The 1,153,433-nt window shown below is 42.5% G+C and overlaps 3 protein-coding genes, 2 non-coding genes and 1 pseudogene across 5 annotated transcripts; 5 read left to right on the top strand and 1 right to left on the bottom strand.

Annotated features, from left to right (window-relative positions):
* The first annotated feature begins 110,020 nt into the window (after positions 1 to 110,020).
* LOC124777044 lies at positions 110,021 to 328,107 on the top strand. Its single transcript, XM_047252312.1, has 3 exons — positions 110,021 to 110,262; positions 209,027 to 209,101; positions 328,029 to 328,107. The coding sequence occupies exons 1-3, from the start codon at positions 110,021 to 110,023 to the stop codon at positions 328,105 to 328,107; spliced, it is 396 nt and encodes a 131-aa protein (XP_047108268.1).
* Trnat-ugu lies at positions 213,455 to 213,528 on the top strand. The gene has a single exon. It is a non-coding gene; the product is annotated as a tRNA-Thr (tRNA).
* A 1,085-nt stretch (positions 328,108 to 329,192) lies between the features above and the next one.
* Positions 329,193 to 329,267, top strand: Trnat-ugu. Its single transcript has one exon. It is a non-coding gene; the product is annotated as a tRNA-Thr (tRNA).
* Positions 329,268 to 423,242: 93,975 nt separating this feature from the next.
* On the top strand, positions 423,243 to 899,964 carry LOC124777052 (thyrotropin receptor-like). Its single transcript, XM_047252324.1, has 14 exons — positions 423,243 to 423,274; positions 427,740 to 427,817; positions 516,502 to 516,576; positions 544,901 to 544,966; positions 564,621 to 564,689; positions 591,465 to 591,539; positions 624,591 to 624,708; positions 664,036 to 664,119; positions 669,556 to 669,738; positions 669,805 to 670,028; positions 697,437 to 697,729; positions 772,198 to 772,426; positions 816,573 to 816,962; positions 899,793 to 899,964. Exons 1-14 carry the CDS (start codon positions 423,243 to 423,245, stop codon positions 899,962 to 899,964), a joined length of 2,088 nt encoding a protein of 695 aa, XP_047108280.1.
* Positions 876,934 to 877,051, bottom strand: LOC124725073 (annotated as a pseudogene).
* A 113,401-nt stretch (positions 899,965 to 1,013,365) lies between the features above and the next one.
* On the top strand, positions 1,013,366 to 1,051,940 carry LOC124782958 (microsomal glutathione S-transferase 1-like). Its single transcript, XM_047253989.1, has 3 exons — positions 1,013,366 to 1,013,610; positions 1,037,748 to 1,037,827; positions 1,051,068 to 1,051,940. Exons 1-3 carry the CDS (start codon positions 1,013,380 to 1,013,382, stop codon positions 1,051,309 to 1,051,311), a joined length of 555 nt encoding a protein of 184 aa, XP_047109945.1. The 5' UTR covers positions 1,013,366 to 1,013,379; the 3' UTR covers positions 1,051,312 to 1,051,940.
* Positions 1,051,941 to 1,153,433: the final 101,493 nt, after the last annotated feature.

Below are 1,153,433 nucleotides of genomic sequence, written 5' to 3' on the forward strand. Positions count from 1 at the left end.
ATTTGTATTGAGTGCGTATTACAATTAGCAGCAACAATTGGGACCGGTGGAAATGTACGTGAGAAAATTGTGAGAGGGGGAGTAACTAATTGTAAGTCGCTTGTGTGGGAAAATGTTATCAAATCGGCTCTTCATTTTACTGTTCGCCTTCAAGCTTGCATTCAGCACAGCTCGGCTCTGTTTTCGGTTTGTTTTTCCTGCAGTGTTAATTGCACATTAACAGTGACACACAGTTGTATGGGTAGGTTTACTGAGCAGGTCGATTTGCCCCTCATGTACGGGTTCATTGAATGCAATGGAAGGGCAGCATCACGAAGCAACAGCATCGTTGTACAGTGTTTCGTTTTAGGGTTGTTGCTTTACTATGTCGTGTGTTGTGCATTTTGGTTATTGGTTCTTCACTGTTGCGAAAGTATTTCAGGGTGATTGCCGTAACAAACCGAATAAATCGTAATTACATTATTATGCTGCAACGAACTGCCGGAGATCGCAGGTCCCTTGTACCGTAATATTTAAAAGATATCCTTGAACAGCCTCTGAAAGTTTGTTGGTAGAGTTATGGTTCATTATGCAAAATAAAAAAAATAAAAAAATGGAGGTTATCGACAAGTATATTTAGTAAGATACGTACAAGTAGACTGCCCACTATTAAGTCGTTACGAAATGAAAATAATGTTGTGACAGTATCAGGAATAACAATTATTGTTATCTACGCCAAGGAGCGAAGAGGATATTCCACCAACCGGTATCGATATAGAGGTGAGATCGATCAGTCACCTAGATAGTGGAGGGAGAGAGAGAGAGAGAGAGATAGAGAGAGAGAGAGAGAGAGAGAGAGACAAAGACATCACAGTCACTGTGAGCCACGCTGCAGGAGAGGTCGTCAGAAGGCGCCGCTCAGATGGGCAAACCCTTTGGTTCCCGGTCGCTTTAAATAAGTGCTCGCCACGAGAAGGCCATTGGCATACTTAAATGAAGCACTTATAGCAATGTGTTGACTGTTTAGCTTTGGACATGCATTTCAATTTGGGCACAGCTGGAAATGTGGAAATGTTAGAAGACCTCCCTCAAAGAAGGTTGTATATCACGATTCCACAATTCTTTAAGAAAGAACAATAATTGTTGTTTTCCTTTGGTACTACTTATTTCGACGGTTTATTATGTTTGATAAAATGATACACTATGTATTATGGATTAGGAACATGGATTCAGCATATTTCATAATATTTAGAAAGTTATCTTTATTTTTATATTGCTTTCCGTTTAAGAACTTTGCATACCCGGCAAAAGTACTTTAGGGAATAGCACTCCACATATAAAAAAATATTAGTTTTCTCTTCTAGTGGCAAAAATAATGGAAAGTACTGACAGAACATATTAAGTGATATACTGAAATAATACAACACCCTTATTTCATTAACCTCCAAACTAAAAAAATAAGCTTGTTCTGTATAGGACATGAATAAATAACAAAGCTAATATTAAAGAGAAGCGAAATTAATCGAACTGTTCGTTCAGAAGGCAAGTTCGCGTAATTTTCCCTGTGTTGTACACTAAGGTATTTTACGTATGTAGACTGAAGTGGCGAGTGAAAACTTGTACGAATGCCGGGAATCGAACCCAGGTCTCTTGCTTACTAGGCAGGTGTGCTAGCCACTAAGTTACCTCTTCACAGCGGGTCACATGACGGCAGGGATTACCCTGGTTCACCTCCCTCCACATTCCACATTCTCACTGCTGCCTAAGCTCACTTTAAATTTCACCTTACAAACGAACATTTGTGTAAGTACCCACATCTGAGTTTCAGGCTAGATCCACCACTTACGTTCGATGCTGAGGTGCTATTCCAGAACGTGGAGGACCTCGGCATTTCTGTTAGTGTTGAAGCTAAAGCGGACAGGGGCGGCAGTGAGAATTTGGATCGAGGAGACAGGAGTGTGAGGGTAATCCATGCAGTTGTGCGAACTGCTGTGCGAAGGTGGCTTAGTGGCTAACGCACCTCCCTAGTGAGCAGGAGACCTGGGTTCGATTACCGGCGTTGCCACGAATTTTCACTCGCAGCTTCAGTCTGTATGCATAAAATACGTATCTGTATGGGACTAGTAAAGTCTCTGGAATTGTGTCCTTTCATTTTTGCAGGTATTTACAAATATCCAACAAGTCCCTCATTTTCTCTGGTGTTAGAGGAAAGGTCTATATACAACACAGAAAACCACTAACATGTATTGGGATGTTAACTAGAGGTCGATTTTCTCTCCTGTTTTTTTTTTTTTTTTTTTTTTTTTCAGAGAATGACGTACCGACTGGTGAAGAACATTCTAACTAAGACCCAGAAACACTGAATTTGGATCATGTTCATTGACATTCACCGATACAACCTTGTAGTAAATTTCTAGCTTGGGTCACACTTCATAATTCCTTGAACCCCGCCAGCAATAAAGGCTCATTTATTATATAATGAAAGGTGTACTAACAAATTTCAAATATTACATACTTCCATTCCTAGATAATCATCACATCCATTTCTCTTCTTTCCGATTAATGCAAAAGGACGCTTCCAGGCAGAAACCTATATTCCGAAACAAATTTTTGCTCCATGGTAGCAATCGTCCTGTCAAAACAATATACTTGTACAAATGTATCATTGTTTCGTTGTTTTGCCCAAAGCAACACCCACACCAAAACCGTTCTAGTGTGCAATTTTTACCTTATAATAATACTCAACGTTGTTGTACATACCATATTTGATGCAGTTTTTTGAGACACAGTTTTCTAGCTGTAGAAATATAATATCTTCTAATATTGCTCCTACTTTACTGGACATTCTCCTTTCAGTCTGAGGGATCTAGTTTCCTTTCTAAGCGTTTACTAACAATATAATATCCTTTGTAGTGAAATTAACGTTTTCATTGATAGTCAACGTTTTTAGAAGATGGTCAACTTTACCACTACAAATAGCTCGAATTGTAAACATAAGAAATGGCATCAATTGCAATGGTAGCATGTCTCATGTGGCGCACCACTTCATTTCAGCGAAAACCAGATATTGCCAAAAATGTGATACGCAGCCGTCTTTGAAGATTTGTCATCCGTTCTGGAAATTTTCAGCTTGTAACTTTTTGGGTCAAGTCGCACACCACCGTATCCCGGGTTGTACCACGTGTGAACGTTCTCCGCACCAGGATGAACTTTACTCCGATCTCCACGTAGCGGAACACGGCTATCGTATGCGTAAAGAGCAAATTGTAAGATACAAAAACACTATACTTTTGCGTCCATTACATTATGACAGGTAATGCTTTATTTCCATTTTTTCTCGAATTCGGGTATTTCTGTGAGGAAAAATTACCTCGAAAAGTGTAAATTTGTCAGATATGTGGGTTTTGTAGCTTTTTGTATTTCTAGATAATTATTGTTTCTTACTCTATAGTACTGGGTTACGGTTTCTCGCAGGTGTATGTGGACTTATTTCTAGCACAGATGCAGTGAACACCGAATAAACTACTAAGGGAGTAACCTGGAAAGATTGTCTTTAGTTGCCTATTCTGTTTTTCTGGATTTTCAACTGTACATCTCCTCACGAAGCTTTAGTGGAAACTGTCTTTACTTTCAGGACTTAAGGGCATGCCCTTCCCGCCTAGCCTCAAGTAATAGTCTACGGTTAGCTAAAAAACGAGAAAGTTTGTTGACTTCCTTCATCTAACTATAGATTGACTGTGGAACGGTAACAAAATCTTTCACATAGCTGCTAAAAGCTGCAGAGCCAACATTTTCACAGAAATACACTACTGTAAACAGTAGGACGTTGATAATACATTTACAAACGCATCTAAACTTCACTATAACACTGTTGTTAGAAATTATTTACTTGAAAATATACACGCGCATCACAAGGAGAAGGAAGAAATGTTATTTTACAACAATTAGAGCAAATACAAATATTACGTTGTTAAGTATTCTCGAAACTTCATTTCCTACACTATCAGAATGAAGCTTTGAGTGGTTTGGCGCCGTTGTAACTTTGAATCTCCAAATCATTTTTTTATCGTATTAGCTTTGTTTTGCACAAACGCTTTTGTAATTAATTTTTGTTGCAAGTAATGAAGTTCAAAGAAATGACTGTGCGTTCCTTAATGGATCTGTGGAAAATTTAAAGGTCCTTGAAAACTTTTGATCACAGGCTACATCTGATTGCAAAGTGAGGCGAAAACTCTTTCAGCAACTTCTCGGCAGAATAACAGTCTTCCATTTAGCGAGATTAATTAAACTCCCCGCAAGCCACGCGGAAATTGGTCACCACAAACTCACATTCACCGGTAACGTGTCCTTGTCAGAGGTTCAAACTTGGTACGAACACATCTCAGAGGGTTGCAGGCGTATATGTTAAGTTCCTTGAGCATTATTTCGAGGCTTACGTTCCGTCTTCAGGGCAGACTGGGTATGGTTGAAACGATTTGGCTTTTATCTCTCATATTATTGTTGTTTGTAAACCAATCGACGAAGATGATATGTCAAATTAAAGAGCGCGTTTCTAGCTGCGAAACGGCTGTATCACTTTTGTTTCAGGGTTTCCATTTTTACAAAGATTCAAAATAAAAAAACCGTTTTTTTCAATTGTACGATTTTTACGATTTACGTAAACGATCTGGTTGATGGTATTGACAGCGGCCTTAGACTGTTTGCCGATGATGCTGTAGTCTACAGGAAAGTAGTATCACACGAAAGTTGTGAACAAATCAATGAGGATTTGCAGAAAATAAATGCGTGGTGTAATGACTGGCAGTTATCTCTCAATATTAGTAAGTGTAACCTACTTCGTATAACAAGGCGAAAATCCTCATTGATGTATGAGTACAAAATAAATTATCAGTCTTTGGAAGCGGCAACATCAGTCAAGTATCTGGGTGTGACTATTCGAAATGATCTCAAATTGAATGATCAGATTACACAAGTAACGGGTAAGGCGATCTCTAGATTGCGGTTTATTGGTAGAATCCTGAAGCGATACAGTCCTTCAACGAAGGAAATAGCTTACAATACCTTAGTTCGTCCAGTCATAGAATATTGTTCTTCTGTATGGGACCCTTACCAGTTGGATATGATTCAAGAGATTGAGAATGTCCAAAGAAGAGCGGCAAGATTCGTGTCTGGTGCATTTAGCCATCGCGAGAGCGTTACAAATCTCATAGAAAGTTTGAAGTGGGACACACTTGCAGATAGACGACGCGCTAAACAGAAGGGGCTGCTCACTAAATTCCGAAATCCAGTCTTCACCGAGGATGTAGAGCATATATAATTACCACCAACTTTCAACTCGCGTAATGATCATCATTCAAAGATAAGGGAAATAAGAGCTCGTACTGAGGCGTTCAGACAGTCGTTTTTCCCTCGCGCCATCCGCGAGTGGAACAGAGGGGGTAAATATGACTTTGGCGCGAATTGTGCCCTCCGCCACACACCGCTTGGTGGCTAGCAGAGTATATATGTAGATGTAGATGTCACCATACCAGGGGTGGTTGAAGCAGTGATTGGGGTCAGTTGAAACACATCCAAATAATACAAAATATAGTATTGCAACTTGATTTATTAACCATTAATTCTAGTTAAATAAGTAATTATGGCACCATATGACAACATTAATCAGCCTTAATTGTTTTAATATTTATAAAGACATTACTAAACAATCAACTGAAATATTTCTACAATCAAATAAATGTAGCCTACAGCACAAACTGAAAGGGAACATTTTTCAATCAATTAAACATTTAGCTTATGGATCAATTTGAGTATTCTGAGTCACAGTTGTGGCAAACATACCTAAGACCATCTTCTGTGCATTCTTTGTGAGCCCACAGTTTACAAGTGGCGCACAGGCCTCAATTTTCTCCGGATCTGCTCTCTGAATACGCTGATAAACAATACAGTAGCATTCTTCCTCCTCTGATGACATTTCCTGTTAGTATTATTTTTTCGTTTTGAAATATTTTTTTTACCTTTTCCTTCATCCAATCTTTTCTTAACGTGCCTAACCTTGGTCCGTTTCAATCTTGCTTCATGTTTTTTTCTTATCTCTTCTTTCTCTGGTGTATCAGTGTAAATTGTGGACTTTATAGTTTTTCACCCTTTTGGACCATTATATTTCCTCGGGGGAGCTTTCGGTAATGGCCGTACTGCTTCCGGTGTAAATACAATAACATCATTAGAAATTGCTTGTGCACTTTTAGACGGTCTCAGTGAAGTTTCCTGAATGATAAAGCTGCTGCGAAGTCTAGGTTGTATAGGCCTATTCAAAGTTTCTTTCCGTTCGTCAATATTTTCTTGCTGCGTCTTTGGAACAGGCCTATTGACAGCCAGTTGTTGAACCGTTCTCTCTGCTGCTGCAGACTCAGCTGTATTTCCGGGATTAGGTCTATTCATTTCAAATGCAGGAGCAAAATCTAGCTCAGTAAACAGCTGCCGGTTATATGGGTAGATTCCCGTTTTGCGAAAGCCGGCTTAAATGTTGGAAGATGTCGGAGCGAGGGGCATAGCAGACGCTACAATCCCGGAATGTCGTAAATCGACATTGTTTTTCCTGGCTGGCTTCGAATCCACGCATCACAGGTCGAGTTTACAGCCTTCTTCAAAGTGCCATATACAGATCGATCAAGTGGCAGAAGTTTGTGAGAACAGTGGGGAAGGAAGGACAGTAAGACAATGCCATCGTTGTTGCAAAAGTCCAATGCGTTAATATGAACATGCGAGGAGTGGTTATCAAGTCTGAGTAACACTTTATGAGACAGAGATAAATTTGTGTGCTTCTTGAAGCGTTCCAGGAAATTCATATGTAATTCATCCTGCATCCAACCAGAAGAATTTGCAGTTCCAGCAGACCCACCTGGCCCAAATGGTCTTGGAAATGTACTCGTGGATAAATAAGGAATGGTTGAATAACATTGTCAATGAAGTTTGCTGGAAAAGTTACTATCCCTAAAGTATCCCTTTGAGCTGAAGTTTCTGAACCTTCTTGATGAGCACCAAGTCTATCTACAACTTTATCTGGTTTGTGGACGGTTGTTATGCCTGTTTTATCGGTGTTATATGTATCTTGGGGTTTGAAGTTATGACGGCCCCTAACAATGGCCAAATTGTCATAGAAAGCATTGACTGCAGGTACGGACAGACTGAGGTTTCGTATCATAAACATCCGAAACCATTCCTCAGCAGCCATTTCGTCGTCTCAAGTTCGAGATCGTGATAAATTATACTTAATGATAGGTTCATACGCCAATTTTCTCACCTCTTTCTTAGATAGTCCAAAATATATATATATCTGCACATCGAATAAAATATTTTGGTAATTCTTGCTCCCGTTCTTCATCAAACACTCTGTTGAGTGCTCTGTATCCCATACCTTGGTGTCCTCACCAGTCGCCGACCGTAGTGGCCGAGCGGTTCTAGGCGCTACAGTCTGGATCTGCGGTCGCAGGTTCGAATCCTGCCTCGGGCATGGATGTGTGTGTTGTCCTTAGGTTAATTAGGTTTAAGTAGTTCTAAGTTCTAGGGGACTGATGACCACAGCGGTTAAGTCCCATAGTGCTCAGAGCCATTTGAACCTCACCAGTCGCATCTCGCTTTCCTATGTATGTTAGTAGAGGACAGTGGTTTATTCCATGCATGTCCGCTGCTTTTCATATTGAGTTTCCAGCTTTTACTTCTTCATATGCAACTTTATACCTCGACAAATCAATCTGCACATTGGATGGCTTTCTCGCCCAAACTCTAAGTATCTACAAAAGAAAACAAAAGTAATGTATAGACAATTTCAACTGTACCCATAAAAATTGTTTCAACTGCCCCAGCTGCAGCTTTGGTAAAAAAAAACAGCTTACAGTAGTAGTGGTGGTAATAACAACACATTGAAACTAGTCATTGAGTTAAATAAAATATACGATATTAGCATAAATGTCAGAAGAAAATTACTTACTTTTCGCTATTAAAACACAATAGGCCGTCCTGTACGTGACAACAATGCGCAGGGAGCGGCACAAGACTGAGTTTCGTGTTCAGATCTGCCACCCGCTTCTTTGTCCCATTCACCCCCAACTCCCTGCGTAACCGTTCCAGAGATATTTACTTTGTTTTAACCGCCCTTTGTTTCAACCATGCCGAGTCTACCCTACGTATTGAAAAGTGTTAGCTTCATATACACAATAAAAATTTGGGACCTGTTCTTCACACTCAGCCTTCCTTCGCTGAGAGCGGTGCAAATATGTTTTCTCTGGGGGGGATTCAGTTTTTGGCACTAAACTGTGGCGCTGCTGGACCATGAAGTTGATCAAGCGGTTCCACTGGAGAGAAAAAAGACGTAGGGGAAGGCTAGGGAAAATGACCATCCTAAGTAAAATGCTGTTTTTTGTGATATCATGTTGTACATATATTAAAAGTATCTGTGCAAACTGTATACACTCTATAACGTGGTTACTTTGCTCAATAGGTAGCACAAGTTGGTCAAAAACAGAGAAAAGAAAAAGAAGGCTCAGACAAAGTGTAATATTGTGTTCTAAGGCTTACATTTGGACGTCTCTTCCTAAACTGTTCCTCCCAATCTTTGTCGGCCCTATTTTTTTTCTCTGTTTGACGAGTGAGTGTGGTACATAATTCTGCTCAACAAGCTGAAATGCCAAGTGGCTTAAATCGGTTGCTGATGTGCAACAATATCTTCGTCCCATGTCAAAAATACTATCAAGGAGTTTTTCCTCTTGCTGTTTGTGAGGACGCATCCGATGTTCCAAGGAAACTTTTTTTTCAGTAGTATCACGTTTTTATTAAGAACATTTCTCTTAATTGTATTTCTTGAGACAGTGAACCGTTTGGCTGCTGTACCATAGCGCATCATTTCTTTCCTTTTGCATCCAAACCATGTTGCATAACTTGAGAATAGGAAAGGTCGGGGAAAAAGGCCAGTGTTCACTCTGTCTGCTTGCCGGGAGGTCTCATCCGAGATGTGGAGGAGGCCCTGCCGGCGGCGATAGAGAGCATTGGGTGCACCCGACTGCAAATTGTGGCTCATGTCGGCACCAATGATTCCTGCCGTCTGGGTTCAGAGGACATCCTCAGTTCGTACAGGCGGCTGGCGGAATTGGTGAGGCGGAAAGCCTCGCTCGCGGGGTGGAATCTGAGCTAACTATTTGTGGTATCGTTCCCAGAACCGATCGCGGTCCTCTGGTTTGCAGCCGAGTACAAGGCTTAAACCAGAGGCTCAGACGATTCTGCGGAGATCTGGGGTGCAAATTTCTCGACCTCCGCTATCGGGTGGAGAAATGTAGGGTCCCCCTGAATAGGTCAGGCGTGCACTACACGCAGGAAGCGGCTACAAGGGTAGCGGAGTACGTCTGGAGTGCACATGTGGGTTTTTTAGGTTAGAGAATTCCCTCCCTAGGCCCGACAACACGCCTCCTGAGACGCGGCAAGGTAGGAGTAGGCAAAATGCAACAGGGAATAACAATATTAATGTGCTAATAGTAAACTGCAGGAGCGTCTATAGAAAGGTCCCAGAACTGCTCTCATTAATAAACGGTCACAATGCCCATATAGTACTAGGGACAGCAAGTTGGCTGAAACCAGACTTAAACAGTAATGAAATCCTAAACTCAGATTGGAATGTATACCGCAGAGACAGACTGGACAGTGAAGGGGGAGGCGTGTTTATAGCGATAAGAAGTGCAATAGTATCGAAGGAAATTGACGGAGATCCGAAATGTGAAATAATTTGGGTGAAGGTCACGCTTAAAGCAGGCTCAGACACGGTAATTGGATGTCTCTATAGGCCCCCTGGCTCAGCAGCTGTTGTGGCTGAGTACCTGAAGGATAATTTGGAAAATATTTCGAGTAGATTTCCCCACCATGTTATAGATCTGGATGGAGATTTTAATTTGCCGAATATAGACTGGGAGACTCAAAGGTTCATAACGGGTGGCAGGGACAAAGAACCCAGTGAAATTTTTTTAAGTGCTTTATCTGAAAACTACCTTAAGCAGTTAAACAGGGAACCGACTCGTGGCGATAATATATTAGACCTTCTGGTGACAAACAGACCCGAACTATTTGAAACAGTTAACGCAGAACAGGGAATCAGCGATCATAAAGCGGTTACTGCATCGTTGATTGGAGCCGTAAATAGAAATATTTAAAAAGGTAGGAAGATTTTTCTGTTTAGCAAAAGTGACGAAAAGCAGAGTTCAGAGTACGTGATGGCTCAACACAAAAGTTTTGACACAAGTACAGATAGTGTTGAGGATAAGTGGACAAAGTTCGAAACCATCGTACAATATGTGTTAGATGAGTATGTGCCAAGCAAGATCGTAAGAGATGGAAAAGAGCCAACGTGGTACAACAACCGAGTTGGAAAACTGCTGCGGAAGCAAAGGGAACTTCACAGCAAACATAAACATAGCAAAAGCCTTGCAGACAAACAAAAATTACGCGATGCGAAATGTAGTGTGAGGAGGGCAACGCGAGAGGCGTTCAATGAATTCGAAGGTAAAGTTCTATGTACTGACTTGGCAGAAAATCCTAAGAAATTTTGATCTTATGTCAAAGCGGTAGGTCGATCAAAACAAAATGTCCAGACACTCTGTGACCAAACTGGTACTGTAACAGAGGATGACAGACTAAAGGACGAAATACTAAATGTGTTTCTCCAAAGCTGTTTCACAGAGGAAGACTGCACTGTAGTTCCAGCTCTAGATTGTCGCACAGATGACAAAATGGTAGACATCGAAATAGACGACAGAGGGATAGAGTAACAATTAAAATCGCTCAAAAGAGGGAAGGCCAATGACCTGATGGGATACCAGTTCGATTTTACACAGAGTACGTGAAGGAACTTGCCCCCCTTCTTGCAGCGGTGTACCGTAGGTTTCTAGAAGAGCGTAGCGTAACTTCGATCAGTTGTAGAATTTTGGAACACGTATTATGTTCGAGTATAATGACTTTTCTGGAGACTAGAAATCTACTTTGTAGGAATCAGCATGGGTTTCGAAAAAGACGGTCGTGTGAAACCCAGTTCGCGCTATTCGTCCACGAGACTCAGAGAGCCATAGACACGGGTTCCCAGGTAGATGCCGTGTTTCTTGACTTCCGCAAGGCGTTCGATACAGTTCCCCACAGTCGTTTAATGAACAAAGTAAGAGCATATGGACTATCAGACCAACTGTGTGATTGGATTGAAGAGTTCCTAGATAACAGAACGCAGCATGTCATTCTCAATGTAGAGAAGTCTTCCGAAGTAAGAGTGATTTCAGGTGTGCCGCAGGGGAGTGTCATACGACAGTTGCTATTCACAATATACATAAATGACCTTGTGGATGACATCGGAAGTTCACTGAGGCTTTTTGCAGATGATGCTGTGGTGTATCGAGAGGTTGTAACAATGGAAAATTGTACCGAAATGCAGGGGGATCTGCAGCGAATTGACGCATGGTGCAGGGAATGGCAATTGAATCTCAATGTAGACAAGTGTGATGTGCTGCGAATACATAGAAAGATAGATCCCTTATCATTTAGCTACAAAATAGCAGGTCAGCAACTGGAAGCAGTTAATTCCATAAATTATCTGGGAGTACGCATTAGGAGTGATTTAAAATGGAGTGATCATATAAAGTTGATCGTCGGTAAAGCAGATGCCAGACTGAGATTCATTGGAAGAATCCTAAGGAAATGAAATCCGAAAACAAAGGAAGTAGGTTACAGTACGCTTGTTCGCCCACTGCTTGAATACTGCTCAGCAGCGTGGGATCCGTACCAGATAGGGTTGATAGAAAAAATAGAGAAGATCCAACGGAGAGCAGCGCGCTTCGTTACAGGATCATTTAGTAATCGTGAAAGCGTTAAGGAGATGATGGATAAACTCCAGTGGAAGACTCTGTAGGAGAGACGCTCAGTAGCTCGGTACGGGCTTTTGTTCGAGTTTCGAGAACATACCTTCACCGAAGAGTCAAGCAGTATATTGCTCCCTCCTGCGTATATCTCGCGAAGAGACCATGAGGATAAAATCAGAGACATTAGAGCCCACACAGAAGCATACCGACAGTCCTTCTTTCCACGAACAATACGAGACTGGAATAGAAGTGAGAACCGATAGAGGTACTCAAGGTACCCTCCGCCAGACACCGTCAGGTGTCTTGCGGGGTATGGATGTAGATGTAGATGTAGATGTAGAATGCCATAAGTGTTGTAGTGATTTTCTTAAATAATTTGACGGCATCTTAGCTTGCACTAGTACATCCACATCTACATGACTACTCTGCAATACACATTTAAGTGCTTGGCAGAGGGTTCATCGAACCACAATCATACTATCTCTCTACCATTCCACACCCGAACAGCGCGCGGGAAAAACGAACACCTAAACCTTTCTGTTCGAACTCTGATTTCTCTCATTTTATTTTGATGATCATTCCTACCTATGTAGGTTGGGCTCAACAAAATATTTTCGCATTCGGAAGAGAAAATTGGTGACTGAAATTTCGTAAATAGATCTCGCCGTGACGAAAAACGTCTTTGCTGTAATGACTTCCATCCCAATTCGCGTATCATTTCTGCCACAGTCTCTCCCCTATTACGTGATAATACAAAACGAGCTGCCCTTTTTTGCACCCTTTCGATGTCCTCCGTCAATCCCACCTGGTAAGGGTCCCACACCGCGCAGCAATATTCTTACAGAGGACAAACGAGTATAGTGTAAGCTGTCTCTTTAGTGGACTTGTTGCATCTTCTAAGTGTCCTACCAATGAAACGCAACCTTTGGCTCGCCTTCCCCACAATATTATCTATGTGGTCTTTCCTTCTGAAGTTGTTCGTAATTTTAACACCCAGGTACTTGGTTGAATTGACAGCCTTGAGAATTGTACTATTTATCGAGTAATCGAATTCCAATGGATTTCTTTTGGAACTCCTGTGGATCGCCTCACACTTTTCGTTATTTAGCATCAACTGCCACCTGCCACACCATACAGCAATCTTCTCTAAATCGCTTTGCAACTGATACTGGTCTTCGGATGACCTTACTAGACGGTAAAATACAGCATCATCTGCGAGCAACCTAAGAGAACTGCTCAGATTGTCACCCAGGTCATTTGTATAGATCAGGAACAGTAGAGGTCCCAGGACACTTCCCTGGGGAACACCCGATATCACTTCAGTTTTACTCGATGATTTGCCGTCTATTACTACGAACTGCGACCTTCCTGACAGGAAATCACGAATCCAGTCGCACAACTGAGACGATACCCCATAGGCCCGCAGCTTGATTAGAAGTCGCTTGTGAGGAACGGTGTCAAAAGCTTTCCGGAAATCTAGAAATACGGAATCAACTTGAGATCCCCTGTCGATAGCGGCCATTACTTCGTGCGAATAAAGAGCTAGCTGCGTTGCACAAGAACGATGTTTTCTGAAACCATGCTGATTACGTATCAATAGATCGTTCCCTTCGAGGTGATTCATAATGTTTGAATACAGTATATGCTCCAAAACCCTACTGCAAACCGACGTCAATGATATAGGTCTGTAGTTCGATGGATTACTCCTATTACCCTTCTTAAACACTGGTGCGACCTGCGCAATTTTCCAATCTGTATGTACAGATCTACTGGTGAGCGAGCGGTTGTATATGATTGCTAAGTAGGGAGCTATTGTATCAGCGTAATCTGAAAGGAACCTAATCGGTATACAATCTGGACCTGAAGACTTTCCCGTATCAAGCGATTTGAGTTGCTTCGCAATCCCTAAGGTATCTACCTCTAAGAAACTCATGCTAGCAGCTGTTCGTGTTTCAAATTCTGGAATATTCCATTCGCCTTCCCTGGTGAAGGAATTTCGGAAAACTGCGTTCAATAACTCCGCTTTAGCGGCAAGGTCGTCGGTAACAGTACCATCGGCACTGCGCAGCGAAGTTATTGACTGCATCTTGCCGCTTGTGTACTTTACATACGACCAGAATTTCTTCGGATTTTCTACCAAATTTCGAGACAATGTTTCGTTGTGGAATCTATTAAAGGCATCTCGCATTGAAGTCCGTGCCAAATTTCGCGCGTCTGTAAATTTTAGCCAATCTTCGGGATTTCGCGTTCTTCTAAACTTCGCATGCTTTTTCCGTTGCCTCTGCAACCCAGCGTTCGGACCTGTTTTGTGTACCACGGAGAATCAGTTTCATCTCTTACCAATTTATGAGGTATGAATCTTTCAATTGCTGTGCTACTATATCTTTGAATTTGAGCCACATCTCATCTACATTTGCATAGTCAGTTCGGAAAGAATGGAGATTGTCTCTTAGGAAGGCTTCTAGTGACACTTCATCCGCTTTTTTTAAATAAAATTATTTTGCTTTTGTTTCTGGTGGATTTGGAAGAAATGGTATTGAGCCTTGTTACAACGACCTTGTGATCACTAATCACTGTGTCAGTCATGATGCTCTCTATCAGCCCTGGATTGTTTGTGGCTAAGAGGTCAAGTGTGTTTTCGCAACCATTTACAATTCGCGTGGGTTCGTGGACTAACCGCTCGAAATAATTTTCGGAGAAAGCATTTAGGACAATCTCGGAAGATTTTTTCTGCCTACCACCGGTTTTGAACAAGTACTTTTGCCAACATATCGAGGGAAGGTTGAAGTCCCCACCAACTATAACCGTATGAGTGGGGTATTTATTTGTTACGAGACTCAGATTTTCTCTGAACTGTTCAGCAACTTTATAATCGGAGTCTGGGGGTCGGTAGAAGGAGCCAATTATTAACTTAGTTCGGCTGTTAAGTATAACCTCCACCCATACCAATTCGCACGGAGTATCTACTTCGACTTCACTACAAGATAAACCACTACTGACAGAGACGAACACTCCACCACCAATTCTGCCTAATCTATCTTTCCTGAACACCGTCTGAGACTTCGTAAAAATTTCTGCAGAAATTATTTCAGGCTTTAGCCAGCTTTCTGTACCTATAACGATTTCAGCTTCTGTGCTTTCTATTAGCGCTTGAAGCTCAGGGACTTTCCCAGCACAACTACAACAATTTACAACTGCAATTCCGACTTTTCCTTGATCCAAGCACGTCCTGTATTTGCCATGCACCCTTTGAGATTGCAGCCCACCCCGTACTTTCCCGAGGCCTTCTAACCTTAAAAACCGCCCAGTCCACGCCACACAGCCTCCGCTACCCGTGTAGCCGCCAGCTGAGTGTAGTGAACTCCTGACCTATTCAGCGGAACCCGAAACCCCACCACCCTATGGTGCAAGTCAAGGAATCTGGAGCCAACACGGTCGCAAAACCGTCTGAGCCTCTGATTCAGACCCTCCACCCAGCTCTGCACCAAAGGTCCGCAGACGGTTCTGTCAACGATGCTGCAGATGGTGAGCTCTGCCTTCATCTCGTAAGCAAGACCGGCAGCCTTCACCAAATCAGATAGCCGCTGGAATCCAGAGAGAATTTCCTCAGATCCAAAGCGACACACGTCATTAGTGCCGACATGTGCCACCACCTGCAGCTGGCTGCACCCTGTGCTCTTCATGGCATCCGGAAGGACCCTTTCCACATCAGGAATGACTCCACCCGGAATGCACACGGAGTGCACACTGGATTTCGTCCCCTCTTTAGTCGCCATATCCCTAAGGGGCCCCATTACGCGCCTAACATTGGAGCTCCCAATTACCAATAAGCCCACCCTCTGTGATTGCCCGGACCTTGAAGGCTGAGAATCATCCTCTGAAACAGGGCAGGCAGCTGGATCTGGCTCAGCCAGAGACAGTGCCTGAAACTTGTTTGTCAGACGCACTGGGGGGGGGGGGCTTTCTGATCAGCCTCTGGGGACGTCTTTCGCTGCCTGCCACGCCTTGGAACGACTTCCCAATCAACCACAGGCGAGGGCTCAGCCCCACTGCGGGCAGCAACCGGGGCAACCACAGCGGCAGACCGATCTGGGGACAGACGGGACGAGGTTGACATCCCCGTGATACCCAAGTCCGGCTCCCCACAGTGGTGCCCATTGGCAACAGCCTCAAGCTGCGCGACCGAAGTCAGCACCGCTTGCAGCTGTGAGCGAAGGGATGCCAACTCAGCCCTCATCCGAACACAGCAATCACAGTCCCAAGAAACAAAAGAACAAATCTTTTCACAAAGTCGTTGTGCACTAATGTGTTAGTATACTTATTTTATGAAATAATCTTGTCTTATCATCAATTCTTTCATTTTGAAACAAGATACGAAGTGGCCACTTTGCCCCGTCAGGCGACTGGCCATTATGCCCGACTGGACGCCATTGCGCTAAATGTTGTCTGAATACGACATTATGTAAGCTAGGCAATTCATAATCGCGTGGTTTCGAAGCTTAGAACCATGGAGGTATAATAAGGGCAGGTGGCGCTACAGACGTAGGCTGGACATTGCTTTGAAGCCAGCGCCGCAATGTCAGTAGGCCCCAGACATGAGCAGACTTATATTTACAATTGTTTCTTGTAACTAATTTCTATCGCGTCCGCGCAACAGTTGTTTTAAATAGTAAATATTGCAGAGCTTTCCTGACTAACAGTATCAGAAAGGAATTTTCAGACGTTTTTTCTGGTCTTAAAACCATATTTGATCCAATAATACGACTAATTTGGCTTGTTAATGTAACTTTCTTTTTGTTCCACGTTGAATAAAGAAGAACGACTTATGTGATGTGAAAAAGGCAGCTTTTGTTATCCAGAGATGCCGAAACTAATACTCCATCCATGTCTTGTTACGAACAAAATGTGATTCCTTTACACTATAATCTGAACGACTAGTACAGCTGAAAATGGTGCAAGCTGGCTTTTTTATCGAAACATTTCCACCAGATTAGAATATTTGGGGCTACTAACATGGCGGACGTCGTTTTCGAGTTTGTGACGTCGTGACAACTGCCCTTATTATATCTCCATGGCTAAAGATAAAGTTATACCAATATTATAGCAATTAACTGTCACAACATATATTTTAACGTATGCAAATTAATTTGTCATTTGCCTAACATCAGACCTAGAGAAAACACAAAATATTTCACTGCAGGAGTGCGCGTCACTATCCCCACGAAAATTGTTGACAAAACCAGAGAGGTCTTTTCGAAATGTTTTAAATGGTTCGCCACTACATTGCAAAAACTCCAAGAGAATTCAACGAAGTGACCACTTTACTCGCCCTGGCTGTTATAGCCGTCTTTACACTACTACAAAATTTGGAGCAATTTCCATCAATTTTAATTTATCAAAAACAGTTTTAGGAGCAGTGTAAGCTTTTATAATTAAAACAATTCCTCTACGATTATAAAAAAGCTTTTAAGCAAGGAAATATTTACATTTTTAAAAGTACAAAATTAAAAATAAAAATATTGTTTTTGTTTTAAAATGTAACAATAATGAAGTTTACAGTTAGTTGTTATCCAGCACCTACCACTAGCTGGCTCAGCAAGTCTTTCTTTTCCCATAGCACTCTCAAAAACAAATAGGTTAACAAGTTATTTTCTGTCGACTGACAAGTGGCACTTCCTGGCTCAGCTAAGGCAACACAATACGACTCCTAATTCAAGTGAGTAATTCATCGATCCATTGCAAATAACGTTAACCTAGAACAATGATGAGAATACTAAGCAACTTAACAGACCGATCCACAACTTCCCTTTCTCTGTTGCCAAGTCTGGTACCCGGGCAGCCTTTGCACAGTTGCTACTTAAATGTCAGTTCGCCTCTTCTCTGGACCGTGCACTCTTTCGACGATTCTAAGAAGATGGCTGGATTCCACACACAATGGTACGGAATATGATACGCTTGCAGAAAACTTCACAATTTCCGAACAGAAGCCATACGGTTCGAGCGTTCAGATCTTCACGTAATTAGCTACGTTACAGATAACACGTCCCAGCCCACGGTCATCGTCAGCTGGTGCCAGTCCGACTCGCGGTCCAGAAGCAACTGCCTTTACCTCTGGCCATGCGCACATCGCCCGGAAGAGATATAGCGGCTAGGAAAAAAATGTTGTGCCTACATCTTAGTGCTAACCGTCAGCTATAGTGCCACAATCGGCACAAAACAGACAGGAAGGTCTTTTTTACGAAATTCATGAACACCTTTGAGTAAAACTGAGTACAGTCACAGAAATTCATCTAATGGACGAAACTGTTTGAGTATATGTGATCTGATACTCAACGTCACCCTGTATGGCCACGCTGTATAGCCGCTGTTGCGTGTAACATGAATGATATTCTCCAGTGTGTACTGCAGTATTTCAGCATAGTGCTTGCAAGGTATTGGTAAACAAATAGGAAGACAATAAACATGTGTCACTAGTAGAATCTATAAGCTAAAAGTGTCTTAAAGTTCTTACCAAAATGCAACTGAATGTTTTATTCTTCGAAATATATCCACGGATATCACACGCTATTAAGATGTCTCGATCTGCAAGGAGAGTTTTCACTCATTAGTTTCTCTTTTGTCGTAGTTTTTCCAAACGTCACTATAAATTAATTGTAACAAGCACACAGTCATACACTGTTATTGCGCTGTGAATCTCGTCACTTTATGGTATTCTTGAGCTGAGAATATCAAAAGAAAGTCGTCTGCGTGTTCGAACTCGAATATGCATAGTAAAAATTCGTATTAGTTATCTGAAGTTGTCATGGAATGAACAAATGCCTAGACTGCCATCATTTCCGGTACTTTACTACTGCCACAACACTCAAAAAATCACCATTACTGTGTCTCAATCATTAAACACAGTGCGTCCCAAAAGTTCCGTCATAAAAGCGACGTTAGGCAGTAACTACGGTGACAGTCTGGACTAACAACTGTGAACAACAGATCTGCAATCGACCGGTCGGTTATAGTCAGGTAATGGTAAGTAGTGAACGTGTGACGGGGTTGGAAATCCCGACGGAGATATGTCTTTAAATCAAGTTCTCCGGAATGTTTTGAAGAATAGAAAAGTCTGTGTAAATTGTGTTCTGCACATTTTGACTCCGCAGCAAAGCAAAGACGGGTGGGCGCCTGGAATGGCTTCATTTAATTGCAAAACGCGGACGATTCTTTTCTGAAAAAAGTCATCAGGGGTGGCTAGACCCGTTGTTATCAATACGAAACTATCACAAAACGAGAAATTTGCAGAAATTCACATGAAGGGTGAACGTTTTGGCGGCATAACCGACATTTCATATAGTGTGAGGCGCAAGTTGAATAATTTCCCAGGGAAGTACTTTTCTGAGAGTTTCATATGGTTGCACAAACGTTCACTGCGTCCTACAGAAATGGCGGCGAGAGTATGCAGAACACGTCAAGCATTAAAACCACCATCTTAAACCTGCTTTAAAATGGTTCAAATGGCTCTGAGCAGTATGGGACTTAACATCTGTATCAGTCCCCTACAACTTAGAACTACTTAAATTTAACTAATCTAAGGACAACATACACATCCATGCCCGAGGCAGGATTCGAACATGCGACCGTAGCGGTCGCCCGGTTCCAGACTGAAGCGCCTAGAACCGCTCGGCCACAGCGGCCGGAAAAAGCTGTCTTATTTCTTATTAATTCATTCTCTAAACTTTTTGGACTGACGGGGCGACGTTAGGCTAATTCATGGTGAACTCAATCGTGTGCCAACTGAGATACTTACAAATTAACAGAGTCATACTTCGTAAAACGTTTACCACTTCGCTCACAATCTAAGGAGTACCTCTATTCATGTTTATTTAAGTTCAGTTTCCGGTCCTCTTCATTGCGTTTCGCTATAAAATATATGAACGTAACGTAAACTAAAACCACGCCATACGATATTAGGAAACGGGTAAAACAATGTCCATAAATTCATTCGAGATGAAAATAACTGCAGTATACGGAATGGTAGATGAGAATGTTATAGCAATCCTAGAATCTAGTGAAACTGACGATAAATGACTCAACGAGAGATCCTAATGCACGACTTAATTCAGTCTGAATTCTGTGTTCGAGAGTACAATTTGTCGACTGTCGTCAAGTAATATTTGCCTCCATGACATGTTGACCCCTTTGTTCCAACATTCTTCTTCTGGACTTGCTCTGTGAACACAGCTGTTCATAACAACCTTTTGAGTTCTCTCTGTACATTAATACTCGCCGTTGGTGAGTTGTTCGATAATCTGCAGTTGCCACATCAAGAATTATCTGCAAAGTTTTTGGAATAGCAGTAGCTTTGATTTACCTTGTGTGTTTCCTTTTTTGTTTACACAAAGGACATTCTGTTGTAATAACTGCAAGAGAGACTGAATAGAGTCACAGCATTCAGTTTACTGGTCAGATTATTCAATTACACTGGTGACCAGTTATCTCTCAGAGTGTTAGAGGCAGACGGAGGTCTCACCGTCAATTGTTTGTCTATAGAATTTGCTGATAGCTTGGAAACGACAGCAGTTGATGACTATGGAACGTAATCGGGAATGCTGTGAGCACTCGGTTAATGGGTTAAACATTTGCTGCTGGCGGCAGAGGGGACCAGGTGGTGCTGTGCGCGTGTCTCGGAGCTGTTGGCTGAAGCCATTATCGTCCCACGAGGCTGCTTGCGTTTGTGTGTGCGCGCTATAAATATCGATAACCGCTGCTGCTTGTTCTCTACAGCACGTGGTCAGGGGAGTCATCCGTGGAGATGCGTCAGCTTTTGTTTCGGCTACCTAGAAATCTCCTCGACTATCGTCCCTCTATTATCATCATATTTAATTTCGAACACATTTAATTCCTGTGCGGATGGTTACTAATTTTCAGAAACAATATAGTGTTCTTATACACTATTCGACCAAAAGTATACGGAAAGCCTGTGTAAAAGGAGGTTGGTCAGTAAATGAGCAGGAACAGAAGAATGGATGTGTCAGGGGAGTACAGTGACTTCGAATGTGGACTGGTGATGGGATGTCACCTGAGTAACGAATTCATCAGGTACATTTCAAATTTTCTATAGCTACCCAGGTTGCATGTCGGTTATGTGTTTGTGAAGTGGAAATTCAAATGAAATGGCTCTGAGCACTATGGGACTTAACTTCTGAGGTCATCAGTCCCCTAGAACTTAGAACTACTTAAACCTAACTGCCCGAGGCAGGTTCGAACCTGCGACCGTAGCGGTCACGCGGTTCCAGACTGTAGCGCCTAGAACCGCACGGCCACCCCGGGCGGCGGGAAATGCAAATGAAAAGCAAATAAATCGAAACCAGCCAGATCTCATGAACTGACAGACAGGGACCGTTGAGGATTGTGGGAGGTGGTTGTACTAAAATCTCAGGAAATCAGTGGAAACAATCATACTTGATTCCTAAACTACCAGCAGTCCAACTAACTTAATGGCTGTGCGTGGGACGGCCGCTGTGGACGAACGGTTCTAGGAGCTTCAGTCCGGAACCGAGTGCCCACTACGGTCGCAGGTTCGAATCCTGCCTCGGACATGGATTTGTATGATGTCCATAGGTTAGTTAGGTTTACTTAGTTTCTAAGTCTAGGGGACTGACGACCTCAAATGTTAAGTCCCATAGTGCTTAGAGATATTTGAACCCTTTGACTGTACGTGGAGAATTAGAAAGAATAGAGCTCTATGGCCAAGTAGCTCCTCATAAACCAAACATTTCTGTGGTCAATATTAAACGACGAGTAAAGAGCGACTCCATTGCACAGTGGATGGCAATAAACGAGGGATATGGTGTGATGACTCACGCTACAACTAGCGCCAATCCGACAGATGGGTCTGGGTTTGGTGAGTGCCAGGTGAATTTTACGTGCCATCATGGGTGGTGCCAATAGTGAAATACGAATGGGGAGGGGGGTGGGGGTGTTTTTCTGGTTAGGGTGTGGTGTTCTTATTGAGTTTAAGAAAACTCTAATTCCGGAAGGATTTTAACACGTTTTACGGTAATGTGTGCTGCCTACAGTAGAGCAACAGTTCGGAAACCATGACTGTTTTTATCAACATGAGAATGGTCCCCGTCACAGAGCAGCAGGAGGACTTTAGAGAATGAGGAGGTTCTGCACAGAATCAGCGAGGACAGGAAGATTTATTACGCAAAAAAAAAAATCCTTCAACGGATTTATCTACTTGGAGTCCGACCTGAATACCGGTACAATGGAACGCATTTGGGATTTGTCTGAGGGTCGTCTTCGCTCCAGACCCACCCTCCAACATCACCAAACTTCTCTCGTTTCGGCTGTTGAGGAACAATGGGCTGCGATTCCTCCACAGGTTTTCAGACATCTCATCGAAAGTGTCCTCAGCCAAGTTAAAAGCCGTCATACAGAGAAGGAAAGAGGCACTCCATATTACTGTCCACTAAAAGATGTCCGGTAACTAACAACTCTAATTACCTATTGCGTTACGATAATACAGGCTCGAACCTCTGGAGTCATCCTGTTTACGACTAGCAAAAATTCAAAAATCACGTACATGCATACTTTCACGGCTTGTCCTAACATTCCATGTGGCATTAAGTATATCCGTGATTAGGCAACGACGTGAGACATATTTATCTGCATAACGTTACGTCTCGTCTCTCCTAGGGTGAGGAGATTTGAGAGCAGGATGTACGCATAGGCCGACTAGGACAGGGCTAGGCCACCGAAACGAAAGGGGGCACCGAGAGACCTCGAACTTTGATTTTTGACAGAATTAGTTAAGGAAATTATATGTAATTCGAAAGCATGGGAGGCAAGCCCAGCTTCGCTGTCGCTAGCGTAGCTTTTGTTTCTTTGATTACTTCAATTACGCACTATTTGAACATTTAAGAAGCGCGCCAGCTTTTGTAATTTTACACTCTCAGAAAAAAAAGATCCACCGGGAAGTTGCTGATGGCGCTTCACAATTATTCCTTTCCGCGATAACACATGTATTGTACTCGTAAAGCTAAACAATGATTTCAAAGGAAGTGTCAAGTCTATTTCACAATTTTGAAAAAAAAAAGAAACTTGTGTTTTTAGCTCTGTACATAAATGGTTACCATACCAGGCATACATGCAGTATATTCCACAGAGCTAATAGAGTAGACTCTTTTTTGTGTGTGTACGTTTGTATGAGGAATTAAATTAGAAGTTACCAGCTATACGCATCGCCTATTCCGATTCGTAATATTGATCGTCAGGTACAATCAAATGAACGATAAGTATACCTAGTCCATTTAAGTGGGCAGAAAATGGACCTGGGCGAAAGCATCGTAGATTTTTCAGAGATGTTGTTGTTTGACTCAAAGAGCGAAAAAAGGACTGAGACGATGATGTACTGAAAGGTGCATAATTGACATTAGGAAACACTTGGAAGCAACATGGTCGGGTAGGTAACAGAAGTCTTGTGGAGAACTTTATTCAGCTGTGGATATCAGATGTCTAATGAAGATGATGACGATGGCAACGACAATAATGATCGTGCATACAAACCAATTAATGTATCACGTGAACGATAGTGGCCCTGACCTATTGCTTGTTGGTTTCTGTCTCGGAAATTTCAGCCGACGGTCGTACTCGTATAACGATTTTCGTGACATTCCCGAGGATGTGTGGCTGGCGTTCTCAAAGGATCACCCTTCACTGCTGCTGGCGGTCTGGAGTCAAGACCATGTTTAGAAATGGAGGGTGTATCTTTGACAATGGTAGTTACTTATGCTTGCGAAACGTCAGGAAAATCGAGAAACGAACATCAGCCGAAGGTACGGGAGGGAAGTCAGCAGGCAATAGGTCAACACGTGGCCACGAAATCCTCAACAATTTAGTACTCGTAATAGTGGCCCTCTTCGCAATGAATATAATGTTAGTAGGTGGACTGTTGGATATTTAAGGAGCTCGTGTCCAAAAACAACGACGTGCTCCAAGAAACATTTTTAGTATTACGACATGATTAAGCAATTTCCGACGAAATAGTTCATCTTTACTGGCGTAATAGGTAAAATTTTCTCTGTATTTTTCTTACTCCATAGTCGCTCTTCATATCAGTGTTGCGACTGGTTGGTGCAGCCCGACACGTTTGCTCTCCTGTACCAACATCTTCGTTCAGAGCAGCACTTGCGTCTAATGTACTAAATTATTTGTTCGATATATTCCAATGTCTGTCGTCCCTTACACTCTGCACTCAACAGAGGTTATTCGCTGATGTCTTAATACATCTCCTGTTATCATGTGCTCTCTTCTTGTCAATGTGTTCTATATGCTCTTGTCCTCGCTGATTGTCCGCAGCTCGTGGTCGTGCGGTAGCGCTCTCGCTTCCCGCGCCCGGGTTCCTGAGTTCGATTCCCGGCGGGATCAGAGATTTTCTCTGCCTCGTGATGACTGGGTGTTGTGTGATGTCCTTAGGTTAGTTAGGTTTAAGTAGTTCTAAGTTATAGGCGACTGATGACCATAGATGTTAAGTCCCATAGTGCTCAGAGCCATATTCCTCGCTGATTCTGAGGAGGACCACCTCATTCTCTGAAGTCCTCCTTTTCCTCAACATTCTTCTACAGCACCACATCATGAAAGCTTCTCTTCTTTTCTTTTCTGGTTTTCTTATGGTCCATGATTTACTGCTAAGCAATGTGGATCTCTAAACGTAAATTCTCAGAAATTTCTTCCTCAAATTTAGGGTGACATTTGATACTAGTAGACTTCTGATGGCTGGGAATGCTCTCTTTGCCTTTACCAATCCGCTTTTTATGTCCCCCTTTCGTTCATCCACCGTGTGTTATTTTACTCTCTTGGCGGTCCACAATTCTGAAGTTAACTTTATCGTTAATCTCATTTCTGGTACTCATTACTTTCGTCTTCCCTTTATTAGCTCTCAGTCTACTAAGTGGTCAGAAACAGTCTCAAAAGCTTGTAAGGATGTTGCAGGATAGGTTGTGCTAAGAAATAATTGTTGAGAAAAAAAATCTGTATGTTGCGCCATTTCCGAGTAAATTCGCATTGAAATTATCCGATCAAGCTATTTGAGCGAAGATTCAAGCGATTGGTTGATTTCAATATTAATTAACTCGGAAATGGGGCACCGTATTTAATTTTTTTCCTTAACAGTTCTTTCTCAGTTCAACTTACTCTGCAACATTCTTACAAGTTTTTCAGACTGTTTCTGACCACCTTGTATAGCGTGTGCTCATTAGAATGTTTATGCAGTTCATCTTCACCTTTCTCAGTGAAACTGAAAATGGAAGAAGATTGTTTAATAAATACAGTTACTGATGTGAGTGCTCCCATCGTCCTAAGCTTTTCATTATATATCCACACAGCAATAGCGTGCAGTTTCCTAGCCGCACTTGTGTCTTCCAATTAGTGTCTTCTCACTTTACTCAAAATTATATCTGCTCGGCATTCTGGCCTGAATCTTCATCATACATATTTAACTTTAATACTTGCGTTCGTTCTACACCCGAGTGACAGTATATACGCTCCACATCATCGGTATGCACCACTAGAATCTTCTAATGCTCAACCATCTCTCAAGGTGAAGCACTGTCCACAAACGCCTGGAATGGAACCGAAATTACGAGAAAAATATCCAGAAAAATTACGCACTAAGGAGCAATAGCCCGATCGGCAGAGAGTATCGGAGAGTAATATACAAAGAGCCTTACACCGATGACGTTGTAAAATAGTTCACCTAGAAATGTTTCATGTATATTAATGAATCTCCGTCAAAAGTCAAAACTCACTGTGTTCCACTTGTAGTCAAGCCATCAGTCCAAGAATAAAGCTGGCTAGATATCCGATACAAATGTTGTACTTTCCCATGGTGCGACCCCATGCCTGTTATGCATAGACTGGAAGAGATTCCAACTGGCACGTTGGCAGCATAATTTTGTTCGTACTTAATGACTGCTGCGTTGCCCTTGTCACTATTAACAACGAAAATGACAGTATCTGATTTTCTGGTGGATGCTTTTAATTGTTTCAGAATTCATTTTTCATCAGATGGTTGGACTTTTTGAATAAAGTGATAGGTCGCTGCAGTTTGCTATCACTTCATTATGTTATATATTCCTCTCCAGAAGAAGTCTGCTAGTATCATAGGCCTTCATTTGAGGATTAATTACTGAGGAAATCGTCTAGAGCACAGTAGCTTACGGAAGTGAATCACGGTCCGTGGGAAAACCAAAAGTAGAAGAGAATGGAAGCGTCTGACTTTTGACGTTACTGAAGGATTCTGAAAATTAAATGGATTTGTAAGATAAACAATTTGGAGGTTATCTGCAGAGAAAACTAATATGTGGGAAACATAGAGGATAAGAAGGGTAGGATGACTGGACAAATATTAAAACATCTCAGAATCGTTCCATGGTACTAGAGGGAGCCGCAGTGGACTAACAATGGAGTGTAAGATAGAGATTTTGATAGTCTATATCCAGCAGAGAACTGATCGAGGACGTTGGGTTTAATAAAAAGATCTTCATAAATCAATGCTCACTGCATCCACCTGAACACTTTGTTCTTAGTTTTTTGTGTGCGAAATTAGATTTTGTCTGTTCGGTGTTTTCGGAATCAAAACGTCACTTCCGCACCGTTTTTCTAGATGGGAATGCCCTGTCCTTTCTCCAGTAGCCGGCCGGTGTGGCCGTGCGGTTCTAGGCACTTCAGCCTGGAACCGCGTGGCCGCTACGGTCACAGGTTCGAATCCTGCCTCGGGCATGGATGTGTGTGATGTCCTTAGGTTAATTAGGTTTAAATAGTTCTACGTTCTAGGGGACTGATGACCACAGATGTTTTTGTGGCGGTGTTCGTAGCGACAAACACTTGGCAGTAGAAATGGCTTACGAAGTCACCGCCACACTTTTAATAGCGGGCCGACCGGTCCGCTGGAACAGTAAACAGAAAGATGAAAACCCAAACACTCTGATTAAATAAAAGTCGGTACTTATCTTTATTGGTGAAGATACAGAAACACAATAGTGAACTCCGTGTCTACAGAAATCTGTCTAGTTCGAGTCGGAGCGGCTAAGTCAGCGTCGGCTGACGACAAACAACAACTCTGCTGCGATGAACACACAACTGACTAGCAAGTACACAATTCGGTGGCGAGTATACAACTGAGCGGCGAATACAGAACTGTCCTAGCGCTCGCGACTCCAGCGCTTAAGAAGCCAGAAACCAGCGGTGGCGCGCGCAGACTTGCGGCGATTTCCTGTATCGCTGGCGCTGCTTATACGGACGGCGTCCGAACTTTGATGCTGCCAACCTTTTGGCAGCGGGCTCGGTTGGCATTACTGGCTAGGATACAACAGATGTCAAGTCCCGTAATGCTCAGAGCCATTTCTCCAGCTGCTGCTGATTACCATGTGGAGAAGATGATATTTTTACTTCTAATTGTGGTTGTTTGTATTTGATGCGACTTATTTATTTATACATTTATTTCTTGCTTAAAAATTCTCATTCCCAAACACAGTGCACCTCAGCTAAATATTTCCGATCTTTGATATTCTGCTTCAATGCACTGTTTCGTCACACTCATTTTTCGTTTTGACTCACGAGGTTAGAAACACTGTGCAACACGCGCTTGCATTAAAAAGCAGTACACCGCTGGCGGTGAACCGGCGATGCACGCAGAACTTGTGGATGGAGTAATCAGGCCCTGCCCTTGTCCCATATCCCCCGCTGCAGGCTGCCCTTACTGGCAGCAGCCGTCCTAATGAAGCCTTGTTATGCGCCGCAACGCCAACGCCGCTATCCGGCACACACGCATTCTCTTCTTTGCGCTATCAGTGATCGAAGTCACCACAGTCTTCGTTCTTTCTGTTTCGGATATATCTAATCCATTCTCCTTAAATATGTGTGAAATGTAAAATATCTATCGAAAATCGGGCTGCTAAAATGTTTGTCGACAGCAAAAACTCAGTCAAGAGTTTATCTACAGTAATGGTCGCCAAATCATAGATCGCGAGCTAGTCGTATTTGGTGGGAACATTGTCGGTAGATCGCGGTAAGGCTCAAGTTGACTATCGTACTAGTGGACTGCTCTACTGCGCACGTAAGGGGACCGAACGAACTTCCACTCACCGATTAGTAGCGGTTCTAGGCGCTTCAAACTGGAACCGCGCGACCGCTTTGGTCGCAGGTCCGAATCCTGCCTCGGGCATGGATGTGTGTGCAGTCCTTGGGTTAGTTAGGTTTAAATAGTTCCAAGTTCTAGGCCGAGCCATTTTTTTCGCCGATTAGTGCTGACACGGAGTGTAGGGCACGACTACGGCTTCATGGTGTGTAAACAGGAAGACATAACTTCCAACTGTTTTCGAGAAAACAGAGTTTGAAAATTTTAGGCGTGCTTACACAAATTTTTATGCTCGCAAATTCGCAACCGAGAGAGTGAGCATTTAGTTTCATAAGCGCAAGGTCTGTGGATCGAATCTCGCTGCTGGTACTACTTCTTTTTGTGAATTATCTGCACCAGTATTCGGTACCATGCTTCGATGATGATGATGATGATGATGATGATTTTTGATTGTGGTGCGCTCGTCTGTGCGGTCATCTGCGCCCGTACAAAGTTCAAACTTTTACACAGTCCTATGTTGCCACTGTCACGAATGATGATGATGATGACGATGAAGTGATGACAACACAAACATTCAGTCTCTGGGCAGAGAAAATGCCCAACCTGGCCAGGAATCGAACCCGGGACCCCGTGGACCACTATGCTTCAATATGCTTGGTACGCCGCGAAACTGTGTGACAACCAAGAACCGCTATGAATGTAAACCAAGTTTGTTTTGCAGTAGATATAATGAAAAAATATATAATGAGAGAAAAACATTCAATAAATATACTGCATATTGCGATAATTATTGTTTTCTGTGTTTCTACGATCAATATCATCCTGATTCTTGCAGTGCTCCTTAGATTACACACTATATTTGTCACGAATGTAGATACAGTAAAATGACTACACTGGTTCTTCTTGCCGCGTTTTTTTTTTTTTTTTTTTTTTTTTTTTTTTTTTTTTTTTTTTTCAGCCGGCACGGTAGCTCACGGTAGCTCAGCGTGTTCGGTTAGAGAGCTGGCTGGCCAATGTAACAAAAAAACTGAGTGAAAAGATCAACAAAGAACTTCAACAGATTCATGTTCTAAACATGCTGCGTGGTGTCTGTTTGTGTCTCCCTACCACTTTCGCGCAACGACGCTCTGAGCGTGTTTTTTTAGGAAATTGACTAGTTTGAACCTGGGACCTGTTGCTGGTAAGGAGACGTCAGACCACACATGACATGTAGAATTCAGAAGAGTTCAGTGAGACTAGCGATGATATAACCAAATACTTAATGATTTCAGCGTCGGCTCCACTGCACTCCCTGTAAAAGGAATCTTAATATTAACTAAATTTAGTGGAAGGGGTTCAAGGCTTTCCTATTTTTAGTTAGCTGGTAAAATAACGTCGAAAAAGCAGTTAAGTTTACCATTGGAAGTTTTATTCTACTCACAAAACATCGTTTATAAATTGCACTATTGATAAAAGAAAATGTTTTAATACAGGATGGTAAAAACCAACTGCGTTCAACAAAAATGTGAACGAATATTCCCTGAATGGGTTTCCAACTTCTACAATGGATCGAAGGATGACCTATGCCATATCACATCTATAATCTAGGTTTAAATTAAATTTCACAAGAGAGAAAACTATCAAAATGGTCTACAGTGACCCTCAATTATCTTTAATTACTTATCTAACTTGTCATAAATTACAGTGGCTGATGTGGCTTCTCAATAACTATATAACAGAAAAATCATCGAGTTTCAGATTTTTACTTCAAGTGGCAAATGTGAACACCATGAGCTTTAATTGACGATCGACACTAGTATTACGTAAAGGGGATGTAACAGATGAGACTTCTGCAGTTCTGAGTGAAGCCTTATGCGCTCAAAAATGCGGCATCGTGTGCGTTCATTACCTTTTCGGTGTTCATCAGGGGGCGGCGGCCGGCGCAGCTCCGTCCAGCATGCCCTCTCGGTAGCAACTCTCTCCTAACTTCTCCTTACTACAATTTACCAAAGTTGGTTTAAAAAAAAACTATCTGGCTGTGTTTTCGTCTGACCAGTCAGGGTCTCAATGTTAACCTTAAGCTCCGTCTACAAAAATTCTGTCTATCCAATGAGAAACGTTATACTTTTCATGGTGGGGCAATGTTTTTTAAAGTTTGCAACGTAACAGAGACGCGAAAAAGTCTCACGCTAAAACTTGCAGCTGGTGTGGGCCTTTTAGCGTTATGGTAAGATCTATACTGTTCTTCTGGAGGGCTCTATCTTTTAACATGGGCTGAGGGGGTGGTCCTAACGTAACAGAGACGCGAAAAAGTCTCACGCTAAAACTTGCGGGTGGTGTAGCCCTTTTTCTGTTATCATAAGATCTGTACTGTTGTTCTGGAGGGCTCTAGCTTTTAACATGGGCTGGGGGGTGGTCCTAACGTAACAGAGACACGGAAAAGTCTCACGCCAAAAACTTGAGGGTGGTGTGGTCGTAGAGGTTAGCTGGTGGCGACGTGGGTGTCCGTCCCTTATCGTAGGGCCTTCTCGCTTAACACGGTTCTGCTCTCGGCTTCTGTTCTCGTTTATCTCCTCGGAACTGCGTCTGTCTCATGGTGGGAAGGTATGACATGCATTTAGGCATTCTTGTGTTAGTCTGTGGTATTCCATTTGCTCACTTGTTACTCGTATTACTTTGGTTAATTTAATGTCACGATTTATTCGGAGCTATGTGACATACTACTGGATTTGCTTATCATGTCAGGGTTTTCATGGAAGGTGTTGGATTTGCCTGACACCTTACATATCACCACCCTTTGAGCTTAATTTTTACACTGAAGTTAGGCAATGATTGAATCGTTGTCTATGTCAGTCAAAAATTATTTCTTTATCTAAATTTTGTTGCCTACTGTTCAGCCATGTTATTCTGGTTCTATGCTAGTTTATATTACTAATTTATATTTTTATATTCTTCCACATTATTCTTAAAAATGACAAGAGAAGAATATTTTTATGCTATTATTAATTTTTAATTATTTTCTTTCTTTATTTAAATGTGAAGTTTGTCTTTTAAGAAGTTTGTTAACAAAAGTGAGGAGTCTTTCACATCGATTTTCTTAGAAATATATTTTTTTTTATAAATGTAGTACTTAAGTGAAGTCTATTCCTAACATGTAATCTAATTATCATGTACAAGTTAAATGTTTTTGTTTCTAGACACTCATTTCAACATTGTTACACTAACAAATAAGAATTATTTCCAAGAATTGCTTTGACAAAGAAATATACATACACAAGTATTGAGATATTATCCTAATTAATGGTACAAATGTTAAAAAAGGGAAAACATCCAACAAGATAATTCTTTATTCTTTGTTTTCTTTAAGGAGAAAATAAGCAAAATATAGTTATTCTTTTATTTTTATGAGGAGAAATTAAGTGGCATATAGTTTTAGTGTTTATTATACCTTACTTTTGTTCTTTATATACTGTCCATTTCAGAACTAATGACTTATTTTTATCGATAGTCTATTTTTTATTTAAGTCCATAGTAAATGACTGTTATTTTGTAGTTTACTAGCTGTCTGGTGTGATTAACATATTAAGTTTTTCACACGTTTCTTTTGCACAATTCCTACATCACATAATTTGATTTCACACATTCAGACAATCCTATGAATGTTTAAGCATGAGGTTGGCGAATGCTTTTGCACAAAGGTGATGGACTTGAGCGAGACGGATGTGGGCAAGTATTTGATGTACAGCTGTTGTGGAGGTCCCATAATGGAATGGAGCTGTGAGTGCAGAATCTCGTGGTTTACTGTGCTTTGTATGCGTAAAAGTCATCGTTATGTGTTGCTGAAAGCCATCGTTTTTCGTTGTAATACTTCGCAGACGACTAGTTTACAATAGGCTAGGGATTTGGGAAGGTATGTCGTCTATTCTTCACCCATCTTCTTTCTTGGTCTCACTCTTGCGAATCTTCAGCTTTTGTTCTTCCTGCTTTTTCTCTGCTTCTTACTTGCTTCTTGGTTCTTCTCTGGGCAGGATATGGAAATATTTATTGATAACCGGTCGCTTTGAAGTTCTCCTTCTAGTAACAGTTTGATAAATGGTTTGGACATGTCATTTCACTTTGTGGACGTTTTCTTCAGTTTCGTGCATCAGCGTGCTGTTTAACAGCGGTAGTGTGACTTTTACACATATTTCTTGCCAGTGGTGGCTTGCCCAAGTGGTCTTCTTGTCGGGCCATTTTTAGCTCGCTCCACTGAGGGGGGTGCTCTGAAACCCTTCCGGCGTTCGGCGTTGCGTCGCGTCACTGCATGGTGTTCCGTCCCAGCAGGGTTCCACCTAGCGGTTAAATTTATTCCCCACTTCAGTTACAAGGGCCTTCTGTTGGCCTCACTGTCCTTTCCCTCCTCTCGATGCTTCTGCCTTTTAGGAATCATGTCTTGCTAATTACGTCCTTTTCTTTCTTGATACTTCTCGCGTTGCAACTTGTGGGTCATTGCATCTTGTCCTTGCTGGAGTTTTTACAATGTTTCTTACAAAAAGTTTTACTTATAATCATTTAACATGTGTCTAGTACCTACATTGTTTTTCGCCTTTTTAAAAAGCTTTACAAATTTCGCCGTCCTTTTCATGTTACAATTCTAAGGTATTTTGAGTCTTAATTTCTACAAAAATCCTCAAATTCGTTTTTTATTTTTGTGTAGTGTCGTAGTGTATAGCATTTTAGTATTTCATGCTGTTAGACTATCTGCGCTTTATCCCTTCACCTTAATCTATGGTACTTTTGGTGTTATTTCTGTTTTTGTTTTTATTGAAACTACTTTCTTTTTCCCACCTTCCTCTCTCTTCATTCTTCTTTCTCCTGACGGTCTTATCTGCAACATAATCTTGCAATTTTGTGCTGATTATTCACCAGTAATAAAATTAATCTTCAAACTTGTACTGAAAGTGTTTAATACTGCCAGTCTTAGGTAAAAATACCTCTGCTTTATCTCGTAAAATACCCTCTAATTCTCTTTTACTGTGTTCCGAAATACCTTGAACTTCTTGCAATTTTTCGTCGATTTCTTTGTGGACTTCTAACATGAGTTGAGGCGATTCCCCCTTTTGTGCATACCATTCTAATTCTTCATCCTCTTTATCTCGTGTCATTCTTAATTGTTTGTTTATAACTGGTATTTCTTCTAATTTTAGCTCTTGCTCAAAGAGAAGTGTGACATTCCCGAATGTTACGCTACCTTTCCCCATATCTATTATCGCTCATCTCTCATTTAAAAAATCTGCACCTATAATCAAATCTACAGTTAGTTTAGGTATAATCACGAAGTTGGCTTCGATCTTTTGACCTTGCCACGAAAGAGTTAACCTTGTTTGTCTCGTAAATTCCGCAGCATTGTTTCTAATAGGACCTCTTACTTTAATCTTACGTGTTTTCAGAACTGGCAATTCCTCATTGGCATTACACTGCATGAATAAATTTTCTGAGATCACAGTCAGTTCACTTCCGCTATCAATTACAATATTGACTGGGATATGCTTTACCATGGCCTTCACAATTGGTTGAATTTGAAAGGGTTGGTTCTGTTCTTCTTCTTCTTGCATCAACGAATCCTCCACTGAATCATACATGAGTCTTTTTAGGAATTTCCCTTGTGAATTCGAACTTTCTGTAGGATAAGCTTCGACTGCTACTTCTCTCTCTTTTATTTCCTCTTCTCTATTTCTTTCTTCATTTACACTTTCTTCAACATCCTCTACTTTTTCCTCATCCTCGTCTATCTTCTCCTTCTTCGTCGCTACTTCCACATAATCGCATCTAAATGCTCTAATTATCACTCCATAACTTCCCTCATTATATACGTTGGGTTGTGTGCCCACTCGTAACTTATTTTCAACTTCTGTCGACTGCGCATTATCCTCATTGAATTCGCTTTCCCTGGTTTTCATCTCAAATAGCTCTGCAATACTCATTACTTCGTTCTTTCCTCCTACATTCGTTGTGCATGCCTCTGGTAATTCATCTTCCTCGTCAGTATTCTCCCAATTAATTTCGTCCCAACAAGATATTGTTATTTTCTTGTCTTCGTTTTCATCTGGTCCCTGCGGATTTGTTTCTTCCTTCTTCTCTTCTCGTGATAAGATTTTTACTTCTCTGTTCAAGGTGCTGCAATTGTCCTGGGTCGGTGCGTCATTGTCTTTGGCATGGGCGCTTAGCTGTCAAATCGAACGTTTATCGGGGTTTGGTGGTCTTACCTCCACCTCTTCTATCTTTATTCTCTTTTCTTGTTCAGCTTGTTGATAGTGGTTTCCTTGTTGATAATTTGTCGGTCTATTAGTTCTCCAGTACCCATTCCGGTTATTCCCTCTGTAATAGTTGTTGTCGTTCCTGGGTGAATTATAGTTATTGCCATATTCTCTTCTAAATCCATAACCAGCGTAAAGGAATCTTAATACTAACTAAATTTAGTGGAAGGGTTTCAAGGCTTTCCTATTTTTAGTTTGCTGGTAAAATAACGTCGAAAAAGCAGTTAAGTTTACCATTGTAAATTTTATTCTACTCACAAAACATCGTTTATAAATTGCACTATTGATAAAAGAAAATGTTTTAATACAGGATGGTAAAAACCAACTGCGTTCAACAAAAATGTGAACGAATATTCCCTGAATGGGTTTCCAACTTCTACAATGGATCGAAGGATGACCTATGCCATATCACATCTATAATCTAGGTTTAAATTAAGTTTCACAAGAGAGAAAACTATCAAAATGGTCTACAGTGACCCTCAATTATCTTTAATTACTTATCTAACTTGTCGTAAATTACAGTGGCTGATGTGGCTTCTCAATAACTATATAACAGAAAAATCATCGAGTTTCAGATTTTTACTTCAAGTGGCAAATGTGAACACCATGAGCTTTAATTGACGATCGACACTAGTATTACGTAAAGGGGATGTAACAGATGAGACTTCTGCAGTTCTGAGTGAAGCCTTATGCGCTCAAAAATGCGGCATCGCGTGCGTTCATTACCTTGTCGGTGTTCGTCAGGGGGCGGCGGCCGGCGCAGCTCCGTCCAGCTCGCCCTCTCGGAAGCAACTCTCTCCTAACTTCTCCTTACTACAATTTTCCGAGGGTGGTTTACAAAAACACTATCTGGCTGTGTTTTCATCTGACCAATCAGGGTCTCAATGTTAACCTTAAGCTCCGTCTACAAAAATTCTGTCTATCCAATGAGAAACGTTATACTTTTCATGGTGGGGCAATGTTTTTTAAAGTTTGCAACGTAACAGAGACGCGAAAAGTCTCACGCTAAAACTTGCAGCTGGTGTGGGCCTTTTAGCGTTATGGTAAGATCTATACTGTTCTTCTGGAGGGCTCTATCTTTTAACATGGGCTGAGGGGGAGGTCCTAACGTAACAGAGACGCGAAAAAGTCTCACGCTAAAACTTGCGGGTGGTGTAGCCCTTTTTCTGTTATCGTAAGATCTGTACTGTTGTTCTGGAGGGCTCTAGCTTTTAACATGGGCTGGGGGGTGGTCCTAACGTAACAGAGACACGGAAAAGTCTCACGCCAAAAACTTGAGGGTGGTGTGGTCGTAGAGGTTAGCTGGTGGCGACGTGGGTGTCCGTCTCTTATCGCAGGGCCTTCTCGCTTAACACGGTTCTGCTCTCGGCTTCTGTTCTCGTTTATCCCCTCGGAACTGCGTCTGTCTCACGGTGGGAAGGTATGAAATGCATTTAGGCATTCTTGTGTTAGTCTGTGGTATTCCATTTGCTCACTCGTTACTCGTATTACTTTGGTTAATTTAATGTCACGATTTATTCGGAGCTATGTGACATACTACTGGATTTGCTTATCATGTCAGGGTTTTCATGGAAGGTGTTGGATTTGCCTGACACCTTACAATGTGACGTCCGCTACGACGTAATGCAAAGAAACCATAACGGAAAATAGAGGCGCCATGTCACGGATCGCGCGGCCCCTCCCGCCGGAGGTTCGAGTCCTCCCTCGGGCTTGAGTATGTGTGTTGTTCTTAGCATAAGTTAGTTTAAGTAGTGTGTAAGACTTGGGATGGATGGCCTCAGCAGTTTGGTCCCTTAGGAATTCGCACACATTTGAACTTTTTTTTATTTCCAATGTTCTTAAGAAAAGAAATTTACTCATTTTCTCGCGCTAAAGATTAGAAAAGTAGCAGATTAATGAGTAAATATTGAGAGTTTGCACAGTCATACTAAATATGTTGTTAGAATTACGTGTGGCTAACTAAAAACGGCTTTCGGCAGCAAGATTTGATCCAAAGCCCTGGCGCATGTGTAACTAAGTGCTTTTTTCCTTTCCTTTTCTCTTTGTAATACTTCTTTAAAATTAAGAAGAAAGTCCCAGAATCACTTAGAAAACACAAGTGAAGGAAAAAGTATTTGGTAGGAGATGCAAGCGAACTTGCTAACTTTCACTTTAGAACTCATGACATCTTTTTAAATTTTTCTTTCTGTTTGCTTTTTTTGTTTGTTCTTCGGCGTCCCTCTAAGTCGAGAGCCACCGCCCAAGCGTGAGTTACTGACGGTTTCCTTTTAAAGTTTATTACATACTTTCCACAAGGCACCATAGAAAAAGGAATACAAAATGCAATAAAAGGCGAAAAACAGTAAGAGAAATGCGATTTTTTACAAACATGAAACAGAACATGTTTGAAGTTTAACAACACTTTCTACAAGGAACCAAATAAAAAATTACAGAACGTCATAAAAGGCAGAAAATTGAACCAAAATAATCAGGTACGCATTACTGCAAAAAATGGAAATAATTCACTTGTAACATTGTGCCAAATAAAAGAATATCCGAATCTGCAACTTTCTAACAAAGGAGGGCCAGCCCGTTTCTCAGAAACATCGGCCCATACGGTTTGTTCATGCATCCAATCATAAATAAGTACACGGTAAAACTGGGACACCCCAGCTGTTTCAAACTTTCAAACAGAGGAGAGCAAGTCAGTTTGACAGAATCCACAGTCCGTACGGTTTCCTCGTGTATCTAATCATAACTAAATACGTAGTAAAAAGTCTCAGAACTGAGACACCCCAAATGTTGGTAACTATGTTCTTAAGAAATTGGCGTGATGTACTCCATATTTCGTTCGGCGCTGTATCTTCTCGTGTTGTTCGTGTAACTACATCCAAAAGTGCAGCACGTCGTTTCCATTGCCGTCGTACACTGATCAGCCAGAACGTTATGACTACCTACCCTGGAGTCGCATTCGGGAGGACGACAGTTCAAACCTGTCTCCGGCCATCCTGATTTAGATTTTCCGTGATTTCCCTAAATAGTTTCAGGCAAATGCAGGGATGGTTCCTTTGGAAGGGCACGGCCGGTTTCCTTCCCCATCCTTGCCTAATCCAAACTTGTGCTCCGCCCCTAATGACCTCGTTGTCGACGGGACATTAAACACTAATCTCCTCCTCTTCCTCCACCTCCACTTACCAACAGGCGGTATGTCCACTTTTGGCACGGATAACAACGACGAAGCGTCGTGACATGGAAGCAGTGAGGTCTTGGTACGTCACCGGAGCTAGTCTGCGCCAAATCTGCATACACACATACACAAGTCACCTAATTCCCATAAATTCCTGGGAGGGGATGAACTCTGGCGCCACTTTCAATCACTTCCCAGATGTGTTCGATTGGGTTCACATCCGGCGAGTTGCGGGGGAGGGGGGAGCAGGGGGCTGCACGTCAATTAGAACTTACCACGTGCTCCTCGAACCACTCTGCCAAACCCCTGGTCTTGTGACATGGCGCATTATCTTGTTGAAAAATGCCACTACTTGGTTCAAATGTTTCTGGGCACTATGGGACATAACATCTGAGGTCATCAGTCCCTTAGAACTTAGAACTACATAAACCTAACTAACCTAAGGACATCACACACATCCATGCCCGAGGCAGGATTCGAACCTGCGACCGTAGCGGTCGCGCGGTTCAGGACTGAAGCGCCTAGAACCGCTCGGCCACCGCGACCGACCCAATGCCACTACTGTTGGGAAACATGATAGTCATGAACGGGTGTACATCGTCTGCAACCAGTGTACGATACTACTTGGCCGTCATGGTGCCTTGTTCGGACTCCACTGGACTGATGGGTGCCCACGTGAATTTCCCCATAGCGTAATGGAGTAGGGCTATCCTGTCTCCATCCCGAGGTGCAGGTGTCAAGGAGAAGCTCCCCTGGAAGCCAACGGATTTGCATCCTCCCGTTGGCATGATGAAGAAAGTATTGGGATTCATAAGACCTTGCAAAGCTCTGCCACTGCGCCAACGTCCAGTGGCGATGGTCACGTGTCCATTTCAATCGTAGTTGCTGATGTCGTGGTGTTAACATTAGCATATGTAAGGGTCGTCGGCTGCCACCGTTATGAGTATTCAGTGTACTATGTATTCAGATACACTTGTACTCTGCCTAGCATTAAATTCTGATGTTAGTACCGCTGTTCCCCACCTGTCCTGTTTTACTAATCTGCCCAGCCTACGACGTTCGCCATCTGTAATGAGGGTGACTCACAACCACACAAAGCCTGGACGTGGTTTCACCTTGGTTTCGCCACATGTTGAAGACATTCACCGCAGCACTCCTCGAACATCCGAGAAATTGTCTAATTTCCGAAATGCTCCTGCTGAACCCCTGGGCCATCACAATCTGCCCTCTGTCAAACTCAGAAAGATCGCGCGCCTTCCCCATTCAACACATGAATAGCAGGCTCACCGATAATACGTGCACCGTAGGTTGTGTCTGACTAACAGTCATTCCTGGCAAGGTGAAGATGCCATCGCCTGATCGGTTTCATATTGATAGTACCAGTGATCAAAATGTTCTGGCTGATCATTGTATATGCAACTCACAGCCATCCTTGCGGTCCAGTTGGTTTTTTTGCCTGGAGAAGTGTGTCACATCTGGGCAAGGAATTACCGTCGGTTTGATCTCTGTGTAAGCGGTACGGCTAAGAGAGGCTATAATGTTTTATGATTTATTTAAATTTATTTTAAATTTCCTTCTTTTAGTTATTTATCTTTTAATTAGCGTAGCATTTTTAACTTTTTTGGAATATAAGGTATTAATTCAGAGTCCACACTTCCGTTGCCTTTCCACAGACTAAACGGTGTTTATCCAAGTCCATCAGCCTTCAACACGACCAAAGGGACAAATCAATCACGTTTATTACGTGTAGTCTGGCCCGTGTCATGTACTTGTGGTTTACCAGAACATATATGAAGATATAGCTGCCGAGTTCATGTACGGGAGATGCACAGAACGCCAGAGGGTGGCCAGGCTCTCATCGGGTATTGCCGTTCCATCACGTTCCTCTCACAATGCTGCATTAAGAGACAATAAATGTCTCGCACCATTGGTTCTCTGAACGACGGCAGTTCGTGGCGGACCTAGCAATGTGAGCAAGTATCTGTGAGATGTTGATAACTGAAAGACGCAGCACATAAGAAATGGCATAAATACGTCAGTCAGTGCCAAATTTACTGCATGCGTCCGACGATGCCTGATCTGAGCATCACCTGCATGAATAGCACCGAAGACTTAAGGCGGTCGTTCATAAGGCCAAACCCACAGCCTCACGTGCCGAGGGTTAGAATGAAATATCCTGCTTATCATCCAGTACATGATAAAATATCCGAAGGCCGACAGCAGGCGATCCGCAGTTCCCGTCGGCAGTGGAAATTGCAGTATCGACAATGACCGCAACGTAGTGCACAGCGTTTCGCGGACAGTAATCAGACGGCGTTTAGCTCACGGCCAATAGGCAGCGGCACCACCGCCGCTTAACAGCGTAGGTGCAACCATCCCCAAGTAGCTTCCACGGTAACCCCAGCAACGCAATCCCATGATGTGCATACGGAGAGCAGCAAACTATCGACCACGGGCCAATCCCTGCACGCTCGGACTAGTTAAAAGCTCACGCTCCGCCACGGACGGCTCCTTCACACCTACAAATCCTTGATCCGTCCCATCCTCTGTTATGCTAGCGTTGTTTGGATTTCCGCCCCTCCCAGGTTCCATAAATCCCTCCAAATCCTCGAACGCCATGCACTCTGCCTCGCCTTCCGCATCCGCCTTCCGTCCCCCATCCACATTCTCTACGACTTCATACCCTTCCTCGATCATCTCCTTTTCCTTGAACACATCTACACACTATAAATTGTCCGCCGCCTTGATCCCCGTCACCCCTTGGTGCCCCCTTCGTCCCCGTTGCCGCGCCTGTACCGTTGTGTCCCACCCTCTGTCCATCTTCACACCCTCCTTCTCCTTTCCCAACGCAACTTCCACCATCTACCCCTCCCGGATGATGAGCTTCACCCTGACATCTACTCTTCCTACCAGCTCTAACCCCATTTTCGTCCTGCCTCCTCCTCAGGGCTCCCTCTCCTCCCCCTCCCTTCTCCTGAGCGGCTTTCGCCCTCCTACGCCCTTTCCCTCTCCTGTGCTCCCCTTCAGTGTCTTTGCACTTCCTCCTGCCATGTCTTCCCTCTTCATCTCCTGCCCCACCTCTCTCCTGCCTCTTGGTGCACCCGCTGACGCCCCTACTCTTTTCATACCGCCCCCTCCCCTGCTGCATCTTGCTTTCCCCTCCTTTTCCATCCTCTATGACCTCTCCCTCGGCAGGTCCCACCTAGCACTTTTATTCTTCATTGTGTGTGCTCCAAGTGGGTTTAAAGTGTTGTTCTGGAGTGTTTTTAATACTGTGGCCAACTTTTAACCTGTGCATGTTACTTCAGTGTATTTTTTGTGTTCTACTACTCGCCAACTGTATTTTTTTAACTTTATGTCGACTTTTTTAATTGTCCCCGCATGAACGTCTCCATGTGAGTGTATTTTTACCTCCATTATCTCCCCTTACTCTGTTTTATGTACCCCTTTTTATCGCCTTATATGTAACATTTTATTCTTGTATTAGTTGTCATGTCACTCAGCTGAAGAGCGGCAGATTGTGCCGCTGGCAGCCCACCCTGGCCCATATGGGGCAGGGGAATGAAACCACAATAAAGAAAAAAAAGAAAAAGAACATGGACGCCAGTGTGAAACCAGGCTGCAGTATCGACAAGTGTTTGGACTCATCGCTTGTAACTATGGATATATACAGACTTGAAGTGACAGTGTTGTCTGATTATAATGGGGACCCAGTATAAAATTCTGGCTGACAGTGTTTGAATCCAGATCCTGTGTGAATTTCAATTGAGAGATCACGCTTGTTATTCAACTCACACCTCCAGTCTTTGTTTTCTACACTTCCTGGATACACCAGAAATATCTGTGGAATATGTGGCAATGCGATGCCAGATATACTTTGACATTCTGCACGCATTGTATCATGTTCAGGGCTCGTAAGGAATTGTCTCGCACCCGAACCCGAATTATCTGGAGCAGATGGTTATAACTCACTGTTCCTGTCCCTGTAGATCACAGGTGAATGGAATTCCCCGGTATCTCAACGTTTAGACCACTCGTAATGGGCCGCATCCACTCTTCGTCCAGTGTGTAATATCCCTGATTTTGCCATATTCAGAATGCACCCCGCCGCAACTCCATACTGTGCGATACGATTGTAAGAGGATCAGCAGGTCACCTGCATAAGCTCGACAGATGATGTTACCCCTCAGCTCCATGCCAGTGCGCGTCTGCTGCAGTCCATTCGTGAGCAGTTAAAGAACTACTACGAAGAGTATCATTGATAACTGGCAGTCTTGTCTTACTGATCTCATAATTGGAGCGGGACCTGCATCTTGGCCGTTCAGTATCACTTTGAAGATGGCACCCCTTAGCAACCACTGATGATATTACCAAAAATAATTGGAAATGACATGCGATACATGACCGATGCTAGGAAATCACAATCCTGTCAAAAGCTTGATCAAGATCGATAGAGACTAGAGTTGCTCTACGTCACAGATGGTGGCCAGTTCGAACACGTCTCTATAGACACTGAGCATCGATTTTATGTTGCTATGTATTCGAGGAACGTTTGATCTGGGGAAATATTGTGTCACAGTACTGTCTTTAGCCATCAGTCAGGCAAAGGTTTGATAATCACCATTAAGCACGGCGAATGATCAGTATCGGGAGAAGATATCCTGTAACGAAGACCGGCGGCACGTACGTGTCACGTTGTATGAGCTCATTATACCGGGTAATTATAATTAAACTTTCCCTATTTGCCGCGTTATGGCATGGAAACTAATTACCGTACGAGTATCAAACGTGGTAGCATTAATGTCCAAAGTATGGGGTACACGATTTCCATGTGTCACAGAATCACCGTCCAGATTCAACTATGGCCACCAGGTGCCGTGATCAGTCATCGTGATTCATAGTCTCACACACCTGACCAGCCACAGCGCACTTGTTGATGAGTGGACAAAAGGAGTAGGGCGTTATTGGTGAAGCTCTATTATCAAAACAACAGTAACGCTGCAGCTGCACTTCGAGAATATCGCCAGCTGAAAGCATTACAGAAAGGCATTTTTCTCCACCTGCTGCACGGAACATGATGAAGTAGTCTGAATCAACTGGAGAACTGGGCATCGCTCCCGGGAAGAGGCCGACGACCGGTTGCACCACAGGTGGTTGATGAAGTCGCTGTTGCTACGGCAGACAACACTGCGCGCAATTACCGATCGTCAGGCAGTGTGCGTGCTGTGTCCCGACAGCTGAACATCCCGTGGTCCACTGTACGGAAGGTGCTACGAACCATTCTCAAATGGTATCCGTTCAAGATCCATATCGTACAGCAACTTGCACCACAGGATGCACAACGACGTGTTGACTTTACTCCCCACTTTCTCGCAAGGATTGAAGTTGACGAGGGGTGGCCCTGAACCATCCTATGGACAGACGGAGCTCATTTTCCTCTAACGGGCGAGGTGAACACACAGAATTTCCGTGTGCGGGGATCTTCACCTCCAGTCAATGTGCAGGAAGTTTCTCTATATGGTGAATGTATCACAGTATGGCTGGTATCTCTACCCGTATCAAGATTGGCTGAGTATGTCGATTTGTGCCCATCGAACGCGTCGAGCCGTGTTTCTTACACCAACAGAACATCAAATTTAGATGCTTATAACATCACGAAGGAGTTGTAACTTCACTGTCGAACCAATGTTGTTAATTTTGGTGGTTCCAGTTTTGTAGGCTTGTGGTTTGGAGCCTGTCATACGGGCTCAAAATGGAGTAATGGTTGCATCTGCAGCGTGGACTCTTTCCGCGGCGGAGCCACCTTCCTATCTCTGTATGTCCATCTTTGATGGTTGCAGGACTCAGCTGTTTGATACAAGATACTGAAACACCTTTCAGCCGTCTAGTTTCAAAACTTGAAGTGATCGCTATAGCAAACATAAATCTACTAATACCGTTGTTGCTGGCCCCTATTTCGACCTGAACCGAGACAGAGTCTTCCTACATGTCGGTCAGGGGCCTGAAGATGGCGTAGTAAATCGTCGAAACTTGTAGCCAAATAAAATAAGTTTGGAACTAGACGACTGAAAGGTGTTTCATTTGACTTTCTCTATCTTCCTATAGCCGTCATCTGAGTGGGTGGATGTCACGATCCCGTCCCCGACACTGTGTTTTAGCCCTTTCGGTATCGTCTTCGGGGTCGTCTCAGTCGAGGGTGTCAGGAGCCACAACTCCTCCCTGATCCATATATCCGTGTGGAGTCCGCAATGTCTCTGTCGCATCCTGTAGGGATCTGAAGGAATGTACAAAATCCGTAGGGGAAGAGTCATCAGAAAATCATGACGTCCTCCATCACCTGAAACCTCACGTCGCCGTCATCACGGCATTGCAGCTCTCGTGACCAAGCGTTAAGATCAACGCTGATATTAGATGGCAGACAATGGGCGTCGTCTTGATTTAGTCGGCGTGTTTCACATCGTTTCGGTGAACGCTGCTTACGCTTGCGTACGTCAACGTCCTTAGTGTTTGGTTCACCCTTTTGTGCATCCTCTACTTCGCTCCGTGTCATCTCTACGTTCACATCCTACTCCAGTCTTCCATCGCTTGCCGCTGACACTAGCGGTAGTGTGTCGGGCGTAATTGCGATCGGTGTCTTTTCAACCGCATGCAATGGGATTGCCTCCACCTCCTCAGTAAGTGGATTGACAGAAGGCTTCAGCGTCGGTGTCCGCGCATCCCGAAGTGATACCACGTGTGTCAGTGGAAGAAAAGAGGTCGTATCTTGTTGGTCGCCTCGAGGCAATTGAGTTACTCTCCTCTGGAGGCATTCCGAGTGAACGCGGCCATAACTGCCGCATCCGGATTAGGTCCTTGGCTGTTTGTCGTATATCACTATGGCTCTGCAGCCACCGACGTACTAATGTGAGGGCACATGTTTTATCAGCTTAGTTTGTACCTCTCGGACACTATTAAGTACTGAATAAGTTGTGAAACGTGCCCATTTTTCGGCGGGGTGGCCGATCATCGTATCACATTGCCGTTCAAATGGTTCAAATGGCCCTGAGCTCTATGGGACTTAACATCTGAGGTCATCACTCCCCTAGAACTTAGAACTACTTAAACCTAACTAACCTAAGGACATCACACACATCCATGCCCGAGGCAGGATTCGAACCTGCGACCGTAGCGGTCGCGCGGTTCCAGACGAAGCGCCTAGAACCGCTCGGTCACAACGGCCGGCAATATTGCCGTAATGTGCTTGTTACCATCATTCCCAGTACACTGAAGGGCAGTTCAAAGATCCGTATGTAGCGGATAGCTAAAACTGCATTACCCACTGATACATCTCCTATATGGCTGTCTGAGTGTCGAAAATTTAACCTTTGTTTGACATCGCTCCGTACCTTGTCACATGTCGCATCTGCTTACGATTGATAAATGGATGCCAATAACGTAGTTATAATTAATGCGCGCTTGTCTCACAAAAAGTGTTCAATTTCATGAGCCTTACGTCAGGCATACTCATTACATAACGTGAGCCTGAGTGCGGTCTTTCTGAAAGTGTGTGCTCGTCTATAAGAATTTGCACACGCGGAGCTGGCTGCAGTTAACAAAACCTGGACCGCGAACGCGCACAGCCAGAATGTAAACAGTAGGTCTGAGCTGCTCCACTACAAAAGTGCAGACTTTCACTCGGCTGTTGGCTCCATGAACACTAGAGACCCTACAAAGCATACATAATAAGCACGCCGTTAATTTTCAAACTCTATTTTCTCAAAAACGATTGAGAGTTCCTTCTTCCTGTTTACACATATTAACCCTCTAAATACAGAATGCGTCACAGTCTCATGAGATACCGCGCTCAGATCTTGGTGCCGCGTTTTCAAAATGCTACCAATCAGTACATTTTTGTAAGTATTATTAATTGTATAATGTCAGTAGAATCTAAGGAGACTAAACGTCACAGGAAAATAATATTTATTTTAACTTTGGCGCCAATTTAGAGGATAAATGAATACGTAACTATGCTTTGTATTATAACATCAATACCTTTACTTTCTATAATGTATAATATTGAGTAATTACAGTGTACATCATTTGCATGTATTTCTCATATTAACTGAAACTAATGACATTACGAATTAAGACATATAGAACTATGGAAACACTAAATATCAATCGCTCTCCACTTCCATTTCACAACCCTCTCTTTGACGTCAGCAATCGCTAACTTCTTGGCGTATTGAGTGATACTTAGATACAAAATGTCTGCGTGTTGAAGAACGTACAGTAGTGTTGTTATTCTTGTGTGGGATCAAATCATATTTGTAAGAATGAATCTCATAAAGGCGTCCAATTCCGAGGAATATTTCTGCCTGTGCGGGTCGGACCTGGAAATACTTTTATAATATTTTCGATTTAGTTTAATTCGACAGATACAAGGAATTACTTTAAAATAGTGTTTCACCACCTTTTCTGACGTAAAAACGGTAGTCATAGCCTTGCATAGCATCTAAGGCATTAGAATGTTCGTCAGTCGTCACGGTGGCAATCAGCGTTCATACTTCCTTCCTCCACTCTCATCGACGAAATCACATGGAGGCTATCTTAAACAACCCACGAAATATTTGAGATATAGCTTCATCATGTATATTGCCCCTATTCCTAGAAAAGCAAAAGGGAGCAAAGACGTAGTTATACGTTGCACTTATCGCAGTATGCAGCGACGGTTAGCACAAACAACGGTAAAAGCAAAGGGAGTTACGACACAGTAAATACGTTTTCGACTGTCCGCGCGGTATGGACTGCCGCCTGTGCGATGTTTTCAATTCAGCAGGTAGAGAGAAGGAATTCATTCTTCGTGTCATAAATACAACTACTTTCCGAAATTTATGACTTACCATTGCGTGATAAACCAGCAGTCACTGTGCGGAAAGTTCTTAAGTATGATAATATAACAAAGACAATGATAAAAGTAGCGAACAGTGTTAGAGCACACGTAGTTCAGAAACATTTGTGCAGTCTGATTGATGAAGAAGATTGGCAGCATGGTGATCTACTGCTTCATACGCAAGTTCGTTGGCTTGGCAGAGGCCGAATTTTACAACGTTTTATAGAGCTGCTTCCTGTCCTACAAGAACTGTTGAAAGAACGGAGAGATCATTTTGTGAACTGGAAGTTCCAATTTGGCTGCGGGGTTTTGCCTTTCTCGCAGAAGTCAACGAAAAGTTAAATATCCTTTAATTGCAGCTTCAGGGTAAGGATAAAGATAATGGCGCAACAGTCTCAGATTTTTCGTCATTCTCAGGAAAGATGGAATGATAAAAGTAGCGAACAGTGTTAGAGCACACATAGTTCAGAAACATTTGTGCAGTCTGATTGATGAAGAAGATTGGCAGCATGGTGATCTACTGCTTCATACGCAAGTTCGTTGGCTTAGTAGAGGCCGAATTTTACAACGTTTTATAGAGCTGCTTCCTGTCCTACAAGAACTGTTGAAAGAACGGAGAGATCATTTCGTGAACTGGAAGTTCCAATTTGGCTGCGAGGTTTTGCCTTTCTCGCAGAAGTCAACGAAAAATTAAATATCCTTTAATTGCAGCTTCAGGGTAAGGATAAAGATAATGGCGCAACAGTCTCAGATTTTTCGTCATTCTCAGGAAGGATGGAAATGTGGGACAAAAATCTCATCCAAGGCAAATATAAACAATTTGCCTGTTTGGAACAAATCCTTGACGAACAAGGCTGTCCAGCGCCTCCTTACAACAGTAAACAATAATGTCGCAGTAGAAGATGAGTAGCACTGTCACCGTTGTGTAGTGGTGCATGGAGGGTGGTGCGTTCGAAACTTACCTTAATCGTAAAATTTTAATTTCTATATTCGTTTCGAGTACATTCTACAAGTATCCACAAATGTGAAGAATCATTGTACTGGAATGTTCTGTAGCTCTATATATACCGTATGTGTTCTGGCTGGAGGCAGTTCGCTCCACGCTTTTGTATGTGCAAGTGCTGAACAAACCTTCGTTAAGTGAAGTTAGTGTTCGTCATTCATCTAATTACACCTCCTTCTACGTGACAATATGTTGAATTTTTTCTGAGATTTGAGAAGTCAATTCAACAAACACCTCTAAGATTTTAAAAGCATTACAGTTGTTTATAGCGACTGTTGCTGAACATTTGAAACTGACTGATTTTGAAAATGATTTATCTTTAAAATCGCTTTCTCTGAAGATCTTTTCCCTTTTGTTCCTAAATAAAAATATTCAATTTGAATCAAGATTGTTCTCAAAGTGAACGCAATGGTCGGCTCGACATGTCTGTTTGAGGTTTCTTTTTCCACAATGAAATTTATAAAAAAAAAGTACAAAATTAAATTGACTAATGAATACTTGGACAACTGTATTAGAGTGGCAGCCGCTACTTACTCCCCCAGCATTAAAAAGACTTATTGATGACAAAAAGAGTACCATCCTTCTCACAAAGTTAAGAAGTATGATAAAAATCCTGTTCTTACATTTGTAATTTATTGTAAACTACACTTCAATTTTTTTTTTTCTTCTTGGCAAATTCAATTTATTTTCATTATAAACAGGGTGTCCCAGCAGGACTGATCAATATTCAGGGCTATGACAGGAATGATCATTCGAAGTAAAAAGGCTGATAAACTGGGTTTGAGAATGCATACCTATTAGGTATGAGCGCTTGCTCGATAAAAGAGACGTGCTTCACTGTAATGTAGGCGAACAAGTGCTCATAGGTCTTATGGTATGCACCTTACAGCCAATGTTTACTATAATTGTTTGTTGTTTTGGTCCATACTATCACCTCTCAAAACATTGAAAGTAAAGAGCTTGCAGCAGAAGAGATTTGTTTCACAGTATCGAAGATGAGGAAGTGCTCATAATTCTTAAGGTAGCGTTTCAGAGCTTCACTTTTCTTTCTTCTAATGGTCGTCCCTGTCACATCCCTGGATAATGACCATTCTTCCTCAGACACTGCTCATAGTTCAGTTCATAATTAACAGAAACGTACGTTTAAAGGCAATAAACAACAGTAGGATTTTTTTAAAAAGTTACTATTTCTGTCCTAGTTTCTTTTGATAGATCACAGCACGATTAAAAACTGTACAGTAGCTCAGAATCTTCAAACGTTTGACGACCACTCGTCCAGAGCTTAGTTTCATGTAGCAGCGAATCGTGGACAGTCAATAAGAAACATAAAAAAATAAGCAAAGAAATAGGTCACTCCCAGGGGAGATCTTTCGAATACGGTATAGCACCGACTCAGTTCAGCGAGAGGAACAGTCTACAGGTTTCTTCGGATATTCTACATCCAGCTGGGGCCATTCATTGATGACTAGACCCCGCAGAGCTTCTGGGGATGTTGATTGCTACCATTCACCAGTTATTCCAAACAGTTCCAGGAAATTTTCACTAGCTTGTGATCGGGTGATTTAGCGAGCCAGCCAAGGTGCTACTTGAAGCATAACTGTTCATCAAACCAGGCACATAAAAGTGCAGCCCAGTGATACAACTGTTGTCTGTCTGGAAGACAGGAGTGTACACAACAGTCTAATCATGTAGATGTAGAAAAGAGGGCAACACTTAGTCACCGAAAAGTAAGCATCCCGGTTCACGTTCATGGTAACCTAAATGAAAGGGCCGAAATCATTGTCCTGAAATCACCCCATAAACATCTCAGGACCACCCCTGGTCTGAACTGCATCCTCCAGTTAATCATCTCATTGGGCCGTTCGCTCACCCAAGTCTTTACATCTTTTTCAAAAAGGGGCAAAGTCGCTAAGTATTTACAGTTTCTGTGTTGTTTGGGCTACTGAACTTGCAGCTTTATGTGCCACTGTGAGAATTGGACCTCTGCGAAGTACCTATTACAAATGTCAGTTCCATGCAAATCTGATCGAATTGTTTGTTTGGAAACTGCCTGCGACGGCAGCACGCTCACTGACAGCAGCAATTCCTGTCAGGTTTGAAACCAATTGTCGCTGACAAGGCGTGCCACTCGTATCTATTTATTGTTGGATAGGATTTTTCTACAAGCACTGTTGCTATATTGTCCAGTCACATTAATGTGATCACATTTCAAAGCCTGAATAACGACTTTTTGCAATGCAAACCACTGTGAGAAGTGCGAAAAGAGAATCAGCGATGATCTGGAAGGTACCGACAGGAATGCGGAGCCATGTAAACTCCATCTAGGTTTCTCGGTTGAGGATCCATGGCCCGAACAGCCGAATTGAGGTGGCCTTAAAGATCCTGGACTGGATTTTAACACGGGGAGCTTGGTGGCCAGGGGATTGTGGTAAATACATCAGTGTACACCTCGACACACGTAGATACTTATTGAGCCTTGCGACACTTTGCACAGTCCTGCTGGCAGATGCCATCATGCCGAGAAAAAGCAAACTGCATGTAGGAACAAACATGTTCCCCAAGGGTAGATGTATATCTGTGTTGATCCACTGCCCCTTCCAGAATGACGAGATCACTCAAGGAATGCCTCCGGCCTGCATCATCCCAGTGAATGTTGCAGGGTGTTTGGTATCAGACGTTTCATGCCGTACACACCAATGGCCATCTGTGCGATGCAGTGTAAAACCTGACTCGTCCGAAAATGCCACCTGTCACCATTCAGTGGGCGCCCAGTTGCGGTATTAGCGTACAAATTCTAGCCTTCGTCGCCGAGGAACAGCGGGTAGCATGGGTGAATGTACCTAGCGCCTGCTGCGGAGACCCTTACACAGCAACATTCATTGAACGGTCGTTGAGGAGACGCTGTGGGTCTATCTGGGTGGTCAGCTGCTCAACAGTAGCGCGTCTTTAGCTTCGTACACATCTCTGCAGCCGATGTTCACCCCTGCCGTCTACGGCCCGTGTTGCATCACAGGTGCTTTGGCGTCGGTTATGGATAGCACCATTATTCCATGCATGGTATACCTTAACAACGGCGGCACTGGAACAGTTTACAAACACCGTTTCGGAAATACTCCTACTATTGACCCGTAGGTGCCAGATTGGTGTACCTGGGTGGACAGCTGCTCAACAGTAGCGCGTATTTTGCTTTGTACACATCTCTGCAGCCGTTGTTCACCCCTGCCATCTACAGCCCATTGTTGCACCACAGCTGCTTTGGCGTTGGTTATGGATAGCTCCATTTTTCCATGCATGGTATACCTTAACAACGGCGGCACTGGAACAGTTTACAAACACCGTTTCGGTAATACTCCTACTATTGCCCCGCAGGTACCAGATTGGTCTATCTATGTGGTCAGCTGCTCAGCAGTAGCGCATCTTTTGCTTTGTACCCATCTCTGCAGCCGTTGTTCACCCCTGCCATCTACGGCCCGTGTTGCACCACAGCTGATTTGGCGTCAGTTATGGATAGCGCCATTTTCCCATGCATGGTATACTTTAACGACGGCGGCACAGAAAGTTTACAAACACTGTTTCAGAAATACTCCTACTATTGCCCCGAAAGCCAAAGTTCATGCCCTTTTGGACGTCAGATAAGTCGCTCCGTTTCCGCATTCCCCGATGCACTTTATATGCGCTCCCCTGCTAGTGCTGCTACCTGTCGATTGTGAGTTGTTATTGCTCGTTGACGTCGAACATGGGTGGTGATCACATTAATGTGACCGGAACGTGTATTACACTCCTGCATTGCTGCCAACTATACACTATTAATAGTAGGTACGCTGGATAGTTGCGTTGATACACCAATAAATCCGGCAACTTCATTCACGATGTGGTCATGGCTACTCTGCCATTCTGTCACTCCTCCTCGTTGACCCATCGTACTGCCGTGATTCTGTACAACTGATACACAAATACCACTTCCCTGCGATCATATATGATAGCGATGGGGTGTCACATGTCTGCCTAGAACTACTTTATAATCTATAAACTTCCAAAGCGAACTGTTCAAGAAGGTTGTAACACTTCGTTTCCAAAACGAGTGTAAGTGACTGCAGCTGCCATATACTCTTTAAAAATACATCGCATAAACATAAAGAAAGTAAGAGGATGTTGCCAATTGGAGGTATAAGTACATGATATACAACGAATCCATTCATTGCAAATAATTAATTAAGAAAGACTTTTTCTTTGTAGTACAATCTAAAAATTGACACCCGCCGGAGTGGCCGAGAGGTTCTAGGCGCTACAGTCCGGAACCGCGCGACCGCTACGGGCGCAGGTTCGAATCCTGCCTTGGGCATGGATGTGTGTAGTGTCCTTAGGTTAGTTAGGTTTAAGTAGTTCTAAGTCTAGGGGACTGATGACCTCAGAAGTTAAGTCCCATAGTGCTCAGAGCCATTTGAACCATTTTAAATTGACAGAACAGCTTGTCACTTCAATAAACTGTCTCCCAGTTCTATTTCGATCCCATGAAGTGCGATTTCGATGGCACATTTAATGAAATTGAAAGTGATGGCCTTATAATAGCGGGAAAGTTGCCTCGAAAATCTTAGTGCGGTAAAAAGGGCACCAATTTTGGCCGTTGGGCGGAGATATATCAATTGTTCCGCCAGCCTAGTGCCAAGGGTACAAATCACAATGCAGTCCGCTGCTTTTGCTGCTATCCGGCCACGTGTTGCAAACTGTAGGAGATGGTCGCCCTTGGCTGGTGGCAAGGGAAGAGCCGGGGGTAGTTTCTTTCAGGTGACACGCGTTTGAACTGGTATCCAGCGTCGTGTGGCGGGGAGCTGCTCAAAGAAAAAATTTCGACGGCGAAGCTATAAAGCCGCCAGCATCTCGGTGTTAAGCTCTCAGTCCAGTTATGCAGTCGTTCTTGGTCAGACTCCATCGACGCCACCAGGCCAATATATGAGCATTGCACATCGTCCGTCCATCTCGTCATTACTTCTCCTTGCCGCATACTCCATTATTTCCGCTACAGTTATGCCCTTGATAGTGTTCCTTCTGGTGCCTAGGTGCCGTAGAGCAACGTGCTGCATCAAGCTTTTCTGTAAAATGTCTGCGTGTATGTGCTCCAATGTAAGTTACAATTAATTTCAATGTACCCTTTGTCCACTGCTAGCTTCTAACTTAAGTATAAGGAACACGGTTGTGGTAAGCCAATATCAGCCATGTTCTTGCTGCTCAACGCCTCAATAAACTGATGTTGTTTGTGTTTCTTCAACGAGTTGTGACAGGTTTTGTTCTATTTGTGGTGTGTTATTGTAAAACGTATGAAAATGTAGCAGCAAGAATAACAGTATTATTTAAAAGAGATAAATAATCTCCGATATTCTTATTTATTTGCTGCTGAGCCCGACTATAATGCATTATTTTGTCATACCTTATCACTATAAATAAATATTGAAATGCTGTTTGATTGATTCAGTAAGTGACATTAAAACGTATGAACCAAAGTATTAGTATATAACACCAAAACCTCTTCCCATAACAACACTGGGGCCGTAAATATTTTTCTAAAGTCACTGATCAACTACTCTGACAAATATTAATCTTACACACCAGCCACAAAAATTATTTCATTTATGTAAAGTCTAAGATTGTTCTACTGAATGTTATTTTCACTGTTAGAATAGAAAAATAACAAATGCCTAGGGTTTCTTGTTCCCGGAGTTCAAATATTGTAATATTGATCGAAAGAATTAATGTCTGATTATTTCCACAGTTTCAAATTTCCTCTCCATACGCTCACGTAATGGCGGCAGACAAAACACAGTTTGGAACTGGTGTTCTTACCAACGCAATTTTTCGTAGAAACTCAATAACGTCAACCTCTCCCTTTATGCTGGATTTAATGTCAGAATCCTACACCGTTCAGACTGTTCACGATATCAATATTATTCACCAGTTACCAATAATTCAGTATCGCCGGTTTCCTGCTTGCTGCGGACACGTAGTAGGTTATCTGGTTACAAATAAAAGTCCGTACACTAGAATTCCATTCAGAAAATTGTACATTACATTTTAGACAACTTTCACCTCACACAACACGATTAATTTTTACAGTATTTAAAAGAACAGACCTCAGCCGCTTCATGCATCAAAGAAAACGAAAGAAAAAAAAATTCACAGATAATACAATGCCAATACATTCTTTTAGTGATATTATCTTTTGTTATATGGTTATTCTTTGTAGAAAACTGTTTATAAAAATAATAAAGATATTGTTATTGGAAATTATTTACATTTCACAATATAATAATAAGTCTTTTCTTTATCGGTATTCACATATAGGCTTAAAAATCATTTCTGGAAAAATATTCATCACCATAAATCTCTAGCGCTGTCGCATACACTGGTGACACAAAATATTGGCGTTGACATTCAACGTATATCTTTTCGTTGTGTTTAGCAACAGCGGTTTGAAGGTGATGTTTTATCCCTTGCAAGACACGGCTAACAGGAAGTACACTGCCAGCCAAATTCCTGCAAGTAAGCAAAGAAGCTCGAATTACTTCTGCGAGAGATAAATCGTATAATCACCTCCTTGCGTGTGAATTGCAAGATTCGTCTGAAGTCAAAAGTGTATTGTAGCTAATGGTGATTAATTTGAAGGCCAATGAAAGTTGTTGCTAACTATTGTCTATGTTATTTTCTGAGACCATTCACCGAACTTTTCAGATGCAGCGTGTATTTTTCACACCCACGGCAAGATCCCCTCCCCCCCCCCCTCCCCCCCCCCACCCAGCCAGCAAACAACATCCAATCAACTCACTCGGTTAGCTTATAAGGAAGTTTTGAAATATGATTATAGAGAAATATGATCGAAGCTAAATGATGTGACAGAAGAGAAATGAAGAAGTACTTCTAAGGGTAAGAGAGCAAAGCAGACTACTGGAAACGATAAGAACGATAAAAACGTCTTGGTTGGGACATAAATCGCCAAAAAATTGTCCGCAACGAAGAGTCATCAAAGCATAGGTTATAGAGAAGAGAGTAGGGAAAGAAGCAGTGGAATGCAGTATGACATTAAAAGTGAACGAAGTTGCATCAGATTAAGGAACGGGCAAAGGGCTGTGGAAAGTGGGGACCGTCGAGTCGGTGCCTGCTGTAAGACAAACAGGGGTTGGACAAAAATATGAAAACAACAAGAGAAATACATTCTGGAACATAAATGCAGACACTAGCCAGGTCTGCAGGTTGCGCTATTGTATTTCAACGCGAACGGAACCTGTGCATTGTCCTTAGTACGTTGCCAGTGTCAGTCGTGCTCAAAACAGTGTTCTGTGTAGCTATGAGAGGACTATGTGTGAGTTCAGTGCGTTCGAACGTAAACAGATTGTTGCCGCTTGTATGATGGATGCTACTGTACCCAAGATAGCAGAAGCGTTCGGTATTTCAAGAAGCACCGTATTCAAGATTTACAACGCATACAGGGAAAGCGGAAAATCATCATCCACTAAGTCACAACGCAGACGAAGGTGTGTGCTGAGTCGTCCTGACAGACGGTTGCTGAAGATTGTAACGAATTTGGACGACCGTTTTAGAAGACAATGCAGAACTGAATGGTCGCATTCGTGAACCCAGTCAGTACCAAAATTACAAGAAGTGAGCTCCGTAAGCAGCTAATTGGTGGGCGAGTTGGAATTCCAAAGCCACCCATCAGTAATGCTAATGTCCGCAGCTTGAAAACGTAGTGTCGAAACAATAAAACGTGGACTGTGGAACAATGGAAGATAGTCTTCTGATCGGATGAGTATTGTTTCACACTGTTCCCAACTTTTGACCAAGTTTGTGTCCCAAGAGTGAAATATGGCGGAGGTTCGTTGATGATTTGGGCAGTCATATCGTGCTGGACCCATTGGTTATTCTGCAATGTCACGTTACTGCCAAGGATTATGTTACCATTTTGGCTGATCAAAACCATCCCGCAGTACAGTGTTTTCTCCACTGGTGATGTTGTGTTCCAAGAAGACAGGGCTCCTGTTCACACAGCTCGCATCGTGCAAGACTTACTTTTGTGAGCACGAGGATGAAGTGTCGCATCTCCCATGGCCACCACAGGCACCAGATCTCAGTAATATTCAGCCTTTGTGGACTGCTTTGGAGAGAAGGATGCATGACCGCTATCTACCTCCAACATCGTTAACTGAACTTGCCATTATTTTACGGGAAAAATGGTTTTACATTCCCTTGAACTTTGTCCATCCCCTGTACATGCAGTATAACAATTTCAGGATCGTACTTAACGTAGGAAGTTAGACTCCACCACCCAGCACAAAAACACACTGTACTAAAGAGTGTAATATACAGAGAAACTCCATTTCAGACGTTGAAAGTCTGTCTTCGTTGGAATAAACCACTAACGGAACGGTTTTGTACATAAAGGTTATACACTACTGGCCATTAAAATTGCTACACCACGAAGATGACGTGCTACAGACGCGAAAATTTAAACGACAGGAAGATGATCCTGTGATATGCAAATGAGTAACTTTTCACAGCATTTACACAAGGTTGGCGCCGGTTGCGACACCTACTACGTGCTGACATGAGGAACGTTTCCAACCGTTTTCTCATACACAAACAGCAGTTGACCGCCGTTGCCTGGTGAAACGTTGTTGTGATGCCCCGTGTAAGGAGGAGAAACGCGTACCATCACGTTTCCGACTTTGATAAAGGTCGCATTGTAGCCTACCGCGATTGCGGTTTATCGTATCGCGACAGTGCTGCTCGCGTTGCTCGAGATCCAATGACTGTTAGCAGTATATGGAATCGGTGGGTTCAGGAGGGTAATACGGAACGCCGTGCTGGATCCCAACGGCCTCGTCTCACTAGCAGTCGAGATGACAGGCATCTTATCCGCAAAGCTGTAACGGATCGTGCAGCCACGTATCGATCCCTGAGTCAACAGATGGGGACATTTGCAAGACAACAACCATCTGCACGAACAGTTCGACGACGTTTGCAGCAGCATGGACAATCAGCTGGGGGACCATGGCTACATCACAGACAGGAGCTCCTGCGATGGTGTACTCAACGACGAACCTGGGTGCAGGTCCTGCACGGGCCTTTCTGGATATAGAAAATGTTCGACTGCTGCCCTGGCCAGCATATTCTCCATATCTCTCACCAATTGAAAACGTCTGGTCAATGGTGGCAAGCAACTGGCTCGTCACAATACGCCAGTCACTACCTTTGATGAACTGCGGTATCGTGTTGAAGCTGCATGGGTAGGTGTACCTGTACACGCCATCCAAGCTTTTTTTGACTCAATGCCCAGGCGTATCAAGGCCGTTACTACGGCCAAAGGTGGTTGTTCTGGGTACTGATTTCTCAGGATCTATTCACCCAAATAGCGTGAAAATGTAATCACATGTCAGTTCTAGTATAATATATTTGTCCAATGAATACCCGTTTATCATCTGCATTTCTTCTTGGTGTAGCAATTTTAATGGCCAGTACTGTAGCAACTCCCTAGTTTCGCGAGTCTTTCTGTTGGTAAATGAAAAGCGGTAGGAGGGTATCGAACAAAATAGCAGATGTGGCCCCCCTTTGATTTTTGTGCATTCATCAGAAATATAAGCCGGCTTCTGAAGAAGTCTTACATAAAGGCAGCCTTTCAGCCGCCCAGAAGTTTTGCAGAGATATAAAAACACTTTCACCTCTGTACTGGAACGCTCCAGCGCATACTAATGCTATATAAGACCTATGTTCAGAGAAAATTTTGGTCGTTCAAGTCATCCCGTGATATTTGTTACAAATTTTAGAAACGTTTTGTGGCTATCCATTCTGTGAAAACTATACTGGACAAACATTTGACTTTTAGAACAACTTCTTTGTAAAATGGATTGATGTCTTTTGTTAGCCAGAAAAATCAGCCTCGGAGAAACTATGTCTGGCAAACAGCTGCAGAAATATGAGTAAAAAGCAATTTTACATAAGACATACTTCCCGTGTGCTAGCAAAATTAGAATTAAAATGTATGATACCGATCTGAAAATGGATGGTGGAATACAGTTAACCAATACCTGGGAAATGGTAATGAAAAAACGCAAAGGTACACGAGGCGAACACATCTACATTGTGTTCCACCAACAATGGACGTTTTCACCTGAACAGTTATATCAATATATTGCAAAGCTTTTGGAGGATAATCCGACGTAACGCCTGATACCTTAACAATTGTTAACGATTTTGTTATTCAAACAAGTTCTCGGAATTACGATCACTGGTAAGCATGACACACTGTTTCTCTTGTAGCTTGTAGATCGCTTGTCGTCGACGTTTGCTTTCATATACGTAATTGTAGAAATGAGACTATGTCTTGACCAAGCACACAATTTTCTTCTGTAACACCTACACATGTGTCTGTGAAGTTTCACAATCGTCAGTGGCTTTATTTTACATTCTGTAGAAATACAGGTAACACTTTTCCAAGTTAATATACGTATATTCGGTTTTGCGGTTATGATGTTTTGACTCATAACATTATTAACAAAATATGTACTTTAATATTACATGCTGATGCTCGTATATCTATCATCTACGGTACAGTTGATTTTTGTTACAGTTTGTCATCAGTAGCTAAGCAGGATTTCTCAATAGTATATTACAAAAACTTTCCGGAATGTAAGGCCTAAGATGAAATTATCGCTTCGTAATGTTTGATAATATTAGTGAAATTATGTATGCTATATTCTGCTATCAACACTGATTAATTAGCTACTTTTTAACTATTGTTTGCTGCGTTAATGTAATAGCTTTCGATATTTTTTTGAGCACATGTTACCTGTGATGGACTTTGTAAATTGGTGAGCGTGCATGTGAAGGTACATGTAATTTTCCAGTACTTCCTTTCTGCCTTTTACATGTTGTCATGCCTCTGCGCAAACTGTAGTTGTCAACACGCGGTCTATCACTCTCCTTTGTGGTGTGTGTGTGTGTGTGTGTGTGTGTGTGTGTGTTTGTGTGTGTGTGTGTGTGTGTGTGTGTGTGTGTGTGCCCGCGTGTTTACGCCTGTTGACATGTGTTTCATATCCTTAAAGTCCTCTGCAAATGGTAGAATGGCAACTGTTATTCTGCGTGTTTATGCTTCTAATGTTGATTTTCCTATCTGTCCGTCCGATAATAATTGAGTAGCAGTCTTGGTATGTCAGCCGATAGACGACAGATGTATTGTGTTTGTCTGTGCCAGTGCTGACTCTCCTCAATATGTATTAAGTAATTACTTTGTGTGTTTTAGGATAGCAGTCTTTCACACCATCTATTTATTTATTTATTTGTTTGTTTATTTATTTTTTACCTTGGTGACAGGAGCTACCGTAGGGTAAGGCTGAGGGTCCGCTGTAAAAGGCTTGCAACCAGCGATGCGTGGGTATTTTCTTCTCCTGTAATCATGGTCTTGTTTCAAACTGCCGTTCATCTTAAGGTTCCAGCGAACCACACTACGATCCTTAGGTGACAGTTGCCACATCAGCTGGTATGAACATGAATGCTCAGTGCCAGAAACAAACATGTTTCATCAAGTATTACTTGTGACGGATACACAGCATGTGACGAAATTACAGTGCTATGTAATTGTTAGGATTTGTTACTGCTTTATCTTAAGGACAGATTACAGACATCCTTACGCGACATACGCGTGCCGTCATCCAACAAGGAAGGGTATCGCACTTCGTACAGAGCAGAATATGATATCACACTCTACTCCAGCAGGCCGGGGTGCCCGAGCGGTTCTAGGCGCTACAGTATGGAACCGCGCGACCGCTACGGTCGCAGGTGCGAATCCTGCCTCGGGCATGGATGTGTGTGATGTCCTTAGGTTAGTTAGGTTTAAGTAGTTCTAAGTCTAGGGGACTGATGACCTCAGATGTTATGTCCCACAGTGCTTAGAGCCATTAGAACCATTTTTGTTAGATCAGTTACTGCTGCTACAATGGTAGGTTATCAAGATTTAAGTGAGTTTGAGCGTGATGTTATAGTCGATGCTCGAGCGATGGGACACAGCATCTTCGAGGTAGCGATAAAGCAGGGATTTTCCCGAACGACCATTTCGCGAATGTACCGTGAATAACAGATATCCGGTAAAACATCAAATCACCGACACCGCTGCGGCCGGAAAAAAATCCTGCAAGAACGGGATCGACGACAAGTGAAGAGAATCGTTCAGCGTGACAGAAGTGCAACCTTTCGAAGATTGCAGCACATTTCAGTGTTGGGCCATCACCAAGTGTCGGAGTGAGAACAATTCAACGAAACATCATCGATACGGGCTTTTGGAGGCGAAGGCCCATTCGTGTGCCCTTGATGGCTGCACGACACAGTGCTTTACGCCTCGCCTGGAACCGTCATCACCGACATTGGACTGTTAATGACTGGAAACTTGTTGCCTGGTCGGACGAGTCTAGTTTCAAACTGTAACGAGCAGATGGACGTGTACGGCTACGGAGACAATCTCATGAGCCCATGGACCCTGCATGTCAGCCAGGGGCTGTTCAAGCTGGTGGAGGCTCTTTAATGGTGTGGGGCGTGTGCAGTTGGAGTGATGTGGAACGCCTGATACGTCTACATAGAACTCTGACAGGTGACACGTACGTAAGCATCCTGTCTGATCACCTGCATGCATTCATGTCCATTGTGCATTCAGACGGACTTGGGCAATTCCAGCAGGACAATGAGACGCCAGACACTTCCAGAATTGCTATAGAGTGGCTCTATGAACAACCTTCTGAGTTTAAACACTTGCGCTGGCCACCAAACTCCTCAGACAGGAACATTATTGAGCATACATGTGATGCTTTGAAACGTACTGTTCAGATGGCATCTCCACTCCGTCTTACTCTTACGGATTTATGGAAAGCCCTGCAGGAGTCATGGTGTCAGTTCCCACCAGCACTAGCACTTAGCCGAGTCCATGCCACGTCTTGTTGCGGCACCTCTGCGCGCTCGCGATTCGGTGTAGAAGCAATATACACAACATACAGAATGAACAATAAATTCAGTGACAGAGTTTCATAGATTGTTCAGTGATACCTGATGAGATTTTAGTACCACGGACTCCGGTGGCTCGTTTCAGAGTTGTTGCGTTTCGTATGGTTTCTTACACCAGTTAACTTTGTATCCCTACTGCACAGAAAACAATCAACGACATACTTTGTGCATCTTGTTTTAAGGCAAACGTGTTCCAGTAATTCACTGTATTGGCTTCAATCTTGGTCCTTAAGCTTGCGTTGAGTATTGAATTATTCTGTGTTGGGTTTGTGTACCGGCAGTGTTAGACGCACGTTTCCTTAGGAGCTCACTTAGTAAGCACGAAAGCTTCACGGGGATGGTCACACAACTTCAGTGCCGCCTGGTATAAGAGAAAAGTTGGTTTCCTGTTAAAATTCCGAAAGCTTAGGTTCATATAAGAGTCAACCAACGAATAATTTCAGAAAAGACCGCGAAGCCAAGGATAGTGAGGTTCGAGATAGCATGGAAGTTTACGAACAATCTTCCTTTCCACACCATCACTTGCGACAGGAAATAAATGAAGTGACAGTGGTATATAAGGAATCCTGTGGCACAAAGCATAAGATAGTATGTGGAGTGCAGGTGTACAGGTACGAGTGTTATGGTAGCACATCTTCGAGTAGTAATGCGTGACTCATTCCGTAAGAACGTTGTCTGCTTGTTGAACAAAAATGTGAATAATAGCTAATCCACAACTATTGACCGTTTTCGTGTAGGATGGTCAGTAATTGGTGAGCCTGTACGTCAGTTTCCTAACGCAGTACAACGCAGTTCTTACAAAAACTCCTAAAAATCGGCTTGTAAAATTTGATTTGCGACGCTGTTACCAAGAAAACTTTTGGAGTCCATTAATATACACTAGCGCATCAGAAGTATCTGGACAACTACTGGTGCATTAATATGGAGTGTATCTACCCTTCAGCTTATAAAGGCTTTGAATCTGCTGGGAGCACGTTTGGTTAGGTGTCTGAATGTTATTTTTCCTGAAGAGAAATCAAAGAAGGAGCTGACGGATGTTGTACGCTGAGATCTGGAGCGACGTCATTGTTCTACGTCATCCTAGAGGTGTTCCATTCAGTCCAGTTCGGGACTCTGAGCAGGTCAGTCCATTTCAGGAATATTATTGTCCACACAACGTTGCCTACAGATGCTGCTTCACGTCAGGCTGCATTTTCATGCTACTACAATCATCGTCTCCGCACTGTTGTTGTACTGTACGCAATACATGATTCAGTGAAATGTATTCATTTCCTTCCCATTTAGCGTTCTGTTAATTGCAATAAAGGCGGCATCCTAACCACGAAAGACACTCTCATTCTATAACACTATTTTCTCCGTCCTTCATTGTTGGCAATTCACATGATGAGAGGCAATGTTCTCCAGGCATTCACCAAATCCAAACACTTCAATCGGATTGCTGTGGAGTAAAGCGCGATTCGACACTCTAAGTCATTTATCTCCAGTTATTCATAAAACATCATCGACAGTCGACGTGGGAAACTTTAGAAGGGTTAGCAGGGTTACGCAGGTGGCTAATAGCCCACGCCCCCCCCCCCCCCCCCCCCAGTTCACCTGACAGTCCCATTCTGTTGCTGCTGCTTCACTTCTGACAACCCAATACTGCCGTCTTCTTTTAGTATTGGCGGGTCCGCCTCTGGTGACATCCAGAGGTCAATCCCGCATTACATATGGGCGTGGGATACTCTCGATCAGATACTGAACACTATATTTTTGATACGCGCATGAATATGATACAATATGTGATCAGAAGTATCCGGACACCCGGCTGAAAATGACTTACAAGTTCGCGGCGCCCTCTATCTGTAATGCCTGTAGTGCTGGAATTCAGTATGGTGTTGGCCCAACCTTACCTTTGATGACAGCTTCCACTCTCGCAGGCACACGCTCTATCAGGTTGGGGAGTGGCAACCCATTCTTCACGGAGTGCTGCACTGTGGAGAGGTGTCGATATCAGTCGGTGAAGCCTGCCTCGAAGTCGGAGTTCCAAAACATCCCAAAGGTGTTCTATAGGATTCAGGTCAGGACTCTGTGCAGGCAGGGATGTTATAGTCTTGTAACCACTCCGTCACAGGCCGTGCATTACGAACAGGTGCTCGATCGTCTTGAAAGATGCAATCGCTATCCCCGAATTGCTCAACAGTGGGAAGCCTGAAGGTGCTTAAAACATCAATGTAGGCCTGTGCTGTGACAGTACCACGCAAAACAACAAGGGGTGCAAGCCCCTTCCATGAGAAACACGACCACATCATAGCACCACCGCCTCCGAATTTTACTTTTGGCACTACACACGCTGGTAGATGTTCACCGCGCATTAGCCATACCCACACCATGAAATCGAATCGTCACATTGTGTATCGTGATTCGTCACTCCACTGTTCAATCGTCCAATGTTTACGCTACTTACACCAAGCATTTACCAGCGTAATGTGTGGCTTATGAGCAGCCGCTAGACCATGAAATCCACGTTTTCTCACCTCCCGCCTAACTGTCATAGTACTTGTAGTGGATCCTGATGCAGTTTGGAATTCCTGTGTGATGGTCTGGATAGATGTCAGTCAAAAGACGAGGTCGGCCTGTACGCTTTTGTGCCGTACGTGTCCCTTCACGTTTCCACTTCACTATCACACCGGGCACTGTGGACCCAGGGATGTTTAGGAGTGTGGAAATCTCGCGTACAGGCGCATGACACAAGCGACATCCAATCACCTGACCATGTTCGAAGTTCGTGAGTTCCACGGAGCGGCCCATTCTGCTCTGTCACGATGTCTAATGACTACTGATGTCTTTGATATGGAGTATCTGGAAGTAGGTGGCAGTACGATGCACCTAATATAAAAAACGTATGTCTTTGAGGGTGTCCGGATACTTTTGATCACAAAGTGCAGTAAATAGACATTCATTAGTATACTTTATTATTGTAATGTACACTGTATATGCTCGCGCTGCAGTCAAGCCATATCGCTGCAATTTCTACTTAAATTAATGTACACTGTATTTGTGATTCGTGCGTGAATGGTCATTTCATCATGATTCCTTATTTTACTTTGCCACGAATGTACCACAATAATAATAATAACAATAATAATACACTGAGGCGACGAATGTCGCGAGATGATAATACGTGCTTATACTGATGGCGGTAGTATCGCGTACGCAGGGTAAAATGGTGCGCTTCATTGGCGGAGCTGTCGTTTTTACTCAGGTGATTCTGACATTACTGTGGCCGCACGACGGGAATTAACAAGATTTCGAAGGAGGAATTATAGTTGGAGATAGATGCATGGAACAAAAAAATGGTTCAAATGGCTCTGAGCACTATGGGACTCAACTGCTGTGGTCATCAGTCCCCTAGAACTTAGAACTAATTAAACCCAGCTAACCTAAGGACATCACGCACATCCATGCCAGAGGCAAGATTCGAACCTGCGACCGTAGCAGCAGCGCGGCTCCGGATTGGAGCGCCTAGAACCGCACGACCACCGCGGCCGGCATGCATGGAACATTCCATTTCGGAAATCATTAGGGAGTTCAATATTCCGAGATCCACAGTGTGCCGAAAATACCGCTTTTCAGGCATTACCTCTCATCAGGGACAACGCAGTGGCCAACGGCCTTCACTTAACGACCGAGAGCAGTGCAGTTTGCCTAGAGTTGTCAGTGCTAACATAGAAGCAACACTGCGTGAAATAACCGCAAAAATCGGTGTCGGACGTACGAGGATCATATGGGTTGGGACAATGCGGGGAATTTTGCCGTTGATAGACTATGGCAACAGACGACCCATGCCAGTGCTTTTTGCTAACAGCACGACATAGCCTGCAGCGCATCTTCTTTGTTCGTGACCATATCGTTTGGACCCTAGACGACGGGAAAACTGTGGCCTGGTCAGATGAGACCAACTTCAGCTGATAAGAGATGAGGGTAGGTTTCGAGTGTGTCGCAGACCCCACGAAGCCATGGATCCAAGTTGTTGAGAGGTTACTGTGCAAGCTGGTAGTCGCTTCGTAATTATGTGGGCTGTGTTTACCTGAAATGGAAATGGACTGAGTGCTCTGGTCAAATTGAAGCGATCATTCACCGTAAATGGTTATGCTCGGCTACATGAAGACCATTTGCAGCCAACAAAGATGGAACTTTTGTAGATGACAATGCGCAATGTCACCGGGTCGCAATTGTTCGCGTTTGGTTTCAAGAGCGTTGTAGACAATTAGAGCGAATCATTTGGCCACCTATATCGTCCGAAATTTATGGGACTTAAACGAGAGGTCAGTTCGTGCACAAAATCCTTCAGCGTCAATAAAGTCACGATTGAGAACAACAATTAAACCATCATGACTCAATATACGTCGGGCAAAAGGAGATCCGACACGATATTAGGAAGTATATCATGACTTTTTTCACCGCAGTGTAACTAATATTTGTATTATTCCTTTTCGTGACTCGTTGATGTGGCGTGACTCATTGTGGCGATGCAATTGTTTATGGAAAACAAGAGAAAATGCCAATACTAAAACGCAGTGTGGGCAAACTATGAGTCTGCCACCTTAGCGGGTTTCGCTAGCGTCGCCGCTCGATGGCTCGAAAAAACTTTGAATCACCGTTCCTCGAAAACGATTGAGTAGCGCATCGCACTAGAGCAATATTCGTTAAATCTAAGCACGTACTACAACCGTTCGAAAAACGAACAAAACAAATGACCTGTGGGATGGATGGATGATGGCCTATTGAATCTGCCATTCGTCGTGACGTTTGCCCTTCATGTCGCTCAGCAGTGCTTCGCAGACCGGCTGATCTCACTTCCCATTTATTATGACAACGGCTGTTCCCGTGCTGCTACAGCGTTCACTCCTCTACACGAATTATCTGAAGATTGCAAATCCACAGGGAAGAATCATCGTGTTACTGTGTATTTGCCGACAGAGGCAAAAATTGGACTGGCCAGAAAAGCAGCACAATCGTATTTGCGTGAGAGTAATAGAAAGAAAAACACACAAACCAGGTGCACACCGTTCCTGCAAGTGAGGGGTGTCACGAGCTGATCGCACACACACTCATTGAACCTGTAGCAAAATATCCACAAGACTACAAACAAGACATACAATTCTCCTCTCTCTGTTTCTTTTACTGAATCGTTTGCCGTAGCAGAGAAAATATCTGGTCATAAACGTCTTCGTCATCGGTGATCACATAACTGCCTTCTCCAGTCCAGTCTTGAATTATGGCGCTGATCATTTACGAACATGCCGTCTGGCATCATTGTACCACCGTGAAGTTGAAACATACGGATGTTGCATTTGGTCTTTAAAGAGAACGCATTTTGGTCACAAATTGAACTGTTTCTAAGATTCACAGGAACTTTCAGATTCAGTTCTGTATCCTACACAATCAACGACAGTCTTGGAACGTTTATCGGGAAGACGGATTTGACGCCTTAGGAGGGGATTGTTCATTCCACTCGACAAAAATATTGTCTCTATTGAAGTTGAAACTGAGTGTGATACTGAAGTTATCTGGCGTGCTTAACAGGTTGGATGGTTTTACCGATGACCCAGATCATGCAATATTAGCTGGTGGTGACTTTAATCTATCGAATAGAGACTGGGACATGTATGGATTCACTACAGGGGGTTCAACAGAGTCTTGTTAAGCACTTTTGAAAATGTTTTTCAAAAACTGACTTGAGCAGCCCACACGCAATGTAGATACCTTATAGGCCTTGTAGCCACAAACAGGCCACACCTTATCGATGGCGTCGGTATAATGATGGGGGTTAGTGATCATGATGTCATCATAACGAGTATGGTTACGAAAGTTAGTAAATCAGTCAAGATGGCTACGAGTGTGTTTCTGCTAGATACAGCAGATAAGCAGTTGTTACTATCTCACTTGGACAATGAACTGCAATCATTTAGTTCCGGAATAATGGCAATAGAGGATTTATGGGCAGATTGTACATCATGCTCTGGACAAGTATGTCGCAAGTAAGTGGACTAAGGACGGAAAATATCCACCGCGGCTTCCACATCTACATCTACATGGATACTCTGAAAATCACATTTAAGTGCCTGGCAAGGGGCTCATGGAGCCACCTTCGTAATTCTCTAGTATTCAAATCTAGTATAGCGCGCGGAAAGAACGAAAACGTATGACTTTCCGTAAGTGCTGTGATTTCCCTTATTTTATCATGGTGATCGTTTCTCCCTATGTAGGTCGGTGTCAACAAAATATTTTCGCATTCGGAGGGGAAAGTTGGTGATTTAAATTTCGTGAGAAGATTCCGCCGCAACGAAAAACGCCTTTGTTTTAATGATGTCCATCCTAAATCCTATGTTACTTCAGTGACACTCCCTCCCCTATTTCGCCATAATGCAAAACGTGCTGACCTTCTTTGAACTTAATAACGAAATTCAGAAAATTCTGAGGAAGCAAAAACTGTTGCACTCTCGGTTCACAAGAGGACGCGCAAATGACGACAGGAAAAGATTAGTAGAGATTTGTGAGCTTTCAACAGCTGTCACCGCCATACCTTGGCTAAAGATCTGGCGAAGAACCTGGAAAAATTCTGGTCCTACGTAAAATCGCTAAGCGAGTCTAAGGCTTCCATTCAGTCACTCGTTGATCAGTCTAGTTTGGCAGAAGAAGACAGCAAATGGAAGGCCGAAGTTTTAAATTCTGCGTTTAAGAAATTGTTCACGCAGGAGAATCGTACAAACGTATCATCGTTTGACCATCACACAGAGTCCCGTATGGATAACACAGTAATAAGCATCCCTGACGTAAAGAAACAACTGAAAGAGTTGGAAACAAATAAGTCTCCATGTCCAGATGGAATCCCCCAGTCTTACAAAGAGTTCTCTACGTCATTTATCGCGAATCTCTCGACCAACGTGAAGTGCCAAGCGACTGGAAATAAGCGTAAGTGACTCCTGTATATAAGAAGAGTAAAGAACGGGCCCACAAAATTACATTCCAGTATCCTTAAAAGCGGACTGCTGCAGAATTCCAGAACATATTCTGAGTTCGAATATAACAAATTTCCTAGAGACTGAAACGCAGATGACCACGCCCGTGCGAAAGCCAGCTTGATCTTTCCTCATACGATATACAGCCAACTATGGATGACGGGCAACTGGCAGATCATGTATTTCTATATTTCCGAAAATCATTTATCACGGTACAACCAGCAGACTGTTAACGAAGGTATGTGTATACATAATAGGCTTCCAGATATGTGACTGGCTCGAAGACTTCTTAAGTAATAGAACCCAGTATGTTGTGCGAAGCGATATGAAATGGAACGAGCATGTGCGGATTGTCGTAGAGAAAACGAATGGTCGACTTCGGTTAACTGGGAGAATTTTTGGAAAGTGTGGTTCAGATGTAAAGGAGACCGCATCTACGACGCTAGTGCGATCTATTCTTGAGTACTGCTCAAGTGTTTGAGTTTCGCACATCGAAGCAATTTCGGGGCGAGCTGCTAGATTTATTATCGATAAGTTCGGCCAGTATGCAAGAGTTACGGATATGGTTCGGGAGCTCAAGTAGGAATCCCTGGAGGGAAGAAGACATTCATTTCGAAGAACACTAATGAGAAAGTTTAGAGAAACGTCATTTGAAGCTGACAGCAGAAGGAACCTACTGGCGCCAGCATACATTTAGCGTAGGAACCACGAAGACGAAATACAAAAAATCAGTGCTCAGATGGAGGCATATAAACAGTCGTTTTTCCCTCGCTCTACCTGCTAGTGGAACAGGAAAGGAAACAACTAGTTGTGGTACAGAGTACCCTCCGCTACGCACCGTACTGTTGCTTGCGGAGTATGTAAGTAGATGTAGATGTAGACGAACTGCGTTATGAGGCCTATAGCAAAATGGTTCAAATGGCTCTGTGCACTATGGGACTCAACATCTGAGGTCATCAGTCCCCTAGAACTTAGAACTACTTAAACCTAACTAACCTAAAGACATCACACACATCCATGCCCGAGGCAGGATTCGAACCTGCGACCGTAGCTGTCGCGCGGTTCCAGACTGAAGCGCCTAGAACCGCTCGGGCCTATAGCACAACAATACCTAAAGCCATTGGATCCCACTTTTCTGCCACTGTGTCTGGTCATATAGCCCTTCAGCTCGGCAGAGCTGCACCACCTATAGTCTTTACACTTGCTCTTAGGGGCCACGGAACAGAGAACCAAAACCGAGAACCCAACGCGAGTTCCGAGCGACAACAACCACCTCGGCGTGTTGTACAGGGCAACTCAGGACACCGCCGCTGCGATCCAGGACGCTCTCCTTGCTGACAGGCGGCAGCAACAGCTACCCTAGGAGTTGCGACTAGCGCACAACTATTTGCTTGCACTCCACCCTATCATGAGGAGGCAAATATTTTGCGATAGTCGTCTTGGGTATTAATAAACCGCTTCGGATCTATTCAGTTCTTTATTACTAGATCACTACCGGCTTCGTAGCACTAAAATCCATATCTGCAAGTGAACATATAACGAAAACCTACAAGGTGTCTGCAGTTTAAGATACATTCTTCCACTGGCACTGTTCTTAAGACTCCACACGCCCAGTGTCCGACAGTCTGAGCCTGCTCACCAGTCGGGAGAATGCAGCCTACGGAACCTACTTCGAGCCTCCAGCAATCCACGCTATGACTTGACCTTACAAAGCTCTGGCAACCGGATTTTGGTAATCAACGGCTTGTTCTGTGTCATGTTCTAGGACATCCTTCCTTAACTGTGGTCTTCCTGGACATAAGGTTTTGCTTGTTTGGAGTCAGTGATGGTTCAAATGACTGAGCACTATGGAACTTAATATCTGCGGTCATCAGTCCCATAGAACTTAGTACTACTTAAACCTAACTAACCTAAGGACATCACACACATCCATGCCCGAGGCAGGATTCGAACCGGCGACCATAGCGGTAGCGCGGTTCCGGACTGAAGCGCCTAGAACCGCTCGGCCACCGCGGTCGGCTGGAGTCAGTGAACAAGTCAGTTATGACAAACAGTTACAACTCTATTTAAATGTTCGAACCGAGACGGTTACCTTCACAAACAGAATTTGTTGAGTCTTTCTTGTTTTAACTGAAAGAGTAATTTTCTACAGAACTATGAAGTGTGATTTTGTGTTGTGTTTGTGTATTAATAAATTGTGTTTTGTGGCGGTGTTCGTAGCGACAAACACTTGGCTGTAGAAATGGTTTACGAAGTCACCGCCACACTTTTAATAGCAGGCCGACCGGTCCGCTGGAACAGTGAACAGAAAGATGAAAACCCAAACACTCTGATTAAATAAAAGTCGGTACTTATCTTTATTACGAAGATACAGAAATACAGTAGTGAACTCGGTGTCTACAGAAATCTGTCTAGTTCGAGTCGGAGCGGCTAGGTCAGCGTCGGCTGACGACAAACAACAACTCTGCTGCGATGAACACACAACTGACTAGCAAGTACACAATTCGGTGGCGAGTATACAACTGAGCGGCGAATACAGAACTGTCCTAGCGCTCGCGACTCCAGCGCTTAAGAACCCAGAAGCCAGCGGTGGCGCGCGCAGACTTGCGGCGATTTGCTGTCTCGCTGGCGCTGCTTATGCGGACGGCGTCCGGACTTTGATGCTGCCAACCTTTTGGCAGCGGGCTCGGTTGGTATTACTGGCTAGGACATAACACTCCTCCCCCCCAAATCGCCGCACCGTCGTTGAATAATGACGTGGCGAGCGTCGACGGCGGGGGAGGGGTCTGGCCGCAGGCGTAGCAGAAAAGACCGGGGCGGAGACTGTTGTCGGTGGCAGTCCCCGGTCCGCACCCCAGCATTGGCTGCGAGGGGCCTCGGGAAACACCGACTGAAAACCGAGGTCAGGGCGCACGCCTGTGACCACGGGCGCAGCTTCTGGTACTGGACGCGACGGGGCGTCGGGACCCACGAAGAGAGGCAGCGTCTCCTGACGCTGCGTCGACGGCTGCTGAGTGGGCGCCGGACAAGGCGCTGCGGTGTCAGACTCCTTGGGGGTGCCCAAGGAAAGCGGCTGCAGGACAGGCTGCACAGCCACCGCTTGGGACGGCGGCCCGGCTGAGGGGTCGACGTCCATCAGCTCCGAAGGCGGTGGCGACTGAAGAGGGACCGCAGGCGCCGGAGCGACCACCTGGGGCGCTCCCGAATGAAGCTGCGCGGGAGGCATCAACGGGACGGGCTGTCGGCGTGGTAGCGGCGACGGCTGCTGCTGCTGCCCTGGGGGCGGCAGCGAAGTCTGAAGGCGCGGCTGGAACCCGCCGCGGACCAAATCTGTGGACAAAGAACGAGCGGCAGAATCCGGGCGGCCAGCGCGGCGCAATTGGTTCTGATGCCTCCTGTGCACCCCAGTAGCACCTTGAACAGTATAAAAACCGCGACCCTGGACACTTATCACGGTACCACGTTCCCAACGACGGCGACCGTGATAAACTCTGAAAAAACTGCGTCGTCTCGCTGAAAACGCGTGCGATGCTCAGAAGCGGCGGGTCGATCCGGGGGATGCAACAACCGTAGTAGGGTGCGATGACGACGGCCGTGGAGGCGAAGGGCCGTCGCGTGGCGTGGTCCGGTACGACGACAGGAACGTGATGAGGGCCTGCTGACGGGAGTGTGTAGCACGAAGGCGGTCCATATGATCCTTGAATGTGCGTACAAAACGTTCCGCTGCACCATTCGATTGAGGGTGGAACGGCGGAGTAAGAACATGGCGAATGCCATTGGCAGAACAAAAACTTTCAAATTCAGCAGAGGTAAATTGTGGACCATTGTCAGACACTAAAACTTCTGGAAGACCCTCAATACAAAAAATTGAAGTCAACGCTTGTATAGTTTGTGCAGACGTTGTAGACTGCATGGGCACAACAAACGGAAAATTACTAAATGCATCTATCACGATGAGCCAACGAGAATTCCAATATGGACCAGCGAAATCAATATGCACTCGCTGCCAGGGACCGGCAGGGCGTGCCCACTCAAAATAGCGTTGAGGCGGAGCAGCTTGGTGTTCGGCACACGTCGAACAATCTGTAGACATCTGCGTAATCTGCTTATCAATGCCGATCCATGTACAATGACGGCGGGCAAGCTACTTGGTGCGGACCACTCCCCAATGACCTTGATGCAACAAGTCGAGGACCTTTGATTGGAGCACTTGGGGAACCACTACACGAAGCTGGTCATTCTCGGTGCGTAACAGCAAAACTCCGTGCGAAACAGACAACAGATGACGTTGCGGATAATAGCGACGAACCACAGGATCCGATATGTCCTTTGCCTTGGACAGCCAACCACGTTGAACAAAACGTAATAGTAAACTCAGATGAGGATCCGTAGCTGTCTCACGTGCCACCTGACGATAATCAATCGGAAAATCCCGGAGGGATTAATGCTCATCTGCGTCAATCTGATGGCAAGATTCGTCAGAGGAATCGAAGACATCATCCGCAGCAATCAGCAATCGAGAAAGCGCGTCAGCGTTTGCATGCTGAGCCGTAGGGCGATACAGTATCTCATACTGGTATTGTGATAACAAAAGAGCCCAACGTTGTAGTCTCTGAGCTGTCCGCTGAGGAACTGGTTTAGACGGATGAAACAGTCAGGGGCTTGTGATCTGTTACTAAATAGAATGGTCTACCATAGAGGTAGTGATGGAATTTTGTGACACCGAACACAATAGCCAACGCTTCCTTGTCCAATTCGCTATAATTACACTGAGCTTTGTTTAGCAATTTGGATGCGAACGCAATAGGACGTTCGGTGTTACCGACTCGGTGAGACAACACAGCACCGAGGCCGAAAGAAGAGGCATCACAAGCTAACACCAGAGGCTTGTTAGGGTCGTAATGGACCAGACAACGATCATTCAATAAAGCCTCTTTAAGCTGCTGAAAGGCTGATTGGCAATCAGCTGACCACACAAACGGAACATTCTTATGGCGGAGACGATGCAACGGTGCAGCAATCTGTGATGCATTAGGTATAAACCTAATATAATATGTCAATTTGCCAAGAACTGCTTGCAATTCATGCAGATTGCGAGGGGCGGGCAAATCACGAATAGCTGCTAAATGTGACTGGGAGGGATGAATGCCTTGAGCATTAATAACATGTCCCAGATACTCCATCTCCGTAAAGAAAAATGAACATTTATCGATGTTGCAACGTAGGCCTGCCTGAGACAACACTTTAAACAAACACTCCAAATTACGGAAATGTTCAGCAGGCGTCCGACCGGACACAACAATATCGTCTAAATAGTTGCAACACGATGGCACATTAGCCAGAAGTTGTGACAAAAAACGCTGAAAAACAGCTGGAGCTGACGCACAACCAAAAGGCAAACGCAGAAAACGGAACAACCCCAACGACGTGTTTATGACAAAATACTGTTGTGATTGCTCGTCGAGGGGCAATTGCAAATATGCTTCACGGAGATCAATTTTGGAAAAGAAACGAGCTTCCCCTAACTTATCTATCAGCTCGTCCGGTCTAGGCAAAGGAAAAGAATCAACGACAGTCTGAGGATTAACTGTCGACTTAAAATCAGCACACAAACGTAACTTGCCAGACGGTTTCTTTATAATAACTAAGGGAGAAGCCCACTGGCTCGCTGAAACGGGTTGAATAACACCGTTGTTTTGCCAACGACGAAGTTCATCTTCTACAGGTGCCCGGAGGGCGTGAGGCACTGGACGAGCACGACAAAATCGAGGCTGAGCATTATCTTTTAACGTAATATGAGCGGCAAAGTTCGCAGCACAACCTAGTTCGTCTTTAAATATGTCACTGTATCGTTTACACAAATCGGTTATGCTGTCTTGAGGAACAACAACAGAATTAATTTGCAACACATTGTCTTGGATAGACAGGCCAAACAAGTCAAAACAGTCTAATCCGAAAATGTTTACACTGTCTGTAGCGCGGAGCACTGTGAATGAAACTGTTTTTGTATTGCCACGGAATGTGGCTGGCACGCTACATACACCTAACACAGGAATTTGTTCGCCACTATAAGTAGCCAAAGAATGTTTTGCCGCTGAAAGTTTAGGGCGGCCGATAGCCGCATACGTAGCACTATTTATGAGAGTCACAGACGCACCAGTGTCTAATTGAAAATTGAAGGTCTTATCCTGGATGCGTAGTTTCACAAATAGTTTATTACACTGTCTCTGGATCGGTGCAGTGGAGGCGGAAGACACAAAATCAGCGCGTTTAGCGCGTGTCCGCTGCTTACGACATCTCCTGGGTTGGGCGGGTGGAACAACAACTCCCGCTTCACTTGCAGTCTGTACATTACTTTTTACAGCGTTTGAATTACGCTGGGGTCGCATAGCAGAGGGCTGGGTGGGTGGCTTATTGCAAACAAGTTTATTACCCACACGAACCGTGGAAGAGTCTTTAAACGCGACCTTCTGGGCGGGCTGGCTTTGAAGAACATGAATATCCATGGGCTGGGCAGCACTAGAATTGTTCTTGCGTTTACGCAAACAAACAGTCTGGATTTGTCCTTTCCTTTGACAAAAGTGACAAACCGCGTTTCTTAACGGGCAACGTTCACGAGGATGAGCAAGAACACACTTAGGGCAAGACTTAACTCCATCATTTTGCACACGCGGCTGACGAATGTGTTTAACATGACGCGGCCGGCTAGTGTTTACAGTCTGACTCTGCCGGTGGGGCCGCGGGCGTGACATAACTTGCTTAGCACAGGCAATTTGAGAAATACATGGCTGATCTAACTCACACTCAGCATAGTCAAAAGCATCTTGGGCTTCAATGATGTTCATCACAGTCTCTAATGACGGGTCAGGCAACTTTAAGATAGCAGCACGAATACGAGAATCTGCAATGTTTTGAGTAATAGCGTCTCGTAACATGACATCACTGTAGGAAGCTCCACACACACAATTAAATCGGCACTGACGGGTGAGGCCCCGTAAATCTGTTAACCACTGTTTATTAGATTGATGTGGCAGTTTCTTTAATCTGAAGAACTTGAATCTGGCTGCTGCCACATGAACTCGCGACTCGAAATACTCAGCAAGCTTGTTAACAACAACGTCATAGTCTAAAGCGTCTGGCTGGGATTCCGGGAACAACTTACAAAGTAGTCGATAGATTTCCACGCCTGCAGTGGAAATTAAATAAAGCTGCCGCTCAGTACCTGTGATTTTGTAGACTGTCATGTGCGCCTGCAACTGCGCGAAATATTCTCGCCATTCTTCTCTGGATTCATCAAAAGCCCGGAACGGTGGTGCTGCCTGTGCTTGTTCCTTTTGTGTTGGAGGATTAGCCGCTTGTTTGGCGATTGCTTCCACCAGACTTTGTATTTGCTGACTCTGTAACAAGATCAACTGTTGTAATTCGGCAGACATAGTGAACACAAACTAAACCAGCCCCCAAAAGTTTATCGCTATAATTAGTATAACAAAAACAAGTTGAACCAGCCCTGCACACGAGTTCGGAAGACCTCGTCGCCAGTTTTGTGGCGGTGTTCGTAGCGACAAACACTTGGCTGTAGAAATGGCTTACGAAGTCACCGCCACACTTTTAATAGCAGGCCGACCGGTCCGCTGGAACAGTGAACAGAAAGATGAAAACCCAAACACTCTGATTAAATAAAAGTCGGTACTTATCTTTATTACGAAGATACAGAAATACAGTAGTGAACTCGGTGTCTACAGAAATCTGTCTAGTTCGAGTCGGAGCGGCTAGGTCAGCGTCTCTGACGACAAACAACAACTCTGCTGCGATGAACACACAACTGACTAGCAAGTACACAATTCGGTGGCGAGTATACAACTGAGCGGCGAATACAGAACTGTCCTAGCGCTCGCGACTCCAGCGCTTAAGAACCCAGAAGCCAGCGGTGGCGCGCGCAGACTTGCTGCGATTTGCTGTCTCGCTGGCGCTGCTTATGCGGACGGCGTCCGGACTTTGATGCTGCCAACCTTTTGGCAGCGGGCTCGGTTGGTATTACTGGCTAGGACATAACATTGTGTGTTTCTTCCCTAGGTGGGAGTGAATTCTTAGTTACCGAGCTTAACTACTATAAAAGTTTTATGAATATAGTCATAAAAATCGTATGCTTTTTTTCGAAACTCCGTAATGTCTCCCACTGCGACGCAGTTTTGCTCAAAGGTGCCTACAACGTCTCTGCAACGGTGCAAAAACGTGTCGCAATACGACGTCGTCATCAGGCTCGGCGACACAGGAAAAAAAAAAATCTACAATTCAGAAGTTCACGTTAGGTGTAAGGTGGGTTAATGATACCACATTGGCAATGAATTTCATCACAATTCTGCCCATCGACATTGTGGACGTGTCACACAATGAGAAGGTCATCACACCTACTCTTACCTACATTTCACCCGTTCTTTTGACGCTTCTCTAATGAAAGTCATAACCACGACATCCAGTGCTGAAATCACGTGGTTTTCTTCGGCACATCGCCACTCGGAATCCAAGCCAAAAGGCTCTAGTACCATCCCTTCCACCGGGAAGCTGATTCCCATACATTTCGCGGTCGAAAACATCACACTGCAGTGAGGTAAGCAACAGGACGACATTCTTGACAACGTTCGACACTGTTGACAAATCCGGGACGATACAACCCTACTGTAGGGGCGCAGTGAGGCTGCAACCCCACTGAAGTTACAATCACATTGAACGCGGTCTGACCCCTTCGGAGTGTAGTGTGGTCTCCATTTCCCCTCTGGTATACGCGGTAGAGCCAGTAGAAACCACTCGACAAAATTTTAACATGATCCGAATAAGCAAAGGGCGTTTATGCTTTTTCAACACTCCTGTTTCACATCTTACTATGGCGATATCACAGAGGGACGCAAAATTGTCATGTCCGCACTAAAACGGCAAAGGGTTCCGCTAAGACCCCTCTCTGTCTAGTTTGGCAACATCCTCGGTACCACACACACACACACACACCTTTGTTGAGCACTTTAAAAGTGTACTTGTCAGAGACTTCGACATCATTTCAACTGAAAGGTGCCTCATGGCCGTTCTAGAACCAGAGAGGAAGCAACTGTTTCGTCAGGCTCTAGGTGGGGTTGCCTGCTCTAAGGCGCTAGAGAATCAGCAAGACACCACTCAGATGAACAGGTGTCGAAGCCTCCGACAGGTAACCACTGTCAACACAGGACACCTATTCTGATACAGCAGCGTATGTTGCCTGGATTCTTTGATCCAGGGAATGTGGTGTGGCCAGGATTCAAGTTTTAGCTGCATTGTGTGTGTAGATTGCGCCAGTTATTATCCGTTCTTTGTAGCAGAGAAGATTCTGTGTGATTTGACCTATTAATTTGTGCAAGAGCTCACATTTCAATTACAGCAAGTTCATGTTAGGGCTTACTGTATTTCACAATTCGTGGTGTTCAGTGTAATTTTGGTCTGTTCTTCCTGCTGGCTTCCACTGTTTTGCTGTTCTCATTTATTGGAGCAAGTGGAGCTTAGCCTGGGTTCTTTTATTTATTTTCTTTTCTCTTATTAACTACTTGTTCTGTTTTACTGTCATGTTATTATTTGTGATATATTATTTCATGACATTTTTATTGAAAAATTTAAGAATTCTATAGGCCCAGATTGTTTTATCATATGATTAATTGTGTTAGGTGTTAGGATTTGCGTTTTGGTGAACTGAGCGCTGAATGCCTTGGTTGTGTCATGTTGTGCATATGCTCGGAGTCGTTGAAATTAATATATATATTTAAATGTTTTTAAGGATTTACGATCCCCAAACCACTTTCCACTATTATCGTTTCCAGCACCACATTATCTGTTGCTCACGGTAGCAGTTCGGCAGACACATTTTATGTCTGAGGGGATCGTAACCTTGCAAATAATAAATAAAAACTTCCAATAATGTTTATTATTTTTGTTCACTATAAATATACTATCACAAGTGAGGCGCACTGAAATATCTCGCTGCAACAATGTTATTACCTTCACACTAGGTAAAAGCAACACAGTGCCACCTTGAGAAATATGCACATCCGTATCTATCAAAGGGTCTTCTTTCCACACCTGGCGACATCGTGCCAAGATATACCGGAACTGCCCTTCTTCAACTGAGGTTGCTTCCTTCATATTTGGTGGCTTGTGACGTCATTCGTATGGTGTCAAACAAGCTTTAAGTCAGAATTATGACGCGTCCTATATAGCAAATTAAGTTTCACGTAATTTTAAGTGATGCTGATGGACATTCAGTACATCTAAATGACAGTGGATGCGCCGACAAATTTCCGGTTCTGTTCCCATGCAAATCGTGTTAATAACATGTTAACTGAATTAGGTTGAAACACATAAAACAAAGAAACTAGAAAAATTCCAAAATAAAACTTAATGACGATGCTATTGCGATGTGTATCAAATGTATTAGAATGATAGGACATCTGTTAAGACACGAGGGAATGACTTCCATGGTACAAGAGGGAGTTGTAGAGGGCAAAAACTTGTAGAAGAAGATAGAGATTGGAATACCTCCAGCAAATAATTGAGGACGTAAGTTGCAAGTGCTACTCTGATGTGAAGAGGTTAGCACAGAAGAGGAATTCGTGGTGCGGCGCATCAACCAGTCAGAAGACTGAGGATTAAAAAAAAGCCGATCATCTCGAGAATTTTTAGGCTTGTATCGAAATACTTTGAAAATTGACATTTTAGATCTGAACTTCACGTACAGTGGATATAAAAAAATTACAAAATCCCGATTTTCTTAGGGTTTTCAAATGCTTCAAATGGCTCTGAGCACTATGGGACTTTACATCTGTGGTCTTCAGTCCCCTAGAACTTAGAACTACATAAACCTAACTAACCTAAGGACGTCACACACATCCATGCCCGAGGCAGGATTCGAACCTGCGACCGTAGCGGGCACGCGGTTCCAGACTGAAGCACCTAGAACCGCACAGCCACACCGGCCGGCTCTTAGGGTTTTCTTGTTAGACAGGACACACGCTACGAAATGTAATGAGATGTAGGTCGTTGCTGTTGCATCTAGTTGCTGACTTCATATTCTGAAAGAATATACTGAAATTAGGCTGTCAGATAATCTTCTCCTCTGAGGAAGACGTATAACCTTGCGATGACCCGCTTTAAAGCACATTCTCTGTAAGCAGAAGAATTATATGATTGGTTACGGCAGCGGTTCCTCCTTTTTGTTTGCCTTCACCAACGGCAGCGCTGCTAGTATCGTTAGCGGTAGGGGTCAGCACTCATGATACTTTGCTTATATGCTGATTTCTTCCTGCTGACCTATACAGGATGTTCGAAAATTCATTTTACAAACTTCTAATACTTGTATAGGGGACTGAGTAGACAATATTTGGAATTGTGACACATTTCCGGAAAACTACTGATCCTGTGCTATAGCCGCTAAAAACACTTTTGCTATGGAGGTATGGAACGAGGTAGTCATGGTGGGGGATGCTTACATCCGATCGGCTGATTTCATTTGACATCTGCCTTACCGCTCTGACCTGGTTCAAAGTTCACTCACGTGTCTGGGAGTATTTGAGTAGTTTGACTGAAAACATGTTTGCAGAATACAGCGACCTCAATATTCTGTATGGCAAAGCTCAAGGAAATGGAAGAGCTGCTGGTCGCCTTTATCAAGATCCTTATCCACACCGTCCATCGCATACCCTTTTCTCCACAGTTACGCAAAGGCTTCGGCGAACGGATAACTTTACCGTCAACAGGCGTGACTGTGGTGCTCTGAGGAGATACGAAGAGGCTGTACTGTAAGCAACAGCGTTTGTGAAAACATTAAGTTTTCTTTTTGTTTCTTTGGCTATTTATGAGTGGAAGTGTAGCGAAAGTAGAACAAGTGATGTACTGGTTGACGCCTGATAAATTACTTGTAAAAGTGTTCGCGTTACCAATGTGTTTTCAAAGATATGTAGAACGGAAACGGCACGTTTCCGTATATGGGTTCAAATTCAAATCATTAAGTACTCAGTCCCCTTCACGAGCCCTATAAATCTGTAACGGGAATTTCCGACTACCTTGTATAGGGCGCCGGCTCCAGTGTAGCATCAGTTCCACGAGACTCAGCAAGATCAGCGTCTCACCTGAAGATGACGGTCAGGTGGACTGTCGAAATATTGTGTCAAATTGACTTGAACATCAGGTTGGAAACGTTTATTTTACTTATTGTTTTGTTGTTATTTCACGAAGTTTTAGTTTGATAAAGCTTATAGCTTCAGTCGTTGCTACCTTTGAATATAGAATACGATTACAAAGCATTAATAGAGGCCATTATAAGGAACACCGTCCATTCAGAGACATTACAAGCTCTGCAGAAATTTATTGTGAAGTGTAACTGGCTGGCTCAAAGGAACTGCATAAAGCGGTATTGTCCTACATCGAAGTGTTGCCTCTGATGTGTTACGCTCTGAAATTCCGATGAGGGAAATAAATTACCTTATTGCCTCGTAGTAGAAATTCACTGTAACTAGAATTAGGTTCCAGTTACGAAAATCAATGGTAATTTGGCAGCCCAACCAGAAACTGGCTGATAGCAGTACGCCCGCAGAAGCTTACATTATAATTTCAAATCGCTAATCGACACCAAAAGTTAAATATATGTATATCTGACAAATTCATCGCAGTGTTCGGGCACACCCGCCTGCGAACATAAACGTTGCCAAAGAGTACAGCGCAGGTTTCGTTGGTAGTACAGGCAGTGGTGGTGGTAGTGTGTGTGTGTGTGTGTGTGTGTGTATGTATGTGTGTGTGTCTGCCCGGGCGAGGCGGCGTAGATACCATGGCGTAATTCATTGCGTGTGATGCACAGCCCTTTAATCGTGCAATTTTGAGGGGCAAATATCGGCGAATGGCGGCATTAACAATTTTTATGTCCGGCAGTTTGTGGTCCACGCTGGCGTGAGGGGAATGTCATGGGACCGACCGAACGAACGCCGGTAAGTAGTGAATATCTGCGACACAGTGTGTCTGTGAAGCTCACGTGGCTGTATGAAAAATCACGTGCCTTCGCGATTAATAGTTTATTCTCTGTTATTTGTGGAGCTTCCTTTATAGTCATCATCATCATCATCATCATCATCATCATCCTACATTAAGCCTGCTGATGCATTCCGATATTCAACTACCTCTCAACTACTCGGTTGATCAACAATGGGTAATATATTCGGGGGTCTTCCGAAACATCTTTTGCCTATCGGTCGGTTGTCAACGACATGTTTTGGTGGTGGCTCATTATCTATTCGAAGGATATGGTCAGCCTATCGTAGAATCTATTCTTCGATTTTTTTCTGTTATTGCCATCATCAGTTCAGGTGTAATGTCTTCACTGCGGATGTGAACAGCAAAGCACGTTTTACTGCTTCACAGATATTTGTCTGATACCCAGATTCACTTGTCATTTAATAGAACTTCATCAGCTAGTTATGTTCGTCCTTAACAACAACAGTGCGAAACATTTCGGTGTTGTCCCAGGCGACGCACCTGCTTACATAGCTAGTATCACCATTGCAGAGTTTAATGAAGGTCCGAGGTACGGAATAGGTTGCCAAATATGTAAGTGGTTAGAAGACTTTTTAAGTAGTAGAACCCACTAACTTGTCCTGGACGGCGATTGTTCATCAGAAAAAATGGTATCATCAGGAGAGGCCCGTTGGCAGACATAAACGATCCGACGGATGTCTTAAGCACCGATCTGCTACTGTTTGCTAATGACACTGTACTGTACTAGAAAGTGTCGTCGTTTACAGACTGTAGGAGGTTGTAGAATGACTCAGATATAATTTATACTTGGTGTGATGAATTGCAGCTTGCTCTAAATGTAGAAAAATGTAAGTTGATGCGGATGTGGAGGGAAAACAGTGTTTCAATAGAGTATTAGTGAAGTGTTGCTCGACACGCTGAAGTCGATTAAATATCTAGGCGAGACATTACAAAGGGATATGATATGCAACAAGCACGTGAAGCCGATAGTAGAGAAGACGATTGATTGACCTCGATTCATTGGGAGAATTATCGGAAATTATAGCTTACCTATAAAGAAAATCGCGTATAGAACAAAAATGCAAACCATTCTTGAGTACTTATCGAGTGTTTCAGACTGAATAATTCGGTCTGAAGGACGACATCGAAACAATCCACAGGCATGTTGCTACATTTGTTGCCAGTATCTTCGATCAACACGAGAGTATTAGGGAGATGGTTAGAAATTTCAAATGGTAATCCCTGGAGGAAAGAGGACGTTCTTTTCGCGAATCAGCATTGCAAAAACGTAAATTTTGGGTAAGGACCACGAAGACTACACTAGAGAAATTAGGGCGGACAGAGGGTCGCTTTTCCGTCGCTCCATTTGCGACTGGAACAAGACTAGTAGTGTTACGAGAAATGCTCTGTCAGGCATCATATGGTGGCTTGCGGAGTATTCATGTGGCTGTAGATACAGAAGTTAAATACAAAATCTATCTTCTAAATTAAACTCATCTCTGTTTACAATGGGTAAATATCGTTAGAAGTGAAAGTAGAATTCGAATGACCTCAAGGTTGTGTGGTAGAACCACTGCTGTTCATGATATTTATAAATATTTGCCCGAAGTAAATATAATAAAAAATAAAGACTAGCAACAACAAGAAAAGCTTTTCTGAAAAACAGATATATTTTATATTTGTTACAAATTTGAGTCTCATATATCCTTTCTGAAAGCGGTTGTCTGGACTGCAACCGTGTACGGAAGTGAAACGTGCACAATACGCTCAACAGGAAAGAAAAGAATAGAAGCTTTTGAAATATTGTGGGACAGAGGAATGCGAGTGATTAAGCGGGTGTATCAAACTGGCGATAAAAGAAATTTATGGCTCAATTTGACTAAGAAAGGATAGGGTGATAGGATATACCCTGAAGCACCAATGAATCGTCACGTTGATAATGTTAGTAAGTGTGGACGGTGAAAACTGTAGATGAAGACCAGGGCTTGACTACAGTAAGAAACTTTAAAAAGGATATAGGATGCAGTAGTTATGCATAAATGAATATGCTTGCACGGGATAGTTATGCAGAGGTTAAGAGGCTTGCACGGGATACACGAATGTGGAGATCTGCTTCAAACCTGTCTTGGGACAGAAGACCACAACAACACATAACTCTCTTACTAACTGGAACGAAATGCTCAGCCCTTATTGAAATTTTCTCTGTTTTCTCTAGCACTCCCACCTTGAGTCGATTTCAGGCTATGGACAGAAAGGTGACTGAAACCAGATTTTAAAAAAAATGGAATACTAAATTCCGATTGGATTGTGTACAGGATAGATAGCTGAACGCCAGTGGGGAAGAAGTTTTTGTATCTGTAAATAATTAGACAGTATGTATTTACATTAGAAAACATTGTTGTTGTTTTGTTGTGGTCTTCAGTCCTGAGACTGGTTTGATGCATCCCTCTATGCTACTCTATCCTGTGCAAGCTTCTTCATCTCCCAGTACCTACTGCAACCCACATCCTTCTCAATCTGTTCAGTGTATTCACCTCTTGGTCTCCCTCTACCATTTTTACCCTCCACGCTGCCCTCAAATACTAAACCGGTGATCCGTTGATGCCTCATAATATGTCCTACCAACCTATCCCTTCTTCTAGTCAAGTTGTGCCACAGATTAGAAAACATTAAGATTGCGAAATAATTTTGGTGAAGTCTTAAAGGCGGATCAAATGTGATGATCGGATGCTGCTGTAGATCCCCTGTCTCAGGAGCAGTACTCGTGGAACATTTGAGGGAAAAGTTGGAGATTTCGCGGAAATTTGCTACTGATGTTGTAATAGTAGGGGAGATTTCAACTTGCTAGCTATAGACTGGAAGACTTACATGATTTCGACGGCGGTGGGGATAGAGAATTGTGGGCAATTGTTCTAAATGCCGTATTCGAAAAAATTCCCGGGACTAGTTAATAACTGACATAAGACCGGGAGAGCGATGTGTTGTCAACATGCCCCTCCACACACACGTCCAGTGACGCCCGTAGTTTGAGGATGACACGGCGGCCGGCCGGTACCGTGGTGCCTTTATGGCCTGTTAGGACGGAGTTTTTTTTTAAATGTATATATAAGAGAACCGGCTCGTAAGTAACTTCTTAGATCATCTGGTCATGAACGAGCCCGAACTTTACGAATCAATAAATGCAGAACAGGGAATCAGTGTGATAAGGCGGTTACAGCATCACTAAATATAGCTGGAAATAAAAATGTAATGGGAGGTTGGAAGATATTTTGCTTAGCAAATGCGACGGGAACAAATTACTTTGGAGGTCAACCTGAAACATTAACCTCAATGGCTGCAAACGTTGAGTATAAATGGGCAAGGTTGAAAAGCGTTGCACGGCATGGTTCATAGAAAATTTAAACATAGCCAAAGCGTCACACAAAAACAATAACTGAACTAAGCGAAATTTTTCATAAGGAAAGACATGGTGTGTTCCAGTATAGCACTCTAACGCCTGGAGAAACTTCGATCATGCTTAGTTCTAGACAATCACCATCGGATTAAGATGCCTTAGGACCTACAGGGTGTTTCAAAAATGACCGGTATATTTGAAACGGCAATAAAAACTAAACGAGCAGCGATAGAAATACACCGTTTGTTGCAATATGCTTGGGACAACAGTACATTTTCAGGCAGACAAACTTTCGAAATTACAGTAGTTACAATTTTCAACAACAGATGGCGCTGCAAGTGATGTGAAAGATATAGAAGACAACGCAGTCTGTGGGTGCGCCATTCTGTACGTCGTCTTTCTGCTGTAAGCGTGTGCTGTTCACAATGTGCAAGTGTGCTGTAGACAACATGGTTTATTCCTTAGAACAGAGGATTTTTCTGGTGTTGGAATTCCACCGCCTAGAACACAGTGTTGTTGCAACAAGACGGAGTTTTCAACGGAGGTTTAATGTAACCAAAGGACCGAAAAGCGATACAATAAAGGATCTGTTTGAAAAATTTCAACGGACTGGGAACGTGACGGATGAACGTGCTGGAAAGGTAGGGCGACCACGTACGGCAACCACAGAGGGCAACGCGCAGCTAGTGCAGCAGGTGATCCAACAGCGGCCTCGGGTTTCCGTTCGCCGTGTTGCAGCTGCGGTCCAAATGACGCCAACGTCCACGTATCGTCTCATGCGCCAGAGTTTACACCTCTATCCATACAAAATTCAAATGCGGCAACCCCTCAGCGCCGCTACCATTGCTGCACGAGAGACATTCGCTAACGTAATAGTGCACGGGATTGATGACGGCGATATGCATGTGGGCAGCGTTTGGTTTACTGACGAAGCTTATTTTTACCTGGACGGCTTCGTCAATAAACAGAACTGGCGCATATGGGGAACTGAAAAGCCCCATGTTGCAGTCCCATCGTCCCAGCATCCTCAAAAAGTACTGGTCTGGGCCGCCATTTCTTCCAAAGGAATCATTGGCCCATTTTTCAGATCCGAAACGATTACTGCATCACGCTATCTGGACATTCTTCGTGAATTTGTGTCGGTACAAACTGCCTTAGACGACACTGCGAATCCCTCGTGGTTTATGCAAGATGGTGCCCGGCCACATCGCACGGCCGACGTCTTTAATTTCCTGAATGAATATTTCGATGATCGTGTGATTGCTTTGGGCTATCCAAAACATACAGGAGGCGGCGTGGATTGGCCTCCCTATTCGCCAGACATGAACCCCTGTGACTTCTTTCTGTGGGGACACTTGAAAGACCAGGTGTACCGCCAGAATCCAGAAACAATTGAACAGCTGAAACAGTAGATCTCTTCTGCATGTGAAGCCATTCCGCCAGACACGTTGTCAAAGGTTTCGGGTAATTTCATTCAGAGACTACGCCATATTATTGCTACGCATGGTGGATATGTGGAAAATATCGTACTATAGAGTTTACCAGACCGCAGCGCCATCTGTTGTTGAAAATTGTAACTACTGTAATTTCGAAAGTTTGTCTGCCTGAAAATGTACTGTTGTCCCAAGCATATTGCAACAAACGGTGTATTTCTATCGCTGCTCGTTTAGTTTTTATTGCCGTTTCAAATATACCGGTCATTTTTGAGACACCCTGTATGTTGTTTGTCAAGGTTGCGAGTGGAAAGTAGTGTTTATGTGAAGTATAACTTTGAATAGGTTGGAGCAATTGCAAGCAAACTTCGTACACATACGACTTACTATCTACAAAAAATAATATGGGCTAGGACACCTATAGCATAACTAGACTATTCGACTACTAGCATTACTACAAATGGGCGTGGGGATAGAGGCGGGAGCGGCGTGACATCTAGGCATAATATTGAATCGCCTGGAGTAATTTCAGCCAAATTTAGCACGTTTGTGCCCATCATGTTGCTAGAATTAGACACCCCATGCGCCCTGAGAGGCGTAGTGAAAGTGTGAAGGGCGTGCCACATAAAGATAACCGAAAGCGGACGCTATTAGTGTCGAATGTGTAGTTTTTTGGTTTGTTAGACTGACTGGTGACAGTCCTGCTGACGTATGACAACTAGATATGGGAATGGATCAGCACACAGTGACATGTCTAACACTGCTCTGGTTCACTTGCAGAAACTTCAGTTTATGTTACGGGATGAAAAATAAACTTAGTTTTCACACTGTAGACAAACACACACACACACACACACACACAAAATATATGTATATAAAGTGTGTGTGTTCCAATGTCTCCTTCTAAACCTCTGTCCGCCCCATTAGCTCAAAGGTCAGCGCGTTGGAATGCCACGCGTTCGATTCCCGGCTTGGCTGGGAGATTTTCTCCCGTCAGGGACTGGGTGTTGTGCTGTCCTGATCATCATTTCATCCCCATTGTCGACGCGCAAGTCTCCCAATGTGGCGTCGCACTCAGTAAGACTTGCACTTGGCGGCCGAACTTCGCGCCTGGGAACTCCCGGCCACTGACGCCATACGATCGTTTTTTTTTCCTTTTTTTCTAAACCACTACATCGACTTAATTCAAACTTCATATAAATAACCATGTATGGAAAGAAGCACTTTGGGGGTAAGTTCCAACTAGCTTCCACAGGGATGGGGGTGAAAAGTTGTTAATTCCTGACATCTCGGCTGGTTGCAGGGCAGCATGTTGTACGGACAGTAGGCAAGGGGACAGACATGGCGCAGGACAGGTAGAGGGAAGAGAAAGAAATGTATAGTGTAGGGGAGGGGTGAGATGGAGAGAGGAGGAAGACATGGACAGAGGGTAAATGGTGATGGACAGAGAGGGGGAGAAGAGGAGATAGAGGGGAGGGGTGAGTGGGAGAGAGAAAGAGGGTGAGAAGGCAGAGAGAGGGAGAGCGGAGATGGACAGAGAGAGGGGGAAGGAGCAGATGGACAGAGAAAGGCGTTAAGAGCTGGACAGAGACGGGATGTGGGAGGAGATAAACAGGGAATGGTGGAGGAGAAGGCTATGCGGTATATATGCCACATGAGTATACAGGTGATACCGTGGGAAAAAGGCTAGTCTATCATACACATATGTGAAAACGGGCGCCCGCGCGCGCGGGCGCTTGCATGTTTGTGTGTGTGTGTGTGTGTGTGTGTGTGTGTGTGTAGGAAGCAGTACTTTTAAATGCAGGGGAGAGAACAGATACGCGTAAAGAATACAATGGAGGCCTCTATAAGGGGGAGGACTTGTCTGATGGCATGATAGAAGAAGAACAACCAGGAGTCGACAGGGAAGAGATAGCGGATATTAACAGCAGAAATTAAGAGCTCTGGACAACTTGAGATCAAATAAGGCGGAAGGAATAGATAACATACCATCGTAATTTCTAAAATCATTGAGGGAAGTGGCAACAAAACGACTGTTCACGTTGGTGTATCGAAAGTTTGAGACTTGCGGCATACCATCACACTCTCGGAAGAACATCATCCACACAACTGAGAAGCTATCAAGAGCCGAAAAGTGCGAGAATTATCCTACAATTAACTTAACAGCTCATGCATTCAAGTTGCTGACAATAATAATAAACAGAAGAATGGAAAAGACAATTGAGGTTCTGTGAGATGACAGTTTGTTTTCGGAAAGGCGAAGGCACAAGAGAGGCAGTTCTGATGTTGCGCTTGGTTATGGAAGCAAGGCTCTGTGGAAACAGCAAAAGTGTTTGACAATGTAAAATGGTGCAAGATGTTCGAAATTCTGAGAAAAATAGGGATAGCTATTGGTAAAGTCGGGTAATATACTACATGTACACGAACGAACAGGGAACAATAAAACTGGACGACTAAGAACGAGGTACTCGCATCAAAAAGGGTGTAAGATAGGGATGCAGCCTTTCGCCCTTACTGTTCAATTTATATATCGAAGAAGCAATAATGGAAATAAAGGGATGGTTAAGAATGGGATTAAAATTCAAGGAGAAACGATATCAGTTATAAGATTCGCTGATGACATTGCTATCCTCAGCAAAAGTGAAAAAGAATTACAGGACCTGTTGAATGGAACGAACATTCCGATGAGTACAGAATATGGACTGAGGGTAAACCAAAGAATGACGAAAGTAATGAGAGAAGTAGTAGGAATGAGAACAGCTAGAAACTAAAGGTCAGATTTGGACGAATTAGACGAAATTAAGGAATTTTGCTACGTTGGAAGCAAAATAACCCATGAAGGACAGACCAAGGAAGCAATAAAAAGCAAGCTACCAGTGTAAAAAATGGCCTTCCTGGCCAAGAGAAGTCTACTTGTAACAAACATGGGCTTTTATTTGAATAAGAAATTTCTGAGAATGTACTTTCGGAGCACGTTATTGTATGGTTGTGAAACATACAATGTGGAAAAACCGGAACAGAGGACGATCGAAGCATTTGAGATGTAGTGCTACAGATGAATGATGAAATTTAGGTGGAGTGATAAGGTAACAAATGAGGAGGTGCTCTGCAGAATCGTCAAGGGAAGGAATGTATGGAAATGAAGGAATATATGGAAAACTTTGACAGGAAAGGACAGGATGATAAGACATAACTTAAGACACAGCCAGCAACTTCATGGTACTAGAGGGGACTATAGAGGGCAAAAATTGCAGAGGAAGTTAGAAACTGGAATAAATCCACCAAATAGGTCGAGATATAGATTGCAAGTGCATCTCTCAGATGAAAAGGGTGATACAGGAGAGGAATTTGTGGCAGGCCACGTCAAACTAGCCAGACGACTGATGACAAAAAAATTTGTGGAGGTAAGACCCATCTAGCGGGAGGGGGGGGGGGGGCGGGAGGAGGTGTGGTTGAAAAGAGTTGCTAACTTCTGACACCTTAGGCTGCCCTGAACAACAGGTGTACAGATTGTATCATAAAACATTCCAGGGAATATACGTGCAGATGGGCACAGCTGAGCAGAGAGAGTGGGAAGAGATGATGGATAGTAAGAGAGGGGAGGATCAAGTGGACAGAGGAAGTGGGCTAGGGAGATGAACTGAAAAAGTAGGAGGGGGGGGGGGAGGAAATGGACAGAGGGAAGGGAAAGGAGATTCAGATGGTTCAAATTGCTCTGAGCACTATGCGATTTAACTTCTGAGGTCATCAGTCGCCTAGAATTTAGAGCTAATTAAACCTAACCTAACCTAAGGACATCAAACACATCCATGCCCAAGGCAGGATTCGAACCTGCGACCGTAGCGGTCGCTCGGTTCCAGACTGTAGCGCCTAGAACTCCAGCTGGCGGAAAGGAGGAGACAGAGAGAGTAGGAGAGGAGGATATGTGTGTAATACATGGCTCATAACACATGGATGAAGCCTTGGGTAAAAAGCTAGTCTATTACAAATAAATAAGGAATATATCTGTGTGTGTTTACTGCATCTCTTCCTAAACAAATGGACTGATTTCAGACAAACTTGGTACACAACACTTATTTTCTTGATAGAATCACTGTGTGGATAAGATTCACCTAGCTCTCATAGGAGTGAGGATCAAAAGGTTTGATGACACCTTGCTATCCTGGCTGCCCTGCAGGACAGGTATGTTCTGTGGATAATACTGAAATGTGTTCCAGGCGTTATCGAGTGGATAGGAACAGAAAAAACGGAGGGGGGAGAGGAGATCTTGGGCAGTCAGAGGGGAGAGAAGGAAGTGGATAGCAAGAAAGGGGAGGAAGACGTGTCCAGAGAGATGGGGGAAAGAAGGTGGACAGAGAGTTGGGCAGGAGGAGATGGACAGAAAGATGAAGAATGGGAAATGGACAGAGATTGTGGAGAGGAGGAAATGGCTGGAGAGAGTGGAGATGAGGAGATGGAAAGATAGAGGAGGGAGGAGGAGTTGGATAGAGTGAGGGGGGGGGGGCAGAGATCTGTGTAATATGTGTGACATTTACATACATGGTGCAGCTGAGGGTAAAAAGCTTGGATATTTGCAAAAGTCGTTGTATCTATGTATGAATAGTTCATTTCAATCAGTCTTGGTACACATATCACACAATATCTGCAAAGAAGTACTGTAACGATGAAAACCACATCTTACATATAAGTGGTGTGTGGGTGAAAATATGGTGACATACCAAATAGCTCAGGAATATCTGGAGCAATTTTAACTAAAGTTTATATATACATAACATTTATTGAGGATATTCTAATTCCCCATACTAATGAAGGTTACATGTCATTATTTGTATTATTATTTTTATAAAAATACTGTGGAGTAATACACCCCTACCACCAGTAGTGCTGAAAATGAGAAGTCGTGACAGCAGATAGTAGATTCTAATTCCTAGTTTGGCTAGGCTCATTGGTGACAGTCCCTATGACGTTTCACTGCTAGGCATGGATGTCGTATACAGACAATGATGTATTAGCGTATCATTGTAAAGTGTGAAGCAGTTTCTATCAAAACTGTCTTACCTCCTCCTATCTGGAAAAAAGTTGCTGTGACAGCAGGTCGCCATTGCAGCTCTATGGCAGAGGGTGGGGATGATAAGGGATGATCAAAAATAATCATAAAAATACTATTGATCCTAACGTAATTGGGAACGAGAAGCAGTGATGAATACGAGTTGGAATTTCTTTCTCGTTTTTAGTTGACTTGGTACACATTGGAGGTATGAAGGCAATCTGTTTCTTATTTTTTGTTGTTCAGCATGTCAACCATACCACAAGAATGAGCACCACAGCAAGCCAATAATTTCGTCGTATGTTTTCGGGCCAAAGATCATGTCACACCGCTAAATACTAACAGATACGTTAACTTCTGCATACTTCTTACCCTAGCGTAATTAATGGGTTGCTCAGTATTCAGACGATACAGCTAAAACAAGTATTCAAAATATATATGTTCACAGGGTGAGTCACTAACTATTACCAGCTAGAACAACTGCGAAAGTATGATAGTAACTGAAAAGTTTATAGGAAAAATGTTCCATGGGCCAACCGGGGGCCATATATGGCGGTTTTTTGTTGCTGGGTGGGTTCGCTTTGGAGATATGAAGGTCAACTTTTTTTTTTACTGGGATGCTATAGTTTGGTACTTATTTTGGCATCCGGCCACCCCTTAACATTAACCATGCCAAATCCGCACTTAACCCTGCCGACCTGCGCACAATACGGGTTTAAAGGCAGTAGAAAAAGAAGAAAGAAAGTAAGTTTGATACTTTTTTTCTGATAGCGGATATCGAGACGAATCCAATAATGTGCGACACTAAGGTCTTTGAAGGTCAACGAAGCTCAAAAAGGTGGCATGAACGTCCATTTACAGAAGGTGTTCGAAGTAATGACCATTGGTATCAATGCAGTGCTGCAATCTTCTTATCATGGATTGAGTGGTATTCCTTATCACATCGGCACTTATCGAAGCACAAGCTCTGACAACTCCCTCTCGCATACCTTCAGGTGTAGTTGGAACGTCTTTATAATCAATGTCTTTTACAAATCCTCACAAGAAAAAATCCAGAGGCGTCAAGTCTGGCGAACGAGCTGGCCACGACACATCTCCTCCGCGTCGAATCGAACGATTTGGGAATTGTCTCTGCAACTCATTTCTAGCCATCAGCGAAAAATGTGCCTGACACCCATCGCGTTGATACCATATTCTGTTCCTTGTTCCTAAAGGTATTTCTTCCAATAACAGACCTAATGTTTCTTGCAGGAATGTGGTGTACTTCCCACCATTAAGATTTCTTTCGATGAAACAGGGGCCTATAATTCTGTCCACCAGAATCCCATACCACCCATTCACCGACCACGGTTTTTGGTGTGCAACTTGGAGCAGCCAACATGGATTTTCAGTTGCCCAATTACGCAAATTATCATTTCCACGGTTCGTGAATGTATCCTCGCAGGTAAATAAAATCAAATTAATAAATTTGTCATTCCTCTGAATCTGAAGTTGAGCCAATCAGCAGAATCAATGCGACGCATACAATCCGTACCAATTACTTCTTGGAGGAGACTGATATGGTAAGAATGATATTTATGGCGATGCAGAACACACAACACTAATCTGGCTCACGCCAAATCCCTTGCGATTTGACGCGGTCTCAAGGATCTCGAACCACAGCGGCAAGAGTACCAATTTCCGTTTCCATGTTAGTAAATTTCCTTTGCCGGATGTGTTTCCGATGCGTTAAAGATCCAGTTGATCTCGATTTAACATACACATATGTAAATGCACGACGTGTAGGGCGAGTACGTTGAGGATATCTAGCTCTCAGTGAATTTCGTTGGCATTCTCCGTAAATGAGAAGCATATCGACTTGTTCTTCGAAGGAATACATCATTCACATTCACTTGATTCGACGATACTAGTCTTAATGTTCTTATTAGTGATGTACTGCGAAACCGTCCAATGGTGTTTACATGTCAATGGCACGTTAGATGGATACGCCGTATTCGGCGAATATTTACTATTTGAACGATATACGAAAGAGAATTGTCAGAGCATGTGCTTCGATAAGTGCCGAAGTGATAAGGAATACCACTCAGTCCATGACAAGACGATTGCAGCACTGCATTGATACCAATGGTCATTACATCGAACACCTGTAAATGGACGTTTATGCCACCTTTGTGACCTTCGTTGACCTTCAAAGACCCTAGTGTTACATATCATTGGATTCGCCTCGATAGCCACTATCAGAAAATAAGTACCAAACAGTAGCATCCCATAAAAAAGGAGTTTATCATATCCTTGACGCGACCCCACCTAGCAATAAAAAACCGTCATATTTGGCCCGCGTTGCCCCATGGAACATTTGTCCTACAAACTTTTCAGCTACTAGAGAGAGAGAGAGAGAGAGGGGGGGGAGGGGGGGAGAAATGGGGGTGGGGAGGGGGGGGAAACGAGAGACATGCATACAGGTACAAGACCGAAGTCGTGAGTAATATGAAACTAATAAAATTAACAGGTGAATTCCCGGTAATCAGCTTACCTACACCAGGCATAAATCGTGAAATTCTCTCAATCCACTAGATAAAATCAACCATAGACACGTCACTCGGTTACACCCTTAATACAATCGATTGTTCTGATACTCGACCAGCCATTCCTACAAACCACTTGACATCGAATGTTTGCTGAAAACATACCAAATACATACACGAAATAAACTCTTCACCTGCCTTTCATCTTCTCCACGAAGTCGCCTTCGTGAGTTTCTCACAAATATAAAGTATAACAAAAGGTTTTTTTCCGAAACTAAACCCAGCCACCATTCGACGAAATTCGTGTCATTGTCGTGTTCAGCACGGCTGTGAAAGGTACTCCGCACTTAGCACTGGCTGTTTTATTGAAACGCCCTCCGGAGCTCGACGTAACGTCCCTGTTTTCGGTTCGCAGTTCGCTCATCCGCAATTAACAGGGTGACGTCGATGGGCTCGTGGCTGGTTTTAATAACACTGTTACAACTACACCTGATGGCAGGCCTTGTTCGCATAATTAGCGCTTGCTTGTTTGCCATGCAACGTGACAGTCGTCACCACATTTGGGAAAGGTCCTCTGCTATTTTAATGCATCAGTGATGTTAAAGTAAATCGCATTGGAAATGAGGACCAGAGAACAGCTTTTATAAACAGTTACCACCAACAACGTTTTTTTCATTACCTTAATATTCTCAGTTACTAGAAAAAAAAACCACTTCAGTTTACATAAAACCATAACTGACTCTCAGAACTGTTGACCCCTATCACTCGCTTGCAGTTGCAACAGAATTATATCCTGAGCTTAAACACAATGACTACATGAACTATAAATAACTTTCGTGTAGGAATTAACTTGGATATAGAAAGCATCAGTCATAAGTAATGTGCTCTACTTCCATAATGTATTGATTTACATTTAAATAAGAAAGTAAAATGTTGTATAGGGAAGGGTACGTCTCATGCATAAAGTAATGCATATACTTATAAAATTTGGAAGTGCTTCACTGAACGTTAGGCAATTTTCTTTCTGCGTCAACTGATTTTGTAACAAATAGTTGTTGAAAAGCATCGAGTCTGGTGACATAAGACCATGTTGTTTTTAACTGTCAATGCAAGGAAATAGTTTGCATAACAATAGTAATTACAATCGGATTTCGTTAATAATCATAGACTGGAGGTTCGACTGACTTGCGTTTAAACACGGAAAACGAAAGCGTACTCACCGCGCGCAGGATCGCCAAACCAATAACTTCCAACTGAATCAAGATGCTGAAAAATACTAACAAAAGATTTCATTAAAAAGCATGAAGGATTATGCAGACTATTGTCAAATGAAGCTGTAAATGAGTCAAAACGCGGATATTACTGTACAACGTAATTCACATTGCACAACTATACAACCTTCTAGCAGCGAGGCTCGAAGAAGAAGAAGAAGAAGACCAATAGGTCTCTTATTTAATTAACAAATGAAAATCATTGTTTTCAAAGATAATTAAGACATGACTCAGAGTCTGAGATATGACTTTATCGGCTAAGAGAAGGTGAACATCTTAGCCAAGATCATTTGTAAACAACTTTTATTCTCAATTACCGATTTCAGTAAGCATGATTACAGTCTTCTGATCTTGACGAAAGCTTATTACATGTTTCCTATACCAGCTGTATCTGGTGATGCTAACCATGCATACCGAAACCGATAATTGACATCAAGGCTTGTTATCTTGACTAAGATGTTCACCATCTCTCAAATAATTATTACAGATCGCAGCTTACCACTCAGGATAAGCAACCTGATGAATAATCTCATGTCGTTGAAATACAACGTTTTGCTTCAATATGAAAGTCAACTGGCAGTCTTCACATATGATCGTAAGGCGTAGTCATGTACATAAACAGCTGTAATCAGCGTCTCTAGAGCTTTTACAAGTTTTGATGTAGTACCACGCCATGAATTATATATTCCATTTCAAGCTTATGATGAGTTTCAGTTTACATTGTTTCCAGATAAGCAGTACACAACAAAATTTAAATGACCGTAGCTATAATATGGTCTGTCTTGCACGAAATATGCCAGAATACCCCATATACATCATGTATATTAATAAAGGAAATCGGCCGAGCTGTTCTAGGCGCTACAGTCTGGAACCGCGCGACCGCTACGGTTGAAGGTTCGAATCCTGCCTCGGGCATGGATGTGTGTGATGTCCTTAGGTTAGTTAGGTTTAAGTAGTTCTAAGTTCTAGGGGACTGATGACCTCAGAAGTTAAGTCCCATAGTGCTCAGAGCCATTTGAACCATTTTGAATAAAGGAAATCTATTTCTTAAATGGTTCTGCGATCATTGTTGATGTTTGTATATATCGTCGTAGCGGCTTCTGTCATCACCGGATCAAAACTTAGCAGAGTGAGTACCAGTGCAACCCACACCCTGTTACACATAGGTTTCATCGATACTAACAATGAACGTTGTTATGCAAGTTCTAAGATATGATCTGACGATGACGGTAGCTGAAACGACATATGACATACATTAACGTTGATACATACAAATACAAAGTACATTGAAGAGCCTAAGAAAGTGGTACACATGTCTAAAACCACATAGGACTCCCGCGAACACGCAGAAGTGTCGCAACACGACGTGGAATGGACTAGACTAATGTTTGAAGTAGTGCTGGAAGGAACTGACACTTTGAATCCTGCATATCTGTCCACAAATCCCTAAGAGTATGAGGGAGCGAAGACCTTTTGTGAATAGCACGTTGCTAGGCATCACAGGTATGTTCAATAATGCTCCTGTCTGGGGAGTTTGGTGGCCATCGAAAGTGTTTAAACTCAGAAGAATGTTCATAGAGACACTCTGTAGCATTTCTGGAAGTGTGAGGTGTGGCATTGTCTTGCTGGAATTGCCCAAGTTCGTGGGAATGCTCAATGGACACGAATGGATGCAGGTGATCAGACAGGATGCTTACGTACGTGTCACCTGTCAGACTCGTATCTAGACGTATCAGGGGTCCCATATCACTCACCATGACAGAGCTTCCATCAGCCTGAACAGTCCATTGCTAACATACAGGGTGCATGGATTCATGAGGTTGTCTGTATACCCGTACACTTCCATCCGCTCGATACAATTTGAAACGAGACTCGCTCGACTAGGCAACATGTTTCCAGTCATCAACAGTCCAATGTCGGTGTTGACGGGTCCAGGCGAGGCGTAAAGCTTTGTGTCGTGCTGTCACCAAGGGTATACGAATGGGTCTTCGGCTCCGAAAGCCCACATCGACGATGTTTCGGTGAATGGTCCGCAAGCTGAAACTTGTTGATGGCCCAGCATTGAAATCTGCAGCAATTTGCGGAAGGGTTTCACTTCTGTCATGCTGAACGATTCTCTTCAGTCGTCGTTGGTCCCATTCTTGCAGGATCTTTTTCAGGCCGCAGCGATGTCGGAGATTTGATGTTTCGCCGGCTTCCTGATATTCACGGTACACTCGTGAAATATACGTACGAGAAAATCCCGACTTCATCGCTACCTCGGAGATGCCGCGTCGCATCGCTCGGGCCCCGACTATAACATCTCGTTCAGACTCACTTAAATCTTGATAACCTACCATTTTAGCAGCAGACACTTGTTGTCTTATATAGGCGTTGCCGATTGCAGCACCGTATTCTGCCTGTTTATATAACTCTGTATTTGAATACGCATGCCTGTACCAGTTTCTTTGGCGCTTCAGTGTATGTCGTCTGTGTGTACTTGGTACTAGGAATAAGTGATGTACTAATGTGAACTTGAGTAAAAAGAATGTAGAAAGTATATTTGGTGACAATTGGTTGTGACTTATCACACTGCAGTCAAATTAAGGAAAGGAAATAATCGTTCTTAAACTAAAGATAGACGTGGTTACTTCTACCTTTTTTTAAAATTCTATCAGTGTTTGAAAACAACATAGGGGATATAAGGTAAACAGTTATCATATTTATGTACAAATAAAAAAGACAACAGCCAATTTACAGGCACAATGCGAAGAATTCTGTGCCCGTACAAACGGAGGAGGTAGAAACTTCATATGCTATACGCTATTGTTCTCTAATAGCCTGTGACGGCCAGCCGGTCTGACGTCACTATCCATAGAGACTGTTCCGTCCTCAAAAAGTGTCAAACTTCTTCACTTAACCAAACGCTACCGAGAGTTAGTAATTTATCCCAAGACATTTGTGCAAGGCCTGCTGATCAGAAGCCCTTATCTTTATCAGACAAATGTGTGTAATAAGTTCTGCGAAATCAAATTTTGGACTGCCTTGACTCGTACAGAACTCCACCCGAATACTCTAAGGAAGCGAGCTATGGCCTCAGCAACTATAGGCCCTCTAGTTACACAATGACCTGTCTGAGCTCGCCTGCAAAGAGTTTATTTCTTACCTAACTGAGGCTAATAAGGGTTACTGGAAAGAAACGGTGAAAGTGCAGCATAAGTATTTCAAAACACAACTATTAATAGGATGTTGATATACTGTTCAGAATATAAACTCTGCTTAATTTAGACTTATGATTCACCACTCATCCCACTATCGTGCGAAACAACGCCATGAGATGCAGTAGAAATTGAAACTGGATAAGGGAAAGTAGGGGAACAGTTTTCTTTTGACACGTTCATAATAAGGCACCCAAAACTACCTTTATGTAAGATTGCTACAGTTTCTCTACTTTCAGTATACTAAATCGATATAGATGTAAAAAGCTACAGTGAAGTTAACTGCCAATATATCACAAAAATGCGATTTGGCTCGTTTCCTCGCCCCATGGCGTAATTAATCAAGTGTTTGGGGTACTGTCAGCTTGAGAAACAAAGCTTAAACGCCTTCCAGTCACTTTAATGTGACCATCTGTCAAAAACCAGAATAATGACTTTTTGCATCGCTGCAAGCAGCGAGACTTCCGGAAAGAGGCTCAATGAGGTTCCTCCACAAGGTACCGACAGGGATGTGGGGGCACGCCCCCTCGAGTGCCGCGGCCAGCAGCGCGAGGTTTCTCGGTTGAGAATTCATGACGCGAAAAGCCCAATCGATTTGGTCCCACAGATTCTCGATCAGGTTTATATCCGGCGAGTTTGATGGCCAGGAGAGAACGGTAAACTCGTCCTGGTGCTCTTCGAACCACGCACCTGCACTGTGAGCCGTGTGACACTTTGCATTCTCCTACTGCCGAGAAAAAAAATTGTATGTATGGTCGAGATGGTCCCCAAGGATTGCGTGGATACAGTGTGGCCTCCAGAATGACGAGATCACCGAGGTAGTGCCTGGGCCCTTCCGACGATTGCACAGCGTGTTTACCCTGAATTTCCACACACTTATGCGAAAGCCAGAAATTTTCTGTCGGGCTGATGTTCTGTGCACAGAGTACATATATTGTAGCGATCATTGTTTCATCGTTCATGTTGTTATTGGATACTATTGTTATTCCATGCTCTTGTGAAAAATCTTGTGTCACTTCTTCACTACGTAGTGTAGCGATCCTTGTTTAATCACCCATGTTAACAAATGGTACTGTTGTCACCTCCGTGTTCATAAGAAAAATCTCATGTCGCTTCTTCACGACGCAGTGTAGCCACCATTCTTTCTTTGCCTATGTTAACAATGACAACTACAATCATTTCCGTGGTCTTGTGAAAAGTACTTCTTCACGATGTGGTGTAGAGACCACTCTTTCATTGCTTACATTAACAGTGGGTACTACACTCACTTTTGTGGTTACATAAAAATATCTCGTCTCTCTTCTTCGCGACATAGTGTAGAGATCATTGTTTCATTATCAATGTTAACAATGGATACTACAGTCACTTCCGTGGTCTTATGAAAAATCTCGTGTCACTTCTTCACGACATCGAGTAACGATCATTGTTCCACCGCTTATTTTAACAACTGGTAGTAAATCACATTAGAGTTCTTATGAAACATCTCGTGACCTTCGTTTTGAAGAGGTGATTTCTTTCCTCTCTTCTTATTTTTTCATTAGTTTTCCAGAGCTGTTTTCTCCGTGCTTGGCGCAAATTGTCAGTCGTAAAGTTCCATCCCTGCGGCAGTAAAAGAGGAGCAGATACAGCTTAAAATCCCTTTAAAGATTCATTAACGGAACACAGTGGCGGCTTGGAGCGAAGTACTGATCGCAAAAGTTGGGTGCAGAACAGACATGAATTATACTCTTAATCTTAAACCACTAAATTTTTGTTTCAGATTAAAGTAATTTCGTTACTTTCTTTAAATATAGATCTATTCGCAAATTATTCTGGAACTGTACCTTTCCTCATCAGTGTGTTACGTTTAATTAAATACCACGTGAATGCTCACTGAAGCGCACTACAATTTTGCTGGGAGCAGGACGTACAGAGTTGCGGAAAGATAATAATATATTTACTGCCGTCTTGTCGCAAGATAACACTTTGTTTCAAGGAAATATTGGTGTTATAGTAATGAAATTTGGTCCCGGCGGAGGTTCGAGTCCTCTCTCGGGCTTGGGAGTGTGTGTGTGTTTGTCCTTAGGATAATTTAGGTTAAGTAGTGTGTAAGCTTAGGGACTGATGACCTTAGCAGTTAAGTCCCATAAGTTTTCACACACATTTGAACATTTGAAGTAATGAAATTAAAACAGTAACAAATTGTTATCTTTTTTCTATGTTCATTTCAACAACATAGATTTTTCATCTGTGCCTCCGTGGTGAAGCGCCAGGCTATTGAACCAAAGATCTCGGGTCCGAACCTCGAACAGTCCTCGGAATTTTTCTATCTCGCCACTTTTTTTTCTCTGGCAACATTTGTTGGTACGAAAAATGCCAAGTTGTACCGTGGTTCGAAGTCCACCTTAAACTATAGGTCCTTGTATAACTAGATGGGTAATTAATTTCAGAAGTCGAAGGAAGGACGTGGCAATAACCTTCAAAGAGACCATTTTTAGTAAAGCACTGTGATGATCATTCCAGTCTTCGGATATATCACTGCTTTGCCTCCAGAAGTCTAGATCTTCCACCTCCATTGAACCTAACAAGTTCACCACAGGTCGACAGCATACGTTTCACAAGACGTTGCCTGCTTTTTTTGTCAACATGGTGTCAATTCATATTAGTCATTTCGTACCCACTAAGATATAGATTTTGGGAAGTGTTACAGCGCCAGTGAAGCGCTGCACGATGGAATAGCGTGTTGTCCTAGTGAAAAGCATTATAAATGTGATGGATGTTGTGCGGAGACTCATTTCAAACACCATAGGCTGTTGGTCAAGTTAACGCACCGAGTAAGTCGACTGTGATGACTTATCTCTGCGAAAAAGGTTCCGTAGTGAACACTGAACTATAGGGGTGTCTTCCTGTTACTTGCTTTGCGGTAAACTTCGGAGTAGATGACGTTGCTATAAGTCTGGTGAAATATACTCGCCGACGTTCACTTCAATTTGATATACCCAGAAGCAGCTTGTAACTAATCTGAAAGAAGATCTGCACTTTTGGGAGTATAAATTCCCAACAGACACTCGAAACGAAGCCAAACGATCAAAAAGAGAGCCGAAGCATTTGCCCACTGGGTTCTCGCGAAACAAAGAGCGAACAACAGTTACATTAACGATGTAATGTTCTCTGATGAGGTGCACTTTCAGTTGAATAGCATCGTGAACAAAAAAAAATTGCAGGACTTGTGGCACATTAAACCGTAGAGTAAATTAGGGCCAAGTCATTTAGTCCATAACGAGTGACTGTGTGATGTGGAATTTGTGCTAAGGACCGTACGCCTTCGGAGACGGCACCAGGAACGCTTGACAGTGGATAGCGAATGCTACCGCAGTGTGCTACGATAGTTTTTTTGGTCAGGACAGGATCGTGTGAATGATGCAGAGGTTTGGTTTAAACAAGATGGCGCACCCTGTCATAAACTGTTTGCAAAAATAGGCCTGTTGCGAGAGAGTTTCTTTTGGTGGGTGATTTCTCTCAAGAGTGACCTGAATCACCCACCCAGATCTTCTGATCTAACACCATCAGATAACTCTGTGTGCGGGTTTTTTAAATCGCGTAGGTACTCCAGCAAACAACGATCACTTTCAGAGCTCGAGGCCGAGGTTCAGTGTGTAACTTCAGAACTAGGGGTGCAAGTCTACTAAGAAGTTTCGAAAAATTTCATCGAAAGAATAAGCGCGTGCTTGCAGAGTCGTGGAAGGCATCTGGGTAATACCATATTTCCTTCATAATAACATGTAGCATACTCTACACAGAAACGTAAATTTCTTCATTTCCTCACTAAATTTGTATGTTGCTATGCTCTCAAAAGTAGCGTTCTTTCTGGAATACCATTTATAATCGGACTCTTCCCTTTTTTATAGAATTTCTCTTAAAATTATCAACATTTCTTTGCACTAAGTGAATATTTTGTCAAAGTCTTAATGTAATCGCTTAAGCTCTTCTAACAATGATACTTTTATGTTGACAACAGCGACGTTAGTGAACAATCTTATAGTAATGCCGATCCTGTCTGATTAATCGTTTTAAGCACGAATGTACTGAAAACGTTTGGGATCATAATACTCTTCCTTGGGAACACTCGATTTGTCAGCCATTCCTCGAGCTAGTGACGTATTTGCGACGATGTTCTCTATGATACCTTATTTTTATTTTTATTTTATTTCTTTATTTTTTGTTACTAGCCGACGATGAGCAAAATGTCAAACGCGTTACCTGCTCAGCTGCATGTATTGTTTGTAAGACGCCAATTATGAATAAAGCAAGCTCTGTTTCACATGAGTGGTTATCCATCGCATCCGTTGTGATTCACTGAGTGAAGAGTTTTCTCCAGAATGGTCGTAATTTTTGGGCTTAGAATATGCTCTAGGACGTGCGATACTGGTCTGTAAGTCTGAGCATCCGATTTTTACTCATTTTGTAAATAGGTTTGACCTTCGCTATTACACTACATTACAATACATTTATCGTTTTCCATACATCCCTTGGAGAGGAGTCTCTGGGATGTGGAAAGAGTCTAAGGTTTTTTTTCTCTTTTTTTTTCTCAGGTACTTGGATATTGTACAAATTTAATGCAGACAGAGTTATGACCTATAATCTTTCTGAAGATATGAATCGATGGAGTACAAGGAGTTGGCCAACAAGAAGTTCTTTAATTCACTCTGAAACCGATTTTTATCACTTACAAGACCTTTGATATGCTCTGGTAGGGTATTGAATACATGAGTACCCATGTATTTGACTCCTTTTTGTACTAATGTTAAGCTTTTATAGTCCTTATACAGATTGTTTTTGGTTCTGGTATTATATTTTGCACTGTTTTGTGTAGAAAGAGACATGTTGGAAATGACAAAGGACATCAATGAGTATATGTACTGAAAAGTAGTAGTTAGAATACCAAATTTCTTAAAGAGGTCTCTGCATGATGATCTAGGACTGACACCAGACATAGTTATAATGACTCGTTTCTGAATTTTGAAAATGTTCTCTTTGTGAGAGGATTTTCTCCGAAAGATGATTCCATAACTCATTAGTGAATGGAAGTAGGCCGAATAAACTAACTTCTTCATTTTTAAATCATCTATTTCTGCTATCATGCGTATTGCAAATGTTGCTGAACTAAGGCGTTTCATTAAGTTTAGAGTGTGAGTTTTCCAATTTAGGTTGTGGTCAATTTCTAGCCCTAAGAATATGACACTATCTACAGCTTTAATTTCATTGTTTGAATACATTATACTTATAGGGTCAGGTATATTTTGTGAGGAACTAAACTGTATGTCACAAAAAATTTGTGAGGAACTAAACTGTATGTCCTACCCACATGAACCATGGACCTTACCGTTGGTGGGGAGGGTTGCGTGCCTCAGCGATACAGATGGCCGTACCGTAGGTGCAACCACAACTGAGGGTTATCTGTTGAGAGGCCAGACAAACGTGTGGTTCCTGAAGAGGGGCAGCAGCCTTTTCAGTAGTTGCAGGGGCAACAGTCTAGATGATTGACTGATCTGGCAGTGCAACACTAACCAAAACGACCTTGCTGTGCTGGTACTGCGAACGGCTGAAAGCAAGGGGAAACTACAGCCGTAATTTTTCCCGAGGGCATGCAGCTTTACTGTATGGTTAAATGATGATGGCGTCCTCTTGGATAAAATATTCCGGATGTAAAGTAGTCCCACATTCGGATCTCCGGGCGGGGACTACTCAAGAGGACGTCGTTATCAGGAGAAAGAAAACAGTCGTTCTACGGATCGGAGCGTGGAATGTCAGATCCCTTAATCGGGCAGGTAGGTTAGAAAATTTAAAAAGGGAAATGGATAGGTTGAAGTTAAGTATAGTGGGAATTAGTGAAGTTCGGTGGCAGGAGGAACAAGACTTCTGGTCAGGCGAATACAGGGTTATAAATACAAAATCAAATAGGGGTAATGCAGGAGTAGGTTTAATAATGAATTAAAAAAATAGGAATGCGGGTAAGCTACTACAAACTGCATAGTGAACGCAGTACTGTGGCCTAGATAGATACGAAGCCAATGCCTACTACAGTAGTACAAGTTTATATGCCAACTATCTCTGCAGATGGTGAAGAAACTGATGAAACGTATGATGAGATAAAAGAAATTATTCAGGTAGTGAAGGGAGACGCAAATTTAATAGTCATGGGTGACTGGAATTCGAGAGTAGGAAAAGGGAGAGAAGGAAACATAGTGGGTGAATATGGATTGGGGGAGAGAAACGAAAGAGGAAGCCGTCTGGTAGAATTTTGCACAGAGCATAGCTTAATCATAGCTAACACTTGGTTCAAGAATCATAAAAGAAGGTTGTATACATGGAAGAATCCTGGAGATACTAGAAGGTATCAAATAGATTACATAATGGTAAGACATTGATTTAGGAACCAGGATTTAAACTGTAAGACATTTCCAGGGGCAGATGTGGACACTGACCTCAATCAGTTGGCTATGAACTGTAGATTAAAACTGAAGAAACTGCAAAAAGGTGGGAATTTAAGGAGATGGGACCTGGATAAACTGACTAAACCAGAGGTTGTACAGAGTTTCAGGGAGAGCATAAGGTTCAAATGGCTCTGAGCACTATGGGACTTAACAGCTGTGGTCATCAGTCCCCTAGAACTTAGAACTACTTAAACCTAACTAACCTAAGGACATCACACACATCCATGCCCGAGGCAGGATTCGAACCTGCGACCGTAGCAGTCGCGCGGTTCCGGACTCCGCGCCTAGAACCGCGAGACCACCGCGGCCGGCCGAGAGCATAAGGGAACCATTGACAGGAATGGGAGAAAGAAATACAGTAGAAGAAGAATGGGTAGTTCTGAGGGATGAAGTAGTGAAGGCAGCAGAGGATCAAGTAGGTAAAAAGACGAGGGCTAGTAGAAATCCTTGGATAACAGAAGAAATATTGAATTTAATTGTTGAAAGGAGAAAATATAAAAACGCAGTAAATGAGGCAGGCAAAAAGCAATATATACGTCTCAAAAATAAGATCGACAGGAAGTGCAAAATGGCTAAGCAGGGATTGCTGGAGGACAAATGTAAGGATGTAGAGGCTTATCTCACTAGGGGTAAGATAGATACTGCCTACAGGAAAATTAGAGAGACCTTTGGAGAAAAGAGAACCACTTGCATGAATATCAAGAGCTCAGATGGAAACCCAATTCTAAGCAAAGAAGGGAAAGCAGCAAGGTGGAAGGAGTATATAGAGGGTCTATACAAGGGCGATGTACTTGAGGACAATATTATGGAAATGGAAGAGGATGTAGATGATGATGAAATGGGAGATACGATACTGCGTGAAGAGTTTGACAGAGCACTGAAAAACCTAAGTCGAAACAAGGCCCCTGGAACGTTCCATTAGAAATACTAATAGCCCTGGGTGAGCCACTCATGACAAAACTCTTCCATTTGGTGAACAAGATGTAAGAAACAGGCGAAATACTCACAGACTTCAAGAAGAATATGATAATTCCAAACCCAAAGAAAACAGGTGTTGACAGGTGTGAAAATTACCGAACTATGAATTTAATAAGTCACGGTTGCAAAATACTAATCCTTTACAGACGAATGGAAAAACTGGTAGAAGCCGACCTCGGCAAAGACCAGTTTGGATTCCGCAGAAATGATGGAACACGTGAGGCAATACTGACCCTACGACTTATCTTAGAAAATAGCTTAAGGAAAGGCAAACCTACATTTCTAGCATTTGTAGACTTAGAAAAAGCTTTTGACAATGTTGACTGGAATACTCTCTTTCAAATTCTGAAGGTGGCATGGGTAAAATACAGGGAGCGAAAGGCTATTTACAATTTGTACAGACACCAGATGGCAGTTATAAGAGTCGAGGGGCATGAAAGGGAAGCTGTGGTTGGGAAGGGAGTGAAACAGGGTTGTAGCCTGTCCCCAATGTTATTCAATCTGTATATTGAGCAAGCAGTAAAGGAAACAAAAGAAAAATTCGGAGTAGGTATTAAAGTGCATGGAAAAGAAATAAAAACGTTGAGGTTCGCCGATGACATTGTAATTCTGTCAGAGAAGAGCAGTTGAACGGAATGGACAGTGTCTTGAAAGGAGGATATAAGATGAACATCAACAAAAGCAAAACGATGATAATGGAATGTAGTCGAATTAAATCGGGTGATGGTGAGGGAATTAGATTAGAAAATGAGACACTTAAAGTAGTAAAGGAGTTTTGCTATTTGGGGAGCAAAATAACTGTTGATGGTCGAAGTAGAGAGGATATAAAATGTAGACTGGCAATGGCAAGGAAAGCGTTTCTGAAGAAGTGAAATTTGTTAACATCGAGTATGGATTTAAGTGTCAGGAAGTCGTTTCTGAAAGTATTTGTATGGAGTGTAGCCATGTATGGAAGTGACACATGGACGATAAATAGTGTAGACAAGAAGAGAATAGAAGCTTTCGAAATGTGGTGCTACAGAAGAACGCTGAAGATTAGATAGGTAGATCACATAACTAATGAGGAGGTATTGAACAGAATTTGGGAGAAGAGTAGTTTGTGGCACAACTTGACAAGAAGAAGGGACCGGTTGGTAGGACATGTTCTGAGGCATCAAGGGACCACAAATTTAGCGTTGGAGGGCAGCGTGGAGGGTAAAAATCGTAGAGGGAGACCAAGAGATGAATACACTAAGCAGATTCAGAAGGATGTAGGTTGCAGTAAGTACTGGGAGATGAAGAAACTTGCACAGGATAGAGTAGCATGGAGAGCTGCATCAAACCAGTCTCAGGACTGAAGACAACAACAACAACAACAACAAACTGTATGTACTGGGTCTTGTCAAAATTCATTGACAATCAATTTCATGTTAACCACCCATTGATACTTACAAATATTTCATTAGCTTATTGCTCAGTGAGATCACGGGTACTGTTTTTTATACCAATACTTGTATCATCTGCAAATAAGACAAAATTTGCATTTTGTGACACTGCATATGGATAATCATTAAAATATAATAGGAACAACAAGGGACCTAAAATAGAGCCTTGGGGCACCCCTTGTCTGATGGTTTCATATTTTTGAATGACTATTGTTATGTGGTAAGCCTGATACAACATACACCATTTTCTATTAAAAAGGCAAGATGAGAACCATGAGCCTGCTACTCCTGTTATCCCATAATATTTTAACTTTTGTTTAAGGGCATCATGCTTAACACAATCAAGAGCTTTAGCCAGATCACAGAATATTCCAAGTGATAATAACTTTTGAATTATTGATTCTAATATAACATCTGTGAAAGTGAGTATAGCTTGATCAGTTGACAATCCTTTTCGAAATCCAAGCTGATAGCAAATGAGAATATTTTTCTGTACTAAGTGTTGATAAAGTCTATTGTACATAACCCTTTCAAACACTTTTGGAAATATTGCCAATAATGAAATGGGACGGAAGTTTTCCACTGAAGATTTGTCTCCGTTTTTGTGTGATGGTTTGACAATATCCTATTTAAGCCTATCTGGAAAAGTACCACTGTGTAGGGATTCATAACTAAGTATGTCACAAAGTTCTGAGGAACTTCACATGGGTCTACGCGCTACGCAAGAGATCCATAATAGTTAAGCGCTAGAAAAGTCGGAAAGGAACTAGTTCTGCGGTGTATTTACCTTAAAATATGGCTAGAATATCGTCATCGCCTGGTACCTTGTTCGCCTTACGTGTCCTTAGCTGTTTTTCAGTACTGGTGATGCCAATGTCGACATCTCCCATTTGAGAGTCTGTGCGACAGGAATAAGGTATTATTCCAGTGGCGTGAATATATGTTGGTCAGAAGCATAAAGGGAACATGATCTTGGGCGTCTGACACACTCCATTGAGCAATGGAGTATGTACCCAAATTACATTGTTGTCTTTCACAAATTAAGTGCACAACAAAACGTCATTACATCAACGATCGTTTACACAAAAAGAATTGAAATGTCCAACAGGTGTGGAAAAGAAAGTGGAAAAAGTCATTCATCGCGTTGTCCTGGTTGCTTCATTGGACTTTGAGAGCTTCCTTAACGCGCATGTTCTCCGTGAGCGTTTGTCACTGCCGACACATACGTGTCGTGGTGCTCCACATCTTACTACGGACGTCACCCTGTGATTACGTTCTCATTCTTTAATGAGAGCCCAGCAGAGTTTTTGGCGAGTGTGTGGTAAAAAGAAATGGGCGTTTGGCGGCATTGGCTTGGCCCCTCACGGAGCAGGACCGGCCGCCTTGGTGCAGGTCTTATTACATTCGACGCCACGCTGGGCGACCTGCACGCCGGATGGGGATGAAATGATGATGAAGACAACACAACACCCAGTCCCTGAGCGGAGAAAATCCGAGAAATCCGAGACCGAGCGGGAATCGAACCCGGGCCCGTAGGACGGCAATCCGTCACGCCTACCACTCAGCTTTCGGGGCGGCCAGAGTGTGTGGTGAAACAGCAAGATCAGGAACACGGTAGTCAAGCATGTCCGCCATATGCACGATGGGGCTTACATCGCAATTCACCGCCGGCCATTCCATTGCTCCAGTGTCCAGATTTCGCATGACATCCGTGCCGTCGCCCCACAGTATCGAAACTTAACAGCAGTGGGGGCCAAATGTCGAGCGGACTGTGTGCACTGAGACGACGAAAGTAATGGGTTTACCTCCTAATATCGCATCGGATCTCCTTTTGCCCGGAGTAGTGCGCCAACTCGACGTGGCATGGACTCAACAAGTCGTTGGAAGTCCCCTGCAGGAATACTGAATCATACTACCTCTACAGCCGTCCATAATTTCGAAAGTGATGCCGGTGCACGATTTTGCGAACGAAATCACATTTCGATTACGTCCCATAAATGTTCTGTGGGATTTATGTCCGGTGGCCTGTGTGGCCAAATCATTCGCTCGAACTGTTCAGGAAGTTCTTCAAACCAATCGCGAATAACTGTGACCTGGTGAAATGACATCGTCATTTGTGAACATCGAGTCCATGAATGGTCTGCAAGTATATAATTATTTCCCATCAATGATCGGTTCAGTAGGACCAGAGGATCCAGTCTATTCCATGTAAACACAGCCCATGACCATTGTGGAGCCACCACCATTTTGCATAGTGCCATGTTGGCGACTTAGGTTTGTGGCTTCGTGCAGTCTATGCCGCACTCTAACCCTACCATCATCTCTTACGAACTGAAAGCGGGACTCATCTAAGCAGGTCATGATTTTCCAGTCCTCTACAGTCCATCGCATGTATCGTGGTGTTGCAAAGGCTCTGACATCGGTCGTCTGCTACCATAGCCCATCAGGGCCAAAATTCGCCGCACTGTCCCAACGGATGCATTCGTCGTACGTGGTTATTTCACGCAGCTTTGCTTGTCTGTTAACAATGAATACGCAAACACTGCTGCTCTCGGTCGTTAAGTGCTGGCCATCGGTCAACGCGTTGCCCATGGTGAGAGGTAATACCTGAAATTTGGTATTCTGGCACACTCCTGATACTGTGAGTCTCGAACTATTGAATTCTCTAACAATTTCAGAAATGGGATGTCCCATGCGTGTAGCTCCAACTAACATTTCGCATTCAAAGTCTGTTAATTCTCGTCATGCGGCCATAATCACGTCGGAAACCTTTTCACATGAATCACCTGAGTGAAAATGACAGCTCTGTCAATTCACTTCCCTTTTAGACCTTGTGTACTCGCTACTACTGTCATTTGCATATTGCCCTCCACAACTTTTGACATCTCGCGTATTATGGCTGGTGTTTGGTTTCATTTGATTGCTCCTTATATGAAGCTGCGGACTGCAACCTTATACAAAAAAATCAAGATTAGTTTATCGATGGGAGATATGAGTTTGAGGACGGGGGCTCAGCTTTTACGGCAAAACAACAAAAAGTAAGGAGATCTCCAGAATGAGATTTTCACTCTACAGCGGAGTGTGCGCTCGCTGATACGAAACTTCCTGGCAGATTAGAACTGTGTGCCGGACCGAGACTCGATCTCGGGACCTTTACTTTTCGCGGGCAAGTGCTCTACCAACTTTTTTTTTTTAATCTCATTTTGTTCGTTTTCGTTCGTTGTATCTGCTATAGGCGGACGTCGAAAGACACCCGTTTCAGTTCATTGTTGATCCATTAACTCAGTTTTTTTTTTATTACAGAGGGCAGCTGGCCCTCTGACCGAACACGCTGAGCTACCGTGCCGGCTGATCCATCTGAGCTACACAAACACAACTCACGCTCCGTCCTCACAGCTTTACTTCTGCCAGTACCTCGTCTCCTACCTTCCAAACTTTACAGAAGCTCTCCTGCGAACCTTGTAGAACTAGCACTCCTGAAAGAAAGGAGTAAAGCTGTGAGGACGGGGCGTGAGTCGTGCTTGGGTAGCTCAGTTGGTAGAGCACTTGCCCGCGAAAGGCAATGGTCCCGAGTTCGAGTCTCGGTCCGACACACACTTTTAATCTGTCAGGAAGTTTCAGCAAGGAGATGTCCATCTTATTTCAGAGTGGCACGGTTACGTTGTGAGTACGTGTGTGTCACGCGTAAGCAGTAGTACAGAAGATAGTGCCGAACGGGAGATAGCAGCCGCAGGACGCACTGCACGCTTTTTGACGTGGCCAGTGACGCTGACAGGGCCGGCACTACCCCCACTCCAGCCTGCCAACTGGAGCGTCCTCGACGGCCGCGGCGGGCCGTCAGATCGTCAGACGTGTGTCCGTGCTGAGTCGCGCCGCGTCTTTGCCACAGGTCCGGACGATGAGGAGGCTGAAGCCCGACTTGCTGCGCGCGGTGGCGGCCCTCGCCTTGCTGGCGTGCAGCGGCGTCGCCACCGAGCTGCCGGCGACCACGACCGCGACCACGACGGCCACGACCACGACCGCAGAGCCGCTCGAGGACTGCGAGTGCTGGTGGGAGGCGCACGAGCCCGGCCTGCCGCAGAAGCACTGCCGCTGCTCCGCGCACATCCAGCACGGCATTCACCCCGAGCCGCACACCCTGTGAGTACCACCACCAGCACCACCACCTGTGGGCTAAACCTCGAGTGAATGCTTCATCTTTGAACGAGAATTTCAGGTCGCTTTCTATTGCCGAAATTGGATTCTATGTAAACTAGTGTGACCCAGACACTAAGGACTACATTTATATAGGCGGTAGAGGCTCATAAACTAATTTGAGATGAGGAACTAATCGTAAGTAATGAATATTTCGGGCGTTACGAGGACTCAAGCGAGCCATGTATCTTATGTTAATTTATTAACTATTTTCTTCTAGTCTATATATGTTCTAAACCAGAGCCGCGCGGGATTATCCGAGCGCTCTTAGGCGCTGCAGTCATGGACTGTGCGGCTGGTCCCGGCGGAGGTTCGAGTCCTCCCTCGGGCATGGGTGTGTGTGTTTGTCCTTAGGATGATTTAGGTTAAGTAGTGTGTAAGCTTAGGGACTGATGACCTTAGCAGTTAAGTCCCATAAGATTTCACACACATTTGAACTTTTTCTAAACCAGAAACAAATGTTATATATGTACGAATATAAAATATATTAACACAAATTTTCAATTGCGGTGCAGATGTACTGGGTGTAACTGATGTAAGTGGCGATGTTTCTATTTCTGACTGAGGATGTTACACTCAAGAACCTTACATCAATCAGTATTTACGTTATTTGCAGACTAATAATTATAGCTATTAAAAGTCTTACGTGTTTTAGTTGGTTAGTAACTCCTAGTACATGCGACAAGAGCAGGCAAATAATTCTTACTTTCTCCTGGGTAAAAGCTCAGGTGTTGAAGTGTGGACGCATAGGAACAAATGGTTAGCCTATAATGTCAGGTGTAGTCCATTTAGGTGTGCAGTTATGACTGTGCAGAAAACATCAGGTAGTAAATTAATTATGTGATGGTTTGTGGGAAGACTGTTAGGTGTAGAGAAGAAACGTGCAACACCATGATGTGTATATATATTAAAGTATCGTATATAAAAGTATCTACACTTACATTATGAGCACTTGTAAATTATAGATTTCAGCTATCAGTCGTCCTTTTGAAATTTTTTATTGGCAGATCTAGATTTCAGCTAGAAACTAGCCATTCTCAATGCACTATCATTTTTGACCTGTTGGTTGAGCTTCATCCACAGTTCATTGAATACTCAACAGTCGCTGCGTGCAACAGCCTCTGAATGGAGGGTAACCTGATTATGAGCACTTGTTCATTAGAAGACTTGTGTTCCAAAGTAACGAAGATGAACAGGTGCTCATAACTGTTAAGGTATTCGTTTTAGACCACATGTTTACCGGATATTTTTTTATTGTTTTGGTCCATACTACCACTTCCCAAAATATGGAAAGCAAAGAGTTTGCATTGGAAGAGATTTGTTTCACAATATTGAAAATTAAGAATATATCATAGCTCATAAGGTATGCGTTTTAGAGCCCATGTTTACTTGACATTTGTGCTTCTACTATCGTGTACTTTCAGCCGTGTACGTTTGCGCCATCCTTTGTGATACACCCTGTACATCTGGTTATTTGGCTACCTCTACCTACAGATCTTATACAACTAGCAACGCCTTTGATATCATAAGTAAGTTTTCATATTCTCTCCCTCACTATGTGAAAACTATTAGCTCTACAGAAAAAAGGAACAGGATTTTTTTGTATAAAAATTAATACAGTTAAATTCTGTACTAGTATACGTTCTCGTTAGAGGCCGTAGTTATCGACTTATTCAATAAAAACGTACAAAAGTGACCTTGAAAGGCGGTTTTCCTGAATAACTTGAAAACTGAGGCCACCGGTGGATACGGATCCCAGAACAAAATTTAACTGCATTAAATTTCCTACAAAGAGGGCCTGTTCATTTTTTTCTGTAGGACTAAAAGTTTGCACGTAGCGAGCGGGAGAACAGAAATATTTCACACGTGGGTTTTGGAAGGCGTTGCGAGTTGCATAAAGCCCATAGACAGGGGTAGCTGAATCGCCCTATATAAAGAGGGTGTTTCACAATACATGTTACACACTTCTAGTCGTTGTAGAGAGACTTAATAGACCAAGTTTTAGATAGAAATCCATGGCCGGAACTACTCTACAGAGCATCGAAGCTACAGGCGCTGGCGCCTGTTAATATATGAAATTTTGGGAATACATTTGCCTACGGAATTTATCTATGAGATTCGCTCTGTAAGATCACAGGTTAATTAAGCACGACATAAGCCATTTGCAAATGTGAAATGCTGGTGCATTACTAAACAGATTAAGCGCCAGAATGTTGAATTCAAGCGTGGAAACGTGCATGTGTTGCGCTGTAAACTTGCCGGATGTCAGTTTTTGGGGCTTGGTCGGTCAGTACAGGGACGGTTGATGCTGGTTGCGGATGACTTTGAAGTGGTCTGATGATCTCCCATATGTGCTCGATTGGAGACATCTGGTAATCGAGCAGGCCTAGGCAACATGTCGAAGCTCTGTAGAGCTTGTTGGGTTACAACAGCGGTATGTGGAACATCGTTATCCTGTTGGAAAATACCCCGTGGAATAGTGTTTATGAATGGCAGCAAAACAGGTCGAATCACCAGATTGATGTGCAGGTTTGCAGTCACGGCGCGTGGGATAACCACGAGAGTACTCCTGCTGTTATAACCTATTGCACCCCAGACCATAACTGCAGGTGTACGGCCAGTATGTGTAGAGCGAAGACAGGATGGTTGCAGGCCCTCAAATAACCACCTTATAATCAACACACATCCATCGCTGGCACCGAAGCAGAACCATATTTCATCAGAAAACACAACAGTCCTCCGCTCAGCTCTCCAACGAGCTCTCGCTGCCAAATGGCGATGGTTTTGATCAATGAAATGCCCGCTATACGGCGTCTGGCTCGGAGCTGTAGTTAAATTAACCGATTTGTAACAGTTCGTTACGTTGCTGTGCTGCAACCGCTGCTCAGATTGCTGCCGCAGATGCAGTACGACCCACCAGAGCCATACGCCAAACTGGATGGTCTTCCTTCTTTTCGGTAGTGCCACGTGGTCGTCCATAGCCCGGTCTTCTTGCGACCGTACATTGTCGTGATATCAGGAATCAGGTACAGTGGCTCCATTCCTGCCAAATTTTCCTGTAGTATTCTAGAAGGAACTTCCAGCATCTCGTAGTCCTATTACAAGAACTCGTTCACACTGAGTAAAGTGTTGATAATAGCGTCTTTGTCGCCTTAAAGGTATTCTTGACTAACTTCAACTCACCGCTTCCAGTCTCAAACGTAGCTAGGTAACGCGTATTTAAGCAAACCTGATTTGCATCCTCATAGTGGGCGAAGTCTGAACAGACATCATTTTTCAGATGTAAAAGCACGCCTACCAATTTTCGTTCATGTCACATAACTACTTCTTGGTGTTGCGATTCTTTTTCTTTTTTCGTTATTTTATGAATATTTACCGGGTATTTCTCCTAATTGTTGACAAGCACTTTCATTTGGTGTTTCGACAGACATTTGCAGTTTCGTTTTTTTCAATGTGTAACTGCTGTCGACACAAGCAAATACCGCTCACCATCTGTTTCATGTGACGCCAGTGTCAATGGAAAGCGTCAGTTTGTTTCTCATTGCTAACAAAATGACTTTTAAAATGGAATTTTACATGCCCATTCGACAGAACAACCCCAAATTAGTCCAGTGCGATATTGTTTTCATCGATGCATTTTGATGTACAATACTAATGAGGCCGCGTAGGGTAAGCAGTAGGGGCCGGCCGGAGTGGCCGAGCGGTTCTAGACGCTACAGTCTGGAACCGCGCGACCGTTACGGTCGCAGGTTCGAATCCTGCCGCGGGAATGGATGTGTGTGATGTTCTTAGGTTAGTTAGGTTTAAGTAGTTCTAAGTTCTAGGGGACTGATGACCTCAGAAGTTAAGTCCCATAGTGCTCAGAGCCATTTGAATCATTTTTGGTAAGCAGTACTCCAACAGCGCCCCGTGTTCCACCCTGGCAAGCGTGAATACAGCCGCCATGCAGCAACGCTATTCAGTCATTGCTGAAGTATTGGTTATTCTTCGTGTTTTGCTATTCCTTTTAGACCACATCGATAAAAGAAGTATCGCACTAGATTAATCTGGGACCGGTCTACCGAATGGACACTTAAAATTACGTTTTAAAAATCATTTGCTTATAACGGGGAACAAACCGACGCTCCCGGTTGACAGTGAATGCCGCATGACACATGTGATGATCACTCGAAAAAACTATATTGCATATATCTGCGGAAAGGCCGGATCAAATGTGCCTGACGATTATTAGGAGAGACACCCTATAAACAGGGGACGTTGGTAGTCTTTTAATTTTAGCACATTGTTTGCAAATATTTACGAAACGTTTCATCGCCGGTGTTAACAAATGTTTTATTACTGTATTGGTTAAAAACAGTCTTGGTTGCAATTTTAGTTTTTTTTTTATTTTTCAACGACGCGTTTCGCCTTATTTAGGCATCTTCAGGTTATCTTTTCTATATGGGCGCGAGAGGCACCAATATCTGCATAATGCGTTCACAGTTCATTGTCGAACTTGGGTCTCTGTGCTAGACGACCCTTGCATATTCTGACGTGACCCAGCGACACCGGCTGTTACGATTTCAATGGGCAAGGGATCACAAAGACTGTACCGTTGATAAACTGAAACGTATCATCTAGCCGGATAAATCACGTTTCTTGTTACACCAGGTTGATGATCATCTCTGGAATCCGGAAAGCCCTCATCCAGTAAACACTTGCTCGAAAAATGCAACACGCCACAGACGTTTGACGGTAGGGACAATATTTTGCTATTTTGCACGGGCTTCCAGAGAACCTGTAGTAGTAATGGAAGGCACCATGATAGCTATCGACAACGTGGACGTTATTGTAGACACGTGAATGCTTGATGCCTTCTCCGAGAGCGAGAGCATCTTCCAGCAGGATAAATGTCCTTGTCTAGCCAGAACCGTTCTACTATGTTTTGAGGAACTTGATAGTGAACACACACTATTGTCTTGTCACAAAATTCGCCTGATCTGAACACGATGGAACACATTTCGAACGCTACAGGGCGCTATCTCCAAGTTTACGGGAACTGCGTGACGCGTAGGTAGGCATCTGGTGGTAACGTATGTCCGGAAAACCATGCACACAGAATCGCTGCTGTATTGAGTTTCAAAGGTGGACCAACAAAACGTTGAGCACGTAATCATTATGTCTTCGTTAATCACTCTATAAATGCTCCAACGAAAAAATACAGTTATTGACTGCCTAAAAAAAATTTATTCGTCGCACAGTTAAGCTAAGAAACACAAATATGTTGAAAATAAGAGAAATCGGAAGAGAGAAAAGCGGAAAGCCATAAGAAAAGTTATTATTACTACTTAAGGGAAATAAAGAAAGAATACATAGTCCTCCTTGACCCTATAGCACAAAGATACACGCTGATCCGGATCTCTGAAAGCACATGCTGTTGTGCAACTGTACTGTACTCCATTCCTACACTTCAGAATCCTAAACCCCAGATGATTTAATTATACAATCTAAGACAAAACACTCGATGCAGCACTAACGAGTTATGCAAGTTGGTCACAATCTGATATTCAAACAGGTATCGTCGGAAAATGTAAAATTATAAACTTTGGCGGCCGTTGGATGAATAAATGGCGTTTCACTGCAGTTTCACCGCGCAGCTTGCAGAGACGGTAAACAAGGGTCAGACATGTCGATGCAGGCCATAAGATCTTTGTAAGTTTCATTCTGTTTACTCACTGAACAGTAACTACGCCCCGTAGAAAGGCGTGTGAACAATATACGCAGATGTTAGCATTTGGGAGAGGACGCGTAGTGGGCTCAATGAGGCAGGTTGGAGTAATCGGCGAATAGGTCGACATCTGAGCAGCAGTGATGCCACTGTTCGGCGATGTTGGCAGGACTGGGTATACCACGGCTGAACACAGTGTCAAGACGGAAGTGGTCGACCTAGAGAAGCGACAGGACATATGGACCGACCAGATTTTTAGTTTTTCTTCGTAAGTCTGTTCTACCGTAGCGTCTAGCGTCACTGTGTCTTATTTGTTCATGAACGTAACAAAATCTGTAACACACAGTCTCGATTCGGGGTATCAGTCTAGACGAGGGTTTTATACTTTTTTGTGTTGTGTTTTGTAATTTTTTCCGATTTACTGTCCGCAGTTTGCTATGGACGAACAATAAATGTTGAAATGCCCGGCTGTGGTCCTTACACTTAAACTCTTAGGACGGAAACTACCTTCATCGAATAATGAACTTTCAATAACGAATATTTTATAATTTTTTTTTTATTTTTTGTCATTTTTTAACTTTTTGTGCGAATCAAGGTTCGCATTTTATGTTTTTGGAAACAAATGGAACTCGGTACGATTCAATATTTTACCCCCATATTTCAGTGCTGAAGAAACCACTGATACATAGGAGTCACAAAAATCGTGATGATCATTACCATAAAAAAATCAGTGATTCAGTTATGTATTAATTTACTCATTAAGTCAAGCAAATTGTGTGTCTCACACTGTATAACAGACGACTAATACAACTTGTATTGACAATGAGACTGTCTACCGGATACCGCATGGAACGACAACTGTCATTCTAGACATTGCTGGTACCTGCGCTGTCGACATCCAAAGGTTCGATTTGTCACTACCTCCATCCCACTCTAATGCGTCATTCACTCTGCAGTGGATTCAGCGCTGTGGTCGGCCTTTCTCACAGCCCGAAACAGTGTGCCGGATCGTGGCGTGAGGCCTGATCGTACAGATCACTTGGTATCAACGTTGTAAGTGTAAACAAAGGATCAAATTAAAGACCCGCGATGACACATAGCTTTCATCTTTCAAGACATTTCATTACAGTGTAAACTGATGAGTCAAAACTAGCTTGGTAGCGTGTTGGTCCACCTTTGGACCACAGTACAGCAGCGCTTCTGTCTGGCATGGGAACAACAAGTTCTTGGTGTCCAGATGTATGTGTTACCAGATCTCTATGCACAATAATTCCCGTAACTGCGGATCGATGGTTCGTGGGCGCATATCTGCTTCACAGAGTTGGGATCAGGCGAATTTGGTGACCAAGACATCAAGAGATCTGCCATGCTCCTCAGGCCAATGTAGCACGTTTCTGATCTTGTGAGACGAACAACCATCTTGCTGCAATATACCCTCGTCGTCATGAAGCAATGTACTAGGGTTATTCAGTAAGTAATGCCTCACATTTATATTTATTGTTAAGAGTCAGAATTTCGTGACGGTGTACATCGACATGTCTTGTCATGGCCAATTTTTTTACGTAGTCTCCATCACACTCTTTGGCCGTATGCCAATGTTGTGGAAGAGCATGTATTCCCTGCTAGTAAAAGCTCTTGTCCTGCAGGTTATAACAATACCTCCACTAACAGGTAATTAGTCAAAAATCATCGCGTCGCGCACACAAAGTATGATCTTTTAATTGCGCAACTAAAAGATCTTTAATGTGGCAGGTATTGCTACATCAATTGATTACAGTCACGGAAAAAAATTAACAATAATATCACTTATCTTGTATTTGCAATCCAACGACGATCTCGCTCTGGCTTTGGCTCGTAATTAAAAACGTTATCTAGGTGGGATGACTATTGCTGTTCGTGCGAATGGCTCTCGGATGTTAAATACGTCGACTTGAAGGACTTACGAAGACAATCTTTCAGGATTTATTTGATGATTTATGTTTTTCATTGCAATGTGCTTCATACTTCTTCAAACAATGGTCAGTTGAAAATAATTCTTGACACTCACTTTTCACAAAAATTCACGTTTGTTAAACTTTTTATACTTTCGCATGTTCAAAACGTTACTTCATCATACAGTTTCGCAGCCGTTACTGCTGTTAATAAAACTCACAACATTTTTCATTGTTCACAACTCAGACTCATCTTTTCATTTCCAACACAAAGTCAAGACTGTTCATATTCAACACAAAAACTTGACTACTCTGTACGCTTCCGCGCCAAAAGTCACAGGCCAGCATCAAAGATAACAATAAGTACAAAGATATTCACACTAGATATTATATTGATTTCAACACCTCAAAATATCGACGTACATACATACAAAAATGAAACCAATTTTGAATAGAGTGAAAAATATGAGACATTACGTAGAAAAATATTCATTAATCTACGGTATCGAAAAATAGGGTTGGCGGGTGGTAATGGTTTCGCAAATAAAGAACCATTACAAGGTGTAGCTATGTTTTCACGGCATGGCTGACACTCTCGTCATCTTCAAAGTTCGTTCCCTGTAGAGAATCTTTAAGCGGCCCAAAGAGATGAAAGTCCGAGGGTGCCAGGTCTGGACGGTAGGGCGGATGAGCTAGTGATATCCAACCCAATTTGGCGATGTGTTCCCGGGTTTTCAGACTTGTGTGTGGGCGTGCATGAGTTTATTCAGAGTCTTCAAGTATGCCTCTGAAATGATGATTGACCGTCTTGCATCACATCCACGAGAATGACGCCATCATAATCCCAGAAGACTGTAACCATGACTTTTCCAGCAAAGGGGGTTGTCTTGAATTTTTTATTTTGTGATAATGAGGCTGACGACACTCCATGGACTGGCTTTTTGTTTCCGGCGCAAAGCAGTGCACCCAGCTTTCGTCCTCCGTAACGGTCCGTGACAGAGAAAAGCCTCTCCGTCGCTCTCAAAACGCTCCTTCAATTCAAATGAAATGGCCTTTCTTTGAATCTTGTGGTCCGCTATGTGCATTGTGGAACCTATCGTGAGCGCCTCTTTGAATATCCGAGAGTCTCGATTAGTCCAGACTCACTTCCAATGCTGACCGACAATTGTTGAGCCAATTGTCGAGTTTTGATGCGCCGGTCGGCACGAATAATGGTATCCGCACAATTCAGCATGTCTGGAGCAGTGGCTGTGACAGGACGTCCCGAGCGTGGCTGATCAAAGAGTTCTATTTTTGCATTTCCTGAGGCTGTAGCTTTCTTTGCTCATTGCCTATCTGTACTCTTATCAACTGCAGCATATCCATACAATGCACACAAACTTTTATCGATGTCCACTACGGTTTCTTTTTCTGCACGCAAGAATTCAATAACAGCACGCTGTTTGTGAGTCCTATGTAGACGCCATTTTGATTCTGTACAACGGCTCTGCCCTGTGCCAGAACAGTTCAAAACGTCACCGGCGCACAGAAAAAAATCAAATGTGAAGCACCAACAAGGACGTTTGTCTACGTTTACAGCAGAGTCCTGCAGATCCGAACCCTGGTAATCCGTACGTTCGTTTAATCCGAACATGAAAAATGTTAGTCTATGTATGGAAAACTGTGCGGTAAACTGCTGTACATATAAACTATTTGAATTTACACAGCACAGTAAACATGTATTAGAAAAATTGGCAAGAAAACATTAGGTTTAAACAATGCAAAAGAAAAGCTATCAAACTTACTAGAATACAGCAGACATTTTATCCCTACTTTTTACATGACAAAAACTCAGTTATTGCTTTTAGGCGTAATGAAGATAGTTGTTATATGACGCATAGTTGCGCCATCGTCTCATAAACATCAAATCAGCAGGAGTAGCAGTGGGCTGTTGCTCCAAATGACGTAGCGCGAAGTGAAGGGCTTCTTCTGCGTCACTGTGTGGCACCAGCTCTCCTTTGTCGCTTTCAGGCTCACTGTCACTTCCGTCACAGCAGTCCACTTCTACCTGATCTTGATTCACAGCACCAATTAAATCAGCGTCTGTGAGATTCTCCACACATGCCCTATCCCGCTGCCTTCCACTCATCTAAGTCTCCTTCACTAGCTTCTTCACATCCAGGGACTGTATCATTTACAGTGGATTTTCCTCTTCATTTTCAATTAGGTTGTCCTGAAATTCAAGAGGTTTCCACAATTTTCTCCACGATTTTCTCAGAGCATTTTCTAAAAGATTCTGCCATGCCTCAACTGCCCAATAAACAACATCCTTCACATTGGTCTTTTTTATTTTGTCCACTAAAGGAATGCTATCATCTTGGATCAGCATTCTTAAATTTCTTTCTGTAAATCTGTTTTAATGTTTGCAGTTCGCCCTGGTCCATCGGCTGTGGAAGTGGTGTAACATTCGGCGGCAGAAACTTCGCCACAATTTCTCCATCACATAATTCCTCAGTACTGGAGTGAGATGGCGCTTTATCAATCAAAAGGATTGCACGAGGAGACAAATGATTTTCCTAAGAAAACCGTCTAACAAACTGGATGCGAAACAATTCTTTAAACAGCTTACCATCCATCCATGCTTTTTTCTGGTTGCGATAATATACGGGCACGGACTTCATGTTGCACTTTTTAAAAGCTCTGGGCCTAGCAGATTTGCCAATCAGCATCAAAGGCAGCTTGTGATTACCAGCAGCGTTGCTGCACATTAATAACGTCACACGATCATTGCATATTTTAAAACCTGGAGCATGGTCTTCTGCTATTGATGCCAGGCTTTTTGCTGGCAGTGCCCTAAAACTAAAGCCAGTTTCGTCAGCGCTATAAATTTCTTAGGGAGAATACTTTTGCTCTCTTATTTTTCCGAAGTTAGCCAAGTATTCCTTCGCTGCATCACGGTCAGAAGAAAGATTCTCTCCCGTAATTGTTAGATGACGGATTCCATGACGTTTTTTGAATCTGTCCAACCCACCAGTACCCGCACTAAAAGACTCATCACCCTTCATTAACTAGTTCAGGTACACAGCCTTCTCCCGAACCAGTGCTCCACTTACAGGAGCTCCCCTTTTTCTTTCCTGCAGAAACCAAAGGAAAAGAGCTTCATCGACTTTATCACACTGAGACTGTTTCAAAGTCTACCGAATTTCGAGTGTTTTTCCCGAAAATGTTGCACAAGACTGCCCAAGTTTCACTCGGTTCTTCTTCGAATCACAAATGGTTGATTTACCAACACCCAGTTCCGTTGCCAGTTTCGATACATTCTCACCATTGTCTATCCGCTTCAAAGCATTCAGTTTTTCTTTGAGAGTTAACGTTGTCTGTTTCCGTTCAATCATGACGAAAATACGTACACTTCTACACCTGAACAAATACAATACAACTGTTACGCGTGCCAGCGATTGATAACTAACATAAACAAGCACTTTGCGAGCCAACTGGCAGTGGACTGACCTCAGACACTACAAAGGTCTCAACAGCGCACAACAACAAGGGCAGGGAGTGAGAGTGAGCCATTGTTCCCACACTTGTTCCATTTATTACCATGGTGTACCTACTTAAATTCTTGGAACACTTTATTCTAGAAACTCATCACCGTAATTCCGGCTAATCCAAGCAAATCGGTAATCCGAGCAAGATCCGGTCCCAATAAATTCGGATTAACGGGAGTCTACTGCAATAACGGCTTCTTTGTTAAAAAATGCGGCGCATTACGTATTGAACGACCCTAGTAAGTGGTATGCAATGTTGTTGATGTTGTCCAAAGGAAGTCTAGGTCAGTGACCCCCACAGCATAATACTGCCCCCATCGGCCTGTGTACGCGGCGTGGAGCTTCGAACTGCCCCTTCGCGTGGATGACACAGCCATCGACTTCACGTAAGAAGATCCGTGACTCAGTCTACTGGGCCGGCCGGTGTGGCCGAGCGGTTCTAGGCGCATCAGTCTGGAACCACGCTACCGCTACGGTCGCAGGTTCGAATCCTGCCTCGGGCATGGATGTGTGTGATGTCCTTAGGTTAGTCAGGCTTAAGTAGTTCTAAGTTCTAGGGGACTCAGATGTTAAGTCCCATAGTGCTCAGAGCCAGTCTGCAGGGCGACACTTCTTTATTTATTCACTGTGCAATACGAGTCCGCGCGCACTGCAATCGTAATTGTCGATGTCGTTGAGTCACTTTTGGTAACACGCAAAAGTCGTCCGCCGCGGAGCCCCGCGTTCAACAATGTACACTGCATGTTATACTACCAAAAAACATATGCCTGCGCCAGAATTGTATCCTGTCGTCAGATCTGCCACAGATCGCCGCCTATACTTTTTTACGGGGCGGGGAAGTCCACGACCTCAACGCTCCGTGATGTGGCGCCTACTAGTGGTTTTATCGACCTTCCAAAGATGCACACGACAGTGCTACGTGAGCAGCCCACCATCTTCGCCGATTACAGGATGTTCGTTCCCGGGAGCCGAGCCGCAACAATCTGCCTTTTTGTCAAAGTCGCTTATGTCAGTGGATTTCCACATTCGCGTTTCGATCGTCACTAGAATGAATGCCCATTCATCTCTGCTCCGCTTACATAATTTTCTTATCGGGGAACGAGCCTGCAACGTCAACAGGCGGAATACAGTCTTGCAATAGGCAGTCGTCTTAATGTTTTGGCTTATCAGTGTATAGTCTACGCAGGTTTTTTGGATACATAAATATGTAGACGATTCATGTAAATATTGTAGAGAATATACCACTGTATTCTGTTACTTGTGATGTACAGATTGTTGTAGTTGTGAGGAGTAGTAAAAAAGTATTAATAAAGAAAGCTACATCAGAGAAGAATCACCTGGAAAACTAAAATACAAAAAAAGTCACAGGTGGCTGTCTACGGTAGTTAAATGTTTTGAAGAAAAGCATATTTGTGCCATCAGCTGCACAACTGCATGCTTATTCTCTACCGGTTTGTTATTACAACCATATTCAGAAAACTGTAAGGTCCAAAAAATGTCGAATATGACCCATCCAAATGTAGAACATAAAGCTAAAAAACTAAACGCCTGAACAGCCCATGAAGGCCCAGCTGTACCGACCGGTCGCCGATTCATCCTCAGCCATCAGGCGTCACTGGATGCCGACATGGAGGGGCATGTGAACAGCACACCGTTCTCCCAACCGTTCTGTCAGTTGACGAGACCGGAGTCGCTACTTCTCAAGTAGCTCCTCAATTTGTCTCACAAGGGCTGAATGCACCCCGCTTGCCAACACCACTCGGCAGACCGCATTTCCAAGTCTTATCCCAACCCGACAGCGCTTAACTTCGGTGATCTGACGGGAACCACTGTTACCACCGCGGCGTGGCCGTAAATGTAGAACACACATGTCATAATAGTATGTTTGAACACAATTTCACTCTTAATAATTAACACACATAATAACTGTCAAAGAAACAAATAGTATATGATCGTCAGAGAGATCAAGTTGAAACAATACAGCATAGACTGTGGTGCGAATATCTAAAAGATCACAGGTATTCTTTGATCTAGTCAAAGATTACAGTAACATAAACACAGAAATGACATGGCGTCCATTCTCTAAACAACGACACAAATGCATAACCTGTTGTAATGTCGAATGTCGACCTTAGTGTTACAGAGATTAAAAACAAGATATTCATCTCAACTAAACCTTGTGAAAGAAGTCAATTTAAAGGATTGTAGTGGTGCAGAACTTTCAGAATGGATATAGTAAAGACAGATGAGACGTGTGTTGCGTTGTTGGCCAACCATGCACAGGATGAGTGATGATAATGCCGAGCTGGCACCAATGTCTAAGGCCTTCCCGCCTTATGCGGGGAGCATTCCAATATGACTGGTTGTTTTTCGGAAATATGATGTGAAATGTGTTTTCTGATATCCATCTAAGATTAGGGTCCTTAGATTCCATTAAGGATGATCTTGGCTTGCGCAAGTCGAGTATTCTTTGTCGTTGCATCATGTCATTTTGGTCACACTATCAGAACCGTGGAAGACCGATGCACTGAGCATAAGCGTCACACACGCTTGCAGAACGTTGTCTTGGCACCAATCATCCTGTCGAATATAACAACACGGAGACTCCGGCATGCTGAATTTATGCGTGGAATACTGCCCTCCCCCTTGTCAAAGAAACAGAGGGACAGAGTGAATGCTACATCACCCGTTGTTCAGGAATTTGTTCAGACTCTCTGTCTCCCTTTCTATCTCTATCTCTCTCTCTCTCTCTCTCTCTCTCTCTCTCTCTCTCTGTGTGTGTGTGTGTGTGTGTGTGTGTGTGTGTGTGTGTGTGTGTGTGTGTGTGCGCGCGCGTGTGTGTGTGTGTGTGTGTGTGTGTTTTTGTTATCTTTCCGGAATAGTTCCGCAAACCGAGGTTTTAAATTTTCTTGCACAGCGCTTCCCTGCAGCAGTATTGCCTTCAAAATGATAAGGTTGGTTCCTGTCCGAATGTCCATGGTTGTCGACGACGTAAACCTGCTGCATTCCCGTAAGTTGTTTTAACATCTGCATTTATGTTCAAACACGCCTTTCCCTCGGTGTTACCATATTTTATACTATCTCTATATCACGAAGAACAGCACACGCCAAGATATCATTCCCCGAGAGGTTTTGCAAACATCAAATGGAGGTTTAAACTTCAGAAATAAATAATTTTCTGAGAACCTACGCCTGGAGCTCATCGCTGTACTGAAATGAAGCATAGATTGTCGGAAAACAGGTAAAGAAGAGAATCTTGCCTCTGGATGTAATGTTACAGCAGGAAGGAATCTGGCCCCTTTTCGAAGGAACTCAGGTCTGAATGGCTGGTGACGGATTTGTACCGCCGTCCTCTCGAATTCTAGTCAATCATTGCGCCACCTCACTGGGTGTAAAATAAATAGATTTTTGAGATGGAGTTCCTGATTACTGTTTAAAGTTTGATTAATTGGTTTATCTGTATGGTTGCTACAATGTGTTGACCTACATTGCGTTTCAAGATTTGTAGGAAACGTCCATAACTTACCCGATTTTTGATTTAGCAGTATGTGTACGTTTTTGAAGGATCAGTTTGCTCGCTTTCTCACCGTTACTCGGTATTGTCCTCCTCGTGATTCCCTCCGTCTGATGAAACGAATTCTACAGCTTCTCGAAACAGAAAGCGCCACCACTTCCATACAAGTTGCTAGGAGAACACCGCGGAAAAAGGCCACAATCTACGAGGGCCGTTCAATAAGTAACGCAAAACATTTGTTTTATCTGCCAGGTCCGATTTAAAAAATGCGGAATTCGTTGTGGGACATCGTGGAATATCCCGCTTAACCCCTATTGTTTCATGAAGTTCCGACAAGGGATTGTGCAATATGTAGCCTTATAAAACAGCGTCTATAGCGGAGGTGTTCCAAGCAGAGAGCTGTCATCGAGTTTCTTTTGGCGGAAAATCGGATTGTCACAGATGTTCATAGGTGCTTGCACAATCGCTACGGAGACCTGTCAGTGAACAAAATCACGGTGAATCGTTGGGAGCCGTGTCTGTTACCATCGCAGCAAGGTCGCGTAAAGCTGGCCGACCTTCCGTGTGCCGGCATGTCGCACTCGGCTGTGACTCCTGCAGTGTTGGAACGTGCGGACACTCTTATTCGATGTGACTGACAGACACTTCGATGCACAACTGGATGTCTCTGTTTATAGTGCTGACCCACTCGTCCACCACTTGGGGTACTCAGAGGCTTGTGTCCGTTGGATCCTCGTCTTCTGAGAGAAGACCATAAAGAGCAACGAAGGACCATATTTGCGGAGTTTCTTGCGCGTTACGAGGCTGATCGAGATACTTTCATGGCGAATATTGCCACTGAAGATAAAACATGAATTCATCACTTCGGAAACAAAACAGCAATCCATGGAGAGGAGTCACACCATCTCTCATCCGAAGAAAACGTTCAAAGCACCACGCTCAGCCGGTAAAGTCACAGCGACGGTATTCTGAGCACCCGAGGGAAGTTCACAAAACTTCACTGGACTGTTCTTCCTCATACATCATGCAGCTCGGAGCTGGTGTCTCACCTTCCATGCCCAACAGCATGAACTAATGGAAACGTCGATATTGTTAAACCAGACTCACACTTTTCTCACATGACATACCGAGAGCCTTGGATCCAGGCGGCCAGGTACGTGCAGTATTTCCATATTAGTGCACTTATTATGGAAAGTACTATCGCGTAGAGTATCAAGTGATATTTTTTATTGGCTTGAGGAGTTTTTGGTGTGGAGGACGCAACGAGTGAACTTGGTTGGAAAGTCATCGGAAGATGTAGAAGTAACTTCGGTTGTCCCCCATGGATTTGAATTGGGACCCTTGCTGTTTATATTCTGCATTAATGACCTTGCGGGAAATATTAATACTAACGTCAGACTTTTCACAGACGATACAGCTATCTTTAATAAATTACTCTCTGGAAGAAGCTGGATAAATATCCAGTCAGATCTTGATAAGATTTCAAAGTCCTGCAATGATTGGTAACTCGCTTTTAATGTTTAGAAATGTAAAACAGAGCAAGTCATAAAACTAAAAAACGTTGCATCCTATGGCTATAATATCAGTGACTCACAGCTAGAATTGGACCCGTATGTGGGTGGAGAGATATGAAATGGAATGTTCGCATAGGCTCAATTGTGGTTAACGCAGGTGCTTTATTGGTCGAACACAAGGCAAAAACAAACAATCTACAAAGGAGACTGCCTACAAATTGTATTGAATGTATTTAGAGAAGGATACACGAGTGGTCACTTGTTTGTTGACTCGTGGGAGAGTGTTAGAGAGTTGCTGAAGAAACTGACCTGGCAGACTCTTGAAGAGAGATGTAGAATATTCTCAGAAAGCCTACTTACGAAGTTTCAAGAACAGGCTAGGAATTTACTACAGCCTCGTAAGTATCGCTCAGCCACCCATGGTCGAAGGATACCGGCACGGTAGCTCAGCGTGTTCGGTCAGAGTGTTAGATGCTTTCTGTAATAAACAAACTGAGTTAATGGATCAACAATGAACTTGAACAAGCGTCATGGGAAGTCCGCCCTGCACAAACAGAACGAACAATAACGAAAAAAGTGAGATCAACAACAACAAAAGGGGGTAGCGTCTTTGATTAGTAATCATAACGTCCCCGGTCCTGGGTTCGAAACCCGCCACTGCTTAAATTTTGGTAAATTAATCAGCATTGGCGGCCGAAGACTTCCGGCATAAGAAGTCACCCTTATTCTGCCGACAGCCTTGTCACAGACGGCGGAGGAGCGGACAGAGGTTCAGAGTACTAGAATCAGCAATGATCATTGTCATGAGGATGCAGAAGGCAATGGAAACCACTTCATTACAGACACGTAACATGTATCCACAGGACATGTGGCCTGTAACTGAAAAAGTGTCGTGATAATCACTCCATCCGCAAATGATTCCGGAGTAGTCCCCCTTTCGGATCTCCGGGAAGGGACTGGCAAGGGGGAGGTGACCATGAGAAGACTGAATAATCAACTAAAGGACAACGTTGTACGAGTCAGGGTGTGGAATGTCAGAAGCTTGAACGTGGTAGCGAGACTAGATAATATCAGCAGCAGTAGAAAATGCTATAACGGGAGTAGGATTCGTTACGAATAGAAAGGTGGGGCAGAGAGTGTGTTACTGTGAGCAGTTCAGTAATAAGGCTGTTCTTATCAGAATCGACAGCAAACCATCACCGACAACGATAGTCAGGTACCCATGCCGACGTCGCAGGCTGAAGATGAAGAGATAGAGAAAGTATATGAAGATATTGAAACGGTAATACAGTATGTAAAGAGAGATGAAAATCTAATAGTCATGGGAGACTGAAATGCAGTTATAGGGGAAGGAGTAGCAGAAAAGGTTACAGGGGATACGGTAAGATTTCATTTAGATTACATCATGGTCACATATAGATTCCGGCCGGCCGTTGTGACCGAGCGGTTCTAGACGCTTCAATCAGGAAGCGCGCTGCTGCTATGGTCGCAGGTTCGAATCCTACCTCGGGTATGGATATGTGTGATGTCCTTAGATTAGTTAGGTTTAAGTAGTTCTAAGTCTAGGGGACTGATGACCTCAGATGTTAAGTCCCATAGTACTTAGAGCCACTTGAACCATGTAGAGATTCCGAAACCAGACTCTGGAATGTAAGGTGTACTCAGGAGCAGATTTAGACTCAGATGACAATATGGTAGTGATGAAGAATAGGCTGAAATTTAAGAGGTTAGTCAGGAAGAATCAATAAGCAAAGCAGTGGGATACGGAAGTAGTAAGGAATGACGAAATACGCCTAAAGTTCTCTAAGGCTGTAGATACAGCAATAAGGAATAGCTCAGTAGGCAGTACAGTTGAAGAAGAATAGATATCTCTAAAAAGGGCCATCATAGAAGTGGGAAAGAAAAGATATGTACAAAAAATGTAACTGCGAAGAAACCATGGGTAACAGAAGAAATACTCCAGTCGATCGATGAAAGGAGGAAGTACAAAAATATTCCGCGAAACCCAGGAATACAGAAATACAAATCGTTGAGGAATAAAATAAATAGGAAGTGCAGGAAAGCCAAGACGAAATGGATGCATGAAGAATGTGAAGAAGCCCGAAAAAGAAATGATTGGCGGAAGGACAGAATCAGCCTACAAATAAGTCAAAACAACCTTCGGTGACATTAAAAGCAAGGTTGCTAACAATAAGAGGGCAGCGGGAATTTAACTGTTAAATGCAGGCGAGAGAGCGAATAGGTGGAAAGAATACACTGAATGCTTCTGTGAGGGGGGAGATTGGTCTGATGTTGTAGAAGAAGAAACAGGAGGCGATTTAGAAGAGATAGGGGATCCAGTACTACAATTAGAGGACTTAAGATCAAATAAGTCAGAAGGGGTTGACAACATTCCATCAGAATTTCGAAAAGGATTGGGGGAAGTGACAAGAAAACGATTCTTCACATTGATGTGTAGAATGTATGAGTCTGGTGACTTACCATCTGACTTTGGGAAAAATATCATCCACTCAGTTCCGAAGACTGCAAGAGCTGACAAGTGTGAGAATTATCGCACAAACAGCTTAGCAACTCATGTATCCAAGTTGCTGACTAGAATAATATACAGAAGAATGGAAAAGGTAATTGAGGGTATGTTACATGACGATCAGTTTAGCTTTAGAAAAGGTAAAGGCATGAGAAAGGCAATTCTGATGTTGCGGTTGGTAATGGAAGCAAGACTAAAGAAAAATAAAGACTCGTTCATAGGATTTGTCGACCTGGAAATAGCGTTCGACAATGTAAAATGGTGCAAGATATTCGAAATTCTGAGAAAAATAGGGGTAAGCTATAGGGAGAGACGGGTAATACGAAATATGTACAAGAACTAAGAGGGAATAATAAGAGTGGACGACCAAGAACGAAGTTATCGGACAGGGATGTACGCTTTCGCCCTTACTTTTCAATCTGTACGTTGAAGACGCAGTGATGTGTATAAAAGAAATATTCAGGAGTGGAATTAAAATTCGACATGAGATTGATTGATACGATTCGCTTATGACATTGCTATCCTGAGGGAACTACATGATCTGCTGAAAGGAATGAACAGTGCAATGAGTATAGAGTATGGATTGAGAGTAAATCGAAGAAAGACTGAGGAAATGAGAAGTAGCAGAAACGAGAACAGCGAGAGACTTAACGTCGGGATTGATGGTCACGATGTAGATGAAGTTGAATTCTGCTACTTAACCAGTAAAATAACCAATGACGGATGGAGCTCCCTCTTGTACCGTAGAAGTCATTCCCTCGTGTCTTAACAGATGTCCTATCATCCTGCCCCTTCTCCGTTTCACTGGTTCAAATTCAGCTAAAGCAGGCTAAAAATGGCAAAAAGGGCATTCCTGGCCAAGAGAAGTCTACTGGTATCAACATAGGTCTTAATATGAGGAAGAAATTTCTGAGAATGTACGTCTGGAGTACAGCATTGTATGGTAGTGAACCACGGACTGTGGAAAAAGCGGAGCAGAAGGCAATCGAAGCATTTGAGATGTGGTGCTATAGGCGAATGTTGAAAATTATGTGGACTGATAAGGTCAGGAATGGTGAGGTTTTGCGCAGAATCGGAGAGGAAGGAAATATTAGGAAACCACTGATACAGCCGGCCGGTGTGGCCGAGCGGTTCTAGGCGCTTCAGTCTGGAACCGCGCGACCGCTGCTGTCGCAGGTGCGACTCCTGCCTCGGGCATGGATGTGTGTGATGTCCTTGCGTTAGTTAGGTTTAAGTAGTTCTAAGTTTTAGGGGACTGCTGACTTCAGATGTTAAGTCCCATAGTGCTCAGAGTCATTTGAATTTGAACCAGTGAAACGGAGAAGGGGCAGGATGATAGGACATCTGTTAAGACACGAGGGAATGACTTCTGCGGTACAAGAGGGAGCTCTAGAGAGCAAAAACTGTAGCGGAAGTCAGAGATTGGAATACATCCAGCAAATAACTGAAGAAGTAGATTGCAAATGCTATTCTGAGATGAAGAGGTTGGCACAGGAGAGGAAATCGTGGCGGGCCGTAGTAAACCAGTCAGAAGACTGATGACGCAAGGAAAAAAATAACAATGTATCGCACCTACAGGGATCGTGAAGGGAAAACTACATTAATCACCTCACACAGGGAGACATTTAAATAATCTTTTTCCCACGCCTCATATGTGAATGGAATGGTAAAAACCCTAATAAATGGTAGAGTGGGATGTACCCAGTGTCATGCACTTCACTGGCGTTGATGTATATGTATAACAGAACTTCCGCTATATTCGCACCGAAGTGGTCAGTTAGTTAACGCTCTTGAATGAGAGAATAAAAAGACTGTGGGCTGACATTTCAAAGTGCTACCTTAGCATTCTCTGCTAGTGACATGTTAATAGACTCTAATGGTTCAAATGGCTCTGAGCACTATGGGACTTAATATCTATGGTCATCAGTCCCCTAGAACGTAGAACTACTTAAACCTAACTAACCTAAGGACATCACACAATACCCAGCATGTTAATAGAAATTCACGTAATACGTTACTCAAACATTCTCGTGATACACGTGTTCGTGAATCTGTGTTTCATCTAGGACTCACTTTTCACGGCAGGAATGTGGGGAGTAAACCACTAACTCAGATACAGGCACAATCTGGCTGACCCACTGGTCAGTGACCTACAGCCCACTAATAGTCCGGTGTGATAGACGACTGTAGCTCATCGTACTGGTAAGCCGGCTATCTCGAGAAGTAACTAGGTCGTTTGCATTCCACACTTGCGCCGTTTGCCGCGTGCTCCCTGATAGACACAGTCACGTTTATCTGTGGGCAAAGTCCCTTTCGTTCTGTTTCCGATGTCGTAATTAAACAAAATTAGGTGTTTAGCGTCCACTTATCATTGTTACGTACAGTATAAATCACACATAAAATAAAAAAGTAAATTCTACGATAATACTATAATACTCTTTAGATTACTAATGCAGTACAGACTATGACGCGTCTCTTCTAAAGAAAACTGCTATTTTAACGGACTGAAGAAAGTGCGAAGATTCATATAAGTAGTACTATAATAATAGCTACACTCCAAAATCTGACAGTTGACCGATACGATTCATGTTTGTGATCTCGAGAGATGCAGGGTGTAGGAAAATTTGGTTATGACGCCATGGGTAAGGAACAACGAATTAACCAAAATTTGTTAGTTAACCAAGGGTTAGAAATACACCGTTATAAGTTACGGTTTTTTGTGGGTGGGCGGGGGGTGGAGGGGGGGAGGGAACGGGGGATGGAGAGGCAGGCAGAAAGTGGGGTCATCAGGTCATGTGACTGGTTTGATGCACGCCGTCTGGAATATCTCTCTTTTGCAAACCACTTCACCTCGTAGTAGCAATTACGTACTCAATTATTTGTTCGATACATTGCAATCTGTGCATTTCTCTCGGGTTTTTACTCTCTACATCTCCCTCTAGTAAGATCGACGTTATTCTCCAAGTGTTAACACACGTCCTTACATCCGGTCCCTCCTTCTTGTCATCGTGTTCCACGTGTTTCTCTCCTTGACGAATCTGCGGGGATACCTCCTTATTTAGTGTCTTATCAGTACACCTAATTGTCGACACCCTTCCATAGCACCACATGTCAAATGTATCGTTTCTCTTCTTTTCCCGTTTTGCCACAGTCCATAATTCACTTTCAGTCAATATGCTCCATACTTACATCTTCAGCCGGCCGGTGTGGCCGATCGGTTCTAGGCGCTACAGTCTGGAACCGCGCTACCGCTACGGTCGCAGGTTCGATTCCTGCCTCGGGCATGGATGTGTGTGATGTCCTTAGGTTAGTTAGGTTTAAGTAGTTCTACGTTCTAGGGGACTGATGACCTCATAAGTTAAGTCCCATAGTGCTCAGAGCCATTTTAAACTCACATCTTCAGAATTTCTTCCTCGATATTTGATACCAGTAGGTTCTTTTGGCCGGACGGAAATGCCCTATTTGTCTAGTCTGCACTTCCTGTTCTCCTTCCTTCGTTTCTCTTGTCTTCGGAACCCATGCTGGTGTGTATGCAGCTAATTCTTTTCGAGATACAAAGTTTATGAGCGAATTAAAGTTTTCCTGCCGAGGTGGATGCATCACGTTGTGTTGGATAGAGAGTTATCGATAGATGTAGAAGTAACGCCAGGAGTGTCCCAGAAAAATGTGCTGTGACCTTTGCTGCCCATGTTGTATATTAATGATTTAGCAGGCAATATTAATAGTAACCTCAAACTTTTTGTTGGTGATGCAACTATCTATAATGATGCACCATCTGAAAACGCGATGCACAAACGTTCAGCCAGATATTGCTAAGATTTCAAAGAGATGCAAAGACTGGCAACTTTTTTTTAATTAACAGAACTGTAAAATTATGCAATTAACGAATTAAAAGTAGTAGTCTTCTATGACTACAGTGTCAATGAGTTACAACTGAAATTAGCTAACTTAGAGCCGGCCGCTGTGGCCGAGCGGTTCTAGGCGCTTCAGTCTGGAACTGCGCGACCGCTGCGGTCGCAGGTTCGACTCCTGCCTCGGGCATGGATGTCCTCAGGTTAGTTAGGTTTAAGTAGTTGTAAGTTCTAGGGGACTGAAGACCTCAGATGTTAAATGCCATAGTGCTCAGAGCCATTTGAACCATTTGAGCTAACTTAGATACCTAGTTGTGATGATTTGTAGAGCCATGGATACAAACGATTACATAGGCTCAGTCGCAAGTATAGCAGGTGTCAGACTTCATGTCATTGGTAGGATACTAAAGAAAAGGCGATTAGGGTTTAAAGGAGATTGCTTGCAAAACGCTAGTACGACCCATCCTAGAATACTGTTCAACAGTGTGCGAGCCATATGGTACACCAAATTTATCCCACATTAGTTACAGTTTACGAAATAATGATAGTCAAGCTTCTTAATCGTAATGTACATACAGGGTGTTTCAAAAATGACCGGTATATTTGAAACGGCAATATAAACTAAACGAGCAGCGATAGAAATACACCGTTTGTTGCAATATGCTTGGGACAACAGTACATTTTCAGGCGGACAAACTTTCGAAATTACAGTAATTACAATTTTCAACAACAGATGGCGCTGCAAGTGATGTGAAAGATATAGAAGACAACGCAGTCTGTGGGTGCGCCATTCTGTACGTCGTCTTTCTGCTGTAAGCGTGTGCTGTTCACAACGTGCAAGTGTGCTGTGGACAACATGGTTTATTCCTTAGAACAGAGGATTTTTCTGGTGTTGGAATTCCACCGCCTAGAACACAGTGTTGTTGCAACAAGACGAAGTTTTCAATGGAGGTTTAATGTAACCAAAGGACCGAAAAGCGATACAATGAAGGATCTGTTTGAAAAATTTCAACGGACTGGGAACGTGACGGATGAACGTGCTGGAAAGGTAGGGCGACCGCGTACGGCAACCACTGAGGGCAACGCGCAGCTAGTGCAGCAGGTGATCCAACAGCGGCCTCGGGTTTCCATTCGCCGTGTTGCAGCTGCGGTCCAAATGACGCCAACGTCCACGTATCGTCTCATGTGCCAGAGTTTACACCTCTATCCATACAAAATTCAAACACGGCAACCCCTCAGCGCTGCTACCATTGCTGCACGAGAGGCATTCGCTAACGATATAGTGCACAGGATTGATGATGGCGATATGCATGTGGGCAGCATTTGGTTTACTAACGAAGCTTATTTTTACCTGGACGGCTTCGTCAAGAAACAGAACTGGCGCATATGGGGAACCGAAAAGCCCCATGTTGCAGTCCCATAGTCCCTACATCCTCAAAAAGTACTGGTCTGGGCCGCCATTTCTTCCAAAGGAATCATTGGCCCATTTTTCAGATCCGAAACGATTACTGCATCACGCTATCTGGACATTCTTCGTGAATTTGTGGCGGTACAAACTGCCTTAGACGGCACTGCGAACACCTCGTGGTTTATGCAAGATGGTGCCCGGCCACATCGCACGGCCGACGTCTTTAATTTCCTGAATGAATATTTCGATGACCGTGTGATTGCTTTGGGCTATCCGAAACATACAGGAGGCGGCGTGGATTGGCCTCCCTATTCGCCAGACATGAACCCGTGTGACTTCTTTCTGTGGGGACACTTGAAAGACCAGGTGTACCGCCAGAATCCAGAAACAATTGAACAGCTGAAGCAGTACATCTCACCTGCATGTGAAGCCATTCCGCCAGACACGTTGTCAAAGGTTTCGGGTAATTTCATTCAGAGACTACGCCATATTATTGCTACGCATGGTGGATATGTGGAAAATATCGTACTATAGAGTTTCCCAGACCGCAGCGCCATCTGTTGTTGAAAATTGTAACTACTGTAATTTCTAAAGTTTGTCTGCCTGAAAATGTACTGTTGTCCCAAGCATATTGCAACAAACGGTGTATTTCTATCGCTGCTCGTTTAGTTTTTATTGCCGTTTCAAATATACCGGTCATTTTTGAAACACCCTGTATAATTATGTTGTTATTACATCACTAGCTGTTTTACGTCACTTCATATCACATACAGATGTTAGCATCCCACCGCACTCGTTTCTACACTCTGTTGTACAGCCGGAGGAAACTTTTAATTTCAAACCGCCTTAATAATTCTTACTAGGAGAAAGACAGGTACCCTGTATTTTCGACTGAAAGAAGTTTCCTCTTTTCATATTGTTCGTTTTACGGTAAATAACCATAGGAGATAACCCATAGTTCTGAAAATACGACTTTTTGCAATCTATAAAATATAGATTAGATTAGATTAGATTAGATTAATACTTGTTCCATAGATCATGAATATGACACTTCGTAATGATGTGGAACGTGTCAGGTTAATAAAAGATGTCTGTACAAGATATTACATTACACAAAATATTGCATGACACTAATGTTTAAGTTGTTGTTTTTTCCCCCTTAATTTATATCTAAAAATTCAGCCAATGAGTAGAAGGAGTTGTCATCTAGAAATTCTTTTAATTTATTTTTAAATGTTAGTTGGCTATCTGTCAGGTTTTTGATGCTGTTTGGTAGGTGACCAAAGACTTTTGTGGCAGCATAATTTACCCCTTTCTGTGCCAAAGTCAGATTTAACCCTGCATAATGAAGATCATCTTTTCTCCTGGTGTTATAGCTATGCACACTGCTATTACTTTTGAACTGGGTTGGATTATTAGCAACAAATTTCATAAGTGAATATATATACTGTGAGGTTACTGTGAGGATCCCTAGACCCTTAAGTAGATGTCTGCAGGATGACCATGGGTGGGCTCCAGCAATTATTCTGATTACACGTTTTTGAGCACAGAATACTTTTCTACTCAACGATGAATTACCCCAGAATATGATGCCATACGAAAGCAGTGAATGAAAGTACGCATAGTAAGCTAATTTACTGAGATTCTTATCACCAAAATTTGCAATAACCCTAATAGCATACTTAGCTGAACTCAGACACTTCAGCAGACCATCAACGTGTTGCTTCCAGTTTAACCTCTCCTCAATGGACACCTAAAAATTTTAAAAACTCTGCCTCAGCTACAGACTTCTGTTAAAAGTCTACATTTATTACTGGAGTTGTGCCATTTACTGTACGGAACTGTATATACTGTGTTTTAACAAAATTTAAAGAGAGTCAGTTTGCTGAGAACAACTTAATAATTTTGTGAAAAACATCATTTACAATTACATCACTTAGTTCTTGGTTTTTGGATGTTATTACTATACTTGTATCATTAGCAAAAAGAACTAACTTTGCATCTTCATCGGTGTGGAATGATAAGTCATTAATGTATATCAAGGACAGTAAAGGACCTAAGACCGACCCCTGTGGAACGCCATACTTCCCCCCCCCAGTTTGAGGAATCAGCTGTTGCTTTAACATTACATGAACCACTTATTTCAACTTTTGCATACTTCCAGTTAAGTATGAATTAAACCATTCGTGCACTGCCCCACTCAAACCATAATGATTTTGCTTATCTAAAAGAATTCCATGATTTACACAATCAAAGGCCTTTGAGAGATCACAAAAAATACCAATGGGTGATGTCCGGTTATTCAGAGCATTTAATATTTGATCAGTGAAAGCGTATATAGCATTTTCTGTTGAAAAGCCTTTCTGAAAACCAAACTGACATTTTGTTAGTACTTTATTTTTACAAATATGGGACGCTACTCTTGAATACATTACTTTCTCAAAAATTTTTGATAGAGCTGTCAGAAGAGAGATTGGGCGGTAGTTGTTGACATCTGACGTATCCCCCTTTTTATGCAATGGTTTTACAATTGCATATTTCAGTCTATCGGGGAAAACACCCTGCTCCAAAGAATTATTACATATGTGGCTGAGAATCCTACTTATCTGTGGGGAACAAGCTTTAAGTACCTTGCTGGAAATGCCATCAATTCCGTAAGAGGTTTTACTTTTCAGTGAGTTTATTATTTTGATGATTTCAGAGGGAGAGGTTGGTGGAATTACAGTTGTTTCAGACTGCACAGGTATGGCCTCTTCTATTAATAGCCTTGCCTCTTCTAGTGAAGATCTAGATCCTATTTTCTCCACAACATTTAAAAAATGATTATTGAAAATATTTTCAATTTCTGATTGTTTGTTAGTACACTTGTCATTCAGTTTTATGGCACTAAAGTCTTCCTGTGCTCTTAGTTGCCCTGTTTCCCTTTCAATAATATTGCAAATTGCTTTAATTTTATTATCAGAGTTACTGATCTCAGACATGATACACATGCTTCTGGACTTTTTAATAACTTTTCTTAGTACCGCACAATAGCTTTTATAATATTGAACAATTTCGGGGTCAGTACTCCCTCTTGCTGTTAGATACAGTTCTCTTTTACGGTTGCAAGATATTCTTATTCCTTTAGTTAGCCAAAGTTTTTATATGTTTTCTTGGAATTATGTTTAACTATTTGCTTGGGAAAACAATTTTCAAATACCCTTAAAAATGTATCGTGAAATATGTTATATTTCAAGTTTGCATCGGGTTCCTTACACACTTCATCCCAGTCTAGCTGCTGTAGGCTTTCCCTGAAGTTTGCAATATTTATATTGTTAATTGAACGCACTGCTTTGAAAGTGTGATTTGATATACTGCATGGAGTTATGTCATGTACCGTAACTAGCTGTGCACCATGATCTGAAAGACCACTCTCAATAGGATAAGCATTTATGTCCTTAAACTTATCTTGGTCTATAAAAAAGTTATCTATCAATGTACTGCTGTTCTTTGTTATCCGAGTAGGAAAATCAATGACGGAGCTAAAATTGAAAGAACTGAGTAATACTACAAGGTCATACTTCGTACCCACCAGAAAGCAAATTTACTGGGACTCCAGTTTGCTGAGCTTCCTACGCAGACGGTCTATGGAACATCCCACATAATTTCGTGAGGAAGTCGAAGTGCATCGATCGCCTTTGCCTCACTGTTGTGTGTGCAAAGCTTTTGCACACTGTTGTGTGTTCAAAACTTATGGTCGAAAGTAACTTTCGCTTGATGCGCCACTGCCAAGAACGTAGCTCGATGTAACTTCTATATGTACATCTACATCCATACTCCGCAAGCCACCTGACGGTGTGTGGTGGAGGGTACGTTGAGTATCTCTATCGGTTCTCCCTTCTGCTCCAGTCTCGTATCCTTCGTGGAAAGAAATATTGTCGGTATGCCTCTGTGTGGGCTGTAATCTCTCTGATTTTATCCTCATGGTCTCTTTGCGAGATATACGTAGGAGGGAGCAATATACTGCTTGACTCCTCGGTGAAGGTATGTTCTCGAAACTTTAACAAATGCCCGTATGGAGCTACTGAGCGTCTCTCTTGCAGAGTCTTCCACTGGAGTTTATCTATCATCTCAGTAACGCTTTCGCGATTACTAAATGATCCTGTAACGAAGCGCGCTACTCTCTGTTGGATCTTCTCTATCTCTTCTATCAACCCTATCTGGTACGGATCCCACACTGCTGAGCAGTATTCAAGCAGCGGGCGAAGAAGTGTACTGTAACCTACTTCCTTTGTTCTCGGACTGCATTTCCTTAGGATTCTTCCAATGAATCTCAGTCTGGCATCTGCTTTACCGATGATTAATTTTATATGGTCATTCCAGTTTAAATCACTCCTAAATGGAATTAACTGCTTCCTGTTTCTGACCTGCTATATTGTAGCTAAACGATAAAGGCTCTTTCTTTCTATGTATTCGCAGCACATTACACTTGTCTACATTGAGATTCAATTGCCATTCCCTGCACCATGGGTCAATTTGTTGCAGATCCTCCTGCATTTCAGTACAATTTTTCATTGTTACAACCTCTCGATATACTACAGCATCATCCACAAAAAGCCTCAGTGAACTTCCGATGTTATTCACAAGGTCATTTATATATATTGTGAATAGCAACGGCCCTACGACACTCCCCTGCGGCACACCTGAAATCACTCTTACTTCGGAAGACTTCCTTCCACTGAGAATGACTTGCTGCGTTCTGTTATCTAGGAACTCTTCAATCCAATCACACAATCGGTCTGATAGTCCATATGCGCTTACTTTGTTCATTAAACAACTGTGGGTAACTGTATCAAACGCCTTGCGGAAGTCAAGAAATACGGTATCTACCTGGGTACCCGTGTCTGTGGCCCTCTGAGTCTCTTGGACAAATAGCGTGAGCCGGGTTTCACACGGTCGTCTTTTTCGAAACCAATGATGTTTCCTACAAAGTAGATTTCTAGTCTCCAGAAAAGTATACTCGAATATACTTGGACCATAAATAGAAAGAACTGATAGTACACGAGATAACTGAAAGAAATACGCATTGAGATGAACGAAAATGAGACTTTTATTCAAAGACAGTAATTATACTGAAACTATGTAATGGTCCCGAGGACGTTACAAAAGGCGGAACATAGTTTCTAATGGGGCATGTGATCACCACGGACAGTAATGAATGGTTTGCAATGTGCTCACATGTTGGGCACGAGATCGAAAAGGAGTTCTTTTGGAGGGGGGGGGGGGGGGGGGGGTTATCCCGTTCCTTCACCAACGGAGTTGACAAATGCCAGATGATTGTCGGTGCTTGTCGACTTGCTGCAATAAATTTCCCAGAGCATTCCACATGTGTTTGATGAGATTTAAGTCGGGGGAACGTGCAGACCAGTCCATTCGCCTAATGCAGCCTCTCCACCTGCGTTTTTGAATGCGTTGTCTGCTGTCATCCATAAAAATGAAGCCAGACACCCATAAAATGACGCAGAGGGAGAAGGAGTAGAATGTCACTATAACGGTGACTATAACGGTGACCGGTGAACGTAACGTGTTTAAAGATTTGAGGTCAGTACGGTGATACAACGTTATACCTCAACACACCATAACACCTGGTCCGCAGAAACGATGATGTTCGATAGAGTTCCTGCGTGCATTACGTGTTCCCACCTCTCGTCGTACGAGGGTACATCCAGCATTGACTAACATGATCTTTGTGGTGGTCTAGGTGTTATGGTGTGGGGAAATATAATGTTGCATGGACATACTGACCTCCTAATCTTTGAACGATGTGCAATCGCCAGTCAACGTTATTAAGACTCAGTATTCTTTCCCTACGTCCATCTTTTCAAGGATGCTGTAGGGAAGCAGCCTACTCACGCCGTAGTAATTTCACATCAGTCTTTCCATTGTGTACCAACCTAGTCCGCTGTAACTAGCTCTGACGTCATAAATGTTGCGTAATACTTTAAAAATCAAGCAAATAACCTAAAACGGTTCTAGCATGTCAGGAGTAATACTAAATCAATATGTGTTGAATATCAGTTCGATAACTTTAACCATTTTCGAAATTTGGACGTTTTTCTGTAAAAATCATTGGCGCAACAGAAAAGAGCTAGAGATTTAAAAACTTATATTTAGATTCCTTTTTCATAATTATTTAATAGAAACAGTCTTCTGGATCTCACAAATTAAGATTTTAGTTGAAATTCATGATTTTCTGGTTTTGTCTTACAAATTAAGGAAGCAAGATAGATTAAGTAGGCTAATAAATAAGGCTAGGATGTTTATATTTAAGCAGAATGGAGATCCGCTATAATCACAAAGATGTGAGAAGTTTCATTTGAATAACTATAAAACTATAGCGATAGCGTATCTCCAAAGGGCAGGTTCAGAGCTCGTCTACTGCGTGTAATGTAATTAAATTAATTCTCTCGCCCAAAATAATTGACTTAGCCACATCAGCCTTTTATTATGATTACTTACGTGTGTGCTGATTGCGCATTTAAATTGAGAGCTTCATCGGCCATCAGCAAAAGAAGCTATGATTTATTCAATAACTTAATGTGATGCATTACTAGCCCAGCGGCTAGTCGGGAGAGCCGATTTGATCAGGCGTTCCCTTAGCCGTCCGCACCGCGGCTTTATATATAAGAACGCTGCGCGAGGAAGCAAGGCCCCACTTCTCTCCAGACGCTGAATAGCACGCCATCTGTGTCGGGAGTCGCGCCGCGTCGGTATAATTGCTATAAACAGCCTCGGATGCCGTATTAAGTTACTCGGGATACGCGTAACCATGAAATCATTTTCGAGAGAAGTGTTAATTCTGGGATGATTTTAATTATCTAGCTTCAGTTTGTGTATGTCGTATTTTCACGTGCCGCCGCGGGACAGACATTCTACCATTATTTAGCGTGGCGTTTGATGAACATTATCATCAAATTATGGCGAGCATTCACTTAAACATTTAATTTGGACAGTTATAGTTGCATCAGCGCGTTAGACTCTGAACTGCTCTGTTAGATTGTGTGGATTCTTTTTTTTTTTTTCATCTGTGACTTTCAGAATACAGAGAACTTTTTTTACACGATCGTTTTTGATTATGAATCCCAGACAATCTCCTAATTCCTCAGAGCTATAAGCTGTAGCTATAAGTGTATTTCTCAGATGAAGTGGGCACTAGGAATTCTAATTACAGGCTTCACGTTTTGCTAATCACTTTCTGGTTGCCAATATTGTAGTTAGAGAGCCAGTGTTGAGAACGGCAAACAACAGCATAAATAATAGGAACTGGTTTTACATTCTACAAACCAAACATTTAGATAATAACATTGAATTCCACCCGCCACCCCACATGTGGTTAAATGGCTGGGAAGTGTTTCAACATTCTACAAAATTTTATACCACCGCAATAATTCCAACCGCCGCCCCACATATGGTGCATCGGCCGGGAAGTGTTTCAACATTCAAACATATATAACAACAACAAAATTTTCCACCCGCCGCCCCACATACGGTGCATCGGCAGGGAAATGCATCTGAAGTGTTTCCACATTCAAACATTGATACAACAACAAATTTTCTAACCGCCGCCCCACATATGGTGCATCGGCCGGGAAAGGAAAGAAAACTGAGTAAAAGTGAAAGTGATTTTTAAATATTCCGATTCGCGAGGTAAATTCGACACGCAACTGAGCAATAAAACAGTGATAGTGACGTGTGCATGTGGACGACGCAATTGGATTAACAACGCATCTGAATTGACGGAGCTGGCACTGAGTATAACGGCGCTGCCGGCATCGCGAGAAACCAGTTTCGCATCACCGCAGTCGTCCGCCAGAGTAGCCGGAGCCGCGCCTGCAGATGCGGGCCACGCAAACACACAACAGCCGTCGGAGTGCCGTCTGCAATTCAGCGCGCTGCGTCGCACCAGTAATCCTGGTACGCCACGCCGGCAACGCCATACGTCGTGCAGAAGGAACTAAGTTAAGTGGAAAGCTGTTAAAAATTTTACTAACCTGCACTAAAAGACTGTCGGCGATGGAACTGCCAGAAGAAACCGAGGTTAAACTTAAATTAGAACCTATGTCTAAATTAGAACCTATGTCTGTTGAAGGAACTGTAAATCCAGACAATGGTTCAAGTGGAAATATGCATGAAAGTAGTAATGTTAAAGTGAAATATGAAGTATTGTCTTCCGACAGTAGTGTGGGAAGGAGCAATGATTCAATAATAGAGACCCCTGTAGTAAATCAGAAAGCAGAAATTGTTAATTTATTGGATGATAGTTTATCTGATGAGTTAAAAACGAAAGAGTCATCATAGATGGTAGAGTTTAAACAGGAGAAGTTAGGTATGACTGATCAATCAGAAGTTTCATTTAGTTTTGATGATTCTGGTGTTGGAGCTAGTTTTTCGTCACCTGAGTGTTATAGAAAGCCAGCTAGTGAGCAACCCAAAGATACTGGGGCTATTGATTTAAATGTTATATTACAGGCAATAGCTACCAGCAATGCTGAATTAAAATCTAATATAATTGAGGTAAATAACAGGATTGTGGCCAGTCAAACCAATTTTAATAAACGATTGGAGGTAATGAACGATACCTTCAAGGCTGGTTGCAATAAGTTGAAAGAGGATCTGGACAGTTTGAATTATAAAATTGATTACAACCATGAGGATATTAAGAAAAAGGTTGCTCAAGTTTTCCGAGATGTATAAAACAGTAAAATCCGAAGTTGATGAGGTTCACAAAGACTTCCAAATGGAAGATGCGAAGCTGGAGCACAAGTTAACAGAAAAGATCGAGGCGGAATCTGAACTGTGCTCAGATAGGTTTAAAGATGTTAATATAAAAGTAAACATATGTCAAGCAGAAGTAGACGCAATCAAAACTGATACTACTCATATTGTGCAAAGAGTAGATAATGTTGAAATGAGAGTAGAAAATATTAGTACTAACATTACTAACATTGAGAATAAAGTAGCTTCAGTAACTTCTGGTAATGGTAGTATACAACAAGTTGTAGCTGCAAACGCCGCTTTTATCGGGTGTCGGCAGTTCTTGCGGTTCGATCCAGATAAAAATATCCACCCGCTAGATTTCTGGAACGAATTCGAAGATGTGATTCCACCAACTTGTTCTGAACGAGAGAAAATCTCATTTATTAGAAGCCATTCAGCAGGTGACGCCATGCGTTGGTCAGCTGATGTTATGTTGAAGTGTAAAACATTAGCAGAATTTAAAACAGCTTTCATTAACGAGTATTGGTCTTGTAATAAGCAAAATGAAGTGTTGAGAGAATTTTGGAGTGGAAAACGCTTCAATGCAGGCAAGGAATCTATTAAAGAGTTTGCTAGGTCATGGATTTCACGTTTGTCACATTTGGCCGAAAAGCTAAAACCTGAAATAATAATAATAGTAGGTCTTCAAGCCAAACTCCCATGGTATTGGCAAACTAGAATTATATCTGCCCCTAGAGACAATCTGGATCGTTTCATTGAATATTTGGAACGTGTAGAACGTGTTGCTGCCAATGAGGAGCAAGTACGTAATAACAGAAATGCTAATAACACTAGTAGTAATCTGAAGAACGAGCAGAATGGCAATGTAAACATCAGGACAGTAGGTGTTCACCATCCTAAGAGAGGTAGGAATTGGAGAAATAATTATCAGAACCAACAATGGCATCCAAATGATAGTAATTTTGTTCCAAACAAAATTATTCAAATAAACAACAGTACGGAAAGCAATGCTGTGCCAGTTAACTATAATGGAAATAAAGGAAACAGTAGTAGGCCAAGGCAGGAAAACTAGTTCCCGGCTATGAGGACACTGGCGCTCACCAGGCGGTTACTTTTCCTAAGCCAGTAGTTACGGTAATTGGTAAGACAGATCAGAATACTCAGAGTGAACATGTGGATGAAGGGTCGGTAGCATCTAACTATACAGAAGAAATATTAGATCACTCACAGCATTTGATAAATACCGTGTTGGAGACGCTTTCTAAGTGGGAAGAGAAAGAGAAGGAGCAGCAGTGTAATGGTAGGGAAGAGCTACAAAATACTGAATCGTCAGGTGAAGAAGCAGAAGAAATTCATGCTTATATTTACGATGAGGATGATGTGCTCTTATCTAAAGTGCCTGTGCAGGATGTTGATATTGTACTAATAGATTTAGGACAGGAGGTAAGTGAGAATGTAGAGGGTAGCCTGTTGGGGGTCGATGAACCCAGTAGCTGTGACCAGTTGTCACTTGAGAAAGAACCCGACGATAATAGTGAAAGTGGTTTAGCTGTAACTAGTGTTATGCCCGGTTTGGAGGCGCAGAATCGCTCAGACTACAGTAATTTGGGTCATGTTCAGCAAACTAAATGTAACGAAGTCGTGCGGTGTTTCGATTTGAAATTAATAGACCGACTGGAAAAGGCAGCTGAAAATGTAATTCAGGAAACCCCTACACACTTTGACCTAAATGTAATGAAGACAGATGTCGATCACTTTAGTTGGAGACAAATCCAAAAGGAGCTATTGGATGAGTTTGAGGAAACACCTGTACAAACTAGAATAAGCCACCCTATAATAATAGTGAATATGTTGGGTATCAATGTACGTTGTCTCTTAGACAGTGGAAGTGAGGTGAGTGCGATATCTCAGTCCTTCTTTGATGCATTACGTGGTAAGGACAAGCTTACAGTAATGAGGGTATCAGGACTAAGAATAATTGGTGCTACTGGCAAGGTGTCAAAAACGGTACAGCAAGAAGCTTTGCTGCCCTTTAACATTAATGGTAATTTAATTGATCATCCATGTTTAATTGTAAACAATCTCAGTATTGAGGTTTTAATTGGCATAGATTTCTTGTCGAAATATCAGAGTGTTGTTGACTTTGAAAGAAGCCAGTTAAAAATCGTCTTGCCGATAACCGGAGTAATTACAGTACCTTTTAGTGATAAACATGTAGTAACTAATGATGAAACTTGGGAGCTGCCGATACGAGTTCTGAAAAATAGGAGATATTGGGACGAAGGTGTTAATTTTAGTAAAAGTAAGCTAAACACAGAAAAAGAAGAAGAAGCAATTATTTTGGACAAAATAGAAGCTAAATTGCAGGAAATTGATAAAATTTCAGCTAATCAGAAGGAAGAACTGAGACAGGTTTTAAAAAGGCATCATAAGGTATTTTCAGATCGACCTGGCGTGGTCAAAGGTTATGAATGTCAATTAAAGGTGAAACCTGGCCAAGTGTTTTTCAGTAAGCCATACCAAATACATGTAGCTAGGAAGGAAGCAGTTCGAAAGGAGATACAGAGAATGCTAGAGTGGGGTGTGATTGAAAAAGCGGTCAGTGAGTACAATAATCCTCTTGTTGTTGTACCAAAAAGAGACGGGAGTGTCAGATTGGTCTTGGACGCTCGTTGGTTGAATGAAATAGTGGTTAGGGAGAGTGATAGACCGCAGAACATGGACGAGTTATTGCAAAAGTTCCGGGGAGTAAAATTCTTAACTTCTACGGACATCACGTGTGGATATTGGAATTTGCCACTGGCGGAAAGTTGAAGGAAGTACACAGCTTTCTTGTACGAAGGAGTTTGTTACCAATACCGTGTGGTACCTTTCGGACTTAATATTTCTGTTTGTGTCTTCGTACGTGTGATGTGCCATGTTTTAGGACCAGCCTTAAGCAATAAAATAATGGTCTACGTAGATGATCTGTTAATAGCAACTCCTACCTGGGAAGAACACATAGCTTTATTAGAGGAAGTGTTAGAGGCTATTGAGAGAGGTGGCATGAAACTAAAGATTGAAAAGACAGAGTGCCTTAAAGAGGAACTAGGTTTCTTGGGATATATGATAAGTGGAAAAGGTATTCGGCCTGACCCAGGCAAGCTAGCAGTCATTGAAAAATTTGAGGCTCCCAGGAACAAGAAGCAGTTGAGATCGATGTTCGGTCTTTTCGGCTTCTATAGGCGTTTTGTTAGTGATCAGGCTTTTAATGCGCCCTGTCTTCACCTCCTGCTGAAAAAGAATACCCCTTGCGTTTGGACAGCAGAATGTCAACAGGCGTTTGAGGTGCTTAAACAATCTTTAATTAATAGTCCTATTTTACATCATCCTGATTTTGAAAAACCATTCTGTATGTCTGTTGATGCTAGTGGCTATGGTATAGCTGTGGAGATATTCCAAGTAGAAATAGAGAACGAACAAGAAGTGCACAAGACTATAGCTTTCGCAAGTCGATCTTTACAGGCAGCAGAGAGAAATTATGGCATCTCAGAACTGGAAGCATTGGCAATTGTATTTGGGGTACAGAAGTTTGAGCAGTATCTATTAGGTCACAAGATAATTGTTTACAGTGAACATAAGGCGTTGACCTTTTTAAAGACCTGTAAGTTGAGGAATGCTCGTTTGGTAATATGGTCATTGTATCTCCAGCAGTTTGACCTTGAGGTTAGATACATTCAAGAGAAAGACAATCTGGTAGCTGATGGGTTATCTAGAAGTGCGGAGCTCTGTGATGACGCGGGAATTACAGCAACAGACCTAAGTGAAGTACGAATGTTTGCGTTGCAAGAAGTAAAGGAAGAAAGTGCATTAAAGAGGGTGATTAAGAAATTGAGACGTGAGCAGAATGCAGATGACCAGCTGAAATTGGTGAAGAGCTATTTAGGAGATGCGAACTATCCAAAGGTTTCGCAATACTATTGTCTGCATAAAGGTATTCTGTTTAGGAGGAAAAAGGTAGGTGTTTCTGAGTGGAAGCTGTGCTTTCCCTCACAACATGTAGACTTACTAATCGACTATGTACACATGAGGTATGGGCACTACGGTGCAAAGAAGTGCATTGCAAAATTAAAAGAGAAGTTTGTGTTTGACAACATGTACCGCCGTGTGGCCAAGCGTCTAGCATCTTGTGTAGTGTGCCAGAAAGTCCGTGCTACTAACACCAGAATACAAGGGGAGATGCATTCAGTAGAGCCAACTGAAACCCTAGAATTACTGGCTTGTGATTTGTTTGGCCCTCTTCCTGTTTCGAGAGGTGGTTGCACCCATGTTTTTGTTGTTGTGGATGGATTCAGTAAATATGTTAAGCTATACCCAATTAAAAGAGCAAATGCAAAAACGTTGGTAGAAAAGTTGGAAAAAGATTTCTTCGTGAACGTTGGCGTTCCGAAAAATTTGCTGTCAGACAATGGGCCTCAATTTACTTCTGACAGATTTAAGGAATGTCTAGATAAGGCCGGCGTGAAACATCTGAAAATATCTGCGTATTTCCCCCAAGGAAATATGAGTGAACGTATTATGAGAGAATTGAATAGGCTTTGCAGAACTTATTGTGCTCGGAAACACTCAAGTTGGGCAGAGAACATTAAGTATTTTGAGAATGTAGTTAACAACTTAAGGCATGATGCAACTGGTTTTGCGCCTTGCGAATTGATGTTTGGCCAAGAACCCCACAATGTGATTGCAGATGTGGTAGAATTCCCTATTCTAACGCAAATATCTACAGACGAGAGGAAATTAAAGGCTAGGGCAAATATAAGAAAAAGAGCATTGGAAAGGAAGAAGCGTCATGACGCAAAAGCTGTACCCACTAGTTTTGAAATAGGTCAGTTAGTCCTTGTCAAAACCAAGGAAAAATCAAAGAAAATAAATGCAGAAACAAAGAAATTCATGTTCGTATACCAAGGACTTTTCAGGATCATAGGAAAACCACATGCCAATGCATATAGGCTAGAGTATCCTAAAAGTAAAAAGCTATTAGGTCTCAGGAACGTGATCGACCTAAAGAAGTTTATAGGTAGTGAATGAATTCTGTAGGGAGGAGGTTGTTCTGTAACCTCTACACAGTGTGGCAACTGTGCAGTCCCAGCTGTGTGAGATCTTCTTTCCTTTTCAGGTCTCACTCATTCTTAATCTATCCTATCCACAAAAATTTCGACCCCTTCTTTCCAGTATGAAAATTTTCTGAAACCAATGAATGCTGTAGGGAGGAGGTTGTTCTGTAACCTCTACACAGTGTGGCAGCTGTGCAGTCCCAGCTGTGTGAGATCTTCTTTCCTTTTCAGGTCTCACTCATTCTTCATCTTTCCTATCCACCATAATTTCGGCTCTTACTCTCAAATACTAAAATCTTCCGGTATGACTATCAAGCCAGCATTAAGCTAATGAATGCTGTAGGTAGGAGGTTGTTCCGTAACCTCTACACAGTGTGGCAGCTGTGCAGTCCCAGCTGTGTGAGATCTTCTTTCCTTTTCAGGTCTCACTCATTCTTCATCTTTCCTATCCACCAAAGTTTCGACTCCTTCTTTGCAATACAAAAATTTTCCGTCATGGCTATCAAGCCATGAGTTCTGTAACCATTCTATCCACCGATTAGTGAAAAAAAAACCTAATGTGACAAACCTAACACTGACATAAACAACAGAGAAGTATGATGTAATTAAGATACAAATGTATTTGAGTAACAATTATGTATAGAACCCTGGTAATATAGTAAGTACAAAGTGTTGTTTTATTGGAAATGGTCCCACAATAATATTTTAAAAAGATGTACAAATTCGTGTTCAAGCAGAATCTGAAGTGGCAGTGAAACCTAGTGTACGCATTAGAGCTAACTACTAAATAGTAAGAGAGAGTGCTTAGTGTTATGAAAAATATGCAGATAATTTGTAAGAATAAACTCACCTTGTGTAGCAAGGAATGGCAGTGTAATAGAACTGAACAGTGTTTGTGGTTGAGACGTGAAGGACACGTCCCTGAAGTATTTATAAGGTTGGAGCTGGCCATTATTTTGGTGTAGTGTGTGACAGGACACACCTACATGTATTGAGGTTATGAGTTGGAGGCGTGAATGCGACCATAGGTACCCTTATGTTAGATGAGACAGAGCAGCTCATGGTGTCCTATAGGTTTAAGGAATTTAGCATTAGGCTCGTCCATAATTACTTGATGCATTTTAGTGGTAGGTCGAGAGAGACTACCTGTGGTTTCAGCGTCCGATCGAGTGGAAATGGATTGCCACGTGAGCAAACTGATCAGCTGCAATACACTATAGATATGAAATAAATGTGCTATCCTGTGTTTTAAATGTTAATGGAGTGAGTATTACTTAAATTCATACACTAGCAAAGTTAATGAATATCATAATGGCAGACGTGAAACATTATTTATAGCTCAGCATAAATACACTTCGATGAAGTAGTACATAACTGCAGATGTGGAACTGACACAGCAGCAGAGGACCAATAAGTGGATTTAGTAGTCAAATAAACGTAGTGTGTTTTGAACACTCAGAACTGTACTATTACCACAAGTTACTCACATGTACAAAGACGCTGAGAAAACAACTAATAATCAAATATACTCATACTAAGAATAAGGTAATCGAAGATGAGTCAGCTAAGTAAATAAAATACAGATTTGTCAGGAATGTACCGAGCATTGGTTCAGTGTTCCGGCCCAGAAATAATAAATTGAAATTAAATAGGATTCATAATTGTATGCCTTGAGCATAAATTTTCTCTAGTACGTGACTAATGGCGTTTTGAGCCATTTGTTTACCGATTTTATGACAATTAAGTAACCACGAGAGTAAAATTGAAAAAGTTCTGTTAACTTCGTTCCAGCAAAGTATTGAAGGATAAAATGTATATATCCCCATTTCATTGTGACCCACCCTTAGATAATAAGTGAACAGAGTTTGAGGCACTCTTTTTGTTTGTTCTACAGGACAAACCAGATAATGGCAGCCTGGTAGCTGCGTGAAAGCGTGGAGTGACTTGGACACAACTCACAGTGACCCCTCCCCTTTCCCCATGTAATTTAGAGTGAACGTGAAGGACGCACACCATAGCAACTTCCCCTCCTCTACCCTTGTGAATGGAAGTGTAGAACGCCAGCCAAAGCGGCTACAACCACGTGTGTAAAAATGATTTGTGAATTTTTTTTTTCAGGGTTAGAAAAGACTGCTAAGATATAATCATCTGTTTGTGTATCATGAATAACTGTTATTTTCTTTGAATTTGTGTACGTAAAAATGTATTTAATGAATTTAAGATTTTCATAATTTTACGTATTTTTATGTGTTTGTTTGTCTAAGGCAATATGTGTGCCAATGTGTTTCATTGATTTTGCTTAAATTTTGAGTGATAATGTTGCTTAAGAGGCAGTGAACATGCCAGCCAGTTAAATAATTAAAGTAGGTAATCAGTTTTCTTTTAATATGTCTATATGTTTACATTTCAATTTTAATGTTTCATAGGGAGTTAAGCCGTACTCTTGTTTCCCTTTTTATAATTAAATTTTTTTTGTTCATTAACATTCAAAAACAAAAAAATTTAAGTAGAGGGTGATGTAGGGAAGCAGCCTACTCACGCCGTAGTAATTTCACATCAGTCTTTCCATTGTGTACCAGCCTAGTCCGCTGTAACTAGCTCTGATGTCATAAATGTTGCGCAATACTTTAAAAATCAAGCAAATAACCTAAAACGGTTCTAGCATGTCAGGAGTAATACTAAATCAATATGTGTTGAATATCAGTTCGATAACTTTAACCATTTTCGAAATTTGAACGTTTTTCTTTAAAAATCATTGGCGCAACAGAAAAGAGCTAGAGATTTAAAAATTTATATTTAGATTCCTTTTTCATAATTATTTAATAGAAACAGTCTTCTGGATCTCACAAATTAAGATTTTAGTTGAAATTCATGATTTTCTGGTTTTTGTTTTAAAAATTAAGGTAGCAAGATAGATTAAGAAGGCTAATAAATAAGGCTAGGATGTTTATATTTAAGTAGAATGGAGATCCGCTATAATCACAAAGATGTGAGAAGTTTCATTTGAATAACTATAAAACTATAGCGATAGCGTATCTCCAAAGGGCAGGTTCAGAGCTCGCCTACTGCGTGTAATGTAATTAAATTAATTCTCTCGCCCAAAATAATTGACTTAACCACATCAGCCTTTTATTATGATTACTTACGTGTGTGCTGATTGCGCATTTAAATTGAGAGCTTCATCGGCCATCAGCAAAAGAAGCTATGATTTATTCAATAACTTAATGTGGTGCATTACTAGCCCAGCGGCTAGTCGGGAGAGCCGATTTGATCAGGCGTTCCCTTAGCCGTCCGCACCGCGGCTTTATATATACGAATGCTGCGCGAGGAAGCAAGGCCTCAGTTCTCTCCAGACGCTGAATAGCACGCCATCTGTGTCGGGAGTCGCGTCGCGTCGGTATCATTGCTATAAACAGCCTCGGATGCCGTATTAAGTTGTTACTCGGGATACGCGTAACCATGAAATCATTTTCGAGAGAAGTGTTAATTCTGGGATGATTTTAATTATCTAGCTTCAGTTTGTGTATGTCGTATTTTCACGTGCCGCCGCGGGACAGACATTCTACCATTATTTAGCGTGGCGTTTGATGAACATTATCATCAAATTATGGCGAGCATTCACTTAAACATTTAATTTGGACAGTTATAGTTGCATCAGCGCGTTAGACTCTGAACTGCTCTGTTAGATTGTGTGGATTCTTTTTTTTTTTTTCATCTGTGACTTTCAGAATACAGAGAACTTTTTTTACACGATCGTTTTTGATTATGAATCCCAGACAATCTCCTAATTCCTCAGAGCTATAAGCTGTAGCTATAAGTGTATTTCTCAGATGAAGTGGGCACTAGGAATTCTAATTACAGGCTTCACGTTTTGCTAATCACTTTCTGGTTGCCAATATTGTAGTTAGAGAGCCAGTGTTGAGAACGGCAAACAACAGCATAAATAATAGGAACTGGTTTTACATTCTACAAACCAAACATTTAAATAATAACATTGAATTCCACCCGCCGCCCCACATATGGTTAAACGGCCGGGAAGTGTTTCAACATTCTACAAAATTTTATACCACCGCAATAATTCCAACCGCCGCCCCACATATTGTGCATCGGCCGGGAAGTGTTTCAACATTCAAACATATATAACAACAAAAAAATTTTCCACCCGCCGCCCCACATATGGTGCATCGGCAGGGAAATGCATCTGAAGTGTTTCCACATTCAAACATTGATACAACAACAAATTTTCTAACCGCCGCCACACAATGCGTTCAACCCTAACTTTATTTTTATGAATCGACATATCTACATCTACATATGTTACATATATACTCCACTAGCCGCCAACTGGTGTGTGGTGGAGGGCGCAATTCACGCCAAAGTCATATTCCCCCCTCTGTTCCACACCCGGTTCGCGCGAGGGAAAAACGACTGTCTCAACGCCTCAGAACGAGCTCTAATTTCTCTTATCTTTGAATGGTGATCATTGCGCGATATGAAAGTTGGTGGTAATAATATATGTTCTACATCCTCAATGAAGATCGGATTTCGGAATTTAGTGAGCAGCCCCTTCCGTTTAGAGCGCTGTCTATCTGCAAGTGTGTCCCACTTCAAACTTTCTATGATATTTGTAACGCTCTCGCTCTGGCTAAATGTACCAGTCACGAATCTTGCTGCTCTTCTTTGGACCTTCTCAATATCTTGAATCAGACAACTGGTAAGGGTCCCATACAGACGAATAACATTCTAAGACTGGACGAACTAACGTATTGTAAGCTATTTACTTTGTCGAAAGACCGCATCGCTTCAGGATTCTACAAATAAACCGAAATCTAGAGTATGCCTTACCCGTGACTTGTGTAATCTGATCATTCCATTTGAGATCGTTTTGAATAGTCACACCCAGATACTTGACGGATGTTACCGATTCCAGACTGGGCATTTATTTTGTACTCGTACATTAATGGGGATTTTCGCCTTGTTATACGCAGTATGTTACACTTACTAACATTGAGAGATAACTGCCAGTCATTACACCACGCATTAATTTTCTGCAAATCCTCATTGATTTGTTCACAACTTTCGTGTAATACTACTTTCCAGTAGACCACAGCATCATCGGCAAACAATCTAATGCCGCTGTCAATACCATCAACCAGATCGTTTATGTAAATCTTAAAAAACAGCGGACTTATTACGCTGCCCTGGGGCACATCTGAAGTTACCCTTGTTTCTGTTGAAGCCACCCCTTTCAGGACGACATATTGCTCCCTGTCTGTTAGAAAACTTTCTATCGGACCGCATATGTCATCGAATAGACCGTAAGCGCGCGCTTTTTGGAGAAATCGACGGTGCGGAACTGAGTCGAATGCCTTTCGAAAGTCGAGAAATATTGCATCAGCCTGGGAGGCGGTATCTAGAGCCTGTTGTATATCATGCACAAAGAGGGCGAGGTGTGTCTCGCATGACCGCTGTTTCCAAAAACCCTGCTGGTTTCTGCAGATGAGCTTCTCAGAGTCTAGAATGGTCATAATGTCTGAACACAAAATATGTTCCATGATTCGACAACAAATCGATGTCAGTGAAATTCGCCGGTAATCATGTGTATCAGATTTTCTACCCTTTTTATAGATTGCTGTGACCTGGGTCTTCTTCCAGTCCCGTTGAACATTCCGTTGTTCAAATGATCCTTGATATATAATGGATAAGAATGGTGCTATATTTGTAGCATAGTCAACATACAATCTTACGGGGATACCGTCTGGCCCAGATGGCTTCCTGGCGTCTAAGGATCTTAACTGTTTTACGATCCCAGATACACTAAACACTATGTCAGCCATCCTTGCGTTTGTGCGAAACTGAAAGGGGGAATGAGGCTGCAGTCCTCTGTCGTAAACGACTTTTTGAAAGGTAGGTTTAGAATTTCGTCCTTCTGTTTATCATCATCAGTTACGCTACCTGTACTGTCAGCAAGAGAAGGTATTCATAGATTTTACGTACGACCAAAATTTTTTGGGGTTATTTTTAGAATCCGCAGATAAAATATTGATTTCAAATTTGTTAAAAGAATCTCTCATTGTCCTTCTGACAGCTGCTTTCATTCCGCATAATTTCAGTTTGTCAGCGGGGCAGTGACTACGTTTAAAACGACTGTGCAAAATTCTCTGCTTTCTCAGCAACTTTCTATGACGCAAATGGGGTGGCCATCCCGTTCCCTCCACTTGAATCCCATCGAACACGTGTGGGACGCGTTGGGAAGATTTACTGCATCACGTCCACACGCGCCAAAGACCACCAGCCGCTGACAACCCCGCTAGTGGAGGAATGGAACACAGGATCCTTGCCAAACTGGTGGCCAGTATGAGAGCACCTTGCAGAGCTTACACTGGGGTCCGTGGCCATCATACTCCCTACTAAAAATCATGTCCTGCCTTTTTTAATGTCCAGGGGAACGTCATGAATTGCGCTGACTTCAGTGTAATTACTGTCTTTGAATAACAATGTCGTTTCGTTCTTCTCATTGCGTATTTCTTTCAGTTACCTTCTGTACTGTATTGCAGAAGTTCTTTCTATGTAACATCTAACATCGAGACACGCTCCTTGTTAGTGACACATCACGCGAAAGCTACCTTCGTCCTTAAGTTTTTTCCATATTGCATTTCATTTGCTATGTGAGAATGCCTAGGATTTTTCGCTTGCAGACACCAGCGTTACAGTATTTTCCCACTCTTCAGTTGGCGTGTGGCGTGTCGTTGTTTGACAAATTGTCAACAGAGTGCAGGTGGGACACAACCACCAGATTTACAGTCCGATAACTGCAGCGATAAAAGAAAGCGGCGTCGGCATCGGCGTCGTTATTTTCACAGTAACAATGAGCGATGCAGTGCAACCTCCTCTGTGACGCCAGGCGAGCGTGTGAAACTTTGAACTCCTTGTTACCGCTATCCAGTGATGTGCAAAATGCATTTTTGTATACACGACTTTGTTAGAAGCACAAAATGAAAACATTTACTTTCTTTGTGCCCTTTTGAATGATGTCGTCTGTCCCTAAACCCAAAGACTTCTAGATTGTTGTTAAAAGATGTACCAATTTCTTCCTAGGTCCTTGAAGTTTAGTATTCCTATGTTTATCAAAGACGATATAGCCCATTCAGACCTGCGCTTGTCATCTGATGACTAGTAACCACTCCATGCCGTATTCTGTGTCACCCGGCGCCATTGGTCGGAGATTAGCAACAGCCGAACTAAAGGAATACCGCCCCATGCGTAGGCTGCTGTTTACACCACAGCATAAACAGCTACATTTGGAATGAGAAGCATCGACTGGTGCTGAACAGCGTTGCATTTGCTGTGCATAGCGGTTATTCGCCACCCCGGGTGACCATCATCGGCAAGTACGGTGGTGACCTGGGGAAGAAAGAAAATTGTTCCAATGTTTTCGAGAGGCACAGCAGTGTTACTTCTGGCATCATGGTGTGAGGAGCCATCGGGAATGATTTCAGGTCAAGACTGGTGGTGTTTGGGGGAACGTTGATGGCACAATGGTACGTCACCGACATCCTATGTTCTCACATGTTACCTCACATGCTACAGTATCGTGGTGTCATATATCAACAGGACAATGCTCGTCCGCGCTCGGATTGTCTCTCTATAAATTGGCTGTGTGAATTTAGGGAACTCTCCTGAACAATAAGGTCCCCTGAGATGTCCCTGATAGAATAGATGCGGCACCAACTTCGACCTCGTCTCCATGTCATTGCCAGTACCTATACTGTGTGGCTGAAAATGACTTACAAGTTCGTGGCGCCCTCCATCGGTAATGCTGGAATTCAGTATAGTGTTGGCCCATCCTTAGCCTTGATGATAGCTTCCGCTCTCGTAGGCATCGTTCAATCATGTGCTGGAAGGTTTCTTGGGGAATGGCAGATTATTCTCACGGAGTGCTGCACTGAGGTGACGTATCGATGTCAGTCGGTGAGGCCTGGCACGAAGTCTGCGTTCCAAGACCTCCCAAAGGTGTTCTATAGGATTCAGGTCAGAACTCTGTGCAGACCAGTCCATTACAGTGATGTTATTGTCGTGTAACCACTCCACCATAGGCCGTGCATTATGAACAGGTGCTCGATCGTGTTAAAAGACGCAGTCGCCATCCCCGAATTGCTCTTCAACAGTAGGGATCAAGAATGTGCTTAAAACATCAGTGTAGGCCTCTGCTGTGATAGTGTCACGCAAAACAACAAGGGGTGCAAGCCCCCTCCATAAAAAACACGCCCACACCATAACACCAACGCCTCCGAATTTTGCTATTGGCACTACATACACTGGCAGATGACGTTCACCGGGCATTCGCCATATCCACACCAGCCATCGGATCGCCGCATTGTGTACCGTGATTCGTCACTCCACACAACGTTTTTCCACAGTTCAGTCGTCCAATGTTTAGGCCTCTTGCAACAAGCGAAGCCTCGTTTGGCATTTACCGGCGTGATGTTGGCTTATGAGCAGCCTCTGACCATGAAATCCAAGTTTTCTCACCTCCCGCCTAATTGTCGTAGTACTTGCGGCGGATCCTGATGCAGTTTGGAATTCCTGTGTGATAGTCTGGATAGATGTCCGCCTATTACACCGTACGACCCTCTTCAACTGTTGTTGGTCTCTGTCAGTCAACAGACAAGATCGGCCTGTACGGTTTTGTGCTGTACGTGTCTCTTCACGTTTCCACTTCACTATCACATCGGAAACAGTGGACCTAGGGACGTTTAGTGGTGTGGACATCTCGCGTACAGGCTTATGACAGAAGTGACACCCAATCACCTGACCACGTTCAAAGTCCGTGAATTCCACGTAGCGCTCCATTCTGCTCCCTCACGACGTCTGATGACTACTGAGGTCGCTGATATGGAGTACCTGGCAGCAGATGGCAGCAAAATGCACCTAACATAAAAAAGTATGTTTTTGGGGGTGTCCGGATGCTTCTTATCACGTTGTGTATATACCACTAGTTCTTCCGACATTCTTAGAGAGAAGCTTGGAATTTGTAGGTACTGTTCAGTTTAGTACACCATGAAAAAAAGTTTTGCGTCACCTTGGTTCTCAACTCCAGAAGACAGACGTTGACTGTGGATATTGTATCACAAACACAGTCCCTTTGACTGTTGAGAGATGTCACTAAACCCACCCAAAGATGTAAACAACCATGCACGAGCAGCGCCTATTACACGGAGGGAGTCCGATAGCCGATCAGTTCCAGTCATTCCACCAGGAAGTAGATACATGGTTTGTGTTGTCTGTAGTTCAACCATGCCTAGACGATCAATAACGCGGTTAGATCGCGGATCGCGTCCGCATTGTTACTTTGTGCCAGGAAGGGCTCTCAACCAGAGAAGTGTCCAGGCGTCTCGGAGTGAACCAAAGCGATGTTGATCGGACTTGAGGAGATACACAGAGACAGGAACTGTCGATGGGATGCCTCGCCTAGGCTGCCCATGGGCTACTAGTGCAGTGGATGACCGCTATCCACGGATTATGGCTCGCAAGAACCCTGACAGCAACGCCACCAAGTTGAATAATGCTTTTAGTGCAGCCACAGGACGGCGTGTTACGACTCACTGTGCGAAATAGCCTGTGAACCGTGATTTATTTTCAAAAAATATTCGTAAGAACTTATTCTGCTAATTATCGATTCATTAAGAACATTAACACATTTAATCACACTATGTGAACGTGGAAGTAGTTGCCAGGGAGTAACTGATGAAATCATAAGCAAATTCCTTTTTAAGAAATGGTAATTTATTCACCTTAATGGTGCCTAAAGTCCTTTTTTAAAAGAAACAGATTAAAATTATAATCAGCAAGCACACTCTAAATATTAAGTTACAATTTATTCAGAGGCAGAAAGAAACAAATTATTGACTGTATGGGCTTCTGGGCTGAGAACCTTCCCGCTTCCTTTTGACACGGCCATAGTTACTACCGCTTACAAGAACCTCTGAAAGCCTCCAATGGTGCAAATTTGCAACACACCAGATTAGTTTAAACTAAAATTTTTAACAATTCACACAAGCACACAAACTATGCACCCCGTAGGAGGGATGGAAATGGTACAAAACTCTAAAATTAAACTATTAACTCTGCCACCGAAGGTGGAACTTGGTTTTAACTTCTAAGAAAGGTCTTACGGTGAAAGGGTGGCAACTTTATATACTAAAATGGCCATTTAAGTAAAAGCCCATGAAATGCAATCTTATATAAAATTATACAAGGTTGCCCAAACAAGTTAACAAGCTCTACAGTAAACAGATACCGCCTCTCAAGATGATAGGCAAGATCAAAACATATTTCAGGAATTAGGCCGTTACACTCCAAGCAATAAATTCATTAACACACCAAATCCGACAAACATGACAGAGGCAGCTCCGAACGACAGACAGACACTAACTGCCTAACAAATGCGGACGAGAGACAGACGAGCAAGCTGGGGACGAGAGACTGACCAAGAGAACAAGTAGAACTTAACAAGAGTTAATCACCAATCATTTAACTTCTAATAAACTGCGATTTCTCGAGAAGACCTAGCGCAGCACCCCCAAATCGCTCTCACGAACCCTCCGCTGCCAGCCGCTTCAACGGACGCAGGAAGGCGCGCCGATCTCCCGTCTCACGGCGTCGTAGCTCTCACTGGCCAGACTGAGGTAGTGGGTTGACTCCTGTTGCTCTCGTGTCGACCGCGAAGCCACTATCCCTCGCTATACGGTGCGGCCCATTGGACTCACGTGGCGACCTCACATGCGCCGACGCTCAAGACGGACAAGTCATCTTGTGTCTCAGTGCGCGACCGACCAACCGATCGATCCAACTGCCAATGACCATTGCCCGCGCAAACTCGATCAGACTGGCGGTCTAACGCACAGACTCAGATGCAGGAACTAAGCCCCGACCGGGGGGACACTCTAACTGGCGGAGTGGAAAGACTCTCATTTTGCCGGCTTTAAAGGTTGATCCGAACGAAAGACATACTAGCACTCCGGACGACAGACAGACACTAACTGCCTAACAAATGCGGACGAGAGACAGACTACTAAGCTGGGGACGAGAGACTGACCCAGACTGACTCCAGACTGACCCAAACTGACTCCAACTGACCAACCGACCGACTGGCGAGCTCATAGCGCCCCTTAAATGCACGTGAACAGGCAACCTTTCCCCTTTCCCACCAGAGGGAGACACCAAAGCTGCGATTGCCACAGCGGCGCTACCGCCAGAAACGCTACGCGCTGCGGCGCGCTCTTCAAAAAAGCAATGTTTACCACGGCTCAGCCTGCATGATGCGTAACTTCACTACCGACGTCCATGGCGCGGTACAGATGGGCCCAACAACATGCCGAATGGGCCGCTCAGGACTGGCACCAGGTTCTCTTCACCGATGAGTGTCGCATATGCCTTCAACTAGACTATCGTCAGAGACGTGTTTGGAGGCAACCCGGTCAGGTTGAACGTCTTAGACACGCTGTCCAGCGAGTGCAGGAAGGTGGAGTTTCCCTGCTGTTTTGGGGTGGCATTACTTGGGGCCAACTTAAGCCGCTGGTGGTCATGGAAGGTGCCGTAAGGGTTGTATGATACGTGAATGCTATCCTCCGACCGATAGTGAAACCACATCGGCAGCGTATTGGCAAGGCATTTGTCTTCATGGACGACAATACGCGGCCCCATCGTGCACATTTTGTGAATGACTTCCTTCAGGATAACGATATCGCTCGACTACAGTGGCCAGCATCTTCTGACATGAACCATACAGAACACGCCAGGGATAGAATGAAAAGGGCTGTTTATGGTGACGTGACCCACCAACCACCCTGAGGGATCTATGCCGGATCGCCGTTGCGGGGTGGGACAATCTGGATCAACAGCGCCTTGATGGACTTGTGGATAGTATGCCACGACGAATACAAGCATGCATCAGTGCAACAGATCGTGCTACTGGGTATTGGAGGAACCGTTGTGTACAACAATGTGGACCACCACCTCTGAAGGTCTCCCTGCATAATGGTAGAACCTGCAATTCGTGGTTTTCATGAGCAGAAAAAAGGGCGGAAATGATTTTTATGTTGATCTCTATTCCAGTTTTCTGTACATGTTCTGGAACTCTCGGAACCGAGGTGATGCAAAATTTCTTTTCATGTGTGTACTTTGTAGCACGGTCATCAATGTTTCGTGCCTTTACCTTAGCCTTTAAGTTTATCCACACAGATTTTCAGTGGCGGTATGACGTCCCAATTTTTTAGCTGCCCTTCTTTTAAGATCAACAAGTATTTTACTAACTTTATTTGCTTGTAAATTCTAACTAGTTTAGGTTAGCACACATGGTTAGCGGTACGTTGTGAGGCAGGGAATGGTCTGACATGCATTCGCTTTCTAGAACATTCATCACGACGTTGGAGCAGTTTAAACATATCGGAAAGGATCAAGTTTGAATCCAAACATGGTACCAATAAAAGATACAGGTCAGTAATGATAACGCACGGCCGTTTATTTGCTTGTAAAACAAGTGGTTCCTTCAATATTCACAAAGGAAAAACAGAAGGTTAGTCAACATCTTCAACAGATAAACATACTGTTAACAAAGATAAAATTAAGGATAATAGATACATCGTTAACGTAGTTTTTAAAACAAGGTTATGGTCATTGGTGTGGTGTTATAAATATGGTCAGCCTCATGGATCCAGCAGACGTGAAGGAGTACTTTGATGTTTCTAAAATACAATTCAATTATGCCTGACATTTTGATTACACAGAATTGGCATACGATTAGTGAGTCTAAATAATCAAAAATCCTGATTGTTCAGGTAGATGGTAAGCTGTCAAATAAGCCCATGTCCTACAACAGAAATTTAGCGTTTCTAAATGTGCTATTTGAACAGTACCCTACCTGCAGTATGTGACAGTCCAGCTCGAAAATTAGTCTGCTTTGCTTATTTTCGTTCGCTTATGACATGCAGCACGATATTCTGCCTTAGCCCATCGCTTTCACATAGGGTATTTTGGCTCAGAAGCGGGCAGTTCGAGCAATGTGTGATGTACGTTCGTGACCCTCTTCAGGAAATCTGGGATTTCAGTCGTTGGCCATTCAATTCATATTATATTTAATGTAATTTGTTAATAACAATATAAGTATACTCCAAACAATTAGTCAGAGTCAGTTAAGAGTAGATAGACATCCAATCTGCAATTGGATCGCACCTCCTTGACGCTTGTGCAGAAAGGCGTGTAGCATTCTGCTGAATCCACTTTCAATAAGCTACCAAAAGAACTAAAAAATCTTAGTAGTAATCCACGTACTTTCCAGTTCAAACGCAAGAATTTACTCAAGGCTCACTCCTTCAGTTCTACTGAGGAGGCCGTGCGGCGCGTCTTGTCACGACGGTTCTCGCGGCTCCTCCCGTCGGACGGTCGAGTCCTCCTTAGGGCATGTGTGTGTGTGTGTGTGTGTGTGTGTGTGTGTGTGTGTGTGTTGTCCTTAGTGTAAGTTAGTTTGACTTAGGTTAAGTAGTGTGTAAGCTTAGGGACCGATGACCTCAGCAGTTTGGTCCCATAAGATCTTACCACAAATTTCCAAATTTCTACTGGAGAATCCCAGGGAAAATAAAAGCAAATTTCTGTGTTGTATTGTTGATTATTGGCATATCAAAAAGCTTTCCATCTACATAGGATTCGTGTGAGTTTTATTTGATCTATTATTAACTTTTCTATTATCAACTTCATCTTAATGACGCGTTCCACGACCTTGGAGGCTTGCTCCTTGATTTGGTCCTATGTAAACAGAAGTGTAAAATAAAAAACAAGGACAGTAGAAGTAATTCGCGCAAACCCTCAAAAACAGTCAGGTTACTATACGATGTGGGCTAGCTATTAAAATCACAGCCACTGGGGTATGAACAGGGAGAACAGGGAGAACTCTAGTATGTTATCCGCGAAGTACCATTGTGGCCAAGAAAATACGTTAAAGTCTGTAAAAGTTAACTTAGAAAGAACTTCTTACGAATTTTGTTGCTCGCTCAAGTCGTAATTTCACGCACCACAGTATGGAACACAGCGTTACTTCCTGGATACAAGATGACAGACACTTGGCATGGTCTGCTCACCACTAGTATTTTCAAAATTGATACACATTACCTCACAAATGTATTCAGAACAAGAGGGGAGCGAGTTACTGAAATTACCTCGTTGAAGCCGTTAGTCCTTTCATTTTATCATTTTAGAATGAACTTAAACTGCCTGTGATGCCACGTGGTGGCACCATAAAGTTCACGCTAATTCCGAAAGAAAGATCTTTGAAAGCCTTCCGAATAAATACACGTTCAGACTAGAAATGAAAGAACTCATCAGAGTAAATTCACTGATTTTAAGACTCACATGCTTGCAACTCATTACGGTCAACGACTTACACACTAAAACGCGCTCTACACGTAGAATTTGAGTGAACGCTATCAAGATAGATAATAGCAAGGTAATCTATGAAGTTTATTGAATTACATTTCTGGCCGAAACATAATGAAAAGAATATGTTGAAATGAATGAAACTGTTGTCTTACTCCAAACGATACCAGTAAACTCTGAAGAGTTACCATCATATACTTATGCATTCCAGAGGCAAAGTAACTGTTCGCAAATTCCGGCCGTTGGTTTCTTCCTCTGAGGTGGGTGGCTGCACAGAACCGGTTGCCAATACCAACCACTGCTCTTAGGCGTTTAAAGGAAAGCAACGTATCTCTGGCTCGCCCTGCGTGACTGGTAGCCTTAACTACTAGAATACTTTTAGAGTGGTAAAGCTTAGGCATACAGTGGTTAATTCCCTATGTCCTACAGAACTTTTGAAATAGATTCATCCAGTCACTCAGATCGTTACACATGAAGGGATGGGGATCAAGCAGTCACAATTACGTAATAAATAAACACATTTTCATGCTCATCCATTCTCCAGAGACTCTTTACCACAGTAAAAAAGTAATAAAACTCACGTGTTAACAAGCTCGGGAATTCAAATTTTATGAAACGGGAGTATTGTTTCAGTATAGCTCTGGTCTTATACAGAACACACGAAATTAGGCACTTGCGTTCAAACTACCGTGCGGGCTTATGGCTGTTTCACGTCCTCTCCTCGTGAAACAGATTAACTTATCCCTGGTCTCGCAATACTTAATATTATCTCGGATCATACTCCTTATTTGTGAGACTTCAGACACAAACGAAATCGAGCACTGTCCAATTGTCCAATAAATCATAAGGTGGTTCATTTTTTTTATTTGTTGTTTTACAGATACAACTTGTCTTCTTTCCACTTTGTTTTCTTAACGTAAGTTCGTATGAACAAAGAGCTACTTCGTAGCTGAAATTCGATAACCCCTGCGTATAAGCAGCATTAGAGCTAGTTTCTTTGTGTTTATGAGATCAAATTTTATTTTTTGCTCACGGAAAGATACATAATTGTAAAAGAATACAGTGTGTAGACAGAACTGCTGGCCCATCCATTGGTGTAAACATGCGTCAGTGACTGACACCTTTTTCCCTGTGGCCGCTCTGCTAGTAGGCCGCTCTCTCAAGTCTTATCTCTTCTCAGTGACTCAGAAAGGTCAGTGTCCATCCTTCCGCCGACGTTTCTGTAAACAGCTACTGTCTGGCAACAAACATGTTTTGGAATGTGGTGTTCATCACTGTAATTCCCGCATGTGAATGTCACGGCCTATGCAGAAACACGTTTTGACATAATTCTCACATCTAAACCGCAACTATGATCAGTATGACAAGAATCGCATATGTTTCAGCTGAAATGTTACACGTGCCCACTCTCTGCTAGGTTGATACTGCGAGTACTTGGGTGCTATCCTCAACGTCGTTCGCATAATTTGAAAAAAAAAATTGTTAATGCGTGCGCTATAGTGATCGCATCTTGGTGACAGATTAAAACTGTGCGCCTTGCCAGGATCTTAAATGGTGATCTTGATTTGGTTACGAATTCAGGATCGAGTCCCGTTCAGACAAACAGTTTTGATCTTCCAGGAAGTTTCATAACAATACAGTCCGCCACTAATTGAAAGAGCGGGATCTAAACAATCATTTGATAAATATGTAAATAGCTACGAACTGTAGTAACGTACATTGAACGTATTGCACCATGAACCAAGCGTCGAAGGTTTTCCAAAATTTGTGAAAGCAATGGCTATTAAATCATGAAACTTACGTCCCATTCGGAACTTAGGTTCTTCATCAACATGCGTTGTGGTGTGATCTCCACGGGCACTAACGTTCTCTTGTATTCATTGTTGTATGGAAGCAAATAGCCTGTAACACATGCCATCTCAGTTCACGAACACTGCTGCGTGTTGGCTGGTAAGAAAGTATACGTCATACTATCGCATCCCATCCATTTGCCATGGATGAATAATCGCAGGACCGGGGCAGGTATGTCAAGAATCAATACATTCCTCAAGGTGTCCGTGGTGCCAACTATAGTATGATGCCTTGCATTATACTGTTTAAATATACCGCTTGGTACCAGGATCATGATGGGTACGACAACAGAATTTATCATTCTTGCTACAAAATGGTAAGCTTTTAGCCTCCCTTCAGCAACTACCAAATCAGGTTTACATGATTGCCATGCAACTCGCACTTAAGAGCTTGGCAGAGGGTTCTTCAAACCACCTTCAGACCATTTCTTTACTGTTACAGTTTACTAGTGTGTGGGAAAACTGAACACATACATCTTTCTGTAAAAAATCTGATTCCTCTTATTTTATTAAGAATATTCCCTATATAGGCTGGCAACACTAAGACATTTTCGTTTCCAGTTAAGAAAATTGGTGACTGAAATATCGTGAAAAGATTTTGCCGCGGCGAAAAAAGTCCGTTTTACTGTCATACCAACTCGCTTAGCATATTCGTGACACTTTTTTCCCCTTTTCGCTATAATATAAAACAATCTGTCTTTCTTTGGACCTTTTCGTTGCCCTCCGTCGATCCTATGTGGCAAGAACCCCACACCGTATGGCAATACCCTTGCAGTGGACGGATAAATGTAGTGTACGCAGTCCTTTTAGTAGACCCGTTGCATCTTTAAGTGTTCTGCCAATAAAACTCAGTCTTTGGTTTGCCTTCACCACAACATTATCTACTGATCTAAGTTGAGATGACCAGAATTGTAATTCCCAGGTATTCAGTTGAAGGAGTAGCCTTTAGATTTATACGATTCATAGAGTAACCGAAATTTAACGTATTTCTTTTCGTACTCATGTGGATGATCTCATTCATTTCCTTATTCAGAGACATTTAACACTTCTCATAGCAGAAAGATATCGTGTCTTTTTGCAGTTGGTTTTGATCTTCTGGCGACATTGCAAGACGGTAAACAACAAAAAAGTCTGCAAACAATCTAACAAGATAGTTGTTTCAACTATAAGAGTAGAATTTGGATGAAACATACGACAGACTCATTTCGAGTCGGTGAACGAAGTGGTGACGATCCCCTGTTAAGGAAATGCCTAGTTCTCTAGTAATAAGGCCGTGTATTCATGAGGCATACGTTAGTTTTCCAGCAAAACTACAGTGTTATTCCCCTTAAGAAAAAACTCCTATTTGTACTGTACGGTAAGTAATGGAAAACACTATTTTCGCCTTTAACATACATAGTTACATATGTATATACATAGGTACATAAATACATGCAATATTGTTGATACAAAAGTGATATTCATTCACAATCAATATATGATGTTTCTACAAAGAAGGACTTGCACTTTTCAGTCGTAAAATGGTGTTTCTATACTGGTGTATAGGTATACGATAGTGTTCATATGTGATAATGAGGTTCCAGATAGAACTTTTGAGAACAATTACAAACAAGTAATAACAGGAGCTTCTTGTAAATTTGGATATTTGTGGTAAGTTCTGTGGGACCAAACTACTGAGGTCATCGGTCCCTAAGCTTACACACTACTTAATCTAACTTTAACTAACTTGCGCTAAGATCAACACACACATATGTGATAATGAGGTTCCAGATAGAACTTTTGAGAACAATTACAAACAAGTAATAACAGGAGCTTCTTGTAAATTTGGATATTTGTGGTAAGTTCTGTGGGACCAAACTACTGAGGTCATCGGTCCCTAAGCTTACACACTACTTAATCTAACTTTAACTAACTTGCGCTAAGATCAACACACAAACCCATACCCGAAGGAGGACTCGAACCTCGAACATCCGACGGGGAAGGGGGAGTCGCGCGAACCGTTACAAGGTGCCTTTGACCGCGCGGCTACCCTGAGCGGCAGTAGCGTCATACAATGTTTGATACCACAATTACTGTTCTCTACTCATAACATTGATTCTACACTATTGAAATTCTTTACAGTTCGCTCTGTCACATAGCCACAGGTCTGGCAGGCATAAATGACAATCTTCTTGAAAACTGACGAAGACAACGGGTAATAAACAACTGAATGACGTTTCATTATTAATCTTCTGACATGTAACGTATCTTGCAATGCGTCCGAAATAAATTTATTTCTAATGCAATCTTCAAGCCTGCCAATAACAGTTTGTTATGTGATAAAGTAGATGTCTAACGGCTGCATGTATTTTGTGGTTAGTGGGTACATTGTTTCAGTGGAAATGTTTTCCATTTACGGAGTTCTGAAGTTCAGGTTGTTGAACTAATAGCTGCATAGATTTGCCCAGTTCAAGAGTCAAGCAACAGTAAGGCGCTGTCTTTTACATTTGGAATGAAAACATTTTCTAATCAACGGTAACTTGGTTTCATGTTGGCTTAACAAAGGTGCCATCATAAATAGCTAAGCTAAAACGAGTTTCCCGTGTTTTAGTTGTCTCATCCTTGCTCCGAATCGTACATTTTGTTCTTGAAAACAAATGTACGTCTGCGTACCTATAAATCCCGCTGATGACATATGAAGCGAGATAGTATAAGAATATGTTACAGATGATATATATATTACCACAGCGCTCTTCTGCTTTTCTCCTACTTGTGATAATGTTCATCTACTTGCCATTTCATATTCAAATCGTAATTGGTCTGTACTGCAAGCACTGTTTGCACTCTACTCTTTGTATGCGATTAAAGCGTTGACCTAGTGTACAAATTCTTCAGCAGACTCCACTACGTCTTTTTCATAGTCCACTTCATTCGTATAAACAGATCTTTTTATTTTTATGGAACGAATGCGGTTCTCTCTTTTAAACCTGTTTTCGATGCAACGCATTAACAATCTCGCTTTTTGGCATGAATAACAGCTCTCTTCTTAAATTGTAATCATGGACAATCAGATCACGATCCTGCACTCTTTAAACTTCTGAAACGTTTCCTTTTTTAAAAAAGAATATTGGTGTAATTTTGGAGCGGTTTTGGCAGATATCTTCTTATTAACAACCTTCATTGTATAATTTAAAATCTTTCCTATCGCCGATACGTATTTTCTGTTATGCTAACTTTTTTCTTCTTCTGCCTGTGATACATTTTGTTACACCTCTCTACAGTGATTTCTGGCAATTTGTATCGCGTGGCTCTGTCAGGAAATGATGGTTCATACTCACTTGAAGTTTAACCTTCTTCATTCCCACTTTCAATAACTGCGGTCCCATAAATACATTCACCCTCAAAAGCATTCTAGTTGACATCTGCTGTATCACTTATAGACAGAAACATTTCTGCAATGAACTTATCGTTAATGAGCTCGAGCAGTGTATTCGCAAAAGAAAGGTATTAAATTTCATCTTCGATCACATTGCGATACTTGTTGACTGTGTTACTTAGCTTCGTAAAATGTCCACGTCACAGACTAGATTCTTGTGACGTATGTTGGCTGAAAAGTTTGTAATATTAATGTGAAAACATTTAATTTGTCGAATAAATGTACTAACTGTGAGATCGTAAATACACTCCTGGAAATTGAAATAAGAACACCGTGAATTCATTGTCCCAGGAAGGGGAAACTTTATTGACACATTCCTGGGGTCAGATACATCACATGATCACACTGACAGAACCACAGGCACATAGACACAGGCAACAGAGCATGCACAATGTCGGCACTAGTACAGTGTATATCCACCTTTCGCAGCAATGCAGGCTGCTATTCTCCCATGGAGACGATCGTAGAGATGCTGGAATGTAGTCCTGTGGAACGGCTTACCATGCCATTTCCACCTGGCGCCTCAGTTGGACCAGCGTTCGTGCTGGACGTGCAGACCGCGTGAGACGATGCTTCATCCAGTCCCAAACATGCTCAATGTGGGACAGATCCGGAGATCTTGCTGGCCAGGGTAGTTGACTTACACCTTCTAGAGCACGTTGGGTGGCACGGGATACATGCGGACGTGCATTGTCCTGTTGGAACAGCAAGTTCCCTTGCCGGTCTAGGAATGGTAGAACGATGGGTTCGATGACGGTTTGGATGTACCGTGCACTATTCAGTGTCCCCTCGACGATCACCAGTGGTGTACGGCCAGTGTAGGAGATCGCTCCCCACACCATGATGCCAGGTGTTGGCCCTGTGTGCCTCGGTCGTATGCAGTCCTGATTGTGGCGCTCACCTGCACGGCGCCAAACACGCATACGACCATCATTGGCACCAAGGCAGAAGCGACTCTCATCGCTGAAGACGACACGTCTCCATTCGTCCCTCCATTCACGCCTGTCGCGACACCACTGGAGGCGGGCTGCACGATGTTGGGGCGTGAGCGGAAGACGGCCTAACGGTGTGCGGGACCGTAGCCCAGCTTCATGGAGACGGTTGCGAATGGTCCTCGCCGAAACCCCAGGAGCAACAGTGTCCCTAATTTGCTGGGAAGTGGCGGTGCGGTCCCCTACGGCACTGTGTAGGATCCTACGGTCTTGACGTGCATCCGTGCGTCGCTGCGGTCCGGTCCCAGGTCGACGGGCACGTGCACCTTCCGCCGACCACTGGCGACAACATCGATGTACTGTGGAGACCTCACGCCCCACGTGTTGAGCAATTCGGCGGTACGTCCACCCGGCCTCCCGCATGCCCACTATACGCCCTCGCTCAAAGTCCGTCAACTGCACATACGGTTCACGTCCACGCTGTCGCGGCATGCTACCAGTGTTAAAGACTGCGATGGAGCTCCGTATGCCACGGCAAACTGGCTGACACTGACGGCGGCGGTGCACAAATGCTGCGCAGCTAGCGCCATTCGACGGCCAACACCGCGGCTCCTGGTGTGTCCGCTGTGCCGTGCGTGTGATAATTGCTTGTACAGCCCTCTCGCAGTGTCCGGAGCAAGTATGGTGGGTCTGACACACCGGTGTCAATGTGTTCTTTTTTACATTTCCAGGAGTGTACATCACTATTATACGTTGAAAGTTCCTGAATCTTTAACAGCAGGAAGCCAGAATGGTCTAGGATGTGTGAATACACATTAGCGCAGTATGGTTAGTTCCTTCTGCACAACAGCATTGGGACTGCCCGAATGAACGTGCAGTAAAGGCCCCATCCCACAATTCTACGTAGCAGGCAGTGCAGAGTTGTGGTTGTGCGCAACAATGACATACAGTTCGCGAAACATATATCTTTATAATTCGAGAACTAGACATTTCCTCAACTAGGGACTACCACCACTACAATCAATGACACACTAGGAGCCCAGTACATACGTTTCACCCAAATATGACTCATAGAGCTAAAACACCTGCCTTGTAAGAGGGCTACTCAGATTCTCTTCCAAATGGCTTATATGGATTAGGAACAGTTGAGGGCCTATACCACGTCCTTGGTGAATGCCAGATACTACTTCTTCTTTACTCGATTATTTTCCATTGATTTCTATATACTGTAAACTTTCCGGCAGGAAATCACGAATCCAGTCTCACAATTGAAGCGAAAATCTGTAGACACGCAATTTAATTAGAAGTCTCTTGCAAGGAAAGGTGTCAAAAGCCGTCTAGATATCTCTCCATACCATCATACAAGGAACTGGAGAGTTATGAGTCTCGAAAAGCGTTTCTTCCCGTGAACTTCCACGACGTCGTCTGTGGATACGTTGGTATCTAAGTGACCCCCACAGACAAAAACGAGACACTACGCCGAAAACCACGAACATCACTCAGTCTTCAAGTTGACTTTGTTATGGTGTTCGCGGTGAACGACGCTTCACAACTCGAGATCTGTTTCCGACGGTTCGTGGTGACATTCTGCCTGCAATCTTTGCCTGACTTTAGCCGGCCTGAATAGCCGTGCGGTTCTAGGCGCTACAGTCTGGAACCGGGCGACCGCTACGGTCGCAGGTTCGAATCCTGCCTCGGGCATGGATGTGTTTGATGTCCTTAAGTTAGTTAGGTTTAATTAGTTCTAAGTTCTAGGCGACTGATGACCTCAGAAGTTAATTCGCATAGTGCTCAGAGCCATTTGAACCATATGCCTGACTTTCCAGTGTTGTCAGAGCCAGAGGAACAATCCCACGATATTCTCGTGTATAGGCCCTCTGGTAGGCTACGGTTATCGCCACACGGTTATCCTGAGCGTGGCTCATAACCACTCGTTCTACGGGCGTTGCACTACAACAACAGTGCGTGCGATCAGTCGTACCATACTGTCATTTTTCTCATGCCAGTGATTCAAAGCCCGCAAGGTGACGGCAATGGCGTCGCGATCGCGACCTCAAATGTCTCAGCAATGTCAGACACATCTAGTTCTTATCATATAATCACACACCATTCTTCATCTGTAGGAATGGCTTTTTCTATACTGAAAATAAGTTTGCGTATGGATGAAATATTAATGAACATGTCCCACGGGCACGGAAATACCGGAGCGCCCTGTCAAGGTGGGATTACGGACAGGTGGCACGATAAGGAAAAGATATAATCGGAGCAGAAACGATTGGTGAGTCACACCACCGAAGATACGGGCCATAAATAGGAAAATTCGCTTACATAAACGACTCTGACAAAAAGCACATTGTTAGGGCCCGGCGCCAGAGAACGAAAACAGCGATCAGTCAGAACATCATGACAACAGACCTACCATCGACGTAAACCCGTCCACGCGATATCAGCGTCACCTGGCGAGGAACGACTCCTAGTCAACACACACACACACACACACACACACACACACACACACACACACACACACACACGGTGCATGTAGTATGAGTGAGCGTGCTGTCCGTATGTAGAACGGTGAAGGCGTGCGATCTATATGAGTTTGACCGAGGTCAGATTGTGATGGTCCAGAGACTTGGCATGAGCATTTGGGAAACTGCACGATCTGTCGGATATTCAGGAGTGCTGTGATGAGTGTATTCAACACGTGGTGAAACCAAGGGGAAACCACGTCCAGACGTCGTGGAATTGGGCGGCCACCCCTCATTCCAGATGTCGGACGTCGTAGGCTGAGCAATCTGCTGAATGGAACAGGCGGCGAACTGTGGCGGAACTAACATCAGACATTAATGCAGAGTACAAGTATGTCTGAACACACAGTGCACCGAACACTCCTAACGATGGGCCTCCAAAGCCAGTGACCCATGCATGAGCCAATGTTAACACCACGACATCGGTAATTAACTGGAATGGGCACGTGACCATCGGCACTGGACGTTGACACAGTGGCAGAGCGTTGTTTGTCTAATGAATTCTCATACCTTCTTCATCATGCCAATGAGAGGGCGTAACTTTGCCTGTGCAAAAGCAATATTATACTTACAACTGCTGCTAAGTACGTAGCAGAACTCAAGAAAATAAACGTTTTCATTTAAATGGAACCCATTTAATAACCAGCTGGTTACCTAACGTGGCACAGCATCTTACAATTGTACGCCAGATGACCATCATTACTCAAGTGCTAATAAAATTACTTTCAATAATATGCCATCAAATATATAATCACAATGTAATAAAATAGATAAAACTTGGTTTTGTGACGGCAATGTAAGACAGGCGAACAATTTGGTAATTAAAGTTGGAAAAACTTTAACACAAGGAAGTACAAGTGAAACAAAATTCTTGCAAACACTCACGTAATTGATGTTTTAACTTTCCGCACGGCACTTGCAGTAACACTCACACACACTCACTGACAGGTGGACACGGCAACTGATTTTGACTTTCCTGCTGCTGCCGAGGATGCCAAACGGGGCTGCACGCGTCTGTTATTGCTGAACAGCTGGTGGCGTGTTAGGCAGTGCGCACACAGGTCCAGCATTTCACCTGGAGCAAAATGTTGCGCAACGTTTTGCTGCAAGCGTTTTGCTTCTTTGCTGCTCCAGTGTGCGGGAGGTAATGTTTTGTTTCAAGCAACAGTAAATAATATTGTTTGTATTGTTCTCCTCCATTAGTGGCGCAATTAACATGTGAAGGCAGGTGGGGGTGTAGAGTGCGAGAGCGAGAGCGCCCCTGGACCTGCGCAACCCCCGCCTTCCAGGCAGCGGACGAGGTCAGCTGAAGCGGTAGCCATGGCTGCGTCACCGGAACCCCCACTCCACTACGTTAGACAATAAGCGAGTATGTAAACAAATAGCATGGCTCAACGTCTGTTTGCCCAACAACACATAAAAGCACGAGTAGCGCGAAATACTGCTACACTCTCAGTTCCGACATTTGTGTTGCAGTCGAGAAACGCTAAAGAAAGGAGTTTTCACTATCCACTATAATGACAGTAAACACTGATGCAGCGTAACACCGTGTTTAACACAAACAGCATGAAATTATTAAACAAATCACCATAAATATTTGACAGTCCTTTCATTTATGTGAGCCAGTCAGGCTTCTTGCGGCCGTACAACACAGTGAATCCTGTCGGCCTCTTCTCCCTCTTCTTTCTTCTCCTTTTCTACTGCACAATATTTGTTCTTGCAAGCCATCAGCCGACGACACGTTGCTTCAGATCTGTCTGTCCTGCTTCGCGAGATTCCACTTGCATACGTTTGATCTTGGCCATTCCTTCCTTTCTCAGTCCACTTTGTCTTGTGCTTCTGTCCATAAATCGGTAAGCCGTAATTATTTCCTCTTGACTACTACTGCGTATTCTATGTTCCATTTTGTGCAGATCTTTATCGCGCCTGCTGTACGATTCCAATTACTGCGTTAGTTAGATGACCCAAATTTCACGCTATTGCGTCACCCTGCGTACAATGTTACTCTCTTTATACCGTATGGTACTACTGATCGTTGCAAATCAAATTTAAAATCTCGTCTCTCGTCCTTTGAGGCTAGTATTTAATGCGAGAACGCCTTCTCAGCTATTCGTAAAACAAACTTTCTTCCTGTTGCTTCCCAAACAACATATCTTACAGTTTCTTCTCCAGATCTAACGAACTCTGGCATTTCTCCTGAAGTTTGTGTTTATTCCTTGGCAGTCTCCTCCAGGCAATAAGCTTCGTATCCTCCACTTGGGCATTCTGTTCTAGAGTATGTTCTTCACCCACTGACAATGCATCTGAATCTATACCTAGAATGTGTGCATCTGAAAAGGTACTATCACTATATCAGCATTTTTTATTGATTTCATCATCTGAGATCGCATTAGCTGGCATCATGCTTGACATGTTGAGAACTAGGTTCAAATTCAAACGGCTCTGAGCACTATTGGACTTAACATCTGAGGTCATCAATCCCATAGAACTTAGAAGTACTTAAACCTAACTACCCTAAGGACATCACACACATCCATGCCCGAGGCAGGATTCGAACCTGCGACCGTAGCAGTAGCGCGGTTCCAGACTGAAGCGCCTAGAACCGCTCGGCCACCGCGGCCGGCAAGTTTCTTCTAATTGTGACTCTCCGGGTAACGGAAATTCTGTAGGGTTATGGGTATCTTCGCATAACTCTCTGTGTTTCTTTTCAGGTCTCTCTTCTAATATTTTCACAATTGCCTCTCGATACTTCTTAAGCACAAATTTCTTTCATTAATTCTTTCACCATTTCCTCTGCTGTTTCATTTTAGCGTTTGTGAAGTCATTCCTGAAGTTTTTTGGATTCCTTCCTAGATTCTCTTGCCCCTTTATTTTATCTACAGCTTTAAATTTCATTTATCTTGTGATTTTCGCCTCCTTTCCGACGTATTTGTCAATTAGTGCAATTGCAACTGACCAGTCAAAACTGGGAGCTGGTGCAAAGGGGACCACATGACAACCGAATTTCTGTAATTTTTTTCTATTTGTGGTACGTGAAGTTCAGAACTCAAATGTACCTCTCCCAGAGCAGTTCGATGCAGCTCTCAAAAATACTCGGGAAAATCGATTTTGAAGTTTTTCAATAATATTTAATATGCTAAAATAAGGTACACATTTTGCAATGAGTAGTGTAGGTCTGTAATAGAGTGCTTGTTCACTGTGTCGGGTCGTATTCCGGGTGGGATAAAATTTTTAAACCTAAGTGCATGGTGTATTATCTTTTCTGTGAAGTGCAGAAAACATAAAGCAAATGAAAGTGGTAATTGCTGGACCGAGCATTGTTTTGACCATTATTTTTTCGTTTTTTTTTCGTCCAGTTAGAATACCTACGTCATTTAAATGTAAAATTCATCAAATATGTGCTAATTAACATACCTAAATTCGATTTTTATGAAAAATGCACGTCTTCTTATTTGCATTGTAGATAAAAATCCAGTTTTCAGTACAAACAAAATTTTTTAATTTTTGGTCTTTTATAGAAGAGTGTTAATCAAGTGTATGTAATTTAAAGAAATTCCAAGTTTTTCCATCTTTTTGTATTTTATGATTTACATAAATGCTCAAAGAACATGTATCATTGTTTAAAAACTTAATTCAAACCCAGGCTCCCTACACGTCAGAAAAGCACTGTACCACACAGCCGCGCTGGTTGTCGAAAGGCTACCGACTTAGATTAGCGTATTAGAAATTGTCGGAAAACTTCAATGTTGATTTAATCGAGTATTTTTGAGAGCTGCGTCGAACGGCTTTGGGAGAGGTTTATTTGAATTCTGAACTTGACGTACCACAAACATAAAAAATGACAAATATCAGATTGTCGTGCGGTCCCTTTGTAAGTGGTGCCCACTATTTCTTGAAATTTTGCTTCCAATTAAATCTGTCATTAGTTCTGTGTCTACAGATTTTCAGTTATTCACATTCTCTGAACCTGAATCGTTTAATCCTATATTCAGCAAGTCCGTGTCTGCTGTTACTACCTACTGTGTCTCCATAGGTGTTCAACATTCTGAGAAAATAATTGTGTTTCGCATCACTTCACCTACGCTCATTTGTGTCTCTTCTTGTCTCGCTTAAAATATCTTTAACCTTACTTCTCTACTCTTCTTAATCACTGAATTTATATCATCCGAAATATTCTCTTGGCTTTCTTTCACATTAGGTACCTCAACCAGGAATTCGCTGTCTGATATCGCTTTCATCTATGACTCCGTTTGTATCGAACATTCTGGAGGACGAATAGGTGTCTTTAGCGTTCTTTACATGCTGTTTCATAGCTAGGCTTACCGCAGGTAACTTCTCTATTATTATTAGATTTATCTTCTTAAATTCCTCCATTTCCTCGTTAGTTCTCTTCCTTCCTTCTTCACCCTTCACCTTCTAACTTTAATTCCAGTGCTTCCCTAATCTACACTCCTGGAAATTGAAATAAGAACACCGTGAATTCATTGTCCCAGGAAGGGGAAACTTTATTGACACATTCCTGGGGTCAGATACATCACATGATCACACTGACAGAACCACAGGCACATAGACACAGGCAACAGAGCATGCACAATGTCGGCACTAGTACAGTGTATATCCACCTTTCGCAGCAATGCAGGCTGCTATTCTCCCATGGAAACGATCGTAGAGATGCTGGAATGTAGTCCTGTGGAACGGCTTGCCATGCCATTTCCACCTGGCGCCTCAGTTGGACCAGCGTTCGTGCTGGACGTGCAGACCGCGTGAGACGACGCTTCATCCAGTCCCAAACATGCTCAATGGGGGACAGATCCGGAGATCTTGCTGGCCAGGGTAGTTGACTTACACCTTCTAGAGCACATTGGGTGGCACGGGATACATGCGGACGTGCATTGTCCTGTTGGAACAGCAAGTTCCCTTGCCGGTCTAGGAATGGTAGAACGATGGGTTCGATGACGGTTTGGATGTACCGTGCACTATTCAGTGTCCCCTCGACGATCACCAGTGGTGTACGGCCAGTGTAGGAGATCGCTCCCCACACCATGATGCCGGGTGTTGGCCCTGTGTGCCTCGGTCGTATGCAGTCCTGATTGTGGCGCTCACCTGCACGGCGCCAAACACGCATACGACCATCATTGGCACCAAGGCAGAAGCGACTCTCATCGCTGAAGACGACACGTCTCCATTCGTCCCTCCATTCACGCCTGTCGCGACACCACTGGAGGCGGGCTGCACGATGTTGGGGCGTGAGCGGAAGACGGCCTAACGGTGTGCGGGACCGTAGCCCAGCTTCATGGAGACGGTTGCGAATGGTCCTCGCCGATACCCCAGGAGCAACAGTGTCCCTAATTTGCTGGGAAGTGGCGGTGCGGTCCCCTACGGCACTGCGTAGGATCCTACGGTCTTGGCGTGCATCCGTGCGTCGCTGTGGTCCAGTCCCAGGTCGACGGGCACGTGCACCTTCCGCCGACCACTGGCGACAACATCGATGTACTGTGGAGACCTCACGCCCCACATGTTGAGCAATTCGGCGGTACGTCCACCCGGCCTCCCGCATGCCCACTATACGCCCTCGCTCAAAGTCCGTAAACTGCACATACGGTTCACGTCCACGCTGTCGCGGCATGCTACCAGTGTTAAAGACTGCGATGGAGCTCCGTATGCCACGGCAAACTGGCTGACACTGACGGCGGCGGTGCACAAATGCTGCGCAGCTAGCGCCATTCGACGGCCAACACCGCGGTTCCTGGTGTGTCCGCTGTGCCGTGCGTGTGATAATTGCTTGTACAGCCCTCTCGCAGTGTCCGGAGCAAGTATGGTGGGTCTGACACACCGGTGTCAATGTGTTCTTTTTTCCATTTCCAGGAGTGTATTTACGCTTCACCTCATCGCATCCAGTAACTATTGACGACAATTTATTTTGAGTACTAATCATCCTCATAAAATCCGTCCTTCCTTCCTCATTATCGAACTGAACTCCCACTACACTAACTACAGGTACTTGTTCATTTGAAGACGACATTTTTACACTAGGAAGTCAGAAGTACGAACTTAAGCCAAACTAATTTCCTCTACATAAAATTCGTCCAATAGTTTAAAGATCCGCCTACAGCAGCAGTTTCAAACTACACGCAGTTGGCCTTATTGAAGCATTTAGTTGATTACTGTGACTGTTGATTGCCGTGTTACGGTGTGATGCTGCAAACTGTGCCGCTTCCTTGGGTCGTTGAGATCGTCGTCTCGAACCACTGCAATCCAAGATGATGTACAATTCCACTTCTTGCCTCTAACAACTGCAGCCCAAGATGCCGAAAATTTCCGCTTCAATACAATTTGCCGGAGATGACACTCTTATTACTCTTCTCACATGTGGATCGTCGCTTTGTTGCTTACACTTATTTCTCATTATTGCTTTTCCGACCGATAATCTCCAATAAAAAGTGATTGCCTAGAAAATAATGTAAAGCAGCATGCCGAATTATTGTTTTTCACCAAAGAGCAGTTGTCCTTTCAAGCCGGCCGCTGTGGCCGAGCGGTTCTAGGCACTTCAGTCCGGAACTGCGCTACTGCTACGGTCGCAGGTTCGAATCCTGCCTCGGGCATGGATGTGTGTGATGTCCTTAGGTTAGTTGGGTTTAGGTAATTCTAAGTTTAGGGGACTGATGACCTCAGATGCTAAGTCCCATAGTGCTTAGAGCCATTTTTTGTCCTTTCAAGTGGTGTTAGATGTAAGACTCTCATTAGTCTTGCCGGTCTGTTTACTTATTTTTAGATTACTTTTTGCGGCAGTTATTCAGTTGGAAATGGAAAATGTCACTTTGCTCACTTTGAAATAACAACATTAAAAGTAAAATTACTTTGTTCTATAGTTCGTTTAGCACGTCCCTAACAACGTCCAAGCGCCCCAGTATCGTTTAAAAGTTATCTACATCGACATCTATGCTCTGCAAAGCACCTTCAGGTGCATGGCAGAGAGTACATCCCATAGTACCAGTTGTTAAGATTTCTTCTTGTTCCACTCACGTATGGACCGTGCGAAGAATGATTGTTTGAATGCCTCTGCGCTTGCAGTAATCATTATACTCTTATCCTCACGATCCCAATGTGAGCGGTACATGGGGGGTTTAGTAAACTCCTGCAGTAATCATTTAATGCCAGTTCTTGAATCTTTGTTAATGACTTTCTCGGGATCGTTTACGACTATCTTCAAGAGCCTTCCAGTTCAGTTCCTTCAGTATCTCTGTGACACTCTCCCACAGTTTAAACAACCCCCTGACCATTCGTGCTGCCCTTCTCTGTGTACTTCAATATCCCCTGTAGTCCTCTTTGGTTCGGGTCCCACCACATACTTGGGCAATATTCTAGAACCGGTCGCACACGTGATTTATAAGCAATCTCCGTTCTAGACTGATTGCACTTCCCCAGTGTTCTACAAATGAACCGACGTCTACCATATGCTTTACCCATCACTGAACATAATTCCATTTCATATCCCTACAAAATGTTACACACATGTATTTGTACGTGTTGCCCGATTCCAACAGTGGCTCATTGATATTATAGTCAAAGGACACTAGGTTTTTTTCGTTTTGTGAAGTGCAAAATTTTACATTTCTGAACATTTAGAGCAAATTACCAGTCTCTGCACCACGTTGAAATGTTATCAGGAACTGACTGAAAATTTACGCAGCTTCTTTCAGATAGTACTGCAATATAGATAAGTGCATCACTCGCAGAAAGTTTGATTTTACTATTAATATTGTTTTCAAGGTCATTAATCTACAGTAGGAACAGCAAGGGTCACAACACACTTCCCTGGGGCACACCCGAATTAAATATTACATCTGACGATGACTCTCCATTAGAGATAACATCCTGTGTCCTCTGTACCAAAAAGTCCTCAATCCAGTCACAAATGTCGCTCAATATCTCATATGGACGTGCCTTTGGCAATAAGCGTAGGTGCGGTATTGAGTCAAATGCTTTTCGTAAATCGAGAAATAATGCATATAATGTATCTACTTGGTTGCCTTGATCCAAAGCTTTTATATGTCATGTGAGAAAAGTGCAAATTTGGTGGCACATGATCGATGTTTTCGAAGTCCATGCCGGTTGGGACTATGAAGGTCGTTCTGTTCAGGATACCTCATTATGTTTGAGATCAGAATGTGTTCTAAGAAGGGAAACTCCCCATCTCATCACCTTCAGATTTAGTGGTAAGAGGGTTCAGTGGACAGCCCGTAAAGAACTGAACACTGGACAGAAATGACTCAAATGGCTCTGAGCACTATGGGACTTAACATCTGAGGTCATCAGTCCCCTGGAACTTAGAACTACTTAAACCTAACTAACCTAAGGACATCACACACATCCATGCCTGAGGCAGGATTCGAACCTGCGACCGTAGCGGTCGCTCCGTTCCAGACTGAAGCGCCTAGAGCCGCTCGGCCACATCGGCCGGCGAACATTGGACAGTCCGTCTAAAACTGAACACAGAACAAGCATGAACACAGGAAGAGAGTGTATTGGAATGTGAGAAAAAAAGCGGAATAGAAACAGTGAACAGTCCAAGAACAATAACTGCAACATAGAGCAGCCAGGGACAGTCATAACGTCGTGGTTAAGTGGTTCCGGTGTTGGACTGTCAAGCGGGCGAGCCGTCGTTAAACCTCCCTCATGCCAATTTTCTTTTTTTCGCTGTTCACTTTATTCAAATTTGTGTCTGTGTCGTGGTGTAACGTCCGTTTGCAACAGCGAAGTGTGAGGTATGGGACCTTTAATTCTGCACAACTATATTAACAGCCGAAAGGAAGTGGCTTTCGAATGGCAACCGCAAGCGCTTGATGACAAGGCGACAAGTCAATGTAATCCTCCACCGGAAAACATCGTCTGGTGTGTCATACATGGCATTATTGACAGTACGTTGTCATACGATAGGAATCTCTTATCGACGCACCTAATTTGTACGACTGATAAGTGAGTGAGATATGCCGTCTTACCAGATATAGGTGTTCGTATGAATGTGAGTTTGATCACTCCCAAGGATGTGATGAAAACATAGTAGTTTGTCACATAATCTGCAATAAATTAACCCAACAGTTTCACAATCACACAGCTTCTCTCTGCCTTGCAGAAACATATGTGAATTCCTTTGTTGGAACATAGTTCAAACCCGTTTATTTATGTGAGACGTCTACGTGGTATGTCATCTGCTGTCACTACCCATCACATTTATTTGGGACTGTAACGTATTCTTACCACATGACTCATACTCTATAACCAATGTCTAGTATGACAACTCCAAGTCTACAGAAAGAGAACAAACATTTCAATAACCGAACGGACAGTTCATAATGTTGTGGAAAAAAAAGGAAATCTCACGACGCTCCGCAATCCAACACCATGGCCACATACCCCCGACGCTACTGCTGTTCTCGAGTGCTCTTTATTGCACTTCTTGTTCGTGGGTCGTTCACTGTTTCTATTTTGCTTCTCTTTTACAGTTCACCACACCTTCTTCCCGTTTTCATGCTTGATCTGTGTACAGTTTTTGACGGGCTATCGGCTGACCCATCTCACCACTAAATCTGAGGGGGTGCGACCGGGAGTTTCCCTTGATGTCAGGGATATTGCACCGTAGTTTTCTGTATCTTTTCTACTACCGGGACCCGTCTTGTAGACGGGTGTGACCTGGACCTTTCTCCAAAAACTGGACACGGTTTTTTGTTTGAGGGATCTACGATAGATTACAGGTAGAAGAGGGGCTAACTCAGCCGCAAATTTAGTTTAGAATTTGACAGGGATTCCTTGTTTCACATACACACTGAAGAAAACATTCCTACATTGCGTTTCCACAGTAAATAAACAACTAATCACTGATCACAGAAACATTTTTATGTACATTCTACTATCAGTAAGTTTCTCAACGAAAATTACTGATTCACGGAAACAATACTATTACAATCATAAATGTCATAAGTACCCACTGCGACTTTCCACAAAATAGCTAAATCACTCGAACACTTTCCTTCAACGAACCGACGCAACACCTTTAACTCTTAATTATACGAGGGCTATTCGGAAAGTAAGGTCTGATGGGATGCGAAATGGAAACCACAGTGAAAATCCGATGAAGCTTTGCACAGATGTGTGAGTAAGTGTCTCTAGTATGCCCGTCGATAACGTCACGTCGCTCTTTTCAGTTCTGAGCTGACAGTGAGCACATAAATAATCGTCCTGCCAAGTACGAGGGCCTGGTGTGAGATTTCGCCTGATGTCATGCAGCCCACATAACGGAAGTGTCATACGTTTACTTCTGCTGACACTTTTCGGCTGCTCTCTGAAGGGGCAATGCAAATGCTCCTGCAGCATTTTCGATCGGAAGTCTTTGATCGCCAACAATAGTGCCCGTAATTGACTCTCCCTGAGCTTCGTTTCTGCTCACATGAAACGCTAGCTGTGAGGTCAACGTTCTGCCAATAGACGAGGAGGTGTAGACCAGCGCAGAGAATTGGTAGGAAGCGCAGGCGGCTTGCTCCTATGACGAGGATATTGTAAAGTTGGTGTAACGCAACGACAAATTTCTAAATCGGAGCGGCGACTATGTAGAGAAGTAGCTGGAAGATGTAGCTAACTTTGCAAATAAAACATTTTTTATTTTCCATTTTGCGACCGTTCGGACCTTACTTTCCGAATAGGCCTCGTACTGTACTTTCTAGCAAATTCTTCAAACTTACACCACTGGCCATTAAAATTGCTACACTAAGAAAAAATGCAGATGATAAACGGGTATTCATAGGACAAATATATTGTACTAGAACTGACATGTGATTACATTTTCACGCTATTTGGGTGCATAGATCCTGAGAAATCAGTACCCACAACAACCACCTCTGGCCGTAATAACGGCCTTGATACGCCTGGGCATGGAGTCAAACAGAGCTTGGATGGCGTGTGCGGGTACAGCTGCCCATGCAGCTTCAACACGATACAGTTCAGCAAGAGTAGTGACTGTTTGTACTGTGACGAGCCAGTTGCTCGGCCACCATAGACCAGATGTTTTCAGTTGGTGAGAGATATGGAGAATGTGCTGGCCAGGGCAGCTGTCGAACATTTTCTGTATCCAGAAAGGCCCGTACAGGACCTGCAACATTATGTCGTGCATTATCCTGTGGAAAAATAGGGATCCGCAGGGATCGATGAAGGGTAGAGCCACGGGTCTTAACACATCTGAAATTACCCTCTTGAGCCCACAGATTCCATATTCTGTTAACAGTCATTGGATCTCGACCAACGCAAGCAGCAATGTCGTGATACGATAAACCGCAATCGCGATAGCTACAACCCAACCTTCATCAAAGTCGGAAACGTGATGGTACGCATTTCTCCTCCTTACACGGGGCATCATAACACCGTTTCACCAGGCAACGCCGGTCGATGCTGTTTGTGTATGAGAAATAGGTTGGAAACTTTCCTCATGTCAGCACGTTGTAGATGTCGCCACCGGCGCCAACCTTGTGTGAATACTCTGAAAAGCTAATCATTTGCATATCACAGTGTCTTCTTCCAGTCGGTTAAATTTCGCGTCTGTAGCACGTCATCTTCGTGGTGTAGCAATTTTAATGGCCAGTAGTGTATTAATAGTCGGCATACAGTCAACAAACGATGTACTCGGTCAGTCCACGCCACGGCATCAAAGCAGGTGAGACAAAATCTTTAATTATTAATTTCCTCTCTCTTAGTGGTAAATTTATCTGTGCCATGTGATAATTTAAACTTACCATTTTCTTTTACTTGGCTGCTTCTTTTAATTAACGACACTCCAGTTAATTTCCTCTTACCAAAATTTATTTTTCAATTAGCACTCAAGAGCGTCACACAAAATAGAGAAACTTTCTTTTTTAAAATAATAATTCGTAGGATACTTCCATATAAGTGCAAATAACATGTTGAAGCGAAAATCATTTACTTAACTAGTTATTTTTTCAAGAAAAAAATTCATTATTACTACAGAGAGCAAGTTAAGTGATTCAGAGAAGTTTAGGCACAGTTTTCGCTCAGACATTTTGGTCCTCACCAACAGCCGCTCACTGTTCGTGGGACCACTTTGCATAAGACTGGGCACTTAACCACTACCTCAATGTTAGAAACCTCTCCCGGAAACCATTTTGGTCTTCTTATCAAGCTTGTTTCTCTCGGGCAGTTCAAACGCTGTGCATCGCTATTAACCGTCATACCGAAAAATCTTATCGCCAACAATATGAGATAGTCATAAATTTCCTTTCCTTGTTTTGAATTAAGAGTATCTAATACTCAACTCAAATATTGTCATTCAGGACGGATGTATTGGCCACTGGCTGGGTACTGGGCTCGCCGAGACAAAATTCCATAAAAGCTGTTTTTTGGTTAGCAACGGCTTCCGATGAAACAACAGTTGATATGAGAATCTATCGGTAAGCAACCACTCTTTTAATCCAATTATGTTAGAAAAATCTAACTTGTTACGTAAATTTGTAATATTTACGTGAAGTGAAAACTTACCTTGGATCTGAGGGCCTCAAAACCATACAAAACGTGACCGCGAGACAACGCGGTATCCTGGCCCGTTAAAATGACTATGTACACGTGAGAGTCTTTAGAGTGACACCTTTGCGTATCTACCATACAATTGCAGCACTGTTTAAACTCACAAATTCAAATCTCCGTTATGCCCTCACTGGCCATTATGCCTCCTCTTTCCCTGAGTGCAGCACTCATAGAACAGTCAGTTATGAGTAAAACAATTTATGTTGTTGCAGTTGTATCCCCATCCCTGTACGAGTTTTGTGGTCAATGCAGAACCGTTTATTTGCAAAAATTCCCTCTAGGCTGTCACTAAGAGGTTTCTTCGCAACAGCCTCTTATCCAGGAATGCTAGTTGACTGCAAAGTATGCAGAGGACATTCCGTGAAACGTGGACAGTAGGAGAGTAGAACTGCCAAACTGAAGCTATGAGGGGGATCATGGGTCGTTCCTGGATGGTGTGATCGGTAAGAGCATTGCTTGCAAAAGGTGAGGATCCAGATGCGAATCCGGAGGTAGAAAACAGGTTTAATTCAGCAAGAAGTTGAAACTTCCCCTTTTAATGTAAAGAAAGACTGTGCTGGTAAACTTCTACGTTATTCAATACAGAAACAGCTGAATAAAAGTGAACGTACTCAGTTTTCTAATTACTTATTCTGATCATTTCTAAGCTGACACACAATATTTTAGCGCAACGCAGTCTGACTTTTAATAATCCCTACAGAAGAATAGCCCTGACTAACAATAACCTATAGCCGGCCGGAGTGGCCGAGCGGTTCTAGGTGCTACAGTCTGGAACCGCGCGACCACTACAGTCGCAGGTTCGAATCCTGTCTCGGGCATGGATGTTTGTGATGTCCTTAGGTTAGTTAGGTTTAAGTAGTTCTAAGTTCTAGGGGACTGATGACCTCTGAAGTCCCATAGCGCTCAGAGCCATTTGAACCATTTGAACCAATAACCTATACCCTCCATGAATTACTTACCTCACAAAAATCTTCGTTACTCGAACTACTGCAATACAGCGAGCGCCAATACTGCCAGCTAAATAAAAGATTCTAACTACTGAAGGCACTAACTACTGATAGGCATATAGTAAGCAGATGAAACATTTTGATAGAGAACAAACAATGTATTTACCTTAATAGTGTTCAAAAGTCATAATAAATATATAAATTCTTGACATCTATTTTGACAAATTTCCTTTTTCTGACGGACACACGTCCAGATCGTCCGCTCATATTAACATCTCAAATCTCCGCCATCTCTCTCCCCATATCCACCACTGCTACCGGCTCACCTCCAACTGCCCAACGCTACGGGCTGTTCACGTCCGACTGCCCAACGCTACACTGGCGAATAATCCAACAATGAGTCCAACCAACCACAGATTGCACACAGCGCAGTCAGCGATTATAATACAGAGCGCTACGTGGCGTCACCAACATAAAAACCTAAACAGCCTACTTCCTTATATTGCAGTTTTTCACATAATCTTTTAGAGGCTGAAACGCCTCTAAGTTGCCCTCGGCTACAACAAAGCCCGTTCCGACACCATTTTTCTAACATTCTCCATACACGTACCGTTAATTGAGGTTTAAGTTGAAGGTGCCCAGAGGCTACTAAGAGAGAGATTGTGTCTTCCTCCCTTGTATGAATGTATCACTGACAATTGGTCGTGTACCCAGTGAATAATTTTGCAAGCTGTTTCATAGTGTTAAAGTATCAGGTATCCAGAGCCTGCTGCCCTGGAAGAGAGATACTGCGTAGGTAGGCCACCCATCGAGCCATCCATCACTTAGATGGGAGTGCGGAAAGTGGGTTGACGCCATCAGTGGCTTAACTTGCGTCTCCGAGGACTGTCACCGTCTCCGATGTGAAACGGAACTTAGAAGAGATGCTTTCTGCACGGAGTGATCCTATCGACCTACCCACAGATACTTTATCACTTGATTGTGATGAATTAACGTGCGATCCATTCGTGAACACTGTAAAAGTATTCTGGCTTGTGTCAGATAGAGGAAGCCGAATTAATAGGAACATATGTGAAGCGTCAGTTTAACCCATATAAGACCAGCGTAAAGGCACCTGGTGACCTGAAAGAGGAATAACTAGAATAGAGACAATATTTCAACTAAGACAAGACGCTGAGAAAATTCCGAGCATGTACTGTTGTAGTACATAGAATTTGAAACGATTATTCTGTACATAGAATTTTATTCACACAAGAATTTTACGACCGTGGTTACGAACGTCATCGTTTCCAATACCGGATGGCCTAAAGATTTTTTTCTGGCAGTTAATGTGGCACTCATCTCTATCAATGCACCGCATGTATGACAAAAAATCATGAGCCACCATGGTTTGGATTCCATATTGCTCTTACATTTCACTACAAGGTGAACTTGATCTCAGATCGAAAGACGGCAAGGGTATATAAATCACAGCTCAAAAAAAGACCAGGGCTCTTAAAATACTGTAGCCTGCTAATGGACTTTCGAGTAGAGGATAGCTTCGCACTTTTAAGGACAAACGTAATTGGGGCCACAGAGAGACACTAGAATCATCTCTGTTCAGCGCATCTGGTACTGTTGTTTTCTCTTCTTTCTATTTGATTTTTTAATGCTCAACATTAAACCAACACGCCACTGGAGCCAAGCTACGTGGAACCGCTCTGTATCTGGATGTTAGAATCTACATGTCACAACCGTTATAAATAGTTTTTGCTGTCTTACAGAAATAAGTCACGGTTTCCGATGCTAGTTGTTATTAAATATTGCTGGGTTTTTCCTCCTTAATTGGTATTGATGTGTCACGTAATTTTATTCGTATCAAACACGCCAACGATAATGTCATCGAGCGGCAACAATAATCGAATTATGATTCCAGTTCGTTGCGCTCTTTTTATTAAAAACAACACCAATGATCCCCATCTGACTTTATTTTTATGCAGCCTATGTAACGCGGCCCCTTGGCGGTCAACAATATTGCACAATAATATCTTGCAATATTATTGAAATTCTACCTACAATATACAATAATATTCTCATTATATTGTCAATAATATTGTGTAAAATACTATGATCCGAATGTTGGACAACAAACACGCTCTAGTTTGCTATCAGAAGAAAAAAAAGACAGATTAAAAATTGATTCACGGAGTTTCAAACATCTGTAAGTGAAGTTTCACTTTGAGACAAACGTAGATTATGGAAACGTGTCATGTTATAATACATGCACTACAGGATTATATTCGGATAAGTAATATGTACACAAAGACAAATGTCTCTAAATACTTTTAGTAATAGCTTTACATTGGTTAAATTTTTTAAAGCTTCTTTCGTGATCGTTACCAATATTTGCTGAGCAACAAATAAGATTCATCATTCTTAACACTTCTGCTTTTGTGACGGTTTCGCCCAATATACCACAATGCTGGCAATGATTTATACATTTCGAAGCACTCTAATAATAATTGTGTTTCGTTTTATTTTGAACTAATTTTCCACACACCAACAGCAAACCTAACCTAACGTCCAAGGATACTGTCATTATTCCCCATTCCCAAAGTTTTTGATGTTCTCAGTTTTATTGCGCAACCTCTCAATTTCACTTCTAGATGGTCAGTAATATTGCACATCCGGAAATACTGTCAATATTATTGTCCGTTTACGCACCGCTTAAGGGTGCCATAGAATAGAAAAATCTATGGAGTGAACAATCAGACGCGCAGAACAGATTTTTTGTTGTCAACATACATTGCTACCCTGCTCAAATGCTCTCACGGTAGGAGTTTACCTGTAAAGAACCTTATATATTTAGAATGTTATTACAACGTAATTGCCGCGGATATTGTATAAGCGTTTCGCAGACATAACAATTTGTATTCGTTTCTTTGCGACATTTTTCCTTCAATGTCATTCCAAAACGACTTGATGGTAACTCACTGCCTTTGTAATTGTCCCGAAAAGCCGTGAATTTGCCGAACATTAGCGTCTATACCCCCCGCTTCCTTATTATTTTTGTGTACCTATTTTTCTCTTTGTTTTACGTGCTACCTCTCAATTATACTTACTGGTAACACTTAGGCGTATTTTTAGCGTATTTTAAGCACCCTCAACATTACAGAATGAATAACTAATGAAAAATCTAACAACCAGGTAAGTGTACACGAAACATTATAGGTATACGTCCGCTCTCTCTCTCTCTCTCTCTCTCTCTCTCTCTCTCTCTCTCACACACACGCACACACACACACACACACACACACACACACACACACACACACACAGAAAGAGAGAGAGAGTGTGTTTGTGTGTCTTTACATGACATTTAATATAGTTGTCGGTAAAAGTGAAGCCAAGGGGTGACCTTGCACTTCTCATGATTTATTTTCGATATTAAAACACAACATGTACCACAATACTCATCGCAGACTTTTCCATCGTATAAAATAAGTATTCTGAATTTACCTCGCAGTTTTAGGATTAATAAGGAAAAAATGCGTTAGATGCGAATACAGCGAAAATGTAGAAATCAGGCTATACTAAATATAAATGTGCTGCCACAACATTCATTTCACAGTCACATCCCTTGCCCTCGCCGACTCACAATCGTCTTCCAGTATAACGTAGTGTAGTCCTCGGACGATGCTACAGTTTTATCTGTCACGCCAATCACGATTTCAGTGGATTCGCCATTACAGTCAATCCCAGTTGTACCTCGTAAAATTTCTTTTAACCCTCCAGTATCATCTGTTGCGTCATCGGCAAATGTAACATCGTCAAGTGAAGTGGACAATATGACACATGTAGCTGACATCCTAGGTACTAATATTTTACGCCAGTTAATCAAATGATGAAGACAATATACTTAGGTGACAAAAGTCATGGGGTAGTGATATGCACAAATACGGATGGCGATAGCATCGCGTCCACAAGAGATAAAAGAGCAGTGCATTGGCGGAGCTGTCGTTTGTACCCTGGTGGTTTGTGTGAAAAAGTTTCCGACATGATTACGGCCTCACGACGGGTATTAACAGACTTTGCATTTTTGAAATCGTTAGGGAATTCCGTATCCCGAGACCCACAGTGAAAGGGTCTGCCGAGAATACCAAACTTCAGGCATTACCTCTCAACGCGAACAAAGCAGTGGCAAATGGCTTACACTTAACGACCGAGAGCAGCGGCGTTTGCTTAGAGTTGTCAGAGCCAAAAGACAAGCAACACTGCGTGAAATAACCATAAAATCAATGTGGATCGTTCGACGAAAGTATCCGTTAAGACAATGCGGCGAAATTCGACGTTAATGGGCTGTGGCAGCAGACGACCAACGTGAGTCCCTTGGCTAACATCACGTCATCGCCTCCAGCACCTATCCTGCGCTCGTGACCATATCGGTTGAGCCCTGAATGACTGGAAAACTTTGGCCTGGTAAGATGAGTCCAGATTTCAGTTGCTAAGAGCTGATGGCAAGTATCGAGTATGGCGCAGACCCCACGAAACCATGCACCCAAGTTCTGAACAACGTACTGTGCAAACTGGTGGGATCATCATAATGGTGCGCTTCGTGTTTACATGGAATAGACTGGGTCCTCTGGGCCAACTAAACCGATCATTGACTGGAAATGGTTAGCTTCGGCTACTCGGGGGCCTTTTTCAGTCATTTCTGGATATCATGTTGCCAAACAACGATGGAATTTTTATGGATGACATGCGCCACAATTGTTCGCGAGTGGTTTGAAGAACGTTCTGAAAAATTCGAGCAAATGATTTGGCCACACAGATCGGCGGCATGAATCTCATCGAACATTTATGGAACATAACCGGGAGGTCAGTTCGTGCACAAAATCCTCCACCGGCAACACCTCCTCAATTATGGACGGTTATAGAGGCTGCATGGCTTAATATTTCTGCAGGGGACTTCCAACGAATTGGTAAGTCCATGTCACGTCGAGTTGCTGCACTACGTCACGCAAAAGGAGGTCCGACACGATTTTACGAGTCATCCCATGACTTTTGTAACTGTGCTTGTGTTGCTCTTGTTTCATTGATTTCTGTTCCCCCACTATTACGACGGACATTCAATCTTCTGATATCTTATTGACTTATTTGTAAAGCAGAATATACAGCTCATGTCTACGGATGGCAGTGTTATAAAAATAAACAATGTGTCATGAACCATAAATGTACAGAAAATGTATTTAAATTACATGCTGTAATATCACCCAATACCACATTTCATAATTTTCGGCTTTTACGCCTCAGATCATTTCACATTGCTATTGACTCATACTTCAGTTACTACTTACTTTTAGTTTTCTGTTCTGTAAAGAGTTGTTGCTGATTGCGGCCCCCTCCCCCCCCCCCCCCCCCGGCGACCCTATTTTGGAAAACATCCTTTCAGACAAGGATGACATTGAAGCATAACTACAGGTATTTATGCTGTGACTCTGATAGCTCTATGTGTCTATACAAACTTTTAGTAATAACAGTTTTGATGATTTCCGTAAGTATTTTAAATTATACGAGGGGCGTTCAATAACTAATTCAACACTTTTTTTCTGCCAGTTTCGGTTGAAAAAATGTGGAATTTGATGTGGGACATTCTAAATAGTCCCGCCTGAGCCTCAGTAGTATCATGACGTTCCGATATGTGGCGGCGCTACACGTAGTGGTCAAATGGCGTCTGTAACGGGGGTGCGTTCCAAGCAGAGATCTGTCATTGAAAACCATTGCATCATAATTATTCATAGGCGCTTGCAGAATCTCTACGTAGACCTGGCAGTGAACAAAATCACGGTGAGTCGTTGGGCGAGGCGTCTGTCATCATCACAACAAGGTCAAGCTAACCTGTCCGATCTCCTGGTCGTACACAGCTATGATTCCTGCACTGTTGGAACGTGCGGACACTCTTAATCGACCCATCACAATCAGACACCTCCCTGCACAACTGGACGCCTCTGTTGGTAGTGCTAACCCACTCGTCCACCAGTTGGGGTAGTCGAAGGTGTGTGTCCGCTATTTCCTCGTCCCCTAACAGTATACCGCAAAGAGCAACGAAGGACCATCTTTGTGGAGTTGCTTGCGTGTACGAGGGTGATTGTGACAAATATTTGTCGAACATAGTAACAAGTGATGAAACATAGGTTCATCATTTAGACCGGCAACGAACTACATCCATGGTGCGGCCACACACCATGTCTCCTCCGAAAAAGTTCAAGCTGCACCTTCATCCGATAATGTCATGGCGACGGCGTTCCTGGAACTTTTTCATGATCTCCTTCATGGTACTACGATCAACTCGGAAATGGACTGTGCTGCCCTCAGGATACTGAAGAAGCAGCTGGAGCATGTTCGTCACCACAAAAGTACAAACGAATTTCTCTTTCTCCATGACAACCTAGGCTTCACACAAGTCTGAGCATCCGAGAGGAGCTGCGAGTACTTCATTGGACTGTTCTTCCTCACCCACCCTAAGGCTCGGATTTCGCACCATCGACTTACATCTACATCTACATGATTACTCTGCAATTCACACTTAAGTGCCTGGCAGAGGGTTCATCTAACCATTTTCATACTACTTCTCTACCATTCCACTCTCGAATGACGTGCGGGGAAAATAAACACCTAAATCATTCTGTTCGAGCTCTGATTTCTCTTACTTTATTATGATTATCATTTCTCCCTACGTAGGTGGGTGTCAACAAAATATTTTCGCATTTGGAAGAGAAAGTTGGTAATTGGAATTTCGTAAATAGATCTCGCCGCAAAGAAAACCGTCTTTGTTTCAGTGACTGCCACCCCAACTCGCGTATCATATCAGTGACACTCTCACCCCTATAGCGCGATAACACGAAACGGGCCTTCTTTGCACTTTTCCGATGTCCTCCGTGAATCCTACCTGGTAAGGATCCCACACCGCGCAGCAGTATTGCAGCAGAGGACGGACAAGTGTAATGTAGGCTGTCTCTTTAGTGGGTTTGTCGCGTCTTCTAAGTGTTCTGCCAACAAAGCGCAGTCTTTGTTTCGCCTTCCCCACAATATTATCTATGTGGTCTTTCCAATTTAAGATGCTCGTAATTGTAATTCCTAGGTATTTAGTCGAATTGACGGCCCTTAGATTTGTGCGATTTATTGTATACCCAAAATTTATCGGTTTTCTTTTAGTACCCATGTGGATGACCTCGCACTTTGCTTTGTTTAGTGCCAATTGCCACTTTTCGCACCAAACAGAAATTCTCTCTAGATCATTTTGTAATTGGAATCGATCGTCTGATGATTTTAATACACGGTAAATTACAGCGTCATCTGGAAACAATGTAACGGGCTGCTCAGATTATCACTTATATAAGTTATGTAAATCAGGAACAGCAGAGGGCCTATGACACTACCTTGAGGAACGCCAGATGTCACTTCTGTTCTACTCAGTGATTTACCATCTGTCACTATCAACTGTGACCTCTCTGAGAGGAAATCAAGAATCCAGTCACACAATTGAGACGATACTCCATATGCACGCAATTTGATTAATAGTCGCTTGTGAGGAACGGTATCAAAAGCCTTCTGGAAACCTAGGAATATGGAATCGATCTGAGATCCCTTATCGACAGCACTCATTACTTCATTGGAATAGAGAGCTAGCTGTGTTGCACAAGAACGATATTTTCTGAATCCGTGTTGGTTATGTATCAATAAGTCATTTTCTTCAAGGTGATTCATAATGTTCAAGTACAGTGTATGCTCAAAAATCCTACTGTAAATTGAGGTCAGTGATATGGCTCTGTAATTCAATGGGTTACTCCTACTTCCTTCCTTGAATATTGGTGTGACCTGTGCTACTTTCCAGGCTTTAGGAACAGATCTTTAGTCAAGTGAACGGTTGTATATGATTGCTAAGAAAGGCGTCATTGTGTCTGCATACTCTGGACATCTGTTTAGGTCAATGAAGTATGTACTCTACAAGAAGTAGGAAGTGGGTAATGGGGAGGTTATTGATGCAGCAAAATGTTGGCTCGGACGTCAACCAGTAAAATGGTAGCATGAGAGTGTACAGAGCCGCCCTGTAAGGCAATGAACGGAAATTGTGTTGAAAAATAGGGCTTTATAGCAGAAAGAGTGTGGAATAATATGGTTTATTGGATTCTCGAATAAAACCAACCTGCTTTTAGATAAAACAAAATGTGTTACATTACACATTGAACGTCCCTCGTATGTGGGAAAGATACATTAGTTGATCATAGGCTAAACTATAGTGGTAAAATAGGTATGCCTTAAGCATATTAATTAAAATGTCCAGTTTATGAGAATTCTCCCTGGTTGTATGGCCATGGTCCATGGAACTCTTCAATCCCTGACGTTTCGTCCAAAGCTACGTTGGACATCTTCGGAGGTGCTCCAGGTTGTGCCGAGTCTTGGCGACTTCGATGGACCACGGCCATACAACCCGAAAGAATTCTCGACAGCTGAAACATCCGGTCGCGAAAGCCTTCATTGTATGCCCAGTTAATATTACCTCAGTCTGTTGAGAGGATAAAAACTTTAATTATCAGTTTCTCAAACACCGTAACTCAAATCGTCTGTTGGAGGCCACTATACTGTGACTGTTACTACGAATTTTCCTCGTACAGAAGAAGCTCCAAAATTCTACTCACTATTAAACATAAGAGCATCAGTTTTGTTGCATTTGTATTTCTCGTAATTGTCAACTTCGCTTTCGTCTTCATATATGTTCGCGCTTTCTGATTAAATACAAATTTTAAACTAAGTTCGAAGAGGGCACAGTGAAATGAGAGAAAACTGCAGATACAATAATCAAACAAACGAGCCGCAGCCAGGCAGCGATATTACGAGGGTTATTCCAAAAGTAAGGTCCGATCGGTCGCGAAATGGAAACGACTATGAAAATCCGATAAAGCTTTGCACAGATGTGTTGGGTAGTGTCTCTAGTATAACCCCAGTTAGCATCACGTCGCTCTTCTCATTTCTGAGCTCGCAGTGAGTGCGTAAAGATGTCTAGAAAATAGTGTCTGCCGCCAAGTACGAGGGCCTGGTGAGAAATTTCGCCTGAAACTATGCAGCTAACATTACATAACTGTCGTGCTGTTTCTTCTTCAAGACAATTCTCAGCCGCATTCTGCAGGGGCAATGAAGATGCTCCTGCATCGTTTTCAAATGGAAATGTGAGATTACCCACAATACAGTCCGCAATTGTCTCCCCCTGAGTTTCATCTCTGGTCACATGAACCGCTGTCTTTGAAGGCAACATTTTGACACAGACAACGAGGTGTAGGCCAGCGTGGAGAATTGGCGGAAAGCACTGGCGACTGCCTTCTATGATGAGGCTATTGAAAAGTTGGTACAACGCTATGACAAAAGTCTAAGTCAGAACGGCGACTACGTAGAGAAGTAGCTGAAAGGTGTAGCTAATTGTTACAAGTAAAACATTTCTGATGTTCACTGTGGTTTCAATTTGGCAATCAATCGGACCTTACTTTTGGAATAACCCTCGTACCACACATATTGATTGAGAATTAGGAGCTATCAGCAATCGATAGCTGTGATCTGCGATTTGGCCACACACGCACGATCTGCAGACAGGTCGCACGACCTAGTGACGGAGTCCCACGATCCGCCGCTCGTGTGTGGAGCCCTCAAGAATAAAAAAGCACCTTCGTTGATATTCAGTACGTCTGTTTTTATATTAATAAACCGATGTAGTGGGCAAAACTAATTCAGTTCGTTAATATTTAATCTTGCATAAGTTGGTAACGAAATTGACATTGAATTTTCTTATTTCATATCGAAATATAGCCGCCCAGATAGCCGTGCGTGTTAAAGCGCCGGTTCCGGAACGGAGAAGTGTGCCGGCCCCGGTTCCAACACGCACTGCCGTTTAATGAAGACAAGCAACCTGGATGTGCTTTAAGGCGGTTTCCCACATCCCACTAGGTGAATACCCGCCTGGTACCCAAATCCCGCCTCAGTTACCTTTAGAAAACTTTGGCTAACTTTCAGATGAATAACGCTACTCTCAGACAGTTGTGGTAAACATATTCAGTCCCGAGGGGGTAATGGGGTGCCGACAGGAAGGGCATCCGTTCACCATTTAAACTAACCATGCCAAATCCGTTAATAACAATGCCGACCCTGCATCGATGCTGGACAAAGGCACAAGGAACAGATTTCACACCAGAAAATTAGACTGAAGCAAAAAGAAGACTACCAACGTTTATTTATTAAGAAATCTGTGCTAAAAGCATTCATTGTTGCTAACTACTTATTTGAAGGAAAAGAGAAAAAAGAAAACGGTGTCACTTGTTTGACCCAAGTTTGTAGTGTAGCACTCTGAGCGATACATTAACTCCATTTCTACTTCTACATCTGTACTTCAAAAGCCAGTTTACAGTTCATGGCTAAGGTTACCTTTGGTATCACAAAATTTTTCTCCTTGTCTGTTCGAGTCTCGAATGGTGCGCGGGAAAATCGATTGTCTGTAAATCTCCGTATGAACTCCAACTTCTCTGATTTTCTGGTCGTGGTAATTTCATGAGACATACGTGGGAGGACGTAATATGTTGTCAGACTCATCTTCGGACGTACGCTCTCGGAATTTTAAGTAAACCACTCCGGGATACACACCAGCTCTCTTGTACCGTCTGCCTTGGAGTTTGTTCAACATCGCGTACCGCTGACGCACCGACTAAGCGTTCCCGTGACGAAAACTGCCGCCCTTCGTTTGATCTTCTCCAACTACGTTAATTCTAGTTGTGACCAACATTGAAATCCGGGCTTTGTTTTGAGTCATCAATCTTCTGACTGGTTAGATTCGACCCGCTACGAATTCTTACCCTGTGCCAACCTCTTAATCTCAGAGGAGCACTTACAACCTACGTCCTCAATTATGTGCTGGATGAATTCCAATCTCTGTCTTCCTCTACAGTTTTTGTCTTCTAAAGCTCCCTGTAGTACCATGGAAGTCAATCCTGATGTTTTAATAGTAGTCCTATTATCCTGTCCCTTCTACTTTCAGTGGTTTCCATATATCCCTACAGTCTCCGATTCTACGCTGAATATCCTCATTCCTGATCTTATCTATCTAATTTTCAACATTCGTCTGTAGCACCGCATCCCAAATACTTCGATTCTCTTCTGTTCTGGTTTTCCCACAGTCCCTGTTTCACTACCATACAATGCTGTGCTCCAAATGTATATTCTCAGTAATTTCTTCCTCATATTAAGGCCTATGTTTGATACTAGTAGAATTCTCTTGGTCAGGAATACCCTTTTTCCAGTGCTAGTCTACTTTCGATGTCGTCCTTACTCCATCCGTCATTAGTTATTTTGCTACCTAGGTCTTCCTGTATCACCCAGTCTTTTCCAAGTATACCGCCTCCTCTTGTGATTCTTGAGCAAAATATTTGGTATTACTAGATGAAATTTGTTACAGAACTCAGTCTTTCTCCTCTCTCATTCCTGGTCCCAGCCCATATTCTCTTGTAACCTTTTCTTCTACTCTTTCCTCTACAACTGTGTTTCAGTCCCCCATGATTATTAGATTTTCGTCTCCCCATACGTATTACCCTTTCAATATCCTCAGATCCTTTCTCTCTCTTCATCTTCAGCTTGCGACGTCGGTATGTATATCTGGACTATCGTTATCGGTGATGGTTTGCTGTGGAGTCTGTTGAGAACAACCCTATCACTGAACTGCTCCCAGTAACACACTCTTTGCCCTACCTTCCTATTCGTAACGAATCCTACTGCCATTATACCATTTTCTGCTGCTCTTCATATTACCCTATATTCATCTGACCATAAATACTTGTCTTCTTTCATTTCACTTCACTGACCGCTACTATATCTAGATTGTACCTTTGCATTTCCCTTTTCAGGTTTTCTAGTTTCCCTTCCAAGTTCAAACTTCTTACATTCCACGCCCCGACTCGTGGAACGTTATCCTTTCGCTGGTTATTCAGTCTTTTTCTCATGGTTTCCTCCTCCTTAGCAGTTCCCTCCCAGAGATCGGACTGAGGGACTAATCCGGAATCTTTTGCCAATGGAGAGACCATCATGACGCTTTTTCAATTACAGGCCACATGGCCTGTGGATACATATTATGTGTGTTTAATGCAGTGGTTTCCATTGCTCTGTTTCTTCATGTCGTTGATCATTGCTGATTCTTCCGCCTTTAGGGGCAGTTTGCCACACCAAGAACAACCGCGCAAATAAGTATTTTTTTACGCCATTTCTTTCGTGGATGTTTTGTATTTCCTTTAGATATTTTATTCTTCCGATGAGTCTCAGCCAAGCACCGCTACTTTTCTGGCATTACGACCTTTCTGTAAACGACACCGTGGTCTGCAAAAAACCTTACACATCCAACTTTATCCCTTAGATCACTTATACATATATTATAAACTTCTACCATCTCCTTTTGCCTCTTAGCTGCCTTACAAAATAATGCATAAAAATTATATTTAATTGTAGGTGCCATTTCCCACCACCCAACAAAATTTTAGGCAACCACTTGAAGTGTGATCTGTGTACTCTAATCTCATCTCAAAAATACATCAAACAAAGTAATCAAGCACGACGCTACGCCCACCAAACTTTGGATACGCGAAGCGTTGTAGTTTACCATATATTACCGCAAAAAAGGTATGGATGTGATGTTCATCTCATAATACAGATGCATTCTAGACGTCAAACAATAGGCGAATTCTCCTATTTTAAGTTAGGTCGAATGAAACAACGCTTCGACCACTTTGCCACAATAAATTTCATTATTACGTCAATCGAATTATATGAAATATTTTTGTCAGTTTATTTTGTGACTTAAAAATTATTCTAATGTAGCTTCGCTGGTCTCGGGAATTGCAGAGGGTTTTTTTTATTTTTTTTTATTTGGCTGTATTTCCCGCTTCACACCGCTTGCTCTTATTTGACATCTCGTACGGGAGAGTGAAAACCCAAAGCATCTCTTAATGACCACTGCCTTAGTACACGTACAAAATGAGGGACACCAGTTTGTTATGTTAGACATTACAAAGTTATTAAACTCATACTGTCGACTTATGTTACAGCCAGTAGTCACCACCAAGACCAAGTGCCAGAAATGTGGCGATGTCGAAGATGGCCAGTTTTCTACTCAATGGAAAAGTTGGAAGGAAAGTTCTCGCCTTCTTTCAGTTTAACACACTTTATCCAGCGTCTTTCCCTTGAGTACATTCCATTTATTACCGGCATTACTGTATCATTTGCAAAATACACACCTGCTACTGCCATAATACTGTCATTGCACTGAAACTGCTTTAGAAGTGGGAATAGGTATGGCAGTTTGACGACCATTGTTTAAATTGCTGACAATCTTATCCAGACATCAACATGAAGCAAAGAACACTTGTAAAAACAGCTGATGTGAGGCAAATGAGAGTAGAGAGTCAGTGGGCATACTGGACAAGGTCAGATCACATTAAACATCCGGTGTCATGTTACACCTGAGGCAGTTGGGCGGGTTATATTCGAGATCATCCTCTCCTCCTCCCCTCCCCTCCCCTCCCTCCTATCCCCCACAGCCAGTGCACTGCTATTTCTGGTCCCGAACCAGTTATGATGAGTTTCCTTAAATAAGATAAGATTTCCAGTGATAAGGCTTCTGGGAATCCTAACCATGCACATCAAGCAATTGTGTGTAGTACACTGTCGGTCACCCCATCCCCTCTCCCACTGGGGATCCCCCTCTCCTCTCATACCCCTCCCCCATCCTTTCCTTCTGAACCGACAAGATTCAAGCTCCCTCTCCCTTTCTGCCTCCTTCTATTACTAAAACTAATTATGGGCTGCAACATGCATTATCGGGTTTGTTTGGGGTCATGGTTGTGGGTATTTGTTAAAAATAATAATAATAATAATAATAATTTTAATATTGTTCCAATTACATGAGTTTCATGATTTGAGGTTTGTGATCCTTACTCGGAGGTTCAAGGTTTGTTTTGTGATTAGGACGTGGGTTTCTGTTATGAGAAATAATAACAGTAATAATAACAATAACTAACATCATCAGAAGTGTACAGTACCTTGTGGGAATTAAATTATAGGAGAAGAGTCGTTTATGTTTGAAGCTTCTGTTGTCTTTGTTACACGACAGCCTAAATCAAAATTTTTCCCTGCGCCTTGCATTAAATCTGGAGGTATTCAAAATATAGATGGCTATGTCAACAAGTAAAAATGTAGATGAAAGTCTCGAAAAGTTGACAGAGGGCTGTATCTTCCACAATCTTGATTCAACTGGTGGTGTACAATAGTTATACTGCGTGCAGCATATATATATTTGCTCTCTGTGTTGCTGAAATCAATTTATCTGCAAAGATCATGGCGTCCTTGGATGGAAGGTTGGTAACGCTTTGTTCTGTGGGACACATTATGTGATGTGAGATAACTTCCACCTAAATACAGGGTCGAGCAGAGCATGTTGGCTCAGCTACTCTGCAGTGAAATTCCAGTCACAAGAGAACGGAATGCAGTCTGCACACATGCGTGCAGTGTCGGTAATCGACGTTAATTTACATAAATTATGCAGTACATTTTAAAAGAATTCAATTCTTTTTGCACTTGAGTGACATTATGTTAATGTGTTTAGTTTGATGATGATTTGCATATTTCAAATTCACACCATTTAGTTTGATACTTTTACTATGATGGTTTGTCTAACGTGATAAATGATGCCATATCTTACTCCAAGGGAGTATTGTTTTATCTGAAGTCGTTCGCCATACTCATACGTAAGCTTTGTAACTGCTCTAATTCATGCGATCTGTTTTGATTATGCTGTTATGGACATTGCAAACACGTTGAGCTTAGAGTTGCCACCTGTTGCGATTTAGTAGAGATAGTCCCTACTTTTCTATAACTGTCTCTGGTTCCACATGAGTATGACGGGACACTCTCAAGTCCATACATTTTTGATTCACTTTTAGTTTTATTTCTTTCATACCATACAACAAAATTTTTAATTCCATATTCACTAAGTTTATCATCTTGTTCTTGTTAGCCAAAGTCAGCAGTTGGAAAATGCACTGGAGAGCAACAAAATAGTGGGTTTTAAAGTCAATTGTTTCGCCGCCTCTTCTTCATAACATTTAGTATTGAGGGGGCAATTCTCTCTATGGATTTGTCGAGTGAAGGAGTATAGACAAGTTCTATACTTTTGCAGCGAAACAAACTTACTATGAACTCAAAGGAAAGTGAAATTCCCTTTAAAATAAAATATAATAAGAGCTGCTCATAGTTCTACAAGCACATTCTACGTGAGAAGAAACTTATAATGGCCGCTACATCGGGCAACAAGCATGACTGTAAGGTCTAGCGCTAACCCCGTAGGTGAAAACCAATATATAAGATAAACACTCTTTTATATCTGAATTTCAAGTGTGGTATTTGTAGTTTAGTTTCAGTGTGAGGATAAAAAAGATGAAAAACGTTGTGAAGTATTGTACATTTAATATGTTAAGTGCTACGTTTCGTCCTGGCTTTGGACTTGCCAAAGATGGCAGTGTCTTCACTTCTGACATGCCAAAAGTGACTACCCTTGTCGAGATTCTGACAGTGTTTGCCCAGTAATGATCTACCATACCAACCCATGCTATTCAAAGAGTGCCGGCTGGAGTGGCCGAGCGGTTCTAAGCGCTACAGTCTGGAACCGCGCGATCACGACGATCGCAGGTTCGAATCATGGATGTGTGTGATGTCCTTAGGTTAGTTAGGTTTAAGTAGTTCTAAGTTCTTGGGGACTGATGACCTCAGAAGTTAAGTCCCAGAGTACTCAGAGCCATTTGAACCATTTTGTTCAAAGAGTTTTCCCCAATCTGGTAACCATTACATTTATATTCTTCCATGTACAGTTACTTGTTTTATGAAATTGTAGGACTATCTCACATAGCTCTCAAGACGGATTGGTGGATATATATGTGCTTGATTATTATCCTCCATCAGTTCTTTACCATATGCCTTTTTATTTTTACGATTTTTATGTTACTTAGGGTTTCTTATACATCGATGCATTTAATAGAAAATACGTTACAATAGAGAAGCGCTAGTTTTTCACATGATCTTTCCATATTTCCATCGCTGCTATGTCCATTATCTCGTCCTTTTCCTGCCACTTCATATATGATTCTTGCATGCATACGTTTCAGCTCAGAGATGCAGAATGGTGATGCATATGAATCAATCGGGCAACTTTTGGGTCACAGTAAGCCAGTCAGTCTGTTTTATTCTAATGTCTAGTTGCAAGTCAGCATGTGCCTAACCCTTAAGTCATTGCTATGTATTTGCCTTAAGTGAAGTAGTTTATTCGAAATATGTTGGTTTTAGAGAACTGTTATTCAGAATTAAGTGACATACATCACGTGCACGCAAAAAAAGATTTCACAGTCCTAACATAGTATCCATATTTCGGTCCAACTCAAAGTCGATGAAAGAAAGGAAAGTTACACAATCATACTCTATAACGATCAGATGTTCTATAGAATGTAGAGTCATGAAAAAATAAAAGAAAGGTTAGAAAGAGAGGGGGGGGGGGGAGGAGAAGATGAATTGTAACTGCAAGATTACATAAATTCCCTATTGTGCATTAACACTAATGGATGCACTCGTCAGCACTGATAAAGTAATTCCAATGGGACAGTGCGGACTGTGGAAACCGCCCCCCAAGCGCTGTGCCACTTACCGCAGCAGAAACTCAATAATACGAGACCGGGGCTGGTCTTCCAGAGATGTCATGCGTAACCGGATGCGGCATGGTGTGGGAGCTCGTGATGAGAGGAAAGAGGCGAGGGGTGAGTGGGAGAGGGAAGGGGAGAGGTCAGCGCGTCCAGCGCTAACGAGGTCTGTTTGTGACGAGTAATTGTTGGGCGGGCAGGGTGCAGGCGACCGCCACAAGGAAAAAAAAGAACCCACTGCCAGTGGGCCTCGCGATGGACGGTATATCTGTGGTGGGGGAAACACCTGCAACTGGGCCACAGAGTGAGGTAACCACCTGCTGAAACAGAAAGTGCGGAGACCGCATATAGAAAATGCCTCACCACACAATTCTGAAGACAGTAAGGGCATATAAATTCAAGAACTATCGTAGAATCAGTTTAACAGCTCAATGATTCGAGTTACTGTCAAGAACAATACCCAGAAGAAATGGAAAGATAATTGAGGATATGTTAGGTGACGATCAACAAGAGAGGCATTTTTGACATTACACCTGATAATGGAAGCAAGGAAAAATGAAGACTTCGTCGTAGGATTTGTTGACACGCAAAAAGCTTTCGACAACCTAAATTGGCAAAGAAGATTGGTATACTCAGCAAAATAGGTATACGGTGTATGGAAGGACGGACCATGGCAGGTTAGAGAAAGTTTTCCCCAAAAAATCAACTTATGATTTGGCGCACCACCCCCCCCCCCCTCTCCCCATCTCCTCCCACCCCACATTCTCTCAAACCTTTTCGGCCATATCAGTTTCTCTGCTTTCTTGTGATACACACTGCATAAAAATCCAATACTAGGGCGCCCCTCTCATTAAACCGGTCCAGAGCAACACCATGTGGGCTACAGTCCTGCGCACACCCTTGTGACGTCACACAGAGATGACCGAATCTGTATCGAAACTGCGCTCTGACGCACGCTGCGGCCACAGGTTAAAGTACTTAAAGAGTTTCAGACCTGAAACTGCATGAAATTTTCCGTGGTTTCTCCTCATACATAACCTTGTAACGGAACAAAATTGCTTCACGATTTGTATGTAAAATCGTTAATCACTGCAAATACAAATCTGTAGGCCTGAAGACAAACTGTAGTTTTGATTTCGTTCTTTCTCTCTTGCCTTCCTCTTCTTGCAGTAAAATATCTTCCATATGCAACAATAAACAAACGTCTCCCTTTTGAACTCAAGCAACTGGTTTCCTACAGAATACAATAATTTATTTTCTCCGTCATTTTAGCGGATTTTTGTCTCCACTTATCCTTAAAAATGTGCTGACATCACACGAAACCCATATCATTCGACGGAATGGAGCATGAGACATTATTCATTAAATCAAAAAATATGGCACACCTTTTACTGTTTTGGCTTTCCAGGCCTGTACGAACCCTAAACACGAAAAATTTATGTGATTTTTATAGCCTTTACTGAAAATTCTGTCAGAGTGCGCTTTTAATTTAATCGTAACATAACGTAAGATGAGCTTCTCATGCAAGTAAAGGTACTCCAAAATCGAAAGAGAAGTCTACAGCTGTATTATGTGCAACAAAACATCATTTGGAAGTCCTAGAAATTGAACAGATACACCTAAAATAAGAATAGTAGCCGGCCGAAGTGGCCGTGCGGTTAAAGGCGCTGCAGTCTCGAACTGCAAGACCGCTGCGGTCGCAGGTTCGAATCCTGCCTCGGGCATGGACGTTTGTTATGTCCTTAGGTTAGTTAGGTTTAACTAGTTCTAAGTTCTAGGGGACTAATGACCTCAGAAGTTGAGTCCCATAGTGCTCAGAGCCATTTTTTCGAAATAGTCAGTGTCAAATTACTGTAGGAATAATACTCGTATAAGGAAAGAAGAAGTGGCTGTGTACATAAAAAGTGCAATAAAATAATAGGCCCTAGTCATAAATCAGTACTGCAGTTAAGAAGTATTAGTTTTGACTCGGTGTAGTTTTAGACGTGAAAATATTTTCTTACCGCTTAGCGCTTAAAATGGAGAATATCTCTTTTTAAATCGATGAAAAGTAACACGATGGCCAGGTTAGGAACTTCAAAACAAAGGTCAGACGCACCAACATCAATTTTCATACAGTGTAGGATGCATACATGTGATTATGATATACGATGATGTCTTCATTTGCGTAGAGTGCTTCAGTACTTTGAATACAGAGAAAAAAATCGATTTACAATGACCTTGCAATACCTTCCATGCAAAGGATCAAAGGATTACGAGCAATTAGGAGGCGAATAGCAGGAAGAGGACGGGCAGAAATTAAAGAAAGCGCTGTTTAGCGATCTGATTGAAGAAAGTCTTCATCACATGGACCCAGAGAAATAAAAATGTGAATAACTTTCCTCCACATTTTGACTACCTTTTTGTTTTGGGCGGGAGGGGGAGGAATTAATCTGCATCTCGAGCAAACCATGACATTCCTTTTCAGTTCTTACAGCGTGGCGCAGTGTCACTGACTTTCAGTTGATGTTGACAATACGGAAACTGAGCTACAGTCAGAATTTAGACAGTCTGACAGTCGCATGACAAGTTCCATAATAAAATCAATCTCGCGGACTTACTTTCTCTAGATAAATTTTCAAAACTTTACAAGTTTGCAAGTGTGGATGTTTAGATCTACATAACTTGTGATCAACCATTTTGCGGAACAAAGAACAAAATCTGCTCTCAGAATTTCACTGACAGGCTCAAAGAATTTCACTGACAGACTCAAAGAATTTCACTGACAGGCTTCATCTTAAAATCTTTCCTTCATATGTGATTGCAGGCTCTCTAGGTGTATCCCAATGATGAAATCTTCTCGAGTGATCAGCCGAATAGTGACGTCACGTTGTCGCAATGTTTCAATCAGTTTCATATCCGTTATCTTCAGGCATCCCCGACATGTATTCAGCGTACAACACAGCTATCTTGGGCTTACATTTCAGCAATGGAAATGGAAATGAGCGTTTGCCGTCATTGGCCGGGAGGCTCCTTGCGGGACAGGTCTGGCCGCCTTGGTGCAGGTCTTATTACATTCGACGCCACATTGGGCGACCTGCGCGCCGGATGGGGATGAAGTGACGATGAAGACAAAACAACATCCAGTCCCTGAGCGGAGAAAATCACCGACCCAGCCGGCAATCCTTCACGCTGACCACTCAACTATCGGGGCGGACATGGCGAGAGTTTTTACTGCTTGTCATCGTGCTTGCCCACCGTACCTTGGCCAGCGAGGTCGTTGGATCTCTCCCCAATTCAGAAAGTTTGGAGCGTTATGAGCAGGGCCCTCCAGCTAGCTGGGGATTTTGACGATCTACCGCACCAGTTGGACAGAAATTGGCACGATATCCCTCAGGAGGAGAGCCAACAACTCTGTCAACCAATGAAAATCCGAATAATAGGCGCCAGAAGTGAACCAACGTCTTATTGACTTGTTCTGTTTGTAAATCTCTTTCTCTTGAATAAATTATCCCAAATTTTTGAAATTGTAATAATTTGTTTGCCTGAATATGTACATTACATTAACCGAGTTCCGTCATATTCGATTAATTCTATCGTGGTGCTTGATTTTTCTTTCTTTAGAGTTTATTATTAATTATTATTAGTATTTCGCTTGAGCCTTCAAAAGGCACGTAGAACCGCGTGTTAGGTTTATTAATCCATTCCGTCATCGTCCTAGTATCCACACTTTATTCAGACTTCTTTTTTGTCAACTGTTTGTACGTGAATTTGTGGTCGTATATCTTCTGTACGTCAGTTGTCCGTCTAGTGGCCAGTAAGTCAACAGCGACTTCCGTAAGATTATTTTGGGTGTCGGCTTTTGATTTTTCGGGTCTCATGAATTATATTCAAGGTTTTCTTGGTTGATCATGAGTCGCCCATTCTTTCTATACGTACATCACAACTGAGAGGTCTTTTATACGCACTCAAACAAAATCGTTCCGTCAGAGAATATAATCATTTGAAAAAATGGCTCTGAGCACTATGGAACTTAACAACTAAGGTCATCAGTCCCCTAGAACTTAGAACTACTTAAACCTAACTAACCTAAGGACACCACACACATCCATGCCCAAGGCAGGATTCGAACCTGCGACCGTAGCGGTTCCGCAGTTCCAGACTGAAGCGCCTAGAACCGCTCGGCCACTTCGGCCGGCCAATCTTTTGAATTTTACGCATCCAGATACTGTTTTAGATCTTGGTCCCAATCTTTCCGTGATGTCTATCGATCCATTTTTTATGACATGGATAACAACATCACGAAGATTTTAAACTAAATGTTCAAAGATAATTCGGAATAAGTTTTACCCCGATTTATATCTCAAATTTTCAGACGTAGTTCCCTGGTATCACAATGTGACTCAGACGAATCTTTACAGACAACGGTAGAACCTTCACAAGCGCAGCAGGGCTTTCTGAAGGACGCCGATTAACATATTAAGCACACGCATTGCTCAAACACTGACTTTACGTGTAATGATATTTGGAAATATGTGGTAAGCTCCTGTGGGACCAAACTGCTGAGGTCATCGGTCCCTAAGCCTACAGATTACTTAATCTAACTTAACCTAACTTAAGCTATGGACAACACACACACCCATGCCCGAGGGAGGACTCGAACCTCCGACTTGGGGAGCCGCATGGGCCGTGACAAGTCGCCTCAGACCGCTTGGCTACAACGCGCGGCTGCACGTAATGAATTTTGCCCTAGTGCATATACACGTGCGGGACAAATGTGACTGCCTCTATTGTATATTTGTCACTTGAAAACTTACAGACAACGGGCAGTTGTAATGCAACTGAATCAAGATTCATCTCCAGAATTGCGTCTTAGCGCCTTATCCATAGCTGGAATATACCGAAAAAAAAAAATAGCTGGCGTGTGCGTTGCAAAACTTAATAGTTGTCTTTTCTTTAAACAGACGATACAGGAAAATGAGATCAGATACCATGAGGCAGCCTAGTATAAATTTGAAGGGACAGGGCCATGGGGTTATATGTATGGATAAAGTTAATTCGTTAATGTAAAGAGTATGTGTACACAAGATGTGTTAAATGAATATCGTAATGTTCAAAACACTTACCGGATGGATAATCACACATGAGCAAATACAGTTCATTAGTACACGTTCACAAATCATACGATAATTTGACGAGATACAAAATGGAGGCTATAAAATATTTTCCCTACGTTGAAGAGGTAGAGGAATAGAGAGAGGTATGTTGCAAGCCATTGACGTTCACAGATTGATTAGATGTAAATGGACACTGCCAGCCACAAGCGCATGTGGTTTCGAAAGGATCACAAAAAAACATTGAGTTACAAAATGTGACACGGCATGATATTGTGACTGAGTATGACTACAAAATAAGTGGAATGCAAGTGAAATGCACCGATAAAACCTACAGCATGAAGCAAACTCACCCACTTACATTCAGCCGCACGTTGAGATTGCAGAATGGCCACCTTTTTTCAAGAAACAGTACCAGAGTGTTCCATTCTTCTCAACTTAAAAGTTCCCGGCTGACAGGCCGTGGTCAATATATAAAACTCTCCCCTGAAGTTTCGTCTCCGATTGCGGGAGACACCTTCGGAGGTAAAGCGGTGAACCTCTGAGGATGTCTCCCGTAGTCGGAGACGAAACGTCAGGGGAGAGTTTTATACATCGACCACGGCCTATCAGCCCGGATTGCACTACATGTACCACACGTATTTAATTTCAATAAAGACTACCAAATAAAGGTTTCCAATAGCGGAAATGTGTGGGAATGTTGGTTTGTAATCGTGGGTATACTGATTTGTAATCGTGGTTCCCCCAGAGGGGGAGGGCGGAGGTATACAAGTGGAGACACTCTACACCTCTGGGGTAAGGACTTTTTATTCATTACAGGATGTCAACCATTTTTAACAATAATTGCCAGCGATTCCATTTAACCGCAGATTTGACAGTGCCAAGCGTGATGAGAAATACTAGTCGGCGTTACAGTAAAATGTGTAAACATCGAGACGAGGACCACCTTAGATCAATCCTACCCCATTAAGAATTGGTTCTTCCGGCCTATTTGACACATGAATAAAAATGTTTGTAAATACGTCATTGGATACCTTAGATGTAATCAGAAAAAAGATGTATTTTCAGGTCGTCGAATCAAATGAGTAGTATCAGTATTCGGCTTTATAGCACAAGAAAAGAACTAACCGTTTACTAATGGGATGTACTTTCTATTGAGGTATCAGTGTAATCCACCTCAAAAATCGTCGAGTGGATGCCAAAAAATCGTTTGAGATGCAATATGGGTAAGTACTTCCTCTGAAATACATTCTCTTACTCACCGATTCAGTGATACAAGCAAAGGGCATTTTATAATTTTGTCACATCTACGGTATGTTTCAGGGGATGCCCATGTTCCTGAACATGTGGGGATCTTAATAATGTTCCAATGAAATAGTCCGTATTACATGTAAAATGAAGGGGAATCACTGCTGTCAGTCTTGTAAGCAGCAGATCCCGGGTTCGAAACCCGGTCCGGTACACATTTTCTCTCGTCGCCGCTGATTCTGCTTAATGTCCCGCTGCATCTGGCAGCAGTGATCCCCCTTCAATTTACAAATTATGTTTCACAGCTGCGGATCCTGCGTGGTGTCTGTCCTTTCGGACATGTCCGAAAGAACAGACACCAAGACACCACGTATTCTTATAGTCCGTATTACGTCTACAAAATACCAACAGTGTAAGTGCTGAACAGCTGTTTCTAATTCTATTTAATTATATGTGAATCTTCTTACATTCCACGTAATGAGCTTTAATATTGTGTCCGACAGTTTCAGCACAGTTTCGTTGTTGCAGCCATCAATTCTGAATGCTTTTACAGATGTGGTTAGAACTTTACACGACCCCCGATGGATTGTGATTCCAAAAGGGGGCTAACTTTGCAGTGCAATATAACCGTCAGAATTTGTTTTCTATATTTAGTCCCTCAGACTGTTTCTTACGTCACTGTGCGTCTATAGCGCTCTCTGCCACATGTATTTAAACTTTTCAACATTTTTTTTTTTCGTTTGCGCTCCAATACCTTGGATCTTGTCCTTTCTTCCTGTATGATTTTTCATAAATGTTTATGTGGAGCACAGTTTCCTAGATCAATGAACAGAGATGAAAGTAACATCAGTCGGAAGACAGCAATCTGCTGTCACGAAGTACGCACGCCGAAACAGGAGGTAGACGGTCTACTTTGTGTGTTATTCCGCGGCCGTAACGAATTTTCCGGGAGAGTTTGTGGTGCTCCGGCGGGTCTAACCGCTCAATATGAAGCGGACGAACAGGCGGATATGAGGCGCTGTGAAAGAGTGTGTGCCTGCAGCGTGTCAGCGTGTGTGTGCTGTGTGGTCGCAATAACGGCAGCCGCTGTCCCTGTGTGTTGCAGGACGCTGTCGATCCCGGACATGCACACCCTGCGCAAGGACGCGTTGGCGCCGTACCGCTCGCAGCTCACCGACGTGTAAGTACCAGCCACACCACTCACTACTTCCTACCGGCGGCAATGCCGACAGTAACCGCGATTCACGTCAGAGTCCTCTTGCAACCCCGTCAAGAATGTCCTGCGTAGCAGAGTCGTAATGAGGTAGCGTCAGAGACACTGGGCCGTGATTTACACGAAGACTACACTCTTTGACACTGTTGACACTCTAAACGTAGCTTAAGAGGAATACAGAGTGTTTCAAACATATCCATTCAATTTCGTAAGATTATACACTCCGGTTTCTTGAGAACCGCAGCAGTCGACATAGGGGAATAACTATTGAAGAACAATTCGAAATGACACAGTGATATAAACTGAGGTGACAAAAGTCATGGGACATCCTAATAAGGTATCGGACCTCCTTTCACCCAGCATAGTGCAGCAGATCGACGTTCCATGGACTCAACATCTCTTTGAAAGTCCCCTGCAAAAATATTGAGCCATACTGCCTCTATAGTCGCCCATAATTGTTAAAGTGTTGCCGGTGCAGGATTTTGTGCACGAAATGATCTGTCGATTATGTCCCACAAATGCTCGATGCGATTTTGTCGGGCAATCTGGTTGGCCACATCATTAACTCGAACGGTCGAGAAAGTCCTTCAAACCAATCGCGGACGATTGTGGCTCGGTGACATGGCGCACTGTCATCCACAAAAATTCTCTCGTTGTTTGGGAACATTAAGCCCATGAATGGCTGCAGATGGTCTCGAAGTAGCCGAACATAACTGTTTGCAATCAATGATCTGTTCAGTTGGACTAGAGGACCCAATCCATTCCATGTAAACACAGCCCATACCGTTATCGAGCTACCACCAGCTTGCACACTGCCTAGTTGACAACCTGAATCCATGGCTTCGTGGGGTTTGCACCACACCCAAACCCTACCAAGAGCTCTTACCAGCCGCCATCGGGACTCATCTGACCAGGCCGAGGTTTTTCTGTAATCTAGGGTTCAACTGATATAGACACAATCCCAGGAAAGGCGCTGCAGGCGATGTCGTGCTGTTGGCAATGTCACTCGCGTGGGTCGTCAGCTGCCATAGCCCATTAGTGCCAAATTTCGCCGTACTGTCCTAATAGATACGTTCGTCGTATGTCCCAAATTGATTTCTGTGGTTATTTCATGCATCGTTCCTTGTCTGTTAGCACTGAAAACTCTACGCAAACGCCTCTGTTCTCGGACGTTAAGTGAAGGCCGTTGGCCACTGCCTTGTCGTGATCAGAGGTAATGCCTGAAATTTGGTATTTTCTGGGCGCTCTTGACAACTTGCATCGCGATTTTTGAAATAGAATGTCCCGTGCGTCTGGCTCCAACGACCATACCGCAATCTGTCTCTTAATTCCCTTCGTGCGGCCAATACCACGTCGGAAACTTTCCACACGAATCATCTGATTACAACTGACAACTCTCCTCTGCCCTTTTACAGATTGTGTACACGATACTACCGCCATCTGTATATGTGCATATCGCTACCCCACGACTTTTTTTCAAATGGTTCAAATGGCTCTGAGCACTATGGGACTTAACATCTATGGTCATCAGTCCCCTAGAACTTAGAACTACTTAAACCTAACTAACCTAAGGACAGCACACAACACCCAGTCATCACGAGGCAGAGAAAATCCCTGACCCCGCCGGGAATCGAACCCGGGAACCCGGGCGCGGGAAGCGAGAACGCTACCGCACGACCACGAGCTGCAGACCACGACTTTTTTCACCTCAGTGTAAATTATATACGAGGTTCTTCAAAAATCTGGTTTTACAAGATTATTTCTTCTACATGGATGAAGCTAGAAACTTGTGTATTTTAAGTTATGGACTTGACCAAAAAGTAAGTTTCAAATTATACATCCAATTTTTACATCTTTTAATTCATGCACGTACGACCTTGGGGTACCCTTATACAATTGCGTTTTAGACTAATTTCCATTAATTTCTCATAAATATTCAATGTGTCCTCAACCGGACACGCGAGAAACGTTAGATGACACAGGTCTGCGGCATAAAAATAGTTTCAAATTTATTGAATGATTTTTGTATAGTTTTCAAAGCTGATTTCCGGAAAAATAGTTGAAAATTCCAACACGTACAATTATTTCACGAACTGCTTGTCCAGGTTTAGCTTTTTTCGGTATTTGAGCACTCTAGTGAGTTTGAATTTTGGTTTTTAGAATCTCCATAAACTGTTATTTAGCCGTTTTTATACTAGATATACATGAAATAAAGAGCAATTAGGAGAAACCAGCAGTATTTTCATGTCAGTGCCTGTCTGTCGCGCTGCCCCTTCCCCCGCCATAACCAAGCAGTGAGCTTCTGCTGTTGTCCTTCAGTTCACAGTACCTCTTCACCCAGTGCTGTTCGCGTGTTGTTGTTACTAGTGATTTAAAGTAGTGACTGTTTCCTCGTGTTGTGAAGTTGTTTTATGGACAATTGACAATGGCTACCAAAGGATGTATAAACTCGCCAGATTGCTTCTGCTACATTTGTGGTAACCATACCGTTCAAAAGCAACAAAGAAACATTTCCGACTTGGTTGAAAAAGTATATTTCGCCTGTTTTGGTATAAATTTAGGTGATAAGCCTTGGGCCGCACACAAAGTTTGTTCAGTGTGTCTTGAAGAACTGAGGCAATGGCTTCAACGTGAAAAGCAGTCCTTACGTTTTGGAATACCATTGGTATTCGTAGTGATGCCATAGTGATGACTGCTATTTTTGTTCTTGCAACGTACGAGGTTTCAATATGAAAAACAGAAAGGATGTTTCTTACTCTAACATTCAATCAGCCATTCGCCATGTTCCTCATGGACCTGAAGTACCATACCCTCTCCTCCAGATCCTTTGGATGATATAGATGATCACGAGGTATTGGCTCAGCAGGGTGATAGTGAAGAAGACAGAGATTGCTACGATCCTGGCACAACTGATCCCTTTGCATTCTCACAATCTGGACTGAACGATTTAGTTAAGCATCTAGGCCTTTCTAAGGAACTGGCAGAGGTTTTAGGATCTAGATTGAAAGATAAACATATGTTGGCACCGGGTACGTGCTTTTCTTGGTATCGATCGAGGGAAAAGGAGTTTGTATCTTTTTTCTCTCAAGAAGGTGACCTGGTGTTTTGCAGTGATGTTCCTGGACTTATAGCACGTTTCAAAATATAATATGCTCTTGATGAGTGGAGAATTTTTATTGATTCTTCAAAAAGAAGCCTTAAAGGTGTGTATCTACACAATGGCAATAAATATGCTTCTATACCGGTTGGACACTCGGTTCACTTAAAGGAATGTTACGAAAACCTTGAACCGGTTAAAGCAAACTCTGCTATTCAGATCACAAATGGACACTATGTGCTGATTAAAAAGTGATTTCAATGCTGCTTGGTCAAAAAAGTGGAAATACAAACTTCTTTCTCTGTGAATGGGACAGTAGGGACAGAAAGCAACACAACATAATAAAAGCTTGCCCCTTGAAAAATCCTCCAGGTAGGGGTTAAAAATGTTGAGAGGAAAAGCCATGTGGATCCCAAAACTGTGTTACTTCCACCACGTCACATTAAGTTGGGGTTTCTGAAACAATTTGTTAAGGCACTGCCAAAAGAATAGAGTCTTTCAGATATATTTTTGAACAGTTTCCTAGTTTATCCGATAAAGGAACGAATCTTTGTCGGACCAGACATTAGAAAACTAATGACAGATCCCAACTTTGTGGACAAATGGAAACAAAAGAAAAGGCAGCATGGACATCTTTTAAATTAGTTGTTACCGGTTACCTAGGAAACAAAAGAGATCCAAAATACAAGACACTCGTCGCAGACATACACGACAACTTTAGGAAGCTGGGCTGTAACGTGAACCGTAAAGTTCATTTTCTCCACTCACATCTTGACTACTTCCCTGCGAACCTCGGTGATAGAAGTGAAGAGCAGGGCGAAAGATTCCACCAAGACATCAAAGAAATGGAAAGAAGATGTCAAGGAAGATGGAACGTCAACATGGCAGCGGGCTACTGCTGGATGATAAAAATAGATGACCCTCAACGAGCCCACAGCCGGAAAATCAATAAAAGAATAAATGATGACTAACTGAAACCCTCAGCTGCCGACAGGTGTTGTTGATATACCTCGATGTGGACAGCTGAAACTGTGTGCCCTGACCGGGACTCGAACCCAGGATCTCCTGTTTACATGGCAGACGCTCTATCCATCTGAGCCACCGAGGACACAGAAGAATAGCGCGACTGCAGGGACTTATCCCTTGCACGCTTCCCTTGGGAATGTGAGTCTCACGGGAAGCGTTCAAGGGATAAGTCCCTGCAGTCGCGCTATTCGTCTGTGTCCTCGGTGGCTCAGATGGATAGAGCGTCTGCCATGTAAGCAGGAGATCCCGGGTTCGAGTCCCGGTCGGGGCACACATTCTCAGCTGTCCACATCGAGGTATATCAACAACACCTGTCGGCAGCTGAGGGTTTCAGTTAGTCATCATTTATTCCAGAGAAAAGCTGCACAGTCATCAACAGTATTCTGTTCTTTCGAGAACAGTTACTGTCTTCATATCAATAAAAGAAGCTTTCTACAGAAAGCGAAACCGTTATTATAAGGACTTATGAGCTTAAAGAGAAATGGAAGTGTACTGGAAATATAGTTTAGAACATGATTTATAAATAAAATAAAATTTTATAGCGTTGGAAAAATGTGATAAATTGCTTAAATTTTATTATACCCAAAAATAATCCCTTTTTTGTGAGAAAACCTGACGTGATAGAAAAAAATGGATTACCTTTTTGAAATCAGCGCTGAATAATACATAAGTCAGTTGTCAAATTTCAAACAACTTTCAAAAAATATTTTTTTGCAGACCTGTGTAATCAAACGAGCTATCTTCATAGATCCCACGAGATGTAAGTGATACGAGTAAAATATCTGTTTGTGCATAATCGAGCACACGATGTGACAAAATAGGTAGGTTCTTTCCATCTGTTATGTTTTTCTTCTCCGAGAAGTAGCCAGATTTTTTCGCTAATTGTTATCTTATTCCAAATACCTTTACTTGCTGATATGTGACACTTACTTGTAAATATCAAGTTCTTGTTTAGACAAAATTTCCCCCGAATTTATTATTTAGTTTTTCATTTTAAGCGTTTCCATTCAATTCGTATTATTTATTTTCATCAGAGCGCTGTTAATTAAATGTTACAGTTAACTGAAGATAGCACAATAGTTCGCTATATACAAAAACTCCAGGAGTTAATACTTATGTTTGAGGAAAAGTGACCTATATCATTTGAAAGTTTAGCATAACCACGTTCCTGTGAATTATTTTAAATTAGGTAATTCTGGCGCTGCAGTCCGGAACCGCGGGACTGCTACGGTCGCAGGTTCGAATCCTGCCTCGGGCATGGGTGTGTGTGATGTCCTTAGGTTAGTTAGGTTTAAGTAGTTCTAAGTTCTAGGGGACTTATGACCTAAGATGTTGAGTCCCATAGTGCTCAGAGCCATTTGAACCATTTTGAAATTAGGTAAATCTAATTATCTTCTGCAATAACTACAATTCTAGATTAATACCATTTTCCATCGCAGATTTCGTCATAACCATTGTTAGATTCCGGACCTTGACTACAGAGTTTTTCAGCTTAAATTGTTCTGTGCATTTTGACATACTGCACTGATTAGTTAACTAATTAATAATTTCATGTAATTAACTTTAGGGTACAATATGGTGCTCACTCATGTAAACGAGGGGAATCACAACGCAGAAAAAAATAGTGTCCATCTATTTTTATAATTCCATAACCAGCAACATTTTCTGTAATCTAGAATTCTATTCTTGTAGTTTGTCAAAGAGATAAATTCCAGTCTACCCTTTCCTCAAAGCACTACGTACTTTCCAAATTAACGGTTTGTTCTTTTGGTCGTCCATAAGTAGCTGGACGTCACTCAGCATAGTCAGTCCGTGGTATGAAAGTAAACAATTAACAAATACATCGGTGAAGAATTTTTTTTTCTTTTTGTTTGATCCACTCCACAACTGAGTACGAGGGGCAGTCAAAATGTTCTCTGGATTTCGTTCTAACTGCTTATTACCACAAAATAGGTACACTTATGCTTACCGCCTTCAAAATCGTCTTCTTCAGCACACACATACACAGTTGTTCCACTGCTCCCGCCATTGCTGGAAACAACGATTAAAGTCCTGTTCTGGTAGCTTCCAAAGTCCAGCTGTCACGTTGTTTCTGATGTCTTCGACGGTGGCAAAACTGTTACCTTTGACCCTTTTCGATGTTGTAAAGAGCCAGAATTCCGCTGCTGCTAAATCCGGTGACTAGGGCGGCTAGTAGAGAAGTGGAATGTTCGTTTCTGCGAGCTGCATCACCATAGTTAGCGATGCGTGGGAGGGACTATTGTCGTGGTGCCGTGACCACCCTCCGTGCCATTTATCGACACGTTTCTTTCGGATTGCCTCCCATAGTAGTTTCAAAAACTGCACTTAGAAAGGGTCGTTAACAGTTTGTTCAGCCTGTACAAGTTCATGGTACATAACACCTCCATTGACAAAGAACGCAGTGAGCATCGCAACACCTTTGTTTTGGATTTGACATGTCGTGCTTTCTTTGTTCGAGGAGATGACGTATGTGTCAGTTTGATTACTGCCTTTTTTGCTACGGGTTTTACGCGTACATCAGGGTCTCATCACCAGTAAGAATTGTTTCAGGAGACAGTCAACAAATGAGTTTCCATTTGATCCGGAGCCAGGATCCGCAGGACAATTTTGACACTAACACGTTTCATCTTCAAATCATCTGATAGGGTTAGGGTTGCGTGAATGGGAGAGATCTGCAATCCTTTTACCAACTCGTCGATGGTCAATGGTCGGCCTGATCTGATTAACTGTTTCACTTGCTCCACCCGTTTTTGGTCTTCCATTGCGGTGCTCGTGTTCCAGTTATTTCTATCTACCCAGAAATCTTGAAAACCATCCGTAAACAACTGTTTACTTTAAAGCTGCGTCTTCGTAAACTGAAGAGTGCAGGTGTGCTAGATCTGCACGGTTCGCAGAAGAGCTTCTGTGAAGTTTGGAAGGTAGGAGACGAGGTACTGGCAGAAGTGAAGCTGTGAGGACGGGCCGTGAGTCGTGCTTGGGTAGCTCAGATGGTAGAGCACTTACCCGAGAAAGGAAAAGGCCCAGCACACAATTTTAATCTGCCAGGAAGTTTCATACTTTCGTAAACTGTTTGTAAGCTTAACAAAGGCGCAAGAGCATAATTTTCACATGAATTTGATGTTCGCCCTTTGCTCGTAGTGAGACATAGTTCCAGCAGTCAGCAAATACTCTTGCCTGTAAATAAGCGAGATAAACCAAAAACATTATGCAAATTATTGCAGAGTAATCAAGAATAGTTAATCTAATCAGAGTCATTAATCCAGGTTAACTCGAGGAGCAACAAAACAGTTGCAACGAAATTCCGGATACATTTTGACTGCCGCTCTTATATTCTGTACGCGAGAATACGCACTATGATCAACGCGGAACCCAAGAACTTAAATGTTAAATTACTTACGAGTGATATCTGTGATTTATATTAATCAACGTTTGAACTGCACTGTGTTGTAATTACTAAGATTGTGAAATGTAATTGTCAGAGGAGTGAACTGTTGTCAAATTCAGTAATTCCTGTGATGGACTCACTTAAACGAACTGCCGAAGTAAAATCGTCTTTAAGAAATTGCTGAAGAGTTTTATTTAAGTTGAACTGTGTATTTTTGGAAAAATGTAAACCATTACTTTTGTACGACAGAAGAACAAGTTGCTTCCCTCTGAAATAGTGCTTGATGATCTGAGTAACTGCACTAATATTTACTTGTAGCATATAAACTGGGCGCCGCAACTAAAAATCGTCTTTTACAAGGGATAAAATTTGTGTAATTGTCAGCTAAACTGTTGGTGTCGTGTATATTTTTGACCGCTACCATCCCACGCGTACTGTAAACTTTCATCTTCAAGGTGATCAAGAAGAGATGCTACCGCAGAGAGGCTACAAATCACAGATCAGTTCTGTGTTAACATAAGCGTAGCTTATTCCTACATGTTTTATTTCTTCGCAAACTTGTTTCAGGATATAATAAACTTCTCTCAAGATTTCAGCCGAGTCAAATCATTAAAAAAATCCACTACCTTTCGGCTGAGTACTTCTTGGCCGTTGTTAAGTGGTAACTGTCTTTTGGTTGCTACTATCGGCCTTATATATCCGCGCTGCCTCCTGTGACGTCACTGGTAGTCGATTCAGCGCCATATAAGGTAATGTTTTATCCGCACACCCGCCGCACCCGCTTCATCCTTCCGACGGGCGGGTCAAAAGCCTTAGTTAGCTGTAGGCCACCGTCTTTCTTGAGGGTGTTTTCAAAAATTTTTATCTCGACTGTATTTTCATGATCGTCTACTCGTTCAACACCCTGCATGTCGTTGCAGGTTAGATTTCTGGTATGTATACACAATTACATAAGGAGGGTTCAAATTAAAAGGCACGAAACGTCGTAACAACCAAACCGTGCTCCTCCAGCGCGGAAAAACCATTAAGAGTGACGGGTACTGTGGGACACTTCGTAGCCTATGCAAGTCCGTAGTCCGTAGTTGAGGCAAGAAATCTCGAAGGAGGCACGCTACCATGGTTATACTGCAATAGAGTACTGCGTTTGAGCTGAACAGGTGGTTCGAAAAAGTCATACAGCCGGTGAAAAATGACCTCTTTATTCAGATTGCCCCTTCGAATTTATTTCCTTGATCAGATATTCAAGTGCACAGATGGTTGCAGCATAAGAGCGGTTATGTAACACAGGCTGACAGACAGGTCTGTCAGTTTAGGTTACATGTCCTATGAACTTCTGTGCACTTGGATAGCTGATGGTGGGAATAAATCCGAAACGCTTCAGGTGAGCAATTTGTGTAACAAATCCATTTTTCACCAGCTGCATGACTTTTTTTGAGCGACGTTTTCAGATCCACTACAATACTACATTATTAGAGGAAAGGAAATGACTACTAGTGGGAGAGATACCCTCTGCTATGCACTGTATAGTAGCTTCCGGAGTATGCATGTAGATGTAGATGTAAGTTGAATAATTCTGATAGTTTCACATGGTAGTATGAACGCGCTCTATGTGATACTCAGCTGAGGGGAGAGAATGTAGAACACCTGAAGCGTAAAAACCACCATCTTAACATTTCTCTGTTTTTTACCAACCCAGTCTCAAAACTTTTTGGTCAGATGGGGTTAAACTTGTTACACTAGCTGACATAATTCGATTGTCACATATCAAAGTACCAGTCATCTACCGAACAAGACATCGGATTCGATACTTCAGGAGTGTCAGCCGCGCGGGATTAGCCGAGCGGTCTAGGGCGCTGCAGTCTTGGACTGTGCGGCTGGTCCCGACAGAGATTCGAGTCCTCCTTCGGGCATGGGTGTGTGTGTTTGTCCTTAGGATAATTTAGGTTAAGTAGTGTGTAAGCTTATAGACTGATGACCTTAGGAGTTAAATCCCATAAGATTTCACACACATTTGAACTGACGTGTCACTATCAGTTTTCTTTTTCATGCTTATCCTACTGAACAAATGCTCCATGCACAATAACGGACCGAGCCGGGTGGCGCAGTGGTTAGCACAGTGGACTCTCATTAGGGAGGCCGACGGTTCAATCCTGCTTCCGGCCATCCTGATTTAGGTTTTCCGTGATTTTCCTAAATCGGTTCAGGCAAATGCCGGGATGGTTCCTTTGAAAGGGCACAGCCGACCTCTTTCCCTAATCCGATGGGGCCGATGACCTCGCTGTTTGGTCTCTTCCACCAAATCAACCAACCGACCTACAATGATGGAAAAAAAAATTCAGAACGGAAAAATAATTACTGTAGAGTACCGAAATTTCTGGAATATATTAGTGTAGGTAACATATGTAAGTGATTAACAATGAAAGATCACCGGTTGATGTAAGCAAGACATAAGAAACTGCACATGTTAAATGCTGGTACACCAATAACCAGCACACAAACGTAATCTACAGCTGCCGGATGTCCGTTTGGGAATGGAGTTCCATAGCTGTTGAATTTGGTCGGTTATACAGGGACGCTTAATGATGTTTCTGGATGACACTGGAGAGGTTGTCCGATGATGTCCCATATGTACTCGATTGAAGACAGATCTGTTGATCGAGCAGGCCGAGGCAACATGTCGACACTCTGCAGAGCATGTTGGGTTACAACAACGGTATGTGGGTGAGAGTTATCCTGTTGGAAAACACCCCTTGGAATGCTGTTCATGAATGACAGCTCAGGAGGTCGAATCACCAGACTGACGTAGAAATTTGTAGTCAGGATGCGCGGGATTATCACGAGTGTGCTTCTGCTGCCATACGAAATTGTATCCCAGACCATAACTCATATTGTAGGTCGGTGTTCTAAGCCGCAGACAGGCTGATTGCAGTTCCTCAACTGGCCTCCTCCTAACCAACACACGGCGGTCACTGGCACCAAGGCAGAACCAGCTTTCATCAGAAAACACAACATACCTCCACTCTTCTCTTCAGCGAGTTCTCGCTGTACACCACTGATGTTGCAAACGGCGGTGGTTTGAGGTCAGTGAAACCTGTTTGCATGGGAAAACACGAGACGTCAACGAATCTTTCAATAATCTTCTCTGGACTCGCATACCAAAATGTGTATTTGTTGGGTTGAAGACCCTACAGTTAGGAACGTATGACACTGTAATCACATTTATTAATGGATGTAGTGGCAGACTGAGAGTACTTGAGAAGCTGGGAGTGATTTGGGGGAAGCATACAGTGGAAGGTCTTCACAAAGTGGACATCGGAAGAGTGAAAAAAGCTGAGGTTTCAGCAAAACATGTGACCAAAGAGGCAAGGAAAAGGAGAAGGGAGCTGTTACTTGATAGAACTGTTGGTGAAGATGACCTAGAATATGGAGCAGGGTGTTTTTAATAACATCATGTAACAATAAAGGTAAGAAATTTCACACGAAAACTTTAAACGTCCTTGCCTCAGATTATACATTTTTCGCTACAAATGCCCCGTTTTCTCAGAAACTATTCGTCCTACTGCACTGAAACTTTTACAGGCTCCAGTAAGCCATGGATCTACAACCAAGAATATAAGTTCAGCTCAGCTATTTTTATGTATATTTACGTTAACAAAATTTTTGCAAAAATACAGGCATTGTGAAAAAAATTTGTAAAACCTCTTGTTTTGATGCAAAACCATCCATCATAGATCAGTAGAATAAAGATGCAGTAGTTAATATATGGCAGAAATTTCAAATCCGTATCTACAACAGTCTCTGACATAATGGGTCATTAACATTGGTGAATTAACATGGGCGAGATAGGGGCCCGAGTCTCTCCTTAACGTACTGAGCCGAGCCGTGTTGGTGTTGTTTCACGGGATTTCTGGACAAGGTCTGGCGAACCGGTAGTGTTACCGTATGCTGCTGACGTATTTCGTTCTGTAGACCATCCCAGCGTTGATCCGATGCATAAACCAGAGGCCGAAAGGAGATGCAGGTCATCTTAGAGGCTGTGCGTAGGTGAAGTACTGGAGACAACAGTAACCCATGTGTAACAATAGGGCGTCTGGTTCGAAAGTGTCTATGAAGTAACCCATTTGTAACAGTTCTTAGTGTCAGTGTGTTGCCAACTGCAGTTCAAATTGCCGCTGCAGATGCAGTACGATGCGCCAGAGCCATCGCTGAACGTGATGGTCTCCCCTCTCGGTAGCGCCACCTGGCCGTCCAGAGCCCGGTCTTCTGGCGACTGTACATTCTCGTGACCAGCGCTGCAGCAATCACGCACAATTGATACATTCATAACAAGTTTTTCTGCAGTATCGCAGAAGGAACACCCAGATTCTCGTAGCCCTCTTAACGACGTCTTTCAAACTCAGAAAGGTGTTAATAATGGCGTCTTTGTCGCCTTAAATGCATTCTTGACTGACACCAACTCACAACGCCTAATCTCAAACTAACAGTGGCGACAGCTACAGCGTGTATTTAAAGCAAACCTCATTTGTATCCCCCATAGTGGAGCTACTGGTACCATTCTTATTCGACTGGCGCGAAATCCCAATAGACGTCTTTCAGATGTAGAAACACGCCTACCAATTTTCCGTTTATTTCGCACTGCTCCTTCTTGGTATCGCCATTTTTTACTGTCAGTGTATAAAGGTACGGTAAACTTTAAGCAGCCTTGTTTTATTGAACACAGTTGCAATATGTCCATACACGGGGCACACTATAAATTTCGCTGGTAGCCGCGGGGTGGAACACTGGATTGAGACGTGGAATTTCCTGAGCAAGCAGCCAGGAGCAAGGGGTATTCCTATTTGGCGGCTTAAGGCGAGCGCTGGCTTCTTAATTCGCCCGGAAGCAAGTAAGCCCTTCGTTACGCCGACGCCTTAGCAGTTAAGCTCTTGTGTACATTAATGAGAACGCCTTTCGTTCCCTAATAATAATCGCTTTAGCAAGTAATAGCTGACTGTATGTGTTTGCGCTTTTATGGGGAGCGAGTCTTACTTAACCCATTTTCAGTTTTACAATCATGTCTATGAGTACATATTAGCTGTCTTTTCTTATTTTCTATCACACTAAAATTTTAATTCCACCAAACAAACCCGACGCTTTTAGCGTCCTCGCGTACTTTCCACAAGTCATTCTGTGGCTTTTTTTGCAACATATTGGATACTTATTCAGTTGCTCGTGAGAATCTGACGTGAGAAAGCACGAAGTTTACATTATTACCTGCATTTGGAGGAATTGTAGACGGGCTAACCCAACCACATTTCTGGGTAAAGCAGTTAAGGGTTAAACGTAAACACAGCTCGCGAATTAGAATGTAGGCACGTTCTGACTGGTCGACTGCTGTCTACAACGCAGTACGAGATACGAATATAGTATAATCGTGGAACATGCATCACCATGTCACCAAAACCCCCAACTGTTACCCGGGTCCTTCCGCACAGTAGGCAGCGACGTTAACCATTTTGTCCATTTTTTATATAGGACTACTGGCACCTTCCATGCTACTCTATTCTGTGCAAGCCTCTTCATCTCCGAGTAACTACTGCGACCTACAGCCTTCTGAATCTGCTTAGTGTGTTCATCTCTTGGTCTCCCTATACGATTTTTACCTTCCACGCTTCCCTCCAATACTAAATTGGTGATCCCTTGATGCCTCAGAAAGTGTCCTACCAACCGATCCCTTCTTCTAGTCAAGGTGTGCCACAAATGCATCTTCTCCCCAGTTCTATGCAGTACCTCCATTAATGTTCAGCATTCTTCTGTAGCACCACGTTTCGAAAGCTTCTATTCTCATTTTGCTTAAACTATTTAGCGTTCGTGTTTCACTTCCATACAGAGCTACATTCCACACAAACAGTTCCAGAAAGGACTTCCTGACACTTAAATCTATACTCGACGTTAAAAAATTTCTCTTCTTCAGAATCGCTTTCTTTGGCATAGCCAATCTACATTTTATATCCTCTCCACTTCGACCATCAAAAATTACCAACTACTTTAAGTGTCATTTCCTAATCTAATTCTATCAGCATCACCTGGTTTAATTCGACTACATTCCATTACTCTCCTGTTGCTTTTGTTGATGTTAATCTTATGTCCTCCTTTCAAGACACACTGTCCATTCCGTTCAAAAATGGCTCTGAGCACTATGGGACTTAACATCCGAGGTCATCAGTCCCCTAGAACTTAGAACTACTTCAACCTAACTAACCTAAGGACATCACACACATCCATGCCCGAGGCAGGATTCGAACCTGCGACCGTAGCAGTCGCGCGGTTCCGGACTGAAGCCCCTAGAACCTCTCGGCCACCAGCAGCCGGCTCCATTCCGTTCAAATGGTCTTCCAGGTCCTTTACTGTCTCTGACAGAATTACAATGTCGTCGGCAAACCTCAAAGTTTTTAATTTTTTCCATGGATTTTAATTCCTATTCCAAATTTGGTTCTTGTTTCCTTTACTGCTTGCTGAATATACGGATTGAATTTTATTTATTTAGCGTATGGCATTTAAGTACATTTCAGTATTGGATCACATTATTCTACATTAAATAACATTACACACATTCACAGACCAACATCTAGTCCTTGTACATATTCAGCGGATTTTTGGGATGCCATGAGGAATTCTTCAAAGTCCCCACTGAACGCTCTAGCACTGAATTCTTCTCAGATGTATTGGATGATCTGCTTAGGCGCGCCGTAGTCACATGCTGGCGAAGGCAGCAGTCCCCATTTGAAGAGTGAGTCAGTAAATCCTCCATGTCCATTTCTTAGTCGGTTCAGAGTTGACCAGATCTTGCAGGGCTGATCAAACCCAGGAACTGTCTCATTAATACAAGGCATTAGGTGGCAAGTTGTTGGGGAATTTTAGAGCCATTCTCTTCTCCAAGAGTTGATGTCAGCCCCAGTGAGACTGTCGAGAGCAAGAGGAGGATGTCTTGAACGAACCTCTTGACACTCAGATCAGGTATATCGATCTGTACCGGTAGTTCAGGGTTTGCTTCGATCTTGTTGTATCCCCTGACCAAGGCTGCTTCTCGTCGTAGTTTTGGGGGTGGTATATGACTCAGGACAGGTGGCCAAATGTTAGGCGTAGACCTAACGGTTCCTGAAATAATGCGCATGATGTTAAATAATGCGCATGGTATTGTTAAGTTTGACATCGATTGTGTTCACATGACTACTGTTTAACCATACTGGCGCACAGTACTCCGCTGCAGAGTATACCAGGCTCAGCGCAGACGTCCTCATAGTTGTTGCCGTTGATCCCCAGCTGGTTCCGCAGAGTTTTTGAATGAGGTTGTTTCTTGTTCTCACCTTGGCAGCTGCTTTTGTAAGGTGTGATTTAAATGAGAAGGTTCTGTCTAACGTGACCCCTAGGTACCTTGGCTCCTTTTTGTGGTTGAGGTGTGTGTCGTCAAAGTATACTTCCAAAGCTCTGTCGGCTTCTCTGTTATTGAGGTGGAAGCAAGTTACTTCTGTCTTCGTGGCGTTTGGCCTAAGCCTCCATTTACGGAAGTATGCTGCCAGGGCAGACAGATCGGATATCATGGTTTCTTCCATTGTATCAAAATCGGTGTACCTCGTTGCAATGGCCCAGTCATCAGCGTAGCCAAATTTCGTACAAGCTGTTTCTGGCATGTCGGCAATGTATAGGCTGAAAAGCAGAGCCTTGAGTTAAGCCATTTTGAAGGAATTTCTGGCTACTTACTTTTTCCCATGACGACCTGGAATCCTCTGTTACCAATCATGTTATCAATAAGCTTTGTCACTTTTTGACAGGGAATTATTTTCATTACTTTAGACCTTGTCTCCAGACGGTATCATAGGCTGCTGACAAGTCAATGAACGCCACAGATGTTTTTAATTTCTTTTGGAATCCTGCCTCAATTTGTATTGTAAGGCACTGCTTCGATTGGGACGAAAGCCGGCTTGTTCTACTGGGATGGCCGTAAGTATTGTCTGACCGATCCTCTTAAGTAGTACTCGTTCCAGAAGTTTGTACACCATACTAAGCAGTGCTATGGGCCGGTAGTTTTGCGGAAGATGTCCCGGTTTACCTGGCTTTAGGAGGGCAATTATCTTTGCACGTGTAAGTTCTCGGGGTACGTTTCCTGTCTGCAGTAGTGATTGGAAGAACTTTGCTAACCATGTTTTCGTATATTTGCCAGACTTGATAGATAACATCCTCCCAGAGTTTCTTGAGCCGGCGGCTTTACCTGGTTTTGTATCCTTTATTGCTGTCGAGATCTCTTCGGGGGTGATGTCGCATGAATATTTAGTGTCAACACTGGCTGTGGCTTTAGCTTTCTAAGTTAACGTTTAATGCGTATTGTGGCCTCTCGGTGGTATAGCCCTTTAGATGTTATAACAATGTGCAAAGCAATTTTTTTAGGTGTTGTGGGGTTTTCTTCTCGAGTGATATGGCTGGCTCCTCCTAGTTTTGGAAGCAGGGACCATACTTTCCTGCTGGATAATTTAAAATTCATAGCCTGAGTACTTTCCATCCACTTCTGTCGTCGTGCAGTATCAAGGCTGTGTATGAGTTCGTCTGCTATTTCTCTGTCACCGCAGCTTTGGTAGTCGTTACACAGTTCCTCACATTCCTCGTCCCAGCCTGGAATGTATTCTTTGTGGAATCCTCTAGGTATGTGCTTTTTTGCTGTGCTGATGACTTCACCCACAAATCTTTTATAGCTATCAACAGATGGACAGATCCATCCCAGGCATTTATCGAGGTCTTCAGAGTAAGCTTTCCAATCTGCTTTTTGTAGGTTCCATCTGGGTCGAGGAGTTGAGGTTATCAATGGAATACTTGTGCCGATTTCCACTAGGACAGGACGGTTTTGACTGTGAGGGAAATCTGGCAAAACATTTCGGTTTGTGTTGACCAGCTGGTGATTTTCATCTGCTGTGACAAAGCGTAGGTCTGGGTCACACTCTCTTTTTCAAGCCGCTGATCCGAAGGAACCACGACATTTAGCATCTAAAATGAGGTGGATGTTGTTTCCTTCTGTCCAATTTACTAAGGCTTCACCATTTGTATCAGTTGTTCTGTAGCGCCATTGCGTGTGGTGGCTGTTAAAGTCCCCTACAAAGACCGCGGGGTGGCGGCGTGATTGGAGAACATCTGCTGGCCATGCGGATCCTGGTGGTTTGTAAATGTTACACCTATTTTGATTATCACAGAGTGGATATTGTCATTTGTGGAAGTGGGCAGCAGGTGAGCGTTCTGTATTTTATGTTTGACGTATATGGCTACTCCATAGGCATGGTGGTATGTTGCACCAATGATATCGTATCCTGGTATTTTTCCTCTGGAGCATAGTTCTTCTTCGTTATCTGTGTGGGTTTCCTGTATGACAATCACGTCAATGTTGTGCTTAGGCAATAACTTTCGAAGATTTTGGCATTGGGTTTTACTAATACCCTCAATGTTCAATTAGCATATTTTAATACTTTTTCCGAGTTTCCTCGATGCTTGGCCCTGATAAGGGCTTTTGATGTGATTGTCAGTCATTTCCACTCGGTTATATACTTCTAGAATAGCCAGGAAATATAGAAAGCTTGTCTGGCCGCCAGTTTTGTTGCCTTCTTAGCGCCACCCAGGGGTCACGTGTGGGGCAAATTTCAGGTTTACACCCACGAACGTGAAGCAACATCGAACCCCTACAGATTGAATAACATCGGGGATAGACTACAACACTGTCTCACTCCCTTCTCAACCACCGCTTCCCTTCCGTGCCTCTCGACCCCTATAACTGCCATTTGGTTTCTGTGCAAGTTGTAAATAGGCTGTCGCTCCCTGTATTTTACCCCTGCCACCTTCAGAATTTGAAAGAAAGTATTTCAGTTACCACTGTCAAGAGCTTTATCTATGTCTACAGATACTAGAAATGTAGGTTTGCCTTTCCTTAACCTATTTTCTAAAATAGGTGGTAGGGTCCGTGCTGCCTCGCGTGTTCCAACATTTCTACGGAATCCAAAGTGATCTTCCCCAAGGTCGTCTTCTGCCAGTTTTTCCATTCGTCTGTAATGTATTAGTGTTAGTATTTTGCAACCGTGACTTATTAAACTCATAGTTCGGTAATTTTCACACCTGTCAACACCTGTTTTCTTTGGGTTTGCAATTATCATATTCTTCTTGAAGTCTGTATTTCGCCTGTTTCTTACATCTTGTTCACCAAATGGAAGAGTTTTGTCATGGGTGGCTCACCCGGGGCTATTAGTAGTTCTAATGGAATGTTCCAGGGACCTTGTTTCGACTTAGGTCTTTCAGTGCTCTGTCAGATTCTTCACGCATTATCATGTCTCCCATTTCATCTTCATTTACGTCCTCTTCCATTTCCATAATATTGCCCTCAAGTACATCGCCCTCGTATAGACCCTCTACACTTGTTGCACCCTTCTGCTTTCCCTTGTTTGCTTAGAATTTAATAAGATGGGACCCGGATAAACTGAAAGAACCAGAGGTCGTAGAGAGTTTCGGAGAGAGCATTAGGGAACGATTGACAAGAACAGGGGGAGGATAGAAGAAGAATGGGTAGCTCTGAGTGATGAAATAAGGCAGCAGAGGATCAAGTAGGTAAAAAGACGAGGGCTAGTAGAAACCCTTGGGTGACAGAAGAGATATTGAATTTAAGTGATGAAAGGAGAAAATATAAAAACGCAATAAATGAAGCAAGCGAAAAGGAATACAAAGTCTCAAAAATGAGACTGACAGGAAGTGGAAAATGGCTAAGCAGGGATGGCTAGAGGAGAAATGTAAGAACGTAGAAGCGTATATGTTTCGTAAACATGGCGTTTGAGGGATAGAGTGATGAAGGGATGTATATAGATATATATATACCAACAAAAGACCATGCAGACACATGTATCCCTTCATCACATTATCCTTCAAACGCCATATATTCGAAACAATAGAACAAATATGCATTGTTTCGCATATACGGCGTTCGAGGGTAGTGTGATACATATGCAGTGTGGTGCACATTAGACAGCGACGTTAACCATTTCGTCTTTTTTTTATATAAGACTCATTGGCATATACTTGGGTATTCCAGCCCGCTTTCTTTTCCTTTTCTTCTTTTTTTTTAATTACAACCTTTCGATTCCTTGCTAGCCAGACACATTACCATATATATATATCTTAAAAATGGTTTCTCACTATAAAAAAAAGAAAGGGGGATGGAATACCCAAAGTATATGCCAATGAGTCTTATTAAAAAAAAAGACAAAATGAGTAACGTCGCTGCCTAATGTGCACCACACTGCATATATATCGCACTATCCCTCAAACGCCATATATGCCGAATAATATAAGAAAATTCACGGCTGAATCCAGCGATCCATCGCCTCAACGCTAACAAAATAGTTTTATGTTTTTTCCTTATATGCAACAGAACACAATGAGCAAAATACTTTGTAGCTTTCCAAAGACGGAAACGGGAAAAGTTACTATCGTATATTCCGATCCACCTTAATCAACACCCCATCTGGTAGACGTGATATTTAGCATGTCAGCAAAATTATCCCGATAAGGAATACAAACGTCTCAAAAATGAGATCGACAGGAAGTGCAAAATGGCTAAGCAGGGATGGCTAGAGGACAAATGTAAGGATGTAGAGGCCTATCTCACTAGGGGTAAGATAGATACCGCCTACAGGAAAATTAAAGAGACCTTTGGAGATAAGAGAACGACTTGTATGAATATCAAGAGCTCAGATGGCAACCCAGTTCTAAGCAAAGAAGGGAAAGCAGAAAGGTGGAAGGAGTATATAGAGGGTCTATACAAGGGCGATGTACTTGAGGACAATATTATGGAAATGGAAGAGGATGTAGATGAAGATGAAATGGGAGATATGATACTGCGTGAAGAGTTTGACAGAGCACTGAAAGACCTGAGCCGAAACAAGGCCCCCGGAGTAGACAATATTCCATTGGAACTACTGACGGCCGTGGGAGAGCCAGTCCTGACAAAACTCTACCATCTGGTGAGCAAGATGTATGAAACAGGCGAAATACCCTCAGACTTCAAGAAGAATATAATAATTCCAATCCCAAAGAAAGCAGGTGTTGACAGATGTGAAAATTACCGAACTATCAGCTTAATAAGTCACAGCTGCAAAATACTAACACGAATTCTTTACAGACGAATGGAAAAACTAGTAGAAGCCAACCTCGGGGAAGATCAGTTTGGATTCCGTAGAAACACTGGAACACGTGAGGCAATACTGACCTTACGACTTATCTTAGAAGAAAGATTAAGGAAAGGCAAACCTACGTTTCTAGCATTTGTAGACTTAGAGAAAGCTTTTGACAATGTTGACTGGAATACTCTCTTTCAAATTCTAAAGGTGGCAGGGGTAAAATACAGGGAGCGAAAGGCTATTTACAATTTGTACAGAAACCAGATGGCAGTTATAAGAGTCGAGGGACATGAAAGGGAAGCAGTGGTTGGGAAGGGAGTAAGACAGGGTTGTAGCCTCTCCCCGATGTTGTTCAATCTGTATATTGAGCAAGCAGTAAAGGAAACAAAAGAAAAATTCGGAGTAGGTATTAAAATTCATGGAGAAGAAATAAAAACTTTGAGGTTCGCCGATGACATTGTAATTCTGTCAGAGACAGCAAAGGACTTGGAAGAGCAGTTGAATGGAATGGACAGTGTCTTGAAAGGAGGATATAAGATGAACATCAACAAAAGCAAAACAAGGATAATGGAATGTAGTCTAATTAAGTCGGGTGGTGCTGAGGGAATTAGATTAGGAAATGAGGCACTTAAAGTAGTAAAGGAGTTTTGCTATTTGGGGAGCAAAATAACTGATGATGGTCGAAGTAGAGAGGATATAAAATGTAGGCTGGCAATGGCAAGGAAAGCGTTTCTGAAGAAGAGAAATTTGTTAACATCCAGTATTGATTTAAGTGTCAGGAAGTCATTTCTGAAAGTATTCGTATGGAGTGTAGCCATGTATGGAAGTGAAACATGGACGATAAATAGTTTGGACAAGAAGAGAATAGAAGCTTTCGAAATGTGGTGCTACAGAAGAATGCTGAAGATTAGATGGGTAGATCACATAACTAATGAGGAAGTACTGAACAGGATTGGGGAGAAGAGAAGTTTGTGGCACAACTTGACCAGAAGAAGGGATCGGTTGGTAGGACATGTTCTGAGGCATCAAGGGATCACCAATTTAGTATTGGAGGGCAGCGTGGAGGGTAAAAATCGTAGAGGGAGACCAAGAGATGAATACACTAAGCAGATTCAGAAGGATGTAGGTTGCAGTAGGTACTGGGAGATGAAAAAGCTTGCACAGGATAGAGTAGCATGGAGAGCTGCATCAAACCAGTCTCAGGACTGAAGACCACAACAACAACAACAACAACAACATCGGATCAATTGCGAGGCGTCCCAGTATGCGGCAAATATGTGCTGCTGAAACATCAAAGAGTCATCCTCCCCCCCTCCTCCACACACACACACACACACACACACACACACACACACCAGCAACCACAAAATGTAGAAAATGAGCGATTAACCAACATCACGGAATTAGACTTCGTAAAGATGGAGCAATCCGGGCACAGGATAATGCCTGTAGTGGAGGTAGTGGCAGAAGTCCTGGTGAGGAAAGCAAGTTGATACCACAGGCAGAGCCAGTGCGCCAGGCGACCACTCCCCGTAAATCTATGGGGCAGCGTGTCCAAGGAACCACTTCGACAACATGTAGCCGTGTCACTGAGTCCAACTCGGTGTAGACGTTCATTTTGTTAATGATTCTGTGCCAAGAGGAAGTCACTTCCATAGCGTGAATCGGGAAACTGATGTTGGTCCATACAACCATCAAACGAACACGAGATGATAACAGTTGAACGGGGTTGGACTAGACCACCGCGTACCCGCGGGGAAGCAGGAATTGTGTCGTAACCACTCGCTGCCTCAAGATGGTATCCTTCAGATGCCTCACAGCAATATAAAATTCTCGAACGTGACGCAATTTGCAATGAATGCGACGTAAACAGGCGAAGCGGGACTCACTGGCTGTACGAGATGTGATAGTATGCAGTTCACGCGTAGCAATCAGTGTCATATGTACTTGCGCGTGGTATCTGAGAGAGAGTCAAGCCTCTTCCGTGCACGACTTCGTTGGAATCTCGTGATGTAGTTTAAATACGGGTACATGCGTTGATAACCTCGTCGTCGTGCGCCCGTAAACTCCAACGGGTAAATGACCCTTCCATATAAATCGGCAAAACCGTTGCTGCAGTTTCTTCGCTACCATTTCAGGAAGAGGAAATACCTGTGCTATGTAATACACCTTGTACAAAAAATTCCCCCTCCCCCGAGAGTCAATCAGCAACTTGCCGCAAAAGCTGTTCAAGAGAAAGGACAAACAAAGACTTGGAGAGCGGACTGCCCTGAGGCCGTCCCCGACGGTGAACAACCGGCGGCGTCAGCTGACGCTGCAGTGTTTTTGTACAACTTAGAAAGAACTACACCGGCAGGAGCGGTGAAGCCGTCGCTCTCGAACATGCGATCGAGATACGCGTGGCTAACGCGTCAAATGCTTTGGAAAAATTCAAGAAGGTAAAGCTCAGTGAATAGATGTAAGGGCCGCCATCGAAACCACATCCCTATATTCTAGCGCCGGCCAGGGAGGCAACACTGATGTTTACGAATCACAAAACTAAGCTGTAAGAACAATCTACTGTTCATAACTCGTGCAACAGTTTTGTACTCAGAACTGAGTAGCGTGACGGGATGAAAGTCAGCCGCTGTTAAACGGCCATGATGCTTCGGAACGAGAACAGTTTTCCCCCATCTTGAAGCTCACGGGTACAGCTCTCGCCGCAAAATGTCGTTTGAAATGGAAGTAAAAGTAGAATCGAAGAGATGCAAAAAATGTGAATAAAATTCCTTCGGAAGGCCGGAACAGAGGATTTATGGTAGGGGGAATTAGAACTGAAATCAAACACTACATCCTCCTGAAAATCCACTAAAACTCAACATAATGTGCCATAAGCATCTCTCTGAGGTTCGCAAAAATTGTATTGGAAAGGGGATCCCCAGTGTCACCCCTTGTTTACAATTGTGCATAGTACTGATGTATAGCGTGAGTCACCTCATCATGAGTAATCAACTGACGGCTATCGTAATCGAGATAATAAAAGATACTCGCCGACGAGTATGATGGCGAAGCAGGTGAGCCAAGGATATCAGTTCCTTTTAACGAGAGAATGTATCTTAGACTTCACCCTCAACCCTTCCATCTGTTGCTTCTTAATCAGAAGTAATACGCCGAAGATCTGCAATCCTCAGAGAGGGATCACCTGCTCGTGCATATACACTCATGTTCATTAATTAAGGATAATGCTGATACATGGTGAAACAACGCTCTGGTGGGCGGTCTGCGGGTTTAAATGACCTCGGGGTATGACAACGCACGGTGGCGCTGGCAGCAGTCCACATACGCACATTTGTGTTGGTTCATGTCAGAGTACGGTGCAGTGAGTAAGTGTGCAGACGTATTCAGATGTGCTAATGGTGACTGTGTGTTGAAAATGGCTCAAAGAACACACGTTGATGACGTTATGAGGGGTAGAATACTACGGCGATTGGAGGCTGGTCAAACACAGCAGGTCGTAGCACGAACACACCGCGTGCCACAAAGTGTGATCTCAAGATTATGGCAACGATTCCAGCAGACAGGAAACGTATCCAGGCGCTACGGGACGTCCACAGTGTACAACATCACAAGAAGACCGGTATCTCACCATCAGCGCCCGCAGACGGCCACGGAATACTGCAGGTAGCCTTGCTCGGGGCCTTACCGCAGCCACTGGAACAGTTTTCTCCAGACACACAGTCTACATACGACTGAATAGATATGGTTTATTCACCTAGAGACCTGCAAGGTGCATTCCACTGACCCATGGTCACAGGAGAGCCGGTAAAGCCTGGTGTCAAAAACACAGCACATGGTCATTGGAACAGTGGTCCCAGGTTAGGTTCATGGACGAGTCCAGGCATAATCTGATCAGTGATTCTCGCCGGGTTTTCTTCTGGCGTGAACCAGGAACCACATACCAAGTCCTAAATGTCCTTGAAAGGGACCTGTATGGGGGTCGTGGTTTGATGGTGTCATTTTGCACCAGTACGTCAGCCCTTTCGGGGGTGCAATGGGTCCCACCTTCCTCTTGATGGATGATAACGTACGGCCCCACCGAGCTGCCATCGTGGAGGAGTACCTTGGAATAGAAGATATCAGCCGAACGAAGTGGCCTGCCTGTTCTCCAGACCTAAACCCCATCGAGAACGTCTGGGATGCTCTCGGTCAACGTATCGCTGCACGTCTTCAAACTCCTAGGACACTTCAGGAGCTCCGATAGGCACTGCTGCAAGAAGGTGAGGCTATACCCCAGCACCTGCTCCACAACCTGATCCAGAGTATGCCAACCCGTTGTGCGGCCTGTGTACGTGTGCATGGTGATCATATCCCATATTGTTGTCGGGGTATATGCGCAGGAAACAGTGGCGTTTTGTAGCACATGTGTTTCAGGACGATTTTCTCAACTTATCACCAATACCGTGGACGTACAGATTTGAGTCGTGTGTGTTTCCCATGTGCCCATGCTATTAGCGCCAGTTTTGTGTAGTGCCACGTTGTGTGGCACCACGTTCTACAATTATCCTTAATTTATGAGCATGAGTGTAGTTCACGAAGCACTGAATAATAAAACACATACGTAATTTCCGAAAACATTTCTCGTCAAGAAACAGCAGTCTGGCTAAAAGTACTTTAAAAATCGATTAAAAACAGTCTAGACCTCAATCAAATATTTATTTTCAGCGGTTACCGATTTCGGTGACCTTCTTCAGACCATTTATACCATAGTGTTAGGCAGTTTTTAACCCATTTCAGAAAAAACTCATATGCGTTCCGGAAGACTCTCGCTCTTGCAGCATAATAACATATCATCGTTTTCCGGATGCGCGGATTTGCATACTCAGACGACCATCCTAATACGGATCGGTGACGCTCTAGCGAGCGGAGGCAAAACTCCCACTCAGCATCAGTCGCGGCGTCAACGGACTCTTCCGCAGGATGGGAAACGTTGAGTATCCACTGGGCAAGACAATATTTTCTGGGTTGTCGGTCGAGGTTGACAGTCGCTGCAACAGCACAGTAATCAGTGACTGTCGCAGGAATTACGTCGACTGCAAGAATCTGACGGCACAAAATATCGGATGCATAAAATCTGTCAAGTCTACCATTAGGCGTCACTGTAAAAAACGCGAATTTCACCAACGTTTGAAATTTATGTTCCCACACATCCCTCAAACACATCGTACGAACGAATTCATGGAGATCACGATAAAAATAAAATTGAGGGGACTGGTCAACGGGACGCAACATGCAGTTGAAGTCAACAGCTACTGAAGGTTTCCAGGATGCTTACGCGTTAGACAAGGGAGCTACTTCCTGGAAAATTTGAGCGCGCCAGACGGCGCATAATGCACAAGGGTAAAGCCAAATATACAACTAGTCTTGCGGCCAGAATGGAGAACCTGAGTGTCAGTGACGGGAACAGCTTCTTCACGATAAAACAGAGCAGTACATGCGCTACATTAAAGATTGTCTGTAACCCTGGGAGCGAAACAGTCGTAAACAATATTTACTGCAATAATACGAGGCGTATTTTTTTAAGTAAGGACCGTTCTGAAACTAAAAAAAGACGCGCTAAGATATCCCAATAATTTTATTTTCACATGAAAGCCTGTACATTAATCTACGCACTGACGCTATTACAGTCTGATTCTTCCTTGTTTACGTTGTGTACTGAGTGTTTAAGATGCCTCCGATAATCGTGAGTCCCGCCGACTGTGGAGTACGGGCTGTTATAATATTTCTTAGTGCTAAAGCCTAAAAGCGATCGATATTCATCGTGAGATCTGTGTAGTTTACGGAGAAAACATTATGAGTGATGGAATGGTAAGAAAGTGGGTTAGAGCATTCAAAGATGGCAGCTCAAATGTGCATGATGAACAACGGAGTGGACGTCCTTCGGCCGTTAATGAATGTTTGGTGCAGGAAGTGGACAATAAGGTGAGAGAAAACAGACGCTTTACGATTTCCTCCTTGCGGGATGACTTTTCTAATGTTTCTCGTAGTGTTTTGTATGGCATTGTGACCGAGCACTTGAATTACCGAAAATTGTGCGCACGTTGGGTACCGAAAATGTTGACGGATGTGCACAAAACCAAACTTCAGACAGTGCATTAACTTTCCTTGAGCGGTACCACAATGACGGTGATGATTTCTTTAGCCAAATTGTTACGGGCGATGAAACAATGGTGGCCTACGTCACAACAGAATCAAAGCAACAGTCCATGGAAATTGAACAAGGGCATCGCTTTGCTGAAAGACAATGCCCGTCCGCATGTGGCGAATCAGACCAAAGATCTCATCACATCTTTTCGATGGGAAACTCCAGATCATCCTCCGTACAGCCCCGATCTTGCGCCCAGTGACTACCATCTGTTCCTGCACTTGACGAAGCACCTGGGCGGTCAGGAGGGTATTCAAAAAGTGGTACAACGTTATGACAAGTGCCTCAATATTCACGGAAATTATGTAGAAAAGTAGATTAAGGTACAGGCTTTCATGTAAAAATAAAATTATTGAGATATATTAGCACGTATCTTTTTAATTTCAAAACGGTACTTATTTAAAAAACACGCCTCGTATAGTGTCTACACTAAAATCGTAAATTGACGGAGTGCAGCGAGACGTAACTCATACTCAATGCGATTGTCGTTCAAAGCAACAAGGGCGAACGCCTCAGTCATCTAAAAAAGTGGGACAAAAGTTAAGTCCATCTACGCCACGTTCCTACCATCAACCCACTGCTGAGTCCATAGACGAGTCCGAGGGACGCCTTACACAGCCCTTTCTTGCAGGAGACAGTGTGATCCGGCTGGACACGCTATATACGGGAGTCGTGAGGTAAAATCGTCTGACCAGCCAGAAGAGTAGGAAGATCAAGCATAAGATCTGCGTTCGTCAGCGCTGGACCAGGAAAAGTAACCTGCTCGGTAGGGGACTCGTCCCGCATGACAGGCGACAAGACTGATACAACCTGGGGCGACTCCTGCAGTACAAGATTCAACGGTGGAAGCTCGGAAGGTTGCGTAATAGAAGTGCCGTTGATGGCGGTCTATAGGAGACAGGGAGGCGTCGCTGTTTGTCAGACTACGATATCTGGAGAGGCGACGACGGAAACGGATAGACATTCGCGACCGTGACGCGACACCATAAGAGGCCGAAAGAAAGCTCAAAGTTGGCTCCCCCGCAGCCTCCACAGGAGGACGGGGGGAAAACTGTCCTTAACATCACAAAATTTAAGCGGCACGTCCTTATGACACTGATCAACTTCCGCAGAAAGTTGAAAATCCGGAAATTTGTATATTCAACATCAGCATTGACAAGGAGTAGAACATAACCCATCTCTATGACAGAAAGAAACCTGGCTACCATGTTTAAGGAACAACCTGTCTACTTGGAGGGGATTCGCAAAACAGGCACTGACAGGTGTGAATACTGCCGAACCATCATTGCATTAGAACATGGGTGCAAACTATTAACATGAATTATTTTCAGAAGGATGGAAAAACGCAGAAGCGGATCTAGGAAAAAGTCAGTTTGGGCTTCGGAGAAATGTTGGACCACATTTAACCATACGTCTTATCGTGCAAGAAGGGTTGAAAAAAGGCAAACCTACATTCATAGCATGTGTACATTTAGAAAAAGCTTTAAGCAATGTTAATTATGATACACTCTTTGGAATTTTGAACGTGACAGAGATAAAATACAGGGAGTGACAGCTCATTTACAGCTTGTAAGGAAACCGGACTACAATTGTAAGACTGGAACGACACGAAGTGGGACCAGTAGGCCTAATTAAGAAGGGAATGAGACAGAGTTGTAGCCTATACACAATTTAATTATTACACTGAGCTAGCATTAAAGGAAACCAAGGACAAATTTGAAAGGGAATTAAAATTCGAAGAGATGAAATAAAAACTTTGAGGTTTGTCGATGACACTGTAATTCTGTCAGAGATGGCAAGGTACTTGGAAGAGCAGCAGAACGGAATGGACAGTGTCTTCAACAGAGATTGAAAGATGAACACCAGCTAAAGTAAAACAAGGATAATTTAATTAATCGAATTAATTCAGACGTTTCTGAGCGAATTAGATTGTAGACTGAATGGTTAAAAGTAGTAGAAGAATTTAGCTATTTGGGCAGCAGAATAAAGTTTGGTAATCGAAGTAGGGTAGATATAAAGATGCAGACTGGAAATAGCAAAAAAATTGTTACCGTTACAGAAAACAAGAATTTCTTGGCATCTAATATAAATTTAAAAAGAACTTGTTTGTGAAGGTATCTGTCTAGAGTGTAGAATCATACTGAAGTGTAACACGGTAATACGTTCAGATATGAAGAGAACAGAAACTTTTGAAATATGATACTGAAAATGAGATGGATAGCTCTATTAACTACTGAGGAGGCACTGAATCGAAATCGAGAGAAGAGATTTATGGCACAACTTGACTAAAAGAAGCGATAGGTTGAGAGGACATCCTGAGGCATCAAGAAATGACCGGGGGAAATGTGGGGCTAAAAATTGCAGAGGGAGACCTAGGCGCGGATGCAGTAAGTAGGTTCAGATGGATGTAAGGTGCAGGCTGCACGTACCCTCAAATGGTCCAGGTGTTGTGGTGTGGGGAGGTCTAATATTGCACTATCGCACTGACCTCCGAATCTTTGAGCACGATGCACTCACTGCTCAACGTTGTTGTGACACTGTAATCCTCCCCATGTGTGCCCTTTTCACGCATGTCAATGCGAAACTTCATCGAACAACGCAGGTGGAAGAGCTTTTGGAAAGAAAGGATATTCGGTGAGTGGACTGACCTGCCTGTTGCTCCCGATTTAAATCTCATCGAGCACGTATGGGAGTAATGGAACACCATAAGACAGGAACACCTTGCCTCTCTTGTCGCCAGCATGGGAGCATGTTGCTGATGATGCATTGCCGTCCATGGTGATCACACACCCTACTAAGAAAGATCATCTTCTTCTTCTTCTCCTTCTTCTTCTTCTTCTGCTTCTTCTTCTGACTAGGTTTCCCCTGCTTATCTGTCACATTTCGTGGATATGCTGGACGAACTGCTGTCCCATGTCTTGGGTGGTCGTCCAGGTAGTCGCTTCTGTAGCGGTCGCCCACGATTAAAAATTTTAGCTAGTCTTGATGAAGGGTCCATCCTTTCCAAATGACCCTTCCAATTTCTTTTTCTTATCTTCATCCATCTATTTACAATTTGTATTCCACACTGTTTCCTTATCGACACATTTGTTTTTTTGTTAGCCTACTCATGGTTACTCCTCGAATCTGTCTTAATACCTTCATTCCCAGAGCAGATAACTTTTGTTCCATCATTTTCGTCCGCTCTAGTTTCTGCTGCATATGTCAAAACAGGTCGCACCATTGTGTTATATATTTTTATTTTCCAATCACTTGTCACAAATTTGTTCCTCTAGACAGTATTTTGCATTGGCTTTGTCACTTGATTTTTCACTTCCATGGTTAAGTCTTTATAACTGGAGATAGCAGTCATTAGATAATTAAAGCTCATCATTACATTTGATATTACCATACTCTTAGCTTTTTTAGATGAAATTTCCATGTTATATTGATTAGCTGCGTTATTAAATTGGTGAAGTAACTTACCCAAATTATCCTCATTATTTGTTATCAATATGGCATAATCAGCGTAATATACAATATTTACCATTTTATTTTCCATTTTATAGCCCGGTTACTTTCTTATGTCATCGATGATCTGGTCCATTATTAAGCTGCACAGGAGAGGGGTTAATGAGGCTCCTTGTCTAATTGCTTTATCTAGGATAATTTCACCCGTGAAGCCTTAGTGTGTTGCAGGAGCACAGTAGATGCAGGAGCACAGTAGCTATTTTCGTTTTAAGACAGATTGTGGAGAAATCCATAGAGTTTAATGACCCAGCGTACCTGTGCGTCGTTGACTTGACAACAGTTTTTGATAGGATTTGAGAAAAGAATATAATTCAAACTATAATCGACAAGGCAGTGCCAATGGGTTTAATGAAAATCGTAAAAGATATATATACGGCTAATAGAACAAGAATTAAAACTAAGAAACGTGTCTCGCCTTTTGTAACGTTGTGGCTTCGGTGTAAAAGTGTCATTTCTATTCGTCTGATTGTCTATTTCTTTCATTTATCTCCGGTACTATGCTGTAGGGGTTCTTTCTACGTATGGTCGAAGTTTCGTCAAGATATGTTACTTGGCAGTGAGACATCATGCGAAAGCTACATTCGTCCTTAAATTTTGCACATCAGAATAGTAAGCGCACCATCCATACAGCAGAGGCTGCGCCTCTTTTTGCCGCTGGTTCCTCGTTGTTGGGCTTCCAAGCGTTTACGTTGGTTATTCCATTGTGGTGACAACTTAAGGGCGCTGAGAAAGGAACGTATTCTTCCACGACAGCGTGCCCATGAAAAATTTGAAACGACGTTTATTTTAACAAAAAAAAAAAAAGTTCAAATGGCTCTAAGAACTATGGGACGTAACATCTGAGGTCATAAGTACCCTACCTAAGGACATCACACACATCCATGCCCGAGGCAGGATTCGAACCTGCGATCGTAGCAGCCGCATGGTTCCGGATTGAAGCGCCTAGAACCGCTCGGCGTTTATTTAAACAGCCTATGATATCATGAGATTTCTTATAGGTGTCACAGATTTATACTGACTTTAACATCCAGTGGTCCTAAACCTTTGTAACATATCGTTGAGTCTAGGATCTCTATCAAATGGATTTAACAGAGGAGCCCGCATCTCGTGGTCGTGCGGTAGCGTTCTCGCTTCCCACGCCCGGGTTCCCGGGTTCGATTCCCGGGATTTTCTTTGCCTCGTGATGGCTGGGTGTTGTGTGCTGTCCTTAGGTTAGTTAGGTTTAAGTAGTTCTAAGTTCTAGGGGACTGATGACCATAGATGTTAAGTCCCATAGTGCTCAGAGCCATTTGAACCATTTAACAGAGGAAATCTGCATACGACGTTTTTCTACTCACTCAGTATGCATGCAGTCCATCCGTGATTCCGGTCATTGGACTGGGTAATTTCCTCTTCTGTCAGAACCTGTTATCGGATTTTAAATTAATTGATTAAATCACTACTGCCAGATTGTATGAGCTGTACCGGACGGTTACTACTGCATCTCGAAGTTCGTGGGAGATGTACAGTGCTAAATCGTATCTTAATTGTACCAAACCCTCACTGTTTGTCTTTGCAGTCTTTATCTTAGAAAATTTAAAAAGAACTAAAGGTGTCATGAATAGATTACACTAAAGAAGAGCAGCAGTTGAGGGAATTGTAACATCTTAGCAACGGTCTAAACAGTTCACGTGTTGGTAAGAAGCTGGTTGAGTTAGTGAGTGGGATCAGCAATATGAGAGTTTTGTGTAAGCATATCACCATCAGAGTCATTTCTTCTTTTCTGCATTTCGCTCCCTCAACAGTTTCAAGGCAGTAACTTTCAAAACGCTGCTTAAAGACAACTGCAAAGTAAGACCGCCGTTTTGTACAGCCCTCTGTTCATGTAAAAAATATGATATACAAATCACAGCAACTCAGTCTACTCAAGATGTGCTAACGGTGAGCTGAAAATACGCGCTGCCTCAAAGTAGTAAATAAACAACGATATTAGTCTACCAAGGTGTGCTGCGAGCTTCTGAAGAATCGTGCCATTAATGCCTGTTTTATTCATGGAATAGTAAACAACCACAAATTTGTGTGTACAGTTCCTAACACATACGGTGACGAAGTTATCGGAAGCAGCCCCATTGGACATAAGACAAAACACGATGCACCAATACGATGGATGTTTCACTCATTCCACATACACAATTGCAAACCTTCTTAGCAGAACATCTGGAGATAGTTGGATCGGTCTCTCGGGCTACACAAAGCAGCCTACACGCACAACAGACTTAACACCTGTGGACTTTCACCTGTCTGCAAAGAAACACTGACGATTCCCGAAGGCACGCAAACACTGGCCTGTGCTGTTACAAGTCTAGACGAAATTCAACGGATAGCACTGTCTGTCCATAGTCGCCTTAAGGCATATCAACGCTCAAGGTCAACATCTTGAGCACTCGTTATGATAGTCACGATAATATGTACAGAACAGAAAAGTTATGAATCGATTAATTTTCACACTACATTATTTCTCTTCGAAGATTCTTTCTAATGCGACAGAGAAAGTAAGAAGATCTATAAAAAAAAAGAAAAGGTAATTCGGCTACCATAAATTTTAGCCGGCCGGAGTGGCCGAGCGGTTCTAGGCGCTACAGCCTGGAACTGCGCGACCGCTGCGGTCGCAGGTTCGAATCCTGCCTCGGGCAAGGATGTGTGTGATGTCCTTAGGTTAGTTAGGTTTAAGTAGTTCCAGGTTCTAGGGGACTGATGACCTCAGCAGTTAAGTCCCATAGTGCTCAGAGTCATTTATAAATTTTAAAAGTCACTTCGGAACAGCATGAATAAAGGACAGCCTACCACTTTAAAAAAAAATGGTGGTTTCAAACGGTGTCGGCTTGTAGCTATTAGCATGATGATATTGATGATGTTTGGTTTGTGGGACGTTCAACTGCGCGGTCATCAGCGCCCGTACAAAGTCCCAATTTTTACGCAGTCCAATTTTTTAAACAGTCCAGTCTAGCCAATGTCATGAATGATGATGGTGAAATGATGAGGACAACACAAGCACCCAGTCCCTGGGCGGAGAAAATCCCCAACCCGGTTGGTAATCGAACCCGGAACCACGTGATCCAGAGGCAGCAACGTTAGCAACTGGACCACGAGCTGCGGACAGCTACTACGTTTTCAGGCCACGAGTGACCTACCGGGACCATCTGACCGCCGTGTCATCCTCTGAGGAGGATGTGGATAGGAGGGGCGTTGGGTCAGCACACCGCTCTCACAGTCGTTATGATGGTTTTCTTGGCCGAAGCCGCTACTATTCGGTCGAGTAGGGACAGCTACTAGTATGAACTGTTATTCTAATTGACTGTGTTTACTGATGTGACAAGACCTTGATTGTAATGGCCTTAATTTTGCATATGGACACACAGACATTTGCCGATAAATGTCATATGGAGACAGCTTTTACTGAGTGAATCGCAAATGTGAAGCTTGTCTGTCCTGAAGAAGACCAGATCCGTCGAAACCGTGGTAAAGGTTATTTGAAAACCACTCTTTTTTGCAGCTGGGTGGCTGTCCTTTATCCCTGCTGTTCTGTAACCGCTGCTGCAGTGAAGCCATATTCAGAAGATTGAAAAATATTACTTGGGTACGTCAGAAAATTCTCTACATTGCTCGAAAACCGCAGTTTGATAGACAAGTTAATATAGTCACGCCAACGTGTACCACTGGTGGCTCACTCTACATCTGGGCTTAACGTCTCCCAGATTTTGTCTGTGAGCGCTTGCTCCTGCTCACGCTCTCACTCGCGAGCAGAGCAGCTACGGCGTGGTGGGGAGTGAAGGAAATAACGCGCGCACCGTTCCGTCGCGACAACAGGGGAGAAGCGCCAACTGTCGAATATGGGAGAGTCAGCTTTCACCGAGGTGACATTTAATAGCAGCAACGGCGAGGCGGTCTGCGTAACACCGAGGATATCTTCGCATCTCAATTCCATGTGCGAGGAATATTACCTTTCACAGAAATCGACAGATACGCAAAATGGCAGCTGGAAAATGCAAATCAAGCTTATTTTCCTAAAGTATCGTATATGCAAGATGCTGTTCTTAACTACTTTCAACGTTATTTACTGATCAGCCAGAACATTAAGACCACCTACCTAATAGCCGGTGTGTCCACCTCTGGTACGGATAACACCGGAGACGCGTTGTGACATGGAAGCAATGAGGCCTTGGTAGGTCGCTGGAGGGAGTTGGAACCACGTCTGCAAAAAAAAAAAAAATCACTTAATACCCGTAAATTCGGGGGAGGTGGGCGATGAGCTCTGGCGCCACGTTCAATCACATCCCAGATGTATTCCATCGAGTTCAGATCTGCCGAGTTGGAGGCCAGCACATAAATTGAAACTCGCCATGTGTTCCTCGAACCACTCCATCACACTCCTGGCTTTTTGACATGACACTTTATCTTGTTGAGAAATGCCACTGCCGTCGGGAAACTCGGGAAACATGATCGTCACGAAGGGTTTTACGTGGTCTGCAACCAGTGTACGATACTCCATGGCCGTCATGGTGCCTTGCATGAGCTCCATTGGACCCATGGATGCCCATTTGAGTATTCCTCAGAGCATAATGGAGCAGCCGCTAGCTTGTCTCCGTCCCGTAGCACAGGTGACAAGGAGCTACTCCACTGGAAGACGACGTATTCGCACCCTGCCATCGGCATGATGAAGAAGGTATCGTGATTCATGAGACCATGCAACGCTCCAGAGCCGATGCTCACGTGCCAATTTCAGTCGTAATTTCCGATGTCGCGGTGTTAACGTTCGAATATGCATGGGTCTCGGCTGCGAAGCCCACCGTTAGGAGTGTTCGATTCATTATGTGTTCGGACACACTTGCACTCTGCCCTGCATTAAAGTCGGAAGTTAGTTCCGCCACCGTTCGCCGCGTGTCCTGTTTTACCAGTCTGTCCAGCCTATGACGTCCGACATGGGCCGGTTTATATCGACTGTACGTCGGTGGTCATAATGTTCCGGCTGATCAATGTATTTTAATATCCCTTAATGAAGAAATTGAGCAACTTTGTCAAGATCAGACAGCATTAGAAAGTGATTATGATCCGTTCTCCTCTCCGTATTGAGCGAATAGAGAAGAGGTAAATTTTGAACTACAGCTAGAAATTATTGACCTTCAGTGTAATAGAGAATACAAAGACGGATTGATATAGAATACAAAGACAAATGTCAGTACAAGAAAAACAGTTTTGAATTATGTGGACACGTCCCTCAAGATACATTTCCTCGTTTTCAAAAACAGGTGGCTACAATAATATCAACGTTCGGTTCCACGTATTTTTCTGAATAATTGATCTCTGCAATGAAAAATAATAAGACGCGCCTGAGAAAGTCGCTGCCTGATCTTAATGAGCCGTGGCGAGCTGGCGCCAGTCGTATTTTGTTCATGTATCGTTGAGATCGATTGTGGTTGTGGTAAGCTATCTTTGCTTTTTGCGTGTTTTATGTTGTCGGTTCGCAGGCGAAGCGAATTGGTTGTTAGACTTCGACGGGAACCCTCGAGATCTCGTGTCATTCACGGGGAGAGACAAGTGTCAACGGCTGCCGAACGAGTGTGATCACCGTTACACGTTGTGGTGTGAAATTGGTTGGGCGTTTTACCGACATGGGTAGCCTGCAGATACAAGTTCTGTGACTTCGCGAGGATCAAAATTTGAAGGGAAGCGGTGAAGCTGTGGAACCCGCTCCCTCGTATTGTGTACCTGATATGGAGTAAGTCGTCGTAATTGTTGACCGACGCACTCAGAGATTTTAAACTTTATTATTATTATGGGAAACTTTCTTGGCCTAGTTAAATGGTGACCGTTATTTGAAAATTCTCTCAGAAGTTTTTTTGTGTCTCTTGCAATCAAATGATTTTATGTTGCTATTTTTAAGGCCTGCACTCTATCAACACAGTTCGTAATGTGTAAGGGAGTCAAAGGTTTTGCCCAGTGTTTCTATGTTTCAGAGTTATTGGAATGTCTTTGTAATTCGGGCAGGCACTTTTAATTGTGCCAACGCCTTGGCGGATAGTGAAATGTCATCCGAGGACCAGCCGGCCGAAGTGGCCGTGCGGTTAAAGGCGCTGCAGTCTGGAACCGCAAGACCGCTACGGTCGCAGGTTCGAATCCTGGCTCGGGCATGGATGTTTGTGATGTCCTTAGGTTAGTTAGGTTTAACTAGTTCTAAGTTCTAGGGGACTAATGACCTCAGCAGTTGAGTCCCATAGTGCTCAGAGCCATTTGAACCATCATCCGAGGACTGGGCCTGGCAGTGTTTCAGAACCCGGCCACTATCTAGAGTTGTTTACATACCGCCTTCCAAAGTTTAGTATTTCTCTTCCTTCCAACAAGGCAGGTTAAGCTGGTAGACATATATTTTGGATGTAACCTGTTTGTACATGAACTTGTTTTCTTAAATATTACGGACTGGCAACTGGCTAGACCTTAAACTGCATAGCATCTGCTGAGTTCCTTGTGCAGCCTTTCCTAGTAATTTTTTATTAACACGTCTCAGTACATAAACATTTACTTTTTTTAGACCAGTGTCTGTTGTAGTTTTTTAATTAAGTGATTCTATCACGTTATGTAATCGCATCTTAGTTTGGCACTAGTGCTCAAGCGTTATTAACTCACCCTTTACCTATAATTGTTTCATTATATCTATTTTGAGGGAAGTCCTATATTGAAGTTCTCAAGTTTGTCAGTAACCCCTGTTTCTTAATTTGGAATTGTTAGAGTACTGAGTACGTTGGGTTTCTAATTGTATTTGTGTGGTGTGCATACTGTAAGACCTTCGGTACACACACCATCAGATTATTTGACTTGTTGCTCTAGCGAAGTAGGGTAGTGTCAGCAATGTGTCTCATGGTCTTATCGTGGTGTGTTTATCTTCTGCCATTAGGTCAGTCGATAGAAATGCCACTTGCACGCTTAGAGTAGCAGATTGACGGTGACAAAAATTGACAATCTGAAGTTCCTTTGGTCTTGGTACATTAATCTTATTCTCACATATCTCTGATACTTGACAAAGTGTCTATACGTTTCTCTTCGTGGCTATATACAGGAATATGATAATCTTATTAGGTGCAGACTGAAACTTGACTATAGACTGGTACAGACAAATGCAGACTAAGGCAGGCTAATGCAGACTGACGCAGACTAATACAGAATGATGCAGACTGACTAATCGGAGGCCTGTACACTCGTTATAATATCTCGCGCATTCAGGTATCACTGCGCGAGTGTGATCCGCAAGGAGAAAAGGTTCTACGTTAGCAGCAATCTCATTGGCTGCGTTACATATTAATATGCGGATCGGCGGAAGCAGAATTTGGTCCGTCTCTAAGGCAGCGCCATCTCGTAGTGTGGAGACGGACGAGCGCTGCGCCTGCGCTGTTGTGCTTAGCGGGGCGCGCTCTATTGGGAAAGTTGTGTACATGCTGACTACGCGGAACTATGTACACAACAATTTGCAAAGTTTACCTAGTGTCTCGTCCACAATTTGTAATTCTCAAATTATTTTTTTAAAGGCATAATGCCAATAAAGTGTCTTAATTACAAAGTGTGACTACCAACCACGATTCCATCCCGCTTCCTCTTTTATGGCATTTAAGATATACTGTGCAAGTGTGGTATGACTAAGGAATCACGTATCAATTAATCTACACTGCACGCTGCGTCTACGACACTCAAGAACAATTACTCCGAACAGAGAAGCGATTTTAAGGGGGAAAATCCCACGAACTAATGACTTCATTTTTGTATAATAGCTCACAAAGTAAATTAAGAAAAAGATAGAATAATACATTAATACAATAACGTGAGACCTGAACATTTTTGATTATTTGTAGCAGTAATATTTCATATAGTGGTTGGCTGACTAACACGAACGGCAGCCGCCTTACATCCCACACGACTTTCCATTCGGCTCCCCCCCCTCTCCGCCCCGTGTGGGTAGTGGGGATACGGTGTTCGCCGTGCTCCGTGCTCGCGCCCTGCTGCTCACGGCTTGCTCGGCGAGCTCTTTTGTTATGAAGCACTGCTCTGCATCAGGCGGCGTGTACCACCAGTGCTTTCTGCTCGACTCTATCTATTATGCTGCCAGAAACACACAAACGTACGACGTATTACCTGTTAGGCAGGCGCGACGAATGGTTGTGGCTCTTCAGGGAGAGAGCGTGTTGAACATACGAAATAGGGAATAATCTGGTCTAAGATTATTTTATGTGACTTCTCTTTTTTTAAAAAAAAAAAAGAAAAGAAGGGACTAACGCCACTTTCAAAGTAAAAACAGTATATTAAAATAGTAACGTTTTGAATACTATCGCTGCCCCTCGATGACAAACAAGATAAGCAGCGTCGCCAGATGAAGGAAAGTACGAATATGCGCACCAACCCACAGCAAGCAGCACAGTCCTCCGAGCTGCAAACGTGAAACATAACGATGGTATTAATCTCTCTCTACCCTTCAATCTTTCAGTTGGTTATACCTCACAACAAGGGTGGTATAGTGTTAAGAACAAACACATGGAAGCTGGGCCCAAATATTTCGTCATTTGTCATTTCATGGAATAAACTTTATTGCTTCACGACAATTATTGTGATTACAAACTGGAACCTTGTCAAAAAAATGAACTACAATGCTCACAATAACGTAAAGAACTTGAACAGGAACAATCGGTTAATAATAAACTTTAACAATTTAAACCATTAAGAACAGGACTTAAAAACAGGAATATACGCAAGTTGGGAAATGAAAGTGAGAACCAATTAGACGTGACTGCTGCAAGCCGATTAAAACTAAATGAATTTACCAGTAACATAAATTACAAATGAGTGCCACTAAAGGCATTAACAATTCCCAAGCATGGGTAAAATATTAAACATAGACAACGCCCACCTAAAATACAGTAAGACTAACAAAAAAAGTCACCCCTCTGATTGAGTCTGCTGGAAAGCCCCTAACAATTTTTCAAATTCCCACCGAGCGAGTAGTAAGACACGTCTCGCATTCGGGAGGACGGGGTTCACATCCCATTCGTCCTTCTTGATTTGGGTTTTTCACGGTTTCCCTAGACTACTTAAGGCAAATGCTGGGATACATCCATTGAAAAACACACAGTCGGCTGCCTATCCCGTCTTTCCCCTAAGTTTCACTTCTGTCTGTAATCACTAGTCGTTAACAGGACGAAGAAGTATAACATTTCCTCCTTCCTTTTCCAGATTCCAATAAAAATATGTTCCTTAAAAAAGTCTGTGTTTTATCGTCAGATGCAAACGACATTGGTGGCTCGACATTCTTTGTATCGTACCGTATTGTATATTCTCAGGCTCATAATGTTTATTTTATCCTGCTAATATAGGGTGCAAAAAAAAGAAGTCACTGATTTCAAAACTAAATACACTACTGGCCCTTAAAGTTGCTACAACAAGAAGAAATGCAGATGATAAACGAGTATTCATTGGACAAATATATTGTACTAGAACTGACATGTGATTACATTTTCACGTAATGTGGGCGCATAGATCCTGAGAAATCAGTACCCAGAACAACCACCTCTGGCCTTAATAACGGCCTTGATACGCCTGGGCATTGAGTCAAAGAGCTTGGATGTCGTGTACAGGTACAGCTGCCCATGCAGCTTCAACACGATACCACAGTTCATCAAGAGTAGTGACTGGCGTACTGTGACGAGCCAGTTGCTCGGCCACCATTGGCCAGACGCATTCAATTGGTGAGAGATCTGGAGAATGTGCTGGCCAGGGCAGCAGTCGAACATTTTCTGTACCCAGAAAGGCCCGTAGAGGGCCTGCAACATGCGGTCGTGCATTATCCTACTGAAATGTAGGGTTTCGCAGGGATCGAATGAAGTGTAGAGCCACGGGTCGTAACATATCTGAAATGTAACGTCCACTGTTCAAAGTAGGATCAATGCGAACAAGAGGTGACCGAGACCTGTAACCAATGCCACCCCATACAATCTCGCCGGGTGATACGCCAGTATGGCGATGACGAATACACGCTTCCAATGTGCGTTCACAGCGATGTCGCCAAACACGGATGCGACCTTCGTGGTGCTGTAAACAGAACCTGGATTCATCCGAAAAAATGACGTTTTGCTAATCGTGCATCCAAGTTCGTCGTTGAGTTCACCATCGCATATGCTCCTGTCTGTGATGCAGCGTCAAGGGTAACCACAGCCATGGTCTCCGAGCTGATAGTCCATGCTGCTGCAAACGTCGTCGAACTGTTCGTGTAGATGGTTGTTGTCTTGCAAACGTCCCCATCTGTTGACTCAGGGATCGGGACGTGGCTGCACGATCCGTTACAGCCATGCGGATAAAATGCCTGTCATCTCGACTGCTAGTGAGACGAGGCCGTTGGGATCCAGCACGGCGATCCGTATTACCCTACTGAAACCACCGATTCCATATTCTGCCAACAGTCTTTGGATCTCGACCAACGCGAGCAGCAATGTCGCGATACGATAAACCGCAGTCGCGGTAGGCAACAATCCGATCTTTATAAAAGTCGGAAACGTGATGGTACGTATTTCTCCTAATTACATGAGGCATCACAACAACTTTTCACCAGGCAGCGCCGGTCAACTGCTGTTTGTGTATGAGAAATCGGTTGGAAACTTTCCTCATGTAAGCACGTTGTAGGTGTCGCCACCGGCGCCAGCCTTGTGTGAATGCTCTGAAAAGCTGATCATTTCCATATCACAGCATCTTCTTCCTGTCGGTTAAATTTCGCATCTGTAGCACGTCTTCTTCGTGGTGTAGCAATTTTAATGGCCAGTAGTGTATCTCCGTAACTAATATCGATAGACGAGTACAACAACAGGTATGTTTATTGTGAAAATTGTAAAAATTTTACATAGAAGTTACACAGAAGTTTCGAAACAGTTCGAAAAAGTGCTAACAGGTGGATGCTGTACGCTGTTCATCCTCTGCATTCAGTCTTTGCAATCACGTCACAGTATTTTTGAAATGTCCACCACTTGCAGTATGGAGGTGGCGCAAACGACCAATGCTGTGTTGTGGCTCAACGGAAATGGCTTCAGATGCGACACGGATCGCCGATTCCAGCTTCACCAGCGTGGTGGGATGGTTCCGGTAGACTGAGTCTTTCAGTGTACCCTCAAAAAGTAGTCACAAACAGTCAGATCTGGCGAATTTGAAGGCCAGTCCATCCCCACGTCAGTAAATTTGCAGTAATCCGACTCTTATGCGAAGCATCCTTCATGTCAGTGAAACATCTGTTCGGTGCGATGTGGTCAGGCTCGATATTCCATGAACCACTCGGTGCCTGGTCGATCCTGTGGGGCGACGAATTGTCCCAAAATTACAATGTAACGTGCGCCAGTAATCATTTCTCGCATGAAAAATGGGCTAATAATGCAACTGGCGCATACCACCGCCCAAACAGTAACTCTGGGAAACTACAGTGGTTTCGCATCACACAAATTGGGATTTTCGGAACCACAAAATCTGGTTTTGTTTATTCATGACTCCATTCAGGTGGAAATGGACTTCTTCTGTGAACCATATGCAGCCAACATCAAATACGTTATCAGTCACTGCCAGAATCCGGTTCGCAAAAGTCAGCCCTCGGTCGCACAGTTCGTAGAAACTTGGCTGATACCTTTTGGATTGTGAATGGAAACATGAGCAGGCTCTGTCTCAGTATTTTCTGCGTGCTGAAGTGCATGAAACCAGTCTTTGCTGAAATTCTTAGGACGAATTACGTTGGATTCAACTGAACAATTCCAGAAACCGTGGAGACATTTTAGGACTAACTGGAGTGTGCGTAGGTCATCAGCCATACTGCCTGTCCGTTGGAATTCGATAAAGAAAACTACTTGTGTTGGCACTATGATGGACTTTATGCCCAACGTGACGCCAAGGTAGCGCGAAAATCTGCTCCATCTAATGGAATCGATCGCCAATACCGATCTTGAAAAGTCTCATACATACGTACCGCATCATAGACAAGCATGTGTGTTAACAGAATAATCTTACTCCTATTTGTTTCATTTTTGTCATTGATATTTGCCGGTAATTTTGGTACTTTTTTCTCTCTTTATGTTGCCAAACTTCCGACACTCCGTTCAGGAAATGTTTCCTCATTTCTTGATTAAATTTAACGTTTGGTCGCTTGAGTAAAAAATGAAACTGAAACTCCGTATTTACTTCTTTGCAAACTTAAACGTGATTTAAGATGGCGGCGAGATCAGATATTACCGTTTCGTATTGTGGAGTAACAGGTATACGATTTACGGCCACACTGTAGACTATGTGCACCTAGATATCATAGGACTGTGTGAGGCTACGCAGGACTATGAATAACCAGATACCATGTCGATATATTTCATCAGCCGAGTGCTAAGTGTTTCGCGATTTAAACGTGGATTCCTTGTTCCCCTACCTTCCTCACTGTATGTGGGTCTTATCTGAGACTCGTTCCACCAGACTCAGAAAAGTGCAGAATCGTGCAACGACGTCCTGTCTTTCTCCTCGCTCTTCGTTACACCGCAGCCATTAATTACCGGAGGAATGTCGTCATTTCTGAGGAGCCGTTATTGAGCAGTGAGCGGCATCCAGGGAATGTGACGGCGGGCGTCTTCGGGCAGGGCAAAGGCCCCCAACACGCCTGGAATCATATTTCAGCGTAGTCCATGGCATTGTGTGGTGACCCTCACATGAAGCCTACGAAGTTCGAACGAAGTGTTTTAAACTGAATGTCAGACATCAAATTTGATGCCATATAAACTATACACTGTACCCTATAATTCAGTCAACGTTGTCTGTATTTGCGGCCTCTCTTTGAGAAGGGAAGTTTCAAATTGTTTGGGAGTTCGGTTGTAGCATTAAAGACATTCAGTTTGCGTACCACCGAAATTAGGGCTTATTATCCACAATTAGGCTTCCCTGGCAGTGACACATATGGGAGAAAGGGGGAGGGGGAAGAGAGGGGCGCTGGAGGGATGTAAAGCCGGCGTTTTAGCTGATTAAATGTGCGTCGGATGTCTAACAGCTGATTGGAGGGACATTCACTGCTACTCTTCCGCTTTCCGTCGCACGAAGATCGACCTTTGCGCTACACTGGTTTCGCACTGTTGTCTTAATTTTGAGTTGCTCGAACCAGATCATTAATCCGGGTCGAAACTTCGACCATGGAGAGCAGTGTACGTTGAACTTTCTGAGCTAGACTCTGACTTGCGACGATTCTCGTGTAGTGTAATAGTCCTTCTCCTAATACCCCTCGTTAAATTAATGAATTTTTCATAACGAACTCAAATGTGAAACTTCCAAAATAATAACACCGGTATTCAGGATGATGAGCATTCTTTTATCAATTCGTTCGTCATCTAGTGGCCCAAAAAGGTTCTCAAAATGCACCAAGCAATATGTTTCACGAGCTACAACTAAAACCTTTCACATCGAAATTCGAGACTGCTTGTTTCTGCCCGACAACAGAGCGCTAATTTATTTTATAATCCGGATCCGTCATTTTCAGTTCAGAAAGTAATCGAATATTTAGATCTGTAGGCGGGTAAGCTGGTTTCCCACGACTAAACGACTGCAATGTTTGCAACGAAATAATTAGAACGCAGACAGCTTTAACACTGTTTCTCTGCGGCCCATTTTTTGTGGGGGGTTGATATACATTTCTTATTCTTTCAACAGTTAGATTCTATTTGCCTTGCAATTGTGTACCTACCATCGATAGACAGACTCAATGTAGAAGAATATAAAAAGAACTAAAACGATAAATTGTACCACATATAGATGCTACATAGCAGGATCTTTGCTTCTGACGGGTAACTTTGTTATCACGTGAAACAATCGAGAACGTTTCATTGCCCAGCTGAATGTTTTTGTCTGCATGCCAGAACTTTTCTCTCCCGCTCTACACAGGCGGGTAGTACAGTTGGACTGCTGTGAAAATGCGTTTCCATCGAAGCAATGGTCTGGATAGCCGTTTCCAGTATATTCTTTCTACCAGGACTGTTAGTCCAGCAGTGTTTACACCAAATGTTTGTGGAGTTCTGAATAGAAGGTGAAAAACCGTTGGCTGTCTGCGCTAAGATGAAGGTCCACTTTCAATGCACAATCTAGCACATTCACATAGGTGCTTTTATGCTCCAATTAATATTTCTAATATATTTTACATATTTAGAACCTCACACATGTACTTCCTAGTCTATTTTTTTAGCACTGAGTGATCTTGTACTTGCCGGTACCCTTACTTTCTTTGTACTTATTGTTCGCCTTATCTTAGCGACTTCTTACTTACCCTTGCATATAGTTTGACTACACCGTTCCTCTATTTGTGTTTATTCCATACCCTAACATTACTCTTATTGTCCCAGTGTTTCCCCTTTCCAATTTACAATATTTGTTGAACAGCTAATTTGTTTCATTTGGATTTGATACATTCACGTATTTCATATACATTTAGTTTTCCCACTTTTGTGATTTTGGCTTTACACTAGTTTGACTATGTTCTTTTTTTCTATGTTCAGTCTTAATCTTTTGCTGTGCTTACCACTCCACGCTGTGAAACGCCTTCTACTTCCTTCTGTGCTAATTTCGTAGCCCACGCAGCTATATCCATCAGAGAGGAAGGAGCGGATACACCAACTTGCATTGGGGCAGCGCATATTTTTAAATATGCATGGTCTTACTCTCTACTGCTATGACTGCCTTTGCCTTCGTACTTAAGGTAATTCCCCCTTCCTTACATTTCATAAATAAGTGTTTCGCTGTAATTTTTCGTCGCCCAAAATTACTTTTATTTATTCGTATCTAATATCTCCTGTTCTGTGGTTTTTACGATGTGATACACGCTGTTGGCATTAATGTTAACGTGCCATACATCCCTTGCATTAATTTAAATACGAGTCTCCAAGGTTTTATTCTTCCTCTCTTTTCCGTATGCTATTAAGTCATCTCTGCAGTGGGTACTTTCAGATTATCTGATGAAGCCCAGCCCGGACGAAAAATTTGCATTCTACGACAGTTTTTACAAACATATTCTACCAGAATGAAAAATACTTCTATCATAGCACAAAAAAGGTGAATTTGTTCTGGGTAGCTGTCCTATGTATGCAGCTTGGCAGTCCGGCATTTAAGTTTACAAACGCCGGAAGATGCGTATTTATCTTTACTAGCGCGTTCATTATGACTGTTATGGATGTTATTGTCAGTCGTAAATACAATTTTTATATTCTGTTCCCGGAAAAGCCTTGCTGTACTGTAGGATAAGCTGCTTAAAAACAGTATTTTTATAAATTTACAATTTGAAAATGGAAAGGCAGGAACAGAAGCTTCCTCATGCAGTGATGTTTTTTCCCTGTACAGACGCTCAACAATGATGGGACTATACCCGTTTTTGAAACCAACGAACTACAAGGTTTCAAGTTTGTGACAGATTGGTGGAACATGGGAACCTCGGTGATTCGATTTATCATCGATCTGAAATAACTGATTTTATACAGAGTGATTCACTCACCCCTACCAATGTCATGTAATGCAACCCGCAATGTTATATCCTGTCTTCGAAAATCATACGCAAGATTTTCACACTCTCTCGCTAGCTCGCGCCAACTATTAGCCCTACCGAGAGAATGAACAGCACCGTTTTGTAGAAAATTTAATGCAGTTAAATTTTGTACTGGAATACGTTGTCGCTAGAGATGACGGTTTTCGAGTTAGTCAAGTAAAACGTACAAAAGTGACGTTCGAATGCACTTCCACCTCCACACTCTTCCCTCACCAGTCAGGATTTGTAGCGTCTTGTTCGTGGCACTCCCTCCTACCACTACACAAAAACTCGAATTATCCCCCGTATTCGATCATTTTGGTCTCTATTGAATGGACTATTACACTACCAGCTTAGTCAGGTATTACGTTAACATTACTAATTTAAACATGAGGGTGAGGGTACATAATGGAAAACGACTTCTGTGAAGTTATGCTAAAGCTAATTATGTTGGCAATTCGATTCAGACTCAGCCCTTACAAGCACAGTAGCTTCGTCGTCAGAAAGCCTGACGAATACAGCGACGTAATTGTTTATTGTATGCTGTTGAAATTCACAAAATTGTTAGATAAAATTTATACAAACGTCAATTTTGCAATTTTTAATTGCTCTACTAAGCCGGCGGCGTAATAAGGCCAGTTAATGAAAATCAAAGAAGGACGTATATAGGAAATGGGACTGAGTGTGGGAAGGGGTGGGTTTGATGGTCACTTTTGTACTTTTTTCTTGAATACCTCGAAAATTACGGCCTCTAGCGAAGACATATGCCAGTACAAAATTTAATTACATTGGAATTCCTAGTAAACGGTCCTGTTCATTTTTTCTGTAAGATTAATAGTTTGCGTTCAGCGAGAAAGAGAATATGAATACTTCACGCTTGGTTTTTGAAGACCAGATATGACATTACAGGTTGCATAAAACGAGATCGGTAAGGGCAGCTGAATCACCCTGAATTAATGATGGTGGCATGAAATGACACGTATTACAATTCACTGTCTCAAAGTAAAGAGCTTTCCATACTCTACCGCGTGTACTGTTTTATTCCTAAGGGTCCGAGACCTCTGGCATAGCGAAAAGAAACAAGATTTAATTCCTCCTAGATTTGAATGTTAAGTTAACATGCAAGCAAAGTTTGTAGCACCACCTGAAATACACGACTCAATAGACATCAATGTGCTAAGTTCCCTTCTGGCCCTTAAAACTGTATCACCAAGAGAACAGCATATAATGAAGTTTTTCTTATTGTCCGTATACATTATAATACGAAAGATACATGATTAAATTTGCAGGTGATGTGGGGGTATAAAGGTACAAAATTTAGCACATAGAGCTAACACCTATGGCAGCAACAAATGGCTCTAACACTGCTGGGTACTATGGCGAACTGTGCTCGAATGACATGTGGACACCTCATTCCACGCTACAAAACTCTGTGCCAGAGTTCATCATTGCTGGTGGCTGCCGAGTGCTGATGTGCCAGTCTCCTTGAAATCCGCTGCCAGATATGTTCAATGGATGTCATTTCTGGTGAACGTGCTGCTGGCTACTTAAACAGTTGAATACCTGCTGTATTAACATTGTGATATTCTGGCTCTGGAAACCATTAGATTTAATCCCACGCTTCACATCACAGTTGAGCGACGATGTGGTAGCTGGCGCTATACGTCTTGAAGGTGAGTGAACAGATGCTACTACGAGTACACCTGTCGTGGTCGTCGTCGTCGTCGTCGTCGTCGTTGTTGTTGTTGTTGTGGTCTTCAGTCCGAAGACGGGTTTGATGCAGCTCTACTTCCTACTCTACCCCGTGCAAGGCTCTTCGTCTCAGATCTGCTTATTGTGTAAGTCTTTTGGTCTCCCTCTACAGTTTTCCCCCTACATTTCCCTCCAATACTAAACTGATTGTGTCTTGATGTTTCAGATTGTGTTCTGTCAGCTGACCCCTTCCTTTAGTTAAGTTGTGCCACAAATTTCTTGTCTCCCCTATTCAGTACTTCCTCATTAGTTACTTGATTTACCCAAACAATCTTTAGCATTCTTCTGTAGCAACACATTTCAAAAGCATCAACTCTCTTCTCGTCTAAACTATTTATCGCCCTTGTTTCTCTTCCATACATCCCGTACAGATGCATTCAGATAAGACTTCCTAACACTTAAATCTATACTCGATGTTAACAAATTTCTCCTCTTCAGAAACGCTTTCCTTGCCAGTGTCAGTCTACATTTTATATCCTCTCTACTTCGGCCATCATCAGTTAGTTTGCTGTCCAAATAGCTAAACTTACCTATTATTTTCAGTCTCTCGTTTCCTCATCTAATTTCCTCAGCATCACCTGATTTAATTCGACTACATTCCATTATAACCGTTCTAATTTTGTTGATGTTCATCTTATATCCCCTTTTCAAGACACTTTCCATTCCGTTGAACTGCTATTCCTTTGCTGTCTCAGACAGAATTACAATGTTATCGGTAAACCTGAAAGTTTTTATTTCTTCTCCTTGAACCTTAATTCCTACCCCAAATTTTCTTTGATTTCCTTTACTCCTTGCTCAGTGTAAAAATTGAATAACATCGAGGATAGACTAGAACCCTATGACACTTCCTTCTCAACCACTGATTCCCTTTTACGCCCCTCAACTCTTATAACTGCCGTCTTGTTTCTGTACAAACTGTAAATAGCATTTCGCTCCCTGCATTTCACCTGCTACCTTCAGAATTTCAAAAAAAGTGTTTCAGTCAACATTGTCAAAAGCTTTCTCTAAGTCTACAAATGCTACAAAGAGGACACGTATCGTGAGTAGTTACATCAACTGAACAGTCTTGTAATCCGAGCGGCTGTTAAAGAGAAGATACACCAAACCTTGTATTTTAATTAATTGATTGTTACTAAAGTACAGGATGTCCCAGAAATGTTACCCCAATTGTAAATATGCATAGGACAGAAAATTTGACAGTGTCAGTTATAAGTGTAAAAAGCCTCCACATTCTTCGTTCACTTCCATGAAATAGTGCCGCTATGACAGTGGAATAAGGTGTGCCATTTAAGAAAATTTACTATTCGTACCACCAATTTCTTCACATGCTCCATTCCTGCAAATTTAACACAACTGCTTCTCGATGTAGAGAACACTGAATCCCGAATGTGAGTCGTTGTAATTATTTGGTTTCTCATGTAAGATAAATCTTTAAATTGTTTCTGCGCAGCATTTTAATGTCGTTTCAAAGCAAATTTTCAGTACCCGGCGACGAAGGGACTGCGTAATAGATACTGACAATTCTCTTCTCTCTCTTCTGTCATTCCCACTAATTTTTAAAGGCATGTGACGCAAGGTCGCTAGATTGCCTCTTTTTATGCAAACGACCCTTGGGCCCGTGATCGTCCATCGTACCACGAATTAAAAGCGAAGGGTAAACAACGCTGATGGCATTATTCTGCTGAGCTGAAGAGGGTTGTGCCGACCGAAAAATATCATATCACACTACTGAATGGAAAATGTTGCACTGTACCGGGTACCTCCGAGAAGGACTGAGGAGAGCCGAAAAAAGGCCGAGCCTCGGTCCGCACGCGGTTGCTGTTGAGTATCAGACGGCATCTTTTAATATCCACGTTAGACGCTTCGCCTGCATGACTATGACGAAAGCCGTCTGGCAACGTTCCTTATGCTGGGAATTCTTCCGGGTTGTATGGCTGTGGTCCATGGAACTCTTCTATCCCTGACGTTTCGTCCAAGGCTACATTGGACATCAGCACAACCAAGAGCACCTCCGAAGATGTCCAACGTAGCCTTGGACGAAACGTCAGGGATAGAAGAGTTCCATGGACCACGGTCATACAACCTGGAAGAATTCTCAGCAGCTGAAACATACGCTCGTGAAAGCCTTCATTGTATGAACGTTCCTTATCATCAGAGCATTCAGACACTGGTACGTCCATAGCGCTGCAGTACACAAACTGGTACTCGTCTTAAAAATCTACTTTCTGCCACTACTGAGCCCATTGTTGTAGTTGGTCACTTTATGCTGATGCGTCAAGGGACACCGCAACAATAGAAGCCGTGCCGATAGTATGTGGTGCTTCAGACGTCGTTGTAGTATACGTGAGGAAACTTGTTGTACTAACTAAATTCGCTTGCCATCAGAAATGTATGTGGCAGGAACAGCATCCCCTTGCACTGACCTATCTTTTGTCTCTGGTACAGTCCTAGATCCAGTGAATTAACATCACTTGTATGACGTCCAGCTTGATGCAGTGGGGTAGGGAGGTAGGGAGGTGGATGGGGGAAAGTGGAAGGACGGTGGATTAATCCTGAGATGTCGCTGAGGTGTGGTCTTACATTGAGGTTTTATACTGTGGTACTATCTAACTGAATGGAGCTACGTGTCAGCTTACAACCGAATTTGGTAGATTGTTATCCATTTGGGCACTACTATTTGTGTGAAGTAAAGCAGAAGCGCAGTCCTTGTGAACTACGTCCTCGCTGTAGTGTGGTTACCTTGCCGGCCGATGTGGCCGAGCGGTTCTAGGGCTTCAGTCCGGAACCGCGCGCCTGCTACGGTCGCAGGTTCGAATCCTGCCTCGGGCATGGATGTGAGTGATGTCCTTAGGTTAGTTACATTTAAGTAGTTCTAAGTCTAAAGGACTGATGACCTCAGATGTTAAGTCCCATAGTGCTTAGAGCCATTTGAACCATTTTGTGGCTACCTTTGTTACGCCTGTGTGTGTAGCAGACACATCGCCGCTCTTCTATGTAGGCTGTTTCTTCTGGAGAACGCAACACGTCTCTTGCTGCAAACAAGACCATTTCCTGACTGTAGCTACGTGACGTGTGTGTACACTCATAGCAGGCCGATCAAACAATATCTCTGCCCCTCGGCCTAGGAGCGAAGATGGCGTTAGGTATGTCTCACTTGATCCTATTGACTCAATATTAGCACGACAGTCAAAAAAAAATGGTTCAAATGGCTCTGAGCACTATGGGACTTAACTTCTGAGGTCATCAGTCCCCTAGACTTAGAACTACTTAAACCTAACTAACCTAAGGACATCACACACATCCATGCCCAAGGCAGGATTCGAACCTGCGACCGTAGCGCTCGAAAGGCGACGATCTACTGTTGTCGGATTCCTGCAGCTGTTGGCAGATGTTCACCTTTCTACGTGAAGCATAACACGATCTTCTCACTACTAAACATTACCCAAATACGATTTCTGAGGAGAAAATCCGCATCGTAATCTTTTCTTACCTAGGCAATGTATTGGGTTGGTTTATAACTTCGTAGCATTTCCCATAAGTTTGTTAAACACAACAGATAAATATAACACAGACTTTAGTCATCAACATTATATTTTCCTCCGTAGTTTGCAGCAGTCTGCCAACGCTAGAGTAACTTTTCGATTCCGCAACTGTTGAAATCTGTGGTGATGAAGTGAGGAATTCATCGAGTCATGTTCGTAGCACATTTTCATCCAGAAAGGAAGTTCCTTGATAATTTGCTCGACAGAAAAGATGAAAATCTGGGGTCCCAAGATCAGGGGAATGAAATAGGTGCGGAGAAACTTCCCGACCCAAAAACTGTATAGTGTTTTTTTGTCAGTCTAGCAGGAAGCGAGCGAGCGCTATCGTGGATTAGCATCGCTTCACGCATTCTTTCAGTGTTTCTGGTCGTTGTTCTTAGACTGCGTCTGCACGACGTCTCCGTTGTTGACAGTAAATGTCAGCAGTGATGGATACACATCGGGGAAGCAATTCGTAGTACACCACACTGTCTCCTAACTACCATATGCATAACGTTATCTTTTGTGGGCGTGCTTTTTTTGGCCTCAACCATTCATTTCTTTTCCTAATGTTAGCATAAAGACACAATTTCTTGTTACCAGTGACGTTACAGGATTGAAATGGTTAATGTTGTTCACGAACCAATTAATGACGAGCAAGCAAAGATTCACATATGGCCACCCGCTGATTCTTGTGGTTTTAGCAAGATGACAGTTTTTGAACTTTCCCCCCTGCATGCAATTGTTGTACGACGGTGAAATGATCACAGTTCATCACATTTATCAGATCTCGAGTGCTCTCTGTGGACCATAATGAATTAATGCGTTTAAACTATTTTCATCAAACCCCGAAGGTCTTCCTGAAAGTGGAGAGTCACTGACGTCAAAACAATCCCCTTTAAAGCGCCAAACCGTTTTCCTTCCCCGCTCTTTCTAATGGCATGATCCCCACTTTGTCCGCCCCGATAGTGGTCAGCGTGAGGGATTGCCGTCCTACGGGCCCCAGTACGATTCCCGGCTTGGTCGGGGATTTTCTCGGGTCAGGGACTGGGTGTTGTGTTGTCTTCATCATCATTTCATCCCCATCCGCAGGTCTCCCAATGTGGCGTCGAATGTAATACGACCTGCACCAAGGCGGCCGGACCTGTCCCGTAAGGGGCCCCCCGGCCAATGACGCCATACGCTCATTTCCATTTCCATCCCCACATTCGGCGCAAATGTTTCTGATGCCTCAGCTGCCGTCACCACGTATCGTATGAACTGGAACAGAAGAATATGTCGGAAATATACAGATTTCCTCACTTGGCACTCCGATTTCTAGCGTCCACATCTCCACTCACTATCCGCAAATGACAAAATGACAATGTTAAAAAAAAATGGTTCAAATGGCTCTGAGCACTATGGGACTTAACATCCGAGGTCATCAGTCCCCTAGAACTTAGAACTACTTAAACCTAACTAACCTAAGGACATCAGACACATCCATGCCCGAGGCAGGATTCGAACCTGCGATCGTAGCAGTCGCGCGTTTCCAGACTGAAGCGCCTAGAGCCGCTCGGCCACAGCGACTGCCCGACAATATTCAAACTCAGATAGTAACAGTGAAGTATTAAAAAAAAGTGAGATTCGACAAACAAACCCTTAGCAACAGGAATTTCAACATGCTGAACAAAACCGTTACTCCTACGGAGTTTGCGCAGGTTGCGTTGGAATTCATATTATTTGTACATCCAAGGAAGTAGTACAATTCTTGCCAGTTCGACGTTGCCTCATGCCACGCTCAAGGCGCTGCAATTTTATTGCCCAGCAGTGTAGTGCCAGCAAACTTTCGCAACGTTACACTCTCACGCTTTACTTGCACGGTCGGCTTACTACTTGCTACGGGTCGCACAGTGTCCATTCTGTCAGATGCTCGTCCTTGTCGCAAGAGAAGTGGCCCCATTGACGTCACAGAGACTATAATCAGGCGTAACTGCGCCACAGTGGTGTTAGGCACGTAAGAGCGACACGGCGCGCGCATAAAGGCGTTATTCGTTTAAGTGACTGTGAAGAGCAGTGGTTTAGAGCGGCGCTGTATTATTCAGCCGGCGCTCGCCGCCGCCACAGCAGCCGCCATCAATATTCATGCCCGCCAGGAGTCCACCGAGGCGCGCCTGCAGGACCGCGTCGCGCCACCGGAGGCCCTCCTTCTGCTCTTTAAAAACTGGACGCCCACCCTTTGTGCAAATAGGAGTTCTCAAACTCGATTGTCCTGGAACAAGGTTAAGGGGGCTCGCCTTTCCAAGGGCCTCGTCTTCAAACTTCATACACATCGTGGAGTGTGGACCTCCCCGGTTAAAAGTTTGCTAGGTGCACACACAGGATCGTACTTAAGTGAAGTATTGCGCAACAATTCCCCAATATTCGCTTGATTGATAATTCACTGTTTCGTTCCCTAACACTCAGGATCAGGAAAAATCGCTGCCAGCCACCATTTTCTTATTTTTTATTTCGTTTAACCCAATGGGGCATGTAACACATGGTTACTGTGTGTGTGGTTGCCTAATATTGTCTCTGAAATGGAATTTTCACGCCGACAAATTACAAAAATGACACTGCCATTGATAACGAAAACCTTGGGATTTCCATAAAATGAAGTGTCGTATTTTTTTACATCATTTTAACGGATCAAACCAATCATTCATATCGGGATACTACTAGAATAAATCACAGCTTGATACTTTAAATTATTTATTCTCAAAAGAAACGTATAGACTGCAAAAAATTGTATAAATATGAAGTACACAATGTCAGATTCTTCCTTACATGTGTAATTTCAAGATAGGCAGGACATACGTCATACGTTTGAATATTTAGATTCCCCCTCCCCCCACCCCCCGTCACTGATTAGTGGCGAGAAGCAGAAGATCTGACTGGTACTCCCCCCCCCCCCCAAAAAAAAAAAAGATGACAAGCAAATAGATATCAATATTTTCACTCTATTTCCCTGTCAGCCAAACTGGAGCGTGCATATCACCTATTGAATAACAGACAGCCGTTTTACTACACCGATGATCTGCTTGCTGGGTCACTGGCAGCTGTGCAGGTGATGTACTTGGAATACTTGCAAATACTTGCCTACACAGTAGCATAGTGGACACACTATGCCAACTGCGCACTCTTAGCTGCAATTACCTCAATAGAAGAGAGAACGCAAGATTTTTGTTAGCTTATTAGCCAGGAACGGAGATTTGAATCAAGTATTCTCCCATGAAGAAGCACTTCAGTGGGTGTCAGACTCCACACAGAGCTACACTGAGGAGCTAAAGAAACTGGTACACCTGCCTAATATCGTGTAGGGCCCCGCGCGCAAGCGGAATTGCACCAACACGACGCGGGATGGACTCGACTAACGTCTGAAGTAGTGATGGAGGGAATTGACGTCATGAATCCTGCAGGGCTGTCCATAAATCCGTAAGAGTACGAGGGTGAGGAGATCTATTCTACACAGCACGTTGCAAGGCTTGACAAATATGCTCAATAATGTTCACGTCTAGGGAGTTTGGTGGTCAACAGAAATGTTTAAACTCAGAAGAGTGTTCTCGGAGCCACTCTGTAGCAATTCTGGGTCTGTGGGGTGCGCATTGTCCTGCTGGAATGGCCCAAATCCGTTGGAGTCTACAATGAACATGAATGGATGCTGATGATCAAACAGGCTGCTTACGTACATGGATCCCATATCACTCCACCTGCACACGCCCCACACCATTAAAGAGCCTCCACCAGCTTTAACAGTCCCTGGCTGATATCCTCGGTCCATGGGTTCTTGAGGCTGTCTCCATAACCGTACACGTCCATCCGCTCCATAGAAATTAAACGATACTCGTCCGACCGGAAACATGTTTCCTATCATCAACAGTCCAATGTCGGTGTTGAAGGGCCCAGCTTTGTGAGGTGCAGTTATCACGGGTACACCAGTGGGCCTTTGGCTTCAAAATCCCATATATTTCGTTGAGTGGTTCGTACGCTGATACGTGTTGATAGGCCAGCATCGAAATGTGCAACAGTTTTCGGAAAGGTTGCACTTCTGTCACGCTGAACGATTCTTTTCAGTCGTCGTTGGTCCGTTCTTGCAGGATTTTTTTCTGGCCGCAGCCATGTCGGAGATTTGTTGTTTTACCGGATTCCTGATATTCACGGTACACTCGCGAAATGGTCGTTCGGGGAAATCCCCACTTCATCGCTACCTCGGAAATGCTGTGTCCCATCGCTCGTGCGACGACTATAATACCACGTTCAATCTCACTTAAATCTTGATAACCAGTCATTGTAGCAGGAGTTACCGATTTACAGTAACAACTGAGCCATACATTTGTTGCCTTATATAGGCGTTTCCGACCGCAGCGCTGTATTCTGCCTGATTTACATATCGCTGTATTTGAATAAGCATGCCTAAACCACTTTCTTTGACTCTTCGGTGTAAACAATCGTCATTCGATTAAACAGAACAACTTCCCTGTTCACAGAGAAAAAGACTTCAAATATTCCTTGGGTGGAAAGGAACACTTTTCAAAATCCCACGGCTTGACCATCCGCTGCGTATCTCGCCATGAAGTCTCTAGGTCTACTCCGGAAGAAAATGTATTCAATCGTTCCCCACAGCGAAGTAGCTCTCCTGGACATGTGGCGTCTATGTTTGCACTCAAGCGACGAATCCAAGGGGTCATTAAAAAAAAAAAAAGTTGCCTGCCACTACAAGGGTCATGAATCTACCAGCCAATCATGTGAAACTCATGTTCCGCTCAGAAGATTCTCTGGAAGTTTCGATTTCAATATACAGCTCTGCTTTTCAGCGGAAAGCGTGCCCCAGGCTTATCTGTGAGAAGATTATTTGAAGATCAGCTCATAGCCATCATTTGTGATTCCGTGCATTCATTTGCACTTGCGAGGTGCCGGGGCTAGCAGTGTATTTAACACTAAATTCTAGAATCTACATATGTAAATGATGCTCTAAACCCCCCCCCCCCCCTATTCTAACTCCGACTTTTGCTGTTGCACAAGGAATAAAAAATATACGCGAACTTACTGTAATCAACCCTGCAAGTGGAGTAGAAAAGAGTTTGGCACCTGCAATAATTTAATTTGATAAATAAGTTAAATAAACGAAGGTTTCATTAACATAGTGAGGAATGATAGGTTTGCTCTACCGATTAACAGAATGAAAGTTCTGTCCAAAATAACAATATGATTTATTAAGACTAAACACAAAATACTAAACCAAAACACATGAAACATTTACAATACATCAAATTGGCTCAAATTGGATACTCATACAAACACTGTAAAGGTGAAGTTGTCCCTAAACTTGATTGTGAGGTTTAAGACGAAGTGGTATGTGGAGCCAATTCCTTGCTACTCAAATCTAAGAGAGACACACAACTAACCCAACATTAATTGCTGGTACTCAAGACAGAACAAAGTTAGAAAAAGACGAACAGGCGCGCTCTGCTGAGCTCTGATTATCACCTAGGAAAATCCCTATCTGCCGGTGCTGCGGACATACATTACCAAACTGTCTTCTTAACTGCCAGAACACGATCTGGCGTACCGTAGGCGATGGCTGGTTGCTTCGACGTCCTCAACCGAAAGGCGAGAGCCCACTACCCACAAGAGCACCCGTACAGGCCGAACACAGAACATTCCCGCCCCCACGACAGTGGCCGTGGTTAGACGTTCCAATCAGCAACTAGAAAACCGGCGGAAAATTCCACCCCATTGCCGGAACACTACCATTCCACCAATGCAGATTCTTGGCGCCAATTTCTGCGCTGATTTTGCTACGTCATGGAGCTATGCCCTGAGCAAGCCAATCACAGTTACTATTTTGCAGAAAGCGCGGGAATTTTCCCGCCACAACTGCCTGGGTACACAAGTCATTCCCATGCCTCACTGGTAGCCCGCCAGAAAGTGTTTTCGCTAAGTTTCTGCGAAGTAACGGTACCTCTAGCCCAGCCGCTACTTCAGGCCCCGGCGGGCGTGTCCCTTGACAATGTCGGCGTCTGGAAAGCATTCACTCGACTGCCTCACACACGTCGGCTTAACCCTCTCGAGATCAGTGGTGCCCGCCTGTCACCGGACCACCTGGGTGACGAGAGATGCTACGTGGGAAGTCCGCATGTGAAGGAATAGCAACTCTCCACCGCATGCAATTAGAGAGGAGAACCGTAAGATAGAAATATGAGAGGGGGCTCATGCCACCTCTCATTGCCCCTACGCCATTTTAGATTGTAATTGGTGAGCGGTTGGCTCACTTAGGAGCAAGGTAGTGAGTCAATCGCCCAAGAACAATCTTACAAACTGACTCCACATGCCGTACTCTATAAAAGAATCACTGCAACCGAAAAATGCAGCTCATAGAGGGAGGATTATTTATTATGTAGTCAACTTCACCTTCTTAATATGGAACACTAACACTCACATCACACATCCATACCCAGGGAGCCCCTTCCAAACACTGATTCACACAGACATTCACGCTCTAAATATGGCCCGGGCATGTGAGCCAAATATGGAGCAGTTTATTTTTTACAATCAGAGTTGGAGTGCTCCGCAATTAAATGCCCAAGATTTTACAACAATTTGAATCATGAAACTAACCTGAACTCACTCACACATGATACTATTTAAGTTAACAATCTCTTTGTGAGCTTTCAGAATCTAGTTACAACCTCCGATTCATTCTGTCTCCCTGCAGCAAGAATAACCTTTACAAAATGTTCCCTGAACTGATGGTCCATTCACAATGACAGTGGTGGTATCTGCTTCAGTTTAAGGGGACTTCAGGCACACTGTTTGCATACACACAAAAATAAATACAAAATACAAAAAAAAAACATGGTGTGGAGAACAATACAGTAATTTGTAATAAGAATTACAGTGTAAAACACAAACACATACAAGGTATAACATACATTACAAAAACAACACTAGAGAAAGAAATTTAAGAAAAAGAACAAGGTTCATGGGGCATCAAGTTGTGCGTGCACATTGCACAAAGTTCACGACTGTGCTGAGAATGAGGCACTAAATCACATTGTTAGAAATATTCGAAGCACTTCACAAATTCGACAGTACTGACATCTCATAGGGCTAAACGTCGGGTGTTGTTACTACGTTGTTGCAACGGCAATAGGGTGTTCTGGAGCATCTGCAGTACTCTGTTGAGATTGCACCAAGACCTACGCATATGATCACGGCAGTACGGTAGGAAGACACAGTGATAGGCTCTCCTCACGTCGATTAATTGTCTCTGAGGTCTATTTGTTGGGATACATCACTAGTCTAGGTCTCTTCTCTCGCTGGACAGTACTTTACGTTTCCCAATATTGCAGTTCGACGAGGGATGATGGCACGTGGAGTGACTCCACAAGTGTGTGAGGTCATCCATACAGGATCGAACTAGGAGCGACGATTGCTAAAACCGCTCTCTAATAGAGAGGAGAAGTTAGAAATGAGACCATACATTTGTTAGTGTGGCACGATACTGCTTTGTGTATGCAGATCGGCCAATGCTAGTGAGTTGTAAAAACCCAAACAGGCGAGTATAGAGCGTCCCTTTCTGTCCTGAGGCACATGAGGCGCAGGTTCTGACACGATATGTGATCTTCTTCGTGTACTCACGACAACGTGGTCTGCCGCAGGGAATCCCTCCAAACGGCTGCCGCGTCCGGAGAGCTAGCAGGCTGTCGCGTGTGGGTCACGTGTCAGGGTCAACGGCCAGCCTCACTTTCGCTTGTGGCCCGGCGAGGATCCCGCCTAATCCCTCAGGTATACGGCCCGGTGACTGTCAGCTTGTAGGACCGGACGCTCGCCCTCCTGCAGGTAGCCGAAGACCTCTTGTTTTCGAGCTGGCTGGCTTCTGCATTGCCACGATACCCGTCATCTGCACAGTTCTGACAAAAATCTTATGCCTAACTTTTTCCCATGACCTTCTATGTTATAATAAATTTACATAATGACACATTGATGGTCTGTCATTTCAGACACTCTTATTTTACTTTTATAGTTATTTATCTGTAGCTATCATTATAACATCTAATCTAGACATGGAAATAATTTATTTTGATATATGTGTAGAGACCGATCTCAGTATTGTACATGGTGTGTGATAACTGATGCTATGTAATGGATGAACAACTAAATGTGCGGGCCCGCACTAATATTACTATTACTTATATAGATCGACAGTAGACATGCTCAAGAATTAACTACCATATGCCAACGATCTACATTCTATGTCTTCGGAATAAATTACGTTATTATGCAGGCTGAAGTTTTACTGAGCTATAAAGAACATGCAACTATTCTACGTTCGCTCGCCGGTCGTCCCTCCATCTCGGATCTGTGATTTGATGACCTGAAAAATAACATCCCAACAGGCGCGCGCCAAACACTTGTGGTAGAAAACCCCCACAATATTAATCTAGTTATTGTTAAATCATACAGTTTAACTTATCCTAGTATATCGTACCCTTTTTTATTTATTTATTTATTATTTTTTTTTGTTTACCTTATACAATACTCTTACATAATTCCTGTTACGTTGAGATGTCTCGCTGCTCGCCGCTATTGACGACAGTGATGTGCGCGCCGTACGACATGGCCTCCGAGTTCTCACTACGCCTCACTGAAACTCCAGAGACTGGGTTAGCCATGGCTATACAAGACAATAAATTTATAGTTGCAACTTCTTTTTCTATGTTATGCAGTATTCGCGATCAAAGCACACCTTTCCAGAGGCAATGTAATATGACCAAGCCAGGACTGGTTCCTGTTGAGGATTCAGTCGCCCAACACACGCCAGCTACACAGTATGTCACGAATATCCAAGTATAAGTCCCTGGTTATTCATCTGTGACAGTCACGAGCAGCACGCTAAATCCCCAACCAGCACATTGGCATGGTAGTCTTTATGCCCGCATTTCTCTCGTCTAGGGCACCATTGGAGTCAAACGCTCACAGGTTCACCCCGACTTGCAAGACAACGATGCTGGCGCAGCTCTCCAAAAAATTATACTGCCCATATTCATCCTCGAAATCACGCAATATACCACAATCTTGCAGTGCACTGACGCGTGCCTGCAAGCATTGGTATGAACGTCTCACGAACTGGTTGTGGCCGCTATGGAGCGTATCACGACTTCTCAGAACGCTTCTAAGAGCACGTTCTTGTATGCGCCCGTTTGTGCGACATCTCGTCACTCATCTTTATGCCTTAACATGGACACCATATAGGAAAGGACAAAAACATTGCTCATGGAAAGGTAGTGCCTCTTATCGCAACGACAGAGGAGATCCCGAACATAGACAAAAAAGTTAACAGCAGAAAATTCTTATGCGAGAAAACGCAGCGTGTTAATACTTTAACAATCTTAATCTATTAATGCAATGATTATTGTTCCCCGAAGAAAGGTTCATGTATTTGCCCATTCTACTATGTACACCACTTACACTACTACTATTCCACGAACTCCTTTATGTGAGAGATGTGGTGGAGTCCTATGGACTTCTCTCCTTTCAGCGTCTCCAATTCATAAGCATTGTGGTGAGCTGCTCTCCTTATACGGTACGGGCCGTTGTAAACAGAATAGAATTTTTGGCATTTCATTTTTTGTTTGTTCGAAAGTCGGAAAGACTTCACGAGCACCTTTTGTCCAATTTGGAAGTATCGTAGACGAGCTCCCCTGTCGGCACGTCTCTTCCTGACCTCTGCTGCAGCCCGTATCCTCTTGAGAGGCAAATCCACTATGGCTTGGTGCTGCGTTCGCGCCCTTGGTGGGAAGTTTACGACCTCGGTTATCAAGTCCTTAGGAATCCGGTTTTTCAGTACTGTAATGGGTGCCAATTTTGTTATCCCATGGGGTGCCTCATTGATCACCTCCTGGAAGTCTTTAAGGAAAACGTCCCATGTCGTGTGCTGTTTGTTACAGTACAACCGGCACAAGTTTCCGAGTTCCTTAATAACCCGTTCTGTAGCATTCGAGCTCGGATGGTGTGAAGATATAAAAATGGGATCAATTTTACATCGACGCAACGTCTCCTTCCATGTTTTTGACTTAAACTGTGGCCCGTTATCAGAAATAATTCTACTCACATGACCGACCTGTGGTAGGAAATCCCGGATTAGGGCTCGTGATACAGTTCGTCCTGTCGCCCTCTTCAGTGGCGTAAAGGTAACGTATTTGGACGTTAGTTCAACAAACATTAATACGTAAGTATATCCTCTTCTTGTTATTCGCAAAGGTCCCATCAAATCTGTTGCTGCTAATTGTCTTAATTTGGTCGGTACGATTGGGTATAATGGTGCCTGCATGCTCACAGTGGTGTGCTTAGCCTTTTGGCAGTCTTTACACACCGACAGTACCCTCCGTATTCGGCGCTCCATGTTTCGAAAGTAACACATGGTCCTTAGCTTGAGATTGCACTTGCGTGGTCCGAAGTGTCCATAGCTGAGGTGAGTATGCCATATAACCTTGTTTATTAGGTGTTCAGGGATGCATACCCCCCATTCAGTGTCATTGGCATAATTTCGGTGGAAAATTATGCCTTTCCGCAAGAGGTAGAACTGCCTGATGGTGGCGTGTCTTCTGTTTATCCATTTCTGTTTCAATAACACTAGGGCAGAGTCCTTGTCTTACTCCTTCTTGATGTCCTGCATACTACAGGTAATAAAATTTTCAAAGGCTACTTTCTGCATATAGAAAAGGCAGTAGTGATTTTCCTCCAGATCTTCTTCCATGTTGTGCTCAAATCCGATCGGTGACCGTGATAAGGCGTCTGCAATAATGTTCTGACTGCCGGGGATATATTCTATCGAAAAGTTGTACTGCTGCAGATATGATGCCCACCTAATGAGCCGCCTGTGATTAAGCTTTGCAGTCATCAAGAACTCGAGTGCCTTGTGGTCTGTGTAGATCCTCGTCTTGCGACCAAACAGAAGGTATCTGAATTTTTCAAACGCCCATACAATAGCCAGCGCCTCCAAGTCGGTTACTGAGTAATTCCTCTCACTCGTGGCTAGTACTCTGCTACCAAACGTAATTGTCTTCCACACCCTGTTTCCTTCATGTACATAGTCTTGGAACACCATGACACCCAGACCTGAGTATGAACTGTCCGTTACTATGCAAAGCTCTTCTGCTACATTAGGGTGTGATAGGATGGGTTCTTGTAATAATGCGAATTTTAATGCTTTCCATTCGGATTCGGCCGCCTCATCCCATTCCCAAGGAATCTTCTTTCCTGTAAGTTGATGCAACCTAGGACTGCTCTGAGTTTTGACATGTATATAGCGGTTGTAAAAATTTATGATCCCCAAGAACCCCCTTAACTGCTTCTTTGTCGTAGGAATGGGAAACTTTTCAATCGCTTCGATCTTTTCGGGATTTGGCGCAATGCCCTCACCCGTGATGATATGTCCTAGAAATTTGACAGAGAACGCCCCAAAATTCGATTTTTCGATATTGATAGTCACTCCGTATTCCTTGAATGTCGCAAGGAGTTCACCGAGGACCGCATTGTGCTCTCCCCAAGATTTCTCCGCGATCAGCAAATCGTCCACATAGCTGGTGACATGACGTTTCAAGTTATCGCTTAGTATGCCGTCCAGCCCCCGAATGAATGCGGCAGATGAAACGTTCAAACCAAATTGTAGACGACGAAACCGGTAACATCTTCCAAATGCTAAAAAGGCTGTGTACTGTCTGCAATTTGGATGGAGCTCGATCTGCCAGAAACTCGATTTTAGATCAACTGATGAGAAGATTGATATTCCATGGAAGTTTTGTAAGAGTTCCTCTAATCGTTCCGGTCTGTCTGTTTCGGGTTCTATTATGGTATTAATTTGTCGCGAGTCCAAGACTAAACGAATACTACCATCTGCCTTCTCGACTACTCTTAACGGGTTATTATAGGCTGAAGCCGTAGATTCTATTATTCCTTCACTCAGCATTCGCGTAATTTCAGCTGCTACTTTCTGTCGATATGCCAAGGGGATTGGATAGGGTGGCACACGAAACTGGTTGTGCGGACGTACACGAAATTCATATTGGAAGTTCTTTATTGATCCTGTCTTGGGAAGGAAGACATCCGCATGTTCTACTAGTAATTTATGAAGTTCTTTGCGGTGGTCGCACCTTATATTCTTTATTGCTTCCACTTTTTCTCCTATTTTCTCCTTTATTTCTCCCATTATTCCGACTTCATTCTCATCCGTGTCCTCTCCCCTACCCGCAACGTCGACCTGTTCTTCCTTTCTGTCTTTCAGACACGCATAGTTTATCCGTACACAGTTAGACGGTAGTTGAGCTGGGATCAGCTGGTCGTCGAACTTAATGTGGAAGGGATTCCCTTTCCTCAAAACCACTTCACCTCGTCCTAGATCAACTATCGCTTCATGTTCATTTAGGAAGTCCGTTCCTATTATCATGTCGATCGCCAGATTTGGCACGATCCAGAAGTTAGACTCTATTTTGTGTCCTTGGCAGGAGAATTCCAGTCTTGTTTGTTGGGTGACCTCCGTATATTTACCCGCTAATGCCCCTTTTATTTTGGTTTTCTTAACCGATAGGACAGGCCAGTCAATCTCCTGAGAGCACCTCTTGTATGCTGCCTCCGATATTGCTGTTATGTAGCTTCCACTATCTATTATCGCATTCATACTCTTTTCAGCTATTACTACGGTGATAAGAGGCTGCCGATCTTGTCGAGGAGTTGCTTTATGTTCCTCGAGCAGGATTTCTGATAAATCTTCGTAATGTATCATCCGTAGTTGGCCAGGTCCGAGATTACGTGCGAAATTCCGGCGGCCTGTGTTCGCACTAGTCTGGCGTCAATCCCTTGTTAAGCTCCCCCTCCTCTGACGTGCATTAGGATTTGCGGGTCTAGTTTCAATCTCCTGGTTCCACTGTTGTCCTTGGTTTCGCTCTCTCCAATTACGGTCGCTTTGCCGTTCGTTATTCCTCCTATCCCAGATTCCTTGTCTAGATTGACCCTGCTCCCTGACGTTCTGGTTTCCGTGTCTTTGGTTTCCATAACCTTGAATAGCGTAACCTTGACTTCCGTAACCCTGGTTTCCTAACTGACCAGTGCGATTATGCGATCTGTTGTCGTCTTCCCTTCCTGGCCCGTGGTATTTGTTACTTTGCCCCTTCTTCCTGTCCTTTGCGTCTTGTTTATCAAAGACTACTTCGAGTTCGCGCAATAGACTCTTGAATGCTTCTATGTCAGATCCACACTTCCCGACAAGTGTCTGTTGGTAGCTAACTGTCAATTTGGAAAAGCAAAATTTAATGATTTCTCCGTTGCTATATGGACTATCTAAAAATTGATTCTTCTTGAGTAACTCATCAAGAAATTTGGTTGCGCTCCTATGCCCGGACACTTCCAGTTCAGGACAAAATATTATTTCCTCTTTAATCCTGTCTTGCGTTTCCTTTGACCAGTAGGTCCGCAGGAATGCACCAACAAATTTCTGATAAGTCCGACACGTCACTGCCACACCCCGCATCTTTTCCGCGGCTTGGCCTTTGATGTGTCCACACATGAATTCTAATTTTGCCTGGGTTGGCCATGATGCCGGTAATGAATTTGTGAACTGCATCACCCAGCTCTTCGGATGCATCGACCCTCCATTTTCTTTGAACTTCTGGAATTTTAGTGTCGACAAGAAGTGATTGTGATCAAAATCCTGTCTGATCCTCGCACTGGTGTTGTCACTCGTTTCCGATACTTGCACGTCTGCTGAGTGTCCTGCTCTATCTTGCTGATAACTGTGATGTGCTACCTCTGTATCACAGTGGAAGTGGCACTCAGAATTCACTCTCCTAAGTGGGCTATAATTATTGGAGCTATTACTCGCTGTTTCTGCGTGTGCATTGTTAGTTCCGCACTCGGTCATTGGGCTAGAGCACGGCGGGCTTTTCCTCGGAGACACAATTCTGTGTATTCCATCATTGGTATCCGAACGCGCAGTGCTCGTGTTCCCGTTTTGCTCTAGTTTTGCTATCCGACTCTCTACTTCTTCCATTCGTTTCGTGGTGTTCGCAACCGCGATATTACCTTGGGTTTTTGAGAATGATAGGGATTTTGAGTGGGATTGTGTTGTACGTCGCAAGCGCCCTGCGAGTTTAGAAGTTGCTTCCGCGACTTTCATTGCCCCTATTGCTGCCGTTTTGGCCAGGCCTGCTACTTTTTGTGCAGCCATTGACATTTGTTTTACTTCTCCACATTCTTTCTTTATTGTTAGTAACTCCCCACGAATTTCCCCTATATGCGAAATTATTGCCTCAGTGTCCTTCTTACGCTGTTCGTCAGCTTCTTCCTTCTCCTTCTTACGTTGTTTCTCATCTTCTTCCTTCTCCTTCTCACGTTGTTTCTCATCTTCTTCCTTTTCCTTCTTACGTTGTTCGTCAGCTTCTTCCTTCTCCTTCTTACGTTGTTTCTCCTCTTCTTCCTTCTCCTTCTTACGTTGTTTCTCATCTTCTTCCTTTTCCTTCTTATGTTGTTCGTCAGCTTCTTTCTTCTCCTTCTTACGTTGTTTCTCCTCTTCTTCCTTCTCCTTCTTACGTTGTTTCTCCTCTTCTTCCTTCTCCCTCTTACGCTGTTCGTCAGCTTCTTCTTTCATTGATCGTAGGAAGCTCAGTACTGGGTTTACGTCTTCTTTTTGATCCTCTTCAAACTTGGGAGATGTAACTCTGGACACCTGGGCGCTAGAGCTCTGACGTGGCCGAGCTAGCCCCTGTCTGCTCTCGTTCGTTTGATTATAAACTTCTGCTACCGTCTCGACCTGTGTGCCTGTCTCTGTTTCATCCTCTAAATCACTATCATAATCACGGCTGCAACGCTGCTCTGAGATCGCGTCCAAATCACCTCCCTCATTAATGACCCTGGCGTCCTGTCCTGCTAAAAATGTCTTATCTCTGAACCTATTCCCGTCAGTAAACTGCCCCTTATCCATTATGCTATCCTCTTTTGTTTTAGCTTCGCTCGATAATAGTCGTGCCTTACTTCTCGTTATCATTCATGAAAAACAAATTTATCTAAAATGCACAATAAAATTAACCTACTCCATATATTTTTTACACATAGACATAAAATTTCAACAACGCCTCTCCAACGCTGTAATTATACGCACGATTTGTTGTGGTACAGAAACCGCACACAAACCCAACAAAGCGTGATGTGATACGGACACACCATCAAAGGAACACAAACACAATGAACACAAGAATATATACACTGAAAACAAAAACTGTAATCATGCGCCGCTACTTAAAACTAAACACGGAACTACCAGAAAAAAACTTGGGTGTTAGTAAAAAAATTAAGCAAAAAAATTCTGAATGTCCCTACTACTAATAATACTAGCTTATCAGCGATTCACAGGAAAGATCCAAGGCTAAGGGTCGCCATTTTATGCGAGATGCCGGGGCTAGCAGTGTATTTAACACTAAATTCTAGAATCTACATATGTAAATGATGCTCTAAACCCCCCCCCCCCTATTCTAACTCCGACTTTTGCTGTTGCACAAGGATTAAAAAATATACGCGAACTTACTGTAATCAACCCTGCAAGTGGAGTAGAAAAGAGTTTGGCACCTGCAATAATTTAATTTGATAAATAAGTTAAATAAACGAAGGTTTCATTAACATAGTGAGGAATGATAGGTTTGCTCTACCGATTAACAGAATGAAAGTTCTGTCCAAAATAACAATATGATTTATTAAGACTAAACACAAAATACTAAACCAAAACACATGAAACATTTACAATACATCAAATTGGCTCAAATTGGATACTCATACAAACACTGTAAAGGTGAAGTTGTCCCTAAACTAGATTGTGAGGTTTAAGACGAAGTGGTATGTGGAGCCAATTCCTTGCTACTCAAATCATAAGAGAGACACACAACTAACCCAACATTAATTGCTGGTACTCAAGACAGAACAAAGTTAGAAAAAGACGAACAGGCGCGCTCTGCTGAGCTCTGATTATCACCTAGGAAAATCCCTATCTGCCGGTGCTGCGGACATACATTACCAAACTGTCTTCTTAACTGCCAGAACACGATCTGGCGTACCGTAGGCGATGGCTGGTTGCTTCAACGTCCTCGACCGAAAGGCGAGAGCCCACTACCCACAAGAGCACCCGTACAGGCCGAACACAGAACATTCCCGCCCCCACGACAGTGGCCGTGGTTAGACGTTCCAATCAGCAACTAGAAAACCGGCGGAAAATTCCACCCCATTGCCGGAACACTACCATTCCACCAATGCAGATTCTTGGCGCCAATTTCTGCACTGATTTTGCTACGTCACGGAGCTATGCCCTGAGCAAGCCAATCACAGTTACTATTTTGCAGAAAGCGCGGGAATTTTCCCGCCACAACTGCCTGGGTACACAAGTCATTCCCATGCCTCGCTGGTAGCCCGCCAGAAAGTGTTTTCGCTAAGTTTCTGCTAAGTAACGGAACCTCTAGCCCAGCCGCTACTTCAGGCCCCGGCAGGCGTGTCTCTTGACAATGTCGGCGTCTGGAAAGCATTCACTCGACTGCCTCACACACGTCGGCTTAACCCTCTCAAGATCAGTGTTGCCCGCCTGTCACCGGACCACCTGGGTGACGAGAGACACTGCGTGGGAATTCCGCGTGTGAAGGAATAGCAACTCTCCACCGCATGCGATTAGAGAGGAGAATCATAAGATAGAAATATGAGAGGGGGCTCATGCCACCTCTCAAACTAATAGGATGTCTTTTCACCCTGTTTCGCCTCTGACGCTCTTTCTCCAGGTATGCTGTTCTCAAATTTTTTCGCTCCACCAAAGTTCAACATCCAATCTACAGTATCCATGCTACAGTGGTTCTGCGGCCTCCCCAATAGTAAACCGCCTTACGCCGCATCCTCGTTGTGCTCTCTCTCAGAGCAGTAAATGTCATCCCCCCCCCCCCCCCCTGCAGAACTCAACAAGTCTCTTCCCAGACTCTCTCTATGTGATAGCGGCTTATGATGAACATGTGGACCACATCGTTCTTTCTGTCAATGCTCAGCTACCAGACATGCAGTATTATAAAAACAGTTAGTACATGATGTGAGCCAGTATCAGCCATTGAAATGATTAATTATCTGATTGTGCACGGTGCATGATCTAATGTACATATAAATCGAAAAGGATGTACAGAGTATTAAATTTATGTTGGCAAAATCTTGACACCTTATGATATCTAAAGTGTTCGTACCTGTTAGCTGAACTTAATATCAGGTGTGTCCACTCTTCGCCTTTATGATGGCTTGAACGACGCTGGGGACACTTTCAGTGAGGCGTCTAAATAGCTGTGGAATAGTGGCAACCCATTCTCCCTCAAGAGCTGAAACCAGAGAAGGCACTGATGTTGAACGCTGAAGTCTAGATTGAAGTCAACGTCCTGACTTGTCCCAAATGCGTTCCATTGGGTTCAGGTCAGATCTCCAGTCAGTAATTTTATTGTCTTGTGTTCTGCTTTCGAATATACAGGTGGCAAAAGAAAATACTCACTTACCTGATCATTCCGGTGGCAGAACACCTTATTCGAAGCAAGAATACACTTATCTGAATGAGCACACGTTGACGTACGTACACAGTTCAATGTCTTGAGGCACTATTACAAGAAGCAGCTGGAAACACTGTCCTCTGTGAAACCACTAGTGTGCACAAAACGAACTTAGTCTGGTGATGGCAATCATCGCTAAAACAACTATTTTGCGCTAGTATCTTTTTTTTAACGCCAGTTTAACCGGACTGTTAAAACTACTCAGGATAACCGGTTTCTGAAATAACCGATTTTCGGTTTTTTATTTCTGTTGTTTCCTGTAATAAACACAGAAGTCAAGAAAAACTAAAAAAATTTGACTCAATTTCAATTTACATAGAATCAAAATATTAAATTAAATAGGCAAATAAAAGAAAACTTAGTCCATCCGCAATTTGCTGCTTTTCTCGAAATCACCAGTATTCACCTATTATTTCTGACTGTTTCAAAGTCTCCTCAAAAATCATGTTTTAATCGCGGATCCTAGCACTGTGTGGACATTACAAGTAGTCAGTGATAAAGGGCGAAAACTGAGGTTGAATAACTCTGTTTTACGTGTTAATTTGTCCGTTTTCAAGGACTGCATGCAGATAAACGCATGTTATGCAGACACAGGCAGCGGGTCAGTTGCTTTCTATTTTTATTGTAACTATGAATGAACCGTTTAGTTCTAATTATTACGTTATAAATTTATTCTGACTTCTCACGGTTTTCATCTTTTAAGCAAATGAAGCTTGTACTTTATTGATCCCGTACTTCGTGAAATACTTCCAGACTAGGGATGGTGTCATACTGTAATACAACTGATGTCCCACGACGACAGTGAGAAACTACCAGATGGTGCAAGTCTTGCACACTGCTTGTGTACGCGTACCAATTAATAGACCGCGCCACACAGCAGCAGGTACATTATTGTCTCCGCAGTGCTGCCATGTGTATGCTGCTAGTTTCTGTCAGCATTGTTATGAAAATAGTACTAATTTAAAAGATATGTAAATTTTATTAATAAAAGCTACTCGTTCCTTAAAAAGATTTATTTAAAAAAGAAAAATTTTAGCACTACTGCTATGGCTAATTGATATTTCGAGATTTTTACACGGTTATTGCTAAAATAAATACCGAAAAATGCCGACTATTCAGAACTAAAATACCGGCTATTCAGAACTAAATTACCGGTCGGTTTTTTCCATCCCTACTTTTGTTACTGTAAATATCCGTTGACGCCACTTAACGCACTGTACATTAGAGAATGATAGTCGCATGTCGGTGCTACAAGACGACGGCTATCCACTGAAGGCAGAAGTATGTCTTCCCTCGTGACGGTAGGTCAAAACAGAATCTCCGCTGTCCTCACATGCCGCCGTATGTCAAGACTGCGGTGAGGCGGTGGCGCATCGCAACTGTCGGGAGGCATGGCTGTTCCTGATTGGCGCCCTGCGATGCTGCGTCGACATGCCCTACCTTTGTGGTGGTCGACGGTTGGCACGTCGTTATCGATGGTCGGCGACACAGCTGTTGCCCACAAACTAATGCTTTATACACCGAAGAGCCAAAGAAACTGTTACACCTGCCTAATATCGCGTAGCCCCCGCGAGCACGCAGAAGTGCCGCAACACGACGTGGCATGGACTAGTCTAATGTCTGAAGTAGTGCTGGAGGGAATTGAGACCATGAGTCCTGCAGGGCTGGCCATAAATCCGCAAGTGTACGACTGTGTTGAGATCTCTTCTGAACAGCACGTTGCAAGGCACCCCACTTATACCTCAATAATCTTCATGTCTACGGAGTTTGGTGGCCAGCGGAAGTGTTTAAATTCAGAAGAGTGTTCCTGGAGCCACTCTGTAGTAATTGTGGACGTGTGGGGTGTTGCAATGTCCTGCTGTAATCGCCCAAGTCCGTCGGTTGCACAATGGACATGACTATATGCAGGGGATCAGACAGGATTCTTACGGACGTGTCTCATGTCAGAGTCGTATCTAGACGTATCAGGGATCCCATATCACTCCAACTCCACACGCCCGACACCATTCCAGAGCCTCCACCAGCTTTAACAGTCCCCTGCTGACATGCAGGGTCCATGGATTCCTGTGGCTGTCTTTATACCTGTACATGTACATCCGCTTGATACAATTTGAAACAAGACTCTTCCGACCAGGCACGTGTTTCTACTCATCAACAGTCCAATATCGTAGTTGACGGGTCCAGGCAAGGCGTAAAGCTTTGTGTCGTGCAGTCGTCATGGTTACACGAGTGGGCCTTCGGCTCCGAAAGCCCATATCGATGATGTTTCCTTGAATGGTTCGCACGCTGACACTTGTTGATGGCCCAGCATTCAAATATACAGCAGTTTGCGGATGGGTTGCACTTCTGTCACATTGAACGACTCTCTTCAGTCGTCGTAGGTCCCGTTCTTACAGGATCTTTCCCGGCCGCAGCGATGTCGGAGATTTTATGTTTTACCGGATTCCTCGTATTCACGGTACATTCGTGAAATAGTCGTACGGGAAAATCCTCAATTCATCGCTACCTGGGAGATGCTGTGTCCATGGCTCGCGGGCTGACTGTAACACCACGTTCAAACTAATCTACATGATTGCTCTGCAATTCACATTTAAGTGCCTGGCAGAGGGTTCATCGAACCACAGTCATATTATCTCCCTACCATTCCACTCCCGAACAGCGCGCGGGAAAAACGAACACCCTTTCTGTTCGAGCTCTGATTTCTTTTATTTTATTTTGATGATCATTCCTACCTATGTATGTTGGGCTCCACAAAATATTTTCGTATTCGGAAGAGAAAGTTGGTGACTGAAATTTCGTAAATAGATCTCGCCGCGACGAAAAACGTCTTTGCTTTAGTGACTTCCATCCCAACTCGCGTATCATATCTGCCACACTCTCTCCCCTATTAAGTGATAATACAAAACGAGCTGCCCTATTTTGCACCCTTTCGATGTCCTCCGTCAATCCCACTTGATAAGGATCCCACACCGCGCAGCAATATTCTAACAGAGGACGAACGAGTGTAGTGTAAGCTGTCTCTTTAGTGGACTTGTTGCATCTTCTAAGTGTCCTGCCAATGAAACGCAACCTTTGGCTCGCCTTCCCCACAGAATTTTTTCGTAATTTTAACACCCAGGTGCTTAGTTGAATTGACAGCCTTGAGAATTGTACTATTTATTGAGTAATTGAATTCCAACGGATTTCTTTTGGAACTCATGTGGATCACCTCACACTTTTCGTTATTTAGCGTCAACTGCCACCTGCCACACCATACAGCAATCTTTTCTAAATCGCTTTGCAACTGATACTGGTCTTCGGATGACCTTATTAGACGGTAAATTACAGCATCATCTGTGAACAACCTAAGAGAGCTGCTCTGATTGTCGCCCTGGTCATTTATATAGATCAGGAGCAGCAGAGGTCCCAGGACGCTTCCCTGGAGAACACCTGATATCACTTCAGTTTCACTCGATGATTTGCCGTCTATTACTACGAACTGCGACCTTCTTGACAGGAAATCACGAATCCAGTCGCACAACTGAGACGATACCCCATAGGCCCGCAGCTTGATTAGAAGTCGTTTGTGAGGAACGACTTAAATCTAGATAAACTGCCATTGCAGTAGCAGTAACCGACCTAACAACTGCGCCAGACACTTTGAAACATCCCCTCAAAAAAATTAATGAATTACTATGCTGATAAACCTCTTACGTTATTTGATTTTCAAACAGCTAAGCAGAACTGAACGTACTCAGACATTTCTCTCTTTACTTATTCTGATCAACACTAAACTCGCACACAATATTTTTAGCGCAACGCAGTCTGACTTTCAACAATCCCTAGAAAATAATGGCCCTGACTAACAATAACCTATACCTTTCATGAATCACTTACCTCACAAAAAACTTCGTTACTCGAACTACTGCCTTACAGCGAGCGCCAATACTGCCAGCTAAATAAAAGATTCTAATTACTGAAGGCACCAACTACTGTTTGGCATAGTTAGCAAATGAAGGATTTTGATAGAGAACAAACAATGTATTTACCTTAATAATGTTCAAAAGCCATCATATATATATATATCAGTTCATGATATCCAGTATTACAAATTTACTCTTTCTGATGAACACACGTCCAGATCGTCCGCTCTCAAAATTCTGCCATCACTATCCCCACATCCACCACTGCTAGCGGCTCACCTCCAACTGCGCAACGCTACGCGCTGTTCACATCAAACTGCCCAACAGTACAATAGCAAATATTCCAACAACGCAAACCAGCCACAGACTGCACATAGCACAGTCAGTGATTTTCATACAGAGCGATACGTGGCATTACCAATATAAAAACCTAAACAGCCTACTTACAACTTGTTGTCTTATATAGGCGTTGCCGACCGCAGCGCCGTGTTCTACCTGTTTACATATCTCTGTATTTGAATACGCTTGCCTATGCCAGTTTCTTCGGCGCTTCAGTGTAGCTAGGAGAGGGTTCATTGTCACACTGGTGCAGTCACCTTCTACAAGCTGCTTCTCTACTGTACACATTACATAATGCTGTAAATTGTATTCACATCCTACAGCATTTAGCTTCTTCTTAAATCCAGTGAGGGTGCCACACCCAGACCACGAGAAACTCGACCTTCTCCGTACTTTACTGTTGGCACTACACATGATGGCTGCTAATCTTCGTTAGACATTTGAAAAACTCAAACCCTTCCATCGGACTGCCACAAGGTGTTGTGTGATTTATCACTCCACGTCAATCGCTTCCAGCCGTTCAGTGGCGTAGCTTTCTAGACCATCCCGAGCGTCGCTCGGCATTGGCTGCTAAAAAGTTGGTTTATAAGAAGTTGCTCCACTATTGTACCCCATTCTTTTTAACTCCGTACGCATAATCATTGTGCTGACTGGATTGATGGTAGCACTTTGGAACTCACGCCCACGCTTACAACAGTCCTCCGCAATCCTCGAAAGCCCCTGTTCGTCAGTGCATCTGGCACACCTTCTCTTGGTTTATCTGTGGCTATTCTTCGCGTTTCCACATCATTCTCACATCAAAGGGGAGCTTTGGGAGAGTTAAAATATTCCTGATTGGTTTGTAACTCGAGCTACGTCCACTAATCGACGGGGCAGACCACTGTGGTCCCGTGACACACTCGTTTTGCTGTTACTGCTTCTCTGCTGAAATTGCAACATTTCCCATCCCGTTTTATACTGCAGAGTCCGCCTCTCGTGACTTATAATGGTTAATTCTGTATTGCGTAGGGGTTGGTGGATACGTGTGATCAAATACTGCATTTATACTCAATGGTTCAAATGGCTCTGAGCTCTAAGGGACTTATCTTCTGAGGTCATCAGTCCCCTAGAACTTAGAACTACTCAAACCTAACTAACCTACGGACACCACACACATCCATGTCCGAGGAAGGATTCGAACCTGCGACCGATTTACACTCAAGCTTCAAAGAAACTGGTATATACATGCGTATACAAATATAGAGATATGTAAACAGGCAGAATACGGCGCTGCTGTATCCAACGCCTATATAAGACACAAAGTGTCTGGCGCAGTTGTTAGATCTGTTACTGCTGCCACTATGGCACGTTATCAAGATTTAAGTGAGTTTAAATGTGATGTTACAGTCGGCGCACGAGCAATGGGACACAGCATCTCCGAGGTAGCGATGAATTCCCGTACGACCATTTCACTAGTGTACCGTGAATATCAGGAATCCCGTAAAACATCATATCTCTGACAGCGCTGCGGTCCGAAAAGATTCTGCAACAACGGGATCAACAACGACTGAAGAGAATCGTTCAACGTGACAGAAGTGCAACCCTCCCTCACATTGCCGCGGATTTCAATGATGGGCCATCACCAAGTGTCGGCGTGCGTATCATTCAACGAAACATCATCGATACGACTCTGACAGGTGACACGTACGTAAGCATCCTGTCTGATCACTTGCATCCATTCATGTCCATTGTCCATTCCGACGGACTTGGACAATTCCAGCAGGACAATGTGACACCCCATATCTCCGGAATTGCTATAGAGTGGCTCCAGGAAGACTCTTCTGAGTTTAAACACTTCCACTGGCCACCAAACTCCCCAGACATGAACATTATTGAGCATACCTGGGATGTCTTGCAACGTGCTGTTCAGAAGAGATCTTCACTCCCTCGTTCGCTTACGGATTTTTGGATAGCCCTGCAAGATTCATGGTGTCGGTTACCTCCAGCACTACTTCAGACGTTTGTCGAATCCATGCCACGTCGTGTTGCGGCAGTTCTGGGTGCTGGCGGGGGCCTTACGCAATATTAGGCAGGTGTAGCAGTTTCTTTGGCTCTTCAGTGTATAAATTCATGAGAGACACATCAAAACATAAGAAATTATTGTAAATTCTATCCTGAAGATATATGAGCCGAGTAACTAGATTAAGGCCGGAAAAGACCCACTGTGATTTAATAACAAAATTCAGAAATTTTTGAGCAGGCTGTGGTTGTTGTACTGTCGGTTCAAAATAGAAAGTGCAAATGAGGACAGGCAAAAGTTTGAATAACACTGATGCGCAAAGCATGCACCTACCACCGTCATATGTTAGAATATCTTGCCGGGAACCCGAGAAAATTCTGGTCCTACGTAAAATTGCTAATCTGGGCGAAGCTTTTCTCCAGTCACTCATTGACCCGTCTGTGGTGGCAATAGAAGACATCAAATGGAAAACCAAAGTTTTAAATCTCGCGTTTAAGAAATCATTCACGTAGGAGGATCGTACAGGCATAGCAGTGTTTGACCGTCGAACACTCCCGTGCGGAGAACGTAGTAACAGGCATTCGTCGCGCAGAGAAGCAACTGAAAGAGTTGAAAATAAATAAGTCAACAGGTTCTGATTGAGTTCCAGTTCGGTTTTACGAAGAGTGATCTACGGCACTGGCAGTTACTTAGCTTGTAATTATCACGAATCTCTCTCCCAGCGAAAAAGTCCCAACCGATTGGAAAAAAGTGCATGTAACTCCTGCATGTAAGAAGGATAAAAGAAGGGACCCGCTAAATTACACGCTAATATCCTAAACATCGCTTTGTTGCAGATTCGTTAAACATATTCTCAGTTCGAATGTAATACATTTCCTTGAGATGGAAGAGCTTTTGTCCACAAATCAGCAAGGATTTAGAAAGCATCGCTCATGCGAAACTCAGCTTGTCGATTTCTCACGTGATATTATGAGAGCCAAGGATGAAGGGCAACTAGCATATTCCATACCCCAGACTTCCGGGAAGCGTTTGACGCAATGCCCCAATGTAGAATTTAACGAAAGTACAGAGAGACGGAATGATTTACCAGATACGTGAGTGTCTGGAAAATTTCTTAAGAATTTTTTGAAAGAATGCACAGCCATTTGACTGTTCATTTCTGTATATATCCTGTGTACAATCAAGATTTCGGCTATCACACCATTTTCAAATATATTTTCTTAGGCTATGAACATCATTTTGCTGTGTACTGTGCAGAATGACATATACAGAGCACGCAGCAAAATGATGTCAATGGTATAAAAGCATTGTACTCGATAATGGCATGAAAGCCGAAATCTATATTGTACACAGGAAATGTACAGAAACGTACAGTCCAATTTCGGTGTATTCCTTCAAAAAATATTGTATGACTGCGGCTCAGCACCAGAGAAAACTTTTTACTTCTTAAATAATACAACGCAGTACGTTGTCCTAGACGGCAACAGATAATCAAAGGCAAAGGTATCGCCAGCAGTGCACCAGGAAGGAGTCATAGGACCGCTGTTGTACTCTATATATAACGCAAGAATTACGGAGAAGCTTTGGGAACTCAAATGGGAATCACTGGAGGCAAGACGACGTTCTTTACGAGGAACACTGTTGAGAAAATTTAAAGAACCTGCATTTGAGACTGACTGCAGAACGATTCTAGTCGTGTAGGAACTGCGAAGATAAGCTTAATGAGATTAGGGGTCCTGCGTAAGCATGCAGACAGTCGTTTTTACCTTGCTGTATTTGCGATTGCAACAGGAAAAAAAAGACAAGAAGACAAGTAGTGGCACAAGGTACCCGCCGCCATGAACCACACGGTGGTAACCGAATATGTATGTAGATGTAGATATGGATATACATACACAGACATGAATCTGACAAGGATATGGCGTATCGCCTCTCTTGTTCAACATCGTAATGAAAAACTCAATAAGATAACGGGAAAAGCACGAGAAAGGAAAAAGATTCGTTGTGAAATCTTGGCCTTTGCAGGTGACCTAGCTATATTAGAGAACAACAAAGATGAATAGAAACTAGCACTACATCAACTGCATGAAATCTCGTGTAAAACTGGACTCCAGATTTCCTAAGGAAAACTCTATACATGGACATCCAATGAAAAAAAATTCCCATAGAAACGACAGTATGAAAAATCTGACAGTTCTTTCAAACTAATGAGGGAAAACCATCACAATCACAGGGCTGGACACAATCTCCTACAAAGGAAGGATATTGACACTGAAAAAGGGGAATAAACTGACATGGAATCGCTACAACAGGACAGCAGTATAACGTAATGGAAAACTACCATCAGAAGCCTTGCACGCGGCAAAAACCACTGTTATTAGACGGATGACGAAAATTCACATCGATAATTCATAGAACAATTCACGGCGCTGTTCGCCGAGGCGAATCTTGGGTTGGATGATTTACAAGGAACTCAATGAAAACGCAGACAAAACCGCAGATAAATTTAGAATCGATCCCTACAGTTCTACGGACGCCTATGTAGAAATGACGGAAATGGACTCATTAAGAAAATTTTTAATATGGATAATGCAAGTAAACTCACCAGTTGGATGCAAGAAACAAAAAGCCTTGATTAAAAATCGCAGAAGAAGAAATTTAGGAAAGAAAACATTTCAGAAACAAAATCAGGGACAAGAAAACTGAACAAGTCTCAAGAAAAGAATCAACAGGGAAAAAACTTCTAAAGGAAGAAAAAACTCAGTGAGTTAATCAAGGGATTTTGGGAAGAAAAGAAAAGAGGAAAAGGGATTGAAAATGTAATTGACTCAAGTTCCTTTTTTTTTTTTTTTGTCTTGTACGGAAATGAATACTGCATCTGGAAGACATCCCTAGGATCACAATAAATCGGCGTGGGGATGGAGAAATCAGAAAGCCAGGAGAATATTCAACTATACTTTGTACATATACTATTTGCTATATGTACAAATAAGACGGTTTTTTGGGGTCAAATGTAAGAAAATGGTCCGTAGAGAGGAAATCTTTGGGGAGGCGAAGTGATTTGTGACAGTCCCGATATCAATTAAATCGAAATTCTGTCGAATGGGACAAAATGAACTCTGCACAACGTTCTGGAGATTTTTAATGAACGGGTAAAACTGTTTTGTAGCTTTTAAAAAGGACTTGGCGTGAGTTTCAACGTAAAATGAACCAAAAGATTTTTTAAGACCTGAAGATACAGCAAAATCTGTCGAAATCGGTTGTCTTAAATAAAGAAAAATTTTATCCGATCCAGGTTGTTGAATGTTCTTTAGAAAATAAAACAGATAGCCCTTTCAGTACTCCCAAAATGAAAAAAATCAGTCAGTACAAGCATTTATTTTCCAGGCCCTAATGTTCTGATAAATCATTTCTCTTTCTGCACACATAAAAATGAGCACCATCATTTCCAGACGATAGCTAAATAAATCAGGAAAGAATGAGAAGAAAATGGGGACTAATAAGTGATAATCAGACACTTTCTTATAAAATACTATTCTGGATGACGTTATGCTACTGCGTTGTTGGTAACTCTGCCGCTTCTCATGAATAAGCAGCGTATATTGTTTGCACAAGAGGGTCAGCTCTCGGAAGAAGGTTAATCTGGTGGGAGGCACGAATAGAGGAATTGAGGGCAATGTGTATAGACCAATAAATTTGGTGAGGAGTCAGGATGGTGGAGGGGGGGGGGGGGGTTCCTGAGTATCGTGAGTTGTGTGAGGGAGAGATGTGACAAGGAAGTGGTAACCTTGCTCTATGAAGAGGATAGGGAGAGCTAGGACTGTAGTTTGTAAGATGAATGGAAGTTGTCACGCAATTTTTGGGAGACAGAAGCATTTACTATCTCAATGGTATGCTTCCTGGTGATCAGACGAGTTAAATGGAAACAGCAGCGTGACTGAACACGCGGAACCACATCATTAACCAATCACGTGAAGAAAACCTAGGAGATCACTATTAGTGTCTTGTAGCTAGAAAATTTCATAATGCTTTTTTAATTTTATTTTGCACATGTAGTTCCGCAGGGCGTAATTTAGGGGTAGATCTCTAAGGTCCTGGAACATGTCAATACATGCAAATAAAAGTAATAATAGATAACACAAAATGTTTATGAACCCAAAAACAGACAAACCATAAGTTTATACACTCCTGAAAATGGAAAAAAGAACACATTGACACCGGTGTGTCAGACCCACCATACTTGCTCCGGACACTGCGAGAGGGCTGTACAAGCAATGATCACACGCAAGGCACAGCGGACACACCAGGAACCGCGGTGTTGGCCGTCGAATGGCGCTAGCTGCGCAGCATTTGTGCACCGCCGCCGTCAGTGTCAGCCAGTTTGCCGTGGCATACGGAGCTCCATCGCAGTCTTTAACACTGGTAGCATGCCGCGACAGCGTGGACGTGAACCGTATGTGCAGTTGACGGACTTTGAGCGAGGGCATGTAGTGGGCATGCGGGAGGCCGGGTGGACGTACTGCCGAATTGCTCAACACGTGGGGCGTGAGGTCTCCACAGTACATCGATGTTGTCGCCAGTGGTCGGCGGAAGGTGCACGTGCCCGTCGACCTGGGACCGGACCGCAGCGACGCACGGATGCACGCCAAGACCGTAGGATCCTACGCAGTGCCGTAGGGGACCGCACCGCCACTTCCCAGCAAATTAGGGACACTGTTGCTCCTGGGGCATCGGCGAGGACCATTCGAAACCGTCTCCATGAAGCTGGGCTACGGTCCCGCACACCGTTAGGCCGTCTTCCGCTCACGCCCCAACATCGTGCAGCCCGCCTCCAGTGGTGTCGCGACAGGCGTGAATGGAGGGACGAATGGAGACGTGTCGTCTTCAGCGATGAGAGTCGCTTCTGCCTTGGTGCCAATGATGGTCGTATGCGTGTTTGGCGCCGTGCAGGTGAGCGCCACAATCAGGACTGCATACGACCGAGGCACACAGGGCCAACACCCGGCATCATGGTGTGGGGAGCGATCTCCTACACTGGCCGTACACCACTGGTGATCGTCGAGGGGACACTGAATAGTGCACGGTACAGCCAAACCGTCATCGAACCCATCGTTCTACCATTCCTAGACCGGCAAGGGAACTTGCTGTTCCAACAGGACAATGCACGTCCGCATGTATCCCGTGCCACCCAACGTGCTCTAGAAGGTGTAAGTCAACTACCCTGGCCAGCAAGATCTCCGGATCTGTCCCCCATTGAGCATGTTTGCGACTGGATGAAGCGTCGTCTCACGCGGTCTGCACGTCCAGCACGAACGCTGGTCCAACTGAGGCGCCAGGTGGAAATGGCATGGCAAGCCGTTCCACAGGACTACATCCAGCATCTCTACGATCGTCTCCATGGGAGAATAGCAGCCTGCATTGCTGCGAAAGGTGGATATACACTGTACTAGTGCCGACATTGTGCATGCTCTGTTGCCTGTGTCTATGTGCCTGTGGTTCTGTCAGTGTGATCATGTGATGTATCTGACCCCAGGAATGTGTCAATAAAGTTTCCCCTTCCTGGGACAATGAATTCACGGTGTTCTTATTTCAATTTCCAGGAGTGTATAAACGCAATCAAAAATATAAAACAGGAATCATCTTAATTTTTCAAGGAACTCCTCGACAGAATAGAAGGAATAACCAATGAGGACACTTTCCAGTTTATATTTTGAAGCCCTGGATTACTGGTGAGATTTTTGAATTCTTGTGGTAGCCTATTGAAAATGGATGGGGCAATATACTGCACCCCTTTCTGCACAAGAGTCAAGGAAGTGCGATCCAACTGCAGATTGGATTTCTGCCTAACAAGAAACAACACTATATATATGAGAGTCCAGTGTCAGAATACCCAGACTAATGAACTGGGGATGACAAGAGGTTCGCGAATTTATAACACTTGTTGCCCGAAACGCCCGTTTCTGAGCCAAGAATATCCTTTGAGAATGGGAAGAGTTATCCAAAAATATAATACCATACGTCATAAGCGAATGAAAACAAGCAAAGTAGAACACTTTTCGTGTCGAACTATCACTCATTTCACATACCATTCGAATAACAAAAATGGCAACATTAAGTCTTTAGGCAAGCAACATATTGTGATCAACACTATCAAACGCCTTAGTTAAATAAAAAAAGATCCCTAGAGTTCAAAACCTTTTTTAAATCCATCCAGTACCTCACAGAGAAAAGATAATATAGCATTTTCTAAAACCTATTTGTACATTTTGATAGCAAATTATGTGATATAAAATGAACAATCACAGCCTTTTCAATAACTTTAGCAATTACTGATGGCATAGAAATAGGTCTAAAATTATCTACATTATCCCTTTCTCCCTTTTCATGAAGCTGCTTTATTACCGAGTACTTTAATCGTGCAGGAAACTGACCATTCTTGAGAAAAAATTATAAATATGGCTGAATGCAGGGCTAACATGTGCAGCATGGGACGTTAATATTCTGCTAGGTATCTGTATTATCCCTGAGACTTCTTACTCTTCAGTGATTTAATTATTGACTCAGTCTCCCTCTTATCAGTATCACAGAGGAGTATTTCAGACATCAGTCTCGGAAAAACATTTTCCGAGAATTTCATGATTCCCTGTAGAAACTAAGTTTTCAACGCTGTATTTTAATTAATATTGTAATAATAGATAATTGGATCGTCACAGTGAGGAATGTGCGATGTTTCACTGTTGACATCTGTGTGCATATACTGTACAGCAAAGAACGCAAACTTAGTTTTTGGCGTTTGACAATATAGTGCGGTCACTGAGTATCATAGGTAGCATTCTATCACGTGCAAGGAGATAGTGTTGTTCTGGTTCAACCAACATTCAGAGAGAAATTGCAAAACAGCTCGAAAGTGGTCAGCAAAATTTCACTTAAAATGGTATATGAGGAACTAAGAAAGAGGGTGAGTCAATAAATACATCGCAAAGTACACAGTACCATATATCGTTTTAAATTTAGCTCCTGTACATATCTAGAAAGTTGCAGCACATGTCGCGTGGAAGGTAGCCCACTCACAGTATTCCTCGGACAATGCTGAATGAACTGAAGTCAGCCCAAAATGGCAGGTGTGCTATAAGCGAGTACCCGACAAAAACAAAGCGATTTTGGTGAGCCAAGGACTGCTAGCGAAATGGTTAAAACTTCATTTCATGGAATGTTGTATTCAAGGGGATACAGTAATTCAGCAAAGGACAAGAAAAAGTCGCAAACAGGAAGCGGCCTGGTTGTGCTGGTTATCCGGTGGCGGCAAATTTCGCTATCCCCAGGAGAAATCGGTCTCGTGGGATGCACCAATGCGAGGAGCCAAATAAACTTGTTATATCCCGAGAGGTCACTCGTCAGATGCGAACAATATCACAAGAATTCTGTGCAGCAGGCTTCTAACATTTTGTCGAATGACGGGATAAGTGTTTTAAGTTTACAAGGGGAATATGTTGAAAAAGAAAATAAATTGCAGGCTGGTTTCTATCCCAGTTTGCGACTTACTTATTGACTCATCCTCATACAAGGGAAGATATGGTCAATAAAGAGTGTGCAAGCTCTCAAAGGAAGCCACAAATAATGACCCGCAAAGTTGTCTGATTTTGCAGGAATTCCTTTGGTCAGTGCCGAATAGGATTATTGTTTGGCGAAACAAATCTTTATCATCTACGAAGCAACATTTCATTTCATTAGAGTCAATAGTTATGACATCGCATACGAATTTTCTAGGTACCACATGTTAACACTGATAAAATGCATGGTTTCACAGTATCTCTTGGAATCGCGACCGCCGTATCGTGTTTGGTCAAAAACCTTCCTGTCTTCAATCACGTACATTGTACGAGGGTTGTCTAGAAAGTAAGTACCGATCGGTCGGGAAGTGGAAACTACAGTGCAAATCAGAACGGTGTTACTGACACCTGCCAGCTACTTCTCTACATAGTCACCGTTCCAAATTAGACATTTGTAGTAGCGTTGTACCAACTTTCCAACACCTTCGTCGTAGAAGGCAGCCGCGTGTGCTTTCCGCCTATTCTCTTTGTTGGTGTGCACGGCATTGTCCGTGACAAAATGTTGCTATCATAGCCAAGCCAGCAGAGATGAACATCAGAGGGAGTCACGTCCGGACTGTATGGTGGACGATCAAACACTTCCAGTCGAAAACGCTGCAGGAGCGTCCTCAGTGCCCCTCCAGCGTGCGCCGTGATTACTGTTACGAAGAAGGAAGTGCATGACAATTACGTTATGTGGGGTTGCGTGAAACCTGGAGAGATCTCTCAGAAGGTACTCATACTTGGTGGGATACCATATTTTCTAGTCTTCTCTGTGTGCTCTCTGTGCGCCCATATCTGCAAAGTACAACTTAACGCGATCGAAGAGCATGCCAGAGAGACTGCGCAACAGATCAGTGCAAAGCTTCATCGGATTTTCACCGTGGTTTCCATTTCGCGATCGATAAGAACTCGCTTTCTGGACATTCTTCGTATGATCACCGACAGGCAAGCCAGCAACGAGCCACTCAGTCACTCAGACCAGCACCTAAACTTGCGCACCACAGCTGTATTGTCTAAGAATGTGCTGTGCCCTTCGTCTGTGAACGACCATTGCTACTGACGTACTACAATATATCTCTGATCAGTTATTTTTAATGTCTTTCTTGTTTTTCAGTATCCTACGTCTTTAGAAATCAGTGTTCGATATCATTGTGATTCAACAGGTATCTGTATCCAGATTCCGCAGAAGATGATGCATATGTTGCTTCAATTTTCGCTGCATATTTGCGATCACTGCCGTAGGCACTACAAGTCAAACTTCACTGATAACACCAGATTTATTCAGGATCTGCGGATATTATTTCCTGGAATAAACCTGCTCCTGTACAGAAGCCAGCAAGCACCTCCGTTTGATTAAATTTCATATTCAGTTTATGACATAGGATTCTCTGAGAAACGAGGTAATTACCCTCACGTAATGGAGTAACCAGTGAAGAAGTTGAATGATGGTACACCCAATCAGAAAAGGTTCGTAATCTGCAAATACAGCACATATTGCGCCTGGCATCTGAATTTTCCCGAATGACACAGTAATTACGGATTTTGAGTTAGAGTAGACCATACATGAATACACTGAGTTGCTATAACCAGCAGCGCATGGAATATCTGCCGAGACGTCAGCTTTCAGACGGTAGCAGCATCTATAGAAATTCTAGATTCTTTAATTGTGCAAGCCGAAATGACAGACTCTGTTGAATTACATCCGCCGTACTCATGTGGACCATGTAGGAGTGCAAAAACTCTTTCCCTCGTCTCGCTTGATAAGCTATTTTGTGCATCAAGCTATTTTCGTTTTTCCTTTTTTTCCAAAAATATAAGAAACTCGCCTGCCTCTAAATACACGTATGATATCCAGAGCAACGAAGTAATTGAAAGCATTTTTGCAATGTTCTATAACAATGTCGAAACAACAATTACGTATAAAGACCTCCCCTTTCTGTGAACATCACTGACCGAACATCTGTTTCGGCCCGTCGAACGTCATGGGAACTCTGTGAAACTGGACTAATAATGCTGTAACTGGGATTTCACATTCAGCCACATTCTTGTGAGGTAAACATTTCATCAGTTTGAAGAGAGAGATCAGGCAGGTGGTTGTTAACACGGGAAGGATAATGGTACTCAGGAATAGCCACGTCTCAGTAGGTGAAATGATCTGAGGAAGAGACCAAGGAAGCAGTTACAGTCGAGAATTATTTCACACAGCTGTAAGAAAGATGTTGAATATTACACATGAGTTTCCATTTTCCTTATATTGCCCAAAAGAGACATCGACGTCCTGGAACTGATGTAAATTTTTTAAGTTCAGCAGGCGTTGATAGTTTTTCTTGGGAAAATCTGACAGCAACCGACGGGAGTGCTGTTTGGTAACGAAGATGCGCTGCCCCTCTCCCTCGGCAGGACGAGTTCAGTGAGACAACGAAGCGCCCTCGAATTAGCCGTGACTAGAGGCTAAGTCAGAGCTCACGTGAAGGGCTTCACGGAAATCTCAAGGAACCTAAATGTGGACGATTGGGCGGGGATATTAACATTCCCAACTCGAAAAAGAGAAGGCAATGCTCTCTGGTGAGCAGTTACAGCTATTAGGTACAGAACACAAATACAGTGAGCTCCTGGATGGTGCATTGTTCAAGCAACGCGATGTAAAGGTGACACGATGTTGTCACAGGTGCATAGAACTTGTTTACAAATTCCTTAGCTCATGTTGAGTCTCCATAAGTTTCTAGTTCTCTAGCCAGCAGTCGAGACCTGCTTCTTCTCCTTTGTTTGGCTAAACAAAATTTTGTAACTAATAAATTGGGTAAAGCGTATAATACTGAAAATAGACAGGTCACCACAGGGAACACGCTTGTGGCAACCTAATTGCTAATCAGAATACGGTATTTTACACCGAACTGCCCCCGTCATTCATTTGATTACTAGGTCAGAGCCGATTTTCCACTAGAGCTTCATTGGGCTTCAGTTGCATTGTGGCACCTACCAGAGCACCGGCATATATTATAACAGAAGTCCACATTGTAATAACTGAACTGGGTTTTATACGGCATTTCATATTCATATTCATTGGTAATCATGAACACATATGTAAATCACAGGAAATTTCAATAACGAAATTTTATTAGTAATTGAAATTTATTATTAGAAGACTTTTTCGGTTTGTTTTACGCGACGTTCAATTTATAGCCACCACAATATACCACCAAAAGCTGCTTATCGTCATTATTCAAAAATGCCGAGTTACGTACAAAAAAGCTGCTCCCTGCTCTCTGTCCGCGTTGCAACCACATGCGTCATTATTGATCTGTTGGAGAATGAGAGAGAGGCGAAGCGGAGAGTAAGACAGGGGCTGAGGGGGGGGGGGAGTGGAAGAGGAAGGGAGGCAGGGAGAAGAGACAAAAATCTTCCGGATACGTTAGGAGTGCAGTAGAGCGGAAATGACAATTGTACAGCCGCGTAAAACGATTACATCTAAATTAAAAGTGAATAGCATCGTAATAGGATGTTGTTAGAAAAACTGTGATATTGTAAATCCTATAGTGTTGCAAGAATATTTGTAATTCTAAAGTAGACGTATTAGGAACTGGAGCAAGCAAAGTACGTGCTTGTTGTTTCACAAGCGTCATTCTTAGCCAGCGGGGGAGTGTCACACAAATGCCTAATGTTGTTACACAAGATGACACCGACTTCGCTAAAGGATATTCGCATGTTTCTCTCATATAAGAAGTATGTGCCAAATATGAGAGATAGTGCGCTGATCGTAGCAACACATGTACTCAATTTATCTTTTCTATTTGCGAATAGAACAGACTCAGATTAAGTTATGATATGACATCTCCATTCTTTGTCGCAATAATTTCTTACGTGTGAAGCATATTGTGTCTTATAGCTTAAATGTATTATCCACCATGAACAGTTCATCATAGCCATAAGCAGCTATCAAAAAGTTCAATTAAAGTGTTTATTATCACATCACCTGGCACACTGGGTATTTTGGATCCATCTTTTAGAAATGCGGTTACCCCAAGTCAGTTCGAGAGAAAGCAAAAAACGATTCCACCAGCCAAGCCACGACAGATTTCCTCACTGCGTCCACCTGACCTAAGGAACTCATGGTTTGAAGATTCTGAATGGGGCAAAACACAAATTCTTACTATTCACTATTTTCCACGCATATTTCATTGCAAATATAATGAGTAGATCTGTCTTTGTTTTACGGCATAATATAAGTAGTACCGATTGAAATTACATACGGGTTGGCACTATGGAGATCCGATTCATAAAAAAAAATTCCATGAAAAAATAAATCTTAAGAGCATATTTGGTCATCAATGTTTCTGATTGTCTCGTGCAATACAGGAGGTATTTACTCACTTTATCGTCTGCATATGAGGGAACGCTTAAAAACATTTATTCCTCAACCAAATAATAAACTTCCCGCAGAAAAATCACTTCAAGGTACTGGAATAATCTAGTACTGATATTAATGAAAATGTTGTGTGATGTATTCAGATAACTCATATTACAGGCACACCATTGGCACTAAACATCTAAAACCCTAGCAGTTATTTATCTGTTACATTACACGACATTCACATATTAACGTTACACGATAAAAATTTAGGGTCAGAAGAATGCTGTTTGTAGAAAATGATTACATAAATGAATTTCAAAGTCAGCGCGTTAACTGTCAAAATAGTAATTAATTTTAATCAACCATATAAAATATTTTACGCACATGGTTCTTTCGCACTAATGCGGATGCATATAAATTAGGATAGAAACTGACCTATCTCACGCCGCTCTCAGCTCAGAACAAGTAAGAATTTAAATGTTGGGCTTTTTTTTTTTTTTTTGTTTTTAATCCGGCATAGAGGTCGCAACCTGCTTTGTCATTACGAGCTTTCAAAAACAATTACGATAACTGTGGGATTTAAAGGGAGCCGATTGTCACGCTTACCGTAACTTTTAAGGGTAAAGTTAGCCATTTAAAATGAATACTACCCCGAACGACGGAAAATATAATCAGACGTTTTTCAGGTGACTTTCTAAACACCTCACGTGGGCTGAAAACAAGATGCCAGAGCACCTAACTGGATATGAAGAGTTCAGTGCTTAACGAGCAGCATCAAAATGATTAAAAAAATAATATTACTTGCTACGAGTTTCATTAGTTTTCATTTCTCGCACTTGGAAAACATGGAAACATCGTTATTTTGTTGTTCCATTGTTGCCTAAACATAGTGAGTTGAGCAGTCGCCGATATGATGAACAGGACACAATAGCAGAGTGTCAACGGTACCCCACTGTACGGTTTGATGAACAGCAATATGTAGATCACTAATAACTATATAAAGACTGCAGCAGTCGTTTCTAACTACCCATGACAAGGGACCAATCCTTGTATGTAGTAGTCACGTGTGCCACTGTACACTCAGTATCTCCTAAGCTCCACATCCTGGCGGTTAGAATTGTACATTATTACCACAGTAGTTAGTTGGTTGAAAATGTGAAATTTACCAGAGACAGAGTGAATTACTAAACTTCAGACACTCGGCAGACCAGATGAGTGAAATACATGTACGTATATGTTTCTCCTGTAGCAAGGAAAACATTTCGTATTACATTTGTCCTACATACGTGTTCACCACCAACCACCCGACGGTATACGATGAGAACCGGGAAACTAATTTCTATTCTTCTCCAGCGTTAGTGCCATCTGCGGTGTTGTCGTCTTATCATGCACCACTGCTTGCCGGAGATCTGACACATTGTTTTAGTTTAAATCCTGTAATCGATTGCCGATCAAGTCGTTACAACGTCAATTAAACCTTAGGAAAGAGAGTTCTTTACACCCTGTGTCAGTGAAAAGTCAACTTCGTGCTGTGTGTCTTCGTATTCCAATTATCAGTGTGTTGTGCTTATAACGTGTAAATGGGGAACCAGTGCGATAGTTACCTCGAGGGATGTGAAATGTGCGTGAAATCCATTATCTGACCAGCAGTCGTTCCAATCAATGCCCGTTAATTCGACTTGCGGGCTCTCACCGTGGCCTGTTCATCTCCTTGCCTAACAAACAAGTGTGTCTTGCACAAAGCTACACTGGAGGTTATAACGGTATTCCGGAGGCACTTTGTGTAAATGAATAATGAGAACATAAAAATATATTCTGAAAGTGATTTGAATATTTCATGGCCATGCTTAGAGCAGTTGGACCAGCACATTTTTCGCCAACTAAGAAAATAGTTACTGTCATACCTGGATACTAATAGAACAATAAGACGGCTGCTGCCAAGTTACATTCATAGAATTAATATTTAATTCCAAAATTTACAGATCACATTTAAAACTCATTGCAACGATTATACAAATAGTTCAGTGCGTTTTCTTTACTCCTACAACCCTCGAACATCATCCACTCATCCAGCTTTTAATACATTAAATACAGAATGAGAACTGTTGTAACGTTTTTTAAATTTTTGTTAGATCGTGAAACGTTCTTGATTAGAATTGGTGCCATTACTGCTTCGCACGTTGTTAAAACCTTTTTTAAAATGACAGCATCCATTTATGACGTAATTAAAAACAGCTTTTCATCGTTCGTGGCCAGTGTAAATGAACGATGGTCATAAAACAAAGGCGTTACGCTATTGCAGCTTAATAACTAACACAATCAGTATTTACAACATTTCATAACAGAGAGTCATCATATGTATGTTGCTATGATCCTGTTACGAAATGACGTAAAACCTGATAGTGTCAGTTGCTTTATGACCATCGTTCGTTCACACTGGTCATGAATGATGAAAAACTGTTTTCAACTATCCCATGTATGGCTATTGTCATTTTAAGAAAGATTTTGGCGATGTGGAAAGCCGTAATGGCATCAACTCTAACCAAGTATGTTTTATGATCTGAAGTTGGCTAGATTGTTGCTAAAACCAATAATCAATCATAAATAAAGCAGATTTCATGTGCGACTTGACTTCATGAGTTTTAATCCATAACAAAAATTAAAAAAAAGAAAAGAAGTCAGCAGCAAGCGAACCTCAAGCCACAGATACCAGTTGCTGCATTGAGGTGAAGTGCTTGCACGCTGCAACTGTGCAGTGCTAAACTATAACACAAATGACGGTGGCACCAGGATGAATAACAATAACTTATAAAAATAATAGGTACACATATAAATACTCAACTTCAGTTTGATGTAGCAGTTCTTAAGATTAGTATCTAACTCTGTAAACGATGGCTAGTTAATCTAATTGTCGTTGAGTCTGGACTGCTGTCAGAGCAGTCGAGAAGACATGCAAGGAACATTAGAGACACGTCCGACTAAAACAACCAAGGAAAGAAACTGTTGCCAAGCACCGGTTCGAATATAATCATCAAATGAAATACGATGTTGCGATGCAAGCGCGAAATTTCTTCTACTGTATAATTAAGAAGCCCATCGAAATAAAGATGTGAGAATATGTAATAAACAGGGACAAAGGTATCCATTTAAACAAGGCTTGGGATGTGGTACTCAATTTATCAAGATCTCTCCGGCCGTGACATCCACCAGAGCAGGAAAACGCTTTCCCTTTTACATAATATCAGTATAGGCTCTCAAAAACAAAGGAGCTTCAAAGGGCGGTAGTGGGCGTCGTGAATCGAAGTCAGCTACAAATTGAAATGAATTACAATCAATGCAGGAAAGGTGTTTTTTCCAAAAAGTCTGGTTGGAGTTCAGGCAGCGAGTACACATAACAGTATAACTCGCAACACCTGAAGAAGATGGCTGGATCGGTCATCGAAACGTTGTGCATAAAATGGAAACATCAGCTGCACAGAACACTGTGAAGCACACCATTAATCAATCACGCTGAGAAAACCTGCGAGGTACGTAGTCTTTCGCTGTCAGGCTGAAATATTTTCTTCTTACAGTCACCTGCCCCAAATGATATATTTATCAACTGACCTCGTTTGCACATGTGCTTCCGGTCTGTTCTTCGTAAGGAGTGGCGATACCCACCCCTGGTGCAGGTAATAATATATTTTGGCTAAGCACCCATCTGACCACCATTGGGGAAACTGTAACAAGTTTCCTCCTACAGCGCCCGATCGCAGTTAACGTGGGAAGCCGCAGCAGCCGCAGGCTAACCGCTTCATTAACGATCTCCTCTTTGGGTTCTGTGCTGGGTGTCTTTGGGATTAGCGTTCGACGTCCAGTTACCATAAAATTTTTCCACGACTAAGTTAAGGACAAACTGTGCATTATTTTGTGATGCACGCCTTGATCGTTAAAACGATTCAGTGCTGCTTCAGACTTCCGCTTTCTAAAATAAAGAGCACTGAAACAAAGGCTAAGTTTTCTTTTGCTGCCAGGAAAAATAATATATTGAGGAGCGGTCTGCACGACGCCATAACAAATAAGGAACATTACGGGCACAGAATGTTTATCAGGTGTGCCACAATCACCTCTATTATTCTTCCTTACGTAAAGTCTAGAGTACAATATCTAACATCCGACCTATAAAGCAATATGAAATGAAACACCATTGGAAGAAAACCGCGAATGGCCGATGCGACTGGGAAAAGATTTTACCATTTACAGCCGACTATAAATACGAGATAAATTTAACTTTTCATATAACGATCATTTTTGGCCATTGAGAACAGCCTCAAAATTGACATTTGATATCAGTCAAGTCATATAAATATTTGGAACAAACAGTGCATAACGTTCTTCCATCGGTAGGACAAAGATTTAGTCGCGGTTGCAGGAAATGATATCCATTGTATATCAATAAACGAAAATAGTTTACTTTGGAAACAGGCTGCTAGCAAAATATGTATGGAACATATGCAAGAATCAGGCACGAACGACAGCACCCCACATCAAACCGGACTAAAGGAAGGTTTGTGAAAAGTAAAATAAGCACTGGGAACTTGGACAGATATGAAAATCCATGCTAATCTTATACGATTTATATGAAAATTTTATACAAGTGTTGATGTTTCCCAGTTTGTAAACGTTGCGAGAAGATCGTCGATTACATTGTGATTACTTACTTATACAGTTTCCACTGAAGCACAGAGGTAACGTCCACCAGCCATCAGCACATCACTCGTTAAAGGATTGCGAAGTTACCGGTTTTTCCGTGAAGGTTTTGTCCATAGATTTATATCTAGAATACGTAGTAGTATGACAGAATCTAAAATACTTTGTCACTCTGTTTGTCAAGGCACATATGTGGATCCTGATTATTGGGCGGTCATACAGGCTCGTGAATTGTGCAGCTGTTGTAGATGACAGATCGTAGAGCATGTGAAGTAGCTTGCTAATCTCGATACTTGCAGCTTCATCTTTACCTGTCTCATCTTTTGTTCTGTTCTTTGTAAGGTTTGGTTGCACTGTTATCACAAAATAAATAAGACCGCTGTTATCATATTAGGTATTTATATGTTATAATGTAATATGTGTCTGCTTGCATCTTAAACTGGTCCCATGTAAAAGACTACTTCAAAAAGGGAATACGTAAAATTAAGATATGAGTTTGGCCTCGTTCCGGTTTGAAAGTATAATATTTTTCCTGCGACAAGTTGCACACAAAAAACCGTGGTCGGTGAATGTATGGTGTGGGGTTCTGGAGGACAGAATTATAGGCCCCTATTTCATCGAAGGAAATCTTAATGGTGGGAAGTACACCACATTCAAGAAGAAAAATTAGGTCTGTTATTGGAAGAAATACCTTTAGGAACAAGGAACAGAAAGTGGTATCAACACGATGAGTTTTCGGCACATTTTCCGCTGATGGCTAGAAATAAGTTGCAGAGACAATTCCCAAATCGTTGGATTGGACGCGGAGATGAGTCGTGGCCGGCTCGTTCGTCAGACTTGACGCCTCTGGATTTTTTCTTGTGGGGATTCTTAAAAGACATCATTTATCAAGACGTTCCAACTACACCTGAAGATATGCGAGAGAGAATTGTCAGAGAATGTGCTTCGATAAGTGCCGTCGTGATAAGGAATACCACTCAATCCATTATAAGAAGATTGCAGCACTGCATTGATACCAATGATCCTCACTTCGAACACCTTCTCTAAACGTACGTTCATTCCACAATTGTGACCTTCTTTGACCTTCAAAGACCTTAGTGTCACACATCATTGGATTCGTCTCGATAGCCGTTATCAGAAAATAAGTACCAAACTACAGCATCCCATTAAAAAAAAACAAAAAAAAACAAGTTGACCTTCATATCTCTGAAGCGACCCCACCTAGCAACACAAAACCAACGTCATATTATGGCCCCCGTTGTCCCATGCAGCTTTTGTCTCACAAACTTTTCAGCTCCTATCATACTTTCGGAGTTATTCTAGGTGGCAATAGTTAGTGAGTCAAGCAGGAGGCGTCGGATGCTCTCTAACGTTATTCACTGATAATGCAGTTGACTATAACAAAGTATCAAACGGTTCAAATGGCTCTGAGCACTATGCGACTTAACATTTAAGGTCATCAGTCCCCTAGAACATTTCAACTGCTTAAACCTAACTAACCTAAGGACATCACACACTTCATGCGCGAGGCAGGATTAGAACCTGCGACCGTAGTAGTCGCACGGTTCCGGACTGAAGCGCCTATAACCGCTCGGCCACGGCGAACAAAGTATCAACGCCAGAAGATAGTAACGAATGCAGAATGATCTCCAGAGAATTGATGAAAGGTGCAGGCTCTGGCAGTTGACCCTGAACGTAAATAAAAGGAACATATAGCGCATACCCAGTACTGCTGTATAGCTACACTATTGATAACAAACCTCTGGAAACAGTATCTGCCGTAAAATATCTAGAAGTAACTACCCAGGGTGAACTTAAGAGGAATAACCACATAAAATAAATAGTGGGGAAAGTGGATGCCACACTCAGATTCATAGGAAGAATCTTAAGGAAATGTAACTCATCCACGAAGGAAGTGACTTATAAGGCACTTGTTCAACCGATTCTCGAGTATTGTTTACCAATCTGGGATCCCTACCAGATAGGACTGATGGAAGACGCCAACGAAGAGCAGCACGTTTCGTCACGTGATCGTTTAGTAGGCACGAGAGCGTTACGGAGTTTCTGAACAAACTTCATTAGCGGATGTTACAAGAGAGGCGTTTTGCATCATGGACAGACACATTATTGAAATTTCGAGAGAGCACAAATCTAAGGGTTGTCAATTCGACTAAATACAAGAACTGTCCTATCCCTATGTGGTACCGATGCACATGACAAGCAAATCTGGGAGAATGAAATGTTCGATATTTCACCACGCAAAACGCGCACCTTTACCTCGACGTCACGTTTCCAAGGCAACAGGAAAAGTCCAATAGCAAAATAGCCGGTGACACAGCCAGAAGTCTGCAACAGTTCGTGTAAATCTACATATACATTTACATCTACATCGACACTCGTGGCGGAGGGTACCCCGTCTTCTACTAATCATATTTCACTCGCAAACAGAATGAGGTGAAAACGACTATCTATATGCCTCCGTATGAGCCCTAATTTCTCTTATTTATCTTCGTGGTCCTTACGCGCAATGTATTTTTCTGGCAACAGAATCGTTCTGCAGTCAGCTTCAAATGCCGATCCTCTTCTTCGAAGAGAATGTCGCCTTCCCTGTGGGGATTCCCATTCGAGTTCCCGAAGCATCTCCGTAAAACTTGCGTGTTGTTCGAATCTACAAGTTATAAAACTAATGTTTATTGCACATTTTCGATATCTTCGGAAATGCCATTTTCGACTACGTTATGATAATTTGAAAATGAGTCTCGTCCCGAAATAAACAAAAAGTAAGAATTGTAACTTGGACTGAAGAATCTAAATACGGGGTACAAAAGCCCCTTACCCTCCGCCATGAATTTCGATGCGCATCATTGGTGTCAACTTTTGTTCCTGTCCGCCCCCGATAGCTGAGTGGTCAGCGCGGCAGAATGTCAATCCTAAGGGCTCGGGATAGATTTCCGGCTGGGTCGGAGATTTTCTCAGCTCCACTCAGGGACTGGGTGTTTTGTTGTCCTAATCATCGTCATTTGATCCTCGTCAACGCGCAAGTCGCCGAAAGGCGTCAAATCGAAAGACTTGCACCCGGCGATCGGTTTACCCGACGGGAGACCCTAGTCACACGACATTTATTTTATTATATGCTCAGCAAAGTGTCAAGTCACTCTTTCTTCTTTTTTCTTTCGAAACAATAAATGAGGAAGTTTTACCTATATTGCCCATTTCATGAAATTTCTTTTCAGTATTCAAAAATATTGCTTTTGTACAAAACAAAGATTGGTGATGTATAATTGTTCACATTCTCTAATACGGTTAATTAATACACAAATTAATTATAATATATTTTATATTACTCATCACTGAAACTACAAATCTCATTTGCCTTTTGAAAAGGTCCTAAAGTGAAATCTCTTCGGACATGCATTACAGTTCGCGTGATGCGACTAGTAATTAAGACAAACTGGCGCTTGGCATACTTGCATTGTACTTCGGAAGGTTTGTTTATGTAATAACAAAAGCAGCACGATTTCTTTCAGATCATCATGCTGCAGATGACATTAGTTGCATTGCTTAGTGGAGCTACGCTTCCACTGTTGCACGGGTAAGCAATGTCCGTATTTGCGTGAAGACGAATTTTGTGAAGATGAATTAAGAAACTGTACTCATTGTTAAACTTTCGATATTATCCAAAAGTTATTTTTAAAGCTATGTACAGATTTGGCAGGCGAAAGATGATCCTTGCAACTTTTGATTGTTAAGTTTTTCAGTGTGTTACAGAAGCTATTCTTTACATTCGAGTACTTATCATTTAGAGAATGCTAACTTCAGTTTAGAGTAATTAAATCTCACATCCTGGATGAAATTTACACAGTTAATATTTACGTGGTGTGTCTAAAAAGTTCGGTGAATGTCGTCATATCTGATCGGCAACTCGGCGCATGTGTGCGTAGATGCGCATGGGTCTTCAGAGACTTGAGGAGAATCGATACACAGCATGCACTGCGCGTGACTGGCTGTGTAAACAGACTGCGACCAGTTGAACGTAGTGTGAGTGGAAGTGTCACAGCGCAATGGAACAACGCGTAAACATCAAGTCCTGCTACAAAATGGGGAGGACTGCAACGGGGACACGTGGAATGTTGGTGCAGGTGTTTGGGGGGGGGGGGGGGGGGGAGCCGTGAGCAGAAAATGTGTTAACGAATGGTTTAAATGCTTCCGTGAAGGGAAGGAAACAACTGAGGATGAGCCACGTTCAGGTCGGCCATCGACAAGCAGAACCCCAGAAGAGATCGAGAGAGTGTGACAAATTCTGGCACAAGATGGGCGGCGGACTCTCAGATTGACTGCGTTGGGATTGGGCGTTAGCAAGGACTCGGTGCACACCATCGTTCTCGATGATATGGGTAAGCGGAAGATCTGCTTCCGATTTGTGCCTCACAGGCTCACAAACAAGCAAAAAGCAAAACAGATGGTAACTTCTGGTGATTTCATTTTCATGTGTGATCAGGATCCATTGCTCCTGAACACCATCGTCACGGGAGATGAGGCCTGGTGCTACCAGTTCGATCCGGAATCAAAACAGCAGTCGATCTCGTGGTGTTCACCTTCTTCCCCGAGACAAAAAAAAAAGCCGTCAGCAAAAGTCCAAAGTGAAAACACTTGATCGCCTTCTTCGACAACAACGGTATCATCCACAAGAAATTTGCTCCTGCAGGTCAACCATTAATGCTGCATTTTACCAGTCCGTTTTGAACCGATGGCTACAGCGTATCCGGCGTGTTCGGCCAGAGTTGCACAGGACTGGAAAGTGGATGCTGCTCCTTGACAATGCCCTGCACAATGCCCGATCCGTGTGCGCCAATTCCTGGCGCAGAAAATGGTCACTGTTCAACATCCTCCGTACTCCCCTGATCTGATTCCTGCGTTCTGCTACATGTTTCCCCACTTGAAGGGGGCCATGAAAGGTGAACGTTGTGCCATCAAAGATACTGTGACAGCCGTTCCACGATCGATTACGTAGGAGCCTTTGCTGATAGTTCCCAGAAGCTGTACGAAAGTTGTCAAAAGTGTATTGCAGCGCCTAGAGTTAAAAGGTTTTGGTTTTCACATTTAACCAAATATAACATTGCTGATGATAATTTATGGCAATGTTTGCCGACAAGATAAAGAATGCAACCTTTAACACTAGATTGCGTTCTCACGGCAGTTCTCCTTGGCCGTTTTTTGGTACGACTTGGAAAGAGAAAAAAATTAACGAATGATCGCCGATGCGTCGGTTCTCGATTGTGTTCAGGAGACGTACAGATTGACTGCGCGGAAATAGTTTCTCAAATGACCTCTTAACCCGGATTGCTTTCACGCAATCAGACTCTTCAATGAAATTACCTAAGGGACCTATTTGAATAATAAAAACATTGGAAATGAATGCAAAACAGTGAAATTTTGTAAAAAAAGTTGTCAGATCGGAAATTGAACACATTAATGGTCTCCCAAAACAATCGAGACACCGCGATAAAGAGTGAACCTGTAACAAAGTTCATTTAAACATAAACATTATTTGTGGTTAATTTAGAGAAAAGAATAAGCATAGATTTTCCGTACAGTGAAGCATCAATATATTCTCAAAGAACAAAGGCGGTAAACTATAAACATTAACAAATTTACAATGAATACAAAACTTACATTTTTATGTTTTTCTCATACATGGAGCAGTCCAACAATCGCTGCTTTTGTATGTGTGGTATTTTGTAAAAATTAAATGTCCTGGCGTGCGCGTAAGTATTTTTTATCGTCATAAGGTTTACAAAAGCGTTTCTTTTTTCTTGGTGATAACGTGTTTTTTCACACTAAATGAAATATAACTTGTGTCCGCAGCTCGTGGTCGTGCGGTAGCGTTCTCGCTTCCCGCGCCCAGGTTCCCGAGTTCGATTCCCGGCGGGGTCAGAGATTTTCTCTGTCTCGTGATGACTGGGTGTTGTGTGATGTCCTTAGGTTAGTTAGGTTTAAGTAGTTCTATGTTCTAGGGGACTGATGACCATAGATGTTAAGTCCCATAGTGCTCAGAGCCATTTGAACCATTTTCGAAATATAACTTGTAGCGGTGCTACACAACACGTCTTAACAAGTCGGTGACCAAATATCAAAGTTAATGAAGTACATGTTAACATATCGGCGACCAGAAGTACAACTAACTATAAAGACTCTAGAATTTTCCTAACAAATGATAAATTGTTTCTTTTTCTGTTTCGCAGCTTCTTGCTATCAAGCGCTGCGGCAATGATTTTAAATATCTGCGCCCAGCGAGTCATAGTGTTTAAAAGTACCTTTTAAACGCTGGCCGCGCGTCTTGGTATAGGCGCACGTTATAAACAGATTTCGTTTCTTTACTCTCGCGTTGTCATGCTTAGTATCATTACAAACTACAGCTCGATGGCTGTCCTTTTCTCATATGCAAAATGTCTGAAATACAATAATACTACAAGCGGGTGGCGACTATTTTGAAGAGCTATAAAGAATATTTCTTTGTATCTTTTGTTTCGTTTGTTGTCCGATAGCATTCACCGAACTTTTTAGACACCAAGTATATTCGAAGTAATATAGCTAAGGCCCTTACAGGTCACGACATACTAGCGACACTGTAATCAGAATTGAGAACCATTCCTTTTGCATTGCTAATAGTACATTCAGACATTGTTTAGTGTTTAGAATACAGTGATATACAGTAAGGGAAATAAGTGTTCATACACTAGAACGTGGAAAAGTAAACTGCCTTTATTGACAATACGAAACCAAAAACACAAATTGGATGTGCACTATACACATTGGCCAGTCGCCAATGCAGCTATGCTGGGCCGGCCGGAGTGGCCGTGCGGTTCTAGGCGCTACACTCTGGAACCGAACGACCACTACGGTCGCAGGTTCGAATCCTGCCTCGGGCATGGATATGTGTGATGTCCTTAGGTTAGTTAGGTTAAATTAGTTCTAAGTTCTAGGCGACTGATGACCTCAGAAGTTAAGTCGCATAGTGCTCAGAGCCATTTGAACCAAGCTATGCTGGTATATAGAACGAGAATGAACAAGCCTTTACAAAACAAAATACAAAAACGTCTGCCAAGTTCTCTACTGCCCTGGGAATTAAGTATTCATACACCAACAGAAAATGACACTTCTAACAAAGCCATAACATGTTTAATACTTCGTATGCATACCCTTCGCTGGCCAGAGTGGGTAAGCGGTTCTAGGCGCTGCAATTTGGAACCGCGCGACCGCTACGGTCGCAGGTTCGAATCCTGCCTCGGGCATGGATGTGTGTGTTGTTCTTAGTTAGGTTTAAGTAGTTTAAAGTTCTAGGGGACTGATGACCTCAGAAGTCAAGTCCCATAGTACTCAGAGCCATTTGAACCATTTGCATACCCTTTCGATGTATTACTTCTCGCAACCTCCGTGGCATGGAATGGACCAATTTTCTTGTAGTTTCCGACGTGATGCCTTCCCATTCTCGAAGGACAGCCTCTTTCAAAGAGGCCTTACTACGGATGTCGTGTTTTCTCACTCGTGTTTTTAGCTCACTCCACAAGTGTTCGATGGGATTCAGGTCCGGACTCTTAGCTGGTGTTTTAAGAGTGTGCGGAGTGTTGTAGAGCAACCACAGCCGGACAATTTGTTCCGTATGTTTGGGATCATTGTCCTATTGCAAGTAATAATTTCTAGGAAGACTCAAGGCGTCAACACTCTGTTGTAAGTTCAGTTTGAGAATGTTCATATACACACATCTGTCCATGGTACCTACCACAAACACTAATTTTCCGACACCAGAGGCTGACATACAGCCCCATACCATCACTCCACCCCCTCCGTGCTTCACCATGGGTTGAATGTTGTTTCTGTCGAGGTCTGTATTCGGTCTTCTCCAGACCAATATCCTACCATCATGGTGTACGATATTAAATTTGCTTTCATCACTAAACAATACAGTATCCCAGAAGTCTGCTGTCTTGGGTACATGATGGTACGAACTGCCCTTGGAGCGATGTCCTTTCGGAAGTGGTCATGTACATATGCAGATAGTGCCGACGCTGTCGTTTTCGGCTTTTTCTTGATGATTCTTAGTAGCATTCTGGTCTCTCTTGCTGTAAGCTTCTGTGGGCGAGCGTGTCGTTCACTGTTTATCACCACATGTCTGTCCTTATATCGCTTAATGATAGATTGCACAGTGGCTCGGCTTCGTCCTATGATGTTCGCAATTTCGGCATACGACTTGTATTGAAGATATTGGGCGACAACGATGTTTCGTTCCTCAATGGTCGTTTCCTTCCACTTGCGGCCCATTCTGCTGTTCCACGGCACACACGTCCGACGTGCTGTTGCTTCACGGCCGCTATATGACTACACAAGTGTGGCATGCACACCGGGGCTGCGTCAGCCGTTTGTTTGGTTGAAAGTAGTCCTCTATATGAATACATTTTGCCCTGTCGTCGACCTTGCGGAGTGTACTTAGTCTCGGCGGAGGTTCGAGTCCTCCCTCGGGCATGGGTGTGTGTGTGTGTGTCGTTAGGATAATTTAGGTTAAGTAGTGTGTAAGCTTAGGGACGGGTGACACTACAAGTTAAGTCCCATAAGATTTCACACACATTTGAACATTTTTGAACATCGTACTTATTCGTATCGGCGCTGTGTGTGATTTACTATCTCAACACACCATCGTAGTTTGTCACCACCTACTGTATGAATACTTATTTCCATGACTGTACATAGTTAAAACTAATGGTTATACACTCTAAGACAAAAAGGAAATCCGACGCGCCACATAGGAATTAGCCGAATGGGGCAGAAATCTATAGATGCGATGCAAATGTACAGTCAAACAAATCATCACAATTTCAGAAAAGCTGGATAGTTCATCCAAGAGAAACAGCTTCACAAACTGAGCCAGTCAGTGACACGTTGACGCCTCTCTGGCCCTTATGCAAGTACTTATTCGGCTTGGCATTGCTTGTTAGAATTGTCGCATATCCTTCTGAGGGATATCGTGTGCTGTGTGCTGTATGAGTGCCACGGATGACAGCCAAAGGACGTCTGCTATGAAAAGAACTGGCAGTCAGGTTGATATCTCGCGGCTATCCACGTCTCCAGACACCCCTTCGTTGGTCATCGGGACTCACTTCGAGGCGGAACTCATCACTGAAGACAATTCTACTCCAGTCAATGAACAATGAGATTCCAGGCCGAAGACGTCTCTGGAAACGCCCCAGACAGCGGTGGAATACGAATATGACTGCCTCCCCAAAAATCAGGAGTTGAAGACTGGGCTGCCATTTTTTTTCATAGCAGGATCCCTTCCGTTGTCATCCGCGGCAGCGTTACAGAAGAGCGGTACGTCGACGAGATTCTACGTCCCGTTCTGTTGCCCTTCATGGGAAGTCATCCTGGGCTTACATTTCAGCAAGATCATGCCCGTCCGGACACGGTGGGTGTTTGTATTGCTTGTCTTCGTGCTTGTCAATCCCTGCCTTGGCCAGCAAGGTCGCCGTATCTCTCCCCAATGAAGAACGTTTCAAATATTATGGGTAGGGCCTCCAACCAGCTCGGCATTTTGATGATCTACCACGTCAGTTGAACGGAATTTGACACTATATCCCACAGCAGCCGAATAACTGCTTGCATAACCGCCAGAGGTGGACCAACGTGTTACTGATTTGCTCAATTGGTACTGCTGTTTGTCTTGAATAAGTCATGTAATTTTTCTGAAATTGTAATGATTTGTTTGTACATATACATCACATCTATATATTTTCGTTTGTGAGGTAACGGGCGAGTTACGGCGCCCTGGAAATATTCTAAGTTTAGAGTTGGCGGCCACCGCTCGAGCCGCGCGGCAGGCCCGAGCTCTTTACCATCCGCATGGTGCGTCACAACGACCGGAGCACGTGGTCCATCGATCACGTGGCTGGGAATTCCTTGGTGACGCGGTGCGCCGGGAGGGCCAAAGATGGCGGACTTTGTGAAACCTTAGTTACAGACATTTCACAGTTTGTATAGAAATTAATAGTAGCCAGATGAATCATGACACCTGAAAAAGAAACATGTACATTACTATTATTTTGCATGACGATTCCGATGGTGTAATCAGATTTTCAATATCTTTATTAGTTTAAAGTTTAGTATCTGACTGTAAATTAGACAAGTAACACACAGCAACGAATTTCCAAAATGTAAATGCTTCACCCGATTTCGACGATCGACGTGTCTTTAGAAAGCTATTAGTATAATTCTAAATTGGTATAAATTACAGGCATCTAACTTGAATAGCACATAAATTATAGGAGGTCAAAGTGGCCGATTACTGACGATCGTGTCAGGCCATAAGTACTCCACAGCTACACTTAAAAACGGTAGCAGCATACTTATACAAATATACTTTTTCATCTATGTCTTTGTTTATATCTGATATATACTATTCATGAAGAAATTCGTTAAATATTTACTTTGTTTTAGAAAGCACAGAGACATTAGGCTACTGGCCTTCCTTTGATATATGTTTATTTAATTTGTTTATGTATCTAATAATGTGTGTTAGAGCGTGTTTATGGTCCTGCCGTAGGAATATTTATTTACTTTCAAGTTATTTCAATGTAACTCCAGTGTTTCGTATGTTTCATTATGTTTGTGAGGGGGCATTGACTTGAAGATAGGGTGGGAGGGCTCTAGCCAATCACAGCGATCGTCTCTGTGGAGGACACGAGATAGTCCTGAGCAGGGGGCAGTTCTGGACGGTACGGCACTGGACAGGGGACGTGCTGGACGCGACGGTCGCGTGGAAAGACTTGGAGTGTGGAGCAGTTTGCGCGTGTTCGCGAGAGATACAAATACTTCGGTTCAAATGGTTCAAATGGCTCTGAGCACTATGGGACTTAACATATGAGGTCATCAGTCCCCTAGAACTTAGAACTACTTAAACCTAACTAACCTAAGGACATCACACACATCCATGCCCGAGGCAGAATTCGAACCTGCGACCGTAGTGGTCACGCGGTTCCAGACTGAAGCGCCTTAGAACCACTAGGCCACAAATACTTCGGAGTGCGGACTTGTGAACTTGTGAGGTTTCCGAGGTTTCTACGGTGAAGACGTAGTATGCGTTTAGAAGTGAATATCTCGCGAGCTACGTTGTTCATAACTAATTACGTGAAGTAGGAATCTATTGTTTCCCTGTCATTCAAGTTGTATTTTATTTAATTGCTGGACCATCGACACCAATAAGTGTTTTGCAGAAATATACCGCATTCTCAAAAGTACTTCTACTATCGTACTCACCATTCAAAGTCGTTAAGATAGTACCTGGAGATTTTATTTAATTGCAGTCTTTCATTTATAAATTTAAATGTTACATTCATAAATCGCAATTGCCGAGGGATAGAAACCTTCGACCAGTCGTGTGTGTTCTTATCGTATACTGTAGACTCAGCAGTATTAGGTCTGCAGTGCGGCAACTACGTATCCCAGCCCCTAGACAACAAAACCAGCCAAAACTTTTAATATTTCAACGTTGAGTCTGAGGGTACCGTGGTTGAGGGCCATCACATCATCACATTTATTTCCGAAAGCCCGCACGTTCCATTCGGATAATTTCTTCTGATGTGTCGTTTTTTTATTGTCTTCTAGTGCTTGACGTTAATCCATGTAGACAGCCATACAGACGGAAAATATAAATACATAGAACACATGCAGCAGAAAAAACAATATTCTTCGAGCCTTTGTTGACTTGGTCGTTATTACTCTTGATAACAGTGTTTTGTCGTTACTTTTTGTCATAATAGAGAACAAAATAAAAGTTTTTATCGGTCTCACAGTAGGAAATAATAGTCTACTTGTGTAGGTGCACATAAAGAAGCACGCAACGCTGTTAGCTGGGGACCGCATTACGCGCCTGCTTTAGCCGGAGTTGGCTCGCATTAGCGTCCACAAAATCGCGTTTAGCGGACTGCATTCAGCAGACCAACAAAGCGCCGCCTGTACCTTTACCTTCCCATCGTTCTCCGCAGATTTAATTAAGGGACACGTCGGGTCGCGAGCGCCAGAGCTCGTGGAAGAGGCAAGCGCCCTCCGGAGGCAGAGAACAAATACTCTGCCTCGCACACATTAGTTTTAATTGAGAGCAACCAAACTGACGGAGTTACAAGACTGAGCAGTCAGCACAACCACAGTCCAGTCCGCATATTACGAGCAGCAATTAGTACACAGAGAAAACCGCCACTTGTAGAGCACGCGAAAGCTAGGCGAGATAGAAATGCTATTTATTTATTTACACATCAAGTTCTATAGACAAAATTGAGGAGCAAATGTCAAAGGTCATGGAACGTGTCAGTACATGAAACTACAACATAAAAGTAATAACAGATAAAAATAAATGTTTATGAACCCGAAAAAAGTGAGCCCATAAGTTTGACTCTCTTCAGTTTCGATATGAAAGCGCGTGGATTACTGCTAAGATTTTTGAATTCGAGTGTTAGCTTATTGAAAATGGGTGCAGCAGTATACTGCACACATTTCTGCACAAGAGTTAAGGAAGTCCGATCCAAATGCTGGTCTGATTTCTGCCGAGTATTAACCGAGTGAAAGCTGCTTATTCTTGGGGATAATGTAATACTGTTAATAAGAAATGACATTAAGGAATATATATATGCCGAGGCCAATGTCAAAATACTGATTCGTGAACAGGGATCGACAAGAGGTTCGCGAACTTGCACCACTTGTTGCCCGAACCGCCAGTTTCTGAGCCAAAAATACCATTTTAAAATGGGAAGAGTTACCCCAAAATATAATACCATGCGATATAAGCGAATCAAAATAAGCAAAGTAGACTAATTTTCGGGTAGAGCAATCACTCACTTCCGACACCGTTCTAATAGTAAAAATGGCAGTATTAAGTCTTTGAACAAGATACTGAACGTGGGCTTTCCACGACAGCTTACTATCAATCTGAACACCTAGAAATCTGAACTCTTCAGTTTCACTAATCATTTGTCCGTTCTGTGAAATTAAAACGTTCTCTTTTGTTGAATTGTGTGTTACAAACAGTAAAAACTGAGTCTTACTGGGATTTAGCGTTAGTTTTTTTTTCTACAAGCCATGAACTTAGGTCAAGTACTGCACTATTTGAAACCGAACCAATGCTGCACACAACATCCTTCACTACTATGCTAGTATCATCAGCAAACAGAAATATTTTAGAGTTACCTGTAATACTAGAGGGCATATTATTTATATAAATAAGGAACAGGAGTGGCCCAAACACCGATCCCTGGAGCACCCCCCACTTGACTGTACACCACTCAGACCCCGCTTCACTTCACAGCCATTATCAACATCATGAATAATGACCTTTTGCTGTCTGTTGATAAAGTAAGAGGTGAACCAATTGTATTCCGTAATGGTTCAACTTCTGGAGCAATATTTTGTGATCAACGCAATCAAATGCCATAGTTAAATAAAAAAAATATACCAAGCGCTCGAAACCTTTTGTTTAACCCATCCAGTACTTCACACAGAAAAGAGAATATAGCATTTTCAGTTGTTAAACGACTTCTAAAGCCCAACTATACATTTGGTAGCAAACCGTGTCATATAAAATGATCAATTATCCTTACATACACAGCCTTTTCAATAACTTTAGCAAACAGTGATGACATAGAAATAGGTCTAAAATTATCTACATTATCCTTTTCTCCCTTTATATAAAGCGACTTTACTACTGAATACTTTCATCGTTCAGGAAACTGACCATTCCTAAAGGAAAGATTACAGATATGGCAAAATACAGGGCTAACAAGTGCAGTACAGTACCTTAATATTCTACTAGACACTCCTTCATATACATGAGGGTCCTTAGTCTTCAGTGATTTAACTATTGACTCAATCTCCCTCTTGTCTGTATCACAAAGGAGTATTTCAGACATCAATCTCGGAAAGGCATTTGCCAAGAAAGTTACATGATTACCTGTAGAAACTAAATTTTTATTTAATTCAGAAATGATTTTTAAATACTGTACACATATTTGATTTATCAGTAACAGAAATATTTTTACTGAGAACTGACTTTATGTCGTCGACCTTGTGCTGCTGGCTAGACACTTCCTTCACAAATGACCATACTTTCTACACTGGTGTGCAAAACCTAAGGACGAAAGTTACTTTCGCATTCGCACCACTGCCAAGCAACACAGTTCAATGAAAGTTGGATCATACACAGAAAGAATTGCTACAGTATAGTACAACAGTTAACTTAAAGAAAGGCTAAATGAAACGTAGGCAAATTCTTCACGGCAAATGATAACAGCCAAACAGTTGCAGGATAAAGATTTATTAAAAATCTTGACCACGGTTTCGGTATATCTAAATATACCTTCATCAGAAGTAATACACTAAAATCACATCCTGCACTGGAGATACATAAAACAATTGTGCCAAAGGCGTCGTCAGTAGTTAAACATCATCACCATTTAAACAACATAATTATGGACAGAGGGTTGATGCGAACACAGCATAGCATTATCTCGCCATGTTTAAAATCTTGACGTAGGCAAATGAAACTTTTTTCAAAGATAACATTTACACTGACTGGAATACTCTGTTTCAAAAATCTGAAGGTAAAAAAAATGGCTCTGAGCACTGTGGGACGTAACATCTATGGTCATCAGTCCCCTAGAACTACTTAAACCTAACTAACCTAAGGACATCACACAACACCCAGTCATCACGAGCCAGAGAAAATCCCTGACCCCGCCGGGAATCGAACCCGGGAACCCGGACGCGGGAAGCAAGAACGCTACCGCACGACCACGAGCTACGGACAAATTCTGAAGGTGGCAGGGATAAAAGACATGGAGCGAAAGGGTATTTACAATTTGTACAGAAACCAGATGGCAGTTATAAGAGTAGAGGGACATGAAAGGGAAGCGGTGGTTGGGAAGGGAGTGAGACAGGGTTGTAGCCTATCCGCGATGCTATTCAATCTGTATATTGAACAAGCAGTAAAGGAAACAAAACAAAAATTCGGAGTAGGAATTAAAATCCATGGAGAAGAAATAAAAACGTTGAGGTTCGCCAATGACATTGTAATTCTGTCAGGGACAGCAAATGACCTGGAAGAGCAGCTGAACGAAATGGACAGTGTCTTGAAAGGAGGATATAAGATGAACATCAACAAAAGCAAAATGAGGATAATGGAATGTAGTCGAATCAAATCGGGTGGTGTTGATGGAATTAGATTAGGAAATGACACACTTAAAATAGTAAGGGAGTTTTGCTATTTGGGGAACAACATAACGGATGATGGTCGAAGTATAGAGGACATAAAATGTAGACTGTCAATGGCAAGGAAAGCGTTTCTGAAGAAGAGAAATTTGTTAACATCGAGTATACATCTACATCTACATCTACATGACTACTCTGCAATTCACATTTAAGTGCGTGGCAGAGGCTTCATCGAACCACAATCATATTATCTCTCTACCATTCCACTCCCGAACAGCGCGCGGGAAAAACGAACACCTAAACCTTTCTGTTCGAGCTCTGATTTCTCTTATTTCATTTTGATGATCATTCCTACCTATGTAGGTTGGGCTCAACAAAATATTTTCGCATTCGGAAGAGAAAGTTGGTGACTGAAATTTCGTAAATAGATCTCGCCGCGACGAAAAACGTCTTTGCTTTAATGACTTCCATCCCAACTCGCGTATCATATCTGCCACACTCTCTCCCCTATTATAGATTTAAGTGTCAGGAAGTCTTTTCTGAAAGTACTTGTATGGAGTGTAGCCATGTATGGAAGTGAAATAGTTTAGGCAAGAAGAGAATAGAAGCTTTCGAAATGTGGCGCTACAGAAAAATGCTGAAGATTAGATGGGTAGATCACATAACTAATGAGAAGGTATTGAACAGAATTGGGGAGATGAGAAATTTGTGGCACAGGTTGACTATAAGAAGGTATTGGTTGGTAGGACACATTCTGAGGCATCAAGGGATCACCAGTTTAGTATTGGAGGGCAGCGTGGAGGTTAAAAATCGTAGAGGGAGACCAAGAGATGAATAGACTAAACAGATTCAGAAGGTTGTAGGTTGCTGTTGGTACTGGGAGATGAGGAAGCTTGCACAGGATAGAGTAGCATGGAGAGCTGCATCAAACCAGTCTCTGGACTGAAGACCACAACAACAACATTTACACTGAAGTCACCTTGATTTTTCATGACCCCTGCACATTATAAAAGACGAGACATGGTTCGTAGTAGAGTATGTGATCACTACGGACATCAGTGCATGCTTTGCAACGTGCTCCGAAGCTGGCCACAAGGTTGGGACGATTTCTGTACTAAGGTGTTCGATTGCTCCATTAGCGTTGTTGATAACTGGTGGATGTTCTCTGGTGCATGTGGACGTGTCGCAGTACGTCTCCCCAGTGTGTTCTATGGTATTTAAGTCGGGGGAACCGGCAGGCCAATCCATTCACCGAATATCGTCGTGTTCCAAGACATCATCCACAGGGTCGTGCGTTGTCATCAACAAAAACGATGTCTAAGCCAAATCGACGCCTGAAAAAGACGCAAATGGGGAAAGAGTACAGAGTAAAAATGATCATATTCAACAATGTTCCTACGTCCATTAGATGATCTCACTGCCCCCAAATGAGGGTGCGTCCAAAATCATGTCTGACAAGATTGTTTTGGTAGCCCGGTTGTTATGGTATGGGTAGTTATAATGTTGCATGTTCGTACTGACCTCCAGGTCTTTGAAAATGGTACACTCACCAGTAAAAACGTTACTGTCACACTGTACTCCTTCCTTATGTGTGTCTTTTCAGGAGTGCATGCGGCCCTGATTCCATTTTTATGGAGGACAACGCACGACGTGACGAAACGTGCGGGTGGAGTAGCGTTTGGAACAACAGGATATTCAGAAAATTTACCCGACTTAAAAACCATCCAGGACCTGTGGAAGGCGTTGAGGAGACGTCTGCATGCACCAACGACCATTCAACAGTATTCTGCTCCTTAACAACCTGGTAGTCAGCATAGGAGCACGTTGCAGAGCATACACTGCCGTCCGTGCTGCCCACAGAAAATATTAAGAACCACGCCTCTCCTGTCCAGGAGGCCACCAGAAATCGCAGATATTTGAGTGTAATTATCTTCTTTGAAAGGAAGTATCATTTCTGTTCGTCTCATTGAGCATTTCTTTCAGCTATCTTCTGTACTACACTGTGCAGCTTCTTTCTATCTGTGGTGTAAGTTTCATGAAGCTACGTTATTTGGCAGTGATACATCACCCGAAAGTTAGTTTTTCTTTAACTTTTGCACACCATTTTAGAATGTTGCCGGGCCCCCGGGAGAAATTGCATGCAGTGCTTCCCACAGCTGATGAAATCGTGACCCAGTGAACACACGGCTGAGGTACAGACACTGTTATATCCATATAATGATGGAGGACTAGACCTCAGAAATCCAAATCTGGAAATGGATTGTTTTCTAGGGATAGAACTCCGTGGTTCTTGAACTAAGTTCTGACATTGCAGCCTAAATGTTATTGGTATATGGGTAAAATTGTAGTTCAAAGTTCAAATGGCTCTGAGCACTATGGGACTTAACTGCTGAGGTTATCAGTCCCCTAGAACTTAGAACTAATTAAACCTAACTAACCTAAGGACATCACACACATCCATGCCCGAGGCAGGATTCGAACCTGCGACCGTAGCGTCGTGCGGTTCCAGACTGTAGCGCCTATAACCGCTCGGCTACTCCGGCTGGCAATTGTAGTTAATAATGACAGTAAATCAGGAACACTAATTAAAAAGCGTCGAGCATAACAGAAACATAATGAACGATTACAAAGACTCTCCTTTTCTGAGAGGCAGTTCGGTGAGTGTTTATACACCAACCAATGACCACGATCTATATTTAAATCTCTCTCACCATGATGCTAAGGCGAGTAATGAGCATAAAGTGTTCTTTAGCTTATGTTGTATCTGCTAAAGCCTCGCAAACTGATATAAAAGCATAACCGGCATAAACCCGTTACCTGCAATGCAAGGCTATAAACCGAAAGTGGGCGTGTAAGATTCTTGCTGCCGAAAAAGATAGCATCACCCAGTTTTTTTCCACTTCTTTCGACCAAAGAGTGTGGTGCCATAGATTAATCTCGACTCTAACACTCCACATTCCATTTATATTGACTGGTATTACCTCAAAATAAGCTAAACTGGCGAGGAAATCCTTACAGTGAGCTACTGCAACACCCACTCCTACCAGTAGGCCACAAGTTTCCGTCCCACTACTGGTCGATGATTTGAGACAATGTGCATTGAAAGACGCTTCCAGCTTTTGGGTGCTCCATATGGTACGATGCAGTTGCGGAAAATATCTCCAAAAAGGAGATAACACACAAGATCGATTTTGCGTCAACCCAGCTTTGCGACTTCTGCCAAGTTATTGCAGATACGTTTCTGTGAAAACGGTACATCATCGTAACCGGTAGTTGTGAAACTTCCGAATTTAAAGTTCATTTGTATACAGTTCTGTACGTTACATGCTGTCTCTAGGAAGTCTGCAAATTTGACATTCTAGATGCGACTGTTGTATAACTTTATAAAGTTATCTTTGGACTTCCAATGCAAAAATTTTACTCTATCTTTTAATTTTTCAACGTCGTTATTCACTTACGTAACTGCGTAAGATTTTTGCATCATAACTGAACAAATCACTGAATATATAACGACCCTAACCACTGCTATGAGTATAGAACCACACGGTATTTCTTAGGACATAGCTCTGAGTACGATAGTACTTTTGGCCTAACAACAATAATTAATACACATACAAAATAAACATACACAGCAGCTAGAGGTAATCTGACTCTGTGCGAAATGGATAAACATTCACTGTTCCCTAAATGTATGAGACAATATCTGATCCTAGCCCTAACAATGATACGGTAGACCCGTGCAACAACGGAACCGTAGCTCTACTACGCAGACAGTTACAGTCATTCTGCTTGTAATGTTACATAAATAAATCTCGCTAAGTGCCTTGCGAGCACGCCAAGCACCAGCAAATCACATACAAGTAATCGAATCACGCTAGGTGCAGTGCGTGCTCGGATGATCTTATTTTAGGCAAGTGAATAGGCTCAGTAATGAATAACTTGAAAGCTATTGTGATTTAGTCGTGTATTAATTACCGGAATTAGAGAATGTCAACAAGTATACATTACTGGTCATTGTTATTAACAATTACTACAGTTTTGGGTATCCACGTTAGTGTATAAGTTCATAAAGTTTCTTCGTAAGTTTAATAAACAGAACAGATACCAAAGAGAGACTTCAGTCATCAATAGTATATTCTCCTTCTCTGTTCACAACAGTCTGCCAATGCTGGGGCATTTTTCTGATTCCGCGTCTGTAAAAATTGCTTGGTGTTTTGAGGCGAAGAAATCGCCGAGCCGTGATCGGGGCGCATTTTCATCCGCAAAAGATGTTCTTTGAAGGTCATTCGACACAGAGCGGGAAAGGGGACAATCTTAGGGCGCAAAATCAGGTGAATAAGGTGGATGCAAAATGATTTTCCAACCCAACTGCTGTACGGTGTCTCTTGTGTCTAGCATCGAAAAAGTGCAAAGAAGGGAAGCTCGTTTCGTGTTAGTGCGCAATACGGATGAGAGTGTCGCTGATATGATACGCGAGTTGGGGTGGCAGTCACTGAAACAAAGGCGGTTTTCTTTGCGGCGAAATCTGTTTACGAAATTTCAATTGCCAACACTTCCTTCCGAATCCGAAAATGTTTTGTTGACACCCACCTACGTAGGGAGAAATGATCATCATAATAAAATAAGAGAAATCAGAGCTCGAACGGAAATATTTAGGTGTTCCTTTTTCCCACGCACCATTCGAGAGTGGAATGGTAGAGAAGTAGTATGAAAATGGATCGACGAACCCTCTGCCAGTGTGTATTGCGGAGTAACCATGTAGATGTAGATGTTGATGTAGGTGCGAGCGGGCGTTTCGTGGAGTGATATCATTTCACGCAGTCTTCCTGGTTGTTCTTGGACTGCGAAAATGTCAGCAGTGATGGTTACACCTCGAGGAAGTTATTCGTAGTACATCACACTGTCGCTCTTCCATCAGATGGTTAACATTATCTTTTGTCGATGCGCGCAGATTTTTGTACGAGAAATTGCTGCTTTGTTTGGGCTCAAGCATTCTTTTATTTTCCTTATATGAACACAGAGACACCAATTCTCGTCACCAGTAACGATACTGGATAGTAATTATCGGTGTTGTTCACGAGCCAATTGATAACGAGTAAGCAGAGCTGCACATGTAACCACCCTCTAATTTTTGTGGTTTTGGCTTGGAGCATGCAGTACCCGTACACTTAGTTTTGGAACCTTCCCCACTGCATACAAAAGTTGCACGATGGTAGAATGATCACTGTTCATCACATTCCCCAGTTCTCGAGTACAGTGGCGTGAGTCATTGTGGATTAACGTGTTTAAACAATCTTCATCAAACCCCGGAGGTCTTCCTGAACGTGCAGAGTCACTAGTATCAAAACGATCCTCCTTAAAACGAGAAAACCGTTTTCTTGCTCTGCCCTGTCCAATGACATTATCCCCATACACGGCACAAATGTTTCTGGCTGCCTCCGCTGCTGTCAACACTCCGCTGAACTCAAAAAGAATGATATATTGGAAATGTTCCGATGTCTCCACTTGGCACGCAATTTTCTAGCGTCCACAGCTCCACTCGCTATCTCCGAATAACAAAATGACAATAAGTAAACTCAAGTGGCAACAGTGACTTAAAAATAAAAAAGCCGGCCTACGTGGCCGAGCGGTTCTAGGCGCTTCAGGTCTGAAGCGCGCTGCTGCTACGGTCGCAGGTTCGAATCCTGCCTCGGGCATGGATGTGTGGGGGACTGATGACCTCAGATGTTAAGTCCCATAGTGCTTAGAGCCATTTGAACAAATAAAAAGTTGACAGTCGATAAATAAAACTACAGCAATTGCAATACAACCATGCAAAACATGCACGAAATGAACACTTTTGATAAAACTTTCGTTAACATTCGCTACTTTAAAAAAATCGTGAAGAGCGATGTGATCCTTTCCAGGGTTCATGCGAATTATTAAGTGTTTAAACATACAGTGTTCTGATAGCAACGACACAAGTCATAATATTGGCAAAGGTAAACCTGAAAATGATCCCCTAACGTGACATTCCGTGTCCTGCAATGCCAGCGCATGTGAATACATAGCCAGATATTAACTTATTCGATATGCTGTAACTCGAAGCAACTGCATTCCGAAATCAAGCCTCCACACTAGCCTGTCACAAGTCAACACACCTCATTCTACCAATGCTTGATAAAGGAGTACTCACCAGTCCATACCGCCTACTCGGCAACAATATAAACTGTGGAATCGTAAGATTCTCGTCTATACATAGTCTGGAAATACGCTTATTGTGTCAAGTATCGGTAACAAAAGTGTCACATTTCATAATACATACTGAAGAAAATGGAAACTATATACAAAACAACTAATGCTTTCAAACTTAACGTAAACAAAACCATGAAAAAGACCTAAGCAGAGCAAACGAGTGATGATCAAAATAAGATCTATTGCTTACAGAGATATCTATGCAGTGCAGCTAACGAATTAGTGTTGCTGGTATCCAAGAAATATGCTCTCGGAGGCGGGTTTCAATCTGTACGGAGCCCTTTAAGGATCCTAAAATAGTAAATTTATAAACAGGATTATAATTAAACGTGATTGGTGATTGCCACCAGAGAGTCAAGAAGGAAATGTAATTAGAAAGTAAGATTAAACAGTAAGAGAAACGTAGAAACGGAGGGCAGCACAAGTTGTCCTGCAGAGTGAATGAAATTTGTGGTAAGGTCTTGTGGGACCAAACTACCAAGGTCATCGGTCCCTAAGCTTACACACTACTTAATCTAACTTAAACTAACTCACGCTATTGACAACACACACACACCCATGCCCGAGGGAGGACTCGAACCTCCGATGGGGGGAGCTGCGCGGACCGTGACAAGACGCCTCAGACCACGCGGCTACCCCGTGCGGTTCAGAGTGAATAATAACCTAAATATAGGACCACGCCATCTAATGGTGAGCGCCTTAAAATATTTCTGAGGTATTCGCTCTCGGATAGTGAATAGTAGTAGATCGGGCTGCGGCTACTCTGGATCGAGAAGTTCCATGTATTTCTCAGTTACTCCCTCTTGGACACCATTATGCTGGCAGACGACGAATCTAAACTCTATCCTATCTTCTTGTCTGCCTATCTATTCTACTATACAAAAGCAAGTTGTAATTTAAAGTTGATACCAAAAATCTCGAAAAGTTCTTGATCAATTTATTTCAAACTTTTACACGAATCTCTAATAGACGTTCATAGGGACTAGACTACACATTTTTAACACATTTGGTACACAAATGTGTATGTAATACATAAAAGGCAAACGCCGTTATTAAAAATCTCGAAAAGTTCTTGACCAATTTATTTCCTATTTTACACGATGTTCCAATAAATTTTCGGACAGAAATAGACTACAGATTTTAAATTTACAGGGTGAGGCAGATAAGTCATAACACCCCTTGTATCTCCCCAACCGTAATAGATACAAAGACGCCGTTTGGACAGTGAATTGCAGGGACAGGGGCGAGGCAACTGGCGAGGTACATGAAGAGGGCGTTCTAGTGTTGGCGCATAACAACCCTAATGTATCGTCGAGACATATCGCCTCGGAATGTGGTATAAGTCAGAGAACTGTTCTACGCATATTGCACCGGCATAGATTTCACCCGTTTCACCTCTCATTACATCATGCACTCTCCGGTGTCGATTTCGAACAGCGCCAGGAATTTTGACGGTTTGCTCTGCCGTGCCGACAGGATGAACCAACGTTTTTTCAACGGGCGCTTTTTAGTGATGAAGCGACTTTCACCAACCACGGTAATGTGAATTTGCGTAATATGAATTACGGTCAATTGAGAACCCTCATTGGCTTCGACAGGTACAGCATCAGCAACCATGGATTGTCAACGTGTGGTGCGGCATCATCGGAAATGTCTTTGTGGGGCCGTACGTCATTCCGGGTATACTAAATGGCAATAACTATGCACAGTTCCTGCGAAACGTTCTGCCCATTTTGCTGGAAGAGGTACCACTAACTACGCATCAGTGCATGTGGTTCCAACATGACGACTGTCCTGCTCACTCTTCCCGTGTGGCTACAGAGCTGTTAAATGAAAAGTTCCCGTATTGTTGGATAGAACGACGTGCTGAAGTGAAGTGGCCAGCCCGGTCTCCTGATTTGCCCCTCTTGATTTTTTCTGTGGAGAGCAATCAAACACAAAGTGTATGCTCAAATACCAACTACGCCAGGTAATATGAAGCAACGTATCATCGAAGCGTGCGCTGATATCTCACGTAATACCCTCGCAGCCGTTCACAAATTATTCGAATAGCGACTACAAATATGCATTGCAGCAGAGGGGAAGCATTTTGAGCACATGCTTCAGTAAAGTTTTGTGTCATATGCAGTAAGTATTTTGCATCTCTGTGTGTATTTGCTTCGTATTGTGATCAATAGTAAATATTTTCAAATAAAAAACAAATACGTACGAAATAATTGTGACCAATAAGGGCCTCTTCATTTACATTTGTATTTCTGTTGCTTAAAATTCATTAACATCTTGTAGTATTTTAATACTGTATGTTGTCTACTATTTTGTATCACAGTTGTCAAATAACTGAATAATATTTACGCGACATCATCAGTTAATTTTTGCGCAAAATATCGCAGAATGTATTATTGTCGTCGGGCAAATGGGGGTGTTTCTGTAAGGACGGATTCGCGACGTTTACCATATACTCTACACAACAGGAAAGGTCACATTGGACAACGCCGCTTCGAAGGACGAACACGATACAAGAACATATCTTTGTTTCCAAAACTATTCGCCTAAATATTATGATATACACATATTTGAAACCGTCTTTTTAAGCCCATCATGTTACGCTAAAATTTAATATAGGGAACCATTAAAAAAAACAAAGATGGCTTCGTATCTCTATGATAAAAAAGGGCACAAACATGAAATGTGATGTATTCAAGTAGCCCCTGTCCCTGCAATTCACTGTCCAAACGACATCTTTGAATCTATTACGGTTGGGGAGATACAAGGGGGGTTATGACTTAGCTGCCTCACCCTGTAAATTTAAAATCTGTAGTCTATTTCTGTCCGAAAATTTATTAGAACATCGTGTAAAATAGGAAATAAATTGGTCAAGAACTTTTCGAGATTTTTAATAACAGCGTTTGCCTTTTATGTATTACATACACATTTATGTACCAAATGTGTTCTAAGTTTAGGGGACTGATGACCTAAGATGTGAAGTGTCATAGTGCTTAGAGCTATTTCAACCATTTGTATATGGTAAATAAACGTATATGTAGCGCATAAAAGGGAAATAGTGTACACAAATGTTTTGAAAAGCTCTTGACCGATTAATTAAAATTTTACACGATGCTCTAAGTAACATTTGGACAGACGTGGACTCTATTCTTTTAAACATATGTAATTTGTATGTATATTTTTAATATATGAAGGGGAAACGTTGTTGACAGAAATGTCGAAAAGTTCTTGACCGTTTTACTTCAAAATAGTTACACGACATTGTCGTAAACTTTTGACAGGTTTTTGAAACAATAATGTAGACATTTTCCGTTAAAACCGACTGTGAGAAAGGAAAGAGTGTGCTTTGAAAATCAGCGGTTTCGTTTTCTTCCGCGCAGTCTGTTTTAACTTAGGTATCTGGGTATTTAAGCCATTAGACAAATGTTTCATCTACGTACATTCTTTCTCCTTATATATAATTTAAAAAAATTGCTTACACAACATTATGATGCTTTGTTTTCTTCCTCGCAGCCAGTTTTAAGATGAAAGAGGAAAGTTGTATACAGTTCATTAGAACACTACTATGGAATGTGAACAGTCCAAAGCTTTAGCATCGTGCCCATTGGCAGATTGGAACTATGGAACATACTGTCACCGAAGCTACCACCCTCACACACCCAGCAGCTCGAGAGGCCTTCCCGTACCCCATATACATATTAATGATCCCAATCAAATTATACATTCATTTTAAGTCACTTCATTCCCCAAACAAAGTTTCGTTTGCAGTAACAATAAACAAGGCTCAGGATCAACGACAGAAGGTAAGGAAGAGATGGACAGAGAGAGACTGGAAGGAAATTAGGATGTATTTAAAATTCCCATAGTGCGATGCATTGTTGGGTTCTGTGGTATTCCTATACTTTTTACATACAAATTGTTAGTCTTAAGCATTTCAACTTCCTCATTAGTTTTAAGTTTTAATGCATATAAAACTGCAAGTTTGTTACAACACCAAGAAACCAAATTACTTTCATTTCCAAGTACATTTACGGTTAATATTGTATAAGGCGGCTTGGTTTAGCTACAAAGTGGCAAGTCAAACGTGAATGGTGGCAAATAAAAAATAGCATATCGTGTAGCAGCATTACTGGCAATCGTGTCGGTGTACCCAGTATTCTATTTATGTAAAGTTCCGTGCTCCCTCATCGTGTGTCTTTGGTTTCTATAATGAGTGTTCAATCTCTTTTTCACCTGCATCGTTCAGTCTGTTTCTTCTGTCATCTGAAATGTTTGAAACAGTACCCCAGCTATATTTTTGTCTTCTGTATCACCATGTCGTCTGCACATTCGGCGAAGTCGATTTTGTTGGCAAACGAAACATCTGTCGACGACGGCCTGACTTTCTTGCAACGTCAGATTTCAGCGTGTCCTCAAATCTGATGCGACAAGAACGTCGAGAATTATTTATTTTGTCTTCTTGCTGTTACGAACTTCTCACTGTCAAATACGTCAAACAGCCTTTCGACAATTTAACAATAACAAATAAATTTGCTGTCTGAGTGATTTCCCATGTCGGTGTCCTTCTAAGCATTCAAGAAAATGCTTCCTACTCTTCTCCTCAGACATGTTAACTGCTGTTGTACGATGCACGTCCCGTTGCTGTAGATATTGTGCATAACTATCCGGCTCAAAAACCAACGGTTGTCAAGAGTCAAAACTACATACTCAGGACCTATTACTGTCAAATTAAGTAACATAATAAATGACGATAAAATATATTTAAACTGACTGATGCACCGGGACCATGTAATGTAACAGCTAATGTTGGGCAGTGTTGGAAGATATGGTTCCCCATTAGTGAATAACCCGATACCATGTGTATTTTCTTGTACTTACATTATTTCACTAACAACAGTAGTGGGAGTTCATTGAGAGTACTGGATGAATAGTATTTGATTGACAGTATTTGACTGAATAGTGCTGGGTTGGCAGACTTTGTTGAGCACAGTATTAACTAAACATAGCGCTGGATGTTGCACAGGTTGATATGTCAGTAGAAGAAGCTAACTGTGGGAACATTTGTACCAATGGTTTTGCGCCTGGAAAAAGTAAGGGACGCAATCAGAAAAGTGTGTCTTGTTACTAACTTATGAAGAGAATTCTAGACAGGTTTATGTTGCATCGAAGTTGAGTAATTTATATTTTATTATTGTTCTAATACTATCAGTTTCATTCCTGTCATGTCGTGATGTATTTGGGATACCTTACCAAGAAAAATCACCTGCAAGTTATTCTATGCAAAGATAAACATGGATTACGTTAGCATCGGTGCCGTCTCCGTCTTCAGCGGCCGTCGTCCTTCTAGATACAACTGTGAAAAGCCAAAGAATCTGGTACACCTTCCTTATGTAGTGTAGGGCCCCCTCGAGCATGCGTAAGTGCCACAACACGACGTTGCATGGACTCGACTAATGTCTGAAGTAGTGCTGGAGGGAACTGACACCATGAATCCTGCAGGACTCTCCATAAATCCGTAAGAGTACCCGGTGGTGGAGGTATCTTCTGCACAGTGCGTTGCAAAGCATCCCAGATGTGCTCAATAATGTTCCTGTCGGGGGAATTTGGTGGCCAGTGGCCGTGTTTAAACGCATAAGAGTGTTCCTGGAGCAACTCTGTAGCAATTCTGGACGTGTAGGGCGTCGCATTGTCCTGCTGGACTTGCCCAAATCCGTCGGAACCCACAATGGACAAGAATGGATGCAGGTGATCAGACAGGATGCTTCCGTACGTGTCACCTGTCAGAGTCGTATCTAGACGTATCAGGGGCCCCACATCACTCCAACTGCACACGCCCCACACCATTACAGAGCCACCACCAGCTTGAACAGTTCCCTGCTGACACTCAGGGTCCATGGATTCACGAGGTTGTCTCCGTACCCGTACACTTCTATCCGCTCGATACAATTTGAAACGAGACTCGCTCGACTAGGCAACGTGTTTCCAGTCACCAACATTCCAATGTCGGTGTGACGAGCCCAGGCCAGGCGTAAAGCTTTGTGTCGTGTAGTCATCAAGAGTACACGAGTGGGCCTTCGGCTCCAAAAGCCCATATCCTTGATATTTAATTGAATGACTCGCACGCTGACACTTGTTGATGGCCCAGCTTTGAACTATGCATTAGGGTTGCACTTCTGTCACTTTGAACGCTTCTCTTCAGTTGTCATTGGTCCAGCTCTTGCAGGATCTTTTTTCGGCCGCGGCGATGCCGGAGATGTGATGTTTTACCGTATTCCTGATATTCACGGTACACTCGTGAAATGGTCTCAAGAGAAAATCCCCACTTCATCGCTGCCTCGTAGATGCAGTGACCCATCGCTCGTGCGCCGTCTATAACATCACATTCACACTCACTTAAACCTTAATAACCTGCTATTGTAGCAGAAGTAACTGATGCATCAACTGAACCAGACAAGAGTTGTCTTATACAGGCGTTGCCGACCGCAGCGCCGCATTCTGCCTGTTTACATATCCTTGTATTTGAATACGCATTGTTATAGCAGTTTCTTTGGCGTTTTAGTGTAGTTACACTCAGACTTTATCTTCGAAAATATTATGAGAACATTTCTTTAACACTTAAGTCATGATGAATATTCGTGCTTAACGGTATTGGTTTTTGTGCTGTTGCAGCGTCCTGACGGAGATGCGCCAGCTGACCACGGTGGAGATTGGTGCGTTCAACGACATGCCCCTGCTGCGTACCATGTGAGTATCATGCATTACCCCCAGTACTGAATGTCCTGTTTGGTTTAAGCTGTACTTGAAAATTTTCTATTGTTTATATACTCCAAAAGCATGACGCGTACGTGACTTTTTAGCTGCAAGCTTTCTAAATAAGTGCTTCAGGTTTACATAAACAGTACGTATATAATCTGACAATTATTTTAGTGACTCGCGTCTGGGTTCGCAAAGAAGCAACGGGACATTCGTCGTAAGCAGCGTAGAAGACGTGACTACAGGTACGATAGGGTTATAAATCGCCAGGGGGCGGCTGCGCATGCACTGAGCTAGAATACATCCTAGAGCTCAACACTTTCTAGCCAGATTCAGTAGCGATCGTTGAGCCAGGGCAGTTGCCACTTCGGAAAACATCCTATAGTCGTAACAGGGGAATTGTAGTTGTTTTTAATTTGTTTGTTGGATAATATGTCTGAGACAAAACTATGGAGACGTAGTGTTTGCTGGTACTTCTGTTATTGTGTATAATAAAGTACAGTCGATGAGTTGCCCGACATGTAAAGCAGTGTCCCTGTGTGGAGTCAGCTAACATGAGATTTATTAATAGGCGTGTGTCTACATCTGAAAGGTGATGTCTGCTCAGATTTTGCGCCAGTTGCAGAAGATTGGAGCTGGTTGCGCCACTATGAGGATGCAAATCACGTTTGCTTCAAATACACGCTGTTACGGTCGTGAGCGTTAGTTAACTTTGATATTGGACGTGGTGAGTTGATGTTAGTCAAAGGAACCCCGTTTAAGGCGACAAAAGCGCCATTATCAACACATCACTGAGTTTGAACCACGTCGTGTAATAGGGCTACGAGGGAAGATGGCATGTCCGAAAGAACAGATACCACCTTCTTATAGTTAAGGCTAACCGGCCATCTACCTTCTTCTTCTGTGCTGGATGCACAAGCATTGCCCGAACTCTTAAGGGACTCGGTAAGGTTGTCTGCCGCGAGTAATGAGTGTAATGAGCAGGGGCACTAAGAATATGGTGTGTGGACATTAAGTTGGGAATGTGGGTCTCCCTGGGAGCGTGCAAGGGATAAATCCCTGCAGTCACACTATCCTCTTGCGCTCGGTGGCTCAGATGGATAGAACGCCTGCCATGTAAGCAGGAGATCCCGGGTTCGAGTCCCGGTCGGGGCACACATTTTCGACTGTCCCCGTTGATGTATATCGACGCCTGTCGACAGTTCAGGGTCTCGATTGAATTATTTCATTGTCAGCATATTAGACATAGTGGACCTATACCAGGAGTTACGATCTGCAGTGCGATTTCGTATGACAACAGAGGCGTTCTTGCTGTTATCGCACGCACCCTGACTGAAAATTTGTAGGTCTATTAGGTGATTCGACCTGTTGTGCTACCACCCATGAACAGCATTCCAGGGGGTGTTTTCCAGCAGCCTTGGCCTGCTCGAACAGTAGATCTGTCTCCAGTGGAGCACATATGGGGCGTCACCGGAGGACAACTCCAGCCTCATGCGCAAACAACATGAACCTCCCCTGTATTGACCGACCAGGTGTAACGGGCATGGAACTCCATCCCACAAATCTGTACAACACAACGCATGCACGTTTGCATTCACAATTGTGGTGGTTACAATGTCATTAATGCACCAGCACGTCACTACTGCAGTGACTTCTCTCACACTTACATAAACCCGTGATCTTATTTTTAATCACTAAAATATTTTACCTAAACAAATGTATTCCCGTAATTTCATTACTCCACATTAATTATCTTTTGGTGTTGCAATTTCCGTCACTGTATATAACATCTTTGTGTGACGTGATAGTGTAAACATAACGTGCAGTGACGAGCGAGCAACAAGTACCAATTGTTCAAATGACTCTAAGCACTATGGAACTTAACATCTGAGGTCGTCAGTCCCCTAGACCTAGAACTACTCAAACCTAACTAACGTAGGAACATCACACGCAGCCATGCCCGAGGCAGGATTCGAGCCTGCGACTACAGCAGCAGGGCAGTTCCAGACTGAAGCGCCTAGAACCGCTCGGCCAGAGCAGCCGGCTATTGTTTGGTGTTGCGATTGTTTTTCTGTCAGTGTATATAACATCTTTCTGTGACGTGCAAGGATAAACACAATGTGCTGTGTAGGACACAAGCAATAAGTGGCAATATGCAGCCCCTTGCTGTTGTAAATACACGAAGTCGACCCGTGTGGAGGCTAAGACTAAGAGGCCTATATCTCTCCAGATTGCTATGTGCTACACACTCCGACATGGATGCAGTTATCGAGCCACAGTACCAGCAGTACCGGGGGTTAATGCCTGTGGATACATATTTTCTGATGTAATGTTATTCACTTACCTAATTGTCACGTACACTGACAGTTAAAACCGCAACATCGAGAAGGAATTGTGCGATGTAAACGAATATTGGTAAGCGTATTTATACATCTGAAAGATGATCTCTATTTAAGTATCGCTCTAGTACCGCCACTATGAGAATGCGTGTTAGGTTTGTTTTAAATATTCGCTGTTACGGTCGTGAGCGTTAATTACCGTTGACATCGGACGAGGTGAGTTGGTGTTACTCAAGAAAACCTTTATGATGGCGAACGACATTATCAACATTTCACTAAGTTTGAACGAGGTCATGTAACAGGGCAACGAGAAGCTGGGTGTTCCTTGTGTGACACTGCAGAAAGTGTTGGCAGGAATGTAGCCACTGTACACGATTCCTGACATTGGTCGTCACGAGAATGTGCGGTCACAAGAAGATCGGGTTCATACGGCCAGGTGGCACCACCGAGAGGAAAGACCACCGTGTTCGGCGTATGGCTCTGTCACACCGTACTGCATTTGCTGCCTCAGTTTGAGCAGTGGCTCAACGAACTGTCATAAATCGGTTACTTCAAGGACAGTTCCTAGCCAGACACCATGTAGCGTGTATTCCACTGAGCACAAACCACGGCCATTTGTGGCTCCAGTGCTTTCAAGCGGGAACGTCATGGGAGGGAAGGGTGGCCGTCTGTTGTATATTCTGATGAAAGCTAGTTCTGCTTCGGGGCCGGTGATGGACGAGTGTTGGTTACAGGGAGCCCAGCTGAGGACCTGAGCCCAACCTGTCTCCGTACTAGACACACTGGGCCTACCCCTGGAGTTGTGCTCTGGGGTGCGATTTCGTATGACAGTGGTTATCTCACAAAAACTGTCTACAAAATTGTACGTTAACCTGGTAATTCGACCTGTTGTGCTCCATTTATGAACAGCATTCCAGGGAATGTTTTCCAACAGCATAACACTCCCCACATACCGCTGTTGTAACCGAATGTGCTCTACAGGCTATCGACATGTTTCCTTGGCCTGCACGTTGGTAATAGCTTATCTCGCTCTTATACTACCCTGTGATCTTGCAGTGTTAATCAGTTAATATGTTACGTAGACAAAAAGTATCCCTAAATTTCAATACACTATATTAATTATGATTCGGTGTTGCAATTTTTTTATCATCAACGTACATTCCCGTTTGCTAAACGTGTCCACCAGGGTGTACTGGTTATAGTCGCTGGCTGCTAACATCCTGGTCTTACGTTCGATTTACGTTATCTGCAATTAGTTACTTAATATTTATGATTTCTTGAAGGTTCTGGGATTTACTTATCTCTGGAATGCTGTAATTTACTTGAAAATTCTACATATAAACAGGAGCACTCGCTGCTAAGACAGGCTGTTTAGTTCTGTGTGTCCTTTAGTGTGAGATCAGTAAACATGTTTTCATTCGAAAGTATTAGTTCTTGTACACCACCGCGCTCTCGTAACTTGCATTTGGATCCGTATTATACATGGCCTAGTGTCCGCCTGCTTAACTGAGTGATAACGTGCTTACCTCTCATGCAGCGGGTCCGGGTTCGATACCCCAGGTTGGAGATGTTCTCCGCTCGTGGGCTGCGTGCTGTATTGTCGTCATATCATTTCATCCTCATCACCGGCACGCAAGCCGCCCCGTGTGGCGTCGACTGAAATAAGACTTGAACTCGCTGGACGAACTTCCCCAGATGGGGCCTCCCGGCCAACAATGCCACACGCTCATTTCATTTCATGGCACGGTTTCTCCGAGATCGACATAGCCGAGGGTCTAATAAGGCTACGGTAACGTCGCAACCTCCACTGGCGACAACACGACCACAGACATTTCAGTCCTCCTATTGTCCGTGTTCTAATGTAATTTGCCGGCCGCGGTGGTCTAGCGGTTCTAGGCGCTCAGTCCGGAACCGCGCAACTGCTACGGTCGCAGGTTCGAATCCTGTCTCGGGCATGGATGTGTGTGATGTCCTTAGGTTAGTTAGGTTTAAGTAATTCTAAGTTCTAGGAGACTGATCACCACAGATGTTAAGTCCCATAGTGCTCAGAGCCATTTGAACCATCTAATGTAATTTAATAAAATTTAAATTTATTTTATTTGCTTTCATAGCTACTAATAAAGTGACGTCAAAACAAAAGAGAATGAATAACACTATGAACAGTGTGATGTATTTTAATTTAGCCCGACGTGGATCAGAAATCAGGAAACTAGCTCAGTACTCAGGGTGGTTACGGGATTATAAATAATTAATTGTCCCTCTCTTGAATAATCACAGATATTGCCCAACGTACGTATATCCAAAGTATAGTTAAAACTCATGTGCTTATAGCACCCGATGATATCTCGTATGTCAGTTCAATGAGAAGTAATGCAGCCCATAACTTAAGATCGTGGTTTCGTCTTGAATACCAATATAAGATAACAATCCTAAAATTTTGCAGATGAAATCTTATACTAGAAATAGAATCCTGTGACCAGGCCTTTCCGCCTGGGATATTATCTCGCAACATTGAGAAAATCTGAGAATGAAATATATTAAATTATTCATAGTGGCTGCATAGCTCGTGGAATCTGAAAGTTTAGTGTCCTAACAGGCGGTATGTCTCGAAGATGAGCTGAAAGAAAATTAATTATTTTCTCGTATAGTGCCTAACAATGGTCAATATTCCGTTAAGGCCACGTCTGCTCAGGACAAGCAAGGTTGAAGAATACACATTATTGAATACTGTACACAAATCTTAAGTTATGAACAACTATTTTTTTTTCTTTTCCGACTTACATAGACAATTACAGCAAGATGAACTTCAGACAATCGTTCTTTTCTCTTCAAGTCCAATAACAGGAGAAGACGACAAAAGAATAGAGAATTCAGACACTAAATCTCCAATGTCCATGGAGTATATTGCAACACAATGCATTTGATTACTCTTGGAGCACAGCGCCAGCAATTCATAGAATAACTTTCACCACATGGCACTTATAAATTTCAAATTAATGACCACTCCAGTAAATACAGTACAGTGTTCTTATGGTATCAATCGATACAAAAGCGTGGGTGGTTCCGTATACAACCTTTGACATAAAACCTGGCCGGCGGCCAGCCGCCACAGAAAAGTCCACGCCGGTAGCAGTATTAGACAAGACCTGGACAAACTAATAATTTTCGAAGTCCGGCTGCCTTCACAATCTGGCTACATTGTTAGCTGCAACAGTTCCTGGAGGAACTTTTGTCTTTTTATGCTATGTCCATGCCTGTGGTCTAGCAATAAACATCACAGCAGCTGATGTTTCGCAGTCGAACCAGCTTATTGCCTACATTTTTGTAGCGCCTTTCGTGTGACCGCTGAAGTCCTGACTGTAATGGTAGTACAGGTAAAATGTATTACACTTTCTGACACAGTAGCAATAACAGTTCCGTCCAGTAACATTTATGCGACTGATTTCTTCGCAGACTGTCTGCCTTTGAACCTCGTATGCCCCTCCACGACCCACCTGCTGGCTTATTTCTTGGCAGATTGCCTGCCTTTGAACGTTGTACGCATTTCCAGGACCCACTTGCTATCAAGCGGTAGCGGCTGTCGTGGCGGAGCTGCGCTCGAGCACCCTGTGTCGGAAGCGTCAACTACTGCTTATTGCTTTTGAGAGAATAAAATGCTTTGTTGTCGCTGATTGATGCTGCACAAAAAATGTCTATCATATGCATTTCACGCACGTTGCTTGACTGCCTTGTGGCAATATGCTACACTGGATGTCCGGTTCTAATCATGCACGATTCCAGCTATGGAAGCGCATTTTTCTTGTTACACACAACGTCTCAGAACAGCGATTTGTGGGTGTGGGAGTGGTTGATCATGCTAAATTTGCTTGACTTTTCTTGTCAGCTTGATGAAATACTCTGAATAATTTCCACGTATCACATTGGGTAGGTAAAGTGTACTTTTTTACTTCCCAAATTGTCGTTTCTTACATGACAACGAGATATTAAATTTATTTTTTAATCCTAGGAACGTACTTCCACACTTAAATTTCAACAAGTTTCATATTTCATGTCGTGAAATGTCTGCATTAACCACCACCAGAGCAAGGGCAGAAAGTAAACGAATCAGTGTCATGTTTTCACCGTAGCGCCATTCTCATCTCGTGATCTAAAGTATGGACAGTAACTGGTTCAAATCTTGTTGGACCAATGATGCATATCGCTTCACGTTTTTTTTTCGGGAATAGCCAGGATGGAATTCAATATCAAAATGCTATGAAAATATTTGCACTGTGGCATCTGAACGATCAACCTATTTTTATATATTTCTATTTTTAATCGTCAACCTCCTTCTGTAACGAAATAAACCTAACTCGTTATTTGCTTGCTATTGTTACATTGTTATTCGTTCACTTGCAAGAGCTTTCCTACCTTATGTGATACCGATGCAAATGACAAGTGAATCTGTTAGAATGAAGTGTTGGATGTTTCGCCACGCAGAATGCGCAAATTTACCTCGACGTCTCGTTTCCAAGGCAATAGGAAAAACCCAACAGCAAAGTAGCCGGTGACACAGCCAGAAGTCTGCAACAATTCATGTAAATGTACATCTCCATTTACATTTATATCTACATCGACACTCCGCAAACCACCGTACAGTGCGTGGCGGAGGGTACCCCGTCTTCTACTAGTCATATCTTTCCTTGTTTCACTCGCAAATAGAACGAGATGTAAACGACTATCTACATGCCTCCGTATGAGCCTTAATTAGGGGACTAATGACCTCAGATGTTAAGTCCCGTAGTGCTCAGAGCCATTTTTGAGCTTAATTTATCTTATTTATCTTCGTGGTCCTTACGCGCAATCTATTTTGCAGGCAGCAGAATCATTCTACAGTCAGCTTCAAATGCCGATCCTCTAAATTTTTTCAGTAGAGTTCTTCGAAGAGAATGTCACCTTCCCAGCGGGGATTCCCATTTGAGCTCCCGAAGCATCTTGTTACCTTCGGAAATGCCATTTTCGTTTACGTTACGATAATCTGAAAATGAGTCTCGTCCCGAAATAAATAAAAAGTAAAAATCTGTAACTTGGACTTAGACCGAAGAATCTGAAGTCGGGGTGCAAAAGCCCTTTACCCTCCGATTCATTCATGGACTCCGCCATGAATTTCGATGCGCATCATTTTGTTCCTATTTATAACGGATGAAGGCATGTACTTTTATTATTCCGACTGTAAACAGAATGAGTTCCGAACTCTGCTTTTCAGCGTTGCGCCAATTGATATACGACTCAAGTGCCGATGTCGTGTTTTTGCAAGAAGTATTGTTCGAATTTTTTTCCCCTACGTTTTTAGTGTGTTGTCTGAACTTTCTACTGGAACTGCATTGTTTCATAGGTAGAGCTTACCGATAACTAATAGATACTTGAATACAATTTCAGTTTAGAACTTAACGATTTGGTGAGCTCATTACGAATACGCGACGTGTGGATCTGCAAATATGCTATGGTTGTCAAGTATAAACATGCTTTATCACTGCCTCCAGCAACAGGCTTGACCGTTTTTATTTTTCTGATGCATTATGAGGGCAACTATTAGTAACAGATGTTAGCTATATGCGCCAGTTTCACTGAACACTGTGGCGTAGCTGTGACCTTCAATCAAGTGCGACCAGTGATGAATCTCGGTGTTCCTCTTGGATGCTAAATGTATCACACTTAGAGGATTCTTCTGCCGACAACGTTGTTAGCGAACTATGTAATCACAGTCTTCGTTCTAAGGGATAATATTCCTAATTATAGAGTGGTGGGTACAGAATGCAAAACCGACTTCGAACGGCGTTAATGCTATTCAGTGCTGCAAGGGCGAGGGAAATCCGGAAGACCAACGGATTTTATTGTGCCGTTTTACACGATCCTTACTATAGCGGTCGGCGAGCTCCCCTGCGGATTACAGACATTCGGTGCTTTAAAGCAAAACTGCTTCAGCTAAAACGACAGCTAACGTAAGGGTTTAGCATGCGGTCAAAACCACACTCCCTGATTAAAGATGACTTGACCTCCTTATATTATCTTATTCGGTTTCCAGCGCGTTGTAAACGCTTCTTATCACGACTCTTAGAAAGATGGGTACGTGATGATGTCACGACATGACATACCACGTGCGAAACACCAATATTTTTCTGATCTTCATACAGCTACTGTTTTTGATACGATGTTGTCTAATGATTTCAACTTCTTCTCTTGATTGTCTAGGCACTCCCTCATTAAACGCTGAATGTTTAGGTGGGTTTCAGCGAGATGATATCTGTGATTTTTTTGTTTCATTATTCACTGTCGCGTTAATCACTGGGATTAGATGCCCCCCTTAAGTATTTTATTTGCATTTTTGGCCACTTATAAGTGACACAATAAAGTCGCTGGTGGGTGGGAGGTGAGGAGAGGGTGTCGATTCTTGCCCTTTTAAAGGGGGTAAGATCGTCTTAATCGCGAAAACATCTCGACCTTCAGACAAATTCTTCATACAATCATATTGAAATTGCATGATTGTGGGACATGAGCTGGTATCATTTTTATTAAAAATGAAACTCCTCTAGATGTACTTAAGATTTCATATTTATTTGGCCGTAACCCAGGCCATAAATGAGGTATCGACATTGAAATGGTACATTTTGGTGGCATGTTAGCTTACATATTTCTTGTTGGAATGAGCAGATTCAAGAATTGACTCATGTGTATTTATTGTACATCATTGACTACCTTTTAATATATTAACTGGTTTCCATACCATTCTTCCAGTTCCTCCTCAACTTGTGTTCCGTATCGATATGAATAATGTTGTTTAAGTAACCTATTTTACTTTGTTACTTTATAGTGATGACGATACAGTGTTATGCAAACGTAACTCCTTTCCACCTTTCATTATACACTCCTGGAAATGGAAAAAAGAACACATTGACACCGGTGTGTCAGACCCACCATACTTGCTCCGGACACTGCGAGAGGGCTGTACAAGCAATGATCACACGCACGGCACAGCGGACACACCAGGAACCGCGGTGTTGGCCGTCAAATGGCGCTAGCTGCGCAGCATTTGTGCACCGCCGCCGTCAGTGTCAGCCAGTTTGCCGTGGCATACGGAGCTCCATCGCAGTCTTTAACACTGGTAGCATGCCGCGACAGCGTGGACGTGAACCGTATGTGCAGTTGACGGACTTTGAGCGAGGGCGTATAGTGGGCATGCGGGAGGCCGGGTGGACGTACCGCCGAATTGCTCAACACGTGGGGCGTGAGGTCTCCACAGTACATCGATGTTGTCGCCAGTGGTCGGCGGAAGGTGCACGTGCCCGTCGACCTGGGACCGGACCGCAGCGACGCACGGATGCACGCCAAGACCGTAGGATCCTACGCAGTGCCGTAGGGGACCGCACCGCCACTTCCCAGCAAATTAGGGACACTGTTGCTCCTGGGGTATCGGCGAGGACCATTTGCAACCGTCTCCATGAAGCTGGGCTACGGTCCCGCACACCGTTAGGCCGTCTTCCGCTCACGCCCCAACATCGTGCAGCCCGCCTCCAGTGGTGTTGCGACAGGCGTGAATGGAGGGACGAATGGAGACGTGTCGTCTTCAGCGATGAGAGTCGCTTCTGCCTTGGTGCCAATGATGGTCGTATGCGTGTTTGGCGCCGTGCAGGTGAGCGCCACAATCAGGACTGCGTACGACCGAGGCACACAGGGCCAACACCCGGCATCATGGTGTGGGGAGCGATCTCCTACACTGGCCGTACACCACTGGTGATCGTCGAGGGGACACTGAATAGTGCACGGTACATCCAAACCGTCATCGAACCCATCGTTCTACCATTCCTAGACCGGCAAGGGAACTTGCTGTTCCAACAGGACAATGCACGTCCGCATGTATCCCGTGCCACCCAACGTGCTCTAGAAGGTGTAAGTCAACTACCCTGGCCAGCAAGATCTCCGGATCTGTCCCCCGTTGAGCATGTTTGGGATTGGATGAAGCGTCGTCTCACGCGGTCTGCACGTCCATCACGAACGCTGGTCCAACTGAGGCGCCAGGTGGAAATGGCATGGCAAGCCGTTCCACAGGACTACATCCAGCATCTCTACGATCGTCTCCATGGGAGAATAGCAGCCTGCATTGCTGCGAAAGGTGGATATACACTGTACTAGTGCCGACATTGTGCATGCTCTGTTGCCTGTGTCTATGTGCCTGTGGTTCTGTCAGTGTGATGATGTGATGTATCTGACCCCAGGAATGTGTCAATAAAGTTTCCCCTTCCTGGGACAATGAATTCACGGTGTTCTTATTTCAATTTCCAGGAGCGTATATAAACAATAGAACCATATCTTACATGTGTCAGATTGGCAATGTATATTTTCCTTTTTATTAGTTAAATTGTGCACACAAAGAAGGTTTAGGGTATTATTATGCACTTTTAACACAATTTTAGTACTGTTTCCTGCCTATGTTATTATCTCTAAGAGTAACGGTTTGTCACCTAGACTTATGTTGTTGTTGTTGTGGTCTTCAGTCCTGAGACTTGTTTGATTCAGCTCTCCATGCTACTCTATCCTGTGCAAGCTTCTTCATCTCCCAGTACCTACTGCAACCTACATCCTTCTGAATCTGCTTGGTGTATTCATCTCTTGGTCTCCCTCTACGATTTTTAACCTCCACGCTGCCCTCCAATAGTAAATTGGCGATCCCTTGATGCCTCAGAACATGTCCTACCAACCGATCCCTTCTTCTAGTCAAGTTGTGCCACAAATTTCTATTCTCCCCAATTCTATTCAACACCTCCTCATTAGTTATGTGATCTACCCATCCAATCTTCAGCATTATTCTGTAGCACCACATTTCGAAAGCTTCTATTCTCTTCTTGTCTAAACTATTTATCGTCCATGTTTCACTTCCATACATGGCTACACTCCATACAAGTACTTTCAGAAACGACTTCCTAACACTTAAATCAATACTCGATGTTAACAAATTTCTCTTCTTCAAAAACGGTTTCCTTGCCATTGCCAGTCTACATTTTATATCCACTCTACTTCGACCATCATCAGTTATTTTGCTCCCCAAATAGCAAAACTCCTTTACTACTTTAACTGTCTCATTTCCTAATCTAATACCCTCAGCATCACCCGACATAATTCGACAACATTCCATTATCCTCGTTTTGCTTTTGTTGCTGTTCATCTTATATCTTCCTTTCAAGACACTATCCATTCCGTTAAACTGCTCTTCCAAGTCCTTTGCTGCCTCTGACAGAATTACAATGTCATCAGCGAACCTCAAAGTTTTTATTTCTTCTCCCCACTGCTTCCCTTTCATGCCCCTCGACTCTTATAACTGCCATTTGGTTTTTATACAAATTGTAAATAGCCTTTCCCTCCCTATGTTTTACCCCTGCCACCTTCAGAATTTGAAAGAGAGTATTCCAGTCAACATTGTCAAAAGCTTTCTCTAAGTCTACAAATGCTAGAAACTTAGGTTTGCCTTTCCTTAACCTAGCTTCTAAGATAAGTCGTAAGGTCAGTATTGCCTCACGTGTTCCAATATTTCTTGGCTTTCCCAAAGCCGCCAGTAGTTCTAATGGAATGTTGTCTACTCCCGGGGCCTTGTTTCGACTCAGGTCTTTCAGTGCTCTGTCAAACTCTTCACGCAGTATCATATCTCCCATTTCATCTACCTCCTCTTCCATTTCCATAATATTGTCCTCAAGTACATTACGCTTGTACAGACCCTCTATATACTTCTTCCACCTTTCTGCTTTCCCTTCTTTGCTTAGAACTGGGTTTCCATCTGAGCTCTTGATATTCATACAAGTGGCTCTCTTTCTTCTAAAGGTCTCTTTAATTTTCCTGTAGGCAGTATCTATCGTACCCCTCGTGAGATAAGCCTCTACATCCTTACATTTATCCTCTAGCCATGTCTGCTTAGCCATTTTGCACTTCCTGTCGATCTCATTTTTGAGACGTTTGTATTCCTTTTTGTCTGCTTCATTTACTGCATTTTTATATTTTCTCCTTTCATGAAATAAATTGATCTTCTGTTACCCAAGGATTTCTATTAGCCCTCGTCTTTTTACCTAGTTATTCCCCTGCTGCCTTCACTATTTCATCCCTCAAAGCTACCCTTTCTTCTTCTTCTGTATTTCTTTCCCCCATTCCTGTCAATCGATCCCTAATGTTCTCACTGAAACTCTCTACAACCTCTGGTTCTGTCAGTTTATCCAGATCTCATCTCGTTAAATTCCCACGTATTTGCAGTTTCTTCAGTTTTAATCTACAGTTCATAATCAGTAGATTGTGGTCAGAGTCCACATCTGCCCCTGGAAATGTCTTACAATTTAAAATTTGGTTCCTAAATATCTGTCTTACCATTATCTAATCTATCTGAAACCTGTCAGTATCTCCAGTCCTCTTCCATGTATGCAACATTCTCTTATGATTCTTGAACCAAGTGTTAGCTATGATTAAGTTATGCTCTGCGCAAAATTCTACCAGGCGGCTTCCTCTTTCATTTCTTACCCCCATTCCATACTCACCTACTACGTTTCCTTCTCTTGATTTTCTTACTACATAATTCCAGTGTCCCATGGCTATTAAATTTTCGTCTCCCTTCACTATCTGAATAATTTCTTTTATCTCATCATACATATCATCAATGTCTTCGCGGAGCTAGTTGGCATATGAACTTGTACTACTGTGGTAGGCATTGGCTTCGTGTCTATCTTGGTCACAACAATGCATTCACTATGCTGTTTGTAGTAGCTTATCCACACTCCTATTTTTTTATTCACTGTTATACCTACTCCTGCATTACTCTTATTTGATTTTGTATTTATAACCCTGTATTCACCTGACCAGAAGTCGTGTTCCTCCTGCCACCGAACTTCATTAGTTCTCACTAAATCTAACTTTAACCTATCAATTTCCCTTTTTAAATTTTCTAACCTACCTTCCCGATTAAGGGATCTGATATTCAACGCTCCGATCCGTAGAACGCCAGTTTTCTTTCTCCTGATAACGATGTCCTCCTCCGTAGTCCCCGCCCGGAGATCCGAATGGGGGACTATTTTACCTCCAGAATATTTTTCCCAAGAGGACGCCATCATCATTTAACCATACAGTAAAGCTGCATGCCCTCGGGAAAAACTATGGCTGTAGTTTCCCCTTGCTTGCCTCTATAGGTGTCCATAAATAGAGGGATTACCACCGGTGCCGGAGTCTGTGCACGAACTGACTTCTCAGATTCGTCTTATATGGGATTCATATTGGGGGGATCTGAGTGGCCAAATCATTCGCTCGAATTGTCCAAAATGTTCTTAAACAAATCGTTAACAACTGGGGCCATACTTTTTACTTACTTTAAAGAGGCGTTTGACCGAGTATGTAACACTTTCTTGTTGAGGATATTGAAAGCTGTCAGGTTTGAAGATGAAGAGTGTCGAGTGTTGCTCAGTTTTTTTACTGACATCCAAACGTTGTGCTCAGCTCACCCAATTCCCCCCCGCCTCCCCCCCCCCCCCACCAGCCTCACTCCTCCAAGTAACCACCCACTGGGGTGTCCCTCAAGGGACCCCACTCTTCGTATTAGTGTCTAATTTCTGGAGCCCTTATTTCGTCGTATCGCTGGTCAGCTACGTGGCTGGACGACATTAGGAGAGCAGTTTTCAGTGGGAACGTATGCGGAAGATGTCATAGTCTTAAGAATGAAGATGAATTTCCCTGCTCAAGAAAACCTTGGATGCTTTATGTTATCTCTGTGGAGCCTGCGTTCATGAAAGGAAATGCAATACGTTGAATTTGCTGGGCCTTCCAGACATTTTATCCCAGTGGCTATGGTGGTTGATCGCAATAAATCGTTGGGTGTTGTCGCTGATCGTTGCCTGATCAAGATAATTCCGCTCAGTTGGAGATGGGTTATGGATAAAACACAATGGAGGATGTTCGAGCATAAGCGTCGCTTCCTAACATTATTTCAAAAAAATCTGAATCTCAGATAATTATGGTTTGTGTAAAATGTATTAAGCCGCACAAATTATTCCACTTCCCCCTATGACAGCCCTTACGATATGAAGTTATGGGGAGGCTCTGAGACCTCGGAGGATTGGGGCTCCCTGATATACAGATGAAGGCTTCGCTATTATTTATCCATTGCACTATATTAACATGGACTCAAGCAGTTCACTCAGTCACGTCTCGTCTCTTTAGCTGTCTCCGGCTGCTGAGTTTAACTCCGCCTGTCTATGTTGGCCGGTTGAATTTCAAATTGAAACACATGGGAATTTTATATCACTGTCGGGTACTTCGAGAGAACCAGCAGCAGGTCCACAGAGCCGAATAACTACTGAAAGTTGGCGACGACACATCTCAGCACCAGACTCTTATTTCGTTGCTGGGAAGGTCTCGTTTGCCTCTCACGGTGAACGCGCGTCGCCGACAACTTCTTGGAAGCTGGTGTGGTTCCAAATTAGCCTACATATTCTATCAGCGGACGTGGCATCGTCGTGGTACAAGGTCGCTGACAATCTGGGGTACCTACCAATGAACGTCTTTTTGATATTGGTCAAAGTGCAACAGACCAGTGCAACAGTTGCCTCCAGACTGATACCTTACAACATAGACTTGTCTCTTGTGGTCGAGAGCACTGAATTAGAAGGCAACTGTCTTTACTCAACCGATGGAATCGCTGCCGAAAACAAAAAAAAAAAAAATATATATATATATATATATATATATATATATATATATATATATATATATATATACAGCTCTTAATCTGTTACGTTCACTGTGTAGTGGGAGGTGAGAACGATCCCGACCCTCGTACCTTTCAGCAATACACGGTTACCGCTCACTGGAAATGACAGTGGACGCCGTGTTATGACCCTTAATCTGCCAATATGCTGTCTCATGTTTTTAGCCGCAAGAGGGTTGGATAACGTAAATTTGCGGCACTGTGATGCTTTGGGATTTTTTCCCACTCTCCCGTCCTGCTTTTGTGGTAATGCTTGTTCACGTTCACGGTTGTGGAGCTTTCGTTTTTTATGTCTATTTCGTTTCATAAAAATAAAAAACAAGAAAAACCACTCAAGAGGTACCCTTTGTCTACTTCGTCTTACTTCATTGAAAGATGAGACTTATTTTCTGTCTAAAGAGAAAATGAGCGTAATTATAATGTCGTGATTTGCGTGGTTGTAGGATGTAGATTTGCATCCTGATACATGTAAACATTTCTTTTTCATCTCAATTAACACATTTTGAAAAAAAAGAGTCGGTAGGGCACTTGACCCCGAAAGACAAAGCTAAAAAATGCAGTCAAGGCATTAGACCACTAGACGCTCGTCCGTGTTCGATTCTTGGTTTTGGATTTGTTCGTATATCTGGTAATACTCTGATAATCGGAATACTGTTCTTTGCCTTTGTTTGAAGTAAAACATCTAAGGTGTGATTAATTATCAAATAAGAATATATTATGTATTTGCAGTTATTTTCATCGTGATACACAGAACAAAACTACACCTACAGTATATAATTACGTAATTTTAACTGATCGTCTACTCGTAAGCGTTCTTACGATCAGCTGGGTGAACCTTATCATAGAAACAGGCAAAATATAACTATTTCTAGCACCATGCGAAATCTCGCCACTTTGACACTTTTTCCGGTAGATTTTTCATGGAAAACTTACTGATTCACGTTGCTGAACACAGATTTATCACGAATCAATTTTGATACGTACCAAGTGTATAAAAGCATATCTTGAGAGACAGGTATAGGCAACCGTTTCTGAAAAAAGTGGTTCTACACGTGCCCTGTTATGTACGTGCTGCTTGGGTTTTCAGTTCTAATCGCAATGCAGAAGAGTGCACTCTAGATTCTTATTTTCCGTTTTGTTTAATGGAACTACAAATTGTTAGAAGAAATTCTGTAACAAAATCTGAAGAAAAACCATGACACGTTAGGCCTTCTCACAAGCTCAACTCTGTGAGTTTTGGTAATGATCACAGATATCTGCTTTGTGAATACCAAGCATCTGCACTATACGGAACTCTGAAGAACTTCGACTCGATTGTCAACGACACGAATTTGAGTTTTGTTCATTACGTAGGACACACATGTCAAGGCAATAGTTTTGAAACGAATTTAATCGCTCTGTGCTAAATCTGTGTAATAGCAGTTTGGCAACTCCGTAGACGTTTGCGGACACCGGTGTTAGCAACTATCTTCCGCTCTAAGTAGTTTCAAAAACGGAAATTTTTTTGGTTTAAATATAATTCAATACCTTAAATAAGACTTTCGATCAGCGTTAAGGTACGAGGACCTCAAAATGAGCAGTGTACCGGCATTGCTGAAGGTCATGTACTACTAGGTATTCACATAGATTATCGCATACATTTACCGTAAGAAATCAAACAACGACAGTGAAACTGATTACACCAGGGTTACTCACTATGACTTGACAAAAAACATACGAATTCCTGATGAAAAAATTGGATGAAGAACCGCTTCTAAAAGTAAAAGAAACGAAATACAAAGTGTTAATAATAACATTGTAAGACGTATGCGTTGCCGGCGATGGGCGAGGCATGGCAGAATCTCTGACCAGAGAGTAGTATGCAGTTAGTTGTTGCTTGTCGCGAGTCGGCAGTAGTCGGCGTCAGTCGGCAGTAGTAGTCAGTCTGCTTTAGTCGTCAGTCCGTGCTAGTAAGCTGTAGTTTGCAGTGGTCGGCGCGTGCCCGCGCGTGTCAGCAGTCTGTTCTGGTCGGGACTCTGGAGGATGAGTATTATTATAGAAGGTAAAGAAGCAGCCTTGCGCATATCTAATAATGTATGTTAATTGTCATTTAATTTGTTCAAAAAAAAATGCCCCAATAATATTTTTTACAATATAAAGTAACTTTTTTTAAAGAAAAGCATTCATTTCAATTTAAAGAAAATTTCCAATGCATGATCATTCCTTCGAACAATAAAAAAAAATATACGCCACCACTGCACGAAGCTGTGCCAAAAAATTTCTACATAAGAGCAGATATATTTGCAGTTTTTTATTAAGGTAAGAATTTTTGTTTTTTTATTCAGAATACAGGGCCGAAGGGCAGCGCTGCCGTCCTCATAAAATTTATCAGGTTACTGAATTTTTTTATTATTTCCGGATTTAGAAATTGAATTTTGTGGTTACATTAAATGTGAATGCATTTCTGCACAGAGATTATAAATGGGAGCCAATTTTGTTCAGAGGTTACAATATTTAAAATTCATTTAATTATTATTTTGTAGGGAGGTTACACTTGGCTCATGGTTCATGGCTCATTTTAATTATTAATTGTTGTGCGGAGGTTACACTTGGTTCCATAATAATTATTTTTATTTCAATTTTATAAATTTGTGTGGGGAGGTTACAACATCAAATAACGTAGTGAGGTATTCTGATTGGATCACAAGCTATAAAATTAATTTTGAGCCATACTTATGTCTTGTATATTCGTGTAATACAACGTTGATCATACAAAAACGGCAATTATGTCTCCGATGCTATCGAGCGTCAAACGCAAATGACAGACCTTTTTGTGCAGAACACCACTCAGCAACAGTAGAGCATTTCACACTCTTCAAACCGATGAGCGGTAGTTCACGCTTCCAACACAGGGGGAGGGAGCACAGCTCCGCCACAGCAGCAGCTGCCGCTTGCCAACAAGTGGATCCTGGGGAGATCTGATGCGTGGGGCTTTTAAAGACAGACAGCCTGCCAAGAAGCCAGTCGCATAAATGTTATTGAACTGAACTGTTAATACCGGTGTGTCAGAAAGTGGAAATACACTCAGGACTAAAGCATTGAGGCGCTACAAAAATTTAGGAAACGAGCGGTTTTCGACCGTGAGGCTTTACATTCAGACGGTGTGCTCGTTGCCTCTAGGCCACGGGAGTAGACGTAGCATAATACGTCGAACAGAATGCAAGAGTTCCACCAGGAACTGACGTAGCCTACAGTTGGCAGGGCAGCTGGATTTCGAGAATCATCAATGTGTCCTGCTTATTTGTCCCATGTCGCGATCGGCGCGGACTTAGACTCTACGGCCGGCTGTTGTGGCCGAGCGGTTCTAGGCGCTTCAGTCCGGAACCGCACTGCTGCTACGGTCGCAGATTGAATCCTGCCTCGGGCATGGATGTTTGTGATGTCCTTAGGTTAGTTACGTTTAAGTAGTTCTAAGTTCTGGGGACTGATGACCTCAGATGTAAAGTCCCATAGTGCTTAGAGTCATTTCAACCATTTTTAGACTCCACGGCGGGCTGAACTCGGCCAGGTTTTATGTCAAAGGGTGCACATCAGGCAACTGGCAGTGTTTTCTGGAAATGTCGGAAAAAGAAGCATTAGAAGAACGATGAAGGTTAAACGTCCTGTCGACGACGAGGTCGTTAGAGACGGATACATACTCGGATTAGGAAGGGATGGAGAAGACAAACGGCTGTGCTCTTCCAATGGAACCTTCTCAAAATTTGCCATAAACGATTTAGGGAAGTGACGCTTGCTAGGACACTATGAAATGACATAAGGAATTTGACAGAGCTGCTAGAAAGAAAGTTTGGGACGACACAAGGTATGTAGCTAACGTCTAGTCTTCCTTGGACAGCACAGAGTGGAACTGGTTCGAGAACATAAAGGAAAAGATGAAGAGGCAGAAATGAACAAAATACTTCGAGACAACCATCATGGGGCCACAAAACCGAATAACTAGCAAAGAATAGTTGGAGACGAACAGTGGTATTCGCTGTGGTGTCAAAAGTCATGGGATATCTCCAAACAAGGTACTGGACCTCCTTTTTCCCGACGTAGTGTACCAGCTCGACGTGACAGAGACTCAACAAGTCGGTGGAAGTTCCTTGCTGAAATAGTGAGCTGTGCTGCCACTACAGCCGTCTATAGTAGCGGAACTGCTGCCGATGCATAAGTTTGTTCACGAACAGACTTCTCGGTTTTGCCTTATAAATGTTCGATGAGATTCACGTCGGGTGATCTACCTCACGAAATCATTCGCTCTAATTGTCCAGAATGTCGTTCAGGCCAGTCGCAAACAACTGTGGTCAGTGACATGGCGCCTTGTCAACCAAAAAAATTGTATCTTTGTTTGGGAACATGAAATTCAAGAATAGCCCGAAATGGTCTCCAGGTAGACGAACATATCCATTTTCAGTCAATAGTCGGTTCAGTTGGATCAGATACCTTGTCCATTCTATGCAAACACGCCGGCCGTGGTGGCCGAGCGGTTCTAGGCGCTTCAGTCCGGAACCACGCTGTTGCTACGGTCGCAGGTTCGAATCCTGCCTCGGGCATGGATGTGTTTGGTGTCCTTAGGTTAGTTAGGTTTGAGTAGTTCTAAGTCTAGGGGACTGATGACCCCAGATGTTAAGACCAATAGTGCTTAGAGCCCTTTGGACTATTTTGAACAACTTCAGTCCGTGGCTTCGTGGTGGCCTATCATCAGCTCTTATCAACTGATACCGGGACTCATCCATCAAGGCCACGGTTTTCCAGTCTCGTAGGGTCCAACTGATGTGGTCATGAGCCCAAGAGAGGTGCTGCAGGCGATGTCCTGCTATTAGAAAAGGCACTCGTCATTAACACCAAATTTCTCCGCTCAGTCCTAACAGATACGTTTGCCATAGCACCAACATTGATTTCAGCGTTTATTTCACACAGTATTTCGTGTCTGCTAGCAGTGACAAGTCTACGAAAACGCCGATGCTCTCGGACGTCAAGTGAAGGGCGTCGGCCACTGCTTTTTCCGTGGTGAGAGGTAATGCCTGAAATTTGGTGTTCTCGGCACGGTGTTGACACTGTGGATCTCAAAATACTGAATTTCCTAACGATTTCCGAACTGGAAAGCTGACGTAGTATCGCACATAACGAGAGGTGTGGCAGAGGACAGCGACCAAGCACTTCGTTTGAATGACGGCCATGATGTGGTGTCAGCAACTGCAAGGTAACAAAAGCGTCAGCCGTAGATCTGTGACTAAAGCTTTTGTCACCAACATTGTTACCTCCGACGCATTGTGTGAAGTGATTTTAAGATCTTGCAAGCGGCTCACCTTGATAATTGCTGTAAGATTGTAAGCGAGATATCGGAACAATAATTAATAATATCCCAGACGCACGCCTCAAAGATGAAAGAAAATTCGTTTCGCTGGGGAAACATCACCAAATATAAAAGAACCAAGTTTTTTTGTGACACAGATACGACAGGCTCCTTCGGCGATTCCATCGCTGCACAGGAGAACGGACATTTGTACAAGTTGGTCCATAGATGTGGTACTATTCTTCTAAAACGGTAGGGTAAAGAGGCGCTTTAAGTTAGATGGTGTGAGAGGCGAGTAGTACACAATACTTACAAAAATTGAGAAGGAACAATAAGGATGGAAGACCAGAAACTGAGTTCTTGGATTAGAAAGGGTGTAAGGCAGAAATGTAGTCTTTTCCCTTGCTGTTCAGTCTATACATCAATCAATGTAGGAAATAAAACAAAGGTTCAAGAGTGTGATGGAAATTCGTGGTGAAAGGATATCAATGATAAGATTCGCTGATGAAAGTGCTATCTTCAGAGAAAGTGAAGACGTATTACAGGAACTGTTGAATGGAATGAGCAGTCTAGTGAGTATAGAATATAGTTTGAGGGTAAACCGAAGAAAGACGAAAGAAATGAGATGCAGCGGAAATCAGATTAGCAATAAACGTGACCACGAAACAGAAAAAGGACTTAAGCCATCTTTGGAGCAAAATAATACATTAAATAAGCAAGGAGAGAAAAAAAGTTGGCAATCACAGCCCAAGACGGCATTACTGGTCAAATGAAGTTTCTTGGTATCAAAAATAGGTCTTAGTCTGAGAAAGTACGTTTGGAAGACGACATTGTACTGTAGTGATTCATGACTATGGTAAATCGAAAATAAAAGAATGAAACTGTTTGAGACGTGGCACTACAAAAGGATATTGAAAATTAGATGGACTGAAAAGGTTCTCCACGCCATCGGTAATGAATGAAACTTACGGAAAACAGTGACAACGAGAAGAGACAGGTTGACAGGATATACATTAAGGCATCAGAGACTAACTTGCATTGCACTAGAGGCAGCTGTACAGAGTAAAACACAGAGATTGGAAAATTTCCAAAAATAACTGATGATGTGGGGTACTACTGATACTCTTAGATGAAGAGAGTCTCCGGAGAGGTACTCTTGGCGGGCCGCATCAGACAAGAGTTATGACTAATGACAAAAAGGAAACGCTACCGGCTGTGAATAGGAGTCATGTGACATATTAAACGTACTATAAGAATTACACGAGGAAAACAATGCTACCTGTCATTTGAGCACAGCTTCATTTATTCTCGAGTTATTTTTCCTCTTTACAAGTGAAGTAAGATTTGTCAACTTTGACACAAGTCGAACGCATTGACATCTTACTGGTATCACGTGAGAGACGCAACCGTGTTGTCGCAGATGATTGAAACCGTACAGACCATGCCGTGCCTGCAGTGTGACGGTGAAGCCACACGCTAAATTGTGTGAAACTGGCCGTGTCCCAGAAAAACCGAAACCTGGACGATCGAGAAAGGCTACGGATGAAGCCGTTCTGAGATCACTTAGGAGGAGAGCAGAGTGCAGTACTCGCCGCAAAGCGGAGGAAACTTGTCCGTGCTGTACGTCAATATTGAGAATTTCACCAGTTTTCCCGGAGATGTATAAATCGTAGAAGTTCGATAGAGAAAACGCTACGTACAGTACGCAACAGAAAAGATTGTGTGTAGTGAATTATATCATTCTACGATCAATTGGAAACCTGTCTGTGGGCTTCCAGTGGCTGCACAAGAACTCATGCATACTGAAAATGGCAGAATAATGAAAAGTGAGCCGTGGCTGGCTCATGCTGTGCGTTGGATTAAACCTTGAGTGCTATTCTGTGTTTAGTCTCCCGCGGTCATCGCAATTATGCTGTTATCCTCTCCCTCCGCGAGTGGCAGCAGCGGTGTGTATCGATATTCGCAACTTGTACTATCTTTAGCCTGGCGCTTATAGTTTCAGGCTGTGCTGTGTACAGGCAGTTGGCCTGTTGACGTGGAGCAGCGAGGAAATCTCCGCGCCGCGCAGTTTGGCCGAGGCCGCTGGCGGCGGAGTGAGTGGTGCTGTTCCCATTGCTACGAGGTCCATGGCTCACCGATCCTGGACACGAAAGATGAGTTTTGACTTAATCTACCAGCAAGTCACGACTGTTCACATTGTGTAGTTTGGATTTCGTTGTCGGCTGTTGGGAATTCCCGCGAGCAACAATGTGTGTTTTCAAGTTAGCAAATTTTAGCCACGCTCTGGCGGTGTTTAACTGTACTTGGTTATTTTGAATTGAAGTGCACCAGCAGAATCTTCTGCCTTGTGGCCGTTAATGTTCCGGTTACCTGCCCTGGCCGTTGAGGTAAATTCAGGCAGTGTATTTTCCTCATCGTGTTGTCTCTGTCCAGCACAGTGTGCAGTTTGACAGCTTAATGTATAATCGGTTGAGGGCGCCAATACCTTCTACGTTGTTCCAGTGAACTCCGTGTTGTGTGCTGGTCGGGTGAGTAAAGTTGTATGTTCGAGTGTTACTAACAGCCGCATATTTTGGCCCCTTTCCACAATTTAAACTACCAGCCCTGTCCTGCGGTTTTATCAGGGCGTCTCAAAAACCAGTAATGATGCCCAGTATGAATTGGGAAGCTTATTTGATTGTAAACAAAATAAACGTACAGTTGCAAAAATACGGACTTTTTCTTAACTACGTGATTAACAAAATTAGTATAGCAGCTGAGGTGGAATGTCTTAAATATTTCTCCACTGTCGAGTCACATTAATGTGACAAATTGTCAAAAGCCTCAGTAACCACGATGTGCAGCGCGGAAGGCTATGAGACGTGCCAGAAGAGTGTCAATGTGGTTCTCGGAGGTAGCGAGGGATATGGAGCTATCCGACTCCAGTACTTCTTGGTTTTTTGGTTGAGGTTTAATGGCGAGAACAGCCTAATCGATGTGGTCCCACAGATCCTCGATTGGTTATAAATCCGGTATGGCTGGTAGCCAACGGAGTTCGGTAAACTCATCCTGACGCTCTTCGAACAACACACGTGCACAGCTAGCTGTGTGACACGCTGCACTGTCCTGCTGGCAGATGGCATCGTGCCGAGGAAAGACAAACTACATGTAAGGATGGACGTGGTCCCCCAGGATAGAGCATATTTGTGTTGATCCACTGTTTCTTCCAGAATGATGAGAACACCGGGAGAATTCCACGAAAACATCCACAGACCATAACGCTCCCTCCTCCGGCCTGTACACTCACGACGATTGTTGCTGGGTGTTTTCTTTCTGTCTTATAGAGCATAAAACGTGATCCATCTGAAAATGCAGCCTGTCGCAGCCTGTTGACACTCAGTGGACGTCCAGCTGCGATATTGGCATGCAAATTCCAGCCTTCGTTGCCGGTGAACAGCTGTCAGCATCGGTGCATGAACCAGGCGCCTGCTGCCGAGGCCCGTAAGCAATGTCCTCTGAACGGTCGTTGAGGAGACGCCGTTTGTAGCCCCTTGGTTCATCTGGGCGCTCAGTTGTTCAACACCTCCACGTCTATTCACCAGTCGTGGTTCATGCCTGTCATCTAGGTTCCTTGGCGACTTACATTTGCCTTCGTGCCGGTTAGAGCCATGTCGCTATGCGCGATACACACTAACCACGGTGAAACGCGAACAGTGTACCAACTTAGAAGTTTCGGAAATGCTTCCACCGTTGCTCCAAAAGGCATTGGTCAAGCGCTTTGGATATCAGATAAATTGCTCAGTTTCCGCTTTACGACAACGATTGAACTGATTCCGCTCTACCCCCGACCCGCTTTATATAACCTCCGGTGGTAGTGCTGTCTGTGAGTGGTTATTGCACATTGACATCGAACAGACGTTGGTGACATTAATGTGACTGGATCGTGTAATTTTTTAAGCTTCGTGTTTGAAAGAACTTACAAGTTTGGATCGTTTGTTGGTTATCAGTTTGGAAGTGGTAGTTTAGTGGCTTCTTGTCGAAAAATGTAACTAAATAGTTCCGAATTTAAAATTTCTCTTGCCTAAAATACTCAATGAGATAGCTTGCTTGCAAACAGTAACTGTACAGCTCTGTAGTTGCTGAGTGCAAGCAAAATACCTTACAGGTAACAGCTATGACAAAAATTTATGGCAACGTGCATTGCCAACTATCCACAACGATTAATTGATAAAGGTTCTATAATGCACTCTAGGACAAAAGAAAAAAGACTTACCGCAGAAGAATTATCCGAATGAGAAGGAAATCGGTAAATAAGCAGTACATGTACAAACAAAATGACTACAATTTTAGAAAAAAGGGTGATTAATTCAAGAGGAAGAGCTTAGCAAACTGAGCAACTCAGCAACTCGTTAGTCCACCTCTGGCCCTTATGCAAGCAGTTACTCGACTTGGCATTGACTGATACACTTTTTGGATGTCCTGTGGGATACTGTGGCATATACTGTCCGATTGGCGAGTCAGACAGTCAAAATCCCGAGCAGGTTGGAGGGCCCTGTTATCAATTGGGAAGAGAACTGGTGACCTTGCTAGCCAAGGTAGGGTTTGGCAAGCATGAAGACAAGCAATAAAAACTCTCGCCGTGTGAGGGGCGGGCATTATCTTGTTGAAATGTAAGCGCAGGATGGCTTGCCACGAACGGCAACAAAACGGGGCATAGAATATCGCTGACGGACCGCTGTGCTAAAAGTGTTCTGCGGATAACAACCAAAGGGGGCCTACTATGAAATGAAATGGCAGCCCAGACCATCACTCCTGGTTTCCGGGCCATATTGCAGGCGACATTCAGACTGTTATCCCACCATTGTCCAGGGTGTCTCCAGACAGGTCTTCGCTGATCATCAGGGCTCAGTTCGAAGCGGGACTCATCAATGAAGACAATTATACTCCAGTCAATGAGATTCCAGATCGAATGTGCGCCCAGTGCAACCGGGCTTGTTGGTGTACTGAGGTCAATGGTAGTCGGCGCAAGGGGTGTCATGAGCCCAGCTCCCTTCCTATGAGCCGCCTATTAATGGCCCTTGTGGTTACTGAAGCACCAGTTGCACGTCGGATCGACGATAATGATGAATCCGGAGCTCTGAGTGAAATTGCGCTGCAGCGTCACACATTTGCCCATCGGCCGCCAAAGTTCACAATTTTGCTTCTTCCGTTGATACCTGTATGAATTTCATGTTGTGACCAGCTTGCATAACTCCATCGTGATGCGTGGGGGTTTTTCTTAATTTTTATTTCATTAATTTTTCTACGAGTGCCTTTAACTGGAGAATGAAAATTAGTTGTGACAATTAATATCAATCTTCAATTGCACAGATCTGTGTTTAAGTATTGGCACAGTTCTACATCTAGAGAACGATGACTAACATCACTTTTATATTGTCCAGTTTGACTTTTCTTGGCGGTGACTATAGATGAGTCGTGAAGTACTAAATTACTAACAGCTGAGTGGAGCCGTGTGGCCTTGTACACACTACTATACAAATTCGACCGATTTTTGTTTCTAGGCCTTGTCTATAGAAAATCGAGTGAGTTTGTATATAAACAGTTGAGGGATATTTCTCATCTGTAGACATGCTTTTGCAACAAAATCGCAGAACCTTTGACTCCCGTTTGAAGTGGGAGGCATGAGACAATTCTTAGACAATGTTGCATAACTTTCGTAGTGTGGACGTGTTGTTAGACATGACCTAGAGTTATTCTCTGTTCGCCGTGGAAAACGATTTGTCGGCTTTTTTATTATTGTTGTTTATCATTCTAGGAAAGAACAGTTACAAAGATACAGCCGAGGGAGAAAGTGTTGGTATTGTCAGACGGCATCATGTTTGTGGGAAGTCACTAATTCCCGAAACAAAAACGCAACTAGAAGAAACTGACTATCGAAAAGCTCTTTCGATTTCTTTCACAATCTATTACTATCATTACACACTACATCAATAAGGTCAGCTATTATCGAGTAACAAGGTATTCAAGTGTGGACAAACGACAGACTGTTTATATCCATTATCTAGCTACATGCATATATACAGTCCCTCTACAATATATATAGACAATCGCTCGATTTTTATACGAGTGTGTACTTACCTTACGGTGGATGCTTCGGGTCCAGGCAACCCCACGCTCTTCTATGTACATTGTATCCCGTATGCAGGACACAGCACAATCAGAGAGCACCTCTGAAGCAATTCACCCGAATCGATGCGAAGATTTGTTGCCAATTTATAGTTTTCGTAGAAACCTACATTATGTTAGTAAACTTTTTCATCCATGCAGAACAGTTTGTTTCTGTTCATTATTTATACCACACGCTGTCTCCTAAAACTCCGAAAAAAGTCATGGACTTCCGTGAAAGAAACGAACTTTGATCCCGTGTTTGTGTGAGATATTAAAGAACAAATTTTATGTAGTTCCGAGCAGTTCAGTGAAGCAAAGTCTGAACACTGTGTTGGTAAGCAGTATTTTGGGTGAAGCCATTACCTCTTCATTACGAAGTTTTCAGACAAAGGGAAACATGATCATATATCGGCTAATTTACAGACTGCCGCTCTTCAATTTAAAACTCACGTTACTGTCGACCGTTAAACGACGAGATGACTGCCAATTTTGTAATTAAATGCCCGATTTAACAAGGTGTGTTATTTTACATTAATTATCGAGCCATCGTGTTAAAATGTAAAAGAGTAAAAACTTCTGTTTTGCGGAGAAGAACCCACTAAATAAATTTTTATGGCGCGAAAAAGTCGCTGCATCGTGTTTAGATGGATTTCATTTTGAACGTAGATCCAAAACTATTTTGTTTCGTAGTTACTGTGAACAACACAGATAATATAAATTACACCAAGGAACAATTAAATTATTTAGTATACTAAAGATTTACGACACCTGTCGCCTTTCGAACCGAAATTCGACTCAGTACGCGAGTTTTGTGGCCAAGTCTTGTGTAACGACAGAGCTAGTTTCAGTATTCAACACAAAGCAGTTGCGAGTTTTGTGCACTTTCGCACATCAAAATCCTGTTTTTCCCGCACGAACTGTCTGAGATGATGCCAATACTATTTGAACTGTAGCGCGGAAATATGCACAGAAATGATTCCACAGTTGGTGTTGGCTTAGTCTTATACATTGTCGTTTGAGCACTGATTGCGCGAACAGCCCGATCGATTGTGTTTAGGCAGTCTGGAGGACAGGTGAGTATGGTGAACTCATCCTGCTGCTCGTAAAATTAGAAGCACGTACGTACACTGCGAACTGCGTGACAAGTTGCATTGGCCTGGTACCAGATGCCCTAGACCGAGGAAAACCAAACTGCGTGTGGACAAGGTCCCTAAGGATAGACGCATGCTTTTTTGATCCATTGTGCCTTCCAGAATGACTAGATCACACAGCAAATGCCACAAAAATATTCCCCAGCCCATAACGCTCCCTCCTTGTTTGCTTTCTGACGTTTCACGCCGCACACATCAACGAACATATGTCCAATGGAGCCTGAAACGTGATTAATCCGAAAATGACAGCTGGCGCCACTCAGTGAACGTCCAGTTACAGCACTGGCGTGCAACTTCCAGACTTCGTCGCCGATGTGTAACGGCCAGCATAAGTGCATGAGCCAGTCACCTGCTGCAGAGGCCCAAATGCAGCAACGTTTGTTGAACAGTAGTTGAGGACACACTTTTGGTAGCTCTTTGGTTCCTCTGGGTTGTCAGTCGAACAACAGTTGCAAGTCTATCCGTTGCACATCTTACTGACCGCCTGAACACATCTCCGCAGCCATCGTTCACCATTGTCATCTATGATCCGTGGTGTATCACTGTTGTCTCAGCGCCTGTTTAGACAGAGCCACTTTGCCATGTACGGTACACTTTAACCACGGCGGCACGCGTACGGTTTACAAACATGGCCGTTTCGGAAATGCTTCCACCCCCGGCTCGAAAGCTCCTTTGGACGTCAGATATATCGCTCTTTTTCCGCATTGCAACAACGACTGCACTGTTCCTCGCGTCCACCCGACACACTGCTAATACTACCATCTGTTGTCCGTGAGTGGGTGTTGCACTTGACGTAGAATACGGGCGCTTGTCACTCTGATGTGACTGGACCGTGTATGAGACATTCTACTGAATATAGTAATCCTTCCCTAAACATTAATTGCCAACAGGTTGCGTGCTTTTCATACCATTGCAGAACAAACACGAATCAACCCACTACTCAGCAATCGCCGAACCCTCCCTAGGAACGTCGCAGATGTTAGAATGTCAAACACAGAATTTTTGGTGTAAAAATACGAAGATAAATACAAGCAAAGTAATTAATAGATTTGAACTTAACGAACATTCATAATACGAGGGTAATTCCAAAAGTAACGTATCCTATTTTTTTATAAGTACATAGACCTGTGTATTTCTACAATGGTTTACATCAGTTTACACCTTGAACATTTAGCTATTTTTCGACATAATCACCATTTCTGTCGATGCATTTTTGTAGGCGCTGTGGCAGTTTTTGTATGCCCATGTCATACCACCTCGCCGCCATGCTGTTCAGAAAGTTATGAACCTCTTCTTTCACCTCGTCGTCGGAGCTGAATCGCTTTCCGGCCAAATGTTCTTTTAATCTAGGGAACAGGTGATAATAACTGGTAACCAAGTCAGGACTAGAGGGTGGGTGGATGATTCTGTTCCACTGAAACTGTTGCAGGAGAGCACCGGTTTGCCGAGCGATGTGTGGGCAAGCGTGGTCATGGAGAATGTGTACGCCCTTGCTCAACATTTCTCTTCACCGGTTCTCAATTGCCCGTTTGAGTTTTTTCAGAGTCTCACAGCACCTGTCAGCGTTAATTGTGGTCCCAGCGATTCAGCTCCGACGACGAGGAGAAAAAGAGGTTCATAACTTTCTGAACAGCATGGGGGCGAGCTGGTATGACATGGGCATACAAAAACAGCCACAGCGTCTACAAAAATGCATTGACAGAAATGGTGATCATGTCGAAAAACAGCTAAATGTTCAAACTGTAAGCTGATGTAAACCATCGTAGAAATAAACAGGTCTATGTACTTATAAAAAAATAGGAGACCTTACTTTTGGGATTACCCTCGTATTTACCTCACAACTGGTATGGCCACATTCGTGACGATTTTGTCGCCATTAGACTGTAAACATTCAAATCATTACCCCTTAGATTTCGCGCACCTTGGCCGCCAGTGTAAGAACTGTTGTACCATCGTGTTTCACCTGGTTACCGATATTAATATGAGCGTTAAAGTCGTAAACATTGGTCTTTTGAAGCACGTGCAAATTATATTTTCGTAAACGGCAGCAGAACGGCAGTAATTCTTGTAAAAGAACTTATGGGATCATATTTAAGCGGGCATTCAAAATGGTTCAGATGGCTCTGAGCACTATGGGACTTAACATCTGAGGTCATCAGTCCCCTAGAACTTAGAACTACTTAAACCTAACTAACCTAAGAACATCACACACATCCATGCCCGAGGCAGGATTCGAACCTGCGACCGTAGCAGTCGCGCGGTTCCGGACTGAAGCGCCTAGAACCGCTCGGTCACCGCGGCCGGCTAAGCAGGCAATGACTGGGGAAAATAGAAGAACAACGTTACCAAATTAATGAACTTATAGAATAAGTGATCAAAAAGGAAATTTACATTGCTAAAATCTTTTCGAGTTTACACGCATGTAAAATAATTTGAAGCCTCATCGGCCACTGCCAAGCGGCAATTCACTGTCGTACTGTCGATGGTATCGGCGTTTTACAGCCATGATAACGGCTATAATATCACTATTATCACCAAATGAGACAATTATACAGTTACTGTTTTTGTAATCTGCTCCCGTCTCATTCAGTGAACCTCAGATGGCTAGATCCTACGCTGTACTAATTTGCAGGCCGCCAACTTTATTAATGTCATATCTAAATGAGTGGTGTCTGTTCTTTCAGACATGTCCGAAATAACTGACACCAGTCACATAGGTATGTATGCGCCTTGAAGGCTAAGATGGTCATTCAGTACGTAAAACTCTTCGCCAGACCTCGTGGGGGACTTCGCGTGATGCGACGAGCAAAAAGAGTAAAAAGGGCAGGGAGACGCTACTTTGGTAGTGTTAGGCAAACGGGAATTTGGATTAGAGGAGGAAGGGGGGAGGGGGGGGGTGGCGGGAGAGATACATGCTCGGTGCTCGGATAGTCCTCGCAGTTGTGTCTAACCACTGTGCCAAGGTGGCGCAGATTGTCAACGCATCTGCCTAGTAAGCAGGGGACCCGGTTCGAATCCCTACCTTCGTACAAATGTTCTTTTGTCGACAATGAATTCTTTCACGCCCGAACGTGGCGCAGAGCGGAATTTCTCCTTTCTGAACAATTTAAGCAATTTATTAATAGTATTCACCAACATTTTCATCTCAAAAGCTTCTTTCATTACACTACTCCAGTAATCTTTCATCTTTGTACAAACAAAGATTTCGTCGTATTCAGTTCACAATGTGGTGTCCGTTACGTAAAACGTTCTACTTTGGCTGATTCACATTATCTCCTCGACAAAAACGGTGACTTACATCATAATACAGCGCGAATTTGCGGCGTGCACAAAACGCAAATACTCCTTAATTTGGCGATTGGCTGTGCCCCAGTGACATCAGGGTTGCTATTACAGTAAATAAGGACGAAGCCTACGACGACAGGACAGGCATATCTGCTGCGAGAGCAACTACACACTCTGCAGCGACGGAATACGTCAGTATACTCTATAAAGAAACAAACCAGTCACAAACGCGAACGTAAAACTGCAGGAGCAAACAATGTTCTCCACCTGCACCATAAACCAACCGAAACAGGGAACACTGTATAAAAGTCGAGACGGCGACAAGATAGTTGATTCTCACTGACCGAGGAGTACTCCGACGAAATCTCGTGGGAATTTAATTAGTTAACTTCTAGATTAGTAAGCTTTCAGATCTGCATCAACTGGAACTACTAAGAGACAGATTGCTCCTTGAAATCCGCTTTTAATGACAAGTTGATACTAGTATTGAATTTCAAGTAGAGACATACACTCACTTGAAGTCAAATATTCATTCTGACGGTACTCCTCAGTTAGACGAGATCTTGAAGTTTCTGCCACAAACTCTTCTTCATATGAAATTAACAACCACTTATGACCCGACGGAAAAACTTGACGAAGACAATATTCACTTTTTTAGGCACCACCGAGGAACTACTTGTTAAATCAGACGGAACAGTCGAACATTGGTCTTAAATTCACATTAAAGAGCAGGGCAAATACAAGAGGAAGAATGTTTGTTTCGTCTCTATTTAGGCCTGCTAAGCCTGCGTGTATGGGTGTAGATTTGTGCAGATTACTTGCTGCTGGTGTTAAATGTTCCATCCATAAAAAATTGGGAAGACGCTTCTAAGCTTCCTTTTCTTCTTCTTCTACTAAATATGAGCATTGTATTGTATTGAACGGAACTGGGGACCTAGAAACAACAGAGAGGCTTCGTCCCCGCCGTAGCCCTGAGTGGTTCACAACCCCACACTATGCTACAGCAGTCCACTCACCCCACCGCCGCCCCACACCGAGCCCAGGTTTATTGTGCGGTTCAACCTTTCAACCTCCAGTGGATCCCCCTTACCCCCCCCCCCCCCCCCCGGGGAACGTCTCACACCAGATGAGTGTAACCCCAATGTAGGGTAATTATGGTATACGTGTACGTGGAGAAAGTGTTTACGTAGCAATCGCCGACATAGTGTAACTGAGGAGGAATGAGGGGAACCAGCCGGCATTCGCCGAGGCAGATGGAAAACCGCCTTAAAAGACATTCACAGGCTGGCCGGCACACAGGACCTCGACGCTAATCCGCCGGGCGGATTCGTGCCGGGGACTGGAACGCCTTCCCGCCTGGAAAGCAGTGCGTTGTACCGCACGGCTAACCGGGCGGGCAAATATGAGAATATTCAGCTCTACTCTACTATCTTCCAGACGCAAACTACTACCTTCACCTGTTTTAAGGGATCTTAATCAAGATCAACTTCAAAATAGTTACCGGGCTCTTGTTCATTCCTCGTGCTTGACTTCGCAAGGCCGTCTTCATACTTTCAGAGTGAGGTATGTCTATGTATATAAAATCAAGTCGACTCGAGTCCATCTGTATGTGCAGGCTAATTGCTGCTGTGAGAATTCTGATCCGGTTTTCACTAATATATACGTTGATTCACGATGAAGGTTTTCGTGTATAATTTTAAATGTTTCTCAAAAATTGATTCAATTTATAAATATTTCTTAAAAATTGCGTGAATTATCTTGAATTAAAGTTAAACTGTGAAAGCAAAACCACTACCACCTAGCGAAAGGTCGACATACATCAAGAGAGCAGCAGGCTGGCTGCACCCTGTAGACAGAGGTACCCACCCAGCGATTGTTGGTCGCAGGAGGGAAAGTTGTGCCCTCAAGTCTCCGCTGTCCGTACACGTCTGTATCCACATATTTCTGGACACCACACAATTCTAAGATAAAAATTAGATTGCTTAAGCGAGAGAACAAAAACGAACTGCCGTGTAATATAGCATACGAAAACGGAAAGAAGGAGTAGCAAACTGAATACGAATGAAGGAGGAGAAAATCAACTTGAATTCCAACTTCCTTTGTCAAACACATTTTGTAACACTCACAAACGACACCGATAGGCATCAAATGGACTACAGCGTACGAATCCAGAGGTGCAAAGTGCTATACTCCGAAGTGTAACGAGGTGGAATTATGTGCTATAGCCTAGAAGCATTAAATATAGCTTTTGCTTCCGCGGGCATCCACAGCCTCTAAGTCTTTAATAGAAGAATATATTGTTGTAGGCTATATTGTGCTTTATTAAAACGGTGCTATTAGCCATTATCGGCCGTGAGCCATTATGAAGCACAACTGCAATGTCATGTATTACATACCGTGCTCATAACTTTTAGATGTCAAGCTGCAGCACTTATAGTATTTTACGATGGAGTACGACTTCTGTTTTTATTTACGTGCCATTAAAGAATATGATGAGCACGATATGTAATACACCACAGAGAAAATGTGCTTGATAAGGCCACACGATTTTAATAAACCACAATGCAGTCTTCTACAGCCACTGTATTCTTTTATTATTAAATATAGTATTCTATCGGCAGTACAAGTATACATCATGTTTCATAGCAGTAGCTACAACGTAAGAACTGTAGCACATAATACTCTTGGCCCCACAGTCGTAAGATAGCCTGAAAATATGGATAACTCTTAACCTAACCGTAATAAACTGTCCAGTCACATAGAAGTGAATAACTGTCAAAAACATGAATATCGACCAGAAGGTTAGAGACATAATTGTGTTGATCCATTGTGTCTTCCAGAATGACGTGATCACCAGGGAATGTCACGAAAACATTTCCCAGACCATAACGCTCCCTCCTCTGGCGTGGACCCTTCTGACGATTATTGCACGTTATTTGGTTTCAGAAGTTTCAAGCCGTACATGTCAAGGGCCGTCACTCCGGTGTAGCATTAAACGTGAATCATCTGAAAGGGCCACCTGCCGCCGCTACGTGGAGGCCTAGTTGTCATGCTAGAGCGCAAATTCCAGCATAGGTGCACTGCGGAGGTCCATGCACAGCAGCGTTTGCTGAGCGGTCGTCGAAGAGACGCTGTTGCTAGCATCTTGGTTCACCTGGGCGGTCAGTTCCTCAATATCTCCGTACTTATCTCTTTAGCCGTTCATCCACGGCGCGTGGTGCCCCACAGCTGCCGCGGCACCTAGTTTGGATAGCGTCATTTTGCCATGTGTGGTATAGTTTAACACGGCGGCCCGCTTACAGTTTACAAACTTAGCAGTTTAGGAAACGGTTCCACCCTTGGCCCGAAAGCCAATGGTCAAACCCTTTTGGAAATCAGATAGATCGCTCAATATCCTCATTACGACAAATTTTTCATGTACCTTCAACTGCTGGCGCTACCACCTGCCGTCTGTGAATGGTTATTGCAAGCTGACGTCGAATACAGTTGATGAGTCACATTAATGTAATTGGACCACGTAATTCTGACGAAGCATCAATAGCTGTAGCATTAACGACAAACAAGTGTTCAGTGCAAGCTGTTTACTACTGCAGCGGTGTGAAAGAAAAATGCGTAAAGATATAGACACAAATCATTGGCCGATCATTTCCACATATTAAACGCAAGGAAGAAAAAAGTTGTTACAAATTAATATGGAATCAAACGTTTGTATCCGTACGCAGAAAGCGTACGAGATGATCAGTCAGCTTAAGTAACGATCAGCAGAAATTTCCCTGAAAAAGGTCTATTTAGTGCATCTACTGCTAATAAAACACTATTTAATTTAGCTTTTAGCTTTTTCGTCTTCTGGCGCACAGCCAGGACAATTTTTGCGCCGTAAATGAAGTAAGATTACTTTTCCAAATGTTGTCAACGTAATACGCTAAAATAACACGGAGCATTTCATTCACGTCTGGGTTGTAACGGGCTATGGCTCTGGCTACCATTTTCCGCCGTCAATTTTTGAGCTGTCGTGTGTACATTTACTAGTACGTACTGTTTTTGCATTACATACCGTTACATGTTTGCTTCGTACTGCATGTTCTCTAGTACAGCCGCTCCATAACAAACGCAATGCCACATAATATTTGCCGGCAGAAACATGCATTCGAAATTTTGTACAACGTTTGTACTTCACAACTTATTATATGTCATGTATCTATAACAATATTTTGTCTTATTTAAAACCTAAAAATCAGCCCTAATGTTATACAAATACAAGAGAAACGAAGCACCACGAAGGAATTACCCCAGTGGGACAAAAAAAAAGTTACAATTTCAGAAAAACTGTATCATTTATTCAAGAGAAAGAGCTTCTCAAATTGAGCAATTCAGTAACGCGTTGATCAACCTCTGGCCCTTGCACAGGCAGTTATTCGGCTTGACACTGACTGATACAGTTGTTGGATGTCCCCTTGGGGGAGGATACCGTGCCAAATTCTGTCCAATTAGCGCGTTAGATCATCAAAATCCCGAGCAGGCTAGAGGGTCCTGCCCACAATGCTCCAAACATTCTCAAACGGAGGGGAGATCCGGCTATCTTTATGGCCAAGGAAGGGGTTGGCAAGCACGAAGACAAGCAGTAGAAAGTTTTTGTATATCCATCCTTGTGATTGGAGGTCTGGGGCACTTCGGCCGTTCACTTACGTAAGAAAACGAAACACCTGCAGCCGACCATATGATGTCATTTATTGTGTAGCTACCGGTTTCGGTGCTCCAGTGCACCATCTTCAGGCCTTAGCTGATGCTGAAGGGGATAACACCATGTGTTTACACGATGCATCAGTGGCCAACGTAATTGGTTTACGCAGACTACCTGCAACTGTTATGTTGTCTCTCCAGCCGTCAACTGTCAACAGTGGTTGGAGAACCAACTTCACAGTTACAGGTAGTCTGCATAAACTAGTTATGTTGACCCCTGATACATCGTGTATACACATGGTGTTATCCCCTTCAGTCTCAGCTAAGGCTGGAAGGTGGTGCACTGGGGCACCGAAAATGGCAGCCACACAATAAATGACATCATAAGGACGACTGTAGTTGCTTCATTTTCTTATATAATCAGTACAAACTATTTCCTTGTGCGCGTGGGCAATGAGTCGTGCATGTCTCGTGTTCATGCCATTTATTGTTTGTCATCTTCTATTATGGTACTACCGCCTCAGTTTCTTATTCCATTTACTGGCGTCACTAACTTCCTGCCTTACTTGCCCGTGAACGGCAGCAGTAGCGCGTATCGATAAGTGCACTGTTGCACCATCTCTAGAGCGACCGATAGTATTTCCGGGTAGTCGTGTATCTGGCGGTTCGTTCGGAACGGACTAGCAATGCAGTCGGGACGCAGCAGCAGTGAAGTCGGAGTACGGAACGCCGTTGAGGCGCCGAGAGCCAGTGCTAGCCGACCGCTGGCGACACACATAAACTGTCCGACAGAGGGAAATTGGAGCGGGACGATCGTTGGTTGATCGTTCGGTTGGTCGTCTCATCGGCCGACGTATACTTGCTCCTTTCACCGTTTCCGGGCCTGGCCAGTTGGTCGGTTGGCGTGGAGCAGCGAGGAATTCTCGGCGGGGCATGGTTTGACAGGGCCCGCTAGCGGTCTCTACGCGGTGCCGGAGAGTGTGACGCTGTTCCCATTGCTACGAGGTCCGTGGCTCACCGACCCTAGACACGAAAGTTGAGTTTTGGTTGAACCTACCAGCAAGTCAAGACTGTTCACATTGTGTCGTTTGGAGTTCGTTGTCGGCTGTTGGGATATTCCCACGAAGAACAACGTGGTTCTCAAGTTGGAAAATTCTATCCACCCTCCGGTGGAGTTTCACTGTATTTGGTTATTTGAATTGAAGTGCACCAGCGGAATCTTTTGCCTTGTGGCCGTTAACGTTCCGGTTACCTGCCGTGGCCGTGACGTCGTTGGGTCCGTTGACTGTTGGTTCGTTGGGTTGTTGTTGGATCATGAATGGTTGGCCCGACTGCCTGTCTCACCTAAGGGAGCGTCAGTGTTTGAATTACAGGCTGACCCTCGAACATCTGAGCGCCCTTGGGTGTACTGCCATATTTTTTTAATTTGTTCTTGTTGTTTATACTCATATGGCTTCTGGCTGATTTTTTTAAAAATTAGAGTTGTTTTGCTCTTAATCCCTTCAGCCTAGTTTAAAGTACTGTTTCACGTAAGCCCTTGGAGTTTTAAAATTTTTAATGTTGTTGAATTTTTATTACGTCTTGGGGCTTCAGCCGATTTGAGTTTGAGTTACGGTGCTTTTAAGGCCTTCAGCCTACTTGAAAGTACTGTTTCACGTTAGCCCTTTGGCATTTTAAAACTTTTAATATTGTTGAATTTGAAGTCTTGAGCCTTCAGCCGATTTTGAGTTTAACTTGTTTACTTCAGCCTAACTAAAAACTGTTTTAAGATAAGGCTTGCCTGTTAAATTTCTGATTACGCTTGCGTTTTAAGTTATTGGCCTTCAGCCATTTTTAATTAAAGTGGCTTTCAGCTGGTAATTAAGTCCCAAGGATTAAAGCTGAGTGTTTTATAAAGAAAAGGTGATCTTTTCATGTTTGATAAAATAATAAAGTTGTACGTTTGAGTGTAACTGACAGTCCTTATTTTGGCCCCTTTCCACAATTTATACTATCTGTCCTGTCCTTCTGGATTAGCAGGTGGTTTCAGGCATTATATTGCTGAATTTTGAGCCCAGCATGTCTTGCCATGAAAGGTAACGAAACAGAGCGTAGAACACCGTCGACGTGCCGCTGTGCTGTAAGAGTGCCGTGGATGACAACTAAAGGGATCATACTATGAAATGAAATGATCCCCAGACCATCACTTGTGCTTGTCAGGCCTCTTGGCGGGTGACAGTCAGGTTGGAATCCGACCGCTGCCCAGGGCATCTCCAGACACGTTTTCGTTGGTCATCGGGGCTCAGTTCCAAGCGGGACTCATCACTGAAGTAATTTCTTCTCTGGTCAACGAGCAGCAGACGCCACTGCAAACGAGCATGCTGGTGTACAGAGATCAATGTTAGTCCGCGCAAGGGGTGGTGTGAGCACTGTACCCTTTCTGTGAGCCACTTATTACTGGTCACTGTGGTTACTGAAGCACCAGATGGGCGTCGGATCGATGATAATTATGAATCCGGGGCTCTGAGTGCCTCTCTGTTGATTGCTCGGTCATCACGTTTTGTCTTCTTTCTAGGTCGACCACTTCCTTCTTGACGCTGTGTTTGACCATGGTTCACCCACTCCTGCCAACATCGTCGAATAGTGGTATCGCTGCTACTCAAATGTCGAGTTATTCCCCGATTACTCCAACCGATTTGTTCGAGCCCAACTATGCGTACTATCTCAAATGCTGACATCTGCAAATATTTTTCACGCGTCTGTCTGTGAGGCATAGTTAGTGTCCAACTGAGTACACACAATGAAATTGGTATCGACATGTTCACTGTTTACTACCCTTGCCATCTGCGCGATGAAATTGCGCTGCAGCGGTATCATTCATCCATCGGATCCCAAGGTTTACTATTTTGACAGTTTTGTATTTTCCTTCGATACCTGTACGTATATAAATTTCTGACCAGTTCGCATAACTCCGTGATACTTCGTAATTTTTGTCGAAGAGTGTATTTATAAACAAAACGTATTTATTTGGCCCGAGTTAGGCCCAGGCCCAGGACCTCTAACTTACAAGGCAACAACACTAAAGCACGACCACAGATGTGAATATTTTCTGTTGTGTTCCCGTGAGCAGTGACAATGAGGCTGTAGCAAATACTGTCAAGTGGCTCTCCTAACACTGTAGTTAACTGTGAGGTTTGTGAGGCCGAGTACGTGATTCTTGCTTCCTATTGCAATGCACACGACGTTGGAATCAGTTGTTCCCACGCATGAAATAGGAACAACTCAGACTGTCATCCTCATTATTAACAGCTTATCATTACCATGTTGTTGTTGTTGTCGTTGCTGTTGTGGTTTCAGTTCGAAGACTGGGTGGATGCAGCGCTCCACTCTAGTGAATTCTGTGCAAGCCTCATTATCTCACATTAACTACTGCTGCCTATATCTATTTGTACCTCTTTACTGTATCGTATTTTGGCCCTCTTCTTCAGTTTTTACTCCCACTCTTACCTCAAACACCAAACTGATGATTCCTTAATGTCTCAGGATGTGACCTAACAACCGACCCCTTTTCTTCTTGTAAAGTTGTCTTGTAAATGTCTTTTTTCCCCAGTTTGACACATTACCCTGTCATTTGTTGCTCGATTTATCCGTGTAATTTTCAGCATTCTCCTAAAGTTTCATATTTCTAAAGTTTCTACTGTTTTTTTGCCTGACCTCCTTACTGTCCATGTTTAACTTCCATACAAGGCTATAATCCATACCAATTTCTTCAGAAAAGACTTCGTAACACGTAAGTTTTTATTAAAAGTTAACGAATAACTCTGTTTCAGAAATACTTTCCTTGCTGTAGCCAGTCTGAATCTTATTTCTTCTCTGCTTAGGCCATGATAAGTCGTTTTGAGACCCATAAATCAAAACTTCTCTACTACTTTTAGTGACTAGTTCCCAGATTCCTTCTGCATCGCCCGATGTAATTCGACTTCATTCCAAAGCACTTGCTTTACTTTTGTTGATGCTGTTCTTATAACCTCTTTTCAAGACGCTGTCCATTCCGTTCAACTGCTCTTCCAAGCTCTTTACTGTCGGTGACATAATTACATTATCACTGGCGAACCTCGAAGTTATTATTTCTACTTTCTGAACTTTAATTTCCTTTCCAAGTTCTCGTTGCTTTCGATTACTGCTTGCTTAATGTTCAGATTGAATAATGTCGGGGACGGGCTACAAGACTGTCTCGGTCACTGCTCAATCATTGTTTCCCTTTCATCTCCTTCGATTCTTGTAACTCCAGCCTGGTTTCTGTACAAGTTGTAAATAAACTTTCGCTCCGTGTATTTTATCCCTGCTACCTTCAGAATTCCAAAGAGTGTAGGCAAGTCAATATTACAAACAACTTTCTGAGAAGAGTATCCACTGTTCGGAGACATGCTGAATAAGAATAAAAAAACGCTCAGCACTCAAAAACCACTCAAATTACCATAAAATTATAACAATTATAAACGTCAAGAATGATGAGCTTTTGTCAAAAGCCTGATAGCTGTATGAAGCTGCTTTTATTCGCAACTACTGGTTTCACGTCCGTATAGACGTATCTTTAGTTTTATCTGCCAAGAATACAAGTCACCGTGTGAAGTTTTATGAAATGGTAGAAATATAGTACCGTAGACAGTGTTGGCATTCAAAAACAAAAATGACAAGTACTCATAATGGTTATATGTTCCTATTGCAGATGGTCAACGGAGTCCCATTATTCTGGAAGTTATCCAGAGTAAGAATCAAACCATATGGTGGGTCATCATAATAAAATTGAGAACCCCAAAAGATGGTTTTTTTCAAAAGTATATAAAGTATAACTGCTAAATGAGCTAGCCTCAGAAAAATGCAAGGAAAAAACAAATACTATATGGGACGCTAACGTTAACGGGGATAAAATACCTAAAAAATAAACTAACGTCTAGGAAAGATCCCGTGAAGGCATCATCCCAAACTTAATACTATTGTATAATACGGTGGTTCCATTCTACAGTATTAATGTCTATAGAAAGTGCTATATGTAAATGGGAAGGTATCATCCAAAAATAAATACCATAGTGTAATGTCGTGATTCCATGCTATAGTATTAATTTCTAAATGATATCTTCACTTGTACATATAGCACTTTCCTTAGATGTTAGTTCAGTTTGGGCTCTTTATTTCTGTTCACATTAATGTCCCATTTATTATTTGTTTTTTTCCCGCTTTTTTCTAGGCCAGGATCATTTAGCAGTCGTGCTTTGTAAACTTTTGATAAATCGTCTTTTGGGTGTACTCAGTTTTATTACGGCATCCCACCAGTGTGTTTTGATTCTTAATGTGGACAACTTCCCAAATGCTGGTACTCTGTAATTGTCCATCTGCATTACGAAAATATAACAACGTAATACTTGTCATTATTTTTTGTTCAGTGCCAAAAGTATCTGTTTTTCTGTATTTCTACCATTTCATAAAATTTCACACAGTGATTGGTATTCTTGACAGATAAAACTGAAGGTGGGGTATATGGATGTGAAACCGTTGCGAATAAAAGCACCTTCATATAGCTATGCGACTTTTAAAAACACCTCATTATTCTTGACATTTTTAATTGTTATAATTTTGTAATAATCTGACTTGTTGTTGAGTGTTTTTTATTGTTGCAATGAAATGAATACCCCTACCTGCATACAGGCGTTGATATAAGTCAACGAGAACAGTTGAAAATGTGGGCCCTGCCCTCGACTCGAACCCGGGATCTCCTGCTTACGTAGCAGACGCTCTATCCATCTTTCTTTTTTTTTTTTTTTTAATCTCATTTTGTTCGCTTTCGTTCGTTGCATCTGCTCGGGGCGGACGTCGTAAGACATCCGTTTAAGTTCGTTGTTGATCGAGTAACTCAGTTTTTTATTACAGAGGGCAGCTAACCCTCTGACCGAACACGCTGAGCTACCGTGCCGGCGTCCATCTGAGCCACCGCGGACACACAGGATAGTGCGACTGCAGGGACTTATCTCTGGCACGCCTCCCGTGAGACCCACATTCCCAACTTATTGTCCCGCACTATATTCATAGTGCCCCTGCCCATTATACTCATTACTAGCAGCTTCTTGCCGATTCCCGTAAGTGTTCGGCACTGTTTGTGCGCCGGCCGCGGTGGCCAAGCAGTTCTAGGCGCTTCTGTCCGGAACCGCGCGACTGCTACGGTCACAGGTTCGAATCCTGCCTCGGGCATGGATGTGTATGATGTTCTTAGGTTAGTTAGGTTTAAGTAGTTCTAAGTTCTAGGGGGCTGATGACCTCAGATGTTAAGTCCCATAGCGCTCAGAGCCATTTGAACCATTTTAAACTGTCTGTGCATCCGCACAGAAGAAGATGGTCAAATGGCCGGTGAGCCTTAACTATATATAAGAAGATGGTATCTGTACTTTCGGACATGTCCGAATTGTTATTCATCAGTCAATATCGCCGAAAGTTTTCCCTACATCTGAAAGTGCTATAAACGTAGGTTTGCCTTCTGTAACCTGTTCTCTAAGCCAGTTAACGCAAATTACAATAACACGACAATATCGCAGCGAAAAGGGCGAAAAGTGAAAATTTTCAAGCTGAAACAGTGAACATGTTAAAACCTATTACCTTTCCAAGTACGAGACTCGAAGAAGGGGTTTACTTTTTAGCTTACAGTGAGTTAAGTGTTTGTCATCTCTCGAGAAAACAGAAGTGAGGCCGAGGCAGGTAGGTGGAGATGAGAACCGTATCCTCCGGAACAGGTGGTCCGGTGAGAGGGGGAGTTCGGTGGGCTAGTCTTGAGGGGTTCACAGGGAAAACACGCCACAGAGAAAAAGGACGCCGGCTTTCTGGGAGGGGGAGTGGGGACCTCCCATTCATTACGTCAGCCGGAGCCGCAGAGCGGTGCGGTGCGCCGGGTTGCCTCCGCCGTCCTGCCGCAGGGCTAATCCCGTCCGCCTGTCTGCACCGCCTCCCGGAAACCGAGAGACCCGAGACGCGGGCTCGGCGGCGCCCGAGGAAACGTCCGCAAGAGAAACGACGCCGGTGCAGTCCGAAGGGCGGCCGCTGCGCTTGCAGGAGCCGCGTCCTACAGAGAAGGAAACAAATGCTCAGCTCCAGGACAAGCACATTTGTTGCGTCTTGCTTTTCTGAGTACAGGCTGCGACATAGCAACATGCTTCCGCCTATGCTTGCTGCTACCAGCTAGTCACCGACGAGTTTACAATGTAGGGAGATGGCGTTACCTATGCCGGGGACAAGCGTTTGTTTAAGGGGGGTAGGACGTCAAACGGGCCGACTTGGAGCAGGAGAGGCACCACAGGACATTTTAATTTGCACTGTCTATACTTTTACAAATAAGTGCATAAAACTTTGTCAGCATGACCAGGAAGGATTCAGAATTCACACTCATAGCAGTGAAGTTCGAAAACATAACGAAGTAATTTTTTTTACATGTGAAATTTCATCATTTTTTCACTTACTAATGGCAGCATTTGTTGCTATAGGTACACTTTTCTTCATAAGTAAGAGAGATTCTTCGATGAATTTTGCCAAGCATACAAACCATACTTAAAGGTGTATGAAACTCTAGAATTGTACAAATCTATTAAAAACTGTGGCAAAAATTGAGGTAATTAATTATAAAATTTGTGTTTTTCCTAAACATGAAGTTTAAAATATAACAGCTCATTCGTTTATTCATAAATTAAATAATTTCTAGAGTTTCATACACCTGTAAGTATGGTATGTATGCTGTGCAAAATTCATCGAAGAATGTCTCTAACTTATGAAGAAAAGTGTACCTATAGCAACAAATGCAGCCATTAGTAAGTGAAAAAATAATGAAATTTCGCACGTAAGAAAGAAAATTATTTTGCTATGTTTCCGAACTTCCACTGCAATGAGTGTGAATCCTGACTCCTTCCTGGTGATGCTGACAGTTTTATGAACTTACTTGTAAAAGTATAGACACTGGAAATTAAAATGTCCTGAGATGCCTCTCCTGCTCCAAGTCAGCCCGTTTGACGTTCTACCCCCCTTAAGCTAGGGATCGTGGCAATCTTCGCAAGATAAAGATGTGCATTTCTTCTTTAAAGCCATGTGTGGAATTTAGCTTAAATTCCTTAGCTTGACGCAAGTTCACTCCGAGAGGTTGGCCAAGGGCGCAGGCACGGTGTACAGGCACAAGAGTTGCCTACGAGAGAAATCCTCATCCCAGACCCACGGAGGCAAACGCACGCTATTGTCACCAACTGCGACATGGTCGCGTATACAAACAGTGATCCAATACTGTCAAATGTTTTTTATTTCAGTTTTTTATCACAATATGAATTCTTTAGACGATGACCGGTTTCAGTCCGTAATGACCATCCTCAGATCGTTTTTACACAATGTCCTAAAGTGATGCCATTATGGCCTTATTACTTTAGGACATGATGTAAAAAAAGATCTGAGGATGGTCATTACGGACTGAAACCGGTCATCGTCTAAAGAATTCATATTGTGATCAAAGCCTGAAACAAGAAACATTTGCATGCTATTCTCTTAAGTGTTACTTCTACTGTGTCCACGTAGCGTCATAAGCTATAGCTATAGACTGTAGGGAAAGACGGGTGATGTACAAAATATACAAAGAGGGCGCCGGCCGCGGTGGCCGTGCGGTTCTGGCGCTGCAGTCCGGAACCGCGGGACTGCTACGGTCGCAGGTTCGAATCCTGCCTCGGGCATGGGTGTGTGTGATGTCCTTAGGTTAGTTAGGTTTAAGTAGTTCTAAGTTCTAGGGGACTTATGACCTAAGATGTTGAGTCCCATAGTGCTCAGAGCCATTTGAACCATTTGAACAAAGAGGGCACAATAAGAGTGGAAGAGCAAGAACGTTGTGCTCAGATTGAAAACGGCAAAAGGATGTAGTCTTTTACCCCTACATTTAGTCTGTATATCGAAGAAGAAACGACGGAATTAAAGGAAAGGTTCAATGAGTGGGATTAAAATTCAAGGTGGAAGGATACCAGTGATCAGATTCGCCGATGATATTTTGCCCTCTGTGAAAGTGGAGAAAAAATACAGGATGTTTTGAATAGGAGGAACAGCCTAAAGAGTAGAAATATGAAGTGAGAGTAAGTCGAAGAAAGGTTAAAGTAATGAAAAGTAGCAGAAATGAGAACAGTGAGAAACTTAACATCAAGATAGGTGATCACGAAGTAGATGAAGCTAACAAAATCTGCTACCTAGGCAGCAAAATAATCCATGACGGATGGAATAAGGACGACGTCAGAATCAGAATAGCAATGGCAAAAAGGGCATACCTGGCCAAGAGAAGTCTAGTGTCAAACAAAGGCTTTAATTTGAGGAAAAAATTCTGAGAATTTGCATTTGGAACACAGTATTGTATGGTAGTGAAACATGAACTGTGGGAGAATCGAAAAATTTTAGATACGGTACTACAGGCGAATGTTGAAAATTAGGTGGACTGATAAGGTAAGGAATGAGGAGGTCCTGCACAGACTCGGCGAGGAAAGGAATGTATGGAAAACACTAAGACGGAACAGCGTGATAGGACATCTGTTAAAACATCACTGTGTAACTCCCATGGTAGCCTACTAGAGGGAGCTGTAGCTGGTAAAAACTGTATAGGAAGACAGAGATTGGAACACATAAAGCAAATAATTGAGGATGTAGGTTGCAAATGCTACCTGAAAAGTTTCGCACAGGAGAGGAAATCGTGGCGGGCGGCATCAAACCAGTCAGAAGGCTGTTAACTCTAAAAAGGCTTCATAAAGAAACAGCTATTACCAACGCCGCCCATGTGTAAAATTGCTTAGGTGGAAAAGAGCGCTTGGTTCTCATTGCTCCCGTCTGTACAGAACATCTGCAAGATCTCAAAGGTCGGCGGGCAGTGCTGAAACAAATATGCTATTTGAGCGGCTGGCAGGGGACCGGACCGAGAGGTGACGCTGGAGGAAGCAAATGGAAAAGGATTGGATGTATGTAATTTACTCGCCCCTCCAGCCAGCAGTGTTATTGCTTTCAAGTTTCGTTCGAGACGATTTACTGTGTAAATAGAAAATAATTCAAGAAGAAGTCTTCGTGTTAGATGAATACGGTTCTGCTTATAGACAGGTGTACTCTATTCATCTAAGTTTGTACTCGAACAAACAAACGTATGCTCTGCCATGCTCATCGGCTGCGTAGTTCTAGCATCTGATACCGTAAGTATGCCTTACTTGTGTATTAAGTACATTGGTATTCTAGTGCGAATAAAACCCTGACAGATGCTAAAGCAGAGAATGTCCGAAGTTTGTTTGTTACTGTAAGTTACTGCTTGTATCAAATCTCGCTGGACAGTCGGTTTAGATGTGTTACATTTTTATTGCGCCTACCTTCAAAATCAAAGAATTTGCTGAATTTGTGAAGAAAATAGTTGTTGAAAAGTAGTTCTACGGGACGGGGGAAGGGGAGGCAATTGTGGCAGTTCTGCCATGGGTGTAGGATCCTACTTCGGTACGGCTCTGCTTGACAGCCACTTTTTACAAGGGAATGGTCCAGTCCGACATGTCGAAACCCGTCCCTTGTCCGCAGCTCGTGGTCGTGCGGTAGCGTTCTCGCTTCCCGCGCCCGGGTTCCCGGGTTCGATTCCCGGCCGGGTCAGGGATTTTCTCTGCCTCGTGATGACAGGGTGCTCTGTGGTGTCCTTAGGTTAGTTAGGTTTAAGTTGTTCTAAGTTCTAGGGGACTGATGACCATAGTCCCATAGTGCTCAGAGCCATTTGAACCATTTTGAACCCGTCTCTTCCTGCCTAGCGCGCGATTCTGCGAATAAGCAGACTAGTCGTGACAAGAGAAGATAGCGCAAAAATTCAAAATCCATGCACGCCAATTTTAAGCAGTAGCCTATACAAAAAATGTCTAAAATCATTAATTTTTGAATAACTTGCAGTTCATATCAACAGATAAACTGTTGAGATGTAATTGTTACACAAGTAAGGACATTATGTGTTATACCACGATATTATGGCGCTGCTGTGTTCGATTATATTTTTTATTACAATAGCGCTATCGCTAACTCACTGTCGATACACCTGTCAAATTACACCATTATGAAATATCTTTCAAAACTCGACAACTTCAGAAACAACTGCTGCAGCTAAAGTTTGACACATATTACAGCTCCACTAACATCAAACGAACAAACTTATACAGTAGTGACAGCAAGTAAGACACTGATATCATGTTGCTGTTGTTGTGGTCTTCAGTCCTGAGACTGGTTTGATGCAGTTCTCATACAGTAAAGCTGCATGCCCTCGGGAAAAATTACGGCTGTAGTTTCCCCTTCCTTTCAGCCGTTCGCAGTACCAGCACAGCAAGGCCGTTTTGGTTAGTGTTGCAAGGCCAGATCAGTCAATCATGCAGACTGTTGCCCCTGCAACTACTGAAAAGGCTGCTGCCCCTCTTCAGGAACCACACGTTTGTCTGGCGTCTCAACAGATACCTCTCCGTTGTGGTTGCACCTACGGTACGGCCATCTGTATCGCTGAGGCACGCAAGCCTCCCCACCAACGGCAAAGTCCATGGTTCATGGGGGGACTGATATGATATACATATACATATCAAGACCACCTGATTTAACCTGGAAATAGCTATCACGACGACATACGCCTATTGTAATAAAAAATATAATCGAACACAGCAGCCTCTTGGTATCATAGTATATGACACACAAGATGCAGCGGGCCCAGATGAGTAGAAATTGTTAACTTGAATGAGAACAAATTGTTACACATGTGACTAACAGAGGAAAGGAAATCAAGGCAGTGTATGATGTTACGTTACAGACGATTTCCATCAGTTTGTTGACGTAAAATATTTTGTAACAGTTCCTGTTACGGAAGTTTTTGAATAATGTATATTTTGCGAACAACGAAACAGTTCCTTGTTTATTTATTATTGTTGTCACAAAAATGCGAAGTGTCGGATTACAAACACAAACATTTTCTTTCCACCAGGCACACCTCATAAAAGAAAAATTAATGCATTCAGGCATTTCACAGTAATTTCTATATTTTCTTAGACAGAAATGGAATGAAGTAATAAATTGTTGTGGCCATTGTTCTGCACATCGTGCTGCATACCATGCATACTTGATCAAATATGATGTAAACTGACAATGCAGTATTGACTGAAGTTCAGCAATACTGTTCAGCTGATAAACATGAAATGCAAAGGGCTAACGGAAATTATATTGCCTGACTATTTTAAGTACAATGCTTTAGTCTGTCGAAAAATTTTTTTATCGAGACGCTGAATCACGTGTTAGTTTCGGATGAAATCCGTATTCTATTAGTAGTCTTTTTTCGTCATCCTCCTAAAGACAGTGGTGTCATTATGTCAATTTCAGGAGTCCACCAAAAGCAATGAATTATTTAGTGCAAATGGTAAGGAGGCGTTTCGATGTAACATTAAAAATAATTCTCTCCCATTTTTTCAGATTCTGCTACTTTAATTACAAGACTTTTGGAATTGGTCATAAGTTGCCTTGATCTCCTTGAAGACAGATATAAAGCTACAGAAACAATAACCCACTGATACTTATCACTGACATTGTTTTAGCATTCATCGACTGCGCAGATAACTTCTTTTCCACTCGAAATGATGAAGTGCGGTTTGCACGGAATCTGACTGACAGGCTTTATATTCAGCATTTTTCGGGATAACAAAAACTTGTGCGACTTATTTTTCAGTACAATTTTCTGAATTTGTTTAACCTGATCGAAAAAACCTAGGAATCTGTAATGTTCACCTCACTTGCCGTTCACAGCGCCCAGCCTCCTATATCTCCTTCGATAACGAATTATTGACTCTTACGAGCGGTTCTGAAGCTTACGAACAGCTTTTGTTTTATACTTTTCCGACTTTAATTTTGGCGCATATTTTTTACATTTATACAATACGTGTTCAGATTTGACGAAACGAAAACGGCTTTGCACACTGCTTATGTATAAACGTAGCCCACCCGGTTGGCCGTGCGGTGTGACGCACGGCTTTCCGAGCGGTAAGGAGCGGCTGGTCCCCGGCACGAATCCGCCCCGCGGACTTGTGTCGAGGTCCGGTTAGCCAGCTAGTCTGTGTATGGTTTTTAGACGGTTTTCCATCTGCCACGGTGAATGCGGGCTGATTTCCTTTATTCCGCCTCACCTACACTATGTCAGCAATTGCTGCGCAAACAAGTTCTCCACGTACGCGTACACCAACATTACTCTAGCATGCAAAGATAGGGGTTACACTCGTCTGGTGTGAGACGTTCCCTGGGAGGGTCAACCGGAGGCCGAACGGCACAATAGCCCAGGGTTCGGTGTGGGGCGGCGGAGGGGTGAAGCAGACTGCGGTAGTCGTCGTGGAATTGTGCGCCACTGCGGCAGCGGCGGGGACGGAGCCTCTCCGTCGTTTCTAGGCCCCAGGTTAACATACAATACAATGCAATGTATAAACGTTCTCTACCTCCTTCGTTTAACTAATAATTTACAGCCTTTTCTTTCTCACTGAAAGCAATTCCTGTACGTGCTTTCTTTGGGCTTGTAAGATGCTTTATTTTTGTTCTTGACTTTAATTAGCACAAGAATCATCGTTTGAGCCAAAATTCATGGAATCGACCGAGTTATTTTCTGTTTCCTACGATGTTTACACAATGTCAACATCATTCGAATCAATGACGAAGAAATTTACTAATAAATAACACATATGTAGGTCTTCACGAGAAGTGGGTGATTTCAGTTGTATACCACGTTCTTCATATTTCATTTCTGCAACGTTGAAAATATTAATTTGATTCCACATAACTGTGAAACTCTGGAACCTGCGGAAAGACAGATGGTATTAACAAGCATGAACGAAGAAATCACAACGAAAATTAATTCAGTTTTATCTACATCTTTAACACTTGAGTGATATCGCTAAAGCAACTGCTAATTATTATGGACATTAAACGACGCAAATTCGAGCGAATAGTAACTGTTAACAACTCTGTCAGAGAAACTATCACGGATACCGAAGTTCACTTTACAAATTACAACTGCTTTTTGCCTGTTATCTGTTTAGCGATGGGCTGTTAATCAAGGATATGTACCCACTGAGTTGCGCATGCGCTGTCTGCTGCAGCTATGACAGGGGTATACATTTCTCCAGCTGCGTCGCGAGCAACGAATTTGGCAATTTTTAAATTTTTTAAAAATACTTGCAGTGTGTCTTAGCGGCTAAAATTTTGAGATTATGTTTGTTTCGGTGCACAAAAAATTTCAGGGCAGTGCGTCAGGTCAACTCGCTTATCCTCCCTCCATTTTTATGACACGTTCTCTCCTCTAGATCTCAACAATATCCTCTCAAAATTAGCACCTGATTTTCTCTGGCTCTCTGAATATCCATTTTATTCAGATATTTATTGATTTATTGAGCCAAAAACTATGTACTCCCCATCAGGAGCTACAAGCGGCAAACTTTAGTAACACATTTCTTGTGTGTCATCATTTTCATTAATTTGAGTTTGTTATGTATTCGCGTTTTTAATCATTGTAGTAGCATTTATGATAATAAGTACAACTAACAAATGAATAATAAGCAGGAATGTGTTTTTTTTCTGATTTATGTAGTGGATGGAAAGACGCAAGCAGCTGCAGTTGTGTGTTAGCTCTTTTAGGTGATTATGCAATTTTACGTCCAAGTTCTTCCCTGAAATGAAGAGTGAATGAACATCATTTAGAACTAAAAATCAAATAAGATTAATGGGCCGAGAGGGGTAGCCGCGCGATCTAGGGGGCGCCTGGCCAAGGTTCGCGTGTCTTCCCCCGTCGGAAGTTCTAGTCCCCCTCGGGCATGGGTGTGTGTGTTGTCCTTAGCGTAAGTTAGTTTAAGTTAGATTAAGTAGTGTGTAAGCCTAGGGACCGATGATCTCAGCAGTTTGATCCCATGGGAACTTACCACATATTTCCAATTTTGCAAGATTAGTGAATATAACTCTGAACCTTGTGAAACCTTTGTACTGTAACTTTACATTTTGAAAGTTTATACCCGTACCCATTGGTTGGCGATACTTTAGGAGCTAGGGAGGAGCTACTGTACCGAAAAAAATTGGGTTTGGAAGCAGGTAAACAATGAAGAAAGTAATTGTGTCGGTAGTTTCATTGAAGTTAAACTGCAAAGAAATTCAGCCTCTTCTTTCACCTATCACAACAGTGGTCGTGGGGATACATTGACACAAGGAAATTATTTTTGAAGCAGGGTATTTTTAAATCATAGACAGCACTCGAAAAGTTAAAAAAATCGTTGCTGGTCAGAACACGCTATAAAAAAATTTCTTTTTACGCTGTTGGTAAGATTCTCGCATGCAATAAGCAGTTAGAGCTATCCATTTCCGTAAACAAAAACGGATCATCAAGGAGATTAACCATCTTTACTGTACCTATATATGCAAAATATTTTAGGGGAAATCATTGTTTTGGATATATATACAGCAAATAATTGAGAACATACGGCGTATGTGGTACTGTGTAATGAGTTTGACGTACGAGAGGAAATCATGAAGGCTACATCAAACCTGTCTGATGACTCAAGGAAAACGTCCGTAATCGTTATCAGGCCTTTTAGACGTCGAAAGAATTAGTGTCATTGGTCTTCGCATAGTATTGACACTTACATATTTAAGAATACAAAATTTACAACTGACATTCTAACATCCTTTAAGGAAACTGAGAATTTTTAGTCTGTAGCATGGTTCAACGATAGCATATTTTACACCGGGATCAACGATTTAACAGCATGGTGACAGGCGAGAGAGGTAGTCATGAATTTGAGACCAGTGCATCGATAGCTACGATTCTACACTCGTTTTCTGTTAACTTGCGAAGTATTGTTTGCGTTAAGCAAATATTCACATTTAAACACAGTATGACGCGTTCCACATCTCGCTCGCCAATTTTGAACTTGTTTGCGATATTGTACAGGCAACAACAGAGAACGTATACAAATGGAATTTCCACAGCAGCGCTGAATGTGCCCACTCAGTTCACACACGTACACTCCCTGTGGATCTCGTCAGGGGAAACTGGCATTCATTTGTTCGGCAATTACGTCGAACATTGTACGTGGCATGGACGTGTTTAGAGACTCCTCTTCTGTAATTTGCAACACGGAAACAGTCGTCACAGCTGTACCTAGAAATTTTGAAATTCTGTAAACCATTCCTTAGTGCAAGGTCCCTGTTTTCCAGACATTAACGTTAGTCCATAAGCTTCTTAAATGCAAAAATATGTGTCCGATTCGTTATAAAGTATGTCCTCATAAAGTAGACGTCTCCAGTATTTCATTACCGGTTAATATCACTCAATGGTACCTCGCAAATGATAATACACAAAGCGATATAATCTGGAGAGTTAAAGCTTCCAGCTTGTAGCTTGAGGAGATACTAAAAATGTAATATCATCTGATGCAACAGAAAAATAAACAAATTATACAAGCATTTTTTGTTTTCAAGTCACCCATACCAAACAACATCCAACTTGCAAACAATGATTTGTTTAGGCGTTTCAGTATTTCTGTGATATATTCCCCTCAACTGAATCACTTACAGCCCCAGTTCCTCCTATTTTTGTCCATATCATGGGTGGAAATGTCTGAACTTATACAGAGTATTAAAAAGGAAATCTCTCCTCAGTTCGACTGTTGACGTGAACGGCACAATTCTGTAGGTATGGTTCTACTGGAGTTGGCATGTACGATGGTTGTCCAGAAATTAAGTTGCGATCGGTCGCGAAATGGACACCACATTGAAAATCCGATGAAGCTTTGCACAAATGTGTTGGGTAGTATCTCTAGTATGACAGTCGATTACATCAAGACGCTCTTTTCAGTTGTGAGTGCACTGTAAGCGAGTAAAGGTGCCTAGAACAACGATGTCTCACGCCAAGTAGGAGGGCCCGCTGAGAGGCTTCGCCTTAATGAATGCAGCCCACCTAACAGAACTGCCATGCACTTCCTTCTTCATGGCAATTCTCAGCTTCACTCTGCAGGGGCAGTGAAGACGCTCCTGCAGACTTTTCGATGGGAATTGTTAGATCACCCTCAACGTAACGCTAATTGTCTGGTCCTGAATATCTTCTCTGGATACGAAGAAAAAGCTTGGGCACAGGCTACGCCCTGCAGACCAGCGTAGAGAATTATCGGAAAGCACAGGCGGCTGCCTTCTATGACGATGGTGTTGGAAATTTGGTATAACGCTCCGGCAGATGTCTAAGTCGGAGCGGCGACTATGTAGAGAAGTATCTGGAAAGTGTAGCTAACTCTTGCAAATAATATGTTTCAAATTTTCACTGTGGTTTCCATTTAGTAACCGATCGGAACTTACTTTCTGGACAGCCCTCGTACTTACTTTCCTACAATAATTGAATGACTTACCCAGCCGGTTATAGGAGCACTTACAGTTAAATATGGTCTCCTAACAGGCGGCGTTATAGCGTCTTTGACATTAACGAATAATATTCAGAGGTGAAAGGCGCGATGAGTGAGACATAGGGATCGAACGCCAGACGTTTTGATTCGAAGTCTCTCACTCACTCACTCACTCACTGAGTCACTGGTTGTATGAGTTACAAAGCTGATAAACTGGGTACCAACTACGCATCAATGTCCACAAAAATATCTTCGAATTTATTGTATCAATTCTCCTTGACTTTCAACCTCACTATAAAAAAGCAACAGTACTGAGATCGAACATTAATGAACTTCATACGTAATTACTCCTCAGTTGTATGACGAATGCTTGCATCAATCATGGATCTCTCTTACTGAGACTCTTTATTTCTTCTACCAAGGATGTGACTCGAACCACTATGTAGACTGCCTAAGAAGCCACAGTTTTCCAATTCATTTACAGCGACATCGCGGACTCATCACACTTGACAAACGAAAGAAGTTAACATTAACTTGAAAGTGACTATCTCATGGACAGAGTTACTAGTACTTTATGTGCAAGTAGCACGGAACTCTTCAGAAATCAGAAATCTACACTCTGACTTGGAAACTATACACTGATCAGCCAGAACGTTATGACCCTCTACCTAATAGCCGCTATGTCCACCTATGGCACGGGTAACAGCGGCGACGCGTGGTAGCATGGAAGCAATGAGGCCTTGGCATACCGCTGGAAGGAGCTGGCACCACATCTGCACACTAGGCACCTAATTCTCGTGGATTCCTAGAAGGTGGGCGGTGAGCTCTGAAGCCACGTTTTAATTACATCCCGGATGTGTTCGATCGGGTTCAGATCTGGCGTGCTGAAGGGCCAGTACAGCAACACAAACTCGCCACTGTGTTCGTTGAACCACTCCATCACACTCCAGGCCTTGTGACATGGCGCATTATCTTGTTGAAAAATGGCATTGCCGTCACGAAACACAATCATCATGACGGTGTAGAGGAATGTTGGACGAGGATGGTAACTGTCAGGATGCGACCTATTAAAACTCGTCCAAGTTTTTCAAGTGATTTATTATTTCCAGCTATAGTGCTCCCATTCAAAAAAATGGTTCAAATGGCTCTGAGCACTATGGGACTCAACTGCTGAGGTCATTAGTCCCCTAGAACTTAGAACTAGTTAAACCTAACTAACCTAAGGACATCACAAACATCCATGCCCGAGGCAGGATTCGAACCTGCGACCGTAGCGGTCTTGCGGTTCCAGACTGCAGCGCCTTTAACCGCACGGCCACTTCGGCCGGCTGCTCCCATTCCTCTCGGTCTGTGTCAACAGGCCCCGCAGAGCTGAGAACACCACTTCGCTGTCTGCGAAACGGCTTGGTGCGGAATGGCTGCCTCAGCGACCCATGCTACACCCTGCAGCATGTCGGCCTTGTACGGATGCAGAGTTGTGACAATGTCAGGCTGCGCCAGCAGCAAACTCAGCGATCTCCCTCCACCCGTGCCTCAGCGCCTCTCTCTCTGGGGCCTGCTGCATGCTTCTTCGCTGGCGTGGCTAAGATCGTGGTGAGAACAAGCGCCCGCGATCCGGCGTCCGAATCTGCAGCCCTCGCCTCGGGATGCCTCCGGCGTGTGTTGAGAGCTAACAAGACTGCCCGCCGTAGTGACCCGTGGCGTGGCCCACTGTTGGTGTGACAAGCCTCACCGTCCAGGAGAGCTGTCACACTTGAATGCCTTGTTAGTGAACCGGCGCCTATTTATACACGGCTGCGCACCTCTGTTTTGCTAACACACCGCTCCGACTCATGTACTCAAAACACCTGGATTGGACAAGTGGGCCCCTTCTGCCTGTAACTCGTGCCTTGCAAACCGCTGTGTTTACTCTTTACAGCGTGTCTACGGCCCCGTGGCCTCCATTCTACTTCGTAACAGCTGGTAGCGTAACTTACTGTCAACAGGCCCGTGCCTGGCTGTAACTTGTGCACTCAGAAATATTGCACCGAAGCTAACCATCTTAAACAGTGGTGCTGCTACAAAGGGGTGTATGTCATCTGCAACCAGGGTAAAGTGCTCCATGGCCGTCATGGTGCCTTGCACGAGCTCCACTGGACCCATGGATGCACACGCGAATGTTCAAAAAAAAAAAAAAAAATGGCTCTCAATACTATGCGACTTAACTTCTGAGGTCATCAGTCGCCTAGAACTTAGAACTAATTAAACCTAACTAACCTAAGGACATCACACACAGCCATGTCCGAGGCAGGATTCGAACCTGCGACCGGAGCGGTGCTCGGCTCCAGACTTTAGCGCCTAGAACTGCGCGGCCACTCCGGCAGGTCCCCGCGAACGTTCCCCAGAGCATAATGGTGCCGCCGCCAACTTGTCTCCGTTCTGCAGTTACGGTGTCAAAGAGTTGTTCCCCTGGGAGAAGACGCATTCGCGCCCTCCCATCGGCATGATAAAGGTATTTGGGTTCATCAGACCATGCAACGCTCTGCTACTGCGCCAACGTCCAGTGCCGATGGTCACGTACCCATTGCAGTTAACTGCCAATGTCGTGGTGTTAACATTGGCTCATGCATGGGTCGTCGGCTCGTTTCCAATAAGCAGTGCTCACATTGGCTGTTGACGCAAATAAAGGAATATCGAGCACTTGTAGACTGAACATGAAAGATGTAAGATTGAGAAATGTTTCCAGGAGGAAAATAATTATGGAGACACTTAAGATTAAGTCCTATTAATGTTCAACGAATACACACGAGGGTTCACGAACAGCAGATGCACTATGTGATCAAAAGTATCCGGACACCCCCAAAAACATCTGTTTTTCATATTAGGTGCATTAAGCTGCCACCTACTGCTAGGTACTCCGTATCAGCGAGCTCACAAATCATTAGACATCGTGAGAGAGCAGAATGGGGCGCTCCGTGGAACTCACGAAGTTCGAACGTGGTCAGGTGATTGGGTGTCACCTGTGCCATACGTTTGTACGCAGTATTTCCACACTCCTAAATATGCCTAGGTCAACTGTTTCCGATGTGATAGTGAAGTGAAAACGTGAAGGGACACGTACAGCACAAAAGCGTACAGGCCGACCTCGTCAATTAACTGACAGAGACCGCCAAACTGCATCAGCATCCACTGCAAGTACATTGACAGTTAGGTGGGAGATGAGGAAGCTTGGATTTCATGGTCGAGCGGCTGCTCATAAGCCACACATCACACCGGTAAATGCCAAGCGATGCCTCGCTCGGTGTAAGGAGCGTAAACATTGGACGATTGAACAGTGGAAAAACATTGCTTGGAGTGCCGAATCACGGTACACAATGTGGCGATCCGATGGCAGGGTGTGGTTATGGCGAAAGCCCAGTGAACGTCACCTGCCAGCGTGTGTAGTGCCAACGGTAAAATTCGGAGCGGTGGTGTTATGGTGTGGTCGTGTTTTTCATGGAGGGAGCTTGGACCCCTTGTTGTTTTGCGTGGCACTATCACAGCACAGGCCTACATTGATGTTTTAAGCATCTTCTTGCTTCTGACTGTTGAAGAGCAATTCGTGGTGGCGATTGCACCTTTCAACACGATAGAGCACCAATTCATAATGCACGGCCAGTGGCGGAGTTATTACAAGACAATAACATCACTGTAATGCACTGGCCTCCACAGAGTCCTGACCTGAATCCTATAGCACACCTTTGGAATGTCTTGGAGCGCCGACTTCGTGCCAGGCCTCACTGACCGACATCGATACCTCTCCAGAGCGCAGCACTTCGTGAAGAATGGGATGACTTTCCCCAAGAAATCTTCTAGCACCTGATTGGACGTATGCCTGCGAGAGCGGAAGCTGTCATCAAGGCTAAGGGTGGACCAACACCATATTGAATTCCAGCATTACCGATGGAGGGCGCCACTAACTTGTAAGTCATTTTCAGCCAGGTGCCCGGATGCTTTTGATCACGTAGTGTACAGTGCTTAAAGGCGTAAGACAATTTTACACAAATGAAAATGTTAACAAAAACAGTCTAGATCGTAGATGGTGTTTATTTATGACTATTATTTACGCATCTAAACAGATTATTTTTGTTAATTTACGGTAAAAAATCGCTTTATTCTGTTATCACTTCAAAAATCATTCAATGACAAATGCTTCTAGAATTTGTTCAGCGACATATTACATACGAATCAAGTATACGGCAGCTGCTCGTTGTCGATTCGCAAGTTGTCTTCTCAAAAGGAGTGGCAAATTAAGGTTTTGCAGCAAAATGTACCATAAATTTCGAAACGTTACGTCTTTTTCCATGGGGAGAAAAACAGAACAAATTGTCGTGATAACACAGGGACAGTGTACGTTGTGAGTATAATTTAGTCCACATAACAGTAGCTGTACGAGACCTAAAAGTACGTGTAAGATCCTATTAAATGCAACCTCAGATGAATACTTTAAATTAATAGTGGTCAACTACAGAAGCAATCGCAACAACGCAGCGGAGTTTGAAGCGCTCCTCAGTATCTGTGAAGCTCACATAATTCTAGATACAGAAAAATTAAGAGCAGTGGGGTTTTAGGGAAAATTTAAACGTATACCGCAATGAGAGGCTAATGGGGAATGGGGGCTATATATTTTTAGCAGTAGATAATAAACCCAAATCCACCGCTACGAAATTGAAGTTGCATGCGATATGGCCTGAGTAAGACACACTACCGGGAGAGGGGGGGGTGCAGTCATAAAAACGTAACTGGATCCTTCTGTCGCCCATCAGGCTCACCACATTATATTACAGAAAATTTTGGAGAGAAATCAGTTACCCAGTGTATAAGCTTCCGAGCATACTGTAATCAACCAACAATCAGTTGGGACAATTACAATTTTGTTAGTGGTCGGAGTGACAAGATATCTTGGGAAACATTTTCATATACGTTTTCTGAAACGACGTAGAACACACTGCTGGGAGTCCCCCTCGTGATGGAGATACATTGGCTTTAATTGCGACAAAAAGGACTGACCTCTCTGAGGATGTCCACATGAAAACTGGTGTCAGAAACCATGAGATAGCTGTAGCAACAATGATTACCGAAGTACAAAGGGCAGCTTATACAAGTGGATACTGTAGATTTACATATTCAGTAAACTAGGTCAAGAGGCAGCAGTGTCATATCTCAACGAGGAACCTGAAACTTATGGCTCACGACAGGAGTACGCATGTGAACTATGAGCCAAATTTTCAAAAATAGTTGACCATTGACTGGATAGATATGTAATCAAGAGAACAGTTAATTTAAGTGACACTTCATGGTATACAGTCACAGCAAAAAAGCTTCTAAAGAAAGAGAGGGTACAGTGTAATAAGTGTAAAACGAATTACAGCGTTATGGATACAAGGATGATGAATGGAACGCGTTTGGATGTCAAGAGGGTAACGTGTGAAGCTCACAGTGACTACCGTAGCAAAATATTGTTGAAAGATCTTTCGCAAAACCAGAAGAGATTCTGCTCTTATGTACGTCTGCTACTGATACCAAAGTTAGTGTCCAGACACACATCGACGAGACAGAAACTCAAATTGAGGGCAGCAAACCAAAAGAAGAATTGCTTAACTCCGTTTACAGAAGTTCCTTTGCAAAGGAGAACGTACTAGCGATGCCCCCATTTGATTCTTGCACCATCTCAAAAACAAGTGAAATAGGTATTAGTGGCATTGGTATTGAGAAACAGCTGAAGTTCCTAAAATTGAACAAACCTCCAAGACTGATAAAATCCCCATCATAATTTATGGCGAATTTTCCGTTGAGTTAGTCCCTATTTTAACCATAACATACCGAAGATTCCTCGAAGAAAAGACTGTGCCAAGTGGATAGAAAAATTCACTCGTCTCACCACTTGCCACACCAATCTACAAAAAGTGCAGCAGGAGTGATTCACAAACTCTCGTACAATATCCTTGACAGACATTTGCCACAGAATATTAGAATATTTTATGATCTCAAATGTAGTGAGATACCTCGAACAGATAGTCCTCCAAGGCAACAATCATAGATTCCAAAAACATCGATCAAGTGAAATTCACACTTTTCTCGTATGACATACTGCAAGCAATGGATCAAGGCAGTCCGACAGATACAGCTTTTCCTGATTCCCGAAAGCTACTTACTCTATAAAATGGCTCTGAGCACTATGGGACTTAACATCTATGGTCATCAGTCCCCTAGAACTTAGAACTACTTAAACCTAACTAACCTAAGGACAGCACACAACACCCAGTCATCACGAGGCAGAGAAAATCCCTAACCCCGCCGGGAATCGAATCCGGGAACCCGGGCGTGCGAAGCGAGAACGCTGCCGCACGACCACGAGATGCGGACTACTTACTCTATACCTACGCTTATTGTTGAAAGTACGGTAATACGGGATTTTTTTTTTTTTTTTTGGTCATCAGTCTACTGACTGGTTTGATGTGGCCCGCCACGAATTCCTTTCCTGTGCTAACCTCTTCATCTCAGAGTAGCACTTGCAACCTACGTCCTCAATTATTTGCTTGACGTATTACAATCTCTGTCTTCCTCTACAGTTTTTGCCCTCTACAGCTCCCTCTAGTACCATGGAAGTCATTCCCTCATGTCTTAGCAGATGTCCTATCATCCTGTCCCTTCTCCTTATCAGTGTTTTCCACATATTCCTTTCCTCTCCGATTCTGCGTAGAACCTCCTCATTCCTTACCTTATCAGTCCACCTAATTTTCAACATTCGTCTATAGCACCACATCTCAAATGCTTAGATTCTCTTCTGTTCCGGTTTTCCCACAGTCCATGTTTCACTACCATACAATGCTGTACTCCAGACGTACATTCTCAGAAATTTCTTCCTCAAATTAAGGCCGGTATTTGATATTAGTAGATTTCTCTTGGCCAGAAATGCCTTTTTTGCCATAGCGAGTCTGCTTCTGATGTCCTCTTGCTCCGTCCGTCATTGGTTATTTTACTGCCTAGGTAGCAGAATTCCTTCATTGACTTCGTGACCATCAATCCTGATGTTAAGTTTCTCGCTGTTCTCATTTCTACTACTTCTCATTACCTTCGTCTTTCTCCGATTTACTCTCAAACCATACTGTGTACTCATTAGACTGTTCATTCCGTTCAGCAGATCATTTAATTCTTCTTCACTTTCACTCAGGATAGCAATGTCATCAACGAATCGTATCATTGATATCCTTTCACCTTGTATTTTTATTCCACTGCTGAACCTTTCTTTTATTTCCATCATTGCTTCCTCGATGTACAGATTGAAGAGTAGGGGCGAAAGGCTACAGCCTTGTCTTACACCCTTCTCAATACGAGCACTTCGTTCTTCATCGTCCACTCTTATTATTCCCTCTTGGTTGTTGTACATATTGTATATGACCCGTCCCTCTCTATAGCTTATCCCTACTTTTTTCAGAACAGCTTGCACCATTTTATATTGTCGAACGCTTTTTCCAGGTCGACAAATCCTATGAAAGTGTCTTGATTTTTCTTTAGCCTTGCTTCCATTATTAGCCGTAACGTCAGAATTGCCTCTCTCGTCTTTTTACTTTTCCTAAAGCCAAACTGATCGTCACCTAGCGCATTCTCAATTTTCTTATCCATTCTTCTGTATATTATTCTTGTAAGCAGCTTCGATGCATGAGCTGTTAAGCTGATTGTGCGATAATTCTCGCACTTGTCAGCTCTTGCCGTCTTCGGAATTGTGTGGATGATGCTTTTCCGAAAGTCAGATGGTATGTCGCCAGACTCATATATTCTACACACCAACGTGAATAGTCGTTTTGTTGCCACTTCCCCCAATGATTTTAGAAATTCTGATGGAATGTTATCTATCCCATCTGACCGTAAGTCCTCCAAAGCTCTTTTAAATTCCGATTCTAACACTGGATCCCCTATCTCTTCTAAATCGACCCCTGTTTCTTCTTCTATTACATCAGACAAATCTTCACCCTCACAGAGGCTTTCAATGTATTCTTTCCACCTATCTGCTCTCTCCTCTGCATTTAACAGTGGAATTCCCGTTGCACTCTTAATGTTACCACCGTTGCTTTTAATGTCACCAAAGGTTGTTTTGACTTTCCTGTATGCTGAGTCTGTCCTTCCGACAATCATATCTTTTTCGATGTCTTCACATTTTTCCTGCAGCCATTTCGTCTTAGCTTCCCTGCACTTCCTATTTATTTCATTCCTCAGCGACTTGTATTTCTGTATTCCTGATTTTCCCGGAACATGTTTGTACTTCCTCCTTTCATCAATCAACTGAAGTATTTCTTCTGTTACCCATGGTTTCTTCGCAGCTACCTTCTTTGTACCTATGTTTTCCTTCCCAACTTCTGTGATGGCCCTTTTTAGAGATGTCCATTCCTCTTCAACTGTGCTGCCAACTGCGCTATTCCTTATTGCTGTACCTATAGCGTTAGAGAACTTCAAACGTATCTCGTCATTCCTTAGTACCTCCGTATCCCACTTCTTTGCGGATTGATTCTTCCTGACTAATGTCTTGAACTTCAGCCTACTCTTCATCACTACTATATTGTGATCTGAGTCTATATCTGCTCCTGGGAACGCCTTACAATCCAGTATCTGATTTCGGAATCTCTGTCCGACCATGATGTAATCTAATTGAAATCTTCCCGTATCTCCGGGCCTTTTCCAAGTATACCTCCTCCTCTTGTTATTCTTGAACAGGGTATTCGCTATTACTAGCTGAAACTTGTTAGAGAACTCAATTAGTCTTTTTCCTCTTTCATTCCTTGTCCCAAGCCCATATTCTCCTGTAACCTTTTCTTCTACTCCTTCCCCTACAACTGCATTCCAGTCGCCCATGACTATTAGATTTTCGTCCCCCTTTCAATATCCTCATACACTTTCTCTATCTGTTCATCTTCAGCTTGCGACGTCGGCATGTAAACCTGAACTATCTTTGTCGGTATTGGTCTGCTGTCGATTCTGATTAGAACAACCCGGTCACTGAACTGTTCACAGTAACACACCCTCTGCCCTACCTTCCTATTCATAACGAATCCTACACCTGTTATACCATTTTCTGCTGCTGTTGATATTACCCGATACTCATCTGACCAGAAATCCTTGTCTTCCTTCCACTTCACTTTACTGACCCCTACTATATCTAAATTGAGCTTTTGCATTTCCCTTTTCAAATTTTCTAGTTTCCCTACCACGTTCAAGCTTCTGACATTCCACGACCCGACTCGTAGAACGTTATCCTTTCGTTGATTATTCAATCTTTTTCTCATGCTAACCTCCCCCTTGGCAGTCCCCTCCCGGAGATCCGAATGGGGGATTATTCCGGAATCTTTTGCCAATGGAGAGATCATCATGACACTTCTTCAAATATAGGCCACATGTCCTGTGGATACACGTTACGTGTCTTTAATGCAGTGGTTTCCATTGCCTTCTGCATCCTCATGTCGTTGATCATTGCTGATTCTTCCGCCTTTAGGGGCAATTTCCCACCCCTACGACAAGAGAGTGGCCTGAACCTCTATCCGCTCCTCCGCCCTCTTTGACAAGACCGTTGGCAGAATGAGGCTGACTTCTTATGCCGGAAGTCTTCGGCCGCCAATGCTGATTATTTATCAAAATTTAGGCGGTGGCGGGGATCGAACCCGGACCGAAGACGTTTTTGATTATGAATCAAAGACGCTACCCCTAGACCACGGGTATCAAGCATAATTTGTGACCAGATTCAGGCTTTCTTGGTGGCAAGGGCACAGCGTCCTATCCTGGGTTGAGCCATCGAAGAATTTAAAAGTAACTGGAGGCGTACTCCAGGGAAGTAAGTTGGGACCCTTGTTGTCCATGTCATATATTGATAATCTTGCAGGAAACATTAATAGCAACCTCAGACTTTACGTGTATAAAATACTGTTTGAAAAAAAAACGGCACAAATATTCAGTCAAATCTTGATGACATTTCAAATCAATGCACAAATATTCATAAATGTAAAATTGAGCACGTCACAAAAAAGAAAGAAAGTAGTAGCCTATCGTTATAACAACAGTGAGTCAGAGTTAGAATTGGTTAACCCATACAAACAACTGGTCGTAACATTTTGTAGAGATATGAAATGGAACGATCACCTAGATAAAACAGGTGTCAGACGGCGATTCATTGGTAGAATACTACGAAACGCAAGCAGCCTACAAAGTAGATTGCATACGAAACTATCGGTTGGCCCATCCAAGAATTTTACTCACGTGTGTAGGACCCATACCCATCTGGAGTATCAGGGGAAATACAACGAATTCAAAGAAGGACAGCTCTAATGTCATAGGATTGCTTGAACTATGGGAGAATGTCAAGAAGATGCAGAAAGAACTGAAGTGGTTGACTCCTGTAGACGCAAATTACTCCATGAAAGCTTACTTAGAAAGTTTTTAGAACCAACTTTTTGTGATAAATCTAGGAATATACTATAACCCTGTAAATTCTGTGTGTATCGCTGTCGCACGAATCGCGACAAGATTATACTGTTTGCAGCGAGCAAAGAAGCGTTTATGTAATCATTCTTCTCGCGCTCGATACGTGAATGGAACTGGGAAAAGCGCTAATAACTGATACAATGGTAGGTACCGTCTGCCATGTACTTCACAGTGGTATGCAGAATATAGATGTAGATGTATATGCAGACCGCAGCCATACGGAAAATGGAGTGCTCCTCCATGGAGTAAGACGAGCTCACCCTCTGTGTCCACAGAGCAACTAATACCGAATCGATAGCTGCTGTGAAAGCGGTTGCCTGGCAGCGGAAAATGATGAATTGCTCTTTGATTCTTCCACACGAAGAGGAACTCGATACTCGTGGTCCATTAACGAAAATTGTCAGAGAGGTCACATCTTTACAGACACCTCATCAAACAACAAACTAACACCGATTCTAGTTCATGTTTCTGTATACCTAGTTTTGCTTCACACTTGTAAGTAGAGGAATATTGGCTGAAGAATTCCAGGGATAGCGATTCGAATAGGGTAACGTCTGTTACCCTATTGACTATTTATGTTACAGGTACCACAAACTGGTAAGAAAAACTGGCAAGATTATGAATCACAAGATTTTCATAATCCTTAGCTTCCATAAATATCATATTAGTCCATCATGAGCCGTTATCATTCACACGATGACCTCATGAGCCAGTAATTTGAACATGGACAAAAGAATCAACCTTAAAGGCTTACTAGAATGTCATCTTCAGAGGGGTATTAGGTCAAAAAACCAAAATATGTTCAGAACAATAGGAAGGGAAGAAATTAAGTATGATGATCTAAAACAGTTCTTAAACAAATAAATGTGTAAGGAAAGAGAATGGTAACAGAAGCTGCTTTGAATATATATATATATATATATATATATATATATATATATATATATATATATTGAACCAAAGTAGTTGGTAGAATTACAGAGGTGTAAACTACGGGTCTGTGGTTTGTGGATGCAGAGCTGAAGGTCGATGTCGTCCCACGTATGTTCCATCGGACTAATAATAATAATAATGGCGTGTGACGAGGGCCTCGACTAAGATCGGGCGAATTTGCGGCCCAGACATCAACGTGAGTTCATGCTCTTCAAACCATTGCACCATGATTCCGGCCTTGTGATACGGACAAGGCCATGGGTTTTCATTGATCCACAGTTCAAACTCGGTGATCCCGTGCCCGCTGTAAATGTACACTACTGGCCATTAAAATTGCTACACCAAGAAGAAATGCAGATGATTAACGGGTACTCATTGGACAAATATATTATACTAGAACTGACATGTGATTACATTTTCACGCAATTTGGGTGCATAGATCCTAAGAAATCAGTACCTAGAACAACCACCTCTGGCAGTAATAACGGCCTTGATACGCCTGGGCATTGAGTCAAACAGAGCTTGGATGGCGTGTACAGGTACAGCTGCCCATGCAGCTTCAGCACGATACCACAGTTCATCAACAGTTGTGATTGGAGTTTTGTGTCGAGCCAGTTGCTTGGCCACTATTGACCAGAACTTTTCAATTGGTGAGAAATCTGGAGAATGTGCTGGCCAGGGCAGCAGTCTAACATTTTCTGTACCCAGAAAGGCCCGTACAGGACCTGCAACATGCGGTCGTGCATTATCTTGCTGAAATGTAGGATTTCGCAGGGATCGCATGAAGGGTAGAGCCACGGGTCATAACAAATCTGAAATGTAACTTACACTGTTCAAAGTTCCGTCAATGCGAACAAGACGTGACCGAGACGTGTAACCAATGGCATCCCATACCATCACCCCAGGTGATACGCCAGTATGGCGATGACTAATACACGTTTCCAATTTGCGTTCACCGCGATGTCCCCAAACACGGATACTACCATCATGATTCTGTAAACAGAACCTGGATTCATCCGAAAAAAATGACGTTTTGCCATTCGTGCACCCAGGTTCGTCGTTGAGTACACCATCGCAGGCGCTCCTGTCTGTGATGCAGCCATGGTCTCCGATCTGATAGTCCATGCTGCTGCAAACGTCGTCGAACTGTTCGTGCAGATGGTTGTTGTCTTGCAAACGTCCCCATCTGTTGACTCAGGGATCGAGACGTGGCTGCACCAACCGTTACAGCCATGCGGATAAGATGCCTGTCATGTCGACTGCTAGTGATACGAGGCTGTTGGGATCCAGCAAGGCGTTCCGTATTACCCTCCTGAACCCACCGATTCCATATTCTACTAACAGTCATTGGATCTCGACCAACGCGAGCAGCAATGTCGTGATACGATAAATCGCAATCGCGATAGGCTACAAAGTCGGAAACGTGATGGTACGCATTTCTCCTCCTTACACGAGGCAACACAACAACGTTTCACCAGGCAACGCCAGTCAACTGCTGTTTCTGTATGCGAAATCGGTTGGAAACTTTCCTCATGTCATCTCGTTATAGGTGTCGCCACCGGCGCCAACCTTGTGTGCATGCTCTGAAAAGCTAATCATTTGCATATCACAGCATCTTCTTTCTGTCGGTTAAATTTCGCGTCTGTAACACGTCATCTTCGTGGTGTAGCAATTTTAATGGCCAGTAGTGTGATTGACGATGTCGACATGGAAAGACGTAGGAGTCGTCTGTTGTTGAGTACTGTGTTCAGCAGTGTTCTCTTAACGGCGTGCTCTGAATCACTTGTGCCTGCACAAGCACTGTAGTCTGTCGTCCGATCCGCCACTGTTCTCTTCCTTTCCCGCTTTAGAGAGCGGTCAAGCAACTGTGACGGTACCTAACGGTTACTCCTGAATAGTTGCTCTTCTAAACAGCGTCACATACGAGCAAATCAGTTGCGTCTTCACCGGTGGTACTTTAGGTAGTTGGGCTATGCACGACTGTGTTTAAAAAGAAAAGCTCGATGTAGTCATAGGGTCGAGCTGCGAATGTCTGTTTTATACCCTACGGCTCATTCGCTGTAAATAATAACCTGTAGCTAGGATCCTGCAGTCAAATACGCTATGAATTGGCTAGAATTTCGAGTTAATAAAATAATAAAAGGTAAATAATAACTGAATAACAAAGTTTCTATTCTAATGCCTGTAATTGATCAATACGACGGGGAACCATGCTGAATAATGTTTATTCAAGAATGTACACCCCAAATAAACGGAAAGTGGTTCCACGATATTCATTTAAAAGACAGACACAAACTATCCTTAACAAACGCAGTAAAGTTACGTTGAGAGCGATACGAGAATGGTAACAATATCCCTAAACTAAACTCAAATCAAAGACATGCAAAACTATGTCCATTTCATAATCACAATAATGAAATATTCAACAGCTCAAGACAGTTTAGCACACTGGATTCTCATTCGGGCGCATAAATGTTCAAACCCGCACCTGGTCATCCAGATTTAGGGTTTCCGTGATTTCCCTAAATTGCTCCAGGTAAATTCCGGGATGGTTTCTCTGAAAGAGCACAGCCGATTTCCTCCCCCATCCTTTACACAGTCCGAGCTTGTGATCCGTCTCTAATGACCTCGATGTTGATGGGACGCTTAACTCAAGCATCCTTCCTTCCTTCAAGACAGTTCAGAGTTCAACGTGATGATTCACAAATTAACACACACAATACAAAGAATAGTAACTCATACTCCTCCTATCCCCAGTTCCTTGACCCAAGCGGAATAAGTTAGAGTCCTACACTGGAACATATTCAGATTCTCGAATGTGAAGTCCCTTGAGAATTAAAGTACTGTAGCGGCTGTTCATCACCCAGAATCAGTCACCTATACTACTGAACAACACACGTTCCCTCAGGCAGATCTGCCTTCTTCCAGAACTCGACATAAGGTGTCCAGAATCGCTCCCTTGAGCTCTTCATCCGAAAATTCCCTTCTCCACTTGACTCTCACAGCGTTCCACTACTGTCAGCTTTTCCATTGGCTGAAGGCTATTGACACCAAAAAAACATTGTTCTTACGTCCTACGGACATCATTTGTCTCAACCTTGACCACTTCTGGACCAAATAAATATATTACAACAATATTTAAATAAATAAATGTCATCAACATTCGGTTATACTCAAATGATTTACATTAAAATGTGTACTAGCTGGATCACAAATAAATAAGCCAGCATTCTTACGCAAGTGTGGTCACAACAAAAGACATCATATTGTCATTAAATATTTCCCAGACAATTATTTATTCCTTCTTGACAGAACAGTCATTTGGTTCTCTATTCAACTGTGGTGACCACTAACACATGCGATTGACCACTTTTAAAAAGGTCTTGTTTTTTAATAGCAGTTGCAATCAACATTTATACTGACATCTTGGGTTGTCGGGTGTTCTTCCGGATATCAGCGACGTACTTGCACGATATTTCGGTCACGTAGCTCGTAACCTTCATCCCTGGTTTTTGTAACCCCAGGTCGTCTTTGACACTCCCCAGCAGTCCCCCGATCTTGTTGGATGGACAGAAAACACACTTGATATTGTGTTTACGGAGGATACTACTGATTCTGTCAGAAATAGAGCCAGCATAGGGCAGATATGCCACCTTCTTTGCTTCATCTTGGTCTTCTTCAGGAACCTGTGGTATAGTGGCTGGTTGGAGTGCCCTCTCAATTTGTCTGTCCGCATATCCATTCTTGGAGAAAACTGTTTTGAGACGTTCTATCTCTATAGGTAGATTCTCTTGGTCTGACAGGGCCCGTGCTCTGTGGACCAAAGTCTTCAGAACCCCATTCTTCTGTGCAGGGTGGTGACAGCTGCTGTCCTGCAGATATAAATCAGTGTGTGTTGGTTTTCGGTACACACTGTGGCCAAATGATCCATCTGCTTTCCTCTGGACTAGTACATCCTTATACCTTGTCAATGTGGCATGTCCTACATTGGCCAGACGACAAGAACTGTGGAGATCAGGTGCAAAGAACATCAGAAGCACACTAGATTAAGACAGGTGACTAAGTCAGCCATTGCTGAACACTGTCTAGAACTAGATCATGCCATGAAGTATGAGGATACCAAGATTCTAGCACAAACACCCAGATTTTGGGACAGTGTTATAAGAGAATCGATAGCAATTAAAATGGCTGACGATCTTATGAACTGTGACACAGGGTACCAGCTAAGCAGAGCCTGGATCCGGCTCTGGAATTGTTAAAGGAGCAATGGGGCCAGCTGCAACACTACACAAACAGAAGAACCAGAGACATGGAGATGGAAAACGAGCCCCTGACGGACTGCCAGGCGCACCAGACCGAAGATGGAACACCCAGAAGTGGGACTGGTGGGCGCGGACCGCAGAGGGAACATCCAGAGCCGCAGCGGACGAAAAAGGAGCGGCAACTCTCCAACAGGTCGTGGTGAGCGGGCGCGGACCGCAGGGGGATCGCTTGGTACCCCAGACCGTAGATGAAACCTCCAGGAGCGGGTTTGGTGGGCGCGGACCGCAGAGGGAACACCTAGAACCGCAACGGACGGAAAACGGAGCAGCAACGCTCCAGCAGGTCGCAGGGAATGGGCGCGGACCGCAGAGGAAGCGCCCGCAGCCGTTGGTGGAGGGGGAAGGTCATAGGCATAAATACTGGACAGGTCCACTCGAGGAGCAGTCTCAGGTCGCACCTGATGAAGGTTACGAGCTACGTGACCGAAATATCGTGCAAGTACGACGCTGATATCCGGCAGAACACCCAACAACCCAAGATGTCATTAGATCGCCGGGAAAGACTGAAGAGTTACAACATTTATACTGAAACGCCAAAGAAACTGGTATAGCCATACGTATTCAAATACATAGATATGTAAACAAGCAGAATACGGAGCTGCGGTCGGCAACGCCTATGTAACACAAGTGTCTGATGCAGTTGTTAAATCGGTACTGCTGCTAAAATGACAGGTTACGAAGATTCAAGTGAGTCTAAAAGTGGTATTATAGTCGGCGAACGAGCGATGGGACACAGCATCACCGAGGTAGCGGTGAAGTGGAGATTTCCCGTACGACCATTTCACGAGTGCACCGTGAATATCAGGAACTCGATAAAACATCAAACCTCCGACATCGCTGCGGCCGGAAAAAGATCCTGCAAGAACAGGACCAACGAAGACTGAAGAGAATCGTTCATCGTGGCAGAGGAGCAACCCTTCCGCAAATTGCTGCAGATTTCAATGCTGGGCCATCAACAAGTATCAGTGTGCTAACCATTCAACGAAACATCATCGATATAGGCTTTCGGAGTCAAAGGCCCACTCATGTACCCTTGATGACTGCAACACAATGTTTTACGCCTCACCTGGTCCCGTCAACACTGACACTGGACTGTTGATGACTGGAAATGTGTTGCCTGGTCAGACGAGTGCCGCTTCAGATTGTATGGAGCGGATGAACGTGTACGGGCATGGAGACAACCTCGTGAATCCATGGACCCTGCATGTCAGCAGGGAACTGTTCAAGCTGGTGGAGGCTCTGTAATGGCGTGGTGAGTGTGCAGCTGGAGTGATATGGGATCCCTGATACGTCTAGATTCGACTCTGACAGGTGACGCCTACATTAGCATCCTATCTGATTACCTACATCCTTTGATGTCCGTTGTGCATTCCGAGGGACTTGAGCAATTCCAGCAGGACATTTCGACCCCCCCCCCCCCCCCCCATGTTCAGAATCGCTACATAATGGCTCCAGGAACACACTTTTGAGTTGAAACATTTCCAAGGGCCACCAAACTCCCCAGACATGAACATTATTGAGCATATATGGGATGTCTTGCAATGTGCTTTTCAGAAGAGTTCTCCACCCCCTCGTACTCTTACGGATTTACGGACAGCCCTTCAGCATTCGTGGTGTCAATTCCCTCCAGCACTACTTCAGACATTAGTGGAGTCCATGCCATTTCTTATTGCGGCACTTCTGCGATATGAGGCAGATGTACCAGTTTCTTTGGCTCTTCAGTGTAAATAAAGTTACTGACAAAGTTGTAAACTGTTCATTAAACAACTACTAAAGTATAACAAAATATGAAGTATTGATACTATGTCCATTTGCTGCATAAATGTGGAGAAAACAATGCGTAATAAAAAAGATGTAAAATATGTAATTAACGAAGAAGTAAAATAAATAGAGATACTAAGCTTTCAGACCCCCCATGAACCATGGACCTTGCCGTTGGTGGGGAGGCTTGCGTGCCTCAGCGATACAGATAGCCGTACCGTAGGTGCAACCACAACGGGGGGGGGGGGGGGGGGGGGGGGGTATCTGTTGAGAGGCCAGACCAACGTGTGGTTCCTGAAGAGGGGCAGCAGCCTTTTCAGTAGTTGCAAGGGCAACAGTCTGGATGATTGACTGATCTGGCCTTGTAACAATAACCAAAACGGCCTTGCTGTGCTGGTACTGCGAACGGCTGAAAGCAAGGGGAAACTACAGCCGTAATTTTTCCCGAGGGCATGCAGCTTTACTGTATGATTACATGATGATGGCGTCCTCTTGGGTAAAATATTCCGGAGGTAAAATAGTCCCACATTCGGATCTCCGGGCGGGGACTACTCAAGAGGATGTCGTTATCAGGAGAAAGAAAACTGGCGTTCTACGGATCGGAGCGTGGAATGTCAGATCCCTTAATCGGGCAGGTAGGTTAGAAAATTTAAAAAGGGAAATGGATAGGTTGAAGTTAGATATAGTGGGAATTAGTGAAGTTAGGTGGCAGGACGAACAAGACTTCTGGTCAGGTGACTACAGGGTTATAAACACAAAATCAAATAGGGGTAATGCAGGAGTAGGTTTAATAATGAATAGGAAAATAGGAATGCGGGTAAGCTACTACAAACAGCATAGTGAACGCATTATTGTGGCCAAGGTAGATACGAAGCCCACACCTACTACAGTAGTACAAGTTTATTTGCCAACTAGCTCTGCAGATGGCGAAGAAATTGAAGAAATGTATGATGAAATAAAAGAAATTATTCAAATTGTGAAGGGAGACGAAAATTTAATAGTCATGGGTGACTGGAATTCGAGTGTAGGAAAAGGGAGAGAAGGAAACATAGTAGGTGAATATGGATTGGGGGACAGAAATGAAAGAGGAAGCCGCCTGGTAGAATTTTGCACAGAGCACAACATAATCATAACTAACACTTGGTTTAAGAATCATGAAAGAAGGTTGTATACATGGAAGAACCCTGGAGATACTAAAAGGTATCAGATAGATTATATAATGGTAAGACAGAGATTTAGGAACCAGGTTTTAAATTGTAAGACATTTCCAGGGGCAGCTGTGGACTCTGACCACAATCTATTGGTTATGACCTGTAGATTAAAACTGAAGAAACTGCAAAAAGGTGGGAATTTAAGGAGATGGGACCTGGATAAACTAAAAGAACCGGAGGTTGTACAGAGATTCAGGGAGAGCATAAGGGAGCAATTGACAGGAATGGGGGAAATAAATACAGTAGAGGAAGAATGGGTAGCGTTGAGGATGAAGTAGTGAAGGCAGCAGAGGATCAAGTAGGTAAAAAGACGAGGGCTAGTAGAAATCCTTGGGTAACAGAAGAAATATTGAATTTAATTGATGAAAGGAGAAAATATAAAAATGCAGTAAGTGAAACAGGCAAAAAGGAATACAAACATCTCAAAAATGAGATCGACAGGAAGTGCAAAATGGCTAAGCAGGGATGGCTAGAGGACAAATGTAAGGATGTAGAGGCCTATCTCACTAGGGGTAAGATAGATACCGCCTACAGGAAAATTAAAGAGACCTTTGGAGATAAGAGAACGACTTGTATGAATATCAAGAGCTCTGATGGAAACCCAGTTCTAAGCAAAGAAGGGAAAGCAGAAAGGTGGAAGGAGTATGTAGAGGGTCTATACAAGGGCGATGTACTTGAGGACAATATTATGGAAATGGAAGAGGATGTAGATGAAGATGAAATGGGAGATATGATACTGCGTGAAGAGTTTGACAGAGCACTGAAAGACCTGAGTCGAAACAAGGCCCCCGGAGTAGACAATATTCCATTGGAACTACTGACGGCCGTGGGAGAGCCAGTCCTGACAAAACTCTACCATCTGGTGAGCAAGATGTATGAAACAGGCGAAATACTCTCAGACTTCAAGAAGAATATAATAATTCCAATCCCAAAGAAAGCAGGTGTTGACAGATGTGAAAATTACCGAACTATCAGCTTAATAAGTCACAGCTGCAAAATACTAACACGAATTCTTTACAGACGAATGGAAAAACTAGTAGAAGCCAACCTCGGGGAAGATCAGTTTGGATTCCGTAGAAACACTGGAACACGTGAGGCAATACTGACCTTACGACTTATCTTAGAAGAAAGATTAAGGAAAGGCAAACCTACGTTTCTAGCATTTGTAGACTTAGAGAAAGCTTTTGACAATGTTGACTGGAATGCTCTCTTTCAAATTCTAAAGGTGGCAGGGGTAAAATACAGGGAGCGAAAGGCTATTTACAATTTGTACAGAAACCAGATGGCAGTTATAAGAGTCGAGGGACATGAAAGGGAAGCAGTGGTTGGGAAGGGAGTAAGACAGGGTTGTAGCCTCTCCCCGATGTTGTTCAATCTGTATATTGAGCAAGCAGTAAAGGAAACAAAAGAAAAATTCGGAGTAGGTATTAAAATTCATGGAGAAGAAATAAAAACTTTGAGGTTCGCCGATGACATTGTAATTCTGTCAGAGACAGCAAAGGACTTGTAAGAGCAGTTGAATGGAATGGACAGTGTCTTGAAAGGAGGATATAAGATGAACATCAACAAAAGCAAAACGAGGATAATGGAATGTAGTCTAATTAAGTCGGGTGATGCTGAGGGAATTAGATTAGGAAATGAGGCACTTAAAGTAGTAAAGGAGTTTTGCTATTTGGGGAGCAAAATAACTGATGATGGTCGAAGTAGAGAGGATATAAAATGTAGGCTGGCAATGGCAAGGAAAGCGTTTCTGAAGAAGAGAAATTTGTTAACATCGAGTATTGATTTAAGTGTCAGGAAGTCATTTCTGAAAGTATTCGTATGGAGTGTAGCCATATATGGAAGTGAAACATGGACGATAAATAGTTTGGACAAGAAGAGAATAGAAGCTTTCGAAATGTGGTGCTACAGAAGAATGCTGAAGATTAGATGGGTAGATCACATAACTAATGAGGAAGTATTGAATAGGATTGGGGAGAAGAGAAGTTTGTGGCACAACTTGACCAGAAGAAGGGATCGGTTGGTAGGACATGTTCTGAGGCATCAAGGGATCACCAATTTAGTATTGGAGGGCAGCGTGGAGGGTAAAAATCGCAGAGGGAGACCAAGGGATGAATACACTAAGTAGATTCAGAAGGATGTAGGTTGCAGTAGGTACTGGGAGATGAAAAAGCTTGCACAGGATAGAGTAGCATGGAGAGCTGCATCAAACCAGTCTCAGGACTGAAGACCACAACAACAACAACAAGCTTTCAGAGATGATTGCTATTGTGCGATGCTATTATCTGAGATGTCGTTTGTTGAAATCGCATGAAGCGATTAAAAGTTGGCCGGCCGTTGTGGCCGAGCGGTTCTAGCCGCTTCAGTCTGGAACCGCGCTGTTGCTACGGTCACAGGTTCGAATCCTGCCTCGGGCATGGATGTGTGTGATGTCCTTAGGTTAGTTAGGTTTAAGTAGTTCTAAGTCTAGGGGACTGATGACCTCAGCTGTTAAGTCTCATAGTGCTTCGAGCCATGTGGACCATATGATTAAAAGTTGTTAATTCATAGGGAAAATATTTACTCACTGTGAAATACTAACTTCTGTAGTTTTAAAGGTACTGAAATTATTGTTGTGTCACTGGATGCGTCTTATTTTTTCTGGGATCGCCAATATACTCAAATTTGCATTAATATCTGATGAAAGTTATTGTCGAATCTCAAAGAGCTGTATCTTAGCCATCTTTCAGATTGTCAGGTTGTAAGGTGTCAGGGAAATCCAACACCTTCAATGAAAACCCTGACATGATAGGAAATCCGATAGTATGTCACATAGTTCCGAATAAATCCTGACATTAAATTAACCAAAGTAATACGATCAGCGAATGAGCAAATGGAATCTGAAACGCGATGATTTTTCTGTTATATAATTATTGAGAAGCCACATCAGCCACTGTAACTTACGACAAGTTAAATAAGTAATTAAAGATAATTGAAGGTCACTGTAGATCATTTGGATAGTTTTCTCTTCTATGAAACTTAACTTAAACTGAGATTGTAGATGTGGTATGGCATAGGTCATCCTTCGATCCATTGTAGAACTTGGAAACCCATTCAGGAAATATTCGTTCTCATTATTGTTGAACGCAGTTGGTTTGTATCATCCTGTATTAAAATATTTCCTTTTATCAATAGCGCAATTTATAAACAATGTTTTGTGAGTAGAATAAAATTTCCAGTGGTAAACTTTAGTGCTTTTTCGACATTATTTTACCAGCTAACTAAAAATAGGTAAGCCTTGAACCCCTTCCATTAAATTTAGTTAGTATTAAGATTCTTTTACAGGGAGTGCAGTGGAGCTGACGCTAAAATCATTAAGTATTTTATTATATCATCGCTAGTCTCACTGAACTCTTCTGAACTCTACACGTCATGTGTGGTCTGGCGTCTCCTTACCAGCAACAGGTCCCAGGTTCAAACTAGTCAATTCCCTAAATGGTTCAAATGGCTCTGAGCACTCTGCGACTCAACTGCTGAGGTCAGCAATCGCCTAGAACTTAGAACTAATTAAACATAACTAACCTATGGACATCACACACATCCATGCCCGAGGCAGGATTCGAACCTGCGATTGTAGCGGTCACGCGGTTCCAGACTGAAGCGCCTTTAACCGCACGGCCACACCGGCCGGCTCAATTCCCTAAGAAACACCCTGAGAGCGTCGTAGCGCGAAAGTGGTAGGGAGACACGACTTAGAACAAACAGACACCACGCAGAATGTTAGAAGGTACCCCGCTATTTTCAGAGCGTTTCCTCCTGCACAAAGGCTATGCCAGCGACAGCCGTCAAAATTCCCCGCACAGAGACTTTCCCTATTTCCGGCGACGCTTTTTCTTATAGTCATTGTACCAGGACTCGCTCGGTCACTTAGCCAGAAGCCGGAACTTCCGCCCGTCAGCGTACAACAAAAAAATGGTTCAAATGGCTCTAAGCACTATGGGACTTAACATCTGAGGTCATCAGTCCCCTAGAACTTAGAACTACTTAAACCGAACTAACCTAAGGACATCAAACACAGCCATGCCCGAGGCAGGACTCGAACCTGCGACCGTAGCAGCAGCGCGGTTCTGGACTGAAGCGCCTAGAACCGCTCGGCCACCGCCGCCGGCCAGCGTACAACAAATGCGTCTTACTCGTACCAGTACTGGGTGGCCGATTAGCTCGCCTACATAAGCGTAAAGTTACACAACCGTTCTCCTCGTTCTCTGACCAGGTGTGGACGTCCAACACTAATTTTTCACAGATGTTCATAACAGCAGCACGTGAACAGCCGACCAGCTCCGCCATTTCCTAGATGGCATAATAGTATGCTATTTATCAAAGTCTCTTTTATCGCTGAGTCTCCCCATTTCATCCCGTATAGTTGCTAGAACGATTCCCGATTCGTGTATGCTCCGCTTAGATCCGCTTCTTTGAACCATTTGCAATTGCGAACATGTGACATGTTCGCAATTGCAAATGGTTCAAATGGCTCTGAGCACTATGGGACTTAACATTTAAGGTCATTTGTCCCCTAGAACATTTGAACTACTTAAACTTAACCAGCCTAAGGACATCACACACATCCATGCCCGAGGCAGGATTCGAACCAGCGACCGTAGCAGTCGCGCGGTCCCGGACTGAAGCGCCTAGAACGGCTCGGCCACCGCGGCCGGCTCTAATATTGATTATATAAGTTTTAAATGACTACTTTTTTCAATTAGTAGCATTCCGGTGGTGGTTCCAGGTTCCTCACATAGCCCACTCATTACACACGTATTTTTGCTCTGTACATTGCTGATGATAAAAAGGGGACATTTACGTAACAAATGCTAAATATCTCAAGAAAAGTCTTCTCCAAGCTCTGGATCAGCCAGAAATTGCTTCATTACTCGCTTCGAAACAGGTAAATGAATAACCACATAAGGGCTGCTATAGTGCTGTACACAGTATTATTATTATTATTAGTGGCTCTGGTCAGACACAAAGTATCAATAGCCTGAAGTCTTCCAATTTCTGCCAGTTGAGAAGTAAGGAGTGCATCAATCACGTGACTTACGAACAGTAAGTCTAGTGCACACATTTCAATTTGGTTGATTTTAAATGGGGTTGCAGTGTGCAGGTCAAGCATGCGCCGTAATGGAGAGGGGTAATGCAGGGAATGTATGTTTTGTAACAGTTGTCTAGGCTCACTGTGGATAGCTAGCTGTCTTATCTGAGAAGGAGACGGAGTTGAAGGTAGCACTTGCGATGCACCACGAATTCCTTCTTCATTCATTCTAACACCCCCTTCCCCCCCCCCACCCACTACACACACACACACACACACACACACACACACACACACACACACACCGACACAAACTAAATATCATTCATCTCTCATTATTTTAAAAATAAAAATGTTGAAAGAAATGTCTTTCATTCTACAGTTTAGGTAGGTACTAAAGTTGGTGATAATGTGGGGGAGGAGTGGGGACAACAGGAGGCGGGGCGGGGGCTCTAGTAAGTGTCTGACTGCACTCAGGTGTGATGGTCTAAGAAAGGTTGGAAACCACTGCTCTAGATGTTGTGCTGCCACCGTACCTATTACGCTGAAGTCGTTTATATGCGAGGAGTAAAAACAGTAGGTTTATGGTTAGAGTTACAACATTGTGCAGCAGGTAAAACTAGACACAAGAATGCATTCGTATCGTACGTGTTCAATGTTACGAGGCCAGGTAGGGTATATAAGGGGTGTGAACAGCGTCAGATGTTGAATGATCACTGTCAAGAACACGGAGGTGCCGCACACACTTGTAAGACAGCGTCAGCAGCACCTGACAGAATTTGAAAGCGGCCTCTTTTGGTCTACATTTTTCCAGATTGGAGGAGTGTGCATATCCAGACTTATGCATATCCAGATTTCTGGGGTATTCAGATACAGCAGTGGCCTAATGCTGAGTAGCATTGAGAATATGAAGGCAGCATACTCGTCGTCAAGATTCCAATCAAACACGTCTGACCACTACAAAGGACGATCGCTGTGTAGTGCACCAAACACATCTGAACCCCTTCCCGTCTGTGCCTCCCATTCGATGTTTCATCCTGCAACGTTGGTCGGATACTAGTTGCAAGCGGAGTAGGACATTGCCGTTCCATACACAGGCTGCCGTTTGCCGTTAACACCACAACACAAAAGGCTCCGTTCGAACTGTTGCTGTGATCAAGAAGCATGGACTGTGTTCAGTGATGAGCCACTGTTCTGCAGTACCCCAGATGACCTACGTCGGATAGTATGGCGGTGACTTGAAAAGGAATCCCATCCAATATCTTGGAGGAGTACAGCGGAGTTACTCTTGGCGTCATGGTGTGTGGAGCCATCGGGTATGACTTCAGGTCACGACTCGTAGTGGTTGAGGGAACTCTACGTCACGGACATCCTGTGTCCCCAAGTGTTACCTCTCATGCGACAGTATTGTAGTGCTATTTTTCAACAAGACAGTGCTCGTCCACACGTGACACATGTCTCTATGAACTGTCTTCGTGATGTTGAGGTAGCCCCGTGGCCAGCAAGATCCACAGATCTGTACTGGATACAACATGTGTGGGACGTCAACTCCATCCTATTTCCATTATCCGGAATATTACGGACCAGTTACAACAGTTGTGAGCTATCTTGCATGAGGAGAGGATACCACTTTGACACTCTTCCCAATCGAATCACATCATGCGTCCAGCTTGAGGTGGGTGCAGTATCATCCTAATTAGTGTGTTCATACGACCACGTTCTTTGTAAATTTGATTCAATTTTGTAATCACTGAAATGAAAACAAAGACTATTTCAATACTGTAGTTCCAGTTCGACTCCTCCTCTCCTTTTGTGTTCCTCACTTTGTCAGGCGGTGTGTATGTGTCGATATTTTGGTTCTAGAATTGGTCGACTTGTTGATCTGGATGCGCAATGTACATTGGTAGTACTAGTGCAGTAGTAGTAGGGGGGTACCCATAAACTTTTATCAACTTGACGATGGTATTGGTTCTTCTCTACAAGTTCATCGTCCAGTATGACACTCTTTCCTGAACAACAGATGACTTGTCGGAGACCTAGGTTGTAGAAGTCAGTATTTAGGCTGTACAGGAAATGATTATGCCTCGAAAATCCTCTAGTATTCATTTTGTAAATGCCTGTCATGCAATTTTTTCTTCATCCGAGGGAACAAGATGGCGCCACTTCCTGCCTCTTCAGGGTAATACGGGGGAAAGGGGAGTCAGGAGATTTCCGTAGTATGTTCCTGTGATGAGTTGGCCCTTTGGGGCATGATCTGTTAGCACCACACCGTGGCAGTTCCGAAAACCATGCAGCATAACCTTGCACGAATATGGTTATGTCTTTTTCTTTTTCGATAGTAGTTGCTTTGCTGCTTCGATACAGTACCACAACATTCGTCCATTGTGATTAGGCAACTGAGGAAACCATCTGGGTTTGTGTGACAAAGATGCAAATTTCGGCTGCTTCCTCGGATCGATGAATGAAGAGCAATCCACCAGCGATTCCGTAGCGCTGCATGCTTGGCGTAACAGTCAGCGAGTGCCAGGTCGATGGTGTCTTTCCTGGATTATTGGTGATTCTCAGAGTTTTGCTGTCCCTGTAATCGCAATGGACTAATTTAGGACCTCCCTATCAAATTGACACGTAAAATTCCGGTTTTAAAAATGATTTTGTTCACAACTGGAAACAAATCGGCTCTTTCCTTCCATATGGGCGTCGCCAGAAAGACGTGACGAGTATATTTGTTTGTGTTGGCTCCAGCTATGCACTGCGGAAACGAAGTTGCAAATATCTGCCGATACACCAGAGAAAATGCGCCTGACGTCTGTTAGGAGAGATACCCTGTATAAAGGACGAAGGAAAAGTTTCCGCTCGAGGGCATGCAATCCATAATCGGTAAGCCAATCACGCAAAATCGCCATGAGCATTGAGGCAATCATTCCACCGATGCACCATGCTGAAGATACCCGTTTGGTAAACCACCGTGTCCTGCTGCGTGAAGAAGCATATCCTGCTGCACATCCTCGTCCCACAGGAGTGGTCGACCTTCCAAGGCTTTTAGAAGGGATCGAAGGCGTGGTAATCGCATATGGAGAGATAAGGACTATAGAGCGGGAGCTCGAGTGTCTCCTACTTGGGTTGGCGTAACTTCTGCATTACGACATTTGCGATATGGGGACGTGCGTTATCATGAAGCAGCAGCACCCCTTGTCGCGCACCATTCTACAACGGTGTTTTTCGACAGACATTTTTGTTTCACCGATGGATATCTACCGGTGTTTGTTCCTCGGCAGCAAAAAAAAAAAAAATTAAAAAAATTAAAAAAATAAAAAAAATCAGGTTGAGCCGTGTGTGGCTCGTGTGTTCCCGCCGTCATGTATTTTGCATCCTGTTTTCAACCTACTTCCACCTCTCTACGTTAATTTAAAGTACTACTGTCACTGAGTTGCTGTTTTGCCTCGCCGTCAGCGGCGTTAGCAGCACTTATCGATATATCCCCTCTCGTAGTGTTATTGTTCGACTTCTATAACTTCCTGGTCGTTGTCTGTCGTAAGGAGTTCGGGTCGTGAGTTCGGGCTGGCAAGTCAGGTGGAACGTGTCTGGAGTGCAGTCGGGAACTGCCAGTCGGGAATTGCAATGCGGCACTAGTGCAGTCGGGTTGGGGAAGCAGTGAGGCCTGTGTCGACATGGCTCGCCCGACTATTGCCGCCACTCATCACTTGAGCCGGGCCACGGTCTTGGTGGATCGTCAGTCGGTCGTCCAACCGGACGACGCGTTTTGGATCGCCGATCGTTCATGAGTCGGCTCTGTGTGTGTGTGTGTGTGTGTGTGTGTGTGCGTGTGTGTGTGTGTGTGTGTGCGCGCGCGCGCGCGCGCGCGCGTGTGCATCGACTCCCGATTTGTCTCCGTCGGTGCTTAGTTACGGTTGGGTATCGTTCTGATCTTCGTGCTAGTGTTTGTCAGGTTGTGTGTGTAGTTAGCGTGATTTCCTTTGACAAGTTATTTTAAATGTTGTCGGCGTACTGGCTCTGAGAGGTCGGTCGTCTCATCGGGCGACGTGCAACTGGTTCTCTGAGCGCTTCTGGCCCGCTTTAATTACCATCTTATGGAACTTGGGTCGGTCCTTTCCTGGTGCAGGGATGTCGTTTAGCCAGTGGGCGTGTTCCCTCTGCATGGTTGGGTCCGAGCCAGTATTCTCGCCGTCGTGTGCCTACAAGTGAGTCGAAGGCGCACCAGCAGGGCAGTCGCGACGAAGCAGCAGTCGCGGGCGGTCAGCAAGCTGTCGGTCGGTTGGTGCGGATCAGGGAGGACATCTGTGTGCTTTGAGTCGCCTGGGTCCGCTGTCGGGCCCTGCGCAGTGTCGCAGCGTGTGTGGAGCTGTCCGATCGCTACTTGCTTCGTGGTTCACCGACCCAGGACGTCGAAATTGAGTGTAGTTTTGACAGCTAATACATACTCTATTGTGGATTATCACGTCTGTAACCTTACCTGTTTGAGTTCTCGCGTACTGATTGATGGGAGCAAGTCGTTGTGTCGGTCGGTCCGTGACTGTCCCCTCGTTGCGTTCCGACAGATCAAGTGTAGTTGGGCTCACTACCTGTCTCACCTAAGTGAACGAGGGCAGACCCACCTCCCTGGAGGCTTTCTGAGAGCCACCGGTATTTGATTATCTGTTGTCAGCTACAGGGTGTTTCAAAAATGACCGGTATATTTGAAACGGCAATAAAAACTAAACGAGCAGCGATAGAAATACACCGTTTGTTGCAATATGCTTGGGACAACAGTACATTTTCAGGCAGACAAACTTTCGAATTACAGTAGTTACAATTTTCAACAACAGATGGCGCTGCGGTCTGGGATATTTTCCACATATCCACCATGCGTAGCAATAATATGGCGTAGTCTCTGAATGAAATTACCCGAAACCTTTGACAACGTGTCTGGCGGAATGGCTTCACATGCAGACGAGATGTACTGCTTCAGTTGTTCATTTGTTTCTGGATTCTGGCGGTACACCTGGTCTTTCAAGTGTCCCCACAGAAAGAAGTCACAGGGGTTCATGTCTGGCGAATAGGGAGGCCAATCCACGCCGCCTCCTGTATGTTTCGGATAGCCCAAAGCAATCACACGATCATAGAAATATTCATTCAGGAAATTAAAGACGTCGGCCGTGCGATGTGGCCGGGCACCATCTTGCATAAACCACGAGGTGTTCGCAGTGTCGTCTAAGGCAGTTTGTACCGCCACAAATTCACGAAGAATGTCCAGATAGCGTGATGCAGTAATCGTTTCGGATCTGAAAAATGGGCCAATGATTCCTTTGGAAGAAATGGCGGCCCAAACCAGTACTTTTTGAGGATGCAGGGACGATGGGACTGCAACATGGGGCTTTTCGGTTCCCCATATGCGCCAGTTCTGTTTATTGACGAAGCCGTCCAGGTAAAAATAAGCTTCGTCAGTAAACCAAATGCTGCCCACATGCATATCGCCGTCATCAATCCTGTGCACTATATCGTTAGCGAATGTCTCTCGTGCAGCAATGTTAGCGGCGCTGAGGGGTTGCCGCGTTTGAATTTTGTATGGATAGAGGTGTAAACTCTGGCGCATGAGACGATACGTGGACGTTGGCGTCATTTGGACCGCAGCTGCAACACGGCGAACGGAAACCCGAGGCCGCTGTTGGATCACCTGCTGCACTACCTGCGCGTTGCCCTCTGTGGTTACCGTACGCGGTCGCCCTACCTTTCCAGCACGTTCATCCGTCACGTTCCCAGTCCGTTGAAATTTTTCAAACAGATCCTTTATTGTATCGCTTTTCGGTCGTTTGGTTACATTAAACCGTTGAAAACTTCGTCTTGTTGCAACAACGCTGTGATCTAGGCGGTGGAATTCCAACACCAGAAAAATCCTCTGTTCTAAGGAATAAACCATGTTGTCTACAGCACACTTGCACGTTGTGAACAGCACACGCTTACAGCAGAAAGACGACGTACAGAATGGCGCACCCACAGACTGCATTGTCTTCTATATCTTTCACATCACTTGCAGCGCCATCTGTTGTTGAAAATTGTAACTACTATAATTTCGAAAGTTTGTCTGCCTGAAAATGTACTGTTGTCCCAAGCACATTGCAACAAACGGTGTATTTCTATCGCTGCTCGTTTAGTTTTTATTGCCGTTTCAAATATACCGGTCATTTTTGAAACACCCTGTATTTTACATTTTAGGCTTATGGTTATTTGTTTTGTTTTCTTAAAATTTTGCAAAATTAATTTTTAAATTTATCTTTCAATCTTAAACACTGCCGCCTTCTGCATTTAAAGATTACGGTAATATATTTTAAAAAAATTTAAGTTTAAATGTGGCCGTCAGCCACTGGTATTGCACCTTTAAATTATTTTATTGCTATCTTAATTGGATTTTAAGATTTCTTGTTGTTAAACATGCTGGAGATCTGCCTTTAAAGATCTATGGCCATATATTCTGAAGTTTTGAAATTTAATTGTGGCCCTCAGCCATTTGTATTGCACCTTGCGTATGTTGTTTTTTAATTATTTTATTGCTATCTTAATTGGATTTTTATCTTGTTAAGATTTCTTGTTGGAGGCTTTCAGCCGTGGAAGAGTTGAATTCGGTAAAGATTCGGCTATGTGCCGCTTTGGTTGAAAAGGTTATTAAATTACAATAAATGACAATTAGAAGGCGATACTGACCTCAACCCTTGGCCCTTTCCACAATCCTAGCTCAGCGGACATATCACAGGCTGGACCTGTTTGGACGCATTTGGTAATAGCGTCGCCGCGGCTCACGTTTTCGCATTTACGCATGCGCGTCGGAAAGAAGTTAATGCCACACTAATCCCTTTGCCCTTGTCAATGCTTATACACCCGCATCGGAGTCGCGCTATGCCGCTACATTGCATATACGCTGCAGCAACGTCCTCAAACTGAAGCTTGTTCAAAAAATGGCTCTGAGCGCTATGGGACTGAACTTCTGTGGTCATCAGTCCCCTAGAACTTAGAACTACTTAAACCTAACTAACCTAAGGACATCACACACATCCATGCCCGAGGCAGGATTCGAACCTGCGACCGTAGCAGTCGCGCGGTTCCGGACTGAGCGCCTTAACCGCGAGACCACCGCGGCCGGCTGAAGCTTGTTGATCGTCCCCTAATACATTTATATAATTACAGGTGTGGTTTTACAAGTACTGGAATATACTGTAATGACCATTCTTGCTAAATGGAATTGTTCTCACGATTGCATTCGAACCCAGGCATTGCACTGACTACTGTCATACCAGCTGAACCATCTGACAAGAAGTCTCATTATAACGTACTCTTACGCTATTGTTCTGCAGTTTCTAAACAATTTGTAATTCGAGGTAGAATAAGGCGTTTGTGAGTTCTCGCTGCTAGTGAGTTTAACATATTGTATATTTAATTGATTAATGGCATCCTGCAGCTGGTAAACGATTGATATTCGTTTCTCCGGTGTCTTTATATTTTGTGGAATTCCTTAGAAGGCAGGTGAAATAGGAAGAAGAGAGTCTGATAAAAATAGCTGTCTTGATGTAAATCTTCGAATATTAAATCGAAATGCATTTTAAGTGGGCGCCATAACGAGCTGAAATACATTAGAATTAATGATGACAGTAAAACCCTCGCAGGGAGGTCGGCTGTCGTTCCTATCGTGATAGGAGAAATGGAACTTCGGCGACCTCATTAAGACGCAAGGAAATACGGCAGAGGGCGTTATCCTCTATAAGGCATGCACGCCTCTTCGTAAGGCCGTCAATATTACTCGTTATGGATTTGCGCTGTCTAGTTTAATTCCCCACAAGTTTGAAACGTATTATTCTGATATACCAACGCCTGATACATGGTTTTAGTATTAAATGTACGAATTTTCTTCTATGGGAATATTCTTCAGACATGCCGAACTTTGTGCTCTAAATTAATCCGAAAATCTGGATATTAAGTAATTTAATGAAAGATAATGACACTGATTTAAGAAACTGTACTATAACACCTAGCGTTTATATAAACACACTGAACGTTTAAAAAAAATTGATTTTGGGTATTCAAATGGCCATCGTGTTCTAGAGGCAGCGTCATTGGCTTGTAATCAAAACATTATGGGTCAATGCTTGGATCAAACAGGGTCGTTGGATGCTTTTACAGACCCCCTGCCACAGGGGAGAGGATCGTCGAATCGGGGGTGTTTATGTCGGATCGGCTGACGACATTTCACCATCCACCCTACCTTTCTGATCTGGTCCGAGCCTCATTCACGTGTCTGTGAAGAGTTCGATTTGTGAGACTCCTGCAGAGACAGAAGATCTGGTGGCGGCAGTTGTGGTCGCTGCAAGACAGATTGCAGAGACGCCAAGTGTGACAGTGCGTATGTGCCACAATATTATTCGTAGGTACAATGTGTGCACCAAACTTGGTGGTCGCCACATCAAACCTTACATTTAGTGGATCAGAATGCTAACCCACCTTTGAAAAGCACAAAAATGGTTTAACTGTAAAGAACAGTGTTTGAGAGAACTGATTAAGTTTCCTTTTTGTTTCCTTGGTTATTAATGAGTGGAACTGTAAAACAAGTGATGTACTGGGACACGCCTAATAAATTACTTGTAAAGGTTGTCGCGTTACCAACATGTTTTCATATCGTTGTAGCACAGAGAAGGCACGTTTCCGAATATGGGTTCCAGTTTAAAATCCTATCTACTTAATCCCTCCTACAAGTCCCAGAAGTTTGTAACGGGGAACACCCTGTGTAACTGTTTTGAGAGACCATCTGAGCAGTCATCCTAGATTGTTGCGGATGATACTGTCATTTAACATCTAATTAAGTCATCAGAAATCAAAAGCAGCTGCAAAATATCTCTATGGTACGAAAGGTGGCAGTTGACTCTAAAGAATGAAAAGTGTGAGGCGAGCCACATGGGTACTAAAGCAAACCGTTCAATTCCGGTTACGCGATAAATCACATAAACATAATAGTTGTCAATTGTCACGATCACCAAAGACTGCATTTTATTGGCAGAACACTTAGAAGACGCAACACGTCTAGTGAAGACATTGCTATGCTTGTCCGTACTCTGCTGAAGTACTGGTGTGCGGTGTGGGATCCATACCTGGTAGAATTGAGGCAAAATATCGAAAAAGTTCAAAGAAGGTTAACCTGTTTTGTATTTTCGCGAAATAGGGGAGAATGTTTCACGGATGTGATACGCGTGCTGGGGTGGCAATCATTAAAACAAAGCGTTTTTCGTTAGGCGAGATCTTTCCACGAAATTCATCTCACCAACTATTTCCTCTGAATGTGAAACTATTTTGTTGATGCCAACCTACATAGGGAGAAATGATCATTGTAATAAAACTAGAGAAACTAGAGTGTGAACGGAAAGATTTAATTGTTCGTTTTCCCGCGCGCTGTCCAATGGATTCGATGAACCAACTGCCAGGCAATTAAGTATGAAGTGCAGCGCTGTCATGTTGATGTAGATTTAGAAATTTCAACTTCCCAGCTTTAGATTGGGAGACTCAGCTGATCATGACGGGTGGTAGCAGGGACAAGGAATCATGTGAAAGTGTTTTAAATTCCCTATCATTGATATAAAAACTGTACCTATGGCCTAATATGAATTGAAAAATGTTGCAGGACGCCGTTTTCAAATTATTAAAATTATTTCTTCTCTACTTTTAGCATTAAATGACTGTTGGAAGAACTTATATAATTTTTGTCATTAATGGCGTCACTACAATAATGAGCCTACACAGATATGGCTATGGCCACATTTAATTGTTACGTACTGCATCATATACAGGAGAGGTACTCGCTACTCACAAAAACACCCACTACGATTATTGATCTCATAATATGTATACACTACTAGCCATTCAAATTGCTACACCAGGAAGATGACGTGCTACAGACGCGAATTTTAACCGACAGGAAGAAGATGCTGTGATATGCAAACGATTAGCTTTTCAGAGCATTCACACAATGTTGGCGCCGTTGGTGACACCTATAACGTGCTGATATGAGGAAAGTGTCCAACCGATTTCTCAGACACAAACAGCAGTTGACCGGCATTGCCTGGTGAAACGTTGTTGTGATTCCTCATGAAAGGAGGAGAAATGCGTACCATCACGTTTCCAACTTTGATTAAGGACGGATTGTAATCTATCGCGATTGCGGTTTATCGTATCGCGACATTGCTGCTCGCGTTGGTCGAGATCCAATGACTGTTAGTGGAATATGGAATCGGTTGGTTCAGGAGGGTAATACGTAACGCCGTGCTGGATCCCAACGGCCTCGTATCACTAGCAGTCGAGATGACAGGCATCTTATCCACATGGCTGTAACGGATCGTGCAGCCACGTCTCGATCCCTGAGTCAACAGATTGGGACGTTTGCAAGACAACAACCATCTGCACGAACAGTTCGACGACGTTTGCAGCAGCATGGGGGACTATCAGCTCGGAGACCATGGCTGCGATTACACTTCACGCTGCATCACAGACAGGAGCGCCTGCGATGGTGTACTCAACGACGAACCTGAGTGCACGAGTGGCAAAACGCCATTTTTTCGGATGAATCCAGGTTCTGTTTACAGCATCATGATGGTCGCATCCGTGTTTGGCGACATAACGGTGAACGCACATTGAAAGCGTGTATTCGTCATCGCCATACTGGCGTATCACCCGGCGTGATGGTATGGGGTGCCATTGGTTACACGTCTCGGTCACCTCTTGTTCGTATTGACGGCACTTTGAAAAGTGGACGTTACATTTCAGATGTGTTACGACCCGTAGCTCTACCCTTCATTCGATACCTGCGAAACCCTTCATTTCAGCAGGATAATGCACGACCGCATGTTGCAGGTCCTGTACGGGCCTTTCTAGATACAGAAAATGTTCAACTGCTGCCCTGTCCAGCACATTCTCTAGATCTCTCACCAATTGAAAACGTCTGGACAATGGTGGCCGAGCAACTGGCTCGTCACAATACGCCAGTAACTACTCTTGATGAACTGTGGTATCGTGTTGAAGCTGCATGGGCAGCTGTACCTGTACACGCCGTACAAGTTCTGTTTGACTCAATGCCCAGGCGTATCAAGGGCGTTATTACGGCCAGAGGTGGTTGTTCTGGGTCCTAATTTCTCAGGATCTATGCACCCAATTTGCGTGAAAATGTAATCACATGTCAGTTCTGGTATAATGTATTTGTCCAATGAATACCCGTTTATCAACTGCATTTCTTGTTGGTGTAGCAATTATAATGGCCAGTAGTGTATTTATTCAATACAATTATATTTCTACCACAAATAATTGTATTAGTTAAAGACCGTGAAAATTAACGTCCTTCAGCGAGAACAGCAGAATCGATAAGACAATTAAACAAAAAAACAGTCATTCTTCCTCTACAAAACAATACAGATAATAATGTTTGTAATTTTGATAGCGCAGATAACGCTTCTCGATTGTTAAGTCTTTGCAATGTAATTCTCCCATTTTTATCGGAGGCAATGCTATAGCTGACGCTCAAACAACTCCGGGAAGATAAAAGCAAAGTGGTATTACCAGCGGATAAGGAAAATGCTACCGTCGTCCTACAGAAGGCAGATATGACGGTAAGGTGCAACAACTTCTAGATGACACGGCATACAGACCCCAAAGACAACGTGGGTAAGAAGACCAGGGCTCATCTAAAGGAAACCAGCCTTCCAGAAAAGATCGTTAAGCAGTAAGGGCAAAATCACCAGTACTACCCGACTTGATCGCTCGACTAAGGTGCACAAGTAAGGCCCAGTAGACAGTAGCATTGGCGCAGCCAGATGCATTATCGCTCAACACTTAAGAAGATTCTCTCACCATATGTGGGGAAGTGTGCCCATCACATCTGTAACACAGAGGATGTCCTACAACTCCTCAGGCAGTTACCAATTACGGACTCTGACATCATGGTCAGTTTCAACGTGGTTTCCCTGTTCACCGTGTACCACTGAACGATTCACTTGAGCTGGTTCGAGAAAAGTTTCTACGGTGCTCTTTTGGACTTATTCAGATACATATTGACCTCGCCGTACTTCCCTTATGGGGTCAACTCTGCGAGCAAACGGAAGGTGTAGCAATGGGCAGCCCTCTCTCATCGGTGGTGGCCAGTCTCTTTGTGGAGAGATTTGATGAGGAGGCGCTTACATCGGCCACAGATCAACCGAAATGCTTTTTCGGGTACATGGATGACACCTTTGTTATATGGCCCCGCGTGAGGGAAAATCTCGATGTTTTCTTGGACCAACTAAACTCATACTACCCAACATTAAATTCACCATGGAACTGTAGAAGAATGGACTACTCCCATTCTTAGATGCACTAGTCAAGAGAAAGGCAGGTGGTACCTTCAGTACCGCAAACCCAGTCACACCGACCTGTACCCACAAGCCAGTAGTCGCCACCATTCGACACAGAAAAATGGTGTACTCAGAACTCTGGTTCACCGAGCACGAACTTTGTAAGATTCTGATAATATGGTGACGGAGACAGAACACCTACACAATGTGTTCCTCAAAAATGGGTACTCTTCTCGATTAAGGGTCAGCTAGAGATGTGAAGGATGACCTGGGTCTACAGAAACCGGGCGTTTACCACATACCATGTGAATGTGGCATGGCATATATCGGCCAGACGACTAGGACCGTTGACGTCAGGTGCAATCAACACTAAAGGCGCATCAGAATGAGACAGGTAACTAAGTCAGCGACTTCCGAGTGTTGTTTATAATTCAATCATTCTGTGAACTATAATAATGCCAAGATTTTAACACAACATCGAGATACTGGGACAACGTCATCGAAGAATCTATTGAGATTAAGGCTACGGAGAATTTCATTAACCGTGACACCGGTTTCCAACTGAGCCCTGCCTGCAACCCAGCACTCGATCTTCTGAAGACGCGCCGGTGGCAGTATCGAGACCCAGGGGACACAAGTATGAAGATGGAGTTAGAGAGAAGAGCCCAGACATGTAACGAAGGAAGCACATGAAATGATACTTTAGAAAATTGATCCAATACCTTAGTATGCTCTACGGAGTCTCGAGAGGCAATCTGAACACCAGCGGCCTGACGATAACACTGCAGCAGCTCATGGCGGACACGGACATCGAAGGAAACACCTGACACGGCACACTACTGTAAAAGAACGTCCTAGATCACAGGAGGGCTTAAATGACAACAGTCGGAACATAACATGTCTAACACGACTTGGGCGTCTTTCAGAACTCTATACAGCCAGATTGACAACGGATAATAACCCTAAAGTACGCGCACAGCATTCGTAACAGCCACGGCTACAAGAAAACACTGCAGTCGCTGCTATGGGTCGGCGCATATTGGTCTCCATGACGCGGTGAGAACCGCAGACGAAGCGTCTAGCACATCATAGGCATAAATATCGGACTCTTTCCACACTGGAATCAGTATCAGACACCACGTGAAGAAGACTGCGAGTTATGCAGTTGAAATATCGTACAGGAAAGACGCAAATAACTGGCGGAAACCCAATATTGAAGTATCGTGCAAGGAAGACGCGAGTAACAGTCAGAAACCCGATTGCTCAATACGACAACGCCTCGTCGGGAAAGCCTGAAGAATTACAGATTTCAAGAAGTTTGGTCGAGAATAATAATGCTCTCCGTGAGTACAAGAAAAAGATTCCTCTGATTTTCCACCTATAGCACAGAAAAGGAAATTCTTTACATAATACATCTGTGAATCCATTGTCCTTTTTTTACCCACAGGGTATACTTTAAATGTCACTTAGAAAAAGAAAACAAAGCGTTCCACGAATTCGAAAATAAAAATTCGATCTGGCAGAACATCCTAAGAAGTTTGATCTTAGATTAAAGCAGTAAACGGATCGAAGTCATCTGACGAGACGCTGTGACCATTACGGCATCGATGAGGAGGACGACATAGAGGAGGCCCAAGTACTAAACATCCTTTTTCGAAACTGTTTCATTCAGGAAGATTGCACTCCGATCCCTCCTTTAAATAGTTGCACGGATGTCAAAATGCCGTTGTCAGGGGAGCATACAGCCGAAAATTTCTGACGAAATTAGGAAAGGCTGTCAAGACGATGCAGCGAGGTAACATTCCAAAAGGTTTTTTTTGCTCCTTGACAACGATACAACTCATTCTGCACAGAAAGGTACCTAGTTTTACCTCACCCTCATATAGTCCTGACATGGCGTCCAGTGACTTCTTCTTCCCTCGGTCAAAGAAACCCGTGCCAGGCATTTCCAGAGTGACACCGAGATGGTTTTTGAGATGCAGTTTTTCCTCAACAACCCAAATACAAATTTCGACGAATTTGGTCTCCGACAAATAATCTATCGTTGAGAAGAATGTGTTGGACTGATTTTTTCCGAGGCGACAAAACTTTATGAGTAGCAATAACAGATGTTTTGGAATGTGGTACAAAACTAGTCGTCAAGCAATCCAAGACGTAGAGCATGGAATAATATTTTGATCTTCAACGTATTTCCACACCCCTAGAACACATAGCCTATCTGACAGTACGTTTTCTTGAAATTCATGTTTCAACTTTTTTCATTCTCCAGTCATACGTTAAGTGTATACATTTAAAGGACGTTCGTTAATATTTACAAGCTGTTCCTAAAGAAATACGTTTACAGATTACCATACTAGCAGTTAGACATATCCAGTTTCCCACGTAGATACAAACATTCCTCTCTTCACATATCAACCAGTTGATATGACAGAAATACCGTCTTCAAAGCAGTAAAAAAGTTGAAGAGCTCCGAGTACTTATTGGAAAAATTTCATGTCCTCGAGCTCACAAACAGCTCTCCTCATCTACCGAAACAACTGCACTTTTATTGATAATAATTTCGTCTGTGGGTGCATCTATATTCCGTAGGCCACCTTACGGTTTATGATGGAGCGTACATTGTACACCATTGCCAAGTCCCCTCCCCTTCCGCTTTCCTGTTCCACTCGCTAATGATTCACGGGAAGAACGACTTTTGGTAAGCCTCTGTGTAAGCGCGAATGTCTCCAGTTTTGCCTTCGTGGTCTTTTCACGAGATATTCAACGGAGAAAGCAATATATTGGTTGGTTCTTCTACGAACATATGCTCTCATAACTTTAACAATGAACTACACCGTGAGGCAGAACGCCTCCCTTGCAGCGTCTGGCGTTTGTGTTGGTTGAATACCTCAGAGACGCTTTCGCACTTACTTAATGAACCTGTAACTAAATGCACTGCGTTTCTTTGATCTTCTCTATCAGTCTGATTTGGTATGAAGTTTCCTCCACTCAAACACAAAAAAGTAGTAACTTACACCTAAAAAAGCATCTTGGAATAAGAACAGCCACTCACTTTGAATACTGTTCATGCTATATTTTGCTCATATATGTAACAGAATCCACGCGAATGTCGTTTGCGCCAGGTAGAGTTTCAATGACGCTTTCTTTGGCCCGGATCATCGTCTCACTGAGACTGCATTACGAAAATCAGCCGCTAATTCATCGCAGACAACATCGCAGGGAACCGTTCTTGGACTTTTGCAAAAACTGCAAATAAAATAAAGTGTCCGTCGGAGATTTTTATCTCGTCATAATTAATGTGAGACAAACCTTTTGGACTTTTGCAAAAACTGCAAATAAAATAAAGTGTCCCTCGGAGATTTTTATCTCGTCATAATTAATGCGAGACAAACCTTTTAACATCTTCCTTTTTTTTCATTAAATTAAAATCTATATTTAATCTCACAGGTCATAATGGTATTTCTTCATCCGTCTCGTTAATGAATATAGAATTTTTCCCCATAATCAACTAGTTGATGAACAAAGCACAGAAGCCATGGCGTATTCATTGTATTTAGATAGACCATTGCAAATTAGTAGCAGATTTAAGTAAACCTTGAAACAGTACCATGCATTGCTCTGCACCTATCGTTAGATGTATTCCATGGCACTCAAAGCCCTCTCAGTTATTAACAAAGTCCTCGGACAAGCATCCATCTTTTACTGGGTTATGCATTCTCATCCACCTTTTGTTGTAATTTAATTGTAAATCCAGGAGAATAGCAGAATTTTTAGGATAAAGGCATCCTGTAGGAGGTGGACGATAATGTACATAAGGCTCAGGGGACACTAAAATACATATGAGATGATACAGTAAGCAACTTAACAGGTCCATGGCATGATTAATAGCAAATAAGAGAAACTAGAGATTTATAACAAATATGCCACAAAAATTTTGCATGTTATTCTCTTAGAGAACAGCATCACCGGCGAATTTAATCCTCGCACGTGGGTGGTAGACGGTGAGAATGGCAATGCTATCGAGGACAAGTAGATGCTATTGCGAGGCACAAACAGTACTGTGAAAAGTTACATTCTGTAATTAACAACAGTGCAGATAATGAAGCAGTTGAGCAACCTGCATTGGAACGTACAATTTTACGCAACGAAACAGAGAAAGCGGTTCAACTTCTGGAAAATTATAAATCTCTTGATCTAGACGATGTACCTGGGGAGATCATCAAAGAAAAGGGCCACAAAGCATTTGATGTGCTGCGTTCATTGTGGACAAAATTGTGGAAACTGAAGTGGCCAGAAGACTGGTTAAAGTCTGTATTGATCCCCTTTCATAAGACATGGTCTATCAGGAGCTGCTCCATCTAACGATCTATTGCTCTCACATCTCATGCAAGCCAAATTTTATTCTACATCTCGAACCAGCGTTTGAATCCGTAGATTCATCCTCACATATCCACATAACAAGCAGATTTTGTTGAAGAAAAAGGTCCTCAATGTACGACAAATAACTGAGAAATGGAGAGAGCTCTGTGTTTCTGTTTTCATCTACTTCGTTGTCTATAGCAGGGCCGTTGACAGTGTTGTCTGGGAAAAGTTGTGACATTGCTTGCAGAGTTACCACACTTGACAGCGCTGATCAGAAGTCTATACAATAATCATCTCGCAGATGTGAAGACAAGTGCTGTCACGTCCGACTTTTTTAGTGTATCAAAAGGTGTCAGACAAGGTTGTGTACCATCCCCTCAACTGAATAACATCTGTGGTGGTAGCACTATTAACAACCTACGATTTCCTAATGAGACGGTGCTTTAAGCCAGGAGTGAAGATGAACTTGCTGAACTACTAACAAAAGCAAAGAATGTTAGTGTTTTATGGGGATTACACATCGATCTCAGCAAGGCCAAATTCACAATAATTAATCGAGGAGCGCAGGTCTGACTCACAGGTCGATTAAAGGAACTGGAGGTCATGCATTCTTTCATCTATCTTGGTTCAACCATCTGCGACATGGGAAGCTGTGGAGATGAGATAAGAAGACGAACCGCACTAGGGTGAATAGCTTTGAAGAAGCTCTCCAAGATCTTGTAGAACAGAGCGACAACGAACAGCATAAAGGTCCAGCTCGTTGAAATATGCGTGTTTTCGGTCTTTTTTCATGGTTGGACGCTTAATTCCAGAGACCAGCAGCGTATTGATGCATTTTAGCTATGGTGTGGCGCAGGATGTTGCGCATAACATGAACCGAAAGAAGAACAAATGTGTCCATTATTGAGCAAGTCAGTAACTCCGGGCGTTTTTCTCTTTGTGTCAACCAAAATATTCTCCAGTCGTTGGCCTTATAGAGAGAAGAGATGGAGAAAATGTAGAGAAAATAATCGAGGAAGGGAAACTCGAGGAAAAGAGACCAAGGCTAAGAGCAGCGAGCAGATGGACAAACCATCTCACGGAGATCTCCGGTCTGCATCTTCAGCAGACTAAGTGAAACTGGTAACCGTCCAGGATGGAGACGCTTGGCTCATGGAGTCACGATGTTCGGTAATGCACAACATGACTCGTGATGATGATTCGCTAAAAAGAAAACATTTTATCCGTTTTATGTAACGGAGGAACAAAGCAAAGAGTTGTATACACAAGACACGGATAAAATGAAGTATAGATCTAAATTAAAGCTAGCCATTGTCAAACAACGTCTTCATCGAACAGCTTGAAGTATTTAATTCCCCAAACAAGTGCCATACGTAGATAGTCTGCCTCTGAAAATATCAAGGCGTTCGGCATGAGTGCCACTAACTAAATTATCACTCAACGGAATTAATGTGGTAAGGAATCATTACCAGACTACATTAGCCAATTGAAAGCTTAAAACATTTTCTTAGAGTGAAGATGGATGTCAGCAGCCTCACGGCTCACAGGCCGTAAAATATAAAGGTTGAAGACCTCCACAGGCAGTAAAAAAAGGGACAGAAGAAAGGAGAAGCGCCAAGGGTCACGGCAGCCATTACCCCGCACAGTAAAAGAAACGCCATAAAAAACAACCACTGAGCACAAAAGTCCACAGGACGAGAACACACCATGGACCGACAGTGTACAGTAATTCGTTGTTGGCATGAAAGCGTATACACATTCAAGGTTAAAGATAAAATTTGTCACGCAAGAATGGCTGCTAAAGCAGAAGAATAAGTTCACTACCACACAATGAATGGCTTGCATATTTCATGTTTTAAGAACATAGTGACAAGACGTAGAATTAAATCTATTTGTTTTGTGTCATCAGCCTGGTTTGATGCTCTTCTCTACCATCCCACCCTAATGTGGGTGTGTTCATTTGCAGGTTATAACTCAACATCATCCATATTCTAGTTTTCGTCTGACCCTGCTTTTCTACCCTTACTGCTCCTCTCAACACCAAGGTAATCATTTCTGAATTCCATACAATATGTCTGCCATACATTTCATTTTCATGGGCAGATTGTCAAAAAGTTTCATAGCTAGGTATTTCACTCCTTTCTTCGCCAAAGTCAGAATCACAAATGGGCTTTGCATATAATTTTTTCTTCCAGTACTGTGTATGTGAAAATCTCGGCTATGCCCAAACTGCAAGATAAACGACAGCGCCTAATATATCCACACACTAGAAAAAACTTTGTCCACACTTCAGAAATGTTTTCAGTCACTTTCATTTCTTGCTACGAACTTGGCGTCCTGAGAAGGACTTTTTGGTTGTTTGCTCTGCAATCTGTGACCGGGAGGCCTTTTCGAGAATTTCGGTCTCATCCTGTTGTTGTTACTCATTCAGCACCACACAGGAGGCACATGTGACTTAGGGTATATCAAGGACGCGAGTAACCTTCCCCCCCCCCCCGCCCCCCGTGTAAAGTGTAGATAATTTAGCATAATACTTTGAACATTTGATTTTGTACTTTTATTTTGCTTGTCATTTCTTACACTGTATACTCTTAAAATTATGTATTTGATCCAAGCCCTGTATCGTCACACGATAAATAAATAAATAAAATGTCTTGCTAATGGACGTACAGTCCTCTCTTATAAATTTCATTTATGTGACGTCCACACTGTCTCTTTGCAGAGACAGTTAGTAGCATCACTTCTATGTTCGAAGACGTTTTGGTTCAATAAAGTGGCCTACACATTTTTAGTTGCCAGAATTCAATAAATCTCGGAAGTGGGGATTAAAATTGCTAGTTTTCTACGTCATCAAACCGTTTTCAAAATACTTAGATACTTATTGAGCGTAATACGCCTTTACCATTATATGTTACCGATACTTGTTTTTGCAGTGGGAGATGCTTCAACTATTGGGGTCACTAGTCGATGCATATAAAGTTTTAGAGCACTGCAGTGTATTTTTCTTCATTTTTCAGGAGCGTTTGGAATCCACTCGCTCAAGATTTAACAGGGTCTGTGAAGAGATGTCTCCCTTGAGCTCTAAATAAGCCTCAAAGCAGCGATATACCATATATGAAATATTTCGGGAGAAAGTAAAGTAATTGGCAGAGAGATTGCAAAAACAAAAATAAATATGGGTTGAGGCTCCGTTTATTGTAATAGGAATGACAAAACAGAACCACGATTCAATGCGATATTTCAGGATTCTAGTACAATGTTCATTTCGTATCTCTAACTTTTCGAAGAAATAGGTTTTAAATTTTCTTCTTCTTGTTTCATAAATGTGGATCGTCGGACTCCGGTAGCTGAGTGGTCAGCGCGCCAGACTGTCAATCCTAAGGGCCCGGGTTCGATTCCCGGCTGGGTCGGAGATTTTTCTCCGCTCAGGTACTGAGTATTGTGTTGTCCTACTCATCATCGTTTCATCCCCATCGACCCGCAAGTCGCCGAAGTGGCGTCAAATCGGAAGACTTGCACTAGGCGGGCGGTCTACCCGACGGGAGGCCCTCCTCACACGCCATTATTATAAATGTGAAATAATGTGTGGGCTAGATCTCTATATACTTCAATACCATTGCCCACCATTAGCTGTTCTACGAAATTTGGAGAATGGAGAATGATTGGTAAACTACTGCTAAAAAGAGTAATTGGGAAATGAGTGCGGAACACATCCGTCGTACTAAAATTCTGATTATTTTTTAATAAAAACTTCCTAAAAAGATACAGGCCAATTTCGCTGTTAATTGAAAGAATTAGAATTCGACTAGTGATGCTACTGTGGTAATGAGGAACCAGAAACCTAGCTTCGAAAGTGATGCATAATTATTGTATCATGCTCAGTTATTTAAGATATTTTCTAAAATGACAATTGATTTCAGAAACTTTGTCCTTCTTGGACACGCCAGAAACAACCTGTTGTAAAGATGGCGCGAGGGGCTCCCCCCCTCCTCCCACCCCCTCCCTACCATCAGATTTGCCTCTATTGTTGCTCAGTCAAGTTTTTTGCTCTCCACCAACCTTCGAAAGCAGGTCCACCCTCGCTCGTCACTACCCCTACAAAAAGGAAGAAGAGTGCAGTGTCTTATGAATCTGTAGTTACGCTGGCCCGGGGATACAGTGGAGAGGAATTCTTACGTCACTCGTCTAGAGTCGAATCTATATAAGAAGAACAGCCTCAGTTCGCCTTGTGCCTGTTACATACGTTCCACGGACGTGGTTTAATCACTGAAGATTCACGAAGAAAGAAAATGTTTTGAAACATCACCTTGAAAAATTATGAATGACTCACCCACCCACCCATCCACACGGGTGCGCACACACAAACACAACACACACACATTTTTGTTTACATATCTGTTTATAATTTTACCGAAATTCGTAATTTATTAGTTGAAAACGGCACGGTTCCCGGTCAGATAGAATATTAATTCTAGAGTGCCCTTGTACCAATTTCTGCATAGACTTCTTCTTTTTCTCCCGTTACTCGAGGTCGGCTTTTCTGTTCATGCAGTGCCATCTGTCCTGCTGGTAGGCATGTATTCACTTATGCTCGGCTTTTCCAGATCGCCTTGTATGTTCGCCAGTTGGCCGGCTCGAGGGCTTCCTCTATCTATCTGTAGCCATGGAAAGGCAGTTTTCCACGACAAGCTCATGAAGTCCACGTATTATGTGACCATACCTCCTCAACCTGAAAGTTTACGATTTACGGGAGCGGCTTTGAAACCCAATGGGCACTTTATCTTTCAATGTTAGTAACAGGTGCATATCAGTTGAACTGGTTTCCTTTTCGTAAGCCTTTTTTGATGCCTAGACTCCACTGCCATGCGATAGCAGTGGTGTTACAGTCGTTTAATAAATTTTGCTTTGGTTTTTACGCATTGCACAGAACGCCTGAAAGCATACTCCACTTATTGCACACAGATGTTATTCTATGAGTTATGTCTGCTTGTATTGACCCGTCCTCTTCTCCATTCCTCAAGGTTCTCCGGATTTGCCTGAAGTTATCAGAACAATAGCTACGTCTTAGCATACAGATTTCAATGTTGGTTTCTGCATCTTTATCATTATCTACAACATTAAACAATGAGGAACTTACCCGGCTTCTCTAATGGACAACTACATTACCATCAAAGCTCTATGATACGCCACAAGAGCTGTTTACCCAATTTTAGAAAAATTTGGAAATTTGTGGTAAGTTCCTATGGGACCAAACTGCTAAGGTCATCGGTCCCTAGGCTTACACACTATTTAACTTAACCTAAGCTAACTTACGCTACCTCCGAGGGAGGTGTGCCGAACCGGGACTCGAAAGTAGGAGATGAGGTAGTGGCGGAAGTAAAGCTAGAGGGCAACTCATGAGTCGTGCTCAGATAGGTTACTCGTTAGAGTAATTTCCCGCCACGTTCGAGCGCTAGTCGGCCACACAGTTTTAATCTGGCAGGAAGTTTCATTGTTACACCTGTTTCTACTAAGTCGTATACGGTACTCAGGGACATGATGTGAACGTCGAACTTATCACAATAGTGTGCTTCGTACGCTGTCAAAGGCCTTTTATAGATTTAAAAAGACCAACCAAAGGTTTACTTGTTCCTCGAGATTTTGCTCCTCTTCAGTCTTGTTGCATGAATAGCAGCCATGGTTCTCTTTCCTGCTGTAAACAAAAACATTTTCTGTTAATGAGTTAAGGTGAGCTAGGCGGTTATCAAGGACTTTTTTCTACATTTTAAGGGTATTGGATATGAGTTTTGTTTCAGAAAAATTTCCACCAATCACTTACGTCTATCTTGTCCTTGTAGAAAGGAGGCAGCACGTCATTTCTCCAAGTGTTAGCCATGTACTCGTATTGACTAAGAAGAATATGCCAAACCTCATGCAGAGAGGCTGAAGCTAGCATTCCTCTCGCACAATGCAGAAGCATGCAACGTTCCCAAACGTTACGAAGATATATTAACATAACTACCTTGTGTGTTGCAGCTACATCTCCGAGGCGCCGGCCCTGACGCAGCTGCCAGAATGCCTGTTCTGCGACACGCCCGCCGGATTCCGTTCGCTGTGAGTAGCCTTCTTTCTTCCATCTTGCCCCAGCAAGCGCTTACAGTTCCTCATCTACAATGGATACCGTAAACAGCGAAAGTATTACGAAGCAATCTGGTGTAGCAATGTAACAGTACTTCCCGCTCTTTCTCTCACATTAGATAAAAAGTACTACCAGTGGAGCACAAAAAAGGCGAAACTGTTCCTCCTTGAAAGGTTCTGTGAGTAACCAACTGTCTCACTTCTTATTCCGCATTCCTCAACAAAAATTTTGGCATGCGAACATATTCGCGCTACTTCAACACAACATTCTACGTCTTTTACCCAGTCTTTTTCATAGTTAAGCCTTCATACTCAGCACCTCTTCCACTGTCTCCTTTTTCTCCCACTGATTTACAGTATACCACTGCCACAGTTTCCTCTCCCACTTACGCTGTCTCCTTCTATCTTTCTTTCCCACTGCACTGTCTCCACCGGACCCTGGCAGCTCAAAAATTATGGAGCGTCGAAGTCTTTGTTTCCCCTATAGCCAAGTGTTCAAAATTTCGATCCAAAATGCGCCCTACGTGTTAACGTTTGCCGGTATGGAAAGTTTCAACCCCTCCACCTCTCTCTCCCCGAAGGCTATGTATGGTCCTCATTCATCTGTATGTTTCACTTCCATTGTCTCCGCTCTCTTTTGCTCCTACTGCTTTTATTTCCATCCATCTTCTACTGCCACGGTCTCTCACCGACCATCAATATCGCCTCTCTCTTTGGCTCCCATTGCCATGGTCTTCACCCATTTCTCTTTCTCTTTCACTGCCACTTTCTCTCCCTCACCATCACTGTCTCCCTCTTTCTCTCCCTCTGGCACAGTCTCCTGAGGACTGAGGCAGCTGGTTCTCCACTTTTCTGTTAGGATCTTTTAAAGAGCGACATATTCTCCTTTTTTGTGCTCCTAGAGGAGCATTTGTCCACTGGTTCACTTCTTTTTCCTGCAACAGTATGCTGTGCTACTTATATAAAACGAATTCTATAAGCCAATAAAGTTTTGACGGTTTATTTATATACTTCGACACAATTATATGCTTTGACTCATATGCCGGCCGAAGCGGCCGTGCGGTTAAAGGCGCTGCAGTCTGGAACCGCAAGACCGCTACGGTCGCAGGTTCGAATCCTGCCTCGGGCATGGATGTTTGTGATGTCCTTAGGTTAGTTAGGTTTAACTAGTTCTAAGTTCTAGGGGACTAATGACCTCAGCAGTTGAGTCCCATAGTGCTCAGAGCCATTTGAACCATTTTTTGACTCATATAAACAACAAATAAATAAGCACAAGGCTAACACAAAATCTTTTGCTTAGAACTTTTTTGGATACTTTGCTCGTCGATCGCAACTCATCAAAAAGCCCTGCTTATGATTTGTATCCTAAAGGAGTAAAAATGTTATTAGAAATAGTTTACTAAATTTGTAGTTTTTCAGCTTTTACATAATTTTTGTCAGTTGTATTAAGCGCTTTTCAGCCATTTCAAGATCCTTTTCAGCCCATTTTATGTCACTGTAGTACTACTTTCAACATATTTGCATAGGCATGAAGTGCCCATTATACAGAAACAGGGTGACATAAAGTTTTATTGGAGAAAGAACTGTGACTAAAATGTAGTTTTGTGACCTCAAAATCTTTTCGATTACCATACAACGATTGGCATGTGTTCAATACATCAGTTAAACTACATCTACACATATTTTACGTGCGTAAGTACAGTAAATTTGAACCTCTGCATCTCGGTAAGGGATAATGATATCGAAAAAATTCGAAAAATTAAAAATATATGTTAAAAATTTCAACGATTTGCCATTAACAGAAATTATAGAATTGGCCGTCCACACAATTAGTATTTTTCGTACCCAAAAATAATTGTTTTTCGGGGTTTTCTCAAGATACGCCCAAGAACAATTTGTGCTTTTGATAAGCCGCCTAAGGTCCTCTAGACCACACCTAATACAAAAGAACCAAGTGGTATGCTGAATTTACCTAGGCTGGGGGAAGTGTGTTATGTTTAATTTTTGACCCTGTACTGTAAGATAGCTACAGTATGCCCATCCTTCCGATAGGTGTACAAATGATTAGGTCAAGGGCTATCCAAAATACTTCACCCCTTACCTCTGTGCTGAATTGAACACGAGATATGACAACCTGAAAAATCGCATTTTCGCTCTCCGCTTTTTGGAACACATTTGTACTTTTTACTGTCGTGCACTGACTATACCAGCCCCTGCCTACCCTTTATTTAATTTTGTGTGTGTGTAGCGCATTAGCAGAACTGAAATTCGCACTTGCTTCAAATTATGGCGATCGCGATAGAAATTGTTATTGCTGCTAATTCGGTAGTCGCTGCACTTGCGATCGGGCAATAATAGACCGTGAGCGCGAACTGGTTTCTTACGGAGCGCAAAGATAAATGGTGTGGCTGTGGTCGCCGTTTAGTTAACCTTCCCCAAATCACAAGCAAGCACACGTGCATATGATATTAATTTTTGTTCCCGGCTATTTTGAACGTATCTTTGGCAGTGGCTGATATAAACGTTCACGCTCACTAATTAGCATTTCATATTAATAACTTTTACGTAATGGATGGAAATGCGACCGTACGCCCCCATGAAAGCTAATCTTTGCTAGTAACTTTATGTAAGGCTCTAGTTTTCTCTCTCTGAACAAAAAACTGCTTTTAATTACGTACACTTTAATCTTGCAAATATAAATAATATTTATATTCAGCTCTCAAGATTATTACGGCCGTGTAATATGAATTTATATTTACAGTTAGTTCAAAGGCGTCTAACCGTCATTGACTAAGCAATACTGCAAGCAAACGGCCAATCCGATAAAAATTGGTATGATGTGATGGGGAAGCGGAAAATGACTTTTCGGATAAATGAAAGGTAGCGCATAAATCTTAGAATCTATATTCCGCAGAATTACACTTACATTCTCAGACGAGAGCAGGCAGGCAGCGTTTTTACAGACTTCGTCACCAATGGCGGCGACTGAGAACTACTTCCATGAAACGAGACAAACGAAAATGTCCTTCTTCATCAAACAAACAAGAAAAATGATAATAATAATTTTACACTGTCAGTGATTTTATTTCAATTACATATGAACACGGTGGTTCTTTTAACGACTTAATGTTTTCTCCACACTTATATTTCAATGTTTGTTTGTTATTACTGTCTTTGACAGTCTCTTTAAATTATTTTCAGTCTTTATTCCGTCACTTATAAAAAAAAAGTGTGAAGCAGGCATGACCAATACAGGGTGTAACAAAAAATATGACCAAACGTTCACGAAACATCCCTCACAGGTAGACGAATAAAACTTGTTATATGCGACATAGGTCCGGAAACGCTTTACTTCCATGTTAGAACTCATTTTGTACTTCTTCTCATAATCACATCAGCCGTGGAAATACACAGAAACAGAAGATATCAGTATCACATGAAACGTTTTCTTACATGAAATATTCAAAATATCCTCCTGATTACGTTTGGTTAGAATGTGCACTAAGTTGTAATTCTGAGATGCACCGACAGTGTTTTGTTGTTGCAATTGTAGGAAGGTAAAGTTGATATGCGACAAACTTCATTGCTCTACTAGCATCAAGGGAGTAGCATCAACATTTTGGTGTTTATCACGAACTTATTTTCCAATATAGTGCAATGAGCGTGTGCTGGAATGTGGAAGTGGCAGAAGCCCGTTTGCTATGCGCATTAGCAAATGTTTATGGCAGTGGCGCTCAAGGTTTGTATCGGGAGAGATTTCCGGAAATACATACCCCGACAGGAGGAAGTTTGAAGCAACTGATAGTCGTCTTAGGCAGCACGGGACATTTAGGCCTAGGGAGGGGAGGGGGGGAGCCCTAGAAGAATGAGAACACCTCTCCTGGAGGAGAAACATCTTATCGTAGTTCATGACGAACATTGTGTCAGCGTAAGATAATTAGCTGCAACAAGTTATGTTGATAACATGACTGTCTGGAGACTGCTGCATCATACTTTGCTGTATCCGTACTATGTGCAGCGTGCGCAGCTGATTCTCCTGCGCGGGTACACTTTTTTGCATTGTTCAGTCAACGATGTGTCAGCTTTCGTTTCGAAGTCGATGATTAATGTGTCGAAGAGTTATAGAAACCGAGTTCCAATATGAAAATAAAACGTTTCCTCGGCAACCTCCATTACGCCTATTTTCTTCCCGTACGTGTGAGCAATGTTTCCTGAAAGTTTAGCCATACCTTTTTGTTCCACCCCGTATGACAGTTCACAAACAGTGACGCATGAGCAATAATTTTCATGCGTTTCCCTCTGTCACATTTAATTTATTTTCCTTAATGACTTTGAATTCTCTAAACATCTTATCCTAAAGTAAAAGCTGATGACCCACAGATCAAGTTCAACAAGATGTGAGTAAATGTAAATAACAGAATTTTTGTCGACGTCCAGATGAATGGGAAAACGTAGGTAACTTAAGTAATGATTTTGTGCCAACATGAAGTAAATGTTTCTACTCAACATGAAAGGCTGTTGACAAACTGATTCTGCGATCACTGAACTCCGAAAAGCATTCAACACACTTCCGAACTGGAAGCGCGCGACCGCTACAGTCGCAGGTTCGAATCCTGCCTCGGGCATGGATGTGTGTGATGTCTTTAGGTTAGTTAGGTTTAAGTAGTTCTGAGTTCTAGGGGACTGATGACCTCAGCATTTAAGTCCCAAAGTGCTCAGAGCCATTTGAACCATTTGAACACTTCCGAACTACCGCTTGATGAACACAACACGAGCGTACGGAATATCAGACCAACTGTGCTGTTAGATTAAAGAGTTTCTAGCAATCAGAATACAGGATGTAATTCTTAACGGAGAGAAATCTTCAGACGCAAAAGTAACTACGGGCATCTCAAGGGGGTTGCTGTTGGACCATTCATTTAATGATATATGATCACCTACCGGATAAGGACGAAAATTCCATGAGGTTTTCCACGACGATGATTTTATATACACAAAAATTGCAACGCTAGAAAATTGTAGCGAAATGCAGAAAGACCCAACGGAGGATGGTCACTTGGTGCAGGAACTGGCAAGTGATCCTCCGCATAAACAAATGTAGCGTACTGCGCATAACCACCCATTATTATACGACTACACGATTGTAGAAAAATCACTGGAAGCAGTCACATCCATTAAATATCTAGGAACATGTGTAAAGAGTGGAATGACCACATAAAACTAATCGCGGGTAAGGCAGGTGCCAGGAAGATTCAATGGGAGAACCCTCACGAAATTTGGACCACCGACAAAAGAGTTAGCTTAAAGAACCATCGTTCGACTAATAATTGAGTACTGCTCGTCGGTCCAGGATCCGTGCCAGATAGGACTGATAGGGGATGTAGAGAAGATACAAAGAAGGGCAGCGCGTTTCGTTACAGGTTCGTTTAGCAAGCGCGAAAGCATCACGGAAATGCTCAGACAGCTCCTGTATCAGGTGCTGCAAGAGTGACTCTCCTATACTTGTGGTTTATTGTTAAAGTTATAACTGCTAGAGGACGACGCAGAGACACTTAGAACAGTCTGAAAGTTATGTTTCGATTTGTTTCAATGAGCGGAAATGAAGCTGAATCTATAGGTAGCTTAACGCTAACTGTTGGTGAAAAAATTCAAGTGCGAGAATGCATAAATAAACCTCACTGCGAGAATCCTAAGAAAATCGTGCCCTGTCTGAAACTTACTGGAATCACAGAATCTGACTACGAACTTTGATAAAAGTAAACTGATTACTTTGGAAGTAAAATTGGTTCCTGTGAAATTTAATTAAAGAAAGAATCTTTTTTCTGTGCAATTTGTCTTACCTGGATGCAAATTACTGTCGTAGTACGTCTCGATAACACAACTGCAAAATCTAACAACTGGGATACACAGAGGTGCAATGCGTACTCAAAAACATTGCTATCATTCCTTGTTCGGAATTTTTTGATAATGGTCTTTAAATAATTGAAAATTGACTCTTGAGACGTGGACAGTGACTCCGTTTTAAATGAACTCAGTTCCAATTTCATTTCTTTAGACTTAATAAAATTTAATGTAACTTCAAAAATACTTAAGCTTCTCTGAAATCACGTAACGATAATAAAAGAATTATACAAACTGAACTTCGCATGTATAATATCTCCTGAAACAAAATTCCAGAATCTAATTCTTAAATCTATTTTTCTCTCAATGATCGATAAATCCTAACAAAAAGAAACAAAAAGCAAAAAGATTCCTGGTCTGGATGTCTGACGAACCAAGATGCTGCATTATTAAACCGCTGCCGCAAATAAAAGAAACTTAATCATTACATGTAATCCATTCTTTGCAACTATTATCGTAAGAATGTAAAAATCAACTCTTTTTCTCTCCGGAATAATAACATAATTCCAAAAATTTCCTTTCTTTGTCCCTTGCTGCTACTAAAAAACTACTCGACCGTTTACGTCTAACACCAATGCTCAACTGACCGTGTCCTCTCCTTTCCTCGCGATCCACAGATAAATCTGGCGCACATCTTCGCAGAGCAAAGATCACCCCTGAGTCTTCTGTGTGCGGCGCAGCAACCGCAGGTGTACAAATTTTCCTTCCAGCCTGCCTGCCTGCCCCTATCAGCGCCGCAACCATTACAGCAGTTCAGCGTGCAGCAACGGAGACACAAGATTATGTGTGTACTGGCGCACAGTGGTTAAAGCAGGTCAACTTGGGTTTCCGCAAGCTTGGCAAGCTTCACGAGACCCATTCAGCCTGCTGCACCTAACTACAGGTTTCGCTGTCGATCTAGTGTGAAAAGAATATCCAGGTACTTGTTTTCACTGCAGCTCAGCCATCTTAACGGGGGGAATAGCGAAATGAACAAATCAAACTTAAAGTAGATCGTGGAGAAACAAATAACAGAACAGGGCCCAATTCCAGCATGGAAAAAGTTTTCGTGCGTTTATAGCTTCAAATAAAATGGTAGGTGTCTCGGAATGCAAATTGTGTAAAAAGCTACTAAACACTAATTAGGGAACCTCGAGTATGTTATGACCTGTTTGTAAATTTCACCAGCTCTTTCCCACTCCATACCATTTTATTCTTTTAAGAGAACATAGTCTTAGTGGCTGTCAAGTATCTGGAAATGCGTGCTAAGGACTTGAGGGCATTTAGCAGTATACAGGGTTTCTAATTTTAGGGCAAACGTTAACTGAAATAGGAGAAATATATGGCTCAGCGGATATTAAAAATCACGTTCTGGTCTGGTCGTATGCAACCTAGTGCGAAGATAACTTAGGATGAAAAAAAGCTTCTTCTTTCAGGCGCGTACTTTTCGATTAACATAATATAAAAAACGAACTTCGGATTTGCTAAAATACATTTGTGGAATTTTGAATGAACTATTTTTGCCACTTAGAATGAATTCAGCGAACCTGCAGTACACACCCTGGAAAAAGTAATTAAAATTGTTATATATATGTTCATATTTGGCTGAAAACACGCAAAGGTTGTAACCTTCCCGTATAAAATAATAAAAATGATAATTTTTTTGATATTATCTTAACTCATGAAAACGTAAATTTTGACGTAATCACCGCTACGCCATGGCCCTGTGAAATGAATCTGAAAAATTCTTACCTCATGATGGTGTCGCCGGATAACGCTGTCTATATATCTGCTCGTAAATGGCACATCTTAGTGCAATGCTGGCCTATTTACTAATACTGGACAACATTTGTCTGAGATCTGAATTATTAGAAAAACTGACTTTGCTTATTGACACAGCTGCACAGTTGGTCGTCTGATTACTAAAGAGCACATGACTATGATCTCAGAAAATTTCTGAAGTATTTAAATAAATGACTGATCGAGACTGGCAATGACTTAAGGCGAAATTATTCCTTCCTTTTTTGTTGACTGGTAAAAATAATATTCTGAAAATCTTTTACATTATTGGTAAAGATCTGCAATCCATTGTATGAAAAATTGAATATTACAAATCTGGGTCAACTGGTGCTGACGAATCACAAAAAGACAAACAAATTCATGTTAACATCTCAGACAAGTGACTTAACTACGCGTATGTCAATAAAAATAATAAAATTTACCTTACAGTACACGGCTATGAACTGCACTGTACCAGCGACAGGCTGCAACAGCCTTGTAGCAGCGAGCGACTGCAACTGCTCTTAACAGCGAGCGATTGCGACAACTGCCGAGACTGCTCTTACCTGCGACTCTCTTGCAGCAAAGATATTTTCTGTCGCTGGCAGCGCGTGAGAAATACATCGAAATTACATTTGCTCCAGCAGGCTAGTGAACCCATTACAAGGTTGCAGAAACAAGACTTCAAAAAGCTTACTTTAGTTGGTGCTACAATGTGGTAGACGTCTTCAGATTCTTATGTGCAAAGGATCTCAACTTTCAGAGATGGTTCTGCTTACCTGATGATGGTTGGAACTTAGAAAGAGGCCGAAGTTGTAGAGAAAACTGTTCATGACGAAGTAAATAAATGAGACAGAAATACGCCGAAAACTGGACAGCCATGGACTGTGCAGCTGGTCCCGGCGGAGGTTCGAGTCCTCCCTCGGGCAAGGGTGTGTGTGTGTTTGTCCTTAGGATAATTTAGGTTAAGTAGTGTGTAAGCTTAGGGACTGATGACCTTAGAAGTTCAGTCCCATAAGATTTCACACACATTTGAATGTATTTTTTTTTAACTGGGCAAACAAAATCCACAGTTTTCTGGGCTACAATGACCGAGAATGAATGTAGTACATTTGGCCTTGTCTTGCGACATTAGGGTAAAGAAACGTCCGAATCCTACTAAGAACACGACAGTGAGAGCGTACAGAATAATCTGCTACGTGGCGAAGCACCACGGGAAGACGGACAGGCGAGCGAGATTCCTTTAGCCAGCTACGAGGTCGTAGCTTCGCTTGGATAGGAGTAAAGCACCCTGCCCGTTCTGACGATAGCGTGCGGCAGATTACCTGCCTGGCTAACTGGCAAGCTTGGGCAGATGTTTACACCTCTGGCAGTAACGTTGTGGAGGCTGCGCGCGCATGTCTAAGCAATTCATACATTACGAGCGCTATTTCAGACACTGAAAACAAGAAAAATTTTGTACAAAAATTACACACGATTGAGCTCGTAAGTAACAAGCAAAACAATAGATAACAATACCCGTCACGTGAACGGAAGCTACAATGAACGGTAAACAGAAAAATCACAACTTGTTCCTTAAGGAGCGGAGGCGCTTTTACTTTCAACATACTGTATTAGGTAATATACTAAAGTAAAACAATTTTTTCTGAGATAGTTACTCTGGGGCTGTAACCACAATCTCCATCCCATGTCGAGTCTTTCCTTGTCAAATTCGAGGCTGTACCAAGAGGCTTCTTCTGCTAATCGAGATTGTCACGTAGAAGTAAAATAAATGCGCTGTTTTAAAGGATTTCACTATTAAAAATTTGGTTTCACTTACATACGTACCCAACTTATTTCTAAACTTTGCCTGTTTCATGTTCTGGAATGCGTCACCAGTGCGGTAGTTCTACTTTTTTATGATCGTGCGGAATAATTAGTCTCTAGAAAGATGTCAACAGAAAATTGTGGTCCCTGTGGAGGAACTAGAGTTTTGGTTACAAAATTTCTTTTCTAGCGCCTTGAAGTTCGTAATGAAATCAGAGCACAAATCGCGTCCGTTCTGAAATTTTGATAATTGCCATTTAGAACTTCACTGACATGTACTGATGTGGAGACGGTTCTGTGAGCAGAATAATAAACGGTCTTGGACACCTTGTCTACTATTATTCGTATCGTTAACGTTTTTCAAGCAAAATGCAACATGTTGCGTACATATAGTGCCACAGCTTTAGTTCGATGTATCAGATGGAATCAGCTTATCGAATGAGCGAATACTAGTTCAGAAATGCAAAGTTACTAGTTAAAAACAGCAAACCGTAAGCGTAATCTGCCACAATTTTATGTATTAACTAATATGACGCGAAACGAATTTAAAAACATTTCTTCGGGCTCTCGTCATCTACTAAAATTGATTTGGGCGTGGCCTATTCGAGAACATTCTGTCCCCGTAAACGACATACCATATGGCGTCAACCACCACTCCCATCAGCCTCGGACGTTAGTTGTCTCCTCTCAGGCTTTATGAGTTCTTTAAACATAAATCTAAATCTAGTGATCATGGAAGTGTGTTTTTTTTTTTCTTTTAAAGTAAGCAGTAAATGACCGTTCCTCTGCAACAGAAATTTCTAAATCATTCCAGTTCGACAGTGACATCCGACCATGTCGCATTTTCTGTCTGACAGTGTATATTGTTTTGGAGAGTTTCATGGCTTTCCATTGCTCCAGTGTCGTTTGACGTTTAGTTATTTCAAGTTCAGTAATTACGCTTAATTCAGAAAACACTAATATACACTGTCCAGACATATTAACGTGACCACTTGTCAAAAGCTTGAACAACCACTTTTTGCAGCTCGGACCGTTGGCAGACATGCAGGAAGAGAGAGAATGAGGTTCTGGAAGGTATTGACTATGCTGTGGAGCCTCGCTGACTCCAGTGTAGTGGAAAGCTGCACTTGGTTTCTCGGTTGAGGATCCATCATGCAAGCAGCCCAATCGATCGCGTTTAAATCCGAGGTGTTTTGTGGCTAGAGGAGTACGGTAAACTCATCCTCGTGCTCTTCGTATCACGCACGTTGCATTTTCCTACTGGTATATAGCAATGTGCAGAAGAAAAACAAACAGCATGTACGGGTGGCATTGTCACAAATAAGTTTGAATGACGATAATACCCAGGGAATGCCAAGAAAACATTTCCCAGACCATAATGCTTACATCTCCGGCCTGGAGCCTTTGTTTTCAGACGTTCCACGCCAACAGCTATCTGTCCGATGGAGCATAAAATGTGATTCATCTGGAAAGACCTCTCAATGGACGTCCAGTAATGGTATTTGTTATGCCAGAGCCAAGGGAGCCCCTGAGTGCCGTTAACCCATTTTACACCACAGAGGACACGGTTGTCTATGTCAAAGGCGTACCAAAAGCACCATGGTAAACAAAGGTTATTTACACACAAGATAATGGAAGCAGACATTCCGAGCACTACATCCTGCAGGGGGAGCTCGAGCCACGGCCTGCAGGAAGTATCACTACGCCAAAACGTGATTGGCTGGAGACAGCTATTTAGGGGCTACAACCAGCCCCAAAATTCAGTTCACTCTGGAGGCCGACCTCGTGGACTTCGACCGCTGAAGATTACGTTTTCGTCTCTAAGTTGGACCTTTGCGGAAATTTAGAAGTGAACTTTTGTCTGCCACAATTAGGACACTTTTACTGGCATTCTTACTGTTACCATTCTTTTGTTGTTCAGTCATCAACCTTGTAAACTTACCTAAATAAAAGTTCTGATTGTGAAAAATTGCGAATTGTCAGTCACAATACTATTGGTTTGCGAATTCCAGCCTTCCTCGCGGATGAATAGCAGTCAGCATCGGTGTATGAACCAGGAGGCTGTTGCAGAGGCCCACATGCCGCAAGGTTTGCTGAACTGTCATCAAGGACACTGTTGGTAGCCCCTTGGTTCAACTGGGTGGTCAGTTTCTCAACAGTTTCCCTGAACGTTCGTCGAGGACACTGTTGGAAGCCTCTTGGTTGATCTCGCCGCCAGTTACTCAACAGTTGCACGTGTATTCGCCCGTACATATCTCCGTTAGCGTTATTCGCATCTTTCATCTATGGTGCGTATCGCACCACAAATTCCTCGGCGCCGCTTTTGAACGGCACCATTTTGCCATGCACGGTATACGAGCACTTTAACCTAGTGTGCGATTTGCAGGGGGGGATGGGGGGGATTTCCCCCTCTCTGCATCAGACCATCCCCTCCTCTGGTTTTAGTTTATGCATCCCAACCTGGGATATTTATTTGCCACGCTCTGGAGTAAAACTTTAGTTTATATATAATTTAAATTTGTGGAGCCGAACACTGAAACTTTTTAATACAGACTTACTATTAATACTATTAATATGTTTGCTTATTAATTTTGAAAAAGTGTTATCTAATAGTTATTGTTGTTGTCTTCAGTCCAGAGACTGATTTGATGCAGCTCTCCATGCATGTAGTAGTTAAGCATTTCAAAACGTTTAGAACTAAATCATCATTATCATGTTGTCATTATTGCTTTCGTCTAAGGTGCGTCATCCGTTTACTTGCGGGCTTGTATCATGATGGACGAAAGTACAACGGTTTCCAATAAAACTTGTTTAATAATATATATATATATTTGTCCTTTGAGGGAGTTGCTAGCGATTATTTTTTTGAGATTGTTGAATTAGAAAGTGGGACAGGAGAATGCATTTTCAGCACACTGTTAGCAGCTCTTGAAAAGTATGGCATTACAAAACATACAAAAAAAAAGGTTCAAATGGCTCTGAGCACTATGCGACTTAACTTCTGAGGTCATCAGTCGCCTAGAACCTAGAACTAATTAAACATAACTAACCTAAGGACATCACAAACATCCATGCCCGAAGCAGGATTCGAACCTGCGACCGTAGCGTCGCTCGGTTCCAGACTGTAGCGCCTAGAACCGCACGGCCACTTAGGCCGGCTATGGCATTACAAATGATGAACTAAAAAACCATCTTTTAGGTATCGCAACAGATGGTGGCTCAACAATGCTTGCACCTTACAAAGGCGTAGCCGCTCTACTGCGTAGTCATTTACATAAGGATTTAACTGTAGTTCATTGTATGAACCACAAAATGAAATTAGCTATCCACGATGTTGTGAATGATGTAGCAGATGTATACCATATACAGGTTTTTTTTAGATTCCTTATATTCTGTGTTTTCTCGAAGTCCCAAAAATCAGAGACTACTACAAAGTGTTTCACAAGAATTATCCTCGCAGCTATCATTAACATCTATTTATAAATAACTGTTTAACCATGGGTAACGCCACGGTCCAAGCTAGTAACATATATAATTATACTAACCCCCTAAGACATCCCCCCCCCCCCCCCCCCCACTGGTAAAAGCACAAATCGCACACTGCTTTAACCACGGTGGCACGCGAACAGTTTACAAGAAGAGCCTTTCGAAAATGCTTCCACTCTTATCCCGGAAGTCAATAATCATGCCCTTTTGGGCGTCAGATAAATCGCTCCGTTTCCACATTACTACTAATATTGTACTGTTTTCCGCATCTACCCGACACGCGTTATGTACCCTCCACTGCTAGTGCTGCCACCTGTCGTCTGTGAGTGGTTATCGCCAAGGGCGTACCCAGGACCTGAACTAAGGGGGAGGGTGGGGTGGGGGGCAGGTCATACTAGATACTAGTCTCAGGAAACAAGAGACAACATACAGCACTTGTTGAATAAAACAGTAAACTAGTGAAAACTGCCCCCCCCCCCTGCCACTCGCTGGGTTCGCCCATGGTTATCGCACGTTGACATCGAACATAGGTGGTGGTCACATTGGCGTGACTGGACCTTGTACATCATACTTCCTTCGACATAGTATTTCACTAAAAAAACCTGTCAGAGGTGAGAGCAATTTTTCCAGAAATTTCTGTCACAACAGCAGGTAATTGCTTTATAATTAATAAGTTTATTGGCACATTTAGTGAGACTGAATCAGAGTTACATCATGAAAAAATTTTTTCCATTCCCTTTTTCCGTTACCTACAGTATCTTTTGTTGCTTGCTTAAATACGATACTGGCCATTAAAATTGCTACACCAAGAAGAAATGCAGATGATAAACGGGTATTCATTGGACAAATATATTATACTAGAACTGACATTTGATTACATTTTCACGCAATTTGGGTGCATAGATCCTGAGAAATCAGGACCCAGAACAACCACCTCTGGCCGTAATAACGGTCTTGATACACCTGGGCATTGAGTCAAACAGATCTTGAATGGCGTCTAAAGGTACAGCTGCCCATGTAGCTTCAACACGATACCACAGTTCATCAAGAGTAGTTACTGGCGTATTGTGACGAACCAGTTGCTCGGCCACCATTGACCAGATGTTTTCAGTTGGTGAGAGATCTGGAGAATGTGCTGGCCATGGCAACAGTCGAACATTTTCTGTATCCAGAAAGGCCCGTACAGGACCTGCAACATGCGGTCGTGCATTATCCTGCTGAAATCTCAGGGATCGAATGAAGGGCAGAGCCACTGGTCGTAACACATCTGAAATGTAACGTTCACTGTTCAAAGTGCCGTCATTGCGAACAAGAGGTGACCGAGACGTGTAACCAATGGCACCCCATACCATCACGCCGGGTGATACGCCAGTATGGCGATGACGAATACACGCTTCCAATGTGCGTTCACAGTGATGTCGCCAAACACGGATGCGACCATCATGATGCTGTAAACAGAACCTGGATTCATCCGAAAAAATGGCGTTTTGCCACTCGTGCACCCAGGTTCGTCGTTGAGTACACCATCGCAGGCGCTCCTGTCTGTGATGCAGCGTGAAGTGTAGTCGCAGCCATGGTCTCCGAGCTGATAGTCCCCCATGCTGCTGCAAACGTCGTCGAACTGTTCGTGCAGATGGTTGTTGTCTTGCAAACGTCCCCATCTGTTGACTCAGGGATCGAGACGTGGCTGCACGATCCGTTACAGCCATGTGGATAAGATGCCTGTTATCTCGACTGCTAGTGATACGAGGCCGTTGGGATCCAGCACGGCGTTACGTATTACCCTCCTGAACCAAACGATTCCATATTCTGCTAACAGTCATTGGATCTCGACCAATGCGAGCAGCAATGTCGCGATACGATAAACCGCAATCGCGATAGGCTACAATCCGACCTTTATCAAAGTCGGAAACGTAATGGTACGCATTTTTCCTCCATACACGAGGCATCACAACAACGTTTCACCAGGCAACGCCAGTCAACTGCTGTTTGTGTATGAGAAATCAGTTGGAAACTTTTCTCATGTCTGCACGTTGTAGGTGTCGCCACCGGCGCCAACCTTGTGTGAATGCTCTGAAAAGCTAATCATTTGCATATCATAGCATCTTCTTCCTGTCGGTTAAATTTCGCGTCTGTAGCACGTCATCTTCGTGGTGTAGCAATTTTAATGGCCAGTAGTGTATGTAAAACGTGGACTCAATAAAAACAGGATACGAGACACTGGAAACGTTTTCCCCTGTGTCCTTCAAGGATATTAAAAATTATCTGGACATAATGTAAGAAATGAAGGTCATCTGCTCGCATAACGTAACGCGCAGAACGCTACCTTTCGAGATAGGTAGGTGGGCCATATCCAAATCGAAGACACTTGGCAGGTTAATGACCGTTGATTCGGTTCACTGGCCAATCTGAGGTTTTAGGCAGTTTTACAGTCCAGTTTAGGCAAATCTTGGGCTTGTCCCAAATCCCCACCACATAAAACAACGATACACAAACAATTGAAATGCGATAACCACACAGAACAAAGTTTAACGACTCGCAGACACATCGCACACATGACTTCCTTTCCTCACGATAACTGACAGCTGTGGCGACGGACTGAGCGCCTGACCAGAAAGTTAAAATAAATAGTAAATTACGCCAAACATGCGCAACAGTGAACTACATACCATGAGATAAACACTCGGAAAATGAAAAGTAAGAAGTGAAGTGATGCTTGAAGGAAAAAATGAGAAAATCTACGAAGCAAGTTTACCATAAGAAGCAACATTTTAGTGGGACTACTCTTGCGACGGCCGCCTTTTTGTTGCAGGAAAGACCAGAAGAGGGACAACTGTAGTGACAGCAGAGGATTAGAATATGCTGCATAGTCTTTGAACTTGAGTGTAGGAGGGATGAAACGGTTAGTACAAAATTGGAAAAAATGGAGATCTGATTGATTTACCATGTAATCAAATTTTAACGGATTCCTTTTAGCATTCATGACCTCACACTTTTAATTATTTAGGGTCAACTGCCAATTTTTGCACCATACACATATCTTTTCTAAATCGTTTTGCAATTTGTTTTGATCTTATGATGACTTTACTAGGCTATAAACGACAACACCATCTGCAAACAACCTATGACGGCTGCTTAGATTGTCCCCCAAATCGTTTATATGAATAAGAAACAGCAGAGGGCCTGTAACACTACCCCCTGGAAACTCAGAAATCACTTCTGTTTTACTCGATAGCTTTTCGTCTCTTTCTTATACTCTTCGGCGTGTTATTCACTCAGAATTTCACGCTTGTCACCTTGAGAAGTCTCTGCAAGGACAAGATCTGGAACGTTTGCGGTAATTTAAGGCAGCAGAATAATAATTCTGGCGTATTCCAGCAAAGATTCTATATCGACACTTTCGCATACATTGACCAATCTCTGAAATTTTTTATCTCTTCGCATACAATTTTCAATCATTAATAATCTTTTTTGGAACCAATGTGCATTAATTTTTTTAAACAAAAAGACTGAATTCTCACCACATGCTTGCGGGTTAAATTTGTCGATTAGCTCAGAACTGATTCTCCCTGTTAATAAATAGCTGTGGTAGTAACGAATGGTAAACAACCGTGACGCGACTGTGTTCGCGTTATATTTACCGTTCGAAGTACATCGCGTCTCTCATTGTGGGTGATCTGTGTGCGGTCACTAGTAGGTCATAAGTGAATGTCCGAATTCATTCCACTAACTAGCACGTTAATAGCATTTTCTACTTTACTCGCTGCGGTGAAATACGTGTATGACGTACTGCACATTCCAGGGGAGAGGATGGCGCTAATTCATACGCGTTAATGGCCTCCGGAAATGGCCACTCTCTCATTTTTGTGTACGCTTGTGGTCGTTGTTCCGGCAGGCAAGCCTGTTAAAATATTTTCCTACGTGAAACGAAAATAATTCTTTCTGTTGGACTACTGTTAATGTGTATACCAAACATTATACATTGCAGTCTGAGGATGGGTTTAGATCAGTCTCCCAGGAGACGTACGATCTGATACGATAAACCACAGAACTGGAAATTTTTAAAAAAGGGGATAAATTCAAGACTAGTTCTAGATATCATATGTAATGTGGATAGCCATAATATATTTTTTAAGCGTTCAAGATACTGATATGAAGCATGCAGCAATACGGAAATCGAATGTGTATATTCGTATCTTTCTTTTAGTGGGATGGTGAGCGGGATGGGGGGGGGGGGGGTGGAGGGTTGAGTAATGACATTCGTCGGGCAATGGCGCTCACTAACTTATAAACAAATTGCTATCTGATAGGAGCACTCTAGTAAGAAGTATTACCTAGAGACCATGTAGGTAACTACGGGTAATGATGCCTCCATATTGGCAGCGTGCCTGCAGTTGTAGTGCAGTGAAGTTGTGTTCCGAAAATTTTCAAAAACTCCCGTTTCCACACCAGCAACAGCTTTCAATACAACGGGAAAACAGCCAAAGTTGCAAATATCCCTTTTTCTATTTGACGATTAGTTTCGGATCGGGACCAATTTTCATATCGTCCAGACAGTCAAAAAGTTATTTCTCAAAATATAAGAACCGTATCAAGATAACAAATATGTACATATAACAAAGTGCAAATGAGCAGTTACAGAGCATACAGATAACTGTATGCTAAGTAACTGTTCAATTGCCCTTTGTTACACGTATTTATTTATTGCTATGTTTTGGAAAATATCATTTTCACTCTCTGGATGATTTGAAACTGGGTACCGATCCGAATCTACATATCAAGTAACTAAAAGTGAAATTTTCAACTTTGGAATTTTTTAGTTGTACTTATTAACACAAGATTCTGCCCTGCAGCTGCCTTCCAGCATGATGGAAGTTTATAAGCTTTCAAATTGTACTGAAATATTAATTCCAACTAGCGCAAACTTAACTATAGTAAGTGCACTGTTCAGGGGTATATCTGCTTTAAATGTAGAGTATTTAGTTAGCTTTTATAGGTGCATCTGAGTCAGTGCAACAGCGGTCACTTTCTTTCTCTACCAGTATTGCCCCAACGGAGAAATCGCATTAGAACAACTTACAAAGCCAGTTGACGGTCAGAAACGTTACAGCAGACTATGAAAGTTTCTAATGAGGAAACTTCTGCAACGAACGCTTCAAAACACTAAACAATGCGTATAGCAGAGAGTGTGACGTTTCCCTAGAAGCTAAAAACCTGGTGAAAATAGTTCTCTGCGATGTAACTATGTTTTTTTTTTTACATTATTTGTTCAATATTACCGTACAAAGCGATTTGAAATAACGGACGCACCTCCTATATCTACACCTGTACCCTGCAGGCCATCCGATGGTGTGTGTTTCCCCTTTCTTGTTGCACTCGCAAACGGTGCGCGGAAGAAGCCTCCATGTAGACCCGAATTTCTCAACCTTCATGGTCTTTCTGAGAGATATGTGTAGAATTATATATGTATGTACAGTCCAAAATTGCAAATTTTACTTTTTTATTCACTCTATGACTAGTTTCGGGCCGAGACTCATTTTAAAATCATCGTAACAAAGTCAAAAATGGTATTTCAGAATATGTGGCAACCAAGTCAAAAATGTTATGGCGCAAAACGAATGCACTGTAATTGTTCGTTGCACGTTTTTGACGGGGAAGCATTCCTGAAAGAAAGTCCATTATTCATGTGCTCTAAAACGCATACCTTAAGAGCTACAAACACTTCTTCGGTAAAAGAGGTGTGCTTCACAGAGTTCGTAACGTGTGCATTTTAGGGCCCATGTTTATTAGACATTACTTTTTTCTTTTGGTCAATACTACCGCCTCTGACAGTTTGTCGATAGAGTTCTGATTCACCCAGTACAAAGGGAAAACATTAACACTAAACTCAACAGTGCGAGTATAATAATTTAAATTAATTGACAATCCTAATACAATAAAATTAGTACATGAGAGGAATACTAAAGAATAGCCTGGAGACAGATATCATACCTGGAAAGTTGTACAGAAACAGAGTAAATAGTAAATAGCAGACATGGCAATTCTATTTCTTATGTGTATCACTTTCTACCTCTTCAAGTAATTCTTTACGACTCTTATCAATTACAAACTTTATTTTACTGGATTTTTTTAATTTAATTTAAATTATTGTACTAGTTCTGTCTTTCGAATTCAGTGTTAACGTTTTTTCAGTTTCCTCCCTTTTCATTCGTTTACTGTTCAAAATTTTTCATTTTAACTGCACTGTCAAAGATGAAATTTAGCGTGTGCCTCGGTCTAGATGAGTAACATCAAATTTTTTTTTCGGCGATAGTCAGTGAAATTCTGATGATCGTAATGTGAGCCGAAAACCGGTTAAATAAATAACCTGATCCTGTAGGACATACAAAATATTGTAATTTTTATTTCTAATTTCTGTTTACCCCTTATTTCAGGGTGTTCAAACTATCAACGAACTTTCTTACGGTAAGCCGGCCGGTGTGCCGAGCGGCTCTAGGCGCTTCAGTCTGGAACCGCGCGACCGCTGCGGTCGCAGGTTCGAATCCCGCTTCGGGTATTGATGTGTGTGATGTCCTTAGGTTAGTTAGGTTTAAGTAGTTCTAAGTTCTAGGGGACTGATGACCACAGATGTTAAGTCCCATAGTGCTCAGAGCCATCTGAACCATTTCTTACGGGGAGAGATGAGGAGCTATGATAATCAAGTCTTAAAAAAAGAAGAAGATTCAAATCTAATGATCCACACTAAAGAACTAGAACATTAAAAACAATTATGTGAAATTGTGTGTGAGTGTGGGAGTACGTATGTGGCAGAGAGCGTCGACGCAAGATGAAAATTTTGAGGAAATGTTCTGTAATCAAATGGTTCTGAGCACTATGCGACTTAACTTCTGAGGTCATCAGTCGCCTAGAACTTAGAACTAATTAAACCTAACTAACCTAAGGACATCACAAACATCCATGCCCGAGGCAGGATTCGAACCTGCGACCGTAGCGGCCACGCGGTTCCAGACTGAAGCGTCTAAACCGCACGGCCACACCGGCCGGCCTGTAATCAATAGCGGTAGTTATACTACATGTGAAGTGACAGTAAAATTGTTATATTGAAACCAAATAAAATAACGATAAAAAATTCTAATTTATGCTTTCATTTGAGACGCTGATGTTATAAGTTCTCAGCATGCACATTATTAACTTTCCATCAAAGATTGTAATAAACCTCTGGAGTTCATAATCAGACAGAAACGAAAACGAAACGTCGCTTTTGTGGTGGCCTGCATAGAAGATCAAATTCCGGCTTTGAACAACGAACGTGAAAGAGGGGCATATGTTCGTTTGAAGATTTCTGATTGATTATTCATCTATGTTTCTTCCCTGTCAGTGCTACCAGTATTACCGGTCATCCTACCTTGTACTACATCATTTATGTACTGTACCTAAACTACCGTACCGTAGTTTTGTTAGAGCTCAATTCTAGTCCTAGATATCGGTATGAAGCCTGTGTTCAAATTACCTCCTCTTTTTTTCGATGGAAAATTTCAGCTGTGGATTTAATAAAACATTCATGAATAGCATTTTTCAAAGTATAATCTCATAAAGAAATCTGCATTGCAGTATCAATCTAATGAATATTTGTCTCTTAATATTAAGAAGGGTTATTTTGTTGGTAATTTTCTGGGTTTTTTTTCCTTTGGTACCGTCATTGTGACACATTTTTTCATTGTGAAATAAATTATTACAGCTGTAAACGTTCGTAGTATTTTCTTATAAGAAAAAAATTTGGCTTACATGGCATGTGCACTTTGTATCCACTGTTATTTCGTCAAGACGCGGAGACTACTTTTCTGTCGATAACATTCCCCTTCCTTCGACATCTCACTGACTTCCTCTTGAGACAGATTTAACTAACGAACCATACAATATAACATCGTTAGAAGAATTTTTTGCTATCTCTGAGAAAGACGCCACACACTATTCACTTTTGGTTAGGTACTGTTCTCAGTATCGTTCCATTAACCGTACACTGAGTTCCCTGCTTCTGCATCTGCCGCTGGTACTATGACTCGTGATATTTTTGCCAGTCTGTTTCAATTATTCACTTCTTCAGTCCCTAATTTGTTTTAGTGTGGTTTCTGGTAAATATTTCGTTAATTCCTGATGACTTTTTGAAATTATATCAGTTAGAAATAAAAGTCGTTAAGGAGGACAGAGTTGATCCAGTATTAGAATCATAGTATAACAGTGGTTTGGAAGACTTGCGATCAAATGAGGCAGAAGGTTTATATATCACAGACAAAATTTTCTTAAGTCATTTCAGGAAATGGCAGACAAATGACTATTCAAGCTGATTTGTAGAATCTATCAGTCTGAAGGCATTCCACCTCAGTTTCAGAAAAATATCATCCATGTACCGCAAAAGGTAGCAAAGACAATTCAATGCGGGATCTACCACACAGTCAGATTGACGTCTCATAATCGAAGTTGCTAACACGAGTAATATACAGAACAATGGAAAATAAATTTACAGATACGTTATATAGCGACCAGCTTGGTCTTAGGAAAGGTAAAGGCATCAGAGACACGGTTCTAGCTTGCGCGTATACTGGAAGCAAGACAAGAAAAATCGAGACACGTTCGTGAAATCTGTTGACCTAGACAAGCCTTCGATAACGTAAGACTTAGTACGTAGTTCTCATGAAAATTGGTGTACCGTACTTACAGGAAAAGACGTCTGATGCACAATGTGTACAAAAATCAAAAAGAAAAAGAAACTGACCAGTTGCAAGTAAGACTTACGTTCCGAGGTTTCTGTACAAACTTAATTATGTATTTAGACTGTTCACGCATCCTGGTAACATCGATAATTTTTACCTGTTTTCGACATTCACACTGGCAAGATATTGGTCTCGGGGATTCGTAGACTTTCGAGAAGATATTAAATCTGAAGTCTGGTGATGGAATTACAGATTAACAACTTCCTGATTCTTTTTCTTTTACCTGGACTGTGAAGCCTTTCTTCTTGCCAAATATCACTACGAATTTCTTCCTTTGAAAAGGGACTTCCATCGCATCTTGACACAAAACTTTTGTTACTTTTTTTGAGCTAGATGTGAGGTGTGTGAGAATAGTAATGAGACTGACAACACTGGAAGCGTTCTGGCAACGCTATGTTGTTCTGTTTGTGTAGACCGGTGTGTTAATCCTTTCCAGATGCTCAGTAAGAGTTTCAAATCCGTACAACCATCAAGTGATTTTTGAGACCTCCATCAATGAAGCTGTGTTTTCGTTCTGTCACGAAAATGGAATAGCAGAATTTAGAACAAAGATATGCCATCAATTTTTTCGTTTAATTTGGGGAATCCGCGAGTGTGAGCTGTGGAAATTTGAAACAGGCCTATGGGGAACATTCCTTATCAAGTGCACAAGCTTTTCGTTGGCTCAAATCATTTCGGGAAGGCCGAGAACACGTTGGAGATGAATCTCACTCAGAGAGACCTTCAACTTCAAAAACCGACGAAAACTTCGAAAGTTTGCTTGCTGTTGTGAGATCAGACGGACGTTTAACAATGTTGATGATGGGGAACCAGCTAAACACTTTCAACGTACACCAAATTTTTACAGGATGCGGAAGAATGTGCCAAAATGGTGCCGAAAAACCTCACAACCGATAAGAAAGACACTCGAAGAAACGAGTGTGTTGACCTTGAGAAGATTGTTAGTGACCACAGGTGATGAATCCTGAATTTTTGAGTACGATCCTGTGACAAGATGGCGAAGTGAGGAGTGACACTCTCTTCGATCGAAAATATTCGTAGTTCGAATGAGCAAATCCAAGGTAAAAACAGTGCCGATTTGCCTTTTTGACGGTAAGGGTATCGTGTCCTCCACGGAAAACTCTCAACCAAATAATTTACCAGTTTGTTCGTGAAGTGCTGAGGACAAGAGTGAATCGAGTGAGACAACAACTGAGACAAGTGGACGCTGCATCATGATAACGCCCTGTGTCACACGGCGACTTCCATAAAGGAATTTTTGACCTCAAAAGGTAGTCCTCTTCTTCCACAACTCCCCTGTTTACCTGATCTAAGTCCCTGTCACTTTCTTCTTTTCCGCAAATTGAAAAATGTTCTAAGAGGACATCATTTTGGGACTCTGGAGAACATTCATAGGAATGTGACTCACATGTTAAAGGTCCTACCAGGTGAAGCCTTTCAGCGCTGCTACCAAGATTTGGAACATCACCACCACCGGTGTGTAGCTACCGAAGGGTACTACTTTGATGGAGACAATATTGTTGTTTGAAAAAGAATTAAAAACCTTGGTATGTAAAAGAATCAATCTCATTACTCTTTTGACATCCCTCATATTTAGGTTTCGTTGGTGTGTCAGATTGCAGGGGTGTAAGTTCCCCTTGCGTTCAAGCGTAATGTTTGTGACCAGCCATACGGATCAAGACTGGAAGTGGTCTGGACGGGTGAGGGCAACGGCACGCCCAGCTGGCTGCGCCGCTAACTCCATCATGTGCTCAGCTAACTGAGTTAATGGCTTACTGCTCTGCTCCTGCCACATTACCGTTGGCTCTCATGTATGTTATGACCCTACTGCATGCATAACCCACGACCTACTGAAGATGCTGTTACTCGCTGACAAGAAGGCACTATTGTTTTGCATTCTCGTCGTTACAACGGTGCTGTTGTACCACGAGTCTGTCGCGGGCTAGTATGTTACCAAGTTACTCCTCATCACAATCCTTTTGTCAGTACTGAAAGTACTTAACGTGCAGTTACTTACATTAGTTCAGATAATTTAACAGGAAAAAATGCAGGAGTGTTGATGCCCAAAAACAATGCCTGCAGGTTATTTACTCCAGAATGAGATTTTCGCTCTGCAGCGGAGTGTCCGCTGATTGAAACTTTATGGCAGATTAAAACTGTGTGCCGGACCGAGACTCGAACTCAGGACCTTTGCGTTTCACGGGCAAGTGTTCTACCAACTGATCTACCCTAGCACGACTCACGACCCACCCTCACAGCTTCAGTTCTGCCAGTACATAGTCTCCTACCTTCCAAACTTCACACAAGCTCTTCTGCGAACCTTGCAGAAGTAGCACTCCTGGAAGAAAGGAAGTTTGGAAGGTAAGAGACGAGGTACTGTCAGAATTGAAGCTATGAGGACGGGACGTAAGTCGTGCTTGGGTAGCTCTGTTGGTAGAGGACTTGCCCGCGAAAGGCAAAGATGCTGAGTTCGCGTCCTGGTCCGGCACACAGTTTTGATCTGCCAGAAAGTTTTATATCAGCGCACACTCCGCTGCAGGGTGAAAATATCATTCTGGGAACATCCCCCAGGCTGAGGGTAAGCCATGTCTCTGCACTATCCTTTTTTCCAGGAGTGTTATTTCTGCAAGGTTCAAATGGCTCTGAGCACTATGGGACTTAACTTCTGAGGTCATCACTCCCCTAGAACGTAGAACTACTTAAACCTAACTAACCTAAGGACATCACACACATCCATGCCCGAGGCAGGATTCGAACCTGCGACAGTAGCGGTCGCGCGGTTCCAGACTGTAGCGCCTAGAACCGCTTAGCCGCCCCGCCGGCTATTTCTGCAAGGTTCGCAGAAGATCTTCTGTGAAGTCTGGGAGGTAGGAGACGAGGAACTGGCAGAACTGAAACTGTGAGGACGGATTGTGAATCGTGCTTCGGTAGCTCAGTTGGTAGAGCACTTGCCCGTCAAAGGCAAAGGCCCGAGTTCGAGTCTCGGTCTCGCACACAGTTTTAATCTGCCAGGAAGGTTATTTACCATTTACTAGTATTTCGTCCAAACAGGCCTCAGAAGGTCCAACAGTACCGACCGACCGACATATCATCCTCGCCGATAGACGTCACGTATGCGAATGTGGAGGGAAATGTGGTCAGCATACCGCTTTCCCGGCCGTTGTCAGTTTTCGTGAACAGAGCCGCTACTTGTCAGTCAAATAGCTCCACAAGGGGAGTGCACCCCGTTTGTCTACAGCACTTGGTAGACCCGAATGGTCATCCACCCAAGTTCTCGTCAAGCCAGACAGCGCTTAACTCTTATGATCTGACGGAAGCCGTGTTACCACTGTGGCGAGACCGTTAACCACTGTTTATAGTACTCAACATCAGTACCTTTAAGGTTGAAGGCTACTGACTGATGCCTTCTTCAATGAAAATTTTCATCCTACCTGCTGAGGGATCTTCCTCCATTCCGTCGACAGAATTATTGTGGTATGCTCTAGAAAGAATTTAGGAATTCTGTTATTGTCTATCGTTCATTTTGTTCTGTCAGTTTTAGTTATTGCCTTGAATTCAGTTCGTCGTACAAACAATTCTTCCTTTTTATCCAGGGTTGTGTAACCTGCCGTTCCTACACTCCTGGAAATTGAAATAAGAACACCGTGAATTCATTGTCCCAGGAAGGGGAAACTTTATTGACACATTCCTGGGGTCAGATACATCACATGATCACACTGACAGAACCACAGGCACATAGACACAGGCAACAGAGCATGCACAATGTCGGCACTAGTACAGTGTATATCCGCCTTTCGCAGCAATGCAGGCTGCTATTCTCCCATGGAGACGATCGTAGAGATGCTGGATGTAGTCTTGTGGAACGGCTTGCCATGCCATTTCCACCTGGCGCCTCAGTTGGACCAGTGTTCGTGCTGGACGTGCAGACCGCGTGAGACGACGCTTCATCCAGTCCCAAACATGCTCAATGGGGGACAGATCCGGAGATCTTGCTGGCCAGGGTAGTTGACTTACACCTTCTAGAGCACGTTGGGTGGCACGGGATACATGCGGACGTGCATTGTCCTGGTGGAACAGCAAGTTCCCTTGCCGGTCTAGGAATGGTAGAATGATGGGCTCGATGACGGTTTGGATGTACCGTGCACTATTCAGTGTCCCCTCGACGATCACCAGTGGTGTACGGCCAGTGTAGGAGATCGCTCCCCACACCATGATGCCGGGTGTTGGCCCTGTGTGCCTCGGTCGTATGCAGTCCTGATTGTGGCGCTCACCTGCACGGCGCCAAACACGCATACGACCATCATTGGCACCAAGGGAGAAGCGACTCTCATCGCTGAAGACGACACGTCTCCATTCGTCCCTCCATTCACGCCTGTCGCGACACCACTGGAGGCGGGCTGCACGATGTTGGGGCGTGAGCGGAAGACGGCCTAACGGTGTGCGGGACCGTAGCCCAGCTTCATGGAGACTGTTGCGAATGGTCCTCGCCGATACCCCAGGAGCAACAGTGTCCCTAATTTGCTGGGAAGTGGCGGTGCGGTCCCCTACGGCACTGCGTAGGATCCTACGGTCTTGGCGTGCATCCGTGCGTCGCTGCGGTCCGGTCCCAGGTCGACGGGCACGTGCACCTTCCGCCGACCACTGGCGACAACATCGATGTACTGTGGAGACCTCACGCCCCACGTGTTGAGCAATTCGGCTGTACGTCCACCCGGCCTCCCGCATGCCCACTATACGCCCTCGCTCAAAGGCCGTCAACTGCACATACGGTTCACGTCCACGCTGTCGCGGCATGCTACCAGTGTTAAAGACTGCGATGGAGCTCCGTATGCCACGGCAAACTAGCTGACACTGACGGCGGCGGTGCACAAATGCTGCGCAGCTAGAGCCATTAGACGGCCAACACCGCGGTTCCTGGTGTGTCCGCTGTGCCGTGCGTGTGATCATTGCTCGTACAGCCCTCTCGCAGTGTCCGGAGCAAGTATGGTGGGTCTGACACACCGGTGTCAATGTGTTCTTTTTTCCATTTCCAGGAGTGTATTAAAAATATCAACCCGAAAGCTTTCCTCCTGACTCATCTGTAGCTGTCCATTTCTCGATGCCGTTTGTTAACTCCGGATCCACCGTCATGTCTTTATATCACGATTTTCCAGTTAATGGCTTGTTAACTGTACCCCATATCCTCTGAACGTTTATTTCATTCTTAATCTCTATTCTCTCTCAGTAAGATACATTATACCATACTCAGTTAAAACTACATACTTATTCTATAATTTTGTCATTTATAACAATTTCCGTAATTTATGAGGGCATTTCTTAAGGAGAAACAGTGGTCTGACTAAAAATACTTTAAAAATGGACACAAACTGTCTCGATCGCAAAATCATTTATTTCGGTGGTAACTGGTTTCGGTCAGTTTTTGACAGTCCTCAGACCCCAATGATAGTATGAGGGTTTGAGGATGGTCAAAAACTGACCGAAATCGGTTATCATCGAAATAAATGATTTTGCATTCGAGACTTTTTGTATTCATTTTTAAAACATAACGGTTTCAGTCCTCAAATGTTCTTACCCTTGGAAACCCATCGCCCCGGTTATTGTCGCAAGTATGTTCAGGTTAATATCTTTGATTTGGTTTTTCAAATCATTCGCTGCAAACTTAAGGTCTTTTTCTGGATACCAAGAAATAAATTGGTTATTTCCATATAAAATAACATTTAAAACAACAACACCCACATGAAAATTATTCGTCACAGTACTTTGCCATTCATGTGTGACTGTGTCTATGCATATATTAAATTGTGCAGGTGACCTTAGGTATAACCGTTTCATTTTTCTTAGTTTTATATTTAAGACCTCTATGTTTTTACAGATAAACTGTCCACTACTATCTTTTTTGACGTATTCGTATCAACGCTTTGCATTATTTTAATCGAATGTTTGGGTATTCTTTAATTTGCATTATTTCCCGTAATTGACTCCTAATCCCACAGTAAAATGGCGGTCCATAATCTCTGAATAACTGGGATGTTGGCAGGTTGTCATCCTTTCTATTTTTTTATTAACTGCTCTTGTCCTGTCAGAACGGCTTCACTACTTACACTTTTCCATCTTGTAACTGTTTTTAAGTGCATTTTGTAAGCCAGCTTCGGTGAAATAATTCCACGTTAATATTCGTATTCACGCCTAGACCTCTTTTTAAAAGTAAAAAAAAAAAAAAAAAAAAGCAAAGGGCCTTCGTTCCGATCTCAAGCGTGCCGACTGGAACCAACGGACCACAATATCATCCTCAGCCTGTGGCGTCAGCATACAGCTTTCCCAGGGGTTATGGGTAAACCTCGGAGCCGCTGCTTCCCGTGCCGTCCATCCAGCTACGGAGGTGGACATCCCGCTTTCTAAATATGGAGTACGTTACGCCCTCTAACCGTGCATTTGGTACTCTAGGAATAGTCCCGCAAAAGTAAATCTTGATAATAGCTATAAGAGTAAGACAAACACTCTTGTATCGGAATGTAGATGGTCGAGCTAACTATGCTTCAGTTGCAGCTGTTGTTAAAAAAATGGCTCTGAGCACTATGGGACTTGACATCTGAGGTCATCAGTGCCCTAGAACTTAGAACTACTTAAAACTAACTAACCTAAGGACACCACACACATCCATGCCCGAGACAGGATTCGAACCTGCGACTGTAGCAGTCGCGCGGTTCCCGACTGAAGCGCCTAGAACCGCTTGGCCACCGCGGCTGTCAGCTGTTGTTAGCCAGGGACGTCAAGGAAATTAGTTGGTTGTATTAGATTGGTGTATAAGTTCGTAACGTTTTTATTTTCTTTTGCATGTTGGTATGCCGGTTGCTCCGGGTTTATTTATCGACTGTCATTTTTTATTTGTAGTTCACTGTGGCTATTTGACTTTACATATTTTAATTTTGTCATTTGGATATAGTGAGCGGAGCTGTGGACGCTAGAAGATGTTGTGCCAAGTGGAGAAATCGGAACGTTTGAGATATACACCTATGTTCGAGGGGTGACAGCAGCGGGTGCAGCCAGAAACATTTGCACCATGTATGGGGATAATGCCATGCGGATAATGCCACTGGGCAGAGCACGACACGAATATGGTTTCTTCGTTTTAAGGAGGATCGTTTTGATATTAGTTAGTCTCTACGTCCAGGAAGACCTTCGTGATTTGATGAAGACCGTTTGAAAGCATTAAGCCACAATTATCCACGTCAGTGTACTCGAGGACTGAGAAATGTGATGAACTGTGAGCATTCCACCGTCGTGCGACATTTGCATGCAATGAGGAACGTTCAAAAATCGGTTGTACGCATACCTCATGCTCTAAGCCGAAATCTGTTCGCATCCACAAAAGATAACGTCACGTATCTGGTGAAACAGTCACGTTGTGGTGTACCACGAATTGCTTCCCCGAGGGGAACCTGCTGACACCTACTGTCAACAACCGAGAAGTCTTGCAGACGCAACCCAGGAACAACAACAAGGAAGACTACGTGAAGTGATGCTACTCAACGATAACGCTCACCCGCATTCTGGTAGATTGACAAAAAAAAAAATAACGCTACACGGGAGTTGTATTGGGAAGTCATTGCGCAACCTCCTTATTCATCTGATCTTGCTGCCTCAAGCACTCCGTATTCAGGCCACGAGTGGCCTACCGAGACCATCCGACCGCCGTGTCATCCTCAGAAAAGGATGCGGATAGGAGTGGCGTGGGGTCAGCACACCGCTCTCCCGGTCATTATGATGGTATTCTTGACCGAAGCCGCTACTATTCGGTCGAGTAGCTCCTCAATTGGCATCACGAGGCCGAGTGCAGCCCGAAATATGGCAACAGCGCATGGCGGCTGGATGGTCACCCATCCAAGTGTCGGCCTCGCCCAACAGCGCTTAACTTCGGTGATCTCACGGGAACCGGTGTAGCCACTGCGGCAAGGCCTTGGCCTTGCTCCCTCAGATTTTCAACTTTTCCTCTCTCTCTCGGACAACCTTCAAGGAACTTCCAATCCGGATGAAAAGGCACTCCGGATATGGCCCGACGAGTTTTTCGGCACAAAACGACGTAATTTCTACAATCGCGTAATCGGAAAGTTACCACATGTTCGGCAGGTCTGTTGCATATAGTGAAGTAGCATGTGTTACTGATGACTAAAATCTCTTTATGTTTATCTGTTGTGTTACTTATGGAAAGGCTCTACGATTTACGCACCAGCCTAATGTATTAGGTCGTGCATTACATAACGGGCAGTGTGGCTCTTCGGCAGAGTTGAAAGCTAACAGTACACTTTCCTACTCTTCAAAAAGTAAGTTTTCATAGGGTGGCGTCACTTGGAACAAATTGTGATTGTCGCCATTGAATATAACCAGTCGAGTGAAAGCTATTAGCGCATGTAAGGTTTACGGAATACAGAATAATCTTACAACAAAAGTAACACTAACGTAACTCAGTCATAAACTCAAAAAAAATCTGTTTTTGCAACCAAATTCCTATACGAGCTGTACAAACAGCCGTCCTGTGGTGTTATCGAAACATTAATCTCCGACAAAATCACACCAGGGAGACACAAACGGTGTTCAGGGAATAGCACACGATTCAGTCAAGACTTTGAGTGAATGGCATGGTTCGATGAACCATGGTGCACCTTGGTGGCAACGGTAGCATTATTTAGGACTGGTGAAAGCATAATTAAACTTCCACGTCTCTTTCTTAGGGGTAAACAAAACTCCTAAAGAAAGGAAAGCGCTGACAGGCGCATTATAGAATTATCAGTTCAATAAGGCATTGTTACAAAAAACTAACACTAATTATTAACAGAAGGAAGCAGAGACTGGTGAAGGGGGTCATCAATTTGTGTTCCAGAGAAATGGTAGGAACATATGAGGCAATACTGACGCTACGACTTATCTCAGAAGTTAGGTTAAACAAAGGCAAACTCTCGTTTATAGTCCTTGTAGATTTAGAGAAAACGTTTGACAATGTTGGCTCGACTGCACTCTTTGAAATTATGAAGATAGCAGGAGTACAATACAGGGAACGAAAAGAGATTCGCAACTTGTACAAAAATCAATCTGTACCTATAAGAGCAGAATAACGTGAAAAGGAAACAATTAAGTGAGAATGGAGTGAGACAGGAATGTTGCTTATCCACAACGCTGCTCAATTTGTACATTGTGCAAGCTGTCAAGGAAACTAAGGAGTAATTTGGATTGGAGATTAAAGCTTTGCTGATGGCATTGTAATTCTGTTACAGACAACAAAGCCCTTGGAAGAACAGATGAACGGAATGTACAGTATCTCGAAAAGCAACTACAACATGATAGCATGAATGGTTCAAATGGTTCAAATGGCTCTGAGCGCTATGGGACTCAACTGCTGTGGTCATAAGTCCCCTAGAACTTAGAACTACTTAAACCTAACTAACCTAAGAACAGCACACAACACCCAGCCATCACGAGGCAGAGAAAATCCCTGACCCCGCCGGGAATCGAACCCGGGAACCCGGGCGTGGGAAGCGAGAACGCTACCGCACGACCACGAGATGCGGGCGATAGCATGAATAAAAGTAAAACAAGAATTACGGAATGTAGTCGAATTAAGTCTGACGATGCTGAGGAATTAGAGTAGAAAATGATACCCTAAAATTAGTAGAGGAACTTCGCTATTTGGATAGAAAAATAACTGACGATGGCGAAAGTAGAGGAGGCAGTGTGTCAGATTTGCGTGGAATTCTGCTACCTCTCTTGTCAAAAAATAGAGGGACAGTGTTACTGCTACCTCGCCCGTTGGGTATTAATATACACTACCCATAACTTCTGATGTTGGTCATCTTTGGATGTTTAATGGCGTTAGTGTTTACAGAGTGCGAGTGTGTGTGAGCTGGCGCGCGGGCGCGCGCGGGCGCGCGCGCGCGTGTGTGTGTGTGTGTGTGTGTGTGTGTGTGTGTGTGTGTGTGTGTGTGTGTGTGTTTAATCTTACCACACTTCCTCTGCAAGCCGAGGTTTTAAATTTCCTTGCACAGCGCTTACTTGCTGCAGTTTTGTTTTGAAAATGGCAGCGTATGCACATGTCGAAATATTGGCGGTTGTGGACGATGTCACCAGCCTGCATCCCTGTAAGTTATCTGAACATTGTAAGCAGGGAGAAAGCTAGGTCTCACATAGTTTACCTCTGTGGGGAGGAAATCTTTCGTTGCTTGCGGAGGTTGAATAAACTCCGCAGCAGTAGAGTAAGATTACAATGGCCATTGTCGTTTCGGCTTCATTTAATGATTGCTTCAAAAATTTCGGCTTTTTTTGGGAGATTCCCTGGAAGGTGTTTCGTGGTCGCAGTCGAGCTGCGAATTTCATTTTGTAACTGCCCAGCATTTTGCGAAATTTGAGCGTTTCCATGGTTCGGATTCTAATACTATATCTCGACATTCTATGACAAATCTCACGCGCTTTCGACGACGCAGCTTTAATCGTGTTAGGAAAAGGTTTGAATTTCTCACCGACGCCCAAACGTTTGCATGTGGTTGATTTTATTATTTCTGTGACCACGCTATTTCTTAACTACCTCCTAATGTTGCAGAGGAGGCTAGGAGTGTATCGTGTGGGGCACGTCTACCCAAGAGTAATATCACAGCGTCAGGGAGGGTTGCTTAACGCTCACTTGGAGCTTATCCGGATATTTTTATTTTACCTACGGACAAGAGCAATGCTACAGTTGTTTTAAGTTCAAAAGATGTCGTGGTTACCGTCAGATTCACCGTATCGCCACAAAAAGTGTTTAGAGAAAGTCTAACAGCATTCTTAAGAAAAGTTTCCTGTCGCAGGAGACTATATGAATAGTCTTAATTCTTATTGTGCTGTTCCTCCTAGGTTACACGGCCTTCCGAAGGTCCACAAGCAAAGAGTTTTTCTTAGGCCGATTGTAAGTAAAATTAAAAGTATCGTGCTAAGCATGAAGGGGTGCTTCGTACCTTGGTTCACAGGGCCGACGTCGTCTCAAACCCTCAGAGTTCGTCAGATGAGGAGAGGTCATCTTTCGCCAGAATGGTTATAGTGAAAGATAGATCAGATGTGTGTTGTGCTATCGACCAACCGTGGACCGGGTGAGTGATGATAATACCGAGGTGGCGCCAAAACGTACGGCATTTTTGTCTCACGCAGGGAACATTTTCAATAGTATTGGTCGTATTTTGCTGAAGTATGATGTGAAATGTGTTGTTCGACCACCATCTAAGATAATGGTCCTCTTAGGTTCCGTTAAGGATATCTTTGTTTGCGTAAGGAGAGTGTCTACGGTACTCCATGCAGTTGTGGCATGTTATATACTGATCAGATCATCAGGACTGTGAAGGACCGGTGTACTGAGCATAAGTGTCGCATACGCATAGAACAGCCGAGAAAATTTGCTAATACTGAATTTTGCTTAGCACCAGTCATCCTATAGACTATAACAACACAGACGTGCTGGCATTACTGGGTTAGTGTTATTAGGAAAGCAGCCGAAATTAGCAAATAAACGTTTGAGTGTGTGTGTGTGTGTTATATCTTTCCGGAATTGTTCTGCAAAACGAGGTTTTAAATTCCCTTGCACAGCTCTCAGTAGCTGCAGTTTTTCTTTGAAAATAACAGGTTGTGCACCTGTCGAAATATCGTTGACCGTCGACGTCGTCACCCGGCTGCATTCCCGTAAGTTAGTTAAATGTTAGTAAGCTGTTTCTTGTCTTCCTCAGTTTCTCATTGAAAAACACCTACATTGTGTAGGATATCTATGATATTTGGATGATATAAACGTCTAGCATGATCAGCAATATATATATATTTTTTCTACTAAAATTCATGCATATCGTTGTAACTTATTGTTTCCATGTGAACATTCGTTTTACCAGCAAAGTTATTCTGTGGAAGTACTGATTTCCGAATTTTGACACTCGATTTAATATATACGTTTTATTTCAATGTCGATTGATCTTTCGCAGTTAATACAAAATGTGCATTTCCTTGTATTCTAATTAATCCGCTATTTCCTTTTAGTACAGGATATTTCATTCATATATGGTTCTGTTGTTATCCTTTGCTCTTTACTCCCCTAATTGGATTCTTAACACTTTTAACGGGCCTCACTTAGAACTAGTGTTGGTACAACTGGTAGTAAATTATTATCTGATGCTGCCTCGAGCTTAATAGTTTTATATTTTGGTTGTTTTCATTGTATTGTTGACTGAGGGTACAAATGGTGCCTATTAAAATATCATCAGCGCTTTAATCCTTTGCACCATTCAGTCACCTTTTTAGTCCAGTGAGAGACACTTTACACTGTTTTATTGCTATCACTGCTTCAGTTAACGGCAAGTGATAACGATTCATTTGTAATGAAAGTGAAACTGAATATCTGTGTGTTTCGCGCTGGGGAAATGAGCACTCTGACTCTCTAACGAGTCTCTTGTTCAAAAAGGTTTCATTTATTCCAGGAAAAGTTTGCCTTACACATTACATCACAGGGGCTTATATCGTTGTCGTAAAATGCTGAAAGTGGTCTAGACTAAAGACAAGTAGGCGGACATATGTGTCTACTTCTGATGTCATCTCAGCCAGAGATTTGATTCGCCGTATCAAGGAACGAGATGGTATAGTAATAGAAAACTTCTATACTTATGCTGTATATTACTGCAAAGATTCTCTTTCTTAGCCTAGATCCTGATGGAAGCCACACATTTAGTGGCAATGTGAATAAACTCTTTACTTTAACGTTTGGTCCCAATTTTAGAATAATTAACTAAGCTAACTATTGTGTGCGTAAAAAATTATAGATTGGATGACATTTTACTGGCACATTTGCTTTCTTATCTCTAGGTGGTCGTTCAAGATTTAGTCAGATCTATTGTGTTTACTAGGTGGCAGTATATATCCATTTCTATCAAAAATAAATCTGCATTCCTTTCTCAGAAAGAGGCAATATTTCGTTCCTCAATGGTATTCTTTGCGTCTCTGTGTTGGGCCATGTGAGCAGCAGAAGTTGTTAATATTTGAGCTGTTTAGGAGAGTGCAGCTAAGTGTTCTCTGTATCTCATGTTGAAACTCCTATCAGTTTCGCAAATATTAAATTTGCAACACACAAAACCATTCGGTTTATAAAAACTATATTTCTCGTGTGCTGCATTTTATAAATTTAAGTTATGAATTAGTTTATATTTGCTTTTTTGAGGAGAACTTGGATATTCTTAGCACAGAATAAGTTTACAATTTGATTTGACACGTACCACTATTATGGATTGCAGAAGTGTTTCACAGAGTTGGAGTGGAGAGGAGTGTACTTATCCTATATACTGTTTGTTGTATACAAGGAGGTTTTTTGTAAATGTATTTGTTTTTAATGCTGCTGTGAAGCTTATTGGCGATGACAGACGTTTAAACATTATTGCGAGCTATCAGTTAAACTGTCCTAAGTTATTATAGAAGAACTTCTTGTAAAAGAGCTTAACACTGCTGAACTGATAACTGAGGCGACGTCACGTGTAGGCACATTTGTTCGCTATTTTGTCTTTAACTCAAGTTCAGCATATCAAATATCAATTATGCAAAGCCCTACGATGTAATGTAAAAAGCAAAATCTTTTCTCAAGTAAATAAAAAGATATATCTTCAAAAAATGTTCAAATGTGTGTGAAATGTTATGGGACTTAACTGCTAAGGTGATCAGTCCCTAAGCTTACACACTACTTAACCTAAATTATCCTAAGGACAAACACACACACCCATGCCCGAGAGAGGACTCGAACCTCCGTCGGGACCAGCCCCACAGTCCATGACTGCAGCGCCTACACCGCTCGGCTAATCCCGCGCGGCGATATACCTTGAATACTACGCAAAAACTTTTGTAGACAAGAAAATCTGTTACGTAATAGGAGAAAAATATGAAATTCATATAAGCAATCCTCGCTGTCGCCTGACGATGGGATCGCACTCAAAACTAGTTATGGTGAAATAATTGTATTTTTACCTTCGGTGATGTTTTCGTAGCAATAGGTTTACGCACATGTTTAAGTATCGTTCCTTGTTCACACATCGCTAGCCTTACTTGGGTTCAAGCAACAGAAAACACACTTACACTTTTCCCACAACATTATCTACGATACAGACTATCATCACAGTCCGAAATAGTATTCTTCTGAAAGATGTTTTACGATACATGAAACAATGTCACCCCCGAAGAACTTGGTTCAATATGTATCGCATGGACATCGATATGGCGTCAAGATTTTCTTTTTAAGAGAACATAATGTTGATCTCGTGTAGCTCTCATTTACACTGGGAAGGACACAAAGTTTGATGAGAAGTACAGAGTTCTTTTGGTTTGTATAGAATGTAAATGATAGTGATCAAATCTTTTTCGAACTATATATACAGTACTTCCCCACAGTCAACACATATTTTGATAGCTCCATAGAAAGTCCTTTATGGCACTATGAAGTGAATAGGAATGATATGCCACTGGGAATAAAAGACGGGAATCTGAGTGGGGATGATGCTGTGGCTATTCAACAAGAAAAACTAATGGCTTTGTGCAGGAGAAGCAACATAGTATTCTTCAACGGCGTTCATGATACTGAAATGTAACGCTAAGAATGGGGTAGATCTTAGAGCAATGCCCCCACCTCTACTCTGCCGAGAAAACGAGAAAGAAATTACCAAAAAATATTTTTTCTCATTTGCTTTAGCATTGTGGAATTCGATAATCCGTGTACAGACGGAAAAGAACGGTCAAACATCGTGAAGCACTATGGGACTTTTGTTCTCTGAAATGAAGACAAGCATCGAAACTGTACTGTATCTCAGGAAGACTTTGTGCAAAATGGTACTGATTACAGATACGTAAACAACGTCTAAAAGGCAGTGTCCAGTTTGCCACAGAGTTCGTGGGAAGATATTAATCGTACCCATGACATTATCACAATGAGAGAAAAATTGCCTACGTGTATGGTTTCATCAGTTGTGCTAAGGTTAATATTTCGGTCCATGAACTTAATATTTCATATTTAAATACATATTTTTCATTCAGTTTCATTTGAGTTAACTCGAAATAATATCATGCATCATTACTAGTAGCAGTTAATAATTAGCTGTATCACATTCGAATCGTTTCTCCAAAACAATAGTAAAATACAGTGAAAAATACAATTATTTTGGTACTTTGTTATACAAAATAGCTACTTGGAAAGGGCTAATTTCATCGTAAGAACTGCTACGATTTGCTTATTAATAATATAAGAAATTCCATACCGTGAGTCCGAAGAATTTTAAAGTTTGCTCTAGACACGCATACACACATATTATGCTACAGCCAATTTCAGGGTTTTTTCTTTTTTTTACGTTTTGACTCCATGTGTTGTCAGGTAGAATCATTAGTGCAGGTGACAGAGTATACGAATGTGACGGTCTACCGTTTGCATGTCCTAGTCATTGCCGTTGTCAAACGTGGTTGTGAATTACGTTCGATAAATGCTCTCAAACAGTGTGAAATTCACAGCAGAGAAGTGCTGTCAGTCATTAAAAGCACTTTCAGCAGTCTTATGTCAGTACTCCCGGATGTTTTACGTAATTCTTGCTCTCGTATTAATATTGAGAACGGTCCTTTGGGAGGAAGAGACCGTGCATTATATCCCACTCACACGCACTAGTTGGCATTTTTCACATGCATTCAGGTGGCCCCCTCAAACACGACAGCTGCGATAAGACGGACATTCATAAATTCGCCACATGCTGGTGTTGTAAAATGATTTATACAAAATGGTATGGGGCGAAAAGTTGCAATTGTCTCTAAATAATAAAAAGTGTGAGGTCATCCAGGTGAGTCCTAAAAGGAATCTGTTAATTCTTCGTTTAAGCATAAATCACACAAATTTAAAGGCTATCAATTCAACTAAATACCTAGGGATTACAATTCAGACAACTTAAACTGTAACGATCAATAGAAATTGTTTTGGGAAAGGCAAACCAAGGATTATGTTTAATCGCATAACGCCTGGAAGATGCAACGAATCCGCTAGAGATCCAACAGTACGCTTGTCCGTCCTCTACTGAGTGTTGTTGTCCAGTATGGGTTCCTTACCGGATAAAAATGGTTGATACCCTGAAATACTTCAAAACCATGAAGTACACGACACGCTGAAACGACATTGACAAATTGTGGGATAAGGAACATCTGCATCGGATTACGCAGTACCTTCTGCAGTTCCGAAGACGATTTCCAGCCTCGCTTGCTGAGGCTACACTCCAGTTGGCACCGAACCAGGGGGTGCAGTGGTTATCACACTGGACTTGCATTCGGAAGGACGGCAGTTCAAATCTCCGCGATTTCCCAAAATCACTCAGGCAAATGCCGGGATGATTTCTTTGAAAAGGGCACTGTAGATATCCATCTCAATCCTTTTGTAATCCGAGCTTTCGGTCCTTCTATAACGAGAAAACAACCGACCTACCTTCCTTTCCCTTCACCTGGTTGCAGAACAGAAGCTGAAGGCTGTCATTTGCAAATAGTCTCGATAGGTCTCTGCGAGGCCTCCTTGTAGTTATTCTTGAAAGTCGGTTAATTTAAATGGCTGATTACGTTCCCCTCATTTCAGTTGTGTGATTTATATCGCAACAGTCTGAAAAGAATCAATTTACAGGCCATGTACACATACTTCATTCGGCATTTAGTGTGTACCTGCACCCTGGTTATATGCATATTATTAATTATCAGGGTAGTTTAAATTAATAAAATTGAACATATTTGTCTCTACTCCAGACACAAATTTTACCACAAGTTATAGTATACTATATAAGCTACCAGTGTTGAGTTAAATATTCGTCTACCGCAAAAAAGTGTAGAGGAAATAATTGTGGTTTGGATTCAAAATTATTTGTTTTCCTATCTGTCACTTTATATTACTGGGCCAATGATTAAAGATGTTAGTTCAAACATGTTAAACTCAGTTTGATATAGAAACAGCTGAAATTGCAAGATTCACTTTTTATTGAGTTGATGACTAGTTTCGGGTTACCTGAACCCACCTTCGAATGATCCAGACAGACAAAACAGTATTTTCCGAAATACCAAATGAATCGTGTCAAGATTATACATATACAGTACTTGCAACAGGGTTAAGTTTAACTATGGATATTAACAGGGCGGTATTATACTACTCAGCCAGTGTTCATTGTTAAACTTGACTTTGTTATACGTGTGCTTACAATCTTGGCATAGTTTGTAAAACTATTGTCATAAATTTTCACAACATAGTCTACGGAGAGCAGCGACCTGATGCTATATCTGAGGAGCCGTCGGTACCAGCCATAGGGGGCCAAAAAATTCTGAAAATGGCTCTTATATAAGCCGGAACCGGTCAATAAAGAAATATTACTGCGATCTCGACTGTTCATTTTAACTTAAATAATACTGTTTTGTCTCTCTAGATGATCTGAGACTGGGGTTCGGGTAACCAGAAACTAGGCATCAATTATATAAAAAGCAAATCTTGCAACTTTAGGCGATTCTATATAAGACGAGTTGTTGTCCTGCAACTAATCCAACATGCTGGAAATCCATATTAAACTCCTTTCTAACCCAGTAATGAATTTCGGCCGGCCGCTGTGGCCGAGCGGTTCTAGGCGATTCCGTCCCGAACCGTGCTGCTGCTACGATCGCAGGTTCGAATCCTGCCTCGGGCATGGATGTGTGTGACGTCCTTAGGTCAGTTAGGTTTAAGTAGTTCTAAGTCTATGGGACTGATGATCTCAGATGTAAGTCCCATAGCTTAGAGCCAGTTTTGAATGAATTGCGAGGTTATCTTTTCTTCAGGTCGTGTGTGTGTGTATGTGTGTTCGTTTGCTCATGTGTGTGTTTGGAAGGTGAGATTAGAATGTGAGGATGTTGAGAAGAGGCACAGGCAGGACGATTGTAGGCGGTCACAGTATAAACACACAGGACAAAATATTTGTTGCCTGTATAAAACAAGACACAGGTCGCTTTGGAGCTCGGTAATGAGCAATGCTCTATCCTCGACACATTCTCACGATCTGTAGACTGTGGAAAACTACACCGTGGAGAGACCGCTACCAACTTCGACGCGAAAGTTGTTTCTTATAACACATTAGCAGTTTGTAACCACGTGCCATGCATTCATCGCCCATTCAACAAATCTTACTGCCTGAGACATTCATTACCAATCATTGCGTGTTCACCTCAAAATCGTGCGTGTAATTTTGATTCTAAAAGTTTGGGGCACCCTGTTCTCTTAGCAACCAACTCATAGAAGAGAGACAGCGATTTCCAACATCAGAGAGCTCGACTTAACTTCTGAGGTCATCAGTCCCCTACAACTTAGAACTACTTAAACCTAACTAACCTAAGGACATCACACACACCCATGCCTGAGGCAGGATTCGAACATGCGATCGTATCGGTCGCGCGGTTCCAGACTGTAGCGCCTAGAACCGCTCGGCCACCCCGGCCGCCAATAAAATTTTAATTACCGAATTCCTTCCTCGTCCTCCAGTTATCCGAGCTTGTACTCCCCCTCTGTTTCCAATTCTCAAGACACGCACTACAAACGGGATTTCCTATTTTGTTGCTCTGTTGTTGTTGTAACATTGCAACATTGACAGTGTTGTGAAGTAGTTAATAGTACCCCTTATGTATGGCTAGGTCTCAGGAACATTCGTAGCTAAGTACACCTTTTCCGGCACGAGGCACCGTCTTGCTGTTTAGTCCAACATTGTCTAAACGCTACCATTTGAACACCTTTATGCGTGTCAAAGGCTGCCGTTGTTCAGATTTTGCGTGAAATGGTCATACCTGTAGGCAGCCGAGTCGCACCGAAACTTATGGACAGTTTGCCGATGTTGATAAAAATATGAGGCTAGAAGGTTTCATCTACATCTCATGACTGCTCTGCAGTTCATACTTCAGTACCTGGCAGAGAGTTCATTGAACCACCTTCAACCTATTTATTTATCGTTACACTTTCGAACTGTGCGGAGGAAAAACGAACTTACTAATCCTTCAGTGCGAGATCTTATTTCTCTTATTTTATTACAGTGATCATTTCTCAACAAAATATTTCGGTGGAGAAAACTGGTGATTGAAACGAAATATGCCTCTGTTCTAACGACCGCCACCACAGCTTGCGTATCATTTCGGTGACATTATATCCCCTGTTTCGCGATATTACTATACGAGCTGCCTCTCTTTGAAACTTTTCCATATTCTCCGTCATTCCTATCCGGTAAGGGCCGGCCGGTGTGGCCGTGCGGTTCTAGGCTCTTCAGTCTGGAACCGCGTGACCGCTACGGTCGCAGGTTCGAATCCTGCCTCGGGCATGGATGTGTGTGATGTCCTCAGGTTAGTTAGGTTTAAGTAGTTCTAAGTTCTAGGGGACTGATGACCACAGATGTTAAGTCGCATAGTGCTCAGAGCCATTTCAACCATTTTTATCCGGTAAGGAACCCATACTGGACAACAACACTCAGTAGAGGACGGACAAGCGTACTGTTGGATCTCTAGCGGATTCGTTGCATCTTCCAGGCGTTATGCGATTAAACATAATCCTTGGTTTGCCTTTCCCAAAACAATTTCTATTGATCGTTACAGTTTAAGTTGTCTGAATTGTAATCCCTAGGTATTTAGTTGAACTGATAGCCTTTAAATTTGTGTGATTTATGGTGAAACGAAGAATTAACAGATTCCTTTTAGGACTCACCTGGATGACCTCACACTTTTCATTATTTAGAGACAACTGCCACTTTTCGCCCCATACCATTTTGTCTAAATCATTTTAGAACTTGTTTTGATCATCTTATGCTTTTACGAGACATCTGCAAACAATGTAGGATGGCTGCTCAAATGACCTCCTAAGTCATTTATATAGATCAGGAACAGCAGAGGTCCTTGGGGAAGGTCTAAATACAATTTCTGTTTTACTCGATGACTGTCCGTCATTTATAATGAACTATGACCTTTCTGACAGAAAATCACTAATCCAGTCGCACGATTGAGACGATACTCCATAGACACGCAATTTGATTGTAATCCGTGTCCGTGGAACTGTACCAAAAGCCTTCTGGGAGTGGTGTTTCACAAGAGCGACGTTTCCTGAATCTATAATATGTGTGAATAAATTTTCTTTTTCCACAGGTAATTCATAATGTTTGAACGTAGTATATATTCCAGAACACTAATGAAAATCGACGTCAATGATAGGAGTTTGTAATTCAGCGGATTACTTCAATTTCCTTTATTGAGTATTTTTGTGAACTGTGCAAGTTTTCAGTCCTGGTACTTTTTGTCAAGTGACTAGTTGTAAATGATTGCTAAGTATGGAGCTATTACATCACCACACTCTGAAAGTAACCTATTTGATCACAAGACATGTCTTTATTTAGTGATTTAAGTTGCTTCGCTACACCAAGGATATCTACTTCTAAGTTACTCATGTTGGCAGCTGTTCTTGATTTTAATTCCGGAATATTTACTTCGTCCTCTTTGGTGATTGTATCTCAGAAAAACGTGTTTGGTGACATCATTTTATTAGTACTGGCATTGGTAACATTACTATTTCTATTGCGCAGGAAGGTATTGCTTATGTCTTGTTGCTGGTGTACTTTAGATATGACCAGAATCTCTTCGGGGTTTCTGCCATATTTACGAACAGAGTTTCGTTGTGGAAACTATTAAAAGTATAAATCTCTCACGTGTCATCTATGCTGCTTCTTTTAATCTAAGTTCTAAATGGTTCAAATGGCTCTCAGCACTATGGGACTTAACATCTGAGGTCATCAGTCCCCTAGAACTTAGAACCAATTAAACCTAACTAACCTAAGGACATCACACACATCCATGCCCGAGGCAGGATTCGAACCTGCGGCCGTAGCGGTCGCGCGGTTCCAGACTGAAGCGCCTAGAACCACACGGCCACGCTGGCCGGCTAATCTGTTTCGAGAGGGTGGAGACTGTCTTTCATAAAGGCATCAAGAGAATTTTTACCTGCTTTTTCTTTAAAAACAGATGTAATTTGCGTTTATTTCGGTAGGTTTGGATGTTGCGGCATTCAGTCTCACTACAACGAACCTGCGATGACTAATCCTTTGTATCCGTTTTGATGCTCCCTATTTGCTCAGGGTTATTTTTTGCCTGGGGATCAGGTATGTTTTCGCAACAATTTACAATTCGCGTGGGGTCCTGAACTAATAGCCCAAAATAATTTTCGAGACAGTATTTAGTACAATCTCTGAAGATGTTTTTTGCCTACCTCCGATTTTCGCAAACATATCGATGGAAGATTGAATTCATCTCCAACGATAATTCTTTGAGTGGGGTATCAATTTGACTTTTAAACTTTCAGCATATGTATCATCTGAGTCTGGGGGTCAGTTAATGGAACCAGTTACTAATTTTTTCCGGTTGTCAGGTATAATCTCTACCTACTTTAGTTTCACTACTACAAACAGCAGCAAACACGTCACCACAATCTATCCTTTCTGTACACCGTTAGGTCCTTTGTAAAAGTTTCGGCTGAACTAGGTCTACCCTCGTCCTGTGTTTCACTTGTAACCTCTAACACTGAAGCCGAGACCCTCTAACCTAAAAAAAAAACACCCAGTCCACTCCATGCAGTTCACTCTATCCGTATAGCCGCCTCGTGTGCGTAATAGACCACTGACCTGTTAAGCAACACCCGAAACCTCAGCACGTGATTCAGACCTTCGACTGGGCTTTCTATCACAGGTCTGCAATCAGTTCTGTCGACAATACCCCAGACAGTGAGCCCTGCCTTCATATCGCGAGCAAGACTGGCACTCTTTACCACTTCAGATAGCTGCTGGGAACTAGAGAGAACGACCTCTCACTCGACCATAGGTGAGGGGTGAAGCTGAAACACTACACTACACAGGACTGTGTCTAATAAGTATACAAACATGCAAGAAACTAAAGAATTAAGCTATAAAACCCACAGGTAAATCAAAATAAGTTGTTTTTTGTTAGGAGCTCATAAAATGATAATGAAAAGGACGCTATGCAGGTGCAGGAACGAAGGCTGGCAACTAACTAAGCTCTATTTAACCATCACTGGTTGTACAAACGAAACAAACGACTGTGACTATACAGATGCCACTCCACACTACACAGTTTCAGTCGAATGGAGGGCAAAGTGAGTGACTAATCGGTTTATTCGTGGAACGTGCGCGTAACTATTCACGAAAACAATGGACCAGTCGTATCGTGATTCTTAGCCCGTAGGATCAGTTGGTAAACCATATTATAGGAGTCATCATGTCAGATGGTGTCTTCCCACTGCAGTAAGATACGTTGAAGAGTTACTTAGTTCCATTCGTAGCGAAGTATTGGCAACGCTGTTTTTCTCACTGAACTCTTTTTGTGTTATTGTTTTGGATATTGTTATTCATTTCGAAAGTAAGATATTTTTCATAATAATTGTGTCCTTTTTAACCAGTTTTGGTAGAATTTTACAGGTGACCTCAGGCTGAGCCAATATTTCTAGATTTTCGGAAAGCTTTTGACACCGCTCCTCACAAGCGCCTCCTAATCAAATTGCGTTCCTATTGAATACCGTCTCAGCTGTGTCACAAAATTCGTGATTTCCTGTCAGAAAGGTCATAGTTCGTGATAATTAACGGGAAGTCATCCAGTGAAAATAAAGGTATCTGGAGGTCCCAAAGAAGTGTTTCAGTCTCTCTCCTCTTCTTAATGTTAATCTAATTATAAGATTTGGAAAACCATCTGAGCAGCCCTCTTAGATTTTTGCAGGGGATGCTATCCAGCGCAGCCATCAGAAGATTAAAATGAGCTACCAACTTGTTCAAATAAGATACCTGCTTTTTGCGAAAAGTGGAAATAGACTGTAAACAATAAAAGTGTGAAGTCCTTGTGACATTTTTGTCCAAGACCAATTAGACCTAATGTAATTCCATAGTCTTCCTATGCTTAATGTGACAACTGTATCACCAACTTCTTTGGTTACGCGTCTGTGTGAATATAGATTCATAATGCCTGTGAATTTGTCTCATTGTAATAAATCTGTGCTTGTAATTTTCAAATCTATGTTGTGTTAAATGCTGTTATGTTAAAATAGCAGTCATAGAACTGGTTCAAGCATCGGGAACGTAGGTTTATTTAATAATTTATTATTTCCTTTAAATCCTAATGTCTAACGTAGGGCTGCAACAAAGGATCGCCATCTTATTCTATCTTCTGCTAGTATTTTCACTTCTTCCCATCCTATTCCTTGCTGTTTACCTTCTTCTTCAACCGTCATTTCGGGCCTGCCTCGCCTCCGTCGTCCCTGCGGGATCCAATAAAGTGCTTCCTTCGCAATATGTTCATTTGATCTCCTAAGTGTATGTCCTAACCATCTCCACTTCCTGCTTCTTATTTGCAGCTCATTTGGCTCATGGACGGCTCTTTCCCAGAATGTTTCGTTAGAGATAACATTTGGCCACCGTATCCCCATGACATTCCTCAGAATGTCTGCAGATTATGGATTAGCTGCTGTGTGACTTTCCATGTATTACATCCATATAGAATCATAGATTTTACATTACTTTCAAATATCCGCAATTTGCTCATCAATATTATTTCCTTCGATCCCTAGATAGAGTGGAGGGTTGTAAAAGCGCCTTTGGCTTTGTTGATGCGGCTGTTAATTTCCTCTGTTGCACCACCATACGATGAAATCACGCTTCCAAGGTAACAAAACTTATCCACCCTTTCGATTATCTGGCTCCCAAGTTTAAGCTCTGCGGTGTTGTTATCATTTGCCCGCATGTCTTTTGTTCTTTGGGCATTAATTTTCAAATCGACTCTCTTCGCCACAGATTTCAGAACTTCTAGTTTCTCTTTCATGTCGTTGAGGCTGTGGGACAGAAGGCAAAGGTTATCTGCAAAAGATAGGTTTTCTAGATGTGTTCCATTCCTCCATTTTATTCCTCTCACTTTATCCATTGCTTGCGCCATTACAAGATTCAGTACTATGTTAAATAGTATCGCTGAGAGCATGCAGCTTTGCTTTTCACTGCTACTGGATCTGAAAGCAGACCTTGATGTTGAACCTGACACGTGTAGTTTTCATACATGCACTTGGCAAAAGCAATTATTTTCTTGGAAATTCCAAAAGTTTGCAGCGAGCTCCATATTTTTGATCTAATTATACTGTCTAAGGCATTTTCAGAGTCTACAAGTCTTACCATTTACTACGTTTATGTATTGCACAAAAACTACCGTACCGTACTTTTGATAGAGCGTAACTGTAGTGTTTCCTCATTATTCCAAATCAAAAGTGTTTGGTTCTGAGATCAGTCAAACGATAGAACAGTTTCTAGGTCACATTGCCAAACATTGATCCAGTATTATAATTACTATTAAAGTAAAGTTGTTATGTATTGTAGCATCTATGTGAATAACATTTGTGGTTTTTGAAGATTAATTGGCTGTAGCTGTTCAGACTATAACAGATTCACATTTACCATCCACTTAATGCAGTGAAGTAGATGCTACCTAAGAGAATATAGTAATGATATCAGTTACCTTAACTATTTAAAGATCATTGCTACCTCCGTGTTTTTAAATAGTTTAGGAGTGAAAGCTCCTCATGAGCATATTATTTGTGCTCCTCCCTTAGTAACTGAATTTCGAGTGATGACCAGTAGTTTTCTCACTTTTAACACAGATAATATTAGTGAGAGCCTTTTTGCTGCCAAAATTTATCAAGATTCCATCTGTGTTGCTGACGACAAATTACTGCTCCAAGACTTGCTGGATTGTGCTGCTGTTTGGCGTACTATTTCCAAAATAGAGTTCAGTGCCAAATACAGTCATATATAGAAATTAATTTTCTTAATTAACAGTAAAATCTCCAGGTGCCACATTGCCTAATTAGGCTGGCGACCGTTCTTCTCGCCTTTAACTATACTTTACAGCCACCACTACTGCTTCCTATCAAACCAAAATCATTTGATTAACGAGAAATAGTCGATACCTTTTTCTTACTCTCGATCATGGTCAGAACGACATTTCTTTCATAGGAGTATCACTATCGGCAAGTTTCTCTTGTGGTGTTGTCTTTACCCGTAACAGGTGTTTTATTTCCTGACAGCATAAAACAAATGCATTAAATTTCGGTTATACGATAAATCACAGAAGCGAAAAAACTATCGATTCATTTAAATATCTAGGGATAAGAATTACGAACGATTTAAGTTGGAACTATCACATAAAAAAGTTGTGAAAAAGTCGAACCAAAGACTGCATTTTATTGACAGAACACTTACAATAATAGTATGCAAAAATTGGCAAAACAGACTGCCTACACAACGTTTCCAAAGTCCTGCTGCGCGGTGTGGTTCAAATGGCTCTGAGCACTATGGGACTTAACTGCTGAGGTCATCAGTCCCCTAGAACTTAGAACTACTTAAACCTAACTAACCTAAGGACATCACATACATCCATGCCCGAGGCAGGATTCGAACCTGCGACCGTAGCGGTCGCGCGGCTCCAGACTGTAGCGCCGAGAACCGCTCGGCCACTCCGGACGACTGAGCAGTATGGGTTCCATATTGATATGATCTGAGGTTTAGGAATAGCGGCCCTCCGCCTATGTATATTCAGTTTATTCATTGCTATTCATTGATTTAAGGAAATAATGGAAGTGAAATTAGTTCCATACATGCTAACCAGGTTAACTGTACTATAATTCCTCAATTCTATATTCACTACACAATAAAACTTCACACTCTTTACAGTACTTCAACTAGTCGCTCACTTATGGGACTCAATATTATGGAAGGATGATTCAGTTGTTTGACGAATTTTGTGAAAAAATGACAGTTCTGGTCGTATTGAAGGAGCTTGCACGAGAAATAATAACATAGTACCAAAAGTAAGCGTAGTACTACAAGTAAATGGGTGACCACACAACAAATACGCCGCCAGAGTCGCATAAATTTCAATCGCAACTGATTGGCTACCATCTGGTAGTACAACGGTAACAAAATTAATAAATGAAGTGAATGCAGTGAGACATTATCCACAAGCCGCGCGACATTCGACAGCCTGTCTTGTTCCAGTTGGGTCGATTAACAAAGGAAACTCGCTAACTACTAGAAATAACCCACGAGATATAACGGGAAATCATATATATCGTGGTTTAAATTACTTTAATTAGATGAGAGTACAGTGGAAAATCTGCTCGATATTATGAGCGATAAGAGACACTGTCTAATGCCACGAGTAGTTACAAAGAAGGATCAGATAATTATGACCAAATTATGCTTTGGAAACGTTTAGAGAACCTTATTGAAATTATTAATATGGAAGAGGGAATATGGTAAGTCGGTTTTATGACTAGTACCACGTGGGATCAGTCAACCAAGTCAACAAAAAAAGGCTGGTTTAAATGTAATTTTCTACCGAATTTAGGAAAATAATAAATTCACTCAAAAGTTCACATGGAATTGACGGCATTTCCAACAGATTACTGAAAGCTTGTTCCCAAGAGATAAGGAGGATTCTCAGCTACATACGTAATTGCTCATGAAACAGGGCACTTTTTCCAGCTAAAACATGCTATTTTTAAGCCACTACATAATAAAGGGGATAGGGCTGATGCTAACAATTACCGCCCAAACTCGCTTCTGACGAGCTTTATCCAATGTTCTTGAAAAAGTAATGTACTCAAGAGTAACTTCACATATTTGTAAAAGTGAAGTATTATCAAAATGTCAGTTTGGTTTTTAGAAAGGCTTTTTGACAGAAAATGCTATTAATACTTTCACTGGGTTATTCTGAGATCTCTCAAAAACTTTTTACCGTGTGAATCACGAAATTCTTCTAGGTAAGCTTAAGTATTATGGTATGAGTGGGACAGTGCAAAAATCGTTTGATTCATATTTAACTTGAAGAATACAGAAGACTGAAATTAACAGTACAGAGAGTCTGCAAAAATCAGCAGAATTCTGTAACAGGGGAGGTATCATCATTGGTGTTCCACAGGGTTCAGTCTTGGGTCCTGTATTGTTCTTAATATATATTAATAACTATGTCTATAACTTATGAAGATGCAAAGGTAGTTCTTTTTGCTGATGACACAAGTATAGTAATCACACTCAACAAGCAAGAATTAGTGGAGGATATTTTAAATAATGTCTTTCAGAAAATGATTAAGTGGTTCTCTGCAAATGGACCCACACTGAATTTTGAGAAAACACAGTATATACAATCCTGTACAGTAAATGCCATAATTACACGGATATAGACTTTGAACAGAAGTCTGTTGCTAAGTCAGAATATCCCAAATCTCTGGGTGTGCACATTGATGAGAACTGAATTGGAAAAAACACATTGATGATCTGCTGAAATGGTTAGGTTCAGTTATTTATGCTATTATGGTTATTGCAAAGTTTGGTGATAAACCTATCAGTAAATTAACCTACTATGCCTATTTTCAGTCACTGCTATCATATGGCACCATATTTTGGGGTAATTCGCGTTAAGAGAAAAAGTATTAATTCACAGAAGCATTTAATCAGAATAATAGCTGGAGTCCATCCAAGATCACCTTACAGACATTTATTTAAGGAACTCAGGATATTCACAATACCTTCGCAATGCATATATTCATGTATGAAATTTGTTATTAATAACCCATCACAGTTGCAAAATAATAGCAAAGTGCATAGCTACAATACAAGAAGGAAGGATGATCTTCATTATTGTAGGTTAAATCTGACTTTGGCACATAGAGGGATTAATGCTGCCACAAAATTCTTTGGTCATTTGCCTAATAGTATTAAAAGTATGACAGATAGCCCACCAACATTTAAAAACAGAAAACAAAATTCCTGAATGAGGACTCCATCTATTCAATGTATGAAATTTTTAGATATGAAATACTACCTGAAAAAAAAGAATAATCTGTAATGAAAACCTTGGCTACACTGACACTATCCACGTCATTACGAAACATCATATTCATGATCTATGGAATAAGTATTAATGTAATGCAATGTATCAAGATCGCGACCTATCAGTTATGTTACATAAACAGTGTCACACGAATATACCGAAAGACAAGCATTATACAAGCCTGACTGATACTACAAAACACTATAAGAGTCCACATAACCACACGTGGTAACAATCACAAAGACTCATCGTCTAATTCAAAGAACTAAAAATCGCGAAATGACGTCGCTCACAGCGCGCCAAATGCTCAACGGTGATCGTGGACCACGTGACCCTTGCCAGTCTGTGCTCATCAATTGAAAACGTTTGACTATTCTGGCTAATGATCTCTATGTCTAATCACAGAACCAAGTTTATTGTAAAGTTGCGGGATTTCGAGCTAACAAACGCGTGTCCCGGAAGTAAGGACGAAATTGAATTTTGCGCCATTTTGTCATATGACGATTGGAAGCCGTGCTTTTTTCATATTGTTATCTTCAATCCTTCCCATTAGTAGCCTGATAACTTTTGCGTGGTGAGCATTGTTGTTTGATGTTTATTTTCGTCATGGAACTGATGACAATTGAGCAATGCATCTAAGTTATAAAAAGTTATTACAAAAACAGTTGAAAGCCCCAAGGCATTGGTTCGTGAATTGCTTGTGACACTAGAACGTGACGCTGCTCCAACCGAACCATAAGTTCGGAAGTTTATACGAAAGCTGGAGACCACATGTTCTGTTTCAAACGTTAAGAAAACAGTACGACCACATTCTGTTCGAATACAAAACAACACTGCTGTCCAGCATGAAAATGTGAGCGCAAAGCCCCAGAAAATCGGTTCTCCGATCTCACCAAGTTCACTGCATTAAATCCTTTCAAAGGATCTGAAAATGCAAGCTTACAAAATTCAACTTACACAGGAGCTGAAACCTGCGTATCATGAAAAGAGACGTCGATTTGCTCAAGGGGTCTTGACTTGACAAGCGGAGAAAAAGAATAATTTTCTCAGATGAGGCGCACTTCCACCTCACTGGGCACCTCAATAAGCAGAATTGCAGAATTTGGGTAACAAAAATCCGCGAGTGACTGTGGAAGATGAGATGCGTCCACAACGTACGACTGTGTAGTGTTGTTTCTGTACAGGAGGAGTGATCGTACCGTACCTTTTTGAAAATGATGAGGGAGCTGCCGTTACTGTGAACGGCGACCGTTACTAAAACGTGATTTCTGATTGGTTTTTCCGTCTTGTTGATGCAAGTGACGACTTTTGGTTTCAACAAGATGGTGTGACACGTCACAAATCCATTGAAACTATTGCTCTCCTGGATGAAAAGTTTTCTCAAACAATTATCTCTTTGCGTGGCAACCAGGAATGGCCTTCCAGACCATGCGATCTTACGCCTTGTGACTTTTTTTGTGAAGGTTTGTGAAATCATAAGTGTACCTGAACAAACGATAAACATTTCACCAATTGAACAATGACATTAAAATGGTTATTAGTGGCATCCAGATGTTTGTGGACACGTTATCGAGAACTTCAATGATCACTTTGCTCATTGCCGCGCGACCTTGGTTGATCATATGGAGGATGTAATTTTTTGTACATAAGTTACTTAATTTGTTTGTAAAAAAATTACATTTCCAATAAATTTTATATGTTCTATAGCACTCTTATATTCGACCCTACTTCCCTGACACCCTCTACTATAGTTAGAGTCACAAACGATGGTCTCGAGTTTAGGCTCGTTCTTCGCACCAACGTCATGCATTCTCCAACGGCCAGTGAGCGTGCAATAGTGTTCTGAGCACTCTGCTGTAGATGTCATAGCAGTGCGAGCACTGAACATGATCGATGCGTGTTATTAACTGACTTTTTATTCCATTTGTTGCGAGTTGTCATCGCTGATAGTGCTGGTAAGTCCAAAAAATTCTGCACAAGAAAGCGCGAAACACAGTTTGCAGAAGGCACTCTATCTTCAAGCGCAAAGCTCGTGTATGCGGTACCGCAACTGGTACTGACACGAATACAACGCCCTTTTGTACATCAATCTGCAAGAAACCGCCATCATTTGTGAATCGGATTATGGAACCTCTTAGTAACAAAAAGGGGCGGGAAAACATATGATCTAACAGGCGTCAGTCATTTCTCTTATTCTCAGAAATTTTTAACTCTTTCTTAAATAACTGGAGGCTTCATATATGCAATGAAAAGAGCCTGCCTGCAGCTGTGGCCGAGCGGTTTTGGCGCTTCAATCCGGAACCGTGCCACTGCTACGGTCGCAGGTTCGAATCCTGTTTCGGGCATGGATGTATGTGTTGTCCTTAGATCAGTTAGGTTTAAGTAGTTCTGAGTTCTAGGGGACTGATGACCTCAGATGTTGAGTTCCATAGTGCTCAGAACCATTTGAACCATTTGAAAAGAATCCGCCCAAGCTTAGGCAGATACGTTTCAAATGGTTCTAAGAAATCTCTGCCAAATACTTAATTGTTTATTGTAGAGTAGTTATGCAGACGTAGATAGATGCAGATGCCACACATTACATCAGTGGAACAAGCGTTCGTAATACGCGACATTTTACCCAACTCTGGCCATCTGTACACTGGTATGTCGTGATCTTTGTAAACTGCTTAAGGGACTCCGGAAAGGCTCAAAATCATGAAAAGTTCAATTTTTACTTTTTTGCGTTTTCTGAATCTGCAGACTATTACCTTTTAATAGATATATCATTTATTCAATTCCGAAGACAACAACTATTTTTAAATTTTTTTTGAAATGTGTTCTACATGGGCGTGACCCACTGTGGCGCTGTTAAACTGCTGTCAAATGGTGTTATTATTAACGTCCGTGTTCATCAGGTACATTTTAGTGATGTGAGATAAAGTAAATGTTGCGGCTAACCTGTGATGGTTCAATATATATCGCTGGTGTGATTGTCGATTGCTTCATGTTTCTTTACTCTGTCGTTATCTCGAAAATATTCGTAATTAATTCTGTTTCTTGAGTCTCTGTTTTCTTGAAGTATAATAATGAGTAAAAGTAAAGTTATTAGAAATCCTCTGAAGGCTTTTAAGAAAAGGAGAAATGTTGGAAAGCCAAAGGTATGTGTTATTACTGTAAACAATAATGACGATAACCAAGTGAGTGAACCTAACCTCTCAAGTACACCTGCCCATAGCAGTCAAAGTGGGAAAGAAAATACTTCACAGAAGAAGCTTGGTTCAATGAGTGAAAACCATGAATGTTTTATGGGCGAATCGGATGTGAATGAAATATTTGATATGTCGGTTCTCAAAGGAATTTTTTCAAACTGTGTAAGATGTATTCATTGTAGTGAAGTTGGTCTGGAACTCTCCATAATAAAGGACGTAGGACTTGCTAGTGAAATACAACTGAAATGTGATAAGTGTTCATACATGACCACCTTTTGGAACAGTGTTTCAGTAACTGCAACTGAAGAAAATGGTAGCAAAATCTACGAACACAACAACGAGCGATGCTTGCTTTAGACAAGGAACGCCTTCGGGCTGCAGACAGGGCTGTAAAGAGTCTAGAAATACAAGCAAGAGTAAATAGGAGGAGGAACAAGAGGAAGCTGGAGGAGGAGTTTGCAGAGGATGAAGATAATCCATCCTATGGACCTGGAATGCACTAAAAAGTTAATCCAATCTTTGTCGCTCGATTCCCAAAACTTTTATTTTCTCATACTAATTACATGTTTTCTAAGGATCTTCCAAACATATTTGTTTCAAACTTTCAGTAAATGTTACACAGTACCTTCTGCATAATTTAACACAGCCTTTTTCCAAAAAACTATATATTTTTGAATATATAAATAAAAAATTGCAAAAAAATGTTGTGAATTTTCATTACAATTGAAAAAAAATCATCTTTAATAACTGAACTAAAATTTTGTAAAATCCCTGTGTTAAGTTGTAGCCCATATTCCAATAAATAATCTGTAAAAAGTTCAACTTCCTACCTCAAATACTTTGTGAGGAAAGATGTAATTTATAAGCGTTATTTTAACATTGCAAGTATAGGGCGTTCCGGAGCCCCTTAACAACACTGCAGAAATGATTTCTTTGGAAAGCACAAACCCGATCTGATTTCCCATATTTTTCTGATGCGAACTTGTGCTTTGCTCCTAATGTTCTAGCCGCTGATTGGACGTTAAACCCCGATCTCCCTCCGTTTACTTTCCCACATCAAGCAAGGTGGCACAAGGAAATTGCACATGATACTTCTGTACAACACAGTTTATATTTTTCTGAGTTATTATTAGTGTTTTAATTTTCCTTGCCTATCGGGAAGAAGTACGAAATTTCACACCTGTAAGCACGGAACAGCTGTCACCTGCAGACCGGCAGCAGGAGGATAGTGGGGGTGTGCAGGGAACCTGAGGGAAGCGTTTCGGCACGCACCACGCCTACCCTCCTCGGGAAGCTATTAGCGCCGTCAGGCAGCGTCCGATTACCGCGGTAACTAGAGCACAGCCTTGTCTGCCGCCAGCGGTGCAGCAATTACAGTCAGCCGTGCCGTGCCGGGGAGGAACTGGAGGGCGTGGAGGGCAGGGGGCGGGCTACAGCTCTGACCAGAGGGCTACACGTGTCATAAGCATATTACTGGACGATTACCCTCTGCTGAAGTAACAATTTCCGTCACATGCATTATCACTATCGATGCCATCCTCGAAAGTTAGAAGTAACTGTTTTCAGTCATCATCTCATCTTTCCACAGCAGCTTTTCTCACCCCTCTGTACACGAGCAGCCATGCTACTCTATGTATAACAGACTATTGGCTTTAAAGATCCAACACCACTGTGGCTGTTGTTGTTGTTGTGGTCTTCAGTCCTGAGACTGGTTTGATGCATCTCTCCACGCTACTCTATCCTGTGCAAGCTTCTTCATCTCCCAGTACTTACTGCAGCCTACATCCCTCTGAATCAGCTTAGTGTATTCATCTCTCGGTCTCCCTTTACGATTTTTACCCTCCACGCTGCCCTACAATACTAAATTGGTGATCCCTTGATGCCTCAGAACATGTCCTACCAACTGATCCCTTCTTCTAGTCAAGTTGTGCCACAAACTCCTCCCCAATCCTCTTCAGTACCTCCTCATTAGTTAAGTGATAAACCCATCTAATCTTCAGCATTCTTCTGTAGCACCACATTTCGAAAGCTCCTATTCTCTTCCTGTCCAAACTAGTTATCGTCCATGTTTCACTTCCATACATGCCTACACTGCATACATATACTTTCCGAAACGACTTCCTGACACTTAAATCTATACTCGATGTTAACAAATTTCTCTTGTTCAGAAACGCTTTCCTTGCCATTGCCAGTCTACATTTTACATCCTTCGACCATCATCAGTTATTTTGCTACCGAAATAGCAAAACTCCTTTACTGCTTTAAGTGTCTCATTTCTAATCTAATTCCCTCAGCATCACCCGACTTAATTCGACTACATTCCATTATCCTCGATTTGCTTTTGTTGATCATCATCTTATATCCTCCTTTCAAGACATTGTCCATTCCGTTCAACTGCTCTTCCACGGCCTTCGCTCTCTCTGACAGAATTACAATGTCATCGGCGAACCTCAAAGTTTTTATTTCTTCTCCATGGATTTTAATACCTACTCCGAATTTTTCTTTTGTTTCCTTTACTGCTTGCTCAATATACAGGTCGAACAACATCGGGGAGAGGCTACAACCCTGTCTCACTCCCTTCCCAACTACTGCTTCCCTTTCATGTCCCCCGAATCTTATAACTGCCATCTGCTTTCTGTACAAATTGTAAATAGCCTTCGCTCCCTGTATTTTACCCCTGCCACCTTCAGAATTTGAAAGAGAGTATTCCAGTCAACATTGTCAAAAGCTTTCTCTAAGTCTACAAATGCTAGAAACGTAGGTTTGCCTTTTCTTAATCTAGCTTCTAACATAAGTCGTAGGGTCAGTATTGCCTTGCGTGTTCCCATATTTCTACGGAATCCAAACTGATCTTCCTCAAGGTCGGCTTCTACCAGTTTTTCCACTTGTCTGTAAAGAATTCGTGTTAGTATTTTGCAGCCGTGACTTATTAAACTGATAGTTCGGTAATTTTCACATCTGTCAACGCCTGGTTTCTTTGGGATTGGAATTATTATATTCTTCTTGAAGTCTGAGGGTATTTCGCCTGTCTCATACATTTTCCTCACCAGATGGTAGAGTTTTGTCAGCACTGGCTCTCCAGAGGCTGTGGCTAAGAAATCGTAAATTTTATTTACTAAGGGTATACAGTGAAATACGATCAATACATGAATCAATTTCGAAATGATATGGGGGTAAACATGGTGTGAATTTTACCACACAGAGCTGTCATATCTTACAGCAACAATGGCTGTAGACCGTTTGGGGCATCGAATCGAAAAGAGTCTGGATGACAGATACGGGTAAGTCATCCATACTACGCCGGCCGTGGTGGCCAAGCGGTTAAAGGCGCTACAGTCTGGAACCGCGCGACCGCTACGGTCGCAGGTTCGAATCCTGCCTCGGGCATGGATGTGTGTGATGTCCTTAGGTTAGTTAGGTTTAAGTAGTTCTAAGTTCTAGGGGACTGATGACCTTAGAAGTTAAGTCCCATAGTGCTCAGAGCCATTTGAGCCATCCATACTACTTCAAGTTAATAAAATTCAAAAGTCGCAATACCTGCGAGTAGTGGCGAACTGGTCTCCGGGCAACCCCGGCAATATATTGTCTTGCGTTATCTTTTTTGTGACGGCTCCCAAACCCAAGGTCCTCGGCGGTACTTTTGGGGCAGCCACCACAAATTGTATAAAGCGTGGGTAGTGACCAGGATGTAGCTATGTCTGTTGGCCGAAAAATAATTAATGACGAGAATTGCGCCAGCTAGAATGAAGAGATAACTTATCTTTATTTCTGACGAAACGTGTACCAGCAATACAAGTCCAAGTAATATCCAAGAGTAATCCGTGTACTGAGCCTAGTCGAATACAATTGCAAATATCACTCTGCAATGGCTCCGCTATAAACTCCACGAAAGGCTAGCAATGGACAATTGACAATAGACTGTCCGTCTCGGGGCCAGCGCTCCTCCCTAAATGCAAAAGGCAGAGGGCGCTGCGAACCCGAGCTCAGCCATGGCGCGACCCCTTCCGTCTGCGGCAAGGCCCTGAGACGCCGACGGCCGCGACAGGAACAGTGGCCAGCGATGTCACGGTCAGGGCGCGCGTGCATGAGTTGGTTAGTTGGTTGGGCCCGTGGATATAACAATCTTGTTGAAAGGTAACGCCCTGAAGGCCTCGAAAATTGACCACAGCTATCGGCATTAGCATTTTAAGAACGCCAATACAGCAATCCAATTTACCTGTTATTCTGACGAGAGACGATCGTGTTGTGTTAAAAAAAAACACACACACACACTATCATTTGACGTGATTATTATGAATGCAATCTGTTAAATTCGTTCTCCCAAGAATCTCCAAACACAAACACGTTCATTGGGTGAACAAAAATGTGTAAACACCCAAAACATGAAGCATTACTACACCTAATAAGTTGTGCAAAGGCCGTTGACACAAAACAACTTCCAGTCATCTGGGAATGGACATATACAGGTTCTGTATGGTATTCAAAGGAATCTTATACCATTCTTCCTGCGAAATAGCGGTAAGTTCAGGTAATGATGATGGAGATGCATAGCGATCAAGAGCGCTTCTCTCCAAAGTACACTACAAAGGCTCAATAATGTTGAGACCTAGTGGCTATTGGGGCCAGGGGAGATGCCAAAACTCATCCTCGTGCTCAAAAAACCATTCCTGGAAGATACAAGCTGTGTGAATAGGGATCCTATCGTCTTGGAACACAGCATCACCTTTCAGGAAAAACTATTGTTCCATGGGATGGATCTGATCAGCCAAAACAGTCACATAATCCTTGGCAGTAATTCGACGATGCTCTGGAACCATGAGGCTCGTGGAATACCACGATATAGCCGTATCGCTGCCCAAATCATCACCGAACCTCCAACATGTTTCACTCTTGGCAGCAAACACTCTGCATCTTAGGCTTAGATCGGCGTACGACAGACGGAAACTCGGCCAGAAGTTGGAAACAGTATGAAACAAGACTCATCCGACTAAATGACATTCTTCCCTTCTCCATAGTCCAAGTTTCATGGCTTCGGCAGGACATTTTTGTTTTACGGACATTTGCTTCACTCATGTGTGGTTTTGGAGTTCCAGGTCGCTCTGCAGTTTCCAATTTAGACAGCTTCCATTGTGTTGGTTTGGTGCTGACAGCATTCGCGAGTGCGATATTCCATTCTGCAGTGACTTTTGCAGCTGTTGCCCTCTTAATTTTCGTGGCAATCCTCTTCAATGACCATCTGCTCAACACACTTTCTCGTTTCCCACGCCCGGGTTCCCGGGTTCGATTCCCGGCGGGGTCAGGGATTTTCTCTGCCTCGTGATGACTGGGTGTTGTGTGCTGTCCTTAGGTTAGTTAGGTTTAAGTAGTTCTAAGTTCTAGGGGACTGATGACTATAGCTGTTAAGTCCCATAGTGCTCAGAAACACTTGAACTTGAACTTGAACTCAACACACTTTCATCGACGTTGTGATTCAGCGAGCGATGTTTTTCCACTTCCCTGTATGCGGGCAAGGCGTTTGATATGGTCCCTCTCGAAATATGACTCACTTCGGCGTCGTTGGCTATGGAAGCAGTCACCATGCGAGCACCAAAATTTGCCCAATTTAGAATTCCCTTACCTCGCACATAATGCATATAACGCACTCACAACTGCACAGAATACTGTTTTGAACACGACTGAGCAATGTATGCATATCTCGTTATGTTTTCATGCTTTGCCCAACTGTTGTACATCGTGATGCTGTATACACTGTCTGGACTCGCCTGAAAAAAAAAAAAAAAGACTTGATGTCTTTTCCGTGAGCAGTGTTCTCAATGGGCACACCACAGTCAGCATGACTTTCTCCACTGCCGCGTCAAGGGGAGACCACGTCACAACTTCAGATATGTAGCTGTATGATACTGCACTGCCGAGAGAACAACATATCCGACCTATTGGGCGCTCGTCCAGTACGCCTGCTGAGATGGTATATAACATTGAATAGGGCCCTCCTGAACCCATCAATTTCACATTCGCATGGACGTTTTGGAATTTTGGCCAACATGAGCAGCAATATCGTGAAACGATGAACCATGCCCTCGACAGCCTATATGATATGGGATCGGTGGGTTCAGGAGGGTAATACGGAACGCCTTGCTGGATCCCAACGGCCTCGTATCACTAACAGTCGAGATGACAGGCATCTTATCTGCATGGCTGTAGCGGATCGTGCAGCCACGTCTTGATCCCTGAGTCAACAGATGGGGACGTTTACAAGACAACAACCATCTGCACGAACAGTTCGACGACGTTTGCAGCGGCATGGACTATCACCTTGGAGACCATGGCTGCGGTCACCCTTGACGCTGCATCACAGACACGAGCGCCTGCGATGGTGTACTCAACGACGAACCTGGGTGCACGAATGGCAAAACGTCATTTTTTCGGATGGATCCAGGTTCTGTTTACAGCATCATGATTGTCGCATCCGTGATTGGCGACATCGCGGTGAAGGCACATTGGAAGCGTGTATTTGGCGTGATGGTATGGGGTGCCATTGGTTACACGTCTCGGTCAACTCTTGTTCGCATTGACGGCACTTTGAACAGTGGACGTTACATTTCGATGTGTTACGATCCGTGGCTCTACCCTTCATTCGATCCCTGCGAAACCCTACATTTCAGCAGGATAATGCATGACTGCATGTTGCAGGTCCTGTATGGGCCTTTCTGGATAATGAAATGTTCGACTGCTGCCCTGGCCAGCATATTCTCCAGATCCCTCACCAATTGAAAACGTCTGGTCAATAGTGGCAGAGCAACTGGCTCGTCACAATACGCCAGCCACCACTCTTGATGAACTGTGGTATAGTGTTGAAGCTGCATGGGCAGCTGTACCTGTACACGGATCCATGCTCTGTTTGATTCAATGTCCAGGAGTATCAAGGCCGTTATTACAGTCAGAGGTGGTTGTTCTGGGTACTGATTTCTCAGGATCTATGCACCCAAATTGCGTGAAAATGCAAATTCATGTCAGTTCTAGAATAATATATGTGTCCAATGAATATCAGTTTATCATCTGCATTTCTTGGTGGTGTAGCAATTTTAATGGCCAGTGGTGTACACTGCCAATGATCAATTTTGCCTGCACCTATTGGAAACGGGTTTAAACATACGCTGCAATGATCCATGTTGCCATGACGCCTATCCAGGAAATCAAGTCCTACAATTGCGGAATATCCATGTCAATACTTCAATGTTCTTACAAATCTCTTTAGTTCCTTTCTTAAAGCTGAGCTATATTGTCCCATTGGCTCCATCTCATAATTTCCTACTCCACCTAATCTGTATCTTGGAGTGTTTTGGCTCCTCCTACCCATGAGGTCGAGACTAATAAATCACGCATGTTCACCAGTGTCTGCTAAAAATCTGTGTCGCCTGTCCTGCACTAAGTCCATCAAGCAGCAGTCCATCCATGACCATGGGTTTGCAGTACTGTGGTTTACTCGTAATGATCCTGATGAACGGAATATTTGCATTCAGTGCCTGATTCTATCTTTTTTGTTTAACCTGTTTAACCTGTTACTTGCTTCTGCATTCGTTTACCTTATTGCCAAGGCTGTCACAAGTACAACATTGTGGCTGGAGGCATTGTTCCTTGAAATGCCTGCCTTCCAACATCAATAATATGGAAACTTCCTGGCAGATTAAAACTGTATGCCGGACCGAAACTCTAACTCAGGACCTTTGTCTTTCGCGGAAAAGTGCTCTACCACCAGAGCTACCCAAGCACGACTCACGACCCCTCCTCACAGCTTTAATTCCGCCAGTACCTCGTCTCCTACCTTACAAACTTCACAGAAGCACTCCTGAAAGAGAGGATATTGCAGAGACATGGTTTAGCCACAGCCTGGGGGATGATTCCGGGATGAAGTTTTCACTCTGCAACGGAGTATGCGCTGTTATGAAACTTCCTGGCAGAGTAAAACTGTGTGCCTGACTCGAGACCTTTGCCATTCACGGGCAAGTGCTCTACCATCTGAGCTACCCAAGCATGACACACGACCCGTCCTCATTGCGCTAATTCCGCCAGTACCTTGTCTCCTACCTTCCAGACTTCACAGAAGCTCTCTTGCAGACCTTACACAACTAGTTCTCCTGGAAGAATGGATATTGCGGAGACATGGCTTAGCCACAGCCTGGAGGATGTTTCCAGAAAAATCTCAGAGTGAAAATCTCATTCTGGACCAATAATATTCTTTTTCAGAAGCAAAGATTCTTTGATCATTGTTTATTTTCTTAGCAATGTCGATCTCCTGCAGGTGCATGGCAATGCGAAGTGCTGCAGGTAAGTCATCCTGAAAAATTTCGACGTGGAAAATCTGCTATAATTCCCTGTAGAAAGACATTTAGAGCCCTATTTATCGCTTCTCTGAGTATGACACGCTCCGCTTCTTGATTCTGTGTCAACTCATACGTCTGTGCATATAATTATCGAATTCTGTTAAAAAAAGGCTTCCACGGTTTCATTGGCTTTCTGCACTGTTGTTGTTGTGATCTTCAGTCCTGAGACTGGTTTGATGCAGCTCTCCATGCTACTCTATCCTGTGCAAGCTTCTTCATCTCCCAGTACCTACTGCAACCTACATCCTTCTGAATCTGCTTAGTGTATTGATCTCTTGGTCTCCCTCTACGATTTTTACCCTCCACGCTGCCCTCCAATGCTAAATTTGTGATCCCTTGATGCCTCAAAACATGTCCTACCAACCGATCCCTTCTTCTAGTCAAGTTGTGCCACAAACTTCTCTTCTCCCCAATCCTATTCAATACCTCCTCATTAGTTACGTGATCTACCCACCTTATCTTCAGCATTCTTCTGTAGCTCCACATTTCGAAAGCTTCTATTCTCTTCTTGTCCAAACTGGTTATCGTCCATGTTTCACTTCCATACATGGCTACACTCCATACAAATACTTTCAGAAACGACTTCCTGACACTTAAATCTATACTCGATGTTAACAAATTTCTCTTCTTCTTCTGCTAATTACTTGAATGTGCGAGTTTTGCTAAGCCTTACGTGGCAGATCATATATGCTTTAAAATTTTAAAGAACATAGTTCTTATAGAGGAAAACAGCGGTATAAAATTATTATAAATAAACTGGAAACAGTCTTCATCGCATAACTCATTAAATATGGTGACCGGTTTCGATCTTTTTATCAGATCATCTTCAGACCAAGAATAAAAGGCAGAGGCGGTGGCGCATGGCAACCCTCTTGCTTCTGGAACCCCTATACACCACCAGCCAGAGGGTTTACCATGCACAACCGCCTCCACCAGAATTCATGCTCTGAAGATGATCTGATAAAAAGATCGAAACCGGTCACCATATTAAATAAGTTATGCGATCAAGACTGCTTCCAGTTTATTTACGTATGCTTTAGCCTTACCGGCCAGGCGTAGCTTGGCCATCAATAGACTTCTTTCATTTGACTAATTACTCAGTCATCTTTGGCTAAAACATCATTTATGAATACTGTCACGTCCTCTGTTGTTTTACTGGAGGAGGGTATTATTAGGTTAGCTGTTGAAGGATCTAAGGAAGAGGATGAGGGTACATTGACTACTGCCCCAATCCCATCTGAAATCAACTGTGACTGTTGCACAGTTTGCAACGCATCAAGTTCCTTGCTTAATTCGTCAAACTTCTACTGAACATTATTCTCTAAAAATTTCGAAACGTTCTCCTTCGGAGCAGCTATAGTGCCATTCGTATTATATGGTCATGTTTCCGGCATCTTTATGCAATTTATTGATACATTTATACCCACAAGAATGAAACGCTTCCTCTTTGAAGAGCAATAGCAAAATTCAACCGACATAATCGGACCCAAAACTTATAAAAACTACACTACTGGCCATTAAAATTGCTACATCAAGAAGAAATGCAGATGATAAACGGGTAATCATTGGACAAATATATTATACTAGAACTGACATGTGATTACATTTTCACGCAATTTGGGTGCATATAACCTGAGAAATCAGTACCCAGAACTAACACCTGTGGCCGTAATACGCCTGGGCATTGAGTCAAACAGAGCTTGGATAGCGTGTACAGGTACAGATGCCCATGCAGCTTCAACATGATACCACAGTTCAACAAGAGTAGTGACTGGCGTATTGTGACGAGCCAGTTGCTCGGCCACCATTGACAAGACGTTTTCAGTTGGTGAGAGATCTGGAGAATGCGCTGGCCAGGGCAGCAGTCGAACATCGAGACGTGTAACCAATGGCACCCCATACCATCACGCCGGGTGATACGCCAGTATGGCGATGACGAATACACGGTTCCAATGTGCGTTCACCGCGATGTCGCCAAACACGTAAACAGAACCTGGATTCATCCGAAAAAATAACGTTTTGCCATTACGCACCCAGGTTCGTCATTGAGTATACCATCTCATGTGCTCCTGTCTGTGAAGCAGCGTCAAGGGTAACCGCAGCCACGGTCTCCGAGCTGGTAGTCCATGCTTCATGCTGCTGCAAACGTCGTCGAACTGTCCGTGCAGATGGTTGTTGTCTTGCAAACGTCCCCATCTGCTGACTCAGGGATCGAGACGTGGCTGCACGATCCGTTACAGCCATGCGGATAAGATGCCTGTCATCTCGACTGCTAGTGATATGAGGCCGCTGGGATCCAGCACGGCGTTCCGTATTACCCTCCTGAACCCACCGATTCCATATTCTGCTAACAGTCACTGGATCTCGACCAACGCGAGCAGCAATGTCGCGATACGATAAACCGCAATCGCGATAGGCTACAATCCGTCCTTTATCAAAGTCGGAAACGTGATGGTACGCATTTCTCCTCCTTACACGAGGCATCACAACAATGTTTCACCAGGCAACGCCGGTCAACTGCTGTTTGTGTATGAGAAATCGGTTGGAAACTTTCCTCGTGTCAGCTCGTTGTAGGTGTCGCCACCAGTGCCAACCTTGTGTGAATGCTCTGAAAAGTTAATCATTTGCATATCACAGCATCGTCTTCCTGTCGCTTAAATTTCGCGTCTGTAACACGTCATCTTCGTGGTGTAGCAATTTTAATGGCCAGTAGTGTATCTTAACTAACCTTTATAGCTGATCATTGTCGAGCGACACTCGGTACAATTATGTGCTGCATGACCATAACGCCTACAAGTGGTGCAAGTTACTGATACCATTCTACAACATGGTATATTATGACCAGTTAAATTACAGCTCTCACACCTCACAGGTGCCAAATAAGTTTCCTTACAATTTCCTCTAAATTGTAGCAATCTACAGATTTGATAAAAGTCACTTTCCACGTAATATCTCAATCTCTAAATCCAATCCTGGCCATAACAAAAAGGGCCAGTAGAAAATGTTCTTTGGTCGTAGCTGAGGCGTTTTAGACACCATTCATGAAGTGAGGAGGCTGTTGCTGTGACGTCCTCCCTGGTCCGTCAATCACTCCAGGACATCAACATTGTCACTGAAGAACCACTTCTGGCGCCCAACTGAAGGGGTGCTGAGTGGAAAGACCGCTACGTTATCAGGATTGTGACGTGGAACTTGAAGAGCGTTTTTCAGCGCTAGTAAAACTTGATTAGCAAGTTCAATTCTGTGTCTTCTCGTCAGCCTCGGCTAGCGCCTCGTGTCCCTGACATGGAGGAATTCAACTCACTCCTGCTGTCAGCTCGGCTGTGCTGGTAGCCAAGGCTACAACACCAGCAGTTCAGCTGAAGTGTTGTGGGCTGACATCTGGTAGGCGAAGCCATAGAGTTAGATTGTGCCACCACGCAGCTTTAGAGCAGCTTGGATCGCCTTCTGGAAGATGTCAATGGCTCAAGGTGACACATCAGGAGGTACCACACTGTCGGAAGGCAGATAGTTGCCTGATCCTGGTCCCACCAAGTACCTGCAGTGATGGTCAGAAAAAGAGGCACGCAGTGAATCTGTCACACAGTATTGGCGATGACGCCAGTGCAATAAACACTGTGAGATGTACTGGCATTGGAAGATCCTCAGTCTCGCCATCATAGAGATCGTAGGCAGCCAATGCAACGTCCCACAAGAGTTAGGTCAGTTACTTGGATGTTGTAACCTTGGGAATAGCAATTAGTTTTTTCACGAGAAGTGCTGGGACATCTAATACATGGATGTCACTACACCCTAATAATCATTTAATCGAGTGCTTCTGTACAAAGCAATCAATCCTAATGAACAACAGAGTTCAGAGCTGGAGACCGCAATATTTATGGAGTTGGACTTGAGACAGCCACATGAGGCTCTGCTCATTATGATCAAATGTGGCCTGCTTCTGTACTAGTGGTCATCAGTCATCATAGTGCTGTGTTTGCTTAACGGTTTGCTGTAGGCTATCAGCTGTACTGTCAAGTCCTCAATAGGTGTTATTGCAGCTGAGATATAGCTTGTTGCTTCACATAACACGAGCTAACGAATATATCTTTCTCTCTCTCTTTCTTTCTCTCAGTGGACATTGTGTTGAATGTGTAACTTGTGCCTGGGTGACTATTGCTATGTAACAAGTGCGCTCATGTCTGTGACTGTTTTCATTGTTGATTGTTTCTTTCTGCTGCATAGCTATGTCACCACCTCTGCCTGGTGTCACCTATGGCTGTGCTAGAGTGAATATAAAAAAATTCCAATGTCTTCCCATTTTATACTCTGCAGCGTAACAGAAAAAACGTTTTCCTGATAGTTTTTTTTTAAATTTTGTTTTTTTCAAAACTTTATTTGGTGTGGTCAGTTAAAAGGGCACCTGGTGTAATTAGATATGATTTCCTCTCAGTTTCCTGGTGGAACATTGATTATAATTCACTATTAGATATACATTGATACCTAAACAATTTGAATATAGACCACCTTGGCACGTACTGTTGATGAAATCTTCTCAGGCGTCCGTCCTGCTTCACAGTCTTTTGCTATGGTACTTACTTAAAAGGCATGTTGTACCCGTTACTCCAAGACAGTCATATTTTGCTGTGAGGCTGCTTCTACCTTTGTCTATGGTTTGTGTTTGTAGCCTACAGTGCCGGCCGTTGTGGCCGTGCGGTTCTAGGCGCTACAGTCTGGAACCGCGTGACCGCTACGGTCGCGGGTCCGAATCCTGCCTCGGGCATGGATGTGTGTGATGTCCTTAGGTTAGTTAGGTTTAAGTAGTTCTAAGTTACAGGGGACTGATGACCACAGATGTTAAGTCCCATAGTGCTCAGAGCCATTTGAACCATTTTTTGTAGCCTACAGTAGATTTTCCGTGAGAAGTTTTGCAACCCTCAGTACAATAATAGTGATACTAGCACCACAGATTGTGTTAAATTACGTATCAACATTACTGGTGTCCGACAGTTCGCTTCTTCTTGCTGGTACCTCCTTTCGGCAACAGGCTCTAGTGGCTGTACTTAAATTCGTCTCAGATGTCGTTGTTTTTTGATTCATCTCGAAGGAGCTAGTTTATGCTCTACATGTTTGATATCTGACACCTATAGGTTACCGGGAGAGAGAATTAAGAGGTAGGAAGACTTCAGTTCAGCACCTTTAATACGTCAGTGTTAATGGATATGAGGCACTTACTTCATGTACCTTAACTCACCAGAGGAATTAACATTGGTGTGGGAAGGAATTATCCTTGTTCTTCTCTAAGGAACCATCTCAGCATTCCCCAAGTATGACAGGGGGAAAAGATGGAGAACCAAATCACGTCGTGCAAATACACATGGAAAAAGATGACAAAATGAAGCCCGTGTTAGGCATTAATTTTGTGTATGTCGAAGCCGGCTAAAATGAATCAGAGTTCACTAAGGGAAGCTAAGCGTTAGCACATCAAAACTGAAAATTTTTGAGCGGCTTCTGCTTATACCTGCACCTGAAAATTTATGTAATTACTGTAACCTTTATCAGTCTAAAAACTTCCTACAAATTCACTACTTTCTGAGTGCGATATTCGTTATTATTTTGTGTATATTGAAAGAAATCTGTCTTTGCGAACTCTTTGATGCTTTGTCTTCGGTGCTACATCTGCCCATTAATATTTCGCGCTGCATATTGATTTTGCTCTCGCTTAAGCCCCTGGCTCCCCCCTTATTCTGCGACACTTGGGAGAAACCTTTCAGACCTTGTTTCTGTAGGTTCATTTGCATCTGTTTTTATGCAGAAGAAGCGTCGCTTCTCCATCTGCTCAAGTCTGTTCTGCACAACACGCCCATCCTTTCACCAGCGCCGTAGTCTAAATCCGGAAAAAGTCCTTTGAACATCTGACGGCTCTCATCCTGCAGTCATCCAGGTGTAAGGGTATCTCCTGCAAAGGAAATTCGCAGGGCTTTAATGAATGGCGGAGACATAATCAGCTCAAGATCGTGCCAGAGTATGGGTACAACAATAATGCCTTGCCCTGTACGTCTTTTGATACATGTAATAATCTAAATCTGTCATTTATTTATTTACCTCACCTGACACGATGGGGGGGATTCATGCCTTGTCTTATAGCTACCAGACACCCTAGGTGAGTCAACATTACAATACTAGCCCACAATCCCGACATTGTACGGGTATTCATTTTGCCAATTTTCTATTGAAAGGAAAACAAAAAAAGAAAAGTGTCTGCAGTGAAGTAGTGAAAAAATTTCATTTCTTTGTATTCATAAAAACATCATCGAAATTATCAAAGAATCGTAGGAAGAAATATACATAATGTATGAGTACAGTATACAAATTAAGAAACATTATGCCGCACAATTTCTGTACGTTGGGCACAGCTGTTTCGCGTGTCTACTACGCTATTTTGTAAAGTCCTCTTTGTCAACACCTCTTCATAGCTCTATGGACGTTTACTGTTTTCGCCTACAGCCGTTTGCGCTTCGTAGTTGAAAAATGGCTAATGTGCTGCCAGATGTGGAGGATTTCTTTAATTTTTCTCGACTGTCTCTTAGTGTCTTACTAGTAAAGCAAAAATGTATTAAAACTTCGTGCACAGTGCGGCAATTTTTCACGCCTCTCAGTGTTTATGACAGTCATATCTTTTGAACTATATGTCGAACAATGATGTATTTGTGAAGGCACGTTAAACTACGTATGTGAATACTGTCTGCGAAATATGTCGCGAATAGAGTTAGTAGTAAAGGAGTAACAAACGTCAAGCATGATGCGATATTTTTTCACAAATCTCCGCGTTTGTCATGTCATATCTCTTATGTGTCATACAAGGAAAAAATTTTGTACTTCATTCAACGTCAAGCGTTGACATTGTCTGTAAAATGCGTTGCGAACAGGGTTAGTTGAAAAGAAGTAATAAATTTAAACGTCATGAGCAATACGGCAGTTTTTCATGCACTCAGTGTCTATGAAGTCATATCTCCTGACTACGTGTCGTACCAAGATATACTTTTCCAGGTGCATTTAGCGGCATATATGGACATGGACACTGCATGCGAAATTTATTGCGAATACAATTAGTGTCACAGATGTAACGCATTTAAACTTCATGCATAATGAGGCAGTTTTTCACGCATCTCGTTTTTTATGACGTCATATCTCCTCAACTGTGTAAGGTAGTTGGTGGTTCTTATTCTCACAGCGATTTTTGCCTGACAGCAAAGGATACGTGTACCAAGTTTGATTGAAATGGCTCCAGTGGTTTAGGAGGAGATGTGGAACGAACACAAACTCACATTTTTATAATCTATATGGATATAGTACAGCTACAACAATAATAATAACACCGACAGTATGTGTAGTGATAAATATAGGAAATTTAAGAAATTTCAGTTTTGATAACATTGTATTAAGCAGTTTCCTCATATTACTCTTCTAAGTACAACACGTGAAAAACCTACTGTTTATGCCTCCTTGTATTTCGTAATCCGTTTATTGTACGGATATTAACTATACAATCGAGAAAAATAATACATTACCGTCCCTTACTTTCTTCTCTAACCAGGAACTGATCCTCAAGTTTTATCTGTGGATGCATCTCCATGGGTCACATTGCTGGCTGGAAGTGTATGGGTGTCAACGTCTATGTTGTGTTCCTAGTTTGGCAGGACATTATATGAATCTCTTTCACTGAGTAGTGACAAAAATTCTACCCATGCTGTCTCTGCCATTATTGTAGATTACTACCATGTCCTGTACATTTTATCGATGATATATCATTAAGTAATCCGAATATTTAGAGGAAAAACATTTTCATTCTCCATCTTACTGTTCCTACTATTAACAGAAAAAAAAGCCGTATGACGCAACCACGAAGAAAGTATTATTGTGTTTAGGAATTAAGATAGACAGCATTAATTATGGCCATGTTACTCCAGCCTAGTTATAAAAGGATTACAAATCATGCAAAACATGTCTGGCTTAACAAATGGTTCAAATGGCTCTGAGCACTATGGGACTTAACATCTGAGGTCATCAGTCCCCTGTAACTTAGAACTACTTAAACCTAACTAACCTAAGGACATCACACACACCCATGCCCGAGGTAGGATTCGAACCTGCGGCCCTAGTGGTCACGCGGTCTGGCTTAACACGCTGCGTACACTTTCAGGGTTCGTGATCTGTGAGTTTCGATTCTGATGAATTTGCGGGATTAACGGTAAGACAGTTTGTGTTAAACTTGGTACGTAAGAGGTCACACGATGAAGCAGATGAAAGTCTCCAGCGCTGTTACTAGCAAGTAAATTGAACTCCGTAAAAGAAGATCAAAAGTACATTAACTTACTAAAAATTTTTTCATAGCTAAAATACATTTATTGAGGTGTGGCATGGAAGTTGACAAAATCAAAGTGTTTCACCTCATGCGTGCCCCAAGAATACAATCTAAGTTCTAAAAACTGTTGAAGTCGTCTGAAAGATAATATTAGGTAGCATCGCGAGCATTGGAATGTGAACAACAGAGGGTGTGTGTGAAGGGCTGCTCTATGTATGCATGTTTCTGGTGCTGATACCATGTTGAGATGCTCAGCCATGTAATAACTGACAAGATTTTTCTTCTGCATTAGCTATAAGGATACAAAAGTGGTATAACTTTAACAAATAGGATAAAGAATGGGCAGATCAGACTATGAGATAAATTTTATAATGATTACTATATATTAGGTATGACATACTGTTAGGAAATGTAGTATCGGAATGCACCTGACTGAATTGGAGCAGTTTCTGCTCTAGAAGTGAGTATCTCAGTACATGGATACTAAGACACCAAGACCTATTAGAGATAGTACATGTGATAACTAATTACAAACCAGATGTAATTTCATTTAATTTATAATTCTGAGAGGCGAAGTAACCGTGCGAAAAGTCTGAATATCCAACAAAAGGGTAACATTCTATGAAGCGGAGCTTGGAATGTCAGAAGTTTGAACGTGGTCCCAAAGCTAGAAAATATGAAAAGGGAAATGAAAAGACTGGATCTAGGTATAATGGGAGAAAGTGTCATGAAATTGACGGTAGAAAAGAATTTCTGATAAGAGGAATATGGGATAATATGAAAGGTTGCAGAAAATAGTATAATGGGAGTGGGGTTCGCAATGAATACGAAGACAGAGCAGAGAATTAGTTATTGTAAACAGTTCAGTAACAGAGTTAGTCTCATCAGAATCTATAGCAAGACAACGCTAACAATTTCAGAGGCACATGCTGATATCACAAGCAGAAAATGAAGAAGTGGATAACCACCCTACGAGAACACTGTTTGGGTAATTCAGTATGCAAAGACAAATGGCAATCTAATAATCATCCGAGCGCTCGAACGTGGTGCTAGGGAAAGAAATAGAAGACAGAGTCACGGGAGAATATGGGCTCGGTGGTAGGAATCAAACAGTAGAAATATTGAATTGTGCAATAGATTTCAGCTGGTGTTAAAAAATCACAAGAGGAGGCATACCTGCAAAAGGCTCGGACAAACGAAGATTCCAGCTGAATCACATCATAGGCAGACAGAGATTAAGAAATCATATAGTGGATTTTAAAAGAGTACTCAGAAGCAGAAATAGATTAAATACACAATTGCTAATGATCAAGAGTATGTTGATGTTTAAGAGGATTGTCTGAAAGAATTAATGTCGAAAGAAGTGAGATGCTGAAGTACTGAGGAATGATGAGATGCTTTTCAAGTTCTCTAAACCTGTTGATATTGTGATAATAAATACACAGTAGAAAATTCAGTAAAAGAGGAATAGACATCTCATACATGGACAGTCACAGAAACTGTACAGACAAACATAACTATGAAGAAACCATGGGTAATGGAAGAAATACTTCTGTGAATCAACGAAAGAAGGAGATATTTAAGAATACATTTATGGAAGTTACTTAAGAATGATATAAATAGGAACTGAATGGAAGCCAAAGCGACATGGCTGCAGTAAAAATGAGAAAATATAGAAAAAAACAGCCATTCAACGTATAGATAAATTTAAATATCTCCAACTTTTTTTGTCATCAGTCTACTGACTGGTTTGATGCGGCCCGCCACGAATTCCTTTCCTGTGCTAACCTCTTCATCTCAGAGTAGCACTTGCAACCTGCGTCCTCAATTATTTGCTTGACGTATTCCAATCTCTGTCTTCCTCTGCAGTTTTTGCCCTCTACAGCTCCCTCTAGTACCATGGAAGTCATTCCCTCATGTCTTAGCAGATGTCCTATCATCCTGTCCCTTCTCCTTATCAGAGTTTTCCACATATTCCTTTCCTCTCCGATTCTGCATACAACCTCCTCATTCCTTACCTTATCAGTCCACCTAATTTTCAACATTCGTCTATAGCACCACATCTCAAATGCTTCGATTCTCTTCTGTTCCGGTTTTCCCACAGTCCATGTTTCATTACCATACAATGCTGTACTCCAGACGTACATCCTCAGAAATTTCTTCCTCAAATTAAGGCCGATATTTGATATTAGTAGGCATCTCTTGGCCAGAAATGCCCTTTTTGCCATAGCGAGTCTGCTTTTGATGTCCTCCTTGCTCCGACCGTCATTGGTTATTTTACTGCCCAGGTAGCAGAATTCCTTAACTTCATTGACTTCATGACCATCAATCCTGATGTTAAGTTTCTCGCTGTTCTCATTTCTACGACATCTCATTACCTTCGTCTTTCTCCGATTTACTCTCAAACCATACTGTTTACTCATTAGACTGTTCATTCCGTTCAGCAGATCATTTAATTCTTCTTCACTTTCACTCAGGATAGCAATGTCATCAGCGAATCGTATCATTGATATCCTTTCACCTTGTATTTTAATTCCACTCTTGAACCTTTCTTTTATTTCCACCATTGCTTCCCCGATGTACAGATTGAAGAGTAGGGGTTAAAGGCTACAGCCTTGTCTTACACCCTTCTTAATACGAGCACTTCGTTCTTGATCGTCCACTCTTATTATTCCCTCTTGGTTGTTGTACATATTGTATATGACCCGTCTCTCACTATAGCTTACCCCTACTTTTTTCAGAATCTCGAACAGCTTGCACCATTTTGTATTGTCGAATGCTTTTTCCAGGCCGACAAATCCTATGAAAGTGTCTTGATTTTTCTTTAGCCTTGCTTCCATTACTAGCCGTAACGTCAGAATTGCCTCTCTCGTCCCTTTACTTTTCGTAAAGCCAAACTGATCGTCACCTAGCGCATTCTCAATTTTCTTTTCCATTCTTCTGTATATTATTCTTGTAAGTAGCTTCGATGCATGAGCTGTTAAGCTGATTGTGCGATAATTCTCGCACTTGTCAGCTCTTGCCGTCTTCGGAATTGTGTGGATGATGCTTTTCCGAAAGTCAGATGGTATGTCGCCAGACTCATATATTCTACACACCAACGTGAATCGTCGTTTTGTTGCCACTTCCCCCAATGATTTTAGAAATTCTGATGGAATGTTATCTATCCCTTCTGCCTTATTTGACCATAAGTCCTCCAAAGCTCTTTTAAATTCCGATTCTATTACTGGATCCCCTATCTCTTCTAAATCGACTCCTGTTTCTTCTTCTATCACATCAGACAAACCTTCACCCTCATAGAGGCTTTCAATTTACTCTTTCCACCTATCTGCTCTCTCCTCTGCATTTAACAGTGGAATTCCCGTTGCACTCTTAATGTTACCACCGTTGCTTTTAATGTCACCAAAGGTTGTTTTGACTTTCCTGTGTGCTGAGTCTGTCCTTCCGACAATCATATCTTTTTCGATGTCTTCACATTTTTCCTGCAGCCATTTCGTCTTAACTTCCCTGCACTTCCTATTTATTTCATTCCTCAGTGACTTGTATTTCTGTATTCCTGATTTTCCCGGAACATGTTTGTACTTCCTCCTTTCATCAATCAGCTGAAGTATTTCTTCTGTTACCCATGGTTTCTTCGCAGCTACCTTCTTTGTACCTATGTTTTCCTTCCCAACTTCTGTGATGGCCCTTTTTAGAGATGTCCATTCCTCTTCAACTGTACTGCCTACTGCGCTATTCCTTATTGCTGTATCTATAGCGTTAGAGAACTTCAAACGTATCTCGTCATTCCTTAGTACTTCCTTATCCCACTTCTTTGCGTATTGATTCTTCCTGACTAATGTCTTGAACTTCAGCCTACTCTTCATCACTACTATATTGTGACCTGAGTCTATATCTGCTCCTGGGTACGCCTTACAATCCAGTATCTGATTTCAGAATCTCTGTCTGACCATGATGTAATCTAATTGAAATCTTCCCGTATCTCCCGGCCTTTTCCAAGTATACCTCCTCCTCTTGTGATTCTTGAACAGGGTATTCGCTATTACTAGATTAAACTTGTTACAGAACTCAATTAGTCTTTCTCCTCTTTCATTTCTTGTCCCAAGCCCATATTCTCCTGTAACCTTTTCTTCTACTCCTTCCCCTACAACTGCATTCCAGTCGCCCATGACTATTAGATTTTCGTCCCCCTTTACAAACTGCATTACCCTTTCAATATCCTCATACACTTTCTTTATCTGTTCATCTTCAGCTTGCGACGTCAGCATGTATACCTGAACTATCGTTGTCGGTGTTGGTCTGCTGTCGATTCTGATTAGAACAACCCGGTCACTGAACTGTTCACAGTAACACACCCTCTGCCGTACCTTCCTATTCATAACGAATCCTACACCTGTTATACCATTTTTTGCTGCTGTTGATATTACCCGATACTCATCTGACCAGAAATCCTTGTCTTCCTTCCACTTCACTTCACTGACCCCTACTATATCTAGATTGAGCCTTTGCATTTCCCTTTTCAGATTTTCTGGTTTCCCTACCACGTTCAAGCTTCTGACATTCCACGCCCCGACTCGTAGAACGTTATCATTTAGTTGATTATTCAATCTTTTTCTCATGGTAACCTCCCCCTTGGCAGTCCCCTCCCGGAGATCCGATTGGGGGACTATTCCGGAATCTTTTGCCAATGGAGAGACATCATGACACTTCTTCAATTACAGGCCACATGTCCTGTGGATACACGTTACGTGTCTTTAATGCGGTGGTTTCCATTGCCTTCTGCATCCTCATGTCGTTGATCGTTGCTGATTCTTCCCCTTTTAGGGGCAATTTCCCACCCCTAGGACAAGAGAGTGCCCTGAACCTCTATCCGCTCCTCCGCCCTCTTTGACAAGGCCATTGGCAGAATGAGGCTGACTTCTTATGTCGGAAGTCTTCGTCCGCCAATGCTAATTATTTATCAAAATTTACGCAGTGGCGGGGATCGAACCCGGGACCGAAGACTTTTTGATTATGAATCAAAGACGCTACCCCTAGACCATAACATAACATAAAGGATAACATAGACGATAGATACTGTTATTCTGAAGAAGGTTGGGTTATCCCGACTGAAACCTAGGTAAATTCGAGGTATTAAAACTAAAATTAGTACAGAAAAATCAAAACGATTGTAGTTCTGGTGCACATTTGATATCATATTAATTACGCAAATTAACTAATTGATCAATTAATTACCCCCACCCCCTGATCACATCATAGGTTTTCCCCATCTGACATGTGGGTCCCTTCCCCCATCCGTTCCCCCTCCCTCCTTCCCCTTGGGCCGGCCGCGGTGGTCATGCGGTTCTAGGCGCTCAGTCCGGAACCGCGCGACTGCTACGGTCGCAGGTTCGAATCCTGCCTCGGGCATGGATGTGTGTGATGTCCTTAGGTTAGTTAGGTTTAAGTAGTTCTAAGTTCTAGGGGACTGATGACCTCAGATGTTAAGTCCCATAGTGCTCAGAGCCATTTGAACCATTTCAACCCACACCCGCGACGCCTCCGCCACCGGATCGCATGTGAATAGCTGCCACCGCCCATGCGTCAGGGCTATACTGATCCCAGCCAACAACCCACCATTTGCCGTGCCAGACAGCTGTCAATACTTCCAGGCTCGCAAAAGTTGACCTATCCTTCTCAGCAGGAATTTGTTCAAATGGCTCTGATCACTAGGGGACTTAACTTCTGAGGTCATCAGTCCCCTAGAACTTAGAACTACTTAAACCTAACTAACCTAAGGACATCACACACATCCATGCCCGAGGCAGGATTCGAACCTGCCACCGTAGCGGTCGCGCGGTTCCAGCCTGTAGCGCCTAGAACCGCTCGGCTACCCCGGCCGGCTCAGAAGGAGTGGACGCTTAAATTTCGTTGGGGTAAACACCAGTATGTTGAACAATAAGGTTCCCCTCATCCCTCCTTCAAACCAAAATGCTCTGAGATGTGTTTTCGAAATATCCCGGAAAGGCTGACACAGTGAGCAACAACAAAGTACCTGTGTACTGACCACCACATCCCAAACCTGTACGAGTCTGTAGACCTAGGTTTCCCCAGAATACAGCCCTATAGAAGCGTTCCTATTTTCCCCCGCTAAATTAGTTCAAATGGTTCAAATGTCTCTGAGCCTTATGGGACTTAACTTCTGCGGTCATAAGCCCCCCAGAACTTGGAACTACTTACACCTAACTAACCTAAGGATATCACACACAACCATTCCCGAGGCAGGATTCGAACCTGCGACCGTAGCGGTCGCGCGGCTTCAGACTGTAGCTCCTAGAACCGCTCGGCCAATCCGGCCGGCGCTAAATTAGTGGGCGGACGTTTTGAGAACTCAAATAAAACTCCCTGGAGGGAAGAGGACGTTCTTTTCGAGGAACACTATTGAGAACCGGCATTTGAAGCTCACTGCAGAAGAATTCTACTGCTACCAACATACATTTTGCATAGGGATCATGAAGATAAGAAATGAGGAATCAGCGCTCTTAGCTAGGCACACAGATAGTCTTTTTCCTCGCACTACAGGGTGTATCATGATTAATGGCGTAAACACTTACAATTGAAAGTACGCGACACTAGAAGCAAAAAAGTCTCAGTAAACATAGGGTCGAAAACGCATACCTTAACAGCTACGAGTAATTTTTCATCTTCGACACTGTGAAACAAATCTCTTCTACTGCAAGCTCTTTGCTTTCCATATTTTTGGAAGTGGCAGTATGGACCAAAACAAGATAAAAATGTCCAATAGGCATGTGCTCTAAATGCATACCTTAAAAGTTATCAGCATTTCTTCATTAGAAGAGTTATGTTTCAAAGTAGCGAAGATGAAATAGTGCTCATAGCTCTTAACGTATACATTTTAGAGCACAGATTTACTGGACATTTTTTATTGTTTTGGTCCATACTGCCACTTCCCAAAATATGGAAAGCAAAGAGCTTGCAGTAGATTAGATTTGTTTCACAGTATCGCAGATGAAAAACTGCTCGTATCTGTTAAGGTATGCATTTTCAACCCTATGTTTACTGAGACTTTTTTGCTTCTAGTATCGTGTACTTTCGACTGTATGTGTTTACGCCATCAATTATGATTACCCTGTAATTGCGAGTGGAACAGGAAAGGGAATGACTAGTAGTGGGACAGGGTACCATCCGCCACACATCATGTGATGGCTTGCGAAGGACGCTTATAGATGTAAATATAAATTTAGTCTGCCTATTAAGATGTCAGTCCATCCATTTTTGACACACAAAACTCAAGGAAGAAAACAAAAGATGGAACTCTGGGTCTGATTGACTCTGTGTAGAAAACCTTCGTATTATCCCATAATTTGCTCATTGCAATCACCTCGCGAGAAGTGTGTGAAAGACTGTAATATGTTTGATCACAATACTTACAAGAAACGATATAGAGCTCACCTTTCCTCGTCGCCAGAGTTATCACTTAACTACCGCATTCTCATGAATCTTCCAGTCTTCTGTATATAGAATTTGAATCCGCCTGATTGCGAGGAGTAAGAGATGTCCCCCGCCAAGTTGCAGACCCCTGTTAATTCCCTCCAAATCTCATTACGTTCCGACAGCACTGTTCCGTTAGTTCGAAGGCTGATATGTGGAGAGCTATCATAACGATAAAAATAGCACACTAATGTGCAGGAGAAAAGTCACAACTCTTCAGGCTACACGCGGAGTGCATGGTTGTGAATTTCCTCCTATACGTTAGTGTACTGTTTTTCTCGTAGTAATAGCTCTCAACGTGTCAGCCTTCTAACTAATAGAGCAATGCTAACGGAACGCGATGGGATTTAGAGAGAATTATCAGGGGTCTGTATCTTGGTGGGGGATATCTACTCGTTGAAATCAGGTGGATTCAGACGTTATACAGGTAAACGGCAGGTAAGCGATGCTCTGACGAAAGTGGAGTTGAGAGGTGAGCTCTATACCGTTTCTTCTAAGTGATGTGGGCAAACATATTAGAACCTCTCAAATTCGTCACGCGAAGTGATTGCAATGAGAAAATTAGGGGCAAATACGAAGATTTTTAGCGAGAGACAGTCAGCAGTAGAAGTTCCGTCTTTTGTTTTCCCGATAAATAAGAGGCAATATTCTTCTGTGATTTTTGTGTGCCTATAAATGGCTGGACTGACATCTTAATAGGCAGACTAAATCTACATTTACATCTATATGCGTATTTCGCAAGCTGACATATGATGTGTACCGGATGGTACCCTGTACCAATATTAGTCATTCCCTTTCCCATTCCACTCGCAAATAGACCGATGGAAAAAGACTAACTACATGTCTCCCTACGAGCGCTAATTTCTCGTATCTTATATTCATGGGCCCTATGCGAAATGTACGTTGGCGGCAGTAGAATCCTTCTGCGGTCAGCTTAAAACATCGGTTCTCAATAGTGTTCCTCGAAAAGAGCAACCTCTTCGCTCCAGCGATTCACATTTGAGTTCTCGAAGCATCCACCCACTAATTTGTCGGAAACCAATAGAAACGCTCCTATAGGGCTGTATTCTGAGGGAAACCTAGGTCTGCAAATTCGTACATGTTTGGGATGTGGCGATCAGTAGACAGGTAATTTGCTATCGAAACTTCCTGGCAGATTAATACTGTGTGCCAGACCGAGACTCGAACTCGGGACCTTTGCCCTTCGCGGGCACGTGCTGTACCAACTGAGCTACCCAGGCACGCCTCACTACCCGTCCTCACAGCTTCAATTCTGCCAGTATCTCTTCTCCTACCTTCCCAAACTTGAAGCCGTGAGACGGGTAGTGAGGCGTGCCTGGGTAGCTCAGGTGGTAGAGCACGTGCCCGCGAAAGGCAAAGGTCCTGAGTTCGAGTCTCGGTCCGGTACACAGTTGTAATCTGCCAGGGAGTTCCAGATCATCGCACACTCCGCTGCAGAGTGAAACTCTCATTCTGGAAATATTTTGTTATTGCTCATTGTGTCAGCCTTTCCTTGATATTTCGAAAACACATCTCAGAACGTTTTGGTTTGCAGGAGGGAATAGGGGAAGCATATTGTTCAACATCCTGGGGGAGGGGGATGAGGAGGAGGAGGGGGAGGGACCCACGTGCCTGCTGGTGATATCCCAAGACATCATGAGGGGTTGGGCGTAATTAGTTAATTAATTAATTTGATATCGGTTTGAGTTCAACACAGCGTTAGAATACTTGCGATCAAACAGATAGAATGGCTAGATAACAAGCGTTCCGAATTTCTAACATCACTGGTGGAAGTGGTAACCAACCGATTATTCAAGTTCAAAAATGGCTCTGAGCACTATGGGACTCAACTGCTGAGGTCATTAGTCCCCTAGAACTTAGAACTAGTTAAACCTAACTAACCTAAGAACATCACAAACATCCATGCCCGAGGCAGGATTCGAACCTGCGACCGTAGCGGTCTTTCGGTTCCAGACTGCAGCGCCTTTATCCGCACGGCCACTTCGGCCGGCGATTATTCAAGCGGATGTGTAGATTTTCGAGAATGGAGACATACCGGTACCATCAGAATTCCGGAAAATATCTTCCACTTATTGGCGAAGATTGCAGGAGCACGTAGTGCGAGAACAATCGGACAATCAGCTTAACTTCTCCAAGTAGCTAACAAGACTAAAATACCGAAGCATGGAACAGAAAACTGAGGGCCTTTTAAATGAAGATCAGTTTGGCTTTAGGAAACGTAAAATTATCAGAGAGACAGTTCTCACAATGTACCTGTTAACGGAAACAAGGAAAGAAAACTCAAGATAATTTCATATGATTTGTCGACCAAGAAAATGCGTTCGATAATGTAAGATATGCAAGATGTTTCAACTTCTGAGAAGACTAGGAGAATATATAGGGGAAGATGTTTAACAAACAGTATGTACAAGAACCAAGAGGGAAAAATAGCAGTCGAAGACCAAACACGAAGTGAAAAATGTGTAAGACAGGGCTGCAGTCTTTTACCTTTACCGTCCGATCTGTAAATCGAAGGAGCAATGTTGGGAATAAAAGAAAGATTCAACTGTGGAATTAAACTATAGGATGAATGGATATGAAAGATAAGATTCTCCGTTGACGTAGCTATCCCCATTGAAAGTGAATAAGAATTACAGAATTTGTCGAATGGAATAGACAGCCTAAAGAGAACAAACACAACATGGACTGTGAATTGACAGAGGAGGAATAAAAATGATGAAGAGTAGCAGAAACGACATTAGCCACAACCTTAACATCGAAAATGGTGGCCACGTAGTAGACGAAATTAACGAGCAAGAGGAGATTAGTGTTTAACGTCCTGTCGACAACGAGGTCATTAGAGACGGAGCACAATCTCGGATTAGGGAAGGATTGGGAAGGAAATCGGTCGTGCCCGTTCAAAGGAACCGTCCCGGCATTTGCCTGAAAAGATTTAGGGAAATCACGGAAGACCTAAATCAGAATGGCCGGAGACAGGTTTGAACCATCGTCCTCCCGAATGCTAGTCCAGTGTGCTAAACACTGCGCCACCCCACTCGGTACGAAATTAAGGGCTCCAACTACTTTGGAAGCAAAACGATGAACAAAGCAAAGAGGATATAAAAAATAGACTAGCACAATGAAATGGGGAATTTCTGGCCAAAAGAAGACTGTTAATATCAAACATAGGCCTTAACATGAGGGAGAATTTTCTGAGAATGGACGTTTAAAGCACACCATTGCATGATAGTTAATCGTGGACTACGCGAAAACTAAAAATTTTCGGACATAGCGCTATAGATGGATCTTGAAACTTAGGAATTAGGAATGAAGCAGTTCTCCATGGAATCTGCGAAGAAAAGAACATATTGAAAATAAGTAAAGTAAGTAAACACCACTGACAGACTAGGCCTCGGATCTGTCGACTGGCTGACAGCAAGCTACAGGGCAGTAAGAGGAGAGATCTACGATTGTGGGACGTCTGATAAGTAGGTCGTCGATCACTCCACCTGTTACTGCCAGCAGATGAATCCTGATGTCACCATCCCTTTCTTACTCAAGCTGCTCCTCATCTGGCTTCACAAGGACTGAGTGGACTCGATACTACATCTCCCTACCTCAGAAAAAATCTGGAAAGGTACCGGGAATCTAACCACGGTCCTTTTGGACCGACGCCAGAGACGCTACCATGCGGCTACGAAGGCGGTCCAGATGAAAAACACTGACAATAATAATGGACAGAGTGATAAAATATGTGTCAAGACACCAGGGAACAAATTTCATAGTACGTTGAGGGACCCGTCGTGGCCGGCCGGGGTGGACGAGCGGTGCTATGCGCTTTAGTATGGAACTGCGCGAGCGCTACGGTCGCAGGTTCGAATCCTGCCTCGGGCATGGATGTATGTGATGTCCTTAGGTTAGTTAGGTTTAAGTAGTTCTAAGTTCTAGGGTACTGATGACCTTAGAAGTTAAGTCCCATAGTGCTCAGAGCCATTTGAACCATTTTTGAGCCGTAGTGAGTAAAATTGCCGGGGAAAACAGAGACTGGAATACACTCAACAAATAATTGAGAACACAGGGTGCAAGTGCTACTCTAAATGAAGCGATTGAAACAACAGAGTAATTCGTGGTGGACTGCATCAAACCAATCTAAAGACTGATAAACCAAAAATAATTCTTGTCTTCAAGTAGATCAGCACTATATCATGCTGCACTTTATGTAAAAACTGGGAGTGTGTTATTAAATTATAGTATGCGTGTATTTGTTCTGTTGTATATAGCATCTTTGGTCGTAGCCATTACAGGAAAAACTTTAAATGTGATGACAAGTAACTAAATAAATAAATATTAGTGTTGCAAACGACAGTAGCTCTGGTCCGTTCCACACACATAAGCAAATGGCCTCATGATCGCATGAAAAATTGGGCGTTCTCGTGATTTTTTCAAGTAATAAAAAATTAATACTTAATCTGATGATACAGTTTTATTCCTTACACATTTGTCTTTAAGATTCATTTATATGTTTACATCGGACACTCGCTATAATCTCTGCACCGAAAGGCAGGACCCCTTGCACCCGAAACATTGGTCATTGGGGAGAATTCCCGAAGCCCTCCAATTGAACCCGTAACAAAGTAATGTTGTGTAATTCATTTTCAACGTATTTTATTTCAGCATCCATAGAATAATTGAAAAACATCAAGTCCTCAGAAAATGGTGGCGTTATGAAACGAATGTCATTTTCTTCCTCCACAAAATCGGGACAAATGCGTGCAGCGAAAATAAATTTTTCAAGGTACAGTAGAACGGCTGTTACAGCGCAAGAGAAGTCTGCCGCCATGAAATTGCGATCAAAATCTTATGTAACGCTCTAAAGTAAAGTTTACTGCTGATTTGAAAAATATGGTTTCCAGGAAAATGCGTTTAAATATTTGGGTTCAATTTCGTGGGGTTAAATTAAACATACTTCTAGTCAACGCTTCCTGGACCATACAGCAATCATTCTAGATCCAAAGGAAGTCCTTCTCCATCTTCTACGTGGCCGTCGTGGTCCTGAGGGCCTCTATGGCAGCTCCTTTCATCAGCTGGTCCATTCTTTCGATAGCCTTTTTTGTAGAATTTTTAACAGGCTCGTCCGATCTCAAGTTCCATCACGTTCGTAATTTCCATAATAATTCTTAAGTCGTCGTTGAAATTACGTGTCGACTACTTTCTTCCTGCTGTGAATGGTTTTCGGAGACACTTTTCCACAAATCGTAACTCAATAACCGACTTTCTGGCGAACCCGGCATGAATGCTACAATACAGTAGACATCGCAGAGAATACTTTAATTAAAAAAATCGATTTCTTGAAACTGTCAAAGAGGACTACACACTTAGCCGAACAGATAGAGAATATTGTTGACAATGAAGTAGTTCATTTCCAAAACATTACTGTGCTATATCATTTATTTCATATACTCGGAAATTATATTCTCTGGGTACACTCAGCTATGATCTCGAAGGGGTATTTTCTACGCCCTTTACTATTTATACATTTAAAACGTTGTGGGAAGATTTCTACTTAATGTTAAAATGAAAACGTTCTTTGTCCACATGCTTGAACACCATCTCACTTAGAATTAGGAGAAGAAACGTTACCATATCAGATATCTTTGTGCATAGGTATTGTGTATTTTTAGTCGTCTGGAATGTTTTACACTCTCGAGGGTTGCGGACTTCTTGTGTGTCTACTCATCAAACACTTTTTTTATTGTCTTTCAGTTGTCTCTGATTTAAAATTTTGCATCGGATAAATCTGTGTTCAGTGAAAAACTGAAATAAATAATCTATTTGGTATGAATGTTCGTCAACAGTTGTGCCATTTATAAGACTTACCATCAGACGTAATTATATGCTGCATACAGTTGGGCCGGCCCCTGGGGCCGAGCGGTTCTAGGCGCTTCACTCCGGAACCGCGCTGCTGCTCCGGTCGCAGTTTCGAATACTGCCTCGGGCATGGATGTGTGTAATGTCCTTACGTTAGTTAGGTTTAAGTTGTTCTAAGTCTAGGGGACTGATGACCTCAGATAGTGCTTAGAGCCATTTGAACCATTTTATACAGTTGGAATGTGGGGTCAATACAAAAATTTGTACTTCATAAAAAATCTTTGAACTACCCAATCCTTGGTTCGTAACATGACTGTTGTTTACTACAAATCCGTATGTAGGGTGTCCGAGTAGGAACGTTCAATATTCAGGGATATGACAGGAACGATCATTCGAAGCAATACAGTCTAGTAAACATAGGCGCTAAACTGTGTACCTTAAGAGCTATGAAGACTTGTTCATTTTCGATGCTTTGCAACAAATCTATACTGATGCAAGCTTTTTGCCATCCTTATTTTGGGAGGAAGTATTAAGGACAAAAACAAGAAAAATATCGTCTAGTAAAGATGGGCTCCAAAACGCATACCTTCAGTGCTATGAGCACTTGTCCAGTAGAAGAGCTGTAGCAAAGATGAACAAATACTCACAGCTCTTACGGTATGCAGTTTATAGCGTATGTTTACTGAATCTTTTTTCTTTGCTTTCGTCCATACTACCTCCTCCAAAAATAAGGAAAGTAAAAAGACAGCGGGATCTCCTCGAAGATAAAAAAAGTTCTCCCAGCTTTTTATGTACGCATTTTAGAGCCCATGTTTACTAGACTTCTTTGATCGTTCCTATCACATCCTGAATATTGACCATTGCTCCTAGGATATTCTATATGCACCAACATTGCTCGTAAATAAAACAGCGCTTATTAAAATCTACAGAATCCCGCTTTCTTTCTTGGGTCATCCATCGTCTAATTGGTTTAATGAGGCCCGCCACGATTTCCTATCCCATTCCAAACTGTTCATCTCAGAACCATTTACATCCAACTTCCTCAGTTCAAAAATGGTTCAAATGGCTCTAAGCACTATGGGACTTAACATCTGACGTCATCAGTCTCGTAGACTTAGAACTACTTAAACCTAACTAACCTAAGGACATCACACACATTCACGCCCGAGGCAGGATTCGAACCTGCGACCGTAGCAGCAGCGGGGTTCCGGACTGAAGCGCCTAGAGCCGCTCGGCCTCAGCGGCTGCCAACTCTCAGTTATTTGTCGGATGTATTCCAATCTCTCTTTCCCGTACAGTTTTCACACTCCATCTCCTTCTAGTGCGAAAGACGTTATTCCCTGGTGTCTTATCTCACGTCCTATTATTTTGTTCCTTCTTGTCAGTGTTTCGCACATATCTCTTTCCGCTCTGCTCTAGTTTTGACAACACGTGACTTCAAGCCCCAGCGCAGGAGCACACGGAAATGAAATTTTGCTGCAGTCAGAAGAGAACCAGAACGTGTTTAGAATCTTCACAGACTCTACAACCCTACTGGAAGACCACCTCCTCATACGGTAAAAATAAAATGGGTTTCTTTAAGAAATACATTCGGCGACGGCATACCAGACGGAATATTTTAAAAATATAATACTCACAATATAATTACCAATAATCAAACAGAATCAAAGTAGACGCCTTTGTGAACTAATTTCGAAAGTAATAGATTTTTTCAGCATAACAGCGTTATAACGCTGTCAAACGAAATCTCGTTTCAACAAATTTTTAGGCTAATTAATACAATCTAAACTGGGAACTATATTCGTATGTAATAGTACAGCTGCCACGGTATGGCAAGTAAACAGTCAGCAAGTGAATGAGAGTGTACATACGGTGCTATGTAAAATGGTCATGTGGCATTGTTGACCGGAATTTGCTATCCGGGGAAGTTCGGCCCCGGGTTGCAAGTCTTACTTCGGGTGACAGCACATTGGGCGACTTCCGTGTCGGTGATGCTGCAATGATGACGAGGGCAACACAACACCTAGTCCACGAGCGGAGATAATCTCCAACCCGGCCGAGAATCAAACTTGGGCCCGCAGCATGGTAGGCAAACGTATTACCACTCAGCTAAACAGGCGGACGGTGCTATGTGATAACCTGCAAATGAGCCCACAACTGGTTTTTGTGTTGTAGTTACCCAGAGCTACTGCTTTGGTAGCGCATGATTATTCATGTATTGTGTACAAACTCGTCTGACTTTCTAAAAGGTTGCAGTGTTTATTTTTCGTCCATTTCCACATTTGCATATATAGTGCGTTCGATACTTTTCCCGGGACATAATTTGAGAATGTTGGAATAGTATTTCTAGCAGTAATATCTCCTCGACTAGAGTACACCTATACTTTGTCTTCTTATGTTTTTTAACGGTTATTTGTTTGTATTAACATACTATTTTTGCAAGTATTGGTTAAGAGGGAAGATTAAGTAGTGGTCAGTAACATGCACCGTTAAATTTTCAGAATCCAAGTACCTTCAGTTCTTACATTTAGTCATTATTTTCAGTCTTTACGTTAGTCATTTTTTTCTACATATTCAATCTTATTTTTCATAAGCTAGTTTCCACAGTTAAAGACTGTGGTTCAAATTACCTTGCGGCTATTTAGGTTTCCTGCGGTTCCCTAAATAACTTAAGATCAATGTTGGGATGTTCCTCTTCAAAGTATACTGAGGTTTTCCTTCCCCAACCTTGTAGCTCTCGAGTTCGAACGCCAACGGCATCGCGATGGCGGACGTTAAACCATAGCTTGATTCCTTCTTTGTATGTTAGCAACTGATATAAATAACAAACTCAATACTGGATGTACTAGGTTCTTCACAGAAAAAGTGACTCTGATTGTGCTAGTGAAATTAAAAGATAATCAGGTTGAATCGTAATTAAGACGAGAGCATTGTTAGCGGTCTCAGACTTAGACGTTGCATTTGCGTATAGTGCCTCTGCGTTGCTCAGTATTATTGGGTAGAGACTAATTGGAATATATAGACTGAACAGCATATAACTATTTCAACACAAACTTGTTAAAGCTTTCACAGCCACATGTCAACAAATTCCCTATTGGCTTCTTTCTGGGATTGTTCAGCCGACTTTTGTTTGATGATTTTTCTGACGTTTCGCCAGCACGAGTGGCTGGCATTGTCAGAGCTCTACCTTACGTTTCAGTCCACTGCCACAATATTACAGCAGGGTTAAGAAAGAAACGGAATATAGCTGAGAGAAGGGTAATTTACGGGAGGATTTCTGGGTCACTAAGTACAAATCAGTTAAATTTGCCAACGAACAGGATATGGAGCTTTTGGAGATGAGAAAGAGATGGTTTATGTTGGTGGAGACTCGCCACAGTCTATTGCTCTTTTTCATGGGATACACGATTACTTGAAAAATCTGAGAATAGGAGCAATCAGCTGGTAAAATGTATGTGTGGAACAGAGTAAGTCGATGCAGCTGAGGCAGGGAACGTGATGTCAAAGAATAATTCTCAGACGGTGAATGGATTTGAAAGGAGCGAAGGTGCTATCAAGCTGAAAAACTAAACGTAAGATCTTTTGCATGTGAATGTTGGCAGAAGAAAATAATCCTCGTGTTTGGCCTGTTAGTGGTTTTGTTCCATTGTGTGATTTCTGTTGGACAGTTAGTAACTAGGGCTTTCAGGTTAATTTTTTCCGACCAGTAGTCCCAGATATTTTGAAGTAATAAAAAGCTGTATCGGCTGCTTGGGTGCAGAGAGAATTCAAGTAGACGTACCCGGCGATTGACTGAAGTGGATGATTCAGTGACATACTTTGCACTCATACAAAGAATCTTAGAACATATTCTCAGCTCAACTGACATGCCTCGAACACAACGACCTTATCCATACCAACCAGTGCGGATTTCAAAAACACAGATAATGTGAAGCCCAACTCGCACTTTTCTCGCATGACATACTGAAATCCATGCATCAAGGCAGTCAGGTAGGTACAGTCTTTCTCGATTATGGAAAAGTATTTGACTCAGTACCACACCAAGGCTTAATGTCGAAAGTACGATCGTATGGATATCAAGCGAAATTTGTGACTGCATTGAGGATTTCTTGGTAGGAATGAAGGAGACTCATGGACAGATATAGAAGTAGCTTCAGATGTGCCCCAGAGAAGTGCTGATTGGTTGATTTGGAGAAGGAGACCAAACAGCAAGGTCATCGGTCCCATCGGGTTAGGGTAGGATGGTGACGGTAATCGGCCGTGCCCTTTCAGAGGAACCATCCCGGCATTTGCCTGAAGCGATTTAGGGAAATCATGGAAAACCTAAATCAGGATGGCTTGAACCGTCATCATCCCGAATGCAACTGCAGAGTGCTAACCACTGCGCCTTCTCGCTCGGTCAGAGAAGTTTGTTGAGTCCCTTGCTGTTCCTGTTGTGTAGTAATGACCTTGCGGAGAATATTAATAGTAACCTCAGACTTTTCACGGAATATGCAGTTATCCATAATGATATACGGTCTGAACGAAGCCGTCCAAGTATTCGATCATACCTTTTTAAGTGGTGCAAAGATTGATAACTTGCTTCAAATGTTCGTAAATGTAAAATTGCATGCTTCAAAAAACGAAACAACGTAGCATCTTATGAATATAATATCAATCAGTCACAGTTGGAATCGATAAACCGACACAACTACGTGGATGTAACACTTCGTAGGGACATGAAGTCGAACGATCACATAGGCCCAGTCATGCGCAAAATAGGTAGCAGATTACTATTTATTGGTAGATCACTAGGAGAATGCAATTAGTCTTCATAGGAGACTGCTTACAAATCACTCGTCATAAATTGTCGAAGTAAGTAGCTGTTCTACATTAAGTTCTATATGGTTGCAGATGACAAACTGTGAAACAAAGCATTAAATAACTTAAATTATATATATATATATATATATATAAGACACTATTTATAGATTTCAAACAATATATATATTTTGTTTGAAATCTATAAATAGTGTCTTAAAAACCCAAATTTATATGTATACAAGTAGCAAAAAGCACTTTTCCTTTTTATAGACGCTGAAACTTCAGCGAAACATGTCTGGGGAATAAAAATACAAATTGTGTTTTGCTCGAGGCGGACACTTTGCAGAAACAAATCTACTGACAAAGCTACAAGAACAGACTTTAAATCCTGAATCTAGGAAGATACTATAATATCACTTCCATAGGAATCGAGAAGACAAGATTAGATTCCTTATGGCATACACAGAGGCATTCAAACAAACATTATTCCTGCACTCCTTACGGAATGGAGAGAGGAAAAGCTCTTAAAACTGGTATAATGGGAAGAACACTCTGCCACGCACTTCATAGTGGTTTGCAGAGTATGGATGTAGATGTAAATGTGGGAAGTACATAAGTGATGGACAGTAGTGGAACTGGGTATAGTGTAAGAATAGTAGTAAATATAGCTCGTTGTGGTAGTGGTTGTATTCTTAGTAGCAGAAATCACTGTGGTGATGGCAAGTAGTATTGCGTTAGCTGTAGTAGTAATTGTATTTTTATTACACGCCGATGTAAGAAAAAATTATTAAATGCTGATATGAATAATCTAAGTAAGGATAAATAAAGTCTGTATTTAAAGTTCAGGTAATATGCTAAAATGTAGAAAATATGTAAGTGGTGCCATGGTGGTTGTTGCAGGCGCGTGGTGCGGACGGGTTTGGAGTCGGTGCCCGACCTCACGGGGCTGAGCCGCGCCGCCGTCGTACACATGGTGTAAGTACCACAGCACGCCAGTCTCCTGCTTCTCAACTGGCAGTACAGTGAAACACGCTTTAGCTTCTTCTATGGAGGCCTTCCTTTATAGCCACGTTTTTTTTCCTTTCTTTTCTTATTCTTTCTGTAGTTCCAGTTCCATACATTATGTTTGTTCTCGTTCTCAAACTTGATGGCAAAGGCCATAAGATGTGTTTAGCACAACGAAACGATTTCATGGTGTAGTCAGTGGTGCCGTGCAATCATGTAAAACCCTCGGCAGTAATTACAGGAGAAACCACCAAAGTATTTCGTCCCAGAGACATTTACGTGGCAATCGGTAACTGTACATGCCATCAACACTGAACGACCTTGTACTGACACACGATCTAAAAATTAACGTGAAACCTTTACCTACTAAACAAAGGAAGACCCCAGTAGACTACAGCCACTAAATGACTGAACATGGGTATTAAATCCCACAACCATAATACACACATATAAAACCTCCTTTCCTTACCATTATTGCCTACTCGAATACAGTATGAACTTTGGCTCCTCCAAAGTTTTACCACTCTCCCTGTGAATGACATGCACGTCACTTTGTTTTAAACACCTTCTTCCACTCGTAACACTGGAGCAGCTCATTAAAAGCGTACACTTAGTACACCTTCGCTTCCCCTGCACCTCTCATAAGCTTGAGCCTCAGCAAGCTAATCTCCCTCGTACTTGAGAACTCTGGCCTGCTACCGCACCTCTGTCAACACATCCCACCTTCCCTTCATCTCCAAACTCTCCAGATCTTCTTACAGTGTTTCATTTGAGCGTGTAGGTGATATAGAAAATAAATTACGAGTGCACATTTGTCACGGCAGTTATTCCCCTACTTAAATAGTCAGCCATTCACAGAAGCTATATTATTTTCTACTGTAGGGTTACTTGCTGTTTATTATCTCCACCTTCCAGAGTAGTGTGTATTAATTAATCCGTTTCTGTCGATGATCTTGTACTAAAGTAGATGGAATCGCAGGTACGCTGTGTATTAACTAAAATGTAATAAAAGCAAGTCATTTAATGCAGTTATCGTCTTTAAATATTTTACTGTATATCCTTGACCTATACCATTATGAAAACCATAGCACATCAAGTAATGCTCAAAGTTACTTAAAGTGTTCTCAGTCCTATAGAGAAAGTGAATTTGCAGTGTGTCATGAATTTTAATCTTTTCTGATGTGTTTTTAAATAATGAAATTTAATCTCCGTTTCTTTAGCGATGCTAGTTAAAACCTGCACCTTGTCTGTTGGTGGTAATTTCCTATGGGACCAAACTGCTGGAATCATCGATCCCTAGGCTTACACACTATTTCATCTAATTTAAATTAACTTATGGTAAGGACAACACACACACCCATGCCCGAGGGAGGTCTCGAACCTCCGACGGGCACCTTGTATACGTGTCCAATAGCCAAGATTAATTTTATTGTTATAGAAATTCAGATTTTATATAAACCATTAATAGCAGATAGGACTGACGCTGTACAACTACGTGTATTCCGTTCACATGATGTATATAGCGGGCATTTTACTGTCTCAAGACGTCATTTCAATCACCTACGCTTCCCAGAGCATATGCTCACGAAACCTACCAATCTTGCAAACATAACTTAAGTTTCCCAACCCACCCCATTATAAATAAAGGCTCCAACTCACAACTCTCCCTGTTTTCCTCAGCTAGCGTCGCACTCACCTCCTCTTACCCACATCCGACCGATCACTTCCTTCCCACACAGACGTCCCACATCGGGTTCCATATAACTTCCTGTGCATCTCCTAGATCGCGCCATAACTATCAGCATCTATTTTACGTCCTTAAACTTTGTATATCAAAATAGTAAATTTTATAATGCAGTGGCAAAAGAGCAGCTGTTTGGCAACTGCCAGCCCCCGGCCCCTCCAGTAGGAGGAATGTAGAAAACTGTTGACCAAAAAACAAAGGTAGGTACATTTTTTTCAAATGAAAAACCATTTTTGTTTCTCTGCTGATAGTTGGTGTCTTCATTTCTGTAGTTTTGCTACAGCTTAGTTGGAAAATCAGCTCATTCCAAACTGAAACTGTTGAATTTTTCAGTGAAATTGAAGAGAGAAAATACGAAAGTAGCAAGGAGTAAGGTAACTACAGACTACGCACGCTCCATTACAGGGTTAATGGTCACGAAATAAGTTCACAAATGCACTCTGATAGTACCAAAAAAGAAAAAAGGAGTATTGTACACAATAACTATTAAATATAACTTCCATCCTACTTCCCAGAAGCGTACTTTCAAAGAGTAATCTACAAACACACCTAATACCTAATACATTCAAGCTATACGAAATAGACACATATCATCTTGAATGTTAAAGCCACATCACCGTGTATGTAGCAGCGTCCTGGTCCGCACGAATGCCAACACAATGCAGCAGCACTGCTCAGTCGCTTCTGAAGTTCTTGTTTTTCTTTGTGTTTTACTATCCCTGTTAATACACATCGATAAAATTAAAATCGCAAGTGACTAATTTGAGACAGCTCCATCGAAAGGGCAAGGAAAACTATTCACTAAAAATATTTTGTAAGTAATAGGAAACAAACGGACGATTTCTGTTGGCAATCAACGTAGCTTGAAAGACGTAATGAGCATTATTTTTTTCGCTGACTCCACATATACATTACAAGAACTAAATAACGTATGATTAAAATTTCAGAAAAATTGGATGATTTATTCAAAAGAAAGAGCTTCACAAACTGACCAAGTCAGTAACGTGTTGGTCCACATTGGCCTTCATCCAAGCACCTATTCAGCTTGGCACTGAGCGATAGAGTTATTGGACGTCCCTCTGAGAGATACCGTGGCAGATTCTCTCAAACTGGCGCGTTAGATGGTCAAAATTCCAAGCTGGTTGGAGGGCCCTGAAAAAATACTCTAAACGTTCTCTAGTGGGAATAGATCCGGAGGCCTTGCAGGCCAATTTAGGGTTGGACAAGCATGAAGACAAGAAGTAGAATTATCTTGCTGAAATGTGAGGCCAGAATGGCTTACCATGAAGTGGGAAGAAACAGGCCGTAGAATATCGTCGACTTTCCGCTATGCTGTAAGGCAGCCGCGGGTGACAACCAAAGGGGTTCTGCTGTAAAATGGAGTGTCACTCCAGACCATCGAACTTGGATGTCTGGACGTATGGCCGATGATGGGTTGATTGGTGGCCCGCTACTGTCCGGGGCGTCTCCAGACACTTATTCGGCCTGGAATCTCATTGACTGGAGTAGTCTTCAGTAATGATTCCCACTTCGAACTGAGTCCCAATGACCAGGGAAGACTTGTCTGGAGACGCCCTGCACAGTGGTGGGACACCATCCTTGACGATAACCCACCATACGGCCAGACACCCAACAGTGATGGTCTGGGGCGTCATTTCATAGCTGGACCCCTTTGGTTGTCATCCGCAGCATTCTTACAGCTCAGCGGTGCGATGGTATTCTACAGCCCGATTTGTTGCCCTTCGTGGCTAGCCATACTGCGCTTACATCTGTGCAAGATAATGCCCGGCCGCTCTCGTCGATAGTTTCTACTGATTGTCTTCGTACTTATCAGACCCTACGTTGGACAGGAAGGCCGCCGAATCTCTCCTCAATTGAGGTCATTTGGAGCGTTATGGGCAGGACCCTCTAACCAGCAGAGAAGTTTGACGATCCAACGTGCCAGTTGAACAGAATCTGGAACGATATCCCTCAGAAAGACATCCGACAACTCTATCAATCAAAGCGAAGACGAATAACTACTCGCATAAGGGCCAGAGGTGGCCCGACGCTTTATTGACTGGCTCAGTTTGTGAAGCTCACTCTGTTGAATAAATCGTCCAGTTTTTCTGAAATTTTAATCATTTGTTTATCTGTACATGGTTCAAATGGCTCTGAGCACTATGGGACTTAACTTCTGAGGTCATCAGTCCCCTATAACTTAGAGCTACTTAAACCTAACTAACCTAATGACATCACACACATCCAGGATTCGAACCTGCGACCGTAACGGTTGCTCGGTTCCAGACTGTAGCGCCTAGAACCGCTCGGCCACTCCGGCCGGCTATCTGTACATGTAAAAAACGTCTATAGATTTCCGCCTTATTCGGATAGTTCCTTCGTTGTGCGTGTTTTTTACTTTTTATTTATTTATTTTTCTCTTAGAGACCACACAAGTTCAGCTTACAACATAACATTGCAATAAAAAGGCAGTAAGTATCGTGTACTATGGTGGGATAGTGAAAGAAGTTCAAGAGAATCAGCTGAACTGAATGTAACAAGTCAGCATTATGACATGATATTTACAGTAATTGGAAGTGTTCGGTAACTGTACTAGTGTTCACATAGTAAAGCAATATACTTTGTTTGTTACATGAACTCACGTATACTTTTACTCCATTTAAATGACGACATTATTGATCGGGTGTCTTATTTTTCTTTCCATCATATCGCTGTTCGCAAAGAGTAGTCCGAGATACTGGCTGAGAATTTTTCACGGCTGTTGTGATGGGTCAAAGAAATGCACAATAGCAACAGGGATGTACATGGTGACAGTTTGGAATCCCATTCAGCATTTGGCGTTGATTTTTATTTAGTACATGTTCGGCGGTGACATTTACCATGTCACTGCAGTGAATGTGAAAAAGCAGAGGAAGCAAATGTTATGGACAGCGAAAGCGAACTCAGCAAATGTTTTCGAGAGGGTGTCCCAAACAGTCACTGTGTCCCCATGTGGAACATCCCCAGTGTTACGAGACACAGAGTGAAAAGTCATGCGACTGGAAATTCCTGTTTAGAAAATGGGTTAAATAACAGATACACATAATAACTGTGTACTATTCCTAATGTCTGACTGTTTCAGAATCCCAGAAAACATTACAGACCAGCACATTATGTCATTCGTGACGGACAATAACCATCTCCCGTTCGTTTGCAACGCGGCTAGGTTTCAATCATACGTAGTAGCTTGCAAACAGTAGATGCAGAAAACAAGTATATTCCGTCTGCCTACATTTTAAACACGTGTTCCACACTGCAACACACTGTACACTAACAACCCAGATTTTACAGAGTAGCTTCCCAAACATTTTTTCAACAAGAAGAATTCTCGATGTGGGTATAGAATCAATTACATAATACTGCATGGTGAATGTTCAACAGAAAAGAAAGTAGGATTGGGTGTGTCCCATGGAAACGTAAGTGGACGTTAGTCTTCTCAAAATAAATAAATAAATAAATAAGCTATTAAATTTAATGGCAGCCCTCTCTGAATGAAGAAAACAGTAAGCTAATATACAACAACCAGAGAAACGACCCGATAGTGTCCAGTCGCCACAGCAGTTAAAAACCTCTGGTGCGTCTCACATCATTTGAATATCTGTTATGTGAAATATGGCTTTTAAAACCGCGCGGCCTTACATATTTTTCAACCTTTTGCTAATCTTATAATGCCTATTCAACTACCATGTCCAACACCCTCTACACTGCAAGAAAGAGTATCAGTTTTTCGAAACCCATAACCGACGCAGAAATTTGAAATTCGACTCAAAGGTGCCTATAGCCATTTGCTGTAATGGTGCAAAAGCGTGGCACCCTGCGACGTCACCCCTGAGAAAAAAGGCAACAGCTCAGAATCTCATGTCTACATCTACAACTACATCTATATGATTACTCTGCAGTTTGCAATTAAGTGTCTGGAGGAGGTTTCGTCGAACCACCTTTAAGCTACTCTACCGTTCCACTCTCTAACAGTGCGGGAGGAAAACGAACTCTTACATCTTTTGTGCAGACTCTTATTTATCTTATTGTATTATTATCATCATTTCTGTCTATGTAGGTGGACGTCAACAAAATATCTTCACACTCTGAGGAGAAAGTTACCGATTGAAATTCCATGAGAATGTCCAGGTGCAACGAAAAACGCCTTTGTTTTAATAAATGCCACCCAAATTCGTGTATCGTATCATCTACATCTACATCCATATTCCGCAAGCCACCTGACGGTGTGTGGCGGAGGGTACCTTCAGTACCTCTATCGGTTCTCCCTTCTATTCCAGTCTCGTATTGTTCGTGGAAAGAAGGATTGTCGGTACGCCTCTGCGTGGGCTCCAATCTCTTTGATTTTATCCTCATGGTCTCTTCGCGAGATATACGTATGAGGGAGCAATATACTGCTTGACTCCTCGGTGAAGGTATGTTCTGGAAACTTCAACAAAAGCCCGTACCGAGCTATTGAGCGTCTCTCCTACAGAGTCTTCCACTAGAGTTTATCTATCATCTCCGTAATGCTTTCGCGATTACTAAATGATCCTGTAACGAAGCGTGCTGCTCTCCATTGGATCTTCTCTATCTCTTCTATCAATCCTATCTGGTACGGATACCACACTGGTGAACAGTACTCAAGCAGTGGGCTAACAAGTGTACTGTAACCTACTTCCTTTGTTTTCGGATTGCATTTCCTTAGGATTCTTCCAATGAATCTCAGTCTGACATCACCTTTACCGACTATCAACTTTATATGATCATTCCATTTTAAATCACTCCTAATGCGTACTCCCAGATAATTTATGGAATTAACTGCTTCCAGTTGCTGACCTGCTATATTGTAGCTAAATGATAAGGGATCTTTCTTTCTATGTATTCGCAGCACATTACACTTGTCTACATTGAGATTCAATTGCCATTCCCTGCATCATGCGTCAATTCGCTGCAGATCCTCCCGCATTTCAGTACAATTTTCCATTGTTACAACCTCTCGATACACCACAGCATCATCCGCAAAAAGCCTCAGTGAACTTCCGATGTCATCCACAAGGTCATTTATGTATATTGTGAATAGCAACGGTCCTATGACACTCCCCTGCGGCACACCTGAAATCACTCTTACTTCAGAAGACTTCTCTCCATTGAGAATGACATGCTGCGTCCTGTTATCTAGGAACTCCTCGATCCAATCACACAATTGGCCTGATAGTCCATATGCTATTACTTTGTTCATTAAACGACTGTGGGGAACTGTATCGAATGCCTCGCGGAAGTCAAGAAACACGGTATCTACCTGGGAACCCGTGTCTATGGCCCTCTGAGTCTCGTGAACGAATAGCGCGAGCTGGGTTTCACACGATCGTCTTTTTCGAAACCCATGCTGATTCCTACAGAGTAGATTTCTAGTCTCCAGAAAAGTCACTATACTCGAACATAATACGTGTTCCATAATTCTGCAATTGATCGACGTTAGAGATATAGGTCTATAGTTCTGCACATCTGTTCGACGTCCCTTTTTGAAAACGGGGATGACCTGTGACCTTTTCCAATCCTTTGGAACGCTACGCTCTTCTAGAGACCTACGGTACACCGCTGCAAGAAGGGGGGCAAGTTCCTTCGCGTACTGTGTAAAATCGAACTGGTATCCCATCAGGTCCAGCGGCCTTTCCTGTTTTGAGCGATTTCAATTGTTTCTCCTTCCCTCTGTCGTCTATATCGATATCTACCATTTTGTCATCTGTGCGACAATCTAGAGAAGGAACTACAGTGCAGTCTTCCTCTGTGAAACAGCTTTGGAAAAAGACATTTAGTATTTCGGCCTGTCATCCTCTGTTTCAGTACCATCTTGGTCACACAGTGTCTGGACATTCTCTCTTGATCCACCTACCGCTTTGACAGAAGACCAAAATTTCTTAGGATTTTCTGCCAAGTCAGTACATAGAACTTTACTTTCGAATTCATTGAACGCCTCTCGCATAGCCCTCCTCACACTACATTTCGCTTCGCATTATTTTTGTTTGTCTGCAAGGCTTTGGCTATATTTATGTTTGCTGTGAAGTTCCCTTTGCTTCCGCAGCAGTTTTCTAACTCGGTTGCTGTGCCACGGTGGCTCTTTTCCATTCTTACGATCTTGCTTGTCACATACGCATCTAATGCATATTGTACGACGGTTTTCAACTTTGTCCACTGATCCTCAACACTATCTGTACTTGAGACAAAACTTTTGTGTTGAGCCGTAAAGTACTCTGAAATCTGCTTTTTGTCACTTTTGCTAAACAGAAAAATCTTCCACCTTTTTTAAGATTTCTATTTACGGCTGAAATCATCGATGCAGTAACCGCTTTATGATCGCTGATTCCCTGTTCTGCCTTAACTGTTTCAAATAGTTCGGGTCTGTTTGTCACCAGAAAGTCTAATATGTTATCGCCACGATTCGGTTCTCTGTTTAACTGCTCAAGGTAGTTTTCAGATAAAGCACTTAAAAAAATTTCACTGGATTCTTTGTCCCTGCCACCCGTTATAAACGTTTGAGTCTCCCAGTCGATATGCGGCAAATTAAAATCTCCACCCAGAACTATAACATGGTGGGGAAATCTACTCGAAATATTTTCCAAATTTTCCTTCAGGTGCTCTGCCACAACAGCTGCTGAGACAGGGGGCCTATAGAGACATCCAATTACCATGTTTGAGCCTGATTTAACCGTGACCTTCACCCAAATTATTTCACATTTCGGATCTCCGTCAATTTCCTTCGATACTATTGCACTTTTTATAGCTATAAACACGCCTCCCACTTCACTGTCCAGCCTGTCTCTGCGGTATACATTCCAATCTGAGTTTAGAATTTTATTACTGTTTACAACTGGTTTCAGCCAATTTTCTGTCTCTAGTACTATGTGGGCATTGTGACCGTTTGTGATTACGCAGGCTTTCCCGGCGTAATAAGTCTTGGAGTCGTCGGGCTATGGAGTTTGGACCATTTCCGGAGGTGTATGAAGAGGAATATAGATCTGAGGCCTTTCTTCCTTATGCTGGAGGCTTATCGTTTAGGATTGGACGAATTTTAAGGAATTTTAACATTAAGAGTGTATTCCGTCCACCTTATAAGATTAGGGCTCTGCTCTGCTCTGTGAAAGACGATTTGGGGCTTAGGAAACCCGGTGTGTACAAAATTCCGTGTCAATGTGGGAAAGCTTACATTAGCCGTTCGATTCGCACAGTGCGTGACAGGTGTGTGGAACATCGCCGTCATACGAGCCTACAGCAGCCGGAAAAATCGGCAGTAGCAGAACACTGCCTAAATGAGAGACACAGTATGAATTTTGATGAAACTGTGGTAGTTGCCAACATTTCCGGTTTTTAGAACAGTGTCTATGAAGAGGCGATTGAAACTAGGTTGGCTGATAATTTAATCAACAGAGAATGGGTTTCCTCTTAGCAAGACGTGGAATCCTGTATTATCTCGCATCAAAACTGAACGTTCTTCGGCGCGGCCTTGATTGCGATATATTGTTGCCAGCAGTGTTTCACTAATGGCGGCGCCACCTCCCTGTCTTGGAAGGCAGAAACCGAGATGGGCGGCGCATGCGCCGTGTACCGAATGGTGCCTATATAGGACGTCGATTTGCAACCTGGCGTCAGTTCTTAGCGAGACTCATCAGCAGAAGCAGCTTTTTCCTGAAGATGGCGACCAGTTGAATCGCCGAAATATCGAGTCAAGTTGATTTTAGGATCCGGCACCAAACCGGAGAGACTTTCAAGATTGTGCCCGTTTATTAACGAGAGCAGTTCTGGGACCTGGCGCTGTCTCCCCTATTACACGACAAAACAAAACGAGCTGCCTTCTTTAAACTTTTTCGATGTCCTCCGTCAGTCCTATCTGGAGCGAATCCCGCACTGCGCAGCGATACTCCAGAAGAGGACGGACAAGCATAGTTGACCAGTTACTTTTGTGAGTGTTCTGCGAATAATTCGCATCGTTTGGTTTGCTTTCAGCACAACATTATCTATGCGATCGTTCCAACTGAAGTTATTAGTAACTGTAATGCCTGAGAATTTAGTTGTGTTTTCAGGCTTTAGATTTGTGTGATTTATCGTGTAACTGAAATTTAGCGGATTCTTTTTAGTGCTCATGCAGATAACTTCATACTTTTCATGATTTAGAGTCAATTGTCACTATTTGCAGCATACATGTGAGGTATAAAGTTGGGTTAATGATGTCACATTGACACCATACTTCATCACAATCCTACCCAACGCACCATGGACATGTCACACGATGGGAAAGTCTTCACATCCTCTCTTATCTACATTTTACCCCTTCTCATGCCGCATTTACCATGGAGGTCAGAACTGCGACATTCAGCGTCGAAATCACACGGTTTTCTTACGAGCAGACGAGGAAAATATTTCAGACACACCGTCGCTCAGAATTGAGACGCAAAGGCCTCAAGAGGTGGCATAAATAATGTCAATGAAACTACGCCATCCCTTGGGGCATTTCGCGGTCTAAATCGACAGTTCGCAGTGCGATAGCAATAGGATGACGTTCTTGACAAATACGTTCACACGAACGTGATTGCCCCCTTTGTAATGAAGTACGGCCCCGATTTTCGCTCTGGTATACATGGTGGAACCACTAGGGACCATTCAAAACAACTAGACGACATCTGAACTCTTTGAGCCCTCTTGCTTCGCGCCCTCCTGTGGCTCGATCACGGAAGGCTGCAACACTGACATGTGCGTGAATAAAACGGCAAAGGTCCCTCTAAGACCCGCTTGTTCGGAAACAGCCTCGGTGCTGCCCACGTGCCTTTGTTGAGCCAGTTAAAAAATGCAACTGTCAGAGACTCCGATACCCATTCAGCTGAGTGGTGCCTCGCTGCTATTCTAGCGCCTGAGGCAACCACACCTAAATGGTGCCTGTAATGTTTTCTTCTGCCATCGAAATTGAAACCGCGTAATTTCAACGCTGAGTGCCGCGATTCTGACCTTTATCCCAGAGGAGTCAAAGGGAGGTGTGAAATCTGGGTAAGATGATGTATGACGACCTTCCCATCGTGTGACATGACTACGTTTGGCAGAACTGTGGTGAAATTTGCTGCCAATTTGATATTATTAACCCGCCTTCCATCTCGCGTGTGCTTCTGGGTTGTGATCTTTTTTTTCCGCATGGGTGGACACCTTGCTGTTTGAAGCACTGAATTCGAGTGTGACGTCGAAAACCGCCATGATTTTGCACTGTTACAGAGGAAGGTTTAGGCACCTTTGAGTTAAATTTCAAACTTATACGTCTCTAATGGAGACAGTACGGTGTTTCAAAAGTGTATAATGTTTTGAGTATTTTAATCTCATTACACCGTCATTAGAAATAGCAGTCCACACTGATCGAGGGGAGCTATGGGCCTAATTGCCTCTGTCTAGGATAACATGTCGTTGCTTGAACCTGTGTTTTGGTAAATACTGTTTTATCGTGATTCGTTGCATATTCTGTAACGAGGGAATCCAGTGTGTAACTATCAGAGACGACAGGGACGAACTCTCCTTGATATATTGCCAGTGGGTCGTGGACTTGGGAGCAAACAAGACATCGAAATGACTAGGAACATAGTTGACTGAGATTGTGGAATTCAGTTCAGTCAGAGACTCAGTTCACACATGTTTGCACGTCGGGATATTCAGCCGCCAAATAATTGTTAAAATTCATGGTGTCATTTATTTGCGAATTGTGAAAAATAAATGATACTTGAAGGTTTCACCGTTAATTCTAACAAAGATTCAGTTCCTTATCGTGACTCGCGAGTGGACCTCACAGGCTGCTCTGAACTCTTCCACTTACTTCTTCCTTGTGTTACTTTATGGTCGCTGCCCGGGAGTAAATTTTCTAAATCAGTACAACACAACTGTCAAAAAATAAGATTATAATATTTCTGAGCGCTGTTGACTATACTAGTAAAACATTGTAACTTACCACCATGTTGTTGTTATTGTTGTGGTCTTCAGTCCTGAGACTCGTTTGATGCAGCTCTCCATGCTACTCTATCCTGTGCAAACTTCTTCATCTCCCAGTACCTACGAAACCTACATCCTTCTGAATCTGCTTAGTGTATTCATCTCTTGGTCTCCCTCTACGATTTTACCCTCCACGCTGCCCTCCAATAGTAAATTGGTGATCCCTTGATGCCTCAGAACATGTCCTACCAACCGATCCCTTCTTCTGGTCAAGTTGTGCCATAAACTTCTCTTCTCCCCAATCCTATTCAATACCTCCTCATTAGTTATGTGATCTACCCATCTAATCTTCAGCATTCTTCTGTAGCACCACATTTCGAAAGCTTCTATTCTCTTCTTGTCCAAACTATTTATCGTCCATGTTTCACTTCCATACATGGCTACACTCCATACAAATACTTTGAGAAATGACTTCCTGACACTTAAATCTATACTCGATGTTAACAAATTTCTCTTCTTCAGAAACGCTTTCCTTGCCATTGCCAATCTGCATTTTATATCCTCTCTACTTCGACCATCATCAGTTATTTTTCTCCCAAAATATCCTTTACTACTTTAAGTGTCTCATTTCCTAATCTAATTCCCTGAGCATCACCCGACTTAATTCGACTACATTCCATTATCCTCGTTTTGCTTTTGTTGATGTTCATCTTATATCCTCCTTATATCCTTACCACCATAGGCGAAAAAAAAATCATTTTCTATGTACGTTGTGTAGCATCTTTTGCGATAATAAATCGCTGTTTCGTATCTCGTTAGTAGAAACATTATTTTTTTCTCATTTATTTAAATTACACATTTCTTAACAAACAGAAATGTTAATCAACTAATATTGAACTATAATTTTTAATAAAAACTGTGTATTCTTAAAATGGTTCAAATGGCTCTGAGTACTATGGGACTTAACTACTGTGGTCATCAGTCCCCTAGAACTTAGAACTACTTAAACCTAACTAACCTAAGGACATCACACACATCCATGCCCGAGGCAGGATTCGAACCTGCGACCGTAGCAGTCGCGCGGTTCCGGACTGCGTGTCTAGAACCGCTAGACCACCGCGGCCGGCTGTGTATTCTTAGTTGAAATTACTAGTGGTATGAAAATAAATTAAAATTTGATGAAAACATGCGAGATGCCTAATATCCTAACGAAAAACGAAACTGACATTTGGTGTTTCACGAGTTTGCCGCAAAAACAGCGGACGTATGCAGTACTTTGAATAAATCGCGGAAATCACTCCGTCATTTACAAAAACTTGAGTAAGGTGGCTGTTGAGTTTGTTTGTTTTTAAGCGTCGAAGCTGGGAACTGTGTAATTTTCGACATAAAAAAAGGAAATCTCGCGATCACGCCCTAAATATCACGCGATAGTTGACCGACCGCCCTGTCATCTTCAGTCATTCATCGTCGGGTGCGGTATGGAGAGGCATGGGGTCAGCACACCACACTCCCGGCCGCTACCTCTCAATCACGTAGCTCCTCAATCTGCATGACGAGGCTGAGTGCACGCCGGTTCATACCTCGCACCGTGGAAAAGTTCCTGCCAGTACTGGGAATCGAATCCGGGTCCCCGGTATGAGGATTTCTTGTGTTTGATCTCTCACCTATGGAGGCGGACACTAACGACATCAGTTTATACTTTTAACGGACAGAAGTTATATTTTCATGCTTTAAGTGAACTAATAGAGATTGTATTGTAAAAACGATATTCCACTCACCCATGCCGGTTCCCGTTTCCGTCATGCTTCAATGTGCAATTTCAGTCGAGTGTTACGGGCCATACCATAGTCGGGTGGTATGGTCTAAACAAAAAATTTTTTGTTTTGTCTTTAGGCCGCGATGCGAAGTATCAAAAGGCAGGCGGCCCTTGAGGGTCTATGGAGATGATCCGAGACTGCAATGAAACGAGCGGTTCCCAGCATTTTGGAAGGCGAAATGACAGAAAGGCCTACTTCCGATCGTTTTAATGTTCCTAGAATTACACTGGAAATCAGATTAAAGGAATCAGTAGAAAGTTCATATAGGGTTTTCTAACCCAACATCTCACGAAAATTACGAAGAGATACATGTTAATGGCGCTGTCTAATCTAGCTTCAGAAGTTGAATTACGAGTTGGAAGAAAAATTTGAATTGCGTCACAGATTTAACAAAGAAAAGAAATTGGCAGGTACAATTTTTTATCAAAACTTTATGAAGAAGCACGCAGAACTGTTTTACAGAAAACCTCAGTACGCAAGTGTAATGCGTTGTGGCAGTTTCAGTCGACCAAAAGTTGAAAAGATTTTTAACAACTTGTATTTATTATCTTGCCGTTTTGTCACATAAACTGATTATTTTTGAAGCACAAACACAGGGTTTTTTCATTTAAAAACCTGTATTTTATTGTATGGCTCATACTAACAGACATTTTTTGAACATCTCGAACTGTAAGTCTTAGAAAATCTTTCCTTGCTGTGTGTCGTTATGATCAGAATTCTTTTTTCGTTTTTTCACAGTTTACACCAAAAAAAATGTTCAAGTAAAGGTTTCATGCAGTTATACCTGATATCAAAACAACTAAGATTTTGGCTTAAGTGGTCCGTACTTGCCGCCGTCCCCCAATATTAATAATACTGTTCGGACTGTAGAAGTAAAAACATGGTTTATTTTCTATTTCATGTATTGCTTTTGTGCACCAAAATTTAATTTACTGTAAATGCTGCCTCTGTCATGCGGTTAGCAACCAAAAATATCTTATTACGCTTCAGTTTTTGTTAGTTACATTTTTATTTGTTGATAAATATGGAATTTAAATAAAAGTAACAAAAATGTTGCTACTAGCGAGATTTGAACTATTTACCTAACTTTCATGGTCATGTTATGGGCTTTACGTAGTTATATCAGTATTTTATGTGTGTGCAATGGAAATGTCTTGACACTTGGGACAGTAGTGCAGCGACGTTACTATTACATCTACTGACAACTAACTTAATAAATTGCAAACGTTTTATGCTTAACAGTACCAGGAAATCTTCAAGGGCGATTATTTCTGTGGTGTCACCGCCAGACACCACACTTGCTAGGTGGTAGCTTAAATCGGCCGCGGTCCATTTAGTACATGTCGGACCCGCGTGTCGCCACTGTGTGATCGCAGACCGAGCGCCACCACAGGGCAGGTCTCGAGATACGATATAGCACTCGCTCCAGTTGTACGACGACTTTGCTAGCGACTACACTGACGAAGCCTTTCTCTCATTTGCCGAGAGACAGAATAGCCTTCAGCTTAGTCAATGGCTACGACCTAGCAAGGCGCCATTAGCCTTACATAGTTTGATAGTGATCGTATGAAATGTCTCAACAAGAAGAACGATGTATGCAACAAGGATAAATAAAAGTTAAGTATTCGAGGAGCTGCATACTTTTCTTATTAGCATTCAATACTTATCCTGTTCCAGAATTCACGCCCGTCTCCTCTATCTACAAGGTGTTGGCACATTTACCAACACATCAATTTCAATCTTTTTTTTTCAGAGAATTGCATCGAACTGCATTAGTAAATTCATACTGTGACACTGAGTTTCACATCCTGTAAGCAGTGTATGTAGGACACTGACAGTGAGGAGCGCCTGCCACCTCGCCAGTCGGTTACCCACCTTACCGCGGAGCTTCACCGGTCCACTCAGCAGGATGCTCGCGTACTCATGCTTCCGAACGGAATTCCAGCACTTTCTGTGCTATGCATCGGGGCTGGCAGAGGACCGACGTACAAGGTTGGAAGCATTACTTAAAGCTGACAGTTCAGCTGTTTTATCGACTGTGAACGCATCTGAATCAGGAGTCAACTGTGGTTCATGCAATTGAAGACGGAAAACTAACACATGCATTGCTCAACATCTGCACGTAATCCTTGTTAATGCTGTTTCACCTCCGAAAATAGACTGGAAATGGTTTATTTTTTATTATTATGTAACTCATTTTAAGCTACGAGTTCTTGTCGCGTAACGTGCTCTGACAAACATGTCACTTGACAGATGCTCCGGCTCCCTTTCCCGGAAAAATTTATGATCTCGCAAACCGAATTCACATTCCACCCCTACTATATAGACAGAACTATTGATTCCATATAGCTGTGTAGCATCCCGGAACATGTGATGGATATTTATTAGTACCAAGTGTACCTAGAAGAAGCATTTGCAGTTCAATCTCAAAGCAATTTACGCTGTAGCCCTAATTTTCTTCGCAACTGAAAATAGCAGATGTATCGGTTCTAAGGGGTTCCAGTAGCAATGTGGCTTAAGTACTACAGCTGAATGTCAAATACTGCTAAAAATGTAAATATAAAAGGTGTTAGCATGTATCTCAACTTTACCGCCTGGTAGTAAAATGTATTAGCTATTCTCTCTCAGTTAAAAACATTGTAGGAAGCAGGTATCTATTGCGAAGCAGTAGCTTAATATAGTTGATGATTAACACAGAGGTTTTTCAGTAGTTTCGAGTTTCATTTCGTAAGAAAAAGTATTCCGCTTCGTCAAACCCTCCCTCTTCTACGAAATTAGCATGAATATACTCCCAGGAGCTCATAATACGGGTACACCTCTCCCACATGGAAATTATTTAAGTGGATAAAAATAAACCCAACTTACGCCTAGGAAACTTTTGGCTGGGCCGAGGATATTATGAAAACGAAACAAAGGTCAACAGGGACAGCTTAAACATATAATTTTTTTTTTTTTTTTTTTTTTTTTGGTCATTAGTCTACTGACTGGTTTGATGCGGCCCGCCACGAATTCCTTTCCTGTGCTAACCTCTTCATCTCAGAGTAGCATTTGCAACCTTCGTCCTCAATTATTTGCTTGACGTATTCCAAACTCTGTCTTCCTCTACAATTTTTGCCCTCTACAGCTCCCTCTAGTACCATGGAAGTCATTCCCTCATGTCATAGCAGATGTCCTATCCTCCTGTCCCTTCTCCTTATCAGGGTTTTCCACATATTCCTTTCCTCTCCGATTCTGCGTAGAACCTCCTCATTCCTTACCTTATCAGTCCACCTAATTTTCAACATTCGTCTATAGCACCACATCTCAAATGCTTCGATTCTCTTCTGTTCCGGTTTTCGCACAGTCCATGTTTCACTACCATACAATGCTGTACTCCAGACGTACATCCTCAGAAATTTCTTCCTCAAATTGAAGGCCGGTATTTGATATTAGCAGACTTCTCTTGGCCAGAAATGCCTTTTTTGCCATAGCGAGTCTGCTTTTGATGTCCTCCTTGCTCCGTCCGTCATTGGTTATTTTACTGCCTAGGTAGCAGAATTCCTTAACTTCATTGACTTCATGACCATCAACCCTGATGTTAAATTTCTCGCTGTTCTCATTTCTACTACTTCTCATTACCTTCGTCTTTCTCCGATTTACTCTCAAACCATACTGTGTACTCATTAGACTCTTCATTCCGTTCAGCAGATCATTTAATTCTTCTTCACTTAGGATAGCAATGTCATCAGCGAATCGTATCATTGATATCCTTTCACCTTGTATTTTAATTCCACTCCTGAACCTTTCTTTTATTTCCATCATTGCTTCCTCGATGTACAGATTGAAGAGTAGGGGCGAAAGGCTACAGCCTTGTCTTACACCCTTCTTAATACGAGCACTTCGTTCTTGATCGTCCGCTCTTATTATTCCCTCTTGGTTATTGTACATATTGTATATGACCCGTCTCTCCCTATAGCTTACCCCTACTTTTTTCAGAATCTCGAACAGCTTGCACTATTTTATATTGTCGAACGCTTTTTCCAGGTCGACAAATCCTATGAAAGTGTCTTGATTTTTCTTTAGCCTTGCTTTCATTATTAGCCGTAACGTCGGAATTGCCTCTCTCGTCCCTTTACTTTTCGTAAAGCCAAACTCATCGTCACCTAGCGCATTCTCAATTTTCTTTTCCATTCTTCTGTATATTATTCTTGTAAGCAGCTTCGATGCATGAGCTGTTAAGCTGATTGTGCGATAATTCTCGCACTTGTCAGCTCTTGCCGTCTTCGGAATTGTGTGTATGATGCTTTTCCGAAAGTCAGATGGTATATCGCCAGACTCATATATTCTACACACCAACGTGAATAGTCGTTTTGTTGCCACTTCCCCCAATGATTTTAGAAATTCTGATGGAATGTTATCTATCCCTTCTGCCTTATTTGACCATAAGTCCTCCAAAGCTCTTTTAAATTCCGATTCTAATACTGAATCCCCTATGTCTTCAAAATCGACTCCTGTTTCTTCTTCTATCACATCAGACAAACCTTCACCCTCATAGAGGCTTTCAATTTACTCTTTCCACCTATCTGCTCTCTCCTCTGCATTTAACAGTGGAATTCCCGTTGCACTCTTAATATTACCACCGTTGCTTTTAATGTCACCAAAGGTTGTTTTGACTTTCCTGTATGCTGAGTCTGTCCTTCCGACAATCATATCTTTTTCGATGTCTTCACATTTTTCCTGCAGCCATTTCGTCTTAGCTTCCCTGCACTTTCTATTTATTTCATTCCTCAGCGACTTGTATTTCTGTATTCCTGATTTTCCCGGAACATGTTTGTACTTCCACCTTTCATCAATCAGCTGAAGTATTTCTTCTGTTACCCATGGTTTCTTCGCAGCTACCTTCTTTGTACCTATGTTTTCCTTCCCAACTTCTGTGATGGCCCTTTTTAGAGATGTCCATTCCTCTTCAACTGTACTGCCTACTGCGCTATTCCTTATTGCTGTATCTATAGCGTTAGAGAACTTCAAACGTATCTCGTCATTCCTTAGTACTTCCTTATCCCACTTCTTTGCGTATTGATTCTTCCTGACTAATGTCTTGAACTTCAGCCTACTCTTCATCACTACTACATTGTGATCTGAGTCTATATCTGCTCCTGAGTACGCCTTACAATCCAGTATCTGATTTCGGAATCTCTGTCTGACCATGATGTAATCTAATTGAAATCTTCCCGTATCTCCCGGCCCTTTCCAAGTATACCTCCTCCTCTTGTGATTCTTGAACAGGGTATTCGCTATTACTAGATGAAACTTGTTACAGAACTCAATTAGTCTCTCTCCTCTTTCATTCCTTGTCCCAAGCCCATATTCTCCTGTAACCTTTTCTTCTACTCCTTCGCCTACAACTGCATTCCAGTCGCCCATGCCATGACTATTAGATTTTCGTCCCCCTTTACATACTGCATTACCCTTTAATATCCTCATACACTTTCTCCATCTGTTCGTCTTCAGCTTGCGACGTCGGCATGTATACCTGAACTATCGTTGTCGGTGTTGGTCTGCTGTCGATTCTGATTAGAACAACCCAGTTACTGAACTGTTCACAGTAACACACCCTCTGCCCTACCTTCCTATTCATAACGAATCCTACACCTGTTATACCATTTTCTGCTGCTGTTGATATTACCCGATACTCATCTGACCAGAAATCCTTGTCTTCCTTCCACTTCACTTCACTGACCCCTACTATATCTAAATTGAGCCTTTGCATTTCCCTTTTCAGATTTTCTAGTTTCCCTACCACGTTCAAGCTGCTGACATTCCACGCCCCGACTCGTAGAACGTTATCCTTTAGTTGATTATTCAATCTTTTTCTCATGGTAACCTCCCCCTTGGCAGTCCCCTCCCGGAGATCCGATTGGGGGACTATTCCGGAATCTTTTGCCAATGGAGAGACATCATGACACTTCTTCAATTACAGGCCACATGTCCTGTGGATACACGTTACGTGTCTTTAATGCGGTGGTTTCCATTGCCTTCTGCATCCTCATGTCGTTGATCGTTGCTGATTCTTCCCCTTTTAGGGGCAATTTCCCACCCCTAGGACAAGAGAGTGCCCTGAACCTCTATCCGCTCCTCCGCCCTCTTTGACAAGGCCGTTGGCAGAATGAGGCTGACTTCTTATGCCGGAAGTCTTCATCCAACAATGCTTATTATTTATCGAAATTTAGGCAGTGGCGGGGATCGAACCCGGGACCGAAGACTTTTTGATTATGAATCAAAGACGCTACCCCTAGACTACGGGTTCTCTCCTACATATAATGTGGCTGCTAATATTGTAGTATTACACATGGCGTCGTAAACGAATAGGATTAAGGTGAAAATGAATAGGTACAACAAGAAGACGAAGCGATACAGTAGGAGACTAAGTGGCAATAAAGCGGATGATCTTGATATCGGGAAGTTTTGTAACCGGAAACATCACAATATCTAGAGAGGGTAAAAATAGCAGTAGTCTTTGAACGTTGTAGAGACATGAAATTTTGCAGGAGTTCCTACTGTAACCCTTCATATTATGTACTTTTGTGAAAATATAATCAGATTTAGCTGTTCATTATGAACAACTGACCTCGAGATGATTCGTTTGCTATTATTATGCATCATTTTTATACGGTTATCCTTAAAAGTCTTGCGCTTTTATACTGTAACTGTATTTAAGTCAAGTTATACGTGCAACTTTGTGAATATAGAGAAAAGTAAGAGAGATTCGATCAGTCCTGCTGCTACTTAAGAGAAGTAAGCACCTACCTAAAAAAAACTGCACCTAATTAAGGACTACCGTAAAACTATCTAAATTAGACATTCACTGATAGTCCTGCTTACCCGCCGGCCGGGGTGGCCATGCGGTTCTAGGCGCTACAGTCTGGTATCGCGCGACCGCTACGTCACAGGTTCGAATCCTGCCTCGGGCATGGATGTGTGTGATGTCCTTAGGTTAGTTAGGTTTAAGTAGTTCTAAGTTCTACGGGACTGATTACCTTAGAAGTTAAGTCCCATGGCGCCCAGAGCCATTTAAACCTGCTAACCCGACAGACAAAGTATTTTATGGAGGAATCTTATTTCGGCTTTTTGGTGCAACATATTATGCAAGTAAAGGTCATTTGCACTTTGCGCTGCATACCAGATTAGTTCAGCGGGTTTGTTACCATGCGGGACGGCTAACATGGTAAACGGGTATCACTCGACAACTAATAGTTGGCATGGTAACAGTAAAACGAGCTTTCTCTATGGAGCCAACGTTTTTCAGTACGTCACTTTGTACATTTTAAATTATTGTTTATACAACAACCGTATCTATGGGAAAAAAGTAAGCCTTTAATTTCCACAAAATATCCAAACAGGCAGTGAATCTATTAGAACTACATTAATCTACAGGATACGCAACAGCTTTGCAAGAGATCTCTTTCTTAAATTGGAACGCTAATTAACTAACCACCGGGTCAATCCACAAGACTCACGCAATCTTACTTTCGATTTTTTGAGGCAACTCTTTTGAAAAAAAACTGGTCACGACTTTCTCTATACAATTACGTGGGCTATGCAAACCGCCCGCATCTCGTGGTCGTGCGGTAGCGTTCTCGCTTCCCATGCCCGGGTTCCCGGGTTCGATTCCCGGCGGGGTCAGGGATTTTCTCTGTCTCGTGATGGCTGGGTGTTGTGTGATGTCCTTAGGTTAGTTAGGTTTAAGTAGTTCTAAGTTCTAGGGGACTGATGACCATAGATGTTAAGTCCCATAGTGCTCAGAGCCATTTGAACCATTCTATGCAAACCTATTAAAACAGAACGTTCGGTTAGCCAAGATTTCTCAATGTTTATGTGCCTTTTCGTACTCACTCTTGATCGCCTACTAAGAGCGCTAGACAAAAAATTTCCTGTGTTGGACGCGAACCGAAATATCGTACCAATAGCGTATTCAAATGATGCGGGAGTCACTGTTAACAAATGATGAACTTAACCAAGTATACGAAGTAATGGAATCTATAGAATCTTACAATAAAGTACCTAGAGAATAACTAAACTAAAAGAAGGCGACGAACCTGCAGCTAGAAATAGGCTTTACCTCGGAGATAAAAATATTGGGAACTGAATGGAAACTCTGTTCCTTCCAAACAACAGCATCATTCTGGTGCACTACTGTGGCAATCTCCGAGCAAAAGACATCTCAGTCACAGAGAACTAAATATCACAGACAAAACAAAAATGCCTTAAATCCGGCGGAAGTGTGGTACATCGTTCAGATATTTCCAATAAGAAACTCAAAAGTAGAAAGCACCATGTCATTCTTGGGACGATTTCTCTAGAAAGGGAACATATTCAGAGTAAAAATACAAACCACACTATCGTCATAGAAAGAGTGTGACTAACTCTAAGTGATATAATAAACAAAACAACTGCATAGTTAGTAAGCAGGAGTCGAAATTAAAAGCGGACTTTCCAAATAACCCAGTTAATAAAATTCGGTAATCATAGTCACCACATAAGTTCCGTTAAGTTACATGCACTATAAATTAAAGTACATACAGTCCTTCAGACCTACTGCAGAGTGACGGCTGTGTTGTTTTGCATACCCCTGTGATGCTAAAGCCCGATCTCTGGTGACCTACAGAGAAGGGAAGCACCCCATACAGTCATACAAATTAATTAAAGGAAATAATAATATTGTGAAACAAAAAAGTCTTACTGAATAATAGGCAGTGGGGGTGACCCACTCAAACGTGACAGTATGGGAATCGCACAACACACATATACACATTAATGACGCGAGGGGTCATCTAACCTACGAGGGTCATTTTTAAAATACGAACCGATTTTTAATGGCGTAAGAGCAACTTTGTTTATGAAACTACAATACGCACATTCTTTTAACTTTCGTGCGTAGTCATCATGAACATTTAAACATTTGTCAAGTAGTGGAACCACCTTTTGGATCCCAGCAACAAATGACTCTACCGTCTGACCATCAAATCAGTCAATAACAGTTTCTTTCAACGAGCCATCATCTTTCATGCGCTTTCCACCAAGAAATTCCTTCAGTTTTGGAAACAGATGGAAGTCTGATGGTGGTAAGTCAGGGCTGTACGATGAATGATCCCGTACTTCCCAATTAAACTTGACTCGTTGCATCTTTGTTCTAGCCGCAGTTTCAGACCGAGCATTGTCGTTAACCAGAACGACGCCGTTAGAGAGCAGTCCCCGTCGGCGATTTTGAGTAGCGCGCTTAAGTTTCAGTAATGTTTCACAGTATCTCTCAGTATTTATTGTCATTCCTCTTGGCAACAAGTCTAACAGAAACTGCCTTTCTGGTCCCAAAAAATCATGGTCATGATTTTCCGTGTTCTTGTTTGAATTTCCGTGGTTTCAGCGGGGAGTCTGAATGGCGCCACTCACTGGACTGACCTTTATTCTCTGGAGTGTAGTGCGCAATCCACGTTTCATCACAGATCACAACGTGGCTCAAGAACTCGTCACCATCCTTGCGATAGCGCTCTTAAACGGACAAAGAATGTGCGTTAGCTTTGTTTTGTGTTCTTCTGTCAACATTTCTGGCACCCATCTTGCTCACCCTTTTTTGTAGTAAGGTTGTCAATAACAATGTGGTGAACAACGGATCTTGAAACTTGTCGAAATTTCTGATGCAGCTCGTCAATAGTGAAGCGCCAGTTTGGCAAGCTGCCTCATCAACTTTTTGTGTTAAGTCATCATTCATGATAGTAGGCCGCCCAGATCGTTCTTCATTATGAATATATGTCCTCAATTAAACAGCCTATACCATTTACGCACATTCCCACGATGCATTATACCTGCAACATAAATTTCAACAAGCTGCCAGTGAATTTCAGCAGGACGAACTTGTTCTGCATTTAAGAACCGAAATACCGAGCGCACTTCACAATCGGCGGGATTACTGATTGACATGGCGACAAACGAAGTAGTATAACCATACAACCAACACCGGCAGAGACGTTAAACGCAATGGCGGCGTAGTGAAAGACTGGCCAGGAGCGGCCAATCGTGAAAGGACGTCACGTGACAGGATGAGCGGCCACGATGCGCTATCGGATCTTATTTTAAAAATGGCCCTCGTATACCAGGAACAAGGGGTCACTATTATAATCAGATTTATAGTTACAAGGTAAAACACATGAGTTACCTATTGACATAAACAAACGAACACTAAATGCTTGGACAAGGGGTCCTAATGGTGAACTGTAACCTTGGCACAGGTTAGGTGGACACGATGATTTCAAAGTTAAGCAGATAATAAACGAATACGACCAGTGTTTGTAAGCTTGGTCAGTAAATTACAGGAAGAATACAGAAAAGTAATATCGAACACAAATGAGATGGCCAAAGCGCATACTGAGAACAGACAAGCTGGCTGCGATGTATTAAAACGGAATTACAGGCTCTTGAACGGAATAAACTAATATCGCGTACCTGCGAAAAGGCCGATCGCAGCCATGGCGCAACTAACCGTACTCTTAGCGTAATGTGGAAAGCAGTGGCAGTAACGGCTGGGCACCCAGAGTTCAGCTCTCTTTCCGTCCTCAGAACTTAAGTGGAAACATCTTCCTTTACAACCGCAAGGCTCACCTCATCTGTAGTCCAGCAGCCTCTGTCATTACTCTTCCGTAGCATAGTGTGAAGTCATTACCCTACAAAAGCCTGAAGTGAAATGTTTTCTTTTTGGACGCTCAGTAACTTTGCTACTTTTCGGCAGAGCAGGAATTTTCCGGCCAGGTGTGGCATACATTGCCAGCTCTGTCTAGCAAAATTCAAAGAAGTTAAACAATCTCCTACTCTGGCAGATTTTTGCTACTTCCCGTTAATAGTGTTCTGAGGCGGGGAGGAAGACAGAAAATATCTCCCACTACATGTAACAATTTTGAAAAGGACCTTTGAGAAGACTGGCGTGTAGGCATAGTCGAGGAACTGCACTCTCTGAGAAAAATAACGGTAAAATCCAACCAGACTGTGGGATTTCGTGGCGTCTCCTCTGATATAACGAAGATTCACATGCTAAACTATTGGAAGCGACACCTAGCTATATATCCTTTATCTTGCTAAAAGGTGTCTATATCAATACTATTTTTTTCAGCAGAAAGAGGCCGTCCCATGTCCCACATGGAGCATGGCGTGAGTGAACTGAATGTGTGTCTGTCTACCAGAAGCTGTGGCTTCACCTCGGATTCTGAACACTTTAAAGACAGCCGACTGCTCCTAAAAGAATTCTTATCTTTTGCTAACCAGCTCGCAGGCTTCCAACTGTGTAGTTCCTTCACTGTACTAAAAAGATATATGAAGGGAAATCAGTAAGAGCAGCAGTCACTCGAGGTGCGGAATCTTGATTGCAATTATTATGTAGCGTGAATGTTCGACTAGTCGTTCGAGGGAAATAAGCTAAAATATCCTGAAATCTGTTGGGTGACAGTTTCAGAGAAAAATGGAAAAAATTGGAAATTTGTGGTAATTTCCTATGGGCCAAACTGCTGAGGTCATCGGTCCCTAGGCTTACACACTACTTAATCTAACTTAAACTAACTTACGCTGAGGACGACACACACACCCGAGGGAGGACTCGACCCTCCGACGGGGAGAGCGGCGCGAACCGTGACAAGGCGCCCTACACCGCGCCACCACCCCCGCGGCAGAGAAAAATGACCACCTGGCACTAGATTACAATTAAGTATATTTTAAACAGAACAATTTACACTCAGCTTATAAAGGGACTAAAATCAAATACAATGTCAGAATGTTAACTGGACAATACTTGCAACAATCTACTCTTTAATCATTGTCAGTGATGTGAATGTCTCTTGGTAGAAGTTAATCATTAAGATAATTGAAACACAGCTAAATAAAATAGATTAGGCATGTACTAATCAATTTCAAGCATGTAATTAGGCAGACAACATGACACACAAATTTGGCTGTGGAGAAAACTTGAACAGATTAGGATCTCAAAATAAGTTAGCGGTAATACGAAGAATACATTAATACAACATTGAGAAATAGGCGTTTCATACCACCAAAATCAACGCAACAAATTGGCTGAAAGCAAATATGGTACATTTCACAATTATGAATAGAAATCTTATCACAGATTCCCCGACGTACTTCAATGAGAACTGAAGATATTATGGTGTTATCAAAACACAAAATCAAAAACAAGTTGGACATTACTCTTTCTGAATAATAATACTCTTTCCGAATAATAACAGAAGCAAAGTGTAAGAATGTCTCCTTGTCATACATAGCGAACTGGGCTAGTAGACAAAGAAGCTGCATAATTAGTACAGGGCGTACTTACACCATTTCTGTACAGAAGACTGAAGTGTGAATATGTTGCAATGTACACAGTTATCTGTAGACTGAGTTTGCTTTTCTGTCACTATGATATAATTGTGTTAAATGTTATGATTTGTTGAATAAAATTTTGAAATAAAAAGTGGTATGAGGCGAGGAACAAAAAAATAAGAATTTAACATCCCGTTAATACAAGGATAGCTAAGGCGGATTATTGGTCATGGCCTTGTGAAATATTCAGGTCGGTCTGTTCATCTCACGAGGTATGTGGAACTCACGTGTTCACTTTTTCTGTAAAGATTTCGTATAGGTGCCAATTTAAGAATGGTATAAAAGTACAGATAGGGTCCGATGATCTGTGCAATAATAAAAAGAACCTTTATAGCCACGAGTACACGCCCTGGTGTAGAGCTCTCAGTGGCGCCAGTTGGTATTTTAGAGTTCTCTCTCTCTCTCTCTCTCTCTCTCTCTCTCTCTCTCTCTTTCTCTTTCCCCGTCTCTAAGCTGTCAGCCAGCCGCGATGGGGTACAGTCCACAAGGTGTGACGACCTTCTCCAGCAGAATTGAAATTGTGGACACGGGTTATGAGTCCTGTCCGGCTGTCTCAGTGGATAGCGCATTTGGTGGCGAAACGATAAGGTTTCAGGTTCGAAACCCGGTCTGGCACACAATTTAAATATGCCACGAAGTTTCAGTATCTTCGTTGTTTCTGAAAGTTACAGAACAGCAGTATAATTGCCATAAGTCTTAGGCCGCTTTATTGCTCCAAACTCGTTTCGCAGTGATGTTGCTCAGTGTCTGATGCCACCTGTTTCAATATTTGGTATGCTATTGCCCAGTCTTGTAGTTGGTCAAAGTATCATAATTCCAATTAAGTCCCTGCCCGACTATTGCAAACACAATGGAATCTCTTCATAGCGCTACCCTGCTAATTTAAAAATGGTTCAAATGTCTCTGAGCACTATGGGACTTAACATCTGAGGTCATCAGTCCCCTAGAACTTAGAACTACTTAAACCTAACTAACCTAGGGACACCACACACATCCATACCCGAGGCAGTATTCGAACCTGCGACCGTAGCAGTCGCGCGGTTCCTGACTGAAGCGCCTAGAACCGCTCGGCCACCGCGGCCTGCTAATTGTGCCGTCTCCTGAGTAAGGAAACTTGGAGTTTTTTTCCGTTGATTTTACGCTATCGAGCGCGTTTTAATGTTGAAATGTCATGAACTACGTGAATTGTGAGCTGCTGAAACCAATAGTAAAAGAGCACCAGTTCACAATTTAGCTAAATGTAGTAAACTGTAGTACACCAATGGAACACTTATTTCCAGTTTCAGTCACTCTACAGTTACGTCCACGATTTGTTACGATGGTCATACCAATTTTAGCAGAAGAACTGCGCATTTTGCATTATGAACTGCATTTGTGGCATATACTTGTGAAATGTTTCATGTGCATCTAAACGTCAGCTTGCCCTGGTGGTTAAATACTGACTTCAGTAACAGCACCGAATGGTGTTCATGCATTTCTACATCCATGTTCAAACTGTACCCACCATGTATAAGGAAAGTAACAGTTGCTGTAAGCTGATGTGGTGCACCACAATGTATGTTACTATAGCTCTAAAGGCAACAATATTTTACGGTTTTTGCAAGCGAAAGATGGCAACTGTCGTGTCTCAGGTTTAGAATGTTAGAAAGAGATATCAACGAAACTGCAACACATTACTAACAACGACTTGTTACTTTAAGATATTAATTTTTTTGCTGTAACATTAGAACATTATTTCAATTTTTACATTAATCTAATTACTAATGTTATTTTTGCTAAACAATATGGGTAGAGATGAGGCGTAGAGATATTGATTGCCGTTATATAGACATTTCTTTGTTGTATTCGATTATCTGTAAAGGAAACACATCCCTAGTCCATTATGAACGTAGTGTTTTATTGCTAAAGGTGCTCTACTTGTCGATATCTATACTTTTACTAGTAACGACCTGGACACATTTTAATCACGTACTCCCGTGTTGATGAGACGCTGGTGCTCATATTTGTTTCAATAGCACATCGAGATATGAGAAATACTTTAAAGTATAGGACCTCGTACCTCATGTACGAATTGCAAGCTTATCTGAGTGGGTCTTATCCGTGCGAACTGTTATTGGAGGCTGAGTTTGTGTCAATTTTTATTGCCGTGCTGCTCGTGGCGCACTAAGTATTTACGCTTAACGTCGTATTGGTTAATTTAATAGCGTACGTTTGACACACGGAACTAAAAAGAACTTGAAAGGTAATTTCCTTACCAATTCCTTCTTAAGACCATATGCATTTCATAGAAATTGTGAAAATGAATTTTCTGCCTTGTGACTTTTATTTGTATTTTAAGTACAACGTTACTGTTTGTTTTCAGAGACCTGGAGAGCAACAAGATTGGTGACCTGCAACCAAATTCTGTTTCAGTGGAGACAGCGCAATTGTAAGTACTATTAACGTCTACGACTACTGAAGTTTATTGTTGTTACGAGCTATCAGCATAGCTCGCGCTCAGGTGAACGTATTTTGTTCCGAGAAGTAGTTTTATAATCTTCTCATCGATTGTCATGTTATACAAGAAAGTCTAGTCTTATTATATCTGAAGTATACATTCCACAACAAAAAATAACAAATATCGGACGTGTAGGTTCAAATGGCTCTGAGCACTATGGGACTCAACTGCTGAGGTCATTAGTCCCCTAGAACTTAGAACTAGTTAAACCTAACTAACCTAAGGACATCACAAACATCCATGCCCGAGGCAGGATTCGAACCTGCGACCGTAGCGGTCTTGCGGTTCCAGACTGCAGCGCCTTTAACCGCACGGCCACTTCGGCCGGCGGACGTGTAGGACACAGAGATAGAAAGTTAAATTATAGCTGACTGCAAAAGTCTCCTACAATGCCGCTAACGTTACACAACTTATAGTTATTTGCAGAATAAAAGTTCGCATGGTGACTGCTGGTTCTGATCACCCTTTCACACTCTTACGCTACATGTGACGGATAAGAGAAACATAGTGGTCTTGGCATATATTAATGCATAATAATATGTGTACTACTCACACTAGTTGCGACCCGTCACTATGTCAAATTATACAAGATGATCCAAAAGTAGCTATACACACTTCTTGTGTGTAATGTATGCATCAAAATAAGACTAAAACTTTAAATAAGGTTTTATTTTAAATTCCTTATTTCAGTGTTCAGAGTTATGCAGTAGAGTGGGGATCACAAATGAAACACAAACAACGCAAAGTTAATTCTTCTCAGAAAGCAACGACACGAAGGAACCCGAAATTCAGCTCAGCTATGTACTGTACGTTTACCCCAGGACATGTTAAAAATGTAGATGAAGACAGTGACGTCCTCGACTTCTTACCATTCTCAGAATGTTGGAGGCTCCGTTCATCTCATTCTGCACAGTTGCAGATCTATTCTCAATTAGCTGCTGTAGTTGGGCTACTTTCACACCATGCTCCTTGAGACGACCCCAAAGGTAGAAGCCCAGGTGTTGAGATCCGGAGATTCGGCGGACCCAGCAACTGGTCTTGCAGGACCCGTCCACTTATCAGGATGAGCAACTTAGAGATACTTTCTTGCCGACTGAAATTTTCAGGGGCACCGTCGACAAAGCAACATCGGTCGATACGGAGACGAACACGCAGACAATACGCAAAAAAGCCTATACTAGCCAATGATGCAATGTCTACCACAAATGACCTTATGCATCACAACACGGAAATAAAGCAGTATCAGATAAAAATTTATCTAACATTTCACTCTTATTTTGAGCTGTATATTACACCCACAAAGCGTGTGCAGTTACTTTTGAATGACCCTCTATATTTGATAAAGATTAAGTAAATGAAAAATATGTCACTTTTCCAGTAAGAGTACGATATATATCCAGATTATTTCTATCACTACTTCAGTTTGAGGATTTATTGATTTTATAAAATGTGTATCTTTTCAGCTATCCCTTTGGTAGGTTTTGAACGTTATTCGACGGACAGCGTTGACGACGTTACACATTCGGCACACAAAAAATCTACTATCTTGAACTGAAAAATGGTAATATCTTGTTTCAACATCACTGACTTTGTGCACAGACACTGAAGTAAGAAGGTTCTTTTATATGCAAAAACATCGAAATTACAGCACGAGTTGATAGCTCCTATGGCCACTGTGGAGAAAAATGAAATGAGTTTCAGATGGCACTACAATAAAGATTTTCATTTATTCAGACTGAGGCTTTGTAGGTGGTAAGGTCGACAGCATTTTTAAAACTGAACAACCTCGTAGAACTAAAATTTCCTGGCATATCACAACCGTGTGTCGGATCGAGACTTGAATCTGAGACCTTTGCCTTTCTGGAGGAATTGCTCTACCAACTTTTTCTTTCTTATTTTTCGAGCTCTTTGTTTTACGTTTTTCGTCAATGGTTGTGTGCACATGTCTCGCGGCGTCTTTAAAATTCTGATGAGACGCTTCACTCGGCTTTTTCATTACAGAAGTTGGCCTGAATCCTTACCGAACACCCTGAACCACTTTGCCGGCACCAACTGATCTAGCCAAACAGGGTCTTGACTCGCCCTCAGAGCTTTCCTTCCATCATTGTCTCTCTCGTAACTTCGCAGAAGATGTATCTCTCAGTCGGTAGAGAACCTGCACTCAAATGGCAATACTAAGCTGTATTATAGTTTTGTTCACAGGAGTCACCGGGGTGTAGTGAGTTTTAGCACAGGGGCTAACGTTCAAGTATGATTAACTGGAGACTTCGTCGGCTTGGTGCTTCTCAAAAGGTCACAGCGCTCGGTGCGGAGATAGCTTCCCTAACACTCGGTTCAAACCTTCCTTTAGTAGGAAGATCCGAAGAAGATCGACGATTTTCGTCAAGGATTAATTTAGTAAACGCTAGAAGGTCCCGAGCTTTTTCCTCGAATCTCAGAGGCAGGCATTACGAGAGAGCCATAGTCCTACTTTACTGTTTGAATTCCGAGAGCGCACCCTCCAACAGAATCCACCAACAACTAACTCCTTCACATTTTATGAGCGTGATGGAAAACTCAAAACCTTGAGGTCATGTGAACGTTTACCGGCTGTGACACCGGCGATGCATCATTCACTAATGGAACAGAAGAGGCTGAAATGATCGTGGCACGCGATTTGTCCTCCGTCACATAACACAAGGTGGCTTATGACTATATAGATGTAGATGTACAGTATGCTTTATGAAATAGATATTATCGCGTAATGAATAATTAAACTTTTAATTGGATACTTCATGCAACGATAACTGTGCTGTTATTCTTATTGTATGAAATGGTTTTGAAAAATAGATAATGAATCTTTTCTTTTTATGCCTGTTAAAAGCCACAGCTAATTTTCTCAGGGTGCTATCACCAACAACAGCATACATATCCCAACGTGAAGACATCAGTCCTACTCACGAGGGATTAAAGATCCTTTCTTAATATTACGCGATAATACGTTTAAACAATGCTTAGTTATTTTTTCTGTGGGGCTGCATGCTACCTATGTGCAATGGCAGCGTATGCATTCATTGATATCGTTATTAATAAAAAACTGTATCTCTGCCAAACATGAATCGAAAAATACTACAAGACGCCGTTTTCAGATTATTAAGATTATTCTTTTTATACATTTAGTATTAATGACTGTTAGAAGAACTTATATAATTTTTGTCATTAATGGCTTAGCTACAATAATAAGCCTACACAAAAGTCGCCAGGGCAACATTTAATTACTACGCACTGAGTCATATACAGCATAGGTACTCGCTACTGACAAAAACACACACTACAATTATTAACCTCATATATATATTCAGCACAATTATATTTATATATTATATTTATACTACAAATAATTGTACCAGTTACAGACCGTGAACAATTAACGTCCGTCAAAGAGAACAGCAGAATCAATAAAACAATGAAACAAAAAAACACTCATTCTTCCTCTACAAAAGAACACAGATAATAATGTTTGTAATTCTGATAGCGCGGGTAACGCTTCTCCAGTCTTAAGTCACTCGAATTTTTTTTTCTACCGGAGGCAATGCTATAATATCCTTACTCATTGCTTGAGGTTTGCATGAAAATGTTGCAATACAAGATCATATTTAGTATCCTTCCTGTATCTTATCATAAAACAAAGACATTTGCCTCTGGCACCATTATTTCTGCAATTTACTTATGCCAACGTCTTGCTACATTTATGAAGACAGCAGCACCGTCGGCACCATAATTTCAAAGAAGCCTTTTCTAACAGTCAAATGGACGAAGAAAAGTTTGACACCGTCCCTCACTACTTTCCCCTACTTATTTCTCCATCCGTCTCTTTGAAAATATTTTTGCAGCTGCTATCTTCCTTCCTCTGCTACTATTCATACAGTCTTGTATCTCGCTTGTTTCTTTTGCGTTCTTTATTTCCATACCGCCGCAGAACACATGCCATATCTACCTTTCTTACACTATTATTACTGTTGTTAATTATTATTATTATTATTTGTTGAATCACTGAATTTACCTGCTACTGATGACCATAACGGTTACGTCAACTATGTTCTCCGACAAACCGACAATATAGTCTCCATGTGTTCAGCACAGTTGCCTTCTGCAGTTATCAACAGAGCGAAAGATGCACTTCTTGGTGCTGTAGACTCTTGTTAGCTTGCTTTGGGGTCATACCAGTGTCCGATATATCCACTGGGACGACGTGCAGTCCGGAACCGCGGGACTGCTACGGTCGCAGGTTCGAATCCTGCCTCGGGCATGGGTGTGTGTGATGCCCTTAGGTTAGTTAGGTTTAAGTAGTTCTAAGTTCTAGGGGACTTATGGCCTAAGATGTTAAGTCCCATAGTGCTCAGAGCCATTTGAACCATTTTTTTGGGACGACGTGCGCAAAGTTTTGCTTCCTCAGCAGTTTTACTTCATCTGCCCTCTTCTTACTGCAAATTGGGTGTGTTGGGGAAGCTGATCTGCTTGTTGAACTACGCTACACAATCACTTTGTGGGTGCAAATGGTTGACATACATACGTAATGTATGGTTTGCATGTGATCCCCACATTACCTGCTGTTATGACCTAGTGCTTAGGATCACTTCTGATAGTTCCTAGACCCAGTTGCTGAGACCAAAGCTGTAAGTCACCACTGAAACTCCATATGAATCTATGGCACTGGAGAAGTTTCTATTTATCTTTCCGAAAGAGCTCGATTTAAAATTTGAGGAAATTCTACTGTGCCAATATATGAAAATACTCTATTTTGCGCTTTTGAACATCGATCTTTTCCTTGAAGAAGGCGTAATACGTGCATACGTCGTATAGGCCCTGCACACATTATGTTTCCAGCAATTAGTAAAGTAGCTTGGACCTTGCCCGTTCTTACATTCATCCTCCTCCATTTGTCCTGACTTAATAGCACATCTGTGTTTTTCAAAAACCATTTCTACAGCTTGTTGAAAGTGGGTAAACTGCGTTTCATTTTAAGTATATCATATCACTATTAATTTTCTGAAACTAATTTTAGTGGCCCGCAGCTCGTGGTCGTGCGGTAGCGTTCTCGCTTCCCGCGCCCGGGTTCCCGGGCTCGATTACCGACGGGGTCAGGGAGTTTCTCTGCCTCGTGATGACTGGGTGTTGTGTGATGTCCTTAGGTTAGTTAGGTTTAAGTAGTTCTAAGTTCTAGGGGACTGATGACCATAGATGTTAAGTCCCATAGTGCTCAGAGCCATTTGAACCATTTTTTAAATTTTAGTGTTACCTCATATAACCTACTCATTTTTGTTACGTCAATTAATTATTATTATTATTGTTGTTGTTATTATTATTACAGCTATAAATTTTCTCAGCATAATTATAAATCATCTTTAACTATATTTTAATCTCGATGCCACTTCTATCAACTGTTAAGTATTGTCTAAGTACCGTCTTTGAGAACGGTACACTAAATTTTATATTCCATTCGATCGATGCGAGGTAAATACAGCTTTCAATTTAGCGTGATTTGCAATCAGTTACGAACAGTTTAAATTTAAATTGTACTGATTAAAAGTGCAGATGGTGCTAACAGCCAATTACTTGCCAGTTTTAATTTGCGGTTACTTCCACCACATCGCCACCTGCTGAACTCTACCCCTCAATTAACGGTCTCCACTGGCGATCTATACTCACCATGCTGCTTGTGGGGAAGCTATTAGGTGCCTGTGAAGAATGTGATTAGTGGTGTCCCATTGCAGGTGATACTAATTATAAAAGCCATTACGCAAAATCTAAAATAAAATTAACTATTGGGACAGCAGCAGACGTGAAACTTAAGTTCCTAGACATCACCATAAACAGAATGAACAACAAACATAACTTTCTAATATACAGGAAATCCACAACTACACGTAGAGCCATTCACAATCAGTCGAATCGCCCATTGATACACAAACATTCAAGTTTTAAATGCAAGCTTCACAGGCTTAACAGAACCCCATTATATAAACTCAACTGTACACCGGAAGTAAACACAATACACCAGATAGCCAGGGAGAATTGATGCAATTCAGAAACAAAGAAAACTAACCAAACAAAATAAAAAATGAATTACCAGGCACAACAAAGAGCAAGGAATACTAACACATGTCAAACACAGGGAGTAAGTAGAAACCGTAACATTTTGAAAGTGATACTACATGGCACGTACTAAGATACAGCAACAGGAAAATCCACCTGAGGGGGAACATAGAGAATACTCAACAACTACAATTATCATAACATTCAAACAACACAATACAGAAACAATTCAACACTAACATCGCCTTTGCTGACAATTTTAACAAAGCTAGAATATAAGTTAACTTTTAATTCATGCTAATCTAATTACCTTCAAACTAATGTAACTCCAGACTTCGAGGAATTTTAAAACTGAACATTCTGAGCACCACAAAGCCCTAAAAAGTGATAGTACACACTCCACTTTAGCAGATCATCTCATAGAGCAATACCATCACAGATATGATACTGAAACTGATCTCTAGGTCTCAAAGAAGGCAATAGTCCCTGCCAAATACTTTCAATACATGGAACTACCACAGACAAGCAATACGAAGAAGGAGAGGTTTGAACAAACACACAACACTACGAAATGCAACTCTGTCTGAAACACTCAGTGCATTACACAAAGATACACACACACACACATACGAGTACATCTTCTCCTCCAGCAGATGCACCACAAAAACTCGCACAGAACGTTCAAAATTGGTGACGCACTGGAAAAGAAAACATAAACGATGAACAACTGAGCGGCTACAGTAATATCGCGTGTCTCGATGAGTACGATGATGTATATTTTCTCCCAAACTTTGTTTTGTGTACAAGAACGTGTGGTACCAGCTGAGTATAAAAGGTGCGAAAAAAAGTGCATGCAATTACAAACAAAACATACCAAAGTTGTATAATAGGTCAAGAGACGTAAAACCGGACGTAGACCACTACCGATCTCGGAAAAAAAGTACTTCAGAATAAAATCTCTCTCTGCAAATATTTCCGACTACTTTGTAGACGACATGATGTTACGCTATAGAAGGTATAAAAGCAATCTGACCTGTACAAATTCATTTACACAGTTAATGTAGTTTCAGGTGAGCGGTCAGAACCAAAAAGGTATTTGTTATAGCTTTTAGGCTTAAAATAGAAAACCAAACATGAACTTTGTATAATATTTTTTACAAAAATAGAGACTCACAGAAAACAAAATATAACTGCCGAAATACGAGTGGGTAACAGAAGCAAGATATACATTGCGTTTTGGAGAAGTAGTTTAAGAACCCAAATTTAATTCGCAAAAAACGAAAAGAACGTCAACTGGAACTTCTATCTGGCACTGTGCCGTCTTTATATTTTCCCGTTAAGTGAATGTTAACCCGCTTAGACACAATACTAAAGCACTGGTATACACCTGTAATACATTATGGATGAGTTTTTTTTTTTTTAGATTAATTATACGAATTCTCTAATCTTGAGAAACTTACTTGGTTGCTAATATTATATGACTATGAATTACATGAATACAAACAGATACGCTCACCAGCCATAACACTATGACCACCGACCGACTATCGATTATAAACCTGTCCAGGCGACAGCACGGTCACCTGGACGGAAGTGACTCCTAATCAGACGCACGCAGGGTGCGAGTAATATCAATGACCGTGGTGTCCGTTTGTAGAATGGGGAAGGATCGCGATCTATGTGAGTCCGACCGAGGGCAGATTGTGCGGGTCCGGAAGCTTGGCAGGAGCACTGTGGAAACTGCACGACTTTTTGGATATTCGAGGAGTGCTATGGTGAGTGTCTTCAAAACTTGAAGAAACCAAGGTGAAACAATGTCCAGACGCTATGAGTTTCGTGGCCGCCCCTCATTACATATGTCGGACTTTGAAGGCGGGGCAGACTGCCAAAAAAGGACACGAGGCGAACTGTGGCGGAACTAACATCAGACTTTGATGCTGGGCAGAGTACAAGTGTGTCTGAAAACACAGTCCACTGAACACTTCTAACGATGGGTCTCCGCAGCTGACGACTCACACATGTGCCAATGTTAACACCACGACGTCGGCAACTACGACAGAAATGGGCACGTGACCATCGGCACTGGACATTACAGCAGTGGCAGAGCAATGCGTGGTCTGAAGAATCCCGGTATCTCATTCATCATGCCGAGGAGAAGACGCCAATCCGTCGTCTTCCAGGGATACTGTTCATTTACACCTATACTGCCAGACGGAGAAAAGATGGCAGCAGCTCCATTATTGTCTGGAGAACATTTACATGGGCATGAATGGCCCCAGAGGAACTCGTGCAAGGCACCGTGACGACGATGGAATATCGTACACTGGTTGCAGACCACGTTCCCCCGTTCATGACGATCATGTCTCCCAACAGCAGTGGCATTTTTCAGCAAGATAATGCACCATGTCAAAAAGCCAGGATTGTGGTGGGGTGGTTCGACGAACACAGTAGTGAGTTCCGATTGATGTGCTGATCCCCCAACTCGCCATATCTGAACCCGATCTAATACATCTGGAATGTAATTGAACGTGGAGTCAGTCCTCATCGCCACCCCCTCCCAATAATTTACGCTAATTAGGCTACTTGTGTGTGCACATGTGGTGCCAACACCCTCCAGCAAACTACCAAGGTCTCGTTGCTTCCATGCCATGACACGTCGCCGCTATTATCCATGCCAAAGATGGACATACCAGCTGTTAGATAGATGGTCATAATCTTCTAGCTGGTCAGTGTATTTTGATAATGCAATAACGACAATGACAACCCGTTACATTGTCGAAACATTGTGTCAAAAAACGTTAGTAAATATTGTGTCAAAAGCCATACGTGGTATGGAGAACACGTGAGAGGACTTTACTCGCCATCAGGAGGTTCTGTGTTCTGTTCATAGATCGGCCAATTGGATCGGACCGACCACCGTGTCATCTACGCCAAGGGCGTTGTCTGATGCGGTATGGAGAGGCATGTGGTTAGCGCACAGTTCTCGTGGCTTTGTCGGAGTTCTTGACATTGGAACCGCTACTGCTGGGAAGAGTAGCTCCTCAGTTGGACTTACGAGGCTTACTGCATTCCGTACCAGTCTTCCCACAAAGGTGAATCCGGGACCTCTGCATGGCAGTCAACTGTGCTGACCACTCAGATACGGAGGCGAACGCAGTCAGGACGACCGTCGTTCAAACCTACCCTCCATCCATTAATGTTTAGGTCCTCCGAGGTTTCCCTAAATAGCTTATGGTGAAACTGCAGGATGATTCCTTCGGTAAAAACAATGCCCGTCTTTTTCTTTCCTTGCCCAGCATGAACTCCGACACGACGTCATTGTTGCCCCAACATTAATCGTTATAGTAATGTGTTTGGCCTATGTTACTGACGAAATAACCAGAAGTTAGAATATTGCTTGCAATTTTTAATCCGTAATTTGTTACATGGGTTATTCTACCTGTATTCGTAAAGACGATTGAATTTTGCCGACTTTTGGAAAGATTGTATTACTAGGGAGTCGAAGACTTCAGTAATCTTCTGGAAAAAACCATAACTTTCTCACTACATATGACCTGACACGCGTTAAGACTCAGAAAATCTGGTGGACTGTGGCCAGTCAAGCATTGCACGACAGTTCCATTTCTCCAGCGACCACGAAAACTTCATCTAGATGACTGTGTATGCAACTCATCTGCTGCCAGCCAGGTAGCTAATGAACAGTATTATTACTCGTATCTATTACTGTTAATGGTAGCAGACTGAACGGCAGTTTTCATACTTTCGTTAGCTGTGGCAAAACAGATAACTGTATACTAACAAGGAATGAGTGGCTGGGTGAAGAAAAAAAAAGCAACTCGTTCAGAACATGCTGCTCCTTCCTGTTTCAATCACGAATGGCGCGTGGGAAGAATGAGTGTCGGTAAGTCTCTGTATTAGCTCTAATTTCCCTAATTTTCTCGACGTGTCTCCCCAGAAATTTTTTGTTCCCACAGTTAGTAACTAATGTTTAGCTGCATGTTCATGGGTGACATCTGTTCACTGTGTTGCTGAATTTGTCGTGTGGAGTACGTGTAGCTAGATCTCATTCAGCGCTATCAGAGTGTTACAGTGGATATCTTATAAAAATTACAGAGCTTAAATTACAGGTTGGAACGGGCACTCCGTGCTTAAAAACGTAAATTGTCATGAAAATAATGAAAAAACCATTGAAAGTAGCAGCAGCATTACCGGCCGGAGTGGCCGAGCGGTTCTAGGCGCCTCAGTCCGGAACCGCACGACTGCTACGGTCGTAGGTTCGAATCCTGCCTCAGGCATGGATGTGTGTCATGTCCTTAGGTTAGTTAGGTTTAAGTAGTTCTAAGTTCTAGGGGACTGATTACCTCAGATGTTAAGTCCCATAGTGCTCAGAGCCATTTGAACCATTTGATACTGCCGTTTCTTCAAACCTCTGAATGACACACTACAAAAGAAAGAGAGAGAGAGAGAGAAGCACCCACAAGAAACAGTCGAATGTGTAGCTTCGTAAACGCACACGCCATCGGCGGATATGTGAATGCACGCCATCGGCGGATATGTAAATGCCTCGAGTTGCAATTATCTGGGACAAGTGGATCGGCCACCAAGGTGCATGAATGTTTTTCGTGTTTAGTGTTGTTACTAGCCCTGGTAGGGCGTATGAAGGCTGTGAACAACGACAGATTCTGCGCAATCATTATGAAAGACAGACATAGCGTGTACTCGTGAGAGATAGCGCTATCGGTATCTGATATTGGTTGTGTCCATTTTGCTGGCTGGTCGAATCGTGCAGTATGCAGATTTTTGGAACATTCAGGTGTGACAGTCGCCAGACGTTGTATGAGAGAGGGTACAAAAAAAAAACGGAATAATATTGCCGTAGGCGGAGCTTGTGTAATACACATTTCTACCGTTAGGAATGTATAGCGCAACCATCGCCAGTTCAGTGCCGCATGTGTTGTCGATCTGGCTGCTTCTGTTCATCTGCAGTGATTGTTTCGTTAGCGCTGCTTCGTTCTTGTTTCAGTTTTTATGATGGCAACTCTAAGTGTACAATGATGCTGCGAAAGTTTGTTTCCTACTCGTAAAAATACTGCTGAAATTTTAATGTTGAAATCGGCTTACCAAGATGACGCTATGGGAAAAACTCAAATGTGGTCTGCTCGATTTAAAAATGGCGTCATGTCGGTTGAAGACAAATCTCATTCTGGACGTCCATCAACTGCCGATCGACGAAAATATTGAAAAAATTCTAGAGCTTGTGCTCACAGACCGTCGAAAGACACTTGATCAACTGTCAGAGATTAGTGGGTTATCTTGGAGCTCGGTTCAGCGAATTTTTAAGGTTTGAGTAGACAGGAGACTGGTTCATCCACCGCAACAACGCACATGCACACACAGCCATATGTGGTAGACAGTTTTTGGCTAAAAATGGCATTGTTCCGCTCCCCCACGCACCTTACTTGCCCGATATGGCTCCGTGCATCTTTTTCTTATTTCCACGCATAAAAAGGAGCATGAAGATTAGATTAGTACTTGTTCCATAGCTCATGAATACGACACTTCGTAATGACGTGGAACGTGTCAGGTTAATAAAAGGTGTCTATAGAAGATATTACATTACACAAAATATTACATGACACTTAATATTTTTAATTTTTTTGTGGGGGTTGGGGAGTTGCCATTACGAAATTCTTTTAATTTCCTTTTAAATGCTATATGGCTATCTGTCAGACTTTTGATGCTATTAGGTAAGTGACCAAAGACTTACGTGGCAGCATAAGTTACCCACTTCTGAACCAAAGTTAGATTTAGCCTTGTGTAGTGAAGATCATCCTGTCTCCCAGTGTTGTAGCCACGTACACTGCTATTACTTTTGAATTCTTTCGGATTGTTAATAACAAATTTCAGAAGTGAATACATATATTGTGAGGCTACGGTGAAGATCTCTAGCTCTTTAAATAAGTGTCTGCAGGATAGTCTTGGGTGAGCTCCAGCAATTATTCTGATTACACGCTTTTGTGCAATGAACACTCTTTTATTCAAGGATGAGTTATCCCAGAATATGATGCCATACGAAAGCAGAGAATGAAAATAGGCGTGGTAAGCTAATTTACTTAGATGTATATCGCCATAATTTGCAGTGACCCTAATAGATAAGTAGCTGAACTGAAACGTTTCAGCAGATCCTCAGTGCGTTTTTTTCCAGTTCAACCCCTTATCAATGCATACACCTAGAAATTTTGAATATTCTACCTTAGCTACTGATTTCTGATCGAAGTCTATATTTAACAATGGTGTCATTCCATTTACTGTGTGGAACTGTATATACTGTGTTTTGAAAAAGTTTAATGAGAGCCCATTTGCAGAGAACCACTTAATGATTTTCTGAAAAACATCGTTTACAATTTCACCAGTTAATTCTTGTCTGTTGGGTGTGATAGTTATACTTCTATCATCGGCAAAAAGTACCAGCTTTGCACCTTCGTGAATATAGAATGGCTAGTCAATAATATATATTAAGAACAGCAGAGAACCCAAGACCGAACCTTGTGGCACCCCATTCTTGATTGTTCCCCAGTTTGAGAAATCAGCAGTTTTTTGCATATTATGTGAACTGCTTATTTCAACTTTCTGCCCTCTTCCAGTTAAGTATGATTTAATCCATTGGAGCACTGTCCCATTCATACCACAGTACTTGAGCTTATCTAGATGTATTCCATGATTTACATAGTCAAAAGCCTTTGATAGATCACAAAAAATTCCAACGAGTGACTTCCGGTTACTCAGAACATTTAATATTTCATTAGTGAAAGTATATATAGCATTTTCCGTTGAAAAACCCTTTTGGAAACCAAACTGACATTTTGTTAAAACTTTATTTTTACAAAGGTGTGAAACTACTCTACAGTACATTACTTTTCCAAAAATTTTGTATAAGGCAGTCAGAAGAAAGATTGGGCGGTAGTTTTTGACATCAGACGTATCCCCTTTTTTATGCAGTGGTTTAACAACGGCATACTTCAGTCTATCTGGGAACATACCCCGCTTCAGAGAGCTATTATATACGTGACTAAGAATCCCACGTATTTCTTGGGAACAAGCTTTTATTATCCTGCTGGAAATGCCATCAATTCCATGTGAGCTTATATTCTTGAGAGAGTTTACTATCTTCCTAACTTCAGCAGGAGAGGTGGGTGGAATTTCAATTGTATCAAATGGTGTGGGTAAGGCCTCTTCCATTAACTGCCTTTCTTCTTCTAATTCATCCAGTACTCTTAGTTGTCCTGTCCCCCTTCTAATAATATTCCAAATTGTTTTAATTTTGTTATCAAAGGTATTAATCTCAGACATGATGCACATGCTTCTGGACTTTTTAATAACGTTTCTTAATGTAGCACAGTAGTTTTTATAATATTTGGCTGTTTCTGGGTCATTACTCTCTCTTATTGTTAGATACAGTTCTCTTTAGTGGTTACAAGATATTTCTATTCCTTTAGTAAGCCAAGGTTTTTTGCTTGGTTTCTTATAATTTGATTTAACTACTTTCTTGGGGAAATAGTTTTCAAATTCTCTTACAAGTGTATCATGAAATAAGTTATATTTTAAATTAGCATCTGGTTCCATGGAAACCTCATCCCAGTCTAACTGCTGAAGATTTTCTCTGAAATTTCTAATTGTTGAGACATTAATTGAACACACAACTTTGGAGGGTGGTTTTGAATTACTGAATGGAGCTGTGTCATATACTGTATCTAGCTGAGCATCATGATCAGAAAGCCCATTCTCAACAGGACAAGAATTTATGTTTTTAAACCTGTCTTGGTCTATAAAAGTGTTATCTATCAATGTGCTGCTGTCCTTTACTTCCCGAGTAGGAAAATTAATGACAGATGTCAAATTGAAAGAACTGAGCAAGACTTCCAGGTCATTCTTCCTATTACACTCTTTCAGTGAATCAACATTGAAGTCCCACAAATAATAATTTGCTTTCCCCTATCTGACAGATAGCACAACAAGGCATCCAAGTTTTCCAGGAATAAATGAAAGTTCCCTGCAGGGGACCTATATAGTGTTACAATTATAAAAGAGCCCTCCTTCAGTTTAAGTTGACAGACGCATGCTTCTATATGTTGCTCTAGACAAAACTTTTTTGTATCTAAGCTTTCTACACAGTGATAACTTTTGACATATATGGCAACTCCTCCTCTCACCTTATTCTCTCTACTCATATGTGCAGCTAGTTTATAACCACTGATATTTACCTTTTCTATATCAGACACAATGTGATACTCAGACAGGCATAGTATATCTATTGCATTATCAGATTCAATGTCATCTAAATAAACCAGGAGCTCATCTGCTTTATTCTTCAATCCTGGAATATTTTGGTGAAAAATGGTAACATTATTTTTTACTTTACTTTTGTGAGAATCTACTTTTTTCTTTACTCCAAGAATATTTTGGTTAAATATGGTAACATCATTATTTACTTTCCTGTTGTGAGAATTCTGTGAGTTTTGGACCTCTTTAGGACCTGCGTGCCTGAACGTCTAATTGGACACTGGTATTAGTCTAAAAAAGAGGTACATCCATGAGTACTAGTGTCCCCCCTTATGGATTTTGCTAACAACCCTGCCAGTTTACCCTTCCCTTTCCAATTTCGGTGTACGCCATGCTTTGTGAAATCCCCCCTATCAATAGCCTCAACAGGAACCAATCCAATGTCTCACAGAGTGGCCGCCCTACGCAACTGATCCAACTTCATATTTACCCTCCTGACAGAGCGGTTCAACTGGGGCTGATCATGCCGCACGAAAGCAGGCACCGGCCCAACATTGGTATGGGTCGTTGTTGAGGCTATTTTCACCAGGTCACACTCAGTACTGTAGCCTGATCCCTATCAATACTGTTTCCTACTCCACCCAATATCATCACATGATCCTGCTTTGTGAAATCCTTGCACAAGGAACCTATATCCTCAACCACCTGGCTAAGACTTGCGCATGAAGGGACACCGACTTGACAACATTGAAGAAGTCAAGAAAAAATTGAGGGAGGAGCTTGTAATCTTACCCTCCTACACATCACTATTAAATTTCTCTGTCTCTAAAAGTTTCTGAAGCTTAAAGAGGCGTAAAATATACAGAAGGAAAACTTTTTACTTACTCTTCTTGTTGTTGGCTGCAGTTATTGTGTCTAGTGGTACATTCTTGCGGCTGAAATTTTGACTTAACGTTGTGGGTTTCTTATCACTAAATAACTGATGCAGTACTATCTGTTGCTATGATTTTCTTTTATCTCATTCTTCTATATCACACTGACTTCACAATTTCAACATAATATTCCAGATTACATTGTTAGTGTCAATCATAAAAAAATACGTCTGTCTCCGTGAAAGGCATGCCCACTACTACTTACATTCTGCGGTACTCACAATATTCCAAAGAGTTTACAAAGCAAAAAAGTTCACAAACTTTCTTGACAAAAGAAGAAACTTAGCTAAAATATATCATTATTTTGTAATTGAGTCCAGAAATAAATTTTATAGCTATCGTCCGATTGTGCAATTAATAATAGGAATTTCAAGTATGCCAGATATTTAGTAATTTCAAGTATTTCTAAAAGAAGAGCGATTTTTAACTGTAAGCACAGAGTACTAACAAACTGATTTCTTTTTACATATTTTAGCCCGAAACACAACACACCGTATACAAAATCGTATGAAGTTGATTCAGTTATTATACTACTGCAATTTCGGCCTTAAGTCATTATCAAGTGCTGATATTATGGCTTTAAGCCATGTCAACGTAATGTCAGCTGACACTTTTGTATGTCGTTGCCAATACTGTTAAATACACTCGCTATGTTGTTACACAGTGCGAGCACACGTATCCAAACATCGTAAAACCACACAATCTGTAAGTGCACATGTTCGTTAAACCATCACTGGTCAGAAATGCATTAGTGTAAAAAAAACTTTTAACAATCACTGACGTAAATATGATGTCCTTAAAAAAAAATTTATGACTGTGAACCCTAGCTACAACAAGCTGATATAATGTTCATCTGTACAAGAATCGATAGTATAAGTGGTATCGATTATTTCTATAAATAAAAGGTAGTGTTAGAGGAGGGTGTCCCATTAAAAGCTGTCAGCCATTTCTAAAGATGGCTACAAAATATGTTCCAAATAGTGGAAGCACCGGTGGGACAAATGTATTAGTTGTAATGGAGAATATTTTGAAAGGGATAAGGTTGTTATGTAAACAATTTGAAAATACATAGCTTTTAAAAAATAATTCCGGTTTCTTGGGTACCCGCTCATACTGTGTCTGGACGTGAGGGCTAGCATACTCGTTTTCAAGGTTGGGTAGACAAAGTCTGACCGCCACAAGGAAAGATCGCAGTAATGTGTACCAGGCACGTCGTAAACCCCATCTATTTACGCCTCCCGTCCGAAAGAAGGAATGGTCTCCCTGCAACATTCTGCACAATTCCGTACCATTGGAAGGAGACTAGCAGCAGCCCGACTAGTGAATTACCGTCCCATGCTTTAACACCACAACACAAACGGCTGCGTCTGGTGTGGTGTCGTCATCGGGAAGCTAGGACTGCTGATGAATGCCAGCACATTGTGTTCAGCGACGAACTGCGGATGACAATCGTCATCGAGTATGGCGGCAACCTGGGAAGAGGTCCCATTCTTCCATTGTCGTGGAGAAGCACAGCAGTGTTACTACTGGCGCCATGGTGTGGTGAATCATCGGGTGTGACTTCAGATCATGGCTAGTAGTGAATGAGGGAATTCTGACGGCACGATGGTGCGTCACGGATACTGTGCCATTTTTCAAGAGAACAGTATTCATCCACACATGGTACGTGTCTCTCCTGAAATGTCTGGGCTATGTTGAGGTACTCCCGTGGTCAGAAAGATGCGGCCACATGTGTGGGTACAGCTCGGACGTCAACTCCATCCCAATGCTAGCACCCAGAATCGAGGACCAGTTACAACAGTTGTGGGCCAGCTTACCTCAGCAGAGGTACAGTGGCTTTGTGACTCCATTCTCCACCGAATCAACGAACGCATCCAAGCCAGAGGGAGTAAAACATCATACTGATAAGTGGGCTCATACTGTCCAAGTCTTTGTAAATTTGACACGTATTCGTAATCACTAAAATAACACCATATAACACCTCAACTCGTGAAATGTCTTGAGGATATGTCTGTTCCGTCGTTTCCACGACAAAAATGCGTGTTTTTTCCACCAGACACGTTTCGCTTTATTTAGGTAAACCATCATCAGTGGTGGTGATTTTGAAAAAGATATTGCAAGATCCGCCTCAGCTGAACAAATTTTCTGGTCTTTACCCAGGTTTCGGCTAGAATAATCTACCCTTCTTCAGAAGCATAAAATCACTATAACATGCCAGAGTAAGGCACAGTCAACATTAAAAATTAAAACCTATAGTACCGTGGTACCAGGTCGAATTAAAACTACTTAACTGAAGTCCAGCCCGGTATCACTTCACCACGCGGTCGGTTGGCTGCCATGTTATAGTAACTTTATCCTTCTGAAGAAGGCTAGATTATTCTAGACGAAACCTTGGTAAATACCAGAAAATTTGCGCAACTGAGGCGGATCTTGCAATATCTTAGTTTATCACAGTTGCTGATGGGGCTGTACTATCTAAAAATTCTTAGATTTCTACCTGCCGAAGTGGTGATTTTGATTTGATTCCTCGTTTTCACATCGTTGATACGTTTCTTCTTTAGACACTGGTAGATGTGAAATGATAATCAAATAAAGACCCTAAGCTGTCGACAGGCGTTGATATACACCAACGGAGACAGTTGAAGATGTGTGCCCTGACCGGGACTCGAACCTGGGATCTCCTGCTTACATCGCAAACGCTCTATCCATCTGAGCCACCGATGGCACACATGACAGCGCGACTGCAGGGATTTATCCCTTGCACGCTCCCCGTAAGACCCACATTCCCAACTTAATGTCCACACACTACATTCGTAGTGCCCCTGCCCACTACACTCATTACTCGCGGCTGACAATCTAACCAAGTTCCGTAAGAGATCGTCCGCGTAGAAGAAGGAGGTCAATGGCCGGTTAGCCGTAACTATATATGGAGATGGTATCTGTTCTTTCGGACATGTCCGAAAGAACAGATACCATCTCCATATACTGGTAGCTGTGGTCTAATTTTTCGTTGTTTTACAGCACTATGCATTTATTATGTTTTTCACACCACTTCCCGATGTAAGCGAGAAGTCAAGCGAAAATCACCATCACTGATGATGCTTTACCTAAATAAATCGAAACGTGTCTGGTGAAAAAAAAAAGACACGCATTTTTGTGGTTGCAACGACAGAACAAAAATACCCTCAAGAATTGTAAGCAGCTGCTGATAGCATGGCCACACCGTGAAGTTTCATTTGGACTACTCTCCCCCTTCACTTTTACTGCCGCGCCAGTGTATGGCCACGATTCTTCGGCACCATTTCGGCTTTGTTCTTCTATTAAACTGAATTGGGTTGGGTTGGGTTATTTGGGGAAGGAGACCAGACAGCGAGGTCATCGGTCTCATTGGATTAGGCAAGGAAGGGGAAGGAAGTCGGCCGTGCCCTTTCAAAGGAACCATCCCGGCATTTGCCTTGAGTGATTTAGACAAATCACGGAAAACCTAAATCAGGATGGCCGGACGCGGGATTAAACTGAATTCTAAATAGTTTTATCGACTACACATCACATGGCATGTGTATCTTACGCTTGGGAACAACATTCCGAATTGCATCGTGACGGACCGAAGACTAGGATAACCTACACTTACCAAAAAGAGAAAGTCAGCGTGGTGGTTTCATACACAGAAAGCATCACATGGAGGGCGACGAAACATCACGGAAACCTTTTTTGGGAGGGGATGTGGGGGTTTCAATGTGAGTGAACGCTCCCTTGAGAGCTCAGTATTAATTCTGGCGAAATGAAAGGTGCGTATGGCGTCATTGGCCAGCAGTCCCACCTGGGATATTCGGCCGCTTAGTGCGCATAGATGATCATCAAATTATGATTATGATGTCAGCATCGAGAGTCAACGACGCTAACCACAGTACCACGATCTCGTGACCCGGTTCTAATGTATTCTGTGAAACTATATCGGCCTCTTTCAATAAAAGACGTGAGCCATAGGCGCAGGCAAAGTTCTCGTACACCATTCTAATTTCAACGGTCGCAGGTTCGAATCCTGCCTCGGGCATGGATGTGTGTGATGTCCTTAGGTTAGTTAGGTTTAAGTAGTTCTAAGTTCTAGGGGACTGATGACCACAGCTGTTAAGTCCCATAGTGCTCAGAGCCATTTGAACCATTTTTTGAACCATTCTAATTTAATCAGTGAAAATAGAATGTGAATTGCTTCAGAGATTTTAGTACAATCGAAAATGGCTGTGAACAGAAAAGTTTTCTCTTCTGTGACTCAATATTTCTATTTTTCTCTGTTCCAGGATCCTCAATTATAACTCCATAGAAGCCGTGCACGGATGGGCTTTCAACGGCTCCAAGATCGCTGCTTTGTGAGTATTTTAGTTACATGATTCTGCCGTTAATAACTCCCCCTAGTTCATAATAGGAAATGCTCTTTTCTATGCACTGTTAATTAGTTGATTCACTAAAAAAGTCGTTCCACTTGGTTTAACTATAAAGTCTTAATCAACTATTTCATTCACCTGTTTCATTCACCAAACTGAGGCTTGATGGCTGCTGCGGTGACAGGGGGAGGGGAGGACCTGTTGGAAGGGAGGGGGATGGTAGCCGAGCGCTTTATGGGGCGGGTAACTATCGTTTCAGACATAGATGCCGCTCAGGGGCAGGAACACAGAGTACAAAAATGGAATGTCACAATAAATGCGAGACTCTACAGAATGTGTGTTCGTTACGAACAGTCGCATTACATTCACTTTGTAAGCCAACAGTCATTCGACTGATACCGTGCCGTCCACGATATCACACTGTATTGCATTAAAATTATTCCTTGATTCCTTCCAATTAAGCCCAAAATATTTTCATAATCTTATGTCTTCCACTACAATTCTTTTCTATTGCACCCTCTAGCTGCAGGACAACTGTTGCTGGATAACATATTTCGCTAATTCTGTTACACATTTTTCCATAGAATTCTTTCGTCAACTATTCCTTCCAAGATCACTCATCATCTTAACTTCTATCTACCAAATTTGCCCTGTTTCAAGGAAAGTATTTCACATATGTGCTATGCTATGATGAAGATGTAAAGTTCTTCCCGCAGTGCATGACAATATTTAATATCGTTAGAATTTATTTCCTCAGGTATGCAGTCTTCGTGTGCACAAATTTATGACATCTATTCCTTGCTTGAGTAATCTATCTTCGCACATGGGAAACGTTCATCACTTCTTCTACTACGTCTTCCCCAATTTTTGAACCTCTGCAAGAAGACATTTACTTTAATACCGTTCTTCATCCAAATATATTGAAACGTCCCCTTTTTACAATTATACAGGACTGTCCTTAACCTGACACACAATATTTTTAGCGCAACGCAATCTGACTTTCAGAAATCCCTACCAAAGAATGGCCCTGACTAACATTAACCTATGCATTTCACAAATCGCTTACCTCACAAAAATCTTGGTTACTCGAACTACTGCAATACAGCGAGCGCCACTACTGCCAGCTAAATAAAAGATTCAAACTATGGAAGTCACTAACTACTGATAGGCATAGTTAGCAAATGAAAGATTTTAATAGACAACAAACAATGTATTTACCTTAATAGTCATAATATATATAGCAGTTCATGACAAATTACAAAACTCCGCCATCTCTCTCCCCACATCCACCACTGCTGGCGGCTCACCTCCAACTGCGCAACGCTACGCGCTGTTCACATCCAGCTGCCGCTGCCCAACACTACAATGGCGAGTTTTACAACAATGCAAAGCAGCCACAGACTGCACACAGCACAGCCAGTGATTTTCATACAGAGGTGGCGTTACCAATAAAAAAACCTAAACAGCCTACTTACATAGCCCCTATGCTCCCCACAAAAAAATTTTACAAATTGTTTTGGGCAGTGGCCAATAATGATTTGATAAAATTTTTCATAATTGCAATAACAAAGAAATCAAAGGCACACACTTATTGATACAATGTTGGTGAAAAGCTAAAATTTTCTCACAGTCCATAAAGACAGTCCTGATCATTCATCACAGTAACATGGCAGTGTTTTTCTCAGTGTGTTTTTCTGAACCAAGTTTCAGAGTGTCCATTTGTGTTGAAATCGAATCTACTGTGTCCTTTAAGTTTTCTTGAGTTTTTGCAAGTTGCGTAACCGAATCGGTGGATGCAATTGAGTCAATTTTAGCCCACAAGGTCTCATGATTTTCATGAACAATGGTTTGCAGTTCTTTTATGGCTGCTTCGTGATTCTGTAATGCATTTTCATGCCGCGAAAAAGTAGGTTGAAAATGCTCACAAATTTGTGTTTTTACGTCATTACAGACTTTTTGACATTTCGATTCGATTTTATGTAACTCAGTAGTTAAATCTTCACGTGTTTGTTCAAGTGTGGTGTCTAACTTTTGAAGATTTTGTTCCATTGTGTCCAACTTTTGAAGCTTTTGCTGTGTTTGTCTCTGATTTTGTTCCGTTGTGTCTAACTGTTGCTGTGTTTGTCTCTGGTGTTGTTCCATTGTGTCTAACTTTTGAAGATTTTGTTCCATTCTGTCTAACTTTTGTAGCTTTTGCTGTGTTTGACTCTGATTTTGTTTCATTTGTTGCATTAATTGCAATAATAATGTATTAGTGTCTGGAATCTGTTCCTCTATGCTTTTCGGCAGTGCATTTGCACCGGCAACATTCACATTTTGACAAGCAGAAAATGTGTATTGACTTATATGAGAAAACGGTGAGGACCCAAAACCTGAATCTACAGTATTTGCGAGATTGTTTCCTGTCATTTCGGATTCCTGAGGCGAGCTGTTGCCGACCGATCGATCGATAATGCTTCCCTGTTCACCAATTGTTTCACTGTGTACACCATTATTTGCAACCCGCTCCATTTCCCTATGCACAATTACCAAATTACTACTTTGAACATTAGTTAATTCATTACTCTGCGGCGCTAACACACTGCTTTCGTCTTCACTGTCATTTCTCAGTTTACTTTGGAGCCTAGTATTACGTTTTTCACACGCCATAATTGTCACAATATTTCACACGATAACACATAAAAGCACAATTTGAAGAGCAAAATAAAATAACATAGCAATGGAAATAATGTCTACTTAATTGCAAGCGCAGCTGCGAAATACTTGGTGCAAATTTACATGCATGCCACAAATGTTTCACTGTACAACAATGAAAAACTACAACTACAATGGAAATTCTCTCTATAATTACGCGCTGGCAATAAACAAAAGCTACACTAATTACACAAACTACAAGAAATATATCAGAAGATTCCAGTGAGGTATCCTCGGCTAAGGGTCAACATATGAAACGTCCCCTTTTTTCAATTATACAGGACTGTGCTTAACCTGACACACAATATTTTTAGCGCAATGCAATCTGACTTTCAGAAATCCCTACCAAAGAATGGCCCTGACTAACATTAACCTATGCATTTCACAAATCGCTTAACTCACAAAAATCTTGGTTACTCGAACTACTGCAATACAGCGAGCGCCACTACTGCCAGCTAAATAAAAGATTCAAACTACGGAAGGCACTAACTACTGATAGGCATAGTTAGCAAATGAAAGATTTTAATAGAGAACAAACAATGTATTTACCTTAATAGTCATAATATAAACAGCAGTTCATGACAAATTACAAAACTCCACCATCTCTCTCCCCACATCCACCACTGCTGGCGGCTCACCTCCAACTGCGCAACGCTACGCGCTGTTCACATCCAGCTGCCGCTGCCCAACACTACAATGGCGAGTTTTACAACAATGCAAAGCAGCCACAGACTGCACACAGCACAGCCAGTGATTTTCATACAGAGGTGGCGTTACCAATAAAAAAACCTAAACAGCCTACTTACATAGCCCCTATGCTCCCCACAAAAAAATTTTACAAATTGTTTTGGGCAGTGGCCAATAATGATTTGATAAAATTTTTCATAATTGCAATAACAAAGAAATCAAAGGCACACACTTATTGATACAATGTTGGTGAAAAGCTAAAATTTTCTCACAGTCCATAAAGACAGTCCTGATCATTCATCACAGTAACATGGCAGTGTTTTTCTCAGTGTGTTTTTCTGAACCAAGTTTCAGAGTGTCCATTTGTGTTGAAATCGAATCTACTGTGTCCTTTAAGTTTTCTTGAGTTTTTGCAAGTTGCGTAACCGAATCGGTGGATGCAACTGAGTCAATTTTAGCCCACAAGGTCTCATGATTTTCATGAACAATGGTTTGCAGTTCTTTTATGGCTGCTTCGTGATTCTGTAATGCATTTTCATGCCGCGAAAAAGTAGGTTGAAAATGCTCACAAATTTGTGTTTTTACGTCATTACAGACTTTTTGACATTTCGATTCGATTTTATGTAACTCAGTAGTTAAATCTTCACGTGTTTGTTCAAGTGTGGTGTCTAACTTTTGAAGATTTTGTTCCATTGTGTCCAACTTTTGAAGCTTTTGCTGTGTTTGTCTCTGATTTTGTTCCGTTGTGTCTAACTGTTGCTGTGTTTGTCTCTGGTGTTGTTCCATTGTGTCTAACTTTTGAAGATTTTGTTCCATTCTGTCTAACTTTTGTAGCTTTTGCTGTGTTTGACTCTGATTTTGTTTCATTTGTTGCATTAATTGCAATAATAATGTATTAGTGTCTGGAATCTGTTCCTCTATGCTTTTCGGCAGTGCATTTGCACCGGCAACATTCACATTTTGACAAGCAGAAAATGTGTATTGACTTATATGAGAAAACGGTGAGGACCCAAAACCTGAATCTACAGTATTTGCGAGATTGTTTCCTGTCATTTCGGATTCCTGAGGCGAGCTGTTGCCGACCGATCGATCGATAATGCTTCCCTGTTCACCAATTGTTTCACTGTGTACACCATTATTTGCAACCCGCTCCATTTCCCTATGCACAATTACCAAATTACTACTTTGAACATTAGTTAATTCATTACTCTGCGGCGCTAACACACTGCTTTCGTCTTCACTGTCATTTCTCAGTTTACTTTGGAGCCTAGTATTACGTTTTTCACACGCCATAATTGTCACAATATTTCACACGATAACACATAAAAGCACAATTTGAAGAGCAAAATAAAATAACATAGCAATGGAAATAATGTCTACTTAATTGCAAGCGCAGCTGCGAAATACTTGGTGCAAATTTACATGCATGCCACAAATGTTTCACTGTACAACAATGAAAAACTACAACTACAATGGAAATTCTCTCTATAATTACGCGCTGGCAATAAACAAAAGCTACACTAATTACACAAACTACAAGAAATATATCAGAAGATTCCAGTGAGGTATCCTCGGCTAAGGGTCGACATATGAAACGTCCCCTTTTTACAATTATACAGGACTGTGCTTAACCTGACACACAATATTTTTAGCGCAATGCAATCTGACTTTCAGAAATCCCTACCAAAGAATGGCCCTGACTAACATTAACCTATGCATTTCACAAATCGCTTAACTCACAAAAATCTTGGTTACTCGAACTACTGCAATACAGCGAGCGCCACTACTGCCAGCTAAATAAAAGATTCAAACTACGGAAGGCACTAACTACTGATAGGCATAGTTAGCAAATGAAAGATTTTAATAGAGAACAAACAATGTATTTACCTTAATAGTCATAATATAAACAGCAGTTCATGACAAATTACAAAACTCCGCCATCTCTCTCCCCACATCCACCACTGCTGGCGGCTCACCTCCAACTGCGCAACGCTTCGCGCTGTTCACATCCAGCTGCCGCTGCCCAACACTACAATGGCAAGTATTACAACAATGCAAAGCAGCCACAGACTGCACGCAGCACAGCCAGTGATTTTCATACAGAGGTGGCGTTACCAATAAAAAAACCTAAACAGCCTACTTACAATATGATAATTTAGATTTTTCGTATTTTGTGTTTCTTTCTGCATATTTATGCACACTACTTCAATAACTGATATTCTTTATTGCTCCAATTACTGCATCGAATTTATCTCAAATGCAATGCACATGCAATGCACAACGTGTTTGTTCTCACTATTTGTTACAAGGGCCTCGTATACTTTGTCAGAGCCTCGGAAGTAATATGCGCTACGTACGCACTACATCGTTCATTTGTTCCTGGTGTCTTACGTGTTTGATAATGATTACATTTGCCTATTGAACGTCAACATGTATACAGCTTTTGTTTCTGTCGAATTTATTTCTGAATGACTGAAAAATTTCTTGTAGAAACCTGTAGTGTATTAATTCCTGTCCCAATTTCCAAAATACACAGATACTGTCACGCATGCCTTGCTGTGCCAGCGCTCTCGGAGCAAAGCCTATCTAATCCGTAGGCGGATCCTCAAGGGTCGTTTCACTCTCATCCGGCTGCCATGTAAATCACGCCGGTCCACTGTTTTCTGGAGGTGCCGCTTGGTTATAATTAAAATGCAGCTATTCACAGGGGCCCAGTGTGGGCTGTAATCAACGTATGGCAGTGAAACTTGGTAAATATTCTAAGGCGTTAATGTGGAATACACTATGTGATCAAAAGTATCTGGACACCTGGCTGCAGATGAATTATAAGTTCGTGGCGCCCTCCATCGGTAATGCTGGAATTCAATATTGTGTTGGCCCACCCTTAGCTTGATGACAGCTTTCACTCTCACAGGCATACTTTCAATCAGGTGCTGGAAGGTTTCTTGGGGAATGGCAGCCCATTCTTCAAGGAGTGCTGCACTGAGGAGTGGTATCGATGTCAGTCGGTGAGGGCTGGCGCCAAGTCGGCATTCCAAAACAACCCAAAGGTGTTCCACAGGATTCAGGTCAGGACTCTGTGCAGGCCAGTCCATTACAGGGATGTTATTGTCGTGTAACCACTCCGCCACAGCCCGTACATCATGAAAAAGTGTTCCATCGTGTTGAAAGATGCAGTCGCCATCCCCGAATTGCTCTTCAACTGTGGGAAGCAAGAAGATGCTGGCCGCGCGGAGTGGCAGCGCGGTTTGCGGCATCATATCACGGTCTGCGTGGCCCCTCCCGCTGGAGGTTCGAGTCCTCCCTCGGGCATGGTCGTGTGTGTTGTTCTTAGCATAGGCTAGTTTAAGTTAGCTTAAGCAGTGTGTAAGTCTAGGGACCGATGACCTAATCAGTTTGATCCCTTAGGAATTCACACATTTTTAAGGTACTTAAAACATCAATGTAGGCCCGTGCTGTGATAGTGCTACGCAAAACAAGCAAGAGTGCAAGCCCCTCCATGAAAAACACGACCACACCATAACACCACTGCCTCCGAATTTTACTGTTGGTACTACACACGCTGGCAGATGACGTTCACTGGGCATTCGCTATACCCACACCCTGCCATCGGATCGCCACATTGTGTACCGTGATTCGTCATTCCACACTACATTTTTCCAATGTTCAATCGTACAATGTTTACGCTCCTTACACCAAGCGAGGCGTCGGTTGGCACTTACCGGCGTGACGTGTGGCTTATGAGCAGCCGCTCGACCATCAAATCCAAGTTTTCTCACCTCCCGCCTAACTGTCATAGTAATTGCAGTGGATCCTGATGCAGTTTGGAATCCGTGTGTGATGGTCTGGGTAGATGTCTGCATATTACACATTACGACTCTCTTCAACTGTCGGCGGTCTCTGTCAGTCAATAGACGGGTCGGCCTGTATGCTTTTGTGCTGTACATGTCCCTTCACGTTTCCACTTCATTATCACATCGTAAACAGTGGGCCTAGGGATGTTTAGTAGTGTGGAAATCTCGCGTACAGACGTATGACACAAGTGACCTGACCACGAAGTCCGTGAGCTCCGCGGGGCGCCCCATTCTGCACTCTCACGATGTCTAATAACTACTGAGGTCGCTGATGTGGAGTACCTGGCAGTAGGTGGCAGCACAATGCACCTAATATGAAAAGCGTATGTTTTTGGATGCGTCCGGATACTTTTGATCACATAGTGGAGATTTACTGCGGAAAAATGTATTTCAATCTTGGTCACCAAGTGAAAATCTGGCGCTATGAATGCAAGAAAGACTTATATAAATGTTTCTGTATGTTCAAAAATGGCTCTGAGCACTATGGGACTTAACATCTATGGTCATCAGTCCCCTAGAACTTAGAACTACTTAAACCTAACTAACCTAAGGACATCACACAACACCCAGTCATCACGAGGTAGAGAAAATCCCTGACCCCGCCGGGAATCGAACCCGGGAACCCGGGCGCGGGAAACGAGAACGCTACCGCACGACTACGAGCTGCGGACGTTTCTGTATGTGATAGGTAGGTATGGGACGTGCGCAGATAAGGTCAAAGAAGTGAAAAGACGTATTGTTGATTTTATCATTAACCGCCGCTTACACAGTTTGTTCAAAATGGGTACCAGACACATCGACGAGATTCTGTACAGCTCCAGATTTGCACCTGATGGCTAAAATTGGAATTAATTTTTTCCAGCGTAAATTGGTTCCGCATTAACTCATTAGCACATCTACCACGTTTCGCAGCCGTACGATAATTACGACCCACACTGGGCCACCGTGAGTTATAACCAACTGGTACGTTGTGTACCAGAGAATCGTGCACGCTTCGTCCTTTGCCAGGCAACCGGAGGAGTGCGAAATGACCCTAAGTGAGCTATGAACAGCCGTGTAGCGTGTCTACCCTGGCAAACCTTGTAACGCTATTGTTCACACTTCTACGACAACAACGAGTCGTTGTAGCAGTTCAGGTGACTATAATAGATAATACTGATGGCAACCGTTTGCTCTAGAAACCTAGTAACACTGATGATGCCAGATCTCAGATTTCTATCGTCGTGTGAAGTATATGGGTCGTAACGATCTTATTGACTGAGCTATCATGGCACAAATTAAAAAATCTATCTCACAGTTCCAAAATAGCACACACCCCATTGCGTAGTGAAAGATTCGTCTTTCCCATACATAGTACAACTCAGTAAAGCTGTATAATTTGATTGAAATTCAGCCAAACGACACTGAGAACTGTCCTGTGCATACTAGCCAGGAGTCTCAACATTGTGACTACTTGGAAATCGGAATCATCTTCAGCTCAACAAGGCTTCTTGCGGACTGAAAATCTGTCAAACGCCTGAGGTTCATTCATCTGCATTTACATCTGTATTCATATACATTCTCTGCAAACCACTTCGAAGCACATGGCGGCAGGTACGTCCCATGCTGTTAATTATCAGGGTTTTTTACTGTTCCATTCGGGTATGGAGCGCGGGAAGTACGATCGCTCAAACAGCTCTGTTCAGCCGAGAAACAGTCTAAGATTGTCTTCGCGATCTCTCTGGGAGCGAGAGGTAGAGGGTTGTAATATATGTTTGTAATATATTCATAGATTGTTTTCACAGGATAGCTTGCGTCTGTTTTCAAGCGCGTGCCACATCAGTTATTTCACAATCTTCGTGACACGCTGCAATGGGCCGAACAAACGTGTGACCACTCATTATGCCCTTCTTTGCGTCTGTTCGGGATCATTTTTTAGTCACATTTGCTTCTTTCTGACATTTCTTCATTGTAGATAATTGTGTCATACACGAAAAATCTGAATTTACTATTAATAGTTTCCGCAGAGTCATTAATAAACATGGATAGCAAGGATCCCAACACAGTTCCCTGGGGCACACAGGAAGTTACCTCCACATCTGTCGATGGCTCTCCGTCCACAATAACATGCTACCTCCTCCCTACCAAAATGTCCTCAGTCCAGTCAAAAATTTCGCTTGGTACTCCATGAACCATGGACCTTGCCGTTGGTGGGGAGGATTGCGTGCCTCAACGATACAGATAGCCGTGCAGTAGGTGCAACCACAACTGAAAATAGGTATCTCTTGAGAGTCCAGACAAACATGTGGTTCCTGAAGAGGGGCAGCAGCCTTTTCAGTAGTTGCAGGGGCAACAGTCTGGATGATTGACTGATCTGGCCTTGTAACACTAACCAAAACGGCCTTGCTGTGCTGGTACTGCGAACGGCTGAAATAGTGAAGGCAGCAGAGGATCAAATAGGTAAAAAGACGAGGGCTAATAGAAATCCTTGGGTAACAGAAGAGATACTGCATTTAATTGATGAAAGGAGAAAATACAAAAATGCAGCAAGTGGAGCAGGCAAAAAGGATACAAACGTCTCAAAAATGAGAACGACAGGAAGTGCAAAATGGCTAAGCAGGGATGGCTAAAGGGCAAATGTAAGGATGTAAAGGCTTATCTCATTGGCTCATTATCTCACTGGCTCATTTTCGATTTCAGTTGAAGACAGCATAGCACCTCGAACGTGATTGTTATGGGGATGGGTATAACATCCTGTGTCCTCCCTAGCCCCCGTATCCCCTGTACAGATCGCCTGGACCTATCACTGACGCGCCAGTTGTGATAGATCCTATATTTTCTGCAGAAAAGACAGTATCCACAGGAGACGGGAGAATTTGAGATATCATGGGTATCTCTGGTACAGATTCTAGGTAGCTCTCCCAACACATCCATTAGCTAAAGGTCATTTTCTAAACACTAAGAGCTGCACTTAAAATGTATATTAACCAGACTGGTATTCCGGGTATAACCTGTCGTCAGTGGAATCTGATACAGAGGAATAAACAACTGTATGTACATCAATTTCTATAACATGCCGACTTTATATGCATCTACTTACATTATGTATCTCTCTATCTATGGTAAGCGTATCAGTTATAAATTCTTTATGGTGCTAAGCGTGATGTGCATCTACAAAGCAGACAACCCAATTACAGCATGACTTTGTTATTACGACAGAATACAAAATTCGTCCTATATTACAGGACACAGGTTATCGTGTGCTGTGTTCTCCTGTATCAGATGCCACTGACGATGGGTCATACTCGCTAATACCGATGTGTCTAATAAACATTTTAAGAGCAGATCATGGTGTTTAGAAGATGTCCCCTGCCAGATAACTAAAACTGCTACTTTCTACGCTTTGGCGAGATTCTGTTAACTATGACTGCAGAGAATTGGCGCAGACGATGCCACATACCGATCAGGGCTGCCCCTTACGTACTTTCGCCGCTTTTCCACGAAGAACTCCACCAGGCTAGTTCCATAACAATTGAGAGGTTAGAAAATTGAAGCACTGATCATTGATATTTTCTTTTTGTTTGTATATGTGCTTGTTCATCACTTCTTTGTTTGTAATTGTTAATGTACTTGTGGTTGTGTAATAGCATCAAATAAATTCGAGAAATGAATCTCCTAGGCTGTGGTTAAGACATTTTTTGCAGTACTTTTTCTTCGAGGACTGATAGTCCCGCGAAGTGTGCAGCAAACTTCTGTGAAGCTTGGATAGAAGGAGAGAGGTAATAACAGAACTAGACGGTGTTGCCTTGATAGCCGATAGCAAGCGCATTGCACTGGAATGGCAAGGTTCTGTGTCCTGAAATCTGCCAGGAAGTTTTAAAACAGCCCACTCTACACTACAGTGTCGAAGACTCATTTTGTTTGTATTTCATCTTCCTTTTTTTCTGAGTATTTTGTCGTCATTTTTCTCTGATTGGCAGATATTGTGCTTGTGTTCGCAGAGAAAACGTTAAATAAGTAAATGCATTCCATACTCGAACATGTTTCCAATTAACGATTTGCATATCATATCATTTCATTTCATAACAGTCTGTAAGCTACAGACGTAGAAACCTCGCGTTCAAACACAACCGAACATAAAATAGTTATCCACATACAGCCTCGATACACCTACTGTCATGTTTCGTTTTTCACCGCTTTATCTCATGCAATAAAGTGTTAAAACACCATTTTTACTCACCTAAACATCTGAACAGATGGAATAAAGTAACATTTCATGACTGCAGTTTGGCTTAGAAGTTCTAACAACAGCCGTTGCACATTAAATTACATGAATTCATGTCCAGCTGCAATACAAACAACAGTACTTTTTCTATGTCTTCATCTGCATTTACATTAGTAATCTGCAAGTCACAATTAAAGGTCTGGCAGAGGGTTCATCGAACCACCTTTAAGCTACTTCACTGCCGTTCCACTCTCGAACAGTCGGGAGAAACGAACACTTCAAGCTTTACGTGCAAGCTCTGATTTCTCTTATTTTATTTTGATATTCATTTCTCTCTATGTGGATGGGCACCAACAAAGTATCTTCAAGCTCTGAGAAAAAATTATGTGGTTGAAATTCCTTGAGAAGGTCCAGCCGCAGCGAAAAACACCTTCGTTTTACTGACTGCCATCCCAGTCCATGTATCCAAAATGGTTCAAATGGCTCTGAGCACTATGGGACTTAACTTCTGAGGTTATCAGTCCCCTAGAACTTAGAACTATTTAGACCTAACTAACCTAGGGACATCACACACATCCATGCCCGAGGCAGGATTCGAACCTGCGATCGTAGCGGTCGCACGGTTCCAGACTGTAGCGCCTAGAACCGCTCGGCCACACCGGCCGGCCAGTGTATCATATCCATGGCACTATATCTGCTATTTCGCAATAATAGAAAACGAGCTGCCCACTTTGAAGGTTTTCGATGTCCTCCGTCAATCCTATCTGATGTGGATCCCATACTCCACGGAAATACTTCAGAAGAGGGTGGACAAGCGTATTGTATGCAGTCTCTTTAGTAGACCCGTTACATTTTTAAGTTTTCTGCCAATAAATCGTAGTCTTTGATTTGTTTTCCCCTAACATTATCTATAGGATCGTTCCAATTTAAGTTATTCGTAAGTGTAATCCCTACGTATTAACTGAGTTTACAGCCTTTAGATTTTTATGATTTATCGTGTAAGTGAAAGTTATCAGATTCTTTTTAGTGCTCATATGGATGACTTCACACGTTTTATGATTTAGATTCAATTGACACTTTTTGCACCATACGGGTATCTTGTCGAAATAATTTTGTAACTCGTTTTAATCATCTGATGACATTACGTGACGATAAAAGGCAGCATGCACCGCAAACAATCTAAGAGGACTGCTCAGATTGTCTCCTAAATTGTTTATGTAGATCAGAGACAACAGAGAGCCCGTAACATTTCAGCCGGCCGGAGTGTCCGAGTGGTTCTAGGAGCTACAGTCTGGAACCGCGCGACCGCTACGGTCGCAGGTTCGAATCCTGCCTCGGGCATGGATGTGTGTGATGTCCTTAGGTTAGTTAGGTCTAAGTAGTTCTAAGTTCTAGGGGACTGATAACCTCAGAAGTTAAATCCCATAGTGCTCAGAGCCATTTAAACCCGTAACACTTCCTTGGGGAAAAACAGATATTACTTCCGTTTTACTCGATGACTTTCCGTCAGTTATTGCGAACTGTGAACTTTCTGGCATGAAATCACGAATCCAGTCTCACGACTTAAACGATACTCCATAGACACGAAGTTTAATTGCTTGTGAGAAACGGTGTCAAAATCCTTCAGGAAATCCAAGAATGTGGACTCAATTTGACACCCCCTCTCGATAGCACTCTTTACTTCATGAGAATAAGAGCTAGTTGTGTTTCACAAGGACAAATTTTTCTGAATCCGCGTTGGCTATTTGTTAATAAATCGTTTCCTTCGAGGTGATTCATAATGTTTGACCACAGTGTATGTTCCAAAATCCTACTGCAAGTCGACGTTCGTGACATCTGTCTGCAAGTCAGCGAATTATTCCTACTGCCTTTCTTGAGTATTGGTGTGGTCTGTGCTGCTTTCCAGTCTTTACGTATGGATCTTTCTACGAGCGAGCCATTGTATATGATTGCTAAGTATGGAACTATCCTATCATCATACTCCAGAAGGAACTGACTCGTATGCAATCTGGACCAGAAGCCTTGCCTTTCTTAAGTGTTTTAAGCTGCTTCGATGCACCGAGGATATCTACATCTAAGTTACTCTGTTCAGACACTCTGCTTTAGTGGTGCTGTCATCAATATCACCACCATTGTTATCATGCAGTAGAGGTATTGATTGCGTCTTGCCACTGGTGTACTTTACATAAAAACAGAATCTCTTCGAGTTTTCTGCCAGATTTTGGGACAGAGTTTCGTTGTGGAAACTATTGAAAGCGTCTCGCATTGAGGTTTGCGTCAAATTTCGAGGTTCCGTAAAAGATTTCCAATCTCGAAGTTTTGCTTTCTTGAAATATGGCATGTTTTTTCGTTGCCTCTGCAGTGGTGTTCTGACCTTCTGTGCGTACGACTACGTGTTTTTAATTTATTGGGTATATACCTCTCATCTGCCGTTTATACTGTTTCTTTGAATTTAAACCACATCTTGTCTAACCTTAGATATTCAGATTGGAAGGAGTAGAGACTGTCTCTTAGGAAGGTGTCAAGCGCATTTTTATCTACTTTTTTAAATAGATGTGTAAGGTGGGAGAATAAATGGTCAGATTCGCACCTTACATGAGACCTTTACAAATCGCAATGAGAAACTGAAGATGGCACCTAACGTAAATCGGTAGTTATGAGAACATTTGCCTATCAATATGTAATGCAAAAAGCGATGACAGTCAATCAACAGTAATTAACATACCATTCCTATACAATGCATATCTTTGAGCGGAAGGTAGAACAGGGAATGCGAGTTGAGTCACTTTTAGTTTTGAAAAGCCAGCTCCACAACGGCATAGCGAAACCACGCTGTGGGAGTTACACTGGAAACCACTTAAATGGGTGGCAGGAAGGAGGACAGTGACCCCGGGACAGGTGATTCAAGCCAGAGAACCGCCTGTAGTGGGGCATCTGCACAAGGGCAGAGAAGAAGCTTTAGAAAACTGCGTTTAGGAATTCCAATGGGATATGAACAAAAGAGTGACGCATTTTCGTCCAGCGAGTGCAACACAAAGAAAGGTCAATGTACTTTAGGTGTCTAGAATGGGCACAAAAAGTCCGATTGGCGGAAACGCACTAGGAAGGAGAAAAATACTGAAGTTTCGATGCAGTTTGACAGAAGGGACTTTGTGATTGGTAGAGTGTGTTTCTAGAAAATAAGAAGAACACTCCTATTGGTCGGAAACAGCCGTGACGTAAAAACGGAACCTAAGTGGAGGGAGGCAGTTATGCCATGAGTAGGACAAGAGAGAAATTTTGAGACTGCTTCTCTGAACTGGCGTCAAGTGCAGAACAGAGTGCTTAACGCTCTGTACGACGCAGAGAAGAAATTTGTGTGGCCACTGCGTTCACAGCGGCTGCACTCCAGCTAAAATTTAGCTGTAGCAACGTTTAGCTCCAACTGTGGAGAAACAAACCAGCCATATTAGTTAATTGTTCTTGCGAGAACTGAGAGGGCAGTATAATATGCACGCTGCTCCAACCATGCGCATGTGTGTCACCACATAATAAGACTAGGGATGAGTACATGTTTTCTCGCATTACGAGAAACATAGTGAAAGTTTCTGCTGGAAAGTTCAGCAAAGGCCAGAGTAGTTTTTTAGGAATTTCAGTGGGAGAGAGCGGCCTTTCAGACAGCAGCACGTCGCAGATTAAGGTAAATACCGCGTGCAGAAGCGGAACTTTGTTGGTTTACCAGCTTGCACCCCCTGTAAACTCGAGTGGCCTTGGGTAATCTTGCGCTGAAATTTGTCACTTGACTAATCATCCACCGTAGACTTGATTGTCATCCTAAATAGTACCGAACTTTGAACCGTAATCGGACGATTTTCGTAGTATTGACCAACATCATAACGTATGTGTAGGAGCAATTTTGTAAAGAAACTCCCAATTAAACTTTCACGTTATTGGGCTTAGGATTAATGTAATGAAACTTCCAAGTAAACTTTCATAATATTGTGTTTAGGATTAATGTGCTTTCAGTAGTTAATATTTAAAATTGTTGTGTATAAACTTATTTCACTTTTTGATGTTGCCAAGATGCATTATCCATTGCGAGTTGAAAACTGTGTGAAAAGCTGTAATTTGGTGAGAAATATTGCGACATTAAACTTGTCATTTCACCTCACACATTTGTTCTCAATTCTAGAATAAGAAAAAATATAATCAAACCACACACTCGCAGATGTATTTTGTGCTTATTTTTGCTGGGTTTGGATCTTACGATACTGAGTCTAGCTACAACAACCTAGAGGTCGCTAATCCCTGTATGTGCCATGTTTGCTCCTCATCTGGCCAGGATTATTTGTTGCTAAGAGGTTAGGTATGTTTTCGCCAACATTTACATGACGAAAGGGCTAGCGAACTTGTTGTTCAAAACAGTTTTCTGAGAAGCCATTCAGTACAATTTCTGACGCCGTTCTATGCCTGCCACCGACTTTAAACATGTATTTTCAGCAACGTATCGAGGGAGATTGAAGTCATCACCAATTATAATCGTATGAATGGAGTACCTGTTTGGAATGACACTCAAGTTTTCTTTGAACTGCTTAGCAAATGTAACATGTGTCAGGGGATCGGTAAAAGGAACCAATTATTTTTTTTAATGCCCTGACATGTTTAAGCACCTTCATGCCACCTTCAGTTAATATTTTGATTCTGTAAAATACAAACGTGTTGCAAGTAATCATTATTATTATTCACGTATGGGCCCAATAGGACCACGTGAGATACAATCCATCAATGTCACTTTTTATGGTTGGCCTATCTTTGCGCCCAAATTTGTTTCATCCTTTCAGAAAGAAGTCTCTTTCTTTCATCAGACCTTGGTGTTAAAGTCCGTTTTCTAATTTCCCTCTGACCAACTTTCGAAGCAAATATCTTTTGCCTCAGCGTTTTTCTATCTGTAACGTCTACCTGAATTATACCAGCTAATTTGAGATCCTCCTTAATTGCAGCAATCCATTTAATTGGCTCAGTTTTTCCCTTACTTCTGTTTTCGTAGAATTCTACTATTTGTTTTGTCAACCTAGTGGGTTCTAGTCTTTTAATGCCCCATAAAATTTAAGTCTTCGTTTTCTCATGTCACCACGTATTTCTGTGTATTCTTCTATTTCCTTATTACATCTCAGCTTATAAGTTTCTCCATCAATAATTTTGAGGCCGAATACTTTCCTAATAATCTTTCTTTCTTCCTTTCTTTTGAATTTCTTCAATATCAGTCTTTCTATTTAAAATTAAAGTTTCTGCTCCATAAAAATATTCAGATTTGGTTACAGCGCTGTAATGCCTAAATTCAGTGAATTTAGAAAGTGATTTTTTATTATAAATATTTTGTATTAATCTGAATGCAGTTGGCATTTTCTGACAGCGATCTTCGTTCGCAATTTTTTCCAGGCCGTTTTCTTATATGGTTTCCCACACGTATTTAAATTGAGGAACCCTTTTTCTTTTTCCATATTTTGTGTTCAAGAGCTTTGGTGCTCATTTGTTGCATGTCATATAATCCGTTTTTTCGTATGATGTTTGTAGTCCTACTTTTTCTGCAACTTCTTTAAGAATTTCAATTTGTTTTTGAGCTGTGGTAATATCCATAGTTAAAATTGCCAGATCGTCACCACTAGTGAACAGACACTGATCACTTTGCCGCTTGCTACAAGATAGACGCAAAGTGGATTTAGTTTTATTTTGCCGTGGTCCGGGATTGCTTATTCTGCATTCGCAGCTGTCCACCATATCTGGTGGAACATTCACTGTCCGCCACCTGTGACGCGTCCAGTACCCTATGCAAGGGCGGATTCTTAGACTTTTCGTTACAAAGTCGTGAAGCCAGGATTAAGTTATCATCATTATACGGAAATTAGGCCTAAAAGCGGTACAAGGCTGATTATTGACTACAGAACCCAAAATTCTAGAAAATAAGAAAATAATCTGAAAACATAAACGTAACTATTTTAGGCATAATTTTGTTACAATAATTATTGTTAAAACATGTTACAGAACGGAATAAAGGTACCACTAGATAGTCCTGAAACATATTTGAGCAGTTGTTTGCATAAATCGGAGGACTCGAATTTTCACCATCACATCATTATTTCGAAAGTATTTCCTCGCAATACAGTGCTGTCCTCGCAGGCTGACGGGAAATACAGCTTTCCCAGCTCTCAGCTCTCTGTTTTGAAGAGACGTGCCGTTTACTTACGAAAGTATAAACGCATGTAAAGCATCGCGCCGTGTGGCTGGCCCTCGCCGACCACTCGGCGCTTGAGTTCCCTCTCGGGGGCACTCATCGTTCCAGTAACGTCTCTCTCTCTCTCTCCCTATCGATTTCAATCTCTTTCGAGTCTTCCGCTGACTGCAGGGGGCCGGCGCTGCACGCGAGAGAGCCACTAAGAGAATAACAGCCGCCTCTGGCCGCATACACTGCAGCTGACGCGCCACCGTAACTACTGCTCGTCTGCTGCCAACAGGTGTAGTAAAAAAGGAACGCCTCGGAAAACTGTTGAAATTATAAATAAAGTATCCCTGGCTCCAACATTGGTCTTCCATTTCTTTGCTGCACTGTCGATTTCGGTGCTACCAAATCCTCTTCTAGGTGCACCTGTTCGCGTTAAAAAAAGTTTACAAAACTACATTACTGTAGTGCGTGAACAATAGAAACAGCTTTATTGAAAGACTATGTGTTATAGGTTGTTAGATCTCTACCAGTCGTGAGATCTGATTAATGTACTTATGATCAGGTCAGGCTGTACGTAAAATTACTATTCCTTATAGTCATAGGCCAAAAATTTATACAATAATGTTTTCTAACTTACGCATGTCAAATGTCGTCATATGAAGAGTGGAAATGGAAGACGTTCTAAGTACGATTCTTTTCAAACACGCGTTTTCAGTGTTTTGTAAACCCTCGTTGCCAGTTTTGTAAGGACCTCGTCGCTACTTTTGTGGAGGCCGAATTGCCACTGTTGTTACGGTGGGCAGAGTTTGTGAGTTCGTGAAACGGCTTCTGGTGCAGTACACCGCTAACACAATTTCTCGTTGCCACTATTACACAGCTATCCCGCAGGATCAGGTAACAGGATAGGAGAACGAAGGTTCTACAACACTCCAATAAATTAGTAAGAAAGTCACACAAATGAGTTAAAAAGATTTACCTACTTTTGTGACTTGTTGAATGATTAAGTCTGTAACATTGCTTGTAATATAACACAAAAAAGGCTCTCAATCGTAGGTAGATTTCACAGTATATAGCAAATGTGCGAATTCGTTACAGACGAATGGAAAAACTAGTAGAAGCCGACCTCGGGGAAGATCAGTTTGGATTCCGTAGAAATATTGGAACACTTGAGGCAATACTGACCCTACGACTTATCTTAGAAGAGAGATTAAGGAAAGGCAAACCTACGTTTCTAGCATTTGTAGACTTAGAGAAAGCTTTTGACAATGTGGACTGGAATACTCACTTTCAAATTCTGAAGGTGGCAGGGGTAAAATACAGGGAGCGAAACGCTATTTACAATTTGTACAGAAACCAGATGGCAGTTTTAAGAGTCGAGTGACACGAAAAGGAAGCAGTGGTTGGGAAGGGAGTGAGACATGTTGTAGCCTATCCACGATGTTATTCAATCTGTATATTGAGCAAGCAGTGAAGGAAACAAAAGAAAAATTCGGAGTAGTAATTAAAATCCATGGAGAAGAAATAAAAACTTTGAGGTTCGCCGATGACATTGTAATTCTGTCAGAGGCAGCAAAGGACTTGGAAGAGCAGTTGAACGGAATGGATAGTGTCTTGAAAACATCAACAAAAGCAAAACGAGGATAATGGAATGTAGTCGAATTAAGTCGGGTGATGCTGAAGGAATTAGATTAGGAAATGAGACACTTGAAGTAGTAAAGGAGGTTTGCTGTTTGGGGATCAAAATAACTGATGATGGTCGAAGTAGAGAGGATATAAAATGTAGAGTGGTAATGGCAAGGAAAGCGTTTCTGAAGAAGAAAAATTTGTTAACATCGAGTATAGATTTAAGTGTCATGAAGTCGTTTCTGAAAGTATTTGTATGGAGTGTAGCCATGTATGGAAGTGTTGTATTCGGCTGGCAATTGGCCGAGGCGAAGTCGGTATCTTCATTCTCAGCGCCGTCCGTGGCGCTGGTGGAACTCGCGTTAGTGGCGAGTCTCTATGGTACTGGCACCAGCTCACATCTTTGAGCCTGTGGCGCTTTTGCCCAGGATGTGTCTCGTTCGGACGACACAGCACAGTGCTCTTGTGTTCTCGATACTCTGCTGCATGTTCCTATATTAGTTCCAAATGTCAGATAATGGAGAAAATACACTACTGGCCATTAAAATTGCCACACCACGAAGATGACGTGCTGCAGACGCGAAATTTAACCGACAGGAAGAAGATGCTGGATATGCAAATGATTAGCTTTTCAGAGCATTCACACAAGGTTGGCGCCGGTGGAGACACCTACAACGTGCTGACATGAGGAAAGTTTCCAACCGATTTCTCATAAACAAACAGCAGTTCACCGGCGTTGCCTAGTGAAACGTTGCTGTGATGCCTCGTGTAAGGAGGAGAAATGCGTACCATCACGTTTCCGACATTGATAAAGGTCGGATTGCAGCCTATCGCGATTGCGGTTTATCGTATCGCGACATTGCTGCTCGCGTTGGTCGAGATACAATTACTGTTAGCAGAATATGGAATCGGTGCGTTCAGGAGGGTAATACGGAACGCCGTGCTGGATGCCAACGGCCTCGTATCACTAGCAGTCGAGATGACAGGCACCTTGTCCTTATTGCTGTAACGGATCGTGCAGCCACGTTTCGATCCCTGAGTCAACAGATGGGGACGTTTGCAAGACAACAACCATCTGCACGAACAGTTCGACGACGTTAAGAGCAGCATGGACTATCAGCTCGGAGACCGTGGCTGCGGTTACCCTTGACGCTGCATCACAGACAGGAGAGCCTGTCTACCGTTCATTCGATCCCTGCATAACCCTACATTTCAGCAAGATAATGCACGACCGCATATTGCAGGTCCTGTACGGGACTTTCTGGATACAGAAAATGTTCGACTGCTGCTCTGGCCAGCACAATCTTCAGAAATCTTACCAATTGAAAACCTCTGGTCAATGATGGCCGAGCAACTGGCTCGTCACAATACGCCAGTCACTACTCTTGAAGAACTGTGGTATCGCGTTGAAGTTGCATGGGCAGCTGTACCTGTACACGCCATCCAAGATCTGCCCGACTCAATGCCCAGGCGTATCAAGGCCGTTATTACGGCCAGAGGTGGTTGTTCTGGGTACTGATTTCTCAGTATCTATGCACCGAAATTGCGTGAAAATGTAATCACATGTCAGTTCTAGAATAATATATTTGTCCAATGAATACCCGATTATCACTCGCATTTCTTCTTGGTGTAGCAATTTTAATGGCCAGTAGTGTATATATATGAAGATGATATCTGTTCTTTCGGACATGTCCGAAAGAACGGATACCATCTTCATTTATAGTTAAGGCTCACCGGCCACTTGACTAACCTCTTCTGTGCGGATGCACAAACAGTGCCCGAACTCTTGGGAATCGGCAAAAAGCCGCAAGTAATGAGTATAATGGGCAGGGGCACTATGAATATAGTGCGGAACAATAAGTTAGGAATGTGGGTCTCACGGGAAGCGTGCCATAGATAAGCCCCTCCAGTCGCACTATCCTCTGTGTTCTCGGTGGCTCAGGTGGATGCCGGCACGGTGGCTCAGTGTGTTCAGTCAGAGAGCTATGTGGCCTGTGTGATAAAAAACTGAGTGAAAGGCTCAACAACGAACTTGAAATGATGTCATGTGACGTCCGAAACGCCCAAACACAATGATAAAAAAAAAGAAAAAGATGGATAGAGCGTCTGCCATGTAAGCAGGAGATCCCGGGTTTGAGTACCGGTCGGGGCACACATTTTCAACTGTCCCCGTTGACTTATATCAACGCCTGTATGTAGCTATGGGGTATTCATTTCGTTGTAATGGAGAAAATGTTTAAAACATTCATCACTAGAAGCTGCATGGTCTTTGTCTCAAGCAGTGCTACCATCAGGAGTTCAGTCAACTAAAGCTATGAACTCATTCCAGGTAATTCCTGTGCGTACAACTGACTTCTCAGATTTTAAAGATGCTGCTGAAACATTGTTGCCAATGCAGACGTGTAAGATCTCCATGTACAGTATGATCAAAGTATCTCATACTTGCCCATCTCATATAGCTATCAAAAACTCTTACTATGAAACAGAAGAATGGAAAAATGTCAGTGCATTCAAAAGTGGAAAGACAGTGGAAGATGTATATCACGCCGTTCTTCATCCCAAAGACCACCTATATTTATCAGTTACAGAACAGAAATACTTGTTGACTATGTTGCCTCTTCTTTCTCAACAGAACAGGGAATTTTACAGTAAACTTTGCAACGCAGTAAAAGTGTTAAAAAAATCAGAAGCCAATAATGGGTGTAATTTCGTTATTCTGTTATAAAAAAAGGAAGAGAAACGAGAATTTTTTTTTTGGCTGCAGTTCTACTGGTTAAACCAGCAGTTCTGTGTTTATGTACTTGTATTATCACAAATAAAACGTAGAGCTTCAGCGTTGACGGCACTCCTGGTAAGGCACTTAGGACCAGCCCGGATCTGCGTTATTTCCGAGCCTGGGCATAAACTTGACAATGACACAGCAAATTCTTCACGTTTCTTATTTATTTGATAGATCACACTCGATAAGGTCTAACTTTGAGGTACATTCTTGAAGTAAAATGACGAAATTTTTGCAATACGATATTTTAGGGTGGAAAAGTTCTGCATCCTCGGCTACAATTTGCATGAGACTACCTATTAGTGCAGAAGCGGTTCTACTCTCGACTCTACATAATTTGCGCGAATGTTAGCACAAATATTTAATTTCTTGTAGAGAACACCGAAACATAACCTCACTCTAGCACTGCCCGCAGGCTTCACACACAGCTGAGTCTGACTGCGGTATAACCCGTTATATATAAAAGGCGTTCACGAAAACGGAAAAGGAAAAGGCATCCATGTCAGCCCTATCTCGAGGTTGTGCACTGTGTCTGCCTGCTGCGCGTTTTCCGTAGTAGAAAAGATATTCACAAACGTCTCGACAAGATCGAGGCTTGGCCGTCCTGAGAACTAACCGCTTCCTCATTTTTTGATAGAAGTTGTTTTTGCGTTATAATAAATTATAACATCCTAAGGGGGAGCTCAGACAACACTAGTTGGTTTGTTTTATATTCTCATAGAATAAAATTAAATGTGCAGTTTCTAATGCTACTACACTTTTACAATGATTTGTTCACGTCTCTTGCTGTTCAATCAGCATTGCGTAAAAGTTAATAAATCAATTCGGATTTCGAGAACGCTCTTATTGCATGAAAAGTAGCGCTGTTCCGTCATAGTCTACCTGGCCACTACAATGAAGGCTGTGTCTAATTTATAGCGGTGAGTCCAGTTACGGTATCTGAAACATGAAAAGTCATAGGTTGTACCATTAATCGACAGTCCACTGCCGTGTAGCTGTCTCCAATCGAACCGCGTCCCTGGGTCTCCCTTTTTGGAATATGTGCCCTGGACACTGACAAAGTAGAACTTGCAATGCATAGGTTCAGTAGATACCATCAAACCAGAAAATGTAGATTATTAAAGCCCTGAAGTACAATTGTTCACAGACAGCTGTGTATAATAGTGTAGACTGCAAATACGAGGGTGGGTCAAATGAAAACTTTAAATTTGTAATAATAAATCGAAATTTCGCGCCGTTATCCTGTAAGTTGGTAAGTATATTACAAACAGCGCGCAGAATGGCCTGTAGGTGGCAGCATAGTGCAGATGCACACATACCGTCGCAGTATCAGTATAAAAATGGCCGCCCCACTTGCAACTTGCACCAGGGAAGAACAGCGTTCTGTTATTCTGTTTTTGCGTAATGAAGGTGTGAAACCTATTGAAATTCATCGACAAATGAAGGTTCAGTATGGTGATGCACGTTTCTGACAGCAGAAAGTCTACGAATGGAGTAGGAAGTTCGCAAATGGTGTGACTTCAGTGGAAGATGCTCCTCGTCCAGGTCAGACACAACGAGTTGTGACTCCACAGAACATTGCAGCAGTTGAAGCCATAGTCAAGGAAAGCCGCCGAGTGACACTGAATGACACTGCAGCATGTTAACAGATTAGTTCTGATGAAGAGGTACGCCACGCGGTGCATGAGTGGTTCCACGGACTACCAAAAGAATTTTTTCTAAAGGAATTTATGCACTTTGTAAGCACTGGAGGAATTGCATTGAGCATGGGGGAGATTATGTTGAAAAGTGATACAGCTTTGTACCACTTCTACACAATAAATAATATCTTAAAAAATATTTAAGTTTTTCATTTGACTCACCCTCGTATTATATATCGAGCCTGGTGAGACTAGAAAGAACCGCAGTTCAAGCGGTAAGTATAGAACAGTCTTTTATTTGGACAGATTTACCTCATTAAACTTGCTACAGATAGGCGCAAGTCATGCTCTGCGATATTGGGCTGCGCATACATTGGTATTTCACCACACCATAGAAAAATATATAGATATGTGTGACAGAGAAATTGTCATATAAATAGGTGTTTGTCACCAATCGCAACAAAAACGTATAGTAAATATTATATATTACGCAGGCAGCGAAATGGTGGCCTTTAAAAAAAAGGAAAAAAAGGTTGGAGTATACAGGAGCTAAACTATTTCTAGGTATAAAGGTCTCAGCAGAGTGGCAGCTTGGAGTGCAAATTATTTCTGCAATGGGTAACAGTAGGAGTTCAGCTAAAGATCGAAGTGCCATCATTTTTGCGCAAAAAGTCTCAGACCTTAAAAAACAAACATATAATCTAAGGTAATAATTCACGGCAGATCCTTACAATGGGAGAAATATGGGGTAATCAGAATGTCATAATGCATACAATAATATTAAGGAACCAAGGGGGTGTTGCATACATGGCACACCACAGTCAGAAATCTACTAAACCTATGCATTTCAGGTTCTGCTTTGCCACTGTCCATGTCACTGTTCCCAATCCTTTCCCCCACCCCCCGCTCTCCCTCCCCCCAACAGACAACGTAGCACTTACAAGACGTATATCGTAACTACTCCATCCCGTAAATGCATTTCTCTCCCTTGCTCGTCATTCATTTATGTAATAATAATTCCATGTACGGCACTTCGTCGCTTTCGTGTATGCCTACACCTACCCCATCGATCCTAGAGGGGAAAAGGGGTCAACATGTTGACTTGGAATTTGAACCACATGTCTCTCTGTCTTCTGGGTTAAAGGCAGAAATAAACATTCCCCGGTTAGGTTCAAATGGCTCTAAGCACTATGGGACGTAATGTATGAGGTCATCAGTCCCCTAGACTAAGAACTACTTAAACCTAACGACATCACACACATCCATGCCCGCGGCAGGATTCGAACCTGAGACCGTAGCAGCAGCGCGGTTCCGGACTATAGCGCCTAGAACCGCTCAGCCATAACGGCCGGCTGCCCGATTTGGAATTCGATCCTGAGACCTTTCGGTTTCCAGGGATTCTCTTTATATTTTAACATTAGATCGCTGGGCACAACATATTCACGGTGTTGCTGAATAGGACCACGCACGAGCGCTCATTTGTGTGTGAGTATGTGTGTCTCCGAGAGAGAGAGAGAGAGAGAGAGAGAGAGAGAGAGACCAATGAGCTGAGCGGGAAGGGGGAAGAGGGGCGGGGGGCTAAGGGACAGAAATGTTTCCCTGAAATGCAAATCAACACTTTTCCTGAAAGCGTCTCGACAAGGTCAAAGCTTGTTCATCCTCATTACTAATGGCTTCCTCATTTTTTGATAGAACTTATTACTTACGCAATAACAAATCAGACCTCTTAAGTCGATGGTGATATGGTGTGCTGCATGGTGACATAGTATATTACAATATTATTGAGTGGTGTACACCAAGGTGACAAAAGTCGTGGGATACCTTCCAACATCGTGTCGGACCTCCTTTTGCTCGGTGGGCTGCAGTAACTTGACGTGGCATGGACTCAACAAGTCATTTGATTTCGCTGCATAAACGTTGAGCCAAGCTGCCTCTATAGTCGTCCTTATTACGAAAGTGTTGTCCGTACAGGATTTTGTGCACAATTAAACTCTCGATTATGTTCGATGGGATACATGTCAGGCGATCTAGGTGGCCAAGTCATTCGCTCGAATTGTCCAGAATATTCTTCAAATCAATCGCAGTAATTGTGGCCCGGTGACATGGCGGATTGTCATCTATAAAAATTCCATCGTTGTTGCAAACATGAAGTCCATGAATGGCTGCATATGGCCTCCAAGTAGCCGAGTGCTACCACATTTGGGCCGGAGAATCCATTTCATTCCAGGTGAACACTGTCCACACCATTATGGAGCCACTAGGGTTCATGATTCGTGGGGTCTGCGCCACACTCGAACCCTACCATCAGCTCTCGCCAGCTGAAATCGGGACTCATCTGATCAGGCCACTGCTTTACAGTCGTCTTGGGTCCAACCGATATGGTCGCAGGCCAAGGAGACGCCCTACAAGCGATGTCGTACTGTTATCAAAAGCACTAGAGTTGGTCGTCTGCTTTCATAGCCCATAAACGCCAAATTTTGCCGAACTATCCAAGTGGATACGTTAGTCGTGCGTTCCACGTCGATTTCTGAAATTATTGTGCATGTGTTGCTTGTCTGTTAGCACTGACAACTCTAAGCAAACGCCGCTGCTCTCGGTCGTTAGTGAAGGCCGTTGGCCACTGCGTTGTCCGTGGTGGGAGGCAATGCCGGCAATTTGCTATTGCCGGCACACTTTTGACCCTGTGGATCGCAAAATATTGAATTCCCTAGCGATATCCGAAATGTAATGTCGCATGCGTCTAGCTTCAACTACTGTTCCACGTTCAAAGTCTGTTAATTCCCGTGCGGCCATAATCGCTTCCGAACCCTTTTGACACGAATCACCTAAGTACAAATGACAGCTCCGCCAATGCACTGCCCTTTTACACCTTGTTCACGCGATGCTACCGCCATCTGTATACATGCATATCGGTATCCCATGACTTATCACCTCAGTGTATATTTCAGTAATAAGTACAGCATATTCACAAGTCACCTGAGTGGCCAAAGACCCCAGTGCCTTGTGACGACCTGTTTGTGTTTCTAGTGGTTAGCTGCTGCTTTACCGAGACGTGATGAGTGGACGCCGTGTGTTCGCAGGAGCCTCAAAGGCAACTGGCAGCTGTCCTACCTGCACGAGCACGCCTTCAGCGGCATCCACAGCCTCGCCGACTTGTGAGTACGTCTCAGATCTCTTTATTTCGCTTTTTCCGTTGCTTCCAATATAACGCATGGCCTTCACAGCAACGCTCGTTGTTCTCTAGCAGCTCATATGCATGCTTCATTTGTGATTTCCTGTCAGCTCTTTTCCTCACTGCATCAACTGAAATCGATCTGACGTAAGTCAGTGGTTAAGATAATGGGTTTATTGTCGGGCGAATTTGGGTTCCACACCAGCTCCATCCACCCTTGTTTAGCTTTTACATGTTTTCCTACATAATTTCAGGCCAATTCTGATATAATTCTGTTAAAATATCAAGATCTATTCATTTTCGAATTTTCCTAGCTGGTGCTTCGTGTAATAATATCGAAGTGACGTTCTGACGTTCCAACCATATACATGTCTCTTCGTTTCTTTTTCTGGAACCCGAATTTATTAGCAATGAACTTGCTAAAAGATCTAACAAAATCAAGGATAACACTGAAGATTTTTTTCTGATACTAAACTAAATTGATTCCAAACTAAAGTGAAGCTCTCCCACAATAGCTTGAAGCTACGAACTGATCGCGTGTTACGACTGTATTCGTTCAACATCTTTTTCACTTCTGGAACTCCACTTACTTTTTAACTTGTGTGGACGTCATGTCTCCAAAAGATCAGTAATGTCCTCCACATATTAGAGAGCACTGCACTCCACCTTTCCCTTTTCATTTGCTTACACTTGCCAATATGAATCCTCTTTCAGATTGTCATTACCCCTTTTCCTCACCTGTATTGATCGCTTACTTGTACCCACTATGTGCTGTAAATTTCTTCGTCACTAATCCCGTTACACTGCCACGCCTTATTTTTTGCTATTACCATATCTTCTGTTATTATTATTCATGTTGTTAATTATAATTATTTTCGTAATTGCTATCCAAATATTTACATAAATGTATCTAAATCACAAGCTCTACAGTAAATTAAGAACTTGTTTAACTAGATTTTTTCTAAAATTTATAGCTCGTTGTTTGCGCAAGTGAATAAAAAATTACATAAAATAAACAAATATATAAATACAGGTTCTCAAACACGTGCATTCAAATTCCACCCAGGCTATCCAAATTACACTCTCCAGTCACATTAACGTGAAAACCTGTCAAAAGCCTGAATAACGACCTTTTGCAGCGCGGACCGCTGCTAGACGTGCAGAAGAGAGTCAGTGGCATCCTGGAAGGTACCGCAGGGATGTGGCGCCATGCCGACTCCACTGCGCGGCCAACTGCGCTACGTTTCTCGATCGGGCATCCATGGCGCGAACAGCCCGATGTAAGTGATCCCACGGATTCTTGGTTGGGTTTAAATATGGGGAGTTTGGTGACCAGAGGAGTAAGGTAAACTCGCCACGCACGTCTACTGCTGTGTAACACGGTGAATTGTCTTGATGGAAGATGCCATCATGTGGAGGAAAATCAAGCTGCACGTATGGGTGGAAGTGGTGCCCAGGGATAGATGGATACTTGTGTTGATCCATTGTGCCTTCCATAAAGATAATATCATCCAGGGAATGCAACAAAAACATTCCCCAGTCTGTAAACCTCACTTCTTTGGTGTGGATCTCCCCACCATTGGTGTAGGATGTTTGCTTTCAGAGGTTGCACACGTTACACACCATGGGATATCTGTCCGAAGGAGCCACCTGTCACCAGTTAGTGGACGTCCAGCTGCGATACTGCGGTCCAAAATCCAGTCTTTGCCGCCGATGAACAGCAGTCAGCATAGCTGTAGGAACCAGACGCCTGCTGTGGAGGCTCATATACAGCAAAGGTCGCTGAACGGTCATTGACGACACACTGTCGGTAGCCCCCTGGTTCATCTGAACGGTCAGATATTCAACAGTCTCCCATCTACCGCTCGTACACGTCTCCACAGTCGTCGTTCATCCTCTCCATCTATTGCCCGTGGTGCACGATGTTTGCGTTGGCGCCAGTTAAGGAAAGCGCTAATTTGCCAAGCACCGTATACTTCGCCGTTTCGGAAATATTTCCACCCTTGGCCCGAAAGCCAATGATAATGCCCTGTTGGACATCAGATATGGCGCTGCGTTCCCGCATTGCGGCAACGGCTGCGCTGTTTTCCGCGTCCCCTCAGACAAGTTGTATGCACCCTCCACAGCTAGTGGTGCCACCTCCCGTCTGTGAGTGGTTACAGCATGTTGACGTCGAACATACGTGGTGGTCACTTTAATGTAACTACACTGTGCAAATCTGAAACAGCTACCACTATCGGACTGCGAAATTCACTGACAACTACACACCCAATTCAATACAACAGCCCTTCATTTTCTTCTCCAGATCGGGTCTCCCAGGCGTGCCAGCTCATTCTCTGATCTTGTGGTCGGGATCCATAACTTACCACTCCTCTCCCTCCCTTCAAACCACATATTCTAATATAGCAACGTAAGTTCTTGACATCATATTATCCAAATCACGTGCTCATATCCTTTCAACTTTCTCGCGGAAGTCATGCAAGTTCCTCACATAAAATAAACTTGCTTATCACTGGCTTCATATTTTCCCTTATTGTGATGCACAAGTATACATTGTCTGTCTTAACATTTCACTTGTAAATGGAAAGGAATCTTTAAGTTTGATAGTAAACGAACGTCTTTTACCCAATATGAAATCAAAATTAAATTTCAACACTATTATTTATTATATTCGTACACTTAAATCAAGTACTGCGGACAGTCCATCACTTAGCCCACACGCGAGACGACGATCTCAAATAACAAGGAAGGTAAAAAATTCTGTCTTCGACGTGCGTCAGCGGGGCAAACCTGAGAATGAGTTTGAATTTGGTTCGCAAAAGATGAAAGCGAAGTTTTAGCCACTAACTTAGATTGAAGATTCTATACATTTCTTTTTCAGCTACTAATTCTATACTTTCCTTTCTGGGTTCATCGTCTTAGAAAACCAACGTACTGCTTCTTTTCTAGAAGGAATCCCATTCGCACTTCTTCTATTAAATCGTTTACCGTATCATGCAGAAGTAATGTTGATCTACGATCGACCTTAATCGCACAATCACAAGAAACGTCTGTACAGTCAAATCAAGACGATGAAGAACGGGTGACATAAATTAAATCTCGAGTACCCGTGTAAAATTGCAATGAAACCACTTAAAGTGATCTTACACAAAATGTCTGGCAGTCGGAAGATCTCCTGCATACGTGCTCATCGAAATGACGGCGGCTTTATAGCCAGCAGTGTCGAATAGCGCAAGGATTCGATGGAATTACTTCAAAAGACAGCTGCAGCAAAGAGTATGGTGAAGTAACAGACAACGAAGTGAATGTGTACTGTTATGAACTCTACAGTGTCTAGAAATGTTGAGAGCACCCCTTAAAACACGTAAGTTCATCGTCCATTAAACTATTTTCCACGTAGAAAACATAGCCAATATGCATTGATGAATGACCGAGCGAGGTGGCGCAGTGGTTAGACACTGGACTCGCATTCGGGACGACGACGGTTCAATCCCGCGTCCGGCCATCCTGTTTTAGGTTTTCCGTGATTTCCCTAAATCACTCCAGGCAAATGCCGGGATGGTTCCTCTGAAAGGGCACGGCCGACTTCCTTCCCCATCCTTCCCTAATCCGATGAGACTGATGACCACGCTGTCTGGTCTCCTTCCCCAAAAACAACCAACCAACCATTGATGAATGTAAAAAAGTCAAACTTTCAGGGAATGAAAAAGCCATTACAGTCTTCTGTTTTAGAAGCTGTGAAGGCATTATACAGGGTGATTCAAAAAGAATACCACAACTTTAAAAATGTGTATTTAATGAAAGAAACATAATATAACCTTCTGTTATACATCATTACAAATTGTATTTAAAAAGATTTTTTTTTTCACTCAAAAACAAGTTCAGAGATGTTCAATATGGCCCCCTGCAGACACACGAGCAGTATCAACCCGATACTCCAACTCGTTCCACACTCTCTGTAGCATATCAGGCGTAACAGTTTGGATAGCTGCTGTTATTTCTCGTTTCAAATCATCAATGGTGGCTGGGAGAGGTGGCCGAAACACCATATCCTTAACATACCCCCATAAGAAAAAATCGCAGGGGGTAAGATCAGGGCTTCTAGGAGGCCAGTGATGAAGTGCTCTGTCACGGGCTGCCTGGCGGCCGATCCATCGCCTCGGGTAGTTGACGTTCAGGTAGTTACGGACAGATAAGTGCCAATGTGGTGGCGCTCCATCCTGCTGAAATACACTCCTGGAAATGGAAAAAAGAACACATTGACACCGGTGTGTCAGACCCAGCATACTTGCTCTGGACACTGCGAGAGGGCTGTACAAGCAATGATCACACGCACGGCACAGCGGACACACCAGGAACCGCGGTGTTGGCCGTCGAATGGCGCTAGCTGTGCAGCATTTGTGCACCGCCGCCGTCAGTGTCAGCCAGTTTGCCGTGGCATACGGAGCTCCATCGCAGTCTTTAACACTGGTAGCATGCCGCGACAGCGTGGACGTGAACCGTACGTGCAGTTGACGGACTTGGAGCGAGGGCGTATAGTGGGCATGCGGGAGGCCGGGTGGACGTACCGCCGAATTGCTCAACACGTGGGGCGTGAGGTCTCCACAGTACATCGATGTTGTCGCCAGTGGTCGGCGGACGGTGCACGTGCCCGTCGACCTGGGACCGGACCGCAGCGACGCACGGATGCACGCCAAGACCGTAGGATCCTACGCAGTGCCGTAGGGGACCGCACCGCCACTTCCCAGCAAATTAGGGACACTGTTGCTCCTGGGGTATCGGCGAGGACCATTCGCAACCGTCTCCATGAAGCTGGGCTACGGTCCTGCATACCGTTGGGCCGTCTTCCGCTCACGCCCCAACATCGTGCAGCCCGCCTCCAGTGGTGTCGCGACAGGCGTGAATGGAGGGACGAATGGAGACGTGTCGTCTTCAGCGATGAGAGTCGCTTCTGCCTTGGTGCCAATGATGGTCGTATGCGTGTTTGGCGCCGTGCAGGTGAGCGCCACAATCAGGACTGCATACGACCGAGGCACACAGGGCCAACACCCGGCATCATGGCGTGGGAAGCGATCTCCTACACTGGCCGTACACCACTGGTGATCGTCGAGGGGACACTGAATAGTGCACGGTACATCCAAACCGTCATCGAACCCATCGTTCTACCATTCCTAGACCGGCAAGGGAACTTGCTGTTCCAACAGGACAATGCACGTCCGCATGTATCCCGTGCCACCCAACGTGCTCTAGAAGGTGTAAGTCAACTACCCTGGCCAGCAAGATCTCCGGATCTGTCCCCCATTGAGCATGTTTGGGACTGGATGAAGCGTCGTCTCACGCGGTCTGCACGTCCAGCACGAACGCTGGTCCAACTGAGGCGCCAGGTGGAAATGGCATGGCAAGCCGTTCCACAGGACTACATCCAGCATCTCTACGATCGTCTCCATGGGAGAATAGCAGCCTGCATTGCTGCGAAAGGTGGATATACACTGTACTAGTGCCGACATTGTGCATGCTCTGTTGCCTGTGTCTATGTGCCTGTGGTTCTGTCAGTGTGATCATGTGATGTATCTGACCCCAGGAATGTGTCAATAAAGTTTCCCCTTCCTGGGACAATGAATTCACGGTGTTCTTATTTCAATTTCCAGGAGTGTATGAATTGTTGTGCTTCTTGTTCGAGCTGAGGGAACAGCCAATTCTCTAACATCTCCAGATACTGTAGTCCAGTTACAGTAGCACCTTCGAAGAAAAAGGGACCAAAAACTTTATTGGCTGAAATGGTGAACAAATGTACAACTAAATGAAACTTTATAGCTCCCTTAATTCGCCGACAGACAGTGCTTAACTCTGCCTTTTGTCGTTGCAGAGTTTTAAATTCCTAAAGTTGTGGTATTCTTTTTGAATCACCCTGTATTTTATTTCTATGATAAAATGTTTCAAGTTACATAGGGGGAAAAATAAAAAATGGGCTGAATTACGGATTTCTCATAGGCGAATAAAGAAAATGTATTTCGCAATTATTTAAAACTAACAAAGCAGATATAAAGTGCTTCATTTTTAAAGAAACGTTTTAGAATGTTTTTATGAATGTAACTCTGGCAACCAGAAGTGAAGGCGAAAGTATGCATATTCGAATGGCTACAACCGCATCACACACGTTTAGCCACCAGGGTGATCAGAAATGCATCAAAACATTTCCTCAAAAAATATTTTTTTTTTAAACAAAATGTTCTGCGTAGTTAATACGTAAATCTTAAATGGCCCATTCGGACACACAGAGTCTTGCCTTAAAGGTTAGATATAATTCATCCAGCGTAAACGAGAATAAAATGCACAAACTACGGGCCTGACGGACAGTTCTGAAATTGTGTTACTATTTCCTAACATAACAAATAGAAAAGAAATGATATCCTACAGGAGCGGACGTCACTGATCAAATAGCCTGGGAGACCACATTAATACACTCAGGTTTGTGGAGGGTGTATTTTCTTGATGAAAATGCAGACTGCTTGCAGTGTGCTGTAGGTAAAGAAAGGGATGCACAATGCAAGGACAGTAGCGCCAGCTATAGACGATTCATTCCATCTCTTGATATCATTCGTCACTAAACACGCCTATCCAAGCGGTGGCCTAGAATGCATCCACTCGTATAACTCCTAAGAATTTGTATGCTACCATCCGCAATTCATCTGTCTAGGCGAACTTTCTCAGTATTTTCCTCGTTGTGATGTGCAGTGAGCAAAGGTTCAAGGGTGGGACAATAGCTGTCTACCCAATAGTGAGGTGTCACTTACTCATGCTGTTCAACAGGTGTTATCGAGAACTGAATTAGCGAATGATTGTTGCTGTGTAATGGGAGCGCATATTCACCAAACGCAACTGCACAAGACCTTTGAGTAACTTAAAAGAACTTGCGGCTTCAGTAAACTCCGGTACGGAACCGAATGCTTTCTACAGGAGAACGCTACCTCAGGTAAAAGACTGCAGGTCTCTTCTTGTCTATCTGTTATCATTATTGTAAGCAATAGATACCCGGCCAGCCACTGGTCTCTTGAGATAGTCCAGCGAGGTCACAGAAAACTGAGGATTGTTGTCACACCGCTCTCGAGCTGAGATACAATACAGGGTGTAAATTTTAAGTTGGCAAACCAGAATAACTCGAAAATACGCTTCACACGAAAAAATGTGTAGAATCCAAAGTTGATTATTTTCGTGGGGGACATCTGCTGGTGCTAAAATTAGCCCGCCACCCCAGCCCCCTGGGGGTGGAGCGGGAGACAACTTTAAAATTCCAAATAGGAACCCCTATTTTAATTGCAGAAGCAGATTCTACATAAAAAACTACTTACATTTCTTCTTAAACATTTGTTTTAATTCTTGGTATTTGGCGTTGTAATTCAAGAAAATCCGTGTTCTCGTTTTTGCATGGCAAACGGTTACGGATAGATAAAAAATATTTATTTACTTCGTAAATTTTGATTCGCAAAAACTGAAACTCTCCCTCTCTCCCCATAAGGTGGGGTTTGAGAGAGGAGAATTAGAGTTTTACAAATGTTGACCCACTTATTAATTTTTTCCGCAGATTCGGATAGGTTTTGTTTGTCAACATTTGTAAAACTCTGATTCCCCTCTCTTAAACCCCACCCGATGGGGAGAGAGGGAGAGTTTTCGGTTTAGCGAATCAAAATTTACGAAGTAAATAATTTTTTTAAACCCAACTACCAAGAATCAAAACAAATGTTTAAAACAAAATGTACGTAGTTTTTTACGTCTGAATCTGATTCTGCAATAAAAATAGGGGTTCCCATTTGAAATTTTAAAGTTGCCTCCCGGCCCCACCCCCAGGGGGCTAGGGTGGCGGGCTAATTTCAGCACCAGCAGATGTCCCCCTCGAAAATAATCAACTTTGGATTCTACATATTTTTTCGTGTGAAGCTTCTTTTTCGAGTTATTCTGGTTTGTTAAAATTTACACCCTGTATATACGGGATACCAACTTCAGGAGCCAGCAGTTTCGTCGTCGCGAGAACCGAAGCACTTTGATCTAAGAGTCTTGTTTGTTTTACATTTCGTATTAATTTGTACAGAATAGCTCAGACTAATTCCAAAAATTACTTTATTAATACACTGGATCTGGAGACCTACGAAGATTCTTGGTGATTTTGGTAAATGAGGACTAAGTGCAGGAAAGGAAAAAGAGCAAGAAAAGGTCACTTGGACATATGGTAAGATGTGTGATCCAACAGAGGTATACCCATTTTAAGGTGAAGATAAAATATCTTTGACAATGTTGGTTTTAATCGTTGAAAGCACGCATGAGAACACACTAGGCAATTGGGAATTTCTGTCTGCTCTAGTGTTTAAACTCCTTACTCAAGAAGGCAGCTACACTACCATACTAGAGGGCATTCGCTTCACTGCTCTTTGCTGACAAGGCCCAGTATACCAACCACGAACAGACCGAAATGGTCCGTACTTGTGGACAGGCAAGTGCAGTGGGCGGGCAGCAGCGTGATAGTACCGGGAAAAGAATCCCCACAGACAGCATCCTCACAACCAACTGCAACATTGTTTCGTCGTTTGTGTGCGACAGGCCCGTTTAGGGGAATGGTAATTCATGAAAGGGAGCTGTGCCCGGTATGCAGATACTCCTTGGAGGAACAGGTGTTTAACACTGTAGGATATCGTCTCGATATAAGCATCAGGGAAGTGAACCACCTGCATGGGCTAAGCCAGACAATTCTCCAAGACAGCTGTCATTATCGGTATTACTTACAACGTGTTCAGGCCTTATTACCTATGGACGTATCACAACGGCGTGGTTTTCTCGCTGGTTCCTTACACGGGCTACCATGGTACTCGCTTTACTGTTATCTATCCTCTTCACGGATGAAACTACCTTTATATTCAGTGATATCGTCAGCCTTCACAACACTCACCTGTGGGCTACAGAGAATCACCATGGAATGGTGGCAGCGAAGCATCAGCACCAGTACAGCCCCAATGCAGGAGCGGGCGAACGCCTCGTGGGACCAGTCATCCCTCCATAATGCTTCAGAGGTGAGGCGTACCTGCACTTACTGTGGGTGATCTTTCATCCTCTGCTGAGAGACGTGCCTTCGGTGGTACGAAGGGCTACTACAGGATGCTGCTTCAGCTCGCTTCCGCGTTTCCGTGCGGAGACATCTGGACACCATCTACCCTGGCCGATGAATGGGACGAGGTGGTCCATTCGCGTGGCCGGTCAGGTTACCGGATCTCAACACTTTAGATTACTACTTCCGGTGGCACTTGGAAGATGTGTGTGCGAAGCCCATCCCGCATTTTCAGACACTGGAACAATGCTGTCATGCTGCCTGCGACTTCATTCAGTTAGAGGATGCGACAGTTGAATGTGTGCGTGTGTTGCTGTGTCGCGTTCGCACATGCATTAAGGCCCATAGGGTCCATTTTGAATGTCTTTTCTAACAATGCTTTCATCACAGCATGTCGTGCACACAATTTTACTGGAGAGACATGACGAATTATAAATAACCTGTAGCACAGATCCCATGCATTTCTGGCCGCTTGTCCATTTGATCTCATCTGCTCTCTGTCCACTCGGGGATCGTATCCTGCAGTTTGTTCTGATGCTGCAAAAATCAAGCTATGCATGCTCTTTCCAGCCGTCTGCCTCACCTTACTGTAGTCCACGAATTGATGTCTTCAGATAATAATTAAAAAAAGATTTTTTGAAAAACATTTTCGCAATTCACTCTATGTTCATTGCAGAGACCTGCAATTTCGACTTAAGCTATTATCGAGTGGTTTAGATGCAACCAAAAATAAATATTAAAGCTACACACACCTCAAAATGCCGATACAAGGATTATACAGAGTTTACATCGAAAAGTCAGACCTGATAATCAGAAAAAACTAACACTGCTGAAACACTAGATCCGACGAGATAGATGAGAAAGATGAAAAGGATATGTGTCAGTGTGGCTCTTGTCAGCCTTTGTTACACAAGCCACCTGCATAATCGACAAAAATTACGATAAAATTTCATAAAGGGAAATAAGACATTGTTTACTAAGTTTACCCTTTATAATGGATAGCAAGGATTGTTGAGGAACTGGCCTCGTGGTCTCCACACATTTTCACATCGTTCACCATATGAATGGCATAAGATACTAATTTGTGTAGGCGCCACTAAGCCAGTTCCTGGAAAATCATCTGCCATATACCGACGGTATTATGTACTCTGATAACCGCCATTCAAGCTCACATTCATTTTATTTCTTTGACTCATGGTGACTGTTTTAGTGTTTGAGGATTTAAACCACATGATGATGATGATGATGACGATGTTTGGTTTGTGGGGCGCTCAACTACGCGATCAATTTTTATACGGTCTAATTTTTTCACAGTCCAATCTAGCGACTGTCACAAATTATGAATGATGATGAAATGATGAGGACAACACAAACACCGAGTCCCCGGGCAGAGGAAATCCCCAATCTGGCCGGGAATCGAACCTGGGACCCCGCGATCCAGAGGCAGCAACGCTAGCCACTAGACCACGAGCTGGGACAAACCACTTGCTGATGACTTAAAGACGACATTGCAATTACGGTTTTTTCAATTAATAAATGCTGTCTCCTTCTTCACTTCGAGGAGAACGCTTATCGCCTGTTCCGTCTTCCCAAAAACAACCTTGGTCTTCCTACATCTCTATTTACTACAGGTCTATAGTCCATTACATGTATGACTATTCTTTCTGTCCCCATTCTTTTAATATGCTTCTTCCATTTTGTTATCTCGTTTTCTGTTCTTTCATCCATGCAGAATATATTTAATTATTTCCATATTTCAGAATTCTTTATTTGATCTCTCAGTGTGCACCCTTTTACTTACCTTAAAAATTACATTTTAGCTGACTTTATCCTTCTTCCATCTTTCTTAACTATGTCCAGGACTCACTTCCGTATGTGAGCGTTGTGTTGCAGTTACGTTGTAGAGATTTGTCTTCGTGTCTTTCTTGGTTCCATTCGCTAATGTTCTATGTATAGTTCCACACATCACTGGAAAATGATTTAACTTATTGGACCTGTCATTATGTTCATAACTTACAACACTTCCTAATACCAGAAAGTGAGACACCTGCATTATTTTAGAACGTAACTGGGTATTTTCCTTTAAAAGCCATACGTTTTGTTTTATTTTCTGATATTTTCAATTCACAGGATTTAGCTATTCAGTCCAAACGATATAGAGCGAATTGTATATCATCTTCTGCCTTTTGTAAAATTATTTGATCATCAGCAAAGAGTACAGAAATTAAATGTGCGTTTATGGGAATTAATCTTCACAAAATACCTGCAGCCAATGCCTAAAAGGTCGTTAAAAAATTCAACGAGACTGATGACCTCAATAAAATGCAATATTAAAGAAACTGTTATCGCAGCTGAAAATATGGTGAGTTTAATGCTCGCTCTCCTTAGCCTTCCCTTCTCCACAAATGGGTAATGTAGCTCCTCTTACTTGTGCCTTATTTTCTCCTGTCTCAACAACGTAACAGCCTCTTAGGATCTTGTTAAACCAATGCTGGCGGGCCTTTAGAGACGTGTTCCGCCCTATCTGCGTATTTCGTGCTCCGCCTGGAAGCAGAGTGTTCCTCCAAAAGTCCTGAAAGTTTCATGGGTCCTATAAATCATGTTGGCCGGTAAGGCGACGTAATTTAAGTTTGTTTGTTCGGTACCAGCGATGAAAGGTTTTAATACAGCTCGATCAATATAGTGCCCCCCGAGAGTCTGAAAACTGTAAGGTTAAACTTCTCCGTGTGGCAGCCGAAGCAAATGTCTTCCTGTTCTGGCCTTGCCACAAAATAATTCCTGAAAACGCTGCATGTATCTGGCGCGATTGCCATTTGAAGCGAAGATAAACGTTAATGACGTCCGTGCTTATCCCTTGGGAAGAAAAGCAGCGCGGTAATTTCGATATCCTGATGAATAAAATAACTTACTTCCCTATTTTTTTGTTCCTATCTATCTCAGGTTTGTAATCTTAGAACTGGGCCATGGGAAAGCTCTTTTGATATAGAGTGCGCACTCATAATGATCTATTTCCTTGAATTCGGTGTAAGTATACTTGAAATAGTTCACTGTTCACATTTAAAGCTAATCTTTTGAGACAGTCATTTCGCCCTTCTTAATGTCCACGTCAATTCCGTTAAAACTTGACTTCGCAGATCATTTCCCTAGAAAATTATCAGTTATTTTTTGTATCAGAAATATTCTACAAGCATGGTGCCATCATTGGCGATATCCTGTTCATGGTATTTGCACGACACTTTACTGTTCTAGCACGTCATAGCACACTGTTAAAAAGCAATTGCGTTACTCGATACACGTAATAAAATACCAAACTTTCATTTGCAGGTTCTGTTTGACTAATTTGTAAGTAAAATCTATTTTTGATACACTTATATGCATAAGACGATCCTAAGCGTGTCAGTCATAGTGTAGCTAGCACACAAATTCATATTGTATTAAATATTATTGGCACTCATCTTTTATTTAATTTGTAGAGTAGACATTTACGGCTTTTTATATAGTTTTCTAGACGACAACCATGAACTACGGAAAAATAAGTGTTATTTCTATGTGCTAATAAAAAAAGCATTGAAAAATCATAAAAATACAGATTTATTGATATCAGCCTAGAATTTCACGTCACAATTGTGGCATCGTTAGTAGCTTTACATGATATTCTAAAAACACGATAATTGGCGAAAAGTGTTGCATAATCAGTTTCATATTTACATGTGTGGTGCATTAAGAATTAACATATTATTGTTAAATAAGCACACCTTTTAATAGCAAATAGCCTTGTAACACACAGTTGATAGTAAATAAAAAAAACTTTGCTAAACATCTTAACTATAATCTTGATTTTTGTGCTGTTACTAATAAAACTCTTTCTTCCGAATAGAAAACAGCGAAAAATCCACGGTTTCGTTCAATAGTTATTCTCTTATTGTTGGAAGCAATTTACTTCGAAGAACCACCGGTCATTTCCAATTTTTTTCTTTTTTGATGTCTATGAGCAGTTCTGGCGTGTAACATGAACTCAGAAAGGGTCACCGCACTGAAGTTCCTCTTCGTTGCATCATAAATGGCCCTTTCAGCATGCCCTCGGCTTTGCATGTATCGCGTCCCGTGATGGACCTTTTAAGGCTATCAGGCGACGTTTGAAGCACAGAGTTGGCTTTCAAGTCTCGGGATTGCCGAAGTGGCAGCACAAGATAAACTCACTATGTGCAGTGATTGAAGGTCCCTAAACGCTTAATAGAAGAAGAACAAAACGGCGAAAGTCATCAGCCAAATTAAATGGCTTTATATTTAAAGCACAAATTCGTAATAACAAACATAGGTAATATCCAGAAAGTAAACAGTAAGCCAACGTTACTTACCCGCACAACAGAGCTATCTGTTTTTCACTGAGCGTTATTGTTCCAGTAAAGAAAAGAAGATTGTTTCCACTTATCATAGTCCAAACAAGGACTTTCGAGGACCTACTTATGTTATGTAGCAAATCGCTTCCTGTCAAATATTCCGAGCTGAGGACTGCCGTCTGCATGAAATACAAAGTCCGAAAAAAGCTTGCTGTGTCCGCATTGAGTAGAGAATGAGACATAGAATGAGAAAAATAAAGAAATTTATGAAGGCCAACTTAATGTATAAGAGACCACACCTTGATTTATGGTTCAGCTAGTAAACAACAAAGAGCAGCTAATGCAGTCGCAGTAATTATTAATAAGAAGTGGACTAATAGCATAGATCTTACGCTTTTGTAACTGACCGAATACTAACTGTTAGATTTAAAATACCTAGAGGTCCCTTGACCATAAATGGGATATATGCCCCTGAAGACGTAGAAAAGGAAGACAGTTGAAGATTCTGTGAAGAAATAAATAGAGAGAGTAACTTATATTATCAAAAGATTTGACTGCTTAAATGGGTGCAATACCGATTAAAGATGTTATACGTATATTTGGTGAAGATACTTTCCAAAATAATGCGGAGAAGTTGAGACAATTTGCCGAATTTAACAAATTGAGGATAACAGATATTTTCCTTGGGAAAAAAGACATCTATAAGAATACTTGTTGCGCAAGGTCGGTAACAGACTATTTCATTACGAATAAGAAATTATCAGAAGTAAAAGATGTAAGAGTCTTTCGGGAAAGTGATATATCAACGCATCATTACATGCTAATATCAAAAATGCGTCTTCTAACAAGGTGGAATAAAATAAAAAGTCATGAAAAAGCTAATGAATAAGTATTTAAACCGTACCTATGAAAAAGAAAATATATAAGCTTCATAGCGAAGATGGTTATCTGCTTACCTAAAAAGCAAAAATTAAAAAAAAAAATTAAAACGTGGAGTCAACCTATATATTAACGAGGGGTGGGACAATATTATACAAGCTGAAAGAACTGTAGATAACGAAGTGATAGGTTAAAAAAGGAAAAAGAAAGTGACGGAAGAAACAAGGATTGAGGATACGGAATGAAGAAATTACAGACGCAATAAGAGAAAGCGAATTAGCTAATCTATAAGCATTACAAGAACAAATGGATGAAGCAATACAGATACAGGGAAAAACCAAATCAGGCAAAAATGTGATAATGAAACCTCGCTAAGAATCTCGGGAGAAATTTATAAGAGCCGTTGAACACGATATGCTTGGGAGATAAATAGCAGTCTGTAAAGGACTTAAGCATCCAAACAGTGAAAATAGAGTTGTAGCAAATATAAATATAATCTAAGAACAACAATGGATACAACATTTCCGGGATTTATAGTCTAATCACTCCCTGGGAAAAGAATAAGAAAATGATGAGCCTCTTTATGGAAATGTGGATCCCATTGCTTTACAAAAATTACAAACAATATTAAATGAAAAAAATGAGAGCAAGAATACAGGAAAAGATGGAATAAAAGCAAAGATGTGAAGATATGGGGGTCCCATACTAAATCAGAGATTTCTGTATCTAATTATAAATGTTCGAATGGATATCAGATTCCAAGATCCAGGTCGCATGCCCAAGTTATGCTTAAATTTAAAAAAGGTGCTAGAAACATGTGAAAATTGTAAGGGAATAATTGTTTTGAATGCGGGATATAAAATGTGTGCAACAATATTAAGTCAAAGAGTGCGAGCCATCACAGATATTTTGTAGCTAGAAGAACAAAACTACTGTAGAAAGGAACGATCCTGTAAATATGCCACTTTCACAGTTGAGCAGATGATAGAAAAAGGTAGTGAATGTAACCCTGAAACCCACATAACTTTTATTAATTACGAAACAGCATTCGATCGAGTACGAAGGGAAAAACTACGGGAAACCATGACTCAAAGAGGATATCCGAACTACCTAATCAAAATACTTAAACATACAGATAAAAGTTGGCCAGATGCGTGTGCGCCTCGCTCACTGAGTGTTCCGTACAAATTTAATTATCTGTATAGACAGTTTATCCATTGCGGAAATCTAAAATCTCTTCTATTTTTGTCTGTTATCGACATAGATACAAAGTGGCGCTCTTAGGGATTCCAGAATTTTTTAGAATGTTTTTAATCTAAATTATATAAATGTGACATGAAGTCGTGCAGAAGGCAGGCGAACATTGTTGTACTAATCGGTAGTTCTCTATTCAGGCTGAGTGGGTCGCCAAACATCAGGCAAGGCATGTTTTTTCATGTACAACTTGAAACGCATATCTACGTTCAGTAATCGATCCTGTATATCTGATGATGGATGAATTCCAAAACGCGTCATATGACCCAAACATTTAATTGTGAACTGCAGAGACGTAAGTGAACGTGGTTCCTTGCGTGATGTTTGACTTTTACTATTGCGACCCAGCCAGTCTGAATGCAGAACTACTGTTTGCTTTAATTTAAAGTTTGCGTCGGATATCAAATGGTAAAAGAGATATTTTTTTCCGTGTGATGTAATTATTGATCATCAATTTTCGAAATTTTTTCTTTACTTGTACTGTGAAACATTGCTCGTTGCCAAATTTCATAATTCTTTGTCAACAGGAAGTACCATATAGGTTCTGATCAGTGAGGCTGCGAATATCAAAATATGTGACATAAATGGCCGTACCTTTTGATTGCACTAACTTAGAAATTAACGTTTACTATGTCGACAAAAGCCTATAAATCTTAGTATCTGACATAAATTTCAACTTGATACGTCTACTCGTTCCTCAGGAAAAGGGCTCTTAAGAGACGGACGAACAGAAGGAGAGTCGGATAAGAAATGTGAAAACACTTTTGTCTTTTGATATAATTTCAAATTTACAGTTTTCGGCTATTTTCGTTTGATTGTACTGTGAAATCTTCCTTTTTGCCTAATATCATGATTATAGGCTAACGTGAAGCAGCCTATAGATTTCGATGAGTGAGTTTATGATTATCAAAATATGTGAGATAAATGGGCGTATCTTTTGACTGTATTGATTTAAAAGCTTCACTCCTTTACACCGACAAGGGACCATAGATCTTAGTAGGTACAATACGTTTCAACGTGATACGCCTACCCGCTCCTGCGAAAAAGGGGTCTTAACAGACAGAGAGTGAAATAACAAAAACAATTTTTTTTCTTGTGATATAATCACAAATTTATTATTTTCGGAATTTTTTCTTTGGTTGTACTCAGAAAGTTACTTCTTGACACGTTTCATGATTCTAGTCCAATGGGAAGTACCCTATAGATTTTGATGAATGAGTTTGCGAGTGTTAAAACGTGTGACATAAATGGTCGTATCTTTTGACTGCATTCACTTAGAAGCTTCAAGTTTTTACATCCCCAAACGACCTTATACCTAAGTATCTGACATACATTTCTCTTTGTTACTTCTACCCATTTATGAGAAATAGGGTTTATAACAGTTGGACAGACAGACGGACGACAAACCAATCGTATAAAGGTTTGGCTTTTACTGATGAGACACGGAACCCTAAAAATGCAAACGGCTTACATGTCGGAAACGGAAGGTATAGCAAAAAGAGAAATATAAACAAAGGTGTAAGGTAGGGTTTTAGCTTGTCTCCTATTTTGTTTACATTTTGTTTGGACGATCTGGTTAGAGGAATTAAGAGAGACAGTTTGCGCTGAAGGTGATGCTATTTGCTGATGATCAGAGTATAATAAAAAAATTTAAGACGAGCTGCAAAGAACTGTATATACGGTACAGAAGTTACGTGCGAATTAAAATTTTAATTTTCCCATAAATAAAATAAAAACAATGACCTTAAAAAATAGTGTTAAGACCAAAATTGTAGTCTGTGATAGTCCTATATTAAAACAAGGCATACATTTTGTTTACTTAGGAACATATGTCAGCTATAAATACGAAAACGATTTTAAAAACAAGTTCTAGCAAACATGCGGTACAATAAACAGATGCCTAAAAATTAAACCAGAAAAGAAACACCAATGAACTTCTACAACGTAATGGCTGTGCCTGCCTTCTTCTATGGACCTGAAATAAGCATGTCCACAAAGCTGATAAAAACAAGATTCAGGTGAAATGGAATTCTTAAGAATAGTGGAAGGATGTATCCTTTCAGATAAAACTGCAAATGAGAAAATAAGGAAATACCAGTAATTAATTCCTTGGAAGGAAAAACTGTAAACGATAGAAATGATTGGAGACAGTGTGTTAATGGATTACCGAAGGAGAGGATCCCAGGAAGAGAGCTGTACTGTAGGCCTAAGCGAAGGTAATAGCACAGAAGACTGTGGAAATGATGGTATAGTATGTTTTGAAGCCGGATTAGACAACATTACCTACTATACGAAGTGCAGAAGAAAAATGGGAAGAACTTACATGTTTATGTTTCTGTTTTAGTAAGAAAACAATAGTTGTGCTGATATCGGATGATTCGCGTAACAACAATCACCGTTTCTACGAACGTACATCAGTGTTCATTCAGCTGTTTCAACCGTACAAAACGAATTCTTTTGACAGTGTAGTGCATATATGAACGTGATCTACAACTCAATAACGCACATAGTTTTTACTTGATAGATGTCAATACCGAAAGGAAAAGCAGAAATGTACCGAGGAACATTGAAATACGAGTAGAACAATACCAAGACTTATCAACGGGGGAAGTCTTAGTTGCTTGCACTACGTTTTACTGGCAGCAACTAAAACTACTGTCACTAATTACACTCGCCTTAACTGATGTTTTCCTGTAGGAGAAACGCATCAAGATTATTCACTTTTAATGTTTCCTTCAAAAAGTTAATTTAATGTGTAATCAGATATTACATAAAATCTCTCATTTTTCTTCTCGCACCGGTTACTGCGAGATTTTTTTGTGATTTTGCATTTTTAATCAGTGACTCAAAAACAAGAATATACTAAAACTGACCACTTTATTTACTCAGTGTGAATCCTAAACGATGTTTTTCATATTCTTGTGTTTCTCTCCACCAACGCTGACTGGCTAACGGTGGTGTTCCTTTAACAATTGCTCCATCGAAACTCGGATTCCTGCTAGGCGACCAGAATTTACTGCTTTTGTGTAATAAATCATCGCTTAAATTTTCCCAACTTCCCTACCTCCCCCTCCACCCACCGATAAAAGTGCTAGTAATATAGCTTCTACCTGAACGTATCGCTATTTTCAACCTGAGGAACTTCTGTCAGCTGTTGATCATCACAAATACCCATCTGTATTTATTCTTTACTTAACATCTCGGGTAGCTATTTCCCATTAGAGTATGCAAGATTTATCTGATAATCGTAATTCCTGAGTCCTTTTTTGATCGCTGATGCTGTTATTATTATCGTCGCTTCTAATAAAAACTAAAATAAATAAAATGGCATCCGTCCATCCTTGAGGGATGATGGTGTAGCATGCTTGGTTCAGAGTCTGCAGCGTCTGCTGTGGCTAAAAAGTCCCACTCGAGAGTGGCAGTCCCTGCTGCAGTTTGGACATGTGAAATTTAAGGGACTTCGAACAGAAGCCGCTCTGTCTCTTCGCTTTGTCCTCTTTCTTATTTGTTCCTGTGTTCGTTCGTCCTCTGAGAGCTTGACACCGTTGCGCACAGTTACTCGCCACTTGACACGGTCATCTGCAATGCTTTCCCAGCGACTTGGATTGATTCTGGTCTTGGTCAGGTCTCTCTTGCAGACATCCTTGAAACGAATATGCGGTCGTCCCATTGGCCTCAAACCTTCCTGAAGTTCGCCGTACAGCAGCTGTTTCGGTATCCGTTCAGGATCCATGCGCCTGACATGTCCCAACCATCTTAGACGTCGATGACTCAGGAGTGCAAAGATGCTGGTTGTACTTGCACGATGAAAGACTTCGGTGTTGGGTACTCTATCTCTCCAAGAGATCTGAAGGATCTTCCGGAGACAGCGGAGATGGAAGCTGTTGAGTCGAGATTCATGCCTAGAAAGAGTTGTCCATGTCTCACAGCTATAGAGAAGGGTGCTTATAACACAAGCGTTGTAGACTTTTAATTTAGTTTTTGTGGTTATCAGTCCGTTGTTCCATACTCTGTTTTTCAATCTAGCCATGACAGATGATGCCTTTGCAGTTCTGTTAGTAAGTTCAGTGTCCATGGACAAGTTGCTACATGTTATGGATCCCAAGTAGGTAAAGTCATCAACTATCTGGAGAGGATTGCCATCAATGCTAACGGATGGAAGGTTGGTAGTGCTCTGCGCCATGATCTTAGTCTTTTGAAGGCTGATGAGTAGACCAAACTTTTCACAGGCATTTGATAATTTGTTGATTATATACTGCAGCTCATCTTCTGTGTTCGCTACTAGAGCTGCATCGTCCGCATATAACAAGTCACGGATAACAACTGTATTTACTTTGGTCTTGGCCTTGAGGCGAGCAATGTTGAAGAGATTTCCATCAGACCTCGTATGTAGATACACTCCCTCCTCACAGTCTTCAAAGACAAATCTGAGCAGAAGGGAAAAGAAAATCCCAAATAATTTAGGAGCTAACACACACCCCTGTTTCACACCGCTATTAACAGGGAATGCTTCTGATGTTTTACCGTTGAAGCAAATTGTTGGTTGTGTTTTCTCATGGAAGGAGACAATTATTTGCAGTAGTTTAGGTGGGCATCCAATCTTCTGCAACAGTTTGAAAAACCCATTTCTGCTCACTAAATCAAACGCTTTAACAAGGTCAATGAAAGCAATATAAAGTGGCCTCTGCTGCTCACGACATTTCTCTTGTAGCTGTCTTAAGGATAAGATCATATCTACGGTTGATCGGCCGGGCCTGAAGCCACACTGAGATACTGGGTAGATTCTGGAAGCTAAGATCTATAATCACATTAGGATGACTCTTGCATAAACTTTCCCGGCTACACTTAGTAATGAAATGCCTCGGTAATTGTTACAGTCACTTCTGTTCCCTTTCTGTTTATATAGAGTAACTATCCTCGAATTCCGCATACTCATCGGGACATAACCTTCTTCCCAGCTGGTTGTGATAAGTGAATATAAATGTTTGAGAAGAACTTAATAACCTCTGCAGGGATCCCATCTTCACCTGGGGCCTTTCCGTTAGCAAGAGAATCTATTTCTCTACTAAGTTCTTCCATAGTAGGCATTGCATCTAGTTCTTCCATAACTGGCATTTGTTTGATGGCGTCACATGCATCCTTGCTAACTTCATTCTCTGCTGCATGCAACTCGAGGTAGTGTTCAACCCAGCGTTCCATTTGTTTGCCTTCATCAGTAATGACTTCATCCGCCTTGGACTTCAGAGGAGCTGTTTTTCTGACAGTTGGTCCAATTGCTTTCTTAATACCATCATACATTGCCTTAGCATTCCCAGTGTCGGCCGCTTTCTGTATACCTGCACATAAATTCAGCCAGTAGTTATTTGCGCATCTCCTGGATGTTTGCTGTGCCCTGTTCTTTGCTTTTCGTAGGTCATCTCGAGTTCTTTTGTAAGTAAGCAGGGCTTTCCGTTTAGCCTCAGTGGCTGGTTCCATTTCTTCCAAATTTTGCTCGTACCAGTCCTTATTTCTTTTTCCTTTTATTCCATAGCCCAATACTGCTGAGTTGTAGATTGCACCCGAGAGTTTTGCCCATTTCTTATCAACATTCCTTTCTGCTTGCACGTTTCCTGGGAAAGCACTTTCAAAATTACTGGCAAAATCCTGTTTTCTTTGTGTGTCATGAACATGATCTGTGTTGATACGGGGATGACCTCTCAGTTTAGCGTGGTGACATTTCTTAGGAGTGAGCCTCAATGTGCACACCACTAGGGCGTGGTCTTTTTGCAATCAGCACTATGATAACTTCGTGTCAGTAGCACATTTTTGAGACCAGTACGCCTAGCTATGACTAAGTCAAGTTGATGCCAGTGATGAGAGTGCGGGTGTCTCCAAGACACGTTGTACTGATCCTTAAGCTGGAAATATGTGTTTGTGATACAGAGTCCATAAAAGCAGCAAACTTCAAGCAGTCTCTGGCCATTTTCATTCATTTTTCCCACCCCATGATGTCCCAGGCAATTCGGCCATATGTCGTTATCTGATCCAACTCTAGCATTAAAGTCCCCTAGAATATACAGTGTCTCGGTGCTAGGTACCTTGGCTATTCTGTCACTGAGTAAATCATAAAACAGATCCTTCTCTTCCATGCTGGATGATAAGGTAGGAGCGTACACATTTAGGATGTTGACAGTGCCACTTGAGGAGCATATTTTCAAATCAATAATTCGCTCTGTTCCACCGGATGGTGGCACAGTACAGTCCAGAAGGGCGTTTTTAACAGCAAATCCTACGCCATGAAGTCTTGGCTCGTCTTGAGACTTCCCCTGCCAGAAGAATGTGTAATTATCCTCCCTGATAGACCCTGCGTCTGGAAGCCGCGTCTCCTGCAGTCCCGCGATGTCTACATTCAAACGGTGGAGCTCTCTATCAATTACGGCAGTCTTACGGATGAAATCAACCTCTTGGGCATCGTCAATGTACCTTGGACACATGGTCCTAACATTCCAGGTGGCAATACGAAATAGTGATTTCTTTATTATTTCATTTTTGTTGTTGGTAGGTGTACTATATCAACCCGCTTGTCGAAGATTACTTTAAGCTTCACACACCCCGTGAAGCAGGCGGATAGTGGCGGGACAGCACCTTATTGGCTCGGGGCTGCCCAGCTTGAGGCGGGCGGTAGCTGTCCAATGAGATGCAATGATCTCTCCCACCGTCGGAAGTGGCCCCTGGCACTCGAGTCTTACGCCAATCAGACAGAGCTTATAATCGGTGACTGCCTCTTCCCGTGTTGTGCCGAAGTCCTTGGACGTCGCTGAAGTGTCCTCTCCAGGATGCTACAAGCCTGAGCGATAAATATGAAGACACGTGAGTTGCCCAATCATCACGGTCTCCCTCTCGACCTAAATGATAATATCCAGAGGAAAGGCAAGCCAATACGTCTGGTATCACTTCGGTTGCAGGAGCTGCCGAAAGGGGACGTAGTACGCCTTCCAACCGCCTTTGGGGCCCCACTCCAGATTTTCTTTCAGGGTTTTCTCGCTTAGCCTTCATCCCTCCCGAGACCAACCACAAGGCATCTATTTAACAGTAAAGAGATTCTATAACCATCTCTTCAATACCGTGACGGTACCACTTCTTTATGTTTGGTCTAGATTGCTATGGATATGAAAAATTATCCTCCACTCCTTTATGCAGTGTCACCTTTTCCTTTCATGTCCTGTTTGTGATTCATAATATGTGGTTCTGTATGTTCATTCCCAAAACTAAAATAGAAGGCTTAGATAATGTTAATCTATGTGCCTAAAGTAGTACTATACAAAACAGAAAGTGAAACTAGATGCCATCATCCTTTTCCTTCATTTCTCAGATTTTACATATCACCTGCACTCCTTCCTTTTTGTTGGTTACTCTGATTTTACGTATTCCCTTGTTACCACCTCCCATACAGTCGACATCCTTTTTCTCCCTGGAGTAACAAAACTTCATGTCTTCTCAACTCTTTGTTTAAAGTACATCTCGATTAGCAAATAGATCGTTCGATAGTATACTTGGAAAGCTCTGCTTTTTGATTTTGAGTGGTACCAGCAATCCGAAAGCCGTGTTTAGTTCCAGTTTTCTCCACTTATAAAGTTTGTCTTTCTTTTCACAACCTTTTATATGTGAAGTTGGTATCTTTCCACTCTCCCAAAAATGTGGACTTCGGAGGCTCGAAGCTTCTCCGTTATTCAGTTTCACTTAGGGCTTACTAAGCACATCGGACAAAACATTAATAACTCCCAGGAGGCCTTACGGTAATTTCGTGTACCGCTGCCTCTGGTCTTAATAACAGCCTGAGTTCGGAGAGGACGAAGTTAACAACTTTCTTCCATATTCAACTGAAGCCACTCATTGGAGACTGCACCCCGTAGATCCGTCAGTTCGATACAAACGTTAGGTTATGCGGTCTTCTTTGCGCTATTCGAGAGGATTAGCTATGTGCTAGCACCGGGTTTCTCCCCCATCCCATCTCTCATCAACCTTGCACAACACAAACACAACACTGCCCTATACGCGCATCCATTAATCTCATCTACACTCTACCAATACAGATATGATATAACTCTCACATACCTTCAACAAAAAAGGCCAGTGTGCGCGGAGGAAGAACGCCCTTTCCGACAGACGGCCGAACTCACTCCGTGACTTACACCAGCCAACATTGCCATACGGTATTTACATTCAGAAAACGTTTTCCAACACATGACAGGGACAGTACAGCATGCAGAAATATGCTTAGGAGGAATGTCTGTTTTATACATGACTTTGTAATATCTCCCATTTCAGGCCTCCTGTACTTATGGTCCAATTTTATTTCAATTTAAGAGTGTTTAATTTTTATTTATCCTTGTATTTGCACCAACAATTACCATTTGCATCCAACTCTGATGATTGTCACTACAATTAGAAGCTCCTTTATGCTTTCTCATATCTCAGCGCTACAGCATATTTTATATTACTTTTCTCTTGTTATTTCGGACCACAGCTATAAATAGATTACCAACCATTTTAATACGATTAGATTTTTTATATTAGTTTTATTCATAACTTGTAATAACTCTCACTCTCTGCTATTTAACATTTGCCTACATTTGGGAACCAAATAATACTCAGTAACTCACAGCTCATTAACACCTTGTGCTGTGAGCTGCGGCAACCGCCTTGACGCAGTGGATACACCGGTTCCCGTGAAATCACCGAAGTTAAGCGCTGTTGGGCGTGGTGGGCACCTGGATGGGTGACCATCCAGGCCGCCATGCGCTGTTGCCATTTTTCTGGGTGCACTCAGCCTCGTGATGCCAATTGAGGAGCTACTCGACCGAATAGTAGCGGCTTCGGCCAAGAACACCATCTTACAACCGGGAGAGTGGTGTGCTGACCCCACGCCTCTCCTATCCGCATGCTCCACCGAGGATGACACGGCGGTCGGATGGTCCCGGCAGGCCACTCGCGGCCTGAAGACCGAGTGCTGTGAGCTGCGGACACTTGGCGTGCTCCTCAGCGTATTTCCGCGCCCCCTTCTATGTGCACAGCCCGGACACCAACAACTACATCTCCGACAAGTTTGCATGGTGACAGATCTACACTCCTGGAAATGGAAAAAAGAACACATTGACACCGGTGTGTCAGACCCACCATACTTGCTCCGGACACTGCGAGAGGGCTGTACAAGCAATGATCACACGCACGGCACAGCGGACACACCAGGAACCGCGGTGTTGGCCGTCGAATGGCGCTAGCTGCGCAGCATTTGTGCACCGCCGCCGTCAGTGTCAGCCAGTTTGCCGTGGCATACGGAGCTCCATCGCAGTCTTTAACACTGGTAGCATGCCGCGACAGCGTGGACGTGAACCGTATGTGCAGTTGACGGACTTTGAGCGAGGGCGTATAGTGGGCATGCGGGAGGCCGGGTGGACGTACCGCCGAATTGCTCAACACGTGGGGCGTGAGGTCTCCACAGTACATCGATGTTGTCGCCAGTGGTCGGCGGAAGGTGCACGTGCCCGTCGACCTGGGACCGGACCGCAGCGACGCACGGATGCACGCCAAGACCGTAGGATCCTACGCAGTGCCGTAGGGGACCGCACCGCCACTTCCCAGCAAATTAGGGACACTGTTGCTCCTGGGGTATCGGCGAGGACCATTCGCAACCGTCTCCATGAAGCTGGGCTACGGTCCCGCACACCGTTAGGCCGTCTTCCGCTCACGCCCCAACATCGTGCAGCCCGCCTCCAGTGGTGTCGCGACAGGCGTGAATGGAGGGACGAATGGAGACGTGTCGTCTTCAGCGATGAGAGTCGCTTCTGCCTTGGTGCCAATGATGGTCGTATGCGTGTTTGGCGCCGTGCAGGTGAGCGCCACAATCAGGACTGCATACGACCGAGGCACACAGGGCCAACACCCAGCATCATGGTGTGGGGAGCGATCTCCTACACTGGCCGTACACCACTGGTGATCGTCGAGGGGACACTGAATAGTGCACGGTACATCCAAACCGTCATCGAACCCATCGTTCTACCATTCCTAGACCGGCAAGGGAACTTGCTGTTCAAACAGGACAATGCACGTCCGCATGTATCCCGTGCCACCCAACGTGCTCTAGAAGGTGTAAGTCAACTACCCTCGCCAGCAAGATCTCCGGATCTGTCCCCCATTGAGCATGTTTGGGACTGGATGAAGCGTCGTCTCACGCGGTCTGCACGTCCAGCACGAACGCTGGTCCAACTGAGGCGCCAGGTGGAAATGGCATGGCAAGCCGTTCTACAGGACTACATCCAGCATCTCTACGATCGTCTCCATGGGAGAATAGCAGCCTGCATTGCTGCGAAAGGTGGATATACACTGTACTAGTGCCGACATTGTGCAGGCTCTGTTGCCTGTGTCTATGTGCCTGTGGTTCTGTCAGTGTGATCATGTGATGTATCTGACCCCAGGAATGTGTCAATAAAGTTTCCCCTTCCTGGGACAATGAATTCACGGTGTTCTTATTTCAGTTTCCAGGAGTGTATGTAGGCCTGGTCGTACGTCTCATCCCTCAACAAGGTAATCTGTTGTCTTTTCTTTTTCTTTTGCAACTTCATGGAGTGTAAAATACTTATCTGTGTCAAAGCTGGTTACGAGGTGTGACATTTTCGGCTATATCCCATTCTATTTATTTAAAGGACATCGCGCAAAGGCTCCAAATATCTGACGAGCGCAATTACTTACTGTCGCCTCTGTATGCTCGTTATCCCATGTACCTAACACCATATAATATTCAGTAAGTAGTGTTACAATCCTTAGCAGTGATTCCAGTTTTGCAAAATGGAGTCAGGCCACTTCTAACCAAATGTCAATGTTTCGTGTGGGTCAAGATGCCTGAATCAGATGAAACGCGTTATTGGTAAACAAATAATAAATATATCCCTGGAACGAAGGCTGATCTTTCGTTTCCTATTTACATTAAGGATCCTTTTACGACCACTGTTCTCACGCTGTTTTATGTGACTGAAAATGGTGCACCATTTCTTGTAGACAGACTGGACAGGAATTGGAATTGGAACATCTGAGAACTGTATTTCGAAAAAATGGGTACTCAGAGTGGCAGATTCAACGTGCTCTCCGCCCAACCACTGCAGCACAACCTCTTGAGATGGATGAAGTCACGAGGGAGGAGGTAGGCACTGCATTTATTCCATACACAGGCGCACTCTCGGGGAAAATCGCCCGCATTCTGAAGAAACACCGCGTCGGAACTGTGTTTTGTCCTCCAAATAAAACTCGTGCACTGATGGGGAGCGCCAAAGATGACCTCGGTTTGAGGAAGGCCGGCGTGTACCAGATTCCGTGTCAATGTGGCAAGTCGTATATTGCTCAGACGATGCGTACCGTCGAGGATCGATGCCGTGAACACCAGAGGCACACTCGTCTGATGTATCCGAGCAAGTCGGCGGTCGCTGAACATTGTTTGTCGAAAAATCACGCCATGGAATATGACCGCACGAGGATTCTGGTACAGACGTCGAGATACTGGGACAGCGTTGTTAGAGAGGCCATCGAAATTCGCACCAATGACGACCTCATAAACCGTGACTGTGGCTATAATCTTAGCAAGGCTTGGGAACCAGCGATCGGGTTAATCAAGAGTAAATCGAGCAAACGTATAGTTGTGACGACCACGGCGGACAGAGCCATCAGTCCGACGTCATCTCAGACGCCGTCGCAATCTGTTCCACTGCGCGACCGTGGCGCGGGGCGCGGACGGCGGAGGGAGCGTGCCGCGGGAGGAGGGTATTTAAATCGGCCGCCGCCGCGACCGAACCCAGTTCCCTCTGAGCAGCCATAGCGTACGGATCTCCGTGCCGGCACGTTAACAGCAGCTCAGTCCGTCAGTTCACCTGATGATGGCGACATGTATGATCGCCGAAATACTGTGCCCGTTGGACACTATAGACCGGCAGCACACCCGTGGATATTTTGATTCTCTATTTTTGTTTGAAACTATCGATCGCTGGATGCACACATATTCACCTATTCTCACTCCACGCTGCACATGTGAAACACATTCACCTCGCCAACTGACTTCGAATATTATTCTGACATACATCTCGCATCTTGATCGCTGGAGTGCCACCGACACCTAAAAGAATATCTGACGTTAATTTAACACACACACACGAAAATGAAGTAAATGACCAGCCGAAGGTGAGATGACGGTGGATTTGGAAGTCGAGGGGTGAGGGTGAGGAAATTGAGTATTTATGTATATGATAAATTTATGCAAAACTATGTACAATATGATGTAAACCAACTTGGTGGGACACATATTAACGTTCGTATAAGGTATCCATTAACAAAGAATATAACCAATGAAATGAATATCCCTATCTGCATAAAGGCGTTGATATAAGTCAACGGGGACAGTTGAAAATGTGTGCCGCGACCGGGACTCGAATCCGGGCTCTCCTGCTTACATGGCAGACGCTCTACCCAATTCTTTTTTTTTTTTTTTTTTTCATTTTGTTCGATATAGTCCGTTGCGTTTGGTCTGGGCGGACGTCACAAGACATCCGTTCAAGTTGATCGTTGATGCTTTGACTCAGTTTTTTTATTACACAGAGGACGCAGCTCTCTGACCGAACACGCTGAGCTAAAGTGCCGGCGTCCATCTGAGCCACCGAGGACACAGAGGATAATGCGACTGCAGGGACTTATCTCTGGCACGCCTCCCGTGAGACCCACATTCGCAACTTATTGTCCCGCATTACATTCATAGTGGCCCTGCCCATTATGCTCAATACTCGCGGCTTTACTGCCGATTCCCGTAAGAGTTCGGGCACTTTTGTGCATCCGCACAGAAGAAGATGGTCAAATGGCCGGTGAACCTTAGTTATATATATACGAAGATGGTTTTCATACATATATATAAAGAATGTAACCGTTACATGGCATAAACATAAGCTACTGTTAGAGAGCATTAGTCTATCTTTAATAATGGTATTGGGTATGAACCATGAGGCTGGGAGAATAAAACCAAATAAACCGATTGCTTGTTATACGTCACACAAGGCTGGCTTCATTCTGTCTCGCCATCCGGCAGTGTGATTCTGTCTCCATACAAAGGGAGAAACTATTTTCACACATTGCTTACTCTGAAGTGGTGTCAAAATGACGTGTTGCTGTCCAACAGCACATTTCCAATAAGCCTTGCATGATAATGACACCAGCTTCTCCCGTGGATGAGTGGACCCGCAAAAATCGCAGAAACAACAACTAAATAATTCACTTGCAGCAATCTAATCTGTTATCTGAGGCTTCTGCCTACCCACACCATCCGAAATTCCGAACTATTCAGAAATAAACAGGCAAATATTTTTGCCAAGCAAGAAATATGAATGTCATTACTACTCCATTCACTCGGAGCAATTTCATCCTTCGTTTTGTAATCAGACGGAAGTCACAAAACCTGAGAGACTAGTTCCCTAGACAGCGCACTCTTTTATGTAAATAATATCAAATATTGCAGAACTCACTTGTATCACATTCATAAGAAAGTAAAAGAATGTGGTAAAAGCGCTAAGATGGAAAAAAGTAGCATATAGCAGTAACCGAATCCACTTCCTTCGACTCCATAATTCACACCTTGAACGGCTACGCTACGTCGAAGACATGCAACTTCGATGTTAGTCATCTTAGAATCTCGAGAAGGCCTTAACTGTCGATGTTATAAGAAGTGACACCAAGGGTGCCGTGTCTATCATGAATCTCCAGTGTACCGTTGCCTTGAAACTGCATACTGTAAATTATTGCACAAAAACAGCGAAATACGTCGAAATCAATATGGCATCTGTCTCATCGAGTGACACGTCATTCTGACATCACTTCCCAGTAAGCTGAGCATGTCGCTAGCTTCTCACCCACACGAACAGTTCCGGAACCTAGCTCTGCCAATAGAGGATAGATTTTCATCATCACAGAGCTAAGATACGTGCAAACATGTTTGATGCCAGAGACCACAACGGGTGCTCTCCTGCAGACTTCTCAACCAGCTGGATCTACAGCGCTGGTTTCTGAGCACAGAACTCCAGCGTGCCTGTCGGTTCCTGTTGACTGCATCGTCCGCCATACTGCGGCCAAATGGATGGTTTTCAATGGTCAACACATGTTGCTGGTACAGATTATTTACTTATTTGCGGTCATAAACCCCATCTCATTTACTTTAATGGTATATGAAACAGAACTAGAAGACCAGCACAATATTGCAGTACTTCTTTACAGGACGGTGGCACAAACAAAATTATTCCTTTCCTGAGAGAAACTAAAAATTTTACAATCTCTCTAGTTGTTTAGTTCCTGAAAAGGGTAACATAAAATTTAATTCTTCGGAAATACTCTGAAGAGCCAAATGAACTGGTGCATCTGCCTAATATTGTGTAAGGCCCCGCGAGCACGTAGAGGTGCCACAATACGACGTGGCATGAGCTCGACTAAAGTCTGAAGTAGTGCTGGAGGGAATTGACACCATGAATCCTGCAGGGCTATCCATAAACGGTAAGAGCACGAGAGGGTGGCGATCTCTCCTGAACAGCACGTTGCAAAGCATTCCAGATATGCTCAATAATGTTCATCTATGGGGAGATTGGTGGCCAGCGGAAGATTTCCCTAATCCGAGCCCTAATGACCTCTCTGTTGACGAGATGTTCGTCCCTTCCATCCTCAGTCACCCTGTCCCAGGAATGTGGCGTTCGCATCACAATACTTGTCTACCGAATTTCGCTTCATGAAAACAATCGCGACAGTGCCACAGCGGTACACACCTGGCTTTTGGTTCAAATGGCTCTGAGCACTATGGGACTTAACATCTGAGGTCATCAGTCCCCTGGAACTTAGAACTACTTAAACCTAACTAACCTAAGGACATCACACACATCCATGCCTGAGGCAGGATTCGAAACTGCGACCGTAAGAGTCGCGCGGTTCCGGATTGAAGCGCCTAGAACCGCTCGGTCACCGCGGCCGGCTGGCTTTGGGCGACCTACATCTGCAGCTTCATCTCCGTGATTACTTTGCAATTCACAATTAAGTGCCTGACAGAGGATTCAACGGCCCACATACAAGCCATTTTTCTCCCGTTCCACTCCAGAACAGGCGTGGGAAAACCGAACACTTTGATCTTCCGCGCGAGCTCTGATTTCTCTTATTTTATTGCAGTGATAATTTCTCCCTGTATAGTTTAACAACAATAAAATATTTTCACATTCACAGGAGAAAGTTTGTGATTGAAATTTCATGACAATATCCTGCTGCAACGTAAAACTCTTTTGTTTTAATGAGTACCACCGTATTCCGAGTGCCATATCCGTAGCACTCTCACCCCTACTTCGTGATAATACAAAAGTTGCTGTCCTATTTCGATGTCCTCTGTCACTTCTATGTGATGTAGATCTCACACCGCCCACCAGTACCCTAGAAGAGGACAGAAAAGCGTAGTATAGGCAGTCTTTTTAGTAGACTTGTTACGTTTCTAAGTGGTCTGCCAAAAAACTGCAATCTAATGTTCGCCTTGCCCACAACATAATTTATGTAATAGTTCGAATTTAAGTTATTCTTGATTGTAATCCTTAAGTGCTTAGTTCAATTTGAAGCCTTTAGATTTGTGTGATTTACCGTGCAACTGAAATTTAGCTGATTCCTTTTAGTACTCATGAGGATGACCACACTTTGCATCGTTTAGAATCAATTACTACTTTTTGGACCGTGCAGGTATCTAGTCTAAGTCATTTTGCAGTTGGTTTTGATCATCTGATGACTTAATAAGATGGTAAATGACAGCATCATCTTCAGAAAATATAAGAGGATTGTTCAGATTGTCTCCTAAATCGTTTATATAATTCAGGAAAAGCAGAAGGTCTGTAACACTTCCTTGTGGAACGCCATTTATTACTTCTGTTTTACTCCATGACTTTCCGTCAATTACTACGAACTGTGACCTTTTTGAAAGATCGTCTTCAACGTTACAAAGAAGAATACAAGGAAATATACATTGGACACCACGTTTCCATTGCAGTCTACCGATCTCTTCGGATATTAGGCTAACACAAAGTAAATAAGCCATTGCATGTGATGTTGCCACGAGAAAAATGAAAGCAGATGCCAGACTGAGATTCATTGGAAGAATCCTAAGGAAATGCAGTACGAAAACAAAGGAAGTAGGTTACAGTACACTTGTTCGCCCACTGCTTGAATACTGCTCACCGGTGTGGTATCCGTACAAAATAGGGTTGATAGAAGAGATAGAGAAGATCCAACGAAGAGCAGCGCGCTTCGTTACAGGATCATTTAGTAATTGCGAAAGCGTTATGGAGAGGATAGATAAACTTCAGAGGAAGATTCTGCAGGAGAGACGCTCAGTAGCTCGGTACGGGCTTTTGTTGAAGTTTCGAGAACATATCTTCACTGAGGAGTCAAACAGTATATTGCTCCGTCCTACGTATATCTCGCGAAGAGACCATGAGGATAAAATCAGAGCGATTAGAGCCCACACAGAGGCATACCGACAATCCTTCTTTCCACGAACAATACGAGACTGGAATAGAAGGGAGACACGACAGAGGTACTGAAGGTACCCTCCGCCACACACCGCCATGTGGCTTGCGGAGTATGGATGTAGATGTAGATATTTTGTCTTCATAATAGGCACTATTTGTCGTTTCTGCACTTAATGGCCTCTATTCCGTATGAGTGTTGTTGTAGCTTAGTCTGAAGATACGATTCATTAGCGTGAAACCGGTTGTACCACGATCCCAAAATGAATGAGTATTGGCGGATACAAGCAGGCTCTACAGTTTTTAGAAAGTTTAACCACAATTTGTAAAAATATGTTTTAATTAAATAAGCGATTCTTGGCTTCTATTTCTCGGTCTCACTTTCAACCTCTTTTTCATGTGATTTTCGTTGTGATTGTTACGCCCACTCAGATGGACGATCTGAGAACCCACTCCATCGGAACACTGTTCATACTTGTTGTAATTCTTCGGCGCGGCTCTCATTGTATGAAACTGTTCGAACTCCATGGCCCAGAGTATTTAGCACCGAATTTACTTCTAAGGGGTCGGGATGGCTCGAGGCTCTTTTTCAAGTTCCGTTGTGAATTTTATACTGAAGAGTATAGAGTTTAAATGTTCTAGGAACTCCTCATTTCTTTTCGTTCCAAGTCGTCTTATCGCAAACGCATGGTCAGCACATCGTTAGCATCAAGTCGGTTCCAACTTGACGGATTCTAGTGTCTTTGCGTCATATCGTCGAAATATTGTATGCAACAACTCGGCTGAACACTCGCAAACACACCATCACTCGGACGGAAGCCTGCAGTCCCAAGAAACCAAGGGTGTTGGAAAGAGACCATCGTTTGAGTAGTTGCAGCCGGCCCAAGTTGGCAGGCATGAGAGAGAGTGCTTGTCGTGTGCAGGGACCTGTCGCAGACGGCCATCACGCAGCTGCCCACCAGCGGCCTGGGGGAGCTCCACCGGCTGCGGCTGGAAGAGGCGCCCCATCTCACCACCATACCCTCCGTCTACAGCTTCAGGGTGAGTACGGCGCACAGCTCACCAGTTCACGCCAGCTCTCCGCTTTCCACATCTGCTTTGCTCCACCAAATAAAAAATTCTTAGCCCAAAAACGGCAGCGTACATTCCCTCACATGTCCGCAAACTGTTACCATTTCAGTGCTGCAATACCAGATCTGGTACGTCCAACATCCCGGCTGTACATCTGCCTAACACTAACACTAAATCTTTCTCCATCTCCTTCATTTCAGGCGTACTATGGTTGAAAACACTGCACTGAATCCTGCGTCTTTTGCAGAAACACTGAACACGTTGTTGTTGCTGCTGTTGTTGTTGTTGACTATTCGTTTATGCATCGAGTTGTGTCCTATCAACCATTCTCTTCTTTTTTATCAATTTTCGATACAAATTTCTTTTTTCACCAGTTCCATTCGGAATCCCCTCACCCTCACTACTCATTCGATACACCCATCTAATTTTCAACATTCTTCTGTAATACCAAATTTCAAAAGCCTTTCTTCTCTTCTTGCCTGAACCTGTTTTTGTCCACACTTCACTTCTCTACAAGGCTACACTGCATACAAATACGTTTGGAAGGTACTTCTCAACAAAAGTGCGATATACAGGGTAGTCTATTGGTCGTGACCGGGCCAAATATCTCACGCAATAAGCGTCAAACGAAAAAACTATAAAGAACGAAACTTGTCTAGATTGAAAGGGGAAACCACATGGCGCTATGGTTGGCCCGCTAGATGGCGCTGCCATAGGTCAAACGGATATCAATTGCGTTTTTTTTTTTTTTTTTTTAAATAGGAACCCCCATTTTTACTACATATTCGTGTAGTACGTAAATAAATATGAATGTTTTAATTGGACCACTTTTTTCGCTTTGTGATGGATGGTGCTGAAATAGTCACAAACATATGGCTCAGTTGGTAACAGGTAGGTTTTTTAAATTAAAATACAGAACGTAGATACATTTGAACATTTTATTTCTGTTGTTCCAATGTGATACATGTACAATTGTGAACTTATCATTTATGAGAACGCATGCTGTTACAAAGTGATTACCTGTAAATACCACATTAATCCAATAAATGCTCAAAATGATGTCCGTCAATCTCAGTGCATTTCGTAATACATGTAACGACATTCCTCTCAACAGCGAGTAGTTCGCCTTCCTTAATGTTCGCACATGCATTGCCAGTGCGCTGAGCATGTTGTCAGGCGTTGTCGGTGGATCACGATAGCAAATATCCTTCAGCTTTCCCCATAGAAAGAAATCCGGGGACGTCAGATCCGGTGAACGTGCTTCGACGACCAATCCACCTGTCATGAAATATGTTATTTAATACAGCTTCAACCGCACGCGAGCCATGTGCCGGACATCCATCATGTTGGAAGTACATCGCCATTCTGTCATGCAGTGAAACATCTTGTAGTAACATCGGTAGAACATTAAGTAGGAAATCAGCATATATTGCACCATTTAGATTGCCATCGATAAAATGGGGGCCAATTATCCTTCCTCCCATAATGCCGCGCCATACATGAACCCGCCAAGGTCGCTGATGTTCCACTTGTCGCAGCCATCGTGGATTTTCCGTTGCCCAATAGTTCGTATTATGCAGGTTTACGTTACCGCTGTTGGTGAATGACGCTTCGCCGCTAAATAGAACGCGTGCAAAAAATCCCGTAATTTTTCTTGTGCCCAGTGGCAGAACTGTACACGACGTTCAAAGTCCTCGCCATGCAATTCCTGGTGCATAGAAATATGGTACGGGTGCAATCGATGTTGATGTAGCATTCTCAGCACCTACGTTTTTGAGATTCCCGATTCTCGCGTAGTTTGTCTGCTACTGATGTGCGGATTAGCCGCGACAGCAGCTAAAACACGTACTTGGGCATCATCATTTGTTGCAGGTCGTGGTTGACGTTTCACATGTGGCTGAGCACTTCCTGTTTCCTTAAATAACGTTACTATCCGGCGAACGGTCCGGACACTTGGAAGATGTCATCCAGGATACCGAACAGCATACATAGCACACGCCCGTTGGACATTTTGATCACAATAGACATACATCAACACGATATCGACCTTTTCCGCAATTGGTAAATGGTCCATTTTAACAGGGGTAATGTATTACGAAGCAAATACCGTCCACACTGGCGGAATGTTACGTGATACCATGTACTTATAAGTTTGTGACTATTACAGCGCCATCTATCACACAGCGAAAAAAGTGGTCCAACTAAAACATTCACATTTCTTTACGTACTACACGAATATGTAATAAAATATGTGGGTTCCTATTTTAAAAAACGCAGTTGATATCCGTTTGTCCTATGGCAGCGCCATCTAGCGGGCCAACCTTAGTGACATCTGGTTTTCCCCTTCAAGCTAGACGAGTTTCGTTCATTGTAGTTTCTCCGTTTGATGCTTAGATCGTGAGATATTTGGCCTAGTCACTATCAAAGGACCATCCTGTATGTTTGGTTGAAGTCTTAGGAGTAGATGTGGAACATACTTACACACACATACAGACACACACACATCCATTTTTTAATATGTATGGATTCAAGATACATACTAACACTTAACATGTCTCTTTGCTTTGTGTATCTATTAGCTATTATTTACACATATACGTTTCAGTCCTCGCATTGTGAGACACAGCCAGTGCCTTGCCCACTATTCAGCCCAGCTGATGAATGCAGATATTGCGTCACAGATTGTTTAATCTGTGCATTAATCATCAAAGTTACCCACACGCAACAAGTGTCCAAGCACAAATAACACTCTTGATGTAGACTTCTCCCAGCCCATGTAGATTCCACGTATAGTTCTAATTCTAAGATTTTATCCAAGAATTACTAATATACAACCAATTACTCATGTATTTACATATATTAGTGGGATGGAAACAAAATTAATCATTAGTGTAGACATGTCTTAAGTTCATGATGGGAAAATAGTCCCTTTATTTTGTTGGTTTTAGAATAGACTAACAAGTAGCTTTAGTGGAATGGAAACAAAATTAATCATTAGTGCAGACATTTCTTAAGTTCATGGTGGGAAAATAGTCCCTTTATTTTGTTGGTTTTAGGATAGACTAACAAGTAGCTTCCTTCACGAGGAATTCTGACTGTTTTATAAAGATCTACGTTACGTAATAGCCATTTACGGTTCTTACATTGGAGAATAAAAGATTTTGGGCGAGTTTTCAAAAGTATAGTATATATCTGATATCTTGGATACAGCCTAGCTTCGTATCATAATAAGTTTTTCTCAAGTGTGCTTGTTCTGTAAGTATGACTTAATTTCGCCTTACTGTATCTTCCCAAGAACATTCTTCTCTGGTTAGTGGGGAAGAGGATCTATCCACTCGTTTCTTCCCTTTACCTTACATACAAGTTCAGCTGGTATATACTGTGTAGAGTAAAATGACAAACTATTTACTATTTTCTTGAATAGTCCAAGATATCCTACCGGATGTGTTTGTTGGTTAGCTGTGAAAGTGCACATAAATCTATTCAATTCACGAAAAATTCTCTCCAGTGTGTTACTTTCTGATTTAAATTTCGACACTACAATTTGCGTAATTTGGTGTGCACGTAAAAAGATCTCCATTTTGTAGTGGTGAAATTTTATGTATTGTCAGAAAGTAAGGCTGCAGGCGGCATATAACCACTTAGAATTCTTTCGATAATCAGGGTGGCTGTGATAGATTTTGTGGCACATAATTTGACACATTTTGAGAAGATATCATAGAGCGCTACTAGGTATTTGACTACAAACCTAGCTGAAGGTGGAAGTCTGGTCGTATCAATAGATAATATTTGCTATAGTTTCCATGGCAGTGTGCGACAACATTTGTTTAATCGTTTTGCTTTTTAAAAACACGCAGAAGGTCTCAGAACACTGGGGTCTACAAGATACCTTGCGAGAGTGTTACGTCAGACAAACAGTACGCACTGTGGAACGACGCAGGAAGGAGCAAGAGACGTTTTATCGCCTACGCTACCCCGAAAACTCTGCTTTAGCCTAGCGTGCTTTAGAAAATGCACACCGGATAAAACTTGCGAAACATCCGTCGCGGCTCACACAAATGGCCTTTGGTATTGTGTAATTAAAGAAGGCATTGAAATAAAAATCACTGACAACACCCTAAATAGAGAGGGTGGTCTGCATCTCTGCACAGCGTGGGATCCAGCAATCGCGTGATTGAGGCAGGCGTATCGAAGCCCATATTTCTACGCGATAACACATATTCACTTGTAGTACAGAATGGAGGTCTTCTGTACAGTACAAAACAAATGGTTTCCCCTACTGTCTACATGTCGGCCGCATACCGAAAATTAAATAGGGAACGGAAAGTAACTTAGCAATAAATCAATAGGTGTTGGTTCACAAGTCAATAGCCGGCCGGAGTGGCCGTGCGGCTCTAGGCGCTGCAGTCTGGAGCCGAGCGACCGCTACGGTCGCAGGTTCGAATCCTGCCTCGGGCATGGATGTGTGTGATGTCCTTAGGTTAGTTAGGTTTAAGTAGTTCTAAGTCTAGGCGACTGATGACCTCAGATGTTAGGTCGCATAGTGCTCAGAGCCATTTTTCACAAGTCAATAAATATTAATTGTAGTTAATTTCTTGGTAGTTAATACTTTAGAAGCGTAACAGATACGTTTCCGATTTGACGGAAATCATGATGCACTTGATAAAAAATGGAAGGAAGATTTGTATTGAACGCGGTTCTGGGCTTGCAGCCAGATGAGGTCTACATCTTGCCGCAGTACTTCGATTGATAACCATTTCACCTTCATCAGGTGAGTTTCAGATTGGACATTCATTGCTGGTGCACGTCACTGACTTCGTACAAAAAATTAGTGCTGTGGCGCACGCGCATAGGTTTTCGCCGCATGGCCGCCCTCTATCGAGTTTAGCGTTGTTTGTCAAATGTTGTTCCTTTTGAGGCACACAGGAGCATCGCGTAATGTTGATAACGCATGCACTCCCTCTGCCGATGTGTGGGACCGCGCAATTGGAATTCAATAGTAAACATATCGAAAAGAGCTATAGCTAGACGTGTCAGTTGGCGTAAAATTTTATCTTTGTGAATAAATTAAAGGAATCACACTGTCGCATGGCTTATAAAGCTGAATGCCGCCATCGAGATTAATAAGATCTCCCGTTGAACCTATTTCCACAGATTCCTTTAGAATTGGATCCCAGAAGGATTTCGTCGTGGGCAAGATTTTCTTGAGAGGACAATGCATAGAATGTTTCGTGGTGGCACAATGCTCAGCTATGGGTGACTTGTATTGTATGGAACTGGGGACCCAGAAAAGACGGAGAGGCTTCGTCCCCGCCGTAGCCCTCAGCGGTTCACAAACCCACAACCGGCTACAGCAGTCCACTCGCCCCCCCCCCCTCCCCCCCCCCTCCCCCCCGGGAACGTCTAACACCAGAGTGTGGTAGAGTAATGATGGTGTACGCGTACGTGTAGATATTGTTTGCTCAGCAATCGCCGACATAGTGTGACTGAAGCGGAATAAGGGGAACCAGCCCACATTCGCCGAGGCAGATGAAAATCCGCCTTAAAAACCATCCATAGACTGGCCGGCACACCGGAGCTCGACATTAATCCGCCGGGCGGATTTGTGCCGGGGACGGCATAATTTCCCGCCCGGAAAGCAGTGCGTTAGACCGCACGGCCAACCGGGAGGGCTATGGGTGACTTCCTCAGTTCAAAAATGGTTCAAATGGCTCTGAGCACTATGGGACTTAACTTCTAAGGTCATCAGTCCCCTAGAACTTAGAACTACTTAAACCTAACTAACCTAAGGACATCACACACATCCATGCCCAGGCAGGATTCGAACCTGCGACCGTAGCGGCCACGCGGTTCCAGACTGTAGCGCCTTTAACCGCTTGGCCACACCGGCCGGCTACTGTGCAGAGAAAAACAAGTGTGTTGATGTTCCACGCACCTTTCAAGATTTGTGAGTGTGAATCTGATCAGTGTAAGCTTTGCCATATTGACGTGGTATCCTACAGGCTACAGCGCTTCGCTAACTGAAATCATGCATTACCAAGCCGACAACAGCAAAGATCTTTGTAGGCGGCCGAAATGTTACTTTAACATAAGGTTTCTTTAGGACTCTTCCTTATTTAGATTAAATGTTGCCCACGCATGGGAGGAACTTCCTGGATTTCAGTCACTCCTTCTCTTTTTCATCTTGTGAGTCCACATTCACTTGTCTTCATAGCTGTCCTAAGATTAGATGGGTAGATCACGTAACTAATGAGGAGGTATTGAATAGAATTGAAGAGAAGAGAAATTTGTGGCACAACTTGACTAGAAGAAAGGATCGGTTGCTAGGGCATATTGTGAGGCATCAAGGGATCACAAATTTAGTATTGGAGGGCGGCGTGGAGGGTAAAAATCGTAGAGGGAGACCAAGAGATGAATACACTAAACAGATTCGGAAGGATGTAGGTTGCAGTAAGTACTGGGAGATGAAGAAGCTTACACAGGATAGAGTAGCATGGAGAGCTGCATCAAACCAGTCTCTGGACTGAAGACCTCAACAACAACAACAACAACATAGATGTCCTAATCTGATGAGGAGAATATTCATAATCTTTCAACACAGGTTTTGGGTCTTCCAGCTCCTTTGCAGTGAGTCTTCTATCAGACATTTCGCATAATAAAAATGGGTACTAGTTTTATTAAGAAAAACGAAATTGTTTATTTTCATATCCACCTCTGTGCGCTTTAGATATGAGAACAGTTATTCGAATGCGTAAAGGTTCGTGAAACATTTGTCGCAGCAGTGCAGCAGACTGGCAAATGGCAATAGTCCGTGATCTGTCGCACAAATCCAGCTTTCCTGGAGAGCTCTCCATACAAACACGCGGTAGCACACGGCCCCAATTGATGTATTTCCGCCCCCCTCCCCCCACCCTTCCCTGCTTTCGTTGCCGCGAAATGCAACGTCACGTCAAATTCTCGATATTGCTGAAGTCTGCTGGAAGAGTTTAATTGAACTGTACTTTTTAGTAAATATACGACTCAGTGGAGAATTAAAGCGCAGTTAATTGCATTTGCGATTTTTTTCGCCACCGTTGTGAGAAAAAATTTTATGCACCGTGTACGTTTATCGCCTACCCCGCTATATTCGTTTCCGTCACTGTGCATTGATTTTAACAAACTGCGCTAGCATGCACTGAAGCAATTTGGTTGATTAGTCTGCCTCCAGCTTTTTTTTATTTCAACATGGTAAATTAATTTGGACCGTGCTTACAAATGCCGTAGAGCGATAACGCGGGCCCAAGAGAATCACCTTCGCACTTTGACACTGGATCCAGTACCTGCCAACTGTGTAAGATCTTCAAGTTAGCGCGCCACATCTCAGAGATCCGTGTGAGGCGGCTCAGAAGCTAAGAAATAGGGATCCTGCCCAGGAAGAGTCCTCGGCACAGTCATGAATGAGCATCAAGATTGTGAACAACGAATTGTCAGAGTATGCAGGATATCTCTGTTGACTACGTACAATGCAAAACTGTTGAAACCTATCTCCAGCTGCAGTTGGAGTTACGAATGATGACGGCCAGGTTTAAGCTTGTTCTGCACACTTACGTCGCCCTTTGTTCAACAGCCAATGAGCGTGCTTTAGTGTTCTGAGAGCTCTAGAGTGGACGTCGCAGCCACCGCGAGCATTAAAGGAGATTGTAACTAGTTGTTTAGTGATTTTTTTTCCATTTGTTGCAAATTTCATAGCTCATATGGTGGCAGGCGAAAAATTTCTGATGTTACTGTGACCTAGTTGATAGTGGTAATCGGGTTTAGTGGCTTTTGGAGTCGTTTCTAACCAGGATGCGACTGCTCAACTAAGTTAAACACTATGAATAGAAATTTTTGCAATAACCGATGTCAAGATATCTACACTATTTGATCGATTTCTGGTTAGACACACTAGAGCAGACACTACTTTTGTCTTACGCTTCTGATTATGGTTACTCTGAACACAGGTCAGTACTTCGGTATTTCGTCACACGCCATAACAATAATTAGCACACACAATCCTCACTACTAGCCGACGTGTGGCCAGCGCGGTTGGTGCGAACACGGATTTTCGGCACTCCATAAATTTTTTGAACATTTGTCAGTAATATCACTTGTCACGATTCGATATAATGTTTCACTGAGAGTCAACCCGCGTCGGTGGGAACATTCCCAGCCGGTGCAACATGACCGCAGATCCATCCGCCAGTCGTATGTCCCAAGAAGAGGAGAATAACACAGGATTTACCTGACGGCATTGCCTGCATTCGTCAGAGGAGAGAGATTGGGTTGAACTTCTTTATTTGTGGTATGGCAGCAGGGTATGCGGGATTATAAAAAGTGAATCATAGGGACGGAGCTGCAAGCAGCGTCCGCTTAGTGCACTCCCGGTTTCTCATCTGTCGAGGAGTGCAACAGGCCGCTGATAGCGGTCGCGAACATCATGAGGAGCACCAATGTCTCGAATGAGGGGATTGGCAGAGGCATGCGACCGTCGGTAAAAACGGTCGGCTGTCTGCTGGATGCGGAGCATCACGTCCAATTCATCAGCTGCTTGGTGTAGGTAGCGATGAGGGAACTGCGGGTGGACATGGAAGACCCGCCGAAGAATCTTATTCTGTTGCGCCTGGAGACGCTGGATATGCGTGGGGGCTGCATTGCCCCAAGCCTCACATGCATAATCAACAATCGGCCGAATAAATAATCGGAAGATGAGGAGGCCATTCCGGATGGAGAGGTCAGACCCCTCATTAAGGAATGGGTACAGTGCGCCCATCCGCTGGTGGACTGTGGCACGGACGGCGTCGATATGCGGCTTCCAGAGTAGGCGATCGTCCATGATGACGCCCAGGTACCGGACAGTCTTCTCTGCCAGGGGAGAGCGGTCCCGTAAAGGTGAAGTGGCGGGGCCGGCATCGTTGTCTTCCTAGTAAAGACGATGGCCTGTGTCTTCAGGGGGTTGAACCGGATGCGCCAGCGAGCTGCCCAGATCTCCAGATCGTCGCACGCCCGCTGCAACCGGGAATGCATGGCTGCATGCCACCGGCTCCTGGTGTAGAGCATCGTATCATCGGCATAGACGGCTTTCTCCACACGGGGCGACGTCGGAAGGTCCGATGTAAAGATAGTGTAAAGGACGGGGCCCAGGACAGAGCCCTGCGGCACCCCAGCGACAATGGGCCTGGCAGTGGAGAGGGCTGCTTCAACGCGGACAGCGAAAGTGCGGTGCCGCAGGTACGATGCAATGAGGCGCACGTATGCCCGGGGAAACCCAAGGTGGGCCATCTTCCAAAGAAGGCCAGTGTGCCAAACACTGTCAAATGCCTTGGTGACATCAAGAAGAACCGCTCCACAGTATTCCCGGCGAGTGATGTACTCCACAACACGTACAATCTGCTGGGTCGTGGAGTGGCCGCGGCGGAAGCCGAACTGTTCCGGGGGGAGGATTTCCCAAAGATCCAGGATGGCCCGGAGTCGCTGAAGAAGTAGCCGCTCAAACAACTTGCTGATGTGTGGAAGCAAACTGATAGGCCGGTAGGATTTTGGGTCTGTCCGATCCTTGCCCGGCTTGGGAACAGCAATAACGATGGAGTGCTTCCACGCTGCAGGGTAGGTGCGAGTCCGCAGAACCCAATTGAAGATGGCAGTGAGACGAACAACTGCCAGGAGCGGCAGGTTCTTAAGGACCCGGCCAGTAATGTTATCAACACCTGGAGCCTTGGACGCCGGGAGAGCCCTGATGCCCGCACGGACTTCAGCCACGGAAATAGGCGGGATGTCGTCGTGGTCCTCCTCCTCGTCCCCATGGAGGATGGTCTGCACCTCGGCGTCAACCTGGGCGACGTGCAACTGGTCCACACCATCTTGAAGGGGGGTAAAATTCTCCTGAAAGATGTCCGCAAGGAGATTCGCCTTATCCGCATGTAGATAGGCCGTCCCAGTCGGCGTTGCAAGAGGGGGTATCCGTGTCCTGCGTTTCGTAAAAAAGCGGACCGCATTCCAGTGCAGGGGGTCGGGGGTGAACGCCTGCAATTTCGCAGCCCAGCGTCGATTCTTATGCTGGACAATCGCCGCCTTGATGTCACGGCGCAGGCTGTTGATTTGGCGCTTCAGCTGTGGGTCCCGGGTCACACGCCAATCCTTGCAGAGGCGGTTACGAGTGCGGATGTCCTGGAGGATTTCCGCCGGGAGAGCGGAAGATGCGAATGTGCTGGGGCGCGGGCGGGGTGTCGCTCCCTCCAGAGCGGCGGTGAGAGTATCAGCGAACTGGTCGACAGAGGCCTCGTGAACGCCGACGCCATCCACTTGTTGCTGCAGGGCGGCAGTAACTCGTCGCTGGAAGCAGGGCCAATCCGTGTGGTTGAAATTGAGGTGGCCCGGACTCTGCGCCGGGGCGACGTCCAGTTGAAAGAGAACGGGCAGATGGTCGGAGTTCAGTTCGTGAAGGACTTCAGCAGTCAGGAACTGATTAAGTCCCCGAGTAATAGCGATGTCAAGTACGTCAGGCCTCCCTCTGCTTGGATAACACGTTGGCTCCACGGGACCGCAGACATACGCGTTCACCTCTTCAGTGGCCTGGAGTAGAAGGCGCCCATTACGATTGGTGACCAATGAATTCCAGGCCGCATGTTTGCATTTAAGGTCACCTGCGATGAAATATTTGCCTGGAGTCCGTAGAAGGAGACGGGCATCATCGATGAGGAGCTGGCGGCGAGGGCTCCGGTAGACAGCCATAAACGTGACCGGTCCAGTGGCTGTTTCCAGGTTGAAACAGCAGTGACTTCTATAGACCCGATGGCAGGTGGTTGAATTTCACAATGCGGGATGGAGGAGCGGATGAAGATCGCCGTGCCACCCCCTTGCGTCGGTCTGTCGGTCCGAAAGCATCGGTAATTTGCGATGTTAGAGCGGATGCCTGGTTTGAGAAACGTCTCATTCACCAGGCATATGTCCACGTCATGTTCAAACAAGAACTGCCGGAGCTCCTCAAGGTCGTAGGTGAGGTTGGCGGCGTTATAAGCCACGATGCGGAAATCATCCAAGCGGCGGCGTCTAGGCATGCTGGGCTACTGAAGTGTCTGCAGTAGGAGCCTGAAGGCTGCGTGAGATCGTCGCCTCCACCGGATGCTCAGTGGGTGACCGCTCCACCCTGGCTACTATCACATTCACTCACTTAGCGCTCGCGGTGTTTGACAATCCATTCTGCCTACCCTCCACCTGTCTGAAGTAAAATGTGTTTCTCTGCGTACTGCAGTTCAACGCGCCACAAAAATTCTAGACGATTCGAGCTAGCCACGAGTGCTTGCGCAAGATGTGTGTAATATTCGATTGTTTGACCACGTCAGTCGTTCCTAAGCCCAGTTGAGCTCGATGTGGCGGGGTGGGCTACGCCATCTTCACTCGCTCTGTTTCCTTCTTGTTAGTTACTGGTGGCCTCAGTACCTCTACTGACGTATCAAATACTTAACACTGTATTGTCACAAAAGTATTTTCACAAACACTGATACTCGTACCGCTGGCGCCATCACAAATACGATAATGTCACATTTAGCTACGTTTCGTACCTGTACGGTAGAGTTGATAGCTACCGTGTTTTAATGGATTATTATTTAATACATTTAATTTTTCTTTCACAAGAATTTGGTTCCTGTTGTTGTTCCTTTTTTTTTATTATTTCGTGTGGGGTAAGCGAGTGCCACGGGCGACTGCGGTTCGTCCGCTATCTCAAACTGGCCGCGGTTGCGCCTGCCAAACGTCTTTCACCATCTCTTCGCCCACATTAACCATATGATTCTGGGAAGAAACAATAATTTGCGTCTTTACAGGGTATCCCAAGAGTAATGGTCAATATACAGGGATATGACAGGCACGATTGCTCGAAACAAAAAGGCCTACTGAACATGGGGTCTAAAATGTATACCTTAAGAACTATGAGTATTTCATCTATGATACTGCGAAATAAACATATTCTACTGCAAGCTCTTTGCTTTCCGTATTTTGGGGATAGGTGTTAGTCGATCGCAATATTATTGTACCTGGGAGTGAGGGCGCGTTGCTCGGCTTCCCTTGAGTTTTTATCGTAATATTTCACTAGGAGACGCTGGACCACTTGGCAGTATATGCACAACCGTCCTGAAAGCTTTCACGGTACGATGTGTTTTCCACTGTGTTCACCACTGTACTTGTTTATTCTAACGTCAACGCGTTATTTTCACTAACGGCGACGGGAGCCAAGTGCAGTAATATCGTGATCGGCTAGTAGTATGAACCAAAACAAAAACTGTCCATTAAACATGGGCTCTACAGTGCATACCTTAAGAGCTATGATCACTTGTTCATCTTCGCTATTTTGAAGTAAATCTCTTCTAATGCAAGATATTTGTTTTCTATATTTTGGGAGGAGATACCATGCACCAAACCAAGAAAAAATCGTCTAGTAAACGTAGCCTGTAATACATGTGCCTCAAGAGCTATGGGTGCTTGTTCATCTTGAAAAATGAAGAAACCCCAATACAGTTGCTTAACCCACAATCATTTATTGTGTACACGACCGGTTTCGGAACACGTTCCGTCATCGGGTGTAAACTGTAATAATAAAAATATTTTCTGTTACACAAGAATAGGAGTGATCCTCAAGTGTGAAATATTAGATAAGGCACTATTCGGTTAAAATTTCAAAATTAAAACAAATTAATAGAGAGAACAGGACGTTAATTACAAATAAAATCTCTTAATAATCTCAGATCATCCTCACCCCAATGTTGTCATGGAGTCAAACGTTCCGTGTCAAAAGAATAAAAGGGATCCAAAACAATCCAAAAAAACGGATATCACGATCGGACATCACAAGTTACCAAAACAATGAAACATACACAATGCAATAAAATGGGGAGACGGGGAGAAATTACTATTGCGTGGATTTACGAACTTACAAAAGTTCCATAACAGCCGTTCCCACGTGCTGCGCAACCGGGAACACATTATTTTACAGTTTACACCAGAGACGGTACTTTAAGTGTTCCGAAATCGGTCGTGTACCCATCGGAAGATTGTGGATTATGCGACGGTCCTGCGGTGTCTTCATTTTCCAAAAAGGACTTGTACAGTACTTGTACTGTTGCGGCTGTCCTATAAAAAGAACTCTTTGAGCACTTGTTCAGTACAAAAGATTTGTTTCACAGCATCGAAGACGAACGAGTGCTCGTAGTTCTTAAAAAAAAAGGTTCAAATGGCTGTGAGCACTATGGGACTTGACTTCTGAGGTCATCAGTCCCCTAGAACTTAGAACTACTTAAACCTAACTAACCTAAGGACATCACACACATCCATGCCCAAGACAGGATTCGAACCTGCCACCGTAGCAGTCGCGCGGTTCCAGACTGTAGCGCCTAGATCCGCTCGGCCACCGCGGCCGGCTCGTAGTTCATAATGTATGCATTTTAGAGCCCATGCTTATTACAGTTTTTTGCTTCGAATGTTCGTTCCTGTCATATACCTGAATATTAGACATTCCTCCCTGGACACCCTGTCGTATATCACCAGCAAGATAGTACTATAGCGAAGAGTGTAGTAAGTTTGTGACCAACGAGGTGCGCCATATAAACTTCCATCGGCAGATACTACCACAGTATTAGAGACAATGTAATTGGCATGACGGCATTAGTGATAGCCTAGTGGCAGTATCGTTAGGAGACTGCCAGCTTTCTCGTCGCTTGGAGCGCTAGTGTCGCTCAGAATGTCGGATGGTAACAATTTTCACAGCTGTGAGTGCTGCTGCAGAATATATTAGACTGTAATACAAGTAATAAGTGTTTAAAGGAGACTACGGTTATGCGTTCTTATTCGCAGAGTGGCAGGCCTCGTACTATTCTTATAAAGCTGTTCAGTTGTACGATTTTTGCTCGTACACATCCTTACTGGTCGGCGACTTTGACGATGCGCCGACCGTATCGGGCAGAGGAATTAGTTCCACAGCCGTCCTCACACGTGTGGAGTTGGCTGATACGTATCTTCTCGTCGTGCTGAAAACAGCGTCGGATGCAAAGAGGTGACCACGCGACGCTGCCGGTGATAGATTGCCACTCGCGCAATATTAAAATTCCGCGCAGGCCGGCGCGAGGTGAATGCTCCACCCAATGGCCGCGCAGCTGATGGACTGTCCGGCTATTAAGTAATGAGTGCTGCGGCCGTGCGTGAAACCAAGGGCAAGGGGAAACAGCGTGCGGGGCGGGGCGGGGGGGGGGGGGGGGGGGGAGAGGGGGCGGGAACGAGCAGGGGACACGTGGCGGCGGCCGCTACTGTGTGCCTTCACTGCGGACAGAGTCGACGAACAAAAGTAAAAACGGAATGCTGGCCACTGCATTATCTCTGAGCGAACGCGCTGAAACGGAAATTTGAATCACGGAACACAAAACCATTTCACTGTGTGACGCATGTGGCTCAGCCTCACTAGAGGACAAGCGAAGATGGGATTAATAGCGAATAGAAAACTTTGTATGGTCTGTTTTAAGTTAGGTGCCTTCTAAGGTTTAACGTTCAAAATGTGTCGTTGCCGCGACAAAACTGTCTGCAGACAGCCTATCACAGCCCCGGCGATAGAAAATCGATTTAAGTGACCCGCCAGGTTAGCCGAGACCGCTAACGCGCTGCTTCCTGGACTCGGGTAGGCGCGCCGGCCCCGGATCGAATCTGCCCGGCGGCTTAACGATGGAGGCCGGAGTGCCGGCCAGTCTGGATGTGGTTTTTAGGCGGTTTTCCACATCCCACTAGGTGAATACTGGGCTGAGCCCCACGTCCCGCCTCAGTTACACGGCTCGCAGACATCTGAACACATACGCACTATTCCATGGATTACACTAGACACAGACAGTTGGGGTACACCAACTCCGGCCCAGGGGGTGCGGGGTGGCGGCAGGAAGGGCATCCAGCCACCCCTTAAAATAACCTTGCCAAATCCGATTAACCATGCCGACCCTGCGTCGTTGTGGGAAAAAGGCACAAGCAAAAGAAAGAAAATAGCTTTAAGTCTGTCTCATAGAAAAATCATGAAAAAATCCGAGTTCACTTATGATATAGAAGTATCACATCATACCTGGAAAACTACTGAACTCAATGAATTTTTTTTTCCAGTGGTAACCGTAAAACTTCGCTTGACGACGGCTCATCAAAGTTTCCTTCAACATTGCGTTTGCTATGGACAGGGGATGTACAAAAGCATGAAAAAATCAAGAGAAATGCGTGCTTGAATATAAATACAGATGATTGTCTGCCCTGCAGGTTGTACAGTGTTAGACCATGAACGGAACATATGCAATGTCCTCGATACGTTGCAAACGTCAGTCGCAGTCAGCACAGAGTTCTGTGTAGTTGTGAGTGCATTATGTGGGAGACAAGAGAATTAGAACATGGGAAAATTGTTGGTACTGGTGTAGTGGGTGCTTCCATAACCAAGGTTGCCAAAGTGTCTGTCGTTTCACGAGGCAACGTATCGAAGATTTATACCGATTCCAGGGACAGTGGAAAAACATCATGCGCTGTGTCACAACAAGGACGAAAGTGTGTGTTTAGTGATCTTGACCGACGATCATGGCAGAAGACTGTGATGCAACATAGGACGACAGCTGCAAAAGTCATTGCAGAACTGAATGTCGCACTCGCGAGCCCTATCGCCACATAAACAACTCGAAGGGAGCTGTCGAAGCAGGGAATTTCATAGCGACCTGGAATTCCAAAACCATTCCATCAGTGACGCAAATGCCAGTAACGAGAAAACATCGTGCCCAAACCACGAGAGCTGGACTATGGAGCAATGGAAGAAAGTCATTTGGATAAATGAGTCTTGTTTCGTACTGTTACCAACTTCCGACGCGGTTTACGTCTCAACAATGAAATATGGTGGCGGTTCAATGATGATTTGGGCTGCCATATAGTAGTATACCATGGGCGTCATTGTTACTGTGCAAGGTCGATTACTGTAGAGGATTATGTGGCCATTTTGGCCGATCAGGTCCATTACACGGTATAATGTTTTTTCCCCAGAGGTGATGATGTGTTCCAAGCCAACTTAGCCCCTGTTCACATAGCTCACATCGTCCAGAACTGGTTTTGTGAGCACGACGATGGTCTACATTGGAGACATGATTGCTATCCACCTCCACATCGTTACTCGACCTTGCCAGTATTTTGCGGGAATATTGATATAAGACTGATGACCGTGCAGCTTCTCTAGAATGGAATGATAATTACATCGACACCCTAGCTGCAGACATGCGTTGATATACATTATTGGGGCATGTTAAAAATGTGTGCTCCGATCAGGACTCGAACCCGGGATTTCCTGCTTACATGACAGACGCTCTATCCATCCGAGCCAGCGAGGGTACAGAGGATAGTGCGCCTGCAGGGACTTATCCCTTGCACGCTACCGGTGAGACCCACATTCCCAACATGTCCACACCACTACATTTGTAGCGCGCCTAATAGATGTTCTTTCGGGAACAGATACTACCTTCATATATACTTAAAATATGGCTACCCGGCCACTGACCTTCTTGTACGAAAGTACACGCTATGCCTCAACTCGTACAGGACTTGGTATATTAATCTTCCACGAGTAATGAGTGTGATGGGCAAACATCTATTAGGCACACTACGAACGTAGTGGTGTGGACATGTTGGGAATGCGGGTCTCTCGGGGAGCGTGCAATGAGTAAGTCCCTGCTGGCGCACTATCCTCTGTGCCCTCGGTGGCTCAGATGGATAGAGCGTCTGCCATGTAAGCAGGAGATCCCTGGCTCGAGTACTGGTCAGGGCACACATTTTCAACATGTCCCCAATGATGTATATCAACGCATGTTTGCAGCTAGGGGGTCAATTTAATTATCATTTCAGTACAAGATTCCCCTGAAAGCCATACATGTCCTGTATTTGCCAATTCCGAGATGACTGGAAGCTTATTGGCATGCCACGGTTTTCCTACACCATATTATGCATGGTAATGTATAGTGTTTGTGGTGTTTCCATATTTTTCTGCACTCCTTGTGTAACCTTCAGAAAATGGTTATTTTGTAATTTTGTCAATATTTAATCAGTAGCAATCATAAAGTTTCAATTTTATATCTTCTATATAAATGTGTCATAATTTCTGAAAGTCACATGGGCTATAGAGCTCTGCATTGTATCTAAGTATAACAAAAATTTTTTCTGACTTTAATTAGAACCTGGGATTTTTCTCGTGAAATAAGAAAAAGTTTCACGTCTAAAAGAGTTTCTTACTTGGGAACTGGTTCAAATGGTTCTGAGCACTATGCGACTTAACTTCTGAGGTCATCAGTCGCCTAGAACTTAGAACTAATTAAACCTAACTAACCTAAGGAAATCACACACATCCATGCTCGAGGCAGGATTCGCACCTGCGACCGTAGCGGTCGCTCGGCTCCATATTGTAGCGCCTAAAACCGCACGTCCACTCCGGCCGGCTTGGGAACTGGCAGCGCAATGCTTTGCACAGCGCAGGCGGCAACACAGTGGGAGCTGGCAATACTAATACAGTTCCTATTAGTGCATTGCTGGCGGCAGCAATCCAGCCTGCTCTCTGTTAAACTAATTTAAACAGCAGTGTAGCTACGCGATAAGGGAGAACTACTTATCACAAGTTTTCCTACTGTACATAATATACAATGGAACCACAAGGCTCCAACTGGCTAGGAAATTGCACCTAATGAGCAACGATAGAGTTAATCAAAGTTATATAGTGCAATTGGTTAGTGAGGCTTAGAGAGGCTTAGTCTCTACCACTGACCACGTGGTTCATCACCATCATGAAACGGCACCCTAGAGACGATTTTCCAACAAAATGAAATGATTACTACATTTTTTATACAAATTGTTACCTTCTCCCCTTCTTTCTCTCTCTCTCTCTCTCTCTCTCTCTCTCTCTCTGTCTCTCTCTCTCTCTCTCGCTCGCTCTCTCTCTCTCTCTCTCTCTCTGTCTCTCCCTCTCATACACACCCACACCCACCCACACACACACACACACACACTCTCTCTCTCTCTCTCTCTCTCTCTCTCTCTCTCTCTCTCTCTCCCTCTTTCTCTGTATCTCATCTTTGTGAACGTGTGTTAACTCGAACACTTCTAAATCAGGACAGTTTCACAAATAAAGAGGGAGCGTCTGGCAACCATGATGAGTGGTTTGTACCCAAAGTACGAGGGACGTTGGAAAGTAAGTTTCGTCTTTCTTTTCAATACGGAAACTTCATTGGAAAAACAAATACACGGCGGCATCATGGACTATACACCTTGCACTATTTTTCGACGTAGTCGACACCGACATTGAGACATTTCTTGTAGCAAGAATCAATTTGAAGAATCCACCCTGGTAAAACTTGGTACCCTGCGGTGGAGGAAATAGTCGCTCAGCCTGCTCCACTTCAGCAGTGTTTTCATTTGTACATGTGGAGGGACACCCACTTCGATCTTCATCCTCTGCACTCTGCCTTTCCTCTCTGAGCAAGCAACACCAGCAACCAACTGTCTCATGAGACATGATCTCTTCGCCATACACGGTCTGTAGGCGTTCATGGATGACGGGCGCACTAGTCTCACATGCCCATTCATACCGGATAACAGCACGCACTTCCATTGACGACCACGTTTTCAATACTCGTCCGTCTGTCATGTTGACATATATTCAGGAACGCATGTCTGCTGCCACTTTCTCTTCTTCTGCGCTCTGCGCATGCGTCATTCCTCCTTCGCTGATGCACCTTTCATCGTTGAACCAGCAATGCGTGTGGAAACATACGGCGTTTGTTTCACCTGGTTCCCACCTTCTCTTTCGAAACCACCGTCACACTTACAGCTTCAAACACGCATTATGTAATTCCGAGCTCTATCATTATGCAATGCTTTTCTGGTTCAGGTGAGCTGTTTAATTAGCAACATAAAAACGCCATCAGGAACCAGAGAAAATAGAAAAAGATAAGAACCCTTAGATATAAATAACTACCATACTACAGCCGGCCGGGGTGGCCGAGCGGTTCTAGGCGCTATGGTCTGGAACCGCGTGACCTCTACGGTCGCAGGTTCGAATCCTGCCTCGGGCATGGATGTGTGTGATGTCCTTAAGTTAGTTAGATTTAAGTAGTTCCGAGTTCTAGGGGACTGATGACCTCAGAAGTTATGTCCCATAGTGCTCAGAGCCATTTTGAACTACCAGACTACGTTGCTATTTCACCATATCCGTTCCAAATCAGAACACCACTACAGTTCGCTCAGTTGTACTTAATATCTGGTTACAGAAGACATGCTGCTAATCTGGTACACGAACGACTGCCCCAGCGGAAACGTTCATAGATAACCTTGACACAAAGTCACTTCTACTCGGTCAGAGATTTTGCGCGATCACAAACGAGAAACTTTTTGCCATCACTAACTGTAGCGATGTTAATCGATAAGGCTTAGAGAGAGAACAACCTTACTGTTATCTTTTCCTCTACTTTATTTTATTTGTTGATGAGTACATCAAAACAGCGTATTCAGACTTACTGTGCTTCCTTCCCACTAACTATTAAGTATTTTAAAACACAAATTTCATTGGCCTTACTTATAATAACTACGCACAGTGACCAAAAATCCTCTGCATCTTAAGTTAACACACTAGTTTCTAAATAATCATAATGTGCAGACACACACACACACACACACACACACACACACACACACACACACACACACACACACAACTCACACAGAAACTGAACAGTTTAGCCACTTACAGAGCTTCTCATAATAGTCTGACTTACTTCTGTGTCTAGGGCAGTCAGAGAACATATGGTTGATATCGTGAATCTCCTCACAGTCGCAGTCAGATGATTGATGTGAATTCTGTTGAGATGTTGAACACTAACTTACATGCGTGTGTTGAAAGGAATGAAACAGACCCCCTTTAGTTTGACAATAATATATCCTACAAGACTTATCACTTTTCTCAGTGTTTGAACTGAGGAAGCTTGGTATGCAATTGAGTTACAACAAAAAATGCAGTGGGGACGCTTGATCATAACAGAGAAAAGTGTGGATACAAGTTAAGAGATTTATATCGTACATGTTTCCAGTTAGGTTTCAAGACTTTGCAATTGGGACTTCGCTTGAAGTGAATCAAAGTAATACATGGGGAAAACCCTTCTCTGTCAACTCACCTGCTCAGAAATATACTAGGACTCCACAGTTCTTAGTTGTTCCATAGCAAATTTATTCACTACCCCACAACTATCTCCTCTCTGAAAATGCGTTCACCACTCCATGTTTCTGAGCAATCCTTTCCAAAACCACGTGTCAGACGTTGACTGTGGCTCCTAATTTTGAACAGTTGTCGCATTGTCTATCTCTTATCTGGGACAAGATCTGAGTCTTTAACAGCCACAAATATACTTGTTTCCTGCAAACATTCTCCCTTATTAACTTTTTTTCCCTTTCCAATGCTTTTAAACTTTCTAACATCAGTTCATCACTTACCACTTCCTAGTCTATTTAACTCTGTTGCCTTGCTATCACCTTAATTTGTCCTACAGCAGTGAACACTGAGATTCAGCCTCCAACTCTCGCCTGATCTCTATACTCTGTTTTTCCAATTTAATTTCCAATCTGTTCCTTTCTAATCGCCTTAGTTAGTTTAATAATTTCTATATTCTCACCCTTATTTTATTTCTATTGCACATCTAGTTTATCATAAATGGTTTACAGGAGGGTATGAAGCATTTCAGTGATTTTACTTGTCCCAGATACGCTATAGGGACTCATTACACATTGTTCAGTGATCTCTTAATATGGTATAGTATCTGTATCATCTGTGGCTGCTACTTTTGGTATATCAGCTGCGGTACCCACAGACAAACCTATCGTCTGTTCAGATGTGCCTTGTGACAGTACACCACCTGTCCCATCTGAAGTCAGGTGGTCTGATAGGTCACTTACTACACATCGAAATACGGTCCATATTGGGTGCCACTTGGGACGTTATAATACCGCTTACGTGTAATGCTTTTGGTAAATCAACCAACTGAAACTGATCTGTTTCTGATTTCATTCTGGTAAGAATAGGGGCTTTTACTTTCCATGAATAGACGGTGAGTGATTCTGTTCATTATGAGCCAATGAGCAGGTAAATTATAATCGAATAGCAAAAAGCATCCAAATAACACAAGTTTCTCTGAGTACACAGGCAATTGTAATTTGCATCACTGCAGCGCATGTACAGATGATAAATACACAAAATTAGTCAGTCACACAGAGGATAATCCACACCATTTCAAATCAAGGATTTGAAGGCACCATGCTGCACCAGGGTATATGTAAAACTAAACCTAGCACTGGAACAAGATAGACAATTATTGTAAGTGCTGTTCACAAACCGATGGTTTCTCCACACATTTGAACACCTAGAAAAAGGTCTAAGGGGGTAGTAACAAAAATTCTAATTGTGTACCCAAGCCTAATTATGTCTGATGAGTGGCCTGTATTCACTCGAGAGAAAGCCACAAACGATCCAGTGAACCGAAATCTTGAATAACTTTGACACTGATTTTACCAGATTTTCAAATAAGTAAACCTCTATAATCTAACTAATCTGACTAACAATAAACATAAAGTCATGACAAAACTCAATGGTTCTGTTTTTGCAAAACATTTCCAACTAGCACTAATGGAATATTATGTGTATCCAGTGCCTAAACAAAAAAAAGGTGTACTAAAATTTCCCTAATTGACTATTCATGGCAGGTAAATGTGTTTGCATGTTCTACAAATTTCACTTCAAAATTGCTAAGAATGAGCTTTGGAGAACTGCAAGCTGCCTCTATGTAGTTAACCGATTGCTAGCAAGAAAAATCTTATGAAGGATAGCAGCCAATCACATTGCAAAATGCGTATGTGCTTTGGGTCTTAAAATATTCTCATGAAAGAGAGGTTTGGTGCCACTAGGCCAACTCTTTTCAGTATAAATGAATCCAGTGTAGTTATATGGGAACGACACAGGCAAGCCCTACAATAAATAGACGAAAATATCTGATAAAATGAATACTATGATATTTGAAAATATTACAGATTTACAGAACCATATGGTCTAGTTCAATGGTACGCAAATTCACAAATTGCAACTGCTCAAAAAGATGTATAATAAAAATTACAGAAGGTTTCTAATGGATTTTATGATAGAGACGGAGATTTTTAAACACAGTTCTTCTTACAGATGTAAATGTCATAGTTAGATTTATGTACCAGCATATTAGTAGGATTCTAATAGCTCATCCTGGAAGTGGAAAGTCCCATAGCAAATTTTCTAACACGCGGTTCGAGAAATTACTTTCAATGAAGATTGTTCGAAACATATGTTTGAGAAACAAGAACCATAAGCGAATAGCTAATAGAATATGCAATCAGCTTGTGCAGCAAGCCACATTCTTAACCACACAGCACGCTGCGACCTCGACACATCATAATAACTGCTCCAAAAATGATTCAGCACCAAGATGTTACTACCCGCCAAGCATGCACCTCTCGCTCCACGACGGCGGAAAAGCCTGTCCGCCAAAGAGGTTGGTGCAGAACTTCCTCAACCCTCAGAGAGGATAATCCTGCTCTCTGGATCGGGGATTACAGTGAGTGAAGGTCTATGCAGTCGCCGCCGGCTATCTTTGGGGAACGCCTGGACACAGCATGAGTAAAGGTAGAAACGCGAAATTGAACAGGAGTGCGTGAGCGATAGCCCGTGATGGGACATTTTGAAGAGTCGTTTAGGCAGTACTTTTAATTGGTGCTCCAAAATATATTTGTATTGGTGAGAATACCTGCTGATTTAGAAGGAGATAAGTTAACTGTTCAAAGTTTAGGACGCATCATCACTCAGCCAAATTTCAGTAAGTTGGACAAGGATAAATTTCTAGTTGTGTGCTAACTCACTGTTGCTATAGATTGTTGCTGATGATCGTCTGGTCACGACTGTGGGTTCAATGTATATTGTGTCTTGGAGAAACTATGTGACTTCCTGCTGGCAGCTCAAAAACTATCCTTGCAGCTCGTGTCTATGTCTCAGGTGTCAGCGCAGCAAAGTGATTGTAATGTTATGTGTGAGTAGCCAAGTCGCTAGGGCAGAATTCTCTTGGGAATCGGAATTAGTTTCAGTCTTGCACTCTCATTGAATTCTGATGAGTGTAACTGTCAGCTTTGCATAAATGTTGTCAAGTATGTACACCAACTTGATTGGAGTTCAAAGGGCCTCAGTAATATAATTGAGTTTACCAGATTACTCTTTTCTTTCCTTAAAGGTGTACCGATCCTTCCCAGAGTGTGATTGTACCGAAGTGAAGTTCAGTAAGGTTCACATACGGGAGCACATCATAAGGATAACTGCATCGTAGGCAAGGGCAGTTAAGTTAACAGGTTAACGATGTTTGGATGTACTTCAAGTATGAAACTTCAAAAGCTAAATCCGCGTTGTAACTAAATCACGCATCCTTGTTAGAACACCGCTTACCATCCCAAGCAGGCGGTTCGATATTACTTTGCAGAAATGAGTTTTTGGCTGGTTCTTTCTCTTGGAGTAAACCGATATATGTACAATGGTGGAATAATTTAAACCTGAGGATTTGTTTATAGCAGGTTTCATTCTAATTCAAAATATTCAAATGTGTGTGAAATCTTATGGGACTTAACTGCTAAGCTCATCAGTCCCTAAGCTTACACACTACTTAACCTAAATTATCCTAAGGACAAACACACACACCCATGCCCGAGGGACGACTCGAAGCTCCGCCGGGACCAGCCGCACAGTCTATGACTGCATCATTCTAATTAATTTAAAATAGGTTATGCATATTAATTTCACAGTAGAGAGGAAGTAAACCATGTTCCACGTCGACCACTCTAATACATCATTATCGGTTCAGTACAAAATTCGAAAGTGCTTTAGAAGACCTGAGACGAAATAATGCAGATGGGATAAATAACATTCTATCAAGATTTCCAAAATCGTTTGGGAAAGTGAGAACCAGACGACTAATCAAGTAGGTGTGGAGAAGCTATGAGACTAGTGACATAACATTAGAAAACTTTCAGAAAAATGGCGTCCATTCAGTTCTGAAGATAGCTAGAACAGGTAAATGCGAGAACTTCTTCACTTTCAGCATAACAGCTCATGCAACCAAACTGCTGGCAAAAATAATATACAGAAAAATGGCAAAGGAAAATGAAGGTCAATTAGAAGACGATCAGTTTGGCTTCATAAAGAGTAAAGGCACCAGAAAAGCAATCTTGACGTTGCGATTGGTAAACAAGACTGAGGAAATATCAGGACACTTTTCTAGGATTTGTCCACCTAGAAATACCATTCAACATATAAAATATTGCAAGAGGTTCGAAATTCTGAGAGAAATAAGAGTAAGCTATAGGGAAAGACGAGTAATACACTGAAGCGCTAAAGAAACTGGTACAGGCATGTGTATTCAAATACAGAGATGTGTAAACAGACAGAACACGGCGCTACTGTCAGCAGCGCCTATATATGGCTACAAGTGTCTGGAGCAATTCTTAGATCGGTTACTGCAGCTACAATGGCAGGTTATCAAGGTTTAAGTGAATTTGAACGCACGAGTGATGGGACATCGCATCTCCGACGCAGCGATGAAGTGGGTATTTTCCCGTACGAATATTTCAAGAGTGTACCGTGAATATAAGGAATCCAGTAAAACATCAAATCTGCAACATCACTGCTGCCGGAAAAAGATCCTGCGAGGACACGACCAATGGCAACTGAAGAGAATCGTTCAACGTGACAGAACTGCAACCTTTCCGAAAATTGCTGCGCATTTCAATGCAGGGCCATCAACAAGTGTTAGCGTGCGACCCATTCAATGAAACATCGTCGATATGCGCTTTCGGAGACGAAGGCTCACTCGTGTACCGTTGATGACTGCACAACACAAAGCTTTACGCCTCACGTGGGCCCTTCAACACCGACATTGGACTGTTGATGACTGGAAACGTGTTGCCTGGTCGGACGTGTCTCGTTTCAAATTGCATAGAACGGATGGACGTGTATTGGTATGGGGACAACCTCATGAGTCCATGGAGACCCTACATGTCAGCAGGGTCTGTTCAAGCAGGTGCAGGGTCTGTGATGGTGTGGTGCGTGTGCAGTTGGAGTTATATGGGACCCCTGATACGTCTAGATACGACCCTGACACGTACATAAGCATCCTGTCCTATCATCTGCATCCATTCATTTTCATTGCGCATTCCGATGGACTTGGTCTATTCCAGCAGGACAGTGCGACACCCCATGCGTCCAGAATTGCTACAGAGTGGCTCCAGGAACACTCTTCTGAGTTTAAACACTTCCGTTGGCCCCCAGACTCCCCAGACATGGTGTCCAGAAGAGATCTCCACCCCCTCATACTCTTACGGAGTTATGGACAGCCCCGCAGGATTCATGGTTTCAATTCCCTGCAACACTTCAGACATTAGTCGAGTGCATGTCACGTAGTGTTGCGGCACTTCTGCGTGCTCGTGGGGGCCCTACACGATATTAGGCAGATGTACCAGTTTCTTTGGCTCTTCGGAGGATATAAACTGTACAAGGAAGATGAGGGAACAATAAGACTGGAAGACCAAGAAAGAAGTGCTTGGATTAAAACAGGGTTAGACAGGGATGCAGTCTTTTGTACCTTCTGTTGAATTTATACATTGAAGGAACAATGACGGAAATGAAAGAGGAGTTGAAGAGCTTGAAGGATATCAAAGATAACATTCACTGATGACACTGTCATCCTCAGAGGGTTGAAGAAGAATTTCAAAATCTTTTTAGTGGAATGGTCTAATCTCTAATGAGTACAGAATATGGATTGATATTAAACCAAAGAAAGACGAAACTAATGAGAAACACCAGAAATGAGAATAGTGAGAAACTTAACATCAGAATTAGTGATCACAAAATAAATATCAGAATTGGTGATCACAAAATAGACAGGAATTCTGTTAACTTGGAAGCAAAATATTCCGTAACGAATAAGTGAGGGAGGACACAAAAAGCAGACTAGCACAGACAGAGAGGGCATTCCTGGTTGAAATGAGTTTGCTAGTATCAAACGTAGGCATTAATTTGAGGATGAAATTTCTGATAATATACGTTTGAAGCACAACACTGGAACGGAATGGAATCGAAGCGTTTTACATGTGGTACTACAGAATAATGTTGAAAACTAGGTGTGTCGGTAAGATTAGGAATGAGGAGGTCCTCCTTAAAATCAGCGAAGAAAGGTACATATGGACAACACTGACAAGAAGAAAGGACAGGATAATCGGATATGCGTTAAGACATTAAGGAATGTCTTCCACGGTACTAGAGTGAACTGTAGCGACTAAAAACTCTAGGAGGAGAAGACACATTGGAATACACCCTGGAATTACTTGAGGACGTCGGGTGGAAGTCTATTCTGAAATGAAGAGATTGGCACAGGAGAGGAATTCGTGACGGTCCTCACAAACCCGTAAGGAGGCTGATAATTCAAAAAAAATATTTAAAAACAAAATATAAAAAATGAAGGGAACAAGGTTTCAGGCGATTCTTAAGTCACAAAAAGCCCCGTATTTTGCTGGACGATTAATACATCTCAGCCGGCCCGGATGGCCGAGCGGTTCTAGGCGCTACAGTCTGGAACCGCTCGACCGCTACGGTCGCAGGTTCGAATCCTGCCTCGGACATGGATGTGTGTGCTGTCCTTAGGTTAGTTAGGTTTAAGTAGTTCTAAGTTCTAGGGGACTGATGACCTCAGAAGTTAAGTCCCATAGTGAAAAAAAAAATACATCTCACCTTTTGATCTTTTGACATATTTCGCCAGATTTGGTTTGGCACTAAATGGAATGATATGTCTCTTTAACAACGTTCGACAGCGTATACAAATATTGCATAAAAGTGTCTGAAGTCACTTTGTAACATACACCAAGGTGCTTTTGCGAAACCCTTCTCTCGGGAGATTAACAAGTGTCGTATTCATATACTTTTTCGAGAGCTGTGGCAACTTCTTATGAAAAAAATTGTTTTTATTTAACTAATTGCTTCAGTACGCAGGATATAAGTAGTTAAGATATGCTGAATCCCTTGTTAAATGTTTGAAATTTCTGCACTGTAAGGGTCGTCTTGCTTAAAGGAGTGCTTCAGCTCTTAACTATCCTGAAAAACATTTTTCATGGCTTTTCTAAGTCACTCAGCAAAGCAATATCCAATCGTTACAACCATATTCCTACTGTTTAGCTGACACTCCATGATATCGACGTTATTTTACATTCTAAGTTCCCACTCCCATTCCGTTATTCTCTTTTGTAATTTTCCTAGACAGACACTCTCACAGAAGGGATGTAATACGAGCTTGTGTGTCTCTACTGAAGGATCCTCTGGAACTAATTGTGAATATATCAGCTACAATGGCCATTTGGCACTTTCCTGTTTTTGTGCCACGTTTAAATTAACCATATGCACTGTTTCAGAAACTACTCACTCTCAGTGCAGGAGATTTTTAACGATTATACAGTGCGATAATTCTTTTAGAAGTCTCCATCATAGTTCGCTTTATGGAAGAGACTGTACGCAGTTCACGCAGCAATGAGAAAATTGTCTATGAACCACATTTATAATCGCCTAATTCAACACAGATCACAAGCGTTTCTTACGGAATGGCAGTATTACAAATAACACACGATTTATCTGACTTCTTTGGGCATCACAGTATATTATTTTAAACGTGTTACCAGTTCACCGAGTAGAAAATATGCGCAGGCTCCATGAAGATTGAATAGCGTACACGAAAAATAATGTCAGCTTAGTGTACCCGTTTCTGATAAGCATGCGAAATTCATGGAGCTCTGTTTCTGTCATTCTCACTTGTGCGTGATATTCTACATAATTAAAGACATTCATTTAATATGAACAAAGTCAGATAAAACCCGGTGGTAAAAATTTTTACGCTTCATATAAAATTCACGTGCAACATTTGTCAAAAGTTCACCGTGGATTATAACCTAATTTGAACTGCCTGAGGCAGAAGGTGATAACCTTTTAGCACATCTGCACCACACTGTCAGAAACATGATACACGCCGCACATATTATTAGCTTAGTTTAAACGTGTTAAATAAAGAATAAGTAAATTCAGCAAATTATTCATTTTTAGTAACAATGTTGGAAACGAGCTTAAAATAATGAATGAGCAGTAATTTTGTTACAGAAACATTCTGAGTATTTTTAAAGCATAATTTCATTCAAGCAGTTGAAAGAAATAATACACGCAGTCTTTTATATGGAAGCGGAAGATGTAATTTGCGTGACATGTCAGTTGGAGGCAATTTTTGTTCGTATTGTGCAGTATATGTCTTTTCCATCGCATAATTCTACAAATATTATTCTGAACTGGCATTACCGAACAACAGAACAACCGATAAAATATTATATACTGTGAACCTGAGTGGACGGACCGATTAAAATCACACATTTTGAAATCTGCTTACAAAGGTGATGGATGAATTTCACGGGTCCAAAAACCATTTATGATGTTTTCGAACATAATGCTGTACCAGTACATATATTCAGACACTCCCGTATAATGCAAAATTACCTCTATATGTCGCAAGAGTCGGATCCGCCAGTATAGAACATGGCGGAGAGTACTGTGTTGTCAGTAGATAAGCAGTAACGGCAACGTAAGGGGTCAAGAGAGCTCAGTGACTTCGAAAGTGGACTAGTCATCGGATATCATCTGAGTAACAAATCCATCAGGTATATGTCGACCCTTCCAAGCTCCACAAGATGGTGATTGTGATTGTAAAGTGCCAACACTCGCAGATAAACCGAGACCAAGACAGCGAGCATTGAGCCTCGAGGAAGGTGGTTGTAAAAAATCGCGTGAAATGTGTAGAAGTAATCACTCGTGAGTTCCAAAGGGATACGAGCAGTCTATTTAACGTAATGACTGTGAGAAGGGAGTTAAGAAGAGTGGTGTTCTGGGAACCAGTGATTTGGAGTTATGAGTCACTCTGCACCCTGTGCCAATACGATGGAAGGGTTTGAATTTGGTAAATGCTAGGAGAACGTTACCTGCTGTCATTGCAGCACCAACAATGAAGTACACAGGTGGTGGTGGTGCTACAGTATGGAAGTATTCTTCGTGGTTTGGGTGTGGTCTCCTCGTTACTCTTAAGAAAATGCTAAATGCAGAAGGATATGAAAGCATTTTACAGCATTGTGAACTGCGTACAGTGTAGAAACAGTTCGGAGAGGATGATTGTTTCTGTGCGAGACTGCACGCTTTCATAAAGTAGTATCTGTCAAGCGACGTTTTGAGGGGAATAACAGTCTTGGAATGGGCTGGCCTGCCTAACTCCCGACCTGAACACTTTCGGTTGACTTATAATGTCGACTTCCGTGCGAATCCCTGTGACCAACATCACTACCTTCTCTGGTTACCGCTTTTTAGGAGGAATGGGCTATATTCCTCCATAGACATTCAGAAACCTCATTTAAAGAGTCCCCAGCAGAGTTCGAGTCACCATAAAGGAGAAGGGTGGGCACCCGAAACACTGTATGTATGTAAGGCATGCTGGATTTAAATATTGCTGTGTATTAAGGGAGCAGGACGCGATAACTGCGTCCTAAAACAAACATGGAAAAAATTTTGTTCTACATGTAATCTGGAAATGCCTAGATGCAACACGGAGGAAAACATGAGGAGACATATTTCTTATGATTGCATTAATTGCGCAATGGATCACCACTTACGCAGAAGCTTTGCGAATTACTAGTAGCTGCTGTAGGGTATAATAAGAATGTAATTCTTTTTCCCTTTTTATCCGACAATAATCAGTAAAACCCCTTGTTGGCATCGTATTTATGTACAAAACATGTATCTCTTCAAAGCCATGGTAGCGCCAATGGTAGATCCTAGACCTGGTCATTGTATAGGTTTGACGAACGATTAACGCTGACTACTTTTACGTCCGCAGTCAAGAAATTCAGTATGTGTTTGATAAGGAATCGTAAATATTGTGGGGTGTGGTATTGTGTTGTGTGGGCTTCGCCTTTCAACCATCCTCACAGGCAAATATCTTAAGAGCTAAATTCCTTGGACATTTCTGCCGTTCTGTAGTCCAGGGAGTGTTAGGTTCAGATGATGAGCCACCTGACGACTGGAATGTGCGGGGGCCTAGTAGTGCTCGAAGAAGATACTCATCTTGGTAGTCAAGGGAACGTAATCAAGGCAACCTCTTCCAATAACGCCGGAAGCTCGTTTTCAAGTAAGTCTTTAGGTAACGGAGACCTGAAAGACGATGCAGTAACAAAACAGACCCAATCAATCGACCGTCTACCACACGTCAAACCAGACAGCGTTCTTGAAAATATAGTTCGTGGGACCGATGATGTGAATTATGAGTGTTATTGAAACCGTCACGAGAGAAAGTGGATTCGACAGTAAATGGTATTAATGAAATTACTCTGCGATTTAAAATTAGTCAACGACAAAATCCCAATTGCTACCTTCATATCCTTCTGCAAGGTATTGAATCCACAATAAATGGTAAGTACAAAGGCCAGGCACACGTGATGTCTCCCATTTTCTTGAACGTCGAACACCGATACGTGTAGAAATAGTGCTTGTTCTTGTTGAAAGACTAAGCTGTATCAGCTGAAAAATGCGTTATACTTCATCTACGCTCTGTCCATCTCCGGGTTCAGATGAAGTATGACTGCTGGACACTGCTCCAATCTGACACAGTTTAGTGCAATAAACATTCTTTAAACTGGTACTCTGCTTTTACAAAATCGTCTACTGCATTCCCTATTTAATCACAATTGAAAATTCGTTTGTGTAAACTCAAGCACAACTGCACAACTTGAACTTAAAAACGAACATGACAGTCGATAAATAAACCCACAGTAACAGGGGCACCAGCATGCAAAGTTAAAATTCGTCTCTGTAACCAACTTTATATTTGTAATAAATAAAAGCTGGAGACAAAAAAATGGCTCTGAGCAGTATAGGACTTAACATCTGAGGTCATCAGTCCCATAGAACTTAGAACGACTTAAACCTAACTAACATAAGCACATCACACACATCCATGCCCGAGGCAGGATTCGAACCTGCGACCGTAGCAGTCACGCGGTTCCGGACTGAAGCGCCTAGAACCGCACGGCCACCGCAGCCGGCAGCTGGAGACATGTTACATGGAATGTTTCATTCGAATTAGTCTGCACTACCACCTCTTAAAATATTTAATAATGCTCTTGAAACAGCCTGTTTTGATGGACGCAAAGCATGTGGCTGAGTGGCAAAGAAAAATTGTGTGTAAACTGCAGGTATTGAAAGTGAGGGGCCTAGCGCTGAACCTACACCGGTACTAGAAATTTCTTAGCATCACTTATCGCTCTTTTCCCCGGTACCAGTGATATGTAAATGTGAAAAATATCAAGTTGCGTCACCGCATTGTTGTTGTTGTTGTGGTCTTCAGTCCTGAGACTGGTTTGATACAGCTCTCCATGCTACTCTATCCTGTGCAAGCTTCTTCATCTCCCAGTACCCACCGCAGCCCACATCCTTCTGAATCTGCTTAGTGTATTCATCTCTTGGTCTCCCTCTACGATTTTTACCCTCCACGCTGCCCTCCAGTACTAAATTGGTGATTCCATGATGCCTCAGAACATGTCCTACCAACCGATCTCTTCTTCTAGTCAAGTTGTGCCACAAACTCCTCTTCTCCCCAATCCTATTCAATACCTCCTCATTAGTTATGTGATCTACCCATCTAATCTTCACCATTCTTCTGTAGCACCACATTTCGAAAGCTTCTATTCTCTTCTTGTCTAAATCATTTATCGTCCACGTTTCACTTCCATACATGGCTACACTCCATACAAATACTTTCAGTAACGACTTCCTAACACTTAAATCAATACTCTATGTTAACAAATTTCTCTTCTTCAGAAACGCTTTCTTTGCCATTGCCAGTCTACATTTTATATCCTCTCTACTTCGACCATCATCAGTCATTTTGCTCCCCAAATAGCAAAACTCCTTTACTGCTTTAAGTGTCTCATTTTCTAATCTAATTCCCTCAGCATCACCCGACTTAATTCGACTACATTCTATGATCCTCGTTTTGCTTATGTTGATTTTCATCTTATACCCTCCTTCCAAGAGACTGTCCATTCCGTTCAACCTCTCTTCCAAGTCCTTTGCTGTTTCTGACAGAATTACAATGTCATCGGCGAACCTCAAAGTTTTTATTTCTTCTCCATGGAGAAGCTACTCCTAACTTTTCTTTTGTTTCCTTTACTGCTTGCTCAATATACAGATTGAATAACATCGGGGAGAGGCTACAACCCTGTCCCACTCCCTTCCCAACCACTGCTTCCCCTTCACGTCCCTCGACTCTTATAACTGCCATCTGGTTTCTGTACAAAATTTAAATAGCCTTTCGCTCCCTGTATTTTACCCCTGTCACCTTCAGAATTTGGAAGAGAGTGTTCCAGTCAACATTGTCAAAAGCTTTCTCTAAGTCTACAAATGCTAGAAACGTAGCATACAGTTTCCTTATGGGTGGCCGGGGTAAACATTTGAGGCACAAGGCCACTTTGAGACTACACTAAAACACAGCAGGAGGTCGCATAAACGGCGTGAATGGAACCAGCTGTACCCTTGGGACATTGACTCTCGCACATTTCACTGCTTAAAACGATAGTTCGCAGTTCTTGACAACGTTGGACACTGCTGACAGCCCCCGGACGATTCAGTCCTTCTTAAAGGATATCGTGGGGCTGCGACGCCATGGGATGTGATGTGGCTGATTTGGAGGGTAGTGCTACCGCAGTTTTTGCCCTGTTATATAGGGTGGAACCACTGGAGACAGTTCAAAACCATTCGACGAAACTTGAACGTGATCCAAAGCAGAAAAGCACTTCCGTTTTGCAGTCTCCTGTTGTATTCTCCAACAGTTTATTGAACGCAACTTCTTCTATAATACAATAGCTGGCTGTACAATAGATGTAAACGTCCGTCGATCTAGCCGGAGATGTGATTCCTCTCAGGCGGTTGGTACTTCGATCGGCGATGCAGTACAGCGGCTTCGGTGATATCTTCTCGGAGACTCTGCTATAGCGGTTGCCATTAGCAGCGGACGAAGACTGGTCTGCCTTCGACCGGCCGGGCCTATATAGTGAGCTGGAGCCAATGGAAACCCGGTGTAGGAATCCGTGGCCGGATATGTCGCGGCGACCTCTGCAAGGAAAGGTTCCTATTAATCGACTGGAATCTTCGGCTTGTTTACCTGATGTCTTCGCCTGTTTGGCTGTTGGTTTGTTTCCCTCATAGCGTGACTGTTATGCGGTGCTTTCTGCCATATAGGGGAACCCGATGGCAGACAGTACAACAAGCATGTGCATAAAATGGCAAAGGGTCCTTCTGACACTCCCACCCTCCCGTTCGGCAAGAGCCTCGGCACCACCGGCACGTCTTTGTTAAACGCCTTACAAAGTTACTGTACCTGTAGACAGACTTCGACATACTTTCAGCTGACAAGGGGACGGTACGAACTTCACCTCACCGATTTAATTCATACTCTGTAGGGCACGACTAGGACATCAACTTACGTAAACGGGAAGATGCAACTCTCAATCAGTTTTTGAGAAAACCGAGTTCAGCATTTTAGGAGTGCTTACATACTTCGTGTGATTTCAAGGAACCCACAGCTGAGCGAGTAAGCAGTTAATGCATCGAATATGGTTACTGGTACTTTCTTCCAGTCCCACATTATTCTGCCGCTGTGCAGTATTAAAATAATCCCTCACAAATGTATTCCACCGGCGCAGCCCTGTGACGTTTATTTTTACATGCAGACGAAGAATCTTATAAAACGATTACAAAATTGTACCTACGAACAAACAGAATACAGAGATGGCTTCTAGAGAAGACAGCATATAAATTCAGTCTTCTGTCGTACACCATTAGCCGTCTGTACCAATATTCGGTGATGTGGTTCGACATGCGTTGTACGCCGCAAAATTATTGTGTGGCGACCGGGACCCGTTTATGAATGTACACCAAGTTTCTTTTGCAACAGGCACATTGAAAAGTCATGCACACGCAAAAATTCGTCATTCATCACACGTGCTCTATGTCGCAACAATTACTTTCTCATGTTTCTACGATTAGTACCATCCTGATTTGTGCAGTGCTCCATAGGTTACAGATTTATACTTCTCACAAATGTACATACAATAATATAAATGTAATTACTATACTGATTTGATTTAAAATTCTCGTGTTTCGATATTTTATTTCCAATCTCCATACGAAATAGTTTTTCCCCTTTTATCAGGATAAATGTTATTTAAATAATAAATGAATCATTGGATGTTGATAATTTGTAAAGTTATAATAAATATGCTGCTGGAACTAAACGGGAATGAAGAGAAGTACGAGCGGGGAGATTCGATCCAGAGACCTCGCGCTTACGGAACGAAGCGCTTACTGGCTCGGCTGCGGACTGCTTAAGTGTTAGCATCTAAAATTTTCAAATTCGATCTTCACGAAAACGATTGAGAGTTACATCTTCCAGTTTACGTACGCTGAAGATCTATTCGTGCCCTGCACACGCCGTCAATATGAATCAGATCGGTGAGAGGACATCTGTACGGTCACGTCGTGAGTAGCAGTAAGCTGCAGGTCTAACGCCTGACGGCATGCATCCCCTTTGACGCCCTTAGACTCCGCATGCCTGCAAACAGGCGTTATAGAAGCACTGGAGCGCCACTCACAAGGTGCATGTACAGGCAGATTTTTAAAATTGTCAAGAAAGGTGTGTGGGTGGCGACAAGGATATTGCCAAACTAGAGAGTCTTAGAGGGATACTTTGCCATTTTATTCGCACACATGTCAGTGTTCCAGCTCCCTCCTCCCCTTGCCACGTGATCACACTACAGGAGGACGCGAAACAGAAGTGCTGAAAAGCGTGACCACTCTTTGCTGCTTCATATCACGTTCAGATTTCTTCGAATAGTCTTGCACGGTCCCTAATGGTTTCACCCTATATACCAGAGCAAAAATTGCGGTCGCACTGCCCTCCAAAGGGATCAAATCATGTTCAGTGGCATTGCAGCCCCATAGTGTCTTTCGAAGATTACAGAATCGTCCAGGGGGTGTGACTAGTGTAGAGCATCGTCGGGAAAGTCGTTCTGTTGTTCATCGCACTGAGAACAGTCGTTTTAAACTGTGAAATGTGTGAGAATCAACGTACCAAGAGGGGCAGTGCTCTCACTGACGCGATTTTCAGTACCTCCTGAGACTTTGTCGTGTTGATTCTGAGCGGTGGTGTGACAAATGTTTTCCTCGGCCACCCAAAAGAAAATCGTGTGGTTTCAACACTGGGCGTCGTAGTTCTTACCTCCATCGCAGAGTCATTAAAAGAAGGAGTAAAATATAGGTAAGATTGGTATGAGATGACCTACCTTCCCGTAGTGTGACACGCCCGCGGTGGCATCGTGCAGAAAAGTGCTAAAATTTGGTGGCAATGTGACATCAGTATTATTAATCCACCTTACAGCTCACGTGAAATCCTATGCTCGGGCCTTTTCTTGTCGTGTGTCGACACCTTGCTCTTTGAAACATCACTGACCTGAGGGTGACCGCAGAGCGCCACGCTTTTGCACCGTAACAGAGGAATGCTATAGATACCTTTGACGCAAATTTTAAACTTCTGCGACGCTTTGGAGGCCAGTGATGGGGTCTGAAAGAAGTGAACCCTTAATTGTGTTGTACAGTGTAGATCGTGCCTAGGAAGGCAATCCATTGTTTAAGACAACCTTTGGTATAGCGATAGATTAAACTTTTAGGTGAAAACTAACATCAGTTGTGTAATAGTTATTTTAGAAAGCGAAGAGCAAAAGAGTTCTATTCTTCCTTGAGAAAGTAATTTGCGTCCCACAACAATTTGTATTTCGTTATTCTTGATTTACTATTCCTGCCTTCTATTAAAAACCCAAAAATTTCCGCGTTCTTAACTGGCCTTGTTCGAACCATTCACTAGCTTTCAAAAATAGAAACCGGTCTCTGCTGGAACCGACGCTCGATTGTCTCATCATAAATGTAGTACCTAGATGGGAAAAAAAATTGCCCCTTTTGGAAGAGTTAGAGATAACTAAATTTCTCAAGTGGTCGTAAAACTTGAGCCTTAAGGATCAATTGGCCACTAAAAACCGAATTTTAGGCTTCCATGTGTTTTACATTTTGCTACCCCCCCCCCCCCCTCCCTCTGCCCTCCGCATATTTACCATTTTCTGTCCATTCTCTTATCACTCACCCCTCTCCACTTCTCGTTTCTATTGACTGACATTTTGGTCCAGCTTAAGAGTTCTCAGTTCACTGAAATAGTTAATTTCTATGTTATCGCTAGATTCTCTACTTTTTAATTATTAAGAGTAGTTTTAGTGGGCCTATCATTTTTAATAGGCTGTGTTTAGCATTAGTTTACTTTAATCCCTGTTTATTATCAGTGCCGCCAGTCGGCGCTTTCATTAAGTTTCATTCTCACGTCAATTTACTGCACGACCCACTCGCTTCGGCATGTACTTTTTCTAGAACAGTATTTGTTTGCCACCGCGATACATCGCTGTGGTTACTAACCTGTCCTCGCACCCTGTCGTAGAATGGTTTGGTGAGCCTTCTTGTAAATATTTATATCAGGTCGTAGTGGAGTGGAGAAATGTACAGTAGTTTTCAAACAGCTTGATATTCTTAGAATCTACTTTTATATCTTACATATTACTAAACGCAAAGCTCCTTTTATAGATAATTAACTTTTATGAGTTTGGACGAATTTATTTCCACACATTCAAAAGACAATGGCAGATTTTACACGATTTTGTTCTTCTCTATATCCTCTTAAACAAACACTGATAGATAACTTAAGATGATTTTTGTATCCCAGCGCACTAAAATCTTCTTATGAAAACAAAAGTCAATTTTCTTGATTCACCTAATTGAACTTCCCGCGCTTCTTGTCCAATCGGAGGAAGGCGCCAACTCCGAACGAAATGTCGTGAAAACCCCGCTTCAGGAAAATCCCCTCCATAGTCAGCAAAAGTACACGTGAATGCTGCTGTACATAAATCATTAAATCAGCATTATTGCCAGTATCAGCAAAGCTCTGAGCTAATAAGACAATATCACACAGAAGTGAAAGCAAGTTCACTGTTCCATAATAATGGCAAATATTTGCTGATGCACACTCGAAAACATACATTTTATCGGTTATTTTTTTAGTAGAACGCTTAGGCGAAAAGGAATAGACTAGCACATTCGCATGCTGGAGAAGACGTTAAGGGGCTCCGGAACGCCCTATTCTTGCAATGTTAAAATAACGCTTATAAATTACATCTTTCCTCACAAAGTATTTGAGGTAGGAAGTTGAACTTTTTACAGATTATTTATTGGAATATGGGCTACAACTTAACACAGGGATTTTACAAAATTTTAGTTCAGTTATTAAAGATGATTTTTTTTTCAATTGTAATGAAAATTCACAACATTTTTTTGCAATTTTTTATTTATATATTCAAAAATATACAGTTTTTTGGAAAAAGGCTGTGTTAAATTATGCAGAAGGTACTGTGTAACATTTACTGAAAGTTCGAAACAAATATGTTTGGAAGATTCTTAGAAAACATGTAATTAGTATGAGAAAATAAAAGTTTTGGGAATCGAGCGACAAAGATTGGATTAACTTTTTAGTGCATTCCAGGTCCATAGGATGGATTATCTTCATCCCCTGCAAACTCCCCCTCCAGCTTCCTCTTGTTCCTCCTCCTGTTTACTCTTGCTTGTATTTCTAGACTCTTTACAGCCCTGTCTGCAGCCCAAAGGCGTTCCTTGTCAAAAGCAAGCATCGCTCGATGTTGTGTTCGTAGATTTTGCTACCATTTTCTTCAGTTGCAGTTACTGCAACACTGTTCCAAAAGGTGGTCATGTATAAACACTTATCACATTTCAGTTGTATTTCACTAGCAAGTCCTACGTGCTTTATTATGGAGAGTTCCAGACCAACTTCACTACAATGAATACATCTTACACAGTTTGAAAAAAATCCTTTGAGAACCGACATATCAAAAATTTCATTCACATCCGATTCGCCCATAAAACATTCATAGTTTTCACTCATTGAACCAAGCTTCTTCTGTTAAGTATTTTCTTTCCCACTTTGACTGCTATGGGCAGGTGTACTTGAGAGGTTAGGTTCACGCACTTGGTTATCGTCTTTATTGTTTACAGTAATAACACATACCTTTGGCTTTCCAACATTTCTCCTTTTCTTAAAAGCCTTCAGAAGGTTTCTAATAACTTTACTTTTACTCATTATTATACTTCAACAAAACAGAGACTCAAGAAACAGAATTAATTACGAATATTTTCGAGATAACGACAGAGTAAATCAACATGAAACAATCGACAATCACACCAGCGATATATATTGAACCATCACAGGTTAGCCACAACACATACTTTATCTCACATCACTAAAATGTACCTGATGAACACGGACGTTAATAATAACACCATTTGACAGCAGTTTAACAGAGCCACAGTGGGTCACGCCCATGAAGAACACATTTCAAAAAAAATTTAAAAATAGTTGTAGTCTTAGGAATTGAATAAATTATATATCTATTAAAAGGTAATAGTCTGCAGATTCAGAAAACGCAAAAAAGTAAAAATTGAACTTTTCATGATTTTGAGCCTTTCCGGAGTCCCTTAAATAACTGTCAGTGTTGCTCCCTTATTTAAATGTTGACTCTTTAAGACGGCATGACCAAGTAGTTGAACAAATTTATGCGTTGAAACTTAAATGAAGAGTTTTATCTCATGATGTTTCACAGCAGTTTTTTCCCATTTACGCCTAGTGACTAGTGACTTTCCGTCCAATAAAAGGCACCAAAGACAGAATGCGCTGATAAAATTAAAAGGAGAGTCTAGTGAACAGATACGGAGAATTAAGCAGCTATTGGAGAAAATATTTCCAGGTCACATAATAAAATTTTTTAATTGAATAAGATACCAACGTAAAAAGTTGGATTTGTTTGGGTTACGAGAGTTAATAACAAGTGGTTTCCCAAGGAAAATCCACTATAAATACAGTAGCGCACAAAGTAATGTTTATGTACGTTATTAGCGTTGCTTGTTCCCTGTTGCAGCACCTTCGGGAGGCATGGCTGACGTACAGCTTCCATTGTTGCGCCTTCAAGTTTCCAGCCAGGCACGACCCTGAGAAGCACAAGGTCAGTACCAGTTTTGCTTAGAATTCTTAGGGCTCAGCGGTCAACCTCATCATTATAACATTTTATGATATTGCTTTGTAAAAACATACAGTTTATTAGCAGTTCAAACTTAAAAGAGTTTTTGTTATGCAAAAAACGACTCAGAATTTGCATTTTCATTTCAAAAACCAACGAAGTATTCAAAAAAATGTGTGTGGAGGTGTGAAGAACGTCAAATTGACTTTTGTTTGTTTGATTCCCTCATTTACCAAACCGCATGGGAACGGAAGCGCCGGTCGCTTGCGGGACGAGGCTCAGCCTCCTCGGCTCTGCTCGGTCCTTCTCGGAAGTGTCCGGTACTGCGCGACATTTCATTTACTATTGCGGTATGGCATTTCCCCGTATGCACACCTCTCTTCAGTTCGGCAGAATCGAGGTGTCACCACGGTTTACTCTTCGCTGTTTCCTCGTGGTACGAAGGATTTTGTCAGGTCCAGTTGCTGTTTGCACTAAAAGAGACAATCTAGCGATGTATCGTCACAAGCCTTTAAAACGGAATGTGACTGAGATGAGAGAGGAATGAGAATTCTCCATATCTATTATGCAGTTCAGTAATCGGTTGGTGGTGTAAATTTGATATGAAATGACATTCCACTACCACGAAGAAAGAATTCAAAAATTTATTTGACAATGAAAGAACAAAAAATTACAACGATCGACAGGCGGGATTTGTTCTTCTGAAAATCAAGAAGCAATTTGTGCGAAATTTGCAGTCATTGACCACATGAGGAAACTGCTAGTACAAAAAGTAAAATTTCTGAAATCATAAGCATTATATCACAGTCAGTTCCTACAGTTTTCGATGTAACTGAACGAAGAGGTAATTTTTTTCTTTGAAAGACATCATGTTTACGCCAGTGACTGTTAAACTTTTTATTTCCACTATTGTGGGGGGAGATCAGGCTGAAATCTAAGAGATTAATCAGGAAGAATCAGTACGCAAAGATGAGGGACATGCAAGTGCTAAAAACAAAGAGATTCCCTTGAAATTCTCTAAAGCTATACACACTGCAATAAGGAATAGTCAAGAGTCACAAGAGGAGGAGGTATACTTGGGAAAGATTTCAGTTACTTTACATCATGGTCAGACAGTGATTCAGAAATCAGATTCTAGATTTTAAGACGAACCCAGGAGCAGGTATAGACTCAGATCACGATGTAGTAGTGACGAAGAGTAGACTGAAGTTTAAGATATTAGTCAGAAAGAGTTAATAAGCAAAGTTACTTGCATTCAGTTTTTCTAATATGTAGTGTAACTCACTTCAAGCTCATAATTACAATGTTCTGAGCAGTTTCAGACCACTCACTCCTTTGTATTGCATGAAGGATTGTAGCATTTAACTCATTACCAAGTGTTATTGTCAAATATATTATCATATGGGGTATCAAGAAAAATTTGTGAGTGGACTGATGATTTTTTGGTAGGGAGGATGCAGCAGATTATCTTCCATGGAGAGTAATCAACAGACGTAGAAGTAACTTTGGGCATACCCATGGAAGTGTGTTGGGGAGGAAATGACGATGATAAGGACAACAACACCCAGTCCCGGAGCGGAGAAAATCTCTGACCTAGTCGGGAATCGAACCCGGGCCGTTAGATATGACATTCCGTCGCGCTGTCCACTCAGCTACCAGGGGTGGACACTCTTGACAGGTGACACGTACGTCAGCATCATGTCTGACCACCTGCATCCATTCATGTCCATTCTGCATTCCGAAGGACTTGGGCAATTCCAGCAGAACAATGCGACACCGGACACGTCCAGAATTGCTACACAGTGGCTCCAGGAACACTCTTCTGAGTTTAAACTCTTTCGCTGGCCACCAAACTCCCCAGACATGAAAATTATTGAGCATATGTGGGATGCCTTGCAACGTGCTGTTCAGAAAACGTCTCCACCCCCTCATACTCTTACGGATTTATGGACAGCCCTGCAGGATTCATATGTCAGTTTCCTCCAGCGTTACTTCAAACATTAGTCGAGTGCATGCCACGACGAGTGTTCGCCGGGGCCCTACACGATATTAGGCAGGTGTACCAGTTTCTTCGGCTCTTCAGTGTATACGCATTTCGGTTCGGTTACTTCCATCATATTAAAACGCAGAATTCGTAAAACTAAGTTCAGTATTAGTTAAAAATCCAGGCGCCTCCAGGATCTAGGTAGCTGAGGTGGTGAAGCGGGTAGAGCACTCGACACCGGCCCTTGAAGTCTTGTGTTTAACCCCAGTGCGCGGTATAGATTTTTCCTCCTTTTAGTCCCTTCAGGAGCGCCTGAGGTCGGATCAACCTGCTATCAGGTGATGACGGATCTTCCCGAGGGAAAACGGCGGCTGGAGCGATTGGGCCGCCACCCTTCCCCTCCTAATGCCAAGGAGAAGAAAGGCTGTATTCATCCTACAGTCAGCCCAGCAGCCGGACGGGGGCTGTAAGCCGCAGACAACATCTCTACCAGGATCTAGACGGCTTTATTAGCAAAAATCCAAAATAATCATAGGTTCATTCAGGAAATTTATTTCTTTCATTAATAACATATAGTAGAAATATCCCTAGAGTGAGCATCAAGATGCACAGAATTGATTTTCTGTTGTCAACACACATTGCCACCGTGGTCACAAGTCCCATGACGCCGCAGGTTTGTCCATAATATCATTACATCGCTGGTACGGTCACATTCCCTTCATATATGATGTGGATTTGTTACAGGCGTTCTCTAGACACCATAAGAATTTCCATTTGATACCAGGAATAAACTTGTCTCTCTTCTTTGAAGAGCAAAATGAACGTGCCTCAGCCCGCATCTCGTGGTCGTGCGGTAGCGTTCTCGCTTCCCACGCCCGGGTTCCCGGGTTCGATTCCCGGCGGGGTCAGGGATTTTCTCTGCCTCGTGATGGCTGGGTGTTGTGTGCTGTCCTTAGGTTAGTTAGGTTTAAGTAGTTCTAAGTTCTAGGGGACTGATGACCATATATGTTAAGTCCCATAGTTCTCAGAGCCATTTGAACCATTTGAACCAACGTGCATCACGTCAAGGCACCGCCACGTCGTCGTGTAATCATACTGTCAGTAACATCACGTCATGCCAGTTCCCTTATCCCAGTAACTAACGGCGAAACTGAGGTTATAAGTCACCAGCAGTGATACAAAATGTCAGAGGACAGTATTGGAATTGAGGAACTATGAAAGACAAAATTTATTAATGGCCAAAGCAAACTCCATAACATATGTTCTTGACAATTTTGTTCGGTAATGTGCTATGTTCTGTTAGTGCAAAACCTAAGAAATTTTTCGCTCTCGTATTTCTGGCCTCGCTTGTGTAGGAACACTCTTGGAAAAAATATCCAAGTCGTCACGGAAGATTTGCAATTATGCACGAAAACAAACCAGATTACGAAGACAGAAAAATACTGCAGTAACACGAGTGAGCGCGGCAAAAATAGGTTAACTTCCGAAGTTAGCAAACGACGATACCGTAAAACTTTCTTCCCAAGAAACCTTGTCGTACCGTGATGTGATGTGACGGTCCATTGACGAACTGTGTAAATACCGCCGTTTGGAACGTTTTAACGTGATGTCACGACCAATGTGAATTTGACTTAAACAAACAACGTCGTCCCGAGATCACGTGACAATTCCAGCTTATGTTGGCAACAAGCGAAGAACGCAATGCTCACTCCAGGTATATTAATACGCCCCACACAGCTGTAGTGACACTTCACTAGGAGTAACCTCGTGGCGGTTTGGTGCTAGAGTAACGGTGGTTTGTTGTTAGTTCACTTTAGTCACCATGTGATCACAAAAAGAAACGGCTCTGAGCACTATGGGACTTAACTTCTAAGGTCATCAGTCCCCTAGAACTTAGAACTACTTAAACCTAACTAACCTAAGGACATCACACACATCCATGCCTGAGGCAGGATTCTAACCTGGACCGTAGCGGTCACGCGGTTCCAGACTGTAGCGCCTAGAACCGCTCGGCCACACCGGCCGGCCCATGCGATCACACACTGAACTTTAATACACTACTGGCCATCAAAAGTGCTACACCCAGAAGAAATGTAGATGATAAACGGGTATTCATTGGACAAATATATTATACTAGAACTGACATGTGATTACATTTTTACGCAATTTGGGTGCATAGATCCTGAGAAATCAGTACCCAGAACAACCACCTCTGGCCGTAATAAAGGCCTTGATACGCCTGGGCATTGAGTCAAACAGAGCTTGGATGGACTGTACAGGTACAGCTGCCCATGCAGCTTCAACACGATATCACAGTTCATCAAGAGTAGTGACTGGCGTATTGTGACGAGCCAGTTGCTCGGCCACCATTGGCCAGACGTATTCAATTTGTGAGAGATCTGGAGAATGTGCTGGCCAGGGCAGCAGTCGAACATTTTCTGTATCCAGAAAGGCCCATACATGTCGTCCAACATGTGGTCGTGCATTATCCTGCTGAAATGCAGAGTTTCGCAGGGATCGAATGAAGGGTAGAGCCACGGGTCGTAACACATCTGAACTGTAACGTCCACTGCTCAAAGTGCCGTCAATGCGAACAAGAGGTGACCGAGACGTGTAACGAATGGCACCCCATACCATCACGCCGGGTGATACGTCAGTATGGCGATGACGAATACACGCTTCCAATGTGCGTTCACCGCGATGTCGCCAAACACGGATGCGACCATCATGATGCTGTAAACAAAACGTGGATTCATCCGAAAAAATGTCGTTTTGCCATTCGTGAACGCAGGTTCGTCGTTGAATACACCATCGCACGCGCTATTGCCTGTGATGTGGCGTCAAGGGTAACCGCAGCCATAGTCTCCGAGCTGATAGTCCATGCTGCTGCAAACGTCGTCGAACTGTTCGTGCAGATGGTTGTTGTCTTGCAAACGTCCCCGTCTGTTGACTCAGGGATCGAGACGTGGCTGCACGATCCGTTACAGCCATGCGGATAAGATGCCAGTCATCTCGACTGCTAGTGATACGAGGCCGTTGGGATCCATCACGGCGTTCCGTATTACCCTCCTGAACCCATCGATTCCATATTCTGCTAACAGTCATTCGATCTCAACCAAGGCGAGTAGCAATGTCGCGATACGATAAACCTTTATCAAAGTCGGAAACGTGATGGTACGCATTTCTCCTCCTTACACGAGGCATCACAACAACGTTTCTCCAGGCAACGCCGGTCAACTGCTGTTTGTGTATGAGAAATCGGTTGGGAACTTTCCTCGTGTCAGCACGTTGTAGGTGTCGCCACCGGCGCCAACGTTGTGTGAATGCTCTGAAAAGCTAATCATTTGCATATCACAGCATCTACTTTCTGTCAGTTAAATTTCGCGTCTGTAGCACGTCATCTTCGTAGCTGCAGAGATGTGTGTGTGGCTGTGCAGGCTTACATGGCGATGATGCGCAACTACTGCGGCGCCGACTTCGACGACACGGGCCAGGCGGGCGCGTCTGCGGCCACCACCGAGGGGGAGATGAGGTGGCGCCGCGACACGGACCACGGCGGGGACTTCGGGGAGTTCAGCGAGTTTGGCGAGTGGGGCGGCAGCTTCCAGGGGGCCGACTCGGCCGGCAGCGACGAGCGGCTGACGGAGGAGGGCGGCGGCTGGTGGGGCGACCTGGGGGCGGCGCAGGAGGCGGGCTGGGGCGACCTGGCCGACGAGGACGCCTACTCGTGGCAAAGCGAGCAGCCGCAGCCCGGCTTCCAGCAGCTGGAGCCGCTGCGGCCCGCGCCCACGCCGCGCCACGGCCACGGCCAGCACCAGCACGAGCACGAGGACCACGGCGACTTCTCGCAGACCACGGCGCGCATCCCCGACACGCGCATACACGCCCTCTGCGGAAACCTCTCGCGCAGGTACGTTGCCGTTTTGCTTAGCACTTGCAGCCGCCCGTCGCCTGGTTTGACTTACTTGACTGAGTTCCTTTGGCCCCTATGGGGGCACAGGGCATCCAGGAGAACTCGCCGTCCGTCTTTGTCTTTGGCCATTTGCCTCAATTCTGAGCAGGTCTTGCCAACTCTTTTTGCTTTCCCTTCCACTGTCCTCTCCCATGTGCTCCTAGGTCTTCATCTACACTACATCTACATCTACATACATACTCCGCATTCCACCATACGGTGCGTGGCGGAGCGTAACTCGTACCACAACTAGCATCTTTCTCCCTGTTCCACTCCCAAACAGAACGAGGGAAAAATGACTGCGTATATGCCTCTGTGCGAGCCCTAATCTCTCTTATCTTTGTGGTCTTTCCGCGAAATGTAAAACTGTACTGCAGTCAGCCTCAACTGCTGGTTCTCTAAATTTCCTCAGTAGCGATTCACGAAAAGAACGGCTCCTTTCCTCTAGAGACTCCCACCCGAGTTCCTGAAGCATTTCCGTAACACTCGCGTGATGATCAGACCTACCAGTAACAAATCTAGCAGCCCGCCTCTGAATTGCTTCTATGTCCTCCCTCAATCCGACCTGTAGGGATCCCAAACGCTCGAGCAGTACTCAAGAATAGGTCGCGCCAGCGTTCTATAAGCGGTCTCCTTTACAGATGAACCACATCTTCCCAAAATTCTACCAATGAACCGAAGACGACCATCCGCCTTCCCCACGACAGCCATTACATGCTTGTCCCACATCATATCGCTCTGCAATGTTACGCCCAAATATTTAATCGACGTGACTGTGTCAAGCGCTACACTACTAATGCAGTATTCAAACATTACGGGATTCTTTTTCCTATTCATCTGCATTAATTTACATTTATCGATATTTAGAGTTAGCTGCCATTCTTTACAACAATCACAAATCCTGTCCAAGTCATCTTGTATCCTCCTACAGTCACTCAACGACGACACCTTCCCGTACATCACAGCATCATCAACAAACAGCCGCACATTGCTATCCACCCTATCCAAAAGATCATTTATGTAGATGTTCCCTGGCGATTCCATTCCAATGTTTTTCTCTCGATGGCTCCATCTGGTTTTCTCAAGGTATGCCCCAACTAACCCCACTTTCTCTCTCGTATCTGGTCTTCTATAAGTATCTGGTTTGTTATTCGCCAGAGCTCCTCATTACCTATTTTTCCGTCCACCAGATATAATGCTTCGAAGACATCTATTGATGAAGCTATGTAACTGGGATGTTATCTTTTAATCCTTTTTTCCGGCTTTCACAGGCGTATAGAAGGACAGCCTTTACATTGTATTAAAAATACGGATTTTTGTTTTGTACATGATATTTCTATTATTCCATATTGGATACAATTCCCTTTTTAATGCGGTTTTTCACGTTATCTCCAGCTCCACCATCATCGTCACTATACTACCCAGCTACAGGAATGAGTAGACATTCTCCACCCGCTGCTCCCCTATTAAGTGTGGCACCTCCATGTTCCCTGAATTTACTCTCATTTCCTTTGTTTCGCCTGTATTTATCTTGAGGCCAGCACTGTCTGCTTCTTCTTTCAGCAAGTTTAATTTAGCTTCCATATCAGTCAGCGTTTGAGCTAATAAAACTATGTTGTCTGCGAAATCCAAATCCTCCAGACGTTCATGGAATCCCCACTGGACTCCTCGTCTTCTGCCTGCTGTGAATCTTCTCATAACTGAGTCTAGAATAAGTAGAAAAAGAGTTGGTGATAAAATGCAACCCTGCCGGACTCCAGTTGTTACTTTCATGGGCTATGTCATATTTCTGTTATGGAGTACGCAACATTTGTAGCCATCATATAGATCTTTTATGATGTTTAAGATCTTCTATGGCGTGCCATACTTCCGCAACTCCTGCCAGAGCACTTTATGTTTCACGGTATCGAAGACCTTTTGAAAATCAATGAATGCGAGGTACATGGTTGCTCGAAATTCTTTGCTTTGCTCTAAAATGTTCGTAAGAGTGTTAATAAGATCAACCCAACTGCGTTTTGCCCTAGAACCGGCCCGTTCTTTACGCAGCCGCCTTTCAAGAGACTCTTTAATTCTGATTAAAATAATGCTGGTGAGGACCTTACTGGGCACTGACAACAATGTAATACCACACCAGTTGTTACAGTCTGACAAATATCCCTTTTTTTTTTTTGGAGCTTTACCATCAAACCATTTTTCCACTCCTTTGGAGATTTCTCTTCAAGCCAAATATACTTCATCAAGGGATGGAGTATTTTAACAGTACTTCCAATATCAGCTTTTAAGAGCTCCGGTGCTATGTTGTCTAGGCCTGGTTTGCCATATGACAATTTCCTGGCGTCACACTGGCAGTTCTTGCTATATCAGCAAGAATTCCTGAGGTAACTGTGTTCTGTCGGCTCTGATCTGGCCCATTCTCATGGCCTCCAGCATTAGCTGTGGCAGTGTCGTTATTTTACTCAGTAGCACCAAAAAACATAGTGGCAGAACACTCATTTACTGACGGAGAGGAACCACCCAGGGTGACTGAAAAAACAGGGTGAAACCAACGGAAAGAATCACTCATTAGTTCCGAAGTGCTTCCAGCAGTTAAGTTAGCACAAAGACTGCTCGTGGAGAGTTGGAAAGGATGGAACACACGAGCAGCTCATCATATTCTGCCTATTTATGTAGTCAGTGTTAAGCGACGCTTGAGAGGGTGTAAAGAGCGAAGACATCGGACTGTGGAAACTAATGATTTAGATGCATAACGTTATACCCTGTGAAAAGTAGATGGAATGGCTTGAGCTTGGCGAATGCCCGGAGAGCTTTACGACCATGTGACATTAATCGATGCCTAGGCAAAACAAGTGTGACCAACCCAGTGTGAATACCCCTCATTTTTAGACAGATCCATGCAGCCTGGCAGCCGCAAGCTTTGGAAAGAGGTCCACACTGGTCTATGTCTCGAATCTACATGCTGCAACCCCGAGACTTGGCCTTCACTAACTGCAGGATTACTGCTGGCTCTGATCCATCTCTAAGCCTACTTCTAATCGATGCTAGCCTTCTACCCTTGAGGGCAGTTATTCGAGACTGGGGTGGTGCAGCCTGTGTGGGCATAAGGTCGCTGTCTACCTTCGTCTGCAAGTGCCAGCATTATTGCTGAATGCCGTCTTTCTCTATGTGATCCGCGGTGGGATTCTGCATAAGGTCACTGTCTACCTCCGTCTGCAAGTGCAAGCATTATTGCTGAATGCCGTCTTTCTCTATGTGATCCGCGGTGGGATTCCGCTTCCTCCGGGGCGTCCTGCTGCAAAGCTGCGTCCAGTCGGTGTACATGCAGCCTCACACACATCTCACGTCAGTGTTCCTGCTGAGTCGCGCTGGTCGGCGTTGCTTCTGAAGAACGTCGTTACAACTGTTGCTGTTTCTTCACTAACAAAATCTAAGTTAAACCAACGATGTTTTTTGTTGATATGGCGGAAGGTTACCGGGGTTCCACCTACTGCCCCACTGCTACCTTGACTAGGATGGTGAACTGCTGCTTCCTGACGCGAACATTTCAGATCCACAACAATTGTTATTGCCATCCATACCCGGCTATTACATTGGTCTTTGTTTAGCTGTTTTTGTTCCTCCACTCTCATACTTCGTAATCACATGAACAACTGACGTTTGGGCTGTTTTATATGGGTTAATACATCCCTGAAGGATTTGTTACTCTGGTGGCATCCAATGAACAGTCGATGTTCGAAGTCACTGAGCACTTCTGACCAACACACTCTGCTAACAACACAATACTCCCCCACCTCCACCCTCCCCCACTCCTTTTATACTGGCAGGTAGGCCATCGAGACATATCAGTTCTAACAGGGGAATTTCGTTAGATGTAACGCGAATGCTAGAACTGGAAATCCCTTGCCAAATAGTTCCAACTGGGATTCCCGCTGCTCCACTATCAGCCTGTCTCTTATTTTCCTGAATATATCCTGCCTCTATAACGTGTCAGTACTCGAACAGCACGCTCTATCTAGAGAGTGAAAAATAAAAATAAACCTGTAAATGTCTGATTCATGATCGGCAGCTACACAGATACACGAATCTACAGGATGCGGCAATAAAAGTGGCCTGGAGAACAGACATCCAGGGTACAAAGAAACACAACTGAGAAAAGGAAGCACGGTACTAACCTTTGTACAGCACATGTCGAAAGTGACAACCATTTATCTCTTGGTACTTTTGGGTCCTGGTCAGCAAGTTGCTGGAGGCGGATCGAAGCGGGACTGCTGGAATTGCTGAAGTCTCATACTAAATGTTATTCTGCAATTCCTGTTGCGGTACACCTTAGACTTGATGGCTCCCTACGCAAAGTAATCGCACACTGACAGATCAGGTGACCTAGGTGGCCAGCTGGGGCCGCGACCAGACTGACCTCAGCTAACAACTCCGTCAGTCATGAAGATTGTGTAAATGTGCTACAAGGTTCGGCCGGCTAAATGGGCAGTTGCTTCATCCGGTTGGAAGTAATTGTAGGTCTTTTCCTCCTCCGTTAATGCTGTCACAAATGGTAACCACTCGTCCGGGCCACTTTTATTTGCCCCGCCCTGTACAATGAAAAAAATGAGATGTGTGTGAAATCTTATGGGACTTAACTGCTAAGGTCATCAGTCCCTAAGCTTACACACTACTAAACCTAAATTATCCTAAGGACAAACACACACACCCATGCCCGATGGAGGACTCGAACTTCCGCCGGGACCAGCCACCTGTACAATGGGACGGATCTGAAACAGACCACTCTCTCCTTGGAGTTGGAAAAAAACTCCAGCAACCAAGTTGGATGGCTACTTGTACATAGTACATGTCGAGCAAGATGTTAATTTAATTATCTTATACAATAAACGAATTCTTACAATTCGCGATGGTAATGCTAGTCGTCTCGTATTGGGATTATGACTGTGCATTCTGCGACCTGCGGAACCAAATGATCGAGGTCTGCGCTATACCAAAGAAAAACATTCATTACTTACGCATCTGTGCGCTATTACACAACGGACGCGCTCACCACACTCATAACACACGCAAATCCTGTGCGTGAACTAGGAGAGATACAGGTTCGGCACGGTGCTCCCATCCTGGAATAAATGATGCTGAGTCATTTTTTATAAATTTTAATTGTCTTGGTCGCAATAAAATGTAATTATAATTACCGGTTTCAGTTCTTTAATCTATGAAAATAGAAGAAATTGGCTTTCAGTGAAAATCTCATACACATTTTTCTGAAAGCATTAAAATATAAAAAATATCAGAAAACCTACCATGCTTACGTTAGAATGAGTTAATAACAATCCATATCGCTGAGTCCCTCAGCTGACGATGTCAGGTTTTACAAATGCTGAGTCATTGAAAACTGGTGTCACATCTGCCTCAGCCAACGTAAAGTACGTTTTCGCAACTACCTTCATTTAAGCATTATTTCTTTTTTACTGCTCTGGTACACACACTATAACTGGCGGCAAATCTACGATCATCCACTGTGCATTATTCCTGGCTGCATTGCTTAATAAGAGCAATCTGACCCCAAAATCTTTGCCGTGCATGTCTGCGTCCAGCTGATACCATCAACTTCTGACCATCGTTCAAACTATTTTTAAGAGCAATGACAAACTCTGACATCAAAATTTGTTGTTTACGTCGTTTTTGTTTGTTTAATAACGGTATTTACACATTCTTACACCTTTAACAATCACTTAAAATGCACTATCACTTCTTCATATTTTAGTATGGACCTACTGTCCCAGAAATAAGGTAAAAACTGTCTCATGACTGCGAAGTAAATGCCGGGACTGATTTGTCTCTTACACATATTTCCAATAGGGAACCCCTTCACCAGTGCTCAGTTCACTGGTATTTGGCTAAAAGGAAAGTATAGTCGATACGACCAGAGGAGATCCCTGACACTTAAAGTGCGCTTTGCCCAATGTCTTGGCACATTTGCTGCTATCGGTCATGTCACACGATTTTATATACAGGGTGTCCCATTTATCTTGACCATCCTAAATAACTGTTTATCCAGATGTAAATTACAAAATGTTTCAAATAAATGTTCTTTAGCCGTCAGGGGGGCATCAGTCAGCATGATTGTCTTCGTTGTAGCTTTGTTTTTTACAAAGATATGAACAGCGGTATGACTTTTTTAACTGGCACCCTGTAGTTTTTATTCGGTAATTCATTCCTCTCCTAAAGATCTATAGAAAAATGTATCATAGTGTACCATTCACTGAAACACAATGTTATTAATAACATAACACAACACTGACTTTGAGCCCGGGATCACAAACTCGTCCACTTGCTGGAATTGTCAGAAAAGAAATGAAAACCAAGTAAAACCATAACACAAAATTAACTTTGAGTCTCCTGTGCCATTGCCCAGGAGTAGAATATTCAGAGTTGCTAAAAATGGTGACCCTGGACACCGACGCACTGGTGCACGTTGAATGAAAGAATTATTTACTGCTTCCAGTGTTTCCTGCTGAAGAAAATTTCAAGCAAGCATGATACCTTCCTGAATGTCCTCTGGAGTTGTTGGAATATCTTGATAGACAACGTCTTTAATGCATCCCCAAAGAAAAAAGTCCAGAGGATTTAAATCACGTGACCTAGCAGGTTAAGTAACTGTTTCTCCTCGACCAATCTATCTGGCAGTATACCTTCAGTTCAGAAAACGACGTACACGCAAGGCATTATGTGCTGAACGTCCATCGTGTTGATACCACAAAAGCATTCTGGTTCTTAGCGGCACTTCATCCAGAAGAGGAGGAAGAATTCGTCTGAGTGTGCTGTGCCGCTTAGACTATCATTGGTGAAATAAGGGCCAATAATTGTAGTATCAAGCATCCCACGTCAGACGTTAACTCTCCATTGACGCTGACGTTCCACCTGTCTAAGCCATCGTGGGTTGTCGCTGGACCAATAATGCATGTTCCTTATATTTACCTGTCCTTTGTTTAAGAAGGAACATTCAACGTAAATAGAACATTGGAGAAGAAGTTCGGGTTGGCCAGGACTTGCTGCTGTACCCATTGACAGAAATCATTCCCAAGCAATTCTTGACGTAGGTGTACATGGTAAAGATGGAACCGGTGACATGTAAGAATACGATATACACTGGTTTTAGGAATGCCAATATCGTGTTCAAGCCGTCGTGTGCTCACTGTGGATTCATAGCAACGGAATCGAGAACAGTAACTTCGGCAGATTCGTCTGTGCGAGAGTTACGACGACTGCGTTGTCGTGGGTTGAAACTTCCCGTTTCCTGAAGGGTCGCAAAAGACGAGAAAACATCCGTCGCGAAGGTGAGTTCTTGTCAGGATATCGCTCTCTGTGCAGTTCCGCTGCCTGCGTAGCATTTCGCTTGCCTCACCAACAGCAATAAAAGAAACGTTATACCGATGCAGTTTGTAGGAGGGACCGCCTTTATTGTATGCTTACTCTACACAACAGAATTTAAAAGGAGTAAACTACTGTACTAAATGTAAGAAAACAGGATTGCAATTACTCTTCTGCTAACTTACATTCCCCATAGATGAGTAGCATTTCTACCTTCTCTTCGTTGGTGTACATTCTACTCACACAACTCTTCAACTGACGATGGTTGACGGAATGACGGGTGTGCATTCTGCTTATGTTTACATTTGTCCTCTGTCAGCGTCAGCGAGTAGATGTGTTCCATTACCCCGAGTACCTGCACTAAGCTCTGGGAGCGTCAACGTTAATGTTGTGTTATGTAATTCATAACATTCTGTTTCAGTGAATGATGCACTGTGATACATTTTTCAATAGGTCTTTAGGAGAGGAAATGAATTAGCGAGTAAAAAATACAGGGTGCCATTTAAAAAAAGTCATGACGTTGTTCATATCTTTGTAAAAAACAAATCTATAAAGAAGGCAAACATGCTGATTGATGTCCTCCTGAGGGCTAAAGAACATTTATTTGAAACATTTTGTAATTTGCATCTGGACAAACAGGTATTTAGGGTGGTCAAGATAAATGGGACACCCTGTACATCTCTGTAGTGACAGCTCTTTGTTTCTGCTGTTCTACAGATGCCATCCATGACTAACGGCAGCCTTTCACACTTTGTAGTTGAAAGGTAGCATTATTGTTGTCAGCTGTTAAGGGTCTTTTCTCACCGTAAGACATATAGCTCTACAATGCGCTCTACTCGTATCTCAAATAACATGTCGTATGCAGAATGAATCTTTAACTCGGCAGTGAGTTGTGTGCTTTCTCGTAAGTTAAAACTATCTGCTGGACAGGAACGTAAAACCCATAACCTCACTTACTGCATCCTCCAGATTCCCAGAATACCACCGGTAAACGATAAGTTCTTGGCTTCGAATCCTAGTTTGGAATTTTTGGTCTGGGCTGTGTCAAGACAGGGAATGAAAAAACAAGTCAAAACCTTTTTTCTAACAGTGTACACCAAGGATAAGACAATTAACTAGGTCATAATTCGAAAATCATCGCCGTTTCGTACACGAATATGTTAATATTCCCTCTGCTATTATATTTAGGGGCCTAGTTCCGTTTGTCATGTTTACGCCACACAGCATAAATTTTCTCTTCAGCGGTCTCCGCGAATCACTTGACCGTATTAGGCTGTTGCCGGACACCAGGAAGAAGGGTGGGACATGTTGCATTTCGGAAACTTTAGCGCTACATCAGATTGTGGTAGTGTGCAGTGGGAGCTGCCATTACTTTTAACATAAAAACCATTTTGCTTATACTACGATATGGAGTGCGTTGACTGAGACCACCTGGAACTTCCGCAGACCTTAATTGCAATAATAACAAAAACCGACTTAAGTGCGGTACTGTACCCACTTATTTGTATGAAGGTGCCCCAGACTTTCAGACAGGTTAATCAGTTACAACAGTCAACGGATACAGGATCTAGCTTTTGTCAGTCTGTCAAGTCCTAGTCTGCTGATTGTGTTTTTGTGCAGAAACTGGAATCGTGATATTTGTCTGTCCAACATCAGCGACTGCCCTTTTTAGAAATGTCTGTTGCTTTTCAGGTGAACAGCCTACTGTGGTATTCACTATCGCAGTATCTTTAGCCTTATCGAATTTCAAACGTACATCATCATTCTGTAGTACTTCAGTATCCCAGTTCTTTCCACGTTGATTCTTTCGGACGATTCTCTTAAACTTGGGCTTACTCTGATTCCTAAGTGGTGATCAAACTGTATATCAGCTCATGGGTATGTCTTGCAATCCAAGTATGATATCGGAAACTCCATATAACCTTGATATATCCAGAATGACAATTTCACTCTGCAGCGGAGTGTGCTCTGATTTGAAACTTCCTGGCAGATTAAAACTGTGTGCCGGACCGAGACTCGAACTCGGGACCTTTTCCTTTCGTGGGCAAGTGCTCTACCATCTGAGCTACCCAAGCACGACTCACGCCTCGTCTTCACAGCCTTAATTCCACCAGTACCTCGTCTCCTATCTCCCAGACTTCACAGAAGCTCTCCTGCGAACCTTGTAGAACTAGCACTCCTGGAAGAAAGGACACTGCGGAGACCTAGCTTTGCCTTGATATAATCCGGCTGGTATCTTTGCGTTTCTCCGGGCGATTCCAGCTACACCGTCTCCTCTTGTGATTTTTGAACAATGTATGCGCTATTACCATAAGAAACCAACTGCAGAAATCGATTAGTCTTTCTCCTCCCTCATTCATACTACTGAATCCATATTCTCTCGTAACCCTGTCGTCTACTCCTCCTACTACTGCGTTTCAATCACCCATGACTATTAGATTGTCATCTCCCTTTTCGTCTTGAATTATGCATTCATTATGCTCATATACTTTCTCTGTCTCTTCATCTGCTGCTCGCGACATCGGTATGTATACTTAAACTACTTTTGTTGGTGCTGCTTTCTTGTCGATTCCGCTGAGAATAAACCTGTAATTGAACTGTCAAAGTAACCCCACTCTCAGCCCAACCTTCCTAGTATAACGAATCCTCCTCCAGTTGTACAGTTTTCTGCTGCCACAGGTAACACACTATATTCGCCTGATCACAAATTCCTATATTTTTCCGTTACATTTCATATCTAGATTGAGCCTTTGCATTTCCCTTTTCACATTTTCTGGCTTCCATGTCACTTTCAAATTCACGCTCAAACTCACAGAACGTTATTTTTGTTGGATATTCAATGTTTCTCACGTCGTCATCTTGGGTTTGTACTAACAATGTTTCAAAGCTGCCGAATTTGAACACAAGAAATGTTTACAGGGAGGAGTAGGTTGCGTCAAGATACTGTGTAGTGATATTAATAGGCATATTTCGCGGCTTCACTGCGTTGAGGTAATATATTTCTTTTAATATCTTTTCTTATTTGTATGTTTTATACAGCAGAACTGATGATAGGTTTCTCCCGAAACGACTCATAAGACGAGAAATAAAGTTAATTTGGCCATCAAGTCAAGCGTTCTAGCATCTAATGCCAGTATGGCTACAGGTTTCCTTAGAGGCTTTCTTGTCTAAAGTGGTAAATCATCACGTTAATTCTCAAGTGGTTTCAGTACACTGTAAACTCTGATTCATCCGTGTATTTATTGTTTTTATTTAATGTTCTGTTTCTTATATAAACTGCGCAGCTGAAGAGATGGATTCTAGCTCCTGCCACTCCGCTCAAATTCTCTCACCCAAAAGTAGAATGAAATGGACAATAAATGAAGAAAAGGAAAAACATACACTATTACTGTCCGTCGCTCGTTTCTGTTTTTATATATTATTTTTGTTCTTGGTACTAAAAAAACGGGTTTTCTTTACAACTGTTTAACAATACATGCATTCGGTAATATTCTTTTTTATTACTGATATTTCTCTTTTCTAAAAAATGATGCCAAGCATAAATATGCATTAAAAACAACCTCTACAAAGACTCAAGGGTACAAGAAAATGGAGTCAGATACATCGTTGCACATGTATTCAGCCAGCTGCCAAGCTGTACTGAATGCCTTCAGAGTAACGTGGCAGAGCTTAAGTCCAAAAGGAGAATTCTCTAATAGAAAAAAAAAACAACTTTCTGTTGGAAACTCTGTCTCCTCCGCTGAACAATATCTTCAGCGAAGCCCTTAAAATTAATGCATTAGGCTACAGTATAATCGCTATTAAATACAGTTAACCGATCATTTTCCATGTATTCGAATTTACATCCCTGTTCTCTTTCCATATCCCAGAGACATCTCTCTTCTAAATCCACGGAACACGACTAATGTAATAGAATGTAATTTCTCACATTCCAACATAGTTATTTCTCTTGAATGTTGCGGACGAGATGTTCTGTAATATTTAAAGAATACTGTGCGGTTTTCATTTACAAGTATAACTAGCTTGCTATTAAGACATTTCAAAAACATATTCATAAATAGAGAATACTATACAAACATAATTAAATGCTTCGAGAAACATGACCAGTAATGGTGGCTCAAAATGTAATAAATTTAGCTGCCACAACATCATTGATTGATGCAAAACGCCTAATTAATTAGTCTTTTTTGTTCATCGGAAAGATACACAAAACAATAAACGATGTATTGCAGACATAATGTGAACATAGGAATCCTCCGCATTCCAGAAAAACAAGACGACAAAGCTGTTTAAAATATTACTTCTTTTAAATTCTGGTATTATTTGCCTTGTTGGTTCTTTTCCGAAATCCTCATTTAGAATGCGTGATCTTTCTGTGGCAAAATCTTTTTCCAGCTCTCTGGCTGTAAAAACTGTTCTATAGTCGTGTAGCTTTTGGTAAGAATGCAATATCGGCAACATCAATATCTTTTGATGTGTGTTGTTCCACCATATGCTGACTGAAAAGTATAACGATATTGTCATGTATTCTTAACATGACATAATATACAAATTCTTCCTTTCCGAAATACCTGTAAATGCTTTATTTAAAAATCTTCATGTATTGCTAGCCTTCACACCGTTTTTATGTGAACAGTACTTCGCACACTTGAGTACCTTAGATAATTCTTCATTTTCAGTGTAATACACACGGAAATACATCATTTAGAATTGCTCTCCGGCTGCTGGAATTACCAAAGACCATACATCTATCGAAAAAAATCAGAAATGTTGTTTCTTGCCTACATCTCAGAATGAATCTCGCAGCAAAGAAACCAGTGGAGCAAAATCTGAAGGCTGCAGAATACAGAAGCAGTTACGCGACAAATTAAGCAGATAAAAAGAAATACCTTTGAATCAAAATTAAAATCTGACATTAAAATACGACAGCAGACTTAACAACGTTTGTGGTAGCATATGCGATATGATTTCAGAACATTGTTCAAAACAGGGGACGTGCAGGAGAACGGTAAAAAGATAAAGCATAGTTGAAGAACGATTGACCATAGTAATTACGAAAGCGTTTTAGATGCCGGAAAATGATCTTGGACCATCACGGAGACATTATTATATCAGACACGTTTAGACAAAGAGACGTTACATGATGAATGTGTGTAAGGCCATACTGATATGGTAACAGAAATTAGGTTTTTTAGAACTAACATGGTGTACGTCAAACAAGAAATTAACACAAAAACCGAAAGCAACAGAGAAAAGAATTTGACTAAAATTAATCTGGGAAATGAAGCAAGCTTGTGAGTAAATATGCGATGTCTTTTGTCAATGTACTATTACATAACATAAATAAAGATTTCTAAGTGCTTCTGGAAACACTCTACCTAGAAATGTAGAAACTTTATGTAATACATAGTATTTCTGTCAAAGAAAGTGAGAAAAGTAACAGCAAGTTATAGGATAATTTTACCTATAAAAGAAGAATTAAAAAGGACTTTGGCTGAAATGTATACACGGAGCAACTTATATAATTCAACGTCATAACGAAAAATGTGGGCAATTTATGTTTATTTTACAACTGTCCACTTGATGAAGTTAATTATGGTGATCACAAGTCCCTAACAACTGCATAAAAGACAGGTCAGAGATATAAAGATACCAAATACCTTGCATAGTATTCAGAATATAAAAGAACAGTGCTTACCAGTAAAACGCTTGTGTTCAGACGCAAAAATATTCCATTGTTATTTTAACGATGACATGTAGCAGTGCAGCTTGTGAATTTTAAGCAAACTTTCCAGTTTTTCGGTTCGCAGATCGCTCACTCTCTTTATTTCATTAAATCACGGTTGCTGTGTGGAAACAATTGATTATTGACTTAACTTAATGAGTTACAAGACTTGGTAAATGGAGGAAAAACAAGAGTTTACTGTGAGCAAAAACTGGGTTATTCTGTATGTGTTATGCGGAACGAGAGGCAGTGTGTTTGCTGTGAACAAATAGGTTCAAATTAAACCGTGTTATTGGCCTCTTTCTGTGCCTCGATGAAACACAGGAAGTTTTCTGGTCATTTCCATCGCTTTAGATTTCGCTATACTGCTAACCCAGTAATTTTCCGTAAAAAACGAATATCGTTTCAGTTCGTCAGAAATCAGCTCTACTTAGAAACATACATTACATTAACAGTTAAAGCTGATATTCCAGACGCTAGCCAAAACGTCCTTGTATCCTGTAATTCTGACCATTGTTTCTGGAAATCATTCATCTTCCTATGTTTATTATATGATGTGTTGGGAGGTAACCTTGATAAGATTCGTCTAAGTGAAGAGTTCGGCTGTGCGAATAGAACAATGTTTCCATCACTATAGTCATAGCAAGTAATTTGTAATACCAGTGCCTCACTGAAATTATTGTTATTTTCAAATACAGTCATCGTTATGTTTTCAGACAAGCGGTTTCGCCCCAAACGGCTAACACAGCGCATGGATGGTCCTGTGCATCACAAGGATCTAAGGACGGCTGTTATAGATGGTGGAAACTGACTGTCTGTAAACATACTGGTGATTATGCCGGAAAATGAAAATTATTTTAACCATTATTGCAGTCACGGTCGTCTCTACAATATATAAATTTCGTACTTTATGCAACTAAGGAGTGTATTCTAAAAGTATGGTCTGTTTGCTTACACTTAAATGTTGGCGACCCAGATTTACGGATAGACTGTTCATGAAGCCACAAAAGTCATTGTTTTGATTCCGTACTCGCTTTGCTGTGGGTGAATGTAAGCGATAATGGATTCGAAAATCTTTAGTCCTGCCAGCTGCATGCAGTAATTCGATTTTAGTGTACAAAAGGATCTACAGGAGCTGAACTTCATCGGGAGTTCTGCCTGCTTTATGGGCCCCTATGACTGGAGGAAGGTTTAAAAAAATGATGTCGAGAGGTTGCAAACGGCCGTCAAAGTGTGCATGACAAACGCCTACGAAAGCTGACGAAATCGTACAACAAGTAGACCAAAAGCTGCGGTCTGGTCGATGAGTAACGATTGATGCTCTGATGAATTTCACTCATGTTGAACACACTGCTATTTATACAGTCCTCAAGAAAAAGCTCAAATTGCAAACTACGTGCAGGACAGGTACCGAAAATTACAATACCTCCACTCTAATAGCTGCACTAGGGTGATTGGTGGTAATTGTCTGGATGTACACGTGAGGGATGAAGTTGGATGTGCACTGCATCAGGCACACACCACATGATTCCGTTTGCTCGCCTTGCGTTTTATGAAGGTATCCCTCTCGCAGAAGATCACATACGGCCGTGGTACTGATCGAAGTCGCGTCTTAAACTGAATTGTGAAGATGGGGGACTGTTTTCCGGCAAGGGGAACGTGAATTGGTTTCAAAGAAAGCCTTGAATTCACGCAGCGTTTCAGTTCTTGCCTCCACACTGTTCAAAATACAATCACGAAATATTAAACAACGCCGAGCATCACAGTGTGGTCCCAAACTCAGAAGAATTTTATTTACAGTGAGTAGCAACAAACTTTACGCATAATTTCAAACGTTTATCAAATTGTTTCATGCTGACAACCCCGAGAAAATGATGAAAGGAAAAAGTTTATCGCCTACTACATTTTCGCTGTTCACGTAGTAAAACTGCCGCAAAAAGCATGACGATTTAATTTTTTACTTCGTTACTACTAATTAGTAGTAGATATAGTGGGAATTAGTGAAGTTCGGTGGCAGGAGGAACAATACTTCTGGTCAGGTGACTACAGGGTTATAAACACAAAATCAAATAGGTTTAGACACGAAGCCCACACCTACTACAGTAGTACAAGTTTATATGCCAACTAGCTCTGCAGATGACGAAGAAATTGAAGAAATGTATGATGAAATAAAAGAAATTATTCAGATTGTGAAGGGAGACGAAAATTTAATAGTCATGGGTGACTGGAATTCGAGTGTAGGAAAAGGGAGAGAAGGAAACGTAGTAGGTGAATATGGATTGGGGGACAGAAATGAAAGAGGAAGCCGCCTGGTAGAATTTTGCACAGAGCACAACATAATCATAACTAACACTTGGTTTAAGAATCATGAAAGAAGGTTGTATACATGGAAGAACCCTGGAGATACTAAAAGGTATCAGATAGATTATATAATGGTAAGACAGAGATTTAGGAACCAGGTTTTAAATTGTAAGACATTTCCAGGGGCAGATGTGGACTCTGACCACAATCTATTGGTTATGACCTGTAGATTAAAACTGAAGAAACTGCAAAAAGGTGGGAATTTAAGGAGATGGGACCTGGATAAACTAAAAGAACCAGAGGTTGTACAGAGATTCAGGGAGAGCATATGGGAGCAATTGACAGGAATGGGGGAAATAAATACAGTAGAAGAAGTATGGGTAGCTTTGAGGGATGAAGTAGTGAAGGCAGCAGAGGATCAAGTAGGTAAAAAGACGAGGGCTAGTAGAAATCCTTGGGTAACAGAAGAAATATTGAATTTAATTGATGAAAGGAGAAAATATAAAAATGCAGTAAGTGAAACAGGCAAAAAGGAATACAAACGTCTCAAAAATGAGATCGACAGGAAGTGCAAAATGGCTAAGCAGGGATGGCTAGAGGACAAATGTAAGGATGTAGAGGCCTATCTCACTAGGGGTAAGATAGATACCGCCTACAGGAAAATTAAAGAGACCTTTGGAGATAAGAGAACCACTTGTATGAATATCAAGAGCTCAGATGGAAACCCAGTTCTAAGCAAAGAAGGGAAAGCAGAAAGGTGGAAGGAGTATATAGAGGGTCTATACAAGGGCGATGTACTTGAGGACAATATTATGGAAATGGAGGAGGATGTAGATGAAGATGAAATGGGAGATACGATACTGCGTGAAGAGTTTGACAGAGCACTGAAAGACCTGAGTCGAAACAAGGCCCCTGGAGTAAACAATATTCCATTGGAACTACTGACGGCCGTGGGAGAGCCAGTCCTGACAAAACTCTACCATCTGGTGAGCAAGATGTATGAAACAGGCGAAATACCCTCAGACTTCAAGAAGAATATAATAATTCCAATCCCAAAGAAAGCAGGTGTTGACAGATGTGAAAATTACCGAACTATCAGCTTAATAAGTCACAGCTGCAAAATACTAACACGAATTCTTTACAGACGAATGGAAAAACTAGTAGAAGCCAACCTCGGGGAAGATCAGTTTGGATTCCGTAGAAACACTGGAACACGTGAGGCAATACTGACCTTACGACTTATCTTAGAAGAAAGATTAAGGAAAGGCAAACCTACGTTTCTAGCATTTGTAGACTTAGAGAAAGCTTTTGACAATGTTGACTGGAATACTCTCTTTCAAATTCTAAAGGTGGCAGGGGTAAAATACAGGGAGCGAAAGGCTATTTACAATTTGTACAGAAACCAGATGGCAGTTATAAGAGTCGAGGGACATGAAAGGGAAGCAGTGGTTGGGAAGGGAGTAAGACAGGGTTGTAGCCTCTCCCCGATGTTGTTCAATCTGTATATTGAGCAAGCAGTAAAGGAAACAAAAGAAAAATTCGGGGTAGGTATTAAAATTCATGGAGAAGAAATAAAAACTTTGAGGTTCGCCGATGACATTGTAATTCTGTCAGAGACAGTAAAGGACTTGGAAGAGCAGTTGAATGGAATGGACAGTGTCTTGAAAGGAGGATATAAGATGAACATCAACAAAAGCAAAACAAGGATAATGGAATGTAGTCTAATTAAGTCCGGTGATGCTGAGGGAATTAGATTAGGAAATGAGGCACTTAAAGTAGTAAAGGAGTTTTGCTATTTGGGGAGCAAAATAACTGATGGTGGTCGAAGTAGAGAGGATATAAAATGTAGGCTGGCAATGGCCAGGAAAGCGTTTCTGAAGAAGAGAAATTTGTTAACATCCAGTATTGATTCAAGTGTCAGGAAGTCATTTCTGAAAGTATTCGTATGGAGTGTAGCCATGTATGGAAGTGAAACATGGACGATAAATAGTTTGGACAAGAAGAGAATAGAAGCTTTCGAAATGTGGTGCTACAGAAGAATGCTGAAAATTAGATGGGTAGATCACATAACTAATGAGGAGGTATTGAATAGGATTGGGGAGGAGAGAAGTTTGTGGCACAACTTGACTAGAAGAAGGGATCGGTTGGTAGGACATGTTCTGAGGCATCAAGGGATCACCAATTTAGTATTGGAGGGCAGCGTGGAGGGTAAAAATCGTAGAGGGAGACCAAGAGATGAATACACTAAGCAGATTCAGAAGGATGTAGGTTGCAGTAGGTACTGGGAGATGAAAAAGCTTGCACAGGATAGAGTAGCATGGAGAGCTGCATCAAACCAGTCTCAGAACTGAAGACCACAACAACAACAACAACTACTAATTGTCTTCGCGACTCACTTTGCAGACAGGATCAACAAATACCACTGAATGAACCAGAAAAATTATACCATTTTACGACTCACAGTTCAGGAGATATGACGTTGTAAATACTGAGAAGCGTGAAAACTGTCGCATCATGCATGACGTTTTTATTTATTATTTCCTTACTATTAACACTATTCAGAACACATATGCCGCTTAATGCACCTAGAAATATATGTCATTGTACGACATATACACTCCTGGAAATTGAAATAAGAACACCGTGAATTCATTGTCCCAGGAAGGGGAAACTTTATTGACACATTCCTGGGGTCAGATACATCACATAATCACACTGACAGAACCACAGGCACATAGACACAGGCAACAGAGCATGCACAATGTCGGCACTAGTACAGTGTACATCCACCTTTCGCAGCAATGCAGGCTGCTATTCTCCCATGGAGACGATCGTAGAGATGCTGGATGTAGTCCTGTGGAACGGCTTGCCATGCCATTTCCACCTGGCGCCTCAGTTGGACCAGCGTTCGTGCTGGACGTGCAGACCGCGTGAGACGACGCTTCATCCAGTCCCAAACATGCTCAATGGGGGACAGATCCGGAGATCTTGCTGGCCAGGGTAGTTGACTTACACCTTCTAGAGCACGTTGGGTGGCACGGGATACATGCGGACGTGCATTGTCCTGTTGGAACAGCAAGTTCCCTTGCCGGTCTAGGAATGGTAGAACGATGGGTTTGATGACGGTTTGGATGTACCGTGCACTATTCAGTGTCCCCTCGACGATCACCAGTCGTGTACGGCCAGTGTAGGAGATCGCTCCCCACACCATGATGCCGGGTGTTGGCCCTGTGTGCCTCGGTCGTATGCAGTCCTGATTGTGGCGCTCACCTGCACGGCGCCAAACACGCATACGACCATCATTGGCACCAAGGCAGAAGCGACTCTCATCGCTGAAGACGACACGTCTCCATTCGTCCCTCCATTCACGCCTGTCGCGACACCACTGGAGGCGGGCTGCACGATGTTGGGGCGTGAGCGGAAGACGGCCTAACGGTGTGCGGGACCGTAGCCCAGCTTCATGGAGACGGTTGCGAATGGTCCTCGCCGATACCCCAGGAGCAACAGTGTCCCTAATTTGCTGGGAAGTGGCGGTGCGGTCCCCTACGGCACTGCGTAGGATCCTACGGTCTTGGCGTGCATCCGTGCGTCGCTGCGGTCCGGTCCCAGGTCGACGGGCACGTGCACCTTCCGCCGACCACTGGCGACAACATCGATGTACTGTGGAGACCTCACGCCCCACGTGTTGAACAATTCGGCGGTACGTCCACCCGGCCTCCCGCATGCCCACTATACGCCCTCGCTCAAAGTCCGTCAACTGCACATACGGTTCACGTCCACGCTGTCGCGGCATGCTACTAGTGTTAAAGACTGCGATGGAGCTCCGTATGTCACGGCAAACTGGCTGACACTGACGGCGGCGGTGCACAAATGCTGCGCAGCTAGCCCCATTCGACGGCCAACACCGCGGTTCCTGGTGTGTCCGCTGTGCCGTGCGTGTGATCATTGCTTGTACAGCCCTCTCGCAGTGTCCGGAGCAAGTATGGTGGGTCTGACGCACCGGTGTCAATGTGTTCTTTTTTCCATTTCGAGGAGTGTAGTTCAGGGGATAAGGCGTCATAGACATTGAGCTGCCTAAAAATGAAACTACAGGGCGAAACTCATTAGAGATACAGGTGAAACATGTGCACAAATACGAGGGTTGAAACTTTAATAGTGGCAGTTACTGCTACAAATTCGTCGGGCAATAGACCGCGCCGCTTGAACTGTCAACACAACTGGTACTGCCAAGAGTATCCTACGACTTCCTACGACTTCCACATCGCTGGCAATGGGTTCTATACAATGCTGGTGAGTACTTTGAAGGTCAGTAAAACTTTGAAACACTTATCTATTTTGTACGAGCTGTAAATAAATAGTTGCCACTATTAAAGTTCCAATTCTCTTACGTGTGAAATATATGTGGCGTGTGTACGCCAGTGTTAAATACCTCATCCTAAACCACCGGAATAGTTTCATCCGAATTAGGTGACCATATTAGTTATGTTCTGGAAAGAAATACTGTGGGTCTGGAACAACCAGCCTCCTAACATGGGGACGTTAACGGGGAAAGACAGAGAGAGAAGTGGATAGGAGATGATGCACATATAGACAGGGAAAAGAGGTGATGGGCACAGATAGGAGGAACGAGGAAATGAACAGAGAGCGGACGGGGATGGACGACAGAGGACGAGATGGACAGCGAAAGGAAAAAGGGGGGAGATGGACAGAGGCAGAGAGGGCAAAGGAAAGGGGGAGGAAGAGATGGACAGAGAGATGAGGAGGAGGAAATGGACAGAGAAAGAGAATAGAAGAATGTGAGAGAGAGGGGGAAACAGGAGATGTGCTGAGAAAGGAAAGAGAAAAATATGGACAGAGCGAGGAGGGCAGTGATCAGCGAGAGGAAGGATCAGATGGAGAGGGAGAGGAGAAAATGGAATTAAAGGGGGGAGTAGATGGACAAAGGAGGAGGAGCGGTTGCAGAGAGAGGCGGTGGAGGGGGGGGGGGAGTTAAATGGATGGAGATAGATTACTCGGCTAATATACCTATACAACTAGGACGATGATGAGCTCGTTGTCTAGGGGATGCTGACTAGAAACTGTTACTGTCTCTTTAAATAATAAAAATAATAAAATTGTTTCTGGCGTATTCGTCAGCTTGAAAGTATCTCAGGTTGAACATAGGTGCGGCTATCTATTTAAAATTCCCCAATCTGAAATTGTTGAAGTTCAATAAAATATATAATGTTGTTTCACACATACTGAATGTAGCCTGGTGACTAAACTCAACTGTGAAGTAAAATAGCTCCACCCCTCAATACAGTGGTCAGCAAACATACTATATACGAATGGTTGGAACTTAAAAAGTGGCAATTATTTATCTACAGCTCGTACAAAACAGATACATTTTTGGAACACAACCTTCGACAAGCTTAGAGACAGAAGTGATGACACTTTCTGCAGGACCAGACCATCATTTTGCAGGGCAATACTCAAGCGCGTACAGTGCAAGCTGTTACTTATTTGTTTGACTGTTTGGGCTGCTAAGTACTATACCGCCTACTGCACTCCCCTGACTTAAGCCTTCGTGAGCTCAACTCGATTTCTAAACTGAAGGAAACACTTCACGGCATTCGCTTCAGAACTGCTACAAATTCCGGCAATAGACCGCGCCGGTCGAACTGTCAACACAACTGGCACTGCTTAGAGTATCCTACGACTTCCACATCGCTGGCAACGAGTTATACACAATGCTGGTGACTACTTTAAAGGTCAGTAAAACTTTGAAACACGTATCTATTTTGTACGAGCTGTAAATAAATAGTTGCCACTATTAAAGTTTCAGCCCTCGTCATTAAAACAATTTGAAAACACACCAAGTGTTCACAGTTAAATTGCTCGAAGTCAAATCAACAGTAACACAATAAAAAGTTTGCTAGACACACGATGTAAAGAAATTAACTGTCGATCAGTGTCGAAATAAATATAGTCCCTTGTAGCTAAGTGGGTTAAAGATAGACTCAGTGCAAATAACTTTAAGACCGATGTGACTTAACTCACGAAAAATTCATGCTCCACTGAACTACTGGCAAAACAAATCAGAGACTCTAAGTTCCCACTGAACTATAATAGAATATTTCCAAAGATCGTGATCGTCGTCACAGAGTCCAAAGGTGCGCGGTCCTGCTTCAACAACTCCGTTCAGAGCAATGCGCTAGGGGGAAGATGGCCGCCCATTTATAAGTTTTGCACCCTCTTTCCCCGAAATTCCTAACATGTACATCACTTAACAGAGCAATCACCAGCCTTATTTTCAGTTATTGATACAATAGACTAAAAATCTGGTTGAATCTCTAGAATCAAAAATCTGAATAAAATGACAGATCACACTTTATTGTACGTAAAGTAGGAAGCGACGGCATCGCCCAGGCTCCTGTGCTAACTGCTACACCCGATCAAAGCGTTGCTCAGCCACTGCTGCTGTAGTGCTTGTTATTCTTCGCGTTTTACTGTTCCTGTTAACACATACCGATAAAATGAATATCTCATTAGACCAATTTGGGAGCGCTCTATCGAATGGGCACATAATATTACGCTACAGAAATCACTTTTCTCGAAACTGGACACAAACCGACGCTTTCTTGGTCGTCGCACGAACCACTGGATACGCACCATTTGTTTGAGATGACTTCAGTCATACATTGCAAAAAAGAAATTGCAAATATCTGCCGAATCACCAGACAAAATCTCTTGGGAAAAAGGATTACTCAGCTGCCTCTATCATTGGGTTTTATGCAACCCATTTTATGCAAAGCGCAACACCTCCAGAAACCATGCACGAGATTTTCATATTTTTTCTCTCGCTACACACATACTATTGGGCCTACACAAAAAATTAACAATCTCTTTTTACAGGAAACTTAATGTAGTTAAATTTTGTACTGAGATATGCTTTCACTGAAGGCCACGGTTTTCGAGTACATGAACAAAAATACATGGTCACTTTTGTACGTTCTTCTTAAATAATTCGAAAACGACAGCCACTACCAAAAATGTTTCCCAGAATAAAATTTAGCAACATTAAATTTTGTAGAAAACGGTCCTGTTCATTTCTTTTGCAGGACTAATAGTTTGCACGTAGCGAGCGAGAGAATAAATAAATCTTCCATGTGATATCTGAAGGTGTCGCGGGTTTCATAAAACACAGCTGCAGGGGCAGCTGAATCGCCCTGTATATCTGCTGAATCGTACTTTTCTATTCTTTAAAGCGGTGTTTCATAATTTAATTACCATAGTTTGCCCTGCACGTGTATAAATGTGTAACATGCCATTCATCCCTTTGTGACTGCAGCTGGGCGTATATGACGTTGTACCCGGTTAGTGCACAGATCTGACATTTCCGGGCGGCCCCAGGCACGGCGGTATCTGAACCACTGTCAGAGCCATGCCACCCTGGCCTCCGTCCCACAATGGGCTCATTCCTCTCTGCGAGCTGTTATTCAGTTAATAATATATGAAATAGTTCTATGAGATAAAAATCCAGGAACTCAAGATTATCCATATTTTCTGCAATGAAACACGATTCTTTCAATTTTCTAAGCAAGTACTTGCGAGATTCACAGCGCCTTTCTTCAATTGCCAGCCATGTAAGGTTTGTGAACACTGCTGTTAACCCCCTCGCCATTCAAACGAGCCTATGATCGTTTGTACAGCCCTTCTTTGTATTTGCTCAATGTCCTCTCCTAGCAGTATTGAAGTACTTGTTCTACAATTGCTTCATATGAAATCCGTTTTGTAGACAAACTGCAGTTTCGCGATATCCTGCCACCGAGACTGGTATCAAACTGATAAGACACTGGATTCGTATTTGGAAGGACCGTGGGTCAAATCTCCATAGACAGGTTTTCCACAGTTTCTCCAAATCGCTTACTGTAAATGGCAGGATGGCACCCTTGAAAGAGCACAGATGTTTTCCTTCTCCATCATTCCCCTTATACAAGGCTATACTCTATACTAATGACCTCATTCTATTGGGACGACAAATATTAATCATCCTACATTCCTTCCTTCATTTAACATTCTTCCTACGAACCGTGTTTCACCTAATTACTTCATATCTTAGCAGCTATGGTAGTCTAGTGATTAGAGTGCTAGACTCCGTCTGTGTAGATCCCGAGCTCAATCCCGAATAGAGCCAGGGATTTTTCCTCGTGCAGTCCCTCAAGGAAGTCCCCAGATCCACTCAACTTGTTTCATAATCGGCACCAGGAAGCATTCCATGAGGTAAGAGGTGTCCGGGAAAAGGGCCCGCCACTCTCCCCTTACTAGCGCCTATCTCCCCTTACTAGCGCCTTGGCGTAGAAAGAGTTTGTAAGTAGGCTGTTTATGTTTTCTTATTGGCAACGTTACGTAGCGCTCAATATAAAAATCACTGGCTGTGCTGTGTGCAGTCTGTGGCTAGTTTGCATTGTTGTCTGCCATTGTAGTGTTGGGCAGCGGCAGCTGGATGTGAACAGCGCGTAGCGTTGCGCAGTTGGAGATGAGCCGCCAGCAGTGATGGATGTGGGGAGAGAGATGGCGGAGTTTTGTAATTTGTCATGAACTGCTATATATATATTATGACTATTAAGGTAAATACATTGTTTGTTCTCTATTAATATCTTTCATTTGCTAACTATCCCTATCAGTAGTTAGTGCCTTCCGTAGTTTGAATCTTTTATTTAGCTGGCAGTAGTGGCGCTCGCTGTATTGCAGTAGTTCGAGTAATGAAGATTTTTGTGAGGTAAGTGATTTCTGAAAGGTATAGTTTAATGTTAGTCAGGGCCATTCTTTTGTAGGGATTACTGAAAGTCAGATTGCGTTGCGCTAAAAAAAATATTGTGTGTCAGTTTAAGCACAGTCTTGTACAATTTTTCAAAGGGGACGTTTCAAGTTCACTGTATCTACAGTCAGGCCAGTAGACGGTCATGGGCGTCACAGGCTCACTCTAGCTGTGACTCATTAATTCTGTAGTCAAAGAATACCACACTTTTGCGTTTGGTGAAGCACACAACTTCTAATTTCTTTGCATTAAGTGCAAGTTACCAGTCTTTGCACCAGGCTGACTGAAACTAATACCGGACACTAAATCTTTCACGTATAGCACCAACAGCAACTGCTCTCCTGGAACACACTAAGTATTACATTGAGATCACAAAAGGCATGGGACACCTCCTAGGCTCTTCAGTCTGGAACCGCGCGACCGCTACGGTCGCAGGTTCGAATCCTACCTCGGGCATGGATGTGGGTGATGTCCTTAGGTTAGTTAGGTTTAAGTAGTTCTACGTCCAGGGGACTGGTGACCTCAGATGTTAAGTACCGTAGTCCTCAGAGACATTTGAACCATTTTGACACCTCCTAATGAGTCGGAACACCTTTTTCGCGGCGTAGTGCAAAAACTCGTCGTGGCACGGACTCAGCCAGTCGTTCGACATTCCCTGCAGAAATATTGAGCCATGTTGCCTCTACGGTCGTCCATAACTGTGAAGATGTTGCCGATGCAGGATTTTGTGCACGAGCTGGCCTCCTCTCGATTATGTCCCATAAATGTTCGCTGGGACTAATGTCGGGCGACCTGGGCGTCCAAATCACATTCTTCAAACCAGTCGCGGACGACTGTGGTCCAGTGACATGGTTTATCGTCATTCATAAAAATTCCATCATTGTTTGGGAATCTAAAGTCCATGAATGGTTGCAAATGGTCTCCAAGCAGCCAAACATAACCATTTCTGTCAATGATCTGTTCAATTGGAACAGAGGATCCAGACCATTACATGTAAGCAAGTATTATGGAACCCCCACCAGCTTTGCACTGTGCCTTGTTTACAACTTGGGTGCATGGCTTCATGGGGTCCACGCAACATTCGACCTACCATCAACTCTTATCAGCTGAAATGGGGACTTACCTGATCAGGGCCCTCCTTTCCAGTCGCCTAGGGTCCAATCGATATGGTCACGAGCACAGGAGAGGCACTGCAGGCGACGTCGTGCTGGTAGCAAAGGCACTCGCATCGATTGTCTGCAGCCGAAGCATATTAATGCCATATTTCGCCGTACTGTCATACGTCCCACATTAATTTGTGTGGTTATTTCCCTCAGTGTTGTATGTCTGTTAGCACTGACAGATCTACTCACAGGCTGCTGCTCTCGGTCGTTAAGTGATGAGAAGTAATGCCTGAAATTTGATATTCTCCGCAAACTCTTGACACTGGATTTCTGAATATTGCATTCTCTAACGATTTCCTAAATGGAATGTCCCATGCATCTGGCTCCAGCAACCATTCTGCGTTCAAATTCTCTCAATTCCCGTTGTGCGATCGTACACTACTGACCATTAAAATTGCTACACCAAGAACAAATGCAGATGATAAACGGGTATTCATTGGACAAATATATTATACTAGAATTGACGTGTGATTACATTTTCACGCAATTTGGGTCCATAGATCCTGAGAAATCAGTACCCAGAACAACCACCTCTGGCCTTAACAAGGGCCTTGATACGCCTGGGCATTGAGTCAAACAGAGCTTGGATGGCGTTTACAGGTACAGCTGCCCATGCAGCTTCAACACGAGTGGAGTTCATCAAGAGTAGTGACTCGTGTATTGTGACGAGCCAGTTGCTCGACAACCTACGACCAGACGTTTTCAATTGGTGAGAGATCTGGAGAATGTGCTGGCCAGGGCAGCAGTCGAACATTTTCTGTATCCAGAAAGGCCCGTACAGGACCTGCAACATGCGGTCGTGCATTATCCTGCTGAAATGTAAGGTTTCGTAGGGGTCGAATGAAGGGTAGAGCCACGAGTCGTAATACGTCTGAAATGTATCGTCAGCTGTTCAACGTGCCGTCAATGCGAACAAGAGGTGACCGAGGCGTGTAACCAATGGCACCCCATACCATCACGCCGGGTGATATGCCAGTATGGCGATGACGAATACACGCTTCCAATGTGCGTTCACCACGATATCGCCAAACACGAAAAATGAAGTTTTGCCATTCGTGCACCCAGGTTCGTCGTTGAGTACACCATCGCAGGTGCTCCTGTCTGTGATGCAGCGTCAAGGGTAACCGCAGCCACGATGTCCGAGCTGATAGTCCGTGCTGCTGCAAACGTCGTCGAACTGTTCGCGCAGATGGTTGTTGTCTTGAAAACGTCCCCATCTGTTGACTAGGGATCGAGACGTGGCTGCACGATCCGTTACAGCCATGCGGATAAGATGCCTGTCATCTCGACTGCTAATGATACGAGGCCGTTGGCATCCAGCACAGCGTTCCGTATGACCCTCGTGAACCCACCGATTCCATATTCTGCTAACAGTCATTGGATCTCGACCAACGCGAGCAGCAATGTCGCGATACGATAAACCGCAATCGCGACAGGCTAAAATCCGACCTTTATCAAAGTCTGAAACGTAATGGTACGCATTCCTCCTCCTTACACGAGGCATCACAACAACGTTTTACCAGGCAACACCGGTCAACTGCTGTTCGTGTAAGAGAAATCGGTTGGAATCTTTCCTCATGTCAGCACGTTGTAGGTGTCGCCACTGGCGCCAGGCTTGTGTGAATGCTCTGAAAAGCTAATCATTTGCATACCACAGCATCTTCTTCCTGTCGGTTAAATTTCGCGTCTGTAGCACGCCATCTTCGTGATGTAGCAATTTTAATGGCCAGTAGTGTAATCACATCGGAAACCTTTCCACATGAATCACCTGAGTACGAGGGACAGAACCGCCAATTCACTGTTCTTTTATACCTTATGTACGCGGTACTACTACCGTCTGTATAAGTTTATATCGCTATGCTGTGACTTTTGTCACCTCAGTGTACCTCAGCACGTGTAGGTAAGTTTTCATTCAGAATGACGTTCTGTGCCCTGTCAGAGAGTTTTCGATCGTGGTTAGACGTGCCCCAGGTCGTTCCCGTCTTTAGAAGGCTCTGGTGTGTGCGCAGGGTGGCGGTGCGGTGCACGCCCGAGCCGGACGCGCTGAACCCGTGCGAGGACATCATGGGCCTGCCGTGGCTGCGCGGCTGCGTCTGGGTCGTGGTGACGGCCGCGCTGCTGGGCAACGCCGCCGTGCTGCTCGTGCTGCTCTGCTCCGCCTCGGACCTCACCGTGCCCAAGTTCCTCATGTGCCACCTGGCCACCGCAGACTTCTGCATGGGCCTCTACCTGCTAGCCCTCGCCGCTATGGATCTCAAGTCCATGGGCTTCTACTTCAACTACGCCTACTCCTGGCAGATCGGTAAGTCAACCGTGCTACACGCAGCTGCTCTGTAATGCGCGCAGCTACTACCCAATCAGCAGGCCATTCATCAAAATATAAACATTTGAAATTAAAGAAATAAAAATGAGTCAAAATGCTATCAGTCACACATTCCAGACTGACAGGCCGACGGAACTACAATGGATGTTTAAAAAAAAAATTTATTGGCCCAAAAAATATTTCGAGCACCTTGAAATAGGCAACCCAACATACATCACTGTTAACGATATGCCTATCTTAAGGTACACGAAATATTTTTCAGGCCAGTTTTATTTTGCCCATCCTGTAAAAAATTATTCACAGTCGTTTGTCGTTTCGTCCCCATCTGCAGGATACACCTTCAGATATATTCACATTTACCATGTTGCTGGTGCAGGATAGTATTTCTTAATCTTTTCAATAAACGGAACCCCTTTTAATGTCCACTTTAACGATAGGACTTCTGATTTGAGGATATTTGCAACAGAAACACAATGTTATGTACAGACAGACCATCCTTTTTTCTTGTGTGTCAGTTCTACAAAATTTTATCAGTTTCCTTCAAGTGTGTGCCAGAAATGTGACTATCGACTCGAATGGTTCTTCTCTATACAAGAAAGTGGAACATTTTTTTAAGGAAATATATAGCCTCACTAAAAATTGAAGCACTCAGAAGGGGAGGAGGAAACGAAATGAAACTCCATGGACAGAGAAGAATTACAAAAACGAGTCAAATTTACAAATAGCTTGCCAGAATAAGACCATTTATCACTATGATGTTCCAACCCTCTTGGCGTGTATGCATGGTCTGGTTCACTTGGGAAATGTGTCAAAAAGTCGTTGTTTCCTACCCCATGGCAAGCTGGCAACCAACTGCTCTAACTGGTCCTCGATATCTGTCAACTGGCACTCCGACAGGGTAGACATCCAAACTGGTCCCACACATGCTCTAAAGGAGATGAATCTGAGGATTTTCCTGGTGATGCGAGTACCTCAACATCACGCAGCCAGTTTATAGAGACACGTATCGTGTGGAAACAGGTGAGGATGCAGGATTTCGTGATGAATCGTTGTACTATAAGAATTTCCTCAGTCACTACCAGCCGTTACCTGAAGTCATACTCAATGGCTTCCCATGCAACGACACCAAGTGTAGCACCACTCGCCCTCTCCAGAACACTGGACGAATGGAACTTTTCTCCAGGTCGCCACCATACTCGCCGTTGATGGTCATCTTGGACAGTGCAGAACCGCGATTCATCACTGAACACCGTGGGACGCCGTTCATCAACAGTCCACACTTCCTGGCTCGCACCACCCCACACACAGCTGTTTGTGTTGTGGTGTCTTCTCAGTCCGACTGCTGACATTCTCGACTCTCATCCTAACATGAAGAACACTAAAGCACTTTTCTGACCGTTTACAGTCACAGGGATCTGTATCACTAATCAGTTAGATTCGTGCGATGTTGTGTATTTGTATGAAGTTACATTGACATTCGGCCGTCTCTTCCAGTGCTTCGCTTTTTTTGTCAGGCAAATTTTATTAGCTTATACGGACAGCTCTAGTTATATAAGAACTTCCCCTGACTAGCCTCACTCGACCAGAGAATATGGACGCAGTTGTAGGAACAACTTTCTAACGTAGCCATCAGCTAAGAAGTAATAAGGTATCACTTTTAATTTATGAATTGTAGTTCAGTGTTTATTTAATTTGTTAACGTAATATTTCACGAGAGTTTTTGTATTTTCTTTTAAAAAAGGTGACGACACCGGTTTAGCTAATAAACAACATATGCGAACATTGGCAGTTAACCTGTGTATTCAGCTACGGAGGTAAATCGGTAACTGTCGCTTGTTCCTAGAACAACCAATTTCTCTCAGGATGTCTCACATATATGCTTTCGAAACGTCAGTGAATAGGTTTATGTATCTATCACGGTCTCTGAACTTGGATTTTTTTAACTTACGTAATCACCGGCCGTCAAAGACTACACGGTACAAAATATTTTGGTATTCTACCTCAAAGACCATTCATTACAGCGAAAAGCATTACACTACTCAGAAAACTCCTATGCAGAATGAAGAGAATGTGGACAAGCCAACCTTTCAACTTAGGATGGATAATCCGGAGTTCATGGTTCAAATGGCTCTGAGCGCCGGCCAGAGTAGCGGAGCGGTTCTAGGCGCTTCAGTCTGGAACCGCGCGACCGCTACGGTCGCAGGTTCGAATCCTGCCTCGGGCATGGATGTGTGTGATGTCCTTAGGTTAGTTAGGTTTAAGTAGTTCTAAGTTCTAGGGAACTGATGACCTCAGCTGTTAAGTCCCATAGTGCTCAGAGCCATTTGAATCTTCTTTTCTATTCTTTTTTTCTCTTTTCTCTGAGCACCGCTCGGCCACACCGGCCTGCCCAGAGTTTATGACTTACGGTTTTCGGTTCTGCAGGAAGTCTGTTGAAAATAAGAGCTGCAGAATAACACGTATCATTCTGTATAATGGTTACCAAAGTCTTTTGACAGGTTTCATGCTACCCTCCTACTTTCCTGTTATATGCTAATCTTTCCCTCTCTCCATTGGGTACTATAAAAGAGAGTCACCAGCGTGAACATGTTTTGTGCGATGACGTGTTGCAGAATGGCTTATGCTTCATCTACGGGAACATCTACCTAATTTTGTTTTACAACTGGATAGCTCCCCTCCACACTTTCTCTGGAACGCCAGTAAATTCGTGAATGTCTATCTGCCAGAGCATTGAAACAATTGTAGCAGGAACATTGATGTAATGATGCTGCTCTGACCTCGAGGATCACGTGATTTATCATCAAAGATATTTCTTCTTTACGGCGATACGTCCAAGATTTTGTGTATGTTACACCTGTAACACAATAAATGGGCTATCTGAAGAGCCGCACCTCTTACCTCATTTCAATAAAGAATATCACCAATTTTAATTTCCGTCATTACCTTTTAATACTCCTTTGCAAATATTTAATAATTATCACTAGTTATTCTCCTTCCGTTTGCAAATCATTAAGGAAATTACAGAACGGAGCAACAAGTATGAACCACCTCTATGTCTGGGATTAATAGCTTTTGATCTTCTGACTCCTTTTCAACCAGATTTTAATACTGAGGAGCATGTAATTTTAGAGAGAGATGTAAATGCTGGAATTGAAAAACTGCCAGTTTCTAATTAAATATGTACTAACATGGAAGTTACTGTTAATCAGAATGGAAAAAAACTAAGGAAATTCATGACATTGAACGAACTGAATGTAACGAACACCTTCTTTAAGACGAAAGACATTCACGAATTTACATGGCCTGCACGAGATTACCGATCAGTAATAGGGTATGTAACAGTTAACTAAAAGTTAGCTCCGCGGATAGTAAATACTCGACTGTATGGAGGTGGAAATATAAATAGAGACCAAAGCTTGCAAAATTAACATACTAGATATAGTAAAAATGGAAAAAGCGATTAACAAAAAATAAAATAAAACAAAAGGTTTAGGGTACATCTATTGCAAGTAAAGAGCTTAAGAGATCTGTATCAGAACAGACACACACAATTACTGAATGAAATACCTACTAGTGAAGACGAAAATAAAGAATGGTCTTATGGTAAAAACGTTGTAAAAGAGCAAGTGAACTACGAGGTGAAAAACATAGAAACGACAGGAAAAGAGCTTTAAAAATTTGGAACGAAGAGATACAAAAAGCCATAAATGATAAACAGACGGTATATGATGAATACCTTCAGAAGAAATAATTAGAAACTAAAGTGATTTACCATCGAAAAAGAAATGAAACAAAAGCGATAGTAATGTCAGCACGTAGGACATCGTGGGGCGTTTACTAGCAGAGTTGAACATGACATCCATGGGACACAAGAAATACGATTAATGAAAATTTCAACAGAGAAGAAAGAGTTACGTAAATCCCAATGTAATACAAACATCTCAGTGGATTACACATTCCAAAGAACTATGTTATAATCCACATGCCAAAGAAGCAGTCAACAAAAAAAAAACTGCAAGGAGTAGATTATGTAGATCTGACGAAAGTGAAGACAGTTTTAAAAATATGAAAAATCGGTTATCACGAGAACTCGATGGAATAAATTCCGAATTGACCACACACGCAGGAATTCTCTCGGAATTAAGAACGCTACATCTCTTAAACATATGCTGAATAAAATATGATATATTGGAAGAATAGTAAATAGCGAAGGTCATACACTCGTACGAGGTGCCTCAAACTTCTTGAGTCAAATTGAAACAGGTGATAGTGGGTCCACAACCGACTGTATTGAGTTAGGGAACCAATGCACATAAATGCATATTTATTGTGTTACTGAGATACACCGCTTACACCGCATAAAAACAATGTAACTAATAGTAACTGTAGTGGCGACAGCCATTCTCAGTGCATGCATGGCAATAACGCATAAAATTCTGCCAGACTCTCGGAAACACCCATGCTGTCTGGTGTACCAGGAGACAGGCAGCTTGGAGCTAGCAAGTAGGTGTTCGTCCTTTTCTGCGGGAATTTCATTTATCGTCGTCTTCACGTAACACCGGAAGAAAAATTCCAGAGGGATGAGATTCGACGATCGCGCTGGCCACGGGACCCACCCTTCCAATCCAACGATGAGGGTACGTGTTGCTCATGTGCCCGCAGACATTAACATCTAAGGTAGCTGTGCACCGACTTGTTGAAACCACATTCCTTTCGCCGACAACAAGGGCTGTCAGGTAACGTAGACCAGTCAAACGCAGAGGTAGCAAGAAAGGTGCTATTAGATGATCTTGGACAAAGCAAGCCCATATGTTGACAGAGAATCGTTGTTGGTGGCCACTGATGGTGGTGTGGGGATTGTCCACGTACCAGACATGGCTGTTACGGCCGATGAAAACACCATCTCTGGTTAATAGAGCGTCATCCGTGAACAATACAAACTGTACGAAGTTCAGCATTACGGCACTGTGATGGATAATCCTCGACAGAAGTGAACCCGGGGTTCAAAACCCATTTGTCCCAGTGCTTGCACATGCTCTTTATGATTGGGTGTAGTACCCAGTACTCTGCGCCACGCGGGGTAGTCGCACGGCGTTAGGTGCGTGCGGCACGGTTAATGCGCCGGTGCGATGCATGTGGTCCTAACATGTCACACGTGCTGTGAGCCAAGTTCTGTAGAGTACATCTGTTTAGTGGTCAGGGGTGTACGCTATCTATCACCCACTGCCTCTTGCAGTGTACAACAGACACCCGAGATCTTTGCGAGAGTCCGGCAGAACTGCATGCGCCACTGCACTGAAAAGGGAGTAGTCCAGTAAGACATGTCGAAACCCACCCTGAAATTTTTTACACTGGGAGAAGACAACGAAAGGAATGCACTGCCAAAATTTTAGCTGCTAAGAGGCACTGCAAGTATTTTGTAAAACATTTTGAAGTTATACGTTTTCGCCGTGCGAAGAACAGTTTATAACAGCGGTTTCTACAGCCCTGCCCGCCTAGCGCGACTCGGCGAATCACTCACGCAGCGCCGCGTCGCGAAATTATCCGGAGTCCACAGGCACCAATTTTAAGCAGTCCAAAGTCTGGTTTACGGTGAAACGAATGGATCCGAACTCGCGCGAATGTGCATTTGCAGAAAATTCACTACCATTCGCTTGTATATGGATAGAATCGTTTATATCAGAGGGAACGGGACCTGCCTATGAACCCTGTTTTTTTAGTTTTTAGTTTTGGAGGTAATATTCGGCATACAGGATACAATTCTACCTTGCTAGAGCTACAGTGCGAAACTTTACTATTCAGTGAAGATTATTTTGCATTGTGAGAGCACTGTTCTTGACGGCGTATCCAAAATGGCGCAGGGAAGGGAGAATTTAAGTGTCTCAGTTTGTACGGAAGCGTGACAGGCGTGGATATCGTGCACTTTACACGGAATTGCATCCCCCATCTCACCTTAGCACTGGCCCAAAATCTTCCTTGTATGTCGGCTGCCATTTTTACCTGTCTTCTCAATGCCATTGAGTGGAAATTTATGAGCGCGCGTTTTGCCACTAAAAATGATCTAGTGGCAAAGCGCGCGCTTCCTGATCCAGAGAGAGCGGGATCAAATCCCGTTCAGACCACAACTTTTTCACTGTGATTTTTAACCGAGCATTCACTTCTCACAGATGTTGGAGTGGCCACGGAAGACATGTGGTTCGGGTTCCACGTTAAAGCTGCAGGTCTCCATTCCCGATTAGATACTGGGGGAAGGTTGGGGACACGTAAGTAGATGCAGTGGCGTCCAGTTGAAAGACCTGCAAGAGGCCTACCGGGTATACCAGCCAGAATTCTCTTTCGCTCGTGGTTGTTAGCTTGTTTGTTCCTGTGAAAACCTGACTTAAACATTACTAACATTTTTTTTTAAAATAACTTCATATCGACAGTTCAATTCTTGCACATGCAATTCTGATAAAATCGGCTAGCATAGAAAATAAAATTATGCCACTGCTTGATGTCGCATACGACTTCCATCAATGAGGACTTGTAATTCGTTGAAATGAAATGTGTCTTGCAGTACTACTTTTTATAACAATTTCTGTAAGCCATTCCTTATAATAATGTTTGAATGTTGTACATTTGACTATCAGCGAAACAGTTCTTCGTTTATTCCCTGTAGTCGTCACAAAAATACGAAGGGTTTATTGAATGACAAAGACAAACATTTTTCTTGCAACAGGCACACCTGACAAAGGAAAAATTGATGCAGTCAGTCTCTTCTCAGTAACCCCTAGTTTTATTTAGACATAACTGTGATGGATTCAGAAATGATCCCGGCCGTTGTTCTGCATATTGTGCTGAAAACCAGTCATACTTTATCAAATTCGAAAAGCGTGGCGAGGAAAACTTATCATGCACAAATGACTGAAGCTTCAGAATACCGTTCCCCTGATAAACCTGAAATGTGATAGGGATGTTGGAAATTATGTTGTCTGATAATTTCCTGAAAAATGCTTTCCACTGACGAAAAAATTATTTATCGAGAGGTTAAATCGCACTAATAGTTCCAGGTGGAATTCACATTACACCTACAGATTTTTCGTTGTCCTCCACAAAATCAGAGGCGTCGTTATGCTCAGGCCATGAATCCAACAAAAGCAACGGATTAGTTTCTGCAGCTAGTAGGAATACGTTTAGAACGAAATGTTGAAAATTATTCTTTCCCGTTATTCCAGATTTTGGTACGTCGATTACAAGATTTTGCAATTAGATAGTCCATTTTTTATTTTTGGTCCTAAATTGCCTTGCGGTTCCTGGTGACAAATATACAGCTGCGGAAACAGTAAATCACTCGTACTTATCACTGGCCTTATCGTATACGAATGTGTAATTGCATTCATTGATTGGACAACCGACTCTGCCTTTTTTTTCACCCCTAAATGATAAAGTGCAATGTGCATGTGTGCTTTCATGAAACCTGACTGATCAGTGTTATAAACAGCAGTTGCGGGGATAACAGCAAGTTTCGTCTTTACGTCAGCTATGAATTTCTGTATAGCATTATCACTAGGAGCTGCTCTACACGTTTACGTGAGCCCAAGCGCCGTGCCGCTAACGAAGGGATTGCCTTTGGTGACATCTTTTGCAATATCGACTGCGCGAATCGATTGTATCTCGTAAGGAAAGAAAGAGCAGCAGATGCTGCTGAGCACTCTCCCTCGAGCGTTTCCGATGACTTCTTATTCTGTACGATTTCTTGAACCTGCATATCCAGGTCGACGAAGACTGGAAATTAGCAATGTTCATGTCAGATGCAATTTGGAGGGCCCAGTCTCGTAGAACTCCATTGGTAACGGTGCAAAGCCTCTCACGAGCAGTTCTAAATCTTTCGAACAGTTTATCATTCAGATGGTTTCGGGTGTCCGTTTGGCGCAAATTTCTTACTTCATGTAATTCATTCTTCCATTTGTACAGTTCACGATCCAATTTTACGAAATGAAAACGCCTTTGCTCACTGCGTAACTTCAAGCGTTTTTTTCCTTCTTTCGTTTAACCAATATTTCATTGCCTTTTCTTTGTCGCTGAAAGCTTTTGTAGTTTGTTTTTTAGGTTTGGAAGGTATTCTTCTTCAGAACTGTTACCGGCACAACTGACGTCGTCCGAACCACAATTCATGGAATCGTCATAGTTATTTCCTATTTCTTCTAACGTATCCACAATTTCAAACGAAATCGATATCATTCTAATGAATGTCAAAGAAATGGTTCAAATGGCTCTGAGCACTATGGGACTTAACATCTATGGTCATCAGTCCTCTAGAACTTAGAACTACTTAAACCTATCTAACCTAAGGACATCACACAACAGCCAGTCATCACGAGGCAGAGAAAATCCCTGACCCCGCCGGGAATCGAACCCGGGAACCCGGGCTCGGGAAGCGAGAACGCTACCGCACGACCACGAGCATGTCAAAGAAATCAACTAACTAATGACACATATGTACGTGCTGGAAAAAACGTTCTTCATCTTTCAACATTGCTAAAGTGAGAACGTTAATTGGATTCCACATTACATTGAAACTGGAAGAAAAAAAAGGTACTACTATCAGACATGCCTTACGAAAGCACAATAAATATTAATTCAGCTTTATCTGTACTGTCAACACTTACCAATACTGCAAAAAGCAACTGATAGTTTGTAATATGTGTTACTTAAGTGGCTAATTCGAGAGAATAGTTACTGTTTACTGTATTGTCAGAGAAACTGTCAACGAACGGTAACCTCAAACGTCCTTTACAAATTACTATCGAGTTGTGTCGTGTTTCCTGTTTACAAATGTACCGCCGACCTTTGCTGGTGTGTGTCTAGTTGCGCATGTACAGTTGCTACGGCGCCAGAAGGGGTGTACATTTCTATCGCCGCCTGGTGCGCTACGAATTTGGCAATTTTCAGCTATTCTTTTTTAATACTTGCATTTCCTCTTAACAGCTAAAATTTTGATAGAGTGTTTCTTTCGTTGTCTTCTTCCTGGGTAAAAAATTTCAGGGTGGGTTTCGACATGTCTTATTGGATCATTCCATTGTGAGACTGGTGGTCTTTTCTATGAGTTACGCCGTTGGTATGCTGTGTTCGCTGTGTATGTCCATAAGATAATATATATGCATTTGCAACCATTGGGTCCTTATTTCATAGATTCGGTTCTGGAGCCACTATCACCTGTTTAAATTTCACCTAACAGGTTTAGACACCCTGTGTAAGAAAGGTGCTTGAAGTAATACATCTAACTACGGGATGTGTAAGTGTCCTGAATACTGCTTAAAAAATCTACATCACAGTATTAAATTAGAGGCTATTAAATATCTCAGTTGTAATTTTAGTGGAGGAACAAGCAGGCTTCCGAAAGGGAGAATCGTTCATAGAAGATACGTTCGTACTGAAACAGATAGTAGAAACGAGGCGAGAATTTAATCTGGAAACTCATCTAGCATTTATGGATTATGAAAGAGTATTTGACGGAACTCATAGACATAAGCTATGGGTAATAATGGAAAAACAGGAATTCCTAACTATCTGATTCAAGTCGGCAGAAAGCCTAGATATGAACATCAGATTTATAATTGACAGGGATAAAGAGATAATAACCTGAAATACAAGTAAATCAAGAAGTAAAACTAGGGCGTAGCGTCTAACGAACATTATTTATTATCTACACTAACGGAATCGCAGCACCAAGAAGGAGTTGTGCGAGATAAACAAAAAATGGTAGACGTGTTTCTTCATCTGAAATATGGTGTCTACTCAAATTTCGCACCATTCGCATACGACAGGCGCTAGTAAGTCAGGTTTTCTTTAGATACACGCCGCAACGGTCGGGAGCGTTATTTACCTTTGAAATTGCACGTGGTGAGTTGACGTTAGTCAAGAATGCCTTTAAGGCGACAAAGACGTCATTATTAACTCCTCACTATTTGAACGATGTCGTGTAATTGGGCTACGAGAAGCTGGATGTTCCATCTGCGAAATTCCAAAAAGACTTAGTAGGAATGCAGCCACTTTACATGATTGTTAGGAGCGGTCGCCACCAGAATGACCGAGTGAGATGGTGCAGTGGTTAGCACACTGGTCTCGCATTCGGGAGGACGACGGTTCAAACTTTCATATCTTTACAGTTGAAAACTATGAAGAGATTCATGTAAATGGAACTTTTCCGTACATCATTCGCGTTGCTAATATCGTACTGCTCGCCTTGCAGATCAACTTCAACAACTAATGTAAGGACATCACCGAGTTGGATTAACGTAAGAGGGAGTGTAGCTGCAAACAGTATCTACACGTTTCGCCACACATTTGTTTACGGTAGCTGGCCGAAGTGGCCGTGCGGTTAAAGGCACTGCAGTCTGGAACCGCAAGACCACTACGGTCGCAGGTTCGAATCCTGCCTCGGGCATGGATGTTTATGATGTCCTTAGGTTAGTTAGGTTTAACTAGTTCTAAGTTCTAGGGGACTAATGACCTCAGCAGTTGAGTCCCATAGTGCTCAGAGCCATTTTGTTTACGGTAATCAACGTGTGAATGTCAGAGAACCACTCAACAAATTGCAATGAAGAACATTGCAGAAACGGCACTATGCATTGCGGAGAGTCCACGTTCCAGGGCGAGTGAAACACAGTCTCATCGGCAAAAAAATTTCTCGCCCCACTGCGCCTTTACAGTTGGCGCAGCGATCGAGTTACGCTCAGCAGCGCAAGCAGTGCCTCTGAGTGAGCACAAGGCAGTAGCGATCATGAGATATTTATGTTTGAAACGGACATTGTACGGAAACTTTGATAAATGTAAGGGCCTGACAGTGTGGGGAAAAGGAGCAATCTTGTTTGACCTTGCCTAAGCCCATACGGTGTTGCTGCAATTGTTGATGTTTTGCACGGATTATTCAATGTGTCTACAAGCAGTTGTATAAGACGAGTGGCCACGATACACGACGTCAGAACTGTTGTAAAAAAGAGGGACGGAAGACGCATTTAATTGCTTGTGAATCAAAATCACTTGCAAACCCGTCAGGAACTGCTGCAGGCAGTGAATGAAGGCCCATCTCCATTTGTAGGCTAGAGAACACTGCGAGGGGAAGTCCCTGCAGTAAATATTTGGAGTCTGTCACTTCGCAAGAGGCCATGCTCACACAGCCACACAAAGACGACAACAGTAAAGTTCATCGGGCTGGAAGAATATGTGACTGGTTTTCTGAACACTCCCCCAGTTTATTACATCTCGACTGGCCTTCAAAATTGTGGTGTCACCGCCAGACACCACACTTGCTAGGTGGTAACTTAAATCGGCCGCGGTCCATGTAGTACATGTCGGACCCGCGTGTCGCCACTGTGATCGCAGACCTAGCGCCACCACCAAGGCAGGTCTCGTGATACGAGAGAGGACTCGACCCCAGTTGTACGAGAACCAAGCTACCGCCCAGTTGTACGCGAACCAAGCTACCGCCCAGTTGTACGCGAACCTAGCTATCGCCCAGTTGTACGAAGCCTTTCTCTCTCATTAGCCGAGAGACAGAATAGCCATCAGAAGTTAATGGCTACGAACTAGCAAGGAGCCATTTGTATCAGTGCCTATAGCGTACGAGTATTCCAGAGAGATGTATTCCAAGGATAAATAAAAGTTAAGTAACAAGCATCTACATACTTTTCGTCTTATTCATTCATAAGTTTTTATGTTCCAGACTTCACGCCCGTATGTTTATTGCCGTTCGTGCACTATCGGCCACAGCGTTAGTTTAGCATTGCTTTTCAGCTAGCAACATCACGGTGTCGGTCCAGCTACCGATACTACATATGGCGACGAGATAAAGAGTTTGTATTACTTCGTTTGTTTGCTTCATTGGCGCCGTTTTAAAGTTTTCTGATTGCTTACATTTATTTGTGTCATGGCTTCGCCACATTCTCCAGATGTACTGTCCGAATTTTATCGCTTGCAGAATCAGCAGACGCAGGCGTTACTGGATGCCCTTGGACAGCTCGTCCAGGGTCAACGTGCGCTGCACACCGATGCGGCCGCAGCCGCTTCACCGCTACCGCAGCCACAACCTGCCGTTGCACCGCCTTTTAGGCACTACGACCCGAACCAAGAGACCTGGCAAGAGTGGTCCCGCCAGTTCGCCTTTCACATGGCTGCCTACAGAATTCAAGGTAATGAGCGGCAGCCGTTTTTGCTTTCTTGTGTCGGTGTGTCCACATACCGTGTGATAGTGAAATTGTTTCCCCGACGCGACGTAGCAACTTTGTCATACGAGGATATTTTGTCTGCATTAGATGCCTATTTCAAAGAAACAGTTCATGTGGTTGCAAAACGGTATACGTTTTTTCGTACAAAACGTACGGCCGGTCAAACTAATAGGGAGTGGGTAGCAACATTGCAAGGACTTACTAGGGACTGTGCCTTTGAATGTGACTGTGGTCTTTCTTATTCAGATACCATGGTGCGTGATGCAATTGCACAGAACGTTTCTGATGTTCGCATACGGGAGCAAATTTTGAAACTAGTTAATCCCTCCCTTCAACAAGTGATAGACATATTGGATAGACAGGACACACTGGACTGTGCTCAGGAATCTTTTGAAACTTCGCCAGCCGTGTGTAACATTAACCGGCCCGCTGGACGCGCAGCGCGGCCAGGTAACCGGGCCTCGCGCACGGACGCACAGCGACCGCCGCGTGCTACGCCAGGTGTGCCGCGCCGGCCCACAAATGCAGTGAAATCATGCCCGCGGTGTGCTACTAGACATTCGCGTGAACATTGCCCGTCACGCCAAGCTATTTGCTTTTTCTGCAATAAGAAAGGACATGTTCAAAGTGTTTGCCAGAAAAAGCTCAGATCAGCCAATCACAATCATTCCAGGCCCTTTGCTTCGCGCCGGAATCGAACCGAGGACACTCAGGCTCGTGGACCTTCGCCTATGGACATTCATGTCGTTAATTCCACTTCGTCCAGTGACACTTGCTCTAACAGTAACTGTGTTCGTCCCACAAAAACTGTGCGTCGACGTCGCCGGAAATCACGTCAATTAGCCAGTGATTCTGTACCAGTGTCTGTTCCAATTGCACAAAACAGTCGCTCTTGTCGTCAGCAGGACAATAAACTTTTTGTGGACTTAGACTTTGAAGGCAAAGTGATACCATTCCAGCTCGATACCGGAGCTGCAGTTTCATTGCTCAATCACGACACATACAAACAACTGGGCGCACCTCCGTTGCGTGCCGCAAATGTTAAGCTAACTACATATTCCGGACAGAAAATTCCTGTGTTAGGACAGTGCAGCCTTCTTGCAACATACAAGGGACAAACAAAACTTGTGTCATTTTACGTTCTTCGTTCTTCTTCTGCAGTGAACTTATTTGGTCTAGATTTATTTAAGTTGTTTAACATGTCTATTGTCAATCAGGTCCTATCTGTGAATCAGACTGTGCCTACAGACAGTGTTTCTCGGCTGTGTGACGAATTTGCAGACATTTTTGCACCGGGCTTAGGTTGCGCTAAAAACTATGCAGCACAGGTGGACCTGAAGGTCAACGCGCAACCGAAATTTTTCACAGCGCGCAATGTTACTCACGCATTGCGTGATGCGGTCGCACGACCGTTAAAGGATCTAGCATCACAAGGTGTAAGTGAATGTGCGCAATGCCTCTTCCCTTTCAGCTCCGCTCAATCGCTTGCGCCGTACAGGTGTTCCGTTCGTCTGGACGACGGAATGCGAACGCGCCTTTCGCCAGTTGAAATCGGCGTTGCTTTCTAATACTTGCCTTACGCCATTCGATCCCCAGAAACCCCTTTTGTTGATGGTAGATGCATCGGATTTCGGGATCGGTGCTGTGCTTGCGCACAAAGTTGGCTCACATGATCGCCCTATTGCCTTTGCGTCCAAATTGCTCTCGTCTGCGCAAAGAAATTATTCACAGATAGAGAAAGAAGCTTTGGCTCTCGTGTTTGGTGTTACTAAGTTCCATGATTTCTTGTATGGTCGTCACTTTACCATCATCACAGACCACAAACCTTTGACGTCGCTTTTTCATCCGACCAAGCCTGTACCTCCACGTACAGCGCAGAAATTCATTCGCTGGTCTATTTTCCTCTCGCAGTACCGCTACGATATCTTGTATCGGTCCACTGCTAAGCACGGAAACGCCGATGCGTTGTCCCGTTTGCCTGTTGCTGAGGATAAAGCATTCGATTCTTCCGAACTTGCTTGCATGTTCATTGATTCGGAAACCGATGAAGTGGTCGAATCGTTTCCGATTGATTTTCGTCGTGTCGCTACAGCCACAGCTGCTGACCCTGTCCTTGCTACTGTTTTACGTTTTGTTGCTACGCAATGGCCTTTGTCAAAGTCTCGGATCGAGGATCCGTTGGTTCGCCGATTTTTTGCTCACAAGGAGAGACTTTTTGTTCGACGTGGTGTTTTGTTGTTGCGTTCTGATAATGATCAGTCCAGAGTCGTGGTCCCACGTTCGTTACAGTCCTCTGTTTTACGGCTTCTTCATCAAGGACATTGGGGTATAGTGCGAACGAAACAACTTGCTCGTCAGCACTGTACTTGGTTCGGAATCGATGCTGCGATTACGAATATGTGTTCTTCGTGCCCGGCGTGTGCCGAACAACAATCCGCACCACCGCGGAAAGTCTTTGCGTGGCCAAAAGCCACTTCCCCTTGGCAACGCTTGCACATTGATTTTGCTGGTCCATTCTGGAATGCTCGATGGTTGGTTCTGGTCGACGCCTTCAGTAATTTTCCTTTTGTTGTCCGGATGTCTTCCACGACGTCCTCCGCCACCATCCAAGCGTTGTCTGCTATCTTTTGCATTGAAGGTCTTCCGCAGACTATTGTTTCCGACAATGGCCCACAATTCATGTCCGCAGAATTTCAGTCTTTCTGCCAGGCCAATGGTATTCAACATCTGACATCCGCGCCGTTTTCGCCTCAGTCCAACGGTGCTGCTGAACGATTGGTCCGGACTTTCAAGTCACAGATGTTGAAATTGAAAGAGTCGCATTCTCGGGAGGACGCATTGTTGCTTTTTTTGTCTTCGTATCGCTCTCAGCCCCGAGATGGTCGCTCGCCGGCTGAGTTGCTCCACGGTCGTCCTCATCGCACCTTGATGTCTTTGCTGCATCCGCCGCATCAGGTTTCTGTGCAGCGGCAGACTCCTGCTTTTGCTCCAGGCGACGTTGTATTTTATCGCAACTATCGCGGTTCACGGCGTTGGCTCGCAGGGCGCATTCTTCGCTGCCTCGGCCGCGCGATGTATTTGGTTTTGGGGGCCTCTGGTGAGGTGCGTCGGCATCTCAATCAGCTGCGCCTCTGTCGTCGCTCGGGTTCTGCCGCTCCCCGTCTGCTTTCAGCGACGGTGCCGTCCGGTCAGCGCCCTGGGGACCCATCTACTGGCTCGCCTCATCCCCAGGTGTTACCGACGATGCCTTCCATTTTGCCCCATGGCGACGCGCCGCCGCCGCCGCAGCAGCAGCAGCAGCAGCAGCCGCCGCCGCCGCCGACCGCATTCGACGCTTCGTTGCAGCCGCCAGGCGCCTCCCAGGGTCACGCGCCGCCGATCGCTTCCCGTGACCAGCTGTCCTCCGCCATGGAACTCCAGCCCGCTCCGGACCACATGACGTCATCGCGCGTCGGCTACCCCGACGCCATGGAAATAGACCCTTCGGTCCCTCATGTCTTCTCACGGGCGCATACACCGCATGTTGACGTGCACCCTGGACTAGTTTTGCAGGCGTTTCCTAGCTCCCCTCGGACCGGATGGCCGGGTGCGGGTGGCACAGCCTCGCCTGTTGTTAGGCTCCCCACCTCATCGCATACGTCAACATGTGGTCCTCCCCACGGCGGGCGGAAGCCTTATCTCACGACCGTTCGCCGATTTGCGGGGGAGGAATGTGGTGTCACCGCCAGACACCACACTTGCTAGGTGGTAACTTAAATCGGCCGCGGTCCATGTAGTACATGTCGGACCCGCGTGTCGCCACTGTGATCGCAGACCTAGCGCCACCACCAAGGCAGGTCTCGTGATACGAGAGAGGACTCGACCCCAGTTGTACGAGAACCAAGCTACCGCCCAGTTGTACGCGAACCAAGCTACCGCCCAGTTGTACGCGAACCTAGCTATCGCCCAGTTGTACGAAGCCTTTCTCTCTCATTAGCCGAGAGACAGAATAGCCATCAGAAGTTAATGGCTACGAACTAGCAAGGAGCCATTTGTATCAGTGCCTATAGCGTACGAGTATTCCAGAGAGATGTATTCCAAGGATAAATAAAAGTTAAGTAACAAGCATCTACATACTTTTCGTCTTATTCATTCATAAGTTTTTATGTTCCAGACTTCACGCCCGTATGTTTATTGCCGTTCGTGCACTATCGGCCACAGCGTTAGTTTAGCATTGCTTTTCAGCTAGCAACATCACGGTGTCGGTCCAGCAACCGATACCACAACAAAAATCACCTGACTTGAAACTGTGGGACAAGTTGGAACAGTGGGTAAAACGGTGATAGAACTGTCCTCGCAATTTGGTGGAACTGTGCGATCAGATCCTTAGCAGTGGCTTAATCTGGATGCGACATACCTGCACAAACTTTTGGACTAACTTCGCAAACAAATCCAGGCGTTTATCAAGTCCACAGTCGGAATTACACTGTATTAGATGATGGTTACAATGATTTATGTAGGGGTGACTAATTTTTTGTCGAGTGAGCTCAATACGTAAGTCAATAAACATATTGTGCAGTCCCCACGATGGTATATTCAGAGAAATTTCTACGTGGAGGAGGGATCAACAGTCAGTCATTCATACGTACCACCAGCCAATGCCTAAGGTGGTGATAGGACGGGGCTGCAGTCAGATGATGACATGACAAGCACGCTCTGCTAAGCGCCGTACGATGGCTTTCAGATTAAAGATGCAGTTTTAGAACAAATCAAATCTGAAAATAGGCCAGAAAATTAATTGCAGAAATGCAAAATGATGTTTAACCTACATGCGTACCCAGCATAATACAGGATGCGACAAAACATCCACCCTAATGTAACGTTCAAATGGAACGAAAATAAAAAGTATTAACGTGAATGATACTTAAATATAGCGGAAATTTTTCATTTGAAAACAATGTGTCACGCAGGGGGTGTCATTTACTGTCAATGCATTGTTGAAAGCGACTTCACATACTTTGCATTATTCTCACGAACATTTTTGAAGAATGAGATCAGTTTCTTACTGTATTACATCCCTGTATTGCTGGCTAAGTCCTTGGCCGATGTTCGAGCACCTCAGTCTTAAGATGCTCTCGCAGAAAAAAAAACTGCAGATAATGCTGGGCAGCGGACATAGCGACTTGAAGGAATGAAGCGTCCGGGAAAAGTGTGTCTCTGACCATACCTGATGAACTAGTTGTGTTGATGCCAAAGAAGTGTTTATCGTGTGACTGTATCGTTGAGAATTTACTGTCACAGTAGCATCGTCCACTTCAGAAAAGTAAGGACCAGTTATCTCGACTCTTCCAACCTCGCACCTACCAGTAACACAGTTTTTCATGAAGTTCACTAGGGTTCTTTCATTCCAGTATCGGAAGTTTCGACAATGAGCCCATTTCGTTAAGATCATCCGATTAGTACCTTCGATTAATGCGTCTTGATAAATGCGTTTATCACTGCGAACAACCAGAGCATCTTCAAGCACATTTTCAAGGATGTTTGCACATGATCTCATACGTTTGTGGAAGTCACGTTCAACAATTCAACTAGGGTTCTTTCATTCCAGTATCGGAAGTTTCGACAATGAGCCCATTTCGTTAAGATCATCCGATTAGTACCTTCGATTAATGCGTCTTGATAAATGCGTTTATCACTGCGAACAACCAGAGCATCTTCAAGCACATTTTCAAGGATGTTTGCACATGATCTCATACGTTTGTGGAAGTCACGTTCAACCAATTGTTGAACAGTATCGGTCTTGTATTGATGAATTCGTAAGTCCTGTTGCAAAATTCGACGCACACTCCGATCAGATAACTGAAGACTTCTAGCGTGTTACAGAGCAGTTATCTCTGAAGATTGCTGAAATGAATGCCTTACTGCAGTAATGTTATCTGGAGTGCGAATACTGCGTGGGCCTGCTCCTGTTTTTTAAATCTTTGCACCACTTGCTTTAAAATTAGACTACGGCAATGCATGTAAACAAAGTTCCCACTCCACAGACATCATTCACGTTTTGATCCATCTGTTTTTATTTGAACTTTAAATTAGGTAAGATGTTTTACCACACCTTAGATGACAGAGTGTTATTTACAATGGAAAATAAGACCCACCAAGCAAAGCATATCCCCAGACATGCACAGAAAGGCATATTTTCGCTCCATGCTGCATCGACTTATCAGCATTCCATTAGAAACCCATGAGGTAGATAAATAATTTGGAATTTAGCGACAAATAATGAATGGGAAGGAAGCAGATAATTAAAAGTGAGTGGCAACTGACACAGAGATTAACACTTGTTAAATAACATGAAGTAATGACGAAAACGAAATACGCCTCGGTGCCACACGCTCGTATAATCTCTGACGGAATCACATGGTTTTTTAAATAAGATTTTAAAAAACTGAATATCAGCTTCCGTACCGAGCATACATTGGATAGGTTGACGGACCACACAAACGACAATGTGTACCCCTTTTGTGGTCTAGGATCTACTAAATTAACTGTGGCAGACTTCAGAAAATTTTTATATAGGTAATAGTAGACGTGATGTCAACACCAGATTTAAAGAGTCCACTAGGCTGACAGAGAGCAATAATTACAAAGTGGCACCTCGTTTGAAAGAGAACCCACACACTAATTCAGGGGCCATCAAAAGCTACAGAAAGGAAGACTTGTGGATGCACTCAGGGAAATGGAAATACACACGCATGTTAAACGGGAGCTGGAAAATATATTGAACGAACAAACATAATTAAGTAGCAGAAGGCTTTTTACGGAACCTCAAGGTAGGATCTGATGAAACTGAACGGTACAAATGTGGCAAGTAAGTGCCTAGGCATCATGCAGTTACATGTTTGTTTATTATATGGCAACTTACATCCTCGTCTACCTTGTGAATATTTTGTGTTTCGATAACTGAAAATATTTATTTTTTAAGTTTTTACTTCGCTTATAGAATGGCATGACGTAAAACTGAACATATTTCTGTGAGCAATGTGGAATACGTATACGATAAAAATTTTAAACACACTCACAGAAGCTGTACCAGCTGTTTATAATTAAAGTGCAGCTACTGCGGAGATCCAGTGCGGCTTGCAATTATCATATTGCAGCGAAACTGGGTATATATGCTACTGATTTAATGCGGAACCGATTTACGCTGGAAAACTAATTACTTCGAATATTAGCCACGAGGTACAAGCCATAATACACTCCTGGAAATGGAAAAAAGAACACATTGACACCGGTGTGTCAGACCCACCATACTTGCTCCGGACACTGCGAGAGGGCTGTACAAGCAATGATCACACGCACGGCACAGCGGACACACCAGGAACCGCGGTGTTGGCCGTCAAATGGCGCTAGCTGCGCAGCATTTGTGCACCGCCGCCGTCAGTGTCAGCCAGTTTGCCGTGGCATACGGAGCTCCATCGCAGTCTTTAACACTGGTAGCATGCCGCGACAGCGTGCACGTGAACCGTATGTGCAGTTGACGGACTTTGAGCGAGGGCGTATAGTGGGCATGCGGGAGGCCGGGTGGACGTACCGCCGAATTGCTCAACACGTGGGGCGTGAGGTCTCCACAGTACATCGATGTTGTCGCCAGAGGTCGGCGGAAGGTGCACGTGCCCGTCGACCTGGGACCGGACCGCAGCGACGCACGGATGCACGCCAAGACCGCAGGATCCTACGCAGTGCCGTAGGGGACCACACCGCCACTACCCAGCAAATTAGGGACACTGTTGCTCCTGGGGTATCGGCGAGGACCATTCGCAACCGTCTCCATGAAGCTGGGCTACGGTCCCGCACACCGTTAGGCGGTCTTCCGCTCACGCCCCAACATCGTGCAGCCCGCCTCCAGTGGTGTCGCGACAGGCGTGAATGGAGGGACGAATGGAGACGTGTCGTCTTCAGCGATGAGAGTCGCTTCTGCCTTGGTGCCAATGATGGTCGTATGCGTGTTTGGCGCCGTGCAGGTGAGCGCCACAATCAGGACTGCATACGACCGAGGCACACAGGGCCAACACCCGGCATCATGGTGTGGGGAGCGATCTCCTACACTGGCCGTACACCATTGGTGATCGTCGAGGGGACACTGAATAGTGCACGGTACATCCAAACCGTCATCGAACCCATCGTTCTACCATTCCTAGACCGGCAAAGGGAACTTGCTGTTCCAACAGGACAATGCACGTCCGCATGTATCCCGTGCCACCCAACGTGCTCTAGGAGGTGTAAGTCAACTACCCTGGCCAGCAAGATCTCCGGATCTGTCCCCCATTGAGCATGTTTGGGACTGGATGAAGCGTCGTCTCACGCGGTCTGCACGTCCAGCACGAACGCTGGTCCAACTGAGGCGCCAGGTGGAAATGGCATGGCAAGCCGTTCCACAGGACTACATCCAGCATCTCTACGATCGTCTCCATGGGAGAATAGCAGCCTGCATTGCTGCGAAAGGTGGATATACACTGTACTAGTGCCGACATTGTGCATGCTCTGTTGCCTGTGTCTATGTGCCTGTGGTTCTGTCAGTGTGATCATGTGATGTATCTGACCCCAGGAATGTGTCAATAAAGTTTCCCCTTCCTGGGACAATGAATTCACGGTGTTCTTATTTCAATTTCCAGGAGTGTATGAATGGACAGTATGGCTATTGGGAAGAGAGGCCGTGCGGTGTTAGTGAAACTGTTTTATGTGAACGGCAGCAATTACAGTGCTGCATTGAGAGAGTATCGCCGACTGAAAGACCTGAGGAGTGGCCGGAGGCCATGCAATGGTTTAAAGAAGAGGAAATTCGAAAACACGGGTAAGAAGGCGTCCTATACCGGTGGAAGTTATTGACGAGGTTGTCGTTGCTATGACTGATCATGCAGCACGTGGTCCAAGCAGTGCTAGTGGTCGTGCAGCGTCACGAGGACTGTCCATCCCGTGGTCAACTGTTCGGAAAGTTTTGCGATTTACTGTACACTGTACTCGTACAACATCCAGACGGTGCAGCAAGTGAAACCTCATGATGCGTAGCAACGTTTCGAGTCTGCTATTCGGTATCTGGCACGGATCGGTGTTAATGACAGGTGGGCGGGCAACATTCTACGGCATGAGGAAGAGCATTTTACACTACAGGGTGCAAAGAATACGCGGAACTGCCGAATTTGGGGTACTATTAAACCGCACGAAGAGCCATTGCGTTATTGCACTCTTCGCATGTGGCTGTGTGGTGCTGATTCACCAGCACCTTTGTTCTCTGTCCTTTCTTCCTTGAAGAGAATACAAACAAAGGGCCTCTCAGGTGTAGCGTGACATCTGCACGTTATCGGCACCTCCCTGTATGTCATGCGATTCCTGCTTTGGGAGAGAGCTACTGTATGGAAACCACTGTTTTCATGGAAGATGGGGCATACCTCATGTCACTCGCCCAGTGAAAGATCTGCTTAACGCAACCTTTCACCAAGCTCGAAATTTAGTGCGGACGTCAATGCGAGTCGCTTTTAATAGTTTCCACAATGAAACATTGTCTCAGAATATGGTAGAAAACCCAAAGAGATTCTGATCGTATGTAAAGTACACCAGTGGCAAAAAACAGTCAATACCGTCACTGCGCGATAGCGATGGAAATGTTACCGATGATTGTTTCCCTAAAGCGGAGTTACTAAATACAGTTTTCCGTAATTCAATGACGAAAGAAGATGAAGTAAATATTCCAGATTTCGAAACCAGAACAGCCATTAGCATGAGTGACACAAAAATATATACCTTAGGTGTGGCGAAACACATCAAATCACTTAAAAAGGGCAAGTCTTCCGGTCCAGATGGTATACCAATCAGATTCCTTTCAGAGTATGCAGACACATTAGCGCCTTTCTTAGCAATCATATACAACCGCTCACTTGACGCGAGGTCTCGTCCTAAAGAGTGGAAAGTAGCACAGGTCACACCAATATTCAAGAAAAGAAATAGGAGGAGCCCATTGAATTACAGACCCATATCACTCTCCTCAATTTGCAGTAGGATTCTGGAGCATATACTGTACTCGAATATTATGAATCACCTTGAACAATGACTTATTGATACATAACCAAGACGGACTAAGAAAATATCGTTCTTGTGCAACACAGATAGCTCTTTCTTCCCATGAAGTAATGAGTGCTGTCGACAAGGGATCTCAGATCGATCAGATATTCCTAGATTTCCAGAAGGCTTTTGATACCGTTCCTCACAAGCGCCTATTAATAAAATTGCGTGCATATGGAGTATCGTCTCAGTTGTGTGACTGGATTCGTGATTTCCTCTCAGAGAGGTCACAGTTCGTAGTGACAGACGGTAAATCATCGAGTAGAGCAGAAGTAGTATCTGGCGCTCCGCAAGGTAGTGTTATAGACCCTCTGCTGTGATGATCTAGGTGATAATCTGAGCAGCCCCTTTAGATTGTTTGCAGATGACGCTGTAATTTACTGACTAGTAAAATCATCAGACGATCAATTCCAATTACAAAATGATCTGGAGAGAATTTCCGTATGGTGCAAAAAGTGGAAATTGGCACTAAACAAAGAAAAGTGCGAGGTCATCCACATGAGTATTAAAAGAAATCCGATAAATTTTGGGTATACGATAAATCGCACAGATCTAAGGTCTGTCAATTCGACTGAATACCTAGGAATTACAATTACGAGCAACTTTAATTGGAAAGACCACATAGATAATATTGTGGGGAAGGCGAAAAAAAGACTGCGCTTTGTTGGCAGAACACTTAGAATATGCGACAAACCCACTAAAGATACAGTCTCTGTTGTGGATTGGCAAGACAGCCAACCCACTATGAGAGGAAGCCGAAAGGCACGCGTTTTAACTCACGCAGGCTGGCGTGAGGTCTGGAACAGGTCAAGGAAATGAGACTAACAAAAAACGTACGTAGCTGCTGGAATACTTAACTTTAATCCATAATTGGTGAACATCGCTCTTGACGGTACATGTTTTGCAGCATCAATAGTAACTGGTAATGGCGCCTTGCTAGGTCGTAGCAAATGACGTAGCTGAAGGCTATGCTAACTATCGTCTCGGCAAATGAGAGCGTATTTTGTCAGTGAACCATCGCTAGCAAATTCGGCTGTACAACTGGGGCGAGTGCTAGGAAGTCTCTCTAGACCTGCAGTGTGGCGGCGCTCGGTCTGCAATCACTGATAGTGGCGACATGCGGGTCCGACGTATACTACGGACCGCGGCCGATTTAAAGGCTACCACCTAGCAAGTGTGGTGTCTGGCGGTGACACCACATTCCTCCCCCGCAAATCGGCGGACGGTTGTGGCATAAGGCTTCCGCCCGCCGTGGGGAGGACCCCATGTTGACGTATGCGACGAGGTGGGGAACCTAACTACAGGCGAGGTTGTGCCACCCGCACCCTGCCATTCGGACCGAGGGGAGCTAGGAAACGCCTGAAAACCTGCTCCAGGGTGCACGCCAACATGCGGTGTATGCGCCCGTAGAGAGACAGGAGGGGCCGAAGGGTCAACCTCCATCGGGCCGGGGCACCCGACGGGTGAAGACGACATATGGTCCGGAGCGGGCAAGAGTTCCATGTCGGAGGACAACTGGTCACGGGAAGCGATCGGCGGCGCGTGACCCAGGGAGGCGCCCGGCGGTTGCGGCGACGCGTCCACTGCGGGCGTCGCCGGCGGGAGAGCAGGCGGCGGCGGCGGCGGCGCGTCGAAATGGAGCAAAATGGAAGGCAGCGACGGGAACACCTGGGCTGAGGCGAGCCAGTAGATGGGTCCCCCGGGCGCTGACCGGACGGCCCCGACGCTGAAAGCAGACGGGGAGCGGCAGATCCCGTGCGACGACAGAGGCGCAGCTGGTTAAGATGCCGGCGCACCTCAACAGAGGCCCCCAAAACCAGATATATAGCGCGGCAGAGGCAGCGAAGAATGCGCCCTGCAAGCCAACGCCGTGAACCTCGATAGTGGCGGTAGTAGACAACGTCGCCTGGGGCAAAAGCAGGTGTCTGCCGCTGCACAGGAACCTGATGCGGCGGATGTAGCAAAGACATCAAGGTTCGATGAGGACGACCGTGGAGCAACTCAGCCGGCGAGCGACCATCTCGGGGCTGAGAGCGATACGAGGACAAAAGGAGCAATAACGCGTCCTCCCGAGAATGCGACTCTTTCAACTTCAACATCCGTGACTTGAAAGTCCTGACCAAACGTTCAGCGGCACCGTTTGACTGTGGCTAAAACGGCGCGGACATCAGATGTTGAATACCATTGGCCTTGCAGAATGACTGAAATTCTGCGGACATGAATTGTGGCCATTGTCGGAAACAATAGTCTGTGGAAGACCTTCAATGCAAAAGATAGCGGATAACGCTTCGATGGTGGCAGATGACGTCATGGAAGACATCCGGACAACAAAAGGAAAATTATTGAATGAATCTACCACAACCAACCATCGAGCATTCCAGAATGAACCGGCAAAATCGATGTGTAAGCGTTGCCAAGGGGAAGTGGCTTTTGGCCATGCAAAGAATTTCCGCGGTGGTGCTGATTGTTGCTCGGCACACACCATGAAAGAAGAGCACATATTCGTAATCGCGGCATCGATTCCGAACCAAGTACAGTGCTGACGAGCAAGTTGTTTCGTTCTCACTATACCCCAATGTCCTTGGTGGAGAAGCTGTAAGACAGAGGACTGTAACGAACGTGGGACCACGACCCTGGACTGATCATTATCAGAACGCAACAGGAAAACACCACGTCGTACAAAAAGTCTCTCCTTGTGAGCAAAAAATCGGCGAACCAACGGATCCCTGATCCGTGACTTTGACAAGGGCCATTGCGTAGCAACAAAACGCAGAACGGTAGCAAGGACAGGGTCAGCAGCTGTGGCTGTAGCTACACGACTAAAATCAATCGGAAACGATTCGACCACGTCATCGGTTTCCGCATCAACGAACATGCAAGCAAGTTCGGAAGAATCGAATGCTCTATCCTCAGCAACAGGCAAACGGGACAACGCATCGGCGTTTCCGTGCTTAGCAGTGGGCCGATACAAGATATCGTAGCGGTACTGCTAGAGGAAAATAGACCAGCGAATGAATTTCTGCGCTGTACGTGGATGTACAGGCTTGTTCGGATGAAAAAGCGATGTCAAAGGTTTGTGGTCTGTGATAATGGTAACGTGATAACCATACAAGAAATCATGAAACTTTGTAACACCAAATACGAGAGCCAATGCTTCTTTCTCGATCTGTGAATAATTTCTTTGCGCAGACGAGAGCAATTTGGACGCAAAGGCAATAGGGCGATCGTGCGATCCATCTTTGTGCGCAAGCACAGCACCGATCCCGAAATCCGATGCATCCACCATCAACAAAAGGGGTCTCTGGGGATCGAATGGCGTAAGGTAAGTATTGGAAAGCAACGCCGATTTCAACTGGCGAAAGGCGCGTTCGCATTCCGTCGTCCAGACGAACGGAACACCTTTACGGCGTAAGCGATGAAGCGGAGCTGAAATGGAAGAGGCATGTGGCACGTATCTGTTATAGTAATTAATTTTTCCCAGCACACTCTGTAGCTGCTTCAAATTCTGCAGCGAAGGCAAGTCTTGTATGGCACGGAGGTGCTCGGGACTGGGATGTATGCCTTGGGCATTGAGTACATGTCCCAGGTAGGGTAAGTCGCGAGCAAAAAACACACATTTGTCCTTCCTCAAGCGAAGACCATTTCGTCGCAAGACCTGAAATAATGTTCTGAGATTGGCTAAATGTTCTTCTTCTGTCTTTCCGGAGATCACAATATCGTCCAGATAGTTTGCTGCAGTAGGGACCGACGCACAAACAGTTTGTAGATATTGCTGAAACAATGCAGGGGCGGATGCACACCCGAATGGCAGTCGGTTGAATCGATACAAACCAAGATGCGTGTTAACCACCAAAACGCGCTGGGATTCTTCGTCCACCGGTATTTGCAAGTACGCATCTGCTAGGTCCAACTTCGAAAAATATTTACCTGGGCACAGTTTGTCAAAAAGATCTTCCGGGCGGGGTAAAGGAAAAGTTGCAGTCACTAGTTGTGGATTCACTGTTGTCTTGAAGTCTACACAAAGTCTCAATTTTCCTGAAGGTTTCGGCAAAATTACTAAGGGTGATGCCCAGAGAGAAGCCTGCACATGTTCAATTACACCTTGCGATTTGAAATCGTGTAATGTTTTTGCGACCTCATCACGCAATGCGTGGGGAACATTGTGCACTGTGAAAAATTTCGGTTGCGCGTTGACTTTCAGTTCCAAATGTGCTTTATTGTTCTTAGCGCAACCGAGGCCCGGTGCAAAAATGTCTGCAAATTCGTCACATAGACGAGAAACACTGGCTGAAGGCACAGTCTGGTTCACTGATAGGACCTGATTTACTATAGACAAGTTAAACAACTGAAATAAATCGAAACCAAACAAGTTCACTGCAGAAGAACGAAGGACGTAAAACGACACAAATTTTGTTTGTCCCTTGTATGTTGCAAGAAGCTGCACTGTCCTAACACAGGGATCGCTTGTCCTGAATAACTACTTAACTTAACATTTGCGGCACGCAACGGAGGTGTGCCCAACTGTTTGTACGTGTCGTGATTGATCAGTGAAACTGCAGCTCCGGTATTGAGCTGGAATGGTATCACTTTGCCGTTAATGTCCAAGTCTACAAAAAGTTTATTGTCCTGCTGACGACAAGAGTGACTGTCTCGTGCAACGTGAACTAACACTGGTACAAAATCACTTGCGACTTGATGGGAGTTCCGGCGATGTCGACGCACACTTTTTGTGGGACGAACACAGTCACTGTTAGAGAGAGTGGCACTGGGCGGAGTGGAATGAACTACATGAATTTCCATGGGCGAAGTTTCACGAGCCGGAGTATCCTTGGTTCGATTCCGATTCCGGCGCGAAGCAAAGGGCCTGGAATGGTTGTGAGTGTCTGATCTGAGCTTTTTCTGGTAAACACTCTGAACATGTCCTTTTTTATTACAGAAAAAGCAAATAGCCTGGCGTGACGGGCAATTCTCACGCGAGTGTCTAGTAGCACACCGTGGGCATGATTTTAGCACTGCATTTGCATGCCTGCGCGGCACACATGGCTGAGAGCCTGGTGGCAGCTGCGCGGACAGGCGCGCGGGCTGTTTACTGTTCCCTGCAGCGCGCCCGGCGGGCCGGTTAATGTGACACACGGCTGGTGAAGTTTGAAATGATTCCTGAGCAAAGTCAAGTGTGTCCTGTCGATCCAATATGTCCACTTGTTGAAGGGAGGGATTGACTAGTTTCAAAATCTGTTCCCTTATACGAACATCAGAAACGTTCTGTGCAATTGCATCATGTACCATAGTATCTGAATAAGGGAGTCCACATTGACACTCAAAAGCACAATCCCTAGTAAGGCCTTGCAAGGTTGCAACCCACTCCCTTTTAGTCTGACCTGCCGTGCGTTTTCTACGAAAGAAGGTATACCTTTTCGCAACTACACTGACTGATTCTTTAAAATATGCATCTAATGCAGACAAAATTTCTTCGTAGGACAGAGTTACTACGTCGCGTCGGGGAAATAATTTGACTATCACACGGTACGTGGTCACTCCGACGGAAGATAATAAGAAAGGCTGCCGCTCGTTACCTTGAATTCTGTAGGCGGCGAGATGGAATCCGAATTGGCGTGACCACTCCGTCCAGCTTTCCAGTGCAGCATCAAAAGGACGAAAAGTTGGTGCAACTGTGTGTGGTGGCTGCGTGAGCGGTGGAGCGGCGGCTGCCGCATCGTTTTGCATTGCTCGTTGACCCTGGACGAGCTGTCCAAGGGCATCCAGCAAGGCCTGCGTCTGCTGGTTCTGTAAGCGATAAAATTCGGACAGTACATCTGGAGATTGTGGCGAAGCCATTACACAAGTAAATCAGGGCAGTATAGTTACGAACGCGAATTGGCCTCGTCGCCAAATGTTGTGGATTGGCAAAACAGCCAACCCACTATGAGAGGAAGCCGAAAGGCACGCGTTTTAGCTCACGCAGGCTGGCGTGAGGTCTGGAACAGGTCAAGGAAATGAGACTAACAAAATACGTACGTAGCTGCTGGAATACTTGACTTTAATCCATAATTGGTGAACATCGCTCTTGACGGTACATTTTTTTCAGCATCAATAGTAACTGGTAATGGCGCCTTGCTAGGTCGTAGCAAACGACGTAGCTGAAGGCTATGCTAACTATCGTCTCGGCAAATGAGAGCGTATTTTGTCAGTGAACCATCGCTAGCAAAGTCGGCTGTACAACTGGGGCGAGTGCTAGGAAGTGTCTCTAGACCTGCAGTGTGGCGGCGCTCGGTCTGCAATCACTGATAGTGGCGACACGCGGGTCCGACGTATACTTACGGACCGCGGCCGATTTAAAGGCTACCACCTAGCAAGTGTGGTGTCTAGCGGTGACACCACAGTCTCCATTACACTTGTCCGTCCTCTGCTGGAATACTGCTGCGCGGTATGGGATCCTTACCAGGTAGGATTGACGGAGGACATCGAAAAAGTGCAAAGAAGCGCATCTCGTTTTGTGTTATCGCGCAGTAGGGGGAGAGTTTCACTGATATGATACGCGAGGTGGAGTGGTAGTCACTGAAACAAAAGCGGTTTTCTTTGCGGCGAGATCTATTTACGAAATTTGAGTCATCAACTTTCTCTTGCGAATGCGAAAATATTTTGTTGACGCCCACCTACTTAGGGAGAAATGATCATCATAACAAAATAAGAGAATCAGAGCTCGAACGGAATGATTTAGGTGTTCCCCTTTTTCCCACGCGCCATTCGAGAGTGGAATGTTAGAGACGTAGTACGAAAATGGTTCGAAGAACCCTCTGCCAGGCACTTAAGTGTGAACTGCAGAGTAACCATGTAGATGTAGATATATAAATGTGATATCTCCGAGGTTTTCCAGACGCATGGCCTCAAAGAACACCTGATCTGAATCCATATGAATGTTGGCTCTGCAGATATCTAAAAGAACTCATTTTCTAGTAACATGTTCGGTCTCTATCTCATCTGAATGCCAGTATACAAGAATACGTTGCTCAGATTCCACTGGAAATGTTGCGAGCAACTGTTGATCACGTCGTTTAACGGTAGCACCTCGTCGACGTGTCTCGTGTACATATTTAACAAATTTTGTAAGCTCAGGTTAATACTAAAATCATTGTTATGCCTTTCTCATTTGTTTGCCCTTTTCTACCCAAATCCCGATCCTAATTCATTACATATGGAAACATTGCATACGTTTGTCTTGCATTCACTGAGCCAGATTTGCACCTGGTGGTCAAAACTGGAACTAATTGGTTTTCCAGCGTAAACCGGTTCAGTACGAACGCATTTTGATATCTACAATGTTTCGCTGTCTTAAGTACAGCCCACACTGGACCTGTGTGAGTAGCTGCACTTTAATTATAATCACTCGGTACAATAGTGAGGAACCGTGTCCTGGTCACATATCGATAGGTGGGATCAGTTGGACAGCGGTGACCGTCGGTATATCTTTGAGCAGCAGTTTACTGTAAACTGGACAGAGTCCATTGAATCCCGCTTGAGCAATATTCTTTGCTATATATGAGTTTTTAAGTTTACGTACTTATATCTCTGCGGCAGTAACGTCATTCACCGAGCGAGGTGGCGCAGTGGTAGCACACTGGACTCGCATTCGGGAGGACGGCGGTTCAATCCCGTCTCCGGCCATCTTGATTTAGGTTTTCCGTGATTTCCCTAACTCGTTTCAGGCAAATGCCGGGATGGTTCCTTTGAAAGGGCACGGCCGATTTCCTTCCCTAACCCGAGCTTGCGCTCCGTCTCTAATGACCTCGTTGTCGACGGGACGTTAAACATTAACCACCACCACCAGTAACGTCATTTCAAAACGCTGACGAATACGTAACGTGGCTCTCGCTCTGTTTACAACGACAGCGTTTACGTATTAAAATAATAGATGTACATTTGTACACATCCACAAAATGTTACCATATAAATTGTATGAGTATACTTGAAAATGGTAATCAGCCGAAATTACCTAATAGTGGTATAAATGACAGTGGTTGTGTAACAGACAGGGTAGAAAATGTATTTTTTTTTCAAATATCAGATATAAATTAGCAAAAGTTGATAGTCCAGTCATACAGCCGGTTGGATGTATCTTCGTGTTCATAGGGCAGTCGAAGAGCGTGTGGATGGACCAAGAAAGAAAAGAGAAGGGCACGAACCGTCTAGAGTAATTTTCGTAAACTAAACTGAGTTTTCAAAACCAAGCTTCCAATGTGTCTAATTAGGAAAGCTTACTCGTGAATTCAGTTTGTACTACCAGTTTTAATTGATGACAGTGGTACAAGATTTTTAATGCGAACAGCGATCAAGAACTATGCGTCACTCAGCAAACAATGGAGAGACGAATGTTGTGAGCTGCAAAAAGAAACAGAAAAACATGCAGTTGGATCAGGAAACGGAACGGAGACGAAGACATAGTAATGACCGTAAGAAAAGTAGATTGGGTGTGAGCAGGACATGTAGTAGCTAGTCTGAAGTTCTGTGCTGAATTCCAGTGGCTAAGAAAAGACGTAAATGGCAAAAGGCAATGTAGATAGTTGTTATAAAACATGGGGGTCTACATCTGAAGGCCGCAATGCACGAAAAAAAAGAGGCCGTTATCCGTAGTAGATGTTGAATGGTTGATGATGATAGTGATATTCATGATAATCATTTGAGAAACACCAGTTTTTTGAAAGTCGTAAAATACAAGTTTGCGTGCGTTAACATTCAGTGTGTTGAAATTTCGTTATCTCCTGTGCATTACGCTAGTGTGATCGTCAGCGAACTGTGAAATTTTGCCCCTTAAGCAGAACTCAACATATGCCTGCCCTGATTTAGAGTCATTCTACCCACACGTTGAAAAGCCGATACATTTACTCTGTGTTTCTCACTCAGTGCTGGATAGGAAATCCCTTATGATACACAACACCTTAGGCTATTATTGTAAGTATACTTGTCTGGAAAAAATGGTACGAACTGTGAGCTAGATAATGCCGAAAGGAAAGCTCGTGCCTTTGTCCGTCAAGATAACCTCATCTTCCTGTTTCTAGTTTCAGAGAGAAAACCATTTCAAGCTCCGGTAAGCTTACACTTTGCCCGCAGCGTTTGTGGGGACACGCACCAGATACTGCACGTGTCTGCCCTAGACCAGTATCATCTATCGCTTTTGCAAAGCAAACGCACTTTCCGTCCAGAGCCAAACATTACTTTAAAATTGTTATTTGCAGCAATTTTCTTAAAACGTAATTAATTTCATACATATACCTGCATCTGCTTATTGCTTGTGATTTGGTAACGCATTTATGGAAGCTCTTCGGATTCGAATATTATGACCGTAAAGATTTTTCGAAAAAATTGTGGAAAAAATGCTATGTTGAGATCGTTTTCATGATCCCACAGACCAACATTATCGACCGTTAAATAGTGGTGTGACATTCTTGAGCTTATCATACAAAGGAGACGAATCCTTTGTGCCAGAAAAGAAATAATTATGAGCACCCCAAGCAATGTTTCCACATGAATGATGTTTTATTTACATATAATACACACAACTGTATGGTCATTCCGCTTTCAATTTAGTGCCTCAGTCGTGTATAGAAATAGACGTGGCGGATGTCATTATGCACTAATGTGATCCACACTACTCTCAGTGTTGATTACAACTCTTAAATGGATGTTGTTGATAACACAGACTATGCTAGACTGACACGTCGTCCCAACGTGCACTACACATTCTGAATGGGGGAAGTATTATGACCATGATGATTAATGAAATCGACAAAAGAAAAACATTTTTCCGAGTTCGATGAGAGAAGCAGCAATTGTCATCCTGCTAGAAATGCACAGCTCCCTTATGTTGTAAGAATGGCAACTTAGTAGGGTGAAAGCCGTTCTGGATGTGTATCTTTTACTACACAGTGTTCCCTTGACTAACATCGGAGATGTATGATGCGATGCTACCTGCAGATTTGCTCATTATAATCATTACTAGTTGGATTGGTAATCGATCCTTTTTCAGGTAAATTGCAGCAGTATTTAGCGTACCTCAGTGTCGCACACACATTATCAATGTATTTATTAAATACCAGTAGAGTCATTTTTCTCTAACTTGACATAAGCAATTGAAAGATGAAAATTTCATTGCTATCGTAGGAACAGATGCATGTATAGTTCGCTTCACAAGCCTAGTATGCACCTAATTTTTGGGAAGGGGGAGGGGAAGGAAATCAAGAGAAAGTACATACACAAAATAGTTAAGACAAAATCACAGACAGGAAACAAAAACAGGAGTACACTTACCGATGAAAACAATACACCCTTTTAGAGGTTTTCAACTCACTCAAGATTTGTTCTTACAACGGTGCGTATGGAGTACATAAAACGATTACATTTACGAATCAACGCCACAAGCGGTTGCGAGGTATCAGGTATAGACCCGCGCTGAAACACCCATATTTTTAAATGGTGTAGCCTCCATGGCCGGCAATGCAGGCGCTGACTCTCACATCCAGTCGATCATACACATAGCGAATACTGTCCTGGGGCACGTTATGCCACCCCTGCTCGACTTGTTCACGTAGTTCTGTAAGCGTTGTTGATTGACGAATCGCGCAAGTCACTTCTCGACCCGTCATACCCCACTCATGCTCGACTGGAGAAAACACCGGAGGCTGCGCTGGAGAAAAAAATGTGTGTGAAATCTTATGGGCCTTAACTGCTAAGGTCATCAGTCCCTAAGCTTACATACTACTTAAACTAAATTATCATAAGGACAAACACACACACCCATGGCCGAGGGAGGACTCGAACCTCCGCCGGGACCAGCCGCACAGTCCATGACTGCAGGGCCCTTGACCGTTCGGCTAATCCCGCGCGGCTGTGCTGGAGAGGGAAGCTGCCGTTCCTATTGCAGGGCACGATGAATTTCATTAGTCGTATTTGTGCGAGCGTTATCCTGTTGGAACAACACATCACCTTCCTGTTACAAGAACGACAAAAGAATGCGTCTAACAACGTTCTACAAGTGCCGAGCTCTGGTTAGAGTCCCCCCAGAAACATTAAAGGTGAACGAGAGTTGTAATTTATTCCACCCCAGGCCAGCGTGTCTCGGACGAATGCACTCTGAGACAGAGCTCACTGGGTCTACGTCGTACAGACAAAGGAGCAACACTTGCGTGCAGGCAGAATCTGCTTTACTCGCTGAAGACCAAGGCGCGCCATTCCATTTCCAAGTGATCTCTGGCGGCGCCAGTCGAGCCGTGCACAACGATGCTGTGGCGTGAGTGGAATATGGGCTAGAGGTGTGCATGCCCGTAGTCCCACTGCTAATAACCTGTTCGCAACAGTTCGTGTAGACACCTCTGGCTCATAGATCTAAGACCTGCCACTGTTGTCCTTACAATACGACGAGCTGGTGGGCGTCTGTGATGCATGGACGTCCAGAACTTCGTCTACGAGTGTGAGATTGTTCACGTGACCACCGAGAACAGCATCGTTGCACAACTGACGTAGCACGTCCAGCTTGAAGGGCGACTCTCCAAGACAACCATGCAGCCACTCAGAAGGCCAGAATTTGGCCCCTTTCAAAATCGCTCAGTTAGCTGTAGGAAACACGAGTGCGCCCCCGTGGCGTAGTTCCCTGCTTGCGCCACGCGTTTGCACCACACTGAGCCTTCTGGTTGTGGGAATCCCCTGTTAAAGGGTAGACACAGATGGCGTTCTGATATCTGGTCCACTATGCTATCTGTCGGCGGACAACGTTGAAACCATATATGTATTGTCCCCCAGGTGGCATATGCCGTCTTTGCGTCAATATCGACTTCATCTTTCCAGGTGTACTAATTTTTGTTCCGGCAGCGCAAGTAAAGATGAGAATCGGACTATGAGACCTGGTACCAAGGAAGGCAGGATTGTGTTGCGATTGTAGACGGGGCCGTAATCAATTACTGTTGGTTAATTTATTTTTCAATCACGTACACTTTATTTGGAAACAATGACAAATAAATGTTGTTGTTGTTGTTGTTGTGGTATTCAGTCCTGAGACTGGTTTGATGCAGCCCTCCATGCTACTCTATCCTGTGCAAGTTTCTTCATCTCCCAGTACCTACTGCAACCTACATCCTTCTGAATCTGCTTAGTGTATTCATCCCTTGGTCTCCCGCTACGATTTTTACCCTCCACGCTGCCCTCCAATGCTAAACTTGTCATCCCCTGACGCCTCATAATATGTCCTACCAACCGGTCCCTTCTTCTTGTCAAGTTGTGCCACAAACTCCTCTTCGCCCCAATTCTATTCAATACCTCCTCATTAGTTATGTGATCTACCCATTTAATCTTCTGCATTCTTCTGTAGCACCACATTTCAAAAGCTTCTATTCTCTTCTTGTCCAAATTATTTATCGTCCACGTTTTACTTCCGTACATGGCTACACTCCACGCAAATACTTTCAGAAACGACTTCCTGCCACTTAAATCTCTATTCGATGTTAATGAATTTCTCGTCTTCAGAAACGCTTTCCTTGCCATTGCCAGTCTACATTTTATATCCTCTCTACTTCGACCATCATCAATTATTTTGCACCCCAAATAGCAAAACTCCTTTACTACTTTAAGCGTCTCATTTCCTAATCTAATTCCCTCAGCATCACCCGACTTAATTCGACTACATTCCATTATCCTCGTTTTGCATTTGTTGATGTTCATCTTATATCCTCCTTTCAAGACACTCTCCATTCCGTTCAAATGCTCTTCCTAGTCCTTTGCTGTCTCTGACAAAATTACAATGTCATCGGCGAACCTCAACGTGCTTATTTCCTCTCCATGGATTGCAATACCTACTCCGAATTTTTCTTTTGTTTCCTTTACTGCTGAAGAAACTGCAAAAAGGTGGGAATTTAAGAAGATGGGACCTGGGTAAACTGAAAGAACCAGAGGTTGTACAGAGTTTCAGGGAGAGCATAAGGGAAAAATTGACAGGAATGGGGGAAAGAAACACAGTAGAAGAAGAATGGGTAGCTTTGAGGGATGAAGTAGTGAAGGCAGCAGAGGATCAAGTAGGTAAAAAGACGAGGGCTAGTAGAAATCCTTGGGTAACAGAAGAAATACTGAATTTAATTGATGAAAGGAGAAAATATACAAATGCAGTTGATGAAGCAGGCAAAAAGGAATACAAACGTCTCAAAAATGAGATCGACAGGAAGTGCAAAATGGCTAAGCAGGGATGGCTAGAGGAAAAATGTAAGGATGTAGAGGCTTATCTCACTAGGAGTAAGATAGATACTGCCTACAGGAAAATTAAAGAGACCTTTGGAGAAAAGAGAACCATCACGAGCTCAGATGGAAACCGAGTTCTAAGCAAAGAAGGAAAAGTAGAAAGGTGGAAGGAGTATATAGAGGATCTATACAAGGGCGATGTACTTGAGGACAATATTATGGAAATGGAAGAGGATGTAGACGAAGATGAAATGGGAGATACGATACTGCGTGAAGAGTTTGGCAGAACACTGAAAGACCTGAGTCGAAACAAGGCCCCCGGAGTAGACAACATTCCATTGGAACTACTGGCGGCCTTAGGAGAGCCAGTCCTGACAAAACTCTACCATCTGGTGAGCAAGATGTATGAAACAGGCGAAATACAAAGAAAGCAGGAGTTGACAGATGTGAAAATTATCGAACTATCAGTTTAATAAGTCACAGCTGCAAAATACTAACGCGAATTCTTTACAGACGAATGGAAAAACTAGTAGAAGCCGACCTCGGGGATGATCAGTTTGGATTCCGTAGAAATGTTGGAACACGTTAGGCAATACTGACCCTACGACTTATCTTAGAAGCTAGATTAAGGAAGGGCAAACCTACGTTTCTAGAATTTGTAGACTTAGAGAAAGCTTTTGACAATGTTGACTCTGGAATACTCTCTTTCAAATTCTGAAGGTGGCAGGTGTAAAATACAGGGAGAGAAAGGCTATTTACAATTTGTACAGAAACCAGATGGTAGTTATAAGAGTCGAGGGACATGAAAGGGAAGCAGTGGTTGGGAAGGGAGTGAGACAGGGTTGTAGTCTCTCCGCGATGTTATTCAATCTGTATATTAAGCAAACAGTGAAGGAAACAAAAGAAAAATTCGGAATAGGTATTAAAATCTATGGAGAAGAAATAAAACCTTTGAGGTTCACCAGTGACATCGTAATTCTGTCAGAGACAGCAAAGGACTTGGAAGAGCAGTTGAACGGAATGGATAGTGTCTTGAATAGAGGATATAAGATGAACGTCAACAAAAGCAAAACGAGGATAATGGAATGTAGTCGAATTAAGTCGAGTGCTGCTGAGGGAGGTAGATTAGGAAATGAGACACTTAAAGTAGTAAAGGAGTTTTGCTATTTGGGGAGCAAAATAACTGATGATGGTCGAAGTAGTGAGGATATAAAATGTAGACTGGCAATGGCAAGGAAATCGTTTCTGAAGAAGAGAAATTTGTTAACATCGAGTATAGATTTAAGTGTCAGGAAGTCATTTCTGAAAGTATTTGTATGGAGTGTAGCCATGTATGGAAGTGAAACATGGACGATAAACAGTTTGGTCAAGAAGAGAAAAGAAGCTATCGAAATGTAGTGCTACAGAAGAATGCTGAAGATTAGATGGCCGGCCGCGGTGGTCTAGCGGTTCTCGGCGCTCAGTCCGGAACTGCGCGACTGCTACGGTCGCAGGTTCGAATCCTGTCTCGGGCATGGATGTGTGTGGTGTCCTTAGGTTAGTTAGGTTTAAGTAGTTCTAAGTTCTAGGGGACTGATGACCACAGATGTTAAGTCCCATAGTGCTCAAAGCCATTTTTGATTAGGTGGGTAGATCACATAACTAATGAGGAAGTATTGAATAGGATTGGGGAGAAGAGAAGTTTGTGGCACAACTTGACGAGAAGGAGGGATCGGTTGGTAGGACATGTTCTGAAACATCAAGGGATCACCAATTTAGTATTGGAGGGCAGCGTGCAGGGGAAAAATCGTAGAGGGAGACCAAGAGATGAATACACTAAGCAGATTCAGAAGGATGTAGGTTGCAGTAGGTACTGGGAGGTGAAGAAGCTTGCACAGGATAGAGTAGCATGGAGAGCTGCATCAAACCAGTCTCAGGACTGAAGACCACAACAAGAACAACAACTGCTTGCTCAATATACAGATTTAATAACATTGGGGAGAGGCTACAAACCTGTCTCACTCCCTTCCCAATCCACTGCTTCTGTTTCGTGCCTCTCGACTCTTACAACTGCCATCCAGTTTCTGTACAAATTGAAAATAGCGTTTCGATACCTCTATTTTACCCCTGCCACCTTTATAATTTGAAAGAGAGAATTCCAGTCAACGTTGTCAAAAGCTTTCTCTAAGTCTACAAGTGCTAGAAACGTAGATTTGCCCTTCTTTAATCTTTCTTCTAAGATAAGTCGTAAGGTCAATATTGCCTCACGTGCTCGATCATTCCTACGGAATCCAAACTGATCTTCCCGAGGTCGGCTTCTACCAGTTTTTCCATTCTTTTGTATAGAATTCGTGTTAGTATTTTGCAGCTGTGACTTATTAAACTGATAGATCGGTAATTTTCACATTTGATAACACCTGCTTTCTTTGGGATTGGAATTATTATATTCTTCATGAAGTCTGAGGGAATTTCGCCTGTCTCATACATCTTGCACACCAGATGGTAGAGTTTTGTCAGGACTGGCTCTCCCAAGGCCATAAGTAGTTCTAATGGAATGTTGTCTAAACCCGGGGCCTTGTTTCGACTCAGGTCTTTCAGTGTTCTGCCAAAATCTTCACGCACTATCGTATCTCCCATTTCATCTTCGTCTACATCCTCATCCATTTCCATAATATTGTCCTCAAGTGCATCGCCCTTGTATAGCCCTCTATATACCCCTTCCGCCTTTCTGCTGTCCCTTCTTTGCCTAGAACTGGGTTTTGATCTGAGCTCTTGATATTCATACAAGCGGCTCTCTTTTCTCCAAAGGTCTCTTTAATTTTCCTGTAGGCAGTATCTATCTTGCCCCTAATGAGATAAGCCTCTACATATTTACATTTGTCATCTAGCCATCCCTGCTTAGCCATTTTGCACTTCCTGTCGATCTCATTTTTGAGACGTTTGTATTCCTTTTTGCCTGCTTCAATTACTACATTTGTATATTTTCTCCTTTCATCAATTAAATTCAATATTTCTTCTGTTACCCAAGGATCTCTACTAGCCCTCGTCTTTTTACCTACTTGATCCTCTACTGCCTTCACTACTTCATCCCTCAGAGCTACCCATTCTTCTTCTACTGTACTTCTTTCCCTCTTTCTTGTCAACCGTTCCCTGATGCTCTCCCTGAAGCTCTCTACAACCTCTGGTTTAGTCAGTTTACCCAGGTCCCATCTCCTTAAATTCCCACCTTTTTGCAGTTTCTTCATTTCTGATCTACAGTTCATAACCAATAGATTGTGGTCAGAGTCCACGTCTGCCCCTGGAAATGTCTTACAATTTAAAACCTGGTTCCTAAATCTCTGTCTTACCATTATATAATCTATCTGATACCTTCTAGTATCTCCAGGATTCTTCCACGTATACAACCTTCTTTTATGATTCTTGAACCAAGTGTTAGCTATGATTAAGTTATGCTCTGTGCAAAATTCTACCAAGCGGCTTACTCTTTCATTTCTTCACCTACTGTCTTTCCTTCTCTCCCTTTTCCTATTCTCGAATTCCAGTCACCCATGACTATTAAATTTTCGTCTCCCTTCACTACCTGAATAATTCCTTTTATCTCATCATACATTTCTTCAATTTCATCATCATCTGCAGAGCTAGTTGGCATATAAACTTGTACTACTGTAGTAGGCATGGGCTTCATGTCTATCTTGGCCACAATAATGCGTTCACTATGCTGTTTGTAGTAGCTTACCCGCACTCCTATTTTTTAATTCATTATTAAACCTACTCCTGCATTACCCCTATTTGATTTTGTATTTATAACTCTGTATTAACCTGACCAAAAGTCTTGTTCCTCCTGCCACCGAACTTCACTAATTCCCACTAAATCTAATTTTAACCTATACATTTCCCTTTTTAAGTTTTCTAACCTACCTGCCCGATTAAGGGATCTGACTTTCCACGCTCTGATACATAAAATGGCAATTTTCTTTCTCCTGATAACGACGTCCTCTTGAGTAGTCCCGCCCGGATAATCCGGATGGGGGACTATTTTACCTCCGGAATAGTTTACCCAAGAGGACGCCATCATCATTTAACCATACAGTAAAGCTGCATGCCCTCGGGAAAAATTACGGCTGTAGTTTCCCCTTGCTTTCAGCCGTTCGCTGTACCAGCACAGCAAGGCCGTTTTGGTTAGTGTTACAAGGCCAGATCAGTCAATCATCCAGACTGTTGCCCCTGCAACTATTGAAAAGGCTGCTGCCCCTCTTCAGGAACCACATGTTTGTCTGGCGTCTCAACAGATACCCCTCCGTTGTGGTTGCACCTACGGTACAGCCATCTGTATCGCTGAGGCACACAAGCCTCCCCACCAACGGCAAAACGGCGAGGTTCACGGTTCATGGAGGGGGCGGGCGACAAATAAAAGGTTTCACTAAATTAAGAAATGTTCCACGACTGAAGGCCTTAATAACAACAAATTCAAAACTATTTCTCGGCTGAAAGCCCCAATAGTGATAATTTAAAAATTGTTTCACGGCTCAAGGCCTGAAAGCAATCTTTTAAGAACCAGTTAACTTCTTCAACTTGCAATTACAGATATTAAAATATTTTTGAAAGAACAACCAGCAAACTCTCACTGCTAGAATACAGTTGTCTAATTAAAATTTTAAGACAAGTAACACTCAAGGTTGTAGGCCTCAATGACAACAAATTCAAACTACTTCTCGGCTGAAGGCTCCAATAGGAATAATTGAAAAACTGTTTCACGGCCGAAGACGTGACTAGCAATCCTTTAAGAACCAGTTAAACATCATCAGACTTGAAATTACAGTTATTAATTTAAAAAAACATCAAATCTGACCAAACCAAGGGTGAAGGGGGGGGGGGGGCACAGATGTTGCTCCAAGTATCGACCTGGGAAAGTCTCTCAAAACTTCGCAAGCGATGAGACAGGCAGCCAAGAGTTATTCACTTCACGAGATAATAACTCAGACTAGTGGCAGTTTAAACGCATGACCAATAATCATTTGCCGAATCTACCTAATGTCTGGTGATCAATGCAGCGATGGAATAACACACCCAAGCTGGTACCGGCAGTCAGCAATACGTGTTTAGAGCATCCGGAAGCAGAAAGGAACCACTACTACCAGAGCAGGAAAAAAACTAAAAAAACACCACCCGGCCTACAAAAATGGCTCTGAGCACTATGGGACTCAACATCTGAGGTCATCAGTCCCCTAGAACGTAGTACTACTTAAATATAACTAACCTAAGGACATCACACACATCCATGCCCCAGGCAGGATTCGAACCTGCGACCGTAGCGGGCTCTCGGTTCCGGACTGTAGCGCCTAGAACCGCACGGTCCGGAACCGCGAGACCTCTACCGGCGCAGGTTCGAATCCTGCCTCGGGCATGGATGTGTGTAGCGCCCGGCCCACAAATCAAGGAATCTGTCGAACTACACGCTTTACCGGGCAGCAGCGGTAAGGCAAGGAAAAGTTCACTGCCGTAACATACACTACGCTTCAGGGCAGGTAACTAGGGCGTTAGCGGCCACTAGGCAGGAAAAATACCACTGGTTGAAAATGGCTCTGAGCACTATGGGACTCAACAGCTGTGGTCATAAGTCCCCTAGAACTTCGAACTACTTAAACCTAACTAACCTAAGGACATCACACACATCCATGCCCGAGGCAGGATTCGAACCTGCGACCGCAGCGGTCGTGCGGTTCCAGACTGTAGCGCCTTTAACCGCTCGGCCACTCCGGCCGGCTACCACTGGTTGAACTTCACAAATAATAACATATAGAATGCAACAATTAATAATAAGAAGTGGAGCGATGTCTCACAATGATGGAGGTTTCAATACTTAATTAAGGTCCACTCAAACTTCCTGGTCCGATTGACAACGAGATTGTATCCCTCGCGACTACAGCCCTTCCATCCGGCAGTGCATGCGTGCCGCCAGTGGTCTCGGTCTGTTCTCGCGCTGCGCAGACCTGGCTGCTCGTCTGTCCCCGACCGAACTGCCGACTCACACGGTACGGAAACACCTCAACGTCGCCCCAAAGATAGTACCACCGTTATTAGATATCGATAACCGCCGCTGCTGCCACGAGCAGACAGACAACGCTTGCAAACGGAGTGGCGCCAATGAACACAAGAAGAAGATGACAACCATAACTATACCAACTAAACGATTCCAACCTAGCAACGGCACCAACGCGAGCCGCAACACGGCTCAGACCAGTAACATACCCATATATTCTAACGCTGAAAACTAATAGTGGTGGCTTTCAGTCAATTATTTTTTTATATGTCTTTAGCAAAAGATCAATGGGGCTCAGTAGCTTTGTAGTAAAATGCCAGAGTACAGATCCAAAGGTTTCGAGTTTGATAAGCGGTCGGTTTTACGATTTTTATCCGTCACTTGTCACTTCTGCCACATCTGGAAATGTTTACTGATGTAAAAAATGTCGAGTTGCACCGTGGTTCAGAATCCACGTTAAACAGTAAGTCCCAATATACAATGCGGAAAAAAACAACACCGAAAGACAATTAATGTAGAGCAATGGAATTTCGGGAATACATTCGCGTCGGTAACATATTTAAGTGATTAACATCGGAAGATGACAGGCTAATGTAAGTGCAAGATAAGCCATTGCAAATGTAAAATGCTAGTACATTAATAACCGATGCAAGCGCCAGACTGTTGAATGCAAGCATACAAACGTGCATGCACTGTGTTGTACAGGTGCCAGATGCTCAGTTTGTGGGTTGGAGTTCCATGTCTGTTTCACATGGTCGGTCGATACTGGGACGGTTAACTTTGTTTGTGGATGACGCTGGAGTCTTCTATCGGTGATGTCCTATATGTGCTTGACTGGAGACAGATTCGGTGATCTATCAGACCAATGCAACATGTCGACACTCCGTAGAGCATGTTGGGTTAGAACAGTGGTATGCGCGCGAGCGTTATCCTGGTGGGAAAAAATCCGCTGGAATGCTGTTCATGAATGACAGTGTAGCAGGTCGAATCAGCAGATTGACGTACAGTTTTGCAGCCAGGACGTGTGGGATAACTATGAGAGCGCTCTTGGTGTCACACGACATCGCACACCAGATTATATAACTCCAGGTGAATGTGCAGTGTGTCTAGCACTCAGACAGGTCGGTTGTGGGCCCTCAATTGACCTCGTTCTAACCAATGCACGACCATAACTGCCACCGAGGCACAAACAGGTTTCATCAAACAACACGACATCCCTCCAACCTGCCCTCCACTGAGCTCTCGCTTGACGCCATTGAAGTCGCAAATGGCGGTAGTTTGGGGTCGGTGCAATGCACAGGGCACCCGGCTCGGAGCTGTCAGGGGACTGATGACCTCAGATGTTAAGTCCCATCGTGCTCAGAGCCATTTGCCATCGGAGCTGTCCTTGAAGTAACCGGTTCTTTGTGTCATTGTCAGTGTAAATGGCTGCATCTTTGGACATGCATACATGCATGTCCAAAGGAACTTTGCATTGTAATCAGAATAACACAGGAACTGCAATATTGTATTTATCTGCCGATACCGGGCAGGCAACTTTAAAGTACAACGTCTGACCTGTACGAGAATATACGTAATGGATGTATGAGTAAAGGTTGTAGACGCATGGTTGACGACATACGGAAGTTTGGGTCTGGCTGTGAGTCGAGCGGGGAGAGCCAAATGGTGCCGGCACGGTAGCTCAGCGTGTCCGGTCAGAGTGTTAGCTAACCTCTGTAATAAAATAACTAAGCGAACGGATCAACGAAGAACCTGAACGGGTGTGATCAGACGTCCGCCCCGAACAAATTCAACGAACAATATAGCGCAAAATGAGATTTAAGCAAAATGAGATTTAAAAAAATGGTAAGGCGATCGCTGGCGATAAGCGGTAAATCTGGGTTCGATTCCCGATCCGGCACAAATTTTCATCTTTCTACAGCTGATGGTAGTCCTTATTCGCAATTGCGAATTCTTTTTAAATTAAATTAAGGATGTTGTAATGAATAAAAGAAAAACGAGATTAAAAACAATCAGTAAATATTTGCGGTCGTGTCGCATATTACTTAATGCATTTAAATATAAGCACAGTTATTATTGTTAGTCAATTAATCTTCTTCTCACACAACACTACAACATTTTTTCACTCAATTACAGTGTCACAACTTTGGGTTCGGTGGCAGCAGTCTGAAACAGAGAACAGTCGACCTGAAGTGTTGTGAATGGCGTCCACTTCTAAGACCGGGGCACATAACATACTAGTTTGTGTGGGTTGCCAATCAATACTGAGATTGTTATACATGCGGCCAGAGATGCCGCCCTTCAATGCCATTGTTGGTTTTCGAACAAAAAATTTGACGACCACTGGTTTGGAAGGTATCAGGCTTCTATCGCTACTGAGTTTGCTGGAATACGCTAATATAAGTGCAACAATGCGTTCAAGAGTGTTCTACATTAACAGAGACGCTATTGCATTGATATGCATATTAAAAGAGAACAAGATTCTGTCATTGCAGTTAAAACATGGGATTTGGCCAAAAAAGGCTTTTGAAACACCACGGCAAATTAAAGCTTGGATCTGACTCAAAAGTAGTTTTTTCCCTTATAGCCATTACTGAAATTCGTGCTGAAACAGATTTTTATTGGTACGTACATAGTGTCATTGGGCAGAACTGCTGTGAAATTTGATGCCAGTGTGACGGCGTGAGCGCACTTTACATCTGCAGCTCACATGAACTTCCGAGCTCTGGCCTTTCGTTTAGCATGTATCAGCACCTCGCTGTTTGAAGCATGGTCGAGCCAGAGCGTGACACAGTTGCACACCCTCTCCGCTTTTGCACCATTACAGAGGAAGGCTGTGGGCTCCTTTGAGCCAAATTTCAAACTTCTACTGCGTAATGGGGGAAACGACTGGGTTTCCAAAAACTGAACATTTTATTCTTCTGTGCTGTGTACATATTCATTCTGGTGAAAGGATGGGGATCCATGACATAAGGCTGCCGAATATAACAACTATGTCTTACTGCGACGTCCTATTTAGCATTTGCTGTAAAGGTAACCTCAATTTATTCGCATTGTGTCTTATTTTACGGCAGGGGCAGTCAAATGCTGCACACTGTGAAAAAGTGCGCAGGTGGGATAAAGGTGCGAACGTCTCAGCCAGGAGGCAAAACGAAACAGCGACATCTGTGACCAAACACGTATACCAAATAAGGAGCGACGGTTCCGCTTCCTTGCTTACTCGATAACCTGGCGACGTTAACCTTACGTGAGACGTACTGAGAATTGGCGGCTATTGCAAAAAAACAAGGAACGGGAGATCTGTGTTCTCAGTCATTTAAACACGAGTGGGAACCGCAATTCTTCTTTCAGCACTAGGTGAAAACTCACAGTGCTTACTGTGCCTCAGAATAGGAGGAAGCCATTGCAAGTTCACGACTGAAAATCACTACAACTCATTTCATAAGGACGAGTGTAATGTACTGAAAAGTGAAGAACGGCAAGCCAAATTGTGCTTAACAAAATGGGCGAGACATATCAACAAGATTTTAATGTAGATAATAATAATTGACACCGCTTGAACTCTACGTTTCTTGTGTTACATTCGTATCTATTTTACTGTACGACGTACTATTTTCAGTTTTCCAGAATGTCAATGACAGTATACCTGCGCTACCAGCAATTTTCAAAACTGCGTTAAGAACAGTAAGATCCGCGAAATCAGTTTTCGAAGGGAGGCTTATAAAGACTGTTTCACTGATGCTGTAGAACTTTTTCAAAAACTCGGACTTTCCAAACAGTGACACGACGTATAAGTGTTGTGCAGCAGTATGCACAGGCAGTTAATAAATAAGGCTAAGGATTCTGTTGCTTCCTCTGTTGCGTTGGATGAAACAACAGGTCTTACAGATATAGCTCAGGTAGTGATACACTTACGAGATGTCGATAACGTTTTGGACTTATTGCCTTTGAAAGGGACTACAACAGGTGTAGACTTACTCCCAGCTGTCGAGCAAGCGCTTGATGGTGTCGATATGGATTGGGACTGGTTAATCTCAGTGATCATGGATGGTGCACCGGCTATGCGAGGCCATAGAGACGACTCATAGCACTGATGCGCAAAATTCTAGGATCCACTGAAGAGACATTGTGTGAAATTCGCTGCATTCTACATCGAGAGGCGCTTTTTGTAAAATCAGTAACGTTAGAAAACGTCACGCAAGTTGTTGTGCATACTGTAAGTTCTTGGAGGAATTAGGAGAAGTGTACGGCGACACACCTTACTTCAAAAAAATGGTTCAAATGGCTCTGTGTGTGATGTCCTTAGGTTAGTTAGGTTTAAGTAGTTCAGAGTCTAGGGGAATGACGACCTCAGATGTTAAGTCCCATAGTGCTCAGAGCCATTTGAACCATTATTGAACCTTATCAGATGGCACGGTCCGGAGACTTCAAGAGGTCACAGCCAAGTGGTTGTACGTGACCGCATGCGCTTTACCGAGCAACGTGGCGTAGTGGTTAGCACACTGGACTCGCATTCTGGAGGACGGGTTCAATCCCGCGTCCAGCCATACTGATTTAGGTTTTCCATGATTTCCCTAAATCGCTCCAGGCAAATGCCGGGTTGGTTCCTCTGAAAGGGCACGGCCGACTTCCTTCCTCGTCCTTCCCTGATCCGACGAGACCGATGACCTCGCAGTCTGGTCTCTTCCCACAAACAACACAACCCAACTCATTTGCTTACGTGTAAGCGCAGATCTCCGCCGAAGGGCGGGCGCATCGCACCCTCTGCTTGCACTGCCTGTGGTACTGCAGTATTTCGCGCTTCGATTACATGGGGCTCCGAAAAACGCGTTTCGTAAACCGATTTATCAGCACCGCTCTATTTAGTCGTGTAAACACTCCGATATCGATTCTGGAAGTGCGCTTGTAACTGCCTGATTTCCTTTTCCACAATCGATTTTCGCTCCCATGTAAACGCACAATCATTTTTGCTTGGGTTTCAGATTACGTCTTGCTTTTAAACGTTTTCGGATAATTTGAAGTACACTGAAGGGGAAGACTTTCCTTATCACATATGGCTCGCGGTCCGTGTACCAGGGTGGACAACATAGACCTGCGATGCGCTATATGGTGGCCGCTACCGTCTTCTAGATAGATGTCCATGTGTGTCCCAGTGTGCGATCGCTTCCGAAGGCCCACTCGTTATGCCGTCGGCAGAGAAGTCCGCGGTCCAGCGCCTATAAAAGAACATACTGGACATGAACCCGACACTTCTCCTGAAGATGCAGGATAGGAAACTTGTCGGAGCGTTATGACAATGCGACACCGCTACTTGGCTGATAACCCGAGGTTTCACAAACTACATTCGCCGAGAAAGCCTGCAATCCCATATGACACACAACAGCGACAAGAAAGAGAACTCTTTAGTAAAGCCGAGCAAGTGGCTCAGTCGTCTCATTTCGTTCAAAACCACCTCCGGTCATCCAGGTTTAGGCTCTCTGTGATTTCCCAAAATGTCAGGACGGTTCCTTCAAAAGGGCACGGCTGATTTTCTTCCCAATCCTTCCGCCTGTGTTCTGTCTTTAAAGACGTCATCATTTATGGGACGTTTAATCCTAATTATCAATCCCTTAGTACAAAAGCAGATGCTGTCTAGACGGACGCCTAATCTCTGCAACAGGTAGTTCCCATCAGAATGCAACTGCCGAAATATATTTATAAAAATGAGGCACATAAATCCCGTACACAAAAATTCGTGGCATCTGGCATTTTAACTCATTCTGAGTGCTGTATACGACCACTAATTGCACCATTTTAATTCGCATTCCCGCAGCCGTAGCGTTTTGACAGTCAGCACTGCCGCGGCGAACGTGCTAGCAGCCCTCACAATGGAAATTCAATTTTCGTTTATCAGGCTGACAGATTGTTAATCACTGTAACCCGTTCAACATCGCGCTTTACATCGTAATTACGTTTTCATACCACAAAACACGGATTCGATGTTAGCAACCGCTGTTAGCTGAACGCCCTTATAACATGTGCGCTCCCAAAGAAGGCAGACTTTTGTACACGGTCGCAAACTATTTTATATCTGCATACGAATTAAACTCCTCACCCCATCTAGTAGATCTCCAAACTGTTATTAGATTCACCATTACGGCTGAAATCCATGTCTGTTCTCAATGGAGTGATTTCATCTCTGGCTGGCCCCGTACCTGAGTGGTCAGCGTGACAGAATGTCAATCCTAAGGGCCTGGGTTCGATTCCAGGCTGGGTCGGAGATGTTCTCCGCTCAGGGACTGGGTGTTGTGTTGTCCTAATCATCATCATTTCATCCCCATCGACGTGCAAGTCGCCGAAGTGGCGTCAAATCGGAAGACTTGCGCCTGGCGAACGATCTACACGACGGAAGGCCCTGGTCACACGACATTTTTTTTTATCTGTGTCTGAGAGAATCAAATAACAAATCCAAAGGAGCTCAATATTTCATCCCTAAATTATTTCATTCACGCTTACCTTATACTGGAAACATTATCAAGTCTCGGGATACCGTGAAACCACGTTTTTCGATTTACTTCTTCATTACTAGATAGTTTACAGAGTTGCACATTTCTTTCTAAACTAGCTAGTAGTGCAAAATATAGCCCTCTTTGAAAACAACAACCTGGTGAAAATGATGTCATTCTTCAAAATTTTTTGTGATATTTCACTTCACCATTATGGGTGAAATTCATGGTAATTCTCAATGGAGAGATTTCATGTATGGGCAAGAAAAGTCACCAACAAATCCAAAACATTTCATTTGGAGATGAACTTCCATCACTCTTGGAAAAATATACGCTGCTGTGATCAATTGAGAGAATGCAACACGTGCACAAGGTTGAGGCTCGAAGCTGAGCGCTTGGTTTTGCAGTAATGTCCTACATTTAGAGCCATCGGAACACGCTTCATGGATAGAGTGAAACAGAAAATTAACTAAATTCGTCCGACAAAGAAAAGACTGAACTTAATGAAATACGTGTACAAATCTACATTTTCCTTTCCTTGGGGTTAACCAGTCTTCTTATTGGTTTGGTGCGGCCTACCACGATATCCTATTCTCTGCCAGCTTCATTTCAGAAAATCTCTTAACCGTACAACCTGAAACATTTGGTCTATGTATTCCACACTCTGATTTTTGATCTACAATAATTTATTGCCCTCTAGTACCACTGAAGCTATTCATTGATGACATAACACATGTGCCGGCCGGAGTGAGCGAGCGGTTCTAGGCGCTGTTAGTTAGGTTTAAGTAGTTGTAAGTTCTAGGGGACTGATGACCTCAGAAGTTAAGTCCCATAGTCCTCAGAGCCATTTGAACTTAACACATGTGTCATCCTGTCCCTTCTTCTTATTAGTCTTTTCCGAAGATTCCTTTCCCCGTCGATCCGGTGGAGAGCCTGTTCATTTATCATCTTATTTTATTGTGTAGAACCATGTCTCAAACGCTTCGATTGCTTTCTTTTCCGGTTTTCCTACAGATCATGATTCACTTCCATACAATTTTCCAGAAGTAACTTCTCAGAGATTTCTTCTACAAATTACAGCTAATGTTAGAAAATAGTAGACTTGTTTTGACCAGGAAGGTCCTCTTTGTTTTTGCTAGTTTTTCATGTCCACCTTCGCCAGTGACTTATTCTGCTTCCACAGTAGGGTGATGAAGTAAAAATGATCTGTGTAAACTTTGTGTAAAAACTAATTATGTTTACAATTCGACCTAAATTTAACACTTACAAGAAGAGCAGAACCCAAACGTCGGTTTGTACACGGTCTAGTCACACTGACGTGACCACCTGTGAAAAGCCTAATTTACCGCCTCTTGCAGCGCGTACGTACAGGTTCAAATGGCTCTAACCACTATGGGACTTAAAATATGAGGTCATCAGACCCCTAGACGCAGAACTACTTAAACGTAACTAACCTAAGGACATCACACACATCCATGCCCGAGGCAGGATTCGAAACTGCGACCGCAGCTGCAGCGCGGTTCCGGACTGAAGCGCCTAGAACCGCTTGGCCGCAGCGGCCAGCGGTACGTACAATTGAGGACCCATGGCGCGAAAAACCCGATCTACATCTACATCGATACTAAGCAAATCCCATTTAAATGCCTGGCAGAGGGTTCATCGAACCACCTTCACAATTCTCTATTATTCCAATCTCGTATAGCACGCGGAAAGAATGAACACCTATTTCTTTCCGTACGAGCTCTGATTTCCCTTATTTTATCGTGGTGATCGTTCCCTCTATGCAGGTCGGTGTCAACAAAATATTTCCGCATTCTGAGGAGAAAGTTGGTGATTTGAATTTCGTGAGAAGATTCCGTCGAAACGAAAAACGCCTTTCTTTTACTGATTTCCAGCCCAAATCCTGTATCATTTCTGTGACACTCTCTCCCATATTTCGCGATAATACAAAACGTGCTGCCTTTCTTTGAATTTTTCGATGTACTCCGTCAGTCCTACCTGGTAAGGATCCCACACCGCGCAGCAGTATTCTAAAATAGAACGGACAAGCGTAGTGTAGGCCGTCTCCTTAGTGGATCTGTTACATTTTCTAAGTGTCCTGCCAATAAAACGCAGCCTTTGGTTAGCCTTCTCCACAACATTTTCTGTGTGTTCTTTCCAATTTAAGTTGTTTTCGTAATTGTAATACCTAGGTATTTAGTTGAACTTATGGCTTTTAGATTAGACTGATTTATCGTGTAATCAAAGTTTAACGAGTTCCTTTTCGCAGTCATGTGGATGACCTCACACTTTTCGTTAGTTAGGATCAACTGCCACTTTTCGCACCATTCAGATATTTTTTCTAAGTCGTTTTACAGTTTGTTTTGATCTTCTGATGACTTTATTAGTCGATAAACGACAGCGTCATCTGCAGACAACCGAAGACGACTGCTCAGACTGTCTCCCAAATCGTTCATATAGATAAGGAACAGGTGTGTTTCCACAGATTGTCGATTGCGTTTAAACCTGGGGAGTATGGTAGTTAGGAGAGTACGGTAAGCTCATCCTGGTGCCTTCGAACCACGCACGTACACTGCGAGCTGTGTGACACATCGCATTGTCCTGCTGGTAGATGCCCCCGCGCTGTGGAAAAACTAATTGCATGTAGGGGTGGGCACGGTTCCCAAAAACAGATGGATACCCGTGTTGATCCACTGTGCCTACCAGAACGACAGTATCACCCAGAGAACGCCATGAAGTCATTCTCCGGTCCATAACTCTCCCTTTTCCAGCCTGGAGCCTTACGACGATTGTTGCACCCTACACACGTCAAGCGCCGTCTGTCTGAAGCAGCATACAGCGTGATTCATCTGAAAGAGGCGACCTATTGCCACTCATTGGACGTCTAGTTGAGGTACTCGGGTGCAAATCCCAGGCTTAGTCGCTGGTGAAACCATTCAGCATGGGTTCATCAACCAGGCGCCTGCTCCGGAGGCCCAAACGGAGCAACTTTCGCTGAAACGTCATTGATGATGATGATGATGATGATGAAGTCCCATACTCCGAAGAGCGTTGGAGACTATGCAGGAGACCCGCAGCTCCATACTAGGTTCTAGTGGAAGTGGTTTGCCATTGCCTTTCTCCGACCGTAATGAGGATGAATGATGACGATGAAGACCACCCAACAACACCCAGTCATCTAAAAGCACGAAAAATCCCTGACGCCGCGGGGAATCGAACCCGGGACCCCATGCACGGGGCCGGCCGGGGTGGCTGAGCGGTTCTAGGCGCTCCAGTGTGGAACCGCGCCACCGCTACGGTCGCAGGTTCGAATCCTGCCTCGGGCATGGATGTGTGTGTTGTCCTTAGGTTAGTTAGGTTTAAGTAGTTCTAAGTTCTAGGGGACTGATGACCTCAGAAGTTAAGTCCCATAGAGCCATTTGAACCATTTTTGAACCCCATGCACGGGAAGCGACAACGCTACCGCAACATCACGAGCTGCGGACAAACGTTATTGAGGAGCCGCTGTTGGTAGTCCCCTTGGTTCATCTGGGAGATCAGTTGGTCAACAGTTTCACTTCTATTCGCCCGTACATACCTCCGCAGTCATCGCTCTCCCCTGTCATCTATGGTCTGTGGTGCACCACAGTTGCTTTGGCGCCGGTTTTGGGTTGCACCATTGTGATAGATACGGTATAATTTAACCAAGGCAGCACTCGAACAGATTACAAAATCATCAATTTCGGAAATGCTTCCAGCCTTGGCCCTAAAGCCAATGATCGTGCCCTTTTTGGACGTCAGGTAAATCGTTCCATTTCCTCATTATGACAATGACTGCACTGTTTACTGCCTCCCGTCCCCCCCCCCCCTTCCTTCCACCTGACAAACTTTATATACCTCCCACTGCTGGTGTTGCTGTTTGCCTTCTCTGTGTGCGGTTATTCCACGTTAACATCGAACACATTAATGTGACTGTACTGTGTAACATTGAAGGACGATTTGAGTGAGAAAAAGAAACGAACTCGAGAGGTGATTATTCTTATAAGGCTTTTGTAGTCTAATTCGAGGATTTTGACCTGTTTGATAGACCACAAGTGTTCTGCATCAATTTGTTCTCCTCGTCTTCACCTCCACCAATATACAAGCTGTACAATTTCGCTTCCGCCGTTTTTTCCCCAACATCTGAGGCTTTAATGAAACAAATTGGATACACATGTATCATTCAAAGCATTTTCCATCACTGGAAATTACTTTCTCTCATCATTCGGGCAGTGTACGAATCCCACGTCGAAAAAATTGTTCATCTTTTGAAGCGATCCACGAATCGATTCAATCTGTGACTTCTTCATGAGATCAGAAGTGTTGGTCAGCCAGGCCATGTACCATTGATCTAAACAGGTGATAGTCAGAGGCAGCAATGTCTGGAGAATACGGTGGGTGGGGTAGGACATCCTATTTTAATGTTTCCAACTACGTTCTGACCTCTTTTGCAACGTGGGGTCGAGCGTTGTCGTGCCGCAAAATCACTTTCTCATACCTCTCGCTGCATTGCGGCTGTTTGTCTTTTATTTTTCTGCTCAAACGCATGAATTGCGTTCCATAACGAGCACCTGTGACTGTTTCACTTGCTTTTAACACCTCATAGTACACAACGCCGAGCTGGTCCCACCAAATGCAGAACATGATATTGGAGCCATGAACATTCGGTTTCGCCGTCGATGTGGAAGCATGGCCGGGATATCTCCATGATTTTTTGGATTTAGGGTTATCGTAATGAACCCATATTTCGTCCCGGGCCATAACGCGATGCAGAAATCCCTTCTGTTTTTGCCTCTGAAACAACTGTTCACAAACAAACAAAGCCGTTCAACGTCTCTTGGTTTCAGCTCACAAGGGACCCAAGTTCCTTGTTTCTAAATCATGCCCATAGCCTTGAGACGTTTTGAAATGGCTTGCTGTGTCACTCTCAATAATCGTGCCAATTCTTCTTGAGCTTGACGCGAGTCTTCACTCAGCAATGTCTCCAATTCTGCATCTTCGAAAACATTCTCTCTTCCACCACTATGCCGGTCTGCGACGTTAAAATCACCGTTCTTCAAGCGTTGAAACTACTCACGACACGTTCTTTCACTAATAGCGTCCTTACCATACGTACTTGAGAGCATTCGGTGAGACTCAGCCGCTGTTTTCTTCATACTGAAACAAAACAGTAACACCTCCCGCAAATGACGAGAATTAGGCTCGTAAACTGACATTTTCAGCCAAGAACAACTTCATGATGCAGACAGAAATTGACTAATGTTTGAATGAGGTTATGTTGACCGAGGTCCAAGCTAACTGCCTGACGTCTGTGATCTGTTTCTATCGACCGCTATTTACAGTTTTCACCACCTATCGACAAACGGCGGAAGCAAAGTTGTATACCTCTTGTTACCGTGTGGTTATAGTACAACTTTCCATATTTAACATGTTATAACACGGAAACTAATTACCGTACGAGTACCAAACTTGGTAGCATTAATGACCAGAGTATAGGGCGCATGATTTCCATGCATCACAGCATCACCGTCCAGTTCCAACTATGGCCACCAGGTGCCGTGATCAGTAGTCGTGATTCATAGTCCCACACACCTGACCAGTCGCAGTGCACTTGTTGACGTTGTAACCTCCCCCTCACTTATCGACCTTAATGACAGTGAAAAATTAAACCGCGTGCACCTAATGGAAATTTGGGAAAAGCAATCGTCACCGAAGTTAATCTGTCGGTAAAGAGGGAGGAAAGGGTTACATCTAAATGAAAGGAAAAATGCAAATGAAATTGGTGGAAATTAATTTTGAGAAAAGGGTTAAATTAATAATGAAAGTAAATGTGCGGTCGTTACGTTAACAATTAATTGGCGTTAATTAGATATTTGAGATTTGGGGAAAATTACGGTCGCCAGTCCTATGGACAACTAGTATAACAACTAAAAAAGAAAGGTTATTGCACATATAATCAGCACTAAAAGTGTGGCAACTGAAGGTTGACACGTGTTGTGTGAAAACTGAATGTTTGTCAGAAGTAAAAAATTTCGCTACACTCTGGCTTAATTTAGCAAAATAATTAATAAAACCGGAAAATTGTAAATCATTTTAGTGACTGAAATTAATAGTGAGCTTTGTTTCTGAAGCACTACGAAATTCAGTAAATAAGGTTAGTCTTGGGCTGCCTCAACAATGATTTCAAAAGCTACTTGAATTTACGTAATTTCGAAATAAGAGATTTAACTTTGAACTTGAATTAAATGATTCTGAACATTTAACAGTAGTAAAATTTAGTACGTACCAAGCTGAGCTGCAGTCATAGGTAAGCTAAAATATGGTAACAAAACTCGCACTCTTAATTTGTGCTTGTGTAATTTAAATATTGTAGCCAGCTATGAATACTTTAACTGAACTTTGAAATTAAAGCAGTGAAATGGAATGATATTACTTTAATGTTGGCGTTTGAATTTCAACGACACTCAGGTTCATTCCGGAAAAGGAAGGGACCCTGCTTGGTAACGCAATCGGGACAATGAGCAACAAAGGATCAAGCTACGTTGCTGTAATATTGAAACAGTTTGAAAAGCTGAGGTCTGCCATACAATTTCTAAAACTTTACGTGCTTCCAGTCTTCCTTGTTGGTTGATTGAAGGTTTGAAGTCGTCGATCGAGGAGGTGGCGACAGTCACTCATTGTCGGCCGTCGCTGTTGCAGAAGCTGGATGTTGGTGCGCCTTCTTCTCGACACGGTCACCAGGCGAAACGGGCTCTTGATGTGCGCCAGCTAATGCTTCCCGTCCGCGACACCGTGTCAGAAACTATCGTAGCAAGTCGAGCGCAATTAGATGCTGCCAAACCCCGAAAGCGCGGCCTCGCCGGAGCGTCACACAACACACCTGCTCCACCACCCTACTCTAGCCAGACTCCCCCTGCCCGCGCTCCATGCGGCAGAGTTAACAGTACCAAAGATCCTAAACACTTTGGTTCTCCACACGACCTATCGATGTAATCGTTCGATAGCATAGTTTTCCCAAGTCAAGACCCAGCGTAAAAATACAAATAGTATTTACAAAACAAAACAATTATACATCCATATAAATGCATATACAATTAGTAAAACAATTACAATATATAAAGACACAGAAATGTCATATCCTCAGGTAACAAAATAAGGAAAAAATTTATAGTGCACTAGATGAAAATAGGAGGATATGCATTTCCGGCGTTACAACGTGTCAACATGAGCTTTGACAAAAGCAGCAGGGCATCACTAGTGAAGCTGTGTTATCAAAACAACAATAATGTTGCAGCTGCACTTCGAGAATATCGCCGGCTGAACGGATTACGGAAGGGTCCTCTTTCTCCACCTGCTGTGCGGTGCGTGATGAAGTACTTCGAATCAACTGGAGAGTTGGGTATCCTCCGGGAAGAGGCCGACCAGCGTTTGCACCACAGGTGGTCGATGAGATCGCTGTTGCTGTGGTAGACAACTCTGCGCGCAATTCTCGATCATCAGGCAAAATGGCTCTGAGCAGTATGGGACTTAAAATCTGTGGTTATCAGTCCCCTAGAACTTAGAACTACTTAAACCTAACTAACCTAAGGACATCACACACATCCATGCTCGAGGCAGGATTCGAACCTGCGACCGTAGCGGTCACGCGGTACCAGACTGAAGCGCCTTGAACCGCACGGCCTTTCTGGCCGGCTCAATCATCAGGCAGTGCGACTGTTGTATCACGACAGTTGAACATCCCGTGGTTCACTGTGCGGAAGGTGCTTCGAACCACTCTCAAGCAGTATCTGCAAAAGATCCATATGGTACAGCAGCTTGCACCACAGGACACACAATGACGTGTTGACTTCGCTCTCCACTTTCTCCCAAGGATTGAAGTTGATGGCTGGTCCTGGACCATCCCGTAGACAGACGAAGCTCATTTTACTCTGACAGCTCATGTGAACACACAGAGCTGCCGAGTGTGGGTATCTTCACCTGCAGTCACTGTGCATGAAATTCCTCTGTAGATAAAAGTGTCACCGTATGGCGTCGCTTCACGGCTACGTTCATCATTAACCCATTCTTTTTGAATAAGTTGGCGCTCAAGGAAAAAGACGAGCAGTGTGAGTGACCAGGGTTACTCCGATCTGTTTCGCCAGCATATCATGCAAGATAGGGCCCCAACACACATCGCTCGTGAAGTTAGCTGCTTCTCCGGAACACATTTGGAAACGGTCGAATTATTAGCCGATCGTTTCCAAATGCTTGGCCAGTGCTATCGCCTGATCTCACTCCCTGTGATTTCTGGTTGTGGGGCTGGGACAGGGTTTACCAGGGGAACATTGACACATGTGCTGATCTCAAGCGCAGCATATCATGAGAGCTAGCCAGCATACCTACGGACATGCTTCGTTCTGCTGTGCAGAATGCAGTCCTGCGCTTTCAGACTCTTCTGGACACTGATGGACGCCATATTGAGCCCCTTTTGGAGCAGTAATGGTACCGGTATGTAATGGAACGATGTACGGCAGCAGCACATTAAAAGTGTTTCGATTTATTTGAGTCTGCATTATTTCTCTTCCCCATGTCCTTGACATTAAAGCTACCAAGTTTGGTACTCGTACGGCAATTAGTTGCCATGTTACGACGTGTTAAATAGGGAAAGTTCAATTATAACCACCCAGTACATTGCAAACAGTTGCCTTTTACACGCGGTGTAGTGTGAAAAGTGGAACTGATGTAAGGCCCCACTGCCTGTCGGTTCAATTCGGCACAGGAAAGAGAAACAAAAGGTATTAATGATGGAATCGCAGCGGCACCTCGGGCTGCCTCGTTACGCCAGAGGCTGCCCCGGTGTTGCTGCGGCAGCTCTGGCCGCTGCCCGTCTGTAAGGGCGATCTGGCCGCCACGCCGGCGCGCAGTACTAAGGCGACGCCGCGTATCGCTTTCCCGAGACAATTCGGCCGAGCCAGATGAAATCCCGTCCCCGTGTCAACAACACACGTGTCCCTCAGCTCCGCCCTATGTAAGTCAACAGCAGCTGTCTGTCTTCGCTCTGCAGGCACGCACGCATACGACACAGCTACGCCGTAAAATTTCAGAAGTGATACAGTTTAGGAATTTCTCCCCTATATTCTCAGATTCGATATTACAAGCACAGTGTATCGAAATTTCATGGGTATTTTCTGTGCCTCAGTTTCAATTAATAGGGATTCCGCCGGCTGCTGTGGCCGAGCGGATCTAGGCGCTTCAGTCCAGAACCGCGCTGCTGCTACGGTCGCATGTTCGAATCCTGCCTTACGTTAGTTAGGTTTAAGTAGTTCTATGTCCAGAGGACTGATGACCTCAGATGTTAAGTCCCATAGTGCTTAGAGCCATTTGAACCATCTGAATAGGGATTCCAGTCAGATATTCTGGAGTGGAGCAACCAATACCATTATCTCAGTCACATACGGATATAAAGCAATGAATCATGCATACATTCTTTGAATCAAATTATCTATAATCTGCCATGGCCTCCAGACGTTCTGTAGGTGCATTGACAGGATGACGCCACCTCTCACATTGCCTAAGAACACTTGCTACGTTCCCTAACGAGGCCAATTACTTCGTTGTGGCCCGTAACTTGAATTACAGACCCATTTCACTGACCTCAATTTGCAGTAGGATTTTGGAGCATATACTGTACTCGAACATTATCAATCATCTCGAAGAAAATGACTTATTGATACATAACCAACACGGATTCAGAAGATATCGTTCTTGTGCTCTTTATTTTCGTGAAGTAATAAGTGTTGTCGACAAGGGATCTCAGATCGATTCCATATTCCTAGATTTCCAAAAGAATTTTGATACTGTTCCTCACAAGCGACTATTAATCAAATTGCGTGCATATGGAGTATCGTCTCAGTTGTGTGAGTGGATTCGTGATATCCTCTCAGAGAGGTCACAGTTCGTAGTGACAGACGGTAAATTGTCGAGTACAACAGAAGTGATGTCTGGCGTTCCGCAAGGTAGTGTCATAGGCCCTCTGCTGTTGCTGATTTATATAAATGATCTACATGATAATCTGAGCAGCCCTTTAGATTGTTTGCAGATAACGCTGTAATTTACCGTCTAGTAAAATCATCAGACGATCAATTCCAATTACAAAATGATCTAAAGAAAATTTCTGTACGGTGCGAAAAGTGGCAATTGGCACTAAACAAAGAAAAGTGTGAGGTCATCCACATTGGTACTAAAAGAAGTCCCATAAATTTTGGGTATACGATAAATCACACAAATCTAAGGGCTGTCAGTTCGACTAAATTTCTAGGAATTACAATTACGAGCAACTTAAATTTTAAAGACCACATAGATAGTATTGTGGGGAAGGCGAAAAAAAGACTGCGCTTTGTTGGCGGAACACTTAGAAGATGCCACAAACCCACTAAAGTGACAGCCTACATTACACTTGTCCGTCCTCTGCTGGAATATTGTTGCGCAATGTGGGTTCCTTACCAGGTGGGACTGACGGGGGACATCGAAAAAGTGCAAAGAAGGGCAGCTCGTTTCGTGTTATCGCGCATTATGGGTGAGAGTGTCACTGATATGATACGCGAGTTTGGGTGGCGGTCACTGAAACAAAGGCGGTTTTCTTTGCGGCGAGATCTATTTACGAAATTTAAGTCACCAACTTTCTTTTCCGAATGCGAAAATATTTTGTTGACACCCACTTAAGTAGGGAGAAATGATCATCATAACAAAATAAGAGAAATCAGAACTCGAGCGGAAAGATTTAGGTGTTCCTTTTACCATGCGCCGTTCGAGAGTGGAATGGTAGAGAAGTAGTAGGAAAATGGTTCGATGAACCCTCTGCCAGGCACTTAAGTGTGAATTGCGGAGTAACCATGTAGATGTAGATGTAGAACCATTTCTCAAATAAACTAATACAAGGATTTTCTCTCAGCTGCAGTTTACATTACATCTTTCTAAGTGTTTTTCCAACATCGCCTTAGCGTTCTTACTTTTGCAGGAGGAAATAAAAAAAAAAGAAGTACACGTACAGTCCAAACACTCGGAGCATCACACTGTCGTGGCGTGATGGTCGCCTCCAGTCCCTGGTTGTTGGTATTTTTACTGCTGCTGTTCTTACACAGTGTCACGTGGGTGCCTGCGGAGCGCCTTTGCTTGTAGACACTATGGACAGTCCTCATTGGTGCACCAACAAATCGCACAGCTTCGCTCACAGCAAGGCTAAGAAGGTCGTAGCAGGGTTTCATTTTGTTTCTCGTTCTTGGCCTCAGGGAATGTCCTCTTCTCGTGTGGTTTCTCTTCAGCTGCGGCAGCCTGTTACGTACCTCCGGGAAATAACGTTTCAGTCCAGGCAGTCACCGTTATAACATCGGAAACAACTAAACAAACTACAGACTGCAATTCACTCGAAGAGTATTGGAAAACAGCGAGTGGCTCGTAGAGATCGAAGGCTTGCTACGTGATTTCTGGGATGGAAAACGGTGGAGGAAAGAGTCGACTTTGAGATCGTGCCAGTATGAAACTTTGGAAGGAATTGGTTTTGGTGCTGTTTAAGCACTGTTCATGCATTCACCTGTAGAGAATTGGGGAGGCAGCAGGAAACAAATCACGGTCGCCTGGTAGGAGGAACTCCCGTTCCTCAGTCGCTGATTTACTTCCCTGTGTATGAACCTTCAGCCTATATACCGCTGTAGAACACCAATATGAATAGCAGCTGTGCCGCTCACAATAACAACAATGGATGAAGATGTACTAAGTTCACAAAACAGATAAATTCTTATATTTGTTTTTATTTATTTATTTATTTATTTAGCGTATGGCTAGTATTACAACACACAGGAAATATTTTTTTCATTATCAACATATATACACATATTTAACACATAGAAAATAAAATTATACGTCAACTGGCGAACCCGGCAATGCTTCGCAGTTGCTAAATAAGTATGGCAATCAGATTTATGGCCTAATCTTGTCTCCTCTTCCCTCTGTCCATCTGCTCGTCCCACTCTCTTGATACATCTCCTCCACCTCCCCATCTCAACATGTGTTATACAATGTTCACTGCAGATTCCTATAAAAATTTGAAGTAAATGGTTCAAGAGCTTTTCGAGATTTTTGGTGACAACGTATCGCTTTTATATATTGTATTTATATTTATATGTTATATCTATTTTTTTAGAATTTGTAGCCTATGTCCGTCCGAATTTTCATTAGAGTATTGTGTAAAAATTTGAAGAAAATTGGTCAGGAACTTTCCGCAAGTTTTGGTAGCAACATTAAACAACGACATGTCTTTATAAAGTATCATAGATTAAATTTTCAGCATTCATAAACCACAGAAGGTCACAGACACATATCCAGCTGAATAATATATTCAGTTTTTGTCTTTTTTGTCGTCAAGAACTCCTCCAGATCTCCAGGAAATAATCGTTTTGGACACACACGTATGATATGTTGAACATTTTGGCGTTCTGCACCATAATCACAGCTGGACGATATTGCTGATCCCCACTTGTACACTCATTCAGTGCATCTTCCACTACTCGTCCTTACTCTTGAGCATAGACAAGACCTTGTGGTGCTTTCCAAAGCCTGGCCTGGCCTGGACTGGACGAGATACAGGTCGTCTTCAGCTGTTCTGGGGTAGCGTTGTTCTGCCAGTTTCTGCCCATCGGCCTCTTACTATTACTACGCTGTTCATCAAACATTTTACAGATTGTAGAGACGGATGGCGGGAGTGAAGTCTGCATTTATTGAGTGTATGGATGTCCGCATGTACAGGGAAATAAGGATTGTCAGCTAGTTTTGTGAAATCCTACTTAAGAGCAGATTCTTTCCACAAAAGTAGGGGAGCTACAATACCGGTCAAAAGTTTTCGATCAACTATAGATTCGTGGCTAAAAAGGGGATTTTGATTTGAATATTCTATCGTATCCCCGTTCTGGTGATTAAACATTTATAAGTACGTAAAGACCAAGCGCCTGTATGGTATATTTAAGTGGTCGTTCGCTCAGATGGCCGCTGTGAATATCTACAACAACACTGGCGTGCCTTTACCTAAGATGGTTTCGTTAGAATAAGCCTCAGTTCTTCTGCTGTTTGTGCAGCAATCAGTTTGCATTAGTTTACAACACACTGCGTGTTTTAGCAGTGTGTTTGTTTATCTGATCAGGTTCATATCAGATTACTTCCTAATGGGGCGGAAGCAGGAGATTCGAGTTGAAAAAAAAGTGCTGTAATTGGAGTTCTGAAACAGGAACGCTATTCTAGTAGGACACTAAAAGCTAATTAATAGAAAAATAGTAACAAAATTTGGCGTAGCCCAATCTATAATGCTGTATATGTTGCAGCGGCTCTAGCAGTCTGGTGCAAAGGCAAGGGCTTCGCGATCTGGATGACCCAGAGTAACATCACACAAAGAAGATCAGTTCATATTTATACAAAGTAAACGTCAGAGCTCTCCTACTGCACTTGAAATTGGGGAAGAAGTAAATAGTATGCGAGTCTCTTTCTCAGCAATGCAACTCCGAGTTCGTGAACGGGGTTTCAAGGGATACACAGCGGCCAGAAATCCTTTGTTACGCCAACAAAATAAGGTGAAAGGATTACAATGGGCACAGTAACATAAAAACTGAAGAGTGCAGCAATGGTCCAAAGTGTTACTCTCGGATTTAAAGTTTGAAGTCTTGGTAACCATCATCGAAGGTTTGTTCGTCGACGTTGTGGAGAATGTACGAAGAATCAGTGTGTGACGCAAACAGCGAAGCATAGCGGATGGTTTGTCACGGTGTGGTGATGTCTTGCGGGTGACACAGTCAGTGATTTAGTGAGAATTAATAGAACATTAGAGAAGGATGGATATCACAGGATACTGATCAACAGTGCGGTTCCATCAGGCAAGCGACTCATTGGGCATGGGTTTATTCTGCAGCAGGACAATGTTCCCAAACGTAAGTCTAAATTAAGCACAGGGTATGTCAATAGAAAAGAAAAATATGGGGAAATGAAGAATATGATTTGGCCAAGTCACTCAACTGATTTAACTCTCACTGAATTCTTATGGGATAAACCCGACAGAGGTCAGAAAAGTGAGGTCATCTAATGCTGACGATCTGTGGAATAACTTACCAGATATATTGGACTGCAAAATCTGCGAAAACATAACAAAATCTTATTTCCAGACTGCCAACAGTGTGTACAGCTATCGGAGGGCAAAGTGCAAATAGTTCAAAGACTCTACACCATATCGTATTGTACTTAATTATATAGAGATAAAATATATATTTTTTGTTTCGTTGGTCTCTGTAGTTAGTACAGTGTGTTCGTACTGTGAGGTAAAATACATAATTTTTGTCATGAGTTATCGAAAATTTTTGACTAGTAGCGTATATGGCAGAGAATAGGCAATAAAAACAGTTGGGATGTTTCTGATTGTTTCTGTGATGATGCACATAGTCTGAGCTGCATGTCAAATACTCTGGTGTATGAGCTGTTAATCAAGACTGAGCACAGCAGTGTATTCTGCCACAGGAAACACCAGTCCAAGATCAGAAGTTCTTGGTGTTGGAGCTATTTAACCCCATGCTGTCTCATAAATTTCTGCAATATGTTATTTCTAGTCTTCATCTTAGCAGCAGCTCTCAGTACTTGAGTGCTCTTTGCAGCTGAGCGTCCTGCTAGGAGTGACTCCCAGATAACATGAACTTCTGTTATGCCTCAGCCTTCCAGATATGTCTTTATTTCCTTGTTAACGAGCTTGTTGCTAGGGTGCAAACTGTTTACTTCTGTTTTGGCAATGCTTGGTCATAACCTCCAGTTATGAAAAATTTGCCAACAATTAGTGGGTTTTCGGTGAAGACAGACTCAATGACACCCAGATCTTTCCGACTCGCAGCAAGAGCACAGTCTACATCTACATCTACATCTACATCTACATTTATACTCCGCAAGCCACCCAACGGTGTGTGGCGGAGGGCACTTTACGTGCCACTGTCATTACCTCCCTTTCTTGTTCCAGTCGCGTGTGGTTCGCGGGAAGAACGACCGTCGGAAAGTCTCCGTGCGCGCTCGAATCTCTCTAATTTTACATTCGTGATCTCCTCGGGAGGTATAAGTAGGGGGAAGCAATATATTCGATACCTCATCCAGAAACGCACCCTCTCGAAACCTGGCGAGCAAGCTACACCGCGATGCAGAGCGCCTCTCTTGCAGAGTCTGCCAATTGAGTTTGTTAAACATCTCCGTAACGCTATCACGGTTACCAAATAACCCTGTGACGAAACGCGCCGCTCTTCTTTGGATCTTCTCTATCTCCTCCGTCAACCCGATCTGGTACGGATCCCACACTGATGAGCAATACTCAAGTACATAGAATTTTACTTTCGAATTCACTAAACGCTTCACGCATAGCCCTCCTTACGCTAACTTTGACATCGTTTAGCTTCTGTTTGTCTGAGAGGTTTTGGCTGCGTTTAAACTTAGAGTGAAACTCTCTTTGCTTTCGCAGTAGTTTCCTAACTTTGTTGTTGTACGACGGTGGGTTTTTCCCGTCCCTCACAGTTTTACTCTTCACGTACCTGTCTAAAACGCATTTTACGATTGCCTTGAACTTTTTCCATAAACACTCAACATTGTCAGTGTCGGAACAGAAATTTTCGTTTTGATCTGTTAGGTAGTCTGAAATCTGCCTTATTCAAATTTTCTTCTTGTTTTCTTAGGTTTTGCTGCTATACAGGATGTCACTTTTATCTTGACCACCCTAAATAACTGTTTGTCCAGATGCAAATTACAAAATGTTTCAAGAAAATGTTCTTTAGCCGTCAGGGTGACATCAATCAGCATGATTACCTTCGTTGTAGCTTTGTTTTTTACAAGGGTATAAACAGCGGTATGACTATTTTAAATGGTACCCTGTATTTTTTATTCGGTAATTCGTTTCCTCTCCTAAAGACCTATTCAAAAATGTATTTCAGTGCACCATTCACTGAAACATAACCTTATTAATTACATAGCACAACATTGATTTTGAGCCCGGGATCACAAACTCGTCCACTTGCTGCATTTGTCAGAAAACAAATGAAAACCAAGTAAAAACATAACACAAAATTGACTTTGACTCTCCTGTATCATTGCCCAGGAGTAGAACATTCAAAGGTGCTCAAAGTGGTGACCCTGGACACCGATACACTGGTGCACTTGTTGAATGAAAGAGTTATTTACTGCTTCCAGTGTTGCCTGCTGAAGAGAATTACAAGCAAGCACGATACCTTCCTGCAAGTTCTCTGGAGTTGTTGGAATATCGCGATAGACAACGTCTTTAATACATCCACAAAGAAAAAAATCCAGAGGGTTTAAATCAGGAGACATAGAAGGCTAAGTAACTGTTCCCCCTTCCCCACGACCAATGCAATTGGCAGGATACCTTCGGTTCAGAACACGACGTGCACATAAGGCATTATGTGCTGGACATCCAGCGTGTTGATACCACATAAGCATTCTGGTTCTTAGAGGCACTTCATCCAGAAGAGGAGTTCAAATATGTGTGAAATCTTATGGGACTTAACTGCTAAGGTCATCAGTCCCTAAGTTTACACACTACGTAACCTAAATTATTCTAAGGACAAACACACACACCCATGCCCGAGGGAGGACTCGAACCTCCGCCGGGACCAGCCGCACAGTCCATGACTGCAGCGCCTCAGACCGCTCGGCCAATCCCGTGCGGACCAGAAGAGGAGGAAGATTTCGTTTAAGGATGTTGGCATACGCTGTGCCGTTTAGACTACCACTGAAGAAATAAGGGCCAATAATTGTAGTCGCAAGCGTCCCACACCAGATGTTAACTCTCTATTGATGCTGATGTTCCACCTGTCTAAGCTGTCGTGGGTTGTCGCTGGAAAAATAATATATGTTCCTTGTATTTATCTGTCTTTTTTTTTTTTAGAAGGAACATTCGTCGATAAATAGAACATTAGAGAAGAAGTTCGTGTTGGCCAGGACTTGCTGCTGTGCCCACTGACAGAACTGTACACGATTCTGGAAATCATTCCCATGCAATTCTTGATGTAGGTGTACATGGTAAGGATGTAACCGATGACGCGTAAGAATGCGATGTACACTGGTTTTAAGAATGCCAATCTCGTTTTCCAACTTTCGTGTGCTCACATGTGGATTCATAGCAACGGAAGCGATAACAGTAACTTCGGCCGCTTCGTCTGTGTGATTGCTACGATGACTGCGTTGTCGTGGGTTGAAACTTCCCGTTTCCTGAAGCGTCGCAACAAGACGAGAAAACATTCGTCGGGAAGGTGGGTACATGTCAGGATATCTCTCTCTGTAACGTTCCGCTGCCTGCGTAGCATTTCGCCTGTCTTCAACAACAACAGCAATAAAAGAAATTTTATATCGATGCAGTTTGCAGGGAGGACAGCCTTTACTGCATGCCTACTCTACACAACAGTATTTAGAAGGACTAAACCACTGTACTAAATCTATCCATACATAAGAAAACAGTATTGCAGTTACTCTTCTGCTAACTTACATTCCCCATAGATGAGTAGCATTTCTACCTTCTCTTCGTTGGTGTACATTCTGCTCACACAACTCTTCAACTGACGATGGTTGACGGAATGACGGGTGTGCATTCTACTTACGTTTACATTTGTCCTCTGTCAACGTCAGCACGTGGATATGTTCCATTACCCCGAGTACCTGCACCAAGCGCTGGGAGCGTCAACGTAAATGTTGTGTTATGTAATTAATAATGTGTTTCAGTGAATGATATACTGCGATACATTTTTGAATAAATCTTTAGGAGAGGAAATGAAATACCGAATAAAAAATAGAGGATGCTATTTAAAAAAACCATACTGCTGTTCATATCTTTGTAAAAAACAAAGCTACAACGAAGGTAATCATCCTGATTGATTTCCCCCTGACGACTAAAGAACATTTACTTGACAAATTTTGTAATTTTCATCTGGACAAACAGTTATTTAGGGTGGTCACGATGACTGGAAGACCCTGTATACAGAGGAAACAGATCCTTGTGGAAGGCGATTATTAAGCTTCTTTAGGGGCGGCTCATATGATTCCCCATTAGGACTTGGAAGCTTCTATAGCACTGATGCTTTCCTGTTTTAAGATTTGATGTGAATCGTGAAAGTTTATATATCACCCCACATTGTATAATACGCCAATGTTAGATCTATAAATGCGGCTGGCGGTTTTTGTTTGTTTTGAAATCTGTAACTGTGTATAAAGTTTAAAGACAGTCCACAGAAGATGACAAAATGAAGCGTAAACGTATGAATGCACTTGAGATGTGGGCAACTTATGAACGCTCGCGAAAACGTTGCTGCAAGTGTGTACGTTGCTCGCAAGAGGCTCGTGTGCCTCTCAGCGTCAGCCACCTACTGTTGGTTTTTCCAGCCCTTTTCCTCAAAGGGCGCTCGAGTTCAGTTGCGACTGAACTGTTGCGTGCTGAGAAGTGTCTAACAATCACCAGAAATGTGGCTCACAAAATGCCCAGTCAGGGTACTCCCCTCACTTATTTACCCGAGAGTCTCAAGAACCTCTCGCGATAATGTTGCTCGCAAATATATATGGACCTATGCGGCTATGCAGGTGTCCCAGGAGGAATGGTCAATATTCAGGGATATGACAGAAACGTGAACTCTAAGAAAAAAAGTCTAGTGAACGTAGGCTGCTTCATCCTCGATGCCCTGAAACAAATCTCTTCTGATGGAAGCTAATCGCTGTCTGTATTTTGAGAGGTGGTAGTATGGGCTAAAACAAAATGTTCAGAAAATATAGATCTAAAGCGCATATCTTAAGAACTATGAGCGATTTCTCATCTTCACTAATCTGGAACACATCTCTTCTACTGAAGAAGTGCTCATAGCTCTTAAGGTACGCGTATGAGAGCCCATAATTATTACACTTTTTTGCTTCTAACGACGGTTCCTGTCATACCCCTGAATATTCACCATTCCTCCAGGGACACACTGTAAACAAATTATTTGACATACGAGTAATCGTAGCACAATTCCATGAAAGAAGGTGCATATTATCCTTTAGGAATGTACTACGTCCTTCAAATTGTAATGTTTTATATCTGGTTAATGCATGTATAATTACTGACAATTGGTAACATTTGCATACGTAAAGTGAGTGTCTGTAAAACGTCTGTAAAACGTCGATTATCTTCTCTGAGTCGCAGGCTTGACGTAATCAGTGTTATGTACAAATGGGGGCAGCTGATGTGATGTCGACACGATGTGTCGATCTCCCACCGAATCTCTGTGTTTCATGGTCATTGGACAGCTTCCATCTGAGGCATTATAGGAGCAACTTAAAGTCCTTAATCCTTCCTTGTCTCCTGCCTAATAACTCTCCTGTTAAAACATTGCCTAGTTGCCAGCGCGGGGGCAGAATCGTGCTGGCTCCTAACGTGCTCACAGCGTCTATTGTCTGCAGTAATCAGACGGCACAGGCGGTGTCAGTGTTATATTTGGAAACTGAGGTCAGACGCAGAGAACACAGCTGGATGCATAAAGTTTCAACCATTGGATCGCAAGAAAAACATCCGACGTGGAATGGAAAGTAAGGATATCATAACGTGACAATAATGTCAGAATGAATGCAGGCATGACACAAACTCTGAAAAAGGCGCACGGAAGAAAAGCTGACCACTTAGTAAGGGGACGCACTTGTAGATAATTTCTTGGTTATAAATTCAGTGTCTCTGCAGCACAGTTCTACTTGTTAATGTAGGACGCATCACCTGCAAATCCTCTCTCCCTCTTATCCACAGTTTACTCACTTCCTAGTTTCCATTTTTTTCTGCCATGTTTTCGTTCCACTGTAAAATACAAACTTTAGTGTGAGCAGTTTTACAACGCACGTTTCAGCTGTAAGATGATTCCCACAGTTATTCATAGGCATGCTCATTTCTTTGATGATAACAGTCATTTGTTAACTTTCAACGGTCTCTGAAGCTAAAAACGGTTAACAAGATTTTAAACAAAACCTTTTGAACATAAGTATTTTGGATTTCCATCCTGAAGTTCTTATAAGTTGGGCACTAGTGCGTTTTGTCTTCAATATATTTCAGACAGATAAGATGCTGATGATCTTCCAGTTATCTTTTATATTGTCGACTCTGACCTCTAACAGAAACTTTAATCCGACTGAGCCAACCATCTGAAAATGACACCTTAAACCGACATTGTACAACTGTTAATGTTCCTGCTTGTATTTTACGAATTAACAAACGCATTTGGAAATTTATCCCAAGTTTAGACACCGTAGTTTTGCATTTCATACCTTAGTGTAACATCATCATATATTTCTACTGTGGATAAACAGATATAGTTACAATATGAAACAATGAAGAAGTAGAATGGAAAATGCTGTAGTATCGTTGATTCGGGGTGTGAACCATGATTCCAGAGCTCCTTTTCTCTACTGTGGCTCTTTATTAATGTTCTCTCAAGAATAATTTACCTAGATAGTAGTTGATATATTGTAGGAAGAGCGATCCTGTCGTCACATAAAATGGAATAGTTTGGCGTAACAGCTCACTGAGATGACGTTAACACTAGTAGCACAGGTCGCTGGCGAGTCAGTAGGCTACAGCAGGAACAAGACGCGAGATCTCGACCAGACAGTGGGTTGCAACGCCATGACTGATTTTGTACAGTTTGACTGATGCTCCACAGATATGTGGTTCACGTGTGGCTCTCCATGTCACATGCCACCACGTCAAGTATGTGCCGAGAGTGAAGCCAGAGATGAGTTCCGTAAATAGCAACGTTGACGATACGTGTCGTCATCGACAATCACAGACTAATAGACGCCAGACAATGCTCCAAATCACTCTCCAATTCAGTGCTGGATAGTAACAATAACAACAATGAAACCAACAGAAAGGGAACATCGTCACCACATAAAATCACCTCTTCGTTATTTGGTAAAACAACAACTACTGTAGGTGTGTTTCTCTGCTCACTGCGTATCAAAGGGCACAAAAAGATGCAGAAACATAAACTCGGGCGCTCGAAGCACGGAAAAATGTCGCCTGAGCTGTCACGCTACAAGTTGGTAGACGCAGGTAGTACTGTTCAGGTATTTAAATCGTTCATACAGTTGGTGGAGATACTGGTATGTGGTAGGTTGGGGTTAAAGTGAAACGTGGCCCCTGGTATATCTCTCACCAGCATGCAACACATTCTTTTTCCAATCTTGAGCGTCCGTTTGCCTGCATATTACAACCACAAGGAACCTACATTATCAGAAATCTATATTATCATTCCATCACTCTGAACTTATGACAAAACAGTTTGAAGGATGCTCCACAGGTATGAGATCCATTTGTGGCTCTGACTACAGAGCATATATGGGATGCTATCGAGTGATTTTTTAAAAATGTGATACCAGATCTATATCTACATATATACTCCGCTAGCCACCAAGCGCTGTGTGGCGGAGGGTACAATTCGCGCCCAAGTCATATTTCCTCCCCTCTGTTCCACTCGCGGATAGCGCGAGGGAAAAACGACTGTCTGAACGCCTCAGTACGAGCTCTAATTTCCCTTATCTTTGAATGGTGATCATTGCGCGATTTGAAAGTTGGTGATGATAATATATGCTCTACATCCTCGATGAAGATCGGATTTCGGAATTTGGTGAGCAGACCCTTCCGTTTAGCGCGCCGTCTATCTGCAAGTGTGTCCCACTTCAAACTTTCTATGAGATTTGCAACGCTCTCGCTCTGGCTAAATGTACCAGTCACGAATCTTGCCGCTCTTCTTTGGGGCTTCTCAATCTCTTGAACCAGACCCAACTGGTAAGGGTCCCATACAGACGAACAATATTCTAAGACTGGACGAACTAACGTATTGTAAGCAATTACCTTTGTTGAAGGACTGCATCGCTTCAGGAATCTACCAATAAACCGCAATCTAGAATTTGCCTTACCCGTTACTTGTGTAATTTGATCATTCCATTTGAGATTATTTCGAATAGTCACACCCAGATACTTGACAGATGTTACCGCTTCCAAAGACTGGGCATTTATTTTGTACCTGTACATTAATGGGGATTTTCGCCTTGTTATACGAAGTAGATTACACTTACTAATATTGAGAGATAACTGCCAGTCATTACACCACACATTTATTTTCTGCAAATCCTCACTGACTTGTTCACAACTTTCGTGTGGTACTACTTTCCTGTAGACTACAGCATCATCGGCAAACAGTCTAATGCCACTGTCAGTTCCATCAACCAGATCGGTTATGTAAATCGTAAAAATCAGCGGACCTATTACGCTGCCGTGGGGCACACCTGAAGTTACGCCTTTTTCTGTTGAAGTCACCCCGTTCAGGACGACATATTGCTCCCTGTCTGTTAGAAAACTTTCTATCCAACCGCATATGTCATCGGATAGACCGTAAGAGCGCACTTTTTGGAACAAGCGACAATGCGGAACTGAGTCGAAGGCCTTTCGAAAGTCGAGAAATATGGCATCAACCTGGGAGCCGGTATCTAGAGCCTATTGTATATCATGCACAAAAAGGGCCAGATGTGTCTCGCATGACCGCTGTTTCCTAAAACCATGCTGGTTTCTGCAGATGAGCTTCTCAGAGTCTAGAAAGGTCATTATGTCTGAACACAAAATGTGTTCCACGATTCTACAACAAATCGATGTCAGTGAAATTGTCCGGTAATTATGTGCATCCGATTTTCTACCCTTTTTATAGATTGCTATGACCAGGGCCTTCTTCCAATCCCATAGAACTTTCCGCTGTTCCAATGATCTCTGATAGATGATGGATAAGAATGGTGCTATATTTGTAGCACAGTCAATATATAATCTTACGGGGATACCGTCTGGGCCAGATGCCTTCCTGGCGTCTAAGGATCTTAACTGTTTTACAATCCCAGCTACACTGAACACTATGTCAGCCATCCTTGCGTTTGTTCGATAATTGAAACGGGGAATTGTGCTGCAGTCCTCTACCGTAAACGAGTTTTTGAAGGCTAGGTTTAGAATTTCGGCCTTCTGTTTATCATCATCAGTTACATTACCCGTACTGTCAGCAAGAGAAGGTATTGAATTATTTGTAGCGTTCATAGATTTTACATACGACCAAAATTTTTTGGGGTTATTTTTAGAATCTGCACATAAAATATTGCTTTCAAATTCGTTGAAAGAATCTCTCATTGTCCTTCTGACAGCTGCTTTCATTTCGCATAATTTCTGTTTGTCAGTCGGGCAGTGGCTCTGCAAAATTCTCTGCTGTCTCAGCAACTTCCTAATATGTTTGCTAGGCACATACTTCTCTAGCACATGGTGGACAATACCTTTAAATTCCAACCAAAGATGCTTAATATCTTTGTGTCCCGCGGTTCCGGCCGATGTGGCCGAGCGGTTCTAGGCGCTACAGTCTGGAACCGCGCGACCGCTACGGTCGCAGATTCGAATCCTGCCACGGGCATGGATGTGCGTGATGTCCTTAGGTTAGTTAGGTTTAAGTAGTTCTACGTTCTAGGGGACTGATGACCTCAGAAGTTAAGTCCCATAGTGCTCAGAGCCATTTGAACCATTTTTTTTTTTTTGTCCCACGGTGAATGCTTGGAGCTGACTATGAAGATATTCATTAATGACACTTTTATTTACTTTCCCAAACAAAACAAAAGCTCTACGCTGTTGCATTATGGACAGGGTTGATCTGTCATTGATCACACTGGCTTCCCAACACTTTCAATGTCTCGTAAAGTCCATGCCAAGATATGAATTTACCATCAAGCTTCCGATGTAGTGAACAGTATATGCAGGTTGTCAGTTGGTAGCCTTCCTTACAATGTGCACCACGCAGCCTCAGGAGTACATCCTGTCTGTGGCGACAGTGGAGCGATGATTTACCATCTGCCTCCATAAGCTTTTAGTGAAATGTTTGTAAACAGGTACTGGCCCCCAGTTGACGCTTCCTCACAGTGTCCACAGCCAGCTGTCAATGTATATACTGTAGTGTCGCTGGAATGATGGTTCACTGTCTACCTCAACAAGCCTATCAGATAGTGAAACGTGTGTAAACAGGCACTGGCTTCCAGCTGGATGGCTTCCTGACGGCGTTTGCCACCCAGATTTCAATGTATACACTGTCTGTAGCGACACTGGGGTCATGTTTCGCAGACTACCTGAACAAGCCTCGCAAATAGTAAAATGTGTGCACGCCGGTGTGGGCTGCCAAGTGGCTGACTTCCTGACGGTGTTATAACAACAACGAATCTGTACTATTGTACATATAAGTAATTCTTTTCATCTGATTTTATGATAAACTTGTGTAATTGATGTTCTGATTTCATTTCTTTTTGTTTCATGCCATTATGTGAAGAAAAGTCTATAAGTTTCAATGTGAATATTAATGTTTATGTCAAGTGTCAAGTAATAGTGTAATAGAATTGAAATGTAACAATGTTGAAACTGTTGTAAGATGTTTAAAATTGTAACTATGCGTCTGGTCCATACGTAGGCAATGTGTTAGGATATGTAGAATGCAAAACCTCGGGTGAATACCCGGTCTGGGCTAAGAAGGTGGATGGCGGTAAGAAGGTGGATGGCAGGCGAGCGCGGGAAAATGCACGCGGGCACTGCACGGCACAACGGGCACAGTAGTAGTTGGAGTTTTGCACTGGTTTGAGCAACACCTTCTGGAGCGAGGAGACTCTCCTGGAGAACATAGCTTCACTGAGCCTCGGGTATGCCGTTCCAGTGCCCACACAGCATGGCAAAATTCCATAGGCAGCGAATGGAAAAGTATTGCAACGCTAAGAAGAATTATAGTGCCGATACGTCAAGAGCCATAGCTGTGGTTGTTTGTGTGCTCTGTGCCTCGCCATCGTGCCGCCCGCCAACCGCCGCATCGATACAAGCAGGTTGAAACTTTTAGTATTGTATTCGGATGGATCTGGGAGTGAACTGTGTTTGCTTCGTGCAATAATAACCTAAATTTTACCAGAACTTTTCCATCATTTAATTATCCTCACAACTAACCAAGACAGGGTCCTCCCCAAACGTTGTACAGTCCGAGTGTCCCGAAATCAAAATTAAAAATTGTGTTAATAACAATTATTTGCAGATCTAGCTATATTAGAATGGTGTGTAAAGAAATGTTTTGTTAATGAACCAGTAAATCAATAGCGAAGGTCTAACTTTAGTATTGATATAGTAATGAAGTTTATTATTTCGAGACAGATTTAAAGGCATTTAAATGAGCAGTAAATAAGATGAAAAGAGTAGTAACTTATATACTGGAAATCTTGAACGAATAATGAATTCAGTAATCATTTTTTTAAATACAGGGATCATAACAGCATAACAGTTTCAGGGTCCCCCCCCCCCCCCCTAATTCACTTGAATTTTGAAGTATTCTAAATTGGTTTGACCAGCAAAAGTTAAAGTCAATATAAAAGTCAAAATTTATCAGTGTTTATCAAAATTGACATTTTGTGTGTGGCATGAAAGTACAATTTCTAGGTAAGCTATGTCCGATTTTAATCAGATTAATAGACAGTATAAAGTTTTGTAGTAAACATTATAGTGTAATGTTATGTATTCATGATTTTCCGTATCAGTACAAAATGTGAAACTATCAGTTCAATAGATTTTCTGGTTCTAAAATTCTACTATATTATGCAGTGTTACAGCTTGCTGTTTTTGCATGAATATATACCAACTTGTACAGGGAATAAAATCGGTTGATGCCTAATTAGGCTGGCGACCGTATTATTATCACATTGGTAGCATCTTCTGGGTTGCTTTTGATCCATCCTGACGTGTAATTGTATTTAGAACTTACTTGACGTGTCATTGTTATTACAGAGTGGATGTAAGTCTGATTTGCCACCATTCAGGTACACGCGGTCGATACCTATGCGAAAATCCTTTCTCATAAGGTGAATCCCGCTTACTTACCATAGCACAGGCTTTAACGAGTACTGTGTCAGGGAATACAGTGTTTTCTAGCCAGCTGTCAATGTATACATTGTCTGTAGTGACACTGAGGTCATGTTTCGCAGTCTACCTGAACAAGCCTCACAGGTAGTGAACTATTTGTGCACAGGTGCTGGCTGCCAGGTGGCGGGCTTTCTGATGGTGTTTTCTAGCCAGCTGTCAATGTACACGTTGTCTGTAGTGACACTGCGGTCACGTTCTGCAGGCTACCTGAACAAGCCTCACAGGTAGTGAACTATTTGTGCACAGGTGCTGGCTGCCAGGTGGCGGGCTTTCTGATGGTGTTTTCTAGCCAGCTGTCAATGTACACGTTGTCTGTAGTGACACTGCGGTCACGTTCTGCAGGCTACCTGAACAAGCCTCACAGGTAGTGAACTATTTGTGCACAGGTGCTGGCTGCCAGGTGGCGGGCTTCCTGACGGTGTTCGCCAGCCAGCTGTCGGTGTACACGCTATCCGTGGTGACGCTGGAGCGCTGGTTCGCCATCACGTACGCCATCTACCTCAACAAGCGGCTGTCGCTGCGCGCCGCGGCGCAAGTCATGGCTGGGGGCTGGCTGTACGCGCTCGGCGTCGCCACGCTGCCGCTGGTCGGCGTCAGCAACTACTCCAGCACCAGGTGAGTTGAGCTCCGCCTGACTCCTCAGACGACCTTCCTCACAGGGTACAGCAGTACAAAGAGTGGCAATCTGGCACTCCCGTCTGCCAGTCCCGTCGATGAAGAGGTATTAGACAGGGCACGAGCTCAGATTGAGGAAGGTTGGGGAAGGAACCTGATAATGTACCTCAGAAAAAAAGTCATCGAGGCATTTGACTTAAAAGTATAACCACTGCTCCAGCCTGCAACGATTGTGGGATTGAGTGGTTTGGACATCTCACTTACCTGCCTCTCAGACGGTGAAATGTGTGTAAATAGATACTGGTCCCAGGCGCTAGGAGATCCCCCTTGGCATATAAACAGTAGCAGAAAACTCGTTAAGAAACAGCGACTACAGCACAACAGGTGTAAAGCAAAGCATAAATTCAGAGATAATCAGATAATCTATCCATGCTTTCCAACCAGAAAGACAAAACCTGAGGCCTTACATAATTTCTGTAATAAAATATAATCCGTCAAGTTTCAGATATTTTTCCATGTATTAAAGTAGTCTATGGCATACAAATTAAAGCCTGCACTTTTGTTAATGGAGCAGAGGGCCAAATAGATAATGGCAAAACGAAAGCCATAACGCTGAATTATCTCTTCAACCGTTACTCCCGAAAATAAAATAAAGGAATACTGACACCATTATAATGCCCAGCCACTTCAAAGATTGATGCCATGATAATTCATACTAGTGGTTCTGAAGGACTTATCACAAAACTCCATATCCCAGAGGAGTACCTTACAGGTTCTAATTAAAATTTGTCAGTGAATTAGCTCCATTGTTGATCAAAATCTTCAGTAGATTCCTTGAGCAACGGTTGATCGCAATCTTCTGCACAGTCCTTCAGCAGAGAAATGTTCCTCATGATTCTCAGTCACCAATAAGAAACTCATTTTTCATATCATCGTATTACAAGTACCATTTTATTTGTTTTAAAGTACTTATTAACGGGATAATTTGTATAAAACGTTGTCACAGGTAATAACTGTGAGCACTGAGATAGCCCATTACCTCTGTCAGACGTACAAATTTGACTTTTCTAAAGGAATACACTTTCCGACACGATAAACATATTTATCATCGTCGCCTTGAATTGTGATTTACCTATTGCTACTGTGACGTAACGTGCTTACCATAACTGAATTTTGTTGAAAATTATGTACATGAAATTGTGAATACGAGATTGTATGACAAATTTATAATTAATAGTTCACATCTTTCGGTTCATTTTTAAAGTTGTTTTCTCTTCATTCCCACAACCACTCTCATCCCGACTACACTTATTCCAAACACTGTCATTATTTGAAACTATTAAAGTACGAAATATTCGCACGGGTCCCCTGATAATATTGAATCGCAGTTTACAGATCTTCGAATACCAAATTCAGTATCAGATTGACAACTACCAAGCAAAGTAGACAGTGGAATCGGCTATCTAATTACTTTTGCAACTCTGCTAAAATTTCCTGATACGTAGTAAATTATTCTGGAAGTAGATAGGACCATGGTACACGTTAATGACCTAATGAATAGTATTAATCACAAATTTCTTTTCCTGCTTCTCGTAACCAAACCTTTCTTTTCCCCTGATATCCCCTGTTTCCCGTTCTACTCATCATTAGGCGCCATATGGCGAATTTTAACTCTACGTCTTCCTATTAGGATCTTCTTGTCCTTTCTTCATGCCATTGCATAGTACCACCTCCCACACAAGTGCAGCTGAAAACCCTGGCTTTTGCAGATATGTTCCTATTACTGTTCACCCATGGTCAACACTGTGGATAGTGGTCAACTCCTGGTCTCCAGGGACTACAGTGGTGCATCAGCTCTCTCGTTTGTCAGTCAGCACATAGGTAGTTACTTGCTCCATCAATCATATTGAAGGGACTCTCTACGTGAAGGATCTGGTTGGGGATCGGTGCTCGTGGTGAAGAAGTTCATAAAAATGAGGTATCTATTAACATGGAAGGTGGGAAGACAGTATATGGATATTATATGGATATACGTGAAAGAAAAACCTTTTATGTTTAAATGAATTGAGTTGCCGATCTGCACATTTACTATAGCTGAATAAATATTAAATAAATAACTTGGCCATGTTTATCTGTTGAACAACGGACAGTAGTAGGACGTAAAATGGACGTTTACGAGGGAATACTTACGCATGTGCTCTGGTAAAAATATCTCGTTTATTCCAGAATAACTGAACAAACTAATAAGCTAAACAACTAATAAATTGGTGATGGTTGCTGTTCTTCATAACATTCTCGGGCGAGTTACAAAATTACATTTACAGCTGCATCTTGGGTACCCCAGAGCGACTTACAATTAATTATTAATTATGGAAGGCTCAGAGGAATCTTTCAATGGCGACATTGACGCACATGTACAGATATAATAAGATTCAGAACAAATACAAGAATGAAGAAAAACTTCACGTGTCTGGAAAATGGTCGTTCCCTTGGCTTGAGTGCACAAAGCAAGTGAACAAGAATTCATCGATAAGAATAAACTGTTAACAATCGCACCAGAGAAGAAATTCTGAAACTAATTTGGAATCTTTGCCCCGAGAATCAGTAACTGTGACACGAAACGATTCTCACAATCCGAGAACACGTGGTCGCCACAAACAAAGTTCTGCATAAAGTTAATGGTAAAATTAAGAATAGCTAAGCAAACTGGACAGGATACGTTACTGTGATACAATCTCTGGGAACTTAAGGCTCTCAGATCCGTGCTTAACGCGCTGAGACACGTCGAAACTAGATTGCGAACTGAAATAGAAATTAATTAATTTTCAGGAATGTACGTCTACATCTACACCTACGTGATTACGCTGCTGTTGACAATTAAGTGCCTGGCAAAGGATTCAATGAACCACCTTCAAGCTGTTTCTCTACCGTTCCACTCTCGAACGGCGCGCGGGAAAGACGAGCACTTAAGTTTTTCTGTTCGAGCTCTGATTTCTCATATTTTATCGTGATGATCATTTCTCCCTATGTAGGTGAGTGCCAACAGAATGTTTTCGCAATCGGAGGAGAAAACTGATGATTGAAATTTCATGAGAAGATCCCGTCGCAACGACAAACACCTTTGTTTTAAAGATTTTTCCAATTCACGTATCACGTCTGTGGCTCTATCTCCCCTATTTCGCGATAATACTAAACGAGCCGCCCTTCTTTGAACTTTTTCAATATCATCCGTCAGTCCTACCTGATACAGATCCCACACCGCACAGCAATACCCAGAATAGGGCGGACAAGTGTAGCGTAAGCAGTCTCTTTAGTAGATCTGTTGCACCTTCTAAGTGTTCTGCCATTGAATCTCAGTCTTTAGTTTGCTCTATCCACAACATTATCTATGTGATCGTTCCAACTTAGGTTATTTGTAACTGTAATCCCTAAGTATTTAGTTGAATTTAAAGCCTTCAGATTTGTGAAATCTGTCCATTTATACTATACTCGTGAGATCACCAACCAACTAAATTATACTGAGTTGAAAAGATACATCACGAGTCTACATGTTTGAACAGAGGTAGAGCAGAACAATGGCTTGCATGCGTGGCTAAGTGCAACTGGTTAAAATGTTCCTAAATTAACAATTCCGTATGCCGCACAACGAGCACTGAGCGATGAGAGCAAGACACTAATTTTGACTGGAGTTGAAACCTACAAAATTAAGATAATGAATTAACTACGACCTGAATCGAAACAAGGCCCCGGGAGTAGACAACATTCCATTAAAACTACTGACGGCCTTGGGAGAGCCAGGCCTGACAAAACTCTACCATCTGGTGAGCAAAATGTATGGGACAGGCGAAATACCCTCAGACTTCAAGAAGAGTATAATAATTCCAATCCCAAAGAAAGCAGGTGTTGACAGATGTGAAAATTACCGAACTGATCAGTTTAATAAATCACAGCTGCAAAATACTAACGCGAATTCTTTACAGACGAATGGAAAAACTGGTAGAAGCCGACCTCGGGGAAGATACTGACCCTACAATTTATCTTAGAAGAAAGATTAATGAAAGTCAAACCTACGTTTCTAGCATTTGTAGACTTAGAGAAAGCTTTTGACAATCTACATCTACATCTACATTGATACTCCGCAAGCCACCCAACGGTGTGTGGCGGAGGGCACTTTACGTGCCACTGTCATTACCTCCCTTTCCTGTTCCAGTCGCGTATGGTTCGCGGGAAGAACGACTGTCTGAAAGCCTCCGTGCGCGCTCTAATCTCTCTAATTTTACATTCGTGATCTCCTCGGGAAGTATAAGTAGGGGGAAGCAATATATTCGATACCTCATCCAGAAACGCACCCTCTCGAAACCTGGCGAGCAAGCTACACCGCGATGCAGAGCGCCTCTCTTGCAGAGTCTGCCACTTGAGTTTATTAAACATCTCCGTAACGCTATCACGGTTACCAAATAACCCAGTGACGAAACGCGCCGCTCTTCTTTGGATCTTCTCTATCTCCTCCGTCAACCCGACCTGGTACGGATCCACACTGATGAGCAATACTCAAGTATAGGTCGAACGAGTGTTTTGTAAGCCACCTCCTTTGTTGATGGACTACATTTTCTAAGCACTCTCCCAATGAATCTCAACCTGGTACCCGCCTTACCAACAATTAGTTTTATATGATCATTCCACTTCAAATCGTTCCGTACGCATACTCCCAGATATTTTACAGAAGTAACTGCTACCAGTGTTTGTTCCGCTATCACATAATCATACAATAAAGGATCCTTCTTTCTATGTATTCGCAATACATTACATTTGTCTATGTTAAGGGTCAGTTGCCACTCCCTGCACCAAGTGCCTATCCGCTGCAGATCTTCCTGTATTTCGCTACAATTTTCTAATGCAGCAACTTCTCTGTATACTACAGCATCATCCGCGAAAAGCCGCATGGAACTTCCGACACTATCTACTAAGTCATTTATATATATTGTGAAAAGCAATGGTCCCATAACACTCCCCTGTGGCACGCCAGAGGTTACTTTAACGTCTGTAGACGTCTCTCCATTGATAACAACATGCTGTGTTCTGTTTGCTAAAAACTCTTCAATCCAGCCACACAGCTGGTCTGATATTCCGTAGGCTCTTACTTTGTTTATCAGGCGACAGTGCGGAACTGTATCGAACGCCTTCCGGAAGTCAAGAAAAATAGCATCTACCTGGGAGCCTGTATCTAATATTTTCTGGGTCTCATGAACAAATAAGGCGAGTTGGGTCTCACACGATCGCTGTTTCCGGAATCCATGTTGATTCCTACATAGTAGATTCTGGGTTTCCAGAAATGACATGATACGCGAGCAAAAAACATGTTCTAAAATTCTACAAGAGATCGACGTAAGAGATATAGGTCTATAGTTTTGCGCATCTGCTCGACGACCCTTCTTGAAGACTGGGACTATCTGTGCTCTTTTCCAATCATTTGGAACCCTCCGTTCCTCTAGAGACTTGCGGTACACGGCTGTTAGAAGGGGGGCTAGTTCTTTCGCGTACTCTGTGTAGAATCGAATTGGTATCCCGTCAGGTCCGGTGGACTTTCCTCTATTGAGTGATTCCAGTTGCTTTTCTATTCCTTGGACACTTATTTCGATGTTGACTGGAATACTCTCTTTCAAATTCTGAAGGTGGCAGGGGTAAAATATAGGGAGCGAAAGGCTATTTACAATTTGTACAGAAACCAGATGGCAGTTATAAGAGTCGAGGGGCACGAAAGGGAAGCAGTGGTTGGGAAGGGAGTAAGACAGGGCGGTAGTCTCTCCCCAATGTTATTCAATTCGTATATTGAGCAAGCAGTAAAGGAAACAAAAGACAAATTCGGAGTAAGTATTAAAATCCATGGATAAGAAATAAAAACTTTAAGGTTCGCCTATGACATTGTAATTCTGTCAGAGACAGCAAAGGACTTGGAAGAGCAGTTGAACGGAATGGGCCGTGTCTTGAAAGGAGGATATAAGATGAACATCAACAAAAGCAAAACGAAGGTAATGGAATGTAGTCGAATTAACTCAGGTGATGCTGAGGGAATTAGATTGGGAAGTGAGACACTTAAAGTAGTAAATGAGTTTTGCTGTTTTGGGAGCAAAATAACTGATGATGGTCGAAGTAGTGAGGATATAAAATGTAGACTGGCAGTTGCAAGGAAATCGTTTCTGAAGAAGGGAAATTTATTGACATCGAGTATAGATTTAAGTGTCAGGAAGTCGTTTCTGAAAGTATTTGTATGGAGTTAGCCATGTATGGAAGTGAAACATGGACGATAAATAGTCTGGACAAGAATAGAACAGAAGCTTTCGAAATGTGGTGCTACAGAAGAATGCTGAAGATTAGATGGGTAGATCACATAACTAATGAGGAAGTATTGAATAGGATTGGGGAGAAGAGAAGTTTGTGGCACAACTTGACTAGAAGAAGGGATCGGTTGGTAGGACATGAGTTGAGGCATCAGGGGATCACAAATTTAGCATTGGAGGACAGCGTGGAGGGTAAAAATCGTAGAGGGAGACTAAGAGATGAATACACTAAGCAGATTCAGAAGGATGTTGGTTGGAGTAAGTACTGGGAGCTGAAGAAGCTTGCACAGGATAGAGTAGCATGGAGAGCTGCATCAAAGGAGTCTCAGGAGTGAAGACCACAACAACAACATGAATAAGCACACTCACACTTAGTCGGTGTCGCCAGTCCCTAGTCTCCCGGAGGCCCCCCATTCCTCCGAAAGTGCTCAGAGAGCTCCCTGTTCCGTGGTGCCATCCTACACAAGAGCTTTGTCCAAGACGAACAGAAACTGGTATGTGCTTTATAGGGTTGGCTATTCTGCTACAATAGCAGACTACTTTTACTCCCACCGATCTAGATACTGGAATTTATCTTGTGCACTCTCATTCATAGTTTTAGTCCATCAGGTGAGAAGAGGAAAGGATGTATATAATAACATAATGCACATAGATGTATTGAATATGCGAGTGGGGTTCCCATAACTAACAAAAAACTTAGTAAAATGTGAAGTGAAATAAAGATAATACTCCTCCTGGCCACTATAAACACACTCCGCTACTCAGTCTTTCTTCATGTAGTTTATAGTTTGCGCCCAACTAAAAAGGACTTGCAATACGGCGCCGAACTCCCCCGCATGGGGCCTCCCAGCCAACAATACCATACGATCATTTCATTGCGCCAAAAACTGGGGTGCTAGAGGTGGGCACATTAAGCTAAATTTTAAACAAAATGACGAAGATACTCATGTGGAGAGCGTTCAATATTCAAACATGTTTCATGTGTACAGGGTGATCAGAAACAGTCTGATAATCTTTTAAGGGTGTTGCAGAGTAGACTGTGTTGAGAAGAGGACAAAACTCGATACATTGCGCCGTTTACTAGTTAATCAGCATTGAAGTTAGCCAATCAAGCCATTGTGTCCTCAGATTCAAGATGCCTGCCGCAGACGATGACGCCAAACCTGTTCTTCATCTGGTTTCCTAAAACCGAAAGAGAATGCGATACAAAAATTGGACACGGGGCGTTAGTACAAATCGAACCTGAGCCGCAGGCTGAGCAGTCTCGTGCGCTATCATCTACTTTCTGAGAACAACTAACACTAATTGTACCTGGCGGGCAGCTTGAATCTACGCACGCAACTGAGTGATACGCTTACTACAAAGCTAATTAATTCTGAAACGGTGCAACGTATCGGATTTTTTTTTCTTAACATTATTTCTCAGCACAATCCGTCGTACAACTTTTTCAGAATGTTTGTGACTAGAAATACGAGGGTGAGTCAAATGGAAACCCTAAATTTGCAATAACAAATCGAAATTTCACGCCGTTATCCTGTAGGTTGGTAAGCGTGCTACAAACTGCGTGCAAATGACCTGTAGGTGGCAGCATAGTGCAGATGCACACATACCGTCGCAGTATCAGTATAAAGATGGCCGCCCCACTTGCGACTTGCACCAGGGAAGAACAGCGTTCTGTTATTCGGTTTTTGCGTAGTGAAGGTGTGAAACCTACTGAAATCCATCGACGAATGAAGGTTCAGTACGGTGATGCATGTTTGTCACAGGAGCAAGTCTACGAAAGGAGTAGGAAGTTCGCAAATGGTGTGACTTCAGTGGAAGATGCTTCTCGTCCAGGTCAGGCACAACGAGTTGTGACCACAGAACATTGCAGCAGTTGAAGCAATAGTGAAGGAAAACCGCCGAGTGACACTGAATGACATTGCAGCATGTTTACATATTAGTCATGGGTCAGCACACCGCATTGTGCATGATGTGCTCCAGTTTCACAAAGTGTCTGCAAGATGGGGGCCACAGCAGCTGACTCCTGAAATGAGAGAACGACGTGTTGATGCTTGTGAAGAACTTCTTCGGCCCTTTGAAAGAGAAGGTGATGGCTTCCTTGCAAGAACCGTTACTGGGGACTAAACCTGGGTTCACTTCCACCAATCGGAAACGAAGCGAGCGAGCTGTTTGGAGCACTCAAAGACGCAATGGGAGGAAAGACGTTCCGTTCTAATGAAAAGGTACGTCACGCGATGCATGAGTGGTTGCGCGGACTACCAACAGAATTATTTTTTTTTTTTAATAAAGGAATTTATGTACTTTAAAAGTGCTGGAGAACTTGCATTGAGCGTGGGCGAGATTGTATTGAAAAGTGATAGAGCTTTGTACCACTTCTGCACAATAAATAGTATTTAAAAAAATATTTAAGGTTTTCGTTTGACTCACCCTCCTACATATAGGCCGGCCGCGGTGGTCTCGCGGTTCTAGGCGCGCAGTCCGGAACCGTGCGACTGCTACGGTCGCAGGTTCGAATCCTGCCTCGGGCATGGATGTGTGTGATGTCCTTAGGTTAGTTAGGTTTAAGTAGTTCTAAGTTCTAGGGGACTGATGACCACAGCAGTTGAGTCCCATAGTGCTCAGAGCCAGAGCATTTTCTCGGCAGATAATTACAATTTCATTTTTGCAACGTGTAGCATCTGTCAGCCCAAATAAATCCTGTTCATCAAGTCTTTCATACGACACCAAGAGTCGGCAATATGCGTCGGGTGTTTCGCAGTTCAAACGAAATTATTTTTAAATCTGACTTTTACGTGCCCATTCAGTAGAGAGGTAACAGTAAAACACGAAGAATAATTAGTACTCCAGCAGGAACTGAGCAGCGCTATTGTGCATTGCGGAAGCAGTCAGCTCAAGCTAGGGCGGTGGTGCCGCTGATGGAGTGCTGGCTGTTCCTCTTGATTTACTGGCCGTGTTTATACATAAAGGTACACCGATTGTCGCACTAGACTAATTTGGTAGAATGCGCAAGTATAATTCTTCATCAAAAATCATTTTGTTCACAACAGGGAACAAATCCAAACCGTTGAGCTATCGGTAGGTTGCGCCGCGCTCTAGAAGAACTCTTTAGCCTTAGGAGGGCGTGGTTCGAGTGGAGTTCAGAGGGCGAGGGCAGTGACAGTGACACTGGGAAGGTGAAACAATTCGGTCGGGCTGAGGCGGCCGACTTGGAATCAGCCTGAGAGGCGTGTAGTGTGCCGGCAGTTGATGGTTACTACAAGATCTGCAGTTAACAGTCACCGGCTCTGAGCGTAGAAGCGATACCAGAAAGAAATACTCAGGCGGGTTTGTGGGTTGCGAACCATTATTACATCGGTTGCGGCCGGCTGCAAGCCTGTGGACGTTCGGGGCGCGTACCGAGGGAGGAGCGCATTTGCTTCAGCGACCGACCGGACCTGCAGGCGGACGGTGGACGGCTGTCCTTCAGGGATCGTTGTACGGATATCTCTGGTGAGCTTCCGATTTGTATTATTGGATGTGAGTGAGCCGAGGATCGGCAGTAACCATAGCTATAATTGCCATATCCTGTACCAGTACTGTGACTTTTGTCGGTAGGTTTCTGGTCGTTCTAGAATCATGTCTGATTCCACACATTTCGTTATTTATCAAACTTCAGTCTCTACGCAGGAACGTTGTGTGCACTCCTATAAAACTACTGAATTTGTTCTTCATTTAATGCTCACATCTGAGTGCAGCTTGCCAAGTTGGGTCTCGTCTTCCTGGTTGGGTGCTTAAAGGCGGCAGATTTGTGCCGGAACATATTTATATATTAAATGGGTTCATTTAAATGGGTTCAAGTTCGTCCTGAATGCACTATTACTGGAGCGCACATTTTCAACAGTTGTCTTATGGGGCGTTTATACCACCAAATCTGGCTTTTTTTTCTTTTTTTTTTTTAAATCTGTAGGGTAGGGTCTCTTAATCTTAATAATTCTCTCCCAGTGAGGACTTTATTTTGCGTTCGTTACTAGTATCTTACGTATGGGTGTAATGTTATTTAAATGTTTTGTTCTATCTGCTGTTAGTAAGGGGTTCGTTAGCCAACCCAACGAGTTAGATTGATATTTAGTGTTATGCCTCGGGTGGCTGTTACTTGTTTACTTCTTTACATGTGTTGGGAGTTCGGCACAGTTTGTGGTTGGCAGTCGAACTTCCTGCTCGGTAACTGTATTAGGAACTGTGATTAAGATTTTGGCAGCGTTAAAAGTTTCACTGACTCTTTATCTCATTGAAAAATTTACTTGTTTTTATTGTTGGCGTAATTTTGACTGATGTACGGCGGCGTTCGGTCGATAGTGGAGACCTGGCCGAATTCTTGTACTATATTCTGTATTTCTCTGTTAATTAGGCTACAATTTGTGTTTCTTTTGACCGTGCTTGAGTGGAATATGCCTGCTTGATAGAGCAGCTGTGTGCAGGTAGTCCTGCACCACTTAATCTTTTCTAGCCCACTACGCCTTGCCAAGACAGAGTTGTATAGCACGTCGATGTATTTATTTGTGTCTTAATCTTTGCACTCCTACTGCAGTTCTCCTGATCATTTGTTTTTCTAGTTACATGACCTATTGAAGTGTTAACAGGCTAATTTGGCAACTCAGTAATTACTACATTTATTTAGTTAAATGAGTAGCGCATTTTGCGCAGTGTCAGGAGTATGCCGAGAATACCAAATTTCAAGTATTACCTCTCACCACGGTCAACGCAGTGGCCGACGACCGTCACTTAACGACCGAGAGCAGCGGCGTTTGCGTAGACCTTTCACTGCTAACAGAAAAGCAATGCTACGTCAAACAACGATAGAAATCAATGTGGGACGTAAGATGAACGTATCCATTAGGACAGTGCGGCTAAATTTGGCGTTAATGGGCTGCGGCAGCAGACGATCGACGCGAGTGCCTTTGCTACCAGCACGACATCGCCTGCAGCGCCTATCCTGGGCTCGTGACCATATCGATTGGATACTAGACGACTGGAAAACGGTGGCCTGGTGAAATGAGTCCCGAGTTCGGCCTGTAACAGCTGATAGTAGGGTTGGAGTGTGGCGCAGACAGACCTCACGAAGCCATGAACTCGAGTTGCCAACAAGGCACTGTGCAAGTTGGTGGTGGCTGTGCTTCTATGGAATGGACAGGGTCCTCTTGTCCAACTGAACCGATCATTGACTGGAAATGGTTATGATCGGTTACTTGGAGACGATTTTCAGCCGTTCGTATTCACTTTTTATGGATAACAATGAGCCCTGTTACTGGGCCAAAATTGTTCGTGATTAGTTTGAAGATCATTCTGACCTTTCAGATAGCTCGACATGAATTCCATCGAATACTTACGGTACATAATGAAGACTTTGTAACTCCATCTTAAGACAGACGGTTGCGCGACCCCGGCTGTTCAACATAAAATGATGAATCAAAACTCATTTCAGCCGTTTAAACTTCCAATGTTATTTTATTTGAGCAACGAGTTTCGGCACTACATTACGCCATTTTCAGGCCCCCTGACCGACGTGTAGGATGATTTTCATCTCTGGTCCAGTCAAAATAGGGGCCAGAAGTCAATTCGTGCACAAAATCCTACACCAGAAACACTTCCGCAATTATGGTCGGCTATAGAGGCAGCACGGCGCAATATTTCTGCACACGTCTTCCAAAAATCTGTTAAATCCACGCCACGTCGAGCTGCTGCACTACGCCAAGTAAAAAAAGGTTCGATACGATAGAAAGATGTAGTCCATTATTGTCACCTCATTGTAAATACTATTTCTGAATTAGGCAGTCACTTCATAATCTGTCCATACCTACAGATTTTAGATGGTCTTGTTCCCACCTGCTTTGTACTGTTGCGCTTAAATACTTATCATTTGTAAGTCCTATAGTACATTTCATGCCAGCATGACGTTTGTGGCGTTTCGTCTTCATGGTCTTGCAATTTAAGTGACCAATAGTGTAATATGAGGTCAGCTTCAGAGTTGTTCCTAGCGCCTACCCTTCTGCGTTTCTTACTCGGCATAATATTCCCAACTGTTCCTGCAGAGCGGGACGCAGCGTCCGGTGGCAGCACGCGTCAGAGCAGCCGCCTGCCGGGTAATCCCCGCTGCGTGCCCCCGCACGCTACTGCCGGCCTCGTCTCCCGCGCCCACCCACTCACCAACGCCCCACCCTCCAGCGCCAAGATGTCCTTGCCGACTGCAGAGTACTCGTCGCCTTAAATTGTTTCCACCGCTGCTACCAGAATCCCGACTAAAATGCTGCACTGGGAGTTCGCGACCAGACTCACTTCCCTGAGCCATCTCTTAGTATGCCATCACACGGAGCTCAAACTGGATCTACTCTCCCGAGTTGCTTACTTCTAAGTAAAACTTCCAAAGCTCGAATGTCATGAGTAGTTGACTATACGCAGTTCATCAGTGTTGTCATGGGTCTAGAATGAGATTCATTGAAGTTACAAAAAGGGATTGCCACTGGCTTTGCACCAGCTACTTAGAGCGAATGGCTTTAGGGGTAAGTTAAGCAAATATTTGCAGTAATTGGTGAAAGAATACAAGATAGTGTGGTTGTAACTGATTCTTCGCGGTATTCTGCCCTTTGTGACCCTGGGAAATAAATCTTGCACAGCATCACTTTTTACGGGAAATTTATACCCTTAAATATGTGTTCTCGACAATCATTTGATTGTGAGTTAATCCTCGAAGATAACCCCTAAGGGGTAGGACTACGTGACCTGGGGAGAGTTAGATCTTTTATCTCTTTTACCTTTTTTTAGGGTTCCGTAACTCAATAGGCAAAAACAAAACCGTTATAAGACCATTTTTTTGGCTGCCTGCGTGTCCGTCCGACTGTTGAGGCCCTTTTTTCAGTAACAGGTAGACGTATGAATTTGAAATTTATGCCACATACTGAGGTCCACGGTCACTTTGCTGCTTAAAAAATGTAAGCTTACAAGTCAATGCAGTCAAAAGATACGGCCATTTGTGTCACACATTTTGGTACTCGCAAACTCATTCACCGGAATCTGTAGCGTACTTACCTAGGATCATGAAATATGTGATGCAGAAGCTTTCACAGTAAAAATAAAAGCAAAAATTCGAAAAATGTTAACTTTTTAATTATATCACACGATAAAAACATTTCTTTTGTCATCTTTTGTCCGACTCTGTCTTTCTGTCAGTCCGTCTGTCCATTAAATCGCCTTTTTCTCAGGAACGAGTAGAGGCATCAAGTTGAAAATGAATTTCACACAGTAAGGTCTAACGTCCGTTCGCGGTGTAAAGAAGTTAACTTTCTTAACTAATGCAATCAAAAGATAGAGCCATGTACATCACGTATTTTGATTCTTGCTAATTCTCTCACTCGTCGACCAAGAATCATGAAATGTGGCAGAAAGAACGGTGTCACAGTATAAGTACAGGAAAAATCCTAAAATTGTTAATTTGTAATTTGTAGTTATATCACACAAAAAATGTCTTTGTTTTTGTTATCGGACTTCAAACTTACAATTAAAACATTCTCGAAATCTTGGAATTCCCGAGAAAAATTTCTTAGCAATATGTGTCGAAAAAGGCGACAATCACCAAGATTCATGATTCCTGGGATGGACGAACTGTCTGTATACGTAATTAAGTTTATACGGAACCGTCAGAGCGCGAAGTTCTGTACGTAGCCACCACATACAGATGAAAGAGCATCATCAAAAATTCTTCTTTGGCCGTCAGATTCCTCTGATCTTAACTGAATCGATCATCACTGACACCATTTGGATCACCGCGCTCGGTTTGTGAATCTTCATCGCAGCCCTGCTGGAGATTCCGATGGAGACGCATCAGAATGTTTCTGGATCAATACATTTTTTGTAAGTGATGCTCAATAGGTTCTAAATATTTGAAAATCGAAGACGTGGCCGCAAGGAAGCTGCATTATGACATTATAAGTTAACGTTCTGCGTAGCTGAATCATACGAGCTAACTACGGCAAGCCACTTTCACGAATAATTATCTATAAGTAACTGGAAGCGCCCTCGACAAAATATCACCCCCGTAAAAGTGGGCCCTTTGATACAGAACTGGTACCAGGCGGTTTTGCCTCCCTCCATCATTGAAGAACCGTAAGCCATAGCTGTGAAGTGCTATATGTGTAACAGTTGCTTGTATGGAATCAGTGCAGTAAGATGGATCGACATGAAGTCGTTTCACAATGCCAGAAAGTAGCTTTCGTGGTTGTATGTGCCTAAGATCACACTTTGAATGAATTTGCCCGACTTGGCGACGTGTCGGCGTAGATTGTCCAACATGTCTACGAGGAATGGTGTACCACTCATAGTCATGTGACAATGCTCGTAAGAAGATCCCAACCGACAGGAACCATAGACAGGTGGCACGTGTTTTCGATGACAGTAGGTTTCGACCCGCCAGGAACTGTTAATGGTTACAGGTCCATTTCACCTGGTATCGTAGCGAACATTGTGTAAAGAACTGCATACAATGTACGATCGGAGTCTAGTACCTTCGGAAACGCCATTGCTAACAGTGGTAATGGGCCAGACAACACTAAAACTGCACTGAAGCTGACTGGAGACATGTACTGTGGTCCGACGAGACGCGATTTTGCGATTTTTTGAAACGATGCAAGTCTTCGAGTGCACCGACAGTCCAGTGCGGCTAATTTCTGGTTGGAGGTTGTTCAGTGATGGTGTGTTTTTCGTACCTGATCTGAACACATTCATTCACATTACTGATTATTTCAACATTTTCGATGACCAGTGTTGCACTTCCTTGACGAGTGTGTAATGGACGCTCCCGTCTTCCAAGAGAACATCTGTTCCAAGAGAACAACTGTTTACAGGGCTACACACCCCCCTCACACACACACACACACACACACACACACACACACACACACACACACACACGCACGTACGTTTCTGGGTTGCCGTAGATTCACACTCAAGCACGCTGTCGTACGTCGATTGGCCCACTAAATCAGCCTACTGAATCACAAATGTTTGAAAAATATAGCGATGAGTATTCCCACGATTTGGTAGCTCTGTCAGTGACTAGCTTCTGACAGATATGGTAAACCTTAAGTAACTTGAGGTCTCACTTCGTCGCCGAATTGTTGTCAAGGCTACAAGTAGTGTTAAGCAGTATCAGCGTTAGTTCCATAGACGTGACAAATTTTTCGTTCGATGAGTTTATGTCTGCGCAGATACGGGTTATATCTATATATTTAGCATAGTATCTGAAACTTGTAACCGTCACAGTAAACAGGATCATTTTTAAAACGTTTACACTGATCAGTCAGACCATTATGACCAACTACCTATTATCCGGCATGTCCGCCTTTGGCACGGATAACAGCGGCGACACGTCCTCGTTTGGAAGCAGTGAGGCCTTGTCAGGTGCCTGGAGCGTGTTGGCACGACACCTGCACAAGCAAGTCATCTAATTCCCAAACATTCCGGGCGACGGGGTGATAAGCTCTGACGCCACGTTGAATCACATCCTAGATGTGTTCAGTTGGGTTTATAATTGGCGAGTTAGGAGGTCAGCACCTTAATTGGAACTTGCCACTGTGTTCCTCGAACCCCTCCATCACGCTCCAGGCCTCTTGGCAAGGCGCATTATCTTGATGAAAAATTCCATTGCCGTCAGGAAACACTATCATCATGAACGGGTTTTCGTGCTCTGCAACCACTGCACGATACCCCTTGGGCGTCACGGTGCCTTGCACGAGCTACACTGGACCCATGGATGCCCACGTGAATGTTCCCCAGAGCCGCCGTCAGCTTGTCTCGATCCAGCAGTACAGGTGTCAAGGAGCTGTCTCCCTGGAAGACGAACGATTCGCGCCCTCCCATCGGCATGATGAAGGGGGTATCGCGAGTCATCAGATCGTGCAGCGCTCTGCCCCTGTGCCATGGTCGCGTGCCCATTTCAGTCGTAGTTGCCGATGTCGTGATGTTAACATTGGCACATGCATGGGTCGCCGGCTGCGGAGGCCCACTGTTAGGAGTGTTCGGTGCACTGTGTGTCCAGACACACTTGTACTCTGCCCAGCTTTAAAGTCTGCTGTTAGTTCTGCCACAGTTCGCCGCCTGTCCTGTTTTAACAGTCTGTCCATCCTACGATGCCCGATATCTGTAACGAGGGGTGACCGCCCAATCCCACGACGTCTGGGCGTGGTTCCTCTTGGTTTCGCCACTTACTGAAGACACTCACCATAGCACTCCTTGAACACCCCCACAAGTCTTGCAGTTTCCGAAATGTTCGTGCCGAGCCTCCGGGTCCTCACAATCTGCGCTCGGTCAAACTCAGGCAGATCGTGTGCCTTCTCCATTCTACACGCGGACAGCACGCTCACTGATAAGGCATGCACCGTGCATGTGTTTGACTAGCAGTCACTCTTTGCCAGATGACGCTGCTACCGCCTGGACGGGTTTATATCGACAGTAGGTCGGTGGTCATAATGTTCTGGCTGATCAACGTATAAGGTACAGCTGAATGTATGATGAATAGCTGTTGACAGCGTTTTTTATGTTTTGTTGAATGGCGTCAAACAGCTATTAATCATACGTAATATCAAAGATCATTCAAAAATGGTTCAAATGGCTCTGAGCACTATGAGACTTAACACCTGTGGTCATCAGTCCCCCAGAACTTAGAACTACTTAAACCTAACTAACCTACGGACACCACACACATCCACGCCCGAGGCAGGATTCGAACCTGCGACCGTAGCAGTCACGCGGTTCCAGACTGAAGCGCCTAGAACCGCACGGCCACACCGGCCGGCTGTCAAAGATCATGCGAACTATAAAGGTAGATAAGCAGTTGTTTATAACGGTTAATTATTTACGGCACATGATGGCAGAGCTTCGATATGCGGGGTGATCAAAAAGTCAGTATAAATTTGAAAACTTAATAAACCACAGAATAATGTAGATACAGAGGTAAAAATTGACACACATGCTTGGAATGACATGTGGTTTTATTAGAACAAAAAAAATACTTCTACCGTGACGGGTAAGAGGTACGGCGATATGTTACAGAATCGCATCATCCGCAGCCTGGCTGATAAACACTTGCTGGAACGTACGATTTTTATGAAGGAAGGCGCTCCACCCCATATTGCTAGACGCGTGAAAGATCTCTTGCGCACGTCGTTTGGTGATGATCGTGTGCTCAGCCGCCACTTTCGTCCTGCTTGGCCTCCCAGGTTCCCAGACCCCAGTCCGTGCAATTATTGGCTTTGGGGTTACCTGAAGTCGCAAGTGTATCGTAATCGACCGACATCTCTAGGGATGCTGAAAGACAACATCCGACGCCAATGCCTCTCCATAACTCCGGACATGCTTTACAATGCTGTTCACAACATTATTCCTCGACTACAGCTAATGTTGACGAATGATGGTGGACATATTGAGCATTTCCCGTAAAGAACATCATCTTTGCTTCGTCTTACTTTGTTATGCTAATTATTGCTATTCTGATCAGATGAGGCGCCATCTGTCGGACATTTTTGAACGTTTGTATTTTTTGGTTCTAATAAAACCCCATGTCATTCCAAGCATGTGTGTCAATTTGTACCTCTCAATCTACATTATTCCATGATTTATTCAGTTTTCAAATTTATACTGACTTTTTGATCACCCGCTACATTGCCGGAAAAAAATGCAGCACCCTGAAGGACAAGATCGTTGTACTGACAAGTGAGGTGACAGGTAGTTATCATTATAAGAGTATATGATTAAAAGTTCAGACCAAATTAAACACACATGTACAGTAAGAGATGCCCAAATATTCGCAGCCGACCTTTGTGGCCGAGCGGTTCTAGGCGCTTCAGACAAACAGAGCGACCGCTACGGTCGCAGGTTCAAATCCTGCCTAGGGTATGGATGTGTGTGATGTCCTTAGGTTAGTTAGGTTTAAGTAGTTCTAAGTTCTAGGGGACTGATGACCTCACATGTTAAGTCCCATAGTGCTCAGAGCCATTATTGAGCCAAATATTCGCATCGATACACAGTCTGTCGGCAAAGGAGGCGTGTCTTCTCGCATGCAGACAATCATAAGGGTGTCGAATGACGTCCTGTGATAGATTGTCTCAAGAATCTTACGCATTTTGCTGCAATTCGGTAATGGTTCTTGCAGGCCCTCGAGAACGAGTAACTTCCCGCTTAGCGAAGTCCCATACATGTTCAGCTGACAAAAGATCTGATAAACTTGCTGGACAGGGCAGTTGCTGTACACTGGGAAGAGCACGTTACGTAGCGGCAGACGTATGTTGATGTGCACTGCCCTGCTGGAAAAGCAAACGACCATCCTGTCGAAGAAATGACAGTAGCACGGGGATAACAGCCTGCGCAGTGCAGTGGGCACTTGTTGGTTACTTCACACTGCACGTACACAAGATCTGAGCACGAGTTGCAACAGATGGTTCCCCTCCCCCCCCACCCCCACCCATCACCATGAAGCCTGGGATCTGTGTGTTGTGGGCGACTGCACTCTGGAATAGGCAGTTTACCAGGTGTACCCCACACAGGTGTACGTGCATCACCCGCATACAGACAGAACCTACTTTTGTAACTGAAGACAACAGAGTGCCATTCTACTCTCCAGGCTACTCTTTCACGACACCAGACTATCCATACTTCGCTATGTCGTGGTATCAGTCGCAGCCTGGCCAGAGGTACACGTTATCTTAATCCTGCTGCAAGCAGACGGTGCCAGTGACCCCTGAAGACACAGGCCGATACAACATGTGCCTGGATTTCGTCAAAAAATGTTCAAATGTGTGTGAAATCTTATGGGACTTAACTGCTAAGGTCATCAGTCCCTAAGCTTACACACTACTTAACCTAAGTTATCCTAAGGACAAACACTCACACCCATGCCCGAGGGAGGACTCGAACCTCCGCCGGGATCAGCCGCACATTCCATGACTACAGCGCCTTAGACCGCTGAGCTAATTTGTATTTCGTCCCTGGACTAGAAAACGGACAAGCGAATATCAACTAACAACTTGCTTATATGCTATAAGAATTTTGGAAAGTCGTAGAGAGCCCAAACCACAAGAAGATCTTTGGCAATATGCTAAAGAAACTCAGACATCATGGGCCCTACACACCTGAAAATCGTGGATAACGCACATTGTAAGACGAAGTACACTTATAACAGACCGACCAGTTGAATATGATAGAGTAATAACAACGAGCGACATTACAAAGAGCGTTAGCCGGCCGGAAATACTGAGATAGTGGACATGATACACTTACTTGCTTCGAACATAACTTATTTTCGTTTCCAAAGAAACTATTTGATTGCTGAACAGCATACTGCGTTCTACGTACTACGAAATTTCGACATTTAGGAAAGACATTTAATTTTAGACATTTTCAGGGACGTACATGCCTCATTCCCACGTATGAATGTGTAATCAAAGTCGTTGCCTACTTTCACAGCTACGAAAAATTTTAAAATTTGGTCGTGTGAAGATCCAGAGTAAGAAGTAAATACAAATATCAAAAACATTGTTTATCTTATTCGCTAAATAACTGCATTATGATCACTGGCATTACTATTACTAGTAGTATTAGTAACAAAAGAGATAGAGAAGATCCAAAGAAGAGCGGCGCGTTTCGTCACAGGGTTATTTGGTAAGCGTGATAGCGTTAAGGAGATGTTTGGCAAACTCAAGTGGCAGACTTTGCAAGAAAGGAGCTCTGCATAGCGGTGTAGCTTGCTGTCCAGGTTTCGAGAGGGTGCGTTTTTGAATGAGGTATCGAATATATTGCTTCCCCCTACTTACACCTACCGAGGAGATCACGACTGTAAAATTAGAGAGACACGAGCGCGCACGGAGGCTTTCCGGCAGTCGTTCTTCCCGTGAACCATACACGACTGGAACAGGAATGGGAGGTAATGACAGTGGCACGTAAAGTGCCCTCCGCCACACACCGTTGGGTGGCTTGCGGAGTATAAATGTAGATGTAGAACATAAATTGTTTAAAAGTAATCGGTTATGATTAGAGCGACTGAGCTACTGCAGGTTTATTTCGTCTTTATTCTGTTCCACTTCAATCGACTTATTATCAAATTTCAAAAGTATGTACATTTAATTTATACGGAAACGAGAAATGCATTTTAAAGTGGACACCGGATATTACTGAAAATTACTGTGAAACATATTTGTTCGGAATATTTTACAGTCCCAGAAAACAGACGGAACTTATTGATAATATTGTGTATTTTAATGGGACACGTAACACATTGTGACCTCTTTTTCCGGAAACAGCACTTAATTTAGCTCAAGTTCGATATTAATTAACAATTTTTAGCTGTCGCGCTTATTACATTCTGTATTTACTTCAGTAATTTTAAGAACGTAAATATTAAATTACGATATTATAAAACGTTTCCGGCGTCAGATCTCAAATAAAAAACGTTCACAATCAGCTTCCCAATTTCTCATCCGCGCCGGCGTCCCTGTTTTTGTCGTGCATCCGACGGAATTCTGAAATCATAGAATCCTGAAATCACGGGGTGGCTGAAACGAAATCACCTGCAAAGTTAAGCAACAAGCACTTATCCTAAAAGTAAGCAAATACTGTTTAATCTATTGATAAAGGTTTTCTAATACGTAATGGCGCGTGTCCTGAGTCTACACATAAGGGAACAAGTCTGAAGAAATGTAGAACTGCGGACCCAAATGTGTCGGCCCCACTTCATTCAGAAACTAGAGGCAGACATAACAATTGTCCTTTGGGAGCTTTAACTGATGCGCAACAGAAAAATTTTTGAAGATAAACGTCATAATTTTTTCATTATATTCTAACACGACTGTATTTTAATCCTCACTTGCACGACTGAGTGACAGTGTGACTTTGCCAGACTTTCTCCGTACTAAAAATCACTCTTACTGCTGTATTGTACACACAGAATTCTTATCTCCCCCCCCCCCCCCCCCACCATACACATACGCTTCCCTTCATTACAAAATTCACGATACCTTGATGCCTTCTTTTAGTCAAGATGTGTCACAAATTTATTTTTCCCCAAAAATTCGATTCAGTGCCTCCTCTTTAGTTACTCGGTCTACCTATCTGATCTTCAGTATTCTTCCGCAGCACATTTCAGAAGCCTCCATTCTCTTCTTGTCTGAACTGCTTATTGCGTACGTTTCACTTCCGTACAAGGCCAGGGTCCGGATAAATATCTTCAGAAAGGACATCCTAACACTTAAATCTACTTCAGAAATGCTTTTTTGGTTACAGCCAGTTTATATTTCATAGGCCAAACATCAGTTATTTTGCTGCCCATTAGCGAAACTCATATACTTGACTACATCCCATATCCTTTGTTGGTGTTAATGTTATAACCTCTTTTCCATCCTTTCAGCTGATGTTCCAAGATCTTTGGCCCCTCTGACATAGTTGCCAAGTCATTGGGAAAACAAAAAGCTTTTTTTTCACCTACTTAAACTTTAATGCCCTGTCTTAATTTCTCCTTCATTTTTTATTACTTCCTCAACGTACAGATTGAGAAACGTCAGGGCTACAGCCATATGTCACTCGTTTCTCCGCCACTGTTTCTCTTTCACGCCCTACGGCTCTTATTACAGCAATCTTCTTGCATTCATCATGGACTCGGGACAGCGGCCAGTCAAACAGTATGTAGAATAAAAGCCAAACAGCAGCGGTATTTCAATCAGTTCTTACTCATTTTTCTTTAAGATCGTATGGACACTGAACATATGTAGTCTACCACAATGCTTTCTGCAGTACGACAGGAGCCATCAAATAAATCTGGATTCCGTGAATATTATTCTGAAATGAGTACCCCAACGGTTAGACAACTGTCTGGTAGCTTATGAAAAATAAATCAGAAGGACTGAAATACTTTTGTTGTTTGGCCTTTGTTCTACATATTTATTACAGCAGCCAGGTTCTGTGGAAATGTAGGCGATTTCTGATGAATTTGCATCGATACTTTCCCGCGACTTTTTATAAGTTGCAGGGTTCAGTACCTATCACGAATAACATAATTCTAGAAAGTTTGCCGAAGTGTCGCCAGCGCGTTGTTTTCTAGCGTGGCGAAGGAAAAGTGCTCCGAAAGCGTTGGACATCATGCTGGCCGAGTGGCCTACGGATATAGGCGCGGCTGCCCCACGGCCGTTTGGACAACGGAGTGCTGAACGCTGAATTCCGTAACACTGCCCCAGGCTGCGCGGCGCGCTACAAAGCGAAAACCGGGCCACCTGCCGTCGGTACACAGGTAGAGCGATCAGCACCATCTTCTGAAACAGCTTGCGACCAAAGAGCTCACAGTTATTCATATACAGTCGACTCTCGATAGTTTACGGACCTAACAAAGATTTTGAGTGAGTTCGATTTCTAACAAAAGGTTGACCAAACAAGTTGGAATCAGAAAAAAAGTCAACATAAAAGTATGAATTTAAAAAAATTAGTATAGTTTCAATAATGTTCCAAAAGGGAATCCTAAAATAACAACTAGAACTCAAAAGAAATTTGATTTTAATTTACTTGATTGTTTTTTATTCGGTTTAACATTTCCCAACGAAAGGCATGTATGCGAGAATATATGAGAAGACTCCAGTTTCATTCATTTTTCTATGCCAAACCAACCGTTTCATCAGTGCTCGCATTTTCTCCACAAATCATCCTATAAATGAATTCATGTATTTTAAAGTTACTGAGCCACTACTTACTAGCGGCGAAATTTTCAGTTCCCAAACACGAAAAGGCTGAGTCTTTACTTTAAGCTTATAACCACTGATAAATATGTTTCGTCCTCCACATCGACAAAACCGCTTCTAGACGCGAGAATTCACCTTGCTGGATCCTCTTCCTCCCTCCACATAATCCGGTTTCAATAATTTTATCTTTCTGCTTCAAGTTTATCGACAGTGTGGATGATGGAATCGCGAAAGTTTTCATTACACTCCTTCTGTCTCTCCCCATTTGCCTTTTTCACAAAACTCAAATACTTCTACTTCTTTGACGTACTTTTTGCGACTAATTTATTTACTGTGGTAAATTCCTCGTATTCACTGTTGTGAGAACAAATAAGAGTCGCAAAGAGCTAGATGATGAAGCAGCTACCTGAATGATTGACGAAACAGTTCGAATTATCGAGTACTAGAACACCGTCTGTGCCAACGGCCTTGCCACAGTGGTAACACCGGTTCCCGTCAGATCACTGAAGTTAAGCGCTCTTGGGCTGGGATAGCACTTGGATGGCTGCTGTGAGATAATGGGCGAGTTGTGGCGCGTGAAGCCATTCTAAGTTGGGAGTTGGCGTGACCACACGGGCCGCTCGGCAAGCCGGGCCTCGTCAGCAACCGCGTGGTGTCCAACATTAGACGGAGTAAGAGGGGTAGCCCCAACGCATGGTCCAGGCCGACTGCGTGGCTGGGAATTCCATGTTGACGTTGGGTCGAGGAATGGTCTTTGTGTCGATGAAGGAGATTTGTATGCCGGGAGTGCCAAAGATGGCGGACTTTGTGAAACTACACTCCTGGAAATTGAAATAAGAACACCGTGAATTCATTGTCTCAGGAAGGGGAAACTTTGTTGACACATTCCTGGGGTCAGATACATCACATGATCACACTGACAGAACCACAGGCACATAGACACAGGCAACAGAGTATGCACAATGTCGGCACTAGTACAGTGTATATCCACCTTTCGCAGCAATGCAGGCTGCTATTCTCCCATGGAGACGATAGTAGAGATGCTGGATGTAGTCCTGTGGAACGGCTTGCCATGCCATTTCCACCTGGCGCCTCAGTTGGACCAGCGTTCGTGCTGGACGTGCAGACCGCGTGAGACGACGCTTCATCCAATCCCAAACATGCTCAATGGGGGACAGATCCGGAGATCTTGCTGGCCAGGGTAGTTGACTTACACCTTCTAGAGCACGTTGGGTGGCACCGGATACATGCGGACGTGCATTGTCCTGTTGGAACAGCAAGTTCCCTTGCCGGTCTAGGAATGGTAGAACGATGGGTTCGATGACGGTTTGGATGTACCGTGCACTATTCAGTGTCCCCTCGACGATCACCAGTGGTGTACGGCCAGTGTAGGAGATCGCTCCCCACACCATGATGCCGGGTGTTGGCCCTGTGTGCCTCGGTCGTATGCAGTCCTGACTGTGGCGCTCACCTGCACGGCGCCAAACACGCATACGACCATCATTGGCACCAAGGCAGAAGCGACTCTCATCGCTGAAGACGACACGTCTCCATTCGTCCCTCCATTCACGCCTGTCGCGACACCACTGGAGGCGGGCTGCACGATGTTGGGGCGTGAGCGGAAGACGGCCTAACGGTGTGCGGGACCGTAGCCCAGCTTCATGGAGACGGTTGCGAATGGTCCTCGCCGATACCCCAGGAGCAACAGTGTCCCTAATTTGCTGGGAAGTGGCGGTGCGGTCCCCTACGGCACTGCGTAGGATCCTACGGTCTTGGCGTGCATCCGTGCGTCGCTGCGGTCCGGTCCCAGGTCGACGGGCTCGTGCACCTTCCGCCGACCACTGGCGACAACATCGATGTACTGTGGAGACCTCACGCCCCACGTGTTGAGCAATTCGGCGGTACGTCCACCCGGCCTCCCGCATGCCCACTATACGCCCTCGCTCAAAGTCCGTCAACTGCACATACGGTTCACGTCCACGCTGTCGCGGCATGCTACCAGTGTTAAAGACTGCGATGGAGCTCCGTATGCCACGGCAAACTGGCTGACACTGACGGCGGCGGTGCACAAATGCTGCGCAGCTAGCGCCATTCGACGCCCAACACCGCGGTTCCTGGTGTGTCCGCTGTGCCGTGCGTGTGATCATTGCTTGTACAGCCCTCTCGCAGTGTCCGGAGCAAGTATGGTGGGTCTGACACACCGGTGTCAATGTGTTCTTTTTTCCATTTCCAGGAGTGTGTCATGGCAGATATTTTACAGTTCATGTATAAATTAGTAATAGCCAGAGGAATCATGATACCTTAAAAAGAAACATGTACATTACCATTATTTGCATGACGATTCTGATGGTGTAATCAGATTTTCAATATATTTATTAGTTTAAAGCTTAGTATCTGACTGTAAATTATACAAGTAACACCCAGCAACGAAATTCCAAAATCTAAACGGTTCATCCGAATATGTTGATCGATGTGTCTTTAGAAAGCTACTAGTGTAAACCAAAATTTGTTTGAATTACAGGTACGTAAATTGAATAGTACATGAGTTATTGGAGGTCAAATTGGCCGATTACTATTGATCGCGTCAGGCCGTAAGTACTCCACAGTCACACGAAAAAACGGTAGCAGCATGCTTATAAATATATTTAATCATCTTTGTCTTTGTTTATTTCCGACATGTACTATTCATGAAGAAATTGGTCAAATATTTACTGTGTTTTAAAAAGCACAGAGACCTTATGCTACTGGCCTACTTTTGTTTCTATTCCTTTGATATACGTTTATTAGATTTTTTGTATTTAATAATGTGTGTTAGAGCGTGTTAATGATCCAGCCGTAGGAATATTTATTTAATTTCAAGTTATTTAAATGCAAATCCAATATTTCGTATGTGACTTCAAACTTAGAATTAAAACTACAACGGGCAAAAATCGTCGAGATTCTTGGTTCCCGGGATGGATGAAGCGGCTATATATCATAACAGAGTTTGTAAGGAACCCTCAGAGCTCGAGTCTTAGTCGCACCAGACCAATTTTTTCTTTCAAAAAATCGGTGCGATTTTATCTGGAATTTTTACCAATATACGATACTCACACATACTTGGTTTTACTCACTACTTCACCTTCTTCAGCCAGGATAATATCTGTATCAGTTCTCGCTCTTCTTTTCTTTGATTTGTCTGATACATTCTGTCAATCATTTGCGGTTTAAAACCGTTGTATTCAACTACTTGTCACAAAATTATAAAAACGTTATTTCTTACAACGTGACGCGGGTCAATCACTGCATAAGGGGCCTAATTAAAAATCATCTGGGAAATTTGCTTTTACCAGCGAGAAATCAGAACTGGGCTCTAAATTAGCATCTTATTGCAATAATAATATTCCGCCCATCCGGCACCGCCAGCTAAACAACTGAATCAAAAATACGAGTGGCAACTCCTGCGAGTAAATGATTGTCATGGCTTCGTAGAACGATTTAAGAACTGCAAACTACGAAAAGTAGTCAAAATAAATGGGCACACTTCCGTGTTAACTCTCTATGTGAAATAGAGCATTGATCACTGAGTTAGAAACATGACACACGGTGTGTCAAATGTCGCATTACAACCTGTTATGTCAAAAACCCTGCAGGAATGTGCGAACATGAATATTCCTGTAACGTCCGGGTGAGGTGGTCTATCTTTTACGGTATATAACGAATACGAGAGCCATCTTGAAACCGGCCATCTTGAATCGAAGTCATTGTTTGTTAAATGTGAAGTGGGTCGGAGTGATGTATTAAATAACATCAGCATTTTCTGACAAGTTCATTCCTGTAAACTGATTCGAAGTGGCAGTTATTGTCCAAAAGTTACAACACATTTTCTTTGGAATTACAGGCTGGACTCTCGGAAATGCTGGCAACCTTTCTTTAGTGCGTTGCTCGAAACGGTGGGTTTCTTATTTTCTCTGCAATTACGAGTTGCTTTAAATGGCCCGATAGATAAGTCAGATGATGTGAGATCAGGTGATCAGGGTGGGCATTCCACACAACCATGTGGGCCAATACAGTGATCAAGAAACTGGCCATCTACCCACTGATGAACAACCGTAGTGTGCTGAAGCACCATCCTGTTCACAGTAAGAGGGAAAGAAAGCTGCCATCTTCATTCAGAACTAAGGAAACCACTACTTCTTGAAACATTTGCAGGTGACGTTGAGCATTTAGATTCTGTCCAATGAAAATGGGTACCCCATATTCCACCCCACACCATAACTTTTATGTCACCATCTACATTGGAAGTTTCCATCCAGTTTAGATTCTGGTCACTCCAGTATCTGTAATTGTGATGGTTGACTTCATCACTGAACAACGTACCTTGTGCAAAAGCGGGGTCTTTTTGAATTTGCTCTTGGGCCTACGTGCAAAACTGCGTACATCTTTCTGGGTCGTCCTCTGTTAGGTGCTGGAGTAGCTGAATCTTGAATGGATTCCACTGATAAACATGAAGGTTTCGTACGATCGATGATTTCACATTCTGCTGACAAACGTCGTGTGCTGCGGTGTGAGCTCTTCACGAAGGACGCCAAAACCGTTGTTGATATTGTCTCGTCAGTAACACTTTTTGGACGACCACAGTCCCAATTTCTTGAAATTTGGAAATTAAGAACCTGCTAGAATTGTGTGAAATTGTAGCTCTTTCTGTTTGCCGGTTATTATAATCTATGACAGGGAAAGTCCGTTCTCCAGATATGAAAATGACCTCAGTTCCCTCCTCCTCGACCAAAGCTATCTTGAATTACCTAAAACAAAAAAACTGTTGTAGCTTTTGAACCATAGCTGCTACTTCGAATCTCTTTACAGAAATTAACTTGTCAGAAAATGATGATGTTATTTGAAGGATCACACGACGCCCTTTCCATTTCAATAATTGACTTGGATTCAAAATGGTTCAAATGGCTCTAGGCACTATGGGACTTAACTTCTGAGGTCATCAGTCCCCTAGACTTAGAACTACTTAAACCTAACTAACCTAAGGACATCACACACATCCATGCCCGAGGCAGGATTCGAATGTGCGACCGTAGCGGTCGCGAGGTTCCAGACTGTAGCGCCTAGAACCACTCGGCCACTCCGGTCGGCTAAGGACATCACATACATCCATGCCCGAGGCGGGATTCGAACCTGCGACCGTAGCAGCAGCGCGGTTCCGGACTCTAGAACCGTTCTGCCACAGCGGCCGACACTCAGATTCAAAATGGCCTATTTCCACAAGGCGCCCATGTTCGGTACATACCATAAAAAATAGACCACCTCACCCATACCTTACTGGAAGATTCAAGTTTCCCCAATCCTGCTGAGTTTTTGATATAACAGGATTTACTGTGACTTTTGACTTCTTCCAATAGCATTCCAGGCATTGTGCCTAGTAAAACTAACTTTCCTAATGTCTTGAATAACAGTCAATAACAAATTCAGTCAACCTGGCCTAGGACAACCATAACCAGTCCAGGCCAGGATGGTTGCAATACAAGGACTGCCTCGTTTAGAAACATCCACAGGTGTGTTCTGTAGCGCCTCTTGTGACAGGGCGACTGTTCCCTCCTCCATCGCAGTCCACACTAGTTCCCCAGGTACTACAGTCCCCGGAAACTCGATGCTGCGTGGCGGTTCGAACATTCTTTGCTGTATATATCCAACAGATTGTTTCAAAACGATTAGTGACGGGAACTTTCCCCTCTTGTCGACAGTTTCCTACCACTTCGTAAAAATCAATTTTTCTTCCTCTTCTTCTTCTGCTGTAGGGTAAGGCTTACTGTTATCGCTTGTTCCGGCCTCACCGTCTCATCCTCGACCTTGTCACACTCCTCTTGTCCCCATGCTAATTTAGGAAGTATTTTTGGTGACCTACGAAATACACATTCTCTTCATTTTTCTTTGTATTGGATGGCCTTTCCCCTAATTGACTGCATTATTCCCTTAATACTTTATTTCTCAGTTAGTCTTTCTTGGTGTAGCCTTTCAGAGATCCTAAAAATTTCATTTCTAATTCTTCTAACTCCTGTAAATCTTCATTTCTCAGAGTCCAACTTACTGCCCCATATAATAAAGCGGGAACTGCCACGTCTTAATAAAAATTTCAGCCGTGCCCTTTCCCTTGTTTAACCTTTACGTGTTCTCCTTATTACGCCAGACATACACTCGTAGTTATTAGTTTTTTTTTTTTTTCGCCAACAGTTTAAGATTCACTATCTTCTTATTACAATTTTAAGCCCATATTTTAGAGAATAATTAAAAAAGCGTATGTAACTGATATGTTACGATTTACTTCCAATATTCTTCATCTCTCGAAAATCATTGTTCGTTACTGGAAATAAGCTCAAATAAAGTGGGAAATTTGGTAATGTACCGCACTGGAACTGAAATACGGCATTATCAGTTTAGCAGCGTTCGGTCATTGCGGACATGGGGGAAACAGTTTTCATTCCCCCTGGTGGAATTTCGTAAATTAAGTGGAAAAACAATTAAAAATAAACATTAATCTTATAATGCATATGACGTAAAGGGGGATGCTAACTAAAAAGCAAATTTTTCTTTAAAAAATCGTTACGCCCACAGTTAGTAAAGTAGAGATCTTAACTGTATGTGCAAACAACAAAGCTGTATAAAACATTTTGAAAGACCTAAGATTCGTATTGTGTCACAAATATTAATTTTGTAATTCATTTAATTGCTATTGTGTTTGGCTTGGCTGCATATTTCCCCCACCAACATGTCACGGTGTCTGGGCAAGAGGAGAGGGAATCTAAATGGCAATGAAGTCGCACTGTATACACTTCGTTTTATATTTCACATTTCTCAGCAGTATAGATCACAAACAAAACAAATTTTCGGTCTTATTCATTTTTTGGCAGGCTGAAGACTTAATTCAATTTGTAGGCCATTTTTGAACTTGGGTTCTCACTTGATCGTGACTTATTTAGTTTTCTAATGAAAGAAAGGTCTTTCAAACATATATTGTAGCACTCTCCGAAACTTGTTATGGAAATGTGGAAACTCTATCTGACGAAAACCATGGACACTACCTGAACAGTTTTAATATAAAAGGATTTGTCTTTAAAATGGGAATTAAACTGCAGATTAATCAGTTACATCTGCGCATACACATGGGCGCTTTCAACTGAAACCGCACAAAGCCTTAAATACCCTCAAAAAAAAGATGTAAGATTGGCAGTGCCCTCAAAATTTTTACAAAACTATCATTTCACGTCTTTCAAGGCCACAATGAATTCTTGAAACGATACGATTTCTTTAACGGCGGTGAGCGTAGAGAAATGGACTGTGTTTAGTGTTTTGAACATGGCTGTGATCAGCAACCGTAATTAATTGAAATGATGAAATGAAGTCCCATGCTTCTTTACAGAGCGTAGGGGAACGATGCGGGAGACCCGCACCGCCTTATTAGGCAAGGTCCTAGTGGAGGTGGTTTGCCGTTGCCTTCCTCCGACCGTAATGGGGATGAATGATGATGATGAAGACGACACAACAACACCCAGTCATCTCGAGGCAGGAAAAATCCCTGACCCCGCCGGGAATCGAACCCGGGACCCCGTGCTCGGGAAGCGAGAACGCTGCCGCGAGACCACGAGGGCGACAATGTCACAAATTTCCAGCCAACCGGTTGCAAATAGAATTTAAAATTCTTTAACTAGTTTTCAATGCCAACTAGGGGCGCCTTCAGAAGAATCTGTTACCTTACATGTGGTTAAAAGGAGATTTGAGCGACATTGTTCTAGTCAAAACATTTTCAATGGAAATTTGTGACATTGGACTGTGTTTGTTAGAATTTGCCCCTCTTGCAAATGCGTCCCCCTCAAATCAGAAATAATTTGTTTCGCATCTTGCAGTGTCTTACTGTGGGCAGTGGGCAGTAAAGTCCACTTAAAATGCGAAATCTGCAATCCATATCAGATATTCTAATTTTCTTTCACGAACTCCTTTTTCCGTCATAAATTCAACAATAGAGTGTTTCAAATCGAAAAATCGTTCCAGGAAAGCCCCTTGGCGTAACCAACGTACTTTGCAATAATTTATAAATTCTCCATGCTATTGGTTCAGTTTCATCTAAAACTGTTGCAGCTGATAGTAGAATAATGAGTGCGACTTCAGAAATTTTGCTATTCGTACCATCAGTTTCTTAACGTGCTCAATACCTGAAAAACTAGCACAAAATGCTTCTTGGTGTACAGAACAATCAAACCCATCTGTCGATCATTGTAATTTTTTGCTATTTCACTATCAACTCTGTATGGTACAGTACTGTCGATTCATAATATGAAATTTGCAGTACCCATCTATTTTGTGAACGAATGATACATATTGAGAACTGTCATATCTCCATCCTTTCATTCCCACTCAGTTTTGAAGACTTGTGACAATATATCGTTAGATTGCCTCTATTTGTGCAAACAGCCAGTGGATGGTTGAACGTCCTTCACAGCACAAACAAATAGCTGAGGATAAACGGTGCTGACACCGTGATTCTGCCGAAGTGATGGGAGTTGTACAGAGCGAAAACATGCACACCGCAGCAGTTAATAAAATGTCGTGGGAAGGAGCGAGCAAATCTAATGACAGGCCGAACCTCGGCCCGACTACGGCCCACGTATCTGGCACATGAACGGTTTGGCACGCCGTGGCCGGCCCTGACTTACTTACACCAACTCTCTTTGACATTTCAGTTATGCCGTTGTTTCCCTCAAGGAAATACAAAACTGCATAATAGACACTGCGGAATTTTTAGTATATTAAATCCACAGGATATATCTTATCCAAATTATATTAGTTAGGCTTTTTTTTCGCATTCTGTGTTTTCCCGATAAGACACTGCCTCAGTAAACCAGAGTTTGCTAGAAACCCAAATGTGGCCATTAGGGCATTCACAATAGGTTCTGGAAGTGAGTGCTTATGTGAACATGTTTTATTTCTTGAGCTGTACATGCAGCAATCGTCTTTTCTCACAGAATACGCGTTGGTCTCTGGCTAGTGGATAGTTTGTGAAAATAAACTGCCCACCCATCTAACCACACTGCCTATAAGTTGTTTGTATTTTTCCTAGTTCGTCTCCCATATTTCCTTAAGAGCAACCCTGACTTTTCCTCCTACTTCTTTACCATCCTCAAGCACTTCATTTATCCTTTAGCAAGCGACATAGCCTGTAGCCAGCACATTCCAACTTTACACATGGAGTACTGTGTGGTCAATTATCTACCAGTCCGCCTGCTTCACTGGGTGGTACCGTACTCGCCTTCCACGCAAGCGGGCCCGGGTTCGATTCCCGGTCGGGTTGGAGATTTTCTCCGCTCGGGGACTGGGTGTTGTGCCGTTCTCATCATTTCATCCTCATCACCAGCGTGCAAGTCGCCCAATGTGGCGTCGAATGAAATAAGACTTGCACTTGGCGGCCGAACTTCCCCGAATAGGGACCTCCCAGCCAACGATGCCGTACCCTCATTTCATTTTTTATTATCTACCACAGTTTTGAAAGAGAATCCCCTTTACCATTTTCCATATATCTAAAAATGTAGATAAGGATGTGTGAACTGAGTTAAACGTTTTAATATTTTATAGGCATTTCTAATGCTGCTATCAAGACAAAATTTATATAAAGCGGAGATGAATCTCTATAGATTAAGAAAAGAATAATTTTGAATATCTATGTATCGAAGCCAGATCCACCCCCCCTCCCCCCTCCTGTGTATTGGTTGGCTAGCTTTCTGACCGCTTGGGGCGCTAGTGTCGCTACAGCTGTCGGACGGTGACAACTTTCGCAGAAGTGATGGTGTAACGCAGTCTAATGTATACAGACGTGACACTGGTGCTAAAGTTGTTACTGTTTGACAGTTGGAGCGACACAAGCGTTCCAAGCAGTGAGAAAGCAGACACTCGCAAGCGTCGTAAGGATAATGTTTGTTTTTAATTATTTTCTACTAAATTAACGAATAGTTGCTATACATTTGCGTTCGATGCGTTAGTAATTTACCAAGGCACATGAATTATCGTGACACCATTATCACGTTGATTCAATGACATAAGCTACAACTTGTTAATAAAGAAATACTTTAGAATACGTGTATATTTGCAGCTTACTCCGCTGAAAGCACGAGAATACAAACACATATTTCATGCATGAGAAGCATATATATTTGTTGCAGTCCATTGTTACAGAGATACTTGCCTTGACACTTAAAATGTTTTATGAAGTCTCATGATACGCCCATTCTCGCACTTCACTCGACTTTCCAATACACAAATATTTCTGTAATTGTGACTACTTTTGCTTCAAAAGCGATTGTGCTGAAGATTCTTGCCATTTGTGGCTCAGATTTATCAACAATTGTGGGGTTGGTTTCTTCGGTGTTGGGAAACATTTGGATTACTTTTGACGATATTTTATCCCGTCTATGTAGTTTACCCTTAAGTTAGAGTTGTGGTGGCTTATTTAGTACGTTAAATAAAGTAGGTATTACATTCCATGCATCTTTCTTACGGTGCACATTCACTGATATGGTTCAAAGTGTAGCGAACAAAACTCTGCGCTGTTGGGTGAGTACATATCGTCTTTCCACAAAATCTCAGGTCTTTAGGTGTGTATTGAACTAGCAAATTTTTTTGTTAAATAAAAACGACATAATTCAGTAAATATCTGTCTGTTACGAAAGAATCGTAAGTAAACCATTTCGTACCTCCCAGAATTCTTAGGAAACTAAAGAATATCGAAGAGATGTACAAGACTTAAACACAGAGGAAAGGGAAGCTAAACTCAACCAATAAGAAATTTTAGAAATTAAAAAAAATGGTTCAAATGGTTCTGAACACTATGAGACTTAACTTCTGATGTCATCAGTCCCTAGAACTTAGAACTACTTAAACCTAACTAACCTAAGGACATCACACACATCCACGCCCGAGGCAGGATTCGAACCTGCGACCGTAGCGGTAGCGCGATTCCAGACTGTAGCGCCTAGAAATTGAAAGACAGATGTGTACGTCCCCACATCCATTATTAAACGAGAAAACCCAATTCAACTATTCACCTCTTTTAGATGATATCACATCTCAGGATAGAAGTAAAACTTTGGGCCTCAGTCCATCAGTAGATAAAAAGTTCTTGGCTGATGCATAACTTTAGTCCCGACCTGTTAGTGTAATTGCTGAACTGTGTAATTCCACATGTAATTGTTAAAAATGGTCATTGAAGTAATTTTACATTAAGCCATGGATCGATACATTAAGAAGTTGACACGACTATCTTTGCCTTATCATCATGTTTATCTGTGCATTGTCATCTTTGGGAATCAGTAATGTACTTGAAAATGGGCTTATAACTCGAACCTAGGTTGTGCAGTAATAATAATAAAATTTCTGAAATAAGGAAAAAACAGTGTTTGTTTAGTTAATATCAAATGTGGTGACTTTTTACTTTTTGTCGATTTTTATGGGACTACACACACTCCCTATCGTAAAAAGTATGTTACATTCAATATATAGGGTGAACAATAATAAACCCGACAAACTGCAGGGACGGATTCCTGACTGAAAATGGAGGAAAAAAGGTCCTATGAACATCTTCCCGGAAATGGACGGTTTGCGTGCAACGGCAACAAATCCTCCTGGAACGCAGTACAGAACTGCATCACAGCCTAGTCCCAACAGATGTTCAAAGTGACCTCCATGGGATGCGATGCACGCGTTCACATTGTAAAGAGGACTGATGAGAAAGATCCCATAACTGTGATAGTCTCGTGCGAAAATCATTGACAAAATCCGTTCCATAGAGGGAAATCCCCTGCTGATAATCCTTGCACTAGTTGCTGGTAAAAATGGAATGATTGTGTGCCATTGTCGGCCGGGAGGCCTCATATGGGAAGTTAGACCACCAGGTTGCCAGTCTTATTTCAGATGACTCCACATTGTGTGACTTGCGCGTCGGTGGCGATGAGATGATGATGACGAGGACGACGCAACACCCAATTCACGGGAGGGAATCGAACCCGGGTCCGCAGCATAGTAGGCAAACACGTTACCACTCAGCTAGGCAGGCGGGCTTGTGGTTGGTGTTAGGGATAGTAACTGTTGTTGAGACGGGTGTTACGATTAATCAAGGAAAACCCCCAGTTGGGAAACGGGGCCAAAATTAGTTGGTTATTGTCGAGTTGCAATTTACAATTTCTTTATTTATTACTTCAACCGTTAAAAGCCATTTCTTTATCACTTGACCAGGAACAGACCCAAAAAAGCTATTAGGCATGAGTGCCTTTTCAAAACAATTTACTTTACAGTTAACGGCCAAGCCATTTTACTTAAAACCAACTTTGATAAAACATTTGATAGCAAATCAAAATTTTCCAAGTAATGAAATTAAAAACTTTACCGTTAATACCCAAGCCATTTTACTTAAAACAGACTTTGATAAAGCATTTAATGACAAAATTAAAACTTTCCAAGTAATGAAACAAAAAAAACACCAATTTGCATACAATTTCGCTACCGAACATGTAGGGAGCCAACTTCTTTTAAGCTTTGGCACAACAAGATATTAAATTACAGGGGCTCGCTAATAGGGAGGCAGAAGAACTAGCGTTTTCAAAGGACGCCAAGTAGATTAAAACAATCAAAGTAAAGATACAGTCATTCACCTTTTACAATAACTAACAATTTTAAAGCCACGTAATTTTAAAAACCCACCAATGAAAGGCAAACTTAACCTTTTTAAACAGTGGTCATAAACAATCAGAGTAAAATACAACCATTTAACATTTTACAATAACTAACAACTTTAATACCATGTCCTGCCACCAAAATGTCCTGGGACAGAAATAATTAACCGACCGGGTGTAAAGGCGGCCACAATTACCTCCCGAAGGACGCTCAGGCTAGAAGCGGCCTAACAGACCCCAACGCCTCACATTCAGCAATCACATCGACCTCACGCGAGGCCAGGGGAGGAGGAGGAATCAAATTAGGAACCATAATCCCTGCCCAAAAATACACTTCCTACCGGGCAGTACTAATAAGAAGCCAAAAGATCACCGTCTATAATTACACCGGCGACAGGGTCAGGAAATCCGAACGCAGGAGGCCACAAGGCAGAAAAAAATGTAATCTAAAACAATCACTGCCAAAAAATACACTTCCTAACGGGCACTACTAATGAGAAGCGGAAAAGATCACTGTCTATAAATACACCGGCGACAGGGTCAGGAAACCCGAACGCAGGAGGCCACAAAGCAGAAAAGACGCTAGTTGCACAAACCAAAATTCTACAAGTAACATCTAAACCTTTAACCAACTTAACTTGCAGTTTATCAGAGAAACAGCAGGTGAACTCCGATGCAAAGGTTCCTCACACCCGACCGTGCACACGTCGCCAGCGTACCCAACTGGGCACGGTCACACAGCCACGCACTCTGTCACCGGAGCCCTCGTCTTCTCTGCACCCACGGCGGCGAAATACCACTCCTCAGGTTAGGCGAGTTACTAGTCCATCATTCCCGCCTCCAGACGGAAAATTTAAAGACATCCACTGCCGCTCCCACCAAATAGTGACTCGGAACCACAGCCGTGGCCCCCGGTGCTTACAGCAAGAGCTTACAGCCTTGTCCCCGTCAACTCGTCTCGCACTGCCAGGGTCGACCACGCGGCTTCTCGGAACAACAGCCAACTCTGCACCGCCACGTCACGCCGCGGTCTCATCGTACGACATTCCCTAATTCCCGATTTTAAAAACCGACCGACCGATTCGTCACCGCTAGGCAACCAACCGGCCATCCCCCCAAAGATCTTATTCCCTTACACAAGGCTAACAGGAAGCAACGATTCGAAGATCGATAAGACCAGACACACCGCCAGAGCAGAATCTCAACAGAATCGTACGCAGCATAACGATAAATATGAAAGAATCAATTAACGATGGAATGGAAGGACTCAGAATAATCTTTACAGCGCAATATGTGTTGAGAGCCGGCACACGGTTCAGTTGTCCTGCAGGATACACATTATCGTGCTTCAGCTGACACCTTGCCTGGAGCTTGTACTAGGGTTTGTCTTAATATCCTGTAGAACCCCGTCCACCAAATCTGGTGAATGTACAGTCCACCGCCTCCCTGCACATTCGTCTGTCTGAAAGGATCCATGATCAAACAAATGCCCTAAGAGGGCTTGAAGTACTGTGTGAGGTGGTTGGTGTCTGTGACGCTACTTGTTTCGGTATAGCCGTGCTGGGGCGTTCAAAACACCATTTCGGCCTGTTCCCAACATGAATATCGGACCACTCCGCTGCTTACAGTACGCTGCGTCAATCACACAGCCTGCAACACACAAGGCACACACGGCACGTGGTCAGAGAAACTTTCATTCGGCAGCGCCATCTATCGTGGCGACGATACATTTCCGGATGCATGTTGACGGGACCTTTTTATCTCCATTTACAGCCAGGAATCTATACCTGTCGGTTTTATTAGTGTTCACCCTGTAAACATTAGTGTTCGCACTCATCCGATGTCGTATTCAGAAGTATTGCTTGCTGACCGTTCGCGGCGCTGCTATCGCTGAGGGTAACAAAAGCGAGACGGAGTGTGGTGACCGTTATGTTCAAGCCCCTACCACGCCGTAGCGGAGAAGCGAGGCAACTGTCCCCCAATTGAAGCAGCTGATCGCCGCCATTTACAGGGATGAATCCTTAGTACTGGGGTTGTGATTTGAAGTAAATGAGAGGCAACAAGAGCAAATTGAAGCACAAATTAAACACATGTTTGTTTAAAAAAAGTACTGAGTATTCGAGTCTATTTTAAAATTATACTTAAATGAATGAAGTTTTCTAATTTCCGAAATACGTCTGCATAGAGACGCGAAATTTAAGAATGTAAGGCTCTTTCCTGACAAGGTGGAGCTAGTTTACGTCGAGTTATTTGCATTTGATAATTACATGAAACTTTTAAATTAGCAGACAGTACGATTATTATTTAATTCACGTAATTTTCCTGTCAGGTCCTGTTTGCTTTTTGCCGATTACTGTGTACATTTGGCAGGCTTACTTTTATTTAGCACAGTATTGTCTACACTCGAATTTTGATATTAATTGTAATAACCCATATCACTTTAAATACGGTAGGAATTTCATTCGCACATTAGTTTTTAACACTGATAGCACCTCTGAAAGTAGTAGAGTTTGCAACATTTGATCAAATATTTGACCATTTACGAAGTATAATCACCACCTGACAACACATGTTAAGTATCTAAACACAATTATTCGACCTGCCTCTGATTCATACGTAATATATATTTGATTGCCTTGGTAACCTGGAAAACGAACGTTCAAAATTATACACACTGACAGTATTTCCACACTATTTAACCTAGGCCTATATCCCACGATTTCCAGGACACTATACCTTTTTCAAATGAGCTGGAAATCCAAATACTGTCGGTATAGCATCGTCCTTCAGTTGACATCTATTTACATAATTTTCCATGTAACAATTCTCTTCAAAATGAAGATAATTTGCTGTCGGTTGGAAGTTCTCTCTCCGAGTAGCAACTATCCATTTCCGATTTAGAAAATCATTTGTAAGGGGAAACCTAAACAAAATCAAACGCTCATGATGTATTATTTCTCCATGAAAATACCATATACAAGTAATAGAAAGTAACAAACAACCAGAAATGACTGACCTGTGCAATGTAACATTGTTTCCGTCTTCGACTTTGCTTCCATTATACTGTTACAATTAAAAGCAGCACACGAACGTACCATGTTTACGCACTGTTTCCCTGCAAATGGCGGCTTCTACCATGTACAATGTGGGGACGCGACACTAGCGCCAATGCGCGGTCTAGTTTTTATTTAGTAAGTCTATGGTTATGTTCACAGAGTAAATATCTCTGGAGTGAGCATTGCGTTCTGCGCATGTTGTCAACATTAAACCAGGATTGTCACGTGTTTTCGGGACCTCGCTGTGCGTTTGTGCTTTCCACAGAGTTTGAAATTTATAATATCAAGAGTTTTTGTTGTGTTTTCACCGTTCGTTGATAGTGTAATAGCTATGGCGAATTACTGTTGTTGCTACGGTTGCAAAGAAAAATATGTGAAAGGAGGGATAGTAACTTTACATGGGTACTATGTTCAAAAATTTCGAGACGCGTTATAATTAGGGCCTGATTCTGTAGACCTATTTTTCTACGATTTTATGACTATATAATTGATATTACGGCTCGTACAAAAGCTTACAAACAATCGCTTCCTCTCGTAAATTTGCTATTGGAACAGGAAAGGGAATGGTTAGTTGTTTCAGCAAATACTATCCTCCATGCATTTATCAATGACTTGTCGATTATGTATATAGATTTGAAAGATGGGAGACAGATAAATTCAATAGAGTGGGAGTCTGTAATTGTCTTCGTATAATATGTGTGTCCAAACCTTTTTGTTTACTATAAAGTTCATGGTGTGGGTTCCTGTAGTCATGTCCTAGTTCATGAACCACGGGCAACGTATGAGTGGCCAAGTAAGTGGTCCCGACAGTCGGGATACCAGTTACTTTGGAATAAGGCTGGGCATCTCGGACATATTCTGAGTCGTGGTCACCTTTGTGCTCATACGGCAAAGACTACCAAATCCACCGGTTAGTCCCTCAGCCGTTAGGGGTAAAACCCAATGGGACTCGGGGCAAGTAAGGCTAGCAACCTGCTTCCCTGGTACTTTAAATATGATGCTGGCAACAATCAGAGCAAAAGGCCTCGGACCTTTGGAGGTGACGGAGTCCCACCTCTAACTGACAAACCATGGACTCATAAGATACGACTTGGCAAACAAATGGTAATGAGATGGGGGGCTATTAATATCAATGGGGGCTACTCTTGGAAGAAGGTAGAGCTGGCAGAGGCTGCAAGTAAGATGGGGCTGGACGTTTTAGCTGTTAGTGACATTCGGGTAAGGGGTGAGAAAGAAGAAGAAGTGGGAGAATACAAGGTCTACTTGTCAGGAGTCAAAGCAGGAATAGCACAATGGGGTGTAGGGCTTTACATCAGGAAAGAAATGGAACCCAGCGTAGTTGCAATAAGGTATGTAAACGAACGACTGATGTGGATAGATTTGACAGTGTCTAGCAAGAAAATTAGGATTGTGTCAGTATATTCGCATTGTGAAGGGACTGATCAAGATAAGATGGATAGTTTTTATGAGGCACTCAGTGATGTAGTTGTTAGAGTAAAGGACAAGGACAGTGTTCTGCTCATGGGTGATTTTAACGCCAGGATTAGAAATCGAACAGGAGGGTACGAAAAGGTTATGGGTAAATTTGGAGAGGATATGGAGGCCAACAGGAACGGGCAGCAACTCTTGGATTTCTGTGCCAGTACGGGCTTAGTAATCACAAACTCCTTTTTTAAACATAAGAACATTCACCGGTATACTTGGGAAAGCAGGGGAACCAGATCTGTCATTGACTATATAATAACAGATCAGGAATTCAGGAAGGCTGTGAGGGACACACGTGTATTCAGGGGATTCTTTGATGACACTGATCATTATTTAATCTGCAGTGAAATTGGGATTGCGAGGCCGAAAGTGCAGGAGGTCAGGTCCATATGTAGGAGGATAAGAGTGGAGAAACTTCAGGATAAGGAAATCAGGCACAAGTACATAACAGCGATCTCAGAAAGGTACCAGTTAGTTGAATGTAGTCAATTACAGTCATTGGAAAAGGAATGGACAAGGTACAGGGACACAGTACTAGAAGTGGCTAAAGAATGTCTTGGAACAGTAGTGTGTAAAAGTAGGAGGAAGCAAACAGCTTGGTGGAATGACACAGTCAAGGCAGCCTGTAAAAGGAAAAAGAAGGCGTATAAAAAATGGCTACATACTAGAACCCAGGTAGACAGAGAAAGTTATGTTCAAGAAAGAAACAAAGCCAAACAGATAATTGCAGCATCCAAGAAGAAATCTTGGGAAGACTTTGGAAACAGGTTGGAGACTATGGGTCAAGCTGCTGGAAAACCATTCTGGAGTGTAATTAGCAGTCTTCGAAAGGGAGGTAAGAAGGAAATGACAAGTATTTTGGACAGGTCAGGAAAACTGCTGGTGAATCCTGTGGATGCCTTGGGCAGATGGAGGGAATATTTTGAAGAGTTGCTCAATGTAGGTGAAAATACGATCAGTAATGTTTCAGATTTCGAGGTAGAATGGGATAGGAATGATGATGGAAATAGGATCACGTTTGAGGAAGTGGAGAAAATGGTCAATAGATTGCAGTGCAATAAAGCAGCTGGGGTGGATGAAATTAAGTCGGAACTCATAAAGTACAGTGGAATGTCAGGTCTTAAATGGCTACACAGGATAATTGAAATGGCCTGGGAGTCGGGACAGGTTCCATCAGACTGGGCAAAAGCAGTAATCACACCAATCTTTAAACATGGAAACAGAAAAGATTGTAACAACTACAGAGGTATCTCTTTAATCAGCGTTGTGGGTAAAATCTTCTCAGGTATTGTTGAAAGGAAAGTGCGAGTATTAGTTGAGGAGCAATTGGATGAAAATCAGTGTGGGTTTAGGCCTCTTAGAGGTTGTCAGGACCAGATCTTTAGCTTACGACAAATAATGGAGAAGTGTTATGAGTGGAACAGGGAATTGTATCTATGCTTTATAGATCTAGAAAAGGCATATGACCGGGTTCCTAGGAGGAAGTTATTGTCTGTTCTACGAGATTATGGAATAGGAGGCAAACTTTTGCAAGCAATTAAAGGTCTTTACATGGATAGTCAGGCAGCAGTTAGAGTTGACGGTAAACTGAGTTCATGGTTCAGAGTAGTTTCAGGGGTAAGACAAGGCTGCAACCTGTCTCCACTGTTGTTCATATTATTTATGGATCATATGTTGAAAACAATAGACTGGCTGGGTGAGATTAAGATATGTGAACACAAAATAAGCAGTCTTGCATATGCGGATGACTTAGTTGTGATGGCAGATTCGATTGAAAGTTTGCAGAGTAATATTTCAGAGCTAGATCAGAAATGTAAGGACTATGGTATGAAGATTAGCATCTCCAAAACGAAAGTAATGTCAGTGGGAAAGAAATATAAACGGATTGAGTACCAAATAGGAGGAACAAAGTTAGAACAGGTGGACGGTTTCAAGTACTTAGGATGCATATTCTCACAGGATGGCAACATAGTGAAAGAACTGGAAGCGAGGTGTAGCAAGGCTAATGCAGTGAGCGCTCAGCTACGATCTACTCTCTTCTGCAAGAAGGAAGTCAGTACCAAGACTAAGCTATCTGTGCCCCGTTCAATCTTTCGACCAACTTTGTTGTATGGGAGCGAAAGCTGGGTGGATTCAGGTTACCTTATCAATAAGGTTGAGGTTACGGATATGAAAGTAGCTAGGATGATTGCAGGTACTAGTAGATGGGAACAATGGCAGGAGGGTGTCCACAATGAGGAAATCAAAGAAAAACTGGGAATGAACTCTATAGATGTAGCACTCAGGGCGAACAGGCTTAGATGGTGGGGTCATGTTACACGCATGGGAGAAGCAAGGTTACCCAAGAGACTCATGGGTTCAGCAGTAGAGGGTAGGAGGAGTCGGGGCAGACCAAGGAGAAGGTACCTGGATTCGGTTAAGAATGATTTTGAAGTAATAGGTTTAACATCAGAAGAGGCACAAATGTTAGCACTGAATAGGGGATCATGGAGGAATTTTATAAGGGGGGCTATGCTCCAGACTGAACGCTGAAAGGCATAATCAGTCTTAAATGATGATGATGATGATGATGATGATGATAAAGTTACAGTAGGAGACCATGTTAAGTGTGTCTAGGACATGGAGAATGATTATATGTGATTTATATTTTAGTTTCCCGAAGGATAAACAACGAGTAAAGATGTGGCTCCAGAAAAGAAGGAGGAGTAATTTTGTCCCCACAAAATATTCCGAAGTATGTTCAAAACACTTTGAAGAGGAATGTTTAGACAGAGAAAAATTTGGACGTGTGTGGCTGAAGGTAGATGCTATACCAACTATTTTTAATTTTCCACAGCACCTACTACCAATTCCTGCATTCAGCTTAAATACATTTTCTGCACAAATCAAATAAAAAACACAATAGTGTAGCTAATCAAAGTACACATTCATCTTCTTTGGTGTATTTTGCCTTTAATTTATTTTCTTCACCATTTGATTAACAAGCGTAAAATATTTGTAAACATGTCCCCAAACTCTTTCATTTGTGTCACTTTCCACTTCCCATAATGGTGTTATATGGGTTGACTGTTACATGACCAACTGTATTTGCTTTACAGTACATTTATTCTCCGATCGCCTTTTTTCCCCCTTCTTACTCAGTCTACTATTTATTTAATGAAGTGGGAGTAAGTACGTAAAATGCGTTAAATAAATACTTCAGAGTGTCGCCAGTAAGAAAAATTGTGCTTTAGGTCTCAAAACCGAGAAAATAGATACGCAGAAATAGCAGAAAAAAAGGACGAATTAGCAGGAATATAATCGCTAAAGTGTGGCAAATTCGGTGTTTTTCGCACACTTGCAAAAGTACTAGCGTATTGTCAAGTCGTTTTGCAAGACTATCACTGCAAAAATGTATGTTAGGCTCTGTAATACTATAAAGTGCCATATCATACCGGAAACTACCAAAAATCGAGTGCATCTGAACTGACACCTATCGCAAAGAAGCAGAATGCAATATCACTTGCCCTTAAAAGTTACGTAGCTGGTTTATTCCCTGTATCAAATGGATACTGTTAAAATGTCTGCGCAACATATATAAATAAGCCACGACACGTACGAAAAGAATCCGTCTGTACTAGGGATGTAGTGACATTCGAAATATACATGGCGCTCTACGGACAAACACACGACGTCCCGAGAACACGTGTCCAGGCCGGCAATGTATGTTGACAACACAAAATCTGTTCTGCGCATACGAATGCTCACTCCAGAGATATACTCTACGGTTATATTAGACTGTGGCGTACGCGCCAGATTACGCTGACGGCCTGTGCCCGCAGCATCTGCCTGCCGATGGAGGCGCGGCGCGCGGGCGACGTGGCGTACCTGGTAGTGCTGCTGGCGGGCAACGGGCTGGCCTTCCTGATGGTGGCCGTCTGCTACGCGCAGATCTACGCCTCGCTGGGCCGCGACACGCGCCACGCCGCGCCGCGCTCCGGCGAGCTCACCGTCGCCAACAAGATGGCGCTGCTCGTCTTCACCGACTTCGCCTGCTGGGCGCCCATCGCCTTCTTCGGCCTCACGGCCGTCGCCGGCTACCCGCTCATCGACGTGACGCGCTCCAAGATCCTGCTCGTCTTCTTCTACCCGCTCAACTCGTGCGCCAACCCCTACCTGTACGCCATCCTCACGGCGCAGTACCGCCGCGACCTCGTCATACTGCTCGCCAGGTACGTGGCTGCGCTTCCGTTCGTGCACCATCCATTACACCAGGAACTCTAATTTTACACTACTGACCATTTAAACTGCTACACCGAGAAGAAATGCAGATGATAAACGGGTATTCATTGCACAAATACAGGCTGTTACAAAAAGGTACGGCCAAACTTTCAGGAAACATTCCTCACACACAAAGAAAGAATATATGTTATGTGGACATGTGTCCGGAAACGCTTACTTTCCATGTTAGAGCTCATTTTATTACTTCTCTTCAAATCACAATAATCATGGAATGGAAATACACAGCAACAGAACGTACCACTTTGTTACAGGAAATGTTCAAAATGTCCTCCGTTAGCGAGGATGCATGCATCCACCCTCCGTCGCAAGGAATCCCTGATGCAGCCCTCGAGAATGGCGTATTGTATCACAGCCGTCCACAATACGAGCACGAAGAGGCTCTACATTTGGTAACGGGGTTGCGTAGACAAGAGCTTTCAAATGCCCCCATAAATGAAAGTCAAGAGGGTTGAGGTCAGCAGAGCGTGGAGGCCATGGAATTTGTCCGCCTCTACCAATCCATCGGTCACCGAATCTGTTGTTGAGAAGCGTACGAGCACTTCGACTGAAATGTGCAGGAGCTCCATCGTGCATGAACCACATGTTGTGTCGTACTTGTAAAGGCACATGTTCTAGCAGCACAGGTAGAGTATCCCGTATGAAATCATGATAACGTGCTTTATTGAGCGTAGGTGGAAGAACATGGGGCCCAATCAAGACATCACCAACAATGCCTGCCCAAACGTTCACAGAAAATCTGTGTTGATGACGTGATTGTACAATTGCGAGCGAATTCTCGTCAGCCCACACATGTTGATTCTGAAAATTTACAATTTGATCACGTTGGAATGAAACCTCATCCGTAAAGAGAACATTTGCACTGAAATGAGGATTGTCACATTGCTGGATGAACCATTCGCAGAAGTGTACCCGTGGAGGCCAATCAGCTGCTGATAGTGCCTGCGCACGCTGTACATGGTACGAAAACAACTCGTTCTCCCGTAGCACTCTCCATACAATGACGTGGTCAACGTTACCTTGTACAGCAGCAACTTCTCTGACGCTGACATTAGGGTTATCGTCAACTGCACAAAGAATTGCCTCGTCCATTGCAGGTGTCCTCGTCGTTCTAGGTCTTCCCCAATCGCGAGTCATAGGCTGGAATGTTCCGTGCTCCCTAAGACGCCGATCAATTCCTTCGAACGTCTTCCTGTCGGGACGCCTTTGTTCTGGAAATTTGACTCGATACAAACGCACCGCGCCACGGCTATTGCCCCGTGCTAATTCATACATCAAATGGGCATCTGCCAACTCCGCATTTGTAAACATTGCACCGACTGCATAACCACGTTCGTGATGAACACTAACCTGTTGATGCTACGTACTGATGTGCTTGATGCTAGTACTGTAGAGCAATGAGTCGCATGTCAACACAAGCGCCGAAGTCAACATTACCTTCCTTCAATCGGGCCGACTGGCGGTGAATCTAGGAAGTACAGTACATACTGACGAAACTAAAATGAGCTCTAACATGGAAATTAAGCGTTTCCGGACACATGTCCACATAACATCTTTCCTTTATTTGTGTGTGAGGAATGTTTCCTGAAAGTTTGGCCGTACCTTTTTGTAACACCCTGTATATTATACTAGAACTGACATGTGATTACATTTTCACGCAATTTGGGTGCATAGATCCTGAGAAATCAGTACCCAGAACAACCACCTCTGGCCGTAATAACGGCCTTGATACGCCTGGGCATTGAGTCAAACAGAGCTTGGATGGCGGGTACACGTACAGCTGCCCATGCAGCTTCAACATGATACCACAGTTCATCAAGAGTAGTGAACGGCGTATTGTGACGAACCAGTTGCTCGGCCACCATTGACCAGACGTTTTCAATTAGTGAGAGATCTGGAGAATGTGCTGGCCAGGGCAGCAGTCGAACATTTTCTGTATCCAGAAAGGCCCGTACAGGACCTGCAACATCCGGTCGTGCATTATCCTGCTGAAATGTAAGGTTTCGCAGGGATCCAAATGAAGGGTAGAGCCACGGGTCGTAACACATCTGAAATGTAACGTCCACTGATCAAAGTGCCGTCAACGCGAACAAGAGCTGACCGAGACGTGTAACCAATAGAACCCCATACCATCACGCCGGGTGATACGCCATTATGGTGATGACGAATACACGTTTCCAATGTGCGTTCATCGCGATGTCGCCAAACACGGATGCGACCATCATGATGCTGTAAACAGAACATGGATTCATCCGATAAAATGACGTTTTGCCATTCGTGCACCCAGGTTCGTCGTTGAGTACACCACGGCAGGCGCTCCTGTCTGTGATGCAGCGTCGAGGGTAACCGCAGCCATGGTCTCCGAGCTGATAGTCCATGCTGCAGCAAACGTCTAAGTGTTTGTGCAGATGGTTGTTGTCTTGCAAACGGCCCCATCTGTTGACTCAGGGATCGAGACGTGGCTGCACGATCCGCTGCAGCCATGCGGATTACATGCCTGTCATCTCGACTGCTAGTGATACGAGGCCGTTGGGATCCAGCACGGCGTTCCGTATTACCCTCCTAAACCCACCGATTCCATATTCTACTAACAGTCATTGGATCGCGACCAACTTGAGCAGCAATGTCGCCATACGACAAACCGCTATCGCGATAGGCTACAATGCCACATTTATCAAAGTCGGAAACGTGATGGTACGCATTTCTCCTCCTTACACGAGGCATCACAACAACGTTTCACCAGGCAACGCCGGTCAAGTGCTGTTTGTGTATGCACGTTGTAGGTGTCGCCACCGGCGCCAACCTTGTGTGAATGCTCTGGAAAGCTAATCATTTGCATATCACAGCATCTTCTTCCTGTCGGTTAAATTTCGCGTGTGTAGTACGTCATCTTCGTGGTGTAGCAATTTTAACGGCCAGTAGTGTACTGTCCTACGGGATATTTAACTATAGTACTCGTCACGAAATTACATGAAATGTATTTGCAGTTGCGAATGCGAACAGCCAGTTGTATAAAAGAATGACAGTGAAAATTTGTGCCGGACTGGGGCACGAACCCGGATTTCCCGCTTGTGACGCACGAACGATGACACCTGGTAGTTTGGGTCTGGCCGTGCGTCCTGCACGGATAGCCAAAGCGGTTAAAGCGACCTCTCACGTAAAGTGGTAAATCCGGGTTCGTTTCTCCATCTGGCACAAATTTTCATTGTCTTCATTTCCTTATACAGCTAATGGTTGCTCGTATTCACAACTACGAATGTATTTCATTTATTTCAAGACGGCTGTAGTCACCGCATAGCTGGTTCCTTCGAACATGCATGCATGTACAAAGGAACATTACACCGTTCTTCTTAACACTTTGCCGTCCGCACGTCTCGTACAAATTCATCCGTTTGGCGGCGGCAGCTCTAATTCGGATTACTTGGCTTGTCGCCGGTCGCTTTCCGTAGATGATAAGCTTCAAACACTTTTGCGCGCTTTAATTTTTCCGTAAATCCTCTATTTTGCCGTATCTTTCCACAAACTCTAATTTTCTTTTCAAGTAACTTCTCTGCAAGTTCAACACTGTTATAATAATTATCCATGAAGAGGTGATGCCTCATTCCGTAAGAAGATGTCAATAGTTTTTGCTGAAGGTTGTCCAGCGCCAGAATATATATTGAATGAGGAAATGTATCCCGTACTCGAACGACACGGCATCCGAATGAGTATGGCATATTTGGTAATTTTCGACAGAGTGTAAACATTAAAATTTAACTGTCCACGCCACGGTATCATTCCTTCATCAGTTGAGATGTTTCGACTTAGATTAAACGTTTCTTTATACTTTTTGGAAAAATAATCAATTACGAATTGCACTTTGAAAAGCCGATCGGCATTATCTGGTTTATTGTTGTTGGCGGAAAACTGTAAAAATGGTAATTTTTTTCTGAATAGGTTGCAGGTATCGTTTTGCGAAATATTGGTCATGTCTGCTACTTAGAGCATTTCCAGTTAGCGATAATTTCAAATGTAAGTAAAGGTACCGAATAAAATCATCCCTCTGATTTTAGTCTGTGATATGATGGAGGGCTTTCCAAGAGAAAATCCTCGCCAGTCGTTACGAAAACAAGAAAAAACTAACTTCATAAAAAACTTTTAAGAAAAGATTTTTTTTTCGACCTGTACAAAATCATGAAACAATATCATGCTTGGGATGACAAAACGTGTGGATATGCTCAAACTTCATAGATGCATGTGATAAATACATTGATGAGCCAAAACATTATGACCACTACCCACCACAAAGTTGAATGCCTTCTGGGTGGTGTTGAGGGCACGTGACGTAGTAAGGAAAGAATGTAGGTGGAAGAGAGACGAATGAGCAGTCACAGCGAAGATATGGGCTGCAAATGCGGAACTCCACTGATATAAGCGGTTTTGACAAGGGACATATTGTTGCGGCGGTCTGGTTGGAAACGAGAATACTTTAAGCGGCGAAGCTGCTCTCCTGTTGGCATACTGCTGTCATGAGCACCTATGGGAAGTGGTTGAAGGATGGTGAAATAACGAGTGGGCAGTATGGTACAGGACGACCACGTCTTGTGTAATCCAGGATAGGCAGCGATCTGACGACAGAGCACAATGCTGGTGCAGGCACAAGTTCTTCGGAGCAAACCCTTGTTGAACATAGAGCTCCACATCACACGACTCCTACGTGTTCCTTTGTTGACTAGGCGCATCGTCAGTTATGATTGCAATGGGCATAGCATCACTGAGTTTTCACGGTCAATCACTAGAAATGTGTCGCCTGTCCAATTAATTGCATTTCTTGTAACACCTGGTCGATGGCTGGGTCCTCACGCGCCGTCATCCAAGCGAATGGGTGCAGAAAACATGCACCGTGCAACAGATGCAGACCGGTGAGGGCAGAATTATGCTATTGGGTACACTGTGAAACGTCCCCTTTTTGAAGAATTATACAAGACTGTGCTTTAACTGACACACAATATTTTTTAGCGCAACGCAATCTGACTTTCAATAATCCCTACAAAAGAATGGCCCTGTCTAATATTAACCTATACGTTTCACAAATCACTTACCTCACAAAAATCTTCGTTACTCGAACTACTGAAATACAGCGAGCGCCACTACTGCCAGCTAAATAAAAGATTCAAACTAAGGAAGGCACTAACTACTGATAGGCATAGTTAGCAAATGAAAGATTTTAATAGAGAACAAACACTGTATTTACCTTAATAGTCATATTATATATAGCAGTTCATGACAGTCTTCCAAATTTCAAAACTCCGCCATCTCTCTCCCCACATCCATCAATGCTGGCGGCTCACCTCCAACTGCGCAACGCTACGCGCTGTTCACATCCAGCTGCCGCTGCCCAACACTACAATGGCAGACAACAATGTAAACTAGCCACAGACTGCACACACCACAGCCAGTGATTTTCATACAGAACGCTACGTAACGTTGCCAATAAGAAAACATAAACAGCCTACTTACATAGCCCCCATGCTCCCCACAAAAAATTTTACAAATTGTTTTGGGCAGTGGCCAATAATGATTTGATAAAATTTTTCATAATTACAATAACAAAGATATCAAATGCACACACTTATTGATACACTGTTGGTCAAAAGCTAAAATTTTCTCACAGTCCATAAAGACAGTCCTGATCGTTCATCACAGTAAAATAGCAGTGTTTTTCTCAAAGTCTGAGCAGTAAAAGAAAATGCACACAGAAGTAGTGGATTTCCATGCTGTCTTGAAGAAGTAGTGTTGTCCTACCAATGGAAAGACAGTGCTGACTCTTGACATGCAGACAAGTAATGGGCCACAACAGAGCAAACCCACAGCAGAGTCAATCGAAGTTTTGAAGAGTATTGGTAGGTCATCACAGAGCAGACCCACTGTAGTCCTGGTAGAGATTACGATATTGGTGGGCCACCAGAGGCGCAGACCCACTGCAGTCCTTGTAGAAATAATGGTACTGGTGAGTCAGCAAAGACGCAGACCCACTGTAGTCCTTGTAGAGACGGCCAGCAGCCATCTGTTGCAAATGTGCAGGTGCACAATCACCATCGAAGAGTCTTGTGGACAATATAGCAAGTCCATAAACCACCACTTGTGCACTCACAAAGTTTCTGGAAGTGTCCTTAGAACCAGCAATGCTGTTATCCAGTCCCTTGCTGAATCATTAACACACGTGCAAACACTATCAGTCCCTACTTCTCACATATTGTCCATATACTATGACCAACAGAACCGTGTACAGTGAAATGTAACTTAATTTGAAGAACTGGTGTCTATACAATTATAAATTTACAACATGAAAATACAATTACAAAGGTACAAAATACATCATTAAAGAACATAATAGTATAGATAATATTTGTAGTGATATGGGCTTTACAAAAGAATCGAAATAACATATTCATCAGTGTTACAGGAATTATGACATAAGTACATACATAAAAGATCAGAATAATTATTGAAACATCGACTTCACACATGAGCATTAAAACAGAACAGAATTAATAATGTCTAACATCTCTACAAAGTAAATAACATATTATTAATGCAAATTATATTTGAGGATAACAGTATTCCTCATCATAGTTCATGTAGCTGAGTATTAGAAACATTCTACAACATGAGTCTTATCAGATAAACATATTAAGACAGGAAGAACATAAATACACAAGGGTCCACAAACACTTTCTTTACTTCTCGGAGATCTCCCTTCGTTCTTCATTATTCCCAAAAGGTCCTATCTATACCTGCTTTCTGTACTTCTTTCGTATAACTTCTCAATGCATTTCTTCCAATTCATCGCAACTCATTCTCTTATATAGTCTACCCCGTCTTAAGCTAACTTAAATCTACTTAGCTCAGATGCTAAACTAAGGGGTGAGGCAATGCAGCAGCACAAAACAATTAACACAAACAGCAATGGAAAAAAATGCAGATTTGTAAAGGAAGCAGCATTATAGAAATTAGCAAAGCAATTGCAATATTACAACAAATATAAGGCAATGTGCAGCAAACAAGAAAAATAAATCTGGCTTAGCAGAGTAACACAAATTAAAATTCAGTAGCACTATGCCTGGCAAACAGCAGCAGAAAATGAAATAACTTATACCTAAACATGACATAGCTCAAGCAGAAAAAATAGTACACTAAAGATAACAATGCAGATAAGAGAAATGTATAATCACATCTTAATGTCTAAGTAATTAAAGTGGTGCACCACAAGAAGTTATTCTACCAAAAAAGTTACCAAGTACTTGAAAAGAAAATTATGAATGCAGTTCCTGTGAAGGTAAATGTCTTTTTGTGCTCCCTCATTTTTTTGAAAAAATTATTATTTACTCGATCTGTAGACAGAAAATATTTATATTAGTACATCTATAAAATTTTATTTTAACCAATGCTGCAGACCCGCTAGAAACTAGATATTAAACAAAATGAGCAATCTCTCAACTAGAAAGACAATGGATGTAAAAGTTTCTCATCATTTCATTAGGCATTTTAGTAAATATCATAAGTTAAGAGCTCCACAGTGTAATCATATGTTTTCAAGTTCGAGCGTGTCGTATTTGCAATGCTTTCTACAAAGGAATGTCAATAGCGAGGATAATGGCCTCCGTTTTTTTTTTTTTTTGGACCTAATGGCTTTCTTTTGTCAGACGTCTACCTCTCAGCTGGGCGCCCAAAACGCATTACGCCAAGGTCACTTACCTTTTTTGCTGAAATATTTACGACGGCAGTTTCCGCCACAGTGACAGTCTCATATAAAAATATTTCACAGGTCAAGAATTTGGGTTACAAATCTGTAGAAACAAAATCCTATAAATATAACAGCATCCAAAAAATTTTCGTCAGCATTGTGATACATTCACGCATATACACACATTTCATAACTCTTAAAGTACGATTCTTGGTTTCCAACAACCTTTTTCACAAACCAGAGTCCCTAACCACTACTCGTTATTCCTTACCTTATTCGTCGACACTTCTTCAATATTTCATCATTACAGATACGTAGCATACTCAAATAACTCATATAGCATCAGCTTATTGATCATAAACATACCGCAACAGCATAATACACATAGTCATCGTAATAATAACATCATAACACCTCAGTCAACTCTCAAAATCGTCGTAGCTTCCTCCAATAATTTCAAAACCTAAAAAAAAATTCTCTGCTCATTTCAATAGTGTCTCTACCTCAAATGTACTTTAAAATCATGATCCCATACCAAATACATCATTCAAAGCTCTCATAGTATCACAATGGTTCCAAAAAAATATGAACAGTTCACAAAGTAAAGACAAAATACAATTTCATAAGTGTGAAATTATCCAACTGTGTAATTGCGTAAACATGGTCACTGATATAGTAAAAAAAATGTTTGTCTCTCAGTTAAACGGTCAGATAGCTGTGTAATTTATGTGTTAGAGAAATGTGGTACTGATGTGTAAAGTTGTATAAGCAAATACCATCTTAGCTAGGGCTCCTTGTGCTTGCCAAACACATGGTACACAAAGTAAGAGTGTACCCCCTCAGGTTTAATGTAATTATACCCTCAGGTGTTACAGATTACAGCAATGGAATGAAATATATCACGGAAAACCCTTCTATCATTGTACTTCAAATATCTTAAAAAATACATGTTTTAAGTGCGAAATTAATCACTCAAATATGTGTCCTGTAGCGCTAAATGTGCGTCTTGCTGTAAGATAATCTCTGTGGAAGTGTCGTAGTTATCGTCCTCCGAAAGCTAAGTTCTGCAGAAGCCAATGTACTTACCTCATGATACACCAAATTTCAAGTAAACCAAAATGTTGCATTAAAATCTCATTAGCAGTACTGGTAAATGTTCTAAGTATGTGAGCCTTATAGTCGTTACATAATCGTACAACTAACAAGCAAGAATGTACACACACAATAACACTGTGACGTCTTTTCACTATAACAATGCATTCGTAATTTCTGTTTAAAAATGTTCCCTAGGTTCTAGACTGGATATTTAACTTCAAATATTGTTGCATGTTAACAGTTTCTTAAGTCTGACAAAGCATACTAGAAATGTGAAGTGAAAAATTTTATGGCAAAGACTAAGTTAAAAAGCAGATTATCTCTCAATAAATGGTTTTACATGTGAAATGTGGTGTAAACCTTTACTCTTCCTAGTACGCAGAGTTTCAACTTCAAAGCAATTATCATGTTGTATACATCGGTAAAGAATGCTGAAATTTTTCTCAAGGCTAACGTCTTATGTTATTTTTCTCGGAGCCAGCAGGCGCACGCGGCTGCCTGCTGTGCAAGTCATTGTCTGTCTCTTTGTTGGCGCGTGTCGTTATTGGGATTAGGAGACCTAACTTCTACAAATTCACCTCCTCGAGAGGGCCCTGCTCTGTTTGAATCCCGCCAGTTCTGATGCAATTCATGTATGTCGTTACGATCATATCGTCTGTCGTCATGTCGGTAGATGCCATAGTTTCTTTCTTGTCGGTCACGTGGTGGAGAGTTTCTCCCTGAATCATAACTGCACGCTGGACCACTGCGTCTAAAGTTATTCTGTCTCCCTTGATAATAATTATTTTGGTTCCCAAATTGTCTGTTTCTCTGATTGTCTCTGTGATAGTCATTACTACGGAAATGCGATCTTTCTCTGTAACTATTATTACTCTGCCAGTGGTTGTCATATGGGTGGTGTCTGTTTTGGTCACGATTTGCGTTGTAAGAATAGACTTGTCGTGTCCAGTTATTGTTTCTGTCGTCACGGAATTGTGACGGATGTGACCTGTAGTGATTGTTTTCCTGTTTTCGCGTCCCGCGACTGTCTGTGTCAATTTCTAATTCTTGTAACAGTCCCTGAAAAGCTTCAATGTCGTCTTTGCAACGTCCTGGTAAAATAATATGTCGTAAATGTTCAGGCAATTTGAGTAAGCAAATGCGGATGAGTTCTGAGGGGCTGTATGTGTTTGACAGGTACTGATTCTTGTGCAACATGTCTTCAAAATATTTCACAAGACTGGAAAATTAGGATTGTTCGAAATGTTTCATCATTATGATGCTATGTTTTACTCGGTCTTGTGTAGCTTGAGACCAATATGATGAGAGGAAGGCATGATAAAATTCTCCTTCACTGTGACAATCGTGAATGACCGATTGCATTCTTACAGCTGGTTCATTCTCTAAGTAGCCACACATAAATTCTAATCTGTGTTCTAACGACCAGTTGGGAGGAAAACAATGAGAGAATTGATGAAGCCATGCTCGTGGATGAATGTCGTTGCCAGAATTCTTAAATGTTTTGAATTTACGTGTAGTAATGAACAGCTTATAGTCGTGTCGGCGAGTCGCATATCGGTCATTGTTAGGACGTGTCGGCCGTTCCATCTCAAAATTCGGTGCACATTGCCAATTTCTTTCATAACTTCCGAAATGCCCTGTGTTATTATTTTGCGGCTTTTCCGTATTTCTAAGTCCCTCTTCCCGTGTTGGAGCGTGAGTGTCCTCTGAAATTTGTAATTTTTGTATTCCTTGTGCCAACTGATCTTGTACTTCCCGGATTTCTCTTTTGTACTGTATATTGATTTGATTTTGATTGAATTTCCTAATTTGTTCGCACTCTTCTGTGTCATTAAAGACTGCCAGTTTTGTGTCATTCAGATTATCATCTACCTTCTTAGATAAATTAGTGAACTGATCCGAAAGTTCGGCTACTTTCTCCGATAGTGTACTTATTTCCTCAGTGTGTTTTTCTGAACCAAGTTTCAGAATATCTACTGTGTCCTTTAAGTTTTCCTGAGTTTTTGCAAGTTGCGTAACCGAATCGGTAGACGCAACTGAGTCAGATTTAGCTTGCAAGGTCCCATGATTTTCATGAACAATAGTTTGCAGTTCTTTTATGGCTGCTGCGTGACTCTGTAATGCATTTTCATGCCGCGAAAAAATAGGTTGAAAATGCTCACAAATTTGTGTTTTTACGTCATTACAGACTTTTTGACATTTCGATTCAATGTTATGTAACTCGGTAGTTAAATCTTCACGTGTTTGTTCAAGAGTTTGTCCCAGCGAGTCTAACTTTTGAAGCTGTTGCTGTGTTTGTCTCTGATTTTGTTCCATCGTGTCTAACTTTTGAAGCTTTTCTGTGTTTGTCCCATTTGTTGTATTAATTGTAATAACTTTGCATTGGTGTCTGAAACATGTTCCTCAGCGCTTTTCGGCAGTGAATTTGCACCGGCAACATTCACATTTTGACAAGCGGAAAATGTGTCTTGACTCATTTGAGAAAACGGTGAGAACCCAAAACCTGAGTCTACAGTATTTGCAATATTGTGTTCTGTCATTCCCTATTACTACTTTGAACATTAGTAAATTCATTACTCGGCGGCGCTGATAAGCTACGCTCGTCGTCACTATTATTTCTCAGTTTACTTTTGGGCCTAGTGTTACGTTTTTCACACGCCATTATTGTCACAGTATTTCACACGATAACACAGAAAAGCACAATTTGAAGAGCAAAATAAGATAACACATTAACATAGAAATGGAAATAATGTCTACTTAAATACTTGGTGCAAATCTACATGCATGTCACAACTGTTTTACTGTACAACAATGAAAGACTGCAACTACAAAGGAGATTCTCTCTACAATTACGCGCTAGTAATAAAGAAAATCTACGCTAATTACACAAACTACAAGGAAAAAATCAACGCAATCTGACTTTCAATAATTCCTACAAAAGAATGGCCCTGTCTAATATTAACCTATACGTTTCACAAATCACTTACCTCACAAAAATCTTCGTTACTCGAACTACTGCAATACAGCGAGCGCCACTACTGCCAGCTAAATAAAAGATTCAAATTAAGGAAGGCACTAACTACTGATAGGCATAGTTAGCAAATGAAAGATTTTAATAGAGAACAAACACTGTATTTACCTTAATAGTCATATTATATATAGCAGTTCATGACAGTCTTACAAATTTCAAAACTCCGCCATCTCTCTCCCCACATCCATCACTGCTGGCGGCTCACCTCCAACTGCGCAACGCTACGCGCTGTTCACATCCAGCTGCCGCTGCCCAACACTACAATGGCAGACAACAATGCAAACTAGCCACAGACTGCACACACCACAGCCAGTGATTTTCATACAGAGCGCTACGTAACGTTGCCAATAAGAAAACATAAACAGCCTACTTACAACTGATTTGGGTTTTCACGGGATCTGTGTTGGCAGTCGACGGTATCACAACAACAGTGAACTATGTAAACATTATTGAGAACCACTTGCATCGCTTCATATTTGAAGTCTCCCCCCCCCCCCCCCCCCCCCAATGGTGATGACATCTTCCAGCAGGATAACTGTCCGTATTGCCAGGTCAGAATCGTGCTACAGTGGTTTGAGGGGCACTATAGTAAACTTGCATTAATGTCATGGCCAAGAAATGTGCCTGATCTGTATCCATAATCACATATCGGGCGCCAGCTGCGTGCTTGTAAACCACCGTCCAGTAATTTACGGGAATTGATTGACCTGTACGTAGACTTCTAGTACCACATACTTCTGGAATCCTGTCAAGATCTTGTAGAATCCGTGCCAAGCAGAATCTCTGTTGTACTGCGTTTGAAAAGTAGAACAACACACTATTAAAGAGGTAGTCATAATGTTTTGGTTTATCGGTGTATTTTGTCGTGAAAATATAAAACTACTCCGAGCTAAAAAATAAAATAAAATACAGTAAGAGATGTGAAATTGCTTTGCCTGCGTAACAAAAAATATAATTGCTGATGAATGTGCGTTCCGTTTGACCTCGTAGAAACTTCCAGCCAAAAAGGTGTTAAGAAATCAACAACATTAATTGTGGTAACATCTGAGATATCACTACTGTATCGTGTCACTTATGATCGCGATTTATTTACGAGAGACTCCGTGCACTACAGCGCCTGAGAACTTGCGTACCACCGTCAGGACTCTTGTTCCGATGGCTCTCCTTAGTAGAACCGACAATAGTCCCTAACTACCGAAGAGATTATATTTGCAGCTGATACAGACTCTCCATCACTGCACCCATTACCCAAAATATAGATCCACCTGTAGGTACTTTCAGGTTACAACTTACCTTGTACTCGCGCCATAAGTACAAAGTGTGTCCCAGTTCCGTTAGGACTATGGGCATTAAAAATCAGTTAGATTATACACACAAATCACAGTTGTTGTTGTTGTGGTCTTCAGTCCTGAGACTGGTTTGATGCAGCTCTCCATGTTACTCTTACCTGTGCAAGCTGTTTCATCTCCCAGTACGTACTGCAGTCTACATCCTTCTGAATCTGCTTAGTGTATTCATCTCTTGGTCGCCCTCTACGATTTTTACCCTCCACGCTGCCCTCCAATACTAAATTGGTGATCCCTTGATGCCTCAGAACATGTCCTACCAACCGATCCCTTCTTCTAGTCAAGTTGTGCCACAAACTCCTCTTCTCCCCAATTCTATTCAATACCTCCTCATTAGTTATGTGATCTACCCATCTATTCTTCAGCATTCTTCTGTAGCACCACATTTCGAAACCTTCTATTCTCTTCTTGTCCAAACTATTTATCGTCCATGTTTCACTTCCATACATGGCTACACTCCATACAAATACTTTCAGAAACGACTTCCTGACACTTAAATCTATATTCGATGTTAACAAATTTCTCTTCTTCAGAAACGCTTTCCTTGCCATTGCCAGTCTACATTTTATACACTCTCTACTTCGACCATTATCAGTTATTTTGCTCCCCAAATAGCAAAACTCCTTTACTACTTTAAGTGTCTCATTTCCTAATATACTTGCCTCAGCATCACCCGACTTAATTCGACTACATTCCATCACAGTAATGATTCAAAATAGTCTCACCCCTGAATTAACAAGCAACTGAAAACATTTTAAAATTTCGAACTGTCATGTAGACCTTGTTTTGAATTGCATTTAGTACTGCAGTAAAATTTTCCTGGATGCCTTTTATAGTGTCTTAACGGTCTCCTTTCATTAATAGCTTCAATTTGGGGAACAACCAGAAGTCGGCCGGGAGCTAATCCGGCGAATACGGCCGGTGATCCAGGGCTGGGATTCTTTTGTTGCGCTTTGTGGGATCGTTGTCGTGAAGGAGCGACCAGGAATGTGCCCCTCGGTAATCAAGGTCGAATTAAACGATTTGTCGCTCACAAACGATGAAGGACTCAAAAAATTAAACGTTGCCTCGCTTTTTCCACTGTCAATTTCCGAAAGGGTCAGACACGTACTGTTACATTTGCGGCCAGAACACCTGCTGCGGCGATGCTAACGCTTTGACGATTGTTTTTGAAACTAAAAGGGTCATAACGGCACAATACACCACAAGGTAACATTGCAGTTTGGAATTTCACACAAGCAGTCCTAATGTAACTGTAACACACTGCGTGTTTGTTGGTCTAGTTTTGCAAAACCCATGTTCCATCCAGATAAACAACAAATCTATTAAACTTCCTGGCAGATTAAAACTGTGTGCCGGACCGAGACTCGAACTCGGGACCTTTGCCTTTCGCGGGCAAGTGCTCTACCATCTGAGCTACCCAAGCACGACTCACGCCCCGTCCTCACAGCTTTACTTCTGCCAGTACCTCGTCTCCTACCTTCCAAACCTTATGTTTGATATCACCGCACACTCCGCTGCAGAGTGAAAATCTCATTCTGGAAACAGATCTATTGTCCTCCGTATGCTATAAATGCACAGTCCTCGAAAATGTAGCTCTCGATGAGACAGTATCGCTTATTCCATATGAAATTTATGGCCATCGTTAAATTTCCTTAACTTGAAACCATTGTCTTTTATAAGGCAAACGACAGACGTTTCTGAGTCCAAATACTGAACTTTGTACTGTAGTTAGACAGTGACTTTACTTGCAGAGAGAATACTCTAATGTAGTGTTCTAACACAGTCCTTCAGACCACTTCTTCATTAAAATCGTCCATTTGAGTAAATCTGCTCTGCCATTTATATCCATTTCGTGGAGAACCGAAGAAAGCACTCACACTTACAGCTTCTGAAAAAGTTACGATAACGATATAACGTTTCACTGTTTTTTCAGAGACTCCACGTGCTTCTGTTGTTAGCTTTTACCCTTTGGCAACGTTATGTCTAGCTTCATCATGAGCAAGTTTGTTGAAATCTTTTGGATATTAGATTTGCGTGTTTATTTCGTTGAGTAATTCCACTAGGTGCCGGCAGACAGCAACAAGACGTGAATTTGCAACCGTACTACCAACAGGAAGTTGTTCTTCCGTATCACTCGTAGCTGTCTAAAAAACAGAACAAGTTCGTGGATCACGGAAGTAGCGGGTGTGACGACTGACCGTCCAGTCGGTACCTTAAGTCGCAACAAAATGGTTCAAATGGCGCTGAGCACTATGGGAATTAACATCTGAGGTCATCAGTCCCCTAGGACTTAGAACTACTTAAACCTAACTAACCTAAGGACATCACACACATCCATGCCCGAGGCAGTATTCGAACCTGCGACCGTAGCGGTCGCGCGGTTCCAGACCGAAGCGCCTAGAACCGTTCGGCCACACCGGCCGGCTACGTCGCAACACAGCAGGGCTGGCGGCTGAGCGGAATACGGCATAAGCGGTTGGGAAGTGTGCCATTGAGTAGTCTAATACAGTGACGGAAACTATACTGCTTCGTTACGAGTGCGACTGAACTATTCGGGAATGACTGACAGCTCTTGGCTGTCCAAACCGTTTTTCTGCTATATCCTTTTTTTGACATTTTCCCTCAGAACTGCTGATATCCTTGGGAGAGCCAGCCATAACAAAACTACTAGAGGTTGAAAATACCGCTTCAGTTGTAAATTTCTTTTATTATCACGACTGGTTTCGGGCTCTCATAAGCCCATCCTCAGGTGTCGCACTGGAAATAGCAAGAGGTGGTAGATAATTTTCACACGCCACAACACATAAAAAAAGAAAAATTTAATAAAAACGTTTTTAAAACCTTTAAAAAACATTTCGAAACCGCCGGTCGGGCTAGGTGCTGTGAAACCTACGTCAATGCGGAAGTGACACCAGACAGCACTACGAACGACTGTCTGGGTATACTCTAAGTTCTATGGGACTTAACATCTGAGGTCATCAGTCCCCTAGAACTTAGAACTACTTAAACCTAACTAACCTAAGGACATCACACACAGCCAAGCCCGAGGCGGGATTCGAACCTACGACCGTAGCGGTCGCGCGGTTCCAGACTGAAGCGCCTAGAACCGCTCGACCACCCTGGCCGGCAATTGTGGTAAAACTGAATGGATGCTGCGATATAAGATTATTATATAAATCATAAGGCACAATGAAACTTTTCTTTTACACGAGTGGCAAACAAGTTTTAAATTTAGTGGAGATATATAAGTGGCAACGTGGAACAACGCGCCACAGCCATTAGTTAAAAAAAACATTCACATGTGCTACTCCTATTTGCAAGCTCTCGTTACTGATCAACAGGGAAAGTAGCGAAACCTTACAGTCTATACTGTCAGAAAGTAATACGCCAATTAATAGCTAGCAGCAATAGCACTAAAAGGACAGATTAAAAGTGGGGTCAATTTAAAACCTGCTAACCAATAGTCGACACCAAATCGAGGCTTACATGCGATAAGACATAAGACGCATTTTGCATCATGAAAGAAGGTAAATTTTTTAATTAGTGAGGGCACGTATAATGCCACAATACTATAATGCGCCATAGTGATATTATCCTTCAGACAATCATTGAGATACATAAGATGCGCATATGCGTCGTCAAAAATAAATGGATCAGCTCCTTAGATAATTTAAGGTGCGTTACATAGGCTTTCTTATTTAAGACATCTTTTTTGAATATAAACCTCTAATTTCCTTAATTAAAGCAGTTTTCATGAGCTGCTGAATGTAACCTGGTGAGCTACCAGTAATTCTATTGGTAAAATTGGGGATCACGTTATATGCTAGACACATTTTATTAAAATTAACAGCGGCTGATGTCAGACAGAGCCTCTTGCTTAAATTCAGAAATTGGTAATATGTTCCAATTGCCCTGCGCGGCATTTTACTACAAACAATCCTGTTGGAAGATGGTTCAAATGGCTCTGAGCACTATGGGACTTAACATCTGAGGTCATCAGTCCCCTAGAACTTAGAACTACTTAAACCTAACTAACCTAAGGACATCACACACATCCATGCCCGAGGCAGGATTCGAACCTGCGACCGTAGCGGTTCCAGACTGAAGCCCCTAGAACCGCTCGGCCACTCCAGCCGGCCTTGTTGGAAGAACATCCGCAACTGAGCATTATACTAGAGGTTGAAAATACCACTTCAGTTGTAAATTTCTTTTATTATCACGACAACTGAAGCAGTACTTTTAGCGTCTAGTATAATGCTCAGTTGCGGATGTTCTTCCAACAGGATTGTCTGTCATGACAAAACTATTCCACCTGGTGATCAGCTGTATGGGCCAGGCGAAATACCCTCAGACCTCAAGAAGAATGTAATAATTCCAAAGAAATCAGTTGCTGGTAGGTCGAATAATTAGTTTAAGAAGCCATGTTTGCTAAATACTAACAAAAATTATTTGCATAAGAATAGGAAAACTGTTAGAAGCCGACCGCAGGGAAGACCAGTTTGGATTCTGGAGAAATGTAGGAACACTCGAGACAATACTGGTCCTACGATTTGTCTTAGAAGAGAGGTTAAGGAAAGGCAAACCTACTTTATAACTTCTGTAGATTTGGAGAAAGCTTTTTACAATGACGACTGGAATACACTCTTTGAAATTTCGAAAGTGTCAGGGGCAAAGACTTGCGAGAACTGCTGAAAAAAGGACAGTGTCTTGAAAGGAGGATTGCTGTTGTTGTTGTTGTTGTTGTGGTCTTCAGTCCAGAGACTGGTTTGATGCAGCTCTCCACGCTACTATATCCTGTGCAAGCTTCTTCATCTCCCAGTACCTACTGCAACCTACATCGCTCTGCATCTGCTTAGTGTATTCATCTCTGGGCCCCCTCTACGATTTTTACCCTCTACGTTTCCCTCCAATACTAAATTGGTGATCCCTTGATGCCTCAGAACATGTCCTACCAACCGATGCCTTCTTTTAGTCAAGTTGTGCCACAAATTGCTCTTCTCCCTAATTCTATTCAATACATCCTCATTAGTTATGTGATCTACCCATCTAATCTTCAGCATTCTTCTGTAGCACCACATTTCGAAACCTTCTATTCTCTTCTTGTCCAAACTATTTATCGTCCACGTTTCACTTCCATACGTGACCACACTCCATGCAAATACTTTCAGTAACGACTTCCTGACACTTAAATCTATATTCGATGTTAACATATTTCTCTTCTTCAGAAACGCTTTCCTTGCCATTGCCAGTCTACATTTTATATCTTCTCTACTTCGACCATCATCAGTTATTTTGCTCCCCAAATAGGAAAACTCCTTTACTACTTTAAGTGCCTCATTTCCTAATCTAATTCCTTCAGCATCACCCGACTTAATTCGACTACATTGCATTATCCTCGTTTTGCTTTTGTTGATGTTCATCTTATATGCTCGTTTCAAGACACTGTCCATTCCGTTCAACTGCTCTTCCAGGTCCTTTGCTGTCTCTGATAGAATTAAAATGTCATCGGTGAACCTCAAAGGTTTTATTTCTTCTCCATGGATTTTAATACCTACTCCAAATTTTTCTTTTGTTTCCTTTACTGCTTGCTCAATATAGAGATTGTATAACATCAGGGATAGGCTAAATCCTGTCTCACTCCCTTCCCAACAACTGCTTCCCTTTCATGCCCCTCGATTCTCATAACTGCCATCTGGTTTCTGTACAAATTGTAAATAGCCTTTCGCTCCCTGTATTTTACCCCTGCCACCTTCATAATTTGAAAGAGAGTATTCCAGTCAACATTGTCAAAAGCTTTCTCTAAGTCTACAAATGCTAGAAACGTAGGTTTGCCTTAGATATAAGATGTAAATTGACAACACCAAAAAAAGGGTAGTGGAGTGTATGAAGTCCATTCAAATGAAACCCGAACACCTGGCACAACGGTACCATAGAATGGTTCCATTTAAAAGTAATCGCCACACGCTTTAAGACTTTTATCCCACTGGGAGACGAGATGATCATTTCCTGTTTCGCAGAGCGCGGTAGGCCTCTGTTGGCTCCACAACGCATCGGCTCTTGCACTTCCTCGACCGACTCAAAAACCGACGTCCATGCATGTCTTTCTTCAGGTCGTCAAAGATATGGAAATAACACGATGAAAGATTCGGGCTGTACGGAGGATGTTGCAGTGTTTCCCAACCAAATCACTGAAGCGTAGCCTTCATCCGACTGGCAGTGTGGGGACGGTTGTTATCGTGCAACAGAATGATTCCGTCCGACAGCATTCCTACAGCCCGAGGGCAAACGACAAGGCCTACAGTGGTAACATCCCACATCTCCCCGACAAAGAAATCCAAATTTTTACACCCAAGTTCCAGTAAGGTAATGATGACCTTCTTCTTCAACTGCAGGGACCCTCTGCACTCGAGTTCCTCGAGCGTGGAACCACAATCAACGTGCAAGCTATGAAGACATTTTCCAGAAACTGCGACGCGCCATAAAGTCAAAACATCGAGGAATGTGGTAGTAGTACGGAACATCCTGTTGCGCGACAACGACCGCCCCCACACTGTCAATCGGACGAAGGATACGCTTCAGCGATTTGTTTGGGAAACACTGCGGCATCCTCCGTACAGTACAGATCCGAAAAATACATGCATGGATGTCGGCCTCAGTCACACGAGGAAGTGGAAGAGTGGGTGTGGTTGTGGATCCTTCAGCAGTCAACCGCGTACTGCGAACTAGAAAGTTATCGTCTGTTCTCGCAGTGGAATAAATGACTTAACGCATGTGGCGATTACTTTTGAATGGAACCATCATATGGTCCCTTTGTGGCGAATGTTCGGTTTTCATTTGAGTACCTCTTACAGTCGAATTAAATCAGGTGATGCAGAGGGAATCTGATTAGGAACTGAGACACTAAAAATTGGTCAGTAAATTAACTGATGAAAGTCGAAGTACAGAGGATCTGAAAGGTTGACTGGCAATGACAAGAAGAGAGTTCCTGAAGAAAAGAAATTTGCTAACATATAATATAAATTTGAGTGTTAGGAAGTATTTTCTCAAAGTTTTGTCTTGATCGTAGCCTTGTAGAGAAGTGAAACGAGGACAATAAACAGTTCACACAAGAAGATAATAGAAGCTTTTGAACTGTGATGCTACGGAAGAATGCCTAAGACGATTATGTAATCAATGAGAAGGTATGACCAGAATTAGGGAGAAAAGAAATTTGTGGCGTAACTTCAGTAAAAGAAGGGATCAGGCGACAGGACACATTCTGAGGCATCAAGGGATCACCAATTTGGTACAGGAGAGAAATATGGAGGGTAAAAATTATTGAGGGAGACCAGAAGTCGAATACAGTCAGCACGCTCAGAAAGATGTAGGTTGCAGTTGTTATTCGGAGATGATGAGGTTTGCACAAGATAGAGTAGCATGAAGAGATGCATCAATCAAGTCTTCGGACTGAAGACCACAACAACAACAACACTTCCTCTCTTCAGGTCCTTTACTTGGTTGTCTGGAATACACTCTTTGAAATCTTGAAGGTATCAGGGATAAAATATAGAGGCAGAATGGTAATCTATAACTTTCATACACGACAGTGAAACGTTTCTTCTTGTCTGTCGTCTTGGAACTTTTGTGGTGTCTGGCGAATTCCCGTTCGCGTCCACGACCACAGCCCACGGATTCTTAGGGACGTGCTGTGTAAGAGAAATATCTCACGACGTATTGTTCCGTAGACTTCCTCCGAAACGTTTGCTGGCGGACTTGGATTACTGCTCTACAAGACTACACAAAACCAGTCATTTTAATTAAGGGCCGCCAGCCTTTGACCCACGATTCATAGTTAAAACAGTCTCTTGTTATATACATCTAACCAAGGCCCTGCAGCAACAAGCCCAGTACTTCTCATATCGGACCACGGGATTGGCAAACGACCACAGCAAACAACCAATTCACGTTTCCCATAAGTTTCTGGCAGCTCCTCTGAAAGCAACACAGAACAACAATCTAAAGTTGAAAAGGAAAAGGACACACACAAGAATTCTACGCCCCAAATTTCCATTGGCAAATAGGAATTTATTATCGTTTAACAGCCCCCGACAAATCTACTTCGTCCAATAAAGTTGCTCCACACACTACTAGGCGACTCGTCCCTATACAGTCCGTACACGCTCAGAAAACAGCAACAATCGCCATTTTTTACATTTACTATCGTTCGTGATATGCCCATACAGCAATACCAATAGAGGAATGTCAATGATGACTATACGAACGTGAGGACAACACAACCCCTAGCCCCCGAGTGGAGAAAACTTCGAAGCCGGCCGGGAATCGAACCCGAGCCGCTTCAGTTAGCAATCCGCCGCACTGACCGCTTAGGTACCGAGGCGGACAACTACCTTGAAAACGGGCAGTCATCTAAGTCAGTTTCCAAGCTTGCTGACGGAAACGCACTTCCCAACATTTTCCATACTTTCCACACAGACAGAATAACTTTATTCATCTATAACTACAGACTTCCAAAATACACAGCGGAAAAGTAACTCTGGCTCAGGAGGCTCAAAATTTGCCTGCTCCACCACGCGAGGACTATCGGCCGAGTACCCTTACGTTAGCTCCAAACGGCTCCACGAAATTATTTTAACATGCAGGCCGTTTGGTCAGTCAACCTCCAGAGGAGACTTAGGCATTTCGGTGGACCATTTCCTGTTATGAGTCATACGCTATAAGACAAGAATAAAGCGACGCAAGACAAAGGAGTTATGCACACTAGTCAGCCGGCCGCTGTGGCCGAGCGGTTCTAGGCGCTTTAGTCCGGGACACGCTGCTGCTACTGTCGCAGGTTCGAATCCTGCCTCGGTCATGGATGTGTGTGATGTCCTTAGGTTTGTTAGGTTTAAGTAGTTCTAAGTCTAGGGGACTGATGACCTTAGATGTTAAGTCCCATAGTGCTTAGAACCATTTTGAACCACACTAGTCACAAGCTAATATCGGTATAATATCGACGGAAAATGAAAATTTGTAATCTTTGGCAGCCCATGGCTGAATGTGTGACGCTGCAGCGCAGTTTCACCTTGCAGTTGGCAAGGTTAGTAAACAGGATATAAAGCCTTTGCGAATTTCATTCCCTGTACGCTGTTGGACAGTAGCTATGCGGTACAGACAGGGGCGTGAATAATATACGCAGATGCCAGCATTTGAGAAAGAACGTGTAGTTGGGCTCAAATCAGCCGGTATGAGTAATCGGCGAATCGCCCAACATTTGAATAGGAGCGATGCCACTATTCGACGATGTTGACAGGAATGGATGAACCAGGGCCGAAGATGTGTCAAGATGGAAGCGGTCGGCGTAGGAAGACAACAGAACGAGAGGACCGAGAAATAGTCATAGAAGCACTTAGAGCCTCGGATTCACCATTATCACCGATTCGACTTGGATCTAGTTCTTCATTGACCACAAGGACCATAAATAATCGGCTCACTGGACTGAACTCACGGTGCCCCTTCACCTCTATACACCAACAAACCCGTTGTCAGGCACAGTCGGCCTGAAATCGCATTGACTGGAGTAGAATTCTCTTCAGTGTTTAGCCCACACAGAACTGAGCTCCGAAAATCAGCGAAAACGTGTCTGGAGACTCCCGAGACGGCGGTGGGATACCAACATGACTGTCGCCCGCCATATGGCCCTACAACTAGGAGTGATGGTCTGGGGTGCCATTTCTTTTCATAGCAGGACGCCGTTGGCTGTCATTCTCAGTTCCGTTGCCGCACAGCGCTGAGTCTACAATACTCTACGACCCATTTTGTAGCCGTCCATGTCAAACCATCCTGGGCTTACATTTCAGCCAGACAACGCCCGTTCTCACACGATGAGACTTTACCCTGCGAAGCCTTCGTGGTTGCCAATCCTACCTTGGCCAGCATCGTCGCCGGACCTCTCCAATCGAGAACTTTGTAGCATTATGGGTAGCGCCCTCCAACCAGCTCGGGATTTTGACAATCTAGCACTCCAATTGGGCAGAATTTGGCAACGATATCCCTCAGGAGGACATTCAACAGCTCTGTCAATAAATGCCAAGTCGAATAACTGCAAGCAAAAGGGCCAGAAGTGGACCAACGCGTTATTGATTTGTTCAGCTTGTGAAGCTCACTCTGTTGAATAAATCATCCAATAGTATGTTATCACTTACCTAATTTTGAAGTTTATGTGTAGATTGTATCACTGGTCTGGATGTTATTTTGATCATTTTTAGGACTTCTGAAGAAGGCTATATTATTATAGCAGAAACCATGGTCAAAGCTTAAAATAAACATAATTAAGTGCAACTGTGTCCTGTTTTTCATTCGAGACTATATCATCATTGTTTATCTGTACATATACATCATCACATCTACCGATTTCCGTCGCATTCGGATAATTCCTTCTTTTTCCGCCACTTTCAGGAGTATGTTTCATAAAGAGCATTAGCAAACATTATCCACCAGTGGAAACTACTCGCCTTTGAAACCAACCAGGTCGCCTCAGAATACCATTCTCTCAGCTACATTAAGGCAAAATCATCCCATTGTCTTCAGTAGGGTAAATAACCGCCGTCTCTAGAAACAGGAAAAACAGCGCTATCTTCTACGATAGCCACCAGCGCTAGCTGACGCACGCGCCCAGAGATGACATACGCTGCATGACAAAAAAAAAAGTGAAGCACTCGGAAAGGGACAGGAAACGAAGTGAAACCTAACAGGTAGAGTAGCTATGTGTTATTATTTCACAGATTTGAAAAGTTGAGCCAAATTTACAAAGAACTGGCAATAAGAGCCCACTCATCAGTATGATGGTGCACTCTTTCTGGGCTGGGTGCATGCACTGATTCGGCTGCGTAGGTTGTTACAATGCCGTTGTATCCTCTCCTGAGGCAAGCTGTAACCACAACTGTTGCAACGGGGCCTTGATATCCTCAGTACCGGCGCTGGGGCGTAGACCTTACTGACATCCGAGCTGATTCCACACATAGCCAATTGGAGACAGATATGAAAATCTTGCTAGATATGGAAGTAACTCAACATTTCAGAGAGACACGTGCCCTGTGTGTACGAACATTGTCTTGTTGAAAGGTGGCACCACGACACTCTCGCACACAAGGAAGCAGGTCGTCCGTGACGTCCCGTTATATCGTTAGAGTTCCATCAGTCACTGCCAGCTGTGACCTGATGTCATATCCGATGGCTCCCCACATCGTGACCGCTGTGCCTCTCCATAACATTGGAAGAATGGGACTTCAGCCCAGATCGTCTCCATACTCACCGTCGATGGTCAGCTGGGGTAGTGCAGAAGTGTACTTCATCGCTGAACACATTTTGACGTCATTCATCAGCGATCTATGCTTCCCGGACACGGTACAACTCCAAACGCAGCGTTTTGTCGTGGCGTTGACGGCAGCCATGCATGGAACGTTAATCATCTGTCCGACTGCTGCTAATCTCCACAATGGTGCGGGATGACACAGAATGTTTTAGGGAGTCCATTACTTGTTGCCGAATGGCAGGTGCAGAAGAAGGGGCTACGATGTGCTTGGTGCACAGTACAAAGATCCTCCCTTGTGGCAGTCAGGTGTTGTCGAATGGAATCTTGACGACGAGTATACCTGCCCTCACGTTACCATGCAGCCCAACATCGCACCACTGTTACAGCGGAATGTTTCGCAAATCTGGGTAACGCGCGATCCGACCAGCCGGCCAAATAGAGACTTACAAAGAGGCCAGTTTCAAACTGCCACGTGTTTTAATTGCGTAGGCTTCCGCGGCGAGTTGACATAAACGTTTTCAGAGTATCGTACCACGCCATAATGTCAAAAAACTACAGTGTGTCCATAAAGTCTGCGTACATATAATAAATAATATTTTCAACATGATCTCCGTGCTTTTCAATTCATAATTTGATGCGATTTGCAAGATTACGGTGAACTCGATGGAATAGGTCTGAATTGCCGTCGATTCTAGCACACTAACTGGTAATGCGTTCTGTCGAGTCGTTTAAATTTGTACTCTTCATCGAATAAACTTTCTCTTTCAGCATATCTCAGAAAAAGAAATCAAGGGAAGAAGGGTCTGGCGAACGAGAGGACCACTCCACACGACCTCTTCTCCCAATCAAGTGAGAAAATTGCCATTCAACCAGTCCCTAACAGCTGTAGCAAAATGGGCAGGGGCTCCATCCTGCTGAAACCAACCTGGAAGTCCCTCACCCAAATGTTCAATTTGAGGCACGTCCAGATAAGTCTCACCTATTACAAGTTTATCAAAGAAGGAAGGTCCTAGCAGATGAGCTTTCCAAAAACCACACCGCATCATCACCTTTGAACAGCCGTGCTGTCTGCATGTACTTAACCAATGTTGATTGCCTTGAAACCAGTAACGAAGATTTTCTCTCTTCACTTCACCATTGATATAAACCACAGCTTCACCACCGAGCAACACGCAGTCTCTTGTAAAATTGGTATTTTCACCCAGTTTATCTGTAAACCATTCACACATCTTCATGTGTCTATCGGGCTCATCTTCGTTTAACTGGTACAACATCTGTAACTTGTACAGATGAAACCTCTCCTCTGGCAGGGTTTTGTGGATGGTTGACTCAGCAACATTCAACTCCGTGGACGTCCGACGAAGCGATTTCTTTGGGCTAGCATAACCCTTGGCCAAGACAGCCTCTGTCGTTTTGTCTAAAGTCTAAAGTCGTCCAGAACGGGATTTGTTCAACAAACTGCCTGTTTCTTTAAACTTGGTGATTAATTTCCCAACTGCATTAAAGTGAATAGGTCGACGACGAGGGTGTCGAAGCTTAAATTCTTCCTCAATTTTGCGATACGACCACGTTTTCGTCTATTTCGTCTACTTAAGAGTAGACCTCCCCTCGTTCTTCTTTAGACAGAACCATCATTTAATATAGAAAAAATAATTAGAATTTATTTTATTATTTATTTATTAATACTTATAGAATATAGAGTATTTATTATATTTTATTGGGATTCCCTAGGTACACAGACTTTGTGGACACCCTGTATACAGGGAAAAACAGCTTTACGGCTACGGTTACACAGGTCTTCTTCTGGGTCTTCTGGCCACCAGTAGACCCTTAACAGTGGCTACCGTGGTCATCAGCAGACCCGGAAGAAGGCCAGTGCAACAGTGGCCGAAACGATGGTTTGTACAGTAAAGTTTTTTACATTATGACACTCATGGAACTTTTATGTCATCTGTGACGTGTTGATAGCGCTGTCTCACACGAGCGCGCGATATCTTCGTGTCCTTCGCAGCGATCACCCAACATCTGATTCTGCACATGCCCCTTATGTCTTCTATGAAACCTGGTATAAAAATGAAATGTGAATGTGGCTATGGCTGCCCGTCGGGTAGACCAGTCTCCTGGTGTAAGTCCTTTTAGTTGACGCCACTTCGGTGACTTGGATGTAGATGATAACGTAATGATTATGTGAACAACACAACTTCCAGTCCCCGAGCGAAGAAAATCTCCGACCCGGCCGGAAATCCCACCCGGGTCCCTGACATGGTACTCTGCCTCACTGACCACTCTAAATACGAACAACACTAATGCTCTTTGCTCGCCGTTCTACCTGCCACAGAGAATTGTGCAACTTTAATAGTTCAGAAACTTGTCGATGGTGCGTACGTGTACGGATTAACGTTGACAGCCTACCATAACTTCTAGATATTTCACTTTTTGTCAGGTGGCGTAATCACAACGAATTGCATTTACTAGCGTCGAACGACATGAAAGGAGGCAGTAGTTCAGGACGGTTCAAGTGGTTCAAATGGCTCTGAGCACTATGGGACTTAACATTTGTGGTCATTAAGGAGATAATAGGAGTAAAATCACAATTCTGTGTAATTCTTTATTTACATTGGTTACAGTTAACTGCAAATACAATCACCGACACAATTAATATACCATTTGTACTGCATTTTGCAAAATGTGTTGAAACTGACGGCCACCAGCCTCAAAACAAGAATGACATCGGCGTGCAAAATTCTGACGCACCCTGACAAATATTCTTGGTGTAGTCCTCATGTTGCCAGGTCCCTCGTTTCTTCTTTACAATGAACCAGTCTCCCACATTCGTCGATGGAGAGAAATAAACAATTGTCGTCACGGATGATGCCTATTAGGAAAACGTTCCCTGTACAGCCTTCCAACAGCGAGAGCGTTGCAACGTACTTCCTCACACACAAGGTGCAGGTCGTGAGTTCTGCGAAACAGAACCGTTTCTGCTCCATCCCCTAGACTTAGAACTAATTAAACCTAACTAACCTAAGGACATCACACACATCCGTGCCCGAGGCGGGATCGAATCTGCGACCGTAGCAGTAGCGCGGTTCCGGACTGAAGCGCCTAGAACCACTCGGCCACAGTGGCCGGTGTACTGTATGTCTCTCAACAGTTACTGAGTAATGAATGGGTCTGGGATTCATAGCACGTTCTTCATGGGACAATGTAAGTACGATACAAGAGGGCCACCAAATCCACCTTATGGACAAGTAAAGTAAACAAAACACGACTTCCTAGTAATCAGGCTCGTTCTCCTTGTTTCCTTGCAGGAAATAAAGAATGTACATGCAACTAAACATCACAGTACATATAAACTTGTACGCTTGTAAGTTGTAAATGAGCTGGAAAACAGTAATGCTAGACAAAGTGGTAGATAAATTTACTTCCACATCTCCTTAAGCTCGCTTCTCCATCCTCATGTTTCCTACCTCAAATTACTCAGTGAGCATTCTCTATGTCCTGTTACATTTTTGTACGCTTTTACAGAAACAACCTGTAGAAAGAGATGCTGAAATTAGGAGATGAGTTTCACTACTCGAGCAGAGAAATAACTGACGATGGACAAAGTACGGAGGATATCATATACAGTCTGACAATAGGAAGAAAAACTTTTCTGGAAAAGGCAGCCCGCATCTCGTGGTCGTGCGGTAGCGTTCTCGCTTCCCACGCCCGGGTTCCCGGGTTCGATTCCCGGCGGGGTCAGGGATTTTCTCTGCCTCGTGATGGCTGGGTGTTGTGTGATGTCCTTAGGTTAGTTAGGTTTAAGTAGTTCTAAGTTCTAGGGGACTGATGACCATAGATGTTAAGTCCCATAGTGCTCAGAGCCATTTGAACCATTTTTTTTGAAAAAGGCAAAATTGCTAATATCAGACATATTTTAAAGTGTTCGAAATCTTATTTCCCTTCAGTGTAGCCTTGAACGGAAGTGAAGTGTAGACGACAAAATGCCCAGACACGAAGAGAATACAAGCCTTTGACATATAGTGCTGCAGAAGATTAGATGAGTAGGTTGGCTAATTAATTCACAGATGCTGAATCGAGCTGGAGAGGAAAAAAATATGATACAACTTGATTAAAAGAAGAGATCGGGTAATCCTAAAGCTTCAATGAACCGTCAGTTTAGCCGGCCGCTGTGGCCGAGCGGTTCGAGGTGCTTCAGTCCGGAACCGCGCTGCTGCTACGGTCGCAGGTTCGAATCCTGCCTTGGGTACGGGATTGTGTGATGTCTTTAGGTTAGGTTTAAGTGGTTGTAAGTCTAGGGGACTGATGACCTCAGATGTTAAGTCCCGTAGTACTTAACGCCATTTGAACCATTTTGAACCGTCAGTTTCGTAATGGGGAGAGGTGTGAGTGTTAAAAACTGTAGAGAAAGACCAGTGTTTGACTACAATAAGCAGTTTCAAGTTGATACAGGTTTCAGTAGTTACACAGAGATGAAGCGACGTGCGTGACATACACTAGCCCGGAGAGAGCATCAAATCAGTCTCAGGACTGAAGACCACAAGAACAACTCTTCCTCTATTCCAGTAGTGATAGCCCATCAAAATATGAAAAGATGTTTCTGTGAAGTTTGAAAAGCTGACTAGGGGTAATGACAGTACAGAGGAGTGTGGGTGGGCACTGAGCCGCGCCTGGATAGCTCAGGCGGTGAAGACTTTGCGCATAAGGTTCCCGGTTCGAGTTCTCCTCCTCCGGCACAGTTTCAATCTGCTAAGGGTTTTCCTAATTTTCCTAATCACTAATGATACCTCAAAATTTTGTAATTCTTTACGGCTCCTCTGTAGAACCAAAAATAGCTGATCCGACGGAACGTAGCTAATTTTTATACTTCCTGTCGGAATAATATTTCTGTAGATTTGACACGCAGTTATGGTTATTCTGGAAGATGTTAAGATTCGAAATTTTTTCAACTACAAATAAAATGGCATCGAATAATACGAGTTCTTATTCTTATTTCTGACAATCCAATAACACTGCAATGTAACGAAAGAGTCATTCAAAACATTGGAACAGAGTTGAAATTTGGCGACGTTGAAACAGGCTATCGTGATCTTACAGCACACTTAGAAAACTCTTCAACGGTGGCAGCGTCAAAGAATTCCTTTGTGAGACACTATTAACGTATAGCTCCATTTTGTACAGACACCATTTCTGCTACTGTATATAGTCTGATGCGTGATGAACGGATTACACGTAAGTTGCTACTTAACACGCCGCTCTGTGTGCTTTGAAGTAGGTAGAAACTGTGAATGTTTATCGTTAGCGCTGTCGTGTTGTTTGAAAGCCTCTGCCAGCAGATATGACTCATCGAGTAATAAATGAAAGACCAGAAAAAAAATCTAACCTAGGTTGTAGTACCCGCAGAGCCAGCTATTGCCCATACTCATTTTTCTCCCACGGAAAAAGATAGAAAAAAATACGCAAGCACGCCGCCATTGCACAGCTCCAACTGGATAATATTGGAAATAAAAAACAAATATTTTCGACATAGTTTTCTCGAATGTATGACAAAATGGCTGAACTACCGAATTCTCTCCCCTATCCTCCCCCATCCTTCCCCAAACCGAGCTTGTGCTCCGTCTCTAATGACCACGTCGTCGACGGGATGTTAATCCTAATCTTCCATCCTTCCTTCCTTATTTGGTCCTATGGGCAAAAGCGGCGTACTACACGCTACTCTGTGTCTCTAATGCAATCGTTAACCAGTTTATGTGCTGCGTAAATGATTAATCAATCGTTCATTCCCCAAAACGGTCGCAAAATTAAGGATAATTGCACGGATACCAGAAGTATCGTTAACATATTCACAACACCACCCTTTAAAATAAACACACTTTAGCAGTAGAACATAAAAGTTTGTCACGATAGATGTTGATTTTCAGTTCAGTTGTCAGAAAGACCCCGCCAATGTTCTGATAGTATAGAGTAACGGGTAGAAGGCTACCTATAATTTGTTTGTCATAAGAACAAACTTGATGCAAACAAATACAAATGCGATCAGTGGTCAGCAGCCGTAGCACACGTACACTCGTGTTCTTACGCTCTTGGAAGTAGGTCCTACTTACGTATCAGGTATCTTATTATTACGTTACGGTAAATGAAACTTTAAGATATCCCAATAGATTAGCAGCCATTAACGTTTTTCTTAACAATACTTTAGCTGTGTAGTTTCCATTTCAAAAATGGTGTAGAGTCGTAGCTCGTAATGTCCGTATTGTTGCGCATTGATTATCGCGTTGTTCGTATGTAGCGTGAAAAGGGCTGACGCGCGTAGAACACGGTAAAACCGGCGATAAAGAGGTTGTTCTTAACGTTTTTCACAAGGTACAGAAAAAAACCAGCTTTCAACTTTTCCGAGGAAGTGTATTTGCTAAAGTTAGGAACTTTTCAATTAGCGAAGCACAGTTGATTCCTTAACGTTGTAAAATGGCAGTTAAGTGCCTACCATTGATCGAGTGTTAAACATTCGTTTCGGTCTTGCTTTTTTTCGTTCAGTTTCACGTAACTTCGTCATTTAACTCTAAAATTCTTCAAATATATGCTAATTAACACGTATCTAACCATCATTTTTAATTAAAAATTTGCGTCTTTTTTTAAATTACGTATTGCTCACAAAATTCCAGTTTTCATTAATTTTAGGTTTTTATGAAAGATTGCTAATAAAGGATGTTTAAAATAAAAAACATACAAATTAAATTTTTAGAACAAACATGAAAAATTAGATGCTCTTTATTTGGACTGCGTCCAGTGTGTCATACCACAAGTAAGGTCCTACACGAGCCAGAGTGATAGGCGTTTTGGAAACACGGACAACAATAATTTTCACGGTAGAGGTTGAAAATACCGCTTCAGTTGTAAATTACTTTATTTTCACATGACCGGTTTCTGACTGTTATAAGCCCATCCTCAGGTGTCGTAGCTGTGCTGTGGTCCCCGAGCGCCGCGTGTGGCAGGCGCGGTGTGCTGCCTATGAACGCAGAACAGGGAGTCATTTTCACAGAATTGAGTACACCATTCAAATGCTGCGTTTTTATAGTTGCCACATTGCCACTGCAATAAGAAACCAGCAATACTGATCTGAAGCTAAGTTAAGGGATTTGTCGCGAGAAATAACAAGACTTCTAAGCTGCCAGACGTACTGGAACCAATGCACAAAGGTTTGACACACGTCACAGTCGAACGCTGGCAAGATGCAGAAAGGCACGTCGCAAAAGAGGAGGAGACAATGTGCAGCTGTGTTGGCTTCGTGGATTCTGTTGTTGATCGACTCGTGATCACTGTAGCAGATGACCGTTCCAATATTAGAATGTTTTCTCGGATTCGGATATGATAGGAACTGAGAGATCATCAGAAGACTGACTGTAATATATTCAGTGACTTCAATACTTAACCATACGGTGAAATTTCTGCAATACGCTTTTGCATCACACATGTCTCGCGTAGAAGAATTTATCTGTGTTTAAGTTAGGAATTTTCATCACTGTTGTTTTCAATTGCGATACAATGTTAGCTAAAAACGAGAGCATGAAGCTATATTGTTTCACTGCTCGTCTCCTTATACGTGTCAACTGCAACTGCTCACGTCATTGCACGTTAGTTGGAGCAGCTGGCTGTCTTTTGCTGTCCAAGTTAAATGCGCTGGTAAAGCTGTTGACTCGTATTATCAAATTAAATGGCCCTAAGCACTACGGGACTCAACATCTGTGGTCATCAGTCCCCTAGACTTGGAACTACTTAAACCTAACTAACCTAAGGACATCATACACATCCATGCCCGAAGCAGAATTCGAACCTGCGACCGTAGCAGCAGCGCGTTTCCAGACTGAAGCGCCTAGAACCGATAGGCCACAGTGGCCGGCCCCTTATTATCGCTCAGTCGTCCGTGTAACGCACAGCATAAAACGCGTCCTCATTAATGTACTTGGTGTACTGAAGACAGTTCGGCTTCGAATCCACGTGGAACGAAATGCAATGAGATTCCAGAAAATGAGAAAGAATACTTGGAGTAATGCTTACATATCGTGGAAGATGTTGGAAATTCCGAGGAAAATAGGGGTAAGCTATAGGGAAAGACAGGTAATGTGCAATATGCACAAAATCCAAGAGTGGAAAACCAAGAAAGAACTACTTGGGTAAAAAGGGTGTAAGACGAGAATGAAGTCTTTCACCCATATTGTTCAATCTTTGTATCGAAGAAGCAATGACGGAAATAAAAGCATGGTTCAAGAGTGAAATTAAAATTCAGATGAAAGTATATCAGAGATAAGATTCGCTCATGACATTGCTATCCTCTGCGAAAATGGAGAAGAATTACAGGATCTGTTGAATGGAATGAACAATTTAATGAGCGCAGAATCTGAGTTGAGAGTAAATCGAGGAAAGACAAAAGTAATAAGAAGTAGCAGCAATGAGAACTGCGAGAAGCTTAACATCAGAATTGGTGATAATGAAGCAGATGATGTTAATGAATTCTGCCACCTAGGCAGCAAAATAACCCATCATGCAAAGAGGAATGAGGACATCAAAAGCAGATTAGCACTGGCAAAAAAAAAAGCATTTGTGGCCAAGAGAAGTCTACCGGTGCCAAAGACATGCCTTAATTTGCAGAAGAAATTTCTAGCCATGTACCTTTGGAGCACAGCACTGTATGTCGGCGAAACATAGACTGCGGGAATACCGGAGCAGAAGAGAATCGAAGCATTTGAAATGTGGTGCTACAGAGGAATGTTGAAAATTAGGTACACTGCTAAGGTAAGGAATGGGGAGATTCTCCGGACAATCGGCGAGGATGGTAGGGTATCTCTTAAGACATCAGGTAATAACTTCCACGCTACTAGAGGGAGCTGTATAGGGTAAAAACTGTAGAGGGAGACAGGGGTTGGAGTACATCCAGCAAATAACTGAGGACGTGGGTTGCAAGTGCTACTCTGAGATGAAGAGGTTAGCACAGGAGAGGAATTCATGGCGTGCCGCGTCAAACCAGTCAGAAAACTCATGACCCAGAAACGAAAAAAAACTTATACATCAGGTTTATTCTTATTACGAACGCAATATAGTGAGATAGGACTGTGGTTCAGACCCGGGTGGGTGGGTGGTGGTGGTTAGTGTTTAACGCCCCGTCGACAACGAGGTCATTAGAGACGGAGCGCAAGCTCGGGTTAGGGAAGGATTGGGAAGGAAATCGGCCGTGCCCTTTCAAAGGAACCATCTCGGCATTCGCCTGAAACGATTTAGGGAAATCACGGAAAACCTAAATCAGGATGGCCGGAGACGGGATTGAACCGTCGTCCTCCCGAATGCGAGTCCAGTGTGCTAACCACTGCGCCACCTCGCTCGGTACCCGGGTGGGATTAATGAGCATGGGCCGATGCACTGGCCAGCCTGCGTGTGGCTTTCCCATGTTCATTTGGCAAATGCTGCGTTTGTCACCAGCTTCCGCTCAGTGAGTACGGTACGCAACTCAAACTTTGCTAATACACAGAACGTTTATTCAAATTCGGATATGGCACGCGCGATTTCCTTCCCTTTGGTTGTCTTGACCAATAAAGAGGCTTGAGGATGTTTGGTATCAATTACATCAATAATAATTTCTTTCCAGATCACAATGCTACCTCCAGATTCTTTTGTTTATTGTTCACACTCCTCTTTCATATATGATAGCTATTTTGAAAGGAAGGTTCGATCGGTCGCGGAATGGACACCATAGAGAAAATCAAAAATGTTTTACTTGCAACGGTTAGCTATATATCTTCCAGTAACTTCTCTACATAGTCGCCGCTCGAACTGACATTTGTCGCAGCACTGTACCAACTTTCCAATACCTTCGTCATTGAAGGCAGCCGCCTGCGGTATCCGTCACTTCTCTACTGTGGTCTGCAGTTCGTTATCTGTGCCGAAGTGTTGTCTTCATATAAGCAGAGATGAACATCAGAGCGAGTCAAGTCCGAGCTGTAGTGGGTGGTCGAACATTTCCCATCGAAAACGCTGCAGGAGTGTCCGCATTGCCTCTGTACTGTGCTGCCGAGAATTGTCATGAAGAGGGAAATGCATGTGTGAGCTGCATGACATCAGGGAAACTCTCTCAAAGGCACTCATAGTTGGCGGGAGAGACTATTTTCTAGGCATCTTTGCGTGATCACTGTGCGCTTAGTATAGAAAAAGTGACGTGACGCTATCGATGGGCATACTAGAGACACTGCCCAACACGTCTTTGCAAATCTTCATCGGATTTTCACTGTGGCGAAGCTTGGCATATTTTGTAGGGAAGGCTAAGAACTACGAATTTCGAAAAATTAAAAAAATCTTAAAACAAAAATTTGTAAAATAGAAACACTGCAAAAGTAACTTAATTACATATTTATATTAGGATTTAACTACTACAGAAATTGTTATAAATAAATGCATAAAATGTTAAACAGCTTCACATTAATAAAACATACAACACACCGTAACTCACTGTTACAGCTTTTTATAAACTGCTTCTACGTATACTCCTCTCCTTTTTATGGGCATAAACATCGATATCACGACATATGAACTCCTGCCTTTAGTTCCCTTCTCTATAGCTAAAGTCGCCAAGTGTGACAGTCTGTCATTAGGCATTATGTTGCGAAGGTAGGTTTTAACGGGTTTTAATGCACTCAGTCTTCTTTCACAACCGCAGTGGTTGCTGGAATTGCAAGAACTAACGACAGTAATTTCATACATTCGGGGAACACGTTTTTTAATCCATTGTTTATAATGGATTTAAGGAAGTCCTGAGGCTGTAGACTTTTATCCTCACTGCTGTAAATAAACGTAAGTTCTACTTTCAGGTTTTCACTGTCAAAGAAAGGGTATACTTTATAGTAGTTTTTCAACTTCATAACGGGAAATCGTTTTGCCTACTATAACCTGCGAACCTTTTCTAATTTGCAAGTTCTGTAAAATCTGTTTCACGAAAGCTTGGAATCTAATTTCCATGTTTACTAATACTGCATCAATTATTTCAAATTCTAGCCTTTCAATTTCTAAATACTTGCTTCAGTTTCGTTAACATTAATTTCAGATACTCCTGTTGAATTTGTAAGGCTCTTAGCTTCCACTATGCATATCAGAATAATTTCCTCTCATGTTAATCTTTCAACAGCCTTAATGCAGCTTTCAGCTTCGAGCTTACAGCGTCTTATGCCCACAGTTTTATTTTGCAAGATATCAAACAAGATACTTGCATGCTGGAAAATCGAATCGTAGAGCTGCAGTAGAAAAAGAAATGTTTGGAATTGGAATTATTATACTCTTCTTGAAGTCTGAGGGTATTTCGCCTGTCTCATACATTTTGCTCACCAGATGGTAGAGTTTTGTCAGGACTGGCTCTCCTAAGGCTGTCAGCAGTTCTAATGGAATGTTGTCTACTCCCGGGGCCTTGTTTCGACTTAGGTCTTTCAGTGCTCTATCAAACTCTTCACGCAGTATGATATCTCCCATTTCATCTTCATCTACATCCTCTTCCATTTCTATAACATTGCCCTCAAGTACATCGTCCTTGTATAGACCCTCTATAAACTCCTTCCACCTTTCTGCTTTCCCTTCATTGCTTAGAACTGGGTTTCCATCTGAGATCTGGATATTCATACAAGTCGTTCTCCTTTCTCCAAAGGTCTCTTTAATTTTGCTGTAGGCAGTATCTATCTTACCCCTCGTGAGAAAAGCCTCTACATCGTTACATTTGTCCTCTAGCCATGCCTGTTTAGTCATTTTGCACTTCATGTCGATCTCATTTTTGAGACGTTTGTATTCCTTTTTGCCTGCTCCATTTACTGCATTTTTATATTTTCTCCAACCGTCAATTAAATTCAATATTTCTTCTGTCACCCAAGGATTTCTACTAGCCCTCGTCTTTTTACCTACTTGATCCTCTGCTGCCTTCACTACTTCATCCCTCAAAGCTACCCATTCTTCTTCTACTGTATTTCTTTCCCCCATTCTTGTCAATTGTCCCCTTATGCTCTCCCTGAAACTCTATACAACCTCTGGTTCCTTCAGTTTATCCAGGTCCTATCTCCTTAAATTCCCACCTTTTTGCAGTTTCTTCAGTTTTAATCTGCAGTTCATAACCAATAGATTGTGGTCAGAGTCCACATCTGCCCCTGGAAATGTCTTACAATTTAAAACCTGGTTCCTAAATCTCTGTCTTACCATTATATAATCTACCTGAAACCTTTTAGTATCTCCAGGGTTCTTCCATGTATACAACCTTCTTTCATGATTCTTGAACCAAGTGTTAGATATGATTAAGTTGTGCTCCGTGCAAAATTCTATCAGGCGGCTTCCTCTATCATTTCTTAGCCCCAATCCATATTCACCTACTACGTTTCCTTCTCTTCCTTTTCCTACTGTCGAATTCCAGTCACCCATGACTATTAAATTTTCGTCTCCCTTCACTATCTGAACAATTTCTTTTATGTCATCATACATTTCTTCAATTTCTTCGTCATCTGCAGAGCTAGTAGGCATATAGACTTGTATTACTGTCGTAGGCGTGGGCTTCGTGTCTATCTTGGCCACAACAATGCGTTCACTGTGCTGTTTGTAGTAGCTTACCCGCATTCCTATTGCTTTATTCATTATTAAACCTACTCCTGCATTACCCCTATTTGATTTTGTATTTATAACCCTGTACTCACCTGACCAAAAGTCTTCTTCCTCCTGCCACCGAACTTCACTAATTCCCACTATATCCAACTTTAACCTATCCATTTCCTTTTTTAAATTTTCTAACCTACCTGCCCGATTAAGGGATCTGACATTCCACGCTCCGATCCGTAGAACGCCAATTTTCTTTCTCCTGATAACGACGTCCTCCTGAATAGTCCCCGCCCGGAGATCCGAATGGGGGACTATTTTTCCTCCGGAATATTTTACCCAAGAGGGCGCCATCATCATTTATCCATACAGTAAAGCTGCCTGCCGTTCGCAGTACCAGCACAGCAAGGCCGTTTTGGTTAGTGTTACAAGGCCAGATCAGTCAATCATTCAGACTGTTGCCCCTGCAACTACTGAAAAGGCTGCTGCCCCTCTTCAGGAACCATACGTTTGTCTGGCCTCTCAACAGATACCCATACGTTGTGGTTGCACCTACGGTACGGCTATCTGTGTCGCTGAGGCACACAAGCCTCCCCACCAACGGCAAGGTCTATGGTTCATGGAGGGGGAGGGGGGTTTACATTCCTAGTAGCCCTCAAATATTAGACGTATTTAAGTACCAAGTTATTTGAGTACCTAAAGTGCATCCGTTATTCTTAGTCCCTTTGGTCCTATCTCTTCCAGAAAACGCCTTTTAACAAGTTCTGAATGTCTCAAGCAAAGGAAAAATCTTGTCCCTCACTGTCTTCCTATTTTTTTTTATATTTGGCACATTTAACACATGAAAGTAATAGCTCCTCTGACCATATAACTCGCAAGTCAGAAAAGAAAGTCGTAAGTACAAAAACGCTAGACTGGTGAAACAGTATAATCGTACAATCACACAAATCCGTCAACAGCAGAGCTGGCGCACTCTCACGTACGTACTGCATTTCACTCATAACGTTGCTACGAATTGTCCACTTCGTTGCAGAAAGGAAGATAAATAAAATTCCTCCATCCCAGCGTAGGGTAGTGGAAAGTTTTATTGACAGAATCTCACGTACAGTTCTTTCTCAGAAACAATAAGAAAAATAACACGCAATTTATTTTTTTAAATGTCACAGATACGAAATTTAACCACCCATCCCGTTTCAGTTTATATTATTCCTCCTCTGCCCAACCTAATATCGCAAATCGGTTATTTAACAAAAGCGGTTGTATGATTTCTACTCTGAATTGCATCTTACCGACAGCGGCACTTTTTTTCAGATTCAGTGATACATCAAATCGCGAAATAATGTGTTTTTAACACTCCGTATAAAATATATACTTTATTTTCAGCACAATTCAGACACGAAGTTCCATTTCCGCAGTACAATTCCAGTTCCTGTCGCAGCGAAATTGCGGCTGTAGCGTGGACAGGAAAACTGAAATTCACCGCTCTGTAATAAAACTGGAATCAGAAACTGATGACGGCCGCTGTCCACTGTGCTGGTAGACACTCGCGGATTGAAAACTGAACGACTGTACAACAAAGTCCAACCATCTGTGTAAGCAGCGTGTGAGGGACGCCTTGCAATCGTGGACGGGCCAAGAAAGCAGTAAGTTACACACTTGAGGGCGCAGCAATTGACGCAAGCGGTTCACTGAGGAACGTTCACACGTGGCTACTTACCAACTCGGTCGCTAGTGTAAGCCAAATCTGGTGCAAAGCAACCCTACACGAATCAAAACCATCTATGGCATGAAGCAGCCAACCATTCACACAACGCTAGTGCTACGAGGATGAAACTAAACTCTAGAGTGTTCTAGAGCCCAGTCAACTACATGTGAATCAGAGTGGGCTACTAACACAATTCTCGTTTGTAGAATTACTCGATAAAATTGTGCCTTCCAATACTGTACGATTAGACTGGTGAAGAAATTGGTAGCTTTTTTGTTTTGCATGTTAGTATTCCGGTTGCTATGGATTTATTTATCGATCTTATTTTTTATTTGTAGTTCACTGTTACTAGTTGAGTATATATTACGATTTTTTCATTTGGAGATAAAGGATCATGTTAAACACAAATAAATATGCTGTCTCTTTAGTGAGCAATTAATGATATATGTAGATGAAGATCGACTGAAAACTGCTACCTACAAACAGAGTTTTCTGTACCAAGAACATAATATGAACATCTCTACTGATAAGACACAAATAATACATTTAGAGGAGTAGAACTTGTAAAATATTTTTATTTTTTACAAGATAATGCAAGTGAAAATATTCAACTATCTTGAAAATCTAGAAGATCAAGAAGTACATAAAAAGATGTAGATACAAAAGTGTAAATTAATACCTGAGTGGCACTGCAGGTAGAATTTTCAAAATTAATGAGAGGAAACAAACTAAAATTAAATTTTATAAAACTATTGGCAGTTTTTGTTTTTCTCTGTGGCTGTGGCAGTGAGACTTGACACTTGCCAAACGACCGAGAAATGTGTGTGTGACATATTATGGGACTTAACTGCTAAGGTCATCAGTCCCTAAGCTTACACACTACTTAACCTAAATTATCCTAAGGACGATCACACACACCCATGCCCGAGGGAGGACCCCCAACCTCCGGGACCAGCCGCACAGTCCATGACTGCAGCGCCTTAGACCGCTCTGCTAATCCCGCGCAGCACTGAGAATTACGGATGCACTTTAGGTACTCAAATAAGTTGGTAATTAAATACGTCTAATATTTGAGGGCTACTAGGTTAAATGAAAGGACCATGTCAACAGAACGTCAGAGAGGCGTTTACCAGTACATGTCATGAAATACATACCACATGGAAAAAAAGTCTCGGAAGACCCTGGGGGAGACGGCATGAATATGGCTGACCCAATAAGGCGGATCAGGCTCACACCTAATCCCTGAAAGTGAAGAATATCATATGAGATGTCGGAAAAGCACGTCTTCATCTGTCCATTACCGTATTATCCGCTAGTCTTTTTTTTTTCAGCTATAATGACGTCCCGTATCAATGCGAGAAAAAGTTTAGCGATACTGCACGTAGCGGAAACATTAAACCCGAGTGTCGGTTAGGCGACATTAGCGATAGTCGGTGAGCCGCAACTTCAATACCAGCGCCGTGTTTGGTGGCACAGTAAAGTCTCTCTGTCTCTCTCTCCCTCTCTCGCTCTCTCTCTCTCTCTCTCTCTCTCTCTCTCTCTCTCTCTCTCTCTGTCACTCTCTCTCTCTCCAGGATTAATCGATGTGGCGCTTGTGGAATGTGATTGTCCGGCGGATGCAAGTGGCAGACTACTCAGGTGGGGAATATTGCAGCTCGCCGCGCCCTATCATATTGCTGCCGGTACGGCAGCCGTGATCCGCACGTAGCCGCCACCAGCGATTGCAGGCGATAGCCGCCTCTGTAACAGGGCTTTCACTTGGCGACTCTTGAGTTGCAAATTACGTCCTAACTATTCGCGGTACGTTCGTTAATAGTTCATAAGAAGTGTATGTTGTATATGGCATTGCTATTAGAGGAAATTCCCAAACTGGTACTTGATTTTGTTTTTTATTTTTAAAGAATAGAGAATAGTAGGAAATTATGTTTTAAAATGCGGCAATATTTACTTTATAGTATTATACAACATATATAATTTACTCTTAGAAAATATCATTCAAAGTTATCATGAAAAAATTACTTTCAAAAACCCCACAATTAGCGAGTTTGAAAAATAGTTACCAAATTCGGGTCCCTTCTAGAAATAAGCAAAATAGCACTAAACAATATTGGAAAAGGTTTTAAAAAAGAGAAAACATAATCTTGTTTGAAAGTAGTTCCTTTGCCGAACCCAAGAGCCCTGCTACCCGATGTTCCTATAGACTTTCTTTATGACAATTTGATTACCCATTTTCCACCAGCAATTTCGTCTTTGAAAAGCTGTTCAATGTTTTTTTTTCTGCCAATTATACGGCCATTTTTCACAAGTCATTACGATTGAGCCCAAAGAAGGAAGCTTTCATAGCAAGACAATACAAAACCAGTTATTCTTCGAGGTCTTTACCTATAATTGTAGGTCTGCCGATTTTGATTCTGTCGCTTAATCTGGTGCACCATACTTCATGTTGGACAATCTGATTAAGTGTTGTTTTTGGAGCATTGGCCTTCTTCCAACCCATCCTTTTTTCTGAACTGCGTCAATAGCCTTAGTCATTTTAAAAGGACTCCACCTTCCCTGTTATTATCTTCGAATCTTCAAGAGAATAAGAGTCTGTACTAACACCGGCAGACTTTATACGTGAAACAGTAAGGGGCCCGGTTTAAACAACTGAAAGGATCTCAGTTTATGCAATCACGGCCCACATTTCGTTAACCGAATAGTTTTTAACCAAACATCTAAATGAAATCGTATCGTCATAAACATTAACTTTAAACCTTACTGTTCGAGAACACATATTTGTTGAAATGCTAATTTGCCAATATCGAGAAGAAAAATGCAACACAATGTAAAACATTTTTCCCTTCTCAAAACATGCAATGGCGAAATGGTAAGTAAAAAGTGAAGCGATCCACTAGTGCACACCTTTGCAGAATAACGGAAGCCTGTACTACTATTTTCACGTGGTTAGTGCGAGAGAAGTAAGGAATCCGTCCATAACAGGGGGTGGGGGGGGGGGGGGAGAGAGAGAGAGACAGAGAGAGAGAGACAGACAGAGAGAGAGAGAGAGAGAGAGAGAGAGAGATGTTCCGGGTTTTGGACACTTTCCTCAACACTGAAAACCTGAAGTCTACGACATATGCTACAACAAACGAGATGTGCTCGAGAAAAGTAGCCTACAAACATTACAGTGGTAACCAACAGTTTTTATGTTAATTTCTGTATACCTAACACGAAATCAGTAATCCAGCCATGAGCAATATAGAGTATACCAATTGTGGTTATTTGATGTACAGTTCAATATACAGGAGCAAACAATTTTGCCTCTTGTATTATATGACATCCAATCTCGTTAAAGGACACGAATTACAAGAAAAGACTCTACATTTATTAATACATGCAGTGTTCTTTTAGACATTGCAGTTTATAACAAAACTGTCGCACTTTGACAGTAAGCATACGCTTTCTTTAAGGAAATATTATTTCCTGCAAATCTCACAGTACTTATAGGACGGGTAAAATAAAACTAGCGTGGAAAATATTTCACCCACCTTAAGATAGGCAACCCAACTTACATCATCTGCTCTGACTACATGGGGTGTAAGCTAGGTTGCCTACCTTAAGGTGCGTGAAATACACTGCTTGAAATTGCTAAGAAATAGAGATATTGTTGGGCAAAAATAACGAAAAACTGTACAGATTTCACCACGTGGGAAAGCATGGTAAGACATAAATAGGGTTCATGTTTGACACAGGTCAGGCCTCCAACATGAAGGTCGATATCGGACTCTCAGTGAGGAATATGCCATCCCCGGACACTAATACAATTTTGCATGCGTTATTCGTGTTGGCTACCAAACTGTTAAGAGTCCTTTCTAGCACGGTTCGAGGAGGGGGTATTCTTTAAGTAACACGTCTGCCACGAGCATCCTGGCACACTCATTAGGGTTTAGGTTCGGGGAGTGCGCCGGCCATTCCATGCGTTCAGTGCCTTCAGGTGCGTCCGAGACCTCAGCTGTCCTGTGTGGTCAGGCGTTTTCGTCCGTAGAAAGAAAGTCGGGACCTCCCTGCACCTCTAATCAGACGGGCCAGATGCAGAATAATATGCCCCAATACCGCTGTGCTTGTAACGGTACGCCGCGCAAAGGTATGCAGTGGTGTTTGGCCATTCTACAAATTGACTGCTTACACCATATCGTCTAGACTATACTGATAACGGTCATGAACATTCTGTGATATGCAACGTGTTCCTCTCCCTCTCTCCACTGGTGGGCAGAATCAGTCATGGAGGGGGTTGCACCCCTTGTTCTTTTGCGTGGCACTATCACAACACAGGCCTACGTTGATGTTTTAAGCACCTTCTTGCTTCCCACTGTTGAGCGATTCTGGGATGGCGACTGCACCTATCAACGCGAACGAGCACCTGTTCATAAGACACGGCCTCAGGCGCAGTGTTTACACGACGGTAACATCCCTCTAATGGTCTGGCTTGCACAGCGTCCTGACCTGAATCCTATAGAAGACCTTTGGGATGTTTTGCAACGCCGACTTCGTGCCAGGCCTGACCGATCGACATCGATACCTCTCCTCAGTACAGCACTCCGTGAAAAACTGGCTGCCATTCCCCAAGAAACCTTCCAGCATCTGATTGAACGTATGCCTGCGAGAGTGGAAGCTGTCATCAAGGTTAAGGGTGGGTCAACACCATACTCAATTCCAGATTTACCGATGGAGGGCGCCACGAACTTTTAAGTCATTTTCAGCCAGGTGTCCGGATACTTTTCATCACGTAGTGTAGATTTGTTACCTGTAGTTTCGAACAACACTTAAGTGTTACGGAGGTGCTTCGGGAACTCAAATGGGAATCCCTGGAGGGGAAGCGACGTTCTTTTCTAGAAACACTATTGAGGGAATTTAGAGAACAGGCATTTGAAGCTGAGTGCCGAACGATTCTACTGCCACCAACATACAGTGCGAGTAAGGACCACGATGATAAGCAATGAGAAATTAGGGCTCATACGGAGACATGTAGACAGTTGTTTTACCCTCGCTCTATTTGCGAGTGGAACGGGGAAGGAAATGACTAGTAGTAGTAGTAGTACAAGGTACTCTCCGCCACGCCACGGTGGCTTGCGAAGTATCTATATTGATGTAGATGTAGACTTGCCCAGTAGTGAGATGTCTGCTCCTTCCCTCCACCAGGGCTATATATCGATCCTCTTGCGGTGCGGTGTTCCATCTACGTCCAACGGCATCCATTCGTATAGCATTTCCACCTTCAGCAGACATTTTTACTCCCTAGGTGATACTTTTGGACACAAATTACTGTGGCCACAGTAGTATCTTCTACCGACTTCGAACCGTCCAACTGCTCGTCCACGATAGTAAGTACTCAAATGATGTCTTGCAAACACGTTGCCCTGCCACACGGAATGTCACACTAATCGGTTCCACAGCAAACTTTGTCATCCCTCGTTCTGTATGAGCTGTTGAATGCATGCAGAGCATTCTTGCACACGCTTCGTTGAAGTTACCGTGTCCCACCCTCTCCATTTCCTTTTATTGTCATTACTCGGCTGTTCCGCAGCAGTCGTCGGTCGTTCCATAGCAACTGGCAGTTATTCCTTAGCAAGTGTCAAGCAGAATATATTTCGGTTCAGTTTTATTTTGCCACCCTGTATTTATTTACCATTCATAGCTATGTAGTGATGGGTCTAAATGTTTCGCAAATACATCGTTTTATCCCGTGTACTCCTTGTGAATTTCTACGCACTGCACCCACAACATTACAGAGCAAATCTAACAGTTTACGTGACGACAGAAATTGTTGCTGAATCGGTTACAGATCGACATTATTATGGTCACTGTTGTCATAACAGGAAATAACACATCATATCATTTTACTTGCACGTATCTCCTTTTTATAGATATTTTTCAGGTTTTCACAGTTCATAAGACGACGTTGTTACTTGATGAAACCATGTAACATTTGTGGGATACTGAATCGAAACTGTAGGAACACGTAGATGTGGTATCATAAAATACTAAACGTAAGCCGGCCGCTGTGGCCGAGCGGTTCTAGGCGCTTCAGCCCGGAACCGCGCTGATGCTGCAGTGGGATGTGACTTACGTGAATTGTCGGTCTAGGGTATTTGTTTTCATAGTTTTCGTGTTTTCGTCCAACAAATTATTTTCGTAGTTTTCATCACATTCTTATCGTTACACACATAAATTTGTATTATTGAGCGCTTTAGATTTGTCGCAGAATACATTTCTAGCGCATTCTTATCGTTGCACACATAAATTTGTGTCACTGGGCACTTCAGATTTGTCACAGAATACATTTCTAACATGCACCACATGTTTTGATAGATACAAAGTGTTTACATGCACATGAATGCCAAAGTTGCTATGCTATATCGTAACATTATACAAATGTCCCACGTCTGGAAAATGATCATATATTCACTTACGCAACGGAAACGCATTTTACACTAGTACAGAGAGACACTGATTTTGTAAATTTTAAAGCGAAAACAGTTACGCTGTAAAGATGTTCCATGTCAAAGATTTTTTTAATATATATGAATAAGACAGTACATTATTTATATACATTTAGCATCATGAAAACTGTAGTAACATATAAATTTGCTACTTGATCTGCAGACAAGTGTAGGAATATTATCTGCTTTGGAGGGTGGAAAATAATTTTTGGAAATTTTTCAGAAAGGGGGTGTCAGCTAACTCAGTTTGTTCATTAAGGATATAGTCTGGGGTGCTGTTTGTGTGTGGGTGTATTTCTATTTCTTCTAATATATTCACTGATACAAATTTATGTGTGGAACGATAAAAATGTGGTGGAAATGTATTCTGTGACAAATCTAAAGTGCTGAATTATACAAATTTGTGTGCAACGATAAGAATGTGGTGAAAACTACGAACATCATTTGTTGGACGAAAACTATGAAAACAAATACTCCAGACCGACATTTCACGTAAATCACATCCCAGTACTAATCTATAACGCAACCATCTGAATGGTGTGCTTATAATTATGTATTATTTATATTTTAGGACTACTGATCAATAAAAAAACGCACCACAAATTCTAATGAAAGCATGGAAGCCGTCTGACGATGAATTGTAATGATTCGAAACCCGTAGTGGTACCTTTTGAATAAGGGAACTTAAAATAAATTTGTGGCAGGTTTCTGTCTCAACACCATCAACAAACGGAAACTGCTGAATGTTTCATTGACAATTGTGAGCAAGATGTTTTGTCCGTACCATCATCGCATTAATTTTAATTTTAATTTTACTTTTCTTTAAATTTTACTGAAGGTAAAAATAAAAACTAAGTCAAAATCAGTGGGATTTGGACCAACAGTTTTCATTTCTACTCATCTATTTGCCTACACAATCACGTTTTCAAGCGCACATAGCAATCTCCATATCTCACTGCTATAGAATTGCGACCATGGTATACCAAAAATCGGACAGGTGAACGCGTAATTTTTTCATATAACAGTATGCACTGTTGAAAAAAAGTGTTATTTGTTCATATATGTTTGTTTATTCTCTTTTCTCCTTTGATAGAAGGAAACACTGAAACTAAACTTTTGTGGTTTTAATCACTTTCAAACGTGTACTTTCCTCTGACTAAATGTTCACAAATTGTTTAATCAAGCTATTAAATATTCTAATTATATAACGTCTCAAGTGAAATGTGTAATCAATTAAACCCAAAAATTTAAATTCTTTTTTTAATATTTGCACTACTTGAACAGCCATCCAATCTGATTTTTCAAAAAATATTCTGCTGGACGTGGAAACTACTACACCCACAAACGTTCGTCCATTCGAAAGACTATAAAAGGTATACATAGTATTAATATTACTAAGAAAACGGTCAACTAGGAACACATGAATGGTATTACTACTCATGGTACTACAACAAATACTTGTGATAAAAACGTAACATTCCACATACCACGTCAAGTTTTGAACGAAATAAGGATAATAGCTTCTACACGTCCCGTCGAAAACCTTAACTACATTACGTATTTAAGCTGCATAAAACCCGATCTTTTCTGGTTATAACTAGCGCTCAATTATTTCCATGTAATTTGTATAGGGTTAACTATGGGTAGGATATTTTTCGCTGTGTTTATATTAAGTTTTATAGCGTGGATGAAAAAATCATCATAAATTTACTCCTAGATAATCTGCAGTAGTAAAGAGTTTCGCTGGTCTGCACTGTTTTTAGAATTCCGCACCTCAATCACTAAAAAGGTTATATATGTCAAGTTAAAAGTTATGTCACGTATTGTCTACGGTCCCTTGGCGGTGTAAATAATTGAAGCGTTCAAATGCTTCAAATGGCTCTGAGCACTATGGGACTCAACTTCTGAGGTCATCAGTCCCCTAGAACTTAGGACTACTTAAACGTAACTAACCTAAGGACATCACACACATCCATGCCCGAGGCAGGATTCGAACCTGCGACCGTAGCGGTCACGCGGTTCCAGACTGTAGCGCCTAGAACCACTCGGCCACTTCGGCCGGCAATTGAAGCGTCTAGGTCAATGAAATCAAAAGATACGGCCACATATGTCACATATTTTGATACTAGCAAACCCACTCATCAAAATCTATAAATGAGCCTCTACATAAATGTCGGAGCTGGTGGTGTAGCGGTAAAGTGCGTGCCTGGAAACAGAGGTCGTGTATTGAATCTCTGCTGGACCAATTATTTCTCAGTCATCATTTACACTGAGGTCACAAACATCACGGGATATCTCTTAATACTATTGCTAAACCACAAGCAGCTTGCACAGGACCTTGCTGATAACTTGAGCCCATGGCTTCTTGGGGTCTGCGCCACACCCTAACCGTACCATCAGTCGTTACCAGCTTAAATTGGGACTGATTATACCACGGTTTTCCTGTCCTCTAGGGTCCAACTGACATGGTCACGAGCCCAGGAGAGGCGCTGCAGGCGATGTCGTTCTGTTAAACAAGGGCACTCGCGTCGGTCGTCTGCTGCCACAGTCCATTAACGCCAAATTTCGCTGCACTGTCCTAACGGACACGTTTGTCGTACGTCCCACACTGATTTCTGCGGTTATTTCACGCAGTGTTACTTGCTGTTTGATGTGTCGACAGAAGTGTCAACACAGTGTGATTTGAGGGGACCGCAATGCACGCTATAAACACACGAAGGATGGCGTGAGGTCTGAAACAGGATACGTAATGAATGCTATAAAGAAAAGTACGTAGCTTCTGGAATACTTAACTTTAATCCATCCTTGTTGTATACATCGTTCTTGATGAGACATGCTTCATACGATAACTATCAATTGCTAAGTAAGGCTAATGGCGCCCTGCTAGGTCGTAGCCATGGACGTAGCTGAAGGCTATTCTAACTATCTGCTCTACAAAGGAGCGAGGCTTCGTCAGTGTAGTCGCTAGCTAAGTCGTCCGTACAACTGGGGCGAGTGCTAGTCCGTCTCTCGAGACCTGCCGTGTGGTGGCGCTCGGTCTGCGATCACTGACAGTGGCGACACGCGGGTCCGACATGTACTAATGGACCGCGGCCGATTTAAAGCTACCACCTAGCAAGTGTGGTGTCTGGCGGTGACACCACACTGTTAGCACTGACAACTCTATGCCAACGCCGCTGCTTTCCGTCGTTACGCGCGACCGCTACGGTCGCAGGTTCGAATCATGCCTCGGGCATGGATGTGTGTGATGTCCTTAGGTTGGTTAGGTTTATGTAGTTCTAAGTTCTAGGGGACTGATGACCTCAGCAGTTAAGTCCCATAGTGCTCACAGATATTTGAACCATTTTTGAACCGTCATTAAGTGAGGGCCGTCAGCCACTGTGTTATCCGTGGTGAGAGGTAATGCCTGAAACTTGATATTCTCGGAACACTCTTGAAACAGTAGATCTCGGAATATGGAATTCCCCAACTTTTTTCGAAGTGGAATGTCCCATGCGTCTAACTCCAACTACCATTCAGTCTTCAAGGTCTGTAAAATACCGTCGTGCGGTCAAAATCACGTCGGAAACCTTTGCACTTGAGTTACCTACGTACAAATGACAGCTCCGCTAATGTACCGTTCTTTGGTACCCCTGTGTACGCGATACTGCCACCATCTGTGTATGGGCATACCGCTATTCCATGACTTCGTCACCTCATTGTAACTTAGTCTTCACCATTCGACGATGTGAGGAGTCGGCAGAAACAATACGCGGTTCGGATTCCACGTTAACCAGTAGGTCCCCCTTTCCGCAGTTGGATCACTGTGGTAGGTTAGGGATACGCAAGTCGTTAAGTGGTCTCCAATAGAAAGAACTGCATCACGCCATTCGGCCACACTAAATTATTGTTAGTATCTGTATACACAATTGAGTTTGTAGGAACCCTCAGAGCACTAGTCCTACTCGCATTTGTCGATTTTTGTATGAGACATGTTCGCCACTAGTTATCGAAGCTTAAAATGTCTGTTTCGTTGCCTCTTTCATATTCTGAATACTGCTTTCAACAGATTTAATTCGAGGAAGTAACGGTAATGATGTATTACGATGATAAATAGATGGGCTTCCATCTTCGAAGTCAGTAATTGTTCAAATGGCTCTGAGCACTATGGGACTTAACATCTTAGGTCATCAGTCCCCTAGAACTTAGAACTACTTAAACCTAACTAACCTAAGCACATCACACACATCCATGCCCGAGGCAGGATTCGAACCTGCGACCGTAGCAGTCACGCGGTTCCGGACTGAAGCGTCTAGAACCGCACGGCCACCGCGGCCGGCGAAGTCGGTAATTATTATAAAGTTCGAGGAGAAGTTGGTTCTTAAGAACGTATTTCTAGTTGACGTATATAGAAAGATTGTGATGATTCATGTTGATATTTATCAGATTATACGCCAACAACTTACTATAAGTCCGTGAAATCCCCATCGTCTCCTAAAATAATACGGCCATCACCTTGGGACGTTAACCAAGCCGAACTATTCTGTGCAATTTCGTAATATTGTTTTCTGGCATGTGGACTTCATATTTTTTCTGAACCCTTTCTTTCACACTTTTCCTGAACCTTTACTTTATTATCATCCATTGTACCACCTATCGTTCTATGTTGTTCTATTACACATTTCATTCGTGATAGCTGCAAATAGAAAGCAAATACAATCGTCAGATCGTGTGTGTTCAACGATCAGTTATCATTTCACATGTACTTAGTAGATTCTTTGTAGATAAGCCAGTTTATCCCATTGTTATAGTATCACCTACAGTTTCGCAGAACTTTCTTAGAATTGATCGCAACTTCTCAAAGCTTGCCAATATATATGGACGCCTAACAACCTGCACTGAGTTCGGATCATCATAACTGCGGCTTTAAAGCTTAACGCGCTGCAATTTACAGCTCTCAGACCCTTACCATGTATTTCGAATGCATGGAGATAGCAGAAAAATATATCATGTATATTGTGCATAGCGAGTTCCACTCATTTTTCGATCTGTTATTGGTGTCACTTTTCAAGATTATAATTTTTTACCTTACAGGCCACCACATATTATGAGAAGTAAGAGTTCGTTTTATTTGGGTGGACAATGGATTATACTGTGAAGAAGTGCCATCTCTGTAGCAGAGTACAGCAGTAATGTCTGACGTTTTCATGTACAGATTCTATAAGAATGGCGTTACATGGATGATCCTTGACACTAGACTGTTGATTCGACGTCAGCCAATCTAATTTCCACGTTTCACCCGTTCGCAAAAATAGATTACTGGTGTACTAATGGCTGCAGCGGATCCACAAGTTCTAACGATTAAGTTTACATAAAATTATTTCTATTGCCGAAACTTCTCCACTAACTAAGGTTGTTCACATTCGGTACATGCTGGGTATGACTGGCGATTGCATGGTTTCCGTCTCTCATAATCTTAATAGCATAACAGTCCTTTTGTATACGAAAACAGATCCCTGAAAGGGCTAGTAATTTCTTACTTACAAAATTGTATACAAGCAAATCGTACCCAAAATTTACGTTGTATCAAGAGACAAAACTTATACTGAATGATCATTTTACTATACTATTTGACAATCGGATCGGTCATACGTTTCATTAAAGTCTTCGTTTATTTGTCTGCTGGGACATCAAAAGCTACCTTAATATCTAGAGAACACGTCAACATTATTGCATGACATGGCAGGAGGATGTGGATTTGTGGAAGAACGACGAAGATGAAATGGACCGATAAATAAATAGATCCTCAGCAGAGTCGATGAGAAAGGGGTATGAGGAAAGCAGTAACTACAGTAATGGACTGGGTGACAGGATATGCCTTCAAATAGCAGGGAATAACCTCCACGATGCTAGGGGACACAGCGAGAGGAAAGACTGTAGGATAACACACAGATTGGAATATATCCAGCAAATAATCGAGGACGTTGAGTGTAAGTGCTGCTCCTAGATAAAGAAGTTGTAACAAGGGAGGAAGCTAAAGAGGGCCGTATCAAATCTGTCATATGACTGATGACAAAAGAAGGGCAGGAGTTGTCACACAAGGACAGCGAGAGGATATCGATATCTATTCCCTCACTCAAAGTTCGAATAGTACTCTTTGCTACCAAAGCAACATCTCTGGTTTTCCGCTACAAAAAATAAATTCCGGTGAGGTGACGCATACATACCACATGAGGCATTGTAGATGAGTGGGCAACGATACGCTGAAAGGGTTACGCGGAAATTGAAAAATGGCGTTTCCTCCGTGGAGGCAGTACGATGCAGTTCGTGTGAAAGATTAGTTCTGACGTGTAATTATTCTCGTTTGCGCTTTTAAGATTGCAACTGAAGCCGCTTATCTTGCTATATAGCATGTTCTAGCAGACCCGATAAGCGTATTCATTGTGGAATCGTTGAGGTAAGTTATAAGTTGTCGCAAGTATTGTGTTCGGTAATTTATGCACAGTTATTACATCATAATTTTGTACAAAATTAAATACGTAGAATACACCATTGACTGGAACTCAATAAAGTACCAGATTTTAATTTAATTAAGTGTGGGAATATAGAACACTAAATTAATCAAACTCTATGTTTAGAGACAGTTGCAACCTGTATAAAAACAATCTTTAACTTAATGGCTATTTCGCGAAGAACGTTGAAACTGCAGTAACAGTGAAAGACTCTACATTAAGGCACACAGAAACTGCTGAGACGAACCAGGTACTAACGTTCATACTGCGAGTAGAGATTTTTTAAAATCACTGATAAGACTTGTATAATCGCCAGATGCAGCCTTATGGCATGCACTCAGGTTAATCAGCTGTATGTTGCTGCTGATGCAAACGCCCTCTCTTCAGTGTCACATTGTCGAACTGAAGAACTGTAATAAACATTCTGTAAGTAGTAAGGAAGGAAGTTGTGTTACAAAGGTTACAAATCAGCAAAAAACAGAAACTACAGTCGGTGAAGAAACGTGTGAAGACTATAAGAGCCATTGTTATACGCCAGTAGACAGGGTAGTAAAAATTTATGATTACATACAGGGTGTCCCAGGAGGAATGTTCAGTATTTACGGACATACGGGAACGTTCATTCCAAGCAAAAAATTGTACTAAACCTGGGCTCTAAACTGCGTACCTTAAGAGCTAGGAGCACTACTTCATCTTCGGTACTGTAAAACAAATTTATTCTACTACGATCTCTTTGCTTTCCATATTTTGGCAGGAGATACTATGGATCAAAGCAAGAAGAAAAAGACCACTAAACATGGGCCCTAAAAAGCATACCTTAAGAGCTATGAATACTTGTTCAGTGGAAGAAATTTGTTTCGCAGTAGAGAAGGTGAACAAGTGCTGATAGCTCTTAAGGTACGCATTTAAGAGCCCACGTTTACTAGACTTTTTTGTTTGGAATTATCGTTCCTGTCATATCCCTGAATATTGACTATTTCTCCTGGGAGAGTCTGTACACGTCTCACAGACAACAATGTATGGTCTGCATCTCCTCCTCTTATTTACTCTTCTGTAAAGAGGCGCAGTAGTTTCCTTACGTCCTTTGCCCCCCCCCCCCCATAAACACCATGATTCCACGTTCACAGCAGCTAGGAGGTTTTAGTAATTTCTGGATCGTGGTGGCCTCTGTATCGTCCTCTCGATGGTGTCCAGAATCATTGATTCCACCGAACTGGAATTCATCTTGTGCTGTCATCTCGACCCATGGCCACTGGTAGCAATCATGATCTACCTATACGTTACGAGAGGGTCAGAAAACAATTCGACGGTACAGGGTTGCTGAGGAATTGTCCTGTGCGAAACTTGGGTATCTCAATCAGTAGAATGACTGACTCAGTTTGTGCAGGACTAGCGGATCTGTCCACAGGTAGTCAGAATTTTCTGGCTGTTCCATATCTTTTGAGATGTACAAAGTGTGTATCTCTGGCAATAGCGGCTTTCTTCAAGCATGAGCTCAACTCGTTTCTCTAGTCAAAGGACGCCGGTCGCGGTGGCCGCGCGGTTCTGGGCGCTTCAGTCCCGAAACGCTCGACTGCTACGTCGCAGGTTCGAATCCTGCCTCGGGCATGAATGTGTGTGATGTTCTTAGGTTAATTATGTTTAAGTAGTTTTAATTTCTAGGGGACTAATGACCTCCGATGTTAAGTTCCATAGTGCTCAGAGCCATTTGAACCATTTTCTGGTCGAAGGATACTCGCAACCGTGGTAACACTCTGACCCATCAAGTGATTTTCTAAGATCATAATTACTCGAATAACGCGTTGTATCCGTTTTCCGATGGAAATACTCTCTACACGCGGCAATATCGCACTACAACCGATTCATTCCGTCATCGGCAGTCAGCCAGGGTTACAACCTATAGTTGACGACAGCAGATTTTACCTGATAAATAAGCTTCAGTATCGCTGTTACGTCTATCGCTAAGACAAACTTATTAGCTGAGCGTTGTGGCAACAAGTGCTTTGTATATTCATGGCTGCAACGCACCGACATGCTCACAAAAGAAGTCATTATTCCCGAGTAATTTCAAGCCGTCTGTTGATTCTTCTGTGAATGCACCGTAAATTTTGCTCTGTTCTAACAAAGTTAAATTTATATTCACCTATGGGCGTGAATTGTGAAAAATAACAAAAAAGGTGTACAAGAACTTTTTTTAATAGATGATTGACTAGGATACTAAGAATATCGTGGCGGAATGTAGTAATTTCAAACTCAGAAACACTCGAAGAGGTGGGGATCCAATTCCCATCTCGACATTTTGATGTGAAACACACTGTTGATTGCCTCATTTAAGACCAGAAGATGATGACCACGGATTAATTTTAGGAGATTTGCAATCTGGTAGTTGTGAAATGACATACGAAAACACATATAACCAACAATACAGTTCTATTCATGACCTATGTTCGACTGGGAATTGATGGATCCAGGTATCTATTCATCTGTTCTACTCCTGTCTATATCAGGTGTCGTGAAATAATAACGCTAATTTTGAACCATACGCTACTTAACTGCAAAGATGTTTCCAAAACTCATGTAAGAGTCCCATACACTTTCTGCTACCCTTCAAATCACCTAATGAAGCGGTGATTAGTTTAAGACACTGAACGCGCATTCAGGAGAATTATATTTCAAACACAAACCCACGTATTCTAGGTTACTTTTACGGTTTTTTCCTAAAATAAGCTCAGGCAAGTATGTGAGTGTTCCTCCAGCAAGGCCACGACCGAGTCGCTACGCCATCTTTGTCCACATGAATTAGTTGGCTGTGTTTATCGTCCTCAAGTCGAGTTCAGTTCTTCTTTCATTCCTTTTCTCCTCCAGAGATTCACTTAAAATTTAGTAGTGTCATTTGTCACACTACTACCCTTCTGTTCCACTGACTAAGGATATTTTTAATGCATCATTTGAATAGATTAACGCACCAACAATACACTTGTTCTTCCATACTTTAATTGCACGCACTAGCTTAATACGTCAGCAATTATAAGAATCTCGTTTGTTAATGTGCAATGTTTTCTGCATACTACGCAACAATTCATACTCCACAAACTTCGCATGTAACTACTCGCTAATTTTCCAAGATTATACAGTACACAGTATCGCCTCTTATCAACCCAAAACTGCCTAATCAGCGACGTGGCTTCACCAACTTATTCTAGAGCTTCAAGTCCAATTAAAATATTACAAATTGCTAGCCGAGTTAAATGCACAACTAAGCGAGTATAGGTGCAAGTGAAAGGAATCTCGGGAAGGATACGATGCCGTCCCGACTGTATTCCGATGCTGTTTCGTTCCTCCTTCTGGTAGAGGGCGTCCCAGTTTCCACGTCCAACAGTGTGGCAGCGCCTTGAAGAGACTCTGGCAAGCCTGTTTGTGGTTGCTTATGTTGCAGGAACGAGCCCCTGCACGCCGAGAGCGAGGCCTCTAAGCGCCCCCGCCAAGACCCGTCCTTGACACAAAAACACAGGTCTGGAAACCAAAGAACTCATTCAAGGGCTTTAGGCAGCTTTAGCAGCGTTGCATGACATACACGGTCGAGTCACTTCATTATGATCGCCAGCTAGCATCCAGAATACTGAGCAGTGTGCACAGCAGTTACATGGACTAGAAAAGACTATGTCAGACGAGAACATATGCGATTAAATCTGGGACCATACTGCCTACAATGCACACCCCAGTTGGTGGAAAGTTGATGGCGAAGAATAAAACCATCCAATAAAACCATCCAAGTGCTTGTGTGAGTTCAGTAGAGCCAGAAAAGCATGAATTCTTCAACCACCGTCGTCCGTTTCTAAGTTTCTACCAAAATCAGGTCGTTCATTGTATTGCTGAGGTGCACCAGTCGCAAAACACGGCAGATGTTGCTGAGTTGATTGCCAAATCGATAGTATTTCTCACGTTAGTGATGTCCGAGAATAATTCACTGTTATTTTCTAAGCCATAATACAGCTCCTGCCAAATTTTGTTCTTCCACCAGTTTTTGCGTAATGTTCTGTTTTCCGGTATTTTTATCAAAATTTCTATCACCAGTATTTGGTCGGCAAGAAATGGACAGGCAGTGGGTTACAGACCTTGATCACCGAGTTGCCACATGCGATCATTGTACGTGAAGGAAGAACCTTCCCAACAAGGCTCCAGCGCTGACTTATCGTATTCATCTGGGCACATTATATGGAGGAATTAAGAGAGATCTCACCTAAGTAATTAAATGTCATACAAACAGCCACGAAAATGGATTCATTGCATTGTTGTACTAAACTCAGAAGCGTTTACGGAACCATCATTCTACAAATCGTCTACTTACCCAGTAACTTCATCGTTCGTTTCACATTTCCCGGCAGTGGTCTGCGGTCTTCATAGGCGATGATCACCTCTCACATCAATGACGTTATGTTCTACAGTTGTCATAACTACGTATTATTCAGAACCATCCCACTTGCCGCGTGACTATACATTATAATGTTAGCCGCAGGCGAACGGCTCAGAAAATTCTCTGTTCCTAAATATTGTGTAAAAAGCAGTCCTGCGTTGATTCTTATCAATGACACGAACGAAAGCCGAGGTCTTTAGAAGCACGCCCGTGCAGTGACGCTCGGCACGGAGATAAGCCTGTTCGAATCCCTCTGGGGGATGAAATTGTCAGTGGTAGTATTTGCCGGCAAGGAGAGGACAGGTGGCGGCGTAAAGCTCCTGATCACCAGCCTTTACGCTAGTGTTCTGGATGAAACTCCAGATCTCTCCTCAGTGCCTCAAGAGGGCTTGTGACACACTTGATGATGATCGGTCCGTCGGATGGGGACGTTAAGTTTAGCTGTCCCCTTCCTGCACTAGGACTGGACTAGGCTACGTACCATCATCAGGTTTCACAGTCTCCATTCTCTCATCATCATCATCATCATCATCATAACTACCACCACCACCACCACCACCAAATAGCACAAATGTATTCCACCACATATACGCACTCATTACACTCGCGTACACGGACGGAAATCTCTCACATATCTGCAAGGAAATGGGTTAATATATGTGTAGGAGGAACACTGTCTCCGATTGGTGGCTCACCCCAGCCCGCATGAAATCCCAGTCAACAATGCCACACGACTTTTACACAACAAATGATTTGAATGCACCAGGCCCCTTACTTCTCTCAAGGAAAAAAAAAGAGGCATACCAGCATCTAAAGATGCCGTTTAAGTGAAGACCGATCATTATTATTCCTTTCTGGGATCAATCTATGCGGTTTCAGTACACGTAAAGGGTCACAAGCTGCGACATGGTCGCGAACTGAACAGCGACCCGAATATAGAATAAATTTCCTTTAGTTCACGTCTATGGTCACAAATTTTTTGTCATCAGACTACCGGCTTCTATAGATCTGAAGGTGGTCATTATAGACCGAAAATGGAAGTCTGATGACAAAAGAATTTGTGACCATAGACGTGAACTAAATTGAAATTTACACATAAAGTGTGTCTCACATAAAAACCGATACGCTCTCACGCCCGCGATTCCAATAACAATGAACTAACTAAAAAAGAATAACGTTAAAAAACATGTAGTTACTTGTTTAATACATACGCTGGAAGTAGTGGCTATGGGTACCCGGGCGTCGCTGACTTCTTGGGATGACGTTACCAGCAACACGCTGTACTTCTGCATGTGCGATGTTGTTAATTTCTCAACTAATGTTCCGTTTAAGATCGTGTAATGTGCGAAGATTATCAGCTTTTTCAGTATCTGTCTCCGGTAGGTGAGTAGTCAGCGCGACAGAATGTCAATCCTAAGGGCCCGGGTTAGATTCCCGGCTGGGTTGGAGATTTTCTCCGCTCAGGGATTGAGTGTTGTGTTGTCCTAATCATTATCATTTTATCCCCCATCGATGCGCAAATCGCCGAAGTGCCGTCAAATCGAAAGACTTGCTCCCGGCGAACAGTCTACCCGACGGGAAGCCCTAGTCACAAGACATTTACATCTATTTATATCAGCTTTTCAGTTTGCCCTATAAATGAAAATGGCACGATGTTAAGTCTGAGGACCTCGGGGGCCAGAAGTCTCTACTGACAAGTCTGTCTTCAGGGAACAAGTTGGTGATGTGGGCCATACTTTGGTTGGACGTGTGAGCGGTTGCTCCATCTTGTTCGGATACTGCATACAGGTTCTCTGCATCTGTTATTTGTGCATAGAAAGAGTCAAAGACCTCTAGATATCTGGAACTGTTTAAGATGTAATTGAAAAGTATGGGGCCAATAATACGCATGCTGGACAACTCACACGAAACACCTATCTTCTCTGAGTGGAGAGGTAATTCGTGCGGAATATGTGGGTTGTCCTGCGATCGTGGGAATTTACATAATCTCACAAATGAAATCACGCCACATGTGACATGAAGTAAGGCGAGGGGTCCAAGTAACCGTTAACAATGGATGTTAACAGTCAGTCACACTAACAAACTCGTTTTTGTTGACCTCAAATTTCAACACTTACTCCACACTCACACGACAGGCTTTTAACTTCGTATGTTGTAATACGCAATGGCACAATGTACAAGATACATCAGCCTGCTGCGATAACCTGCTTACCGACTTGCGGGAGCTTCTCATAATGTCCATGCGAATTATGTCTGTAGTTTCAGTGGTCCTCACTGTCGATGGCCTATTCATCTGCACATACTGAACGTGTCCTACAAGCCTCTGTTTCTTGTAAAGATCTTGTGTACTGCTGGTCGTGGGAAGTTTCCCACCACGACACTGCGATTGAAACATTTCTTTACATTGCATGATGGAGCCTGTCTTTATGTAGGACTTCACAGTATCAATTCGCTGTTGTAATGCAAACTGCCCCATTTCCGTAGCAACTCAACAACATGAGCTTCTCACAACAAATGACAAACGAACACACAAATGCACTCAACTGTCCAATAAAACGAAGCCAACGGGTTTTATATGGGACGTAGTGTAGCTATAATACGTTTTCAGATGACTGAAGTTAATGTACACTCTAAGACATGACAAACGACGCACCACGAAGGCATTATTCGAATACGACGGAAATCGATAGATGTGATTTACATGATCAGATAAACAAATGAATACATTCTCAGAAAAACTGGATGATTTATTCAAGAGAAACAGCTTCATAGATTGAGCAATTCAATAACTTGTTGGTCCCCATCTGTCCCTTATGCAAGCATTTATTCGGTTGGCATTGATTGACAGAGTTATTGGATGTCCTCCTGAGAGACACCGTGCCCAATTCTGTCCAATTGGCGCGTTAGCTCGTCAATATACCGAGCTGGTTGGAGAGTCCTGCCCACAATGCTCCAAACGTTCTCAATTGGAGAGAAATCCGGCGACTTTGTTGAGCAAGGTAGGCTTTGGCAAGCGCGAAGACTAGAGGTGGAAACTCTCGTCGTGTGCGGGCGGGCGTTATCTTGCTGAAATGAAAGCCCAGGATAGCTTGCTATAAAGGGCAACGAAACGGGGCGTAAAATGTCGTCGGCGTACAGCTTCGCTGTAAGACATTCACAGATGACAAGCAAATAGATCTTGCTATGAAATTAAATGGCAGCCCAGAGGATCATCCCTGGTTATCGGTTGAAGACAATTCTACTCCAGTCAATTTGAGATGCGACGCGGAAGACGTGTCTGGATAAGCCCCGGAAAGCGGTAGAGCACCAGCCTGGCTGTCGCCCACCATACGGCCCGATAACTGGGAGTGAGGGTCTGAGGTACCGCTTCATTTCCTAGCAGGACTCCTTTGGTTGTCATCTGCAGCAGGCTTACAGCACAGCGGTACGTCGACAATATTCTACATTGCATCTACCGAGTTCCGTCCCATTCGGATAATTCCTTCGAAGTGTCTCGTCACTTTTTTTTTACAAAGAGCACTCCGTCTTCAGGCCACAAGTGGCCCATCGGTACCATCCGACCGCCGTGTCATCTTCAGCTGAGGATGCTGATAGGAGGGGCGTGTGTTCAGCACACCGCACTTCTGGTCGTTATGATGGTATTCTTTGACAGGAGCCGCTACTATTCGGTCGAGTACCTACTCAGTTGGCATCACGAGGCTGAGTGCACCCCAAAAAGTGGCAGTAGCACATGGTGGCCCGGATGGTCACCCATCCAAGTGCCGGCCACGCCCGACAGCGCTTAACTTCGGTGATCTGACGGGAACCGGTGTATCCACTGCGGCAAGGCCGTTGCCACTTTTTTTATAAGAGTCTATTTAAATACAAAATTTTTAACACAAAATCAGCCTCTCTAACAACTATCTCACTCGGCTTCCTACGCACATTCACCGTCAAGTAGATAAAAGTTAAATTCAATGATATAATCCCTAAAAATAGAGCTAAATTTGAATCTACGAACAGAAAAAGCCCTAAAACAAAACAAGAATTAATTTCAGTGATTCGAAAAATTTGAATGGAACAACCGTCCTGAAAACGCTTTAATTTTCAATATTCAAATGGGATGTGGTATATAATACGTGATCCTAAATGAGGTAGCGGATTCGCCTCATCGTCTGATGAAATGGACTAATGTTCACTCGATAGACAGTTTGATGCTATTGACTACTTCTGGTTAAGTATAACAGCTTCGAGAAATTAAAAAAAAAAACATCGTTTCCACCAGGTTATTTTAAATGAGTGTTTTACTAAGCACTGTCCGCCCCGATAACTGAGTGGTCAGCGCGGAAGTCTCTCATGCCAAGGGGCCTGGCTTCGATTCCCGGCTGGATCGGAGATTTTCTCCGCTCAGGGAATGGCTGTTGTGTTGCCCTCATTATGATTTCATCAACGCCAGTGGAAGACAACGGGAAACCACCACTGGAATCACTTCCCTAGACGCTCATGCGGTGGACGAGCCTTCCCCCATGATAAGACCTGCCGTAAGGCAGAACACAAAGTTTTCTTAAGTTACTAAGCACTGCTATTCCCATGTACATGGTGGACGTTTGGTTTCTGTTGGACGCTACTGATGAGGATGATATATTCACATCCATCGAACACTTGAGACTGAGCAAGCGATCAAAATTAGCTGTCAGTGCTTAATAAAGTAGTAACAATAGTACTTAATAGCCAGTTAAAGCCCTTCGGACGGTCATCTGTGCACTACAATCACCGCTAAGAAAGATCCTCTCGATGCATAAGGCAACCATGGTTGAAACTGCATTCCCCTATATGGAGAAGTGCTCAAGTCACTTCGTCATGTTACAGCGTAGACAAAGCGTCGACAATGTCAAATGCAAAAGGTGCTCATAATGATGTGACTAGACTGCGTTTAGAAAACAATCTATCTCTGTCAAAAAATTTTCAATGATTTCAGGTTCACGTTTCGCGGTATACCTTCAGCCTTGAAGCAGCTGTCCATACTCGGATGTTATTAGGAGAGCTATTCGGAAAATATGGTCGAATAGGTCGCGGAATGGAAAATCCGTGGGAGCTTTGCACGGATATGTTGGACAATGTCTCCAGTACGCCCGTCAGTCGCCATCACGTCGCTTTTTTCAGTTGTGATCACACAGGGTGCACGTAAAGATGTCTAGAACAAAACTGTCTCCCGCCAAGTATGGGTGCCCGCTGTGAGGTCTCGCCTGATTTCGTCAACCTCACATAACTTGCCTGTCCTGCATTTCCTTTTCCATGACAATTCTCAGTCGCACAGTGCAGGGCACTGAGGACGATCCTGCAGCGTTTGCGGGGGGAAGTGTTTGATTACGTGCCCTACAGCTCGGATTTGTCTCCATCTGGTGACCATCTCTGCTGACATGAACCTCTGACTATAAAGACAACATTCTGGCACAGACAACGAACTGCAGACCAGCGTAGAGAAGTGGCAGAAAGCATGCCCTCTGTTGCCAGTGTATTGGAAAGTTGGTGCAACGCTGCGACAAATATCTTAGTCGGATGAGCGACAATGTACAGAAGTAGCTGGAAGGTGTTACAAAACGTTGCAAATAAAACATTTTTGGTGTTCACTGTGGTTTCCATTTCGCGACCGATCGGATCTTATTTTCCGAATAGCCCTCGTACATTTACGAGGGGCGTTCAGTAACTAATGCAACACATTTTTCTTCTCGGCCAATTTTGGTTGAAAAATTGTGGAATTTTTAGTGGGACTTCGTTCAATATACCCTCTTCAGCTCCTACTGTTTCATGAAGTTCCAATAGGTGGCGGTGCTATAAGTATGCTCCAAACTGGCGTCTGTAACGCAGATTCAAACAGAGAACTGTCACTGAGTTTCTTCTGGCGGAAAACCAGAGCTTCCCAGATATTCACAGACACTTGCAGAATGTTTGCGGAGACCTGACAGTGAACAAAAGCTCGGTGAGTCGTGGGGCGAGGCGTCTGTCATCATCGCAACGAGGCCGCGCAAACCTGTCGGATTTCCCGCATGCAGGCCAGCCGTACTCAGCTGTGACTCCTGCAATGTTGGATCGTGCGGACGCTCTCACTGGAGGTGATCTGCGGATCACATGCATTTCTCGCCGCACAACCAGACATTTTTGTTGGCTCCGGCATCGATCTGTAGAGTAGTACCGTGCGGGCATACAAGTCCTCCCAGTAAGGTGACGTAAGCCCGTCGCATTGAACAGAGATTATGTTGGGAAACAGGGTTCTGTAGCCAAAAGAGTGGAGAATAGTATAGCGTATTGTAATCCTGAATAAAACCAACTTGCTTTCAGAAATAAATGTGTTGAATTGCTTATTGAAAAGCCCCTCGTTTGATGCAAGAGTTGTACGAAGGGAAGACGGGATTGGTGGATGCAGCGCAGCTTTTGAGAATTATGGGCGTCCTCGTGCGGAGAGGTGGCGGCGATGCGCTCGCCGCAGATACGAGACGTCTTGGCCTGGCCGGGCGTTAGCGCTGACAGCCAGTTTCCAGCCCGCCTGCCGCGGACGTCTGGGCACCTGTCGATAGCGGCCAAGTTCCCCGCAGTGATCCTCCTGCTGCTCTCCGCTGACAGGCAGGCAGGCTATAGGCACGAAGGGCGCCAGCAGACGCACGAGTGATTGACTCGTCTATTAACTTCGATGGCGTTTAGCGGCAACTCCCTACAGTTTTCTAGGGAGTTCTGTCCCTCATAACTCTAAACAGGAACGGAGATATAACTGAACGTTTCTTCGTTCTCTTGTTTACTACTGCAAAAATACACTCCAACTATTGATTTTTACTTTGAGTCAAACTGAATTCCAGACATTTACTTAAGCTGCCTCATCAGAACTATCTGGACACAACTGCACTACTGGCCATTAAAATTGCTACACCGAGAAGAAATGCAGAAGATAAACGGGTATTCATTGGACAAATATGTTATACTAGAACTGACATGTGATTACATTTTCACGCAATTTGGGTGCATAGATCCTGAGAAATCAGTACCAGATCAACCACCTCTGGCCGTAATAACGGCCTTGATACGTCTGGGCAATAACTCAAACGGAGCTTGGTTGGCGTGTACAGGTACAGCTGCCCATGCATTTTCAACACGACACCACAGTTCATCAAGAGTAGTGACTGCCGTATTGTGACGAGCCAGTTGGTCGGCCACCATTGACCAGACGTTTTCAGTTGGTGAGAGATCTGGAGAATGTGCTGGCCAGAGCAGCAGTCGAACATTTTCTGTATCCAGGAAGGCCTGTACAGGACCTGCAACATGCGGTCGTGCATTATGCTGGTGAAATGTAGGGTTTCGCAGGGATCGAATCAAGGGTAGAGCCACGGGTCGTAACACATCTGAAATGTAACGTCCACTGTTCAATGCGAACAAGAGGTGACCGAGACGTGTAACCAATGACACCCCATGCCATCACGCCGGGTGATACGCCAGTATGGCCATGACAAATACGCGCTTCCAATGTGCGTTCAGCACGATGTCGCCAAACACGGATGGGAGCATCATGATGCTGTAAATAGAACCTGGATTCAACCGAAAAAATGACGTTTTGCCATTCGTGCACCCAGGTTCGTCATTCAGTACACCATCGAAGGCGCTCCTGTCTGTGATGCAGCGTCAAGGGTAACCGCAGCGACGGTCTCCGAGCTGATAGTCCATGCTGCTGCGAACGTCGTCTAACTGTTCGTGCACGTGGTTGTTGTCTTGCAAACGTTCCCATCTGTTGACTCAGGAATCGAGACGTGGCTGCACGATCCGTTGCAGCCATGCGGATTAGATGCCTGTCATCTCGACTGTTAGTGATACGAGGCCGTTGGGATCCAGCAAACAGATTGACAACGCACCCTCTCGTAAAGCAGCATCCGTAGGTAACGGCTTGGGACAATAACATCCCTGAAATCGACTGGCCTGGCAGTCACAGGAAACACCTGATGAAGACGCTGCAACGTCGTATTGGGAAGACGCAGACCACTGGCAGTATACCCGATTCTACGTGATGGCAGCGAATCCCCGGGAAGTCTAAGAAATTATACAGGGTGATCCACTGATAGTGACCGGGCAAAATATCTCACGAAATAAGCGTCAAACGAAAAAGCTACAAAGAACGAAACTCGTCTAACTTGAAGGGGGAAACCAGATGGCGCTATGGTTGGCCCGCTAGCTGGCGCTGCCACGGGTCAAACGGATATCAACTGCGTTTTTTTAAAAATAGGAATCATCATTTTTATTACATATTCGTGTATTACGTAAAGAAATATGAATGTTTTAGTTGGATCACTTTTTTCGCGTTGTGATAGATGGTGCTGTAATAGTCACAAACGCATAAGTACGTGGTAGCACGTAACATTCCGCCAGTACGGACGGTATTTGCTTCGTGATACATTACCCGTGTTAAAATGGATCGTTTGCCAATTGCGGAAAAGGTCGATATCGTGTTGTTGTGTGGCTATTGTGATCAAAATGCCCAACGGGCGGGTGCTATGTATGCTGCTCGGTATCCTGGATGACATCATCCAAGTGTCAGGACCGTTTGCCGGATAGTTACGATATTTAAGGAAACTGGAAGTGGTCAGCCACATGTCAAACATCAACCACGACCTGCAACAAATGATGATGCCCAAGTAGGTGTTTTAGCTGCTGTCGCGGCGGATTAGCACCAGTAGCAGACAAATTGCACGAGAATCGGGAATCTTAAAAATGTCGTTGTTGAGAATGCTATATCAACATCGATTGCACCTGTACCATATTTCTATGCACCAGGAATTGCATGGCGACGACTTTGAACGTCGTCTGCAATTCTGGGCACAAGAGAAATTACGGGACGATGACAGATTTTTTGCACGCGTTCTATTTATCGACGAAACGTCATTCACCAACAGCGGTAACATAAACCGGCATAGTATGCACTATTGGGCAACGGAAAATCCACGATGGCTGCGACAAGTGGAACATCAGCTACCTTGGCGGGTTAATGCATGCTGCGGTATTATGCGAGGAAGGATAATTGGCCCCCATTTTATCGATGGCAGTCTAAATGGTACAATGTATGCTGATTTTCTACGCAATGTTCTACCGATGTTACTACAAGATGTTTCACTACATCACAGAATGGCGATGTACTTCCAACATGACGGATGTCCGGCACATAGCTCGCGTGCGGTTGAAGCCGTATTGAATAGCATATTTCATGACAGGTGGATTGGTCGTCGAAGTACCATACCATGCCCCGCACGTTCACCGGATCTGACGTCCCCGGATTTCTTTCTGGAGGGGGGGGGGGGGGGGAAGTTCAAGGATATTTGCTATCGTGATCCACCGACAACGCCTGACATCATGCGTCAGCGCATCGTCAATGCATGTGCGAACATTACGGAAGGCGAACTACTCGCTGTTGAGAGGAATGTGGTTACACATATTGCCAAATGCATTGAAGTTGGCGGACATCATTTTGAGCATTTGCTGCATTAATGTGGTATTTACAGGTAATCACGCTGTAACAGCATGCGTTCTCAGAAATGATATGTTCACAAAGGTACATGTATCACGTTGGAACAGCCGAAATAAAATGTTCATACGTACCTACGTTCTGTATTTTAATTTAAAAAACCTACCTGTTACCAACTGTTCGTCTAAAATTGTGAGCCATATGTTTGTGACTATTACAGCGCCATCTATAACAAAGCGAAAAAAGTGGTCCAACTGAAACATTCATATTTCTTTACGTAATATACGAATGTGTAATAAAAATAGGGCTTCCTATTTAAAAAAAAAAAAACGCAGTTGATATCCGTTTGACCCGTGGCAGCGCCATCTAGCGGGCCAACCATAGCGCCATCTGGTTTCCCTCTTCAAGCTAGACAAGTTTCGTTCTTTGTAGTTTTTTAGTTTGACGCTTATTTCGTGAGATATTTGGCCCGGTCACAATCAATGGACCACCCTGTATATTTCATCTTCCTTATGGGCTCATACAGCATCAAAGTTATCATAGTGAAGGTTCACAATCAATACTGAAGTACAGCACTTATAATAGCAACACATTATCGTGGTGAGCAATACCAAAGTGACGAAAAGCATGCAGGAAAATAAATACATGAAACAAGCAAAGACAATAGCCTATAAGGTACCATCACAGATGATAATACTATGATACTTCCACCGGCGGTAATGGCGTGACTGTATAATACCTGCAAAGACTTAGGTAAGATAGCTCCGTTGAACATCTTTGGTAAAAATAAATGGAGAACTAGTGACAGTGGGAGTTATCAGGGGCAATGAAGAGCACACTTCATAAGTCCCAGTTGCAGTGTAGACACTTTTGTTGTTCCAAGATGACCGGTTTCAACAGTCTTCTGCTGCCATCATATGATCTTTTTGGAGACTCTGGCAGCAACTTAGTGTTGTGTGGCAGGCCGGGAGAATCATGTTTGCCGCCAATATCCATGGACAGTACGAGGATTTTATCGACTGTGTGCATTCTATCAACTGGATGTTTATCAAGATATGTATGTATCTGTGCGGAGTACCTTTTATGCTTTGACTTCATGTAATGTAAGACCGCAATTTTATAACGAATTTCATAGGATCAATTGATGACAGTATAAGACTGTTGATTCCGGTCATCTGGGAAGAGTAAAACTGTCTACATTATAACTGTAGCATATGAAGTGTGTTCTTCATTTCCAACCACACAGGCAGTCACACAGCACAACACCTTAGAAGATATCAGTATTCATGTAACAAGAAAACAAAAAGCCATCAGCAACAGCGAAACTAAATAATTTTGTAGCCCGAGGTCCACACGTATATTTTTATGGTACTTCACTCGATTAACTAATATTTCCCTATACATTGTGTAAATACAATTATGTCTTTCAGAGTATTGTCAGCATCTGCTATGAACTTTTGCACCTACGTTCTTTTGTTTCTTACATATATTTAGCTTGACTGGTATAGTCTCAACACTTTCATATCACGATTACATGTTACATAGAAGCGTATGCTAAATCATCTAAGTTATTTAATAATACTGCACTGCCATTTAAAGAACTATACGGTCCTTCAATTAATCTCTGCACAACGAGCGTTATTTATTAAATGACACAACAAGTTTACTGTTACCAGTCACCGTTTTATTTATTTCCACGACGCGTTTCAAAGGTCTAAATCTCCATCATCGGGTGGATATGACATTTGTGTGTGTGTTGTGTTACGATTTTTTGGAGGAGCTTGTAGCACAGTCTCCAGTGGTCACAGGTTCCTTTCGCTGTCATAATACATCACATGTACACTGTCATATTTGTAAACAAATATCATATTTGGCAACAACCCTTCTAATAGTGCGGGGAGCTATTCCAACAATCGGGTAGATTTTATCGACTGGAGTTGGCTTCATACATCCCGACAAGATTCGGACGGTCTCATTGATTGCAATATCAACCTGCTTGGTGTGAGTGGATGCACTCCACGCAGGTGAAGCATACTCTGCAGCGGACACACAAGAAGCAAGAGCCGAAATTCTCAGGACACTAGGACTTGCTCCCCAGACAGTGGATGTGAACTTCCTCAAGATGTTATTCCGTGAACTAACTTTCAACCTGGTGTTATGGCAATGTTTCTTGAAAGACAGAGTTCTGTCAAGGGTCAAGGGTAACACCCAGATATACTGGTGTTGAACAATGCTCCAGTCGTTTGCCTTGCCATGTAACGTCCAGTTCCCGCAGAGCTTCTCTATTCTTCAAGTGAAATGCGCACACCTGAATCTTGTTGACATTTGGCTCTTTGATTGTCCGGATCTTGTAGGGTGCGATTCCTGATACTGCCAAGGATTTTTCCTCGGTTGGAGGACTGATACAAGGGTTCACTTAGCCTCGTAATATCAACTGAGGAACAACTTGACCGAGTAGTAGCGGCTCCACAGTTTGGAAAGTCCGCAAAACGACCAGGAGAGCGTTGTGCTGACAACAATCTCCATACCGCGTCCACGGCTGCAAGGCGGAGGATGACGCGATGGCAGGTAGGCATCCCTTGGGCTTTGACGGCCTGGACAAGGAGTTCGTTATTGGTCTCTAAAGAATGTGGCTTTCTTCGAATCGGTTCCCTAAGTTGCGACCGACAATGGTAAGAGTTTCAAGGCCACCCCTTTTGTACTCAGTAAACTCACACAGTAAACATACCTCTCAAAAAGTGAAAATATGAAGTGGGTATTGTACACTGTGCACGCAAATGGCAGTAACAGGATGAATAAACACACTTCCTGCAGGGCACAGGTGTGAATAGACGGTGACACAGAACGATACGTGGAACCAAAAAGCGTTAAAATCTTTAGTTTGGCAAACAGTCTTTTTCAGCCTGACAGTAGGAGACTAACGTTGAAACGTTACAATGTAGAGACATGTTTAAAATAATTTTATCGTTCCTCTAGTATGCAGATACGGTAAGAAACAATATATGTACTGCAACCTGCTGAGAATGCTTCAAAAATAAAAGAAGCGAAGCGTGTAATTACATCTACATCTACATCTACATCGATACTCCGCAAGCCACCCAACGGTGTGTGGCGGAGGGCACTTTACGTGCCACTGTCATTACCTCCCTTTCCTGTTCCAGTCGCGTATGGTTCGCGGGAAGAACGACTGTCTGAAAGCCTCCGTGCGCGCTCTAATCTCTCTAATTTTACATTCGTGATCTCCTCGGGAAGTATAAGTAGGGGGAAGCAATATATTCGATACCTCATCCAGAAACGCACCCTCTCGAAACCTGGCGAGCAAGCTACACCGCGATGCAGAGCGCCTCTCTTGCAGAGTCTGCCACTTGAGTTTATTAAACATCTCCGTAACGCTATCACGGTTACCAAATAACCCAGTGACGAAACGCGCCGCTCTTCTTTGGATCTTCTCTATCTCCTCCGTCAACCCGACCTGGTACGGATCCCACACTGATGAGCAATACTCAAGTACAGGTCGAACGAGTGTTTTGTAAGCCACCTCCTTTGTTGATGGACTACATTTTCTAAGCACTCTCCCAATGAATCTCAACCTGGTACCCGCCTTACCAACAATTAGTTTTATATGATCATTCCACTTCAAATCGTTCCGTACGCATACTCCCAGATATTTTACAGAAGTAACTGCTACCAGTGTTTGTTCCGCTATCATATAATCACACAATAAAGGATCCTTCTTTCTATGTATTCGCAATACATTACATTTGTCTATGTTAAGGGTCAGTTGCCACTCCCTGCACCAAGTGCCTATCCGCTGCAGATCTTCCTGTATTTCGCTACAATTTTCTAATGCAGCAACTTCTCTGTATACTACAGCATCATCCGCGAAAAGCCGCATGGAACTTCCGACACTATCTACTAAGTCATTTATATATATTGTGAAAAGCAATGGTCCCATAACACTCCCCTGTGGCACGCCAGAGGTTACTTTAACGTCTGTAGACGTCTCTCCATTGATAACAACATGCTGTGTTCTGTTTGCTAAAAACTCTTCAATCCAGCCACACAGCTGGTCTGATATTCCGTAGGCTCTTACTTTGTTCATCAGGCGACAGTGCGGAACTGTATCGAACGCCTTCCGGAAGTCAAGAAAAATAGCATCTACCTGGGAGCCTGTATCTAATATTTTCTGGGTCTCATGAACAAATAAGGCGAGTTGGGTCTCACACGATCGCTGTTTCCGGAATCCATGTTGATTCCTACATAGTAGATTCTGGGTTTCCAGAAATGACATGATACGCGAGCAAAAAACATGTTCTAAAATTCTACAAGAGATCGACGTAAGAGATATAGGTCTATAGTTTTGCGCATCTGCTCGACGACCCTTCTTGAAGACTGGGACTATCTGTGCTCTTTTCCAATCATTTGGAACCCTCCGTTCCTCTAGAGACTTGCGGTACACGACTGTTAGAAGGGGGGCAAGTTCTTTCGCGTACTCTGTGTAGAATCGAATTGGTATCCCGTCAGGTCCAGTGGACTTTCCTCTATTGAGTGATTCCAGTAGCTTTTCTATTCCTTGGACACTTATTTCTATGTCAGCCATTTTTCCGTTTGTGCGAGGATTTAGAGAAGGAAGACTAATAAGACTCATTTTATTTACTCGCAAAGGTGGAAATTGTACATTAACAAGACATCATCAAGTCAGCTACTACAGAACGACATTTCACCTGTTTACGTATTTTAAACCTTTCTGTATTGTTTCTTCGTGGAATTCATCCAGAGTTACCACCACGTCCTTCGTTCTTCACTGTTGGCACTATATATGAAGACAGGTAACGCTCTCCAGACATTAGCCAAACCGAACTCCTTCCGTCGGATTGCCATGGAGTATGCAGTGATTCGTCACTCCAAATCAGTCGTTTCCAGCCATCCAGTGTCCGATGACTTCACTCGTTGCACCACCTAAAGCGTCGCCTTAGTTTTAACTTCACAAATGCGTGGCTTGTGAGGAGCCGCTCGATCATTGCACCTCACCCCTTTTAACTCCCTATGTATAGCCAGTGTTCTACCTGGGTTGCTGACAGCACTGTGGACCTCACGAGTGATCCTTCCTCTGATTTCATGCGGTTGTTTACAACCACTCTCCGCAATGCTCGCGGTCCGGTTATGCCAGTACGTGAGGTCTGACTCGTCTTGCTTTACCTGTAGTCGTTTCTTCGCGATCCCACAACACAATTAAACCACCAGCAGTCGACCTGAACAGCTCTAGACAGTCCGACATGCCCCTGGTGGATTTGTTACTCAAGTGACGTCTAATGACTAGTTCACGTTCGACGTCACTCAGCTCTCCTGGCCGACTCATTCTGTTGTAATTGCTTCTCTACTAACAATACAATATACTGACGGTTCTGCCTCTCGTGACATCTGGTGGGAAATTGCGCATTACATGGGGTGTCTGCATACTTTCGATCACATAGTGTATATGCCCATGCACTATGTGATCAAAAGAATCCGGACATCCCCAAAAACATACGTTTTTTCATATTAGGTGCATTTTGCTGCCACCTACTGCCAGGTACTCCATATCAGCGGCCTCGGTAGTCATTAGACATCGTGAGAGAGCAGAATGGGGCGCTCTGCGGGACTCGCGGACTTCGAACGTGGTCAGGTGATTTGGTGTCACTTGTGTCATATGTCTGTACGCGAGATTTTCACTCTCCTAAACATCCTTAGATCCATTGTATTCCGATGTGATGGTCAAATGGAAACGTGAAAGGACATGTAAAGCACAGAAGCGTACTGGCCGACCCCGATTGTTGACTGACAGAGACCTCCGACAGTTGAAGAGGGTCGTAATGTGTAATAGACAGACATCTATCCAGACCATCACACAGGAATTCCAAGCTGCATCAGGATCCACTGCAAGTACTATGACAGTTAGGTTAGAGGGGAGAACACTTGGATTTCATGATCGAGCGGCTGCTCAAAACCCCACGTCATGTCGGTAAATGTCAAATGACGCCTCGCTTGGTGTAAGGAGCATAAACATTGGACGATTGAACAGTGGAGAAACGTTGTGTGGAGTGACGAATCATGGTACAGAACGTGGCGATCCGATGGCAGGGTATGGGTATAGCGAATGCCCGGTGAACGTCATCTGACAGCGTGTGTAGTGCCAACAGTAAAATTCGGAGGCGATGGTGTTATGGTGTGGTCGTGTTTTTCAAGGAGGGGCCTTGCTCCTCTTGTTGTTTAGCGTGGCACTACCACAGCACAGGCCTACATTGATGTTTTAAGCACCTCCTTGCTTTCCACTGTTGAACAGCAATCCGAGGTGGCAGTTGCATCTTTCAACACGATCGAGCACTTGTTCATAATGCACGGCCTGTGGCGAAGTGGTTACACGACAATAACATCCCTGTAATGGAGTGGCCTGCACAGAGTCCTGACCTGAATCATGTAGAACACCATTGGCATGTTTTGGAACGCCGACTTCGTCCCAGGCCTCACCGACCGACATCGATACCTTTCCTTAGTGCAGCACTCCGTGAAGCATTGGCTGCCATTTCCCAAGAAACCTTCCAGCACCTGATTGAACGTATGCCTGCGAGAGTGGAAGCTGTCATCTAAGCTACGGGGGCCCAACACCGTATTGAATTACAGCATTACCGATGGAGGGCGCCACGAACTTGTAATTCATTTTCAGCCAGGTGTCAGGATACTTTTGATCACATAGTGTACAGATGCCTCACTCTCTTAATAGTGTACAGATCACAAAATAATGCAGATTGCATGGTGCAACTATTATTTCTACCGTAACGTTTGACCCGAGTTGAACGATTTACGTATGAGTTCACTTCACAGTTTTCCACTGAGGGCACTGTTTCTGATTTTTCGTGCTTGTCTTGGGTTTTTAAATAGTTCCATGATTCAGAACGGTAACAGGAGATAACAAATAGGAATGAAAATAGCTGAACATTGAATAATGTAAATAACTAACAAGAATAATTCAGCAATTACACTACGATGTGTTTTTACATTATGATTGACTTACGTATTTTATTATTAATGTTTACAGTTTTAGAGTAGCAAAGAAATAAAACTCATAGGTTGTTCAGGTTTTCCACTACGCTACACCTTCAGTGGTAGTCAGAGATGTTCTGTATTTTGATCTTCAATGTGCAGGGTAGTTATAATTAAACTTTCGCTACTTGAACCAGTGTAGATGGAAAACCATTTACCATACGGATACCCAACTTTGTAAGAGTGATGTTCAGACTGCGCGCTGCAGCATTTGCACTGATAGTAGTGTTATGGCTCACCCTTAGGCGCTAGTAATGGTACGGAGACGTAGGATTGAAACACAAGAATCGGCGTGCATTACCATTGCAGACAGTCAGCATGGGTCTGGTCAAGGTGAACAGATATTAACTCGTAAAGTTGTGTTATCAAACTGTACAGCTTCTCTTCGCCAGTATCGACGCATTAAAGGAAAACGGAGAGGTCCTCTTTCCGCACAGGGGTTGAAGAACGTGATTCGAAAGTTCGAATTAACTGGCGATTTCGGAATAGCTCCTGGGAGACGCCTCAAATTCTCTAGTGTGGTTCCGGGCTGTCGTGGATGCAGATGGTCGTCACATTCGGCAACGTTTGTAACCTGGAACCAATATGATAAGCAATTAAAAAATGTTACCCTCTCACGGGGAAATTAAAATGTGTTTATGTCAATGTCTTATTCGTAATTATCTTCCGCGTTTCCTTAAAAAGGATTCCACAAAATTTCATTATCCTACTATTACACGCTTTTCATGGGAGGCCCTCAGTGACAGAAAGTTTAATTATAGCGACCCTGTATATTATTGCATGTGGAAGAGGGTACTACTAGTACCACTAACATTTCGTCCGTTTGGTGCACTATTCGCTAATGATTCAGGGTTAGAACAACTGTTTGTTAGCTTGGTATGAGCTCTAATTTGTTTGATTTTACGGTCGTGGCCATTTTGCAAGATTTGAGGGGGGGGGGGGGGGGGGTGGCTGACTGTTCTTGGAACGATGCTTTACGCTCAACAACTATCTGATAGCGACTTCCATTGGTCTTGTATGTAAATCTTCGAGTCGCTCCCATTCTTGTCAAATGAACCCGTGACGAAACTCACCGTGCTTTTTACGGTAGGTATCTATATTAACCCAATCTGCATTGAAGAGCCAAAAAAACTGATTGACCTGCCTAATATCGCGTAGGGCCCCCGCGAGCTCGCGGAAGTGAGGCACACGACGTGCCATGGACTCGACTAATCTCTGAAGTAGTGCTGGACGGAACTGACACCCTGAATCTAGCAGGTAAGAGTACGAGGTGATGGAGATCTCTTCTGAGCAGCACGTTGCAAGGCATCACAGATATACTCAATAATGTTCATGTCTAGGGAGTTTTGTGACCAGCGGAAATGTTTAAACTCAGAAGAGTGTTCCTGGAGTCTCTCTGTACCAAATCTGGACGCGTGGGGTGTGTCATTGTCCTGCTGGAATTGTCCAAGTCCTTCAGAATGCACAATGGACATGGATGGAAGCAGGTGATGCTTATGTACTTGTCACCTGTCAGAGTCGTATCTAGACGTATGAAGGGTCTCATATCACTCCAACTGCACACACTCCACACCATTACAGAGCCTCCACCAGCTTTAACAGTCCCCTGATGACATAAAGGGTCCATGAATTCATGAGGTTGTCTCCGTACCGGTACACGTCCATCCGCTCAATACAATTTGAAACGAGACTCGTCCGGCCAGGCATCATGTTTCCAGTCATCAACAATCCAATGTAGGTGTTGACGGGCCCAGGCGAGGCGTAAAGCTTTGTTTCGTACAGTCATAACTGGTACAAGAGTGGGCTTTCGTTGAATGGTTCGCACGCTGTCACTTGTTGATGACCCAGCATTGAAATTTGCAGCAATTTGCGGAAGGGTTGCACTTCTGCCGCGTTTAACGATCATCTTCAGTCGTCGTTCGTCCCATTCTTGCCTGAACATTTTTCGGCTTCAGCGATGTCGGAGATTTGATTTTTACCGGATTCCTGATACTCATGGTACACTCGTGAAATGGTCGTGAGGGAAAATCTCCACTTCAACGCTACCTCCGAGATGCTGTGTCCCATCGCTCGTGCGCCGCCTATGAAACCACGTTCAAACTTACTTAAATCTTGATAGCCTGCCATTGTAGCAGCATTAACCTCTCTAACAGTTGCGCCAGACACTTGTCTTATATAGGAGTAACCGACCGCAGCGCCGCATTCTGCCTTTTTACATATCTCTGTATTTGAATACGGATGCGTATACCCGTTTCTTTGGCGCTTCAGTGTAATGTCCCAGACGGACGAGCAATATTCAACAGTTTATCGAATGATGGTTTTTGTACGCTTCGATCTTGGGTGACATATCTTTTCTTAAGATTCTTCTACTAAGTCTCAGTCAGGCTATCTCTTTCTTACAACTTTCACTTGACTTTATCACTCGAAACACATGCTTTAAATATAGAACAGTTGTGAATGTTAGCAGTGACTGATGGTGAATAGTGTCGTCGACCAACAATACTCTTCTGGACACAAAAACTCCAACTTTTTGAAGCCAGCAGGCAACAAATGCAAAGTTGCTATGAAGTGTACTTCAAGTTTGTAAATGTAAAGCACAATGTAGATGCCCGCCTCCGTAGCTGAGAGGTCATCGCGGTTGACTGTCATGCGGTAGAGCCCGGTTCGTTTCCCAGTACTGCCAGAGATTTTTCCGTAATTGGAGGATTGGGAGGGGGTACACTCAGCCTCGCGAGCTCAATTGGAGAGGCACTTGACCGAGCAGCAGTGGTTCCAAGTTCAAGCTGAAGATCGATGTTCTGACAACATCCCCCTCCATACTTTATCCAATGACGCCATTGGCAGAGGATGACATGACGGTCGGTGAGGCCCGACTGTCCTGGCTAGAGCCAGGATGTGGAACTTCACTTTTTTTACCTCCACAACGTAGACAGTAGTAATGCAATTTACATTCTCTGTATAAAGAGAGGGTAAGTAGCGAATTTATCTTTCAGAAATCGCATCTGAATGTTGACTGATTATCAGAAGACCGTGTTATGCCTTTCGTAACAAAGAGAAACAGCTTCCAGCACATGTGGAGCTGGACAGCTGTAGGATCGTGGTCTATCGAGACAGTCGTTGTCGTTTCGAAATATCGCTGCTCACACTGGTCGGAATCCCTCAATTGTCTTGCGAATACGGAATCGATGAGTTCAGCAGGACCGAACTCGTCACACTGCAGGATTCTCAAAGGCGCCACGCGACTAGCGCCCGAGAGGACGGATATATTGTTCTCCTAGCCGTACAGGATCGTACAGCCTTGTCACTTACCTTGAATCAGGAAATGGGATAGCTTGCAGCAAGACAAGGATCCGCACATACAACGTCTGAAGCACCACGCTCTGTAAGTGCAGTGGCCATTGTTGTTGCAGCGAGAGAAGTGTCGACAGAAGTGTGCCCAGTGACAGCAGTGGATACTGGAGCGACAGCACCCTGTCTTTTCAGATGAGTCAGGGTTCTGTGTACAGCATCGTGATAGATGCACCCGTGTGTGGAGGCGCCGAGGAGATGGAAAGTTGCGATACTGCATTCGTCATTGCCACCAGCCAGTAGCGTATGAGGTAGCACAGGGTACACGATACGATCAACTCTAGAACGCATAACCAGTAATTCACACATCAGGGATTACATTTCTGGCAGGTCAAGGCTGGTGTCTATTTTTCAACAAGATAATGCAAGACCGCGTCTTACCTGTCCTACTTCGACACAGCACATTCTGCTGATCTCTCACTCACTGAAAAGTTCTGAGAATCGGTTACAGAGAGAACGGCACGTACCATTCGGCAGCCACTAAGTTTCATGAACTCTTGCACAGAATAGAAGCAGTATGGAATTACGTGTCCATATCTGTCATCCATCCTCAGTTCAAAATTTTGCCAGTATGCTACAATATTACGAAAATAAGCAGACTGTGTTTCAATGTCTCCATGATAGGCGTAACTTAATATTGTTGCTATATTACGTGGGTCACTCCAAAAGAAATGCACACTATTTTTGTAAAAATACAGTTTTCATTCTGCATGTGTGAAAGTTTTACAGTGTGTAGATACATCCTTCCCGCTTGTTTTCAAACTTAGTTCAACCTGTTCCCGTGAGTGGCGCCATCACAGCATGTCTTCAAGATGGCTGCTACACTTGACGTTCGTCGAAACAACGTGCTGTCCTAGAATTCCTGTACTGTGAAAACGAGAGAGTGAGAAACATCCACAAGAGGTTGAAAAAGGTGTATGGAGATTCTGCTGTCGAGTGCAGTACAGTTAGTCGGTGGGCAAGCAGGTTACGTGATGAAAGCGGGTACGGCAATATTGAGGATTGTCCTCGCAGCGGCAGGCCTTGCACGTACTCCAGACAATGTGCAGAGAGTTAACGAATTGGTGACTGCTGACAGATGCATCACACTGAACGAATTGTCGCGCTACGTTGGGAGAGGGGAAGGAAGTGTTTGCAGAATATTGAAAGTGTTGGCGTTAAAAAAAGGTTTGCGCCAGGTGGGTCCCCAGAATGTTGACAGTGGCTCACAAACAAACAAGAAAAACGGTATGCAGCGAACTTTTGGAACAGTACTAGAATGGTGGAGATGAATTTCTTGGAAGATTTGTGACAGGTGATGAAACATAGCTCCATCATTTTTCACCAGAGACGAAAAGGCAATCAATGGAGTGGCATCATGCAAATTCACCCAAGAAAAAAAATTCAAAACCACACCTTCTGCTGGAAAATTTATGGCTACAGTGTTTTTCTATTCCGAAGGACTCTTGCTTGTCGACATCATGCCAAGTGGAACCACCATAAATTCTGATGCATATGCGACGACACTGAAGAAACTTCAAGCTCGACTGAGTCGTGTTCGACCACATCGACAAAAGCAGGATGTTCTGCTGTTGCACGACAATGCACGGCCACATGTCAGTCAAAAAACCATGGAAGAGATCACAAAACTCGGATGGACAACACTGAAACACCCGCCTTACAGTCCTGACCTGGCTCCATGTGACTATCATCTCTTTGGGAAACTGAAACACTCTCTTCGTGGAATAAGGTTTGAAGATGATGACTCCCATGTGCACGCTGCCAAACAGTGGCTCCAACAGGTTGGTCCAGAATTTTACCGTTAGGGTATACAGGCGCTGGTTCCAAAATGGCGTAAGGCAGTTGAGAGGAATGGAAATTATGTGGTGAAATGAAAATATTGTACCTAAAGGATGTATCTACACACTGTAAAAGTTTCAAACATGTAGAATAAAAGATGGATTTAAAAAAAAAAGTTTGAATTTCTTTTGGAATGACCCTCGTAACTGTACCTAATGCTGTACATCAAGTATACTGATAACATGTTTATTATTTCCGCTACGTTTTATTATTATTATTATTATTATTGTTATTATATTGTGTCCTAGATCTTTCACTCACTCTGTATCCCACGCATCACAGTTTCCGAACAACAAACACGAAAAGCAATACAGTGCAATGTGAACATCACGTCCGCAGATCCAACTCTTTTCGTACACTTTCCTACTAAATTGCTCCGTATACTCGCCCTTTTTACCACCACCTATAGCCTTACGATTTACAAGGGTGATAATTGTAACTAAATTCAATATATTAATTTCAAACATACATTGCCGACAAAAAAATTAGTACACTCTTTTAGAGGTCGTTGCAAAAGTGCATATGGAGTACATGAAATGATAACATTTACAGATCAATAGCACAAGCGCTTCTGAAGTATCAGATATCAACATATGCCTCAACACCCCAATTAGTACGTGGCGTAGCCTCCAAGGGCGACAATGCAGGCGCTGACTCTGGCATCGAGTCGACCGTACTGATAGCGAATACTGTCCTTCGATACGTTATGCCAAGCTTGCCTGTGTCTTGGACGAATGCACTCTACGAGACAGCCTCACCAGATATACGTCGTATGCGCAGACGACCATCACTTTCATGCAGGCAGAATGTAATTTCATCGCTGAAGATCACAGCGCCATTCCATTTACCAAGTGATCCTCTGACGGCACCAGTTGATCCGTTCACGTTGATGATATTGCGTGAGTGTAAAAAGGGCTAGAGGTGTGCACCCCCGTAGTCCCAGTCCTAACAACTGGTTCGCAACAATTCCGCGTTTACACGTCTCGGCCCGTAAGCCCTCTTATCTCTGCTGTAGTAGCTACACGATCTATCATTACTGCGCTTACAGTACGAAGACCCTGGCGGCCTTCTGCGCTGGTTTGCATGTCCAGAACCTTGTCTCCGAATGTGAGAATGTTCACGTGGGCACTGATGCCAGCATCGTTGCACGACTGACGCAGCGTGTCCAACTTTTGTGACGATTCTCCGAAAGGACCATCCCGCTTCTCGGAAGGCAACAATTTGACCCCTATCAAAATGGCTCAGTTGACTGTAAGAATCGTATCTCCATGGCATGGTTACCTATTTGCTTCGCACGTTCGTACCACACTGAGACTTCTGGCTGTGAGCATTCCTAAATAAAGGGTAGACACAGATGGCGCTCTGGTATCTATCTATACCACTACGCTATCTGTCGGCGGGCGACGTTGAAACTATTATCAGTACATCTACTATCCCCCAGGTGGCATATGCTGTGACTGGTCAAAATCGACGTCGTCTTTCCAGATGGACTGATTTTTTCGGCAGTGTATAAACTCAACCGTTCAAATGTATTCAGATATTGAAATTAACAGCTTAACATTACGAAGAATAAAATAAAATGAAAAAATTGGTGGCAGTAGGAGGATTCGAAACCGAGCCGAAGACTTGCTAGTTCACGCACTTGACCACTGCACCACAGTACCTACTTGTCAAATGCTGCTGAAAAATCCCTCATACTCTACTCACAAATATTTAGAGAACTTTTTACCTTTTCCGACGGTCTACTAAGGTGAAATATTCCAGCACCTTGAAACTCTCACGTTCTGCTCCAAAGTTTTGCTGGAGAAGATCATCTATAGATTTCGCCATATTAGTTGCACAATTTCAAAGAAAAATACTGCCCTGATGCCGTGTGCAGCATAGCACCCTCAGTGCTGAGGAGGATGACGTCACATCGGACCACGCTCAGTCGGAAACAGAGAGCTGTGTCCTTCCTCTGAGTTGATCGTAGAAGGTTGACCGTCATTTCAGCACTCGACACTTGTTGCTAGTTATCGCGGAGAGAGCGCTACAAAACATATTTTCGTCCGTTTTACTTTTAGTTATCAGGCATTCGAAGAGAGATGGTGCAATTTTTGTGCGTTTTATGACTCACATTCGAAAAGAAATGGCGTAATTTTAAACGTCTACATCTATATCTACCTGATTACTCTGGACTTCACAACTAAGTGCATAGCAGAGGGTTCATCGAACCACCTGTAAGCTATTTCTCTACCGTTCCACTCTCGAACAGCGCATGGCAAAAACGAACATTTGATTTTTTCCGTGCGAGCTCTGATTTCACTTATTACATTTATGACGACCATTCCTTTCTATGGAGATGGGGCCCAACAAATACGAGGGCCGTTCAGAAAGTAACCTCCGGTTGATTTAAAAAAATACACCAAGTTAAATAAAAATATTTTAATATATACATCTTACAACTACATCTTTACACTATTTTTCTACATAGTCTCCATAGCGATTGAGGCACTTATCGTATCTCTTCACAAGCTTTGAAATTCCTTCTGCATAAAAATCACCCGCTTGTGCCTGGAGCCAGCCTGTGACCGCATCTTTGAGCTCTTCGTCGTCATCAAACCGCTGTGACCCGAGCCATTTCTTCAAATGCATGAAGAGGTGATAATCACTTGGCGCCACGTCTGGGCTGTAAGGTGGATGGTTGATAACGTCCCACTTGAAGGACTCAAGAAGGGCCGTTGTTCTGCGAGCAGAGTGAGGACGGGCGTTATCGTGCAAAAAAACGATACCGGAAGTCAGCATACCACAGCGTTTGTTCTGTACAGCCCGTCGTAACTTTTTTTGTTTCATAGTACACGTCTTGATTAATGGTCGTACCACGTTCCATGAATTCAACCAACAACACCCCTTTGGCATCCCAAAACACCGTTGCCATCAGTTTTCTGGCAGAAAAATCTTGCGAGGCTTTTCTTGGTTTGGTAGGCGAATTTGGATGTGCCCACATCTTTGATTGTTCTTTTGTCTCAGGGTTCACATACTTAATCCAGGTTTCGTCACCGGTCACGATTCTGTTTAACAATGGTTCTCCTTCGTCCTCATAACGTGACAGAAAGTCTAATGCAGAGGCCATTCTTTGAGTTTTGTGGTGGTCGGTAAGAATTTTGGGCACCCATCGTGCACAGAACTTACGGTAACCCAATCTTGCTGTCACTATCTCGTACAAGAGAGTCTTAGAAACCTGTGGAAAACCAGTAGACAACTCCGACATTGAGAAACGTCGATTTTCACGAACTTTTGCATGAACTGTCTGAACGAGTTCGTCAGTCACCAATGATGGTCTACCACTCCTCTCTTCATCATGAACGTTTTCTCGTCCACTTTTAAATAAACGTACCCATTCACGGACAACTCCTTCACTCATAACTCTTGGTCCGTACACGGCACAAAGCTCACGATGAATAGCTGCTGCAGAATATCCTTTGGCTGTAAGAAACCTTATGACAGCACGCACTTCACATTTGGCGGGGTTTTCTATTGCAGCACACATTTCAAACTGCCACAAAAACTAAATTAGCGCAGGTACAACGTTCACTCGACCACGGCTTGATGCCGACTGACCTGTTGAGTGCGTGAACGCACAGATGGCGTCGCTACTCCCCCCACAACCCGCACTGTGACCAATCGGAGGTTACTTTCTGAACCGCCCTCGTATTTTCCCACCCTGAGGACGAAGCTGGTGATTGAAATTTCATGACAAGATCCTCTCAAGACGAAAATCGCCTTTATTTTAATGACTGCCACCGCAATTAGAACATCATGTCAGTGACACTCTCTCTCCCCTATTTCGCGTTAATACAAAACGAGCTGCAATGTTATAAAATACATCGGCTCAACCACTTGTTTATAGTGTAAAACACTAAGATTGACTCGTTTCGGAAGTCAAGCTTCCATCATCAGAATGATAAAAAGTAAAAGAACCTGTTAAAACTCGCTAAAATGGAACATACACCAGGCACAATAAAATTAAAATCGTGGCTACTTCCCTTGTTGCAGCCATGTCTTCCAAGGTTCATCTCCACATACTCATCAAAATATAAAAAACAAAACCATTTTAGAGTTCTTTATATTTTGACGACTATGTGGAGATGCACCTTGGAAGACACGGCTGCAACAAGGGAAGTAGCCACGATGTTTTAATTTTATTATCAATTTTATTGTGCCTGGTGTATGTTCCATTTTAGTGAGTTTTAACAGGTTCTTTTACTTTTTATCATCCTGATGATGGAAGCTTGACTTCCGAAAAGCGTCAGTCTTAGTGTTTTACACTATAAACAAGTGGTTGACCGATATATTTTATAACATTAAAATTCACAACCACGATCTCTCATACAGTATGGATAAAATCAAAAAACGAGCTGCCCTTCTATGAAGTTTCTCGATGTCCTACGTAAATAATATCTGATGCAGATGCATACCACACAGGAGTACTCTAGAAGAGGGCGGACAAGCGTAGTGTATGCAGCCTTTTTAGTAGAACTGTTGCTTTCTCTAATTGTTCTGCCAAGAAATCGCAGCCTTTGATTTTGTTTCCCCGAAATATTATGTACGTGATCGTTCCAATTTACTTCCAGCTCGCATTCGAAAACAAATGGCATAATTTTAGTGCCATATTTACAGTGTGCTGTAGCTTGTTAGTACATGACCACCACCAGCCAATGCTTGCTACTCTGCTGTATACTTATAATAAATGATACTTGGTTATCCTCTATCATTCCTGGTATTGGAGCTATAATGGCCAGCAGTGTAAGTCCTCCCGAAGGGAAAGAGTACCAAAAAAAAATCGGCTATTGCAGGTATGGACTGTGCACTCGGATGGCGCAGAAGTACAAGATGGGCTACTCGGTGCCGACGTCCAACAACTCGAACCCAGTGCCGCTGCTGCCGCGCGGCGCCGAGACGACGGTGACGCAGGCCACGTCGAGCGGCACGTCCTCGGCGCCCGCCACCGCCGCAGCCTACGTCTGACCGCCGCCCCCGGCGCCCGCCGCCGCCCCCGCCGCTTCCGTCGTCCCCGGCGCTGCCGTCGTCGCCAGCGTCCTGGGCAGCCGCGACAGGGCCGTCTGCTACGTCGTCGCCGCCCCCCGCCGCCACGGCAGCGCCGCCCCCACCACAGGCGCCGGCGCCGCCTTCACCGGCAGCTTCAAGGTCACGGCCGTCTGACGGGCGTCCCTGTTGCTGCGGCTTCGCTCGCGTTCCTCACGCCAGGCCGGACTGACACTGGCGTTCTCGTGTTCCCTATTCAAACGCCACGCTTACGAATCATGGCAATTTCGCTGAATAGTTGTGAACGAGTGTGTATGTGTGTCGTTGCTTCGGTTTGTGTCACATCGCCAAACGAGAATCCTTTTCTAGGACACACGCTGGGATAAATGGACTAGATAGATCCGATGCGATTGTACGCAGCTTCTTCTCCCAGTTGTCTCTGCGCGCGTAGTTTTGCGGTAAAATTTGACGAAAACCGTGCTTTCAGTTCTGCAGCTATCCTACGCAGGAAAAACATTCCAGGTGTGCTTCCAAATCATTACGAAAAATCATTGCTGATAATTTATATCTTCAGAATGAATTCGAAAACAGAAGTGAACCAAAAGTAACAGCAGCTGATGTGTAATGTAATGTGCCAAAAGAAATATTCTTACTTGGATTATGTGGTGGCTATATCATTAGTAAGGAGTACCACGATACATTTTCATTAGAGCTTCTGAAAAATATATTCTTAGGGCCCTAAGCAGTACTCGTGTGACACTGTACCTTCCTTAATAACACTGTCTTTCAGTTTGTTATGACATTCACACTATTCGCCTAAGTTTCACTATCATATAGTGATAATACTCGCTCCGAGTCCAGAAGGCATACAAGCGAAACAGGATTTTCTCATTTTGGAGAGACAGGAGGAGAGATCTGTATTACTTGCTAAGAACATTCTAAAGCCAAGACCGCATAAATATTTTTTTTATTTAAAACAACCGGTTTCGACAGACTTTGGTTTCATCTTCAGGTCTTCACACATCTACTTGTTATGAAATGTGTTCATTTTTAGTTAGACCTCAGGCCAAGTTGTCACGTGGATAAAAAACAGCACGTTATAAAAGGTTTGTCATAACTAAAATATTTAAAGACATGAAGAACATTGTTTTTAAATATCTTGTTATGACAAACCTTTTACAATGTGCTGTTTCTTATCCACATGACAATATGGCGTGAGGTCCAACTTAAAATCAACACGTTTCGTAAAAAAATGAGTTTTAAGGCCCGAAGATGACAGCAGACTCTGTCGAAACCGGTTGTTTTGAATAAAGAAATATTTTTGCGATCTTGGCTATAGAATATTATTAAAAACTGAGACATAAACATTTCAACCTCCGTTGATTCCACTGTCACCGTGTTGCTTCCATTCCGACAATGGCATAACCATTACGTTTTCTCACACTGTTTAAAAGATAAGCTCAACTATTACTCTGTTTGAAATCATTCAAAAAATTTTAGAATGTTGTAGGTCGTTTCTACTTTTGAAATTCACTCTCTTACAAATCTCAATTAGTTCACTATTGCTTCCAAACGCCGGAGTGTATGAGACATTATTCATCAACAAAAAGTTATATTATTACACTCTGTTTACCTTTTCAGTTCAGTTATTATTATTTTTGTTGCTCTTAATTTTATTTTAAAGAAGGAGAAATGGCTGCGTTCGGCTAACTAGGTCATTAACTGCTAAGTAGAATGTACACACAGTTTTCAGTTGTTCAGGAGTAGAAAGGTGATCAAGCTCCGTGTTTGCGAAAAGATTTCACTCTTGTCCGTAACTGTCATCAAATCAGCGTTATCCTATAGCAGTTTCTAAACATAACTGATGCAACGTTTGTCCATTTCTTTACCATATTTGGACTTTACAGTTATCCTTGTACCAAGCAAACATTAACTGCAAGTATTTTTTCCCAACTCATTAGTTCAAAGAAAACTTTCCAACCTTTCACGTAATTGGAACTATGACCTCTTTATGAGGACGAATTTAATGCTGCAGTCCTACTACCTGTACCTTTCCGTGACTAAGAGGCTTCTTATAAAGATATTATTGAAATACTTACATCAGTTTTTATCATAAGTAAGAGCACTCTCATTGTACGTAAGACACATGTAATGGGTCTTTACGGCTGAATAGTGAATTTTAAGAAGTGAGAACCGTAGGCAGGGTTCATTTCAAAGAATTGTCTAGCATTCTTGTAAGTCACAAGCACTGTTGTACTGCTTACCAAAACTCCAAACTGAAAATTATTTCTGGTTTCCCATGCCGAGCTTTGAAGATCATTTGCACTTTAGCTAACCCTCTCGCAACGTGCCTACCTCTCTCTTATTCTCACATCTTTAGTCGTCTGAGTCTTTTTTTTTCAGCAATCTTCTTTCTGGTTTGATGCGACCCACCACGACTACAGCTCCTGCGAAACTCTTCACCTCCGAGGAGTACTTACGCCCTACCTCCTCGATCATTTGTTGGACATATTCTAACCTCTTTGTTCCCTTATAGTTTTTGCCCTCTACAGCTCCCACTAGAGCCACAGAAATATTTCTCTGATATCTGTACACGTATCTTGTCACTTCGTTCTTTCTTCCAGTCAGTGTTTTCAACAAATTTCTTTTCTTGCCGATTCTGCAGAAGACGTCATGGTCTCTTGACACTCCTTTCAGTTTTCACCGTCATTCTGGGATACCACATCTCAAATGCTTCGATTTTCTTCTGTTCCGGTTTCCCAACAGTCCATGATTCTCTACCACACAATTATTCTCTGAAATTTCTTCCTCAGATTGTTGCCTATTTTTGATAACAATAGGCTTCTTTTTCTCTGCTTTTTGTATTCTTCTTGCACTGCCTATCACGCTTTATTTTACTTCCAAAGTATCAGGATTCCTTGACTACTTCTACTACATAATTAACCGCATTACTGACGAGTTACATGTGTTTTTGTGTATGAACTGTGTTGTCTGTTCCTGCTTGTAGCACCAATGAAGACTCCTTTGGATCCCAAGTACTTAATGACACACGGGAGAGGGAAAGTTTTTAAAAAAAGAATACTCGGTCAATTTTAAAATTAATGTAAGTTTACTGGCATTATATCCAAGCGCATTATTGACAATTAATGTAGACAAGCCACATTTGTGAAAAATAATATCGTCGAGGTGAAGTCCATCATTTCGAATGCGTGATTGAAATCTCTTCTCCAAATCCTCCGTCACATGGACCAATGTCTCTGCAGAGATGACAGCCTTTTCTTGAATAACTGTGTTCTTCAACTGGTCCCAATTTTGGGGTTTGTGGTTATAGATACGGTTCTTCATGTACTGCCCGCAAAAAAGTCACACTCTGATAAGCCAAGAGATCTGGAAGGTCAAGGAACGTTGCTAAAACGTGAGATAATGTATCCAGGAAACATGTGCCGAAGAACTGTCATTAAAGCGATCGCGTTGTATGGTGTGGCGCCATCCTGCTGGAACCAAACATCTTTTAGAGAGTTCTTCCCCTCCTCAATTCTGGTTTCAAGAAAGTTTCAATCATGTGAATGTATCGAGGGGAATTAACAGTGACTATGGCCCCATTTTCTTCGAAAAAATACGATGCAGTAATGCCGAAAGAGCCAAGAGTGCAGCAGATTGTGACTTTTTAAGAGGCTAAAGGACGCTGGTGAATTAGGTGTGCACGCTCAGCAGTCCAGTAACGCAGGCTTTGTTTACTGATGGTCCCGTTTACATGAAAATTAGCTTCATCGCTCATCAAAAAAATCACAATATCACTCAAAATTACTTGCATTCTGCAAGGAAAGTCTTCACAAACAGCAAAATCAGTTGGTTTCAGTTGCTGCACAATAAAAAGTTTGTACGGATAGAAATTCAATGAAAGCAAAATTCGCGTAAATGATTCCTGACCGATAGCATGATATCTAGCTGATTGTCCTAGATTATTGATTCCCTTAGCCTTGCAACATTTTATGGTGTGGTTACGCTGTGTCTCGGCCCTGTATGCTTCTTATCCATTACGTTCACAGTTGATTTGAAATGTTCCACCCATCTGAGGATCGTATTACGACTCACAACAACTCTGTATCGACTGATATCGAACTGTACACGAAACATACGCTACGTAGCTGCAACAATCTCTTCTAACGAAACTGTCATGGACGAACAAACGATGTTTCTCTGCTCCATTATGACTGAAATGGTGTCTTGTGTGGAGAATATCTACCCCCACCACGATCTTCCCCCACCACCGAGCTCTCAAAACTCCGCAGTTGGAAATCGTCCATGTGTCACCCTGTATCAATCTAATGTAGATCTGCTTCTCAGTTACAGCGAAAAACGTGTCATTGTTGTGACGAAAAATTTCATTTTCGTCCCCCCCATCGCCTGTCCATCGCTTCCACTAACAAATGGTGCCCGATGAAGTTAATCCCATACCGTGTGCCCTTGGAAGCACCCGACTCGATGCTATTTCCAGGTGTTAATCAAGCTGTCACATTGGAGACTGATTAATCGAAACTAACTATCGTGATATAGGTAAACAGAAAGGGCAGTACCGCAATAATAACAAAGGGAATAGCGCAAATTCCACACGTCAATTGCGATGTATTCTGCATTCAAGATTTACAAAGCAGTAATAAAGAAATATTGAGCGCTCAGATCGGGAGGAAAGAGTGCACCAGTGGTTAATAACAAGTTCACGCGTGATAAAGCGCCAGATAAAATAAGAGTTAGAAAAATGTAATCAATGAAGCCTGTATAAGGTTGAAAAGAGCAGGAGAGAGAGAATTGCTAGCGGTAAGGAGCTACAGTAGGACATGATGGTGCATTACCTAACCTGTTGGCCGTAGAATCATGCCTCGTTGTGCCGACGGCTGACAGACCCGGACGCTACGTCTTGCCCGCTCCAGGTCACCGGCAAAAGTAAGCCCGAGTGACCCTGCATGGGTCTGTTTAAAAACTCGGTCCCAGCCAGAAAACAACAGACTGTCGAGGTAAGCACTATATTCTAGACTACCGTTCCCACAAAAAGCTCTTTCTACCTTACCGGCGACTCCTGAGTGAACTCACTAGGTCTGTTAGAGTGCCATGACCTGGCCGGTCCTAATCGCCAACTGCCTCTCAAAAATGTCTCCCTGCGCTTCTGGCGTCCTTCTTCAAACCAAGGAGCTTCTGTGATGATCACCGTCATCTGGGTGACCATCGATAATTACAGTTTGAGCGGAGTTCCTTAAAATTAACCTGTAACAAACTTACTATTGTACAAAGGGAACTATGTTAATTAATTTCCGCCTCGCCCTCGTCTTGGGGACTCACAAAAATCAGGCAGCAGGATATTTTTTTATTTTAATATGTGGGGTGTCCCAGAAATGTTGCGACAAACTTCGAGGGGTTGTAGAGAGTGTCTTGAGTAACAAATTGAGGACAACAACCTCTGTCCGGAAATGTCATCCAACGACGATACAGAGCATCGAAGTTGCAGACGCTGGCGCCTGCCACTAGGCTACCCCTTCGGCAGCAAACGTGACTTTGTATGGAGACGGATCGTATGGATCGTATGTGGAACGTCTTCCAGCGTTGTTTGTTATACAGTGATCACAGCTGATTGCTGTGATCGCCAGTGGAGAAGATGGAGCTAGCTGCTGCATAAACAGGCCTGTCTTTTATGAAAGCAATACTCTGTTGCCTCGGTGGATGAAGGTTTCAGACACAGGTTTCCATCTGCAGTTATTTCTTTCCTGTAAACCTACAAACAGTGGAGATTTTAGAGGACTACAGGAGAAAAATAAACTGCAGGCGGTCACGCCAAAACCGTCATCCACCAAGGCAACAGAGCATCGCATTCATAGAGTACAAGGCCTGTCTACACAGCAACTAGCACCATTTTCTCTACTAGCGATCGTGGCAACCAGTCGAGATCACCGGATAGCAAATAACATAGCGAGACTTTCTGCCTACACTCCGTCAGGGTACCAAGTCATGTTTGCTGCTGAAGGGGTGGCCTAGTGACAGGCGCTGGCTTATATAATATTGACGCTCTATAGCATCGTTGGATGGCGTTTCTGGACACAGGTTCCTGTCCTCGATTTGTTCCACAAGACACACTCTACAACCCCTCAAAGTTTGTCGCAACATTTCTGGGGCATCCTGTATAACTTAATTCCCCAATAAAATATATGTAATATCACAATGCCTTCATTACATTACTGTCAATGATTTCTTCATCTGTGGGGGTTTTCTATTATCAAATTTTGATGCAGACTGAACAAGATTATAATACTCTTCAATGATCAATTACATGTTAATATATATTAACTATTATGTTTTTCAAACATACTTATTACATCCGCTGAAACATTCCATCATTCTTAACACAAAACTCGTTTTGAATACCAGAGACAAATAAGTATGCTGTCTCTTACGAGGCACAGTTTAAAATTAATGGCCAAACTGCAATTAAATATAATCAGTTGACAAAATGATTAATTTATGTACAGTTTCAGAAATATACATATTTATTTTTCTACCTAATCATCATGTTGATTATACAATTCAGGTTTACTGAAATTAGTGTCTTACAAAATTCTGTGTAAAATTCCTCCGCCTTTGATTTTAGCCAGTTTAACTGACATTTTCAATTTCTCACTTTCATCAGAAGGTGTAGAGGGAAGCCAATTACGTTTAGAGATTAGAAGGCACCAGTGCGAGGTGCACAATTAAAAACCTCTCATACGAATTTTTTATGATGGTTTCTGTTGTGCATACAACCAGGTACACACATGACATATCAACTTAAAATTTCAAACATAACTCCCTATAGCGTTGCCTAGAAACCTCTGCAAATTCTCTAACTTTTGCATTCACATGATCAAGGAGATCGTGAGCCAAGGTCCACCATATCTCTCCTTGCAGTGAAAATCTGGATGTTCTTTCCGTACTTCACAACACTATTGTCTCAGTTCTCTCTTTGCCGTAAGGCTGTATGTTCTGCACAAGGGACAGTGAATTTCAACAGGTTTGTTTCCTCTTGGTATTATAAATTTAACTGTTAATCGAATTTCACAGCGGAAGGTATCTATTGTTGCATCTCTCGTGTTAAAAGATTGTGCTATGATATCAGGCAAAAAAGAAAAACTTATGAGTGTCTATTTCGCCAACAGACGAGTTCATACTGCCACTCATGTGTGAATCAGGCAGTATTTCTAGACAGTTTTTCTATGTACTTGGCCCTTAACTTTGAACTGTCCCTTGTGACTTGTTAAAAGCTAACAGATTACGAAAACGTGGAGACAAAATACTGGAAAAAACTTTAGAAAAAATAGTTATAATAGAACGCAGGTCTTGGATGAATGACTTCATTCACAAAGAAAAAAAAGACAAAAATTAAAAGAACTCTCATCTTAATCTGTGAGAGAGCCACTACCATTGGATATCAAATGATCGAAATCAACTAAACGCCGCTTTTAAAAATAAGATGTCACGTGCCATAAAAAATATTAGTTACCTGTGTGGGATGTACATAGTTACGCAGCAATATGGACAACTATGGACAGCTGCTATTTTCCCTGAGAGGGAACATGTGAGTGTTTTATGTCTGGAGCTTCATTTTTCTGAACTGTAATTGTATCATCCGAACCCAATACATTCCCTATTTATTTTTGTATGTGTCCGACTACTTTCAATGGGCAAGTTTTTAAGCTTAGCTTAGCGTAAAAATGTATTTAAGTGTGCCGTTAAGTAGACCTAAAGTAGACAAAGAATGTTAGTAATATACGAAGTCTGTGGCGAATAATATTAAGGGCTTCTGGGACAGAATGTGTCATGACTAGTTTTTGAACTTAAATTGACCTTCGCCCATCAAGACACTGTTTTCTTTAAATGACAAAGGTCAAAATAAGAAGTATTCAACAGTACCTGCAATGTAGTGGTAAGTTAAACAGCTGAATCACTTTTGATTTAAGTGGACCTGTATTTCTCGAATGTACTTCCGAATAGAATATTGTAATGTATGTGTAGAATAATTTGTATACAAAATCACCAATAAAATCTTATAGGCCAAACTTGTACACATGAGTTTCATGTCAAAACCATGAAACGTGTAAGTTTTCTGACACTTGAGAATAACAAGGACGAAATCTCTGCATATCAATTCATTGATGTAACCCAGATAATTTTCTGTATATATTTATTTACATATGGTAATTCCTAAGCAGCTTTTGAGGACTTGAAACTTTCTCCAACAATGGTACATCCTCTATAAACTACATACTCTTTTTTTTAGGTTTACAGCAAGACACAAATTTTAGAACAATTAAGATTTATTTCCTACTCAAAATAATTTCAAATAGTGCTGGCTGTGGGAGGGACAAATCTTCCCTGTCGAACACTTCAAAGATGGTTCACAGGTCAAAATGCACTTATTCTTCGATACAGCCCTCGTTGTGGTCAATATACTTTATCGAAAGCATTTTGGTAAGTAGATTCCATGCCTGAATTGTGTTATGCCTATTGTTACTGACGTGATTACACATCTGTTGAGGCATGTTCCATTCAGACAAAGATAATCTCATTTTATATAATGGACATCGAGAATTGAATTTCTAGGATAATATGTTGGAAAAACATGAAAAGATGTAGGAAAATAAACGGAGAAATCTTAGGAGGTTCAGTGGTTCATGAGGGATTTAAAGACATATTCCAGTTAATTTAGTAGAATTTAAATGAAACACTCGGTATCAACCATCAATTGAAATCAAAGAAAAATTTATTTTGGAGATATTGTCCATTAAGTTTACAACCTGAATTAAGAAATTCCAGTTATCAAGGCAGTTTTAAAATCAAGGCTGTTTTAAAATCAATTAAAAGAATAAAGTAACCCACTTCAGTCACACCTTTAAATAATTGGTTACTAACAAGACTGATAGAGAGACAGACTCCAAAAGCAATAACAAATAATTATCAGCTCCACTCTAGCAGGGAAACCAATCAGCACACCAAATAAGTTCGGGTCGGGACAGGTGGTGAGTGGGTCTCACAAGTTACGAACAGCACTATCACCAGTGGGCCACTTTACTATGACATACAGAAAGGCAAGTACACACACGTCATACACTTGAATGTATAGGAAATATAATCACTCAGTAGACATTAAAACATGAAATGCGTGCTAAGCATAATCACTAGTCAAGTTGTGCTTGGCAGTGCACTGTATTTAATAATCCCAAGGCATAAATATCATCAGTCTATTTAAGACCAATGCCTAGCTGCCTGATACTTTACGTTAATAGACTTCTGCTAACTAACCAAAATCAGACTTAAAACAGTGTTCAACAGAAACAGGGACGGTACAAATCAAAACTGGTCTATGTAACCTTTATCAGACACACTGTGTTAAAGCAGATATTCATGTATAGGATTTCAGAATATAATTAAAACACGTATTCAATTATGGTACAGTAAAACACTTGTTTGCACGTAAACCAGTAACTCTGTTCCTGTAGTAAGGTCACAGTCCTCATTACTATTATATGTTTGCATCTACTTGAGCTAAAACTTGACTGCGGCAGCGTAAGTACTCCTGGACGTATCCCCAGGAATGGGAATAGTACACAGTGATTGCCAGTGACCGAGTGTGGGGAGCTCCTGTACAAAGTGGCTCTGCCGGTCTCATAACACTTGTACCGAAATAGAATGTGACTGACATCACAAATTGTAACGTCATCACATAGACAGTAAGGTATCCCCAATATTCTAAACCGATGTAAGTGAGCGGAAAAGGACCAATGATTGAAAGGCATCCGCACATCAGATGATATTATTTTCCTTAAATGTTTGCGGTTTGGCTGTATACCTGTGTAGCTGTTGCTCCTTATTTTATGACTATCAGCCCACTCCTCCTGTCACGAAAGAGTAGCTTGTCATGGATTTCCAAAAGGTGGTGTGTCAACGTGAGTTTGATGTTAATAGATCGTCCACTGCTAATCGTATCTCAAGCTTGTCCGTCTGCTTTGTCATTATACTCAATGCTAGAATGTGATTTCATCCAAACCATTTCGATAATGTGAGCAGTCTTTTTTTCTTCGTAGTAGTTATCTACTACACCGTGGTATATTTACAAGTTGTTCCAGTTCCGGTAGCTAACAGATTTTAGTACACTTCACGAGTCGGTGATTATTATCGGTTTGGAGAGTTGTAGGGAGCTTACGTATTGTGCAAAGCAAGACTCCTCCCCCCCCCTCTCTCTCTCTCTCCCCGCCCCTCGCCCCTCGTCACTTTTCCTCTTGGTGAGCTTCATCTGGCCGCGGCGGAGACCATGGAATCGCGGTGCAGCAACACCGCCTTTGACTGGTCTCACCAGGTATCAATAGGAGTTGGTGCACGGCTCAGGGTTTTCATTCCAACAACTCGTTCTTTAAATCCAATTGCCAAAACACCCTAGCGGCCAAGTGCATTTACCTGATGATGTATGATTCTTTTCTTTAGCAGTTCAGGTCGACTCTCATCTAGTTTTTCATACAAATGTTCCAGAAAATGTATGTAACAATCGATAGTTTGTAACGGTCATGTTATATTCCGGAGGTAACGACGATTTTTCTGAATTTTATGTCGTAGAGAAAGGATTGCAGTGTGCGGAAAAAGAGGCCAATCTTTGTTGTGGTGACTATAGAACTCCCAGGTGCGACAGCATTTTGGTGAAGCCTGCTGATTGGTCAAAGTGGAGAGGAGGACAATACTAATTTTAACAGGAGGATGGACGATTAGAGTTCAACGTTCCATCGGCCCCGAGTTCAATAGAGAGGAGCACTAGCTCGGAGTAGGAAAGGATGGGCAACGAAATCGGATGTGCTCTTGTCAAAGGAACCATCCTCTCATTGGCCTGAAGCGACTTAGGGAAATCACGGAAAACCTAAATCTGGATGGACAGGCAGAGATTTGAATCAACATCGTCCAGAAGGCGAGTCCCTTGTACAAACCACTGAAATTTTAAAAGAAAAAATTACAAAAATAAAAGAGGCCTAGAAGAAAATAACCGAAAAGCAACTCAGGCTAAATACATGAGTGTAAAACCAATTCCCAAAGACACGGTACTAAATCTGTGAAAAAGAAAAATGCCAAAGTAGCCAGGGCCTCTGAAAAGAACAGCTAAGAGCCGAAAGCCCGTCACACCTCGAGTGCATGAAAGAGCAGAAATTTGCTTGAATGCGCCGATTAATGATGTGAGGAGAAAAACAAGCACAGTACTTATTGTAAATGTGCACCACAAACATTACTAACACTGAGGACAAACGAAAACAGTGAATTGTCGGTCAGCTACGGAAAGTCGGTTATATGCACGCGAGCGAGGAGAGGCCAATGTGTGTACAGTGGCTGTCTTAGCCATGAACGGTTTTTTGTTTATTTCGACGACAACCAGTTTCAAATCACTTGGGCAGGTTACATAGCAAACATTTACGCAAAGACGTTCGTTGAGAACCAGGCGATGCTCGCTTCGTCACACCGTTCGACACATACGGGTTCTATATGGCTGATAAACTGAATAAAACCCCCAATATAATTGGTTCCAAGACTCTGAAACTATTCTTTACTTGCAGCCAGACTTAATCCTGGGAAGTCCAAGAATATCTGTATGCTTTTCTGTCCCAGAGACACTTCAAAATGCCTTTCTAGAGCACAAATGGAGAGGAAAGGTATGGATTCCGAATGAGCTTGTCTGCTGGTGCCACCGACAAAGCAAAGACGCAGGCCACTCGACCTTCAAACAGTGAATAAACCACAAAAGACATCTCTACGTCCAGTTATTCAAGACATGGTGCCTCAGGGGTTAAAGATTAAATAGAAAATGTCAAGTAAGTCTCACAAGTGTAGAGAATTCGACAAGCTACACTGCAGCTCCAAAGAAACTGGTGTAGGCATACCTATTCAATACAGAGGTATGTAAACAAGCAAAATACGGCGCTGCGGTCGGCAACTCCTTTGTAAGACAAGTGTCTGGCGCGTTGTTAGATCGGTTACTGCTGCTGCAATGGTAGGTTATTAAGATTTAAGTGAATTTGAACGTAATGTTATAGTCGGCCCACGAGCTATGGGACACAGCATCTCCGAGGTAATGATAAAGTAGAAACTTTCTCGTACGGCCATCTCACGAGCGTACCGTGAATATCAGGAATCCGGTAAAATTTCAAATCTCCGGCATCGCTGCGACCGGAAAAAGAAGATCCTGCAGGAACGGGACCGACGACAACTGAAGAGAATCGTTCAACGTGACAGAAGTGCAGCTCTTCCGCAAAATGCTACAGATTTCAATGCTGGTCCAACAACAAATGTCAGCGACGAACCATTCAACGAAACATCATCGATATGGGCTTTTGGAGCCGAAGGCCCATTCGTGTACTCTCGATGACTGCACGACACAAAGCTTTACGCCTCGCCTGGGCCCGTCAACTCCGACATTGGATTGTTGATGACTGGAAAAATGTTTCCTGGTCGGACGAGTCTCGTTTCAAGTTGTATCGAGCGGATGGACATGTATGTGTATGGAGACAACCTCATTAATCCATTGACCTTGCATGTCAGTAGGGGAAGCTTCAAGTTAGTGGAGGCTTTGTGATGGTGTGGCGCGAGTGCAGTTGGAGTGATATGGGACTCTTGATACATCTAGATACGAATCTGACAGGTGACAAGTACGTAAGCATCCTGTCTGATCACCTGCATCCATTCATGTTCATTGTGCATTTCGACGGACTTGGGCAATTCCAGCAGGACAATGCGACACCCCACACGTTCAGAATTGCTACAGAGAGACTCCAGGAACACTCCTCTGAGTTTAAGCACTACCGCTGGCCACTAAAATCCCCAGGCATGAGCATTGTTGAGCATATCTGCTATGCCTTGCAACGTGCTGTTCATAAAAGATCTCCACCCCCTCGTACTCTTACGGATTTATGGGTAGCTCTGCAGGATTCATAGTGTCAATTCCCTATAACACTACTTCAGACATTAGTCGAGCCTATTCCATATCGTGTTGCTGCACTTCTGCGTCGGATTTACTCGAAATTTCATGATTTTTTCCCTATTTTTCGGGGAAAATTACCCACAATCCCCATAAACAGTCTGTTATAAAAATAACCAAGAAATTACCATTTTTGAGCATTTTCAAGATTTTTTACAGTTTTCATTTACTTTTTCTTTCGTTGCCCTAAGATTTTCCTAAGAAAATAAGGGAAACTAATCCATATTATAAGAGAAGGGTTTATATATAATTTTTTAATACTTTTCTTGCTTTAGAAAACAGTTGAGACAACTGTCAAGATTTTTCGAAGGAATTAATAGCACCCAGCTCACCTGAGAAAAAATAATTTGATAGACTAAAAATTACAGATCGTATTTCCCTTTTTGAAATTCTTATGAAATTTACAGTATGAATTCCAGCCCATGAAATTCATTAATATTGTTTTTAAATTTCTTCATCCCATTGCATCTCAATTTAACCTTCCTATCTGCAAAAAAATTGAAAATCCCAATCAGTTACTAATTTAAAATATCTATCTGGCAAAATAATGTTAAGCTAGTAATTGAGCACCATACAGACTTTTTCTCCACATCCAGTAATCATATATTCACAGCCAGTAATGTAATACAAAACATTTACTTGTGGCTCAATAATTTCTTAAACGAATTGGAACTGCTTGTATTATTGAGCTTCTTCAGTAGTGCTTCCGTTTATATAAAAAAAATTTTAATGATGAAATTGAAGTTTCTGTTAAGTGTGGCTTGCCACACACTGAAAATATTTTTATATTAAATTGTATTTTTAATAATGGACTTAGAAAACAGTAACGAAAAAAACTGTTAGGGTTTATACTGTTAAAGAGACAGCAGCAAAGATATCTGATAATTATGAATTATATTCCTTATTCTTCAAAGAAGAAGGTTTTGAATATTGTAGCAGTTTGTGTCACGCGAGAGTAAAAGATATGTACCTGAACTAAGCATACGCACATGCAACTGACTGCGAGAAAGCAGCACTATCACTGGCGGTCTCTTTATTCCTTGAACTAAGAAAGCTTTGGTTCGATGTAACTATTGTGAAAAGAGAGAGTCTAGCTTCTGATCTTAATGAGTATGGACGAATGTATTATGGCTTAAGACAGAAGGCATTGTCGTGAGGCCGCCATCTTTAATTGAAAGGTATTTTCAGATTTTGTGCCAGAACAATAAGCCAAAAAACCAATTTATCAGCGGCATAAACAAGGCGTGTATTGCGTAAATCTCCATCTTATGATTTCATATTTTCAAATATTTGTGTATGCCTATGAGACTATTCTTTGGACTGTGGAAGCCTGAACCTGTAAACTCTATATGGTCATTAATTTAAAGACTTTTAAACAAATCCTTCGATAGGAGAATTGGCCTGTAGTTAACCTAGACTAAGATTCCTACAGATTCGGCACGCAGTTCGACGACCGCCAGATACATCGAGTACAGCTTACAGTCAGCATGCAGCAGCAGATCTTTAGTCTGCCATGCACAATCCCCAAAACATAAATGTCGTCTAGTGAGATCTGTTTGTTTATTTATTCACTTCAAAGAGCTAAAGTCTTTTCTTAGTGAGACTGAATACTAATGAACTAATTCCTTAAATCAGTAATAATAATAATTAAATCAAAGCAGTAATTAAATGAATCATAATAATAATAATAAAAGCAATTCATCGTTTTCACTTTTTGTAAAATACAATAACTGGGTTCAGGGTGAAATAATGACTCCTCTCACAAATCATTACATCTCAGTAAAATTATAACAATTTACATTTCAAGTGAGAGGGATTTACAATATGAAGAATATAGTGATTAGGAAAACGATGTAAAATAATTATTTGGTTAATGTCAAATAATGTCTATATGACAACATACATATTTTATTTACCAAACACATCTTTTATTACCTAGAGGACTCAGTGTTTTCTTGTTTACTTCAGTTTAATAAATTTCATGTTTAAAGCTTCATATTAAATACACAGTTCTATATTGTTGGATAAACAAGCTTATTTCTAAGCTTATTTTATTTTTAACAAAATGTTTCTTGACTCCTTTGAATTTTTGTCTCCTCCTTACCACCAACTTAATAATCATACATGTTTGCTCTCAAACCATAAAATTCTTCCATTATTTTTCATTACATTCATCCTTCATTTTGACTAAAATTTTCTTGTTTGCTTGTGAAATGCCATATATATTATCTGTCGGTCAATCACTTGTATGAAAGAGGTCAATCATTGATTTCATGTCTTCATAGAAATTTTCAGTTTTTATATCATATATGAAGGAATTACAATACATATAACATGGATCTATATTTTATCGATATTTTGGATTCATAATATTACAATGAAAATCATATGCTCTTGTTTCTGAAATATTCCAATGTAAATTGGTCTATTAAACTTAAGAGTAATTTCGGTTTTATTCATGTGAATTCCAGTGAGATTTTCACTAACTATTGAAGATAGACTTTACCACAAGTCTATTGCATTTATCTTCTTTTGAGGCTATATCCAATCTGTTAGAGTGTTTAAATTTTAAAACTCAATGCATTCCTGTCATCTTCATCCCTAGGGACAGATATTGTTTAAGTTTTTTACAGTGAACCATTTTATTACACTTGTCAACCGGAGTAGTTTCAGAGTGTAGAATATTATCAATCATGACTCGAATTGCAAATTTTTTAAGTTTTAGATCAATGTCAGGACCAACATTTCTACATCTTGTAACTGTATCTGCATCTTTATTTACAGGAAATAAAGCAGATTTTATCATTATTTTTCTCATTAATGCAGGCTTTCTTATTTTTTATTGTTTCTGGGAAGTCAATAAACGAATAGCCTCTTAACATAATATATCTACTAATTCTTAATTGCAAGTCAATAATTCTGCTTAATCCCAACCTGATTCTTATGCTTTAAAATTAGACATATCTGATAAAAATTTTCTTTCTCCATTCTTATGCTTTCTAATCAAATCTATTTCATTCATGATTGTATAATTTTGTGTCTGAAACCTCAATTCAATAATTCTTTGTTCTAATTTGCATTTGGTACTTGCAAAATAAGATAAAATCAAACTTCAGTCTATGATGAATTTTTAGAAAGTTTTTACTATTTTCATAGTTATGGGCGTTGATGCAGCCAAGAAAAAATTGGTCTCAAATAATTGTATATTATTTTCGAAATTTATAGTCTCTGGTCTGTCTGAAAATGCTTTATTAACTAGGTACTCATAACTGCTCTTCTGTTTCTTGATTCCACAAATACATTTGCAGAAAAAGGAATATTTCTGTCAATATTTCAGTATATATTTTTTTAAATTTCATCATCGACTCAGATTTTAGAATAAGGTAATTATTTTGAAGGACTTATACAGTTGTTTTCCTTACATCTAATAATAAATTTAATTAAATCAGATTTTCCTAATTTACTAAGTCCAGCCAAATTATTCCTTCTAGAATAATCACAAAGTTGAGCAATCATGAACTGTCAAAATTTGGTCACCATTTAAAACAAAAAATTAATACATTAAAATAAAACTAATTGGGATCATCCTGGACACTACTGGCAGCTGAAGCAGACTGTAGGTCGAAGCCTGCTTGTGCAGGGGCAGCCTTTGGGGTTAGCTCAGATTTCTTACTTTTCATAAATTGTAGATGACATTTCTAATATTAAGTCATCAGTTTGTTTTTAAAGCCGGATTCTTCTAAAAACTATTTAAATTTATACTTTCTTGACAATTAAGACGTCTTTTTGCTGTATTACCATTGTGCCTAGTTTGTTGTTATTCATTAGTATTGTCGATAGTAATATTTTAGAATGTTCATCACTTGGAATTCGTTTTAAGTGTTCTTTGTAACACTATCTAAAAACTGTTATACAGCTTAAGTTAAAATCTTCTGTTTTGTTAGCCACATCATGTTTTCTCTAAAATAATCAGTGTTTTGACCCCTCTGCTGGGATCTTCTTCAGGATGTTTTGGTGTCCACTATTGCTAGAACACTTTTAAATTTTGTGACAATCCCCATGAAAGCCTTCAGCCTTACATATTATACAGCTGCTTGTAGTATTCATTTTTACATTGCCTATGTATGGTTCTACAACCATCTTTTGTGTATTTCTGTGAAGTAAAACTATGAATTTTCTCCACTTCACAAGTTTTGCGCTTCCTGTTTCTGACACAGTTTGAAGGTTGCTCCATTCATATGGGAAAAAATTTACATAGTAATAAAATGTTCTATTTTTTGCGACTGAAATTCATTCAGATTGTTCACTGTATGTCATGCCAAATCGTGATAAACCATGTGTACCAGGTCTAACTGCCTTTTTATGAATTCATTATGTTCACAGGTTGTGTCTTCCTAAAAAAAATACAACAATCTATTAATGTAGCGAAACACAGAATTTATTCCTGCATGAAATACCGAAAGCTTGCTGTTAATATCTTCACATATTTTATATTTCATATTACATTCACCTGTTGTATGAATGAGTGAAGACTATTCTTCCAGACATACACAAAAATGGACACCACATGGAAACTGCAGCTGTCTTACATTATATGTAAATTGGAGGTGGAGGGGGGAAGCAGGAAAGGGAAGGGATTACTGATGTCAGGTGCATCAGAACATTACTCAGAATCAATGGGGATGACTGAAAATGTGTGCCAGACCAAGATTCGAACCAGGGATCCTCTGCTTACTGGGCTGGTGCACTAACTTTCTTGCAATTCAGGACACAGTTCTGTTGCAACTGCGAGGACTATCTCAGCATGCCTCATAGCTAATCACCACCTAGGTGTAGTCAGTGTCCTACATTCTTGCTAGTCTGAGAATCCTGCAGGAGGTCAGCCATACTTGTGCATTGGCACTGAAGAAGGTGGCTCCATTGCCCATCTAGTGAATCAGTTATTTGAATGTTTGGTGTCTGCCTAGTAAGCATGAGATACCGGGCTTCAATCCCGTTCCAGCACACCTTTTCACTTGTAGCCGCCGATTCTGCATAATGTTCAGAGGCAGCTGACATCAATAATCCCTTCCCTTTGTATTCGTTACTGCCCTCTCCACCTTCAATTTACATGTAAAGCATCACAGCTGCCGATTCGGTGTGTTGTCTATTCTTTTGAACATGTCTGAAAGAAAAAGAGCCACACATTTATGTAATTAATCACCTAGATGGTCAATTGGTCAACCTTCTTCAGTGGAGATGCACAAGTACATCCAACCTCCTGAGGGAAACTCAGAGTAGCGAGCATGGAGGAAATGTACAGGGACTGTGGATAGATGGCGCTCAGTGGGAAGATGTGTCAGCCATGAGGCCTTTTGAGATAGTCCAGGCAGTTGCGATAACACTGTTTCCTGGATGGCGCAGTGTTAAATGCACCTGCCTATTAAGAAGGAGATCCTGAGTTCAAATCCTGGTCCAGCACACATTTTCACTTGTCACCATTGAGTTCATGTAATGTTCCAATGCAGCTGACATCAGTAATCCCTTCCCTTTCCTTTCCTTTCTCCTCCTTCCACCCTCAATTTACATATGCATTCATCTAGTTGTGTATAGAAAAAATTACTAAAGAATAAAATTGTTCCACCAGAATATGTGTTGACTATACCATTTAATTCTGTATGCTGATGTCATCCTGTACAAGATAGTGGATTCAGATATCCATGGATTAATTGCAATGTTTGTAAGTTTACCAATATATCAAGTTGTTAACAAATAACACAACTTCATCACTAGGTTTTTGATACACTCCATCTATTTTTCGTAAATCTTGTGGTAAGAATGTTAACCAATCAGTTATTAACTCTGATTTATCACCCATCCACATCCAATTTTGATAAAAATACATAAAATGCTTTTTGATACTAATAACTGGTCAACTTCTTAACATGACATAATGATTCACCTGATTCATATAGTAACAACTGGTATGCTCTTTGGTATAGATGGCTGCATTATTGGTACTTATATTTTTTACCACACAAACTCTAAATAGTACCAACATAATTTTGAGATATTTCTAAATTTGATCTGTTTTACACTGGATAAATGATTGATCCATAAACATCTGAATGTTCTAGGCCTAATGCATGACCAATTTCATGCATTAAAATTTCATGTAGGTTTGTTTTATCTTTTGGTGTGTAACTGCCAGCTTCAAAGTACCACATCTCATCTTCATCTATATATATATCTCTACTGGATCATTATTCATATTGGCAAAAATGCATGACCTAACACTTTACTCTTTCCATCCATATATTTTGGACATTGGGAACCATAACTTTTGTATCCATGTACTCTTCTTTTATTTATTATTAGAATATCAGAATTATTACTATCATGATGAAATCTACCATCAATGTAACTTTACCATAAATGAAATGCTGCCTTTGCTGTTTGTATTATTTTTTTGTTGGGCTATTGTAGTACCATTTCATATTTCTTTATTCCATTTATGCAGCGATATCAAATGTGTCTTTTACACCACATCTAGGTTTCTTCACAAAATTTGAAATCTCTTCACTTAACTCGCCATGTATCACAAGACCGTGTGTTAAGTGAAATATCATTAATGATTCATTTAATGCAGCATCACTCACTTGAGCATTTTCATTACTCAGAATAGTTAAGTAATCAAAATCATTTATACAGCATTGCTTTACTCATTTAGTCTGTCTGCAGACTGAAGTCTCCTTCATCTGGCACTACAACTACTCTTCTCACAACCAGCAATAGTGTAAATATCTTTCTTTACATACAATTAAAATATCATAATATGACTGTATTGTGTTAGCAAATCTATTAAAAGTAGAGAGTGTCTCCGAGAGTTCTTTTGAAAATTTGTGCCCTTACAATTTGAAGAGTATCATACACAGATAAAAAAATTATAATAAATTGGTTTTCTGTGAAATGGAGTCAGTCATAGATCTATTTAACAACAAGCTTACATACAAGATTAGGAAATAAAGAGAATAAGACATAGTTTAAAGCTAAGGATTTACAGAGATACTGGAATATAAAGGTGCACATAAAGCTTTTAAACATGTTGATGAAGATATCCAAACAATTTTAGAAAATGTAAGACTGGCAGCGTTAGGCAGTCTATCTTGTAACAAAAAACTGACCATATTTATTAATGAACCTGGCTTGTATTAATTAGTTTTTAAATCACAAAAGGGAGAAGCTAAATTATTTAAAAATGTGATACTAGTGAAGTTTTGCCTTAAATTTGTGAACATGGAGAATATTATGTGAAGGTCCAGTAGATCATATGGAAATAAAGGAACGAAATTCAAGTAAATCATTCAAAAGATCTGAATAAAGTTAAGTATAGTTGCATACAAAAATCGGATGAAAGGTAGCTATAGAATTGTTAACACACAGAATTAATATAAACGATGAAATGTTATACCACAAACAACTAATCAAGATTTAAGACCAGCTTTCATTGTTTTAAAGTTATTTGATGAAGACTATGAATATAATTAGTATGTTAGTAAAAGACAAAGAAGAAGCCTACAAAACAACTGAGTAATACTAGAGGTTGACATTGAAATTGTTACAATATTGGTTACAATTCCTGTTCAGCAAACTTGTACCATAGAATGAGAAACACTTTATGTGTTGCCTCCTATCGCAATTATTTCAGTATATTGGATGATTGCACAAAGTAAGAATTGATTAATGGCATAATTAATTTTCATCAGACTGAGTTAGAATAAAAATTAGATTCCAAAGAACAATATCCTTACCCTGCCAATATGCAGCAGTTGCAGCAGGATGCAGTCTGGAGACTGCTACAGCAGTCACTGCACATTAATTATATTATAACAGTTCTATATGTTGGACAAGATTAATGATCCACTAACCATGTATCAATACATTCTTTATTAAATGTATCATTACATTTTGTTCTCACAATTTGATCATCTTGATCGGATACATGTACAGATCAGTAGCTGCCTTCAGGCTGCACAGTTCTCTCATTAATGTCGTTATTGTCTGTATGAAAGATATTGATAGATTTTTATATTTAAAATGGTATCCAAATTAACTTTATCTTTAAATTCTATTATAAAATCTGCAGAAAATACTTGATCACTTGAAATATCCTCCTAATTTAATGTGTCTTGAAATTCTCTCATAAAATCTTCTGATAATCGATGTTCACTTGATACATCATCCCAATTTAATTTGTCTTGAAATTCTATAATAAAATCTTCAGACAATATTTGTTTAAATAATGTACCTCACCAACCACACCTGGAAGAAAACTAACCTTCCAGCTGGTCCCAAGCCCAGATAAATGGGAGGGTTAATCATTTTGCTAGCCATCAAAGATTGTAAAAAACTCATGAGTTCCTGTACATTCACACCCAGCCACAGATTGGAATGGTTGTAATGGGAAACAACCCAAGCTTATCAGTAAAAGGTACATGGAATGTAAAAACACTCTACATTGCAGGACAGACAAAGATAGTTGATGAAGAAATAACAGAGTACAAGATGGATATTACAGCCTTGCAGGAGATATGATGACCTAGACAAGTTATGCACAGAGCAAAAAACTATACAATCATACACAGCGGAAACAAGCACCGTCACCATATATTTGGGTCAGGATTTGCGGTTCATAATAAAATAATGGGCAATGTGATGATACTAGAAAATGTCAGTGAAAGAGTATGCTATATCAGGATCAAATGCAAGTATAGAAATATCTCATTAATAAGTGTCCATGCCCCAACTGAGGACAAGGAGGAAGACATAAAAGATTAATTCTATGACACGTTACACCAGATGTACTCCAGATTACCACAGCATGACATTAAAATTGTGCTGGGAGACTTAAATGCCAAAATAGGACACGAACAGCAATGGCAACCATGTATAGGTATGTTCAGCCTTCCCACTGAATCAATTGATAATGGTATAAGGTTTATCAACTTTGCCACAGCTAGAAACATGAAAATAGCAAGTACATCATTCCCCCATAAAGACATACGTAAAGCAATGTGGACCTCACCGGATGGATTAACTAGGAACCAAGTAGACCATGCTTTGCTAGACAAAAAACATAAAAACGCAATAACAGTTGGTAGGACAATGAGAGGGGCTGAGATAGGAATTGACAATTCTCTTGTGCTAATAAAGATGAAACATTCATTACCAAAACCACCAAGAAAGAAAAACAGTAGTAAAAGAACCCAAAGAGTAGATGTGAGTAGGATGAAAGAGGTGGAGGTGATAAACAGTTTAAGCTTAAAAATAGATTCGCTGAATTAGAGAATGACAACAATAGAAGATGAAGATATCAACACAAAACGGAAGAGGGTGACAACAGTTATGAAGGGAGACAGTGCATGAACTACTATGAGATAATAATCATAATAATAATAATAATAGCAATATAAAGCGCAAATCATGTTTGAGAAAAGCAGTACACGACAGGAAGAAAGCCAGACAGGCAATGATGAACAATAACAACCATGAAAACCAAACAACGTATAGGAAAGCCACGAGAGATATGAAGAGTATAAGGTGAGAGAAAAGATCATTCATATATAAGCAGATGGAGAAGACTGAGGATGACTATAACCAGAAGAATAGTAAACAGTTTTACAGGACAATGAATAGCTACAGAAAAGAGTACAGTGCTAAGTCTGTGATAATGAAGGACAAGAGTAGACAACTGATCACTGTGAATGAAGGTAAGTTAGAGAACTGGAGGAAATACTTCAAAGAACTGCAGAACAACCCTGTAGATACATACAACAATGAAAACGAAGCAGAAAACAATCAGAACATACAACCATTAGTCGAAGAACTAACTCTGATGGAGGTGAAGGAGGCAATAAAAAGACTAAAAATGGGAAAGCCTCTGACATAGACATGATATCAGCAGAGCTCATCAAAGAAGTGGGAGAGAAGATACACAAACGGTTAGCCGAACTAAAAAAAGAATTATGGAGAAAAGAAGTAATGCTGGAGGATAGGAAAACTGCTGCTCTATGTCCCATATACAAGAAAGGAGACAAAATGCTGACACAGAACTTCAGAGGAATATCTCTCCTATGCACACGCTATAAAGTAACATCAAGAATTATACTGAACAGGCTTAATCCAACACTAAGGAAATATTAGATAAAGCACAAGCAGGGTTTAGAAAAGGTAAATCAACAAATATTCACACCAAGACAAATAGATAAGAAATGGGAGCACAATGATGATACCTTTTGCCTGTTTATAGATTTCAACAAAGCATATGATACTGTAGTACGAGAGGAAATGGGGAGGATAATGGTAGAGTATGGCATACCTTACAAGCTGATAAAGCTAATTAAAATGTGTGTGATGGTATCAAAGTGTAGAGTGAAAGTACAGGGGGAGTTCTCAGAAGCATTTGAAGTAAAAAATAGAAGTGAGACAGGGAGATATCATATCACCGACCCTGTTCAATTTGGCCCTCGACAACACCCTGAGGAGAGTAACATGTGAGATTGCAGGAGTCACGATAGGAAAAAAGATAAATATCCTGGCTTCCGGGGATGATATTGTGCTGAAAGGAAATAACATGGAAGACCTGGAGAAAATGGGGACTGTGCTAATGGAAGAATCTAAGAAAGTAGGTCTAAGTAAAACAAAGTTCATGTTAGTAGGAAGAAGAGCTCATTTAGGACCAAACCATCTAAAAATCGGCTTATCAAACGGACAGTTTGGCAATATTCATACCTATCAGCCCCTGCATAAATTACAATTATCATACTGTTTTTGATGTCTGTGCTGTATTTCGCTTGTCTCATCATCTTGCACACCTCGTGACTAGGTCCTTCATGGCTGGCGCTCCCAAAGATGTTAGCAGTTCTGACAGAATGTCATCTATTCCATGGATCTTGTTTCGACTTATGTCTTGCAGTGCTCTATCAGTTTTTTCTCGCCATATCACAACTTACATCTCATCTCCATCTGCGTCCTCTTCCCTTTCTATAATATTGCCTTCATTTCCCTCGTATGGCCCCTCTGCATACAGTCGGTTCCACAAGAAAGTGCACGCCATAATGTTAGATGTAACGTCCGCAGCGAAATCTCTGCTAGTGGTTTCGAATCTGTACTCATTGCACTTTTGCACAGTGTGAAGATAAACAGAGAGTTACATGATTTGTTTTGTCGGTTGCAGTTTTGGCTATTTGCACTTATTTACAGCCAATTTAAACGCTAAAAAATGAACATTATTTATCAAAAATTCCTTCTAAGGACCGTTAAGAGGCTATTTGGTTCGAACGAGGCAAAGATTGTGCTTCAAGAGGATAATGATCCGAAATATCGCAGCCGTCTCTGTACAGCGTGGAAGCACCACAACGGGGTGTCCACGATGGATTCGCCTCCAATGATTCCGGATGGAAATCCGATGGAAAAATATTTGGCCTTATATTAAGATGAAGCTTAAAGAAAAGCCAGTATACACATTGAAGCAGCTGTCCTCTAAAATCAGGACGATATGGAGATCGTTAGCAAGAGAATACGCAGAAAATCTTGTGAAAAGCATGCCAAAAATGTGCCAAGCTATAACTGATAATGGCAACGATTGGATTAACTAGACAATTTTGCAGTTAGTAATAACATTCATCTTCATGTAATGGTATATTTTATTTCATACAGATAACAGCGTACAATTTCTTGTGGAACTGACTGCACTCCTTCTGTCTATGAGATTTCCCTTCTTTGCTTAGAACTGGTTTTCCATCTTAGCCCTTCTTATTCATACAACTGTTTCTGTTTTCTCCAAAGGTCTCTCTAGTTTTGCTACAGACGATATATATATCACTCTCTCTCTCTGCTCCTAGTTATGAACGCCTAGCATTTGTCCTCTAGTCATTCCTGCTCAGCCATTTTACACTTTCTGACAATCTCATCTTTCAGGCGTCTGTATTCCCTTTTGCCTTCTTCATTTGCTGCATTTTTATATTTTTTCCGTTCATCAATTAAATTCAATGTTCCCTGTGATTTTAAGGAGTTCTACTAGGGCTTGTCTTTTGCCTATTTGATCCTCTTCTGGCTCCACTATTTCATCTCGCAAGGCTACCCATGCCTCTTCTACTATATACCTTTCCCATATTTCAGTCAATCGCTGCGTAATGCTCTCTCTGAAACACTCAACAACCTCTGGTTCTTTCAACTCATCCATGTCCTATCTCCTTAAATTCTTACCTTTTTGGAATTTCTTCAGTTTTAATCTACAGTTCATAGCCAATAGAGTGTGGTCAGAATCCACATCTGCCCCTGTAAATGTCTCACAGTTTAAGATCTGGTTCCGAAACCTCTGTCTTTCCACTATATAATCAATCTGAATCCTTCAGGTGTCTCCAGGTCTCTTCCACTTATACAACCTTGTTTCATGTTTCTTAAATCAAAGTTATTGATGACTAAATTACGCTCTATACAAAATTCTACCAGGTCCCTATCTGTTTCATTCTCCCCCCCCCCCCTTTCCAGTCCACTTTCACCTACTACTATTCCTTCTTTTTTCTTTCCTGCTATCGAATTCCAGCATCCCACCACAAATAAAGTTTCCTCTCCCTTAACTTTCTGAATAATTTATTTAATTTCTTCATAGATTCTTTCAATCCCTTCATAATCTGTGAGCCTAATCTGCATGTAAACTGTGTTCAGGATTGGCTTTGTATCTGTCTTGGATATGACAGTGAGTTCACTATGTTGTTCATAGAAGCTTACCCACATTACTATTTTCTTATTCATTATTACATCTACTCCTACATTACTCCTATTCGATTTTGTATTTATAGCTCTGTACTTAACTGGCCAGAAGTCGTGATCCTCGTGCCAGTGAAATCCACTAATTCCCACTACATCTAATGTCATCCTATCCATTTCCCTTTTCAAATTTTCTAACCCACCTGCCCGATTAATGGCTCGAATATTCCGCGCTCCAACCCATAGACTCCCAGTTTTGTTTCACCTGATGATCACATACTCCGGAATAGTCTCCATCTAGAGATTATTTATTTATTAACATTACAAAGTGACCCAACACCTTGGTAACTAAGGTGAGTCGTTTGCTACTAAAAACTAGTAACAAAGCTGCAAAGATGGTCTTTTTCTTAAGTACTGTTATTTGTCCTGGGGACTATTTTACTCCGGAATATTTTACCCAAGAGGATGCCATCACCACTGAACCATACAGCATAGCTGGATGCCCTTGGGAAAAAAAAAACAACTGTAGTTTACTCTTGCTTTTAGCCATACGCAGTACCAGCACAGCAAAGCCACGCCGTCTGCTGCTAAAAGGCGAGATCAGTCAATCATTCCTCTGCAACTGTTGGAAAGGCTGCTGTCCCTCATCAAGAACCATACGTTTCTCTGCCCACGCAACATATACCCTTCCGTTGCGGTTGCGCCTACGGTACGGTTTGTAATGTCTCTTGCAGCGTTCCCTCCGCGATATTTTCAGAAATTTTTATAAATTATATAACTCAGTACATATCTCGAAATATCTCTTCTTGTCTTACCGATTCCTAAACTGTAATATACGATGATTATCAATGCAAAGTAGTTTCAAACCCTATTATTCCTTGGAGCGTGCATTTACTCCATGGAATAGCTTCTCTGCTATCTATGTTTTCTCTTATGAAAAGAAGGATTCAGATCTTGCCGATTAGCCATGAAAGAACGAAGTTGTATATGTATGTATTGTTGAGCTAGTCGCCATCTTCATGAGATTCTGAATGAGAAGGAATTTAGTACATGAAATAAACTAAAGTAAGAGTGTTCGCGTATTATTTAACTGATTATTAAAGGAGTTTTACTATTTGGGGAGCAAAATAACTGATGATGGCCGAAGTAGAGAGGATATAAAATGTAGGCTGGCAATGGCAAGGAAAGGGTTTCTGAAGAAGAGAAATTTGTAAACATCCAGTATTGATTTAAGTGTCAGGAAGTCATTTCTGAAAGTATTCGTATGGAGTGTAGCCATGTATGGAAGTGAAACATGGACGATAAATAGTTTGGACAAGAAGAGAATAGAATGCTGAAGATTAGATGGGTAGATCACATAACTAATGGGGAAGTATTGAATAGGATTGGGGAGAAGAGAAGTTTGTGGCACAACTTGACCAGAAGAAGGGATCGGTTGGTAGGACATGTTCTGAGGCATCACGGGATCACCAATTTAGTACTGGAGGGAAGCGTGGAGGGTAAAAATTGTTGAGGGAGACCAAGAGATGAATACACTAAGCAGATTCAGAAGGATGTAGGTTGCAGTAGGTACTGGAAGATGAAAAAGCTTGCATAGGATAGAGTAGCATGGAGAGCTGCATCAAACCAGTCTCAGGACTGAAGACCACAACAACAACAACATTGACAGTGTCTGCTTAGTATGCTGTGTTGCACGGGATCAGTGGGGAACGTCTGATTTACACTGGACGAACCTGCCGTTTTGTACACTCAAGATATCCAATTCATTACTTTCAATAAATGGGCTAACACGGTCTTACCAGCAGATCTCCAGTCTGGAGAGCTGCATCAAACCAGTCTCAGGACTGAAGACCACAACAACAACAACATTGACAGTGTCTGCTTACTATGCTGTGTTGCACGGGATCAGTGGGGAACGTCTGATTTACACTGGACGAACCTGCCGTTTTGTACACTCAAGATATCCAATTCATTACTTTCAATAAATGGGCTAACACGGTCTTACCAGCAGATCTCCAGTCTTCCTCATGTGATCATAATATTTGTAATTTGTAATAATTATTACAAATGTTTTCAGGAGATCGACTGACAATTTTTGTCGCATCGAGACTTCGAAATTGCTTCACTGCCTTATGGAATTTAAGTTAAGCTCAATTTAATCAGGATAGAAAAGTATTGAACTGTGTGAATGTGATAAGCCTGCTTTGTGAATGAAAATTCCCTTAATATACGCATGTTTTTTACTATCTTGATCAGTGAAGCTAAATCAGGCCGGTGTGAGAGAGGTTTTTAAATTTCAGATCCCACAAAAATATTAAAGGTTGTCTTCAAGTTGAGGCATGCAATACATGCCAACAACGCTAGGTTCATGGTGTGTGGTAGAGTTTCTTAGCTATCTAACTAAAAGTAATATATTGTCAAAGACACAGTTCAGATTTCTAAAGGGTTCCGATACTGAGAGGGCTATTCACACTCAGAGAAAATATGTATTTCGTTCATTCGTCAATAAATTACAGGCTATTGGCATATTCTGCGATTGGTCAAAAGCATTTGAATGGTTAAATCACACTATCCTATAAGTAAATTAGAATATTTCAGTGTAATAGGAAATGAAGAAAATTGATCAACTGGTATTTCTCTGATAGACAACAAATTGTGTCAATAGGAAAGAGTCAATTATTAAGCTGTTAATCATCATCTGTCTTAAGACTAATTACATGTGGTGTCCAAAGAGTTTCCTTTTTAGACCTTTTACTTTTACCTGTGCATGTAACTGACCTTTTATCGGTAGCATTACCAGATGCCAAGTTTGTTTTGTTTGTAGGTGATGCAAATATTGCAGTAAATAGCTAATCAAATATTGTTTTAGAAAGATCGATTAATGAAATTTTCATGGGCTTTAATAAATGGTTCCTAGCAAGAGCTTTTTATCTAAACTTCGAAAAAAACGAGAAACACTATTTGCAAATGAGAGGTTTCCTCGAGAGCATACCGAAAATGCGACCACAGGCAATAGGAGAGGTTGTCAATGTTAAATCCTTGGGATTACAGATTATAATAAGTTCAACTAGGTAGAGCATACCACAGAACATCTGAGGCACCTAAATAAATCTTTATTTGCTATTTGGAGGTTGTCAGACACAGGTTGTATAAAAAAAGCTAGCATACTTCTCTTGCTGCCGTTCCATAATGTCATACGGGATCATGTTTTGTGGTAGCTGATCGAGCCAAGCTAAAGTTTTCCAAGTCCAAAAACATGTAATACAAATTATTTGTAGTGTGAATTCAGGCCTCCCGGACAACGATGCCATATGCTGATTTCCATTTTTAACGTACTACGTAAAAATTAGACTAGTGTACATTTTCAGTGCAGTAACGTGATCAATGTAAATAAGTGTTGCAAACTGATTTTCTCTTTGATGATTCGTTGCTATAACAGCCTAAGAATTATGATATGTTTCTCAGCGTTTTGTGCCTTTAGTTGCTTTATGACAAGTTTGTTATTCCACGTCCACAAGAACCATTTCACTTGGGATCTGTGGAAGGTGCACCAGCGTATCTCCTTTTCTTTATAAATATGTTTCTTGTTTTATGAGATGTTCTACATCCCTGAGGATTTTCTTATACTGGATAATAGAACTGGAAGTACGGGGTGTCTTAAAAGATACGCTACAACTTCAATATGTTATAGCAACTAATGTAGATAAGATATTCACACCAAGTTTAGCTCATATGACAGAAAAACTCAGCACGTTTTATTTGTGACTGCTCCAGGTTGTCGTGAGTGAAGCGTAGTGACAACGGCTTAAGAAAAAGCGCAATTTCTGTTAATGGTTATTCAGACCAAATTGGACACGGAGGGTCAAAGGAACTTCTAAACATGATATAGGAAACACCCACCCTCGCGAAAGTCGATATGCCGATGATACAGGAATTTTATGCAGACAGGGAGAGTTGATTCGAAGCATTATACTGGACGACCTGGAATAAGCGAAGCCGACACACAACGAATGTGGTTGGCTTTTCGACGTTCACCGCTGAAGTCCGTTCAGTGGGCGTCGCAGGAGCTGCGCATCAACGTCACCAGATCCTTCGGAAACGTTTACAGATGTATCCACCGATCACAGCTGTTACACGCATTGAAACCAGACGACAAACCACAACGTATACAATTAGTTGTGTACTTTCTTCACCGTTTAGAGGAGGATGTAAATTTTCTAAATCACCTAGCATTTTCTGATAAAGGAACACTCTACAGGCCGGCCACTGTGGCCGAGCGGTTCTAGACGCTTCAGTCCGGAACAGCGCTTCTTCCTCGGGCATGAATGTGTGTGATGTCCTTAGGTTAGTTAGGTTTAAGTTGTTCTAAGTCTATGAGGCTGATGACCTCAGATGTTAAGTTCCATAGTGCTTAGAACCATTTGTGCCATTTTAAACACTCTATGTGTATGGTAAGGTAAACGAATACAATGTTTGCATCTGAGGTACAACCAATTCGCATACCGTGGCGGAAGAGGTACGTGACAGCCCGAAAGCGTAGTTTTGTTTGAAGGTTGACAGCATTATGGGACCACTTCTTTTCTCAGAAAAAAAGTTGATTCTAACAATTACCTTGATATGCTGGTGAGGTTTGCGTTACCATAGCTGGCTGACATCCAAGACACAGTCTTTTTCCATCAAGACGGGACACCTCCACATTGGGCGTAGACTCTGCGAAATGTTCTAAACCAGACGCTCTCAGGTCGCTGGATTAGCAGAGGTGTTCCAATTCCTTGGTCTCCTAGGTCGCCTGACAGTACACTGATGAACTACTTTCTACCGTGACATGTCAAGGATAGAGTCTACCAAACGCCTGTCAACCACATCAATGATTTAAAGAACCGAATCGTGCTTTCAACGCCACAGTAGATGTGAATATGTTATGCCGAGTGTGGGTAGAGCTTGAATACAGTCTGGATGTTCTGCACATCACCGAAAGTGCACATGTTGAAACTGATTGAACGGCACAAAAATTTATGAGATAATGTGTTGTATAAGCCAAACATAGTGTGAGTATCTTAATTAGTTTGGATACCATAAAACAATAAAGTTGTACTATACCAAGAATGAAATTATCACTCTACAGCGGAGTGTGCGCTGATATGAAACTTCCTGGTAGATTAAAACTGTATGCCGGACCGAGACTCGAACTCGGGACCTTTGCCTTTCGCGGGCAAGTGCCCTACCAACTGAGCTACCCAAGTACGACTCACGCCCCGTCCTCACAGCTTTACTTCTCCCAGTACCTCGTCTCCTACCTTCCAAACTTCACAGAAGCTCTCCTGCTCTCGCTCTTGTACTGTACCTTTTCAGATACCCTATACACCTTACTTAATACAATATTGTTCTCCACACGTACATTTTATAAATTTCTCCCTCAAATGAAAGTCTATATTTGATACTAATAGACTTCTTTTATGAAAGAATGCCCTGTTTGCTTATGTTAGCGTCCTTCTTATATCCTGCTTGATTCGTCTGTCATGTATTATTTTAATGCCAGAGTTTATTCACTTCACATACTACGCGATCCGCAGTTTTGACGTTAAATTCATTCATAAACTCATTTGTTCGTTATTCTTTGGTTTATTCTCATTCCATGTTCTGTACTCGTTACACTGTCCAACAGGTCCTGCAATTCTACCTCATCTTCACTGACAACAGCAATGTCATCTGCGAATCGTATCAATGATATACTTTCACTCTGAATTTTAATACCGCTTTAGGAATCCCATCATTCATTGTTTGGCAGGTTCTTTTGCGTAATTAATCTATTTTGTGATTTCATTGTATGTGTAAAAGTTTTAACCATTTCACACCAGACTCTCCAATAACTATAGACACAGCATTTATCAATACGTCGTAAGTAGCATACCACTACATAAAAGACGAACTGGCGTACACTGGCACCGAACTACCAGGGCAGAAAGCACGTCGCAGCCGTTACGACGCTGGGGGAAACAAAAGTCGATAAGAGTGGCATAACGCCGGCCTCTCCTCTCAGGCATGGAGCTTCCGTGTACGCTTTTTACAGGCCCCCAGGGCGCACTTGGCAAACACGCCGCGCGGAAGCTATAACACAGACGGTGATGGCGAAGGCAGCCACACGACTCGCCTATAGGGAATTGAGAGCAGATGCCGCGAACCAGAGCGACAGCAACGGCAAATGGCGAGGATTTGTCAGAAGGCTCCTGATGCAAAAAACAGGGTCTCCTGCTGACAAAAAGGGAACCTACAGTTTTAACATCTCGCCCATGATTTCTGTATGGTCTCAGTTATTCGGTAAATGTTCGTGTCGTTCGCCAACGGTTTTTACTTTTTTTCTCGACGACATGAGTGAATAAAAAGTCGTGTGGCACGACGTCCTGGTGCAAAGCTTTCAATTGGACGCCTCTTGGGCGACTTTGGCATTCTTAAAACCAAGGGCACCTGGTTTTCGTCGGACGGTCACACATCCAAATACTAGCTGCGCCCAACATTGCTTAACTTCGGTTATTGGGAGGCACCTATGTTACCAACGTAGCTAGGCCTTTGGAGTCATCTATTACCCTACAAGTATAGTTCCTACTACTGACTGTAGTATACGTCACAAAGACCGTCCGTATGACATAACATTCACACAGTGTGGTCCAATACTGGACTGCCATAATAAAGTTTTAGAAATACATACTACACAGATTTCAAGTAGACAGTAATAATTTCAGTTAGAAAGTATTCAGATGCTGAAAACTGAAAATGTTACTAGGCCATGAGTTGGTAAGCCTTGAGTGCAAAATACTCACATGAATTACACGCAGAAGAATGGAAAGGTTGTTAGAAGCCAACCTTGGGAAAGATCAGGTTGGGTGGAAGCACACGAAGCAATATTGACACTATCACTTATAAGATACACTCAAAATAGGCAGACCTATTCTTATAGAGTTTGTAGATTCAGAGAAAGCTTTTGACAATGTTGTATGGATAACAACCTTTGAAATTCTAAAGACAGCAGAAATAAAAGACAGGGAGCCAAAGGATATCAACAACATTTACAGAACAAAACTGCAGCTGTAAGAGCCGAAAGGCATCAAAGAGAGGCAATGGTTGAGAAACGAGTAAGACATGATTGTAGCCTATCACGTATGTTATGTAACCTGCACACTTAGCGGGCTGTGAAGGAAACCAACAAAAAATTCGGATAGAGAATTTATGTTCATGGAGAAGAAACGTTTTTAGTTTCCCGATGACACTGTAATTCAAAAGGGACTGCAAAGCTCTTGGAAAATCAGATGAATGAGTTAGAGTGTGTCTTCAGAAGAAAAGTAAAACAGTGGTAATGGAATATACTTGAATTAAATTAGATAATATCGATGAAGTTTGATTAGGAAACGCGAGGATGTGATGTTCTGCGACGTAAACTAAATGCAAAATAGTCATAAATAATCTTAGCAACCCGTCATAAATTAATTCAGAACCATTATCTCCTATTGCCTCCCATTCTGCTGGACAGTATTCCAATACCAGATCACAAAATGGTGAAAGATATGCATTAACTTTGAATGAACACCTGAGATGGTCAGAAAATACAGTTTCCATCTGCAGGAAGACTTCTCCATGCTTCCACGCTCTCAACAAATTTCAGAACATATTTCCAGAGGACATAAAACGTGCCGGCCGGGGTAGCCGAGCGGTTCTAGGCGCTTCAGCCTGGAACGGCGCGACCGCTAAGGTCGCAGGTTCGAGTCCTGCCTCGGGCATGGATGTGTGTGGTGTCCTTAGGTTAGTTAGGTTTAAGTAGTTCTAAGTTCTAGGGGACTGATGACCTCAGATGCTAAGTCCATAGTGCTCAGAGCCATTTGAACCATTTGATATAAAAAGTAAACATGTACAACCACTCGACCCTCTACTGTTGTGATATAATTCAGCACGCCGTGAGTAGTGGAAACACTAGACGCTTAGAATTAAACTGTTAATGCTTGTGCGTGTTACATCTCCAAAATTCGTCTAGACGACCATGTCAGCGCTTCATCCCTTACCAATTGCTTTGGAAGCCTGGAATATATCTGACTCGAATAAAAGATACCGGTTTTCATATCACACCCAAAACAAAAATATTTGCTTATCGGATCCTGGTTTTCCACAACGACGTGGTCAGATATGAATACACAGTTTGGCTTTGCTTTTTCAGGTGGTGGAATATCACCGATTTTGCTAAACGTCTGGTACGTTACTCCGACACTGCCATGCAAAATTTCCTTTTGTAGCTGGTATATGGGCTGAAATATCATTTTTTTAAATATATATACATGCTCGACGTGGATCCCCTGAGGATATGTTAACAGTGTCAGAACATTGTCAGTCTTTCCACAGTCTGATGATCTGATAATCAAAGTACGTGTATTGTCAGGAAGTAGTGAATTATTCGTCTTTTCTCCTGGTTTGTAGTATCGTTGTAACACCAGTCGATTATTACAAGACCCTCATCGTGAGGTTGTTTAATCCACTCGATCATGGTGACGTCTGTTCTTTTAGATTAGCATATAGTTGGTTTTACAGGTAAATAAATAATACATTTATAGCTCTTACACATTTTTATTTTCAACTTCTTGCATATAACAGTGTAACTGGAAATACTTAAGTAAGACTGTAGCTCTGTTGCTTCATGAATGTATCGATGTTCAGTATGAAATGTAGAGTTAAACAATGGTTTCTTCTGATGATTGATAAATTTTACATGTCATCTCCAACAGGTTGCACCAAAACTTCTCATAGAATCGGTAGGCCTTAGCCATCAGTCTAGAGCATGCTGTATTGCATAACTGGCAAGCTTCTGAGTTTCAAAGGAGTGTTCCTGTAGATGTGTGAGTTTTCTATCGTTAAATATGTTAATTGTTCACGGGAAGCCCCTGCAGAGATTGTGGGTTCATCCCTGTATCACCGAGAGTGCGTAGCATAAATCTGCGCTGAATCACCACACAGACAAAACCACTCATCCAGGGATAACGTTACTTTGTGATTACTAAATTGTGTGTTTTCAAATAGCACCACCAAGAAGAATCAATGATTCGGCTTCATACCCACACTGATACGTATACTGCCACATTTTTCTAAACTGTAGGTGAAGCTATACAATATGATTTCAATGTCAGGTGTTGCAGCTGCAATGGCTACCTCGTCTGTAAGGAAAAAAAGAAGAACAGGTTATCAGTTAAGCATATTATATATTATCGTCTACATTTTTATTCATTATGATCGGCACTGATACTTACATGGCGACTGTTTTGCTCTTATACACTTCATCATGCTTACCGTCTGTGAGTTGTCACATGACTGAACAGTTTATCGATAGCTACAAATATATAGATTTCGGTATAATTAATAAGGAACTAATGCAGTGCAACGGTGCACGTTGTTACCTTGCGTGTAAGAACAGTGCGTGCATACTTTCATCAGTTCATAACATTGACGTTTTGTAAAGTGGTTAAACATTTTAATGAAAGATATCATTTCAAGTTTTAAATATTCTACTTGGCTTCTGCATGCAGTGAAGTGGTGCAGCTCCATATGATAATCCAATCGAAGGCGCAGCTGTGGCTGTTTAGCGGAAGGGTGTCATTTAGCAGGCAGTGGTGCACACTGGCCGCGTGCTCAGGGTAGCAGTCACATGTCTCAAAGGCAAAGTAGGGCTGCCTCAAATACATTGCATGTGGAATGGCATAGCTATGCAGCATATGTGTGGCATATGTGTTGCATATGTGCAATGCATGTGCAGCATATGTGTGGTGTATGCAAGGTGTTGTGGCAAGGTAGCAGAAAAATTGCAGCAAGATTGGAGGGAGAAATTCGGGAACGCTGATGCTGACATCAGCGAGTTCCAGGAATACTGATGCTGACATCAGAGAATTCCGGCCAGAATCGGCAATACCTATCTCTACTCATATAGTCCAAATGCGTGGATGTTGCCAATTTTGTAAACAATCAGTTTTCGAAGTTTTGAAGCAAAATCCGTCCCGTAAATCTTGCTATAAACTGTGCATTAGAATTTTCTTCATGTTTTGCGCTCTTTTGAAGAGCATAATCAGTTGCATTTTATGCTTACCTGTTCTTGGCCACAATAGTGTGGTGCATACAGATATGCACCATACTATTGTGGCCATCAATATTGGTCAGCAGGTTCATGTAACAGCTGTGCTACAGAGTCCAGTAGTGAAAATCTGCAGCTTATTTAGGCGTTTTAGAGATGTTGTCACTTCTGCTAATGAGAGATCTAGACTATATGACCCGATGTGCAAATCTGGATACTATAACAATAAAATAAAAATTATTACAGTCAAATGGCGACAGCATCTTTCAAAAAAATTTCTTTTGTGTACATGATTTTGCTTGCGCTAATTACGTTTACTGTAGTGGTGTTATTACTGCCATTCGACTTTAGATTTGCTGTCAGTCCAATTCGTAAAGCTCTCTGGCTAAATGCAGTGAGAATGAAAGACTGGATACCGACCAAACATGGCAAAATATAGGGTGTTTGAAAAAGAACTTCCTAGTTTTAATGTGTCCTAGAATCTGTACAAAGTGACATAAAGTATTCTAGTTCGTGATGTTTGATTCATCAACTCTCCAAGTTTGGCTCCCCTGCACTTGTCAGGTCTGCTTGACCTTGGCAGGCACCAGTCTTGTTTTTTTTCCTCTGTTCCCTCAGTTCAATCCAGGCGTGCTTGCAACAAAGTGCAGAGAAACTCAGCAACATCGTGTACTCCACGAAGTCCAGACTTAACCGCACTGGACTTTTTTCTTTTGGAGCCACATGACAAATGTTGTGTACAGTGGAAAGATCAGAGACATCAATCATTTACGGGAAAGAATCGTCGCGGCGGTTGGGACAGTTACACCTGAAATCTTGATGAATACCTGGCGAGAAGTGGAATATCGTCACGACGTGTGCAGGACAACAAATGGATACCACGTTGACCTCTACTGACATTAAACAAAACTTGAAGAAATTATCTTTCGTGATATGTACTCATTGACGTAATTTTTCATTAATTTCCACATTAAATTTATACTTAAATCTAGAGAGTTCTTTTTCAAACACCCTGAACGTTCTGAGCATTTTCGCGAAGAGAACATGGATGGAACACCAGTTTCGTCAGTCCATATGAAGGAAAATCAAGGACTACGAAAGCAGTCTTGTCAAACTGCACACTTCTCTATGCATTCGAAACGTGGTTATATGCACTGTGTTACTGGATCAAATATGCGTCTGAAAATGTCGGTGTTTTATTGACGAAAGCGATATAACATTTACTGTTAAAGCAGCTTTCACATGCGGATGACAGAAATTAAGAAGAAGAAGCAATCGTAAGCAGTAGTCTGCCAACGTATTGGAGAATCTCACATGGCAGCGCCAGCTTCAAAGCAGTGTAAAGCGCCATCGCCCCATTTATAGATCCATGGTGTTTCACTACTTTCCTCTTAGATCACAGATGATAATATCAAATATTATATTAGAAGCTGTGCATGACGTCGCTATACTGAAACGAAGCCAGTGACTAGTTGCGCATTCCATTTGTAGACGACTTACGGAATATTAGTACCGTCCAACTTAAGTTTATCTAAACTGCAGTAATTTCAGGAAAGGTTTCTTTACTGCAATTGTGAAATCTTGGGTAGCGTTTTGTCGTACCGAGAGGTAGTGTCATTTTAAAAACAAAAAATATGCGAACACATTTTTCTAGATTAAGTCAGTTAATTTAGAGGCTGAGACTAAGAAGTCATATCGATACCAGGCACATGCAAATAGTCTTCTCTTTGAGAGTCTTTGCTTGTCTCTAAATAACGTTAATTTAGTGAAAGGATCATTAGATATCCACCCCGTAAAAATACGTTGGCACTCAGATTTAAAACCCTATGAGAGACGAAGTTTTTAACATGATAGAATGTTAATACAAGGTTGGTTGGTTAGTTTAGAGGTGGGGACCAAACAGTGAGATCATCGGTCCCTTAGTATAACGGGCGAACAAAAAGCTTCCGTTCGAAGGCCCTGCAGTCCTAAATCGGTATGCGAACCAGGAAAACTTGCCCCAAGCGCTAGACAATCATCCCACGCACACACCAGGTTGAAGATACCGGTCATGTAGAACACCGTGTCCTGCTGCCTGAAGAAGTCCGTAACTGCCTGCTGCACGTCTTCGTCCTACAGGAATCGTCGAACCTCAAGGCCTTTTTAAGGGACCGAATGTGTGATAATCGCATGGGGAGAGATCAGGACTCGAGAGTCTCCCAATTCGGTTGGTGTAATTTCTGCGTTACAACATTTGCGATATGGGGACGTTGTATTGTGTGGAATTGAGACCAGCTCGGATCTTGGTACACCATCCCACAGTGGTGGTTTTCGACAGACATGCTGCCCCGTACACAGTATTCATTCTTCGAGAGATATCTGCTAGTGTTTGTCCTTCGGCTGCCAAGAAAAGAATAATAGCATGTTGCTCCTGTTTGAATGCATTTCTTAATAACGTCGCTATAGTTCACTTTTCCACCTTTACCGCACACAAGTAGCAAAGTCACGAACGCCACACTAATCCCTTGCCTACACGTGGGCGCTTATGCTCGTATACTCGCATGGAGTCGTACTACGTTGCATATGGGGTGCCCCAAACCCCTCAAACACCATCGTTTTGATTGCGCCTTATACCTAACTCACTACAAGAGTTTTCCCTATAATACACGCTTTCCAATATACACTCCTGGAAATGGAAAAAAGAACACATTGACACCACCATACTTGCTCCATAGCTGCTAAGATATGAAGTAATTAGGTGAAACACGGTTCGTAGGAAGAATGTTAAATGAAGGAAGGAATGTAGGATGATTAATACACTCCTGGAAATGGTAAAAAGAACACATTGACACCGGTGTGTCAGACCCAGCATACTTGCTCCGGACACTGCGAGAGGGCTGTACAACCAATGATCACACGCACGGCACAGCGGACACACCAGGAACCGCGGTGTTGGCCGTCGAATGGCGCTAGCTGCGCAGCATTTGTGCACCGCCGCCGTCAGTGTCAGCCAGTTTACCGTGGCATACGGAGCTCCATCGCAGTCTTTAACACTGGTAGCATGCCGCGACAGCGTGGACGTGAACCGTATGTGCAGTTGACGGACTTTGAGCGAGGGCGTATAGTGGGCATGCGGGAGGCCGGACCGCAGCGACGCACGGATGCACGCCAAGACCGTAGGATCCTACGCAGTGCCGTAGGGGACCGCACCGCCACTTCCCAGCAAATTAGGGACACTGTTGCTCCTGGGGTATCGGCGAGGACCATTCGCAACCGTCTCCATGAAGCTGGGCTACGGTCCCGCACACCGTTAGGCCGTCTTCCGCTCACGCCCCAACATCGTGCAGCCCGCCTCCAGTGGTGTCGCGACAGGCGTGAATGGAGGGACGAATGGAGACGTGTCGTCTTCAGCGATGAGAGTCGCTTCTGCCTTGGTGCCAATGATGGTCGTATGCGTGTTTGGCGCCGTGCAGGTGAGCGCCACAATCAGGACTGCATACGACCGAGGCACACAGGGCCAACACCCGGCATCATGGTGTGGGGAGCGATCTCCTACACTGGCCGTACACCACTGGTGATCGTCGAGGGGACACTGAATTGTGCACGGTACATCCAAACCGTCATCGAACCCATCGTTCTACCATTCCTAGACCGGCAAGGGAACTTGCTGTTCCAACAGGACAATGCACGTCCGCATGTATCCCGTGCCACCCAACGTGCTCTAGAAGGTGTAAGTCAACTACCCTGGCCAGCAAGATCTCCGGATCTGTCCCCCATTGAGCATGTTTGGGACTGGATGAAGCGTCGTCTCACGCGGTCTGCACGTCCAGCACGAACGCTGGTCCAACTGAGGCGCCAGGTGGAAATGGCATGGCAAGCCGTTCCACAGGACTACATCCAGCATCTCTACGATCGTCTCCATGGGAGAATAGCAGCCTGCATTGCTGCGAAAGGTGGATATACACTGTACTAGTGCCGACATTGTGCATGCTCTGTTGCCTGTGTCTATGTGCCTGTGGTTCTGTCAATGTGATCATGTGATGTATCTGACCCCAGGAATGTGTCAATAAAGTTTCCCCTTCCTGGGACAATGAATTCACGGTGTTCTTATTTCAATTTCCAGGAGCGTATTATGCCTCTTTTCTGATATTGTTGAAGTACCTGTAGGCCTGCTTCATCAAGGAAATGTCATAACGTAAAAACGTTATTTTGTGTAAAAAACAGACATTATTGATAGTACAGGATGTTACCTATATTATTAAATGGCTAATCTGGGGCGCAGTACTAGTTGCAGATTGCCTGTCTAACGGCTTCCAGGGACAACACAAAATTTATTTTCAGTATTTCATATAAGTATTTACCGAGTTTAAAAATTTAAAATGCTGCCATAATTTATTAGTTAAGAGATACAATCTTATCTCAAAGCTTTAATACAGTAAGATAAGTATGAAATCAAAAATACGTCTATGTCTAGATGCAGCATTACTCATGGCTCACAACCTACTCATACTTAGAGTTGCTCTCTACCAAAACGACGGTTCGGTGCTTTTCATGAAGTACATAAATGACATAGTGAATGGCAGGATTACCAGCAGTATTGGTAGGATTTGTAGACAAAGAAACACAAATGAATATATAATAGAGAAATTGGGAGTCGATAACTTCTCGGTTTTTTTTTTTTGTTTCTTTTGCACATAATTAGAACCACCCATCATACAGTGTTAGTCCATTGTGCATTTTACATCCTTACAAAATATAAATTGCATTCTATAAGGACTTGGAAGAGCAGTTGAATGGAATGGACAGTGTCTTGAAAGGAGGATATAAGATGAACATCAACAAAAGCAAAACAAGGATAATGGAATGTAGTCTAATTAAGTCGGGTGATGCTGAGGGAATTAGATTAGGAAATGAGGCACTTAAAGTAGTAAAGGAGTTTTGCTATTTGGGGAGCAAAATAACTGATGAGGGTCGAAGTAGAGAGGATATAAATTGTAGACTGGCAATGGCAAGGAAAGCGTTTCTGAAGAAGAGAAATTTGTTAACATCCAGTATTGATTTAAGTGTCAGGAAGTCATTTCTGAAAGTATTTGTATGGAGTGTAGCCATGTATGGAAGTGAAACATGGACGATAAATAGTTTGGACAAGAAGAGAATAGAAGCTTTCGAAATGTGGTGCTACAGAAGAATGCTGAAGATTAGATGGGTAGATCACATAACTAATGAGGAAGTATTGAATAGGATTCGGGAGAAGAGAAGTTTGTGGCACAACTTGACCAGAAGAAGGGATCGGTTGGTAGGACATATTCTGAGGCATCAAGGGATCACCAATTTAGTACTGGAGGGCAGCGTGGAGGGTAAAAATCGTAGAGGGAGACCAAGAGATGAATACACTAAGCAGATTCAGAAGGATGTAGGCTTCAGTAGGTACTGGGAGATGAAAAAGCTTGCACAGGATAGAGTAGCATGGAGAGCTGCATCAAACCAGTCTCAGGACTGAAGACCACAACAACAACAACAACAACAACATTCTATAAGTACACTGCTGGCCATTAAAATTGCTACACCACGAAGATGACGTGCTACAGACGCGAAATTTAACCAACAGGAAGAAGAAGCTGTGATATGCAAATGATTAGCTTTTCAGAGCATTCACACAAGGTTGTCGCCGGTGGCGACACCTACAACGTGCTGACATGAGGAAAGTTTCCAACCGATTTCTCATACACAAACAGCAGTTGACCGGCGTTTTCAGGTAAAACATTTTTGTGATGCCTCGTGTAAGGAGAAGAAATGCGTACCATCACGTCTCCTACTTTGATACAGGTCGGATTGCAGCCTATCGCGATTGCGGTTTATCGTATCGCGACGTTGCTGCTCGCGTTGGTCGAGATCCAATGACTGTTAGCAGAATATGGAATCGCTGGGTTCACAAGGGTAATACGGAACGCCGTGCTGGATCCCAACGGCCTCGTATCACTAGCAGTCGAGATGACAGGCATCTTATCCGCATGGTTGTAACGGATCGTGCAGCCACGTCTCAATGCCAGATTCAACAGATGGGGACGTTTGCAAGACAACAACCATCTGCACGAACAGCTCGATGACGTTTGCAACAGCATTGACTATCAGCTCGGAGACCATGGCTGCGGTTACCCTCGACGCTGCATCACAGACAGGAGCGCCTGCGATTGTGTAGTCAACGACGAACCTGGGTGCACGAATGGCAAAACGTCATTTTTTCGGATGAACCCAGGTTCTCTTTACAGCATCATGATGGTCACATCCGTGTTTGGCGACATCGCGGTGAACGCACATTGGAAGCGTGTACTCGTGATCGCCATACTGGCGTATCACCCGGCGTGATGGTATGGGGTGCCATTGATTACACGTCTCGGTCACCTCTTGTTCGCATTGACGGAACTTTGAACAGTGGACGTTACATTTCAGATGTGTTACGACCCGTGGCTCTACCCTTCATTCGATCCCTGTTAAACCCTACATTCAGCAGGATAATGCACGACCGCATGATGCAGGTCCTGTACGGGCCTTTCTGGATACAGAAAATGTTCGACTGCTGCCCTGGCCAGCACATTCTCCAGATCTCTCACCAACTGAAAACGTCTGGTCAATGGTGGCCGAGCAACTGGCTCGTCACAATACGCCAGTCACTACTCTTGATGAACTGTGGTATCGTGTTGAAGCTGCATGGGCGGCTGTACCTGTACGCGCCATCCAAGCTCCGTTTGACTCAGTGCCCAGGCGTATCAAGGCCGTTAATACGGCCATGAGGTGGTTGTTCTGGGTACTGATTTCTCATGATCTATGCACCCAAATTGCATGAAAATGTAATCATATGTCAGTTCTAGTATAATATATTTGTCCAATGAATACCCGATTATCATCTGCATTTCTTCTTGGTGTAGCAATTTTAATGGCCAGTAGTGTAATGAAAATTAGTTGCTCACACAGCTTCTGTGCTTTTGTATAAGCAAAGAAGCTGTCGTTGATGCAAGTAGAATTAACGTGCACTAACACAAAAAAATTTATAATTATTGTTGTTATTTTCTACACAGTAGAACGTTCTTCATCGTGATCAAAGACAAGCGTTCCATGTTGTTACTGATAAGTGCGAAAGTTGTTTAGCAATAACAGAAATATGTTTTATGTAAGCTCGACAAGTATTGAAGCGATATTTGATATCTTTTTGTTTTCATTTTTTTACATTTTACATTTTTTTCAGAAAATGGGTTTTATAGCGCTATATGATAAATTTTCACTTTTTTTTTTTTTTTAGGACATCCCTCTGTTCCACGTTACAAATCAACAATTTTCGAATGAAACCAGAGTCTACGTAGTAAGACACTAATCGCATACGTAAACAAAACGATCGAAATGAGCTAACGCCCGATAGTATGCAACGCTCCTAACGTACAGGTAATGCGGTTGCAATCTCAACTGACCAAAGCTACTACCAAGAGAGGTGGCGCAGTGGTCAGCACAATGGACTCGCATTCGGGAGGACGACGGTTCAAAGCCGCGACCGGCCATCTTGATTAAGATTTTTCGTGATTTCCCTAAATCGCTTCAGATAAATGCCGGGATGGTTCCTTGGAAAAGTCTCAGCCGATTTCCTTTGACATCCTTCCCTGATCCTATGGGACCAATGACATCGCTGTTTGGTCACCTCTCCCAAACCAACCAACCAGCCATAGCTACTAGCAAAACTACCGAAGTGTACGCTTACTTATGATAGTCCATCATAGCCTACGGTGCTGTTACAACTCTACACACACTATATTCATTCAGCATTTGATAACGAGAGCACTTAGCGAATTCCTACAAACTTTACTCATATTTTAGAACCTTTTCAAAACTTGTTGTCCCTAAAATCTCCCACAAAATAATAAAACGAAAAAACGTTTAACGCTTATTATATTTTGGCTGTTCGTGAAGTAAAACTTAAGCATTAGTCATAGCGTTTCAGTTTGTTACTTATTTACTGCTGACTCCATCTGCATCATATTTTGCAGGGAGTGTTCACATACACCAGTGAAACATACTTATATTATTGTACAACACATAGTTCACCAGATGTGACGTTATAAACAATGAGCTGTGTGAAAAACTGGCTTTTATTTAAAATAAAATGTAAATTGCTCAGACTACACTCATAAATTGTTTGATAATGAAAGAACTTACATGTGTCGTTGTTGTGGCCTTCAATCCAAAGACTGGTATGATGCAGCTCTCCATGCTACTCTATCCTGTGCAAGCCTCTTCATCTCCGAGTAACTACTGCAATCTACATCCTTCTGAATCTGCTCACTGTATGGATCTCTTGGTCTCTCTCTACGGTTTTTACCCCCACGCTGCCCTCCAATGTTAAATTGGTGATCCCTTGATGCCTCAGAACATGTCCTAGCAACCGATCCCTCCTACTAGTCAAGTTGTGCCACAAATTTCTCTTCTCCCAAAATTCTAATCAGTACCCCATTAGTTATGTGAACTACCCATCTAACCATAAGCATTCTTCTGTAGCATCACATTTCAAAAGCTTCTTGTCTAAACTGTATATCGTCAACGTTTCACTTCCATACATTGCTACACTCCAGACAAATACTTTCAGAAAGGACTTCTTGACACTTAAATCTATAATCGATGTTAACAAATTTGTCTTCTCCAGGAAAGTTTTTCCTGCCATTGCCAATATACATTTAATATCCTCCTTACTTCGACCATCAATTATTTTGCTTCCTAAATAGCAAAACTCATCTACTTCTTTAAGTGTCTCGTTTCCTGATCTAATTCCCTCAGCATCAGCTAATTCGAATATATTCCGTTATCCTCGTTTTGCTTTTGTCGATGGTCATCTTATCCTCCTTTCAAGGCACTATCCATTCCGTTCAACTTCTCTTCCGAGTCCTTTGCTGTCTGTGATGGAATTACAATGTCAATGGCAAACATGAAAGTTTTTATTTCTTCTCCCTGGACTTCCTACCCGAAATTTTCCTTTTGTTTCCTTTAGTGCTTGCTGAGTATACAGATTGAATAACATCGGGGATAAGGTACAACCCTGTGTCACTCTCTTCTCAACCAATGCTTCCCATTCGTGCCCCTCGACGCTTATAACTGTCATCTGGTTTCCGTACAAATTGTAAAAAGCATTTCGCTCCCTACCGCCTTTTGAATTTGAGAGAGAGTATTCCAATCAACAGTGTCAAAAGCTTCCTCTAATTCTACAAATGCTATAAACTTAGGTTTGTCTTTCCTTAACCTAATTTCTATGAGAAGTCGTAGGGTCAGTATTGCCTCGCGTGTCCCTACACTACTCCTGAACCCAAACTGATCTTCCCTGAGGTGGACTTCTACCAGTTTTTCCATTCTTCTGTAAAGGATTCGTGTTAGTATTTTGTGACCGTGACTTATTAAACTCATAGTTCGATGATTTTCACACCGATCGGCACTTGCTTTCTTTGGAATTGGAATTATTATGTTCTTCTTGAAGTCTGAGGGTATTTCGCTTGTCTCATAAATCTTGCTCACCAGATGGAAGAGTTTTGTCATGGGTGTTTCTTCCAAGGCTATCAGTTGCGCTAACGAAATGTTATCTACTTCCGGGTCTTGTTTCGACGTAGGTCTTTCAGTGCTCTGTCAAATTCTTCACGCACTATCATACCTCCCTTCTCACCTTCATGTACGTCCTCTTCCATTTCCATACATTGCCCTCGTGTACACCTCGCTTATATAGACATTCTATATACTGCTTCCACCTTTCTGCTTTCCCTTCTTTGCTTTGTATTGATTTTCCATCTGAGGTCTTGATAGTCACACAGGTGGTTTTCTTTTCTCCAAAGGTCTCTTTAATTTTCCTGTAGGCAGCATGTATCTTACCCCTAGTAATATATGCTTCTACATCCTTACATTTGTCCTCTACCAATCACTGCTTAGCTATTTTGCACTTCCTGTCCATCTCATTTTTAGACGTTTGTATTCTCTTTCGCCAGCTTCATTTATTAAATTCAATATGTCTTGTATTACCCAAGGATTTCTAGTAGCCCTCGACTTTTTACCTACTTGATCCTCTGCTGCCTTCACGATTTCATCTCTCAAGCTACCCAGTCTTCTGCTACTGTATTGCTTCCTTTTGTTCTCGTCAATCGTTCCCTAATGCTCCCTCTGAAAATCTCCGCAACCGCTGGTTCCTTCAGATTATTTAGGTCCCATCTCCTTAAACTCGTGCCTTTTTGCCTTTTCTTCAGTTTTAATCTGTAAGATCCTGCTCATTCGACTAATATAGGGTGCCTAGGAAGCTGTTTTCTCCGACAGCTAGACAACAATTCAAGCAAATCATATTAATGGAATTTATTACAGTTAACTGAACTAACGATCCGTAACTTAGCGGATTTACAACGAGGTGTCACAAGCAAACGGCGTTACGCCAATAATCTATGTCCTTCGATCTACACAATTTCCATGCAAGCAAATATACTGTCCACAAGTCGCGACTCGCCTTCTAGTGCGGCTCTTCTAGTGCGTCTTCTAGTGCCGCGGCTAGTTCGAAGTGGCGTTTATATTGTCTTCGTATAGTGGCCGCTCCTGTCGTGGTGTGGCCCTAGTCAGCGCACTATTGGCTGACGTCGTCTCACAGCCTTCTCTGCTGTTACATTCCAGGCCGACGTGCCAGCGGTTGATGTTATTCCGCAACATTCCTCCTTCCGAAAGCGACGGACCACCGTCGTGAAGGGAGCGCGACGACGGCGGGGGAGGCCGGAGGGTGGACGCTGCGCTGGAGCGGAAGCTGTGGATGCAGGGCACGCCAAGCTTCCGGTCGTACCCCGCCATCTGGCCCTCGCTCTGACGGAAACGTCCCCCAGAAAACGACCAGAAGGGTACGTGTCCACCTCCGGAGGCCAATAACCAGACGGGGAAGGCATCGACTGCAATGTGGGCGGATCCAGCTCCATCGCTAGGACGATAGGAGGCGGAGAAGGCGAAGGCTCCGTCTCCATGGGATCACCCGCGGTGTCGTCATGACACCCTCTGGCGGCTGTATGGCTGCACTTTCCTCGGGATCCGTGAATATGGGGGAAGAGACACAGAAATATCATCGTGCACATGACAGTGGTGAAGCTGATTCTGATGTTGGTGCTGCATCCAGTCTGGACCTGTAATGAGATACACGCAAGCGCCAACTCGACGGACGATCTCGCCTCGCGCCCACCGTCTGCTGCCGCTAAAAACCCTGAGAAGCACAGTACCATGCGGCGCGAAGCGATACTTGCGGCCTTCCTTCGGCGCCGGATGCTGAGGAGGGCGGAGCAGGTGGAGCAGTGTCCGAAGGCTGTGGCCGTGAAGCAGTCCCGCCGGCGATGGTCCATCTCGTGGGTGCGAACGATAGGAGGCGAGAAACAGTTGCAATGCTTGATCCCTGGCGTGTGCGGAGCGAAGTTTAGCCATCGGCTGCTTGAAGGTTCTGACAAAACTTTCCGCTTCGCCGTTTGACTGCGGATGGATGGTTCAAATGGCTCTGAGCACTACGTGACTTAACTTATGAGGTCATCAGTCGACTAGAACTTAGAACTAATTAAACCTAACTAACCTAAGGACATCCCACACATCCATGCCCGAGGCAGGACTCGAACCTGCGACCGTAGTGGTCGCTCGGTTCCAGACTGTAGCGCCTAGAACCGCACGGCCACTCCGGCCGGCCTGTGGATGGAACTGTGCACTAATTAGATGCTGTATGCCATTGCGTTCACAGAATGTTTTCAGATTCATTTGAGGTGAACTGAGGTGAACGTTTCCTGATACTATGACTTCAGGTACACCTTCGAGGCAAAAATAGAGGATAACGCCTGAACTGTGCTACGTGGCGTTGTTGAGTTCATTGGCACAACAAAAGGGAACATGATACACGAGTCAACCACAATCAACCATCCACTGTTCCAAAAATGTCCTGCAAAGTCTATGTGCAAACGTTGCGACTTAGGCCAAACAGAGAATTTTGCTGCACAGCGGACTGATTTTCCGCAGATGCGTGACACTGTGACGTCATCTGTTCTATCTGGGTGTCGACACTCTGCCAAGTACGGTGTCGACGCGCTAACTGTTTCGTAAGAACAATCCCCAGTGTCGCACGTGGTTGTCCACTGTCATCGGCCGGGGTGGCCCAGCGGCTCTAGGCGCTACAGACTGGAACCGCGAGACCGCTGTGGCCGCAGCTTCGAATCCTGCCTCGGGCATGGATGTGTGTGATGTCCTTAGGTTAGTTAGGTTTAAGTAATTCTAAATTCTAGGGGACTGATGACCTCAGAAGTTAAGTCCCATAGTGCTCAGAGCCATTTGAACCATTTTTTTTGTCCACTGTCATTTTGAACAAGAATCATTCCTTTCCGTATAGCGAAGCTATGCCGACGTGCAGAGTATCGCCGCGCTATAGAGTTCTTTGTGCTATGCAATGAACGTGTCCAAGATGTGCGAATGTATGTTAGTAAAATATTCAAATCTGAATCAGCTTCCGTGGCCTGTGCAATTTTTCTATAGTTCAGCGGAAAAGACTGAAGCAATTCAGAATCCTGAGCATCGATGTGACAACAATATGCAGCAGAAGTGTCAAAGTCTGTATCAGGGCCAGTCGGAAGACATGAAAGTGCGTCCGCATTACCATGTTGAGCTGTCGGACGATACACAAGCTCGTACTGGTACTGAAACAACAACAAAGCCCATCTTTGCAATTTTTGGGCAGTTCCTACAGGAACCGGTTTCGTCGGATGAAACAGGGACTGTAAAGGCTTGTGAACCGTTACTAAGTAGAATTTGGCGACACCATACACAATAGCCAAAGCCCCTTTCTCAATTTGTGAAGAGTTACTCTGAGTTTTGGACAAAACTTTTTATGCGAAATCAGTAGGCCTGTCTATATCATCAATTCTGTGCGAAAGCGCTGCAACGATTCCGTACGACGAAGCATCAACTCGCAATACAACTGGTTTGTCATTATCAAAGTGAACTAAACATCGATCACTGAGCAATGCATCTGTAACTGTTTGAAAAGCTACTTGGCACTCATCTGTCCAAAAAAGGGGACATTCTTGCGACGCAAGCGATGCGATGAAGTTACGATTTGCATAGCATTTGGTATGAAGCGATTACAATAGTTCATTTTCCCCAAGACTGACTGCAACTCTGTGACATTGCGAGGAGCTAGCAAATCTCATATGGCTAAAAAATACGACTGAAGATGACGTACACCCTGACTGCTTAAGACATGACCAAGATACTGCAACTCAGGTTTAAAAAAATCACACTTGTCCAGTCTGCACTTTAGTCCTGTATCAGATAACACACGAAACAAAGCACGCAAATTTGCAATATGTGTACGACCTGCTACGACAATATCGTCGTAATAATTTGAACAGAGTGGCACCTGAGCTGTCAGCTGTTCCAAATAGAGTTGGAAAATGGCGGGTGTGGAAGCACTGACAAAAGGCACAAGCAAATCTTTAAACAAGCCCAATTGAGTATTTACTACACATACTTTTTGAGATTCTTCATCGAGCGGTATTTGAAGATATGAATCGCGCAAATCAATTTTTAAAAAGTAGCAACCAGCGCTTAGTCTGTCATGAGATCCTTTGGACGAGGAAATGGATAAATATCAATCACAAATGGTTCAAATGGCTCTGAGCACTATGGGACTTAACATCTGAGGTTATCAGTCCCCTAAAACTTAGAACTACTTAAACCTAACTAACGTAAGGACATCACAGGCATCCATGCCCGAGGCAGGATTCGAACCTGCGACCGTAGAGGTCGCGCGGTTCCAGACTGAAGCGCCTGGAACCGCTCGGCCACACTGGCCGGTATCAATCATATGTGGGTTGACTGTAAAGTCAACACAGAGGCGAATGCGACCTGAAGGTTTGGGAGGCAAAACCAGTGGACTTATTCATTGACTAGTTGGTATGTGAGCAATATCTACGCTGCCTTGCAATTCTTTACGTTCAGCAGGGACTTTGTCCCGTAATGCAATAGGAACAATTGTGACTTGGCAAAATTTCGGCTGAGCATTGTCTTTCAGAGTAATATGTGCAAGGAAATTGTAAGCCTTGCCCAAACCTTCAGAAAAGAGTTCCAGGAATTCATTTACCACTACACTATCTTTTGCATGGAATGCAGACACTGGCAACACATTGTCCTGATTTTTAAAGCCAAACAAATCAAATGAATCAAGACCAAATATGTACGCACAATTACGTGATTGTAGCACCATAAAAGTCACTGTTTGCGTATGCGAGCAATACATGGTACGCAAAGTACATCTTCCGAGAGCGGGAATATCTTGTCCATTATAAGCCGTCAGTTGCATGTTAGATTTAGACAGGCGTGGGGAACCTAACAGTTCATATGTGTGACTATTTAGCAACGTGACAGCGGCACCCGAGTCCAAATGAAATTTCAAACGTTTCCCACAAAATAGCAAATGAACAAAAAGTTTGTTGGACTGGCGTATTAGTGAAGAAACTGCACGCTTGCTACTTTTGTTAATGCCTGTTGCAGACTTTGAATATACCATACAGCATTAATGACATGGACCTTGTGACTCGATTTTTGTGAGCGGGCCGAATTATTATGTTTGTTCTGTTGCAAATATATGGATTTTACATGTCGCTTCCCGCCACAAGTGTAACACTGTTCTTGTCAGGAGGGGCAGTCTTCGCGCTTGTGCCATGAATAACACCGAGGGAAAGACTTAATACTGTTCGCCTGTGTAGCCACCTATTTAGCAAGCTGCTTATATGCCGTGGAAAGTTGTTTAGACGGTGCGGCGAGTGTAAGCTGCCACCGCTGAAAGAGCCTATCGCAAACAAGGGACTCAACCTGAAAAATTGCTGGCTGCTAAGATTTATCGGCCGACGGGTCATCTAAATTGCAATGACCTAGTATTTGCAATACCTGCTGAAATGATGGATCGGACTGTTTGAAAATCTGTTCTGCGAGTTTGACAACAGGTACATTGTACTCAATCCTATCCTCGTCGCCAATGTAAGATCCTTCCCAGTCATCTAATATAAGGTGCGGAGGAATTTGATTTCTCGGATAGCTAGGCAACAATTCTAGCAAAGCGTATTAATGGAGTTTATTACAGTAAATTGAATTGCAGTCCTTAACTTAGCGGATTTACGATGAGGTGTCACAAGCAAATGGCGACATGCAAATAATCAATGTCGTTCGATCTATACAATTCCCATGCAAGCAATTAATATATATCACAAGTCACGGCTCGTCTTCTAGTGCTGCAGCTAGCTTGGAGCGGCTTTTATATTCTCTTCATATAGGGGCCTCCCCTGTCGTGGTATGGTCCTAGTCAGCGTACTATTGCTGACGTCGTCTCACAGCCTTCTCTGCTGTTGTGTTCCAGACCAATGTGCAGGCACTTGATGTTATGCCGGATCATAATCTGTAGTTCATAACCAACAAATTGCGGTCAGAGTCCACATCTGCCCCTGGAAATGTCTTACAGTTTGAAACCTGGTTTCAAACTCTCTGCCTTACCATAATGTAATCAGTCTGAAACCTTGTGGTGTCTCCAGGTCTTTTCCACATATACAGCCTTCTTTCATGATCCTTAAACCAAGTGATAGCTATGATTAAATTATGCTCTTTGCAAAATTCTACCAGGCAGCTTCCTCTTTCATTCCTTTCCTGCAGTCCATATTCACCAATTACTTTTCCTTCTCTTCCATTTCCTACTATCGAATTCCAATCCGCCATGACTATTAAATTTTCGGCTGCCTTAACTATCTGAATAATTTCTTTTATCTCATCATACATTTCCTCAATCTCCTCCTCATCTGCAGAGCTAGTTGACATATAAACTTTTACTACTGTGGTGAGTGTGGTCTTCGTGTCTGTCTTGGCTACAATAATGCGTTCACTACGCTGTTCATAGTAACTTATCCGTGTTCCTATTTTTTTATTCATTATTAAACCTACTCCTGCATTACCCCTATTTTATTTTGTATTTATTACCCTGTGTTCACCTGACCAGAGGTCCTATTTCTCCTGCCACCAAACATCACTGATTCCCACTATATCTAACTTTAACCTAACCATTTCCCTTTTTATATTTTCTAACCTACGTACCCGATTAAAGGATCCGACACTCCACGCTCTGATACGTAGAACACCAGTTTTGTATCTCCTGATAACGGCTTCCTCCCGAGCAATCCTAGCCCGGAGGTCTGAATGGGGAACTATTTTACCACCAGAATGTTTTACCCAAGAAGATCCCCTCATCATTTAACCATACGGTAAAGCTGCATGCCCCCTGGAAAAATTATGGCTGTCGCTTCCCCTTGCTTTCTGACGTTCAAAGTACCAGCACGGCAACGCCGTTTTGATTGATGTTACAAGGCCACATCAGTCAATCAAAATGGTTCAAATGGGTCTGAGCACTATGGGACTCAACTGCTGAGGTTATGAGTCCCCTAGAACTTAGAACTAGTTAAACCTAACTAACCTAAGGAAATCACAAACATCCATGCCCGAGGCAGGATTCGAACCTGCGACCGTAGCGGTCTTGCGGTTCCAGACTGCAGCGCCTTTAACCGCACGGCTACTTCGGCCGGCATCAGTCAATCACCCAGACTTGTAACGCCGGAAATGCATATCCTCCTATTTCCATCTATTGTACTGTAAATTTTTCCTTATTTTGTTAGTTGAAGATATGGCATTTCTGTGTCTTTATATATTGTAATTGTTTTACAATTTGTATATATACTTATGCATTTATGTCGATGTATAATAGGTTTGTTTTGTAAATACTATTTGTATTTTACGCTGGGTCTTGCCTAGGGAAAATCATGCTATCCAACGATTACATCGATAGGTCGTGTGGAGAACCAAAGTATTTAGGATCTTGGGTAGTATTAACAACGCCGCGTGGCACTTAAATACTTCCACAAAATTTAAACATAATTTCAGAGCTATTCTAATTTTTTTCACATATTTAATACACTAACTGATTTGTACAGTGATTAGTTGTCTGAAGCTATTTGATACATGGAAATTCGATTCTTTAAAGAATCAGAGACGGTTTTTTCTGGTTTTTTGTTGTTGTTATTGTGACGTTCAGTCCGACGAATGGTTTGATGCAGCTCTCCATGCTACTCTATCCTGTGAGAGCCTCTTCAACTCCAAATAACTACAGCACCCTACATACTTCTGAATTTGCTTAATATATTCTCTCTCTACGATTTTTACCCCATATACTTCCCTCCAATATTAAACTGATACTCCATTGATGTCTCGCAATGTGTCCCATCAACCGATCGTTTCTTTTGGTCAATTTTTGACACAAATTTCTTGTCTCCCCAATTCTATTCAGTACCTCCTCATTAGTTAAGTGATCCACCCATCAAATCTTCAAAACTCGAAGGCCGCCCGGTTAGAGGCGCCATGTCACGGATTGAGCGGCCCCTCTCACCGGAGGCTCGAATCCTCCCTCGGGCATGGGTGTGTTCGTTGTTCTTAGCGTAAGTTAGTTTAAGTAGTGTGTAAGTCTACGGAACGATGACCTCAGCAGTTTGGTTTCTTAGGAATTCACAAACATTTGGACATTTGAAAAATCGAAGTTTTCATTTCTTCTCCTTGAATTTTATTTCCTGCTCCAAATTTTTCTTTGGTTTCCTTTACTGCTTGTTCAGTGTACAGATTGAATAACATCGGGGATAGGCTATAACCCAGTCTCACTCCCTTCTCAACCACTTCTTCCCTTTCATGCCCCTCGACTCTCATAACTGCCATCTGATTTCTTTACAAACTGTAAATAATCTTTCGTTCCTTGTATTTTACCCCTGCTACTTTCAGAATTTCAAAGAGAGTATTCCAGTCAACATCATCGAAAGCTCTAAGTCTACAAATGCTATAAACATATACCGAGCGAGGTGGCGCAGTGGTTAACACACTGGACTCGCATTCGGGAGGACGACCGTTCAATCCCGTCTCCGGCCATCCTGATTTAGGTTTTCCGTGATTTCCCTAAATCGTTTCAGGCAAATGCCGGGATGGTTCCTTTGAAAGAGCACGGCCGATTTCCTTCCCAATCCTTCCCTAACCCGAGCTTGCGTTCTGTCTTTAATGACCTCGTTGTCGACGGGACGTTAAACACTAACCACCACCACCACCAGCTACAAACATAGGTTTGCCTTTCTGTAAGATACGTTTCTTATAAAGGCATAATAAAACATTTCACACGTATTGTTGACAATCGCCAAAAACTAAATGCTTCCTCCCAAATTGATATTTTGTCTTCTACTCCTGTAGAAGCGATGAACTAAATGACTCGCACAAAAAAAAAAAAAAAAAAAAAAAAAAAAAAGGAATTCATTAGAGAACTGTAGTTCTGTCGCTTGCAAAAAGAAAGAAACTGTCAATATGATGTTTCAAACTGTTTCTTACGGTTTCACCAGCCAAATGTAAAAACGGTAACCATCGCATTAAGCTTGGGAATTTCGGAGAAATTAGGCTAGCTGGACTACTGTATGTGTAATACTAACACAACAAATAGTTTAATTGTTAAAATCAGTGCTCGATCTCAGCTTTAACCAAGCAACATCAAAACTGCACATGCTTTCTGGAACATATTTCAAGTTTCGTCCTTGGATGGGTAATAGTGCTTCCAAGCAACATTTAAGCTCTCATATGAAGCGATATTCTACTGTCCCAAGTGAACAGTTGCTGAATAGAATCTTTAACTGAGGTCGTACAAGGTTTCGTGAGCACCAGTTACCGGTGTAACAGTTTCTTTCGATTTTATAGCGCAGTATTTCACTGTGCAACGAAAACTGCTCGAAAACAAAAAGAGGAAGTCTTTAAGGTGAGTAATTATACAAATGTGTTAGCGAATTCGTACCTGGGACATTGCAAATCGACTTATCTTTTCTGGGAATAGGAATCCTGATTTCGAGTATTGGGTCGATATAAAGAGCAGAATTAGAAGAAAACAACAGCTCCTGTGCCAGTGAATGATGGACGATATGACGGTTTTGTTCACTGGCCAGAGTATGGGCCAAAAGGGAAGATGCAGACATTGCCCTTTTGGGATAGTCGACTGTAAAATGCGGAAAATGTGAAATTCTTCTATGTTTTATACCAAAATGGAATTGTGTTAAGGCATTTCACATGGAATAGTGCAAAATGCAAACAGCTGTTCAGCCACAGGAATAACACTTTATTATTTTTATTGTAGCAACCATGGTCTTTTTGTGGAGAGTGATACAGGTAACAAACTGTATTTTCAAACAGCGTATGTAAAACTGTTCACACTACCATATACATCTAATTTCAGTAACTTCACAATTTTTCCTCACAATATTTATATGTGTGCCAAATAAAGGGTTAACCGGAAAAACTGTAAATGTCGGCTCCATTTCGCATAGAGCATAATGACAAAAACTGGCTCTTAGCCCTTCGTCACGTGACTCACATGTTGGTTTCAAACGTTGACACAAACTAGACAGGGGCGTGCACAGTCTATATGTATCTGTGGTCTAAGACTTTCCAAGGCAAAGCTAGATTCACTAGAAGGAGATGTAGATCATTTTTCCTTGTAATATTGTACTGGTGAAACTATACATCAAAGGCAATGTCCCAACTGACTCGCTGACCATCATCGCGCAGCCCAAACTGCTAAGGATATAAACTAGAAATTTGGCGAGGGTGTTGATCTTATGCTGTAAACGTCGTTTAAAAAGGGGTTTTCGAAATTCCACCCGTAAGTGGATGAAACAAGGAATGAAAAGTTTTTTGAAAATATGTCTCTATCAAGGCAATTTTGAAGCTAGATCTACGAAAATTGGTATTTGGTTTTTCGGTTAAAAATAAAGAAATACGTGTTTCAAAAATTTTTGAAAATTTAACCACTATTCGAGTGAAATAGAGGGTGAGAGTATTTTTGAAAATAAATCATCATTAAAGAATTACTAAAGTACTTTTAAAGCTACAGCTATGAAAACTGATATTTGATTTCTCCGTTGCAAATAAAAAATTACGTGTTTCACTGTTTTTGGAAGTTCAGCATCTAAGGGGGTGAAATAGAAGATGAAATGTTTTATGAAATATTTCATTATGAACGTATTTTCAAAGCTACATCCATGAAATTTTGAATTTGGTTTCTCAGTTAACAATAAAAGAAATACTTGTTTTATTGTTTTTGGAAGTTCAACCCCTAACGGGGTGAAAGAGGATATGATAATTTTTAAGAAAATATTTCGTTGTGCTAAAATTTTTAAAGCTAAATCTATGAAAATTATTATTTCACTTCTCGGTTAGATATAAAGGTATATGTGTTAAGGGATGAAAGTTTCTCTGGAATTATGTCCAGAAGAACGCAAAAGGCATGATTAACAGACACCTTGAACTCTAGTTACCAGAATCGCTTTTTGATCATAAGTACATTCGGAAAAGACTATGCTTCTATGGTCTTAGTGTGAAAACTCTAAAAGATGTTGCAATTTGTGGACAACACATAAATTCGATTAAATAAAGACAAAAAAAAGTGTTTGCAGACCGTGCAGTCCACGCGAGCGAAGCAGCAGGAGCAAAGCTAGTATTCCTATTATTGTCAAAGTGCTGTGGAACGTTGACAATAAATTGCATCAGTGAATACATTCAGTGTGAGATGTGGTTAATATCTTTAGTTGCTTAAAGAGATATCTATATGACGTACATGTGTTAGGAGTGTATACTCCTAATTACTTTCCTTTTGACAATTAACAGTTTTAGCCTAAGTCAGGAGCTACTCCAAGCGGTAACCCATAGGACTTCAGCGAATGGAAATATATAAAACATCTTAGCTTGCTGATCCTACGTCCCTAGAACTGGAAATTATTCTAATGGCAAAAGTAGCGGAACATGAAGGTTTTAATGTGTTTTTTCCTAGTTCAAGTTTTCATCAATATATACGTCTAAGAACTTAGAGATTTCTATCTTGTTTATTATTTTTTGTTGTTTTACTGTATGGAAGTTGGGATATTTTTGGCAGCCGTACAGTGGATAAACGTTCCTCTCTCCTCTCTCTCTCTCTCTCTCTCTCTCTCTCTCTCTCTCTCTCTCTCTCCAGGAAAGTACTGTGCTGTGGCTGACCAACTCCTATTTCTCCTGTTTCCTCGCACCACTTCTTTATAATTTGGGCCTGTAAGTGGAGGCTTTGCTGACGTCTCTTTAAAATGTTGAGTACTTCAGCTCTACTTTTTCCACCAGATTTCACAACGAGTTGTAGGGAGGGCTATAAAGCACCGTAAATATAGAAGCATGATTGTGAGCCCATTTTAAATTGCACGACACTTTCAAAGCTGGTCGTAGCCACTTATTCCCCGCTTCTTGGAATAGGTGCCAGAATGTAAGTCATACACAGCAAGTGTTGATGATTAACAACAGGATGCAGAATACTAATCTAAACAACCATTTGTCATTTTCGTGAAGGGATCTGTTAACAATAAGATATTGTGGTTACTGAAAACTGTGAGCAGAAGAACGTAGTGGATGGGGACACAGCTAACAGAACTGTGTTTCTTCGCTGGGGAGTTCCGATTTATTGTTGCAATCGAAAGCTGATGCGTTTTTATGCGGAAATCAATCATTTATCTGTACATTAAATATTGTAATATCATTGCGAAGGATTGAAGCTGTGCACCGGAATCAGCAATGGTGACATATGAAACGGATTTACCTTTTAATTCCATGGAAGTTATTTAGGTAAAATTTGACACAGTTTGAAACAAATGAGAACTGGTATGATGGCCATGGTGACTGAAGCTATTTACTAACATGAAAGACCATGTTTTTATCAATAAGCGGTATTTTTAAAATTGCTTGAGCATGAAGTAAAATGTACACAAAGTCGACACCTGCCCGAGGATTTCTTGGGTGAGGAGACTCGTGTGCTGACAACATTAGATGCAGTGCAGCCGTTGGAGAAGGTGCTACTGAATCCAGCGAATTTGATGTAGGGTAATGGAATAGAAGGAACAATGAACATGTGAGGTATGTGGGAATACTAGAGCACCAGGTTATTAGAGTGATAAGACTGCAGTCCGAGAGCAGATAGACAAAGTTGATGGGAGAATCCATAAAATTGAGATCATAAGCTCGAAAAATGCTAAACTTGATAGGAGATGCAGGCTTCACAATCGATTTACAAGTTTGGATGGTGACCCCTATTCAAACTATCCATTATAGTAATCGTAATGTGAGGATTAATAAAAAGGTAGAAATGTTTTAGTATTGTACATACGTGACAGCAAACGAGGATCAGACTGGGATTTACTAAAATGTTAACGTGTGATGGTGCACAAGGTACAGCTCTTTCATATATCTGGGAAGCTTACTGATCAGAACTGGGATGTCAACATAAGAGGCAAGTAAAATGCGGAATTTGAGGCGGAGTACTAGGTGTTTCAGGATATGAAGAGAACAGAATAGTTACCATGAAGCATGCAGTAGGGATGCAGAGGCAAAATCAGGTAGTGTTCAGAAGGTGACAGCTCTGCAATCTGAAGTGCTCGCATATAGGCGCGTCTAGATTAATCTCGACTAGACCATCTGTAATATGATAAGCGAAAAGAAGAATCACAACTCATTACTCTTTGTTCGTCTATCATCCGTGTCAAACAGCAAATCGTTTTCCCTGGGCGACCTCCCGGTGTTGATGGGGAGGCCACTGTGTGCAGAAATAGACAGCACGGCTTCCGCTCCGTCTGTGCCGATCAGAGGCAGAGCGGCTGGAAAATAGCTCACCGCTCCGTTCCCTATTGCTGTCGGTACCCAGCACTACATAGCCAAAACAGAAACCTGATACAGTTACTCTTTAGTTTCCCGTTTATTTTCAATTAATTTTTATAGTTAGTGCAGTATTTATAAACATTATCGTTTGCGAGAAGATTGGATGTGATGCAACGATGAAGGCAGTCGCACCTGTAAGTCGAACATCATGCAGACTATTCTCAGCTGCCTCAACCAGAGGTGACAACAATTTATCAATATAGCGAAAATATCGTTCTTATGGAGAAAATATGAATATTCGCTCATCGATGTTGCACTGTCGATATGTTGGCAATATTGGTACAGTTCCACGATAAATTGGGCTTTCAGCTTTCTAATGTAAGTTTACTGTGTTCTGGATGAAAATGATCGCTATTTTTCACACATCCTGTCAAACAAATTTAATGAACCTTCTTTTTGTTGAGAGTTGCAACTATCACAGTATGGTAAGTATTAACTACTTTTTAAGGAATTCAGTCTAGAGGTTTCAAATTTATCACACGCGTGCGTGTCGTTCACTGTATATAAACACCGAACAACTTTGTTAATTCCCGATGTATTTAAAACTACACAGTCGGTAAATCTCCTTTCTATCTGAACTCATCCAACTGATAACTCCCCTAAAGCTGTAAAGCCAATCATGCATCTCCATGCTTTCAGTCATCTTCATGTTGTGTGATGTGTGCGCATTGTTGACTTACAGCCGGTGTTTTCCATCCAGTCTCAAGACTGCCTCATGTATCTGTCTTATTACTGTTCCCTGTACATAGATGACGTCACAAATCATCCTCTCCGTATATTTACTTCACTCTGACGATGATACCAATTTCGCCGGCCGCTGTGGCCGAGCGATTCTAAGTGCTTCAGTCCGGAACCGCGCTGCTGGTACGGTCGCAGGTTCGAATCCTGCCTCGGGCATGGATGTGTGTGATGTCCTTAGCTTAGTTAGGTTTAGGTAGTTCTATGTCTAGGGGACTGAGGACCTCAGATGTTAAGTCCCATAGTGCTTGGAGCCATTTGAACTTTTGATACCAATTTCGTCATCGTCCGTCCCAGGCTCTATACATTTCATGATAGCTTCAGTTCCACCTCAGTGGCCTCACATCCTGATGTAACATGTGGTACCTCTTCTTCAACCCAGAAAAAAATTAATCTATATTTACAGTAAAGACATCAGAGATGTTCGTCCTGAGACCTCTATGCGACGTTATTCCGTTCCACCCAAGTAAAACATTACAACCGCTAGAACTAAATCTTCATCGGAAACTAAAATGTAATCTGCATCCACTGACCATCCAAAAGAAAGCCACAACAGAATGCAGCTAAAAATTCATCCTACATGGAAGTTAAATCTCAAAACCATCGTCCAAAAAGATTATAACCCTTCTCATAACCACCTATGCAAATGTTCCATACTGAATCTACCAATATTAATCGGTCCCTCCAAATTCTGCAACAGAATGCGTTATGCATTTTTCTCCTAATCCGATTAGCCTCCTAGCCACTCGAAGCAGGGCATAAAGCTCACACACCATCTTTACTGCATTCTTAATTTCCCGTTCCACACATATTCTTGAGAACCACAGGCTACTGATGCACCTATGTCAACATGCCCCACCTTGCTTCTATCTCCAAACAGTTCGTTTTCTTTCCCGGGATTATGTTAATCGCCTACTGTTTCCAGGTAGTAAAACCATATCTGAGCTCTGCTCATTCCATCAGAAGTAACTGTCGCGTAATCCCCACCGCACACCCTTTTTACTTTATATTCAGTTTATAATATCTTAATTAATTTTATATTGCCTACTGTTGTGAGCACGACGGATAAAATACGATTCTCACTATTAGTTTCTGCAGTTGAAAATATTTTAACTTCAGGCACTTTGACCTATTATGTGGGGATACGCACAACACTGAAAGATTTACTGTTGTGCACATACAATCTTTAATTTGCAAGCTATTTTTATATAACACTGATCTGGCCTGTTAGATATGGAACATGGTATCATTACTGTAACTAATTATGGAATAAAAAAATGCCCTTCGCTACTTTCATCTCTTGAGTGCACTGAAAATTACTGTTATTACCTGTACGGAAGTTGCAGTATGTTATGTTCACTAAACGTGAAAGCTGCAGTGGATTTCTTAAATGTATGTACACTATTAACTGCCACGACTAACATGAGAGCATGAAACTAAAAAAGATGAAATTTGATTTTTATGTTATTAGGCAGAACAGGTTTTGCACAGCAGTCTTTGATCACACACAAGTAAAATTTTATCACTCATTAATTATTTACGTAGTTGATAATATAATAGCAGCAGCCCATATCCACCTGAAAATGACATAATAAAATCCAAAACTTCCCTCTGAAGTCTCCAGGAAGCTGAAAGATATATTGCGGGAAAACTTCTTTCATTCAGTTTAATTTGAATTTGCCGCGACAGCGGTTCCCGCGATCGCTGCACGGCTCTGCGTCATGAAAAATTCCTAATATGCTAAAAACGGCTAAGAATGTGGAATGAAATCTTGGGTAAGCTAGCAATAAATTATTACAGGTAATAATTTTAACAATTTCTATATTCAAAAAATCAACATAAATTGAAAGTATACACCTTTTATAAATATCAGTCTCCAATGGCGTCTTCCTCGATCAAAGGACAAACGAAGGCTACCTAAGAATGCAAGCGAGCGTCACAGGCTCTTACAACCTTAGCGGCTACGAGAAGACAGAGACAGTAATGTTTTAACCTCCACTACTTATAGGCAATTTAATATGCATCTTTGAAATTATTTCTAACTATCATTATCTGCTTCGATATATACATTCGCCGACCACAGACGTTATTTGTGAAATATAAATACATAAATATTGCACAAACATAAAAATGAAAAGTTTTTATTTCCTTTTATACATAATTTACAACCATTCATAAGGTAATGAAATAATAATAATATAGAAAAATGTTTATTTTTATTATTTTTTTACATATTCTAACGATTTTGTAAATGTCTTGCCAGGAGACGTCACATAACAACCACTTCGTATTTTCATTCCACCTATCAAACTATCACATCTTTCCCACACACTCATCCCATGCCCTACTTCCCATAAAATCATCATAGATGACTGAACGAACAGCGCTTGTGGGGTTCGTGTCTGTGAACTCTTATTTTCCTGCACTGGCGTTGATTGCGATTCTTCTAAAATCAGTACACTATAGTTTTTGCCGTGACTATCTTATAATCATTTTATAGGTGTCTGCATGAAGTTGGGACATGAAATCCAAGTTGAAACTGAAGAAGGGCTCCTTGGTAGAATCCCATCTATCTGTCTAATTTCCCAGCAGGAGTATTTGAGATAGTGAGGCAAACGTTCCGTCGAAGTACACGCATTGTCTCTGGCCATATTCACTTTGTTGCTACGTATTATCATAAGGTGTAAGTTACTTATGTCAACGGACAACTAAATAATTGTTGCCGGCCGGAGTGGCCGAACGGTTCTAGGTGCTACAGTCTGGAACCGCGCGACCGCTACCGTCGCAGGTTCGAATCCTGTCTCGGGCATGGATGTGTGTGATGTCCTTAAGTTAGTTATGTTTAAGTAGTTCTAAGTTCTAGGGGACTGATGACCTCAGCAGTTAAGTCCCACAGTGCTCAGCGTCATTTGAACCATAAATAATTGTTCCCAAACGCTGGTTTCATATCTCAGTTTATGCACATCAGGATCATCTTCCCTAAGTACAACTCATACCCTAACGATTTGCGACAACCTGTACACTGAGTTCGAGGGAACGGATGCGCCCTTTCCTTGGATCTGTTGTTTCGGCGGCTCAAACTTAGCTGCCTTTGCTTCAGAACAGGAAAAAATCTCAACGTACTTCACTGTAAAAGAGCCCAACAGTCTTTTTTCCCTCAGAATTCATATAACATTGATCCCACCGACCATGCTTAGCATTCTGATCTCTTTTTCCGACTCTGGGACCATCCATTTACGAGCAACTACATGCTAAATGTTCGTTGCACATAACTATATACAGTAATAGACTCTGCATCCTCCATCCGATGTCGTATGGTCAATGGCTCTTATCCTCTCTCCACTCTGTATATCAAGTACACTGCCAATACACACAGACTACTTCCCAGTTCACAGCATCGCTAACGCTATATACCCAACCTCCAGAATTTTCAGCGATTACTTTATGTTCGGCTCAAGTAGTTCATCTTTCCAAGATTCAGTAAGAAACTATAGGACGAACTTTCTGCAGCTTTTGCCATTAAGATTTCTACCTCGCCGTATAAAACAGTCCTAACCAATTACCTAAGAGACTAGAATACTTCAAACTGATACTCTATTGTAAACAAATAAGGGAAACCCACATAATAAGCATATAAGAAAAAGCCCACAATAGGATAAAATGTTAGAGCTACCAATCAAATGGTTTATATGGCTCTGTGCACTATAGGACTTAACATTTGAGGTCATCCGTCCCCTTGAACTTAGAACTACTTAAACCTAACTAACCTAAGGACATCACACACATCCATGCCCGAGGCAGTATTCGAACCTGCGATAGTAGCAGTCGCGCGGTTTCGGACTGAAACACCTAGAACCGCTCAGCCACCGCGGCCGGCTGAGCCACTAATCAGCTGACCACGCAGATAGCATTCCCCCAACATCCTTTACATCTATAAAACCTTTATCTGACTGTGACGGTACCTAACCGTTACTGTTGAATAGTTGCTCTTCCAAAAAGGACCCCATATGTGCAAACCAGTTGTGTCTTTATAAGGAGTTAATCGTACTTTAGGTGCCTGGACTATACACGGCTCTATTTTAAATGAATACCTCGATGTAGTCATAGGTTTGAGCCGTGCACATCTACTTTTATGCTCCGCAGCTAATTCACTGCAAATAATAACCTGTAGTTGTGATCCTGCAGTCAAATAGTCTATGCATTGCTTAGAATTGCGAGTTAATAAAATATAGCAAAAATGAAAGTTAAATGAATAATTTAATAACAAAAGTTTTATTCTAACGCCTGTAATTGATGTAGCCGACAGAGAATTATGTTGAATAATGTTTATTCAAGAAAGGATATCTCAAATAAACGGGAAGTAGTCCTACAATGTTCAGTTAAAGTACGGACAGAGAAGACATTTATGAACTGCTGTAAACTTAATTTAAGGACATTCCAAATTTTATGAGGCATCAAGGGATCACCAGTTTAGTATTGGAGGGCAGCGTGGAGGGTAACAATCGTAGAGGGAGACCAAGAGATGAATACACTAAGCACATTCAGAAGGATGTAAGCTGCAGTACGTACTGGGAGATGAAGCAGCTTGCACAGGATAGAGTAGCATGGAGAGCTGCATCAAACCAGTCTCAGGTCTGAAGACCACAACTACAACAACAACAACAACAAGAATACTAGTAAAATCCCTTAACTAAATAGTCATTAAAGATACGCGAAAAGTAAGTCCAGCTCTTAATCTTAATACACGAAATATTCACCAGGTCAAAATTGTTCAGAAGTCAACATGATGATTTACAAATTAACCCACGCGATATTAAGAATAGCAACTCTGTCCTCATTTTCGTAATACAAGCGAAAAAAGTTAGACTCCTACCCTGACGTGCATTCAAACCTCTCTAATGGTAAAGTCCCTTCAGAAGTTAAAGTACTGCAGCGGCCGTTCACCGCGAAGAGTCTATCACCGACACGAATGAATATTAGACGTTATCACAGGCAGTTCTGCCTTCTTCCAGAACGAACATCCAAATGTCTCCTTCAAGATCTAACCGAAAGGTATCTTCAAAAGTTAAAGCTTCATAGCAGCTTTTCACCTATCACCTGTATATCCGAATCATGCACGCTACCACAAGTAGGTCTGTCTTCTTCCACCAAAAACGTAAAAGTATCCGCAATCGCTCCCTTGAGCTCTTCATTCGAAAATTCCCAGTGTCTACTTGACTCCCATAGTGTTCCACCACTGTCTGCTTTCCACTGATTCTAGGGCGTCTCTACCAAAACTATCAGGTGATCAAAAAGTCAGTATAAATTTGAAAACTGAATATATCACGGAATAATGTAGACAGAGAGGTACAAATTGACACACATGCTTGGAATGACATGGGGTTTTATTAGAACCCAAAAAATACAAAAGTTCAAAAGATGTCTGGCAGATGGCGCTTCATCTGACCAGAATAGCAATAATTAGCATAACAAAGTAAGACAAAGCAAAGATGATGTTCTTTACAGGAAATGCTCAATATGTCCACCATCATTCCTCAACAATAGCTGTAGTCGAGGAATAATATTGTGAACAGCACTGTAAAGCATGTCCGGAGTTATGGTGAGGCATTGGCGTCGGTTGTTGTCTGCCTTTCAGCATCTCTAGAGATGTCGGTCGATCACGATGCACTTGCGACTTCAGGTAACCCCAAAGCCAATAATCGCACGGACTGAGGTCTGGGGACCTGGGAGGCCAAGCATGACGAAAGTGGTGGCTGAGCACACGATCATCACCAAACGACGCGCGCAAGAGATCTTTCACGCATCTAGCAATACGGGGTGGAACGCCATCCAGCATAAACATCGTAAGTTCTAGCAGGTGTTTATCAGCCCGGCTGGGGATGATGCGATTCTGTAACATGTCGGCGTACCTCTCACACGTCACGGTAGCAGTTAGGTGCTATCTGTCGGACATTCTGGGAACTTTTTTTGTTCTGATAAAACCCCATGTCATTCCAAGCATGTGTATCAATTTTTACCTCTCTATCTACATTATTCCGTGGTTTATAAGTTTTCAAATTTATACTGACTTTTTGATCACCCGGTACATCATTGGAAATTGGAAATTTGTGGTAAGGTCTTATGGGACCAAACTTCTGAGGTCATCGGTCCCTAAGCTTACGAACTACTTCATCTAACTTAAACTAACTTACGCTAAGGACGACACACACACCCATGCCCGCGGGAGGACTCGAACCTCCAACGGGGGGAGCCGCGCGGACCGTGACAAGACGTCTTAGACGGCTTGGCTATCCCCCGCAAAAGACATCATTCTTAAGCTCTACAGACATGATTCGACTCAACATGACCACTTACCGATACATTACAACAATATTTAAATAAAGGAATGTCATAAACATTCGGCTGCTCTCAAATCATTTACAATGAATATAAATAATAATTGGTTCATAAATAAATAAGCCAGCATACTTGCGCAAGTGTGCTCACGATAAATCACAACAGGCTGTCATTAAATATTGTTTAAACTGTTCTTTATGCCTTCTTGACAGAATTGTCTTTCGGTTCTCTTTCCAATTGTGATGTCTGCTAACACGTGCGATTGACCGCTGTTAAATGAACACAGTTTCTTAATAGCACTTGTAATGTACGTTTAAATAAAGTTACTGGGAAATAGTAAACTGTTCAATAAATAAAAACAGAAGCATGACATAATATGACGTACTAATTCTGGTTTCATTTGCTGTGTAAATGTGGAGAATATGATGTTCTGACAAACATTTGCGTAACAAAAAGATATAAAAGACATGATGAATCAAGAAAGAAAATAGATAAAAATATGTAGCTTTCAGATATGATAGCTATAATGATATGCTACCATCTCAGATATCGCATGCAGAAATCGTATGAAACGTTTAAAAAGTCAGAGGTTCTTTGTGAGAATGTTCATTCGCTGTGAAAATTTAACTTCTGTAGTTTTAAAGATACTGAAAATATTGGTGTGTCACTGGATGCACTTCATTTATCTGAGATCGCAGATGCATTCAGATTTGTATTAACATTTGATTACCTGCCGGTGTGGCCGAGCGGTTCTAGGCGCTTCAGTCTGGAACCGCGCGACCGCTACGTCGCAGGTTCGAATCCTGCCTCGGGCATGGATGTGTGTGATGACCTTAGGTTAGTTAGGTTTAAGTAGTCCTAATTTCTAGGGGACTGATGACCTCAGATGTTAAGTCCCATAGTACTCAGAGCCATTTGAACAATTTTTTGAACATTTGATTGTAAATTATTATAGATAACTTGTATGACACTCCTCCATCTCTTGGAGGATTGTTTGTCCTCTTAAATATCAAAATTCTCCGCACCGGGATTTTCCCCATTTCCGGCCCAACTTTTGTGCTCAAACCTGGACTCGCCAGCAGTGCCCGCTGCCTCTGGATCAGTCGCGGTGCTTGGACGGCCCTAGGACTGCCCCCAGCGCTCAATCATACAACAAATTCATGTTACCTAGTACCAACACCGGGCAGCCAATTAGCTCGCCTAGATACACGTAACGTTACGTGACCTGTCCTCTCCAATGAAAACGTCATAAGAATTTCCACTTCACCAGAGTTCTACCACCATTCCTCACTTTCAGCATCCCCTCACCTTCCTCCATTCTAAACTTGCATCAACTTACAAAATTTCCTCATTATTCCCTATACTGAACACCATCATATCTTCAGCACTCTGCAAAACTGACACCAATCATACGCTACACACACACACACACACACAAATATATATATATATATATATATATATATATATATATATATATATATATATTCGCAGTCTCGCATCTACACACTCACTTCAATTTTTCCCAACGAAACTTCAATCACCTTCCCAAGCTGACCATGAAACACACACAGAAATCCAGCCAAACTTCCATATTTCACAGAAACGTTTTTCAACTCTCCACATCAGTGCTCCTTTTCTCTACACTCTTCTTCTTCCCTTTCCTACAATTTTGCTCTGGATTTTCTTCCCAAATAGTCTAACACTTCTCATCCCAAATGTGGTGTCACCGCCAGACACCACGTTTGCTAGGTGGTAGCCTTTAAATCGGCCGCGGTCCGTTAGTATACGTCGGACCCGCGTGTCGCCACTGTCAGTGATTGCAGACCGAGGGCCGGCACGTGGCAGGTCTAGAGAGACTTACTAGCACTCGCCCCAGTTGTACAGCCGACTTTGCTAGGAAATGTTCACTGACAAATACGCTCTCATTTGCCGAGACGATAGTTAGCATAGCCTTCAGCTACGTCATTTGCTACGACCTAGCAAGGCGCCATTACCACTTTATATTGAGCATATTAATGTACCGTCAAGAGCGATGTACACCAATTATGGATTAAAGTTAAGTATTACAGCAACTGCGTCCGTTTTTCTAAGTTCTCATTTCATTGTAATGTTACAGACCTCACCCCAGTCTGCGTGTAATTAAACGCGTGCATTTCGGCCTCCTCTAGCAACACGGTGCTGGCTCTTCTGCCAACACATCACCAAACAACCATCGTTTCACATCACCTATCCTACTTCACTGAACCCACCTTTATTGTACATCTCGTCCTCAAAGTAACAGAATCATGGTTCTCATCCGTCTCTACTACCTGACATTCATAATAACTTCCCTAAATATTACCACCAACGACGGTAAAAACCAGTAAAAGGCACTAGTTTTGGTTTGCGTATACATATAATATCACAAATTATCAAAGAAATCGACCCCTTTGTTGCGTCGATAGCTACGATACCACAACGTAGGTGCACGCTGTCGTAAGTTGGCACTACGAGAGAAGACTATCTACGCCAACCACAGCGCCCTCTGGCCGATGCTGTGGAGTTCAGGGAGTGCCGCCTGGATTTAGGTCCATTTCATCAAGAGCAGACGGCCTGGAAATAACGCTTCTACTACCGAGTGGACTAGCTTGTTATTGAGAGTTTGTATTAGTTAGGTTCAGTTCAAGTTTGGACAGCAACGAGTATTTGTTAGTTTAGGAATTATACAGAACAGTCATCCTAACTTTACAGGGTAGACATGGACTACGGCTTCACACCTATGTGCTCATTCTGGCCAAAGTTATGTATGCATTTGATATTTACTTGTGTTTTTGACTCTATTAAAAGTGTTAAAGTTACATGCGGTACCGAAGTGCTTCACCTCTCCTACTCCTCCTCGCTTCCTTCACTCTCGGCCTGCATTACAGAAGCAGTTTACAGGAGCAGACCCACGCATCGCCTATCCAGGCGGGATATAAAACCTTTACCACTTAAAAATTTCACAGCAAATCAACAACATCTACATTTATAAAACGCATGAGTCTTAAGATATTTTTAGCATTTCGTAACCTTTTTATATATTTACTAATCTTTGAGTAGGTATTAAAATCCAAGGAGAAGAAATAAAAACTTTAAGGTTCGCCGATTACATTGTAATTCTGTCAGAGATAGCAAAGGACTTGGAAGAGCAGTTGAACGGAGTGGACGAAGTCTTGAAAGGAGTACATAAGATGAACATCAACAAAAGCAAAACAAGAATAATGAAATGTAGTCGAATTAAGTCGGGTGATGCTGATGGAATTAGATTAGGAAATGAAACAATTAATGTAGTAAAGGAGTTTTGCTATTTGGGGAACAAAATAACTCATGATGGTCGAAGTAGAGAGGATATAAAATGTAGACTGGCAATGTCAAGGAAAGCGTTTCTGAAGAAGAGAAATTTGTTAACATCGAGTATAGATTTAAGTGTCAAGAAGTCGTTTCTGAAACTATTTGTATGGAGTGTAGCCAAGTATGGAAGTGAAACATGGACGATAAATAGTTTGGACAAGAAGAGAATAGAAGCTTTCGAAATGTGGTGCTACAGAAGAGTGCTGAAGATTAGATGGGTAGATCACATAACTAATGACGAGGTATTGAATAGAATTGGGGAGAAGAGAAATTTGTGGCACAACTTGATTAGAAGAAGGAATCGGTAGGTAGGACGTGTTCTGAGGCATCAAGGGATCACCAATTTAGTACTGGAGGGCAGCATGGAGGGTAAAAATCGTAGAGGGGGACCAAGAGATGAAAACACTAAGCAGATTCAGAAGGATGTAGGTTGCAGTAGGTACTGGGAGATGAAGAAGCTTGCACAGGATAGAGTAGGATGGAGATCTGCATCAAACCAGTCTCTGGACTGAAGACCTCAACAACAACAACAACAACAACTTTTTGCCTTAAGAGTAGGTCTAATTGTTACCACTAACAATCCATTTTCCATCTTATAAGGCGAGAGGGATGAGAGTGCAGTGGACGAAGAAAAATTCAGCTAACGAACGTTTACATACGCCAGCAGATTAATATTTCCTCGCTTACATAAAGTTTCGATAAGCAAGACTTTTTGCTCTGTAATGTTTGTTTTCGTTGTCCTTGTGAAACCGGCACTGTCCAGTAAGTTCCTCTCCCTTTATCTGGCGCACAAGATCGGAAATGTCCTGTCCTTTGCTGATTTTGTCAAGGAAGAGGAGAGAGTAGTGCTACAATCCCTTCCAAAGGCTTCCACAGCATTCCCTCGTTAGCCCCGTCAATGAAGATCGAATAGAATAAAAAATTCATTAAGTGCAAACCTCTGAAGAGTGGTAGGAGGGAATGCTGTGAATAATGTACGAAATATACCGACCAGTTGGGTGTGGGTGAGCGTTTGGATGGGAAGGGAGGGTGGCATTTGAAGATCACTTTTTAATATTTTTCTTGAATAACTCGAATACCGCGACTTCTAGCGAAAATCATTCCCTCTACTAAATGAAATTACATTTAATTTCCTACAAAAAATGTTCTGTTATTTTTTCTCTACGATCAATAGGTTCCGCTTTGGAAAATTCGCAGATTACTAAAAATAGTGGTGCAATGGTACAAAATTAACGTTTATTGCAAAATGAAGTGGGTTAATGGCGTTTATAAAATGTGTGTACCACGTGTAAGTGCAATAGAGCCGTATTAAGGAAGGGGGAGGAAGGTAGAAGGGCGAGAGAAGGAGGTGTTGTTGTTGTTGTGGTCTTCAGTCCTGAGACTGGTTTGATGCAGCTCTCCATGCTACTCTATCCTGTGCAAGCTTTTTCATCTCCCAGTACCTACTGCAACCTACATCCTTCTGAACCTGCTTAGTGTATTCATCTCTTGGTCTCCCTCTACGATTTTTACCCTCCACGCTGCACTCCAATACTAAATTGGTGATCCCTTGATGCCTCAGAACATGTCCTACCAACCGATCCCTTCTTCTGGTCAAATTGTGCCACAAACTTCTCTTCTCCCCAATCCTATTCAATACTTCCTCATTAGTTAAGTGATCTACCCATCTAATCTTCAGCATTCTTCTGTAGCACCACATTTCGAAAGCTTCTATTCTCTTCTTGTCCAAACTATTTATCGTCCATGTTTCACTTCCATACATGGCTACACTCCATACGAATACTTTCAGAAATGACTTCCTGACACTTAAATCAATACTGGATGTTAACAAATTTCTCTTCTTCAGAAACGCTTTCCTTGCCATTGCCAGTCTACATTTTATATCCTCTCTACTTCGACCATCATCAGTTATTTTGCTCCCCAAATAGCAAAACTCATTTACTACTTTAAGTGTCTCATTTCCTAATCTAATTCCCTCAGCATCACCCGACTTAATTAGACTACATTCCATTATCCTTGTTTTGCTTTTGTTGATGTTCATCTTATATCCTCCTTTCAAGACACTGTCCATTCCATTCAACTGCTCTTCCAAGTCCTTTGCTGTCTCTAACAGAATTACAATGTCATCGGCGAACCTCAAAGTTTTTATTTCTTCTCCATGAATTTTAATACCTACTCCGAATTTTTCTTTTGTTTCCTTTACTGCTTGCTCAATATACAGATTGAACAACATCGGGGAGAGGCTACAACCCTGTCTTACTCCCTTCCCAACCACTGCTTCCCTTTCATGTCCCTCGACTCTTATAACTGCCATCTGGTTTCTGTACAAATTGTAAATAGCCTTTCGCTCCCTGTATTTTACCCCTGCCACCTTTAGAGTTTGAAAGAGAGTATTCCAGTCAACATTGTCAAAAGCTTTCTCTAAGTCTACAAATGCTAGAAACGTAGGTTTGCCTTTCCTTAATCTTTCTTCTAGGATAAGTCGTAAGGTCAGTATTGCCTCACGTGTTCCAGTGTTTCTACGGAATCCAAACTGATCTTCCCCGAGGTTGGCTTCTACTAGTTTTTCCATTCGTCTGTAAAGAATTCGTGTTAGTATTTTGCAGCTGTGACTTATTAAACTGATAGTTCGGTAATTTTCACATCTGTCAACACCTGCTTTCTTTGGGATTGGAATTATTATATTCTTCTTGAAGTCTGAGGGTATTTCGCCTGTTTCATACATCTTGCTCACCAGATGGTAGAGTTTTGTCAGGACTGGCTCTCCCACGGCCGTCAGTAGTTCCAATGGAATATTGTCTAGGTCGCTGGATTTGGCTCATGCTGTAGATGGCAGCTGGAGTGAGTTAAGGCATGAGCATCTGGAACAGTAAGGTTTTTATAAACAACTCGAGAAATCAAGTAAAGACTCCAGAGGGCTTTTGTTCATGTCAAAGGGGTGCAAATGGAACACCTGGAGAAGCAGCCCTCTGCTTGGTAGGTGGCCGCTACAGCCAATGTCACGAGGATAGCATGGAAGACCAGCAGTGGACCTTGTTAACCGATTGGAAGCCATCAAACAAGAAAGCGAAAGGCCTCTACCTCATCCCTTAACTGCCAGCGTCAATTTCACCACTTGATCCCTCCCTACATCCGCACTGGCCAGGGATTGAGAACGAAGTCCGACCAAGGCGCCCCTCGATCAGAAATCTTGACCGTGTGAACGGCGACAGCTTAGCACCATGGGCTGAGACCGTAGACGAGATGCGAACGGATTCCACAGCACAGAACTCAAAGCACAGGAACGAAAATTTTCAATAAAAATTTTAAAATATTCTATCCCAGCTCCCTCCAAACAACGGCTCTCGTACAATGCACTTCCTTCCTTCGTGCAGGATAACAGTTACTGAACTATATGAAATAAAATTGTCATAATTTCTGAACGGTTTGGGTTAGGGCGTTCAAACTGCAAGGTTGGCCACGGAGCATGGTGGGAATTAGTATGCGCATTATGGGTTGATTTAGCGATGAAGCCCAATTTCATTTGGATGGGTTCGTCAATAAGCAAAATTGGCGCATTTGAGGGACTGAGAATCCGCATTTCGCGATTGAGAAGTCTCTTCACCCTCAACTGTAGTGTGTGTAATGCCTTGTCACAGAGTAATCGGAACGATATTCCTTGATGGCACGAATACCTGACGGTACGTGGAAGTTTTTAAGATGATTTTATCACCATTATCCAAAGTGACCCTGATCTAGACAAGATGTGGTTCATGCAAGACGGAGCTCGACCCCATCGAAGCAGAAGAGTGTTTGAAGTACTGGACGAGCACTTTGGGGGCCGCATTCTGGCTCTGGGATACCTAGAGGCCACTGGCGTGGGCCTCGATTAGCCGCCATATTCTCCGGACCTGAACACATGCGACTGCTTTTTGTGGGGCTATATTATAGACAAGGTGTACAGCAATAGCTCCAAAACCACTGCTGAGCTGAAAACAGCCATTCAGGAGGTCACTGACAGCATCGATGTTCCGACACTTCAGCGGAACATGCACAATTTCGCTATTCGTTTGCACCATATCATCACCAATGATGGCGGACATATCGAACACATTATAGTCTAAATCCGTATATCTGTAAAGACGTTTACATGTTGAATAACGCGTGTGCACGCCGTAGTTTGTAATTAATTTACGTTTTTTTTCATATAGTTGTATAATTGGCACCCTGTCGGTCTGCAAACTGAAGAGCAAGCAGGTGATTCCCCACTCTACCTGCTTACAACGATTCTCCGCAGCGCGCCTGACAAATCACTGGCGACGCAGAACATAGACATGCCCAGGGAAATTTATTTTCCATAATGGAATACAAATATTTATTATCAATAAAACTAACGCAAGAAACATATAGGGACAGAATCTACGTAAATCTCAGGACACCGTTGTGCTACACTGCTAGAGGGGAAATTGATTCTTAGTCGTCCTGTACGGTAGCTGTAGCGTTCTTTCGGGAAAGGTGACTTCTTCTAGCACGAGCACTGCTCGCTTTTAAGTTTACTGACAGACTACATTTCCCCATCGTTTCCTGTTCCGTCCTCTTATGTGACTAGAAAAAACAGCTTCACTAAGCTCGTGTTTATAACGACGAACCTGGGTGCACGAATGGCAAAACGTTATTTTTTCGGATGAATCCAGGTTCTGTTTACAGCCTCATGATGGTCGCATCCGGGTTTGGCGACATCGCGATGAACGCACGCACATTGTTTCGTCATCGCCATACTTGCGTATCACGCGGCGTGATGGTATGGGGTGCCATTGGTTACACGTCTCGGTCACCTCTTGTTTGCACTGACGGCACTTTGAACAGTGGACGTTACATTTCGGATGTGTTACGACCCGTGGCTCTACCCTTCATTCGATCCGTGCGAAACCCTACATTTCAGCAACATAATGCACGACCGCATGTTGCAGGTCCTGTACGGGCCTTTCTAGATACAGAAAATGTTCGACTGCTGCCCTGGCCAGCACATTCTCCAGATCTCTCACCAATTGAAAACGTCTGGTCAATGGTGGCCGAGCAACTGGCTCGTCACAATACGCCAGTCACCACTCTTGATGAACCGTGGTATCGTGTTGAAGCTGCATGGGAAGCTGTACCTGTACACGCCATCCAAGCCCTGTTTGATTCAATGCTCAGGCGTATAAAGGCCGTTATTGTGTCCAGAGGTGGTTGTTTTGGGTACTAATTTCTCAGGACCTATGCACCCAAATTGCGTGAAAATGTAATAACATCTCAGTTCTAGTATAATAGATTTGTCCAATGAATACCCGTTTATCGTCTGCATCTCTTCTTGGTGTAGCAGTTTTAATGGCCAGTAGTGTACTTGTTGTAAGTTTCCTTTTTTCTTTACAGACAGTGTGGTACTCCGCACATTCTTCGTAAGACTCACTGTTCGTTTACATTGCTGTCACTGGCTGAGAAAGTCATTCAATACGCGGTCAGAAATACGTTTTATCGTTTGCTCAATAACATAAAATTTCCGACAGGTGGCTAAGGAAATTTTAAATCGTGCCTAAAATCATTCCTTCTTAACAATTCTTTCTGGAACTGTGCATGATCTCAGACTTCGAGAATTCAGTAAGGTCTGAATCATCAATGTGCTGCAATCAAGCGTCTAATTATTGTTACACTAAATCCTAAGAAATTTAGTTCATACCAGCAAAGTCCCCCTCCAGGCGAGCCACGCACCACCAAAAGTGGTCGCTGAAGTAGAGTAAGGAAGAAGTTGGGTGCCTACGGTAATTCTGACGTGTTCGATGGGCGACATTTAAGCCGAAAGTGCAAGTGAGACATATATGGTATGCGCTATTCTCGGGAAAAGGATTTCATGCAGAAAAATAGTAAAAATTATTGTCTCCCCTGCACTCCGCTAAATTCTATTAGAAATGAGAATCTACCTGATAGCTTCCTGTAATGACCATGATACCGAGCATCAGATTTCATGTCCTACTAGTAGGGCCAAATGAAGCCCATCCTTTCAGCTGAATTACATCCGACCTGATTTAAGCTACACATAGAATTATAGGACAGAAGGGGAGCTTTACGACATTAGGCAGAGGAGAGTCGTAGCTAGATTCGAATAAAATAGATATTTTGTAGTTTTCAAAAGCATATAAAAATAAAGTACAGTGACTGAGTGAAAAGCGAGAGAGAGAGGAATGTACAATGAAATAATGTAAACCCATGGCATTGAGGGCCGGCCGGGAAATCCCACGGTGTGGTCCAAAATGGCTCCGAGCACTATGGGACTTAACATCTATGGTCATCAGTCCCCTAGAACTTAGAACTACTTAAACGTAACTAACCTAAGGACAGCACACAACACCCAGCCATCACGAGGCAGAGAAAATCCCTGACCCCGCCGGGAATCGAACCCGGGAACCCGGGCGTGGGAAGCGAGAACGCTACCGCATGACCACGAGATGCGGGCCCCACGGTGTGGGAAGGGTATTCTTCTCCCGCGTGCATTAGCGCCTTACTTGAGGATATGTGATAGTTGTGTAGTATGTATATTTGTAGGGTGTAAGCGAGTGTAAAGGACGTCATTGATGTACAGCTTCTATTAAATTTCCTTATGATACTGGCGTTCCCGCCACATGACATTGTGCTAACCCAAAGTGCCCTCTATCGTGTTACCTGCCGCTCTGGTGCTGGTACATTTAGTACCTGTCCGTGCGCGCGACAGGTTGTTGCACCTGTTATACCATACGCACTTCTTGATGTACAGCATTTACAACTGCCTCTTGAACTTATGTAACTGCATATAGTACCTTTATATTTTTGCCTGTTTTGAGATCTTCGATATTTAATTACTTTTGTACGTTTCTTAATCTTTTAATTGCGTATACTTACATCTGCAATCATAAATTTTATTTACTGACTGGTCAGCCCGAAACATGGTGTGAATGTGGAAATAAAAATAATCTCCAAAAACACCTACGAGATTTTTTCAATAACCAACAAGCATTTTAGAGTCATTTTTATTATATTTGGATGACCGTATGGTAGTGTATTGTTACGTTTCGCTGTATGATGATGAGAGCAAGGAGAGGATGAAACCCTGTGCCGACACATAGCCTACTTCTCACGAATAGCGCGCAGAGGGGGCCACCGAGCTAAATGTACGCTTCCGACGGACGGATCTCCATAGACAGTGACACATGCCCTCATTTCATGAGACACTGCGGAGACATTTGGTATTTAAACCAGAACACTGGTACAAAGTCTGGTGATTAGGAACTTTACGACACCACATCTCATCACCTTTGTTTTTATTGTTATTATAAGGAATGGACCGGTGGGGACAGGGGCAGAGTGGGCAGGGGTCTAAACCCGAGACCTGGCCACAGTGTCTCCCTCACCGCCATTGAGCCTATGACGCACGGGTAAGTGAGAGACCGGAATGAACAGATGTGGAAAGTTTTGTTGTTGTGTATTTATTTTGGTTTTATGTTGTAATTTTTACTGTTATTACGTAATTATGAGGGACAGACATCATCCAAATATAAAAAAAGAAAAAACATACTGGGTAAAAGAAAAAATAAATAAAATCCACGCATTTATGGCTCGCGCTCCCATCCGCGTAGGTCGGGGGTAGAATCGTTCACAGGCGTCTTCAACTCAGATTCCGCCGGAGGAGGGGGGAGGGGTTTAGGCGCGCTCAGATTCTTGTGAGAAAACGTCTAAATTAGACACAGATTCATCGTACCGGTATATGGGGCAAATGCAATGTCGCGTCCAGTCGTAGAGAAATGGTGCCAACAATATGACTAAGACCGTACAGACGCGTGTGATGCTAATCCGCTATACAGTCTATATCTCGTACCATGTCATTATCATCTTTTTGACAAGCTGGAACAACATTTGGGAGAAAGAGACTGTCCAACGACGAGGACGTTCACAGAGCGCTTCTCGAATGGCTGCGTGACTGAGGAGCGGCTTTCTGCCGTGCAGCAATTGAACGATTAGCAGAACGGCCGTCGTTTACAGAGACATGATGACTACGTTGAAAAGTATTGTCATGAATGTGAATAACTTTGAAGTGTAGTGCAGCATTCAGTAACAGTTACTTGGCCTGCAATGATACTGTGTAACTTACTTTTTTAAGTCATATCTTAGGTTGTCAAGTTAAGATGAGTTTTTACCGCCGACCTCTGCACGTGAACGGGCTCTTACACACAAAGGCTTCGTTTTACTTGAAATTGCCAAACTGGTGAGAGTTTGTAACTTATTAACGGCATTCCCTACTGTCCCGAAAAAATAGAGGTATATTACCCCTATACACGAAGAGTATCATTATATTATCGCCATTTCTCAGCCGTTGGGGAGCAAACAAGAAGTTAATATTCAAACTATAAACTTTTTTAATTAATGTTCTATCGGTAATTACTTCTTCTACTTAATTCTACGCGGGCGAGTCATATTCATATGACAACCACCTATGCTCGACGTCGCCATGCAATAATCACTAAGAGCACTAGCAGTGGAGAGTATACGAGGCGTGTCGGGAGACGCGAAAACAGTACATTGCTATCGTATGTAGAAATGGAGCGATATGCCTGACGTCCAAAAGAGCATGATCAATGGCTTTCGGGTCAAGGGTGAAAGCATTTCCGAAACGGCTAAGACTGTAAACTGTTGACGTGCCGCTGTGGTTGTGCAACCGTTGAGCAACTGAGCGCCTAGATGAACCAAGGGCCTACCAACAGCGTCTCCTGAACGACCGTTCAGCGAATGTTACAGCGTATGGGGTTCCACGCCTGGCACCTGGTTCGTGCATCTACGCTGACTACTGTTCATAAGCGATGATGCTGGTTTTCAGGCAAGTATCGCGACTACACGTCCAGTGAGCGGTGATAGACGGCCTTTTCAGATAAATCACGTTTTATGCTCCATCGTACAGTTGCTCTTGGCGTGTACGGCATGAAAATAAAGTTCAAATATGTGTGAAATCTTATGGGACTTAAGTACTAAGGTCAGCAGTCCCTAAGCTTACACACTACTTAACCTAAATTATCCTAAGGACAAACACACACACCCATGCCCGAGGGAGGACTCGAACCTCCGTCGAGACGAGCCGCACAGTCCACGACTGTAGCGACCCTAGACCGCTCGGCTAATCCCGCGCGGCACGGCATGAAATGACGAGCGCAAACACTGTAACTAGGAGGGAGCATTGTGGTCTGTGGAATGTTTTCGTAGCATTACCTGGGTAGATCTCGTAATTCTGGAAAGCACAATGGTTCATCATCACAAGAACGTATCTTTCCTTGGATATCATGTCCACCCTTACATGCAGTTTGTTTTTCATCGTTGCGATGTCATCTACCAGCAGGGGGATGCAACGTCTCACACACAGCTCACAATGTACGTACGTGGTTCCAAGAGCTCCAGGACAAGTTTACCATAGTACCCTAGCCACCAAAATCCTCTGATTTAAACCCAGTCGAGAATCTGTGTGACCACCTCGATCGGGCTGTTCACGCAAAGGATCCTCAAACCGAGAAACCTAGCGCATCTGGCCACGGCATTGCAGTCGGCATGCCTTCACATCCCTCTCTGTAATTTCCAGAACTCTTTTCCTGCACGTCTCGCAGTGCTCCGCGCTACAAAAGGTGGCTATTCAGGCTTTTGACAGGCGGTCACACAAATGTGACTGGGCAGTGTACGTGTTTATTGATGGTATCACCGTACCACGAAGGAGTGATATCACAATTGCGTGATTTCGCCTTTGTTTTCGGAATTGTCCTGCTAAAATATGGTATATAGAGTTGCCTCAAGGAAGCATGATGTACACTACTAGCCATTAAAATTGCTACACCAAGAAGAAATGCAGATGATAAACGGGTATTCATTGGTCAATTATACTAGAACTGACATGTGATTACATTTTCACGCAATTTGGGCGCATAGATCCTGAGAAGTCAGTACCCAGAATAACCACCTCTAGCCGTAACAACGGCCATGATACGCCTGGGCATTGAGTCAAACAGGGCTTGGATGGCGTGTACAGGTACAGCTTCCTATGCAGCTTCATCACGATACCACAGTTCCTCAAGAGTAGTGACTGTCGTATTGTGACGAGCCAGTTGCTCGGCCACCATTGACCAGACGTTTTCAATTGCTGAGAGATCTGGAAAATGTGCTGGCCAGGGCAGCAGTCGAACATTTTCTGTATCCAGAAAGGCCCGTACAGGACCTGCAACATGCGGTCGTGCATTGTCTTGCTGAAATGTAGGGTTTCGCAGGGATCGAATGAAGGGTAGAGCCGCGGGTCGTAACACATCTGAAATGTAACGTCCACTGTTCAAAGTGCCGTCAGTGCAACCAAGAGGTGACCGAGACTGTAACCAATGGCTCTTGTAACGGAACTGAAATGATGGTGGGCTGACAGTAATTTGGAGCCCGCGCTTCGGAAACGGGCGCGCTGGTGTGAGACTGCCAGGGAGTGCACCCTGATGCCATCTATTGGCGAAACTGGGAATTAGCGCTGCCTGTCAGACAATGCACTAAGCTCTCGGAGTCAAATGTATTCTTTTTCTTGCTAATTATAAGCTATTACTGTATGATTTAATGTTATAAAGCGCTAGTAGTAAATTATTATGACTGGTATGGACTCCAGGGTAATAAATATAAATATTCTTAAATACTAAATGATTTCGGTGAAAAGGTGGTAGGGGAACGCCCCCACTCTTGGTGATACGAGCGTAGCTAGAGGTAGCTGGAGACACAGGGACTGAACAATGGAATGGCCTGGGGAGTGTTGACGTGACCGGACGTGCGTAACTGTGCTCACGCAAAAGTGATTGTGCAACAGCGAAGAGGCGCATATCGTCGCCGTTTGCGGAGTAGAACGCGACGAATGGTTGTCGAAGCCGTCTCTATGCCATTGGGGCTGATTGTAAGAGTTCCTGCGCCCAGATTTTATGGCGGACGTGCAGTAGCTTATACGAGTGCTACAGCTCGTAGTTCCAGCCGCCATTAAGGGCATGAGGCGTGAAGAGCTGCGTTAGCCACATGCATCTCACCACCAGCACCGACACGTCTACCCAAGGCAAGACTGCTTGCAATTGTTAAGTCGAACTTTGTATACATGTAAAAGGAGAATACCAGTTTTCTTTTGTGCAAGTACAGAAGACAGAATATAGTAATGAGTAAAATTACGACACATGTTGTTCATTGTAAAGTGTAGTAACCTGAAACATAGTGTAGTGAAATCAGACTGAGGCCACCATCGCCTTTTTCATTTACAATTCCTTTGGGTGTAGAATACTTTAGCGTATAAGAATGTTGAAAAGAGCAATGGTCACACCAGAATGAGTCGCCTATTTATAGTTACTTAAATTTTCTGAGTAACCTTTCAAGTAAAGTCACTTAACTAATTCTATATCAATCGTCCAAAGAGTAATATCCAAAATCATTAAATAAGTTGAAGGATAGAATTTTGTTAACCTAAGTTGCATAAGTTGTCTTGGTGGTAATTACCAAGCCAACTCACAGAAATTGAGAGAGTATTTGCTTTGTAGAATCACCTAGAATGATCAGAAATAGTAATATTCAGAATTAAGTTTAAATTCAACTCAAGCCGTTTCACTTTGAAACGAACCAAAAAATTGATTTATTCTTTTGCTGCTTCAGAGCTGGCGACCGTAGTTATAAGTATTTTCAGGAGGATTCGACGGTAAGTCTGCTGCTCTCGTCGTGCTGATAGGATTATCCACTGCTGCTAGCAGTGGTGATTGGATACATAAGCTCACTACCAAGTTAAGTGGGTCAGGTAGGCAGTGTTACCGCGTGAACTGTAGGGCACTGTAGGCCGTGGATCGAACCCGTTCAATCATCACAGCTCTTTGGGAAATAGTCCGGTTAGGAGTGTACTAATCATTAGGTAAATACTGGCGAGTAACGGTCAAAAATGTATACGCAAGTGAATTTAGCAAGGTCCATGTAGCACCTAGTTAATGTGGTGCAATGGCGAGGGTAGGAGTGGAGTAAAAGTGAGCTGAGCTTGTGGCAGCTGTGCTGTCTTCAAAGATTAATAACGTGAATTCACTACTACCTCTTACCATTAGGACTGAGCTATTTACGGTTAAAATACGTAGCAGTAAGCGCAAAGGCGTGACAGCTACAAGTCCGTATCGGCTTTATAAATACGGAAGTTGGAAGCGGGTCATTCTGTCAGTGGAGGGGGTTAAAACAACCGAGTCAGTTGAGAACATACCCCATTTACTGATGGAAAGATTAGGCGGTTCGGTCGCATGTGGCGACCGTGACAGGACTTACCAAGTTTGTAGAATAATGGCTGCAATAAAAGTGTTTTATATAAACTTGTAGTTTCAAGAAAATTTTAAATTTAAAATTCTGTTGTAGACAAATATACCACAATTGGTAAGTTCAAGACGACAACCTGCAAAGCAGCAAAAAAAAGTCCAATAGTAGGAGTTAAACAAGTAATACTTGGTTTAATAAACATTTCTATTAGGCACGAAATACAGCAGCGTAAGATGGAGTCGAATAGTAACAAACAAGACGAAAACATTACAAGGTCATACCCAGAATTAGGGACCATAGTTACTGTTGTAGGGTTGGAAAATCCTATAGATGAATCCACACCCACAAAACAGGAGGAACGGGAAGTGAAACCAAAGGTAGTGAAAAGTGAACCCAATGTATCTGTGGATGCAAGTCACAAGGGAGAGGATATGGAATTAACAAGTTTGTTAAATAGGATGATGGCGCAAATTCGAGAAGGGAATGCTAGTTTGAAAGCAGAAATGGCTAGTCATATATCCCAATTGGATGAAAACCTATCTGGTAAAATAAAAGCCAATTTAGATATTTTGAATACGCAAAGCCAGCGTATCCCAGAGGTAAGCAAATCAGTAAATAGCATTGGGGCTGAAATAAAAAATGTTCAGAGAAAAATCACAGAAATAGAGAAAAGATTTGATACCGAAATTCAGAGAATAGAGAAATCAGTGGAACCTTTGGTTAGTGAAAAATTAGAACCGATAATTGAAAGTAAATTACAGGTGATAGTACCAGTTGTAAAGAAAGAGATTGTTAAAGAAACGGCAGCTGATATTGAAACACTGCGCAATACCATGTTGAGTTTTGATGCATGTGTGCAGGAGCAGGAAAATACACTGCGTAATGAGATAAAATTGTTAAGTCAGCAAGTTCAGAATCAGACGTTTCTTAACTGTAGTGGTATCCCATTGGTAATGCAAAAATCGGAAATACTGAGTAGGGAGGAAAAATACGATCCTCAAAAGAAACAAGGTGGATGGCATCCAATGGATTTTATAAAAAATTGTGAACGTGTCTTACCAACAGACATGTCGGATAAAGAAAAAATTAATTTAGTAATAGACGCTTTAGCAGGTTCGTACGAATAGTCGACGAATCGCATCGAGAAGTAATTAAAGAGGGAAGGGTGGATAAGAAAAAGGGGCATAGTGCAGAGACGCATGCCGATTCAGAAATTACCTCGTATGCAGAATATGTACATCAGCTCAAAAGCCAGCCAGCACAATTAGAAAGATCTTCCATTCAAGTGATTAGTTTGGACCCGAATATGACGGTGTCAGAGAGCCATACCGATTATGATGTGTACCTAGTGACAGCAAGAGTAATGACTGTGATGAAGATTCTTTTAAAGAAATTAGAGAAAGTGTATCTAACCAAGAGAAAGAGTGTTGTGATCCCTGTAGTACTGAAGCAAATGAGTTGAGTGAGACTGGAATTCCATTAGTAGGGGAAAATAATGAAAGTAAGAGTGGCGAATGCACTATCCAACAAAGGGAAAGTAGAGAAATGGATTATAATTTGCGAGAATTATTTGAATCCGAAGAAGGTCATATTTCTAAGGAGGAAGAATTATCGTCAGAATCATCAGAAAGCATCCAGGGAGAAAAAGAAGTAGAGGAAGTTTCCGATCCCGCAACCGAGAGTTCAGGCATGACAGATTCGAATGAGAACGAGATGGCATTAAAGAGCCTAGACGAAGGACTATTGGAAAAAGTGGTGAAAGAATTTAGGATGAAAAGGAGAAAGAAACCTCCAGATGGAATGGTCAGTATAAAAACCGGAAAAATAATATGGCAAGACTTGGCGGTGGAAAAGGATTTATTATGGGAAGATAAAGAAAGTATGAAAGAGGACAATAGGATACAAACAATCCTGCCCATTAATGTATGTGGGTACGATTTATATGTATTGTTGGATACGGGTGCTCAAATAAGTGCTATTTCGCACGCATTTTTTGAGATGATCAAAGAGCAACGAGGAGTAGTCATGATGCCAGTAACAGGTGTTAAAGTGATAGGGGCGACTGGGAAATGTAGTAAACCTGTTAAACATCAAGTGATGATGGAATTTAAGATAAAAAACAAGCAATTTTCGAATGCATTTTTAGTAGTTCCAGAGCTCAGTGCCGAGATCATTTTAGGCATTGACTGGTTAATCAAACAGAAAGTAATTATAGATTGTGACAAAGGGATAATAGTTTGTAAAGTTGATAGTGTGGTATTAGAAATACCATTTGAATCATCTAGAGTAATAAAAGAGAACCAGCTGAGATGGGTAGAATTTAGAGATGATCATGATTCAGGAATGGGTCGAAAATTCGATTGGTTTCTCGTGAGGCAGATAGTTGAAGATGGAAATAAGGAGACACTCCTTCGAAATGTAGTGGATAAAACGGAAGGATTATCTAATGCCCAAAGGGAGGGTCTATGGCAAATTCTGAAAGAAAATCAGGATGTATTTTCGGACAGACCGGGACGAGTGATAAATTATGAGTACTGCATGGAGGTAGAGGAGCATGAACCTTTCTTTAAACCACCATATAATGTACCCGTGTCTAAGAAAGAAGCAGTTCAAAAAGAAATAGATAAAATGGTTTCATGTGGGGTCATTGAACGGAGTTCTAGCCCATATAATAACCCATTGGTGATAGTAGGTAAGAAGGATGGAAGTGTACGAATAGTGATAGATGCTCGTACTCTGAATAAAGTAGTGAAGAGGGAGTTGGATCGTCCAGAGAACATAGATAATTTATTGCAGAAGTTTAATGGTGTAAAGTACATGACTAGTTTAGACCTAACTGCAGGATACTGGCAAGTCCCATTAAGTGAGGAGTCTAGGAAGTACACGGCATTTTTATTCAATGGCAAATGCTACCATTTCACAGTGGTACCATTTGGCCTAAATACTTCCGTTTCAGTGTTCATTCAGGCTTTAGACAAAATTTTAGGAAGTGAACTTAGTTCGCTAATCACGGTTTATGTAGATGATCTGTTAATTGCTACAAGGACATGGGAAGAGCACATGGAGTTATGCGACAGGGTGTTCAAAGCTTTAATTAAAGGAGGAATGACCCTGAACCTGAAAAAATGCGAGTTTATGAAGAAAGAAATAAAGTTTTTAGGTCACATAGTAACACTAGAGGGAATTGAAAAGGATCCCGATAAAGTCAAAGCAATAAGAAATTGTCCGGCTCCCAAGAATAAAAAACAACTAAAGTCGTTTATAGGACTTTGTTCCTTTTATCGTAAGTATGTGGATGATCAGGTGTTCAATAGCCCACATCTGAACAACCTACTTAAGAAGAACAGTGTATATATATGGACTGAGGAATGTGAAACAGCATTCAACCGGCTAAAAGACAATTTGGCTAAAAACATGAAGTTATGGCACCCTGATCTGTGTGAACCATTCCACATGGCAACAAATAGTTCAGATTATGGATTGGGAGTATCCATATTTCAGGAGGTAATGATAGATGGGAAAAAACTCATAGACAAATAGCATTTGCGAGTAGAACCATGTCTAAGTATGAAAGAAACTATACGGTTTCAGAGAAGGAGGCTCTAGCTATAATATGGGGTTTTAGGAAATTTCAACTTTTCTTATGGGGACATAAGACTGTGGTCCATACAGACCACAAAGCTTTAATATTTTTGAAGGACTGCAGATTGTTACATAACAGGTTGACCAGATGGGCGCTGTTTTTACAACAATTTGATATAGAGATCAAGTATGTTAAAGGGAAAGAACATGCAGTACCGGATGCTTTGTCGAGATTACCGGAAGGATGTGAGACACTAGAAAGTGTAAAGAATATGGAAGATGTTTTTGAGGTGAATTACTTCAAAAAAGCGGAAGGAAGAGAAAAAATTAGGGAAATATGTCGGAATATGCGAAGATATCAAAGTGATGATGATGCACTCAAGTCGGTAAAGGTCAAGTTTGACAATCCGGACGCAACTAACATAAGGGCTTCATATAAAATACATAAAGGTGTACTGTATCTTCAAAGATTAAATAATCCAGGGAAGTGGAGAGTATGTTGGCCGGAACAACACACTGAAGTGCTGATAGATTATGTTCACTTGGCATATGGCCATTGTGGTGCACGGAAGTGTACCGATAAGTTAGATGAATGCATTACCTTTAACAACATGGCACGAAGGGTAGCACAGAGGATAAGATCTTGTGATCTATGCCAAAAGGCGAAAGTAACAAATGCAACTAATCAAGGGCCCATGCAATCAATAAAACCTGATGAAGTATTAGAAATAGTAGCAGTAGATATCTTTGGACCATTACCGAAAACCATGGGGGGTTTTGTGTACATATTTGTAGCAGTTGAACTTTTCTCAAAGTATATAAAGCTATATCCCTTGAGAAAAGCTACTGCCAGAGCTGTGTATGATAAAATGGTGTGTGATTATTTTGTGAAAGTAGGGAAGCCAAAGAGAATACTATCAGATAATGGTGTTCAGTTTTGCTCAAAAATGTGGAAGGATGGGATAACTGAGAAACAGGTAGAAGTAGTACATATCTCAGCTTATCACCCATCAAGCAATCCGGCAGAAAGATATATGCGTGAGATAGGTCGGTTATTTAGGACGTACTGCCATAGCAACCACAAGAAGTGGGGCATGTATGTGAGTGAATTCGAAGAAATCATGAATTCATTAACAAACGAGAGCACTGGATTTACTCCAGAAGAAATCCTGAAAAAGACGAGAAGAAAAAGTCTAGTAGAAGACCTACTAGAATTTCCAGATAGAGTTGAATTAGATTATGATAGTAAAAAGAACTTAGTAAAAGACAAGATGAGAAAACAAGCAGATGCGAGAATTCGTCGTCATGACGAAAAAGTAAGGAATCCTAAATTCAAAATAGGTGATCTCGTTCTTGTAAAAACACATGAAAAGTCAAGTGAAATTAATAACGAGATCAGCAAATTTAAATATATATATAATGGACCATTTAAAATAGTGCCCATACCCAATGTGAATGATTATTATTTAGAGTACCCATTAACAGGCAAACGCCTGGGAGTAAGAAACATAGTGGATCTCAAAAGGTATGAACCACGAATTCTACCAGATTGAAAATAAATATATAAATAAATATTAAAGTAAACCAATATGTAAATAGTTTTGTTTCTTTTGTTCTATGTGAAAGGTAAATGTTCACTAAAATATGTTGCAGTATTCTAATGAAACTTCTAGTTTAAGTAGAGACTAAACAGACTGGGAAAGACTGAGCTTCTAAGAAAGCCTTAATAGATGTGTAAATAAGTATTGTGGAAGAGGTAGAAAAGTGAGGAGGTAAAGTGAAAAGGACGGGCTATAAAGTCATAGGCGCATAACGTGTGTTTTACTTGCCTGAGATAAAAGAAGTGTATTTAAAATTTTTGTAAAAAAAAAAGATGTTTAAAGTGTACTGTGTTTAGAAGTAAGAAAATTGGAAAGAATATATGTAAATCATTTATGTAACCTTTAGCAGGAAAGATAGAAAGAATTGGTGTTTAATTATAAATAAGTAATGTAAGTACCGAGGTGTATCAGTAAGAAAGGGAAAACCCTTGGTAAAAAGCTTAACGTGAAACTTCCCCTTTGAACATTTCTACATGACTGTGCTTAACCTGACACACAATATTTTGTTAGCGCAACGCAATCTGACTTTCAATAATTCGTACAAAAGAATGGGCCCTGACTAACATTAACCTATACCTTTCACAAATCACTTACCTCACAAAAATCTTCGCTGCTCAAGCTACTGCAATACAGCGAGCGCCACTACTGCCAGCTAAATAAAAGATTCAAACTACTGAAGGCACTAACTACTGATAGGGATAGTTAGCAAATGAAAGATATTAATAGAGAACAAACAATGTATTTACCTTAATATCATCACAAGTCATAATATATATATCAGTTCATGACAAATTACAAATCTCCGCCATCTCTCTCCCCACATCCACCACTGCTGGCGGCTCACCTCCAACTGCGCAACGCTACGCGCTGTTCACATCCAGCTGCCGCTGCCCAACACTACAATGGCAGACAACAATGCAAACTAGCCACAGACTGCACACAGCACAGCCAGTGATTTTCATATTGAGCGCTACGTAACGTTGCCAATAAGAAAACATAAACAGCCTACTTACATAGAGAAAACATAAACAGCCTGAGAAAACATAAACAGCCTACTTACATAGAGAAAACATAAACAGCCTGAGAAAACATAAACAGCCTACTTACATAGAGAAAACATAAACAGCCTGAGAAAACATAAACAGCCTACTTACATAGCCCCCATGCTCCCCACAAAAAATTTTTACAAATGGTGTTGGGCACTGGCCAATACAGATTTGACAAAAATTTTTCTTTTCATAATTACAATAACAAAGAAATCAAATGCACACACTTATTGATACAATCTTGGTCAAAAGCTAAAATTGTCTCACAGTCCATAAAGACAGTCCTAATCGTACATAACAGGAGAATAGCAGTGTTTTTCTCAAAGTCTGAGCAGTAAAAGAAAATGCACACAGAAGTAGTGGATTTCCATGCAGTCTTGAAGAAGTAGTGTTGTCCTTCCAAGGGAAAGACAGTGCTGACTCTCGACATGCATGCAGGTAATGGGCCACAACAGAGCAAACCCACAGCAGAGTCAGTCGTAGTTTGGAAGAATATTGGTAGGTAGGTCATCACAGAGCAGACCCACTGTAGTCCTGGTAGAGATTGTGGTATTGGTGGGCCACCAGAGGTGCAGACCCACTGTAGTCCTTGTAGAAATAATGGCGTTGGTAGGTCATCATAGATGCGATAGTGCAGGTGCACATTCACCATCGAAGAGTCTTGCGGAGAATATAGCAAGTTCATAAACCACCACTTGTGCACTCACAAAGTTTCTGGAATTGTCCTTAGATCCAGCAATGCTGTTATCCAGTCCCTTGCTGAGTTATTAACACATGTGCAAACACTCACAGTCCCAACTTCTCACATATTATCCATATACTATGACCAACAGAAACGTGTGCAGTGAAATGTAACTAACAAGTTAATAATATCATGAACTGGTGACAATTACAATTTTATAACATAAGAATACAATAACAAAGGTACAAAATACATCATTAAAAACATAATAATACAGATAACATTTGTAGTAATAGGGGCTTTACAAAAGAATAGAAATAAACATATACATCAGTGGAATTATGACATGAGTACATACATAGAAGATCAGAATAACTTGCGAAACATCAACTTCACACATGAGCATTTAAACAGAATGAATAATGTCTAATATCTTTACAAAGTAAATAACATATTATTAATGCCAATTATATTTGAGGATAACAGTATTCCTCATCATAGTGAATGTAGCTTAATATTAAAAGAAGAAAAAATTCTATGAAACTACACAGAGACAGGAAGAAAACAAATACTCAAGGGTACACAAACTCATAGTGGGATAACACCAATAGGAAAGGACAGGGTTCGTTTTCAGTGTAACATTTGGTACTGCAGTCCAACCCAAAACTTCATATATCTTTCCTCTTATTTCATCCTTTGTTTCCACCAAAAAAAATTCTAACTAAGCATGCTTTCTGTGTTTATATGTTCACACGTTTCTTACCTCATTTTTATTTTCCATTATCTTACCTCATCATTTATTTCCAAGAAAATCCTACCTAAACCTGTTTTCTCAATGCATTTCTTCCAATTCATCGCAACTCATTCTCTTAGAGGCTACCCCCTCTTAAGCTAACTTAAATCTACTGAGCTCAGATGCTAAACTAAGGGACGAGGCAATGCAGCAGCACAAAATAAGTAACACAAACAGCAATGACCAAAAAATTGGAAAATTGCAAAGCAAGCTACAGTAAATCTAAATTAACAGATAAAATGCAAAATTACAACTAATATGAGCCAATGAGCAGCAACAAAAAAAAATCAGTTGTAAAACTGGCTTAACAGAGTAATGTAATGTGAAATTTAGTAGCCCTATGCCTGGCAAACAGCAACAGCAAATGCAATAACTTATATCTAAACATGACATAGCTCAAGCAGAAAAAATAATACAGTAAAAACAACAATGCAGATAAGGGAAATGTATATTCACATCTTAATATCTATGTAATTAAAGTGGTGCACCACAACAACTTATTGTAAAAGAAATATTACTATGTACTTGAAAAGAATATTATGTATGCAGTTACTAGTTCCTTCTTATTGTTCTTTCCTTTCCAAGTGCTCCTTTTTTAAAGAATGTGGATCATAAAATAATTATTTAATAGATCTGTTGACAGAAAGTGTTCACATTAGCAAATGCATTTTATTTTATAAAAGCAATGCTGCAACACAGCTGGAAACCAGATATCAAGTGAAATAAGCAATTACGCAAACCAAAGCATAAAAACATCATTCAATAGTCATGTGGCATTTCGTAAGTCAGTAGCTCTCAACTCTCATAGAAAGACACTTGTCATAATCAGGTGTGCAGATGTACGAATATTTCCCATCAATTCATAAGCATTTCAGCAATTAGCACAAAGTGCGAGTAATCATATGTTTTCAAGTAACGAGGGTGTCGCATTAGCGATGAAAGGCACACCCTAATGGCTTGTTCTCCAGGTGTTTTCCTGTGCTCTGAAAGGCACGCGCTAATGGCTTTTTCTCCAGGCGTCTGACACAGCTGGGTGCCCACGACGCATTATGTGTAGGTGGTCCGTTAACTTTCTTACGGAAATATTTACGACAGCAGTTTCCGCTACAGAGACAGTCGCATATAAAAATATTTCACAGGTCAAGAATTTGCGTTACAAATCTGTAGAAACAAAATGCTATTGATATAACAGTGTCCAAAAAAAAATTTTCGTCTGCATTGTAATACATTCACGAATATACACACACATTTCATAACTCTTAAAGTACGTTTCTTGGTTTCCAACATCCTTTTCATAAATCAGAGTCCCTAAACACTACTCATTATTCCTTACCTCATTATACATATACATATTCGTCGACACTTCTTCAATATTTCATCATGAGAAATACGTAGCATAATAAACATTCCTCAACAACATAATACACATCGTCGTCGTAATAATAACATCATAACACCTCAGTCAAATCTCAAAATCGTCGTAACTTCCTCCAATAATTTCTAAGCCTAAAAAAATTCTCTGCTCATTTCAAAAGTGTCAGCTGCCTCAAACGTACTTTAAAAATCATGATCTCATACCAAATACATCATTCAAAGCTCTCATAGTATCACAATGATTCCGAAAAAATATGAACAGTTTACAAAGTACAGACAAAATACAGTTTCATAAGTGTGAAGTTATCCAACTGTATAATTGCGTAAACATGTGTCACTGATGTAGTAAAATAAATGTTTGTCTCTCTCAGTTAAATAATCAGATAGCTGTGTAATTTGTGTGTTAGAGAAATATGGTACCGATGTGTAAAGTTGTATAAGCAAATACCATATTAGCTAGGGTTCCTTGTGGTTGCCACACACATGGTACACAAAGTAAGCGTGTACCCCCCTGAGGATTAATGTAATTATACCCTCAGGTGTTACAGATTACAGCAATAGAATGAAATGTATCACGGAAAACTTTCTTTGTAATTCAAAAATCTTTAAAAATAAATGTTTTAAGTATAAAATTGATCACTCAAATACGTGTACTGTAGCGCTAAACTGTGCGTCTTGTAACATAATCTCTGTGGAAGTGTCGTAGTTATCGTCCTCCGAAAGCTAAGTTCTGCAGAAGTCAATGAACTTACCTCATGATAAACAAAAGTGAAATGCTTTGCGTATAGATGTCGTAGTTATTATGCTTATTGGCGTGATGAAGAAAGTACTGTACAGTAACGTAATGTTGTGCCACGAAAAAGGCTGTCTCATTGTTGCTACACCACAAAAGTTACTACTAAAACATGTTTTTCTTTCCAGAAGAATTCAGAAAACTGTGCAGATATAAAACAGATACACCGCAAAAGCAACATTGTAAATTGTCACTCATTAGTAGCGTCGTGATAAAAATCGTGTAGCTGTCAAAGAAACCAAATGCTAAGTCATCATTAATTCCACAGAAAGTACTTTAAATCCAGAATGCATTTTCAAGTAAACCAAAATGTTGCATTAAAATCTCATTAGCAGTACCAGTATGTGTCCTAAGTATGTAAGCCTGATAGTCGTTACGTAATCGTGCAACTAACAAGCAAGAATGTACAAATACAGCACTGTGTCGTCTGTTCACTATAACAATGCATTCGTAATTTCTGTTTAAAAATGTTCCCTAGGTTCTAGACTGGATATTTAACTTCAAACATTGTTACATGTTAACAGATTCTAAATCTGACAAAGCATATTAGTAATGTGAAGCGAAAAGTTTTATGGCAATGACAAAGTTAAAAAGCAGATTATCTCTCAATAAGCGGTTTTACGTGTGAAGTGTGGTGCAATCCTTTACTCTTCATAGTACTTAGAGTTTGAACTTGAATGCAATTGTCAGGCGATATACGTCGGTAAAGAATACTGGAATTTTTCTCAAGGTTAGCGTCTTATGTTATTTTTCTCGGAGCCAGTGGGCGCACGCGGCTGCCTGCTGTGCGAGTCATTGCCTATTGTCTCTTTGTTGGCGCGCGTCGTTATTGGGATTTGGAGACCTAACTTCTACAAATTCACCGTGACGAGAGGGCCCTGCTCTGTTTGAATCCCGCCAGTTCTGATGCAATTCAGGTCTGTCGTTACGATCATATCGTCTGTCGTCATGTCGGTAGATTCCATAGTTTCTTTCTTGTCGGTCACATGGTGGAGAATTTCTCCCTGAATCGTAACTGCGCGCTGGTCCGTTGCGTCTAAAGTTATTCTGTCTCCCTTGATAGTATTTATTTTGGTTCCCATATTGTCTGTTTCTCTTATTGTCTCTGTGATAGTCATTACCACGGAGAGGTGATCTTTCCCTGTAGTTATTACTACTCTGCCAACGGTTGTCATACGGGTGGTGTCTGGTTTGGTCACGATTTGTGTTGTGAGAATAGCCTTGTCGTGTCAAGTTATTACTTCTTTCATCGCGGAATTGCGACGGATGTGACCTGTAATTGTTGTGTTCCTGGTTTCGCGTTCCGCGATTGTCAGTGTCAATTTCTAATTCTTGTAACAGTCCCTGAAATGCTTCAATGTCGTCTTTGCAACGCCCTGCCAAAATAATGTGTCGTAAATGTTCAGGTAATTTGATTAAGCAAATGCGGATGAGTTCTGAGGGGCTGTATGGGTTTGACAGGTACTGATTCTTGTGCAACATGTCTTCAAAATATTTCACAAGACTGGAAAATTCAGATTGTTCGAAATGTTTCATCATTATGATGCCATGTTTTACGCGGTCTTGTGTGGCTTGAGACCAATATGCTGAGAGGAAGGCATGGTAAAATTCTCCTTCACTGTGGCAATCGTGAATGACCGATCGCATTCTTACAGCTGGTTCATTCTCTAAGTAGCCACACATAAATTCTAATCTGTGCTCCAATGACCAGTTGGGAGGAAAACAATGAGAGAATTGATGGAGCCATGCTTGTGGATGAATGTCGTTGCCAGAATTCTTAAATGTTTTGAATTTACGTGCAGTAATGAACAGCTTATAGTCAAAATCATCATGTCGGCGAGTCGCATATCGGTCATTGTTAGGTCGTGTCGGCCGTTCCATCTCAAAATTCGGTGCACATTCCCAATTTCTTTCATTACTTCCGAAATGCCCTGTGTTATTATTTTGCAGCTTTTCCGTGTTTCTAAGTCCCTCTTCCCGTGTTGGAGCGCGAGTGTCCTCTGAAATACGTAATTCTTGTATTACCTGTGTCAGCTGATCTTGTACTTCCCGGATTTCTCTTTGGTGTTGTGTATTAATTTGATTCTGATTTTGTTTGAATTTTCTTATTTGTTCATACTCTTCTGTGTCAGTGAAGGCTACGGGTCTTGTGTCATTCAGATCATCATCTACCTTTGTAGATAAGTTAGTGAATTGATCCGAAAGTTCGGCTACTTTCTCCGATAGTGTACTTATTTCCTCAGCGTGTTTTTCTGAACCAAGTTTCAGAGTATCTACTTTGTCCTTTAAGTTTTCCTGAGCTTTTGCAAGTTGCGTAACCGAATCGGTAGATGCAACTGAGTCAAATTTAGCCCACAAGGTCTCATGATTTTCATGAACAATGGTTTGCAGCTCTTTTATGGCTGCTTCGTGATTCTGTAATGCATTTTCATGCCGCGAAAAAATAGGTTGAAAATGCTCACAAATTTGTGTTTTTACGTCATTACAGACTTTTTGACATTTCGATTCAATGTTATGTAACTCAGTAGTTAAATCTTCACGCGTTTGTTCAAGAGTTTGTTCCAATGAGTCTAACTTTTGAAGCTGTTGCTGTGTTTGTCTCTGGTGTTGTTCCATTGTGTCTAACTTTTTAAGATTTTGTTCCACTGTGTCTAACTTTTTAAGATTTTGTCCCATTTGTTTCTGATTTTGTTCAAGTGTTGTGTCTAACTTTTGTAGCTTTTGTCCCATTTGTTGCATTAACTGTAATAACAATGCACTGGTGTCTGAAACATGTTCCTCAGTGCTTTTCGGCAGTGAATTTGCACCGGCAACATTGACATTTTGACATGCAGAAAATGTGTCTTGACTTATTTGAGAAAACGGCGAGAACCCAAAACCTGAGTCTACAGTATTCGCAAAATTGTGTCCTGACATTCCCGATTCCTGAGGCAAGCTGTTGCCGACCGATCGATCGATAATGCGTCCCTCTTCACTAATTGTTTCACTGTCCACGCCATTGTTTGCCGCCTGCTCCATTTCCCTATGAACAGTTACCAAATTACTACTTTGAACATCAGCTAATTCATTACTCGGTGGCGCTAACACACTGCTTTCATTTTCACTGTCATTTCTCAGTTTACTTTGGAGCCTAGTATTACGTTTTTCACACGCCATTATTGTCACGGTATTTCACACGACAACACAGAAAAACACAATTTGAAGATCAAAAATAAGAGAACACATTAACATAGCACTGAAAATAATATCTAGTTAATTGCAAGCGCAGCTGCGAAATACTTGGTGCAAATCTACATGCATGCCACAACTGTTTTACTGTACAACAATGAAAAACTACAACTACAAAGGAAATTCTCTCTATGATTACGCGCTACCAATAAACAATAGCTACACCAATTACACAAACTACAAGAAAAAATCAGAAGATTCCAGTGAGGTATCCTCGGCTAAGGGTCGACATATGAAACTTCCCCTTTGAACATTTCTACATGACTGTGCTTAACCTGACACACAATATTTTGTTAGCGCAACGCAATCTGACTTTCAATAATTCGTACAAAAGAATGGGCCCTGACTAACATTAACCTATACCTTTCACAAATCACTTACCTCACAAAAATCTTCGCTGCTCAAGCTACTGCAATACAGCGAGCGCCACTACTGCCAGCTAAATAAAAGATTCAAACTACTGAAGGCACTAACTACTGATAGGGATAGTTAGCAAATGAAAGATATTAATAGAGAACAAACAATGTATTTACCTTAATATCATCACAAGTCATAATATATATATCAGTTCATGACAAATTACAAATCTCCGCCATCTCTCTCCCCACATCCACCACTGCTGGCGGCTCACCTCCAACTGCGCAACGCTACGCGCTGTTCACATCCAGCTGCCGCTGCCCAACACTACAATGGCAGACAACAATGCAAACTAGCCACAGACTGCACACAGCACAGCCAGTGATTTTCATATTGAGCGTTACGTAACGTTGCCAATAAGAAAACATAAACAGCCTACTTACATAGAGAAAACATAAACAGCCTGAGAAAACATAAACAGCCTACTTACATAGAGAAAACATAAACAGCCTGAGAAAACATAAACAGCCTACTTACATAGAGAAAACATAAACAGCCTGAGAAAACATAAACAGCCTACTTACAAACGAAAATTTCAGATTCATTATAGGAGAGACTTCTTATTGAATTATCACTGTTAGATACTTCAATAAGAAGTGGGGCATGTGTAACGGAACTGAAATGATGGTGGGCTGACAGTAATTTGGAGCCCGCGCTTCGGAAACGGGCGCGCTGGTGTGAGACTGCCAGGGAGTGCACCCTGATGCCATCTATTGGCGAAACTGGGAATTAGCGCTGCCTGTCAGACAATGCACTAAGCTCTCGGAGTCAAATGTATTCTTTTTCTTGCTAATTATAAGCTATTACTGTATGATTTAATGTTATAAAGCGCTAGTAGTAAATTATTATGACTGGTATGGACTCCAGGGTAATAAATATAAATATTCTTAAATACTAAATGATTTCGGTGAAAAGGTGGTAGGGGAACGCCCCCACTCTTGGTGATACGAGCGTAGCTAGAGGTAGCTGGAGACACAGGGACTGAACAATGGAATGGCCTGGGGAGTGTTGACGTGACCGGACGTGCGTAACTGTGCTCACGCAAAAGTGATTGTGCAACAGCGAAGAGGCGCATATCGTCGCCGTTTGCGGAGTAGAACGCGACGAATGGTTGTCGAAGCCGTCTCTATGCCATTGGGGCTGATTGTAAGAGTTCCTGCGCCCAGATTTTATGGCGGACGTGCAGTAGCTTATACGAGTCCTACAGCTCGTAGTTCCAGCCGCCATTAAGGGCATGAGGCGTGAAGAGCTGCGTTAGCCACATGCATCTCACCACCAGCACCGACACGTCTACCCAAGGCAAGACTGCTTGCAATTGTTAAGTCGAACTTTGTATACATGTAAAAGGAGAATACCAGTTTTCTTTTGTGCAAGTACAGAAGACAGAATATAGTAATGAGTAAAATTACGACACATGTTGTTCATTGTAAAGTGTAGTAACCTGAAACATAGTGTAGTGAAATCAGACTGAGGCCACCATCGCCTTTTTCATTTACAATTCCTTTGGGTGTAGAATACTTTAGCGTATAAGAATGTTGAAAAGAGCAATGGTCACACCAGAATGAGTCGCCTATTTATAGTTACTTAAATTTTCTGAGCAACCTTTCAAGTAAAGTCACTTAACTAATTCTATATCAATCGTCCAAAGAGTAATATCCAAAATCATTAAATAAGTTGAAGGATAGAATTTTGTTAACCTAAGTTGCATAAGTTGTCTTGGTGGTAATTACCAAGCCAACTCACAGAAATTGAGAGAGTATTTGCTTTGTAGAATCACCTAGAATGATCAGAAATAGTAATATTCAGAATTAAGTTTAAATTCAACTCAAGCCGTTTCACTTTGAAACGAACCAAAAAATTGATTTATTCTTTTGCTCCTTCAGAGCTGGCGACCGTAGTTATAAGTATTTTCAGGAGGATTCGACGGTAAGTCTGCTGCTCTCGTCGTGCTGATAGGATTATCCACTGCTGCTAGCAGTGGTGATTGGATACATAAGCTCACTACCAAGTTAAGTGGGTCAGGTAGGCAGTGTTACCGCGTGAACTGTAGGGCACCGTAGGCCGTGGGTCGAACCCGTTCAATCATCACAGCTCTTTGGGAAATAGTCCGGTTAGGAGTGTACTAATCATTAGGTAAATACTGGCGATTAACGGTCAAAAATGTATACGCAAGTGAATTTAGCAAGGTCCATGTAGCACCTAGTTAATGTGGTGCAATGGCGAGGGTAAGAGTGGAGTAAAAGTGAGCTGAGCTTGTGGCAGCTGATCTGTCTTCAAAGATTAATAACGTGAATTCACTACTACCTCTTACCATTAGGGCTGAGCTATTTACGGTTAAAATACGTAGCAGTAAGCGCAAAAGCGTGACAGCTACAAGTCCGTATCGGCTTTATACATACGGAAGTTGGAAGCGGGTCATTCTGTCAGTGGAGGGGGTTAAAACAACCGAGTCAGTTGAGAACATACCCCATTTACTGATGGAAAGATTCGGCGGTTCGGTCGCACTCTCCATACCATCACGCCGGGTGATACGCCAGTATGGCGATGACGAGTACACGCTTCCAATGTGCGTTCACCGCGATGTCGCCAAACACGGATGCGACCATCACGATGCTGTAAACAGAACCGGTATTCATCCGAAAAAATGACGTTTTGCCATTCGTGCACCCAGGTTCGTCGTTGAGTACACCATCGCAGGCGATCCTGCCTGTGATGCAGCGTCAAGGGTAACCGCAGCCATGGTCTCCGAGCTGATAGCCCATGCTGCTGCAAACGTCGTCGAACTGTTCGGGCAGATGGTTGTTATCTTGCAAACGTCCCCATCTGGTGACTCATGGATCGAGACGTGGCTGCACGATCCGTTACAGCCATGCGGATAAGATTCCTGGCATCTCGACTGCTAGTGATACGAGGCCGTTGCGATCCAGCACGACGTTCCGTATTACCCTCCTGAACCTACAGATTCCATATTCTGTTAACAGTCATTGGATCTCGACCAACGCGAACAGAAATGTCGCGATACAATAAACCGCAATCGCGATAGGCTACAATCCGACTTTTATCAAAGTCCGAAACGTGATGGTAGGCATTTCTCCTCATTACACGAGGCATCACAACAACGTTTCACCAGGCAACGCCGGTCAACTGCTGTTTGTGTATGAGAAATCGTTTGGAAACTTTCCTCGTGTCAGCACGTTGTAGGCGTCGCCACTGGCGCCAACCTTGTGTGAATGCTCTGAAAAGCTAATCATTTGCATATCACAGCAGCTTCTTCCTGTCGGTTAAATTTCGCGTCTGTAGCCCGTCATCTTCGTGGTGTAGCAATTTTAATGGCCAGTAGTGTATTTAGCTTTAAGTTCCACGTGTTTATCAAAAAATGGCTCTGAGCACTATGCGACTCAACTTCTGAGGTCATCAGTCGCCTAGAACTTAGAACTAATTAAACCTAACTAACCTAAGGACGTCACACACATCCATGCCCGAGGCAGGATTCGAACCTGCGACCGTAGCGGTCGCTCGGTTGCAGACTGTGGCGCCCATGTGTTTATCAAATTGTGCGCAAATTGTCAATATTGCTTGTGGTATCCAGGGACACCCCAGACAGTTACACAAAGCGATTGTCCTCTGTGCCACTTAAGGGGAGGTTTACTATCTTTGGCCCGAAGAAAGCAAGTTCTTTGAGAATTTTTTTCTCGGGATGTGTTATCAATGTCAAATTTGGTCAAAATGTTAATTGATATTTCCTCTACAAACTGGAATTTTTTCGACCGGGAATGTCGGAGAGCAAAGGCGAAAGTGCCGTCGGAACGAAACAAAATTTCGATGTAGACCTCCACGCACGGTATGTCACAGGTCAACCGGCTCGTTTGGAATCAAAATTGAGTTGACTTTAGCGAAGTATATAAGATTCTTTAGGAGTTGTATCTCGTTTAAGGTTATTCGGACCATAGGAAACAAAATGGCGGCCATTTTCAAAAAAGGGTTTTTTTTCGAATTCGTCGGCCAAGTAAAAATATTTATAGTTGATGGATCGGAATAAAAGTGGTATAACTCCTAGACAATTCAGTTAGCTTCGTCGGAAACAAAGAATTATGCCAATTGGTACAGTAGATTTGAAGTTACCATACCGCGCGATAAAAGAAAGTCATTTCGAGAAAAACGCGTTTGAAGTTTTGACTACATATAAATGCAATATTATACACTTACGTCCACTCTGCTATTCCGGATCCGTAAACTAGTCCTTCCTCTTTCTCACAGAGGGCGTTCTGCTCAATCTGAGCCATCCTGCGCTGCTCCAGAGCCTCTCGTACGGGCGGTGACAAGTGGTTTTCGGCCGCTTGAATCCGGTGGTCGTCCGAATGCTTGGCGAATTGCATCTAATAGAGTCCCAGGGTGACGTCCATCGTTGTCATGGTCTTCAGAATTGCTGAATACCCTTTCTTGAAGCTGCTCACTGCCAGGAAAATCGCAAACTCCACAGTCTTCACACCAGAATGCAAATGCTTAGGGGCTAACTTCCAAACACATGCGTTCAAACTTTCATTTGAATTTTGTGTGTTTCCTTCCAAGCACCGGTACAATAACTTATCCTCCGAAAGAAAAAAGCTGGTGCGTGGAAAAGGCCGATTTCAGGTAGGTGCATTTTTTTTGTTCAGCCGCGAATAACAAACATTTCCGTTCCGTATTTGGAAAAATTGTTTCAGGGGTGGATTCTAAACACTTTTATGGCTCCAAAAATGCAATTTTAAAAAAATCGATTTTTGAACCAAAAGATAGTAAACCTCTCCTTAAGAGAACAGGCTGTTAAATTGCCGTCATCACCCTCATGTCTAACACTGGCAGAATTGTAAAATTATATATATTTCGCCTGACAGGCATTCCTTATATCAGAGTGGACACTGAAATTAAAAACTATCGACCATTTTGCAATGGTCATAGTTTGAAGGAGCGGGGTGGTGGAGGAGAGGAAAGAGCTGACAACGAGAGAAAGGGGGCAGAGGGGGCAGGGAAGAGGGACGGGGATGGGGAGAGACAAGGCTGTAATGAAAGAGAATGGCTCCACAGCAGTGTCAAAGTTTTGAGGTATTATGAAGCTGTCGACAATTCGGCTCATATAGCAAGTTGATGTTGAGACCCATGCCACTGCTTGGACACTAACATTTTCATCTATGAGGTCAGTCGCAGTCCCGTTCTCCATAGCGCTATGAGATGGCAAACAGATGTGGCATGTTGTCTACCCTAAATGTCACAAGCTCTATGGCAAAAACTGCTTTAATGCGAGCAAATTTAAAAAACCAGCATTCATGCTACAGCTACTTACCAGTGTTTATTTCGAAAAGCAAGCTTTTCATAAAGATTCTTAAATAAAGCATATAAAGATGTTTTGTATGCTTTTCTCTCATCAGCGTAAGGCTTCTGCTTTCTCAGCAGCCTAGCGTCCTCTTCTGCAGGTTCCCTGCCTCTTATAAATTAATGTGGAATGACCATAACGTTGATATTTAGGTCCGCACAGAGTTGGGAATAAATGGCCGACCATTAAGGGGGAGAAAGCCTCCCCTAATGCAGTCTGGTAATATTAGTGAATCAGAAGTTATGATAAGGACGGCTCTTTTCTCCAGCTCGCCGTTCATTCTTTTCGTCATATTTTTCACCCTCCATGACTCCCTCGTCTGCCTTTTCTTTCTGAAAAGAATAGAAATATATTATAACTAATAGGTAATATATTTAAAACACAGTTGCTGAGGATACCTGCTCGGCGCTTTTTAATAATAACATAATACTATTCCAAATCGTTTAATAAGACCTGTTGCTTACTGTCGAATTTCAGTTAGAAATAACCCATTACACAGCCTTTTTTAGATGTTTGATGTATCTTGCCACAACTTGTAATTCTGATTCGAATATCAAACTGGTACAATTTTGCAAATTTCAAAACTTATCCGGACTTCTATGCCATAGTCTTCTGGGACCTGTTACATAACCGAACGTTTCGTCCCTGTCTGCAGTGGACACCTTCTCTGGGGCACGTGTCTTCGATGTCGTCCGGAGCACACGGCGGCTCGACACTGACTGATGTCACCCTTTATTAGAGATTCCACTGACCGCACAGGAAACGTCTTAGAGAAACGGAACATTACCGTCATACATAGACCCACAAAGTAGATTTGCGACTATCCAAAGTCACCCAAGAATGCTTATCAACCTCTGGACGAAGCAGGAGTGTACAGAGTACCATGTTGTTGCGGACATGTATACGTGGGCACCACAAAGGTGCCTTTATACATAAGGAGTTGAGGAACACAAAGGCAAACATCGGAGAGGGAAAACAGATAAATCAGCTGTAGTGGAACACACTTTTCAGCGAAGAAACGTTGAGAGGACCTCATTCCCGGCAGGCACCACGAGCGGTTACTACGAAAGATTGCGTAAAGAGACGATGGAGATTGCCACTGAATCCGACGGCTTTTATCGGAGGGTAGAAGGCATCGGGCTGGATTCCTGTTCTGGAGAAATGCACGAGCCTTCCTCAGTGGGAGGACAAGGACAATGACGTCACCAAAGGCCAACGGTCGCACCACGCCAGCATTCAAAATTCACATGACGTCACTCCTCGACGCCGCAGTACGCAACCAGACAGTTAAACGTCAGTAGTGAGCCGCCGTGTGCTCCAGACCGACAATGAAGACACGACTCTTCTCCTCCCCAGTACGCCCTTGAACCTGGATGATATCCTTCCTCCACAGGTGCGGACGAAACGTCGTTTTGTCTAGAGATCCCAACCGGCCACGGCTTAGTACCCAGGAGAATTTTAATAATTTTAACACTTTGCGTTTTACAGTTTTGCAAATGCTCCTATTTACTTTTTGATCACTAAAACTACGTTCTTAATTAAATTAATCCGTTTGTTATAACGCCTCTGCCTTATCTTCAGTTCACACTGCCTAGCTACATCTCAATTATCAAATGCAAGTGCTTGCCTGTATGCTAACGAAATAATTGAGAGATGTTATTATATAGAAGGAACGAATATTAGAAACAAATTTCCTGTCGATGACGAGGTAATTAAAGTCAGAACACAAGATCCGACTAGGGATGAATATCGGCCGCTTCCTTTCCAAAGGCGCTATTCCGACATTTTTCTTCAGTAATTGGGGTAACTATGGAAAATGCAAATATTGATGGCCATACGTGGATGTGAATCCCTCCCCCCTGCCCGAATGACAGTCCAGTGTCTTCACCACTTTACCATCTCTCTCGGAAACAGAGGCGGAAGCAACAACCTCCAGAATGGGCAAGTGACTTAATACCTTCGGTGTGGCAGGTATGAGCTCTTCTAAAGATGCCGAGGCCAGTTTGCGAACTGACAACGGACTGAAGATGAGACAAAGTGCCACAGCCAAGATAACCGCCGCACTTACTGCTGCCCACCCAGATCGCCATATCTGGGCCATATCAAGACTCAGTAGTTCCTCATATTGCAAGTAACACTGTACGTGATGTGACATGCTGTAAGTCATAATATTCTGTCGAGTGCATTCCTATGCTTTTTATGTACAGAAATAAAATCCGATTTTACATCCAGATATGTAAACACTGTAAGCCGTCAACGTCAGATAAAGAATGATTTAAAACACATACAATCAAAACTGCAACTTTTACAAACGCCAATGTTTTCATGCGCATATGCACACGAAATGCGGTAGAATATGCATATAGCGATGATTTATGTGACGGACAGGTTGAAACATGTATCTTGTTTTACATATAGCAGGGACGCAGTTTTTCCCCGGCCATCTAATTTTTCCTTTAAAATAAAACTTTTTTGTTCTTTTTGTACTGACAGCTATAAATAACTTTGACACAGGTCTGTCGTAAAATACTGCTACTGCTTACATTCTATAATCACATATGAGTGCCACTTCATTATTGAGAAGAAAGGGCAGTTACTAACACTTAGAGCGAGTTACTTAGAGTAAATAACAGAAATGTATATTAACGCTATTTAAACGTCCCAGAGTATTTCATAATACAGATTAGTTTTCTTTTTTTCAATTTGCTTGTATGATAAATGGTTGCGTTTTCATTTAAAGTTAATCAAACCTCAACAATTTCCATCATAAATGACGTCTTATCAGTTTGTGTGGCACAGATCGAGAACAGTTCTTCTGCTTGCCTACATAAATATTGCAACGAGCTGTGGTACGAGGGTTCCCCAAAAAGTAATGCACCGCATTTTTTTTCATCAGCGCTTCTTTAATGAACGTGATGAGAATTACAGACACGAAAAAATGGTATTTTATCTACACACTGTATTTTTCCACGTAATCTCCATCCCCTTCTATGGCCTTCCTCCAGCACTAAACAAGGGCGTGTATGCCCTGTCGGTAACAATCCTTTTCCTGGTGGCGGAGCCGGTGCTTCACTGTGTGAATAACCTCCTCGTCGTCCTCAAAATGTTTTCCACGAATGGCATCTTTTAATGGCTCAAAACAAGTGACATGACATCAGCTCGCTGCAACATGTCAGGTGTGACAGACGCCGCCGAACTGCCTTCTGATGACCTCACCCTCCGTGCCCAGCCACTAAATGTACTTCTGCTGACAGCAGATGCTCCATAGACTTTGCACTTGCGTGTGTGAATATTCCCCACAGTTTCTTTCTCTGCAGTGAGAAATTCAGTGACGGCACGTAGCTTTTAACGTGCATCACCAACAGATGCCATTTTGAAACTGTCCTGCAGCTATGCTGTCTGTCGGGAATCACGTAAACTTGGCGCGCTTACTCATGAGACTTTAACGTAACGTTTCGCATTCGTAGCATTGTTTTTGGCTGAGAAAAAAAAATGCGGTGCATTACTTTCAGCGCAACCATCGTATATGCAGTGTGGCATAGCAGTTAGTGTCATTGGCTAAACAGCTGCGAGTCACCAGTTCAAATCTGTTATTTAGACTTTATCAATTCTGGGTGGTTCTTGAAATGTCTTATGTTTGTATAAATACCAGAATTTTGGAATATTCAATGTTTGTAAAAATATCGAATGAAACAATAAGTTTACATTTTAAAGGATTTCATCTCGCTTTCAGCTGTTTCGGCATTAAGCCATTTTGAAACATCTGCAAAACATAATACAACGTAATGAGAACAATTGACAACCAGTTTTGTAGTTTTTGACGTTCATATATCGTACTTACAAGACTTTGATGTGTAGGTGGAGATAGCAACAATAGCTGACTAGTACGAGTAGTTCTTTGATCTGTAGCTGTGCATATCACGTTTTTATTTCTGCCTGTCTGTCAAAATCTTGTACGCACGGTATATGAATGTCAAAAACTATAAAATTGTTTGCACCTACTGTTAATCCCACTGTAAATCGTTCTCATTACGCTATATTATGTTTTGTAGATGCTTGGGAATCTCTTAATACCGAAATTGCAGTCACAAAATAAAATTCTAGCAAGCCGAAATCCGTTACAAAATGTTTTCAACATACCATCTAATTACTCAAATGAGTACACAGTTTAAGCCTCATCAACTGGACAGAAAAGTATCCGTGTACCACTTCAGATATTGCATAGGGACAGCCGAACCAGTCCAGGAAGGACAGCTTAGTGTCACTGACAAAGTATCTTGCTCCATTACCACTACAAACAGCGCAGGGGAGGAAGCTGCTATCAAGCTGCCAACAGGATCTGACTTGACCGAGGCACAACGACGATGAATGACACCCATTCTGCGTCAGTTTTCAGATTCTCTCAAACCCGAAGTATCAGAAGCAATGATAACTGCCTACCATCCAGAGATGAATGATCTCACAGAACTTTTAATAAGACATTGTTATATATTCTCGCGATGTAAGCTGATGTTGAACAGGGAGATTGGGTCACGATACTTTCCGTAATGACATTTGCTTTCAGCACAGCAGAACAAGACACTACAAACTTCACACGTTTTTTCCATCAACAAATGGATAGTGGGATATCTGCTGATGAAGATATGCGAATAAACATCGTCAGGTGTGTGTGTGTCTGTATTAAATTGCCACCAGTTTCGGTAGTCCACTCCACCGTCATCAGGCCCCTAGATACAGAAAGTATAACATTAGCATCACTTATCAGTAAAATGCAACACCGTAATAACAATAGCACCTGTTATCAAACTAACTTGTGTAAACCGTTATTATAGTGAGCCAAATGAAATTAAGTCTTTTCGTGTTGCTATCAAAATCCGAAAGCCATAAAAGATCCATAATTACAAACGTATTTACTTTTCAAAACCAAATGGCTAAAACAGCACCACATCCTCAGTAGAAACTGTTTTGAAGCAAACCGTAAAACAATTGTAACTAGTAACGCTGTTCCATAGTAACGTTCATATTTTCTGTTGAACACCAAACGGTTAAAACAATAGTTGTAATGGTCCATAAGAGCTGTCTATCACATTTATTGTGGTGCAATCGCACAATAAAAAGAAACTGGCGAGGGAATCCTATCTGTACAGTAATATGTAAAACTGTGGTCCCAAAAGTAACAGTGTACCACAAGATAACTTCTATCTGTGCTCTCTGCTCATGACTAAAACAAGTAATCTGAGAGCATACTATGGTCATAGGAAAAAAGAGGTACCATATGAGGGAGTGAATACTATATAATGAAAGAACGTGCAGTCAACATAAAAAGAGGCAAATTATTTATGGTACCGTTAGTTGCAAATGACCAATTCAAATCCAGACGTTATTTCTGAATAAGAGGATGTTCTTTCTGCTCCACGGTCGTGAGGGCGAAACGAAAATGTAACCTCGGTCTCCGTTTCAACTGGACGATACTCATGAGGACCATGTGAAACACCTCATCACCAGGTCGAAGGAGCAAGTTGCCTTGCTCCTTCGGCCTGGTGGAGGACGACCAGGGACGAAAAGATCGAGGACGTTCTAACGACAATCATCAGCCAGAAAGATGCAGCCCGGGAGACTTAGTACGAATTTTTATACCTGTGCGTAAAATGGTAAAATCGGAAAAGTCACTAAAGCGCTACTTTTGGCCGTACCATATCCTTCGTCGCTTTTGCGACGTCACATTTGAAGACGAGGATTATGAGCCTTCATCAAGAAGACAAAAGCGCAGAGGCATCGTCCATGTCCTCCATATGAAGCCCTACCACAGTCCAAACGCGCAGATCAACGATGGGAGGTTGAAGGAAACTGAAGGCCAACTCGACGATCGAAACTTAGACGGCTGGAGCTACCTTCAGTGCTCATCACAGAGGAGAGGATGTAACAATACGACCAGAAAGCGAGTATCCGCCAGCGTCGGCAAACAGTGGACCATTGACAAGAACTAGGACCAGGATGCTGCAGTGGGAGCCACTGATAACTTCTGAAATAGTAGGCCGCTGAAATAGCAGCATGCAGCCTGGCGTAGTGGTCAGCGTGACTGGCTGTCGTGCTGCGACTCGCCGGTTCAAACCCGACCACCAGCAGTTATCTGTTATTTAAAATTTATTGTTCCTGGAAGATTCTTGTAACGCCTTCCGTTTTTGTATTCTGGAATATTCGATGTTTGTATAAATAACAGGAGTCTACAAAATTCGATTTTTGTCTAAATACCTCCGCACTCTATCCAGCAGGACAGTTCTGCCTGGCCATATGTTGCTGCCAGTAATAAATGTACTTTCATTACTAAGTGTTGAACTTCATTGACGACCCTGCCTTCGGATTTGGACTTGATTGTGATTTAGGCGTGCCACTGTGATACCGTTAAAATTGTTTGGAGCACTATGTAGATTACTTGCCTTGATCGCCACCTTATAACGCATCTGTAGTAAAGAAGCAAAACCATTTATACATATACAAGAGAGAGAGGTGACAGTAATCTCAGAACTCTTCATGTGCTAGGATATTTTCAAGAGGGAGAGGGAGGTCACTGCAGCCTCATTACGCTTTCAGGTTCTGCTCCGTAGACGGTGACAAAACATTAGGCTCCTCTAAGAAATTTATTCGACAACGGCATAGTAGACCGGAATATTTTATTATGAGGAAATTTCCACCTGTGCAAGTTTATATTTTACATGTAGCTTCCCCAGGGACTACTTTCCAACGATAGAAGGTGACTACTATTACTTAGTCACGAACGAACAGGTCAGCCAGAGGTGTAAAATAACCAGCGTTTCTTCGCTAATTTGCGAGGCGCTCTCTCGAACGCAAGAAAAACACCTCCTGCACCACTAACAACTTCACGACCTAGCGCTTACTGCTCTCGTCCTTCCGCTAGAGACGTCCTAACTGTGCTTCACAAACAACTCGGCTGCTATCTACCGCAGCGTCGCACTGGGGAAGACACTGGACGCACATGCGGCGATGACAGAAATCAAATGTCAATATTAAGAAGGAAGAAAAGGGACAAAGTTTAGAGTTTAGCGTCCCGTCGACACTGGGGTGATTGGAGACGGAGCAGAAGCTCGGATTCTTTCAAGGATGGGGAAGGAAATTGGCCGTGCCTTTTCAGAGGAACCATCCCGCCATTTGCCAGGAGTGATTTAGAGAAATCACGCAAAACCTAAACCTGGATGCCCAGGAGGATTTGAAACGTTGTCTTCCCGAATGCGAGTCCAGTGTGCTAACGACTGTCAGTATTAAGGTTTTGTTGTTTCTTTATATCACTCCTGGTGTATGTTGGAAAGATTCTTTCCATAATGTTATAATCTGTTCCTTCCCCTGCTCGTTATGAACTGAGACAATTATCTAGCTGTATGAATCGTTACATATTAACAGAAAAAAGCAACAAATTTTTAGATTTCCTTCAACATCTGCTAGTTTATTCTTTCAGTCACACTTAGCGTTTCGTAGGTTTCACCACTAAAGCGAAACCCTTAGGAATGTGGTTTCAACCAAGGTACAAATTAACAGGAAGCAGTAGCTGCAAGACATAACATCTGAAAGTTGTGTTACGAGTAATAACTACCATTAATCTTCTACATTCTGTTGGTACTGCGACAGAAATTAAGTGAATATTATACATTACCACCATACACTGAATTTCACTGACGGAAGTCCAAAATATAAAACCACAGCAACCAAAGCACGCAAAAGGGAATATAGACGTTTAAGAAATAACAGAAAGTGCAAAATAAAAAGGAAACGGATGGGAGATAAACGCAAAGTTGTAGAAGCCTACATGACTATGGGAAACAGAGATGATGTCTACAGGAAAATTAAAGAGACCTTTGGAAGAAGGAGAAGCACCTGTACGAATATGAACAGTTCTGATGGAAAGTTTGTACTGTGCAAAGAAGAGAAAGTTGAAAGGTGGAAAGAATACGTAGAAGACCTATATTAAGGTAACGAACGTGAAAAGTTTTGAAAAATTTGAAAAAATCGCGTTACCGCCTTGAGCTGCTGATAAAATTCTGTATCTACAAAACCAGACCCGGTCGAGTGTCCATCATCAGGTTCAAAACGATAGTATGGAACGGGCAGAGGAAGTAGGCGAAGAAACAGGAGCTATGATACTGCGAGAAAAACTTAACGGAACACTGAAAGACCTATTCTGAAACAAGGTGACATTCGCTCAGAATTGCTGAGATATGGGAGAATATCATGACGAACCTGTTCCACCAGATAAGCAAGAAAATAAGGGATAGGTGAAATATCCCCAGTCTTCAATAAGAACGATCCCAGTTCCTGAAAAGGCAGACGCAGACAGGTGTGAGGATACCGAATCATCCGTTTAATGAGCCATAGTTGCAAAATACTGACACATATTACCTACAGAGGAATGGAAAACTGGTAGAAGTTAAATTCGGGGATGATCAGTGGGGTCCAGAGAAATGTATGGGAGCATGCTGAAAAGTAATGCCTTCGAATTTTTATCTAAAAACTGCAAAAGGCTATTAACATTCTACATCTTTATTCTTCCTGTTTACATATTTGCAGCTCTCTGCTGTGAGCGGACTCAAAATCGTAGCGTGTAACGTAGCGGTGTGCAGCGTACACTACTGGCCATTACAATTGGTACAACACGAAGATGACATGCTACAGACGCGAAATTTATCCGACAGGAACAAGATGCTGTGGTATGCAAATGATTAGCTTTACAGAGCATTCACACAAGGGTGGCGGCGGTGGCGACACCTACAACGTGCTGACATGAGGAAAGTTTCCAACCGATTTCTCATACACAAACAGCAGTTGACCGGCGTTGCCTGGTGAAACGTTGTTGTGATGCCTCGTGTAAGGAGGAGAAATGCGTACCATCACGTTTCAGTGTTTTATAAAGGTCGGATTGTAGCCTATCGTGATTGCGGTTTATCGTATCGCAACATTGCTGCTCGCATTGGTCGAGATCCAATGACTGTTAGCAGAATATGGAAAGTTTTCGACCGATTTCTCATACACAAACAGCAGTTGACCGGCGTTGCCTCGTGAAACGTTGTTGTGATGCCTCGTGTAAGGAGGAGAAATGCGTACCATCACCTTTCAGACTTTTATAAAGATCGGATTGTAGCCTATCGCGATTGCGGTTTATCGTATTGCGACATTGCTGCTCGCATTGGTCGAGATCCAATGACTGTTAGCAGAATATGGAAAGTTTTCGACCGATTTCTCATACACAAACAGCAGTTGACCGGCGTTGCCTCGTGAAACGTTGTTGTGATGCCTCGTGTAAGGAGGAGAAATGCGTACCATCACGTTTCAGTGTTTTATAAAGGTCGGATTGTAGCCTATCGCGATTGCGGTTTATCGTATCGCGACATTGTTGCTCGCGTTGGTCGAGATCCAATGACTGTTAGCAGAATATGGAAAGTTTTCGACCGATTTCTCATACACAAACAGCAGTTGATCGGCGTTGCCTGGTGAAACGTTGTTGCGATGCCTCGTGTAAGGAGGAGAAATGCGTACCATCACCTTTCAGACTTTTATAAAGGTCGGATTGTAGCCTATCGCGATTGCGGTTTATCGTATCGCGACATTGCTGCTCGCATTGGTCGAGATCCAATGACTGTTACCAGAATATGGAAAGTTTTCGACCGATTTCTTATACACAAACAGCAGTTGACCGGCGTTGCCTCGTGAAACGTTGTTGTGATGCCTCGTGTAAGGAGGAGAAATGCGTACCATCACGTTTCAGAGATTTATAAAGGTCGGATTGTAGCCTATCCCGCTTGCGGTTTATCGTATCGCGACATTGTTGCTCGCGTTGGTCGAGATCCAATGACTGTTAGCAGAATATGGAAAGTTTTCTACCGATTTCTCATGCACAAACAGCAGTTGACCAGCGTTGCCTGGTGAAACGTTGTTGTGATGCCTCGTGTAAGGAGGAGAAATGCGTACCATCACGTTTCAGACTTGTATAAAGGTCGGATTGTAGCCTATCGCGATTGCCGTTTATCTTATCGCGACGTTATTATTAGAGTTATCGCTTCACCTTGTTGGCCTCCCGCAGCCGCACTTGGCTTACGCAATCGTGGCTGCGCGCCACGGTCGCGCACACTCTAGATTGTAGAACAACCTAGTGTGCGCGTACGGGATAACGTTCCGCTGGCACTGTGAAAATATTCTAAGTCCAAGCTACTGCATATACTATATAAGCGAGCGACAGCCGCGCAGAGGCTCAGTCGTGCTGCTGCTGCTGCACAGGCAACTGCATCGAACGCCGCCACGATGCCTTACAGGAGAATTCGTCGCCGTTCTAAACAGACAGTCTATAAAACCATCGAGAACATCGAGTTCGCCACAACAGCTGGAGACAAGAAGAATCGCATACCAGTTAAGAGTGTTGCTGCTATTGCAGTTGTCGATGGACCTTGTGTTTTTTGTGGTTGTAGACTTAATTTTAGTTTTGAGATCCAATGACTGTTAGCAGAATATGGAATCGGTGGGTTCAGGAGGGTAAGCAGAATATGGAATCGGTGGGTTCAGGAGGGTAATACGGTACGCTGTGATGGATCCCAACGGCCTCGTATCAATAGCAGTCGAGATGACAGACATCTTATCCACATGGCTGTAACAGATCGCGCAGCCACGTCTCGATCCCTGAGTCAACAGATGGGGACGTATGCAAGACAACAACCATCTGCACGAACAGTTCGACGACGTTTGCAGCAGCATGGACTATCAGCTCGAAGACCATGGCTGCGGTTACCCTTGACGCTGCATCACAGACAGGATCGCCTGCGATGGTGTACTCAACGACGAACCTGGGTGCACGAATGGCAAAACGTCATTTTTTCGGATGAATACCGGTTCTGTTTACAGCATCATAATGGTCGCATCCGTGTTTGGCGACATCGCATTGAACGCGCATTGGAAGCGTGTATTCGACATCGCCATACTGGCGTATCACCCGGCGTGGTGGTATGGGGTGTCATTGGTTACACGTCTCTGTCACCTCTTGTTCGCATTGACGGCACTTTGAACAGTGGACGTTACATTTCAGATGTGTTACGACCCTTAGCTCTACCCTTCATTCGATCCGTGCGAAACCCTACATTTCAGCAGGATAATGCACGACCGCATGTTGCAGGTCCTGTACGGGCCTTTCTGGATACAGAAAATGTTCGACTGCTGCCCTGGCCAGCACATTCTCCAGATCTCTCACCAACTGAAAACGTCTCGTCACAATACGCCAGTCACTACTCTTGATGAACTGTGGTATCGTGTTGAAGCTGCATGGGCAGCTGTACCTGTACACGCCATCCAAGCTCTGTTTGACTCAATGCCTAGGCGTATCAAGGTCGTTATTACGGCTAGAGGTGGCTGTTCTGGATACTGATTTCTCAGGATATATGCACCCAAATTGCGTGAAAATGTAATTACATGTCAGTTCTAGTATAATATATTTGTCCAATGAATACCCGTTTATCATCTGTATTTCTTCTTGGTGTAGCAATTTTAATGGCCAGTAGTGTATATCATCGAGGAGAATTGAAGAAATAAAATTTTACTCAGAACAAAATGCTGTATCATTATAGTATCAAGTCCAACAATGACTTACATGTTACTCATTGTAACGTCACCTTGTGCCATAAATGTGTGTATCATGGAAGAATGACACTGTACAAAAGATTAGCCAGACACACAAAAATGTCTTTCTGAACTACACTGCATAACTCATTTAAAGAGTCACTTTTTCGAAAACTCGTATATGTCCCAAGGCGGAAGTTTGAAATTTGGATTTCCTCTGTAGAAGTGCAAAAGCGTGGCGTTCTGCGATTTCGTCCATGGGCTCGGCGATGCTTCAAACAACGATGTGTTGACACATGCGAAAGGAAGGTCAGAGCTCAAAAGTGCATGTGAGGTGCAAGGTGGGTTAATGATGTCACATTAGCACCATATTTCACCACAATTCTGTCCACTGCCACGGTGGATGCGTCACACCACGGGAAAGTCGTCACGCTCCATCTTATCCACATTTCACTCCTTCTCTTGATGCGCCTTCTCAGTCTAAATCACGCTGTTTTCTCATTGGTGGCCGAGGCAGACACACGTCAGCTCAGAAACGACAGTAAAAAACGTCAGAGGACGACATAAAGGGCGTCTATGAAACCAGCCCTTCCCTTGAGTCATTGATTCCCACACATTTCACTGTCGAAAGTGACACTTCGCAGTGCTGTGATTTACAGGACGACGTTCTTGTCAATCTTTGATGCTGCTGATACCGCTCCAGACGATTCGACAATTCTGTAACAACGCTGTGAGGATGCAGTCTCACTGAAAGCGATATGACCCTTTTTGAGGGTAGTGCGATCGCTTTCTTTCTTTCTTCTTTTTTTTTTTTTTTTTTTGAGTGTTTAAGCTTTTTCAGCACTTCTGTTTCGCGCCCTCCTATGGCATGGTAACAGAAGATGCAATATTGACATACCCGTGAATAAAATGGCAAAGGTTCCCTTTAAGACATGCTGTTCTGGAAAATCACTGCAGATACAAGTCAGGGGCAAGTTTTATTAGATTAACCGGACCAGTAATAACAAAATAGGTGGAAATCGTGCCTTACGTTAACCTCGTACAGTTTTACGGTGGCTTCATATTAGCAAAGTTGCTAAATTTCAGGCAAAATCTTTTATTAGACGTAACTAAACATTTGCGGACCTATGTTTGTATGAACTTTTTTCTTCAGTTTTACTTGTAGAAGAACATGTTAAAACATTTGCATATTTTCGTGAATCACCCTGTGTATAAAACTTACAGACTTTATACACATAATACTTTTTGGACACACTGTGCTGGAAAGGACGCAAGTTTTCCGCTCGCCCCCTACAAGGTTGGGTGACTGGGATTGACCTCATCTACGGGTTCAACGCAGAAAACAGGTTTAGCGCAGAGGGCGCACCTAGGAGGCAAGAAGCTGCACTCGGCGAACGCCGAGTTCCGCTAGCTAGCTAGGTTATTATCGCTCGGCCGCGGCCGGCGCGGTGGCCTTGGCGGTGATGACGCAAGGCACGGCCGAGGTCAGCTTGCAGCCGGCCGGCACTTGCAGCCGCGCAGAAGCGAGCAGCATGTCGTTCGAGTCGGAGCTGCGTGGCGTCGCGACCGCCGCCACCACCGCCCTGGTAGTGGCCAACCCCGTGCTCAGGGACTATGCCTACTACAGCGCGCTGCTCGGGTTCAAGGTGCTCGCCTTGGGGCCGCTCACGGCGCGCCAGCGCTTCCGCAAGAAGGTTAGTGCTGACTGGTCCGGTGGTTGCCAACCAGGGGGTAATTAACCGCTGAGGGGCAGAAACTAAACGATTGGATTCTGTTTCAGTCACGAAACTAAATTATTTTCAAAATATCATTACTATTATCAAAATTTTGTAAGGTGGTTCAAATGGCTCTGAGCACTACGGGACTTAACTTCTGAAGTCATCAGTCCCCTAGAACTTAGAACTACTTAAACCACTTAAACCTAATTAACCTAAAGACATCACACACATCCATGCCCGAGGCAGGATTCGAACCTGCGACCTTAGCGGTCGCGCGGTTCCAGACTGAAGCGCCTAGAACCGCTCGGCCGCTCTGGCCGGCTAAAATTTTGTAAGACTCCAGTACTGATTATACTGTATAAGTTATTAATAGTTACTTTTTCTCAGTTAGTAGCATTAATACGGTGGAGGTTACAAGTTCCTCACACAGTCCACCCAGTACACACGTATGTTGTCCTTTGTCCCGTACACCGCTTGTGATAAAAGTGATAAACATGATACGTGACAAATGCCAAATATATCAAGAAAATACCTTCTCCAAGATGTAGATACTGCCTGCAGTAGTCCAGAAATTGCTTCTTCACTCGCTTCGAAACAGATAAATAAATTCATTGACACCACGAGACAGCAGTAACTACATGAGGGATACTACAGCGCTGTACACATTATTATTATTATTATTATTATTATTTGTGGCTGCGATCAGACACAAAGCATTAACAGCCTGAAGTCTTCCAATTTCTGCCAGTTCAGCAATCAACTGATTTACGAACAGTAAGTATAGTGCACACATTTTAACTTGGTTGATTTGAAATGAGGTTGCAGGGTGAAGGTCAAGTAAGTGCAGCAATGGAGAAAGAGTAATACAGGGGAGTATGTTTTGTAAAAAGTGTCTACCCTCACTTTCTTGTCTGAAAAGTAGTTGTAGGTAGCACTTGCTATGCACCACGATATCCTTCGTTATTGATTCTAACACCCCCAACCTCCCCACTCCCCATCCCCCCATACACATAAACTAAATATCATTCATCTTTCGTCATTTTAAAAATAAAATGTTCCAAGGAAAGTATTTCAATCTACAGTTTAGTTAGGTGCTGATGATGGTGATAATTGGGGGGGGGGGGGCGACTGATGGCAGGGGGGGGGGGGGGGGAAAGGGCGACGGCACTAACTAATGTATGATTTCACTTAGGGGTAATGGTTTAAGAAAGGTTGAGAACCATAGGTCTAGTCCCTTTTACACGAGCGACTTTCGTGTCTCAATCGACCACCCGTAGCAGACGAGTCTACAGTAGCGCTCTGGCGTATTGTTCCTGTACTGAGTCTCACCTTTCTCGAGAGGTCGTTTTCGTTTACACGTCACTGACATTATTGCGTTTGTGTGAGCTCTCTGCTGGGCAATTTGGCAGCCGTAAGGTGAAAGTGAGGTTACGAGGGATCATCCTTTTTACGAAAAAATCGAAATACAGTTATGAATGTAAGAAGAAGCAATGATAATAGAGTTTATTAATGAACAAAACGAAATTCACAGTGGATGCTCTCGATAAAGGTCATATGGTAAATGCTCCTCATACCTGATAACTGATATATGAAAATTGTTGTCCAAACATTTCAGAAGTCTACATTTATTTCCTCGAGAAAATGTATACTTACAAATACATCAGACAATATTTAGATGGCAGTAATTATCGCTTTTTATTTTATACGTTCTAACTTTTTTCCTTTCTGTGTGCTAAATAACATCGAAAATTTTAATTCTCCAGGCTTTCCCAGTGCTCTGTTAACATCTTGAGGCTTCGGGTATTCTAGTGGAAATCAGCGTTGTTATGCACAACGTGACTCGTTGTCTTCATCAGAGCTACCTGAGACTGGTATACTGCCTGAGATAAGACCCGTTCAGGCACAATATTTTGACAATGTAGCTCGTTATGTTCATCAGGTGCTACATGATATCAGCTTATATCCAGCATATCACCCGACACCTCAAGCTATCGACATCGAAAATCGTTTTTCTGAGTAAAATTCTTCACTCATGAAACAAATTTCATTACAAAAGTTATGTATTGACGTTCATATTTATGAATAGTGTAGTATTGTTTGTCCAGGTATTCTAAAACATAAATAGCTTCTTACGTTCAGATATTACTTGTGGCAAAACGCTAGTGGAAAAAATACCAAGTGATCGTGTAACCTTTGCAGTACGTCATGAAAACAAAACAAACAACCAAATAAAGATTAAAAAGTCATAAAACCACAAAATGCATTACTATAATAGAAGAGATCTACCCACTTGCATAGCCGAGAGCACTAACGCCTCTGCTCCCGGCCCGAATCCACCTCGCTGGTTAACGATGAGGACTGCTGAGCCAGCCAGCCAGCAAGGTTGCGATTTTTAGGCGGTTTTCCACATCCAACTAGCTAACCGGGCTCGCATCCATGTCCCCCCCTCAAATACATTCTTTAAAAACACAGTCTCACTGCCAAAACCGACCTATAACAATGCCGACCCCGTACAGAAACGGGAAAAGGCAAAAGGAAATAAAGAAGAAGTAGGTACGAACTCAATGAGAAGCTTCCAATTTTAGTAAACGGCACCACAGTACACTATTCATGCGCATGCGCAGCGTGCAGCATACTCAAACTAGGTACAGTTAACTGACCACTGACGATAGTGCCCCCTCGTAACGTGGTTGAAGGCTGATTTACACAAACGCAGGTGAAGTGCACCCACATCGAGTACAGAAAGTCGTTTTTGACCAGAAATTCTCTCTTGTAAAATGGGCTTTAAAGGGATGTACTGGCAGGCTCGCGCATCCAAGGTTGAGTTCTGGATAGGAGATCACAGTTTCTTACTTCCCCCCGCCCCCCTCCCTACCCCACCCTCCCCGAAATATAATGTGCTTTCACTTCCACTTTTAACGTAGGTACCAAAGCTGCCTAGGATTTAATAATAGAAATAAAATATTTTAAATTTAATAATAATTTGCTTACAATAATTCTCAATGTGTAACTCTATCGTAACTTACAAGAATAATACTTAACACGACATGAATTCGAAGTATGCAATCACCATTATCAGTATTTCACTAAACACTACAATTGTGAACACAGGTCTGCAGACTACGGCTGTGCGAGCGTGTAAATAACAGGAAAGCCTCACCTGTAAATCGCTTCCGCCTAAAATCAGGAAGTCAGCATTTCTATCATTCTTTCCTTACTCGAAGATGTTCCCACTCTGTCTCGCCTTACGCAACTTGCTGTGGTTTTCCGGTACCACTTATGGACTCAAGAACTGCGTCGGGTTTGTTGCTGATAGCAGGTGTGGCCAACCTGTGAATGTGAGCCTGTTTCGAATGCTGTCTGCAGTCCGCCAGTTCGCAAGCTCATGCGCATGGCCTAATCCTCAATCGAGCACCTGTAAAGCGTCCTGTGTTAAACATCCCTTACAAATTTCTAGAACCCCTTGCCATTTATGAACTGTTTTCGTGCTTTTTTCTAGAAATTAGCTAAACAACTTGGAAACTGATAGACCTAAAAATATGAACGCTTTTAGTAAAATATTCTTTGGGTGGATGGGGAAGGGGGATGGGTGGAGTGGATCATGACTCCCACCGTAGCACCCTCCTCTCGCCCTTGGATCCGCTCCTGCAGTATACTGTAGTCATCCATCTTTGCTCCAGTAAACTGAAGACAGCCATTTGCTTAACCTAAGCTGTATGTCTGTCGGATACGAAATTTCAATCTGCGATGAATGGTGACCATTACAATGTCTACAGAAAACGTAAACGATTTGTCTCTTAGGGTCTGAGCACACTCTTATGAGCTGCCTGCCCAGTTCACACAGTGATGGCAAGCCAAAGTACTGAGTCTCATGTTTAACCGGAATTGCTCAGATTTGTCTGCACCGATACCGGTCTTAATACCACAGACAAACTAGTGAGTACGGACTGGGAATCGCCACATACTTGACCTAGCTGAAGCGCGAATCATGCCATATGCTAACCCGAATAATGTTCTTGTTGTTTTTTTACTGGAATCTACTCATGTCTGTGGAAGGTGAAAAGAAAATATAGCGATTAGCGAAAAAACAGTATACATGTAGTATCGTCCAAAGATCACGGTGCAGTACCAAAGTTGGGAGCACGGATCGATACCATAGACATCAGCTATGTCGAGCTGCAATCTACAACGACGAGTGCGAGGTGCTTCTGAAGACGCCCTCTCCCTCAGTGCCATCGTATGGAGGTCGATAAAGAAACGAGCTAGGACTCGTTCACCCCCAGTTCGTGACCTCCGATGAAGCAGTCAGCATCATCTAGTAAGGACACCAGTGCTACTCAAATCCCACATTTTCTGTACTTTTCTAAATGTTGAACTTGTACTTCAAGAGAAGAGTTTGCATTAAGTAATGTCTTCGAAGGCAGTTATAAACATTCAACCCATTCCTGTGGCAATTTACTGTATAAAGTTAAGTAAATCTTTTAACATTCATTATTAATATGAATTAATGTTTCATATTTTGTAATTCCGATCTGCCATCTCCCAGAGTAACCCACAGTTATGACGAGAAGACTGTAGTTCCGTCAAGTCATAACAATATCGACGGCAGAGATAGCTCACAAGGCACTTGAACGTCCCTGATGGTCAAATGTGTGAGATCAAAATAGGGTTCAGCTAATCGAGAGTGAACCAGGAAGACCAGCATGATTGGTCAGAGTCTTCCTAAACTTGCGGCTGGCTGTAACAAGTATGCCGGAAAATCTCAGCACTCGAACGAAGAGTCTGATATCTGGCAAGGAGTTTTCCGAGTGGACCAACGAAAATTTTTCAATCCACAAGACATTGGTTCAACAGAGACAGTGAAGATTAAATGCAGATTCAATACAGATCGTACAGATATTTTTCTAAGCAATCATTTTCCCCGGGCCCCAGCTGCGAATAAAACGCGAGAAAATGTTAACATTCGGCAACATAGGAAATAATCCCTGCCATGTGCTTCACAGTAACTTAAGAGTAGATGTAGATACGAAGGAAATAGAATGATGAAACCGCAGAAACGTGCAGGTACTGATCAGTCACAAAAGCACTGCCCACCACGGGCAGATCTCTGGATGCGAATGCTGGTACAGCATAGTTTTAATCTCTCGGAAGCGTTCACTCTCTTCCAAACTATACACGCATATAACTTCTTCCTTCTCACGGGGGCGTGGTGAGTCAGCGCAAATCTTAGCAACCAACTTTCTTAGCGGTAGTACCGTACAATAGTGCTTTGTAGCTTGTAGCAATTACATTTCAGTATGTTTTTCTTGAATAACTCGAAAATTGCGGCCTCTAGCAAATACGTATCCTACAACAAAATTTAGCTACATTCAATTTCCTACAATAAATCCTTTTCATTTTTTTCTGTAAGACTAACAGTTTCGCGTAGCGATCTAGAAAATATGAAAATCTCGCTCGTGGTTTTTGAAGGCTAGATATAACATTGCGGGTTGCATAAAACGGCGTCGATAGAGGCTGCTAAATCATTCTGTGTATAATACGGAAACGTAAAATCTCGAAAAATTCTTAATTCACATGTTTAACAATAGGCTAATAAATATTCTGAAGGACATACGTTATGTAGTTTGTTAAACAACACTGTACAGGTTTTCTGTCGAAAGAAAACGCTGTGCTGTGACACGTGCGATTCTTTTTTTTTTTTTTCTCGCAATCAGTTTCAGCTACGATAGCAGGGCAAATTGTCTCTCCCATGTATATTCTTTCGCCTTGTATATAATTTTGAACAAAAATTGTAAATGCAATCGGTTTTAACAGGAGAGCTATATTTATGGCTTATGGCTTATGATTAGACTACTACGGAATCTGAATCGTCCTGGCCGCCCACAGATCAAAAGTATGCGAATTACTGGCATTGAAGCTAATATCGACACAGATCCAGCAGTCTCTCATATCCGTCTACCACTGATCCCATCTGATTTACCAATTCATTTTAAGCGACTTCAACTCCCAATTAACGTTTCGTTTGCAGTAACAATAAAGACTGTTCGTGGTCAGAGAGGGAGGGAGGGGGGGGCGGAAGAATTGGGCATAGAAAGGTGGAGGAGGAGATGGACAGGGAGGGGGGAGGAGGAGATGGGCAGAGAGAGAGGGGGGGAGAAGGAGGTGATGAACAGAGAGAGGGAGAGAAGAAGATTATGACGTACTTCCGATTTCCTTACATATTTAGCAATTGTGAAGCATTGCTGGATTCGCGAGTACTCATATAAATCCAAACTGTGCAGATGCGATTTTTGAGAAGAGTGTCTTTCTGTATAAAACCGCATAAGAAAAGGAAGACAGAAGACAGGCAATCATTTAATATCTTCGCAACTATATTAATGAATATAGAATCAGACAGACCATGTAGTCAGAATGGCAGAAAATAGTGCATTACTACTTTCGGTATTCAGTCACCCCATCGATAAAAGATCGTTCTTCAGTATCTCGTGTGTGGCTTTACCTCGCATTGGGACAAAGGAAGATATCTAGTATTAACAAAAGCATACCGTCATATACTGGTAAAAAGAAAGAAATCCCCAGTAAAAACTCAGAGATATAATACAGAGAGGTATAGTGTCCGCTCTTGCATTAACTTGTTAATATGAGCTATCTTGGTTCCTTTACGACATGGAGAAGGTTGAGCAGATCCCCTGAATTTGTGTACGTTTTCATATCTACGATCCGTGCTATTTCAAAAACTGCATCATGACTAGGAATGGTAACACTACATAGCAGCACGAACTTGTTGTTTTATTTCATAAACAGAAAGTACTCATGTAGTGCATCCACACTGTTCCGCATGGAACGAAGTAGAATTCCTAGTGAAATGCTGGAACGTAAGGAAAATGACTTGCGGTGTGGGGTGTTTGAAAATAAATATCCAATCCGTGGTCACTCGCGGTAGGTAACACACAAAAATAATATTTCCTCTGCGCGTTTCATAAAGGTCAGTGCGAAATGTAGGAATGAATCTATTTATAAAGCTGTTGCAATAAAAAGTTATCAATTTGATGTGATTTAATTACCCTGTTTCTTTTCGTAATTTGTCTTCCGTCAATTTGAAGGACGTGGATCTTCGCAGCAGAGACCTTGGAGCCGCACGTCCGGTGTTTAGCCTTTCTTCATTCACAGAATGTTGCGTTAACAACAGCTATGCTAAGTAAGATCTCGACTGCAGCATACAGTTTATACGTTATCATGGGTAAAAAAGGATAGCTGGCCCTCTTATCAGGTTCATACGCTAAACATGACAGCGCACATCACTGGCAGACAGTTTTAAGCTGTGTCATACCACTCCCCGCTGATTACATGAACCTGGAACGTCAATTACGCTATAACAGTTTCGGAAAATCACTGCTAAGTCACTTGCACTGTAGATACACACACACACACACACACAGAGTCCAGTTGCTGCTGGAAATGAAATGTATCCTACTTCCTATAGGACACTACAATAACCTCAATTAAGTCCCCGTGCTATAACACCATGCCCCTCATTCTCAATCAGTTGAAACTATAAGATGTTAAACTACTAACAGTTCAGTTTAAGAGGGGCTTAAAGAACTTATTGGTGACCACCTCCTTCTACTCCACTGCCGAATTTGTTCGTAGTATCGACTGACATACATATTATTAATAATTGTTAATGCGATCAATGTAAATAAATGTTATAAACTGATTTTCTGTACGATGGTACCTGCCTACAACGGCCTCAGAATTATAACGGTTATGCACCTCGATGCACTGAACATTTGCATAGTGTCTGACGAATTTGTTACCATCTCTTAATGAAAATATGTTTAAGATTGCATTTCTTATTCCACATCGATTAGGACCATTCTACTTAGGATTTATGAAAAGGACATCAGCATATTTCTTTTGTTTTTTCTGTAAATATGCATCAAGCAGTCTTGTTTCATGATATGTTCGCCAGACCATTGCACCAAAAGTATATCTAATGAAATTAAAATTACCTTTAAAAGTAATTCAAGCAGAATAGGAAGCCGCCGCATTTTGAATCTTTTTATATACCCTTTTCCACAGTATATGTATGCCCCAGACAAAAAAAAAGTAATTAAACGTCGCGTTTCAGCTGCCTGAAACAGTACATAATGACTAAAGAACTATAAAATTTAAAATGATTCAAATAAATGTTATTATCACACAAAAGTTGTACGACAGGTTGTATCTATTACACTACTGGCCATTAAAATTGCTACACCAAGGAGAAATGCAGATCATAAACGGGTATTCATTGGACAAATATATTATACTAGAACTGACATGTGATTACATTTTGACGGGCGGAGTGGCCGAGCGGTTCTAGGCACTACAGTCTGGAACCGCGCGACCGCTACGGTCGCAGGTTCGAATCCTGCCTCGGGCATGGATGTGTGTGATGTCCTTAGGTTGGTTAGGTTTAAGTAGTTCTAAGTTCTAGGGGACTGATGACCTCAGATGTGAAGTCCCATAGTGCTCAGAGCCATTTGAACCATTTGATTACATTTTCATGCAATTTGGGTGCATACATCCTGAGAAATCAGTACGTAGAACCACCACCTCTGGCCGTAATAACGGCCTTGATACGCCTGGGCATTGAGTCAAACAGAGCTTGGATGGCGTGTACAGGTACAGCTGCCCATGCAGCTTCAACACGATACCACAGTTCCTGAGGACTGTGACGAGCTAGTTGCTAGACCACCATTGACCAGACGTTTTCAGTTGGTGAGAGATGTGAAGAATGTGCTGGCCAGGGCAGCAGTCGAACATTTTCTGTATCCAGAAAGGCCCGTGCAGGACCTGCAACATGCGGTCGTACATTATCCTGCTGAAATGTAGGGTTTCGCACGGATCGAATGAAGGGTAGAGCCACGGGTCGTAACACATCTGACACGTAACGTCCACTGTTCAAAGTGCCGTCAATGCGAACAAGAGGTGACCGAGACGTGTAACCAATGCCACCCCATACCATCACGCCGGGTGATACGCCAGTATGGCGATGACGAATGCACGCTTCCAATGTGCGTTCAGCACGATGTCGCCAAACACGGTTGCGACCATCATGAGGCTGTAGACAGAACCTGGATTCATCCGAAAAAAATGACGTTTTGCCATTCGTGCACCCAGGTTCGTCGTTGAGTACACCATCGCAGGCGCTCCTGTCTGTGATGCATCGTCAAGGGTAACCGCAGCCACGGTCTCCGAGCTGATAGTCCATGATGCTGCAAACGTCGTCGAACTGTTCGTGCAGATGGTTGTTGTCTTACAAACGCCTCCATATGTTGACTCAGAGAACGAGACGTGGCTGCACGATCCGTTACAGCCACGCGGATAAGATGCCTGTCATCTCGACTGCTAGTGATACGAGGCCGTTGGGATCCATCACGGCGTTCCGTATTACCCTCCTGAACCCACCGATTCCATATTCTGCTAACAGTCATTGGATCTCGACCAACGCGAGCAGCAATGTCGCAATACGATAAACCGCAATCGCGATAGGCTGCAATCTGACCTGTATCAAAGTCGGAAACGTGATGGCACGTATTTCTCCTCCTTACACGAGGCATCACAACAACGTTTCACCAGGCAACGCTGGTCAACTGCTGTTTGTGTATGAGAAATCGGTTGGAAACTTTCCTCATGTCAGCTCGTTGTAGGTGTCGCCACTGGCGCCAACCTTGTGTGAATGTTCTGAAAAGCTAATCATTTGCTTATCACAGCATCTTCTTCCTGTCTGTTAAATTTCGCGTCTGTAGCACGTCATCTTCGTGGTGTAGCAATTTTAATGGCCAGTAGTGTAATTTCCATCTTCAGGGGAGGTACAGACCCATAGAAGTGTTTGAAGTGCCCATATAACAAATTCAATCTGGCAGATGGCAAATGTGAACTGAATGTATTAGCTCCAATGTGGCACTAACTGTATCACAAACCAAATAACGTAGTACAAATATTACAATGAACTTTAACTAAAATCGTCACTTGACACAAATGCCATCTCCCTATATGGTTTTCATCTTCACTTCAGGTTCGGATAGTGGATTCATCATTAAAATGCTGGTAACTGTTAGGTTGGTGCAAAAGTTCGAACCGTTTTACCAGAAGTTTAATAAACACAACAGATACACGTAACAAAGACTTCCGTCATCAGTAATCCTGTATACTCTCCTTCACAATTTACAAGAGTGTGCCAACGCTGGGGTAGCTTCTAGATTCCGCGACTGTAAAAATCGCGTGCTTGTGAGGCGAAGAAATCGTTGCGCATTTTCATCTGGAAAGTTCCTTGAAAATTGTTCGATACAGAGCCGAAAAGGTGACAATCTGAGGGCGCAAGTACAGGTGAATAGTGCAGAATGCGGGCGGGCGTCCTCACGGAGCAGCATCACTTCACGCAGTCTGTTGGTCGTTGTTTTTGGATTGCTTCTTCAACGTTACCGTAGAGTAGCATCACTTCACGCCGTCGTCCTTGTTGTTCTCGGACTGCGTCTGCAAGACGTCTCAATTGTTGACAATAAATGTCAGCAGTGGCGGTTACACCTCAGGGAAGCAATTCATAGTACACCATACCGTCACTGTTCCACCAGATGCATTGCATTATCTTTTGTGGATGGGCGTAGGTCTTTTAACGAGCAGTTGTTACTTTTTTTTGGATTCAACCACACCTTTCTTTTCCTTATGTTATCATACAGAAACCATTTCTAATCACTAGTAATGATACGGGACAGGAATGGCAGGTGTTATAGATGGGCCAATTCATGACTAGCAAGCAGAGATGAACATATGGTCATCCGCTGATTTTTATGATTTTGGCTTAGAGCATGCGGTACCCATACACCCGATTTTTGAACCTTCAAAAAAATGGCTCTGAGCACTATGGGACTTAACATCTGAGGTCATCAGTCCCCTAGACCTTAGAACTACTTAAACCTAACTAACCTAAGGACATCACACACGTCCATGCCCGAGGCAGGATTCGAACCTGCGACCGTAGCGGTCGCGCAGTTCCAGACTGAAGCGCCTAGAACTGCTCGGCCACATCGGCCGGCGTTGAACCTTCCCCATTGGCTGTAAATGTCGCACGATGGTAGAATAATCAGATTTGCCATTTCTCGGCTACACTGACGTGAATTATTGTGGATTAATGTGTTAAAACGATCTTCATCAAACCCCGAAGGCCTTCCTAAACGTGGAGAGTCACTAATGTCAAAACGATCCTCCTTAAAACCATTTTCTTGCCGTGCTCTGTCCAATGGCATTATCCCCATACATGGCGCAAATGTTTCTGGCTGCCTCCGCGGCTGTCACCTCTGTTTTGAACTCAAACAGAAAAATACGTCAGAAATGTTCCGATTTCTCCACATGGCACTCCATTTCGTAGTGTCCACATTGCCACTTACTACCTCGAAATGACAACTCAAATAGCACCAGCGAAATACAAATAAAAAAATTACAATCGATAAACAAATCCATAGCAGCCGAAATACCAACATGCAAAACAAAAACGCTACGAACTTATGCACCAACCTAATAAATAAAGTTCTTCTGTGTGACATCATTACGATTGAAAATACTCCAGCGTTTAGGCAAGTAGAGCAGGAAGCACACCTTAACAAGGGCCACTGCATTGGTGGACCAAACGTTAGTGCATTTCATTGCGCCACGATGCGACGAGACAACTATAAGAATTTATCTACACAGACTTTAAATGAGGAAGACTCCACCATACAACAACACATCTCCTGTTTACTGTAGAGCCTTCAGATGCTAGAAAAACCCCTTGGCGAAGTGTTGGTCATACCTTATTCGATTCACCTGTGTCACTACTACCCCATATGAATTTCTCTAGAAGTAGTGTCGGTAACATACGAAGCTGAATAACTGTGAACATATTAGTCAATACTATTGATCACTTTTATCTTCAGTTTTATGATGAGAGCTAAATATTACCCACTTGATCATAGTGCACACGTTCTACAACTACAGCAAAAATAGAGAGCGAGAAACACTTACATAATAGGCACATCGGTCTTATCTCCCATCGTAGCCCGCGACAAACAAGCAAATAGTCAGCGTCTTTGCGAGCAAACATTTCAATAATTCGTATGCCCTGTGAGTGCGCTTCTGCAAACTTGCAGTCCGCTAACTTGACCCTGGCGGGTATAAATACTTTCAGCGTTCATACTGCGACTGATCTGCAGCGCAGATCTCGCGACTCTGAAAACTGTTTTCCGTCTGTTCAGATAGCTCCGGCGTGGTCGTGATCATTTACAGTCGCAAGCACGAATACAACGTCGTAATGTCTGCACAGTCACATTCTTCGGCTCCGTGCAGCCCATGTGATCATTCCCTACACCTCTCATCTAAATTGTTTCACCAAAAGTCGGAGTTGACTCAGTTAGTGCTACAACAATGCTTATTAATGATAGTATCATCGTATGGGATAACAAGCTAAATCTGTGATTCGACTAAAGATTTCTTAGCAGGAATGCAGCAAGTTATCTTGGATGTAAAGTCATCGACAGATGTAGAAGCAATCTTAATTGTGTCCAAGGAAGAGTTTCTGACCCTTACTATCCATGTCGTATATAACGACCCGATAGAAAATATTAATAATAACCCAGACTCTTGCTGATGATGTAGTTATCTATAACGAAAGGCAGCCTGAAAAAAGCTGCACACACATTCTGCCAGCTCTTGGTAAGAGTGCAAACTGGTGCAAAGACTGGCATCTTCTTTCCAATGTTCACAAATGTAAATTCGTGCACTTCACAAAACGCAAAAACATAATGTCTTATTACCACAATATCAATGAGTCAGCGTTGGAATCAACAACGTCACACAAATAGTTCGGTGTAACAATTTGTGCATACGTGAAATGAAATGACCACATATGCTCAGTCGTAGGTGAAATAGATGTTAGATTTCGGTTCACTGCTAGGATATGGGAAAAGGCAGTCACTCCATAAAGAAAATTGCTGACAAACCACTTGTGCGACTCTTCCTGGATTGTTGCTCGACTGTGTGAGATCCATACTGAATAGGAGTAACAGGGAATACAAAAGGTATACAGAGAAGGACAGCATGAGTGATCACAGGTTTCTTTGATCCATAGGTAAGATTCACGGAAATGATGAAAATCTGAACTGCAGTTGCTTGAAAATAGACGCCAGTTATTCTATGAAAACCCAGTTGCAAACTCGCAACCATCAGTATCAAGCAAGGAATCTAGGAGTATACTACAGCCACTTCGTAATCGCTCCCGTGGAGACTGGGAACACAAAATTAGACTAAGTATAGTGCACACAAATATGAGATCGGAATAAATCGGTATTGCTGCTTTTCTTGTAATTAGTGTACAATTTACAGTTCCTTTCCATGAAAGAGGCCAATCAACTACGACCGACTATGAGTAGTTGTGATTGCAACTCAACTGTAACTTCCGTCTTCAATCAAGCCAAGGATGCATTCATATTCAGAATGCGAAATTCATAACAAGGGTGGTATGATTAAAATTCGGGCAATGTGTTATTTTTTCCAGTTGTCCTTCACTGTAGTATTTGATTTTAACTCATCCAGCAGAACTTGCTTACTACAAACAGCTTTAATCCATTAGTGCCCAGAATTATTATGTTCGGTTTTTCTGCTTAAAATAATTGTAGGTTATTGTTTTTTAACAGGTTTACATAAAAACATAATTTCAGTTTAATTTTCATTTATACAGTCACGAACGTTAAGGTAACAAATGAAACACATTTCCGGTTTTATTACAATATTTATTTTCCTAACTGTTTTTATTATACATTCTTACATTACTTTTTAAAAAGGTATTTAAACAGCGAAACAGTTTTGAATCATTAGAAAAATTCTGATCTGAACCGTAGCTTACAGCTATTTCAAAATTTATGAACCCCCTCAAAAGCAATCTGGATGAAGTGGTACCTGGCATTTCACATATATATATACCCAGTTCGATTCTTGCATACCTGGCATCTACGATACTTAGGCTGTCCTTTGACGATGAGACGATCTTTTCTGTCCTGCTTTATATCATCTAATGGAAAAATCGTGATGATGGACCAGGTTTTGCTCTCGTGGTTCCACGGGTTTTCAAAATTTGAATAAAAACTTGCCTTCGAAACTGAAATACGGCACATCATTTTTCAACCTCCGATAAAACAACCATTCCTGTCCGCAACATACGTCAATACTCCACGCAAACGGAGACCACCACAATTTTTTAATCCTCATTTTTGTCCACTATGGAGGTGTGAATCGATCATTCAGACCAACCTCACCCATATGCAGATTATATTGTTTCACAGTATCAGGCATCTTTATCGATTCTTTCCGTTCTGCTGAATCTTTCCATACTTAAAGGTTCTACATTATCACAGTTGGAACGAACTATCACCACTGCATTGTCATTCCATCTCACTGCTGTCATCTAGCCGTTAGATAATGAAACGCATTTTCTCTTTCTTGTAAAAATGTCCATAACAGCTTCCAACAATTAAATTGTATATAGCATTATCATTGTTGCCAACATTAATTTTTAAATTCATTGGCAACTTTAGTTGGGGTTAAGAAAGGACGGAAATGTCTTAGACATATGTGGGAGTGATTCTCTGATAAAACTGTCACTAAAAGCTTCGTTCATTTCGATTAACATCTGCCTGTCTCCTGCTACAGAAGTTACAACAATTTCAGCGTTTTATAAACTCGGTCATATAGCTTCAAAAAGACACAAGAAAAGGACATCGAAACGTCAGTTGCGATGGTGTTCCTGAAAATAACGTTTAAATATTTGTACTGAGTATTTTACAGAACAGCTGTCAGTGTAGGACTGTTAAGGTCAGGAAAATCTTTGGCTTTGTGGCGTCAGTTACGCGATAAAGTATAGCACATTGCTAGCAGCTAGTCAAAAAGTATCGTTGAAATCAAATGCTGAACGCCTGGTTTCATCTCTACGCTGTCTTGTGAAGAAATCTATAATATATTACAGGTAGGACATCGCACTGTCGATATTCCCCTTCAGAGAAGTTTCAGTGAAGTCAGCGGCGAACATTCCGCCTGACGGCACCTACTCGGTAATAGCTCCTGACGTCACTTTTATGAGCAGCCTTGGTAACTCCTCCACACACTAAAATTCATATGTCCGCTCGTTCTGGAAGATCTTGCGCACATCTGACTGAACTTCACGTAAACATTTTGGGTCTTGTTTGTGCGTCGTATTCTATTGTGACTGTAATAATTTTGACTCGTGTATGCGGTTAAAATATATAACCCTGATGGTACTGATGATGAAATACATGTGATCTGCTGTCTAGAAATCCACGACTTCTGAACAACTAGGGCTGGTTAATTTCTACAGTCCATGAAGTGTGAACTTCTTTGAGATAAGCTTCTTTCTTTATTCCGTTTCTACTCATTTTTGGTATGCAAATGCCTAATGTTATATTTTTGTAGACAGATCGTACCCCATTTGCTCGACAATTGCATGCATTACTTGAGTTGTGCAAAGTGAACGCTAGGCAATTTTCGGAATTTATGATCTCTGTTACGGAATGTATGCCCTTCCTGCAACACACTGATGGCCAGTGAGGTGTCCTTATCTGTTGCTTATAATTTTTTTACTTCACCCAAGGCAAACTCTTCATTAAACAGGGGCCAGATAAAAGACAACAACACCACAAAATGGTAAAACGCATTTTTCGGCTTCGCGAGTAGGTTTCAAAGAAACTTACATCTAAAGACAGAGGAGATGTGAATCGCTAGATCCTAGGCAGTTCTAGCCGTGCGTAAATTCAACGAACGGATTCAAACTTTCCATTCAATCTCTCGCAAATAAATATGGAGATAAAAGAGAAGACACCATACAGAAAGCCGAAATATTAAATTCTGCTTTTTTAAAAAAGTATTCCCGTATGACGATACATTGTTTGACAGCCGGGGTCCCGGGTTCGATTCCCTGCGGGGTCAGTGATTTTCACCTGCTCCGAGATGAGTTGGTGTCGTTGTGTCGTCTTCATCACCATCATTCATCACCATTACGGACGTTGCTGGCAAACTACCTCCTTTAGGATCTTGCCTAGTACGGCGGTGCGGGTCTCCCGCATCGTTCCCCTATGCTCTGTCAAGTAGAATGGGAATTCATTTCCAATACAGTGCTATGAAATAAACATTTTTAAACTTGTAACTAATTACATACAACGCTATAGTCTGCTAGAACTTACACATTAGAAGCGGACTTCTCTGGTTGAAGTTCTAACTCTTTAGTGGCATCCTGGCTACTGATTACCCACGAATATCACCTACAGAGAAACGTGATCAGTATCACCAGTTTGGATAGTGAATATCAGTACACCAGTAAAACTAAATGTTGCTTAGAAGTGGTGATGTTGGAAAGAGTAAGGAGTCAAAGTGCCTCTCTATTCCAGGTGTCTCTCAAAGAGACATCAGATGCTGTATCAGCAGATATTGGAAATTTCATTTTACCAGTGCATGGATAGTGTCAGTTGTGATGTACAACTATTGGATTAATGGACTGTCCACTCACTCTGGTGAGAGACGTTTGAGTTTTTATTAATCCATTAATTAATTCATGTATTCCTATCAATGACATGGGTTCCTTTTACATTTACAGTTTTATTGATATGATATTGAATAACCTAATCTGGAATGATTAATAGTTTAACTGAACTTCGAAAAATTTATAAAAAGGCTATCATGTTAGTTATGAGTGACTGGTATCGTATATTTCACTATGTGCAACCTGGTCCATTGAATTACACATCTCACACAATAACTATTCCTTATTAGCCATTGCATTACATACGTTATGGCCTTGTTCATTTGGGCTGCCTTCATCTACACATTATAAAAACAAATCACAAATATCTGCCAAAATCAAATGACATGGATAATGATGAAAGGAATCAAAAATTTATACACAATTTCTGACACAAATAAATATTTACAGAGCTACTGAACTTCTCTACAGCTCACAAATAACAAGTTGGAAGAACATATTTATTATTTAATTAGTACTTATCAGATTACAGATACTGCATGGAGCTGCGTCATCTTAACAAAGTGTATTGGTCATAAAATGTGCAAAAAGTTTCAATAGTGAATCAAGCAAAAGAGGTTTACAATTCTAGAAACACAGAACTTCCTCCAGGCTTCACTGCTAGCTACCTATTCGGACATCCACATGCAGTTATCTGTCTGATCAGTCAATGTACGAAGATCATTCCTATAAACAAAAGCCTTTGACGTTAATTATTGACTAAACCTTTGGCCAAACCCAAAAAAGAAAGAGGATTTTTGCCTGCTAATTATATGTCCTTTATACATAAAGTAAAAAGTTTTTCCTGGTAACATCTACATTGTATATTTTTGTCAACTACACTGACTGACAGAAAAGTGAAGCACCCAGAAGGCGAGCAGCCAACAATATGAAACTTTGTGTGTTGGAGGGTATGCAATGTTATTTCAATGATCACAAAATTGAGCCAGATTTATCAAGGACTGGGCAGTTTGACCCCACTTATCTGTATGATGTTGCACCATGTCCAAACGCAGTCTGTTGCGTTGTGGTGTTAAAGGCACCCTACATATGGGGTTGTAACTCCTTAGTCCAACTATAACTAGTCTCCAACCAATGGTGTGATATGAACAGAATGTTGCATGTTTTTGGAGGGCAGGTGTATATATGCAGGGGTTGCTATGTGCTTGGTGCATAGTACATCATATTCAGTTGTAGTGGACAGATGTGGTCAACTGGAAGCTTTACAGTGGCTATTCCTGCCCTCACATTCCCATGTTGTCCAAAACTGGACCATTGTCATATCCAGTTGCCCTACAAATCTGGATATTACATGATCCAACCAGCCCACAATGAGGCCCCTTTCAGACCGTCAGGTGCTGACAACACAGTTTCACACAAGTATACTACATCTCAATGTCCTTCACTGCGAACACTCAACATCTGGTTCCATTTCCATCCCTTACATGCCCTACAAGGCCTGATAATGACATTAATGCACCCTGGCAGCCTTTCTACCTGTCACAGTGTTGCATCTCTAACCATTTAAATACTCATTGACGGCGTGTACATGTATGAAGTTACACCGACTTTTGACTATCTCTTCTAGGTGATACATGTTTTTTGTCAGGCACTGTATTTGACATAACACAATGCTAATGCTAAGTGATGTCCGCAACTACCACTCCCACAGTTTGATCAGTTGTTATTATTCATACATTTTTAAAATGACGCAATATTTGATGAGTGTATAGCTGTGTGGATAAGTGTCAGTAAACAAGAAACCCATTAGTCCAGGTTTTATTATTATCACTTCTTTGATCTCTAATAACGCTTCGTGTAAGTGAAAATGCTAAGTTGGACTGTCATTTGTATTCCATGCTAAACAGTAAGTTCTGAATTCTGTGCAGGTTTGCTCACAGCACAATATTTGCAAACTGCAATCCAGTTCTTAATATCTGCACCCATATTTTGCCATATAAAGGATTCCCTCTTACTCTATTTCTAGTTTGAAAGACATCTAATGACATCCCCCCCAATGGTGACTCATGAAAGTAGGTGAAAGTATATGTTACTAATTCTTGAGGGCTCAAAATTTTAGATTTTTCATCTTTTTGAGCATTACAGTATACAATGTCATCCTTGAGAGTATAGGCTTCACTACTAAGAGTATCGGCCACAACATTATCATTCTCTCAAATGTTACAAACTTCAAAACCGAAAGCCAATATTCTAACTGCCCCTCCTCACTTTCTTGCAGTAAAACTTCTCTTATTCACAACACTGATGCATCAGTTTACAGAACAGTGTGAACTGTTTATTAAAATTTGGTAAAGCTAGCACTGGAGTGCTTAATGTGCTTCAAAGCTCTAGAGGGTGGCTTCCATGATTTGATAAACTCAGACTCTGGCCTTTCTTACATAACTCATTTAATGATGTCATTTTATGGGGGAATCTAGGAATAAACTTTCTAAAGAAGTTTGCCATCCCAATAAAATGGGCTATAAATTTATTATTTTTAGGAGGCAGAAAGCCCAGGATGGATTGTACCCATTCTGGATCTATAGTAATACCATCCAGTGAAACCACATACTCCAAACACTGAATTGTAAGACATGCTAACTTCGTTTTATATGGGTTAACTGTAAGAAATGGTTCACAAAGACAGAAAAAAAACTTTAAGTAAGTGCTGAAAGTGTTCTTCTGTAGTCTTACTTTTTTATGACTAAATTCCCTGAACAATTTTAGATGTAAGAAAATTTAATATCGGAAAATATTTGGTTCATTAATTGAGAAAGTACAGCTGTTCTGACTGATAACTTGAATGAGACTCTGGTAAACTCATAACCAATCAGTGGTAAAGGCTGTAAGGGGCTTAGGCTTTTCTACTAATCATATGATGGGTAGTTTGAAACGTTCTCGGAATCACCACGAGAGGTCAGTGTTGGTGCACCGAGTTGTTCACGTGATATTCATTGGACTGTTGCCTGTAAACACATGCCATGTCAGTGTTCTTGCAAGAGAGCTGTGGCAGTGGTGTGGCTCTTTTGTTGTTCCCACATAGTGATTTGCAAAGATGGAAAAAATCAAGATTTGAGCAGTGATTAAGTGTTTCATAAAGAAAGGTATGGAAGCAAAGGACATTCATGCCGATTTCCAGAATACACTGAGGGGCTTTGCTCCTTTATATTCAGCTGTTGCCAAGTGGACAAATGAATTTAAATTTGGTCAGGAGAGCTTGGATGATGATTCGCACAGTGGTCAGCCAAGATTTGTCACTACTCCAGAATCATTGCAGAAGTGCACAAAATGGTCATGGAGGATTGCTGATTGAAAGGGCATGAAATTGCTCACACTTGACAGATATCATCTGAAAGCATATAACACATTTTAACTGAAGAACTGGAAATGAAAAAAATATCTGCAAGATGGGTGCCACGACTCTTGATGCTGGATCAAAAACGCATGAGAATGGCCATCTCGGAACAATGTTTGGCTCGTTTTAGCAGAAACGAACAAGATTTTTTGTGCCGGTTTGTGATCTAAGATCAAACTTGGGTGCACTACTATACCCCACAGACAAAACAACAGTCAAAGCAGTGGAAACATGCTGATTCTTTGCCACTAAAGAGAGCAAAGACAATTCTTTCAGCGGAAAAGGTCATGGCATCAGTGTTCTCGGATGTGACGGGGATTCTGTTTGTAGATTATCTCCCCACTGGGCAAACAATTACTGGGAATACCATGATAACCTCCTGGACAATTTACAACAAAAGATACCCAAAAAAAAGCCAGTTTAGTAAGGAAGAAAGTCATCTTCCATCAAGAGAATGTGCACCCGCAAACATGTGCTGTCACCATAGCAAAATTAGATGAACGAAGGTATGAATTGTTGCACGCCTGCCTCATTCACCTGATATGGCTCCATCAGACTTCCTTTTCCCCCAAAACTGAAAATTGTTCTTGGTGGACAAAGATTCACTTCAAACAAAGAATTGATAGTCGGAGTTGACAACTATTTTGCAGGCCTGGAGGAAACTCATTTGGGATCAAGGCACTGGAACATCATTGGACCACGTGCCTCATCCTTCCCAGGCCATCATTTACCTTTAGAAAAAAGCTCCAGGAAGCTAAACTTCCCCATTTGGCTCCTTGTTTCCTCAGTCTGCCCTGCCATATTGCATTATTAAAGCTGGTCACTAAATAAATGCCTGCAAGTCTCCACTTTGACCACTGAAATGTTTTTTCTGCAAAGATAGGAATTTCTGAGCCACTAGAAAATACTTGTAAACTTCTAAAATATCATATGGAATGAGCGAGATAATGACAGAGTGACTCAAATGAGAACCTTTAAGAGGCTATAAACCATGAGGAGAATAATAAGAAAACTGAAAGTCAAGTAAAATATGCACTGTAAGAACTGTCCAGACCACACCTTATTTTTTCACATCAGCTATTATGACATGAGCTATAGAGGCAGTTCCTTCTGCCATAATCACTGCCTTCCACCAAGAATTTCCATCTTTTACAATTAAATTACAACAGACTACAAATACACTAGTAAGCAAAACCTAAGGACAAATGTAACTTTTGAACAATGTGTCACTACCAAGTAATATGGCTCAATAAAACTTGATTTGCACATAAAAAGAACTGCCATAGTACAGTACAGTACAGAAGCAAACAAAAACATACGCAATGAGATGAACAGAAATGACACTGGATGTTACAAAAGTTGAGACACAGTTCTTCACAGTGTGTGTGATCACCGCAGACGGCAACGCATGCTCTTTAACTTGCTCCCAAGCTGGCCACGAGGTTGGTAAGGAGTTCCTGTGGTAGGGCATTCAATTCTTCCACCAGCATGGTTTACAACTACTGGATGATCATTGGTGCATATGGATGTGCTGCAGTACATCTCCCCAAAGCATCCCACACATGCTCCATGGGATTTATGTTGGGGGAATGGACAGATCAGTCCATTTCGCTGAATATCTTAAAGCTTCTCCACCTGCACAGTTCAGTGTGTCTGCAGGTTGTCATCCATAACAATGAAGTCAAAACCAAATGTACCCCTGAAAAGACATACCTGGGGAAGGAGTACAGTGTCACAGTAATGCTGATTGGTGAGTGTAACATGTTCAAAGATTTGGAGGTCAGTACACCCATGCAATATTATGTCTCTCTACACTGTAACATTTGGATCACCAAAACTATCATGTTTGACAATGTTCTTGGATGCATTACATGTTCCCACCTCTTGCCATACAAGAGCACAAATTTCATGTTGTAACTGACCAACAATATTTGTCTCTGAGACATATTAATAGTTTCTATTGGTTTGAAACTGCATAATAATTTTCTTATAGGTACAAGAGTTAGATGTTTGTTTTGAATTAAGTATATCCCTGTTCATCTCTTTGTCACTGGTTCTGTTGTGGTATAGATTAGGTCTTTTAGTAGTACTTCATGCATCATCAATGAGCATAACAGGTTTTTTAATACCTTCTAATGATTTTTAAAGTTTGTTGATGAATGTTGTCAATATGGTCTTCTGTTTCCTATTTTGGGCATAAGACTTAGGCCATGCAAATGGCTCAAATGGCACTGTGCACTATGGGACTTAACTTCTGAGGTCTTCAGTCCCCTAGAACATAGAACTAGTTAAACCTAACCAACCTAAGGACATAACACACATCCATGCCCGAGGCAGGATTCGAACCTGCGACCATAGCAGTCACGCGGTTCCAGACTCTTACGTAGTGAGCTCACTCAACAAGAAATTGGTCACCCCTACATAAATCATTACAACCTAGAACCGCTCGGCCACCCAGACCGGTGCCACGCAAATAATGTGCTATTGATGGAGTAACATTTTTGTACCCGAAGTGCAATTTCACAATTCAGTGTGGAAGAAAAATCATGGAAAATGTAAGCAGGATTATTTTCTTATTTTATTCTATCACATCTTAACTTGACAAACAACAAATGAATGAATGAAAGTGAGACATAAAAGTAGTTTTCTCTTATAAACCCCAACCTAAGATGTTATTAATCAGTTACTTTCAAAGAAGTGTGTATGTATTTTATCACACTTTCCTAAAAGCCTTTGACATAACTGTCAGAAAAGTAGGGGATCCATATTTAGAGATTCCTTCCTTTTCCCAATTATATACATAAGCACATCAGCATAGCTATCAAATATGTCTTGGGTCATGCAGCTGATTGCTAACATGGCTGAGACCTGTCATGTCCACACAAGATTTCAATGCTTTCCTGGACATGCCAATGTAACAAAACAAGTTACTGGCTTTTAGTTAGTGTCAAATGATCTTATCCAAAACAATCATGTTTGACAATGTTCCTGGATGCATTACGTGTTCCCACCTCTCACCATACAAGAGTAAGTTCTTGTTTCTTTAAGTAATTTGAGAAAGACTGACAGTTTCCTACATCACAAAACATATCTGAATAGCCCATTATAAATTTCAAAAAGCTAAAATATTACCCACAGAGCCAATTCTGTAATTTATATCAATAAACTGTAAAGATTACTTATCCTTTTTGGGATTATAAGAGTTAGCGATCACAGTTAAAAACCTGCATTCATTCAGTACATTCCTCTTGCAAGTATTCATTAGATCACATATCTGTTAAGTATGTAGACAAATGATGAATAGTGTGATCATAAAATATAGAAGTTATTTTTCAGAACATGTAATTGTTTTCTGTGAAATGAGTTGGAAGTAGTATTTGAAAATTGTTTATTGCCTACTAATACATTCCTTGGCTCTTTTCCTGAAGATTCAAATTATTCTGGGAGTCTGCACAGATGATGTGCAATTGAAGCAATAAAACTGTGTTGCCAAAGTAGTGGATGAGCACATAATCACTGCATACAACATGTGTGCAGATGTATATCTAACATTAATTCTTCTTGAACCATAGTGGCATGCTGATGAACTCTGACGAAAATTAGATATGAGAGTCAGAAATGTTACCCTATTTTAAAATGGCTTTTCAGCTCTATACAGAACATACCGTACATCTGCTAATTAGTAACAATATGCAACTATGATCAGTACCAGACCAACTTAATGATCTTTCTTAGGCATGCATGATGATGATGATGATAATGAATGAAGATTGTTTATGTGGGAGGAATGTCTGAAATATGGCTGCAGGCTAAGGTCAGTGGTGTAAATTTGTGTAACAACATGTCAACTACTAATTACAAAGTCAACATATATTTCAAGCTGAGCTTTCATAAACAGTAATGTAGTGAGATAAGACAAGTCAGTAATCTCATTCTAACCTTGTATGAGCATTTAAAAAACTATTTTATATGACAAAACGTAATGATAGTTATTGTTCATCACTATTCCTTCTCCTTATGATTGAGATATTTAAGTTGCTGTTGTAAATACAACTTGTTTATTGTCATTTATATGAAAAAAATATTTTTATTATTGCTCATCAGTAATTCTGTATAATAAAGTCATAACCTCTTAATCAAGTTCTTTCTTTTCAGGTGTTCGTAAATCCTGAAGATTCAAAGTTTTTTGATGGTTCCTTAAAACAGGATGATCCAGATGTGGAAAGAGTTCGCAGGTAAACTTATTACCTATTGTGGGAAGTTCACGTGTTGGTACAATATGTTTGAGATGCTCAGTCAAGTGAACAATTTTTTGAAGAAGGCTGAAATGACAGTTTCATGTATTAATGGAGGAAGTGGATGATAAACCTGTAATTTTATCACTCTGTAACTGATTTACAAAATGATCTACATGTAAAGTCCACTCTTAATTTATTACAAATCACTTGTTCCTTAAAAATTGATAAATTTTTGTCATCAGTTTCTACACTCTCACTATTGTTAAAACAAACTGACAATCTTGTGATGTCAGTCTCCATACGTATTAAGTACACCAACAACACCTCCAGTTTCCTGACCACTCTCCTTGTACATAAATATGCCTTTTTCATAAAGTCTTGCCACCCACATACATACATGATGATCAGCTCCAACTCAGTGTCTGAAGTTGTGGTCATTGTCTTCACAGGCTGCGAGTACCACACAAAACTAATCATAAACAAATTTCTGTGGCATATCCTCCATGCATGTAACTTTCCAACCACTCCCACAACCAGGTGACATCCATTATCCTCTCATTAACAATAAATCATAGACTGGATCAGCTGAACCACAGCCTCTGTCAGAACTTTTACTATCCCCATATTCTGACCCAAAATGACAAATTTTCTTTCCAAAATCCTTCCTACTTCTCTGCAACTGGTATTTCTTAACATTGTCTTTAATACTTTCAAACTTCTAGCACCAAATTGCTGACCATTATTTAACTCCAGAAGTTAAAATTCTTAATTCTGTCAACACAGACATACAAAATTACAACAAACCATTATTAATACATGTGTATATTTGCGAGATGGTTACCTACACACTTCAGCATGAGGTCACTGTGATGTGTGAAATTTTTTAACCCCTTGTTAACATGATGAATGGTTGAAGGGGAAGATGAATCAAAATAATAAGGGTGTCACTGAAAGTTTATTTATTTGATGTACTTCAGTTGATACATGGTTCATAATTACAAATGGATCTTGATACTTTGATCACTTAATGACAATTATATGCAGTATTCGCAATTTAGTGCATTTATAGCACAAACTGCAGCATAGTACATGCGGTGTATGATATTTTCATACATTCAGTTCTTCTTTACAGTATATGACTAATTCCCTTTTGTTTAAATTTACATACATATACATTGCTTATCAAGACTGAATGATGATTAATTCTTTTTTCTTGCTTTTGCATAAGTCATACTTTTGGCTTTTCCTTGCAACAACCAGTAAATTCATTTAAAGAATAAAACAGGCTTTTCTCCAGTATTTCTCTTGCCGTGTGCTTAAAGGCATTAATATTCTTTACTTGACTAATATTGCTTTGAAGACAGTTGAATGTGATACACTTTTCTCCTAATGACCTGTTCCATGTTGGTTTATTCTCAGTATCCAACGGTTCACTGTTTCGTACAGATGAACCTCCTGTTTTTTTGTTAATTCTAATTACTAATGTTCTTCTCAGAGTGTACTAGTATTACACACACACACAAAACGAATTTTTTTAAAGTGCCCAGCACTGCCCTGACCCATTCTGACTACTACCGCCAAGCAGGCAGCACTACTAAGTTACTGCTGGATTCCTGTTTATTCATCATGAGTTACTATTCCTGTTAATACATGTCAGTAGAATGAAAGTTAGGCTAGACTAATCTAGGAGAGCTCTATCAAATGGGCATGTAAAATTTTGATTTAAAAATAAGTTTTTTGTAATGGATAACAAACTAACGCCTCTTGTTTTACATTGAGTATCCCGTCACAACCTTATCAGCAGTAATTGTTTGGATTGACTCCAGTTACACAATTCAAGAACAAAATTGTAAATATCTGCCAAAACATTAGAGACAATATGCCTATGACTTTTAGGGGAGACATCTGGTGTATACATAAATATCTGTTACTGTTTAAATATTTAGTAGTTTGAATGTTTGAAGGCATCTTGTTCATTGTTTCACATTGGTCATTAAGCATATTGGCCTTTACTGTATGATGAGTACCTCCTTCATACTTATTTACCTTCCCCATAATTCTGTTCCATAAGACATTATGGATTCTAAGTGTGCAAAGGACTTCAGTACTAACAATTTTGGCTAACTTTCATAGTGCATAGCAGTCTGAATTTAACTTACTGCTTATACTACTGAGGTATTCAGTCCATGTTGATTTATCATTGAGGTGGAGACCCTAAAGAGTTTACACAAAGTACTTGCACAAGTTTGTTGTCCGATTTTTTGCATTAACTCTTTACTTTTTTAATGATTGTTTTTAAAGCTCATAATATCTGTTCCTTTTTTTCTAATTCGATATCAGTTTATTATTTCCAAACCTGTTATCTAGTCTATGAACACACTTTCAGCTCCATGTGTAGATGTTTTTAGATGCATCCCCTTAATTGAACTATTTGTGTCATCTGCAGATAAAATGGATTTCATCTGAAAGGTGAGTGACCTTTGGACACTTCCCTCAGGCACACCATTTAGAATCTTCCCCATATATGAGTAGCATTTATTAATCTGCTAATCTCATATTTCTACTTTTTGATATCTGTTCATTAAGTAGGATTTTATCAGATTGAATGCTGTACCTCTCACTCTGTAAAGTTCTAGCTTTTGCATAAGAATTTTGTGAATGCTGTGGTCTCCTCTAGGAGAGGGTCCATACAGAAGAGCTGTACAAGAATAGAAAAAGTTGCAAGAGGCTCATCATCAGCACCTGGAAAAATGAACATGCAACCTGATAATGATGATGATGATGATAACTAACACATGTGTATGTTGGCAGAATGGTTGTCCATAAACTTCAGTTTCACTTTGACTTATTTGTAGAAGATAAAGTTGTTTCCAACAGGAGTGTCAACTTCTAAGGTTTGAGGGTGTGAATAGATGCCAAGAAGAAGGTACAGACGGTATGAAACGTTTTTGCTGAAAACTGCTGCAAAACACTTTTTCTTGCTTCTAATCACTATCATAACAAAAGAATTTTAGAAAATTCAGAAAACCAGAGATCAAACAATACTTACAAAATTTTACTTCTCTCAGCTGAAATCCAACAGTTTCTGTTTTGGTTGTAAATAATTATTATTTTGAGGACACTTTAACATGACAGTTTTAGGTGGAAGGTGTATTGAGTTATGGTAATATAACTTACTGCTGGATGTTGGATCTCAAGTATCACATTTATAACAGTAGCAACCTAAGCAAGTAATCATGGGGTAACCATTACCAAACAATTTGTGTACTTTGGCTTACTTTGGGTTGTGCATTGCTGATTGTCTTCTTTTCTTTTCTAAATGAGTGAAGAGACTAATTGTATTATACAAAGAGGTATGGCTTTCACAATACCAGAATGAATTGGTGTTCCCTTTGACAATGTGTCAGTCTGCTCTTGCAGAAGCATAAAACAGTGGTGTACCACTGCATGAGTGGTGGGTTTTTCCCCAGCACCACTCCTCTCTGGGCTGTCTAAGCTCTTGTTGGTTACACATGCATGCATCTGTCACATTATAGTCTGCACTACAGTGTTCATTCGTATTAAACAGATCTTGACTTCACCACTCTACAGATAGATCATAGGGGTCATCTAAAGCTGTGCTTGAACTTGTATGCTGTAATTTATTTTCTGTGCATAGAGTTATTTTAAACAACTGTAAAATATAAAGAACATTTACAGCATTATTTGGTTACACAAAGAAGGTTTTCACACTCTTCTATGATTTAATTCATACAGTAGGACAGTCATTTGCCCCATAATGAACAGCTGATTTTATATGTAATTAAGTACAACATTTATTGCTAGGAGAAGATTGTAGCACTTACATTATTATTTGTTATTTCCAAGTTATATGGGTTTTTATGTATAAACTATTGTTTAAGCCCCTTTCTAAAAGTACTTCCTGCCAACATCTTAAGATCATTTTGTAGCAAATTGTGGAAAACAGCTCTCATCAACACCTACAGCTTTTTTGACATAAAGTTGTTTTTTTTTTTTTTTTTTGCTGTTAATGTTAATTTTCTGGTACCCACATGAAATCCATTTTATGCAAGATATCATTGTTGTGAATTTGCACATTACTATTTATGACCTTAATGTCTTCTTTCACTAACATAATTAATATTTGTTTTTCCTATTGGCTCTGAAGAATCATTTACATGCCAAGATCACTTGTAAAGCATTTATTTGGCTTAGGTAACCATTTTTGGCAAGGCTATGTTGCCTCTCTGGATCTTAATGTTTTATAACACTACATCATCAAGCACAAGATCCAAAGATGGCAACGTAGCCTTGCTGAAACTGCTTATCCAACCCTTACTAGCCATCTTGCATTTGAATGCTTCTTCAGAGTCCACCCTACTGCAGGTTGCCCCCACACTGATACAATGTCAGGAATACATAATGTATTTTTCTATGATTACTTTTAGTCTGTCTCTCTCAAATTGAGCTCCTGCCTTTTCAATGAAGTTTTGATCCTCTTCACTAAGGTTGGGCTCACTGCCTGCCCAAAAGATACCAAATGAGTCTTTGGCATGCATAGTTTTTATTGGATAAAATCACCATTTGAGTACTAGGTTACATTAGAGGAGCATAGCTTTTATCAGAGCAGTTGCTTTTTTATTAATGTGATAAAACTATATAAAATAATTTAGAAGTCATTCCCATAAGCATCAGTATAAGTAGACTATACCTAGTCAAAATTTGTTGTTATCTTACATTTTGGGAGTAGTCTACAGTTGCTGCTTCTGCATATTAATGTGTAATTTGATTCATTCCACATCCAAATATTCCCTCCTGCATGACACGATTTATGGAACATGATATATAGGCGAAGATGGGGCACTGTGTAACAAAGAAGTTATTTTCTTAAATTTTGAAAAATGTATTTGTGAAGACATTTTTCTTTTATGTATTTTTTTAAGGATCCCTTAACAATCATTTAAAGCTCACAGACTGAGTGAGGCTTTGAAATTGGTGTAGTTACTGAGCATGTTAAGTATGAATGTAAATTGTTACAATGTTTCCCAGTGCGGGGTAGAGTGTAACACATACTGAGGTATGGTGTAATAAGCATGAAAACCCATATTCATATTGGCATAACTTGTATTATTCAACTGTTTCAGAATACAAGCTACAATTAAATGCTAGACAAAACTAATATTTAAAATCTTTGAAAATAATTTCAATTTTTTACAACATTCACTGGATATAAAAATTCAAGACATCCCTGCAGCCTTTTGGTTTTCCCAAAAACCATTGTCAAAATGTAAACTTTCATGGCTGTAAATGTCACACTTATTAAAATATTCCAAGCTATTTTGCTATGATCAGATGAATTTCTTGTTCAAAACTAACAACAAGAAGTTCATCCCATCATGGCAGAATATTTACATAAAAACCATTGCTACATTTTTTGTGAGACATATGTTGTATTAGCTGCATGTAGATATTACAAAAGTGACTGACCCCATTGCATATGTTGTCATAAACACCTTCCAGTACCAGTACCAAATACTCCAGCCCTACCATTGGCAAAACGTATCTATAATGTGAAAAACCCTAGCCTGCTGTTAAGCATTCTGTGCCATGTAGCAGCAAAGATTTGGGCACTCAGTTCACCAAACTGGTCATCAGGATTCTCTCTCCCAACACCAATGTACTCCGAATCCATACAAATGGGAAATGGCTATCCAAAACGATATTGTTTATGAAATACTTGTGTGACTCTTCCTAGAATATTGCTGAGGGGTGTGGGCCCCAAACTAAATTGTGAGTTACATAAATGAGAATATTTCTTACAACATAGCCTGCTAGCCACTGTCCCACACCCAGCTACATCCTTTTCCCATGCCTCCCACTTTACACCATTAATCTACACTCACACTTTCATCTCTAATATCCCCCTCCTCTTCTTCCGTTCTATCTACCCCTCCCAATCTATTTTTCCATGTCATGTGCCTCTCATGATACCCCCCATCCCCCCCCCCCCCCCCCCACACACACAGACTGCACACACATGATCAGTACTTCAATATGCACAGTATTAGTATTTTGTAAGCAATCTTCAATTGTAGATAATTTACAGTATCCCGGAATCCTTTGCAGTACAATGGAAATTACCCTCTGTCATGCACTTCACAGTTGTTTTTAGAGTGTAGATGTAATTGTAGATATCGTTGTTGTGGTCTTCAGTCCTGAGACTGGTTTGATGCAGCTCTCCATGCTACTCTATCCTGTGCAAGCTTCTTCATCTCCCAGTACCTACTGCAACCTACATCCTTCTGAATCTGCTTAGTGTATTCATCTCTTGGTCTCCCTCTACGATTTTTACCCTCCACGCTGCCCTCCAATACTAAACTGGTGATCCCTTGATGCCTCAGAACATGTCGTACCAACCGATCCCTTCTTCTAGTCAAGTTGTGCCACAAACTTCTCCTCTCCCCAATCCTATTCGATACTTCCTCATTGGTTATGTGATCCACCCATCTAATCTTCAGCATTCTTCTGTAGCACCACGTTTCGAAAGCTTCTATTCTCTTCTTGTCTAAACTATTTATCGTCCATGTTTCACTGCCATACATGGCTATACTCCATACAAATACTTTCACAAACGGCTTCCTGACACTTAAACCTATACTCGATGTTAACAAATTTCTCTTCTTCAGAAACGCTTTCCTTGCCATTGCCAGTCTACATTTTATATCCTCTCTACTTCGACCATCATCGGTTATTTTGCTCCCCAAATAGCAAAACTCCTTTACTACTTTAAGTGTCTCATTTCCTAATCTAATTCCCTCAGCATCACCCGACTTATCGACTACATTCCATTATCCTTGTTTTGCTTTTGTTGATGTTCATCTTATATCCTCCTTTCAAGACACTATCCATTCCGTTCAACTGCTCCTCCAAGTCCTTTGCTGTCTCTGACAGAATTACAATGTCATCGGCGAACCTTAAAGTTTTTATTTCTTCTCCATGGATTTTAATACCTACTCTGAATTTTTCTTTTGATTCCTTTACTGCTTGCTCAATATACAGATTGAACAACATCGGGGAGAGGCTACAACCCTGTCTCACTCCCTTCCCAACCACTGCTTCCCTTTCATGCCCCTCGACTCTTATAACTGCCATCTGCTTTCTGTACAAATTGTAAATAACTTTTCGCTCCCTGTATTTTACCCCTGCCACCTTCAGAATTTGAAAGAGAGTATTCCAGTCAACATTGTCAAAAGCTTTCTCTAAGTCTACAAATGCTAGAAACGTAGGTTTGCCTTTCCTTAATCTAGCTTCTAAGATAAGTCGTAGGGTCAGTATTGCCTCATGTGTTCCAATATTTCTACTGAATCCAAACTGATCTTTTGCAGCCGTGGCTTGGTAATTTTCACATCTGTCAACACCTCCTTTCATTGGGATTGGAATTATTATATTCTTCTTGAAGTCTGGGGGTATTTCGCCTGCCTCATACATCTTGCTCACCAGATGGTAGAGTTTTGTCAGTACTGGCTCTCCCAAGGCTGTCAGTAGTTCTAATGGAATGTTGTCTACTCCCGGAGCTTTGTTGCGACTCAGGTCTTTCAGTGCTCTGTCAAACTCTTCACGCAGTATCATATTTCCCATTTCATCTTCATCTACATCCTCTTCCATTTCCATAATATTGACCTCAAGAATATCGCCCTTGTATAGACCCTCTATATACTCCTTCCACCTTTCTGCTTTCCCTTCTTTGCTTAGAACTGGGTTTCCATCTGAGCTCTTGATATTCATATAAGTGGCTCTCTTTTCTCCAAAGGTCTCTTTTATTTTCCTGTAGGCAGTATCTATCTTACAACTAGTGAGATAAGCCTCTACATCCTTACATTTTTCCTCTAGCCATCCCTTAGCCATCCCTGCTTAGCCATTTTGCACTTCCTGTCGATCTCATTTTTGAGACGTTTGTATTCCTTTTTGCCTGCTTCATTTACTGCATTTTTATATTTTCTCCTTTCATCAATTAAATTCAGTATTTCTTCTGTTACCCAAGGATTTCTACTAGCCCTCGTCTCTTTACCTACTTGATCCTCTGCTGCCTTCACCACTTCATCCCTCAGAGCTACCCATTCTTCTTCTACTGTATTTCTTTCCCCCATTCTTGTCAATTGTTCCCTTATGCTCTCCCTGAAACTCTGTACAACCTCTGGTTTAGTCAGTTTATCCAGGTCCCATCTCCTTAAATTCCCACCTTTTTGCAGTTTCTTCAGTTTTAATCTACAGTTCATAACCAATAGATTGTGGTCAGAGTCCACATCTGCCCCTGGAAATGTCTTACAATTTAAAACCTGGTTCTGAAATCTCTGTCTTACCATTATGTAATCTATCTGAAACCTGTTAGTATCTCCAGGCTTCTTCCATGTATACAATCTTCTTTTATGATTCTTAAACCAAGTGTTAGCTATGATTAGGTTGTGCTCTGTGCAAAATTCTACCAGGCGGCTTCCTCTTTCGTTTCTTACCCCCAATCCATATTCACCTACTATGTTTCCTTCTCTCCCTTTTCCTACTGACAAATTCCAGTCACCCATGACTATTAAATTTTCGTCTCCCTTCACTATCTGAATAATCTCTTTTATCTCACCATACATTTCTTCAATTTCTTCGTCATCTGCAGAGCTAGTTGGCATATAAACTTGTACTACTGTAGTAGGTGTGGGCTTCGTATCTATCTTGGCCACAATAATGTGTTCACTATGCTGTTTGTAGTAGCTTACCTGCATTCCTATTTTCCTATTCATTATTAAACCTACTCCTGCATTACCCCTATTTGATTTTGTGTTTATAACCCTGTACTCACCTGACCAAAAGTCTTGTTCCTCCTGCCACCGAACTTCACTAATTCCCACTATATCTAACTTTAACCTATCCATTTCCCTTTTTAAATTTTCTAACCTACCTGCCCGATTAAGGGATCTGACATTCCATGCTCCGATCCGTAGAATGCCAGTTTTCTTTCTCCTGATAATGACATCCCCTTGAGTAGTCCTCGCCCGGAGATCCGAATGGGGGACTATTTTACCTCCGGAATGTTTTACCCAAGAGGACGCCATCATCATTTAACCATACAGTAAAGCTGCATGCCCTCAGGAAAAATTATGGCCATAGTTTCCCCTTGCTTTCAGCCGTTCGCAGTACCAGCACAGCAAGGCTGTTTTGGTTAGTGTTACAAGGCCAGATCAGTCAATCATCCAGACTGTTGCCCCTGCAACTACTGAAAAGGCTGCTGCCCCTCTTCAGGAACGACATGTTTGTCTGGCCTCTCAACAGATACCCCTCCGTTGTGGTTGCACCTACGGTAAGGCTATCTGTATGCTGAGGTACGCAAGCCTTCCCACCAACGGCAAGGTCCATGGTTCATGGGGGTAGGTTGTAGATATCAAAGCCTGTCATTTGCTTTGGCTACAAATGAGCCAGTGTGATGTTCCATTTTAACATGCACTGTTACTCCAGTGTATTTTTAGAACATGATTAACTGCAGCTGGAATCCATCAATATTGCAGTCAAAGACACATCAATTTTTGCAGTTGACATAGTTCTCCTTCTCCTTTTAGTTTCTATGATATGTGTTTTTGTCCACATTAGGGGACTGTGCCTGCTGCCACACAATCACCTAGAGGAAAAGGAAAGGAAGGGGGAGTATAAGATGGGATGAAATAGGATAGGATAGGACAGGACAGGGCACTAGACGGGATGTTGTGAGACACACTTCATCTGGATCCTCTATGGAGACCTTTCCAGCTTGGGAGGCCCTGCCAGTAGTATAGCCCTCCACTTCATTGGGTCACGCAAACCCCCTCACCTACAAGGACAGTGTTTCATTAAGGTGGTGTCTCCTGAGGGGGACAGTTGACATAGTGCACAACTATAAATTAATGTAAATTAAGTGTTACTTACAATTTTTGCAATAAGTTGCCATTTTTACCTTTTTGTTAGCCACTGACTGCTAATAACAGAACATACTCTATATGGTTGACACATGAAATCTATGAATGTGCTTTTAGCTACTAATGGCTACTAATACACAGTTTGTGGATTTTATTGAGTATTTCTTTTTTTTACATTCAGCATAAAGATGTTTGAAGTAAGGTTTAATATAAAAAATAATTTAGTCAGGTCTTAAGATTTTGTGGTACTGAGCTTCCTGGAATCTTTTAGAGAACTTAGAACTATGCAAGATCATACTTTTGTCTTTAGCAATCAACATTCCACCAGAGGAGAGTCTTCGCAAGAGGTTAAGTACAGGTCCGGCACATTGGTTTTACCTGTTAATAATTCTTACAGAACACACATTAATAAGCATAAGTAGCCACTGCAGGTTTCTTTGCAATGAGCACATAAAGGGTCATGAAGAAGCAAATTAGTCATGTCAGCCAATCAATAAATCACTCAATCCTTCTTGTTTGATTACTATTTTCTCATAAATTTTGTACTACAGTAATAAGTTTTTCATTACTGTTAGATGATTTAATTTTGTTTTGTATCTATATGTATTATAAATAATCTGTCTGAATGTGAAGGACAGTCTCAGGAACTACTGTACGGATTTTGATTCAGTTTTCACTAATACCTAGAATGAGTCACAAGGAAGGCTTGTGTATACACACTGCCTGATAAAAAAAGTGAAGCACCCAAAAGAAAAGATTGATGTCAATGTAACTTCATACATGTACACATCAATGGCGAATTGGTAAATGACTGGAGCTGCAATTTTCTGTGACAGGTAGAACAGCCACCAAAGTGGATTAGTGTTGTTTGTGTTTAGTGTCATTACCAAGCCTGATAGAGTCTATAAGAGGCATGAACAGCATCTGTAGTTCAATGATCACTGTGAAGGACATGGAGATGCCACATATTCATCTGAGAGAGCATAATGAGTATTTGGCGGTTTGAAAGCAGCCCCATTGTGGGTCTCCATTGGCCCAATGTTGGATGCATGAGAATGTCAGGGTAGGCAAACATATCATCATGATTCCAACCAACCACAGCTAACCACCACAAGGGATGAGCACCATAGTACACACCAAGTACATCAGAAACCCTTAACATCTGCACTTTGCATCTGAAGACAAGTAATGAACTCACTGCTACATTCTGCACCATAGAAAACCATTGATCCAAGGCTAACAGCAGTCAGACAATAGAACTGCCATTCCATGTGTAGACTGCCATTAATATCACAACACAAAGAGCTGTATTTGGAGCAGTTCCATGACTAGGAAGCATGGACTGATTATGATTTGCAGTTCTGCACTATCCCAGATGGTCACTGTCAGCAAGTATGGTGGTGACCTGGGGAAGGATCCCACTCTTCCAATGTTTTTGAGAGGCACAGCAGTATTACTCTTGGTGTCATGACAAGGGGACCCATAAGGTATCATTTCAGTCGCAGGTGGTAGAGACTGAGGGAACACTGGTGGCACAACGGTACATCACAGACCTCCTGCACCCTCATATGTTACGTCTCATCTGACAATATGGTGGTGCTATTTTCAACAGGATAATGTTTGTCCACATGTGGCTTGTGTCTGTATAAACTGCCTGCATGATGCTGAGGTACTCCTGTACCCAGCAGGATCCCCCAGATTTGTCACCAACTGAACATGTGTGGAAGCAGCACAGAGATCAACTTCATACCAGCCCCAATACCCAGGCTGTAACAGATCAGTTACAGCAGTTATGCACTAGCATGCCCCTATAGAGAATACAGCAGCTTTATAACATTCTTCCCAACCGAATCAGTACATGCATCCAGACCAGAAAGGGTGCAACATTATACTGATAAGTGGGCGCATACTGACAAATTCTTCATAAATTTGACTCAGTTTTGTAATTACTGAAATAACATCACATACTTTCTCAAACTGTGAAGTTTCATTTTGATTCCTCCTCCACTTCTGGGTGTTTCGCTTGATGTGTAATACATGTATTGTTAGTCATTCTGTATTTAATTGCCATTTAGAGTGACATCTCGTGGCAATGACTGGAGCTTCGAGCTGGTCAACTGCATAGGAGGTGGTATCTGGTGGGAAAAGTAGTAAAGTAAACAGCTGTCACAACACAAGAGAGCACTGAAGCTTGACTTGAATGTATATATGTCTCAAAAAGAATGGTCAGTATTCAGGGATATGGCAGGAATGATAATCCGAAGCAAAAAAAGTCTAGTAAACATGGGCTCTAAAATCCATACCATGAGTATTTCATCGTCAGTACTGTGAAACGAATCTCTTCTACCACAAGCACTTTGTTTTCCATATTTAGGGAGGAGGTAGTGTAGACCAAAATAAGACAGAATTGTGTGATAAACATGGCCTATAAAATGCACAACATAAAAGTTATGAACACTTGTTCAGTAGCAGAGGTGTATTTCATATTAACAAAGATGAACAAGTGCTCATAGCTCTTAAGATATGTCCTTTAGAATCCATAATTACTGGGCTTTTTGTTTCTTCTTTTAGCTCTTACTACCACTTCTCAAAATATGGATAGCAAAAGCTTGCAATAGAGGAGATTCGTTTACAGTATCGAAGATAAAGTGCTCATAGCTCACAAGGTATTCATTTTAGCACTCATGTTTACTAGACATTTTTGTTTGAATAATTGTTCCTGTCATATTCCTGAATACTGACCATTCCTACTGAACATCCTGTATGTATCTTTTACACAAATCAGTACATACTAAAAATTAAAGCTCCCACTGTGTCTTTTTCTGTCTGTGTGTGAAGGCTAATGTCATGAACTATTGTAGAGGGGTGGGTACAGTTTTCACCAACAGACAGCCTAATAGAAAAGGAGGGTTTATGTACATAATTTATTACCACTGCTTCAGACAAATTGTCTGGCTGTAGATACTTAGTGCTACCCATGTGAAGCCAGGGCAGGTTGCTAGTAATCTTATATAATAGACTGCAGTGAAGTGTTTTCAGTAGAAATACAATATTGAAACAATGATATATACAGCATCAAGGAACAAATTTTACTTATCAGTTTTGTCTGTTACTTTCACTGTATTTTAAGACAATGAAAGCAGATTCTAAGAGATGCAGATATTATGATTATTTTAGATAAACAGTGAATGGAAAAATGAATCAGATTTTGGGTTCACATATTTTGTACTAATACATTCTGTCCACAATTCTCAAGGCTGAAATTCAATGTATTTTTAAATAAAATCTTCATCTTGTTTCAGGGCCCATCGCAATGATCTAGAAAACATCCCTGTTTTCATGTTGATTGGTGGTTTGTATACACTGACTAATCCAGATCGAGAGTTGGCACTAAATCTATACCGTGGATACTTTGCTTTCCGACTTGCACACACTATTGTGTATGCAGTGTATCCAGTCCCACAGCCGGCAAGAGCACTTTGCCATTTTGGAGCACTATCGATTTGTGTCTTTATGGGATTTAAGGTTTTAAAGTTTTTCTATTAAGACAGATTGTTTGATTAAAGAAACACAATCATTAGCTCATACTTCCAGCATCTTTGTGTTACATGAAAAATGTGTACTATTATTCCAAATTAACAATGTTTACTTACTTATTTACTTAGTGTTTCACATTGGAATCTATTTTGCTGTAGTTTGGATTATTACAATCTGTCAGTAAATTTAGCAGTTTTTCTACTTTTTTACAGACATTATAAGTAAACAAATATGAATCATATTTTGGAAATGCAATATATATTTTTAAAATTTGTAATGATTACAAAACTGAGCTACTTTAAGTTTCATTAATAAATTCATTCTTTTGTACACACATTTAAGCTTTATAAGTATAGTTGACAATAAAGTTCCAAAAGATTTGTTGTTAGGGAATGACTTTAACAATGGACTCACTTCACTACTGTATTCAAATGACTCATAGCATATTTGTAAACATTCTCCTCCATAATGGCTCGATAGAGTCTGAAATATGAATAAATGTGGGTGTGGAATGGACAGGAAAAACATCACTGGGCTCTGCCAGCTATCACAAGTTAATTTTATATGCTGAATTCCTTACAAGTGTTCATTAACAAAAAGTTTTGTTGGTGCAATAAAACTTGGCTTTTTTCCTATAACATTTACTGTTGGAACTGCTCCAATGCTACTTTATACAAAAAAATCTGATTTATATATGACAATAAAAAAAGTGGATGTTGTAAGTCCACTTCTTTAACAGCACGGGTGTTATTGGACACCAGTTAAGTATTTAAAAGTGATGCTGGGCTTTGGCCTTTGACCAGTGTTGTTGGTATGATGATAGAAAGGAGATCACTGCATAGGAGTACATGTGAAGATTTTTTTCCATGTAAATCCTAATGTTCTCATGAAGCATTCTGCCATGCCATTAGACATAGGGGAAAATGAAGATGTGGGTGCAAAATTGCTGAAAACCTGAGGATGTCAAATGCAGACCATTATCTGGAACAAGAGTTTGTGTGGCTCCTTCAACATAAAAAATAGTTGTGAGTACCTTAATGGTATTTTCCATCAAGGTCTGTAGCACTTTTATTACATGTAAGAGATGACAGTATACACCTATCAAAATCAAACACATGGCCTCATATAAAAGACACACAAAATTTGAATGCATCCAGTCCCATGGCTGCATGGTGTAGACCATGGCTGGTAGGTTTGCACTGGCGCCTGTTGCTGGAACTGCATATCTGACACTTTTGAGTCACTTGCACAACATACTCATCTACATGTGGCAAATACACATACTGTCGGGCATGATTCTTCATTCTGCAAAGCTCCAGTGAAACTGATGCATTAGTTGCAATAGACAGGAGCACAGAACCCCTGGAATCACCACTCACCATCCATCTTAATTCAACAAGAGGACACCTTTGAAAAGATGTAAGGCATGGTGTCATGAAGGGAAAAAAATATATTACAAAATTCTGTGGAGGCTGCCAAAGGAAGAGTATGTGCTCAATCAGTTTGTATGAACTGGCCAACTTGTGTCAAGAGTGGATCTTTTTGTGTGGCTGCTGCAGCTTCTCTGGAAGTGACTGTTCCAATTGTGAATCAATGTAGAAACAAACAGTCTTTTGCTTACCAAACTCCTCTTTAGAAACCATAGGGAATGTTGGCAGCACATTGGTATTCACATGCTGAGCTGATGTATGATAATAAATGGAGTATCATAAATTTGATATAAAAAATCCCAGTGTTGTAACCTGTGAGGTGTTTGTTAAGAGAACTTTCACTTACAGCCAAATATGAACAAAAACAACTTGTGATCTGTGACCAGATTAAATCCATTGCCATACAAGAAAATGCAGAACTTCTGGATACTAAATATAATTGCCAGTGTCTCCTTCTCTATCCATGAATAATTTTCTCATACTGGGGTCAGTATCTTAGAGGTAAAATGATAACCATTCTGAACATTCAGGTACTTGCTTGGCAGAAAGGCCCCGATGCTAGTGAAGTGTCCATGGCCAACATACATGATAAATGAGGCTCATACAAGGTTAGGAACGGATCAGCTTGGATGCATTGCTTCAGCTTCAGAAATGCTTGGTGATCATAGATTTCTTTTCTCCATAGTTGATCCAACGAATGGGCAATTATTGCAGTTTTGGGTATAAATTGGGCATAATGCTTATCATTGCCCATAGAAACCTGCAGAACCTTTACATTCTTTGGCATTGGGATATGGGAAATAACTGTCATATTCTCTGACAGTGTAAGGAACTTCCACCTAAGTGTATAACCTATACTTAATTGAAGGCTGAAAGACACAGCATTTTGACATGTTACACTTTAATAGGTAACCTGATATATTGATAGAGGCTGTATAATAAAAAAAATGGCCTCAGAAGATTCATCAAAAGGAAGTTGGAAATAAGGTTCTGAAAGATTTATCTTAGAGAAATACTAAGTTTAGAAAGTAATTCACCAGGATGCAGAAGGGGATATGAGTCAACAGTCAACTAAATGGTTACCTAATATCTGAAGTCCCAGAACGCACAGTGCACCACTAGAATTGCAAACAATGCATAAAGCTGATTCCCATCTGCTATAAGGAATCTAGAGTAGTAGTTGCAATCCCTCTAAGTGATCTAGTTCTATTTTTGCATCATCCCACAAGGCTATAAGTGTCAGGTGGCTTTTGAAAAATTTTGGTGTTTCTGGCTTTTTTAATGTAATGTGGCTGAAATAATTAGAAGCCTTTCCCAGGCCAGAAGAAAACAAGGGAATATACTGGAGACACAAAGAATCCATCACTGCACATGGGACTCCATTATGAATTAACTGAATTGATTGTTGGATACGAAACCCAAAGGTTGCACATGCGTCAAGGCCAAAAATATTTTTCATTGAGAGTTCTGCTACTGCAAAGGGAGGAAGTTTTCTGGTTACTTGCTCATAATTAATTTGATGATCAGTACAAGTCCACAGCTTTTCTGTTACTGATTTGAGGGTGGAGACCCCAATAGGAGATACATGATTTGATTAATAATTGAAGTTGAGGCCTCTGTATCAAAAACAAATGGAACTGGAATACTGTAAAATATCACTGAGAGTATGAGATGGCATAGTACTAGCCTGGAATCTGTGATGTCGTTTATTTGCATGGCCACACTTGACTTCCGATGGCTCAGTTATTTTAGCAGTTTCACTATTAGAGAGACTAAATCATGGAGCATTTGGCAGTCAAGATGATAGCTCTGATATATGATATCCTGTGGAAAAGGCAGCACAAGCTGCTTGTGAAATCTTGAAAACCCTGGCAACACATAGTGCTTCAGCTAGAGAAGGATCTAACTGTTTAACACTTGAGCATGTACATCACTGGTTGGTGCTAATTTGATCACTGTGTCACAAAAACTTTTATTTTCTCTTCAAACCCTGCATGTCTGTGATCCATGATACCTGACCATTGATCTTGCCTTGCAAATATAGGAGGAACTCTAAATGAGCAGTCACCATATACATTTTTGTTGCAAAACGTTCATTTATAAGTGAGTTAATAGTGATTTCAGAATGAATTTTCATTCTGCAGCAGAGTATGCACTGCCATGAAACTTCTTGCCAGATTAAAACTGTGTGCCAGACCAGGACTTGAACCAGGGACCTTTGCTTTTTCAGGCAAGTGCTTTATCGACTGAGTTACTCAAACACAACTCATAATTTGTCCATACAGCTCTACTTCTGCCAGTACCTTATCTCCTACATTCCAAACTGGTAGGAGTTAATATGGTTGGGACCAGCACTAATGGTTCAGACAGAGAGACCAATTTTTGCAGTATAATAAAGCTGTAGGTCTGCAGATAATAAAGGATCTTGTTGTCTTTCAGAGTACTAAATATCACTCGCCTGGAACTGAAGTTCTGTATGCTTTCGGTACACTTCCCATTCCTCTCGAGCTTCATTAAACAGCTGAATATCTAGGATTGCTGTACATGATTGCAGTCATGCTTTATGATCTCATACTGCTGACTGAGCTGTTGTTTACAGAGCTTAAAAATATGAGTATGGCTGTCACTCTTGGTAGTAACATTCAGCAAAGTGGCCTTGGTCAAGTCCTATTCTGGCATGGGATGTGTTGTAGTTCCAAACAACTTTGACTGCCACTGTTATAAGTCTAGTTCATGCACAAAACTGGTTTTATTGGAAACAAATTAAGTACAAATAAATCAAAGAAAATAACCTAATTCAGCTTGTACCAAACAAAACAAAGACTGTTATAGGTGCATACCTCCTTGCAAATAAAGTTCTGAATAAGCTTGTGTTGGGAAACACTGAAACTTTGTCATGCACTTTAATATGAACCATTCTCAGGCTGCACACACACACTTGTCTTAGCTAACTGATGTGTATTACGTGCTCTCCATTGGACTGATTTATGATGGCCTTGTGGTGCTTAGGTAGATTTGGATGGGCAGACACACACACACACACACACACACACACACACACACACACACACACACACAAGCCCTCTCTTTGGTGTAGTCATGGTAGATCCACAAGTGATCAGATGAAAAACAGAGACCATACTGCATTAGGAAAATAGACATGTCCATGTGAAAACTAAATGTTGAAGGCTGGGAATAACTGAGTGCAAATCAATATCCAGGAAATAGCCAACCATCGCAACGTCATCATAAGTATGTTGGAGAGCGCACAGTACACATCAGTTAACTGAGACAAGCAAGACCAAGATAGTTTGTGGCAATTCTTAAATCTGCTACTGTTGTTTACCGATGTGCCCTGGCACCAGCCAGTGACCTTGCCAGAAGTATGCATTATTATAACAGTGGATGCATCAAAACATCCATCAGGATGTTAACATTTCTACATTATTCAGTCTGATATTTGTCTACTTTTATCTGCTATGAAGTTTAATTTAGTTTAGTTGGCTAATTTTATGTTCCATGAGCCACTTGTATACCATATGAATAAAGTGAATCAAACAATGGAAACTTCAGGTAGGAATATCAACAATGTAGGAAAAGACACATTGCTACTTATCATAAAGAAGACACATCAAGTTGCAGGTAGGCACAATTAAAAGACACTTAAATAAAGCTTTCAGCCACAGCCTTCATCAGTAAAAGAGAGACACACACTATTCACATACACATGCAAGCACACATCATGCATGCATGAGTGCCAACTCCAGCATCTCAGCCTGAGATGCTGGAGTTGGCGATCATGTGTGGATGAGGTGTGCTTGCATGTTTATGTGAATAGTGTGTTTCTCTCTTTTACTGATAAGCCTAAGGCCCAAAGCTTAATCTAACTGTCTTTTAATCATGGCTGTCTGCAACTTAACGTGTCTTCTTTACGGTAAGTAACAGAGCCACCTCTGGTACCAGCAGCGGCAGCAGAATCAAGGGTAGCAGGGCCAACTCCTCCAGCAGTATCTCCACCAAAAGTAGTAAAAACATCAAGACCAGTTACAGCAACACAACAAATACAGTAACAGCTCCATCAACTGCAGAGCCAGCCCTAATACCAACGGGAAAATCAACAGCAAAAGCAACAGAACCATCATTAGCAACAGCAGAACCATCCACAACAGCAGCAGAATCAACTCCAATATTAGCTGAACCAGTACTGCCAACTAAAAAAACTTCAGAGAGCAGACAAAAACCAGTGCCTCCATCCCATCTAAATGATTTTTAGTGGAAACCAGAAAGAGGAGGAAGTCCACAAGAGAAACAGAGATATGACCTTATTTAAGTTGGAAAAGCAGAGAAATCCACAACAAGGTATTTACAATATTAAAATAATCCACCAGAATGTATAGGGCTTGAGCAATAAATATGAACAATTAGACATGTTTGTAAATGAAACTGTGCCTTATGTGCTTGCATTTAGTGAACACTGGTTATCTGATGCCAAATTAGACCTCTAAACATGGTACTAGCTAACAAGCTTTGCAGATCATTTATCAGAGGTGGGGGTGTGTCAGTGTGTGTAAAAAGCACATTTGATTTTAATTCTATAAAAGTAAGTAAATATTCATTAGAAGGGACAATTGAATTATGTGCAGCATGTATAAAGATACCAAATGATGAAATTTCTATTATATGTTTATATAGACCACCAGGTGGAAACTTCGAAGTTTTCTTAACAAAGTTTTGTGACATGATAGAAAATGTTTTTATATCACACCTGAATAAGTTAGTAATTATAGGATATTTCAACATAAATGCATTAGCACATAAGTTACACACTAGACTATTCAAGTATATTCTGCTTGAATATAATGTAAGGTACCTAATAAATGTCGCAACCAGGGAGACTGAAACATGCCAGTCTGTAATAGACAACATAATCACTGGTAGTCATCTATGCAATCATACATTTTCTGTTATTATAAGTGCTTTGTCATACCACCATGCAGTAGAACTAGATGTGAACATAAAAAAGGTTCCTGCACACAATTGCTATAGATATATTAGGACGAATACAGCCCAAAATATAACTCATTTGAATAACATGCTAAGGAATGTGGATTGGGACAGTATTCTAATGACACATTATAGTTATGGCAAATTCTCAAGTGAACTATACTACATTCTCGGCCGAGCCTGCCCATTAATAAAAAAGAGAATTCAGTCATATGCCATAACCTGAAACTGGATATCAAGTTCAGTCACTGAGGCTAGAGAAAAACTAAGATGGTATGAGTATGCTATGTAAAATGACATGAGTAATAAAAAATTAAGAGAAGAGTTCAAAAAGTATCAGAAATACTATATAGACCTACCTATTTCTGAAAAACAGAAACATTTTTATAGTGTCATTCGAAACTCAAATAATATCTCCAAAACATCATGGTCACTAGTAAATAGAGAAATAGGTAAATCTGGGAAGCACACAACTGAAAATCACTTGCTGATATATGGCACAATAGAAACTGATCAGAATAAGGTAGCAGATCTATTTAATAATTACTTTGCTTCCACTGGCCCCAGCATAAACAATCAGCTTAAAAATCATAAATACAAATTCAGAGGAACGCCTGTGTCAGGAAGTAAATTTTAGACACCAACAAGTGAAGAAGAAATAATTAAAATAGTGAGTAGCTTAGAGATTCCTCATGGAGCAGGATATGATTGTCTTAAGAAATGTATACATAAAATTGCATCACCTTTATCAGCAATTATCAACTTTCATATGGAAGACGGTCTATTTTCAGATGAGTTGGAAATTGCTCAAATTGTGCCAATTTTTAAAAAAGGAAACAGAAATCTAGTAGAAAACTTTCAACCCATATCTGTTCTTCCAATAAGATCCAAAATCTTTGAGAAAGTAATGTACATAAGAATCTGGAACTTCCTGGTATGCAAAAAAGCGATTTCTAAGGGGCAGTATGTTTTTGTCAAGGAGTCATCCACCATTACAGCAGCATCCAACTTAATCGAAGATGTCACTCAAGCAATAGATAATAAAGAACATGTATGTGGCATCTTTCTAGACTTACAAAAAGCATTCGACTGTGTTTATGTGACCATATTGCTGGACAAACTGTGGAACTATGGCATTCGAGGCACAGCCCATAATCTGATTAGATCCTACTTGACAAATAGGAAGCAGTTTGTGTCTATTGGCACTACAGAGGGAACATACAAATCAAAGACCAATGACATTAATTTTGGTATTCCACAGGGGTCAATATTAGGACCACCTCTTTTTATTATTTATGTTAATGATATTCAGTCTATAACAAACCCCGCTACAGCTATCTTATATGCAGATGATACCACAGTAATATGCCACAATCCAAGCTACTCGCAGCTCAAAGTGGAATTCAGTACTGCATCAGGCATAATTCTGCAATATTTTAAGGAAAACAAACTAAAATTAAACACAGATAAATCATTCTATATTGAATTTGATCTTGGGAGGCAAAAAGCTCATGAAAACCAAATTTTAATGGGTGATGAATGCATTAAAAAAGAACACTCAACCAACTTTCTTGGCCTGACACTTGATGCAGAATTAAACTGGTCTGATCACGTAAATCATATTTTCAAAAAGGTACCTACTACCATATATGCCCTAAGAAAACTGACACCATTTTGTAACATTACGATTCTGAGGCAAATATATTTTGCACTATTTGAATCCCATCTAAGCTATGGGAGAGAGGTATATGGATCCAGCAGTAAAGGTAATATGAAAAGTGTGCTTATCCTAAAAAAGAAGGCACTTAGAATTATGGGAAAGAAATGTGCCAGGAAGTCCTTCAGAAATTTGTTTAAAGAATTTAAAATACTAACTGTTCATAACCTGTATGTGCGTAAGATCATCATTATGGCATTAAACAGTAACAAATCACTTAACCCTTTCATGCCAGTGCCGTGATTGTTGCGTCATGTGCTGTGGACAAGTGCCAGTCCCACTCGGCCATGCCTCCTGTACGGTGCATTTTTCGAGCTTCACACGACGCTACTCTGTCCTGCTTTTACACTCGTAGTGCCAAATCTGGAGTAACCTGATGTAGAAACAGCTATAATAGGTGTTTCATGTTCATCGTCAGATTCAGACGGTGACTTCCTCTCATCTTCAAAGTCACTACCCAGTATGAGAGAAAGAGCTTCATCCACAGTATATAGCATATCTGCCATATCACTTCTAGTAGGAACTAACTTCAGATTAGAAACAAGGTGGGAAATGAGCAGAGCAACTCAAAATACTTTGCAAACATTTGAGAAATGTAGAACTTGTAAATGTTAACAATATTGGGTGCAGATTCCACACATTACATGGATTGCCCGTTAACAACATGGGGAAAAAACTGCTCATCGGAAAAATTGAAGAAATTATCATCAAGAGGCATCAAACACTCAAAAGCAAAATCATCCTGGATTGGTCCCCCAAATATTCGACGGAAACAACGCCAGCAAGACCTCACTCACCAACATCAACAACAGAAGAAGGGACTAGGTGCCTCCAATATTCAGGCACAGCAAAAACAATGAATGCAGTAACAGCTCTACCAATTGCAGACCCAGCTCTAACACCAGCAGCAACATTATCAACAGTAGGAGCAGCAGCTGAACAACTACCAGGGGAGCCAGACACAGAGGAAAATTCTGCTGCAGATGATAATAGAAGAATAGGTGCAGTAGGGAAAAGAAAAGCAGTACTTCCAGCACACCTGAATGATTTTTTATTGACAAGGTAAAGGTAAGTGATCAATTAAATATGCCAAAGTCTAACAATATGCCAAAGCCTAACAAATCCTTTAATTTCATGCTGATTCATCAAAATGTCCAATCATTGCTAAACAAATCAAGTGAAGTTGAAATTTTATGTACTGATGAGCTAAAAAATGCTTCTGTAATGTGTATAACTGAACACTGGCTGCCTAAAGATGCATTGTCAGTCACAAAACTTGCAGACTTCATCATTTTCTAGAATTACATCCAGTCATGGAGGGTCATGTATATTTGTTAAAAGTGGCATTGATTATTGTAACATAAAACCCATTGAACTGTTAGTTGAAGAGAAAGTTTTTGAAGTATCCGCAGTTGAACTCTCTGCATTAAAATTAATAATCATCTGTGTATATAGGAGCCCTGATGGGAACTTACATGATTTCTGTCATCAACTAGAAGCAGCTTTAGATACTATAAAAAACTTCAACAAAACAGTGATCATATGTGGAGATTTTAATATTGATTTTCAGGAAATCTCAAAAGACCAGCAAAGCTTGATGACCCTACTGGAAACATACAACATAAAAGCCACCACAGACTCTCCTACAAGAGTTGCACCAACAACTAGCTCAACAATTGATCAGATATTAATAAACACAAATGTAAATCACAATTTCTGTGCTGGAAATCGTAATACTGGCTTCAGTGATCACTATGCACAGTTTATTGCTTTGCACACACCAAGTGAAATAACTGAGAAAGAGGAACTTGTAAAAGAAGCAAGGAAATTCACTAACAAACAAATAAACCTTTTTGTACAGAGACTAAGTGAAGAAACTTGGTATGAAGGGTATACTTGTGAAAATACTAACAGAAAGTTTGAAAAATTCATGGAAATCTTCATGTCATACTTTGAAGCTGCATTTCCATTAAAAAAGCAAAAATGTCAACCTAACTTCAAAAAGAACAAATGGATTACAACAGGTATTAGAATCTCTTGTGCAGAGAAAAGAAGATTACACGATATAGCAAAGACACAGAACATGCCTCATGAATTTCATTTGTACCTGAAGAATTACAAGAGGATCCTCAAAAATGTTGTAAGGAAAGCTAAAACAATGGCAAATGACAAATACATTGAAAATTCAAAAAACAATTCTAAAGCTATAAGGGAAGTTATAAAAAAATCAAACAACAAGTGAAACTAAACAATACAAAAATATGAACTTATGTTATGAAGGACAAATGATTTCTTGCCCAACAGAAATTGCAGGGACCTTCAACAAATATTTTGCAAACGTATGTGAACAATTGGTGAGTGGACTGGAAGAACACAACAAAATATCACCTCCATCATCCAATAGTGCGAGAAATATGTCTACATCTTTGTTCCTTTCACTCATAAATACTGAAGAAATTTTATCTGTTATAAACACCTTGAAAACAGGGTACTCATGTGGAATTGATGGAATACCAGATGCAAACTGCTACAGAACAAAAGTGTACACAACTATAGTACCAGAAGGGAATCAAATATACATCAAAAATATCACAGAACAACCACCTATCAGAGGAGCATAATTAGCATTGGTGTAATACTACACAATAAGATACCAGAGGAAATATAAAATACTACTCATCCAATATTTAAAGCTAAACTAAAGGCATTTCTAATAAAGCACTGTTTCTATTCTGTCAGAGAATTTCTGAATAAGTAACAAAATTAATTGTAGTTGGTACCTAATTTTAATTGCTAATACTATGTATTATTGTAACTTATCTTTGACCTGTCCAATATCAATTGTACAATTTGTACTATATGATAAAACTGGACCAATAAAAAATCAAATCAAATCAAATTATTGAAAAATGCTGTCTTGCCTTAGCTGAACCCTTGACACATTTGTGCAACAGCTCACTGGCATCAGTAACCTTCCCTTCATGCTTAAAAACAGCAAAACTGAAACCACTGTTCAAAAAAGGAAATCCAGAATGTGTTTCAAATTATAGACCAATAGCCCTACTGCCTATATTTTCAAAAATTTTAGAAAAAGTTTTTTATAAGAGATTGTCTGATTTCATAAATAAAAATAAAATTCTGTCTCCTTCAGAGCATGGCTTCAGGAAAGGCTATTCAACTGAAAGTGCAATATTTGAATTTCTTAATGAAATCTGTACTAAGCTGGATGCAAGTGAGTTTGTAACAGGCATATGTCTTGATTTATCTAAAGCTTTTGACGTCATTGACCATAATGCCCTACTGCAGAAGCTTGACCAATTAGGAATTAGAGGTATATCCAATGAGTGGCTCAAGACATACCTATGTGATCGCAAACAGGTGGTTGAAGTGCAATATACTGACCATAGCAAAATTAGCTACTACTATTCAGGATATGAAAATGTGAAATATGGGGTCCCTCAAGGATCAGTATTAGGACCCATTCTGTTTCTCCTGTATGTCAATGATCTTATGTACAACAAGTATTGCCAAACTACCCTCCAATTTGCAGATGATACAAGCTTCCTTATTAGTGGTAAAACAGAAGAAAAACTAAAAGACTCCGGTATCCAAACAATGAACAGTGTAGAACAGTGGTTCAGCTACAACAAGCTAATTCTAAACAAATAAAAGACAGTAGCACTGAACTTCTATAATGTAAAAGGAAGACACCACCCAAACATAGAAATAGAACTTAGGGACAGAGTTCTTGAAAGTGTTGACAGCACTAAATTTCTGGGACTCTGGCTCCAGAACAACACAAAATGGGAGGTACACATTGAATATTTGCAAAGAAATCTAAGCAAAACCTGTTACATGATACGGATCTTAAAAACTTGTTGCAGCAAAGCCAGCCTGTTAAATGTATACTACTCCTATGTGCATTCTGTAATTAAATATGGCATAATCTTCTGGGGCGATACAACAACAAATATTAAACTTTTCAGGATGCAGAAGAGAATACTAAGAATTATTGAAGGGGTAAACAATATGAAATCATGCAGACCCATATCCAAAAAACTGTCCGTTCTTCCTCTTCCTTGCATTTTTATCTACGAAACATCAGTTTTCATCAAACAATATATCGATACACACCCAGATATCTTATTAAAAGATGAAGATATACATGCACACAATACAAGGCAAAAATCTGACCTTCATATGAAACAGATGAGAACATCATTGTGCCACAAAGGCACACTACATACTGGGGTAAAGATTATCAATAATCTACCTAAACATATTAAATTAATATGTAAACTCTGTAGTTTTAAGGCTGAAGTAAAGGCATATTTAATTGATCATTGTTTTACAGTCTGACAGAATATATAAAAGCCAAACAACAAAAGTAATGATGTATTATTAATATTCTACTCTGTATGTTTCCTGTAATGTTTGTTGTATTTATGAATCTTTGCTAAATTACTTCAATATCTAGTCCATAGGATTACAATACAAACTGTATTTTATCTTGTAAATACCTAACCATGTCCAATATCCTTGTATATATTCTATACATATAGGATTTGAAGGACTAAATAAATAAATAAAAAGGCAAAACCTACGCTTTGAAACTGAATGCAACTGCCATGTAGTGACTCTGGTGTTAACTACAGATGTTTAACAAAGCTGTTAGATGGAGAAGGTCAAACTTCCACACAAGTTGAGCGTAATGAAGCAGAGAAATATGACATGAGACAGAACTGCTACAGCAAGCTGCCAGCTGGGCAGCACGGGCCGCATTCAACTGCTGCAGCAGTCCACCGGCTGAGCAGCACATTCACTCCTAATTTCTACAGAAGTTCACCATAGCGAAAGAGTTAATAAAGAAATACACGCTCACAACACCAGAGGTAGAGGGGTAACCCACAACATTATCATATAACAACACTTTATGAGAAAAGCCCTCACTATGCAGGCATAAAACTGCTCAATTGTTTCCATCCTAATATCTCCAAATTGCCCATTACAGAAGTAAAAAAGAAATTAAAATTGTGGCTCCTAAACAATCCTATATATTCAATAGATGAGTTTCTAGATTTAGTACACTCATATGATGGAAGACCATCTATCTAAAAATATATGAATCTCAGATCTTAGACTGTGTCACAAACTGTAAACATGAGTATTTGAATCTCAGATCTGAATACTGTGTCACAGACTGTAAATTCCTTAATCTATGTATTCCAATAGCAAATTGGTTCATATATAGTCCATATATGTAACATTAAAATTAGAAAAAGTTGTGTAGCTAATAGTGCCAGGCAATAATATGTAACTCTAGTAAGTAAGGCTCTGACTTATCCAGAAGACTGGAACAAAAAAAACTTTTTTTGTAATCAGTTGATGTTGGATCAAAATAAATAAATAAATAGATTCTAATGGATGGAATGCCCTAGAACAACTTCATGTAGCTCTGTGGCAGCTTTTGGTGATTACCTAAGTGACTTCTGTTAACATTAATGAAACGGGAATGACTTAGATGTAAAGTTTCTGTTAGTACAACAAAAAAAAGATGCATGTGTATTTCTGAGGAATGAAAGGAAGCTGGACCTGATACTATATGACTTAAATGATACTAGCTATTATTACCTATTGCTTGTAATGAAAATATATGAAAATATTAATACTAACACTGTCATTTAAGTTTTAACCACAAAGTATTTATTATTGCCGATACCTGGATTGGCGGAAATTTTTAATCCACAACATAAAAATTACTGTGGATATCCACATTCACACAAACCTCAAACTATAGTTGAGCAATGTGTTTTATTATTACTGCAGGCTTTCATGAAATAAATCTTACTTCCTTGAAGACAAGTTACCCCAAAATATAACTCCATAGGATGTTATCAAAATAAAACATGAAAATGTTGTTATGTGTCTCTTCTGACTAATTACAACACTTGTGACATTCATTAAAAGAACTAATTTTGTCCATTTGAAAGATCGTTTTCACCTGCAAGGAAAAAAGTAGACCTAAGTTTGAAACTCCAGTAATAATGTAGTTCCGTCAAACAGGGTGATTTTGGACACCGGGGCGAATTCGGACAGAATGGCTTATTTGCTCTTTGCTACTGCATAGAAACAAAGAGTTAATTATTTTAACATCCGTGCACCAGTTATTTTAAGCGCAAAATTCATTTATCGCTTTCCACAACTTTTATTTTGCGTCAATTGTTTCCCTAGGTGAATAACTGATGAACAGTCTCAGTGTTAAAAATCCATGCATTATCGTAAAGTGGAAAATTTCTATTGTTGCGCCGAGCGATAAGTTATTGTAACCATAATTGTCAACGCGCTCAGTAGCTAACAGCTTTGAGACAATTTCTGTACAAGTTTGTCGAGTTTCTCATGCAAGGTTATAAAATAACAATGGTTTTTGTAAAACTGTGTACTGTGTGGGGTGATTTCAGACAATGCCAAGAACGTATAAGAGCAGGAGAGGTGCTACAGTATGGTGTAATTGTGACCCAGAACTTTTAGATAAAGCTGTTTGTGATATTCAGAGTGGTAAATTATCATACAGAAAAGCATGTGATTTGTATGGTATACCTAAATCAACCCTACAAAATAAAGTGCAGGAAGCACATCCAAAAAAAATGGGAGGACAGTCAGTGCTAAATAAAGAAGAAGAAATGTTGAAGCAAGGTATCTTGAGGGCTGCACATTGGGGATTTCCCTTCACTAAATTGGATATTAGATATTTAGTTAAAGGCTACCTTGATAAATCTAGCCAAAAGGTGAAGAAATTTAGTAATATCTTGCCAGGAGAAGAATGGGTGCATTTATTCCTCAAATGACAGTCAGAAGATCTTTCAATTTGCTTAAGCGAAAATATTAAATGAGCTCATGCAGAAGTGGACAAAGAGACTGTTTATTTAAATTCTTGCAAAATAAAAACTTATGTGTAATACATAAAATTCATTATATCATTCCATATCCCTTATTCGTAACAAAGGGCTCCCTTAAAATGTGTAAAAGGTCACCAAAATCATAGAAAAAGCATGTAGAATTTTTAAAAAAAGGCAGTAGCTGTCTGAATTCACCCTCTATATACTGTAACTTCAGACAGAGATTTAAAAAAAAAAAAAAACACGTGTCCAAAATCACCCCAAACCATGGGCTGACTTCGGACACTTTATTTAACTGCCTTAGATAAATGTACCTACTCATACACTTTCTGGTTCTGGTATATTTTATTCGTTACACATATACCCTACCACTTCCATAACAATCAATTTAATCTAAAAATATATACGAAAGTTACAATAAAAATAAGGAGAAAACCGTCCGAAATCACCCCGTTTGACGGTTCCAGAAAATAAAATAAAATACATGTCTGCCACTTACATTCATTTGATGTATATAGCACAAGTTTATGCATTCTTCTCATTAAGTATGGGATGAGTTATTTGTTAATTAAAACAATACTTCCACAAAACATTTTTTTGTGATTTACACAGTCAAATGGCCTTGTTAGGTCACTGATACCAGTTGATGCTTATTGTAATGTGTCATTTCCAAAATTTGATGAGTGAATGTGTATAAACCACTCTCAGCTGAGCAACTCTACTGAAATTCAAATTTTGATTTAACAAATATATTACTATTACCAAATTGGGAATTGCTAATAAGAAAACACATTTTCTTTTGGAATGACTTTCACATACTCACACTACAAGATACAGAAGACTTTGCCACCTTGTCTGGGGTTCAAAGTATAGTTTGTAGTTTACTACTTTCTCAAAATTGTTAAGTAAAGGTATCAGCAATGTAATAGATTGGGAATTACTAATTTTCGTATCAATGTGGGAAGTGAACAGTGACATTATTTGATGCGTCTGGAAATATGTATTACAATTTGAGAGAGAAAAATATTAATTATGTGAGGACAGTTCTATGGTTTCCATTCCCATTTCAGCAGGGGCTAGGAATGAGACTCCCATAAGTACTGTATAATTAATATTAAGAAAATGATCTGTAATCAAACAAGAATAAAAGTTAAATGGCCAATACTACTTGCCTAAATTCAAATGTGTCTTTCTTCTTCCTAACATGAAAGTTCTATATCCAGTTTTAAACCATAGTCATTGGCACAAATAAAACATTCATTCTGTTCATACTTGTATGAACACTAACAGAGAACAGTTGACACTGAAGACACACTGATCGGAAAATATATCTTGGTATAAGGGATAAGCGTAATGGTGAAAGATCCTTTGTTACAGTAAACAGGTAAATGAACAAGAGTAAAATCTGTACATGAAACAAACTAAAGAACAGAGTTTGAATCTAAGAAGAAATCTGACCATACAAAGGAAATTACTGTAGAGACTAGGTATGCAAATTTAAAAATTAAGAACATGTAGAAGTGTTGAACAAATTGAAGTACATATAGAATAAATTCAGATATTACTAGCAAAATCCAGATGATGCAGGAAAATAATATTTAAAATATGCATTGCTATTTTACAGCTCTTAGCAGGCAATTTGTTGCATGTTCCTCTGGTTTGGTGAACAATTCATATCATTATTTACACAGTTATGATGTAGAATGCATCAATTCACAAAAGTTTTCTGTTCACATGCATCCTACACATGACTGTCTTGTGCATTATCTATTAACATGAAAATGACAAATCAATGGAACAAAAGCTGATATCTTAAGATTGAATTAGGTGAAACACAAGAAAGGTGTCGTACATAAGAAACTGGCATTGCAATTTGCATCTTTCCTAATATAGGGTTTTAAATAACCTCCCATCTCTTCAGCACCTGTAAATTTCATTATTCTTTCAATTTATTTTATTCTATTTTATCTGACAAATGGTCTTTCATTAAACAATGAACCAAATATTTCAGATAAAATTCTGCTGTCAAAATCAACTAGTGTGCAAACTGCAAAAGAATTGTCAGCAATATTAAGCAGTATGGGATGTGTCTGTTATTTTTATGTCTCTTGCTGTATTATAACTCACATGAAGAATGATGCTGGCCATGTCTGGAGATGCAATAGTGTTCCTATCACTACATCACAATGAAAATGAGTAAATAATTTAGACACTTTTAGCTGATTTGGTAGTAAAACAAGATGAGTTACAAAAATTGCAAGTTTGCAGTAGTAATGTTAAGACTATATCAGAAGACTGTATTATATCAAGCCTCCCAAATTAAGTGAAAGGCTACAGGTGAGACCACTACTCTTATAGCTTCAGTCTAGAAATAGTTTCAGTTCTTTTGAAACTGTGACAATGAGTTTACAGACATACCAACAGGATCAAAACAGTATGACAGTAAAAAGCACAAGCTCCAAACTGGTAAAAGTCTACATGCACAGCTAATTACCAGATCAAAGCAAATGTGTTCATCTTATCCAGTTATTTCCAACATTTTCCTTTGGTCATTTCTATGGACAGCTAGTTAGTTTAGTTGTTCGTTTCACAGATCAAATTCACAATTAACATTATGATGTGGAATGTGTCAACAGAACAAACATAGAAACTGTGGCGTAGAGCGCCATAAAAATTGATATTTGTTCTGTGCGTAAGTGTGCTATCTTTGAGGAGAGGGCTTTGGAGAGCATGTTGGACGCTAAAGGCAGTTAGCCTCCGGACTTGTATCTGTGTAGACGCTAAGTGTGAATAAATCTGTATATGAGAGAATTCTAGTTGCTTACCTACAACTATACCATATTCCCTCACTGGTGACCCCGTTTTTGTGTAATATGCGTCCAAGTTACTGCCTGAAGGTTATTTACGCGCCTACCGCGTCGGGTTTCTCCGCGATCGCGAGGGCCTTTGTTCAGCTCCAGACAATGGCCTTTCAGCATTCACCGCCGCCCAGATTCCAGCATCTCTCCAGCACTCCTGCCGTCGTAGTGGACATGCCGCAAGAATCTTCGGAATCCTTCAGCCAGAACATGCAGTAGAATTCATTGAGTGCCGCCAGTTTCTTCCAACCGCCAACGGTCGTGGACTCTGGCTTTGTTAGCCTGGACCTTCCCACGTGTTCTCCACAGAGTGTTGGTCGGAACATTTCTACTCCTGTGTCGAACACACAATTCAATACAGTTCATGGTGTTGAGCGAGGTTTTGCTACTTTGGAAAATCCAGTAGTAAATTCAAACTCGAATCAGTTCCCGCCACGTGTGTATCCTTCCACGCCGGCTAGTCAACAGGTGTTCAGTGCTCGCCAAACAGCAAATATCACACCGAGTGTGCATCCTAGTGGACGTGTGTGGGATCCTTGTGTTGCTTCTAATCAGGTCAACAATTCTGTGCTGGATAGTAATTACTCCGACATCTACAACCAGCCCCACCACTCACGGTCGAGTGAATACTGTGTGCATAACGGACATTCATCGGCGTACTTAAGCACTTGTGGCTTCTCTCCGAGCTACCACGCCAATGAGAATGCACATTTTGACTACGATCCTCACACCGTTCGAGCGTCCGCCGCTTCTCAGCCGCCCCCCCCCCCCCCCCCGGCGTCAAGTGAATTTTGCGATTCCCGCATTACGGGACGCCAATAATCCGGACTCGCAATCTTCTGCATGCTCTACTTCTGTCCGAAGTAATAGGCGCACCTCCGCAGTGACTGCAGTGCCGAATCTGCCGAAATTACCAGACTTCAAACCCGCTCACCCGGAGTTCTGGTTTAACCTGGTTGAGCAAACATTCAGTGTCTGTGCTTTGGACGACGATGCACGTTTCACCTGCCTCATGAACCATCTTCACGACCGCGTCGATTTAATTTATGATCTGGTCAAAGCACCCCCCCTAGCAGGGAAGTATGCTGTGGCGAAACAAACAATAGTGGAGCGCGTCTCTAAAACCAGGAGAGAAAATGTGCGACAGCTCATCTACAAAGAGCATCTCGGCGACAGGTCTCCGTCCCAGCTGTGGCGGTGCATCCGTCTTCTCGTCGATGAGCAAGTTATGCCCGATGACACGCTCGCAGAAATCTGGACTGAAAAGCTGTCTTTGCCTGTCCAGACTGCAATCTCTGCGTATGAAGATAGGCCAGTAAATGAACGTTTACGCGCCGCCGACAGAGCATACTCCGCCAGGCAACGTGAGCTCCGTGCACTGCATTCTGGACGTGACCGCACTAAGGCACTTTCTGACGCCACGCCCTTGTCTGGTGCTGCTGATAACAAGTTTTTTAAACTAGCCGCCCTGCCTGCACCTTCAACTCCTCGCAACGACAGTGCATCGGCCTCTGTGGAAGACTCTGGAGCACATACTCCGTCACCTAGCAACTACCCACAGGAGCACAGGCCCGCCCAACCTTACTGTTTCTTCCACGCGAGATTCGGGGAGCAAGCTCACAAATGGCAGTCACCGTGTTCTTACCCAAACTCCAACCGCAGGTAGGCTACGGTGCCACCTCCTGCGATGTAAACAATGGGCACCATCCCACGTTGCACTCCGTTTCGGACAATAACAGTAAGTGTGGTCGAGTCTATGTTCGCGATTTACGATCAGGTGTATGTTTTCTGGTAGACACTGGCGCAGACGTCTCTTTGCTGCCGGTTCGCCTAGCAACCAATAAAGTGCAACCACACAAAACAGTACTTCGTGCAGTGAACTTGTCTACCCTACAGTGTTCGGGTTCCACTTTGTATACAGTGAAACTTTCGCCCGAGTGCAAGCTGGAGTGGACGTTTCTAGTGTCAACAATTGAAGAACCTATTCTCGGAATTGATTTCCTCAAGCACTATCAGTTGTCACTAGATTTTGTGCAAAATACTGTGTTTTACCCCTCCCTTAACAAACATATTCCTTTCGCTTCGCCGAGTGACAGTTCGGCTAACACCATACATGTGTGCTGTGCTAAGAAGTGTGTAAACCTATCCTTGGAGCTGCAATCTTGGACAAACAAGTGGCTAGTGGAGTGCGCCAAGTCTTCTAAGTTGCGGATGGAACGTATGGAAATGCTGCTGCATCTCCGTGACATACACCACGAGTAGGCCTCCACACAACAACACCTCGCGGCGCTACAAGCAGACGACTCGTCGGCTACAGACAAGGTCAGTCCGTGCCAATCTGGTGTTCCTGTGCCCGCGCACATTAACGACAATGTTGTGAACTCTGTAAACTGTGTCAGCACCCCCTTTTGTAATGATAGGGTATGCCCGAGTGCTCATGCTCCTTGCGTTCCGAATGGAAAATTAACTTGCCAAGCTTGTGGCAATGAACTACGGCCATCTGCTGTCCGGCCACGCCCACTCGTGCCTACTGCTATGTGGCGTCGATCCATGGATCGATAGGCCAGAACATCATATGTGTATTATGTCTTCGAGTTGATCTTTGTTTTGTATACTTCCGGGACCTCAGTTTCCGCCTAGTCTTCGACCTGTACGTTTCTCATGTAATAAAAGTATTGATGATTAGAAGAGAGAACCGTGGTCATTACCTTACCACCTTGATATCTCCTTCAGTGGTGACCCCAAAGTTCGAATAATCTGTCGAACTGCGTACAAAGTGACTACCGTGCCGGCTTCCGCGTTCCGCGTCGACCTTTGTCCGCTACACAATGGCCTTCTACAACACGCCGCCGCTGCCCAGTTTTCACGAGCAACAGCAACTAAATTCAAGCATGCCAGCTGTAGTTGGTGCCCAACATGAATTTCTGCAGTCCTATAGCCTCGAGAACCCAGGGACCTCACAGGTGCAATGGTTTTGAACATGACATCAGCGATCTCCAACTCTGGATTTGTTAGCCCTGAAGTGCTTCAGTTTTTGCTGCACAGCAGTACAAGAAACCACTACACACTGATACTGAACTTTAATGCAAGTACTGTAAATAGTGGGGAGCATAGTTTTCATAATGTGCCACAACAGGGTTGGGTTGTTTGTGGGAAGAGACCAAACTGCGAGGTCATCGGTCTTGTCGGATCAGGGAAGGACAGGGAAGGAAGTCGGCCATGCCCTTTCGGAGGAACCATCCCAGCATTTGCCTGGAACGATTTAGGGAAATCACGGAAAACCTAAATCAGGATGGCCGGACGCGGGATTGGCCACAACAGGACGCCTTTTTGAATGTGCAAGCTCCACATGCATATCACTCCGCGCCGGTTGTGCACTACGTGTATCACATTCCCCAGCCTGTTACACCGAGTGTTCATCAGTGCAATAATTTGAGCGCGTCAGATTCCACCAAGCTCATCAGTGACTCTACGATGGACAATTTCGCTGCAGATGTGGAGGACCAATTGCATAATAACCTCTCGAGCAACTGCCGTGACCACTTTGACCTTCTGCCGCAACAACCGGTCCTGCTTCTCTCCACGCCGGGCTTCCTGCTAACAGATTTCACTTTCCCTCCAGCTGCTATGAACACAACCAGCACGTCTGCTTCCTCTCTACCGCCCTCACAACGCAGAGTCAACTTTGACTTGCCTACTCCTGTGTCCGCGAGCAGCTGCCCGCATTCTTCAACTGCCAGTTCTTCGAATCTACCAAAACTTCAGGCATTCAAACCTGCCCACCCGTAATTCTGGTTCAACCTGGTCGAGCAAACGTTCAGTGTCTGTGCACTTGATGGCAACACCCGTTTCACATGCCTCATGAACCACCTCCATGACCATGTCAACTTAATTTATGACCAGGTTAAGTCACCTCCTCTGAACGAGAAGTACGCTACAGCTAAACAAGCAATACTGGAAAGTGTCTCCAAGACAAGAAGAGAAAATGTTCGAAAGCTCGTCTATGAAGAACACCTCGGCGATACATCTCCGTCCCTGCTGTGGCGATGCCTTCGACTTCTTGTCAGTGAATGCGACATGCCAGATGCCATGCTCACTGAGATTTGGACAGAAAAGCTGCCTCTGTCTGTCCAAACAGCCATCTCCGCCAACGAAGATAGACCAAATAGCGAATGCTTGCGTGTTGCCGAATGAGCTTACTCCGCTCTACTACGTGAATGCCATGCCCAGCAGTCAGGCAACTACGCCAGTTTCCAACCACAACCAGGGCCCCTATGTGGACGCCCCACTAAACCTAAGTCTGTCAAGCTCGCCGCACTACCGGCACCTTCACGTCCGCACAACAACAGCACATCTGACTCCGCGGAAGATTCTGGGCCGACGCCATCTGACCACTCGCAGGAGCAGACTCCCTCCCATAAATACTGTTTCTTCCATGCAAAATTCGGGGAACAAGCACGCAATTGTAAACCACTGTGCTCCTACCCAAACTTCAACCGCAGATAGGCAGCGGCGCCACCTCCTGCGACGTAAACAACAGGCGCCGTCCCACGTTCCATTCTGTGTCCAACACAAATGCTTTGAATGGACGAGTCTACGTCCGCGACTTGAACTCTGGCACAAACTTTCTCATCGACACGTGCACAGATGTTTCCCTACATCCATCTCGTCTTGCTACCAAAAAGATCCGACTACACAAAACTGACCTATGTGCTGTAAACTCATCTAGTTTGTCGTGCTTAGGTTCTATTTCATATGCAATGTCCCTCTCGCCTGAGTACAACTTGAAGTGGTCCTTCCTGGTGGCTGACATCGACAATCCCATTTTGGGTATCGACTTTCTATGACACCACAAACTGTGGCCTGACCTCGTCAAGAATACAGTGTTCTACCACCCTATGCAGAAGCACATCCTGTGTGCTTCGTCGCGTGTCAATAGTACTGCTAAACAGGTCCACCTGACTAGGAAGTGTAATAACCCCTCCTCCGAGCTCTTGTCATGGACCAATAAATGGCTCCGGAGTGTGTCGAGTCTACATGCCTGCGCTTGGAACAACTTGAGCTACGACATCGCCTCAATGACTTAAGTAACGAGTTATCTTCGGCATGGCAGCAGCTTGCAGCAGACGACGCCTCGGCAACACACAAGGTTAGTCACTCGCGCCCGAGTGCATTTGTGACCGTGTGCCACATAAACTGTACAGTGTCTGCGCTCCCGCCAGCTCTAACAGTGTTAATTCGAGCGCACATTCATCCCCCTCCTCGCTTGGGCAGCTAACTTCCCAGGCGCAGGTTAATGTTTTTGATTTACTACCATCAGCTGTTCATTCGCGCCCGATACCGCCACCAAGCTCGACAGCGGCGCCTTCGGTTACTAATAAACAGTGTACCAACCTTGATTCGCGTAGCTCACTTGTTTGCCATCCTAGCCACCCAACACTTGGCACTTATGCAAACAACTCAGACTAGCAGCCGCCGCGCACACTATACCACATACAGTCGCCTCGTGTACCGCGTCGCGCATTTCCGTGGTTACAGACGGCACCACCCACAAACTTCGCTTGCAAGACGGACCGCCTATCTCTTGCCGACCACGCCGTCTCAAGCCAGAACTCATGAAAGTGGCTCGCGAACGAATAGACGATCTCTTAACAGCCGGCGTAATCGAACCATCTGCCGGATGCTGGGCCTCGCCTGTCCACTTCGTCACAAAAAGCGACGGCACCTGGCGTATGGTTGGCGACTATACTCGTACTAAGTTGAACTCTCGTACTATCATAGACAAGTACCCGGTTCCTAACGTCGCGGATTTTAAACATGCTCTTGCAGGCGCCAAATATTTCTTGGTAGTGGACTGTAGTAGGGCCTATCATCAAATTCCGATGGTTCCAGAGGATATTGAAAAGACAGCTGTTACAACACCTTTCGGCCTTTTCTAGTACTGGTTCATGCACTTTGGCCTCCGCAACGCTGCACAAACTTGGCAGAGATTCATAAACAAGATGTTGTTTCATCTGGATTTTTGTTTCGTTTACTTGGACGACATTCTCTCCTACTTTGCAAAAGAACAAAGAACATTTTCAGATTGTTAAAGACACTCTTACCGCTGCTGGTGTTGAACTGAATAATAAGAAGCTCCAGTTGCACCAGACTTCGGTAAGATTCTTACGCTACATCGTGTCAACTAAGGGCCTCACTCCTCCCGAGTTTAAAATCAAACCTGTTTTGGATTTGCCACGCCCTCACTCGTTTAAGAAGCTGTGCAGGTTCATCGGAACAATTAACTATTATAGGAAGCATTTGCCTGCCGCAGCCGAGGTTCAGGCTCCCCTAACAGTTGCCCTTGCTGGCAAAAATACGACCGGTATCCGCCCGGTCCCCTGGACTACTGCCATGGAACAAGCTTTTGACAAACTGAAGCACCTATTAGCAAACGCAGTGACTGTTGCCCACCCACATCCGGACGCTACATTTTTTATTACCGTGGATGCCAGTGATACCGCAGTAGGTGCTGTCCTCAGCCAAACCGTCGGAGATACTACCTCTCCTTTGCAGTTCTTTTCTAAGAAGCTCAACGGCGCTCAAAAAAAGTACTCAGCCTTTGATAGGGAGCTCTTGGCAGTTTACGAGGCCTTGAAACACTTTCGCACCGAGGTTGAGGGTAGGGACTTCTACATTTTAACCGACCATAAACCTTTGGTTGCTGCTGAAAAGAACCCCCCGGCTGGCCCTCCACCTGGACGCTTCCGTCATTTGGACTTTATAGCGCAATTTATCTCTGACATACGATACATCAAGGGTGCAGATGATGTGGTCACAGATTTTTTGTCTCGTGTCGGCGCTCTCACAACTCTGATAGACCTCTCTAACTTGCCTCAGCTGCAGTCTGCCGACACGGACACTATGGACCTTATTTCCCATCACAGCTCATCACTCAAACCTGTGCGATCCACCTTTCCCGGTGTCATAGGCGAGGTTTGTTGTGACGAATCAACTTGTACGCTGCGTCCCTTCATACCCAAACCTCTACAGAGTCAAGTGTTCGACAAATTACACAACCTAGCTCATCCAGGTGTGAGAGACTCTACCAGACTTATTTCAGAGTGCTTCGTCTGGCGTGACATGCATCGCGACTGCCAAGCCTGGGCCCGTGCCTGCATTCCGTGCCAACAAAATAAAGTTTCGCGACATACATCGCCCCCACTAGGCAGCTTCACCATTCCTCCCAGTCGCTTCCAGCACGTTCACATCGACTTGGTGGGCCCCTCACCCCCTTCGAGGGTTACAGATACGTGCCATCTATTATAGACAGAACCTCTCGTTGGGTGTAAGCTGCCCCGCTACCCATTATTACATCCAAATCAGTGGCACAATCCTTCATAGACACTTCAATTTCACGCTTTGGCTGTCCTGTTTACTTGACGACTGACCAAGGCCATCAATTTGAGTCTGCCATTTTTCTGAACTATGTAGGCTGTGCGGCATCAAGAAAATCCATTCAACAGCATACCACCCCCAAAGCAATGGCCTTGTGGAACGTAGGCATAGGACGCTTAAGACGGCCCTATGTTGCCGTGGCCTCCTTTGGACGGAAGCCCTGCCATTCGTCTTACTCAGTTTGTGGACCACTTTCAAGGAAGACCTTAAAGGCTCAGTGGCCGAGTTCATCTACGGCCAGTCCCTTACACTGCCAGGCGAACTTGTTGCTCCTACGCCAGTCTCCAAACTGTCCGAACTGCCGTCCTTGGTAGAACGGGTGAGGTTACACTGTAACAAGCTTCAACCCCCGCCCCCTTACAGCCACACTCCGCTGCACACATACACTCCTGGAAATTGAAATAAGAACACCGTGAATTCATTGTCCCACGAAGGGGAAACTTTATTGACACATTCCTGGGGTCAGATACATCACATGATCACACTGACAGAACCACAGGCACATAGACACAGGCAACAGAGCATGCACAATGTCGGCACTAGTACAGTGTATATCCACCTTTCGCAGCAATGCAGGCTGCTATTCTCCCATGGAGACGATCGTAGAGATGCTGGATGTAGTCCTGTGGAACGGCTTGCCATGCCATTTCCACCTGGCGCCTCAGTTGGACCAGCGTTCGTGCTGGACGTGCAGACCGCCTGAGACGACGCTTCATCCAGTCCCAAACATGCTCAATGGGGGACAGATCCGGAGATCTTGCTGGCCAGGGTAGTTGACTTACACCTTCTAGAGCACGTTGGGTGGCACGGGATACATGCGGACGTGCATTGTCCTGTTGGAACAGCAAGTTCCCTTGCCGGTCTAGGAATGGTAGAACGATGGGTTCAATGATGGTTTGGATGTACCGTGCACTATTCAGTGTCCCCTCGACGATCACCAGTGGTGTACGGCCAGTGTAGGAGATCGCTCCCCACACCATGATGCCGGGTGTTGGCCATGTGTGCCTCGGTCGTATGCAGTCCTGATTGTGGCGCTCGCCTGCACGGCGCCAAACACGCATACGACCATCATTGGCACCAAGGCAGAAGCGACTCACATCGCTGAAGACGACACGTCTCCATTCGTCCCTCCATTCACGGCTGTCGCGACACCACTGGAGGCGGGCTGCACGATGTTGGGGCGTGAGCGGAAGACGGCCTAACGGTGTGCGGGACCGTAGCCCAGCTTCATGGAGACGGTTGCGAATGGTCCTCGCCGATACCCCAGGAGCAAGAGTGTCCCTAATTTGCTGGGAAGTGGCGGTGCGGTCCCCTACGGCACTGCGTACGATCCTACGGTCTTGGCGTGCATCCGTGCGTCGCTGCAGTCCGGTCCCAGGTCGACGGGCACGTGCACCTTCCGCCGACCACTGCCGACAACATCGATGTACTGTGGAGACCTCACGCCCCACGTGTTGAGCAATTCGGCGGTACATCCACCCGGCCTCCCGCATGCCCACTATACGGCCCTCGCTCAAAGTCCATCAACTGCACATACGGTTCACGTCCACGCTGTCGCGGCATGCTACCAGTGTTAAAGACTGCGATGGAGCTCCGTATGCCACGGCAAACTGGCTGACACTGACGGCGGCGGTGCACAAATGCTGCGCAGCTAGCGCCATTCGACGGCCAACACCGCGGTTCCTGGTGTGTCCGCTGTGCCGTGCGTGTGATCATTGCTTGTACAGCCCTCTCGCAGTGTCCGGAGCAAGTATGGTGGGTCTGACACACCGGTGTCAATGTGTTCTTTTTTCCATTTCCAGGAGTGTATGTTCCCAAGGCGCTCGACACTTGCGAATTTGTGTTCCTTCGCAACGACACTAGTCTGTACAGAGTTGTCAAACGAACCAGTAACACAATGGACATTGTAATTAAGGGCTCAGTAACTGCTGTCACCCTCAACAGGGTTAAACCTGCTCACGTCGAGTTTTCCCCTACCTCACCCACGGTTGAAGAGACCATGCTCTCTGGCCACCCTCGGCCTTCTTCCTCTGCTCATGATTCGAGTAACTCACGCCTACACTAGCCCCGTCAACGAGCCCACACTCATTCCGGGGTGTTCCACCTCCCGGCTCCCAGAGCAGAGGCCCCAGCTCGCAGGGCTCTAATATAACAGTTCCATCTTCGTGCGACAGCACACCGCGCCACTCTTCTAACTGGTGCAGCCCGCAGGTTCCTGCCACGCCCACTCAGACTTCATTGTCTGACACTCACCCCTCTACTCGCAACACACCGCCCTCACCATGCTACGGTTTCCCCACCCCACTGGCTAAGCAGACCTCTCCATTAGCAGGCGCCGCTTACGAGCTCTCCACCCATGTTCACCCTAATGACATTAGTGGTTTATCTGTCGTCGTTAGTGGTGATACCGCATTAGTGCTGCTTGCGTGTGACGATTCGTGTGACTCGTTAGGTGGTGTGTCACAACGTGTAGTGAACCGTTTCAAAATTTCTCGAAGTGCTACATGTGGCAACCTACGTGCTTACATTAGGCCAAGTGGAAAGGTGATCATTAGGTTCCCTGCCGACGACACCCTCCCACACCAGCACTCCCGCACCGGCCGACGACTATGACTGCCGACGTCACTTCAAGACTTCAGCATCAGCATTCCAGGATTTGCTCCACACTCTCCTCCCACACGACCCATGCCTTTAGACGTGGAGGAACTCACTGTAAGCCACTTAAACTCTTGCCAACCCCTCCCCCACCTTCGGGTATGTACTCCATACTGCAGGGGGGGGGGGGGGGGCTATGTGGCGTCGATCCATGGATCGATAGGCCAGAACATCATATGTGTATTATGTCTTTGAGTTGATCTTTGTTTTGTATACTTCCGGGACCTCAGTTCCCGCCTAGTCTTCGACCTGTACGTTTCTCGTGTAATAAAAGTATTGATGATTAGGAGAGAGAACCATGGTCATTACCTTACCACCTTGATATCTCCTTCAATTGGTTTCAGCCCAAGAGGACATTATTTAGTAGTCTCTACATAGTATCAAATAACAAAGTACAACAGAATTACTCAAATGGAGAAGACTGTAGTAATAAGCATCATCAGCAACAACTGTAATACATAAATGTTGCAAAACAACCCATCCATGCACTTCAACAAAGCAACAAATTAAAAAATGATGTAGTGTGAATTTAGCTACTACCAATATTAGAACAGATATATGTTAGGTAAACTAAATAGCACTGAAAAGCAATTTGTCAACAAATATCATAAAAACACCACAATATAAATACTGTATGAAGAAATTTACAGACTATGAAACTGACATGTCTCACATGAAACTACATGTCGGGCATCCTGAAAGAACACAGAATGACTGCTGAGATGTGCCAGGAGGTCACATTTTACTGGGCAAGAGGCAAGTTATGAGGAGGGTTGGTAGATAGCAGTTAGGTTACTGGCAAGGCATGAGATTGTGTGTATTTTGCTGAAAAAGAGCTAGTGTTAGTAAGCTAGTGTGAATGTTGTTTTCTGTTACATGGTTCTGTGCTCTGTGCACTGATTCACTATAGGTGAGCAATTGCCTTTCACTTATTTTATGTACTGCTCCATCCAGGAATTTCCATTATGGTACTGCTATCATTGTTGATTCAGCTCTCTTTCTTCCCATACTCTTTTCCCTTTGTTATTGCCTGCTTTTATTTATGTACAATTTTCTGTCCATTCCTTATTCCTTAATATTTGTATACTTCCTTATCCTCTATTGTACCTGCCTTGAAGACACACACCAGTCACCCTCTGTTGCACAATTTGAGTGTCCATTGTTGTAAGAGCCCACCTCACTACTTAGTGCTGTGCTGAAAATCTCTGCTCTTCTGCTCTTGCAGTGACAACCTCCTTTCAAACATTTGATTCCAGTGTAGTTTTTAACATATTCTCCTCTACTGATTCATGCTGCCCAATTTGACTATTGGCCAGTCACTATGATCTCATTATATGACTGCATGTTTATTTATGATTGCACATATTTCTTATTGTCATGTGTATCAATTTGCAGTCAAATGTATTTATTTAAGAGTGTGTGTCCACTGCTTCCTGCTTCTTTAAAACGTTCCCTGAACTTCCTACATAGCTGTCTGTATGTTAGAACACTATGACAGTCACAAGTTTTCACTTTGTTATTTTCGACCTTTCTTAACAAATATCCAGTCACTCCCTTTGACCCCCAAACAGTCAGCCATGATTCCCTGCTCGTTCTACCTTCACAAATTCTGATAACTCTCTTTTGCCTTTCAAAACTCCAATCACATACCCTCTTTCTAAAATCCTGTCTGGTACATGGTATCCCACCTAACAGGCTTATCATTAACGTTGGCATCTCAAGCTGTTGCCGGCCGAAGTGGCCGTGGGGTTAAAGGCGCTGCAGTCTGGAACCGCAAGACCGCTACGGTCGCAGGTTCGAATCCTGCCTCGGGCATGAATGTTTGTGATGTCCTTAGGTTAGTTAGGTTTAACTAGTTCTAAGTTCTAGGGGACTAATGACCTCAGCAGTTGAGTCCCATAGTGCTCAGAGCCATTTGAATCATTTTTTTCAAGCTGTCACCCATCCTAGCACAATAACATTTTACCTTATCCAACGTCATCAGTCACTCACCCTCACCATTCTGGTCCTTCATAATCACAGACTCCAAGCTCAAACCATACCTGACTGCCTCTACTTCTTTTGCAAAATCCTTTTACTCTGTGACCCCCAACTTCTTGAATGCCATCACTTCTATAGATACGCTTGCCAATTAACAGCTGGAACAGCATTCCTGGAAACATCTGAGGAACTGTCTCAGCAATTCCTGTCCTATGCCAACATGGGGCTATCTATAGCCAAGAAAAAATCTACTATCTAACCCAACCAACATCCCCCCCCCCCCCAATCGACCTCCAAGTCAGATGGTGCAGTGGTTAGCACACTGGACTGGCATTTGACAGGATGACAGTTCAAACGCATGTCAGGCCACCCTGATTTTGGTTTTCCATGATTTCCCTAAATCACTTTGGGCAAATGCTGGGATGGTTCCTTTGAAAGGGCACAGCTGACTTCCCACCCCATCCTTCCCTAATCTGATGTGATTGATGACCTCACTATTTGGTCCCCTCCCCTAAATCAACGCCCTCCCCAACTCCCCTCTCAATCTCTCATAGCTCCCCACCATGCCTTGCTGACTTGCTTTGCCTTCCACTTCCCCAAAAACTTTCTCCAACCTCCACAAAACACACTACTCCTGAACACCCATCTGAGGATACTCTTGCCAACTTTCTGCCAAACCTCTGACCTATTCAGAAGTCTCAGTGCTTTCTAAAGGCCTCACATTTAGCTCAAACCTTACTTCACCCAAGATGGAGTGGTAAAGAACCTCCTTTCCTTTACTCATTCTCTGCAGTGGAAACATTTCTTCTGCACACATCCCACTGACAACAGCCAATCAAAACCCCATATAGAACCTTCTTTATAACAGTTCCAACTTCTGTCCAACTGTGATCCTCCTCCCCTTCCACCTGATCACGCCTAGTAATCTTTCAGGAATTTCTCACTTCTAACTTGGCCTCACCTTCCTTTCCTGCTACTCATATACTGAAAAACAGTCCAGACCTCATCATCCTTCTTCCAGACAAAGGCTCAACCACAATGATCATCAATCTTAGTTACTATGTTGTTGAGGGTCTCTGCAACTTCCTGACACCTCTGCATACAAACTTTGCAGTGATGATTCCATGCCCAGAAGTCCAACATGACCTCAAGCACCTCCTCAAGGCCTTAGGTCCATCCCAAAACCTGACACCAAGGTCTATCTCCCTTCTTACATCACAACCCCCCTCCCCTGTACTCTTACCTTTTACCTATCCCCCAAACTCCACAAATCCAACCCTACAGGCCTCCCTATAGCTCGCCCCATTGTGACTGGTTACAATACTTCCACAGAATGAACTTCTGCCTTGTTCCATAAAAACACGGGAGAACTGCCGGATATCAGTAACTTCCTGCCACTATATTTCGGTGCAGAGTCTTCTGGCCATCTTCAGGTGAATGCCACTGTAGTAGTACTGGCGAGTACGCACTGAGCTCCGCTATTTAAAGCCTTCTGAGGTGACATCGTACATGCGCTGCTCAGCGTGCGCGTTCATAACTGCTCCGTGCGCTGCGCCTCGCGCCCTCCACTGTGAAAGCCTGGCATATCGGTGTCAGGTCGATTTCTATCTTTATGCAGATAACTATGTCAACTACAAAGTTTCTCTATAACAGGATTCCAAGCAGAGTTCAGCTGATAACCGCTATCTCGATTGATGAGAGTCTTGTCAGACAATCTTATTTCCACAGCTTCATTGATAATCGAGCTCCAAAAGTTTGATGTATGAGCCAAAATTTTTGTGTCGTTGTAATTCGTGGAATGGTCTGTGGAAATACAATGTTCGGTGATTGCGGACTTGGTGGGTTGGAGAAGGCGAGTATGCCGTTGGTGTTCCACAATGCATTCCTGCACAGTTCGTGTTGTTTACCCTATATATTATTTGCCGCATTCACACGGAATTTTGTAAACACCTGGTTTACGCAGGCCCAGGTCGTCTTTAACGGATCCCACCAGTGATGAAATTTTGGAAGGATGGCGAAAGATGACTCTCACTTGATACTTTCTCAATATTCTGCCTATCTGTGAAGAAATATTCCCAATAAATGGTAGATAAACAGTCGACCTGGAGGCCTCTTCCTCTTCCTTGTTCCATCGTTTGTAGGTCTTCATCACTCTGTTCACTTGCCTAGGTGAAAAGCCATTCTTCAAAAATACTTTTTGCAGGTGTTCCAGTTCCGCTTGAAGACTGTCGGCGTCAGAGATAGTATGGGCACAGTGGACCAAGGTTTTGAGAACGCCCATTGTTTGTGCTGGATGGTGGCAACTAGCAGCTTGTAGATACAGGTCTGTATGAGTGGGCTTTCTGTACACCGAGTGACCAAGTGTGCCGTCACTCTTCTGTCGCACCAAGACGTCTAAAAATGGCAGACAACCATCTCTCTCTATCTCCATGGTAAACTTTATGTTTTCATGTATGGAGTTCATGTGACGTAAAAATTCTTGGAGACCAGACCATGAGGCCACACTATAAAAGTGTCGTCAATGTACCGCCAAAATACTGTTGGTTTAAAAGTGGCAGAGTCGAGTGCTCTCTCCTCAAAATCCTCCATAAAAAGATTGGCCGCCAGGGGAGACAAAGGACTCCCCATGGCGACACCATCAGATTGTTCGTAAAATTTGTTGTTAAATATAGAATATGTAGAAGAGAGAGTGTGCTCAAACAACACTGTAATGTCTGCACCAAACATATTTCCAATGAGGTGTAGTGAGTCCACCAGAGGCACCTTTGTGAACAGTGAAACCACATCAAAACTGACCAATAAATCACTACTTTGCAGTTGTAGTGACTGAAGTCGACTGATAAAATCACCAGAATTCTTTATGTGATGTGCACACTTGCCTATCATTGGTTTGAGCAAAGATGCCAAGAATTTTGTTAGGTCATAGGTGGCTACTCCAATGTTACTCACAATTGGACGTAATGGCATCACAATTTCTGCCTTTGTTGACTGACACCATTGTCCATAACCTCCCATCCTACATTCAAACCACTGCTCACTTCCTTCACTGCCCCTCTGCGGTTCCTGTCCCATTACCATCAGACCCCTTGTTGGTCACTGTGGATGTGGCAACCTCATACACTAACATCCTCCATGCCTATAACCATGTGGCTGTGGAACACTACCTTTCCCAGTGTCCTCCTGATGCCATACCCACCACCTCTTTCCTAGTCCACCTAAACAACAACATCCTGACCCACAATTATTCCACTACAGAAGGCCAAATTTACAAACAAATCTTTGATATTGTCATGGGTAATCTCATGGCACCATCACATGCCAAATTATTTATGGGCCATCTGGAGGAATCCTACCTGTCCAGTCAACACTTAAGACCTCTTGTCTGGTTCAGATTCACTGATGACATTTTCATGATCTGGACTCTTGGCAAGGACAACCTTTTCTCTTTCCTCCATATTCTCAACACCTATTCCCAAATCCACTTCACCTGGTCCTAACTAACTCATCGAGGCAATTTCCTAGATGTTAATCTCCACCTCTCAGATAGCTCCATAAATATGTTTGTCCATATCAAGTGCACCAACCACCAATAGTACCTCCTCTTTGACAGCTGGCACCTACTCCATGTCAAAAACTCTCTTCCTTACAGCCTCGCCATCTGCAGATGCTGCATCTACAGTGGACAGCAGGAGCTGTTGAGTTTTTACTCACAGACAATCTCATCCATAAACAACTCTCCTGAGGGATCTGTTCCTCTGACGCCAGTGAAACCATTAACCAGCCACCGACCAGCACTCTTCTGATCATTGAGTATCATCCTAGCCTTGAAAAGCTCATCCACATCCTCAACCAGAGCTTTGGCTATCACTCGTTATGCCCTGAGATGTGGAAAACCATACCCAAGAGCCTAATTACTTTTTCCAAACTAGTGTACTGTTGCCCACCCAGCCTACAGAATATTCTTGTCCATTCCTATTCCAATTATACTCCCAACCCTGCACCAATGGGTCATTCCCTTGTGGTTGGTCCAGGTGCAAGACCTGCAACGTACATGCATGCACCACCTCCTACTGCAGTCCACTCGCAGGCATTTCCTACCCAATAAAAGGCAGGGCGACGCATGAAAGCAGCCATGTTATATATCAGCTACACTGCAATTACCGTATAGCATATTACAATTGTCTATTCGCACAAAGGGCCACTGCCAAACTTTGGCAAAGTGAAAGATTGACCTTTCAGTTGCTGAACATACTGCACACCGCACCACAATTAAGTTCAACAGCTGTTTCACAATGTAAACCATTTGGATACTCCCTTCCAGCACAAATTTCTCTAAATTACACAGATAGGAATTTTCTCTCCAGCATATATCTCCCCCATCCCCCCCCCCCTCTCTCTCTCTCTCTCTCTCTCTCTCTCTCTCTCTTCTCCCCTCCTTCCATCCCTTTTCATCTCCTCCCCCATCTCTCTCCACTCCTTCCTTCTTCTTTGTATTTTCTCTCTTTTTTCCCTCTCCCTTCCCACTCCCCCACTCGCCCTCTTCCTACATTTCATTTTTCTCTATCCTCTGCCTCTTTTCATCTTCTTGTGCAGCCATGGGGTCATCTTTCCAAAGACCTGGCTTTCTCCTGCTACCCCCTCCTTGAGTCCTTTACTACATCGTCCCCACTACCATCAGCTCAAGCAGCTGTTTTCAGCAATCAAGTATACATAATCGGCCTTTCCATAACAATGAAAGTGTGTGTTTGCATGTCTGTGTGGTTGTGTGTGTGAATGTGTGAACTTTCGCTAGAAAAAGAGCTAGTGTTCAAAAGCTAGCGTAAATGTTGTTTTCTGTTATGTGCTTCTGTGCTCCATACATCAATATGCTGTAAGTGAGTGCTTTCCTTTCCTTTATTTTATATATTGCTTCATCCAGGAGTATATATTGTTGTCATGTAAGTTCATGTGACATACTGTCACATTTTTCCAACTGTAAATGACTTCATACAATGTTTATGTTATTATGATGTTTATACGATGTCTGTTGACAAGCTGCTTTTCGAAATTATTTAGTTTACCTAACATATATCGATATTAATAGTAAACTACACTACTGGCAATTAAAATTGCTACACCAAGAAGAAATGCAGATGATAAACGGGTAATCATTGGACAAATATATTATACTGGAACTGACATGAGATTACATTTTCACGCAATTTGGGTGCATAGGTCCTGAGAAATCAGTACCCAGAACAACCACCTCTGGCCGTAATAACGGCCTTGATACACCTGGGCATTGAGTCAAACAGAGCTTGGATGGCATGTACAGGTACAACTGCCCATGCAACATGATACCACAGTTCATCAAGAGTAGTGACTGGCGTATTGTGATGAGCCAGTTGCTCGGCCACCATTGACCAGACGTTTTCAGTTGGTGAGAGATCTGGAGAATGTGTTGGCCAGGGCAGCAGTCGAACATTTTCTGTATCCAGAAAGGCCTGTACAGGACCAGCACATGCGGTCATGCATTATCCTGCTGAAATGTAGTGTTTTCCAGGGATCGAATGAGGGTAGAGCCACGGGTTGTAACACATCTGAAATGTATCATCCACTGTTCAAAGTGCTTTCAATGTGAACAAGAGGTGACTGAGATGTGTAACCAATGGCACCCGATACCATCACGCCGCCTGATACACCAGTATGGCAATGATGAATGCATGCTTCCAAGGTGTGTTCACCACGATGTCGCCAAACACAGATACGACCATCATGATGCTGTAAACAGAACCTGGATTTATCCGAAAAAATGACTTTTTGCCATTCGTGCACCCAGTTTCGTCGTTGAGTACACCATCGCAGGTGCTCCTGTCTGTGATGCAGCGTCAAGGGTAACAGCAGCCATGGTCTCCCAGCTGATAGTCCATGCTGCTGCATATGTCGTCGAACTGTTTGTGCAGATGGTTGTTGTCTTGCAAACGTCTCCATATGTTGACTCAGGGATCGAGACGTGGCTGCAAGATTGGTTGCAGCCATGCGGATAAGATGCCTGTCATCTTGACTGCTAGTGATACAAGGCCGTTGGGATCCAGCACGGCATTCCGTATTACCCTACTGAACCCACCAATTCTATATTCTGCTAACAGTCATTGGATCTCGACCAACTTTAGCAGCAATGTCGTGATACGATAAACCGCAGTCGTGATAGGCTACAATCCGACCTTTATCAAAGTCAGAAATGTGATGGTACGCATATCTCCTCCTTACACGAGGCATCACAATAACGTTTCACCAGGCAACGCCGGTCAACTGCTGTTTGTGTATGAGATACCGGTTGGAAACTTTCCTCATGTCAGCACGTTGTAGGTGTCGCCACCGGTGCCAAACTTGTATGAATGCTCTGAAAAGCTAATCATTGGCATATCACAGCATCTTCTTCCTGTCGGTTAAATTTCGCGTCTGTAGCACGTCATCTTCATGGTGTAGCAATTTTAATGGCCAGTACTGTAGTTTGATCTACATTATTTCTTCATTTGTTGCTTTTATGAAGTGTTTCACTGTGTTGTTCAGCAATACTTAAGAATTACACTTGTTGTTGGTGATGCCTGTTGCTGCATCTTCTCTATTTGATTAATGCTGTTGTATTTTGTTGTTTGATACTATGTAGAAACCACTGGATAACAGCCTTGGTAGCTGAAACCATTTGTGGCTTTTAAAATAAAAAGAAAAGTGCAACTGTGCTGGCATTTTATTCAAAACCACTACTACAGCTGTGAAACCTGCATCAAGATAGTCCATATGCTGGACATGAAATTCTTTGTTAGTTACCTGATCTGCTCATCTAATCATCAGCATTCTTCTCCAGCAACAAATTTCAAAATTTCCTATTCTCTTATTACAGTTTATCTTTTACAATTCACTTCCCCACATAGCTACAGTCTACACAAAAACTTCCAAAACAGACTTCTGACACTCAAATTTACATGAAATGTTACTACATCTCTCTTTTTCAGAAAAAAATATTATCTTGCTCTTGCCAATCTGTTCTTTTATATCATCACTACTTTGGCCATCATCAGTTATTTTGCTTCTCAAATAGTAAATTCATCTGCTGCTTTTTGTGTCTCATTTGCTAATCTAAATCTATCCACATCACCTGAATTAATTTGACTGTACTGCATTACCTTTGTTTTACTCTTATTGATTTTCATCTTACAATCTTGTTCCAAGACACTATCCATTCCATTCAACTCTTATCCAAGTCCTTTGCTGCCTCTGATAGCAAACAATTAAGTTTTTATTTCTTTGCCTAGAACTTCATTTCTCTTTCTAAATTTCTCTAGGGTCCTTTACAACTTGCCCAGTAACAGACTGAATAACATTGGGGATAGGCTATGCCCCTGTCCTGTTTCCTTCTCAACAACTGGTTACCTTTCATGTTTTTCAACTCATATTACTGCAGTCTGATTGTAGGTAACCACTTGCTCCCTGTACTTCTAGTGTGACTAAACTACCTACAGAAATTCAGGAGCTGTATTCCAATCAACACTGTCAAAAGCTTCCTCTATGTCTGCCAATGGTATAAATCCAGGTTTGTCTTTCATTAACCGACTGTTGAAGATTTTGTTATAGGATAAGCACTGCCTTGCATATTCTTACAATTCTTCAGAATGCTAACTGATCTTCCCTGGCATCAATGTCTACCAATCTTACCAGTCTGTAGATAATTCGTGTTAGTACTTTGCAGCCATGACTCAGTCAACTGATTGTTCAGTAATATTCACGTACACCAGCATCTGCCTTTCAGGAGTTGGGATTATACAGTAATACTTTTCTGGAATTTCTGAGGGTCTACACATGTCTGATATACCCAGCATACTGTATCATATAGATTAGTTTTATCATGGCTGGTTCTCCCAAGAATCTCAATTCTGAGTGAATTGTATCTGTTCCATGTGCCTTATTTTGACTTAGGGTTTTCAATGCTGTGTCGAATTTTTCTCACATTATCACATCTCCCATCTCCTCTTCATCTATTTCCTCTTCCCTTTCTATAATATTGTCTTGATTTTGCTTCCATATATTCCTTCCACTTTTCAGCTTTCCCTTGTTTTTTTAAAACAGGTTTGCCAGCTCAGCTCTAAGTATCCATACAGCTGATTGTCTTTCCTCCAAAGGTCTCTCTAATATTGCCATAGGTGGTGTCTGTAGTCATACAGTCATACATACTTCTATAGCTTTGCATTTCTCCTCTAGCCATTCCTGCTGTATTATTTTGCAATTTTTCATTTTTAACAAGTCTGTATCCCTTTCGATGTTTCTCTTGCTGAATTTTAAAAACTTGGCATTTTGTAAATTAAATTTAATATCTCTCAAGCTGTTTAAGAAATCTCTCAAAGTCAGCCATTTGTCTTCTGTTATGTTCCTTTCTGCTGTTGCAGTCTATTGTTGGCTAACGCTCTTTTTAAAACACTCAAACCCACAGGTTCTTTCAACTTATCCAAATCCCATCTCTTTAATTTCCCACCTTTCTACAGTTTCTTCAGTTTAATCTACAGCTCATAACCGATAAATTATGATCAGATTCCATATCTATTCTTGGAAATGCTTTTCAGCTTAAAACTTCTGTCTTACTGTTATACAATCTGTTGGAAACCTTCCTCTCTTCTACACATTTCTTTTTGTGGAGAGAAATGAAATTTTGGTATATAAGACACTTATTGACACTCAGAGGTGTTTGCACATTTGGTAGAAGCTGCAGCCATTATTTGTGAAACACTTGCTTGCTTTGAGGATGGTAGATAATCATTAGCACACAGATGCCATTTGTACATTAACAGAAACAGACAACATTTCTAGGGCCGTCTCAAAAACAATATTCATCACACAGCAGTTTCAACATTGTCTATGAACATCACTGACACCAAAACCTTTATAGATCCCTAATGGAAGCAGAGCACCTGCAACATTTTTGTCACAAAAAAGGGTTTGTGGCGCTGATGAAATCAACACCAACATCAATATGCATCCATCTTTGAACTAAGCTAAGCATTGTCTTTGGGCTGATCCGCCATAGTCAGTTCTTTGTGAGCCTTGCATGTGTTTAGGTAAATAAATGAACTACAGCTAAATGGGTGTTCCGTTTTTGCCATTTTACTGTGTCCACGACCTCCGCGTCGGTTATTTTCGCATGTATTACATCGACACAGCATTCAAACAATGACTTCGGCCCAGCACCTAACGCTGGATTTTGTGATCGACATGCATCGTGTTGCGGGCGATGTACACCCACCAAGACTGCAACACGATGCCTCTCACTTGATGATTCCATCGGACGTTTTCGAGCCTGCAACAATAAGGGAGGTTAGGAGTGCGCATGACTCTGGCTATCAAACGCCTTTGTTCCCGCCACATGTGCCCTCCCTCATCGACTGTGCAGATACCTCTTATGGATCTCCGTGCAGTGTGGGACCAATGTCAATTTCTGCAAATGTTTCATCGGACAATCTACTACTGCCAGGACAACGGTTTGCCATGCCGAAATCCGTGCAGTACCACGCAGATACCTGCTACATGGCAGGAACTGCTTTGTTCACAGGTCAACCTCCTCAGCATCCGACCACGCCCGCGCCTGCCTTGGTTCACCATCAGCACATGCCTTCCTACTTTGATACCTCAGCCTGCAACAGGAACAATAACTTGTTATCTGTGCCTGACCTCCACCTCCATCCCACTGCTATGCCTCAGTGTTTTGTGCCATGACGTTTACCTTATCCGCACACCGTTTTGAGTGGAGTGACTATGAATAGTGAACATTCACACATTCCGCCCCACGTTTGACATCATTTCCTACACTGTTCTTCTGGACAGCCCGCACCTCTGCAGCCTCCCTGCTACACAGGTGGCCCCGGCTCTGATCATACGTTGAGCGGACTAACACGCATTCTCAAACATTGAACTTTTTCTCACCTGTTGCCCCCGCGCCAGCTCCAGTAGAGCTTCTGCTACCGTTCTTGGCACATCTCAGTGTCTCATCCGTGTCAGTCTTCCATGACACGTCAATCCGAACACACCCGCAATGTGTTGAGCTTCCGCAACCACAATCGACACATTACGATGTCTCACCCGCGTCAGCCTTCCGCGTCGCGATGGATTGTGCTCAACCACAATGTGTCACGTTCACACTGCCACCCGAACAGCCATCGTTGCCACATCCCCTGGAGGCACACACACCTGGAATACTACAGCAACAACAGCTCGATTCAGGCAGTGCCCCGACGAACTCAACTCAGCCTGTTCTTCCGAACATACTACAACACTTACCGATGCTGCTGCCATTTAATCCCGACAGAGCTACAACCTGGTTCAAAATTGTGAACGAAGTGTTCGACCATTACAAACTCGACGAGTCAACCAGGTTTCTGTGCCTCATCACCCACCTGCACGACCAGGAGGACTTGACTGCTGACCTGGTCGACACCCCGGACTCATCTACCTGGTACACTCTAGCCAGAAAGACAGTTCTACGTCGGCTTGCACGCTCAACTGAGGCAGCAATACGGCAAGTGCTCCATGTCGAGCAACTAGGCAATGACAAACCTTCCCAGCTCTGGAGATGGTTACGTGCCCTGGTCAGCGCTGATCTATTCTCTGACACAGCTCACCTCGCCATCTGGTTAAACAAACTATCTCCTCACATCCGCTCTGCTCTGGCTCAGAGGTCTCCCGAACCTGTCGAGCAAAGAATGACAATTGCTGACAAGCTACACGATGCATCACTGCTCTATTTCATCAGCCACTGCCTACCTGACAAGTCTCAGGTTCAGGCTCATCATCCTGCTGCCGGACGCGGCTGGGGATGCACTGTGCCGACCATTCCGCTCGCTCCGGGAAGCAGTAAACAAGCAACTGGGACGTCACTGGCTCCACCCACAGTCACGCCCCCTCCTGCAACCGAGACAGCTGTGGCCACTGAACCTCGGCCACCACCACTGGCAACGAACATTCCGCAGGAAATGCAACCGCACTACCTGTACTGTTACTTCCACACACAGTTTGGTGAGGCAGCACGGAACTGCAGACCACCCTGCTACTTCCCAAACACCAATCGCAGGTAGGTCCGGGTGCCGACTCCTGCGCACAACATGACAGGCACCCCCCAGGGCTCCATTCTGTCCAGGAACGACCGGATAATTGCGGACAACTTTACATTAAAGACATTTCGTTGGGATACCTTTTCCTAGTCGACACAGGTGCTGATGTTTCGCTGCTGCCTATGTCCTTAGCATCATCGAACACGCGCCCTCATCATATTTCACTGCAAGCTGTGAATTCAACTAAACTACAATGCTCGTGTTCAACTTCCCACGTCGTCTCACTCTCCACAAACTGCAAACTCGAGTGGACTTTTTTAGTGTGGGAAATTGATGAACCTATGCTAGGCATTGACTTCTTGCGACACCACAAACTTTCACCGGACCTAGTGCAAAACACTGTGTTTCATTATCCGTCCAAGACTCACTTCCCCTGTGCTCCATCGAGCAAAACCCCCCGTGAAACATTGGTCCGGGCTCATCTCATCCGTACATGCTTGTCTCTGTCGACAACGTTACAAGAAACAAAGCGCAAGTGCCTTGTTGAGCTTGAACACGTTGCTCGCCTACGCAAGAAAAACTTCGAACTCTCCCTCCAGCCCCACGAAACACAGCTCCAGCTCTCTGATGCAGCACAGGAATTACAGACACTACAGCAAGGACAAAGCGAGGTCAGTAAGTGCGCCGAATCTGCTTGCAGTCCCAGCAATCGAGCCTCTGTGTGTTTATCACCCGCTACCCCTCGCAATTGTGCCATCAAGACTACCATAACATGTACTGACAGTTCCACAGGGCCACACCCTCCTAATACGGCAGAATTTGACACTCGGCCAGACACAAGTGCGCATGTGCGACGAGCGTCACGTGTTCCCGAACTGACGACTCCTACCCTGCCCCTCGCAGACAGCACCTCAAACTATGCAACTTTGGCTCCTGTGCGCCGCCGTGCGAGCGCCACTGACAACACAAACAGTGCACTCGCATCAAGTGTTTCACCCACAACCATGCTGCCACAGGCCGCATCCTCGGACAATGGACTCACTAACGGCTCACGAGTTCTACCGAGCTCACCCAACCACAGTGCCACTGCTTCGGGCCGGCGGCCATCTTGTCGCGTTGCCTCCTGGAACACTTTGCCACCTCGGCTCCTGTCGGATCCGCCGAGTGGCTCCAAACACCACGACCACGCCTCGCCTGCCCCGCCCACCACACATTATAAAAAAATCGCCTCCCGTGCCACCAGCAACATTTCTGTCATCACCAACGGCACGGTTCACAAGCTTCGCCTCATGGCAGGTCTCTCGATCTCCAGTAAACCACGTCGACTTTGTCCCGAGCACCTCTCCGACCTTAAAAATCAGGTTTATGAGCTACTAAGCTCCGGCGTCATTGAATCCTCTGCCAATAGGTGCTCTACACCCATACATATGACACCCAAGAAAGACATGTACGGAGACTACCGTCGACTAAACGCACGAACAATTATGGACACCTACCCCATACCCAACATTGCCGACTTTACCAGTTCTCTCGGAGGTGCGACCACGTTCTCAGTAATTGATTGCAAACGGGCCTACCACCAGATCCCCATGGCACCCGAAGACATCGAGAAGACAGCAATCACCACCATGATCGGGTTATTTCAGTTTCGATTCATGCCTCTTGGTCTGAAAAACGCAACCCAGACCTGGCAACGCTTCATCAACGAAATGCTATTCAACCTAAAATTCTGCTTTGCATATCTTGATGACATTCTTGTGTTCAGCTCCTCCGTCGAGGACTACGTTCGACATGTGCAGACTGCTATGAACACTCTCATGGCAGCAGGCATCGAGATCAACCAGGACAAATTGCAGCTACATCAACCCGCTGTCACTTTTCTTGGTTTTCGGGTCTCTGCCGATGGCATTTCACCGCTCCCTGAGAAAGTACAAACAATACTAAACCTGAATGAGATTTTCACTATGCAGCGGAGTGTGCACTTATATGAAACTTCATGGCAGATTAAAACTGTGTGCCAGACCGAGACTCGAACTCGGGACCTTTGCCTTTTGCGGGCAAGTGCTCTACCAACTGAGCTACCCAAGCACGACTCACGCCCCGTCCTCACAGCTTTACTTCTGCCAGTATCTCGTCTCCTACCTTGCCCACGAAAGGCAAAGGTCCCGAGTTCTAGTCTCGGTCCGGCACACAGCTTTAATCTGCCAAGAAGTTTCAATACTAAACCTACTCAGACCTTCGTCATTCAAAGAGCTCCGGCGCTTTATGGGGATGGTTAATTATTATCGCCGGCATCTACCTCAGGCTGCAGAGATTCAGGCTCCACTGACGGACGCCTTGGCAGGTGCCAACACTTCTGGATCTCGGCCCGTTCCAAGAACCCCTGCTATGACTGACTCTTTCACTGCCCTCAAAAATCTTCTTGCTGAGGCCTTCACCATCGTGCATCCTCATCCCAATGCACAGCTTTTCATCACAACAGATGCGAGCGATATTTCCACCGGCGCTGTCCTTAGCCAGACAATCGACGGCCAAACTTCTGCTTCTGCAGTTCTTCTCGCCCAAGCTCATCAATGTACAACGGAAATATTCCGCGTTTGACAGGGAGTTGCTCGCGGTCTACAAAGCGATCAAGCATTTTAAGACTGTCGAGGGACGCCCTTTCTATGTTTTAACGGACCACAAACTCCTGGCTACGGCCATTACAAACCCGCCAGCTGACCCGCCTCCTCGCCGCTTCAGATACATGGACTTCCTATCTCAGTTCACCACCGATGTCAGACACATAAAGGGTGCTGACAATATAGTTGCTAATTTCCTTTCACTAATCGACGACGTCCTTTTGCTGTTAGACCTCTCTGAACTGCCTAACCTCCAACCCGCCAACGAGGAAACACAAAACCTGATTTCAGACTCTACCTCTTCACTACACTTCGTCCGCACCACCTTTCCTGGTATTTCTGATGAGATCTGGTGTAACGACAGTACGGGCACGTTACGTCCTCTCACCCCAACCACGCTCTGTCGAGCTGTCTTCAACGCATTGCATAATTTAGCCCACCCTGGTGTTCGTGTGTCCGCCCACCACATAACGGAGCGCTTTGTGTGGAGAAATGTCAACAAGGACTGCCTGCAATGGGCACGCTCCTGCGTCACATGCCAACGCTGCAAAGTACACAAGAACACTTCACCCCCCCTCGGCGCCTTTTCGATCCCTCCTGGACGTTTCCAGCATATTCATATTGACATTGTTTGCCCTCTCTCCCCTTCTAACGATTTTCGTTATGTTCTCTCGTCTATCGACTGAACAACTTACTGGGTCAAGGCTGTCCCCCTCCCGAATATTACGCCAGAAACTGTTGCTCGAGCTTTCGTCGAGTCATGGGTATCACGTTTCGGATGTCCAGCTATCATCACAACTGACCAGGGCAGACAATTTGAGTCAGCCCTGTTCAACAAGATTTGTAACATTTGCGGCATCCGGCGCACCCATACCACAGCATATCACCCGAAAAGTAACAGGCTAGTCGAGCACTGGCACCGCACTTTCAAGGCGGCTCTTCGATGCCACGACTATCTATGGACGGAGGCCCCTTCCCCTTGTGCTACTCGGCATTCGTGTGATCTATAAGGAAGACCTCAAAGGCACAATAGCCGAGTTCGTATATGGCCAGAACGTTGTTCTCCCTGGCGAACTTGTGAGCCCTTCCACTTCTCTCCCTCAGTCTGACTTGCCTTCCTTTGTGGCCCACATCAGACGCCACTTCATCAACCTCCACATCCCTCTGCCTGCCAGCCATTCCCGCCCTAAGGTTCACGTCCCGAAATCTCTGGACAATTGCGAGTACGTCATGCTCTGAGATGACACTGTCCGTGCTCCCCTCCAACCTCCATATACTGGCCCGTACCGAATTCTCCGGCGCTCAGCCAACACCAATGACATCCAGATGAAAGATTCAGCTGTTACAGTCTCTCTCAACAGACTTAAGCGTGCTCATGTCGAGCCTCCTTCTACCCCCCTTCAGGCCACGACCACGCCACTCACTGTTGTGGCTCACAACGCTCCAACCACTCCCTCCACCTCGGACTTACACACTCGATCGAGTGACTTCCAGCTCCAATCGTCGAGCTCTCCTCCGACCTTGCCCTCTACTCCGGTCTCACGCACTCCGTCGGGTGACCAAATGCTCCCCACGTCCAGCTTTAGGTGAATAAATGAACTACTGCTAAATGGGTGTTGTTTGGTGTAACCAACCCGAACTCTCCCCTTGGGTTTCTTTTTGCTGTCCACAATGCTAACATCAAAGCAATGTGGGCTAATGTTTCAAGGTAAGGTCACCCAGTGATCCAGATTGTTGCCATTGCATTCTCTGAAAAGACTGCCCCTCTTCAGAAACCCTGGCCTCCCCACATAAACCACTCTGATGATTTATGCTTTTGCTAAGTGAATCATTGAGGCATTTGTGCCCACCTCCCACCCCACCCCATCCCCCCTACCCCCCCACTCCTCTTGCTATTGCAGAATCCTAGGTTTATGAGGAATGGAGGGGGGGGGGGGGCTAGCCTTCAGGTAAATGAATATTGTGTTGAATTTAAAAATTTAAAACAATCTTTGATTGTAACCTTTCTTTCCCTTCACAACTGGATTGATCTAAGTGATCATCATCAGATAAGTCTCTCTGTAGCTGAGATGGGAACTGTCAAAAGATGTGAAAATATAATAAATCCATAATAAACACAAATGACTTGCAATGTAGGGCAGAAAGCAAAGTTGTGTGGTGTGAATGGCTAGGAGAAGCCTAGTGGCAGGTTCAGTTGTCTAATCAGAAAGGTTCTTCCTGTAATACAGGTGGTTGACTGTAATGAGTAGGATGATGAGAGAAGGAAGAGAGTGAAACCTGCTTCTGGCACATAGCATGCTAGTCTTGAATAGTACCATGGGACCACTGAGTTCAAAGCCCCCATCTAATGGACAGATCACAATCAAGTGTTACATGCCTTCACTCCATGAGAGATTTCAAATTTAATCCAAGACATTGGCACGAAGTCTGATGATCAGGAACTTTATGCCACCATCCTCCTCCCTTCACCAGAAAGGCAAAGGGGAAATTGCCAACAGTGTGTGACCTATCCGGGTGGTCACCCATCCAAGTATTGGCCATGCCCAGCATTGCTTATCTTCAGTGATCTGAGTGTAGTGTCGCTATCAGCATATTGTACTGAACAACTCTTTGGATACTGTGACCCACCAATCAATCAGGATCAAGAAAACAAACTATTGACATTATTTAAGAACCAACAGGAAATATCTTAAGCTTCGTAAAGAACTAGAGACAGTTTGAATAAGGTTGTGCAAACTTTACAGGAGAATCACTGTTTATGGAGAATTTTACATTAACCTTGTATCAGACAGTACTGATTGAGGATGACTAGAGTTGTTGCTGTCCAGCTTTGGATTATTTCCTTCGGTAAAGTTCCAACAAGAATTGAAGAACTTTATGCAACAGCCACTGAGTGTTTGTTTTTAGACCCAACTACCTTCAGTGATTTAGATGTAAATTCAATAGCCCCTGGTTTATCTGACCATGATGGTCAAATATTAACAATAAAAACATGGAGACCAGTTAAGTTCAAAACATAGATGAACAGTATTTTATCACAGGATCATAAACAATGACTCCACATACTAATACAAAAAGTACGGGAAGAATACTGGCAATAGTGTTGATGGTAAATTTAACTCTTTCTTAAACATATTCCTTCAGCACTATGAATCTTATTATCCCTTAAAACAAACATATTTAAAATTAAATAAAAGCAGGGACAAGAAACAGATAACTCCTGGGATAAAGATACCTTGCTCTAGACAGACAGAGCTCTGCCCAATTAAGAGCGCAGGCTGCACTCACAAGTTGAGACTCAGTTACCACCAGCATTATAAAATCCTCTAGTCTGTTATTAAACAAGCAGGACATAACAACAAAATTGATGTACTTCAAAAACATTTAGAACCTTACTAAATAAGAAGTAAACAAAACTAGCAAAGTGAATGAGAATGATAATTGATGATGGCAAAAATTATGAAACAATGATATCACTACTATCAGATTCAGTGACTACTCCACACAGTGATAACAAACATTGCACTTACTAATAAACAATTAAATATAGATAAAATGGATTTACCTTGGGAGACATTGCTTGTGCAACCAGTAGACAATAATCTAAAAGAATACAATCTCTACACAGATTACAAAATTCATCAGGTCACTAAAATCATATAAGTCTGCTGAATATATTGGTGTTTCTAGTAACTGAAATCTTTTGTTAACTTGACAGGATTACCTTTAAGCTATGTTAGTAATGTAGTAATCAGTCAATCATTCAGCACATATTTTGGTAGACTTAAATATGAAACTGAATGTACACAGAGCGGTGCTACTTACAGACCCATTTCACTCCTTAGTGCCATTTCAAAAGTTTTTGAGATGGAATACTAACTCATCTTTCTGAGCATAATTTTTTAACTGCTCCTCAGCCACAAAGGATTCTAGATAGAGAAAGCAATGCAAGACCTTACAAACAAAGTGCTGGCAGAGCTAAAAAGAAGATAAAAAAGCCTATAATTTGTTGGTATTTCCTATAACTTCATGAAAGCCTGTGTTGGATCACATTCAACATAACAAACTAAAGAGTTACAGCATTTATGATGTCCCTCTTGCATGGATGGAGTCTTACCTTCATAACAAAAAGCAGAGTGTCATGGTAGAGAACACAAAAGCACTACATCTTCAGGCCACGAGTGGCCTACCAGGACCATCCGACCACCGTGTCATCCTCAGTGGAGGATGTGGATAGCAGGGGCATGGGGTCAGCACACCGCTCTCCCGGTCGGTACGTTGGTATCCTTGACCGAAGCCGCTACTATTTGGTCAAGTAGTTCTTCAATTGGCATCACAAGGCTGAGTGCACCGTGAAAAATGGCAACAGCACATGGCAGCCTGGATAGTCACTCATCCAAGTGCTGACCACGCCCGACTGCGCCATGGTACAGGAATGAAACCAATCTCAGAATGGGAGAATGTAGCATTTGAGGTCCTACAGGGGTGAGTTCTAGGTTTACTCATGTTCTTCATCTAAATACACAGATAACAAAAATTACTGAAAAAGTTTTCCAGCCACAACTGACTACATTCTTCAACAAAAATAATAGTATTTCTGGATGTCAACAGGGCTTCAGGCCATAGTGCTCAGTAGCTAATTTAAACCTAATAAGCTTGTTCCTACAGTACTAGATGTATTATTTTTCCAAAACAAACACACTTTAAATGCAATCACACAAAATTATTAGGCTTATTCTTAGACCTAACAACAGCATTTGATGAAACTGATCATACAGAACCAGTCAGAAGTTAGCTTCATCCAAGTGGTAAGTTGCAGCTCCTCCATCTACATCTACATCTACATTTATACTCCGCAATCCACCCAACCGTGTGTGCAGATGTTCATTCACGTTGGTAGTAGTCTGCAACTCCGGCCGAGGTGTGTTCCTACTACATATGCTATTGTAAAATTAAATGCGACACTTGAAATGTACAATATGGAACAAAACTTTATAAATATTTTCATACGTCAATAACTAACAGCAGTGTACGTATCAGCTTAATATTCCTCATACATTTATAGATATGAAAAAATCAGCCAACTATCTGTAGAGATTTGATGATATATGTAGCTTTTCAGCAACAAATAAAAAGTTTTACGTAAAACACTAAATTTTTTGTAATATTTTTATTATAATTAGAATTACGTTTTATGTAAAATACCACCAGTTGCATTTATGTACCTTATTGCTTGAGAGAATAAAGGAATGTGCGTGTTGGGTAAGTGATGTATGAATATCTAGAGTTGTAAGTAATTAAGTATATGATGGCATAGGAAAACGAATCAGTAACATAAGTCAGTCATATAAAATGGGGAAATATGTGATTTGCAGTACATCAGTTTATAGTATTGGGAAAATGAGAAAATAATTCAGTAGTTAGTTTCATAAAGAAGGGATTAATTTGCTATTATTGGGTTTTCCAAAAATTAATTATTTAATAAAGTGATCCAAAAATTGGTGGTAATGTGATTGTCACATGGCAGAAGCGGGATAGTGAGGATTAGAACTTTAAGCTTACAGGCTATGATGGATCCCAACCAATCAGAAACGAGTGCCTTCGTGCACATTTTGTACAATGGCGCCGAATGCAAATAGTATGAGTGAAAAGAATGATGAAAAGTGTTCAACTTGTAATGTAATTGATATGTATTGCTACAATTTGTGCTTGCCGTGCTACATTAACAAAAAAGTAACAGAATGAAGCAAAGAATAAGTAAGAAGACGTGATGACAATTGAACTTGTAGAACGTCTACATCGTCCTACGAAGAATTGAGTGAAATATTATAAGGCACGCAGTGTTTGTGCAAGAGACATGTTGTTAAAGGTATAATGTGCACGAAATGTAAAACTATATATCATTATAAATGTGTTAATGCAGATCTGAAACGTAAAGTATGGTTCTGCAAAAAATGTAGCAGGGATGATCTTGATCAAAAACTAAACGAGGAGGTCTGTTGTACAAGCAAAATTATTGCAGTATTACTAGAAGGGGTACGGGTTTTAAAAAACGAATGTAACAAATTCACACAGCAGAACATGAAAATTGCATATGAATGACACAGTAAAATGCACCCAAGTACTAGAACTTGTAGTACGAAAAATTCATGTTACAGCGTGTGCAAAAAGTACCGGATAATAAGCAGAAATGGCGACATATGCAGTGTAGGCGGAACTAAGTTCCATTTTCGTTGTAGCAAAGTCAATCTGTCGCTGAAAACAGACGAAAACACAATAACGAAATGGACATGTGATAACTGCATTGACGAACAAAACACACCTGTTCCACTAAAAAGCAGATACGAAGTTCTAAACGAAATAAGTGATGAAATTGCTTCAGAAAATGTTTTTGAAAGTTAACAGATATGCGATTCAGCTGTTGCTGTTCTCCAGAATTCTCGCAAACCACGTCGAAATACGCTCATGCTATAGCAAAAAATTAATAATCGCCTAGGAAAGTTTCACATTCTAGCTGATAGCCACGGACGCGGAATCGCCTCATGAGCTAAAGAAGAATCAGTTGTGAAAACCATTAGTTTTGTCAAGCCTGGGGCATCGCTCTCTGAGATAATCAAGAACGTCCACACTGAAGAAATTATCAAGTTGTCTTCGAACGATTTTGTAGCCGTGTTTGGCGGCACAAATGATGTATACAAGAATGAAACACCCACAATTTGCACTGAGTTAGAGAAGGACCTGGCTCATTTGTCGCACACAAACGTTCTCTTTGTGAAAATTCCACGTCGCTACGATTTGGCGCATTGGTCCTGTGTAAACAAGGAGATTGGCACTGCTAAGGAGCGTTTTTAGAGTATATGCAAACAATTCAAAAATGTCTGTGTTGTTGACATTAATAGCGTTGGGCGGAGATTTCACACTTCACATGGACTGCACTTGAATGGCTAGGGAAGCAAACGGCTGATACAAGTGAAATAGTAGCAGAAACACCATAATCGCCATCAAAAACAACAACAGATGCAGTAACAATGACAAGACCAACATCATCAGCACCAGAAGATTCAATACAAATAGTAGAATTGTCGGCAGTAACAGCAACAAACAAAAGCAGAAACAGCAGATCCAACATCAGGAGTTTCAGTAAAAGAAACAAAGACAGGTACTGTCCAAAAAAAGAAAAAGAAAAAGAAATCATATCTGCATCAGCACCAACAACAGCCTGCCGATATTTCAGAACTGTTTAAGTGTTGTTTGACGACCACATACTTCAAGTGGAATGAACAGTTTTATGAGCAAACGGATGGCGTGGCTATGGGAAGCTCCCTCAGTCCCGTAATTGCAAACTTCGTTATGGAGAAATTCGAAGAACAGGCCTTAGGTACTGCCAGCAAAAAACCAAATGTATGGTTCCGATACGTGGATGACACGTTTGTGCTGTGGAGACATGGTAGGGAGGAACTAAGCCGGTTCCACGAACATCTGAACAGTATAAACTCGAGAATTCAGTTTACAATGGAGGAGGAGGTACACAGTAAGTTACATTTCCTCGATGTGCTTGTTTTTAGAAACGAAAATGGTAGTTTGGGCCACTCAGTATAACGCAAACCCACGCACACTGACCGTTATTTGCACCGGGATTCGAACCACCACCCACAACAGAAGCGGGGTGTTATCAAGACGTTAGCGGACAGAGCTAGAAATATTTGTGAACCTGAGTTGCTCGACGCTGAGATGGAACATCTCCACAATGCACTAACGAAGAACGGATATTCGTCCGCCGAAGTAAAACGTGCGTTGAGGCAGCCACGCAGAAATCATACTGACGTACAGACTACTGCAAAATTTAAGGTTTTCCTGCCGTTTGTTAAAAATGTAACGGAAAGAATAGGGAGGATCTTGACGAAGCGGAATATTACCGTAATTTACAAACCCACCAGGAAGATACAGGAATACCTTAGGCTGCGTTCACACTGCCGGCCGGGCCGAGCCGGGCTGACGCGTACTGGCTCGGCTCGTGCCTAGCCAGCTTAGGCCGACGAGTAGTGCATTCACATTGCGCGCCGCGCCGAGCCGGGACGGCGAAATGGGGGAAAATCCACTTCTCCGATTTTCATGTTTTAAAAATTCTTAGCGGTATGTAAGACTTCGCCACATCGTTTTATGAACTTATTTTTTCCTTAAAAGCGTTACTTACGTCGTGAAAAAAGAAAAAGTCTACTTTTCGTTTCGCGTGATTTCTTAGTTTCGTAACGCTTCCCAACCGATTTTGAAGAAAGTATGCGGCTAAAGAATCTGATTTTTGTACACGTGGTAGTGCAACATCTTAGCTTCGTATTGAATCATTTATCTTTCCATATTTCTTAACAGTCATTGTGAAATGATGCTATTTGTCAACGTTGTGCACTTGATTTACAAATCTTGTAGTGAAAAAGTTATGTAGCGGTTAGCTTACTGTTAGATCCGTTTTAGACCATACATTGTTGGGAATGAAATGTAGCTAGAAGTACCAAAACGTTTTTGAAATGATAATGATACTGATATCTGTCTCTGGTCTCAAGTAATGCGAGCTATTCAGTGGCGTCAGTGCCGCGTCCGCAAGCCACGGAGTTCGCGCGGTTACAGCTTGGTTTAGTGTAGTCATATAATGCAGGACAGAAAAAAACTAATTACTAGTGATCAGCGCAGACCTAGTGCCGGTCCCTCTTATTATTTTAATGGTCTCATTCTCTAGATAAATCCAAATGTATAAGGTTTCTTCCCTCGGCTACTGGACAATTCATCTGCTATGCTTTTATAATTGGCCACACGTTGCATCACAAAAGACAAACAATTATTTGTCATCAACATCCTACAATTAGTATGATGTACATTTCGTATTTCGAACTAAAAGATAACTGAAGCGCAATTCTGTAGTCTCGTTGTCTACTTTGACATAAAAATTAATGGAGAGTTAATGTAACTACTGTAGATCGGCACAGATGTGAGTTTCATTGTTCTTCATTGTCTTTTTGGTTTTTTTTTTTTTTTTTTTTGTTCCTTGGCGGGCTGCGCTGCACTGTCAAGGTAATCCCCACTCTTTGGCTAAATGGCTGGCGGGAGGCCAAATAAATAAATTTAAAAAGATCTCCACCCTTCGACAGCTGACAAGCAAGTCGGTAGAAAACGCAGCTGCAGTCAACAGTTGCTCGCCTTTAGCTAGTCTGTGCTGTCGTGTAGAACAATGTCTTCACTCTTTTATTGGTACTGTTTTGACTCTGCAGTAACTCGTCGAGTTTTGAAGTACAGAAGAACTAGGAGGTTATGGATTCATCCTATGAATAGCGACAGACATTTAGGAAAGTTTTTTTCTTTATATGAAGAACTTAAAAACTATCCTGAAAAATTTTATTCAAATTACAGAATGAATCATAATACATTTCAGTATGTGCTGCAGGACATTCAAGACAAAATTTCTAAACAGAACACAAATTTTCGCAGAAGTATAACAGCAGAAGAAAAATTGTGTATAACGATAAGGTAAGACTCGTTAGTACACACTTTTTGGTTTGCAGTAGAACTTTGTACAGCATTCGCTACCTCCAGTTAATTGTAGTCATGCTTTTGTATTTTAAATTTCACAAACGCTAACCTCTGAGGGGAAGAGAGTTTATGGGACTCCTGAGAATCATTAGGAAGTAATTAGCTTCGTCATTTTGGGTAATGTCTTGCTGTGCCTTCAACGAAGAATCGCAGAAATACTCCTTCAGAATTTTCCAACTTTTTTCTTCTTTTTTCTTCATGATGCAGCGCTTGGCAGTGGTGATGGTTCATCATGTGGAGCCACTGATGACCTCACAGAATTCTTTTCATTACCTTGTAAGATAGACAGATTGATAGGCGAAGAGTTTTCAGATAATGCCCTTTGACTCAGTGGTTCTATCTCCACTGATAAGGAACTGCCACAGCATGACTTTACAATGCATTATCATCTGGTAGGGACACATTTCCGTCCCTCAGTGACACTCATATCTGTCTCCGTTTACAAGCAAATGCGAACTATTCAGTGGCGGCAATGCCGCGATTGCTGGCAAGCTATTGTTGTAAATGCATGTAAATACGGTAGATTAAATAAATGAAATGAAAGTAATTTCTCATGTATCATCATAATAAACGTAATTTTTCCTCACTGATTGTGAAATGTGAGGTAACATCTTAAAATAAAAGACGTGTGCAGTCACACTTGTGAAGAAAGCAGAAGGGAGACGTGTGATGCGTGTACTGCAGAAGCTGTAGTGTTGCTCCACAGGCTCGCGCCTGCGGTGGGCTCGCGCCGGCAATATTAAACACTCGGAATGTCGTCGGCTCGGCTCCGGGAGGCTCACGCCGTGTCGGCGCGGCCCGGCCGCCAGTGTGAACACCGCAATTCAAAACCATGTGTTTGATATCGAAGCGGGCGGCGGCCCGGCCAGGCTCGGCTCGGCCCGGCCGGCAGTGTGAACGCAGCCTTAAGCCTGCCAAGGACGCTCGCAAACCACTGGAAAAAGCTGGAGTGTATAGGATCCCATGCATCTGTGGTGATGTTTATGTGGGTACCACTAAAAGAACTGTTTCTAAACGTTTGGAAGAGCATAAGGGAAATTGTAGAAGAGGAGAAACGGAACGATCAGCTGTTGCGGAGCATGCTTTCCAGCCAGGGAACCACAATATTCGTTTCGAGGAGACGCAAGTACTAGCGGCCACAAGCGGATATTACGAAAGGCTCTACAGGGAGGCAATCGAAATCGCTAAACACCCAAATAATTTCAACCGAAAGGAGGAGGGTGTGAAATTAAACGGTATATGGATGCCGGTGTTAAAGAAGATGTGTACCACCCGTCCACTACTGGGTGATGGCAACGGCGATCGACGGCGACGGACAGCGGCCAATTGCACTGACGTTTTCAAAACACGTGACGTCAGGCCGCGGCGTGGGAGCGCGCGGACACGGAATTTAGCGGCAGTCAGTAGCGAGCCAGTGGGTGTGTTGGACCTTCCATTGAGCTACGGACCCCCTTGAAGATGTCTCCCGCAGTCGGAGACGAAACGTTGGGAATCGACACAGAATTCATCAACCGACCACGGCATAACAGACCGGATAATTATAATGGACACAACAACAGCAGTTATAGAAGCACAACGCTTTTTAAGGAGGAGCCAAAGTCAACGTTTTCTTGGGTCAAACGTATGGTGTTTACATGATTAAATAGTTATTGAGGTATGTACTGATCGTTAAGTTGGCTTCAAGATTGTGAACATGTCGTCGTGTGAGAGTCAGAGGAACGTATATCCAAAAATGCGATTTTCGTTTTTTTTTTTAACGTATGTCCTCACGGTAATCAGGTCCTTGTTGTATCAAAACGGCATATCTCTATCTCTTCTCGTTGCGAGAAAAAGCTGCTGCGTATCTCCAAGTTGTGAGCTTAATTTAGAGACAGATAAACGTATTGGCTCTTCTTCTGTCTCGAGTCAGTGCATCTTTATTTCCGGATCAGCAAAATGTATGGGCACTTACGTTCTTCTGACTGCTTACTTCATGAAGTAAATTTGGAAATACGTTGTTTTTTCAGCAGATGCCATTATCTGCTTGTTTTGTATAATACAATTTTGCTGCATTTGTGCACTATTTTCCTGTGTGCTGAAAGAGTATTATATGTTGTCTAGCAGATAGTAAGGAAGCTTGCGATGCCAAGTAGAAACTTAGCATCACGCCTCACTGCTGAATCATTCGTCTGTTCATCAGTTCTCTAAACACTTTACGTACGATGTTTCAAGCCGTTGTATTTCCCTTGCAAGAATAAATAAGCGGAGAAACGCTAAACAATGAGTGCCCTTTGTAAGCATTGTCAACGCAGTCACGGTGCTGTCATTGTCACGTCAAATTTTGTTAAGTTTCGTGTGGTATTCACTGTGAAGAAGTTGTTGTTAGTGTGCGCTCTCTGTTAGATAAAAACTGACTTCACGAGGAAGGAGAATGGTTGAGCTAGTGATGCAAAACTACCGCAGTGAAAGTAATTCTATATCCGATGAAGGTAAGATGAATTATTATTAATTTTATCTGTGAGATAATCATCCACGGAGATACAGATCGTTAGATTGATTGACTTGATTCCCATTCATTGTTTGTATACCGTATTGTAGAAATTACAGAAACAGAAGAAAAGAATGGTGAAACCTCGTCTGCAATACATAACTGTTCCGGAGTGAAACGACTGCAAGAGTTAATTGAAGAAGATTGCAATGATTTCAAAGTGCTTAGTTCGGGTTCATCAGATGATTACATGCCCGAAAACAGCGTGGATTCTTCATCATCATCATCACCATCACCATATCCGAGGCCAAAGAAAAGGAAAGCTGCAGTTCAACAGAAACTGCAACTATCTTCAGAAAACCTCGGTAAGCAAAATGATAATCCGTGGGTCTTGCTTAACATTTCAAACACTAATTTCTTAGTCACGAATTATTTGACAACAAAATACACATACTGAGACTACCGTTTGAATATGGCTGTGTGTATGCGTTCTCTTTTGCAAGGCACTCAAGAGTGTGAAACCTGGGAAGGCTCCTGGACCTGACAGCATCCCGATGGAGCTTATTGAGGGTGGCGGCTTGTCTCTAAAAACTAGAGTCTTCTCACTCATTCTATTAATGTGGGAAACCCGCAAGGTACCAGCTGACTTGAAGAACTCCACAACTGTCACCATCTTCAAGAAGGGCAACAGAAGCGTCTGTGGTCACTACCGGGGAATATCTCTCCTCTCTGTCACTGGCAAAATTTTTGCAAGAATCCTTTTAAATCACCTCCAGACACTTTCAGATACTTGAGTCTCAATGCGGGTTTCGGCCTTCAAGAGGAACAATTGACATGATTTTCTGTGCACGACAACTACAGGAGAAGTGCAGAGAACAGCAAAAGCCTTTACTACTTGTTTTCTACGATCTAGAAAAGGCCTTTGATACAGTTCCCAGAGAAGCCATGTGGATGGTCTTAAAACGCTTCGGCTGCCCTGAACATTTTGTTGACTTGATTGAAGCTCTCCACACTGATATTACTGGACAGGTCCTCTACCGGAATGAAACAACTGGTGAATTCCCAATAACAAGTGGGCTTAAACAAGGATGCGTTCTGGCACCAACATTATTTGCATTGTATCTGGCAGCTATGCTTTACGATACGTCCGTAAACAATGCAGGAATAGAACTAAAGTACAGGTTCGATGGAGGATTATTCAACCAGTCCAGACTCCATTCAAAAAGGTTCACTAGTACCACTTGTGTGACAGAGCTGCAGTACGCTGATGACAATGCTTCTCCAGCTCATTCACCTGCAGAGTTGCAGCTGTCAGTTGATTCCTTCAGCAGGGCGTATGAACGATTTGGTCTCTCCATCAATATTCCAAAGACAAAGATGATGGCACAGTCAACTCCTGGCTCCTCCGTTCCTGATTTCAGCATATCCATTTATGATACACCCTTGGAACAAGTGGACCATTTCCTTTACCTAGGAAGTATACTACCATCTAACTGCACATCTGGAAAAGATGTGAAGAATAGATTACGTGCTGCCCATGTATCATTTGGACGTCTTACAAAGCGTGCCTTCCTGAATAAAGACCTAACACTGTACACTAAACTGATGGCGTACAAAGCTGTAGTCATTTCCACCCTGCTATATGGTTGCGAAACCTGGACGTTATATTGCTGTGATCTGAAGAAACTAGAACGCTTCAACCAACAGAAGCTAAGATATATCATGAACCTGAAATGGGATGACTTCATATCCAACACGGCTGTTCTTGAGAAAGCAAAAATGTATAGCATGGAAGCTCTTATCATTGGGCATCAACTCAGATGGGTCGGACATATCCAGCGGATGAAAAATGACAGACTTCCACGCCAAATGCTGTACAGTGAAGTGATCACAGGTAAAGCCACGAGGTGCCCCTCTCAAACGTTATAAGGGTCAGTACAAGAAAAATCTGAAAAACTTGAACATCGATCCAAGCAACTGGTCCACAATAGCAGAAGATCGAAGTCTCTGGCGCTCAGTTACCTCAAATGCTCTTCAAAACTTTGAGCTGGAACGTCGAAGAATGGAGAATGACAAATGCGGGAGACGTAAACTCCTCCAGGCTCAGCCACGTCCTCCACCTTCCATCAGCTGTAATGTCTGTGGCCGCCTGTTCCACGCTAGGATTGGATTGCTAAGCCATCAATGACACTTCCACGCCTGAACCATCACAAAGGAAATCTCAGGAAAGAAATGAAAACTCGGATACGAGTATCAGTCGACGACGACGATGCGTTTTCTTAGTGGTCCTTAATTACATTCTGATTTATTTCTTCTCCTAACTGCGATGTTACTAAAATAATAACTCATGTGCATTTCAATAGAGCTAGGGCCACATTTATTGTCTTTGGGTGCAGTGGTACATTTTGTCGTAATTATTGCACGTCATAATTTTTAAAATACAATGGGACTGTAAGATTCATAGTTGATTAATGTGGTATATTATGTTAGATAAGGCACTAACGTCAGTAATATAATTTTCTCCTTTCCAGACAATGTCACAAAGGAGATACAATTCGGATATCCACATTCACCGACAAATCAGCTATTCAGTCCTGATTCTTCAATTTGTGTGGGCAAAGGTTTTGTGATGTTAATGAACATGCAACAGGAAGAAGTTAATCCAGTGACCGTTGAGTCTAATGACCAAGAACATGGGCAATCTGACAGAGGAAATGAAGTTGGTAAGGAAAATAAAACGAGAAAAAGAAGTAAGAACACTGAGAAGTGGAAAATGAACACAAGTAAAATGAATGGGCAGTCAGGCCAGAACATTAAAGTACAAGGATTGTTCCGAATGCCCGAGAAAGTGTAGCGAGAACATCAGCGAGACTGAAGGGAGACAGATGTCCCAAGGATTGTGGATGTTGAAAGATTTAGAAAACAGCGACAGTATTTAGCTCCACTTATTAAGTTGGTACCTAAAGCAAGGTGACGTTCTGCAGGTGCGCAGTCTCGAAGAAATGTCACAAAGAAGTACGTTCTCCCGAAAAATGGTAGTGAAGTTCAAGTGTGTCTAGGGTATTTCCTTAGCATTTTTAATATATCAGAAACATTTGTGCGATATATACAGAAGAAAAGGGACAGCAGCAACATGATTCTGTCTGCTGACAAGAGGGGTCAGCATCGTCCAGGTATGAGGAGATCCGACGAGGCAAGGGAGAAAATAAGGAACCATATAAAATCATTTCCTACCATTCCATCGCATTACTGCCGACAGAGCACTGTGCGACAGTTCTTACCAGGAGGTTTGAATATACAAATAATGCACGAACTATATAAGAAACGTTGCGAAGAGGAACAGGTTACTGCTGAAAAATATTGGCTTTACAGAGAAATATTAAATACAGAGTTTAACTTAGGCTTTCATGTACCAAGAAAAGATGTATGTGACCACTGCTATCGCTTTCAAAATCTCTCTGAAGAAAATCAAGAGGCAGAGAAAGACCAGCATTCAGAACACCTAAAGAGAAAGGAGGCTGCTAGGATACTAAAAAATGAATTGAAGGAGTGGGCCAAAGCAGGAGAATGTCATTTACTGGAGTTTGACCTAGAAGCTGTGAGATACTGTCCACACATAGCAGCTAAAGCTAGAAATTACATGTGGCATGAAGGTGTGGCTAAACACGGCTCAATTGAAGTAGCATCATGTGTATTTCAAGAATTCCAGAAGATTGCAGATGGCCGTCCAGTTGTTTTGTTCTCCGACACTTGTGGCGGACAGAACCGAAATGTCAACATGAGTACCATGTTCCTTCATGCTGTCCAAACATTGAACATCCTGGTGATACAGCAGTGCTTCTTTGCGCCTGGCCACTCTTTAATGGAGTGTGATTCAGTCCATGCCCGTATAGAGAGGGCTGCAAAAAATGTTAATATTTATGACCCTTCGGGGTGGTCTACTGTTGTTCAAACTGCTACAAAACAAAGACTGTATGAAGTCATTGAAATGGACCAAAAGGACTTTTTGGATTTTGGTGCTATGCAGAAGGAAAAGTTTAAAAATACTAAAATTGACAGTGAAGGAAATCAAGTACAATGGCTTAAAGTGACGCAACTTCAACATCGCAAAAGTGCTGTTAAACACATCTTTTTCAAGCATTTCCATAATCAACAATTCAGAAGTTTGCCAGTTTCCAGAAAAACCCGAAATTCCTATACAATCTTCCAGTTGGAACCGAAATACCATGGAGCACTGAAACTTCAGGAAGAGAAGGTAAAAGACCTTCTGGATCTATGCCACAGTGGCATTATCAGGGAACAGTACTACGCATTTTACAAGAGTCTTCAAGAAGAAATAGCTGGAGATTCATACTGCGGTGGCAACAGTTGTGATGAAGTTAGCTAGAAAGTGAACATTCATTGGTGATGTAGGTAGAAATTCCGCTCATATGTTTTTACTTTTACTGTACCCTATCTCTTTTTAATGAGTAAATTACCTTTGTAAGTTATATTTTGGCAAACCAAATGCGTATCTCCAAAGTGTAAAACCTCTATTTAGATTTATTGACTTAGGATCATAAAGACGTATCTCCTTAGCACCATATTGAAAATTAATAGTGGTAGTCCAGTAAGAACCATTTTTATAACTATATTATTATCTGACAGATTTTTAAGTGTATTTATGTGTAGTGTAGAAATTTTTCAATAAAGTTTGTATTAGTCACTGAAAAACGAAATGTACTTCTTAAAATATCGTTTTTCTTTTAACGTCCTGTAAAGTAGCTAAAATGGAGTTACGTTCCTCTGATCCTCACACGACGATATCTTGTAATCCCTAAATATTTAGTTGAATTTACAACCTTCACATTTATGTGATCACCAATGGGTGATAAAATATTTTTTTTTAATCTGGAGGCAGCATTAATCACTTTATATAATAATGAAGTGAAATTATATTTATGTGGAAGTTTAACATCAACATGTTGATTGAAAGTGAAGAAAAGAGACGGCTTCTGAGTGACCTAAACAACTTTCACATGAAACCATTCTTTATGAACCCCAGTAGAGTAACAGTGTTTTCATCTTCCCATTAGGTAAATCTTCACAAACACGGAAAATAGTGTCTTTGCGGCACAAAATATAAAATTAGGTCTTTGAGATCACAACGCACTCGTCACACGTATAAATTCTTCTATACCCAACGTAATGAAGCGTACAGGGTGCAGCCAACTGCAGGTGGTGGCTCGTGTCGGTACCACTGACGTGTGTTGCTTTGGATCAGAGCACATTCTTTCTGGTTTTGGGCAGCTACGGAAATGGTAAAGACTGCTAGTCTTGCTTCCGAGATTAAGGCGGAGCTCACCATCTGCATCATCGTCGATAGAACCGACTGTGGTCCTTTGGTGCAAAGGCGAGTGGAGGGTCTGAATCAGAGGCTCAGGCTGTTCTGTGACCGTGTAGGCTGTTGTAGAAACGACTGGTATTGTAATTGTAAAATGTCGTAGCTGTGTTGGGAAAGAACCAGAGCTCCAAGCCGTAATAGAAAGCACTGAAGCTCAAATAGTTGTAGGTACAGAGAGCTGGCTAAAGGCGGAAATAAGTTCAGCCGAAACTTTTTCAAACGATCTAACAATGTTCAGAAAGGATAGATTAAATATAGTTGGTGGTGAAGTATTTATTGCTGTCAGAGGTAGTTTGCCTTGTAGCGAAATTGAAGTAGATAGTTTGTGTGAAATAGTATGGGTAGAGGTTATACCTGACAATCGGACTAAACTATTAATTCGATCATTTTACCGACCCCCCGACTCAGAAGATATAGTTGCTGAACAGTTCAAAGAAAACTTGAGTCTCATTTCAAACAAGTACCCCGCTCTTACAATTATAGTCGGTGGTGACTTCAATCTACCCTCGATATGCGTGGAAAAATTATACGTTTAAATCCGGCGGCAGGCATAAAAAGTCATCCGAAATTGTACTGAATGCTTTCTCAGAAAATTATTTTGAACAATTAGTTCATGAGCCCACTCTAAGCGTAAATGGTTGACCTTTTAGCAACAAATAATCCTGGATAAATAGTGAGTATTGTGACGAATACAGGGATTAGCGACAGTTGCTGCTAGGCTGAATACCGTAATACCATCACCCATCAAAAAGAAACGCAAAGTATATCTATTTTAAAAAGCTGATAAAAATGCTCTTAACGCCTTTTTAAGAGATAGTCTTCACTCCTTCCGTTCTGATCATGTAAGTGAAGAAAAGTTATGGAATGTTTTCAAAGAGATAGTATCGACAGCAACTGAGAGATATATACCACATAAATTAATAAGTAACGGTACTTATCCCCTATGGTACACAAAACTGGTCAGATCGTTGTTGCAGAAGCAACGAAAACAGCATTCCAAATTTAAAAGAACGCAAAATCCCAGAGACTGGCAAAGTTTTACAGAAGTTCGAAATATGGCGAGTACTTCAATGCGAGATGCTTTTAATAATTTCCACAACGAAATTCTGTCTCAAAATCTGGCAGAAAACCCAAAAGTCATACATAAAGCACACCAGTTGCAAGACGCAATCAATAGCTTCACTGCGCGATGACAACGGTGAAGTCACTGATGTCAGTGCCACTAAAGCAGAGTTATTAAACACGTTTTTCCGAAACGCCTTCACCAAAGAAGACGAAGTAAATATTCCTGAATTCCAATCAAGAACAACTGCCAAGATGAGAAACATAGACGTAGATATCCTCGATGTAACAAAGCAGCTTAAAACACTCAATAAAGGCAAGGCCTCCGATGCAGATTGTATACCAGTCAGGTTCCTCTCAGAGTATGCTGATAAAATAGCTCCATATTTAGAAATTATATACAACCGCTCGTTCACAGAAAGATCCATACCTAAAGACAGGAAGATTGCTCAAGTCATATCAATACCCAAAAAGCCATGAGCCAAAACATTATGACTACCTGTTTAACATCAAGGTTTCCCTTTTTTTTTTTTTTTCAAACACAGTACAAGAGAGATTCTGCTTGGAATGGACTCTAGGAGTCCTTCACAGGATTCTAGCAGCGTGTAGGACCAGATGTCAATAAATTCCCGCAACTTACAGGATGGTGGTTTATGGCCACACAGTTGGCACCCAGTATGTGTTCCAGTGAGTACAGATCAGGCACATCTGTTGGCCAAGACATTACTGTGAGTTCATTAGAATGTCCTTCAGACCGCTGTAGCACAATTCTGACCTTGCAACATGAACAGTTATCCTGTTGGTCGATGTCATCGCCATAGGCTGAAACTTGAAGGTTGAAGTGATGCAGGTGGTTCGTAACAATGTTCACGTAGTTCGCTGCCGTCATGATGCACTTCGATTACCACCACAGATCCCATGAAAGCCCAACAAATGTACCCCACAGCATAATTTTGCCCTTAACGGCCTGCATTTGTGACGCGAAACATGTTTGTGCAGTCATTCGTCTGGATGATGGCGTGTAAGGATCGAACCATCAACCTTGTGTAACAAGAAATGCGATTCATTCAATAGGTGACATTTTTCTGTCGATACATGGTGAAAACTCAGTGATGCTGTGCCCACTGCAATCATAACTGACGTTGTCGTTGGGTCAACTCAGGAATACATACGGTTCGTGTAATGCCTCCTCTGCGTGGAGAGTAGCAGAATAAATTAATTGATCCCTGAATGACAAGTTTTTAAAATAATTTTATTTATTTTTGGCCTATATTTTACCGAAATTCACAGATTTAAATATTTCCAGAGTGGTAAAGCTGATTTTACTGATTTACATGAAAAGATGGTAGAAGAGTTCAAGGAAATAGTGCTTTTCTACATGGCCTGGCAGTGTGTTGTAACCAATAAACTGATTAACTTTGACCCCAACAACAGACCAAAGTTTCTTCCTGAGAACCAAATGTACTTACGAGTTGAAGTTCTGAAGACAATTCAGAAACCAAAAATATATAGTGAACGGGATGCCATGAAAGACTTTTACCGCAAATGTTGGGACTTCGTGCAGACAGACGTTCTGAACAGAAAAAGGGATATAACTCTGATAATGATTTATTTCCGTTGCTTGCAGTTTTGACGCCTAAAAGGGCTCTTTCAAAGAAAGAAAGAGAAAAATGTCTCTCTCTTATACCTCTTAAGTCAAAATTGCCGAGAATGGTCTCTCTAGATCATAATAAGCATCTGCAACAAATCGATGGTGACTGGAGAAGCTTCGTATCGTAAAAATAGACGAAGATATTAAGAAACATTCAGAAGTGGATGTATTTTGTGGGAACACACTCAACATAAAAGCTTTATTTGGCGAGAGAGAATTCCAAGCCAAACCAGAGTTTACACTCTCATGTTTATCCCTTCCACATTCAAATGCTGATTGCAGAATAGTTTTTAGTAAGATGAATCTTCTAAAAGTAAAAAAAAATAGGAATAGGCTTGTTACTTGCACAGGGAATGGATGTTTGCTTTAAAAAAAATCCAACAGAAAATATGCTCAAAAGCATGAAGAAAATACAGTTGTGTTCGCAGCCATCCCCTTCCAGTTCTTCTGTTTCTGTCTCTCCAAAGGAGGAGGATGACGACGATGATGATGATGATGACGATACACTCCATTTCTAATTCTTCTTCCATGTTAAGCAAATAACTAAGTAATTTTTTGTATAATTTATGAACCATATTTAATTTTTATAAATTGTATCCTACTAAAAACTAAAAATCAATAGCATTAAAACGTAGAGAAGTTAAAGTGAAATAATCGAACACACTAATGCACTGCAACAATCATAATAGCGCTGTAATTCCATTATTCTTGACGATAGCCAAACAAGTGAGAAAAAGTTTAGAAAATGATTAAAACTACACTTTAAGTTTGTTAGAAGTCTCTAAGTGCTTTTATTATGAAGATTATAGGATAGATAATTTGCGCTCCATTTTAAGCAGAAGTCTCTTTTTGACACATCTCATGATTTCTGGAGTCATATCTCCTGAACTATTTACTGTGCAATGACATTATGTAGCAAGTGCATTCTGTAATATATGTAGATACTATATGTAAAATGTGTTGCGAATGGCGTAAATAGTAAAGAAGTGATAACTTAAAACGTCATGCCTGATGTTCAAGTTTTACTGCACACCAATGTAAGCAGAAGGTAGTTTTTAACACGTCTAAGTGTCTAACACGTGCATTCAGAACCCTCATCAAGTGTTTAGTTGAGTAACAACAATTAATCTAGGCAACATTACATCATAAGTATGTAAATTAATACCTTTGCGTGCTATCAGTTTAAGGTATCGTATTTACTTGAATTTGCGTGTTTTTCGAAAAAAGGAAACACTACATATGTACGAATTTTGGACTATGTTCTGTTTACGTTATCGTACACTGTAAGTTACGTGATTATTTCAGTAAAGTATAGCTTGTGTTGTACGTTTATTCTCTAGTAAGTAAAAAAAAGTGAAAAGTTCGGAAATAACTGAAGCGTTCATACAATGTAGGCTCAGTTCTTTGTTTACTTTTGTTTCATTACATAAACAATACATATTTAATCATTTCATTTCTCTGGAAGTTTTGAATGTTAGTTGAGTAGTCTAGGGAATTAGTCTTGTTTAATTTAGACTAATGATAAAAAATGTTGCCATTAGTGACAAGTGTATGACTTGCCGTCCGATTGTTAGTTCTGGGGTGTGGTATGACGGTTGATGTAGTTTCTTCCATGTTCGTGACTGTAGCGGTGCAGGAATTGGTTGTGTAGGATTTGCTGTAGAAATAGGAAAATAGTAGAACAGGAGGAGAAGACTGCTGTCCTTCAGGCTGAATTAGATAAGGCAAAACAAGATCTGGAAACGTTAAGGGTGGAGAAGAGAAAAGAGAGGTGGGAAGTCACAAGAAGTTGTAGAAAAAATAGGAATAGGACTTTCTCAGACAGTGTTGTTGTCAGTGTGGAAAACAGGACTGATCTGTTGCCACAGTTGGCAACTGATGAGCCACAGGTACATGTAAGAGCAGAAAGGACACAACAAACTTTCAAAAATTGTTTGAGAAGCAAAAAGTCAGAAAAAGTTGTGAAGAAGAAGAAAGTTTTGTTGTTAACTAGTTCATGTGGTAGAGGTGTTGGCCAGCTGTGGCAGGATGAACTAGGATCTGGTTACCGGGTCACAAGTTTTTTTTAAACCTAGTGCAAGTCTGGGTCAGCTTCACTTTGCAAAGACTTCAAAAAGACACCAAGGTAATTGTGGAAGGGGAGGGGGGGGGGGGACAACAGCATAGACAGGGATCCTAATTATTCAACTGATGGTGACATGGTAAAGACAGCTTTAGCAATGAGACAACTGGTGTTGGGCTAGTATCTGTTTGTACCTGTCCTGAGGCACCATGACCAGTCTCATTTAACTCTTCTGTTAGGAGAGTTAATTTAGAGATGGAACAGCTTCTTGGATCAGGCATGGAGCCTCATATTGGTGTGGTTCCTGTTGACTCTGTCAGTAGGTGAGACCGTACTATACTATGTCTAATAGTAAATCACTTAACGGGGGGCACTATTGCAAATGGTAAAGCACCAGTGGTTACAATGATAAAACAGCAGTTTTTTAGGCATCCTGTTGGAACCACAAGTCCCTCAGTCCATGTTCTTCAACGATCTCGTCCATTCTGTGTTGCAGACAATTTTGCAACATTGAAACATAACGTGTGGAATTCACTGTCACAGTCACTCCTTCCTCCTCAAAAAACTAAGGGTCTACCACGACAAATCGTGATATAGCACACCACACTGTCACTTTAGGAGAATGTTACGGTCTTTCATGAATAATTCGGGGTTTATTTTCAGCCCAGTAGCGAAATAATTTTGGTAAACATTTTTGAAATACAGTGATCAATAGATTATTATATTTTCACTAAAGTTCAGTCTTGATCACAACACTTACGTCTCAATAACATAGGTGACCGGTTTCGGTTATATTTATATAACCATCTTCAGACCCTTTGCTTCCTTGGAGGATGGTAGGCGGAGCTATCCTCAGCTCCTTACCTCTCCTCAGTTGACTTCGTAGCAGCTGAGGAGAGCTCCGCTTACCATCCTCCAAGGAAGCAAAGGGTCTGAAGATGGTTATATAAATACACTCCTGGAAATGGAAAAAAGAACACATTGACACCGGTGTGTCAGACCCACCATACTTGCTCCGGACACTGCGAGAGGGCTGTACAAGCAATGATCACACGCACGGCACAGCGGACACACCAGGAACCGCGGTGTTGGCCGTCGAATGGCGCTAGCTGCGCAGCATTTGTGCACCGCCGCCGTCAGTGTCAGCCAGTTTGCCGTGGCATACGGAGCTCCATCGCAGTCTTTAACACTGGTAGCATGCCGCGACAGCGTGGACGTGAACCGTATGTGCAGTTGACGGACTTTGAGCGAGGGCGTATAGTGGGCATGCGGGAGGCCGGGTGGACGTACCGCCGAATTGCTCAACACGTGGGGCGTGAGGTCTCCACAGTACATCGATGTTGTCGCCAGGGGTCGGCGGAGGGTGCACGTGCCCGTCGACCTGGGACCGGACCGCAGCGACGCACGGATGCACGCCAAGACCGTAGGATCCTACGCAGTGCCGTAGGGGACCGCACCGCCACTTCCCAGCAAATTAGGGACACTGTTGCTCCTGTGGTATCGGCGAGGACCATTCGCAACCGTCTCCATGAAGCTGGGCTACGGTCCCGCACACCGTTAGGCCGTCTTCCGCTCACGCCCCAACATCGTGCAGCCCGCCTCCAGTGGTGTCGCGACAGGCGTGAATGGAGGGACGAATGGAGACGTGTCGTCTTCAGCGATGAGAGTCGCTTCTGCCTTGGTGCCAATGATGGTCGTATGCGTGTTTGGCGCCGTGCAGGTGAGCGCCACAATCAGGACAGCATACGACCAAGGCACACAGGGCCAACACCCGGCATCATGGTGTGGGGAGCGATCTCCTACACTGGCCGTACACCACTAGTGATCGTCGAGGGGACACTGAATAGTGCACGGTACATCCAAACCGTCATCGAACCCATCGTTCTACCATTCCTAGACCGGCAAGGGAACTTGCTGTTTCAACAGGACAATGCACGTCCGCATGTATCCCATGCCACCCAACGTGCTCTAGAAGGTGTAAGTCAACTACCCTGGCCAGCAAGATCTCCGGACCTGTCCCCCATTGAGCATGTTTGGGACTGGATGAAGCGTCGTCTCACGCGGTCTGCACGTCCAGCACGAACGCTGGTCCAACTGAGGCGCCAGGTGGAAATGGCATGGCAAGCCGTTCCACAGGACTACATCCAGCATCTCTACGATCGTCTCCATGGGAGAATAGCAGCCTGCATTGCTGCGAAAGGTGGATATACACTGTACTAGTGCCGACATTGTGCATGCTCTGTTGCCTGTGTCTATGTGCCTGTGGTTCTGTCAGTGTGATCATGTGATGTATCTGACCCCAGGAATGTGTCAATAAAGTTTCCCCTTCCTGGGACAATGAATTCGCGGTGTTCTTTTTTCAATTTCCAGGAGTGTATAACCGAAACCGGTCACCCAGTAGCGAAAGTTTTGCTTATTCACGAACCCACTAAGATGAAAATGTGCCTCGTCACTACTGAAGGAAGCTGTATTCAGAGGGATCTGAGCAAGCATTTGCTCACACAGATTTTGACAGTTGACGTAGTCTGCTGAGCGTAATTCTTGAGCAAAGATGGAGCTTCAAATCGCACAGCAGAATCATTCTCAAACTTCTGTCTGAAATCCACAATGCAACAGCATGTCGTCGAGCAGAACTGTGAGGCGATTGTTGAACTGTTGCACATTTTCTGGCGTTCTGATGGATCTGTGTCGGCCATGTGTTTCTATTCTTAGTGTGCTACCAGTTTCCTCCAACTGCCGAACCCAGAACCGAAATGTGTTTGCATCAGGAACGGGATTGTTGCATGGAATGTTGAACTGTCACCGAAAAGCTCCTTGTGTAGCGATCACAGATCTGTTGTTTTCATAATAAGCGCGAACGGCAAAAACACGATGTGCACTGGTCCAGACCATGTTGGTTACTGAAATGGGGTCAATGACTAAACAAAGGCAGACCACGTGCAACTGCCTACCCCCATCACAGCCCCAGTGGTAATCGATAGAAACTGCTTGGTCAGTTCTGATGCACCCTGTACAAAGCATTCATTAATAAAGTTACTTCCTCTTTTGAAAATTTTCCCCCTAAAGGTAACTCTAATCACGCAGAAATCTAAAAATACTATGGATTACACAAGGAATAAAGATATTATGTGGGTCTAAAAGGAGATTCATATACTATCTAGGAACATCTCTGATGTTAGCTTTATAATGCATTATAAAAAAAATTGCAAACTATTGAGGCAAGTAATCCAAAAATCTAAGCAGCTTTATTATGAGAAAAAGATATTTACATCAGGCAACAAAATAAAACCTGTATGGGATATAGTGAAGTCAGAGACAGGTGGAGCCAAAAAGGAATAGAAATGGATAACTCTAAAAATAAATGAGACATTGGTAACAAGTGCATATGATGGTGCAAACCTGTTAAACAAATACTTTGTTTCTGTTACCGACAGCTTGGGGTTATCAGGTTCAGTAAAAGGGAAATGACACTTACATTTTGTAAAGCAGTAACATCCATCATCAGATCCTTAAAATTAAGTATTCTAGAAGTTATGATAATATATCAACAAAGTTAATCAAAGAGTGGTCATGTGACATGAGTTCTGACTCAAGTCATTTGTGTAATCAATCTCTTATAAGTGGAACATTTCCAGAAAATATGCTGAAGTTAAGCCTCTTTACAAGACAGGGATAAAGAGTTCCCATCAAACTATCAACCAATTTCACCTTTGCCAGTTTTTTCAAAAATATTTGAAAAGGCTGTGTTCAATCATCTGCTTAAGCAACTAACAGCAAATACTATATTGTCCAAGTCACAGTTTGGATTTCTTAAGGGTTCTGATATAGAGAAAGCTATTTACACATACAGTGAGAATGTACTTCATTCATTAGATAACAAATTACAGGTTACTGGCATTTTCTGTGACCAGTCAAAAGCCTTTGACTGTATGAATCACAGTATCCTCTTAAGTAAATCAGAATATTATGGTGTCACTGGCAGTGCTGCGAAATGGTTTGAGTCTTATCTAACTGACAGGAAACAAACGATGTTGTAGCAAGATACCTGTGCAGTAAGTAGTCAGTCTTCATGTGATTGGGAGTTAATTACATGCGATGTTCCTCAATGTTCCATCTTGGATCCATTGCTTTTTCTTGTGTACGTTAATGACCTCTCTTCTGTTACATTACCAGATGCTAAGTTTGTTTTGTTTGTAGATGATACAAACATTGCAATCGGTAGCAAGTCAAGTACACATTTAGAAATCACTGCTAATCACTGACATTAATAAATGGTTTAAAGCTAATTCCCTGTCATTAAACTTTGAAAAGACTCGCTATATGCAGTTCAGAACCTGTACGAGATTTCCTTTCAGCATGCGCATAACATATGAAGACATGCATATCAAAAAGTTTGACAGTGGTAAATTTCTGGTATTACAGCTCGATAATAAATTCAGTTGGGAATGGCATATAACAGAACTGCTGAAGCGCCTAAACAAGTCTGTATTTGCAGTGATAATGATGTGAGATGGAGGAGATATAAATGCAAAAAAACTTGCATACTTTCACTCTATTACGTCATATGGGATGATATCCTGTGGTAACTCGTTGAACTGAGCAAAATTCTTTAGCATGCAAAAGTCAACAATAAGACTCATTTGCGGCGTAAATTCAAGAACATCATCTAGAAAACTATTCAAGGAACTTTGTATTCTAACCACTGTTTCTCAGTATATTTATTCCTTAATGAAATTTGTTGCAAGTAATATATCTCTGTTTCCAACCAACAGCTCAATACATAGTATCAATACCAGGAATAAGAACAATCTACATAAAGACCCAAAATCACTTACCTTGGTTCAGAAAGGGATCCAATATTCAGGAAAACATATTTTCATTAAATTGACAGCAACCATAAAAAAACTTGGTATGAGATAAAGCACAGTTTCAACACAGTTTGAAATACTTCTGCTCTGTAGATGAATATCTTAACAGGACTGTTAGACCAGCTTAAGTAAAAAATGTCTGTTAGATTTCAGTTATGACAGCAGTTGGTTAAAACAGTCAAGTTTAAGTATTTTATTATAATAAATTTATCAAATGTGCATAACTATGTTTCATTCTGACAGAGTATTAATTCTGTAAATATTAGCAGGTCCAGTTTACTATAACGTATTCACCTGTTTTGACAATCTCCTAACATATTATCATGGTAGTGAGTATTATATTCACATGTTTTATGTTTTTTTTGTTAAGGCCCGTCCACACGTTACGATCTGTCTGCGCAAATGTCTGCGCACATCACATCTGCGCAGACAGATCGTTGCGTGTGGACAGAAGATTTGCACCAACCTGAGGTGTGTGCAAACCTGGAAGTTGGAGTTGGAGGTTTGAGCGAAACCTCTCAAATCTGTGGGTTCAAACCACATCTGCGCAGACAAGTTGGAGCATGTGGACAGGAGATCGCCGCAAATCTGGCGCGAAACAGCTGTTTGCTCAGTCTAGTGTTTGCGTGCACAGGGCATTAAATTGTCTGATACTCGTCAGTGTTCTCAAGAGTTTGTAAGTGAATTCATTGAAATATGTAGAAACCACCCATGTTTGTGGAAGATTAAAAGTAAAGAATATAGTGACCGAGACAAAAAGACTGCAGCATACAATGCTCTAATTGAGTTATCCAAAGTTCAGAAATCTAGATCTGGTGTAGGAGTAGATAAAGTATACCAGCCAACGTTATGGTATTTTGATCTGCTTGGCTTTCTTAGTGATCAAGAAACGCCAGGACCAAGCAGGAGTACAATTGAAGATGAAATTGGAGTGTCAATGTTACCGCCAGCCGTTCATGAGGAGAAATTGCCCTTCTCATACAAGTATTTTTTCTCATAATATGAAGGGTTACAAGCTTTAAGAGATAATTATAAGTTTCGACATCCATCCGCAAATAATTTCGCCAGTCGTTGGGTTCGTCCTGCAACTCTCTAAGTAAATTTACGTGAGAAAACTGCTTTCCCTGTCTACACCATTTTGCCCGCTTTCTTTGTTTCCTGCGCTTGGTCTGAATGTTTTTTGCAACACAAGTTGCGAACACAGACCACAACAGAACTTCCTCCATTTCTATATTTCAAAATAACTGAATTAAATGTTTGACGTTTGCGGGGAGCGTAGTCGCTTGCCATTGATATTTCTTTTCTACACCGACAGATGGCGGGCGAGTAGTAGATTGGGGTTTGTGTCGTGTGAACACACCACATTTGCAGCGATCTTTTGCATGTACAGACATCTGCACCGATGTCTGCGCAGACAGATCGTTGCGTGTGGACCGGGCTTTATACTTTCTGGCTTGTTCCACACTCACTATAATCATCTCATTTTTGGGTCTATGGAACGAAAACTGAACCTAATCTAATCTAATACCTCCCTCAACTAAGTGCTGTACAGCGATATAACTTTGCAGGTGCATTCAGTGATATATGCAGATACTATCTATAAAATATGTCGTGAATAGCATTAGCAGTAAAGACGCAAAACATTAAAACATCAAGGCAGATGCTGAAATTTGATCACATGAATAGTGAAAATGTAGTAAGTAATAAACTTATTTCCTTCCATCATTTTTTGGGGGCTGTCAGTGAGAAAAATTTTGATAAACATTTGATGTTATATGTGAAGCGTTATCACTTTCGAGTAAAGGATGAACAAAGCGGCATCAGCTTCATGTTTCTAATTGTAATAGTTATCGTGTTAAACTTGCTCTTAATGAGCAGATTAAGACAGCATGTTAAATTTTTAAATTCGGTCAATAATTCCGCAAAAAACTGAAAATGAACTTTTTGTAACCCCTGGAAGCCATTATATAGACCGCCTGTAACAAAAAGTCCAAGACAGACGCCAAAAGACAGATTTTATATTGCAGATCGTAGATATGTACTTTCCCTTAACGAAATGTACGATAACTTCGATGGCATTAGACTGTGTTCAGTGAGCCAAAACTGGATTCATTCGAAGTGCATCTCAAGTTTCGACGAATCAAACACAAACTGTGTCTGTGGTGTAGTTCACTTCCATTTGCGAATGACGTATTTATGAGAACAGGGTACTTTGCATGAAGAAAACGTAGATTCTACATTATAAAAGGACTTATTGTGTGCAAAACAATACATAACTAATCTGGAAACAGTGATAAATGAACTTAAACAGGAACAAGAAGTTGAAAATGAGCCATTTTTAGGCCTAAAAATAGCTGGCCTGCAAAACAAAACGACAAACGTTTCGAACTGAAAACAACGAACAAATATGAGCCGCTAGATAAAAGTGAAGAAAAAGAGAAATGATTTCACGTCTCCAAGAAGTACCTCAAAGAAGCAAGAAAATATTAAACATTCGTGAAATCTTTCGCCAAGTGAGAAAAATAAGTAAGGTGATGTTTACGTATTTTCAACTAGCCACGGAAGAGGCCTGGCGGATATTATGGCCATTATACAAATCAAACTAAAAGTAACTGGTTTCACCCATCCTGACACACCTCTACATGAAGTGCTAAAAAACTGTCCAACAACAGTACCAAAAGATTCCAAATGTGTTATTACTGGGGAAGGAAACGATGTATATAAGAACGAAAGAAAAATGCAAATTGGGTTCTAAAGTATCTTCAGGAAAACTTACACATTGTGATGTATATATAATCAGCACTCAGGGATGACTTGATAGAAGCTTCATGTGTAAACAGAGAAATCGTCAACACAAACAGAAAATTCAGGGAGATATGTAGCATTTTCTCTAATTTTACATTTATTGAAGCAACTAGTTCATGTCTCCGCAATATCCTTTCTTTCAGGAGTGCTAGTTGTGCAAGGTTCGTAGGAGGGCTTCTGTAAAGTTTGGAAGGTAGGAGACGAGGTACTGGCAGAAGTAAAGCTGTGAGGACGGGACGTGAGTCGTGCTTGGGTAGCTCAGTTGGTAGAGCACTTTGCCCGCGAAAGGCAAAGGTCCCGAGATCGAGTCTCGGTCCGGCACACAGTTTTAATCTGCCAGGAAGTTTCAATAGTATGATTGCTCAGCAGTACCATGAACATAATACAAGAAGGAAAAATTACTATCATATACAAGGAAGTAGGCTTAAATTAACAGACAAAGAACTCGTAAATGCTAGTGCATACTGTACAACAGTTTACCGCAGCAAAATCAAGATGATAGAAAGTACATATCTTTTTAAAAGAAAATTAAACACACATCTAATCAATACTTGCCCTTACAGTGTAAAGAACATCTTGAAATAAAAACTGAAATAGTGAGTCATCATACATTGCCGTGCACAGAATCATTTCCGATATGTACGGCGTACGAAATAACATTTCGTGCCAGAAAGCCGATGCTGCAGTTCTTTACTTTTTCTCTCTTTTTCTTGGCAGTGCTGAGTGAAGATCAAGAGACTACAGAAAAATGGACTATATTGTCATCAGTGCCTTTTATAATGTACTTTTAATGATATTTTTTGTGAAATTCTATTATATGTATATAATCTTTTTGTAACTAGCAGATATTTGTAACAGTCAGATTAGAAATGCAACCATATATTAACTGATATACAGGGTGTTACAAGAAGGTAAGGCCAAACTTTCAGGAAACATTCCTCACACACAAAGAAAGAAAATATGTTATGTGGACATGCGTCCGGAAACGCTTACTTTCCATGTTAGAGCTCATTTTATTACTTCTCTTCAAATCACATTAATAATGGAATGGAAACACAAAGCAACAGAACGTACCAGCGTGACTTCAAACACTTTGTTACAGGAAATGTTCAAAATGTCCTCCGTTAGCGAGGATACATGCATCCACCCTCCATCGCATGGAATCCCTGATGCGCTGATGCAGCCCTGGAGAATGGCGTATTGTATCACAGCCGTCCACAATACGAGCACGAAGAGTCTCTACATTTGGTACCGGGGCAGCGTAGACAAGAGCTTTCAAATGTCCCCATAAATGAAAGTCAAGAGGGTTGAGGTCAGGGGAGCGTGGAGGCCATGGACTTGGTCCGCCTCTACCAATCCATCGGTCACCGAATCTGTTGTTGAGAAGCATACGAACACTTCGACTGAAATGTGCTGGAGCTCCAACGTGCATGAACCACATGTTGTGTCGTACTTGTAAAGGCACATGTTCTAGCAGCACAGGTACAGTATCCCGTATGAAATCATGATAACATGCTCCATTGAGCGTAGGTGGAAGAACGTGGGGCCCAATCAAGACATCACCAACAATGCCTGCCCAAACGTTCACACAAAATCTGTGTTGATCACGTGATTGCACAATTGCGTGCGGATTCTCGTCAGCCCACACATGTTGATTGTGAAAATTTACAATTTGATCACGTTGGAATGAAGCTTAATCCGTAAAGGGAACATTTGCACTGAAATGAGGATTGACACATTGTTGGATGAACCATTCGCAGAAGTGTACCCGTGGAGGCTGCTGCCTCGGAGTGTAACGGCAGTGGGGAGTCTGGTACATTGCATGGTACACCCCAGGTGTTACATGCTTCACCCATTGCCCCTGCTGTCGAGACATCTTCGTGGGTACCGGACGCGGTTGGGCCACCCTCTCCCCAATGGGAGTGGCGGGTCCAGCGGCGTTCGAGGCGCACGAGGCGAAGGGTCAATGTGGAGGCTGGCCGTGTGGCGTCGCCCGCTCTGCCTGTGGGTGGATATGTGGCCGCTCCTTCAGCAAGGTCCGAGCAGGCACACGAGGGGAGGGGTTTATTAGTTATTGTGAGCTCCAACGTTAGGAGGGTGATGGAGCCCCTTAGGGAAATAGCGGAAAGGTCGGGGAAGAAGGTCAGTGTTCACTCTGTCTGCTTGCCAGTGGGTCTCATCCGAGATGTGGAGGAGCCCTGCCAGCGGCGATAGAGAGCACTGGGTGCACCCGACTGCAAATTTTTGCTCATGTCGGCACCAGTGACTCCTGCCGTCTGGATTCAGAGGTCATCCTCAGTTCGTACAGGCGGTTGGCGGAGTTGGTGAAGGCGGAAAGTCTCCCTCGCGGGGTGGAATCAAATGGTTCAAATGGATCTGAGCACTATGGGACTCAACTTGTGAGGTCATTAGTCCCCTAGAACTTAGAACTAGTTAAACCTAACTAACCTAAGGACATCACACACATCCATGCCCGAGGCAGGATTCATACCTGCGACCGTAGCGGTCTCGCGGTTCCAGACTGCAGCGCCTAGAACCGCACGGCCACTTCAGCCGGCGCGGGGTGGAATCTGAGCTAACTATTTGTAGTATCGTTCGCAGAACCGATCGCGGTCCTCTGGTTTGGAGCCGAGTAGAAGGCTTAAACCAGAGGCTCAGACGATTCTGCGGAGATCTGGGGTGCAAATTTCTCGACCTCTGCTATCGGGTGGAGAAATATAGGGTCCCCCGAAATAGGTCAGGCGTGCACTACACGCAGGAAGTGGCTACAAGGGTAGCGGAGGAAGTGTGAAGGGCACATGCGGGTTTTTTAGGTTCGAGAATTCCCTCCCTAGGCCCGACAAGACGCCTCCTGAGACGCGGCAAGGTAGGAGTAGGCAAAATGCAACAGGGAATAACAATATTAATGTGCTAGTAGTAAACTGCAGGAGCATCTATAGAAAGGTCCCAGAACTGCTCTCATGAACAAATGGTCACAATGCCCACATAGTACTAGGGACAGAAAGTTAGCTGAAACCAGACGTAAACAGTAATGAAATCCTAAACTCAGATTGGAATGTATACTGCAGAGACAGGCTGGACAGTGAAGGGGGAGGCATGTTTATAGTGATAAAAAGTGCAATATTATCTAAGGAAACTGACGGAGATCCGAAATGTGAAACAATTTGGGTGAAGGTCACGGTTAAAGCAGGCTCAGTCATCCGAAGTAAGAGTGATTTCAGGTGTGCCGCATGGGAGTGTCATAGGACCGTTGCTATTCACAATATACATAAATGACCTGGTGGATGATATTGGAAGTTCACTGAGGCTTTTTGCGGACGATGCTGTGGTATATCGAGAGGTTGTAACAATGGAAAATTGTACTGAAATGCAGGAGGATCTGCAGCGAATTGACGCATGGTGCAGGGAATGGCAATTGAATCTCAATGTAGACAAGTGTAATGTGCTGTGAATACATGGAAAGAAAGATCCCTTCTCATTTAGCTACAACATAGCAGATCAGCAACTGGAAGCAGTTAATGCCATAAATTATCTGGGAGTACACATTAGGAGTGATTTAAAATGGAATGATCATATAAAGTTGATCGTCAGTAAAGCAGATGCCAGACTGAGATTCATTGGAAGAATGCTAAGGAAATGCAATCCGAAAACAAAGGAAGTAGGTTACAGTACGCTTGTTCACCCGCTGCTTGAATACTGCTCAGCAGTGTGGGATCCGTACCAGATGGGGTTGATAGAAGAGATAGAGAAGATCCAACGGAGAGCAGCGCGCTTCGTTACAGGATCATTTAGTAATCGCGAAAGTGTTACGGAGATGATTGATAAACTCCAGTGGAAGACTCTGCAGGAGAGACGCTCAGTAGCTCGGTACGGGCTTTTGTTGAAGTTTCGAGAACATACCTTCACCGAGGAGTCGAGCAGTATATTGCTCCCTCCTACGTATATCTCGCGAAGAGACCTTGAGGATAAAATCAGAGAGATTAGAGCCCACACAGAGGCATACCGACAATCCTTCTTTCCACGAACAATACGAGACTGGAATAGAAGGGAGAACCGATAGAAGTACTCAAGGTACCCTCCGCCACACACCGTCAGGTGGCTTGCGGAGTATGGATGTAGATGTAGATGTAGAGGTCAATCAGCTGCTGATAGTGCCTGCTGACACTGTACATGGTACGGAAACAACTGGTTCTCCCGTAGCAATCTCCATACAGTGACGTGGTCAACGTTATCTTGAACAGCAGCAACTTCTCTGACGCTGACATTAGGGTTATCGTCAACTGCACGAAGAATTGCCTCGTCCATTGCAGGTGTCCTCGTCGTTCTATGTCTTCCCCAGTCGCGAGTCATAGGCTGGAATGTTCCGTGCTCCCTAAGACGCCGATCAATTGCTTAGAACGTTTTCCTGTCAGGACACCTTCGTTCGGGAAATCTGCCTCGATATAAAAGTACCGCGCCACGGCTATTGCCCCGTGCTAATCCATCATCAAATCGGCATCTGCCAACTCCGCATTTGTAAACATGATGTGCTTGATGCTAGTACTTTAGAGCAATGAGTCGCATGTCAACACAAGCACCGAAGTCAACATTACCTTCCTTCAATTGGGCCAACTGGCGGTGAATCGAGGAAGTACAGTACACACTGACGAAACTAAAACTGAGCTCTGACATGGAAATTAAGCGTTTCCGGACACATGTCCACATAACATCTTTTCTTTATTTGTGTGTGAGGAATGCTTCCTGAAAGTTTGGCCGTACCTTTTTGTAACACCCTGTATATCACTGCATTATCTCTGTGTATATATAAGCTTTATGTAAACATGACGTGTTCAATGTAGTTGTAAGAAATGATCCACGGACAAATAAAGAACAATATCCTCAAAATCCAATTATGCGATCCAAAAACGCTGAAAGTTTGGCAATGAAGATCAACTGGGCAGTCGAGTCGTCGTTGGGGTTATGTAACAATCGGTCGCGCGCAGCCACGCCACGCAAATGGTTTGAAGAACGTGCCAGGGCGTATGATATAAGTTGTAAACATTACGTTGATTCATAGGGTATAAGTTTTTGAGTAATTCTGTTTATTCGCGGGAAAGATCGGCGGGATTTCTTAATAAAAGTTTTGGATGAAACGGCATTGCAGTTGTTGATTTAGTAACTTTGCTATCAGAATATACTGCTATTTATACAGATACGAAAATCATTCCATGATCAGTGCTTAGCTGTCAAATTAAATTAATGTGCAAATGCAACGAACGAATGGTTACCTCTGCATGAATGTGAAATAAGCTAAACAGTTGATGCAAGAATAAGCAAAAGTTACTTTTATATATAAATAACCAGAAAAGCTTTTTATAGCGTAAAACAACATTTCTCCATTTATCTTGCACTGTTATTAATTTACAACGAAAAGTGTTTTAAAATAGTGGGCGAATACTGGCAACGACAAGTAGCCCCGAAACAAAAAAATCGTTCTACCAATGAGAATGTTTGGTTCCTGTATCGTCATAATAACGTCACATGCAGGGGGAAAGCGAAAAAGGTATAAAAAAACGTTCAATTCAAATTCCGCGACTCACCTTATATATTATGAATCGTCTCCTCACATTGGCACCAGACTATTGCGTTTATCATGAAAGAAAGAAGCTGTGAGAAGTGCCATTATTCAGTAAGTCGGGTACCTGCAAAGAACGTAGTTACGGCAGCAGTGGAAGTGAGGGGAAAATCGGTACGAGGAATAATGTTGAAATCGAAATGGTACTCGGAAGAAACTAACATTAAGCTATAACTGTCGAGAGACAGTGAAGCACGGTATAAGAGCCGCCTTATTTCTCGTGACTAATTTTGGAAATCAATCTGCCGTCAATTAGAATGAACCGAGAAAATAACGTACTGAAATATTTTTTTTTTAGATATAATGAGATGGTTGGCAGGTAGCACATAATTGCAAAAGCACAAATCTATTTTTGGAAAAGTAAAAATGGTGAAGGGGGGGGGGGGGGATGGGTATTCTGCTAAGTGAAATTGATACTCTCTGCAATTTCCGCGTTGTGGCATATTTAAGCGAAGCAATAGTGATAGAATCAGGGAAACCAATGAACTACAAGGGATAATTTCACAGTATGATACTTTCAGCTTGTATAAATACAGAGGATCCAAGAAACCCACGATAAATCACACATAATTTTCGAGGAAAACATATACTGGAGAAAATACAAATGCAATAGAAAAAAAGCGATACCTGCTATTAGAAGATACACCTGTGACACAAATGGAAGTGAAAAATTGGCGACAAGAGTTTTTTTATATATGGAACAAATTATAGACTGATAAATACTTATTTATATATTTCATTAACGGTACGTGCGCAAATGCAATCATTTACGATTTGCCATCGTAAACAAGAGGTGCACAACTCAGGAAGTACATCTATGAGCCTGAACATTATGACTACCTGTTTAACAGAGTGTTGTTCCTCTTTTCAGATCCAGTAAAACAGAGATTCTGCTTGGTATGGATTCCAGAGGTCTTTGATAGGACTCTAAAAGTATGTGGCACCAGATGTCTATGCATAGATCAAGAAATTCCCACAAATTACGGAATGGTGGTTTATGGGCAGATGGCTGGCGCCAATATGTGTTCGAGTGGGAAGAGATCAAGCACATTTGCTGGCCAAGATATCAATGTGAGTTCACTATAATGCTCCTCAAACCACTGTAGCACGATTCTGACCTTACAACATGGACAATTATCCTGTTGGAAGATATCATCGTCGTAGGGCGAGACTTCAAGCATGAAGCGATGCAGGTGATCCGCAATAATGTTCACGTAGTTCACTACGGTCATGATGCAATTCGATTATTACCATAGATCCCATGGAAACCCAACAAATGTACCCCTCAGCAAAATTTTGCTCTCGCCCTCTTACATCTGTGGCGCAGTTCACGTTTCGTGCAGCTAGTCACTTGCAATGCGGCATGTAAGGACCCAACCACGACATGGTATAATAAGAATTGCGATTCATTCGACAGGCGTCACGTTTCTATTGATACACAGTGAAAATTCAGCGATTCTGTGCACGCTACAATCATAACTCACGATGTCGTTGGGTCAACACAGGAACACGTAGGGGTCATGCAATGTTGTCCCCATGTCCAGCAATGGCATTTGGACAGTGTGCTCCGAAACACTTGTGCCTGCACCAGCTGTACTCTGACATCAGATCTGCCACAGATCGCTGCCTATCCTGGATTACTTTGGGGGCGATGCTGCGACCTCTAATGTAATGAGACGTGGTCGTCCAATACCATACAGCCTATTTGTTATTCCACCATCCTTCACCACAGGTGATCACCAGAGGTGGTCACGGCAGTAGTAAGCCAACAGGAGAGCAGCTTCACTGTTTCAGGGATTCTCCTGTCCAGCCACAGCGCCGTAACCATGCGTCCTTTGTCAAAACCGCTTCTGTCGGTGGATTTCCGCATTTGCGACCAATATCTTCCCTATAATGACCGCTCATTCGTCTCTTTCCTGCTTACATCCTTTCCTTACTGCGTCACAGGGGCGAGTCTAGAAGTCGGTCAAGGGGTGGCGGTGGGGGCAGGGCGTGCTAATGGGGGGAGGGGGGAGGGGGGGGGAAGGTTTTGGTAGAATGGAATATTGCTTAACAAAACGAGAGTAGGGGTCCTCCACCGACACAAATTGGTAAAATTTGGTGTTGCTTAAAGTAGTTTTTGATAACTATTTTGGAGTTCAGGGTAAAAAATGTGTATTAATAAATAATAAGACGCCCAGTTTAAGTTAAATTGCATTTATTGGTTTAGATAGTAAGCTAATTGCCGCTTTATTCTTTTGTTAAAATGTGTTTGAAATAACATTGTAACCTATATTGCTACATAATTATAAAAAAATGATTGACTCTGTTGGTGGTATATATTCGCTGATTTCTGAAGTCATTTTATCCTGTGAAATGTGATACTCCATTGCGAGGGGGGGGGGGGGGTATAGTCCCCATAGCCCCCCACCCTTGCCACCCCTGCTGCATCAGGTGCCCGCAACGCCATCAGGAGGCATTCAACCGTGCAATTGGCAATGGCCATAATATTTTGGCTCATCAGTGTATATAAATAGGTTATTTTCGTCTTTACTTTGTTTCTCTATATATATTCAAATAAGTAAGAGTGAGATAACTCTGGGCACTGTCTTTTTCCTTGTAACGATCTTTTAATTGCACACCACGTTCCTTAAAAAGTGTTTGATTGTGCTCCATTTTTGGTGCCTTGAAATAAAGGCTGGGTAGGTGCTTGAATCCACTCTCTTTTAGAAGAAGGTAAAACAATCACACACTATTCTTGTCCCAGATAAAATATTTTCTTTAATTATCTCCAAACATTCTGCCTTAGATTTTTCTTGAACAACACAAAAAGCACCAATTAGCACCTGTATCAATAGCGCCAAAAACCATCGCCTGAGAGCGTTATTATTGCCCCTCCCTGATTTTTTTCTTGTCAAATAGAGATACATCAATATCCACTATTACATCTTTCCCACCAAGTTTTTCATTTTTCTGTAAACACGCAGCAGTGCAGACTTCCCTACAGTATTCTTTCCAATCAACATCAGATTGACTCCCAAGTTGTTGCTTGTAACAAATGTATTCTCTGTACATTCCAACGCCCAAAAGTATGACAATCAGTAATTGGTGCTTATCGGTAGTTTGCTGCCCTCAAATCAGGAACCTTTTGTTACTGAACATCGTTTTTCGTGTCCATTATTCCGTTTTACCCGACACTACCATATGAAGCTTTCACTCAAACTCTTCTTCGGTACCAGGTTCATTGCTGACAGGCACACCCCACAGTTTCTCCCTTTTGCAATGAGTCCACTTCCCATAGGCCCTACCCCTATCCACAATTTGTTTATCGTCTTTGAGACTGAAGAGAAATTCCTCATCGACACTAGCTGACTTTTCTGAAGCTGCATACTGTAGATTAGATTAGTACTTGTCCCATAGATCATGAATACGACACTTCGTAATAATGTGGAACGTGTCAGGTTAATAAAAGGTGTCTACACAAGATATTACATCAACAAAATATTACATGACATTCAATTTTTTTGGGGGGGGGGGGAGGGGGGGTTGGAAAATTACCCACTTACTATATCCAAAAATTCATCTAATGAGTAGAAGGAGTTGCCATTAAGAAATTCTTTTAATTTCCTTTTAAATGTTATATGGCTATCTGTCAGACTTTTGATGCTATTAGGTAAGTGACGAAAGACTTTTGTGGCAGCATAATTTACCCCCTTCTGAGCCAAAGTTAGATTTAACCTTGAGTAGTGAAGATCATCCTTTCCCCTAGTGTTGTAGCCATGTACACTGCTATTACTTTTGAATTCGTTCGGATTGTTAATAACAAATTTCATAAGTGAATATATATATTGTAAGGCTACAGTGAAGATCTCTAGCTCTTTAAATAAGTGTCTGCAGGATGATCTTGGATGAGCTCCAGCAATTACTCTGATTACACGCTTTTGTGCAATGAACATTCTTTTACTCGATGATGAGTTACCCCAGAATATGATGCCATACGAATGCAGAGAATGAAAATACGAGTGGTAAGCTAATTTACTCAGATGTATATCACCAAAATTTGCAATGACCCTAATAGCATAAGTAGCTGAACTCAAACTTTTCAGCAGCTCCTCAGTGTGTTTTTTCCAGTTCAACCCCTCATCAATGCATACACCTAGAAATTTTGAATATTCTGCCTTAGCTACCGATTTTTGATCAAAGTCTATATTTATTAATGGTGTCATTCCATTTACTGTGTGCAACTCTATATACTGTGTTTTGTCAAAGTTTAATGAGAGCCCATTTGCAGAGAACCACTTAATGATTTTCTGAAAAACATCATTTACAATTTCACCAGTTAATTCTTGTCTGTTGGGTGTGATAGCTATACTTGTATCATCGGCAAAAAGTACCAGCTTTGCATCTTCGTGAATATAGAATGGCAAGTCATTAATATACAGGGTTATTACAAATGATTGAAGCGATTTCACAGCTCTACAATAACTTTATTATTTGAGATATTTTCACAATGCTTTGTACACACATACAAAAACTCAAAAAGTTTTTTTAGACATTCACAAATGTTCGATATGTGCCCCTTTAGTGATTCGGATGACATCAAGCCGATAATAAAATTCCTCCTACACTTGGTGCAGCATGTCCCCATCAATGAGTTCGAAAACATCGTTGATGCGAGCTCGCAGTTCTGGCAAATTTCTTGGCAGAGGAGGTTTAAACACTGAATCTTTCACATAACCCCACAGAAAGAAATCGCATGGGGTTAAGTAGGGAGAGCGTGGAGGCCATGACATGAATTGCTGACCATGATCTCCACCACGACCGATCCATCGGTTTTCCAATTTCCTGTTTAAGAAATGCCGAACATCATGATGGAAGTGCGGTGGAGCACTGTCCTGTTGAAAGATGAAGTCAGCGCTGTCAGTCTCCAGTTGTGGCATGAGCCAATTTTCCAGCATGTCCAGATACAGTGTCCTGTAATGTTTTTTTCACAGAAGAAAAAGGGGCTGTAAACTTTAAACTGTGAGATTGCACAAAACACGTTAACTTTTGGTGAATTGCGAATTTGCTGCATGAATGCGTGAAGATTCTCTACCACCCAGATTCGCACATTGTGTCTGTTCACTTCACCATTAAGAAAAAATGTTGCTTCATCACTGAAAACAAGTTTCGCACTGAAAGCATCCTCTTCCATGAGCTGTTGCAACCGCGCCGAAAATTCAAAGCATTTGACTTTGTCATCGGGTGTCAGGGCTTGTAGCAATTGTAAATGGTAAGGCTTCTGCTTTAGCCTTTTCCGTAAGATTTCCCAAACCGTCGGCTGTGGTACATTTAGCTCCCTGCTTGCTTTATTTGTCGACTTCCGCGGGCTACGCGTGAAACTTGCCCGTATGCGTTCAACCGTTTCTTCGCTCACTGCAGGCCGACCCGTTGATTTCCCCTTACAGAGGCATCCAGAAGCTTTAAACTGCGCATACCATCGCCAAATGGAGTTAGCAGTTGGTGGATCTTTGTTGAACTTCGTCCTGAAGTGTCAGTGCACTGTTATGACTGACTGATGTGAGTGCATTTCAAGCAAGACATACGCTTTCTCGGCTCCTGTCGCCATTTTGTCTCACTGCGCTCTCGAGCGCTCTAGCGGCAGAAACCTGAAGTGCGGCTTCAGCCAAACAAAACTTTATGAGTTTTTCTTCGTATCTGTAGTGTGTCGTGACCATATGTCAATGAATGGAGCTACAGTGAATTTATGAAATCGCTTCAATCATTTGTAATAGCCCTTTATATTAAGAACAGCAGAGGACCCAAGACCGAACCTTGCGGCACCCCATTCTTGATTGTTCCCCAGTTTGAGAAATCACAAGTTTTTTGCATATTATGTGAACTGTTTATTTCAACTTTCTGCACTCTTCCAGTTAGGTATGATTTAAACAATTTGAGCACTGTCCCATTCATACCACAGTACTTGAGGTTATCTAGAAGTATTCCATGATTTACACAATCAATAACCTTTGATAGATCACAAAGAATCCCAATGTGTGACTTCCGGTTACTCAGAGCATTTAATATTTCAATAGTGAAGGTATATATAGCATTTTCCGTTGAAAAACCCTTCTGGAAACCAAACTGACATTTTGTTAAAATTTTACTTTTACAAAGGTGTGAAGCTACTCTACAATACATTACTTTTTCAAGAATTTTGGATAAGGCAGTCAGAAGAGAGATTGGGCGGTAGTTGTTGACATCAGATGTATCCCCTTTTTTATGCAGTGGTTTAACAATGGCATACTTCAGTCTATCTGGGAAAATACCCTGCTTCAGAGAGCTATTACATGTGTGGCTAAGAATCCCACTTATTTCTTGGGAACAAGCTTTTATTATCCTGCTGGAAATTCCATCAATTCCATGTGAGCTTTTATTCTTGAGAGAGTTTATTATCTTCCTAATTTCAGAAGGAGAGGCGGGTGGAATTTCAATTGTATCAAATGGTGTGGGTAAGGCCTCTTCCATTTACTACCTTGCTTCTTCTAATGAACATTTAGATCCTATTTTCTCTACAACATTTAAAAAATGATTATTCAAAATGTTTTCAACTTCTGGCTTATTGTTTATCAAGTTTCCATTCGCTTTCATGGTGATGCCGTCATCCTATACTCTCGGTTGCCCTGTCTCCTTTGTAATAATATTCCAAATTGTTTTGATTTTGTTATCAAAAGGTATTAATCTCAGATATGATGCACATGCTTCTGGACTTTTTAATAACCTTTCTTAATGTAACACAGTAGTTTTTATAATATTTGGCTGTTTCTGGGTCATTACTCTTTCTTGTTGTTAGATACAGTTCCCTTTTGTGGTTACAAGATTTTTTATTCCTTTAGTAAGACAAGGTTTTTTGAATGGTTTCTTATAATTAGATTTAACTACTTTCTTGGGGAAACAGTTTTCAAATTCTCTTACAAGTGTATAATGAAATAAATTATATTTTAAATTAGCATTGGGTTCCTTGTACACCTCATCCCAGTCTAACTGCTGAAGATATTCTCTGAAATTTCTAATTGTTGAGTCATTAATTGCATGCACAACTTTGGAGGGTGGTTTTGAATTCATGAATGGAGCTATGTCATACACTGTAACTAGCTGAGCATCGTGATCAGAAAGCCCATTCTCAACAGGACAAGAATTTATGTTTTTAAACCTATCTTGGTCTCTAAAAGTGTTATCTATCAATGTGCTGATGTCCTTTACTACCCGAGTAGGAAAATTAATGACAGATGTCAAATTGAAAGAACCGAGCAAGACTTCCAGGTCATTCTTCCTATTACACTCTTTCAGTGAGTCAACACTTAAGTCCCCACAAATAATAATTTGCCTTCCCCTATCTGACAGATAGCACAAGGCACCCAAGTTTTCCCAGAATAAATGAAAGTTTCCTGAAGGGGACCTATATACTGTTACAATTATAAAAGAGCCCTCCTTCAGTTTAAGTGTTTAAGTTGACAGGCACATGCTTCTATGTGTTGCTCTAGACAAAACTTTTTGGTATCGAAGCTTTCTACACAGTGATAACTTTTGACATATATGGCAACTCCTACGCCCACCTTATTCTCTCTACTCATATGTGCAGCTAGTTTGTAACCACTGATATTTACATTTTCCATATCAGACACAACGTGATGCTCAGATGTCATTAGATGTTCAAAGCTAACGGCATTTGAATAGGTGCCAGATTACTCACTTCTCGAAAAAAGCCAGAGACAATGCAGCTGACATCACACAAGAAAAAGCAAAGTTCAGATGTGTAGTGATAACTCCAACTAATCACAAACTGTATAAAGAGCACATTGTACATCCATAATACACCATTGGAAGAGACAGAGTACTTTTACAGGCTAAAATTACAAAACGAAAGGAATAAAAGTCAAATATACCATGATATATATGTAATGAAAAATGTCAGTGCTGTATCTGATATCTCAGTTCCCATTCAGGGCAGAAAGAGAATTTTGCGTTGTGATACAGGCCTAGACTTGTCAGATTCAGTACAAAATTCAGTATTTAAGAACAAGCACTTCAAACACATTTCAAATGGCATAATTATTATTTCACATCTGACAGCTGAAATTCCACCTTCCAACCTCACGTATACAAACTAAGCTATAGACCAGTCTGTCACAACAGACACATTTTTTGCTATCACATTCATTGGCTTCGCCAACTCACAACCAAACTGTTGCATTCCAGTCTAACCTAGACTTAGGGGATATAATTAGTCCATAAGATCAGATGAGGATCTCTCTAAGTCTATTCCAAAATGCTGCACTGAACGGAAATCGTAAATCGTTTGTTTTTGTAAGTTGCCTCTCTCTTCGGCAGCGGCGCTGCAGCTACAATAACCTATTCAAGTTCATACTTATTCCATAGAGGTGCCATGAATGTTTGTTCCTTATAAGGTTTGTTATTTCCCCCACAAGAGGCGTCACAAACATCATACTGTTTCTGATTGGCTGCTCTCAACCAATAAGGGTATTACACATGCTCAAGATATGGTCACAATTTTGTAGCCAACTTATGATCTGTGTTGTTGATGTGGTCTTCAGTCCTGAGACTGGTTTGATGCAGCTCTCAATGCTACCCTATCCTGTGCAAGCTTCTTCATCTTCCAGTACTTACTGCAACCTACATCCTTCTGAATCTGCTTAGTGTATTCATCTCTTGGTCTCCCTCTACGATTTTTACCCTCCACGCTGCCCTCCAATACTAAATTTGTGATCCCTTGATGCCTCGGAACATGTCCTACAAACCGGTCCCTCCTTTTTGTCAAGTGGTGCCACATACTCCTCTTCTCCCCAATTCTATTTAATACTTCATCATTAGTTATGTGATCTACCCATCTAATCTTCAGCATTCTTCTGTAGCACCACATTTCGAAAGCTTCTATTCTCTTCTTGTCCAAACTATTTATCGTCCATGTTTCACTTCCATACATGGCTACACTCCATACAAATACTTTCAGAAATGACTTCCTGACACTCAAATCTAAACTCGATGTTATCAAATTTCTCTTCTTCAGAAACGCTTTCGTTGCCATTGCCAGTCTACATTTTATATCTTCTCTACTTCAACCATCATCAGTTATTTTGCTCCTTTACTACTTCAAGTGTCTCATTTCCTAATCTAATTCCCTCAGCATCACCCGACTTAATTCGACTACATTCCATTATCCTCATTTTGCTTTTGTTGATGTTCATCATATATCCTCCTTTCAAGACTCTGTCCATTCCGTTCAACTGCTCTTCCAAGTCCTTTGCTGTCTCTGATAGAATTACAATGTCATCGGCGAAACTCAAAGTTTTTATTTCTTCTCCATGGATTTTAATACCTAGTCCGAACTTTTCTTTTGTTTCCTTTACTGCTTGGTCAATATACAGATTGAATAACATCGGGGAGATGCTACAGCCCTGTCTCACTCCCTTCCCAACCACTGCTTCCCTTTCCTACCCCTCGACTCTTATAACTGCCATCTGCTTTCTGTACAAATTGTAAATAGCCTTTCGCTCTCTGTATTTTACCCCTGCCACCTTTAGAATTTGAAAGAGAATACTGCGGTCAGCATTGTCAAAAGCTTTCTCTAAGTCTACAAATGCTAGAAACGTAGGTTTGCCTTTCCTTAATCTTTCTTCTAAGATAAGTCGTAACGTCAGTATTGCCTCACATGTTCCAACATTTCTATGGAATCCAAACTGATCTTCCCCAAGATCGGCTTCTACCAGTTTTTCCATTCGTCTGTAAAGAATTCGCATTAGTATTTTGCAGCTGTGACTTATTAAACTGATAGTTCGGTAATTTTCACATCTGTCAACACCTGCTTTCTTTGGTATTGGAATTATATTCTTCTTGAAGTCTGAGGGTATTTCGCCTGTCTCATACATCTTGCTCACCAGATGGTAGACTTTTGTCACGACAGGCTCTCCCAAGGCCATCAGTAGTTCTAATGGAATGTTGTCTACTCCCGGGGCCTTGTTTCGACTCAGGTCTTTCAGTGCTCTGTCAAACTCTTCACGCAGTATCGTATCTCCCATTTCATCTTCATCTACATCCTCTTCCATTTCCATAATATTGTCCTCAAGTACATCACCCTTGTATAGACCCTCTATATACTCCTTCCACCTGTCTGCTTTCCCTTCTTTGTTTGGAACTGGGTTTCCATCTGAGCTCTTGATATTCATACAAGTGGTTCTCTTTTCTCCAAAGGTCTCTTTAATTTTCCTGTAGGCAGTATCTATCTTACCCCTAGTGAAATAAGCCTCTACATCCTTACATTTTTCCTCTAGCCATCCCTGCTTAGCCATTTTGCACTTCCTGTCGATCTCATTTTTGAGACGTTTGTATTCCTTTTTGCCTGCTTCACTTACTGCATTTTTGTATTTTCTCCTTTCATAAATTAAATTCAGTATCTCTTCTGTTACCCAACGGTTTCTACCAGCCCTCATCTTTTTACCTACTTGATCCTCTGCTGCCTTCACTACTTCATCCCTCAGAGCTACCCATTCTTCTTCTACTATACTTCTTTCCCCCATTCCTGTCAATTGTTCCCTTATGCTCTCCCTGAAACTCTGTACAACCTCTGGTTCTTTCAGTTTATCCAGGTCCCATCTCCTTAAATTCCCACCTTTTTGCAGTTTCTTCAGTTTTAATCTACGGTTCATAACCAATAGATTGTGGTCAGAGTCCACATATGCCCCTGGAAATGTCTTACAATTTAAAACCTGGTTCCTAAATCTTGTCTTACCATTATATAATCTATCTTCTAGTATCTCCAGGATTCTTCCATGTCTACAACCTTCTTTCATGATTTTTGAACCAAGTTTAGCTATGATTAAGTTATGCTCTGTGCAAAACTCTACCAGGCGGCTTCCTCTTTCATTTCTTAGCCCCAATCCATATTCACCTGCTATGTTTCCTTCTCTCCCTTTTCCTACTCTCGAATTCCAGTCACCCATGACCATCAAATTTTCGTCTCCCTTCACTACCTGAATAATTTCTTTTATCTCATCATACATTTCTTCAATTTCTTCATCATCTGCAGAGCTAGTTGGCATATAAACTTGTACTACTGTAGTAGGCGTGGGCTTCGTGTCTATCTTGGCCACAATAATGTGTTCACTATGCTGTTTGTAGTAGCTTACCCACACTCCTATTTTTTTTATTCATTATTAAACCTACTCCTGCCTTACCCATATTTGATTTTGTGTTTATAAGCCTGTACTCACTTGACCAAAAGTCTTGTTCCTCCTGCCACCGAACTTCACTAATTCCCACTATATCTAACTTTAACTTATCCATTTCCCTTTTTAAATTTTCTAATCTACCTGCCCGGTTAAGAGATCTGACATTCCACGCTCCGATCCGTAGAACGCCAGTTTTCTTTTTCCTGATACCTATGTCCTCTTGAGTAGTCCCCGCCCGGAGATCCGAATGGGGGACTATTTTACCTCCGGAATATTTTACCCAAGAGGACGCCATCATCATTTATCCATACAGTAAAGCTGCATGCCCTCGGGAAAAATTACGGCCGTAGTTTCCCTTTGCTTTCAGCCGTTAGCAGTACCAGCACAGCAAGGCCGTTTTGGTTAATGTTGCAAGGCCAGGTCAGTCAATCATCCAGACTGTTGCCCCTGCAACTACTGAAAAGGCTGCTGCCCCTCTTCAGGAACCACACGTTTGTCTGGCCTCTCAACAGATACCCCGCCATTGCGGTTGCACCTACGGTACGGCTATCTGTATCGTTGAGGCACACAAGCCTCCCCACCAACGGCAAGGTCCATGGTTCATGGGGAAGTTATGATCTGTACATACCTCAATAACTGTTTAATCATATAAACACCATACATTTGACTCAAGAAAATGTGAAGTTATATTCTGCAACCAATTTCATGCTAATTTTAACTGAGTAAATTGTGGGTTCTTGGTGAAACATTGTAAATTAACTAAACAAACACTGTTCTTTTCGCTTTGTTTCACAAATTTTATTATTGTTACTGGTACTGAACAAAGTGCGTTTCGGGTTATCAGCCCATTTTCAAATACATCATTGATTCCTCTCACTACAAAATGTTATATTCGGCAATGGGGGTCCAGGACGTAACTTTAACCCAAGAGTGGATGAGGCTAGACATACTTAGGTAGTTTCTTCCTTTAAAGTGACATTTTCCATTTCACAATTAAGAAACTAACATTTGAAAAGCATGAGAGGCACTTATATGTCTTAGGTACATGGTCAAGTCATTTACTAAGAAATCATTTTTTCATTTCTGTACATCAGGAGTGTACAGACTTGCTAGATCTGTGGTCTGCAAGCCCCTCACTGTGACTACATAAGGGCAGTGACAGGAGGAGGGAAAGGGGGAGTTGTTTTGAGGAGGAGAAAAGACAGCAAGGTCATCGGTCTCATCACATTGGGGAGGAATGCACAGGGCTGGGCTTTGTTCTCTTCCACCCCTGCTCGTGGGTCAGCATGGACCCAGAACTGTGCGTGCCTCGGACAACTGCTTCACAACACTATGGATGTGTCACCCATTGTCGTCGTGGAGGAATGGGCATCTAGTCGCTCTTCTCCCTAAAGAAGGTGCATTGCCACGCCTTAGCTGCCATTAGTGCACCATGCTTCGTGCTATTTGAGTTGCACGCTGTTTGGGTGCTGAAGGCACCCAGCAAAGGTCGCTGATCTTGGTCTGATGCCGAATTGCCTGCAGCTGAAAGCCAGTGGCCCCTGGCAGGCTCTTTATATTGCCATGCACCAGCTCCAGCTGGCAGTCTGTATGCATCAAACAGCCTGTCTTTATTCACCGCTAGTCTTGTGCTTGTCATTAATCTGCATTGTTCTACTGATGTTCATGCTGTCATGCCGTGACTTAATAAACAGTTATTGGTTTCACACTATTGTGTCTTTTATTGTGTTTGGAGTTGGAACAATTCCTAAACTGTATTTAGGGTTTTTGCAGGTTATCGTCAGTGTAATTAAGGACTTCAGAAGTGACCAAGGTGGCTAGTTGGCAGATGGAATTGCAGGAGATAAAACTGCAACAGTAAGGGAGCCATTGCACTTTGAGTCAAATTCTGGGAAGAAGTGAGGTGGACATGGCCTTGATACTGGAACACTATCTTTATAAATGGTGTGTACCAGGCCTTTGAGGAACTGGAGGTTGGAATTTTGTTCCATGGATTTAGTGACCACAGAATTAAACAGTGTGAGAGAGGAAGCATGAGGGAATTTTTACTAGCCTCATCTTATCTTCCTTCAGAAAAGTTTCTCACAGCTGAATTAATAACTATTGGTTAGTTGTGATGCCAGTGCCCACAACCTAGAGTGAGGAAGCAGTGACACCGACAGCGGACACACACTGAGGTGACAAAGCCTCAGGATGGCGCTATGCACGTATTCATATGGTGGTAATATCAAGTACACAAGGTATAAAAGTGCAGTGCATCAGCAGAGCTGTCATTTGTACTCAGGTGATTCATGTGAAAAGATGTCCAATATAATTATGGCCGCATGACAGGAATTGACAGAATCTGAACACAGAATGGTAGTTGGAGCTAGACACATGGGACATTCCATTTCGGAAATAATTAGGGAATTAAATATTCCATGATCCACAATGTCAAGAATGTGCTGCAAATACCAAATGTCAGGCATTATCTTTCATCCAGTACTTTGCAGTGGCCAACAGTCTTCACTTAAGGACCAAGAGCAGCGGCATTTGCATAGTTGTCAGTGCTAAAAGACAAGCAGCACTGTGTGAAACGACGACAGAAATCAATGTGGGATGTACGACAAATGTATCCATTAGGACAGTGTGACAAAATTTGGAGTTAATGGGCTATGGCAGCAGATGACTAATGCGAGTACCTTTGTTAACAGCATGACATCAACTGCAGAGCCTCTCCTGGGCTAATGACCATATTAGATGGATCTTAGACAACTAGAGAACTGTGGCCTGGTCAGATTTCAGTTGGTACGAGCTGATGGTAGAGATCAAGTGTGGTGCAGACCCTATGAAGGCATGGAACCAAGTTGTTGACAAGGCACTGTGAAAGGTGGTAGTGGCTCCATAATGGTGTGGGTTGTGCTTACATGGAATGAACTGGCTCCTCTGGTCCAACAGAACCAATCATTGATTGAAAATGGATATGTTTGTTCACTTGGTGACCACTTGCAGGCATTCATGGACTTCATTTTCCAAATCAACGATGGAATTTTTATGGATAACAATGTACTATGTCACCAGTCCACAACTGTTCATGACTTATTTGAAGAATCCACAATTTGAGAAAATGACTTGGCCACCAAGATTGCCCAACATGAATCCTACCAAATACTAAAGGGACACAATCAAAGATTAGTTCATGCACAAAATCCTGCACTAGCAACACCTTTGCAATTATGGACAGCTATAGAGGCAGCATGGCTCAATATTTCTGCATGGGACTTCCAGTAATTTGTTGATTTCATGTCACGTCAAGTTGCTGCACTACAGAGGGCAAAAGGAGGTCCAACACGATATTAGTAGATATCCCATTTGTCACCTCAGTGTAAGTATTTACCTGAAGATCCATTTGAGACCAGTTCAGAGAAGCTGAATAGGGATACGAAATCAGCCTTCAGAAATATGAAGGAAGAAGTAACTGACATTTTTTGGGTCCATCTTAATGGGCAGTTATGCCAAACAATGGCATGTGATGATGGAGCCATCCTTATCTGACCACATTTATATTAAGTTTGGAGTTGAAATCAGAATTAAATAGACTATGGCATACAGGAATCCTAGCAAAACTGAGACTCATAAAGGAAAAACCTACTGTAAACTCAGGCTTACCTGAAGTCAGAACTTTGATAAGAAATCCAGTAAATCTTAAGGAAGTGGCAGATGAAGTGAATGTCTGCCATTATGACCTCATAATTAGAAAAATCAGTCCCAAACATCTCAGAATGAATCCCTCATTCATTATATGATTTTTTATCTGTCACTTATCACTTCTTTCACCTCTGTCAATGTTTGTTGAAGCAAAATAAGCCTAGTTGCACCTTGGTTCAGAATCCACATTAAACTGGCTCTTTAAGTCAGGTAACTCAGATCAAAGCTCGGAGCAAGGCAATGGCATGCCACCTTCACCTGGACAATGCCTAAGATGCCTAATAAAGCACCGTGGTGTTCAAAACAATCTCCAGGTTTATGACTGCTTTACTTTCTTAATTAGGAAACTGCCCACTAAGAGGAGCACAAACTGGAATGTATTATGGTGGAACAATAGTCTGGAATTGCAAAGGAAGCAGGTAAGATGACTGTTCAAGTTTGCAAGAAGAAAAGGAAAATGGACAAATTATTGGAAAGTCCTAGCCAAGTACAACCTTGCTATTGCTCAAGTGAAACTATCACCCTGGAAGGTATTCTGTGAGGAGATGGAAGACACAACTACTAGGGCCAGTCTTCATAAAACCCTCAGAAGAATAGCAACTAATCCATGGAGCACTCTAAGGATAGTGGATATGCAAGAACAGCGCATGACACGCTGATGTGTTCCTCAAGACTCACTGCACTCTAGCACATAACATACACCATGATTCAGTCTCTGGGAGATACTGGTTTATATGTAACCAAAGGGAGAACTGGAAATCTTTCATAAACTGTGGTAATTTAAAAAAAAAATGCTGAGGGTGTTGGGAGTATTTCCAGCATTCAAGTGCTCAGGCTCCGATGAAATCTTTCCAGCTCTACTGCAACAAGCAAGAGAGGGATTAATGAGACTCCTACGCCCACTGTTCAGAATCAGCCTAATAGCTGAAACCATTGCTAATGCTGGAGGACAGTGCAGGTTGCTTTCATTATTGAGCCAGGGAGAACTGGTTGATTCCATTATTATACTCTGTTCTGTTATTGTAGCTGCTCAGACTGTCAGATCTTACACTACACCTGCAGATTGTTATGACTGCTGCTGCCACTTTTGTCTGCAGCTTGTGGTCTAGTGGCTAGCATTGCTGCCTCTGGATCACAGGGTCACAGGTTCCATCCCCAGCCGGGTTGGGGATTTTCTCTGCCTGGTGACTGGGTGTTTGTGTTGTCCTCATCATTTCATCATCATTCATGAAATTGGCTAAATTGGACTGTGTAAAGATTGGGACTTTGTATGGGTGTTGATGACTGCACAGTTGAGCACCCCACAAACCAAACCAAACATCAATCAAACTGCCACTGTCAGTTGTTTATCAAACTACATACTACCTACTACTTCTGCCCACCCAAACAACTGCAATCATCTCATGATATTTGACACAGAAAATGCTGGTAGCATCAGTTACAGTACCTGTAAAAAGTATGGGAGAGGGCAAGAGGTAATATTATATGCACTTTGAACAGAGTACACAATTTTAATGACACAACCCCCATTGAAGATTATGAATATTTGAAAGATCAATTATAATAACTATTGAGTACACTAAAAGTCCTAATTATGATGCTAATACATCCAAATGTGACGCCAGTGATTGACCTATTAGTCATGGGAAATGAAACATAATTAATTTGTGATATCTTTGAGATCATTTCCTTTTCTTCTTGCTGCTTGTCATGTGCTTCTCTATTGTGACATGCTTTTGTAGATGTTAAATTATTGTGAAATAAATGTGTGTTATTCAAGACAGTGTTGATTCTGTTAGAGCAGGTGCCTACTTAACTTACAAGCTAAAAATTCTACAGTGGTGACCCTGTGAAGTGAACACAAGAGTATTAGTGCTACAACAATGGCTTACCTCAAAACCAGCAAATAAGTCAAGCAATATGAAACACAGTGGGGCATGCAAATCTTATGGCACACTGAAACAAGTTCATAAACCGATCAGCACTTCTGACAGCTTCCAGCACCCAGATAAGGTAGGACTCTCAGTCACTTGAAATTGCTACAATGACAAGACCAGAATTATGGTTCATGTAAGCAGACAGCATTTTCATTGAGTGTGGAACATGTGGAATAATGTTGAGTAATTTCATTGTGTTGCAGCCCACTTACATGAAACACAGATATTTCAAGTGGAAAAAGTGGTACAAACTCAGTGTTACATTGGACTGTCTCATCCAAAATTTCTCACTGATACCAGAGATCTGGCTCCAGAGATTACTCAGGAACAAACAATTAGAAGACAAGTCTCCTAACGAGTTACTGAAGGAACATAAGCTGCTGGCAGGGGCAGATTTGTTGTTGGAAAATTCCAATCACATTTTGTGGCTCGAATGATTCCCATCTAACGTTTGGACCATTTCAGCAGCTAACACAGATATGCCTTTCAGTGTTCTGGCACATAAAGCAGAAGACATAGCAAACAGGAAGCAATATAATGATTTTAGTGTGGAGGCAAATGACAATATGGCAGATAGCCCCGGACTGCATTTGCTAGGGCAGGGATGCCCAGTGGCCCTGGACCACGCACTGCCTCCAGCGCAGCCAGCCAGCATGAAAGAACTGAGTGCCCAAATAGTGGCACTTAAAGAAATGCAACAAACAGATGTCAGACTACATCATAAGTGGTGTACCAGATCTTTTCTTCAAGAACAGGATGACAAGAACAGTTTAATAGTAGTAACTGGTGCTGGTGTTGTCAAAGATTTGGTGGCAAGACTCAAGAAAGTGTTGCACCCTGCAACTACCTAAACACATCAGAACACAACTCAATGGCACTAGTGGCCATCACAAATGTCAAATTCATCTCCACCCACAGCTAATACGCTGGATTTTCAGGAGACATAGATTCACGCTCACACTCACATAGTGCAACTAGTTGCAGCATACAAGATGACATCCATGAATAATTCATCGCAATGCCACCCTGTAATCTGCACTCATATCAAGGCACCGAAGGGCAACATGGTTACAGTTTCCACGGTTTCAGGAAAGATTTAAGAATCATATGTTAGGGGCATTGGTTCATAAATGAGCACTGCAAGAAACGTGTGGATCAGACAGTTTCAACACAGTAATTTTAGTGGCTACAGAATAAACAAAGAAAATGCATATTTACAGACGATTTTTTTTGTAAACAAAATAGACAAGAGTTTGCCAAACAGATAGCAGGACAAACATGGGACTCAGTATACTCAGAGGTACATGCAAATGAAAAATTCAAAAATTTCATGACATTGAAACTTCCTGGCAGATTAAAACTGTGTGCCGGACCGAGACTCGAACTCGGGACCTTTGCCTTTCGCAGGCAAGTACTCTACTGACTGAGCTACCCAAGCATGACTCACGCCCCGTCCTCACAGCTTTAATTCTGCCAGTACCTCGTCTCCTACCTTCCAAACTTTACAGAAGCTCTCCTGCGAACCTTGCAGAACTAGCACTCCTGAAAGAAAGGATATTGCAGAGACATGGCTTAGCCACAGCCTGGGGGTTGTTTCTAGAATGAAATTTTCACTCTATAGTGGAGTGAGTGCTGATATGAACTAATTTTACATTTATTGAAGCAACTAGTTCATGTCTCCGCAATATCCTTTCTTTCAGGAGTGCTAGTTGTGCAAGGTTCGTAGGAGAGCTTCTGTAAAGTTTGGAAGGTAGGAGACGAGGTACTGGCGGAATTAAAGCTGTGAGGACGGGGCGTGAGTCGTGCTTGGGTAGCTCAGTCGGTAGAGCACTTGCCCGCGAAAGGCAAAGGTCCCGAGTTCGAGTCTCGGTCCGGCACACAGTTTTAATCTGCCAGGAAGTTTCATATCAGTGCTCACTCCGCTGTAGAGTGAAAATTTCATTCTCTTTCATGACATTGTTTAAATGAAATTTTGAAGAAACATTTCCCAAAGTATTATGTCCATTATCAACAGCAGGAAAAAACAAGTGGGTCACAAAAGGCATCAAAAAATCGTCTGAAACACTAAGGTACCTGACCTCCATTAAACACAGCCAAACTAATCCTGCTTTCTCATTCTTTTATAAAAGATGTAGGAAAACATATAGGAAAATATTGTTTGCACCAAAGAGAGCTCGTAACTCCAAACTGGTGCTCTCTGCTGAAAACAAAAATAAGGCAGTATGGAAGATTGTGAAGCAGGAAACTGGTACCAGGAAAATGAATCTGTCAAACTTGAAAATCAAAGAGGAAGGGACTCTAATAAAAGACCCAATATATTTGGCAAATCCATATAAATGATTATTTTAGTAGCATAGGAATAAAATTACAGGAAAACTTTCTAACAGCCCCTCAGGTCAAAAAGCCAAATAATGGTGTATCACTCTCAATGGTGTTATTCCCTACAACACAGGAAGAAGTCTATAAAGCAGTCAGCAAACTGAAAAACAAAAACTCAGCTGGTCTGGATGAAGTCACCATCTTTATAATTAAGGACTGTATCAAGAGACTACTTCCACCTTTAGTTGATATTATAAATCAATCTTTCAAGCAGGGCTACTTTACAGACTATTTAAAATATGCGAAATTACTACTCTCTTCAAAAAAGGTGATGCAGGAAAAACTGAAAATTATAGGCCAATTTCTCTACTATCATGCTTTGCAAAAATATTAGAAACTATTACGAAAGATAGGCTAATGAATTATTTAAATAAATACAACTTACTGTCTGTTGACCAGTTTGGATTTCGATCAGGGAAAAGCACAGAATCAGCAACAGCACACCTCACAAAACACATTCTAGAAGCATTAGATAAAGGGAACTACACAACAGGTATATTTCTTGATGTAACTAAAGCATTTGATACAGTAGACCACAACATATTGTTAAATAAGTTAGATGAACTGGAAATTAGGGGACTTGTGAAAAAGTGGTTCCAGTCATATCTAAAAAATAGAAGACAGATACGTGAAATCTCGCATATTTCAAGTTGCTCAAACTATATTGTAAAGTATACTTCAGACCCAAATTATGTAAATATAGGTGTCCCACAGGGTAGTGTCCTTGGCCCAATACTATTCCTCATTTACATAAATGACTTCCCACAGAGCATCAAGCATGGACAAACAATATTGTTTGCAGATGACTCTAATGTTTTAATCAGTGACAAATCACCAGCTGCACTGAAAGAAAAAGCCGAACAAACACTAAACAGTGTACGTGAGTGGGCATCCAATAATAAACTAATACTAAATTAAAAAAAAAAAAAAACAAATGCTGTTAACTTCTACATCTGCAAAAAACCACACTATAACAACTTTAAGTTAAACGATGAAACTATAGAATGTGTAGACTACACAAAATTTCTTGTTATGCATGTTGACAGTCAGTTAAAGTCGGAAGAATATATTAAAATACTTAGTAACAGAATCGCAACAGCATGCTATGCTCTTAGAATTCTGACTGCAGTGAGTGATACTACATGTGTAAGATCTGTATATTTTTCTTATATCCACTCTGTTATTACCTATGGAATAATATTTTGGGGAGTCAACAGTAAAAATATTCAAATAGTTTTCAAATTACAGAAAAGAGCAATCCATATAATAACCAAATGTGGCAGTAGGGCTCACTGCCTTGAACATTTCCAAAAGCTGGAAGTCCTAACTGTCCCCTGTGCATACATTTTTCAAAGTGTTATGTATGTAAAAAAAAAATATTGACTGCTATATGAAAAATTCTTTAGTACACAGCTATGAAACTAGAAACCAATACAATCTGCATCTAGAGAGTAAAAATAAAGTTAAAACTCAGCAGAGCTTCTTGTACAATGCCATTAAATTATATAATAAATTACCCCAAAAAATAAAAGATATTGACACAATTGGACAGTTCAAAACAAAACTAAAAATTTTTTATTTAACAAAAGTTATTATGCAGTAACGGACTATCTGAATTAAAACATGTAGTGTAATTAAAGTAGCCTGCATTGTAATAGATGAGGAAATAATTATAATATGAAATCCAGAATTGTACAGTGCTATAAGAAAATTACAAATTACATCAGGATATAAAACTAATTTAAGATACCTCAAAAATGTGTGTAAATACTAATTTTATGTGTATAATTGTAGGTATATTGTTTTGTATATGATTTTGCTGACAAAATCCACACAGAGTAAATTGTTACATAGATTAATAAAGAAATAAATCAATAAATAAATAAAAGCTGCAGAGGTGAATGACACAATCTTCTGTTTGAGCTTTGGCAGTTCTGCTGCTTCTACTGGAACTTCCAAAGTGATGTTTGATACGATTATAAAGGATCAAATAACAGAAATGATCATGACGAGATACCACTGCCTCACATTTACAGATGCATTTGAGAACATAAGCTTTAAGAAACTATGTTTTGAAGACATGAGGCCTCTCACAAAAGTCAACGGATAGATTTCAGAGAATTGGTTTCATGCATCCTGCCAGGGGTGGCTCAAGAGGACTGTATGGACAAATTATCAGGTACCACTTTCCTTGAGGACAGAACCTCAGCTAGCTTCCACAGCACAGTTTCAAAGTTGAGTATACAGCTTATACACAGTTAGTTATGGCTGCTAACAACTTGCATATTCAAACTTATGTATGATGTGTCCAGAATTGGATCTCAATATGAACAAGAAGATTCAGTGGAGCTTTGTATTACATGACATCAGAAAACCTATCATTGAGGCTGATTTTCTCCACAACTTTATGTTGGCAGCTGATCTCTACAATGGGAGACTCCTGTCATTAGCACAGGTAATCAACCCTCTTTTCGACTATATTGTACCAAAATTTCTGGAGATCATATCCACAAAGAAGTCAGAGTGTACATGTAAACATGATACAGTGCATTATATTCAGACATCATCCAGACCACCAGTTCCACCTAAACCTTGCCAACTATCTCCAGAAAAAAAGTTTGGCAGCACAGAAGGACATAAATAGGCAAATTCAGACAGGTATAATGGCACCCTCTGATAGTCACTGGGCCACACCACTCCATAACATTCTGAAGAAAAATAGAATACATGGTGTTTGTTCAGCATCTACAGAGTTCTAAATGCCTGGACAGTGCCCAATAAATATCCTGTTTTGAATGAGATGGACTTCAACAATGCAATTATGACAGCACATGTAATTAGCATTATTGATTGTGGAACAGCTTACTCACAAATACTGGTAGCTTCATAAGATGGCAAAAAGACAGCCATCACTCCCCATTCGGCCTGTTCAGATGTAACTACATGCCTTATGGGTGTAAATCTGGCAATGATGCAGCCACTAAGTCTTCGGGACTTGGATTTTGTCTTCTGTTACATGGATGATATTTTGGTGTTCTTGACTTCATCAGAATAGACAAGATTCAGCTCCAACGGATTTTTCAATACCAACAATAAAACATCAACAAGACCAAATGTAGCCTGGGTAGAGGCAACTTGAACTTTCTCAGATTTAATATGTCTGCAGCAGGCATATCTCCTATGCCAGAAAAAGTCTCAAACATATGAGTAAATACCAGGCCGGAGCCGCAAACTTACAACAATCTGAGACATTTTTTAGGGATGCTTAATTACTACAGATGGTGTCTGTCCAAAGCTGCAGAACTGAAAGCACTGCTAAATGAAATTTTAAAAGTCAAATATACATCAGGCAGAAGGTGAGTGAAGTGGACCCAAGAGGAACTGACTGCCTCCCATGAAATCAAGGAATATGAGACTCACATTGTGCTCTTCATGCATCCCCAGCATGGCACAACACCATCATTAACATGGATGCCAGCCAGATATCCACAGGAGCAGCATTACAGCAACTGCTAAATGGAACCTGGCAGCCTCTGCCCCCCCCCCCCCCCACACACACACATGCTCATGCCAGACCAGCAAAAGTGGAGTGTGATAAATAGAAAAGTGTACATGATCTACACTGTGATACAACACTTCAGAGGCTGCATGAAAAGCCAATATTTCACTGTCTACATGGGCCATGCTCCTTTAACAGCTCTTTTTTCAAAGGTCAAGGTACATGGTTCACCTAGACAACGTCAACACGCAGAGTACATCT

This window comes from Schistocerca piceifrons, chromosome 1 (assembly GCF_021461385.2).
Source record: "Schistocerca piceifrons isolate TAMUIC-IGC-003096 chromosome 1, iqSchPice1.1, whole genome shotgun sequence".
Lineage (NCBI taxonomy): Eukaryota > Metazoa > Arthropoda > Insecta > Orthoptera > Acrididae > Schistocerca > Schistocerca piceifrons.

Coding starts and splice junctions, on each gene's coding strand:
- LOC124777044 (XM_047252312.1), top strand. CDS start 110,021: ATGAGGAGGCTGAAGCCCGACTTGCTGCGCGCGGTGGCGGCCCTCGCC. Junction 110,263..209,026: donor CACCCCGAGCCGCACACCCT/GTGAGTACCACC, acceptor TGTGTGTTGCAG/GACGCTGTCGATCCCGGACA. Junction 209,102..328,028: donor CGCTCGCAGCTCACCGACGT/GTAAGTACCAGC, acceptor GTGCTGTTGCAG/CGTCCTGACGGAGATGCGCC.
- LOC124782958 (XM_047253989.1), top strand. CDS start 1,013,380: ATGACGCAAGGCACGGCCGAGGTCAGCTTGCAGCCGGCCGGCACTTGC. Junction 1,013,611..1,037,747: donor GCCAGCGCTTCCGCAAGAAG/GTTAGTGCTGAC, acceptor CTTTCTTTTCAG/GTGTTCGTAAATCCTGAAGA. Junction 1,037,828..1,051,067: donor GATGTGGAAAGAGTTCGCAG/GTAAACTTATTA, acceptor ATCTTGTTTCAG/GGCCCATCGCAATGATCTAG.
- LOC124777052 (XM_047252324.1), top strand. CDS start 423,243: ATGGATGTCAGCAGCCTCACGGCTCACAGGCC. Junction 664,120..669,555: donor ACGACCCTGAGAAGCACAAG/GTCAGTACCAGT, acceptor GTGGCTGTGCAG/GCTTACATGGCGATGATGCG. Junction 669,739..669,804: donor GCTTCCAGGGGGCCGACTCG/GCCGGCAGCGAC, acceptor GGGGCGGCGCAG/GAGGCGGGCTGGGGCGACCT.